The sequence below is a fragment of the Lissotriton helveticus genome, chromosome 8 (genome assembly GCF_964261635.1).
Source record: "Lissotriton helveticus chromosome 8, aLisHel1.1, whole genome shotgun sequence".
Lineage (NCBI taxonomy): Eukaryota > Metazoa > Chordata > Amphibia > Caudata > Salamandridae > Lissotriton > Lissotriton helveticus.
In genome coordinates, this window is record NC_136069.1 from 1468304116 (window position 1) to 1469457548 (window position 1153433).

Genomic DNA, 1153433 nt, shown 5'->3' on the forward strand with positions numbered 1-1153433 from the left:
CCTGTCGGCTGTCCATTTCAGCCTGCATCATTCATTCCATTTCTGAGGCCTTGCGATGGACCGGCCTCAGAGGCATCAAGGTCAATCGGGGAAGCGGTGACCTTCTCCCCGGTCTCCATCGGAGCCCTTCACTTGTTGGAGACCTCTGGAATTGTTCTGAGCTGTCACCTAGCAGCTTTGGTGGTGGGCCAATTCATGTAACAGACAGCTCAGTAAGCACAACCCTTGTGCTTCTTCATGGGTCTCCCCTCCCTGTAATGAGGTCATTAAGCTTCACTTATTGAACTCCGCCCCTGTGCTGACGCCCAAGGCCATCCAGGCGTGGAATGCTGACTTCCCTACCTCAATCACAGAGGAAAAGTGGGCATTTTGTTGCAATCAGCCAACAGTTTTATCCCCCAACTATAAACCCCGCTTAATCCATTTTGAACTCTTCATAGATTCTATAGGACTCCGTCCCAGCTTCACCGAATGGGGATTAGGGAGAATGATGCCTGTTGGAAAAGCAGATATGCTCCAGCTACTTTCTTATACATGTCATGGAGCTGCCCCAAGGTTGAACAAGTACTGGTCTCCAATTTTTCACACTATACATGAAATACTGGGTGCAAATGCCGACCCAGATCCACTGTTGGGGCTGCTGGGTTATGTACAGGGGACACCACCTGGGACCCATAAGTTGCATGCATTGCTGCTTTTGTTGGTCAAGTGCAGGGTGGCTATGCATTGGCGAAGGAGATGTGTACCCGCACACAGTTGTCTACCTTCTGGGAGCTAATGCCCTCGGCATCTAGGCCAAGAGACATATGGAGCCCCTTCCTGGAGTGAGCCTGGGCTCGTCAGATAGGGGAGATGACCCCCCCTTAGTGTCCGGAAACACAATAGACAAGTTTACCCTGTATCACGGGGTATTAAGATGTAGTCATGCACAAGTGCCACTGTGGAATGCCAACGGCACAAAGGTGGGTGTCAGCGTTCCCTAGTTGGACATTTGAGGGGTGAACTTGTGTTATTATGTGTGAAGACAATACCAACCTCCAACTGGAGGTACACTGTGTACCATAATTTATAATGGAAATCAGAACTGGGAACTACGAATATGTAATCCTACAAAAGTGTACTATTAATTTAAATAATGCTGCTATATTGTACAGTGTGCAGTAACTGACCAATCTGTTGTTGTTTGTTTGCCTTTACAAAATGCCAATAAAGAAATGTTAGAAAAAACGAAAATGCCTCCTCCACCCTTATTTTTAATCCACTTTCTTTCCAAAAGTCAAACTACAATTTAATTAGTTTTGCAAGGTATTTTTATTTATACCATCCAATTTTGTATGCTTTGAATTATTTTTCAGAATTCATAAATGCAAAGCGAGACCACTGTACATTGATCTATTTACAACACTGTACATTACCATTAGAAATATACATAGGCCACAAAAACTAAATCAAAATAAATTTATCAATATCATTCATTCATCCCAAACAAAAACTATTTTAAACACAGCAACACATTATGTACACTTAAATGCCAAAATGAATAGACAAAGTGAACCAATGAGGAGTTCAATTAATGAAACCAATATATCCACACATCATATGTTGTTAATTAATACTAAGGTTGACTATTAGCTCCTCCAAGTTTGCCGACGCGTTTCGATCCCAGGGACCCAGTTCCCAGAATCTCATCAGGGCTTTGTCATTATCTATATGGAATGTAAAAAAACAATAAAGTTGTATTTACAAAAAATCAGAATACCTCTCAATTTCAGTTGCACTAGTTCTCTAAAATACTATGTCTGCCAATTTGCAGACAAACCTACCATTATTTCAAGGGAAAGGGGGAGTCTGTAAAGAAGCTTCCTTCATTCACAAAACTGGTGTGGAGTTTCTCCGTAAACTTCAATCTCTCATTTGAATCGCGCAATCCTGCTCTGACCTGTTCTGCCACACTCTGACCTGGCCAAGAGATTTTTAAAGGCTATCTTTGTTTGCTTACTTAAGAAAAATGAAGAAAAAAGGGGGGGGGGCCCTATTACTAACACATACCTTGTATGTGTTTGGTGCAAAAAGTCAAAAAGGTTTCCTCTGTTATTCTTTTAGTAGATACATTGTCTACTTCCCACGGCGTTCACCATCGCTGGATATTATCTATGAAAAGTCAAGAACAAATGTAGCTAATTTTAGGCGCAGATCTTTATTGTTACACTGCTGCGCATGCTATTTATTTAAGCATAAAACTAGGCATACCTTGTACTTTTTGTCCGTTTGTTCATACAAATTGAAAATTCTCGATCCTGTTAAAAAAACAGGAACAGCTCGTTACCAAGAGTGTATTACAGATTATTAGTCATACCCGATTCCTCATATACGTGCAGTTTTGTCTGAAAAGGAGCCCAAAGCTTACCTCTTCCTCATACACGCCACAACCAACCGCCCAGTAAATCCAAGATGGCGGCCGCTCATAATCTACGCTATTTGTAGCGAGTTAGAGCTCTAAAGGATTGTGGGATATGTAGTTTTTCAAAAAGTATGCCATTTTTTGCCAATAGACAAAGACAGAAAACAAATCATGTTCTGTGGTGCATGCCCAGGAAAAAGCATTTATTGCTCGAGCGCAACTTATTAAAGGAAGGGGTATTACAGGACATTCTTGTGGCATATCATTTTTATAGTGTGGATTCAAGGTCGGAGAGCGAAGCCGATTTGAGACAACAAGTCAATCTGGACAAGAAACCTGTCTCAAAACATGGGTTTCTATCATTACGGAGCCACTGATCAACCAAGGCACTACCCCAGAATACAGACATTTTCTTTAAAGATCTTGCGAGTGGAAGAGCCAAAAAGACACTGCTAGTCCTAGACACTTCCATCCTGAGCTGTCATTATAATCTTGCTACCTCAGACAAGCTATTGAATCCCGTTTGTGTACTGTTAAATTTAAGAATTAAGTAGGCCTCTTTCTGTAATAGAGCTCGGTCTACATCTAAGTGATTCTTTTTCATCACAAACAAAATGGACCATTTCATATCATTTTCATCATGCCCTTTCTCAATGAAATGCTCGACCATGGGTGCAGTGGTCACTCTTTTTTAATATGCGATCTGTGTTGGCTGATTCTCAGGTTGACCTGTTGGCTAGTTTAGCCAATGTATATCATCTTACATGGGTAAACTACTACATAGACAACATTCTTAGTCTTGCAATTTGAAAACTCAAGATGTTTCCATTTCGTGCCCAAATGGCAAAATTCTTTACCTTTTACACAAACGGGACTCAATAGCTTGTCTGAGGTAGCAAGATTATAATGACAGCTCAGATTGGAAGTGTCTAGGACTAGCAGTGTCTTTTTGGTTCTTCCACTCATAAGATCTTTAAAGAAAATGTCTGTATTATGGGGTAGTGCCTTGGTTGATCAGTGGCACCGTAATGATAGAAACCCATGTTTTGAGACAGGTTTCTTGTCCAGACTGACTTGTTGTCTCAAATCGGCTTCGCTCTCCGACCTTGAATCCACACTATGAAAATGATATGCCACAAGAATGTCCTGTAATTCCCCTTCCTTTAATGAGTTGCGCTCGAGCAATAAATGTTTTTTCCTGGGCATGCACCACAGAACATGATTTGTTTTCTGCCTTTGTCTGTTGGCAAAAAATGGCATACTTTTTGAAAAACTACATATCCCACAATCCTCCAGAGCTCTAACTCGCTACAAACAGCGTAGATTATGAGCGGCCACCATCCTGGACTTACTGGGCGGTTGGTTGTGGCGTGTATGAGGAAGAGGTAAGCTTTTAGCTCCTTTTAGACAAAACTGCACGTATATGAGGAATCGGGTATGACTAATAATCTGTAATACACTCTTGGTAACGAGCTGTTCCTGTTTTTTTAACTGGATCGAGAATTTGCGATTTGTATGAACAAACAGACAAAAAGTACAAGGTATGCCTAGTTTTATGCTTAAATAAATAGCACGCGCAGCAGTGTAACAATAAGATCTGCGCCTAAAATTAGCTACATTTGTTCTTGACTTTTCATAGATAATACCCGGCGCTGGTGAACGTCGTGGGAAGTAGACAATTTATCTACTGAAAGAATAACAGAGGAAACCTTTTTGACTTTTTGCACCAAACACACACAAGGTATGTGTTAGTAATAGGGTCCCCCCTTTTTTGTTCGTTTTTCCTAAGTAAGCAAACAATGATAGCCTTTAAAAATCTCTTGGCCAGATCAGAGTGTGGCAGAACAGGTCGGAGCAGGATTGCGCGATTCAAATGAGAGATTGAAGTTTACAGAGAAACTCCACGCCAGTTTTGTGAATGAAGGAAGCTTCTTTACAGACTCCCCCTTTCCCTTGAAATAATGGTAGGTTTGTCTGCAAATTGGCAGACATAGTATTTTAGAGAACTAGTGCAACTGAAATTGAGAGGTATTCTGATTTTTTGTATATAAAACTTTATTGTTTTTTTACATTCCATATAGATAATGACAAAGCCCTGATAAGATTCTGGGAACTGGTTCCCTGGGATCGAAACGCGTCGGCAAACTTGGAGGAGCTAATAGTCAACCTTAGTATTAATTACCAACATCTGATGTGTGGATACATTGGTTTCATTAATTGAACTCCTCATTGGTTTATTTTGTCTATTCATTTTGGCATTGAAGTGTACATAATGTGTTGCTTTGTTTAAAATTGTTTTTGTTTGATATTGATACATTTATTTTGATTTAGTTTTTGTGGTCTATGTATATTTCTAATGGTAATGTACAGTGTTGTAAATAGATCAATGTACAGTGGTCTCGCTTTGCATTCATGAATTCTGAAAAATAATTCAAAACATACAAAATTGGATGGTATAAATAAAAATAACTTGCCAAACTAATTAAATTGTAGTTTGACTTTTGGAAAGAAAGTGGATTAAAAATAAGGGTGGAGGAGGCATTTTCGTTTTTTCTTGTTAAAATAAGGTCCAGCCTACCCCATGCCCTGAAGAACCTAACTCCATAGTTTTACAAAGTTTAGGGCGGAGGTTTTATCTGCGAAAGGTGAAGGGCACAGAATTTGTCCTGTGTTTCCGTATACCAAGCAATTTAGATTCAATTGGGGGGAGATCATTTGTCTCTCCAGAATATGGCAGAAAAGGACACACTGTCATTTAGTGAAAGTCACATTCAAAATTTGATAGCATCCTCTCCTTTTTCATCAGTTGCACTCAGTACTACTGCTAAACAACAAAACGAATCAGATAAACTAATAAGGCTACGCAAGAAGCACGTTTGAACGGAATTGCACGGACATTTTCTCCTGAAGCATCTCAAGGGAGTAACGATCCCTTGGGGACTTCAGGTTAAAAACGTCCCTGTAATTTTTATTGAGGACATAGAATACAAAAAGGGCTTTAGCTTCATCAACACCAAATGTAGCCGGGACCTGATGGTCCATACAATCGTAACTGCACAAAGATTGTGCCGTAAAGAAGAAGAGGAAATAGAGGAGCTTATAGAAGCTATAAAAAATAGTCAGGTAGTGACTGACGCCAAGGAACTCCTTGAGAAGATAGACAAAGAGATCCAGATCTTTAAGGACAATACAATCAACGATAAAAGAAAAAAATACAAAAAAGACATAAAGACATTTAAGATTCAACAGGTGTGCCCCTTCCTTAAGAAAGATTATTACACTCAGCCTGACTCACGTAGAGCTCTATCTAACTATCAAGGTCGCCCAAAAATTAGGTTTACAACTTTTTCTGAGACCTCGTCATCTGATTCGTCAGGATCAGATAACAGAAATAACAAAAAGAAACAGACGTCTTTTTTAGATCAGGGACAACAACAAAAAGCCGGATACAAAGCACCATGGGAGATGAGGACAAGGAACCGCTCGTACAAATCTTAGGCTGTTCTAATACTGAGGTGAATTTATCTTCAAAAATACTATCTGTAGATGAAGAATCTGTATTAAACTTGGGGCTAAAATTTGTGCCTTCTAAAATGACTGACTTCACAAGGTTGAAATTAGAAGTCATAGAATTTTGTCGGAAGGTGAGACTGAGGGCCTTTTTTGTAAATAAATCTACAGCAATGAATACAGAACCGACGGGTCTCAGAAACAAATCCACATTTGTGCCTAATCAAAATATTCCGAAACAAATATACGCTTTTGAACAAGTATTGTTGTCTGCAATTAACAAACTTGAGAAAAATAAAAAGTTTGTACAACAAAATATTGGCCAAAAACAACGAGCAGCGATAGAGTAACTTAAAGAGGACACATCCATAGTGATTAAACAAGACGATAAAGGCGGGGCGGTAGGGATTTGGCTCCGCGAGATGTATTTGGCCGAAGGAGCCAAACAAGTTAACAACAATACCTGGTATCGCCAACTACCAGAGGATCCTACGAAACAAGTACAAGGGTTAATTGCAGAAATTTTACAAGCAGGAAAAGATGGAGTTTTCCTTGGGGAAAAAGAATATGACTATTTACTTAAACAATTTCCGAGGACCCCTGTGTTATATCTCCCGCCCAAAATTCATAAGTGTTTAGATGAACCACCAGGCCGCCCGATAGTATCGGGGTGCGATTCGTGCCTCAAGCCTATCTCGCAACATGTGGATTTCTTTTTAAAGCCTTTTTTGAAGGAAGTGAAATCTTATCTTAGAGACACAACAGATTTTCTGTTGAAGGTAGAGGGTACAGAATTTGATCCTCAATGACAAATAATGGTCACCATGGAAGTAACATCCCTCTACACCCAGATCCCGCAGGAGGAGGCTTTAGAGGTGATGGAAATATATCTTGATAAAAGAGAGAGACCTCATAGAGTCCCTATGTCATTCATTTTAAATTTGGCAGAGATTGCACTAAGAAAGAACTATTTTTCTTTCAATGGAGAAGTTTTTATGCAAGTGAAGGGGACTGCCATGAGATGTCCTTACGCCCCAGAGATGGCAGTCCTTCACATGGCACAATATGAGGAAAAATTTGTGGAAAATAACAATCCCTTCAAAAATCACATCCTTCAATGGTATCGCTACATAGATGACGTCTGGCTCCTGTGGCAGGGGAGCCAGGCGGACCTATTGGCTTTTTTTGAATGGCTTAATTCCAGACATGGAGATATAAAATTCTTCATAGAACATAGTAATGCTAAAATGACATTCTTAGATGTAGAATTGACATGTGCTCAAGGCCAATTAAAAACATCTTTATACAAAAAACCCACTGATAAAAATACCATTCTGCACCACAAAAGTGCACATCCGAGGAACTTAAAAGCCAATCTTCCGTATGGACAGCTTTTACGCATAAGACGAAATTGTTCTGAAGTGAGAGACTACGAAGAACACGCTCATAACTTTTGCAATGAAATGATACAGCGAGGATATCCCAAAAAACTGCTTAAACATTCTTTTAAAAGAGCACGTTTTACACCTCCTGAATGCTTACTCCAAACTAAAAAGAAGCCAGAATTAGAGAGATTGGTATGTGTGACCACCTATGGTCCAGATACACATAAAATAAGACAGGCGGTACTAAATAATTGGCATCTTTTAGAGCAATTAGAATGCCCATTTCCAAAACCAATCTTTGCTTACAAAAAGAACTAGTCCATTGGGCAGCAGATTATTCGGGCTGATGTGGCACTACCTAAGAAGAAAGGTGACCTGGTATCACAATGGCAAATGAAACCTATAGAGGGCCACCACAAATGTGGGAACTGTGTGGCTTGTTCCAGCACCATTGAAGGTAAAGAGTTTTGCCATTTGGGCACAAAATGGAAACATCTTGATTTTTCAAATTGCAAGACTAAGAATGTAGTCTATGTAGTAGTTTGCCCATGTAAGATGATATACATTGGCAAACCTAGCCAACAGGTCAACCTGAGAATCAGCCAACACAGATCGCGTATTAAAAAAAGAGTGACCACTGCACCCATGGTCGAGCATTTCATTGAGAAAGGGCATGATGAAAATGATATGAAATGGTCCATTTTGTTTGTGATGAAAAAGAATCACTTAGATGTAGACCGAGCTCTATTACAGAAAGAGGCCTACTAAATTCTTAAATTTAACAGTACACAAATGGGACTCAATAGCTTGTCTGAGGTAGCAAGATTATAATGACAGCTCAGATTGGAAGTGTCTAGGACTAGCAGTGTCTTTTTGGTTCTTCCACTCGCAAGATCTTTAATGAAAATGTCTGTATTCTGGGGTAGTGTCTTGGTTGATCAGTGGCTCCGTAATGATAGAAACCCATGTTTTGAGACAGGTTTCTTGTCCAGACTGACTTGTTGTCTCAAATCGGCTTCGCTCTCCGACCTTGAATCCACACTATGAAAATGATATGCCACAAGAATGTCCTGTAATACCCCTTCCTTTAATGAGTTGCGCTCGAGCAATAAATGTTTTTTCCTGGGCATGCACCACAGAACATGATTTGTTTTCTGTCTTTGTCTATTGGCAAAAAATGGCATACTTTTTGAAAAACTACATATCCCACAATCCTTTAGAGCTCTAACTCGCTACAAATACCGTAGATTATGAGCGGCCACCATCTTGGATTTACTGGGCGGTTGGTTGTGGCGTGTATGAGGAAGAGGTAAGCTTTGGGCTCCTTTTCAGACAAAACTGCACGTATATGAGGAATCGGGTATGACTAATAATCTGTAATACACTCTTGGTAACGAGCTGTTCCTGTTTTTTTTAACAGGATCGAGAATTTGCGATTTGTATGAACAAACGGACAAAAAGTACAAGGTATGCCTAGTTTTATGCTTAAATAAATAGCACGCGCAGCAGTGTAACAATAGGATCTCTGCCTAAAATTAGCTACATTTGTTCTTGACTTTTCATAGATAATATCCTGCGATGGTGAACGCCGTGGGAAGTAGACAATGTATCTACTAAAAGAATATCAGAGGAAACCTTTTTGACTTTTTGCACCAAACACACACAAGGTATTTGTTAGTAATAGGGCCACCCCCCTTTTTTGTTTGTTTTTCTTAAGTAAGCAAACAATGATAGCCTTTAAAAATCTCATGGCCAGGTCAGAGTGTGGCAGAACAGGTCGGAGCAGGATTGCGCGATTCAAATGAGAGATGGAAGTTTACAGAGAAACTCCACACCAGTTTTGTGAATGAAGGAAGCTTCTTTACAGACCCCCCCTTTCCCTTGAAATAATGGTAGGCTTGTCTGCAAATTGGCAGACATAGTATTTTAGAGAACTAGTGCAACTGAAATTGAGAGGTATTCTGATTTTTTGTAAATAAAACTTTATTGTTTTTTTACGTTCCATATAGATAATGACAAAGCCCTGATGAGATTCTGGGAACTGGTTCACTGGGATCGAAACGCGTCGGCAACCTTGGAGGAGCTAATAGTCAACCTTAATATTAATTAACAACATCTGATGTGTGGATATATTGGTTTCATTAATTGAACTCCTCATTGGTTTACTTTGTCTATTCGTTTTGGCATTGAAGTGTACATAATGTGTTGCTTTGTTTAAAATTGTTTTTGTTTGGGATGAATGAATGATATTGATAAATGTATTTTGATTTAGTTTTTGTGGTCTATGTATATTTCTAATGGTAATGTACAGTGTTGTAAATAGATCAATGTACAGTGGTCTCGCTTTGGATTTATGAATTCTGAAAAATAATTCAAAACATACAAAATTGGATGGTATAAATAAAAATACCTTGCCAAACTAATTAAATTGTAGTTTGTTTTTTGGAAAGAAAGTGGATTAAAAATAAGGGTGGAAGAGGCATTTTTGTTTTTTCTTGTTAAAATAAGGTCCAGCCTACCCCATGCCCTGAAGGACCTAACTCCATAGTTTTACAAAATAAAGAAATGTACACAAAAACATACTCCCAACTCTGACAACTACTTCACAGCCCCCTGGAGTCCGTTAAAAGCCAAAAGGGCTCTGTCATAAAATATCGCAAGACACTACAATAAACACTGTAATACAGGCAAATGTGAGTTGAATCCATTGTTAATGCAAGGGACATTACAGAAACAAATTACTGTGATGTGCAGACTGTTCCTGTAGTTATCGGTCCATAAGTAGTGGAGGTTATGTTGACATTTCAGTATCCAAATGTACTAGGATGATATTTATGGACCCCTTACTTTAGAATCAGTGAATTAGATGTAATGCCATGTGGAGAGTATCACAAGTTGAATGTCAGTACTAGGTTCAACTTAAATCAAAGGTTTGTTGCTTTGATTAAACCCCTCGTGTATGGATTTAGGATATCTATTTGATACTCAAATATACCTAGACATCATTTAATATAATGTATGAATTTATGATCTCTTTTTGTTACTCAATATATACTTAGACACCATTTAAATTTCTCCTGTTGTTCAGCTGCTTATTTACATCTCATTTAGTAATGTTGTCACTTAGTAATTCAATGCATTATTAATACGTTTATTTAATGAATAGTTATTGCTTTCAGTGCTGCGTCACTCCCCATAAGTGCAACAAATTCAGCTTTATATTTCTAAGACTATTCATAAATTATCCCTTTGTAGGCTATTTGCTTTACTTCACTTGCCTCTTGAGTCATTAATAAACTCAAGGCAGAAGGGGTGTGGTGTGCTAGTTCTAATAAAGGCCACTCAGTGCAATGATATAATCTAATGTGCTTATTTGAATAAATCCAAAATACACTTTAATTTAAAAGTTCATACCTCAGCAAGCAGTGTTTGGGCATAGCTCATTTCATGCCACAGATGATGATTACAATGCCCCGCCTTGTGAAACATTCCGGACATGCCAAAAGTCTCACCAATGGCACATTGTGAGGCCTCTTTAAGGAGTGGGACCTAGGGAAATATGCCTCACCTGCCCCCTCCTGACGCTGCTTCACAATATTTGATGTGATACACCGATAGTCCTGAGGCAGACGCCTGCAATGTTCGCGCGTCAACATATGTTGACAGAAAAGAGAAGCAATGTCTGTTGCTCAGCCCTTTTCTTTTTAAACTTGTGTCTATGAGACACGAGTAAAAGCCATGGTATATTTATTTAATTGTTAAATGTTACATTGTTTTTATAGGTATGAAAATTTAACAAAAGGAGTATGTCAACTTAAGACACACACCTTCACCCAAACTAAGGAACCCATGACAAAACTAAACAACTGTACAATCCGCAAAGTATAATACCCATAGATGTTTCCCATTGCTAGATGTTTAACCCATTAATGAAATAGTCTACACTGAACACTAGGTTGGTGAGGGTTCATCATATTTTGTAAGTACATGAATGTATGATGAAGAGGTTTGGCTTTTTCTTCAAGCAGTTTTCTACTTCTTCTATGTTTGTCTGTTTACAGAAATTATACAACAGTCTTTTAACGCCTCCTACTCTCTCTTTTGTGTGTCAGCTACCTCTGTTGCACCTGACCTGAATTGTGTGATGCTTTTTCTGCAACTGTCACCTGCTAATGCCACCTGCTCTTTACTTATTCATTGTGTTAAGGAAGGTTGTTCTTCTGCTGTCCACAATGTACCTTTACTGTGTTGTGATGCTATATATAAAACTTTCTACTAGACAAAATACAAAATGATTGGCATTGCCAATGCTTGCTTTAATGCATGATGTGTGTAAATTCTCACAAAATATGTGAGCAGAGTTTACTTTTAGTTTTACGTGTGAAACAAACAGTTTTTAAGGATGGACTAGACGACTTTTTATAAAAAATGGAAACAGCTTCAAAGTGGCCCGTGTCATGTATAACACTTTCTTCCAATTCTTGCATTTTAGCCAACAGCCCTTTGCATGCTGGGGTTTTGAGACCATAATGAGCATGTTAAAAACGAAAACTACAAGACCCACAATGCAATGTACTGTCTGAAAGGCAATGGAATGGGATGAATGGGTGATTGTATCATATGTCTTAGTGCCCCTAGGCAGACACAAAATAAAATTAAGCTACTGATTTCCTGCTTTTTGTCTTGTTGGCTATCACACCTTAAACAGCGCCCCCATTCCTTAACTGTTGCCGCACACATGTTTAGATATTTAGGCATACAGATTTACAGATCGGCGCCGGACCTCGAGGGGAATCTGGGCCAGGCTATACGTTCGCTCCTCTCCCAGGTCACTTTCTGGTCCTCCCTACCACTCTCGGTGATGGGCCGAGTAGCGGTCTCGAAAAGGGTGGTCCTGCCCCGGCTTTTATTTATTTTTTACCAATCTACCGGTTATGATCCCGACCCCGATGCTCAACTCCCTGAACACTACACTCTCCGGATTGATATGGGTTACTGGCCCCGCAGGTTTGGGCTGACCAAGTTACAACTAGACACTGATTAGGGCGTGCTGGGGGAACCAGATTTCCAAGCATACTGCTATGCGAGCCAAATGCAATTGCTATCTTACTGGCTGGCAGGGCGCAACTTACAGGAAATTGATTTTTCCTCTGCTGATGTAGACCGAGGGCGGCTCCACACACTGCTGCTCCCGCAGGCTAGGATCCTGGCGGATGCCCCGTTGCTCTTGCGCACGTCACTCACTTATTGGAAAAAAGCTACTCACTACACGCGTAGCTGCCTTCCCTACTCCGACACTACACCACTTCTTGGGATCCCCACCCCCACTGGCCTGCTTACTAAACAACAATTGCTTCCCTGGGCGGAGGGTGGAGTGTCCACAGTGGGTGACCTCTTTGACGACGGCACGCTTATGGACCATGGTAATTTTGCACGGCGCCAGGGTGTCACAGATGCATTGTACCTATTGCATGCTGCACTTGTGCAGTATGTGAAGAAACATTGGGCCCCACACAGGGAGGAACCCCCCCGCAATAAAATGGTCTTAATGACTTACCTGATGGGTGATGGCCGCCACCGTACTAAATGGCTTTACAAAGGCATTACCACCCATACTAGGATCCCACTAATGGACCTACGCAATATATGGTCCGCAGACCTGGGGACAGACCTGACAGATAGGGACTAGGACAAAGCTTTGGCATACCCTAGGAGAATTCCACGGGATGCCAAGTTCAAATTTATCCAATATAAGGTTTTACACAGAGAGTATCTTACCCCACACCGCTTGCAATGGATGTTTCCGACCACACAACACTGCTGTCCTAGATGCAAACTAGAGGATGCCGACTTATTACACATGCTATGGCAGTGCCCCGTGCTTACCCCGCAGTTGTCCCTGCTTACAACTGTGGTTCAGATCCCTGTCACCTGCAGTGTGTCTTTTAGGACTGAAATGACGCCCTAAGGCGCAGAAAGTGCAGCTTCGCTTTGTAGACCTGTCTTTGTTTCTGGCTAAATGCTCCATTACGATGCAGTGGAAATCGACTACGCCCCCCCGCTTTACGGCTGGCATGGGGAAGTAGTGAGATGGGGAGGAGCAGAGAGTGCTGCCTTCCGCCAGGATGAAGCCAGGGGATTGCGCAAAAGAGTTATCTCTTTAGACTGGGACAGTATCCTGGAAGCGTTCAAGGCCTTGGCCCCGCCACCCGTGACGATAGCTCGGACGTAACAATTGTTTTATCACCTAGCCCCTGTTTTCTAGTTTCCATGTTATGGGAATTCCATTGTTTGCGAATCTTGCGCCATAGAGTGCATACATACCCTTTGAATGTTTTATGCAGTCAGGAGGAGACGTGGGAACACCTTGCCATATGCGCTATGATTGGTTGGTGCCAGACGAAGTTGGAGGAGGGAGGGAGGGATGTGATAGTTGTTTCTCTATGTTGTACACTTACTGTTGATGATAATGCATGTACACTGTACGATTTGAATTTTGAATTTAAAAGCATTTATACAGCGCACTTTTACCCAGCGGTTTCATGGCGCTATTTAGGTGACTTCAATGTACTAAGACATTGTGTATAACTGCAAAATGCCATCATTGATGGGTTGAAAACTGAAAAATCTAATAAAATGTTTTTTTAAATCACACCTTAAACAGCTCAGAGAGGGAGAAGGCAGTAATAGCACTTCAAAAGCAACTAGGCGCCCATCTCTGCTAATGGGATTACATTAAAACTCATTGGAAAATAGGTATGTTAAAGAGGATGTATTTACCAGACCACAGCTGGACGTGTCTGAAGAGACCGTCGGGGTCTGGTACGAGGGAGTCACAGGTTCCAAGAGGGTGCCTGGCGTTGAGGGCGGTGTGCCAATTACGCCTCCACCCCCCTCCCGTGACCCATGGTGCAGATCGCAATGCTTTCTACAAGTGCAGAAACCTGAATTTGGTAAGCCTCCTTAAACCAGGAGTAACAGGGACTGGGCACTTGCTCTTTCCCCTTTGCACTTTAACTTTTTTATCCTTTTTTTCACTTTCACGTCCCTAGGTAAGGGTGAGCCTTAGGGTGCTCATACCGCCAGGGTTTAGCACAATTAAAGGTCCTGATGAATGCCTGGTAAACTAACACCGTTTCAGAGGCAGAAACATGTTGACTGATTTTATTAGTAATTGGAATTAACCATACAATTAATTCTGGATAAAATTCCTAACACATAAACTAATTTTTATAACTGTGTCCTAGTGATCTATAAATAAAGCAATTTTTGATACACTTAAGACACTTTTATCTTTACTTTCACTGCACGCCTTTACACAAAAACCTGCTCCGCAGTAATTCTGGCGTCGCAGCACACTAAAGAGGCACTCGACCTCTTTAGAGGGGCCCGATGATGAAGCATGTCACCGACTAGGTCAGTGAGGGAGAGCTTTCCTAACTAACCTAAGTCAGGTCAGTTTCAACTTTTGCTCCTTTTTGTGGTTTACTCTTATTCCACTGACCTCTCTTTTTTTGTTTGAGTACCGTGTCTGAAGAGACACAAAGGAAAACAATATATTGGCGCACCTCTTCCTCCGGGGAGTTTGTAGCGATTTATGTGTAGCGTCTGCATCACCATGCTGATGCGGCCTGCCTTGAACAAGTGCAGCATGAGCTGCAGGTGCTGGCCCTCGAGGGCCTTCAGTCCACAATACCACTAAGGACTAGCAAAATAGGGGCAGTCCTCCTGTCAGCAGTACACTGTAAATCTCTTTTCTTCTGCAGACACACTGAAAAGCAGCACCATGAAGCAGGAACATATTTGCTCTGATGATTGTGGAAACAACTGAATCAAACTGCACTTTTCTCTTTTCTCCTAGCTGGTACACAGCTACTGCTCTCCTTCTCTCTTCCTTATGACTCAAAGAAGGACAACCCCACTGGCTTCCAACCCTTCTTGTTACACATTCTGCAAATAATGCCCTCTGTGTGAAACCTAGTCATGCTAAGTCTAAAAATGTACCCTTAAGTATCCATCTGTTATTAGGCCTTATTAATGCACTAAGCGAACACCTTTGCATCAGAATTTGATGTGTGTGTGTGCGAGTGTGTGTGTGTAGGATGGTGAGGAGCTGACCTCCATGTCTAAATACATTTAAAGGACATTTAGGGCCTTATTATGATGGTGGATGGATCGCACATCGACAGGCTTTCAGTCTGACCGCCACATTTCAATGTAAGAAGTCGGATCTTAGGTGGTCGGAGTGAAGACCGCCACCTCCAACAGGTTCATCTTATCCTGAATGGGCAGCAGTCGGAATCGCAATCCTGAATGGAGTCGGTGCCAAGGCAGGCACCGCCATCGGCATTACGATATCCCTTTCCGACAGCCTTTTCATGTTTGGAAGACAGCCATTATAAGACTGTCTAAAACAGATTTTGGGCCAACCAAACAGGGCCCCCGTCCATCGTAGATCATCAGCAGACTTTAACTAAAGAATTGTTTCTACTTCAAATGGGTCAAAAGTTACTAAAAACTTGTCAAAGTGTTCCTGGGCAGTAGGAGGCCCTTCGCAAAAGTTGGCCAGCCATCTTTTAGTTGCTTATTGCTGTGTTTGTTTGCTAAAAAGGTACTAATGAGTTGGCATATATGCCGCATAATTTACATTTGAATTAAGTCAATCCTGCCGCATAATTTGGTCCTCGCCTGCTGAATAATTCCAGTCTCCCTACCTATACAAGTGGTAGCTGTCTGTCGGAGACCATAGTTACTAATACAGCACACAATATATACAAATACATACATACAAAGAGTGTCCTCTTATTCAGCCTTATTCAACCACTGGCTCTTGCCATTTATGGAGTTAACAGTAAATTTAAATCCTTGTGGTTGTACACTCCCATTATTAAAAAATGTTCAAGAAATTTGGGTTTTAATTTTAACGTGCATAGGGAAAGAATCCTCAACCAGGAATGTTATGTTATGTTATGTTAAAAGCTCTTATAGAGCGCACTTACACCCAACGGTTTCATGGCGCTAGAGGCAGAATGGAGACGGACAGGAAAAAGTGCTGGCAACAGGAGAAGGAAAAGAAAAAAAAACAAAAGAAGAAAAAGGATACCTAATCGTAAGCCTTACGGAACAGGCAGGTTTTCATGAGAGATCTAAAATGGGCGTAAGAGGTAGTGAGTCTAAGCTCTAAGGGAAGCACGTTCCAGAAAGAAGGAGCCAGGAACGAAAATCTGAGGCATCCATGCTTCTTACGCTTAAAAGTGGGAATTGTAAGCAAAGCAAGATGGGAGGACCGTAGGTTGCGCAATGGGGAATAATGATGAAGAAGAGAGGAAATAAAGACAGGACCAAGGCCGGCCAGGGCTTTAAAGATGGTGCAGCCTAGTTTGAACTCACAACGCTTGGCTACTGGGAGCCAATGGAGATTTTTAAGCAAGGGACGGACATGGTGGTGCCTAGGCTGAAGAAAGATCAGTCTTGCAGCCTGGTTCTGTACCAGCTGCAAGCGGTTCAGCTGGTAGGCAGGGATGCCAACATAAAGGGAATTGGCGTAATCTAACCTGGAGATTACGAGAGCCAATAATGCCAAGGTGAGGGCCTCCGTCGTCAGGAAGCGGGATATCTTCCGGACCTTACGTAAATGAAAGAAGCTGGACGAGATCACAGCATTGATCTGGGGCTTCATTGAGAGATCTTTACAAATAATGACTCCAAGGCTTTTTGCAAAGTCGACAGGGAGGGGAGGAAGGCCCAAACAAGGGGGCCAAAAGTTAGAATTCCAAGGATTGTAAGCACCCCCAATGAGGACCAACTCGGTCTTGTCTGGGTTGAGCTTCAAATGATTTCCCCCCATCCAGTCGCTAATAAAGCACAGGATAGATTGAAAATTGTGGATAGATTGGGCCGAGGAGTCAATATCAAAGACCAGCTGGATATCGTCTGCATAATTAAATGGAGTGACATTACAGCCTCGTAGAGAGTGGATAAGAGGGGTAAGGTACAAATTAGAAAGGAGAGGGGAAAGAGAAGAGCCCTGAGGGACACCACATTTCAACCTGACTTTATCGGCGGAAAAATGGGAGAGACGGACAGCCTGGTAACGATCTCTTAAAAAAGAGCGGACCCACTCAAGGGCCGGACCCTGGACGCCAGTCTCACTGACACGGCCGACCAGGATGTCATGGTCGACCGTGTCAAATGCGGCCGATAAGTCCAGGAGCACCAGGATCTGGTTGGTCTTAAGGTCCGCCCCCCTTCGCAGCTCCTCCATCACTGAGAGTTTGACCAATTCAGTAGAATGGGCGGGTCTAAAACCCGCCTGCTGAGGGTCGAGAAATTGAGTACGTTCAATGAAGGAGCTCAAAAAGTTGGTGACATGGGCTTCCAATACTTTGCTGAGTTAGGGGAGCAAAGAAATGGGACGAAAATTACTCATAATAGACGGCTCAGCGTTGGGTTTCTTTAAAATGGGCACAACTTCTGCGATCTTAAAAGAGCTGGGAACCGCGCCTATTCTAAGTGAGTCATTAAGAAGTGTCAAAGGGGGCATAGGACAAGCAGTGAAGGCCTCTTGCAAGATATGAGGGGGACAGCAATCAGTGGGGGAACCAGAGGCCACCCTTTTTAGCAGGGCCAAAAATTCCTCCTCAGAGATCGGAGGTACTTGATTAACTGAGTGGGGATTGGAGGTGGCAGGGGTAGTCAACAAGATGGGCGAGGCTGAGGGAGTACGACTGGCAATACTATTTTTAATTTTTGCTATTTTGTCGACAAAGAAGAAGTTAAGGGAATCACAGAGGGCCTGAGAAGGGAGGGGTTTTATAGTCACCCTATTAGGATGCGACAATTCTTCCACTATAGAGAAGATGTCTTTAGCTTTGGAAGCCGAGTCTACGATTTTTTGGGAGAAATATGAGGTTTTTGCCTGTATAATACCAAGTTTATACTCTTTAAGCCGAGCCACAAATATCAGCCTCTTATCGGGGGCATAGCCTCGCCGCCAGCCACGCACGGCCTGTCTAAGCTTGAGTTTCATATTTTTAAGTTCCTCGGAGAACCATCTTTGCGCGTCATGGGGGCGCTTTAATTTGACGCGTTTAAGAGGGACTACAGTGTCACTAGCTGATTCGAGCCAATGCCTTAGGCCCAATGCCTGGACATCTAGAGAGTCACACTCAACAGGGGGGACGCCCTGAGAAGGGTGACAAATTCGCCAAGATCGGCCCTATTCCAGTTCCTGGCTAAAAGGTTCCCCTCGAGAGTTCGGCTGGCACGAGAGGTAATAGTAAAGGAAAATGAAATTATAAAATGGTCAGACCAGGGACAAGGAAGGATAAGGGGTGTGGAAATATCCAGGTTAGAGGTCCATATCTGATCTAAGATATGGCCCTTGCTGTGGGTAGGTGAATGAATGTGTTGAGAGCAGTTCATACCGACTAACAAGTCGGTAAAAGTAGATGAACAAGCGTTCTCTCTGACATCAGAGGGCCAGTAATTAAAATCCCCTATAATCAGGATTTTCAAATTATTTATTACCAGCTGGGAGATCATGTCACCAAACAGAGAGGGGAAACTGGGCATAGGCTGAGGAGGTCGATACATAAGGACACCGATAAAAGGGGCCACCGGGGAATCAAGTCTTAAGATAAGGCAATCAACCATGGGAATGAGGGCCACATCTATTGAGGATAATCTAAGGGAATGTTTGATAATGGCTGCTACCCCACCGCCCGACTTGCCTGGAGGTCTATTGGCTTGAAGAATGTAGTAGCCCGGAGGGACTGCCGCGAGAATGTCAGGAGATGACTCCTCAATGAGCCAAGTTTCGGTAAATGTAGTTGAGCTTATATAGCGCACAGCTACCCGCAGTGGGTTTCCCGGCGCTTGCTTAGGGAACCCTTCCTGGTATTCCCCTGTGAGATAGCAGGGTATCCACAAGGTGAAAGTCAGGCATCCCGCCGCGAGGGGCCGTTGTGGAGATTAAGCAAGCTATTGCCCAGAGTCGCAGAGTGTGAACCCGTGAGTCGAGGCGGCACCGGGGCGATAATTATCGAGTCCATGGAATTTTTAGCCCAAGACCCGCCGAGGCGGGGAATTGAACCCTGGTCCAGGACCGATTTCAGCTTCCGGGTCTGCTGCCTCTAACCCCTGAGCCACACTTCTCCACTAACCAGCAATATGTCTGGTTTCTCCGTATCTAAGAGCTGAAAAATCTCCAGCTGGTGTCTCACCAGTGAGCGAGTATTCAAAAAGCTCACCGTGAAGGTGGAGTTAGTAGTTCTTACAGCAGGAGAAAGTGGCGCGGGCCGAGGAGCTGGCAAAAAGGGAGGTGGTATCATAGTGAGAGGGGAGTCAAATTCCCAAAAAACTTTCCGGGGGCATAAAAGTCCCAATGAGTCCAATTTGGGAGATATGGTGGGACAAAGAGGCCAGTGATCGTGCAAACGTACCAACGCTGAGGCAGGGTAAAAGATAAAATTGGCAGGGTTTCCTGCCCCCCGCCCGACCGGCCGCGGACGGGCGCAGACGGGCTTACCTTAGGCGCACCTTCGGCACGCCAGCGGCGCGCCCGCTGCGCGCGTCAACTGCGCCTCCGATTGGCCATTGCAATTTAAATCTTAGCCCCACCCCCAGCTAGACCGCCGCGAGCGGCCCCACCGGGATCCGGGTACCTCACCCAAGATGGCGCCTGCCCTCCACTACAATCGGCACATCAGCCGCGGTGGACCGAGGCAGGGAGGCACACCCTGGGGCGGTAGCGGGTATTAAATCACCCGCGATTTATTCCCGGACTAAGTCAGGCAAGTAAAGTACAAGGGGTGTAAAAGTTTTTTTTAAAGTACAAACGGTAATGAATTCAATTAAAAAAGGGCAGCAGAGGATCCTGTGGTGGAACGGGTGACAGAAGAGCTCCACGCCTCACACAAGCTCACAGTATGTCCCCAGAATGCACAAGCGGGCCCTAACGAGTGCTGCCACCACCCTTCAAATGCCGCAAGGCACCCCGCGCCTCTTGGTCAATTTAAATCTTAGCCCCACCCCCAGCTAGACCGCCGCGAGCGGCCCCACCGGGATCCGGGTACCTCACCCAAAATGGCGCCTGCCCTCCACTACAATCGGCACGTCAGCCGCGGTGGACCGGGGCAGGGAGGCACACCCTGGGGCGGTAGTGGGTATTAAATCACCAGCGATGTATTCCCTGACTAAGTCAGGCAAGTAAAGTACAAGGGGTATAAAAGTTTTTAAAAAGTACAAACGGTAATGAATTCAATTAAAAAAGGGCAGCAGAGGATCCTGTGGTAGAACGGGTGACAGAAGAGCTCCACGCCTCACACAAGCTAGCAGTCTGTCCCCAGAATGCACAAGCGGGCCCTAACGAGTGCTGCCACCACCCTTCTTAATGCTGACTCATGGTTTTGAGTGCACTGTTTTCATTTACTATCCAATGTTCACCATGATTCATGCAACTTTTTATTGATAATATTCAAAGAGACTAAAAAGTGTTTTCTATATAGCATTACTCTTTCAGGTTATTATAGTAAAGGAAATATGACCACAAGGTTCTCCACTTAAGTACAATGTGATGCTCTAATGCGAGGATGCATTTATGGGTGGGCCTTTCATCAGGGGACAATTTAGGAAGGAATTTTAAAAACAAAAGCATTTCTTTCAATTACTTTCAAGGCAATTCTCCATGCAACCCCTGTGTGTTTTTAATTGTCCTCGTCAGGTGAACTGTACTTTAAACCATGGCATTTTGTTGGTAGGCTACATGAGGTTTTAAGTAGTACAATATAGTAACCTCTACTCTGTAATTTGATTCTGCCTCCCTCATTGTCCCTGCAGCTCTCGCCCACTTGTAGGATGTGGCCCTGCTGTCATCCGCTAGAATCTGCTACTGCTATGTGGTCCTAACTTTGCTCAGGGTTTTGTTTTTTTTTGCTTTGCCAATGCTTGTTGAATTAGTTCTCAAGCTTTGGTAAAGTCATATCTTTCCAAAATGGCCGCTGTGCATGTATAGGCATATACAGCAGCCATCTTATAATGGGGTTTCTTACGTTTAAAAAAAAGAAAAAATTACAAGTTGGCCGCCATTGATTGTGCATTCATTCACAATGGCTATCTTGTATTTTTTTTCCCAAGAGTATAATTCATTGCAAGAAGACTGTGGTGCATGCGCATGCATTTGCAGTTACCATTTTTGAGTGGATTTGGAAAAAATTATAAGAAAATCCATTTCAACTTGGCTGCCATGTATGCACATGCAAGCTATGTGAGCTGTCCCCTTCATCAAAACTAAGGTCTATGGCCCACATGCATCAACAATGCCATTTGCGATTCCTTATTAGCGAAAAATAAGAATTCGCTAATAAGTAATTGCGAAAGGCTATGCGCGAAGAAATCGCTAAAAAAATAGCGATTTCTTAAAATTCCTTAATTGCGGCTCGCAAATTGCGAATCGCAATTAAGGAATACCTCCCCATTCATTCCTATGGGCTTAGAGGCCCATAGGAATGAATGGGAAGACATTCTCAATTTGCGATTCTCAATTAGAGAATTGCAAATTGAGAATCCAATTTCAAGGGTGCCAGGGTGTCAAAAGGACACCCTGTTGCACCCCTGAAATCTGCCTATAAGTACATTTTGCACACACACATGCCCCAAGGGCATGTATGTGTGTAAAATGGAACTTTGAAAAATGCACTTTAGTGCATTTTTCAAAGTTTTCGCAAATTACATGAAGGTCAACTTCATGGTAATTTGCTCCCCCTATTAGTGAAATCGCAAATTTTTTAAGTTTGATGCATTGCATTTAAGGAATCTCAATTTGAGATTCCATAACTGCAATCGCAATTTCAGTAATCGCAATTTTGCGATTTCTTAAATTGCGAAAAGTACAAAAATTATGATGCATCCCAAATGATGAAATTGCATTCGCAAACGGGCGAATTTTGCGAATTCGCACCTTTTGCGAATGCAATTTTCAATGATGCATGTGCCCCTATATGCTCTGACAGTGCTTGTGTACTATCTTGTTTCTTCTTGTAGTACCTTTTTGTAAAGTTCTATACTTTAGAATCCAAAATACAGTATAAATCATCACCAGTTTGTAGTATTCACTCTGCATACATGATGGGCAGCTTCAAAATGATTATTAACTATTTACAAATTCCTGTACAAGCCTAAAGACTCACTTGTTTGTCTTTCCTGCTACTTGACACCAGTTCACCAATCCGAAACACCCCACAGAATGGCAGACAGAAAGCTGCTCTGAAAAGGCCGCGGCGTACTTCTGCAGGTGACCTGCAAACCTCTGCCAGGCTGGCGATGATCTTTCCCAATTTCAGTGGGTCTGTGCCTGGCACAAGCACTAATGCATGCAGTCTCCCACACCTTGCAAAACACCCATACAGCTTTTCTTTACAAGTTCAAAACTGCCTAGATTTGTAAAGGTTGACCACTTTTTTAGCTATCTGATTCGTGAATGAGGCCACTGTTAATTTGGTGCCCAAGCCTACTTTGTGTACCAGTCCATCCCTGCTTAAGTTACATATTCATACAAACTCACCAGGAGTAAGGATGTTAGTATCAACCCAGCCCTTCCCTTAATAAGTTCTCTCTCACTAACTCAGGGTCGAATGCTCACATTCCCAGAAACACCCCACAGCACACATTCCAGTTCACAGCCAGATTACTGATAGAGGTACCACTTGAACAGCAAGTACCTCACCCCCAGATACCATACTATCCCAATGATGTCATTAATTTACTTTATGCTCATGCCAAGAGCAGATAATCACCATAGCCTCTTATCTAGGAAGATAGTCTGCAGGAACCACACTGTTCTTGGAGCCTACATTAAGTGCCTGCCATTGCCCATTCCTGGATGGTATTTCAGCTACTTACTTTCCGGAAAAGAAAGGCTTTATAGATTGACTGTTGTCTCTAGCATTGTGAAGTGGCTACTAGTCACAAACAAGCATTCTCGTAGCCAATAGGACTTGCCCAGGGGACCTTATAAGTGTTTAGCCAGATCTATTGGCTTTGCCAATGTTTTTACGCTATGTTGTAGAGCATTGTGACTGCTGTGCAGCATGTTGAAAAGTTATAATAAACCAGTGCACAAGCTATTGGCTTTTACACTGTGTTTTAGCCATGATGTACACCAGAGTGGCAGCTGTTCAGCATGGTTAAAGGTTTGGAGCATGGAGTAGCATAGAGTTGCATAAGATGGCATGGAGAAGAGTGCGTAGAGTGGAGTGTCGTAGTGGAGTGTCATAGAGTGGAATGTCGCAGCGTCGTAGAATGCAGTAGCATAGATTAGAGTGGTACAGAGTAAACTACAGTGGCCTAGAGTTTAGTGGTTTAGAGTGCAGTGGTGCGGGGTACAGTAGAGTGGAATAGAGTGCAGTGTTGTAGAGTGCAGTGGCTTAGAGAGGTGCAGAGTAGAGTGGTGTTGAGTGAAGAGTAGAGTGCCGTGAAGTAGAGTGGAGTGCTGCAGAGTGCAGTGGTGCTGAGTGATGCAGCGCTGAGTGGCGTAGAATCTAGTGGCGTAGAGTGCACTGGCGTAGAGCAGAGTGTTGCAGCTTAGAGTGCAGTAGCTTAGAGTGCAATAGTGCAGAGTAGAGTGGCATGGAATTGAGTGGCAATGAGTTCAGTGTTGCAGAGTAGAGTGTTGCAGAGTGCAGTGGTGTAAAGTGCAGGGACATAGAAGTAAGGGTGTTGAGTGGCATAAAGTGCAGTGGCATAGAGTGCAAAGGTGCAAAGTAAATTGGCATAGAGTGCAGTGGCGTAGAGTGCATTGTGTTTGGGTAGAGTGATGTAGAGGGCACTTGCCTAGAGTGCAGTGGCATCGAGTAGAGTAGTGCACAGTAAAGTGGAGTGGAGTGGCACAGAGGGAAGTGGCGCAGAATAGAGTGAAGTGGTGTGGAGTGGTTCAGGGTAGGGTGAAGTGGTGCAGAGTAAAGCGCAGTGGCGCAGAGTATAGTGGCTTAGAGTGTAGTGATGTAGAGTAGATTTGAGTGGTGTATAGTGAAGTGGTGTAGAGTGCAGTGGTACAAAGTTGAGTGTACTAGCAGAGTGCAGTGGCATACAGTGCAGAGTAGCGTGGCATGGAGTGCTGTAGACTGGTGCAGAGTAGAGTGGAGTGGAGTGGAGTAGCATAGACTGGAGTGGTGTTGACTGCAGTGGCACAGAGTTCAGTTGTGCAGAGTAGCGTAGAGTGCATTGGCATAAAGTAGAGTTGTGAGCAGTAGAGTAGAGAGGCATAGAGTGAACGCATACGGAAAGACCAGGAACACAATGAATTAACAAAGTCAAAACAGACCCGTGGGCAATAACACACTTAGAGATAAAGGCAGTAAGAGAGAGACATTGTACCCTCCTGCCCACACTGGCGCCAGCAGAGATTGCTGCTACGGGGCTTCCATTTAGCGACCCTCGCCGGGGTGAAATACCAATAGTGAGCAATTTTCAGGAGTATTTCTTTCCTTGCAGTACTACACGATGATGCCCGGGCCCTATGAATAATATCAGCCCACTCCTTGGGGGAGAACTCCCGACTCAGCTCCTCCTCCCATCTACGCTGCGCTGGGGATTTGGCCTGCGTTCGTGCCCTGTTGAGAAAGCCATCAATATCTGACAAAAGGCATTTGTTGGAGGTGCGGGTAATGTATCAAATTTCAAATTTCATGAGGAGTCGACCAGCATGCGGACAGATCTGCGGCTGAGTGACCCAATGGCGCAGCGCCAGGTACTGGCAGTATGCTGCCTTGGGGATCCAATACTGAGCCACCAGTCTGGGGAAATCCAGGAGTTCCAGCTCATCAAAGAGGTCACCGACACGCTTACAGTTTGCCTCTTGTTATTTCAAGTAGGTGTTTCCCACGAGGGCCAGGGGGAAGTCCGGGTTCCCAATGAAGGGGGTCAAGGGTGAGATAGCCCTAGGACACCTACTGACACCTCTCTTGGACTCTGTCCCACACCTGCATAGTGGCACACAGGACCGGGGAGATGTACAGTGGCCGGTAAAATCTGGAAAGCCAAGGAACCTTCCAGATATGGATCCCTGCCAGGCGCGCAACACCCATTGGGCTCACGGGGCTTCAGCCCCCCCCGTCGTGTGTGTCAGCCCGGGCTGACACAGTTTCACGGGTTGGGGCTGGCGAGCATCTAATTGCAGCCGCACCCGAGTAGTTAACAGGTCTTTAAAAGACCATTTACTTGTAAATGAGGCCTTTGAGAAAGAAAACCCGACGCAGACCTGCTTACATATTGAAGCTCTCTTACAATTAGAAAATTACGTGGGTTAGTGGACTTTTGGTGAGCTAAACGCACAGTGACGATTTCCTCCTTGAATATGCAGCACATCTTGGTAAATATTTGATGACGCTTTAGTTTCACTATAGTAGAATGGCTGACATAGTTTCCTTCGGTAACTGTTTTGTCTTTGGGGCATTTTAATTGAAAGACGCGGGGGATAGGACCATAGACATAAGGTGTAAATAAATGACGGTATAATCTGTGCTTTGCCTGACAAAACATGACATGCGCGCAGGAATTTAAAACTTGCAATCTTAGTGGCTGTACTAGATGAGACAAAGCCTTTGCATTCATATTATATGTGACGTGTTTGGAGCCTTAACCATGACATGATATTGGAAGTAAGAATAGCTCTTGTTTGCAGTTAGAGTGCTTCAACGTGGGAATTATGGAATGTATTTCTTATTTATTTTTCAATTTCCTGCAGCATGAAGCAGGCCGTTAGGCATCAGAGCTCTACTACTATTTACATAAGATGACATCATTGTGCCTTGGGGGCCTGTTTCTTGCCGTTGTTGTGCCCAGGCAGTTAAGTGTTCGAAAATAAAACTGCAACATCAAAGCCGCTTTTAGATGTCTGGATACAGAACGTCACAGGCAGGAGCGGGTGAATTACCACCAGCGTCACCAGAAGTGACACAACATATCTGAGGAGTGTCTGTAGCAGTAAGACATTATTCACTCAGATGATGGGGGTCCATGTCCTGTACCGCAGTCGTGCACATCCAAGTTCACGAGGAGTGGACACGGTAGCAGTGGAATAGTAACATTTCTGAGTCTTCCACGCAGTGCTGAAACATTTCCCGCTCTGACAACACGGAGGGACTGCTCTTCTATAGCACACACTGCATAGTAAGTCACATCTCGGCCATTCTTATTTGTATAATAAAATATTTAAGAAAACATTGGCTGAGAGAAGCGACGTATTGATCTGTTAAAGGTTTTCTAGTGCGCCCTGATGGGTTCGGCCTGGCTCGCTGACTGGTATGTGTGATGTATTCACAAGGCCCCGTGGCAGCAGAAGAAGCCTTGTATGCCACCTGAACATAATATAAGGACTGTGGCATTGAAAGAGATCTCTCCCTGTAGGAGAAATTGACAAGTTAGCGGGGCTCATACATTGCCCTGCTTCTTCTCCCTATTGCTACGACTATCTACAGCACTCCAATGCCTTACTAAATAAATGCACAAAACAGAAGAGTTTTAAACAAACTAAACAAGGATTTCATGATATGATGTTCTCCTTTCGCATAAGGGGTCAGGTCATTCCATATTGTGATTGAATGTGGTATCTCTCGCTGCTTGAATACTGCCTACCTATCAGGCCACTTCTCACACATGCACTTCTACAAAGGGAACTCTTTGTGCGGGTCTTATGTGGGTCCGTAACACCAAAATATGTGTTTTTAGTGCCTTCTTAAAGCAAGTCTAGTTGCACGGATATCTCAGCAATTCTCGGAGAGAGTCCAGATCTTACTGACCGAGTTGATTGTAACTGTCACTCTCCTCAGAGCGTTGCAACACTGCTTACTGAAGTAGCTGTGACCGCTTTATGTATGGTCTCAATCAATCAATCAGGTAGATGGGCCTGGGGCAGAAAAATCTCTGAAGCCTTAATTTTAAAGTTGACTTGTGGGACTTTCAAAAACAATTTATCCAGAGTTACTAGATTTTTTATGTTACGGGAGAGTGAGATTCTACTGGATAGATAGAGGAGGACCAAGTACATATATTCATCCTACAGCAGTGTATACATGTATACATCCAGCAGTCAAGTTTGAATAGGATTCCATCGTATAACTGGTAACCAGTGAAGGGATTTAGAGCTGCCACTGTACCATGATCGCTTCTACCCAACGCTGAAACAGGTGAGACATTCTGGGCCATCTGCAACCGATTGAGCCGTGAAGCTGGAGGGCCATTGTAGATGCAGTTATATTAATACAGTCTCAAGTTAATAACAGCCCCCGCAACTTCAAGGCAGAAGAGAGTGAGTGCATGATGTGTCTCACCTTTGCTTGTTGGTAGCAGCAACTCTTAATTACAAGCCCTTGCTTACCTAGAGGCATGATCTGCGTCACATTTTGGCCTTAGATACTGTCTCTATCTTTTGCACACTGACTGTTTGGGGAAGTTGCGAAGAGGGTGGCTCTCTCCTTGGTTCCAATTAGGATTATAAATGTCTGGGGATAGATGGAGTTCACAAAGAATTCACAGCTTTAATGTTCCTTAGTACTAATATACTACATATTTAGGTGCTTTTATTACACAAATGCAGTAGTATACGAACCCATATTTCACAGGGATTGCCATTGAATATAGATTTCATCATCAAAATGATATCCCCCAAACCACTCTGCGGAGTTTGACATTGTGAAGAATATTGAGAGTATGTGGCTTGGAGGACCAGATTATGCAGCAAGGTTATCTAATTTGTGTCTAAAAAATTGCAATTTAGGTGGCACATTATATATATATTTTTTAATTTTTAGAGTTTTATATAGCACAAACTAGACCCGAGACATCGAGTATCAGAGCGCTTTACATGAGCACCAGTTTTGTTACAGATGTACACATTCATTTTTTTTTAATTTATTTAAAAACTTTTTATTGGCATTTGCCCAGAATCACAGGATGTTGAGCATCGTTGCTGAGACTTGAACCCGGTTCCCCAGGTCTAGGGTCCACCGCTCTAGCCGCAAGGCTACATCATCATTAGCTAGAAGCAACATTCTTTGTTAATTCTAAAGAATAGGTAGTAAAATGATATGGCAACTGTGGTACATCTATACTTATTTGGTAAACCCTGATGCCATTGTATCACATAAATCCGAAGTCCCTCACCATTGCCCACTGTATATCAACAATTTATTCATGCAAGTATATAAAACCTAAACATTTTAAACAGGGTTTTCAAGCTAACTACCCAACACAAAGATGTAATATAAAACTACATAACACTAATGTGTAATATGTAGCCATCTCTGGGCTCTCTCCAGGCGTGCAACGCCCATTGGTCTCAAAGGGCTTCAGCCCCTCCCCCCTGTCGTGTGTGTCAGCCCGGCTGAGACAGCGTCCCAAGCACAAACACAGCCACACCCGAGTACTTCACAGGTCTTTAAAAGACCATTTGCTTGTTAATGAGGCTTTGTTGTTTTTTCGAGAGCCCCTGCATCTCCACTCTGCATACTGCTGGAAAAATTAGCCCCACCCGAAATTTTTTCTTAGCCCCCCCCGAAATTTGTCTCTAGTTGCGCCTCTGATCCCTGCCACCCCCTATCCATGAAACACCAATGTTTTTCCGACTCTAGTTGGTACAATTTGATCATCCATCGTAGTAGCGCCGCTTCGTAGTAATGCCGAAGATGCAGGAAACCAAAGCCTCTCGTCCTGCCTCAGCTACGCGAGATGACGGGCCATGCGCGATTTCTCCCCCACCCCAAATGAAGTTGTTGATGAGTTGCTGCATTTCAGCCAGTATTGTGGGTGGCAGACATAGTGGGAGCGTCTGCATGATGTAGAGCAGACGGGGCAGAATTGTCATTTTGACGGCTGTGATCTTGGACAGCCAGGAGAGGGCATGATTCTTCCAATTGTTCAATTCGAGGTGGACCTTGGTCAGTGCTGTCGTATAGTCCACCTGAGCAGTCTTCGTAGTGGTAGAAAAAACCCGGAGCCCCAGACAGGTAATGTCGGTAGTAGCCCAAGAGAATGGGAAGTGTATTGATAGTTGGTGACGATCCGCCGCCGGGAGTGTGATGCTCAAAGCCTGGGTCTTGATCAAGTTGATTTTGAATACCAACGCCGCACTGAAAGCCTCAAACTCCGCCAGCAGAGGGGGAAGAGATAGCGACGGATGTGTTAAAAAAAGGAGCACGTCGTCCGCGTATAGGGATATCTTATGCTCCCTGTCGCCCATCCGGATCCCGGTGACAGTAGAGGGTTGGCGGACTCTTTCGGCGAACGGCTCCATATAGAGCGCGAAGAGGAGGGGGAAAGGGGACACCCCTGCTGCGTGCTCCTACCGATCTAGAAGGGACTCGAGACCCCCCCTTTGACCCGGATGTGAGCCTGTGGACTGTGATACACGCAATTTATCGATTTCTGGAATCTGTCCCGAGGCCGATTCGGCTGAGAACCTGTTGCTGGTAAGTCCAATAGACCCGTCGAATGCCTTTTCAGCATCCACCAAGAGAAGAATCGCCAGGATCTGGGTTTGTTGCGTCTTATCCAGTAAGTGGTAGAGTCTTCGAGTCCCATCCCCACAATTGCCGTCTGGGATGAAAGCTGATTGGTCGGGTGTCACCAGGCCCTGCATGTGGGGGAGTGAGCCTGGAGGCCAAAATACTGGTGAAGATCTTCGAAAAGGACAACTTAGAAAGATTCAAATGCACTGGGAGTGCCGTGGGTGCAGACAGGCCACAGTGCATGGCAACACAAGAATGGATGTGTTATTATGTACATGGTGTCAATTCTGAATGATTTCAAACTGCCCAGTTTTTCAAATCTGCCAAGTGCCATGTCCAGTCACAGTACGGCAACAGATCACACTGGTTCCAAGCAGACCTAGCTGCAGGGGATGGTCTCAGCATCTGTGTGAAGTGAGAGATCACACAATATTTCTAACCACATGGGAAAGGTCCTCATTGAGACAATGCAATCAGAAGACAACAGCCTGGAGAGAAAACCCGAGGAACAGAGGCCCCTAGAGAAAAGGGTGGAATCCAGACGTACCTTAGGGAACAGAGGCCCCTAGAAAAGAGGGCAGAACCCAGATTCACCCTAGGGTGCAGAGGCTCCCAGAAGAGGGCAGAATCCAGATGCACCTTAGGGAACAGAGCCCCCCTTCCCTCTCCACAGAGTAAAAGGGGAAAACCCAGACAACCTAAAGAATAGAGGCTCCTAAAGAAGAGGACAGATCCCTGACACAGCGTTGGGGACAGAGGCCCATTTAGAAAAGGGCAGACTACTAGAGAAAAAGACAGAACACAGACACACCCGAGGGCACAGAGACCCTCAGAGTTAAGGGCAGCAGAGACAAGGCCTGGGCAATTGAGGCCTCTACAAATGACAGCAACATAAAGACGGACGGGGTGCAAAAGACCACCAGATAGAGCAGAGTCAAACTTGTGAGAGATAAACAAGCAAAGCTAGACGACCTTTCAAGATTACTGTGATTGGGCCCATTCGCTTAAACAGAATATGTTATGTTGACAAACAGTGACCAAAAGGTGACATGTGGCGCCAAATAAAAGTCTTAAATAAAGAGGTATCATGCAGAGTGAAAAGGGACAAGCAAGCAGCACAAAATTTACAGGCATAGAGCGAAAACAGCGTGTAAACAACAGAGAGAAGAGAGAGTAAATGGTATGTAGATAAAAGGAAAAATAATCCATACAGAGACAAAAATGGAAACGCAGATAGAGAACAGATAGACAAGCAGAGAAACTGACGTGCAAAAAGAGAGTAGTGTCCTGTCATTGAATCACAGAAATTGTCACATGGAGGAATTGACAGAGCCAAATGTGCACAACAAAAAACACTATAAGGTCACATGCTCCGGTTGGCAACTGAAATATCCCATGAAACAAGTTTGTCTGTAGCAGCTGCTGTATTCATGCCCCCCTACAGGGCTCGAGTCGGGGCACCACGCGGGTGGACGGCGTCCCCCCACTTATTTTACCTGGAGCTCGGTAACTAAAAACTTCAACTGAGTGCAAGCTACTTTTCGTGATGTCACTTTCTGTCGTGACATCAGCGTCCCCCCACTTCTTTTTTTAGGACTTGTGCCCTGCCCCCCCTATGCCCCACTATTCCAAGAAGAAGACATGTGTGCACTGGGGATGCCTTACCAGTAGAATGCAGGGGGCAGGGCTGCTGAAAACCTGGCGTCCACCACATCCTGGAGAGCTCTTAAGGGGGCCAGTCCCCCCAAAATCTACAGGCAGCACACAACACACAGGGTGGCAGCACGCTCCTCCCTGTGCCAGAAGCCACGGCTGCCCTGCGGCTGCCGCCCCCGCACAGAGCCTGCGTGAGAAGAGAGGGGAGGTTGCACAAAAAAGAGAGATTTAGGGGGGGGGGGTATTTAAACCTGCATCTGACCAGGGCGCAGTCTGCAGAGCAGTTGCAGTGCTGAGGCAGGGGCAGATCGGCCAAACCCCAGGGACAGGCCGGTCCCACCTGCTGTCCCCCTAAAACAGGCTGCTATGTGGGTGAAAACGTGGGGAAGGAGCGACTGAGAGTATGGGATAAGGTGGGGTGGGTCAGTCTACGAAATGAGCACAGGACGCAACAGTAGAGGGCTGCGCATGTGTTTCATAGGGGCAAGGTGGGGTGGGGTGGGGAGAGGCCCTTGCAATGAGTAAACAGGATCCGGGGGAGCCTGCCGGAGGAATTAAGGCTACAACAGTGTGCTGAGAGGAGGAGCGCGTGAGATCTCTGGCAACTGCTGTCCTCACATCATGGAGATAGGAGATCAGCGTGGATGTTAGCTCCTCTCCTATTGTATTTCCAATTTAAAAAAAAAATCATGAACAAAAAAAACACGCGCCAGAAAAGGAAGAGGGAGGTGGAAGGTGGTGTACACGGACAATGGGAGGGGGAGGGTGCAGCACAGACATCGGGTAACGCAAGAACAGTGTTTCATCAATAAAAAGCAAGCAATTTAGAAAGGCGCACACAAAGCATCAAATGGAAAGTGGTGGGTGTGGCGAAAGCCCACAGAGGGACTACAGCATGCCTCGCAGAGCAGCGCATGCACGCGGCCTCTAGGCTCAACCTAAAAAGCACTATAAAAAAAAATAACTTATCAATGTAGCAGAAAGGATTTTGCCCAGCGGCCTTCCATGTATGCTGAAACCTGAAAGTGAATCTATTTGCAGCTGCTGACTGATAAATTAGGGATGCCTCAGCTTTCTGAATTAGTTTATGCCAAGGGCTTTGCTCAGCAACCTGTGTGCCCAAACAATCAACTTTTAAGAACATCTCTATTCACCCTTAAAACTATGACTGCTATAATGTGTCCCTTGGTTATTATAGCCTTAGTTCTCATTTCATTTACAGTTACCTTCTTCCGAGCAAATGCCCATCTGTGCAACTCGCTAGGCACTCTTGAAATGAGGAGATTGCAAAAGGCAAGAGTACTTTTTGTCTATTCAGCATTGAGACATCAACTTCATTAGAAGCAAACACCATAAGCATTGTTAGTATATGGAAAATAATACAGGAATGGAGAAGCTGACTTACTTTACCAATGTTTGGGCAGGATACCTTCTGGGCTTTCTGGCACCCTCCCGTTTAATCTTACACACACATAATTCCTTTTACTAAAATAGTTGTGCGGCCAGACTCAAACCAACCATTTTTTTCTCGCTTCTCAGCTGTGTGCTTCCAGTGAACCTAGGTAAGTCTGGCCTCTTTTCCATCGATCTCCAACTTTATATTATTGTGCGCCTATATCCACAGTTTCACATAATCAGTTTTAACTTTTTCAGGTGAGTGCCTCAAACGATGCTAGGCAGCTGTGTTCTTTCTTACTGATTTCTCTCTTTAAATTATATTTGCATTTTCACAGTACCACCGCCCACAGGTATGCAATAGTCAGTAGATGTGCATGCACGCTGGGGGTTCAGCTAGCCATGAGACATTGTGGGATACCCAAAGCTGTTTGTAAGAACCCAGTTAAGAAAAAGGGGAGTATAGTGGAGAGATAGCACCTTTTGGGCGGCCATAGTTTCATTTTCTTAACTAGTCTGGAGGGTAATTGACTGGAGGCTGGGGATTTCCCATGGTGCCCTGGGGAACATACTGTTCCTTTCCTTTCTCAAAATGTAAAACATCTGTTGAGTTAGAATGGGACAGTAGGTCCATATCTTTCCATGAAAAGTTCTAGTATCGCCCAGAAACATTGTATCAGCCCAACACTTTCTTTGATTGTAATTTGGATGCTTCCATCCAAGAAGAGGATAAGCAGTGCACAGATTATCCCTGCGCATACCTTACATTGGTGGACTACTCAGTTTGTAGAAGTAGTGTTGCCACTTCATCAAGGATGGCAAACACATCTTCAGGACTAGCACGGCTTATGATGAATCTCAAAGGAAGGACTAAGCCAGGGGTCTCCAACCTCTTCTGAAGAAAGCACTACTTATGGTCAATGAACATCTTCCTGAACTACTATTATTATTAGTGTTGCAATAGTGACCACACCAGACAAGGTTAAAATGGTGGCAATGCCATTCATTCAAGCTACCAGCAGTGATCGCCTAAATGCGTCAGCAAGGTTAACAGCATTAATGTTAAAACGGCTTTATAAAGTTGTCAGGCCACTGCCTGGGTAATACATAACATCCGTAATGCAATGCCCCTGGCACCAACATAATAAGTATCCCTAATGACGCATGCTTTATCACTCAAATATTAGCTTTAAATATAACATAACATGTAGATTTATAAAGCACATGTTCATGCTGAAAGGTATATTGGCAGTGAAATGACGCATTTATCCTTAACCATTTAATGATTGTATTGGAAATCAACTGGGAATTGAATTTAAATTCAAATATTTTTCTTCAAATATTGACTTAATGAGTCTTGAAAATATTTGTATCTCAAATACACATATCAATATTGGCATATATTTATTGAATCAACCGAGCAAAAGCTTCCAATTTAGTAAGCTTGGTTGCATACTGGAAAGCTTCTTAACGGGAGCTGGAGAGCTACCAATAGCTCACGAGCTACTCGTTGGAGAAGCCTGGACTAAGCCAATGCTTGTGTATGAGCCTTTTGATCAGCAAAGCTTCTGACTCAATGGTTTTCTTTCCAGACATATGTTTAGATGCACATGGATAACTGGTTGTCATTGACTAATTATACTTGTGCACCGGTTGGCCATGTGGAGCTGAACATAATGCTGGAAAGGAACCCTTGGTTGTCATCTAATAGTCAAATACTTGCTTTGATAAGATGTACAAATCATTCAGGAGGAGCTGGGAATCCTTGTGTGTCAGGCCCTCAGGCCAAAAGGCCTTTAAACAATGCAAGGATGAAATCTCATGCTCTGTATCTAAGTGTGCTACTGACATGGAACTTCTAATGAAGCAATAGAGACAGCGCCATCAAGTAGTGCCTTCTGTTGATCCAGAAGAAGCACGTGCCCAAGAACTGGAAGAGCACGGTGATGGCACGTGCACATAAAGACCATCTAGTGCTAGAATCTTCCAATTAAAGTATAACTGTTGGTCATTTTGGGTTCCCAATCCAGATGGCAGACAATCTTCAGAGGACATCTTAGAAACTATCATATAAGAAGGTCAGGTGTTGCCCTAGTAAGGCACCTAATACAATGTTGCATTGACTCCCAAGTTTGACCCCTAATATTCACCTTACTATGTAAGTTCACAAAAGAGCCAAGAAACGGTTTGACTGGTTATGGAGGGCATGTCTGGGAGAGATGCTGAACATGTGCAGCTCTTAGTCAAAATCAAGTTCATGGCAGAGGAAGCCAGCTGCACCTGTTATATGGACAATGTCATGAGTTCAGCATGCAACATAGAGGAAGACTACGGAAAGTTTTCCTTTAGGAAAAGAGATATTACATTGTATCATTCTCCTTCAGGTGTTCTTCTCTTCTCTCCTGAATGCATTATACATTTCTGCATGGGTGGCTTCTTTGTGGTCCAGATAAGGGACGAAAGAGAGGCAGGGCTCTTCAGTAACTCAAGCTGGTCATCACTGCTTTCACAGGTTTCTTCCCTACCATTGTCTGTTTTGCCCTGAGTCCTCTGGCTATCTCCTGTTAACCTCCCCCTTCCCTCTAAGATTGAATACTGAGAAAGAAATGGGGGCACTCACATCTCTAGCAACTATCATATTAGTTCCCTCAGTAGGAGACCTTATCCCATCTCTGTCGCCCCTAAAAGGAACTTCAACCAACTGTCATGTATTTTGTCTGTTCTGGCAGCTACGTTTCTGGACAGAGGTCTGCCCGGATTCCTTGCTTTCCATTCTATTCTATTTTCCAGAATTTATATAGTGCATGGCTACCCAATGGACCTCCAAGCGCTGATAATAACTTCCGCTCACAAATGATGGCTGCCTGCTTGTCTCTAGAAGAAGATAGTTTTTCAGAGCTTCCTGAAGCAGGTTTCGGATCTCTCCTGTCTAATGTGCATAGGGAGTGTGTCCCAGAGCTTGGGGCCTAGGAATATAAAAGAGCTTCCGACACCTCTTACTTTATTTAACCTTGGGATGAGAGAAGGTTATGACCTTCAGATCATAGAGTCTGTTTGGGGACGTAGGGTGTCATCAGACGTTAAATGAGTTGGGGTCCTTTTCTGTACACAGTCCAATGAGCCAGGCAGAGGGACTTAAACTGAAGTGCTGCCAATGCAGAAGCTGCTGAAGTACGCTTAGGGATTTTCAAAAGTGTGCATGCTGCTGCATTCTGGATCACTTGCAGTCGGTTGGCTTCATATTTGGGACTGCCTAGGTAAAGGGAGTTCCCGTAGTGCATGCACACGTTGATAAGACCCTGTACTACTACTCTATGCAGATGGGCTGGCTACCAACTTAGAAGTTTTCTTAGGGTGTGAAGAAGTGCAAAGCAGCATAGAGCCAAATTATTGGCATGGACTTCCATGGAAAGCCTATCATCTATCCAGAACCCTAAGCTCTTGACTGATGGAGCAGTTGTCAGGAGAGGTCCTAACTCAACCAGTCAGTTGACTTTTTTCCAGATGGAGGGATTGTATTCTATGACCAGAACCACTGTTTTATCTCCATTCAGTTTTAGACAACTTTCTGACATCCAGTTTGTAACATGCTTAGGGCATTTATTTAGCTGATGTGTGGTGTTCTTGGTGTCTGTAGAAAGTGAGGGCCACCTGTATAAGAGGCAAGAGTGAACCCACAGGTTTGTACTACTTCTGTCAGTTGACGTACAAAAGGATTAGTGCTTTCTGATTGAAAGGCGTGCGGTGGGAGATGGTCAGGTTCTTAAGTCTGAAGATGAGTGTCACATGTGCACCCCAGAAGGCTGACTTGTGTCTCCTAGTTTGCGCTAAGTTCGGGATGCACCTGGTGGTTTCAGTACAGTGGAGCGATGTGGTAGACTCGGGGCTTGATTACAAGTATGGCGGTTGCAAGACGGCTGCACCCGCAGAGGCGGTGGGACCACTGCCTCCTCATTAGTCCGACTGCCCGATTACGAGGTTGGTAGTCTGACCGCCACAAGCCCGACACAAGACCACCACCACCGCCAGGATCCATGGGGTTGGCAGTGGGGAAAGCGGTGATCAATGACAGCGGTGCCTTTCCGACGACCTTTTCATGGTGGGGACCCAGTCATGAAAGTATTAGCAGAAAGGCAGGGATTTAGGGCGCCAGGGTGAATTTGCACATGGGGAGTTGTGCATGGCGGCACATGTTGTGCCCCCCTCTGCTTGCACTGGCATGCGTGCACTGTGTGCCACGATATGGTGCATGGTACACAGTGCATTGATGTGCAAGCGGCGCTGCCACTGTGCAGGCATATGCTTCAGATTCTTTCTATGAGCCTAAACTTGCCGCCACCATGGTACCACTGACACAACACCGCCAGCCTGGCAATGTACTAAATATATGGCGGTTGGGATTCCGCCACAATGGCAGTCCGGCGGTCGTAATCAGTCCCTAGGAGTTTAATAGCACCTAGAAGCAGGGATAGAATCCTAAACAAGGGATTGCACCTTAGTAGCATTGGGGAGTTAGTTTCAGGAACGTGATCTCCATGTAACTGGCAAGTTCAAGTTCAAGTTCAAGTTCAAGTTCAAGTTCTGGCATTTATAGAGCGCACTACTCACCCAGAGGGTCTCAAGGCGCTAGGGGAATGGGTTCATTATTTGTCGAAAAGCCAGGTTTTAAGTTCTTTTCTGAAGGAGATGTGGTTCTGAGTAAGGCGGAGGTGGGTGGGGAGTGAGTTCCAGGTCTTGGCAGCCAGGAAGGAGAAGGATCTGCAACCCATGGTGGATTTTCGGATGCGCGGGACTGCGGCGAGGGCATGATTGGACGATCTAAGTTGGCGGGTGGGTTTGTAGAAGGACAGTCGAGTGTTGAGGCATTCGGGTCCTAGATTGTAGAGGGCTTTGTGTGCGTGGGTGAGAAGGCGGAAAGTATATTCTTTTGTTAACGGGAAGCCAGTGGAGGTCTTTTAGATGTCCGGTGATGTGATCTTGGCGCGGGATGTCTAATATGAGTCTTGCTGGCGCGTTTTGGATGCGCTGGAGTTTTTTCTGTAATTTTGCTGTGATTCCAGCGTAAAGTGTGTTACCATAATCCAGTCGACTCGTGACCAGTGCGTGGGTGACAGTCTTTCTTGTCTCGAGGGGGATCCAGCGGAAGATCTTTTTGAGAATGCGAAGTACGTTGAAGCAGGAGGACGAGACGGCGTTGACTTGTCTGGACATCGAGAAAGAGGAGTCTAGGATGAAGCCAAGGTTACGTGCATGGTCTGTGGGTGTGGGGGCTGAGCCCAGCGCTGAAGGCCACCAGGAGTCGTCCCAAGTTGAGGGGGAAGATCCTAGGATGAGTACTTCCGTTTTGTCTGAGTTGAGTTTTAGGCGGCTATGTTTCATCCATTCAGCTACTTCTCTCATGCCTTCGTGAAGATTGGTTTTGGCGGTGTTGGGGTCTTTGGTGAGGGAGAGGATCAACTGGGTGTCGTCGGCGTATGAAATGATGTTGAGGTTGTGATGGCGCGCGATGGAGGCGAGAGGGCTCATGTAGACGTTGAAGAGGGTGGGACTGAGTGAGGATCCTTGAGGTACGCCGCAGATGACTTCGGTGGCCTCTGAATAGAATGGGGGAAGTCGGACTCTTTGAGTTCTTCCAGCGAGGAATGAGATGATCCAGTCCAAGGCTTTTCCTTGTATGCCGATGTTGCTGAGGTGATGTATAAGAGTGCTGTGGCAGACTGTGTCAAAAGCGGCGGAAAGGTCGAGTAGGATGAGGGCCACTGTTTCTCCGTTGTCCAGGAGTGATCGGATGTCGTCGGTCGCTGCGATGAGGGCGGTTTCGGTGCTGTGTTTGGCTCGAAACCCGGATTGGGATGGATCAAGGGAGCTGTTGGATTCGAGGAAGGCGGCGAGTTGGCTGTTGACGGCTTTCTCGATGACTTTAGCCGGGAATGGGAGGAGGGATATGGTAAGTAAGGACATCAACAGGTTAACAATTTAATAACAAGATGTTTTTACACGATTGCACAGTGAAGCTAAACTAAGAGTCACAGAGCTGCTCCTTGCTGTAACCTTTCATAACTTAGATAAGATGTACCATGGGAGAGGCAGGAGCATGGAAGTATCATAGTTTCATAAAAATAGCTTTCGCCTGTTCACTCAATATTGAAGCTTCATAGTTCATCTATGCACAAGCTGCAAGTTCACATACCAATCATACCATTTTGGATAGATAGTGGCTTCTTAACCAGCCCCTACAACCTTCGAGAGATAGTGAGAATGTATGCATTGCTCAATGGGCGAAAACACATGCAAAGCCATGCGAAGTGTTGAAAAGCACAACAATGAGCTAGGAGGTTCTCAAAAGGACAATTACTGGTTTTATCGATATAAGAACTGCTTCAACATGCACTTAGTTGAGATTCAACATACACCTGCGCTACAGTGCTCTGTCACATTTGATTTGCTCTTCCCTGTGGTGGGTCAGAGTTAAGCCTTGGACTGACTGCTGTGTCTCTCTGCACCAACACAATGTAAATTTCAAGCTGTACTTAACTTCTGTGCAGGATCCACCAAAAACAGTGTATTCTCCATCTCTCACTGTATCCACCAATGACAACTGATATAAATATATGAGAGCCAGTGGTAGAACCATGGGAATGGTGAAGGGATGAAAGAAAAAACAGAGACATAGGACTCCACAATCTTCCTTGCTACTTCTGTTGTCAAGGAGAGCTGCAGGTTCTAGCGGGTCTCTGCAAGATAAAGAGATGTCTTGAAGAACTTGTCATTGGAATACTAAACATAACTGTAAGATATACCTTACATCTCTGAAGAACCAACTCTCTCTGATTTGATAAGCAAATGAGAATTCCTGAAAGCTAAACACAAATATTTTGAAGAATACATGCCCACTCACATCTTTTCAAATGTTTAGCATGAGTACCTCAAACTTTGTCATTATACACTCTTTTGTGGAAGATGAATATAGTTTGTACAGTCAATGACCAACAAATTGCTTGAAAAATATTGTGGTGCAACAATATAATCTCAAAACTATCAAGGGACTGCGTGCCCAGACTGCTTTTCTCAGTGGTGTGGCTCACTGGTTAGAGGCGGCAGACCCGGGAGCAGAGGACGGCCCGGGACCAGGGTTCAATTCCCGACGCGGCAGGGTCTTGGACCAGGGTCAGCGGACTTGATAATTCTCGCCTCGGTGCCTACTCTAACTAGGGATCACACTCGGCAACTCTGGGCATTAGCTTGCCTCATCTCCACAACGGCCCCACACATACGCCAGGGATGCCTGGTTTCACCTTGGAGATACCCAGTAGGGACCATCGCACAAGGAAAACCAGGACGGGTTCCCCAGCGGTCTATAGCGCAGAGATACTCCTTCAGGAGTCGATTCTAGCGTGTTAGAAACCCACAATTAATTAGAAACCCACAATTAATCTTCCGCTCCCTGCCCGCCCTTCTTTGAGGGTTGCTTCCTGCTTCTACGATATTCCACTCCATGCACCCGCTCCACGCAGTCGTTATTCCCTTGTCTGATGGTGCTCTCCCTCATTGAGCTCTTGTGTTATCTTTGACTGTTATTCATGCACAGTGTATATCTGCCTCATTGGATTGCTGCAACCAAGCTGTGTGTTTTTGCATTGCTCATCTTTTGAGGTTTCAATAAAAAAGTTACAACACAAAAATATCGAGGGACATAATGTAAAAGATAAGAATATATATATGTATATTTTGTATTCTTTTTATTAACATAGCTCAAAGTACCATACAATGACGGACAGTATTCAAAAAGCATGTCAGGGAATAGCATTGCGATATTCAAGTTAAAACATTTAAGGACACCAGTGGGATATCCAAGTATTGTAGTTACACCCCCGGCTCTCTCTCTGTCTACCTGTATTTCAACCAAGGCCCCCAGACTTGCCTCCAGTTCTTAGTACAGCCCCTACTCTTGTATATAGTTTCTTCGGCCCTTTGTCACCAATCAAGATCCTGCCTCCACTGTTCCCATTGCAGATGTGTCTGTGACCCTCACCAAGAATATTGTTTTTAATGTATACACTATATTTTTTAATATTGTGTATAATATTGTTTTTATTAAATATTGCTATTAATTCATTTAATATGTATTTGTTATATTATTTGTAGGTATTCATATATTATAATAATTGTTTTATATTTTGTTTCATATACTGTATTAAAGTAGAGGTCTCCAGCTTGCATCCACTCCTTGCGAAGTCCAGTGTCTCAGGGAAAGAAAAGAAACAGCTAAAACAGACCAGCATTAGCAAAGCCAATAAGTCTTGTCTGTGGGACCTTAATGGCTTTGCTAATGTTGGTCTGTTTTAGCCATGCTGTTTAGTTACTGATCCGAGGTTGATAGGTAACTAAAAAGAAAACAAAATTCACAATAAAGCTCTTTTTTTAAAAGTGTGTGTGTGGGGAAGTAATACGAGGGCACAGGGGTTGAAAGCAACATAGGGTATGGCGGGTGGAAGCAACGTGGGGTGTTGGGTTTTAAAGCAGGTGGGGTGAAAAAAAAACAAGAGAACAGGAGGGGACAAAAGCAATACAGGGGTTTAGGAGGATCAAAGAGCAAATAACGGCAATGTGGCACTGACAGGGAGAAAGCACACATGCGAGAAGGCAACACGAGGTAGTAGGAAGACGTGTGTGGGGGAGAAGCAAACATGGAGCACAGAAAACGATAGGGGGAGAAGGGAGGTAGCTGGAAAACACATGCACTCTCAGAGTGCCTAAACGAAAAGAAAAGTAGCACCTAAAAAAGTGAGCAGTCTGAGGACATTGTATTGCATCCATCCTCCAGGTGTGTAACAAACACAAGAAGAGGAAGGAAAGCCCCTAAAGTTAACTAATATGAATCATGCAAATGAGAGTGTCAATAAAGCAAACCTGTGGTAAGCAATGTGCGGGCTCTAAGCCAGTTGAAAGATAACAACATGTCTCGCTACAGACAATACATGCTCTGTGTCAGGCGAGACCTAAAAAGAGAAGAGGTAGGTGTGAGTTGCAGAGAGTGAGTGGGTAAAGGAGTGATGAGTCAAGGGGGAGAGTGTAAGAGAATGAACAACAGGAGAGAAGGATGAGTGGGAATCAAATGAGTATGACGGGAAATGCACAAGTGGATAAAGAGCAAGGACGGGGACAGTGAGAGGCGTATGGTCAAAAGAGGCAGGAAGGAGAGAGAAACAGTGGATCAAGAGAAGGGGTAAAGATGGGCTCAACAAAAACTAAGGGCGCATGAGGAAATCTCCAGAAGCCACAATTCTGCCACGCTCCATTGCCATCTATTTCCAGGAACAGCACCACAAACCTCCCTGGAAACCTATTGAATGGAGGGAAAACTGTGCAGTAATTCAAAAATAAGCAAATAACCCACAGATTTACTAGCAAATCCACATGCGATGTGTTTTATTCATGAAAGCACTTTGAACTCTACAAAACCCTCTCGATGAAATCAAAACTTGATATCTGTGTAGTATCCCCTTTCCAAGTGATTTTTGTAGCCACCATAGAAGTGGAGGGGCCTGGCTGCCCCAAGGGCCCCTTCGAAGGGAGCCCAGCGCACAAACAACTAGAATAACTGCTGCTGAACGCAGCCAAGTGCTGCAAGGCAGCATGCACAGCACACCTGGGGCCACACCGGAAATGTCTTGAATTATATTTATGAAGCGCAGTATGCCCAGGAGGTTTCATGAGGCTTTGCAGCAGATGCCACAGGACAGCGATACTTCTGTTGCTTGGCAGAGCCTAAAATATCTACTGAGATTATGTCACATTGCTCCCAGACATCATCAAAGCACACAGTTACATCACACCTGTACACACCCTTGGGTCAGGTGAATGCATACCTTTGAACTTCTTTGGCAGGGCATTTAGCCAGAGCCATAACCACTTGTGACACTGTACCAAAGATACTCATGTCACAGCAGCCTGTCAGTGGTAGTTTATGGGCAGGAAGGATAGTGGATCATTCGGTGCCCAGCAGCAGGAACCTCACCCCCTCTCGTTGCCCCCATGAACAATAGACAGAGTGCTAAAAAACTTTTTATAAACATGCATTTCCCATCTCATGACCATTAGTCTTTGTGATGCCACCCAGCCCTCGCCATGGGATGTCAAATTAAGCAGCATGTAGCTATCAACACATTAAGTACAGTGTGTGATCATCGCTGGAAATCTTTCTCTCCAGAAGCGCAAATATCTCCTGCCGCCTCTGCACACCGTGATTCTGGAGAAAGGATGTGCTCCCTAGTGGCTGTATAACTCGAGATAGCCCATGCACATAAAATATACATCATTAGACAGATAATAGTCAACTGCTATAGGACTGGTGCAGAATATGTCAGCCTATTACACAGCAAAGTGGATTGTCTGGGCGAGCAATGGTCAGGATGTACCAGAGGCCATAAGGGAAGGAAGACCAGGGTCTTGTTTATTTCTGTAAGATTGATTTCCTGAGTCGCTAGAAGCAGAACTCACTGAAGTTCTAGGGTGGGCGGTCCCTCACAACCCCTTGAGCATACTACTGGGGTCACAGATGGGTTGGAAGGGTCTGGAGCAGACAAACTATTCTTGGGCACTGCCCTAATGGTGGGCACGCGAGACATCGCAGTGGCATGGAAGAATCCTGTTCCTCCAAGCATAACCAAATGGCGAAAGAGAGTGGACTGGTGCCTAGCACAGGAAAAACCACTGTACGAGGCCAGTGGATACCTGGCCAAATATCGTAAAATATGGGGCAAATGGCTGGGAATGGTTGGATAGTTGAATCTCCCAGCTCTTCTAGGTCTAAACCTGTCTATAACACCGTAGGGTAGGGTGTGGCACTGTATGTCATTACAATATTGACTCCTTCTTCTCTTACTGTCTGTAACTTCGTTCCTGAAATGTGCTGTGCTGTTCTTTTTATTGTCTGCTCAAAAATGAATAAAATTAAATATAAAAAAAAGATCGATTTCCTGGCTGATAAAGCAGCGTATTTGGATATGATGGCCATCTGGCTGGTTGTGGATGGGGTGGGTGGGTGGGAGGGGGAGAGAGGGTACCAGATACAGAGCGAGTGAAGAACCATATATTATGAACATTGTCCACCGTTATATATAATTAAGATGTCACTTAAGCATGAAGAACAAAGAAAATGAATAACAGGAAACACACAGCCATGCAGCGCTTTACAAATGCAGCAAGAAAAAAATAGCACTGGTGAGTAAAGAAGACGGACAGCAGGCAGATGGAGTGCAGACCTGTTTACAAAAAATGAAAAGGGAAGCTTCACCAAACACAAGCAGTAAACTAAGAAAAAAATAATGCCCCAAAACGAACGGATAAGCTCTAAATTGGAAAGATACCAGTAGTTAGGCACTGTTCCATGGGAGGAAACAAATGACAACAAAGAGGGATAAAGAGGAGTTAACTACCGTGTATATACCATGTCTTGAAGAGACAGTGCAAGCGCAGACAAGGCTCGCCCTAAGAAAATACACAAAAGCAAAGAGAAACAGGAAGAAATAGGCAGTGAAAACTGACTATAGTTTCTTCCCCTTCACGACTTAAAGAAGGAAGAGAAAGAAACAGAGAGTGATGAAGGACAAGAGCTGGGGGGCGTGGCTTGACGCCCACGGAGCACGGCAGCGATCATGTGAGGCTCCCCGGTGCACCTCGGCGAAACCGTGCTATCAAGCTGTCCTCAACGCAGCAATTCAGCAATTGAGCCATCGGAGGTTATGCTGTGCACGATGCGAGTCCAGCCGCTCCTGCTCACACAGTGAAAGAAGCTTTTTTCCGACGGTTAGTCTCTCCCACAGCGTCGTGCCATAACGGCTGCCATCTTCTTTTTTTTTCACCGCGCTCACGGAGATCCCAGATAAAGAGGCACATCTCCATACCAGCGCTTATTTTTATTATCATTGGGTTCGTAAGTGGGTAACTTCCTCAATTTTTCACCCTGCTCCTCCGCTTAGAGCCTGAATGTCATATTTTTCAGCCTTTTATATAAAGACAGTGGAGTGACAACCATGGCAGCCATTTTGTGGATTTTTTTTCAGCACAGCGCCACAGGCTTTATTCTGTCTTTTTAACTGAAGCAAGTTCACTTGTCATGCCATCCTTATTAAGCTGTGTTTTCCTCATGTTTCTACAATGGTGACCTTCTCTGTAACTTTTTAAGGTGACACGGCTATATTTGTCGACTTGGCCATTTTCATCAAGGTTTTTTTACTGCCATAATTTAATCGTCACTCTATTTAAACACAAGCACGTGTTTACTTGATAACTGCGCCTAACAAACGCTTTATGGGCAGAACTAAAGCATATAACTCTGCACTTCCAAGGACAAAGCAAACTTTTATTAAGAATTCAAAAATCTTCACAGAATTTTCCGAACTAGAAGATTATCTCCTATCCTTGCCTCAAAACCAGGAGGCTATAATGGATCCTTCATCTGCCACACCAGGAAAATCTGTTACCAAACGCTTAAAAAAAGACTGTCTTTCTCCGCCCAAATCAGTCTCGCCGGTTTCTATGGAGCTCCTGCTGGAGGAAATTAGGGCTCTTCGACCTTTCTTGGAAGAGACTAACGCCAAATTGCAAATCCTTACGGATAATTGGTCCCAATTAGACACAAGGATTTCTGCAGTCGAGCACAGCGTCTCATCCCTCAAGGATACATGTGCTAATGTTTCTCAACTCCATTCCCAAGTCTCTGGGCTCCAATGACAAGTTGAGGACCTTGAAAACCGAAATAGGCGGAATAACCTCCGCATTTATGGCTTGGCGGAAGGACTTGAGGGTCTGGATGCTCTCACCTTTTTTAAATCCTTCCTCCCCAAGTTACTTCATATGCCAGAGGGTACTACACTCAATATTCAATGAGCACACAGATCGGGCCGCATTTCTTCCAACGCTTCCCCTTCACAGCGACCAAGAGGAGTTATCTTATACTTCTTAGAGTACAAGGAGCTGCTAAAAGTTTTGACTGCGGTCAAATCTTCTCAAAGAATCACATGGTCCGGTTCCACCTTATTTTTTGCACGGGATTACGCTAAAGTCACTGCTAACAGACGCAAAGCTGTTCTCAATATGAGACCTGATCTTCGTTCGATGGGGGCTCGATATGTACTTTTCCATCCCTGTCTTTGTAAGGTTACAGAACAACCACATATGAAGATCCGCTGAGACTACAGAGCTTCATAACTTCCTGCAATACAGTTCGCATGGATTCCTGCGGTCCTCCATCTTCATCCAATGTTTAATGTTGTGCAACTGCTTCAAAGGTCTCCCACAGTTTACTCTTTTTTTTTATAGAATTAGTCCACACAAGGCATGGTAATTGCTGGACTTAATTAGTTAATGTTTTATTCTGAATTCAAAATGCGTCAGTTGACTTATTATGTTCTTACTGCTTTTCTTGTTCATAATGTGTTTTATTAATTGACCTAAATAATTGCTGTTCTTCGCTTTCACAGATATTCCATCCTCATGGCGTGGTTCCCCCCTGGTCCTCCGTGTGGTCGCACCTGGATGTTCTGTCTGTCCATGTGGTTTCACCTTACCCCTTTCCACATTTCCCTCTTGTAGGTATGTTTCCTGTTTTGTCCTTTGTTCTTTGTGTTATAATGTCTTTGACCTTTCAATATGTTTCACAGTCTATGATTACTTGTTTATTTGGTATCTTTAGTACTCTTCTCTGCTCTTACTTGCTCGATTTTCTTTTCATATTTACTAATGCATGTGCAATTTTTACTATCTCTTCATTTTTTCTTTTCTTTTTTACTATACTTATCTCCTACTCTATTGCTACACTCTGTACACTTATTGTTCTTCGAATCCTCTCTTGGTTTTGGCTACCTAGTATTTATATTTTTCCTTACTTTGATTCTGAATTAATCATTACTTTACTTCTCTTCTACCTTCACATTTTATATTGCCTTTACAATGAATTGGGCTTCTATTTTACATTTCCAGATCACTTTGCTTCTAACAATTTATGTCATTAAAACTGATTACCTGGAACGTTAGGGGTCTGAATTCTCCCATTAAAAGGCAAAGAGTGTTGACCCGCTTAGCTAAATTGGATGCTGATATTGCATTCTTGCAAGAAACCCACCTTTCGGATGTAGAATCATTAAAATTAAAAAAAGGTTGGGTAGGAGAAGTTTTCTCATCCCCAGGTGATGGCAAACATAATGGAGTAATGATACTTTTTCGCAATCCCTCTCGTTCACACTTTTATCTCAAGAATCAGATGCTACTGGCAGATAGTTGAATGTTAAGTTGTCTCTAAAGGGTGTCCCAGTCTCTCTTCTAAATGTTTATGCCCCTACATGTGGTGAACCCTCCTTCTGGCCCTCGTTGGCTAAGCAAATAACTCATTGTATAGAAGATAATTTTATTCTAGCTGGTGACTGTAATCAGACTTTTGATCCATTCAGTGATAGAAATTCTAGAGTCTCCTTTGTTCCCAATAAACCCCATAAGTCTTTTGTTCATACTATCACTCAGCATAAACTCCTTGATGCCTGGCGTCACTGCAATCCGACCACTAGAGAATATACTTTTTATTCCCCATCCCATCAATCTCAATCAAGGATTGATTATATATTTGTCTCCCATAATATTTCGCAAAATCTTACAAATGCTGAGATTGGTCCCATTTTATTGTCAGATCATGCCCCTGTTTCAATTGGCCTTGACATACTACCTAAAGTTACAGGTCCCAGAAGGTGGCGTTTTAACAACACCTTTCTCTTAGACCTAAATTTTACTTCTTCTTTTACTACCTTCTTTGATGACTTTTTTATGATGAATCAAACTCAATCCATGCTCTTTTCCACTATATAGGACGCATTCAAAGCCTCAGCAAGAGATTTCATAATTGGCTTTGTTGCAAAGAAACAGAAAAATGCCCGTAAATTAACTAAGGACCTCCTTCAAGATATTAAGAGACTGGAGCACTCTTATAACACCTCACACTCGAAAAATTGTTTAACAGGCCTCATTAATGCCAAGACACCCAACTGTCTGCTACATTTACTGTTTCCACTACTCCACACTCATCTTCACAACTTCATACCTTGTTAAAAATTACACCCAAAGCTTCCACCATATACAGTTATTTACATGGCACGGCCACAGTCAGGCTGAAATCCAAAATAGAAGAGGCATGGGAACGAGACTTTGTATTATCTTGCCAATGTCTACATGGAACAACTTATGGTCCAAAATTCGTAAGTCATCCAGAGCAACTAATATAACACAAATGCTGTTTTTTGTTTATAATAATAGACTTTTATTAACACCGAGTACTTTAAGCAAAAGATTTACGACTGTATCAGATACTTGTTGGACATGCTCTTCCCCAAGTGCTGATTTATTTCATATGATATTTTCTTGTCCTACTGTACATAATTTCTGGAAACAAGTATGGTCCCAAATGAACTTGATTTTTGGAACCATAATTGCTTTCTCCTATACCCATGTTTTCTTAGGAAGTCTCACATCTTGCTGGGAGAATGTTATGATTAATGTTAAAATTATTGATTTGTTATTAGCAGTCGCATTCCAGCAAATTACTGCAAATTGGAAAGACTTTCCTAAAATCTCTTACAAAGCATGGTGGTATGCTGTTTGCCATAATCACAGATTGGACATTCCTTTGTATACCCTATACGCATGGCAACAAAAAGATTGGATTTATGGTCACCTGTTACAATATATCTTGACGTATGTGCCAGTCGAGCTTTCCAGTTGCAACCAACTCAACAAGAAGTCTTAAAACCCCCTTGAATACCCAAAACGTTCCTAAAATATTTGATATTTCAATATTTTACATGATTCACTTGTACCGTTTTTACTCTTTCTATTTTATTCTTAAGTCCGATTCATATAATTTTATTGCAGCGATTTCTTTTGTATGATATACATTTAATATTGTGAACTATGTATGGACACCCCTGTTTCTATCAATAAAACTTTTTTGAACTTAAAGAAGGGCAAGAGCTAAGTGGCCAGTGGTTGTGGAGAGGAGCTCAACGCAAACAGCAAAAACCCAAGGAAGCAGACATTGAGGAGAAGGAAGGAACCAAAGTCACAGAGTAATTCATGATGAGGAGACAGGTGCCAATGTAGACCTCATACGAGCGAGGCCACTTAACTACAAGAAGCAAACAGCTGCAGTGGCTCCTAGTGATTCAACAACCAGGAATGCTACCCACCCTGCCACGCTTCTGGCGGGGCATGGCTAACACAGGTGGATACCCATTTCCGAAACTGGATGTGTGGGGCAGAAGGGGGGGGGAGCCCACAGCCTCGAGTAAAACTTGGGTGTTAAAGAAGTTGAAACAGATAAGGAAACAAAAGCAACAAGAATGGAAATATGGCATTTACAGTACTGATTAGCCAAGAGGAGACCGTTTGTTAATTTAGGTGGGTTGTATTTTGGTCATGCAAAAACCCGTGTGAACACTTGAAAGGAAAGGTTAAATTAACCCTAAAGAAAAGAGAAAACAGAGGGGAAACAGGAGTTAGCGTGTGTTTTAAGCAAGAGGAGGTAAGCAGACATTAGAAAGATTTAAGGGTCTGAAAGGAAAGTAGGGAAAGAGACCTCGTTACTAACTTGTGCTTATTGTTCCTGCTGAGGCACACTCCTGTCCTGTGACAACTACCTGAGTTCAAAAACACAAGCTTTAAATACTCTTTCACCTCCAAAAACTCAACCTAAGTGGACAAGATTGTTGAACTGTGTGAAAAAAATATTTCTGTTTGTTCAGGCCTGCTTTGAAGGATTGCCCAGCTAAACCACCTAAAATAAGTACAATAAAACCAGCCTGTAAGCCAGAGAGCTAATTCAACTACAACCGCAAAACTCCAATACACAAGGAACCCAGTTGTTTAACATATAATTTGCACGTGTCAATGTGTAATTTAATCTTTTTTAAATATGTAATTTAAAATTTAGTAGCAGGTTGTTGAGTTTGGAGGAGAATAGAGTCGGAAGTTAATAAAATGATAAACTATTGATTTCTAGTTTAAATAAAGTAAAATATTTAACTGGAAATTAATGGTGCAAATATGTATTGATTGCTATTTTAATTATTAAGGTATATTTGTGATTTTTAATGCATAACTTAATTTTCTGAAATGTAATTACTAATTTATAATTTAGTAGTGTGTTTTGGGGTTTGTAGGGGAGTAGGGAGGAAACATATTGAAAATACTAATTATTGTTTTTTCATTTGTCCCTTAAAATTCATTATGTAAAATATTCAATTGATTATTTGTTATATTAATTATTTGTTGTTTCTTAATTAATTGTTAATTTGTTGATAAGTGTACTGAATATTAGTATATGCGATGGGCCTCGTCCGCTTTTAGAAATTGTTCTTTTTTTGTATTTAATGATCTGTGGTTTTGTCAGTTGGTCGGCACTGCAATGGGCAGCTGCTTTGCGCCGAGCTATGCCTGCATCTTTATGGGCTAGTGGGAGGCTATTCATGTTTGGATGGAGGAAAATGAGAAGTGGATGAGGCACATCACATTATGGACAAGGTACATTGATGACTTGTTTATCACCTGAGAGGTGGGAGCTGGAAGAGTTTTTGGCACATATTGCGCATAATGATCTGAATCTATCTTTCACCCATAAGGTACACCACACCAGGATACATTTCTTGGATGTTTCAGTTAAGATCAGGGAAGGCCAGCTACACCCTAAACTGTTTAGCAAAGAGACAGCGGGATATAGCATGTTACATGCAGGTAGCCATCATCCACTGAATCGCAAGTGGAGCATCCCATATTGGGAGCTGATAAGAGCTAGACACAATTGCAGCTCAGATGCCATGCATAAGGAGAAAAAGAGCAGGATGATCCAAGGTTCAGGGCCAGAGGATGTCAAGTCAATGTCTTGAGAGCAGCTAGTGCCAAGGCATCACAAGTCACACGGGACACATTACTCACTAAAAGAAAGAAAAAGGATGAGAGTCAAGATCCTGTCACACTCATTACGACATTCAACAGTGAGAGCCAGGTAGTAAGGAAGGTGGTTGCCCCGCATTGGCATCTTGTCAAGAGTGATTCCATAATAGACAAGAATGTTCCCCACATCACATACTGTAAACCAAAATCTGTATGTGATATCTTGGTACACAGTTACACAGGCACACATAACAAAAGAGTGGGATGGCTACAAGAAGGTTCTTTTAAGTGTGGCAGTTGCAAGGCTTGTAAGAAAAGAAGCAATACCAGAACATTCACCACAACCACAGGCAAATAGAGATGCATTAACAAATTAATGACTTTTGGGAGTGGCTTTTGCATATATTTATTTATTTATTTGTCGGATTTATAATGCGCCTAGTTGCCCCAGCGACGGGGCGTCCCAGCGCAGACCACAGACTCCAGGACAAAACCAGAGGTCAGAAAAAGCTTAGGCAGGTAAAAGCCAGGTCTTTATGGCCTTCCAAAACGCAAGATGGTTCTGGATAGCTCTGATGGGCACAGGAAGTGAGTTCCAAAGTTGCGCGGCCTTGCTGCGAAAAGAACGGCCACCCGCTCTGGCTTTCCAGACACGTGGGGTACAGACCAGGGCTGAGGCGGCAGATCTTAAAAAACGCCGTGGTACGTAGAGCTCAAGCAACCCCGCTAACCCCACTGCTGCCTGAGGTGATAAGATCTTGTGCGCCAAACAAAGCGCCTTAAATTGAATGCGCTTCTCTACTGGCAACCAGTGGAGTTTCTGAAGTACGTGGGAAACAGAGCAAGAGTTCGGAAGGGCTGCCAGCATGCGGGCGGCTGCATTCTGTGCCCTTTGAAGACGCTTGACACTGGCCTTGTTCGCGCCCAAATATAGGCAGTTGTCGTAATCCATTCTAGACAAAATTGTAGACTGAAGAATGATTTGGCGGACTTTTGGAGGGAAAAAGCCCAACAGTGGCTTCAGGCCCCGCAGAAGCCCAAAACAAGCCCCAGCCACTGCCTTGGATTGGGCGTCGAATGTCAGGCCAATATCAAACCAGATGCCGAGGTTTTTCACTGTCTTCTTCGGCAAGGGGGCAGGTTTCAAGCGGCCCGGCCAACAGTGCTCGGACCACAACCCCTGATCCTTCCCAAACAACAGAATCTCGGACTTGCTGGCGTTGAGCTGTAAGCAGTTCATTGCCATCCAGACCGCAATCGCAGAGAGGTCCTCTTTGAACTTGATCAAATTAGTGCACCTTTTTTTTGGAAAACGCGATCACTAGCTGGGTGTCGTCAGCATACGATACCAGTGACAAGCCCCTTCCCTTCGCCAACACAGCCAAGGTTGCAATGTTCACATAGGATTTATTTCCTTGTTAAGGAGTATAGAGGGAAGTGCTCCTTGGTTCTGTGCGCTGTTACCTACTGCTCAGATAGTATATTGTCAGGTGCGGATCGTTATAGCCTCTACCCTCAGTATTTGTTTGATTATTATTCCGCTCTGTAGCAAGTTCCCCAGAGGATTGAATGAGAGTTCGGAGCTTGATACACACATCGGCTGATGTGGTATTTTACTGAAGTTTTGTCATTCTGCTTCCTCTCACTTCTGTGTCTCTGCACCTAGGACTCCCTTTCCCCTGCCTCCTGCCCTTTATCAGACAACTACCCTACTTAGTTTGTTACTATATATTGTGATCCTTTGGTTGCCTAAACTCACCATGATGATAGGTCCTGAATTCCGAACCGGATAGGTAGCATCATCCCCTGCCTCCTTTTGAGCTCAAAATGGCTAAACTGATTTTGTGCTGCTCTTTATTTGGTTTATCTTTATTCGAATATAGGCATATAATCATAAAAGAGCACACATAATGTAAAATTCATTGACATTCGATAGGTACATAAAAACAACATCAATACAACCATACCATAAGATCATGCACTTGTAAATAAATCAGCTTCAGAATGTGCGGCTAAGCGCAGGGCGCGGTTAAAGGCAAATAAAATGCTCAAGTGCAACACATATAAAGAGGCCAAGGGAAGAATAAAAAGTAGTACTAAAAAATGGATATATGATTTACATAATTATCTACCAATAGCATATTCATTATCATTACCTAAGAATGAATTAACAATCATTTTTAGAGAGAATAAAAATGCAAACAAACATTAAAAAGGGCTCAAAATCGATAGACTTACACCATGGTAAAACGGTTTTAAAAAATGCTTCCACAGAATACAAGAGGGTCAGGCAACATACAAAGAAAATAAAGAGCAGCCTTATGTTGATAAAAACCATGGTTTTTAAAAATTGGTACCAAGTATTTTCATCTAAATGATTGGTAAAATTTGCAAAAGAATAAAAATGAGCCAAAGTCTGGGGAGAAGATTCATCACAAGGGGCTAGCAAGTAAAGTAAGTTTATTGTGTGTGGTTAATTAAAACCTTTACAATTTTGATACAAATAATATTCGAACTGGCATTTTTTTTCCCCTTTAAAAAAAAAAAAAATGAATAAAAGTGCGTCGACATTCTATGAAGTCCTTTTTCTTTAAAAAGCAATTTTACATTGTCCGAATTCTGAGCCATTTGTTACACTTCAGGCCTTTGGTTTTGTGCCGTTGGTCACCGTTTTTTCAGTTATCAGTATTAGGAGGCTCGCCTTCTGGAGGAATCTGGTGGCCCTGCAAGCTGTCTGCAGCTGTTGACTGTTCAATGCTAACATGACTGCTGACCGACAGGTTCTGATTTGAAATGAACGAAATATATGAAATAGATAGCAACGTCTCAAGTTAGTCAGGGATCGGCAAATGCACAATATGTGAGTCAAAGTTTCTTCTGTTCGCCACAGAGTCTGCAGAGTGATGTCGGCCATGTTTGCTTCCATGCAGGGATCTGGTCTTTTGAAATGTAAGTTCCCAGCCGTATTCATAGAAGCATTTGTTGGATGGATGCTGTTATGTGGTTGACTAAGTATGGTTGCAGGGCACATCTCTCGTACGTGGCCAGTACCATCCAGCCATGTTTTTTCTTTGCTAGTGCGGCTTTATCTGCAATCCAGGATTTTTGTTTTGCCGTGCCGTTGGCTGCTTTTTTAAAGGCCGCGAAGGTGTAATTGGTGTTCCATGCCTCTTGCATGTTGAGATTTGTCGATGCTTCTTCAAGTGCTTTTTTCCATGCATTTTTTGCTTTTGTTTGATTATTTATTTCGGTCCAACAGAGACCCATCAACGTGTCCTCTTGTGCTGCTCTTAATTTCCAGCACATTTTTAGTGTGGCAGCTTGTCTGACTGGGTGCTAATTTAATAACCCAAATTCAAGACGTACTTGCGCTTGTGGTGCAAACTTCGGAATCTGAAAGATGTATTTAAACAGCTCTGACTGTTGTAGGTTCAGGAAGTTTCCGTCTTTGCCTCTGAATAAATCAGAAGCGTACGTAAGGGATGGTAGAAACTTGGCCGCGATCACCTTCAACAGGTATAAATTGGATGGACATTTCAATTTTGTTTTTAATAAGTTTAGTGCAAACCGTAGTTTATTGAACTGAGCTTTTCCATGCAGTAGCTGGTCTTTTAATGTCCACCTTGAGTCGACCACTACTCCCAGGTACTTATAGGAGAGGCTTTGCTCTATGATGTTGCCTGCAATGTGCCATTTGAATGTTTGCCGCCCTGGCCGTGATGCAAAACAGACGACCTTCGTTTTTTTGTAATTGAATAGCAACCCATGCACACTGATGTATTCGTGCAACCTTGTGATGGAATGTTGTAGACCCAAAGGGGTCTGGCTGCAAAGTACGATATCATCTGCGTACTGCATACTCCGTACTTTGTGATGTCCTAACTTTGGGGGGTCGCTTTGGATCTCCGAAATACTCTTGTCGAGGTCCGCGGTGAAGATGTTGAAAAGAGTAGGGGCCAATACGCATCCCTGCTTGAGGCCGATGTGGGTGGGGATTTTTGCTGTTGTTCTGTCACCATTGCCTAATTTTATCTTGACCCAGGTGGATGTGTATAGATTTATGATGGCCCGTAACAACTTCGATGGTATACCCCAATTAGCCATCTTTTGCCATAGGATCTCCCTTGGTACTGTGTCGAACGCTGCTTTTAGATCTACGAAGCAGGTATACAGTTTTGTTGACTTATCCTTTGCTCTGTCGACAAGAAGGTGTAACGCGAGCAGGTTGCATGACGTGTTAGTTTCAGGCCTGAACCCCATCTGGGATATTGGAAGAATCTTATTGGAGCTGACCCAGTCTTCCAGTGCTCTCAGGAGGTTTGATGCGTATGTTTTGGCCTCTACATCAATGAGAGCGATCAGCCTATAGTTCGCTGGGTCTGTTCAAGCACCTGCTTTGAAAATTGAGTGCAAAATGCTCCCTCTCCATGATGGAGGAATGCTTCCTGTTTGAAAGGCGTTGTTATACAATGGGGTAAGATATTCAGCCCAGAACAATTGATCATGTTTGAAGAGCCCGTTTGGCAAGCCGTTTGGGCCTGGCGCACCTTTTGTCCTCAATTTTTTTAGGACCATTTGTACTTGGAGTGGCGTGATCCAGTTTTCACCAAAGTTTTGATCCGCTTCTTGCTTTTCGTTTTGCTGGTAGGTTGGATGATCTAATTTCCTTGCTTGAAAGTTGTTCCTTTGGGTTTGCTCTAAATACTGGATCCAATCTTCCTGTAATATGTTTGCATTGAGGACATGGGCTGCTCCGTTTGCTACTTTATTGGATTTCTGCCCAAAATGTTCAGTTATTATTGGATTTGCTGGATTCTAATAGTTGTTGCCAAATTTCTGTATGGTGTTTTGTCTTTTCTGACCAAACGTCTTTTTTGTATTTTTGCCTTAGGTTATGAATTTGTCGCTTGGTGTCTTCGCCCTTTATCATGTCTTTTCCTTGTAGCTTTCTGATTTCCTGGTTCAAAATACTTTTTTTGCACGCTATTGAGCCCAGGTGTACCTGGTGTACTTTGCTTGATTTTCTTTTGTGAATATGAGTTTGATGACCAAATCTGTCAGTTAGGCTTGTAATCATTTTTTCCCAATTGCCCTGGTATGCTGATGGGCTTTTCCCATCGACTTCTACCTGCGCTTTTTTCACTTGTGTCATAATTTATTCGATATTCTTTCCATTCCATGCTAGTCTCTTGAAATTGTAGGGACTCGAGATTTCAATCAAGTCTTTGCATGGTGGTGCCCTTGTGTGTTGAAAGCTGAGCTCGATTGATTGCAGACTATGATCGCTCTCCAATTTGTGGATTATTCTGTAGGTAACGATTGTTTGAAATACCTCTAGGTCCACTATGGTGTAGTCTAGAACTGCTTGAGCCTGCTCTTTATTTGGTTCTTATTTGTTTTTTAATTTTTTAGGAATTGATCTACACTAACACTGAATTACTCTTACTAAGAGCTGGTGAACACTAAGGGTTTTGAATATAGAGATGGAGCTGAGGGATGTGAGAACATTCTTGGAATTAGATATGAACAATGTTTTAGGCTTTTTTTTTGTGCAACAATTTGGGGACAACTTGGCCCTAATTTTTGTGTTGTGTGTACAATAAAAGTGATCTGTATTGCACACTTCAATGTTATGTTGTTATGTTATGTTACTAGGTATTTGTAAAGCGCACGGCTAATCATAAGAGTGTCCCAGCGCTCAAAGACCCTTTTCACACAGCACCGACTGCACCTGCCTGAAAGACTCTGTTAGTGTCGGAAAAAACACATTTTAAGACTTCTCCTGAAGCTGAGAAGATCCTGTATCTGTCTCAGAGAAGACGGGAGGCTGTTACATAGTTTGGTGGACACTACTTGAAAATCCCAAATGAGATCTATTGAACTTCGGCACAACCCACAGTTGGAGGGTTGAAGACCTCAAGGTTCTGGATGGGACATAGTGCTTAATTCTGTTGGAAATATACGGGCCTCCAATGTTGTGAAAGGCTTTGAAGGCAAGCACCAGGGCCTTAATGGCACACCCACTTCCGCACCAGAAGCCAGTGCAGTGACTTTAGGTGAGGAGTCATATGTGTCCTGAGGCTGACCATCAGGACAGCTCTGGCCGCTGCATTTTGCACTACCTGCAGGCGTCCTAATAAATAATCGGGAAGGCCAAGATATAAAACATTTGCGTAGTCCAACCTTGACATAACCAAGACTTGAACCACGGTTTTTCTGTGCTCAATTGCAAGTAGGGGGAGAAAGTTCCTCATCATTTTCAGAAGGCCAAAGCAGGTGCTCGCTACAGTTTGCACTTGGGACTTCATAGACATATCCGCTTCCAGTTTGACTCCAAGGTTTTTTACGGTGGACAGGTTTTGAGGCCACCATTCGCGCCACTCCTCTGCCGGGTTATGGCCCAAAAAGGTGATTTCAGATTTGTCTGTGTTGCAGAGCAAATGATTTTGCCAGAACCAGGCAAAGACTTTCGACAGGCAAGTATTTATTTCACTACCTCTCATCAAGTGGCCCTTTTCGCAGGTAAATAGTAACTGTGTATCGTTGGCGTAGGATATTATTTGAGCCCCGTATTCCTCAGCCAGAATAGCCAGAGGAGCCATATATATGTTGAATAGAGTTGGGGTCAAAATAGAGCCCTGTGCACAGTGTCGGACCCTTGGACATTAGACCTACAGGTGGCAACCACTGGCTTGCAATACCTGGGAGTGTTTCTGTCGGAATCTGCGACCCACACGTGGGAACGCTCTGTCCTTCCGGTATGGGAGCGGGTGCAGGCCGACGTGAAAACTTGGTCCCGAATGCCACTTAATATCTTTGGCCGATCCGCCATCTTTAAGATGGTAGCGCTTCCACGCCTTCTGTATCAACTGCAAAATTATCCCCATCCGGTCCCGACCTCGTGGTTTCGGCAGGTAAACTCGGTGTTGGGGCGGTTCCTATGGGCCGGGGGTTCTGCTAGGGTGGCGCTGCGTACATGCTTTTTATCTACTTATTGTGGGGGCCTCGCCACATCGGACCTCCAGTCCTACTACCAAGCAGCTCATCTGCTCATCCTAAATGACTGGTGGTACGGTCATAGGGGTGACCCGGCCTATGCCCTGGAACACGCACAGATGGGCGACAACACCCTTCATATGCTCCTCTACTCTGCTCGGCTGCGGCGGGAATTGCCCAGAGTCACGAAGACGGTCTTCCTTGTTTGGCGTCAGACCCTGAAGCGCATGGGCTGGTGGGGTAGGCTGACTGCGGAAACACCCCTGTGGCGTAATGGTAGACTACCTGCATTGGCTTCCTTGTCGGGTTTCAGTGGGTGGGACGCAGTCGGGATCTCGTCGCTGGGCCATGTGATGTCTGGCACTGCTCTTGAGTCGTTCCAGGACCTTAGTGCGGAGTTCTGCATGCCACGGTCCCAATTCTTCCGGTATTTGCAGCTCCGGCATGCGCTAACACCATACATTGCCGACCTTGACTCGCTCCCTGAATTCAGCCCTATTGAGGCGAAGTTGTTCATGGGTGATCTCGGTGACAAAAAAGTATCCCGCATATACCAAACGGTGGTCACTCATTGCGCTTCTGATTTACTTCCCCTGCGGACGGCCTGGGAAGCGGATATTGGTCCCATGGATGAGGATGATTGGCGGGAGGCCCCGGAATCCCCACGAGGTACTGCCATCGCAATGAGGCTCAGGTTTATTCAATTTAAAATTCTCCACAGGGCTTACTTTACCCGTGAACGTCTCTGGAAAGCGGGACTGATTGAATCGCCGGAATGCCTGCGTTGTGGGGCGGAGGTGGGCTCGCTGCTTCATACGGTGTGGCTGTGTCCTGGGATAGCTGGCTTTTGGAGAGGTGTGTGGAATTGCCTGTCTGAGGTGCTACACTGGGATCTACCTCGCACTCACCGGTTGGGAATGCTCCATATTCTCGCAGGAGTGGGGGGGAACTGCTATAAGCGCCATCTATTGCTGTTGGGACTTGTATTGGCCAAAAGAGACCTAGCACGAGCATGGAAAGACGAACGAGCACCTCCTCTGTGTGTATGGAAAGCGGGACTGGATTTCTGTATGGGTCTGGAGCGCCCGATTTTTGAAGCGCGAGGGTGCCCTCGCAAGCACTTTAAGATATGGAGGAGATGGGCCGATTATAGAGACTTGCCGTTGGACCCCCCGATCGACCCCGAAGAGGAGCCCTAAGCTCCCCCATTGCATGGGCCTATGTCTTGCGCCTTGCCAGATACACTATACTCACACACGACTGTTTTTCCCCTGATTCTTTTTTACGTGCACAGGGTTAGGGTGGGATTGCGGGGTGGCATTAGTTGAGGGTGGTGGGAGTTGGGATGGGATGGGGCGGGGGTTTTTATCAATAAATAAGATTTGTGATGATCTCATTTCGACCTTTGATCCTGCTAAATGTATTGTGTCCAAATGTTTGGTGGTTTCTCCTGATTGTGGGGTGCCACATTGATTGCCTTGCTTGAATTCATTAATAAAATCTGTTGTGAAAAAAAAAATAGAGCCCTGTGGGACTCCTACTTTCAACAGGGCGATAGGGGCAGAGAAAGGAGGGGACCAAACTGTTTCCTGGCGGCCTTCGAGGGAGGAGGAAAACCATCTGAGAACCGTGCCACCAATGCCACAGTCCTGGAGTCTGTGCAGAAGTAAATCATGAAGCACGGTACGGAACATTGGGTATTATCATTAGATGTGATCCCCTCTTTTATGGCAATTATGTGAATTTGGCTATCAGGCTCTTATATATTTTATACTGGAATTTCATAATTTTGCACATAGGTCAAATAACATGAAACTTTTTTGCATTACGTTTGCAAAACGCATTAATTGTGCAAAGCAAGAAAATAATTGTTTTGTATAACCCTCTCCTTCTTTGTGAGAACTGTTGAAAGTATGCTTTCTGTGGTACAACTTGTATGTGTATATATATATATATATTTGTTGGCAGCCAATCACATTTTTGTAGGATTCGCAAGTCCACTGCAAGGCATTGCGTCCCCAGATATCTATATTTTTTAAAGATAGATATCACAAAAACTACAGAACAGATTTACACCAAATCACAGAAAGCTTATTTCTTGACCAAAATCTAGCCATTCACACAAACACTAACTCCCCCATACAGCCACTCATGCACCCAATTTCACACCAATACAGCCACTCACACATCCAGTCTCACAGAGTCTTTGCCTCAAATTGCAAAGCGCTCTGATATCCTTCGGGATCAAGTTTGCGCTATTTAAAACTGTATAAATAAATAAATTAATTAAATACAGGTACTTATATAGCCACTCATACACCCATAAGCTATTTCCACATCTACTCACTCACCCATACAGTCACTCACACAGCCAATCACTCACCCATACATTTACTCATACACCCACTCACCCATACATTTACTCACACACCCACTCACCCATACATTTACTCACCCTCACTCACCCATACTTATACTAACACATGTACTCAATCACCTACACAGTCACTGACACAAGCACACACTCACCCATACATCCACTCTCACATATACTCACTCACTTATACAGTCAATTGCACATCCACTCAGTAACCTATACAGCCTCTGACATACCCACTCACTCACCCACACAGTCACTAACTCACCCATACAGCCACTCACAAACCCACATACACACCCGTACAGCACTCACTCACCAATACAGCCCCTCACATACCCATAGAGCCACTCAGACACCTACTCACACATCAGTAAACACAGTTACATAGCAACTCACATAATGCTACAAATAGTATCACTCAGTAGTACAAAAAGTTTACTAATTTAACATTTGTAGTATTTTACTATATATCTTTAACACTCACAATCACTGGATGTTGTCATCAGTGATGTTATAAGTGATGTCATTTGAGGTGTCATCACTGATGTCAACAGTGATGTCACTGACCATACCATGAGTGATGTAAATGTGAGGTCATAACCAGTGCATTGCAGGGACATACGTATCAGTATGTCAGGTAAATATAACTGTTGAATTTCTATGGTTTTGTACGAGTTAAATCTGAGCCTAACTATAATATCCCTGTAACCTTTGTTTTTTTAGTGATAATATACATGGATATATTTATCCTACTGGCAGTTGCCAGTAGGTAGTTATAGTTAGGACCTAGTTTCCATAGGAATGGCATTTTATGTTTTGCCAATATCTTTGGCACCATTTGACGAATCTTAAATACTCGTACACTAATTTGTTCAACTGCTGTGTTGAAAGTTTCAGGGTGATTTGTCAAGCGACGGCTGAATAAAAAGGGAAGTCCCAAAACGTGTGCTTTTGTGATTTGGTGTAAATCTGTTCAGTAATTTTAAAGAGATTAACTGAAAACCAGATTTGTATGTCTAGGGATGCGGACCAACTGCAATTCCATGCACCACTGCAAGAACCTGATTGGCTGGCCTCAACTTGACAGGAAAGTTGCAGCCACCATTTTATATATCGGGAAACGGTCCCAGGGACTGAGAAGTGGCATGTAAAATAGTTTATAGCTTTCCTGACCCCATGTAACATGTAGAATAGGCAACAAATGCCATAATTGTTTTTGCCCATGCTCAAGATCCGTGATCTGTCATGGGGCTCCGCGCGACTCTCGTGTACATCAAAACATATATATATATATAAACTCACACACCCACTCTAACACCCAGACAGATGCTCTTTCGCCCACTGTGAAACTCAAGCAGACACTCTCACACCCAGACAGACACTGCTACTCCCACTGTGACACCCAGACAGACTCTCTCACATTCCCTCTGACACCCATACAGACACTCTCACACCCACTCACACATCCAGATAGACACTGTTATACCCACTCTGATGCACATACACCAGCACCCAGAAAGAGACTTTGACATCCACCATGACACCCAGGCAGACACTTTAACATCCACTCACACATACAGACACTCACAAACCTAGTGACAAACCCATACAGAAACTCCCACACCCAGGGGGACACACAGACAGACACTCTCACACTCTCACACCCACTCTGACACCCAGACAATCCCACACTCACTCAGACACTCTCACACCCACTCACTCACACCCCCAGACAGATACTCTCACATGTACTCACGTACCCAGATAGACACTCTCAAACCGATCCATAGACCCACTCCGACACTCTCACACCCACTCACAGAGGCACTCAGACACTCATGCACTCACTCAGAGACCAAGTCAGACACTCACGCACTGACTCACACACCCACTCAGACACTCACACACCCACTCACAGACCCACTCACTCACCAACTTACAGACCCAGATAGGCACATACACACCCACTCACAGACCCACACAGGAACTCACCCACCCACTCACAGACCCATACAGACACTTAGACACCCACTTATCATCCCACACAACCACTCACACACCCAACCACAGACCTATACATCCACTGACATATCCACTCACAGACCCACACTACCACTCACACAGGCATGAGAGCCAGTGAATATGTTAATGGTTAAGTGCATTGGTAATTAGGGTAATTAGGGTGTGTTTGGCTTTTATTTTAGTAGCTTTTATAATGTAAAATATAAATGCAAAGTACAAATAGTAACTTGGGACATGCTTGTCGGATCCGTGAATCCATCACAAAGTTACACGGGGGCTACACTGGATGTCGCAGTGGATCCGCAAATCCACACCAAAAATGCAACCAAATTGGGCTTCTTCCCTAGAAACAAGCAACCAAATTGGGCTTCTTCCCCGGCAACATGGAAAGGGTTAAAAATTCTGACAATTTACAAGTGGTATAACAAAAATAAAAAATGAAAGGAAGCTTGTGATTTGTTGACATTTGATGAGCGAAGGATATACTGAAGCTGTAGCTGCGTGATTGAAAACTAATTACGCCGCTGTTACTTTTAAAATACTTAAGGGTGAGCCGTGCAGCGCTGAAAACGAATGCAAGTTTGAGCGCGAACCTCACCTCACCTCACCTTTTTAAACTTCACCGCATCGATTTGATTTTAACAAAATTGCACTGTGTGATGTAAACTGTGAGCTTACCTCGGTAAAAGTATTCTTTTAAAACCCTTGTGACCCCTGTAGCCCCGGTCCACCACAAGCGCTAGGCATGTTTGTGTGGAGGGTGCAGGGCGGTACCTTCTTCCGGCTTTCAGGCTGGGGCAGGCACTGATTGGGCAAACGGATGTGTAGAGGCGGAGCTGAAGACTAGCCCGTCCTCTACATAAGCCCTTTATCATTTCTTACTCTTTCTGTTGACATTTGATGAGCGAAGGATATACTGAAGCTGTAGCTGCGTGATTGAAAACTAATTACGCCGCTGTTACTTTTAAAATACTTAAGTGTGAGCCGTGCAGCGCTTAAAACGAATGCAAGTTTGAGCGCAAACCTCACCTCACCTTTTTAAACTTCACCGCGTCGATTTGATTTTAACAAAATTGCACTGTGTGATGTAAACTGTGAGCTTACCTCGGTAAAAGTATTCTTTTAAAACCCTTGTGACCCCTGTAGCCCCGGTCCACCGCAAGCGCTAGGCTTGTTTGTGTGGAGGGTGCAGGGCGGTACCTTCTTCCGGCTTTCAGGCTGGGGCAGGCACTGATTGGGCAAACGGATGTGTAGAGGCGGAGCTGAAGACTAGCCCGTCCTCTACATAAACCAGACACGCCCTATGACGCGCAGCGAATACGCGCAGCAACCGCGCCACATCCGCGCCAAAGACAAGCCTAAGACCTGCCCGTCTGGGCCCGTCCGGGACAGTACGGGGCATGGGGCAGGAAACTATTCTCCACCAACCCGCCCGATCTCAGGTACTAAGCTCTGAACAATTAAAAGCCTTACGGCTTGCAATACACTGTGACTGCACCAAGCTTTCGCTCTCTGGTAACACACACTGTACGAATTGCCATTTTTTCATTACTAATATCCAACCACATCCTGACCCCGATACTTGTACACAAAAACCTTCCCAACGCGCAAAGAAAACTCCTAGTAAATACTCCTTCTTTAGCGTCAATTGCAGATCCCTGCCACAACATAAACTGGACATCCTCACCCTCCTGTTAGACGAAGCCCCTAGTGCCCTGTTCCTAACAGAAACATGGCTGCATGAAAGCTCTGGCCCGGATGTAGCAATCGCCCTCCCATCTAACTACGCCATCGTTAGAAGTGATAGACAGGGCCAAACAGGCGGAGGTATTGCGATTATCTATCGCAAAGACTTTATCTGCACTCTACATCCAGTCAATATTCCCGACTGTGAAGCCGCTTCTTTCAGAATTACCCTAAACCCCAACTTTACCTTTTCCGGCCTCCTAATATACAGACCCCCTGGAAATGCCAACTTATGGGCAGCTAACCTAGCAAACTATATCACCCCTTTTCTTCTAGATTTCAAGAATCTTACACTCCTTGGGGACCTAAATTTGCATCTGGAGGACCCAACAAACATGACGTGCTGTAATCTAATTGACGACCTAGCTGCCCTTAATTTGTCACTACTCAACTCAGGACCCACGCATAAGGCAGGACACCTATTAGACCCTATTCTTTCCAATATCCCAGAACTCAAATGGATTCAAACCAGCCCCATATGTTGGTCAGACCATCATCTCCTCAGTTTCTGCCTAAACCGACCAAACGCCCCCCAAATAAACACAGCATGGCCAGCAATTCCCATGAGAAATTGGAAACTTCTGGATATAGAAAAACTGAACCTAACCTTAGCAAATAGTCCACCTACCCATGATCAGAACATGGAAAGGGTAGCTGAAGCCACCAATCTATGGCTAGAAAGCGCAGCCGATAAATGTCTTCCTCAGACTCAGGCAAAAAGAAACACCCATCGCCCCCCAGCCCCCTGGTTCACTGAACTTCTTAAAACCGAAAAATCTAATTGTAAAGCCCTAGAAAGGCAGTGGCGCAAAGAATACAATAAAGAAAAAAAGTTATTATATAATAAGGCCAGAAATGCGTATCACTCTTCTTGCATTAAGGCCCGTGCACTGTATGTGGCCAATACCATAAACAATGCTGCAAATAAATCCAAAACTTTATTCAACACAGTGAAGGACCTTGCAGGTGCTCAAACTATTGCTACGACTCGTCCCTTAAATAAAAAACAATGTCAGGACCTTGCCTCCTTTTTTAATGAAAAAATAGAAAACATCATCCTCAACATAAATTCCATCTCTAATGGATATGGCCCACAGTGCGATGTCCCCGCAATGCCGGTCAAACTGAACACCTTAGAGCAATGGCCTCCCATAACAGTGGACTCCCTAAAATCTTCGTTGAAAACTATATCTTCAGGATCCCCTCGTGACCCACTACCCGTTAGAATCCTAAAACAGCTGGACTCCACCTCCCTGACTATCATAGCAAATACGCTAAATTCATCTCTCCAACTCTCCACAGTTCCATTATGTTGGAAACATGCTATGATAAACCCACTCCTGAAAAAACCCTCGGCTGACCCCACTATCCTGTCAAACTACCGGCCAATATCTTTGCTCCCTGCGTTTTCTAAACTCTTGGAAAGGCATATACACTCTGCTCTCACCCACTTTGTAGAGGAAAACGACCTCCTCCACCCCACACAGTCAGGCTTCAGAGCAGGATACCCTACGGAGACCGCTCTGTTGGTTTGTTACATAAAACATAAGGGGCCCGATGTAGGTAAAATAGATTTACCGATTTTTAATTACCGAATCATACCGATTCGGTAATTAAAAATCGGTAAATCTAAGGGGTGGAGATGTAGGAACATCCAGATGTTCCTTTTACCGAATCGGTAAATATCTGTATTTACCGATTCGGTAAATACCGACCGGTAATGCCCCATTCATTCCTATGGGCTTTGAAGCCCATAGGAATGAATGGGGCATTACCGGTCGGTATTTACCGAATCGGTAAATACAGATTTTGACAAGGGTGCAGGGGGTGTCACTTTGACACCCTCTAGCACCCCAAAAAAAGATTCGGGGGCCATGTGGCAGGCATACCTGCCCTAAGGGCAGGTCTGCCTGTCATATGGCACAGGTGTGCATGCACACATGTGCATGCACACCTGAATCGGTATTTTACCATCAAATATATTTGATGGTAAAATACCGAATCGTTAAGGGTTGTGGGACTCAGAAGAGTCCCACCTACATATCAATAATACCGAATAGGTATGAATACCGATTCGGTATTTTACAGAATCGGTAAATTTACCGATCGGTAAATTTACCAATTCTGTAAAATACTGGGCCCTACATACCAAATCAGATTTACTGGTCGGTAACGGCCGAAAATACCGATTTTCGGCCGTTACCGACCGACCTACATCTAGCCCTAGGAGACTTCTGGATGAGGGACAAACGGTCGCACTCATTTTATTAGATTTGAGTGCGGCGTTTGATACCATCTCCCATAGTAAACTTCTGGCTACACTCGAGAGTAATGGTATCTGCAGGGATGCCCTGAAATGGATTAGGTCCTTCTTAACTGATAGGACCTTCCAGATCAAATCTAATCTTGCCTGCTCAGACTCGTTCCACTCCCTTCATGGAGTACCACAGGGCTCCATCCTAAGCCCGCTGTTTTTCAATTTGTACCTTAGGCCCTTGGCCGACCTAGCGGACTGTGTAGGACTAACCCTCATGACCTACGCAGATGACTCCCAAATTATTTTTTCATTGTCAAATTCAAATCCCTCAGCTCCCTCTGTCCTCAAACATGGGCTCCAGAAAATCTTCAACTGGATGACCACCAACCAGTTGAAACTAAACGGTGATAAAACCGAGATCCTTCTGTTAGGAAAAAATAAAGAACTCTGGAACTCCTCTCACTGGCCTACCGAGTTGGGAAATCTTCCCACTCCAGCAACCCATGTAAGAAACTTAGGAGTTATCATTGATGATGCCCTGTCAATGAAACAGCAGGCAAATAAAGTCGTAGGTCTCTGCTTCACCATAATAAAGTGGTTGAAAAAAATGATATGGATGTTACCACCCGCCACACAAAAGACCGTAGTCAACGCACTAATTACATCGCGATCCTCTACCTGGGTTCAAACCAAGTAGTCATCAAACGACTTCAGCTGATCCAAAATTCAGCCGCAAGACTCTTGTGTAAAATACCAAAAACTGCAAGAGTGTCAAAACATCTGAATGATCTGCATTGGCTCAGGGTAGAATACCGTATCAGTTTCAAAACCCTGAGCCACATGTTTAAGATCAAATCTAAAACGGCACCAACCTATCTGCAAGCATTAGCCACTCCCTACCTACCAGCAAGAAACCTGCGCTCTCAAACTGCAGCACATTTTGCTGTTCCCAGGTTTAGACTGCAAAGAATTGGCGGAAGATCCTTCTCGGTCAAAGGGCCCATCCTGTGGAACACACTTCCCCTACACATCCGGAAAGTAGTCAACTACGCCAGCTTCCGAAAGAATGTAAAAACTTGGCTCTTCCAGAAACAACTGTGCTAAAACCATGCTCATCATATACCTTCGTTCTTTCACATGCCAAAGGCGCCGGGAAACCCTTTTTGGGTAGCTGTGCGCCATATAAGTGTAAAAAATAAAATTTAAATAAATAAATTAACTACAACAGTATAAGTAAGTGCATTTGGTGAAGATTAGCCATGTTGGCTGCTTTTGTACAGAGAGTGAAGGAAAACTGCCATATCTGTGACTTGAAACTTCCAACAATTGAAATGAGATGTTAACTAAAGTTGGCCAACCGTGAACATATTTTACAGGTATGTTAATTAAGCAGTAGTATAAAAAAGTATATTTAGATAAAGGTCTTAGTGTATATAAAATGAAAGAAAATGTGTAGCTTCTAGACACTATTTATGAGAAAAAACACACCCAGGCAATTGTATCCTCTTGTCTATACAGTGATAAATGGGAGAATTAACACATCCAAAAATAGAGTTCTGTCTTTATTGACATGATTTAGAGTCTCTAAAAAAACACTTTTTTATATACATACATCATTTAAAAATTGTATCAACATACAATATATGAAAATTCAAAACACAATATTATTAAAACAATATCATAAAAGCGAAAAAAAAGAAGAATATAAAACAACAAATGTGGCACAGTAATAAATTCGACGCGCGTTTCGGCGAACCAGCGCCTTCTTCAGGAATAGCCACTAATTACCTGAGAAAAAATATATAATAAAATACCTTTATTAGAATTATACTACATTTAATATTTTACGTAATCATTTAAATATCTATACAACTATTATAAAGGAAGAACTTTGAACCTTTGAGGCGGGTAAACTCGGGAACCACAGCGCCAATCCACACACCCGATACATCGTTGTAATCATCAGGGTGTGCAGATGGACATAGGCTATATAAACATAATAAATATACGTTATTTAAAAAATTTACCCCGAAAAAAAAGTAGTCCCTTGGAAGAAGCGCCGGCCGCGACGTGCGCGCCCGACGTGAGGAGCGCGGGGAGGAGCGGTGTCCAGGAGCGATAGGAGGGCCGGCGGACATGGCGCGGGGAGGAGCGGTGAGGAGCGGCGGACAGGCGATGAGGAGCGGCGGACAGGCGGGGAGGAGAAGTGAGCGGCGGATGAGGTAGGTTATTTATTTATTTAGGGGCGGTGAGCGGCGGAAAAATTAAGCAAAAATGAAAATCGTGAGCAAGAGGAAGCAAACGGAACATTACTGGAGGAAAAAGTTACATGTGCAGGTTACAAAAGCATACATCGTGAGCAAGAGGAAGCAAACGGAGCATTACAAAAGTGAGCCAAACGGTGCATTACAGGAGGAAATAGTTACGTGTGCAGGTTACAAAAGCGTAGAATTTAAACATAACATAGAGGTATAGGAGGAAAAAGTGACGTGTGCAGGTAGCAAAAGGATGCAAATGGAGCATTAAAAAAGTGAGCCAAACGGTGCATTACAGGAGGAAAAAGTTACGTGTGCAGGTTACAAAAGCGTACAAAGTAAACATAGAGGTATAATACTGCAATATATGGAGGAAGGCTCCGGGGGACCCACGGACAACGTCAGGGCGGGCGGGGGCCCTGAAGCCTAATTGCTCCCGGACAACGTCGGGACGGGCTGCTAGTTATCTAATAAACAAAGAAAAACATAATCAAGTTAGGGTAAATATAACGACATATTGACAGTACTCATAATTAGACAACTGAAAATGTTATATTCTCCCACTAATGGACAAGCAAGACTTATGAACAGATAAAGTCTATACGTGTAGTATACTTCAGTGCTCATTGTGATCAGAAACCAAAAATTACCTGTACAGATATGGGAACAAATTTACCGTATAATGATAACTTTTTTGCGTATGTTTAATAACATGCTGAATTGTAGAAACACTGTTTCAGATACTCACTTTTAAAACACTTTGGAATATTCGATAATGAATGATTGAAATTTTGAAGATCACAATTGATGATTAATTTGTCTGTAATTAAGAAAGGGATCCAAACGATAAACCCAATTGAAAGACAATTACATTTTATCTCATTGGTTATACAAAGGCCTCTATTTATACTTACTAGACGGTTATCAATATATATCGTCTTAAATCGCGATACTCGGAGTTGAAAATGCCGTTTACTCTCGTGATGTCGATTGTAACAGACCAAGAAGGAGATTATTGTTCCATATTCCTTTTCTATTAGCAAGACATAGAGATAACTCATAGGATTACATTTCTTTCCTAATCTATAGTCAAAATGACCCATCATTACTTGTACTAAATATTGCTATGCATCTTTTATAAAAATTTCCGAGCTAAATTATTACCCGAAGCTATGCATCTTTTATAAATATTTCCAAGCTGACTTATTACTCGAAGTATGAAAATATCATGCAGCCAGGGAAATGCGCCTTGTTTTAAACAAAGGGGATAGTTACCAAGTTTCTTGTAACGTCGAGCGTAGCCTTCGAATTCTTTGAACTTTGGTAAAAAACGAAGCTACAAGAAAGATGGAAATGTGGGCTACAGTTAAAATTAATTAACTTAAATACTTCTTACGGGAATAGGTTCTCGATCTAAAACCACATATATAAATTGCGGTCTTTATATCAGGATCTTTCTAGCTATGACCAAACTTAAATAACCCATTCCAGAGAAACCCACCTTCGAGCTTTGCCGATGCAAATCGAAGGCGAGCGTGAAGTCACGGCGTCTGACGTCGTAATTATACCGATGGAAACTAGAATGTGCCTTGTTACAAACTCTCGCAACAATCCACTGATAGCGGGATCTAAAATAAATTGAAATAAATAAATAACAAATGCCATTGTGAGTACCTATTGAGGACACAATGCAAAAAAGCACCGGAGTGGTGAGAACAAAGCCTCGTTTTATTAAAGGGATAGTTACCTAGTTGCGCGTTACGTCGAGCTTAGCCTTCGAATTCTTTAAAATTGATTAAAAAAGGCGAAGCTGCAAAAAGAGAAGAAACATGGACTTCTAGACACTATAGCAGTAGACAAAATAGAAGGGAGCTTAGATGACGACATCAATTAACATTAGAGTGAGAAGGAAAGGAGAATGAGGAATTGGTATTGCTTTCTTCCACATTATGTGATGGTATATGCATTTTGTAAAGTTTTTAGCTGCTTTCACATGGAACTTGCCTCAATGGGATATTTCTTCACAGTATTTATTGATAACTTGTGTAGTTCCTACAAATCTATGTAGGATCTGTGCGTTTAGACATCATAAACTAAGGGTTTGATGTCCAGACTGATTCCAGATACCCCCAGAGGATATATTAGTCTGTTAGTCCTGCTAGCTCACAGTGCCACTACAAGCACTTCTTACCAAGGAGCGAATAGCTTCTGGCAAGTATCGAACATGACAATCCTGACACCTCAGGGATTGTGGAAACAGTACAGTACTTTTCGCTCAGCAAATTGTGCTCACTTTGCCTCAGAGAGATACACAGAATAAACAGAGGGGAAAGTTTTCAATAAGCATTTATTGAACCAGCGTCATTCTAGTGTAAAATAAGTGTGCTGCAACAACCATGAGACAGAAACAAATATATACGGTTATAAGCACCAACAGAGTAAAGAACAGGTAGAATTCCACCATAGTGCTACAACAATAAATATATGCAGGCATATAGATACATGACAATAATAATGCATACTCCCACGATGCAACCCTAAGTAGATATACCTAAGTGTACCCAACATGTATGTAGGTGTATAGCCAAGAATCCCCTTAGGATAAAGCTAAACCCATAACCTGATGTGGGAGAGTGAAGGACCCAGTCTTGGTCTAGAGAAGGACACCCCTCGAAGGATGTCAGACCACTACGTGCTGGAGTATCTGCGTGCAGGAACCTCAGCATCTCGCGTCAGCTTGTCAGCTTGGAAGTCTTTTGCTCCTCTGCTCTGCCCAGCGAAGATGTAGTGGTTATGGTTATATACCCGAAAGGTACCATAAAACCATCAGGGGTTCTACCTAAAAGTGTACTGTGGGCAATGTGGGCAGGGATGACGATTGAGGGGACCCTTCTACAGAGTTATTATGCAGAAGATGCTAATCCTGCTGTGATACTGAGAATCTTCATGCATAATACATTAGGCTAGTTTCTGGAGGAAACTAATCGACAGTCATGTAGCACCTAACTAGGTGAAAGGTCAGCGTCAGACCCATTATGTAGAACAATGGTAGGACATATGTAGGTAAAAGGTCGTGTAACTACCTAGGCCCATATTGGGGTATATTGGGGTTCATAACAAACTGCTTGCTGCAGAGATTACACTGCATACATTTGGCAGTAACCTTTTTCGCACATGACAAAATACGAAAATGTTTCCAAATATTACTCCTTTGTTGCAGGTGGCATTTCTGTAAATAGTTAAATAATTTATGTTATGTTTATTTGTTTATTGTTTGGTTACAATTGTATAGTAATGTGTTAATGTGTGCCTTTACATGGAACTTGTCCCATGAGAATGCATTTTACCCTTCTTTCTTGATAATTGCTTGATGGAGCTGTTACTGTGCAGTAACTTAAGAAATACACAAATCTACCTTTAAGTTCTCCTGTTGTCTTTAATTCAATGCCTTTAATTTAAGGATTTGTTGATCCCAAAAAGTCATGCAAATTATCCCAAGCAGGTTACAAACCAAGTTGGTGCACCTAACATTTGCAACTTACACTTCAGCTCACTATGATGACCATACCAATATGCATTGGTCCTAACTTTACTACTACTAAATGCCTTCTGTGAATCCCAAAAGTAGTAAGTTTGAGAATTTATCTCAGATTAGTTCTGTGAAATGGCCCCTAAGTGTTTTGCACACTGCTGTCATTGGGGTATTCTTGGGCTACATTTTGGTGATATTTTTGCTACATTTGGGCCCTTTTTTGTTATGAAGCTCCCTAATTTCCTCATTTACTGCAGTATCCTCAGTAGAAAATGCATTCAGTTTTCCACTTCGATTCCATCAAGATGGCAATCAGATGTGCCACGCTTTTGGCATAAATTCAGAATGTTAGCACTCCAGTTGGTCATTAGAACCAGGGCCAACTTTAGCACTGGTGGGGCCTGGTGCAACAGTCTTTTTTGGTGCCCGCTCCTTACCTCCATTTCCACGACTTCCCTCACTGCCACTTTCCAACAGTGCTCTTCCCCTCTCCTTTTCCACTCTCTGACATACATTACATTTTTCGTAAAGTGATACTCATAGTTCACTCACACTAAGTTTTGTGATCTGCATGGGACACGTTCTTTGCAGCAGGCACAATAACCCTTTTCGCTATTTTATGATGAGTAAAAACCGCCACTAGACTGAATTCTAATCTCTCACCAGCAGTACCATTAATCACCAGAGTTATCTTGACATTTTTATTTTTGCTGAAAACTGCTGGACACACAAGAAAGTGCACTTGCTTTTTAAACACAGTTCCCCCCACCAAAATCGCGCCAGATGAGGTTGCACCGGTAGCACCGACCTAAAGCCGGCCCTGATTAGAACACTGTAGTAAAGCTGCTGATCACCAGGGAGTTATCCAGCAGTGTGCTGCTAGTGTTGAAAGTGCATGTTCAGTCTGCATGTAAGAACTCACCTAAAACATGTCCTAATTTTTCTTTCTACTGCACAGACCATAATTTCTATGACTAAATGAACCCCCTCATTTTGTTCCTTTCTAAAGGAAATATTTTAAGTTTTACCAGTTTTATTCAATCAGGATGGATTCAGGTGTGCCGTACTTTTGTCATAAGTAAGACTGCTAGCGCTCTAGTTTTTATTTAAAACACTCTGCGAGGCTGCAGTAGAACACAAGGGAATCAATTGACAGACTGCTCCTGTTGGAAGTACATGTTCTACTGAGAATGTCAGACTTCATTCTCATATTGCTGAGAAAGACAGTGTGAATTTTAAGAAAATATGTTCTCATTTTAGCTTCTTGAGCACCTTCCATAATGTCGATGGGAAAATCATGAGAACACAGTTTTCTCTCAAACATGATTCATGAAATCCAAGCAGAAGGCTTTTTTACAGGGTAAAATCACCTAGAGCACACCACAATACCTAAAATTAGTATGGCATGATCAATAAATGATTTATTTTGTAATTTAAATCTTTAATCACCCTTTATATGTTCTTCTTTTTGTGACCCTCAAAACCTCCCATGCACTATTAAGCAGTTCAATGGGGTACTATCATGTATATTGGGCCCACAATGGCTGCCAAAACTTCCTGGATGAAGTGTTGGCACCAAATCAAATCCCACCACAAGATCTGTGTTTAGGATTCGCCCAGATTAACAAATTTGGTTTTCCTATAATATCTCCAAAACTACTGAACGGATTTACACCAAAGAACAAAGAAGCATGATTTAAGGAACAAAATCGACCTTTGTTCCAAATGTTATGTAATTCTGTCCAGTGGTTCGGGCTGCATGTGTGTCTATATATATAATGAATTTAATGTTGGAAATAACACAACTTGAAATGCATAATGATGGCATGCAGGAAAATATTAATGAAGAGAGATTGATTGATGAGCAAGGGTTAGAAACATACGGGGATTCCCTCATGAATTTCAGGCCTAAGTCAAAATTCATACCTATCATGGCTTGTGACTCTATTGATATCTTCAGTGACCTTGTAGTACATTTATTGAAAACTCTATGTTGTGTGAGCATGAAGAGATCTCAAAGTGAGAGGCAAGAGAAAGAATATTATGATTTAGTCAATAAATTGCAATTGAAAATAAACTGTGTTGTGATGAAATCTGACAAAGGCAGCAATACAGTGCTATGAGGTAAAGAAGCATATATGGTAGAGGCCTATAAACAACTCACTGAAGCCACCTGCTACTGCAGGGTGACAAAACAGGTTATGGAAGGCTCATGGCCTCAGGTATACTCTAAATTGAAATAGTGGAAACATCAGGGCCTCCTGAGTCAGGAGGAATACCAGTTTTGTGAGAAAAATCATCCTGTTACACCGGTGTATTACCTGATACCAAAAACACACAATAATAAAGAAAACCCTCCAGGGCGCCCAATCACATCTGCCATTGGTTGTCTGGTAAAATGTGTCCAAGTATGTGGATTATTTCTTGAATGAGTTCGCCAAGTATCTTCCGTCCTATGTTCAGGACACGGTGATTTTTTACAAAGGGTGTGTGACCTCCTATGAGAGGAAGATTACATCCTGCTTACAGTAGATGTTACCTCACTGCACACGAGTATCCGTCACGCACATAGCATGAGGGCTGTTTGTTACTTCCTAGGCACTAGACCCCTGAAACTCTGGCAGCACACTAAAATGCTGCTAGAAATGATTGAGATGTGTTTGACAGCAATTATTTACTATTTAATGGTGAAATATTTCAACAGATATGCAAGACTATGGTGGGCACCTGCTTCTCCCCAGTTATGTGAATTTGCATATGGGCTGGTGGGAGGAGCAGGTGGTCCATGCAGAATATCAGGTGGAATGGGAGGATAATGTTATTCACTGGAATCGATTCTAAAATGACCTGTTTATTGCCTGGAAGAGCACTGAGGAAAGTGTGAGATCATTCTTGGAAAGAATTGAGGTGAACAATCTAAACTTACACTTTACAAGTAATCTAAGTCAAACCGAGGTGAACTTCCTTGATTTGACTGTGTATGTAGAGGGGGACCGGTTAAAACGAAATTGTTTAGGAAACCTGAAACAAAGTATCCCATATGGAGAATGTCTCAAAATAAGGCGTAACTGTAGTGATAAGATAGAGGAGAGACGGCAATGTACGACCTGAGAGTGAGATTAAGAGATAGGGGTTATTCAGAAAGCTGTTTGCAGAAGGCCATTTCCAAAGCAAAAACGAATCCTAGAGCGGAGATCCTGTTCAAAAGGAAGAAAACCAGAGCAAAAGAAATTTGACCCCCATTTTAGGCTCGTTACTATATATAATGCACAGGAGGTGGCCATTAGAGCCATTATGAATAAATACTGGCACCTCATCAGGAATTATGCTACACTCAGGGAGGTTGCCCCACGGAGACCAGGTATTACTTTCAGGAGGGCATGGTGGATGAGACAGGACCTAGTGGTTGGCAGTCCTGAGAGTAGAAAAGAGGTGAAAAACACCTGGTTGATGGTGAGAAAAGGATTCCATAAGTGTTGAAAATGTAAAGCTTGTCAACACAGGAAAAACACAACACAATATGTTTCTCCCCGCACGTGTTGCATTAAACACATTAAGGGATAGTACAATTGCAAGACTAAACATGCTGTGTATATGTTAAAATGCCCCTGCCTTATGTATATCAGCAGTACAGTACTACCAGTCCATAAAATATTCCTTCAGCATTTGAGAGCGATTAAAAATCGGGATCAAGGATACCCTGTAGCAAGTGCACAAGGGGAACACGGAGGGGCTCACATATTGTGTGATTGATGCAGTTCCCAAGAATATGCGAGGAGGAAACAGGGTAAAAAAGCTGAGACAACAGGAGTCAAGATATATTGTAGAACTGAATACCAAGACTCCAGGGGGCCTCAATATTGACGAGGACCTCTACACACATCTTTAGAGGGTTCAAGCCGGGGTAAGCATTGAGGACTGCCTAGAATAGGATACACTCAGGAGGATGAGAAAAATGAGCAGGTTCCCACCAAATAATAAACAGGTTTGATTCTGATTGCAGTAGTAGATACAGCAATAGTAGGTGACAGATTTTAGGGTGAGGAAATCGCATGCAACCCTTTGTTTATTGAAAAATGCTAAAAGCGAGCCTTCAAAAGGGACTTAAATGAAAGCCAAGCAGTGACATTAAAGCCTGGCACACAACACTTTGTCGCACTTGGGTTACATGGGGGTACACACAAAACATTAATAAAATATTCCATTGTGAAGGAGTAATCAACTTTCCTGAGCAGAGATCGTTAAGATTTTTTTAAAGATATTTTATAATATATATTGTATATATTTATACACAGATGTGACAATATCCTTTTAAATTGACACACTTATATATAAAACATGTATCGGCTAAAATATTTATGGGTTAATGTATTATGATGTATCATATATTTATTTTCATGCTGAGAAATGTGCACATATACGTGGAGTGTATTCAGCTACTGACCTTTGCTAAAAATATGTGTTAAGAGAGAAGGTCACTGTGGCCATATAAGCTGTGTTTTGCACTTTAGTCTGTTCACTTTGTCTATGGTCACATGGTTTTATTGTTGCCTTAAATATGGAGAAAGAATGGTGTCTTGTCATCATTGAAAAAGACTAGTAATAGCCGAAACGTATTTGATGTTTGGTCGAAAATAAAAGAAAAAGAAATACATAATCCACCTTATTGTGTCGTCGTCGCCCTTGGAGACTTTCGAGGAGGAAGGGGAAGATATATATGTAGTTATATTTGGTCTGCTTTTCCATAGACGGAGCATTTTTTGGTTTGCTAATTATCACAAAACTTTTCAAAAGAAATTTCATCTACCTCAGCTCCTTCCTGGAAAGTTTCGGGATGATCCATCAAGCAGGGGCTGAGAAAAAAGGGATGTCTCAAAATGTTAAATACCCATGCATTTTCCATAGACTCCTTTCAGACAGGTTATAGTAAAAGCTGCTGAATAGAATTACACCAAATTCTGAATGAAGATCTGGTCCGCAAATTGTTATTTTTTGTGATTTTGAGGGTCATAGATTTTTAGCAGTTGGACTTGCGGGATTTTTCAAGATCGTCCTTTGATGGTACAAAATCAAAAATGGATTGGTGGAGAGGCACATTTTTCCTATGAACCTTCACACTCTCACAGGAGCAAGATGCTCCTTGACCCCCACAAGAACAAGCACTCTAATTGGCTGGCTGTTGGAATTTTAGAAGTGAAATTGCCACCACTACTGTTTCCTTTGAAATATTGGAGGTGTTGTGGAAATTAAGTTAAAAACTATAAACTATATAAGGAGGCTGCACAAATGTAAGCTGTCCTCCTAGGTTTAGCATAGAGGTGTCTAAGGGATAAGTACAGTGAAAAAAAACAAATATATATTGTTTTTTACCAATTTTTACAATTTAGTGGGACTCTTGTAGGATGGTGAATAATAAAACCTGAGTTCTCAAAACACTGTACTAGTAGAAATACATATTGTGGTCTTTGTTTTTTAGAGGAAGTATGTAGGAGTTATGTACTGTGATGAGTAAAAGGTTATTTCTTATCTAAAACGATTTTAAGATCTCATGAGACTCTAGTAGGATTGTGAAAAGTAGGAAGGAGTAGGTGATCTTTAAGTACACTTTGGTATGCACACTTGTTACTGTAGGAAGGAGTCTTACTGGAGATGATGTATATCACAGTCTACTATTTACGCCCATCGGTTTGGGAAGAGTTATGGGTAGCGTTAAGGCTCTTCCCACACACACTCTCCTCACACACCCATTATCTAAGAGAGGAAAGACAAGTCTCTCCACACTCACTACTATGCACATCTGTAATCTGAGAGAGAGTTGTAAAATGAGAGGCGGTCCATCCATATCCATACACACTACTATGCACACCTGTCATCTGAGAGAGAAGTCTGATAGGAGAGGCAGTCCATCCACACACACTACTAAACACACACCCATAATCTGAGAGACAGGTGTGAAAGGAAAGGTCAGTTCATCCTCACACCTTTTTACACACACCCATTATCTGAGAGAGATCTCAAATTAAAGGCCTGTCCATCCATACAACTATCTATGCACACCGTCATCTAAGAGAGGTCTTTAAGGGGTGGTCACTACTTCCCCACACCCTACTATGCACCCTTTCATCTGAGAGAGAGGTCTGAATGGACAGGCCAGTAAAGCCTCACACCCTACTATGCACACCCGCCATTTGAGAGAGAGGTCTGAAAGGAGAGACCAGTACCTCCACACTCACTACTACGCACATCCGCCTTTTGAGAGAGAGAGAGGTCTGAAAGGAGAGGCGAGTCCATCCACACATCATACTACTCACACCCATTATCTGAGATATCTGAAAGGAGAGGCCAGTTCATCCACACTCCCTACTGCGCACACCCGTGATTTGAGAGAGAGCGAGAAGTTGCATTTAGGTATCGTAAATAAGTATTACTTTATATAAAAAAAACTTGAAATTCACTGAAAAAACTAAGGTTAAAATAAAGTTATAGTTAGGTGTAATAATAAGATCTGTTTTTGTTTAAAGAAAACCTTTGAAATAGACTAATAAAAGCAAAGGCTAAAATAATGTTATAGTGAGGGGAATTTGTCAATGACAACACTTATGTTTTGAACAACCAAGAAACAGAAAATCACCAGTTATAGTTGGCAGCACTAACTATAACTTGCGGCCTGGCATGCACTGCTTATGACCTCACATATGACATCACTCATTGCATGTTTTATGATATCATTTATGACATCACTGATGACATCTTAAATAACAAAATACCAGCCTTGGTTCTTTTTATAAGATGCTGCAAAGACCCAGGCATGATACTTAAATAGAACGTTATTCAGTTTTACCATGGCCTTCCTGTCTTTGTTTACTTTAATTATCAGTCAAGGATCATTAAAGGAGCTCTAGCGCGCATGTTAATGAACTTTCTTCTCATATTTACTATTTAAGGTATATATGAGAGTGGCTAGAAATACATGAGTTCAGGATGGGCACTGTATGAAAACAATTTCCTTTTCATACAGCGCACATTCTGAACTCAAGTATTTCAAGGCCAGTCCTGTTCAATGCGCCCTAAATGCAGGCTGGCAGTGGCAGGCTGAAGGGGTTACTTCACTTGCTAGCAGTAATTAAATGGCAGGCTAGAGCGAGGCACACTGGATTTTCAAGCCAGGCAAGTCTGTCCTTCCTTAGTGGAGTGGCAATAGTCCCAGTCCTAGGCGCTCCTTCAGTTGTTGTTGGAGTTTGGTGTACTAGCACAACTCCATAGTTATATGGCTGGAATGCCGTAAACAGATACACAAGGTACATAGAGGTATGCATAATGTAAACAGATACACAAGGTACATAGAGGTATGCATAATGTAAACAGATACACAAGGTACATAGAGGTATGCATAATGTATCTGTGTACAGCATGCTGCATGTGTGACCCGACATTGTGAGTTTCATGACTCTGTGACATCAGATCACATACAAATGGACTGGCCCACCTGAATACAACTGTAGCCTCCTATAACCTCGCCATTTCACAAGTCGTCACTGGGTAGGTAAGATCAGTGATACTTGCTGCCCCCACTCCACCCCACTCTGTGATGAATTGATAAACAGTGGTGTTTATGAGGCAGCTTTAGCAAGATTGACAAGCAGCCCAGGGAAGTGCTGCTGAAAGGTCCTCAGAGTGGATGACTCGATACTGCTTAACATTAGGGGGTACCCATAGCCCTGCATACTGGTAGCAAAGAAACTCAAATGCAAAGGGAAGTGTCAGATGGGTTGGTCAATTGTTATAGATTTGTCTCTCTATTACTCATGTCAGTGTGCTGTATTTAATCCTTTCTTTTATAATTAATACATACTAAAACCTTCCTCTTGGAGATTGGAGTAGCAAGCCAGATTTGCAAAATTACACATTGTCCCAAGGATTAGGTGCCCAGACAATGAGAACCCAACTGTTGTTGCCAGGTTGGATTATTTTCTTTGTAGCTTTCATATCTCCATCAACTGAAAAGAAGGGGAGTGGGATGCCAAATTTATGGGAGTCATTTACTACTGCCAAAAAGAAACAGTAGTTAGTCGAGCACCATACTTGACCAACCACTGGTACTGCAACATTTTCCCATGGAAAACAATGGAGGCAGGGACCTAAAATAAAAGCCACACAGGAAATAATCCCATGTATAAAAAAAGTCTGAAAATACAACATATTTATAATTTATTTACAAAATAATTTATTCAGCTTTTTTGATGTTATAAATTAATTAAATAAGTTTTATTAACACATAATTAAAATGCTTTTGAATAATTCTATACATCACTTTTAATAATTATTATTGCATAATAAAAATATGTATTTTTTCTTTAAGTTGGGACTTTATTTTTTACTTTAAACTTCAGACAATCAATTTTAGTTTAAGTTACTATATTTAAATTATTTAAAGATTTACTTTAAAATGATGGTGTTATGCACTTTTTCATTTTGTTCTACATTTAAATTAACTATATAAAATTATTTTACATTAATAGTTGACACAAAAATATATTTACTAATTTAGTATAAAGTTGAATAAACATTTTAATTTGTTTTTACGCTTGACAAAAGGAACATCTTTACTCAGACTGTGGAGTCTCCCTATCAGTGGCATAGCTCGGTTGCAATAGTCCCTTGTGCAAGTAAAGTAACTGGCCCTCCTCGCTAGGGTGACATCTCAGTCACCTCTTTCGACAATCTGCATCTGCCTTATCAAAGCTCACTACCATTCGCATACACACACACTGCTGTATTTTCACTCCCTGGACTATATTTCTGAAGTCAAAGCAATAACCCTAAAAATCATTATAAAAAGCCAATAGGTTTGGCCCTTGTAAAGAGCAAGCACACAAATACATAGCATGCAGGATCCCATACTCACTCTGCTGCCCTCACATTGGCACATCCCTCGTGCTGCACTCACAAAGGTGTATACCTCACTCTGCGCTCACACAGCCACATCTTTCAACCTGTAGACCACTTAACCTGAACTCACAAAATATAATTTTCATCCTTCATTCAAAGAGGCATATCCCTCACAATCTACTGACTGATGGTGACATAGGAGACTTAGGGGCACATTAGGATGGCGGGAAGGGCTTTGCCGCTTTCATTATGCAAATGCAGGGGGGTACCATAGGTACCCCCACGTGTGCACCCCCCTACTGTGCTTCACTCTGGGGACCCGCAGGGGGCCCCCAGAGTGAAGTCCGCCTGCCTTTCCGTGGCGGCATTGCCGCCACAGAAAGGCATTGAAAAATGCCCATTATAATATGGCTGGCGGTGTCTGATAGACACCGCCACCATGTTATCCCTTTTCCGCCCCGGCCGCAAGGTGACCGGGGCGGAAAACAGGCGGGCGGTGTTCCCCACCGCTGCGGTCCCCTCCGCCATCGTAATATGACGGGGGGGAATGCAGGGAAGGATGTCAGGCGGATTGCCTCCGCCAGGGTGGCGGTGGCCACCGCTACCCTGGCGGAGGCAATCCGCCCGACATCCTAATGGGCCCCCAAGTTTGAGTATCTTGTGCATCGGTCCAGCAGTATAATTTTAAGCTCTTTAAGTGAGCTACACCTAAACCTGAATATGCTCTGACATTATCATTCACATTTGGACCTACACTTCATACTATGTGGGTATGATTTTTGTGGATTTCTTTGGCATCAAAGTAAAGTCTCACTTGCCTTCCAAAAGACAAAGTGGAGGGCCTTTCCTTCAAATAAAATTAAAAAGTAAAGTTCTGCACAGGTCTGCCTTCTTGGAACAGTAAAAAATTATGGAGTATGCAGAATATTGTTTTAAAATGGTGGCATGGTTTTTAAGCTTGTAACCGGGATGCCTGGCACCCTGCTTAAAAAGGTTCTGGTCCAGTAGCAATGGCAGCAGAGCTGCTGGTACTATCATTACTCAATTAGCACTAATCTGCATTTGAAGGTGAGCTGCTGGGGATGAACTAAAGGAAATATCTCCTGAGGTTTAGCTTCTCTGGATGCACAGTAACACAGAGTATCAAATCAAATCAAATCAAATCAGGGACATTTGTACAGCGCACACATCCCTGGGAAGTCTCACGGTGCTTGCAGAACAGCTCTGATGGAATGTTTGGCCAGTTGTCAAGTAGCCATGTCTTCAGCTTCTTGCGAAAGCAGTTGTGATCGGAGATGATACGTAAATTTAAAGGGATTTTGTTCCAGGATGTCGGGGCAAGAAAGGAAAATGATCTCCCTCCTTTCCTGGCAGTACGAATTCTGAGAGGAGTAAGCAGTAACTCGTTGATAGATCTTAACCTCTACCGAGGCTTGTACCAACATAATTTTTTAGACCAGTATCCTGGACCTTTGTTATACATATGTTTGTGTGTTAGACAGAGGATCTTGAATAAAGTACGTTTTCTGATGGGGAGCCAGTGTAGGGATTTTAGGCAGGGGGCAGATGGAGATCTGGGAGGAAGATTTAGGACCAGCCTGTCCAGCAGTCCATGATTTTCCAGATGACTGACAAGCTGTTGATTTACAAGAGATTCCAGCATTTTTCCGAACTAATGGAGTAGTGAAATGGGACGGTAATTTAAGTAAGCAGGCAAAATACTGTTATTCAGACTACCTGACATTCTAAAGTCCAGTGGTTGTCTACAAGGCAGAGCAAAACATTAGCAACAAAGTCAGTGGCTGATGAGGGATGATCTGCTTTACAATTGTATATATGTTGTTCTGAAGGGCAGAACTTACATATGAATGCCACTCTGTTTAATGCATAACTGAAATGGGTGTATCTAAAGCCCATTCTCTCTAAGCAAGATTATGTATTATTTTTTAGAAAAGTGACGCAGGTGAGACAGCTAAAACAGCCTTTTGGTGAGAACTGAAAAACACAGAAATTGACAGAACACAGGGGCAGGAGCGCAGGGGACCTTGGCACGCACATATAAGACATACAGCACTGGTCAAGGTCATTATAATCTTCCATGAGAGACATGGAATAAGTGTGGTACTGCAGTGCCAGTCAGCGCAAGGTTCTTTCAAAGACATGAAACAAGTGCGGTACTGCATTTCCAGCCAGTGCAAGCTTCCTTTAACCGCTTCCATGCTCATGACGGAGCCGCTCCGTCATGAGCCTCGGTTGAGCTGTGCTCATGACGGAGCGGTTCCGTCATGGCCCGCTCGGCGCGCCTGCGCGGTGCGAATTCCGCGCCTGCTCTGGACGTTCCATTGAGCGGGCGGGGCCATGATGGAACCGCTCCGTCATGAGCACAGCTCAACCGCGGCTTGTGACGGAGCGGCTCCGTCATGAGCATGCGAGCGCCGCTCGCCCCCCCCCCCCCGCCCCCCCTAGCGCTGCAGCGGAATTGACACATGACACAATTGACACATGACACAAAAGTGGTACTGCAGTGTCAGTTCAAGCTTCTTTAAGAGACATGAACAGGTGTGGCACTGCAGGGCCAATGTCAGTTTTCTTCAAAGACGTGCAACAAGTGTGGTACTCAGAGCCAGTGCAAGCTTCCTTCATGCTTCAAAGACATGGAACAAGTCTGGTACAAGTAGCACTTGGCAGCACCATTGAACGCCTCCCTTAGAGACAACGAACATGCAGCATTTTAGATTTGGTGCAATTATAAGGAACAGCACGGGGGTGTATGAGTGCTAGCTTGAGTGACACCCATAACAAAAGTTCCACACACATATCAGGTACAGCATCAGGCATGAGAACAAGATTCCCTCACACCAATAGAATACACACTAACCATAGCCAGGAACAATGCTAATTTCACTTGCATGCACACAACATGGACAGCATCTGCAGCAGTAGTCAGAGCAAGCCTGTTTGTTGACATACACACATAATATGCAGCACTTGACAGCAGTGTAAATTCCCCTCACACACAGGAGAGGTACAAGATGGTCAATAGTAGTGCAAGCTAAGGTATCCTCACATACAAAAGAAGTATCACACTGGAAGCAAGCAGCATCTAACTTATTTAAGGCACAGAATACACAGAGAGAAGTATAGAGGTGGATGAGCCACTGAAGGCTCAAGCCAGACGCAAGTCTCTGTTAAAACTCGAGGTCCTATTGATCCCTGAAGCCCAAATGAACTGAGCTTTCTTGTGGCTTCTGCCTGCTATACACACCCTAACCTCAGCAAGAATGAAAGGCAAAGCATTGACATTTGATGCCAAATAGGAGTGAGAAAGGGATACCAAACTAGTAGCTGAATTGAATTACACAATGTGAGACCCGAAAACCTGAGATCGATCATAATGTGGTCACTTGACCAAATTGTGTGATCCTAGGCAATTATTTTACTGTACCGCCTATTTTTTCATTATTTATTATGATAATACCTTAAATTACACAAGAAGGTGTGCTGTACAAAACTATCTCTTGTGTTTGACTTAATGGACTATATTGTTGCTCCATGTCAAATAAGAGTATAGCCACGAATAGGTTGCACATGACAACTGACGTGCCTCTTTCTTTAGTAATCGAATTATTGTCAGAGTGGGGATGGGGGAGTGATTGTTTCTAAGGGCTTGTTTAAAAACGATCAATCCTAATAAATACCTTTCAAGGCTGTTATATGGTCTAATGTACTAAGGTAAAACACTTGTCAAAGGAACATACTTTTTTGAATTTTGAAGACACTCATAGTTTTACATAATATTTGTTGCAAGGTTTCTATGCCAAATGCCCCATAGCATTTGGCATAGCCCAGGCACCATCTGGTGCCTGGGCTCTTAGAGCCAAGAAACACTCTTAGACCCAATACAGACCCTTAATTTGACTCTCGCTGTTAATTTGTTCACTCACCCATCTCTACTACAGCACTGTGGATATCAGTTACTCGAGTGTCCCCTCTCTCGTAATCTCACTCTGGAAAGCAACATCTGGTTTTCTGAGATTCTGTCTGGTTTCCATGGGTCTCAGAAGGATAACTACTCCTACTTCTTGTAATAATTACGAATTGTGTATTAGCGGCCCTAAGAAGTTGTTTAAAGTTACCTGTGGATTTGATTTTGCATAAAATGAAACAAACAACACTCACATCATTTGTTTTCCCAGTTTCTCAGTTCAGACTCTGTCTTAAGTAAGTCTATGTTCTTTTACTAACTGCATTGTCTACCCTTCACCTGTCAGGATGAACACATTGATTACTGTGACTGTCACCTTGCTTTTTAGATGTGACCCAGCAGCATGGGCATAACTGCTTCTTTGACCTTTGCTGGCGTTAAACTGCCAGGGTCAAATGGTGCACTCTGCATTTACAAAATGGCGCATGTGCACTGCTCGGCCATTTAGTGCACACACAATGAGGTAGGCAGCGGTGCTTGAACAATTTTCAGACTGGTGGTGCTGACATCAATGTTACATCACTGAACTCATAAGGATTCTGAAAAATCCAAGCATCATTCAGAGTGTTGCAAATGAGACGCGCTCATTCAGTAGGAGAGTGGTAAGTGTGTAGTATGTTGCTTTTTTAAATTAAGACTTTTATTGTTTTTCAAGGTAAGAAAGAATGCTCTCTCGAAACAAGCACAGTATAGACAAGGTTCATCACATAGGCATGTATTCCCCATTAGTCCCACCAATGCAATATCTACAACTGTCATGTTTATCCGTACCAGTTTTATCATTCTATACAATGATAATTCCACCAATTTCACAATACTTTTTCATATTAACAGGGACAACCACGTGCTGTGTAAATTGTTTCTTCTTATTTAGCGCACCAGCCCATGCCCCTCCTCCATTCCACTATGGGGGGGGGGGACGTTGGGTGATTTCCAGTGTTTGGCGATACCCTCCTTGGCTAGAAGTGCACCGGGCCCCACCTGTGTCCTCTCCACTTTGTAGTTTTGTATATTCTCTCTCCTTGCACTTGCCTTTTTTCTCTCCGTCACTTGCTAGGTGTCACACAAATCACTGCTCCCGACAAATGTGTCTGAGGAACCATTGGGGTTCCCCCATGTCCCCTAGCATCCGAGGGGGATTAACTTCAATGTGGGTTTCCACCACTCTGGAGAATGCGTGGATAGTCATGATCAGTAGTGTTGTATTACTGAGCACGTCCAAGTCATATATTAGACGTCCCCTTTTGGTTCCCGGCATCAAAGGCACTGGGGTGATGGAAATGCCTGGGCTTTCCAGAGAAGGACAGGCATGACATAAGCTTGGTGGAGGGATTTAAACTGGATGAGCCTGGGCTGTGCAAAAATTGCTAGTGTGCAGAGCACTGTGCAGGCATCCCGCCAGTCCGCCATTTCTCCCATTGTATTCTTAGGGGGCTCAGTCAGTCGGGAGAGTGTCTGATTAGGGTCTTATATATTTGTGAGATCCCCTTTTCCTAGGGGACCCATAAGTAATCGCGGTATAAGCAGACTGTAGTCCAGAACCTCCCAAAGAGTCTCTTGGAGTTTGGAGAGGGTGTGTCTGAACTGTAAATATCGCAAAAATTGGGATTTATGCATATGGAAACCTGAAAGGACCGGATGTGGTCCCTGTATCGGATATCTCCTAGGTGACAGATTCCAATACAGTCCCACTCTCGGAAACTCTCTAGGTACGGTGTCCGGTCCAGCCAGCTGCCTGTTCACAGAGGGATCTCCAGAGTGAACCTGCATTCCCAGCCGCTCCACCGCAGTGCGGATGTATGTCATCACAATGCATGCTTTTACTACGCATGCCTTCACAACGCAAGTCGTTACAATGACTTGCGTTGGGGGGCGCTGGATAGTGGAATAGTTTAATTTACTATTCCAACACCAGTCCCCGTGGATATTAGGGAAGGTTTTGGATAGTAAATTAAACTATTCCCTATCCTACAGCGCCCTCCAGCACAAGTTGTTGTAATGACTTGCGTTGTAAATCCTGCGTTGTAATGGTAGTGCGTCGTAAAGGTTGCGTTGTGATGGATGTTTCCGCGCAGTGCTGCTCTCCATATCCGGAACATCATCCTGGTCAACTCTGGGAGCAACTCTGGGATGGCCACACCACATAATGTCTCTGTTATGTTGTCCAGCCCAATGAGAGCTATCTCCCTTGGTATGTTGGGTCTTCCTAGCCCCAGTGCAGCCAGTTGTTCACTACTAGTAGGTGTGATACCAGATAATAGAGGTTGAGATCCACCATGGTGAGAACGCTCTCATAGGTGGAGCAGGCGCATTGACCAAAGGCAGCCCGGGACAAGCTTATTAAACTATAGGAACCGCCTTGTAGCCATTTCCAAAGCGTTGAGCAATTATGTTGATTGTAAAGGGGGAAATTTTGGAGAGCGTAGACCATCAGGGAGAGTATCATCATTTTGAATGAAGCAAACCTGCATGTCCTCGCAGCTCTGTGTAGTAATGGGCGGAGGTGTACTCCCAGTTATAAGAAGCTGGGGAGACATATGGGAATTCCTGAGTGCCAGGTCTTATCTAGTCAGTCACCCTGTAGGGGGACCAGGAGGGATTTGTCATAGTGTACCCATAATCCGGAGACCAAACCGAAGGTTTGCAAGGTCTGGCCCAGCCCGGTCCAGTTATGGTTGGCCGGGATCCAAACAGGAGGACATCATCCGCCTAGAGTGTGATCCTGTCCTCCATTGCCAGTCCCCAGTCAAAGCCCGATACTTGTGCATCGTAATGCCTCAAAGCCACCAGGGCCTCTATAGGACAGGGGACAAAAGTAAAGTCCACATTTGTAAAGCGCACAATCACCCGTAAGGGTCTCTAGGCGCTGGGGGCCGTCGGGAAGATTAAGCGAGCTATTGCCCAGAGTCACATGATGCTGGGCTAACCTGCCGCCGGAGCCGGGGATCGAACCGTGGTCCCCAGATTCCAGCGTCAGTCGCCCTGGCCGCGGCGCCACACCTCACCGACAAGGTCACCCTTGTCTAGTTTCTTGTTGGATGGGACATTTAGGGGTTAACGCTCCGTTCACTCTCACCTGGATCATGTGGGTTCATGAAGAGAACCCTAATATATACCCAATATAGTGGGCCAAAGCCCATTTTAAGTAGTACTTCCTCCAAGAAGTCCGGTTCAGGGTATCAACTGCTTTCTTGAAATCAATAAGCATAGTTGCCCCGGGCCCCCTAGTGAGCAAAAGTGAGTGTAGCATCTTCCCCATCCTGGGAGCATAAAAATGAACTCGCCACACATTGAGCTCTGCAACAGACATTTTTATTCCTCAGCATACGTTCACACACTGTAAGCATTGTGTCCTAACCTTTATAACCACACATTAACATCTCCCTCCAGACTATATAATTCCTGTTTAGAATCCGCCCAGAGCCGCGAGGGTCCAGGCACGCATAATATCAAAGACACAACAGTGAGCAAGGGCCAGTTGGACCTTTCTGGTACAGTACTTTGTGCTGTAGTGCAGAATGAAGCTGCATTGATCTGGAGCTGGTGTTGCTTTTAGGAGCATACTATCAGAAATATATCACTAAGGCCAGGTAAGCTATTATCAATGACAGACAGAACATTTTCCATTGGAATGACCACTAAATGTGCACAGACATACAATTTTACTGATAAAACTTTATGGTACACAAACGATAATGTGGGGAAATTGGGATTCAGTGAGTATTTGTCATTTGGGCATCACCAACTAGTGTCCTGATTTGTTTTGACCCTACTAAAATCTTTGTTTCCGTCATATTTTAGAATTTAAAAAAAAACTTCATTTGTGCTTTCCTGTTTATTCATTTTGAAATGTTTGTACAGTTCCTTTATAGGTATTTACATGTAGTTGCTTTGCCTTTCACACCAGCAAGATTTTCACATTGTTGACTTTAGGAAATCCTCACATTTTGCAGTAATGAAGAGAAAAGTAAACACCAGAATAAGCAGCAATTGTTAAAAGAGTAGACTGACATTTGACCTCTGTCTTTGAAGGCACAGCAAATGTACAAGGTAAAAGGTAAAATGTAATGTCATCTTTAAGGCTCTTTCACCTTCCTAACTCCAGCGTGGTTATTTAGGAGCCCTCTCTGGGTCAAGGGCCTGTTATCATCAGAAAAACAGAGTTTGCATGTAGCAATTACCTTTCGTTGCGACAAACACTCCTAATAGTCAGGAGGTCTCGTCAGTGTTGTTTCACCTTACTGTGCAATTTTAACCCTTTAAATCCTGGTTTTGGTTAAATACCTTTTGTAAAAAGAAATAGACAAGGAAAATATTTATAAAAATAAGTTTGTATTAAAAGACATCCCAATGTATTACATTACACAGCAGTCTTGAGCAGATGAGCTTCCTGATTATCCAAGTCCATTTCAGATGGTTCCCTCACGGTAGCCTTTCTCCTCCTCTCACCACAGTAAGAGCATGCTCCTTCCTCAGTCCTAGAGCATATCATAGGCTCCAAAGGATGTCAACAAGACTGCGTCTTACTCCTATTTCAATCACTCCTCTGTGCGTGTGCATGGCAGTGAGACTGCATCTTACTCCTGGAACAATCACTCCTCTGTGCGTGTGCATGGCAGTATGGACCAATCACTCCTCTGTGCGTGTGCGTGGCAGTGAGACTGCGTCTTACTCCTGGATCAATCACTCCTCTGTGCGTGTGCGTGGCAGTGAGACTGCGTCTTACTCCTGGATCAATCACTCCTCTGTGCGTGTGCATGGCAGTGAGACTGCATCTTACTCCTGGAACAATCACTCCTCTGTGCGTGTGCATGGCAGTATGGACCAATCACTCCTCTGTGCGTGTGCGTGGCAGTGAGACTGCGTCTTACTCCTGGATCAATCACTCCTCTGTGCGTGTGCGTGGCAGTGAGACTGCGTCTTACTCCTGGATCAATCACTCCTCTGTGTGTGTGCATGGCAGTGAGACTGCGTCTTACTCCTGGACCAATCACTCCTCTGTGCGTGTGCAAGGCAGTGAGACTGCATCTTACTCCTGGAACAATCACTCCTCTGTGCGTGTGCGTGGCAGTGAGACTGCGTCTTACTCCTGGACCAATCACTCCTCTGTGCGTGTGCGTGGCAGTGAGACTGCGTCGTACTCCTGGACCAATCACTCCTCAGGGCGTGTGCGTGGCAGTGAGACTGCGTCTTACTCCTGGAACAATCACTCCTCTGTGCGTGTGCATGGCAGTGAGACTGCATCTTACTCCTGGAACAATCACTCCTCTGTGCATGTGCATGGCAGTGAGACTGCGTCTTACTCCTGGACCAATCACTCCTCTGTGCGTGTGCATGGCAGTAAGACTGCGTCTCACTTCTGGATCAATCACTCCTCTGTGCGTGTGCATGGCAGTGAGACTGCATCTTACTCCTGGAACAATCACTCCTCTGTGCGTGTGCATGGCAGTGAGACTGCGTCTTACTCCTGGACCAATCACTCCTCTGTGCGTGTGCATGGCAGTGAGACTGCGTCTTACTCCTGGACCAATCACTACTCTGTGCGTGTGCATGGCAGTGAGACTGCGTCTTACTCCTGGACCAATCACTCCTCTGTGGGTGTGCATGGCAGTGAGACTGCGTCTTACTCCTGGATCAATCACTCCTCTGTGCGTGTGCGTGGCAGTGAGACTGCATCTTACTCCTGGACCAATCACTCCTCTGTGCGTGTGCGTGGCAGTGAGACTGCGTCTTACTCCTGGACCAATCACTCCTCTGTGCGTGTGCGTGGCAGTAAGACTACGTCTCACTTCTGGATCAATCACTCCTTTGTGCGTGTGCATGGCAGTGAGACTACGTCTTACTCCAGGACCAATCACTCCTCTGTGCGTGTGCATGGCAGTGAGACTGCGTCTTACTCCTGGACCAATCACTCCTCTGTGCGTGTGCGTGGCAGTGAGACTGCGTCTTACTCCTGGAACAATCACTCCTCTGTGCGTGTGCATGGCAGTGAGACTGCATCTTACTCCTGGAACAATCACTCCTCTGTGCGTGTGCGTGGCAGTGAGACTACGTCTCACTTCTGGATCAATCACTCCTTTGTGCGTGTGCATGGCAGTGAGACTACATCTTACTCCTGGAACAATCACTCCTCTGTGCGTGTGCATGGCAGTGAGACTGCGTCTTACTCCTGGACCAATCACTCCTCTGTGCGTGTGCATGGCAGTGAGACTGCGTCTTACTCCTGGACCAATCACTCCTCTGTGCGTGTGCATGGCAGTGAGACTGTGTCTTACTCCTGGAACAATCACTCCTCTGTGCGTGTGCATGGCAGTGAGACTGCATCTTACTCCTGGAACAATCACTCCTCTGTGCGTGTGCATGGCAGTGAGACTGCGTCTTACTCCTGGACCAATCACTCCTCTGTGCGTGTGCATGGCAGTAAGACTGCGTCTCACTTCTGGATCAATCACTCCTCTGTGCGTGTGCGTGGCAGTAAGACTAGGTCTCACTTCTGGATCAATCACTCCTTTGTGCGTGTGCATGGCAGTGAGACTACGTCTTACTCCTGGACCAATCACTCCTCTGTGCGTGTGCATGGCAGTGAGACTGCGTCTTACTCCTGGACCAATCACTCCTCTGTGCGTGTGCGTGGCAGTGAGACTGCGTCTTACTCCTGGAACAATCACTCCTCTGTGCGTGTGCATGGCAGTGAGACTGCGTCTTACTCCTGGATCAATCACTCCTCTGTGAGTGTGCATGGCAGTGAGACTGCGTCTTACTCCTGGAACAATCACTCCTCTGTGCGTGTGCATGGCAGTGAGACTGCATCTTACTCCTGGACCAATCACTCCTCTGTGCGTGTGCATGGCAGTGAGACTGCGTCTTACTCCTGGATCAATCACTCCTCTGTGCGTGTGCATGGCAGTGAGACTGCATCTTACTCCTGGACCAATCACTCCTCTGTGCGTGTGCGTGGCAGTGAGACTGCGTCTTACTCCTGGACCAATCACTCCTCTGTGCGTGTGCATGGCAGTAAGACTACGTCTCACTTCTGGATCAATCACTCCTTTGTGCGTGTGCGTGGCAGTAAGACTACGTCTCACTTCTGGATCAATCACTCCTCTGTGCGTGTGCATGGCAGTGAGACTGCGTCCTACTCCTGGACCAATCACTCCTCTGTGCGTGTGCATGGCAGTGAGACTGCATCTTACTCCTGGACCAATCACTCCTCTGTGGGTCTGCATGGCAGTGAGACTGCGTCTTACTCCTGGATCAATCACTCCTCTGTGCGTGTGCATGGCAGTGAGACTGCATCTTACTCCTGGACCAATCACTCCTCTGTGCGTGTGCGTGGCAGTGAGACTGCGTCTTACTCCTGGACCAATCACTCCTCTGTGCGTGTGCGTGGCAGTAAGACTACGTCTCACTTCTGGATCAATCACTCCTTTGTGCGTGTGCATGGCAGTGAGACTGCATCTTACTCCTGGAACAATCACTCCTCTGTGCGTGTGCGTGGTAGTAAGACTACGTCTCACTTCTGGATCAATCACTCCTTTGTGCGTGTGCGTGGCAGTAAGACTACGTCTCACTTCTGGATCAATCACTCCTCTGTGCGTGTGCATGGCAGTAAGACTACGTCTCACTTCTGGATCAATCACTCCTCTGTGCGTGTGCGTGGCAATGAGACTGCATCTTACTCCTGGAACAATCACTCCTCTGTGCGTGTGCATGGCAGTGAGACTGCGTCTTACTCCTGGATCAATCACTCCTCTGTGCGTGTGCATGGCAGTAAGACTACGTCTCACTTCTGGATCAATCACTCCTCTGTGCGTGTGCGTGGCAGTGAGACTGCATCTTACTCCTGGAACAATCACTCCTCTGTGCGTGTGCATGGCAGTGAGACTGCGTCTTACTCCTGGATCAATCACTCCTCTGTGCGTGTGCATGGCAGTAAGACTACGTCTCACTTCTGGATCAATCACTCCTCTGTGCGTGTGCATGGCAGTAAGACTACGTCTCACTTCTGGATCAATCACTCCTCTGTGCGTGTGCGTGGCAGTGAGACTGCATCTTACTCCTGGAACAATCACTCCTCTGTGCGTGTGCGTGGCAGTGAGACTGCATCTTACTCCTGGAACAATCACTCCTCTGTGCGTGTGCATGGCAGTGAGACTGCGTCTTACTCCTGGATCAATCACTCCTCTGTGCGTGTGCGTGGCAATGAGACTGCATCTTACTCCTGGAACAATCACTCCTCTGTGCGTGTGCATGGCAGTGAGACTGCGTCTTACTCCTGGATCAATCACTCCTCTGTGCGTGTGCATGGCAGTAAGACTACGTCTCACTTCTGGATCAATCACTCCTCTGTGCGTGTGCGTGGCAGTGAGACTGCATCTTACTCCTGGAACAATCACTCCTCTGTGCGTGTGCGTGGCAGTAAGACTACGTCTCACTTCTGGATCAATCACTCCTCTGTGCGTGTGCATGGCAGTAAGACTACGTCTCACTTCTGGATCAATCACTCCTCTGTGCGTGTGCGTGGCAGTGAGACTGCATCTTACTCCTGGAACAATCACTCCTCTGTGCGTGTGCGTGGCAGTGAGACTGCATCTTACTCCTGGAACAATCACTCCTCTGTGCGTGTGCATGGCAGTGAGACTGCGTCTTACTCCTGGATCAATCACTCCTCTGTGTGTGTGCGTGGCAATGAGACTGCATCTTACTCCTGGAACAATCACTCCTCTGTGCGTGTGCGTGGCAGTGAGACTGCGTCTTACTCCTGGATCAATCACTCCTCTGTGCGTGTGCATGGCAGTAAGACTACGTCTCACTTCTGGATCAATCACTCCTCTGTGCGTGTGCGTGGCAGTGAGACTGCATCTTACTCCTGGAACAATCACTCCTCTGTGCGTGTGCATGGCAGTAAGACTACGTCTCACTTCTGGATCAATCACTCCTCTGTGCGTGTGCATGGCAGTGAGACTGCATCTCACTTCTGGATCAATCACTCCTCTGTGCGTGTGCATGGCAGTAAGACTACGTCTCACTTCTGGATCAATCACTCCTCTGTGCGTGTGCGTGGCAGTGAGACTGCATCTTACTCCTGGAACAATCACTCCTCTGTGCGTGTGCATGGCAGTGAGACTGCATCTTACTCCTGGAACAATCACTCCTCTGTGCGTGTGCATGGCAGTGAGACTGCGTCTTACTCCTGGACCAATCACTCCTCAGTGCGTGTGCGTGGCAGTGAGACTGCATCTTACTCCTGGAACAATCACTCCTCTGTGCGTGTGCATGGCAGTGAGACTGCGTCTTACTCCTAGATCAATCACTCCTCTGTGCGTGTGCATGGCAGTAAGACTACGTCTCACTTCTGGATCAATCACTCCTCTGTGCGTGTGCGTGGCAGTGAGACTGCATCTTACTCCTGGAACAATCACTCCTCTGTGCGTGTGCATGGCAGTAAGACTACGTCTCACTTCTGGATCAATCACTCCTCTGTGCATGTGCATGGCAGTGAGACTGCGTCTTACTCCTGGACCAATCACTCCTCTGTGCGTGTGCATGGCAGTAAGACTGCGTCTCACTTCTGGATCAATCACTCCTCTGTGCGTGTGCATGGCAGTGAGACTGCATCTTACTCCTGGAACAATCACTCCTCTGTGCGTGTGCATGGCAGTGAGACTGCATCTTACTCCTGGACCAATCACTCCTCTGTGCGTGTGCATGGCAGTGAGACTGCGTCTTACTCCTGGACCAATCACTCCTCTGTGCGTGTGCATGGCAGTGAGACTGCGTCTTACTCCTGGACCAATCACTCCTCTGTGGGTGTGCATGGCAGTGAGACTGCGTCTTACTCCTGGATCAATCACTCCTCTGTGCGTGTGCGTGGCAGTGAGACTGCATCTTACTCCTGGACCAATCACTCCTCTGTGCGTGTGCGTGGCAGTGAGACTGCGTCTTACTCCTGGACCAATCACTCCTCTGTGCGTGTGCGTGGCAGTAAGACTACGTCTCACTTCTGGATCAATCACTCCTTTGTGCGTGTGCATGGCAGTGAGACTACGTCTTACTCCTGGACCAATCACTCCTCTGTGCGTGTGCATGGCAGTGAGACTGCGTCTTACTCCTGGACCAATCACTCCTCTGTGCGTGTGCGTGGCAGTGAGACTGCGTCTTACTCCTGGAACAATCACTCCTCTGTGCGTGTGCATGGCAGTGAGACTGCATCTTACTCCTGGAACAATCACTCCTCTGTGCGTGTGCGTGGCAGTGAGACTACGTCTCACTTCTGGATCAATCACTCCTTTGTGCGTGTGCATGGCAGTGAGACTACATCTTACTCCTGGAACAATCACTCCTCTGTGCGTGTGCATGGCAGTGAGACTGCGTCTTACTCCTGGACCAATCACTCCTCTGTGCGTGTGCATGGCAGTGAGACTGCGTCTTACTCCTGGAACAATCACTCCTCTGTGCGTGTGCATGGCAGTGAGACTGCGTCTTACTCCTGGATCAATCACTCCTCTGTGCGTGTGCATGGCAGTAAGACTACGTCTCACTTCTGGATCAATCACTCCTCTGTGCGTGTGCATGGCAGTAAGACTACGTCTCACTTCTGGATCAATCACTCCTCTGTGCGTGTGCGTGGCAGTGAGACTGCATCTTACTCCTGGAACAATCACTCCTCTGTGCGTGTGCGTGGCAGTGAGACTGCATCTTACTCCTGGAACAATCACTCCTCTGTGCGTGTGCATGGCAGTGAGACTGCGTCTTACTCCTGGATCAATCACTCCTCTGTGCGTGTGCGTGGCAATGAGACTGCATCTTACTCCTGGAACAATCACTCCTCTGTGCGTGTGCATGGCAGTGAGACTGCGTCTTACTCCTGGATCAATCACTCCTCTGTGCGTGTGCATGGCAGTAAGACTACGTCTCACTTCTGGATCAATCACTCCTCTGTGCGTGTGCGTGGCAGTGAGACTGCATCTTACTCCTGGAACAATCACTCCTCTGTGCGTGTGCGTGGCAGTAAGACTACGTCTCACTTCTGGATCAATCACTCCTCTGTGCGTGTGCATGGCAGTAAGACTACGTCTCACTTCTGGATCAATCACTCCTCTGTGCGTGTGCGTGGCAGTGAGACTGCATCTTACTCCTGGAACAATCACTCCTCTGTGCGTGTGCGTGGCAGTGAGACTGCATCTTACTCCTGGAACAATCACTCCTCTGTGCGTGTGCATGGCAGTGAGACTGCGTCTTACTCCTGGATCAATCACTCCTCTGTGCGTGTGCGTGGCAATGAGACTGCATCTTACTCCTGGAACAATCACTCCTCTGTGCGTGTGCGTGGCAGTGAGACTGCGTCTTACTCCTGGATCAATCACTCCTCTGTGCGTGTGCATGGCAGTAAGACTACGTCTCACTTCTGGATCAATCACTCCTCTGTGCGTGTGCGTGGCAGTGAGACTGCATCTTACTCCTGGAACAATCACTCCTCTGTGCGTGTGCATGGCAGTAAGACTACGTCTCACTTCTGGATCAATCACTCCTCTGTGCGTGTGCATGGCAGTGAGACTGCATCTCACTTCTGGATCAATCACTCCTCTGTGCGTGTGCATGGCAGTAAGACTACGTCTCACTTCTGGATCAATCACTCCTCTGTGCGTGTGCGTGGCAGTGAGACTGCATCTTTCTCCTGGAACAATCACTCCTCTGTGCGTGTGCGTGGCAGTGAGACTGCATCTTACTCCTGGAACAATCACTCCTCTGTGCGTGTGCATGGCAGTGAGACTGCGTCTTACTCCTGGACCAATCACTCCTCAGTGCGTGTGCGTGGCAGTGAGACTGCATCTTACTCCTGGAACAATCACTCCTCTGTGCGTGTGCATGGCAGTGAGACTGCGTCTTACTCCTAGATCAATCACTCCTCTGTGCGTGTGCATGGCAGTAAGACTACGTCTCACTTCTGGATCAATCACTCCTCTGTGCGTGTGCGTGGCAGTGAGACTGCATCTTACTCCTGGAACAATCACTCCTCTGTGCGTGTGCATGGCAGTAAGACTACGTCTCACTTCTGGATCAATCACTCCTCTGTGCATGTGCATGGCAGTGAGACTGCGTCTTACTCCTGGACCAATCACTCCTCTGTGCGTGTGCATGGCAGTAAGACTGCGTCTCACTTCTGGATCAATCACTCCTCTGTGCGTGTGCATGGCAGTGAGACTGCATCTTACTCCTGGAACAATCACTCCTCTGTGCGTGTGCATGGCAGTGAGACTGCGTCTTACTCCTGGACCAATCACTCCTCTGTGCGTGTGCATGGCAGTGAGACTGCGTCTTGCTCCTGGACCAATCACTCCTCTGTGCGTGTGCATGGCAGTGAGACTGCGTCTTACTCCTGGACCAATCACTCCTCTGTGGGTGTGCATGGCAGTGAGACTGCGTCTTACTCCTGGATCAATCACTCCTCTGTGCGTGTGCGTGGCAGTGAGACTGCATCTTACTCCTGGACCAATCACTCCTCTGTGCGTGTGCGTGGCAGTGAGACTGCGTCTTACTCCTGGACCAATCACTCCTCTGTGCGTGTGCGTGGCAGTAAGACTACGTCTCACTTCTGGATCAATCACTCCTTTTTGCGTGTGCATGGCAGTGAGACTACGTCTTACTCCTGGACCAATCACTCCTCTGTGCGTGTGCATGGCAGTGAGACTGCGTCTTACTCCTGGACCAATCACTCCTCTGTGCGTGTGCGTGGCAGTGAGACTGCGTCTTACTCCTGGAACAATCACTCCTCTGTGCGTGTGCATGGCAGTGAGACTGCATCTTACTCCTGGAACAATCACTCCTCTGTGCGTGTGCGTGGCAGTGAGACTACGTCTCACTTCTGGATCAATCACTCCTTTGTGCGTGTGCATGGCAGTGAGACTACATCTTACTCCTGGAACAATCACTCCTCTGTGCGTGTGCATGGCAGTGAGACTGCGTCTTACTCCTGGACCAATCACTCCTCTGTGCGTGTGCATGGCAGTGAGACTGCGTCTTACTCCTGGACCAATCACTCCTTTGTGCGTGTGCATGGCAGTGAGACTGTGTCTTACTCCTGGAACAATCACTCCTCTGTGCGTGTGCATGGCAGTGAGACTGCATCTTACTCCTGGAACAATCACTCCTCTGTGCGTGTGCATGGCAGTGAGACTGCGTCTTACTCCTGGACCAATCACTCCTCTGTGAGTGTGCATGGCAGTGAGACTGCGTCTTACTCCTGGACCAATCACTCCTCTGTGCGTGTGCATGGCAGTGAGACTGCGTCTTACTCCTGGACCAATCACTCCTCTGTGCGTGTGCATGGCAGTGAGACTGCGTCTTACTCCTGGACCAATCACTCCTCTGTGCGTGTGCATGGCAGTGAGACTGCGTCTTACTCCTGGAACAATCACTCCTCTGTGCGTGTGCATGGCAGTGAGACTGCATCTTACCCCTGGACCAATCACTCCTCTGTGCGTGTGCATGGCAGTGAGACTGCGTCTTACTCCTGGACCAATCACTCCTCTGTGGGTGTGCATGGCAGTGAGACTGTGTCTTACTCCTGGATCAATCACTCCTCTGTGCGTGTGCATGGCAGTGAGACTGTATCTTACTCCTGGACCAATCACTTCTCTGTGCGTGTGCGTGGCAGTAAGACTACGTCTTACTCCTGGACCAATCACTACTCTGTGCGTGTGCGTGGCAGTGAGACTGCGTCTCACTTCTGGACCAATCACTCCTTTGTGCGTGTGCATGGCAGTGAGACTGCATCGTACTCCTGGAACAATCACTCCTCTGTGCATGTGCATGGCAGTGAGACTGCGTCTTACTCCTGGACCAATCACTCCTCTGTGCGTGTGCATGGCAGTAAGACTGCGTCTCACTTCTGGATCAATCACTCCTCTGTGCGTGTGCATGGCAGTGCGACTGCATCTTACTCCTGGAACAATCACTCCTCTGTGCGTGTGCATGGCAGTGAGACTGCGTCTTACTCCTGGACCAATCACTCCTCTGTGCGTGTGCATGGCAGTGAGACTGCGTCTTACTCCTGGACCAATCACTCCTCTGTGCGTGTGCATGGCAGTGAGACTGCGTCTTACTCCTGGACCAATCACTCCTCTGTGGGTGTGCATGGCAGTGAGACTGCGTCTTACTCCTGGATCAATCACTCCTCTGTGCGTGTGCGTGGCAGTGAGACTGCATCTTACTCCTGGACCAATCACTCCTCTGTGCGTGTGCGTGGCAGTGAGACTGCGTCTTACTCCTGGACCAATCACTCCTCTGTGCGTGTGCGTGGCAGTAAGACTACGTCTCACTTCTGGATCAATCACTCCTTTGTGCGTGTGCATGGCAGTGAGACTACGTCTTACTCCTGGACCAATCACTCCTCTTTGCGTGTGCATGGCAGTGAGACTGCGTCTTACTCCTGGACCAATCACTCCTCTGTGCGTGTGCGTGGCAGTGAGACTGCGTCTTACTCCTGGAACAATCACTCCTCTGTGCGTGTGCATGGCAGTGAGACTGCGTCTTACTCCTGGATCAATCACTCCTCTGTGCGTGTGCATGGCAGTGAGACTGCGTCTTACTCCTGGAACAATCACTCCTCTGTGCGTGTGCATGGCAGTGAGACTGCATCTTACTCCTGGACCAATCACTCCTCTGTGCGTGTGCATGGCAGTGAGACTGCGTCTTACTCCTGGATCAATCACTCCTCTGTGCGTGTGCATGGCAGTGAGACTGCATCTTACTCCTGGACCAATCACTCCTCTGTGCGTGTGCGTGGCAGTGAGACTGCGTCTTACTCCTGGACCAATCACTCCTCTGTGCGTGTGCATGGCAGTAAGACTACGTCTCACTTCTGGATCAATCACTCCTTTGTGCGTGTGCGTGGCAGTAAGACTACGTCTCACTTCTGGATCAATCACTCCTCTGTGCGTGTGCATGGCAGTGAGACTGCGTCTTACTCCTGGACCAATCACTCCTCTGTGCGTGTGCATGGCAGTGAGACTGCATCTTACTCCTGGACCAATCACTCCTCTGTGGGTGTGCATGGCAGTGAGACTGCGTCTTACTCCTGGATCAATCACTCCTCTGTGCGTGTGCATGGCAGTGAGACTGCATCTTACTCCTGGACCAATCACTCCTCTGTGCGTGTGCGTGGCAGTGAGACTGCGTCTTACTCCTGGACCAATCACTCCTCTGTGCGTGTGCGTGGCAGTAAGACTACGTCTCATTTCTGGATCAATCACTCCTCTGTGCGTGTGCATGGCAGTTAGACTACGTCTCACTTCTGGATCAATCACTCCTCTGTGCGTGTGCGTGGCAGTGAGACTGCATCTTACTCCTGGAACAATCACTCCTCTGTGCGTGTGCGTGGCAGTGAGACTGCATCTTACTCCTGGAACAATCACTCCTCTGTGCGTGTGCATGGCAGTGAGACTGCGTCTTACTCCTGGATCAATCACTCCTCTGTGCGTGTGCGTGGCAATGAGACTGCATCTTACTCCTGGAACAATCACTCCTCTGTGCGTGTGCATGGCAGTGAGACTGCGTCTTACTCCTGGATCAATCACTCCTCTGTGCGTGTGCATGGCAGTAAGACTACGTCTCACTTCTGGATCAATCACTCCTCTGTGCGTGTGCGTGGCAGTGAGACTGCATCTTACTCCTCGAACAATCACTCCTCTGTGCGTGTGCATGGCAGTAAGACTACGTCTCACTTCTGGATCAATCACTCCTCTGTGCGTGTGCATGGCAGTGAGACTGCATCTCACTTCTGGATCAATCACTCCTCTGTGCGTGTGCATGGCAGTAAGACTACGTCTCACTTCTGGATCAATCACTCCTCTGTGCGTGTGCGTGGCAGTGAGACTGCATCTTACTCCTGGAACAATCACTCCTCTGTGCGTGTGCGTGGCAGTGAGACTGCATCTTACTCCTGGAACAATCACTCCTCTGTGCGTGTGCATGGCAGTGAGACTGCGTCTTACTCCTGGACCAATCACTCCTCTGTGCGTGTGCGTGGCAGTGAGACTGCATCTTACTCCTGGAACAATCACTCCTCTGTGCGTGTGCATGGCAGTGAGACTGCGTCTTACTCCTAGATCAATCACTCCTCTGTGCGTGTGCATGGCAGTAAGACTACGTCTCACTTCTGGATCAATCACTCCTCTGTGCGTGTGCGTGGCAGTGAGACTGCATCTTACTCCTGGAACAATCACTCCTCTGTGCGTGTGCATGGCAGTAAGACTACGTCTCACTTCTGGATCAATCACTCCTCTGTGCGTGTGCATGGCAGTGAGACTGCATCTTACTCCTGGAACAATCACTCCTCTGTGCGTGTGCATGGCAGTAAGACTACGTCTCACTTCTGGATCAATCACTCCTCTGTGCGTGTGCGTGGCAGTGAGACTGCGTCTTACTCCTGGACCAATCACTCCTCTGTGCGTGTGCGTGGCAGTGAGACTGCATCTTACTCCTGGAACAATCACTCCTCTGTGCGTGTGCATGGCAGTGAGACTGCGTCTTACTCCTAGATCAATCACTCCTCTGTGCGTGTGCATGGCAGTAAGACTACGTCTCACTTCTGGATCAATCACTCCTCTGTGCGTGTGCGTGGCAGTGAGACTGCATCTTACTCCTGGAACAATCACTCCTCTGTGCGTGTGCGTGGCAGTGAGACTGCATCTTACTCCTGGACCAATCACTCCTCTGTGCGTGTGCATGGCAGTAAGACTACGTCTCACTTCTGGATCAATCACTCCTCTGTGCGTGTGCGTGGCAGTGAGACTGCATCTTACTCCTGGAACAATCACTCCTCTGTGCGTGTGCATGGCAGTAAGACTGCGTCTCACTCCTAGATCAATCACTCCTCTGTGCGTGTGCATGGCAGTAAGACTACGTCTCACTTCTGGATCAATCACTCCTCTGTGCGTGTGCGTGGCAGTGAGACTGCATCTTACTCCTGGAACAATCACTCCTCTGTGCGTGTGCATGGCAGTAAGACTACGTCTCACTTCTGGATCAATCACTCCTCTGTGCGTGTGCGTGGCAGTGAGACTGCATCTTACTCCTGGAACAATCACTCCTCTGTGCGTGTGCATGGCAGTGAGACTGCGTCTTACTCCTGGACCAATCACTCCTCTGTGCGTGTGCATGGCAGTAAGACTACGTCTCACTTCTGGATCAATCACTCCGCTGTGCGTGTGCGTGGCAGTGAGACTGCATCTTACTCCTGGAACAATCACTCCTCTGTGCATGTGCATGGCAGTGAGACTGCGTCTTACTCCTGGACCAATCACTCCTCTGTGCGTGTGCATGGCAGTAAGACTGCGTCTCACTTCTGGATCAATCACTCCTCTGTGCGTGTGCATGGCAGTGCGACTGCATCTTACTCCTGGAACAATCACTCCTCTGTGCGTGTGCATGGCAGTGAGACTGCGTCTTACTCCTGGACCAATCACTCCTCTGTGCGTGTGCATGGCAGTGAGACTGCGTCTTACTCCTGGACCAATCACTCCTCTGTGCGTGTGCATGGCAGTGAGACTGCGTCTTACTCCTGGACCAATCACTCCTCTGTGGGTGTGCATGGCAGTGAGACTGCGTCTTACTCCTGGATCAATCACTCCTCTGTGCGTGTGCGTGGCAGTGAGACTGCATCTTACTCCTGGACCAATCACTCCTCTGTGCGTGTGCGTGGCAGTGAGACTGCGTCTTACTCCTGGACCAATCACTCCTCTGTGCGTGTGCGTGGCAGTAAGACTACGTCTCACTTCTGGATCAATCACTCCTTTGTGCGTGTGCATGGCAGTGAGACTACGTCTTACTCCTGGACCAATCACTCCTCTGTGCGTGTGCATGGCAGTGAGACTGCGTCTTACTCCTGGACCAATCACTCCTCTGTGCGTGTGCGTGGCAGTGAGACTGCGTCTCACTCCTGGAACAATCACTCCTCTGTGCGTGTGCATGGCAGTGAGACTGCGTCTTACTCCTGGATCAATCACTCCTCTGTGCGTGTGCATGGCAGTGAGACTGCGTCTTACTCCTGGAACAATCACTCCTCTGTGCGTGTGCATGGCAGTGAGACTGCATCTTACTCCTGGACCAATCACTCCTCTGTGCGTGTGCATGGCAGTGAGACTGCGTCTTACTCCTGGATCAATCACTCCTCTGTGCGTGTGCATGGCAGTGAGACTGCATCTTACTCCTGGACCAATCACTCCTCTGTGCGTGTGCGTGGCAGTGAGACTGCGTCTTACTCCTGGACCAATCACTACTCTGTGCGTGTGCATGGCAGTAAGACTACGTCTCACTTCTGGATCAATCACTCCTTTGTGCGTGTGCGTGGCAGTAAGACTACGTCTCACTTCTGGATCAATCACTCCTCTGTGCGTGTGCATGGCAGGGAGACTGCGTCTTACTCCTGGACCAATCACTCCTCTGTGCGTGTGCATGGCAGTGAGACTGCATCTTACTCCTGGACCAATCACTCCTCTGTGGGTGTGCATGGCAGTGAGACTGCGTCTTACTCCTGGATCAATCACTCCTCTGTGCGTGTGCATGGCAGTGAGACTGCATCTTACTCCTGGACCAATCACTCCTCTGTGCGTGTGCGTGGCAGTGAGACTGCGTCTTACTCCTGGACCAATCACTCCTCTGTGCGTGTGCGTGGCAGTAAGACTACGTCTCACTTCTGGATCAATCACTCCTCTGTGCGTGTGCATGGCAGTAAGACTACGTCTCACTTCTGGATCAATCACTCCTCTGTGCGTGTGCGTGGCAGTGAGACTGCATCTTACTCCTGGAACAATCACTCCTCTGTGCGTGTGCGTGGCAGTGAGACTGCATCTTACTCCTGGAACAATCACTCCTCTGTGCGTGTGCATGGCAGTGAGACTGCGTCTTACTCCTGGATCAATCACTCCTCTGTGCGTGTGCGTGGCAATGAGACTGCATCTTACTCCTGGAACAATCACTCCTCTGTGCGTGTGCATGGCAGTGAGACTGCGTCTTACTCCTGGATCAATCACTCCTCTGTGCGTGTGCATGGCAGTAAGACTACGTCTCACTTCTGGATCAATCACTCCTCTGTGCGTGTGCGTGGCAGTGAGACTGCATCTTACTCCTGGAACAATCACTCCTCTGTGCGTGTGCATGGCAGTAAGACTACGTCTCACTTCTGGATCAATCACTCCTCTGTGCGTGTGCATGGCAGTGAGACTGCATCTCACTTCTGGATCAATCACTCCTCTGTGCGTGTGCATGGCAGTAAGACTACGTCTCACTTCTGGATCAATCACTCCTCTGTGCGTGTGCGTGGCAGTGAGACTGCATCTTACTCCTGGAACAATCACTCCTCTGTGCGTGTGCGTGGCAGTGAGACTGCATCTTACTCCTGGAACAATCACTCCTCTGTGCGTGTGCATGGCTGTGAGACTGCGTCTTACTCCTGGACCAATCACTCCTCTGTGCGTGTGCGTGGCAGTGAGACTGCATCTTACTCCTGGAACAATCACTCCTCTGTGCGTGTGCATGGCAGTGAGACTGCGTCTTACTCCTAGATCAATCACTCCTCTGTGCGTGTGCATGGCAGTAAGACTACGTCTCACTTCTGGATCAATCACTCCTCTGTGCGTGTGCGTGGCAGTGAGACTGCATCTTACTCCTGGAACAATCACTCCTCTGTGCGTGTGCATGGCAGTAAGACTACGTCTCACTTCTGGATCAATCACTCCTCTGTGCGTGTGCATGGCAGTGAGACTGCATCTTACTCCTGGAACAATCACTCCTCTGTGCGTGTGCATGGCAGTAAGACTACGTCTCACTTCTGGATCAATCACTCCTCTGTGCGTGTGCGTGGCAGTGAGACTGCGTCTTACTCCTGGACCAATCACTCCTCTGTGCGTGTGCGTGGCAGTGAGACTGCATCTTACTCCTGGAACAATCACTCCTCTGTGCGTGTGCATGGCAGTGAGACTGCGTCTTACTCCTAGATCAATCACTCCTCTGTGCGTGTGCATGGCAGTAAGACTACGTCTCACTTCTGGATCAATCACTCCTCTGTGCGTGTGCGTGGCAGTGAGACTGCATCTTACTCCTGGAACAATCACTCCTCTGTGCGTGTGCGTGGCAGTGAGACTGCATCTTACTCCTGGACCAATCACTCCTCTGTGCGTGTGCATGGCAGTAAGACTACGTCTCACTTCTGGATCAATCACTCCTCTGTGCGTGTGCGTGGCAGTGAGACTGCATCTTACTCCTGGAACAATCACTCCTCTGTGCGTGTGCATGGCAGTAAGACTACATCTCACTTCTGGATCAATCACTCCTCTGTGCGTGTGCATGGCAGTGAGACTGCATCTTACTCCTGGAACAATCACTCCTCTGTGCGTGTGCGTGGCAGTGAGACTGCATCTTACTCCTGGAACAATCACTCCTCTGTGCGTGTGCATGGCAGTGAGACTGCGTCTTACTCCTGGACCAATCACTCCTCTGTGCGTGTGCGTGGCAGTGAGACTGCATCTTACTCCTGGAACAATCACTCCTCTGTGTGTGTGCATGGCAGTGAGACTGCGTCTCACTCCTAGATCAATCACTCCTTTGTGCGTGTGCATGGCAGTAAGACTACGTCTCACTTCTGGATCAATCACTCCTCTGTGCGTGTGCGTGGCAGTGAGACTGCATCTTACTCCTGGAACAATCACTCCTCTGTGCGTGTGCATGGCAGTAAGACTACGTCTCACTTCTGGATCAATCACTCCTCTGTGCGTGTGCGTGGCAGTGAGACTGCATCTTACTCCTGGAACAATCACTCCTCTGTGCGTGTGCATGGCAGTGAGACTGCGTCTTACTCCTGGACCAATCACTCCTCTGTGCGTGTGCATGGCAGTAAGACTACGTCTCACTTCTGGATCAATCACTCCGCTGTGCGTGTGCGTGGCAGTGAGACTGCATCTTACTCCTGGAACAATCACTCCTCTGTGCGTGTGCATGGCAGTAAGACTACGTCTCACTTCTGGATCAATCACTCCTCTGTGCGTGTGCATGGCAGTGAGACTGCATCTTACTCCTGGAACAATCACTCCTCTGTGCGTGTGCGTGGCAGTGAGACTGCATCTTACTCCTGGAACAATCACTCCTCTGTGCGTGTGCATGGCAGTGAGACTGCGTCTTACTCCTGGACCAATCACTCCTCTGTGCGTGTGCGTGGCAGTGAGACTGCGTCTTACTCCTGGATCAATCACTCCTCTGTGCGTGTGCGTGGCAGTGAGACTGCGTCTTACTCCTGGATCAATCACTCCTCTGTGCGTGTGCATGGCAGTGAGACTGCGTCTTACTCCTGGACCAATCACTCCTCTGTGCGTGTGCAAGGCAGTGAGACTGCATCTTACTCCTGGAACAATCACTCCTCTGTGCGTGTGCGTGGCAGTGAGACTGCGTCTTACTCCTGGACCAATCACTCCTCTGTGCGTGTGCATGGCAGTGAGACTGCGTCTTACTTCTGGACCAATCACTCCTCTGTGCGTGTGCGTGGCAGTGAGACTGCGTCTTACTCCTGGAACAATCACTCCTCTGTGCGTGTGCATGGCAGTGAGACTGCATCTTACTCCTGGACCAATCACTCCTCTGTGCATGTGCATGGCAGTGAGACTGCGTCTTACTCCTGGACCAATCACTCCTCTGTGCGTGTGCATGGCAGTAAGACTGTGTCTCACTTCTGGATCAATCACTCCTCTGTGCGTGTGCATGGCAGTGAGACTGCATCTTACTCCTGGAACAATCACTCCTCTGTGCGTGTGCATGGCAGTGAGACTGCATCTTACTCCTGGACCAATCACTCCTCTGTGCGTGTGCATGGCAGTGAGACTGCGTCTTACTCCTGGACCAATCACTCCTCTGTGCGTGTGCATGGCAGTGAGACTGCGTCTTACTCCTGGACCAATCACTCCTCTGTGGGTGTGCATGGCAGTGAGACTGCGTCTTACTCCTGGATCAATCACTCCTCTGTGCGTGTGCGTGGCAGTGAGACTGCATCTTACTCCTGGACCAATCACTCCTCTGTGCGTGTGCGTGGCAGTGAGACTGCGTCTTACTCCTGGACCAATCAGTCCTCTGTGCGTGTGCGTGGCAGTAAGACTACGTCTCACTTCTGGATCAATCACTCCTTTGTGCGTGTGCATGGCAGTGAGACTACGTCTTACTCCTGGACCAATCACTCCTCTGTGCGTGTGCATGGCAGTGAGACTGCGTCTTACTCCTGGACCAATCACTCCTCTGTGCGTGTGCGTGCCAGTGAGACTGCGTCTTACTCCTGGAACAATCACTCCTCTGTGCGTGTGCATGGCAGTGAGACTGCATCTTACTCCTGGAACAATCACTCCTCTGTGCGTGTGCGTGGCAGTGAGACTACGTCTCACTTCTGGATCAATCACTCCTTTGTGCGTGTGCATGGCAGTGAGACTACATCTTACTCCTGGAACAATCACTCCTCTGTGCGTGTGCATGGCAGTGAGACTGCGTCTTACTCCTGGACCAATCACTCCTCTGTGCGTGTGCATGGCAGTGAGACTGCGTCTTACTCCTGGACCAATCACTCCTCTGTGCGTGTGCATGGCAGTGAGACTGTGTCTTACTCCTGGAACAATCACTCCTCTGTGCGTGTGCATGGCAGTGAGACTGCGTCTTACTCCTGGAACAATCACTCCTCTGTGCGTGTGCATGGCAGTGAGACTGCGTCTTACTCCTGGACCAATCACTCCTCTGTGAGTGTGCATGGCAGTGAGACTGCGTCTTACTCCTGGACCAATCACTCCTCTGTGCGTGTGCATGGCAGTGAGACTGCGTATTACTCCTGGACCAATCACTCCTCTGTGCGTGTGCATGGCAGTGAGACTGCGTCTTACTCCTGGACCAATCACTCCTCTGTGCGTGTGCATGGCAGTGAGACTGCGTCTTACTCCTGGAACAATCACTCCTCTGTGCGTGTGCATGGCAGTGAGACTGCATCTTACCCCTGGACCAATCACTCCTCTGTGCGTGTGCATGGCAGTGAGACTGCGTCTTACTCCTGGACCAATCACTCCTCTGTGGGTGTGCATGGCAGTGAGACTGTGTCTTACTCCTGGATCAATCACTCCTCTGTGCGTGTGCATGGCAGTGAGACTGTATCTTACTCCTGGACCAATCACTCCTCTGTGCGTGTGCGTGGCAGTAAGACTACGTCTTACTCCTGGACCAATCACTCCTCTGTGCGTGTGCGTGGCAGTGAGACTGCGTCTCACTTCTGGACCAATCACTCCTTTGTGCGTGTGCATGGCAGTGAGACTGCATCTTACTCCTGGACCAATCACTCCTCTGTGCGTGTGCATGGCAGTGAGACTGCATCTTACTCCTGGAACAATCACTCCTCTGTGCATGTGCATGGCAGTGAGACTGCGTCTTACTCCTGGACCAATCACTCCTCTGTGCGTGTGCATGGCAGTAAGACTGCGTCTCACTTCTGGATCAATCACTCCTCTGTGCGTGTGCATGGCAGTGCGACTGCATCTTACTCCTGGAACAATCACTCCTCTGTGCGTGTGCATGGCAGTGAGACTGCGTCTTACTCCTGGACCAATCACTCCTCTGTGCGTGTGCATGGCAGTGAGACTGCATCTTACTCCTGGAACAATCACTCCTCTGTGCGTGTGCATGGCAGTAAGACTACGTCTCACTTCTGGATCAATCACTCCTCTGTGCGTGTGCATGGCAGTAAGACTACGTCTCACTTCTGGATCAATCACTCCTCTGTGCGTGTGCATGGCAGTGCGACTGCATCTTACTCCTGGAACAATCACTCCTCTGTGCGTGTGCATGGCAGTGAGACTGCGTCTTACTCCTGGACCAATCACTCCTCTGTGCGTGTGCATGGCAGTGAGACTGCGTCTTACTCCTGGACCAATCACTCCTCTGTGGTTGTGCATGGCAGTGAGACTGCGTCTTACTCCTGGATCAATCACTCCTCTGTGCGTGTGCGTGGCAGTGAGACTGCATCTTACTCCTGGACCAATCACTCCTCTGTGCGTGTGCGTGGCAGTGAGACTGCGTCTTACTCCTGGACCAATCACTCCTCTGTGCGTGTGCGTGGCAGTAAGACTACGTCTCACTTCTGGATCAATCACTCCTTTGTGCGTGTGCATGGCAGTGAGACTACGTCTTACTCCTGGACCAATCACTCCTCTGTGCGTGTGCGTGGCAGTGAGACTGCGTCTTACTCCTGGAACAATCACTCCTCTGTGCGTGTGCATGGCAGTGAGACTGCGTCTTACTCCTGGATCAATCACTCCTCTGTGCGTGTGCATGGCAGTGAGACTGCGTCTTACTCCTGGAACAATCACTCCTCTGTGCGTGTGCATGGCAGTGAGACTGCTTCTTACTCCTGGACCAATCACTCCTCTGTGCGTGTGCATGGCAGTGAGACTGCGTCTTACTCCTGGATCAATCACTCCTCTGTGCGTGTGCATGGCAGTGAGACTGCATCTTACTCCTGGACCAATCACTCCTCTGTGCGTGTGCGTGGCAGTGAGACTGCGTCTTACTCCTGGACCAATCACTCCTCTGTGCGTGTGCATGGCAGTAAGACTACGTCTCACTTCTGGATCAATCACTCCTTTGTGCGTGTGCGTGGCAGTAATACTACGTCTCACTTCTGGATCAATCACTCCTCTGTGCGTGTGCATGGCAGTGAGACTGCGTCTTACTCCTGGACCAATCACTCCTCTGTGCGTGTGCATGGCAGTGAGACTGCATCTTACTCCTGGACCAATCACTCCTCTGTGGGTGTGCATGGCAGTGAGACTGCGTCTTACTCCTGGATCAATCACTCCTCTGTGCGTGTGCATGGCAGTGAGACTGCATCTTACTCCTGGACCAATCACTCCTCTGTGCGTGTGCGTGGCAGTGAGACTGCGTCTTACTCCTGGACCAATCACTCCTCTGTGCGTGTGCGTGGCAGTAAGACTACGTCTCACTTCTGGATCAATCACTCCTTTGTGCGTGTGCATGGCAGTGAGACTGCATCTTACTCCTGGAACAATCACTCCTCTGTGCGTGTGCGTGGTAGTAAGACTACGTCTCACTTCTGGATCAATCACTCCTTTGTGCGTGTGCGTGGCAGTAAGACTACGTCTCACTTCTGGACCAATCACTCCTCTGTGTGTGTGCGTGGCAGTGAGACTGCGTCTTACTCCTGGAACAATCACTCCTCTGTGCGTGTGCATGGCAGTGAGACTGCGTCTTACTCCTGGATCAATCACTCCTCTGTGCGTGTGCATGGCAGTAAGACTACGTCTCACTTCTGGATCAATCACTCCTCTGTGCGTGTGCGTGGCAGTGAGACTGCATCTTACTCCTGGAACAATCACTCCTCTGTGCGTGTGCATGGCAGTGAGACTGCGTCTTACTCCTGGATCAATCACTCCTCTGTGCGTGTGCATGGCAGTAAGACTACGTCTCACTTCTGGATCAATCACTCCTCTGTGCGTGTGCGTGGCAGTGAGACTGCATCTTACTCCTGGAACAATCACTCCTCTGTGCGTGTGCATGGCAGTAAGACTACGTCTCACTTCTGGATCAATCACTCCTCTGTGCGTGTGCATGGCAGTAAGACTATGTCTCACTTCTGGATCAATCACTCCTCTGTGCGTGTGCGTGGCAGTGAGACTGCATCTTACTCCTGGAACAATCACTCCTCTGTGCGTGTGCGTGGCAGTGAGACTGCATCTTACTCCTGGAACAATCACTCCTCTGTGCGTGTGCATGGCAGTGAGACTGCGTCTTACTCCTGGATCAATCACTCCTCTGTGTGTGTGCGTGGCAATGAGACTGCATCTTACTCCTGGAACAATCACTCCTCTGTGCGTGTGCATGGCAGTGAGACTGCGTCTTACTCCTGGATCAATCACTCCTCTGTGCGTGTGCATGGCAGTAAGACTACGTCTCACTTCTGGATCAATCACTCCTCTGTGCGTGTGCGTGGCAGTGAGACTGCATCTTACTCCTGGAACAATCACTCCTCTGTGCGTGTGCATGGCAGTAAGACTACGTCTCACTTCTGGATCAATCACTCCTCTGTGCGTGTGCATGGCAGTGAGACTGCATCTCACTTCTGGATCAATCACTCCTCTGTGCGTGTGCATGGCAGTAAGACTACGTCTCACTTCTGGATCAATCACTCCTCTGTGCGTGTGCGTGGCAGTGAGACTGCATCTTACTCCTGGAACAATCACTCCTCTGTGCGTGTGTGTGGCAGTGAGACTGCATCTTACTCCTGGAACAATCACTCCTCTGTGCGTGTGCATGGCAGTGAGACTGCGTCTTACTCCTGGACCAATCACTCCTCTGTGCGTGTGCGTGGCAGTGAGACTGCATCTTACTCCTGGAACAATCACTCCTCTGTGCGTGTGCATGGCAGTGAGACTGCGTCTTACTCCTAGATCAATCACTCCTCTGTGCGTGTGCATGGCAGTAAGACTACGTCTCACTTCTGGATCAATCACTCCTCTGTGCGTGTGCGTGGCAGTGAGACTGCATCTTACTCCTGGAACAATCACTCCTCTGTGCGTGTGCATGGCAGTAAGACTACGTCTCACTTCTGGATCAATCACTCCTCTGTGCGTGTGCATGGCAGTGAGACTGCATCTTACTCCTGGAACAATCACTCCTCTGTGCGTGTGCATGGCAGTAAGACTACGTCTCACTTCTGGATCAATCACTCCTCTGTGCGTGTGCGTGGCAGTGAGACTGCGTCTTACTCCTGGACCAATCACTCCTCTGTGCGTGTGCGTGGCAGTGAGACTGCATCTTACTCCTGGAACAATCACTCCTCTGTGCGTGTGCATGGCAGTGAGACTGCGTCTTACTCCTAGATCAATCACTCCTCTGTGCGTGTGCATGGCAGTAAGACTACGTCTCACTTCTGGATCAATCACTCCTCTGTGCGTGTGCGTGGCAGTGAGACTGCATCTTACTCCTGGAACAATCACTCCTCTGTGCGTGTGCGTGGCAGTGAGACTGCATCTTACTCCTGGACCAATCACTCCTCTGTGCGTGTGCATGGCAGTAAGACTACGTCTCACTTCTGGATCAATCACTCCTCTGTGCGTGTGCGTGGCAGTGAGACTGCATCTTACTCCTGGAACAATCACTCCTCTGTGCGTGTGCATGGCAGTAAGACTACGTCTCACTTCTGGATCAATCACTCCTCTGTGCGTGTGCATGGCAGTGAGACTGCATCTTACTCCTGGAACAATCACTCCTCTGTGCGTGTGCATGGCAGTAAGACTACGTCTCACTTCTGGATCAATCACTCCTCTGTGCGTGTGCATGGCAGTAAGACTACGTCTCACTTCTGGATCAATCACTCCTCTGTGCGTGTGCGTGGCAATGAGACTGCATCTTACTCCTGGAACAATCACTCCTCTGTGCGTGTGCATGGCAGTGAGACTGCGTCTTACTCCTGGATCAATCACTCCTCTGTGCGTGTGCATGGCAGTAAGACTACGTCTCACTTCTGGATCAATCACTCCTCTGTGCGTGTGCGTGGCAGTGAGACTGCATCTTACTCCTGGAACAATCACTCCTCTGTGCGTGTGCATGGCAGTGAGACTGCGTCTTACTCCTGGATCAGTCACTCCTCTGTGCGTGTGCATGGCAGTAAGACTACGTCTCACTTCTGGATCAATCACTCCTCTGTGCGTGTGCATGGCAGTAAGACTACGTCTCACTTCTGGATCAATCACTCCTCTGTGCGTGTGCGTGGCAGTGAGACTGCATCTTACTCCTGGAACAATCACTCCGCTGTGCGTGTGCGTGGCAGTGAGACTGCATCTTACTCCTGGAACAATCACTCCTCTGTGCGTGTGCATGGCAGTGAGACTGCGTCTTACTCCTGGATCAATCACTCCTCTGTGCGTGTGCGTGGCAATGAGACTGCATCTTACTCCTGGAACAATCACTCCTCTGTGCGTGTGCATGGCAGTGAGACTGCATCTTACTCCTGGATCAATCACTCCTCTGTGCGTGTGCATGGCAGTAAGACTACGTCTCACTTCTGGATCAATCACTCCTCTGTGCGTGTGCGTGGCAGTGAGACTGCATCTTACTCCTGGAACAATCACTCCTCTGTGCGTGTGCATGGCAGTAAGACTACGTCTCACTTCTGGATCAATCACCCCTCTGTGCGTGTGCGTGGCAGTGAGACTGCATCTTACTCCTGGAACAATCACTCCTCTGTGCGTGTGCGTGGCAGTGAGACTGCATCTTACTCCTGGAACAATCACTCCTCTGTGCGTGTGCATGGCAGTGAGACTGCGTCTTACTCCTGGACCAATCACTCCTCTGTGCGTGTGCGTGGCAGTGAGACTGCATCTTACTCCTGGAACAATCACTCCTCTGTGCGTGTGCATGGCAGTGAGACTGCGTCTTACTCCTAGATCAATCACTCCTCTGTGCGTGTGCATGGCAGTAAGACTACGTCTCACTTCTGGATCAATCACTCCTCTGTGCGTGTGCGTGGCAGTGAGACTGCATCTTACTCCTGGAACAATCACTCCTCTGTGCGTGTGCATGGCAGTAAGACTACGTCTCACTTCTGGATCAATCACTCCTCGGTGCGTATGCATGGCAGTGAGACTGCATCTTACTCCTGGAACAATCACTCCTCTGTGCGTGTGCATGGCAGTAAGACTACGTCTCACTTCTGGATCAATCACTCCTCTGTGCGTGTGCGTGGCATTGAGACTGCGTCTTACTCCTGGACCAATCACTCCTCTGTGCGTGTGCGTGGCAGTGAGACTGCATCTTACTCCTGGAACAATCACTCCTCTGTGCGTGTGCATGGCAGTGAGACTGCGTCTTACTCCTAGATCAATCACTCCTCTGTGCGTGTGCATGGCAGTAAGACTACGTCTCACTTCTGGATCAATCACTCCTCTGTGCGTGTGCGTGGCAGTGAGACTGCATCTTACTCCTGGAACAATCACTCCTCTGTGCGTGTGCGTGGCAGTGAGACTGCATCTTACTCCTGGACCAATCACTCCTCTGTGCGTGTGCATGGCAGTAAGACTACGTCTCACTTCTGGATCAATCACTCCTCTGTGCGTGTGCGTGGCAGTGAGACTGCATCTTACTCCTGGAACAATCACTCCTCTGTGCGTGTGCATGGCAGTAAGACTACGTCTCACTTCTGGATCAATCACTCCTCTGTGCGTGTGCATGGCAGTGAGACTGCATCTTACTCCTGGAACAATCACTCCTCTGTGCGTGTGCGTGGCAGTGAGACTGCATCTTACTCCTGGAACAATCACTCCTCTGTGCGTGTGCATGGCAGTGAGACTGCGTCTTACTCCTGGACCAATCACTCCTCTGTGCGTGTGCGTGGCAGTGAGACTGCATCTTACTCCTGGAACAATCACTCCTCTGTGCGTGTGCATGGCAGTGAGACTGCGTCTTACTCCTAGATCAATCACTCCTCTGTGCGTGTGCATGGCAGTAAGACTACGTCTCACTTCTGGATCAATCACTCCTCTGTGCGTGTGCGTGGCAGTGAGACTGCATCTTACTCCTGGAACAATCACTCCTCTGTGCGTGTGCATGGCAGTAAGACTACGTCTCACTTCTGGATCAATCACTCCTCTGTGCGTGTGCATTGCAGTGAGACTGCATCTTACTCCTGGAACAATCACTCCTCTGTGCGTGTGCATGGCAGTAAGACTACGTCTCACTTCTGGATCAATCACTCCTCTGTGCGTGTGCGTGGCAGTGAGACTGCGTCTTACTCCTGGACCAATCACTCCTCTGTGCGTGTGCGTGGCAGTGAGACTGCATCTTACTCCTGGAACAATCACTCCTCTGTGCGTGTGCATGGCAGTGAGACTGCGTCTTACTCCTAGATCAATCACTCCTCTGTGCGTGTGCGTGGCAGTAAGACTACGTCTCACTTCTGGATCAATCACTCCTCTGTGCGTGTGCGTGGCAGTGAGACTGCATCTTACTCCTGGAACAATCACTCCTCTGTGCGTGTGCATGGCAGTGAGACTGCATCTTACTCCTGGAACAATCACTCCTCTGTGCGTGTGCATGGCAGTAAGACTACGTCTTACTCCTGGAACAATCACTCCTCTGTGCGTGTGCGTGGCAGTGAGACTGCATCTTACTCCTGGAACAATCACTCCTCTGTGCGTGTGCATGGCAGTAAGACTACGTCTCACTTCTGGAGCAAGCACTCCTTTGTGCGTGTGCATGGCAGTAAGACTACGTCTCACTTCTGGAGCAAGCACTCCTCTGTGCGTGTGCGTGGCAGTAAGACTACGTCTCACTTCTGGATCAATCACTCCTCTGTGCGTGTGCGTGGCAGTGAGACTGCATCTTACTCCTGGAACAATCACTCCTCTGTGCGTGTGCATGGCAGTGAGACTGCGTCTTACTCCTAGATCAATCACTCCTCTGTGCGTGTGCATGGCAGTAAGACTACGTCTCACTTCTGGATCAATCACTCCTCTGTGCGTGTGCGTGGCAGTGAGACTGCATCTTACTCCTGGAACAATCACTCCTCTGTGCGTGTGCATGGCAGTGAGACTGCATCTTACTCCTGGAACAATCACTCCTCTGTGCGTGTGCATGGCAGTAAGACTGCGTCTTACTCCTGGAACAATCACTCCTCTGTGCGTGTGCATGGCAGTGAGACTGCGTCTTACTCCTGGAACAATCACTCCTCTGTGCGTGTGCGTGGCAGTGAGACTGCATCTTACTCCTGGAACAATCACTCCTCTGTGCGTGTGCATGGCAGTAAGACTACGTCTCACTTCTGGATCAATCACTCCTCTGTGCGTGTGCGTGGCAGTAAGACTACGTCTCACTTCTGGAGCAAGCACTCCTTTGTGCGTGTGCATGGCAGTAAGACTACGTCTCACTTCTGGATCAATCACTCCTCTGTGCGTGTGCGTGGCAGTAAGACTACGTCTCACATCTGGATCAATCACTCCTCTGTGCGTGTGCGTGGCAGTAAGACTACGTCTCACTTCTGGAGCAAGCACTCCTTTGTGCGTGGCCACAGAGCTTACATGAAGTATAAGGTGAACCGATAATCCAGCCTCAATGGCCATCTTATATTAGAAAGTTGTTGTAGTAAGTGCCATGTCAACTTGTCCCTCTGGGCTACACTTGAGAATTTAGAGGAAGCTGACCATGTGTAAGTGCATCTTACCTTGTATGCAGTCCCTTCATATGGTGGCAAGGCAACCCATTGCCCAGAGCTCATCATTTTGACGCAAAAAGGGTCTGTTCCTTAAGGTTCCAAGAAAAAGGCTTGTGCCTTACAAACTAAAGTACTCTGCCACCAAAGCCCCAGTGTTTCATGGCCAGGCAGAAGGGACTGTAGTCTACTTGAGACACACATAGTGTGCACATTCACCTCCAACAGAGTCACTGCTGGGGAGCAAAGGGCAAAATCATTAACAGCACATATATATGGGGAACTATGACCTGGATACAAGTCTCCTGAGCATGCCAGCAGTCAGAAAGATTGAAAATAAGAGCAGGGCAGCACAGACGAAATGCACAGGGGACTTGTGGCCCTAAAGTTCTAGCCATTTTAGTGCTGCTATCAAGTGTTTGTGGTCTTTGCAAGAAACCTAAAACTTGTCGGAATCTTCTGCAGGGTTACTTAATATGGAACAAATGTAGATACTTCGCACATTGCTGAAATTGTCTTAGTAGGAGCAAGGGGCTCTCTGGCTTAGCAGCTTCCTAGGTGGTGAGATGTCTGTTGCCTGCTGCTTAGTCATTGTGCCTGTGAGGTCAAACTATCTGTTCCAGTGATGTTCAAGTCCCTTGCTAGGTTCAGGTGATTCACGGTGAACCTCATGGTGAGCCTCAGTATTGTATAATGTGTTTTCAGGGAGGAAGCGGATACCGTGCTGTAATTGTACTTTCTGTTGCCTTGCAGGTAATTATATGGTTCCTTCTTACCTGTCATCTATAGTTGTACTGACATATATTACTGGTAGGAATCCGACTCAACAGGTCTGAGATCTGCAGGTATCGATAGCCTCTGGAGCTCCCTTTGTGAGGAGAGCATTAAACTTTGAGAGACAGGTGCTAGACTGGAAGATGCACTGAGGACCTCTGACTGCTCAACAGAACCCACTGTCAAGGCATTTCATTTCAGATCAATTGACCAGATGGTTTGTGATGGCACTCAATATGTTTTAAACTATCATATTATTGTACTTGATTGTGTATTATTGTGTTGAAGTATTTACTTGCCACCATACACCATAGCGTGGACCTTGTTTGCCCAAAATGCCAACAGTAGTAGAAAGGAGGTCACTAGCATATGTGCTCCTGTAGCTATCACAGGAAATTACGTCACATTACTATTGACTCATATGACATCACAGAATAAAAGGCTGAAAATGGTCTTTCATTCAAAGGGGGACAAAATTTAATGAGGCAATATGACATGGAGTACATTAAAGTGGCGGAAATCAAGAATTCTACACATCAGTTTTTTGTTTTTCTCCATATCTAATGCCTTGCGTGCAAAGGGTTTTCCCAGACGTCGATCCTGTAGTTCACTGTGTCGGGGAGTTAAACTGCACCTTCCTGAATGATATGGTATCAGAATACTGAGCATAAATATCATCTGACAAAAATATTGTATTCTACATATAATTTGCAAAAATACTGGCTCTTTGGAAATAATAATAGAAAATCTACACCCAGTGGAGCAATACTCATGTAAACAGACATGGGCCACGATATTTAAATCAGATGATATTTTTGTTTTTTTATAACCTTACATACAACTCACCGTTTGTGTTCTAGCTCACAAAGATCATGGTCTGGCAGTTTGCTTTGGTTTCTTCTTACTGGAGAAGAACCAAAGCTGATTTTACAGTGCTTAATTTGTAAAACAAAACAAGAGGCCACTGCAGCTTGCACCACACATTGCCCCTGCTATGCTGCCAATAATAGGAACAACACAGCTACTAACCATCACACGTATAATTAACTGTTGTTGTGGTCATCTCTAAATTAGCCAGACAGCGCCACCTTGTGGCAGCCTGTCATAAGCCCTGGTGTTGACATTTAAGTGCCAGTATCAAGCCCCAGAAATCACCGGCTCAAATTTGGTACTGCTGATTTACAAATGATTTCCCTACCTGTGATGCACAGTAAACAAAAAAATGAAGGAAAGCAGCTCAGATTAATTACCAGTGGCTGAGGTTAATTCGTGCAAACTACACAGAATGGGTATGCTCAGACCGAGGTCCCTTAGATGACTGTTCCTATGACTTTAGCTGCACCTCACTGATGAGACCCAAGAAGGCTCTAAGACAGACTGTGGACCTCTGTGATCCAGGTTCAGAGGGAATGTTTCAGAAAAGGGGGTGGTGATGGACAGAGCATCTGAGTTAAACAGAACACTCAGACCCAGTCAAAAGATCAGGGCTTGATCCTTCACCGTTTTTTAGCTCACTGCACCATCCCAGTTCAGAACCTGGCTACATGCAAATTAGTCTGTCCCTGGCCCAGTGCATCATGGGAACAGGGCAGACCAAGCTACGAAGCCAATTCTTTACTGGAAAGGAAACAAGCTTCCGGGGACCGGTTTCTGGCATTGCAGCCATCTTCGGCCCGGCTTGCTTGAATCCTAATGGTGCAGTGAGCAAGGGACTCACATCTGAGCATACCCTGCCACTCCTATAGTGCCAAACAACTGGGGGTTGGCTCTAATCAGTAAGGCTGAGCCTAAAGATGAACAAACCAAACAGAGGTGCCAATACTGATAACAAATTATTTAAGGTCTCACAATGTGCATCCTAAACTCGAAACAAAATTCGGGAAAGGGTATTTGCTATTTAATAGCTTTTTATTAGAAACATTTTCTTATATTTTTCAAATTCAATACATTGTACAATAAAGCTTTTTCCAAATGAAGAATAAAATTTCTAAACATACATTCAATCATTCATTCAAAAGGACAGGCATATCACAAACGACCACAAGCAATTCATACACTCAAAGAAAAAGGGAATTGGTCATATCCAATTAAACAAACAAGAAGTGGAAAAAGGAGAGCCAAAGTCTACTGGTGATTTCCAATAATAATAAAGTGCTAATGCAATCAGTACATTCCTATATATCAAACGTTTTCCTTCTAATTCATTGTAGATCGATGTTGCCAGGTAATGTACAAAAGGGTGTGGGTTCCAGGTTAGGCTGTTTGAAATACCCGGATACTCAGGTAGACTGTATATGGCAGGGCCTACGCGTTTCGAATCCCACTTGGATTTTTATAGGGGATTCTCATCAGGGCCTCCTATAGTGGCCAAAATGATTCAGAAAAGGGGGTGGTGATGGACATAGCATCTGAGTTAAACAGAATACTCATAACCAGTCAAAAGATCAGGGCTTGATCCATCACGTTTTTTAGCTCACTGCACCATCCCAGTTCAGAACCTGGCTACATGCAAATTAGTCTGTCCCTGGCCCAGTGCATCATGGGAACAGGGCAGACCAAACTACCAAGCCAATGCTTTACTGGAAAGGAAACAAGCTTCCGGGGACCGGTTTCTGGCATTGCAGCCGTCTTCGGCCCGGCTTGCTTGAATCCTAATGGTGCAGTGAGCAAGGGACTCACATCTGAGCATACCCTGCCACTCCTATAGTGGCCAAAACGATTCAGAAAAGGGGGTGGTGATGGACAGAGCATCTGAGTTAAACAGAACACTCATACCCAGTCAAAAGATCAGGGCTTGATCCATCACCGTTTTTTAGCTCACTGCACCATCCCAGTTCAGACCCTGGCTACATGCAAATTAGTCTGTCCCTGGCCCAGTGCATCATGGGAACAGGGCAGACCAAACTACCAAGCCAATTCTTTACTGGAAAGGAAACAAGCTTCCGGGGACCGGTTTCTGGCATTGCAGCCGTCTTCGGCCCGGCTTGCTTGAATCCTAATGGTGCAGTGAGCAAGGGACTCACATCTGAGCATACCCTGCCACTCCTATAGTGGCCAAAACGATTCAGAAAAGGGGGTGGTGATGGACAGAGCATCTGAGTTAAACAGAACACTCATACCCAGTCAAAAGATCAGGGCTTGATCCATCACCGTTTTTTAGCTCACTGCACCATCCCAGTTCAGAACCTGGCTACAGGCAAATTAGTCTGTCCCTGGCCCAGTGCATCATGGGAACAGGGCAGACCAAACTACCAAGCCAATTCTTTACTGGAAAGGAAACAAGCTTCCGGGGACCGGTTTCTGGCATTGCAGCCGTCTTCGGCCCGGCTTGCTTGAATCCTAATGGTGCAGTGAGCAAGGGACTCACATCTGAGCATACCCTGCCACTCCTATAGTGGCCAAAATGATTCAGAAAAGGGGGTGGTGATGGACAGAGCATCTGAGTTAAACAGAACACTCATACCCAGTCAAAAGATCAGGGCTTGATCCACCACCGTTTTTTAGCTCACTGCACCATCCCAGTTCAGACCCTGGCTACATGCAAATTAGTCTGTCCCTGGCCCAGTGCATCATGGGAACAGGGCAGACCAAACTACCAAGCCAATTCTTTACTGGAAAGGAAACAAGCTTCCGGGGACCGGTTTCTGGCATTGCAGCCGTCTTCGGTCCGGCTTGCTTGAATCCTAATGGTGCAGTGAGCAAGGGACTCACATCTGAGCATACCCTGCCACTCGTATAGTGGCCAAAACGATTCAGAAAAGGGGGTGGTGATGGACAGAGCATCTGAGTTAAACAGAACACTCATACCCAGTCAAAAGATCAGGGCTTGATCCATCACCGTTTTTTAGCTCACTGCACCATCCCAGTTCAGAACCTGGCTACATGCAAATTAGTCTGTCCCTGGCCCAGTGCATCATGGGAACAGGGCAGACCAAACTACCAGGCCAATTCTTTACTGGAAAGGAAACAAGCTTCCGGGGACCGGTTTCTGACATTGAAATGGAGTATCTATGTCGCCAAGATATAACTTGCCCATTTGACATGTACAGGTTCTATACAACAACAGGACTCCTGCCTATAGGTTTTATAATGCAACTTATCGTGGAAATGTATTGCAGGCTCTGTCCTTTAGAAACTGTGATTATAGTTAGTCCTAAAATTAGCCCAGACTCCCTAGCATTTCCTTGTAGACACCACAATGCAACCGCCTTATGTCAATCATGTACCTTAGCCCATTATTACGGCATAGGAACCTCTGCAATGTTTTTACTGAAATTATTGCCTGAAGGTACAAGGTGCTGTGGTGATATTTTAAATCACACAAATGTTCTAATGCCTGAAGTACAGCTGTTTGAGCAGTCCTGCAATGCCCTGACGTGCTGTTACAAGATGCCGATGTGAATTTGTAAAAGAAAAAACATTAATCAATGTCAGGGCTGCATACTAGCATTTTATAATGTTGTTGTGACTTGCTCCGCCTGCCAGTTATGCAAACACGAGAAGGAGGGAAAAAAGCTCATGCACTACACCGTCAAAAACAGACACACAACAGTTTTGCCCCTCCCTCTTGAATCGGGCACCTGCACAAAGGTGTGAACTTCACCCTGAACTCTACCCCGCAGCTCGTGGCAATGGCGGACGGGAAGAGCCGTTGCCCACGGAGATCCTGCGTCAGTTACAACGTAGCCTTTGTTTACATTTAAAGTCCTGTCAGCATGCACACCAGGCCTCGAAATGACTCACTGTAGTACAGCAACCATCAGTATCAACACTCGAGATCTAGGCAGGAAGCTTCGATTTTTGGAGCAGGAATGACGTAGTTTGTTTGCCTTTCTCCCGATTAAAACATCCACCTCGCAAATGCAAGTTAATTAAAAAAAATTGAATTCGTTCGAATTTTTCATGAAATCTCCCTCCTGGCTGACCACAAATAGTGGCATGAAGAAACCAATGTAGATTAAGAGTCTGGGGTTGTTGCCAGTGGCAACCGCCCTGTGGCAAGGGGCATAGCTTCGGGAAAGGGTTGGGGGTGTTTGCAGTGTTACACCCTCTAATAAATGTATTTTGGGATAAATAGTTGGGTATCGGTGCTTTCAGTCAGTCAGGTATGGTGAGGTGTCTGTCGTATTTCAACAAGAATTTTTACAAAACACCATCTTTACATGCTCACGTTCTTAAATTTCCTTCTCTCCCTAAACACAATGACATTTGATACACATTCGTTTGCGTGCGCACATAGGATAACATTCCTCAAACTTAATTTGCTTACAATACCACTTCATAGGCACTCTATCAAAACACCTTGAACATTCTGTACAAGAGCTAAATTCATCACACAAGATGATGTTATTTGTTTTGGCCGCTCGGCGACAGAGCTTTCACAATAGCATAAACAATAGCGCCCTGACTGGGGCTTCAACATGGTAACATGGAGGAAGTTATTATATATATGACAACAAGGCATTGTTTATTCAGAGAATCATTTTGCTGGCACTGAGAGATTGGTCCATGCCGAAATTCCAGCTCAGCTGATTCCTATCATCTCATGCGAGGGATACTATCCTAGTCTACACCAAGACGGGCAGCTTGTTGACAATGACCCACAGGTAATGGGGAGTTAGATCACTAGGCAGGCATTTGGCAGATTACCCACCCTACTAGGTTAGGTAAGCACTAGGTAGGATTGGACTATAATACAGTACGTATATGCCCGCATATATTCACAGCTATAGTGGTTGAGCTACTCATTTTCTTCACCATTCTTATAATGTTAATTACATTATTCTGTTTCCTTCTGTTGATTAATGCATTGCACGTATTTTACTAAAGAATCACAATGCCTCAATAAATATTGAAACTGTAGGTTGTGCATTTCTTGTGTACTTCTTTGAGTATGCATCAGTAACCAAACAAATGGTCCTAGATCTGTTACCACGATTTCCTTGGGTAGTCAGGGCTGTCATGTTCTGTGGTTGAACAATCCTTTTGTTACCTTGTCTGGTTAGGCGTCCAGATGGTGCACTGTGGGGTAGCTGGATTTAGGCCAACATATCCTGATAGTGGGCGTAGAATCAGTCTCCCACAATCCTGACGTTTATGTTGTCCACCAAACTAACAGTTTTACTTGGGAAAATATAAGCAGTACAACACTCTTTCCCTTTCTCTGTTTGGAAGGACTTAAACTTTTTGGGTTATTTCACAAAATAATGTGCTTTCTCTCACTTAGCACCCCTACCAATCCGCATTCCTCTACCTTTCCGCTGCCTCTTAAGCCCCACTTCCCACATAAAAAACACTCTTCTAACCACACGCCACAATTAGGGGTAGTAAGCACTATATAAATATTATAAAACAATACAACTCAATACTTGCTTCACTTACTTGGAAAGATTCTTCCATTTCTTCCTCAAAACACCACTCCGAGGTTGTCTCTTCGTGTGTCATCCTTCCCCTTGATTATTATAATAGTCTCTATCTGGCCCGTTTGGAGTATCCATTCACCAACCTGCAATGTATTCAAAACTTGGCCATATATGTACTTGTTTATTTTCTGAAGGATCAGCTTGTGCTCAGAGGTCAATTCATATCACTGGTCACCTGGGAAGGAAACTGAGGACATTCAACTACATCCTAAAGAACTCTATATTTGTTTCCAGTATGGGAAAAGGTCCTCTTTAGGAGACTGTGCCTGACGCAGAAGGTTTTATAGGGTAATGATCCATTCTGTTTTCAGGAGCGCTTCTCTCATTACAAACTCTGGAGAATCCTCCTTATCAAGTGCCACCTATTAAAATTCTTGTTATTAGGAAAGATCGGACGAACATCAGGTGGAATTGTTCCTGGTGTCAAAATGCCCTGCCATGTGAACATGTGCAGTGCAAATTCTAGAATCTCATCAAATCATCTATTCTTGAAATAAACAAAATATGCCCCAGTGCACTTAAAAGTGAAGCAGTATCAGGTTCCTAAGTGAGGTTTGATGAGGTCCACAACTTGTGTTTCCCTTGCAATCAATTTGCCGGGCGATAATTAAAATTAAGGCTAGTATTTTGTTGTTTTTATAGTTTTTTATGTTTTTACAGATAACCAGATGCAGAAGACCATCTATTTCTGTGTCTTTATGTGATTTCAAGTAAAGAAGAAATTAGAAAATATGTAATCTTTTTGAATGATTCTCAACGCTGTTAGGCAGGCCAATAGTTTTGTTGACTGACAGGAAAAAACAGGAAGTCAGCCAACTAACGTTGGAGTCACTCAGGTAGCCTGGGATGAAGGTAGCAGGTTTGGGTTTCCATCTCAGAGTGTATGGCAGGCCTCAAGCAGCAATGCAGTCTCCTGGGGAACAAGGCAGGCCTCAAGAAGCAGGCCAGTCTTATGGGGAATAAGACAGTCATTCTTCTGTACTGCCCACAGATCCAGAAGTCCACGAGTTTACTCAAGAGTTATTCCAAGGACCCAATATTTATACTTGGTGCCAGCCTTTGAAGTGCGGGGTTGGGACATCTGGCTACCCCTACATCTAGTTCTTGAAAGGTCTTCCTTTCCTCTGTCAAGGGTACAAGAAATCTGGGATGACAAAAGACTAGTGTCATGTTCCTTTGTGTGTTCTGGAGGTGAACCCTTTGAAATGTAAGTGGGGCTCTGCTCCCACCATCCTGGCAGGATGGCCCATCCTGCCAAAACCTAGTCCCCCTTTGTCTCACTGTCTGGAAGGGACATACAAAGACCAACAGCTTAGGGATTCACAGACTTGTAACGCAGGACACTGGCAGCAGGAACCAAATGGTTAGGGCAAGAAAATTTAAACTTTTAAATGTGGCATTTTCAGAGTTGTGACTCAAAATTCAAATCTACCATTAAAGAGGATTTTAAATTGCAATTCATTTGAGTACAAACATATTTTTCTACCTGCTACCAAGCAAAAGTTAGCATCTATTAATACTATAAGGTAACTCAATGTTGTCTTTACAGTAGTGGAAAATGAATTTAGGAACATTTCACTATCAGGACAAGTAAAACTTCAAAGCACGGGCCCTACTTTTAATATAATCCACCCTGCGCTGTGGGCTTTTAGGGTCTACCCTAGGAGTGACCTATATGTATTAAAAAGGAAGGTTAAGGACTGGTAAAAGGTTTATTTTGCCAGGTCAACATGGCGGTTTTAAAACCGAACTGCAAGCTGCAATGGCAGGATTGAGACATGTTTAAAGTGCTGTTTAGGTGGGTGACACAATAAGTGCTGCCGGACCACCAGTACAATTTAATTTACAGGCATCGACTACATTTAGTATCATATACAATGGACTAATAAGTAGTAAAGTTAATATGCCAATCAGGTGTAATCCAATTGTTCTATGTTTTAGGGAGAGAGCACAAGCACTTTAACACTGGTTAGCAGCAGTGAAGTGCACAGAGTCCTAATGCCAACAACAAAGATTTCAGAAAAATAGGAGGAGTGAAGTCAAAAGGTTTGGGGTGACCCTGCAGAGAGGGCCAGGTTCAACAGTGCAGGTGCACAAAGCTCTGCTCATCAGCCCAGGCAGCTTCAACTAAATTTTGGTTCCTTTCTCATTCCCTCTCTCTTCAGCCTTCTTTTCCAGTGACTTCAACAATCTACACACATAAGCAAAATAACATTTTAGGACAGCCACAGAAAATAACTACAGCCACTTTGCACTGAAATTAACATTGTCTTTACTTTAAAGAACAGGGTTTCTCTTACTCACCCACTCTTAGACTCCTTCTTCAGGCCTTCTCCGTCCACAGGCCTTGTGCTTCATTCATCTATTGCCCAATCAGCTCTTCCACTCAGCCTTCTTTGGCTGTATTGCATCGGACACTTATCCCATGAAGTACTACTTTAGACTACCTAAGTAAAGAGGTTGCAGGTTGGCAGGTGGTCACCATGCCCCCACAACAAACAGTTCCTTGCTTCTTGTCTCTCTGGCTAAGGGACCAATTACGACTTTTGGTGGCGCCCCCGCACCACCAAGTATTGCTGCCACTTACCAGATTACAAAGTGCTCTGGCTGGGGATGTCGTGGAGGTTTGTGCGGGAGTGCCTCTTTCAAAGATGGCAGTGCCTTTGAAAAAGACACCGCAGTGGGAACGCGACACAGGATTCCTGCACTGTCTCTTACATGCTGTGCAGGAACTGGTGTGCATGCACACAGGGGGGCACATGTTGTGCCCCCCTGTGCATACACATGGCTGGAGGCACCAGGGGGTCCTGTAGGGCCCCCTTTGTTTCCTCTCTGCCATGGTTTTCACTCGACATTTCTATTGAAGAGTGCCTTTACCGTAGAAATTTCTACTGGAGTGCCTTTACTGTAGAAATTGAACATTTACCCACATAGTGTGTTTGAACAATGTTAAAAGAAATGTTTTTGATGTTTAATTTAGAAACCATTCTGCATCTGTAGACATGTGTTTAATATAAATGGCTTTCAGATAATCATTTGATGTAATGAAAAAAACCATCCTCTTCTCGTCATTGTGCTTCCCTGCTAATACACAATAAACTACAAATGGTTCTTTTGGATGGAGCAATTTCTTAGCATGCCATAATTGATATGTGACAAGAAACAAACCAAGAAAGATATTACGTATTTTGAATAGTTAATATACTATTCTTGTTTATATATATGGCTGTCACATGAGCATTTAAACAAATTGCAATAACAAGCGTGTGACTTTTTTGTGAGAAAGTGAAAAATAGTGACAAAGTGATATTGTGCGTGAAAATATATATACTGCAAGAGAAGATTGCGACAAATTAAAATGAGTGACTCAATCAACATCCATCTTTATACAATTTGCCTTTCATGTTTTCTCAAGGGCTTGCCTGTGGAAAGATAAAGTGGGATCAAACTTAATCCCCAAGTTCCCTACTGAATCTGCAGGCAAGCACTTACAGTGGCAGGTAAGATTTTGAGAAAGTTCCTAGACTTACTTCCCATGAGTGCTAGGAAGACAGTAGCTGTGGCACTAGTGTTATCTCGTTTGGACTACTGCAACAGCCTGTATGCAGGTGTAAACATGGCTGTTTTGAAAAAGCTACAGGTGGTCCAGAATGCAGCAGCCAGGTTGGTGCTCCGGCTTCCTAGAGTATCCCCTTCAGCGGCAGCACTCCAACACCTGCACTGGCTTCCAGTTCATAAAAGGATCCTGTTTAAAGTCTTAACAATCACATATAAAGCAATAAAAGCATCAGGGCCGACATATCTCAGGTCCAGAATGTAGGAAGGTGGATACCTGACTATGGTTACCCCAGATTTTTTGCCTTGTGTTTAGCTGGTTTTCGACTTAGTTGGCATGGGACCCTGCTAATCAGGGCCCCAGGCTATCTGCTCTCACTGTAAAATGGACTCCATGAACTTTAGGTACATACCTAATTGGATGTTGGGTCACTCTTGTGAGTCCCTGTGTAGTGTACCATAGTTACCCAGGGCATAGGTGCACCCAAGGCCTACCAGGGGCTGCAGCATATCTTTTGCCACCCCTGGCTGGCCATCCAAACTGACACAACTGGCTGATCACTCAGCTGGGGCAAGGTCGTGTAATCACCCATTGCTTAGGTATAGTATTCCTATACCTACCATTATATATAGACACATATATACCTATAATTCACTCCTATGGCAGGCCTTAACAATCCTGAAGGCAGAGTGCTTGGTTTTATGTGAGATGAGGCTCTAGCATGAGCTGAGCCTGTCTGCAGCTTTCGGAACCATGTCCTTATAGCTGTTCTATGATATAGCCATAGCATATACTCTTAAGTGCATTATAATCCTCGCGGTTAAATGCTAACTCTGGTTTGGCTTTATCAAAACATGTAGTGTAAGGTGTCATAAGCTTTGGAATACTACCCCCTCGCCAGTTCTGGCGACGGGGGTAGCATTCCACCCTTCTAGAGGGAAAAGACATGTTGTTTCGGTTAATCCCGGTTAAAGTTAACCAGAGCCTCAGCATCACAAAATGGATGCTGCTGCCACAGACACAAGTCTGACCTCTTGCTGCTGGGAGTCCTTCCAGCGAGGGAGGCTTGGACAATAGGTTTCTTGTCTTAGGAGGTGCTAGCACCACCCCAGACAGGCCATAGTGTATTGGGGCAGGGAGGGCTGAATGAAATGAGACACTGCCTGGGGTACACAAGGTGTCCCATGCATAGCCCGGTTCAAACCAGTTGCTGGAGCACTCCAGCCCCAGCTCTGGCGCGAAACTGGAAAAGGGAAAGGGGTGTAATCACCCCCTTACCTGGTCCCACCCATAGGAGGGACCTAGACTTTAGATTTATCCTGAACTGAAACTTGAAACGAAATTCTGGAGCTTCGACGATCTACTTCACAGAAGATGACTGAAGAATCTCCCTTGTGTTCAAGGAGTGACCACCCTGTACCTACAGGCACCATTAAGCGATCAGCGGTTTACTTTGTCGACGCTCCTGCCGGAGCCCGAGCACAAAGTCCGACGAGAGCCAGACTTCCAGACTTCTCGGACCTCGATCCACAGTCCCTGCAAAGCTGAGACCCGTGGATGCGACGAGAGACGTGGGACCGGCCATCTTGAAAAGCCTGCTCCTTGCTACTTGTGCAGCTTCTGAGGCACCCTCGAAGTTGTGCATTGGGTATTGAGAAGCCCCAGCCCCGAGCATCAACTGAGCTGAAGATCAGCCCTCCACACTCCACGAGTTCTGCATGGGGCCCTACTGCATTTTCCTGCTCGACGCGTCTGTCCGGTTACTGGCCCATTGGCTAGTGGCCTCTGTGACGATGAACCTTTGAATCTACGCCACCTGCCTGGTTGCTCCAGGTGGGCCCCTGCCTCCCTGCAAAGGAGAAGCCCCATAGACCATGCTGGTCTATCCCGAAGCGAATATTCGATTCCTACGTGGGTTGCACATGCCAAGGCCTGTTGACTCCAATCCGGAAGCCGATGCCGCCAACAGCGAGATCCCCTTGGGACAGTCCGTATCCAGCTCCTAGGTTGTCATCGACGCCTCCTGGTCCATGTGGCTGCAGAGTCAAGCTTCATGACATCACCTGATTGCTTCGCGACATCGCCTGGTTCCTTTCTGGTTCCATCCTGGTCACTGGCTAGTGACCCAGACTCTGTCCCCTCTGCTTTCAGGTACTCTTCATCCTCGATCCGACCTTGGATCCACCCGGACACTTCTCTCCTGGTCGCCTGCAGCATCTTTCTTCAAGGCTCCATAGGATTCAGCGGCGAAACCCGACACACTTTGACACCTATGCACCCGCTTACTGTGGGTGAGGTAACGCGAGTACTTTGGTGCTCCTGTGGGTATTGACTATCCTAGTGTCTAAGTTTTAAGTAGCTTTCTCCTAGTCCATCCGAAAGTGTCCTAAAAGAACTAGTTTCCAATTCTTTCGTTCCCATTCTAACTCTATGGTAACTCGCGTGTGTGTAAAGACACTGCACATGCATCCCGTGGGCCTCCTGCTCCCTAACTCTCGTTAGTACAGCGTAGCCCCAGCGATTCCCAGGCCCTAGGCCTATCCTTTGTTCGTGACGTGGTCCTTATACCACTATTTTAGTATATGGTTTTACGTGCCCCTAGGGCCCTACTGTATTTTGTGCAACTTATTGTATGATAAATGAGTATCTTGTTATGTGCTTATGCCTCCGACCTCATAAAGAGTTCAGAGGGTTGTGTTAGTAATAAATACATATATATTTTTATATATAACCTGTGTGGTGTCCTTTCATTTTGTATTAAAGGGGTTACATATGGTAAAACAGCTGGCTTCACATGCCCTCTTGAGTTTAGCCTAAGACTGCTTTGTCCATGCTACCCCTAGGATAGCTGGTCTATAAGGTTGACTTTACAACCATCACCATAAGGGTTGTTTGAACTGATACAGGGTGCCCACTAGAATAGTGGACATCACATATCAGGCCAACTTCTCACACAGAATAGACCCCTATTCCACACAACGCCTCTTGTGGTCATCTTCTGGTAATTTTCTAGCAGCCCCCAGCTATCGTTTGAAAACTAAAGGGGGAAAAAACTTGGCTGTACGATGTACCAAAGCCTGGAACACCTTGCCACTCCAGCTGAGATTGTCACAATCAGAACCTTTGTTCAGGAAACTGTTAAAAATATGGATTTTCACTGCCCCTGACAACATGGTGCTCTCTCTCATCTGATCCTCTTTTTTAATTTGACTCCCCGCTGCTGTATACTACTGAGCTCTCGAAGTCTTTCCGCTAGCGCCAAGATGCTCCTTGGAGTGAATGTAACGCTTTATAAATATATTCATTCATTCATTCTCTTCCATCACCGCTTTCCTCTTTCTTCCCAATTTTCTAACTGCCAGGGCTTTCTTTTTCACTTTCTTCCAATGTTCCCTCATAATTTTCAGGTTTGCTCATCTCCCCTATTTTTTCCCCTTTTTAGTGTTTGCTCTGCCCTCTCGATCCTTCTTTTTGATCCTGTATGCCCTCTTCCTTTCACTGTCACTCACACTTTTATTTATGCCCTTCCTGATTTACTTCTCATTGCCCCTCTGTCCCTCTCATACACTTTTCCTTCCAAACCAGGGCCTGCTTTAGTTGTTTCTCCTTCTCTCCTCTTCCCCCCACCAATGTAGTCATCTTTCCATCAATAAGTCCCTTCAACTTATCGTTCGTTCTTTTTCTCTCTTCCCTTCACTCCTTCTCTTTCTGCTTCGCATATTTCTCTTTTTTATTCCTTTCACTTTCTTTCCCTGTCTCTCTGCATCTTTACTTTTAATCTTCACCATTCCCTGGGCTACGCAAAGGTTTTGCTACCCTCTCAGGCCTGCATAATCTCTGTAATTAGCCTTGTGCCTTCAGCGTGTGCAGCGAAAGCAGGGGATGCAGCAGAGAGAATGTTACAAATTAAAGTAAATTACAAATGTGGGACGTCTGGTCTTGCAATTTATGACGAACAGCAGAGCAGGGTTTGTAGGAATCAACACAGCCATACCTTGCAATTATCCTAGACAGGGTCCAGGGCTTGTCCTAAGTGCGTGAGAAGGGAATTAGGGGTTGTTTTGGCACCGTAGCCAACCTACCTGAGGCAATTCATGTTTTTTTAGTGCAACATTCTTTCAGCAGAGATTTAAAATTCCCAATTTCAATTCAATAAATTAACGTCATACCTCACTTTAGTTTAGTTTTTTTAATAAATTGGGGACATTACTTTATCCCCGTTAAATAAAGATAATAACAAGTGCACATGCTGAAAACAAGTATAGTTATTTTCTTTTTTTTAATTTCAAAGTATTTTACTATTTTTATAAACAAGTACATTAGCATTTCTGTTACGAGGTTAGCCAAACGTGGTTTGTATTGCAGTGATTACATGTACTTGATATACAGCAGTATTGTCTGGGACTGCTTTTAATTTGCATCCTCCTCCATTCAAACATGGGAGCAGCACCGCAGGTCACAGCACCTTCGCCATCTCTTTAGGGTTTGACCCTGCTATTGGATGGAGGAAACACGACAGGGACCTTCAGTCTGGGAGTGGGAACACACTGGGCGTTTAAGGGTTTCTGCTGAATGTGAGCCTGCTGAGAGGATGTCATTTAGCTGGTGAAAATCTTAAATTAGTTGGGATAAATATAACAGCGTGCCTCCACCCTGCTTTTGTGCATTCATGAGCCAGCAGGTGTACTCATTAGATACGTGAAAATTACCATAAAAGGAGATTCCCATACACCAAATACTTATTAAAATAAAGGATTCTCCCATGTGTGGAAACACTATAGGTACTATATTATATAGGTAGTGCCTTTACTCAGTGCAGAGCCTATGCTCCCTGTCCTAAGTAAATGAAGAACAGACTGAGTCATTATCCCTGTTCTGTGGATAGGTTAGGCCTTTGAGTCCTTAGGCACACAACCTCTAATGAAGCACACAGTTTTGCAAAGTATTGTGGGATAGCAAAACGTTTTTCCTGCAGGGTGAGAACAGCAGCACCCAAAGTGGAACCAACCGGTCCTGACGGCAGCCCCAGCTTACCTCACACCCAGTTCTTGGGTTGGTTCTGACTGGACTAAGGAACATGGCAAATAACCTGCCTCTCCCAGACTGAAGAGAGAAACAAGTCGTTTTGGGAGCCTCTCAGAGTGCTTGGCAGTATATTTAACTCACAGACAGCTGCTGTTTGAAAGGTATGATGGAAAAAGCTTCATCTCAATTATCCTCTCAGAACCAGACCTCTCTCAGACAGAGCACCCTTGCAAGTGAGCACATTACAAGGAGGAGGTACTTATGCAGGAAGCATCTTGCTTTCATAGCAGGGAGCTACTGCAGCTCTGCCCACTAGAGGCCCATAGACAGGTCAGGGGAACAAGGACTGCTGCCCTGTTAGGAAAGTCAGCCTCACAACCAAAGGGCAGGTCAGAAGGGCAGATTCTCTAATCCGGATCAGCACAGGATCAAAAGGCGATTTGAAGATCAAAATACTTTTTGAAGAGGGTCAGTCAATGCTTTAGTGGAGCTACAGTCAAGATCCAGACAGTAAGTTTCCTCAACAAATACGATTTGTATCAGAAACCCTTGGTCTGGAACAGGCCCATATCCAGGATATGCCTCACCCAGAAGAGACACAAACAAGGAAGTGAGACATGGCCTATGATTGGCTCCTGATGTTGGGTGGCCTCAGGGCGTCACCATGAACCTCCAGGGCTCTTCACAAAAATTGAGTTTTTCCCTTAAGCGAGCTTGCTGGACATTGGGCTGACCGGCTCGCCTCCCTATAGCAATATGAGCAAATATATAGGGTATGAAACCATGCAGCTTTTACCCTTGTTATCTTTACCGTGCAGTCTTTACAGTGCAGGTAAATACCGCAATGCCATTTTCAGGCTCTATACAGCACAGGACTTTACCACGTAGGTAAGTTATATATATTTTTTAACGGATTTAATGATGACATAAGTGTAGCGCTCTAGTGCTCCGAGGGTCTCGGCTGAGCCCCGGAAGCACTAGCACACATTGTAGCACTCTCTGGCCAGGCGTGGCCAGAGAGATATAAAATAAACGGGCGGAAGTGGCTCGGCACTTTCCGTCCAGACCAGCATAGTGTCTGCGCGTCCCTTATGTGTGAGAGTGCCACGTGTGTATATTGTGACCCCAGGGCATACGGGGTCTCCGTCCCCACACTGGCGACGAGGGTGGGATCCACGTAAACCCCATCAAAGAAACAGCGGACGGAGGCGCCGAAGACGCCGAATCTCGAAGCGGCCTAGACTGACGGCCCAACACCGACACAAGGGACCCAGCGCCGAGGAAAGAAAGAAATCGCCTACCGGTAAGCAGCGTATGCCAGAAGCTGCGTGGGGACCGGCACCGGCGATGCTCTGGAGCTGAGCGAGAGAGAGCGCTGGAGGAAGGCCCGACCGGCCGACTGGAAAGTGCGCGCATGCGCAAACGAGTGAGGCCGACGCAAGCCTCAAGCCAGCATCGCGGGAGCACGCGAACGAAGGCAAAGCAGCACGCCGGCCCAGCAACGCTAGGCGCTGGAAGTGAGACGCCGACGGAGCGCGCAAGCAACAGTCCAAAGGGACAACAAGTCACACGAGAAAAAGAAAATAAAAGAAACTTTGCAACAAGCACAAGTCAAGTCAATTGCCCCCACAAGCACAGACCCAACAAGCACAAGGCAAGCCAAACCTGCAACAGGACAGCAATTAGGGCATTCCCCACTCAAGCATGTCGCTAAACCAAGGAGGAGCCACCGGAGGAGCCACCGGAGGGGCCACCGGAGGAGCCACAGGAGGAGCCACAGGAGGAGCCACCGGAAGTGCCCCACAGGTGGCAGCGCCCCCTATAGCTCAGGCCCCGGCGCCCTCCGCACACGCACAGTTACAGGCATTACCGCCTTTCAGCGAGCTAATCGACCCGGGGACAGCAGCGCCCCGATGGGCAGTGTGGTTGGGGCAACTCAACAACTACTTTACAGCTACCCGAGAAAAAGACAACGAGGTGAAGCGATCATTACTTCTCCACTTCGGAGGCACAGAACTATATAAGTTGTTTAGACACCTCCCCAACACAGGTGCTGCCAATGACTTTGATGCTGCCGTCAACGCACTAAATGCACATTTCGACCCCCAGCTAAACCCCCACTACGAGAGGTTCAAATTCAGACAAGCCAAACAACGTGAAGGGGAAACAATGGACGCGTTTCACGCTCGTCTACGAGATCTGATAAGCACGTGTACCGAGGACGACGAAAAGAAAGAAGTCACGGCACAACTCATCCAGGGCTGTCGAAACAAACATCTTCGAACATTAATTCTGAGGCAGCCGCGAATATCCCTCGACGAAATCCTGATCCTTGCACGGTCCCATGAGCTGTCTGACGCCCGCGCCACTGCGATGGAGGCGGCCCTTAACCCTCACCGTGAAACAGGAGCTGTGATCAAAACGGAACGAGTGGATGCCGTGCGCATGTCGAACCGAGGAAGCAGAGGTCGAGGGCCGGCGCGAGCACGACGCCAAACGCCATGCGGCTACTGCGGCAGGGATGAACACACCCAAGATGGCTGCCCAGCACGTGGCAAGACGTGTTCCAAATGCGGCACTCCCAACCACTTTGCCAGCGTGTGTAGAGGAGGGCCCCGAGAACGGAACCCTTCAGGGAGGCGATCAGCAGCAGGAGCAGTCAAACAACTGTCACTAGATGAGCACTCAACGTCACGCTCCACTAAGTCACACAGATCACAGCAGCCGCAGTACGACGACTCATCCGCAGATGATGAAGACGAGTGCTACTTCGTGTCCTTTGTCAAGGAGCTGAAGAGAAACCGGCGACCGCAACCCAAGTGCCAGATACAGATCCACGGGTCGCCAGCGATCGGAGTCATCGACACCGGAGCAACGGTGAATGTGATGGGAGTTCAACATTACAAAGCACTCAATCCAAAACCCGCACTCGTTCCCCCCAAAGCCAGAATCTTCACTTATGGCAGTCAGGATCCCCTCCCACTGCGAGGCAAGATGGTCGTGCAGGTCCGAGCAGAAGACCAGGAAGTCACTACCACGTTCCATGTGATCGACAAGGAGGCCGACCTGCTGGTCGGGAGCAACACGGCGGAGGACCTAGGCCTCATTGCCTTCGCAAACGCTGTGCGGGCGCTGCAAGTTGAAGACATCCTTCTAATGTTCCCCAAGCTCTTCACAGGCCTTGGCACCATCAAGCATCCACCCATCAAGCTCCACATAGACCCCACGGTGCAGCCAATCGCACTCCGACACCGGAGAGTGCCATTTCACCTGCGTGACGCAGTTGAGCAAGAGCTGAACCTGCTTGAAACACAAGGTGTGATCGAGAAAGTCTCCGGACCAACGCCATGGGTGTCCCCCATGGTCATAGCCGAGAAACCGAAACAACCCGGAAAAATCCGGATTTGCATTGACATGAGGATCCCTAACAAAGCCATTCGCCGTGAACGACACCTCACACCTACAGTCGACGACATCCTGACTGACCTAAACGGCGCCCAGTGGTTTTCCAAACTGGACCTCAATGCCGGATATCACCAGCTGCGGCTAGCTGAGGAAAGCCGATACATCACAACATTCTCGACGCACCTTGGGCTGAGACGGTACAAGAGGCTGAACTTCGGGATCTCGTCTGCGGCTGAGATCTTTCAGAACACTATCAAAGAAATCCTCTCTGGGCTGCATGGAGTGCTGAATGTCAGCGACGATATCCTAATCCATGCCAAGACGAGCGAAGAACACCACCACCGGCTGAAAGCGACGCTACACCGACTAGCACAGTATGGCATAACCCTCCACAAAGACAAGTGCCAATTTTTCAAAAAGTCAATCGAATTCTTCGGCTATGTGTTCGGATCTGAAGGAGTTGCCGTTGACCCACGCAAGTCTGTGGCCATCAAGAATGCACCTGCACCCACCACGGCGTCGGAAGTGCGCAGTTTCCTGGGAATGGCGCAATACTGTGCGAGGTTCATCCCCAACTTAGCCACGATTGCGGAGCCGCTCAGGAACCTAACGAAGAAGGAGAGCGCATGGCGATGGACAGAAATCGAAGCCAAAGCATTCGATCAGATAAAAACTGCACTGCTAGACAGCACCACGATGGCCTACTTTGACACCTCCAAACCCACCGAAATAGTGGTGGACGCCAGCCCGGTTGGCCTAGGGGCGCTGTCATATCTCAAGAAACCGAGCCCGGCACATGGTCGCCGCTAGCATTTGCGAGCAAAGCACTGACCTCGACTGAATCGAGGTACTCACAGGTCGAGCGAGAGGCCCTGGCAGTAAAGTGGGCATGTGCCCATTTCCACTTATATATCTCAGGACACCCATTCCGCATGATAACAGACCACCAACCGTTGATACCCTTATTCAAGGGCACCGCTCCTCATCCGCCACCGAGGATAGAACGCTGGGCAATCCAAGTGCAGCAGTACCAAATGGACCTCGCTTACCGCCCAGGGGCTAAGAACCCCGCAGACTTTTTATCCAGGCATCCCGGACCGGAGGAAAGCCGGCACACGGAGGTGGAAGGCCTCACTGAAGACTTTGTAGATATGCTGTCGGCTGCCTCGTGCCCTCAGGCCCTCACAGCAGACGCCATAGTCCCCGAGTATGGGCGCGACGTGGTCGTTCAGCGGGTGGCAGATGCCATACAGTCGGGATCCTGGGAGAACTTCCTGCGAAATGTCAGCACATGGAACGAGGAAGACCGCACACGCCTGTCACAATTCTGGAGAGTACGGCATGACCTGAGTCAAGCAAACAATGGCCTCATCCTCAGAGGCCACCGGGTGATCATCCCCAAGTCTCTTCAAGAAAGGGCGACCATCTTAGCGCATGAGGGTCACCAGGGCACCCGCCGGATGAAGGCCAGGATGAGGGAGAAGGTCTGGTTCCCAAACCTCGAAGAAGCCGTTGATACCGTGGTGCGCCAGTGCCGAGCATGCCAGATTACCAGCTCTGCGGACGCTCCCGCGCCCATCATCACAGAAGAACATGCCCCTTCGCCATGGTCGTGGCTCAGTTTAGACTTTGGAAGTTTCCCGGATGGGAGAGTCACAGTCGTGCTAATTGATAACTACACAAAGTACCCAATTGTAGACATTGCCACCTCAACTAGTTTTGCCAACATCCGACCACTCTTGAGCAAGTCCTTTGCTATGTTCGGAATTCCTCTTGTCATCAAGACGGACAATGGGCCCCCATTCCAGGGAAGTGAGTTCCGAGAATTCCTCCACAGCCTGGGCATCCGGCATCACCGAATCACGCCCCAATGGCCCCAAGCAAACGGGGAGGTGGAACGTTTCATGAGGACAACCAACAAGATCCTGCGAATCGCCACCGCTGAGGGCAAAGACCCAGAGGAAGCGCTTCAACTGTTTCTACGGGAGTACAGAAGCACACCCCACAGCACCACGCAACAGTCACCGTGGGCACTGATGTTTGCCGGACCAAGAAGGGACCTTCTTCCCATGGCAGACAACTGGACACCGACACCATACTCCCCTGGGCGCACTCAGGAACGGCGAAGACGAACGAACGAGAAAGCAAGCCACAAGAGACGTGCCCAGTCCCGAAATGTGATACCAGGTGAGACTGTGCTAATCCGGACCAGAAGGCCCGGAGGAAAATTCAACACAATGTTTGAACCTGAGCCGTGGGTTGTCAAGGAAACGCGGGGTACTGCGGTCACAGCTCGCCGGGACGGAGAGGAAGTAACGAGGAATGTCTCCTGGTTCAAGCAAATACCGGCTGCTCGACAGTGCAACCCTGACCAAGCAGAACCAGCAGGAGACGAGTCTGAGAGCGGGGCCGGAAGGTCCAATGATGAAACCACACCCCTGAACACTACAGACCAGGGCGAAGCAAGCATCTCAACATCCAGCCCGAGAGCTGATCAGGTACCAGCCCGAGGACGATGGAGGTATGATCTGAGACCCAATCCAAAGCCAAGCCAGAAGCTAGCTGACTTCAGGTGCTGAACCATATATACTTTTGTTTTCTATCCAAGTTTTCAAAAATCCAAGTTGGGAAGGGATGTAGCGCTCTAGTGCTCCGAGGGTCTCGGCTGAGCCCCGGAAGCACTAGCACACATTGTAGCACTCTCTGGCCAGGCGTGGCCAGAGAGATATAAAATAAACGGGCGGAAGTGGCTCGGCACTTTCCGTCCAGACCAGCATAGTGTCTGCGCGTCCCTTATGTGTGAGAGTGCCACGTGTGTATATTGTGACCCCAGGGCATACGGGGTCTCCGTCCCCACAATAAGCACTCGGTTTAGGGATGGGTAGCAGTAAAGGGTAGTATGGGGTTTTAAGGGTTTAGGGATGGTAGAGGTTAAGGGGTAAGAAGGCGTTTTTATGGCTCAGGGATGGGTAGAGGTAGGGTGATGTGCATCTCTAGACCAACTTTGGGTGAAATCACGTTGTTTTTAAGGTTCTTAGATAAATTGCATTTCCTTGTAAAACAACATTAGTTCAAAATTGAGACTTCTACATTTTTCTGAACTGCGCTTTATGACCAAGGATGCTTTAGTGGGGGCCACTCCATTATCTTAAGGTAAGACACCAACCTTATGGATAATAATGCCTTTTTGGTTAATTTTTTAGACATACAAAAAAGTAGCTCATATGAGGTGGTTGTGTGGGATCTTAGGATATAATTCCTTAAATTACCCACTTTCAAAGATATATCACAATGTCTCAGTTAGAAAGAAAGGGGATCTCCAAGTAATATTGCACACTAGTACACAGTACCCCAGACCCTGCCGTAGCATTCAGAGAATGCTGGGAGCAGGATGTGGGCAATCTTGAGGAGGAGGGCTGGATGGAGGCACAGATGCCCCCAGACTACTGGTGGTCTTCATGAGGCTGTGACTAATTCAACTCCAGTACCTATATAGGGGGTATTACAGCACCACGAGACTGAGCAAAATGAAGTGGGGTCTAAACCTCAATGCCTATGGTGCAAACAACAAATGGGCACATTTTTTCACTCTATTTGGGAATGTCCAGTGATACAAAGGTACTGGTACACTGTTTGTGATACCTTATCCTTGGCGGTGGGGCGGCTGGTGGTACCTGAACCCAAAATGGTGATGTTGGGACTGATGGACAAATTGGGCGGCAGCAGATGCGCTAGATTGGTGGTGGTGGGCCTTCTCCTTGCAAAAAGGGACATTGCTAAACATGGGAGAGCAGAGAGGGCACCCCCCGATGGTGAAATGGACTCACGGAATGGACTATAGTGCTACTGCCGAATGATATGTGTACAAATCCAGGGGGTCACCTAAAAAACACCAAAACGTTGGGGGGGGCGCTGGATTGCACACTCCAAGAGCTACACAATTTTAACTGTTTTGAGAAATATACTCACTTTGTAGTCAACGGGGGTAAGAGGGGAGATACTGTACACAATACGACTTAAATGTGACATGTGTGTCTATATGTAGGAAATTCAAATAAAATTGTTGTAAAAAACAAACACTTGACTCTCAGTTCTAGAACGCCCCCGCACACCAGAATGTCCCTGTCTGGCTAAAAGAGTGGGTATTTTCGCACCAGCAGCTATCACATTTTGAACCATGATCTGAAATACACTCTGGCTAGAGGATGCTCGAAGCGGTGCTTGCCACAACCCCAAGATTAACCAAGGCATGCTCTAGAGCAGTGGAAAACACTGTGATTCAAAAAACAGATTTCCCATTTTGCAATGCTTAAGTGAATATACACACTCGGGGCCGATTGAAATCGCCATCGCCTATCACTTTTCCGCCTGCCATATAATGATGGCGGGCGGTGTGCTGGGGGACGCAAAGTCCGCCCTCCACGGTTCCGCCACAGGCAATCGTTTCGATTAGCCAGGGGAACCCAGCCAACATATGTAAAATAATGGCGGTGCCTAGCAGGCACCATCTGCCAAATTACGATGGTGCTGAAAGCCAGCCTTTCCATGGCGGTGACGGGGATTGGATTCAGGGGCCCGTTGCGGGACCCCTTGTGTTGGGGGGAGGTGGTTGTGCATTGGGGGGGTACCCATGGTACCCCCCTACATGGTACCCCCCTATATTTCCCTGGACCAGGTGGCAGGGAAACGCACCTCATGCATTTTAGCAACTGCGACTGGGGCTGCAGCCAGCAGCACCTGCTGCAATGTTAAACATGCACAATGCGACCGTCACAGTGGTGGTCGCATTGTAGTATGTAGTGCCATATGGCAGCGGTCCGGTTTCCCGTAACGATGGCGGACGGACTCGAATCCGTCCGCCATCGTCATCAACCCCCTCGTGTGTCAAAGTAAGGTGGAATGATTTAACAGGAAACATCTGCATTTAGGCTCAATATGGTTACGTTTCGAAAACTAAAAACCAGGGCAGAAGTCAAGAGTGCACACGGGTGCATGGCATCCACCCACTATTTTCACAGTGTGAACGCCGTCCAACCTGTCAAGAAGGGCCCTACTGAAACCTGCTGAACTCGTCCTGGTATAATTTTCATACAATGGGACACATTCAGCAGCACCTGCATGTTATTTGCTTTCGTTGGCGGTGAGGGCTGTGCACGGCATGGGGTTGGCTGGCTGCTGGGGGTTTGGCCACAGTGTCTGGTGGTAGGCCAAGTGCTATTGCCAACTCCTCACTGCGCATGGCCAAAGGCTGTACGTAATGTGGGATTGGCTGCCTGCTGGTAGTCGGGCTCTTGGCCTGGCTGCAAGCCAAATCCTGTGACCTACCTCGCGCCACGCAAGACCAAAGGCTGTGTGCGGCATGCGGTGGCTGTCTGCTACGGGTTGGCTGCCTCTCGGTGTCTGGGTGGCATGATGTTATCAGTGATGTCATCAATGTTGTCATAGAACATGTCATGAGTGATGTAATATGTGAGATCTTAAGCAGTGTGTTTTTTGTTCAAAACTTTAATGTTGTCAACGAGATAGTCACCTAACAATAACATCACTTTCACCATTGTTTTTCCAGTGTATGTCTACTTTTTTTTAAAGCAAAAACGGATATATAAATATATATATATATATATATACATATATGTATGTACAGGCAGCATATCAAATAGCAGTTTTATTCATTTTTAAAATGTAGAATGTTTTATGTATTTTTCAAATTGTGTTGTAACATTTTTGCTTGTCTTTTTTACTACGCTTTCCGCATACTTCATGGTGCCTTTCTTGTTTGACGGTCCACTTACTGCATATTTTCTTTCCATGTTGATGCAGGTCGTCTGCCTCTTGTGAGAGATGTGTTTGCCAGGCACCGGCCGGCAGCTGTGCACGCTTTTCTGACAGGGCGCTCTATTCATACCCGTCCACCTACACAGATTAATGTACCTTTTAATACTGTTTCTTTTCCAGCACCGAAGCGTTTTTACTATGAATGAACTGTTTCCAAGTGGCATGCTTTATGTTCTGTTTAATTCTGTACATCCCGTGTGCGTTCATGGACAAGGTATTTCAGTATGGCCTTCCTTCTCTCACCAGAGCATGCGCCGGTTTTAATTTATGAATCTCATTTGATTGATGCGACTGTTGACCGTTTCAACCCTTTTATCTGTTCATGTTCAAATTAATGTGATTGGTGCCTAGTGGAAAATATAATCTTTGTAAATTAATCATATATATTGTAGTATTTTTATCAATTTTGGTAGGGATCCCTGGTTTATTATCGCATTTTTATGATTTTATATATTTTGTATATTTTCCTATTGATTTCTTATTTTTGCCAGAGGATCTATGGTGTTTCCCTCATTTGCATTAGGGCAAGAAGAGCTTGTTATTCTTGAACACCCTAGTAGGAAGCCATGTTTATAGTTGTATGTGCTACAATTGAGCTTTTTTACAAACCTTCCCAGCTCAATGCAAACATTGTCAGCAATCGGAGGCAGCCTAAAACGTGGCTGTTCGAATCTCCCCTTTAAATAGTAAGGTCTAGCCTGCCTGGTCGGTGCTGATGAGGAGGCTAGCACTGGGAAACCTTTCATTTAACACTACGAGTAGGGCACGCACCACTGGGTTAAAGATCGAGGTGAAAAAGATACAGAGTTGTCGTGTGCAAACCTTTCATTTAGCCATGCGCTTTATAAGTCAATATAATATAACAAAACAAGCATTGGCCAATGGGCGTTGCTTTGCCAATGCTCGTTCACTCATAGTATTGGCTTTGCCAATGCATGTACGTTTTAGTTGCAAGCATTGGCAGAGCCGTAGCGGCATCATTCCATCGTGGATTGTTTTCCATGCTTAAAAGATGGTCATTGATTGAGTTCACAGCATCAATGTAGGGGACATGCTTGAATCCATGGGGTCAAGCCCGCTCCGATAGGTTTACTCAATCTCTTGCATCATGATAGTCTGGCATGGTTGAGAAGTGGTCCTAGAGGTCAATTTTCAAAGCCTTTCAAGCATCCAGGGGTGCTCGACAGGGATGAGTCCTGGCTCCTTTCTTTTTTTATGTTTTTTAGCAACAATCTGTAGGCGGCTTTGAGGAGAGGACTTCAGTCCTCCTCAGTGGCTGGCACCAAATCTACTCCAATGGTTTGATACAAGGATGATGCTGTTCTTAGCTTTTAAACAGAAAATGAGCTTCAGTATTTCATGAAATGTTTGGTCTCATACGTGCACAGCTTGTACCTCATTAACTTGAACCTCAAACTATATATGAGGCCTCAAAAGCGCTAAGTGTGAAATAATGTTCAGTAAAGAGAATTTATTTAAGAATATGAAGATCTTTTCATAGTTATGCTTCACTTCCGATCCTTCTAGGATTGGGGCACTTACTAACATCAAAAAGACAGTGTTTCAACGTTGAGCTAAGTAAGGCCACAGTCAAGGTTTGTTTGTCTCTGGAAACTCATGCCAGTCTAGAACCTTATCTGGCGTGGGTAAATATTCAGTTCTAGTGCTGTCTATTTCCCATATTAAGATGCAGAGCTATATGTTACCTCTCATCATTTCCAAAGGATTGGGCTTTCCATGGCCCTTTCCACTCAGCCCTAGTGACGATACATGATAGTGGACCAATATGCTTTTCATCCTGTCTTGTAAAACTGATAGACAAGTGCTTCAAGAGCTGATGCTAGTGGACATAGGAGTTGGGCACTCTTGTTGACATTGACCAATTGAGACTGGGCTGCAAAACCTCCATAGGATATGTGTCCTTCGGTGGCAGCGGGCCACCAGAATGTCAGAGAGCCCTAATGGTGCCAATAACAACTGCTCTAGCCTGGAATTTTTAATTTCCCTGTTTAGGGAGAGAACCTGGTCCTAGCTGAGTTTCAACTAATGGAGGCTGAGAAGAAAACAGCTATGATGATGGGGTCTTCCAAATTCATTGATATTCTCAGCAGAGTGTGAGATTGCACTTCTGAACTGCAGAAAATCATTGAAGACCTGGTTTTTTGACTAAACCACTGAACCCCTCCAGCGCCAGGATACCCTCACGGGTGACGAGCAGCACTCTAGAAATCAACTGATTGATTGACTGATGCATGCAAGTGATCAGAAGGCAATTGGTGGTCCAGCATGTGAGACAGATGTCACACTAAAGCTGATCCAGCCAGCAATGTATAATGTTCCACTTAGGTATAAAGTCTGACCCTAATCAGGTGTTGATTGATGAAGGCAGATTACTACACATCCATGAGACACAGCTTTTGGTGTTCCCTGATGGACGTGGGATTAAACTGCCAAGGTACAGAAGACATTATGCATTCTGGGAGGCAGACAGCCAGAAAGGCAGAGAGTCCTGGAGTTGTCACTCTACATCGAACCTGCCTGCAATTAGAAATTTGCAACGAGGTGTGAGGCCTGTTCATGATATTTTGCTAATTAAGGCCTTCTGGCAGAGGGCAAGGGCCCATCTATGTTTCCTATTTTCAAGTGGCACTAAATCATCACATAGGAAAGTAATTGTCAATGGGGTGAGAAAAACGTGGGAAGAATGTACAAACAGGATATTATGAAATTTAGAAAAATGATAAAAAAAATACTGTGGCTCTATAGAGCCCAGATCAAATCAAATCAAATCAAAACAGAGCTTGTAAAGCACATAGCTACTACATTGAGTGTCCCAGCTCTGCAGGTATGTGTTATGGTTAAGTCTTTCTAAGAATCGTTACCATGTCATTTCTGTGATGTATGATTTGTTCTAGATTGTGTTGTGTAATATTCTCACTAGAATATCAAGCGGACAGTTAGAAGTTGGATCCAGGTCCGTAAGGGTTGCGCTGTTCATCTTCGGAATAAACTTCTACTATTAATCTTGGCTGGGCGTTGAGAGTCATTTTAACATTGGCGACGAGGACATGTGAAGGAGGAGCAACCCTACACGACATTTCTAATAATAGTAATTTAAGAAGAAAACGAAAACGAACCTATGTATGTTACACGCATATTTGTAACATCTTACCCGCCATCCAGGAACTTGATGTGGGACTTTGCTGTACATCCTGATCATCGGTTTGGCAAGTATTGCGTGAATCTATGTTTGAGCGTCATTTGAGGAGAGAGACTGATCTGGCCTGAGATCCGTTGCGGAGATGTGTTTGCCTTCAAGTCTACTGAGGAGTGATGACGTATTGATGAATTAACGACCTGCGTACAGAATTTTCTGTGCAGCATTCCTGTCGTTGAAGTCAGTGCAGTCGCACTCCTACGTGGTGACGTATTACGTCGGCAGCCATCTTTGCACATTAATGATCAATCGTTCTAGTTGTTTGAGGAGACCATGCGCATTCACGTCTGCGTTGTGACGTACCACGTAAGAAACCATTTTGGATTTCGGCATTTTTATTGTTTGCCATTGTGGTTGGCGTTTTGTCTTGACAACGAAATTGACTAAGGAAAGGTAACACGATTTAGAATTGTTACCATTTTGTAATCGTCTCTTGGGGCATTTGGTGTTTACTGCACATGAGACTTTGGACACTATTTCTTCATGATTAAGAAATACTGTTAAAATCGTAAAGAAATAGTGTTGTACTGTGAAGCGAAGTTTTCATTGGTCAATAAAGGTACTTCTATTTTTCTGATCACTCTGTGCAGCAGTGGAGTGTGTCACAATCCACAATGACTTACAAGTTATATATGAAGTACCGTATAGACAACGTGTTCAAAGACTTTTACATTTTAAGGAGTGCACTCAGTGATGCACACACTATTGATAAGCGTGGCTCTGATAAGCGTGGCTCAAATCCACCTGAGTGACTTACCTCACTCATCTATCATTCTCATATAATAAGCCAGCCAGGCAGTGGAGAAGAATTAGAAATATATTTATTAGGACATAATATTCATCTGCAGATGGGCCCCTTCAGGTCTACACCCCAGGGAGTGTACCGAGAGGACTGACTCATCCTATCATGACAATACATTATAACATAACATGGCAGGGTAAAGACACGCCCAGACTGGAAAATTACAGAACTAGCAAAATGGTGAACAATTAACTCATACATACGGCATCTGCACCTGCGAAGGCAACACTGTTATCTCCCCTCAAGGTCACAGAGCCGAAGCTCTGCTTCTCCAGGGCATGGAAACATTTCTGCAAAACTAACTCAAGGCAAGAAATGCTGAAACAGGGATTTTCTGCTCATAAGGGAGGGGGGAAAACTGTACCATGAGACATTGGAGCTGCAGACCAAATGTCAGCATCAGAAGTCTGTCTGCCATAGACAAGTCCCTCTCTCTTATGAGGGAAGTTGAAGATTGCATATTACAAAAATAGCTCAGTGGGTTGCAGCACATGAATTTTAAGCTGTAACTGCATACTGGTCAGACACACTAGGCTAACATATTCATAACATCATTAGAACATTCTGCAACAGGAAAATTACTATCTATCACTATAATTATATGTTTCTCTTTTCCTTCACACAGAATTGCCAGATTGTTATTTCTCTGAATATATTCTGTGCTACATTAGGTGACCCATTCACTTATGGTCATGAGTGTTTAATCTTGCAAAGAACGATCTTTGTATGTTACTGTTTTCAAATTTAATTTTCATTACAGGATAGACATTCTCCTATAATATGATAACTTCATCTGAACCACCTCACTTCTTGTCTAAAAAAGGGGAACCTGTCTTGCCTTGGAAGAGATGGAAGGTAATCTTTGATTCTTAACTTATAGCCATCGGAGGTGAGAAATTTTCTGCGGTCCGTAAACAAGCGATTCTTTTACACAATTTAGGTATTGAAGGAAGATGTATTTACGAAAGCCTAGATGAAATTGAGATTGGTAATGACACTGGTGAACCAAGTAATGTTTATGACATGTCTGTACTTATGCTTTAAAATCATTTTGGAACACATATTAATGTAGTTTTGGAGAGACACAAATTATTTTCCAGAATTCAAGGGACATGTGAGAGAATTTCTAGTTATGTTGCTTCTCTCAAAACATTAGCACACACATGTGAGTTTGAACATTTAACTGATTCTCTCATAAGAGATCAAGTCGTTAGATATACAAACAGTATCACAATGCAAGAAAAATTACTGAGTAAAAATCCTAATTTAAAAGATGCGGTTGCTATCATTGAAGGAATGGAGAATACTACTATGTGGGTGGGTGAGATGCGGGATGATAAAAGTAAAGACACCGCTGGTAAAGATAATGTGACCTCTGAAGAATCTATAAATAAGATTGAAAAACATAGTGAGGAAGGGAGTGGAAAAACCTGGTCTCCTATGAACAGAGAGATGGAGAAAAAGCAGGAAAAAAATATATAATACTAATGACAACAAATCGGCAACTCCAAAATCTTTCAGATGTGGAAGTGAAGGTCACTGGACAAACAGTCCAGGGTGTTTTGCCAGATTTGCATTTTGTAAAAATTGTAGAAAAAAGGGGCATTATGCGAGAGTGTGTCGTGCATTTAAGCAACAAAATGTAAACCAGTTACTGGAGGAAGCAAGGATAGTCTTCAGCATAAGTGAAGATGGAAGTGTGGATGTGGATCCTATTGATATGCCAGAGTGTGAGATATTAGTTGGTGGGAAGAAAATTTCAGTTCTTGCAGATTCTGTTTCACCATACACTATGGTTGGTGATAAGAATTGGGAATTCACTTTTGGTAGTGAGGGTATTGAGTTATTGCCATCAGACATCAATCCAGTAGGTTATGGGGGTGTAAATATTGATGTTCTGGGTTATTGTGTGAAGAAAATTCAATTCTCTGATCGTGAAACTGTGGGTTAAATATATGTAGCAAGGAGGGGTGATAATCTCCTTGGTTGGAGGCACCAGAGAGATATGGGTATAACGCTTAATCCAAATAGTACACAGAAAGTTTTGTTGTTGTGTAAGAACGAGTTTCCAGATGACATTATCACAAAATTTCCTACAGTCTTTAGTGACAAACTTTGTTGAAAAATTTTGAACATAGAATTATTTTGAAACATGGTGCGGTACCACATGTGGCTAAAGTAAGAAAAGTGCCTAACATGATGATGGAACCACAGAGACGGAAAATTGAGAAACTTAAAGAAAAGGGGGTAATTGAGGAAATAGAAAGCTCAGAGTGGCTGGCTCCGATGGTTTTGGCACCCAAGGATGGTGGGAAGGAGATAAGATTGTGTGCAAATTTGAGAGGACTTAAAAAGTTCATTTGGGTGGATAGACAACCCATACTAAATATAAATGAAGCACACTTATTAAAGATGCTAACATTTTCAGTGTTATGGATTTGTCATCTGCCTACCACCAGGTCAAGTTACATGCACAGTCTAGACATTTAACCTCATTTGTCACCCCTATTGGAGCTTTTCAGTTCTTAAGGATGCCATTTGGGCTTGCATCTGCAGCGGCGTGTTTCCATCGAATAATGAAGCAGGTTCTGAATTGTCTAGATAAGGTCTTGTTTTTTCAAGATGATATCTTGGTACATGGAAAGGATTATGTAGAACATGATAGTAATTTATGGCAGGTTTTGGAAAGGTTACAGTCTGCAGGGTTGGTCATAAAAAAGGAGAAGTGTAAGTTTAGGGTTACTTCGGTATATCATATCTGGGACCTACAATTTCGGGTGAGGGTGTGAGTCCAAAATTGGAATTAGCAAGAAGCATAATGGAAGCACCCAAACCTATCAATAAAGACCAAGTACATTCTTTTCTCGGACTTGCTGAATTCTGTTCAAAGTTTATACAAAATTTTGCTTCAATCTCGCAACCATTGAGGTCTCTTTTAAAAAAAATATCACAGTTTGAATGGAAAAGTGAATGTGATGATGCTTTCACTAAGGTTACAAAGAGCATTGCTAAATTACCAACGTTAGGACATTTTGAGTCTTTTTAACAGTATGTAGACCAATAATCTTGTATGTAGGGGGGACACAATCTAAAAAGCCTCAATAAAAGGCCAGGTTTTCGGCTAGATTTAAAAAATCCCACATCCCTAATAGCACAAAGATGCCGGGGAAGAACGTTCCAGCTATCAGGGGATCGTACAGAAAACGAGGCGCCTCCCTATTTCTTCCTCCTTGTCTTAGGTACCACAACTAGCAGTGCATCAGCCGAATGTAAGTTTCTGGAGGGATGATCCAAGGACTCAACAGTACAGTGTGGTCCTTCTTCTGTCTTCCACAATTTTGTAATCTAAAGATGGTCCACAGTGGTTCCATGTTTATGCCTGCCATTAGCCTGTTGTTGAGGATGACGCCTGGCCCTTTCCTAACCAATGTGGTAAAAATTTCCAAGGGGCAGTGTTTAATGTGGAGAAGAATAAGTACTGGTGCTGAAACCCTGAACAGAAGCCTGCAGCCATCACAAGCACTCCAACTACCATCACTGCAGAGTCTGGAATACATCTCATACCTCTTTAATCAACTACCAAACACTACCTGCTCTTTTATATTACACTTGCATGTTACTGCTTTCGCCCTTTGCAACAGTTTTTAATTTTTCTCTTTCATCTTCTTTCCCCTTTCCATCTTTTGTTCTCAGGAAATGACTGATGAGGAAATAAAGTCCTGGTCCCTGAAAATGAGGGCTGGTGGCCCCCACCAGCAACCACCAGCTCAAGATATGTAATGCCCAGGGGTACCCTTACCCAATTGTGCAGCAGTTCCTGTGTGTCTTACTGAAAAAAAATCCTAGAGTGCCCCTCTGAATCAAACATGGCAGGACCTTTCTTCCCCTATGCAGAGCTGCTATGCCCACCCTGGAGGTTTAGCCAAGGAATGAGCAACCCCCTCCTCTGTTGTTACTCAAAGCTGGTTCTGGGGTAGCTCCTCTCCCACTGTGGTGGAGCTTGATTGTCTAGGAAGGCAAAAGAGATACAGCCCCAGGTGTGAGCTACATCTGCCAGTGACATGATAGTCAGAAAGGGATGTATGACGTTACAACACATACGTTTACAACACATACCTTTACAACACATTTTTTACAACGCAACATCCATTACAACGCATTCCATTACAACGCATGCCATTACAACAAACTTTTAAAAGCTACATTTACAACGCATTCCATTACAACGCATACTACCTTTACAACATATACCATTACAACGCATAACATTACATTGCATGTACGGTAAGTATTGGATAGTGTAGGGGTAAAAATTACTATTCTAACTCCAGGGGGGTGCAACAGTAGGGTAAGTGTTGGGTAGTGTAGGGGTAAAAATTACTATTCTAACTCCAGGGTGTGCAACAGTAGGGTAAGTGTTGGATAGTGTAGGGGTACAAATTACTATTCTAACTCCAGGAGGTGCAACAGTAGGGTAAGTGATGGATAGTGTAAGGGTACTATGTGTTGTAATGTTATGCGTTGTAATGACATGCGTTGTAGTGGTATGCGTTGTAGTGTCCTGCGTTGTAATGGTTGCGTTGTAATGGCATGCGATGTAAGGGATGTTGCGTTGTAAATGTTTTGTTGTAATGGTAGTGCGTTGTAAAAGTTGCGTTGTAAAGGTTGTTTCCCGTCAGAAAGCAGAGGGAGAAAATTAAAGTCTCCTGAACCATTGAATCATATATCCATCCACTGATCCGGCATCCTAAGTGATTGTCACTCTGCCAAAATGAAAGTCAAACAAAATATTGAAAGGTGTTGATATGAGGTTACCCAATACAGCCCTCAAGTCTCAACCAGAACCCACTCTGAATGTCATAAAATGTCTGCATGGCCCTGTGTGTTATCCAAGAATGGTACCAGCAACTTGAACCTGATATACGGCCACATTCCGAAACATCTATTTCCTAAGTAGCTCTTTTTTCCTCATCAGTCTGTGAATTTTGTAAGAGATAGGAAAGTCAGATGCCAGAAAGAATTTAATCAAATTCAACATTCTGGTTTTTGGCTACACAAAGGGAGTATTACTCAGACCACTTTTTTTTTTTCACAACAGATTTTTATTGATTGAATTAGGCAGATCAATAAATGTGGCACCCCACAGTCAGGAGAAACCACCAGGCATCTTGATACAATTTACATCACAGGGCCAGAGTCCAATCAAGAGTTATGGTAAAACACGAACAATGGGAACTTCCCCCCCACCCCTATCCCCCCGAACTCCCACCACCCAATTTCCCTGTTACCTCCCCGTTATCCCTCCCTAACCCAGTGCACGTGTGTAGAAGGAGCATCAGTGCTTGGTCGTGGTGTGGCAGATATGACGCATTTCACAGGCCCATTTAAAAGGTGTGTGCCTAGGGATCCTCCTCAGGTTCCGCTGGGGGATCTAGTGTCAATTCCCTATAGTCAGCCCACCTCTTCCATATCTTGAAATGCTTACGGGGGCATCCTCGAACTTCGAATATTGGTCGTTCTAGACCCATACAAAAGTCTAACCCGGCTCTCCATGCACACAGGGGAGGGGCCCTCTCGTCCTTCCAAGCACGGGCCAGATCCCTACTCAGACCACTTTTTAACAGGAAAAAAAACACGGTCCTTCAGACAAGCGGTGATAGCAAGCTACTCTGGAGAGGATGTCCAGCTGAGTTGCCGTCTGGTAAAATTCCTGACTTTAGTGGATACAAAGATAAAAGACAAATAAATTAACATATGATATTACAATGGAAGGATCAAATAAATTCAAGGAAGATCACACGAGGAGGGTGCCTTTATCAAAAGTACAGAGGATGAGCCAACCCAGCTACAAACCATATATTTAATTGCTGTTAAATATTGCCTTTCAATTACACAGGATGGCTCTTCAACCCCAATTACTGCTATTTTTGCACATAAAATGTGCTGCCATTTCTCATTTTATTGACTGGGACTTGGGGCTATAACACCTTAGGGCCGCCACAATTCTTAACTTATTTTTAATCCATTCTTACTTCTTTCCTTGTGAAACCTTGCTATTGCAACCTCGCAGGCAGCTGGGTCTTTTTTTTCTCTTTTTTTTAACAAAATTTCCGTATTAAGAGTACATTTAATAATAATCCTACTAAAGATAATACCACGGGCAACAAAGTACTTGCTAATCTGAATGTCAGGGCTAATGGGGGTAAAAAAACTTACGCTAAAACTGATCCCCTGATCTACAAAGTGCCTATTGACAATATAACGGAGGCAGAGGGGGAGGCTGATAAAACTATAAAAGATACCCCAGTAGATATTTGTAAATTAGAGCCTTGTACATTGCGGAGATCGTCTCAAACCCAAGAGAGGAACGAGTTGGAGGATGATGAGGGGGGTCGGGAGGGACCGGATCCGGGAACTGACCTGGACCTGGACAGCTGCGGTGTTGTGGAGGCGGAGGTCATCACTGGTGATAAATCTGACTTACCAAGCATACAAGCTGCACAAGTTACACATCCCCGGATAGTTACAATCTTGGATCCTGAAAATACAAGTATTATAACTCAAGGTGGTGATGAGTTGGATAAGACAAATTTATCAGGTGCGGAATCCAATGAGGATGAGTACGAGGAGGTGGCGGATTCGCTTGCTGGAGGAGGAGAGCTGGAAACAGAGGAAATGGAGGAGGACTCTACGGCAATGGGTGCCGGCAAAATTTCTGGTCTTAAAAAACGGAAGGGGAAAGCTAAGATCAAGGCTAAGAAAGGCAGAAATACGAACCTTAACATGTTATCAACAACACTGACCTCCATTAGTGCCCTGGAGAAGTTTATTAAAGATCAAAGTCCATTAAGGAAATGGATGCAGGCAAAAGGGGGTGTTAAAAGTATGGTCTTGCGCTTATCCGGTAATAACCCTGTAGAGGGAGAAGGTATAAAGACCACTAAAGACACTTCCTTCAACAGCACTATCCCTATCTCTCCGGAACCTCTTCAGACTTCTTCAAAAGGAGCTATAGGTGATGATCTGGTTCTACTATTATGGGATATGAGAATATTGATTCTCCTCCCTCATCCACCACCACTACCATTAGAGGAGAGACGGCACCAGCCATAATTCATCAATGCGCTCCTGCCCCCTCGGAACCCCCGACACGAACCTCATTGGATCTGATTCTGACGACACTGCTGGAACATCGGCAAGAGGTCCAGCAACACTTTATTCAGTTAAGAGAAGATAACAACAAAATGTAGACCTGCTTGCTAGAAGTTACAAGCAAATTGAATAATGTTACAGTAGAGATTGAAGAAATCCAGCAGAGGGTTGTCACTGTTGAGGAATCTTTAACTACTACTGTGACTTCTACTAACCAACATGATAGAGATATTGTGATCCTAAAGAATAAAGTCGAAGATTTAGAAAATCGGCAAAGGCGCCAGAACCTGAGACTCTTTGGAGTACCCGAGGGATCGGAGGGTGCGGATGTCCGAGCATTTCTGGTCAAGCTTCTTCCAAAAGCCTTCCCCGATTTATCTGATTGGGATTGGGACACACAAATACAGCGAGCCCATAGATTACCTATGTTTACCAGAAACAAAGAGAGCAAATTTCCTCGACCAATATTGATGTATTTAGCTAACTTTCTCTTACGACAAGCGGTCTCTATCAAGGCGAGGCCAAATAAACCAGTGACGGTGGACGATGTAACTTTCTTCGTAAAATCTGACCTTAGTAAGGTTACGATGGAAAAACGCTGGGGGTTACATAAATTGATTGATCCTTTTAAATCTGTGGGAGCAGTGGTATATCTTCAAGAGCCTGCACGACTCAAAGTTGTGAAAGCTGGGCATACTCATTTATTTACTGAAGTTAAAGAGGCTGAGCAACTGCTCTCTAAGATGGCATGGGATAATTAGATGCTAGATGTTTAATGGTCATGATCTTACTATAAAAGATCTATTTTTTTTCTTCTCTTCTGCTCTCTTTTACATATATTTTCTCATTTTCTTTGCTCCATCTGCGAGTGATATTTAGAGGGAGGGGGGTCCTTGAGGAGACCTTGCTGGTAGGCTGCCCATTCATCGGCAGCCGATGATAGAGGGAGGCTTCCTGGTAGGTACTTTGGGGGGGAGCTCTAGGGGTTGGAGGATAGGGTTAGGGGATGAAGTTTGGAGGGGAGGGGAGTTTTCAGGGGGGGAAAAAGATGACACAAGCAGAAAAGACTTAAGGAACGGATTGAGTAAGAAACTGTTTTTTGTTTTTTTTTACTAAAACAGTTATTCAGAACATATTTGAATTAAGATATGTATCCAGCTAGCTGCTTAGCCTGGAATGTTTCAGGTCTCAACAATAAAAGTAAAAGACAACTTGTATTTGAAGAACTTAAAATGTATAATCCCCATTTTGTATTTTTAAGTGAAACCCATATTCGTTTTCAAGATAGAAAAATGTTAGAACAAGGGGGGTTTGAGCTAATAATATGTACTCCATTAAATGCATCAATCCGGGGGTTGGCTATACTTAAGAAAAAATCACTTAACGTAGAAGTTCTTAGAGCTGCTGCTGATACAACCGGTAGGTGGACAATTGCACAATTAATGTTATCAAACCGTAAATATATCTTATGTGCAGTGTACGGATCAAATTATGACAATGCGGCAGTCTTTGACCGACTTAATATTGAATTACTAGATTGGGAGGGGGAGCTAATATTAATGGGAGATTTCAACTGTGTAATTAACTATGCAAAAGATACTACGAAGTGCACCCCCTCACAACATATGCGTAAAACAAGGGCTGCCATTTTAGAACTTGCACGCATACATAACTTAAAAGATGTTTGGAGAAATCTCCATCCGACATTGGCTGGATATACTTACTATTCAATACCGCATAAAATGTGCTCCTTCAATGATATGGCTTGGACTACGGATAACATACTTAAAGGTAGTAGAATGGAGATCTGTCCTAGAGTAACTTCAGACCACAATCCCATTCTCTTTGGTTTTAATATCTTATCTAAAAAACAGGAACCCAGGCTATTTTCATTTCCAAGATACTTGTTATCCAATTCCCTATTTATCAATCTGCTGAAGGAACATATAAAAGAATTTCTGGAGTTTAATATTGACTCAGCCCTACCTATTACTGTATGGGATGCTTGCAAAGCAAGTATTAGAGGTTTTGCTCAGCAATTTATTATTTAACAGAATGCTAATAAAAAAAAGGAGATCCGGGCATTACATCTAAGATCAGGGCCTTGGAAGAACACTTGGCTGAAATTACTAAGCAGGAGTATGCAGGGTTAATTACTAATTTGAATGAAGCAAGGCTGGAACTTAAATTAATTACTTTACGCTGCGAGACCAAAACATTTCTTAGGGATAGAGTTAGTACTAAGCTGCACAAGTATAAATTATCACAGTATGAGAGCGGTGACAGAATCGGCAAAATGCTCGCCTATAAGGTTGCAGATGATAGAGCTACCTCTTTAATTAAGAGCATAAGAGGAACCAATGGAATTAATTATACTCTACCCGAGCAGATTCTGAAACAATTTGTTAAATATTATACTAAACTCTATACCCCTGAGAATTTAACTCCGATCGAATCTATTCAAAGGTACATTAGAAATAATTGGTTAATAGAAACAGATGCAGAAGCGATGGAAAAATTGGAAGAAGATTTTAGCCTTGCTGAATTGAAATTAGCCTTCTTTTCCCTCCCCTCCGGGAAAGCTGCTGGGGATGACACACTTCCGATTGAAATATATAAAAGTTGTAGTGAGGAGCTTCTTCCTTTCTTTGCTCAATTATAAATCAAATAGGGATAACTAGTAAGGCTCTGAGTTCTTGGAATACCGCTAAAATCATTTTCTTTCTAAAAAAGAATAAAACACCTTCAGAGTGTGGGTCTTATAGGCCCATTTCCCTGATTAATTCAGATGCCAAAGCATATGCTAAATTAATTGCTACAAGATTATCTCCTCTTATGCCCAAATTAGTTAGCCAACATCAACACGGTTTTGTGGTAGGCAGAGACACAACATTGCACGTTAACATGGCTATCACTGCTTTTGATGTTGCTGCAACGAATTCCTACCCACTCGGCATGGTATTACTCGATGCTGAGAAAGCATTTGACCGAGTGGGGTGGGAATATCTTTGGGCTACTCTTAAAGAAATTGGTTTTAAAAAACACTTCCTAATGAAAATACAAGCACTTTATGATTGTCCAAATGCTATAAAAGGGTACGATAATCTGCTGTCCTCTAGATTTCCAATTTTAAGAGGGACACGTCAGGGGTGCCCGCTATCACCTCTTTTATTTGCTCTTGCTATGGAGCCCTTTATTAATGCTATACAATCCCAGGAACGTATAAAATCATTTAACTTTGGCATTAATTCACTTAAAATTACAGCATACGCTGACGACTTGGCGATTTATACAACAGATGTCGCAGAAGCCATGGACGGAATTATTAAAGAAGCTGACGCCTTTGGTGCAGTATCGGGCTACAAATTAAATCTAAATAAAACACAAATCATAGTTAATTATAAACCACGGATCCCAGTCGCTGGCATATGCCACACAGCTACCTACTTAGGTATTAAAATTACATCCAACATCAAGTGTATTATTGCACTGAACTATGATGTTTTATTAAAAGATACTAGCATTCTTCTTAAAAAACGGCATACGGTTCCCCTAAACCTTATTGGTCGAATAAATCTCATCAAAATGAACATTCTGCCAAAGTTTTTGTATTTATTTAGGTGTATTCCTTTAAAAACAACCAAATTATTCTTTAGAAAACTTGATGGCATTCTAGGCAGCTTTATATGGGGGTTTAAAAAAAAAACGCAGATCATTATCTACTTTAAAGTTACCATTCAGTAAGCGTGGCCTTAACTTTCCAGACTTTAGAAATTATTTTTTTGCATCCTTTTTGGGACATCTACAGAGCCTTTTTAATTCCAATAATCCTTATTACTTTCACCAATTTATGCTTGGTACCGACTCTATTCAATTCCTTGCTAGAACCAATGACCCAAACTATTTTAAAAGAGTCAGGTTTAAGACCGCCAAAGACATAATAAATATATGGAATATAATACTGGTACTCAACAAAACGTCAATCTTTCACCCTGATTTAACTCTCTGGAACAATCCGGGTTTACCAGGTATTTTTAGTGACTTGGGGTGCAGGATTTGGTCCAACTTAGGCATAATCAAACTGGGCGATTTATACGGCTCCTCAGGTTTGTTAGAGTTTGAAACACTTAGGATACTATATAAACTACCGGGGCACGCATACTTTAAATACATACAAATCCGAGATTTCCTTATTGGAAAACTAAAGCTTAAAAAGATCTCAGATTCAGATTTTTGGAATTGTATGTATGGAGGAGGCGGGAAGAACAAAGCTACGAACAGCGTAGGGTATAAATGTTTCAGTCAATATAAGATAGATGACTGCCCTAAATTGGCTCAGAAATGGACCTTAAAATTTACGACCGGTATTTCATCAAACATTATTTTCACATTTTTAAATAATATTGATACTTTAGTTCATTCATCTAGTTTAAAACTCCAAGCCTATAAGACTATATGCCAGCTTTATTACACCCCGCAACAATTTTGTAAATGGTCTTCTAATAATGTTCACAATGATTGTATGAAATGCCCAAAATGTCAACTACAGGCTGCTGATTTAGAACATATGATTGTTTCATGTCCGGTTTTGTTTTCATTTTGGGATAGTTTAGAAAACATTCTGAAACAGAAACTATTAATTGACACATCATTACGACCTGAAATGATTCTTCTTGGTATTCAACCTACTATTTCCCCATTTCGAGATGTTGTTTTTATTTTGTTATCATGCGCAAGATTGGTTATTGCAAGGGCATGGATTTCGGACCAACCACCTCATGTGAACGAATGGTGGTTTCTGGTGAAGGAGATATATGATATGGAATTATCTTTAGCTAAGAAGTTCAAGACACAGTATGTACTGATCAAATGCATTCTTGTTTATACTTCACCTTTTGTTTTTCTTTTTTATTAACTATCAGCTGCTTGTGTTATCAATAAAAAAAGGTTTAAAGAAAAAAAGAAATTGTTAAATATTATTCACTTCTATTTTTTTATGTAAATTATTGTAGCGTTTTAATTAATTATACAAATAAAAATAATTTCGTACTTACTTACACCAATTAGGCACACGGCACGGGGCTGGCAGTGGCGGGCTTTGTGGTCAATCCAGGGTAGGATGAGTGCGACAAGCCTTAGCTCAAATTCTTTCCTTATATGTTCGCCACCAAAGGGATATTTCCTGACATGGACATGTTTGCAACACTTACGAATCCACCTGCTTCTACTGACATCTTTAACCTAAGGGCTTTTCTTGTGATGATGAATTGCTGCTTTCACTACATAAAACATTTTGACACCTCTTAGATAAGTAACCAGGCCAGGACAGCCATTTATCTGATCTCCCAAGCTTGCACTACCTTCCAGCAAATAAATGACAAAGTTGTGTTGATTGAACACATGGCATACTTTGAAAACTTTGACCCAATCCATGAACAGAACTCACTGCGAATGTCAGCCCAGTGGGGTTTGGTACTGTCCTAGCATGACACAAGCCTGGGTTGAACTTAGCATTAAAAATAGACTTGTATGTAGCAGAAGCATGACTCACTCAAAAAAGGCTTATTCTCAGCCCGAGATGGAAAGCTGGACTGTAGTGTGGGCCAGTAAGCATCACCATGTGTTTCTTTATGGATCACTCATTATCATGATTGACAACCAGTGACTATGGCCACCAGGCACAATTCACACTTTGTAGCAACCCTTGTGCAAAAACAGTGCCTTGTATTGAAAGGTAGGGATATATATGCTTCAGGTAGTGTGACTTCAAAACTGTGCCCAAACCAGGGCAGGAAAACAACCCTCTGAAATAAATCTTGTGGTACTCCCTTCCTATCATGATGACTTAGCCCTCTGCAATCGGAGACTACATCAACTGTCTCAAGTATTAGACGGCACCTGAAGAGTTTCACTGGATGAGATCGCTCACAAATTATTAGAAGACCAATGCTGGGTGAGGTATGAACTCTAATGTCCCTGCAGAGACAGAGGCACATCAGTTTTGCCAGAAAACATCTATCAGGTGCGAACAAAGCAGCAATCATCTAGTGGGTGTGAACATGGAAAAACTGTTAGGATGTAAACACATGCTAATAAATGTATGCTGTTGAAAACAGAGCAAGAAATGAAATCTTGTTGCAAGTACCCAGGATTTTTATCCCTAGGTTGCTCTGACAATGAGTAGCAAACGTGGTGCATGAAAGCCACAGAGGCATGGAGGCAACAAAGAAATTATTGAGAGAGAAGGTCTGGTTTCTGGAGTTAGACGCAATGGTGGACACCATCATCACAATATTTCACCTGTAACACAGCAAAAGAGTCCCATCATTCATGAAAGGGAAACCCCTTTTACCCCACAGTCAAAATAACGATTAGCCTTTACAACACAGTTACTACCTGGACGGCGACATTACTACGCGTTCCTTTAACCCACAAGTCATTACAATGACTCGCTTTAGGGGTGCGTTGTTGGATTGGTGTTGTATTTATGAGACCAACACCTTCCCTACTGTTGCATATACTGGAGTTTGAATAGTATTTATCCTATTCCAAAGTCCAACGCAACTCATTGTAACAACTTGCGCTGTAAAGTAACGCGTGGTAACAACGCAATTGGGGTAGTGACTGCGTTGTAAAGGTATACAGGGTAAATGCAGGTAGGTTTCCGTCATATGAAAAGCTACTTATGTCTGATCTCCCAAGCACTGTATAGAAGACCCTAGCTGCAAGTTCTAGGGTCTTCTGACCTCTGTACAATACCTATTTGTAGTGATTGATGAGTACTAACACTATCGAGAAATTCGCCAAGTGTAATCAACCTCACTGATGAAATATTTGCTACATGGGGCATTCCCACTACACTGTAGAGAATGAGAACCTGGGTACACACAACCTGAAAGTCGCAGTGGTATGGCCCAAGACAACATGGCTGAATGGTTCACGTCCACGTTTAAGAAATCAGTCCAAAGGTCAAAATTTCCTTTGGCCAGGCCCTGTGCCCCGTTTTCAGAGACCATTGCATGGCTCTACATAGCTTCGCTGGTAGATGCTCATCAGACAAACACGTCATCCAATGGCGGAGGCAGGTTTGGTGTAGTGTGGAGGGGTTGGGGTGAGGGAGTCGGGGCAAAGGGGTTACAGGTTCTAGTTTGAGAAATTATGCAAATGCATGTACACTCACACAGGTAATATTTTTGACTGCTTTTAATGTATGAAAAGCAAAGTTTTCAAAACCCATCTTTCCAATGCACATTTTATTTTTTACGCCATTCCTTGAGGATATAATTTCGCCCAGTAAGAAGCCTCACTCAGATTTCCTTCCGTCCATAGTCTCTATGCATGACAGTGCATTTCCACCACCACTCTAATAAGCTACACCCTTGCTTATTGTTTAATTATCACTCTCTTCACTTAAAATAACCAAAGCCTGGAAATTATAATTACAACCAAGGCCTATTGTCAGTTGAACCTTGCAACTAGCAGCGTCTAAACCTTCTGACTTCAGACAGACTGACAGGGCCTGATTCACAAAGAGTTTACTGTGATGTACCCTTGGAAGAAAGCCAGAAACTCTACAAGAGTAAATCACACTCACTTTTATACCAGCATTTTTCATCTGAGCCAATGTGTTTTTTAACAAAACAAAACATGTTTTGCTTAAGCCCTACCTTTTTAAGCGCAAAATATTATTCTGTAGTCCAATATTTCATCTACTGTTTTCAATAAACATTTCCAAGTTTGAAGTTTCAATAAACATTTCCAAGTTTGAAGAAGCAGCATGTATAATATAGGGAGGCCAATATTGCTATCTCTGGGTTGTGGTGACCCAGCTTTAGCCTTCAGCCTGATGGATCATGATGATGCCAAAACTTCTCAATAGAAAGGCAGGACAGTGAGGTCTGTCTTTCGAAAAAAGCGTATGTGCTGACAGGTCTGCCAAGCATACAGTGGTGGACTTTCTATCACATTTTCTCTTCTTTCTCAAGCGACTTCTGCCCTGAAAGCAGCAGCCACTTCTGGAGACAAAGGCCTCTCAGGTTGACGGGCAATTCCAAAACTTCAGAGGGGCAGTGCCTTTGCCACACAAGCTGTGTAATGGCTGGCCATTATTGTGCAAGAAACAATCATAATCCACAGAAAGGTGGTTCTCAATATTTGTGTGTGTGTTAAGACTCACATACACAATATTGCTAAATAACCAAATAAAATGTGTTGTTATAAAAAGCACACATTATACATATGTATGTGTCTGCATGTGTGTAAATATTTAGGGCCTGATTCACAAAGGACCTCCGCACACGTGGTGGAGGCCCCGCGGTTATGTGGGAGTCTAGGCACTCGAGCCAGAATCTCCACAATGAGAGTTCTCATAGCAGAAATTCCGCCTGAGTGCGGAGACTCCTCCCATCCACCGTTTGCGGGTCATCCACCACGAGGGTGAAGGCTCTTTGTGAATCAGGCCTATAAACGTTATACATAGGTTTATGTGTATACGCTGAGAGGGTATTGTATTCTGTCTTATACCACAAGTAATTTCATGTGGTACACAACTCACGGATGAGCGGTGTATCAGTTGTTTTTATCCAATTGCGTATAGATATATTTATCAATAAAAGGCCGTGCACATTAAAATCTAGGCTTGTTGTTGTCTCTTGTTTTTCCAGTGTATACTGTGACGGAACCCTGAAGAAGGCTCTGCCGAAACATGCGTAGTGTCAACATACCACCAGTTGTTTGATTATATATTGTCATCTTGTGTAGTGTAGTTCCTATATTCCCAATAGGCTCTGCGCATTGGAATAACATAAACGGTAGTTTAGAAGTAGGACTGAGGTCGACTAGGTCTCTACTGAATATCTTAGACTTAATTATGAATGCCAGCTAGCTCAGAGGTCACTAGAAACTTTCTCGAATGAACAGGAAGGAGTTAACTTTTCTGGATAGACAAGAAGGGATTAGTTTCTGACAACCACATAAACATGACAACTTTGCTCCCTCCAGAATAAGGAGTATATCTCCAGAGTCGTGTGAAAACAATAGATAGCTATTTCACTCAGTCAATCGTGCATGCTTAGTTTCACCAGAGTGCAGAGAAATAGAGAGACGGGCGTTTTCAATAAAAGTGGTTATTTATTAAGCAGTCTTCTTTCTCATGCAAGAGAAATGAATTGCCACAATTGCAATACTTATCATAAAGTAAAGTGCGTACAGTAAAAGGAGTATTATGAAATAATACTGTAAAAGCATTTATATGGTTTCTGAGCCATATGATACTTAAAATGGATAAAATATATACAATACATACAATGATAAAAGATGATTAAACGTACTCAACTGGTGCTTCTAAAATACGCCTACCACGGTGTACCTAACCTAAGCCTAGTACGTGGGAAGGAGTAAGTGAGCTGCAGTTTCAGTTAAGTTAGTTTTGCCAAGGATCTGAAACAAGAATTCTCTAAGGATCTAATCAGCTCCGTACCTTGGTTTTAGAATGAAGGAGGTCTTGTATCTCTTTCTCAGGACTCGAACTCCCAGCAACCCGCGAGGGTGACTGGAAACACTGGAGCTGGATTTCTCGGCAGGAGAAAAGACAGCGTCTCTCTCAGTGCGTCAAATGGGAGGGTCGGCTTCCTTCGCTTGGCTTTGGGTAAGTAGCTAGCCGATCTGCTCCAAACCACCGTGTGTTTGCTTAAGGCAAATGCTGCTATATTTATACCTGGAAGGTGCCGTGTTTGACGTAAGGTTGGACATAAGATGTCACTAAGAACTGTCACTAAGAACTGGCAGTTCTTTCAGGACTCTCAGGAGTTCTAGGACAAATCAAAACAAAAGCAGGGGGAATTCCCGGGCTGCTGGAGGCTTGGTTTGTTTAAAGAACGCGTTGTACTTTCTAGGAGCCTAGGGAAGTAGCCTTGCCGTATTTGGACTGCATTGGCTATGACTAAATATGGATATGATTCTTATGCCTTTATAAGGATATGATTTGTTATAACCGCATAAGGGCATGAATCGTGAATATTTAAATAGGGTCCTAGATACATTCACAACACCCACTCCACGTATAATGTCCATCATTACTAAATACTAAGCAATATATAAACATATCAGTATGCATGTGTTTTCCAGCCCACCCCAAAATACATAAAATGAATCTAAAATGGTATAGATACACGAAAAAATGAGTATTATACTGTACGTTTTCAAGCAGTGGTATCATTCAGATAATATTTTTGTAGTGCATTATAATCTTCACTGAATGAATCACGAAATTTACATTTACGAAATGGCTCGTAATACAGAAGAAAAGGTCGAGATCATTTCATCACATATTTATACAAGATTGTACATGTGCTAGAGGCTGATTCAAAATATTGTCTCTAGAGTCTCTAAAAATAGAAGTTCTGTTCTCTAAGAATAGTTCTACTTTAAGCAGAGTACCATGTGCCAAAAAAAGTAAATATTTTGGAAATTTGGAAAACAAATAATTTCGCTCTCGGGAAGGGAAAAAATTAGTTCCAATTTTTTTTTTTTAGAGTTCTGTTTATCAAAACTGGAGGCCGAATTCAAAGTTCAGGGGACGCTGTGTGCTCGCTATTTCAAAAGTTATTCTCGTTGTTAGGAGAGAACATTAGCTCAGATAGGCCGGCAAAAAATTTGTCTACAACAGTAGGTGAAAGTTGGGCCAGCTCCGAAAAAGTGGAAATAGTGCATATGTGCGATGCATTGCCATCATCGATGTCAAGATCAGCAATGTGCACAGAAGGTTGTACCTGTGTGGTGCCGCTTTCATCTCGTACTTCACCGCCACCTAATCGTAATGGTGAAGTCTCAACGAATGCCGTCATCAGAATAGGTAGCCGCTGGGGACAACACGTTGCATGAGCCGTCACCGAACCAAGCAAAGTATCGATATCCATTGGTACTGCTGATGGTAGTGTGAGACAGACGTCCAACACACATTCTTCTCCGCATAGCAGACATCGAAGCACAGGTAAGATGCAATCTTGCCAGATTGGTCTGAATGAAAGAAACCAGGTAGTATTCAGATCTCTTAGCCGGGCCAATCCGAGGACTTTAGTGATCCGTTCTCGGTATCGTATTGCTAGGATTGTTTCTTCCATTGTAGCCTGAGTTTTGTCTGTCACTTGGCTTGCCATATCGGAGCAGAAGGAACAAAAATAAAATTCCTGCTACGAGTCCCAAAATAAGAGGCAGGCCACCGAATAGAGAATGCACAAAATTCGGGAAGATGCCCAGAACTGTTTCAAAGGGAGCTAACAGTCCCGAAAAAATTGTCTTAAATACATGTGCGATGCCACTGGTATCCGACATGTTTAAGATTTGGCTTAACATTTCTACGAAATGCACGGGCAATTTGTCGATAATAGGGTATGTATCTCTGCCGCTGTCCTTGCAGCTTGCAGATCAAACGTCTCTTTGGCCGAGGTTAAAGGCACAGTTGTCTGTAAAAGAATAGACTTCATTCTGCTTAAAGTATCAATTCGAATAGAAGAGATATTCACAGAAGGCCATACTGCTGCCTCCATGTCTGGATTGCTGTTTGGATACAATTCTTGCATACAACAAATGACCCTGGAATTAACACTCACGAGATAGGCTTTTCCTGGCATCATGCCACAACAGCTGTGGTCACTTATTATAACGTAGCTACCGTTGGAAAGTTGTCTGAAAAAGGGCTCTATCTGTGTAGCAGGGGTGCCGTGCAGATGACATGAAAGGTTGTTTGATGAACCTTCGCAGGATCCATGCAAGTTAATCCCTTGACACAGAAGTGTACCGCTTAGTGATTTTTTACAATTGTTACCACTAAGAAATACCTCTTTTTTCCCTTCACTATAACATCCATGTGTATAAGGTAAATTCCAGGTTGACTTGATGTATCCTTTACCCAACCTTTCGTACAGGCCTGCTGGTATATACTTTTGGCAGTATTTAAACTGAAAAGTTGTTATCGGGATTGTAATGGTGCCATGTATTATCCATTCAATGACAGGTCTTTCTGACATTGTCAATGGTAATCTTTCTAGTTTTTCAATGCTCAGCACCGTATAGTCTGCTCCTTTTTGTGCCAACGAGATTTGTCTATCAGTAAGGTTAAAGATAGAAAATAATGACGCTGTGTTGATTAGACGCCATGGCACGTTGCCTGAACGCAGATTTTGTAACGTCCAGCCTAGCTGTACAATAGAACGTAATTGGGACTGGCCATGTTGTAACATTAGCATATCCTGTTCTATTATATCAATAGCAGATGATACAATGCTGTCCAGTGAATAAATTCTGGAGGACAGAGTCGTTAACCCATTGTCCACTACAAAAAGTGATTTTTCCAAATTAATACGATCAATTTCTCGTATTTTTTCTGCAGTTTCAATTTGTGTTATTTTCCAAGCTTCATTGTAAGCTGCGTATATACCGGCGTATATGAAACGTTTTTGACGCTGTTTGCGAGGTCCCATTTTGAAATCTCGCAAGTCAGCACCTTCTTTAAGTAAAGTCAAGTGTTGCTTAATTTCGGGTAGTGTGGATTTCTGTAGCCATTCTAGAGATAGTTTTCCTACACTGTATGTTGTTATAATCCCTGGATGATGTCTCTGGGAATATCTTGGGTCTGGCCTATTCTGTTTGAACCCCTGTATTTTGTCCAGGAATCTATCTTGACAGTTATTAGTGTCTGTGGGCCAGATCAACCATTTGTTCCAATCAGGAATAGTTCTGTTTTGTTTTAAAATATAGGACACGTCTAACCCCTCATCTGTAGTGGTGTTTCTATTAGGCATAGGCTTCGGTATAGACGGGTTGTTTAAATCTTTTATCTTGGCTAGGCCAAGACAGGTTGTTTGTTGAATGGTGTCATTCAGGAACAATATTTGTTCTGGGATCATACAGGCTATGAATAATGATTCTAAACCTCGTACCTGCCACTCTTTTGTACCCCAGATGGTTTTTGTCTCAATGTTGTTTTTCCAAAATTCAAAAACAAATGTAGACATTTTTTCATAAAACTTTTCAGAATAAATCAATTTAGTATTTGCCAACATGTTTTTCACTCCTGTCTTATTCACAATTTTAAAATAAAACGTTTCTGGATTAGTGTAATTAAACCCTGAGAAGTATGGGAATTTCTCATAAAATGTTTTTGAACTGCCTTTTGGCGGAGTTGGACAATGTTCCCACTGATTATAACTGAAAACATTTCTAGGATTAGCAGATTTATGCAAATAATGATGCCCAAAGTGATTGACGCAATACTTTTCTTCATAATTCGATGAACCCTGTAAATAATCATGTTCTGTAAATTTTGCTGACATTTCTAAGTCTGACAACATATTATTAATATTTTCAAAGTCCCAATCATCAGAGAAAGTACTAGGTGATACAAAGTCACTTAAAGAAATCTTGAATTGATGTGGATATTTCAAGAGCTCAACCAGGCCATAGATTTCATAGTCGATTTTGTCCCATGCTATACCACCAGGTATAGGGATGGCTGTGATGTTCACTGATGATAGTTCTCTTTTTTTGATGTGAGAAGATCTGTGTGGTTTCAGGACCAAGTTGATGTTCTGACTTGCTGTGTCCATTGTACTATATTTTCCATCAATAAATCTACCCAAAACTAAGATGAGCCACAGAAGGAGGAAAAGTACACCTTGCACAATCCATAATTCAATCCAAGGTGAAATCAGATATGTTTCTCCAAGTTGATGAAAGAGTTCTGTAATTTTTTTTTCTTTGAAAGTTTTTGTTGCTGACTTGTCTCCATGTTCACTTGGATCATCGGAAAAGTCATCGAAGTTGATAAAGTAGCCAGATGCAGTTCTGTCAATTGTTTGGATGGCATCAGGATTGTTATTAATCTTTGGATTTTCTTTTGTTACAATTGTATAGTCAGAGGCTACATCGTTGTAGACAGGTGTTTCTTGACGAACCGTTGCACTTTGGGTTTCAAGAGGCACAAGTTCCATGGCTTTGTTACATAGTCCTTTTTTATTTACTGCAGGTTTATCAAAAATGATTAGTCTCTCAGTTTGAACCTCTTGGATTGTAGCAAGGTTATTCTTCTGCTACTTCTTGGGAGTCCACTGGGCCTACTACTTATTATTGGCTACATGGTTGTGGTTTCACCAGATCGATTGTTACAACTCGGTTCTCCTTTTTACCAGCAAGGGGCGGTAGTACTACTGATCTTGTTCCGCTGACAGCTAAGACAGGTACTGCTTTTCTGTAAGAAGGCCCAAATTCCTTCTTCACCACAATCTTTTCTCTGACCAGATCCCCAATCTTTGGAATCCAGATAGGTCTTGCTGGGACAGGTGTTTTTTCTTCAGTGGTCGTTGGCTTTAGTTTTTCGTTACTTAGACTTTTTCTTGTTTCATTCAAATCCTGTAAAACAGCCAAACGATCTTTGATATCAAAGGTTTTTTGTTTCACCACTGAAGTCTGACAATCCAGGTCCTGGATGATCATTCTAGTACCAAACAAAAGTTCGTACAGACTGATACCTCCTAGAGAATTTCTTGGCATGTTATTAAGACTACATTAGACACTTATTAGATGTTTGACCCACCCGTCACCCGAACCTAATACCCTCGCTGTTATAGATTGCTTTATGTCACGGTTTTTTCTCTCCACTACCGCATTTCCCTCGGGATGGAATGGACTAGAGTACCGCAATGCAATGCCTGAGAGCTAAACGCAGGACCCTGGTCAGAATGTAGCATGCCAATTGCGTATGTGCCGATAAAGACTCGCAAATCTTTTATAACAGTTCTGGCGTCAGCCGAGCGCTGGGGGCCTCATCTAAAATGAATCTCGTCTTAATATTTATGGGACCGCATTCTTCCGTGTGGATTTTTGCATGTAGATAGCCTAATGCTGTCTAATAGAGGTGTCTGGGCATGTGTCTGGTCCGGTTCACAACTGCAATCGGTGTTGCAGTCCTGACAATTCATTGCAAAGTTATAAATTTGCACGCTCATTCCCGGCCACCAGTATTGTGATTGTAATTCTATTAGAGATTTCAGGATCTCTTGGTGCCTCAGACCCAATCCCATGTGTGCTTCTTCAATCAAGAAGACTCTCCGGTTCGTGTTTGGAATTACTCTATCCCCCACTCCAGGGATTTGAGCAAACAGAACGGAGTTCGCATCAATTATGTATGTATTTCCGAGTGGATAGTTTAGAGGTAATGCCGCATAATTGCCTTCCATTGAGGCTTTCACTGCTAGTAGCGTTTCTCCATCTATTTGTTTTTTAGAACGCTTTTTTGTGGCTAGGGAAGCCGCTTGACCAGCTGCCGCCGTGGCTCTGTCAGCCGATGAATTCCCTGCAACGTGAACGCCATCACGTTGAAGACTCTGCATATGTATCACTTGAGTCTTTCGTAGTTCTTTCTGCAAAAGAACTACTTGTTCCCATAGTTTTTTATATGTTATTGTGGCACCTGTCTCATCTTTGTAACCGTTTTAATCCAGGTCTGCAAGGAATTATTGTAAGATTCGACGCAGTAATGCGAATCGCACACTATTAGAGTGGGGAATTCGCGATCGGCATTTTCAAGCGCCATCTTTAAAGTTAGTAGTTCAGCTCACTGAGCTGTACATTTTCTGATTGATTCAGTTTTAGTGACCATCGGTCTGAATTTACCTTAGCGCCAGCGACCTTTAACAATCGCGCACGCTGTATTGTAAATTTGTTTTTCCACAACGTAGTGTTGTGCAACTCTGTCCGTGTAGATTACACAGGTGTACTGTTCGAGAGGCAGAATTTCAATTGACAGAGGACATTCATGTTCGTATTCCAGATCTTCTAGTTTTTCATTTTGGGATCAAAAGTGTGTTTCACGTCTTCTGTAGCCAGAGAATTTTCCCATTGTATCCATTTCGGATCTAGAGCTTTAGCAATTAGAATGCCTGGTCTTGTTACTGCCTCAAGGGCTGATACTGCTGTTAAAACAGATATTCTCTTCCCTTGAGCTAGGGCTCTTTCTTTCGCTACAGCAGTTTGAACCGCAGTTAGAATTTTTTCAGTAGAACTGAATTTCATTTCAGCTTGTGTGTACAAGTGTGATTTGAAAGCTATTGGTACCGTTCCTCCCTCATTAGAGGTCAGGTATGTGAATCCGCATCTTCCTGGGATGACTCGGATTACAAGGTTGCGTTAGTTTGCGCATATTTGCAGTTTTTTTTTGTTAACATGTCTGTCTGTAATGATCTTAAGATTTCTGTGTGTTTTTTAGTCTAATTAATTGGTTTGTAATCAGGTTTTATTAATTCGTAGAGAGGTTTAACCCTCTGCATAATTTAGAATGTATGTTCTTCCGAAATTCAGGAAACCTAGTATTGATTGTAAGTTCTTCAGCGTTTTTGGAGCTTGGAGTACTGCACACTTCTCTAAGAAGTTGTCTGCTAGGCTTTTGCCTTCACTTGATAATTCATATCCTAAAAATAGGACAGTTAGATGGGCAATTCGTGATTTTTTAAAGTTACATTTGTACCCTTCAGATGCGAACCCAAGTATGATGGTGTTCACTCTTTTCAAGTGAGTCTCCAGGTCATCGTCTGTAAGATAGATGTCATTGACATAAGATAATGCCTCATCATCATATATTTGTAGTAACTCTGTTACCCTGGCTGAAAATAATCCTGGGCTGTTCTTGAATCCCTGTGGGAGACGACAAAATTGCTTCTGGGCTCCCATGCAGGAGAAAGCGGTCAAATACCTGCTTTCAGGTGCTATGTTTTGACAGAAGAAACCATTTGAAATATCTAATGTCGTTTTATATTTCTTGCGCACGATGTTATTCATTAGTGCTGCACTGTGTGAATTTTGTACTGCAAAGGTTTTACAGCAGGAGTTTAGGTGTCTGTAGTCCAAAACTAGACGATATGAATCGTCTGGCTTGGAGACAGGAAACAAAGGAGTGTTCATTTGTGAGGTGCATGTTTCAATTACCCCCTGATATTCAAGTTGATCTAAGATTTCTCTGACTTGTTTTTTAGCTTCTTGCTTAACAGGATACTGCCTCTGTGCAGTAGGTTGATTTTTTAACTGGATTTTATGGTGAGGAGAATCCTCATCCCACCCTACATGATTTTTATATAATGCAGGGGCTTGGGCCACTGCCCATTTTCTTGCAAATGTGTATTTTTTATGAATTGGAATGTGATTTGAGAAGGCAGGCATAATCATTTCTTCGCCATGTGGGCACTCCCTGACAAACTCTGGTGGCCAGTCTTTCTCTGCTAGAAGGATATTATAGCCTTTAGATAGATTCTCCCAAAAGAGACCTCTTATTTTCCTAGTTTTGTCCCCCTCTATACGTAATATTATTTCATATAATTTATGGGGTATGCTAACTCTGGTTTCCACTTGAATATATTCATTCGTGTCCACTGTCTCCAGAAGATTCATCAGGATCTTGCGAGCTATGGTCACTTCTGCTGCGCTGTCTAGCATTGTCTGGGCCCACTCTCCGTTTTTCATTTGTGCCCTCAGAATTCTCTGCATGTTTTATTTTAATACTGGCTACCTTATTTCTGGGAAATTGTAATTTTTTACTTTAATGAGCAGGTTCCTTGTCTTTGGACTTGACGTGCTCTTCTTTATGTTCTGACCGTCCTCTTCTTTCCGATTTCTGTGAGGAAGTCTGAAAAGATCGAGAGGGACGTGTATCAATATCTTGATATCTGTCAGGTTTTCCCAAATTGTCCCTATTTCTAAGGTTGTATCTTTTTTCAGAGGGCTCCCGTTGTGTAGACTTGCCCCCCCCGTTCTGGAGATCTATCTCTTCATTGGGGAGACCTTCTTCTGGTCTGAAACTGTTTTTCTCTGGGAGTGGTTTGCTTATTACCCTCCCACTTCTTTTTTTGAGAGTTGAGATTATTTTTAATGAAAGTTTTTTCAGGATTTTCAATTAGTTGTGGTTTTACTGGTTTACCACCCAAACTATCTCTACCTAATTCTTCATAGGATTTTTCAATTATTCTGGCAAGTTCAAAAGGTTGTTCTCTTATGTCTGTTTCTTTTAGTTTTTGGCGGATCGCCACAGATGCTGCTTCTCCTTTTATGTTGGCTAGTAATATAGCCGAGACCTGCTTAAATTCTTTCAGTAATTTCATACCTAGAGTTAAAGCAGGTTCTGGACCGTATTCATTTTGAATCTGTCTTAGTACATCTGGTATAACCGCCATAGACGGAACACCATGTGTTTTTGTGTAGATAGAAGCAAAGACTGTGCCCCAAGTGTCACAGTCAGTGCTTAATTTGTGCCGGTGCTTTCCGGTGCTTAGCACCGGCACTTATTTTACCGGGCCGGGTCTTTACAATTTTTCTCGGAGTCCTGGCCCGGTAATTATCAAAAGTAAATGCCTGCTCTCCTTACGTGTCTGCCTGCCTATGTCCTCGGAAGTCCCACCCTGGTCCAGGCATATCGACGAAGGAGCGTCTGCATCACGTTAGTGATGTCACGTCGCGCCTATTTTCACAGATATTTCCGGCTGTTGGAGAGTGGCTGAGGGCGAGCTGTTGGCTGAGCTGGGGGCGGCAAGGCAGGCTGGAAGTGTGCAGGACTGCCAGTAAACGTTTTACTTGATTCCACCTGAAGTTAATATGTACGAGCGAGCGCCGACTGTCAATACAAAGGTATTTTAGATTTTACTTGCTCCAACAAATGACAAGCGCTACTCCAAAAAGAAATAACGGGCACGGGCACTAAGGCACGTTTACTCTCCTGCCTCCCATGCTGAGTGAGGGCCTGCGATTCAGATTTACGGCCTTGTAAAATCCAGACGATGGTTGCCAGAGGCTGCTTTCTGCTTTGTTAGAGTTTTCTTATAGTTTGCAGGATTCCATGAAAGACTAATGGCTATTAATGATTAGACACTTCGTGGTACTACTTGTTGTACCTTTCTGTTATATTTCTTGTTTCCAAACCTAAGAGGAGCATGGAAATATGATAATTGGGATTGAAAGATGAATCGTCACATAAATAAACTAAGTGATTTTGAATTAAAATTTCATAAAAAAATCACAGCAGTATCGAACCCTTGGCATACTTTTTTGCCCCTCATCTAGATTGTCATTGTGCTACCTCTGTTTCTGTGTATTATCTCATTTGATGGAAATCTTAGTGTCCTTGGATTGCATTTTGAAATTGATTCTACTTTCGGAAACCATTACAGCACATAAGGGCACTCCTTGAGACAGATGAAAAGCAAACCTTAACTTTCAATAATAAATGTCCCCTTGGAGCGACATGAATGAATAAGGTTCTGTAAACCCTGCATTCGTGCTGTTTGTTAAGAAAGTGCCCTCTGATTACCGGTACACCCTCTCCAGGCACCCCTCTCCAGGCACCCCTCTGGCCTCATGCTAGAGGCTTCTTTCTTTAAGTTTTGTTATAGTTTGGATTTGCTAGCATTTCATAAAAAAGAAATCCTTCGTAGTTTTATTTTGCTGCTCTGCCTTTCTGTAAATTAAAAAAGATCACTTAGCATGCAATTCTATCAGATTTAGCACTGATCTAGAGCTCACTGTAATGGTGCATTCAAAGTGCTCAGGGCTCACCACTAACTATGGTGTGCACTTGCTGCTCTGCATTCATTAGTCCAAGTCAGTTTTTGTTGGTTGGTGCCTTAAATGTTTTTTTGGGTGGCTTACAAACATTGAAAGCTTATTTCTTCTATGCCTTTAGGCTATGTTTATCCAAACAACGATGATTGAATGCACACCATTCTAATTTCTTTATTCTATGTTGCTTGAAACTAATTTGACTCTTGCGTGCAGCCTGGACTTGCGTGCTCTGCGCCTGTAATACTCATGTATGATATCAACAAAACTGGAATGTTTGTATAGTGTAATTATAGCTGCCCCGTCAATCGTTTGCACCCAGGAAAGTTTAAGCAGAATAAACAACATAAAGTTGCATGTAAAGTGATTTGGTAACACTTCCACAAATGGTAATTCACGTTTAGAGTTATGGACTAACAGACTTTCATTGCAGATCATCATTACCTGTATAAAAATGCTTTTTCATCAACACATGATCAGTGCTATCTAGAACATCTAAATTGAATTTTTTTATGTTGTATAACAAAAACTTTGGAAATCGTAGCTATTAGAAAGTTGTTGGAAGGGTGGGCCATAGGATTTGATGGGGCTGGCATTTTTGAATACACAGGTTCTTGAATGTGTAGTAAGAAGCCAGGGGTTAATTTGTAGGTGTAGGTAACAGAGGGATAGGATGTAGTGATATATGGGACTTGTATTTTTCTTGAGAGCACGTGGAATGGGCAGGAAGAAGCATTTGGCTAATCAGCAGGGTAATAGTACAGTGTGGTCATGCTGTGTGAGCTACAAAGGGGAGGATCACATGATAGATGCAAATTGAGCACTTTCACGCAGAAGATGTGGAAAGCGGTTGGAGTTGATGCACTGTGAAATGGAGAATGCAGGTACACAAGAAAGCTCAGTTCATTTTGGTTGTGGCTATGTCTGTTATTACTATAGAGTCAGTTTTTAATAAGTTGATTGTGAACACAATGGATGTGATCGCACTGCCCAAGTACTGAGTCAGGGTGCATGCGAACATGGATGTAGAAGATAGAAGGAGGGCACTCTTTGGGAGAGTTTCTAAATGTTTTTACGGGCACATTTTGGATGAGTATAAGCACGTTCTTGAGAGGGACAATGAAAGGGTGTCTTGGACAGCACAGCTGTGCATTGATGAGCCAGGCCAAGAATGATACAGCCTTGTCACCCCTCAACTATAGATATTTAATTATTATATATTTAATAAAGCAGTGATGTACTCTTTTTTCTTGCTCTTCCCCGGTATCTTCCTCCCATTTACACCTTACCTTCTCTTCATTCTTCATTCACTTTCTGCCCTATGTACACGTTTCCTCTTAATCGCCACCTCCTCTCTTTAACTGCTTTTCATTTTTCACCTTCTCATCTTTCTCTTCCACTTTCTTTTCACAAAGTCCCTGCTGTCTGCTCTTCATCCCTTTTTCCTCTTTCCTTTTTTCATTCTCATCCTGTTCCACTCCAGTCTTGCACTCCCTATCTGCTTTCCTCACTTCTCTACACATTCATTGTCTACCGTATCTATCTTTGCCTTCAGACCTCTCCTCCTTCCTCATTCTCCCTTTTATGTTTTTCCTTCTTGCTCATTGCTTTATATCCACTCCAGGAATCTGTGTTTGTTCTCCGGGTCAAGAATTTAAATCTTGGTGCGGCAACTCAGTCTTTCATATATCTGAGGTCGATAAAATGTGTGCCAGTGAGCTTGATAACAACATTTTAAATTCAGTGTTAAGGCCCCTTTTGGTGAATATGTGCTTTACGAACATACATGGTATGTTAAGGACATAAATGTATTTCAATCTTTTGTTTTTTAATTTCTATGCAATATTACACTGTCATTATCCTCTCTCCTTGACCGTGTACCTTTCATACTCCTATTCATTTCCCTGACCTCCTTTCTTTCCTTCGTCTCATCTTTTTCTTCCTCAGCACCTCCAGCCATGCCTCCTATACCCTCTTGCTTCTTGCTTCCTTACACCCTCATTCCATTCTTGCTTCCTTACACCCTATTCCATTCTTGCTTCCTTACACCCTCATTCATTCCCCATACTTCCTTCCTGGGTGCATTTAATCCTTCTTCCTCCATTCTTTCCTTACTCTTTTTCCTGCTCCTCCGTCACCTCTTCTTTAACTTCTTTACTTTCTCAACCATTCCTTATGCTTATCTTGCGCCTTTCCTTTCTTTCTTTTCATCCATCATGCATAAGTCACTTCCTTTCTCTCTCTATTCCTTCATTTCCTCCTTTCACATTCTTTTCTTATTCCCTCCTTCTTTCATCCATTGCGCATATATATCATCACTCCAGTACTCCACTTCCTGCCTGCATTTGTTGCTGCCTTCTTTAATGTGTTCCTTCCTGCACCGTTCCTTTCTTTTAAACAGCACATTAGAAGCACATTCTCTTTAATTTGCAAAGGTACCTCTAAGTCCTCTAATGACCGTTCCTGAAGCTGCATTTTGAGATTTACACATATTCTCCAAATTGAGTTCACTTTTAAGTTGTTGTCATGGACTTTCCAGATGTTACAATATGTTAAGTTATATTTGATTTGTCGAAAAACTAATCACCCAAGAGGGTATCCTGGCACTTGGGCAGGTGTGAGGTCCCCGAGGCGCTTATGTGAAGAGCCAGGTCTTCAGCTTCTTGCGCATCTCAAGATGTGAGGAGGGGGCTATGGTGTGTTGAGGCTTGTGGTTGTGGGTGGAACCGATAAAGGTTGTAAGTGCAGCCTCTGGCAGAAGTCTCTGGCGGAAGTGGGTGGAGCAGGTAAAGTGGGTGTGGCCTCCTAAAAAATATTTGAGCACCTGCACTTCATATTTTACAAATTAAGCACTGGTCACAGTCCTCCACATGTGGTGCGATCCCCATTGGGAGACAGATAGTCAGAATTCTGTGTTTTTCGTGAGGGGTAGTATCAGGAAATACTGCCTCTATTTGAGTGATTTTTTGAGCTAACCAGAATGGAATTTGTTCCCGTTTTGCGGGTATTTTACCAATACATGATTGTATATTCTGTGTTGTAATCTTATTTGTGTTCCCCTGTTGAGGGGTGTTTTGTGGAATTTTAATTGCAGGTTGGACTGTTGAAGTCCGCATGACATATTGGACCAATTGTCTATGTATTTTAATTAGTTGTTTTAGCTGAACTAAAAGTTCCCCGCTTGACATTTTTTCAATGTCGGGGTGTGGTGTATAGTTGGCTAGAACCGGCCATGTGGCTCCTGGTCTACCTAGTGGACCGAGCCTGGTAATGTGATTTTGATGTTTTAGGGTGCCATTAAACCAGAGCAGGTGCTCTTGGTATGTTAGTGGAATTTCAACTTCCTCGAAAGGAGAGTATTCCTCTGGAGATTCCTCTATTTTGTAGTAGTGGAACTCGCGTGTTACAGCATGTGCTGCTGGAAAATGTATCCAGGAATAGAATACCTCTGTCTGCCAATATTCATGGGCCTCTACCACAAATACGACTGTACCACCTCTTGATGATACTCCATTTTCTATAAGTTTTATAGTTATAGTTTTTCTTATATTGACCGGGATGATTATAGCATTCGGGTCGTCATTTTGGATAATTGTGTCATCCGCTAAGAGATGAGCTACCAAAGCATTTCTTTCTTTGTCACTTTCCGGCATTTTACTCACTGAAAGTTTGCAGATCAAGTTTCAAGGAAACAAAGATTAGGTGCACAATATTTTGGAACGCTGTATCCTTCAACGTTGACTAAACCAAAACTAATACATAGGAATCTCTTCCTACTAAGTTTTGGCTGATATTAACCTTTTACCCACTCCAGACGTCTACTGGAGTTTTTACGGGATAAAGGGGTCGGTGTGAAAAGCACAACTGAGTTACTCTAGTACCTTGCGTTAGATTATCGCCTTACCAAACGTTGGGCGCCATGTAGTGTAATTCCTATATTCCCAATAGGCTCTGTGCATTGGAATAACATAAACAGTAGTTTAGGCGTAGGACTGAGGTCGACTAGGTCTCTACTGAATATGTTGGACTTAATTATGAATGCCAGCTAGCTCAGAGGTCACTAGAAACTTTCTCGAATGAACAGGAAGGAGTTAACTTTCCTGGATAGACAAGAAGGGATTAGTTTCTGACAACCGCATAAACATGACAACTTTGCTCCCTCCAGAATAAGGAGTATATCTCCAGAGTCGTGTGAAAAGAATAGCTAGCTATTTCACTAAGTCAATCGTGCATGCTTAGTTTCACCAGAGTGCAGAGAAATAGAGAGACAGGCGTTTTCAATAAAAGTGGTTATTTATTGAGCAATCTTCTTTCTCATGCAAGAGAAATTAATTGCCACAATTGCAATACTTATCATAAAGTAAAGTGCGTACAGTAAAAGGAGTATTATGAAATAATACTGTAAAAGCATTTATATGGTTTCTGAGCCATATGATACTTAAAATGGATAAAATATATACAATACATACAATGATAAAAGACGACTGAACGTACTCAACTGGTGCTTCTAAAATACGCCGACCCCGGTGTACCTAACCTAAGCCTAGTACGTGGGAAGGAGTAAGTGAGCTGCAGTTTAAATTAAGTTAGTTTTGCCAAGGATCTGAATCAAGAATTCTCTAAGGATCTAATCAGCTCCGTACCTTGGTTTTAGAATGAAGGCCGTCTTGTATCTCTTTCTCAGGACTCGATCTCCCAGCAACCCGCGAGGGTGACTGGAAACACTGGAGCTGGATTTCTCGGCAGGAGAAAAGACAGCGTCTCTCTCAGTGCGTCAAATGGGAGGGTCGGCTTCCTTCGGCACTCGCATCAGCTGGGCTTTGGGTAAGTAGATAGCCGATCTGCTCCAAACCACCATGTGTTTGCTTAAGGCAAATGCTAGTATATTTATACCTGGAAGGTGCCGTGATTGAGGTAAGGTTAGCTGGAGCTTGGTTTGTTTAAAGAACGCGTTGTACTTTCTAGGAGTCTAGGGAAGTAGCCTTGCCGTATTTGGACTGCATTGGCTATGACTAAATATGGATATGATGGAGGAGCTACGCTAGCGAACAAGATGGCCGCGTAAGCTCCCGGCTCCGCCAACCTCCGACTCCCGCCAGAAGACCCTGTTATTTATCCTGTTTTTGCACCCTGCCTCCGTGTGTATGAACTAAACTGGAACTTAACGGTGCAATCCTGAGATTTCTACCAGTTTGGTAGACAAAGATACGCCATGTGGCAGTTTGCGGCCTAGATCAGCCTGGGAGCCGGGGTCTCGAGTACTGGCCCAGCCGGGTTTCAGTTGAATAACATCGGCCACAGTTGTGTGACAGGGTCTGGTCTACCGAGGTGGGAAAAAAAATTCTTTGACCGAAGTTGACGATGGTTGGTTGAATTGGTGAACACTGAAGGAGGGGTGACGACGCACAATTGGAGTGGTGGACGGGGGTCCCTGGCCCGGTGGCCCTGTCAGGGCTCCGCCGGTGTTCGCTGGGTTGGGATCTCTGCCTGCGGTGGCTGAGTCCAGATTGTTATTGTCCCCAACGATGAGTCCCCCTCTGCAGTCGTCCGTTCCACATCCACCTGTTCCCCCCGGGGAGACCGGGCTCTCTGGGGGCGCGAATATGACCGAAACCGAGCGAGGAGTTGCGGAGCGGACTGAGAGTGCCCGTCACTACGAACTGTGTTGGCAGCCATTGGGTCACTCCATGTTTGTATTGAAGCCCACATTCATAAAATGATTGCGTGTTTATCTGGAATTGGGCAGACGGGACCGGACCCTGGTCCACCACAAGAAACGGAACGACTCGAGATTCCCAAGATGGCCACTTCGATGGAGGAAGCAGACCCCGTACTACGGGAGGCGTTGGAGCCTCTGATCAGTGTGAGAAGTTGGCCTGGTATATGATGTCCACAGTTCTGTGGGCACCTTGTATCAGTCCAAACAATCCCTTATGGTGGTGGTTGTAAGTCAACCTTATAGACAAGCTATCCTTGGGGTAGCATGGACTAAGCAGCCTTAAAGGCTTAACTCCAAAGGACATGTGAAGCCAGCTGTTTTACCATATGCAATCCTGTAATATCAAATGAAAGGACACCACACAAGTTATATATTATCAAAATATATGTATTTATTCTCGGAATATTCCCCATTACTCTTTATGAGCAATGAAGCACAAGCGTTTAAATAAAAGCACAGTATAACATAGACAAGTTGCACGTTTTGGATGAGGCCGGTGGCCACTCAAACCATATATCAAAAAAGTGGTATAACAATCACTAATCCTTCGAGGGTAAGGCCTAGGGCCTTGCAAATCGCTTGGACTACACTGGACTAACAGCAGTTAGGACGGAAGTAGCCCGCGAGATTCGGGTGCAGTGCCTAAAGCACAAGCTTGCACCAATGTAAAGTCAATGGTGCGTAAAAGTTATCGAGTTATAGTTTTAAAAGTCTTCCGACTGGAATAGAAGGACAAAACTTTAGACTTAGACACTAGAGGTGTAAACCACTACAGGGGCACCGGCTTTCAAGTGTTACCTCACCCACAGGAAGCGGGTGCACAGGTGCAAAGATGTGTCGGGTTTCGTCACGCAGATCTAGGGTGCCTGGAGATGAAGATGCTGCAGGCGTCCAGAAGAGAAGTGTCCGGTGCGATCCAAGGGTGGATCGAAGTCGTAGAGTACCTGAAAGCAGAGGGGACAGAGTCTGGGTCACTAGCCAGTGACCAGGAAGGAACCAGGAAGGAACCAGGCAATGTCGGGCACATCCAGGTCGATGTCGTGTAGCTTCTCTCCGCTGCCACGTGATCTCTGGGGCACCAAGGATGTCCTGGATTGAATCACGAGCTGTTCCACAAAGGCTCTCGCTGTCGGCGGTGTCGGCTTCAAGATCGGGGTCAACAAGCCTTGGCAAAGGCAACCCACGCAGGATTCGAAGATGGCTTAACACTCGGACCAGCAAGGTCTGAGTGGGTGCTCCTTTTCAGGGGAGCTAGGGCCATTCTGAAGCAACCAGACCAGCTATGTAAATTTGTAGGTTCGTCAGTTCTGGGGCCACTAGCCACGGGGCAAGCGACCGGACCAACGCATCAAGCAGGAAACTGCAAAAGGGCCCCACGCAGCACTCGTCAAGTGTGGAGGGGTGAGCTTTGATGCAAAAGCTGCTCTGGGCTGGAGCTTCTCAAACTCCAATGCACAGCTTCAAGGGAGCCTCGGTTGTTGCACGATCAGCGCTTCGTGGTTTATCCAAGATGGCCGCTCCCACGCTTCAGGTCGCCTCCACGGGTCTCAGCTCTGCATAGACTGTGGATCGGGCTGTTGTAAGGCAGGAAAGCTGACTCTTGTTGATCTCTGTCGCTCGAGTTCTGGCGGGCACTGCAACAAAGCAAACGTTGAGGTGCTGGATGGTGCCTGTTTGCACAGGGTGGTCACTCCTTGACTACAAGGGAGATTCTTCAGTCTTCCACAAGGAGTGCGATGTCGAAGGGTCCAGAGTTTTGTTTCATAAGTTTCAGTCAGGATAATCTGATGTGCATTGGCACTGCTCCCACCTATATTCCAAATCTGGGGGCTGGATTACATGCTAGGTCCCTCCTATGGGTGGGACCCAGGAAGGGGGTGGTTACACCCCTTTCCTTTGTCCAGTTTGCCACCAGGACTGGGGCTGGAGTGCCCCAGAACCGGTTTGACTGGAAGCTGCCCAGGGACATCTTGTGCGCCCCAGGCAGTGTTTAGTTTCTTTCAACCCTCCCTGCTACAATCCACAATCTCCTGTCTGGGGTGGTGTGACACCTCCCTGTGACAGGAGATCCTTTGATCAAGCCTCCTCTGTCGAGTTTCGGTCAGCAGCAGGAGGCCAGACATGTGTCTGTGGCAGCAGCATCCATTTTGTGATGCTGGGGCTCTGTTTAGGATTAACCGCGTTTTCAGTAAAGTAACATGTCTTCTCCCTCTAGAAGGGTGGAATGCTACCCCCGTCGCCGGAACTGGCGAGGGGGTAGTATTCCAAAGTGTATGACACCAAACACGACATGTTTTGATAAAGCCAAACCAAAGTTAGCAATAACCGCGAGGATTATAATGCACTTAAGAGTATATGGTATGGCAGTATCACTGGAACAGCAGTAAGGAAATGGTTCCGAACACTGCAGACAGGCTCAGCTCATGCTAGAGCACCATCTCACATAAAACCAAGCACTCTGCCTCCAGGATTGTAAAGGCCTGCCATAGGAGTGACTGATAGGTATATATGTGTCCAGATATAGGTTTAGATATAGGTATACTATATCTAAGCAAGGGGTGAATACACCACCTTGCCCCAGCTGTGTGAACAGCCAGTTGTGTCGATTTAAGTACCAGCCAGGGGTGGCAAAAGATATGCTGCAGCCCCTGGTAGGCCTTGGATGCACCTATGCCCTGAGCACCTATAGTGCATGGTACAGGGGCTGACAAGGTGTCCAGTACCAAATTGGTGATGTACCTATAGTACATGTTTGTGGATTTAGAGAGAGAACAGCAGGCTGTGGGTCTGATTAGCAGGCCCACAGCCACATTAAGTCGAAAACCAGTGAAGCAAACAGCAAAAATTAGGGTGACCATAGGATAGCAGACCCTACTCTCCTACACACCAATGCCCACTCTGGAGAAAACTCCAAGTAGGGCCCTTGCCACAACAGGAGCTGTTGTGGTCCTCAGGGGAATTGCCTCTGGGTACCTGGTGGCATGATCCACTACCACCAGGATAAATCTGTGCCCAGATGCTCTTTGGGGATCCATTGGTCCAACAATGTAAATCCCAACTCTCTCAAAGGGCACCCCCACCACAGGTAGAGGTATAATGGGGGCCTTTGTGGTGCCACCTGATTTGCCACTGGCTTGGCAGGTGACACAGGAGCGACAAAACTCCTTGGCATCTTCTGACATATGAGGCCAGTCAAAGTGAGGGACAAGCCTGTCCCAAGTCTTGTTCTGGCCTAAGTGTCCTGAACGGGGAATATCATGGGCCAAGGTTAGAAGGAAGCCCCTAAATTGCAGAGGTATAACCAACCTCCTGGTTGCACCAGGCTTGGGGTCTCTAGCCTCTGAATAAAGGAGCCCATCATCCCAATACACTCTATGGGTACCTTGAGCATTCCCTGCAGCCTCAGCAGCAGCTTGCTGTCTGAGGGGTTCAAGTGAAGGGCAAGTCAACTGAGCCTGCCCCAGGTCTGCCCTTGAGGGTCCCTCTGTCCCCAGAAACTCAACCTGATCAGGTTCAAGCTCTTCAGAGACAGTCTCCTCTTGGATCACAGAATCACCCTCCTGTGAGGTCTGATCCTCAGCCTGGGGCAAGTGGGAAGGCTCTGCCTTGACCCTCTTGCTCCTTCTCTTGGGTTTTGGTTGGTCTATTGTTTCAAGATCCACCACAGGTTCAGGTAGGCACTTCTTGGCCTGGGACCTGGTTACAGCAAGGACATGGGCTGAAATCCCTAGCATTTCTGCATGAGTCCTGTGCTCCACTTCTGACCATAATGATTCCTCCAGATCATTGCTCAACAAACAGTCAACTGGGAGGTCTGCACTAACACCAACTCTTTTGAGGCCAGTTACCCCTCCCCGGGAGAAATTAACAACAGCCACACTATGTGTAGTAGTGGCATTGCTAGCATTGGTCACTAGGTAGTTCTCACCTAGTATCATCTGTTCAGGGTCCACAAAGTTAGGTGTCACCATAGTGACACTGGCACAAGTGTCCCTGTAGGCCTGAGCCAGTTTCTCATTAATTAAAGGTGTCTGCCTGTACTTGCCCAAGTTATTAGGACTCACAGTAGAGGACATCGCTATGTCCCCCTCACAGATCAGAACTGCCTGAGTAGGGATTCTGACTAAGCCAGACTCCATCTCAGTACCCAGGGTTAACCCTACTATCCCCTTGTGTTGTGCACTACCACTGCTAACTGTACTAGGGGGTGCAGGTGTCTTAGGGACTGCAGTGGTAGGAGCTGGGTTTCTCTTAGTGCATTCACTTCCCCAATGAGAAGTGGACTTGCAAAAGTTGCACCAAGGTTTCTTTGGGCCATCACTCTTCTTTTTCTTGTTACCATTTTGGGAACCACTCTCCTTATTACTATTTTTGGGGGCCTGTAGAAGACTTCTGGTCTTTTTCTTTCTTTTCTCCACCCTTCTGGTCTGCTTTCTTCTGATCACCTCCTTGGTTCTGGGGTTTCTACTTAACCCTTGTTCTGACCCATTTGTCTGCCTTCTGTCCCAATTCTTGGGGAGAGGTTAGATCAGAGTCTAAAAGGTGTTGATGCAACAGCTGGTTTGTACAGTTATTAAGGATCTGCTCTCTCATTATAAGATTGTACAATCCTGTATAGTCTGAAACTTTACTTCCCTGCAACCAACCCTCCAGAGCCTTAGTGGCACAATCAACAAAATCAGTCCAGTCTTGAGTCTGTGCTTTTTGGGTGTCTCTGAACAACAACCTGTATTGCTCAGTGGTTAGGCCAAACCCTTCAATAAGAGCACTCTTCAAGACAGAGTAGTTTTTAGCATCCTCAGGTCTAACTTTGAGGAGCTTATCTCTCCCTTTCTCAGAAAAGGAGAGCCACAAGATTGCTGCCCACTGATCTTGAGGGACCTGCTGTACCATGCAGGCCCTCTCCAGAGCAGTTATCTATTTGTGGATATCATCCCCATCTCTGTAGGGGGGCACAATCTTACTCAGGTTTCTATGATCATAGGACCTGTCTTTATCTCTTGGGATAATGCTGCCACCAGTGGGAGTCTCCCCACTTAACCTCTGCTCTCTTGCAAAAGCTAGTCTAGCTTGGGCCAGGGCTAATTCCTCTCTTTCTATTTGGAGATTCACTGCTCTCATCCTGGCCTTATGCTCTCTTCTTTGAGGGGAAGTCATTCCTCTCTGTGATTCTCTTGAGGCACTAGAAATGTGAGAATCCCTGGAAGGGCATCTCTCTCTCCTATTGCCTGGGAGAATCCGGTTGTGTACTTTGGGGAGGTGCTGGCCCTCTCCATTTCCATGTAGGTCCAAGTTGGCTTGGCTGAGCCTTACCACTGGTACCTGGCTAACCCCTTGATCCTGATCTGACTCTTTACTATTTGATTCAGGGTCTACCTCCTCATTTTCTATCTCTGGGGAGGTGTTCTCAGTATTTGGGGGCTCACTCCATCTCCTGATCCTGAGGGAACTATTCTAGCTTTCTCAAGGTCATCCTTTTCTAGGATGGCCACCATGATAGGAATGGTAGGGTTGTGACCAGTGTACCCTGTAACGCGCGCGCAAGCGCGCGCGCGCACCATGCTTACCCCCATGCGCGCAGAGTCCCGAGGGAAGCGCGCACACATCCTGCGAGTGCTTTCGCGCCGCCGCTTTTAAAACGCGAGCGGCGCAAAAACGATAATTCCGGCTGTGGCTGCGGGCTGTTTGTGGCCCGTTGTGAAAACATTTGTTAATTGCAGCCCTGTCATGCGCTGCAATTAACAAACATTTTCACAATGGCTCACAATCGGCCCCCAACCACGCTCCCTTAAGAGAAGACATTTAGCAAGTCTGTGCTTTCGGACTTGCTAAATGTCTTCTCTTAAGGGAGCGCGGTTGGGGCCGATTGTGAGCCATTGTGAAAATGTTTGTTAATTGCAGCGCATGACAGGGCTGCAATTAACAAATGTTTTCACAAAGGGCCACATGGTTTGTGATGCGAGAGTTGAGGTCAGGCGACAGACATGGGCAGATAGCAAGAGGGAAAAAAATACAAGACATTCAGCAAGGACTGTGAAAACTAAAAAAGAATAACAAAAAGCAGTGTGAGATGACATCTATTTCCAGTAGGTGGTGATTACGTACTGTTTTAAGTTTTTCGCGGTTATTTTTCCAGTCTAAAAAAGTGTTGGACTACTTCACTGTCAGGAAGCTAAAGAAAAAAATACAAATTAGGAAGTAGATAAGGTAGTCTGCTGATTGCATTGCCAGCTCGTACACTGAATAAAAGCCCTGGACTTGTCACAATACATGGCAGCGGAGAAGCCCCTTTCTGGAGGTAAAGTTAAAATATTTGCTGTTCTTGCCTTGCTTTTAGATAACTTGTATGGGGGCTTTCCAAATGTTATTGTTTTTGTTATTTAGATTGTGCTTCCAACAAAAAATTTGCTGCTGCTAAGAATTCCTAGGTGTAACAGGATGCAATAGATTGCCTCAAGATATGCCTAAAGGTTATTCCTTTATTAGTGAGTAACAGGGGTAAGACTTAAAATTGAAACGGCCGTGTGTACTTGGTGGACTTGTGACAACGCTCCAAGTATCCATTGTAAATCATTTGGGCATAACTCCCCACCCCTTACTATACTCTTATACTGGTATAGTGCACTCTCAAACTACATGAAGTTAATCTAACCATGTGGTTGTGTATCGCGATTGAAATATTGACCAATACAAATATCACATTAACGAAATCGGTTATGACTTTATTATCAATGTAAGTATGGATTCACAGTTTTCCCTCCACACCGGCCCTAAACTAAATAGGATGGATAATAAGCCGTGAACAAATTCGTCTCTCATAATGAAACGTACAGAGCCACCAAATCACAACTCTTATGTATATGGAGCAACGCACTCTGCAATAACTTGTCTATTAGAAAAACACAAGGGCACTCGAGCTGAGTTTAGTTCGTTAGTACATTATCGATTGTTAAATAGTAGAGCTGCTAAGAAGACAATTAAGTGGCAGGAAAGTTTTCTTTTCCTGAAACCAAATATGGTAATCAGTTCCAAAATGTTGCCTACAGATTAGCTTACATTTTCGGTTAGTAATATAAAACAAAAGAAAGGAGGGGGTAAACCAATGTCTAGTTTTATTCAGAGCGCACTGGCAGACTGTTTGAAATATCTTAATTGGGGACATAGTCTGGCGAACATTTTTTGGTAACATATTGTCAGAGTGCAATGTATGCCCGTGTGACGGGGGTCTAGCGACTTCTGTCCCTGCAGAGTGGTCAGACGTCATCCCTAGTGCCTTGGACTGTTCCACCGAACCACCTATCGTTCTTTGGAGTATGGCCGGCAGTAGCCTAATCTTGTTTCATCGCACACCTTATGGGTGCTGGTAACTGCTGAAATATTGCACAGCACTTCCTTTACTCGCTGATTCTGGGCTCATCCTACTCACTCCATCGAGGACTGGCTCTGTACCACTCCTCCTCCACATTTTGAATTCTGAATTCGTACTTTTCCAGAATAAGCACCCTTAAACTATATTGTCTACTAGTATCGATAACTCCTACACTACACCCTGTAGTCTTGTCTGATGTAACACTTCCAATACACTGATTTATACACCTATGATTGTCTCTGTGCAATGTGTGTATTATGTAAAGTGCTCTGACACCTTACACTGGTATGAGTGGTTCTATAATACTAAATGAATCAGAAAGCCAGTGGTTCTGGAGACTTGAGGGCCGCTGTTAAAGGGTGCTAGTGGGGGAATCTGTGGTAGAGGTGGTCATTGGGGGGTGCCAACAAACATTGTCGAACAGGGCGCCACCAGTGTTAAAGGCGGGCCGGCTGTGCCTAGTTGAAGTTGGCTGACCAAAGTCCAATTGAACAACCTGTAAAGCACGCGTCGTTCTTTTGGACTTGCCGCATTTCTTTTAGGTATCACGTAAGTTAGAAATCTCTCTGCTTAGCCTAGTGTGCCGCCTGGCTGGTATTTTGTTGCTTCTTTCTGTCTGTGCATCCAGATATACAATAAAACCAGTAACATTACACCTACAGCAGTAAAATCTTATATTGGAACTATCATTGGAGTCTTGTGCTTTTCTAAACCCAAAGTGTACTTGCCTGTGTAACCAATTCATGTCATGGCGTGTGTCTAAATTGCAAACCTGCTAGAGGACCCTTAACGTGGCGATTTATGTGTGAAAATGCAGTCTTTTCACTTGTTTAAGCATGAGTTTGGAGTGATATTTGATGCTGCACCCACACGCACGGTCTGGTTCCTGGCGCACATAACCATGGCTGCAGCGCACAGAGACCCCACAGTGCCGCACACAGAGGAAAAAAATTGAAGGGGAACATTCGTTGTGACCCTTTCTCAGCTTCCATGCAGTGCACAAGGCACTCAAGTCTCTGTGGCTGAATTTGTCATAGTTGGAGTTTGCCTGTTGAGGGTCAACTGTCACAGGTAGAGAGCCTGTAGCTTCACCTGTGCCAGACATGACTCTAGTGTGGTATAAGTGATGCACCTACCTACACTAAGTGTTTTCCTACTGTACCTTGCTAGTGAGTAGTAGTCAGGGTGTGCTAAGCCCTTCTACCTACAACTTCTAAGTTCAGTAGAACTTAAATATGCTAAGCTTTTATTTATATGTACCTATGGTACTTAATGTGATCTTTCAATTTGATAAAAGATTGCAACGGTAAAACAACAGCAAGCTCAAATCCGTACCGCTGCTCACCAATGTGAGAAGGAGGCCTGGTATATGATGTCCACAGTTCTGTGGGCACCTTGTATCAGTCCAAACAATCCCTTATGGTGGTGGTTGTAAGTCAACCTTATAGACAAGCTATCCTAGGGGTAGCATGGACTAAGCAGCCTTAAAGGCTTAACTCCAAAGGACATGTGAAGCCAGCTGTTTTACCATATGCAATCATGTAATATCAAATGAAAGGACAGCACACAAGTTATATATTATCAAAATATATGTATTTATTCTTGGGATAATCCCCACTACTCTTTATGAGTAATGAAGCACAAGCGTTGAATTAAAAGCACAGTATAACATAGACAAGTTGCACGTTTTGGATGAGGCCGGTGGCCACTCAAACCATATATTAAAAAAGTGGTATAACAATCACTAATCACTGATCGAGGGTAAGGCCTAGGGCCTTGTGAATCGCTTGGACTACACTGGACTAACAGCAGTTAGGACGGGAGTAGCCCGCGGGATTCGGGTGCAGTGCCTAAAGCACAAGCTTGCACCAATGTAAAGTCAATGGTGCGTAAAAGTTATCGAGTTATAGTTTTAAGAGTCTTCCGACTGGACTAGAAGGACAAAACTTTAGACTTAGACACTAGAGGTGTAAACCACTACAGGGGCACCGGCGTTCAAGTGTTACCTCACCCTCAGGAAGCGGGTGCACAGGTGCAAAGATGTGTCGGGTTTCGTCACGCAGATCTAGGGTGCCTGGAGATGAAGATGCTGTAGGCGTCCAGAAGAGAAGTGTCTGGTGCGATCCAAGGGTGGATCGAAGTCGTAGAGTACCTGAAAGCAGAGGGGACAGAATCTGGGTCACTAGCCAGTGACCAGGAAGGAACCAGGAAGGAACCAGGCAATGTCGGGCGCAATCAGGTCGATGTTGTGTAGCTTCTCTCCGCTGCCACGTGGTCTCTGGGGCACCGAGGATATCCTGGAGTAAATCACGAGCTGTCCTACAAAGGCTCTCGCTGTCAGCGGTGTCGGCTTCAAGATCGGAGTCAAGAAGCCTTGGCAAAGGCAACCCACGCAGGATTCGAAGATGGCTTAACACTCGGACCAGCAAGGTCTGAGCGGGTGCTCCTTTTCAGGAAAGCTAGGGTCAGTCTGGAGCAACCAGACCAGCTGTGTAAATTTGTAGTTTCATCGGTTCTGGGGCCACTAGCCACGGGGCAAGCGACCGGACCAACGCGTCAAGCAGGAAAATGCAAAAGGGCCCCACACAGCACTCGTCAAGTGTGGAGGGGTGAGCTTTGGTGCAAAAGCTGCTCGGGCGGGAGCTTCTCAAACCCCAATGCACAGCTACGAGGGATCCTTGGTTGCTGCACGGTCAGTGCTTCGTGGTTTATCCAAGATGGCCGCTCCCACGCTTCAGGTCGCCTCCACGGGTCTCAGTTCTGCATAGACTGTGGATCGGGCTGTTGAAAGACAGGAAAGCTGGCTCTTGTTGATCTCTGTTGCTCGAGTTCCGGCGGGAACTGCAACAAACCAAACGTCGAGGTGCTGGATGGTGCCTGTTTGGACAGGGTGGTCCCTCCTTGACCACAAGGGAGATTCTTCAGTCTTCCGCGAGGAGTGGGATGTCGAAGGGTCCAGAGTTTTGTTTCATAAGTTTCAGTCAGGATAATCTGATGTGCATTGGCAAGGCTCCCACCTATATTCCAAACCTGGGGGCTGGATTACCTGCTAGGTCCCTCCTATTGGTGGGACCCAGGAAGGGGGTGGTTACACCCCTTTCCTTTGTCCAGTTTTCCGCCAGAACTGGGGCTGGAGTGCCCCAGAACCGGTTTGACTTGAAGCTGCCCAGGGACACATTGTGCGTCCCAGGCACTGTCTAGTTTCTTTCAACCCTCCCTGCTACAATCCACTATCTCCTGTGTGGGGTGGTGTGACACCTCCCTGTGACAGGAGATCCTTTGATCAAGCCTCCTCTGTCGAGTTTTGGTCAGCCGCAGGAGGCTAGACATGTGTCTGTGGCAGCAGCATCCATTTTGTGATGCTGGGGCTCTGGTTAGGATTAACCGCGTTTTCAGTAAAGTAACATGTCTTCTCCCTCTAGAAGGGTGGAATGCTACCCCCGTTGCCAGAACTGGCGAGGGGGTAGTATTCCAAAGTGTATGCCACCAAACACGACATGTTTTGATAAATCCAAACCAAAGTTAGCAATAACCGCAAGGATTATAATGCACTTAAGAGTATATGGTATGGCAGTATCACTGGAACAGCAGTAAGGAAATGGTTCCGAACACTGCAGACAGGCTCAGCTCATACTAGAGCACCATCTCACATAAAACCAAGCACTCTGCCTCCAGGATTGTAAAGGCCTGCCATAGGAGTGACTGATAGGTATATATGTGTCCAGATATAGGTTTAGATATAGGTATACTATATCTAAGCAAGGGGTGAATACACCACCTTGAACCAGCTGTGTGAACAGCCAGTTGTGTCGATTTAAGTACCAGCCAGGGATGGCAAACGATATGCTGCAGCACCTGGTAGGCCTTGGATGCACCTATGCCCTGAGCACCTATAGTGCATGGTACAGGGGCTGACAAGGTGTCCAGTACCAAATTGGTGATGTACCTATAGTACATGTCTGTGAATTTAGAGAGAGAACAGCAGGCTGTGGGTCTGATTAGCAGGCCCACAGCCACATTAAGTCGAAAACCAGTGAAGCAAAAAGCAAAAATTGGGGTGACCATTGGATAGCAGACCCTACTCTCCTACAATCAGTGTTTTGGGTGATGAGAGCAAGCTTGATGTTGCAAATGGACTGTCGGGCCTACGATCGTATCTGACTATGGAAGGATCACTTGATGCTCCCTTTCCGGAGACTTTTGAGGGGAACTGTAATTGGTTTGAAACTGCGTCACTCCCCTATACATCGGCACCGCTAAGATGGCGGACGAAACAACCTTGCGAATCCAAGATGGTGTGGGGAATCTTTGGACCTAGCGGAGTTCCCAGTATTTTCATCTCTCTGCCATGTCTAGGTTTGAACTTTGCTACAGCTTTTTCATGCATTGACTATCCTGTGGAAGTGGCAGTTCATCCGGAAGGGACTCATATGTCTGATCGGAAGGGTCAAGGATGAGACTGTGTGATTGAGTTTGACTTCGAGCATTGCCGGACACGGGGTTTGCAATCGTGATGCTTTCTGGAGGTTGGGCGGTGTTTGAAGTTTTCCCTGTTGCGCTAACGTAATTGCAGCTTAATAGATTTCACAACCTTAGTCTGGGGAGTCTTGGCTCTGGCGGGGGGGAGGGGACACCGGGGGCGTGTATGATGATGCCCTCCTCCATTTTCTATTTTTCTACTTTTAGTAATTAGTTAGTTGGGGTGACAGGCACACTTCTAGTTGGGGTTAGGCCATTGCCATATGCAGGGGTGCAGGGTGGGGGATGGGTTTCTTGTTTTGTCCTTATTTTTTGTTTTTATGATTTATTTTTCTTCTCACTCTCTTTCACTTTCCTTTTATAAGTATAATTGATGAAACAGTGCTCATGCTTCTTTTATTATCCTGATTTTACGGGCGGGCGCTCAATGTGAATTGTATATCGTATTTTGGTACATCCTGTAACTCATACACTAGCGCAGGCGTCTCTACCATTCTGCATTGATAGTATTTATCCTGTATTTATGTCTGTTCGCCTTATTATCATGTCTGAATGTATGACACCTGATATGCCTATTTATTTTTCTGTTTTGAAACAAATAAAAAGATTTATTAAAAAAAATGGATATGATTCTTATGCCTTTATAAGGATATGATTTGTTATAACCGCATAAGGGCATGAATCGGGAATATTTAAATAGGGTCCTAGATACATTCACAACACTTGAATGTGCATTATACACAGAACATTGTTGTCCAATCTTATGAAGTGACTTCATTGATAAACATAGACAATCAAATAACATTTACTTTGGATCGATGTATGAATAATGTATTCACTGTACATTTGTGACAACGGGGCACATATTTTTTTATATATTCCTCCACATATGTAATGTTTTTTATAAAATTGTTTATATTTACAAAAAAATGTTTTCTAATCAAAAAATATGTTTGATAACTAAACTGATAATATCAGTATTATTGTATATGTTTCTCCATTTAGAAGTTATTACATTATTTTCGTAATAGTTTTTCTTGCCCCCACATGCATTTTTATCGCCTTGCCGAGGCCCTCTTTCTCAATTACGCTAAGAGGCATACCTGTATATCTGTGTATACCCACATATGCACACTCTTCAGTGAGTGTATGTCTATACATACATGTACTTCTGTGTTTGTGAGTGTGTGTGCGCACATATATAAACATTTGTATTCATGCCATGCCAGTCAAAAGAGGCATGGCCCAATAAAATGTTTGGAACAAGTGTACAAATAAATACAGATTCACATATTTGCATGTGTACTACTACAATGGACAGGTCAAATGACATGTTATAATTACAGTAAAGCTTAAGAAAATACTGCGTAATGACTCATAGTGTCAATTCTAGCATTACTTTAAAAATGAAAATAATAGGGTTCATATTCACTAGGCCTGTTGACTGTAATTCTGTCCCACTGCATGGATTTCACCCCTCATATCCTGGTTTTGGTTAAACACCCTTTTCTATGTATCACCCTAGTTGAGGAAGGGAGGGTAATCATGACCCACAGCAGGCCATACCTCTGGAGAAACATGGGACCTCCTCACATTCAACAATGGTCATATATAGCAAATTATTGCATGTGCGGGGCTGGGGAGCTCGGCTCCCATCCTGGTTGTCTCAAAGGGATTTTTTTAGGTAAACCATTAGCATATGCTGCATTTAAAAGTACATACAACCAGTAAAAAGGGCACAATTTAGCATGATTTAAAGATAGATACAGAGTGAGTTCTTCCCTTATGCAATTTGAGGAGATTTGCACATTTTGCATTTTGTAATCGTAATTGCTATTGAAATTGCATTTATATACTGCTTACTACCCCTGATGAGGAGGTGACGCGCTCTACAATGAGTAACACGGGACCCCGGAACCCAAGGTTAGTGTTTAATCCAGTGGTATTGTTCGCTACTGGGATTAGTCATGTGTTCTTATGAAAAAGAAATCCATGCATTTCATCAGGTTTCATTGTGCCAGATTAATACCAGTAAGGTCTGATCATTAGTGGGGGCTCTGTGGTTTCAGGCAAATGCTTAGTGAGAGAGATAGACAGGATGGCTGAGGTAGGTATTGTTAGGTTGCAGGGATAGGGTTTTAAAGAAGGAGGTTGGGATCTATGAAATGAGATGTGAGCCATTTGCAGATTTACAAAAGGAGGGATTAAGGCCGGCTGGTATCAGAACGAAAGGAGCCTATCCCCAGAAATAGCAGGCATGCAGAGGACTGAAGGTAGGCTGATGGTCATTCTGCTGAAAGAAGGAGGGAAATTAAGGGCCTTATTATGATGACGGTGAACCCGACACCGACAGGCTGTCGGTGGCGGGTTCACCGCCAACTTGAGGCCATTTTCCGCCTGCTATATTATAATGGCGGGCGATACCGTGGCGGACGGAAACTCTGACTGCCACGCATTCGACGGGTTCCATGAGCCCGCCGGTGCTGCAGAGGACCTTGTATTCCCATAAATTAAATGGCAGTGTTGCCCACCAGGCAAAGTCGTTGGGATTTTGATGATCCATGGAGGTTCATCCGTTGTGGAAAGGCTAGCTGGAATAGAATTTGGGGGCCCGTAGTAGGCACCCGTTTCATCCTGGCACTTTTGAAAGTCTGAGTATACACATTAATTAAACATTAGATTCCTGGACCAGCTGTGCGCATAGCACATTGGGCATTGACATTAGTTAAAAACTAATAGAGTTTAAGAACCACTTTACTGATGGATTTAGGGTCCTTCTATCGTAATGGTAATTGTATTTATGTGCTTACTACCCCCGACAAGGCCTCAAAGTGCTTTTCGGCGAGTAAAGGATTAGTGGTGGATTAGTATAGTGAAATTTGAGTTCATTTTAGCAATGCACATGTGAGTCTGATAGTTGGACTGAAAAGGATAATGGGGGATAGAAGAGGGAAGTATCTAGAAAATGTTTATTGAGAGATTATAGTAGTAAATTGAGGTTTGGGATGAGTACAAGGAGAGATGGAGGAGCAAAGAATCTCTAGAAATGGATTGGGGAGAGTATGATAGTAAAATGAGTTTTGGGATGAGTCAAATGAGGGATAGATGAGGGAAGAATTTAGAAGGGGTTGTTTGGGAGATCATAGTATTAAAATGAGGGTGGGGTGATCTATAACTCAGAGTCGGGGTTTTGATCCAACCGGTATAGCTCCTGTTATATAATATAGATATATAGCCTGCTGCTCTTTTGATGCACATCTCAATCTGTGCTCCTAACTTTGCATCTGAAATCATTAACTGATTTTTCAACTAACAGCCTATTTAACATTTGGAGCAAAAAAAACTCCTCAAAGCAGGTATCATAATGCTATTCATTCAAGCAATACAGTAACTAGAATGCTGTGTAACAACTAGTCTTTGCAACTCCTAACCTCTGTTTTAGAGCTAACTGTGCACCTGTTTCTTGAACTCTTTTGCAGCATTTATTCCAGAGGTTATATGATCTCTAAATGCTCGTTTACTGATACAGTGGCGGCTCTAGACTCTAGGCCATATATTTGCTGCTACTGCCAATGCTCAGGGGTGTAGTGTAGCTACCATCGGTGCAGCTGGTGCAATGCACCGGGGACTGGAGATGGGAGGGGGGAAATCTGGCCTGCACCAACTGATGTTATTTCAGAGGCTGCTTGTGCCCATGGTGCAAGGGGAGGGATGAGGGGGTCGGGGCGATAAGGCTTCCGCCCAGTTTAGGGGCTATCACAACACTGGTAAATAGATGTTAGAAGCTGATGCATCTCACATCTGCCCTCCAGCTCTCCTGGCCGCAGTAAAGCATACCTCAGCGGATCCCCCCACCTCTGCTGGTGCTGCTCTCTCCTGATCCGCAGTGCTCACTGGCTGTCCCTTCACTCACAGCTTTGCTGAGCCACCTCAGACCTGACCTGCGGGCCTTTATAGATTTGGGCACAAGACGGAATACACACCTTTCCTCTATTGGACACTAGTCCGTTCACATAGGCCCTCCCATATAAAGCCATACACACGGCTTTGCTGATGAACCTTTATCTTGACTAGAATTGACCCATGACCTATTCAGCTAGCAACCCCCAAACAATTCCCCAATGCACATTTGTCCTGCCTTCTTCATATCACTCCACAAATTTCCACTGATATGGTTCTGTCCCGCAGGGCCTTGTTACTATTCCCATCCAGACACTTATGACGAGTAGCACTCACTAGTGAACCGGCCCTTCAGCACTAAGTACACAGACCTAGCACTTCACATGCAGGCTGTAGTGTTGTAAGCTGAGCCACTGTTTGATCCTACTGCAGATCTCATGGGTAGGGTGGCCAGATTTTGAGAAGAAAAACCGGACAGGCCAGACATAAAAGTAGGACTAAAGCCTTTAGGCCTTTAGTCTTACTTCTTATATCTAGGCTGTCCCTTTTCTTTTGCATAGCCTAATGTGCACAGCACATATTTGCATATACACACACACCCAATAGGCTTGTAAATGTTTGTGTGTGTATATATAAACATATATATATATGTATTATTCACTGAAAAAAACAAAGGTGTCAGGGACGTTATAGTTAGAAATTAGCAGTTAAAACACCTTAGAAAATCACTGAAAAACCTCAAGTTTCAGGTACGTTTTAGTTAGTTGGACATTTCACTTGTACAAAACCAGAGAAATTTGGCTGTTATAGCCAGTTGAGATAACTACAACTCTCGCCCCCGCAATGCACTGCTGATGACGTCACATATTAAATCACTCATGACATGGTCAGTGACATCACTGATGACATCACTGATGACATCTCAAATGACATCACTGATGACATCATCAAGTGACTGATTTTTTTTAAAGTTTAATTTATATATACGCCAAGTTGTATTGAAGAATGAGTGGGTGTATGAGTGTCTGAATGGATGATTTAGTAGGTGCGTAACTGATTGTATAAGTGAGTGATTAAACGTGTCTTAGTGTCTTAGTGAATGCATGGGTTAGTGACTAATCTGTGTGAATGTCTGTATTAGTCTTTCAGTTGGTGTGTAAGTGGCTGTAAGGCCCTGGTACATAATAGGGCAGGGGGGGTTCAAACTACCTCTAAGTCCCTAGTATATAATAAAGCATGGCGTTTTTTGAGGCCAGAAGCCCCTTTCTGCACTTGTATGTGTGCACTGCTGAGCCTGAGGTCAGTTTAAAAGTAGCTCTGTGTGTGCCGAAAGAGGCAAGAGAGGTGCAGAAAGAGGCAAGAGAAGTGTAGGAAGAAGCAACAAAGGCACAGAAAGAGGCAATAGAAGTTCAGAAAGAGGCAGCAGAGGTGCAGAAACAGGCAGAAGAGGTGCAGAAAGAGGGACCAGGGGTGCAGTAAGAGAGAAGAGGGGTGCCAAAAGAGGCAAGAGGGGTGCAGAAATGTGTAAGAGAGGTGCAGAAAGAAGCAAGAGCACTGCAGTAAGAAACAACAGAGGGGCAGAAGAAGGCAAGGGGTACAGAAAGAGTCAAAAGAAGAGCAGAAACAAGCAAAAGAGATCCATAAAGATGCTAGGGAGGTATAGAAAGAAGCAAGGGAGGTGCAGAAAGAGGCAAGAGAGGTGCACAAAGAGGGAAGAATGGTGCAGAAAGAGGCAAGTGGGGTGCAGAAAGAAGCAAGAGAAGTACAGAAAGAAGCAAGAGAAGTGCAGAAAGAAACAACAGAGGTGCAGAAAGAAGCAAGGGCAGTGCATAAAGAACCAACAGAGCTGCAGAAAGAGGCAAGAGGTGTGTAGAAAAAGGCAAGAGAAGTGCAGAAAAAAGCAAAAGAGGTGCAGAAAGAGGCAAGAGGGGTGCAGAAAGAGGCAAGAGGGGTGCAGAAAGGCAAGAGAGGAGCAGAAAGAGGCAAGAGAGGTACACGCGGAGGCACGAGGGGTGCAGAAATCTGTAAGAGAGGGTCAGAAAGAAGCAAGAAAAGTGCAGAAAGAAGCAACAGAGGTGCAAAAGGAGGCACGAGGGGTACAGAAATAGGCAGGAGAAGTGCCGATAGAAGAAGTAAGAGCAGGGCAGTAAGTAACAACAGAGGTACAGAAGGATGCAAGAAGGGTGCAGGAAGAGGAAATGCAGTGCAGAAAGAACCAATAGACGCGCAGGAAAAGGGAAGAAGGGTGCAGAAAGAAGGAAGAGAGGTGCAGAAAGAAGCAACAGAGGTGCTGAAAGAGACATGCAGGGTGCATAAAGAGGCAAGAGAAGTGCAGAAAGAAGCAAGCGTGGTGCCAGAAAGAGAGACGAGAGGTATAAAAAAAAAAGAGAGTTGCACTTAGAGGGAAGAGGGGTGCAGAAAGAGGCAAGATGGGTGCAGAAAAAGCAGGTGAGATACAGAAAGAGGAAAGAGAGGTACAGAAAGAGGCAAGAGAGGTACAGAAACAGGCAAGAGAGGTACAGAAACAGGCAAGAGAAGTGCAGAAAGAGGCAAGAGAATTGCTGAAAGAAGTGGAAGAGGTGTAGAAAGAAGCAACAGGTGTGCAGAAAGAGGCAAGTGAGATGCAGGAAGAGGCAAGAAAGCTGCAGAAGGAGGGATGACGAGTGCAAAAAGAGACAATAGGGCTTCAGAAAGAAGCAAGACAGGTGCAGAAAGAAGCATGGGAAGTGCAGAATGAAACAACAGGGGTGCATCAAGAGTCAAGAGAAGTACAGAAAAAAGCAACAAGTGCAGAAATAGGTCTAGAAAGAGAGAACAGGGATGCAGACAGAGGCAAGGGAAGTGCAGAAACAGGTAAGTGTGGTGCAGAAAGAGGCAAGAGGGGTGCAGAAAGAGGGAAGTGAGGTATAGAAAGAGGCAAGAAAGTTGCACAAAGAGGGAAGAGGGGTGCAGAAACAGGCAAAAGGGGTTCAGAAAGAAGCAGGGGAAGTACAGAATGAAGCAATAGGGGTGCAGAAAGAGGCAAGAGATGTGCAGAAAGAAGCAACAGAGGTGCAGAAGGAGGCAAGAGAACAGTAGAAAGAGGCAAGAGAGTTGCAGAAAGTGGCAAGTGAGGTGCAGAAGGAGGCATGAGAACTGCAGAAAGGAGCAAGAGAGGTACAGAAAGAGGGAAGAGGGGTAGAGAAAGAGGCTAGAGAAGTACAGAAAGAAGCAACAGATATACAGAAAGGGGGAAGAGGGGTCGAGAAAGAGGCAAGAGGGCTGCAGAAAGAAGTAAGAGAGGTACAGAAAGAAATAAAAGAAGTGCAGAAAGAAGGAACAGAGGTACAGTAAGAGGCAAAAGGGGTACAGAAAGAGGTAAGAGGGGTGCAGAAAGAGGCAAGAGAGGTACAGAAAAAGGATAGAAGGGTGCAGAAAGAGGCACGAGGAGTACACGAAGAAGCAAGTGAGGTGCAGAAAGAGGCAAGAAAGGTACAGAAAGTAGAAAAGATGTACAGAAAGAGTCAAGAGAAGTACAGAAAAAGAAAGAAATGTGCAGAAAGAAGCAACAGAAATGCAGAAAGAGACATAAAAAGAAGCAAGAGTGGCTTACACATCATTAGTATCAATTTAACACCCACATTTAGCAATAAGTAACAGGTGACCATTCCAATTTTGCAAAAGGCCTTCCACCACGCTATAACACTTGTCGCTGCATGTTTGGTAACGTTTGAGCTAGAAACAAAGCTTTTTTTGTTCAAATCTGCAGATTAGGGAGCAGATGATGGATTATGAGGCTAATCCGGAAAATGTGTAATTGTGCGAAAGTCAGTGCAGCCAAACAGTCGCAAACTTCCAGTGGCCCTGCTCATTCCTCAGTCTAGGTCCACAAGTGTTCCTCATATGATTCCTTCTTTTTTTGTCTCACTGAGTTCATACTTGAGCTTCTATGGAAACGAGGAAGACTAAACCTGATGTTACCACTCCACAACACAGACTACCATACCACATAATTACTCTCCATAACACATAATCCCACTCTACATAATTCATATACACTAAATACCAAATACTTTCTATCTACATATTTTCACTGCACCAAATACCAGATAATTCCACAACACACAATGTACATCCACTCCACTCCAAAAAACATTAGTAAAATGTTGAAAGTTAGGCTGAAACCGTCAACATTATCGGCGCCCTCTTGCTCTTCTCGAACCCTTTTCGTGCACGTAAACAGCCGCCATTTTGAACACCATGGCTTCCCTGCCCTTTTCTGATAACCAGCGCGTCTCTCTCCTTCTCCTAGCCTCACGGGCATCCCCCGCATGCTGGCAACCCCCTCGCCCTCACATGTCTCGGGTCATAAACCCCTCTTCAGCGCAGCTCTGCCTCGGAATCCCATCCTGTTCCCAGCACGACACCTCCCTTCATTCCTTTCATGGTCCCAGGTCCTTTTGATGCAAACCCCTTTTTCCTGTGTGCCCGTTTGTCTTCCCCGTTCCCAGGCCACCATCTGGCTCTGCGGATACTGTTTATTACCCCCAGTACAGTAGGAAGCTTCCTCCCATTAACGGACCCTCGGGTCGATCAAAACCCCCACCCTACGAGATCCGATCGAACCCCACACCTTCCATGAATCGGCGGAATATCCAACTGCGCGATGATCACCACCTGTTGTGACCGGGGTGGGGACTTCAACTGTAACTATGTGTGGGAACGGACCTAAAGGGGAGATTCCGAGGATGTCTTTTCGTACATCAAAGTATTAACGAGAATGTGTTGCATGCAATAAAGTGATTAACTTGTGTATAAGAGGCCAGGCCTCAGAGATGCGGGTAGAGCACCTCAGAACGATACCTGCTGTCCAACTGATGTGTTTCTCCTCCGGAGCAAATAAAACCTTGTTTCCTGCCTTCCAGTCTCCAGCGCCTGCCTCTTCGTTAGTTAAATACCTTGTGGGTTCAAGAGGCGACACCGCCGGGCAATACTTAAGGATCTTACATTCTGGTTGGTAGTGTCACCCTTTTACAATTGGCGTCCCAAGCGTGGGGCCCATCAGCGACTCATGGATCCAGTGGGAGAGGTCCTGACGACAGAGTGAACGACTGCAACGATCGGGAACGCGTCTGTCCGATAGACCCTCGTCTGACAGCCGATCATCCGAACTTCACTGGTTCCGAACAGACCTCTCTCGAGTGATCTACGGTCCTGACTGGGAACCATCAGGAGTGCCGCGAGGATAACGGAGAAGAGAGGACGATCGGGCGCTGGATTCGGAAGACAAGAAACTGTCCATGCGGTCCGGGTAAGGTCTGTAAACACGACAAGTTGCGAAATGATTGCTTGATTGTTTAAAAAAAATACTAGTATTGCTCTTTTTATTTATTTGGAGATTCGCTGTCTGCAAACGGAGAAACAACAGGCTCTCTCTTTGCAAACAGTGGAGGATAGGTAGGGCAGCAGTCGTGCCTATTTTTTTCTCCCCCACTGAATAATTACTTGAAACTGAACTGTTGTTCGCAAAACTATTGTTTTCTGGAGATTCTCTGTCTGCAAACAGGGAAGAGACCACCCTTTTTGCAGATAGTGAAAAGGGTAGGTAACGCAGATCTTTGCGGACCTACTCATTCTCCCCATTGAATATTTATTGGTCTTTTGTTATTTTGATCCATGAGGTATTCACTGCCTGCAAACAACGTAGAATAGAAATATTCTGTCCAGTCTTTGCACCCAGTGATAAGATAGGCAGTGCTGACTTTTAGTCCCTCGTTACGAGCCGTCATGTGTGTCTTCTCCCCACTGATTAGTAGCCTGTTTAGCCCGGACCGCTTATTAGAGATGGACCATCCAGCCCCACTGGAAGGCACCCCTAATAAGGACATGTTCATGAAGCATGGATTGACCGCTATAGCCTATAGCAAACTATGGCATAAATATACGAAAAAGGGTCAAGAAAGTCAGTGGCCACTGATAGGATCCTTCGATGATGATAAAATAAAAACGCTAGAAACAGCCCTTGGTAAAAACAAGACAACACCCACTATGCTTGACAGTTTCGGCATGTGGCGCAAAGAAACTGAACAACGTAAAAAGAAAACTGAGAGTATGTTGGAAAAAGAGCTGCGAAAAGCAGCCCACCTAGCTGCCCAGAAACTAGAAAAAGAGATAAAGGAAAGAGAGAAAGCTAAACAGAAACTAGAAATGGAAACACAGAGCCAGTGTCCGGTTAGAACTCCCTCCATGCTCTACCCTGATTTACCCTCGAAACAACGAGCCAACGATGATCTGCTGTTAGGTCCTCCTACCATCTACATGCCCCCTCCATATGCCCCTTCCCAACCCTTAGCACAGCACGCGCCACCCCCAGGTACAAACGAAAGTACCGCCACAGCTTCGGCCCCAATGGCCTCTGTGCCAGCCGAACCCCTTGTATTAAATACTGCATCAACAACAACGTTAGACGACCATGAGACTCGAGGGGCTGGCCCTGCAAGAACAAGCAGACTAAGCAAAGATGAGCGAGCAGGGATCGACAAAATAGCAAGGACACTGGTAGAAAGGAAGGAAGATGAAGAGTACATCACGGATATGTTCAACTCGTATACAGGGAGTCACAGACGACATTTTACCGTACGACTGTGTTATCATGTCTTGAATGCATACGAGGACCGATATCGAGACAACGGTCCCGGGAGCCTAACGACCCTGTACCGGAAGGTCGATATTGGGGATGAGGGCGAGTGTGATGTGTCGGACCTCCTTACGCGTACGCTTGAGGTTTTCCGCCACCTCACTGAACGAGAGTCGGGAACTAAATCCACGACCTCCGTAGTGACCGAACCACCAACCGAGCAATCTAACACCATGATGCCGATACGGGAGGCTGCCCCTTACTGGGTTCCTCCCCGAGGTACAGGGACTCACGATGATGCAAACAACCAAGATGCGAAGGGAAGGGTAGTGTACAACTGGGTCTACCAGCCATGGGACCGGCAAGAGATTCTGACATTCCGGAAATCTCTACCCGACCTACGTAAAAACCCCACTGCCTTTTATACTGAATTGGGTACAGCCCTGGGTTCAACGATTATGACCCTGGCTGACATCGACTTGTTCTTCGGGTTATGTCTACCAGCTGATGTGTGGAAGCAAATCCGGAAAGTCGACCACCTTGAGCTGTTTGGACATACCTGGTCACAACTCGATGATCTGGATAAACAACGGGGACCAGGACAAAAGCCTTTGAAATCCATTCTAGACCTTCCAGATAAAATCGTAGAGAAATTAAAAACCCTGATCCCAGAAAAGAAAGTGGACTGGTCGATAGTAACAGCCTGTCGCCAGAAACCCCAGGAGGATGTATCGGAATACTTCTCCCGGTTTGAAACGGTGTTCTCCGATTACAGCGGCCAGGACATGACCACTGCAACCGGACACCATCTGTTTGTCCAGAATTATGTTAAGGGCCTGTCATCGGAGATCTCCCAGAAACTACAGGCCAGCGAGAGTAGTTGGGCAGCCTCCAAACCTACAGCTATTCTCCAAATGGCCCAATATTATGAACATCAGAAAAATGAAAACGATAGGGCAACAGAGAAAAAGAAGAAGGACTTGAAAGAGAGGGTGATGATTGCCAAACTGCAAGGGGTGACTATAGGACGAGACCAATATCGGGGAAACTACCAGACGAACGTCCCTAAGACTACATTTCCCCAGGACCGCACTCTGACTTCCTACAGTGGACGCACAGACCTTAGAGAGAACCAGTGTGCTTTCTGCAAAGGGACTGGCCATTGGAAATCCCAGTGCCCAGTTCTTCTGGAAATAATCAAAAACAAAGACCCCAAGGACATAGCAAATGGACTGAGAAATAAGGGACAACAGCGAGGGCCCCCAAATGACACGACTAACGACAGATCAGGCAGACCAAATACGTTTGATCGACCCAGGCAGAACCAATATCAACAATCCGACTATGAAGACGCCCACAACTTCGCATAGGACAGCCAAGGGCAAGGGAGGGATCCAGTCGAGCTCTATGTTGACCAGCAGGGCCCTTACGTCACTGCTAAGGTCCTGGGTACCAAGTCACCATTTCTGGTAGACACTGGCGCAACACGTAGTGCGTTATCTAAACGACTGATTCCAAGGGCACCCTTGTCTGGCTCACTCATAACATCGACAGGTTTCGATGGAACGCCCTCCACCAACCCTTTGTCTGCCCCGATTCTCTTTGACGTAGAAAACAACACCACTGACACCACGTTTTTGCTCTCCTCCAATAGCCCTGACGCCATTATGGGACTTGACTTACTGAAACACTTCCGGGCGACGATCAGGTGTTCTCAAGATGGAGTTCGAGTGTTTCTTTACGACAACCCCGTTCTGCTTAGACATTGCTCTCCCCAACACATGTTTTCCATCACCGACGCTGACGCATCCCTGCTTGACACTCTGCCTCCGTATCTGTGGGCCAAAGCGGATTCGGACGTAGGGCGTATGTTAATTGACCCAGTGCACATTACTGTCCGACCAGACGCAACACTCCCAAAACTCCCACAATATCGGATATCGCCCGAGGGCGAGAAGGCATTGGTAATGATTATCCAGTCACTGATAGACGCAGGAGTGGTAGAGGAAGTGGTTAGCAACATTTGCAACAGCCCTATCTTGCCCATCATCAAGAAACAGGGAGAGGGAGATGAGAAAGCATACCGTTTTATCATCGACCTTCGAGAGATCAACAAAGTGGTGGTACCCCAGTACCCTGTGGTCTCAGACATCACCACCATCCTGACCTTGATTCCTTCTACTGCCACCACCTTTACCGTCATCGACCTCAAAAACGCATTCTTTTCCATCCCCATCCACCCAGACAGCCGATATCTCTTCGGCTTTACCCTAAAAGCCCGCTCATATAGGTTTTGCCGAGCGCCCCAGGGCTACACGGAAAGCCCTAGCATCTACAGCCAGGCCCTCAAAAGACAACTAGATCAAGTCCAGTTACCCGACGGAGTGGTGTTAGTACAATATGTCGATGACATCCTTTTGGCAGCCGACACTACCCCATTAGCGGTTACCGCCACCATTCAACTCCTGCACTTCCTTGCGGAAAATGGCCACAAGGTCTCCAAGAAGAAGTTGCAATTCTGCCAACCCCAGGTCACTTACCTAGGTCACCTTTTGTCCAAAGATGGAAGAAAACTCACTCCTGAGCGAATCCAAACCATTCTAGATACCCCTGTCCCTAAGACCCAGAAGCAGGTTCGCTCCCTATTAGGCCTCACCTCCTTCTGCCGACAATGGTTACCAAACTTTAGCCTCGTTGTAAAACCACTGCTTTCTCTGCTAAACAAAGACGTCCCTTTCCCACTCCCTTGGACCCCTGAGTGTCAAACTTCCTTCACGGAACTGCGAGATGCCCTTTGCTCAGCCCCCGTCCTAGGTACCCCTGATTACAAAAAGCCCTTCTCCCTTTACACTCACGAAAGGGAGGGGTGCGCTTTATCTGTCCTGACCCAGGCCATCGGCCCTAGGCAACGACCGTGCGCTTACTTCTCTGCCACTCTTGACCCTGTCGCCAGAGCCTTGCCTGCCTGCCTTCGAGCTGTAGCTGCTGCTGCAATCTCTATCCGACAGAGTGAGGGGATTGTACTCTCGAACTCCCTCACGGTACTGGTACCCCATGTAGTCGACACCCTCCTGAACCAAACCAAGACGCAACATCTGACGAGTGCACGACTGACTGGATACAAACTGACTTTGCTTGCACCCCATATTACCCTGAAAAGATGCACCACACTGAACCCGGCAACTCTGTTACCCTTGCCAGAGAACGATCCCAATGTGCACCCTGTACATGACTGCGTGACTCTTACGGACGAACAAACCAGAAGTAGGGTTGATCTCAAAGACACGGCTTTCCCTGACCCCGACGGGGAACTGTGGGTGGACGGTTCTTGCATCAAACTCTCCGACGGTACCACTTCCGCTGCCTATGCAGTCACCACGGCTCGAACCGTAGTAGAAACAGCCCGCATCACCCAGCGATCTGCCCAGGCAGCGGAACTGATTGCTTTGACACAAGCCTGCATCCTGGCAACAGGAACCACAGCGAACATTTACACCGACAGCCAGTATGCCTTCGGGGTGGTTCACCATTTTGGGCTCCTTTGGAGGGAAAGGGGATTCTTGACCTCACACGGCACACCCATTTCGCACGGGGATCTAGTCTCCGCCTTAATCGAAGCTGTCCTTCTCCCCAACAAGCTTGCCGTCATCAAATGCCAGGCACACAAGAAGGTGACAGACATTATTGGACAGGGAAATGCACTAGCCGACATCACTGCCCGAACGACAGCTGAAAATAGGACGACAACACATATGTACGTGACCAGGTCACAAGCGGAAAAATGGACTGACGTTAGAGACACTATCAGGGACATTCAAACGGCTAGCACACAACACGAGTTGACTGAATGGACACGGGTGGGATTAAAAGACGATGAAGGCTGCTGGCGGACAAAAGACACGAACAAATGGTTGCTACCTGATTCATACCTGATTCCCATACTGACCATGGCACACTCCCCTGCCCACATAGGATCAGCCCCCATGATCGAACTTGTCTCCAGAGTTTGGCACAATGATAAAATCCCAGATTCCGCCAAACGCCTGGTCCAACAATGCTTAATATGCCTGCAACACAACCCCGGGAAAGGAACTGTAGTACCCCGGGGGGGATTTGGGGTCCCAAACCACCCATTTGAAGTCCTGCAGATGGACTACATCCAGCTAGACAGATGCCAAGGCCTAAAATATGTACTTGTTGTGGTGTGCGCATTTAGCAAGTGGGTGGAAGCATATCCAACCCGTGACAACACCGCTATGGCCACTGCAAAGGTTCTGTTAAAGGAATTTTTTCCCCGTTATGGCCTCTGTCGTATTTTATGGAGTGATAATGGCCCCCACTTCATAGCCAAAGTTATCCAGCTCATCCTAAATGGGTTGGGTATTAAACAGAAATTCCACGCAGTCTTCCACCCCCAATCTGCTGGGCTTGTCGAACGACACAATGCCACACTAAAGCTTAAACTGGCCAAAATAGTGGCTACCACGGGTCTGAAATGGCCAGACGCCCTCCCACTGGCATTGCTATCGATGCGCTCTACCCCCACCCGACATCACTTAACTCCTTATGAAGTTGTCTTCGGTCGACCCATGAGCGTCTGGTCTGCCCCGAAACCGACTTCCATTCATGACGTCCCGGACGTCCTAATGTCTGATTATCTGTATAAATTGACTGAAACTCTGTCTGTCATTCATCAGCAGGTGCAGCAGGCCATCCCCGATGCTTCCAGGGGTCCGGGTCACGCCATCCAACCGGGGGACTTCGTGCTGATCCGGAATTTTCAGCGGTCAAAGAGTTTGGAACCCCGGTGGACGGGCCCCTGGCAAGTGCTGATCACCACTCGGACCGCACTTCGAGTGGAGGGGAAGAAGCACTGGCTGCACGCCCATCACTGCAAAAAGGTCTCCTCAGCCCTGGCCACGACAGACAACGTCAGTACCCAAGAAGAGCTCCTGAACAAAGACCGACCATCATTGAACTGCTATCCCGACACAGAGACACTTGAACTTTCAAAACATTCTGATCCCACTGTGCCATCTCGAGAAGGGTATTTCCTGCATCGAAAGGAGGGAGCTTCGGCTAAGTAGGCCACTGACTAGGTTAAAAGGTCTCAGAACGGTGACCCAAAACTACCAAGGGTTACCTGGAGAGAAGCTAAACTAAGTCTGTGGTCCTGCCCACTACCGAGCACCTTGAAAACGAAGATGATGGAAGCGCCAGATAAGAAGATGATGGAAGCGCCAAATAAGAAGCCGATGGAGACAACAGGAAATACCCACTACAGAAATCCGAGAACAGACAGACTCCATAGCTCAAAGACAATTGCACTCTTCATCGTAATCCTCTTCTGCTTTCTCCTCATGACCACGCTCTGGATTATGGAAGAACATGCACCTGCTCGCGAAACATTCCTAACCACTGCTCAGCCTACCACCATGAAGGAACATTATCTAATTTCGCTCTCTCCTCAACTAAGAGAGAGGCGAAAGGAATTTTGGAATAACTCTTTCGTGCAGCTGCTTCACCAACACAATCTTGCCACCAATGCCACCAACTGCTGGATCTGTGGGTTGCTACCCCATGCCACTGGACATTCAATACCATTCATCCCTTCACCCTTCTCTGTTCACGGCTCCTGCCTTGCTTGGCTAATCCTCCTGCAAGAAAGCTATAAGGACAATGCCACCTCCGGCAGAACCTTAACGCATTTCTCCCACGGGGTCCGGCGAAACAAAACGAAGATACACTTCTGCCCGCAGACCTCCAACGATTCAATCCAAATGGACATCCCGGCTAAAGAACGGATCGAAATGCAGGTGTTCAACAATCCAACCAGACCCACCTTCTCCTATCTGCGGAAACGAACGGCTGCCACTCTGACTGTGGCCTTGTCGGTCATCAACGTCACAGGCCACATGTGTGTAGAAGGACTTGGGACACAGCTGGTGGGTCGCAGCGCTTGCCGCTTTACCAGAACTTTGGATTCCACGGATCCACCTTCTTTTGTGTCATCCCCAAACATGTATTTCGTCTGCGGCACCAAGGCCTACACCTGGCTCCCCAAAGGCTGGGGGGGCACTTGTTTCATCTCCTTCATCCTTCCTCCGACTTATGTGGCCCCAGCGAATCACCATAGACAAAAACGAGCCAAAGACATTGAGCAAGCCGACTCAACAGGAGCACAGTTCCTCGATGCTATGAAAGGACTCGTCCCCCTCTGGGGCCCGATGGCAAACAGCCGTGCCATCCGACACCTGACTCAGGCAGTTGAGACAACCATGAACATCACAGCTGGTATCTTTGCTAACAACACTGCCGAGCTCCAAGCGGTCCGTCTGGTGGCTCTCCAGAACCGCCTTGTTCTAGATGTGGTTCTGGCGGACCGTGGAGGAGCATGCCGCATTATTGGGTCCAGCTGTTGTACATACATACCGGACAACTCACCCTCAGTGTACAAAGCCATTGAACATCTTCACAGACTCTCTTCGGAAGTCCACCAAGAACAAGAAGAATGGTCGCTTGGTGGTTGGTTCTGGGACTCCGTTAAGAACTGGGGCTGGAGACTGCTCACCATTATCCTGATTCCTGTAGTTGTAATCTGTGGTCTATGCTTAGGAATTCAATGTCTGCCACCTCTGTGTTCTTTATGTGCAAGTTGTATTTTCCCCAAAACTGTGGACTTTGGAAGCGAACACATGAGAGCATTATACGATAGCGAGGTTAGGAATTTGATGAAAATTGACATTGAGTAAGCAAGTTGGCTAGATATGTTGAAAAGGGAGGACTGTTGAAAGTTAGGTGAAACCGTCAACATTATCGGCGCCCTCTTGCTCTTCTCGAACCCTTTTCGTGCACGTAAACAGCCGCCATTTTGAGCACCATGGCTTCCCTGCCCTTTTCTGATAACCAGCGCGTCTCTCTCCTTCTCCTAGCCTCACGGGCATCCCCCGCATGCTGGCAACCCCCTCGCCCTCACATGTCTCGGGTCATAAACCCCTCTTCAGCGCAGCTCTGCCTCGGAATCCCATCCTGTTCCCAGCACGACACCTCCCTTCATTCCTTTCATGGTCCCAGGTCCTTTTGATGCAAACCCCTTTTTCCTGTGTGCCCGTTTGTCTTCCCCGTTCCCAGGCCACCATCTGGCTCTGCGGATACTGTTTATTACCCCCAGTACAGTAGGAAGCTTCCTCCCATTAACGGACCCTCGGGTCGATCAAAACCCCCACCCTACGAGATCCGATCGAACCCCACACCTTCCATGAATCGGCGGAATATCCAACTGCGCGATGATCACCACCTGTTGTGACCGGGGTGGGGACTTCAACTGTAACTATGTGTGGGAACGGACCTGAAGGGGAGATTCCGAGGATGTCTTTTCGTACATCAAAGTATTAACGAGAATGTGTTGCATGCAATAAAGTGATTAACTTGTGTATAAGAGGCCAGGCCTCAGAGATGCGGGTAGAGCACCTCAGAACGATACCTGCTGTCCAACTGATGTGTTTCTCCTCCGGAGCAAATAAAACCTTGTTTCCTGCCTTCCAGTCTCCAGCGCCTGCCTCTTCGTTAGTTAAATACCTTGTGGGTTCAAGAGGCGACACCGCCGGGCAATACTTAAGGATCTTATATTCTGGTTGGTAGTGTCACCCTTTTACAAAAAAACGTTTATATTTACAATGCCAATAACTCTCGCAGATGCGAAACCTATTACATTCCAATTGTTTCTTTAACTAGTAGTTGTGTTTGCAAAGTGGTGGAGAAAGGGTGCTGGGGCCCTGACCAACAATCAGGAATTCCGCCGCTTAGGACTTACAGGAGGTAAAGGAGGGCTTCTTGGCCCTCAAAGTCCCTCAGGAGTAAAGTGGACGTCATACCCCATCCCGTAGTCTGCCAGGAGGTGAGTTTGCAGAGTGGTGGAGAAAGAGGGGCGTGGCCTCCAAAGACATTTGAGCAATTCCACTGTGTGGGGCTTACTGGAGGTACCTGGTGGGCTAGTTGGCTCCTAAGGACCCATAAGATTATAGGGGACGTCATCCCCAACCCAAAACACGCCAGGAGGTGCGTTTGCAGAGTGGTGTGTGGAGGGGGCGGGACCTCCAGTGAGATGGCGGATTCTGTTTTCTTTTTCTTTTGCTAGAAGGGGGATGTGTGGCCCTCCATCTCTTAACATTTTGTCGGCCCTGGGGACCACATTCCCCAGGGCCTGAGCCATTTTTCAAAAAAATAATTTGGAAAAAACGAGAAGGGAGCCGTGTGGCTCCCCTCCCGATGGACGATTTCATACCCCGGGGCATTGCCTCTTTTTAGGTCAAGCCTAGAGCAGCGCATGCGCTGCTTGCTAGGCTCAACTTTTAGTAAGGGGGTTTTCAAAGTGCTACCAGAGGCTGCCTCAAGCTTGTGTTTATGATCGCGTGGACGCGCGCAGCTGCCATCTGTCTTTTCTCTGTCATAGGTAATTAAGTGCATCACGATCGCGAAACACTTTCCTTGTAAAGGTGCAGAACCATGTAAATCATTTAGTAAAACAGCTTCATTTAATTAGACTTCGTTGTTTGTGACAAACACGAATGGGTGATTTACAAAACACAAACTGGTCGTTCCTTTCAACTCAGATTTATACCTCATGTCTAACAATGCCTTTCCTTTCATCAAACCCATATATTAGGGCTGTAGGTGTGTTCGTTGTTGCATTCTGTCTCACATCCAGTGCTCTGCATTCCAGCTCCACGTGGCTGGCAGCTCATAAAACCTGGGTATGTTGAAATTGCTGATATAAATAGGAAGCGAACCACTCGCACAAGATGTACAGGTACCAATTTAAAGCACCGTTTCAATCTCTATGGGGCCACGTTTCTTAGGATAAAAAAGTGAAAAAATAACTTTCATTTATTTGTTTGTCCACCATACTTCTAACAGCTGCAGCTCCTTCCAATGTCCTCACGCCCAGTCCCCAGAAAGCAGCCATTGCGTGCGTGCGCACAATTTAAATAAACAAACAAACTTTTGATCATGGCCCGAAAAGGAAGCAGCCCTCGCGCATAAAACATGAAACTTTTTTTTTGTTTTACTTTTCATTGTTTATATTCCCGCTGGTTAAAAAGACATGCTTATTCACTCATAAGTGCACCATTCAAGTACAACTGCAAGTTATTTTCTGTCCCATCTCCCACAGGTATACAGTTAGCATTTTGCCTGGTCTCGCGTATCTCTGGTCCTTTCCCGGCCCCTTTCCTCATTAGAAAATCACGGTCTTGTGACGTTCCAACATACCCTAGCTTTAAAGAATGCACCACCACATCCACCACCACCACCACCATGTCCACCACGTCCACCACCACCACGTCCACCCCACCACCACCACCATGTCCAACACCAACATGTCAACCACCACCACCATGTCCACCACCACCACGTTTACCACCACAACGTCCACCACCACCACCACCACCACCACGTCCACCAACACCACCACCACCATGTCCACCACCACATCCACCACCACGTCCACCACCACCATGTCCATGTCCACCACCACCATGTCCGCCACCACCACCACGTCCACCATAACCATGTACACCACCACCACTTCCACCACCACCACGTCCACCACCACGTCCAAAACGTTCACCACCACCATGTCCACCACGTCCACCACCACCACCACCACGTCCTCCACCACCACCATGTCCAACACCAACATGTCAACCACCACCATGTCCACCACCACCACATTTACCACCACAACGTCCACCACCACCACCACCACCACCACCACCACCACCACCACGTCCACTAACACCACCACCATGTCCACCACCACATCCACCACCACGTCCACCACCACCATGTCCATGTCCACCACCACCACATCCACCACGTCCACCACCACCATGTCCGCCACCACCACAACGTTCACCACCACCAAGTCCACATCCACCACCACCATGTCCACCACCCCCACCACCATGTCCTCCACCACCACCACCACATCCACCACCACCACATTCACCACCACCATGTCCACCACCACCATGTCCACTACCACCACGTCTACCACCACCATGTCCACCAATACCACATCAACCATCACCACCACATCCACCAACACCACCACGCCCACCACCCCTTCCACCACCACGTCCACCACCACTTCTACCACCATGTCCATCACGACCACCATCACCACCACGTCCACCACCACCACGTCCACCAGCATGACCACCACCACGTCACCCTCCAAGTCCACCACCACATCCACCACCATGTCCATCACCACGTCCACCACCACCATGTCCACCACGTCCACCACCACCATGTCCACCACATAAGCAGCCCTCTCGCATAAAACATGAAACTTTTTTTTGTTTTACAAAGTTTTACTTTTCATTGTTTATATTCCCGCTGGTTAAAAAGACACACTTATTCTCTCATAAGTGCTCCATTCAAGTACAGCTGCAAGTTATTTTCAGCCCCATCTCCCACAGGTATACCGTTAGCATTTTGCCTGGTCTCTCGTCTCTCTGGTCCTTTCCCGGCCCCTTTCCTCATTAGAAAATCACGGTCTGGTGACGTTCCAACATACCCTAGCTTTAAAGAATGCACCACCACGTCCTCCACCACCATGTCCACCACCATCACGTCCACCACCACCACCATGTCCAACATCAACACGTCAACCACCACCACCACGTTCACCACCACGACGTCCACCAACACCAACACCACCACCACGTTCACCACCACCACTATGTCCACCACCACATCCACCACCACGTCCACCATGTCCACGTCCACCACCACCACATCCACCCCACCACCATGTCCACCACCACCACATCCACCTTCACCACCACATCCACCAACACCACCACGCCCACCACCACTTCCACCACCACTTCTACCACCATGTCCATCACCACCACCACCACCACGTCCACCAGCATGACCACCACCATGTCACCCTCCAAGTCCACCACCACATCCACCACCACGTCCATCACCACGTCCACCACCACCATGTCCACCACCACGTCCACCACCATATCCACCACCGCGTCCACCAACACGTCCCCCATCACATCCACCACCATCACCACGTCCACCATCACCATGTCCACCACATCCACCACGTCCACCACCACCACAGCCACCACCACCTCCACCACCACGGCCACCACCACCGCATCCACCACGTCCACCGCCACCATGTCCACCTCCACCACATCCACCACCAGCACGTCCTCCACCATGTCCACCACCAACATGTCCACCACCACCAACACATTCACCACCACCACCATGTCCACCACCAACACGTCCACCACCACATCCACCACCACCACCATGTCCACCACCATCACCATGTCCACCACCAACTCATCCACCACCACCTCCACCACATCTACCACCACCACCAGCACCATGTCCACCACCATGTCCACCACCATGTCCACCACCACCACGTCCACCTCCACGTCCACCACCTGCACGTCCACCACCACCACGTCCACCACCACCATGTCCACAACCACCTCCACCATGTCCACCACCACCACATCCACCACCACCACATCCACCTCCACCACCACGTCCACCACCACCAAGTCCACCAACACCACATGCACCACGTCCAGCAGCACCGCATCCACATCCACCATGTCCACAACCACCACCACCACGTCCACCAGCACCATGTCCACCACACCCACCACGTTCACCACCATGTCCACCACGTTCACCACCAGGTCCAGCACCACACCATGTCCAGCACCACCACGTCCACCACCACATCCACCACCAACATGTTCACCACCACCACATCCACCACCATCACCACATCAACCACCACGTCCACCACCACCAACGCGTCAACCACGTCCACCACCACTATGTCTACCACGTCCACCACTACCACGTCCACCACCTCCACGTCCACCACCACATCCACAAACACCACCACGTCAACCACCACCATGGCCACAAACAACTAAGGACCTAGGCATACATAAATAGTAGATCTATACAGTATAGACAAATATGCAATTACTACAGTATAAAATACATTAGATGGAAGGAACGGTCTTCAGAGATGTTTGTATATTGTTCAGTCTTTTAATTCCTTTAGAGATTCAATGACCAGCCGACACGTGTTTCGTCGCATAAAGGAGAATTGCTCCGCGACTTCTTCAGGGCTGTATAAAGACAAAGTAAGTCTGGGTAGTCGCTCAGCCGGTGATAATTCCAACCCGGCCGGGCTCATTCCTGTCAGGGCAAGTAAGGTTGTTCTTATGCATCAGGCGTGCGGTAAAAATAGCATCCCGCACAAGTTGATCGGGCTCAATCAATCGATCAACGTGAGAAGTTAGACCGGTAGGGCAGAACGCCGTGAGGGAGTTCGGAAATCAGAGAATATGACCAGTATTCCCAACGATGCAGTTTAGAGGCTTTCTAATCTCGAGTTTGAGAAGTCTAGGAGCCCCCACGGAAGATCACTCAGTTCCAAGTTGTGGACGTCAAACTGTATAGATCTACTATTTATGTGTGCCTAGGTCCTTGGTTGTTTCTGTTCTGCATAGGTTTTGCCCACACGCAATTGAGTGGTTATAGAGCTTATCCCCTCTCCTAGCTGCACCATACAGATTATTTTTTATATTTACACTGTGTGTGTGTATATGAAGCAGAGGGCCCAGATTAATCCCTCACAACAAAAACCCCTTGTTTTAAGCTTTTCACCACCACCATGTCCACGACCACATCCACCACCACCACCACGTCCACCACCACCACTTACACCACCACCACCACGTTCACCACCACCACCACCACCTGTGACAGGTAAAGTGTCACTGGAGGGCAGGGATAATAGGAGTGTCAACCCCGGCTGTACATGGGACATTTAAGGATGCATTGGGTGCAAGGAGATGGGAATAGGAGCTATAAGTATTACACCAGACCCAAGATACATTTTGAAGAGGCACAATGTCACAGGGGCTCATGTAAAAGCACTCGCAGCATCTCTACCTCACAGTGGCATACCTACACAAGCCACTCACTCAAAACAAGCATTGGCATAGCCAATAGGTCTCGCCTAAATGTTTAGCCATGCAACACTTGATGTTGTTGCACCAAGGATATTGTGCTGGATAACTAAACACTTATAAGGTCCCAAAGGCGAGACCTATTGGCTATGTCAATGCTTGTTTATTTTAAACGATATTACAGAAGGAGGGCCGCATGGCCCCCCCTTCCCTGGGCCTCTTTTGGCCCCGGGTACCCCTTCCCCCAGGGCCTGGCCAGCCTTTATTTTTTATTTTAGAGGGTGACCGCGTGGCACCCCTCCTGAGGCCAATTATGGCCCCGGGGACCCCATTGTTTTTTTAATTACGGGAGGGGGGCCATGTGGCCCCCTTCCCAGGCCTCTTCTGTCCCAGGGGACCCCATCCCCCAAGACTGGCCAGCCTTTATTTTTTATTTTAGAGGGTGGCCGCGTGCTACCCCTCTTGAGGCCAATTATGGCCCCGGGGACCCCATCCCATGGGGCCGGCCATCCGTATAAAAAACATACTAATATTAATTAAAGGGGAGGGGACAGGTGGCCCCCCTCCCGAGCCACTTCTGGCAATGGGGACCCCATCCCCCTTGGCCGGCCCTAACAGTGGGGACCACGGGCAGCCCCAATGCCCCTGCGGCCCCAGCCAGCTCCCCTCCTTCTGCGGGAGCCGGCATTGCTTTTGGTCAAGGGGAGCTGCTGACATGCAGCTCTCCTTGTCCACAAGCAATCTGCTTTGCTTCGTGGAAGCGAGAGCAGATTTCCAGCCCTCGCTTCCAAGAAGCAAAGCAGTGTTTCAAATTACAGGGCGGGAGCTGCACAGCTCCTGCCCTGTAGTTGCAAACTGCAATATCCCGGGGGTGGGCACCCAGGGACAGTGCTGGAACCGTTCCTGGAGGATGGCGGTCCCCAGGTCCATCTAGGGCTCCAGGAGGGGGGCCACGCTGCCCCCCTCCTTTTGAGTACAAAGCCACAGGGAGGTGGTGGTCCCCAGGGCTTGGGGGGGCCTGTGAGGCCCCCCTCATTAATGAAGGAGCCCTTGGGAGATGGTGGTCCCCTGCCTATAATTAATGAAGCCCCCGGGAGGTGGGGGTCCCTGGGGTTTGGGGAGCTTGCTAGGCCCCACACCTCAAATATATTAAAGCCCCGGGAGGTGGCTGTCCCTGGGGCAGCATGGGGGGGATGGAGGCCCTCCCCACATTTTCTTTTCAATCCACAGGGAGGTTGTGGTTCCCGGGGCTGCGTTGAGTCATGTGACCCCCGCACATAATAAACTAAGCCCCGGGGAGGTGGCGGTCCCCGGGGTATCCCCATTGCCCCCGGGACCTGCCCACTGGGGGTTATTAGAAACGAAGTACGGGACACCGCGCTTCGGGGTTTTTTTTGGCAGGATTTGCGCACCCTGCGCGAAATCTGCAAATTTTTTTTAATGCTTTTTTGGTGCCTGGGGTCCCAGTGGGTTCCCTTGAGCAGGCCTAGGGTGTTAGGGTGTTTCTTCCCTATCCCCTTTTCTTGTTTTTAATCTTTTTTTTTTTACTGTTTTACCGAGTCACAAGATGGCTGCCAACACTTCCTGGTTTGGAGTATTGACAGGCAATCAAAATGAAGCTCGTTCTTGGGAGGGTTCGCGAATCCTCCTCGGCTCTCAGATATCAATATTTTTATTTTTTTAATTTCTCAGGAACTACTGAACGGATTTACACCATTTTTAAAAAAGCACGCTTTATGGAGCAAGACCTATCCTTTTGCCAAATTGGGTGTAAGTCCGTTCTGGCTGTAGCTTTGTCTAAAGTTCCTATGGAAATTAACATGGAGAAAACAAGTTTTGGGACCCCCCTTTTTTCTCAGCTCCCGCTTGACGAATCACCCCAAAACTTTCAAGACAGGAGCTGGCTGGAGCGCCCCATTAGTTTAAAATATTTTGCGAGGATTTGTCAAAAAGCGCTAATGATTTTGGCAAATCAAAAAAAAGCTTTTCCTATGGAAACTAGGTCCTAGCGATAATGACCTACTGGCAACCGCCAGTAGGTAATATACATATATATATATTATCTCCACTACCCTGAGCTTCCATTGCCCTCCTACCCACCCTGTCTCCCCTCTGCTGGGAGTATGCAGCCGTCCCCCTCCTGTGCTGCCTAACCGATAAATTACTTTCACTCTTCAGTAATTGGAGATTATTACTTTCAATTCTGCTTTGCAGAATGACCTGACCTTTGTCCCAAAACCAGGACATTTACCTAAAATTAAAAAAAAGTGTTGGGACACCGTAACAGTCCTCTAAAAACCAGGACTGTCTGGGGAAATCCGGGATGTCTGGTCACCCTACTCATGGGTATATCAGGTTTCTACCCTACATGCACTTATCTCCGTTCCACTGACACCTCTCCGACCCAACATGCAAACTTAACTGGTATTTCTGTCCTGAGCCCTTGCCTCACACCACCACCAATGTACCTTTTTACTGACCTACAAAGCTCCCTAGTTTTGGTCTCTTGATGTACAGCCCCTTCTGGGCTTGTAGCTCCTCCTGTCCATGGCCGGCTCCCACAAACGTGTGCCGGAGGGGCACACTGCGGACACCTGCAGACAGGGCTCAGCATGGGAGACTCCACCTCTGTACCAGGCCTCTGGAATCCACCGAGGAGGAAACCCGCATTGGAAGAAGAACTGGCATTACAGAGAACATGGGAGACTTCCAGAGAAGCCAGGTCTGTAAAAAGCCAGGAGGACCAGGGAAGAGTCTCCCACTGCTCAATCTATGCTTCTAAAGTCACTCTGGGTAGGAGGGCTATCATACCCCTGGCACAGCACAACTTTGATTTAATTTGCAAGGCTTTTCTGAGGCAATAATAAAAATGACTCTGCTCAGACTTGACTGAATGTCTTTACTTAGGGTACACTGCCGCTCTACAGTGAGGGCCTTCGGAAGCTTTGAGATGGGGGAGATCCATACCTTCTATGACCCTCTGCATGCAAGGATAGCAAAAGCCTGTTTTGAGCACCCCAAACATTTTATGGCTCCCTGAGGGGAGAGGGAGTATTAGTGCAGTAGGTGCAGTAGTACTGGGGGCTCTAGGGTGCACTCCAGTGAGGGATACCACTTACTTCCTAGTCCCAGGGTAGGGGGGCAGTTTCCCAGATTGCATTAGGCCTCTGGGTACCCTTGCAACTTTACTGGTTTACTCTACCTGAATGCTTAGCATAGGTGACCCTGTTCCCCCAGCCATTTTCAGATATTCCTGGAGACAAATGCTTTCAATAAATGTCATTTTAGGAATAGCCCCAGCTAGGTGTATGGGCAAAAAGGGGATGTAAATCAGAAGTCAGCAAATCAGATAGTAGAAAATATGATATATGGGTGGTGCAGCTAAAATTCTCTTGATGATTGAATAGTTAGAGAGGTTGAAGCTCCTCTGGATTGATACCCTCCCACAAAGAGGGAGGCACAGAGTGTGACAGCAATGTGGACATAAACCGATCCCACATTTGAAAATAGAATTGTAATGTCTTAAACGAAATCTTCTAAGACAATGTTGTGTGCCAGGCCACTCTTGATAAACAGTGGTAGGATTATCAGGGATAAATTGAGATTAGTTCTCTCAGGTAACCTTGTGACGTGCAATTGAGGTTATAAACATGGCCTAACCGCTAGAGCCGTTGACCTCGAAATTGGGGAACCGGGTTCCTGTGTCGGCAGGGACACTCAAAATCCTGTGTTTCTGGGCAAATCACTTAATCTTCCGGTGCCTAACAAAATGACTGTGTTCTTGTGTAACGCAACTGGTGCTTATATAAAGCGTGCTGATACATTCGGGTCGAGTTAGCACCTGATATATATAGCTCCCAAAAAAACAGAGTCCAAGCCCCTGGTTCTTTTTGCTTTCTGTAGATTTAGGTTAGATTTCAGCTTGCTAGAACTCTTCCCCAAAACAATAGTTCTCCTATCTGACACAATTCCCAGCTCCCTTGGGCCTCAGCCTGTGAGTGGTCCCTTGGTTGGTATCCATTTGGCTCTTCTCTCCAAGTGATGGAAGGGAGGTTTCAATGGCAGTCAAGGATCATGTTGGTTTACCAATAGCTTTCTTACCTGAGTGTCTGTGATAGAGACTCCTTTATTTTGTCACTACTTAACTAACTGGTAACCTCTTTATGCCTTTTAGGCGTGACTGAAAAGATTTTCGCTAGCAGTGTCTCTGGTATGAAGATTCTGAGAGTATGTGCCCAGTGTGACTTAAAAAGGCTCCAAAGTAAAGAAAAAAGGGATCAAAAATGTCTTTGCTAAAAGTATCAGCTAATTGTTAGGGACCGACATGCTCAATATACGATCCTCATAAAGACATTTTGTTCTAAATAACTTACATACTAAATGTAATCTACTGTTTTAATTTCCTTCTTGTTGTAAATTCCTAGAGCCCCCACAGCGGTGCCTACTCTTTTCAGTGCTTAATTTATATTAAAAAATGTGCCAGGGTCCAATATCTTTTTCAAGAGTCCTCTGTAGCTGGCACTACCCACAGCCCGTCAGTGCTGTCAAAATGCCAGTGTCAACACTAACTACAAACATCACTCCTGTACAAGTGTGACATTTTGGACTACACTGAATGGTCAAACCCTCTACTGATGTTCTCTACTCAAAACTTGATAGCCAGCACCACCATATGGCGGACTCCGATAAATAAGTACCAGTGGTTAAAAAAATAAGTGCCTGTAACCAGCACTGGGAAACACCAGCACAAATTAAACTGCTCCATTTACTTACATTTCACTCCTTACCGCTGGTTGACTATGGACGAGGTCTCTGTGATGCTGAGACAATAGAAATGCCAAAGTGAGATGATAAAAAAAATTAATAGAATGGTTTTACAGAGCCATCATGCTGGTGAAGGATGGAAATGGGAAGGGTGCAGTGTAATGCTAAGTTCCTGCCTTTGGCTTACCTTGGTTCTCTTGGACCCTCGAGGCCAAAATGAACCAACCTTTTACGTAGCTTCTGTCTGCCAGACAGGCTCTAATCTCCTTCACAAGAATTAAAGACAAAGCTTTAACTTTTGATATAAAACAACAGAAGTAAAGAGATTTCTATCTAGTGGCTGAATTGCAACTTAAAACCACAAAATCTAGGAACATTCCCGGCTTCCCCATTTGACCAAATTGTGTGATCTTAGGCAATTATTTTATTTCACTTTGCCTCTTTTTTCTTAAGTATTACAAATAAGGGAACCTTGAAAAACATGAGTTCGGGATGTGTCATGTACACAACCTTCTCTTGTGTTTGATTTAATAATCTACAATGCTGTCCATGTATGATAACAAACCAGGCCACCCAGAGGGTGCATATGACAAATGGCCTGACTCTTACTTCACTATTGCAATTGTTGTCAGAGTGGAGGGAGGCATGGACGTTCCTAAATTCATGTTGAAAACTATCACTTTAAAAAAAATACTTCTCAATGCACTGATATAATCTGTCGTACTAAGGTGAAACACTTCTGCATGTTAATGAAATACATTATTTTAAATTTTGAAGAGACGTTATCAGATTGTTATATATTTCTTGCTAGAGCGCTTTACAAATGAAGGTGTCTTTAAAAATGAAGGTGTTCCTAAAGTTAAGTTGTGCAAGAAACCCTTCTCCGCTTCTTTTCTTTTACTTCAGTTAGCTGGTAAATAAATGCCTGCCCGTTTATTCAACATCTCCTGAATGTTAGTAGAGGTGTTCCTAGAGTTAAGTGGTGCAGGGGACCTTCTTTGCTTCTTTTACCTTTCATCCTTTAACTTGTAAATGTATGCTTGCTCATGTATTTAATATCTTTCAGAATGTTAGTGTTCAAGTAAACAGCAGCCCAGTGCTGCTGTTTACCGGTGAGAGCTGGGTAGCCCCCCAGGCCGTACTTTGAATGTCACAGGTTTAGAGCAAACCTGGGCCACTGTGTGCATTGCTGTGCCTGGATGCTTGGATGTGAAGCAGCAGAGAGCTTCCTTTTGTTGCAAGGATAAGCTCAAAGGCATTCCAAATTTCGCAACATAATGCAAAAGGTCAGGTCAAGGTCAGGGAAATCATATGTAACCCAGCTGCTCTTCCCTCCTCATCCCTTCTCTGTGATGGCTCTGCAGCTCCCTTCCTGGGCCCTGGACATCACAAACTGAATGGACTAGTGGAGAAGACAGAATTAATTGCAATGCACTTACATTTGAAATGCAGCATTTTGTTTGCAAAAATGAAGGTACCTGTATTGGGACTATCCTTTTAAAAATTTAGGGCCTGATTTAAGGTTTGACGGATTGTATTCCATCTGTCAGGGTGGAGGAAGGCATTACCTCTTCCACCCTGATGAACTGCCATCAACCAAATTTGGAGATGACCTCCGGACCAGCAGTCATCTCTGCACATTGAAAGGAACCACAGTCACACCATCAAAACTCTAAAAAACAAGCATTTACAATGCAACGGTCTCGCCTTTGCAAAAGTTAGCGCTTTTGGCATTGTAAATGACAAATGTTTTATTTATGTGTTGGTTTTGGAAACAGATAAATAAATGGCATTGTCATGAGCAGTAGAGAGTGAGTAGTAGAGAGTGAGTAGTAGAGAGAGTAGTAGAGAGTAATAGTGAGTAGTAGAGAGAGTAGTAGTGAGTAGTAGAGAGTGAGTAGAGAGTAGTAAGTGAGTAGTAGAGTGTGTAGTAGAGAGTAGTGAGTGTGTAGTAGAGAGTAGTGAGTGTGTAGTAGAGACTAGTGAGTGTGTAGTAGAGAGTGTGTAGTAGAGAGTGTGTAGTAGAGAGTGTGTAGTAGAGAGTGTGTAGTAGAGAGTGTGTAGTAGAGAGTGTGTAGTAGAGAGTGAGCAGTAGAGACTAGTGAGTGTGTAGTAGAGTGGTGAGTGTGTAGTAGAGTGGTGAGTGTGTAGTAGAGTGTGTAGTAGAGTGTGTAGGAGAATGTGTAGTAGGGAGTGTAGTAGAGTGTGTAGTAGAGAGTGTGTAGTAGAGAGTAGTGAGTGTGTAGTAGAGAGTGTGTAATACAGAATGTGAAGTAGAGAGATTGAAGTAGAGAGATTGAAGTAGAGAGATTGAAGTAGAGAGATTGAAGTAGAGAGATTGAGGTAGAGAGATTGAATTAGAGAGATTGAGGTAGAGAGATTGAAGTAGAGAGTGTGGAGTAGAGAGTGTGGAGTAGAGAGTGGAGAGTCTGTAGTAGAGTGTAGTAGAAAGTAGTGAGTGTGTAGTAGAGTAGTAGAGAATGTGTAGTAGAGTAGTAGAGAGTAGTAGAGGGTGTGTAGTAGAGTGTGTAGTAGAGCGTGTGTGTAGCAGAGTGTGTAGTAGAGTGTAGTAGAGTGTGTAGTGTAGAGTGTGTAGTAGAGAGTGTGTAGTAGAGAGTGTGTAATGTAGAGTATGTAATGTAGAGTGTGTAATGTAGAGTGTGTAATGTAGAGTGTGTAGTAGAGTGTGTAGTAGAGTGTGTAGTAGAGTGTGTAGTAGAGTGTGTAGTAGAGTGTGTAGTAGAGTGTGTAGTAGAGTGTGTAGTAGAGAGTGTAGTAAGTAGTGACTGTAGTAGATAGTGTGTAGTAGAGAGTGTCTAGTATAGAGTGTGTCGAAGAGAGTAGTGGCTGTAGTAGTGAGTGTGTAGTGAGTGTGTAGTAGAGTGTGTAGTAGAGAGTAGTGACTGTAGTAGAGAGTGTGTAGTAGTGTGTAGTAGAGAGTAGTGACTGTAGTAGAGTGTGTAGTACAGTGTGTAGTAGAGAGTTGTGACTGTAGTAGATAGTGTGTAGTAGAGAGTGTCTAGTATAGAGTGTGTCGAAGAGAGTAGTGGCTGTAGTAGTGAGTGTGTAGTGAGTGTGTAGTAGAGAGTAGTGACTGTAGTAGAGAGTGGGTAGTAGTGTGTAGTAGAGAGTAGTGACTGTAGTAGAGTGTGTAGTACAGTGTGTAGTAGAGAGTAGCGACTGTAGTAGAGAGTGTGTAGTAGAGTGTGTAGTAGAGAGTGTGTAGTAGAGTGTGTAGTAGAGAGTAGAGTGCGTAGCAGAGAGTAGTGACTGTAGTAGAGAGTGTGTAGTAGAGTGTGTAGTAGAGAGTGTGTAGTAGAGTGTAGTAGAGAGTAGAGTGCGTAGCAGAGAGTAGTGACTGTAGTAGAGAGTGTGTAGCAGAATGTGTAGTAGAGAGTAGTGACTGTAGTAGGGAGTGTGTAGTAGAGAGTAGTGACTGTAGTAGAGAGTGTGTAGTAGAGAGTGTGTAGTAGAGAGTGTGCAGTGATTTGAGTTTTACATCAAATTAAAAACGGGAACGGAACAAACTCATCCTATACATTATTGTGGTAGGTGCCCACGCATATAGGGTTAAATGATGCGTTAGATGCCACAGGTCCCACCAACACGCTTCCTTTATGATAGGAGAATGCCCAACATCGCGGAGATTTGCTCTCTGCTCTTCCCGGATATTTGTATTTTCAAATGTATAATGTTATCCTGCTAAACGAAGACGATGCTCAAACTATAAAAGAAGAGGGTTTCACAGATATGTTAGTCCTTCCGGGCAAACGAAATGACCCAAAGAAAGATCAAGTGACAGTTTAGAGCTCCAAGTGAGTCTTAATAAAATCAGTGTCTGGAACGCATAGCATCAAAAAACGAGCGGGGCATCAAACTGCAGTGTCATTCAATCAAAGCTTCAAGGCTTCTGAGCGCTAGCCGAGAATTATTTTTTGTGAAGCACTAATCACTGTGGAAGGTGCCCCTGCTATCCCAGATGTGAGAAGTCAGTCTGATATGAAAATAAGCAGTATTTGGAATGAATGTATTTGGCAGGGGGAAGGTGGGGCGGCGCAAGACCGTACTGACGAGTGAACAGGAGCCATTTTGTACCGAGTGATTCTGCCTGTGTGCATGTAGACAAACCAGGCAGCAGCATGAGCATGTGATTCGGTAAAATAACAAGCATTTACAATGCAATGGTTTTGCCTTTGTTAAAGTTAGAGCTATTGGCATTGCTCTTGACACTCTGAAGCTCCACTCTGCACTCTGAAGCTCCACTCTGCACTCTGAAGCTCCACTCTGAAGCTCCACTCTGAAGCTCCACTCTGAAGCTCCACTCTGAAGCTCCACTCTGAAGCTCCACTCTGAAGCTCCACTCTCCACTCTGAATCTCCACTCTGAATCTCCACTCTCCACTCTGAAGCTCCACTCTGAAGCTCCACTCCGAATCTGCACTCTGAATCTGCACTCTGCACTCCGAAGCTCCACTCCGAAGCTCCACTCCGAAGCTCCACTCTGAAGCTCCACTCTGAAGCTCCACTCTGAAGCTCCACTCTGAAGCTCCACTCTGAAGCTCCCCTCTGCACTCTGAAGCTCCACTCTGAAGCTCCACTCTGCACTCTGAAGCTCCACTCTGCACTCTGAAGCTCCACTCTGAAGCTCCACTCTGCACTCTGAAGCTCCACTCCGAAGCTCCACTCCGAAGCTCCACTCTGAAGCTCCACTCTGAAGCTCCACTCTGAAGCTCCACTCTGAAGCTCCACTCTGAAGCTCCACTCTGAAGCTGCACTCTGAAGCTCCACTCTGAAGCTCCACTCTGCACTCTGAAGCTCCACTCTGCACTCTGAAGCTCCACTCTGAAGCTCCACTCCACTCTGAAGCTCCACTCCGAAGCTCCACTCCGAAGCTCCACTCCGAAGCTCCACTCTGAAGCTCCACTCTGAAGCTCCACTCTGAAGCTCCACTCTGAAGCTCCACTCCGAAGCTCCACTCTGAAGCTCCACTCTGAAGCTCCACTCTGAAGCTCCACTCTGAAGCTCCACTCTGAAGCTGCACTCTGAAGCTCCACTCTGCACTCTGAAGCTCCACTCTGCACTCTGAAGCTCCACTCTGAAGCTCCACTCTGAAGCTCCACTCTGAAGCTCCACTCTGCACTCTGAAGCTCCACTCTGAAGCTCCACTCTGAAGCTCCACTCTGCACTCTGAAGCTCCACTCTGCACTCTGAAGCTCCACTCTGCACTCTGAAGCTCCACTCTGCACTCTGAAGCTCCACTCTGAAGCTCCACTCTGAAGCTCCACTCTGAAGCTCCACTCTGAAGCTCCACTCTGAAGCTCCACTCTGAAGCTTCACTCTGCACTCTGAAGCTCCACTCTGAAGCTCCACTCTGAAGCTCCACTCTGAAGCTCCACTCTGAAGCTCCACTCTGCACTCTGAAGCTCCACTCTGAAGCTCCACTCTGAAGCTCCACTCTGAAGCTCCACTCTGAAGCTCCACTCTGAAGCTCCACTCTGAAGCTCCACTCTGCACTCTGAAGCTCCACTCTGAAGCTCCACTCTGAAGCTCCACTCTGCACTCTGAAGCTCCACTCTGAAGCTCCACTCTGAAGCTCCACTCTGCACTCTGAAGCTCCACTCTGAAGCTCCACTCTGAAGCTCCACTCTGAAGCTCCACTCTGCACTCTGAAGCTCCACTCTGCACTCTGAAGCTCCACTCTGAAGCTCCACTCTGAAGCTCCACTCTGAAGCTCCACTCTGCACTCTGAAGCTCCACTCTGAAGCTCCACTCTGAAGCTCCACTCTGAAGCTCCACTCTGCACTCTGAAGCTCCACTCTGCACTCTGAAGCTCCACTCTGCACTCTGAAGCTCCACTCTGCACTCTGAAGCTCCACTCTGAAGCTCCACTCTGAAGCTCCACTCTGAAGCTCCACTCTGAAGCTCCACTCTGAAGCTCCACTCTGAAGCTTCACTCTGCACTCTGAAGCTCCACTCTGAAGCTCCACTCTGAAGCTCCACTCTGAAGCTCCACTCTGAAGCTCCACTCTGCACTCTGAAGCTCCACTCTGAAGCTCCACTCTGAAGCTCCACTCTGCACTCTGAAGCTCCACTCTGAAGCTCCACTCTGAAGCTCCACTCTGAAGCTCCACTCTGAAGCTCCACTCTGAAGCTCCACTCTGCACTCTGAAGCTCCACTCTGAAGCTCCACTCTGAAGCTCCACTCTGCACTCTGAAGCTCCACTCTGAAGCTCCACTCTGAAGCTCCACTCTGCACTCTGAAGCTCCACTCTGAAGCTCCACTCTGAAGCTCCACTCTGAAGCTCCACTCTGAAGCTCCACTCTGCACTCTGAAGCTCCACTCTGAAGCTCCACTCTGAAGCTCCACTCTGCACTCTGAAGCTCCACTCGGAAGCTCCACTCTGAAGCTCCACTCGGAAGCTCCACTCGGAAGCTCCACTCGGAAGCTCAACTCGGAAGCTCCACTCGGAAGGGGCAAAGATCGGAGCATCACGGAACTAAAACAAATATAAACAAGGCAGTGAGTGCAGCACCGCCTTAGCAGTGGGATAGCAGCCTTGATAACATCGGAGCAGCCCCTGCGCCCGGCCTCAAAACAATAAAGGCAACTCTAGAATGCAGATTTACCTGTATCCCGCAAGTGATGTACGCAGATGGGAAAGAAACAAATAGCAACCTTGGAGAGCTGGCGGGGCAGGCAAACACAGCATCGGGAGACGCAATATAAATAAAATAACAGCTAGTATCAAATTATACAAAAGCCCAACGTAACGAATTGCTCAAAAAAGTCAAACATCATGTGTACATGAAGACGCAATATAAATTAAAAAAAAAAAACAGCCACCAACAGATTAAAGAAAAGCCCCTCCATAGCGGATCGGTAAATAAACTCCAAACGCATCTGTTTATGCAGCATCACACAACCATCGGGAGACGCAATATAAATAAAATAACAGCTAGTATCAAATTATACAAAAGCCCAACGTAACGAATTGCTCAAAAAAGTCAAACATCATGTGTACATGAAGACGCAATATAAATTAAAAAAAAAAAACAGCCACCAACAGATTAAAGAAAAGCCCCTCCATAGCGGATCGGTAAATAAACTCCAAACGCATCTGTTTATGCAGCATCACACAACCCACATGCCCGTAATATTAAACAAACAAGTGATAGCCGCAAACCTTATCATTTAAATTAGTTAAAAAGCCGTTGTCCGAGCACCCGTGAATTGCCTGAGAGCTGGGGTACAAGCCTTCGCCAATGCAGAACGGGCACAGAGAGGCAGCCTGCTGTGGCGGAGCGCAAAATGATGCCCCCCCTGCAGAATGCGAAGAGGCCCCGAGGCTCTTGAGTATAAAGCATGCCTCGCAGATATGTAATGAGCTTGGGCTGAATAGGATCCCCCCGAAAGGCTGCAGGGTTTCTGCATGTTAGCCCCTAAAGAGCGGTAACATTATTAAAGCCGGTTTATGAGGTAATGGACAAAGTAAATGACTTCAACTAAAAAGGGTGTAAAAAAGGGCCGTGTCTTGATTTCGAGTGCTCGATCGGTTTATGAATTATGTGATGACTCGGTTCAGATATGGGGTCCAGGATCAGTACATATCCAAACGCCTTACGCTATCGGCTTGGATAGAAAGTATTGTAACCAAACTCGAGGGGACTTCAGAAGTACAGTGCCATAAAATTCAGCCATCAATGTTTAAAACTAAATAAAAAGGTAGCGTCCCAAAAAAATAAATAAATAAATAGCGCCTTCGGGTAAAGTCCGCGCTATATAAAAATGCATAAATAACTAACTAAATACATACCGCAAATCACTGCCGTCACTCTGCCGGCCTGCGACCAGGAAGTCAGGCAGGCCGGCGCGTCAACAGGAAACAGGAAGTAGGAGGGCGGGAGCCTACCCCGCCTCCCACGGAAGAGCCGCGATTGGACGGAGCCGCCGTGTTTGGAGCACCGGAGCAGGCAGGAGCCTACCCTGCGCCCCGGTGCAGAAGGAGGTAAGAAGAGTCCTGCTGCCGGGCCCTGCAGCTGAGGAGAGCCGCCGCACGAAGGAAGCCGGTGAGTGCGTTGCTGAGCGGGGAAGGGGGAGGCGGGGGGCGCGGGGAAGGGGGAGGCGGGGGGCGCGGGGAAGGGGGGGGCGCGGGGAAAGCATGTGCGGGCGGGCGGGCTTTGTATGTATGTGTGCGTGCGTGTGACTGTGGGGGAGGGGGGTGTGTGTGTGTGAGCGAGTGTCTGTGTGCCTGTATGTGTGTGCCTGCGTGTGCATGCGCTCGCCTGTGTGTGCGTGCGTGCGTGCATGCAGAGGGGTGGGGGCTGCCTGCCTGCGTCTGTAAAAGCAAGGGCTGTGAGTTACTCTGCGCATGCGCGGGGGCAAGCCTGTTCATTCCAAGCCAGCCTCAGCCAGCCTCGGGAAAAACGAAAGTAATAAAAAAGCGAAACTGACACTGCCACTGCAGACAATGCTGCGCGCTCCCGAGGTGAAATCCGGCACTGAAAACGCTCGTAACACTTTGGTGTCCACTCTCCTAAAAACGGATCACATTAGTTGTCGAGCTGACAGCATTCATGCTTCGCATGAATGCTAACGTCAGCTCGACCTAAAAAGGACCTAATGCTTGCATTTCAATCGTAAACGCATGCAATTTGTTTTCATCTTTTGCCTACTGGGACAAATGACAATGGCACACCAGGAATAATAAAGCAACCGGGGGAGGGGGGAGTGAGGTGGGGGAGCACTTCACTCCTTGCTTGCCTATTAACTCTGCCACTATGTCTTACCCACAATAGGGTTTTGCCCTTCTGACCCTACTATACCAGGGCATAAACCAGTGTAAATAGAAGTGTGGTATAATGGGGAAACAATTTTCAATGAGTATTTTCCACTGTGAAAACTCAAATTAATCGGTGGTGTTTTTTCTAATTTCACATACCATGTTTTATTTTTACTTATTGGCAAGGATAATAATCTTCATGCTTGGTACTTGTGCCTGAAGTGTACATAAGGGTTAACATCTACCAATACAAATACGTGACAAAAAAGGTAACTGAAATAATGGAGGGAGGGAAAGCAATCACCTTATTAGTGCATACAAAACAATGTGTAGGGCAAAACAAAAAATACATGTAACAAGAATATTTCTCCAGTCTACAAGTTGTTTATAAATAGTGTGGCTATATTCCATGTTAATTGCACAGTCCACAGACGAGGTAGTCCTTAGGAAGGTCTCACAGGGAAGATAATCTTGTCCTCTGTTTTTTAGTGTGTGTCCAAAGCTTTGCTTAGAGTATTATAGGTTGAAAGACTCCTCCAAAAGATAGTGTCAACACGTTTCGTCTCTTTTAAATGTGGGCTTCTTCAAGATTTGAAAAAATATTATTGTCTATGGGTGCTTGTGGAAGACAATTTCTATGGAATGGTATCTAGAGAATACTAAAGTGATTCTGGTATTTTACTGACCTCTGCTGGTCGTTTTCTATCGTGAAAGTTAAATAGAGGCAGTTGCCAGAAAAATCAAAAAAGAAAGTCCTTAAGCAGAAAGCAATTCTGGTATTTTACTGACCTCTACTGGTCCTTTTTTTATTAAGACAGCTAAATAGAGGCATTTGAACAGACAAAAAGTCCTTAAGCGGAAGCAGACAAGTCATGGGGCTGATCTGCAGAGCCCACGAAGTACATACACATATAAGTATATACTAATATATAAGTATATACTAAAGTATATACAAGAGGTCTCGAATGTTTGAGTTAACTATGTACAGCTATCTGTATATCAACAACATGTAGAGCCCGAAGTGACATGTACAACAGTTAAAATTGTGAATGAAGCATCCTCAGTTGAAAATGTACCATAGTGCCAAACCCCTCTGAGTCATTCTTGACAAAAGACTCACTCTACTGGCACATATCAACACCACTGCCAGAAATGTACACTTTCAATTGCATCTATTCTGGGGGATTTATTGATTTATTCCGGGAAAGGTTCTCAAGACTCTCTTTCAATCACTGTTGCTATTAAGGATCAACTATAATAACTCTCCCCTGACCTTACTTTCCCAAAGTACATCTTGCTCCACTGAAAACAGTACTACATGCAGCATCATAATTTGTCTCTGCCATCAAAAGAGGTGGTCATTTCTCACTGATACTTCTAAAGTCCAATGGCTTCTCATTGAGGCCAGAGTTAGCTATGGTCAAAAAAATCCTGCATCACACCAAATACCCTACACACTTCCACCTCATGCTTACTGCCACAATCTGTTGACAGCAGACTGTCACATAAAGTCATGTAAAAATTATTTACATAGCGAACAGTTACCTAAAAGCTGTCCTGCCACTGAAGAAAACATTACTTAGCACTAGACGATAGATTGTCAGTTATTGTGCAAAGGGCCTGGTTTTTAAGGCTTTTGTAAACAGTAATAACTGATTGAAAGTACGCAGAGGCAAGGGCTAGCAAAAGGTGAGCTTGTAAAGATCTCTACTTGTGGGAAGTAAAATATAAATGAAACTTGTGCTGGAGATAGAGTTTCCACCTTTCCAAGAGAAAAATACTGGACATTTGTTGTTGTTTTACGAGTCTGCAATGGCCAGTCATGAAACTAAATAAGACTTTGATTAAAATCACGTGCATTCATCTGTAACATGACTTTTCTGCCTTTGTTTACTTTAATGTTTAGTCAGGGATCATTGGCACATCTTTAGAACACATTTAAAAGTGCTTTGTATTTATATTTCCTGATTGAATCATCTTACAGATGAGGGTTAAAAATACTGACTTTAGGTGATTTTGTTTATTTTGGTTCTGGCTGGGACATCAAAATACCAGTGGTGCTGGTAGAAAACCGACCTGGTGGTAACCCTAGCTGGAGACAGCGAGGGCCAAAGAGAATGCTGAACTTTCCTTGGATAATTGCCAACTTTGAAGGAGGGACATACTATGGCTCACTACTTTTCAGGAAGTGTCACTACATACATGCCAACAGACCCAATCCAGGTGGGAGACTCCAGTTTTTCCAAGCCAAAAACGGCTTCAATTTACAGTCTCTAGTCCAAAATTGCCTTCGCTTCAATGAAAGTCAAAGAGGAAAATATAGTTCTCCGATTTGTTTTCAAAATCTCACTCTCTCCAATTTTAAAATATTGGCATTTATGATATCAGAATCTGGACTTATATGCACAATGCTTGTATTTCTGCATACTCCTAACTTTGTATGATATTTTATTTAACTTTATACTTGTTTTCATCTTGACAGTCTATTTGATTGCAGGTGTAATTTACTATTCGCAAATTATGTGCACATCTATTGATTAGCCTCCTAACACTTTCGGTAATGTTGGTGTTATATAAAACAGCATTAATAATGGATAAATAAATAAGGTGATATCATTGTTTTATCCAAAACGACTTCATATACTAGGACTTGTACTCTTATTATATTATATTACTCTTATTATATCTAGCGGCAAAAACAAACTATAAATACCGGAATACAATATACTATGAACCACAGAGTTAGCACTAGAACAATATGTTGCATAATATAGGGCTCCCGGTTTCATGGTATTTATTTTTTTAACATTTTTGTCTGTATTTATTCATATTTATTTTTGGGGCGTCCTATCAGTATTTATCCACATTTATTTTGTGAATAAATGAAGTTGCAATTTGTATATTTCCGCACTTATTTATTCAATAAATGTGCACTTATACTGTCCTGCATGCCGGGTTAAGCTTCTTACTAAGCCCCCCAAAAAAATAGCACCCACATGAAAATATTAGCATTATAGCATAGGTTTATATTGAAGCATGCAAACATTTAAGGAAATCACATACCTTTTTTTTAACTCCCCCATGCTGTCAATCCGAATAGCTAATGACATAGAATTAGTGAACGACAGCATGGGAGTCAATCCAAAGATACACAATTTTCTGTATTTTTCCAAATAAAAAAATTAATACAGTTCGGAAACACAATGATTCTGTCAGTATTTTACGGTAAAAATCAGTAAAAACGGATAACTGGGAGCCTTTTGCATAACAATGCGAACCGTGATAGCATTGCAAAAGTGAAAGTGGAAATGCGTGTCGAGCTAGATGCCATCGAGCTTATTAGCGTGTTATTCAAGCTGTCACTAGAGTCTGCTGTTAAAATCCTCATTCAATATGGCGCCCTTTTTTGAACCTGTTGAAGGGAGTGCTGCCACGAATGTCTTCCGACTAAAGAACGGTAATGTTTCCATCTCTAAGTAAGGGAACTCAGCCCGTTCCAAGATGGCCCCCTTTTGCAAGACTGGTGGCTGTGCCCTGGCGTTAAATCGGTCACTGAGCGAGTGCACGGGCTTCTGAATGGTGCTTTCCGAATGATTTGCTGAGAGCGTCCCACTTGTGAAGCTACGTTCGAGCCATGGACGTATTCTCTGTGTATGATGGACTTGTCTTGTAGTGTTACAACTTGATGGAAACCGGAACCTTTGTTTCCGGGGGGATTGTTGTGTGAGTCGCACTGCTTCCTGTCCAAGCAGCCACATGTGTTAGGACTGGAGAAGGCAACAGTTTTGAATGCTCATTAAGGAATAAAAGTCTACTTTTGTCAGAAAGCGGTGACTATTTGGAACGCCTTGCTGGTGCCATGGCAAAAAAAAGGAAGAGCACAGAGGGAGCTGCGGTGATAGGTTCGGCTAAGAAGGCCAAACCACCCCAGGAAGAATTTACCGGCACTACCTTTAAAACACAGCTCAAGAACACGCAGGATGCGATGAAGGGTGAGTGAGACCTTCTTTCAGAGCTACATTTTAATTTTACCATATACAATACAATATCAGTGCATATGGGCCTGGAGACTTGACTTAGTTCATTTGAAGCTGTGGGAACTTTAAGCCTTTTCAATGCAATGGGGCTCGTATTTGGGAGAGTTAGAACTATTGGTGTTGTAAATGTCAATATCTTTTAAGTATGTGTTTTGGTTTATAGTGCAGCGGCCTTTGGGATCTGTTTAGCGATGCAATATATTTTCCTGGGTGCTGTTCTGCCAGGAATCGAATAGCTATACAGTTACTATACAGTGGGTCATGCAGTTTGAATCAGGAATATATGCTTGCCCCCTGGAAATATTTATGGACACATTGCAAGGCTTTTTAACGCTCAACCAGAAAGGCAAGTTCCTTGATACAAGTGAATTCCTGGTGCAAAGGGAACAGTTGTATTCTTGAAGATGAAATGGGTCTTGGTAAAACAATACAGACAGTTTAATTTCTGAAGTACTTGTTCAATGAACACCAGCTTTATGGGCCTTTCCTTTGGTTGTGCCACTTTCTACTCTTACTTCCTGGCAACGTGAGATTCTGATTTGGGCACCACAGATGAATGCTGTGGTGTATTTAGGAGGCATCAGCAGCAGGAATGTGGTAAGTACCCTCAATCCTTAAGCCTGGCCCTCCATCATCTCCCCAACATAAAACATAGATCGTTTAGGCAACCCATGCATTTATATTTATTTCATTTCCATTTGTGTAAAGTGTAACTGTACCAAAATGCTGTGTGAACAGAGAACTAAGAGAGTCACATAATTCCCTACAGAAAAACATAGGATCTTTAAAACCATAGTGAAAAGTTCTGGTAGGAATACTAACATAAAACATAAGTGTTAAAGAAGCATACATATGGCAAAGAAGAAGAAAGATGTAAAGTAATAGTCAGGAGGGTTTGGAGTGAGGTACAATCTGCAAAAGACTGCTGAATAATGGCTGACGGGAGATGAGGATGTGCTGTGGTAGTGGATTGAAAGAGCAAAATAGGCCTTGACGATAATGAGGCAAGAGAGAGGTGTTTCTTCATACATCTATCATCAATGTTCCCCCGGCCCCTTACATCATAGAAGTTTGGTTTGTGCACTTGAATTATGCATTGCTGATGTTTGAGCTGTGTAAACTGAGTGATTCTCAAACCCATCTTAAGATCAGATGCTTATAACCATATGATATGAATATCACACTACTGAATATGTATTGCATTGTTGTTGAATTTCGATAGGTTTTAATACCCCATATGAGGCACAGATGCAATTTTGTGGATAGGTAGCGCGCTACTCCTGGAAGTGCTTGGGTAGAAGAGTGTCTGAAGGCTAGAGGTTCAAGTGTCATATGGATGCACCAGAGTTGTGCTCTTACTGTTATTGTCACTGCACCTTTGCGTGTAGTGAGGAAATAAGTGTGAAACATAGTTTGTGTAAGCTTATTAATCACTAGTGTATGTATGGAGACAAATGTGTGAAAGGAGCATGCTCTATGCTGTAAGTGTTGTGTTCATGGACTGCCACTGTTTACTGTGTTGTATTGCAGTCTTAAAATACATTTAACTGCATTACCCGGTCTCCATTTTAAATAAGGACCTGTGACGTGTAACTGAAATGTGACACCTATGGCTCCCTCCCGGCTGTATTGGCTACAATAATAATCAAGCATTGGTATTGCCAGTAGGTCTTGCCCTTGGAACCCTATATGTGTTTATCTATGCAGCACATTATCCCCCACTGGGCAAATTTCTGTAATGAATTAGTGTAGGAAGCTGGCTCTGTATATACTATTCCAAAATGAGGTATAGTGTGCACAGAGTCCAATGGAACCCCAAAGGTAGGCAGAGGTAAAAGTAGACAGCACCTTACTCTCTATTTGTGGTAGTGTGGGCGAGCAGTAAGACTTTATCAGAGGATAGTGTTAAGCATTTGTTGTACACACTCACTCAGCAAATGATGTCACGCACTCAAAGACTGAACTCAGACCAATTTTGTTTGTATAAATATATTATTACGTTATTTTATTTCTAGAGCCTAGCCTGTCACAGGTAAGTGAAATAAATGCTTTACAAAATATTATGCAGTGTTTACCAGTGAATGCAAGTTCGAATGCAGTCTGATATACAGGTAAGTCAAGGTATTGAAACTACTGTACAGATTACTTTTTAGATTACTTTTTTAAGTTACTTTTTCTTCTCCGTGTGATATGCCTAGATATTACACTGGGACATTTCCTAGAGAAAAGGTAAGTAAATTAGTTTTGCACAATTGTAAGTTTTCAGGTTTCCATACAAATCAACTCCACACTTCAGAGAAAAACAGTCAATAGGTTCCTATCTAGAGAAATGAAGTTAACAGTTACCAGGTAAGTAATCTGTCTTTGGAGTTGAGTTCCTGGAGTTGGAACAAGGGTTCCCCCAGGGTCAAGTATGCACTCTTGTTATAGCCTCAGCGGCACTGCGGCGGTCGGGCGTAGGGTGCTGAGGACCAATGTTATCCAATGGGGGATAGAGGGCCTCCAGTTGGTGGCTGCTTATGAGCAGGCCACTGGGCTGTGGGAGCAAAGGGGATCCTGTTTAGCACAAAAAGTGCACCCGCAGCGACGGTCTGGGTGCAGAGTGCTGTTTTGGCTTTGGGTGCCCTGTTTGTTGCAATGGGGATTCTCCAGTTTCAGCAGAGACTGCAGGCTCGGTGACGAAGATCTTCTGGAGGTGACCACCAATTGGAGAGGTAAGTTGGGATGCCTGGGGATGCTGGGACACCGTTGGTTGGGCCACCCAAGGCCTTGGGGCTTTGGGTGCAGGGGTTTCTCTTACCAGCTCTGGTCACGGATGGGGGGGGAATCCTCCAGAAAGAGGCTGCAGGCTTCACTGGGAGATTCGAGGCAGGTCAGAGATCACCAGATCTCGGGTCAGAATTGCTGGGGAGGCCTCCTCATGGTGTTGGGCCCCTCGAACTCTGGCCTGGGCGACAGTTGCAGAGTGGTGCAGACTCGCGGTTTAGCCAGAGCCTGTGGATGAACAAATCCGGTGTTCACCGGAGACAATTTTTTTTTCTTTTTTTGGGAAGGCAGGCAGGTCCTCTGGGTTCTTGAGGTTGCTGGCTTCAAAACACCGGAGTTTCACTTCTGCAGGTTCGAGGTGGGGATAGCTGGTAGGGCTGGGGCCAAGTCAGTGGGCGTCCTCCTCTTCTTAGCTTTGGTACAGCTGTTTGATCCTTCTTCTGTTCTTCTTGGTCGTTGCTTGCCTGAGGAGGCATGGTTCAGGGGTGCCGCTAAATACTAGATTTAGGGGCATTACAGGTAAGTAAAAGGTTGGGACCACTAGGTCCCTTCCTTGGGGTGGGTACACCCCCTATTATGCCACCTCCCAGTGGGAGGGGGGGCATATGCCTCTAGTTGGCTGCGTCCCCCCATCTGCAAGATGGCGGGGACTGAGAGTTCTGCTTTACCTCGCCTCCCCCACCTGAGGGGTGGGGTTGGCAAAGGTGGGCACACCTCCCTTCCTCCCTTGGTTTTCCCGCCGGTTCTCCCGCCCAAAGTGGGGGGTCAGAATTTGTGGGAACCAGTTGCTGGAAGCAGCAAAAGGCCTGGGGAAGCTCACACAGGCGGCAAGCCTTTGAAGCTTCCCCTTCGTGGACCCTGCCCAACCTGGGGGAGGAGGCTTGGCACCTCGTCCCAGGATGTGCATTGCTTCAGGCCCCCGAGAGCAGCAGGCTCTAGACCCTGGGGTCCAGAAACATATCTGGTGGTGACAGCTGGGGAGCAGCCACTCAGCCTGGACACTAGTGTTAGGTCATTTTTCAGAGGGCATCTCTAAGATGCCCAATGTGTGCATTTTCCGTTAAATCCCACCCTGGCATCAGTATGGGTTTAATGTGCTGAGACATTTAATACTAAACTTCAGAGTTTTCAGTGAAGCCATTGTTGTACTGTGGTGTTCGTAATGACGAACTCCCAGCACCCTACACTCTTAATGGCATTACTGCACTTACAATGTCTAAGAATTGGCTTAGACACTGTAGAGGTACAGAGCCCATGCACCCGCACCCTCACCACTGGTTTAGGCCACCCAACCAGAGGGGTGGCTGATCTAGGCCAAGGCAGTGGGTTGTAGGCATGACACACAGGGATGTGTGCCATGTTGACTTTTAACTTTGTTCTGCACCAAAACACGTAGCCTGCAAAGGCAGTGTGTGAGTGTAAAGATACAGGGCCTCTAAGGGTGGCACAAGAAGTGCTGTAGCCCTTGGAGACCTTCCCTGGTCACAGTGCCCTGGGTACCTGTGGCACCATTTACCACAGGCTGACCTGTGGCTAGAGAGTGTCAATTGGGTTTGGTCTGCAATGCAGTTTTAGGGAAAGAACATAGGCTCTGGGTACCTGATTGGCAGGAGCCCAGGGCACACTCGGTCAAAGTACATCAGCAGTTCAGCAAAAAGTTGGGGCAACCATTCAGAAAGAGAGCACTTTCTCACAACTAGTGCTCATGTAAAGCCCTTTGATACCTTTTATTTGCGCTATATAAAAATGCAAAAAATTTAAAGGAATGAAAGTAGAAGTGCTTGAAGGTTTTTGAGGTGGGGGAGTGAAAAGATGCACTCTGTAATGTGATTAAATAAAGCATGTTTGTATGTGAGGTCGATCTGGCTGGAGTTGATTGGGGGAGAGGTGACGGAGGACAGAGGGAGTGTAAATGAAAACATGAGCCCTGTGTGGAATGCTTAAAGCAACAAGATTCACAGTCACTTTCCAGCATAAGTAAATACATACCAAAGATAAGCACAATGGCTTTGAAGAACAAAAAAGTTTGAAGTGCGTGGCTCTGCGCACCCTGTTGCTACATACTGACTAATGGGGAGCTGCCATAAAAGAGCAACAACTGCTTTTTAAAGATGCTTCAAATGTTTCAAATTTAGATCACAATCCATGTATATTTTTTTAATTGGTAATAAAGCATCCTGTTATAAAGTTTTGTACTTGTGTTGCAATAAGCAGCTTTTCAAAAAGTATATTGTTATTAAAAGCTTCAAACACATCCCAACTCTACCTCAAGAATAAAAATGCTAAACGGCACAAATCAACTGAACGGAATTTAACAAAATGTATTTTACTTGAAATCTGGATTGTTGGGGGGAGGAGCCAAGATGGCGATCGGAACGGTCGCATAAACGCCTCGCTCCGTGATCCCTTCCTCCCCGCCACCTATCCTGTCTTTAATCCTGTACGGGGCGTTCCGAAATTGGTTACCAAGGAAGAGCCTTCACTTACCGTCTGTTTCCGGGGCTCCGGCGTGCAGTGGTTTCTGCGTTCTGCCCTTGTCGTCCTGCCGGCCTTCCCGGCCCTGACGCCGGGGCCTCGATTGCAGTGTCTGCCCGGAGGTGTTCGGAGTGCCGGCGGTCCGGAACCGGTGGAGAGACCCGATGGTGGGAGCCTGAGAGCCGCGGGCCGGAGACACTGGAGCGGACCCACCCCCGATAGTGGGCCACCCCACATGCCCAATTTCCTGCCGGACCGGAGAGAGAAGCCGCGTTGTCCGGCACCCCTCGGGTGAGACGCCCACTCCTGTTGATTGTCCCGCCTGGGATCCGGTGCGGGGCTCCCCGAGAGTTGTGGGGAGCTCGCCCGTTCTTCTGGTGACTCTCCTTTCTCCGCCGAGCGCCGTCCGCCGCGGATCGGCGGTGTGTCCTGTGGCCTCTGGCACTCATGGTGGACTTGGAGGCGGACGAGACAAGGGCGGCGGGCGATGTGCTCAAGATGGCGGATGGCCCCTCTGAGTGTCTTCCTCCTGGAGACAGGGCCGTTGCTGCATTTGCTCTCCCCGGCCCTCGTTTACTTTGGGCGGCCCCTACACGGAGTGCTGTCTTGCTTGCCCTGGCTGCTCTACGGATCGACCTGTCCTTGCAATGCCGGGACTTGGAGTTGCGGATCGCCGCCATGGTTGCTCCGCCATTTTGTGACGCTGTGTCGTCTCCCCGAGTTGATTTTCTTGAGTCTCCTCCAGCTGCGGTGCTGGGCTCTCCAGATGGGTGTTCGATTCTATGGGACCAAGTGGACTTGATGCCGATGCTGCAGTGTTTCCTACATCCTGATTTCTTTGCTTCGTGCTGGACGGCCCGGATTCTGTGCTTGACCACGTGGATATTTGGTGTACTTTTGCACTCTGACTGCTGCCGAGTTCTCCTGGTTGCTTCTTGGTGGCCGGGACGATGTTCCGCGAAGATTCCACTTGCTTTCCCTGACTGGTATGAGCCCACTATATCGTACTGTTTCTTGGCCATGCCGGGGTCTGGTGGTTCTGCTCTTCATAGAAGTGGACAGGGGTGATCGTGCCCGGGTGCCTGCGGGACTTTCGTTTTGTTGCTGGCATCTCCGGCCCTCATTATTTGGACAGTTTTTGTCTCCATCCTCTGTGTAGGCTTTTCTCAGTATACGCCTTGACCTCGATTATTGTTCTTTTGTTGCTGGTGGGGAGGTGTTCTGTATTTCGGTCGCCGGCTCCTCTCCTCTTTCTTTCCTTTTTTCTCTTCTTCTCTCTTTTTCTCCTTTTCTTTCTCCGTTATTTCTCCTTTTCTCTTTTCTTCTATCTTTCGGGTGATTCTGGGGCGACAGGCACGCTGTTTAGTGGGGTAGGCCATAGCCATTACAGTGATGTAGGGTGGGGGGGGGGTGTTTGTTATTTTAGCTTGTTTTGTTCTATGGTCCCTTTTTGTTTCCTTTCTAGGGGGTGGGCTATGTCCCTTTTTCTTTCTCCTTCGTTTCGCATGTGTCTGCACTTTCTCCTTTTTCGGGGCGGGTGGGCTGTCTATGTGGCGTCCTATTCAGTTGTTTGCTGTGATTTATCCTTGATTTTTGACCCCTTTGATGGGCATAGGATGTCTTTGGGCTTCGCCCTACTATGGTTACCTGATTGCGTGGGGGGCTATATCCCTCCCGTCCCCCCCCTCCTTTTTCTGTCTATGTTGCATGACGCACTGGTAGATATGGCTGCTGCCTCCTCTATAAATCATAAAATGGAACCTTTCTTATCCTGGCGCCTACTGTGTAGCGACTTTATTCACGTCTATACTGTATTCAGTTTGCCATGCACGTTGCTGTCGGTCCTTTTTGGCTCTCCTGCTTTTGCGGCCGGCCCCTGTGGTTGTAGGCCTGCGCTTGTACTGATAGGCATATTTCAATAAAGGTTTTAAAAAAAAAAAAAAAAAAATCTGGATTGTTCAGCTATTTTATCTTACTGCAAACTAGGCTACCGAAACCACTCTTTTTGGAGGGAAGCAGAGGACATGATTTTGTAGCGTGTTTCTGTTGGAAAGGGAACACGTGACAAGGAAAACAAAACCATACCACTTTCCACGGTGAAGGCTTGATTAACTGCAGATGCTCTCAAAGGAGGGCAGTGTCATACATGCAACGATACTTGCATCCTAGTTCAGCCTACCCCACAGAGGCTGACAAGGTGGAAAGTGTTGTTTAAAGCCCCCCCCCCACCCCCCACACACCCACAATAATGTTTTTCGGTACATTTTTTTGGGCACCCAGTGTTATTTGGAGCACTTTACATAAACACCAGTTACATAACACTAAACGCGAGAGTTTCACAATGTCCCTTTAGTATTTTGTACCTCACTGAAAATCCCAACTGAAACAAGTCTAGGACAAGTTAAGCCCTACACATCGCAACAGAACGCACAATCGAAAGAAACCATCAGATGGTAAGTTACCGGGAAAGTAACTTCTAGCTTCTGTCTTGAAAGTTGGAAGCTGGATTCTGCGGTCCGCGTCACAGGAAGCAAAATCAACTCTTAAATGAAACCAAAGCCCCCATAATACTCACGGTTTCGATACGACTGCTCGCCTAGCTCAAAGTTCAAGGATGTTTGTAAAGCACAAAAAACTGAAACAATCAACCAGCAAACGTGAACTACTACAAGGCAACATTTGATTAAAACACATTTCCAGCTTCCTCCTCACATCATTAATGGGGGAAGGGCATAGGGAGGAGGAGTCAGCTGCAGCTCATGAGAGGGAGCGAAGAGCAGCTGTTCAGCCGACAAATAAGCTGCGAGGTGCTGGAGGTGTTCTGGGAACAGCACAGGAGATTAAGTGAAAGACAAAGTAGTGCACTGAAGGAAAACATATGGCCCATAGTGAAAGGATTTATGTGGCAGGGCAGACCAAAAGGAGGGACAGCTTAGTGTATTCACCAATAAAAAGCCAGCATTTCTAAAAGACAGTAACAGGAACCTATGAAAAAGATGGGCGTTTTTGAAGCCCATATCCTAGCTGCAACATGGCTCTACGATACAGCACATACAGGGCAGGGCGTCTAGGCGAGACCTATAAAATGACTTCTAAAGGCCCAGGCTGAAATTATATGTATTTTTGATATGGCCATTACTCGCTATGGTTATCTACCATACATTTCCTGTTAGTTGGCATTTAAGTGTTAGACAAGCATCAGGGAGAATATAAGGGGCAGAGTTGTCACAGACCAACATTTATGAGGATTTGGATTCCGACCAACACTTGTGACGAGGAGTTCCTAAAACAGCAACCAAGGGGAATATTTCAGCATACTATCCCTCATGGGATGGTGTCTTCAGCTCTGAGAAGCACTGAAGAGAACGGGTCTGATACCAACACTCTTGGGGCGCGTTAGTGGGTGTTTAGGGGTGCCTTTGACCAACATTTAAGAGCAGGGGCGTAGCTTAGGCAGTAAGATTCGCAGGGAGTAATTCTCAAATTTCCAGACTAAAAAAACAATGTGCGGCAGGTGAGGTAAAAAAGGAGTATAGCACCCACGAGAGGTCGCAAACCTATGGGTCCTGCTTTCTGACTGCTTTTGAATCGGGCACATGGCGTTTTATCCAAATATACTTTTAGAACATTTGCTACCAAATTACTTGTTAAGTACCAAATTTGTTTCAGAATTTGTTAGTGGGATAACATAAGCCTTCCTGGAGAGAATCAGACTGTATTGCAGCGCATGCTCTGTGCAATAGGGATTGGGATTAAAAAAAATGTCATATTTGCTTTTAGCTCCCAGTCCAGCTCTGCAATAGTAAGCATAAAAATACAAGGAGAGGAGTTGTGTTCTTTTGACTTGCTGTCCCATTTCACACTCCACCTCCAAGAAAAATCATGAAAGAGAGCCATTGATATTTACATTGCAATCCTACATCCCACAATATATTGACATTGTGGGCCTAGTTCACATTGCCAGATCTAAGACCGAAAATATATCTCTGTCAAGTATTCCCGAAGAAAACCTGGCGTTTACTACTGTTTGATTACCCATCACAATGTCATGCAAATATACATTAAGAAACCCGGTGTAAGGAGTGTGAAGTAGGAAAATCAACCACAATTTGCCTTTGGGTATTATAGAAAATGCAAAGAGATCAGGTCTTTGCCAAGGAACATATACATAATCACCTCCTTGCACTTCTCGCAAAAGAAACTCAGTCACAACTATTTCTTTTTTCAGACTCATTTGTTTTTTTTCTTTCTCTACTTCCATCCTCTAATTTTGTATTTTGCAATCCCTATTTGTTTCTGTACATCTGTAGATCCATCAATTCCTTAGTACATTTCTCTAACTCTCTTATCTGTGATCATAGAGACCATAAACTCATTTAATTAATCTCATCTTCAGTCATATCCATTCTATACTTTTTGTGCAAAGGTCAATAATATACTTTTACGCCATCTCAAGAAATTTCTCATATGCATCATATGCAGGCTTATCTATTTCCTTACTCCTGCAATTTGAATTCACCCACTTTATAGACAATTCATCTTTCTATAGCAATAGTAACTTGTAAAATGTCTTCATATTCTGTGTTTAGCTGGTAAATATTAATCGTCACATGCTGGATCTTCTGGTTGCACTGCAGTAGCAGCAGAAATAGTAATACTTTTGTCAACATTGGTTACAGTAGCTTTTACAAGCACAGTGATACAACTAGCAGGCTCCGCCTCACTGGGCCCTGGTCCTTCATTCCCAGGTGTTGTCGGAACGTCTGTCAGTGTATGATACCTGTGCTAGATGCAACACAATCTCCCGCTCAACGAGTCTTGTTCTCCGATGGTCTTCATTGTATGGAGAAGGTCTTATATCAATAAGGCATCTTGAAATTTGTCCTCCTCATCTTAGTTGTTCTCTATATTTTTCTTTTCTATTTTAATTTTGACAGTCCCATTATCTTTTTTTTTTCTGTTTGTTGATATCACTCACTATTGCAGGAAACACCTCCACACCCAACATCGTATCCTCTTTGCATGCCCTTTTCTGCATGCTTCATCTCAATTCTAGCCAATGGCTCACTGCCTTTTTAACCTCTCTTCTCCTTCATTTACATTCCCTTTCGAATGCAAACAGTCACCTTCTTTCAGTGCCTCAAGCTGTCCATGTCTTAGTTGTGGCTTTCTCTCAAGCATACACCATCTCAAATTATCAAGCCTTCTCACACTGAAGGTACACTCTAAAAGAAATTGTATGTTCTTGCCATCCTAAGTAAACTCATTGCATTCTCTTAACCACCTGCACATATGAAGACCCTAATTTGACATCATTTCATTGGCAGAATAATCGTCTGGAAGATTTTTTTCTCTCCTTCCATAACAGAAACGTAATGATTTTTCAATGTAGAACCTGTTTTGCCCAAACTGACTCCAAACAGACCATGCAAAATTACACAATTACACTAAACCAACGGCAGCGTGGCTAGTGTAAAGGTCAACCAATCACAGTACAAATTACAACGGCAACTTACCAGTGACCAGGTGACTCATTGTAACATCTTCACCGATCACAGTAGAGCTTTGTGGTGACAGGCCAACCAACTGCAATGCTGCTGTCCATGACTATGGCAATTAGCCAATCACAGCACAACTCGGTGTGACACAATGCTGTGCTCCCGAAAACCACAAAAAACAAACAAGTTCAAAACAGATAATCTTGTCTGATTCACCTACCTAAAGTAAGAAAGGACGGGTAAATCAGTTTTACTTAGGGAAGGAATAATACCTTTCGGCATGATCAGTTACACTAAGGCAAACTTCTGACCAGCAGCAACACTTCCCCACCAGTGCATCTATTTTGGTGTGCAAAGAAATGAACAATCGAACTTAGAACACACTCACAACTAGTCCTTTATTAACACCGAGAAATATCATACAATGGTGTGAATGTGTGTCTGTCTGGTGCCTCACAATTACACATCACCACTTTGTATCCATTTTCAATAAATATGAGTATCTCTAGATCTTGGACTTGGACGAATCATTTTAGCAAAGCTCCATCAATAACCCAAAATGTCAACCATGATATCCAAATGACCAGCTAAACCCAGCTCACAAATGTGATAAAAACATTAAAATCACAGTAACCAGTCACCTAAATACCCACAAATGAAAATCGCAAAGTCAAAAAGCTCACATGCAGTGTAATTCATACCGAGCGCACTCAAACTACAAATCCTACAATGTGCTAAAAAAAAAACAAAATCCACCACAATACATTTAGCTCTGTTGATACTCTCCTTCGCTCACGAACAGTTCAGGAACACAGCAAAAATTCAAATTTAGCAACTAGCCAGATTTTTTGATGTTAAAATATTTTGGAGTGCCTATCTTTGGGGTGCCTGCATTCTTCACTAAAACTGTTGGAGCCTGTGGAGGATCGGGGACGGTGTTGAACCTCAAGCATGTATGAGGCAATGTGCCCCTAAATGGCACCCAAACACGAGCATTAACTTTGGACTTCATAGAAATATATCCTCTAGAGTAAATAGTAAAAATGTTAACATTGAAGGTTTATTAAATAATCTGAGGTGCAATACATCAGGCAAAAATAATTGCTAGTTAAAATTCATAATTGGGTATTTAGCAAAAGACTCAATTACAAGCAGCAGGAGAATGACAAGAGGTCTAGGCAAAAATATTCTAAGCCCAAAGGATGAGAGAAACCTACAACCTGTCTAGATTTGGGACAAACCAGACAGGCTCATCTCTAAAATATCCCACATTTTATAGGAAAATTCTCAGTAGAAGTAATTGGAAATAGCACAGTCAACATAAAGTGAGCAAAGTTAAATGAATCACAATACAAAATGATACGTCGCCATACCCCAATTGAATATTAATGGGCCCTATTCTGACCTAATGTCATTGGATGCGCCAGTTCAAATCTAGTTGCATAAAATAATGTTAATCTTATAAATGAGTGGCCTACAGTATTACTGGCAGGAAGACCCTTGAATGTTGCAAAAGGCTTCCTCCTTGAATGCTGCAAAAAAATTCCTTCATAGGTCTTCGAGAATAGCATGTCAGTTTAGAGCATTATGTGGTGCCTATTTTAGTTACGCATGATGTCTGAATAAGAAATCAAAACCCACGTCATGGCTTCGTTGTTATGGATTTTAGACGTATTTGGGTCCTAGTTGAGTCGGGCACAGGAAAATGCACTTGTCAAGTGCAGTGGTTTTGTTTTAGTGCAGAAATCTTAAGCACACATTTTTGCTAAATCAGAATCTGCGCTCACACCTCTGATATAGCTGGTAGCATCACTGTTTCACTCACTTGCTCCTCTGGGGTACAGGAACTTGTTGCGTGAGTTTCTCCGATCACCCCTGGCTCTCCACTCAATCGTAACTCCCCCTTAGATTCTGTCATTTATTACAGCTATATTTCCATCCCTGACCTTTTTTAACCCACTGCTTCAAAAACTGCTTTGGATCCCAATGATTATTCCAGTTACAGACCTATCTCTGTTTTCTTTCAATGCAAAAGTCACTGAGAGCTTAGTCCATGGTCCGCTTTCAGTATTGATCAAATCTCACCATATACTTAATTTATAAATCTGACTTTTTGCCCCACCTTTGGTACCAAATGAATTCCTACTACTGTAATGGATGAAATCCACATGAAGATTGACAAAGGTGATTAAGCGGCCTTGACCTTGCTGGGTCTTTCTTCTAAAAAAACTTGCGTAAGTTAGTGTGAAAGACCGGACACTCAAATGACTTGCATCTTTTGTTAGCAGTCAATCACAGGCAGTTAATGCTCACCTGTGGTGTATGTCATGAGTCCTACACACCTGAACATCTATGTGGTATGCTGGTGACCCCTCATCTTATTCTTAAACTAGATAGTGACGAGAATAGATTGCAACAGTATTTTAAAAACTGTATGCAACAGTATTTTAATGATGGATACTAATGCCTTTTGCCTCAAAATGTCCAAGACAGGTTCTGGTTTTTTGCATGCATCAGCTTGATGCCAGAGGAATTGGGATCTATTTCTGGTCCAGCTACGGCCGTGTGTAATTATGCTTTATTTTTTACTCTGATCATTCTTTTGATTCTCACGTTCCTAAACTGTCTTCCAGCCGCTTTATGCAGTTGAATGTTTCCTTTTTTTACTCTCACCATTTCAAAGTGTTATCCAGTCTCTTATCGTAAACAGACTTGTTTATTACAGTTCTGTTTTCTGTGCTCTTCTTCCTACTTTACTGGATCGCTTGCAAGTTATCCAAAACTCTGCTATCCATATTCTACAATCTCTCACCACATTAGGGATTTGCATAGGTTACACTTATAATGTATGTTTCAATATCTTTGCTTCTGTTACAATGCCATCCCTCATATTGTCCCTTCTTATCTCAAAAATATGTACTCCCTTTTATCATCCTTTTAGAACTCTAATCTCAGTCTTTGCTTTGCTTTGATGGGCAGTGGGGCTTTTCTGTACACTACTGCTAAAGCTTGGAATGCTTTGTCACTTACACTTGGATTAGCTCCTTCTTTGATGTCATTTTGTAAACTCCAAACACTTCTCTGTTTTCCCTTAAGTAATTCTGTGTTGGCTCTGGATCTCAGTTCAAGGCTGCATAGTTCCCTAGTATCAGTTGGGCTTAATACATTTATAAGTCAATAAGTCACTCATTCTCCAGATTTACTTTCAAAATGCCTCACTAAGTGTCTGTTAGATTGTAAATCTATCCTTTTTGTAATACACTGTTTCATTTTGCATGAACAAAGTGCAGCAAATATATAAAAAAGAAACCACATACTGACAACTCCCCCTCCCCAGTCCAACATATTTCTGCACATTACAGCCCCTCCCTTGCATATGTTCCGATAGATATGGTACCTCTTCACCATTGTTAATTCACCCTTCTGGGTGCTTACTCTCAACATTACAAATATTCGGGTGGTCTGTTGTTTGCAGGGTCAGTCAACCTAGCCCACATTTCTGCCCATTCAGCAAGGTCCTCCGCAGTAAATCTAACCTTAAATGCAGGCTAGATATGTATGTACAGTTAATTAGCCTCTCAAGCATTCTTTTTGACCTGCTGGCTTCTTGTCGTTGGGAAAAGATAACCTTCCTGCTGTTCAATTTAAGTGTGGGCCTAATGGTTCACTCGCATTCCTGTTATTGTAACGTCCACTTTTCAACGTCTGTGTCAGCCACCGGTGTTGGCATCACTGAAACTGGTAATGTTTTCCGAAGACCGGAGCCTCTCTCAAGGTAAGCCTTAGAATCCTTTGGCAGCACTTTTTAAGAAGAACTATTCTGGGCTTAAATATTTGACGGTTCCTCTGGATTCGGGGATGAATATCATCTCATGGACTTCATCTCTCCTAGCTTGACTCCCCTTGGAACCTATTGCACCACTTTCTCCTGAGAAGCAGTCGAGCATTGAGCTTAATCTGATTCTAGAGTATTTCCATTAGAAAACTATGCACAGCATCCATACCACTTAGAACATGTGGGACCTCATTATGAGGGGGGCTTGGTAATCCTGATAGGGCTGGCAACAGAAACTACTGGTCCCATCAAGATTGCAAGATGTGGTGTTTGACACAGGCTTCAGCTGCTGCAAGTAGCCAAAAATCTCCCGATGAAATACTGGGCGAAACAATCTGGAATCAATGTACAACTGTATTCCTCCATGTCATACCCCAAAAACATTTGAAGGGGGCTAGTATTTCCATCTGGGGCATCAGAGTTGTTGATGCTCTCTTTATTAATAACTCTGGAGCGGTGAATGGAGTGTGGGGTGAAGTGAGAATATCAAGTAGTAACTCGCCAGACTATGAATGAGGCCTAACCCAGAAGAAATATTTTTCACCTGAAGTGTAACACACATTAAGGTAAAAATGTGACCTTTACACCGTGTAAAGAGCAACCATCTCAGTTGTTCCATACAGTTCCCAGAAACAAATGGCCCAGCTATACATCCAACAAGATGCTTCCATAGATGATCCAGTCTACTTGTGAAAACCTTCATTTCTTACTTAGTGGTGTAACTAGCTGTGCCTATGAAGTCTAGACTCTATTATTCATGTTCTTTAGCCGCTTCTTTACTCACCTCTTCATCCAACTGTAGTGGATCACCCAAAATGGTGGACACTCCTCACCCTTCTGGAGGTTTTCTGAGAGCCAGTTGTGCAGACACCCCTAGGGATCTTGCTCTTCCCTTTCCTTGGGGACGCCAAACACATGTAGCTTGGAGGCCTTTTAGTTATAGTTCAAGTTTTCAGTTGATCAGCCGCTTTTGTTACACATGATTTCCAGACAGTTTTGGTGTGTTTCTATTCTATATGCCTTTGTATGATATTTATTTTCCTTGGTGCTTTGATTGCTTACCATTTGTCAGAATCAGTTTTTAATACTGCCTTTTACAGTTTATTAGTCCGCCATGAGTTCTGTATATTTCCACCAATACCAATATGCTAGGAGAAGCAGAGTAAGGGAAATGCTCTTGTTTCTAGGAAGAGTTCCTGTCAACTACTGGCTGTTTGATTATCTCAGTTTCTTATCCCTTAAATATTTGTTTGGGCCCCACCAACTACTTTCTGAGCTGCCGTTTCCTCTGGACAGCCTCTAATGTCTCCGGGTTACTAGGCAGGACCTCTGAGCCCCATTAATAGGTTCAGAACTGGTATTTCAGCGGCCATTCTCCTCATGACCCCTAATACCTTCTTTGGTATTTGGTGTCTGCGTTGGCTGTGCTTAACGCTTATTTGCGGACTTCAAAATGGCTACTGTCAGCCTCCAATTGCTTGTGCTCAAATCTTCCTCATCCTTTCCCTATGGTGCTTTATCTTGAAAGGATTACTGTAGCCTCTGGTCTCTCCGATAGGGGCCCAGGCTGTGAAGTGTCCCCGTTCCTTTACTCCAGCATACTCTGGACAGAGTTAAGAAGGAATAAAACATTTTTACCTATGTAATTTGGCAAAAAAGATATTCCCTGAAACAGATCACTCACCCTGGTGACCATCGTACCTGGGTCCCACACCCACTCACCTCACCAGAAACCTCTGTATAATCCTTGATGACAAGCTCTTGATGAACAAACAGGTCAATGCCGTGGTCACATCCTCCGAATGCTTTGCAAAATCTTCAAATGGCTCTTGACGCACTGAAGGCGCACGGTCTCTCAGGCCCTCATCACCAGCAGACTCGACTACAAGAATGCACTCTACATTGGCATCTCCAAACAACTCGCACAAAGACTCCAAACCACCCAGAAACATTGCCGCCATACTCGTCCTAGACGTCCCCAGAAGCGTTCACATCACTCCCTACCTCACTGGCATGCACTGGGTACCGCTCAGAAATGCTGCAGTTTCAAGCTTCTGATCCACGACTACAAAGCCCTCCACAGCGCAGGACCATCCTACCTCAATGACCAACTCCAACTTTACCAACCCTACAGACAGCTTCACTCCACCTCTCTATTCCTCTCAAGAATCCCCGGCAACTGCAGAAGCAAGACAAGAGGATGCACTTTCGCCTTCATTGCTGCAAAAGCTGGAAGTAACTTCCTCTGCACCTCTGGACTGTCACTTCACTCTTTACATCCTCAAGAAGCTGAAGACCTGGCTGTTCAACTAACCGCACCGCCAGAACTATGCTCCTGCTCTAGCGCCTGAATACCCTCACGGATGATAAGCTGGTCCATACAAATCCTCATAACATAACAAGTCGGGTGACCTAGCCATACGTAGTAGAACTTCAAGTTTTAATGCACACATGCTCCTTCGAGTTCGGCCAGCACTGCAACTGTCCCTTGTATTTGGATTTGAGTTATGGAATCTGTAGTTAATCACTTTAAAGTTGAGAGAGAAATTTGCTGATTACGAGCCTGCTTTTGTACTATTGGTAAAAGGAATTTTGAACCTATGCAACTATTTTGATTTCTCTCAGCCATAGTGACATGAAATGTTTCTATGTGCAGCTTTACTGAAGATAAAATCAATGGAGGGACTGAATAAATAACCATTTATTTATAAAAGCCTAAACGACTCAAATGCAATGTATTGTAGTACTTAAACATTTTACTAGAAAAGGTGTTATGATTCGTCATCCTGATTATGATAAAGCACTAGGTTAATCTTTTTTACAGTTTATTATAAACAATAAAATATTTAGCTCTTACTTAGAGCAGGATGTCTCTTTCTTGACTGGGTGTTCAGAAGGGCTGTCTGCAAGTCTTTTTTCTGCTTGTAATATCTTACTTGTGTACTTTTTGAGATCTGCGTTTGTTGTTTCTTTTTCTTTATTCAGTGTTATTAATTTAGGTACTGTTGTACTGCAGGGATAGTGAAGGGCTGGCCTGAACCAACCTGGTCCGTGTTGTGGGGCTCCAACGCCCCTTTTTGTATACAGCTCTGCTACCTTACAAAGCCAAGGATTAAACTACCCTGCACAGCATTGTTGGACATTTTGATTGTCCAGCCGTTATTATTTTTTTAAAGTTTATTTATTGGTATTTGTTATGCAAATTGTTCATACTGCATGTTCCCTTAGCATTTTAACTGTGCACATCATAACTATAACAACGCAAACAACAGGTACGGTTGATATAATTTCCCTATGTCTGCCACTTTCAGCCCCGCCAACAGTCCCATAACAGTTTGGTAAGGAACCACTAGCTCATTGGTATCGACATTTATTACATATTTTGTACATTTTGCACTTAATTCACACTTCCGGGAAACATCGCTCTGGGTCCCTTTAGGCACATGCGCACCATCAGGGGGCCTGTGCCTGAATTACCCTTCTTGCCTGTGCCACCATCTCTGGGGGTGTAGTGTCTTGTTGTGTGTTGGGCTTGCACATTTCTTTGTTGTGGGATTCTAGTCTGCTCAGCCACCCCATGAAGGGTCCCCAAATGTATTTAGGCCTGGAAGCCATGGGCATGAGTTCCCAGTATGTCGACAGTTGCTCCTGGCAATATGTGACACTCTTAATCCAAGAATTTATAGAAGGATTGTGTCACTCCGCCCCCCCCCCCTCCCAGTGTTTAGCAATCTTGCACTTGGCTAGTAAGAGCAGTATCACTGTTAGTCTCTTCTCATCCAGAGGGATCTCCTTAACGTACGCCAGTAGGCCCAGCAGCGGTGTACAGTTTGTGTCCATATCTGTGATCTCACTTGTTATAGTAAATACTCTGCTCCAAAGTCAACCACCTGGGGGCAGTGCCGTGCAATATGCATGAATGTTGCATCAGGTGCCCGGCATCTCCAGCATCGCCCATCAGGCCAAAGGCTCATCTTCTGGAGCTGCACAGGGATCCTGTACAGTTGGTGCAAGAATTTAAAGTGTCGTAAACGCAGTCTACAGTTAGGGGAGAGTGATTCTTGCTGGCAGCAACAGTATTGCCACCGTGCCTCGGTGAGTGAATTTTCCAGCGCGGCGTTCCTAAGCTCTATCGCTCTGGTTTCTCCACTGGATAGTCATGCTGCATGGAGGGGTATAATCAGGTTATTAGCTTATGCGATAAGTCATTGGTTAGTATGTGTTCTAGCGGGGCTAATGTAGGAGGTGAGCCTGGAAACATGTCATGCAGTTCTCTGCATTTGTCTTTTAAATGGTAATAGAGCAGTGCATCTAGTAAACTAGAGGGGCCACCGTTAGCCTCCTTTGGGGGGATGGGGAGGGGGGGGGGGCAGAAACACATCGCCAGGATAAAGGTCTGCGATTGTAGTGAGCACCATCTTCCCTGCCCTATGTATATCGCCCAAGTCTTGCAGCATAGGGAAACTCTGGTGCCCAAGCCTTGCAGCATAGGGAAACTCTGGTTCCTGGTCAGTGGGATCGCAGGGGCAAAGAGTACTGTGTGTGCTGCCCGTTTCCTCATTCGACCCCAAGCCTGACTCAGGGCCTCAGCTGTGTCAATTTCGTTGCGCGGAGCTTTGTATTCCTTATATAGTGCCGTGAGTAGCAGCAAAGGGCGAACGTTGTTCGTTTCAATAGTGACGTGTGGTTGGAATGGCACCGGATAGAGCCAATGATCTAAGAATTGAGCCTGTGCACAGTAGGCATACAGTTTAAAATCATGGGCCCCAAGTCCGCCCTGGCTCAGTGGCAACGTCAAGATTTCCCAGGTTATTATAGGCTGCCTGCCCGCCCGGATCAAGGAGATCATGTTGGATCTAAGCCTCCCGAAGAAGGCTTCAGTTAGTGGTATGGGCAAGTTGACAAACAAGTTGAGGAACTTGGGCAATACTATCATCTTCGCGATTGCAATTCGCCCAGCTAATGAAATAGGCAGTTTAGTCCATATAGGAATTTTTTCCTCTAGCCAGGACATGGTGCATCCGTAGTTCGAATGCCATACCTCCTTCATGTCCCTGCTGATCCAAACGCCCAAGTATTTAACCGGGCCATCTGCCCATTCCACCGGAAAGGCCGGTGTGAATGTTGGTATGCCCTCTGTGAGTGGCAATATTACCGATTTTGTCCAGTTTACCCAGACCCTCGAGTGACCACCAAATGACACCAATTCATGCATCAAGGGGTTCAGATTCTCAGCGGGGTTACACAAATGCAGCGTGATGTCGTCCGCTTGAATGGAGACCACTAGGCCCCTTTGTTCGGAAGCAGATTCCCCTATGAGCATGATGTTGCCTGATTTTCGTGGCTAGTTGGTTTGTTGCAGTGGCAAATAGCATGGGCGATAGAGGACACCCCTGCCTCGTGCCCCTGGATATTTTGATCTGTCTTGCCCCCACGCCATTCACTCTAAGATGCGCTGTGGGGTGAGTGTAAAGCAACTGTATCTGGTGCATGAATTGCATGCTAAAACCAATGCTGGCAAGCAGCCTGAATAGAAAGTGCCATTCCAGAGTGTCGAACGCCTTAGTGGCATCCAGTTGTGTTTTTGGGTGCAGGTAGTGTAGGAGTGTGCATATGGTATGAAGATTATGTGATATGGATCTACCGGGGACAAACCTAGACTGATCCTGGCGTATTATCTCTGGTAGGAGTGGTTGCAGATGTGTAGCAAGCATTTTGGCATCAATTTTGTCGTCTACATTTATTAATGATAGCGGGCGTTAGGAGTCGCAGTTATTCACTGGTTTGCCTGGCTTGGAATTGTGATAATCAGAGCCTAAAGCATAGTGGGGTGAGAGTGCCTGTTTCTAAGGCTTCTTCATATACCTTGAGTAAGTGTGGTGCTAGTAAGGAAGCATACGTTTTGTAGAATGCAGTTGAGACCATCTGACCCGGGGGCTTTGTCGCTTGGCATGCTCTGAATGGTATGCACAATATCTTCTGCTGTTAGCGGGACATCTATGTATTCCTCTGCGCTTCGTCTAACCAGATTAGTTCTATATTGTCCAGCCATTATTAGAGGGTGGCAAGGAGCTGCATAGATGCACTGCACCTACACCTGCACCTATTTGGGCTTTCACCTTTCCCCACTGAATATTGTGACAAGATGGGAAGTTATTGTGCCTTAAGTAGATTGCATAAAGTGTTTTATATTTACACTCCGAGCTGCAAAGCTGTTACAGCTCAGTAATGTTTTTTTATTGCTTATTCACATATGCATTACCTTACACTTAAACAGATGTTGGGAAATACAATCTAAAAGCAACCTGAAAAGGGGTCAGGTCACTGTGTGGTGCTGTGAGCTTCACGTCAACGTAGTTATGAATCACTCACGGTTTTCGTCACTGATCAAAATGGGTAATTCTGCAGTTCGTGCAAATCTGCATTAGATGAACTCTGCAAACTACTGTTGCCGGTATCTAAAGTGTTCCTTCCTAGAAGAGCGAAATCTAGAATGGTCCTGGAGTTTGAGGAGTGATCACTGCTTGCTTAGTTTCTTGGGGGGATGTTTGCTGGCACTCTGGCATTTTCCTTCTTGTACTGGATTTGATGCGCACAATTGTATCCATTTGCTCAATCCCATCTTGCATTCTAACATAGGAATTTGCTCCTGTTGCTTCTTATTGTCTGATCCTTGATTCTTCAGTTGTGAGGTACTGCACTGAGTAGGGCACCCCTTTTAAAAACTGTACTAAAGTGACAAAAAGACAACCAAAATTAAACAGATAAGTGTGTAGAGGGTGGTTAATAATTTTCCCAAGTGTTTTTCTGACTCTTTAGCTCGTTTCAGAGTTTTTAGCAAGGGATTTTAGTGTGTGATGGTATTCCAAGTTGGTTTGGTTGGGCTGTGATGAGCAGGAGGTAAAAAATGTATTGGGGCAGTCTGCAATCAAGGAGATTCTGAGCATCCGCTCCCAGCCTCCCTTTTCACGCCAGTTGCAGATTAAGCGATTGGACTGGTTCTCAGGGTCTCCTGAATAGGCTTCCCTCCTCCCCTTAAGTTTTAGGTTAGCTGATCTTTTTAGCTAGGTATTCTTTTGCTGGCAGGGATTAGTGCTTGTTCCCAGGCTCTTATTGGTTCCCACAGCTAGGATGTCTGTTTGGTGCAGGACTTTGGCACCTCGTGATTACCACTGTATGTTTTTTTACCTTTAGGGCTTAGGGTTTGGGCTCCAGTAGGATTTCTATGGGTTTTAGAACTTGGGATGTAACGATTTTAGGTCACCTTCTCACTAGAGTTATTTTCACTAGAGGTTTAGAGCTTTCAGCTAAAGGATGTTATGCTCCCTATTAGTCTAGTGTCAGAAACTCTGCCCAAAACCCACACACAAAAAGCAGGTATATCTCCTCCACATACAAGGTAAGATTATCGCTTACTAATGCAGTAAATCCCATTCCTTTTTCCACTCATAACATCACATCTCGCTCTGATTTCTCATCATCATATTTTTTAACCGATTTATCAATACTTGCATAATACCTATCCCACATCTTTCTCCATCTTTCCACATTCTCATGTATGTACATCATCGCATACATACCCTCTCTCCTCTCACACTCCAACCCCCACTTGCTGCTGCAATCCCTGTGGCCTGCCTCACTCACTTCGCACTCACCTACACCTGCTTCCAACACTAATACATAACTACCTTCCATCACCTCCACTTCCCATCCTACTATTTCGATTTGCCCAACTCTATTCTCATTCCCTGCTATCCCTTCCTATCCTCTTTTACTCCAGTCTCGCTCCCAACACAGCATGCTGATTTCACCCCTAGACACCCAGAATCCCTAACATCTATTTAACCTATCCTAAAAGACCACAGCTCCCTGTCCTATCTCATCGAACCTCTCCCTCCACTTACCACTGACACATACAATACTGCCTCTACTCTTAATATGCTTTCATCCCCAAACACAATTTTCCACCACAAACACATTCCACACATATATTACCTCACAAAAATAAACCTCTTCTAATACTAAACCAACCTTGCTGCCAAAAAAGATCAGACCTTCCCACCCTCACCTCTCAAAAACCCCATCCTCACAATCTCCTTCTTCATCCTGAATCACTCTGTGCAACTTAACACTATGCCAAACCAGCTGCCCACAATTGTCATAAATTGCAGACTTTTAGAACAGTAAAACTAGGCCTCTACGCTTCCCCCACCATCCCTTACTTATTCAGCTTCTACTTTCAACAAACAAACGAGAAAGCCAAAACACCAATCATTCAAACGTTGCATCAGCGATACTAAAGCACAACAGAACTTAACTCTGTTTTACTGTCTCACCAAAACCTAATCCTACACCAATTTCACAATCTGACTCCTGCTCTCTCTCCCCTATAACAACTGCAACATGTCTCCAATACACCTACTTGTAAAGGATAGTGAAGGTGAAGAATGCCTCAATCCCAGCTCCATTGCGATAGCAGCACTTCATACCTCCTCAATTTCCCAGAAACACAAAGAACACATTTTAACAAATAGGAACCACAAATCCACAAAGAGCACCATAGATTGACCAAAAAAAACACACATTCCCTTTGGTCGACAAAAGAAAACTACTACATCTAAATTGTTTGCATATGTATGACTTCAATGAGCAAAAATAAATACATCATCTTTGATCTACTGATGGACACAGAACCAGACCTAATATTTATTGCTCAAACCTGGTTAGGAAAAGATATGTGTAGGAGAGTAGGGTCTGCTTTCCTATGGTCACCCCAATTTTTGCTTCTTGCTTCACTGATTTTCGACTTAATATGGCTGTGGACCTGCTAATCAGACCCACAGCCCTGCTGTTCTCTCTCTAAATTCACACCATGTACTTTAGGTACATCACCAATTGGGAATTGGGTCACTCTTATGAGTCCCTGTACAGTGTACCATAGTTACCCAGGGCATAGGTGCACCCAAGGCCTACCAGGGGCTGCAGCATATCTTTTGCCACCCCTGGCTGGCCATCCAAACTGACACAACTGGCTGATCACTCAGCTGGGGCAAGGTTGTGTAATCACCCCTTGCTTAGGAATAGTATTTCTATATCTAACCTTATATCTAGACACATATACACCTATAAGTCACTCCTATGGCAGGCCTTAACAATCCTGAAGGCAGAGTGCTTGCTTTTATGTGAGATGAGGCTCTAGCATGAGCTGAGCCTGTCTGCAGCTTTCGGAACCATGTCCTTATAGCTGTTCTAGGATATTGCCATACCATATACTCTTAAGTGCCTTATAATCCTCGCGGTTGAATGCTAACTTTAGTTTGGCTTTATCAAAACACGTCGTGTAAGGTGTCCTATGCTTTGGAATACTACCCCCTCGCCAGTTCTGGCGACAGGGGTAGCATTCCACCCTTCTAGAGGGAGAAGACATGTTCCTACTAATCCCGGTTAAAGTTAACCAGAGCCTCAGCATCACAAAATGGATGCTGCTGCCACCGACACAAGTCTGACCTCCTGCTGCTGGGAGTCCTTCCAGCGAGGGAGGCTTGGACAATAGGATTCCTGTCTTGGGAGGTGCTAGCACCACCCCAGACAGGCCATAGTGTATTGGAGCAGGGAGGGCTGAATGAAATGAGACACTGCCTGGGGCACACAAGGTGTCCCATACATAGTCCAGTTCAAACCGGTGCTGGGGCACTCCAGCCCCAGCTCTGGTGCGAAACTGGACAAAGGGAAAGGGGTGTAACCAACCCCTTCCTGGGTCCCACCCATAGGAGGGACTTAGCAGGGAATCCAGCCCCTAAATTTGGTATATAGGTAGGAGCTGAGTCCCAAGACTTTAGATTTATCCTGACTGAAACTTGAAACGAAACTCTGGACCTTCGACATTCTACTGGACATAGAAGACTGAAGAATCTCCCTTGTGGTCAAGGAGTGACCACCCTGTGCAAGCAGGCACCATCAAGCGGTCAACGGTTTGCTTTGTCGACGCTCCCGCCGGAGCCCGAGCACAGAGCCTGACAAGACCCGGACTTCCAGACTTCCAACAGCCCGATCCACAGTCACAGCAGAGCTGAGACTCGTGGAAGCGACGAGAGACGTGGGACCGGCCATCTTGGGAAGCCAGCGAATTGCTTTCCGTGCAACTTATGAGGCCCCCTCGAAGTTGTGCATTGGGGATTGAGAAGCCCCAGCCCCGAGCACCAACTGCACCGAAGATCAGCCCTCCACACTCCACGAGTTCTGCGTGGGGTCCTTCTGCATTTTCCTGCTCGACACGTCTGTCCGGTCACTTGCCCGTTGGCTAGTGGCCTCTGTGACGACGAACCCTTTGATTTACACCGCTGGTCTGGTTGCTCCAGACTGGCCCCCGCTTCCCTGAAAAGGAGAAGCCCATCAGACCTTGCTGGTCTGATCCAGAAGCCATCTTCGATTCCTGCGTGGGTTGCCTTTGCCAAGGCTTGTTGACTCCAATCCAGAAGCCAACACCGCCGACAGCGAGAGCCTTCGTGGGACAGTCCGTATCCAGCTCCTGGTCGTCGTCGACACCTCCTGTTCCACGTGGCTGCAGAGTCAAGCTTCACGACCTCACCTGATCGCATCCCGACATCGCCTGGTTCCTTCCTGGTTCCTTCCTGGTCACTGGCTAGTGACCCAGACTCTGTCCCCTCTGCTTTCAGGTACTCTTCATCCTCGATCCGCCCTTGGATCCACCCGGACTCTTCTCTCCTGGTCGCCTGCAGCATCTTTCTTCAAGGCTCCATAGGATTCAGCGGCGAAACCCGACACACTTTGACACCAATGCACCCGCTTCCTGTGGGCGAGGTAACGCGAGTACTTCGGTGCTCCTGTGGGTATTTACTATCCTAGTGTCTAACTTTCAAGTAGCTTTCTCCTTTTCAATCAGGAAGTGACCTAAAAGAACTAGTTTCCAATACTTTTGTTCCCATTTTAACTCTATGGTAACTCGCGTGTGTGTAAAGACACTGCGCGCGCATGCCGTGGGCCTCCTGCTCCCTATCCTTTGGTAGTACAGCGTAGCCCCAGCGATTCTCCAGGCCCTAGGCCTATCCTTTGTTCGTGACGTGGTTCTTATACCACTATTTTAGTATATGGTTCGAAGTGCCCCTAGGGCATTACTGTATTTTGTGCAACTTATTGTATTATAATTGAGTATCTTGTTATGTGCTTGTGCCTCTGACCTCATAAAGAGTTCAGAGGATTGTGTTAGAAATAAATACATATATATTTTGATATACAACCTGTGTGGTGTCCTTTCACTTGGTATTCAAGGGATTGCATATGGTAAAACAGCTGGCTTCACATGCCCTCTTGAGTTTGGCCTAAGACCGCTTTGTCCATGCTACCACTTGGATAGCTGGTCTATAAGGTTGACTTTACAACCATCACCATAAGCGTTGTTTGGACTGATACAGGGTGCCCACTAGAATAGTGGACATCCCATATCAGGCCAACTTCTCACAATATGATCCTGGTCCTTCATGAATCCGTCACCCCTGGATATCGAGCCATTGCACATGACCGAAAAGGTAAAAAAAAAGGTGTACCAGCCATTTATTTAAGGACACCATAGCAATCATCAAAGTGGAGCAGGTGACTACACATTGTTGTGAAGCTCTTCTTGCTAGATGCCAACCCAGTCCACTTTCATCTCGCTTCCTATTGCTTTACAGACCTCCACCGAACAGAGCTTTTACTTATGCTTTCTTTGGCACAGTTTTGAATCTATCAAAAATACGGTCCAATATATCTCTACTTAGTGTCCTAAAATTCTGGTTGGATGAACCAAATATGCCTCAACCTAATGTAATCATATCCGTACTGAATACTCATTACTTACAACAGATCATCTCTGGGCTTATCCACATAGCAGGTCATACATTGTACGTAATGTTCTGCATACCCGAGCTGACCACTAGTTCAAAATCTTCATATGGACAAATGGAAAATAACATGGTCCAATCATCAAATTTTCACCTTGATTTTCAAGACCCCCAATAAAATATCAAGTAAATCCCTTGACCCCTCTATAACCTACAGACAGTGGAACAAACGAAACATGCAGGAGTTCGAATCATACCTAACAATAAATGCTCAATTGGAAACAAACTCAGTAGAAAAGTTTTATGAATGAATCTCCTCAGAGTTTGATATATTAATTCCAAAAACAACTTTGAAACAAGGCAAAACAAAGCAGGCCCCTTGGATGGCTGAAGGGCTCAAGAAGATTAAAGTACAATTCACAACACTTCAACCCAGATTGCTAATGACCAAGAACCCCCAAGACAAAATGCACCTACACAGACACAACAAATGTACAAAGAAGTCCAAAATGTCTACTACTCAAGCAGGATTGACCATTCCAAATGCCCAGCCAGGGGACAGTATAACATTTTATCAGTATTTTCCATTAAAGAGAGCTGTCAAATCTCTACTCTACTTTCACAACATTTCTGCAATAAACTAGCAGCACATTACCCAAACAAAGCAGACACACAGCATTCCTATCTAACAACCAAGAGAAACAAGTCTTCCCCTAATATACAGCCAAACCAATCACAGCAGATATGCAATCTGCCTCTAAATCAGCCTTCCTATAAATTACAAACTCCAAATTTGAAGACCTAGAAAAGCTCGCAGCCCAGATAACTGCCCATCTGATCATTCACATTTGTCCTAGTATAAAATATTATCCATAACCCTTTAAAAATAGGAACTTTACTAAAGATATTAGGCTTGAACGCTGAGGACCCAAACAGCTACAAAGCAATTGCAAATGTTTTTTTCTTGGCAAAGATATGGAATGAGCAGCCTTTCATGTGGTCTCAAAATTCATACAAGAAAATAAATTGCATACATACTACTGTCAGACTGGCAAACAGGATTCTGCTCAGGAAGGTGGTCCGAATTTGCCCTAATCGCAATTTGCGATGATCTAAAAAAGACAAAAATTATGTAGCTGGACATTTCAGCAGCTTTTGACAGTACACCGGGACACATTACTTATTAGACTGAGAAGTCTGCATAAATAGCATCACTTGTTACTGGATTTCGTCTTACCTAGACAGAAGATTCTATCACGTTCACACACCCCCTTTCTCTTCAAATTCTTATTCCATAAAAACAGGAGTGCCACAAGGATCTACCACCTCCCCTCTCTTATTCGGCATGTACATAAAACCGCTACTAATTTTTAAAAGCAGTTTCAGACTCCTATGCTACAACTATGCAGCCATATTGAGTACCCGGACTGGGGTAATCATAAGAAACCAGACATAGATCCAGTGAGACTCTTTTGAAACCATACATGCATACTAAATCACAGGCAGTGCGTGCAAGTCCAGGAAGTCACTTAATGTCAGCAGTTGTGACAATTGTACAAGGACCATTTCAAATACCAGTTGTAGTTTCCTGCGCTAACTCTAACTAACCCCCTGCAATGCACTGCTCATGACCTCACATATTACTTCACTTATGACAGGGTCAGTGACATCTCGGGCCCGCTTGATGTATCGCCCTGAAACTTTCCATGTACAACAAGACCTAATTTGACACTTTGTTTGAAAAATGTTTTGGAGATTCGTCAACCGGCATCAGAGGTATAGGCAAGTCAAAAAATGCTTTCTCCGCTTCCTCCTCCCCACTCCCTCCTCTTCCTCCTCACTACTACTACTACTACTACTACTACTATAATATTCTGCATCTAGACAAAGACCATCCTTTCAGCTAGCGGGTGAAATGTCGATGTTTAGACCTGAAAGACAATTTGTTAGGTCTCATCTGGAAGTAGTCATCTGTCTTAAGCAGCTAAAATGAATGGGAGAGAGGCCCTTAATGTGGTGTCATTGAAAATTACTGTCACCCATGGAGGAATGCATGCATGTAAATGGCCCCAAAAATGGAAGTCATTGTGGACGTGTTTGTCATTCCAACCAATGACAAGGTAGCCATATTTCAAGGAATATAGAAACTAATCAGCCGCAGCAACTTACACACCTTTACAAATGAAGTGGTAGTGGGTCCGATCAGTAATGTAGACGGAAACACCTCAAGGGTAACCCAGTAGTCAGTTGAGACCCTTAAGATTAAACTCATGTCACAACCTTATTATGTGGGCACTGTACCACTTATGTCTCAATGTAAAGAGAACAAATGAGGTTCATCAAAGTCTCACTCTTATGACCAAAGGGTACCAACATGCCCCAGAGCCTGCATAAACCAATGCATTTATAAAAGCCCAGCATGCAAGAACAGGGACGGCTAGTGCATGAAAGAAATAAATGTTTGTCAAGGGCCATGCAAGCTGCATTAATGCATGCATGCAATGTCATACCTTCTTACGTAGGTACCCCCTGCAGTATAGATTTACATGAGCATGTCATGAAAGCCAAAAACAGTATGTGGGCTGCCATCATGAGGTCTAATTGCACTGTAAGTGCCTTGTGATGGTACTAGCTGTGTGCCAAATGCCAAAGGTCACCAGCTGAGGGTAGAGCAACTAGTTAGCATGGCGGAGTCTCGTTTGTTATTGGAATTAACCAGACAAATCGCTTTGCACCTCCTGTTTATATAATCATGTATGTAATGATATGACTCAAAGAGGCTAGACGTGTTTATTTGAATTGGTTCTTGTATCATTTTCAGATTGCTGACCATAAGTGATGTTCTGGACTTATGCACATTAGCTGTGATTTAATAGTAGTCGTATGGATTCAAAAGAATCCCATGGGACCCATGTCTTGTTTCTTTCAACTACGCAGATGACACACAGATAATTCTCAAACCTGAAAACATTCTAGGTCATAGGAGCATTAAAACATAATGCCTGCCTCCTATCTGTTGATTAATTGATGGTGTGGAATCACATCAAACTAAATGCTTCAAAAACTTAAAAACTGAATTAAAAAAAGTATGCTACTAAATCTTTCTGGCGAGATGAACTGAGACCCCCTGTCAAAAATAGTTATTAACTCGAGAAATCTGGAAATAGTCTTTGACTCTTCATTGTCAATGAATACCCAAGTGGACACTGCCTCAATCAACTTTCTGCACAGTGGAAACTCTTAGATGCATCTTTTCCCATCTTGGATTTACTCAACCCAACTTCTAGATGTAAATAAAAAAAACACATCCCTCGAGTCCTGAAGGCTCTGCACTGGCTCCCAACAGCAAAAAGATTATTTTTCAAACAAGTGTTCGTCAGGGGTATAAATGGCAAAGAACCATAATTCATGTAAGTAAAACTCACAAAATAGTGCAACCCAGGAATTGACACAAGTCTTAGTAATTCCTGCATACAAGAAGAAAAACACTGATAGCATTACTTTCTCTGTTAAAGTTTCCACACTGTGGAATTACCTATCTGCAAACATCAGATCCAGGGAGAGTTCAGAAGGATAGTTAAACCCTGGTTATTGCCAATGTGATCCAACAAAGAATGCACATTATCGTACTTTTTGCCTACAGACAGATGTCCTACAGGATCTCTAAGATCCAGAAAGGGTGAAGTCAGCATAGTTTTGTTACAAACAACGGCTATTAAGCTTCTAGGGAGATGTGGTACTCCCTCTTACTACCCATGCATCTGTTTCAGACACGTACATGAAGGAATGATCAGTGAAAGCCCTAGAGATTGTCCATTCCACCAAAATATTGCCTGACTAACCTAAACAACCTGCTATCCTGACAAACCACTTAACTCTGTACCCCATCTTGGAAAACAAGTACAAAAGTTAAATAGTTTCAATAATGTTCAACTTCTATGTAAAAAGATGGCAGACGGTATCAACACCCCCAATAGCCAAACGGAGCAATAAATGACATTGAAACATTGATCGCCTGCCCACAGGCAGTCAATTTTCAACCTTTTATTTCTTCTACTCCAGATTGCATCCCAGCTCAAAACAACTGCATGAAAATTAGCCTGATTTAGAGCTAGGGATTTTTTTTTTCTATTTTTCTATTTCTAGGATACTCTCCTTCTCCACCCTCTGTCTGCCTTCGTGCCTCTGGGTGTACCCTACTCTATCATTTGCTTGTCTCAGTTTCTACCATAATTCAGTACATAATCATACCTCTCCCTACAAATTATAAACTCTTTCTTAGGAACATTCCTGTAATATCTAACCTTTTCTAGCTACTCTACTAGCTATTCTACTCATCCCACCCTTATAAATCACGAATTTTCCTTCTTCTGTGTAACTGTCCTTTCAGTCTCACAATAGCTAACCTCCTCCACCCTACTTATGTATCCCATTTTTTCCACTTGCATGAACTCATTCTATAACCACACCTAACTCCTCTTAACGTAATCTACCACTAGACGCTGAAGGAAGAGCTTTAACCATTTAAATGCGGGAAAATTTCACGCGTGTGCAAATTGGACAGCTCCCAGCCGTCTGACGTACACGCCACCTGTGACGTTGGACGGCCGGGGGGCGGCCGACGCATCCAAAGGGTTAAACAGTTTCCTCAGAGCCCAAGACTAACCCAATAAACAACAAATTTACAACAATAACTAATAAACACGGAGTTGAGCACTATGGATTGCAGAGTAGTGTGCTACTTTGCCATAAAGCACTAAAGTGCCTTGTGGGGGATGGAGGGGGTGTAAATGTTATATAAATGCAATTACAATAAAGTACAATACAGAAAATGGGCCAATGTGATGAAATGTGATTTAGCAATCTGGAGAAGGGAGTAAAAGTTAAGGGTCAAAGGGAAAAAGGTGATGTTTTCCTGATGCCTAATGGGGATGGATCACTGTGATTCTTGTGTGAAGTCAGCACTAACTTATGAATATAACCTCCTTAATCTAGACAAAGGAATTTGCTCAGGCTCACAGTTGATAATTGTAAACAGGCAAGCAATTCATAATTTGAGTGTGTACTTCTTCTGGAATTTCTCCAGTGATTTAGACCCTCTTCAAATCCCTGGTTGTACTTGTAACTTTGTGGTTGGCCCCACTGAGTAGATCCAATATTTAAGAAGATCTCTCAACTGAAAAATTGGGATCTATCTTCCTGACCCATTTGGCTTATGCGTATTGCATAACAAAAGTGATACTCGCTCAAGTGAAACGAGATACAGTGATTAGTGGGAAAAGGAGTCAGTCACTCTGGGCCAGCTAGTATGCATTGCCCAGGCAGGTTTCAGCTCCCCAGAACCTACTCCCAACTTGTTGGTGTAGTTAATTGGCTAGCGATGCATTTAAATGCAAGATCAGTAGCTGCTCATTGCTGTGTTCTTCACAAACTACTAGGTACAGATATGGATCTGAAACTTGTATGTTGATGCCTCTATAAATGAGACTAATTCCACCCTCCCCTAGTAGCTATTCGATCAGGGTATAAAATGGTTGAATTCCAAGGAGCAGAGAGTTGTTCTACTTTTCCATAAATTATGTTAATTCCTCCAAACTTTCTGTCATGAATCCTTCCTCTTTCGGCAGAGTGTACGACAAGGTATATCTCTCTCATAACCCAACCTTGACAGTAACCTGTGCTTACAGACATCTGGGGAAGTGTCTTGCTTTTAAGGAGTATTTCCCTGAGTTTTTTAACTCTGTGATTGGGCTTTAATCGCAGCTTTATAGCACAGGGATACTTTCATATATAGGTTAAACAGAGTGATAAATTGATAATATCCTACTACCAGATGTGGTAGTACCTTTACCTAGATGTGGTAAATTGAATGCAACAAGTGTAGTGTTCAATCCATGAGAATGGTAATATCCTTGAGTGCATTTTGAAAACAGAATATCTAGTTCCACCAATTATCATCATCCTGAATACCTGCTTGCAATTATGAGTGTAGACAGAAATTGGTAACAGGAAAATCATCTGTAAGTGGGATAAAAGTTTGTTAGCTGAGTTATAATGGAGCAATTACTAGTAGACTACTGAAATTCCATGTACACAGAAATGAGTTGGCCTTTGTAAAACTTACCTGTAGTAAGCAGTAATAATCTGGCCAAGCACATTTAAGTGTATTTTAAAGGGTTTAATAACTATGTTTAAAAACAGCTTCCTGATAAGAATACTTTTACAAGAACTGACCCTAGAAATGGATGTACCTGCATTGTGTTACTACAGTATGATAATGTAAGTCCCTTACTCTCCCCTAGTGTAAATTGGAGCAGCCACTTGATCACTCACCTCGTTCTTTATTAGCTCGATAAATGTTACATGCAACTCATGGACCTATGAGAATCTTGACAGCTTTGCTTAGTCCATGAGGCAGTAAACTTGACCCGAGATGCTGAGGCTAAATAACAGCCATGCTACACTGATTTTACTGGATGCAGACCTTCTGCAGCTGAGTGCACATCAATGCTTGTGCATCTCTCACAAAGCTGTCCACACCTATAACCATACATACAAAGCTAAGAGACTGGCTCCTTTCAGCAATCATGGCCGTGCCAGAGCTACCACCTGAATCCTACTTGCAATCCCCAAGGAAAAATGAACCATTCTCACGGGAAATCTTTTACCAATAGCAGCCGCTGTCCCCTGAAACTATTGAACTACACATCCGAAATACGCCACACTTGCTACTGTTAAAGTAATCACTATTTATCTGATCTCCTCCCCATAACTGCTTACTTAGCCCTGCACGCTACCTTTACCAAAGGTTTGTGTTCTGTCTTAAGTGTTTATATGAAGCTATAATTATGTTTTCTATGTATTTATGCAAGCCACTGTATCAGACTTTTCATCTGGATTACAGAAATACATAGGAACCAAATAAATTAACTCTCTTCTCCACTGAACTCTTTATTTCCCTTTTCTGTTCTGATTACTGTTCTTACATCCTAATTTGTTATCCTGCCTGTACCATAACTTCAGTTGGGCCTATTGTTAACGCCTCAGATAAACTCATTTTCTCCCCCACATTTTGACTTGGCTCTTCTCTTTAGCCTTGCCACCTAATACTCCAAGCAGGGGAATAAGAGGACTTTGTTTTATATTTTCATTCACCTCTTTCTGGACTTTTACAGGTTTGGAAACCTTTATATCGGTGGCTAGAAAATTACCATGCGAAGGACTCTATGATGTTGTCGAGGGCTATGTAAAGATTTCCATGGAGTGTGCTGAAATTTTTAAACTTTTGGATGGAGAGAAACGACCAGAGACTGAGGTAGGTTTTAACAGTAACCATACTCTAATGCAATTTTAGAATTGCCTTTCTAAAAATATGTATACATTGTTTACAAATGGTACAGCAGATCAGCATGGTTTTCTGAGTCTTTTTTAGGACTTACGGCGTGATTCAGTGGATGGGTCACTCCATCACAAACATAACCTATATCCTATCCGCCGTATTACAAGTGCCATCTGGTATAATGCACTTGTAATGTGGTGCACTGTATATTTGTCAAGTTTGTGATGGAGCAGCCTATCCGCTGAACTCTAAATCAGGCCTGTAGTTGGATCTTGTTGTGACAAGTAATAATTCTAGATTTTTATATTTTGTACAGTTCATTAGAATCCTATAATTAGAATGCTTATTTTAATCTATATGTGGCAGTTGATTCTATGCTCAGCTCCTGCAGGTTGTTGCATATCAGCTCTGAATAAAGTCTACCTCAGATGTCTGCCTCCTTTTCTTCATACTGGTGGCGAGTGACCTGCAGAGTTTTAAGAACCCATGTGAAGATGCAACCAGTAATCCTCATCAGTACCTGTTGTCATTTTGTTATAAACATATGGAATTCTCTTTCTGTCCTAGAAAACTTCCTGACAGATGTGCATCATTGTCATCAGATGCTGGAAGGAGAATCTAGTCATACCGTGTTGGTCAGGGGTTTTTCTGGTCCAACTTTCCAACGAACATAGCTGGAACGTAGATGCATTCCAGCTTTGATGGCTTACGGTGCATATGTCAACATGCCGATGTTGGAGACTACCTCCATCTTGGTAGTGTGGTTTTGTAGGTGCATATATATATGTACTTTGGGAACACATGGAAACCTAATTTCCTTAGTTTTGTTCCTGTGTGTATATGTGAGTCAGAAGTAGCCAGCATGGTAAGCTTTGTGTATGGTCCACTATTTTACCTTGTTGAGAAACCCTGTTATTTCTAGCAACCAGCAAAACATACCTCTTCTTCTCTTCCTGTCCGATCTGTGTCTACTAGGTATTGACTTGGAGCAATAGTCCCACCAAGGGAGATGCCTTTACACACAATCCCCATTATCCTAGTATTGTAGTGGTTGATGGTACAGTATGGTCTAGGGACTGCTGTGTTACAACATAGAAATAGGAAGGATGAGGTGGTGGCTTTTACTTCCAGGAACTAATAGGGATGGAGGCTTCATACTCTGTGGTGGAGCGTGAAACTGTAGCCTGTTGGTCGAGCGTCAGTCATTTTAGGTACTATCTATGGGGTACCTAATTTAAAATTTCTGTCCACCACAAACCTTTGTTGGGTTTGTTTTCACCCAAGGGCGCTAAAACAAATACAGGCCCGGTATCACTAAAAGGCAGTGTAACAATTTTATTTTATAACTTTATTTAGCATTTTAAGCAAAAACAAAGCAATGCAGTGAGCACAGTGAAGGGGTATCCAGTGTACACAACTATGAAACTTCATAGTAATTTTCTTAGTTGCACAATAGGTCACATGTAAACATCTCAAGTCATAAGCTGCCCAAATCTAGTCCAAGTGAAACATAGCCACCAATTATGTTGCCTGAATTTCACCCACACCCTCCAACCCACCACCCACTCTCATCATACCAGACAGTTGCTGCCCGTGGACTACGAGTCTAAACACAGGTTCCGCTTACATTATAAAGCAGTACTCTAGCCCACACCAGTTGGCACCAGACCCCGCTCTTGTTGTGTAGAGTGTTCCTGCTGTTGAGCCATAAGATAATTCTTGAAGGGACCCCATATATCTCTAGGTCTGGAGGTTGAGGGGGTTGTCACACCTCATAGAGCAGGACACTAAGCTTTGGAGCCAGGACTGCACAGTAGGAGCCCTCCTACCCCCCGTGTAACGCTACTTCTCTCTTTGCCAACAGCAGGGCGACGGCCGTGAACCACCTGACCTTAATGGGGAATTGTACCACGTATCCCAAGAAAGCAATCTCCGGTAGGGGATTCACCTGCATCAGTATAATCTTGCTGAGTGTGCTAAGCACTCCCATCCAGAATGTGTGAATTCGTGGGCAGGTCCAGGCCAAGTGTGCAAAGTCTACCTGGGGGTCTGGCACCGCTGACATGGATGTGACCTGTTGGGGTCAATGCTGTGTGCTCTGAGAGGGGTAACCTACATTTGACGCAAAAACTTAAAGTGAATCAACCTGTGCCTGCTGTTAATGGACACTAGTTTGGTCTCCAAACAGCACGCAGCCCATTGCTCATCCGATATTGAATTGCCCAAGTCCGCCTCGCAGGCACTCCGCACCCTAGCATCGTCCAGTTTAACCAGATCTGCACCCGCCTTATAGAGTTGTGAGATCAAATTCTCCTCTCTGCTGCTGTCAATAACTAATGTCAGAGGAGCGAATGATGGGGGTTCCAGAGGGAAGTTGGGGAGCCGGGCTCGAAGCACAGCCCTGAGTCTGGCCAGCACAAATCTGTCCATAAACGACGCTTCAGGAAAGAGGGACTCCTCCTCCATATCAAATGTATGGCCGCAGGGAAAAAACGTCTCCCATTTTAGCGATGCCAAACTTCATGCAGGTATTTTGTACAAGCTTTTCTCCGGTTATGGGAGGCAATTTGGGATTTGGAAGTGGTATGGCTGATGAGTATATCATTTGTGTGCCTGTGAGACGCCCCAGTGTGGCCCAAGCCCAACTGGTAGTGGAGCCAGGTTGTATATCTGTGCGATCTCCTGGGATACCCATAGACTGGACCGTGGCCAAAGTGTCCGGTAGGAAAAAGTCCGACTCAGGTCTCAGAAAAGTTATTCTGGCGTCCGGGTGATACCATGCCTGCGCAAAGCTGCACTTTGCCGCCAGATAATAGAGCTGCATATCTGGGACGCCATATCCCCCTTTGTCGTATGGGAGTGTCATGACCTGCCATCTTACCCTCGGCATTCTATTGCCCCAAACCAATCTAATTAATTGTGTGCGAAGCCTGCTAAAAAACTTCTTAGACAGGGGGATCGGGATATTATGGAATAAATATAGAAATTTGGGAAGGACTATCATTTTGATGAACGCTATGCGTCCTGCCATAGACGGAGGCAGTTTCAGCTAGTGATCTATTTGTGATCCGAGCCTGGAGATCGCTACCCCGTAATTGAGACGAATAATTTGATCCGGATCGCTATGGACATGCACCCCCAAGTATCTCACCGAGTTGGAGAACCATTCCAATGGAAATTCCAGTGCCCACGAGGTGGTACTCTTGGTAAGGGGGAAGATTACAGATTTATGCCAATTGATTCCCAGGCCGGAGTAAGAGCCAAAGCGTATGATTTCTCGAAGAAGTGGATCTAAGTTAGTCTTGGGATCATAGACATAAAGGATCGCATCGTCCGCATATAGCGAGACCAATAACGGACCCGTACGGAACACCAGGCCCCTGTGAAGACGTTTTTCTTGGAAGTGCCTCACTAGTGGATCCATAGCCAAAATAAACAACAGGGGGTCAGAGGACATCCCTGCCTTGTACCCCGAGATAGCGAGATGGGCGAAGACAGCGTTCCATTAAGTTGGAGCCTGGCTGTGGGCGACGTATATAATAGGGCTACGGTGGCTATAGAGCCCTGCGGCATGCCCATTCGCTGCAGTATGGAGAGGAAAAAGGGCTATTCCAGGGAATCAAACGCCTTTTCGGTGTCTAACAGGACAGCAGCTGCAGGGGTGTCACAGTCTATTCTATGCAGGGTGTTGAATAAAGTACGTAGATTAAATGCTGTAGATCTATAGGGTATAAAACCCGACTGAGCCGGGGAAATGATGGATTCCATGAACAATGACAGGCTGCATGACAATGCCTTAGCAAGTATTTTGTAGTCCAGGTTAAGGAGGGATAGAGGACGATAGGAGCCACAGAGTAAGGGTTCCTTCCCGGGTTTGGGGGAGTAATATAATAACTGCTTCGCGGAGAGTGGGCGGGAGGACCTGCTTTTCCAAAGCTTCAGCATACATATCGAGCAGACGAGGAATCAATAGCTGAAACAAAGATCCAACGGCGGACTCCAAGTGCCGCACAAGTCTCAGTGTAGTCGCCCAAAGTATAGTCTAAGTATCAATTAAATGAATGGTGTGCACAATCTGCTCCTGCATCCGCCGTTGAGGGATGCAACCCGCCTGCTCTGGAAACAAACTGGAAAAGCAATGAAGCGGTGCACTCCCCGGAGAAGTGCTGACACGCTGAGACCGCTACTGCAGGCTTTCTACTGTTGGCCCTTATCATGCAGGCCCAAGTAGCACTTCAATGACAGTTTGACGGTTATTGGACCTTATGTTACAAGTGACGCATTTCACCATATATTTATTGCCCTGACGAAGTTCACCTTGTGAAGGAAACTCGTTGGCTGATATTTGTTTTCGTTGCATTTGGATATATTTAAATAAAGATGGTACCTACGAAGGAACTGATCATGCTTCATTATTAAACGCTACTATACCCGGGGAGTGCACAGCTCCATTGCTTTTTGAGAAATCAATAGCTCCTTGTAAGCTTTGTAAAATTCCCCAGTATACCCATCCAGGCCAGGGGCAGATGAGGACTTCAGAGACGTAATTGCTTCATCTATGCTGTCCGCTGTGATTGGAATCGCCAGGAAATCCTGCATACATTTTTCCAGGAACACCAGTGCAATTTCCGATTAAATAGGCTTCCTGTGCCGCACGTTTGAACCCAGCCTTGTGGAGTACAAGGTCTTGAAATAAGAGAGCAATTCCTGCTGTATTTCCAAAGGATCAGTGAGGTGTTGTCCTGCCTGTGAGCATAACTCAGTGATGTAAGCCTTAGAGTAGGGGGGTCTAACCATCTGTGCCAAAACCCTACCAGGGTGGTCTCCGTACACCCTTGCGTTTTGGTACTTTCCCATGTATAGAATTTCCCGCTCAGCCGTCTCTGTATTCTAGGAGCAAGGAGGCTCTCTTTACTACGCGCTCTTGGTCAAAAGCTGTCATTTGTGCAGAATCCAAGGCCCCAATCTCCCTCTCCACCCGAGAAAGAGTACTGCGAACATCAAGGCAGTGTAACAATTAAGAGTTTTCTTACCATATGCATTATATTCCTGGTGCTAGTAACACAATAGAAGATAATTGTTCTAGGCTGTCTTTGCTTGTCTAGGCTGCCTTTGCAGTCTGACAATGTGGATAAGGGGGAACAGGATTTTGATGAAGTGGTAAGAAGTACTTCGTTCAGTGTCACTAAGGCTGCCATCACGGAAGATGAATGGGTAAAAGCACTGGAAGAGGATAACATTATTATAAAATTTGTACAACACATCAAGGAAGGATAACTATCTATGTGCTTGGATGCTGATGTGTGGTTGCATACTGTTGCATATCTTTTGACCTTTCGCTTGTCAATGGTTCTTTGAGGAGATGTGATGCACTGATCATGCAACCAAAAAGTTGTACAAAGTTCCCCTGGAAATAATCTTGTAATAGAGTCTCTCTCTCTGAATTAACTAGTGAAGTCAAAAAACAGGGAACTAGGCAGGTCCCTTGTCGGAACTAAGAAACCTCACACAACTAATAGGCTGGATGACATGTTTCATTCAGCCCTATGGTTGTCTTGTCTCATCATCGGCTTCCTGCTCCAACGTCAAGCGGGCGCTGCAATGCCTGACGGGTAACAACGAGTGTTACACTTTTGTGGAGATCTTTTGTTCCTTGCCGTGGTTTGAGAGCGTGTGAGGGACCTAGAGAAGTGAAGTAGTGAGCAAGGTGTGATTTAAAAAAGGTTGGTTAGTCCACTAGGTATCCTTTATTCGTGTGGTTAGCCACCTTATTAAACAGTGAGATGAGGGGTATCGAGAACCAAGGTTACATTAGTATGGCCTCATTTCAACCCTCATGTGTGGTCAACATGTTTCATGCCCTAAAGGCAATTCTTCAGGACCGGATAGTGCTCATAAACTAAAAAGGGGCCCAGGACTGGGCTATGGTGTATACAGTATACAACCTGGTAGGTCTGTGACCAGAGCAGGCTGGTGGTCCTGCGACACCGTCAGACCCTTGTAAACCCTGTGTAAGTCCACGCGGCTTGTTCTTGTGGGACCTGCGCTTAGCGGTGGTTACCTGAATTGCACGAGGCCAGCGCCATTCTGAACCTACCCCCACACTCCGGCGTGTAACAACACGCAGAACAGTCGGCTGTTCTGCGTGTTGTAATTTGGCTGCTCTAGACGAGATGTCATTCCATTGCTCCTCTGGGACTGCATTCTGTATTTCTGACTCCTACATATATTGGTGTTTCTTAATCTGATAATGTTTCTAGAGTCATATATATGCTCAGTGCTACATGTTTATTACATTTATGATCAAATAGGGCTCCAGACCTATTCTATAACGATATAACTGAGTCTGTTGGTGTTGGTATATCAGCTTCTGACATATTAAGATTTTACTTGAATTGCCCATGCATCAACGGGACCTCCTCATTCTGTTACTTTTCGATACACATATTACATAGTTGCCTACATAATATTGTATAACATGTATTGCTTCTGTGCTATATGAACTGTACTTCCAGCATGTATCTCTGGGGAGTGTGTAGTTAGTTACATCAGAAAGTTACATAGGCAAAGGCATCTCTGCATGTCACCAATTACATATTCTCTTTACTGGCAGATTGTGTGTTACATACATAAAATTTCAATTGATGAGGCCTATATATATATGATTCAATAAATAGCATAAGTCCGCAAAGGAAACAGCATAAAAAGAGCTAAGCAATAAAGCGATAGTCTCCTCCCGGAGATCAACCCACCCCTCTTCATTTCTGTTTTGTCTACATTAATTGGCGTCTACAGTATATGTTCTCATCCCATTGCGTGCGGGTGTTTGAAGGGTTGAACAAATGCACACTTAATAGACAGTCAGTGCAGCCATTAATGTTTTACACACGACAATCCGCTAAGTAAGTACATGAGGTAATTCTATTATAGAGGAAGGGGCCAGCCAGGGTTGACCTGCGCGGGCAGAGGACCTGCCATCTTAGTGCATCCACACTGTGTACAAGTGAAGAGTGGGCCTCAACTGTCGTCCCTGGTGAGATAAACAGGCTCACTATGCGGTTACTTATCAGATGAAGTGATAGGGTACAGGCAAATAAGATATCTAGGGGTCATGGCTCATTTGAAGTGTTGACTGGTCTCCACCTACAGTGTCAACTGTCGTAGTAGGTACGCCTGTGGACTCGAGTGTCATGAAGGGAGAGGGACAGACGGAAGTAAAGGCCTCCGCTACCTCCCACCCTGATCTCTAGACACCCTTAGAGTATGCTGAGCGTTGACAACCACTAAGTTCACTGAATAGGCAGGGGATATACCTGTTCAGTACCCAGGTGTGCCCTCTGAAAGTCATGCAGGATGGTATCCCAGTTTGCTGCGATAGGGTTCTTGCAAAGGCCCAGGGTGTCTTCGGTGCTCAATGCCACAATCTCCGTTCTGGCCAACACTAGGGGTGACTGTCTCCAGGCCGGCAGACCCCAGGGGGTTAGGTGACTTCCCTCTCTATGTGATCAATTGTTTGGCTGCCAGCACAGCCAGGTCAAGAAAACAGGAAATAACATTCAGCCGTTTGCCTCTAGGGTAGAGGTGTGGTATGCACTCCTCCCAGGTGCATGCCAGGGCACGGCCAGTTCAGGCAGCTAAAGCATCACTGACTAAGCACCAGTAAATGTGCAGGGATGGGGCAGAACCATAGCATGTGGAGAAGATCAGCATCCAGTACCTTGCACCTAGGGCATGCTGCATCTGATTGGTTGAAAAATTTGTTTATTTTGGCTGGGGTGAGGTATGCTCTCTGGAGGACGTATTGTTGGATAAGGTGGAAGTGAGCATTGCATGGGATTTAAGTGGGACTACTCAGCGCCTCGGCCCACTCCTTGTCGCTGAAAGGGTCACCTTTGCCCGCTTCCCAGCATTGCCTAAGTGGTGTTAGCGACGCCTCTGTATTCTGATGCAGCGAATCAGCAAACCACTTATTGAGATGTCTACCCCTCCCCTGGCGTGCAAGTGCTTGATGATCAAGTGTGTGGCGAGTTCCATGGTCATGTCACCCCACCTATCCCCCAGGGCTGCATGGAGGGAATGGTACAGTAGGAATTGGCCAGTCGGCAAGTTGTTCAACTCTGTTAGTGTGCCAAGGGGGAGTAGAGCTCCAGTCTTGATTTAGGTCTCCCAGTGATTGGACTCCAGCTTCTAGTCAGGTCGATAGCTCCACGGTTGTTGTGATGCCGCTACCTAGCAGTGTGCCCTGTAGCGGCAGTGCTGGTGCATAGGGCAGTGTCGAGCGTGAAATGTATACACTTCTACGATAGCATTGGTATGCAACCACTAGGAGCAGTGACTCAGGTGTTTTGTGCTTGGCACAGGTGTGGACTATCCGAACTATAGATTCCATCGACCATGGCGGGAATCAGCGGCAGTACCATTCAGCAGAAGTCCCACCAGCCATCTCATGACCCGTTGCAATTTGTGAGGCAAGATAGTGTTGCTCCATGTTGGGGACTGCTAATCCTCCCCTATTTGGTGGGAGATAAAGCTTAGTGAGGGCTACGCGGTAGCGGGGGTTATTCCAGATAAATTCTCTCATGGTCTCTAAAAGCACACACTGCCTCAGTAGTTGGTGACACTGAACAAAAGTACTTTGTGTGCTGATATGCTCCTTGTGAAAGAGCGGAATGCTGTCACTCACAGTGAAGCCGACCGATATAGAGAGAGAGAGACAGAAATCTAATAAAAGCAAAAGGTCATGGTCAACGCCAGACCCAGATAGGGGCCCAATGATAAAAGAAATTCTCAAAAGTGCACCCATGGTATATATCCTTGCATTAAGTGCAGCTATATGGCTTTCATGTATTCCCAAGAACTTACAGAATTAGGACCAGAAATTGTACTCCTAGAAAATATTTGTGAATTGCATGTTAGCACGAGCAAATATGCATGTATAGATTTGCTCATGCTTAAATCTGAGTGTTCGCAAGTTCACTTTCCCTCTAATGAAAAAGTAGAAATGGAAGGAGCGTCTATATTCAAAATTAATAAATCAAATATTTTAGTCCATATGGGTTTCTTCGGCACTGCTTAGTTTGAGCATTCTTTTAGTACTACCAATGTATACCTTTTTTTCACTCACATAAAATCGCATAGATTACCCCAGTGCTATTACAGTTGATAAACTCTTTTAATTACATACTTTCTATTAGTGTTATGAGAAAAATCCTTAATCCTGTTGATTCCTGAGTCACAAACACTGCAGGCTCCACAGACCTAAATCCATTAGGGGGCTTGGGTAGCCAGCTAGAGTCTCCTGTTTTTATCGGCTCTATATAGTTCCTGGTAACCATATTCTTAATAGCTGGACTTCTCTTGAAAATCACTCCTGGTTTGTCACTAATCAAATCTGTCAGACCTGGTACGCCTCTCAATATGTTCCAGTTCTTGCCCAAGGCCTTAAAAACACTACCCTTCTCTGTACAATAAGTGGTGACAAATGGCACACGTTCCTTCGAATCCTTCTTCTGCTTTTGCTCCACGGTAGATTCTCTCTTTACACGCATGACTCACCCTCTAGTTTTTAGTAAATCTGCAGCCTTGTAACCCCTTTGTAGTATTCTGCATTGTAACTTGTCCAATGCCTTCCTAAAATCCTCTTCCTTGTTGCAGTTCCTACGTGTTCAGATCATTTCCCCAAAGGGGATTCCTCTAATTGTTGCTGCTGGATGGCCACTTTCTGCTCTTAATATAGAATTAGTAGCAGCTGCTCTTTTTAAACAATCTGCTATTAATAGTATCGCCATCCACGAACAGTTCTACATCCCAAAAATCTATTTTCTGACAATTCCAATTTACAGTAAGCTTGACATTAAATTCGTTAATATTCAGATAATCCTAGTATTCCATCAATTCTAATTGTGTACCATTCCCTATCAGAAAAGTATCGTCAATAAAGCTCACCGAAAACAGTATATGACCTGCCCACCTAGATGCTCCCCGGCTCCAGGCATGCTGCCTCTCAAACCTACCCCTAAAAAGGTTGGCGTAAGAGGGAGCAAACCTGGAGCCTATTGCAGTTCCCCTGATCTGATGGAACCATCCATCCTCGTAAAGAAAAAAAATATTTTCCAGAATCAACAGACTCCTTTCCTCTAACATTTTTGAATGATCCCTTAAACTTGCACTGCGGCTTCCTAAAAAGTGATTCACAGCCTGTATACCTTTTGTAGAGTCAATGCATGTATAAAGTCCTACCACATCTAGTGTAACCAAAATCAATCCTTCCTCCCATTTTACATCTTGCAATTTGTTCAAGAGATCCATAGTATCCCTTAAGTAAGAAGGTAAATTGACTACTAACGGTTTAAAAAAAGAATCAACAAATTCCGACAAGTGCTCTGTTACACTGCCAATCCCGGTAACAAAGCACATGTCGGAATTTGTTGATTCTTTTTTTAAACCATTAGTAGTCAATTTACCTTCTTATTTAAGGAATACTATGGATCTCTTGAACAAATTGCAAGATGTGAAATGGGAGGAAGGATTGATTTTGGTTACATTTATTAGTATAGGAAAAGTTTAGTAAAGAGTTGTTGAAAACCCTTAAAACATGAAAATTAGTAGGTTTGCACAAACTCCAAAGTGGATTCTAACCCTAAAACTATTGCTTTCCACTACCTTCAACCCAGTATGTAGCTCTGCGGAAATGTGGCAATATAAGGGGGTTGCAAGTGTTCTAACACTACTATGGTATGAGCCCTGGCATAATCAGAGAGACTATATCAGAGCTCTTATATAATGAGATTGCTGCCATATTTTGTCACTGCTCTACTTGGCACCAAAGGGACAAGTGGAATTTGTTACAGGACAAGTAGATTTATAAAGCTACCTGCCCCATGGACATGAAGATATTTGAATACATTTCACACCCTTATGTATGCCTTTGCCCAAGGGAGTTCCCCAATCCGTACCCCATGCGTGGATCGGTGCCACAAGTAGCACTACTGCTAGAGCGAAAAGCAGCGCAGACAGTGGTCATCCCTCCTGGGTCCCATGGCATATGGGTATGGGCGCGTAGATGCAGCAGCCAATCTATACTCATGCCTTTGGCTGTGTATAGAGTAGCCGGACGAGACTGAGACATCTAACCGTGACTCCATATTTGGCTAGGACCCCAAACAAGTAGTCCCACTCCAAAGAGTTGAAGGCTTTCTCAAGGTCTAAGACCAGGCATCCAGAGTGTGGCCATTGTCAAAGGGAGTAAGTGGATACTCTGAAGAAGCGTCTCAGGTTTAGCGATGTGTTGCGAGACGGAACAAAGCCGTTCAAGTCCGTATATACCAGAGTTTGCACCAACCGAGCCAGCCGGTCAGCCAGAATCTTAGCTAGGATTTTATAATCCGTGTTCAACAGGACAAGCAGGCGGTATGACCTAGTTCAGAGGGGTCCCTGTCCGGTTTAGGTAGGGAAACGAGTAGGGGGGCCTCCCACCTGGCATTAGGCAGCACGGGCAGTAGCCAGTAGGCAGCAGGGTGACCTCCACGTACCTCAGGCCCGGAGTCTGAGCCCAGCAGGGCCATCATCCAGCCTCCGGATGCTGCGTCTCGTAGGCCCGGGACCTGAGCCCAGCTGGGATGTCTATTGTACTCCGGGTGCCACAACACCATTCATCCAGAGGGCCCTGGTTAAGTCGGGCGGTCTACCCACTCCCTTCCTGGCCCCCTCCCAGTGAAGAGTAAGGTGCAGATCCTCCCCACCCACGTCGTGCAGCCTGGGCCCGATACGAACCCCGGGCCTGCGCAAGATGGGTGACACTGAATTGGAGGTGGGGGGGAGGGCTCACCTCGGTGCGGCGATCTGCTCCATCCACCTCCTCGATCTTCGCCCTCCAGGGGGCTCGAGACTTCAGTTTCCGCCCAATTTGTGGCCAGATCAGCCAGAGCAGACCCCCCCCATTCGGCAGTAGATGGCACGGACAGCGACTTGCAGGGAGCAAGACGACCTCTGCATACCGCAGGCCCGGGGTCGAAGACCAGCTGGGTTATCAATTGTCCACGGGATGCTGTCTCTTTTGAAGGGGCATCTGCGGGCGGGTGATATGGGCTCCCTGGTGTTCGCGTCCACTGCACTTTCCTCGAGCCAGTTCGGCAGCCAGGACTCACCCGCAGATCTTGCAGTTCTGTGCCTCTTTTACCCGGCCGCCATGGCTGTAACGGCTGCAGCTTCTGCACAGGGCTGCAACAGTTCAACAATCTTATCACGTGCCGCCCAGCTATCGCCATCTGCTACTTCCATAGCCCACTCTGCTCACGAGGCCAGCGCGTCGTGCGGCCCAGGTTAAAGCAGGCCCCGGCCAGCAGTTCTCCGCCTCCCACTAAGGGACGAATGTGTGATTCCTCCCTCGTATCAGCATGGCTAAGGACGGGACGGTATCCACTTCTTCTGGCAGATAGGATGGGGAAGATCACAGCTGAGAAGAATACATGCCAGATTGAGGGTTAGGGACGCGGAGCTTCAGAAGAATGCGTCCGCCATCTTAGCCTGCTGGCCGCGCCCCCAACGGGACCTCCTCATTATGGAATTGCTATGTCAGTACTGGGAGTTAGAGGCAATAGCTGAAACCTTTACTTAGTTTGTAATTGAAGATGAGGAACAAACTCATAAAACTGCATAGTGTTCCCTCGACCATGCCACATCATTTTTCTCAGAGAGAAGACGGTGGATAAAAATATTACTACCAAGCAAAACTTCAACAATTGATATATTTAAAAATAAAATACAATTCGTATTACCTATGTGATGCAAAGATTTAGTAACACCAGCTGCCTTTCTTTTTTACGAAAATTGAACATTAACCTCACTTCTCATCACATGCACACAGCCTCTCATCCTCCCACTCCATCTACCTCTCACATCCCTTGGCTATCGAGCTGGTTGCAAAACAATATCTGTAGACCTCCGAGCGACCTTGCTGTGTCCAAGACAAAGCAGTACAGCTGACCCCGCAGTTTCTCTCTTCTTGTTTAGTTGAGAAAGAAATTAGAAGGGCCTCAAAATACTTTGTCCCAGTGTCTTTTAGCTACTGAAATAATAGCTTTCCTTCCACGCTCATTATACTCTTCAGGCTGACTTGCACCTCTTCCCTAATGGCCAGCCTGCTGAGGAAGTTATCTGGCTCAACATCAGGAGTGGCCATGGATGAAGACGGCTGGAATGCCAGAAACCGGTCCTCGGAAGCTTCTTTCCGGTCCTGGGAAGACATGGCTTGGCAGTTCGGGCTGGACTGTTCCCATGAGGCACAGGGTCAGACTGATTTGCATATAGCCATGTCAGAACTGGGGTGGCAGAGTGGGCTAAAGAACGGTGATGGATTAAACCCAGATCTTTTGACTGGGTATGAGTGTTTGATTGATTCAGATGCTCCGTCCATCACCACCCCCTTTTGTACCGCTTTTGGCCGCCATAAGTGTGGCAGGGTATGCTCCGATGTGAGTCCCTTGCTCACTTTGCCACTGGATTCAAGCAAGCCGGGCTGAAGACGGCTGGAATGCCAGAAACCGGTCCTCGGAAGCTTCTTTCCGGTCCAGGGAAGACATGGCTTGGCAGTTCGGGCTGGACTGTTCCCATGAGGCACAGGGTCAGACTGATTTGCATATAGCCATGTCAGAACTGGGGTCGCAGAGTGGGCTAAAGAACGGTGATGGATTAAACCCAGATCTTTTGACTGGGTGTGAGTGTTTGATTCAGATGCTCCGTCCATCACCACCCCCTGTTGTACGGCTTTTGGACGCCATAAGTGTGGCAGGGTATGCTCAGACGGGAGTCCCTTGCTCACTTTGCCACTGGATTCAAGCAAGCCGGGCTGAAGACGGCTGGAATGCCAGAAACCGGTCCTCAGAAACTTCTTTCCGGTCCAGGGAAGACATGGCTTGGCAGTTCGGGCTGGACTGTTCCCATGAGGCACAGGATCAGACTGATTTGCATATAGCCATGTCAGAACTGGGGTGGCAGAGTGGGCTAAAGAACGGTGATGGATTAAACCCAGATCTTTTGACTGGGTGTGAGTGTTTGATTGATTCAGATGCTCCGTCCATCACCACCCCCTTTTGTACCGCTTTTGGCCGCCATAAGTGTGGCAGGGTATGCTCAGACGTGAGTCCCTTGCTCATTTTGCCACTGGATTCAAGCAAGCCGGGCTGAAGACGGCTGGAATGCCAGAAACTGGTCCTCGGAAGCTTCTTTCCAGTCCTGGGAAGACATGGCTTGGCAGTTCGGGCTGGACTGTTCCCATGAGGCACAGGGTCAGACTGATTTGCATATAGCCATGTCAGAACTGGGGTGGCAGAGTGGGCTAAAGAACGGTGATGGATTAAACCCAGATCTTTTGACTGGGTGTGAGTGTTTGATTGATTCAGATGCTCCGTCCATCACCACCCCCTTTTGTACCGCTTATGGATGTGCCTGTGGCATGGCTGTGAAGTTCACCCCCCCTACCAGTAGCCCCATGGGCAAACTCTGAGTTTTGTGTGCGACTGCCAGACATTTTCCTGCTGAGGTCAACGTTTTGTCCTTTCAAGAAGAGACGGTTGACAGACACTAAATGGAGTCCAAAATTTGACAATAGAAATGGAAGAAAGCCAGACGTAGATACAGACTCCTCTCTCTAGCTGTGCTCTCCCTCAGCAGTCATGGGAACAGAAGCAGCAGTGCCCTAACTGTAACTGGATGCATGATTTTGACAATACCAGGAACTCTTCTTCTCGACCAACTCTGTGCAAGAACCTGACTTTGAAGAATGTCCAGATTGCCCCATTACAGCTCCCACCTGAAGCAGTTGACCTCCAGCCCATATCAGTCCTGAGATATGCAGTGAAACAAGTACATGACTCCTTGAATGGATAAACAAGTCTCAGAAAAATCGTTCAACTGGGACACTCGATTATTGGCAAACTCTTACATTCCTCTGCTTAGCATTACTCTTCAATGCAAGATCTGTCATTACATCCCCATCCTCAGTGGTGCTCCTCTGTGCAATTGGTAAGTCCTGTTGAGCTCAAGTTTGCGGTTAGTGATTGATCTAGATTTTGAGAAACACTCGATAGAGTAAATGTGTCTTATTTACTTCTCTTGGTTGATTTTGTGCCATGTTTATTCAGACGTTGATTAGCTTAGCGCGCCACTTAAATTGATGAATTAATCCATTCTTCCTATGTTGAGAGAGTTACACAATAAAGATATGTGTTGTTGATATTTGCCAAATATATTACAAAATTTGAAAATCTCCATAATTATGCCTTTGAAAAAAGAAAACTAGTATCATTAATAGATGCCTTTTACCTTTCAGATGCTATTAATATTCCAAGCCTTGGAAGTCATTTTGTTGCGGACAGCCAGCGATCTTTCACACTTCAGTGTGGTTGGAATGAACATAGTCAAAAAGATAATTAATGCTTACATGAAATTGCTTTATTCTTCTTTGTACTCTGAAAGTCACAGGTAAGTGTCATCCTTGTGAGTTTTGCAGCTTATCCACCACATACTGCTATCCCTGCTTGCTTCATGGGGGACTTTTCACCAAAGGTGCTCCACCGGCTTGTAGGGAGTACTTTCAGTGAAAATGTTGTGCCTGCATTTTTTCTGATTTTCAGAGAAAGAAAAGTCATCATCCTGTTATGCTGGGAGATTTATCCCAGCCAGTGGGGATCATTGTGTTTTTCTCCTATGGCGGCTATGGTTTACATGGTAAGGGAAGGCCTGCCTCAAAGAGGATAGATCTTTGAAGCCTTAAAGGTGTCTGAGGCGCAGCCCAGGAGTGTTAATTTATGAAGGCTGCTGCTGGTCTATCATTGACAACTCAGCAGCTCTGCCATAGCTAAATGAGGAGGGAATTCAGCATTGGGGCAGAGCTGGGCACCTGCTGGTTTATAGTGGATGTCCTGCATCAGCCTCCCTCCCAATGATCCTCAAAGTATTCCATTGGCATGGGCTCACAACAGAGCACAATGCAATATGAACATGTTTGTGCTCATTCTATGTGTTTTCTTATTTCGTTCTATTTACATAATACTGTTTCCCTTTTTGATCTCTCACATTTACTTTGAGTCGGGTGTTTTTGCACATGGTGTTGTGCTGTATTATTGTGTATTTGATGAGACCACAAATCAACTTCAGGCCAGATACACTTGCGGTGATATGTTTGCGATGGCAATAGGATCTAAAGTGTTTACTTTTTCTAGCTGCACCTGCTAAGAAACCAGTTTCCTCCTTGTGTACTTCACATTGTACTTTGGGATCAGTGTTACTAGAAATGTATCTATGATCTTCCTACCTTCTAGGTATGATTAGTCTCTGCCGTGCACTTATCCTGGTTTTTATGATAAGACGTTTACTTTGTTGTGCATTTGTAACATACTGTTAAGTGCATTGCCAAGTAAACTCAATCAAACTTTTCTCACAGTGTTAATTTAATTGCACGTAGATTACAATTCAGAAACTTGTTTGTTCACATGTTAGGTTTTTTTATGTGAACATCCCTCTATATGTCTACATATGGACCATTCTTGAAAACTAGGAAAGCCTTAAAAATCTGGCTGTCCCCCTGATCACTGTTGGAGTTTGTTTAGGGTTGGTTTTCACACCGTTAATTCGGTTTCAGCCCCAAGGCAAGTGATAGTACATGTTATAATGCACTACCATAATCAAAATCCGCATTTCCATAGCCCTCCGGCATCATTGAGTTTATTTATATCACCAAAGAAGTTGCTCAAGAGATCATCATTTGGTTAACAATGCCACGACAAAAGCACAATGTTATCCAAAGTCTTACTGCAAACTGCTTAGACCAGACTTGGAGAGGCTAGTCATTTGTTGAGCAGGAATCAACTCGTGCATTTCAGTAAAAAGTACCCATACTGTTTTGAGCCACTGCCTCTCTCTCTCTCACCCAAGGTGTGCCATTATGATCAGAGCTTTCAACAGTGTTATAGGGGAACCACTGTGTTTCACTCCCATTTTGATTTGCTGTCACGTGGTTGCACAGGCCCCTCCTTTTCTCAAGATAATGGTTAAGTACACATATCATGGGTCACAAACCTTCCCATAGGGACGTGGAGCGCTCTGCTTTGTTTCCCAGCCGCCACACAGGGCCCATGCTCCAGAAGAAGCAACACTCTGCTCTCAGTGCTTCTTAGTTTAATTTTACAAACTTTTGGGAACATGATTGGAGTGCAAATTAAAATGAAGACCTATCTGATGGGCTTACTTCAATTTCTTTGCATTACTCATTGGCTTTGCTATAGGGGCATGATTCTTAAATGCATGAACCCACCACCTGTGGTGCTCTCTCCCTTGTGCCGCCGACCTGCTCCACTTTATTTTTCCCCTCTTGCTCCTCCGTTGTCCTCCCATTGCTACTATTTTCTCTTAAAATATAAATGTCAAATGTATAAAGATTGTCAATCCCCTGTTTGAATTCAGACATGTGACCTGCAGGTTATTCACAGATCTTTGTAGCGAGCACTACCTGAGCTACTTTACTAAATATGTCCCGTACGTACATCACCCTTCTTTCTACCCGTTCACGCTGCTCTTTTCCTGGCTGCAGTGCCCACTTGTTTCAGTTTTGTTCCATTTATGAGCGAATTGATAGGTGCTGTGGATTTTCTTTCTGTGTGTTGTGTTGCTTTAACAGAGCAAATTGACTTGGCTTTAATGAGTGAAGGTTTTTCAACATGCAAGTTAGCAATTGACACCCATGGGGTCTTAGCGATCAGTGGTTGCCTGCACCTGTGTCTTTTATTTTAAGTATAGAGCTTTTATCGGTGCACCAAGTCACATATGCCGCTTCAGAGCACTGTAGCTGATAAAGACAAAGAAAAATGAAAATCATGGGAGTTCTAGCTGCAAGGAAGTTACAGTCCAGCCCTATATGTTGGGGTACTTGGATCTGGCAATCCATAGCCGCTCCTGGTTTTGTTTACTCTGAAATCACTGGGTGGTTTCTTCCGAACCTGACCCAGCGTGCCAGGGAGGTATTTGCCGACTTGACAATGAACTGGTTGACCACACTCTTCCCAGGGAGGTAAGCAGATACTGGTGCCACGGTCGGATTCAACCAGAAGTGACACGAAGGATGGTGCATCTTAATTTCTTTTCTACCTTCTTCCTAAGGCCTATGAAAAGCTGTTGCTATCAGAAACATTGAAATAATCGCAAGATATTGCCTTACGAGACAACATCTGGTATTGAGGTCTTTGTTTTTGGACTCTAGTGACTATACCAATCGTGCTGTCACTTTTGACAACCACAGCTGATGCAAAATGTCCTGTAATTCAAAATGTCATTTTAAGGACCTGAAAGACACTTGTTAAGCCTCTCTCTCTCTTAAACCATAGTATCGACCCGCACTGCACTTTCATACTTGATCTCCTGAATCCCAATCCATTCGTCTTTCTTATAAATGCCAGCTCCTTACCCGAACGTTCAGGGCTACTGTGTCCTCTTAGTGTGGTTTACATTGAAGAACAAACTCTCCGCACACAAATCGTTCGGTTTGTGGACAAATAACAACGTTGCACTCACAGACAACTTTCAAAAACAGAAGACCAACCGTTGCAACTTTTTTCCTTACTTCAAAGCACTTTCTGACTGCTTCCTACACAGAATACCATTGCCTTCTTGGTGTTGTTTTAAATAATGCATCCCCATAAAGTTTGTTTTCAAGAATATAATACGTCACCTCTGATGCGATTGTTTAATGTCAGGGGCCTCCTACTTTATGTGACACAGAACCCCTTGGTTATATGTGATATCCCTAAATCTATAAATTGGGATGCATTATTCAGTACATAAACAGATTTGTGAATTCAGTTTAGTCTTCGGATATAATTATTGTCCGAGGCAGCCCACAATTGCATCTATTAAGGCTTCACTATAGACTTCTCCATTGGAGTTAAGTAGGCACTAGTTGTGATTTAGCGACAGACCTCTGACCTCTTAAAACTAAACCACTAGATTAATTTTAGCCTTGGTGATGATTCTAACCAGCACACTTGTACTTGCTTAATTATTACAGGTTCAATACCCTTGGCTTTCTTATAGATGCAAACTAGGTGATTCAGTTTAATGTCCCATATGCATTTTTTATTGATGCTGAGTTGTTTTGAACTCTTCAGGTTCTTTATGTTGTGCATGTGTAGTCAACGTCCCCCCTCCCCCAAATATTTCATATCCTTTGGCAAAATGTGCATGGACATGTGGCTGCATATACACGTATAAAAACTAATTCTGGGAACATGCTTTGCTAGCATGTTTTTAGGCTTGCTATTTCCAGTGAACCAAACTTGTACACACAACTTGTTCTTCTTGTTGTTTGAATAGGATGGCTCGTGCCTGCCTTAACCTGATGTCTGCAATGGTGACTCAAGGTCCAGATTCTGCAAGAGATTTCTTTAGCCAGTTTGATTTCCATAACAAATACTTGAGTGGATTATTGAAAAAAAGAGATAAACAGGTGGGTACTGAACGACATCATAAAGTGATTTATGGTTTCTTGGAGATGGAATGTTAACTTCGGCAAATAATGTTTATGGATGTGTGAAAGTGTATGGCTTCGCCTCTGCAAATGACATGCATGTCTTAAGACCCCACCAGGCAGGTGCAGAATGTGCAACTAGATGCCCAGAAGCGTTGGGGGAGATTAGCTTATGTTCAATGTTTCTTCACAAGTTTGCACAAAAAGATACTCATGAAGTTTGCAAGTTGTGGCTACCAAACGATTATAGCACAGAGGGCTGTATTGCTTGTGTTGAATCTGAGCCAAAAATGTTCAGTTTAGGAGAAGCAAAGATGGGCACATTACGACATGATGTGGTTGCTGTAGAAGCAGACTTCACTCAGGGACATCGGTCTGTCCAGCGTTGAGGATAAGAACTCAGAGGAAACCAAGTTTCCGAAAGGAGAGGGCTCTGAGACCGAAGAAAGGATCATTGATCTTAAGAGACTGAAAGTAACAGGGAAGGCATTGAAGTTTGGTGAGCTCAAGAAATGCAAACTGTTAACATTATAACATGCACTGGGATGGAGCTAATAAAAAAGAACTTGAAGTTCGAGAACAATCCTCCAGCGTCAAAGCACTTGATGACCAAAAGGGGATAAAGCATGATGAGCCCCATGGGTCCAAGACCAAGAGAGTTTGTCTCATGCAATGTCATGAGATGGCTTTGACTCCAAAAGGTGATTATGACCGGTTGTGGGTAAGTGAGTTGATGGATAAGGAAGCTCAGATGCTGACTAGGAACTCAACACACTGAGGATGAACGGGTGCTCGACGTTGAGTGAAAGACGCAATAATTTGAGGCAAAAATGGCAGCTTTGTTGTAGAAAGTGTTTGAGATTAATCGTTAAAGGTGTTTGCAGTGTAAGAGGAGCATAGCCCTCCAAATATGCATTAACCACATGCGTGAACAGGCAGAGTTCCTCTGTGAAGATGAAGACATCACCTTTGAGGAACATGACACAAATGAGGATTGAACATGCGGGTACATCCCAGGGAGGCACACCTGGATGGCTCAAGAACAATGATTCCACTGTACTTTAGAAGTATTTATTTGTTCAAATTATTCGTTTTAGGTAGATGATATTATTGTTCATATCAATAACCTTGGATATTTGATCAACATATCGTTTCAAGCATGTAGCTCCGATGCATTTCGGGCTAAAAACGCCCTTTTTCAAGGAGCGCTGAAAGAAGAAGAAATTAACGATGGTTAGGATCGTGAAGGCGGGTCACATGGTGAGAAACAGTGGAAAAAATTACCGGTGGGTGGGTATATGGAGTTTAAGTGACTAGGAAGTGAATGCGGTAAAAATGACTTGCATATCGCGATGAAAGAGTGAACGTGAAAGGTAGAGGTTTCATGCGCTACAAATCGCAATGATAAAGTGAACGTGAAAGATAAAAGTATCATGCACGTTGTGTTGAATAGTTCGAAACTAGGTGTAAAAAATCGGGGAGCGGATCAACTCATGCTGCCAAGGCGGCGTGCTCCGGTGAATAGAGTGCCAGCGATTAGTTCGATGGTTTAAACAAGCGGGTTAAACACTTACTTCATGCGGGAGAAAGCGTGCGTCTCGCTGTCAGCGTGCTCGGTGTGTTTGGACTAACGGAGAGTGGAGAATAAGAGGGTGGGGAGTTTGGTCGACATAGACAAGGGGTTGGGACACGAGTGGTGGCGGCCATCTTAGAACGGGAAACATAGAAGTGTGGTGATAGATAAAGAATGAGTGCAAACGAACAATGCTTCAGATAACAACATTATGTTACAAATAGATTACAAAAAGCAACTATATTCTGCCCGATCATTGAGTCCATTGGGTTTAAGGGTCTGTAATCTGTAAATCCATTCTAGTTCTCTTTGTAAGAGGAATTTGCGAATGTCAATGCCCTCTTTTTTAGAAGCTGTCTCTAACACGATAAACTGCAGTTGAGCGATGGTGTGGCGAAATTCATTGAAATGTACAGCTAGATTCGACCTTTCATTTTTAGTGCGAATATTTGACTTATGTTCATTCATGCGTGTTTTCACTTTTCTTTCAGTTTTGCCAACATATAGTTGTCCACATGGGCATTTTATCGCATAAATCAGGTTCATTGAATCACAAGTTGCGTTGACATGTAGTTTGATGGGGTTACCTTTCATCGGATGTTGTATGATGTTACCTTTAATGATAGAGTTGCAATTGCTGCAATTTTTGCATGGTATGGTTCCTTTGTATTCAACGTGGCTTTCGGACGCATTTGAAAGAATTTCTTTTAAATTCTTACTGCGGGAGTATGCGAACAGAGGTAAATCCTGAAAACATTCCCTGAAATCAGGTTCCATTTGGAGAATAGGCAAAAATTTGAGGATGATTTTTTTGAAAATATGGCTGGTGGTGGAATATTTGGATACAAGGACCATCCGTTTGGTCGTGTCAGTTGGTTGTTTTTTTTGCAAGCTGTCCTGTCTGCTAATAGTTGCTACGCGTGTTAGGGCATCATTGAGAATCAAAGGTGGGTAACCCCTTTCGGTGAAACGATTTTGCATTTCTGTCAATCTGGTTATGCATGTTGCTTCTTCTGAGACTATGCGTTTGATGCGTAGCATTTGAGAAAAGGGGAGGTGTTTTTTTAATGATTCTTGGTGAAAACTGGAGTAGTGCAAAGTGTTGTTGCGGTCGGTGCTTTTCCGGTACAGGTCTGTGATGATTTTCTTGTTGATGATCTTTATGTTGACATCCAGAAATGAAATTTCGTTGTCGCTCATGAGCCATGTGAGTTTAATTCGTTCATCCTTGGTGTTGAGGGTGTTCAAAGCTGCATTGAGAGATTCCTTGGTGTCTGTCCATAAGAAAAACAGGTCATCGATGTACCTGACGTACATTTTGATTTTGTCACTGAAATCGGGGTTGTCATAGATGTGTTGCTGTTCGTAGTTGTGCATGTATATGTTAGCGTACGTGGGAGCCGCACAATTTCCCATCGCCATTCCTGAGCGTTGTAAATACCATTTGATGATGTGTCCGTTTGGGTGTTAGGTGGTCGATTGCGACGTTTTTGAGCGTATATGTCGGCCCAGGTATAGACCTCGTCTAGCTTGTAATCAAGAGTATCGCGGCGATATTTTCTTATTTTGCGATCGTTGATTTCTTTAGTGTGCTTGTCAAGTGTACTCTTGATGTCTTGCAACATGGTATCCAATTCTTCAGTGGTTAAGAGATCTTTCAATTCAGAATCTACTTCACTGATTTCTTTTTCAAGGTCTTTTAAAATGCTAGACAATTCTTCACCAATGAGCAAGATTAGGTCGAGGCTGCACTTATTGAGTATGCCTTCCCATTTGTCTTTAAATGTCTTAGAGTTTTTACACAAAGAGGGCTTAAGGGAGATTCTAAGTCCTCGTGGGATTCTGTGGGCTCTGTGGTACCGTAATAATGTGCTCGCGTGGAGCTTCTGGTTGATGTGTCGCTTTGAAAGGTATATAAGTTGTTTCAGGCATTGTTCTTTGGAACTACCCCAAAAGTCCTGTCATCCACATGGCACCGAAAATACACAAAAATCTGCAAAACCCCCCCTTTCGACCAATCGTGTCCACTAAAGGATCCATCCATGAACATGTCGGTAAATATATCGACAAATACCTACAACCTACAGTTACCAATATGCGGAGTTACATTAAGGATACCACCGAATTTCTTTTGAAATTACAACAAGTGGACATCAGCACCCTTGAATCCATCACATTATGCACGGCTGACGTTGGTGCATTGTACACTTCGATACCCCATCAGGGAGGTATAGAAGCGATCGAACAAACCTTACTACAAAGTGACATTGAACCATCCATGCAATCGTTTCTAATGGAACTTATGGTATACACCTTATACCATAGTTACTTTCAGCATGACAAAAAATGGTATTTACAACGCTCAGGAATGGCGATGGGAAATTGTGCGACTCCCACGTACGCTAACATATACATGCACAACTACGAACAGCAACACATCTATGACAACCCCGATTTCTGTGACAAAATCAAAATGTACGTCAGGTACATAGATGACCTGTTTTTCTTATGGACAGACACCAAGGAATCTCTCAATGCAGCTTTGAACACCCTCAACACCAAGGATGAACGAATTAAACTCACATGGCTCATGAGCGACAACGAAATTTCATTTCTGGATGTCAACATAAAGATCATCAACAAGAAAATCATCACAGACCTGTACCGGAAAAGCACCGACCGCAGCAACACTTTGCACTACTCCAGTTTTCACCAAGAATCATTAAAAAAAACACCTCCCCTTTTCTCAAATGCTACGCATCAAACGCATAGTCTCAGAAGAAGCAAAATGCATAACCAGATTGACAGAAATGCAAAATCGTTTCACCGAAAGGGGTTACCCACCTTCGATTCTCAATGATGCCCTAACGCGCGTAGCAACTATTAGCAGACAGGACAGCTTGCAAAAAAAACAACCAACTGACACGACCAAACGGATGGTCCTTGTATCCAAATATTCCACCACCAGCCATATTTTCAAAAAAATCATCCTCAAATTTTGGCCTATTCTCCAAATGGAACCTGATTTCAGGGAATGTTTTCAGGATTTACCTCTGTTCGCATACTCCCGCAGTAAGAATTTAAAAGAAATTCTTTCAAATGCGTCCGAAAGCCACGTTGAATACAAAGGAACCATACCATGCAAAAATTGCAGCAATTGCAACTGTATCATTAAAGGTAACATCATACAACATCCGATGAAAGGTAACCCCATCAAACTACATGTCAACGCAACTTGTGATTCAATGAACCTGATTTATGCGATAAAATGCCCATGTGGACAACTATATGTTGGCAAAACTGAAAGAAAAGTGAAAACACGCATGAATGAACATAAGTCAAATATTCGCACTAAAAATGAAAGGTCGAATCTAGCTGTACATTTCAATGAATTTCGCCACACCATCGCTCAACTGCAGTTTATCGTGTTAGAGACAGCTTCCAAAAAAGAGGGCATTGACATTCGCAAATTCCTCTTACAAAGAGAACTAGAATGGATTTACAGATTACAGACCCTTAAACCCAATGGACTCAATGATCGGGCAGAATATAGTTGCTTTTTGTAATCTATTTGTAACATAATGTTGTTATCTGAAGCATTGTTCGTTTGCACTCATTCTTTATCTATCACCACACTTCTATGTTTCCCGTTCTAAGATGGCCGCCACAACTCGTGTCCCAACCCCTTGTCTATGTCGACCAAACTCCCCACCCTCTTATTCTCCACTCTCCGTTAGTCCAAACACACCAAGCACGCTGACAGCGAGACGCACGCTTTCTCCCGCATGAAGTAAGTGTTTAACCCGCTTGTTTAAACCATCGAACTAATCGCTGGCACTCTATTCACCGGAGCACGCCGCCTTGGCAGCATGAGTTGATCCGCTCCCCGATTTTTTACACCTAGTTTCGAACTATTCAACACAACGTGCATGATACTTTTACCTTTCACGTTCACTTTATCATTGCGATTTGTAGCGCATGAAACCTCTACCTTTCACGTTCACTCTATCATCGCGATATGTAAGTCATTTTTACCGCATTCACTTCCTAGTCACTTAAACTCCATATACCCACCCACCGGTAATTTTTTCCACTGTTTCTCACCATGTGACCCGCCTTCACGATCCTAACCATCGTTCATTTCTTCTTCTTTCAGCGCTCCTTGAAAAAGGGCGTTTTTAGCCCGAAATGCATCGGAGCTACATGCTTGAAACGATATGTTGATCAAATATCCAAGGTTATTGATATGAACATTAATATCATCTACTAAAGTACAGTGGAATCATTGTTCTTGAGCCATCCAGGTGTGCCTCCCTGGGATGTACCCGCATGTTCCATGCGCACACAACTCTTCATTAATCAATTGGGCGTTTTTTTGACGGAAACGCAACCAAGGAGCGCACCCCTCCGAGATAACTATCTCCTCACTGAATCGCTTCTACCCATTGCTGTGCATCCTCTGCACTTATCATAGACAAATGAGGATTGGCAAGACCTCAATGCTGACTCTCCGGAGGAGAGAGTGGACTCTTATCCCATGGGGTCATCACAGCCAGATGAGCTAGTGGTGTACATTTTCATAACATAACTGGCAGCAGATACCTACTGAGTGCAACTTGAGGAGGAACAAGCAAAGTCCTGCTTCCTCCCAGAAGCTCTCATGCCATCCCAGAAAAGTAATTTGTATCTCCAAGTGATCCCTAGCATCCTTGACCAAAGGAAGGATACCTATTGAGAATCTGCGTAATTGAAGGCAGTGACCCCATGAGTCGAAAACAAATCTAAACGCTCCTCACAGACCCGATTTGTTCATCAGGGGCAATAGAGTGGCTGACTTGATAATTGCAACTGCAGCCGTGAAGAGAGGCATCAACTCTACATCCGTGTGACCAATCCCAGATAAAGAGAGCAAAAGGGTGGAAATAGAGAGAGCACCAGCCAGCTAGTGGAGGATTGCAAACTCCAGCAATCTCAACTGCTATGGCCACAAGCAATGTGAGTAGATTGAAAAAAATGCAGCACAGTCAAGACAGTCAATCAGGAATGAAAGATGGTATCTAACACATGCCTCACATCGTTCCAAGATGTAGCAGACACTGCAGGGAGACAGATGTGTAGATGGACAGTATTGTAAGGAACACCCGGGTCTCTGGGTTCAAGCCAGAAGTGCAAGCCTCTTTTATAAACGAACTGAACAAAAGAAAAACATCCGGGCCACCAAGAGAAAACAAGCACAGCAGGGAGGGATTATCTCACTGGCAGCACAAGTACAAGAACAATTGTGAAAGCAAGCTAGAGAAAAGGTCCCCAAAAGCGCGATCAACACAGGGGGTACAATAAGGATACTTTATAGTACCAAAAGCAGATCATTCCTTATGGCTGATACTGGACCTCAAACTGCTAAACAGATACATTAAAAACGGAGCGGTTTCATGTGACCATGCTGCAGGAGGTCATACCACTTCTGAAAAAGAGAGACTATATGTTCCATTAAAGACCACTAGAACGCCTGTGTGCGCATATCGATAAACCATAGGCAAAATCAGTTTCCTCAGATATGTCGTGGACAAGGTACATTATCTGTGCGAAATATTACCCTTCAGGATAAAATGCGCACCTAGAGTTTATATGAAATGTCTGCCTGTAGTAGCTGCTTAATTAAGGAGAAGGGCAATACATGTATAACCCTATCTGGATGACTGTCTCATAAGGTGAGATTGCAACAACAATGCAAGTATAACATTCAAACATTCATGCAAACACTACACAGACTAAGGTGCTTTATAAACCTGGAGAAATCTTCCCTTGTCCCACAGCAAGAAAAGGTGTTCCTGGTGCGAAACTTAACTCGAAATAAGCGAAAACAATTCCCAAATACACATGAGAGCCCTAGCAAAGAGTGCAAACTCCCCGTCACCAGAGTGGACAGTCTCTGACAGTGAGAACTATAATAAGTTGGTGGATATGATGGTGGCTTGAATATGGGTCATTTCTCATGCCAAGTTAAACATGCGCCCCATCCAGGTCTGATTCCTGAGCAATTGTTCACAGGCCACCGGGAATCGAGAGCATCCAGTGGTTGTTTCTCAGGGGATGCAAAAGTAGGTAAAGTGGTAGAACCTGGAAAACCTCACTATAGGAAGACCATTCAAATCTGCAACCCCCTCAGTGACTCTCACATGGATGCAACCCACACAGGTAAATCTGAACATCAGGGGGCTGTGGTGTCCTGTGTACCCAGTAAAGCACAACACCGTGTTAGAACTCGAGAATGTCTTCCTTGCATTAAAGGCTTTTAGTGCCCAGTTAAAGGGGAAAAGGTTAAAATCCATACAGTCAACACAACCCCCATATTCTGCCTCATCAAGCAGGAGGATACATCCTATGTGATTTCCAAACTCGACCAAGACATTTGGAGATGGACCATCTAAAAATACTCAACCCTAGTGGCAGGGCACCTACCAGTAATATAAAACTTAGAGGCAGGCAGCCTAAGCGGGCACAAGTTCCATGCTTGAATGGAAGCTGAAAAAGCAAGTACTACAAGGGATGTTTCAAAGAATGGGCACATCAGACCTGATTGCAGCACCAGAAACCCGAAATGCCAAGATTTTGCATCTAGGTACCCACATAATCTGTTGACCGGTCAGGAAAAATTGCATTTGTTTTTTCTATCCAAATAACTTTCTACTAATGGTTATCAACAAGTGCAAATAGTCGCCCATGACTCTAATCTGCAAGACAGACACGGTACTCCGCCTAATTGGGGGTCTCACACGGGCCAGAAATAAAACTACCACACTCAAGACTTGCTAACCATGCAGGAGAAACAAGTCTTTCACCTGGAGCCAGACAGCCTCATCCTTGAGGTGTAGCTACTGAGGACATATAATTTGCGAACCTGGGTACCCCATAGAAAAGCATTGAGGTCCTCTGGAAGGCCAGAACATTGAGTGCAAGAAATTGCTACACTGCGAAGTGAAACCTATCTTCATTGCTGCAACAGGGATGTGCAACAGGCAGGTATGAACACATGGGACACTACAGCCATTAAATACTGTATCAACCTTCCAGATGAGTCCACTTGGCATCCATTGTGGCATACACTAGTGGGGGCATATATGGTGAAGTTTCTTCACTACGCTGGTCATCAAGCAAATCTTAGAGGGAGCGAAGAGGAAGCACTACCACAGGTAACACCTATGCCCACGTGAAATCTAAACGTAATGCTCACACAGCTAACAAAGGTACCCTTTTAGCCAATGCATAAGGCAGAACTCAAAACACAGCCATCACATTACCATACAAGGTCAGCGAAATGCAAGTTCTAAAAACAGTGGAACCTTACTTACAGATTCACAAGGGCAGGTATTGTTATAAGAATAAACACAGTTTCCTCCCCTATGTCATCGATTACTTCCACGTTAAAAGGTCTGTTCAACTGCCCGGGGTGACCAAGCAGCCGAGGACACATGTAGAATGGGCATTGAACACATTAGATGTGTAGAAGGCAGTCGGACTTACTTCAGAAAAAAAAAACGATCAGAAAAGAAAGGCGGCTTTCATTTGCACCAGCTAACAGAGCTTCACCTGTGTCCTAGAGGACAATCGCAAGGTGGATAAGATAGACAATTCGTACATCCTACCATAAAGCATGAGTGGCACTATAGGAACAACTAAGGGTGAACTGTACAAGGAAGAAGGAGGGGGGGGGCTACATTTGCCTTTGTCGCAAACGTTTCCATTAATGAAATATAGATATGGCTGCAACATGGTCATCCATACATAACTTCACCAAATACTGTTGTGTGGAGTTTCAAGTCAGCAGAGGCGTGCAGGTTAGACAGATGGTAGTGAAACACCTATGTGCTTGCAGTCCTTCATTTTAACCCAGCCTTCCAAAGGAGAAGAATGCAGCTACAAAATCAATGCACAGCAAAGTGAATCAGAAAAGATTTATGCTGCAAAACGAAATTGTTACTTACCTCTGGGAGAAGATTTGCAGCTTAAAAACATTTCTGTAGTCACATATGACCATCTCACCTCCCTAGAAAGGAGGTGCCTTAAACTTAACAAATTGGAGGGACTCAAATAGTAGACTGGAAGCCTGAGGAAGGAGTTGCAAAAAAACCAAGCATTTGCAATGCAATAGGTCTCGCAGCATTAAAGTTTGAGTTATTGGCATTGTATATGACAATGGGTTGCATTAAATTTTTAGCTAAGTCTGTATTGGTGTTACTAAAGGTTCAAGTCCACAAGGCTTAGTACCTCTCATCGACAAGCAGCATCTTTACCTCCCGCTGAGCATATTCTACAGAACTCTCTAGTGTCCCAGATCCAGTCCAGGTTTTTGGTTGCTTGCTGAGATTTATAACATTGTTTAACTTGCTGTAATATCAGGACTACAAATCCCAGAATGCAAGATTATCGATTGGCTGAGTAACTAAAGCACCGAGCTGTATGTAAACAAAGAACACCATTGTACGCTGAGAACGATTTATTCAGAACCGTTTGTTGGCGTTAATTATGACGTGAGTGCCATAAATTGGTACCTAAGTCAAGAGGTGCTTGCGGAAGTGTCAAAGTGAAAAAACTTGACCTCGAGAAGAAGTTGCAACGTTCCCATATACTTCGCAAAGTTTGGTAAAAACTTGGCACCGCCCTGGAAATGTGCACGAATTAAGATGGAAGGCTGCCAGCTGCTTCCGGGATGTGGTTGGGCTGGTCACGTGTTCACTTTAACCAGACCATTGATTCCGCATTCCTGTGCACCTGGTGGGTGACGCGGTGTCAGGGCGGGGGCTAGCCCACCTTAGCACTCCTTTGCCTGAAGGTAGGGCCACAGGGAACAGTCAAAGAGGAATGCATGCGTTCACCATACGTCCTGTCAGCTTCCATGCCCAGCAGGCAGTGCCAGCCTTTGGGATGGGTGAACCAGCACACAGCCAAGGTGCCAAGCTTTGGATGGGCACACTGCGGTGTACGCATGAGGCCAAATAGGAATGCATGCGTTCACCATACGTCCTGTCAGCTTCCATGCCCAGCAGGCAGTGCCAGCCTTTGGGATGGGTGAACCAGCACACAGCCAAGGTGCCAAGCTTTGGATGGGCACACTGCGGTGTACGCATGAGGCCAAATAGGAATGCATGCGTTCACCATACGTCCTGTCAGCTTCCATGCCCAGCAGGCAGTGCCAGCCTGTGGGATGGGTGAACCAGCTCACAGCCAAGGTGCCAAGCTTCGGATGGGCATACTGCGGTGTCGCATGAGGTCCTGCAGCCACCAGGGGGCGCAAGCCTGCATGGATTCTTTTGATCACGCTCCCCGCCCCGTGATGAGGGGGCGCCGGTGCCCATTATCCCGCCGCCCTGGCCGGGTGGCCGCAGGGCAGGGCCGCACCGCTGGGAAACCACACCGGAAGTCTCGCCCAGACGTGGAGGAAATGACAGGCCTGCGCCGCGGGCCAGACCTCGCCTTGGCAGACGATGAAAGATGGTGCTGCCGCGGGAGCGCCCAAAAGAAGGGCTCATTTCAGGTCCTGGTCACCCGGCGCCACCCAGAGGAGCTGCCGGCCTGGCACAGGGACTTCACCTTAAAAGAAAAAGTTTCAGAATAAAAAAAAAATAAAAAAACTTCTGGTTCTGTTAAAATACAGATCTTTGATCCGCAGAGTACGCATTCTTCACAGCAGGCACATTAACCCTAGACAGTGCTACATTATGGCAGGTCAAAACTGACACTAGACAAAACTTCAATCTCTTTCTCTCTAGCAGGAATGTTAACCACAACAGTTCTCGAAGTGTTGAGCTCCGTGTGTGCCCTGCAAGGGGTTAACAGTCAGCAAACAGATCTCATGAGGGGCGGACCTTCGAGTCCGTGACGGCGCCCTCGAGCACACACTAAACAGTACCTGGGTCCGGGATGCCGCGGACAATGCGGGGAACAGCTGTGGACCGGCAGGGCTCAGCAGAGGCCCGGAGGTAGGTCCGGCTCGTGGCAGCGTTGAAGAGATGCGGCGCTGGAGCGGGGCCTCCGAGGGGCTCTGCGGGCCGTCGGGGGTGCTGTCTGTTGTCCGGGCGTAGGCGGGGCTCCTGGGGCAATCTGGCGGCTCTCCTCCCGGTGGGGCTCTGTCCGGCCCGTGAAGGCGTCTCTAGCTGAGGCGTTACGGGCGGGGCGCCCACGTGTGTGTCTGTGTGCGAGGGGGGGTGGGGGGGCAGCACTCGTGTGTCTGTGTGCGTGCGCGTGTGTATGTGTGTGGGGGAGGCTGTATAAGTCGCAACATGGGCATCGAGGGTAAGCGGCCAGATATGTAGGCGGGAGTGCACAGTTCAAAGGGTGATAAAAACAGAAGGAGAAGGAGTTAGCGAGTGAGATGGAGGGAATGCAGCTTGTATGCGCGTGTGTGTATGTGTGTGGGGGGGGAATCTCTCTGTATGTATGTGGCCGCTTGTGTGTGTGTATGCGCATGCGTGTGTGCTTCCCAGGAGACAGCGCCTGGCCGCAGCGCTCGTTCGCGTGTCACTTTCAAATCGCCTCCAAGGCGATGCGCGCGGCCAGGACTGTCTCCTGGGAAGCACACATGCCGACAAAAGGGGCTCGGCGGAGACGCGCTTCGCGCGTCTAGCCGAGACCTAAAAAGGAAAAGGACTCTAAAGATAGAGACAGCGCACGGGGGCTTTCAGGGCGTAAATGTAATGTAAATGTAAATTGATACTTGTATAGCGCACTACTCACCCGCAAGGGTCTCAAGGCGCTTGTACGAATACCGCTGTGGAACCCATCCTGGCTTTCCCTTTGAGGTGTCCACTCCTGGGCACCCCCAAGGTGGAGGCCAGGCATCCTTAGCGTTGTGGGGGCCGTTGTGGAGATTAAGCAAGATATTGCCCAGAGTTGCAGAGTGGGACTCTATGATTGGAATAGGCAACGAGGCGAGAATGATCGGGTCTGTGGAATTTTGAGCCCAAGACGCGCCGAGGCGGGGAATTGAACCCTGGTCCCGGGCTAGACCTCTGCATCAGGGTCTGCCGCTCTAACCATTGAGCCACACTTCTCCACGTACAGCTGATGTTACCAGGGGAAGGACATACCACCAAATGACACCCAAAGGAAAATAAAAAGACTACAAGGGGAGAAGGAGTAGTTTCTGTCCTGTAACTCCAGTTCTGTAGTAGGGGTATCTCTGTTATAGTCATAATCTAGTGAATAGTCCCGCCCATGTGCGTGGACCCCGGAGCAATCAAAAATAATCTCTTAGAGTGTCGAAAAATGCAGAACTGCACAGACACTTGAGAGAATTTAAAGACAGATAATGCAGCCTATAAAAGGCTACACTGTCCAGTACTTCAACTAGAAATTCCACCCAAAAAAATCCACAAAACAGCAAAGCCTGTACAGATTTCCCTTGCTTAAACAGCAAAAACCCTCTGGAATGATAGAGAGAAGGACCTGGACAGACAAGCCCCATAGGCTGCCATTATGTGGCTCAGAACAGGATACTGTGCTTTTAAGAGAACTTTCCAGAATCTTCACAGTATCCCAGAATGCACTGCAGGTCCCATTTACTTTCAGTTCTTTTTGAAGGCTTAACACGCCAGACCTGTAGCATTCCGTACATGAATATCTCTCTCCACCGGGGAGGAGGGCGGGCGCTTATGACTATAACAGAGATACCCCTACTACAGAACTGGAGTTACAGGACAGAAACTACTCCTTCTGTAGTAGGGGATCACTGGGTATAGTCATAATCTAGTGAATAGAATGGCAAGCCCATCCCCACACCAAAGCGGCGGTGGAGAAACGAGACATAACACCACTATTGTGCGAACAGATTTCGCAGCGAAGCCGGCCCAACCTGAGCGTCTGCCCTGGCATCAGTGTCCAGGCAGTAATGCTTAGCAAAGGTATGGACCGACTTCCAAGTGGCCGCCTTGCAGATTTCTGCAATTGGCACGTTACGAAGCAAAGCCGTCGTGGCAGCTTTGCCCCTGGTGGAATGAGCCTTAGGTTTGCCCCCTAAGGTATTATTAGCTTTTTGGTAACACAATTGTATGCAGGACACAATCCACCTCGAGATGAACTGTTTAGAGGTAGCAAGACCCGTCTTGACTGAACCATAATTGATAAACAATTGGTCTGACCTACGAATATCTTTGGTTTTATCCAGATAAAATTTCAACACCCTCCTAACATCCAGGGAATGTAAAGACCTTTCTGCTGGAGACGAAGGATTCTGAAAAAACGTAGGCAAAGTTATAGTCTGGTTGACATGAAAATCAGAAATAACCTTGGGAAGAAATTTAGGGTGAGTACGCATAACAACCTTAGCAGCATGAAATACAGTATACGGTTCTTGGCAACACAACGCCTGAATTTCACTCACCCTGCGGGCCGATGTAATGGCCACGAGGAACGCCGCCTTCCAGGACAGGTGCTGCAACGAAGCCTTATGAATAGGTTCAAAATGCTCCTTCATCAGTCTGGACAGCACCACATTCAATTCCCATGAAGGCGAAGGAAGCCTGACAGGAGGGAACACTTTCTTCAAGCCTTCCAAAAAATCTTTGATCACAAGGATCTGGAAGAAGGAAGTCTGTGAAGGGCATTTCCTGTAGGCAGTCAAAGCAGCCAGATGAACCTTAATGGAATGGACATTAAGGCCAGACTGCGCCAGATGTAGAAGGTACGGAAGGATGACATCTTCCTTACACGTCGTCGGGTCATAGTTCTTAGACTTGCACCAGATGCAAAACCTCTTCCACTTGTAAGCATAAGAAGTCCTTAGCCTCCTTCAGTATGTCCATGCAATCTTCTGGGAGATTAAGATGGCCATATTGCACTATCTCAGGAGCCATGCCGCCAAACTCAAAGACGAGAGGTTGGGGTGCAACATCCGCCCCCCGAACTTCGTGAGAAGTTCCGGCCTGCACGGCAACTTCATGTGAGGAAGGAGAGACCGGTGAAGCAGGTCCGTGAACTACCACTGCCTGGGCCATTCCGGGGCAATCAGTATCATCCGCGCCCTGGACTGGGACAGCTTGATGAGAACCGTCGGAATCAGGGGAATGGGTGGAAAAGCGTACAGAAAGCTGTTCGACCAGTTGATCCATAACGCATTCCCCAGCGTCCCCTGCTGGTAGTACCTGGAGGCGAAGTCTCGGCATTTGCTGTTTTCTGCGGTGGCGAACAGATCTACGTCTGGAGTTCCCCACCTTGCGAAGACTTCTCCCAGTACTTCGTCGTTTATGACCCATTCGTGGTTTTCCTGAATCAGTCTGCTCAGTGCGTCTGCCTGAACATTCTGCACACCTGGCAGATGGGTGGCCGTTATCGTCAGTCCTCGGGCCAGAAGCCAGTGCCAGATCGCCTGCGCCTCCTGCGACAGGGTGCGTGATCTCGAACCCTCCTGCTTGTTGAGGTAATACATCGTGGTCGTATTGTCCGTCTGTACAAGCAGAGAGTTGGTCTGGAAGGACGGGTGAAAGGCCTTCAGTGCCAAGTGAACAGCTCTGCGTTCCAGGAAATTGATGTGGTACGTGGACTCCGTCGGGGACCACGTCCCTTGAATCTGTAAGTCTCCGGAGTGCGCTCCCCATCCCTGGAGAGAAGCATCCGTCACGATAGTCTGAGTGGGAATGTCCTTGTGGAAGGTAACCCCTCTGAGGAGATTCTCCGCTGAACACCACCACTTCAGAGACTGAAGAGCATGCAGAGACAGTCTTATCTTGTCGTCCCAAGATCCTCTCCTCTGGTCCCACTGATCCTCCAAGCACTCCTGCAGGGGTCTCATGTGCAGCCGCGCATGTGGCGTCAGGAAGATGCAAGAGGCCATCGAACCCAGCAGCGAAGACACCGTCCTCACTGTCGTAGATGGAGTGTTCATGAGAGCCTGAGCCTTCCGAAGGAGTGATAATCGTCGCTCCTCCGAAGGAGACACGCTTGCTGACAGCGTATTGATGGAGGCTCCCAAGTACTGAATACACTGGACCGGAGTCGGGACAGACTTGGACATGTTGATGTGCAACCCCAGCTTGTTCAAGAGAACGCACGTCTTCTGGAAGTGTGCTTGAGCTTCCCAGAAGGAGGAGGCCTTGATCAACCAATCGTCCAGGTACGGGTAGACAAACTCCTTGTTCTTCCTTAGGTGTGCAGCTACCACTGCCATGCACTTCGAGAAGACAGACTGGGCGCAGACTTCAGCCCGAAGGGAAGTACCGTGTACTGATAGTGATTGGTGCCGACTTGAAATCGCAGGAACTTCCTGTGTTTGTGTGCAATGGGCACATGGAAGTACGCATCCTGTAGGTCTATTGCACATAGCCAGTCTCCCTGTTGCAACTGAGGATAAATCTGATGCAACGACAGCATGCAAAACTTTTCTCTGCGAATCCACTTGTTTGCCTGTCGCAAGTCCAGAATGGGCCTGAACTCGTTCTTGTCCTTCTTGCGGACCAGAAAGAACCGGGAGTACAGACCTCTTCCTCTTTGAGACAGAGGTACGTCTTCTATCGCCCTTTTCCTTAACAGGATATCGGCCTCTGCCTGGAGCTCGCGCAGTTGATGCTGCGAGCTGACCGGAGGAATCGATGGAGGAGTGCTGGTGAACCGAAGACTGTATCCATTGCAAACAATATTCAGCACCCACTTGTCCTGAGTAATTTTTCTCCACTCTGCCAGAAAAAATTGAACGCTTCCCCCCCACCGGAGCGGGTAACGGACGAAGGGGAAGTAACCGCTCAGCGTCGAGACCCGGCCGGGCCTTTGTTCACAGTAGAGGACTGCTGTCCACCTCTACCCCTCTGGCGTTTTTGGAATGGTCTTCGGAACTGCTGCTGTTGTTGTTGCTGCTGTTGTCCCGAAGACTGTCCTCGTCCTTTTCCCTGCAAACCGAACCGTCTCTGGAACGGGCGGTAGGGCTTCTTCTCTTTGGGCTTTTCCAAGCCCACTGCCGTCAGGGTCTCCGCCTCAGCCTTCATGCGGGCCATCTCATCATCAACGTGCTTTCCGAACAGTGTCTCTCCGGAAAAAGGCAGATTGGCCACCCGCTGCTGGGCCTCCGGCTTGAGTGACGTGAGCCTGAGCCAAGCATGGCGGCGCTGGTTGATCCCGTGACAATAACCATGGGCAGCCAACAGCGAGATATCCGCAGCCGCGCTGATGACCTGGTTTGAAACCAGCATCCCTTCCTTAACTATTTCCTGGAAGTCCTCCCTCTTGTCCCTTGGTAGAAGGTCCATGAACTGTTCCAGGGCATCCCACAGTGCACGGCCGTACCGCCCCAGCAATGCCGAATCGCTGGAGGCCTTCATGGTTGTGGAAGAAGTCCCACAGGCCTTCCTTCCAGCCGAATCAATCCAACGGCTTTCTTTATCAGGCGGCACGGTGGAGGACGGGGAGGTAGAATGTAACTTCCTGGCCTCCGTCACTATAACCAAATCGGGTTCTGGGTCCATCCGCAGGAAGGCCGGGTCCGAATCTGGCGCCCTGTACTTTTTCAGAAGTCTGGATGGAGCGGCCTTCACCACCGCAGGCGTAAGGAACAGCTCCTCCGCATGTTCAACCAACCCTGGCACCAAGGGTAGCAGAGGGCGAGACAGGTGTTTCTTGTGAAGAGTCTCAAAAATCACGGACGTCGTAGGTGTAAGAGCCGTCACCGTGATGCCCAGTTTTGTAGCCCCTCTCAGGAGAACCTCCTGGAATGTGCTTATGTCGTCCACCGGAGACACCCTCGTCTCCAGGGAATCCGATAGGGTCGGCGAATATGAGCGAGTCCTGGAAGAGCCCGTCTGGGACCTGGATCCTCGCTGCCTATGGCGATGCCTCGATCTGGTGGAGGACCTGTGTCGACTCCTCGATCTTCCTCTCCGTCCGGAGCGTGACCGCGATTTCCTAGGTCTGGGCCGCTCCGCCGGTTTCCCCGGGGCGGGAGTCCTGGGCTTGGAAGGGGCCTGAGGCTTGGGAGTCCCCTTGGGGGGGGTTGGAAGCCTGGGCAACGAGACCGACCTCGGAGGAACTGGGGGAGGTCTATCAGGCCCCAGAGGACGAGGAGGTGGAGGCAGAGGAGGCAATGGAGGAGGGGTCGGAGCCCTCGGAGGAAGACCCCTTGGCAACCGAGGCGGAGGTGTAACATGCTTCTGTGATGGAGTATACACCTCGGAGTACACAGAGCCCGGTGAACCGCCCTCCTTTCCAGACCTGGACGCAGGCGAGCCTCCCACGGCATCAGGCCTCTCACCATGCTTCCTCGACGTCGAAGAACTGGGACCAGAAGGAGAACGTAGGTCCCTCGACGTCGAACGGCCTTCTCTCGACGTCGAACGCCCTTTCCTCGACGTCCAACGCCCTTTCCTCGGCGTCGACCGTCTACCATGCCTAGACGTCGACCTCGACCGCCTCGACGGCGATCTCTTCCTTCTCGACGACGTCTTGTGTCTCGACGACTATCTCTCGCATCTCGACGACGACCACTTGTGCCTCGACGGCGACCGCTTGTGCCTCGACGGCGACCGCTTGTGCCTCGACGGCGACCGCTTGTGCCTCGACGGCGACCGCTTGTGCCTCGACGGCGACCGCTTGTGCCTCGACGGCGACCGCTTGTGCCTCGACGGCGACCGCTTGTGCCTCGACGGCGACCGCTTGTGCCTCGACGGCGACCGCTTGTGCCTCGACGGCGACCGCTTGTGCCTCGACGGCGACCGCTTGTGCCTCGACGGCGATCGCTTGTGCCTCGACGGCGATCGCTTGTGCCTCGACGGCGATCGCTTGTGCCTCGACGGCGACCTCTTTCGCCTCGACGGCGACCTCTTTCGCCTCGACGGCGACCTCTTCCGCCTTGACGGCGAACTCAACAACGAGGATCCCCTCGATCTTTGGCACGGGATGTCAGGCAAGATGGCGGCCGTCCTGCACGGCTGAGCAGCAGCGCGACTGAGGAGATGCCGGCAGATGATATGACCCGTATTGGAGATTAGACCTGCATCCAGCACCCAGCAATTGGACAAACGTACATCCCTGCGGTTCTGTGAAGATTTGGCCCCAGGAAAAGAGAAACGGGGATTTGGAGCTCGCCGTATGCCCCTTACCTGCGATCGACCGCTCAGGCGGCTCCTGCTGGTGCTGTCACAGACCGTGAGGAGGTGTGCGTCAGGAGACGTAACAGGGGGAGGTCTGATTGCGGAGCTCACGGAGTTCGCCGACTGGAAGCGGAGCCTACGAGGCGGGCGGCGCTTGCTCCACAGGTCTCGACAGCAGCTCCTGAGAGCAGAGAAGAAAACGAGCTTTCAGGGGGAAATAGTGCTTAAAGGGTTACGGAGCAAGCTGGAAGCCGCAAAAGAAGAGGAGGAAAGTGAACTGGACATTAAAGCTACTGGTAAGGAGTACTTTGGGGATAAAGAGAGGAGAGAACAGATTATGGCTCCAAAAATGAGTGCCAGCGCTAAAGCGGCTGCTAAAAGGAAAGCTGCTGCAGAGCAGGCTGAGTTGTTATTGGAAAAAGGGGGAGATGGAACAAAAAGGAAGATTCAAAATCCAACATCCCCAGTGAAAAAAGCAGCACAGCAAATAGGGAAAGCTGGTCATGGCACTACCCCAATATCGAATATCTTTCAAAAGATAAGGAAAGAAAATGAAATTAATGGTGACGTGTTGGAGGATTCAGAAGCGGGGGGCACAGAGAAGGAAAGCCTGAAGGGTCAAATGATGGTCGAACAGGATCCAGCTTTACAGAGTAAGCTGATGGACTCCGTAATAAAAGAGGGGGATGGTAATGTGCTGGTACACGGAATGGAAAGATCTGAAAATCCCACTCAATCTTTATGTCAGTCTGAACCTAATAAATGTACTAAGTCAGTACTAGACCAAGCCATTGAAATCCCAATTCAGGAGCTGGAGGGGGGAGTGGAGCGGGAGCTCACTGAGAATGCAGAAAATGCAGAAAATGCAGATAATGCAGAAAACTTTGAAGATAAAAAAGGAGGCCCCTAGTGAGGCCTTCTTCTCACTTTCGGAAGGAGGGGAGTGGTCGGACGAGGATGAAGGTAGCCTGGACCGAGAGGACAGTGGCTCTGCCTCGGAAAGTGATCTTGATAAGGAAGAGGTTTTACCCTCAACATCAGTTGGAAAATCCAATATAGGGTCAGGAGTATGTGGTCAGAGACATGATCAGCCTCAGCGTAACCCCCTATCGGAGAGTCCTGGAGGAGAGCTAGCACAGATGTCACTGCTGGAGGTAATACATCAAGAAATACTGGCACACAGAGAAGAGGCTCGACAAGAGAGTCGTAAATCACAAGCTACAGCCAGGAAAATACAAGGAGCGGTAAGAAAATTGGCGAGAGCATGCACGAACCTGGGAGAACGGGTGACCAATCTTGAAGAAAGAATTGTCACGACAGAGTCAGACACGACCGCCACTTCGCGCAAAGTGGATCAGCAAGGCGAGCAGATGATCGATGTGCAGTGGAAACTTGAGGCGTTGGAAAACAGAGCAAGGCAAAATAATCTCCGCATTCTCGGAATACCGGAGGGTTCAGAAAATACGGACGCAAGAGCCTTCGTAATAAAACTTTTTGAGCATGCTTTCACTGAATTGAAGGGGTGGGATTGGGCAAAGGAGATCCAGAGGGCACATCGTACCCCCGCTAGAATTCATAAGAATGCTAAAGAGGGAGACAAACCTAGAGCGATTTTAATCTTTCTTGGCAACTATAACCTGAAACAGGCAATTTCAGAAAAAGCAAGACCGGATTCAAAAAAGAATATCGATGGCTTTTCTTTCTTTGTCCGGCCAGATTTCTGTCATGTTACAGTGGAGAGACGTTGGAGACTTAGACAGATGATAAAACCGTTTCAGGACAAGGGCATGCAAGCATATCTAATTAATCCGGCACAATTGAAAATAATCAATGGTGGTAGAACCCTGTATTTTTCCTCAGAGATCAAAGCAAAAGAGTATCTCGACTCTCAAAGCTCCTAGATTGCAATATGGATGTATTATGGATGTATTATGGTTGTGACTAGATAGAGCTTGCAGGGTGTTGGTGTAGGTGATGCATAGGTTTAAGGAGTTAAGGAGTCAAACGGGTCGAAGGGTCCATGATGGTTAATATCGAATCTCTTCAGTCGGCACTGCAAACCATCACATGCACAGACCAATGGGTCTGAGCGCCTCTGAAAAGGGGAGGAAGGGGGGGAGAGGTGGGGGGGGCAGAAGGGTTGAAGGGGTTGAAGGGGAGGAGGTGTGGAGTTGGGGGGGATGGGCAGGGGGGGTGGTGGTGGTGGTGGTGGTGGGGTGTAAAAAGGGGTGTAAAAAGGGGGAAAAAAGTATTGAGAAGAAAAAGGGCGAAATATCGGTATGTGACAGACTTATGGATACAGTCAGGTTGGAGCTAAAAAAAGACAATAATGTCAGACATTAGGATATGTACTATTAATGTAGGGGGCCTAAATGACTGGCGGAAGAGACAGAGAGTGAGTCAATTTGTGAAGTTTAACAATATTGATGTAGCTTGTATCCAAGAAACACATTTACCTTGGGCTAAAAGGAACTTATTGAATATCCCCGGTTATAATTTGTTAGGCTGTTCATCACAAACATCTACAACAAGAGGGGTTGCCATTATGGTGAAATGCAATCTGGGGGGAGTGAGACGCACCAAAACAGATGGCTCAGGTAGATGGGCCCTGGTTGAGTTGGAGCTTGGCATCACTTTAGGGGTAATATATGGTGCAAATGATGATGACCCAGAGGTTTTCGATTGGATGGAGGAGGAACTGGCTAATTGGGGTTCCCCCTTAGTGTTATGTGGCGATTTAAACATTTCGGTAAACTGGAGGCAAACAGGTAATTACAAGGGACGTAAACAGAAGGTATATAGAGCACTAAGCTCTCTTATGAAGTCTCATGGTTTGTCTGACGTATGGTCGGAAAAAGTTACTGGAGACCCAGGATATACATATTTTTCATTTCCAGCGCAGAAATTCTCTAAGTTAGACTATTTTCTCATCTCTACTAGTGAGGTATGTAAGGTTAAAATTACCAAATTACCAAGATTAGTCTCAGACCATAACCCCTTGATAATGACATATAGATTATGTAATTTAGCTAAAAAGACAACTAAATGGACTTTTGAAAGGAAACTCCTCAACGATGACAGATTTGTTAAACATATAAAACAGTGGACAAAGGAGTTTTTTTGAAATAAATAGATATAGCTTGTCTAGGAATGGGGTTTGGGAAACCTTTAAGGCAGCTTTAAGGGGAGAAACAATTAGCTGCTCCGCAAGATTAAGAAAGGAGGATAGAAAGAAGCTTGAAACGCTCCTCTCAGAGCTAACAGAATCAGAAAATCGGCACATAGAAGAAATAGGATTAGGTAATGATGGGAGGGAAACGGCTAAAAATATTGCGTCAATTAAAGGGGATGTTTTAAAAATATTTACGCAAAAAGAGACTAGAGACTACCAGACTTCGCGAGCTAAAAGATATGAGACAGGAGAGCAAGCTGGTAGAGTGCTTGCATTGCGCATAAGGCAAGATTTCAATAAGAATAATATAAAGAAGCTTGAAGAGAATGGTATAGTATATACTGAACCAAGTGAGATAATGGGGGTTTTCCAGAGATTTTATCAAAAATGATACGATCAAGAGGCCAGTCAGATACCATCTAGACAAAATGATGGAATTTTCTATCCAGTATTAGAGGAAAAGGATAGAGAGCAGCTGGAGAAAGATATATCCCCAGAGGAGATCAGAATTGCGCTACAAGAACTTGCAGCAGGTAAAGCTGCAGGCCCAGATGGGATACCTATTGAGGTATATAAAACTCTAGGGGAGGAATTACTGCCTATAATTCTAGATCTTTTTAATGGAGTAGTATGCTCAGGGAAGATTCCAGAGTCATGGAAACAGACTAACATTGTGGTCTTCCATAAAAAAGGTAAACCTGAAGATAATCCGGGCTCTTATAGGCCAATATCTCTGATAAATGCAGACACCAAACTGTATGTAAAGGTGTGGGCAAAGAGGATGGGGGGAGTCATTGGCCAGCTCGTCTCTCCTTGGCAGCATGGGTTTGTCCCGGGAAGGGGTACGACGGATCACATTTCGCGGGCAATTTCACTGTTCGATGCGTCGGCTGCCACGGGGAGGGAGATGGCCATGATTCTCCTGGACGCTGAAAAAGCCTTCGACCGAGTGGACTGGGAATTCTTATGGGAGGTTTTGGTTAGTAGAGGGTTTGGAAGAAAATGTATGAAAGCTATAAAAGCCATGTATGAAGATCCAGTAGCCCGAATTACAACTATGGGAGTACAGTCAGAGGAAGTGGTTATTAGGAGAGGGACGCGCCAGGGGTGTCCCTGTTCCCCTATACTTTTCGCTTTGTACATAGACCCATTAATTAGAAGAATTTTGGATTCAGATCAAATCTCTCCGGTTATATTTAATGGTCACGCTACTAAAATATTAGCCTATGCAGATGATTTGGCAATAACAACTACCAATCCACAGATGGCCATAACAGAATTGATCCAATTAGCTAAAACTTTTGGGTCTCGATCAGGGTACAAGTTAAATGAAGGAAAAACTATAATAATTAGTACTAAGAGTATATATAAGGCTGATCGAAGCTACGTGGATTCAGCAGTTTATCTGGGGGTGAGGATTAATGCGAATGTGGAGAAAATTGTACAAGATAATTATTTACCCTTGATTACTTCAATAGACAAAGAGCTGAGAAGAATTGATGTCCTACACTTATCAATAATCGGCAGAGTGAATGTTTTGAAGATGTCTATGTTCCCAAAAATTTTGTATCTTTTCCGGGCCATACCTTTACTTGTAGAAGAGAGTGTGCTTAGGAAATTGGAAGCGGTCTTCTCACAATTTTTATGGCAGTATGGGAAAATTCGAAGATCTCTAGCTCGACTATCAGCTCCATTGGAGGGTGGGGGTTTGACGGCACCAAACTTGAGATTATATCACTGGGCCTGTTTAATTCTGCAAATGAATGTTCTGTTTAAATATGATAATAGTGATGTCTCAAATATAGTAGATAGAACTCCAACAATCTATGAATTATTAATTGGTAGAAAAGCAGTGGGTCTGTTTACTCGAGAAACAAACTGTAGATACTTCAAAAGGAGTGGGAGCAGACTGATGTTGAGTGCCTGGGGTTTATGGAAAGCAATAATGAGATATTTGAAGATCCCGAAAATCAATTATATCATAGATATATGGCATGCAAATCCTTTTGAGCATCTTGGACAGAATAGAAATAGTAAGCAATGGAAGGAAGCGGGGATTAAGTGTCTGGGTGATGTTATGGTAGAGGATGAAATATTGGGTTTCGATGTGCTTCAACAAAAATTTGGGTTACCAACTAACCAATGGTTTTTATATAGACAGCTAGGAGAAACATTGAAGGCTATTAGACCCAGGATTCGGATTCATGAGCACAGCCCAATTCTGAATTATGTGAGGAAAGGTGGTAAGAAGATAAAAATTGGCTACAACTATCTTCTTCAGGGTTTGGGGGATGATATTGGTCGAGTTGAATCAGACTGGGCGGAAAGAATTAACGATCCAGATGTGGATATTGATTATGTCCTTGCAATGAATAAAAAGGTTTTAAGAGCTTCGAATTTAAAAGCACAGCATTATAAAACCATTTTTAATCTATATTATACACCTGCCAAATTGTATAAATGGGGTAAGAGGGATAATGATAGATGCCCCAGGTGTGACCAAGGACCAGCAGACTTACCACATATGTTTTATAACTGTCAGAATTTGATTCCTGTCCTCAGAGAAATTGAAAGATTTGTAACAGGGTTGTTAGAGGAACAGATCACCCTATCCTCTACTATTGTTTTGATTGGTAGGGATGCTGGGCTAAGGCTAGAGTATGAGGCTGAAGCTTTTATTTTCATTTCCATGGCTGTTCTGAGGATTCTAATTTCGGCTGGGTGGAAAGATCCTGTAGCCCCCACCTTTCAGCTGTGGATAACTAAATTGTTGGGAATACATAATGTTGAGGAATGCTTGTACGAGTTCAAAGGAAGAAGGATGAGGGAATTGGGTTTGAAGATATGGGCCCCATTAAAAAAGTGGAGAGAAAATAGATGAGTAAGAATATAAGAATCAAAGTGAAGAGATTGAATTTATTACATACATGTTATCGCATGTTTTATTGTCCGATTAGGATGAATTTCTTTGACTGTGTTTATAGTATGTTATTTTTGCACTTTTTGAATACCTGAATTGTATCTTGTTAAGCTATGCATGTATGTATGTATTCCTTTATGATGCCCTGAACCTTCTCAATAAAAAAAAAAAAAAAAAAAAAAAAAAGAGGATCCCCTCGACGACGAGCGTCTTCTCTTCGCCAACGGCGAACGGCGGTGTCGCCTCGACGGCGAGCGCCGACACCGGGCCCTTCGACGTCGATCACTCGACGCCGACGAGGACGACGACGAAATCGTCACCGGAGACTTCGAAGGCGGTCTGTGCAAGTCCCTCGACGTCGCTTCGCCCCAGAGCCCTGGGGGGACGGGGAACAGACCGTGGTCATCCCTCTCGACGTCGTGGTCAGTGCAACTGACCCAGACGGAGAATGGGAGCGTTTGCTGGACTTCCTGCCCCTGGGGAGCCACCCAGAGGCCTCAGCATGGGCAGAAGAAGCTCCTCTAGTACCCACCTTGCGCCTTCAGTCTTCTCTCTCCGAGGCCCTGAAGCCTGATCTTCTGTCTTTCCTTCAGGGTCCTGCCAGAGAAGCCTTGACAAATCTCACACTCCTCTGGGATGTGGGAAGAGGGAAGGCAGAGGATACACACCTCATGGGAGTCTGATTTTGCCTTCTTCCTGGAGCACTCCGGACACTTGTCAAATAAGGCAGGCATATTTGACTTCCAAAGGAGCAAAATACCAAGAAGAACAGCACCAAAGTACTAAAAAGCACTTAACTTGAACAATAAAGTGAAAAGTCACCAATAAACCCTTAAAAAGGGAGAGCTAAATGGTGCATTCTGGGATACTGTGAAGATTCTGGAAAGTTCTCTTAAAGGCACAGTATCCTGTTCTGAGCCACATAATGGCAGCCTATGGGGCTTGTCTGTCCAGGTCCTCCTCTCTATCATTCCAGAGGGTTGTTGCTGTTTAAGCAAGGGAAATCTGTACAGGCTTTGCTGTTTTGTGGATTTTTTTGGTGGAATTTCTAGTTGAAGTACTGGACAGTGTAGCCTTTTATAGGCTGCATTATCTGTCTTTAAATTCTCTCTTAAGTGTCTGTGCATTTCTGCATTTTTCGACACTCTAAGAGATTATTTTTGATTGCTCCGGGGTCCTCGCACATGGGCGGGACTATTCACTAGATTATGACTATACACAGAGATCCCCTACTACAGAACTACAGATCCAAACACTTGATGGCAGAATAATGCACAGAATGTGAATCAAAAAAACTTATTTTTCAAGCTGGAAACCTACTGCTAACCTAAGTTACTATTTCATTATCATGTACTTCGCCGCATCTTGGGTCTTGCGTTGTTGTCCAGCTCAAGATGAGGTACCCCACCCCACCTAAAATGCTTTTTTAAATATGCCTAGGTCATGGCAGGGCATGAAAGGAGGTTGGCAAAGGAAGCAAACATCCGGAATGAGACTTCTGAGGAGCACAGGCACTTTAAAAAAGTAATGGAGAAAACTAGGCCTAATTAACTAGAAGAGGACGAGAGAGTTGTTGTAAATGGTAATCTCTGGAAATACTGAATAAAAAAAACATTAATAATACATCATGACTGTAGGAAAAGTGGGTGATGGCAATTGTAAGATAAAAACACCACAACAAAACAAGACAGAACAAAGATTCAGTGGGAAAAAGTCTTTGTTTATTTTGATACTAAAAAAAAAAGTCATAGGAAAATATGCAAGTCATGACTTTTTTATTTTTACTACTGCATTTTAGAGGTCTACTATTTTGTTGGGGACTTTTTACATGCGATCTCGAATTCTCTGATTATTTGACCTACTTTTCTACATGGGAGACTTCCTACCCTTCCCTATCATGCTGCATAGAGCACCACACTCCACTGTTCTACCCTTATATTTCTGCTTCTGGTCATTGTGTAAGCTATTTGTTCTGTTGCTGCTCACTTATATGATTCATGTGCCTCCTTTGTATCTCCTTTTCTGCCACCTGAAGATTATCAATTTTCTTCTCTTACCCTGGTCTGTTTCTGTTGGACACCTGTATTAATGTGTCAAAGACTGTCGGGAGCCCTACTAGATTATCTAAGGAAAGGACTCCTCCCTCCCACATCACCAAACTGCACAGAATAATGTATGTGAAAAGATGACTGCTGGCTGGGCCCTTTAGAAGATTGCATCTAGGATGAAGAAACCCCACTACGAGGGAAAAATCATATTTTTGGCAATTGTGTTATTCCTGATTGATGATTTAAATAATATTTGCGCCCATCTGCTCCTGACATTGAAAAGAGAAAAGAGCCAATCAGAGCGACAGATCCGAAGAAGAGGATCCATAAGGGAATCCCAACTGCTTGTGGAAACAAGAGCATTGAAACAGCAATCTGAAAGCAACAGAACAAAGAAGAAGAATTCACAAAGGAAAAATCCAACCGGGCAAGTTAAAAAGGTGGACAAAATATGAATAACGAGAGGGTGTCGAGTGCAGTGTGAAATCGAGGAATTAAATGTATTGTGAAGCATCTGACATTTTTAAACGCTGCCTTTTATGTGCTTGAAACAGGAACTGGATTCACAGGAAGAAACTCTGCTACCTTTTGGGTTGAGATACTCTAGTAACTCTGAATGAGCTGACAACTATCTTTGCAAAGTGCATTTTACAAGGCCAAACGCTGCCCTCATTTGGAAACTGATGGTATCTGCTCTACGTTGAGGAAGCCCAAGTTGGGTATACTGTACACTAGGTGGAGTTCTGGAACTTTGCTTTTGCAAGTTGTCTACCTTCCTAATTGCAACCCTTGTGGACCTCTCAAGTTTACTGTCGGGATGGCAGTGCTTGAGCAGCTCTGGCAGGGAGGAAGCGATGCATTAGACCAGGCATGCAGCAAGGGGCTGAAAATTTGTGAGTGCAAGACTTCTTACTGTTTGGAGTCTGCAAGATCTGATCCTTTGTAAGATGTTCGTACAGTCCCGGGCATGAACATTACGGAAAGTGGTCCATGTCTCTGCCATTTATTGCAAGTCCAAATTATACTTCCACTTCTTTAAACAGAGATAGGATTGGCTGTTTCTAGCTAGCCTTTTATGCAATTGTGGTTGTGTGCCATTCAGAACACAGCACTGGTGTTGAGCATCAGATTCTCCATTACGATTACTTCAGTTTTCTGTACTCCTCTCTTGAAGCACCGCCTGTACTACTCTTCAGTGTTTACAAGGATGTTTTCATCATTCTCCTAACTTTTTTTTTTTTTTTACTTTGTCACGCGGTTTTCTTCATTGTACATTTTAAGAAAAAAAAACCTATACAGAGACGGGACCAAGTCACCAATAGCATTCACATCCCAATCTCTAACACATGTGTAGGAAGGTAGATCCCTGACTATGGTTGCCCCCAACTTTTTGCCTGGTGTTTTGCTGGTTTTCTGACTTAGTTGACCTGGGACCCTGCTATTCAGGGCCCCAGGCCTACTGCTCTCTCTGTAAAATGGATTCCATGTACCTTAGGTACATATCTAAATTGGATACTGAGTCACCTTATCAGTCCCTGTACAGTGTACCTTAGGTACCCAGGGCATAGGTGTACCCAGGGCCTACCAGGGGCTGCAGCATGTATTATGCCACCCCTGGCTGGCCATCCAAATCTGACACAACTGGCTGCTTGACAGCTGGGGCAAGGTGGTGTAATCACCCTTTGCTTTAGATATAGTATACCTATATCTAACCCTAAAATGGACACACAGATCTCCTATCAGTCACTCCTATGGCAGGCCTTAACAATCCTGAAGGCAGAGTGCTTGGAATCGTGTGAGATGGTGCTCTGGCATGAGCTGAGCCTGTCTGCGGCTTTCGGGATCCATCCCTTAGCCGTTTCCATGATATCGCATACCATATACTCTTAAGTGCATTATAATCCTCGCGGTTAAATGCCAACTCTGGTATCGCTTTATCAAAACATGTCGAGTAAGGTGTCATACGAATTGGAATACTAACCCCTCGCCAATTCTGGCGACGGGGTTAGCATTCCACCCTTCTAGAGGGACACGACATGCATGTAACCTATAACCCGGTTAAAAGTCAGACAGAGCCTTAGCATCCACAAAATGGATGCTGCCACCGAGACACAAGTCTGCCCTCCTGCTGCTGGGAGTCCTCCCAGAGCAGGAGATAAGGACAAAGGGTTTCCTGCCAGGGGCGGTGCCAGCACCGTCCCAGACAGGGTTTTGTGTATTGTAGGTAGGCAGGGCTTTAGAGGAAGGTGACTGCACGTGGCACCCCGGTGCTCACTGTGCATAGGCTGGCTGGAACCAGTTCCAGGGACACTCCAGACCCTGTGCTGGGGAAAAGCCCGCCAAGGAAGTGGGTGTAACCACCCCCCTCCTGGTCCCACCCATAGGGCAGGACTTAGTCGCGTGCCAGCCCCCTTTTCCCAGATAAAGGTAGAGACTGGCCCCCTTCCAGATCAGATCATCTTTGAATCCTGAAACTACTTTCTACGAAAGGAACTCAAGACTTCTTCCTAAGATTTCTCCCTTGTGGCTAAGGAGTAGTCACCCTGCATCCGCAGGCACCATCTAAGAACACTGCGGTCTGCTGCACGTCCTTCCTCCGGAATCCGACTGCCCAGCTCGACGAGACCCGGCTTCCCTGGCACCTCTGACCTCTACCCACCTCTACAGCACAGCTGAGAACCGTGGGTGCGACGAGACCTCGAGGGACCGGCCATCGCCAAGACTGCACGACTTCTGCACAGCAAGCCCACCGAGTAATTTCCTGGTGAGTGCTTTGGGGTCCGAGAAGCCCCCACCCTGAGCAGCTCCAGCACCGAAGAGCAGCCCCCCAGCATCTCCACGATCGGCGTGGGGCCCTTCTGCTTTTGCTTTGCTCACCGCGTTGTTTGGCTACTAGCCCGCTGGCTTGTGGCCTTCTGAACGACGCCCGACGACATTTCTGCTGCTGGTCTGGTTGCTCCAGACTGGCCCTTGCTTCCCTCCATCGGAGAAGTACCCTGGACCCTCCTGGTCCGGCTAAGACGCCATTTTAGGTCCACCGCGTGGGCCTTGCATTTGCCAAGACTTGTTGCCCAATCCTGGGTCCAGCGACGTCGACAGCAAGAACCTTCGTGGGACAGCTCGCACCTCCATCCTGGTCGCCGACAACGCCTCCTGGTCCGAGAGACTGCAGAGCCCAGCAGCGCCCACTCACCTGACTGCGGTGACTTCGCCCGGTACCATCCTGGTGCCCACTTAATCACTGGCTAGTGATTCAAGAACTTGGTCCCCTCTGCTTTCAGGTTTCCTTCTTCCTTGATCCAGGCTTGGATCCATCGAACTTTCCTTCACTGGTCGCCTGCCAGCAACTTCTTCCTTCCAGGCTCCTGGTCCGGCAACGAGATTCCCGACGTCATTTCAGACCTATGCAGCTGCAGCACCTGGGCTAGGTAACTTCGGCACTTCGGTGTCCCAGCATAGCCTCACTATCCTAGGGTCAGGATCCACTGTCGTTTTCTCCCTACCAGGTCGGGTTCGCCCGTGAACACTAACTTTGCCTTTACTAGCTTCCATAGACTTTGTCCCGCATCCCGCGTGAGAGTGCACACTCTGCACCCGAGTCTCCTAGGTCTCCTAGAAGTAATCTAACGATTCCCTAGTCAAGTCCTAGCGATTCCAAAGCCTATTAGTACTGTACTTACCTGCTAGTAATTTCGCATTCCACTTTTAGAATATATGGTTTTTCGTGCCCCTCGGGCATTTGTGTATAACGTGCTAACTTAAGTATTTTCAAAAGAGTTTTGTTGTGTGCTTAGCACCCTGTCCTCATAAAGAGTACAGGGTTGTTGTGATTCTAATAAATACATTGGTTATTTTCATAACACTTGTGTGGTGTCCTTTCACTGGGTGTTCAAGGGGTAATGTGATGGTAAAACAGCTGGCTTAACACGCCCTCTAGAGTCTTAGCCTTAGACTGCTCGTATCCATGCTACTAGGATAGCTGGTCTATAAGGTTGACTTACAACCAATCATCAATAAGGGTTGTTTGGGCTGATATATAGTGATCACTAGAATAGTGAGCACTGCACATCAGGCCAACTTCTCACATTGGTGAGCAGCGGTTGGGATTTGAGCTTGCTGTTGTTTTACCACACATGCCCTAAGAATATCTTGTGAAAGATCACATAAGTACTAAAGGTACATATAACTTAGCTTAGAATACTCTGAGTTCTACTGAACCAGCTGTTGTAGCTCCTAGGGCCTAGCACACCCTAAACTACAACTCTAGCAAGGGATCAGTAGGCAAACATATAGTGTAGGTAAGTGCACCACTTACACCTCACTAGAAAAGCATGTCGACTCAGGGAGACTCTACTGAGACTCCCCTGGTCAGTGATGACCCTCCACAGGTCACTTCAAGATATGCAGCTCTCAGTTTCCATGAGATGAGACAGATCTGTGTCTCCAGAAAACTGAAGCAGGGGTCTAACCCCACCATTCCCTTTCTGATAGGTCTCTTAGAGACATATGATGCCAGAAAGCTTTCTCAGTTACATGAGAACATGCCAGCCTTAGAGGGAACCTCTGAGGATCCAGACCTTCCCAACATTGCTACTGCAGTTGAGGAGGGGGATCAGGAGGAACTCTCTGGGGATGAGGTAGACAAAGGTCTTGAGGTAGTCAGAAGGCTAACTAGGACCAACTTAAACTTACTTGGGCTAGGATCTGGGGGCCCCCCAGTACTAACCCGAAGTGGGCCTAACCTTGGAGTTAGGAGAGATAGATCTCTTTCTAGGGACTCCAATAGGTCTCTGCACTCTAATGCCTCTTCCCAGAGGAGAAGGAGCTCTCCCCAGTGGAGATGGACTTCCCCTCAGAGAAGAGAGCATGAAGCAAGGATGAGACAAGCCAAACTGAGGATTGAAAGGGAAGAACTTGCCCTGGCCAAAGAGAAGCTTGCCTTTGCTAGAGAGCAGCAGATGAGTGGGATAGTTCCCACTGGTGGCAGCAATCTCCCAAGAGATAGAGAGAAGGGTTTAGATACTAAACACCTGACAAAAATAGTGCCCCCCTTTAAGCAAGGGGATGACATCCAGAAATGGATGGCTGCTTTGGAGAGGGCCTGCACTGTGCAGTGCATTCCCCAGAGTCAGTGGGCAGCTATACTGTGGCTCTCCTTTGATGGCAAAGGTAGAGATAAGCTCCTCACTACTAGAGTTGAGGATGCTAACAATTACCAGGTCCTGAAAAATGCACTGGTTGATGGGTTTGGCTTAACCACTGAGCAGTACAGGTTGCTGTTCAGAGACACCCAGAAAACTCAGTCTCAGGACTGGTCAGACTTTGTTGATTGTGCCACTAAGGCTTTGGAAGGCTGGCTACTGGGTAGTAAGGTTACTGACTTCACAGGATTGTATAATCTTATTATGAGAGAGCAAGTCTTAAATAATTGTCAGAACCAGTTATTACACCAGCACCTGGTAGACTCTGATCTGACCTCCCACAAGAATTGGGTAAGAGGGCAGACAAATGGGTCAGAACCAGGATTAGGCCCAAGAACCAAGGTGGTGACCAGAAAAAGGAATCAACCAAGCCTCAAGAGAAGGGTGGGAATAAATCTACAGATCAAACCACATCAGGGCCCAAAAAATCCTCTGAGGGGGGTGGGTCCCAGAATCCTTCCAACAATCAGAAGAAACCTTATTGTTATCCCTGTAAACAGGTGGGTCATTTGAAAACTGACAGCAGTTGCCCAAAGAATAACAATAAGGAAAACATACCCCCAAGTAACATTCCCAAACCTCCTGTTACTACTAGTAGTAATCCCCCAGGTGGTGGGAGTGCCCCCAAGAATTTGGGTGCATTTACTTTGGGAGTTCCTGGGGACTCTGGCCTAACCAGGTCCCCAAACTTAGATACTCTTGTCTGTGAGACTGGCATGGGGTTTGCCAACTTCACAACTTGTCCCAACACTTTGGGCAAGTACAGACAGGAGCCCCTCATCAATGGTATAAAAGTTGAGGCCTATAGAGATACAGGGGCTAGCATCACTATGGTGACTGAGAGTCTAGTCCCCTCCAGGCAACTTTTACCTGGTGCCACATACCAGGTGACCAATATTGATGGAGTACAGAGAGATCATCCCATGGCAGTGGTCAATCTCAGCTGGGGAGGTGTCACTGGCCACAAGAGAGTGGCAGTGTCACCAAACTTGCCTGTAGATTGCCTACTGGGGAATGATTTAGAGCTCTCAGCCTGGGCTGAAGTAGAGCAAGAAACCCATTCTAGAATGGTGAACATCCATGGTAAGGGTAGTGGGGCAGTGGTAGCCACAGCCCCAGTCCAAGATATCCTCCCTGAACAGGTCAGGAGGGTTGTGCCAGTCACAACCCAATCTCAGACAACTTCCTTCCCAGAACAGGTTGTCAAGGCTGTGATGGTCACAGCCCACACCCAAACTGAGCCCCCTCCTGAAAAGGTTGGGAGAGTTGTGATGGCCACAGCTCACACTCAGACAGATGACAGTGTTGTGAAGCCTGAAACTATGGATCACTCCACTCAGACAGAGAGTATTGAGGAGGAAGAGAAATCTCCCTCCCACCAGACTTTAGGAAAGGATCAGCCTCCTCAGGGAACTGATCTGACCCCTTGTGAAGAAACTGCCACAGAGGTAGTCAGGCCTAGCCTGGCAGAACCCCTGATGTCAGTGGACCCTTCCAAGGTGGGACCCAGTCTGGAGCAGGTAACCTGCCCCTCTCTACCCTGCCTCAGTCAGCCCAGGGCTGTAGAGGTCAGGGAGGCCAGTGTTGGACCCCAAAGGGCCCCCTGTCCAAAAGAATTCCCCAATCAGCAGATTAAGGGCACTGAAGCTAGTAGACCTAGCCAAGTGAAAATAAGACACACTCCTGAGGGATCCCCCTTAAATTTAGTTAGGGACCTCCCACAGATGGACACTGTTGGGCACAGCCAAACTTGGGACCTGAGGGCCCCAGACCTGACCTGTCCCTCCAGTAAGCCAAACAGAGGGACCCAACCTCCAGCTGTAGGTAGCCAGAGGTTGACCCTGAGAGCCCAAAACAACTCAGTCTTGGAAAGAAAGGCCTCTATGGTGGATGATGATTGGAGGAAGCTGAGCCCAAAGTTAGTGGAGCTTCACTTCAGTACTCCATTTCAGCACCAGCCTTTTTCTTTGACAAAACACACCACAGGTAGAGATTCCCTATGGTGGAGACCCTCAGACACCCTTAGGGTGAGGGATTGCTTAGTGGACCATGACATAGGGGGTAACCATGCCAGTGCTGGTACTTCCTTAAATGGCCACTTAGGCAATATAGGCTTACCTGGACAAGGATAGCCTTATCTCCTTTCGTTTGGGGGGGGGGGTTATGTAGGAAGGTAGATCCCTGACTATGGTTGCCCCCAACTTTTTGCCTGGTGTTTTGCTGGTTTTCTGACTTAGTTGACCTGGGACCCTGCTATTCAGGGCCCCAGGCCTACTGCTCTCTCTGTAAAATGGATTCCATGTACCTTAGGTACATATCTAAATTGGATACTGAGTCTCCTTATCAGTCCCTGTACAGTGTACCTTAGGTACCCAGGGCATAGGTGTACCCAGGGCCTACCAGGGGCTGCAGCATGTATTATGCCACCCCTGGCTGGCCATCCAAATCTGACACAACTGGCTGCTTGACAGCTGGGGCAAGGTGGTGTAATCACCCTTTGCTTTAGATATAGTATACCTATATCTAACCCTAAAATGGACACACAGATCTCCTATCAGTCACTCCTATGGCAGGCCTTAACAATCCTGAAGGCAGAGTGCTTGGAATCGTGTGAGATGGTGCTCTGGCATGAGCTGAGCCTGTCTGCGGCTTTCGGGATCCATCCCTTAGCCGTTTCCATGATATCGCATACCATATACTCTTAAGTGCATTATAATCCTCGCGGTTAAATGCCAACTCTGGTATCGCTTTATCAAAACATGTCGAGTAAGGTGTCATACGAATTGGAATACTAACCCCTCGCCAATTCTGGCGACGGGGTTAGCATTCCACCCTTCTAGAGGGACACGACATGCATGTAACCTATAACCCGGTTAAAAGTCAGACAGAGCCTTAGCATCCACAAAATGGATTTTTTTTTTTTTCTTTTTCGTAAAACAATTTTTATTGCAGAGATAATGTCAATCATACATTTAGCACACCACATGATCTCCGGTACAAATGCAGTCATTGTCCAATTATCGTTTGTGTACACAGCCTCATGATCCACATCCCGGAGGCTGGGTGGCGGTCGATCACGTAGCATGGTGCAGTCGGTACAGGTAGAAATATCTCACTTATACAGTTATCTCCGCTTTTATTTGGTCTACGCCTATTGAGCCCGCTCACTCTACAGTTGTGTATAAACTTACTTCATCAAAGTAAACAGTGTAACTTTTCTCCCTCCCCCCTCCCCATCCTCCCTATCCCCCTGGTGTCTGAGCCTACGTGTCCCGTGTATAATCTCGTGTAAATCAGTGCGTTTAGGATTGTGGAAGCAATACTTATATGCGTGTGTCAGGTGTCAGTGTAGGGTCCAGCACCTCCTCCCTCGGGGCCTCCTGTAGCGCTACACCCTCCTCCTCATCACTCAACGCCGCACCATCCCTGAGCGCCTGGACTAGGGTTTCCCATGCTAGCGCCGCTTCCTGTGCCTTCTCATTTGCTGTCCGCCGGGCTAGTTGGTATCTGAGTGTGCTTTCTGCCGCCGCCCATTTCAGAAATTCGTTCAACCATTTTTGGTGCGTTGGAGCTGTCTTTGATTTCCAACCCCTGGTGAGCTCCCTCTTTGCAATTATAAGGCCCATGTCAATAAATTTACTCGACAGCTTCGTTTTGCGCGTGTGTGGGAACCAGTGCAGGAGGACAACCGCGCTATCATAGTGCAGCACTCTATCCGTGGCCTCATTTAGGGCGTCCCCAACTCCCTCCCAGTACTCCTGGATGCGCGGGCAGTCCCTAAGCATGTGTTGCAAGTCAGCGCCAACTAGCGCGCATCTGGGGCATGCTGCATCAACTGCGCCAAAATACCTTGCTATCTTTTTCGGAGTGAGGTAGGCCCTGTGTAGGATGTAGAAGTGTATTAATTGGAAACGGGCATTCCTGGTGCTTTTCTTTGCTCGCTGAAGCAGTTGGGACCATGTTGTGTCTGGGATTTCCCTCTGCAAGTCCTCCTCCCATTGTGTTTTGAGACGTGTTAGGGGTGGTATGTTTTCTGTATGCATTCTGGAGTAAAGACATGTAACCGCTTTCCTCGTACCCGCTGACATCATCGTATATTGGCATGCCAATGACGTCGTAGGTTCCATCATTCCCTCTCCCCAATGTGCCTGAAGCGCCCGCACCACCGCTGCATGCACCAAGTAGTCACCCCGTGGGAGATCATAGCGGTCTTGCAGTGTACGGAAGTCCATCAGCACCCCGTCCGAGTATAAGTCCCCTACCATCTGAAGTCCCGCCTCTTCCCACAGTTGGAGGTTCGACCAGTCCCCCCATGCGGCAATGCCGTCAACATCCCCAACGGTATCTCTGGGGCATATGGGTGACCAGGGCCTGCCCTCTTTTGCATGCGATTCCAACACAGCCTCAGTGTTTTTTCCTCCTGGGTCAGCCCACTCAGTAATAATTTCTGCTGGAGGGCTACGTAAGCCAGCACATGGCGGGGGGTGCCCGCGTCCCTCTCATGGTCCGGTCCCCGGTACACTCTTGCTACTTCTTGCGTAAAGAATTGTAGCTGCGCCGCCAGATAATAGAGCTCAAAGTCCGGGACCGCTAACCCTCCCTGGTCCTTGGGGCGCATGAGAGTCGACAGTGCTATGCGCCGCCTGCCGCCTCCCCATAGAAACGCTATTATGCTGGACTTCAGGCGCCTGAACACCTCTCCCGGTATCCATACCGGCAAGGTCCTGAAAAAGTATAACAGTCGCGGTAGGGCGACCATTTTGAGGAGGGACACCCGCCCCGTCATAGACAGGGGGAGGGTAGCCCAGAAAGCCATGTTGCCCTTCAATCCTCGGACACATCGCCCGATGTTCCCGTCCAACAAGGTGGCGGGATCGTGGTATATGTAGGTCCCAAGATAGTGCAGGCAATCAGGTTCCCAGCGTATGCTGATGCTGGTCGACGGGCATTGCTCCCCTTTCCGGAGCGGGAATAAGCATGTCTTCCCCCAATTCACTCTTAAGCCGGAGAGCGCCCCGAATCTCTGTAGAAGATTCTCCGCCCCCCTAATCGCCTCATCCGCGTTATCTAAGAACAGCAAAAGGTTGTCCGCATACAACGATATATGGTGGTAGGTCCCTTGCACTTCCAGTCCGAGGTACGCATTCCCCCTTCTAGCCAGCATTGCAAACGGTTCCATGGCCAGTGCAAACAACAGTGGAGAGAGCGCGCAACCCTGCCTCGTCCCCCGGTTCACATCGTAGCGGTCCGATATCAAAGCTCCCACTCTCACCCTCGCTCCCGCCCGTGCATATAGCACTGTGGTCCATTTTATGTAACCTTCCCCAAGACCGAATCTCCGCATCACCGCATATAGATAGTCCCACTCCAGGCTATCGAAAGCTTTTTCAATGTCAACTGACAGTACCATGGGGGCCGATGCCGTTTGTGGGGGGTCCGCCAATAGCCTAAGCAACCGCCGAATGTTGTGGGCCGTGTTCCTGGTTGGGATAAAGCCCGACTGGTCCCTATGAATCAAACCCGTCATATGAGCAATCAGTCTCCCGGCCAGTATCGTGCTCAAAATTTTGTAGTCCGTCGTCAGCATCGACAATGGTCGGTATGACGCAGGGTCCGCGCTATCCCGGCGCGGTTTAAGCAATGGGATCATGATCGCTTCGCGCATCGACTGGGGCAACTCACCCTTCTCCCTGGCTTCATTATACACCGTTCTGAGTCTCGGGGCCAGTAGTTCCATATATTTCACATAAAACTCAATGGGGAGACCATCCATCCCCGGTGTTTTGTTTCGCGCCATCCTCTTGATGGCCCCTCTAATTTCTTCTAGGCCAATCGGGTCCCCGAGAGCCTTAGCGTCCTCCGGATCTAATTGGGGCAATTGGGTCTCTGCCAATAGGGCTTCCGTCGCCTCGGGTCGGGCCTCTAACCCCTTCCTGTATAAAGTGCCATAATAATCTTGGAAGCACCGCACTATGTCCGGTTGCGTGTAATAGGTTACCCCGTCCGCCCCCGCCAGGGATAGTATCGGGGTGGATCCTCTGTGAGGATTGGCCAGCCAGGCTAGGAGTGTCCCCGTCTTATCTCCCTCAGCGAGCGTCTTGGTCACATAAGCCTTATAATCGAAGCAGCGTAGGCGCTCCACTTCAGCCGCCACTGCCTCCCTTGCCGTGCAGACCCTATCCTGCAACTCGGGGTGGCCGGGTCGCAATCGCTCAGCTTCTCGCAGCGTCCGGTCCACCTTGTCCAAGTCCTCTACTAGCGTCCGCCTGGTCCCCGCAAATTTCCCTATACTGTGCCCCCTGACTACCACCTTGAATGCGTTCCATTCAGCGGCCCTGGAGGAAGTGGTCCCCTCGTTCTCCGCAAAATATTGGGAGATTCTGAGTTCCAAGTCCGTCCTAAACGGCGGGTCATCCAACGTGTCCCGCCTGAGCCGCCATGTCGGAATCGGCGTAGACCCGTTCATCCAGGCCAGGGTGAGCAGCAGGGGATTGTGATCCGAGATCGTACGCGTGAGGTATTCTGTGCGGGCCACTGCCGGGAGAACCTGGTGAGAGCATAAGAATGCGTCAATGCGGACATGTAGGTCGTGCATGCTGGAATAGAAGGAATAGTCCCGCTCAGCCGGGTGTTGTGCGCGCCATATGTCAGTGAGACCCCACTGCTCCTGCCAATGCATCCTATGTTTCGCTAGTCTGCGCACCGGGGAAGCCTGGAGCGGTGGGTGTGACCTATCCAATGTAGTGTCCGCTATAGAGTTCAAGTCTCCCCCCAGCAATATTGGACCTGCGAAGTAGGTTGCTAAGCGCATGGAGAGTTTAGTGAAGTAAGGCGCTTGTTCAGTGTTGGGCGCATAAACGCTGCATAGCGCTATAGGTCGGCCCCTGAGTAAACCCTCAACTGCTACGAAACGACCCTCTGGGTCCACAGTATGCCTAGTGACTTGGAAGGGGATCCCAGCCCGAATCCACAGCAGCACTCCCCTGGCAAACGCTGAGTATGTGGTGTAAAATAGGTGACCCCGCCACCTCTTTTGGAGCGCTAACCCCTCTTGTCTGGTCAGATGTGTTTCTTGTAGGAAGGCGATGTGAACCCCCCTGCGGACTAGGTAAGAGTGAACTTTGTGTCTTTTAGTCATTGAGTTCAGACCCCGCACGTTCCACGACACACATTTTAACGATCCCACACTATCCATAATCTCGACATTGAAGGCTAAGAGCCCTGTTCCACAGTGGCCAGACACCAGTAAAGGCCCCCCCGTCCCCCTTCCCCAACCCATTGGTTCCCCAACCCCTTCGCTCTGCAACCCTCCCCAACTCCGCTAACTTCCCGCTACCCCCCTCCCCGTCCGTACTGACCCCAACATCTCCAGACATCCACCCCCCCTAGAACAGGACCTAACTGCAGAAGAGTTACCCCCGTCCAAACAAAGGAGCAAAGTGCTCTCAAAACTTTCTAGTCTGTACTGCGGCGGCCTTAGGGGCCTCTGGGCGCGTGTACTAGCTGCCTCAGCGACAATAGCGTCCCTCATCCCGCTCACCCCTCAATGTACACCCAAACTCACGGTTGACCAGTCTCACGGCAGCCTGCTCCAGTGGCCAGGTTCGCCGTTCTCTCCAGGTCGACGCTGCTAGCCCCCCATCCCCCAGTCCAACACTCAGCTGCCGAATATCTCCTCCGCTGTTTGTGGCGTTACCGTCGGGCCCTTCGCGCTATCCACCTCCGACAGTTCAGTTTCCGACCCCGTTTGCTTGCCCTCCGAGATCGATTTCGTGTCCCCCTCCTGCTGTGACACCTCCGCTCCCGATACCTCTTTCACCGCTTGAAGTGCCGCTTTCCTTTCCACTGTCGTCTGCGACTCCGTCAGTCTCTTCTGATGTTGGCCCCTCTTCCGGAGCCGTCTCGAGCGCCTGACCGAGCCCCGCTGGAATTCCTCCGCGGCCGCCCTTTGGTGAGCCCCGTCCGTTCCAGCCTTGTAGGAGTCCCACCAGTCCCAGGCTTCCGCTGACGAGTTGAAGAACAGAGCCTTCCCATCCACTGAAACTCGGAGTCTCGCCGGGAACAGCAGTGAATATTGCAGCCCCTCCGTTCGCAGTTCCTTTTTAATGGAGAGGAATGAGGCTCGTTGCTTTTGGGTTTCAAAGGTGTAGTCCGGAAACAAAGTGACTGCGCTATTGTCAACCTGGAACGGGCCCGCTTCCCTTGCTCGTTGCAGAAGCCAATCCCTGTCCCTGTAGTGGAGGACTTTGATCACCACCGGTCTCGGGGGGAGCCCCGGCTTGGGGGGGCGGGCAGGTACCCGATGAGCCCTCTCCAGCGTGAAGAAGGGGGAGAGGCCTTCCGGTGCCACCACTGTCCGTAGCCAGTTGTCTACATAGCCCAGCATGTCCGTCCCCTCACTTTTCTCCGGAAGGCCCACCAGGCGTACGTTGTTCCGCCGGCTTCGGTTTTCCGCATCTTCCGCCCTCCTTTCCAGCGTCTGGATCCGCTCCAGGGCGTCCGTAAGTTTCCCTTCCAAGGCTTTCTGTCCCGGCACCACTTCCTTCAGGATTATTTCTGTGTCTTTGACCCTGTCGGCCAGTTTCCCGTGGTCTGCCCGCAGGAGCCCCAGGCCCGTCGACACTTGAGCGATGTCTTGTTGCAAGGCGGTCCTTGTGGCCGCTATAGCTTCCAGAATTCTGTCCTGCATCGTCAGCAAGTCCGACTGGGTATGCGGCATGGTGTCCGGAGCCTCCGTGGCTGTTCCTGCGTCACCTTTAGGTCCTTTCGGCTTCCCCATGCCTCCTCTGGGCTAACCGCCGGGCAAACGCGGAGGTGGTCAAGACCGACAGGTCACTCAGCCGGCTGGCCGATCGCTTCGTCGACGTGGAGCCGCCACCGACCAGACAGGTGCAGTCCGCGGTCCGTGGGGCCAGGGGCACTCACCCGGAGTAGGTCCGCCGTTAACCGCTCCCCACCACGGTCCAGTTCAAACCCCAGTGCCGCACACAGGCGCTTTCTTCTCGCACCCCCCCACTATCGCGGGTCGCCGAGGGCTCCGCTGTCGTGTAGGGTGTCCGCGTTCAAGGGATCCTCACCGCCGCCGGTGCAGGTCTCTCAGTGGCGGTCTCGGTCGTCGTCCCAGAAGGGGGGTCGCCAGTCACCAGACAGTCGCCTCACCGCAGTCGTCTGTGAGTGTCACAGCACCCCGCCGGGCCCCACCACTCCAATAGCCTTACTCACTAGCTCACCCCGCTGTGATTTGGTAGTCCCGCTGGTCAGCGCCACGCTGAATGCCCCCTCAGGCCATCGCAGGGTGTTGTTTACTTCGGCCGGCTCAAAGCGGGGCAGCTGTGCGAGGGGGGGAGGGAGGGGTCGCGACCCTCGGAACAGGGCGCCCTGCCCGGTGCCTCAGTGCCTTGCTGGAGCCCGCCGGGCCCCCACCCCGGTACTGCAAAATGGGGCTGCTGGGTCTTCAGTCCAGGCCTGGTCTCCGCCCCACCGGTGCTGAGCCTCTTCTCACGCAGCCACCCGCTTCCCTGGTCCGAGTCCGCCAGGCGCCTCTGAATGCCCGTGGAGGGGCTCCGCTTGTGCTCTGGGCTCGGCGGTATCCTCGCTGCGTGTCTCTGGGTTCCTCACGTTAGGGCAGGATCGGGCGCCGCAGTACCTTCGCCAGAGCCTTCCAGGCCCAGAAGCCAGGACCTCAATTTTGGAGTCCCCCAGGGGCACGGGGCTCACCCTCCTCCACAGCACCTCGGCTGGGTCTGCCAAGACCGCCGCTGGATCCGCCCAGACCTCCGCGCTCACACAGCCATTCCAGGACCGTTCTCTCCCTGCACCGTCGGCAGCATCCGACCACCGGGCTCCAGGTCACCCAGGGCGCAGTCCGGCGGTTCGGCGGGTCCCGGAGTCTCACGCCGCCATTGTAGGTCTCCGTCCCGTCCGGGACCGACGGGGGCCGCAGCACCGGATTCGGCGACGCACAAGCTCGGCGCGTTCTCCGGGCAGGCTCCGATGTCAGGAGCGGACTCGACCCAGCTTTCACGGGGAGTCCGCTCTGTTTAAGGGATAATTTCAGGATTTATTGGGGCTTGAGACGAGAGCCTCGTTAGGCTGCGTCTGCTGGCATCGGCCGCTAGCCACGCCCCCCTCATCCACAAAATGGATGCTGCCACCGAGACACAAGTCTGCCCTCCTGCTGCTGGGAGTCCTCCCAGAGCAGGAGATAAGGACAAAGGGTTTCCTGCCAGGGGCGGTGCCAGCACCGTCCCAGACAGGGTTTTGTGTATTGTAGGTAGGCAGGGCTTTAGAGGAAGGTGACTGCACGTGGCACCCCGGTGCTCACTGTGCATAGGCTGGCTGGAACCAGTTCCAGGGACACTCCAGACCCTGTGCTGGGGAAAAGCCCGCCAAGGAAGTGGGTGTAACCACCCCCCTCCTGGTCCCACCCATAGGGCAGGACTTAGTCGCGTGCCAGCCCCCTTTTCCCAGATAAAGGTAGAGACTGGCCCCCTTCCAGATCAGATCATCTTTGAATCCTGAAACTACTTTCTACGAAAGGAACTCAAGACTTCTTCCTAAGATTTCTCCCTTGTGGCTAAGGAGTAGTCACCCTGCATCCGCAGGCACCATCTAAGAACACTGCGGTCTGCTGCACGTCCTTCCTCCGGAATCCGACTGCCCAGCTCGACGAGACCCGGCTTCCCTGGCACCTCTGACCTCTACCCACCTCTACAGCACAGCTGAGAACCGTGGGTGCGACGAGACCTCGAGGGACCGGCCATCGCCAAGACTGCACGACTTCTGCACAGCAAGCCCACCGAGTAATTTCCTGGTGAGTGCTTTGGGGTCCGAGAAGCCCCCACCCTGAGCAGCTCCAGCACCGAAGAGCAGCCCCCCAGCATCTCCACGATCGGCGTGGGGCCCTTCTGCTTTTGCTTTGCTCACCGTGTTGTTTGGCTACTAGCCCGCTGGCTTGTGGCCTTCTGAACGACGCCCGACGACATTTCTGCTGCTGGTCTGGTTGCTCCAGACTGGCCCTTGCTTCCCTCCATCGGAGAAGTACCCTGGACCCTCCTGGTCCGGCTAAGACGCCATTTTAGGTCCACCGCGTGGGCCTTGCATTTGCCAAGACTTGTTGCCCAATCCTGGGTCCAGCGACGTCGACAGCAAGAACCTTCGTGGGACAGCTCGCACCTCCATCCTGGTCGCCGACAACGCCTCCTGGTCCGAGAGACTGCAGAGCCCAGCAGCGCCCACTCACCTGACTGCGGTGACTTCGCCCGGTACCATCCTGGTGCCCACTTAATCACTGGCTAGTGATTCAAGAACTTGGTCCCCTCTGCTTTCAGGTTTCCTTCTTCCTTGATCCAGGCTTGGATCCATCGAACTTTCCTTCACTGGTCGCCTGCCAGCAACTTCTTCCTTCCAGGCTCCTGGTCCGGCAACGAGATTCCCGACGTCTTTTCAGACCTATGCAGCTGCAGCCCCTGGGCTAGGTAACTTCGGCACTTCGGTGTCCCAGCATAGCCTCACTATCCTAGGGTCAGGATCCACTGTCGTTTTCTCCCTACCAGGTCGGGTTCGCCCGTGAACACTAACTTTGCCTTTACTAGCTTCCATAGACTTTGTCCCGCATCCCGCGTGAGAGTGCACACTCTGCACCCGAGTCCCCTAGGTCTCCTAGAAGTAATCTAACGATTCCCTAGTCAAGTCCTAGCGATTCCAAAGCCTATTAGTACTGTACTTACCTGCTAGTAATTTCGCATTCCACTTTTAGAATATATGGTTTTTCGTGCCCCTCGGGCATTTGTGTATAACGTGCTAACTTAAGTATTTTCAAAAGAGTTTTGTTGTGTGCTTAGCACCCTGTCCTCATAAAGAGTACAGGGTTGTTGTGATTCTAATAAATACATTGGTTATTTTCATAACACTTGTGTGGTGTCCTTTCACTGGGTGTTCAAGGGGTAATGTGATGGTAAAACAGCTGGCTTAACACGCCCTCTAGAGTCTTAGCCTTAGACTGCTCGTATCCATGCTACTAGGATAGCTGGTCTATAAGGTTGACTTACAACCAATCATCAATAAGGGTTGTTTGGGCTGATATATAGTGATCACTAGAATAGTGAGCACTGCACATCAGGCCAACTTCTCACAACATGCTCAAGAAAATTATGCATAATTAAATAAAGAGCAAGCATCTGTCTCCATGGCTTACCTTTGACATGATTTTCGACTATAAGTCCCTATTGACTTTTTTCAATTTTAAAAGTAGGATCTCTGCAACTATAGTTGCTAGATAATGATTTATTTTAAATGGAGGGGCTTGGGATTTAATAGCTAATACTGTCCTCGTTGCCAAAATAGTACCGGAGATTTTAAGACCTGAGTAGCATTGAAGGACTCCTTTGACTTTGAAGTCCCAGATAGGACATCTGGCATCTGTAGATCATTAAATCTTCCAAATACACATGGATGTCTGTTGTCACATCAATATACCAAGAAGTTTTCTTTTTAGAATCTTTTTCCTTAGGGATCTTATTTGTTTGATGGAAGGTGAAATTAATTTCTTAAGAAGGTTGTATGATCAAAAGTGGGGGCGTTGGAATAAATATAGGGGGGATATCTGTATCTCTCCCACGGCGGAACTTTGACAGGAGAGAAATTCACTACTAGAGGGGGTGAACACGGATGTGACAACAAAATTTCCCGTGCCGACAAAATGTGCAGAAGTGGTGATTCCCAGACCGGTGGACAAAAGTGTACCCTCTATACTGACCGTCATACTGCTCGACGCTACTGTTGATGCTCCAGTATGACAATGCACGCTTTACTTGTACCTGAATGTATGGAAATACAGCTGAACTGCCTATGTACTGTCTTTGCTACTCCTGTTTAGTTGTTTAATAAAAATAGTTTTTTGAAAAAAAAGGTTTGTATGATGTCAAGGTCGAGAGCTAAGAAGTTGGTGGCTTGTTACAAATGGAATGAAGATTCTGCATGGCATCTGGATTGTACATATGAAACGATGTGCTTGACTCTAGAGTTGCAGAAAACCATTGAGCCTGCTCTTCCTTTACTTAACCACATTGTGAAGCTTCAGTCAAAGGTTTTAAAAGAACACACTACATTTTCTCTGGTGTAATTAATTCATGCGTTGTTTTCAAACTAAAACTGGGAATCCTAGCTCTAGCCCTCGGTAAAAAGGTATGTTCATTAAAATAATATTTGACCTTACTTTTAGCTATGTCAATTGAGCGAGATTTTCCTATCAAAGATACACATTTATTTTAGCCTTTTAATTTAATTTGTAAACATGTTGCCAACCTTGGTTGTCTTTCATTTTGTGAACCCAGTCGGTTTGTAAAGCATGACATTTTAGGGAAAAGAGGACATGCTTGTTTTGTGGATCCATTAAATCAACCAAGGTACAAATTAAAATATTGCATTTTCTTTCACTTGCCGCATACGGTTTTCCATAGCTTTCTATTCTACCCACCGTCCGTAGTGTTTCCACCACCCTCCATAGTCTTGCATACCTTGTGATCAATGCCCCAGTATATACATGCATACTTTTAATGTTAATTGTGTAAAGTTTGATTTTCTATAGCGGTCTTGCTGCCTCGCCTTCAGGCCTGTAGGAGAGCATCAGCACACAAAAGTGTGATCAACAGGGATGCCACATGAGTTATGATGTGCTCAGTATTTGACATGATCCAAGGGAATGGCGAGTCAGTGGGATATTCTGCCAGCATGGTTTGGTTGGGTTTTGGTTAGTTAGTGCTGCATATGAGGGCCTGGTTGGGAAGTGTGGCAGTGATCAGAAGGGGGGGATGAGGTCAACAGGCTTGACTTGCACTTGGTCAGAACGAAGTTGGATTCCGTGTTGGTGGATCATTATGATGTTTCTGACCTTGTACAAGACAGTAATGGAGGATTTGGGAGTCAGTGGGTCTTGGATGGCATTAAGAGCCTCACTTTTCCCCCAATTTTTTTTTTAGAGTTTTATATAGCACCAGTTTTGTTACAGAATGACACATTCATTTTTGTTAGGCACTGTGAGATTAAGTGATTTGCCCTGACTAACAGGATATTGAGCGTCGTTGCCGAGACTCATACTGGGTTCCCCAGCTTTGAGGTCGACCGGTCTAGCCGCAAGGCTACATCCTCTCCTCTACAAATAAATGTCCGCGAGCACCCAGGGGAAGATATGAGAACAATGTGTAATTCTGATTGTGAGAGAGTAGTAATTGACATGTGTTTGAAATACGAGGGTGTGGGATATTCAGTTGCGACTTGCCTTTAGAGGCAGTATTTTGATTCATTGTAATTTTGTTGGTACTGTGCTGATTACCATTTAATTCAACTTTACCACTTGTAATGAGGCACATAATCACAAAATAATGCATGGCTTGGCAAGAACAATAGAATCCGAGACTTCATGGGGAACTGGAAACCAGATTACCTTTGAACTGGCAGATTCACATCTGTATCCTTCTGAATGAGAGCTAGCTTTCTTACTGTTTACAAGCATGGAGAGTATTATGGGTATGAGTGGTAGTGCATTAATTTACTTGCTGTACTTTCCTCGTAGGGGCGGCCGGATGTTCGAATGGCATATATTCAGTTTGCAGTTTCTTTTCTCATCGCTGGTGATCGCACAACCATAGAGCAGCTGCTGGATCTGAAAGGTACGCGGTGCAAATTTTACGCTTAAAAATGATAACAACGTTACCACCTGTCAGTACTCTAAAGCATTATTGTGAGCAAATAAAATGCAAGCATGAGTCTTTCTAATTGTGTCGTAAGAATGAAAACCAACACAACCTCTTGGTGAAGGGTGCATTGACATTTTAAGTCCACAAGAATTAATTTGAAGTACGCTTCAGAGCATTTCTTCATCCTCTATGCTTCTTATTTATCGCATCTTGTCTCACTCTGCATCCATCTGTCCCACTCCTGTTTTTCCTTATGTCCTTCACACCCTCATCCTTCTTATTCTCCATCTCTCACTCACCCCCTTCATCTATGAATCCCCGCGCAGACCCATATCCCTCACACTTAGGCCTTCAATACTGTGGCCTCCTAATTCCAAGTGGGTGGGTAGCTGCAGTTACTGACCCGATTACAATTACTTGTTTTTTTAACTTTCACCTGGAATGCTTTACAACTGTAAGCAGCACAAAACTTGGGATGAAAGTCTGAGCAAACATAAGCATGTCCAATTCCTCCTGGACATTCCACTCCTATCTCGGTCTGCTTTCTTCATCCTCTCCAATTTTCACTCGTCGTCTCTTCTTCCCTCGCCTCATTGTCTGTCCTCATTTGTTCTCACTTCTACTCCTAATCAAAGTGATGAGTGAGATATTGGAAGGCAATAACAAATCACACCAAAATGTCAACCATCTTCAAGTAACATGCTTTAGCAAAGTCATCTCTTCCACTGGTTCCAGGACTAATAGAGGCTGCTACTAAGATGTTCTTGACTGTAGCATTTACTAAATATCCTCCTTTTTTCACAGTGAAACAAAATTAAGGCATTAGGCCAAGCAGCACCATTATATGAACAGATCCAGAGATGGATTCAGAAATTATTTCATGTTCGGAAGAATGTATTCATCTGGTCTGATCTCCACCATTTCTAATAAAAGAGAGAGGGACCCAAAACCAAAGGGATGGGGTACCAGAACTGACTTTATGTCAAATATGAATTCCCTTTGGGCACTTATAAGTTTAGAGACACCAATTCTTTCAACTAAACCAATGTAACTCACTCATAGAGACATTTCAGCTGGAGCAATGCAATACGTGACAAAACAATTCCATAAACAAAATAGATCCAGTTTGCACAATTTATTAAATGTATTTAAAAGCAATTAAAAAACATATAATTAGAATAATTAAAATAATTGGGAACACAGACAATATACAGAAGGACCAAGAATTACACAAAAATTCATCATAAACATTTCCTATAGCTCCAAAGGAGGTACAAAATAAGGGTTAATATTCCACAGCAGTCAGAGTATTCCTTAATCAATGTATATTGTACTTCTCCCTTTGTTTCAACGCGTTTCAACGGACAGTTAAAATATAGCCGCCTTCATCAGGAATATATTAGCTGTCTTCCCAAACACTTCTGAAATTCAAGCAGAATTTATTTTAGATTCTAGCAGTAATACATTTCAAACCAATTTAAAACCATGTACATAGAATCTAAACCTAGGATGAAAACAGAATTGCCGTTATCTAAGCATTGCTCCCACATTAACATATCACAGAATAATACAATAATACATCACAAACAACTAATAACTAAAATCAAGACAGTTAATAAACATTCCTCAAGCATGGACATATAGAAAAACATTCATTAAAAGACTATTTACAATGGTAGACTCAAATAGACTTTATCTTGATTCTAAAGTTTGAGATCTTTCCCACAGATTATTACAATTGACAAGACTCAGAGACAAATGTGCCTGCCGATTTTGGCAATTTTAACTGGTTCATGCTGGCTATTGGTACAACATGGCAAGAGCAGTCCGGCTATCCCATTCTGTGAGCCATAACTAATATAAGCCACATACCTGTGACGAAAAACTGCCTTACAGGATGGGGAAAGGGCCTCCTTCCTTAATCCAATAGTCCGCGTATAACGAGACAATTGGTATCTGAATGAACAACACGACAATATAATATTAGAATTCCATCAATCTTCAATCCAAATATTGTCAACCACAACCTTCATTCTGATCTCCACCATTCCATCTGCCGTGAAGTGAAGGAGTTTACATTCATTGTATCAGAATATCACATCAGCGATTCCAACCCCTTATGGTGCCGTTGTGACGTGGCACTTTGGAAGTCCAGCTGAGATTAACTGAAAATTTCCCAAAACACATTTGTATTGAATGAGCTCTTTTATGAAGGACTCGCTAATTTCCATCCATGTCATAAGTGTTGCTATGGGCTTATCAGGCTGGGTACCAGATGGATATACTCCTGAAGTTTCTCTACCTATGCCATTATGGCTAATCTGAACTAGCCTGAAAAATCCGTTGTACAGTGTTCTTCTGATATGGAAATTAGTGGATACACAGAGTAAGGAAGAGGCAGAAGCCTTAAAAGCCATGTCATTTGAAAGGAAAATAGAACTCCAAAATCACTGGGGAATTACCACTGTTAGCAAAGGTCCCAAACCCTGACTGAAAGTACACACAACAGCAGCAACCGTGCCATTACAGACGGCACCCACAATTTAGAGTAAGGCACCTTTTTGTTGCTAACTGCAAAGCAGTGCCTTACTCCTGAATTCCATTCTGTTATCCAGTGTAGTCTTTTTAACTTATCTCGCCGACTGGATAAACTACTTTCAACTTCAAGAACTGCACCAATAAATCAACTAGTTCTCACAGAAACAAACGGTGCTTCCTTTCCAATTGTCATGGGAATGAAAATGGATTTACTCCTTTATATACTTCTGATGCATTCCAGTACAAAAGAAAGATCTAAAGCAGGAATTCAGACCTACTGTATCTTCAGCCCCTAAACATTACAAAAATGATGTTAAGGAGATTCACTTCTCTCCAAATAATCAATTTCAACTGGGAGGGTATGGATTGCAGCATCATTCTTTAGAATGCTTGTTTGCACAAGGAAAAATTGCAAGATTTTTTCCCAATGGACAATACCCTTACTAATTATAGGTTGTAACACTGGATGTCCAAGTCTGCACCAGGCACATTGTGAAAATTCACAACAGAAAATGCAATGGCAGATTTTGGGCAATTAAATATCTTAATTTATTCTTACCTGTGGACAATTGGCTAATAAAATCATCATCATGCCATAAAGCAGAAACTTATTTTCCAACCCAAGCATCTTTTACCGATTTTGTGTGTCCCAGGTGCTCCCTCCTAACCTACAAAAACCCACACCAGTACAGGTCACATTGACCACATGCTGGACACAATATTTGGGAATATGTGTTTTTCAAAGGAGAAACTATACTCTGTTTAAAAGAAAATCCCCTCCCCTCATTGTCTCTCAAATAGGGCGCATCCATGTTCACTGTCCTTTGGTGCCTCTGGTCTCACCCATGGCTGGTGCGTTTCTAGAGACTGTTGGAACTGAACTCCGGATGCCAGCCCCACGCTTGTATTTTGTCCAGTTTCCCTACAAAAGTTAAGGAGCCCAGTCACAGACCGGCCATTTTGGTCGCCAGCCCTCTAAGGCTCCATTATTTCAATTACACTGAAATATCCTCCTTCGCATCTTTATTAGGAGAAATAATTTATAAAGTATCTATCTTGTCGAGTTTTAAATATACTTTCATTATCACTGTTTCATTAGACATGAGTGCGGCGTATTATAAAATGTCAGGAAGAGAACACCTCCACTTACACAAACACCCCCACTCACTCACCCCACCCTTGCTCACACAAACCAACACACACATACATTTACACACCGATATACTGCAGCAGGCACACTGTCACAAACATCCTACGTCAATAGGAGTCCAACAAGTGTTAGTGAAGTAAACACATGAAATGTATTAAATGTAACAATCCCTCCAGTGATGTTTTTTTCAGTTCCCAAGCTACCTTCTGCCATATCCACCACACATCCCGCTCCGCACACCCCTACTTGCATTGTACATGATCTCACACGTCTTTTCTTTCTCCCCCTTTCTCAGGCTCCCTTTCTGCATTCTCTATATCTGACCCACACCCACTTATCTTCCTTGATATTTGGTGCAAGATGACCGCATATAGGATGTTCTATGACGGACATAGGTTTCTGCTCATGTGAGACTTTTTATCCACAGCGATGTTAACTGTTGCATATTGAGTAGCGGCAATGTTCATTCATAAATAACCTCTTCTTCTGTATCTACCTCTTCCCAAGGTCACCAGTGTACATTTTCACTTTCATTTTAGATTTTATTCCTGCCATATTTAGCACTGGAATAAAAGAAGACCGGATTTCTACAATCAATCTTCTCCTGTCTTCCCTGCAGACAAAGGTTTGTCCCCAGCAGCGCTCATCATATGCATGTGTTAAGCGTTGGGGAGAGGGTGGCAATATATATTTTTTTAATTCTTGAAAATGCATTTGAAAATGTTTTGTTTGCTAACCTACTGAATATTGTTTCCTCTGCACAGCAAAGCATTGTTTTTTAGTATGGGGATGTGTGCAATTGAAGATTCTTACATAGTTGCAATTCACATTTTTTCTTACCCAATTTCTGTTTTGGTCACTGACCTTTATAGTATGTGACTTTAATTTTCTTTTTTTTTTTTAAATGTCTTTATTGATTTTTAATACAGAACAAAAAGGTATAAAAGAGAAAGAAAGAATAATAAGCTGCCACATGGCATGTCCTGTATCGCACATTATACAATACGGTAACATCATAAAACACGCTACAGTTACGTACAACCAGCAATCCCATGACAATTTTAAGAATTACTTTTCAGACATCCCCAGGTTGTGACAAAAGCTGCCCCAGGGTCCACAAGGTAGTATGTGACTTCTCTTAAATATACTGGTGTTGAACTCTACACTCCATATGCAGGTATTCCACATTTAACTTTGTGATACCATTCCTCCAAAATGAATATTGTTATTGCCCATACTGTATCAGTCTCTAACTTTTTTCCCAGTCCCTCTTGCGATTGCCAAAAGACTCTAAGGCGAGGACTGAAAGATTGTCCTGGCCAGTGATAAGGGCCTCATGAACACTGGGCCAATTCAGCTAAATTAATGGACAGAAGTGAGGAAATTGGGTGTATTATATGGTGTAGTAACGCAACCTCACCATGTAATATACTTACCAACCCCTTTAGGACCCTTAGGTTCCCTTTGTTAAAACTTCAGGTCAACCTTGGTTAGGTGTGGCGCTGAGCAGCAAGGCTTACACAAAGGAACAAGTGTAAAGTATTTAAAGAATACCAAATGAATTGAAGAAGAAATCAACACAACACTCGCAGAAATCTGCCACCAATTTATAAACGTACAGTTTTTTTAAAATTAGAATGTAGACACCAAAACGACAAAGCTCCACCTGAGGCTTCCAGAGATATGGAATTTACGAGAAATAATAAATCTGAGCATTTTACTAAACCATGAACAAGCACTGGCAAATTCATCAAATTTGACACTTAGAAACTTTTTGCAAGGAAAACTTGAACAAGTGTCAATGCGGTTGGTAAAGTTTCTTGGGTTGACCAACTCAGGAAGGGAGCTACACGGGGGAATCAGCAAGGTACTCTGAAACAGTTACCTCCACAGGAGAAGCAGTCTTCTACTAGTTCCAGCCACTTTATTTGTGTTGTAAATGGATTCCTATGGAGTGGTCTGAAGCAAGGGATGAAGGTTGCTTTAGATGTGACACAATCCACAGGTTTGCTTGCAGGTACTCCTGGTCCTCAAAAGTGGTGTCAGGATCCTGTTTGCATGGTTGACATCCCACAAAGTCTTTTCTGGTCTGGCGGAAGTCCAGTCACCATTGGACTAGCAGTCAACTGGTATTGCAATAATTTGGTCAATCCTTCCTGAGCCGATAGCTTGTCCTATGCGGTCCTAGCAGCACACAGACATCTGCCCAAATATCACCCTCGCCAAATTCCGCAGCTAGATAAAGGAGGAAGGAGGATCGTAGTAGTGTAAGACTACTAAATATAATCATCCTCTGGGGAAAAGGTTCTAAAATTTATTTCCGACCAGCCTTCAATTATGACAGATGCTGTTCCAATTGAAGGCCAAAGCAAAGTTGATGTATCCATTTAGATCAACCTTCACTTATAAGGGGAAAAGTCCACTATTCTTCGGTAAGATCCTGTTCAGTCAGTAATGGTGAGGTTCAACTGCCATGGCTCCGAGAGGATTTCAGGAAATCACTGTCATTTTAGAGTATGATTCATCTCCATCAGGCCTGGATAAGTTTGCATAGGGATGCAAAAGGGTGGTCGGGAGTCTATAGTGTTACAGGGATAGCAGGAGGACTGTTTAGGAAGAATGCTCGAGCATAGCAGGTGGACACAAAGAGGGCAATGTTGCACACTCAGGGTGAGACAGTAAGAGGGTCTCAAGGGAGATGGAAAACAGCAATAGCAACATAGACACCAGTGATGTGGTCAGTTTAGGGACATTACAGGCGCCCTGGTGAAGCATGGAACACAAAGGATGTCATAGGGAAGTGCAAGAATGGTTCAAGAAGTACAGTGTGAGCGATGAAAACATTGATGGCAAGCAAATGGCAAGAGAGTTTGTCACTAGTTGGTGTGGGGGTCCAGGGATGGCCTAGAGTAATGAAGGACAAGGAAAGGGCAACAACGACTCCTAGGTAGTGACATGGTCACCCAGGGATGGCAAGGGATCCCAGAGATGAAAATGAGTTGAGGAGAATACAGGAACAAGAGAGGCACAAGGCAGATGATTTAAGAAAACACAGTGTGAGCAGTGAACGAACGAGGAATGGCAGTGTGGGCACAGACAGAGATGGAAAGGAGGCTTAAGGTTTGCAAAGGAGGCACTTAGATGGAAAGGAGGTGCCGATTACCAAAGTAAAGATTAGCCTGTGGGGTGCTTGGATACATTATTTTTTTGTTAAAGATCTTCCAGTAAGGAGTTGACCTCTTTCTTATAGCGGTGAGTTGTAGAGCTGTCTATATTAATATTGTTATAGTTATCTTTCTTATACATTTTGATCTCCTGCAGTATAAAGATTTGAACAAAAAAGGAAACAAAGGAGTTCTCCAAGATTTTTTTAAATATGTAAACCTGGTTTGGAAGTACTTGTATTTATGATTTTTAATCCATTGCTGTTCCTGCTCCACCAGCTTAATTCTTTGTCTTCTTACAAATTTCCCAGTCGCTAACACTCTAAAATACATATTGACGTGTGCAGTTTCTTCTCCTATCCCTCCACTCAGATTGCTCAACCTGTAGTGCGTTTCAGAAAGAATGACTAACACATGGCACTTGATATTTTTCAAATGATTATTGATTTTAATTGATGTAACACCTCTCTGCTCTTGCTTGCAGGTGGTTCGAAATCAAAACATCACCAAAACACAAAAGGTCCGCTTCTTCAATGCAAATGTTTTAAGTCAGATTGCTTCACTTTACCGTTGGGATGGGATTGTGGATGTCAGCACAGATGATGTGAAGGTAATCTTTCACTGCAGAGCAAAATGGTCACATGGATATTTAACTGCTGCAAAAAAAAGACATAGCTCGTGGAGCAAACAAAGAGCTGGAAAATGTTTTTTAGATGATAAATGAAGTCCATAGTCACTATTAGATATGCATTTTTGATTACATTAAAAGTCAAGGTTCAGTATGAACTGCAGTGGTTTTAGCACATGGAAGCTGATTGTGTTTGGATTCCTGTTAGATTCTGGTGCTTAGTGGATATCGAGAAATTATTACAGTACCATGGGTAGTCTCTGCAGCATAGATATCCCAACAATAGTTTTCAGGAGGAGTGGGTGAGATTAATCACTTTTGGGGCTCATGGGACGTACACAAGGGAATAATACTTCTGTGAGATTAAACACAGGGGACAAGACAAACTAGAGTTTGACGTAAGGATTTAAGAATTCTGTTAGCACTGTGCAGCAGAGGATTTGATAAGGGACCATAGATTGCAGCTGTCTAATTATTATTTCCTTATGAACTTGGAAGGTCCTTCATAATATTGGACACTTTCAGTAACTAGAATCGGGGCAAACACTCTCATGAAAAAACAATCTATAGATAAGTTATAATGCTACTGATATAAGTTGAACTAACAAACTCACACTTGGGCCACTTGAAATAGTTGTCCTTGAGAGCAATCAAAAAAATTTTTAAGTGTGAAAAGTAGACATAGGTCCCACAAAATCAACAACTAATTTTTCCCAAGCTTTGTCAAGAATTATTAGGGGCTTAGCAATGTGTATCATGAATACACCCATGTTTGTCAGATGATTGAATACACTCCGTACAGGCACCAGTGATCCAATTCATACCAATGACCATGCTTGGCGCCCAATCAACATGTTAGTTGTTTTTTAACAGCTGTTATGCCAAAATGGCTTTTGTGTGCCAGTTCAATGAGTCTGTGCCGTATACCTAAAGGTTGCTCAAGTTTATCTAACGTCAGTAAAATTCCAACTGGGATACTTAACTGTTCACCACTTTTGGCAAATACCTTATGATCCATCTCAAAGTCTCTCATACACCATCATTAAATTACACACTATTTCATTGTTTGCATAACCACATTTAAAGTCCCCATATCCTTCCATTTATCAACAGAAACGATTTCCTTCATTTAACTATAATGTCCACCATCCTATAATAAACGTTACAGTTTTTCCTTCTCCTTCGGATGGGGCATATGAGATAAAAGAAAAATTTTCATGTGCATTATTTCACCGAATAAAGGAGCACACACTCAAGTTGTGCTCCTCCTGTAATCTGGTTCATAAATGTACTACAAGCTAGCCATTTTCCTACCTTTTTACCGACCTAGTCATAATCAATAGTTATGATCCCTGGCAAGAATGAATTTTGCTTCTCAAAGGAAAGTTTTAGAATGTTCTAGTGCCCACACAAATGCAAGGGCTTCTCTTTCTATTGTAATATAATGGTTTAAAGCGCTGCAAGATCCTAGATCCAAACGCTATAGTGTTTTCCTTCCAATTGATAATTTAGCGCACCCAAGCCCCTATTCTGCTACCATCAACTGTAAGAATGTATTGGGAATCAACAATAATCTGTGTACGTACAGTAGTGTGAGTTATTAGCCTATTTACTGAACAAAAAATCTTTCTTACCTAATCATTTTGGTTGACACTGCAAGTCACAAATAATATTTGCAAAGACCTAAAAATTACATAAGTTGATCTATCTGGGCATCCAGCTCGCAACTTGATAGTAGCCTCCAGTTCCTTCTTGTTCCAGCCTGATCCAGTTGCTGCATTTTGACCAAGTGACACTGCCACTGCCATGTTTTTTTTCCCCCCCCAGGTTTTCCCCTCACCATTCTTCCCGCCAGCAGAACCCCCACCCACCCCAGTAACTTCTTAATGCAAACTGCAGCGCAATTGCTCGGCGGATGTATCGAAGGCTCACCAAGGCAAGCCTGTCTCCGCCTGCACCGCCCCTAGTGCTAGGAACCCTGGCCACTCGACCATCCAACACCACACTGCAGCCACCACCGAAGCCAACAAACGTCGCCACTACTCCTCTGCCAACCTTCACAACCTCAGCAACACACACCGGCAAACATGCTGCTGCTGCACATCATTCAGCACCCCAGTAGGACCTTTCTCCTGTGCTCATTGGGATTTCCACTGCTATACCTCGGATGCCGTCACCCCAAATCCAAACAAGCGATGTACGCCACCACCACAACCCCCCACATCACCTGTCCGCCATGCTCCATAACATCCAATCCCACTGGAAACTCCACCAAAATCTGGGACCTCCTCAGTAGGAAAAGACCCAACTATGTTGTCATGACCTTAACGTGGCTCAACCCAGCCTCCAACCCGGGCATTGCTGCAGCCATCCCACCACCTACAAAATCATACACCAGGACCGAACCTACAAACCAGACGGAGGACTTTCGATAATCCACAAAACACGATTGACTGCTCCACCTCAATGGACTCAAACACCAACCTCATGGAACATCTCCACTTCAAAATATGAATGCACTACAACGCCACCCTTAAGGGAACCCTCGCCTACTATAAGGGAACCCTCTCTTACCGTCCCCCAAGCGAAATTCTGCAACCACATCGCAGACTTCATCACTCAACTCCATCAGGTCAAACAACTACAGCCTCAATTCGCACTTGGAAGACACCACAGATCATAAATCCACGGCTCTCTTCAACAGCTTCATCAACCTCTGACATGCCCAGCTCATCCAAGGGCCAACCCGCACAGCAGTTCACACCCTCAACCCTATATACTCCTCTAACAACAGGATTGCAACCACCCACACAACCCCGCTCACTTGATCTGACTACTACTTATATTTCAAGATACCCTCTCACCGAGCCACCCACCAGAAAAACTCTACGCTATCAGGACAATGGGGCAAAATATTCAAAGAAAACTGGACCATGACCCTACAGGAATGCCTACTCAACCACACTGGGAACCTCTGTGTCGACACCAAGCTCTTCAATAAGTGGCTCACCGACTGCGCCAACCGCACCACTCCCACCAGAAATAAAACTTACAAAAACAACAAATGACCCAGCCGGTACACTAATGACCTGAGGGTGTCCAAGTGCTACTGCAAACCACTTGAGAGAAAGTGGAGATGCAACCAAAACCCCACCGCAAGACCCACATACAAAGCTATCCCCAACCTCTACCGCCAAAGTAAAGAAAAAGGCCCTGACTCTCAGTTTGAAGCCAGCTCCAACAATGGCAAAGAACTCTTCACCATCATCGATGAGTTCTACAATCCTGCAGCTATTAACGACGACATCATCCCATCCCAAGCACTCTGCAAGACCTCTTAAACTTCTTCGACCAGCCGGACACCTCCTTCATTGCCCAACCTCCGCTAAGCAACTGGAAGCCCCACTCGAACATAGAAACCACTATCCACTCGGGAGCCCCCTCAGACCCATGGCCCCACTTCATATTCAAACTTTGAAGAACATCACCTCCCCCCGCTTACTGCTAACATGAACACCTCCATAACTACCACCACCTTCCTCTCTTGCTGGAAAAATGCAGAAGTCAACACCCTGTTGATGAAGCAAACAGTGGACCCCAACGCCCTCAGCTGCTACAGACCCATCTCGCTCCTGACTTTTAACAGCTAAACTCATGGAAAAACCCATTAATATCCAACTCGCAGACCACCTAAAACTCCATCAACTCCTAGACCGCTCTCAATCAGGCTTTCGCACCAACCAAATCACAGAGACCGTCCTCGTTGCGGCCAACAATGGAATCCGAAGCATCCTCGACGGAGGAGAAATGGCGGCACTCATACTCCTCGACCTTTCCGCAGCTTTCGATACAGTAACCCACAAGTCACTCATCTAAAAGCTCCAGCATTTAGGTATCTGTGGCCTGGCCCTCAAGTGGATATTCTCCTTTATGAACAGATCTCTGAGTTAGACTCCCCTCCCCCCCCCCCCCAACACACACACACAGACAGACACACACACACACACACACACACACACACACCTCAGAACCCGAGAAACATCTCTACGGAGTCCCTCAAGAATGTTCGCTCGCCCAACACTATTCAACGCCTACATGACTCCGATCGTGGACACCATCCACGCCCACGGGATCACCCTACGTTGACGACACACAGCTCATTAATCATGATTTGTAAAGCGTGGCTAATCACCCGCTAGGTTTTGCAGACGTTGAGAGCACTGCTGCAGGTGAGGGTTCAGTTGAACAGACCAGTCTTGAGTTACTTCCTGAATTCTCGCCTTGAGGATGAGGTCCGGAGGTGAAGTGGGAGGTTGTTCCAGGACTTTGCTGCGAGGTAGGAGAGGGAGTGTCCTCCACTGTATGCAGCGGATGCTGGGTGTGTGAGCAAGGAAGAGGAAGGCAGAATGCAGGTTTCTGGAGGGTTGGCGGAAGTTCAGGCGGTGGTTGATTTATGCTGGTCCTTGGATGTATAGGGTCTTGAAGGTGTGGATCAACATCTTGAACAAACATCTCTTCGAAATGGTGAGCCAGTGGAGGTTCTTGAGATGGGGGTGATGTGGGTCCACCTTGGGAGGTCAAGTATGAGTCTGGTTGCTGAATTCTATATAGTCTGGAGTCTCTTTGGGAGGTGCTAGGTGATTTCTATGTATCGTGCATTGCTGTAGTCCAGTCAGCTGGTGACAAGGGCTTGGGTGACTGTCCGCCTGGTGTTGGTGAGTCACCTGAAGCTCCTACAGAGCATTCAAAGGGTGAGGAAGCAGGTGGATGAGACTGCGTTGACCTGTCTTTTCATGGTGAGCTTACTGTTCAGGATAATGCAGAGGTTGCGGGTGTGCTCGGTCTATGTCCTAGTTTGGGAAGCCACCAGTAGTCTTTCCACAGGGAGGTGATGCTCCCTATGATCAGTACCTCTGTCTTGTCTGTGTTGAGCTTTAGGAAGTTGTCTTTCATACAGTCTGCAACGCTAGTCATACACCTGCGGAAGTTGGTCAACGTGGCTGAGGTGTCTTCTGATAGCGATCATCGGTGTTGGATATGATGTTTAGTCCATGTTCTCTGATGACGGCATCCAAGTGAGTTATGTAGGTGTTAAACAGAGTAAGGCTGAGGGATGAACCTTCAGGGATGCCTTAGATGATGTTCTTGGGTTCTGAGGAGAAGGTAGGCGGATTCTCTGGGTTGTTCTGAAAGTTCTTCTCCCTTACCAACTCAACCAGCACTCCCAAAGCAAACTTCACCAACTGCATGAGCAACGTCAGTCCTTGATGAAAAACAACTACCTCCAGCTCAACGCAGAAGGCCTAGTCTTTGGCAATAACAACTTCTACTAAGACGCCTTCTGGTGTCCTCCTGAACTTGGGCCCCCACTCACCTCTGCGGACCATGCCAAGAACCTAGGGATCATCCTGGACACCAAGTTCTCCATCAGAAGACAGATCAACACCATCTGCTCATCATTCTTTCATATCCCCTGAATGCTATGCAAGGTTTTTAATTAGACCTCACTAAACACCAGACGAAAGGTCGCCCATGCTCTTATCACAAAAGTAGACTTGATTACAAAAACGCCCTGTACATCGGAATCCCAGCCTGTGTCTTATGCCGACTCCAAACCACTCAGAACGCTGCTGCCGGACCCATCCTGAACATCCCATGAATAAGCCACATCTCTCCACACCTCAACAATCTTCACTGACTCCCAGTCCAGGAAAGATGTAAGTTCAGGCTACTCACCCACATCTACAAAGCTCACCACAACACCGATCCAGCTTACCTCAACCACCTCCTCAACTTCTACTAACACACCAGACACCTTCGGTCAGCATCCCAGGCAAGAGCACACCTTCCTTGCATCACGAAGACGAGAATTGGAGGATGCTTCTTCTCATATCTCGCAGTCAAGACCTGGAAAGACCTCCGCAAACACCTCAGAACCTCCCCCTCCCTGGTGGAATTCCGCAGAAACCTCAAGAGATGGCTCTTTCAAATGAAACCAGCATGATCCCTTCCTTCTCCCTCAGGCCTGCCCTACTCAGAGCCCATGGATACCCTCATGGGTGATTAAAAAAACTCTACAAATTCACATAACGTAACATATGTGTGCGCATGATTTGGTGCTGCCATAATTACTGTTAATACATTTTCTTAGGTTTTTACCACTTCCGAAGACATTAAATCACTTTTGTATTATACTAAAGAATAAATTTGCTCTTATTACATCTAACAGTTCTACCTCTACCTTCAAATTCTTTTATTTATTTTTTGCTACTTTAATTTATTAGCACTTCTTAGAAAGAATACTATAGGCACTGACCCATGTTGTCAAGTGAGGAACAGCAGATTATTAAATTGAGAGCAGACGGAGTCTTTAGTACAAAGGTGCCAGTTCTTGCATGGCCACAAGGGCAGCTGAGTCGTGGAGATTCCGGTCTGCCAATTCCAGTCCTGCACAGTGCCATGGAGAGGAGTTGCGGTAGTGGGTCTGGCTATATGTAGTGTTCAAGAATACCGGAGGGAAAGAGGGAGATGGAGGGTGAGGAGGAGCAGAAGACCTGTCCGTTGGAGGAACACACATAGCTACACACAGGCAATGAAATGTAGAAATGATCAAATATGCTGCTTGAACATAGAAATCGATGTTGTCCATAGTCCGCCAGACTGGGTGGGCGCAGCCAACACTGTGGGGCCATTCTCCTCCTTATATCCCTTACAGACGTATTCAATAGACCATTATATTTAAAAAAATGTTTAAAGAGAAAACAAAAAACAATGGCCCAGTGCACTATAACTGCAATTACCAGAGACAGTGGCCTTTGGTATCCTACCTTGCCTCGTCAGCTGTGGTGTGTGTCTGTGATAGGCTGCTAGACGTCTATAACCAAGGAGGAAGTGACTTATGGTGATTAGTGCATAGGGATGGCGTCTGATTGGGCTGATATAAGCCAGGGTCCAGTGGTCATGAGGTGAGGGAGCTTAGCTGGAATAGCGATGTGTATGTTCATCTCTATGTACATAGACTGTTATCTTGGGAGCTCATCTGAGGCGCAGCACTGAGGTGGAGGGGGGAGAAATGTGGCCCCTAGCCTTGAAGAGGAGAGGAAAGCAACATTCGGGCCTGTCCAGTCAGTTCAATTCCGATCTCACTTTGAGACAGCTGTTAGAAAAACACCCCAAACCCTCTTGTAAATCTCCTATTTGACTGCAAGACCACTCTATGAAGTTTTACAGTCCGTTCTGTGGGTGTGGTGGTGTTTGTAAGTGGGTTGACGCCAGTGACTGAGAATGTAGATCTTCGCCAGAGTGATATGGCCACTGATTTTATTGTGTGTGTGTGTGTGTGTGGGGGGTGTATCCATCTCAGCGCATCAGAAATGTCTTGGAGTAATGCCAAACAAAAGGGTCATGGACTTTACGGCTTGTGATTGGAGTTGTTGCATGTACGCCCATATGGACTTCCAGAACTTTTGAAGGTCCCTACAATGCTACAGAGTGTGGTATGGTTCACGGTCGTCTTGAGGCACCTCCATCAGCATCTGTGGAGCAGTAGTCTTGCCCAGTGGAACCTCCTTGGGGTCCAGTAACACCCATCTAGGATTTTGGACTAAAATGATGTTTGGCAAGACTCTCTGAGGACTCTGTCATGGCTCTGGAGCAGGGTCATCCAGTCTGCTGGGGTGTATTGCCTGCCAAGTGTTGTCTGCCACATGGTATGGGAGTGGTTGAGAGTAGGGCGGAGTGCACATTTTTTATAAGGACTCTAAAGAGTCCAGAGACTAGACCCTTTTATCTGCTTCACAACCGGAGGTATTTCAAAGTGGGTGAAGCCAGAAGTTCCACTGGGAGGGAGCCCAGTACCAAGCGGAGGCAGTGGGTCAATTGGCGGTGTATTCAGTAATGTGACAGGGAGAGGGCAAATTTCTCCCACCGCACTGGAAATGGGTTAGGCTTGCCCTCTCTGAGGAGATGATTGATGTGGAGCATGCCCTTCGCTCTCCATATTACCCAGTGGAATGGTTTGATAGTGATGCGAAGGGCCACATTATGCCACACTGGTGCCATGCTGTGGAGGCACAGGTTGAGCTGTAGGAGTTTGAGCCGGAAGGGGCGGGGTCAATAGTAGTAGATGGTATGGGAACGGTGGGAGATATTGTTCTGTTTGCCACCCTTGCCAGTGTCTCCTCTGAGTAATGTAGGTAGAGCAACATGTGCGAGAGCTGATCTGCCACGTTGTAAGAGGATATGTTGGGCAGGCTAAGGCCCCCTGCTTCCGTATCGGTCTTGAGCCCAGCAACTCTTATACGTGGGTAACACCTGCTCCATGTATACGACCTGAGAGCCACCTCTATCCCCAGTAGGAGCATACGTGGGACTCTTAAATGTAGCATGCTGAAGACGGTTTTGTACCTGGATGTCACCGTCATCTTCACTGTTTGCACATTGCCCCAGAGGGAGAGGTACAGGTACTACCATTTAAGAAAATCCAGTTTGGACTGTCCCGAAAGGAGGAGGAGATTATCCACCATCATCCATTGGAGCCAGCTGTTCACTAGAATGCCAATATACCAGAGTCCCTTTGAGACGCATCTCATGTCCCGGCCACAAAGGCATTGCTTAGTGGTCCCTGTGGACGTCAGGAGGGCCTCGCTCTTCGCCCAATTAATTTAGGTTCCTCTGTTATGCCTTAGAAGCTTTTTATGATGGACATGGCCATCATTAACCAGGAATTAGGGAGGGAAAGGAGGAGAAGAATATAGTCTGCGTATAATAGCGACTTCTCCAGGGTGTCTCCAATGATTATGCTGGACACTTCTGCTGATTAGCGAATGGCCAGTGACCAGGTTTTCAGGCCCAGGAGGAACAGGAGGGGGATGGGAGGATCATGTTTCTTAGCCAAACCCAGTAAATATATTTTGAAGTCATGATTTTGAAAAGCTTTGGGACAGTATGATGCAGGAAGATTAGAATTCTTGTTGAGAATTGGGTCAGGAAGTAAAATCCGCAGTTGTTTGAGATATGGTCTCTTTGTCTAGGAAATGATTAACAAGGCTCATGAGAGAGTTCAGGAATTTGTAAAAGCGGTTTTATAGATATTTACCTTAAAACTTTGGGCTTTGTTGTTCAGCATAGTCAGTAGCCTCCCCATTTTTCTCTGTTGTTTTATGAGTATTTATGTGCAGATATCATGCAGTTATAGATTGTCCAGATATGATTTATCTTGGGTCACCTTAGTGTTTTCTTTAAAAAAAATATATATATACTTATGTAATCCATCATGACAGCATGTTTCCCTTTTGTCAAGAAGCATTTATGATCTTGAATTTTCCGAGTATATCATCAGTTGTATATAGTCTAATCCCGAAGTACCACAAGCTTCTTAGCCTTATTTTGTTAGTAGTACAGTGCTTTAGTAGTTAAATATTTTCACTGTCCTCTGCAGAATAGGTTTGATCTAAAGACGGATTTGTGCTTGTGTCTTGGACCACTTCAGGTCATTCATGGGCTGATTACTTGCTGGATATAACCACCTTAAAATAACAACCTACTCCGATTATAAAGAATTCTTATAGAACTAGAGTGTCATTGAGCCTCCAGATTTTCCCCTGTTGGCAGTACATGTGAATGCCACATTTAAAAGTGACTAGAGTGTGGTCATTACGCAGTATTTAAGAAATATCTGATCTTGTGCATGTTTTCCATCACGTCGATGTCTTTCTGTGATTTACGATTGTAATAATAACGTTTACTACTTACACAGTTATAAAGCTGAGAAGTTTGTTGTCACATATGTCACTGGATTACATTTATTACTTGTTGAATTTGAATTTCAGTGCAATGAGTGCAATAGTAGTTACACAGAAAACTTGGTCCAATAGAATAAACCAGCAGCTGACATGTTTTGATCCTCTGAATGGAACTTTCTCAAGGATGCAAAATAATGCCGAAATTGAATTTGTATAAAGTGCATCTGATAGTATATAGCATGCATAGCTGTGACCAACACCTATCTGTGATCAGAAATTGGAAAAGTGCCCCTATCTTCCAGTTGTTATTGGTTACAAATTGTCCAAGTATGGGTGCAGTTATTGTGTGCTAAAATATATGTGCAAGAAACCATTTGGCATCCCAAAAATTAATTTTTGGAGTTAATCCAAAGTGTAGTGATGTTTGATCATTCATAGTAAATAAATGGAAATGTAAAGAATTTATACTAAAAATAAATCTAATTCAAAGCATTAATAATTGGTTGAGTTGGGCACTACAGAAGTGCTTATGAGTCATCATAGAGCTCGTTATCGATATGAAAGTGTTGCAGATGTGTTCTGCCCATTTAGTCTGCCAGGATTGTTTGCTTCTGCTCACCCGGTTTTTGGATGGACCTTTATTGTAGGAGAATCTCACTGCTTGAGGCACACTCACTGTAATTTAACGTTATTTAGATTGAGCTCCAGTGTCCACTTTTTAGGACAGTCAGTGCAGCGCGCTTAGGGTAAGGTTCACTGGGCTGTTTACATGTGAACATATGCATGTGCGTATGTGTGTGGGTTGCACATGTGAGATTACCATAATGCACTGCTCACCAATTTCACACAGGTGGCCTGGTGCAGAAGGGGCTCAGCAAGAATAGACGCTGACCTGGGTAAGCCGGATACCATTAGAGGGCATTCATAGATAGGCCAGTAGGGTTTACCCGGAAATCTGTAGTGCTTTCACTGTATTACGCATATAGCTATAATCTGCCTTGGAGTGCAGTTTTGCTCCATTTAGGCTTACACAGCCTAACAATGTGTCAGATTGGGGCTCCGCTCATAATACGATTCAAAGTATTTTACCCCCTGCTGGACCAAGCTAATTATTCTGTTCTATCTGCTAGGGAACAAAAGCCTCCTGACAACAAATCAATTATCAATAATGTTCTCAGTTCCTGAGAAGGAAGGGGTGGGGAGGAAAAGCTGTCATAAGCCACCTGGGTTGGGTCACCCAGGCCTACTGAACAAAGGAGAAAGCCCAGACATCTGGAGCTAACACAGGATGAGCTCTCCTTGAACGTTTTGGTGCAAAGGTATCAGGCAGTGATGCCCGCTAGGGTTGTAGCTGAGGCCCTCAGAGGAGCTTTCTACTGAGAAAACTTAATGGCGCCATTTTTGATTGTCCCTGAATGTTGTGAAGGATGGGTGGGGCAGGGGTGGAGGTATGAAATGGTATCTTGGGAGTGGCCAGGGGTGCCTGGTATCTAGCATGTTCCACCAACACTTAAACCTCTGACAAAGATCTAAAAAAATTGGCACATCCGGACCCAAGATATCGTGCTTTAAAGATTTGACCTTTGACTTGAACAGCTGAGTGCATGACACTGAGTGCTTTAATCAAAGTATTTTATTGACAATGATGATCGAAAAACATTGCAATTCTTTTATTAATGATAATTATTACATTTAAACATGGTTATGCATTACATTTGTTTGTAATGATGTCCCAACATGTGGTTATTGTTTTGAATAACATGGGGACCCCTCGACAAACCAATAGACTTGATCTTTTTATTTTGATGTGGTGACCAAGTCAATTGGCTTGTTTTATTTAAAACGTGCCTTCTTATATTGTGATGTTGCATCTGGTGAAGGGGGGGGGGGGGTGTCATTGTTATTTGGGGTGGTCACGACCCACTGAAGGTCAAATGTTGTTCAAGAATATCATCAAAAATATTCTCATCTACCGAATGTATATATTTGTAAATAGACGTGTAATATTTATTATTGTGTGTGTAATAAATGTACTTTCCTGGTTCAAAGAAAAGACACTGACGAGGCAATCCTTTAATTCAGTAGTGCTATTGTGTGCCAGCGGATGGAGATTACTTGTCCGCACCACCTCCCATGACTCTGCCTTGGACGGCTCTACTTTGCTACCCTGATAGTCATGTGCTACAATGAGTTACTTCGTTCACAGTAAGGAAACAATTGTAGCCCTATTAACGTGTGCAGGGCTGACATCCTTAACACATAATAACCCAATTTCTTGCACAAAGTAAGAACCGCTTTGACACCATAATGCAGTAGAGGACTTAACAAAGGCATATTTTGGAGTTCAAGTTTAAGCTTGTCTTGCTGGTGTGGAGCTAACATACAAGATTCCAAAGGTATTCGAGCCGCCGGATATTGCGATTCCTTTTAATGAAGGTATGAATTGAGCTAGGTAGGCAAAGCATAATAACTATGTAAAACAAGCACCAGACAACTCATGTTATAGGAGCTTGGCTGGCAGGTATCATGGATATAAGGAATAAAGTTGAGGGGACATTGTAAGACAACATTAATCAATAAGACTTGTGAGTAACTTATTGAATCTTAAAGAGCAACAGAGCGAAGTGGGGAACTAACCTGATCATGCCCATGCTAAGACATCAAGTGAAAAGAAGCTGACCTTTTGGTGCTTTCAGTTTAAAACACTGTTGTTATTTAAAAAGTAACGCAGCATAATTTTGTCACAACTTTGCGTTAGAGGACATATTGTAAGAGTGAACCTTTACCGGAGGGTTGACATGGAATTAAAGAGCAGTTTGGGTGCCATGCTTGTGTTTCAAGACAAATATATGCATTATGTGTGAAAAAACCCACCTTATTGTAATAATTTGAAGTTGAGCATTACACCTGATTTGTAAATGATAGAAATATCCTGTGTAGGAAAACAATATAGATGTGTTTTATTTTTAGATGTATGCTGTTCTTGTGGTGAGGGGTCTGACACCTGCTGTTTGTAACTTTGTTTTGCGTACATTTAATTGATCAAACTATTGTATGTGAAAACCTATTGTCTCTTGCACTTTATTTGACGAATGCTATCCAGTTATGGTGTTTTGCCAGATGATGTGCTTTTATAGCATAAATAGTATATATAACTATATTAACGTTGACTAGTTTTTGAAACAAATATGTGGCTATTGTCTAGATGGAAACATTGTGCAATTTATGTATCCATACGAAGAGAACTAAGGGCCAGATGTACGAAAGGGTTTTACCCATTATGTGTCTATGGGAAAATGTGTTCATACATGTGGCCCTAAGTCATTGCAATGTATTAGATCTGCCCGTTTGTTAAATAATGTAATTCAAGCGCTCTATATTTTCTCTGGTCTCTGGGAAAAAAATCAAAAGTTGAAAGAAATCTTTATTTGTGATTTTCAACCATAACAAAGTTAGTCACTTACAACTTATTAGTCATATCCATAATAGGTAAAAACATATCATCTGTGCTATACCTAAGCCTCATATTCTCCTATCATAATAAACCAACTACACGCATGTTTCGCTTACATCACTACATACGTTAGTGGATTAACGTGAGTACAACGCACCATTGCGCCACCTACATTTTTAAATGACATTGCTTTAGGTAGCTACTTGAAATGATCTATCCATCATCGTTTGACAGGTGTTATTTAAAAGAAAGTTAACATGAATTCATAATTGGCTTTGGTTGTAACCCCCAAGTAAAGGTGTCAAAAAACCCACAAAAAACCTCAAACGCTTAAAGAAAGAGTTAAAGTGCAGTTATGGTCAACAATTATAGCTGAAACGTCTCCAGCGCAATGTTCGGCCCGGGTGGTGTCAGAGGGCTTTAAATACTTGGGTATCTGTCAGGCCGGATCAGAAGGAGTTCCTTGACAGGAATCTCGGGCCCCAAATAAGCTGCCTTGGCGCAGATCTTCAGTCATTGACGCACTCTTCTACTTTTACTCATGGGTAGGTCTGCTTTATTTAGTATGAGGCCACTACCTCGCCTCCTATATGTACTCCAAAACACCCCATATCCCATCCCTCCGACAGTTTTTAAACGGGTAGCCCAGGAAGTTGGAACGTTGCTGTGGTAGGGTTACGCACCAAAAATAGCGCTGCACAAGCTAATGGCGCTTATGATGGTGGATTGGTAGTTCCTGACATTCGGCTATACTGTTGGGCCTCGCAGCTCCAGGTCATCAATGATTGGATATACTTCTACGCAGACATGGACAAGCCAGCTTCTAGATCAGATAGAGCCGTCATGCCGGGACGAAACTGTGAGCCTCTTGTATACTCCCGAAAGACACAAGCAGAGTGGCCGGAGCACACCAAAGTGGTGCTACAGTGTTGGAGTGAAGCCAATAAAGTACTAGGTTGGGCGGGGAAGCTAACTGGAAAAACCCCGTTAAGGGTCGGTGATCCCCTGAGGAAGGTAGTAGCCCTATTGGGGTTTCAAGGGTGGAAGCTGATAGGGGTTGAATACCTGGGTGATGTGGGGGAAGGGAGATTCCCCCCTTACTTGTGAGAAACTCCAGCAGGAATATAACTTGCACCAAACTCAAAGATATCAACAACTGAGGCTAGTAAACGCACTACGTACCCACATTCACAGTGGCACCTCTATTCCAGAATACTCCCCACCTAGAGGATAGGTTGCTACTGGACCCAATCAAGGATAAGCCAACCTCTTCGGTCTATTGCAAGCTGATCAATAATGTGCCTGAACCCTTGAGGGGCCTCCGAGACCCATGGGTAAAAGACCTGGGACCCATAGATGACGAGGAGTGGCAGGAAGCAATTCAGAGCCCAAGAGAAATAGCAGTCCACTCCAGATTTAGACGAATGCAACTTAAGGTCCTACATCGCACTTACTACCCGAGGACCCACCTATACACATGGGGCAGGAAGCGTACAGCGCGATGTGTGCGGGGATGCCAGGGCACCTTCATGCACATTTTGTGTGAAGGCCCAGAGATTGCTAGATACTGGCAAAAAGTCACATCAACTATGTCCAGGGTTGGCGGGGGGGGACAGGACCGCGATTGGTGCAGGGTGCTGAAGAAACGGCCTACAAAAGTAGGGGGTGTGTTAAGAAGTGGGAAAAGATATGGGCACCCTGGCAAAAGGACTGAGGAATGAGCTTGGGCGACTGAGCGGTATTGGGTGCCTCCACTGCCTGAAAGCACCCTGTAAACATACTGTTGATGGAGTACTGTGCCTGCCTTCCCGTGCACTGTTGGAAATGCGTATTGTAATGTAAGGTCTATTGAGCTTTGTTAATTAAAAGAGTTAAAAAAAAAAATCATTATAACTGAAAAGTCCACTGATATTTGCAAGGTTTAGTTAGGACCGCAATTCATAACTTGCACAACAGCCATTCAAGCCATAGTTCGCACAGCAGATGCAGTGCTCATTGCCTCACACTTGATGTGACAGATACAATGAAAAATGTTTTAAGAATAATTTTACAAGTAAGATTATATATTGCATTACCTTTTACCCGATGAGATAGATGGCTGTGAATGTACTATTAGTTATTGGTTTCAGTATGCTTTATTTAATTATATTCTAGCTGATGTGTTAAAAACACCTGAAATTAGGACCAATATCCATAACTTGCACAACAGCCATGCTAGCCATCATTCACACACCAAATGCAGTGCTTATGGCCTCACTATAATTTTACCTGTAAGTAACGACACTTAAAAGCACACCACAATAAACAATACTCACTCAAATCCATAGATATTACTACATTGATAGTCCTCTTTCATATGGTTGAGAAAAATATATTTAATCATATCTGTAAGATTATTCATGGGCAAATGTTTCTACCATTCTGTCTGAAGCTTGCCCCATGCACCTTTAAGAAAGTGCTGGCGGTTGTGATTACTTTAGTGGTCCAGACTCTATGGATTTCATTATTTACACAATAGTCTAGTGAAAGCAAAGAACTCAGCAATGGTTAGGGGGCCATCTTTGGTGAACAATGATGCTTATCCACAACTTGGGCTTTACCATCAACACCCAGAAGTCTCCTCTTTCTCCCTCACAGAGGTCAGCATTTATAGGGCAGTACAGGACATGATCCACTTTAGTTTTTCTTTACAAAATCGTGGATATTTGGGAGATGATTCTAAAATTTCTAACTTCGACTTAGCTCCTGGCCCTGCAGAACTTGTGTCTGCTTGGCCTCAATGTCTTGTGTGTCCTGTTGATGCCACACACCAAATGAGAGCCTGTCAGAGGTGCCTGAGGTCACACTTGCTCAAACATCAGGGGAGTTTCACAGATCAGGTGCGGATCTCCACTTCTGTTAATTCACATCTGCACTTGTGGATTGACTCCTCCAATCTTATGGTGGGTTATCCCTTCACTCCACACTGGTCTGGGGGATCCCATGTGTGCACATGACCTTTGGTCCTCAACAGAGCAGCGCCTGCCTATAAATGTACTCGAACTCTGGGTAGACTTCCTTTTATTGGATGCATTTCTCCCTTCTGTGTCTGGGAACAACATTCAGGTTCTGTCTGACACTATTACCACCGCCACCACTGTCTAAATAATAGACAGGGCAGTGTTCTGAATCCCATTCCATTACATCCTCATGTTCGCCATGAAGGTTCCATTGTCTTCTCTGATACATATGATACTACACCATGTCTACCCTCATTTGTTTGCCTGATTAACGTTCCCTGTTTAGATGGTCACTTGTGGCACTTTTTCTGAAAGATTTGCTCGCTTTGTTCCCTCACATACAATTTATTGTTTTGTTCATCAGTAGTATTTCTACCTTATTTTGACTTTCATGATGGCTCTCCATTTGAGCCAATACAGAATTACCCGGTAGACCTCTTACCATGAAGACAGTTCTGTTGGTGGCAATAACTTACCCAGATAGGGTCAGAAGTTCTGGCCCAGAAGTCCATCTACCCTTTACAGTTTTCTATCCAGATAAGTTGGTCTTTGCACCTTCCCGCCCTTCTTATTCAAGGTGGTTTCTGCCTTTTATAGTGCTCAATATATTACTCTTCTGTCTTTCTTCCCTCCTCCACATCCAACCAAGGAGGATTGACCCCATTGGACCCCAGACAAATGGTGTCTTGCTAATTAGACCGTATTTGTCAGGGCTCTCCTTGGGCTTTGCTAGTGCGAAGAAGGTCAAGTAGACAGTGACTAAATGGATCATTTTGTCTGGGGCACCCTTTGTATCTAGATCTGCTACACCTTGGCCTAGAAAGACCATCAGGAAGACATTTGTCTCCACTCCACTGAGCCATGGGCATACTCTGCAGCCCTCTCCAGAAGTGTCCTGGTTTCTGACTTCTGCCGGGGCTACATGGTCATCTTTACATACTTTAGCCAAGCATTTCTGTCTCATGTTTTAGGCATGCAGGTATGAGTAATTTGTGTAACCTGTGTTGCATGACTTCTTTGGCTGAAGCATCACTATTCACTGTACACCCTGGGAGGTATTGCTTGGGACTCATTCAAAAGGCGAGGGATGTGTGGGAAGTTTATCCATCAAAAGAATTTACTTGCCTTCGCTAACGGTATTTCTGGTAAACACATAATGTTCCTCATCAATATTCTTTAATTCTTTACCACCCCTCGAAGTGTTAGTGCAGTGACCAAGGCAAGCAAATATGCGCGTAATGTGTTTTTCGCTGTTCTCGGATTGCCCTCTGCATGACTCTCTCGAACATGGAACAATTACAGATGCTTGCATGCTGGTTGATGTCCTCTATACTCTGAAAATGTGTTGTCCGAAGTTGTGTGTGAGCCACATGGTGTCACCTCGTGGTGTTGGGAGCTCTTAGTGATAAAAAGGTTTTCAGTACCAGTCTGAGGCCTGGTAAGATGATTCATAAGACAAGGAATCTGCGGGAGGATTATGTATCCACCAAAAATACCGTTACCAAAGGTAAGTAATTTCTCTTAACTTCATATTTTTTAACACCTATGTTGGAATTAATCACCTTTAATGATGGTCCTAATACAGGTTTAGAGACTTTACATGAATTTGTTGTGAACTGTGGTATATTAGTGCATTCAAGACCACCTGAACCTGACAAAGAACCTCATAGCTCTTCAACGTATCCAATGCAAAGCAAACAACAAAAAAACAAAAAAGAAGCAAACAACCCTGTAAAGCAGGAGTATGAACATTAATTGAAAAACTGATTAAAAATGTGTAACAATAATATGAAACCACATTGAACAAAGTATCTCCCAGTAAGGGTGGGGTTGGAGAGCTCAGATGTGAAATCTCTTGCCATTTCCAGAGTGCCCATTCTAGGCGAACCTAATTTACGTCCTAAAATAAAATGCACTTCATAAGGTATCTATAAGGGACATTAAGGTGTGCATGCACACATCCCTGCCATGTGAGTGTTGGTCAGGGAAATACTTTTTTATCAAATGGTAGTTAAACTTATGGAGGTCTAGGCTGCTTTGACTGCTCTTTTTGTTTGAGAGATTAAGAAGTAGGTTCTGTTTCGTTAACATAAGCTTATTAATTCAACGTTCGCTCAAGTTGCTCTGATGCTCCTTTTGAAATGAAATAACTTTCTGATGCTCAGTAATTGCTTCCTCTTCTCTTCTGGATATCTTTGCTGCCTTTGTTCTTTTTCATAACCGGTTACTAATGTATTCATGCTTGAACATCAGAGGAATCCCTTATTTTTCTTTAGAAAGGAGTATATTTTCTGGGTACTCGACTCCGGTCATCACCAAGAAATGCAAAACATGCATTTGCTGGGCATTTGGCAAGTGTACTGACCTAGGAAATTCTTAAGCGATTGGTACATCATCTGGTTGTAGCCCATAGACAACTAAGGCTTACTCCCAGTAGTCAATCAATGAGATATAGCTGCTAACCGACAATAGGCCAAACACAACTGCAGTAATACATCTTCACAAGCCAAAAGCACTATAAACTATGCCAGTGGCAGAATGAGTATTAAACAATTTCCTGTGACCTAACCTAATTGATTTATTTATAGAAAAATTGGATATGGCTTTGTCTTCTAATAGATTACTCTCAATACCTTATTCCCAATGTTCAATTTCTGAATAGGTGCCAGCTAATCTGCGAGTATGGCACTTCAGTGCATATGTCAATTCAGATGGCACATTTTTACATTTATCAAATGTCGTCAAAAAGCCTTTGTTTAAATATGCAACATATATGTTCACAATACATGAACTTTGGCATTACTATTGTCACAAAAAGATTTTCATGATTTTGCTTAGCGAAAAATATGAATCTCATGCCTCTTTTCTTTCAATAGGATGCCTTACAGCCTGGAGAAGCAGGAACGCATATAATAAGAGAACTGGTCCATAACTTTTTGATTGAGCTTTGCTGCTCTTTGAAACATGGTATCAACTTTTATGATCCAAGCCTTGGTACAGCTGGCAGGTAAACACAGTCCCTTTCTTTCTTCTTTTATTGACTTTACTGGGCATGCCTTGGTTGAGAGCATGCCTTTGCTGTGTAGGAGTACTTGCTGTAGACCAGGGGTATTTATTTTCCCTGCCTTTTCCCTTTGCATTCCTTTTTGCAATGTTATTTCAAGTAGAATGGGTATTACATCTATTATAAATAGAGGTATGCTGTCTTGGCAAGTCTATATTGCTTTATAATTCTCCTAGATTACTAGTCTCAAATAGATAAAACTACTTAAAAATGACCTCCCTGAGGAAGTAGTCCATTATGGTTATGCTTATGATTTTTAAAAACTGTGTCCGATTTGAGTCTACTCTGCAGTCTGTTAAACAGCCAGACCTGTAGTCGGTGTGCATGGATATGACGACCATTTCAGCTGTGTATGTTGCAACTAGAGAAAAGTTGCCAATGAGCGTTGTCATCAATTCCTTGCCTCTTGTCAAATCAGTGTTGCGCATGAATCTTTTTCTGGATTCAATTTGTTGTGCATTATTTTGCCATCTAGTGGTTGGGACTGGAATGGTCTTTTTTTTTTCATCTTCTTTTTGGGTGTCGTCGACCACCATTTGGTGGTATGTCCGTCCCCTGTGTGACGTCAAATGGTGCCCCGGATATTCCTGTGCGTAGTCGCCATCTCCAGATTCTTTTTCTGCCGTTAGGTCTGGAAGCAACGGAGAAGCTCCGAAGGTTTTGAAGAAAAACTTGAAAATGTAAAATAAAATTAATTGCATCGCTGAAGACTGCGAAGAGTCAACGACAAGAGAGAAGGTGCCCCTTCCCTCTCCCCTACGACGCCGGACCCCGTGCACCAATCACGTGTTCAGAGAATGAGGCAAGGTAGGGGACGTGGAAAATACTCCCTTTAAATTCTACCCAAACTGCCCCCACAAATTTGCCCACGAGGTTTGCAACTTCTGTCTTCCAAAGGACCACCGTGATGAAGACTGTGAGGCCTGCGCTGCTTTTGTACTGAAGACCTTGAAGGGACGCCAAAGGCAGAGGCTGGAACATTACACCAACATGGGGAATTTTCATAACACGCATTTGCTTAAAGACCTGGAATTGTCAAGGGATGACGACAGTGTTGAGGAAGCTGAGATATTACACTGAGGATCGGATGTCGAAATCCTCAAGACTGCTGCTGAAAAAAGTCAGACAGAAAAGGAAAGGTCCGAGGGATTTTGAAAAGAAGGCCCAGTAGGTAACAAAATCTCTGTAAAGTCCCATAGCTTAAGTCCTCCGACAAGTAATCTCACAAGGCAGTCGAAAAAAAACGTCAACTGACGGTCAGCCGAAAGCAAATGAGTCCCACGGATCCCAGCCAAGGAATACAGATGCTGACAGAATGCCGAAGGGCTTGACTATCCCATCAGATCGAGAGGGAGTGGAGAACAAACATCAAACTTTCAGAGACTACTTATCCGTCGATCACAAAGAAAACACCTTCACCGACGCTCGACACAGAAAAGGCGCAGGAGTTCCAATTGAAGAAGTGAAGACTCAAGGCAGAAACGGCAGTGCTTGTTCAGCGAAAAAAATGAGTTTGACTTCTTAAGGGAATTTTGAATCCCAGTAAAACCTTTGATGACCCTTGGCACCGAAGAAGAGGAATCTGCCTTGGAGGCTCGACCAACACCAGAGCCCCAGGAAGAGGAACCAGAGGAAGAGGTTTATGAACCGAGGAGGTTGAAGGAAAAGGAGGGTTCGACGAGGAGTCATGGAATGGCCTCGACACAGACCCTTCCAAAGAGGAGACAGACTACTGCCTCTCGAGACCACCATTGCCAGACGACTTCTCAATGTATAACAGCCTGATCAAGAGGGGCTGCGGAAGCTTATGGACTGCAGTTGGAAAAAGATCAGGGAGATTTCTGTTTCCTCCTCAAAACATTGATGCCTGCAGAAAAGGGTAATCTATATCTGTCAATGTTTTCCAGCATTTTAGATCAAGGCTTTTGGGAACAAGCAATGGCTAAAGCAGCTACTCCCTAGGTCGAAAAGAAGTACATGTCTTCAACACAGGATCCAAAATGCATACAAGGGAACGCCACTGCTGAGTCCATCATTGTCGCAACTGCAAGTGAGCCGAACAACGCACACACTTCTATAGGGCCACCTCCAAAGAAGGAGAGCAAGAGGCTCAACATGGTGCGTAGGAATATTGAGAGGGAGGCCGCACCGCAGTGGTGAGTTGCCAACTCAAATGCACTGCTGAACAGGTATGGCCACCAGCAATGGGGCGAAATGGAATCCCTCATGCAGTATCTACCCGAGGAATACAAAAAGGGGGCCAAGCAGTCATTCAAGAAAGATGATACTTCGCAAATACATGCCTGGAGTCGGCTTTGGATGCAGCTGATACTGCCAGTAGAAAGACGTGCAAGGGCACAACTTTGAGAAGACATGCCTGGTTGCATGTATCTGGGTTTAAACCTGAAGTTCAAGTCTCCATTATCAACATGCCCTTTACAGGAGACACACTGTTCCGCCAGGCGGTCGAGGATTCCTTACAGCAAATCAAAAAGGACAACGAAACCTCGAAGGCTATCTGGGCACTGCAATACAAAGGCTCATTCAGAAGGGGTGGAAATGCAACCCGAAGTCCCACAGGCCTTTCACATTGCGGCAACAGCAAATACAAGTCCGTTCACACCAGGCCACACAGCAGGCCACTTTGCAACAGTGGCAGCACCCAGCAAGGCAGCTCTTTCGTGCAAGAGCGAGGGTGAAGAGGACAGGCTTACAGAGGGCAACAAGTCAGTGACTTGCCCAACGAAGCAGCCCCCCACAAAACACCAGTGAGAGGCAGGATAGGAAATTTCCCATTGAAAAAATAATCACAGACAATTAGATTTTGAACGTTATATGTCAAAGATACTGCAAATAAATACTCAGAAAACAAACACCAAAACAAAGAAATATCAAAGAAACAAGACCGTACACCTCAGGAAGGAGGTCAAAGAACTCTTACAAAAGAAAGCAATCGGGTACCAATAAGGGATCAAAACAAGGGGAACTACTCACCTTACTTCCTGGTTCCAAAACCAGACCTCACCCTAAGACCAATCTTGGACCTCGGGTTCATAAATTCATCTGCATGTAGCATTTCAGGATGACCACACTTCAAGGAGCAATTCCACGCCCTCAAAAGGGGCACTATATGGCCACATTGGACCTGAAGGATTCCTACCTACATATACCCATGAATCAAGAGTACAAGAAATATCTATGGTTTGTACTTGAAAAAGTACACTACCAATTCAGAGTCCTACAATTCTAAATGAAGTCATCACCAAAGGTCTTCACAAAGTGTCTCGCAGCAGTCGCAGCATATCTAAGAAGGAAAGGAATACATGTATATCCATACCTAGACAACTGGTTAGTAAAGGTGAAATTAAAGTTAAATTGCCAAAATGACATTCAACCAGTAATCAATACTTTAGAACAACTGGATTTCTCCATAAACCACAAGAAACCTTCACCACAACCTGAACAGGAGAAAGTGTTCTGGGGGCGACCCTAAACTCAAAAACAGCATGAGCATACCCTGTCCAGAGAAGGTTAAAGGCGGTGGCAGAGCAAGTTCACCTGTACCAGATGGGGCGGTCTTAGGGAAAAGTTGCCAAAGAGCGTTGTTATCAATGCCTTGCCTCTTGTTAAATCAGTTTTTGGAGTCACTGAGTTTAAGGGAGGGGGAGGGAAGAGAGGTATGCAATTGGGTAGTGGTATTTAAGATCTGCTCATATTTTAATTTTGAAGCTGCAAAGGGTTGTTTTTTCACATAACCCGCATCTACGGACTGTTTATGATCTAAACAAATGAAAACAGTTGTTGGATAAACATGTTAGACGGGAATCATCTAATGTCAATTCAAACCAGCAGATGGTTAGTCCATTGGCAGATTACAAAATGTATTCAAAATAATTGTTACGACTAACCTTTTTCGAAAGTTGACAATCTTTTTATTCCTCAGAACCTTAATGTTAAACATTGTTTATCAACAGTAGTGATATGAATCATGACTTAGCTCCACAAGGCAAGTCATCGTCTCCCTATGATTTTACCATGTACTTGGAAAACAAACACTACCACTCCATTAGAGAATTTCATAGCAATGAACTGAGCCCGATATTCTTGAGGCTGATTGTCCCATAGAAGCATTTTCTAGCTGGGCAAATGTTTGAATCTTTGGTGGTCACCTAAGGCATTACAACTAAATATAGTGTATTGTCTCATGTTCTATGTAAAAGAATAGACTCCCCTCTAGTAGTAGGAAAGGCGTTTGACAACCTGTTAAGCTGTTAAAGGATGATGTCTCTTGTCGTGTCCCACCCCTCTTACATAGCCATCTACATTGTTGGCAGGTCTTAGGAGATAATTGTGTTCTGTTGCATCAAGACTGATTTTTGTGTATATAAAGATTGCATTTGTGAACTTGTGAGAAAGTGTACAATGCTAGCACCCTGCTCCAAAGATAGGCAAACACCTCCACCAACTTTGTGACTTATACATTCTTGTTTAGGATAATTTTAGAATGTTTAATTACATTTTCTAGCGAGGCTTCATAATTCATGTCTTTCCAGACTGTACAAAAGACATGGCATGCATTGCTCCCAACATCTTGATGCAATTAAAATGTAATGTTTAAGTTGGTGAAAGTGATTGACATGCCAAGATTCTTCCTCATTGGGTTATGTAAGAAAAGATTAACGCACAGGGCAGCCTATATGTTGCCATCATGTCTTTATAAGAAAAAATGGTTAGGGGTTCTGCCCACTTAATCCTCCCGTACCTGAGCAGGAGACATCCAGGGATGAAGAAGTAGCAAAAGAAGGTACTGATGGGATCAATCCTTTTTTAATTTTCAAACAAGAAACAACTAATTGTCTTGTGAATCACAAATAGAACATTAGAAACATATGTAGGTTGATTTATATACACACATATGAGCGGACATCTAGGGAGGCACAGCAATCTATATACAAAATATCACATATACATCATATACAAATATACAAAACATTTGCAAAAGAAACATTAATCTGTACCCTGAATTCAAAAGATATATAAGAATATATATACACCAATTTAAGTAAATGCCTCCTCTTAATTTGCAATGGAGTGCACAACAAAGTGGTAGTCTCAAATGTAAAGCACCAGGGGGTTAGAACATCAACCCAATCTCTAATTGTATAGGTGCATAACAGACAAAAATCAAATCTTTTTATAAGTCGTAACAGGGGACTCAATTAAAAACAAAAGGTTTCGACGCAGTCGCGGTCGCGTTTCAGCCAGATGATGTAGGCTTCATCAGGACATGGGTACTCTAATAATCACAAATATATACAAATTACCTACTAATATGCCCACAAGGGTACATATAATAGAAAATGTAACAGTGCAAAAAGAGACTTAAAATCCCCCTTGCGTGGAAATGCAGTAAAAATAAGTGAATCTATCGAAAAGAAAAGCAGTAAGAGAGCAGAAGAAAACTGCCCAGCTCACACCAACAGCAGAGTCAAATCAAAGTAGGTGGTGTCAATCATGTGCAGTACTTTCAAAAGAAACCTCGCCTCCACCTGTAAGTGTGAGCACTCTCAAAGTGTAACGGAAACAAGAAAAGAAAAAATATATTAACACCTTATATCCCGGAGAAAAATCCAGGTGTCTTCAAACCAAATATATCACCCCTAAAGAAAAAATAAATACCTAATCTTGAGGGCCCTGGCCGAGCCTAGGGCCGGTATAACCGGCTAGTCCACAGGATCACCCACAAGGGTGGGGTGGGCGCCACTTTCTTTTCCCAGGTACTGAAAATAATACCTGGAGTAAACATATATAGAATGAAAGGCCAATCAGACGCAAACCCAAATTAGCCTGGGGAACAAAACATCCAACGTCAGTAACTACTAGGGTCTAAACAAGGCAGAAAAAATGCAGAACAAATGCATCGAGCATACCTTATATATATATATAATGTGTCCGCTCGAATAAGGGTAGACTCCAAAAACACGTGGCTTGAATCACACGGTCTTACTGCCATCACAATCCAAACGAAGGGAGGTGGGACAGGAAAAAGGAATAATTAAATCGGCATCACCAGACCTCTCAAAATTCTAATTCTACATAAGAGTGCATAATATATCAGATACATAGTCACACAAATCGACATGTTCAAAAATATAAGAAACGACATATGTACATGTCTATTTCTCCACCATCCCAGGCGACAAATCTACAAGCGAATGGGGTCTGCCAGCTCCTCCACTCGCAAATAACATCTGGCTCCAAGGGGGGGGGGGGAGAGAGATCATAACGTCTCCCATATGTCGTATCCCCACCCGGCTTATCTACTTAGTGTTCAGTGGAAGGCGCAATTTAAAGATAAACCGCTCTCTGACGAGTTATCGATGTAACCAGTGGTGCACGACTCCATTACAAGACCTCCCGTGCATTATAAGGAAATGGAATCATATAGTACGGGCTATTCTGCAGCCGTGGCCAAAGTGCAAATAAAAGCAGCGCGAGTAAAAAAAGAAGAAAGCAAGACAAATTCAAATACCTAAATTCCGCGGGTGACACGAACAAACAGTGTTCACTTCGGCGTAAATCATTCCACCGGAAGACTGGGAGTGGCAAGTCAAGCGCATATTAATGACACATAACAGGCGTCAGTACGGGCGCCAGGCCGGCGAAGAACACTAAAAAAGGACTCCAACTTGAAAGGCAAGTCTTAGCCCCCGGATCTCCAAACATACAGACATATATCAGCATCGGACGATCAAGTATCCCGCATACATTCGAGTACATGTATCCACAAACGATACAAAAACAAAGATTAAAAAAGTGACAAGAAAGATAATAAATAACTAACAAAAGTGAATTAATCCATAGAAACAAAAACAAACGTGTATGAAAAAATATACTACTACTGCATTTCCACAAATGGGTTCCCAATTTTTAAGAAAAACCAAGCACAAGGACCCTCTATAGAAAAACAACAACATATCAGCAATCAAATAAATACAGGTTCTTCAAATATGCACTGTAGCATTTTGTATGGCTATATGTACATAATACAATCTCAACAAGAATCAGTATAAATATCAATCTGTTGTCACTATGTATACTACAGTAGTATGTGTCATATCATCTCATCCTCCATCTCCACTCATTAGCGAAAGCGGAAACGGAAGAATAGAAAAATCACAAAATGATAGAAAGATAACAGGGTTTAAGAAATAACGGGCACAAATTCAAATTAATGCCCACATTTCATCACGTTCATTCAATCCTTTATCTGAAGTGTGGTATCTCTCTATTAATCTCGCTTCAGTGCGATTCAACTTGGACTCTAATTCTGTTTTATTTTTAGCCGCGATGGTAACTAGAACTGTCCAAGTCAACTCTTCTTCATTGTGGTTAGCTTCCATAAAATGCTGTACTAGAGGAGCCCCAATGTACTTACATCTTATGCGTGATTTATGCTGTCCAATACGCATTTTGACTGCTTGTGTCGTCTGTCCAATATAGGACAAACCACAGGGACAGGTCACTACATAGATACAGTTCTTGGTGTTACAATTAGAAAAGGTACGCATCGTATGTATGTGACCATTGATATCAATCTCTTTGAGATCCCTAGTGTTGGGACACACAGAACAGTTCATACAGCGATAGTGTCCGATCACTGGTGGTAGTCCCAACAGGCTCCTGGTGTCCTTTTTGGTTGGCAGCAATCTATTTGTCTTCACTAAATGCTGTTTTATATTCTTTCCTTTACGGAACGCAAAGAGTGGTTTTGGGATATTCAAATGATCTATCAGTCTCCAATTTTTTGAAATAATCTGTTTGACCTTATTTGCTTTGGGGTTGAATGTTAGCCCACAGGTCAATGAAATGCCATCTTATTTGTCTCTAGGTGCCTTCATGTCTTTAGGCACTGGACATAGACTGAACTGAAGTGACGCAATGCATCTTTGTGTTTGTACACTGGATACCTTCACTCTAGTCACTATATATTGATCATATATACTACAATTCATGTGGCCAATCTCCTTCCTGCTGCATACAAATGTGTTTAACCTCGCTATCAGTGCCCCTCCTTTTGCATGTTCATCCTACCTTCCATCTCATATTATACTGCATTTTGTAACCCGCAGTCTCACTGCCTCGGTTACCCAACTGTCTTACCTCACAATGGAGGTCTGGTTTCCACCTGTTTGCCCCATGTGTTTCTTTCGGTTTTAACAACCACCCTACGTTCCGTCCTCCCCTTATTTATTAAACTTGGTACTTCCTTCCATTTGCACATGTCTAAATTTCAAGCCTCCTTACCCACATGTACGATACCTTTGCTGCACCTTTCTTCCATATCTTTAATGTCCCTTCTTACTCCTCTGATCCCGTATCTCATATATGTCCTACCACCCTCACTCTTTTATGTCTGAACATCCGATACTATGCCTCATACATTTGCTCTACCCTTGCACATGTCTAATACTTGTGCCACTTCCATTCCCACAAGTACAGTGTTCCTGGTGCCGTCCTCCCCCTCCATATTTACATTTCTATGCCCATTTCATTGCTTACTTATGCTGCTTGCTCATACATTTTCTCCAGTTTAGTTTTCCCAGAACAAAGGGGGGTTTGCAACTTAACTGACCGGTTTCCTATGCAGTCCCTCTATTAACCCATACCCTTTCTACAGTGAACACACCTGAATGTGCATATGCTAAGTAGCTTTCTGCCACACATTTGACTGCCTTCCATACTGTTTGACACAAACCTCATTTATGGTATTCCAGACTAGTTTCTTGCAGTACACATTTAGAAAATTCACCCATAAGTACATAGTCATCCTTTCAAAAAGCCAGCTTGTCCCCTTTATTGCATCTTGATGGTGATCAAATGCTCAGTTTTTCCAAGACTTCCATCATCATCAGTTTGGCCCAGGTGACTCTTTGACAAAGGCAAGAGGATGCTCCATTTGTACCCGCTGAGCACTTTGCCAACTCAACCCAAGAATAACTGAAATTGGGATGAACTGCCAGTGTGGTTGTTTGTCCTACCAGTAATATCGATGTTCGTTAATGACCTGGGCTCCTGTAATCGTTTCAGCAGTACATTGTGGTTTCTGACCCCTCTTTCCTCAAGATACTTCATAACAAGAGTTCACTTTTCTTTATGTTAGTGTACGTTGTTATTCTGAGTTACGTGCTAAGAAGCAATGTGATTTAAACTTTGTTTTTCAATCATTTATGCAATATTTAAATGCTTAAAATCCTGGTCCAGGTCATGTCCTTTGTCCAAGAAAGATAGACTTGTATATGCTGGTTTGCAAAGATCATCAGCAGTTGAGAAGATTTTGTTACAGGGTCAGCATTAACAAAATGTAGTTCTCTAATTTGTTTTTTGTTTTTTTAAAACATTTTTTATTGGTTTTACAAGTAAGAACAGAAAGAACAGAACATGCGGGACATCATCCATTAACAACACGTGCATTATGGGGTCGCAGTGGGCTATAGGCACTTTAGCAACAAAGAAGTGAAAGGGTTATCGTGGATTTGGACACAATTGTCAGTTATAAAGGCATTTTACAAATCTGTTTTCGAATATATAATGTGGTAACATTGAGGTTCTCTTCACAATTTTACAGTATACATTATGTGAGAGAAAAGAGTTAGGGATTCACATCTAACACCCCACAGGATCGTGAGTGAGAGAATCCATCAATAATGATACTGCATGGGCTGCTCTGTGATTCTGTATTCTCTAGGTCCGTGATCTCTCTAGCCTGTGTATACTGTATCATAGAGCCTGACTGTGGAAGCATGGGCCAATGTGGTCACCGTACTGCCTATAAGGAAAATATGTATGAAATGTAATGTGTTGTATAGATCCCTGCCTTTCGGATGGCTTGTATATCATCCAAGTTTCTGAGGTATGTATCTCAGGACGTTCCTGTCTGACCCATACCACCAAGAGCCCTAGTCGAGTTCATGACATCCTGTTTCGACTTTGCCTTTTTCAGGAAAGCTCATAGCAAGCTTTTCATGTCTGGTTCAGTGCAAAATTTCCACAATATCGCGAATTGTCCTTTAATAGAAAGACTAGATGAATTAACCCGTGTAGGTATTTATCGCCTTTGAATTGAGGTTTGATGCTTTAAAGACAATACTCCGATGTAGGTGTTACTGTGTCCTCTACGAGAGCTGGAATGATCCCCATAACTTCCTCCCATGCCCGGTGTATGGTAAAATCCTGCTTCGATCATCCTGCACCTGGGCCTTTCTGATGAGGCTTCAGGGGACATGCGCTTAATATGCCTGATGGAGATAATTGAATTGCGTGTAACGGAACATGGTATTCCACAAGATCTCCTTCACCTTTTGTTTGGCACATGTCCATTGTTTAGCTGCATGGTCCAGTCCTAGGTCTGCTGCCCAGCGTTCCCTGACTCTGTGGTCACCCTTTAGTGTTGTGTAAGGAGAACAACATATGACCCTGTTATGATTTTCCGTGTACTTCCATGAGAAAGTATTGCCTGTAGATAGGCTGCGGTGGGTAGCTCAGATGGATTGTGTTCCTGTGGGTAGCGACAGCATGATGCATCACGTTTTAGGTTTAAACTGGCCTGCTGGTATCCCCTAGATATCTCTGTATTCTTGAAAGGTGAACAGAGTGACTTCAGCATACAGATCCCCCACTATGTCTGTCCCTGCTTCCTTCCATGATGTCGGTTCATGTTGTTGTGTAACCGTTTGTATATTCGGTAGGGTCCATATGGGGAGCAGTGGGAAGATTTCATGAATGTATTTGTGCTACTTATGAGCTACTCAAATCTGGAGGGTCTTATTCAACTCTGTTGTCAAAGCCTTGTTGTACAAAGTATAAATGAGTTCTCCCTTAAGCGTGCACTGTACATTAAGCCCCTATACGCAGGGTGTAGTCCCTAACCAGCACAGCCAATTCGTTGTTGGAGGTCACAGTTCCCTCTTTTTGCTAATGGGTGTTGTGTTTTGTGTAGTGCTGTTTGTTTTCTGCCTTTCCCCTATATCAAGTCTGAGAAGAGCCCATGGAGCTCTCTGAAGAACTGAGCATGGAGATTTACTGGTAGGGCCTCAGAAAAATACAGCTGTCGCAGCAATATCAGCTTTTTGGTTGTCGCCACAGGGTCAAGAGGGGATCGTGGTAAGGACATCCAAAAGGCAAGACTTCCACGGATCAAGCCGAGCGCCATATATAGGTTGCACTCTTTATCAGTTCATGATCAGCGTGATACAGTTGCACGCCCAGATATGTAATCTTGTCAAAGTGCCCTACGGGTCTAGGTTGTACCGCAGTCTCTTTGCGGTGTTCTGCAATCTGCGCAAGAGTGAATATACCAGATTTAGTCCAGTTAACCCAGAGGCCCAATATGTCCCCAAATCCATCTAAAGTCTCCCATCAGTGTTGGGAAGGGATCGGCTGCATTGTGTAAGTAAATGAGAACATATTCTGCATTGAGGTATACTATATGCCACCCACTGAATGCTGAGATTCCCCATTGTTGGACCATTGTGCATAACCGGCCCGCCAGAAGTTCAATGGCGTGGGTGAATATCAGTGATGAAAGCAGACATCCTTGTCTAGTGCCTCAGTATTTTGAAACCGTTTGATATCACTTGCCCTGTTTTGACTCTGGCTATTGGTTGGCTATAAAGAGTTCTCATCCACCTAATGAAACTCTGTCCCATCCCTGTACTTGACAATACTGCCAGTAGTAGGTATTGTCATCCTAGGGTGTTGAAAGCCTTTTCAGTGTGTCTGTCTAGGTGGTCTCTGTTATCCCCTAAACCTGACCTCATTAATCTCCGCAAACGCCAGATATTTAAAAGGGTGTTTTGCTCTGGCATGAAACCGTTTTGGTCCGTGTGAACCAGCAATTTTTCGAAGTATCTTACAGTCAAGGCTTAGAAGCGACAATGCTCTGTACAAGTTCACTTCTGTTTGTCACACACTGATTTGGGGAGCACCACTATCCACGCCTCCCTGAGGGATTCCAGGAGCCTATCTGCCTCTCTTGCCTCATTATATACTTATACCCGTTTTGGCATGAGAAGTGCTTAGTAAGTTGCTTGGTACTTAATTGAGAAAACCATTGGTGCCCAGGGTTTTATTTCAGGCTATTTGAATTAGGGCTAAGCGTAGTTCCTGAATCTGGATGGTACCATCCAGCTCCCTGCATAGAAGTAGGTTTTGTTGAGGGAGGGGGATTGCATTCAAGACGTTTTGTATTTGGTTGTTAGTGGAATGACCGTCAGCTGCATCGAAGGAGCGATAATACTGTGCAAAACAATGTTAACAGCTGTTTGGGTGTTGCATGTGGTACCATCAGGAGACTTGAGTGCACCTTTTGTGGTGTGTGCAGATTTACCTCTCAGCAACCACATTAACAGTCGCCTGCGCATTTGCTCTTGCCATGTTGCTGGGCCTGGTGTTCTCTATGGTCTAGATTTCCTAAGCATGCGTCTAGGTCATTACGGGTGCATCAAAGATCCTGCATTTATTTTGTCTTATCAGATTGTGTTAATTTCTCAATTTTGAGGCTGTGCATCTCATATTCCTTGGCCAACAATTGTGTGCGCAGGGTCTGTCGAACTCCCGTGCTGTAGCAATGTAGTGTCCTCACATCGCCACTTTGAGAGTCTCCCATTCCATTGCCTGGAGCCCGCATTGGGATCAAACAATTGGGTGATGTGTGTCGCCATGGCTTTGCAGAACGGTGCGTCTTAAAGCACATCCGTTCTCAGCCTCCAGGTCAGTTTAATAGCACTGGCCCTTCCCCTTTCCATCACCAGCTATAATCGACAGTGATCTGTAAAGGTGTGTGCAAGGTACTCTGCTCCTTCTAACAGCGAGCCCAGAATTTCACTGCAGAGGAATAAGTCCAGTCTGGTGTGTAAATGCGGTCTGGGTGCAATAATCGCCAGACATATATTCTTCTGCTGTCCATCCACTGTTGGAAGTGTTGAGTCGTGTCGCTGTGCGGCAAGGTACACCCATTAGTAAGGGGATTGGCCTGTCTCTGTTCACTGGAACACAGTTAAAGTCACCCTCGACAGGCAGGGTGACTGCGAATTACGCATAATGGTCGGAATTAGCCTGCCCAGAAAAGCAGTGTTGTATATTTGGTGTGTATATAGCTATGAGAATCAGTGCGGCTCCATCTAGACTGCCTGCGACTTCCATACATCTCTCTTCTGAGTCTATTGTAAATGTGTCCTGTGCAAATGGTACCCCTGGAGAAATCTGAACCAGGATCTCCTTTGTGCACGCTGAGAAGGTAGTACCTTAGATCTCTCCCCACCATCTCTTGCAGACTCTGTAGCTGTTTGTACAAGGTGAGTCTCCTGTAAGTAAGCTATCTGTATATGATGTCAACGGAGGTGTGCAGACACCTTGTGTCGGATTTTATAGGTGACAGTGGCCCGTATGTTCCTTATAAGTACATTGTAAATAAGTGGTGAGAGGTCATTACTGGTCCCCGTCGGCTATGCCTGTGCAATTCACTAGTCCCTGTCCCAGGATCTGCAGTCCCTGAAGTTTTGATAGTTGGGTTCCCTCATGTGTCTCTTGTGTGGCTTTTGGTGCATTTCAATGGAAACAAAAGTTCCCATAATAGTTGATGGCTCTCCCAACAGTACAGAAACATTTGTGTCAACATACCCAGTTTCCCACCCTTGGCTGAGTGTTCAATGCATTCCAACTATTTATATATGCATTCTTCCTGAGCCATTATCTTATTACTCATTTCAAGTTCAGAAATCTAGGGTCCATGGCGGGTTCCACTACATACTGGCCTGTTGGCCCCTGAGCCTAGGAGTTGTCTTCCGCTCCTCACCCAACTACCACTAGCTAAACATAGAGGCTCTGACCGGCAGCTGCAGAGCAACGGTACTCTCAACAAACCAGTTCATCTGCTTGTCGAGGTATCAATGAACTGCTGCATTTCTCTGTCTCGCCAGATGTGCCGGACCCGCTGGTGTCCTCCCTCTGAGTGTGTGCCTTGATCTGATGATAAAGCAGCAAATAGATTTTTACCATGCGTGATAACCTCAGCCACCAACTGCACTCTCTCCCTACCCACCTGCTCACATTTGAGGCGGAGGCGTGATCTCCACTCTCACCGTTGTTTTGTTTCTCGAAGTCTCATGTCCCTTTTGCTGCCTGTAGTTGTATGCTGGTGCCGCCACACCTTTTGTTTGTTGCTAGGCCCATGCATCCCCAGGCATGTAGAAGAAGTGCAGCTTCTCACCCTCATCTACTCTCAGTTTGGTGGGAAAGTGGAGGGCATATTTCAGGCCCACCACACACAGTTGTTGTGTGATCACTATGTACGAATTGCATCATCGTTGTATCTATGCAGTGTGTGGATAAGTTGTAATGATGCTGTCCTCGTACTGCCAGGGCCTTTTCCCCTGAAAAATTTCAGGATTAAATCTCTGTCCCTGTGGTTGAGCAGTCGAGCAAACATGTGTCAAGGTGGGGCTCCTGGTGGTAGAAGCCCCCCGGGGATCCGGTGAGCTCTTTCAGTCAAAAATAATTTTGGACTCTGTTTTCCAAGAGAGTACTCAATTGCCATTGCTTGATGAAGAGTTCTGTGTTTGGACCTTCCTCGCGTCCAGGGAAGTTCATGAAGCAAACATGATTGATCCTAGAGCGCCCTTCTGAATCCTCTGATCTCCTTACAGGGATATGATATCTGCCCTCACGGTCTGCAGTTGGCACTGGACCTCCTTCAATGTGGGGCTTATTGCAGTGATACAAGACTGTGTCGCCGACTTGTTCTGCCAATTTTCTATGATCTCCCTGGAGGAGGTTCACTTCTAAGGCTGCTGTGTCTGTCTTAGCTTCAAGTGAGGTTTTGTCCCAAGTATTTTTCTAGCATGGCTTCGAGGTGACTCCACGCCCCTCCCCCTTGAGATGATGTTGATAAGTTGTCCATAATGCCTTTGTTAGAGGGTGTTGGCCAAGCTTATCCCACAATCAGAAGGCAGCGGGATCCACAAGTCTTCCCCATGTGGGTAGCACCCTGAAGCCACCGAAGACACACTGAAGACAATTAAGACAATCTAATCCGGAGCCCCCAAGGACCCCTGCCCCCACCACATTTTCCACAGAGCCGACGACACCATCGCACCCATGCTCTGCCACACAATCAACCGCTCCCTGGTAACCGCCATGTTCCCCGACGATTGGAAACACGACGAGGTCAACCCACTCTTGCAGAAACCCTCGGCGGACTGCACCGACCTCAAAAACTACAGACCTATCTCACTGCTCCCGTTCCCAGCGAAAGTCTTCGAGAAAGCCATCAACAGCCAACTCGCCACATTTATTGAAGAGCACAACTTCCTCGACCCCTCCCAATCCGGCTTCAGAAAAAGCCACAGTACGGAAACCGCCCTCCTCGCTGCAACAGACGACATCTGCACCCTACTGGACAAAGGAGAAACAGCAGCCCTCATCCTCCTCGATCTCTCAGCAGCGTTCAACAGTCTCTCACCGCACCCTAACACGCAGACTCCGACGCAGAGATCCGATACAAGCCCCTCAACTGGATCAGCTCCTTCCTCTCCGGCAGAATGCAGTAGGTCAGACTCCCCCCTTTCCTCTCCGACCCTACACCTACCACCTGCGGTCCTACACTCTTCAACATCTACATGGCTCCGCTCGCCCCCATTGTCAGAACCTACGGACTCAACATTGTGTCATACGCTGAAGACACCCAACTCATCCTCTCCCTTTCCAACTAACCCAATACCGCCTGACACAATTTTCGAGAAGGGTGAGATAAGGGTGGAAGGCATGGAAGCAGTCACCAAATGGATGAAAAACAGCTGCCTACAACTAAACACCAACAAAACAGAAGTACTCCTCATGGGCTCAAACCCCAACACATGGAATGACACCTGGTGGCCCTCGGAAGCCCGCCCACCGCCACTGACCACGCACGCAACCTGGGAATCATCCTGGACTCACAGCTCAAAATGGACCGCCAGATTAACTGTTTCTCGTCCTCCTCCTTCCACACCCTCCGCCTTCTGCATAAGCCCTTCAAATCGATCCCCCTCGGACACAGAAAGACCCTCACTCACGCCCTGGTCACCAGCAGACTCGTACGGCAACACACTCTACGACGGAATAAACAAAAACCTCACCTACAAGCTACAGAGCATCCAGAACACAGCCGCAAGACTGGTCTTTGACCGGCCAAAAAACTGCCACATCTCCCAGCACCTGCGCACACTTCACTGGCTCCCCATCGAAGCTAGAGTCCCCTTCAAGATGCTCACCCACAAGGCCCTCCATGACACTGGACCGGCATACCTGAACAGCCAACTCAAATTACACGCACCCCAGAGGATCCTACGATCAGCCTAGCTCTCCTATGCTGTAGTACCCCGCACCAGAAAGACCAGTTCGGGAGGCTGCTCCTTCTCCTTCCTCGCGGCTCGAGCCTGGAACGCCCTTCCGCTCCACCTCAGACAGACAACATTGCTCCCCATCTTCGCAGGAAACCTCAAAACCTGGCTCTTCGAGCCTGCTAGCCCCCCCCCAAACACCTTGAGACGCCTACGGATTACACGCTTAACAAACGCCTGATTGATTGATTTATTGATTGATTGATAGTACATAAAATGCATCAGTTGCGGGCTCGCTTTGTCAGGAGCCAGTCCGGTGGGTGTCCCCAGTGAGCCACAGTTCTCATGCTGTTGGCACGCTGACAGCTAAATTCAACCCACATGAGGGAGATGACTGTGATGTTGGTAGGGGATCTCAACTGGGGGGGAGAGGGCACAACTCGGACATCCTCCATCGGCCCCCGACTCCCTGTCTCTGATATCTGGTACCTGAAGTGCAGTTAGGAGTTGTGGCCAGGCCGATGAAAACGGGGGGGTCACAGCTGGTGCCAGTGAGCAATGGTCACCCCAAGCCCAGTATTAGTTACATTGGCATTCTGCTTAACCAGCAGCAGCTAGCAGCCCCCTCACGGGTAAGCCACCAATCACATGGCAGAGCAGCCGGTGCCTCAAAGCCACCGCTGCCTCAACCATTACACAAGCCCTTCAGCTGCGCCGCATGGCAGCCTAGGTCAGCCTTAGCTCCAAGTCAAGGAGGAAGCAGGTGTGAAGACGAGCTCAAGGCATGTGGGTAGTTCCACCAAGCGAAGAAACGCCTGGGTCACCCCCTCGGGGATTCTGCATCATCCGTCAGATGAGCTATACTGCTCTGCCAGGTGTCTTATCTAACTGCAATTTGTATACATTGAGAGTACTTATGTAACTTCTGTTACCTATGGGGTCTAGTTTGCGCTGTATAAATGTTGCTAATTAATACATCTTTGCAAGAAACTTTACATATTTAGTGTTTACCTTAGTGTGTTATGCCGCTGTAAAGAAACTGGCCTTTAGTTGTGTTGGCTGCATAAGTAATGGTTCTACATTCATCTCTTCACAGGGAACCAAACAACTCATTGTAGTTTTGGACTCTCTCAGGGTGGCAAAGTAAATGGTCATGACTCCACAAATGGCAGTACCCTCCCTCATAAACAATGCTTATAACTATATAGGAGGCGGTCTCTTTAAATGGTGCCATTGTTACCCCCTTTAAAGGCCAGAATCATGTGATAACACATCATTACATCACTGACTTCAATAACCATAATCCATCTGTAATCATAAGTAATAAAGAAGTGCAACCATGCACACATATTATGAGTAATAAACAGTGCAGCCTTTCAGGAATAATACCTTCAAATAGAGTATTAGAAATGATACTTTTGAATAAAGCATTGTACAAACATGAACCATTTGTCTGTGTCTTTCTTAAACAATCTAAGGACACATAGAATGCAGGCATGAAGCCAAGCTCTATAGAGTGATCCACTTTTAGCTGTAGAGCAAAAGCCTCAGCCTTTGGAGTGCCTGAAAATTAATGTAAAGCCCTGGGTTGTCCTAATTCCCTGACACTACAGATGTCGGGTAAATGCCTTTTGAAAGGTTACGTGGGGGTGGGAGCTGCTGCACTCATGCAACCCTCCCCACACTCTCCTTTAATCATTGGTGGTGGCCCGCCATCCTGAGGCCACCATAAACAGCAGAAGACTTTGGCTATGTAAGCCCAGCAGGGCATTATGGGGTACTTCATCCTGGGAGCGTAATCATTAATGAGCTGCTTCTGCTACATTCCATTGTTGGTACACAGTATTGTGCCGCATGGCTTTTCTGTTTCTTTTGTTTAATTCTTTTGGGGTGCCCGGTCACACCTGGGCACCATGCATGCTTCCTTTTGTTTTTGGTAGTGCAGGGAAGACCACCCGCCTGACCAGATTTCTCTTGTGCTTCTGCGGAAGCCGCCAGCTCTCCTCCCTTGCCCGTTAATTACAGGGCGCACTTCATGTGCTGACCACCCTGTTCCTCTCAGGCATGGGGAGCGGGGAGGCCCACCATAGCGTGGGTAGTATGACGATGCTCCCTTTGGAGCCTTTGGCATTGAGGGCCTGGAGATTGGGCCCAGGACACCTTCTCTTTGCAGTGGAGCACCATGGCACTCCCATCTCCTCTGCGACACGTCTTGTGCCCAGAGATGGGGGACCCAATCTCCTTTCTTGCTTATTAGGGTTGCAACGCTCCCCCTTCCATTTTGTTCATGGGCACCCAGAGATAGGGTTCTGGGCCCCCTTACATAAACCAGCCTGGGTTTTGCGGTTCCGGGGTTTGAGGGGTGTAGGAGAGGGCCCAACGCACGACCCCTCCAGAGCTAAAAAAAACATTGAGGTTGCTCGCATCTGCCCCTGGGCCCTGGCCTACCCAGGGGGTATCATGACCAATGTTCCCTCTAATTATTCTTCCTCGTGTGCGGTAACAGAATGTTTGCGTGCACACATTTCTAGCTTGTGTGCGCAACTGAGTGATGAGATGTGCAACTAGGAAAGTCGACTAGCTACCACTGGAAGGTTGTTAAGCACTACCATTGTCAATAGGTCTGGCCTTTATATAAAAGTGCCTCCTTAGTCATTGATGAGTTTAGGTACAAAATAAGTTCTCAGACATGCGTTCTGTTAATCATGCATCTATTCATCACGGAGTAACTTACATTCACTCATTTACACAACCACAATAAAGTGCATGGACAAATTCAGCAACAGGAAGTTACAAGAATAAAAACAGAAAAAAGAAAAGTAATATTGTCTAAAAATGACAGACATATGCTCGCAGTAACAAAATTAAACAAAGCGGCAGGCGGTCGCCTTGCAATGATACTGTACATAGTGTATTGTTTTATAGTTTAGAACCATAATTTTGACCATTTTGCAATGTTAAAAGCAATGAGATCCGTATAGACAATATTCTTTCATGGTGGTCAGGTGGTTTAGATGCATTGGCTGTACATGCTGCAGTACACAGCACTGATGTCTTAGCAAGCAGTTAGAACGGTCTCTGGAGGTGTAGCAGACTTTAACCATGAAAATAAAGAGAAGAGGGAAATAAAGGAAAGGGCCTTATAACTAACTAGAACACAGAAAACTAAAGGACTGGCCCACCAGCCTTGGCACTTAAATGAATTAATTTTCAGGTGACTGTGCACATGTGGCCAGACACTCACTGGGCAAGAGAGTCAATGACTGAAGTGGTTTAAATACCATTGGTATATATAGCGGTGGTATATATGTTTGTTATTACAAGATCCTGGCAGACAATTAAGCCTGTCAAACCTTCTGAAGAAATTCTAGAAAGAATTATTGCAGTGCAAATCGTTTCCCTCTAAGGTTTTATCCAAAAGGTAATAAACATAAACTCTTTCCTAAAAATGAATCTGTGAGATTTCATGCAACAGATTACTTCTGCAGGCTTTAACAGGGTGCAATAACAATTCACCCTTAGCCCCTTCGCTGCGGGGGTTAATCCCCTGCTGTGCTGGGGGAGAGGGGGTCAGACACAGCGCCCCCAAGCTCATGACGAGCTGAGCTTGTCATGAGGCACGGCGCTCCTGTGCTCATGACGAGCTCAGCTAGTCACAGGTGCATTACCTGCCGTGGAACACTCAGCACAGCAGGGGAATTATCCCCGCATGCGAGCGTTCCACGGCTCATGACGAGCTGAGCTAGTCATGAGCACCGGAGCGTCGTGGCTCATGACGAGCTCAGCTCGTCATGAGCCTCGAAGAGGTTAAAGACCTATTATAAATAAATAAGGCCAATAACCTATGTCAGAACTTTTCATAAGTGATAGATCAGACCTATGGAATATGAAATAACTTTTCCCATAGCATTTGTTATTGGCTCATCACTGTAATAGAGGAAGGCTATCTGTACTGTGCATAAACTTTACTACAAGCCAACCATCAGTAAATATATACAAAATGAAAGTTGTCTATAAATGTTTTTAAATCACCCTCTAAGAAGGCCTAACGAGGATTATTTTTGTGCCAATCTTCTATGCCCGCAGCTTATTCGAATAAGTCATGAATACCAAAACACTACAGTATTCTGTGAAATTCCATGTAGGTAATATAACAATCCCCAGTATAGGTCTATTGGCTTTAAAACATGCTTTTCACAATAATCAAGCTAGGCCTACTGCCTTTGTCATATCTTTTTATGATAAACAGATCAGATGTATGGCATCGAACATAACTTTTTCCTGTAAATATAATATATGAGAACTGCCACAATTTTCAATGTATGCTTCAGACTGGACTCTTGGGCTGCAGTGAAGGCTCTGTGACTGCTCTCCTGCTGCTTCTGGACTGTCCGTCATTGCATGTGTTGAAACTTCTCCATTAACTTTTTTAAAGACAAAAACACTTTTTCAAAAATGCATTTAGCAGTGCTTCTTAATCACTGCGAGTTGATGGAGCGAGATAGAAAACAAAATTTTGTTTAAACTCGCAAAGTCACATTTCCATAACATGAATAAAATTATTAATGATTTGTGATATGTCGTGCTAATACAACCTAGATTAAACTTTACACGTGGGGGGGACTAACATGTGTGCTCATAAACGTGCATATTTGTTGCATCTTTCTGTTTGTGCAAAATAATAAAATAATTTATTGTTTTCGTTTTTGTCATTACTTACTGCTGCAAACTTAAATAAGCATGTGCTTGTTTTGCTTTTCCTTGTCTGTGTAATGTCATTTCTACTATTCTAGGTGCATATGGGTCTCATTGAAAAACGGAGACTGGTAAATATAAACGCTGCTTTATTTGTTTGCAATGGCTAGGTAACATTTTGATAAATAGGGTGGGTTAATTAATTAGTAAACCATGGGGTGGATACAGAAAATACTTTATTTCTTACATTAATACTTTTCTTGTGTTTGTTTTATACTAGAAATCATAAATTGCCTGCTTTTGAGGCCTAGCTATTTGAACCGCAAAATAAAAGCTGATCTATAATTCTGCAGAAAGTCACGAGACGCCCATTCTGAATTAAACTGCATTCACAAAGCAAAAACTGATGAGCTGACATCATTCTGTCGGACATGGCCAAGGTCGAAAGTGAACTTTTTGTCAGTCCTTAACTTGGCATCCGCGGAAGTTGCACTGAAAGACTATGGAAGCTGCGAGGATGACTTAATACAAAGTTGCAATCGCAGGAAGCCTCTGGCTTCACGTGGAAGAGACAATGGTCTTTGTAAGACATGATTTTGTGGAACTTTTTAAGAATCGGGTGACATGTCACTTGTCACTCTCAACCAATGGGATGTCGAGTATTTCTGAAAACTTTCCTTTGCTAGTTTAGTTAGCGTAGAAAGGTATAAAAAGTCATGCCCTTAGGGTTGGGCTGGCTGCTGCTTTCTGACTTTCCGATGAGGGTGATGTGCTGCTGGACTTTGCGTGGAGCACGTAAGAATCCTCAAAGAACTTTACTTTATTTTCTGTCTATTTAGCTCAGTTAGGGAAATAGGTTTTAGAAATGTTAAACTTTATATAATTTCTTTAAATTTGATTCAATTGCTTAAATTGTGTTTTTCCATATTTCTTACTATCATGTTTTCTTTATTGCAAATAAATTTCATTTATAAAACTTATAACATATATATCATAATTTAGAAAATAAAATCTTACTTTTGACAAACAAGCTGGTCTTGATTATTTAGAAGTATAGGTTACCATTAGCTAGATCACGTCACCTATGGTGGTCGTTTAAATGGTTGAGTTTTATTCTAATGACAATATTCTTTCTGCAGATGTATAAATATGTATATAGTGTGTAGATAATGTGTATATAGATTTATTCTGACCACCTGATTCAGTAGGCCCAAAATATATCAGGTTCATGAATGGGTCCATGTTTAGTATAGAATTTTGTTTATAGATTATGAAGTTGGGTAGCGTAGTTTATGATATATTTTCTATAGCCCGCTGGATCAATTATCTGGTAGCAGAAATTGATGGTTGCTAAGAGGTAACCAAGGTAATATGTTGGTTGCTAAGGGTTGCGTCATGGTATGGAAATAGGATCGATGTTTTAACACTTGTTAAGTTCGTTTTTCGTGCCTATCTGTAAGCTATACCGGTATAGATTGTGTGGCGAGAAATTAGTCACGCAAGCCATCTGTTCAGTTTGTAGTGATATCGCCGAGTATCACAAAAGGTATCGCCGTGTACCATAGTGTTGTCGCCGAACAGCACAGTTTTAGGGCTAGGTCCGAATCTTGTATAGTGAGGATTTTCTAAGAAATCAAAGCAGCATGAGAATAGGGACAAAGCGCCTTCCATAAAACTCACTGTGATGAGAGTATTAGTTATATCCGAGCTTGAGTGAAGGGTAAAATTAACGTCGGTGCATGATTATCTATAAACAGGTTAGAGTCCTGTACGGGTACATGTTTCATATCTATAAACAGGTGAGAGCCCTGTACGGGTAACGTCGTTATTTTGCTAACGGTGCATGAATTCTATAAACAGGTGAGAGTCCTGTACGGATTTCATGTGTGTTTGAAATTAGGGAATTTTCCGTGTAAAAGTGCGAGTTTGAATTGTATTTTATGTTCAAGTGAAACTCTTAGAACTTTCACTTCGCGGTGGGTTCAGAGCAAAGCGAGTTCATAATTATACGTGTTAGAAGGGTGGGGTAAGGTTACTCTACTGACAATTGAATATTATCCTTAGTGTGAATAGCGCCGACTATTCCGAAGTATGGATACTTGAATGTATGTAAACTATCCTAATTAGTGAAACGAACAGATGTTGTCTTTATAGTCATTGTTAAGAATTAATTTACACTGAAAAGTGTTCTTAAAATGGCGCTGTGAAAAGATTTTGTGAAGGAGGGGTAAGCGCCAGGAGTGAGAAGCGAGAAACCGCAGCTGCTGTGTACGTCACAGAGCCGCGCTGGGATTGGGTGACATACGTCACAAGCTGTATTCTGATTGGCTCCTGAGTCACTGACGGCCTGTGAGCTGATTGGTCCTTCGGAAATTCCCCAAATTTATTGGTTGAGCAGAAAGGTGACGTAGCTCAACTGCCATTGGCTTGTTGGTGTGTTTCGCGCACGGATTGGTTGTTTTGCGGAACATCCCGGAAATATTTTACGAACGATTTTGCAAATTAAATTTAACTTTTAAAAATGAGTTATCATTTTAAATATGCTGAGAAAAAGATAACATTATTTCAGAAATTTAAGAATTTATTTTCACCTGATAAGAAAATCGAAACGCGAGGTGGTAAATTACTTCATAAGTATAAAACACCTGCAGCGTACATGGAAGGTGAATATGGATATCATACTGTCTTATGGTTCGACAGTTGGAAACGTTATACTAAAAACGATGGTGTTTTGGCTTGGCCTGATGATGGTTCATTTAATGTAAGAGTTTTAAGAAACTTACGAGAGAAAATGAATGCTCTTGTTCCAAAACCGAGACCAACTCAATTTGAAGCTTTAGTTGAGTGGGAAGATGAGATGTATCAGTTACAAAGAGAAGCTAGTGGAATTAAAAGACCTTCTAAAAATCCATCATGGAAAAGAGAAACTCATGAAGATAGATTGCGAATGTGGAGACAGGGAAACATGAGTGAAGGATTGTATTTAATTCATGAAATGGTAATGGGTTCTCCTACAGGGAAATCTATGGAAAGTGAATCTGAGGATGCAGTTATGGAAGAAATATATACAACTGCTAGAAAGAAACAGCCTAATCAGCCTTTGAGACCTCCTAGATCATGGTCTACTCCGGTGGTTTCTACTGAAACTTCACCGAGTGCACCTCCAATTAGCGAAGCTCCTAAACTTTACCCAAATAATAGTGAAATCACTGAAACTCCTAGAAGATCAGAATTTGAGAATGCTCGAAATGAAGGTAGACATTTTTCAATGACTCCAAGAGCAAGGGAACCTCCAAAAGATTATGCAAGAGAGACAAGAAATGTTGAGGATGATGATTATAATGAATATTTAAGGTCTAAAGAAGAATTAATTAAAAGAATGACAAAAGGCATGGAAGCTGTCACAGTTCCAGTAACAATAGGTCCTGTTCAGCCTGTATTTGATCAAAGAGATACAAACAAAACTGGATTGACTATTCCTTTAAATACAGAAACTCAAAAGGCTACTGAAAAATTTTATTCAGACTTGACTGAATTAAACACTTCTAGATCGAGAATGCCTGATTTAACCTTTAATGAGGATTTATCTCCAAAAACACCAATGGGTGCTATGTCAGATGTAGGAAGTCCTGAAGTCAGGGTAACCACACCAAAACTTGATGTGGCCAAATTAAAAGCTAATATTGAAGAATTAATAATTGGAACAATTGGCCCAGATAGTTTAAATTACTATCGGGATGATGAACTACTATTCATTTGCAAAAGTATTCAGTGGAAAACGAAAAATAAATATGATCAATTAGAGGATCTAGCTGCAGAACTTGAAATCGATGTAAGTAAACAAAAGAATTTTGCAAAACATTACAGATTAGATTTTTCAGAAAGTGACATTGAGAGTTTGAACTCAATGGGAAGAATAGTTCACATTAAAGATTTGATCGTCTATATCAAAAAGCTAGGAGAACTGAACAAATGGAGAGTGAAATGGACCAAAAGAAAGGAAGATGAAAGATTGGAAAAATTGTCAAAACAATTTCCAATGAGAGAAGTTGCAGGTGGAGGATATGTTCATGTCCCATGGTCAAGACAGGACATTCTGTTATTCACAAATGACTTTCCAAAATTAAGAGAGAAACCTGTTGAGTGGTACAGGCAAGTCGATAGATTTATCAAAGTGTCAAAAGTTCTGTGGATTGATTTAGATGGATTTTTTGACATTGTAGTTCCATCTGATCTTTGGACAGAATGTAAAATATCTATTAGTTGGCCAAAAGCAGAACCTGAAAGAATTAAAGAAACAGGTGCCCCAAATCCACTTGTAATGGATTTTTACGAGAAAGTAATTGTTTGGATGAAAAACAAAATTCCACCCAAAGAAGTTGATTGGGTTAAAATAGAAAGAACAGAACAAGAAACAAAAGAATCAGTTCATTCTTTTTATGAAAGACTATTGTTAATATTTAAACAATACAGTGGTTATGAAAAATTAGATGAAAAAGACATGAGTCATTTTATCTATAGATTTGTTTATGGACTAAAACCTGAAATTGGAGAAATGATCAGAACTAGTATTGTCGGATGGCAAGCACTATCTGTAGATGATATTCTAAGAAAAGCAAAATATTGTAGCGATGAATTAGAAGTAAAACAGAAGAAGCTGAAGGAGAAAGCCATGTGGGCTCAGGTAAAGGTGGCTGAGCAACAGATTGCCAGCATGGGAAACAAGAACACTAATTTTGTTCAAACTGGAAATACAAACCAGATACAAGGAAAGTTTAAAGGTAATAATAATTTCCCAAAGAAATTTAGCCCAAAGATAGAAGAGCTGAAACAAAGATTACCTTGTTTTAATTGTGGCGAAATTGGACATTGGAGGGACGAGTGTCCTCATCCTCCTAGAAACTCAAAGAATCCCTTATTGAATCCACAGATGCAGAATGGTGTTAACCTGCAGCAACAGCTACAGATGCAACAGGGGTTAAATGAATTTAATATTCAGCGACAGTTACAACAACAGCAACAACAACAGGTGAATAATCGTCAAGACCAGTTGCCACAACCACCTTTTCCGAATTGTGGGGGAGTTCAAAAATATAATCCAAACGTGGGATTTCAGGGATGTGAACAGGTAATAAAACCACAAAAACAGCAAAAACAGCAAAAGGTTCAAATGCAAAATGCTTCACAACAATTTTTATTAACAGAAAGTCAAGACAGCGATTCTGATGATTATTGCTGACGGTGCCCGAGAGAGGAGGAAGAGTGTGTTGTTGGAGCCACTCTTGAGGTTGACCAGTCTGGTCCTTATGTAAACGGGAAAGTTAATGATGTAGACATCACTTTTCTAGTGGACACTGGTGCTACCCGTTCTACTGTTAGATCAGTGGAAATTGAAAACCTACCTCTCTCTGGGGATACCATCCAAGTCGTGGGAGTAAGTAATCAGCAAATTAAAACAGACTTAACTGATCCAGTACCAGTCGAAATTGGAAATTACAGAGACAAACACAGATTTGTGGTTTGTAACAGTAGTCCAGTAAATCTATTAGGCAGAGACATCCTATGTAAAATGAATTGCAGAATATATTGTTCTCCTGAAGGAGTAGAATTACAAACAATGGAGGAAGATGGTTTGTACAGAATGACAATGATGATGATAGAAGCAGAAGAAACAAAATTGTTTCCTGCATTTGAAGAAAAGGATTTACCTGAAGAGCTAAAAGAAACAGTGAAATCTGAAATATGGGATTTTACTGGGAATGAAATGGGTCTGATGAAAAACGTAGATCCTGTTAAAATTGCATTGAAACAGGGAATAGAATTTCCAAACACTCCACAGTATAAAATGAAAACAGAGACAATTGAAGGTATTACACCTATAATTGAAAAGTTAATCAAGCAAGGTGTATTAAAAGAAATGAAGAGTAGCTCTTGTAATTCACCAATTATGGGAGTTAAAAAGGCTAACGGAACATTTAGGATCGTACAAGATTTGAGAAAGGTTAATCAAATTGTCATTCCATGTTGTCCTGTGGTTCCAAATCCAGCAGTAATTCTATTTCAGATTCCACATGATGCTGAATGGTACACAGTCATTGACCTTTGCAATGCATTCTTTACTGTTCCCTTACACCCAGACAGTTATGAAATCTTTGCTTTCAGATTCCAAGGTAAGACCCTTGGATGGACAAGAATCCCTCAGGGCTATACAGAAAGTCCTTCAATCTTTAACGAACTGTTAAAAAGATCACTAGAAGATTTAGACTTACCAGGTAGGTCTACGATGGTGCAGTATATTGATGATTTGTTAATAGCTGCAAAGACAAGAGAAAATTGTGTAACAGACACAATAATTCTGTTAAATCGCCTTGCAGAAGAAGGACATAAAGTGTCCCCAGCAAAACTACAGTTTTGCAAACAAGAAGTAAAATATCTTGGTCATAGAATAGCAAAGGGAAAAAGGCAAGTAACAATAGAGAGAATAAAAATGATTCAAGCAATGTTACCGCCAAGAACACAAAGACAGGTTAGAATGTTCTTGGGAATGGTAGGTTACTGTCGACAATGGATAAGTGGATTTTCAGTAATTGCAAAACCACTACAAAGACTGACCAAATCAGATGTAAAAGATCCAATCATTCTCAATGATGCTGAGATGGAATCTTTTGAGAACCTGAAAAAGAGCTTATGCCAAGCTCCTGCTTTGGGTATGCCAAATTATGAGAAAGATTTTGAACTGTATTGCAGTGAGAGAGAAGGATGTGCATTATCTGTATTAATACAGAGACATGGAAATTTAAAGAAACCTATTGCATACTTCTCTGCAGTTCTTGATCCAATTGCAAAAGCATTACCAGGTTGTTTGAAAGCAGTTGCAGCTACAAGTATCAGCCTTGAACAAAGTGAAGGAATCATTATGGGATTTCCTGTGAAAGTTTTTGTGCCTCATTCAGTCGAAATATTACTGACAAGAGGTAAGACTCAACATTTAACAAGTAGCAGATTGACAAAGTATGAGAAAATCATACTGGGAGCAGATAATGTTTCGATTTCAAGATGTTTGAATCTGAATCCTTCTACATTACTGCCTGATTCTGAAATTGTTGATGACATTGAGACAGAACATGAATGTTTAGATGTCATGGAATTCTGCACAAAACCAAGAAAAGACATCAAAGACAGACCTTTGCCTGAATCGGATTTTGTCTACTTTGTAGATGGCTCATGCTTAAGATCCGAAGGTGGTGTCTTGAAAGCTTCATACTCAGTTTGTACAGTCGAAGATGTTGAAGAAGCATCATGTCTTGAAGGAGTTCGTTCAGCACAAGTGGCTGAATTGATTGCTTTAATTCGTGCATGTGAAATATCAAAAGATATAAGAGTTACCATCATTACTGATAGTCAGTATGGGTACGGAGTTGTGCATGATTATGGACAACTCTGGTCACAGAGAGGATACATGACATCAACAGGATCACCAATTAAAAATGCAGTTTTCATTAGAAGATTAATTGAAGCAATACAATTGCCAAAAGAAATTGCCATAGTCAAGTGTGCAGCGCACACTAGAGGAACTGATTATATTTCCAAAGGAAATGCCTTCGCAGACGAGACAGCAAAGTACTGCGCAAGGAAAAATTATTCTTACAATCGGAATAGAAGTACAGAAACTGATTCAAATTCATTAATGCTAACAACTGTTGTAGAAACATGGAATGAGATTAGAGATTTACAAAACGAAGCAGATGATGAAGAAAAAGACCTATGGTTAAGATCAGATTGTAGACCACGTGATGAAGATGGAGTGTGGGTTTACAAAGATGGCAGAGTAGTTTTACCAAATTGTTTGATTTCTGACATGGCCAGATTATATCATGGTCCTGCACATTTAGGAAGAGATTCCATGGTCAGACTTTTTAGAGAAACATGGTTCAATACCAAATTTAGAACCATTGCAGAATCTTTTTGTCAAAGGTGTTTGTCATGCCAACAAATGAATCCAAACAGAAAATCAGTGGTGGGGACAGGAATAATTGGTCGAGAGGGTGGTCCCTTTACCAGGTTACAAATAGATTTCATTGAAATGCCCTTACACAACTGTTTGAAATATGTACTTGTAATTGTATGCTTATTCTCAAGGTGGGTAGAGGCTTTCCCTACACGACATTGTGATTCAATTACAGTAGCAAAACTAATGCTCAGAGAAATCATCCCAAGGTACGGTTTTCCAGTCACTATTGAGAGTGATGGAGGAAGCCATTTTGATAACAAACTGTTGAAGTTAATTTGTGAAGCTATGAGCATTGAGCAGAAAATACACTGTGCATACAGACCAGAGGCATCAGGTGTAGTTGAACAAATAAATGGAACTATCAAAAACAGAATTGGAAAAATGTGTCTAGAGACAGGAGTTAAGTGGACCGATGCTCTTCCACTTGTTTTGATGTCATTAAGAAGTACACCAGATAAAAAGACAGGTCTAAGTCCTCATGAAATTTTAATGGGAAGAGTTATGAGGCAAGCTTTTGTACCTGTAGGTAAACTGTTGAGTATAGATGACAGTGCAATTTTGGATTACTGTAAAAGGTTATCTGATATGGTAACTTCTGTGTCTAATCAGGTGGGAACTGAAGCTCAATCAAATGACAAAGTTTTGACACATGATCTGAGACCTGGAGACTGGGTCAGAACGAAAGTACATCGGAGGAGGAATTGTCTATCTCCTAGATGGCAGAAACCTAGGCAGGTAATCTTGATCACTACTAATGCTGTAAAGTGCAGAGGATTGAAGCGCTGGATTCATCCAAGTCATACTATTCCAATACCAACTCCTGAGAATTCTGATGTTGAAAGTGATACCACAGATGATTCTGATTCTGAAGCAGAAGACAGAACAGAAGGTGAAGTAATTCCAGATTCTGAAGATCGACAAAAAAGTCGACATCTGGAAACTGTGTCAGTAAATGGAAATCTGACAAGAAAAGACTTAGAAATAATTGAAATAGATTCTGAAGGTGAAGAGAATCTGTTAAAAGGAAAGATAACTGAAGATTCAGTTGTCTATATTGAAGACAAAGAAGCTGAACCAAAAGAAGTTTCAGACCAGGAGAGTATCGAAAGGCAGAGAACAAGCTCTGAAGTAAGGAACAAAAATCCGAAATCTGGGAAGCTAGAGGTAATTGAAGAAGAGGAAGAGAACGAATTACCGAGTACCAGTGATGGAAGACAAAGTGAAGTTCCTGAAGGAGTGAAATTGCCGAATAGAGAAGTTCCTGAGTCAATTGAAATTTCAGACTACGAAACTGAAGAAAGTGACGTGGAAGGTGGAAGTGAAAACGGAAAGAAAAGGACTTGGAAGTCAGAATCAAATAATTCTGAACCAAAGAAAAAGTACGTGAGAAAAGCAGACTTCTGGCCTGGTGGAAGATTGAGAGTGAGATTAATAAAAAAGCCAATAGAACAAGTTGAAGAAATAAGTAGTCAAAAGAGTCCTGGAAAAGAAGTTGGAGTTGGAAGAAAAATAGAAGTGATATCGAGAAAAGGGAAGAGAATAATTAGACCAAACCAGAAATACAAGTCTCCTGAGTGGACTTACTTGGTAATTCCACCTGTTATAGACATATATGATAGTAGTGAAGAAGAAAACGAAATCCAAGAAATTAGTGACAATGATTGAAGTACAAAATTATTAAATTGGCAAAAGGCTGAAGAAATCCTGTTAGTTGACACAAGGTCGAAGAAAAACTGTTTAGTTGAAGAAAACTTATGTATGACATAAGGTCGAAGAAATCTTGTTTAGGGTTATAAAAGAAAAATATATTTTAAAAGGGGGGTATATATAAATTTTAAAATTTATTTTTAATTTTTGAGGCTAAAACTAACCTAAAAATGCCTTACGTTAAGGAAAGCACTTCAAAATGTTCTGTTTTTAAAAGATGCTGTAAGATGACTCTGGTGTGTCTGCTCATTTTAGTTCTGCTCTGGTTGGTACTAGCTGTGATTATACCTTTAGAAATGAATAGAGAATTACACAAAGTTAACATAACAAGCAAAGCTCTGGTTAGCCAAACTAAACATAGTACATCTGCAAAAGTTATTGATCATCAGCCTAACATTCATCAGGATAAATCAATAGGTGATTTTTCAAGCAATACATTCACAAAACTTTTGAGTGAATATGTAAAGGTAATGGATGCAAAGGACTGTTACGTCTGTGTTAAGTTACCTGCTTCTGTTTCTGAGGGAGTAACATATAATATGCTTCCTCTCACTTATGCTGTTACATGTAGTGTATTAACTAGTTTATTTTATCAAACTGGTCGTTTAGAATATTACTATTCAAATTATGATGAGATTTTTGCTAATGTTAAAATTGATAATGCTTTAAATAAACATAAGAAAGCTAAACAAATGAGAGAATATTTCCTTGTTACTAACGAACTCACTTATGAGTATGCTTACAAGAATAATCTAACATGTAAATTAAGTGCTGAAGGAAAGAAATTTTTGAATATGGTTGAGGAGAGAAGAGCAATTTATAAGAGAAATGAATTAGTCAAGCAGACTAAGTCATCGTTCTGGCAAAAAGAGGATGAGAAACTAAATGGCAAAATGCTTGAAAATATTGCAATTCACATAGACAAACCTGTTAGTGGAAAGCTTTGCATTAGAAGAGATAATACACTTTTTGATAATTATTTTGTAGGTGCAAGTAACTGTGAAGATACTTATCAGATTATGGGAGGTTGGGGATTTAAAGGTGGAAAAGATCCTATCTTTCCTGGAATTTATTTTGTTTGTGGTGACAAAGCCTACTACAACCTTCCAGACCATTGGTATGGAACTTGTTATGTGGGAATTGTTTTTCCTAAAGTGTTTCATGTTGACAGAGATTCAGAAGGATTGTTTAAAATTCATAATTATGTAAATAGAGCTAAAAGAGAAACTTTTACTGAAGTTCTGGGAGATATTTTCCAAGCTGTAATACCTTTTGTTGGTATAACTCTAAATGCAGGGAGAATCAGAAAATTGTCCACTATAGTTGATAGATTATCAACTGACACTGCTGATGGGTTTCAATTAGTGAATGTTGAAGTTATTGCTATTAGATCCATGGTAATTCAAGATCGTCTTGCTCTAGACATACTCCTAGCAAAAGAGGGAGGAGTCTGTGGCATTTTACATGTCCAACATTGCTGTACATATATACCGGATGAAAGTAAGAATATTGAAATGTATATTAAGAATATTACACAAATGCATTCAGAAATAATTCCTTTAGAAGAAGAAGATTTTACTGGGAAACTTTCAAAAAGGTTTCAAGCAATTAAAAATTGGTTTCATAATATCGGAAGTTCAATTCTTGGCAAGATTCTGGCACCTTTGATTATAATAGTATTCATTTTTATTTTGACTAAAGTAGGTTGTTTATTGCATAAAAGAAAGAAACATTTAAGAGAAAAGAAAAGAATCTATAAACTCAGAAAAGAAGAGGAAAGGGAGATCGAGTTACAGGAGTTACATAGAGAGCGTCATGTTAATTGCAAAGATTATGCTGAAACAGACTTTTAGGTTTACTAATACAAATGAATTTGAATCGATTTCTTAAAAAATTAATTTACCAAAATTTTGAGTGCTGGTGTGGTGATTTGTTAATCACCAGATGAGGGAGTTGATGGAGCGAGATAGAAAACAAAATTTTGTTTAAACTCGCAAAGTCACATTTCCATAACATGAATAAAATTATTAATGATTTGTGATATGTCGTGCTAATACAACCTAGATTAAACTTTACACGTGGGGGGGACTAACATGTGTGCTCATAAACGTGCATATTTGTTGCATCTTTCTGTTTGTGCAAAATAATAAAATAATTTATTGTTTTCGTTTTTGTCATTACTTACTGCTGCAAACTTAAATAAGCATGTGCTTGTTTTGCTTTTCCTTGTCTGTGTAATGTCATTTCTACTATTCTAGGTGCATATGGGTCTCATTGAAAAACGGAGACTGGTAAATATAAACGCTGCTTTATTTGTTTGCAATGGCTAGGTAACATTTTGATAAATAGGGTGGGTTAATTAATTAGTAAACCATGGGGTGGATACAGAAAATACTTTATTTCTTACATTAATACTTTTCTTGTGTTTGTTTTATACTAGAAATCATAAATTGCCTGCTTTTGAGGCCTAGCTATTTGAACCGCAAAATAAAAGCTGATCTATAATTCTGCAGAAAGTCACGAGACGCCCATTCTGAATTAAACTGCATTCACAAAGCAAAAACTGATGAGCTGACATCATTCTGTCGGACATGGCCAAGGTCGAAAGTGAACTTTTTGTCAGTCCTTAACTTGGCATCCGCGGAAGTTGCACTGAAAGACTATGGAAGCTGCGAGGATGACTTAATACAAAGTTGCAATCGCAGGAAGCCTCTGGCTTCACGTGGAAGAGACAATGGTCTTTGTAAGACATGATTTTGTGGAACTTTTTAAGAATCGGGTGACATGTCACTTGTCACTCTCAACCAATGGGATGTCGAGTATTTCTGAAAACTTTCCTTTGCTAGTTTAGTTAGCGTAGAAAGGTATAAAAAGTCATGCCCTTAGGGTTGGGCTGGCTGCTGCTTTCTGACTTTCCGATGAGGGTGATGTGCTGCTGGACTTTGCGTGGAGCACGTAAGAATCCTCAAAGAACTTTACTTTATTTTCTGTCTATTTAGCTCAGTTAGGGAAATAGGTTTTAGAAATGTTAAACTTTATATAATTTCTTTAAATTTGATTCAATTGCTTAAATTGTGTTTTTCCATATTTCTTACTATCATGTTTTCTTTATTGCAAATAAATTTCATTTATAAAACTTATAACATATATATCATAATTTAGAAAATAAAATCTTACTTTTGACAAACAAGCTGGTCTTGATTATTTAGAAGTATAGGTTACCATTAGCTAGATCACGTCACCTATGGTGGTCGTTTAAATGGTTGAGTTTTATTCTAATGACAATATTCTTTCTGCAGATGTATAAATATGTATATAGTGTGTAGATAATGTGTATATAGATTTATTCTGACCACCTGATTCAGTAGGCCCAAAATATATCAGGTTCATGAATGGGTCCATGTTTAGTATAGAATTTTGTTTATAGATTATGAAGTTGGGTAGCGTAGTTTATGATATATTTTCTATAGCCCGCTGGATCACTGCGTCCACATTTGAAAGGCGGTGTTTGAAAGTCTCTGCGTGGGGTGAAATGTAAGTGTGCGCTCAAGCGCGCAGCTTAGAGGGAAGTATGATCTTGACCTCGGGTGGCGGGGCTCCATGTTCTTGCTGGGGGGGGGGGGCAAAGGTCACATCTTTCTCCCTTTTGATACCTTAGGCCTTTTTGTGCCTGTTTGTGCGATGCTGGGCTCATTTTGCTCCTGGTGGTGAGCACTAACTACCTAGAGCCTTTTCCTCGGGTCTCCTGGCCGCTAAGGTGGCCGCTTGGCAGAGAGCTGGCTGCACTTGTTACCTGCGCCAGCCTTTCACCTTTTTCTATCCTCTGGTGATTCCCTCCTCCTCGGTTCAGAAGCCCAGTTCTTCCCCCAATTGGCCTTAAAGGTTTTTAATGGGACCAACTTTTCTTGTCCTAAGAAGAGACCTACTCTTCCTGGGATCAACTGTAGTGATTTAGTCCAAGAGGGCATTGGTGGGGAGGGGGTTCTCTTTCCAGTTGTCCATGACTGCTGCCATCTAGTTCTAGTGGCCAGCTCCAACATAAGCCCTCTCTCCCCTTGTGCAAGAGTTTTTAAGTGGAGGTGGAAAGTTCTAGAAGCCAAGCACCCTTTGCCAATCCTATGCTACCACATGACCTCTGCACCCTTGTCCTATCCCTCCTGCACTGCATGATGTTACAATTCAACGTGGTGCCATCCAGGAGTCCCTGGTCACATCTACTCTGGGGGCCTCAGCTCTGCCCCTCATTGATGTCACTGCCAGGACCTTTCCCATCAAAACCTCAAAGAGGAGCCCCCTTCTGTGTTGGCTCCAGAGGACTCCCTCTTTTGTTAAGTGGGCTTGGTCTGTCCACATCCCTGGTACAGCCCTGTGACAGCTAATTCATGGATGCAGATGTTCTTCCTCCACTGTTAATTGCTTCTTTTGTGTGGGCAGGCCTTTGTTCTTTCTGCTGGAGAGCAGTGTAATAAACGAGACCCAGCAGGGTCACGAAAGGCCTGGCCCTGAGCTGAGCCAGAGAAATATGGCAATTCTGGATGACCCATACGATGTACATATAATTTCTTGAGACACCCAATTTTGATATGTTAATGGACTTTGTAGGCCAAAGGGAAGCAAAACTACACTCTAAGGCAGATTTCTCCATACATATATAATAAAGTGTCACTGCAGACAAGACAGTTCACCACGCTGACTATCCCCACGAGTGTCCACTATTATAATGCCTTCCCCAAGTCGTTATCTAACCGTTAATAGTCCTCTCTGTGCCAGGCTAGCAGTTATTAGGCTTCACACAACATTAGTCTCATATTCATGGACCATACATTTGTTCGCATATATCGATTGTAATGGTTCAGCACCCTTATTTAGTAAGTTGCTTGTTATTCATAATGGTACAACACAAAACTCATGATTTTCTACACACAGTTTGTCATTCACAATCTTCAATGAATATATTTTTTAGAAAATGCTTTATTCATATTCTTCTTCTTTCAATTGTCTCCATAAAATTAGTAGCCACAGCAGTCAACGCTTTTCGGCCTGATGGCCTTCTTACGGGCTCTTTTCCAAATTGTTCTTATTGGCGACAATACACTCATAAATGTTTTGTAGGTATTACGTCGATTTCCTTAAAATAACCTTTTCTTCAAATCCTCTAGTGTTGGAACTAATCACGTCAGTTCCCATAAAGGGCCAAGATTTAAAGTGAAGCCACTTTGCATTTGGCAGGAAAAGTTTTGTTACAGCTCGCTGATAAGTTTTCTTTTACATACTGTTGGCTCACACCGCAGCTTGAATTTACTGTCTGGAGCATTTGAACTATGTAACAGAAAACTTATCTGCGAGCTGTAACAAAACGTTGAACAATTTTCCTGCCAAATTCAAAGTGGCTTCACTCTAAATCATGGCCCTTTATGGGAACTGACGTGATCATGAATAAAGAATTTTCTTCAAAATATATTCATTAGAGATTGTGAATTACATAAACTGGGTTTGAAATATCATGAGTTTTGTGTTGAAGCATTATGAATATTAAGTCGCATGTTTTACTGAATAAGGGTGCTGAACAATTACAATTGATTAGTGTTTGGAATTTTTTTCCATTGGAAGTTGAAAAGGGTTGAACTTTCTGTTCTGTGCACCATTGTAAGTGTTTTATTACCTTTCCCTCTCTAGGCGTAGGTTTGGTAGTATATTGTCTCAACCTCTTTTGCAGATGTGTTCCATGGATTCACATGGAACCTGCCAAGTGGCCTCTATCCTGGCTGCGTCGCAGGTGCCTTATCTTAAAAGGTGGACATTGGTGGTAAACATTCGCAGTCCGTTTACTGTGGGCGAGTTTCCAGTTCTGAGGCTCACCCATAGTAAAAAGTCAAAAACTAGCTGATCCAAAAGCAATACATCTGGGTGTATTAAATGGGCAGAACCTCTTTCATTGCAGCCGCCAATACCATTTTTGTTTGAAATGTGATATTCATGGTTACTCATACCTATATCTTACTGATTTTCTAGAAATGCTTGCATAGTGTACACTATTTTCATACTTTACTTCACCATAAGAGTGAAACTAGCATGATTGTCCATCACCATAACTAAAATGCGTTGCCAAAATGGAATGTGTGTTTCAGGAGAAAAATAATTTCTTCAAGAAATTGTGATTTTAATAGTACAAAAGAGGACATTTTTAACAAATGTAAGCTGGTGGCAGTGCCATTGTATGCGAATTGTAGGCAGGCTCAACTAAGCTTGAGTTTTCACATGACTAAAAAAAATAGCAGTTGTCAAGAATACAGTATTTTTATCTTTGTACGTTCTCTGGCAATGCAGTATTTACTTGCAGTGCCAACAAACTCCTGTCTTCTCAAGTGGTTCTCCAGTTATGAGGAGACTGAATCTGAAGTGTGGTGTGCTCCTTTCAGCACTTGGTATCTCAAAGAAGAATACAGGAACGCCGCTTTTGTTGCTAAACAAAGTTTTGCCTTAGAATTCTGTTTGGAGTGACGTTTCCTCAGGTCTCCTGAAGCCCCTGCTTTACCTGTTCTACCTCTTTGTTGTCCTAGTATCTCCCTGTCCTGTGACTCCCTCTTTCGTTTATTTTTCAGTCCCAGTCTTCTGTGAACAGCATAGAAGAATGATGCTGAGCTTCATTAATTTTAATGCAGAGATATGAAAGCCACATTTTGGTGCACAGATCTTTTGCTTGCTGGGATATTTTTGCGAGCCATTTCAGCTTGCTTCCTCCCTCTGCAATTATGTTTAAAAAGGAGGCAGATGTATTGAGAAGTTAGCAGCTTCTGAACCGGGTACATATTTATTTTATTTTTTTTTCTTTTTTTTTAGACCAACGGTCCCAGATTTTATTTAATTTCACAAGTAATAAGCCAGTAGATCATACAATGTCATATAAACGACAATCATTACCCAGTCAGTAACATTTTCGACATGTTGGTCACATATAGGTGAAAATAAACAGTAGCCAGGGAAGATGCATTAGTCCGCAATTGTCAGTTCCAGGAGAAATCTTGGGTTGCAGTGCCTGCAGCGTTCAGCACTGCAGAAGGACCAAGGTGGTTATGTTAGCCAAAAGCGATTATTCTAGGCTGTGTTCCCTGGTTGGCACGGATGATGTTAAAGACAGGAATCACATCCCACATTGCCATATGAGCCACAGGGCTACAGTCTTGTGATCGTGGCAGCGTTCAAGAAACATTGTAGAAAGGGTAAACGGGGCGGGGAAGGTTAACATCATCGTGAGTACAGCAGAAACAAGCTAACTGCCAATCAAGAGAAACAATGGGGAAATAACGAAGATAGGAGGGAAAACACTTCAACAACAATCGGACTAGTGTTAGCGTGTATAGTAGTGTGTCAGTGACCCTAACGGCGTGTGTGACGCCAAATATGGACTGTGCGGGGGTGGCCGTGGATTGAGGATTGCTGTGGCCATATGGCGGTAAGAGGGAATGATAGCAAGTAGACTTTGTTGGGCGTTACCCCAACGGCTGGTGGGGGGGGAGGGGGGAGGGGGGAGCGGCACGCCGGGGCGTGGGGCGACTGGTCTATCACCGCTCCGCAACGAAGCGGTCATGCAATACCAGCCTGGGTACAAGCCTGATGGTATGCGGTCAGGGTAGTGTCCCACCCTCGGGCAATTGGGTACATACGGAGGCCCGCCATCTCTTCCCTGTGTAAAGTCACACTCTCTGCGCTAGCCCAGTTGGCAAATGAGCGACGCCAGTCTGCAGGTCGCGGGGGGGCTGTATTCTTCCAGCGTTTCGTGATGAGCCGCTTAGCCGTAATAAGCCCCAGGTCCCAGAAACGTGCCTGTAGTTTGGTATGCTTGGTTCTCTTGTAGAGTTCCAGTAGGCACACTTCCCACGTCTTGGGAAGGGTATCGCCCGTGGCCGCCGCCAACGTGTCAATGACCGCCGACCAGTACATGGTGAGGTGAGTGCAACTCCAGAGTGCGTGTAGCAGACCCGAGTTCAGGAGTCCGCACCTGGGACACGCTGAAGAGGCGACTGAACCGGTTTCATGTCATTAAAAGTAGGTACAGGTTGTGGGTCAGAATGATTGAGTTTGAAGTTGTAGGCTTGCGCAAACTTAGTTGCGTTGAATGTTATATGTATAGTTTGGTATCATTGTTTTTAGACAGGCTATGGGTAGAAGTTGGATTTGGGTGAACTGGTTTGTAACATCTAGCTGTTAGCTTATTTTTATCTTTGAATATAGAGGTGCAAATGATGTTTCATTTGCTTCAATCTCAACTGTGACTATCGTATCTCTAAAGAGGTCTGTTTATTTCTGTTGTGCTTTTTGCCTTTGTCTTGCTGGATTGACCGGAGTTAAGCACCAAACCTTTATCAAATTACCGGGACTAAGAGGGTCTCAGTGATAGAACAAAAAGCAGAGAATCACATTGTATAATATGTTGTGAAGCAGCCACATAGAGTTTATATGTTTGCGTGTTGTGCCATGGCAGCAGACTATTCTTTTTTTAGTTAAATATAAAGTATAAAGATTTTGCTTGTTTTCATTTTGAGATTGGCCCAACACAACGACAAACCCTTTTTGAAGACTTACTATTTTAAGCAAAACATAAGTTGACATCATTGTTAGGTTATGTGTATCTTGTGATGGATGGTTTGAGCACTTTCTTGTGAAATACGTACATAAGCTTACAATTCTAGACTCATGAAATTTGTTCTCATAACCTTTCTCCACAGAGCTGGAAATCTAGTACTATTAATGTTTCTTGGGGGCTTGAAATCTGCTACGGAAGATGACATGGTTGCTGATCTTGTGGTGAATATTCTCAAAGTTTGCCCTGATTTGTTGAGCAGATACTTTAAAGAGACACAATACTCCTTCGTTCCACGGCTCAAGTCTGCTTGGTTGGAAAATATTAAATTACTCAGAAAGGTAAGAGCTATTTCCAGTAGCCTTAGTATTTTCCTTCCGCCTGAGTTCACTGAGTGCAGATTATGTGGTCTGGTGGCTAGAGCTGCAGACTTTGGAAGATGGGGAACTAGGCATTAATCCTAACCTTCGCTCAACATCCTGTGATTCTGGGCATATCACTATATCTCCCTGTGCCTGAAGGAAAAAAAGATGTGTAATGTTATCTGTATCTTTTGTAAAGAGCTTTAATTCCCTATAGGAAACAACAATAAATCTTTATTTGTCAGCTATTACAGCTGCGAATTTCCCTATCTACAAGAGTTCTGGAAGGACAGGGAAACCTGCTATTGGGATAAAGGTACACTTGGTTTTCAGTTCATTATATGCAATGTAGAGGAGGGTGAGTTTTCATATTTAACAGAGGTTCCATTCTCTCATCACAAGTTTATCCTTCTGTGATTTTGCCTAAATCTGATCCCGTTGATGTTGGGGTATCCAGGTAGAAGATTTAGGCTCTCTAATTTACTTTTGTGCCCTTGCGGCTAAGTCACCACAAAATGATTTGCATTTGGTATTTTTCTGTAGCATGTATGCTCAAGAAAGTCATTTATTGTACCAATTTTAAAGAGACATCAATTTCGTCAATGCCGGGTTGCATTATAATTTTTTAAATCACTCCCGAACCCGTTTGTCTGCTTTGCAGTTGCATTTTTTTTATGGGCATGTATGCGTAAAAGAAAATACGTGGTCCATTAATGAATTATGAGGATCTTTTACTTGTTCACTGTTTTAATTACTCTTTTAAAATGAAAGAACAAACAAAAAAAAAAAAAAAATATATATATATATATATATATATATATATATATATATATATATATATATATATATATATACACATACACATACACATACATGCTCCCTTTCACACCAAGGAAAAACGAGTCACTCTTGTTAGCGGGTGCTTTCGACCGCGTTGGTGTCCGCGGTAAAATAGAAAAGCTCCAAATATCCCAACAGATACCCAGCCGGGTTGTTTAGGACAGAAAAGCACTCCCAAGCACGACAGTTGCTTACCCCTGCTTAAGCAACTGTCGTGCTTGGGAGTTCTTTTCTGTCCTAAACAACCCGTCTGGGTATCTGTTGGGATATTTGGAATATATATATATATATATATATATATATATATATATATATATATATATATTCACGCTCCAAGGTTGTCCACCATGTGAGTAGCACGCGAGCAGCAGCTTTATTTATGTGTAGGTGAGGACGGGGATCCGCTTGTAGACGCCGCTCCATAATGGATCTGCCCGACGCGTTTCGAAGCTCCATCTGCTTCTCTTCAGGGGCTTTAACGGAAGCGGTGTGCGCACCCGCTACACTTCTCCAATTATATAACTCGCCCGTCGATGGGAGGCTCCAGTGAGACTTCTGGGAAGTGTAGTACGGAAAGCACACAATCAAGTCCTGTATGGACTCCACAAGTGGGCCCGTCCTCGATTCCATGTACGGCTGCTGCTTCACCGTTAACGTGGGGGTCACGGCAGTGAAGTAGCAGCCGTACATGGGATCGAGGACGGGCCCACTCGTGGAGTCCATACAGAACTTGATTGTGTGCTTTCCGCACTACACTTCCCAGAAGTCTCATTGGAGCCTCCCATTGGCGGGTGAGTTATATGAAATTGGAGAAGTGTAACGGGTGCGCACACCGCTTCCGTTAAAGCCCCTGAAGAGAAGCAGATGGAGCTTTGAAACGCGTCGGGCAGATCCATTACGGAGTGGCGTCTACGAGCGGATCCCCGTCCTCACCTACACATAAATAAAGCTGCTGCTCGCGTGCTACTCATAAGGTGGACAACCTTGGAGCGTGAATATATATATATATATATATATATTTGTTGACTTCATGTATTTCCTTAAATGTGTTTTATATGGAAATCCATTGTAAACCTGATCAAGGGGGGCTTGTTTAAGGAACAAATTGTGATTGGTTGTATTTTTATAGTTTCGTTTTATCTATTTTTATGTACTTTTATGATCTGAACAAAAAGAGATCGAATTCAGTTTCTAATGAATGTAGAGCTGGTTTTTACACTCTTTTTTGGGTATTCAACCTCTCTTTGGTGTATGCAAGAAGACTGGATGCAAGAGCAAGGACATGTTCCATGCTATATTTCTTATTGTTAATCCAGCATGCCCCCAAGACAACTCTGTCCTTGATCTGATGGGCGATCTAATGGAATTCAGGCTATGTATGTATGTTGGGCAGAACAGCCGGAGGTTAAAACAATTTGAATACATGGAATATTGAAGTAAATGTGCGGCTCATGTTGACATAACTTACTGTACTTTTCTAAAAAATAAACTCTTACAAATGTGTTCTAGTAGTATGTTACCTCTACTTCAAGTTTTTTAGTTCAGTAGTTATTTCATGGCATTAGTTATATGAGGAGTTTTTTCTTTGCAGGTAAGTTTCATCTTTTACTTTGCAGGTAAGTATTTTTTAAGTGAGTTAAACTTAACAGTATATGTGTATACATATATGGGTATAGACGCACAGGTTTATGTAAAAAAATGATATTCAAATATATTAAGAGTTTTAAAAAAAAGTAATTGTATTACTATTTGAAAATAAAGATACATTAATTAGGGAAAAAATATTTTCATGTTAAATATTTAACTGTATTGTGGTTAATATGTACAAAAATACAAATGTTACTTTTTTTAAAAACTGATTTTATTTTTCTATATTTTAATCAAGGGAATATGTTTTCTATTTTTGAAAGTATAAGGGGTAGTGTGGGGTATTTATGGTTCAATGAGGGGTACTGGTTTGGGATTTTAAGGGGGTTTATGGTTCAGGAAAGGGCAGGGTTTAGAGGTAGAAATTTGTAGGGTTCAGAAATGGGCATTTGATAGGGGTAGATAGGAGTTTGTGTGGTTCAGCGATAGGTAGAGTATGGGTAGTAAAGCGTTTTTAGGGTTCAAGGATGAGTAGTGTTTGGGGTACTATGGAGTTTTTAGGTCTAAGAGGTTGGGAGAGTAAGGGGTAGTACGGCATTTTCAGGGTTCAGTGATGGGTGCTGTTTAGGAGCAGTAAGGGAATTTAAGATGCAAGAAGGAGAGTATAGGGTGCAGTGATGCAGTGTAAAGGGATAGCAAGGAGTTTTTATGTTTGAAGGGTGAGTAGTGTTTAGTGCTAGCCAACGGTCTTTAGGTTTAAGGGATGAGTAATGTTTAAGGTGTAGTTAAGAATCTTGGTTTAATGGATGGGTTGTGTTTAGGGGTAGTTGTTTTTTAATGGGTTCATTGATTTAGTTTTAGATTATGTTCATAATACAGAATGTAATTTTAATTAAAAGCAATAATAGTTTTATTTTCAAATAAAGATTAGTTACATTTGTTTTTAATTACAAAAAATGAAAATAGGTATTTTATTACGTTATAGCTAGTGTTATATAATTATAGTATTATGTTAAAATATTACATTTAAGAATTAAAAATAAACGTGTATTTAAAATATATATTTAAATGTTTGTTTTTAATTCTTACATTCAATGCTAAACTAAAATATAGTAGATATAAAAATAATAATATGAAATATTTACTCAAATATTTGTAATTTAAAAAAAAGACAAGAATTAAAGTAAATTTATTAAGGTGTAATTGTGTAGTCGCGATAGATCAGCAGATGAATGTTGGTGCTTTTTAGGTCTCGCTCGAGACCTATTGCTGCGGAGTCGGGTCTGAAGGGAGACAGACCTTTGGACGAGCGCGGATTGCATCTCGTGGACACGCATGCCCAGCCTCCCGGAGCCGTGCACATCTCCAGAAGCCGATTGCCAGGGTCAGCCATGCCTCTCCAGTCGCACGCGCGCACACACACACACTGCATACACGCACGCGCACACACACTGCATACACACATGCTCACACACAGGTGCCAAGCCCCACTTACTTCAGCCACCTCTCCTGACTTCTGCTGCCATCCACTCTGTGAGAGTGGGCGCGGGCTTCTCCAAAAGACGGAAGTCCCGCCCCATGACTGCCGTGAGCGTGCACATCCCGAGACCGGAAGTTCGGGAGAGTGCACGCTCACGACTTGTTAAATAAATTGTATTGATAGCAAGATGTGCGACATGCATTAAAACATCATTATTTGCTGCAGATGAAAATGCTTCTTTCTATGTGACACAGAACGTAAAAGTGTGCGTAAATCCGCAAGGTGGCGATGTTGGCAAGTGAAACTGCAAAATTGACTTTGATTCTGATGCTCCACCTTCCTGCTCATTCTACATTCCGGAATTACGGGGAATGGAAACCTATTCCTGCTGCTGGCTACGGATCGGAATTAATATCATGCAGCACATTAGCTGATCAGTAGAATTAAATTTAAATATTTGTTCCAACGGACACTCGTGGATACATGTTTTTTAAAATGACATTTTTAAGCAAACGGAGCTCCGTGAAATGGCGCCTGCTTTGCCTGTTCTTCACTTGCTTTGATCTCGCTCGTGGGCAGATCAGATATTCCGTCCTCGAGGAGCTGGACCCGGGCACCTTTGTGGGAAACCTCGCCAAGGATCTGGGCATTGACGTCATCGGTCTGAACTCCCGCGGGCTGAAGCTGATGTCGAGAGCCAAGAAGCAGCACTTCCAGGTGAATATGAACAAGGGCGTCTTACTGACGAGCGAATGGATCGACCGAGAAGAGCTGTGCGCAGAGAGCCCTTCCTGCAAGCTGAATCTAGAGCTGGTTATTGATAACCCATTGGAAATGCATCGCCTTGAAATAGAGATAATTGACGTGAATGACAACGCGCCCTCCTTTAGTGAAAATGAAACCACCCTTAACATCTTAGAGTCGGCGTTGCTGGGCAGTGCGATTCCAATCGGAAACGCCATGGATCCTGATATTGGTGCAAATGCCCTCAAGGGGTATAAACTCAGCCATACGGAATATTTTGAAGTTTCAGCTGAAGTCAATACCGACAAAGATAGAGTAACGGAACTCATTTTGAAACAGGCTTTAGATAGAGAAAGTCAGCCCATGCATACACTTCTTCTGACTGCTTTTGATGGAGGGGATCCTAAGAGATCTGGATCTATGAAGATCATCATTAGAGTTCTGGATACGAATGATAATGTCCCCACATTTGACAGGGCGGTGTATCATGTGAAACTGTACGAGAATGTGCCAGTAGGTACCCACGTGTTGGGACTGAATGCCACAGACCTGGACGAGGGTCCGAATGCAGAAGTGGGGTATTTCTTCCATAAACTAGTGCCCATGAACATACAGAACATGTTTAATCTCGACGAGTCAACAGGTGTGCTAAGTATTCGGGGGAAGATTGATTTCGAAGATACCAAGGTGTACAAGTTGTCAGTGGTGGCTTTGGATAAAGGTTCAGTCCCTCTGGCCGGCCGTTGTCAGGTGTTTGTAGAAATACTTGATGAGAATGACAATGCCCCGGATATAACTCTCACCTCCGTGTCCAGCTCAGTTCCAGAGGATGCTGGGCCAGGAACTGTGATAGCTCTGATGATTGTGTCAGATAAGGATTCGAGCAAAAATGGACAAGTCGAGTGTAGTGTCCCCGCTGCCCTTCCATTTACCCTCCAGAACCCATACAACAATCATTACTCCTTGATTCTCAAAGATCCACTGGATCGTGAATCTACAGAGGAGTACACAGTCACGGTCACAGCTGTGGACAAAGGATCCCCTCGGCTCACCACCTCAACAACCCTCAAAGTGCGAGTTTCAGATGTCAATGACAACAAACCGAAGTTCACACAGCCAGCCTATGAACTGTATGTGATGGAGAACAATGTCCCAGGGACCCACGTGTTTACGATATCCGCCGCAGACCTCGATGCCAAAGAAAACGGATACCTCACTTATTCAATCTCCGCAAATACAACGCTTGACAGCTTTGTCTCTATAAACTCAGAGAACGGTAAACTCTATGCCTTGAAGTCGTTTGATTACGAAGAAATTCAACATGTGCAGTTTGAAGTGCATGCAAAAGATGCAGGTGTTCCATCACTTAGCAGCAGTGTGACCGTCCACCTGTTTATTCAAGACCTCAAGGACAATGCACCGACCATTTTACAACTACATCCCCCAAGCACTTCCTTTGGAATTGAGGTTCTCTCTCTGCCTCTGGACTCCGGTTATCTGGTCTCAAAAATAGAAGCAGTCGATGCGGATAGCGGTTACAATGCATGGTTGGCTTATGATGCCATTACACCAAAGGAGTCCTCTCTGTTCAAAGTTGGACTTTCGACTGGGGAGGTTCGAACATCTCGTGCCATCAGGGACCACGATGGAAACTACCACAGGCTGCTCATACGTGTGAGGGATCACGGGGAACCAGTGTTGTCCAGTACTGTCACCCTGAGTATCACATTTAGGACAAAGACAAAGAAATGCAAAGCGACTTCATGGGACACCCAGAGAGCGAAGACCTGATGTCTAATGTGAATCTGTATTTGGTGATTTCAATAGCTTTCATTTCATTTATTTTTTTGGTGACGGTTATCATCTTTGTTGCCTTAAGGATTCATAGATCTGGCACCAACATGTCAGGATATGACCAGTCTTCGGCTACAAATGATCGGGGAAGCTGGTATTACACACAGAATTCCAGCTATAAGGTGTGTCTGGGGAATGGGACACATGATATTTTACTATTTAGTAATCAGTGCTCACAACACTCAGAAGACAGTATCAATAAAAGAAGAACATTTACATCCGAGGAGCAAACACAGCCAAGCGTCGATGAACTTTTAACAATGGAAGACATCAAGGTAAGAGTACTTTTGATATGTAGCGTCGCTATGTAGTTTTCATTCAGGTTGTTATTAGAAGAAAACACGACTGTTGAAAGAATACTGAGCTGCAGATAATAAGAACGACTTAAACAAACAAGTGTTGTAATTAACTAACATAGGTGATCAATAATAATTCAGAGGAAGTTATATCTCAAAACATTTATGTCTCTGACTTTAGTGGGAATGGGTTACATCTTTTCTCTGTTGCTATGATATTCTTTTCTCCTTTGTAGCAAATTCTACACAGTCCCCTATCCACCATATCCTCAATTCATCTGCCTCATTCAGAGATGACAAACTTGACTTTTTTCCATCAATGGCATCCCTGTTGGTTACTTGATGGAAAACATTATCCAATGGCCCTTTTTAGTAGGGGTGGGCTATAAATTCTGCCCCACCGACAGAGTTCAAGGAGTTTTGCCCACTCCACGTTACGCTTATAACGCAGAGCTCTGGCAAAACTCCAACAACCACTGCTTGGTGGAATTTTTTCTCATACAAGGCTCGTCAATTGTAAGCTAGAGCAATAATTTGCATTCACTAGCGTGATTTTCAGTCGCTAGGACAGCACCCGGCAAGATTTTCTCAACGAGGGCAGTTGCGACCGTTCTCAATGAGAAAGCTGCCACTCAAGTAGAAAATCTACTCGAGTGGCAGCAAAGAAGCAGCGCTCTTTGGCACGCTGCTTGTTGCCATTTGTGTTGAATTTGCAGCGAAGAACAAGCTCCTGGTGTTAAAAATCATCGCAGTCAGTGAGACATGCTGGATTCCGCCCACTTGCTGAAGTCTGTGGAATCTTGCAGAGTTTTTTTTGTAACTCTGCGGAATTCTGCAGAGTGAAACTCTGCGAGTTATACTCACCCTTATTTAGTTGGGTTTGCAGGAGTAATGATATTACACTGCTTTTCTTATTTATGGTGGGTAGAGTAATGCATTTTATTCCTGTATGTCACCACAGGGAACAACCTGGTGGTGAGGGACAGAAAATAATATGTACCCCACACCCTGAAAGAAAACTTCCTGGGTGTGAGGTTCTTTAGGTTTTTGTTTTTTAGGAGTTCGTTTTTGAAAAGCTAATACTTTTGAACTTTTTGGTGAATAATTTTCAAAACCTATGGTGGCTTCCCATCAAATAGTTTGTACATTGAAAAGAAACTATGTACCAAGAGGACCCCTGGGCCACTGATCATCTTTAAATTTGATGGATGGTAGTCCATCAGGATGGCAGAGGTTTTGTCCTATGCCAATCTGATGTCCATAGTACTGAAATTCTAAATCATGCCATATGTCTTCATTCCTCTAGGATACTGGCTATAGGTTGTTTTTTATTGGTTCTATTTTAGCATTGAAATGTAATCCCAAAAACATTTTTTATTTATGTTTATTGGTAAAATGTTCACCCCTGACAGTGTAGTGTTACTTGCATATCACAAGTTTGTATTTCGACATGTAGTAGGCTTAAGTGTATAATAGTTATGTGATAGAATGGTATGAGTGCAATTACTGTTTTTAGAAATAGTCAGTAAGTTGAAGGCTGCTTGTCTTGCAACATTCAAGTTGCCGATTATGCAGGGAGAGCAGAGAAATGAAATACATATTTTTCTTTTCTGCTCTGGATAAACTGAGACCTCAAAAATAAGTTGCATAGTAGGATGTAATGGATTTAGACCCAATAATTGAAAGGCCCTTTTTAGGTCGAGCTGGCGTTGGAGCGCGAAGCGCTCCCGCCATCGAGTTCTATAGTCACCGTGTTAACTGGCAAGGGAGATAGAGCTGTGCATGAGCCGCTACTGGCCTGTGCACGAGCCGATTCAGCTCTGTGAACGCGCACGTCTCCGGAAGACGTGCTGCGCCCGAGCCGCCTCCCGCTTGTTCTGTCAGCAAATATTCTCGGAGCCCTAGGGCAAACTTACCGAACAGCACAACAGGTAGGCTTTTTACATTTATGAAGACAGTATGATAGGCCTCGTACACACACCTCCCCTTCCAGTGCCATACTAAATCAATCTAGCAGTGTACCCTAGGTATTGTTGGGTACAGAGTATTTGAGATCTTGCTGTTGGCTATGGGCTATTAACGATGAAAGTATTCTCAAGCTTTGTCTGCACAATTGCATATTTTGTGATGATCATCGGGATTTCCTGTTTGGGTTTTTCGGATCCAAGAGAGGTGTTAACAATCGATAAAGTTGATGTTTATAAAACTGTAATAAAGCGTCCTGTCTCTTTTTTGTGTTAACTGCTCATTTGTGAAGTTTGAGGTAGGCGAACTTGACTGCTTGTTTTTCACAGACGGCGTGCTGGAAATGTTATGCAACAGAATGAACTTGCTTGAGTGCAAAGTCGTCTAACTGTAGAACCTAATGTGTGTTTTCACCTCCCCTCAGTCCTTGATCAGGACACGGGGCTGCGACCATGCGATGTGTTTAACTTATTCACAAATGGCTGCTTGAGGCCAAAGTACGCACACCCTCCTCCATTAATGGGTTCTGTTACACAGCCTGTAAAACGCGGCAAACAATGCCAGTGGGAAGGAATGCAGTTGAGTCTGGAAACTATGTTCCACATAAGATTTTGGTATTCTGAAAATACAACCTTAGTAGGAGAGCTATTTGCGGTGAGCTTCATGGTGGATAAAGTGTATGCATGTTTTCATTGAAAAGACAAACTCCTATATATTTTGAAATACAAATATGCTGCCTGGATCGTTGGCCTCGTAGGAAATACTTTACATAGAAATGCAATGCAATTACATATTTGGATGCGAAAAGGACATATTTATAGCAAATAAGCAACCTTTCTTAATTGGAGTGGACCTAAAGTATCAGGGTCATTTTGTCCGTTTTATTTTTCTTTTAGGCAACATCTCTCTTCCCTCCCCTCCCCGAGGACCCTTCGAGTCCCAACTCCACCCTCCAACTCCACCCTCCAACCCCAACTCCACCCTCCAACCCCAACTCCACCCTCCAACCCCAACTCCACCCTCCAATTCCAACTCCACCCTCCAACTCCACCCTCCAATTCCAACTCCACCCTCCAACTCCAACTCCACCCTCCAACCCCAACTCCACCCTCCAACCCCAACTCCACCCTCCAACCCCAACTCCACCCTCCAACCCCAACTCCACCCTCCAACCCCAACTCCACCCTCCAACCCCAACTCCACCCTCCAACCCCAACTCCACCCTCCAACCCCAACTCCACCCTCCAATTCCAACTCCACCCTCCAACTCCACCCTCCAACTCCAACTCCACCCTCCAACCCCAACTCCACCCTCCAACCCCAACTCCAACCCCAATTCCACCCTCCAATTCCAACTCCACCCTCCAACCCCAACTCCACCCTCCAACCCCAACTCCACCCTCCAACTCCACCCTCCAACTCCACCCTCCAACTCCACCCTCCAACTCCACCCTCCAACTCTAACCTCCAACTCTAACCTCCAACTCTAACCTCCAACTCTAACCTCCAACTCTAACCTCCAACTCCACCCTCCAACTCCACCCTCCAACTCCACCCTCCAACTCCACCCTCCAACTCCACCCTCCAACTCCACCCTCCAACTCCACCCTCCAACTCCACCCTCCAACTCCACCCTCCAACTCCACCCTCCAACTCCACCCTCCAACTCCACCCTCCAACTCCGCCCTCCAACTCCGCCCTCCACCCTCCGCCCTCCACCCTCCAACTCCGCCCTCCGCCCTCCAACTCCACCCTCCAACTCCACCCTCCAACTCCACCCTCCAACTCCACCCTCCAACTCCACCCTCCAACTCCACCCTCCAACTCCACCCTCCAACTCCACCCTCCAACTCCACCCTCCAACTCCGCCCTCCAACTCCGCCCTCCAACTCCGCCCTCCAACTCCGCCCTCCAACTCCACCCTCCACACTCCGCCCTCCGCCCTCCAACTCCGCCCTCCAACTCCGCCCTCCAACTCCGCCCTCCAACTCCGCCCTCCAACTCCGCCCTCCAACTCCGCCCTCCAACTCCGCCCTCCAACTCCGCCCTCCAACTCCGCCCTCCAACTCCGCCCTCCAACTCCGCCCTCCAACTCCGCCCTCCAACTCCGCCCTCCAACTCCACCCTCCACCCTCCACCCTCCACCCTCCAACTCCGCCCTCCAACTCCGCCCTCCAACTCCGCCCTCCAACTCCGCCCTCCACCCTCCACCCTCCAACTCCACCCTTCAACTCCACCCTTCAACTCCACCCTTCAACTCCACCCTCCAACTCCGCCCTCCAACTCCGCCCTCCAACTCCGCCCTCCAACTCCGCCCTCCAACTCCGCCCTCCACCCTCCAACTCCACCCTCCAACTCCGCCCTCCAACTCCGCCCTCCACACTCCACCCTCCGCCCTCCAACTCCGCCCTCCACACTCCACCCTCCGCCCTCCAACTCCGCCCTCCACACTCCACCCTCCGCCCTCCAACTCCGCCCTCCAACTCCGCCCTCCAACTCCGCCCTCCAACTCCGCCCTCCAACTCCGCCCTCCAACTCCACCCTCCAACTCCACCCTCCAACTCCACCCTCCAACTCCACCCTCCAACTCCACCCTCCACCCTCCAACCCCAACTCCACCCTCCAACCCCAACTCCACCCTCAAACCCCAACTCCGCCCTCAAACTCTAACCTCCAACTCCGCCCTCCAACTCTAACCTCCAACTCCGCCCTCCAACTCTAACCTCCAACTCCGCCCTCCAACTCTAACCTCCAACTCCGCCCTCCAACTCTAACCTCCAACTCCGCCCTCCAACTCTAACCTCCAACTCCGCCCTCCAACTCCGCCCTCCAACTCTAACCTCCAACTCCGCCCTCCAACTCCGCCCTCCAACTCCACCCTCCAACCCCAACTCCACCCTCCAACCCCAACTCCACCCTCCAACTCTAACCTCCACCCTCCAACTCTAACCTCCAACTCCGCCCTCCAACTCTAACCTCCACCCTCCAACTCTAACCTCCAACTCTAACCTCCAACTCCGCCCTCCAACTCTAACCTCCAACTCCGCCCTCCAACTCTAACCTCCAACTCCGCCCTCCAACTCTAACCTCCAACTCCGCCCTCCAACTCTAACCTCCAACTCCGCCCTCCAACTCTAACCTCCAACTCCGCCCTCCAACTCTAACCTCCAACTCCGCCCTCCAACTCCGCCCTCCAACTCCACCCTCCAACCCCAACTCCACCCTCCAACTCTAACCTCCACCCTCCAACTCTAACCTCCAACTCTAACCTCCAACTCCGCCCTCCAACTCCGCCCTCCAACTCCGCCCTCCAACTCCACCCTCCAACCCCAACTCCACCCTCAAACCCCAACTCCACCCTCAAACCCCAACTCCACCCTCCAACTCCACCCTCCAACTCCACCCTCCACCCTCCAACTCCACCCTCCAACCCCAACTCCACCCTCAAACCCCAACTCCACCCTCAAACCCCAACTCCGCCCTCAAACCCCAACTCCGCCCTCAAACCCCAACTCCGCCCTCAAACCCCAACTCCGCCCTCAAACCCCAACTCCGCCCTCAAACCCCAACTCCACCCTCAAACCCCAACTCCACCCTCAAACTCCACCCTCCAACTCTAACCTCCAACTCCGCCCTCCAACTCCGCCCTCCAACTCCACCCTCCAACCCCAACTCCACCCTCAAACCCCAACTCCACCCTCAAACCCCAACTCCACCCTCCAACTCCACCCTCCAACTCCACCCTCCACCCTCCAACTCCACCCTCCAACCCCAACTCCACCCTCAAACCCCAACTCCGCCCTCAAACCCCAACTCCGCCCTCAAACCCCAACTCCGCCCTCAAACCCCAACTCCGCCCTCCAACTCTAACCTCCAACTCCGCCCTCCAACTCCGCCCTCCGCCCTCCAACTTCACCCTCCAACTCCACCCTCCAACTCCACCCTCCAACTCCACCCTCCAACTCCACCCTCCAACTCCACCCTCCAACTCCACCCTCCAACTCCACCCTCCAACTCCACCCTCCAACTCCACCCTCCAACTCCACCCTCCAACTCCACCCTCCAACTCCACCCTCCAACTCCACCCTCCACCCTCCAACTCCACCCTCCAACCCCAACTCCACCCTCAAACCCCAACTCCACCCTCAAACCCCAACTCCACCCTCAAACCCCAACTCCACCCTCAAACTCCACCCTCCAACTCTAACCTCCAACTCTAACCTCCAACTCCGCCCTCCAACTCCACCCTCCAACCCCAACTCCACCCTCAAACCCCAACTCCACCCTCAAACCCCAACTCCGCCCTCCAACTCCGCCCTCCGCCCTCCAACTCCACCCTCCAACTTCCAACTCCACCCTCCAACTCCACCCTCCAACTTCCAACTCCACCCTCCAACTCCACCCTCCAACTCCACCCTCCAACTCCACCCTCCAACTCCACCCTCCAACTCCACCCTCCAACTCCACCCTCCAACTCCACCCTCCAACCCCAACTCCACCCTCCAACCCCAACTCCACCCTCAAACCCCAACTCCACCCTCAAACCCCAACTCCACCCTCAAACCCCAACTCCACCCTCCAACTCTAACCTCCAACTCCAACCTCCAACTCCAACCTCCAACTCCGCCCTCCAACTCCGCCCTCCAACTCCACCCTCCAACCCCAACTCCACCCTCAAACCCCAACTCCACCCTCAAACCCCAACTCCGCCCTCCAACTCCGCCCTCCGCCCTCCAACTCCACCCTCCAACTCCACCCTCCAACTCCACCCTCCAACTTCCAACTCCACCCTCCAACTCCACCCTCCAACTCCACCCTCCAACTCCACCCTCCAACTCCACCCTCCAACTCCACCCTCCAACTCCACCCTCCAACTCCACCCTCCAACCCCAACTCCACCCTCCAACCCCAACTCCACCCTCAAACCCCAACTCCACCCTCAAACCCCAACTCCACCCTCAAACCCCAACTCCACCCTCCAACTCTAACCTCCAACTCCAACCTCCAACTCCAACCTCCAACTCCAACCTCCAACTCCACCCTCCAACCCCAACTCCACCCTCCAACCCCAACTCCACCCTCAAACCCCAACTCCACCCTCAAACCCCAACTCCACCCTCCAACTCTAACCTCCAACTCCACCCTCCAACTCTAACCTCCAACTCCACCCTCCAACTCTAACCTCCAACTCCACCCTCCAACTCCGCCCTCCGCCCTCCAACTCCACCCTCCAACCCCAACTCCACCCTCAAACCCCAACTCCACCCTCAAACCCCAACTCCGCCCTCCAACTCCGCCCTCCAACTCCGCCCTCCAACTCCGCCCTCCGCCCTCCAACTCCACCCTCCAACTTCCAACTACACCCTCCAACTCCACCCTCCAACTTCCAACTCCACCCTCCAACTCCACCCTCCAACTTCCAACTCCACCCTCCAACTTCCAACTCCACCCTCCAACTTCCAACTCCAACTCCACCCTCCAACTCCACCCTCCAACTTCCAACTCCACCCTCCAACTTCCAACTCCACCCTCCAACTCCACCCTCCAACTTCCAACTCCACCCTCCAACTTCCAACTCCACCCTCCAACTCCACCCACCAACTTCCAACTCCACCCTCCAACTTCCAACTCCACCCTCCAACTTCCAACTCCACCCTCCAACTTCCAACTCCACCCTCCAACTCCACCCTCCAACTCCACCCTCCAACCCCACCCTCCAACCCCAACTCCACCCTCCAACTCCACCCTCCAACTCCACCCTCCAACTCCACCCTCCAACTCCACCACCCTCCAACTCCACCACCCTCCAACTCCACCACCCTCCAACTCCACCACCCTCCAACTCCACCACCCTCCAACTCCACCCTCCAACTCCACCCTCCAACCCCAACTCCACCCTCCAACTCCACCCTCCAACCCCAACTCCACCCTCCAACCCCAACTCCACCCTCCAACCCCAACTCCACCCTCCAACTCCACCCTCCAACTCCACCCTCCAACTCCACCCTCCAACTCCACCCTCCAACCCCAACTCCACCCTCCAACCCCAACTCCACCCTCCAACCCCAACTCCACCCTCCAACCCCAACTCCACCCTCCAACCCCAACTCCACCCTCCAACCCCAACTCCACCCTCCAACTCCACCCTCCAACTCCACCCTCCAACTCCACCCTCCAACTCCACCCTCCAACTCCACCCTCCAACTCCACCCTCCAACTCCAACCCCACTCTCCAACTCCACCCTCCATCACTCAGGGCCTCCACAGCATCACTCAGGGCCTCCACAGCATCACTCAGGGCCTCCACAGCATCACTCAGGGCCTCCACAGCATCACTCAGGGCCTCCACAGCATCACTCAGGGCCTCCACAGCATCACTCAGGGCCTCCACAGCATCACTCAGGGCCTCCACAGCATCACTCAGGGCCTCCACAGCATCACTCAGGGGCACCACAACATCACTCAGGGGCACCACAACATCACTATGCGCTACCAGAGCATCACTGAACGCCACAGCATCACTGAACGCCACAGCATCACTCCGCGCCATCACAGCATCAATCTGTGCAACCATTCAACTACAACTGGTTCAAATATGTTCGCTCAATGTTTCAAGCTTTATTACAAATGTCACAAAAAGATGTTAATGTTTCACTTCTGATCTTGGATTTTCATCACAATAAAATACACTGAACATATTCTTCACAAAAGTTATTTACAAATGTTTAAGCTATTGCCATTATAAATTACAATCACTTTTATTTAAGTATTATTTATTAAAAAAAATTAAAAGCCATTGTTATTTGTAATATCAATACATCTAAGTCACGTAAATACAAAACATGTTGCATTACAAATGCTATAGGTGTCACATTTGCGAAAGATATAACTATTGGCATTGTAAATGACAAAGCTATTAATTTAGCTATTTTCAAAACAAACACATAAATAAAAAAATTGTCATTTACAAGACCAATAGCTCAAACTTTCCTAATGCGAGACCTATTGCATTGCAAATGCTTGTTAGAAATAGTAGCCCGAAGAAATACGAATCAGAGATTGGGTTCATACTGAATGACTGTAGGAGCAAGTAGAACTTCCACTGCTCCAAATAATTTTCAAAAGATCCCTAAAATCCCTTCTTTTTGAGAAAACCCTTAAACCTCCATCATAAATCTGGATTTTTCCCAAAATAAATCTTTTCATTGAAATGTTTTGCTCTAACTCTAGAAGTAATGTTACTCTTTAATATCTTATCTGTTAATACTCTCTCTTGAATTACATCTTCTGTTCTCATCGTCCTCCCCCATAGCTTTTCGTTCTTAACAGTTCCTTACGCCTCTCCTTGTTTCTGTAAAGTTCTTCCCATTTAGTACTTCCTTGATAGACCACATATTCAACTGGAATTCACTGGAATCCTCTGCTGCTGTGCTTTGTGAATGGAAAGTTGCCTTTCTCCCTAGTCTGATTAGGTATTTTTCGTGTAAGGGACTGGATTTGTCGGTTTATTCAGACTCTGAGCATTGAAAGGCTGCTAAATAGCCCCAGTGCATGTGCTCAGATACCTAATCATATTAACAAATGGGTAATTTCATTTGGCATGTGTGAAATTTGGGGAAAAGACACATAAGCATGGGGCAGAAAGAACACCATTGTCAGGTGTCATATGTGAGCTGAGTTCAGCATTGCAGTCCCTACTTTGGTGAGTATAACATCCTGGTTTTGATTCTGCCATTTTGGGCCTGAATGGTTGTAGACTTACCTTTACCCAGCACATGTCAAAATAAACCAGTTTTGAGGGATAGAAATACTACTTTTTTACATGATCTAAGCAACCCATAACTAATACCTGCGTGCCCACAATGCTTAGGTGCGTAAAGCATATAAGGAAGACGTGCCCTACGTTGGGACTGACATGTCCCCGGAGTGACACAATTACAATGCTAGATTACTGCATAAGCTTCAGTGGCTTTCCACATGGTAGTACCTTTCTTAGGAGTAAAAGTCACATTTTCATATCTTATCTCTGGGAAGATTTAGGAAATTACCCTCAGCACCCTAGCAATTTCTAGTTAGAAGTGATACTGAATGTTTGACGAGAAGGGCCCAGAGATGATTTTAATAAAAGCTGCCCCTCTCTGTGTAAAACCTGGATAGTTATCAAACCAGTTCTGTGTGACTCTCCTTCCTTCGGTGGCAGTCATTAACTCTCCTGATTGGATGTGAAATGCCTTTCTGAAAAAGCAGCAACCATTTGTCAGCCTGGAGATTGCTGACAGGTTGTCATTTGGGGTAATTACAGAGGATCCCCCCATAAGTTATCTTCGGAATATATGTAGAGAGTTTGAAAGGGACCACCAATGGACACCTCAATGAGGCAGCCAGAACACTAAGAGTAGTTTTAATTTTTACTTGGAAATAGGGTTCTGCTGGGAGCTTGGTCTTTGGTGGTGGCCTGTTACCAGCCAAGTGGCATCCTGTCCCTACGTGGAATGCCGTCTTAAAAGATCCCATAGCAGGCTTTTCTTTGATGGAGTTTCAGTAAAGCAACGGTACCTGTCAAAAAAGTAGTCTGGGTTGAGTATGGCTACTTTCTGTGAATAGAATTAGGACCTTTTCGCCAATCATTGCCTAGTGACCACTGTATGAAACACTTCCATACACCTTCAGCAGCTCAGTGTGCAACATGACTTAGTGAAAAGCAGCACAGAGTATCCTTCTTTCTGTATATGCCTGTATAAAAGGTCTTTTCCCTTGTACTCAAGAATTGTAAACGCTTCTCAAGAGGCAGAGCACCTAGCCTTCCTATAGTGTCATGTCCATATTAGACAAGATATGGCACCTATAAAGACTGACTTCGCTATCTCATTCAGACTGGACGGTCCTGAGGCAGAAGGCAACTTTGAAAAACTCTACAGGCCTGTGGACTCGAATATGACTAGCATAAAAAAGAGTGGACGAGAGGTCAGTAGCCTTCATAGATCCGTTGCTGGAGTTCCTGGAAGTTGATGAGCATTGGGATTTCTGTCCAGAACCAATTTACCTATTGGAGAAATTGGGGTCAAACTTTTGGCTGGGGCCAGAAGCAGAGGGGCAGCAAAACCTGAACCTGCATCCTAGCTCAGTAGCTCAGGCGCTCCTCAGAAAAACTTTAACAATCAAAGCATTTCAGTGTAACAGCCACAAGGTGATTGTCTCTGCCCCTTCTCCTCCATCCTCATTTGCTGGAAGCTTTAAAATATTTGTTTTTGCAATGATGGCCTCTGGTGGCCATTTCTAGTCATTAATAATGCACATAGGCTTGTTAACTATTCACCCCTATTCACTCTCATTATTATATTTTTTATATTTTCTTTATACGTTCATATCTCCAGAATCCAGTATCTAATGTTTGTTGCTTTGGTCTCACTTTAATCATTACATACTTAATTGTTTTACTAAGATTGAGTATTTACTGTTGTAAATGTTATTTTGGCTGTGCCTAAATGCTTCACTCGCATTTCTCTGAGGAAATGCCTTCTACTTTGTGCCATTGATACCAGTGGTAAGTGAGCGTTTTCTCCTTAAAACTGCAGTGAACTAACAAGGCACTAGATTTCTGCTTCGAGCGAAAATTTGCCCCAAGTTGTAATCCATCTCTTACACTTTGCATATGAATCCTCAGCTGTTATTCCTTTTTACATTTTTTTTATTTTTTACTCCTGAACTTTGCATTGTCACATTAAAGTTTATCTTGCTCTACAAATCTTTTACCCAAGTGCTATCCTTTCCCAGTGGCAGTCACGGAAATATGACATTGATGGGGCATAAACACCCATCCGGAACAGCTAGGAGCCGGTAGGTGAAGCAGAAATAATTCCTGTTTACCAAGATGGCATGGAGTCCCCGTCACAGTGGAGATGGGGAGCTTCAAGTTCTGTCCATAAGATCCACTCCTGTAACTTCAATCTTTTGGTTATTCTACCCAGAATGGTTTGGGGCAGTTTCCAACAGTGTTGTGCACATTACAAACACAATACATAAATAACAACCCCTTTCCTAATGTACAAAATGGATAGTGACGTGCATTCCCACAGAGTGTGAGAAGAAGGGGGCATAGCTTCTAGATTTCCTGTGTCCATTCGTTAGTTGATAGGCTAGTCCCAGTTTTTTTTCTTAGAAGTCTGGGACTTGTTATCTCGCTTTTTTACTAGGTGAAATAAGTCTACAAGTCACTGGCCGAATTAGGCATGCATGGATCTGGTAAACTTAACAGCTATGGGAGAGCTCGGACTGACCTTCAAAATACAGAATTAGACTGGTTGCCAAAATGTACAAGGGAGTAGTATCCTCTTCACCCCCCACTAGCTCACTTCCACACAAGGCTCTGAAAGATGATTAAACGTACATGGTACATTATATGAGTAGGTGAATCGAACGTTGCAGTAGATGCCAGACCGGAGCCAACATTTGTTTTTATACTGGAAAGTCTACATATCAAGGCTAATACTGTAACTACATCAATAGGATTTGGTATATGTGAGTAATAAAAAAAAGTTTGGAAATAGGCCTCTTATTATACTTTTAAATAGAAAATGTCACAGTAAACAAACCTGATAAGCGACCAGCTTTTAAATTAACCCTGCCTTTTCTATACAGAGAGGAGACTGCCACATCTCGGTGAATGGTAAATCAGTAACTCCATATCTTTAAATAAAAGTCCAGTTTAACAATTGGCTTAATATGCCGGTCTCAAGCTCTGTGTGAGAAAACTGGATCGGGCTGCAGAAATGTAGCTAGAACGCCAATACCACCACAAGATATTATTTTCAAATAAACTCACCTTGATGAATTTTCGCCAAGCAGTTGACACGTATGCAATGATAAATAACATCTGCACTTTTTTTTTCTCTTTTAAATACTGTTGGCTTGTACAGCACTCTCGGAAGGAGTGAGTGGCAAAGCAGGTAATGGTGTGCCAGGGGCTCACAGTCCAAGCCGTCGTGTGGGCAGGATGACCGCTAATTGAAATCAGTAGGGGTGGGCAGGATTTCTGTAATCGCGTTACGCAAATCTCCGCGAAATTTTAAAAAATCTCTGCGAACACGCAGAAATTCCACGAACACGCGGAATTGCTTGTTCGCGATGCTTTTTTCCTGTTCACAATCACTGTTTGCGTGCTCGGGGGGGAAATGTCTTGCGAACACGCATTTTCAGAAAGCGAACAAGCAAAGAATTTCGCGAAGTCGCCAAACGCAGAATTTGGGGCAATTTCACGTTCTCCGCGGAACGTGAAATTACCCAAATTCCGCATATTCTGGGAGTGGAACGGAATTTACCGCCCAGGCCTAGAAATCAGTACCCTGCCGGATCCATTTAGATCAGTCATCCATGTGATGGTGCAGCCTGTTGTGAACACCACCCCTTTCCCATCGCGTCTTAGGGAGAGGTGGGATCAATAAGACGTTCTGTTCCCACCGTTTGACGAGCTGGGAAAGGAAGGTATGCAAACTCGCTGATTGACACACTGCCCGGGGAAGCACAGAGCTGCAACTTAAATGGCTCGACGTGATCAGTGCTCAAGCTTGCATTACGTCACAGATGGTGTGACGTGATGCGCGTGGAGGGCCAGCATGGACAAAAGGTGAGCCCGGTAAAAACTGCGACAGCAGGCACATGCGCACTGGCGTATGTGCCTGTCGGAAATGCCTGACTCACTAGGAGACAATGCTGTCAGTAATTGTTAGGGGAATATTACTATCCATGAAAAAAGAGGCTGCAGGAATTGTGAGGGAGGGTGGGGTCCCAACGCTCATGATAACGAACCGCCCCTGTCCTTTCCTGACTGTCCCTATTGAAGAGATAGCTACCAAAATAATGGTTCCTCTATTAAATGTATTATGTGTAGTTTATTTTTTAAACTAATTTGGTAATTCGCTGTGAAAACTATACAGTTAATATTTCTTGTATAGCATTCACACTTCTTGTATGTGCATTCGACTTACTTCAGAGCACTCTGCCGGCCCCGTGTTTGTTTTACACTGAATGAAACTATGCATAATAAAAAAATGCTTTCCGTGTTGACTCTTAAATTATACATAAAGATCACCTATTCTTTGTGCTGTTTATGCATTGATGTGTACAGGCGACCATTGTTTACTTTTTGTGTGTATATTTTTATTTCTTCAGATCTATGAAGCACAGCCAGAGGTGTCTAATGCATTTAGAACATCTGAGTTTATTCCTCTTTCTCGGTTACTATCAATGGTGATGATCACAACTGTCCCTCCTGTCTGCAACAAAGTCATGTTTACCCAAGGATTAACTGTAAGAATAATCTCTTATCGCTAACGTTGTTTGCTGTACATGTATACCCTTTTCTTGATGGAAAGAGTTCTGCATAGAAATTTCTGTATGCCGGAATGTTGTATTCACCCTAATTAGGTGGAAGCTTGTGTTTGTTAAATTTAAGTTTGATACCCTTATCTATAAGAGGTTATGCTTATGTGTTGGGATTCATGACTGAGTGAGTACTGCCACTGTGTCATTGTTGTAACATTTAAGTATAGTTGGGGTACAGTTTATGTTGCAATTTCTCCCTGCCTGTTGCACGGTGCTGATGAACAGTCATTCTGGGAAAATGCCATGTAATTGATAAAGGGTCCTTAGCAGCTGTTTTAATAGGACTAAGTAAGCTAAGGACTCTATTTTGTACGCTATTTACATCCACTGCAACTCTCACCTTCTAAACTTTATTTCCACCAATGAACTTTTTTAGTGATTGACATTTTAAATGTGTCAGTACTGCATTCTTATTTCTGCTTGTTCTTTGTGATTGTGTAGTAGGGTTTTGGGGACCAATGGCTCACTCACGCGGATAACTTCATCTTTTGCTTGGTAAGCTCAGAGCTTAGATAGCAGGTTATTGTGCTCCAAGCAGTCTTTAATAAATGTTTTTAATTGGATCTTTTTCCATATAGGATGTGGATTTTCCCTTCAACTTTAAGAGATTACCTGTTGGAATAGGGTTAACAGTGTTTGCCATGGTACCTTAAAAGAAAAAGTAGCATTGCTAATGAAAAGCAAATTATCTGCTCTGTTCCCTAACCCAAGTCATACGTTCCCATATGTTCAGTGTTGCTGAAATTGGTGCGATGAGATCTCGAAAAAATAACCGCTTTGTGTGTTTTATGGTATTCTTTCCTTTATAATATGCTTAATTCTCATTTCAGCTCTCAAACCATATAGTAAAGCAGACCACCTTAACCCTCTTATCATCTGTATTGAGGAGAGCACACAGTACAATAGATCATTGTTTAAACGAAGAATTGTGGCAAAAGTCAGAAATCTACTCATCAGCTGTCATGGAAGAATTTGCACAAAAGTTCAGAGAAGCTCTCAGCAAGGTACACATTTTCTGTTTTTTTGATTTAAATAGTTTTAGATTGTTTAAAATGTTATTTCTTGATATCATTGCTGCACATGAAAAAACCTCGAATATTTTCCAAGGACCATGAAACAAAATGCAAAGTACCCAAGTAGCATCAAAATGCAAAGTGCTCAAGTGACGTCTCCTAGCCCTGATTGTTTTAACCTTTAATATTCATGCATCTGCTGTAGAACCATTGCCAATAATCTCTAAATTGGTAACATTTAGAACAGGTTCCTATTTATAATGCGTTTATTCCCCTTTACATAGATGCCAACATTTGCAGAACACCTTCTTTGATTTTCATTCTTTCTGAGGTTACTTATATAGCGTTGCAACTTTTAGTTTGTGACACTCGCATCAAACGGAAATATGATGTTATATTGAACTGTTTGTACATTTGAATATTATTTTCCCCTCTGTCTTTTTTTTCTACCATTCGGAGCAGGCCTTTTCTACAGTATTATTGTTGCCTGGAAGCAGCTTTCTGTTTTCATTATGTCTTTCCACACAATAAAGATTTTACCTGCCATTTATTCTCTGGAGCGAAAGGCGCAATTAACGCCTCTTAAAGTCTGAGTTTTTAGCCGCTATAATCTCTATAACTTGTTTAACATAAAAAAGTAGAATTATTAGCCTAATCAAGGAAGGTCACGCACTTCCCCTTTCTTGGTTTGCTCGTCTATTTCCTTTTCTCTGCTCCACTGGACTCTCTCGGAGTTTATTTTTGTGGAGTACTAGTTTACACAAATCGCAATCACGGTCCATTTAACCATCTGGCCAGGAGCCTGCAATTCGTGAATAGGCAGGTTTTTAATTGTTTCCAGAAGGCAGAATAATAAACCTTCAGGGAAAGGCAACGGGGCAGTAAGTTTAAGCACTTGTACTCTGCCTTCTGTCTGTAATTTTGAGATGGGGCATGGCTGCAGGGAGGGCATTTCCAGAGCAATGAATGCTCAGAGTCGAGCAGTAATGTTGAAATCTTTATAACAAAGTCTGTCCAAGGGTTATGCGTTATGCGTTATGCGTTATGCGTTATGCATAGGGACCTAACCAGGTTATGTTGTTCCATTGGCAGCCAGTGGTGTTTAGTGGGCATGCTACAGACATGTATGCATTAGTATAGCTGCTGCATTCTGAAGTCGTTGGAACATTTTAGGCATCGCCAGGTATAGAACATTATGGGAGTATAGCCATACAAAGATCCTAGATTCTACAAAGCAACATCCAGGAGAATATTTTTAGTTGAAAACAGCAGAAACGTGTTACTGCTCCAGCTTGGGAAAAGGAGGACACATTTCCGCCTAAAATCTAAGCCAAGTTACTGGCAACTGGTGCAGGTTTAGGTTTGAATGTTCTAATTGCAGCTTTCAAACACACACAATACCAGTCAACAGTATTTCTTTCCCACACTCACCTGCCTCCATAGCCCCAATTTTGCAGCCCAAATCCCTCTATGTAAAAGCCTGCAATGCCACCTCCTTTCCCACATTTTGAGATCTAGTCTCTGGTATCCCGGGTTTTTTCTTGTGTAATAGGGTCACAGTCTACATGAGCTAAAGCCCTCGCCTATTGTCCGACATTGTGTGCAAAGATACCAAAGGCCATGGCTAACTGCCCAGCTCCCCTCATCAGTTGAGTCAAACAAATAGCTCCATTCCAGAGCAATTATGTGGTAACCGTAGCAGATGGTTTCTCGGACTTCTGTCACAATATAGCAAAGTATAAGGTCTCATTTAACTTCAGTCCTGTTGGGCAAACCAGGAAGCGCCACATTTTATGATGCCAGTTGCTCACTATAAGGCTGTGTCAACATTGCTTATATTATTTGCTGTTCCATCATGGAGTACTGGTGCTCATTTATGCAGCGGACTGGGTATGTTTGTCCAGAAATCCAGAGGGCATAGAGAATGATATACACAGATCAGTACTTTAGTCTTGCTGCCATTCAGCTTTAAAAAGTTGTCCTTCGCATCGTTTGCATGATCTTCAAGGATTGGGCAGCATTGGGGTTGGAAGAGTCAAGTTGAGTCTTATATTCTAAAGGTTCAGTGCAATTTCATGGTTATTGAGGAGACTGAGGTCAAAGATATGGTGTATGGATGTTGTGTTAACATAAATGGGCTTTTGCACCTTGATGGTGTAATACCTATTGTCTCCATTGGTCGAGTTATCATGTGATTAGATGGGCAGGCTCCCATTGGAGCAGAAACGAGATCCTGAGCACACCGAAGAGGTTCCTGGAGGCTCACTTTACTGCTTTCATCCTAGAAACAGAACCACTCACTGCACAGAGGAAAATAGGAAATAGCGTTGCCCCCACAAAAGGTCTGGGTCCCAAGTGAGGGTCAGGTCTTGGTCCAGGGGGCACCAGATGAGTGGCAATATGAAACTAGGGTGAAGGTGATCACCTTGTCTGAACTGAGACTTCAGGGATCTTTTCAGCTGCAGATACTTGGTGAATGCTTGTTCTGTAGGAGGGGGCTTTCACTCAGTCAAGAATCCACCCTTCTATTGGGGATCCTGCCCTGTTTGCTACTCCCCCTGACCTGACCAGCCCACCTGAATGATTTAACAATACAATGACTGAATTGTGAATGAAAGCTCAAGATGCAGTATGTAAGCCATGAATTTTACATTTTGAGCTTGTTCTGTGCAATTGACCCTCATGTTGTATAAATGACAAGGAAAGGGTGATTTTTTTGGGACGGTGGGGAGCAGGAGCCAAATTGAACTAGATAGATACATCGATGGACCTTCCTGAAAGCGTTGAGCTTTCTTTGGGATTAAGAACCCGCTTAGATCCATCAATACTCTGATGCAGATTTGAATTGGAAGACTGTTAAAATTGAAACTCAGGTGAAGGCTATTGACACAAAATTGGAGGGCTGAATATTGGGGTTTTCTAGGTGCTGAGAAGAACCTGGAGAAAACTGATCTGAGTGTTCAGTCCTGAAGATTCTGATTTTGGATGGATGTCCTCTTTTTAACATTACTCAGATTGAACCATGTTGAAGTTGGGTACCTGAAGTTAGCTCCTGGACCACTTCAGGAGGTAGAGGGAAACTCAGTGAACTGGCTGCGAATTGAGAAAGGGTTATCGGAGGTGTTAGCGGGAGAAACGGTGTAGGAGCTCAAACTGGCAGAGAAACCCTATTGACCCCCTTCATTTATTTCCTTCATGTTCTTCTAAGGTGAAGACGTTCTCTAGCGCATTGCTACTGTTTACACTACATTTTTTGAGCAAGGGGTATCGGGTACGGAAAGAGCTAATTCAAATAATATAGGCGCGGTTGGAAAAACACATGCTTTTGTACTTTCCAAACTTAAATACCTAGATGCTGTAGCCAGGCAAAAGTTTTTGTTGAACATCAAAAAGGAGTCGTTGAGTCTTGTTGACTCTGAGTTTCGTAGCAAAAAGTCGAGCACTGGGAACAAGTACATCTTTGCTCAAGTTGATTTTACTAAAACTTTCTTGTGGGTCTCCATTTGGAAAACTAGTTGACTCTTATGTTCATAAAGAGTTATGCATTCTATTGCATGTGTTTGCAGGGGAAGGAGGCGGGGATTAGTAAACATATATTAAGAAAGTGGAATGCGAACTGTGACTGAAGTTGGGACTTGGACAAGGAGACTCAGTAGAGCTGTGGACCCAAGGTAAGTATCCAAGAACCCCTCGGAGGCTGTGTGCAGAGTGGAAACACAGCCGCAAACTCAGCCGCAAACTCAATAAAAGTCTGGTTGCAGTTTTGAAGAAGGACCCTTCCTAGTGGAACCTGAAGAAACCCTGTGGCAGACAGAAGGTTGGAGTCTCACCCTATCTGTTGAACCAGGATACGTACACGAGGGAAGCCGGGTGCATAGGTTCGAAGTGAAGTCAGAAACCACCATAGACCACAATGGAGGACTTCAATAAAGATGCCGCTAGCGAAGACTGTGCAAGAGTCCGGTGGAATCCAAGGGTGGATTTTTGAAGAGAAAAACCTGCAAGCAGAGGGGACCGAGTCTCTGTCCCTCGGAGGTGACCAAGTGGCCCAGATAGCAATGCCCACCAATGGCAGGAGTGATGACGGTGACCTTGTCACTGCAGCTGTGAGGACCCAGCGACACTGAGGAAGACCAGGAGCCGTGCACGAGCTGTCCCACGTCCGAAGTCGAGACCAGGGGGGTCGGTGTTTGGTGGAGCACTAACAAACCTTGGCAGCAGCAACAGACGTGGAAAACTGAAGGAGCAACGTTAAGACCGGAAAGGTCCAAGGGACTCACCAAGTGCAGGAGAGTCAGAGCTCACCCCGAGCAAACAGGGGAGCCCGCTGAAGCAGGAGAAGACCCTCGAGTGAACACACAGGCCAAAAGCACAGGAGTCGCAAGAGGCCCTCGAGCAGCTCACCAAAGATAAAGGCCCACAGTGCAGAGGATGCGGAGAGGATGCTGATCTTGGCGGGAAGAGATGCTGGATGCTGGAGCTTCTTGTAGCCCAAAGCTCTCTGGAGTGCAGTCTACAAACCTTGACAACAGCAAGTCAACACGGTGCACAGGGGTTTGGCCCCAGTGGTCCCTACAGGGGTACTGGCCTCAAAATTGCAGAGAGTACAGGTCAAGCCTCGAGGTAGTTGCAGAACCACCACCTGTGTCACATGAGCCTTTTGAAGTCTGTGAGACATCTGGAGCAGCAGACCGGTCAGCTTAGTTGCGGTGCCTGCAGATGCAGGGGAGTGACTCCTTCACTCCAAGAGAGATTACTTCGAGTGTCCTTGATGCCTACAGGTCTGTTGAAGATCCTGGAAGAAGCACAGATAATGAAGAAGACTTTCAGAACAGTGAGACCAGGAGCAGCAGGAGTCTTCCTTGGTGCAGTCTCGGTTTTAGGCTAAGTCCAAGTGTCCAGACGGTTGAAGAGTGACTTGGTTTCAGGCTTGAGTCTTGTCCCACAATGAATCTGAGGACCCACCCACATGTAAGCCCTTTTATACCATAAGAAAGGGGTTAGGACGTCTCAGGGGTCCCTCCCAGAGGAGGGGCTGGACAGAGGTGATGATTCTCCAATGTCCTTTGCCCAGTTTTGCGCCAGGGTGGGACCCATCAGCAGCCAGAACTGGTTCGAACTGGAGTATGCAAGGGGCCACCAAATGTTCTCTTCAAAGCAGTCTGGTCGCGCTGGCACGCACCCCCACGCCAGGCCAGGCCAATACACACGTCCTGTCTGGGTGGTCTCACCTCCCTGTGACAGGAAACCTATTGTTCTACCTTCCCCTGCTCGAGCTCAGCTCAGCAGCAGGAGGGCAGAATTGTGTCTGGGGTCGGCAGCAGCACTAGCTTGCTGGCAGACCTGTTACCAGGAGTACTGGGGGCTTGCCGGAGGAGTCCCCAGTGTATGCAATCATACCTTCAAAACCGGTAAAGGTGTTTGGGAATGATTCCATCATGTTTGATACAAACATGCCCAGGTTCGGCACAGCCACTATATGTATAAAAAATGGCTGACTGCACTTACGAAGCCTGGAGAAGTGACTCCGGGGTTTGTAGGGGTGTCCTGCTCGGGTAGGGGCACCCTCACACTCATAACCCAGCACCCTGCCTTCAAGATTTAAAGGCCTGCCTTATGGGGTGACTTCTAAGTTTTCTTATATCTGAGGTTACTACACTTGAAACATATATCTGTTGTAAGTGATGCTAGCACCGGCTTACACAGGGTGCAATGGCAGGCCTGTAGTCATAGTTTGAGTGTTCTCCTAGGTGGCACAAAACATGCTGCAGCCCATGGGAGGCCCCTGGTGTATTTATGCCCTGGTTACCTCAGTACCATATACTAGGGACTTATAGGAGTACACCAGTAGCCGATTGTGGAGGTACAGAAGTACTTACCATAGTCCTATTTAGGGAGGAAGCATAGTGACTGGTGTCCTGATTCGCAGGATCCTACTCAGACTAGTCAAAAAAAATACTGTGAGCAGGCAAAAAGTGGGGGTAACCATGATAGAAGGATTCTATCTTCCTACACCATTATTGCGTCCTTGCAGCACTGTTACAGTTCAAGTAACTTCTTGTCGTGGTCTTTAGTATTCTGCCACAGACCTGGAGTCTGTTTTCTGATAGTTTGAGTTAGGTCATCTGTAGTGTAGGTTTAATTAATGTGCTGCTTTTATGTGTATGTTTGTTTGTATCTATTTTGTAATGGTAAGTGTCCTTTGCTCCGTGACCGGAGGCCTTTAAGAATAAGGTTATATGCCCTTTAAGAGGATTGGTATGTGTATTTCCTGCTTTAACTATGTGGCTGAGGTGTAAGAAAATGTTCTTTTTGTATGGTCACTCTTAAGTTTTTTGGATGATGCTGTTGGTTTTTCGACTCATAGTGCACCAAGGACTGCAAAACAGACATTGTGCCAGTGCCTTGACCCCAAAACATGCATGTTACATTGGCAGTACCACATTGGCATAGGCTAACTCACTTGTAAGTCCCTAGTATATGATGGCCAGAGTACCCAGGGCCTGTAAGTCAGAGAATCACAACTGGGATTGCAGCACTGGTTGTGCCACCCTGGGTATGACAAAGGTAAAATAAGTACCCCAGTCTGCCATTGCAGACTGGAAGAGCAGTTTCGAACTAGTAGCCCGACTTTGCATTTAAAGCTATGACAACGTCAAATGTCCCCCTGAATCATGTGTAAGTCACCCCTGTGGCAAGCTACGAAGCCCTAAGGCAGGCTGCAGTACATTTCACGGACAGAACATGTTTATTACATAAAAATACAAACCTGTAGTTTTTACTGTGGAGAGTCATGGTTGCCCCATTGGCTAGTACTGGGTTACAGATAGACCCCTCACCTCTGCTATTTCCTGAACAATACGACCAAAGTTGATACTCTAAGGTATCAAACAATTCATTACATTAAGTCTGACCTGATTTTCAACTCGAAATTAATTTAACAAATGACAGTGTGCATCTTTTAAAAAGTTGCCACTTTGTTGCCTTCTATCTCCTATGCCCCGAATGGTTGCTCAAGGAGCTTGAACCCGAGACAGCTTTCTTTTATTCCCAGATTGATGTGCTTGTGACAGTTGTTGGCCCAAAAGGCGAGCTTCAAACGCGAAGCTGCCTTTGGAGAGCAAATGGGGAACACTTTGGAGAGGGACAGCTCCATTGTTTAGGCAGACAAACTAGTGCCCTGGAAGTAGAGTGGAAACTGATGTCAAATCGGTTTATCTAATAAAGACTTCTAGCCGCAGATTACTTACTTTTGATTTTTCCCCATGCGTCAGATTGGATCTGGAAATCTTTCTTGAGCAGTGCCCCTGCGTGCGGGTAGGTAGTGTTGCTCAACTCCATGTGGTGTCGTCTGCACTGGAAGTGACATATGCGGGGCCTGTATAGGCGCTACCCCAGCGTACTGACATCAGTTCTTTTCTTTCCGCACCAGTCAGCGCAGATCTGGAGAGAGCTACCGCTTCAGTCCCTTTTTGACAGAAATTTATTTTAAATGTTTTACCTTTGTCGAATCTTTTCTCCTAGTATGGCAGGAATGTACTCTAGGAAGGCTGGCTTCAATCCCTGCGGCGCGTGTCTCCGACCATCGTCAGTGACTGACCTGCACCTTGTTTACCTTTGGTGTCTCAAGTGCAGCCACCACTCAAAGGCCTGGGTTGCCTGCCGTGCCATGAACCCCAAGGGTTTGAGCGAGCGTCCCTCAAACATCCAACGAGTGTCGCCGCTCGAGGCGTGGTTCTGCGATTGAGCTAGCGCCTGGGTCTACTCCGAGCCTCCCCGCGTTTCTAGAAGCCAGAGCAACCCCCGCTCAATTCCAGGAGTTTTTAATGAGGTCAAGCTCCTCATATTTTGGAGGCCTGTTCCTGCTGGAGCGCCTTCAGGCCCCATGAATTCAGGAGGGGCCCATACTGGTTCTGCTCCAGCCCCAGTGACAGTCAGGCCCCTTGGATCCACAGGTGGATCCGGACCAGTGCTAGTCGTACCATATTGCCCTTCGACGGCGCCAGCCCCAATGCTGACTCTTCCAGCTCCACTGGCACCCCCCAATGGCGTCTTCCCCATTCTAATCCACGACTCCGACGTGGAACCGGAGGGGCGTATGATACTGAACCTTATTCTTATGGGTTACTACTCTGGGAGGAACTGAAGCCTCCAAACCCCTTTAGTTTGCCCTTTATCTATCATGGGCACCCAGTGGGAAGTAGGAAATACTGTCACCCGCCCCTTGGTGTTCTGTAACATCGGACTGGTGGGTTCTTCAAATTGTCTGAAGGGGCTTCTCCTTCCCCTTCATAACTTCCCCTCCTTCCATGCCACCTACGTGCGAAAGACTGACTGAAGACTGCCCCTCCTTTCTCGGTCAGGAAGGGACAGCTCTTTTGGCCAAAGAAGCCCTAGAGAGGCTGCAGATGCCAGAAATAGGTCATGGTTGCTATTACAACTAAGTTATGGTGCCAAAGAAGGAAGGACGCCTTTGTCCCATCATAGGCCAGCACCCTCAACAACTTCCTCAAGAAGGAGAATTTCAAAATGCTCATTCCCGCTCAAGTCCTGTCTACACTAGACACAGGAGACTGGATGGTAGCGTTGGACTTGCAGGACACTTACCTTCACATTCCTGTCCTGCCTGCGCACAGGCGTAATGTGTGGTTCACGATATGTCAATAGCACTTCCAGTTCACCATGCTCCACTTTGGCCTTACCAGTGCCCCTCGGGTGTTCACCAAGGTGAAGGCAGTGGTTGCAGTTCATCTGCGGAGATCAGGGCTGCCAGTCTTCCCCTATCTCGACAACTGGCTGTTGAAGGCGGGCTATCCCAGACTTTTGTCTCCCACCTCCAGACTATAGTAGGCCCTCTGCAATCACTGCAGAATCAGCCCTGACTCTCTCAGACGCTCCCTTGCATCGGAGCTTTTCTGGACATGGTGCAGTTTCTGACTTATCCTCCTGAACGGCGAGTCCAGGATATTCAGGCTATGATACCGATGTGTCAGCCTCTAATCTGGATTTCAGCGAGATTGACTCTAAGGCTGCTGGGCCTCATGGTCTCCTGCATCATGCTTGTGACACACGCCCGCTGGCATATGTGGGCTTTGAAGTGGGACCTGGAGCTCCAATGGGCGCAACAACACGGTTCAGATCTTGGAGGGCACTGAAAAAACCTGCAATGGTGGTTGATGAAACGCGAATTGAGGAGGTGGGGGGGGTCTTCAGTGGCGATCCCTTTACCCTTCACTAACCAGATCTCACAGTAGTGACCAATGTGTCATTACTGGGATGGGGTAGCCATCTTGGAAAGGTGGAGATCAGAGGCCTCTGGCGGAATCTGGACTCTACATCAACCTTCTGGAGCTCCAGGCGATCTGGCTGGCATTGAAAGTCTTTCTGCCCTCCATTAAAGGAAGGCTAGTACAGGTGTTAATGCTTAACACCACCTCCATGTGGTACTGCAGCAAACTGGTGTGGAGGGATCGTGGACCCAAGAGGCCCTGCGTCTCTGCAAATGGCTGGAACGCCAGGGCATATCCCTTGTGGTTCAACACCTGGCGGGCACTCTGAACGCCAGGGGGATGAATTCAGCCAAAGATGTATAGCGGATCACGAATAGCTGCTCCATTCGGAGGTAGTACAAGGTGACTTTCTGCAATGATGAGAGCCTTCGTTAAATCTGTTACCACCACCAACAGTGGTGGCAAGTTCTGCATGCTGGAGTTTCCAAGGCGGCTCTCTCTCAGACACTTTTCTTCTTGCGTGGAGCTTAGGCCTCCTGTACGCCTTTTCGCCCATACCACTTGTGCCCAGAGTTCACAGGAAGATCAGGTACAAGTGGGCCCAAGTCATCCTTGTGGCTCCGGAATGGGCTCGGACAGTTTAGTATCCTGAGCATGGCCATCGGTCCTCCGATCAAGCTGTCACCGCAGCAGGGGATGGTTCTCCACCCGAACCTGTCAATGCTCTGCCTTAATGCATGGAAGTCTGTAACATTATCTTGGCAGCCAGACATCCCTCTAACAGGGCTGTATACGCCTGCAGTTGTAATACATTTGTGGCATTGTGTGCAGAGAAACAGATTGACCATGTCTTTCTGTTCCCCTCTCTCAGGTCCTTCTCTTTATTCTCTCTCTCTCGCCTGGCAGGGCTCTCATCTGGGCACTCTTAAGTGCTATCTTACTGCTATTTCAGCCTTCTTGCGGCTTCCTGATCAACCATCCCTCTTCAAATCCCCTGTTGTTTACAGATTCTTGAAAGGTTTTCAACACACGTTCCCTCCTTCGCCCTTCTTTATGCCTCAGTGGGACCTTAGCCATGTACTCCCATTCCTCATGTGCGCTCCCTTTGAGCCTCTACATAATTGTCTGCTCGGGCTTCTTACCATCAAGACTGCCTTCCTTGTGGCAATAACATCAGCCCTAAGGGTCATGGAACAACAAGCCTTATAATCAAAGCCTTCATATTTGAGCATTTATCCAGACAAGCTGGTTTTGCGTATCAGGGCCTCTTTTCTACCGAAAGTAGTTACTCCATTTCATGTAGGTCAATCCATAACCTTGCCTACTTTTTACGCTCCGCCACATCCCTCCAAGACAGAGGAGTGTCTTGACCGTCTCGACCCAAAAAGAGCATGGTCATTCGACCTTGACTACATAAAAGAGTTTCGGGTGGCCTACCAACTCTTAATGGAATACGCCGGTGTGAAAAAATAAAGGCTGTCCAGAAACTGACCATATCCCTCAAGATCATGGTTCGCATTAAGATCTGCTATACATTTGCTAAAAAGCTACCCCCTGAGGGTTTACCTGCTCATTCCACCGGAGCATAAGCTGGAGCCACTGTGTTAGCAGCATGCAGAGTTCCAGCGCTGGATATCTGCCAGGCAGCAACGTGGGCCTCGTTGCACATGTTCATCAAACACTACTGCCTGGACAGTTCGTTCCATCAGGACGGGGACTTTGCCCATTCGGTGCTGTAGGACTTTTAAAATCTGAAATCTGTCTCACAGACCCACCCCTGGGGAGATATTGTTTGGGAATCTGTTGAAAGGCTAAATGTGTCTTAACAGATGAATAAGTTACTTACCTTCGATAACGCCTTATCTGAAAGAGACCATATCAACCCGCAGATTCTTTACTGACCAACCCTTCCTGCCCCCCACTCTGTGAGCAGATTCTAGGGTCAGGCTCATTCCCCTTTCAGGCCCCTAGTTTTCCACACCAGTGGTCAGTGTTCTTCTTGGCTCCACGCTCCTGGCGTGGAAAGTCACGAAGAGAAAATGGCATCAGCAGCTGTATAGTCAAAGTGCCCATCATTTCCAGCGCGGACAACGCCACGTGGAGCCAATCGGCACCACCTACCGATGCACAGGGATACTGCTCAAGACAAATTGCAGGATCTAGTCTGACGCCTGAGGAAAATCCAAAGGCAAGGAATGTGTAGCTAGGTATAGGCTCTACCAGATAAGGCATTACTGGAGCTAAGTAGCTTGTTCTTTAGGGGTGTATAGCCCCCCCTTAGTAGCCACACCTCCAGGTTGGGCTCAGGAACTCTGGACGGAGAGAGAAGGTTTCTTCCATGTCAGGAGTGAGCAGAATGGTGCATCTTCCCAGGAAGTGGTCATCAAGAGGGAGGGAAGCTGGTAGCCCATTGGCTGCTAACCACATCCTACCCTGAGGGCATTTTCTGTGCATAAATAGGCCCCCCCTAGCACCCAGACCTCTGATCTCGTTTGAACTGGAAGTAGGACAGGGAAAGACTGTCCTGCTGCACTGTTGAGCGTCAAATTAGAGGCTGTGCCCGCTTGGACTGCACCTGCTGAACCTGGTAGCTAGCTAAGGAGAGGGACTGTGCCTGCTGTGTCCGGCTCATGAAAAAGTTGTTTTCAGACCCCAGGCAAAGCAAAAGGTCAGTTGGCTGACCTCCTGTTCACAGCACAAGTCACAACAGCTGAGAAGCCTGGTGGGGCAAGTTGGTAGCCCAGAATCTGCAAAATGCTGCCCAGCAGCTGCAATGCAGCACCAAAGGACCTGTCAAAGTTGCATCGAAGCTCGCTGAGCGCAGGAGAGTCAGCATGGTCGCCCAGAAGCCCAGGGAAGGATTTGGCCATGGCCATGCCAGGCACCTGGTAGCCCAGTGGTGACTGGACTTCTACCAGCCCTGAGAGGACTTTGAGCGGCATCGACTCTGTGACCAGGACCGCCATACCCACTTCATTGACCGAGTAGTTGCAGGAAGACCCTATCGGCCCCATCACATCCACAGCATCCTTGAGCATCTTCAGCATCCTTCATCATTTGCATCAGGACCATTTCCTTAGGAATCCATTACAAAGGAAAATAAAAGTGCCTGACACTGCTTCACCTGTAGAGGTAACTGATTTGGAGGATGTTGCTGGTCCCCCGGACTGGCTTCCTACCGGAGTTGGTCACTTAAAGTGACTCCAAGTGGCTGCAATACAACTAGCCCAATGTTTTGCTGAAAAAGTTTGTAAGTGTCAAATTTGTTGAATTTGCCATTGCTTGTTCACTGTTGAGTGAAATGCTTTGATTTACTATACCTCGTAAACACTATATGTCTGGAATCCTCTCGTGGATCATTTTTGTTTTTGTGTCTAAAAATACATTAAAATACAGTCTATTGTTATAAATTGGTATGGGATTTCTTGAGTGTGTTGTAATTTCTTCAACTGTTTTGCTGCTATTTACATGCTTTACACTTGTTCCTTTTTAGGTCTCGCCTTGGCAGCACTTGCGCTGAAAGCGCTGTCTCAGCGAGACCTAAAGTAATCTGTATGTTGGCTTAAACTTCATGTAATCTGTTTTTCTGCTTTCTATTGGCTGACTTGTGGTAGTGTTGTTGTTATCTCCCTTTCTGTTGGCTGTTGGTCATTTACTAATTTCCTTGTAGTCCCAAAACAGCGGTGCCTAACTACAGTGTTAGTTCGCTCTGCTTGCACTTCTTTTAATTGAAGTGCAGTGTGCCATCTGTTTTTCACGCTGTAGCCTGCCTTTGTAATTGGAGACTTTTGAGCAGCTGGCTAGTTTTTGCTGTGTGATTCCTACTCTCCTCCACCCCACCGTCTCTGCTTTCACTCCCCCTCGGTCACAGAGGGGGGTTGTGCTGCTGTATGAGGCATTTTCATCTGCGCGGCTCCCTTTCATGAGCGCCGCGCTGGTTCAGCCTTCATTCTTGTTTTTATCATTCCCCTTTGGCAAAGGCAGCGGCATGTTTATAATTGCATTGCGCTTTCACTTAAAGTGAAAGCGCGATGCAATTATAAACGCGCAGCTGCCTTTGCCAAAGCCGAAAGCTTGTTTGTTTTCTGTGATTGTCAGGAATACTAGAGCATACGGTGTGACTGCAGTCTGCCCGTGGTGAGATTCCTGTGTTCATATTAAGCAGGGCCTTACATTGTACCCATGTCATTGCAGCACCTTTGGGATGTGTCTTCCAGCTGCAGTGATTCACAAGCTCTCGGTATCCCGCCGCAGCCTGTTTTTCGTGTCTTTTGGTGTTAATGATAACACAGGCGCTTGTCATTTCACTGCAGTCTGTGTTGGGTGTTTTCCAGCGCTCAACATAACCAGGCACTTTGGATTTCCGCCACACTCCGGCAGAGCAACTTCGACATCAGTGGAGCAGCCATCCCCCAGCAGGAAACAGACTTACTCTGCGCCAATTTTCGCATTCATGAATTATGCTTTAACCATGACAATGCACCAGTATATCTGGCAGCCTGTCATTGGAAGAATCATGGAAGGAGGACTGCAGCATGTACGTCACAAGATAAACTGAAGTGTTAAATAAAAACAGCAAAAAACATACTCTGCAAGCATATTACTTGAGCAGATTTGCATTCAAAGCCAACTAGCGCTTAACGGCCCTCGCTGCATTGCTGTTAGAAGGTGATTTATGCCAGTGTACTGGTGAAGCGCCACTACCAATCACGGTACTCAGCGCAGGGGTGAAGGGATAGTGCGCTGTCCAGACCCCCACCGATCCATGTGGCACCACCCACGCACTGCTGATGTCTCCTTCCTCCATTCTCCTCCTTTCTTATCTCCTTCAAGACGATGTGGCCCAAGGGCTACAGCGCTCAACCTCGAAGCTGGAGAATACGGCTGAGTCTCAGCAGGGACGCTCAACATCCTGTGATTCTGGACAAATCACTTCATCTCCGGTGCGTAAAATGAATGTGTCCCACTCTGCAGCAGGGAAACGGGTACATTCAACTTTTTTTGCCAGCTTCCCTAAAGTATTGCTGCTAGTCATAGCCGTAGTTAGCATATTAGGATCAAATCAAGGACATATAGATGGTACCTGGGTTTTTAGTGCTCTAGGTAAATTCTATTTTGCCTGTGAGGCGCTCTCATTCACCGAGGAGGCATTTGTTGCTGTTGTTTTGCGACCGGCCTTCAATTATGAGTATTGGGGAAATGCCGATTCGGCCGGACTTACCCACTGAATAAGGATTAGAAGTTGTGTGGGAACACCACAGACCAATTTTTCCTAAACATTTCGCCGGGGAAAAATGGCAAAATAAGTACAGACGAAAAGCGGTGGCATGCGGGATAACATGGGGGAATCGGTGCGCAATCATCGGTTCTCGCTGTTATTCTCCATTCTTCAATGGAAAACTTACTATAGTTCAGCAGTTCCTCAAACTCATAATTAATTACAATATTCTCAGAAACATTTTTTTCGGGTGCGGCGTTTCTGACATGGATTGTTCGTCTATAACTAAATGGGGTGGCGTCACGGCTTTAAGTGGGCTGAAAAAACTGGGGTGTTCACTCAAATGGGCGTGGCCGATTAAGGGTGTGGCTTAAAAGCCCCTAAGTTGAAAATCTGTGCTAAATTTAGTGTGCCGCCCCACTAGTATTTTGGTACTTCTGTCATTACATCCAGCTATATAATACAGTAAGTAACATTGCACTCACAACAAGCCATTACTATTGGCATTGTCAATAGGTGGTACTGGCATAGCATGAATAAGCAACAACTATGGCTTTGTTGTATATAACATTGATTGAACATGCTTCAGTTCTGAAATTGTGGGATTGTGAAAGAACTATAACGAGTATCTTTGTACTTACCTCGAAGGCAGTGAAGGGTGGTACTGCTGCAGAATCAACTTCTTGTCTTTCCGCAGGTTAAGTTATACAAAAATAGTGGTTCTGTCAGGAGTAGAACAATTCCTTTCCTGTGTTGTCAATACTATTTTAAGACAAATTGTGTAATCAGCATAACATGTATGCAATATAAGGACACACAACTACACTTATAGTTTGAAAGAAATGTTTTTTTCTTATTATGAAATTCTTACATGTATCAATCCACACAGAGTGGATAGGCTGTCAAACGACAAAAATTACATAACATCACGTACAGTGTGAAATGTTTTAAGTGACTGGTGGTGACAAGTGATAGATGTTCTATATATACATAAATGGGGAGAGAATTACATATTCACATATAATAGTACGAAACATAAATAAATAACAGTCCGTTCTTGAGTTAAATAGTCACAGCAAACATGGCTTTATAATTTTCTTGTGGTGTGACTTTTGATGGACGGATTGACAAAATACAACGTCGACGTTTCGACCCTAGATGTATAGTGCAGACTTAAATGCATCTGTAGCGGGTCTTCATCAGGACAATGGAAAGAATGGACAGCCTGCAATAATAAGGAGGTGTTCTAGATGTCAGTGTGTGTCTAGGACCAGTAACAGTAGGAGAGGCAACTCCACTTGGCCTGCTCACCTGAAAACTGGAAAGGCTAACTGAATCTTCTGTAGCCGTGGAGGACATGTGTCAGCCGACACTCTACCCAGGGGAATCAATCTTGCAGTAGTCTGTTGGAATACGTATGTGTGTATCAGTATCTAAAAGCATGTTAATAGGATAGCTGAGGGTGGTGACAAGTAATGTACATACCTTCAGCAAAGGATGCAGTATTTCTTCACCAGCCGTAGGTTAAGGCTTGACTTTATTTATACTTCCTTGTGCATGGTTATACATTTTTATACGGCAGGAACTCTAGCTTTACATGAGCGTTAGTTACATTACACTTTCACATTAATTTTCTATATGCAGGGGGTTAGGGGATTTAACACCACCTAGTCGGCAGTGCTGTCCGTAATGCAACATCTTGTGTGGACAGAGGGATGCAGACAGAAGTCACAGGAAAGCTCGGCTGCTTATGCGCTCGAACTGAATCACAGCCAGGTTTCAGGTTCGAGCCTGGCTCGAGCTAACTGCCTCACCACCTCGACTCTGAAAGAAGACCCCCAGTCAGCGGGAGGAGAAGCTAGAGCCCCTCTGTAACACATGGACAGAGGAAGGAAGCCAGAGCTCCTTTCGGGCAGGGAAAGCAAGCATTTGTAATGTAATAGGGCTAGCATTTTCAAAGCTTTGACCTATTGGTATTGTAAATGAAAATGCCTTTTATTATTGCAGGTTTTTTAAACACACAAATAAGACATTGTCATTTACAATGCCAGTAGCTCAAAATCTCGCAAATGCGAGACCTATTGCATTGTAAATGCTTGTTATAAGCCTTGCCACTCAGTCACAGCTACCCTGGGTTGATTGGAAGGTTTGACAAATGAAACTTACTTGTCCTAAAGGGGTTGGTATGTGTATTATATGGTGATCTCACAAAACCACACAATATAATACACCCCATTTCCTCACGGGAGGTAATTGAGAGTATAGTGTCATGGTAATGTCCATAGTATAACTTTGAACAATTCAGCAGATGCAGTTTCTCAACGCTAACGCTGGTCAAACATTGAGCCATCTCCTTACTCTCTGAGGCATCCTTTACTCCCAAATATTATTAATAGTTTTCACTGTGTTTCTCAACTAATGGGCTCATGGAGAACCTCTACTAACTAGGATGTAAAAAAAACCAATGTAAACAGCGTTTGCACTTGCTTTCACTATTTTTTTGCTACCACTTTAGACTTTTTGCTAAAAAATAATCCTGAAGGACTCAAACCACTTTGGCACCATTTTCACGCTGTTTCTCTTATTTTACTGTCAACCAATATATGCCGTTAAGAAAATGCACATTCAGAATAAGGTAGCATTGTTTGTTTAATAATTATTTTATTTATAATTTGCACAAAACCATATTAACTGCATACAGTTAGAGAAAGACATAAAAACAAATCAGAAACCACACACTACGATTTAGCAGTTTTAAAATGCACTATCATGAAAAACGTTTTTAACTAAAGCCCTGAGATTTGTTACATTGTTTACATTTATTGGAGAGGTGATCATTCCATTATCACAAAATAAGAAGCTTCTCAAGCAATTGTAATTTGTCTAATCTTTTAAGGTACAGTACAGTTGAATGATATATGGAATATAGGTAGTGACGCCTGGTTGCTTAATACCTCACACTCATTGGTCTCACTCTGTACCTCAGTCATTTCCTCATATCTCAGAGACGTTCCTATATGGCTAAGTTTAAGCCAGGTAAACACCTGTTTTCTGGATCAGTCTAGCCCAGCTAGGTAATTGTGACACCCTATATTAATCCCGATTCTTTACGTTACTGGATAAATGGCAAAGGTTTTCCAAGCAATTGACAATTGTAATTCTTAGATTAAACCCTTATCTTTTTTCTGACCCTGTTTTTAGGTCTCGCATAGACAGCGCATGTGCTGTGTCTTCTAGACATTTTGTTTACTGTTAGTGGGCTTGGAGCCTTCCCATTACTTACCATTAGGGGCTTCAAAGCCACTCTCAATCGCTTGCTTCCTGCTGTTCAGTTCTGCGGTCAGCACTTCCCTCTTCTTGCATGTGACCCTCCCCTGGAGCATGGACCAAGTACTTGTGTCCTTACACTGCTTGTACTTTTGGGACCTGTTTTTATCTTTTTGTTGAGCCACTCTACAGAGTGCATCTTTCTTAGATGGCTCTGTTTGCTTGTTGTTTAAGGCTGTCCAGCTTGATTTCATCTCTCAGAAGTAGGCTCTGGATGTTATTCCCGCTACTTTCTGGTCCAGAAAAAGAACATAGGCCTTCGTCCTATCCTAGATCTACGAGCCCTCAACTACTTCCTCAATAATGAAAAGTTTGAGATGCTCACATTAGATCATGCCTTATCTACCCTGGACCTGGGAGAATTGATGGTAATGTTGCGCCTGGCCCTCTTGGCAGGGTCCTCCCTGAACTTTTTGCCTTCCTCCCATATTCTCTCTGACCTGTTTTTGTTGGTTTAATGACTCTGGGCACTTTACCACTGCTGACCAGTGCTAAAGTGCATATGCTCTCCCTACTATAAAATGTATATGTGATTGATTTCCATGATTGGTTCATTGGATTTACTGTCAGTCCCCAGTAAAGTGCACCAGGAGTGCCAGGGCTTGTAAATACCAATACTGCTAGTAGGCCTGCAGCGCTGGTTGCGCCACCCACAGAAGCAGCCTTTTAAAATATGTCTAGGGTCTGCCATTGCAGAACCTGCGTGCAGTCTGGTACTGTCATGCTGGCTGGACAAGTGCACACACTTGCCAGCCTCTAAACCTTCCCTTTACTTCATGTTAGTCACCCCTATGGTAGGCCCAAGGGCAGGGTGCATTGTAAGTGTAAGGTTGGACAAGCCCTTATGTGTGTGGCATGTCCTAATAGTGAATTACAGCAATTTTCGTTTTCACTATTGTAAGGCTACCTGTTCTCATAGGCCAAGATGGGCTGCTTGAATTATTACACCCTATAATCCCAGCAGGCTCAGGGAACATGGTAGAAGGTCGAATTTAGTATGCCTGAACTCAGAATAATAAAATACTTCTTTTAGTAAAGTTTATTTTAATGTCCTGTGTATGCAAAGGTTACTTTTAGAAAGTTAGCATTTGCTTGCCTAACCATTTCAGCCTGCCTCTGCCAGGATGTGTATCTGCTGTCTGGGTTGTGTGAGTGACAGGGCTAGGGATGGCAGGTGGTGAATGGAGGGATGGCACCAAGGTGGGGGGTGGGAGTGCCCCTTGGCTCTGACTAGGGCTGTGCTCTGCCACCACAATGCTGGCTCCACCTCCTGGGGAGCGACTGATGACTCTGCCCGACACCTGGCCCAGGAAGAGGGAAGACTGTCAACAAAGTGCTCCTGGCTGTTCTTATCATCTCAATGCCGGCTCCACCTCCTGCGGAGCGTCTGCTGCCCCGCCCCACACACTGAAAGCAGAAGGCACACCCTGGACAACAAAGTGCTCAGAGACTGAAAAAAACTATGCAAAGGCCCCCCCTGGCCTGGCAAGACAAAAGAAATACTGTATAAAAGAAGGAGCCCTGCTCCCAAAAGGGCAGATCCTGTCGGCCCAAAGAAGAATCTCTGCCGGAGGAAAAAGGACCTTGCTGCTAAGAAGACAAGAAGAAACCTGCAAGGACCCCTTGACCCCCCTGGCCTTCTTCCTGCAAACCACGGGGCCTCTGACGATCTCCAAGGGCCTGTAGCCGAGCTGGTCCCCTGACCGGAGTCCTAGGACCATTGGACTCTGCCTGATCCTCCCGGACCCACTGCTGGCCCCCCCCTCTGGAGTGCCTCGCTCTCCCCTCTGCAGCTCGTGCCCGGCCGCCACCGCCTAGACCCGCACCGCTCCTCCTGACGCCGTACCTGCTCCGTCGGGGCCGCCTGCATCCTGCCCCTCGGCAGCTCGTGCCTGGTCGCCCCTGCCTCGAGCCCCCACCGCTCCCCTCGGGAGCCGTGCCCGCTCGGCCAGACCGCCCCGCACCCTGCACATGTCTCCCCCTGAGCCGCACTCCGCTGGAAAAGACAGGCTAAGACATCTGCGAGGCATCAGACGTCGCCTCTCCCCGCTAAGAGCCCCCACCGCTGGAAAAGACAGGCTGGGACATCTGCGAGGCATTAGACGTCGCCTCTTCCCGCTAAGAGCCCCCACCGCTGGAAAAGACAGGCTGGGACATCTGCGAGGCATCAGACGTCGCCTTTCCCCGCTTGCGCCTTTGACCAGTCCGGAAGGTGTGTATTTCAAGGCGCACCTCGCTAGGGATACCGCCCAGTGCCCTCTACAAACTCCCACAGCTACGCCGTGAAGCCCAGTACGATGCGCACTAGAAACCGCACCGCACCACGTGGAGGCCACCTCGCACCCAGGACGCCGCCGGTACATTCCGTACCCGCCGCAGAGTGCCGCGCCGCCTCCCACGCTTCACCCCTCATCCCAAGGACAGAAGCGAAGCACCCAAGTCGCAAGGGGTGCAGTGAACTGTGCGCCTCTTCCCCCCCAGGACTCTGGGTCCGCAACGTTTTCTTTCCCTGCCTGTGGCTAACCAAGAACTGTGCGCCTCGTCCCCCGGACTCAGGGTCCGCAACGTTTTCTTTCCCTGCACACAGTAAATCTACGAGGGTCGTGTCCCTCAGTGTTAAGCACCCGGGACACAGCAACAAACCCTGGTAAAACCAACAAAAGAACTCTTAGGAATAAGTAAGCACTGTGGCCATATCGTTGTAGCGTTATCTGTCTTGTGATAATTACTGCAACATATTTTATATCTTTTACATAAAGTACCCGTATTTTTGATACAACTTAGTCTGGTGTCCATTTGTGGGGGGATCATTAGATTTGCTGTGTGTAGTCATAAATGCTTAACTGTAGCGCCCCGAAGTTTAGCCTTGTCTGCTCGCGCCACGCACCTAGAGGGTGAGCAAGGGTTATTCCCAGGGGTAATCTCCCACCCTGACTGGAGGTGAGGGTCCCTGCTTGTCGCTGGTACTTACCTGCGCCAACCAGAGCCCCCCATTTCCAACAATGTTGGCTTGCAGGACGCCTATTTCCATATTCCTATCCTGCTCATTGGCGCTACCAGCGGTTTATGGTAGGCTACATACATTTTCAGTTTACTGTGCTCTCCTTCGGCCTTACCAGCCCCCTTCGGGTGTTCACCAAGATGATGGCAGTAGTTGCAGCTCATCTGTGCAGATTAGGAGTGTTAGTCTTCCACTATCTCGACAACTGCCTGTTGAAGGCGGGCTCGCCCCAGGCGGCTGCCATCTCCCTCCTACAGATTACTGCGGACCTACTGCATTCGCTGGGGTTCACTATCAACATACCGAAGTGACACCTGACTCCCTATCAGACCTTTCCGTTCATCTGAGCTGTTCTGGACACAGTGTCATTTCTGGCTTATCCTCCTAAGCGGCGAGTCAAGGATATTCAGGCTATGATACCAATGTTTCAGCCTCTATCCTGGATTTCGGTGAGAATAACTCTGAGACTTCTGGGCCTCGTGGCCTCCTGCATCCTGTTAGTGACACATGCCAGGTGGCATATACGGGCTCTGCAGTCAGACCTGAAGTTCCAGACGGCGCAGCATCAGGGGAATCTCTCTGACATGCTCAGCCGTCGATGCCAAGCGGATCACTAATGGCATCTCTATCCGGAGGTAGGGCAAGGTCACTTTCAGCCGTGGGGAGAGTCTTGTTTAGATCTGTTCGCCTCTGCCGTGAAAGCTCAATGTCAACAGTTTTGCACGTTGGGAGTTTCCAAGGCGGCTCTCGCTTGGAGACACTTTTTTTCTCAAGTGAAACTCAGGTCTCTTGGATGCTTGTCCGCCCATATACACTCCTGCCAAGAGTTCTAAAGAAGATCTGAAATGACTGGGCCCAAGTCATTCTTGTGGCTCTGGACTGGGCACGGAGTGTCTGATATCCTGAGCTTCTCCATCTGAGCATCGATCCTCCAATTAGGATGCCCCTTCGGGCGGATCTTGTGTCACTGCAGCAGGGGAGGCTTCTCCACCCAAACCTGTCAACTATACACCTTCTTGCTTGGAGGATGAGCTGTGGCAGTTGATTGCATTTGACCTTCCTTCTGAAGTCTGTAATTTGGCAGCCAGGTGTCCCTCCACCAAGACGGTCTATGCCTGCCAATGGAACAAATTTGTAATATATTGTACTGAAAAGTCTATCAACCCTCTTTCTTTGTCCCTTGCTGATATTTTAACCCTTGACCAGCAGGGCTTTGCTCTGTGCACTCTGAAAGGGAATCATCCTGGAATCATCCTGGACTCCGAGCTCAAAATGGACCGCCAGATCAACTCTGTCTCATCTTCCTGCTTCCACACCCTCCGCCTCCTTCGTAAGACCTTCAAATGGATCCCCCTCGAACACCGAAAGACAGTCACTCACGCCCTGGTCACCAGCAGACTCGACTACGGCAACGCACTCTACGCCGGAATAAACAAAAACCTCATCCGCAAGCTACAGAACATCCAGAACGCCGCCGCAAGACTGGTCCTCAACCTGCCAAAACACTGCCACATCTCCCAGCACCTGCGCACACTCCACTGGCTCCCCGTCGAGGCGAGAATCACCTTTAAGATGCTCACCCACGCACACAAGTCCCTCCACGGCACCGGACCAGCATACCTGAACAGCCGACTCAAATTCCACGCACCCCAAAGGACCCTACGATCAGCCCAGCTTTCCTACGCTGTGGTCCCCCGCACCAGAAAGACCAGATCGGGAGGCCGCTCCTTCTCCTTCCTCGCGGCCAAAGCATGGAACGCCCTTCCGCTCCACCTCAGACAGACAACATCGCTCCCCATCTTCGCAAGAAACCTCAAAACCTGGCTCTTCGACAGACCCCCTCCTTGATGGAATGGAACCTGCACCCCCCCAACCCCCCCCCCCCCACCCCTAGCGCCTTGAGACCCTTACGGGTGAGTAGTCGCGCTTTAACAAACTCCTGATTGATTGATTGATTGAAAGGGTACCTTTCCGCCCTGTCTACCTTACTGTGGCAACTAGACAAACCCTCCTTATTTTAATCTCCCATTGTAAATCCTCAAGGGACTTGTACATATGTTCCCTCCTTCCCCTTTCATTATGCCTCAGTGGGACCTCAGTTTGGTTCTCACCTTCCTAATGGGCACTCCATTTGAATCCCTGCGCAATTGTCCCCTCCGGCTGCTTAACCATCAACACAGCCTTTTTAGTGGCAATTACATCCGCCAGGAGGATGAGCAAATTGCAGGCTTTGTCATCCAAGCCTCCTTACCTGACAATATTCCCTGACAAGTGGGTGCTTTGCACTAAGGCCGCTTTCCATCCGAAAGTGTTAGCACCATTCCATGTTGGGCAGTCTGTCACCTTTCCCCCTTTCTATGCTCCGCAGCATGCCTCTAAAGAAGAGGAGTGACTCCACCTGCTGGACCCAAAAAGAGTGTTGTCTTTCTACCTTGACCGCACTAAAGAATTTGTGGGTTACGTTGGGGCAAAGAAGGGTTGTGTGGTGCACAAGAGGACCATCTCACAATGGGTCGTTCTCTGCATCAAGATTAGCTATGCTCTGACAAAGAAACACCCTACTGAAGGCTTAAAAAGCTCATTCCACCAGAGCTACGGCTGCAACCTCGGGGTTGTAATGTGGAGTTCCAGTTCTTGATATTTGTCAAGCAGCAACATGGGCATCCCTGCACACGTTGACCAAGCATTACTGCCTCGATGGTCAAGTCCGCTAGGAAGGCCTCTTTTGCTGTTCTGTCTTGCAGGACTTTCAGGTCTAAATTTGTCTGCAGTCCCTCCTCCCGGGATGGTATTGCTTGGGTATCTATTCAAAGGTAAGGAATCTTCGTCTAGATGTCTCTATCAGATGGACAAGTTACTTACCTTCAGTAATGCTTTATTTGGTATAGACGTGATCTAGCTGCAGATTCCTTACCAACCCACACATCCACCCCTGCGCTGCGGCAAGTTTCTAAGGTCATGGCTGATCCTTTTCAGAGCACTAGGTGTTAATACCCACCAAAGTCCGTGCACTTCATGGCTCCACGCTTCTGGCATGGAATGTCGTGAAAAGTAATTTACACCAGCATGTCGAGTTGGTTCCTATATAGGTGACGCAGAAGTCACTACAGCGCAGACTTAGCCAAGGACGCCATTTGCAGCCGACCAACGCAACCTACCGGGACGCAAGGGTATTGCTTGGAAAAAAATCTTCCTGATCCAGGCTGACGCTTGGGAAATTCAAAGGTAAGGAATCTGCGGCTAGAGCATGCCTGTTCCTGATAAGGCGATACCGAAGGTAAGCAACTTGTCCTTTAATACGATCAAAACAAATCAGTACTCTTTGTGATATTTCCACACATTATCATTTGTACACAGTATAACTGTATGTCTATGCAAATGTAATGTCCATTTTCAATTGGAAATTTGTTGTGTGTAATGGCAGTGTGCTGTCATACCATGCATACTCCACAGTACGCCACTCCACTTTACACTACTACTCTCAACATTAACCCTATACACCACTTCACTCTACAACACTTTCTGTGCCGCACTTCCACTCCACTCCATGCCACTCCACTCCAAGACATTCTACGACATGGCTTGCCACTCCACTCCCCTCTACACACCTCCACTCCATTCTACCCCACTCCATTCCAGTCTCCCCTACTGAATCTACCCCACTCCAATCTACCCAACTTCACTTAACTACAATCTACCCCACTCCACTCCAATCTACCATTCCAATCTACCATACTCTAATCCACCCTATCTACTCCACTCTGTGCCCCACTCCACCCTGATCTACCTCCACTCTACTCTAATCTACCCCACTCCAATTTACCCTAATCCACTCTAGCCCAATCCCCTCACTCCAGTCCACCCAGTCTGCCCCAATCTACCCCACTCCCTCTACCCTAATCCAATCTACACAATCTACCCCACTCCACGCCAATCTACTATGGTCCAATCTATCCCACTCCAGTCTACCACACTCCACTCAAATCCACCCCACTTGAATCCACCCCACTCCAGTCTAGCCCAGTCTACCCCACTACAATACACCCCACTCTACCCCACTACAATATACCCCACTCTACACCACTACAATCTACTGCACTCTACACCACTACAATCGACTCCACTCCAGTCTACCCCAATATACCCCACTACAATCTGCCGCACTCTACCCCACTACAATCTGCCGCACTCTATCCCACTTCACACTACCTCAATCTACCCCACTCTACTGTAAACCAATCTACCTCACTCCATGCTACCCCAACCTTCCCCACTCTGCGCTAATCTAAACCAATCTACCCACTGTATGCTACCAAAGTCTACCCTCTCCATGCTACTCCAATCTACCTCATTCCCCTTTACCCCAATTTACTCCATTTCAATTTACCACATTCCAATCTACCCCAACGCACACCAAGCCACTAATGTTTAGCCATGCTGAACAGCAGCTAATCTGATGTACAAAATGGCTAAAACAAATTGCCAAAGCCAATAGCTCTCGGATAGGCGAGACCCATTGGCGTTGCCAATGCTTGTTCAAATTCTGGACTTCCGTTTCTGCATCAAGATAGACTTAAAGAGTTCCCAGTATTTCAAGCCAAGCCAATCGGAATGATTAAGGCTCAACTCAATGACATATTAAGGCTGCATCTATAGGAGAATTCTGACCAAATTCAAGTCAGAAAATATCCATTGGTGTTATTGCAGATTTCCAGAACCTTCGTGCAGGTGTAAGCATCATGGTGATAAACCTGAGAACAGGAACGGAAGTAAGTCATGCTGGGACCATAAGTTATTGTTACTTCGGTATTAACATTATATGCTGTAGTCCTAGGTAATTGCAAAAAACACAGTTGATGGACAGAATGTAGAACAATGTCATACATTCACCCCAGTACAAGGATCTGGGCCTAAATCCATCGTTTTTTTGCACTCCACACCACCCTGAGTTAGACACTGGCTATATGCAAATCAGCCCTGACCCTGTGCCTCATGGGAACAGTCCAGTCCGAACTACCAAGCCATGTCTTTCCCAGACCGGAATCAAGCATCCAAGGACCGGTTTCTGGCTATCAGCCTTCATCAGCCTGAATAGCTGGACTCCAGTGGTGCGGAGAGCCTGGGACTCACGTCTGAGCATACCCAGCCCACTCGGGGTGAAAATTGCAAAAAACACAGTTGATGGACAGAATGTAGAACAATGTCATACATTCACCCCAGTACAAGGATCTGGGCCTAAATCTATCGTTTTTTTGCACTCCACACCACCCTGGGTTAGACACTGGCTATATGCAAATCAGCCCTGACCCTGTGCCTCATGTGAACAGTCCAGTCCGAACTACCAAGCCGAGTGTGCTAGGGATGCTCAGACGTGAGTCCCAGTCCGGTCTGGGAAAGACATGGCTTGGTAGTTCGGACTGGACTGTTCCCATGAGGCACAGGGTCAGAGCTGATTTGCATATAGCCAGTGTCTAACCCAGGGTGGTGTGGAGTGCAAAAAAACGATGGATTTAGGCCCAGATCCTTGTACTGGGGTGAATGTATGACATTGTTCTACATTCTGTCAGAAAAAGAAAATCCCTGTTAAGGGTAGCAGACAAGGATTGCTGTGGCAGAAACTCAGGGGGGGTTTATTCAAAGTGTGACCTCTATCAGCTATGTCACCAAACATCAATATCAAACTCTATCGGGTATGCAGTACACTATGACTAAACCAATAACTAATGATGAAGCAGGAATTTATAAAAATACGAAAATTTATTCATATAGGCCTCCCACTTGGGTTACAATCTAAAACATAATTCATACATTTTAAAAATAACATTCAGGATAGCAACACATATAAAAATATACAATCAAAACAAGTTATATTAAAAAAGGTCTTAACAAAAGGTCGACGCGGCGTTTCGGTGTCACTTTATCTTGGCACCTTCATCTGGACATTTAAGACTTTTGACTTTGTATCTATGAATAAATAACAATCTTTTAGTGTACTGTTATAATACATTTAAATCCAATCATTTAGACGTATAACCACTGTGCACAATTTACACACACTCTAATGACCACTCCCCTGGTTCCCAGAAACTGTTTTTCCTCAAAACAACATATTGGTACTCCTAACTATGGTGTACATAGACTGAGTATCTACCAATCGGTATCTTTTTGTTAATGCAACTCCTATCTATATACCTGATTATTACGGTTGAGGAAGCTTTTCAATTGCTGTCCGTTTAGCGTAATTTCTCTAGAAATGCTCTCGAATTTCTATAGGTCCGCCTCCCTGTAACACAGAGTATTGGGGAACCTCCATTTATGTTGATGGTGGATTGTTCTACATTCTGTCCATCAACTGTGTTTTTTGCAATTTTCACCCCGAGTGTGCTGGGAATGCTCAGACGTGAGTCCCAGGCTCTCCACACCACTGGAGTCAAGCTATCCAGGCTGATGAAGGCTGATAGCCAGAAACCGGTCCTTGGATGCTTGATTCCGGTCTGGGAAAGACATGGCTTGGTAGTTCGGACTGGACTGTTCCCATGAGGCACAGGGTCAGAGCTGATTTGCATATAGCCAGTGTCTACCCCAGGGTGGTGTGGAGTGCAAAAAAAACGATGGATTTAGGCCCAGATCCTTGTACTGGGTGAATGTATGACATTGTTCTACATTCTGTCCATCAACTGTGTTTTTTGCAATTTTCATCCCGAGTGTGCTGGGGATGCTCAGACGTGAGTCCCAGGCTCTCCACACCACTGGAGTCAAGCTATCCAGGCTGATGAAGGCTGATAGCCAGAAACCGGTCCTCGGATGCTTGATTCCGGTCTGGGAAAGACATGGCTTGGTAGTTCGGACTGGACTGTTCCCATGACGCACAGGGTCAGAACTGATTTGCATATAGCCAGTGTCTAACCCAGGGTGGTGTGGAGTGCAAAAAAACGATGGATTTAGACCCAGATCCTTGTACTGGGGTGAATGTATGACATTGTTCTACATTCTGTCCATCAACTGTGTTTTTTGCAATGTAGTCCTATGTAATGGCATCAGTGAACCATAAAACTTGCCAAAATAACTCCCACAATCATAATTAATTTTGCATTAGAGAATATTTCAGGTGCTGGCTATAATTTATTTTCAATGGTATTGATATAAATTTAGAGCCCAAATACTTTTGTAATCAGAGCTCGTTCATTGAGTATTTATGTATTTGTTGGTTATTGCTTTAAATAGAGGACGTTGCTTCTTACTCCTATTCCCTTGTATATGGGATTCATCAGACAAGGCAGCTATTTGTTTTCACCAGTTGGAGAGTGTGGCAGCATAGGGGCATTGTGGGACGTAGAGTAGATTCACTCTGCCCATACCCAGGGACATCTAACAATAGGGTCATTCCAGCAGCCAGAGTGGGCACTGCTGTCTTCTTGTCACTGGGCGAGGAAGCCCCCTGAATGAATAAGCTGGGGCTGGTCTCAGTATTATTGCTTACCACCATGCATAACCCATGTAACCGAACCCGGGATAATAGCAATCTTGTCTGCAAGCTTATTTCACTGTGAATACACGTTCCGACATACTGCTGTCAACCTTTATTTGTGTATTTTTGCCTCATGTATTAATCGTCAAAGCTGCAAAGTTACTACCTAAACGAATACTCTTTAACCCTATGTTGCAATTATTTCTATTGTCATTTAAACTTGTTTCAGATGTCTTATGGAATTGTAATTTTTTTTGTTTTTCGGTACTTCTGTAGATGTATGAGGGTAGCTGTGACAATAATTAACAACAAAAATCTGATTTTGAAAGTATCTGTGTGTGCTCTGACTAGACCGTGAAAGAATGCACCGCCAGCGTCTGCCATGGGTTCCGATCCTGCTAATGGACGGGGCTGGCACTTGCTTCCCCTTTGCCCCTTGTCTTGGCACAGCGCGCGGTGCACTCTCCACGCACTGATGACGTGCTGGCGCTCACGCTGGCTGCCACGAGCGCCTTGCGTGCCAGCGCCGTGATGCCGGTGACTGCCTGTCTGTTCGCTCTGTCAGCAGCACCTCCAGATAAGGCCCGGCTTAACCCGAGCCCCGGCCTGCGGACGGCATTCCTGCTGCTGGAGTCAGCCTGATAAAAGGCCCTGCTTGCCCATTTCTGAAAAACAAAGTAGTTATGCTGCTGATGTTGCAACTCTTATCGAAACCGCTCCAAAGCCCCCTGCAAGCCTTGTTTCGTGTGGTCTTGGGTCGAGACCCTAACATCTCGTATGTCTGGTCTGCCTGTTTTTTAAAACTATAACACCACCATGGCCGAGTAGGTGGAGCATTTCTGTTTTTGTAACAAGGCAGGTTTGTGCATCAACAATGTATTGAGGGCGTAGAGCTAGGGTTGGGCGAGCCAACAGCTTACAGGGTTCGCCGAGCCAGGGGTCTGGCTTGGATCCAAGAGCCCCTGGCGGACGCGAGCCATGAAAACCTTCGGCATGTAATACATGCATCAAACATGAGAAACTATGATAACGTCTTTTCACACTCAAAAAGTGAATTTCTTTAACACGCTGAAGCGTTTCAAGTGAGCGCACTAGATTATATCACTGCATTAACTTATTAAAATTGATCGTTTTTAAACATGATCTTAGAAACATTAATGTGAATACCTACACCCCAAGTAATCCCCACCCCCCGGGCAATAATTGCGTTAGTGAACTAAGGGCCAAGTAAGTTGTCATGAACACCCAATACACGTTCTAGATTCTTATTATACATGGAGCAAGGTTGCTCTCTATAAAATAAAACACAGTAGATTTGCCCAGGAGCACACCATTTAGTTAAGCGGGGAAGGCAGACTGGTTCCATGTATTCTCATTTCAAATTGTGCAACTCAATCACTAGATGGGTATTTCTTTCTCTCTCTCCTGTTTTGTATCAAAGGTTAGTGGTTTGATTTTAATTCTTGGTGCATGAGCTTAGAACGTGGGTGGCAGGCAGAAGCCACATGAAAGTTCGCCTCGCTTTAGGGCTTGATGGTCCAAGCGGATCTCGATACCAGAACACTAAGACTGGCTAGAGGAGTTGTTTGCTCATGCAATCGAGAAACTTGACCACTTTGGTGAAAACTGGATAGTTGTTCTGTAAATACATTGTTTGAGGTATGAACAGAGATGAGGGTTGCTCTCTTTGGAGGGAAACAGCCTTTACAACTCAGGCTGAGCCAGCAGTGCTGTTTTCCCGCAAGCAGAACCACGCTTGCCTTAACCGCGCATATGCCTGGTTAAGGCAGTGCGCGGTCTAGATGCACGGATTTGCGGGTGCAGGAAGTGGAAGGATTGGGAGACGTGGACGTAGTCTGTACGTTTTTAGGTCTCGCCTGTCGATGCGCATGCGCATCGAGCTTGCGAGCCTATTGCGGCTCAAACAACGTTTAACTACGAAGCAAGGAATCGTGGCGATTCCTTGCAGTGCCCGTGACTTTTAAGCTCAATGCGCATGTGCATTGAGCTTAAAAGCGCGTGCACAGCCGCCCGCATTCCTCCGACACCTTTGAAGTGAAGCTTAGCTTCACTTCAAAGGCCCGGCTTCTTCACACCCACATGCCGCTCTCGCTCTCCCCGCTCCGCTCCGCCCCCTCCCCTGCCCGGCCGGCTTCTTCACACCCACATGCCGCTCTCGCTCTCCCCGCTCCGCCCCCTCCCCTGCCCGGCCCGGCTTCTTTACACCCACATGCCGCTCTCGCTCTCCCCGCTCCGCCCCCTCCCCTGCCCGCCGTGTGACCTCGGCTTACACTCACCCCTCCTTTCTCCCCTTTAGGCTGCTTTCGGATGCTTTGTTCGCAGCTTGTCATTTACTTTTGCATTGTGGGAGTATTATGATTCCTCATCAACATTCACTTGGATGAGTCAGAACATATTGGCCCTCAATATGGTAAACTTGAGCAATTATTGATTTAGCTGATCCAGTCCTTTTTCTGTTTGATTGTTTAACAGCACCACACCCATAATCTTTACTGTCCTAAATAGTCAGAAATCGTCAAGTAGAAGTGGGAGAAGGTCTGGTCTCAGTGGCGCAAATACAGAGGGAGTTGAGGTGCCTAAAAGTGTGTATTAAATGTATGGATGTATAATCGATCTTGCCTGTTTCATATACATCTAAAGTTGCCGCTCTGGCCATAAACTCTTGTAGCCGACCCTAGGGTCGCTCTTGGGGGTCGATGAATGTACTTGACATCCAACAAATGTTACACAAATTGACAACTGTATTGCATGCATGATTAACAATGAAAAGTATGTATTCAACTTGAGCTTGTTTTAATAAAAAAGATTTTGGGATTAAAGATCTTGCCCTAGCTTCTTGTATGCATGGTGGGGAAAGCTGTGATGAGTCCGGGGAACTAATGTGCATACTGGACCATGCAGTTTTGTTTTCCACCTTTAAAATGATTCTAATGTTTTAGGAGAGGACGCTTTGCAGTCTGGGACTAGTAGTTTCAGGTTTTACCATTACAAATAAGGCCATATACATCTCGCTAGGCAATCTCCTGTTCTTAAAGCATGGTGATGGTGCCATTGCACAGTTAAAAGTACAAAATAACAATAGCACGTTGCAGGGCTCCACTTAGTAGTTATTGAGCCGACTTCACTATTGGGGGTAACTGAATAACGAGAGAAAGCTGGGCGGATTTAAGCATCGTAGTTCATCCAGTCACAGACAGATGACCCGCGTCGTATATAACCGCCTCAGCCCGCCTTAACTATATTTTGTTTCAAACTGTAATTTATATTCTAGACCGGCCTGACTTGTAGGTCCTGATTAATGTAAAACCTGAAACTACATGTCCCACAATGCTTGTGCGTTGCTGAGACTAGAAGGCAGTGTCACATGGATGCATTTGGGCAAATCCTAGTAATTCCGTCGTTAATCTGCTTCAGCGCCACGATCCGGAAATAATGCGCTGCATTAATACAAATGCAGTGAGCAGTGTTAGCTTTTCTCGGCTCCTTTCCCCTCCCCCAGGTGCATATCCCACATTCCTGCAAAACAAAAGTTGCTATAGTTTCTAAAATCAACAGGCACCCTAAGTGTGTGTTCCCGTGCGTCCATGTAAATGTGTGATGGTATTGTAAATATGCAAAATATAGCTTTAGCAAATTATTACCTGCTTTATGTTCCTATTTAGAACAAAAATTCCTTTTTTATGTGAAAATAAATTCAGTTTTAGCAAACTAAAAGTGTTTGGAAGGTTAGTCTTGGTGTTTATGTATTCAAGGCTTTACAGCGACTCACTGGCACACGGCGCTGCTTGCAGTTAAGTTACTCTCCCGTATATCTTCCCCAAACACCTACCGCCCCTCACGGCTTGTTATTTAAGAGTAAGATTGTTCGTAATTGTGCCACTACACCCATTTTGTGAAAAAAAAACTCACTCCCTTACATAAAGAACAAAATGCTGCGCTGCAGGAAATAACTGATTACACTGATTACACGCCCAAAAGGACATTAAGCTGTCAACAGATATACAATCCAGAGCGAAACATAATACGAAAATAAACCGCAAAGCAAAATACGGGCTTTCCTACTCCGCTTACCCAGGCTCTTCCTAGGTGGCTTCCCCCTTTCATTTCACTGCGTTTCCATAGGCCTTTTTCAAATTTTTTCCTCTGGCTGTTTTCTCTCCCATCCCCCCCACTTTCTGTCGCTCCACACCCGTTTCCAAATATAATGTCCTGCTCCAACTGCTAATCCAGGAGGTGCCTGCCCCCCCGCAGCTCTCCAGTTTGCGCTTCAAGTCTGGGATCCAGTGTAGATCGATTAATAGAGCAGGACAGCCAGGGAAGTAATGCTGCCAGCAGCTACTTTTACCTACCTCACTTGGCCCTGCTGCCTCCTACCTATCTGCTCTACGTTCTATCTCAGGGGTCAACAGTGGACACTGCCAACACTCTAACAGCTGCCATTAATACATAAACAGTGAACAGTACCATCACAGCACTAACTAGGAGTGGCGTGCTACTGTAACCGCACAGCTGTGTCTACCGCAGTGATAACACACTAATAATGGGCACTAACAACACTACACGTTCACTGACAGCTGCCATTCCATATTGGGCGCAAGTATCCGCTTGCTTACTGTAATATGTTCTCTTAGCCTGGCATATTTCTTTGTGACCCGAGCTGGGTTGCTGCAGGTTGGCGTCTGCACTTTCCCCCAAATAGTTCCCATATGTACAATTAATAACACTCACCCTCACTCACCCTCACTCACCCTCACTCACCCTCAAACCCTCACCCACACTGACCCTCACCCTCACTCACCCTCACTCACCCTCACTCACCCTCACTCACCCTCAACCCCTCACCCTCAACCCCTCACCCTCACTCACCCTCAACCCCTCACCCTCACTCACCCTCACTCACCCTCACTCACCCTCACCCACCCTCACCCTCACTCACCCTCACCCTCACTCACCCTCAACCCCTCACCCTCACTCACCCTCAACCCCTCACCCTCACTCACCCTCAACCCCTCACCCTCACTCACCCTCAACCCCTCACCCTCACTCACAACACATATTGTGTTACAATAGGTGTCACATTTGCGAAAGATAAAACTATCTAGAGATGTAGCATAATGACCAGAGCTGCCATATAAGTCACATAAATACAAAACATGTTGCATTCCAAATGCTATAGGTGTCACATTCGCAAAAGTTATAACTATTGGCATTGTAAATGACAAAGCCATCAATTTAGCAATTTTTAACGACCAGAGCTGCCATATAAGTCACATAAATACAAAACATGTTGCATTCCAAATGCTATAGGTGTCACATTCGCAAAAGTTATAACTATTGGCATTGTAAATGACAAAGCCATCAATTTAGCAATTTTAACAACGAAAAAATAAATAAATTGTCATTTACAAGACCAATAACTACAACTTTTCTAATGCGAAACCTATTGCATTCCAACCCCACTCACCCACGCAACGTCACTCACACACGCAACGCCACTCACACACGCAACGCCACTCTCACACGCAACGCCACTCTCACACGCAACGCCACTCTCACACGCCACTCATCCACGCAACGCCACTCATCCACGCAACGCCACTCATCCACGCAACGCCACTCATCCATTTGCAAAACGAAAAAAGTTAAACTCTTCTATTGCGAGACCTATTGCATTTTCAATGCTTGTTATGTTTGCTTTTTGTTTTGGGGTGGGGTAATTTTTAAGGGTCGGGTTGTTTTAGGGTTCATGGGGTTATCCTTTTTGGGGCTCGGGGAGGGGGGGGTCTGATTTGTTTTTAGAGCTGGGGACGGGTCGTAGTTGTTTTTAGGGCTCGAGTAGATCGGGGTTGTTTTTAGGCCTGGGGAAGTCGGGATTGCTTTAGGGCTCCGGGCAGGGGGGGGGGGGGACAGGGGTGTGATCTTTTCTACACATATCCCTTTACCGGTCATGCCTCCCTTTACTACGAAATTACATAGTAAAGGCATGCGTGGTAAAGGAATACATTGTTAAGACTCATTCATTGTTTGGGCAGCGTTGTGGAGGCATGCATGGTTTAGCAACGCATGCCTCTGTCGTACAACCTTCTTTGGATATCCAACACAGTTTCCACACTGTAATTTACAGAGGGGTGGCACAAGAGTACCTATTATGACAGTATTTTGTTAACTGGGTTTGTCAAAGCTGTGTATTATATTGTTGCATGTGTGGTGTTTTGTTTACTGTTAACAAGGCTACAAAGCAAAATCTGGGAGTGAAAGTGAGTAGCTATACTTGTAGGTTTAATAGGAAGGAAGAGGAGAGTGCTGGTTTTGGAGAGTTCAGCCCATGAGTATGGTGTTTGCTGTTTGGCTTGTGGTTCGAAGGTGCCCTAAACAAGTGATGAAACTGAGACAGAGGTGCGTTTTCATATACTTACCGTACCTACCTACCCACACTTACCATGGTAAGTAAATGCGGATTTGTATCAGGTCTAAGTAAGGGTTTGAAGAGGAACGTGAGAGAGTACAGTCCTGTAAGGGATGCTGCAAGGAGCAATCTAATGAGTCACAACATTGACAGCCACAGAACTCCACTCACCCACCTGGTTATATATATGTAAAAAAAATCCAAATACACACTAAATCGAAGTCTGTAAGTGTTTATTAACAAAAGAAAAATGAGTCTGTGAATCGAAGCCAGGTGACAGAAGGATTCAGAGAACATAAAAGCTGTTGATGCAGGAACAAGACACACGTTTAGACGTTTTCAGACATAGGACCCTAAAGGAGCTCATGTGATGGTACCGAAGCAAAGCTGTTCCAAAGCTGCAGGATCTGAAGTCATGAGAGTGTACAAACGGCCTTCGATCTGATCTCCGCGCTGAGCAACCCATTCAAACATTGCTTGCCTACAAAGCCAAGCATAAGAGTGATGCCATACACGTCCGAGAGAAGTACAAACTTGGTAGCAGTGGTTAGGCTGGAGCAGAAAGATGGTGTCCTGTATTACAGTTAAATTAGAGCAATATTTTTATTTTCACACACAGTCCATCTCTCGGGTCCTGAAAAAACAGCCACACAATGAGTGGGTAATAGTAATTTGGATCTATCCAGGTGCCCCCAAGAGAGAACTAATTGATACACAGACCACCCAAGTAAGATGTTTCTTTGGGGTTAACCAGCATTGTCTGCCATGCGACCTTTTGTAAGCTCCCGCTTCCCAAAAGATGGCTCTGAGTCTATAAGCCGTCTTAACCCCTTCGCTGCTTCTGTCGGCCAACGGCCGTCGCGAGCACTACCTCCGTAGTGCTGCGCATGTCTGTTGGCCGACACGGACCGCCCGCCTAATGGAACGCACGCACCGCGGTGAAATTGCCGCCGCGGTTAAGGTGTTAACGTGTTAACCCTTGTTTAGAGACCCTGCTTCCTACCACTGAGTATAGAGTCTACAGCACCCTTTCACGCATGTCGAAGATCTAATGAGGACTAAGGGGTCCACCTTGGTGCCTCAATGGTGCAGCACTTGGAATTCTGAAAGACACCACAGTAAATAGTCTGTGGTGTCCACCCCGTGGAGAAGATGATACGACTCCCCGGAATAGGTGTTACTTGAAGAAAAAGAGAAGGAAGTGGTATAGGTAGAGGAAACTAGAATAATACATAGGTGGGTGTCCTTTACCTGGATGTCCTGGGAGGAGAGGCTAAGAACGGTCAGCAGGGCAAAGGGATCAACAACCTTTCCAAGATGTGCAGCAGAAAGGACCAAAGATAGGTCGAGGGGAGGATCAGAGGGAAGACCCTGGTCTGGTGGTGGTGTGTGGCACAGTGGTGTGTAGCCTTTACTACCCGGAATGGCATTCAAGCCTTGCTTGGATGCACTACACAGAGCAATGTACAAATCACAGTAGTCAAACTTTTTTGTTGTTTTTGTTTCTGTTTCAAATGCATAAAATCCTTGAGGCAGCAGTCCACTGGTATGTGAGGTGCCAGGAATAGGGTCCTAGTGCTAATCGCAGGTGAGAAAAGAAATCTTGTTTTTTTGCGATTGTCTCAAAATACCACAGGCAGGAGAGCGGTCAAGGGAAGAGGGGAGGGAATATTTGGAAGACCTTGGTCAGGTGGTGGTGTCTGGCACCGGTATGATGGGCTTTTACCAGCAATAACTGTGTTTAAGCATGCAGATGGAAAGCTTGCAGCGTAATGCAACAGGCTGGCCCTTGCATCACAGTACTCAAAACCTGTGTTTTTTTTTTTTAAACAAACCGTTTTGGCGGCATGCTGCTTTCAATTGCAGTGGCAGGAAAGGGACCTGTTTGGAGGTAGCGGGGTAGAATGGAGTATTTTGTCCTCCTTTTCAAACTGCCTCGAAGATTACAAAGGAAGCATGGTCTCCCTTGAAAGCCCACCTGTTTTAAAATTTGCCATGGCACTGCTTAAGTTTTGTCTGTTTTTCATGCCGCATTTTTCAAAAGACGTGCAAATATCCTGCCTCATACTTAGTTTGTAGATTCTGCAGTTCAATGGGTTTTGGTTACATCTAAGCCATAGAACCTTGTTATTACTATTTTAACACCTTGGGTGCAAATGACGAGCTCAGCTCGCCATGAGGCACAGTGGCGCTGTGCTCATGACGAGCTGAGCTCGCATTTACCGCCGCGGCGCTCCCACGCGGGGATAATTCCCTTGCTGTGCTGAGCGATCTAAGAAAACGGGCATGGTCATGACGAGCTCAGCTCATCATGAGCACAGCACCACCGTGCAGCGTGACGAGCTGAGACTTGAGACTTGAGCCCACTCGCCTTTTGCATGCATGCATTTTAAGTGCCCTTGTTACAACGCTTGCCTTTTGCACGCAAGTTGTTACGACTTGCCTTAGGGGCCGTTGGGCTTTGGATTAGTTTAATTTACTATTCCAACTCCATGTCTGCGCAACAATAGGGAATGTCTTGAACGTTAAATCTAACACAACTCTGCCAATGCGCCCCCCTAAAGCAAGTCTTTGTAACGACTTGTGTGCTAAATGAGTGCGTGGTAAGGACTTGCTCATTCTATTGCAGGCGTTGTAAAGGCACAGAATGATTCCGCCTTACTACTAAATGATGTTTCCCCTTTTCCGCCACTTCCTGAACAAATTACCAGCTCACCTCCCAAAAACCTCTACCTAACGTTCTGACCAGTTTTCATAGAGTGCATTGTTTTGAATACCGGTCCATTTTAATATATAAAACATTATATGTAAAGCTCCCCTACACTTGCTCGGGTGCAGACCCTCTATATAACATTGTTATAAATAAGGAGCATAGTTTACTCCCAGCGCGGTTTAGTTTGTGCACCTTTTGTCCGCCCCTAAAGAGATGGTCTAAAACACCAAGTTGCTCATTTGGAGTCTCACTCAAATATGTTTGTAAAACCCCTCAGTTTGCCCCTACAACTCAAGGACTTTTTGCTCCCGATTTTAGAGTACTCTTCTCGTCTGATCAAATTCTTACATTTTTGACCAAATACCTTGAATAATAAAAACAAAGATTGCTTCCTGAGGTATTTTTATTATTATTTTCATAAAGAGCAGTACTGTATCATTTTAAGAAACTTTTACTTCGTGGAATGCCCCCAGCAGGGCTGACTCAAGTACTGGGGACGCCCGGCACGCCAATCATTTTCTTCCACGGATTCGCTCGCCAGCCTTCTCCAGCAGTGCCCCTCATATCTCCATAACCACATTCTCACATGTATTTCATTTGTTTTATATCATTACTCATACAAGTGTAGGGTGTCCATACACTTTACATCACGTATACACTATGCGGAGACAATGAATCATTCGTGTGTAAATCAGTCTATAGGAAATGGTACATAAGGCAATGAGAATTACAAGCTGCAAGAATCACATGTCATCCATTTGTCAGTATAATTTAAGAGTGTTTGGTCAGCAGAGGCAAAAACTCAGGATTTTAAACGTACCTGAGGGGTTGGCTTTACTAATAAGATTGTATTTCTACCTAACTGAACCCTTTTTAGCAACATTAAGATAATGAAAGACTGGGAAAAAACATTACGTTCTAACCTATTCCATGCAATTTGCATGCAACTCTTTGGCAGGTAGTAGATCTCTGTGTTATACTGGGACTGGAATGTATGAACTGCAATTAACAAAAAGGATTTCTATGACAAAAGCAGTAACCCACTGAGCTATTCATATAAGATACGTTTCTGTGATCTGCCTGGTACATGTTCTTTGTAGCAGGTATGTTAACCCTCTGTGCTACTTTATGATGAGTCAGATCTGTAGCTGGATGAAAATCCCATCTCTCTCCAGCAAGAACATTAATCACCAGTGTTACCTTGACATTTTTATTGTTGCCTGAGAATTCCTGGATATACAAGGAACTCTGCAGCAGGTGCATTTCAGCTCATGTCATTTCTAAACAGAGCACCCCCATGTCAGCGCCAGTTACGGCTGCACCAGTCGCACCGCCCTAAAGCTTGCCCTGGTACCCAGTAATTTCCTCTCCAAAGTAGGGGAGATGATCACTGCGCTGAAGGATCAGAAAATATAAGCAAGAACAGAGCAGCACCACGAGCCTACAGCTCGAGTGCGTTGTGAGCTATCACTTGGCGAGTGTTGGTCTCTCCTTGGCACAAATCAATTGTTTCACTTTCTTTTAAAACAGAACTGTCATGGTCCTTTTTAGGTCGAGCTGGCGTTGGAGCGCGAAGCGCTCCCGCCAGCGAGACTATAGTCACCTTCCTCCCTGTCAAGGGAGTAACAGCTGTGAACGAGCCCGATACAGACCTGGGCACGAGCCGACCCAGGTCTGTGAACGAGCTTCAAGGTTGAGCAGCTTGTGCACGTTTGTTGGACGTCAGGCGCTGCAAGCCCGCCAGACCAATTATCCCAGCATGAAACTCTACTTCCTGAGGCGCCACAAGACCAATTATCCCAGCAGGAGTGACCAATTATCCCAGCATGAAACTCTACTTCCTGAGGCGCCACAAGACCAATTATCCCAGCAGGAGTCTCCACTTCCTCAGGCGCTGCAACAATTATCACAGCATGAGACCCACTTATCACAGCATGTCAACAGGCGCCCCAGGCTGCTGGAGCACTCAACTATAATTAATGTGCAGTTGAGTGCTCCAGCAGCGTGGGGCGGCTCTCTGCATGCTGTGATAATTATCACTTTGGGGCCTCATGCTGTGATAATTACGGCAGCATGCTCTATTTGCAGCACTGAACATTTTCAAAGAAGGCGAAGCAGTGACATTCATTGGAGACACTCACCCTCACGCCCTCACCCCTCACACACCTCCTCACCCTCACACCCTCACCTTCACACCCCCTCACACACACCCTCACATACCCTTACCAGCACAGCAAAACACAGCACAGCACAGCAAAACACAACACAACACAGCACAGCAAAACACAACACAACACAGCACAGCACAGCAAAACACAGCACAGCACAACAAAACACAACACAGCACAACAGAGCAAAACACAACACAACACAGCACAGCAAAACACAACACAGCACAGCAAAACACAACACAGCACAGCACAGCAAAATACAGCACAGCACAGCAAAGCACAGCACAGCAAAACACAGCACAGCACAACACAACACAGCACAGCAAAACACAGCACAGGACAGCACAGCAAAGCACAGCACAGCAAAACACAGCAAAACACAGCACAGCACAGCACAGCACAGCACAACACAACACAGCAAAGCACAGCACAGCACAGCACAGCAAAACACAACACAGCACAGCAAAGCACAGCACAGCAAAACACAGCACAGCACAGCAAAACACAGCACAGCACAACACAGCACAGCAAAACACAACACAACACAACCCTCACGCCCTCACCCCCTCACCCCTCACACACCTCATCACCCTCACACACCTCATCACCCTCACACACCTCCTCACCCTCACACCCCTCCTCACCCTCACACCCTCACCTTCACACCCCCTCACACACACCCTCACATACCCTTACCAGCACAGCAAAACACAACACAACACAGCAAAACACAACACAGCACAGCACAGCAAAACACAACACAGCACAGCACAGCAAAACACAACACAACACAGCACAGCACAGCAAAACACAGCACAGCACAGGACAGCACAGCAAAGCACAGCACAGCAAAACACAGCACAGCACAACACAGCACAGCAAAACACAACACAGCACATCAAAACACAGCACAGGACAGCACAGCACAGCAAAACACAGCACAGCAAAACACAGCACAGCAAAACACAGCACAGCACAGCACAACACAGCACAGCACAGCAAAACACAGCACAGCAAAACACAGCAAAACACAGCACAACACAATACAGCAAAGCACAGCACAGCAAAACACAGCACAGCAAAGCACAGCAAAACACAGCACAGCAAAGCACAGCACAACACAGCAAAACACAACACAACCCTCACGCCCTCACCCCTCACACACCTCATCACCCTCACACACCTCCTCACCCTCACACCCTCACCTTCACACCCCCTCACACACACCCTCACATACCCTTACCAGCACAGCAAAACACAACACAGCAAAACACAACACAGCACAGTACAGCAAAACACAACACAGCACAGCACAGCAAAACACAACACAGCACAGCACAGCAAAACACAACACAGCACAGCACAGCAAAACACAACACAGCAGAGCAAAGCACAGCAGAGCAAAGCACAGCACAGCAAAACACAGCACAGCAAAACACAACACAGCACAACACAGCACAGCACAGCAAAACACAGCACAGCAAAACACAGCACAGCACAACACAACACAGCACAGCAAAACACAACACAACACAGCACAGCAAAACACAACACAGCACAGCAAAGCACAGCACAGGACAGCACAGCAAAGCACAGCACAGCAAAACACAGCACAACACAGCACAGCACAGCAAAACACAGCACAGCACAGCACAACACAGCACAGCACAGCACAGCACAACACAACACAGCACAGCAAAACACAGCACAGCACAACACAACACAGCACAGCAAAACACAACACAGCACAGCAAAACACAACTCAGCACAGCACAGCACAACACAGCAAAACACAGCAAAACACAGCAAAGCACAGCACAGCACAGCACAGCACAGCAAAGCACAGCACAGCACAGCAAAACACAGCACAGCAAAACACAGCACAGCAAAACACAGCACAGCAAAACACAGCACAGCAAAACACAGCACAGCAAAACACAGCACAGCACAGCAAAACACAGCACAGCAAAACACAGCACAGCAAAACACAGCACAGCAAAACACAGCACAGCACAGCAAAACACCACACAGCACAGCAAAACACAGCACAGCACAGCAAAGCACAGCACAGCAAAACACAGCACAGCAAAGCAAAGCACAGCACAGCAAAACACAGCACAGCACAGCAAAACACAGCACAGCACAACACAGCACAGCAAAACACAGCACAGCAAAACACAGCACAACACAGCACAGCACAACACAGCACAGCACAGCACAGCACAACACAGCACAGCACAACACAGCACAAAACACAACACAGCACAGCAAAACACAACACAGCACAGCAAAACACAACACAACACAGCACAGCACAGCACAACACAGCAAAACACAGCAAAGCACAGCACAGCAAAGCACAGCACAGCACAGCAAAGCACAGCATAGCAAAACACAGCACAGCAAAACACAGCACAGCAAAACACAGCACAGCACAGCAAAACACAGCACAGCACAGCACAGCACAGCACAGCAAAACACAGCACAACACAGCAAAACACAGCAAAGCACAGCACAGCACAGCAAAGCACAGCACAGCAAAGCACAGCACAGCAAAGCACAGCACAGCACAGCAAAACACAGCACAGCATAGCAAAACACAGCACAGCAAAACACAGCACAGCACAGCAAAACACAGCACAGCAAAACACAGCACAGCACAGCAAAACACCACACAGCACAGCAAAACACAGCACAGCAAAACACAGCACAGCACAGCAAAGCACAGCAAAACACAGCAAAACACAGCAACACACAGCACAGCAAAGCACAGCACAGCAAAGCACAGCACAGCAAAACACAGCACAGCACAGCAAAACAAAACACAGCACAGCAAAACACAGCACAGCACAGCAAAACACAGCACAGCAAAACACAGCAAAACACAGCACAGCAAAACACAGCACAGCAAAACACAGCACAGCAAAACACAGCACAGCAAAACACAGCACAGCAAAACACAGCACAGCAAAACACAGCACAGCAAAACACAGCACAGCAAAACACAGCACAGCACAACACATCACAGCACAGCACAACACATCACAGCACAGCACAACCAAGCACAGCACAACCAAGCACAGCACAACCAAGCACAGCACAACCAAGCACAGCACAACCAAGCACAGCATAACCAAGCACAGCATAACCAAGCACAGCATAACCAAGCACAGCATAACCAAGCACAGCATAACCAAGCACAGCGTAATAAAGCACAGCGTAATAAAGCACAACAAAAAATAGCATAACAAAAAATAGCATAACAAAAATAGCATAACAAAAAATAGCATAGCACAACACAACAAAACATAGCATAGCAAAACAAAGCATAGCACAACACAACACAACACAACATAGCATAGCATAACAAAGCATAGCATAACAAACACAACAAAACATAGCATAGCATATCAAAACATAGCATAACAAAACACAACATAGCATAGCATAACAAAACACAACATAGCATAGCATAACAAAACACAGCATAGCATAGCATAACAAAACACAACATAGCATAGGATAACAAAACAAAGCATAGGATAGCAAAACAAAACATAGCCTAACAAAACATGGCATAACAAAACATGGCATAACAAAACATAGCATAGCAAAACATATAATAGCATAGCAAAACATAGCATATCAAACACAACAAAACATAGCATAGCAAAACAAAGCATAGCATAGCAAAACAGAGCATAGCATAACAAAGCATAACAACATAGCATAACAACATAGCATAACAAAACATAGCATAACAAAACATAGCATAGCATAGCAAAACAAAGCATAGCATAGCAAAACACAACACAACACAACATAGCATAGCATAACAAACACAACAAAGCATTGCATAGCATAACAAAACAAAGCATAGGATAGCAAAAAAACATAGCATAGCATAACAAAGCATAGAATAGCAAAACAAAACATTGCATAGCATAACAAAACATAACATAACAAAACATAGCATAGCATAACAAAACAAAACATAGCATAGCCTAGCAAAACATAGCATACCAAACACAACAAAACATAGCATAACAAAACATAGAAAAACAAAGCATAACACACACAAGCACACACACACAACCACACACACACAACCACGCACACATAACCACAACCACACACACAACCACAATCACACACAACCACACACACAACTATCTATCTATCTATCGCCCTCACTCTATCGGCCTCAGTCTATCTATCTAATCGCCCTCACTCTATCTGTCTATCTATCTGCCTCACTCTATCTAATCGCCCTCACTCTATCTATCTATCTATCGCCTTCACTCTATCTATCGCCCTCACTCTATCTATCGCCCTCACTCTATCTATCGCCCTCACTCTATCTATCGCCCTCACTCTATCTATCGCCCTCACTCTATCTATCCCCCTCACTCTATCTATCGCCCTCACTCTATCTATCTATCGCCCTCACTCTATCTATCTATCGCCCTCACGCTATCTATCTATCGCCCTCACGCTATCTATCTATCGCCCTCACTCTATCTATCTTTCTATCGATCTATCGCCCTCATTCTATCTACTTATTTAGATACTGATCGCCATCACTCTATCTATCTGTCTAGCTATCTATCGCCCTCACTCCTATCTATCTATCTATCTACCTATCTATCTCGCTCACTCAATCTCTCTATCGCCCTCCCTCTATCTATCTATCCCACTCACTCTATCTATCGCATCACCACAGCATCACTAAGGGGCACAACAACATCACTATGCGCTACCACAACAACATCACTATGCGCTACCACAGGATCATTGAATGCCACAGCATCACTAGTCGCCACCACAACATCTCTCAGCCCCACCACAGCATCAATCTGTGCAACCATTTACCAACAACTGGGTCAAATATGATCTCTCAATGTTTCAAGCTTTATTACAAATGTCACAAAAAGAGGTTAGTATTTCACTTCTGTTCTTGGATTTTCGTCACAATAAAATACACTGAACATATTCTTCAGAAAAGTTATTTACAAAAGTTTAAGCTATTGCCATTATAAATTACAATAACTTTTATTTAAGTATTATTAAAAAAATTCAAAGCCATTGTTATTTGTAATATCAATACATCTAAGTCACGTGAATACAACACATATTGCATTACAAATGCTATAGGTGTCACAAGTTATAACTATTGGCATTGTAAATGACAGCTATTATTTTTGCTATTTTCAAAACCAACACATATATAACAAATGTGTCATTTACAATACCAATAGCTCAAACTTTCCTAATGCGAGACCTTATGCATTGCAAATGCTTGTTGTATTACTGCTCTCTGAAGATAGACCCTTAGATTACGTTAGTACTTTGACGTGGAGGATTAATAAATAATGTGTTTTGGAAAGATGTATAAAGGTAGTGTAAATAATTGATGGGGCCTGTGATGTCACAGTGTCTCCAGACTCGAGCATACGTCGTCAAATATAGCATCATTCTAGTATACCTTCCGTTGGTAATTGTTCGAGATACAGGGCTTAGCTGGATTGCCCCCTTAAGTAGCAACGGTATGATTTAAAGGAGAGGTGATGTTTACAATTGTGTAGGTTTTGTTTAGGTACTCTGCAAAGTCGCATGTTGGGTTTGTCATGGGTGTCACTGTCTCTACAGCTGAAAGGGACACTGTTGTGGACAACTTCCTGTACCTCATTTAACTGGTTCAGTCTTAATTATTTATGTTCCACACTCTTCTGGCTATTATTTATTAATTCACACCATTAAGGTAATTAACTGTGAAATCGCCAACCACATTAACTGATAAGGCAAGTAAGGCAAACTGAATACTATTAAATTAATATACTTATAAGTCTGTTTCTCTGACTGTGAATACAACACTTTACCTCAGTGAGAGGTTTTAACAAACCTAGAATTGTATGATTTTTTTAATTAAACTCGTAATAGAAAGAAAATGACACAAACATACAATTAAATATAAAGCAAGATCTTGTGGAGGGCATGGCTTACACAGCAAAGGTGGTAGGCGCGTTTTAACAAGGCTCCGCCCGATCCCCTCAATATCCTTCGTTCATCCTGCTCCCCCAGCGCCATGTATCAGAATCATGCTGCTGCTGTGAAGGTCTGCAACACTGTGACCTTGATGAGCCGTTCCTTTGCTACAGCGGAGCGACATGGAGCCAAATTGAGGCACTGAAGCCCCTGGGCGTGGCTTCTCGTTGTGTTATGGGCCAGGGGGAGAGAGCGGACAGACGCCGCACAGCCTGCCTTTTCCCTGATTGCGATAAGAACCATCCGGGGCATTGCCCCACAAGGTGAGCGGCCTCTCATCACCATCCTCCACCGCTGCTCCCCCCACCTCCGGTACCAATAGGTGGCCGGACGCCGCACCACGACGGGACCCCCCCTCAGGGGATCCCAGTGCTCAGTGCTGCTGACCAGCCTACTCACATGGTCAACCGACACCTCCTTTAGGCCTTCAAGGGGCCGCATGCCCTCACCTACACACCTGCTGGCTTGGTGCGCACCCGTCCTTCTGCCGTGCAGGTCCCCCGGCAGTGAAGCCACCTTGGCATTCTCCCCTCTCTCTCCTCCTCAGAGGTGCAGCAGCATAGCTCCGGCTGTTGCAGCCCACCTGCAGGCCTAACACAAGGCCACTGCCCCCTCTGCCGCGGTGCACCCTGCAGCCCTAATTTTTCAGGGATCACGGGCCCTTTTTGGCGGTTCTGCATTCCCGGGCTGGTGGCCTTCAGGGACACCCTGCAGCACACCACCTTGCAGTACATATGGCCCAGACCCGAAGGTGGCTGCAGGAAATCCACAACACATTGACCACCATATGTCTGCACCGCTCATAATCATCTGGTTCTTGCACCCACTGGCCTGACAGCCTTGTCACCCTATTGTAATTGTACCACGCCCTGTAACACTGGAGACCTGCAAATTCTTTGTGTACCTGGACTCTGATCACATAAAGCCCCCTGCAACAGGTGATATCAGCCGTATAGTTGATGTGTACCTGCTTTTGCAGCTGGCATCTGGCCCCTCCTGTTCTTTATCCCTTTTTACAAGCTCTCTGGTCCATTGCATGAAACCTGGCATACTACACATCGTTAGCTTGCTGGGCTCCTTCAGTTATCCTACAATGCCCTCGGACCAGACCTGTGGGGCTGCTCGTGCTGCACACCTCCTGTGAACCATAAGTGCAAGTGGGCCCAGGAGGCTGTTGGTGCCTCTCCCATTCTACACGGGGGACACACCCATTGGAATTTACCCTGCATTGTGCACATTTCCCTTCAAGTTCGGCCGTCGCTCACTCTAGCTACAGACTGTGCTTCTTTTGCTGCGCAAGGGTATGCAGGGACTTATCCAGAAATGACACATATAGTGATAGCAAACTTTTGAGGAGAATACCCAAGTAGTAAGGGTAATCATTTTACAATTCAATGATGAGGAGATGGTTCAGCCTGTCAATTACCCAGAATGCAACATTTACATTGATGGTTAGCCCATTAAAGTATTTGCTGACTCATGCTCCCCATTTACTGTAATAAATATTACTGATTTCAATAAAATGACAGACTAGCATTGTAAATCTGCTTAATCCTGACATTGCTGCAGTGGATACAATAAACATCCTATTCCTCTCAAGGGTATGTTTACAGCTCTCATATCTTTCAAGGATCGTTCCACTGTGGGCAAGATTTATGTTGTTGAGGAAGGATCCAATGTGTTGGGTTGGCAGCACCAGAAAGAGCTGGCAATTAAACTGGACCCCAATAACACTGAGCAAATCATGGTTGTGAACTAGTCCATTACGGGTGACCAGATTTGTAACACATTTTTTAAAACAAATTGGGTTTACTAAAATATTTTCAACATAAAATGTAATTAATGTCTGATTTCAAACCGGCAGGACTAACACCAGACCAAATCCACAACTTATGAAAGAGACCTTAGAAAAAGAGTTCAGCAGATTAAAAGCTCTTGGAAAAATATAGCCCTTTTAGAGTTGGATTGGCTAGTCCCCTTCGTGATTGCAAAGACAAATCAGGGTAATGATATTAGATTATGGGTGGATTCATGAGACCTGAATAGGAGCATATGGATTGAAATACACCATCTTCCTCGTATTCACTAGATGTTAAGCACCATGGGAAAAGCTGTGTGCATCTCCGTTCTCGATCCTTCCAATGCCTACCATCAATAGGAGTTACATCCATAGTCCAGAGGGCTGTGTGCATTCACTACTCCTATGGGTTCTTTCATGTTTTGCAGAACGCCATTCAGTTTGACGTCCACTGCTGCTGTGTACCAGAAAATTATGCAGCACATTTTAGAATGGGTTCCCAAAACACTATGCTTTCAGGATGATGAGCTAATATGTGGGACCACAGTGGATAAGCATGATAAAAATGTAAGACTTGTTCTAGACAAACTCAGGGAGGCAGGGCTCATGTTAAGTAAATAAAAGTAGCAAGTAGGAGTGAGTGCTATTTAGTACTTGGGGCATACCATTTTAAAAGACTGAACCAAGCCTTAAGATTTGCTTACTGGAGGCTGTCAAGAAAGCTAATGCTCCAAGGAATAAGGCCTCACTTAAGTCTTTTTTTAGGACTAGCTCAATTCATGGTAAAATACGTTAAACACTTTTCGGATCTTACATACAGCCTTAGAGACTACTTATTAAAGAACCATATTCCATACAAATGGGCTGAAGAACATCAGCTACCCTTACAAAATGTAAAAAAAAGCTATTTTGTCAACTCCTTATTTATGCAATTTTGAACACAATAGAAAAACAATTCTAGCGACGGATGCTATCAGTAGAGGCTTAGGCACTATGCTATCTCAAATCATTGATTGCAAGGAAAGAAGTGTACCCCTCAGGCCCTAGCTCAGTCAGAGACCAGGTATTTAGTGGTGGAAAGAGAGGCCCTTGCATGCTTCTGGGCTGTTAAGCATTTGAAGTTTTATCTGTGGGCCATACAGTTTAACCTCGGCATGGACCATAAACCCCTGATCGACTTGTTCTCGACCAAAGGGTCATACAACAGCACTCCCCGGATTGCCAGATGGGTTCTTGGTTTAGAGAGCTTTTGTTACAAACTTGAATATGTCCCTGGCAATCAAAATACTTCTAATGACTTCTTATTAAGAGGCCCTTTAGACATAAATTAAGAGTTTGAAACTTCTGAATATCCAGTCCTGGTAATCAACTCTTCAGCTATTACTTATGATGAATAAAATGAAGTTATTTCAGAGGATGGTTCATTGATCAAACTTAAGTCTTATACTCTGCAGTGTTGTCCAAATAATAAAAGTGAGGTAGATGATGACATCAAAAGTTATTGGGAAGTTAGATACGAAATCTATGAGAACAACAATTTTATCCTCTGGAATGATAAAATCACACCTCCCACGAATTTGAGAAGTAAGATTATTGACCTTGCTCATGAAGGTTATCTTGGGAGGAGCCTTACCAAGTCACTCGTTGAAGAACGTTTTTGGTTCCCTAATATAGATTCCATGGTTGAAATCAAAGTCAAGGATTGTTCCATTTGTATTAACCATGATAAATCTAAAATTGTCCACAAAGCTCATATATAACCTTTAGCCATCTCTGACAAACCATGGGAAAACTGTCCCTAGATATAATTAGACCACGTAATTGTTCTGGAGTAGTGAATAGTTTTGCATTTGTTATGGTTGATTACAACTCTTATTGGACAGTTAGTAGGGTGGTCAATCAAATTACAACAGAGTCTCATTAACTTTACAACACATTTTCCACAGAGGGTATGCTGCTGCTATAGTTACTGATAATAGGGTACAATTGACATCATCGTCTATGACAGATTTCCTTTCTCATCTTAACATTATTCACCAAAAAGCAGCATTGTACTGTCCATGTGCTAATGGTCTAGTAGAAAGAGATAATCGAATGGCCAAAGAATGTATCCAGCTGGCTAGCATAAACCACAAGGTGGAAAATGCTATTCAGGACATGCTATGGCCGTATCAAACTACTCCCAATTCTATCAGTACTGTATCTCCGTTCTCGGCTTTGAAAGACAGAAAACCCAGCACCAAACTATTTCCCACTTGGTTGGGATGTAGGAAAAGAGTAGGCTACAACCCGACATTGTTAAAAACAAAATTGATATATACCAGATATATTTTAAATATGGATAGCAAGACCCCTGGAGGACTTAACACCGAAGATTTATATATATTTTTTTTACTTCACTTCACATTTATGCACTCTAAGACCACATGGATTCTATATGGGATCACCTTTTTTTGATTTCACTTTCACTTTTTGGTAACACTTTTCATTTTTTACATGGATGATGTTATTAATTTTCTAAGGCAGAACAGGGGAACCAGATTAATATATCAGCAAACAACCGAGGATTTATCCAGATATTTTAAGTATTGCATTTATGCTTTTATTAACAACTGCCATTACTAGTCAAGACACACAATTATGTACATGTATAAAAACAACATATTTATTTGAGTTTTTAAATATTTAAAGCTCTTAAATAATTTAATTATCAACCACCTGATTTTAACTTTATATATTTATTACTATTTATATTTTAGTAATGAATGTACATCTTGACCTTGTCAAAATGGGATATTTATTTGGTACAGCAGTTTGTGACAAATATAGATAAATTGTCTGTTTAAAATGATTGCATAATTATTCAAGTTTGCTAAACAGGATATACATACATATGTGTTCCGTCTACCATTGATAAAGTTTTAGTATCTTTTCCATGTTTACTACCACGTGCATAAGTGCTATGATATAATTGGTCTACTCACCTTACTGGCGTTGTCATGTGATCAAGGTCCTTCGGTGACCGAAACAAGTAATGACGGAAAATAAACCAGCATTCTAAGCACTGATTCCTGTGTCCGTGTCTGCTTACTGCTCGAAAAAGGAAGGTGGTGAAAAGCGGCGATCTTTCTCATATGTATATATATATATCTATATCTATATCTATACTACTATAACAAAGTAAGAACTTTCAGGCTTTGCGGCGGGTAAACTCGGGAACCACGGCACCAACCTACACACCCGATACACCGTTGAAATCGTCAGGGTGTGTAGATGGTTATAGGCTATATAAATATAAAAAATAAACGTAATTTACAAAATTTATATAAAAAAAAAAAAGTAGTCCCTCCAAAGTAGCGCCGGCCGTGACGTGCGTGCTCACGTCAGGAGCACGGGGAGGAGCGGCGTCCGAGGAGCGGCGGACATGGCGCGGGGGTGGAGCGGTGACATGAGGAGCAGCGGACAGGCCAGCGGCGGTGCGAGCAGAGGAGAGGCGGACATGGCGCGGTGGAGGAGCGGCGGCGGACAGGAGGTGAGAGCAGAGCGGCGAGGAGCGGTGAACTGAGGAGCGGCGGCTGAGGTAAGGCTCCGGGGCAGGCGGGTGTCGGGCCAGGCGGGGGACGGGGAGTTACAACAGAACAGATCGGCAGAAGAAAGGCAATGTCGGGACAGGCGGAGGACGGGGACTAACAAGGTGACGGGTGGAACATTTTGCACGTACTACTGTCCGACCTCCATTGACTCAGGACAGGCGGAGGTCGGGCCAGGCGGGAAAACAGATCGGCTGAGGAAAGGCAATGTCGGGGCAGGCGGGGGTCGGGGCAGGCGGGGGACGGGGCGGGCGGGGGCACGGGCTGCTGGGCAATGTCGGGGGATAGCACAAATCACCACTTTAAAATGGCCGCCGTGAACACTGCCACTTCACTTCACCCCTGCTACCTAGTCCCTTCACGCTGTTCACTACCCTTGAGTTCACTGTCATCGAGTTTTAAAACCCGGGAAACATGCCGATACAGCACCAGATCGCCAGACCCGTGGCAGCACTGAGTCATCCTCCAAGTAAGTGTCACTCCCGCTAGAATCCGAGACTGCGGTTTTCATTTATTTTATTCCCTTGGTAACCTGGCATTCCTTATTACAGATAGCCATCGTGCTTTTTGCATATCAATGTATAGGTGTGCGCTGTGTTCAGCCGTTCCGGATTAATTGCGTAACCGGACAAGTAAACAGCCGAAACCCGACTTTGCAGGTAACACGCCTGTTCACCCCAGTCGAGTTAATGTGCATGCCACGCGCTCTTTATAATCTAATGGGCAGTTTATTTCTTTACAGATTTCCTGCCAAAGCGGTTTTTACTTTCCTAGAACCTCTGATTATTCGCCTTTTATACTACGTAGGTGTTATAAACTTGCTCAATACCCCATTGACTACAAGCATGCTCAACGTCGTATGTGCACGTTTTTCTACACAATGCAAATGACTCGTTTTAAACTGAATGCCATTATCGTTCTGCACTCACGATGCTCAGAGATAACTATTAAGCTAGGTTTTTACACGGGCTCACAGCCACTGCGCCGTTTTTTCGCATGATGCAACAAATTGGACCTTATTAGCCTTCCCCACTTCTTAGTCATTTTTAGCACATGTCACGTACAAGTGTCCCAATCACTACCAGTATTGTCATGCACGTGTATGTCTCTAGGAGATCGCTATCGTGCATGGTACCGTCTTCACCCACTTTCACATTCACGTCGCCGCCATTTTTCTAATACATGATGTCAAACACCCACCAGGGTTGATTGAAAGACTGCGGCACTCAAATTCACTCTATGTACGACCAAAGAGGATCTGTGTTATATGCCTGTTATTCATGTTATTTTTCTTTGTTTTTTCCCCTCCTTTTCTCCCCAATGTAAATATGTTTGTAGAGCAAATGTGATGAAAAGGCTTTAAAAATTTTATTCATGATGTCTAAGACAACAATAATGTCATCCAATGTCCTGATGATGATGCCTATATTTTAGGAAAGGCATCGAAACGTCGACCCTTAACCCCATATGCAAACTCTGTATATAACACTGAATAATGCAATGGTGTGGTTTATTTTAATATCCAAAGTCTGTTCCACTGAAATACAAGTGCACAGACAGATTTCTTGCTTTTTCCACTTTTTCTTGTTGTTGTCCTTTATATGTTGAAGGTCACGGCTGTGCCCGCTTGACATTTTCCAGAAATCTTAAAAATTTGACCTAAATAGAAAATAAAAACCCTGTCCGGACGGACAGAAGACATACGACCTATCAAGTGTATGATCATTTGTGTTCTTTGTATACTACGTCTATATAGGGACCATTGTTCTTTATAAATACGTAATGCCCAAGGTCCCTATGCTATACCTTAAGGGTTCCCTTGTTCTGTTGAAACAACGGGCAATGTCGGGGGAGGCAGGGGTAGGGGAAGCCTGAATGCTCCCAGACAAGGTCGGGACGGGGTGCTAGTATATATATATATATATATATATATCACTATATATATATATATATATATATATATCACACACTTTTATTGATATTCCCAACATAAAAATTGGGGGTTTCTAAATAATCATAGATTCATTTTCAGGCATGGCAAGACTTCACTTTATAAACACATATGTGGTCTATTGGTTACATTGTTGATGGATTTTGGGACTAGTACAATGTGATCCAGCCCTAACTTTAGGGCTTTTCGTTTGCACTTTTATCATAATGTTATTCTATGGCTTTTTATTTTTTATAGGGTTCATATGATCATGTTGAGGTTTATTTAGTGATTGTTATTCATGCAACGATTAATGGCATCCATGAGGGGACTTTTACTTGGGCGTCAGTATGCACAAAATGGAGACTTGACAGATTTGGAGAGTTTATATAGTGGGCGTTACAGTTTTGTGTGCTATTCCTTGGGGAAACCTCACACTCATACTTACCTAATTTATGGCATACATGTAATGGTCAATGGGGTCCTCTGAGGGACTTGGCACATGACCGAGACTTTAAACACTTCGAAGCTGCCATACAGGGGATGTGCGATATCGTTATATTATTCCTCTTTTTTCTTTTTTTTTTGGAGGAGGAGTTTTCACATTTAATTTTCACCGATATTCAGGGAGATTGACAGATCGGTCTTTAATTTTGTGTATGGCACGGATCTGATTCCAGTATAAAGTGGAAACAAAAATATTCGTTATTATGGCATTAGTCAGTTTAATTATGGGATATACACCTCCATGCTATCAAGGCTAAGATGGCAGCCGCGGATTGAAGTACAGTATGGTCCTTTGACAGTGTTGTTTTCACGGATCCAGTCCATCATTGCTTTAATTTTATTGAAATACCATCTTAAGATGGCACTAGGGCTGAACGTCGGCATCAGAGCGTACTCGCTCAGAGAACTCCTCAAGAAGCAGCTTTTGTTTTGAATGGTACGTCGTAATTCTGTGAGGATGGACCCGACGTCTATATGGATTGGGGACAAAATTGGGGGCATAAGATATACATCTATACCTTTAGTCTACAGGTAGGATGTTCCCATTAGTTTAAAGTGAAGGAATCATTTGGACCACACTAGCAAGGTGGACAGGAGACGTGACTTTATACTACAGTAGTAGAAGTGGATTATTGATTGAGTGTTGCATGGATTTATGACGATACTGAGTGTGAAACTATATTAAGCGGCACTTACAATGGGACCTGATATGTGTTCGCTTTTATTTATTTAAATTTGGATGGATTGATGCTAACATTGAATGCGTATACTTTGGGTCCGAAATTGCACCTGGGAGATAAGTTAGGCAACTGGCAATGATGCACTTAGATTTCTGCACTCTGAGATGGATAAGCAAATTGATTATATTCTTCTGTTTAGGAGAGGAATACTATATATGTGTGGACATTGACGGGTATCAACATTTTTTGGGTGCTATTATTAGGACCAACACTTTAGGTGTTGGATGCTTGTGTTCTGTGGGAGTGCACTGTAAGGTTTTTAAGTTGCCATGCTGTGCAATGAGTTGATGGTTTGGTATTTAGGCTTTATTTACACTGGTCACTAGTTTTGCTGGGTAGCTGAATTGCGCATGACACAGTGACTCTATCCATGAACGTCATTTGCATTGTACTGTAGTCTAATTTGTATTCTGTATAGCATGGCTTGATATGGGATGTCAGAAAAGTAACCAATTTATATATTTGGCATTTTGTCATTTGTAATTTTGTATTTCTAGTCATTTAGAGACCAATATGCATGGCTTTCCACTTGTATACCACAACATAAGTGTCAATGTGATCAAATACACGTCGTAGAAAAACAAAGAGGGAGAGCAAGGGATGGTGTTCACCTAGAGGTGAACGGAGAATACTCCTATTCCCCTGATCAAGGATTCAATTAAACAAAGAAAGGAGTACCACCAGAAGTAACCAGGAAGGTTTCCTAATGGGGTTGTTTAGATGACAAAAAGGAAAAGATTCATCCTTTTGTAAAAAAAACCCTCACTCACCAACCTAGTGGTGACATGCTTCATCATCGGGGTCCACCCTGGTGGCCTAGCGTCACCAGGGTGTGCTTCAACACCTGAACTACAGTGGAGCAGGTTGTGAGTGTAGGTGCAAAAAAATTGTGTGTTAAAAATTGTCCTGGTTTAACTTGAAAAAGTGATTTTTATTTTGAAGCAACTGGACAATATTAAAAGGAAGGGGGAGATACTGAGAGGTGAGTTACGGCCAAAGTATCTCTATATGTGTATTGGTGTATTGGTCGACATGTTTCTACCATATGGGTAAATACCCGGTATTCCTCAGGACCAAAAAACAAGGAGATGGGTGGTGTGGGCCCCCTAAAAGGCACACCCTGCCCTAAGTCCTCGTATACCTATTGGCAAAGCAAACCTTGATACCTGGTCTTCTACATTTAAAATTCCCCGAAAAATTTGAAATTGGCAAGGCACATAGAATTCCTTCTCATCGTAATCCAAGCAATGTCAAACCGGATCATGTGATTTTTAAAGTCTTGCGTCACCATCATCTGGTTTTAATCCAGAAAACAGCTAAATAGATCCCACTCTCAAGGTTAATGGGAATAACATTTTAATACATCAAGACTTTGCCAAGGAAACTGTTAAAACTCACAAAGAATTCACTGAGCTTGGCTTATGGCTCCCTCCCTGACGAAACTCCTTACGTGGAATATACGGGGGATGGCGGCGCTGGAGAAGCATAGAAGGGTACCCTCATACTTACGGAGGTATAAAATAGCCATAGCAGGTTTACAGGAGATGCATGTTTAGGGTTATACGTTACTGTACATCAGGTGGCGAGGACAGCTGTTTGCCACTTCATTCTCGGGATTTGCACAGGGGCGCTAATCTGGGTGGCCCGAGACCCCATTTCAACATCTACACCATGTATTGGACCCTGAGGGACATTATGTCATACTGCATTGTAGGCTGGACGGTCAGGAGGTGTGCCTGATATATGTGTATGCCCCTAACTCGGACGCCTGTGCCTTCTTTTATGAAGTACTGACGGCAGCGACTCCCTACCTGCGTGGAGACATTGTCCTTTTTGGGGATGTCAACTGTGTTTTGGACGGGACGCTGAACCGTCGTGATCACCCCCGCGCGAGCAGCAAGCCCGGTATGACTGGGGCGTTGGTGGAAGTAATGAGGGAGCTGGGCCTACTAGCTGCATGGCGGGTTCGACACCCGGACTCTCGGGTGTTCTCCTTTCATACCCCAGCGACCAATACATTCAGCAGGTTGGATCAGTTCCTCTTGTCGCAGACTTTGATGCCCAGGGTGGAGGAGACAGTGTACCTCCCGAGGCATATATCGGATCACTCCCGTTGCTTTTAACCCCGAGTATGAGCAGGCCTAGGACGGCAGTCCCCACATGGCGACTCCAAACTGAGGCACTCACAGACTCGCCCTTCTCCGGGAAGCTAGAGGAGGAAATCTCTAGCTATTTTCGGACTAATTGGGGTTCAGCATCGCTGAGGGGTGTGGAGTGGGAGGCAATGAAAGTGGTGGTACGTGGGCTTTGCCTCAGCATGACCTATGGGGTTCGGAAGCAGCTCGAACTGGATATTTAGATTAATGAGAGGAGGTTAGCTGAGCTGGAGGTGGTGTTGCCTACAGCGCCTGGCCTCTTGAATGAGTGGTGGGAGACTCGGGAGGAACTGTTAGCGGTGTTGTGCCACCTCAAGAAGTTCCACTATACTGCATACCAACAGCGTCTTCATGCGGAGGGAGATCACTCGGAGGCATTACTAGCGAGAATGATCCGTAATGAGATGCCGAAATCTCCTATAGTACAGATGAAGACTATGAACGGACACACTTTGTACAGCCAGTAGGGCATTTTGGACACTTTGGTGGACCATTTGTCCGGAGTATACATGAGGCGCCCCACCCCGGCCCTAGAGGAAATGAAGAGGCTCCTAACTACTCTGAACCTCCCTTGTTTGGAGGATGAGACCAGCCAAATGTTGGAATAACCGACATCGAAGGAGGAAATACTTGGAGGGAACAAATCAAAGGAAATCGGCCAAGAGCCTGGGAAATGATGGCTTACCGGATGGATTCTATAAGAAATTTGCGCACATTCTAGCAGTCTTCTTGAGGTGTGTAATGAGGCATTCCAGCATCAGGCTCTCCCGCCCTCTATGAATAAAGCGGTGGTGGTCATGCTCCCTAAGGCGGATAGGAACGCTGAGTTTCCGGGGTCGTATAGACCCATATCTCTGCCGAACATTGATATAAAGGTCCTTAGCGGGATCATGGCGGCACAACTGCAGCAATACATGCAGCGCCTTGTACATTGTGACAAGGCGGGCTTTATTCCTACGTTTGTCCCACGTTTGGCACTCACCCATGCTTCACCAGGAGGAGTGCGCCCTTTCACTTTTAGATATCGAACAAACGTTCGATTTAGTTGGGAGGGTGCATCTTTGGGAAGTCCTGCGGGTGATGGGGGTCCAGTTCTTGAAATGGGTGCAACTGTTGTACTCGGATCCCAGTGCCAGGATTAGAGTGGGCCGGCTGGTATCGCGGGCTTTTCAACTGCAACGGGATACCAGGCTGGGGTGCCCATTATTGCCATTGCTCTTTGCCGTGGCAAAGGAGCCCTTGGAGGCGAGTCTCCGGCCAGGGATTACGTTTCTGGGATTATGCTGGATGAGACTAACTATGTTGTGTCCATGTTTCCGGACAACACACTGGTGTACATCCAGGATCCGGCCGCTGCCATAACGATTCTACTGGGCATCTTGGAGAGGTTTGGTCGTGTGTCGGGCCTGTGGATTAATCCGGGGAAATCTAAGCTGGCCCCACTGGAGAGACTGGCTCTGCGACCAGATGAGGAATTGCCGGAGGTGGGGCTCCCATGGGTGAGGACCTCACTTCGATATTTGGGGGTCAGGTTGGCAGGGACAGTTGACTAATATCTGGCGCTTAAATTTGGCAGAGTGGTGGAGGGAGTGCGAGGCTCGGTGCTCTTTTGGCCAGAGCTGCCTCTGTCACTTATGGTGAGAATAGCTCTGACAAAAATAGTGGTCCTGCCTAGATGCCTGTACACGACGCAGCACTCTTTCATTAGGATTCCCTGATACTTCTTTATCGCACTGGATAGGCTGCTAACTGACCTACTGTGGGGGCCCAAGCGCAAACGGGTCAGTCTGACTACTCTGCAAAGAATGTGGCAAAACGGAGGGTTGGAGGTCCCGTGCTTGGAATATTATTACGTGGCCTCGCAATTCAAACATGCAGTACACTGGCTGGATGGGGACGATCATTGGGAGAAGGACCTGCTGGCGAGGATCTTTGGCGACAGAGAGTTGCTTGAGCTGCTAATGATGGGGGCGCGGGTAACCTCGTCATGCCAGTACCTTATTTGTCACGTGGCGGAGATGTGGGAATTGGTGATCCGGAGGATACTGAAAAGAGCCCCGTACGCCCCGGACATGCCCTTATGGGTTGTCCGACTTTTTCAACAGGTTTCCGCATCCATGTCAGTGCGGAGGTGGCAGGTAGGGGGATGTCTGACCATGGGCGACCTCTATGATAACGCACAGTACATCACACAAGAGCAGTCAATGGAAACCTTTGAGCTGGGTCCAGGACAGTTCTTACAATATGGGAAGATAGCGCAAGTGGCAAGGGACCTCTTGCCCATGTTTCCGGACGATTCCCCTGTTTCAAAGGTCTTACAGACCTTGTTATCAATGGCCAAAGGCCGCAGGTTGTTCTCCCTTCTGTACCGGGCGATACGGGATGACCGGGTGATCGGGGTACTGCCGATACTAGCGAAATAGGAGGAACAGATTGGAGAACATCCCACAGAAATGGACTGGGCCAAGATCCAAGAGGGGGTTAAGCAAGTGAGCGTGAACAAGAGGTTTAAATAAATCCAATTTAATTATGTACATCAGACGTACCTGACCCCCAAGATGCTGCATAAGATTTACCCCGAATGATCGGGCCAGTGTCCTAGGTGTGGAGAGAAGGAGGCTACGTTTGTTCACATGGTCTGGGCCTGCCTTCTGCTTCAGGGATATTGGGCCGAGGTCCTGACTGCCTTGCGGGGAGTAACAGGATGGGAGATAGCAGGAGAAATCCAGGTGGTGGTGTTGGGTTTGCTACCCCGACCTAAGAATAAGAATCTTAGCAGGAAGTGTGTCCTCCTGGGACTGGTGTTTGCGAAAAGACGGATCGCCATTTCATGGCTGGGTCGCCGCCAGCCCAAGATGACACAATGGGTACGAGACGTGCAGGAATGGGCGGCAGCCGAGGTAATTCGAATTCAGCAGACCAGGCGAGACGGAAAGTTGGACAATGACTTACAGGCCTGGAGATCAATGGTAGCAGACCTGACGAGTAGGGAGGTGGGGGAGAATGCAAAGATTGAGAAGAGGCTGAGGGAAGCTCACAGCCTAGGAGTGGACCAGACAGTAATCGGGAGGTGGGAGGGGCCGGTCAAAGTGGAAATACTGTTCAGTGAATGGACACGGAGGTCAAAAGACAAGGGTGCATAACTTGGGACGTACACCAGACATGGAAGGGGGTCAGGGGGGAGTTTAGTTGGGGAGGCGGGGTTGAGCAGGGAGGGGGGATTGGTAGACACAGGGTAGCTCACAAGTTTGGAGGCATGGACTATAGTAGGCACCTGTGGGGTTGGAGACCGACGAGGCAACATGCATAAAGGTGAAATTATTGTTGCATGTTGAAACGCTGACTATACCTGCACTGTAATTAAGCCATGAACCTAATGTGTATGTTTATTCGCTACTCATCAATGCATGAATATGAAACGATACATGCCAATGTTTGTAATGTTTGTTATAAATGCCAATAAAGATGTATTAAAAAAATAATAATTCTCTGAGCTTAGACCTCGACTAAGAAGTTGTGGTTTTAAATATAACCATTTTGATCCATCTATTATGAGAATCCGGAAGGATGGTTTCATAAAATCTTTTCAACGTCCTGATGATCTTTGTGTTTTTTAGATCAGCGTTCTCTGCTCTCCATGGAAACGAAAGACTCTTCTACTTAAATTTATGCATTTGAATATGATTATTCTAAGCCTATTTGTTGAATTTTCTATGATGGCACTGTTAGGGCAGGTCATTCTTGCATATGCATGTGTGATGTTTTGAATCATTATTTATGTTTCTATGTTGTCTTTTTAGGTCTCAGCTAGTGTAGGCTACGCTTGCGCAGTCTCGCTCGAGACTTTGTTTCTAGTAGTGGGGTGTTAGAACCTGGGATGTCAGGTCACCTAGGGTAGCCTGGCCTACGGGTAAGACATGCAATTCTAGAGGCACAAGTGTGAAGGTTGCAAACCACCCAGCAGTAAATCCACACAATAGCACTTAAAAAGGACACTACACCAATTTGTTAGGAAAATAAGTACTGGTTTATAAAAATAATATACTCTGCTCTTCGGTTTCAAAATATACAGTTTAAGCACTTTAGTTTGTCATGGAAACATTAACTCCACTTTTACGTTCTAAAACATATTAACAACCAGCATTTCAGGACAATACCTTTAGTCAGGCCTCTTAATCAAAACTGTTAAATAACACTCGAATTCTAATTGCTCAGGAATACATTTACCACACTCTACTTTACTCTTCAGCAACTTCCCATCACAGTATTACTTTAAAAGAAGCAAAATTAGCTCTTATGTTTAAACAGATAGGCAATATTAATCACATTGATAACCCTATAAATCCCCTTCTTGGTTTGATAAAGAGGGATTGGTTAAAAACACTTAAATCAGCTTTCAAATAAGCCCAGTTAGGGATTCCTCAAGGACGCTGCACTCTTGAAGACAGAGTCTATGTTCACTCACTTATAAGGTCTCAATCTATGCCACCAGTTACTCTTGTGGAAGTCACTTCCCCACGTAACTACCTCCTTACTTGCATTTAAGGGAGTGGTGTGGTTCAGTGTTTGGAGGCGGCAGACCCGGAAGCAGGAGTCGGCCCGGGACCAGGGTTCAATTCCCGACGCGGCAGGGTCGTGGACTTGGGTCAGCGGACTCGATAATTCTCGCTTCGGTGCCTACTCTAACCAGGGGTCCCACTCGGCAACTCTGGGCATTAGCTTGCCTAATCTACACAACGGCCCCATCAACGCCGGGGATGCCTGGCTTCACCTTGGGGACTCCCAGCAGGGACAATCACACAGGGAAAGCCAGGACGGGTTCCCCAGCGGTATACCGCGCCAGGATACTCCGGTAGTAATTGAGCGCGTTACAAAACAGCTTATAACATAACATAACATAACATTTACGTTGATGCTGTAATCGTCCTGCGCCATAAGGAGAGGGAATAACAGAAGCGAGGGGCCCGAGAAACCGAGGCTGAAGAGGCTCTCTCGCCTCAGAAGACTCCTCAGTGCTCCCCAGCTCAGGCCGACTCCTCAATGAGGCACTTGCGCAGGAAACCACAAGGGCAGATATCACGATGCCCCCAGACCCCTACCGGGCCTCGTATCTCTCCCTCCCTGCCCGGGCCAGCTCCTCAGTGTGGCACTCGGGCAGGAGGAACGAGCCGATCACTCGGCAAGCTGAAGAAGCCTCCGGCGCCTCTCCTCAGCGCTGGTCGGCGAAGACACTCCTCCGGCGGGCATGCGCGGTAGCGCTCGTGCCGATGTCTCCTCCCACTGCTCCCGCTCCAAGGAAGGACGCTACACTCCTGGGCCTGCTCGATCCTAGGCCCCTCCTGCGCCAGGGATACTTCAATGCTTGGGCATGCGCGCAGAAGCAGCGTCTCCACACCGGAGATCGCGCACTCGCGTCAGCGCCTCCCCTCTTCCTCCTCACCCCCTGGGACCGGGGAAACTACCTCAGGGCTGCTATTTCATCTAGCGACGGCCTTGCTTCCTCACACCACCAGCGACCACAGCGCTAATCCAGCGCTTCTCCACAGGTGCTGAATTGGGGGTTACACTGCACAGCCTACCTCCGCTTTCGCCCCAGCCAGTAAGTGATGAGCCCTGGAGGAGGGGGGGGGATGGTTCTGCCACTAGGAAAGTCACGGTAGCCAGAAGCAGGTTATAGTTGTCCACTGCACGAGGGGGGGGGCACAATAATTAACCCTGCCTCTTCTGAACACTGCTCAAGAAGAGCCTCTCTCTGCTGGGCAGAGGACTGCACACCGCAGCACTGCAGTCTCCTTCTCCTTCGACACCCCGCTATTCCTAAGCTAGGGGTAAGTCAGGCGCCCAGGGTCTCCCTTAATCTTCCACAGCGGGGACAAGACAAGAAACCCACAGGAGAGGTAGAGAAGTGGAATAATTAGGCTGCTTCCCAGTCCAGGAGTTTAACCCTTACACTAGTCTCCCCCCACCTGCCAGGATAGCCTGTCCTCCAGCTGACTCTCTTAGGTAGACAAAATGGCTGCCCCGCATTCCGCCTTATATAGGCTGCCCCTCAGTGGTCCAGAAAGGACCAGAAGGTTCTGGAACGCCCTATACTGGTCTATGGGCAAGTTCTGGGTTTGGCAGTTAAGGCAGTTGGTAACCACCATTTTGTGTGGTTCCAACTTTTCCTGTCAGAACAGGCCTCTGGGCCTGAGGTGAAAGACTATGAGGGACAAAAGAACACCTATCCCCTTGGCCAACACCTATAAAAACTAGAGGACACAAAAATTATTAAGGGTATGAGGGGCAAAAAGGGGACAAAATAAATAATAAATTGGAGGGACTAGGCAAAAAAACCAGACAGGTCTAACACGCGTCCCCCCCAGCTGAAAGTGGGGAGAACTACCCAACCCCTTGGGAGTCCTCATCACTAAGGCGGAAATACCTGGAGAGACCGTCTGCATTGGCGTGGTCCACTCCAGGCCGATGTTCCACCCGGAAGTCCATTCCCTGTAGGGAGATAGACCACCTCAACAGCTTGGGATTTTCCCCCTTCATTTGCATCAGCCAACGAAGGGGTCGGTGGTCAGTCTGAACCAGGAAGTGCGAGCCAAAGAGGTATGGCCGCAGCTTCTTCAGAGCCCACACCACCGCAAAAGCTTCCCTCTCAATTGCACTCCACTTCTGTTCCCGGGGAAGCAGTCTCCTGGATAAGAAGACTACAGGCTGATCCAGGCCCTCTTCATTTAGTTGCGATAACACTGCCCCAATGCCATGTTCTGATGCATCTGTTTGGACAATGAACTCCTTGGAGAAGTCTGGGGCCCTCAGGACCGGTGCTACACACATTGCCTGCTTCAACTTTTCAAAGGCTTGCTGACACGCCTTCGTCCAAACTACCCGTCGAGGTTGTTTCTTGGAGGTGAGCTCTGTGAGGGGCGCTACTATAGTGCCATACCCCTTCACAAAGCGACGGTAGTAGCCTGTGAGGCCCAGGAAAGCTCGGACCTCAGTCTGTGTCTTGGGGGGTTCCCAGGCCATGATTGCCTCAATCTTTGCCTGCAGGGGCTGCACTGACCCCCTACCCACCAAGTGTCCAAGGTACACAACCGACCCCTGCCCAATCTGGCATTTGCTGGCCTTGATTGTCAATCCAGCCTTTTTCAGGGCCTGGAGAACTGCTTGCAAATGTTGCAAATGGTCCTCCCAACTGCTACTGAAGACAGCAATGTCATCCAGGTAGGCAGCAGAGAAACTCTCCATTCCAGAGAGGACCTGATTCACCAGCCTCTGAAATGTGGCAGGGGCATTTTTGAGCCCAAAGGGCATCACACAAAATTGGAAGTGTCCCTCAGGCGTGGAGAAGGCTGACCTTTCCTTGACTCCATCTGTCAAGGAGATCTGCCAGTACCCTGAAGTGAGGTCAAAGGTACTTAGGTATTGGGCAGCTCCTAGCCGGTCAATTAATTCATCCGCCCTAGGGATCGGATGAGCATCAGTCTTTGTCACTGAATTCAGTCCTCGGTAATCCACACAGAACCTCAGTTCGGGTGTGGTGCCTGGTGGTGCGGCTTTTGGCACTAGCACCACCGGACTGGACCAAGGGCTGTTGGAAGGTTCTATCACTCCTAGCTCTAGCATCTTGGCAACCTCGCCATGGATGCTAGCCTTCACCTTGTCTGACCTTGACCCAACCCTCCAAAGCTTTCTTGGCGTAGTCTAAGAAGTCTACCCAATTCTGGGTACTCAGTTTGTGACTTCCCCTGAATTTCTGTCTGTATCTTTCAGGGGTAAGTCCAAACTTCTTCACCAGTGCCACCTTCATTGTAGGGTAGTGGGTTTGCTCATCCGGCTCCAGAGCCAACAAGGTGTCTCTGCCAGCAGGTGGCATGTATTTATACAGCCCACCCCCCCAGTGAGTTTCTAAGATCCCGTGAGCCCTTAGAGAAACTTCGTAGGCGGCCAGCCATTTGGCAGTGTCATCGCCTGGGGTGTAACTAGCGATGACATCTTTGGGTAAATAGGGTCTGGGTTCCCTGGTGTTCACTTTATTTTCGCTGCCACCATTATCTGGATTGGGAGACCTTTGTATTAAGGCTTGTAGGTCCATCTCTGTGATGGTTCGCTCATGGGCTAACCTCCTGTCCTCCCTTTCCATATCCAACCTAGCTAATTTCAACTTCATTCTCCTCTCCTCCCTCCTATCTTCTAGCTCGGCGTCAGTTAAACCCCTCTCTGAGACGCTGCTGCTCGCCCTCGAAGGTGTCCTGGGACCTGTCAGCAGATTCCCCCTTCCAGGTTGGTTTAACATTGCAATCTCAAGGACAGTGTCCCCGTCACTCTCTTCAGTATCTGGTTCTTCCCTTAAATGAGCTTCCACCCATGCCCTTATGCTTGTCAGCAACTCGCCTTTCTTGGCACCTTTGTTAAAGAATACCCCTTGTTGCTGACACCGTTCTTTGAGTTGGTTCACAGTATGGGATTCTAGCTCTTTAAAATTCAATTCCATCTTTCACTATGGAATAAAATTAACACACAGGAGAAAACCAAGAAGTGACCTGAGGTTAACCTCCACCCACCACCAGAAATAAATTTGGAAAAAAACAAAATTCAAATTAGGAGGGCCGCAAGGAGAAAACTCCTGGTGTAGGTCAGTGTATTGCGTTGAATTACTAATGAGTAGCTGCAACCAAGTCAGAATCCCACCGCTAGGCACCAATGTTAGAACCTGGGATGTCAAACCTAGGGTAGCCTGGCCTAGGGGTAAGACATGCAATTCTAGAGGCACAAGTGTGAAGGTTGCAAACCACCCAGCAGTAAATCCACGCAATAGCACTTAAAAAGAACACTACACCAATTTGTTAGGAAAATAAGTACTGGTTTATAAAAATAATATACTCTGCTCTTCGGTTTCAAAATATACAGTTTAAGCACTTTAGTTTGTCATGGAAACATAAACTCCACTTTTACGTTCTAAAACATATTAACAACCAGCATTTCAGGACAATACCTTTAGTCAGGCCTCTTAATCAAAACTGTTAAATAACACTCGAATTCTAATTGCTCAGGAATACATTTACCACACTCTACTTTACTCTTCAGCAACTTCCCATCACAGTATTACTTTAAAAGAAGCAAAATTAGCTCTTATGTTTAAACAGATAGGCAATATTAATCACATTGATAACCCTATAAATCCCCTTCTTGGTTTGATAAAGAGGGATTGGTTAAAAACACTTAAATCAGCTTTCAAATAAGCCCAGTTAGGGATTCCTCAAGGACGCTGCACTCTTGAAGACAGAGTCTATGTTCACTCACTTATAAGGTCTCAATCTATGCCACCAGTTACTCTTGTGGAAGTCACTTCCCCACGTAACTACCTCCTTACTTGCATTTACGTTGATGCTGTAATCGTCCTGCACCAGAAGGAGAGGGAATAACAGAAGCGAGGGGCCCGAGAAACCGAGGCTGAAGAGGCTCTCTCGCCTCAGAAGACTCCTCAGTGCTCCCCAGCTCAGGCCGACTCCTCAATGAGGCACTTGCGCAGGAAACCACAAGGGCAGATATCACGATGCCCCCAGACCCCTACCGGGCCTCGTATCTCTCCCTCCATGCCCGGGCCAGCTCCTCAGTGTGGCGCTCGGGCAGGAGGAACGAGCCGATCACTCGGCAAGCTGAAGAAGCCTCCGGCGCCTCTCCTCAGCGCTGGTCGGCGAAGACACTCCTCCGGCGGGCATGCGCGGTAGCGCTCGTGCCGATGTCTCCTCCCACTGCTCCCGCTCCAAGGAAGGACGCTACACTCCTGGGCCTGCTCGATCCTAGGCCCCTCCTGCGCCAGGGATACTTCAATGCTTGGGCATGCGCGCAGAAGCAGCGTCTCCACACCGGAGATCGCGCACTCGCGTCAGCGCCTCCCCTCTTCCTCCTCACCCCCTGGGACCGGGGAAACTACCTCAGGGCTGCTATTTCATCTAGCGACGGCCTTGCTTCCTCACACCACCAGCGACCACAGCGCTAATCCAGCGCTTCTCCACAGGTGCTGAATTGGGGGTTACACTGCACAGCCTTCCTCCGCTTTCGCCCCAGCCAGTAAGTGATGAGCCCTGGAGGAGGGGGGGGGGATGGTTCTGCCACTAGGAAAGTCACGGCAGCCAGAAGCAGGTTATAGTTGTCCACTGCACGAGGGGGGAGGGGGCCACAAGGATTAACCCTGCCTCTTCTGAACACTGCTCAAGAAGAGCCTCTCTCTGCTGGGCAGAGGACTGCACACCGCAGCACTGCAGTCTCCTTCTCCTTTGACACCCCGCTATTCCTAAGCTAGGGGTAAGTCAGGCGCCCAGGGTCTCCCTTAATCTTCCACAGCGGGGACAAGACAAGAAACCCACAGGAGAGGTAGAGAAGTGGAATAATTAGGCTGCTTCCCAGTCCAGGAGTTCAACCCTTACACTAGTCTCCCCCCACCTGCCAGGATAGCCTGTCCTCCAGCTGACTCTCTTAGGTAGACAAAATGGCTGCCCCGCATTCCGCCTTATATAGGCTGCCCCTCAGTGGTCCAGAAAGGACCAGAAGGTTCTGGAACGCCCTATACTGGTCTATGGGCAAGTTCTGGGTTTGGCAGTTAAGGCAGTTGGTAACCACCATTTTGTGTGGTTCCAACTTTTCCTGTCAGAACAGGCCTCTGGGCCTGAGGTGAAAGACTATGAGGGACAAAAGAACACCTATCCCCTTGGCCAACACCTATAAAAACTAGAGGACACAAAAATTATTAAGGGTATGAGGGGCAAAAAGGGGACAAAATAAATAATAAATTGGAGGGACTACGCAAAAAAACCAGACAGGTCGAACATGGGGCATTAACTCGCCCCTCTTCTCCATTGGCTGGCTTCCTAAACGGCGGCCAGCAATTGGAGAAGAGGGTTGTCTTTCCATTTAAGCCCTGTCTTTTTCAGATTGAGGGGTGTGTTTTTCGGTCCTTTCTCTCCGTGACGTCATCGGACCAAAACACGGCCTCCAAACCGAAAAGGACGGGACTTAGTGACTGACAAATAGCGAGCACTTGTTTTGCTGTCTTCCCCAGACCGCCATACACGTTCAGTGCCAAATATCTTAGAGAACAAAACAGTCAGGGAGCAGATTTTCAGTGCATGCAACAGAGGAAAACATACTTTAACACTAGATGAGAAGAGACAGTCGGAGAAAACAAGTGGAAAAAATTTGCCCACACCTTGGAGAGCAAACCACAGAGACCGCAGCAATAACAAAGTGATATTTGGATCAGCAGCAGTCACAACTGGAAAATGTCTCTCGCTGTCTTTAGCGCTACGTCCTGGGCACGTATCTGGATGCTTTCCATGGGTTTTTAGTATCTTACGTATTAAATATGTGAGTTTAACATTTCACTCGACAACTCTTAAGGCTAAACCCACCACCCTTCCGCCTAAAAACCCCTCTCCAGTGGCTATTCCGCAGAAACCAACACGTAAGTGTCCCCCAGTTAACCTCCCCCCTGAGTGCCACCCGTTTGTTGTTGTCCTCATTAAAGTCCCCCCTATCAAGGATACCCAGCAGGAAAATCATCAGGCGCTAAAGAATAAGGTCATCCACTGGCTGAAAATCAACAGGCCCCTTCCTCCGGGAATGGACGGCCTAATTCTTGGCGTACGCAGGGTGGGTTGGATTGGACACGGGAAAAAATCTTTTGAAGGGGACTGTGTGGTGGTTAATTTCCAAGACGCAAGAGTTGCCCGCTCGATATGCTCTCAAGGGCGATCCGTGGCTGGAACGGGTGTTGACGCAGTCGACTTAACATTCTTCTACCCACGGACTGTCCCGACCACTCTTTCCACCCATTCTGGACAACTCCCCCATAATAGCACTATTCAGGGCCAATTCTTCTTTGGTAATACTGTAACGCAGGCGTGCACACGCCCCCTCCCACCGTTTTGGGGCGCGGGGGGTTGTTGACTTCGTGACGCTGCCCACGAGTTTTTTGCGAATAGGAGGGCCGGAGTCGCTCCCCCTGTTTCTGCTAAAATTCATAGCCCCTTGTCAGTATTAGGAGACCAGGTTGATGACGAAACTTTAGGGGAATCTGGGGAGGTGAGGGTGCCATCCGACCTCTTAGTCGGGTTATCACTCGAGGGTGCCATAGGATCACCAGCTCCTGTCGAGACCTGCGGCATTGCGGCTGTGACGGACCCACTTATTAGGGTCCTCAGTTGGAACGTAGCAGGCCTTGAGAGAAAGTTGGCACTGCCCAATTGGGACTCGCTTGTGGAGCAACACTCCATATGCCTGTTCCAGGAAACATGGAGCAAGGAGCCTCTACACAAGGCAGGATATTCTACCCACTACTCACCAGCTGTCCTCTCGGCATCTGGTAGGGGGCGCCCCTCTGGCGGGCTCCTCATCTGGGTGGCCTCTGAACTTAATTGCAGGGTGGTGGTGCGGGACACCAAATGCCCGGACTTGCTTAATATTTCCCTGAAAAACCCTCAGGGTCGAGTCATTTTAAATATTTTCAATATCTATGCCCGAGGTACAAAGGGGGGCAGAGAATCCCCAGTTATAGCTTGCCTGGAAGCCCTGCTGCCTTCGTCCCCTTATAAGCATTGCACTCTGGTGGCAGGCGATTTTAACTGTACGTTTGAGCCCCTAGGCCTCGAAATTTCGGAAGACCAAGAGGCATATGACAATAGGTGGGGGATACCGCCCTTAGAACTCAGCCCCATTAAAAAGTGGACAGAGGTGGCCCTCCAGTTAAACTCCATAACCATGGAGTTTGGACTAAGGGCCGCTAATGGCAGGACAGGATCAGATAAAGCAGGAGCCCATACATACAACAGGCCTGGACACTCGTCTAGAATTGATTACTTTCTTCTTGACGTTAACCTGTGGAGCATGGTTAAAGACATGGTGATTTCACCCTCCGTAGAGAGTGATCACAATCTCCTCTCACTCACTTTGTCTGATAGATGGCTACCTGGCACTGAGAGTAGAACTCTCTGTAATTCCATCCCGGACTCGACAGCAGTTTCCAATTGCGGTCGACGACTCAAATGGGCAAAACTGTCCCTCTCAGAGGAGAAGACTAATGCCATAAGGCAACTTCTCACCACAGCTTTAGACAACCCTGTGCCTTGCGAGGCCGGATGTTTGTCGAATGTGACTACTAGGTTCTGTGCCCTAACGCAGGCTATCAGTGACCTCTTTATAGTCCCGGTTAATACCAATAGGAGGAATCCCCGTTTAAGGGCTAGACAGGGCTGGTTTAACGATAAGTGTAGGGAGGCGAAGTCGCTTCTTATCGAAGCAGTTAAATCCAAAAAGCCCATCAGGACCAGGGTGGCCAGAAGACACTATTCCCTTTGCCAAAAAAATGCAAAGAAGGAGTGGGAGGACAATTACTGGCAGGACCTTTTGGCAGCCAGTAAAAGGAGAGACGCCAAAGGCTTCTGGGACTTGGTGGGAAATAGGAGTCGTCCTGATGATACACTCAGGACCTGTAGCATTAATCCCCAGACCTGGCTCACCCATTTTCAAGCACTCTATTCAGCCATCGAAGGCCAGCTCAATGATCCCTTCATTCTCCCGCCATACACCCTAGACAGAGACCTGGCCTTGTTCTCTGTACGGGATGTTACTAACCAGATTAAAACCCTGGTGCCACTAAAAGCTGCTGGCCCGGACGGCCTCCCAGGAGATATCCTTCGAGCCTATGCAGATGAATGGGGGGTACTGATTTCGGACCTTCTCAATGCAATTATTATGGGAGGTGCTGTCCCAGACTCCTGGAAAGAGGCCGTGGTAGTACCAATTTTTAAAAAGGGGTGCAGGGACCTTCCTGGGAACTATAGGCCCATAAGCCTAATAGACTCGAGTCAGAAACTGGCGGGGAAAGCTATCTTGGGGAGAATTTTAGAATGGGTGGATGACAACCACATCTTGTCCGATATGCAAGCCGGTTTTCGGTCAGGTACCGGAACTATAGAACAAGTGTTTAGGCTTATGGTATTGTATTGGAAGGTGGTGGAGCTAGGCAAAGGCAGTCTTTACCTGGCCTTTATAGACCTAAAGACTGCCTTTGACCTGGTTCCGAGGGAGGAACTCTGGAGGGTGTTGCACGGCTTAGGGATGCCCCCGTACATACTTAACCTGCTTATCAAATTGCATAATGCCACCTTTGCCCAGGTTAGATGGGGCCTACACGGGGAAATGACCAATAAGATCAGGGTCGAGAGGGGAGTGCGGCAGGGCTGTGTGTTGGCTCCCACCCTATTTTCCCTTTATATTAATGGGGTGGTAGAGCACCTGCTAGGCGAACCAGCAGACGCTCCCACTCTGGGAGGCGTAAAAATTCCAACACTACTGTTCGCGGACGACACCCTCCTCATCTCAAAGACGCCCCAAGGCCTTCAGAAACTCTTGGATCGCTTCCAGCACTTTTGCACCACCAGAGGCCTTGTCATTAACGTGGACAAGACTAAGTATTTAGTCATGCACCCCCCCCGCAAACTGGGCCGTCCCCCTGTCCTGAACTCAACCCCCCTTGAAAGAGTGGCTGAATTTGACTACCTGGGAATCCGTCTAAGTGATTCAATGAACTGGACCGCACACATCAACAAAATGATAATTGGCCACAAAAGGGTTGGAGGGGCCCTACTCAAGGAGTACAGCAGTTCTACCAAACACTGCGTTGCACCACTGATCGACATCTATAAAGCACGAGCTGTCTCCGCGTCACTCTACGGAGCTGAACTGTGGGGTCAAGGCAAACTGGACTCCCTGAGCAAGGCCGAGAACAAATTTATCAAAGACCTCCTTGCTATCCCGTCGAGCACTCCAACAGTTCCGGTGCTAATGGATGTAGGCTGCAAAGCAATTGGGGATCAGGCACGACTTCGTCCTCTCCTGCTTTGGGCCCGCCTGTGGAGGGTTCCGGATCTAAAACCCTACGCTGACGGGTTAGCAGAGGTGATGCGCTCCACTGGTTGGCGGAAGATCAAATGGCTCAGGGCTACCAACCAACTTTTAAGGGACCTAGGCTTGGAATCCTGCTGGCTTACCCGCTCAGCCCCCCCAAAGGACTCTCTAAAAAAACTGTATTGGGAATGGGTCTCCGCGAAGCGCACCAGTAACCAGCAGCACTGCAAAGCCACTGCAGCCTTTCTGCTCATAAAAGATGTTGCTGCGCTTGAGCCTTACATGGACCTAATCACCATCGCCATGGACCAGTCCTTGTACATTAAATTCCGATTAGGAACTCTACCCCTCGCCGACCTTTGCTCCAGGTGGAACAAGTCAGAGCCTGCATCACGTTACTGTGCCCTATGCCCTGACAAACCAGAGACTGTGCCACATCTTCTATTTGAATGTCCGGATTATGGGCGCCCTAGATCACGATGGCTCAAACCAATTTGCAGAGAATTGGGCACCCGCCAGTACACAGTCGCCCTTCGGATACTTTTAACTAATACAGCCCCCAACATTGTTTGTGCTGTCTCTAAATTTTTTAAATGGGCTTGGTTGATTCGACTTAAAAGACTGGCCGTATCAATTTAATGCTGTTTTAGATAATTTATTCTACTTAACTGTGATCTTATTCTTTTTAAATCTAAATGTACAATCTCCCTTTCTCGACATGCTGTTTTATCTTTTGTAATGCTTTTATGATATATGCATATCGAAATAAAGCAATCAACCAGCAACATTTCACTCTCTCGCATGACACTGCGTGTTGTCTTATGCAAAGTATGCAGTAATGCAAGTTGCAAAAGGCGCATGCCTCCATGGCAAGCGCCTTATAACTATATGAATTAAATGCGTTGATGGAGCTATTAACAGGGATGTCGAGATGGACCCGGCTGCATCGTCTAAAGTGCTACAACGTAGAACGCCTTATTCTGCAGAAATACGTTTATTTATCGCAACTATGTTTCAAAATTAAATGTATGAAATGTTACAAGAGTGTTTTGTGTGTTTATTTGCGCAGAAACACGTGGTTGCTTTTTCAAATGTTTATTGTGTTTTTAACATGTATGTACAAGCAATATTAGAGGGTATTTTAGCTAAGTGAAGGAATCCCATATGTGAGCGACGGCAAGAGATTAAAATTTAACAAAAATATTGAAATGAAGAAATAGCTATGAGGAACACGATTAGTCACATCGTAGGCTGAGCTCCCGCTGGGTCGATATATGTGGCTCCTGCACGAAAATCATGACATAAGGAAACGGATGAAAGAGCGAGTCAGATTAGTCCATCTCAGCCTTTCATCCCTTTCAGAAGTATCACTCTGTTAGGTATTTTTTTATGGGGTGTGCGCTATACCGGTGACAACTTGATCAAAGCGCTTGGAATGTGTTATAAGGGAGAGCACAACTGCACCCCGTTTCCTTAATCGTCCTAATGATTTCCCCGGGAACTTCTGAAGCGGGCCATTCTTGATAACAAGGTCCAGTATTTGCCATGGGATCCAAGTCAGTTTATTTCAAGTTAAGTCCCCAAAACCCAAATGCGTTTATGCAAAGGCTTCTGGGCGCACATTTCACTTTGCCGCTTCCGCGTACACCCATTAAAGGCAGGAAAGTGAACGCATATTCCCCAGGAACGGCTGAGACTGCTAGAAAGCAGCGGTCACCATCTATTGTCTTGTACTGCATTGTGCGAGCCATGCTTTGATTTGCCAGGTTACGTTGTCTTAAATTATGCCTGGGTGCACGTGTGTGAGCTGGTAGGTAGTATTATGCTTATTTCACGTTCAAGTATGGTATGCTTTGCAATGTTATCTTAGTGCTTTGGCTGTGTGTTTGCTGTTTTTAATTATCCTACAATTTATTCTGCTGCCTGTTACTATGTTATGCTAAATTGTGGTTTGTCTTTGTGTTCTCTTTTGCTGTGTTATGCTGTTTTTCTGTGTTATACTGCCCTATATTCTTTTGTTGTGCTTTGGTATGTTAGATGTTTCTGTGTTGTGGTGTTTATGCCATGCGACAGTAAGCCGTTTTGCAGTACTCTGTTCTATGTTATGCATTGCTGCTGTGTTGTGTAATGCTTATGTTGTACCTTGATGTTTTCCCGTAGTACACCATGCCACGTAATGCTATGTTATGCTAAGTGCTTATTTAAGTCCGCACTTGTTCGGGCAAACAACCTCACTACATGTCGTCACAGCACTATGTCCCCAAGCCTGGGCTTAATTTGTACTGAGGGTGCATTCTGGGAGTCGTAATTGTGGTCTGCTTCCAGTGAACCAATCAGACAAGCTCGCAAGACGGCAAGCATGAGCAAAGGCAGAGCCTGGGGTGCGAGGTTGTGATACTGTGAGTGACGGGTGGCATACCATACCCCCACACAGGTTTTATAATATAGTGTTAGGTTACCGGTAGCTTACGGGAGACGTATTTTATGTTCTGATGTATAGGCACGGTCTCTTTTTCGTGATTATTTAACCTGTTTACATATTGAAATCAGGAATATGTTACAGTTATTAACTGTGCAGGCAACACCACGTGTGTTCCGATTTGCACATTAAAAGCAGATGCGAGGCTGCCGACTTTCAGAGTGCAACTGCCGGGCGTTAACAGCAAGAATCTGAGAGGATGTGGTCCGTCGGCATAAACGCCCGACGCTGGTGCTGGAAACCAGGGTTCGAGCCTCAAGGTTGCGTCCACATCCTGTGATTCTGGGCAAATCACTTAATCTCCCCGTGTCCGAATGTGTAATGTAAATACGGTGTTCATGTAAAGCGCTCCAACAAGTTGGTGGTGTTATCCTTTTTTTAATAAATCTTTTATTGATGACATTGTGATCACAAACATATTACACAGCAACGGCGGGAGGGTTACACAATACATCTTTTGGGGTTTGTATGATTTTCCACATTTGTGAAACTTAGGGGGTGATTAATATAGTGGCCGGATCGTCACCGCCCATATGACGGTGGCAGTCCGCCCTCCATGATTTCTGCCCGCCATATTAAGATGGCGGGGGGACCCCGGCGTTTCGCCGGTAGGCAATCCGCCCGATTACCTACCGGGCGGAAAAGCACAGCAATATGGTGGCACATCCATATTACTATGATGGCGGAGAAGTGCCTTTTCATGGCGGTGACTCCACCATGGAAAGGCATGCGGTATTTTCTTTGGGGGCCCGTTGAGGGCCCACAGGGTGTTTTGGGGGGAGGGGTGCACATGGAATTTGCATGTACAAGGGGGCAGGCACCGCACGGTGCCTGCCACCTTGTGCATGCAAATGCGAGACATGCATTTATTGCATTGTGGCGGGTGCTGCTTCCAGCACCGCATGCCACGATGCAATGTATGCGGGATGCCCCTTAATGTGCAGTTTATTCCCCATCAGCATGAGGGGTGTCTATATCTTTGGGGGGGGGAAGAGGCGGGGCACTAATATTTCTACTGTATATATTCCATTTGCCCATATTTGTATTCATTTCTTCCAGCATCTTCTGGATACGTACTCTGTCTTTTCCCTGAACATGCACCAATCCATGTCTTTCTTCCCTGCACTTATTGTCAGTCTCCTGCAGCCCCCACATCATAGCAATATTTCTTTTGGCAATCATCTGGCTGGCCGCTAAGTCGGAAAGCACGACACATGAGGTAAACAATCACTGCCGTGGCCAGGACGAAATCATAGAGTAATTATTGCTCCAGACATAGGACAGGACAGGACATAACAATTTTCCATATTAAACATTAAAATAACGAACACCAAACAAGGCGAATGCAGCAATCAAGTCAGCCCGGACGTCAGAGGGGAGGGCCACTAATCAGGAAAACAAAGGTAAATCAATGAGACTCGGCAAGGCCGGGGGAGGGGGGGAGCAGGGAGGACAGGAAAATCCTAAAACAGAATGAAAAATTTCGGGAACGTCAGCCTAGGGAGACAGGGTAATATCGGAGGTGTCAACCAAGGGAGGGGTACAAATTTCTCCACGGTATGCATTCCATTGACCCCAAATTTTCGTCCACGCCCTGGGTCTGCCCCTAGCTACATAGACGGTCTTCTCTCGGAACATGGACCAGTCCATGTTATCCTCCCACACCGAAACGTCTGGAGGTCGGGATGCGCCCCAAAGTTGCGCAATGTCACGCTTCGCGACCATGTAACCCAAGGTCGCCCATCTAGTCTGGGCCACAGAGTAATCGGAGGGTTCCCACACATTCAGCAGGCATCGTCGGGCCTCAGGCCGCAGGGCAACACCAGTCACAACAGTCATTATCGCAAGTACATCCACCCAGTAGGCTGCCACCACAGGGCACTCCCAAAGTATATGCATAAAGGTAGCGCTCATCCCACACCCACGCTTACATAAGCCATCCGGGGAAAAACCCATTACAACCAGACGCGGACCAGTCACATACACCCGGTGGAGGATCTTAAGTTGCACCAAACGAAGACGGGCGGGAATGGCGACTTCCTTCGGAGAGGAGAGTGCCGACTGCCAATCCTCGTCATCTAATTCCAATCCGTCCCCGACCCACATCTCTCTGAGTCGGACCAACAAATCAGCGCGAGTATGAATCAATTTTTTGTAAATAAGGGAGATAGTGCTGTCGGGCAGGTGTCCATCTAGTATACGATCTTCAAGGGGGGAGGATTCGGGCAGGGCCACATCAGGAGTCAGAACCGAGGACAGGGCATGCCGGACCTGCAGATACCGGAAAAACTCTCTATCACTCAAGTCGTATTCTGCCTTAAGGGCCTGGAACGACTTCACGCTACCATTCACACAAACATCACCCACCTTACAAATCCCAATCATATCCCAGCGTTCAAAGCCCTTAGTAGACCAGAGACACCCAAACGTTCAGAAGCATAAAGCGGAGTCGCCAGCGTCAGTCGATTCTCCCATCCCAAACTCACATTCGCGGCGCGCCACACGTTGACTGCGGTCCTGGACGGGCCCGTAAGATGGCGCCCGGCCGATCTAGAATAAAGCGCTCTATTAAAGTCCCCTCCCGGCAGCTGGAACCTATCCATCTCAAAGGCCGGATCGCGACCCGGCAAATACATCGCGTGGTTAATGGCAGATAGCTGGGCAGCCCAGTAATATCTCTTGATGTCGGGGAGCGCCATGCCCCCGTCGTACCAAGGGATAGTAAGTTTCGCAAGGGCTATACGTGGACGCCCGTCCCAAATCAGTTGTCTTTGCAGACTCTCGATCTCTCGGAAATAGGTAGCGGGAATGTCGTCGTAAGAATTTTGAAGTGCGTAGAGGAACCGCGGCAAGGACATCATTTTAAAAAGAGCTGCCCTACCCAGAGGAGATAGGGGCAGCTTACGCCAACGGGCCACATCCAGTCGCAGTCTAAGAAGCGGGGGGAGGAGATTACGCGCAAACCGGAGTGAGGGGTCCAGGGTAATAAAAATCCCCAAATACTTGAAGCCAGACTGGACTACCTGGATAGGAAATCTGTCCGGCAAAGGAGGCAAAACACCCGAAAGAACATACACACAGGACTTAGCCCAATTAATAACAAGGCCCGAGTTAGCACCGAACGAAGTAAGAACATCAAATAAGACATTTAAAGATTTACGCGGGGAGGTAAGATATAGAAGAATGTCGTCCGCGTAAAGAGAGACACGGTCCTCAAAGTCCGGTGACCAACGGATCCCTTTGAGTGAAGGCTCCCATCGAAGCCACGCAGCTAACGGTTCCAAGGCAAGCGCGAAAAGCAATGGAGACAAGGGGCAACCCTGACGGGTCCCCCTACCAAGGCAGAAGGGGGCAGAAACTCTACCGTTCACCACTACTTGCGCTAAGGGTTCAACGTACAATAACTTCACCCAACCAATAAACTCAGGTCCAAAACCAAATTTTTCGAGAGCTGCCCAAAGATAGGGCCACTCTACAGTGTCAAAGGCCATCAAGGCGTCTAACGAGGCCAAAATGGCCGGCTCCGTCAGAAGCCCCGCCCTCGCAACAGCACCATGGAGACGACGTAGGTTAAGAGCCGTGTTACGATGTGGGATAAATCCGGATTGATCCGGATTAACCAAGCCACTGATGACCGTCAGTAGGCGGGTCGCCAGGAGCTTAGCCAGGACCTTAGGCTCAACATTTAACAGGGAAATGGGCCGATAAGACGAACAAAGGTCCCGCGGTTTCCCGTCTTTGGGAATTACGACTATCGTAGCCAGACGCTGGTCATACGGGAGAATACCCCGGTCCCGGGACTCCAAAAACATAGCACGAAGATAGGGCGCTACCCTGTCAGGGCGTAGCTTGTACAGCTCAATCGGTAACCCATTCGGGCCTAAGGCCTTGCCCGAACGGAGCGAGCGAATGGCAGTCGCTATCTCATCCGTAGTAAAAGGGGACTCCAACGAGACACGGTCAAAATCGGAAACACTGGGCAAAGCTATATCGCGCAACAAAAGGCGAGAGTCAGCCACATCCCGTCCAGACACAGGGGTATAAACCACACGAAAATACTCCGCAAAACATTCAACGATTCCAACCGGGTCCGTCACTGCAACACCATTCGACGACTGAATCACAGGCACCACACGATTCGCCCTCTCTTTCTTATCCAACCACGCCAACAATTTACCCGCTTTATCCCCCACATCATACAGACGACCCTGCTGTTCCCGGAACATCAGTTTAGCCGCATCCGTGACCAAGGACTTATAAGCAAATTGTTTCAGACCCAGGGCGTGGAGCTTATCCGAGGTGACATCCGACTCTAAGTCGGCCTCCCTCTCCGCAATCTCTCTCTCAAGGTCCACCACCTCCCGATTCCTAGCCTTCTTGGATTCAGCAATAAGGGAAAGGGCCTGCCCACGAATCACTGTCTTAAAGGCCTCCCACAGGGATACCGCAGAGGAAACGGACCCCTCGTTGTCTAAAAAATAGGCATCCAAAGACTTAGTCAAAAGGTTGCGGGTCTCAGGGGAGGTAAGGTACCAGGGGTTAATAGGAGCCACTCGGCCCGCCGCTTCCAACCCAATCTCAAAACAAAGCCAGAGCGGAGAATGATCAGAGATGCCCCGGGGGAGGTGTCTGATTTCACGCACCGCTGGCGTTTGCGCCGCGGGTATCAGGAAATAATCCAGTCTAGACAGACTCCCATGGGCCCCCGAATGGAAAGTGTATTGAAGCTGGGTAGGATGTAGTAGCCTCCAGCAATCCACCAAGCCAAACGTGTCCAAAAACCCACCCAGCCACTGATGGGCCGAAGGAGTATCCCTAGGGGGGTAACGATCGTGTAGACCGGAGATCACAGAATTAAAGTCACCTGCAATAAAGAGAGTACTATCAGGGAGGTTCAACAACACACGGCCCAAATCGGAAAAGGTAGAAGTCTGTAGGCCGGGGGGCACATAAACAGTAAACAAGGAGAGGGTACGACCCTCATAACGACCCACAAGGACAGCATAGCGCCCCCGATCATCAAGGATCACGTCATCAATAGCCAGGGGGAGGGAAGCCCGAACAAGGATACCCACCCCCTGGAACCCGTGGTAAACCCCGAATGTGCGGCAAGGCGATATCCCCACCTATTCATCGCACGACAAGTATTGCCCACCAAATGAGTCTCCTGTAGAAAAACAATATCTGGAGACAGACGGCGTAGGCATTTTAACACCACACTCCGCTTAATGCGATCTCCCAGACCATTAAAATTCCACGAAACAAACGTCAACCCGCTACCCCCCATCCCACACAGCAACGCCGAAACCCCTCTGCAATGAGCATGACATAAAAAACATCAGAAGCAAGATAGAATCGCCTTGAGAACATAACACACAAACTTCGAACGTCCCAACCACCCACCCCCCAACAATCAAGAAAACACCCCCCACCCTGCACCCCTGCAAAATGCTAAAAAGCCACCCCAACATGTAGTGTGCCTGTCGCCCAAGAACCCCCATTCTACAAAAAGACCCCGGAGGAGGAAAGGCTCCGGCCCACCCGCCACCCCGAGCAAGACAGATAATAAGGAGAACACATAAACAGTAGAGGTACTGAGGCATAGAATCCCTGAAAAGTTTACTCTATACGAGGGCCCAGGCGTAGACAAATTGTTCAGCTCTCCACACCACCCTCAGCACCACCCGGGTGGGCGTCGGACTCAGTCGCAGGAGGTCGGTCAGGCAGAGAGTCCAGCCAGTCATTCACAGAATCAGGCAGATCAAAGAAGAAGGTTCAGTCATTGTACTCGACGCGCAGCCTGGTCGGAAAAAAGCATAGCGTAGCGTAACCCCATGTCTCGGAGACGTTTCTTGACACCACGGAAGCCCATACGCTGTTTCTGGACCTGTTGAGAAAAGTCCGGATAAAAGTTCACCGTAGCGTTCTCAAAGGCCACCGGGCCCTTCACACGTGATGCTTGCAGGATAGCGTCCCGATCCCTATAATGGAAGAGTTTCGCAACAATAGGCCTCGGCGGGGCACCTGGCTTACCCTGGCCCCCCGGAACACGATGGGCACGCTCCACCGCGAAGAATTTACTCAGACCAGACGGAGAGAGGTAGTTCTGGATCAAGTCCTCAACAAGGAGATCAACAGAGTGAGGTTCTGGATTCTCCGGAACTCCGACCACGCGCACATTACAGCGACGTGCCCTGTTCTCAAAGTCCTCCAAGCGCCGGGTCATGAAATCGTTCACCCTACGGAGGTTGCCAATCTCCGTCTGTATCTCCGAGACGTCTGCCGTGAGGCTGGATGACTTGAGATCCAGTGACTTCACCTTCTCATTGGTTTTCAACAGGTCGGCTCGAATCAAGTTCACATCAATGGCCACGGTGTCGATTTTGTGGGCCAAAGCTTCATATTGTTGGCCTATCGTCTCCTTCATGGCAGAAATGGCGCCCATGATGTCCTGCAAGGACGGCTCAGTTGACGCGTCCACAATGTGGTCAGCAGTACTTGATCCAGGCAGGGCGGCTCCGGGGGACCCCTTCGAATGGGTGTAGCGGTCCATAACGTTAGACTGGACCGGGCCCCCACGTAGGGGCGTCTTGGTCTTCCGAGTCTCTCGGTCCCCTCTGCCTGCCATGTTCGAACTGCGTCACCAGGAGATTTACCAGGCTCGATGGAATGGCCACAGGAAAGTAGGGCTTCGGGATCAAAGAGCCGCTACTAGGGTACCACTAGTATAGGGCCAGCAGATAGGAGAATATACCAGCCAAAGGCCCGACCGCCGTCTCGTGCCCCGGATCCAGCCCAGGCCAGGCTCCCCTGCCAGATGTCTCAGTCTGAGGCAGAAACGAAACCGAAACCTAAGAGGGGGACCCACAAGTCGAATCCCCCTGCCGCTGTTGTTCAACTTCAAGACGGCCACAGAGCCTCACCCAGTCCCGGGCGCACCTCGAGGGCGGAGCCCGAAAGTTCGAATCACCGTAACTCCGGCACCCCGGGTCCAAATCAAATTCCAAACGTTCCAGGGTAATCAGCTCAGCGTCCTCTACACAAATCCTTGTAAAGAGTCAGGATATGTTCAGGATATCATGCCGGGAGTGGCGGGGGTCCGGGGAGCGCTGTGCTCACGCGGCCATCTCGGATGCCCGCCAAGCTCCTCCTCTTTTCTTTGCTATTTAAGTCCGTTGGTTCCCAGATATTTAGTAGGCATCATTTGGCCTCAAGTGCCAGTTTCTGTCCCAACATTTCTGTTGCTATTCTTTATACAAAAAAGTTACATGTTCAAATATTATCCAAATCTACCGATACAGAAGGTAGTTATATCATAGGAAAAATAGAAATTGATTCGGCCATTTTTCATGTAATTAAAGTTTATGGTTCAACAAAGGATGATGCAAAATTTTGGTCTAGCTTTATTTCTGAAGTGAATAAAATAGGGAATGTTCCCCCTATTATTGGTGGTGATTTTAACTTAATATGTTAACCCCTATTGGATAAACATTCTCAATCCAAAAGAGAAACAGTTTATATTTTTCTCTTACCCTCATAATTCTTTATTTTAAATTAACTATTTGTAAATTTTTCGTTCACTAATTCAATAATTTTCTGATCCTATTATTCATAATATTGATAATTCAGATCATGCACTAATTTCTGGTGTTTTACACATTCGTTCCATTCAACAATCCCACTCTCACTGTCGTATGAATACGAATCTTATTCTTAATGAAAATTATAAATCCAAACTTATCAGCAATTCATGATTATTTTTCTTTCAACCCAAAGGATCTACTTCATTTGTAAGTTGTTGGGATGCATATAAAGCATATGTCAGAGGGGCAACAATATCAATTATGGCACAGGATAATAAAGCTTTTAACACTAAACATAAAGAATTACATAAAAACATAGCAAATTACAAACAGCTCTTTATTACATCGGATGACAGTAAATACAAAATGCAGTTGCAGAAATTTAGATACGAGTTAAACTCATTGTTAAGTTAAAGAGCTGGTATACGAATTTCAAATAATAAGGCAAAATTTCATTTCAACGTTAATTGATCTGGACAGCTTTTAGCACCTTTTATTTACGTACTAAAACAGATAAACTCCAAATTATTGCAATCCATGGCTCCAAAGGTAAATTGGCATTATTATCCCATTACAAAATTGTTAATGAATTTTTGATTTACTATTCAAATTTTTATAGTAATCCCTCAGCTTCAGATATACCCAGTATTGATAATTTTCTGCAATCTTGTGGCTTACCTAAAATTACTCAGTCCGTGAAAGAAAAATTGTGTGTACCAATTTCATTAGAAGAAATTAATTTAGCTATTAAATCTCTTAAACTGGGTAAATCACATTGACTAGATGGTATTACTGCTGAATTTTATAAATAATTTTCTCATTACCTACTTCCTCATTTACTTAAATTATTTCTCACTTTAGTAATTCAGGATCTACTTCAGGATCCTTTACTGATGCTTTGATTGCAGTACTTCTAAAACCTAATAAATACCTCACTATTGTTTCAAATTACAGCCCTATTTTTTTAATTAATCAAGATTGTAAGCTTTATGCAAACACTCTTGCAATCCGATTGGCTTCTGTACTATTATTCACATTGATCAAACCGGTTTCATGAAATATAGACATTCTGTAAATTACACTAGATTATTATTTCATGTTATGAAGCTGTGTCATCTTTGCATCTTCCCGCTGGTGTCCTTGCATTAGATGCTGAAAAAGCGTTTGACAAAGTACATTAGCAGTATATTTTTCGTACTTTTATCTGCATTTAATTTTTGCCATACCTTTATTCATATGATTTCTGAACTCTGTTCTGGTACATCTGCTAGACTTTTCATTTATGGTCAACTGTCTAAAAAATGTTTTCCTTTTTAGAGGCACTCTTCTGTCATCTTTACTCTTGCTCATTGCTTTTGAACCATAACTCATTGCCATCAGACAGTGCATAGAAATAAAAGGTATTATTATCAATGATGTTACTGTAAAAACCTCAATTTACGCTGATGATGTATTATTATATATTAGTAATCTTGATTCTGCTACTCCTCCCCTGTTAAGTCCAACTCAAACATATTCCCAAATTTGCGGTTATACTCTAAATACTTACAAGACTGAATTTTTTCCCTTAAATGTGTTTTGTGCCCAGATATGCTCCCAAATAACAATATAATATGGCAAAAGGACAAACTTAAATATCTTGGTATTTTATTCTCTCATACTATTAAACAATCTATTACATTGAATTTTGAATATATTCTTAACCATATTAATGACAAAATTCATAAGCGGTCTGCTTTACACTTATCCTGGTGGGGGAAAATTGACTCTTTTAAAATGGTTATTGCTCCAAAAATATTTTGTCTGTTATATATGAAACCTACTCAACTTCTACTTAAGTTTTATAAATCTTTAGACACACTAATATCAAAATTCATTTGGAATAATACAACACCCAATATAAGTTCTAGAAAATTGCAAATTGCAAAATGTAATGGTGGTTTTGCTTTACCGTTTTTTTTTACTATCTTCAAGCATTTATTTTGAAACAAAGCATCTTTTGGTTCACAAATGCAGAGTTTAACAAAACACCTTTGTGGCTTCTCATTGAAAAAAGTTTGATCTCAGTTTCCGTTGCCTACGTTAATTACCATGTCCTCTTCTAATATGAAGATCTGCAATACTAAAATCGAGAAAATGAATATTGCGAGATTTAGATTCTCTTTTTCAAATTCCTATTTCTCATATCTTAAATCCATATGGTATAGTCCGGTTATTAAACGTAATCGAAATATGCATTTGATATTTCTGAATACACATTTTTATGCAATTCTATTTTTGAATCATTTCTCAGCAATTTTCCAATAGAAAACATATTGGATTTAGAAGTATATGCCAACAATAGCTTCTTCCTCTAATGTTGTGTCCTTTTATTATAAAAAGTTGAATAATTTTGACAAAAATAACATTGATTTTATTTCTTCTTTTTGGAATAATGAACTTAATTTATCTTTTTCTCAAGATGTATGGAGGAAAATATGGTTAAATAGGGTCTCTGGATGGTTACCTGTATCTTTATATCAAACTAATTCTTTAATACTATTTAATTGTTTATGGACTCAGTTAGAAATGTATAATGCAAAGTTATTAATTTCACCTAATTGTTGGCACTGTAAATTGGTTCCAGGTTTGTTAAAACATATGCTTTTCGAATGGTATACTCTTTAAATTTTGGAATGAGGTTTGGGATGTTAATTTAAAAAATGTTCATTTATCGGATAAACTCTCATATAATATGCATATTTGTAAATCAATATTACTTTCAACTAAACTGTCAGATTCTAACAACAAGCTCTTTGATTTCTTGCTATCTGCTGCTCTAAAGTTACTGCCAATTGGAAAAACGCTTCATTATTGTCTCTTCATATGTGGTGTTCATGGATGATTTTTACCAGAAAAGGAGCTGATTTGAATATGTTGGGTGTTGTTCACAACACATCTTCTTATCTGTTGTTTTGGAAGCCAATTGACAATTATATAGCGATTTATCATTAATATTTTATATTCTATGATGTGTAAAGTTTGTTAGATTTTATTATGTAGATCTGTCATAATATACTTGCTAAAACTAGCTGTGGCCCCCGTCTCTTTTATTTTAAATTTTTGTTTCTATTGCATTGTAGATATGGATGTATAGGTACAATACATTATATTTATGAAATACTGTAAACTTGCTATGTACCCTATCAGTGCTCTTTTTTTGTTTGGTCTATTGTTTTATCACAAATTCAATAAAAAATATTTTGAACACGAGAGTGTTGAAGTATTTGGATCTGTGAGGAGTCAGACAGGTGAAGAGGTGGAGATGTGTAATAAAGGCGAATCCTCTGGAACCCGCGTCGTGTACTAATTATAAGACCCTGCTAGTGTGTTTGAAGGCTAATTGATCATGTAATGCGGTGGGCATTGGGAAGAAATGCTACTTTATTTGGGAGGTGTCATAAGTGCTCCTCCTTTTAAGTAATGAAAGAATGTTTATTAGTGTCTAGATTAAGGCATTTAACAAAAAAAAAAGCTTTTAATGTGAAAACGTCTAGAACATATTTGTATATTTGGAATAAATACTACTTATTCAAACCTATGATGTTTAAATAATTAAAATACATGGAATTAGAACACAAACCAAGAAGTGGGTGCATTTAAAAATGTTATTACAAACAGATACTGTATGTCCCTCTTTTTCTACCCTACCTATTTGCTTTGCTCTTGAGTGAGAATAAGGGTGTGACTTTGATTGTGCTCTTACCCTCTTTTTGCTTTCAGCTTTTACCAGACTTAAACAGCATTGTGTCGACTTGGAATTCACTTTTGAAACAAGAACAAATGGATCAATGCGATGAAAGAAAAGACAAGAAAGCTGTTGCCCCTGTGGAGGAACCAGGTGAGGTGCCAGAAAAGCTGGGGGTGGTTTTAAAAAAAGGTCTTTATTGGCATTTCTGTACACAAACATGAACATGTTTACGAGAGCAATAAGTAGTGTAGCATACAGTCCTCTGGCTTCTCCTCAATAGAAAGAAAAAACGGTGTCGTCCATAGGGTCTGATTTTAAGGAATTTCATTAGGATCCTTACTTTTTCTAAAGGGGGCGATTCCACGATTCACAAATGTATTCACTTTGAGCGACGTGAGAGGGATTAGGTGCTCCGGATTTAGTTTTTCTCTCCTACAACTTGCACCTCTGTTAGTAAGTGGTGTGCCTCAAGGGGATATCACAGCGTGCACATCTCGTTGTGTCCAATTCGGGCTATCACCAGTAGTGCCAAGCAGGGGTGCTTGATTATTATATTTTTCTTGCTCTGTCAAAAGCAGTACTCACTTTAATGGATTTTACCTTATTTAAAATAACTGTGGTTTAGATACATTTTGTATCTTTCCACAAACACTTTTATTGTAATATTTGCTTTCCAAGTGTTAAATACAGATGGGCCGCATGGTTTCACTTGCCCAATTTTCAAACCATGCTCACCCCTCTGCTTCATAATGAGGCAGCTGTTCTTTACTGCTATCTATTTTTGGTTGTGAAATATTGGCTAAAATAGTGACCTGTCCATGGTAGTTGGTACCTTTGGTTCATTTTTATTTACTTTACCATTATATTTTCTTTTTAGGTTTCTCCAGTGGTGATGCAGAGACGACCCTCCTGAAAGCCAGTATTCTTCACACTATATGCCTGTATCAGAAAGTTGTTCCTCACCTAGTAGCACAGAGCAACTTCGATTTTAGCAAACTTCTGAAAGGTATTTCATTATATGATTACTTTCTTAATCTTGTACTCGCAATTCTTTTTTCACACAGCCTCTTATATATTTATTTTATTTGTATTTATTTTGAAAGTTTTATATAGCGTGAACATGACCACAGAGGGTATCAGAGTGCTTTACAGATTGTGCAGTAGGACAAGTATATCCTGTAAGATCCTGGTTTTTGAGTTGAAGGAACACGCAGGACTCAGACATAAATAGTTGAATCCAAGGTTTAATCCAAGACATAAAGAAGCACATCCAGACCTCAGCCTGAATAGGATAAACAGCCAGAGGTTTCACTAGATACATTCCAACCCACAAGCTGTGATGTCACACATTGATGTCACAGAAAGAGACATAACCAGCAGTAGAACAAATGCAGAATACCACACACCTTCCCCCCCCATAAAAGCAAAAAACAAGGTTAAAATATAAAACCAAAAAATTGAAATTACAAAATGTAATCCTTCAAATGTGAAGGTTTCTTAACAATTCTAGTAGAAGAACGTAGAGAAGAACCTCCCTCCAGACCAAGAGAAGAGCTCCCCTTTCCAACAGGATCCTTGGTCACAGACTTCTGAAAATCACACAGACCAGAAAAAACACAAACCCTATTCAAGTTCCAGATTCTGTGATCCAAGGTCTTGACCGCATTCTCAAAAACCTTAATGACCTTGATGGGTGAAGAATATTTTACCTTAGCACCAGGAAGCCTCACCACCACCAAATCCCCAACCTTCACAGGAGTGTTCTTAACAGAATGTCTGGAATCAAACTGTACCTTCCTCTCCAAACATTTTTTCTCCTCCTGCTCTCGCCAACTCAAGTCTAGCTTATGAGGGGAATCAGCATCAACGTCAGAACCAACAAAGCTTTTGCCTAAGTCTCTAACCCAAGTTGGCTCTAAAAACGTACAAGGCAGCCTACCTTTAAAAAGAACAAAAGGGGACTTCCCAGTAGAGGAATGGGGAGTAAATCTATAACACTCAACTTTTTTCAGAACTTGTTCCTTCCAATTTAAACCTGCACTCTTAGCCCACGAAATGGTCTCTTTTAACACCTTATTAAATCTTTCCACCATTCCATTGGTTTCCGGGTGATACAGCGAACATTTTTTATGTAAGATACCTCTTTCCTTTAGGAATGTCTCCATCTCTCTAGAGACCAATTGCACACCATTGTCGGTAAGTATAAATTGCGGAAGACCCTCCCTTGCAAACACAACTTCAAGAAATTTTATGACGGAGCGAGACTCTATACAGGAAGTGAAATGTATTTCAGGCCACCTCGAAAACAAGTCTAGTAAAACCAGAATGAAAATCTGCTGCCCATCAGAATAAACCGGACCTAAAATGTCAAAAGAAATATCGGTCCAAGGACCAGAAGGAAGATCCCTAATGCACATAGGTTGAACTCTTACCATCTTAGATTTATCACTCAGACTGCAAATGCCACAATCCCTGATTATTCTCTCTACATACAAGTCCAACCCAGGCCACCAGTATGAGGAACGAATACGTTCCTTGGTTTTTGACATACCGGAGTGGGATTCATGAGCAAGATCAATGATATTCCCACGCAGTTCAGAAGGAGGTATGAGTTTAGTCCCCCGGACCAGCAAGTCATTACAAATGGCTAATTCATACTTGACACCCCAGAACTTAGCACATTCCACAGAGGCCTGTTTCTTAGAATGCCAACCATCACGCACAAGAGCAGAAAGTTCACTCAAAACAGGATCAGAGTCTAGTTTAAGTCTCCATACCGACTCCTCAACACCTACTACAGAGACTGGACAAACCATAAAATTATCCATTTCACCATCCTCAACATCATCAACCTCATGTGAAACATCCACTAATCTTGAAAGAGTGTCAGCAACACAGTTGTCAACACCAGGAATGTACAATATTTCAAACTCGTATTCTTGTAAAGCAATGACCCATTTAGTTATTCTGCTGGAAATAAAATCAAGTCCTTTCTTTGTGAACACCTCACACAACGGTTTGTGATCAGTTTTAATCACAAACCTGGTGCCCCAAAGACATTTTTTAAATTTCCTAATCGCCCAGAAAACCGCCAAGGCCTCACGTTCAATCACCGAATAACGTGTCTCAGGATCTTTAAGACCACGTGAAGCAAACAATATTGTTTCCAGTACCCCATCAACATCCTGCTGAAGAACAGCACCAAGACCTTTCACGCTGGCATCGGTGGTGACTACAGACAAACGACCAGGATTAAAACTTTTCAAGTTGGGCGCAGACTCAAGCTTTCTCTTAAGAGAATCAAATTCCATCATGCAATCATCATTCCACAAAAACTCAGAACCCTTCTTCAGAAGACCTCTCAAATGTGTACAGTGATCAGCGAACCCCTTCACAAACTTATTATAGTACTCAATCATTCCAAAGAATTTCATGAGTTCCTCTCTGGAAGAGGGAGGTGGCATGCGTGTAATGGTATCAACCAAATCAGCTTTGGGAGCAATGCCATTCTTAGAAATAGTGTGACCTAGATAGTGGATTGAAGACCGGCCAAAATGACATTTCTCAAGCTTAACAGTGAGGTTTGCCTCTTGTAAGGAGTCCAAAACCTTGTCAAGAAAACACATATGTTCCTCATCATTCTTTGCAAAGACTAAAATGTCGTCTTGATACACACAAACCCCCCGGCACCCCTTCAGCACCCTTTCCATAACACGTTGAAAGGTTGCAGCCGCAGAAACAAGCCCAAAAGGCATCCTGACAAATCTATACGTCCCAAAAGGTGTAACAAAGGACGTATAGTTCCTGGACGCCTCCTCAAGCTCGATCTGATGGTATGCAGATGCGAGATTGAGGGTACTGAAAACCTTAGCACCATCAAGCAATATCAATAAATCAGCTATATTAGGCAAGGGATAATGGTCCACAATAACACACTTATTAAGTTGCCTTAAATCAATGCATAAGCGTAGGGATCCATTGGGTTTGCGTGCTGCGACCACAGGAGCAAGCCAATCAGTACCAGTGACTTCCTCAATTATACCACCCTTCTTTAACTTTTCAAGTTCACTGATCATCTCTTCCCTCAATGCCAGAGGAACGCCCCTAGCTTTACAAGTGTAAGGTAGAGAATTTTCACGTACAGGAATTTTCAACTTAGTCTTTGAGACAACCCAACTCTTCTCTAAAGACCTTTGGAAACTTTCTTTTAATGTGCTGTACAAGAATAGAGTCAGAAGCAACAGAAACCTCATTAACCATCTCCTTAAGAATAATGGGGTTAGGGGAAGTAGGATCCAACATGATGTTGAGATCCCCCTGATGGAACCAACTAATGATGCTGTCTCCTTTATGTGAGACATAGATTTTGCCTTTGGCAAAACGGTCCTTATACTCAATTAGGCCTGTGAATAACCCAAGCAAAGGAATCACCTCTCCACTATACCCCAAAGGACGAATATCAGGCTTGGATAGTTGAACCTTAGAGGAAAGACTACCTAGGTAGAACTTTTTGCACACAATGGTAATCTTAGCCCCTGAGTCAAACAAGACCTCCGTAGGTTCACCTTCAATGAAAATCGTATCTATAGGAGATGAGGAATTATCAGGAGTAGAGGTCACTTGTACTACAACCTGCCCACATACAAAATCTTCCTCTATTGATTCCTCATCAACAGACTTTACCAAATGACTCTGAGATTTACTTTTACACAGGGTAGAGAAATGACCCTTCTTCTTGCATTTTGAGCAAGTTGAATTCAAAGCTGGACACTTCTTGTCATTAGCATAGTGACCCATCTTATCGCACCTAAAACACTTAGGGATAAAAGTTTTTTTTTTTAACAGTAAGAGGAACAGAGTCTTTTGCAAAACTCTTTGCATCTTGCCTGACCGCTTGAACTGAGCTTTGTTTATCCTTTTTTAAAGTGTCAACACATTTAAGAGAATGTTCAATTCTTTTTGCGACCTGTAGTACGTCGTCTAGAGAAGGCTCATCCTTCATCCAGAGCTCTTCCCTGACCTTTTCAATATTGCAACCAACCATAAACTGGTCCCTGATTCTCTCTTCAAGGGCATTGTCAAACTTACAAGAACTTGCCAACTTCCTTAATTGAGTTACATAACCTTCAATAGATTCTTCCTCGCTTTGCAGTCTCTTGGCAAAATGATACCTCTCTAAAATAATGCTAACCTTTGGCAAGTAATGTAAGTCTAATTTCTTCAAAGCAACCTCAAACTCATTAAGATTTGCTTTTTCAGCCGCAGAAAGCTCCGGGAGGTGATCAAAAACATCTTGCCCTTCAGAACCTAAACAATGGAGTAGAAGGGCTGTTTTGCGTTCAGCACTTAGACTTAATTAAAGCTCCAAAGTGTGATCAAGTTGAAACAGCAAACTTAAATTTAGAATAAACAGCCGCAGGTGCAATCAAGGCACTTAAAATTAACTGCCGCAGGTGCCATCATAACACAGATAAAGTGTAGAAAAGAAGATTGAAAAGTCTCACCAATCCTCAGATAGCAGCACTTGAAACCAACTGCCGCTCTAGTTGAAAAGTAGTAGAAAATATCCAGTTGAGATTGTTATGCCTCTTCAATCTTGCCTGCCGACTACGCCAATGTAAGATCCTGGTTTTTGAGTTGAAGGAACACGCAGGACTCAGACATAAATAGTTGAATCCAAGGTTTAATCCAAGACATAAAGAAGCACATCCAGACCTCAGCCTGAATAGGATAAACAGCCAGAGGTTTCACTAGATACATTCCAACCCACAAGCTGTGATGTCACACATTGATGTCACAGAAAGAGACATAACCAGCAGTAGAACAAATGCAGAATACCACATATCCAAACACAAATAATCAACATATCGACAAGTACATAGATTGAGAATGTCCAACATTCTCAAGAGCCTGGCATCTAGGACACAAAACAGTGTTGAATGGCCAGGGAGTCAAGTGGGGAAGGAAGACTGAGTCAGATATTTTTTTCATCAAGAGCTCTGATTTGAAGAGGATAGAGGAATGGATCACCCTGAGTTAGGGGGGAAGCGAGTTCCAGATTCTTGGCGCCATACCTGAAAATGTTCGATTACAGGTCTTTTTTTTCTTGAATTTTTGTGGTTTGAGTAAGAGGGTGCTGGCACTTCTGGAGGCTCTTGCACCACGCCAGGGATCCAGACAATTTTAGACCCATTTCCAGACTGCCCCTTCCAATATGGGTTTAGAGAAGGGCACAGTACGGAAACAGCAATCATCAAATCCATGGAAGAGATTAGGGCTATTCTCGATCAGGGAGGAAGTGCCACCCTGATCATGCTTGATCTCTCGGCGGCGTTCGACACGGTCCACCACACTCTGTTGGTGGACCGCCTGGAAGAAATAGGGGTCAAACATACGGCACAAGCGCTCCTCAAATCCTTTCTTTCTAACAGAACTCAAATGATTAAATTAGATCAATTTGAGGCGGAAGCTTTTACCCTACCTTGCAGAGTTCCCCAGGGATCCTCCCTGAGTCCCACTCTTTTTAATATTTACGTTTCCTCGCTTGCCCCACTCATTGAAACTTTTGGGTTTAATCTCACGTCATACGCGGACGATACCCAAATTGTGGTCAATATTCGACCCAACAAACACCGTGACACCGCTTCGAGGCTGCAGAACTGTATGCATACTGTGAGTGAGTGGATGACACAGAACTGTTTAAAGCTCAACTCCAGTAAAAGCCGAAGTGGTACTGTTCGGCAACAACCCCGACTTCAGGTCCCCAAACTGCTGGCCATCTGCTCTAGGCCCTTTGAATTTGAATTTAAAATTAAAAAAAACATTTGAATTTAAAATATTTATATAGCGCAACGTACACCAAACGGTTTCTTGGCGCTTTAGGAGACATGAGAGGCAAAAAGTAAAAGCAAGAATTACTGCGGGAAAGCTTGAGCAAACAAAAAAGTTTTCAGGCCCTTACGAAAGAGGGAGTAGTGTTTAATCGCTCGTAGGTGATCGGGGAGGGAATTCCAAAAGATGGGGGCCACAACTGAGAAATTGGACCCTCCCCATTTTTTTCTCTTATAGCGAGGTACCTGTAGAGGGGATTGGGAGGATGATCGAAGCTGTCTGGTAGGGACATATTCCTTTAGCAGTGAAGAAATAAAAGCAGGGGCCATACCCTGGCGTGCCTGGAAAACCATGCAACCGGTTTTAAAAAGTAAACGTTGCCGAACAGGCAACCAGTGTAGCGCCTTCAGTAGTGGTGTAGAATGATGGAAGCGGGGGAGGCCGTACACCAGCCGAGCTGCCTGATTTTTCACAAGCTGGAGTTTACGTAGGCTATAGGCCGGAATGCCATTGTACAGGGCATTGGCATAGTCTAGCCGGGAGATCACAAGGGCAGACATAATAAGTTTAAGTGCCAGAGGGGAGAAAAAGCGGGAGACAGTGCGAATAGTGCGGAGAATAAGAAAGCAAGAAGAAACAACAGAACTGACTTGTGAATGAAGGGTAAGATGGTTATTCATTTTAATACCTGGGGTCTTGACTGTGGAAGAGGGGACAGGAGAGGAACCAAGAGAAGAAGGCCAAAAGGAAGAGTTCCAGGGACTGGAAGAGCCACCAGTGAGCACCAGCTCAGTTTTGTCCGGATTCAGCTTCAAATGGTTGTGGCTCATCCAGTCCCTGATGAAGATCATAGTAGTTTGAAAATTAAAGATAGCGTGAGGGGAAGAGGAAAGATTGAAAACAAGCTGGAGGTCATCTGCATAGTTATATACAGTGACCTCCAGCTCCCCCCACCAAAAAGGTGAAGAATTTGGGAATCTGGATCAATGACACTTTAAGCCTTAAAGACCAGATCAACGCAGTGGCCTCAACCACCTCACTCATTCTCAGAACCTGTAGGAAAATAATCCCCCTACTTCCAAAAGCTCCATAACAAATAGTAGTTTCAGCCCTGGTTCTATCCAGGCTGGACTATTGCAATGGACTATACCTTAAGTTACAAGAAGGCTGCATGCACAAATTGCAAATGGTGCAGAATGCTGCGGCAAGACTCCTTACAGGGATTCCCAAGTACGCTTCCATTTCTCCAGCTATAAAGAAACTCCACTGGCTTCCCGTCAAAAAACGCACGCAATTTAAGGCACTTTGCCTGGTGTTCAAGGCCCTGCACGGATCTGGCTGTGACTTTTTAAAGAAACAATTCCACTGGTACATTCCTAAAAGAACTCTCCGTTCTTCTGAGGCCAAGCTGGTAACAACGACACGCATAAAAAAAAAAGCAAAATGGGGGGGCAGAAGCTTCATCACCAATGCAGCAAAGGCCTGGAACATGCTTCCCCTAGATCTTAGAAGCATGACCAACCTGTTGGCTTTTAGGAAGTCCCTAAAAACGTGGCTCTTTAACAACTGACATCTCTTCCACGCTTACTTTCCACGGGTAGGACTTCACCACAGTGCCAGGGCACCTCAGGGTAACAGCTGTGCTCTACAAATCCAGTTAACATTAACATTTACATGAGAGCTCCAGTTTCTGAGTGAGGTACATCGGTGTCTTGAGGTGGATGGCTTTGTGTGTCATGCATGCCATTTTCTGCTGTATCCGAGCTTCATAAGGGAGCCATTTCAGAACTAGCAAGTCCTGAGAGATGTGGTTGAATTTATTTGTGTCCGTTACGAGCCTGGCCGCAGAATTGAAGGTCACCCTAAGGGGAGCCGGTTTCACTCTGGGCAGGCCACACAGCGTAGCACTAGCCATAGTCCAGCTTTGCGATCACCAATGCTTGCACTGCGACCTTTAGGTCATGAGCAGGGAGATAGGGTTTGAACTTCCTAAGGCTGCTGAGTTGGAAGTTCGCTCCTTTGGTGAGAGAACTGATGTGTTTTTGCATGTTCTTGTCTAGTATGATACCAAGCGAGGATGCTGAGTCCACAAGTTGAGGTCTGCCATTAAGAGCCATAAGCTGATTCAACCATTGTTCAATGTAAGGTGATTGCTTATGGGGTGGAATAAGGAGTAATTCTGATTTTAGAGCATTTCGTTTCAGGTGGTTACTTGTTAGCCAGCTTTGTGTTTCCAGTAGGACTGAGTTGAGGGACTGAATGTCCTCAGGGGAGGCGATCTTCAGGTATAATTGAGTATTGCCCGCATACATGTGATAGTGAATGCTGGATGATTTCAGCATTTCTGTTAGAGGCTCCATGAACAAGTTAAAGAGCGTGGGAGAGAGTGCTGAACCTTGGGGAACCCCCAGCAAAACTAGAGCAGTATGGGACAGGGATTGGTTCACCTTGAAGCATTGGGATCTATTCAGGAGGAACGTAGAGAACCAATTAGGCAGAGGCCCAGACAACCCCATCCTGTGTTCCAGGAGGTCAATTAGAGTATCATGTTTGACAGTGTCAAGTGCTGATGAAAGGTCAAGAAGGATCAGTAGGCACGACTCATTGTGGTCCATCATTCTTAACGCGTCATCAACCATGTGTGTTAGGGCCGACTCTGTGCTATGGCCCGAGCAGAAATCACGTTGGCATTGGTCCAGGAGTTGGAAATGGTTGATATGGTTGCAAAGTTGGGCAAGCACACATTTTTCCAGGAGCTTTGATAAGGTGGGGATGTTGGAGATTGGGCGGAAGTTATGAAGGTCCGAGGGATCCGCAGTAGGTTTCTTTAAAATCAGAGTGACTTGACCCATTTTTAAGCAATTTGGAATAGCACCTTTCCGCAGTGATGCATTGACTATCGTATGTCCACAATGTTAGTAGGGAGGATCTAACTGTCAGGAAAAGGTTCAATGGCAATGGGCCGTTGTAGTGGTTTAAAGGTTTCAGAGTCAACAGCGTTTTGCGTATAGCACATTCATCCAAGGTTTGGAAAGAGACTCCAGGAGGCATTGTTTTTGGGGAGGTGTTTACGCCGGTAGCATGTAATGTTGGCATAGGGAGGTTGGTGGACTGATCGACAGGTGGTTACAGGCCGAAAGTAGTTCAGTTTCAATCTTAATGGTCTTAACTGTGAAGAAATTTGCAAATTCTTTGCAGTTGGGCAATGTCTCTTGACCAGTGATGCGGAGTTCGGATGACTGTTGGCTTGGGACTTGATGAGTTCGAACAGTTTTTTGGGACAGTTTTTTGCTTGGTCTAACTGAGTTCTGAAAAAGGTGGCCTTCAAGCATCTGATGCGGTTTATTATAGGAGCTTCTCAGGGATCTTAAGTGGTATATTTTGATTTAGTTGGTCACTGTTTTTGTTTCTACTTGAAAACGAAAATACAAGCAGGCTGACCTGATTATTTTGGCGCCGGCAACTAGAGAGCCAATATGTGGCCTCTCCCCCAGTGTCAGACATCTTTCAGAGTTTCATTGTTACAAAACAAAGTGAAAAAATGGCATATATGTAGTATGAAGTCTAGCTCTGAAGGTACAATTGACTCTAAGAAGTGTATTGTCTTTGAGGATAGCACTTATCAAACCAACACTATTATGGGAACACTTTAGGTGCAATGGCTGATAATTGTTTGCTTCTAGGTTGCTACAGATTCATAACTATAACATTTGCAAGCACCCAGAAGTACTAATGGCCGTAGTTGAATGTCATTGAGTACTCAATAGAAGTTATCTAGAAGTGGGACATAATAGTGAAAAAATTATCATCTGAAACTAGGTACCCGCTCGCATCCGTGTATTGCGAGATCAAGATTAAGAGAAATTATATTGTGAAGGATAATTTGCAGTCAAAGTAGCTCAGTTTGTCCATGTGCTTGCTGCTGGCATCTGTGCCGTCTGCAAGTCCTAGGATTAAACCACTATGGAGGGCTTGTCGAAGATGACACCCATGTAAGAGTCGATTCTTGGAGCTTCTCTGCACCCGTTATGCCATGAGCAGCTAGGGGACCTCCAAACTCACTCTAGGGGGCCTGAGGAAGGTGGGGAGCGGGTGCTGAGCACAGTCTGCTCCCAGTATTGAGTCGCAATACGAAGAAAACCCCCATTCAAGCACCGCGAGCCGCCGCCCGATGGCACCTACCCACAAGATGACGGACGCTGTGTGTGAGCTCATGGAGGCCCACTGATCACTACCTGAGGCTGGTGGGTGGTGCGGCGAAAGGAGAGTTCCCTCTCGGCAAATGGAGTACTAGCTGAGCTCCGGCTCACCCATCTGGGGCCAGTGAGGGACTGACTGCAAAATACGTTGGTGGGTAGCGGCCGGAAAGACACACTCCCCAGTGGGCGGCCCCTGTGGACCACAAGGTTATCCTCTTGGGAACACCTGGGCCTGATAACTCAAGAGGTGCCCGGCACCAGTCGGGGGCGGCTGCCTTCGGGGCAGGCCCCAGGACCTGACCACTAACTGCAACGACCCCCGACGCCATGCCTAGCTGAATGGTGCCCGAGGGCGAATTATATTAGATCAGCTCCTCCTCACCTTCGATGTGTATCTTTTCAAGACTTCTCGTCAAAAGCACTCAAATGGCGAAGGTCTGCAGGCAACCATGGCGACCCACCAGAGCAAGAGAAACAACACCATCAAGGACATACTTTCCAAGAACTGTGACAGGGTGGCTATTCCAAGGAGGAGGAACTAGAGGCATGCCAGTGCAATCTGCTTGAGCTTCAAGACCAGAACACGGATCTCTGTTATCATCTGGAGGATTTGGAGAACCGATCCCACAGATCCAATATTCAAATAAAAGGGGTTACACTACAGTCACTCTGGTATTCTGCAAGAATACGTCCTTTGCCTTTTCTGCCATATAGTATCGGCGCTCGCCGACAAATAAATCGTCTTGGACCACACACACACAGCTGGCCACCCCTCCGGTGCTCCAGGGACCTCACTGGATATCTTAACTTGTCCTCACAATTATCGGCAGAATGAGTTGATTATGGCTTGGATCTGGGAATAGTCACCTTAGAGGGAAAGTTTAGCTCTACCAAGACCGCTCCCATATTTCACTGCATCGGCGCATGGCCTTGAAACCAGCTTCCGCCTTACTCTGCGAGAAAGGAATCTGCTACAAATGTAGGCACCTGTTCTGCCTTATCTACACCTGGAATACGCACATTGTCCACAGTCTAGATGAGGCTCGCCATGTCTTGGGGCTGGAGCAGGGAGAGAGCCCCCCATCATCGCATTAACAGCGATCCCTCTTGCTGCCTCCCCGTGAGATGGCACCGCCTAGACTCGCGACACAAAAGAAAACTGTCAAGCCCTCTGCCGCTGAGAGCCGTAGAGTTCGGTGGGCTCTGCTTCAGCAACCACACCAGAGGGACCTGTACCCCGGACCTCACCACGGATTGATTCTGGTGGATGACTTGACTCCTAGATGGGCTGAGGGAGGAGCTGCTTGCTCCACTGAACAGGGGAACCCTATTCCTCCACCAAGAGGCTCCACCCCACCGACCATCAGCTGAACTTCCCTGCGAGCCACTAGTTCATATCATCTTTGCCCCAGGGAACAACTGAGCTCCAGTCAGTAATTTTCTCCCCACGCTTGTTTCAGGCTTGTGACATGGACCCCACTTACACAACACATCGGACTCTATGCTTGAAGCAGGTGGTTTTCACTGTTTGTTCCCCTGCCCCCACGTTGCTCACAACCTTTCCCGCCTCGCTATTTACTGCACGCTGCTCAGACAGACCCACTAGAGCAAGGGAGACTTACCTGCGATGCTACAAGAATGGGGAAGCTGGCAGCCTTCCTCCCACTCCAAAGCCAAGCCTTCGCGTCCAGGGCCTCAATGCCCCAGCAAAACATCTAGCATTACTAGCAATGCTGAATGGCTCTCAATGTGATGTGTGTCTTTTGCAAGAGACCCACCTTCTTCAGTCTGACTGGGGTTGCATGAAATCCATATGGTTTGATAGACCGTATTTCTCCTCTGGGCCTGGAAAGAAGGAAGGAAGGTGTGGTGATCCTCTTTGCGACCCATTTTTGGGGGCAGCTGCTTCAAGTGCATTCAGAATTAGCTGGCCAACTTCTCACCTCAAGTCTTTCCCTCCACACTTGTAACCTCACTTTGGCCTGCCACTACGTGCACAATGAACTTCAGGAAACCTTCATCCACTAAGCAGTTGGGAGAGTATTTATGTCCCCTGATGGCGATGTTTTAATTGGGGGCGGGGGGGGGGGGCGGTAATTCAACTTTGTCCCTGAGGCCCTCTTGGACTGGCCAATTCAACGGGCACGCCCAACTGGGGGAATACACTCAGCAAGGACTCCAGTGGTTAATGGAGGCGGCCTGACCGAAGACTGAAGATCCCGGAACCCCACCATGAAAGACTATACTTTTTTTTCCACAGCACACCAGATGCACGACATGATTGATTATTTTCTAGTCACCAACTCCCTCATACCAACTGTCACACACATACATCTGAGTGGTGGCCCTATCAGACCATGCCCCGATTTCAATCACTCTCCACCTGCCCATTACCTGTCCACGATTGGGTTTATGGCGTCTCAATCCCACGATTCTAGTTTACAAGCCCACAGTCAATGAAATTAATGGCGCAATACAGACATACCTCGCTACCAACGACAACCCCCACACCTCAGTGGCACTATTATGGGATACATTTAAGGCAGTGATCAGGGGGGCTTTTATAGCCATGGCCACAAAGCTTTATAAGGACAGGCTGGACAAGCACAAGCAATTGAGGGCCCCAGAAATCACCCACAGGCAATCCGGTTCACATAAAGCACGAAGACAACTCATGTTGGCCAGGAAGCAACTTAAAGTGTTAGATATTGATACTGCAGAACACTCCCTACTCTGTACTAGGCAGAAATACTATGCAGGGGACAGCTGTGCCAGGTGACTTCCCGCCTACCGAATGTGTGCACAGGTACAACCACCATATCATGGAGATTCGGGGCCCCTCTATCCCTAGGTATGCCATGATGAGGGTATTGTGGCAGAGTTAGAGTGCTTCTTTGCCAGATTGTACATGGCAGAACCGCTCAGTTCCGCGGAGGTCTCGGACCTCATTGTACGGGCTCCCTTGGCCAACCTGCCTAGGGAAGCTCCAATTAGATAAAGTGCCTGGCCAGGATGGGTTTACAGCCACATTTTATAAGCAGTTTGGTGCGCAGCTGGCTCCAGTGTTGACTAGGCTGTAATACTCTTTTAGCGCGCAAGAATCCTTACAGACACGATGAAAACAGCCATCATCACAGTCATACCTAAGTTTGGGAAGGACCCCACGTTATGTGCTTCATTTTGTCCCATTGCCTTCTTAATGTTGACACCGTCATTTTTACTAGCATACTTGCAACTTGATTGGGGCCGTGCATCCCCTCATTCAAGGTATTACCATGGGAGGTCAGGCTCATAAAATAGCCTTCTATGTGGGCGACGTCCTAATGACTGTCACTCAGCCCCACCGCTCTCTGCCCCTGCTGTTGACGGATATCGAGATGTTTGGCATAGTATCTGGGTTTAAGATTAATGCACGGAAATCTCAGGGCCTCAACCTCACTATCCCGCAGAGTGAGAGGTCCAAACTAGAGACCCTCTTCTCCTTTCCCTGGGCGACCCAAAGGGCTCAATACCTAGGCATTCAACAGTTTTTCTCCTTGGACAAGATTGTGGAGAACAACTACGCAGCTCTGTTGGCCACTGCCCGATTCACAGTCCACTCTTAGTGAGGGGGCCCCACATCATGGCTTGGGAGGATTGCGGCCATCAAAATGTCCCTTCTCACCAAGATTTTTTACTTCATGCAGACACTTCCCCATCAACCACCTCCTCACGTCTTACAGAAGCTCCAACAATTTATGGACACATTTATTTGGAATGGTAAGTGCCCACACATGGCTAGGAAGTGATCCCACTTGCAGGGGGCGGTGGAGTTGGGGGGAGGGTTGGGTGTCCCTCTCTTAGTGCACTACTATCAGATGACGCAGCTGCAGTACCGGGTGGAATAACAGGCTCCTTAAGAAATATCTTCCACCAGGGGTATACATTTCTCCGGTGATGAGGGCAACCATGGGGACATGGGAAAAATTCAGCTTAGACAAACAACTTTCCACACCTAGTGCACCACTCACACCTATCATAAGGAACCCAGACTTTCCCCCGACACTACATCACATGTCCTTCTCCCCCTGGCAGTAGGCTAATTGTAAAGTTATAGGGGATTTGTTTGATATCAATGGCTTGCTGGACTTCCCGAGGTCAAGCCGGTTATGGTCTACCTGACGTGGAATATTGGCACTTCACTGCTCTCAAGCACTGGGTAGCACAACTAGTACGCCCACATTCAGACACTCACCCACTCCCTTTCAGAAGCGGCTTCTCTCTCGCCATGATGACAAAGACACCCTCTCTGATATTTAATCCTTCATTAACATGCTTCCCTATGCCACCATCTCCCCTGCCCGCTCACGCTGGGAATCGAAGTGTTAACGTCTGTTCTATGAGAATAAGTGATTGGATATTCTACCAGTGGACCGCACCACCACCTGTAGTGCCTCTGGGAAAGAAACCCTCCTTAAAATCACACACTAGTGATACTATACACCAGAATGTATTACTAAGTGGAAACGCGGTATCGTTGTCCGATGTTGGCGCCATTGTAACCACATAGGCACATTGACCCACCTCTCCTGGCACTGTTCCAAACTACACTGTTATTGGGCGGATGTCCTAGCGGACATAGATCCAATGTTTGACACTGAGCTGCCACGCTTCCATAGCTACATCCTACTGGGTCTCTCTAATGAGTTGACCTATCACTTGCCGCCTGCTAGGGGGAGGGCCATCACCCTGGCATTATGCACAGCGAAGCAGAATCTCTTGTCGAAGTGGGGCATGGACGCAGCTCCAACGCATAAGCACTAGGTATACAAGTTATGGGACCTCCTGGGCATGGAGAAATAGGCGACCTTCGTCGAGCATAAGTTCTCCCAATTCGAGAAATCCTGGAACCCTTGCCTTCGGCTCCTGGCACAGAGCTTTTGAGAGCTAACCTGCCCTGTCCTGCTTACCTGCAAGTCCTCCGCCTCACAGCAGAGATCCCCAGCCAGACCTAGCCATCCCGCTTTGGTGACTACTTGATTTGACTGTACGCCTGCAAGCATCATCCTCCCCTTCCCTCCTTGTTCCTGCCCGCTCCACCCCCATCCCCCCCGGATACCTGTGGATGTTTGAATATCTTCCCATTCCCTCTCCCACCCTCTTCTGGTTCTTTTTCTTCGCTGGCCAGTGGTTGTAGGCGAGTCAATATGGTTTTGCTTACTCTTCGTGAAAATCAGTACAATCAATTTAATCCTAAAACATTATGAAGCTGTTTACTAAGTATTGTCATTCGAAGGCTTCAAAACATTATCCCATTATTAAGCACCAACATAAAGGACAGACCGTAATTGCAAAGAGAATGAGTTGTACAGACTAGTATAACAGACACCCAACAAGCTTTCATCAATTTGCACAGGGACGTTTTGAAAGTATCAACATGAATAGTTTAAAATAATTTCCAACTCTAAATTATATTGTGAGGCTGACTGGTGTATTGAGGCTACGTTGTTGTCACTAAATGCCCTATAATTTAGACATTTTTAATTGGTTATCTGAGCTCCTGTCTGGGAAAAGTATAACTTGCTTTCTGCTGTACTTCAAATCCTGTTTCTTCAGGGTTGCTCTCTTAGGTAATCCATCTCTTTTTTCAGGGCCCATAAGAACTGCCATTGTCTTCTTACACTTTTGGATTTGAGCCATTCCGCGATTTGAAAGAAAGGTTGTACTCCTTTATAATCACCATTGGCTCAGGTTGGGTAGAACAGTGAGCTGGCCACTTAGGAGTGCTAACTCTCTCCGATATCCTTGTTATCCTCCAATTGCAGTGAGTGTTCATTTATACTAGTAGATCTAAGCTCAGATGACCACAGCATGGGGTTGTTCCTGATGACTCATTTTCTTAGACCACAAAGAGCTTCTGTCTCCTCCAACGTGAAGTAGAGTGTTTTTTAGTCCTGATCACAAATCAAGAATTGCACATTATTGAGCTGGCAGGATAAGTGCACATGGAGTTGTCTGCTTTTGTTTTTAGCAGTGATCTTTAAAAATGTAAACCCCATTCAAGATTAAAAAGCAATATGTCCTTCTTAATGTAAATTTCAACATTTCACCTCAAATCACCTTCTGCATTTACTCAAACTAAGCAATGTGCAAGGCCTTTTGGTAAAGCCACGAAAAAGCTATTTAAGCCCTATAAAACATTACATGAATTTTATTTTACATTTTTATGGAGAGCCTTTACATTCTGGTAGGATTTTTTGACTGGCTGCAGAGTGATACTCAAAAACCTGCTTACACCAAAAGCAGGATACTAGAGAAGCTGAATAAATAGCCATATTTTTTAAATTGTGTTTTAATTGAACAAGATAACAACATGAAAGGAGGAGGGCTGCTTTTGAATCCAAAGGCGATTCAAAGGTGTACCATCCTCAACAATAGGAAGATGAACCAGGAGCATAGGAAAAAGATGACCATTAAGAAATCAGTTTAGCAAATGTGCTGCACAGATAGGTCCTGCTTAACAGAGTTTCAGCCATGGCTTCACAATGTAGGCAATAATCCTTAGTAAAAATCTGAACAGACCTCAAAGTTACAATTCTGCAAGCTGTTCAGACAGAGAAGAAACCATGTTTTCTAGATTGTTTCGGAACTGAAAAAGATCAGAAAACAGTCCCAATTCCAGTTGAAGGGATTTAGTCTTGTGGTGCCTAAAATGGAGAAGACCATCTTCTTTTGACATTATACATTTTGACAATCCTTTCAGTTAACCCATATTTATTCTACTGCTTGCATCCAAAGCATATACCATAGTTACCCCATGGGTACTCACAAACATTTTCCCCAGGGGCCACAAAGTATGGTATGTGGTGTGACTGAGGGCTGCAGTGATGCCAACAGGGTGGCAGTCGGGAGATTTGGGTTTGTAAGGTAGGTGTAGGGTAAGCAAAGCATGTACATGTAGTAGCTGAATTGCACAATGCAAAACCAGAAAACTTGGGATCAGCCCCGGCTTCCGCACTTGACCAAATTGTGTGATCCTAGGAAATTGTTTTTTTTCACATTGCTTCCTTTTCCTTCTCTTAAGTTTGATTAAATAAACTATGATGTTGTCCATTCAACACATGACAACTGACTTGCCTCCTACTTCACTATTGGCATTGTTGTCAGGGTCAGTGGAAGCATGAATGTTTCTAAATTCATGTTTGAAAACTATCATTTAACAAAAAAAAAACCTCAATGCAGTGATATCATCGGATGTACTACGGTGAAAAAGTTCTACATTTTAACCCCTTCGGGGCTGATGACGAGCTCAGCTCGTCATGGGCGTAACCTGCGCTATGCGGATGACGAGCTGAGCTCGTCACGTAACGCGGGTTTTTTTAAATTGCAGCGCGCAGCGGGAAAACCACTAGCGCATGCGGTTAATGAAATACAAGTTTTTGAATTTTGAAGAGACTTTGTCATATTTTTACACATTTGTTGTAAGATGTTTATAAAAATTGTCTTTAAAAAAAAAAAAAAGTGATGCACAACGTCTTAGTTATTCCCATTCTGAACGTTCGTGCTGAGACTAGTAAACAGCAGTTTAGTGTTGCAATATTCAACAAGGGGCCGCATGAAAAGGTCAGGAGGGCCACAAGAAGCCCTCAGGCAGTACTTTGAGTATCACTGAGTTTCACTATGAATTTTTAAATGAAAACTTTCAAGTATGAACAAAGGAGCTTGTTTTTGCCACTAGCGATGTTGTTTCCTTTGGAAAATAATTTGTCAGTAGTGCAACTACATCAAAATGGCTCAAAAGCTTAAGCATATAGATATCTAACCTTCTGGGGTGAATGGGCCAAAGCCTTCGAACAGAGCGGGACCTACTGTTTTGCCATTGAGTGCTCCAAAGATAACTAATACTTTTTTTGGTTAATGGTAAAAAGCAAGCAAGATCTCCCTGTGCCATGTAAATTTCCCAACTTCATATAGATTACTGCCTTATCAATAAGACCAATACTGCCACCCGTGAAGGCCTTGTGCAGCATGAATATTCTCATCAGCAGGGTATCCACAACATCCTTGACAAATAGATTATCATTGGGGTAACCCATTGTCAGCGATGCCAATGTTGATGATCAAGACTGCCTACTCCTCATTTACATCAGTAAAAACACGCGACAAGAAATCCAGTTCTTCAACTCTATCAGCATGGTCAGTCTAATATCAATTGCCTCCTCATTTGTAACACCTCGGTCTTCGGCCTCTGGTTTACTCCTTATGCAGTCGGTGATTCCTCCAGTGACAGGATAACTCCAGTTAAAGTGCTGATTGATGAGGCATTGTCAGATCCTGACCTTTTGACATCCTCTTCTTCACAGATGACAAGAAGGCAGAGTATTATGAGGAGAGTGCGCACTTCCAACCCTCCTTTTGTTTGATCACCCAACATTAGTGTCATTTTCCCTGCATTCCTGTGCTCCAGGTGCCATCAAATTATTTGGCATCACTACATACCTTTTTCTAAGGGTCACCAGGGTTTCTTGATCATATCTTTCCAACCATGTGCCTCCTCAGTCATACGTTTCTATGAAGGACCGTGTTCGTGCTGAGTAGCTGATGCTTCCGGAAACCATCTAACAAAACAACCTTAATGTGGCAATGCTAAAAACAATGTACTTCTCATCAATACCAGCGGTATGTTTCGGAGAGAGGGACTCTGACTTTTAGCTTTTACAGTACTTTGTGTTTCACGTACTAATCTGTGAAAAGGAGCAGTTCCTTCAGTGGTGATTTTAATTCAAGTATTGACTTTTATCATCGTTAGCGTCATTATTCTAACTTGCCTTTTGCTCTTGTGAAACGCATTAGCAGCAAACAGATGCCAGGTGCCAAACTTGCCTGCAGCATAACCCCTAAAGAGTTCCTCTCTACCTGTGCATTTATTGTTTCTGTGAGGGACATCTCACTAGGGTGTGTAGATGTTGGCCTTGTGAACCACCTTAAAAACATAACCTCTATGTGTGATGGATACCACCACCTGGCACATGACGAAAATAACCATCAAATGCATTGTATGAAAACACCCATTAAGCGCTAATTAATTGGAATAGGATTTAGTCCAGAAGTTATTTATTTTATTTATATTGTGCACTGAATTGTATATTGGACCAGCACAGGAAAAAAAAGAAGAATCAAAGCATCACCTCCCGACTTCTAACTGCTCTTAGAAAGTCAAACATGGATTATTCTTTCCTAATTTTTAGTGGCATCTGGTTTCACAGGCTGTTGTCCGAGACTAAAAGTCCTGTCTCCATGAAAACTCATTCTTTATTTCTTTAAACAGTATTTTTACATTTACCTATAAAGTAGACTATTTTTGTATTCTGTACCCATGCATTTTTAGTGGACAGCTTGCATTCGACTCAGTGTAAAGGAAGCCATTGGGTTTTGTCTTTAACACTAAAGCAATATGAACAATACAATTGTTAGTTGTTGAGCTGTCAGGCTGCCCATGCTTTTATGGCCCAATCAAAACGTTGTTAAAATGCTAATATGCCCAAACTCGTTTTTTTCCCCTCATGTTTTTACATAGACAATTGCACCATCCATCAGAAGAAACATATTGCGAGCATCAACTGCAAAGCATACACTTTCCAGTTCCCATTATAATCCAGCCTTTCACCCATCTTTTAAATGTATTTATTCGTTTTGTGCAACATCAAAGGAACAGTAATGACAGCACTGTCACTTGGTCATCCCCAGCACAAATCCCATGTTTTGTTGTGTAACACATTGCATGTCTGTCCAAACCAAGAATACACATTGCTACACTCTGATAGGTGGTGTGGCACATCCCTCCTCCACACAACTTTAGTATGCCATTCGGGTTGGGGGATATCACCCCCAGTGCTGTCAGTAGCGATGAGTGCAGGCCTAGTTTCAAGTTTTAAGGAGCATTCCACTCTCAGCCAGGGTATCATTGCATGAGAATGTCACCTTTGTCCTGTAGTTCACTTTGAATTCAAAGCAGCCTTTATAGTTCCATGTTCTGATCCCTATCAGTGCAAGTGAAGCGTGCTAACTGATCATGCTTAGCACTTTGGGACACAATAGCATATTCAATATTTAAGTGGCCCTAGTGAGAGTAGTGTGCTTTTCTTTTTCTTTTTGGGTGATAATTTCTGAAAGGGACATGCCCACAGCTATTTGCTCTTTAGTGTTCAGATGATTTGGTTTAATTGACTTTTTATCTATTTTTTAAACAGAACATTTTGGCTGTAAATATACCTGTTGTCATTTTTATTACCCCTTTAAAGAATTTGAGATTTCTGAATGTAAATGTGTTTCATATGAGTAAGACTTCAAAGAAGATACCTGTGATCGAGAGCAAGGATGCTCTTTTATGCCACCAGAGTAATACTCTTTCAGTGAGTAGCCTCTGGTTTAATGCCTACAGAGTTAATCATGCTGTATCAGGCCTGTTAAATTGAAGCGTATGTAGTTGTGATTGATTCCACACAGACCATAGGTAACGATTTGTATGTTATTAGCACTGGGGATTTTAATGCCCAACTTTATCTCTTGCCGTCTGTGGGATGGTTGAAACATTTAGGGAGGATCAGCCCCGATGGCTATATGAACTGTACAGCGAGCCTCAAAATAACATTCTTGTTGAATACATTTTGTATTTGCTTGTCCTTTCTGCCAATTGTACCCTCGTTTGCTGGCAGTGGTATGACTAGTACTATTGATTTTATATTATTGAATTACTATCTCCGCCCGTTTGCCTTTGATTTTCCTGTAACACCGAACTGTGTGAGTGATAATAATCCACTTTCAGTGGAGATTTGTCTTGGACAGTGGCCCAAAAAATCTAAGATAAAAGATAATGTTGAGGTTGCCAGACATAACGAAGTAATGTTTTGATCTAGTAAAGGGAATTCTGAGCGGCTGTTCGATTTAATATGTCGGAATATGAAAGCTGTTATGGTATGTCTGGATGAAAGGTTAAATTATATGGCAATTAAGTGCTCTTTTGATGTGGTCAGTAGAGCAACTAAGTTACTATTTACAAGTCCAAAGTGCTCCATCATGGCTAAGCAGTTTGGCGGGTTTGAACAGGCCTGTTCATGTGAACATAAAAATCTTTAGGTACTCTAGGCAAATCATAAAGAAATAGCACTGGAGTGCAAATATGCAGATTAAGATATAAAAGATTCTTGGAAGCCGGTAGAGCCTCTATTGGGGAAGAGGCATTGATGCCCCTATTGGTGGCTAGTGAGACCAAAGATAACCTCTCCTTCAAGAAAGTCATCAACTTTCCCTACTTTAGGGAAGTCAACTCCATCCACGGAAGCACTGATTCTAGCATAAAAGTGTGCTAGTTACTTTAGTAGCATTTATGCACAGCCAGAACCTGATATCACAATAATTTTTGATGAGGTTTCTTTTCTGAATCTAAGAGTTGCCCTGAGTTAGTCTGAGCAATTAACAAAAGCTGGTTGGAAGGGCTGGATTGTGCCCCAATGGATGTTTATAAGAACAGTGAACTCTGGGCTGCCATTTTAGCTTACATTTTGAGGGATGTTGCAGGGAGTGATTTTCCATGTATGTGGTCCCAGTCTATTAATAATGCGAAATTGCAAAAAAGGGGATAGAGAAGACACTTAATGCATTCACCCAATTTCACTGCTAAGTTCCTTAGTAAACCTGGTGGGGAGAATATTACCGGCAAGATTAGGACGCTGGGTGATGGAAAACTCCATCTTATCGGATCTGCAGTTTGGGTTTTGGGAAGGCCTGGAAACAGTGCAACAGTGCCTAAATCTGCACTTACTAATTAGTAAGTATACTGTGGCCAGGAATGTGTCCCTGCATTTGGCATTCATGAAACTTAGCTAAAATTGGTGGTGGAGGAATCAATAGTAATGTCTTTGAGAAAATTGTATACAGACGCTCCAGCAAAGGTCTGTTTTGGCCTGACCGGTGAGCATTTCGATTCTTTTTGTTAACCTGATGAAGGTTCGTACTTAGACTTTACAAATGCCAGTGTGCAGAATACCTCACCGGACACAAAACTGGACTCACCACGTGGTCTTCCAATGGAAGAAAGTTAATCTTCAATGTAGCACTGCGAAGAGCAGCAAAGGTGCTAGACTTGCAATTGTGTACTCTCAAAACCAGAGCAAATTTATTTATTGAAGTGCTTCCACCAGGTCCACCTTCATCTAAGCATCTGTTAGAGCTTAATTAGCCCATGACAGACACTTCATATAAACCATGTTCATTCCTCTATTCCGCCAACCTGTGGCTAGATGACACAGGCCAGTCACTTGTTACCCTGACCTTTTGACAAGTCACTCAATGCCTGAAAGCCTTATGGTGTAGTCCAGTAAAATCAATCCAGATCCTTTTCCTTCGAATGCCCCCACCCACTCAAGAGAGGGAGTAAAAATGCATTGATGCCTTTGGCAAGAAAATGTTTTCAACAGCTAGCCAAGATTTTGACACTGTTTTAAGGTCGGGTACATTCATGACTTATGGGGCATGGCCAGTGTGATATTACTGGTCCAGTAATTCACTGACCCAAACATATCCAAGAGAGACAGGACACAGCAAAGTATGTGTTGCATGCAGGCCTCAACACCACCAACTGCATAGGCCACTATTTTGACAGCAGTGTAGAGGTTAGAAGGCACTCCTAGATGCAATCAACCAGGTTTTCAGTGGATGTTGAAGCGTCCCTTATGTACATGTCTTTTGATAGATCTAGACCGGTGTTTCCCAAACTTTGTGTTGCAACTCACTGATGGGTCGTGAGACAAATTTTGGTAGGTCGCTAAAGGCACCATCGAGCAGGCTCTGATCTGTCCCTTATCCCTTTATAGGACAGAACACCTCAGGCCTGTACTGTATCATCAGCCATTAAATACATTTCTGAGGAAGGACAAATTCAAATCATTTTTTGCTGTGGCTGAATGTATTTTAAGCTGTGAGCCTGTTATCATCCTCCTCTGTCTACATCCACACCCGCAACCTCCCCAAGCAAACCCCACAAGCATCCTTCAACTGCTTAACCCATGCTACCACTGAGAGCCAAATGCTGAAGTGATTATTGACCCAATTACTTAGGACCCATATTAGTTTGGATCCAGGTACATCAGGAGTAATAGGCCTCAACCTCCTCAGTTGGGCCCAGTAGCTCCTGCGGTCCCCTGAATAGGGTTCTTACATGAAGCCCTACACAAACTTCTACTAGTATAGAAAGCCTGGGACATTCAGGGTATGATCCCGATATTTTCGGCTCAGTCCTGTGACTCATTGAGGAAAGTTCTGAGCCTTCCTGTGCTCCTGACATCCTGCATACATCTCATTCCAAACACTATGTGGCACATGCAGACTCTGCAATGGCAAATAAAGTTTCAGTGTGACCCGCACCAGGGTTACCTCTTTGATACTGTCCAGAAATTCCAGGAGTCTGCCTGGGAACCCATGTGGTGGCAAACAACATGACCTGCAATGGGCCTCATTCTTCCCTACCCAGACTTCGCAGTTGTGACAGAAGCAACACTGCAAGGTAGGGGGTAAGGGGGTAATCTAGGAGAAGTGGTGGTCGAAGGCCTCAAGTCTCTGACAGAGAGCTGACTCCCAAGTCCTCCTTTTGAAGCGTTGAGTGATCTATTTGGCACTGATAGACCCTGAAAGCTTTCCTATCAGTGTCCAGGGTAAGACTAGTACAGGTCATAATGGGCAACACAACTGCCATTTCGTAGTACAACCATCAGGGCAGGGTGGGGTCCTGAATCAAGTGCCTTGATGCGCTACATCTCTCGAGGTCAGGGGACCATAAAAGAACTTTCTGGTAAACCAACACCTTGAAGAGTTCCTGAACACTAGAGCGGACAAGCTGAGCAGGCGTTGACTGGCCGACAATGCTTGACGTCTCCAGCCTGAGGTGGCCCATGGAATCTTCGATCACTGGGACATACACTGGCTGCATCTGTTCACCATGACCAATAATGTACACTGTCCAAGCTTTTGTGCACTCATGTTTTCTCTGACTAGGTCTTTAGGAGATGCACTTTGTCTAATTTGATATGGGTCACATATACATGTTCCCACTGCTGCTTCTCTTGCTGAATCCTGAGGGTAGTATGACATTTTAATCCTGAAATGTATATTTTTCAGAAGATGAGTCCAGCTTCTCTCTGTTCATTGGTTGCAAGCTGGGGAGTGATTGCAATGTGAAAAGATGAAGGGTAGTGGCCAGATGAGCTGATTTCTTTAGGTCACAGGCATTAGATTGAGTTGGAAGATACTCTGGTTAAATACGTCCTTTGTTGAGGATAGTTGAAAAGATTGTGTAGTTGAAGGTTTCAAGGTTGCAGAAGTATTCGGACAGTGTACACTACCAGGCGATATTTTGGTTGCTTAAGAATGCTGTTGTGTGGGAGAGTATTTTATTCCGTTGGTGTAGGTGGCCACCCGATGTTTAACTTAGATGTATAATAAATCATGTGACAATATCTTATTCTGAATGTAGAAAATGAGATGGCAAGTTTGAGGCGTTCAAAGGTGAGACAAGTTATTGGTATTGCTTCGCATTTTAATCTGTTTTTGAAGATGATTGCACTACTAGTTTCTTTGGCCATCTATCTTTTCAAAGGCCTAGGTGTTAATACAAATGTGTAATTTCTCTCATGCCTGAAGTTGTGCCTGCCATCTTAAGGGTCATTTGTTCAAGTTTCTCGAGTGTGTGCTGCTCAGTTTTTTTCATTCAAACCTCCTAGTGTTCCAAGTAGTCTTGTATATTAGTTTTCAAAAATGGTATTGCACTTGGATAACTCACTATAGAGTCCCTGTTTTCTACTCATTCTCACTTTTTCATTTATAGGCAATGATGGTCTCTGTTGGAGCAGTCTACAGAGCTGTGTGCGTTATTGCTATTGAATTGTAATTGAACTGCCATAATGTCCCTTTTGTTCTTCATGTATATTGTCCTAAATTTCCTGCTACAATAGCCTTCCACCTATTTCCCTCCACTGTGTAATTTTTACTCTTTTGACACATTGACCTGTACCTTATTGTGTCTCTTTGAACTATGTTCCTTTTTCTTTGTCATCCTTATGTAAAGTGCTCTGATACCCACTTGGGTGCTATACAAAACTTACAACTAAATAAATAATAAACCTAACTGCACCAATTTAAGAGTAATGTACATTTATGTGCAGAGAAGAGTAATAAGGTCGATAAATGATGCCTTGATCATGTTATTAGTAATATGTGAAACGAGACAAAATATGTTTCATTATTGTTGTAAATAACCATTAGCCCCCCTAATTCAGTCATGTACTTCAATGGTGTACTAATTCGGATGATTCAGGAATGTCAACGTGCTGTAGATGGGAATATTGAGTATAGTGGCATATGTATCACTCCTGAATCCTAGAAGGTAGTGAAATAATAGACTGCAGGATTGCCATACATACTTGTGGATGAACATTGCTAAATGTTAGCTAAGTGGCAGTGTTGTGAACGTATCTAGGACCCTATTTAAATATTCCCGATTTATGCCCTTATGTGGTTATAACAAATTATATCCTTATAAAGGCATAAGAATCATATCCATATTTAGTCATAGCCAATGCAGCCCAAATACGGCAAGGCTACTCCCATAGACTCCTAGAAAGTACAACGCGTTCTTTAAACAAACCAAGCCTCCAGCAGCCCAGGAAATCCCCCTTCTTTTGTTTTGATTTGAACAAGAACTCCTGGAGTCCAGAAAGAACTGTAAGTTCTTAGTGACGTCTTATATCCAACCTTTCGTCAAACTCGGCACCTTCCAGGTATAAATATACTAACGTTGCCTTAAGCAAACACATGGTAGTTTGGAGCAGAGCAGCTATCTACTTGCCCAAAGCCCAGCTGATGCGAGAGCCGAAGGAAGCCGACCCTCCCATTTGACCCACTGAGAGAGACGCTGTCTTTTCTCTTGCCGAGAAATCCAGCTCCAGTGTTTCCAGTCACCCTTGCGGGTTGCTGGGAGATAGAGTCCTGAGAACGAGATACAAGACCTCCTTCATTCTATAACCAAGGTACGGAGCTGATTAAACCCTTGGAGAATTCTTGATTCAGATTCTTGGCAAAAACTAACTTAACTTAAACTGCAGCTCACTTACTCCTTCCCACGTACTAGGCTTAGGTTAGGTACACCGGGGTAGGCGTATCTTAGAAGCACCAGTTGAGTACGTTTAGTCAATGATTTTATGTATGTATATATTTTATCCATTTTAAGTATCATATGGCTCAGAATCCATATCAATGCTTTTACAGTATTATTTCATAATACTCCTTTTACTGTACGCACTTTACTTTATGACAAGTATTGCAATTGTGGCAATTCACTTCTCTTGCACGAGAAAGAGGACTGCTCAATAAATAACACCTTTTATTGAAAACGCCGGTCTCTCTATTTCTCTGCACTCCTGGTGAAACTAAGTATGCACTATTGACTGAGTAAAATAGGTGTCTATTGTGTTCACACGACCCTGGAGATATACTCCTTGTTCTGGAGGGAGCAAAGTTGTCATGTTTATACGGTTGTCAGAAGCTAATCCCTTCTTGTCTATTCAGGGCAGTTAACACCTCCTTGTTTACTCGAGAAAGTTTCTAGTGACCTCTGAGCTAGCTGGCATTCATAATTAAGTCTAACATATTCAGTAGAGACCTAGTCGACCTCAGTCCTACGTCTAAACTATCGTTTATGTTATTCCAATGCGCACAGCCTATTGGGAATATAGGAACTACACTACAGCAGGAGTAAAGAGTTATTGAAAGTTTACATAATCCCAAAACATAAACCTCTTTCCACTTGTAAACTACAGGTGTAGTGAATGAAAAAGGAAGGGAACAGAAAATGCCCCCGGTTTTACAGTACAACATTCTGCAAGTAGCTCTGGAGTTGCCTGCAAATAAATTCTCCTGGTTTAATGCACAGGTATGTATAGCAGAAGCTGCTTTGGCATTAATTTGTGCATTTTGTGAATTTTATTATTTCTAAAACGTTTACGTATATTCTGTTGTTTAACACTGACTTTAATACAACAGTTCTTGGTCCATTTAAACTGTCTCAAATAAACCTTGCTGCTCGATCCATCATCTCCAAAATGTCATATACAAGAGTCTACTTGCATTAAAATTGATTTAATGTAATTGTTCAAGTTAATCTTGATTTGTAATTTAAGAACATACAATACGAGACAAAATGAGATCTTAAGGTCATGAAGGACGGTCTAAGGAATACGCAAATAGATAGGAGTTGGAAAACAATTGGAGAGAATGATAGGTATACATTTGTTTGATGTATTTGTAATACTGCAGATTGTTAGTTTATGCTTCAATTATTTTCCCTTAATCTTTATGTTCGAGGCATGTGGGCTGCTGAATTTATATCTATGCATAGATCGCCGCCTAGTGTTGGGTCCGGATGATTGCACATTGTTGTCCTGGAAGAGTCTTCGAAGTATCACGAGATAGGTGGCTCCTCCCCTGGACTACAGTGCGCATGGGCATCCACTCCATGCTCAGATTGTTTTTTTCCGCCATTGGGTTCAGATGTACTTTCTTAACCCGCGTTCGGAATATATATATAAAAACTTTCTCAAGGCCAAAAGGCCTTCGGGGCGTCGGTATTGTCTTTCGTTCGGTGCCTTGTATTTGTTCCAGTTCTTCGAGACGGACGTCGACGGCCGTTTGCCTTTCGACACCAAAGGCCCCATCGACGATCGACGATGGAACGGAGCCTGTTCAAACTATGCCCCGTTTGCAATTCAAAATAACCTCACATCGATGTGCACCTGGTGTGCAATAAATGTCTCTCACCGGACCACGACGAGGCCAGCTGTATGGCCTGTTCTCGGTTTAGATAAAAAAACTCTTCGCCTTCGACGCGCTGCACGACAGTCGGCGCGGGAGTCGGTGCCCGATCCGGAAAACATCTTCGGAGCGGACGACGAAGAGCGTGTAGAAGAAGAGGATCCTGATCGACAGTCGGATCCCGCGTCAGGACGAGAATCCAACTACGATGAGGACGAAGAAGAATTATACGTCCTTGATGAAGACATCGTCGAGGTAGGAGATGACGCACAACCCATCGGAGCCGTCGATGAGGACTCAGGCGATGAGCAGGGCCCAACCGCAGTAGCGGGGCCCGGTAAACACACTTCCACGGCTCAGGTCGAGGCATCGCCGGAAGGCCTTAGCCAAGATCTTCATCCACGTTCTATAGCCCCGCTTCAAGGCCAGGCTAAGAACATTTTCAAAGAGCCATCGGTCGATCGGCCACAATCAGTGGAAAAATCGTAACCAAAACCTAAAGACACTACATCGAAACCGAAACTGGTGAAAACAGTCATCGGCTCGACGACTTCGGAACATACCAAGTCTAAACGTGTGCTCGACCCCTCGGGGTCGCAAGGGGGTGTCGACCCGAAGATCGGGGCGCCGAAGCCCGTGTCTGCTGTTAAGCACGTCATGCTCACGTCGACGTCGGGGTCCAAAGATGGCGACTCTTCCAAGGGCCGCGAGACCCAAAAAAGCCTCGATCCGAAGCCTCGGAAGCCACTTCTGGTGAAGGCCCTCGAGTCGAAGACAAAACTCGGCCTACTAGAACAGAGCAAATCAAAGCAAAAGGGCGTACCTGCTGTGCAACAACAGCTCGAGTCGACGCAAGGTCACAAGCAACAGGTTGAACAGTCGAAGTCGGTCGGGTCAAAAACGACGCCTACCTCCAAGCAGGTCAGTCCGTCGCTGACGCTTACGGCGTAAATAAAATACGGACTACCCCCAACGGCACGACCTAAGATGGTCCAGCTCCCAAAGGGCACCGACGCATCCAAGTCGTCATCGGTAGCCGCAAATACTCAGCCCATGCAGGAGGACGTTCTGTTCCAGGCACGTCCTATAATAACCAGTCGAAACTATTCATCGACTCCGATTCAGGGCGACTCACTATTTATAAAAGGAAAATCATTCCTGAAACTCCTATGGAATCCTACAAGATACCACTCAAGAGAAAGAGAGACTCACCTCACCTACTCTTTTTGAACCCATACAATCCTATGGACAAGACTATGCCTATTCTCCCACACCTGCCACTGAGGATGTGGAGGAAGGGTACAATGAGGTCCAGTTTAATTATCCCATTGACACAAGCCAGGAGGAGTCCCAACCATGGACTGACCCTGTTGACCCTGATGAACCACACACTGCCCCTGACACTCAGTCCTATGCGGTCAAGACATCGCCTACTGAGGATACTGCTGCGTTTAACGCTTTGATTGAGAGGGCAGCCCTTAACCATGATGTGGACATGCACACTGACCCCGTGGAGAAGACTTTCTGTTTGATACCTTCTCTAACTCCGAAAGATCGGTAAAAACGTTGCCTATGCTCAAAGGTGTGCTCAAACATGCTGGTGACATTTTTAAAGAGCCAACAATGGCAAGGGTAATAAACCCCAGGATTGAGAGGAAGTACCGACCTGCACCTGTGGACCCTATGTATATCAAGGGACAGCTCCCTTTGGACTCCTTGGTGGTGGCTAATGCTCGAAAGAGAGCAAACTCTCAAACAAGTGGTGATGCTCCTCCTCCGGACAAAGAATCCAAGAACTTGGAAGCTTCTGGCAAACGTGTGGCAGCTTCTGGCAAACGTGTGGCAGCTCAAGCGGCTAATATTTGAAGAATCTCAAATACGCAGGCCCTATTAGCAAGATATGATAGGGCTCACTACGACACGCTAGTGCAGCTACTGCAACACCTGCCTTATGCTTATAAGGAGGGGGCGGAAATGCTCATACAAGAGGGGAAGTTAATCTCAAAACGCATCTATTAAATGTGCGTTGGATGCAGCTGACACAGGGGCTAGGGCCATCAACACTAGTGTCATGCTCAGGAGGCATGCCTGGCTCCGCATCTCTGGGTTCAAGTCAGAGATCCAAACAACTCTGCTTAATCAGCCAGTTAACCCTGACTTTCTCTTTGGTCCTGAGCTAGACACCACCCTAGAAAAAATTTAAAAAGACACAGAAACTGCCAAATCCATGGGAGCTCTACAGTCACAGCAGTTCAGGGGCGGTTCCTTTCGTCGCTCCGGTAACAGGGAAGGGTCTAGAGGACAAACGTCGCAACAAACCCAATACAGTAAAGGAGGCACACAAAACACCTATAACAAAAACAATAGAGGTGGATACCGTGGGAACAGTACCAAAGGCAGAGGACGAGGAAATAACAATGCCAGATCCTCCGCCACTAATAAACAGTGACATCTTGTCACTGCCCCCAGACCATATAACACCGGTCGGGGGAAGACTTCAGCAGTTCCTGCCAGTCTGGGAAGGCATTACCACGGACAGGTGGGTGAGACAACTTATACAACACAGTTATTGTCTAGAACTAACCTCCACTCCACCCAACATACCCCCAAGGCACCGTCCTATGTCCGCAGAGCACATGCACTTATTGCAGCAAGAAGTCATATCTATGCTGCAAAAAGGGGCCATAGAACTCGTGCCTTTAGAACAGGGTACAGGGGTGTACTCACTGTACTTCTTAATCCCAAAAAAGGACGGGTCTCTCAGGCCCATTGTAGACCTCAGACCCCTGAACGAATACATCCTGTCAGAACACTTTCACATGCTCACTTTGCAGCAAGTTCTACCATTGCTCAGTCAGGGAGATTTCCTAGCAACACTAGATCTGAAGGATGCATATTTCCAATTCCCGTTCACCCCAATCACAGGAAATATCTCAGATTCACCATCAACAACCAGCATTACCAGTTCAAAGTCCTGCCTTTCGGGGTCACTACTGCCCCCAGAGTGTTTACCAAGTGCTTAGCGACAGTAGCTAAACACCATCGGAGACAACACATCCATGTCTATCCATATCTGGACGACTGGCTTGTCCAAGCAAAGTCGGCCCAGCAATGTGCCAGCCACATGTCCCGCACAATTCACCTCCTACACACTCTAGGATTTTCCCTAAATTACCAAAAATCCCATCTACAACCTGCACCTGTCCAACAGTACTTAGGCGCAGAAATAAACACTCTGACAGCAACAGCACGGCCGAACTCAGCAAGAGTCAACAGCATGCAGGTGCTCATTCAAAAATTCAAGCCACGGAGGAGGAGCTTAGCGCGCACCCAAGATGGTCGTGTGAGCTTAGGGCTCCCGGACCTTTGCCACCTCCACCGACTATCCTGAACCCTATCCTGAATTGGTCGACGGGTTATTAATGGCACGGCCCTGCTGATCGTTTATCCGTTTTCGGATTTTGATTTGGACATCTGGAGCTGAAGATATGGACTTTTGAACTTTTTCGGCCTGCTCCATGGTGCTGCCCCCGGGCTTGGTTTCTCTGCCAGCCGGACAGTAATCGAACAACAACGGATCATGCGAGCCTCCTTTGCCCGGTTGTCTACTTTCAGTTTAGTTTCTCCCGCTTAGACCTACTTGACTTTGTTGCGATCGCCCTGGCTTGCTGCTTTCAACCTCACCGCTATTCACCGGCTGGTGACTCGGCCTCCTGCCATTTATCACTTGGTGATTGGTTTGCATCTTAATTTCTATATTGTTGCGGGCGCATCGACTTTAGCGCACGAACTAAGATGGCCACCAAGCCTGAGGGAGAGAAACGCAAGACCAGACCGGCGATGCGAGGGGGCTCCGTGCAATCAAATGACATGGACAGATACACCCTTGTCAAGGGCTCTCCGGGTGGATCGACTAAATCCCAGGCCACTATGGGAGACGACTCCCCGATGGATGAAGAACTGTCGTTGAGGGACGTCATGGGCGCCATTGCCGGGATGAAGGCCACGCTGGGTCAACAATATGAGGCCCTGGCCCACAAGTTGGATACGGTCGCTATCGATGTTACCTTGATCAGGGCTGACCTAGCGAAAACCAATGAAAAGGTCAAATCCCTCGATTTAAAGACATCTAGTCTTGTTACTGACGTCTCCGATTTACAGGCAGAGGTCGGTAACTTGCGAGCCGCCCGTGACTATCTCACTCGACGCCTGGACGACTTTGAGGGCCGGGCACGACGTAACAACGTCCGTCTGGTTGGTGTCCCGGAAACTTCGGAAGCATCCTCGGTGGACCTGCTGGTGGAGGATCTGGTCCTGAATCATCTAGCACCCAAGGGCCTCAGCAAGTTTTTTGCTGTTGAACGTGCACACAGGATCCCGGGTGGTCCGCCTAAACAGGGAGCCACTCCACGTCCCATCATTGCTCGGATCTTTAACTTTCGGGACAGGGACGCGATCCTGCAAGCGTCACGCCTATCTGGTCCAACGGCTTATGAGAACACTGCAGTCACCTTCTACCCGGACTTTACCCAGCATGTTCAGAAACAGCGACTTGGATTCCAGGGGGTGAAGAAGAGACTGAGGACTAGAGACATGAAATACGCCATGCTTTTCCCGGCCCGGTTACGTGTGGTGTACAACGAACGAACATTTTTCTTTGATCATCCAGGGGCGGCAAGTGACTGGCTGGACACGCTGCCCCCGGGACCGGATCGTTCTGAACACTCTGGACACTCCAGTGGTGCGGAGGGAGGCCCAGTGGAGCAGGAATAGGGGCGGAACCAGCTCCCAGTCCATCGTGTTGACTTTTCGGCTGTGGTTTGGTGCTATGCCTCTATTGCTTGCTATCATGCTGTCTTATTGGGGTGTGGGCGGGGGGGTGGGCGAGTCTTCCTCCTCTGGGGTTCTTTTCGTAGACTAGTTGTATGTTAGGGTGACAGGCACACTGCAAGTTGGGGTGGCTTTTGAGTCTTACGCAGGGGTGCGGGGTATGATGTACGGGGTTGTTTGGGGGGGTGGGGGGTTGCAGTTTCCGTTTCATTGTTTTCTTCAAGGCATATTATTGATGATCTCCTCTTGTACAGTGTCGCACCCGGTGTGGGGTGGGGATGGGGTTGATCTCTAGGATGGGGGTTAGGGGACTTAAGGTACTGTGTTGGAACGTGAACGGGTTGGGGGATAGGATCAAACGGGGCGTGGTGTTGCAGCTCTTGCGACGGTTGTCCCCTGATGTGGTCTTGCTTCAGGAGACGCATTTGCTTGGCAATACGTGCCATGCAATGAATAGGCGTGGCTATCGTCTCGTCGCGCACTCATGTTTCACTTCTGGCTCCAGGGGGGTGGGCATTCTGGTTCGGAGCTCCCTCCCTCTAGCTGTTGACGACATCATCCTTGATGACAGGGGACGGTACGCCGCCATTGTGGGGCGCTGGGAGGGAAGGGTTGTCGCCCTGCTCTCCGTCTACATGCCGCCGGGTCTCCAGACTACCACTTATGCGGATCTGGGAAGAGTGGTTTTGGGATTCCCCGAGGGTCTGCTTGTAGTGGATGGGAATTTCAACTCTGTAGTGTCGGGGATGTGTGATCGCTACCCTCCCCGAGACATTGCGAAGTCACAATCCTGGTTTGGGGATTTCCTGGAGGCTTTAGGGCTCACTGACTGCTGGCGCCTGCTTCATCCTGGGCAATTGCAGTATACGTTCCATTCTGGTGCCCATGGCAGTCTTTCGAGACTGGTTTATGTGCTGATGCCCTCCTCCCAGGCCTCCTCCATAAGGGAGGTGAAACATCTAGCTAGGGGTATCTCGGATCATTCCCCGCTGTGGTTGGTAGTGGATGCTCACTTGGGGTCGGAGGGTAGGGTGGCCCCGATACACTCCTGGTATCTCCGTGACCCCAAGGTTAGGGCGGAACTAATTAAAACGATTGACCAATACTTTGCTGAAAATGTGGGTTCTGTGTCCTCCTCTGTCACGTTGTGGGAAGCTTACAAAACTGTTATTCGGGGCCAGGCCCTCTCCTTGATTGGCAATGTCAAGAGACGTAGGCGGGAGGAGGTTGTCCGTGTTGAAAATGACATCACTGTTCTTGAGGGGGAGTTGGAATCCGAGGTCACCCCGGAGAGGCTGCACCTTTTGGGTCTAAAACAACTTGAGTATAGAGCGCTGGTGACTGATGCGGTGAAGGAGATGAGCAGGGAGCAACAGGGACGACTATATGATGTGGGGGATAAGGCGGGGAAATTGCTTGCTTGGCTGGATAAGAGGGAACGTGCGAGTCGGATTGTCCCTGTGATTGTTGATGTGAATGACGTGAGTATCACCGACCCTGCTGGTATTGTTGAGTGTTTCGCTGACTATTTCCGGGAAGTGTATTCCCCCGTCTCTGATAGACCGGAACAGGACTCCCACTTGCTCCTGCGAGATATCTCGCTGCCCCGTTTGTCCGACCCTGAAAGGGATCTCCTAGAGGCTCCGCCTACAGTTGATGAGGTTGTTTCGGCCATCCGCTCGGGGAAGGCCTCGGGCCCTAATTGGCTCCCAGTGGAGCTTTACAAGCTCCGTCCGGATGTGATAGCACCGTATCTGCGGTCGATGTTCTTGGAATCACTGGTGGCAGGCTCCCTCCCTCCCGACCAAAGATTGGCTTCCATAGTGGTGATCCACAAGGATGGCAAGCCACGTGACCGCTGCGCCTCCTTTAGGCCCATATCATTGATTAACGCCGAACCGAAGATTCTGGCCAAAGTGCTTGCCAACCGCTTGGTCACTGTCATAGGCGATCTGGTTCACCCGGACCAATCCGGATTCATACCCCATCGTAACACGGCACTTAATCTCCGGCGCCTGCATGGAGTCCTCGCGCGAGCGGCGACTCTGCGTGAACCGGCCATCCCGGCGTCTTTGGACGCCACCATGGCGTTCGATACGCTGGAGTGGCCATATTTATGGGCGGTTCTCTCTAAATTTGGCTTTGGCCCCACCTTCATCGCCTGGGTGAAATTGCTTTACACCGACCCCTCAGCCCAAGTGGTGGTAAACGGTCGTGTCTCGGCCTCCTTTGCTCTTGGTAGGGGAACGCCCCAGGGCTGTCCTTTATCCCCTCTCTTGTTTGCCCTTGCTTTGGAGCCTTTGTCGGCATGGCTGCGATGGGAACCGTCCTTGAAGGGCATTAGATGGACCCCGGAGTTTGAAGACCGAATATCCTCATATGCAGACGATATACTCCTATACCTTACGTCGCCTCGGAAATCGTTGATCGTCCTTTTTGACGTTCTGACTTCTTTCCGTAAAAACTCCGGTCTGGTCATCAACTGGTCAAAGTCTTGCATCTATGTTCTATGCGGCGAGGCCCCTCTCCCGCCTCGTGGATGTCCTATTTCGGTGGTGCGGGAGGGATTCAAGTACTTGGGGATTTTTATCACCTTGGACCCTGTGCTTCGTTATGAACGCAATTTGTTGCCCCCTCTCCAGCGCCTCCGTGCCGATGTGGCTGCGTGGGGCAGGCTCCCTCTCTCTCCTCTGGGACGGGCGGCGTTATTTAAGATGATGTCGCTCCCTCGGTTCCTTTATGCGTTGCAAAATACACTTGATATCGTGCCCGCCCGCTACTTCCGGGAGATTGAAAGTCTACAGAGACAATTGGTATGGGGGGGCCGTCCTCGTATTGCTGTTGCAAAACTGACGCTCCCGTGGTACGACGGGGGTATCGCGCTCCCCGACATCCGCCGCTACTATTGGGCCTCTCAGCTGGGGGCCATCAATCACTGTACTTATGGTCCTTTGCCGAGCCCGGCGTTTGAGATGGATAGATGGCTGCTGCCTGGTGGAGACTACAACAGGGCTCTGTATGCGACATCTGCAGGCGGATCTCTCACGGGCCCCACTAGGACAGCGGTGCAGGTGTGGCATCGCGCTACAGCGGCCCTGGGCTGGGCGGATAGGCCGACCCGTGCTACCCCGCTCTATGCATCGGAAAAACTTGGCTCCCTCTGGAAGTCGAAGGGTTTCGATAAGTGGGATGTCATCGGTATCAGCAGGGTGAATGATGTGTGGATCAAGGGTAGAGTCAAGAAGTTTGAGGAGCTGAAAGTTGAGTATGACTTGACTGATAGAGAATCCTTGCGCTATGTGCAGATCCGACACGCGTTTTCGTCTGTATTTCCCCTGGGCTCGGATATTCCGGAGGCGTCCCCGCTCGAAGATCGGGTGCTAGACGGACATGTCCCTGACGGCATGATCTCACTCATATACAAAAAGTTGATCAATGCCAGAACCGACCTACTGAGTAACCTTCGAGTGATGTGGACTAGTGACGGTCTGGAACTCGACGACGAGGATTGGCAGGCTGCGATCTCTTCCCCGAAGGAAGTGGCTATCCCGGCGCGCCTCCGGTTTGTCCAGCTCAAAATTCTCCATAGGGTCTACGTGACTGGTCCCCGTTTGGTGCGAAATGGGTTCTTTGTGGATGGACTGTGCAGGCGTGGTTGTGGTATGGTGGTTTCTCCATATTATTTGGGAATGCCCTGCGGTGATGCGCTATTGGACTCGCGTGCATGAAGTTATGAGTGAGGTCACGGGTGTGCAATCAATGCCTGAGGCGAGGCGGTGTCTGTTGAATGTCTGGGAGCCGAATGATTATGACCTGGCGCAGCTTCGATGGGTGACCTTGGGTAATATGATTGCTAAAAGAGACATTGCTCAGTTGTGGGGTGCCCAGAGGTCACCGACAGTTCTGGTGTGGCAACAAAACATTGACTGGTGCATGTTTCGGGAAAAGACAGTGTATGTTTCCCGTGGCACGCCCCGCAAATGGGGGGGAAATTTGGAATCAATGGAATGCGTACCGTGGTGGCATCTGTACCCTCCCCCCCCCCTTCGGAATTGGATGCTGACCTGTCATCCTCCCAACCTGATGTTTCCTCCACGGGCATTTAGATATCTTGCTTCTTCCTGGTCTCCTCCCCCCTCCCCACTTTCATCACATACTTCTGACATCTGATTTGATTATGTATTCCCCCCCCCCCAGCGCCGACATGACACAACTGTAATGTATTGCCTTGTTTTCTGTTTTTTTCTTTCCTTGTTTTTGTTATTTTGCATATAATAAAAAGATATTTAAAAAAAAAAAATTCAAGCCCCAACACTCACTCCCGGCGCAAGTGTTCATGCAACTAATAGGCATGATGGCCTCCTGTATCTTTATAGTCCCACACGCGAGGCTGCACATGCGTCCACTTCAGGAGTGCTTGGCGGTACAGTGGAACCAGGCTCATGGACAGTTGAAAGACCTAGTGTTGGTGACCGGTCGTGCATACAACTCTCTGCATTGGTGGAACACACAAAACCTTTGCAGGGGACGACAGATAGTGCTGACTGCTGACGCATCTCTCCAGGGCTGGGGAGCGCATGTCCTCAAGTACACTGTGCAGGGCCTATGGACAACACAGTAGCGAAAGATGCACATCAACCTACTAGAACTGATGGCAATCTTCATAGCAATGAAGGCATTCAAGTTGCATTTGTGCAACAAAGTCGTGCTGATCCGGACGGAGAACATGACTGCAATGTATTACATCCAGAAACAGGGAGGGACACACTCTCCACAATTGTCACACCTAGCACAGTGCTTGTGGAAGTGGGCCATTCAAAGGAACATGTTCCTCATGGCGGAACACCTCCCGGGCAAGGACAACCAGATGACGGACCTGCTCAGCCGACACAGCCATCAAATGCACGAGTGGGAGATCCACCCCTCAGTGCTACAACCGTATTTCCAGCAGTGGGGTCATCCAGAAATAGACCTATTCGCCACACAAGAAAACGCAAAATGCCACACCTTCGCTGCCAGGTTCCCACACCCGCAGTCTCAGGGAAATGCGATATGGATGAACTGGTCGAACAGATTTGCGTACGCTTTTCCTCCCGCACCGCTCATACCGCTGGTAGCGCACAAACTGAGGCAGCACTCCATGACCCTCATCCTGGTTGCTCCAACGTGGGCAAGGCAAGCATGGTACACCACGTTCCTAGAACTTTCAGTGGTGCCCCACCAGCGACTACGGCTCACAACCAGTCTCCTCACTCAGAACCATGGAGACATTCAGCACACAGATCCGCAACAGTTGAGCCTTGCAATATGGCTCCTGAGGTCATAGAGTTTGGCTACCTGGACCTGTCCCCTGACTGTATGGCCATCATCAAGGAGGCTAGGCGGCCTACAACCAGGGCGTGCTATGCGGCAAAATGGAAGCGTTTTGTCATCTATTGTTCCAATAATAACATAAATCCGCTAGATGCATCAACGCAAAACATCATATGTTACTTATTGCACCTATACAGATGCAATCTGGCATATAGTTCCATCAGGATACATTTAGCAGCTATGGCAGCTTATCTTCAAAACAGACAGCGCCTTTCCCTTTTCAAAGTGCCTGCCATTAAAGCTTTTATGGAGGGACTCAAAAGGGTAATTCCTCCAAGACACCCGCCTTCGCCTGTCTGGAATCTAAACATAGTTCTCACAAGACTCATGGGTCCACCATATGAACCTCTTCACTCTTGTGAGATACAATTTCTGACATGGAAAGTGGCTTTTCTGGTAACGATCACATCACTAAGACGGGTTAGTGAGCTGCAAGCCCTCACTATTCAGGAGCCTTTCATTCAGATTCATGCTAATAGGGTGGTGCTGCGTACCAACCCTAAATTTATGCCTAAGGTAGTGTCACAGTTCCACATTAACCAAACTATTGAGCTGCCAGTATTCTTCCCAAATCCTGATTCAGTGGCAGACAGAGCACTACAAACACTAGATGTTAAGAGGGCTCTCCTGTATTACATAGACAGAACTAAAGATTTCAGGAAAACTAAGCAACTGTTTGTTGCCTTCTCTCCACAGCACAGGCAACCCAATTTCAAAATCAGGTATAGCCAGATGGATTGTTAAGTGCATCCAAATCTGTTATCAAAAGGCTAAACGCACATTAACAGTTCCCCCACGAGCACATTCCAAACGCAAGTTAGGGGCATCCATGGCTTTCCTAGGTAACATTCCTCTAGAGGATATATGCAGAGCAGCCACATAGACCACAATACACACATTCACCAAACACTACTGCGTGGATGTACACTCCAAACAGCAAGCTGCTGTAGGTCAGGCTGTTCTCAGAACTCTTTTTCAGACTGCTGCAGCTGGCACGGGCAACCACCGCTAAGGAGGGTACTACTATTTATTCTATGCATAGATATAAATTCAGCAGCCCACATGCCTCGAACGGAATATGCAACTTACCAGTATGCATCTGTTCTTGGCATGTAGGGCTGCTGACATTTATATCGCCCGCCCTTCTCCCCAGTGCCTGTCGCAGCTGTAGCACTCAGAATTATTCTCAAGAATGGTCATCACTTACGGTATCATACTCCATCTCTGCCACAATGGCGAAAAACAATCTGAGCATGGAGTGGATGCCCATGCGCACTGTAGTCCAGGGGAGGAGCCACCTATCTCGTGATACTTCGAAGACTCTTCCAGGACAACAATGTGCAATCATCCGGACCCAACACTAGGCGGCGATCTATGCATAGATATAAATGTCAGCAGCCCTACATGCCAAGAACAGATGCATACTGGTAAGTAGCATATTCCTACACTGAGTTCTACTCTACCTTATCGCTGGTCCTACAGTATCAGTCTAAGCCCCTGTCTTTTTGTCCATTAAAACTAAAACATTTTTGACTAATTTTTTTGCCCGAGTACATTTCCTCCTAATCCTCTCTAGGTTTTCCTGTTAGAGCTAAACTGTATCAGTTTGGTTAAAAGCAGACTGGACAGAAGGTTTGGAAGAGGCGGACAAGTGTCCCTGAAATGTTCCAACGTTTCACCAAAGCTTGTATGTTGATCTGTACAAAGCCAGAATGTTTACTTGCTGGTCTTTTTTGAACTGGGAGCTTTTAAAAATGATTAGTAAAAACATAAACTATAAAATATATATTACCACAATCACAGATATATCACCCTACAGAAACTTGACCTTAACCTATCCCCACAGTCAAGCCCTTCGCCCCAAATATATTAAGGCTGGAGTATGAATAATAAATAAACCCAGTCTTGGGTAGGTGGTAAGAGAATGGTTTAGGAATTAGATACAGTTTAAAACTTTAGTAGTGTAGGTTTTGGAAGCCTGTATTTTTCACTCTCTTTTGCTAAAGTTGTGTGAAAGCTCTATTGTCACATCTAATCCAAAAATGATGGTAGATGGACTTGCCAGAATTTGGTGACTACTTTGTCAACACTTCTAGTGGTGGCATTTATGTTTCCTGTGTGATGTTGCAACTGGCAGAGCTGGGGGAAGCTTTACAATTGGAAAGGCCTCCTTCACCCACCTTCTTAATAGCGGGCGAGTGACAGGACACTAATTGTTTTTTTGGCGGAAGTCCCTTTACTGTCCTCTACTAATTCTTTCTTTAACCCTGAACATAGCAGAGTCCCACTTTCAAACTAATTACCGCTTATCCAGTTAACTTCATTTTTGGGTTTCTCTCGTTCAACATTTCACATTCTTCTAAAGTGGCGACTTAGCACATGGAAACCTTATGCCATCAGTCATGTGAGGCTTCCTTAACTTTGGTGGTATTCAGTTAATTACATTTTACTTTATAAGTACGTCAGCTAATTTGTGTTATCTTTGAAGGATTTATAAATTAAATAATTTCATTTTGCACTCAATCTACTATAGTGTGAGCCTCAGTGACTCTAAAGAAGCAGTTATACTCCTTTGTGTGAGTTTGGTTAAAGCCTGACCTTTGGCTGAAGACCTTAACTGGACACAAGGATTGATTGCAAAATGCCTTCTCATTTCTCCTCTTTACAAAACCTGGACAATCATTATTATACTAGTGAAATAAAACCCACCTTTTTATGCTGACTTGATCTAATTTCATGAAATAGTCATCCTTTTGCTATCTGTCTGCTGTTATTTGTATTGTTTTTTCTACAGTTACATTGAATGTAATGTGTGATTATTTGCATTTACGTAGTCACAAGGGTGTTAAACTCTAAATAACATCATGTTCGACTACTGTCAAAGATACCTGCACTATGGATTTGGTTCTTCATATTTTCTCATTCCAGTAACATTTGTTCACTTTGTTGGTATCTTTATCCATTAATTGTGCATTTTAACAAGTGATTTATATGTGATTCTTTTTCCTCACAAACTTGCCAAGTTAGGCAATGTGCACCTTAGTAGGGTCCTATGAGTGTATTAAGATGTTTATTTTATTTCTATTGCAGGATGCAAAGAAAGTTTGTGGAGAGAAATCTGTATTCAGTTTGCTTTTGAAAATGTTTGTTGCCAGTAATCACCCACAACTTAAAACATCAACAAAATTGCTGATTGTTAAGGTGAGCTTTTTCAGTTCTTGTATTTATTATTATTTTTTGTTATGTGCAGTGCCTTGGAGATTCTCCATGAAAACTGGTCACAGCAGATAAACACCATTACGAACACATACCTAGCAACAAGAGTAGAGTTTCATTAGGATTTGGAACGAAGACTAGTTAGATAATGTGTAATTCTGATGGAAGAACTATGACTCTGTTTGAAGAGAGCAAAGTAAGTCCATATATAAAACTTCAGGACAAAAGGGCCCAGCCTTAAAACAATAGTGAACTGAAAACCATCTATTTTAAAACGTGGCCAACAGTTTTCTTATGGAAACGGGAGGGTTTAGCAAAACCAAATATTTTGTTGTACATGACCAGTTGCTAATTTGGCGGATGACTTGCATTCACCATAGACATTAGTGACTGTTTTCATTAATTGTATCTGTCCCTGTGAAGCTTTTTGTAATATCTCCTGTGAACGTCATTGTCAATTTTTTTGCAAGGAGAGAAATGCAGAAGCCTATTTAGCTGCAGAGGGCGAAACTCAATGGTTACTTCACCAGTTAGGGGTGCACAATAATAAGATGGGATGCAAAGCCTTTAGCTGCTGCTTTTCTGCTGAGCAAGCACCCACTGAGCATGGGAATACAAAACAAAGGCCCCACCATAAGGATATTTGTGTTACCTCAGGTTTTTTTAGTGCACAAATTGAAACCTCTGTGAGGCGTGTAGACATTTGAAAACATCAGTATATTTAAAGAGTTTGAGGAATTGTGATTTAAATCATATATTGCTGTGTAGTCGGCAAGCCATATTCTTGGTGCGTGTTTTTTTTTTTAATGTATGATAAACATTCTTATAAAGTTTACAACATTTGTAAGGTTTTTTCAATGCGTTACAGGACATCAGAGTGGTTTGGTATCTCTGGACAGAGGAGATAAAAGATTGATCAGAAACAGAGAGCATTTAGGTGATCTTAGACAGGGAGGACAGGGCAAATGGCACAGAAGCAGAAAAACACGAGACAAAAGCTGTGTCAGGTGATTGGTGATGCAGAAAGTACGACACAGGTATTTATGTTTTAAGACTATGTAGAAAATAGTAGGGATATGTGAGATTAAAACGATTGAAAATACAAGCAGACCAATGAAGTGGAAAACATGGATGCTTTTAGGAGTAGAGATACAGATGCATTATAGAAAAGTAGGCTAACAAAAAAGGGGAGTTTTGAGTGAGGCACATAATGGGAAGGTTTAGATAGGGATTTAGAAAGCGTAAATCATGAATTGATGCAAAAACAATATGGAGACTTAAAGGGCATGTCGATCTGAGACCCAGAGTGACGATGTCCCGTGATTGACGGATGGCTCTGTCACACCAGGGGACTGAATCCTTTGAGGCAAAGGGGTGTGTTGTAATTGGAGACAGAGGAAAAGGGGAGATTGTGCAAATTAGGGTTCAGTATGTGCTGGTGAATGGCATGGTGATTATTAAAGGTGGTGGATGCCAACAGGTTAGACTTCACTCTTTCTACCATTATGGGCTGTGCTAGGATTTGGGGATTCACAATAAACGTAGAGTGGATTCTTGTATCTATATATAGTAATTGTTTGAAATGCTTAGGGAACTCTAATGAATGACAAGGAAACACCTTTTAAGCCATTTACCTGTTCTCTGTGACTTACCCTTTAGAAATTAAAATGAAAGATTATTTTTGTGACCAGTTTCATTTCCTTCACAGATTTTGCGTGATAGTGGAGTGTTTGATTACACATGGAAGGAACTGGATTTGTGGTTGGAACATTTGGATACAATTGAAGACACTCATAAGGAAACTGTAATTCATTTTTTGGAAAAGGTGAATGTTTGCTTTTAACCACTTAAACAGAATAATTTCAGAATAGGTTTACATTTTATACAATCATTAAAAAAAAAAATTGCAGTATTGTTTAACCTACAAACATGAAACCTTGACCAAAGCAATGATACTGTAATATTTGTTTGTATTTTATATTTAAAAAGCAGATAATCTAAAATGTGACAGTGTGCTCAGTGCATAAGTGTGTGTACGTGTATACACACACACACACACACACACACCCTCCCCATGGTGTCATGGCAATAAACACAAAAGTGGTCCATTACACAGTATTTCAATCTCAGTGATGTGTACATATTCTAACCTAACACGCCAGAAGTAATGTCGCCGTTTTGAGCCCAAGGAATAAAGCCACGGGTCTCTTCAGGACAGTGGCGTTGAACTAGAAAACATACATGAAGGACCAGTTCCTAAACTCCCTGATGGGAACGAATCTCAATCAAGTGTTTATTATATGGATCTATGCATGTTTACAACAAGCCTATTTAGAAGATCGCGATGCCGTTCACTGTTTGCTATAGTGTATCTCTACTCGCTGGGGCACAATGCGATTCTTCCTTCACCTTCTGCATTGGGGAGCAGAGATACACTGTTAGTTGGGTACATATACCATGCAAGTAGTTTCATTTATTTCTGTAGCAATCAAACCAGGAAATTAAATTCACAGGACAGAGTCTTTTCAAGGTCAGGTAAAAGTGAATTACCAAAGAAGAGATGGCTTCAGCAGTATAAGACTAACATAGCGTTGTTTGTTTAAAGAAGCTTGGAGTGTCCTGTTAAAGGAAAGAGCTGCTTCTGGAAGAACTTTCACCATCACAGATGGTTAAGATTAGACACTAAATAGAACAACTGATTTAAATGTATAACCTCGTCAAGGCTCATTATCTCAACGGATCTTATCTTAATTGACACCTCTAATGCAAAATTAAGTCTTCTGCTGGTAAACTGAATGGCCATCTTGACGTCCACTCCTTGCTGCAAGGTGCTGTGGTCTGTATACATAGGGTCTCAAATGTCCATAAAGCTCAGGAGCACTCTCACAGCTACACATACAAACTAAATAAGGCTGGTGACAGAATGCATAATTGATCACCTGAAGGGTTTAGCAGTGAACTGTAGAACGCCCAATCACAATTCCCTTTTTTTTTTGGTGAGCAGGAAATTTACAACAAATTCAGCATTATACCTTTGAGTTCATCCAGGTTTTAAGGATAATCTAATGATTCCTATGACAAAAGCCACCAACAGTTCCTACAGAGCTAAAAGATAGGAATTGTTCTAGTGCAGTATGTATTACATTTTTTTGCCTGTGCCCTAGCCACTGCCTGTTTGAAAAATTTAATTAACATGCACTCATCCAGGTGTTACACATAATGATTGAAAATATTTTAATATATCTGATCGAGAATTGGCAAGCATGTACATTTTCATTGGGGAAAAGGACTGTATTGAGGACACATATTTAAATGGTGAAATTAGATAAACCTCTGGGCTTTGGGCAGGATAACATACTTTTTTTCTCCGTTTATGTTTATTTCTTCTTCTGTGGACAGATTTTACTTAAATTGATGTCGAACCCCCACCCATATACTGATAAAGCAGCAGATGTTGTTCAGGAAGCCAGCATGCTTCAGGTCAATGTGAACCAGCGTGACTCAGATAGTGTCAGTCTGCCAATCTCTCACATCGATGGTATGTATGCACTTTCATGCACTACTGCTCATTTCCTGTTCTCTAAATGAAGATATAACATATGCCATTTTCCATATTGTCTGTTTAATGGCAATCATAGTGTATTGGTGGTATTTGTATTTTGATGCTGCCTAGTCTTATTTCTAGTGTGCTTATGAACAAGCATGAGGGCTCAGAAATAATTGAGCGTGTAATTGGCACAACATGGACTTTATTGTTCATTTAGCAAAGTTATTTTTTCTCTCTTCCTCTACTTAAAATGTCCTTAAGGCTTTTTAGCTTGTCAAATAAGGATTCAAAGGTTACAATCATATTCACAGTTGAAACAATTTCTGACACTGTAGTTGTCACAAATTTAGAGAATGGAGGTCAAAACCACATATCTGTTACTAACATGCCTTCACCATGAATGCCAGGGCAAAATGAAACTGCTTCTAGAGTTGTTTAATGGAGCTTTATGTGTTAAGGACTAGTCGCACGTCTGTTCAGTGTATGCATGAGTGGCTATTCCCTCATCTCGGGGTCACACGTCAGAAAATTCTTTAATCAGCTAAGAGCCACAAAAGGCATACATAGAAATATAAAAACAAACAGTACATACACAATTAAAATATACTCCATAATCTTATCTACATATGATCGCATCATGCCTTACTGCAGCCTGAATAAATGTATACACCGAAAAACAAATTCAGAGGAACGCAATTACAAATGAAACACTGCCGCTCTAAATTGTCTCATGTTAAGTTCATTCAAAACGGGTACCAAGAACAACTTTTTCAGTCTCATGTAGCTTACAGAAAAGGATGCCTTGAGAGCACCTTTAAGATAACCTACCAAGTACTATGTTGTATTAAAATGAAACGGTGAGAAAAACCTAACCTGATGAGTGGGAATAAAACTCAAGTAGGGTTCCATGTAATATGTAGTTGATAACGGTGATGATCCCTCACCATCTTCTTCGTAAATTTGGACTGTTCTCTTTCACTATTGTTTTGAGTTAAAAGGGGATCCATTTTGTGTAACTCTATCAAAGTTTTCAGTACAGGGCTTGGCAGAAAAGTAAAAACTACATTTAACCCCAAACCAATCTCGATGTACATTGTAAATTAACAGCAAGAGCAGTTCAGTGCTAGGGTTCAGTCGAGAATTAACAGACCCCCGAGTGGGCAGAACCGTAACAGTGAAGGCTCAGAAGACCAAACCTGCGGCCGCTCCCGCCATTCCTCACTTCCCTACAACTAGTGAAGTGAAAAAAGACCAGAAACAACCTAAATTCAGCACCCAGTGGTGAAGCTGGGCACAGTGAGGCATTCATTTTCAGAGAAAGATATTCTTAACACTCTTTCATAGATGTATTAATGAGCTTCAGTTTACCTAATGTGGTGCGTTGCTCTTTGACATATAGCAACAAGGGAAACAACAGTACATCATTGTTCTTCAAAAAATCAGAAATTACAAAGCTATTAAAACTGGTCTTCTGTTTTGACCAGAAAGCCAAAGCATCCATGAATGTAGCTTTACGTAGTTCTGTAAAATAAGATACCCCAAGTTTAGAAAGGTAAATAGATTTTGAGTAACTAGTTGGAGCCACCAGTAACCTTTTTAAGAAAGCATTTCCAGATTTCTGTATAGAGATGACATTATTAATTCCTCAGATGCCTGCTCCATAAGTTGCCACTGAAATACACCTTGCTTTATTGATGCTAAGCACGTTCTCTAATGACTTGGTCACTAACTTGAAGGAAAACCAAAAAAGGCTTCATTGGACTGCTCAGACCACAACCTTCTTACCGTCTAAAGATGTTTCCAATTACAATCTGCATCAAAGGGAAACCTGTCCTATTGATGATGAAGTGAAACCTATGTTTCAAGGTTCCTTTGGAATGTTAGGAACTGAATTCCCGGTCAGTTGATTTGAAGGCTGGCTGGAGAATGTCATTTAATGGCTGGCCAATTAATGATAACTCTCAATATACTCTGAGATTGGTTTCTTTATTTACAACAGTTGTGGCGATGATTTAACGGCCTACAGGGTATCAGCCTGCCTGGTGACAACGATCATGAGGGTGACTCAAACTGGCTTTACCCAGCGCTCAAGGAAAAGACTCCATGGCGTTAACGGGTTGGTTACAACCCTTCAGAGGTACTAATTCGAATTGTAAAAAAAAAAAGAAACAAAAGTGTGTGCGCTACCGGTGTAAGAAGTTCGAGCCATCGGTGGAGCACAGCGACTCGTATGGTGGCTGCGTGTGTTGGCTTTATCAAGCCTCGGTGGGGAAAGAAAGTTGCTGCGAGCATCGGGAGCAAGGGGCAGCTGGTGGGAGTGATAAGTCAGTGATTTTGTGAGCATGTACCATTTGGCAGTTGTCCAGCACGTTAGCCATTTGTTAGCGGCTATCAGCACAAGCTCAGTGCGAGCTCCCCAGCATGAAACTCAGCTCAGCGATAGCTCCAGCGCATGTCTCCCGGCATGTTGTACAGCCCTATTGGGTGCATTCTTCTGCATGTCAGCACAGTGATGTGCACACCTTGCCCTCTTAAAGGAGCAATGTGCATTTTCTGCATTGTTTTACGGCTCAGGCAGGCAGGGGGCAGTGACTTGCACACCAGATAAATCATAAAAGTAAATTTCAGGAAAATATGGTGACATGCACACCCCAGACATTGTGATTCTCACAGTGGATTTGATTTCTACGTGAAATTTCTATGTGAAAGTGGAATGCACACACCCCAGGCCTCGTGCTTTTCACAGTTGATACAATTTCTACAATATTCAGGAGAAAAATATTATAAAAAGCATACTAATACATATGAAATATATATATTTTGCGAGGTTGCGGATACACCTGGCATACATCTCGTGATCTGCACACCATTAGTGACACTGGTTAATTGTTGTGTAATACTTGGCCAACATGGAGCAAGCGGCTAATGCCGCACCACTGCCTTTTTTACAGTATCAAGGGGCACCAGTCATCCAGTGGAAAGACTGGATCAACATGTTTGACAATTTTTGGGGGGGTTTGGAAAATGAAGACTTTATTACTGCAAGTAAGAAGGCATTTCTTTTGAATTCTTTGTGTTCTGAAGTACAAACTATGTTTACATATTTACCAGCAGCACTGAGTAATGGTGCAATAATTGCTGATGTGTATAGGGGGCTAGGATTAGACTGAGTACTAGGTTTGCAAAGGAAACTAATGTGGTGATGGCAAGGTACATGTTTTATACACATCCCCAACGTGTGGGAGTAATGATTGATCGTTTGTGTCAAGAGTTGTCAGTTTGGTGGTATGGGATATGAAATAAGTGATCAACTCTTCGTTCAGTGCAAAAGTAGAAAGATATAAGAGCAGCTGCTAGCAGCCAAAAATCCTACTTTTAAGGATACTATTGATATGGCAAAGGTCGTTGAGAAGTCAGAATTGTATATGCGAGAAATGAGCAAACTCTCATGTACCACTTCAGGCGAAAAAGATGAAGTGAAAGAAATTATGAGAGGTTGACAAGATGAGCAGTAATGTGGGGGCAGTAGGAAAAAAAGCCAAAAAACACAAAGAACCTCTGGTAATACGTTTAACTCTAATAGATGTGGGGGCTGTTTTTCACGGAAGTGAAGTCAAGTTATTATAATATTTTAAAGATGAGTCTTAAGTCTTTAAAGGAGATTTCCAAGGTAAGTTTATTCCTCATAAAGAATCTCATCCAAACAGGACATCAGCTAGCAGTAACTGAACATATCACATTCTATATATTGTATTCTAGAATATACATCTCCTCCAACCATAGAGATGTGTTGGGCTAAACACAACTCAACCATAGATGCATTAATGACAAGAAAGGCAGAATATCACACATCTCCCTTCCTTATCTAACATGGCAGAACTAAAACTTAACATTACTATACCATTTACACATAATCTTTAAGATAAAAAGGACTCTTAACAATTCTTGAAGATTTCCGAAGAGCACTGTTATGTTCACACAAACGTGAATCTTGTTTCATTGCGCGTGAACCTTGTACCTCTACACGTGAATCTCGTTCCTCATCCAGCTTGCTTTTTTTCTTGACAACAAAAACTCTATTGAGATTCCACACATGATGATCCTGAGTTTTAATTGCATTCGAGAAAACCTTAATGACAACCATGGGATCCATATACTTGGGTTCTCCACCTTTAACCATACCAGGACGTTTAATGGCTACCAAATCACCAATATCAATCTTTGTTGATTTAACAGCATTCCTTCTGTCAAAATCAATTTTCCTTCGTACAGCTTACTTTCTCATCTTATCCATGACATCATTATGATCAAACAACCCTTCTTTACCTTTAGATTGAGCATACTCATTTACCCAAAAAGGTTCTAGTAAAGTGTTAGGAACTCTTCCTATAAATAAAACAAAAGGCATCTTCCTAGTTGTTGAATGTGGGGTAATTCTGTATTGCTCTACCTTTCTAATGATTTCATTTTTCCAATCCATACCACGTGATTTTGACAAACTTCTAACTTCTTTGATCACTCTGTTAAATCTCTCCACCATTCCGTTTCCCTCGGGATGATAAAGAGAGCATTTTTTATGTACGATATCACACGCACCCAAAAATGCTTCCATCTCTTTCGAAATTAATTGCACCCCATTGTCCATTAATAAAGTTTTTGGCATACCCTCTCTAGCAAATAATGATTTAATACAAGTGATTATACACTTAGAGTCAATGTTATTTAAAAAAAAAATACCTCTGGCCATCTAGAAAACATGTCGATGACCACTAAAATATAAACTTGCGATTCCTTCCAATGCAAAGGACCAACTAAATCCAAAGCAACATCAACCCACGGACCTTTTGGCAAACTTCTTACAATCATAGGTTGAATTCTTCTACTTTTGGATTTATCGCTCATATAACACGCATCACAGTCACGTATGATCCTCTCTATCATTTTATCCATGCCTGGCCAACAATAAGAAGAACGCACTCTCTCCTTGGTTTTAGTGATCCCAGGATGACTTAGATGAGCTAAACGCACTATTTCTTCTCTTAAACTAGAAGGAGGTACCAACTTTGTTCCCCTACACCAAATATTTTCTTCCACACTCAACTCATCCCTCACACACCAAAATGGCTTAGTGTCAACTGAACCCTTATCTACATCACTCCATCTTCTTTTCATTAACTCCATCACTTCTTTGATGACCACATCCAGTTCAACCTGTTCAATCAATTTATCCTTAGAGACACATTCAATATCAATCGTACAAACACTTTCAAACTCTTCCTCAATCACATCCTCCATTTTACCATCCAAAGGTACCAATCTAGACAGTGTCAGCAATCCTGTTATTTATTCCAGGAATATACCTTACATTAAAAGAGAAATCTTGTAATCCAATAATCCTCCTAGAAATGCGTCCAGATATCTGATCCAACCCCCTTTTTTTAAAAAATATTTCAACCAAAGGTTTATGATCAGATCTTACTTCAAATTCAAAACCCCATAAGAATTTATTTAATTTCTTTATGGCCCAATAAATGGCCAATGACTCACGCTCTACTACCGAATATCTACATTCAGCATGACTTAAACTCCTAGAGAGAAACATAATCGTACTCTCTCCAACTGGACCAACTTGTTGTAAGACAGCACCTAATCCTTTTTCACTAGCATCTGTTGTTAATACAGATCTTCTTTTGGGATCAAAACTTTCAAGAAAAGGAACACTACTTAATTTGTCTTTAATCTCATCAAATTCTGACTGACACTTTGCAGTCCATACAAATTGCTTACCTTTCCTTAATAACGATGTCAAATTAAAGATCATATCTGAAAATCCCTTGACAAACTTGGCATAATATTCTATCATGCCCAAAAAACTCATCAACTCTTCCTTTGAAGAGAGAGAAGATAAATCCCTGATAACCTCAATCATATTTGTCTTAGGTCTGACTCCCTGAGCAGAAACATTGTGACCTAAATAGTCTAACGAATCCAAACCAAACTTGCATTTTTATATTTTGATGGTCAAATTACAATCACGTAATTTACTTAACACAGATCTAAGACTCTCATTATGTTGAGACACATCATCTCAAAATACGAGTATATCATCCTGATAGATACACACGCCTCTAACACATATATTGGATTTGAAATCCATTTGGGTTTCCCCGCTCAGGTTTGTATCCTGCCGACTACGCCAGCATAATATTTTAAAGATCAGTCTTCAGTCTTTAAAGGAGATTTCCAAGGTAAGTTTATTCCTCATAAAGAATCTCATCCAAACAGGACATCAGCTAGCAGTAACTGAACATATCACATTCTATATCTTGTATTCTAGAATATACATCTCCTCCAACCATAGAGATGTGTTGGGCTAAACACAACTCAACCATAGATGCATTCATGACAAGAAAGGCAGGATATCACAGTTATGTTATGCCATCCGCAAAGAGCGCTGAAATTGTGTGCGCAAGGGACATTTTGCATGCATGTGCAAAGATTGGCCTAAATCAAAGGTGGCAGTAATAAGCAATGAGAGACGTAAGTTTGTTTGTGACCTCTTTTTGAGTTTAGGGGATGATGGGTGCTCTTTGAGGAGAAACACTAGACGTAAAGCGTGATTTGGCATAGAAAAATCTAAAATGTATCTTACGGTTAACAGGTTCAAGATACACCATTTTTCACCAGGGAATTTTCTATAAAGCATGGTCACATATTATTTTGCTGTCCAAAGATATTTGTTCAGGGGGTATCAGGAAGAAGAAATTTACATATTGGGGTATTTTACTTTGTCTATAGAGTTCCAGACACTGGAAACACAAGGTAAAATATATGTAGCTGATAATTGACCACCTATTCTAGGGTGGATGCATCAATACGATCTTAATAATATTGTGAATGTGAGGGCTTCAAAACAAGTCCCGATAGTGGAGGAAAAGAATGTTGAAGACATTTTGAATGAGGTGAAAAAAGTCTTTTGTTAAGATTTGGGGTACGTGCACAAGATCTGAGTGCAGTGTCAATAATCACAGAGTTAGGAAGGTCCCTATAGGAAGTCAAGTCTAATGCTTTGTGAAATGGTAATTGAACCTGTGTTTGCTTCCAACTGGATTTCACCAGTAGTTAGTGTTATACATGTCCACGACCACTTTGCATCCTGTGCTCGTGGAGGTCACGCTCTATTCACAACAATCCCATCCTCGTCGCCAATGTGGGAAAAAGTCAATCACATCCATTCAATGATGAGAGAGGCGTTAAATGTAGAAAACTGTTTAATCCGTCTTCACAAGTCTGTAAGCAGAAAGATTATGCCATAACAAACAACATCCCTAACCGCCCCCCCCCGAACACTCTACATTAGAAAAACAACACCAAGAGTGGGGCCTCGCTCCTGTGCTCGTGGAGGTCACGCTCTATTCACAACAATGTCATTCTTGGGTTCGTGCGGGCCTCGCTCCACTCTGGGTGTTGTTTTTCTAATGTTGAGCAACCCAACCAAGCCTTGAGGAATTTGCTTAGGAAAGTGTTGGATGTTGGTCTTACCCTGCGCAATGAGAAGTTTGAGTATCGAGGACTAAAACCAAAAAGATATCTTTGAGAAGCTATACAGATGGCTTTACCACGTAAAGACAAAGATGAGTTAAGGTAGTTTATGGGATTGATAGAGTACTATGGCAAATTTGTTGATAACTTTGCAACTAAAATTGAAGAGCTAAAATCTTGTTGAGAAAGGGGTGTACCTTTAGGTGGGGTGAGGACTAACAAACTTGATTGATAAAATAAAACAGGTGTGTGTTGCAGGAATTTTGGTACCTTTTTATACATTGTTTACTACCATTCTTACTGTTGATGTTAGTGCATCAGGAGTGGCTGCTGTTCTATACCAACTCCATAAAGGAGTAGAAAAAACGGTGGCCTTTGCGTTGCACCCAATGACTGACACTGAGAAAAAATAATCGGTCATTGTGCGTGAGGCATTGGTGGTGGCTTGGTCTGCGGGATATTTGTGGACATACCTATGGGGTGTAAGTTTTAAAAAGATGACAGACCATAAGCCGCTGATATAGGTTGGCAATATTAGCGACTCGCTTGAAAAATTTCATGCATTCTATTGCGCACATTCCATGGTGGCACAATCCTCAAGATGATGCTCTTTCACGATTGTCTGTTAATTGGAAGCTTGTGGGTGGGGAGGCTGCCATCGATAGAGAATAAGAGTGTCCCTTGACATGGTTGGAAGGTGTAGCACATTGTGGAGTAGATGTTTTTACGACAGAAGAGTGGGTGCAAGTAATGGCTAAGGATAATATTTTGCAGGACATGTGGAACATAGTGGTCAGTGGTGGAAGGAGAGTGAGCACAGTTGTTCTTTCTGTGAGACCATTTATCAAAAACCTGGATGAATTATCTGTCCGTGAAAAGAGTGTTTTGATGAGGGGGGACAGGTTTGTACCACCTGGAAATCTAAGCAGTTGGCACATGAGTCTCTTGGGTCAAACCATGACCCAAAGGAAAGCGAAGGAAACTGTCTCAGGTGGCCTGTGATTGGCGTACAAAGTGCTCAATGGGTAGAAAGGATTGTAAGGGAAGTGAACAAAGGCTCAAGGTTGGTGCACAGTCTGAGATGATATACGTTCAACAGCCTAATGAGGTGTGGCATCCTGTGTGTATGGACTTTATTGGACCGTTGGCTGGAGTTGGTCAAGATTTGAGGTTTGCCTTAGTTTTGGTGGACGTTTATTCTAAGTGGTTGGTGGTCATTTTCATTAAGGATGTGTCTACTAGGAGTCCCATTAAAAACTTGTGGGAAATTTTTAGGAGGGAGGTTTTCCTTAAACTCTGATAACGGAGAATATTTCTCAATTAACTTCTTGTGAAATGAAGGAATTTTTAGTGATGCATGGTATTAAACATCATCGCACTGCTTTTTATAACCCTTAAGGAAATGGCATTACGGAACGGATGAATCGCATGGTCAAGGGTACTATTCATTTAGCTGTGCAAAGTGGATCTGATGTCAGTGAGGCAGTTCGGGAAGCTGTATGGGCGAATCACAACACTATAAATAAAGCACTTGACCGATCTCCTTTTGAATTCATGCGAGGTTGCAAAGCCAGGACTGCTTTGGTTGAAAGATAGTGATGAACCTTATATTGCTTAGCAAGGCTGTAAAGATTAAAATATTGAGGTTGGTGATTGGGTCAAAGTGAAAGATGGTTGTGTAGGAAGGGGACCTTTTAAGTTTAGAGGTCCGTTCAAAGTCAAGCAAGTGTATGAGTGTATATGGTTTTGGAGAATAGAAATAAGTGAAACAGACGCAGAGTCGCTTTGTATCAGCAGGGGAGGCAAGTGTGAAAAACAGTAGTGGAGAGTAGTGAGGAATGTAGTGGATGTATGCTTGCTGGAGATGATGTGTCTAGTTCCATGGACAAATGAAGTCAGGGGGTAGGGGTTCTGGGATGCCAGAGTGTGTGAAAAGTTGGTGGTGAAAGAGCAATGGAAGGTGAGAGAAGAGAAGGTCGTGTAGGGAGAGAGCAAAGACCTTCTACTTATCCGCAGGACTATGTGAGAGAATCAGCCTGAAGATTGCTATTATTAGCATTATTATTATTATTGTAGTCTTTATCGGATGTCTGTTGACATTTAATTTTTTTGAGCAGCATGTGTTTCATGAAGTAAATGATTGGTTTGTTAAATCCATTTGTATTTTGTTATGTACTGTATTATTTATTTATATGAGGGTGTCAATTAGATTGTTATGGTATTTTTGTTTTTATTGTGTTATAATGAGGATGTAGTGGAACCTGTGTTCCAAGGTTCCTTTGTGGAGTGTTAGGAATTGAATTCCTGTTCAACTGATGTGAAGGCTGACCAGGGAATGTCATGTCGTGGCAGGCTGATTAAAGGTATCTCTAAATACACTGTGAGAAGGATGTCTTAAATTACAACAAAACCCCATGTATGTATTGTATTGTAATTGCATTTATATAGCGCTTACTACCCCTGACGAGGTGCCAAAACGCTTTTTCCAGGAGTAGCACTCTACTCTGGAACACATTAAAGGATTAGTGTTGAATTAGTATAGTAAAATATGAAAGTAATTTGATTGGTGGATGTTCGTTATTTGGATTGAGAAGAGTAGCAGAAGGATATAAGATATATATATATATTATTTTTTTCTTTACCCCTAATGGGGTGATGAAGTGCTTTTTCAGCTAATAGCACGCTACGCCAGAACCCATAAAGGATTAGTGGTGAATTAGTATAGTGAAATATGAAAGTTATTTCAGTGGTGGATATTAGTCAGTCTTTGGACTGAGGAGGATCGCGGAGGGATAGAAGATGGAAAAGATTTGCATTTATATAGCGCTTGCTACCCCTAATTTGGTGTTGAAGTGTTTTTTTTCGGTGAGTAGCATGCTAATCTAGAACCCATAAAGGATTAGTATAATGAAATATGGAATTTGAGAAGTGGACATGTTAGTCTGTTATTGCGATTGAAAAGGATAGTGGAGGGATAGAAGAGTGAAGAATTTAGACTTTTTTTGGGATGTTATAGCAGTAGTGGGAGGCTTGGGATGAGTAAAAAGGGCTGTGGAGGGGAAGAGTTGATAAAGACTTGGTTTGGGGGATCAGTATAGTAAAAGAGGTGTCAGGTGGTGCAAGGAGGGGTAGAGATGGGGAGAGTGTATAACGGGCTATTTTGGTGATCATAGTAGTGGTATGGGGTTTGGGATGAATGAGAGAGTGGAGGTAATGGATATATTGATAGAGGTATAGGGTGAAAACTAGGGTAGTGCATTGGATATGCTGAATTAGAAGAAAGTAATAAATATATAGATCCATAAGTACATGGAAAGTTTATAGATGCATAAAGGAAGGAAGTATATGTAGATAAAAGATATTGATAGAGATATAGGGTGAGAAATAGCGCAGTGCATATAATATGCTTTAAAAAAAAAATACTTAAATATATTTTGGAAAAGAAAGTAATAAATATATAGATCCAAGTACATGGAATGTATATAGATGCATAAAGGAAGAAAGTATAAGTAGATTAAAGATGCATTTGATAAACTCTGGTTTTCAGGTGTTTTACTTAAAAATTGTAGGTGTGACTATACAAACAAGCCTAACCCCTTTGATCATGTGCGTTTTCAACTATATCTTCTTAGTCCCACAAGTCATGATAAATGATTTATAAAGCTTTATGGTTAGATCCAGCCTGTCTATGAACGAGATGAATCTAATAGCTTCTGCAAACCATTAGCAGTTCTCACCATTAGCACACAATCCTATAAATAAAGCAGACCCGGAATTGATCTACTCCCTAATTTCTGTGTGTCTGCCTCAATTTCCACGAGTGAACTCTCCAGATCATTGATATTCAAAGTAAAGAGGAAAGGATCCAGGACACAACTTTGCCTGACCCCTCTCCCAATGTTAATTGGTTTCAAGCACTTGCCAATCAGACTGTATCTTATTTTTGCAGTGACTTTGTAGTGCGCAGTCTCAAAAAATGCACAGATGGCTTTTCCACCTCCTTGGAGATCATCATCTCCTGTAAGCTTGGCCAATTAACGTGGTCAAAGGCCGTAGGTAGGGCCATAAAGGCCAGATGGGTGCAACCCTTATTCACCCTGGTGTCGTCATTAATGATAAGGTAAAGGTTTAAACATTGTTCTGTGGTGCCAAGTGCTTAACGGAACCCAAACTGGACTTTGGAAAGGATGACATTTTTCTTGGCCAATAGTTCCAACCCATCTAAAAAAATCTTTTCCCAGGATTTTTGCTGCGGAGTCTTATCAGAGATATGAAGCGATAACACCCAGGGTTTGTCCTATCCCCTTTTCAAAGACAGAGACGATTACCTATTGGGACCATAATTTTGCTTGACCTAGTTGAGCTGCGCTCCTCAGGACATCAACTAGCAAAACAGCCTATACGTCTGTGTTTTCATGAAAAATATCCTTTTGGACCCCATCCGGTCCAGGGAGACTTGTTTTGTAGACTGGTTTTAATGGCTGTGATCACCTCTGCCACATCAAATGTTAGAGTGGTTGTTTCCCCTTCTTCACCCCATTTCAACATCACATAGGAGTACCCACCCAAAATGGTGTGTCATGAACCTTGGTAAAATGTGCTACCAGCTTCTCAGCAGAAATAAGGGTATCCATAATAGCATTATGAGTATCTCTAAAATAGGGTGAATCCACTTTTTCCCCAAAAAGAACACACATCATTCCTTTAGGAGGCTAGCCTTCGTGTCTCCTATGCTTCCAGTCTTATGCAGTACATCCTCTCCAAAATTGCCTGCTTGAATAAAGATCTACACAACTTGATTTCTCCAGAGTCACTAGGAATCTTCTTAAGGGCAGTCCTAGTACATCGATGCACCCGAGAGCAGGTTCCCTCAAAGCATTTTTCCTGCCAGAGGTGCTTATATTTATACTCACTCTTTTTGGCAAAGGGTGCTCAATCAATCAATTAATCATGGCATTTGTAAAGTGCACTACATACCTGCGAGGGTCTCAAGGCGCTAGGGGGGGGGGCTGCTACTGTTCGAAGGGCCAGGTCTTGAGGAGTCTTTTGAAGGTCAGAAGGTCTTCGGTCTGCCGCAGGCGAATGGGGAGGGTGTTCCAAGTCTTGGCGGCGAGGTGGGAGAATGATCTGCCACACTTTGGATGCGGGGGACGGTGGCGAGGGCGCGGTCTGCAGAGCGGAGCTGGTGGGTGGAGGTGTAGAGGCTAAGCCGGCTGTTGAGGTACATTGGTCTGGTTTTGTGGAATGCCTTGTGTGCGTGGGTGAGGAGTTTGAAAGTTATCCTCTTGTTGGCAGGGAGCTAGAGCAGGTTTCTCAGGTGGGGTGGCAGACCGTGTCGAAAGCGTTGGAGCTGGGGTTGGAGAGTTCCTTCACGATGTTGAAGAGCTCTTTGCTGTTGTGTGCGTTGTTGTCTAGGCGGTCTTTGAAGGAGGTCTTTTTGGCGGATCTGATGAGGCTGTGGTGTCTGCGGGTGGCGTTCTTGTGGGCTGTGGAGCTTTCCAGTGTTCGTTCACGGATCCAGTTTTTTAAAGGTTTTCGGCAGGTTCGCTTGGAGGCCTGGAGGTCTTCGGTGAACCAGCTGGCTTTCTTGCTAGTGTGGGTGTGGGAGGGCTTCTTCAGCGGGGCGATGGGTGTTGGCGCAGTCGTTAATCCACTGTTTGAGGTTGCGAGCGGCAGTGTCTGGGTCGGTCGGATCTGCGGGTGGGCTTCAGGCGAGGGTGGTGGACAGCTGGTCTTTAGTGATCTTGCTCCACCAGCGGCGCGGCATCTGTTGGGTGTAGTGGTGCGTGGTGGGTTTCCGGAAAGTGAAGTGGATGCAGCAGTGATCGGTCCAGTGGAGCACGGTGGTGTGGTTGAAGGAGACGTGGGTGCTTGCGGAGAAGATGGGGTCAAGCGTGTGGCCGGCGGAGTGGGTGGGTGTAGTGACGAGTTGTCTGAGTCCGAGGTTGTTGATCAAGGGTGCTAAATGAATTGAGTAATACAGCAGGATCAGACATGTCTGGAATTCCTCAAATGTTCAACTGCAAGAGCAAAGGCAAAAGCTGAGCAGGATCAACCTCACCCCATTGAACTAATATACTTTTGATTTTGGGTGTGTCCAAATGTGCAAGCATGTGAATACTTTGGGCTAGTCCACTGCTAGAGTACAAAGTAAATACCAGTGGGTTGTGTTCTCTAATACAGTTATGAACAATGGAAAAATTTAAACACTTTGACTATATCATTATGTTAAACAATGTAGGTTCAATCATGCTTCCCGAACCACACTCTGCAAAAGTCCTTTGTGAAGGCGAGAATCAAAGTAACCATGTCAAACTTTAAGTTATATTTCAACATTACACTATTCAGTACGCTTTCACTTGGGTGGTGTTCAAAGCGCAAATGGTACACTGCATCATTGCTCAAGTTATCACACACTGCATTATTAGAAACTGTCCTGAGACTAACATCAAAATAACCCACCCAGATAAATAAACAAATCCTCTTTAGCAGCGGATATTTTTCTTAGTACCATTGCAATATATTTCGCAATATACAAATTATGATGATTAAAGTTAAAATACAAACTCAGAAGAGACAATTAGTTATGGATTCCTCACCTTGGAATTACCCACAGGCGTTAGACTGGATCCGGAGACTTTTTTTCGTCAGCAGTACCCCTGCGCATTGAAAGGTGGCGTCTGTCGGCTCCAAGTTCGTCGTTGGCCTCGTGTTTGCCAGGATGACATCGCAGTAGCTACTTAGACGCCGCCCTCCTGCGCTAACGTCACATTCTTTCTTTTTCCGCGCCAGCCAGCGCAGATCCGGAGAGAGCGTTACTTCCAGTCACTTTTTGACTTACTTTTTTGCGTCTTTTGTCAACACTGATTTTTGAGTCTTCGACTCCTGGTGCATGCAGAGATGTCCAGTGATCCTCGGCCCAGCTTCAAGGCTTGCGACACCTGTCGCAACTGATGTTCGTTACAAAACTGGACCGCATGTGCCTGTGGTGCCTGGAGCGCGACCATGATCCCAAGTCGTGCTCTGACTGCCGGGCATTGAATCCCAAGTCTTTGCGGGAGCGGTCCCGATAGTTTCCCGAGTTCCGGCAGTCAGTACTGCGCCGCTCAAGGTCCCGGTCGCTTGGGAGGTCGAGGGACCGGTTGCGGAGTCACCACCACTCGTCATCGAACTACTCTGGAAAGTCGAGGCAAAAGAAGAAGTTGAAGAAGCATCGTTGTTCTTTGACTTCTCCCCGTCCGTCGGCTGACAGGACGAGGGATGCAGACGGTGCCCGTCCCGTGGCTCAACGTGCGGAGCCTGAAGGGTCAACTCCCTGGTTTCCCTCCCTTTCCGGGACCCGAAGTGACCCCCTGCCCAGCTTGGGAGTTTTTATGAAGCGATGCATGCCATCTTTGGGCAGCCCGATTCCGCCGGCACGCCTTGGGGCCCCGCGGAATCGGCTGGGGGCCCTGGGCCATCAATCCGCCACCGCAGGGTCTCCTTGTATGAAGGTCTGGATCCGGATCAGCGCTGGTCGACCTTATAACACCTCCCGTGACACCGATTCCCCCGGCACCACTTCTGCTTCTGACGCTGGTTGGATCCCCAGCCGGCATCGACCCCAGCCTCCACCCTGACTTAGACACGGAGTCGGACTGACGCCGACCGGCGCTGGATCCGACGCCGAGCTGTACTTTTGTACCTCTGTTCGACCCTGGTGTTTCCTACAGGCCAGAATGGCAACCAGAGGAGGATGAGGAAAACTGGGAGGGGTCTATAGACCCTTTGGCAGACCAGTTTGTTGAACTGGACTGGAGAGAGGAGTTGGGGGACACCAGCGGTCTGGATACCCCCCAGACCATGAGATGCTGTCTCCTCCTACCGTGGCTACGGAGGAGGGTGCTTCATATTGCGTAGAGTGGCCGAGGCCCTCAACCTCGAGCTACCTACGGTGGCGGTCAGGACAAATTTCCTGACTGAGGTGCTTCAACGGGCAGCAGCCTCTTTGGAGCCCCTGCTGCCTTTCACTGAACCCCTTTTGGGCACCCAGTCCATGCCTAACACAGGGGCTCCTGTGGATAGGATGACTGCCCGACGCCACCGCCCGGCTCCGGGCAACCCGTCTTTCCTCTCCCAATACTCCACCCCTAAGAGCTTGGTGGTCCAAGCCTCTACATCCAAGTGTGCATTCCCTGATGCACCACCTGATAGGGAATCCAAAAAGCTGGACCATCTTGGCAAGAAGATGTTTTCTTCCTCCAGCTTGGGACTGCGGTCGGTGAGCATGTCTGTTGGGCCGTTACACCCACTCTGTGTGGGATACACTGCCCGGAGGAGGCCTGGGCTGTGCTCTCCTGTGCAGTCGCCGAAGGGAGAGACACAGCCAACTTCACCATAAGATGTGGACTGGACACCGCCGACTTGCTAGGCAGGACCATTTCAACATCGGTAACCCTTCGACGCTATGCCTTGCTTAGGTCGTGTGGTTTTTCCGGGGATGTCCAAGCTACCTTGCTGGACATGCCTTTTGATGGGCATCGCCTGTTCGGCGACATAGCAAGCAACACGCCAGAGCGCTTCCAGGACTCTCGGGCTACGGTCAAGTCCTTGGGCCGCTCCACCCACCCTGCGCAGTCTGCTTTTCGCCCCTTTTGTGGCTACGGAAGGGGTGTCCCGCCATGTACCACCCGGGCCACAGGCTGGCGCAAGCTGTCCAGCTTCTACGCGGCCGGGGACGTCGGACCCACCGTCATGGGTCTGGGGGCCAGCGAGCGGGTCAGTCCACCAGCACCCCTTCTGCAGCATCCTCCAAAACCTCCTAGTCCGACCTTTCAGGACAACGAATTGCCAGTTGGCAGCAGGATTCGCCATCACCTCTCCCACTGGCGCACCATCACGTCGGACAGGTGGGTTTTGCATGTAGTCTGCAGGGGCTACTCCCTCCCTTTCAAGGCTACCCCTCCAACCATGCCACCTCAATTCCATTGCAAGTTGGAGAATCATTTGGCCCGTCTCCAACAGGAAGTTACGGTTCTCATGGCCAAGGGAGCTATCGAGCGAGTTCCTGCTCCAGAAGTAAGTCGTAGTGGCTATTCCCACTACTTTCTGGTGCCCAAGAAGGTCAAAGGCCAGCGTCCTATCTTGGACCTCAGGAACGTCAACCCCTTCCTCTGGAAGGAGAAGTTAAAAATGTTGACACTAGCTCAGGTAATCTCTGCCCTGGAGACTGGATGGAAGCTTTGGACTTGCAGGACGCTTACTTTGACATCCCCGTCCTGCTGGCCCACCGGCGTTACCTGCGGTTCATGGTAGGCCACAAGCACTTTCAGTTTACCGTGCTCCCCTTTGGCTTTACCAGTACACCTTGGGTGTTCACATAAGTGATGGTGGTGGCCGCAGCTCATCCTCGCTGATCAGGGGTTATCCTCCCGAGCAGCGAGTCCGGGATATTCTGGCTATGATTCCGCTCTTTCAGCCTCTATCCCGGGTTTCGGTCAGATTGACCCTGAGGCTACTGGGTCTCATGGCCTCCTGCATCCTGCTTGTAGATCATGCTAGGTGGCATATGCAGGCTCTGCAGTGGGACCTGAAGTTCCAGTGGACACAACATCAGGGGAATCAGTCCGATTGCGTTCAGATCTTGGAGGTCAGTGCACGACAATATCAGTGGTGGCTAATGAACCAGGATTGGGTCAACGGCAGATCCCTCTCCCTTCCCCAACCGGAGTTCACAGTGGTGACGAATGCATCACTTCTGGAGTTGGGCGGCCACATGGGAGAGGCGGAGATCAGAGGCCTCTAGTCTCCGGTGGAGTCCAGGCTCCACATCAACCTTCTGGAGCTCCGGGCGGATTCGTCTTGCGCTGAAAGCATTCCTTCCCTCTGTCTGGCAAAGAGTAGTGTAGGTGTTCACGGACAACACCACTGCCATGTGGTACTGCAACTAACAGGGCGGGGTGGGATCGTGGACCCTATGTCAAGAGGCTCGCCATCTCTGGACATGGCTGGAACATCAGGGCATATCCCTGGTAGTTCAACACCTGGCAGGTTCACTGAACGCCAGGGCGGACGAACTCAGCTGCAGGTACATGATGGATCACGAATGGCATCTTCAATCGGAGGTGGTGCAAGATCTCTTTCAGCAGTGGGAGAGCCTTGGTTCGATCTATTCGCCACCGAAGATAATGCGCAATGTCAGCAATTCTGCACGTTGGAATTTCCAAGGCGGCACCCGCTAGGCAACCCTTTTCGTCGCGAGTGGAGTTGCGGTCATCTATATGCCTTTCCTCCTATACTACTTCTGCCAGAGCGCTGAAGAAGATCCAGCGCGAACGGGCCCAAGTCATTCTTGTGGTTCCAGATTGGACTTTAAGAGTATGGTATCCCGCACTGTTACACATGGCCATCGATCCTCCGATGAAACTGCCTCTTCTGGAGGATCTTCTGTCGCAGCAGCAGGGGACGATCCTCCACCGGAACCAGTCAAGCCTCCACCTCCTTGCGTGGAGATTGAGCGGCGACAGTTGACAGCCTTCGACCTTCCTCCTGAATTCTGTGATGTTATCTTGGCAGCCAGGCGTCCCTCCACTAAGTCCCTCCACTAAGTCCATCTCCACCACGCCCGCAGATAGAACACATTTGTGGCATGGTGGGCAGAAAAGACTGTGCATCCATTTCCTGCCCCTCTTTCTGAGGTTCTCTTGTTCCTCCTTTGTTTGGCCCAGCAGGGTCCTGCTCTGGGCACACTTAAGGGCTATCTCTCAGCCATTTTAGCCTTTCTTAGGCTTCCTGATCAGCCTTCCCTTTTCAAGTCCCCTGTTGTAAATCGCTTTCTTAAAGGCATTACTCATCTTTTTTCTTCTGTTCCCTTTGTAATGCCTTAGTGGGACTTGAACTTGGTTCTTACTTTTCCTATGTGCACTCCCTTTGAGCCGCTACATAACTGTCCTCCTCTTAGACTTCTTACTTTAAAGACTGCCTCTCTGGTTGCCTTCAGTTGTGCTCGAAGGCCCAGGTTCTTTCTTCAAAGCCTCCGTTTCTGGTAGTTCATTCGGACTAGGTTGTCCTTCGAACTTGACTTTCTTTTCTTCCTAAAGTGGTTACTTCTTTCCACATTGGTCAAACCATCACTTTGCCCACCTTCTTTCCACCTCCACATCCTGCTAATGAGGAAGAGAGGCTCCACCGTCTGGATCCCAACCAAACGCTTTCCTTCTATTTGGATCATACCAAGCAGTTCCTGGTGTATGACCAGCTCTTTGTTGGCTACATGGGCGCCAAAAAAGGTTGGGCTGTGCTCAAACAGACCATCTCTAGGTGGGTCGTTTTGTAAATTAAAGCTTGCTACTTTTTGGCAAAAAAGGAACCTCCAGTGGGATTGCGCGCCCATTCCACCAGGACGACGGCAGCTACCACTGCTTTGGGACGGGGAGTCCCCCTCAATGACATCTGCCAGGTAGCTACGTGGGCTTCACTGCACACGTTTACCAAACACTACTACCTGGACAGCCAAGTCCGGAGAGACAGCTTCTCCGGCTGTTCAGTTCTCGAGGACTTTCTGGTGTGACCCTGCTGGGGTATCTATTCAAAGTGAGGAATCCATAACTAATTGTCTCTTTCAGATGAACAAGTTACTTACCTTTGGTAACGATATATCTGTAAGAGACATAGATTAGTTATGGATTCCTCGACGCCCCACCCATCCTCCCTGTACTGCGAACTGACTTCTAGGATCAGGGAATATCTTTCAGGGAATAACAAAGTACGGAGAGGCAAACCAAAAAGAAAATTTAGTAAACAACAATTGCGATTCGACAGAATAAGATCAGGACTCTTCAGTATCTCTGTTGCTTCTTTTTATTTTCAAATTATTGAGGTAAAACAACAACACATGCAGCTAACGCGTTTCACCCTAAATAGGGCTTCATCAGGGCTGCAAAGATTGACATAAAACATCTTACAATAAGACAAAACACAAACAAAACACAGTCTCAGACATAAAACTTTACACAAATTATGTAACTCAGAAATCTGTTATACAAAAGTGGAATAATTAGTATTTTCTATTTTTCTCCGACCACTATCTTTGTCCAACTGGATTCCGTTCAAGTCAAATATCTATATACAGCGCCTACCAAGCCATACTTTCTGACCTGGAAACCCACAAAGGTTTCAGTTCACTTGATCTTGCCCTGACGAAGCTCCCAAGGTTGGGGAGCAAAATGCGTTGGCTTTCTTGTGCACCTTTGAAAAAAAGAAAAAACTAATAAAGAAAAACATATTTTTACACTACTCTCTGCTTTTGGAAATTACTTTGAATTTGGTGCTTCCTCCACGTGTCTTTGCTCAATTACAATGAGGCCATATTATTTTTTAATACAAGTGTAGAGAGACTCCACGTCCATGGTGACTAACCACATTGTATTGTCCCACTGTAAATCAGCAAACCTTTTTAGTATGTCCTTTGCGTCCTGAATATAGGACGGAAGATTGACTACAAGAGGTTTAAGGAAAGTGTCCACAAATTCGGACAGATGCTCTGTCAAAGACCCATTAACCGAGATAATTGGACGGCCAGGTGGAAATGTAGCCAACTTATGTATTTTAGGTAAAATGTATAGGCACGGAAATCTAGGATGGGTGACCTTCAGAAATTGGCTGACTCGATGACTGGCTTTTTGGGGGATGTCCAGCTTCCCTTATTGGCATGCCCTTCGATGGCACCTGTCTCTTCAGAGACTAGGTAGATTCAGCTCTCGAGTGTGTCTAGGACTCTCTGGCTACGGCCAGGTTCTTGGGCCTTGCTGCAATCCCCTTTGTCCCACCTCAATCTGCCTTTCGCGGCTATGAAAAGGGCTTCCAACCATGCCAATTCCCACTCAGCCTCTGTCCTGCGCATGCTTTCCTGCCTCTGCATGGATGAGTGTGGTACACAAAGACATCATGGGTCAGGTGACCAGCTGCCTGATCAGTCTCCCATCCCTCCCTCCCTTCAACTGCAGCAACTTCCAAACACACCTAGTGTGCCCCTTTAGCACCATGGGCACCCAGTTAGTGGCCGGATATGCCATCACTTGCCCCACTGGCATCGCACACTTGGGCTTTGCAGATTGGCCAAAGGGGCTGCTTCCTCCCCTTCTCCCCCTCTCCCTTCCAAAGCTGGAAGTGGTGACCAATTCCTCGCTCCTGGGATGGGTGACTACCTGGAGGAGATTTTATTTTTATTTTATTTATTTTATGTGCTTGTATAGCGCCTGAATAGACCCCCGAAGGGGTATCTCCGCGCTTTTGCTAGCTGAAAGGAACATAAAATTATCCAGGTCATTCCAGAGGTAACTCAGGCAGATGGAAAAATTAGCCGCTGGTGAATAGGTAGGTCTTAAGCGTTTTGCGGAAAGCTAGATGGTTTGAAATACATTTTAATGTAGGGGGAAGTGAATTCCAGAGAGCGGGTCCAGAGTGTGCCAGGGCACGCCCTCCCTGGCGGGACCTTTTTATTTTGGGGACCTGTAGTAGATGGAGATTACTGGACCGTAGAGATCGAACTGGGACATGGGGTTGAAAGGCAGTTGTAAGGTATTTGGGGCCCTTACCTATCAGGCATTTATGAATGGTGCACAAGATTTTAAACTTAGTGCGCTGCCGCACTGGCAACCAGTGGAGTTCCGCCAGTAGAGGTCGGGAGGGGGTCCTAGATGGAGCATTAAGGACTAACCTCGCCGCCGTATTTTGGACTACTTGCAGTTTGTTCATTTGGCCTTCATTTGTAGACAAAAGAAGGCCATTGCAGTAGTCCAATCTACTGATCACTAGTGCCTGGACTAGTGTCTTCCTGTGGTTGTCGGGTAGATAGGGGAACACCCTTTTCAGCAGACCAATAGCCCTAAAGCATGTGCCGGCAACTTGATTGACATGATGTTTAAATGTCAGCGCATGGTCGAATAATACTCCCAAGTTTTTCACCGTCTGCTTTGGAATGGGAACTGGACCCAGTTCTACAGATAGAGATCAGAGGACTCTAGTCTGTCAGAAACCTGGCTCACATCAAACTGTGGAAGCTCTGAGCGATCCAATTGGCATTGAAAGCCTTCCTACCATCCGTCAAAGGGGGGCAGGTGTAGGTGTTCATGGACAACACCACCACCATGTGATACTGCAACAAGCAGGGTGGGGTGGGGTGGGTTGGGGTCTGTGGCCTCTGTGCCAAAAGATCCTGCACCTCTGGACATATTATTATTATTATTATTATCATTATTATTATTATTATTATTATTATTATTATTACATTTTGTAAAGTGCAACAGCTACCTCCAACGGAGGTGTCACGGCGCAGACAGCGAGTTATGTGGGAAAGAGACTGACATGACTGGTCGTACAACATGACGGGATCTGTAAAAACAAGGTCAAACTAACTCCACCATCGACGCATTGCAGGCCACCAGTGGCATCTATGGTACAGGGTTTCTTCCATGAATGGAGAGAGCCTTGACTCATTCTATTCGCTACTGCCAAGAACGTGCAATGTCAGCACTTTTCAACATTGGAATTTCCAAAATGGCTCTCTCAGAAACTCATTCCACATTTATGGAATTTGGGACTCCTGTATGCTTTTCCGTATATACCACCCCTGCATCCTCAAAAAGATATGGACCAACCGGGCCCAAGTCATCCTAGTGACTCCACATTGAGCGTGGAGAGTACGTTATCCAGAACATCTGTCCTCTGATCAGGCTGCCCCTAGGGGAGGATCTCCTGTGGCAGCAGCAGGGTCTAGTCCTGCATCGCTTACGCATGCTTCATTTTCATGCTTGGAGACTGAGTGGCGACCCCCTAGTATCCTCCCAAGGTTATGGATGTTATCCCTCCACGAAATCTGTATACACCTGCCATTGAGACTAGTTTGTGGCTTGGTGTTCAGACAAGCACGTTGACCCACTTCATACCAAACTGTTTGATGTGTTACTGTTAGTGTCATTTTTGTCCCAGCAAAGCCTTGTTCTGTGCATTGTTAAGGGGTATTTACCAACTATATCAGCGTTTCAGTGGTTGCTGGATCGACAATTCCTATTTAATTCACCTGTTGTGACCTGTTTCTTAAAAGCTTTGCTGCACGTTTCTGCCTTCTCCCTTGATTATGCCCCAGTGGGAGTTAAATTTGGTTTTGACCTAACTGATGAGTTCTCTCTTTGAATCCATGCATAAGTGCACTCTCAGGGTTTTTACTCTTAAAACTGCCTTTTTGATGGCTATCTCATCGGTCTGGAGGGGGAGCAAACTTCAAGCTATACTTTCTAGGTGGTGACTCAGTTTCACATCAGTCAAACGATTACCCTTACCAATTTCTTTATTCCCACCTCACCCCTCTAAAGAGGAGAGGCTCCATCGTATGGCTCCAAAGAGGGCCCTTAGTTTTTATAGCGAGTGTACAAAGGAACACTGACTCGAAGATCTGTATTTTGTTGGATTCACTGCAGCAAAGTTTGGTAAGGCTGTGCAAAAAAGGACCATGTGTCAATGGATTGTCCTGTGCTTTAAAATCGGCTATATATTGGCGAAGACGTAGCGTCCAGAATGCTTGACGGCTCCCACCAACAGAGCCAAGGCTGCGACTACTGCGTGGGCATATGGCATGCGTGCACTTGACCTCTGTCAGACAGCTAAATGGGCTTCACACCAGAAGTTCACGAAGCACTACTGTATAGACAGTCAGGTTAGTTCATAGTGGCATTTTGACCGACCGGTCCTGCAGGCCTTTCTGGTTTGTCAGTTCGCAGGCCCACCTCCGGCGAGGTTATTGCTGTGGTATCTATTCTAACGTAAGGAATCTGCAGTTAGGGGTCTCTTCCAGAAGAACAATTTCTATAACTTTTGGTAACGCCTTTCTGGTAGAGACTCTGTCCAGCTGCAGATTCCTTACCGACCCTCCCTTCCTCTACGCGAACTGCAATGCTTCATATGGATGGTCCTTCATGTCAGCACCCCGGCCACAACTATTCTGCTGTGGCTTTGTGCCTGTGAGCACGTAATGTATCAAGAAAGAAACTGATGTCAGCACACTGGGGTGGTGCCTATATAGGCACCCCTCATGTCACAGCTTCCATGGATGATATTAATGCAGAGTCGTTAGCGCACATAGGTACAGGTCAAGATTTTCCAGATTCAGTCAGGCACCTGTTAAATATTTTATGATAAGGAGTCTGCGGTTACATAGTCTTGACCATAAAAGGCGTTACCAAAGGTAAGTTCATATGGTGCAATGTCCTGTGGGTTTCTTTGTTTTGGGAAACCAAACAGACAGTAATCATCCATCAGATCATGATACAAGGGTAATGGGAATCTAAACTAGAAAGAAGCAAGCAGGATACAAGTGCAATGGGGATCCAAACTAGAAAGAATCACATTTTCATCTTTTTTTCCAGGCTAGTAAATCTATTTACATCACCCTAAAAATTCAAGGGGATGCCATTCTGGGAAAAGGAGCCTGGAGTGCATATAGTTCTGATGCTTTTTTCTAACTGCAGATTCCTCACCTTAAGAATATTCCCCAGACTGTATTTGGAAACTTTTCATTGCAGGAGTCCAGCCCCCAAATAAGGTATGTAGTGTGACTCCACTTGGGCTTTGTTTGGGCACCCACTGTCCAAGCCCCACCGGAAGCCTTGTAGCAGAGCCGCATGTATGTGCCAGCCCAGCGCACCAACACCAGTTTCTTGCTTGACTCTTTTCACACTTGTGGACGCTGAGCATAAATCAAATGTTAATACCAGGGTTCAGATCTCTAAAAAGAAGCCACTCTGCAGTTCTGGTAGGTGGTAGGGTAGTGAGGAGTCTACCGTTAGATAAAATATCCACCAGGAGTGCTACAGAAGGTAAGTAACTTGTTCTACTGATGGATACTTCTAACCACAGATTTGTAACCTTTAAAATGGACACTGTGGATTAGACTCCGACCAAATAAAGCTTGCAAGACTGAGCGTGCAAACTGTACTTTGTACCGAACCTTGCTGTCAACACCGTAATTCTTGGACATTTGCACCAACGCCTATGTGCCCAAAGCATTGTTAGTGACCTTTCCATAGGCTTCTTTTTGGCAAGAGCATAGCAGATCTGAATGCAGTGAATTATCCACCGTGAGATAGTCCTCTTTTGCACAGCCTTCCCTTTCTTTGTCCTGGAGAACCCCACAAAAAGCTGATAATGCACCCAATGGTCTTTGGTACGATTGATGTAAAAGATTAAAGCACTTTTCATGGTCCAACCAATAGAGCCTTTCCTCCTCCTTCGAGGGGTGAGGCAGGGCAAAAAATGTTAATTGAGTATGGTAAATTGCCTACATCTGCCCCACAGATTTTTCTCAAGACATGCAATCGTTCTGGATGGAGATGCTGTTTGGTGCTTCCAGGATATTTGAAGAACTGGTGGATTTGGCATTGGAGTGCTTCATAGATAGCCATGCTGTGACCCGCTCCTTAGGTTTATTGTCTGTGACTCCCCAGTTTCACCACAGTACCAAACGTTGAAAGGCTTCCCTTGGGACCTGGCTTCGTTCCCTACTGTGACTGCTGCCAAGCTGCTCTGATTCCTACACTGTTATTCATCTGCGGTAAGTCACAGGTAGGATTTGTTATTGTGTGCCTGACTGGCTTACAATTACCTCAGACCGATGGGTCTCAGAGGTTGTTTGAAATGGTTACACTTTTCCTTTTCTAATTACCCTCCCCTCCTTATCCTCCTGCTTTTACCCGGACTTTGGTGGATCGTGCCACCATCCTTTCCATGGAAGTGCAGACCATGTTGCCCACAGGGACAATAAAGAGAGTCCTAGAGGCAGAGAAAAGCCAGAGGTACTTCTTGGTGCCCAATCAAGACGGTAGGCTGAGACCAATGTTAGACCTTTGGTTCCAGAGCACGGTTCTTATGTTTTTGATGTGCACATGTATCTGAAAGAAACGCGTTACTGTTAGATTCCTTAACTTAGAATATCCCCAGGCGTCAGACTAGATCCGGAAAGATTTCACTAGCAGTACATCTGCGCGTCTGTGGGTGGTGCTGTGCGGCTCTGCGTCCGTCGCTGGCGTCGTATGTGCTGAGATGACATTACGGAGACTACTTAGGTGCCACCCATGCGCGCTGACGTCAGTTCTTTTCCAGTAAGCGCAGATCCGGTTAGAGCACGTACCTTAGTCACTTTTTGACTATCTTTTTGAGACTTTTGTCTCCTGTAAGTTGGGTTTACTTTAGTGCACGTAGGGATGCCTGGTTTTAAGTCTTGTGGGGCCTGCTGTTGCATTATGCCGGTGGCGGACCCCCACGACGTCTATCTCTACTGCCGTGGAGAGCAACCACGACTCCCGGTCCTGTATGGCCTTTCTGGCCATGGCCTGAAGGCCTTGAGGGAGCAACCCTGGAAGGTGCTTGAGGTCCGGCACTCCAGAGAATGCTCGTGTGGGCCCCATCTTCGCTCCTCGGGCTCTTAAGTCTTCACCCTCGGATTCGGGTAAGAGACGACACAAAAAGAAGTCGAAGATGCATGGTCGCTCTCCGACGTCCCACAGTCGGTCCCCAGATGTGGACGTGGGGGACAGGGGTTCTGCCCCTGCGGCTCCTTCGGAGCCCGGGAGTCCCGTGGCCTACCCACCTTATCTGGGTCCGTCGGCGACTCCCACTCAGGTGCAAGAATTTCTTGCTACCATGGACCGCCTGTTTAGGCCTCAGGCTCCTGCTGGTGCGCCCTTGGGCCCCGTGTCAGGATCCTGTCGAGCCGTCAGCGCCGCTGCCAGCTCTGGCCCATGCGCCGCAGGATCCTGCACCGTTGGCTCTGGCCACGGCGCCACAAGGTCCCACGCTGCCGGCTCCGGCCCCAGCGCCACCCTCGGCTCCGCCTCCGGCGCCTATTTGGATGCCATTTGTTCCAACCTGCCCAGGTTCCAGGACAATTTTGTCCCTACCTGGGATCCGCATTGGGACATGGCGCTGATTCGACTCGACCGGCGCCTTTCCCGGCGCCGTTTGTTCCTTCCCTGCTCCCTGCCCTGCCGCTGCGGTCTGTACCACATACGGTGGAGGACGACTGGGAGGGGTCCGAGGATGCTCTTGCTCGTCAGTGCAACTCTGAGCAGGACTGGGTGGACGAGTTAGAGGAGGCCAGCGGCCTTGATGTCTTCTCTGACCTGGGGTTTGCCTCTCCCCCGCCTACCATGGAGGAGGGCGCTTCTTACACGGTGGTCCTCCGTCGGGCAGCTGAGGTCCTCAACCCTGATCTCCCTACGGTGACCCTAAAAACTAATTTCCTCAATTAGGTGCTCCAGGCGGCTTCCACTTCGTCGGAGCCCCTGCTGCCATTTAATGACGCCCTCACTGACGTCTTACTGGGCACTTGGTCGCAGCCAGCCACAGGGGCCCTTGTGGATAAGAACGTCGCCAGGCGTCATCGCCCGGCACCGTGTGACCCTTCCTTTCTGACCACTCATCCTACGCCCGAGAGCCTGGTCATCCAAGCTTCGACGTCCCAGAGTGCCTTTCCCATGGACAAGGACTCTAAGAAGCTCGAGCAGTTAGGCAAGCTGTTGTTCTCTTCTGCCAGCTTAGGGCTGCGGTCGGTGAACACCGCATGACTATTGGGCCGCTATTCCCATGCGGTGTGGGATACAGTTGCACAGTTGTTGCCTCATTGTCCTGAAGAGACCCAAGCTGTGCTGTCCCAAACTGTTGCCGAAGGTAAAGATGTGGCTAAGTTCGCCATTCGGTGTGGTTTGGACACCGCAGACTCACTAGGTAGAGCAATTTCTACGACTGTGGCGCTTCGTCGCCACGCCTGGTTGAGATCTACCGGTTTCTCGCCAGATGTCCAAAGCTCACTCATGGACATGCCCTTTGATGCCACTCGCCTGTTTGGCGATAAAGTCGACAGCGCACTGGAGTGTTTTAAGGACTCACGGGCCACGGCCAAGTCCTTAGGTCTTTCCACGAAAAGCCCAGCCACTCCTGGTTTTCGTTCCTTTCGTGGCCACAGAAGGGTCGCCCAGGCACATTCCTTCAGCAAGCCTGTGCAGAACCAGCCTCAGCGCGACCGCGGATGTGGTTTCTGCAGGGGCGGGTCTGGGAATCAGTGTGGGGGTCTGTCCACCTTTGCCCCCGCTGCTTCTACCTCCAAACCTTTCTAATCTGAGCTATGGGGGGCACCCCACGCCAGTGGGTGACAGGATCTGCCATCACCTCCCCCACTGGCACGCTATCACATCGGAAAAGTGGGTGTTGCAGATCATCTGCAAGGGTTACTCCCATCCCTTTCAGTCCACCCCTCCAGCCATGCCAACTCAGTACCACCGCATGTCGGGGGAACACTTGGCACTTCTCTAGCAGGGAGTCACTGCCCTCTTGGCAAGGGGGCCATCGAGTGCGTTCCTGGACCAGAAGTAGAGAGTGGTTGTTATTCCCACTACTTTCTGGTCGCCAAGAAGGACAAAAGAGGGTCTGTGTCCCATCTTGGACCTCCGTAACGTCAACCGCTTACTCCGGAAGGAGAAGTTCAAGATGTTGACTTTGGCTCAGTTCTTGACTGCTCTCGATCCAGGAGACTGGGTGGTAGTGTAAGACATGCAGGATGCATATTTTCATTACGGCCGACCTCTTGCATTTGCTGGGATTTTCCATCAATGTGCCGAAATCGCGGACACGTCCCTCTCAGAAGCTTCCCTTCAACGGAGCTGTTCTGGATTCGGCGCAGTTTCGGGTCTATCCTCCCGAACAGAGGATCCAGGATATTCAGGCTATGATTCCAATATTTCAGCCTCTATCCCGGGTTTCAGTCAGGATGATCCTCCGGCTCCTGGGCCTGATGGCCTCTTGCTGATGCATCATGCAGGTGGCATATGCGGGCTCTGCAGTGAGACCTAAAGTTCCAGTGGGCACAGCATCGGGGCAACCTGTCCGACCACGTCAAGATCTCGGAGGGCACTGCAAAGACCATTACAGTGGTGGCTCACAAACCACGATTGGGTCAATGGCAGATCGCTCTCCCTTCCCCAACCGGAGCTCACAGTGGTGACGAATGTGTCCCTCCTGAGATGGGGTGGCCACATGGGAGAGGTGGATATCAGGGGCCTCTGGTCTCCGGCGGAGTCCTGGCTCCATATCATCCTTCTGAAGCTGCGGGCGAATCGACTTCCTCTGAAAGCCTTCATTCCCTCTGTCCGGGGGCAGGTAGTGCAGGTGTTCACAGACAACACCACCGCCATGTGGTATTGCAACAAACAGGGTGGGGTGGGGTCGTGGACCCTATGTCAGGAGGGTCTGCGCCTCTGGACTTAGCTGGAACATCGGGCCATGTCTCTGGTGGTTCAACACCTGGCAGGCTCCCTGAATACCAGGGCAGACCAACTCAGCCGCAGATGCATGTTTGATCACGAATGGCGTCTGACCTCTGACGTGGTGCAAGGTCTCTTTCTGCAGTGGGGAGAGCCTTGGTTAGATCTATTCGCCACCGAAGAGAATGCGCAATGTCATCAGTTCTGCGCGTTGGAATTTCTAAGGCGCCACTTGCTCAGAGACGCTTTTCGTCGCAAGTGGAGTGGAGTGGAGTTGCATGGTGATTGAGTGGCGACAGTTGACAGCTTTTGACCTTCCTGCCGAAGTCTTTGATGTTATCTTGGCAGCTAGGGGTCCCTCCACTCAGACGGTATACGCCTGCAGGTGGAATAAAAATGTGGCATGGTGCACAGCGAAGCCTGTGGATCACCTTTCTGCCCCTCTATCAGAAGTTCTTCTGTTCCTCCTTTCTCTGGCCCAGCAGGTCTCTGCTCTGGGCACTATCAAGGGCTATCTCTTGGCCATTTCTGCTTTTTTAAGGCTTCCAGATCAGCCTTATCTTTTCAAGTCCCCTGTTGTTAGTCATTTCTTTTAAGGCATTACACAGCCGTTCCCTCTATAATGCCTCAGTGGGACTTGAATCTTGTGTTGACTTATTTGATGTGCGCTCCCTTTGAGCAGCTTCACAACTGTCCTTTACGTCTTCTCACCATAAAGACTGTTTTCCTGGTTGCTGTCACCTCTGCCAGAAGAGTGAGTGAGCTCCAGGCTCTTTCTTCTAAACCTCCTTTCATTTCTGTTCATCGGACAAGGTGGTGTTAAGGACCCGTCCTTATTTTCTTTTCTGCCCAAGGTTGTCACACCCTTCCACATCGGGCAGACCATCACTTTTCCCACCTTCTTTCTGCCTCCGCATCCTTCGAAAGAGGAAGAGAGGCTCCACCGTCTGGACCCAAAATGTGTGCTCTCGTTCTATCTGAAGCGCACACAACAGTTCCGGGTGGATGATCAACTCTTTGTTGGCTACGTTGGTGCCAAGAAAGGTTGGGCTGTGCACAAACAAACCATCTCTCAGTGTGGGTCGTTCTATTTATTAGAGCAGGTTACTCCTTGGCTAAAAAGGAGCCTCCTGTGGGGCTGCGTGCCCATTCTACTCGGGCGACTGCAGCCACTACTGCTCAGGGTCGGGGATTCCCTTGGCAGGATATCTTGTCAGGCAGCTATGTGGTCCTTCCTGCATACCTTTACCAAGCATTATTGCCTTGACAGCCAACTCTGGAGAGATGGCTTCTTTGGCCGTTCGGTTCTCCGGGACTTTCTGGTGTGATCTTAGTTTCCAGAGCCACCACCGGGGTTGGTATTGCTGGGGTATCTATTCTAAGGTAAGGAATCTAACACTAACGTGTTACGTGCAGATGAACAAGTTACTTACCTTCGGACACAATATATCTGTAAGAAACATTAGTTAGTGTTAGACTCCTTACCACCCCACCCATCCTCCCTGTTCTGCGAACTGATTTCTAGGGTTATGGTCATCCCTTTTAGGGCCCTAGTTTTATGCACCAGTGGTCAGTGTCTTGCATGGCTCTGTGTTCCTGGTGCGGAAAGTCGTGTACAGAACTGACTTCAGCACGCATGGGTGGCGCCTAAGTAGTCTCCCTGATGTCATCTTGGCGCATACGATGCCAGCGACGGACGAGGATCCGCACAGCGCCACCCACTGACGCGCAGAGGTACTGCTAGCGAAAACTTTCCAGATCGAGTCTGACGCCTGGGGATATTCTAAGGTAAGGAATCTAAGACTAAATAATGTTTCTTACACATATATTGTTACCGAGGGTAAGTAACTTGTTCTTTGATGCCATGCAAGGCTGTTCTTTGATGCTGTTCACCCGTACATCTGTGTTCCTCATAGCGATCATGGCAGCACACCCTGCCAGTGAGCTGCGTGTGCTGTTGGTGCCGGTGCGCTATACTACATTTTTACTGGGTAAACAGGTGCTCGGGACTCGGGCATCCTTTCGTCGGAAGGTGGTGTCACCTTTCCATCTGGGGCAGTCCATCACACACCCCACTTTTTTTCTCTCTGCCACATCTCTCTAAGGAGGAGGAGAGGCTTCATCGGTTAGATCCAAAGAGCACCAAGTGATGACCAACTCTTTATCGGATTAACTAGTGTTAAGAAGAATGGGCATGCCCTGTATCAAATTGTGCTATTCTGTGGCTAAGAAGAAGCCTCTGAGAGCCTATGGACTTAGTCCACCAAAGGCAAGGCCACCACAATTGCTTTGACTAGGGGTGGTCTGTTGCTGAACATCTGCCAGTCTGCTACGTGGGCATCTATCTACATCTTTAGCAGGCACTATTGTTCTGATTCTCAGATTTGCTATTTTGCCCGTTATGACTTTGTGGTGTAAAGTACACTCCTTAGACCCACCGTGTTTTTTAAGGGTCTTGCTTGGACATATATTCATCAGAAGAACAAGCTATTTACCTTTGTTAAAGCTCATTCTGGTTGATGATCTAATCTGATTCCTGACTGACCCACCCTCCTCCCTCATTTTACGGAGTAGAGTTTTGATAGCTCATAATGCATCATTTTAGATTCAGCACTATGCCTGTCTTCTGATTTGTGTATTGCTCCTCGTCTGAGGGTGCAGAAGTTCTATGTTTTGAAACTGAAATGAGTGCACAAGGGTGATGCCAATATACAAATCCATGGCATCACTCCTGGAGGTGGGACAAGACTGTTCTGAAGTCCAAGGGCACCACCTGAAGGCAGTTCGGTAGCTATTGTAGAAAATATTTCTGGGCCCTGTCTGGTGCCTGGGGGAACCTGTGGTTAGATGTTGTATCCACAAGAAAGAGTTTTATTTAAGTTAAGTATCTTTTTCTGTTTGATAATTTTTCCCCCAGCGCATGGTTGCTGGATCCAGTTGCCAGAGAGTAGGAAAAGGTCTGCAAGAGCTGAGGGCCACATGAGGACCAATCCTCCTCTTGCTCAAGATGCTATGTTGCACCATCCAAATGTGGAGATCTCAAGATGCAATCATACTGTTCGGTTGAACTGAACTAATCTGCCTGGTGGGAGCGTGCTGCCAACTTGTTAGTCCAGGATGGCAAGTATGCCACCCTATTTAAGCATGAGTTCCTTGGAATGGAGTCTGAACACTCTCTTGCAACTTTTTTTTTTTTGTAACTTTTTATTATTTGAAACACAAAGAAACAAAACAGCGAACAAACAAGCAAGGCAGTACAGTAATAATACAACCATTAGGTCTGTGCTGAAGGAGGACGGGAAATACATGATAGCAGGAGAAAAAAGTCTTTGAATACCGAGGAGGGGAGGGAGGCAGAGGCAGAATTGCATATGAGCAGCACAATATACCACAGCTGGAAGGGATGTAGGTCAGGGCGACTGGGAAGGACTCGGGATAGCGGTGAGCGGGGGCGTACAGATATCTCCACGATATGAGTTCCAAGGGTTCCAAATCTTCCCCCATTTTTTGGGCCTGCCTCTTGCAATATATACTGTTTTCTCCCGAAACATACACCAGTCCAGACTCTCTTTCCAAGCAGTCACTGTAGGCGGCCTTGGGGATCCCCACAACTGAGCAATATCCCTCTTCGCGACCATATTGGCCAGAGTCACCCACCGAAGCTGCGACAGGTCATAGTCATTCGGACCTCATACATTCAATAAACATTGTCGGGCTTCCGGCATCATCACAACACCCGTGACATCCTCCATAATCTCATGTATACGTTTCCAGAATCGCACCACCTCATGGCATTCCCATATGATATGGAGATAGGTGCCAAGGAGACCACACCCACGCCGACACATGCCGTCCGTAGAGAAACCCATATGAATCAGACGGGGACCAGTGACCTAGATTCTGAGGAGGATCTTGAGTTGGACTAGACGGAGGCGGGCCAGAATCGCCACCTCCTTGGGAGAGGAGATCGCGGACTGCCAGTCCTCGTCATCCAGTTCATTACCATCAGCAATCCAGGCCTCACGGAGGCGATCAAGCAGACTCGATCGGTCATTAATCATTTTCTTATAGAACAGTGAGATAGTACTATCCGGCACATAGCCATCTAGTATACGATCTTCGAGGGGGGAGGAATCCGGAACAGCACTACCCACTGGCAACACAGAGGTCAGAGCATGACGTACCGGGATGTAACGAAATCTTTCCCTGTCACTCAGCTTATACTCTTATTTGCAGGTCCGAGAAGGCCTTAACCTTTCCTTTAACCCAGAGATCACGCAATTTACCAATACCGATCATGTCCCACTTATCAAATCCCTTCGTCCTCCATAGGCCACCCAACTTCGCAGAGGCATAGAGCGGTGTCGCACCCGTTAATTTATTACTCCAGCCCATAGCCGCCGTTGCGCTATGCCATACCCGCACAGCTATAGCGGTAGGTCCCGTGAGTTGTGAACGGGAGGGTCCCGAGTAAAGAGCCTTATAGTAATCACCACCCGGGAGCAGCCACTTGTCCATTTCAAATGCTGGATTCAACGCCGGGCCATACATCCCGTGGTTGATAGCAGCAAGGTGGGAAGCCCAATAATACCTACGAATATCCGGGAGCGCTATACCGCCATCATACCAGGGGAGTGTCAATTTCGGGAGAGCTATGCGCGAACGTCCGTCCCATATTAGTTGCCTCTGCAACGATTCTACTTCCCGAAAATATGTCGACGGGATGACATCAAAACTATTCTGGAGGGCATATAGGAACCGCGGTAAGGACATCATCTTAAAAAGGGCCGCACGCCCTAGGGGAGACAACGGTAATTTATGCCAACGCGCCACATCGGAGCGTAACCGTTGGAGTGGGGGGGAGCAAATTACGTTTGTAACGAACCACCGGAACCAAGGAGATAAACACACCCAAGTACTTAAAGCCAGACTGCGACAACTGGATGGAACAGCCCGGTGGCAAACGAGGGACATCACCCGCAAGTACATAAATGTAGGATTTCGACCAATTAATAATGAGGCCCGAGTTCTTCCCGAAGGAGGTAAGTACGTCAAACAACACATTGAGCGATTTTTGGGGAGATGTAAGGTACAATAAAATATCCGCGTATAAGGAAACGCGATCCTCAAATTCCGGCGTCCAGCGTATACCCTTCATCGAATGTTCCCACCGCAGCCAAGCGGCAAGAGGCTCCAAAGCAAAAAGGAGCGGGGACACCGGACAACCCTGTCGTGTGCCCCTCCCAAGAGTAAAAGGCACGGAGACGCGGCCATTAACCACCACCTGGGTTAGTGGTGTCTCATACAGGAGTTTGACCCAACCAATAAAACCCGCGCCGATCCAAACTTGGCGAGTACCGCCCAGAGATAAGACCACTCGATTGTATCAAAGGCCATCGTGGCGTCTAAGGACGCCAAGATGGCCGGGTCACGCAGCGTCGGGGCCCTCGCGAGAACACCATGCAGACGTCGCAGATTCAATGCCGTGTTACGGTGCGGGATAAAACCCGATTGATCCAGATGAATCAGGTCGCTAATAACCGTAATCAGACAATTGGCAAGCAATTTGGCGAGGATCTTGGGCTCCGCATTTAAAAGCGAAATGGGTCTATAAGACGAGTAGCGATCCCGTGGTTTACCCTTCTTATGGATCACCACAATGGTCGCAAGACGCTGATCTCTGGGGAGGGAGCCATTATCTTGCGCAGCCAAAAACATATCACGGAGATAGGGAGCTAAAGTATCAGGGCGTAACTTATACAATTCCACAGGAAGGCCGTTAGGACCCAGAGCCTTGCCGGAGAGAAGGGAGCGCAGCGCGAGAGCCACCTCATCCACCGAGGGCGTGGCATCCAAGCAATCACGCTCCGATTCCGACAAACATGGGAGCGCTATGTCCCGAAGCAACAATTGCGAATCCTCTTCAGGCCTGTCGGACACCGAGGTATAGACCGTTCGAAAATAATCAGCAAAGCATTCAACAATGCCAACAGGATCAGTCACACTCACATCACCACATGTCACAATCACTGGAACCACTCGATTCGCTCTCTCCCTTCTGTCCAGCCAAGCAATCAATTTTCCTGCTTTATCACCCACATCATAGAGCCGTCCCTGCTGTTCCCTACTCATCGTCTTTGCCGCGTCTGTAACCAAAGCTTTATATTCTAATTGTTTAAGGCGGAGGACATGTAATGCTTCTCGATACACCCCCCGCTCCAATGCCGTCTCCAGGTCTGTGATTTCAGTTTCGAGCTGGACAATTGCCTCGTTCTTACATTTCTTGGCACACCCCACCTAAGACAATGCCTGTCCCCTGATCACAGTCTTAAAAGCTTCCCACAACGAGACAGGTGGGGATACAGAACCAGCATTCTCAGTAAAATACAGATCAAATGATTTAATCAATTCAGCGCGTGTCCTAGGGTTGAGGAAATACCATGGGTTAATCGGAGCCACCCTGCCTTCGGCCCCGATGCTGAGATTAAAATGAAACCAAATAGGGGAATGGTCCGATATACCCCGGGCCAGGTGTCTAATCTCTCCAATCGAGGGGGACAGTGCCGCCGGTATCAGGATATAATCTAATCTAGAAAGACTGCCATGAGCTCCCGAGTGGAAAGTAAACTGTGCTTGCTCTGGATGCATTAGTCTCCAGCAGTCTATGAGGCCCAATGTTTCCAGGAAGTCGCCCAACCAGAATTGCGCAGCAGGAAGATCTCGGGGGGGGGGGGGGGGGGGGGGTTGGGGGAATAGCGGTCTATCCTGCCAGAAATAACGGAGTTAAAATCACCACCCAGTATCAAAATACCCTCCGGGAGACCCAGAACCATCCGCCCCAGGTCCGTAAATGTTGTGGATTGCAAGCCCGGGGGGACATAAACTGACACCAACGAGATTGGCTTTCCCTCCCACCGCCCGACAAGTGCGACATATCGACCCCTGGCATCGAGGATCACATCATCAACCTCGAGGGGGAGGGAAACCTTGAGCAGAATACCCACTCCCCTAGAACTAGATGTAAATCCAGAATGGGCAGCAAGACGATAACCCCGTCTATTAAGGGCGTGACAGGTGTTTCCTATCAAGTGTGTCTCTTGTAGCAGAACGACATCAGGCGAAAGACGCCGCAACAGCCGCATAACCACCCCTCTCTTTATGCGATCACCCAACCCATTCACATTCCAGCATAATACCCTCAACCCTCTACCCCCATCCAGATCCACAATGAACTCCCATTGCAAAACGAGCATCATACCAATGTCAAAGCTAATGAAAGTACCTTGCCTTGAAGAAGAAAAAACAAAAAATCCCAGAACATGTCCCTCCCTCCCCCCAAGGTTCCCAACACAACTCCCCCCCCACCCTGCACCCCTGCACCGACTCAAAAGCCACCCCAATTTGCAGTGTGCCTGTCGCCCTAGCAATTACAAACATGAACTAATCTACACAAAGAAAACCCCAGAGGAGGAAAGGGTCCCGCCATCCCCGCTGCCTCCGAAGATACGAACGGAATGATGAAAAGAAGTCAGTGAACTCCGGCTGATCACGTTGAAAAGTGTTCCGGACACAGGCATCCTAATCATGCTTGGTCCATCAGTCCCCCTTCCGCACCACCAGCATGCTCCTGGCCAGCACTGCGAATCGGCAAAGTGTCCAACCAGTCACTCACTTCCTCAGGCCTGACAAAGAAAAATGTTTGATTGTCATATTCAACACACAGTCGGGCCGGGAATAACATGGCATATTTTAGTTCCATGTCTCTTAGTCGCCGTTTCACACCTTGAAATTCCATACGTTGTTTCTGGACCGATTTGAGAAAAGTCCGGAAAAAAATTCACAGCGACGTTTTCGAACTGCGTAGGGCCGCTTGTCCGTGCCGCCTGCAAAACGGCGTCGCGATCTCTAAAGTTGAAGATCCGTGCAATAATCGGACGGGGTGGAAAACCGGCCTTCTCCTGCCCCCCGGCACTCTATGCGCACGTTCGATGGCAAAGAATTTGCTCAGGCCCTTTGGTGCCAGATGATTAAGGATGAGGTCCTCCACTCGAAGATCAGTGGCGAGTGGACTAGATTCTTCCGGGACCCCAATAATACGCACATTATTGCGCCGTGCACGGCCTTCAAAATCCTCCAAGCGACGAGCAAAAAAGTCATTAGCAGATCTAAGATTGCGCACTTCTGTTTGCAAGTCGGACACGTCCGTGGTGAGGCTGGATGTCTTTAGGTCTAATGACTTCACTTTCTCATTCGTCTTGGCCAAGTCAGTTCGAATGAGGTTGACATCGATAGCCACCGTGTCCAGCTTCAGAGCCAAGGCTTCATATTGTTGACGAATAGAAGACTGAATACCGGCAATGGCACCCATCACGTCTTGTAGTGTTAAGTCCGCCAAGACAGCAGGATTGTCAACAACCTCCTCCCGGGTCTTAGGTGCGCCACCAGGGGATCCTTTAGGAAGTGTATAGCGATCCATGACATTCGTCTGGTTGAACCTCCACGGATAGTGGTCTTGGCCTTCCGTTTCTCACCCTCAGGCTTGCTCGTAATGGCGATTCGGGTGCCCCGGAGGGAGGCTTGGGATCTGGTCCAAATGGCTCCTTGGCTCCTTGAAAGTCACACACGGGAATACAGGAGGCAAGGGTGAGCCAAGTGGAGTCCACAGCCAAACAGTCGCCCGCTCGAAACTCAATGAGCTGGCACCAGGGCTCGTCCGATCAACAGACACACCGCATATATGAGGCAGTGTGCCGGAGAAACAAAACCGAAAGTGAAGCGAGGCTGTGGTCCGATCCCCTCAAGCCGTTGTTGTTAAATTACGACTTGGGCACTGTCACAACTCAAAGTCCAGGCTGCTCCATGGAGAAGGCCGCAAATTTCAAGACGGCAAAGCTCGGGGACCCTGCGTCCGATTTCGACCCAAAAACCTGCTAGTACATCAGCCGGGTTGCGTCTTCAATGATCTTCCATCAAATCAGGATATTGTACAGGATAAATGCGGGAGGCAGCGAGGGTCCTCGGGAGCCCTGTGCTCACGCGGCCATCTCGGATGCGCGCGAAGCTCCTCCCCTCTCTCTTGCAACCTTAAGGTGTTGCACAAGGGAAAATAATCTCCTGTCGGTGCTCTCTGCTGTACCGACTGATATGTACACTTTTCCCTGGCAATTGAGACTGGTCCCTGCTCAATACAGGAGAATGCTGAGAAGGAGAAGTTAAGCAAATTAGGCCACCTCCTGCCATCAATGCTCAAATACATCCCTACTCCCACAATTTAGAAGAGTCCGAGTATTCAGCACAAGCACCAAAAAGAACCTGTTCCAGCTGAGTACTTCCCTTTGCTCAAATATCAAGCAAAGTCTTGTTAGGTGATTTCCCTGATGCCGGTGCAGAACTGGGCCCAAAGTTATTTGGTTATTCGCGCTCCAGGTCTTGAAAAGACCGGCGTTAACACCAACTATCTGGTATTGGTCCAGGCTTCAGATGCTTTTGGGGTCATAGCTGGTAATTGTATTACATTCCTTCTTACGTCCTCCCTTTCTGCCCTCTTCTCTGGAAAAATGAATGATATCATGCATAGCACAGGATTCGCCAATCTGATGCTTCAGGAACTGCTGGATGTTGAAGTGGCCTGGCCTTTTTTGCTTCACTCACAACCAAGCTCATATGCTCGTTGAAGTGTTGATGTCCATTCGCAGTTCAGGCTCTCTCCATAATGCCTTGACATCACAATGGGGAACCAGCGTTACCTACACAAAATGGTGTCATGTAGCCTAAGCAGGCCTCCTGTTTACTACAATCCTGGCCCCAGAGGCTGTCGTTCTGCAGCTGCATAAGCTCCATTGCTACCCATTATTGGCCGATGGTCATCTCTCTTTAAGCTCTGAATTAGGTGTAGTCCAGCCTGGCCAATGCGCTCAAGACCCTAAATAGCTTCTCTGCAACCTACCCAAAATTCTATTCTCCATGATGCTGTCAAATATGATCCTGTTTTTAGACTTCAGGCTTGCAAATGCTTTCCTCCCCGCAGAGAGTATTGGCCATTGCCTTCGTCCTGGATGCCTTGTTGATTCCAGACACAATTTTGAGTACAAGCATTCTGCATCATATTTGTCCCCATGGCTTTTTGGGTATTAAAATTCTTCTTCCAGTTGTCAGGACAGGATGATGTTATTCCATACAGACAACACTGTGACCCTCTTCTACATTCGAAGGTGAGTACTACCAACTGGGAATAGAAATGTAGAATAGGCCCATAACCCAGGACATTTTCCTGTTGGTCTTCTAGTTGTGGAGGGTAGCAGCCAAAAAGTGGAGAGCCTGAGCAGGCATGTTCACTGTCCCTACCAATGATATCATGTAATAACTTGGATAATTAACCCTTTTTAAGGTGAACCCTCAAATTCACAAAGTAAATTAACCTGAGCTCAACCCCCTGGCAGCTATAGTGCAGATAAGACCAGTTTAACTTAATATAATGTGTTAAGTATAAATACAATATTAATTACAGTAATAAAGTTGAAATTCAAATTATTAAAAATCCCAAACCGAATTAGAAATATTTTGTAGAATTTAATGAACGAAATGACACCAAATGACAAAATACTATGAGGGCAACCGGAGATATGATTTTTAAAGTTTTAAGTAGGAATAGCACCACGAATCATGAAGTACCAATGACTCAACAAAATCGGTATAAATGTGTGATTTGATGCGATACTACGCAGACTGAAACAATTCAAATTAGGTTATCTGAAGTATTGTTTTTTGTGCTGTCCCTAGCTCAGCAAGGACTTGCTCTGTACACAGTTAATGGGTACCTGTCTGCTCTTTCGGCTTTTTTTGGCAGTTGCCAGATCATTCTTCTTTCAATCACTGCAAGGTGATGTGTTTTTTGAGGGGTTTGCAGCGTTTGTTTCCACCCTCCCATGTATCATGCCTCAGTGGGACTTTAAATTGGTCCCTACCTTCTTGCTGTGTACTCCTTTTGAAATGCAGCACATCTGCCCACTACGTTCCTCCATGCCATAACATTGGCAAGGCGGGCGAGTTAGCTGCAAACCCTCTTCGTCAACTCACCATGCCCTACTTTTTTCCCAGACCAGCTGGTCCTGAGAACCCGTGCTTTCTTTCTTCACTCCTTTTCGTTTCAGGCTAAGCATCAACCATACCTGCATGCTTCGCTCAACCTCGCGCGTCTAAGGATGAGGAGACTCTCTCATTCGCTGAATCCTAAAACGTTTGTATTGAGTGTACAACGGAACATAGTGTGGATGATCAGCTGTTTGTTGGATTCATTGGAGTGAAGAAGGACAAGGCAGTGCAGAAGAGGACTATCTCTCGGTGGATCGTAGTCTGCATTAAAATCTGCTGGTTGTATGATAGAGGCACGCGTGGCTAAACCACGCATCCCGAACCACAAGTGCGTCTTAACCACCCCTTCCTTTACCAAGCAATTTTGTGCTAAAGGGGTATGTGTGACTAAGGTTGCCACTACACCGACCTCCCCCTCCCCACTCTAAGCTACAAACCCCCTACCTGCCACCCCCGCCCTGAGGCCCAAGGCCTTCCCTCTCTGATACACTCCCACCCTCAGCACTGTCCCTAAAACTACCCCAACCCCTTCCACTGCCCATAGGCCTTAAACCTCTGACCCCTAATTTAAAAAACGACCCCAACACCCCATCCACAAGCCCTAAAGACTACCCATAGCCCAATAACCTGCTCCTTTGCATGCACTACCTGACCCCCTCCACCCCTGCGCTGTCCCTTAAACTACCCCAAACTCTTCCACTGCCCTTAGGCCTAACCCCTAATTAAAAAACACTACCAACACCCCCCCACCAGCCCTAAAAACTACCCTGACCCCCCACCAGCCCTAATAACTACTCTGATCCCCCACCAGCAGTGAACACTACCCTGACCCCCCCCCCAAGAACTATAAACTAAACTCTCCCCCCACACCCTGAAATCGACCATGACCCCCCCCCCCCCCCCGCCCACAAAACTACCCCTACCCCTACCCCTCACCCTGAAACCCCCTCCCAACCTAAACAAACCATGCACCGGACCCACTTGCTTCACAGCATCCTCTGGCTCTCTTCCAGTCGTCTTCCTGCTTCCGCCGAGCAAAAGCTAGACCGCTCACTGACTTAACCACATATAGTCGGAACACACATGGCTGAAGCCGCGGTGTTCCGACTGTTTCCCAAATCTGCTGTACATTGACCAAGAAGCAGCTCCCGGAAGACTAGCAAGATCATTACACTAGAGCCAGCGCTGCTGCCACTGCATTGGCATGCGGAGTACCTGGTCTGGATTTTTGACAGGTTGCGACACGGACATCACTCCGTACATTTATGGGGCATTACCGTTTGGACAGCCAGGACTGCTGATATGGGCATCTTGGCCGCTCGGTCCTGAAAGACTTTCTGGGATGAGTCAGTTCACATCTGGGAGGTACTGCTTTGGTATCTATTCTAAAGGTGAGGAATCTGTGGGTAGAAGTATCTTTCGGAAGACAAGTTACTTACCTTCGATATTGCTCTTTTTAGTTGATACTCTAAGTGCAGATTCCTCACTGACCCTCCGGTTTTCCCCATGCTGTGAACGGGGCTCTTTTTATAACCCAAAATGGTTCCAAGTATAGGGATCAGCACGCATGTCAAAGACAAATTGCTGCTCGACTCTGCGTCTCAGGGTGCAGAAAGCCTAGAAAGCAACTGATGTCTCCATACACCAGTGTCTCCATACCCCTTTCTCCTATATGAGGTTCTGCGCATCACTATCCGAGTGGAACAACACGGTTGCTGACCTGCATGATGCCACCTCCCAGAACACAGGGAGTAGTGCTTAAATAGTTTCTGGAACCATTCTTATGCTTGAGGAATAATCAAAATGTGAGAAATCTGGGGTTATATAGAGTATCTATAAGAAAGAGCATTCAATAAGACAGTAACATGTTCAATATGTGCATCACACCCAGGGCATGTACACGTTTCGAGCTATGAAATCAGCAGAAAGATGAAATATTCATAATTCCAAGTTCTTAAAACTGTTGCAAGCCCATTCAGGGATTTGATGTTAGACCTCCCATCTCAGTCTTTGAGACAACCCTCAGGGAAGAAGCACAAATTACAACAGTTGGCCCTTAGTCCAGATGTCACTCCAAAATCTTCCACAAGCTCCATCACTGAGTCAAGATCCAATAACGATTCAAAATGATGCCATCTCCATGGAGCAAAATAATTAGCTGCTGTCCTGCCAATTTCAGATTTCTGGAGAAACCCCCTTTGCAAAATTGGTAGGCAAGGGGTTTGATAACCAGAGCAAACAAGTGTCGTAATAGTGGATTGCCTTGCGCAGTCTCATGCTCTCTTATGTGCGAGGATATCACTCAACAAGTACCTCTGTTTATGTGCGAGATCACTCAAAAGTACAGATCCTGACCAGTGGTTAACATAGGACCGACATCCAACCGATCAGGAGCAGACCTAATTTCATGGGTTAGGCAGGGCCATCAACCAGCCAATCAAGTAGAATAGGCACTTATTACTTGGGAACCTATTATGGCCCACACCAATAATGTTTTGGTCAGGGTGTACCTGGGTGGTCTGTACAGGCAATAATTCTGTTGGTTAGGAGCTTTCCTAATGTTATAGTCCAGATTCAACATGGACAGAGACTGATTGGAGATTTTATCAATTGGATCCTTGTCGTTTTAGTAGGGCCATCATGATGGCAGTCCTTAGATTAGGGGTAATTGTTCCTTGATCCTGTCAGAATGATAGAGTTCCAGGAGAAGGGACTAGGATGGATATATAAATATATATTTCCATATTGGCAACATTCAGGTACTCAAGGGTCTTGTCTGTATGTTGGAGTGGAAATTATGTTGTTCCCACATTAAATGTGTCCCCTCACATTCTCCTTATCCCTCAGAGTTGACAATTCAAGCATAGAGGTACTGGTCCTTAGGAGCCTTGGCAGTGTCTTACTGGTTCTGCCACATTCAATGAACTCCCTGAACAAGAGTTAAGTCAGGTTTGCAGTAAAATAGATGTCAAATACAGTCTACTGAAGAAATAGAATTTAAAAAAAAGTTGTGGCTACAAAAACCTTGACAATTTATGTGCATTTTATGGCAAAGGCAAGTGTACTAGAGGCAAAGGCAAGTGCTAAAGCAGTGAGGAGCATTTACAGTGTGGTGGGAAGGAGGAATAGTAAGGACTTCTTTGGGTATTGGGATGAGTAGCATTAAGGGGTAGTAAACGGGCTGTTAAGAAATAGGGACTGTTAAGGTTCAGTGAAGGGTAACGTTAAGGAGTACAAAGGTGTTTTGTTTTAAGTTCAGAAAGGGATTAAGACATAGGGAGGTTTTTGGGTTCAATGAAGGGTAGTTCTTAAAGAGCACAAAGGGTTTTAGGGTTTAGGGAATGGAAGCATAAATATTTAGTAGAGGGCTCTTATGGTTCAGGGATTGGTAATGTTTATGGCTAGCTAGAGTTCTTTAAGGTTCAGTGATGGGAACCATAAAAGGTGTAGAAAATGTTTTTTAGGTCCAGGAAAGGGTAGCATAGTAGGTGTTTTTTAGTTTAGGGAAATATGCAGAAAAGGGTAGTAAGTGGTTTTTAAGGTTCAGGAAAGGTAAGCATTAAGGGGTTGATAGTTTACAGGGATTGGTAGCGTTCAGGGATAGTTGGGACTTTTTAGGGTTTATCAAAGCATTGCTTTAAGGATTAGTTTAAGGTTTCAAAGGTTCAGAGATGGGAAGCATTAAGGAATACTAAAGGGTTATTAGGGCAGAGTTAAATGAAACTATTAATTCTCAATCATTTTGGGACTTTTCATGGGTAATAATGGACGACACGGTTGTATTGTAGTCAACATTTTAAAAGTAGACATTTTACATACAACCAAAAAATTCTCCGTCTCCCCTTGAGCAAAGTTCGGTTAGACTTTGCAAATTCATCACCAACATCTAGTTTACCAGACTGCGTTTTCCCAGGAACTGTAGTTCAATCTCTGGACAGTTCTGGTGTTGCAAAATAGCACCCCTGTTACACAGCACCTCATTGATGCATGTTTCTTAGCCACCACCTTGAATTCCTGCCACTATAGAGCAACCTTACCTGTAGAATCCTCATCATGCTTGAGGTAATTCACAATGTCTCCCCTGATGTTCGTCCTAAAAGTTGTATCATATAGTCATCTCCATGCATCGTAATAGCATGCTTGTAAATGGTTTGTGTAAGCCACTGGGCTATGGTCAGTTAAGAGTTTGCTCAGATCTTTTGTGCTTTCCTCCAGCATTGACCAAAACATATACTCTCTTGTATGGAGGTCATGCACAGCTAAATAGAAAGAGTTTTTGCTGTCCAGAAGACGCTTCTTCTGCCATGCATAATGCACACCGCAATGAGTCAAATCAAGTCACTAAATTCACCTGAATGTGGGGAAGATCTGTCTGTCCATGGGCATAAGCGAAACAGTTAAAATCCATTTCACACAAGAATATCACAACTTAGCCATTTGACGTTTGGCTTCCATAGTTCAGATGAAGGTTGACAGGAGGACATTAAGGGAATTTTTTTTTTTTATTAAGTTGGTGCGTTTTGCATTGTACAGCTTAAACAGTACACACAGCGCTGCACATTAATCAGGATCTTGCATATGATGCAGTTTATTATTACGAACAACAATAAAAACACAACTTATGAAGTGCTACGACTATTCCATTCCATATCAAGTAGTGTCTAGTGCGTCCTGGCTTATCTAGATGTCTAATTCAACCACATTTACCAGTTACATAGTGCAAGCAGTTATATCACATCCGGAATCTCCAGCAGGTACATTGTCAGTGGTGCCCATAAGTCCTTAGGTCTGGAAGCCTCAAGCAATCCCTCTGCGTATATATCCTTCTCTTCTTTGCAGTACACGAGATCCCTAACCCATTTTGACAGTCAGGACCATTCTACCATATGCATTGCAAGTGCAAATTTCACCAGCAGGGTGGAGACAGCCACTATGCGGCTGTTGCATGGCTTGAGCTTTTTTACCAGTCCAAGCATACGGATCTCAGGCGTACATTCAACTTTTCCCAGTGTCATGGAAGTTAATGCCTGAGTTACACGCTGCCAGAAGTTGTATATAGCTTTATAAGCCCAGGCCAGGTGCAGGAAATCCGCCTGTGCTCCCCACATTTCACACATCGAGCATCTTCCCGCAGTCCATATTTCTGCAGTTCCACAGGAGAATAATACAGCTGTTTCAAATATTTAAAATGTATTATTCGAAGGTTACAATAGGCAGTTAGGCGCCCAGTCAATGCACAACATCCTTCCCAGTCCTCCCAGACCATAGGCTCAGCCAGCTTGCTATTCCATTACATTCAGGGAATTTACACAAAACACCAATGTGTGAAGTTCACCATCAAGAGTCCCATTCTACTTAGACGTACCATAACTCTGTGTCTGTGGGGCCATCATCCTTGCAAATTCTTCACTAATACAAGCTCCCAACAGGCAAGGAATAAAAAGGAGATCAAATAAAGTGCCCCTCTACATTGCCTCCAAAGTCTGGTATCCTCCTTCCAATCCAGGTGATTCACCTCTAGGGACTCAAAATTGGACCTCACCTCAGCAAATGTGCTAACACTTATTTTCCCTGAGCCCTTTATATCTCTCATGCTACAGGCTAGTAAGGTGTCCTTTCTTGTAGGAACCATTGCAATAAGAACATCTTTCCGATCAGGACACAAACTCCCATCATCTCCAGCACATCTACCAGCATTGGTCAACTTATCTTGTGCTTAAGACAGATGCAAAATTATTATAACAATACCTCTGACATGAAATAGCAAGACCCTGCCCACTAACATGAGAGGAGCAGGTCTTCCAAAGAGGCAAATACATTAATAATTCTCTGGTAAGAGGAGCCCCAAAAATATTGGTTAAGCTGGAAAGCTGGTGACCGCTTGCTGGCAAAAAGAACACTACTGAACAAAATATCCGACCCAGGGTAGGCACTAGCACTGTCCCAGAAAGCAAGCTATGTTTCCAAGCATTGCTATAGCTCCACCTCCTAAAGGCGACAACTTGGTTTTAAAATTATTTCTACTGCTAGTTTTGCACATATTACAAATAATACCACCCTTGATAAGTGAATTGTTGAGAGAAATATAGGTCAGTAAAGGAATTAAAGAAGGAACTCAATCCTCTGAATAGTTTGCTAATGTTGTGTTGTCACCAAAGCAGGTACAGACCTGTGCATATTCTTTATTTTGAGAAATCTCAGTTATAGTGTATAAGCAGGCCAATATCTTCTGTCAAAAATTGCAGAGGACACTGTAGTATATATTTAGTATGCAAATGTTATCCCGTTTTCTGGACATATGAGCCTGCCATCATTCAATACCAGGGCAATTATCAGGAGTGATACAAGTTCCTGTATGATAACGTTTGGTACATCAGGGGAATAGCTTGAAATGTGGGTAACTGAGTGGTATATTATGTTCAGTGGTATATGCAGAAGAGAAACACCGTGTTAACCAGATATTTTGCGTCAAGGAGGTTACAAGAGATGCTCAATAATGGCGATCCTTGAAGCCTGACGTGGCAAACTGATTAAAGTGTGCATACCAGTATAAATTTAGCACCGTTCCAGTATTTTGCTGGCTTGGCCTACATTTGTTGCCCATGTCAGTACAAACCAAGGAAACAGTGAAATCCTATATATTTCCCCTTTGAAAAATAACACTGTAACCACAAACACTTGAAAGGTACTGGGGATATGCCAGATCTATTTCTTATTTCTATATGATTTTTAAAAGAAAGGGATAATTGCCATATTTCAAAAGAATACAGAAAATCTTACTCAAACCTTTCAACTTCTTTCAAAATAGCAAAATGTAAACAAATGGTCATTGTTTATTTGTATAGCAAAGTGGCAATTCTACATACTGGTACCATGGGCAAATTGATGCTACAAATAAAGAAAATTCAGAAATGTTCTGGGTGGAAGTGGGAGTCATCAGTGCACATAATCATATTCTAGGCTTCACTGTCAGCTGAAGCGCCTTAAAGATTTTACCATTTTTCCTTTGTGTTGCTCTTTAATGGGAGAGATGTATTTCAGTACAACGTTACTTGGTTGTCGAGGTTGAATGTGAGCTTCGAAGGTTGAAACATGGTAAAAATTTGTAGTTTGGTTACAAACACAGCAGAAGTTGTAGCAGATTTGTTAGTGTTCTTTCTACAGCACATATCCCTCTGAACAAAATGGACCAAGTATTGTTGTAAATGCAGCCTTTTATTAGTGGTATATCAAGTTGCTTAAGAAAGCTGTTACGCAAAATCCTTTATCTAGCTCTGCTTAGATCAAACACTATTCTGGTTGTTTGCCTGTAAATCTTTCTGATTTGCTTTTCTAGATGTGCTAGATATGATTGATGTCATTGTGGAAGGCAGTGAAGGCTTGGATGAAGAAATTGGCTTTACGCTGAACGAAGACATGATTCTCAACACATTTCCCTTCAGCGCAGTAGTCCCTGCATCTTTGGAAGCCAGGAATACTTTGCTTCTCCGGGATGATCAGTCAGCAGGTACGCAGTCTAGCCATGAGATTTGGGGAAAGAAATGTGAAGGCGTTCCAGCATTAGATTGATGATGGATCCATTTGCTCCTGAGCTTCATTCTCTAAATACTGAAAATGTAGATTGAAGCTAAAACCGAGGGAATTACAAGTGGTTAAGAAAATGTTCTCCAACATTTTCAATCACATATTTTATTTAATCTCCTTGCTAGGGAATATTCAGCAAACCAAGCTAATCTGTGAAAAAATACCAGCACTGGAGACCCACAAAAAGAGCTTAAATTTTAGTATGACTGTAAAATGTTTTTTGAAAAGATAATGCATATCATTATTTTATTAATGCATCCTTAGAGGTGGTGCTGCCAAAATACTACAATATGTAAAATGTAAAGGACCTACCTTTTTTCATTCTTTATAACAAAGTATTCTCCTAAACGTTAATAAAACATGGAATGCTGGGGTTAGATGTGCATTGGTATAAACCTTTTTTTTAACAAATTACATTTCATTTCTTTGTTCTGTGCTTAGAGTTCATGCTGTCTTATCTACAGGCGGTTCTGACTGACATCTTGCACTGTCAGCGAGATCCTTTGGCCTTCTGCTTGCTGCTACAATCCTATGACAAAGAGCTCAACTCTCTGAAACTACCTCCGCCCTCTCAGATTTGTCAGTTAAACATATATTATACCCGTTGGATACCCAAGCAAGCCAAGGAAACTCTGGTAAGAATTGCTTACAACAGATGTGTTGTTAATTGTAGCCCAGAAAAGACTCAATATATGAAAAGAAGTGACAGCATTTGATTGTCATTTCATTTTTCAGTGGTAGGATAATGACCTACCAGGAAGACGTGACTATTAATGGTGCCAGTGGTACTTGGCTGGCAATTACAAACCTGGGGTTCATGCCGCTCTAGCCTATTAGCACTCGCCTGGGTTATCGTCGTTCAGTTTTATGGAATGTCTGATGAAAAGGCTGACAACAGAGCAGTGGAGTACAGCGTTGAGTGAAGAATGTAACATGTGGCCTTTGTGGTATCCTTAACCCCTTCGCAGCGGGGGTAATTCCCCCGCTGTGCTGGGGGGCGGGGTGCGTGCACAGCTAGTCACGCAGCACGGTGGCGCTGTGCTCATGACGAGCTGAGCTCGTCATGACCGCGCCCGTTTTTCGGAACGTTCAGCACAGCGGGGGAATTAGCCCTGCGTGCGCGGCTCATGACGAGCTCAGCTCGTCATGAGCACACGAGCACCGAGCCTGAGCTCGTCATGAGCACGGAAGAGTTAACCAGCGCCTTGAGTTTCAGGAAGGAGGCAAGAACTGCCCTTATAGTCTGCTCTTTGCCAGATGTTGGTGTATCCAGGAAAACAAACCTATCTTAGATGATCCATCTAAGATGTTTCCTCTTCCTGTTTAAATCGTATAGAAGAAAGGCTTTTTGGTCACATTTGTCAACCATTTGGCTCAATTTTTGTCCCCTATTTTGTATCCTTTGTAGCTGGAGACTGTTGGGTTTCCTCTAGATTATTCATGCTTGACAATTCCTCCGCATCGCTGTCAGGGGGAGCTTGCTGCCTTGCTATTCCTCTCTTTAATTAATCTTCATTTACATTCAAGAACTAGAAGATTGCAGAGTAAATTGTGTTTTACCATTTGTTTTTTCCTTCGGTTTGGTGGTGCCTTTAACAATATTCTTGATATCGTTCACTTTTACTATTGAGTGCAAGTTGGCATCCTAGCTACGAGTAGAAATTACCCTTTCCTAGGGCAGTTAAGAAGGTGATTCATTAAACCTTCTCACCGTTAAGTCCTTGACGTTAAGCCACAGATAGTAAGGCAATCTTACCCGTCTACGGTGACATCACAATTCTGGCTTCTTCCAAGAGCTTTGGAGGCATATCCACTGTACAGGCCTCTTTGATAACCGCAATAATGTTATCATCTATACTGGCCCTTATGCTTCAGAAAGCCCTACTGTAATTCCATCAGTGATGTAATAAACTGGCTTAGGGCCCCAAGACTAAAGTGAACAAAAGTGGCGACAGCTGGCAGCTTTGGTATCGGAATCCCATGCCTGCCGTAAATCAATGCTAGCCTAGTGTCTTACCAGTTGCTAGTTTGCTGATAGCTATCACTATCTCAGATGCATCAAGCAGGTTGACAAGCTTGGCCTACCAAGGGCAGTAACATGTCCTCTGTTGTCTTTTGTCTTAGAGAGGTACCTTCAAATATGTCCTTGTAACACGTAGCGCCATGTCTATTTGTGTGACACTCTAATTGAAATAGTAACACCTATCAATTTATAAAGTCAAACCGACATTAGTTCTTAATCAGATGTCTGCAGCAACTGGAAAACCAAGACTTATCAAAGCAGCCACTCTTCAGTTTCTGAAAGGCCCTGATTGAGGTGACAGTATTTCTTACTGCTTCTCTTTTCCAGGACCTTGCCCTGTCTTTTCATCACCCCTCATGCTGTCCCCTAACAGCCTTAGTTTTCAAGCTACCTATAATATCTCGGCTTCTCTACCCACTTGGATGGCTTGGAAACACACTGAGCTGGCCACCACAGCATCTGAGCTCAGGAATTAGCAGTATTAGAGACCTGGACTCCTAGATCAGCCGCCCATCCTGTACACATATTCATGCTGGTGAATGTCTATCTGCAGCAGTGTCTGTTGGAGCATCCCCTCCATGATTACTTTCCCATGTTTGAAAATGTGCCTACTCACCAGTTCGTCCAGCATGGCCTGTGGCCCTTGATGTCCTCCATCAAGCCCCATACTCGCGCTGGGTTAGTAAAGAAGAAAGTGCTTGATTTCAATGTCACTGAGCAACCTTTACACACCTTTGAAGCTTCTCCTTTGTTTTTGTACCCACAGAGTGAAAGGAAGAAAATCTCTTTAGGTACTTGTATCATTTTGTGTCTGTCGCAGTAATTCAGTGCTTCACATGCTGTGGACATGCACAGCTTGAAATTGCCCACACGTAGTTTAAGTCTTGTGCTCAGCATAGTGGTGGTAATTTGTTGCAAAATACAGGCATCCTTATAAGGACACGGTGATACATAGAGATTGATGCAAGTCTTAGCCTTGCAGAGCAGAATCTACATGTGTTGAAGCAGTACATGCAAACAAAATTATGAAAATGGCAAATTGATGTTAGACGGCAAACATGTACTTACAAAACATGGACCTGGTACATTGGTTTATAAGGACAACAAAACTGTCTTTTTCTTTAAAGTTGTCACCTCTTTGTTCTGGGGAATGCGACCAGCTTGAATTTGATAACAGAATATTGTATTTTCATAATTTGATCAGCTAATAGTTGAAGACAAATAATTGTATTTTCAAGTATACATATTTAAAGCTGATATTTGATTGATGTATACTACAGCTGTCTAGCACCATAGCCTATGTGATTAGTACAAGCTGTCTGAACCTGAAATCTCTGTCATATTAGTGGTTGCCTAATGCTTTAGCCTGTAAAATGTGTGGCTGGCTCGGCAGACTAAAACGTGAGCAGAAAATTACATGCAATGGTGATTTTAAATGATACATGTGACAATCTCTCCCCTGCGCTAGTGGCCATTAAACAAAATTAAGTACTTGGGCCTTTAATCTCACCATTAATATTGAAAAGAATTCCTACTGTCTGACTATCCACTGTTTCTGAATATAGGATTTTATATATTTAAGGGCTCAAATCCTAGCAGGAAAGCATAGTTCCTGAAACATAATTTAGTTCCAGTGCAAGCACATACATATGGAGTCTTTCCCCTGTAGTGCTTGATAGACACGGTGGATCCATATACAATGTTCACACCTGCCTGGGTACTGCTGAGCAGTACAGAAAAGTCCATATAAAATCCTTCTAGGAGTTTTTATGTAAAATGTACAAATTAGCTGCTCACACTAATGTAGAGGTCAAATTCTGCGCAGATTACTTCAGAGACCTGGATAGGTTATCATTTCAGGATTTCCATGTATTTTAAAGTATTCCTGGCTTCCCTGGTAGTGGTGGGGAATGACACTGAGATGTATAGTCCCTTTGTGAGGCTGGAATTTGGAACACTGGCAAGGAGAGGGAAATTTGGAAATCCTTTTATGAATTCTTTTATGGGAAGCCTTTACTTTTGCTGCTATCCTAGATACAGAACTGCTTTGGGGTAAGATTATAAGCTAGTGCTTTAAGTGCCCACTTAAAAGTGAGAAATAGTGTACGAGGCATGTGTGACTGTAGATACACATGCTGTGCATACTCCTGCCATTTTGTGTTGGGCCCGGCTGTGCGCAAAATTGTGGAACATGTTGCTTACCCTTTAAACATCTGTTCATGGCATGTAGTGCGTAGATTCACATGCTGTGAAGTGCATACTCCTGTGTTTGGCCCGGATATGTGCAAGTTGCTTTCTTTGAAGAAGGCTTTCGAGTCATTAGGTTTTGCAGCGTGAATCTTTCTGGATTCACTATGCTGTGCATTATTCCGCGGTCTTGTGGTTGGGTCCGGATTCGTAGTCTTTTCTTTGTTTTTTTTTTTTTTTTTCTTAGCCCAGGTGGGCGTCGGCGTCACACCCCCTTGGGTGTATTTCCGGTGACGTCGGCATGCTTCCTGCGGAAGCTCCCACTCTTGGGCGCCATCTTCAGATTCTTTTTTTCCGCGGTCGGGTCTGGATCGTTCCCGTTTGGGCTCCAGACATTTTTGGAGAAAGAAGAAGGAAAATACAGAAAAGACGAGGAGAAGTCACCTGAAGACTCCAGGGGACTTCACCGACGAAAAACAAGCAAGGATAAGGCGTTTTCCATCGAGATCTTCGACGACCGTCGACGAACACGCGACCAGAGAGGCCCTGGACGCTAGAGGATGGACAACACGCCGTTCAAGTTCTGCCGTAACTGCCACCACAAGTACGCGCAGAAGGACCAGCACCCGGTATGCAACCTTTGCCTACCGGTGGACCACGAGAGCGGAGACTTCTGCAACGCCTGTTCCGCCTTCACCCCGAAGACCCTTCGTGTGAGAGAGAGGCAGAGGGTAGCACACGCCGCCCTGCAGGGGAAGGCCCCGACTCCGTCACTCTACGAGCTGGGGATGTCCTCCGAGGAAGAAGACAACGCTGCCGCCGAAGACGACAGCTACACGGTCGTAGAGACCGATTACACGAAGACTTCTGACAAGGTAGGAGACTCTTCGGCCCCCAAGAACCCGAGAGACTCTGAGTCTAGAAAAATCGAGGGCAAGACCCCGAAAGCGCCGACGCCAAAAAAGGCGGCGTCCGCGACTACTCCCAGGCCCAGCGGATCCTCCGAGAAGGAGTCCCCGGCGCCGAGAGCTGCTGATCAGCAGAAAACGTCGAAAATCGTCCCCGAAAAGGATCGATCGACGAGGGAGAAAGACCCGAAACTGACGACGACGACCAGAGACCCGAAATCCGGTTCGACGTCGAAAACTTCGACTCCGAGAGGCACGGCGACGAGCCATCCGTCGAAGAGAGCGGCCGACCCATCCGACGCGGAACACGCGGCCGAGATGGAAAAGAAGGCGCCTCGAGGCAGAAATGGAGAACATCATGCAGCGGAAGAAAGATTTCGACGCAAAGATGAAAGCCTTCACGATCCCTCACAAGACCAAGCCACCAGTGATGGAGGTGGTCGAGGAGGAAGAAGAGATCGCCGAAGTCACCGAGCAAGACCAGGACGTCGAGGTGCTCGACGACCAGGAGGAGTACGAGAATCCCTACGAAAGTTACAGCTATGGGGAGGAGGATGAGGGCAGGACAGACACTGAGTCGGCACCCTCTGACCTTCAGGAGGTAGATTACATCGATGTCGACACCGACAGCCCGGAGGAGGTGGTCGACACCTACCCCTCGAGGCCCTCGCCGCCGGACGACATCGGGGCCTACAACTCGGTGATACAATCTGCCGCAGCAGCTTTCAAGCTCAAGCTCGACGAAGAGAAGCAGAAAGCAGACTTCCTTCTGGAAACATTACTCCCAACACAAACGAGGAGCCAGTTCCTTCCAATGCTCGAGAGCGTCTTGGCTCAGGGGAAGGAAGCTTTCAGGGAGCCCGCAACATGCAAGGCAGTAACTCCCAGAACTGAGAAGAAGTACAAGCATGCCACAAAGGACCCGGCCTACATTCAGGGCACGGTCTCCGCAGACTCCATTATCACGGCCACAGCAAGGAGGAGGGCTAACGTACCCACTACCTCGGGCCCACCACCGGATAAGGAGAGCAAAAGGATGGATCTGGTGGGCAGAAGGATCGAACGGAATGCCGCGACCCACTGGCGCATGGCTAATTCCAACGCCCTGATAAACAGGCACATGTACCAAATCATGGAGGGACTGGGGCAGTTGGTGAAGGACTTGCCCCAGGATGCCAGGCAAAAAGCCGAAAAGCTGATTGAAGAGGGGAAGAATGCGGCAAATTCTTGCCTTAAGACGGCCCTGGATGGGGCAGACACCGCCAGCAGGCTCATGATGATGGGCGTCACGGAAAGGATGCACGCCTGACTCAGGATATCCGGTTTCAAACCGGAGGTGCAACACAGCATCCTGAACACACCGTTCAACGGCAGCACGCTTTTCGGACCAACAGTTGATGAACAACTCAGCCAACTGAAGAAAGATAACGAAACAGCAAGATCCATGGGGGCATTGCAGTTCAGAGGGAACAAGAGGGGCACCCCGTCACGGAGGCCCGGCGGGAGAGGCGGAAACCAGCCAGGTACATCACACCAGGCTTTCCAGCAAACGCACCAGGCAGACTCGCAGACTCAGCAGGGTCATCAGAAGCAGCCCTGGCAGTACCAACAAAGAGGCCAGTCCTTTCGAGGGAGAAATGGACGGGGGCAAAATAGAAGAGGGGGCCAGCAGCCCACCTCCAAGTGACTTCAAAAAACTCCGTGTGCCCGCCCGCAAAAAAGAACCCAGGGGCAGCACGTACAGATGGGTCAAGACAAACTAGACACCTACGACCACAGGACACCAGTGGGAGGAAGATTAAGATACCACCTCCAGGAGTGGAGAGAAATCACATCAGACAAATGGATCCTCAACATTATCCAATTCGGATACTGCATAGAGTTGGAGGGGAGGCCAACAAGCAAAAAACCAAAAAGGAAACCACTAGCAGGCAAACAGCTACAGTGCCTTCAGGAAGAAGCAAAAGAACTCCTGCAGAAGCAGGCCATAGAACGGGTACCCTTCAAGGAAAGAAACACAGGAGTATACTCAACGTACTTCCTGGTACCAAAAGTAGACGAGACAATGAGACCCATTCTCGATTTAAGATTCATGAACAAATTCATAAGAACGCAGAAATTCAAAATGACCTCCCTGCAAGAGGTGCTCCCACAATTGCAGATCGGGGACTTCATGGTCACTATAGACCTCAAAGACGCATACCTGCACATCCCAATGAACAGAAAGCACAAACACATGCTCAGGTTCACCGTCGGAGAAAGCCACTACCAGTTCACGACACTGGCCTTCGGTCTAAAATCGGCACCAAGAGTGTTCACAAAGTGCCTCGCAGCAGTCGCAGCGCACCTAAGAAGGCAAGGGATACACGTATACCCTTACCTGGACGACTGGCTGGTGAAAGCAAACTCATACCAGAAATGCAAGCTGCACGCACATACAGTGACCAGCACGCTCATAAACCTGGGGTTCTCCATCCATTGGAAGAAATCATCAATGGAGCCAGAACAAGTGAAGATCTTCCTGGGAGCACAGATCAACACCTTACAGGGCAAGGTGTTCCCCAGCGAGAAGAGGGCGAGGGCGCTGGTGAAGGAAACTCGCCTCTACCGGAAGGGACAAGCTCGGACAGTGAGGACTGCGAGCAAGATCATGGGGATGATGGCATCATGCATCCACCTGGTACCGAATGTACGACTCCACATGAGACCCATTCAAGAATGGCTACAGGAGCAATGGTCACAAGCTACAGGCAGTTGGGAGGATCTAGTGGTTGTAACGCACGAAGTGCAGAAGGAGATGACATGGTGGACCATGGAGAACATAGCAAGGGGAAAGCCTCTAACGCCCCCAACGCCAACAGTGACCATCACCACAGACGCATCCCTGAAGGGATGGGGCGCTCACATGGAGGAGCTCAAGGTGAGAGGACTGTGGACACCGACGGATGCCACAAAACACATCAATTACTTAGAGTTGAAGACAATCTTCCTTGCACTGAAAGCCTTCCAGACAAGACTGTACAATCACAAGGTGTTGATACAAACAGACAATACCACTGCGATGTTCTACATCAACAAGCAGGGGGGCACCCAGTCAGCCCCGCTTTCAACGCTAGCACAGGAGATATGGAGGTGGGCAATCCCTCTCAAGATAGACCTGCTGGCCATACACCTGCCAGGGAAGGACAACATACAAGCAGATTGGCTCAGCAGGCAGACTTCAGCATCCCACGAGTGGGAGCTCAATGCTCAGGAGACAGGGCACCTATTCGACAGATGGGGAACTCCATCGGTGGACCTGTTTGCCACACGCCAGAATGCAAAATGCCGAAACTTCGCATCCAGGCAGCCCGAGGAGGGGTCACTGGGGAATGCCCTATGGATAGATTGGTCAGGGACATTTGCCTACGCCTTTCCCCCGATACCACTGATGCACAGAGTACTGAGCAAGTGCAGAGCGAGCAACATGACACTGATACTGGTCGCACCACAGTGGGCGAGGCAGACATGGTACTCGCAGATCATGGAGATGACACAGTGTGCACCCCACAGATTCAGCAGGAGGAAAGACTTACTCTCCATGCAGAACGGAGAGGTGCTGCACCCAGAGCCAGAGAGCATGAGCCTAGTAGCGTGGCTCCTGAGGACATAGAGTTCGCACATTTAAGGTTGCCAGAAAGTACACTGAAGGTCCTGCGGGAGGCAAGAAGGCCTAGCACTCGGAAGTGCTATGTGGCGAAATGGAAGAGGTTCACAATATGGTGTAGACAAGAAAGGCTTCACAATAAAATGAAGAGGGACTCCACAGTGCTAAAGTACCTGACGCACTTGCTAGAGAAGAACCTTAGCTCATCCTCCTTGAGGGTTCACTTAGCAGCAATAGTCGCCTACACAAGGGATGAAACGTGCAGGAGTTTCTTCACATCACAGGTGGTGAAGAGATTCCTAGAAGGGGCGAAAAGGATCGCACCGCCCAAGCGGGTGCCGCCACCGGCATGGAACTTGAACATAGTCCTAACGGAACTCATGAAAGAGCCCTTTGAACCGCTCCACAAGGCGTCCTTAAAGATGCTAACTATGAAAACAGCTTTCCTGGTTGCAATAACGTCCCTACGCAGAGTAAGCGAGCTTCAGGCTCTGACGCTACAAGAACCCTACATACAAATACATAATGACAGGGTTGTGATGAGGACTGACCCAAACTTCATGCCGAAGGTGGTATCTAAATTTCACATGAACCAGTCTATACAGATACCGAGTTTTTTCCAAAAACCAACAACTGCGGCAGAGCGAGCTCTGCACACCCTGGACGCCAGAAGGGCAGTCATGCACTACATCGAAAGGACGAAGGGACACAGGAAGACAAAACAGTTCTTTGTGTCATTCGCCAACAGTTACATGGGAAAAGCAGTAACCAAAAAGACCATTGCACGATGGATCGCACAGACAATCCAACTCTGCCGCAAGCGGGCAGGACAAGAGCTAGCAGAGGGGACACGTGCCCACTCCACTAGGAAAAAGGGCGCTACAATAGCCTTCCTGGCTAACACACCCATACAAGACATATGCCTGGCGGCAACATGGGCTTCGGTGCACACGTTCACGAAGCACTACTGTGTGGACATACAGATGAACAAGGAAGCTCAAGTTGGACAGAAGGTGCTACAGCACATATTCAATACCCAACGCTCATCTTCCACCCAACCGCCACAGAAATAATGAGAAACCGCTACAAAATCTATGCACAGCATAGTGAATCCAGAAAGATTCACGCTGCAAAACGAATAGTTTTCTTACCTGTCGGTGTAGTTTTGCAGCTTGAAGATCTTTCTGGATTCACTAGCGAACCCACCCACCTCCGCCAGAAAGATGAGGCTGGAGAGAGAAGAGGTGGTTAACATAAGAAAGGATATTTAAGAAGTACAGAGAGGTAAAATACCAACTAATTAGAACATTGCCATTACTTCGGAAACTAAAGAAACACGGAAAAAAAGAACCCGAAGATGGCGCCCAAGAGTGGGAGCTTCCGCAGGAAGCATGCCGACGTCACCGGAAATACACCCAAGGGGGTGTGACGCCGACGCCCACCTGGGCTAAGAAAAAAAAAAAAAAACACAAAGAAAAGACTACGAATCCGGACCCAACCACAAGACCGCGGAATAATGCACAGCATAGTGAATCCAGAAAGATCTTCAAGCTGCAAAACTACATCGACAGGTAAGAAAACTATTCGTTCTGTGACTCCTCCCCCTCGTGATAATGCGCATGGTCATCGACTCCATTGTTCGATTGTTTTCTTACCATTGTTGGGTTGGAACGTGGGCTCCTGAGCTCTAGGTGCTGGTTTCCAAGATAGATCTGTGTGCAACAGCAGAAAACACCAAATGCCCAACCTTCACCTCTAGATTCCCACACTCCCAGTCCAGCTACAATGTACTATGGATAAACTCCACTCCCTCTTCTTCCATTGGTGGTTCTGCGGCTTCGGCAGGCATCCTTCATGCTCATCCTGGTGGCACCCACATGGGCCGACCCTCCTTGGCTCACAACTCTGCTCTAACGCTCACTGGTTTAGCACGGGAGGTTCCCCAAAAAGCCATTACTTCTCATGCAGAACAATAGAGAAATCAGGCACCCAGATCCCTCAATCATGCAATCTGGCTCCTGAGTCATAGAATTTGGATATCTTAATCTTCCTCCTGATTGCATGAGCATTCTCAAGGAATTGCCCAGACCTACCACCTGTGCAGGCTATGCAACCAAGTGGAAGAGATTTGTCTACCACTGCCATTCAAAACCTATCGACCCTTTAAAAGCCACAGTACACTTCATTATCTGTTATTCACTTCACTTACAGGTTTCTGGGCTAGCCTTTACCTCCATTAGATTACACCTAGCTGCTGTGGCTGCCTACCTTTAGAATAGACATCACATCTCTCTCTTCAAGCTTTCATGGAGGGTCTCAAAAGGGCCATTCCTTCCCAGGTCTCACCAGCACCTAGTGGAATCTCAATATTGTACCCACACCACTCAGGAGTCCTCCATTTGAGCCCCTCCATACCTGCCTACAGTTCCTCTCATGGAGGATGGCGTTTCTAGTTGCTGTCACCTTAATCAGGCATGTCAGTGAGCGTGAGGTGTTAACCCTGGAAGAACCTTTCTTCCAAGGGAGAGGATTGTCCTCTACACCAACCCCAAATTTCTCCCTAAGGTGGGGGTTTGCTTCCCCCTTAGTCTATTGACCCTTCTGTTTTTTCCCACAACCTGATTCCGTTGCGGAACGGGATCTCCAAATTTTGGATGTAAAAAGAGCCCTCATGAACTAAGTTGATAGAACCAGACCATTTAGAAAGACACAACAACATTGTGTTGATTTCTCCGCACCCCACAAATGAAAGGCCCTATCCAATTCAGGAATTGCCAGTTGGCTAGTTAAATGCATCCAGCCATGCTATGCTAAAGCCAATAGGACTCTACCCAGTTCTCCTATACTACGCTCTACTCAGAAGAAAGAAGCTTCTGTGGCCTTCTTGGGGAACATCTCTATAGCTGATATGCAAAGCAGCTACCGGGTCTACACCACACACTTTCACAAAACGTTACTGTGTAGATGTCCTATCCCACCCACAATCTAATGTTGGTCAGGCAGTTCTCTGCACATTCTTTCAGTGTTCTGCAACACCCTGAGGCTATCCACCACTTTTTAGGAGGACTGCTTTACAGTCTATGCACAGCACGTAGGTCTACTGCTACACATGCCTCAAATGCAAAATGTTACTTACCCTGTGAGTATCTGTTCATGGCATGTCGGTCTGTAGATTTACATGCGCCCTTCCTCCTCCCTGGGCGGCTCTGACTGTTGCAGCATCCTTTTTACTATCTTATTTTTCCTCTTATGCATGGACATCTCTCTCTATATCGCTTCGCTTCACATTGCATTCTCACCCTCCGTGCAGGAACACAATCTAACAATGGAGTTGATGACCATGTGTATTATCACCAAGAGGATGAGTCACAGAACCTCGTGATTCGAAACACTTCTTCGAAGAAAAGCAACTTGCACACATACGTGCCAAACACTGCATTATAGGAATATGCACTGCACAACATGTGAATTTATAGCACTACATGCCATGAACAGATGTTTACAGAGTAAGTAACATTTTCCTTCCAGAGGATTTATGCTTGTGGCATGAGGACTAAAGTCGAATTTTCTTACACAGATTTCTTTAAGCATCTTTAGTTTAAACTCTGTTCTGACAGCTTACAAAGGAAATGACGCTGGGAAACCATGCAAGTCACTAAAGGAATCTCACTTAAAATGGGCAGGAATTATTCTAATGAAGTTTAAATTATTTATATAATATTTTCTACCTCAGACATGCCACTCTTAGTTCTTATGTAACAGTTGGAGCAAAGTTTGACCTCTAAGTTAAGATTCTTAGAGGAGGCTGTTATGGCTTCTAGGGAGTTGGCAAAAAGGGGTTAACTAAATATAGTTACAGACCATATATATAAACTCACAAAACATTTGTAATAGCCACCTTGAGTTAAACGGGGCAAGAATGGGTAGACACAATCTCTTCAACCTTCTTCGTGAGGATTTACTGAGCCAGTGTTGTGGACGTTTTCATATGTCCTTGCATATAAGGTGAAACAAAGCCAAACTGTGAATTACTGCATACATTGAAGCGTCAGTAAACTATTAGTCTTTATGTATGATTCCGTTAGATGCATGCACTGGAAAGAGAGAAAGCGAGAGAGGAAATTGTGGTCCTCTACTGCTTGCACCAGTCACTGAAACTGCAAATATAACTGTGATTTGATTATGAAGTTTGATACTCCCAAGAGGTCATTCAGTCATCCAAAACATTTTTGGTGGAATGGCTTAGTTTTGGAGGCCACTACTTTATAGAACCAACTAATCCATTTTACTACACACGATTATATGGAAAATAATGTGAGAGATGAAGGAGCCAATGTGAAGCTTTAAAAGTTGTTTTCATATACCTATGTTATTGCATTTGCAAGCATATTTAATTCTCTTCTTCTTTATTTAACAGTTTGAACAAGCAAAAGATCCATGCATTCCAATCAACCTTGAAAATCAGTGTTCGTTTTCGTCTATGTTGAAAAATGCCTACAGTAGTCATGATGTCCTGCTCTTGGAAGAAACTACCAAGGATCAGCTGAAAGAAGCAATTTCCAAGCTAAAGCTCTCTGAAATTTTGTTAGCAGTTAAACAAGTGATGCTGTATCTAAAAACTACAGTGGATGATTTCAGTAAGGTAGGAAAATGCTTATTTTCTTATTGTTAAGAAAGGAAATTCTTTAGTTTTTTTCAATGTTACTAGAAAAAGTGTGATTATGTTTTCTGCAGGTAGAATCAACTTAAAGTGGACAGGAGAAGGCTTTTGGTGCAGGGCCGAAGGCATCTGATACTAGGAGTTATTTTATACCTTCTCTGTCTGCCCAAGAGCATTAAAAGCCTGGCGTTTGTTCGGGAGCCCTGCGACTGAAAAGTGAAATGCCATGCCCACAGCTGCAGCAGAGGGAGGCTCCGAAGCATTGAATTCGGCGACACAGAGGACCCAGGTGCCAGACAAGATAACGGACGCCATAACCTGAGTGAGGATATACCACAAGCCCGAGCATACAGCTCTTAAATTGCAAATACTCCATGAGGAGGAGCTTTCAGCTCTGCCACATATGTGTTGATTAGAGGACTGGGGCGATGGTGGGAGAGAAGAACACCATCATTGGGTGCAGTTGGATCATAGAGAACTGGAACCTGAGCAGCCACCTTTTTCTGGAAGAGCCAGCTATGGAAGGATAATTGCCTGACCGGTCAGCCCCAAGACAGCTCCTTGAGGTAGTGGTGAGATCTGGCCGGTGCTACAGATAGGAGAGAGCAGTGAGTATAGACTGACAATATGGTGGGCACCAGGGCCAGAAGACTTACAAGCACAGTTCAAAAAGTGTGAATATCCAATGAGGAGGGGTTCTTAATCACTCCTCAACCCAAGCAAGAAGAAAGGATCCAAGGGCAGCAGTGGAGACGCACACCAACAACCATCAACAGGTGCAACAACAGGCCTGATGTCACTCTATAGGACTTGTTTGGGGACCAGGATGGATGCAGAACCCCCAGCGAAGGCAGGGATCCAGGGCCTCCCCCACTGCATCATCCTTGGGGTTCTGGGACTGGTAGAGAAAGGACCCAGATCATGAGAGAGAATGTTAAGCAACACTCAATACAAGTACGATAGCCAGGGCGGTGCTATTGATTTCAGCGGGCAAAATTAGAACGGTCTTACAACACAATATCCAGCCCTCCACACCCCTCGCTGACCGGCAGCCCATCCAGGAAAGTTCAGTAGGAGAGCAGGAGAGGGTGGCTAGGGTTGAGCTTGTATGACACTGGTACTATAGGAGCCCAGAGTATCTTCATAGCCCTGCGTCAAAGAGAGGGCTAGGGGAAGAGGAGAGAACAGCTCCTAAACCATACTCTGAGGCATCCACAGAGATAATGGTTTGATTCCCTTCAACAAATGCTTGTAAAGCAGGAGCTTGCACTATGTGATTCTTGATAGATTGAAATCCCTTTTGGCACTCTTCAGACCATAGATATGTTGATCCTTTCTTTAGTAGTGCCCTGAAACATTCTGTGGTCTTGGGGAAGTCCCTCATAAATTTCGAATAAAATTCAGAGTCCAAGGAAGGACATGAGTTGTTCTTTGTTTAGAGGAGGGGGTGCATCGACTATGCTCTTAATAAGACCTGGTCTGGGTGTGATACCATGTTCGGAGATGACATGGTCTAAATATTCGTTTCCCTTGACCTTGAAGGTACACTTGATTTTTTGTAAAGTGACCCTCTATTTGCTAGAACATTGAATACTTGATCAAGAACAGAATCGTGCTCAGCTTCCGTTTGGTTGAAAATAAGAATGTCATCCTGAAAAACAACAACATGGGGATTTAGGTTAAACATTTCAGTCATCAATCTTTGAAATATGGCAGCAGCCGAAGCAGGACCAAAGGGGAGACGACAAAATTGAAACACACCATCTGGGGTGACAAAAGCTGTGAGATGTCGGGACTGAGGATGTAGTTCGACCTGATGGTAGGCATCCTTAAGATCAAGTTTGGTATACCATGAGGAGGAACCTACTTTGGCAATGAGATCTTCAATGCGCGGCAAGGGAAAACCATCAACCCATATGGCTTTGTTAAGGCTCCTTAAGTCAACACACATCCTCAAGTCCCCAGGTCTTCTTGGCCAAAACAATAGGTGAAAGCCAAAGGGCATATTCAACTTCCTCAATTATGCCTTGGTTACATAATGATTCTAAATTTTTATATAGATCGCCTCAGATGCTTAAGGGAACATTTCTCAGTTTATGCTTGATGGGTACAGCATTTTCTTTGATTTTGATGAAATGTTGGATGAATTTTGATGAAATTTTTGAAGACCTAGACGGTCTTCAAAAATTCTACGGTGCTTTTGCTCCCATTGAGTAACCGATTGAGAACCAGAAAAAGAATTAATAATTTTAGTGGGAGAAGAGTGATTAATGGTAGTTTGATGATCAATAAAAACAGGGTTAGGTAAACCAGGTTTGATAATGAGACCAAACTCAGCTTGATGGATAAGACCGAGAACATTGATCTCACGTCTAGCTACGTACACTTTTCCATTGATAGTAATCCCCAAAACACTTATTTTAGCCCAGAAGTAGCCTAGTAAGTCAATCTTACTACCCTCAAAAGCCACAGTGAGAATGTCAGGAGGTAGTAGACTTTTGGTAGACCTAAACTTCAGATATCTATCATGAGACACAATAGAGATCCGCGCTCCTGTATCAACAAGGAGTTGAATATGACTAGTTTCAATGGTGACTTTAACTTCAGGATCAGCAATATAATACGTAACACCTTCCTCTGGACAATTTTTGACTACAGCAATATACTCTTGATTAGTGACATCATCAGCAAATTAGTCTTCAAATTGGTCATCAGAATCATTAAGTACACATCTTACACCTCTTCTATTTCCACTCAAACTTTTGCAAAATGGCCCATTTTTCCACATTGACCACATTGTTGATTTATGGCTGTCCAATTTTTAAAAGAAGAAACATACATAGAGGATCCACACCTATAACAACTTATTCTATAGTTAAACTGTCAATTAGGTGTAAACCTTTTGCCACCTCTATTCAGTCTAAAGTTTCTTCCACTTCTAGGTATAGTAGACCCTCTGGAAATATTGGAGAAAGCAGGAGTAGAAAAAGGAGATTTAGCAGTAACTGCACCGGCAATTGTAGAATTAGATAAAGCAGACTCAAGTTGTTTTGCATCATCCATGGAGCTTTCAATACTTTTGGCAATGTCGACAGCTTCATCCAGAGTGGGATCTTTGCAGGTAAGTAATCTTTCTTGGACCTTTTTGCAATAACATTGTGCACAAAGTTGATCCCTTACAAGTTGGGATGTAAAATTTTCAAATTCACATTTTGCGGCTAGTACTTTTAAAGCGGTGATGAAGGTGTTTGTGCTTTCATTCGGTTTCTGCGTTTTCGTGAAAAATTTGGATCTGTGTAGTACAATGTTTTTTGTTTTTGTAAAGTACTTAGCCAATTGCATCACCGCAGTATCAAACTCATCAGGATCTTCACCTTCGGGTGGTACATAAGGAGGCAAGTGGTCAAAAACATTTTGACCTTCATCTCCTAAATGATAATACATTACATTTTTCTTTCTTTCAGGTCTGAATCTTTGACCCTCAATCTCACCTAAATATGCTTTAAACGATCTAATCCATAACTTCCATTCAAGTTGTGGCTCTCCAGGTTCCTGTAAAAAAGGTGCAGGCGATGTAACACTTTGCATGCCTGTAAATAAGAAGTAAAAAGAATAAATGTGAAGAGAAGAGAATCCAGTAGAAATTAAGAAGAGAAAGAAAAGAAGAAATTTGAATTATCTTTCAATTCCAAGAGTAGTTAATAAAACTGCAACTCCTTATTTGCCCACAGTATGGCTGTCTCACACAGTGGTGAACTCGTAACTAAAAAATTGGTCTCACAGTTGGTCTGCAGAATCATAGATAGGTAATGCTTCTAAGATGAGTGAGCCATATCCCATCTTCTGTCGCCAATGAAATGAAGTGGAATGAACACAGCTGTAGATTTCCAATATGAAGTTTTATTGATTGGGTACAGAAAGTCGTCCCAGCTGACACAGCCAAGGCACAAGCAGCAACTGCTGCTCATAGAACATTCAGGGCAGGGTGTCTGCCGACACTCCAGATGACATCATCTAACACTCAAAGGCCTGTGCCAGCATCACATCACCACAGTTCGAACTTAATCCATACCCAGTCAGGGTAGCTCTTCCAGATGATACCACGGCCTATCATAAGATCATGCAGATGGCTGGGCTTTTCATAAGGTCAACAGACTTGTTGTTCAGGAGGAAGAGGACTTTCATATACAGACACTTCTCATGTTAGAGCAGATGGTGCAATTCTTGACCATGTTTAAAGACCTGCTTAAATCTGCCTCCAAGAATTTCAAAGAGCCAGTCAAGACAAGGCTAACGACAACTAGGGGTGAGAAGAAGAACAGACCGTCACCCAGTGGCCATATTTACATCAAGGACCAAGTCCCCGAATACTTGGTGATCCACACCATCTGAAGTAGAACGTCTGCCCAAGCTACAGGTGATATCCCAATGCTTGATGAGCAGAGCAAGCTAATTGGTGCAGCAGGCAAAAGGCTGACTGATGGGCGTTCACGCACTGGCATATAGCTGGAATAACAAGTCCCAATGCATGATAAGGAGTGCTAGATAATTCACAAACAAACTGGCACATAGGTGGTACAACGTGTCCAGTGGGATCAAATGCAGGAACTTTTAAATCACCTTGCTGAGGAGTTCAGGAAGAAGGTGCCCAGAATGGTGTCCGAGGCCAAGACCATTTAAAACACCAGCATCCGCTACGCACTCAGTGCCATGGACAAGGCTTCAAAAAGAGGCATCAACAATAGTCGTCGTCAGGTGGCAGACCTGGCTCTGCATCTTTGGGTTCAAACTTGAGGTCCAGCAGCCTCTCCTCAACCACCTGTTTGAAAGAGAATATCTCGTAGCCGCCAGGTTGACAAGATGCTTGAAAAAATTAAAATGAACATGATTATTGCAATATCAATGGGCTCCCTGCAAAGTTCGGCTGCCAGAAGGTCTTTCAAAAGCAACAGCCTATGTGAGAATCTAAGCCCACTTTCCCCAACCAATAGCATTCTTATCTAAAATACCAGCCAACGTTCATGAGCAGGCTGGCCGGTGTTACGCAATAGTAGAGGTGGCTCTGGTAAAGGGACCCCTAGTGCCAAGCATTGACTTGCTCAATCTACAACACCCCCCCCCCCCCCCCCATTCCCATCGCACGTTGTTTGAATGGCCCTTTTTGTGGTATCACCCACAATCTTTGTGCCATCCTCCGCCTACTTTCGCTGATATTATTTTTACAGGCCCTAGCACTTTGATCACTTAACCACTGTTAACTAGTGCTAAAGTGCATATGCGCTCTCCTCCAAAACATGGTAATATTGGCTTATACCCTTTTGGCATATTTAATTTACTTATAAGTCCCTAGTAAAGTGGTCCTACATGTGCCCTGGTCCTGTAAACCAAATGCTACTAGTTGGCCTGCAGCACTAGTTGTGCCACCCACTTAAGTAGCCATTTCAACATGACTCAGACCTGCAATTTCAGGGCCTCTATGAGAAGTATAAATTGCCAGTTCGACCTGGCAAAATAAACCGTTTTGCCAGGCCCAAAATTTCTATTTTAATACATATGTCAATGTATTTAGAGAATAGGACGTGTACTTTTAAGTTTTCCGTGTCTTGGTAGTGAAAAACTCTTACATTTGGTTTTCACGACTGCTAGGCCTTTATCTCCCAAAGGATAACATTGGGATTACCTTATTACATTTCAAGTGTGATTACCAAATGGGAAGATATAATTGACTCAAGTTTGGCATCTCTAGAATCCATCCATTTGGTGCCTGCAGCCTCTCTCTGGCTATATGACTTGGTGTAGTTGGGCTTTGTGTATTCCTCCTAGACATCCACACACAATGGGAGCGTAGGTGTGACTGAGTGGACCATCACTGGCAGGATAGGAGGGAGGAGCGGGGACCAGCCTCACTTACACCTGAATAGTCTTAATCCTGTCTCTGCACAAAGGGCTGCATACCCCCTATAGTTCATCTAGAGCCAGGGCAGATAGGGCATCTGTGCATTTCAAAAGCATGCCTCTAGCAGCTTCTCCTCACTTAAAAAGGCACAACTGTTTTATAATAGAAGGACCTCAGACACCACCACTTCAGTACACTTCTGGACTGGGGACACTCTTCCAGGAAGAAGGACTGCTGGGCTACTGAAAGGACTGCCATTCTGCTTACTCCTGCTCTGCAGTGTTGACCTCTTGCCTGTTGCCCTCTTGCCTGGATGAGAAGGGCTCAACCAGCAGCACTTGAACCCAGAGTGACTCCAATGGCTAGTTGGCTGGTGTCTTGGTCCGAAGCCTCAGGGACATAACAGGCTTCCAACCATCGTGCATCTGAACTCTGCCATCTGTGAGTTTACCCTGCCAAGCGGTGTCACCCCAGGACTGGACCCTTGGAAATGAGCCAAGGTGCTCGCCAGTGGAACCAATTCCTCTTCTCTGTTGAGTGACACATCCCTGAGCTGAACCGACACATCATCGCTGCTTCATGGATTGTACCCATTGCAAAGGCTCGCATCACCCACTGTATTCCTTGAAACCAGCGCATCGGCCTTGTGGTGCTTCGCAACCACAGTTCAGGTCCTCTCATCGATGGCAGCCTCAGCCTAGACGATGACGCTGGACTCCACATCGCAGCAGCGCAGCTCTTTGGAACCAATGCATCACCTGCTGCGCGCCGCATGCAAGACGCCAGACTTTGCAACCACAGCCATATCCCAGAATCTACCACTGCAGCCTCATCTCATCACGGACCCTACGCATTGCTTCGGCTGTGAGGTGCAGCTTCGATGCGGATCCACACAACGCTCCACAAGCAAAGATTTAAGGTACTCTGTTCAGCAGGCTTAACTGGGTCCCTGTTGCTGGCCCACGCTCCATTGCAGTCGGTCTGAACTTGGGACTTTGTCGTGGTCTGGAGCAGCCAGATATCCCCAGTAGCACTATCTGGTTTTTTGAGCTATTTTCACTACGAACCTTAAAATTCAATATATTCAGTTTTACTAATTGGATTTTTTTTGTTTTTGGTCTGGTTTTAATGATTAAAAACGACTCTATTTTTCCAAATCAGTTGTTGGCTCAAGTTAAGCCTGAATGCTCCTGGCCAAGCTACCAAGGGGAGTTTGCTTGTGCCTTACCCTGACAAGGATTTTGGTTGCTGTAGGAAGCTGGATCTGTATATACTATACCAAAGTAAGGTGTAGAGTCCAATGCATCCCCAAAGGTAGGCAACGGCTAAAGTAGATAATACCTTACTCTTTATTTGTGGTAGTGTGGACGTGCAATAACGCTTTAGCAGAGGGTAGGGTTAAGCATTTATTGTAAAAACTCTGGCAAGAAATGATGTCACACACTTAAAAACTGAACTCGGACCAATTTGTTTGTATAAAAATATTATTTCGTTATTTTATTTCTAGAACCAAGCCAGGCCTGGTGCAGGTAAGTGAAGTACTACTTTACAGTACTTATGCAATCATTTACCGTGGAATTCAGGTACAAATGCAGTTGGTTGATTTACAGGTAAGTTAATAATCAGAATTACTTTTCAGTTAGTTTGTAGATTACAGTACATGTTACGTCTTGAATTACTTTTTAAGTTACTTTTGATAATCAGTGTGAAATGCCATGATATCACACTGAGACATTTCCTAGGCAAAGGGTGAGTAATTCACTTTTGGTACATTTGCAGTTTTTCAAGGTTTCATACAAACCAACTCCACAGTTAAAAAATGTTTTCAAAGACAAGCAGTCCATGCAGTCCTATGGGAGGAAATGAAGTTATCGGTTTACAGGTAAGTAGTTGATTGTGGGTGTTGGGTTTCTGGGGGTTAGAACCAGGGTTCCCTCAGGGTGGAGGACGCACTCACAATGCACACTCAGCGGCACTAGGCGGCCGGGGGCAGAGTGCTGACACCCAATGTTATCCAATTGGGGATAGAGGGCCTCCGGTTGGTGGCTGCTCACGAGCCGGCCACAAGGTTGTGGGATCCAAGCTCCTGGTGTTAGGCTCAGGGCAAAGGGGGATCCAATTTAACACAAAAGGTGCACCTACAGCAGCACAGTGGCGGTTGGGTGCAGGGTGCTGTTTTGGCGTCGGGTGCCCAGTTGATTTCAATGGGCATTCTTTGATTGCATCAAACACTGCAGGCTCAGGGACGAAGATATTCTGGAGGTGACCACTGGTTGGAGAGGTAAGTTAGGATGCCTGGGGATGCTGGGACACCGTCAGTTGGGCCACTCATGGCAGCGGGACGTCGGTGCAGGGGTGTCTTTAGGTGCCAGGTTTTTCTTACCAGCTCAGGTCGCAGTCATGGGGATCCTGCAGAAGGGGGCTGCAGGCGTTGATTGGAGATTCAAGGCAGGTCAGCGATCCCCAGATCTCCGGTCCAGATCGCCAGGGAGACCTTCTCATGGTGTTAGGCCACTCGAACTCAGGCCGTGGGCATCAGGTGCAGGTTGGTACAGACTTGCAGATTTGGCCGGAGCCAGAGTGTGTGGGTGAGCAAATCCAGTGCTCACAGGAGACAAAGTCCTGGTTTGGGAATGTAGGGCAGGTCCTCCGGGTTCTTGGGAGCTGCTGGCTGTAGAACACGCCGGTATTTCGCTGGAGCAGGTTCGAGGTGTGGACAGGCCGGTAGGGCAGGGGCCAAGTCAGTGGGCATATTCCTCTTCTTAGTTCAGCATGACTTATTTGGTTCTTCTTCTCGTCTGAGGAGGCAAGGTTCAGGGTTGCCCCTAAATACTACATTTAGGGACGTTACACGTAGGTACAGGTTGGGACCAATGGGTCCATTCCTTGGGATGTGTACACCCCCTGGTATGCCACCCTGCAGTGGGAGGGGGCATATGACTCACTCTGGTTGGCTGGGTCCCCCCATTTGCATTATGGTGGGGACTGAGAGTTGTGCTTCACCTCGCCTCCCCCACCTGATAGGTGGGGTTGGCAAAGGTGGGCACACCTCGCCTCCTAACTTGGTCCCCCCACCCCCCCCGATTCTACCACCCAAAGTGGGCATCAAAACCTGTGGGGCAGTTGCTGGGAGCAGCAATTGGTTGGGTAGCTCCCAAAGGCGACAAGCCTTCGAAGCTTCCTCTTCGTGGACCCTGCCCATCCTGGGGGAGGAGGCTTGCCACCTCGTGCATTGTTTCAGGACCCCGAAAGCGGCAGGCTCTCGACCCAGGGGTCCAGAAACATGTTTGGTGGTGGCAGCTGTTAATCAGCCACTCAGCCAGGACATTATACATGGGTCGTTTCTCAGGGGACAGCTCTAAGATGCCCTCTGAGTGCAATTTTCATTAAATCCCATACTGGCATCAGTGTGGGTTTAAATTTGCTGAGAGGGTTGATACCAAACGTCCCAGTTTTCAGTAAAGCCATTATGGTGCTTTGAAGTTCGTAATGACAAACTCCCAGCACCATATACTCTTAATTACTGCACTTACAATGTCTTAGAATTGGCTTAGATACTGTAGGGGGGCTCATGCGCCTGTCCCCTCACCACTGGTATAGTGCAGCCAGCTAGAGGGGTGGCTGACCTATGCCAGGGCAGTGGGTTGTAGGCATGGCACACAGACATGTGTGCCATGTCGACTCTTCACTTTGCCATTGCAGGCTGCGTGTCTTCGTGCATAACTGTGTGTGTGTGTGTTTAAAGATACAGGGCCTCTGAGGGTGGCACAACAAGTGCTGCAGCCATTAGAGGCCTTCCCTGGTCACTTTGCCATGGTACCTATGGTACCTTTTACATGGGATTTATATGTGGCCAGAGAGTTGCCAATTTGGTTTTGCAACAGTACAATTTAGGGAAAGAACATAGGCCCTGGGTACCTGGTTGGCAGAAACCCAGGGCACACTCAGTCAAAGTACATCAACAGTTTGGCAAAAAGTGGGGGCAACCCCGCAAAAAGGGGCACTTTCCTACAGTTGCTGCTTGACCAGGGCCTACACCCCAATCAACTAACAACCCAATTTCTTACACACGTCATCTGTTGAGGGGAGTTTACAACATTTCCTCTCTAACTGGGAGGTAACCACTTGAGACTAGTGGGTTTTAACGATGGTTCGCCACAGCTGCTATCTCAAACTACTCAGACCCACGTCCTCGGCAAATACCATCTCCACCTCTGAGAGGAAAAAATACCAACATTCCGTTAGAAAGGGGCAATAGAAAGCATGCGTCCACACCACTAAGGAAAAAGTGTCTAATCGCTTTTCTTCCTTATTCTCAAACGGGGGGCTACCTAAGGTGTTTCCTCAACTTCAAGCCTCTAAGTCTAAGCAGATGCATCCTGCCAGAGTGTTACCATATGACAACCCTGCAAGATGCTGTCCTTTTTCTCCAAAAAGGCAATTAAATATGGCTGTTGACCTCAAGGATGCCTCCTTTCACATACCCATCAGTGGTGTTCACTGACTGTACATTTGCCTTCTGGTAAGTAGACGTCACTACCAATTCCAAGTCTTTCTTTCGAATCAACACCGCTTCAAAGGTGTTCACAAAGCTCCTAGCTGTGGTGGCTTCACATCTCTGATGGGGACACTCGTATATGTCCCTAACTTGATGATTGGCTGATTAAGAAGACGTGCAGAAAGCAATGCCTAGCTCACACCCAAGCTGTAATTTCTCTTCTTCACACCCATAAATAGCATCAAGTCCCATCTCTAATCTCATCAGATTCAGCCTTCCCTGGCATCAGCATTAAACTCTGTCCCCTCACCCCCAAATGTATCTACATGCCTCCCAGGAGGAAATCCCCTTTGGTCTCTTCCTATTAACTTTGCAGCAACTCCTGCAATCCTCCTGGCTAATATGTACGCGAAGACCCTGGACTCGCTGTTTAGCAAGGAGATTAGTCTGTAAGACTCACACTTGACTGGGTTTTTATAGTGTTGTAACAGAACTACTATATTTACACCCTGCCCTCCCAAGAGTCAAGTGGATTTTGGCAGTTATGCAATATACTGTTAAATAAGTCCCTCTAGACTGGAATTTGAGTATCTAGTGCCCTGTTAGACGTCCCCTGGAACCCTGCCACAGCCTGCGGGTGTCCTCTTCTTTATCTGAGCAGCAGCTAACCTTATTTCCTCCTCAGAAATATCTCTTATCAAACTATTCTGATCATACGATTGAGACTAAGGAGCTGAAGGATCCTTAACCTGTCTCCCACTGCTTGATCATTGTGTGTTTTGCTGTTCACCCTAAGAGGGAAGGGTATGCCCAGACGTGGGTCCCGTGCTCATTAAATGTAAATGTAAATGTAGTATACTTGTAAAGCGCACAGCTGCCCCAGCAACGGGGCGTCCCGGCGCAGTATAACTCTGGGGAACCCGTCCTGGCATTCCCTGTGGGATCGTCCCTTGCTGGGAGTCCCCAAGGTGGAGCCAGGCATCCCCGGAATTGGTGGGGCCGTTGTGGAGATTAGGCAAGCTAATGCCCAGAGTTGCCGAGTGGAACCCCTGATTAGAGTAAGCACCGAAGCGAGAATTATCGAGTCCGCTGACCAAGGTCCACGACCCTGCCGCGTCGGGAATTGAACCCTGGTCCCAGGCTGACTTCTGCTCTCAGGCCTGCCGCCTCTAACCAGTGAGCCACACTACTCCACTGGGGTCAAGCTATCCTGGCTCGGCTGGACTGTTCCCATGAGGCACAGGGTCAAGAAGAAGAAGAAGAAGAAGAAAATTACATTTATATAGCGCATATACTACCCTGAGGCCTCGCAGCGCTAATATCTGAATCAGAAGACTACAGGGATTCGTGCTCGCAGGATGTACCAAATAGGTGGGTTTTTAAGCGTTTTCTGAATGCCAGCAAGTTATTGGTCCTTCTAAGCGAGAGGGGGAGGGAGTTCCACAGCTTTACAGCATTGAATGTAAATGAGCGGCCTCCCCAACGGGCTTTGTTTATCTTGTTCGAGGTGGCCAAGTAGAGTGAACTGGAGCGCAAGGCTCTGTGGGGGAGATAGGGGGTGATCAAAGGGTGCATTATGGCAGGACCGGTCCTCCAGATTGCTTTCTGATTAAGACACATAGCTTTAAACTGAATCCTTGATGTTATAGGCAACCAGTGTAACTTCTTATGGGCAGGCTTAGCAGATTGCTCTACCAAATCCCACGGAGGCAATCGGGCGGCACAATTCTGTGTGACCTGAAGTTTATTAATTGTGGCCTTTGGGGCTCCCAGATAGAGAGCATTGCCGTAATCCAGGCGAGAGAGTATCAGGGCCTGAACCATGACTCTCCTCGCCTGGCACGGAAGAAGATGGAGGATCTTACGGAGCATCCTCATCAGACCGTAACAGGTAGATGAGGTCTTAGTAGCCTGCACCATAACATCCAGGGAGCTATCTAGCCAGACTCCCAGGCTTTTTATCTGTGTTTTTGGAGGGGGAGGGGTCCCATACATTCCGGCCACAAAGGGACCAGAATGTTGGGTGCGGGGTTGCCCAGTAACATAATTTCCGTTTTTTCCCCGTTGAGTCCAAGGCAGGAGAGCTCCATCCACTTGGCGACCGCCTCAAGACAGGGGCCCAGGGTGCTAGACAACCCCCCAGCCTGGTTTAATGAAACCACAAGCTGGGTGTCATCTGCATAGGTGACAATTTTGACGCCAAAAGGATGGACCACCTCCGCCAGAGGTCTCATGTAAATATTAAAAAGGGTGGGGCTCAGGGCAGAGCCCTGAGGCACCCCACACATAAGTGGCTGCTTAGTGGAAAAATGTCTCCCTCAAAGACCTGGAAGAAACGCTCCTCCAGGGAGGAGGTTAGCCATGTCAGTGCCACGCCCGACACCCCCATGCCACTAAGACGATGTAGTAAAATGGCATGGTTAACCGCGTCGAACGCGGCACTGAGATCTAATAGGATGATGGCCGCCTTACCTCTCCGGTCTAGCAGACTCCTTGTCTCCTCCATCACGGCCAGCAGAGCTGTCTCAGTCCCGTGTTGGGGACGAAACCCCGTCTGAGACGTAGAGAGCAGTCAGTTTGATTCCAAATGCTCGACCAGTAAGTTGTTAATGTGTTTCTCCACCAATTTGCTCATCCAGGGCAAAAGGGAGATAGGGCGATAGTTGGACAAATTGCTTTGGTCCAAATTGGGCTTTTTTAATAAAGCCCTGACCATAGCCCTGAACAAGACTGATTTGCATATGGCCTTGTCTGAACTGGGGTAGCTTGGTGAGCAAAATAACGATGGATTAAACCCAGATCTGTGACTGGGGGTGAATGTTTTGCCATTGTGCAACATTCCGTCCATCATCTTGTGTGTTTTGCTACTCATTTTATCGACCTCAGATGGATGAAAGGCTGAGTGGACCCGTAGGGATTAGAACCTGTGACCATGAGGTCGAACACAGTTCCTTACAGTGGATGCATTTTTCCACTGCGCCACCAGACCTGGCTGGGCTTAAGGATGTAGATTCATGTTATGTTATGTTATAACAATTTATTATGCGCACAGCGACCCCAGCGAAGGAGCATCCCGGCGCAGAGACAACGGAGCAACATAACATAACAGGGAAACAGTACTACGGAGAAGAGGCTAAAACAAGAAAGTCTTGATGGCTCTACGGAAGGACAACAGGTCCTCGAGCAGCCGGATTTCGACTGGAAGGGTATTCCAGACTGACGCTGCTTTCACCCTGAAAGAGCGACCCCCCATCCTGCTGAGCCTAAACCTAGGAACAACAGCAAGGGCCTGGCCTTGAGACCGGAGGTTGCGGGTGGGGACATAGAAGGAAATAGAGTTGGCCAGAATCTCAGGACCTATGCCTCTTAGAATTTTAAAGGTCAAACACAGGACCTTGAACAGAATACGCTTCCTGACCGGAAGCCAGTGCAGGGAGCGGAGGACATTGGTCACCGGGCAGAACCTAGGTAGGCCGACAATGGCTCTCGCCGCAGCGTTTTGCACCCGCTGCAGGCGGGTTAGCTCAGCCTGGTTAGCCCCAACCAGCAGGGAGCTAACGTAGTCCAGACGAGAGATGATCCCTGACCGGAAGCCAGTGCAGGGAGCGGAGGACATTGGTCACCGGGCAGAACCTAGGTAGGCCGACAATGGCTCTCGCCGCAGCGTTTTGCACCCGCTGCAGGCGGGTTAGCTCAGCCTGGTTAGCCCCAACCAGCAGGGAGCTAACGTAGTCCAGACGAGAGATGATAGTTGCCTGGACTACAAGCTGTCTGGTAGGGGCATCGAAGAACCTAAGCACTGGCCTTAAGCCTCTTAGGAGTCCAAAGCAGCAGGCTGCGATTTTTTTGGTGTGCCCTATGAATGTGAGACCGGCGTCTAACCAGACCCCTAGATTCTTCACCTCCGACACCGGGGTCGGAGTGGGGCCCAGCTCCGAAGGCCACCACTGATCGCCCCAAAGCTCCACTCCCTTCCCGACAACCATAACCTCTGTTTTTGTGGCATTAAGCTGAAGGCAGTTGCCTGTCAGCCAACTGGCCACCGCCTTCAGTCCAGACTGGAACCTGGGGGCATCCTGTTCCGCATCCCCGCTGAGGGTAACCGCCAGCTGTGTGTCGTCGGCATATGAGACCAAAGTTAGGCCCCACTGCCTTGCGACATCAGCCAGCGGTCTCACGTAAAGGTTGAACAACGTGGGACTCAGCGAGGAACCCTGCGGGACCCCCGAGGCCAGCGGCTGGAACCTGGACTTGAAGGGAGGGGTGGCAACACAGAAGGAGCGGTTGTCTAGGAAGGAGCGGAACCATTGCAGCGCCTGGCCACCGATACCAATCTCCTCGAGCCGCTGGAGGAGGATGCTGTGTGATACAGTATCGAAGGCGGCGCTGAGATCTAACAAAATCAGCGCCGCCGTCTGACCAGCATCCAACCTCGCACGGAGATGTTCCACCATCACCAGTAAGGCAGTCTCCGTGCTGTGACCAGCACGGAAGCCATTGTCATAGAAAATAACAACCTGCTTGCCCCTTCTCTGAATTTTTTCCGCCCTGCTATAGTACGGAGACTGCCCACCGAGCTGTAACCGAACATCTGAGGGAGGCATTAGATGCGTGTACGGCAGCGCTGATATTAGATCTAAGCGCTGCGTTCAACACTGTATCCCACCAGATTCTGTTGCAACATTTGGAAGAGGCTGATATTGAGGGCCCGGCCCTAGGCTGGTTTGCCTCTTCTTTTTTTGTTTTTTATCTGAAAAACCTTATCAAGTGTCGGTCCGTCCATTCAGCTCTCATGCCTATGCTATTAAACAAGGGGTTCCACAGGGCTCTGCCCTGAGCCCAACTCTTTTCAACCTATATGTTCAACCATTAGCGGCATGAGCCAGGAGCAGAGGACTAACTGTGGTATCCTATGCTGATGATACCCAGCTAGTGGTGGCACTATCTAATCACTCCACGCAGGACGCTCTTAAGTTCAGGAGTGATTTAACAGCCATAGCAGATTGGATGACTGCCTACTGTATTCAGTTAAATGATAGCAAGTCTGAGGTCCTGCTGGTGGGTAGAGACACTGAGGTGTGGAGCGAGCGCTGATGGCCTTTGACTCTGGGCTGTTCACCTTCCCCTAAGAAGGCGGTCAAAACCTGGGAGTATGGGTTGACGTGGTCCTCCGTTTTCATGTTCAAACCAAAATGGTAGCCGGGACCTGTTTCAGACTCCTGCGAGCACTCATATTTCTACTGGGCTTCTTTGACCCCACAATCCTTCACGTTATTATCCAGGCCACCATTCTATTGAGGTTAGATTACGCCAGTTCACTTTATTTAGGCGCTAATAAAGTTGAGATCCTCCGTTTGCAACGGGCACAACACGCGGCTGCTAGGACTCTACTTGGCCTACCTAGAGCCTGTCCCACAACGAACTCCATCCGCAGACTACATTGGCTGCCGGTGGCGAAACTCATTGAGTTTAAGTCCCTCTGCATCGCTTATAAAATCCTGTACCTCCATTCCCCGGATATTTTGGCGAATCTCCTCTCACTCTACATATCCACCCGTCAATTACGTTCCATGGGTCAGCATCTTGCTGTTGTCCCCTGGGTGAGGAAGGTGCAAGTGGAAGGCCACGCCTTCGGTGTCCTTGCTGCGAAACTTTAGAATTCTCTTCCTGCCTGTATTAGAAGCATCAATAATCACACTGCCTTCTGTAAAGCCATTAAAACTCATCTTTTTCCAACCTTATAGGCCGGCCTTCTGTCCCTCTGTCGCCTCGTCAACAGCTGCATTTGCTACCGCTAGGACGCCCCTTAGCTGGGGCAACTCTGCGCTTTACAAAACTCATAGCACATGAAAAGCATGGTAAGAGGGAGGCTTGTCAATCAATCACTCAATCAACAAGATTTGTAAAGCGCGCTACTCACCCGCAAGGGTCTCAAGGCGCTGAGGGGGGGAGGCGGGGGGGGGGGTCGTTAGTGCTCGAACAGCCAGGTCTTGAGTTGTTTCCTGAAGGAGAGGTGGTCCTGGGTCAGCCGAAGGTGAGTGGGGAGGGAGTTCCATGTCTTGGCCGCCAGGTAGGAAAAGGATCTTCCTCCGACGGTGGATTTGCGAGTACGTGGGACGAGGGCGAGGCTGGCGGATCGGAGCTGGCGGGTGGGTGTGTAGAATGTGAGGCGGCTGTTGAGGTACTTCGGGCCTGTGTCGTGGAGAGCCTTGTGTGCGTGGGTGAGGAGTCTGAACGTGATCCTCTTGCTGACGGGGAGCCGGTGCAGGTCTTTCAGGTGGGCAGAGATGTGGCTGTGGCGAGGGATGTCCAGGATAAGTCGTGCTGAGGCGTTCTGTATGCGCTGGAGTCTTTTCTGGATTTTGGCAGTGGTGCCAGCATAGAGAGTGTTCCCGTAGTCCAGACGGCTGGTGACGGGGGCCTGGGTGACCGTCTTCCTGGTTTCGGTGGGGATCCATCAGAAGATCTTTCGGAGCATGCGCAGGGTGTTGAAGCAGGAGGACGAGACGGCGTTGACTTGCTTGGTCATCGTGAGGGAGGAGTCCAGGATGAAGCCCAGGTTGCGTGCGTGGTCCGTTGGCTTGGGTGCGGTGCCCAGGGCAGGGGGCCACCAGGAGTCGTCCCAGGCAGAAGGGGATGGTCCGAGGATGAGGACTTCCGTCTTGTCTGAGTTCAGTTTCAGACGGCTGATCTTCATCCATTCCGCGACGTCTTTCATTCCTTCCTGGAGGCTGGCTTTGGCGGTGGCGGGGTCGTTGGTGAGGGAGAGGATCAGCTGGGTGTCGTCGGCGTAGGAGATGATGTTGAGGTTGTGTTGGCTAGCGATGGCTGCGAGAGGGCTCATGTAGACGTTGAAGAGGGTGGGGCTGAGTGAGGATCCTTGCGGAACACCGCAGATGACTTCAGTGGCCGTGTCCCCTCCTGCGCCTGATTGTTGCGGATCCGTCCCGCCTTCCCCTTCTAGTACCAGTAAATCCTGCATCACCCTGAAAAAGGACTCTACTGAGGGCGTAGGAAAGTGGGGTTTTGTTTGGGAGATCTTTGTACCACCACCCTGGTAAATTCAGCTACCTATGGTCCTCCTTATATTCACCTTTGGTGTTTTGTTACGCAAGGTGTTCCTAGTTGACCTCTTATTTCTCTACATCGGTCCTTCAGGAATGTCAGCCACGGTCTTCAGGCCCCAGACAACCTTAAATTGTATTGGTTGTCTAGCTTTCTCAGTCAAAAGGTGGTGGAAGAACCTTTTGTGACTTCAGCTCCAGTTTCTGACAACGTTGCAGGCCTGACAGGCATATTCAACCTGAACATCTGACTTTCTTGAGAATCCTACGAAGCCAACAAGTCCATCTCGTGCCAGGGCAATAACACCTCCTGTGTTGCCAGTGTTGGACTGTCCCCCGCCAGCACTCTGGGGAAGGTCTGGCAGTCGATGCGGTACCGAGGCAACCCACCACCATCCAGATCATCCAGGCATGGCCTTGTTCCTTGCATCATTCCTTGCAAACATATCGCGCACCCAACCGGTGTTTTGTTGCCTCTTCCTCCATGGAAGAGCTGCCTCCGTGCTACCTTGCGCTCCAGAGCTAACACTGAAGCGGCCGGAACACACATATGACACTGCCCCCATGGTGTCTGAAGCCTCCTAGCACAACATAAGAAACAGGCCAGGACAGCAGGAGGAAGGTAGGTAACCAATAGCAAGAAAAAAAGAAAAATATGCCACTTGTATCCTAGCTCCAACACATAATGATTAGGAGAGGGGGTTTATGCTGAGAAATGTCTATTGCCATCAACGGTTTGTTTCCTTTATACGCTGCTCTCGTGTGCAGGTGGCACACCTGTAAAGTTATATTTGTCTTATATGGACAGATTGTCACCTGCCTGCAACTTCTTGCCTCGTGCTTTAACCCTTTGACCGCAGCGCAAATTCCGCCGCAGTGCGGGCATTTTAAACAGTGGGTGGGGTTCGGACGGCCCCTGGCCGCCCTCCACACACGCCCACCGTCCTCAGCACCGAACTGGTTAATACCAACCATTTGGCATTCACATAGTTCTAGCCTGCTTCTGTTTCATCATCGTTTTGAATTTAACATATGTCACACTGTTAACCGCCCTTACCCCTAGTGTGTCCTGCCATATTAAGTTGTACTTTTTGGTTTAAGATATCTTTATTGTTTTTCATAAAAAGAACAAATAAGCCAGTGTGCTCCAAATTGTACCTTTTAAGTTGGCTAGTAGTCACTTGTAGAAGGTTTGCCATCTTTCAAGAAGCAGGAAAACGTTGTGTTATATACTGTGTATGAATTTAATATTGAAAGAATTTCTTAAACATGCCATTGGAGCTTTTAACAGTAAATAATGACAAATATTTTCTATTTTGTTTTTAACAGCTCAGCCGGGGTCCCGGTTCAGCCCTAGTAACCCTTCACATGGACCTACTTTATTCACTAATTTTTAGGCTGGATCAGGTGAACATTTCTAACCAACAAATGCCTGTTGAACCTCAGGCAGAAACAGACCTATTTCTGGACACAGAGGCTTTCACCACAGAGGAACCTACAAAGAATGAGGTAAAAGTCTCCTTTTTTTCTTTCCACAAATGTTCGGAGTTTTTTTGTATTAGAAAGCTTCTTCTTTATACTACTAGTAAGAGTACCTGAATCTTCTTACAGCCTAGTATATCCTGAGTTCTTATCTATTCTATAACTGGGCAAGAAATTAAGTACTTTCAAACATTTCACTTCTGATTGAGGTTCACTCTAAAGAGGTCTGTGATGAATCCAAGTGTCTTAGAGAATTGAGGTGTAGCAAGAGGCTTGGCTCTGGTAAAGTTCATTTGTAAAAATGTATTTGGATTGCTGGAGTTTAGATCGAAAGCAAACTAATGCTGGACGACCAGTTTTGTAATCTGTATTACTCCTGAAGTTGTGTCCTTGAAAAGGTTCTTTGAACAGTATTCTGTGATTATGGGGCCCTACAAAAATCTGTTCATTGCTGAAACATGGCAAGCAATCACTATACCAGTGGTTCTTAACTTGTGGTCTGGGGGCCCGCAAAAGCCTACTCAGGGAGTCTGCGACTTCTTAGGAAATTAAATAATATTAACAGATTAATAATGTGAATATCAATAAAGAAGAAAACTGTGAAATTGAACATTTTAAAATATTCTGTAAATGCGAAGGGATTTGAAAATTGGAGGCTACAAATTAAAAAAGTATCCTCGGAGTGATTCATGGTAGCAGTGCAAGTGCATCTAACAGAATAAAGTATTAATGATAAGTGGCTTCCATTGGAAAAACTCAATCTTTCACATACACATTTTAAAATGTTTTTTTTGGTTTTGTTGTTGTTTGGCCATTAAATAAAATAGTTCATTAATTGTGTATTTATTCGATAAATGTTTATTTCTGTATTTTTTTGTATATTGCTATTCAAATCATCAAAAATGCTTGGGGTGGCGTCCCTGGCTTCTAGTAATGATTAAGTGGGATCCATAAAAGTAAAAAGGTTAAGAACCACTGCACTATACCCCTATTGATGCTGAACAGCTAGCTAACTTTTTAAACATCAGTGAACTCTACTTCTTTTTCTACGTAAGGAAGTATGTTTTGATAATTTTTAGGTTCTCAAGCACGGAAGCGCCCCCTTGCCGAGATAGCCTTCCCATTTCTGACGGGGTTAAATAAACACTTGTCACTGGATTGGTTCTCTTCAGCCAAATATATTGTTGGTGCAAAATATTCCACATGTTAACTTGAAGTAGACTGCCTTAGTCCTAACTCTAAAACTTGGCACCTTTAGTGAAACTCGCTGCGTGTTGGTTTATAAAGCGTAGGAATCTGGTTAGTAGCTTCACATTGGAGTACGTTTCCTGGAGTTCTTAAGGAATTCGTGTAGCAACACAAGATACTGATCTTTGTGTAGTTTTTCTGATCTATGTATAAAGACTACAGCCAGTCCATAATGTAAAAAAAATAATAAAGCGGTGGTCTAACTTCGCAGAAGGCTGCTCTAAAGAACAGTCAACACACTGGCTAGATTTATCCAAACTAGGGAGGCTTCCACAAAGTGCCTCTCTTTTTGTCTGTCATTTCTGGCTTATGCCCTCTACAAAAATAAATATGGATGATGTTTTTGTATTAAAGCTCTCGCCCCATTTGAAAGGAGATATTGATATTTAAAAGATAGATAAACATAAAGAGGCCAGCAAAAGTAAATCAAGCCTTTTCGGTGCTAAGGAAGGTGTCTTTGATAAAGCAGCAATAGACTTAAAAAGTAGTTGGCAAAGCAAGGCCAAGCTACTGTAAAGTAAGACCAGCAATCAAATGAACATTGCTTGTTTTATAGCTGTTTTAGTGATTGATGAGAGAAGCGCAGGGAAGACCAAAGCGTGTCCAGGCTGACTGACAAAAATATGGATAATTGAAAAACTGTTTTGGGAAACTAAGAACCATTGAACATGCTTATATACCTGTGGGGTAAAAAAGAGGTTTATCCAAGAGATGTGGCTACAAGTCTTTTCATTTAACAAAGTAATCCTACTGGAATTAGCAACTTGGAAGACGGGTGTGACAATGTGAACAGATGTAGTATACTCCTAGAGTACCGAATGTAGGGAAGTCTCTATGTGTAATGACTTGCAGGTGATTGGAAAAAAGCGAAAGGCCCTGGTTAAATGGCATAAGATACACTAGCTCATCTCGATGAGGGAGATATGGCTAGTGGAGTGTCCCAAGGATCAGCTCCAAGAATGTTTAAAGATTTTACTTCAAAGGATTTGTATTGAAGGTGGCGGACGCCTGAGGTGCACGCCTGTGTCACTGCTGCACTACTTTCCATGCATAGTGGTGTAGTATGAAGAAGGGCTGAAGATCTCACTGTTGTGGTTGATCCCCTCCTACTTATCTTTAACGGTCTCCGGCTTATTTACAAAAGACTGATGTTGGTGTGTCGGCAGCCGCAAAGTTCCTATCTCTAAGGTCTTTGACTAGCCATTTAGGTCCCTCAGATCCCAATGAACTTTGGGAGAGTATTATTGTCACTTTCTAGATACTCGGATAGCAGACTTCTGCAAATGATCTACCGTCACAGTGGACAAAAAAGTTTAAAAAAATGCAATTTAAAAAAAACAATGAACTAAAATGGGATTTGACTGCAGGAAAATGATATGAGAAAATATTAGATGTTATGTTTTCGTTCCTAAGAATGTATTTCTTGCTGTATTTTTACCTCATAATTCATTATGTCAAGCAGTAGGCTTTAAACCCGGTTTGCAGTGCACTGTGACACAAAGTTTATTGTGTATGCAGTGGTAAAAGAACTTGCGGTTTGGCATGATACATCAATAACAGCAGCCACCAAGTGCGATACAACTCTTTCATCCCAGCCTGAATGCTCTATTTCTAGAGTGCAATTAGCATGTTTTGTGACTGCTATTGAAATACACAGCCATTCCTGAGTCCTACTTGAGTATTAACACTCAACCATTTTCTCTCTTACAAAATGTAAACCAAACATTTTTACTATGACGTGATTGTTTCATTATGAGAACTATAGTAACATTCCATTTGTTTTAAAAAGGTTTTACTTTACCTCGAGTTCTGTCCAGGCTGCCTTATCACTACACACGTGCAACAGATACATGCATTTTATAATAGAGCGAGTAAGATACGAAAACATTTAGACCCACTAGCAAAGGAGAAGAGTAGTAGCTCATGCTGTCCTAGGACAGTAAAGCTCTCCGTGTTAGCTTGTGTTTTTATAAGATACTGAATGTTTAAAATGAAAAAAATCATATTTGTGGACTGAAAAACAACAGATCTTTCCTTTTAAAGAACAAAGTGCGCGTGTCCACAGCATAACCTACAACAGAAAGTTGCCTCTTTGTGTTCATAACACAGAACAATGAAACCATGCTTGGAAAAATGCAAGAAAAACAGAAATGGCGACTTTATCTAGAAATATGTAGAGCTTAAAACAGCAAACAAATTTTTAGGGCTTTCCTTAAAGCCAGGTGGTACTAAGTTTACCCAAACTTTGTTTGCAAGCGTTTCCATCTTAGAAAAAACTTAATAACCTTCCTATGAATTGAGTACACTTAGCATGGGGGAGACGAAGAAGTAGCAGCACCCTAAAACTAAGAGGTCTGGGCTTTCTGTGGAGGAAAATAATATTGGCTAAACAAAGAATATTGTTGTGAACTAGACACAGACACTTGAACAAGATTTTTAAGTGACTAGGGTAACAGTGCAGAGCTTTACAGGCACCCAATAAGTATTCAAGAGTCTTTTTCATCAAAACAATGTAAACCACAAAGTTCTGCACTCGCTGTACTTTGGTCAGGGCATATGCAAGGATACCAGGATAAGATACTATTGCCTAGTTGCATCAGAATATATGATGCCACCACCTTAGTGTTGTGTTACATAGCATTAAATATTGAGGCTTTCCTCATTAACACATCACATAAAAACAGAATGTCGACACATCATTGGTCTGTGCATTAAAGGATATGTCTTAGTCCAAAACCTCTCTTGTCTTGAGAATTCACCTTCAGATTTAGGGGTGGAAGGCCAGATCCATCTCACTGATGTTTCTTTTCCAGTAAGCAATAACTGTTTTATTAGAGTTCATCTTCAGGAAGTTGTGACTCATCCACTTCTGTATTACTAAGCGACACTTGTATGTGCAAGGCTAAACAAGGAGCTTGTTGATCCAGTTAAGTGTCCTCAGTGTAACAGAGAGCAAAATAGTGAAGGGATCATTTAAGCATGGTAAGAAAGCACTGATCAAGGTATGAAGGACCAAGTGGATCATGGGAAACCACACACTGAATGGTCAGACTTGTCGATGGAAATGTACTCCTGTATTCCCTTTAGAGGCCGACATGTTTCTTGCCCAAACTGTCTTAAAAGATCAAGCGCAACTCTTCAGGGCCAAATATTATCTAATCTACATTTAAAGTTGCCACGTCTATTAGTGACACCAAAAGTTTAATTGCTATCACTCTTGTGAACTTCGGTATATATCGGTACCTATTAAATACATTTGTTCCCATCCATTCCGGCACTCACCCCACAAGAGTAGGGCCCCTTAGGACACATAGAGGTGCAGCCTTTCATGGTTGTTTGTTGCTTTCATGGACGCCAAATCCATGAACCTATCCGGTCACCATTGTCCCAGAGGTGTTGTCTTGTAAGGGGAATACAGGAGTAGAACATTCCCTTTATATTCTCCCCTGTTTTGCTTTTAACCGCATGCGTGCGGGCGGAATTCCGCCCGTACGCTGAGTTTTTTTAAAATCGCATGTTACGTGACGAGCTGGGCTTGTCATGAGCGTGCGAGGAGGCTACCTCATGACGAGCCCAGCTCGTCATGAGCGTGGAAGGGGTTAACCCTTAACAGGGACCCTTCTAAATAAAATGGCTGTAGGGATTCCTTGCTAATTTTAATCACAGTTTGTACTAACCCATTTATTCCTGGCACAACAGAAAAAAGATCTCTGGCAAAGAGCCCCTTTTTAGGGGCCCGTTAGGCATTGTAGCACCTGCCCAATGAGGAGCTAGCCCAATGATGAAGCATTCCACCGTATGGGGTGGGTGAGGTCTCCTGCTCCAAAAATGATTTGTGCTAGCTCTTCATCAAATTATTCAGCATCTCAAACAGATATAGAATGTGTGCAGTGGATCTGCAGGATGGCTACTTTCATACTCGTATAGCGGAGACATAAAGTTTCTTCAATTTGTAGTAGTTAATTCCCATTTCCAACATGCAGTGCCTTTCTTTTGGTCTGAAGTCCACCCCCTGTATTTGCTCCAAGTGCATGAAAGTAGTAGCAGCCCATCTCCATTAACAGAGAATATTAAACTAGTCATATTGTACGATTGCCTTTTAAAAGCCCACAATAAATTGAAAGGGCACAGGACTTTCAAGCATTAATATTGCTATTGTGCCACTTTTGCCTGCAGGTAAACCTTCAGAAGTGAGTGAGAACCTTAGTAAAGGGTCTTTTCTCTCTTTGAGCAACAATAGACACAGCATGAGGAAAAGAGTTTCCTTCGGAGGAAAGAGTATTATCAGTCCGGGAGAAGTTTGACTCCTTCAAAGCTCTCAGGCCAACAGCTCATCAGATATCCTCCTTCGTGTATTCCATGGCCTCTTGCATTTTGATTGTCCCATTTTCCAGACTGGATATTAGTCCTCTTTCACAATGTCTGGAAGATCAGTGGTGTCAATGGAAGGACAACTGTGACAACACACTACAACAGGAACCTCCTGTGCAGTTGATAGTCACAGATGTTTCTTTGCAGAGGAGCCCACCTAGGCAACCTTTCTGTTCAAGATCTATGGCTGAAAAGGGAAAGCACAGTCACATCAACTACTTGAAGCATACAGCAGTCAATTTAGCTCAAAAGGCCTTTGATGATGAAAACATTACAATTCAGCAGAAAACACAATAACTATGCACTTTTTAAACAAGGAGGAGTGAGTTTGAGATGTTTGTCCCTGCTAGCTCAGCAATGTGTAGTCACAGGCTCTATCAGGATTTATGCTAGTCCACATGCCAGGAGAGCCCAATTACCAAGCAGATTTCCACAGCAGATTCTACAAAGACACCAACCAGAGATTGGTTTTAAACCGTGGCATCTAAGCAGAGATGGGTTTTAAATAATGACATCCAAATATCTTTGCAGAATGGAGTCGTCCAACGGTAGACCGCTTGTCCCTAAACAAAAAATGCAACGCCTTCACCTCCATGAGCTGTGAACCAGACTCTGTGGGAAATGCCATATTGATAAACTTGTAAACTGTGCCATTTTGATAAACTTGATTTCGCTGATCCATTTAGTTATCTTAAAACATAAGAATTCCCAGGTACTACTGATCCTCATATTTCTTGTGTGACTGAGGCAGAGGTGGTTCTCAGATCTTTTACAGATGCCAGTAAAACCACACACAAAGCTGATCTACTTATCGAACCTGCTGACCAGACTGCAAGATCACTTGTTCCATCCGAACCTAACGCCCTTGAATTTGCGGCAGCATGGCTTCTAAAATCAGAGACTATGGACCTCTGAATTTGCATCAGTCAAGTAGGGACATTTTAAAAAGAAACAATTCACAAGGGCTTCCTTGAAGTGGAAAATAATAATTTGTTGTGCCAACGGAAAGGTCACAATCCCATCTCGTCAAGAAGAGCCACCTAAATGTAACCAAATATAAATCAACAAAAGTCTATTTTTTTCAGGTCTTGCCCCTTCTAAACAATCGATCTCTTTGAATTGTGTGTTGTTTCCATTTTTTTTTCAATTAGCTAATAATCTGCTGCCAGGGAAACTCGCGGTACAGGGTTGACGACTAGCAGCCACTACACTTTGGCTAAATAACATCTTATTAGGATACATCTGCAAAGATACCACTTGAAAGTTAGTCCACACTTTCACAAGTTACAATTGTCTTGATTGTGAAACAAGAACTGCACTCAAGTGTAGTTCAAACAACTCTGAAAAATCTTTTTAGATAATACTCGTGTTTCTACTGTAAGACTAAGAGCAGCTACATAAATAATTTTAAGCTTGCTACATCTATTTAACCTTGCTATACCAATTTAACATTTATCACCATCAATGATGAACCTAGAACATAGAAGAAATGGTTATTTGTAGCCTTGGGTCTGCATCAGGATGTATATTTATGCCTCATAAAGGCATAAATACCCACTGTCACCCCTAGCTTTGCCTTGTCCGTACAGCATAAAAATGTTAGTGTATTTTGGATTCATTTCCACCAACACTTTAAAGCAACTGTCTGTATAAGGCACACTGGGTCTTGTAAATCTGTGGAATCATAAAGGAGCAGGGCCCCTATGAGGCTGCACTTTTTATCATTATTGAGACGTTATGCATTTGGTTAAGCTATAGGTGCAGCAATGTTGTTTTGTGATGAGATTCGTTTGATTATCAAAAACCTTGGAAAAATATGCCTGAACCAGGCTATTCAAGGGCGAGTCTCTACAATGGTTATGCTGGATGCTTTCCCTTGTCATGCTCAGTTATAATGGATGAAAGTGTTCCAGGATCCCTACACATGACAGGGAATTATTCTAACTTTTGTGGATTCATTGAAAATATCTGTGATGCAAAATCAGGACATATTAATTATCTGTTAGATGGTCAGTGTCAATGCCCATTTGTAATCATCCAATACAACTGTGATATTTAGATGCAGAAAGGTCTCCCTCCTGGCTATTATACAGAAGATTGATCACGAAAGGAACCAGACAGTGATATCTCCAATTAAGTTATAGATGTTTTCAATAACCAGTAATTCAGGATGGACAAAGACCAGGTCAAGCGTGTATCCATCTTTATGCCTCGGAACCAGGAACTCGTACAGGAACCAGCCATATACAAATCAGCCTATGTCCTGCTCCACTACGAACAATCCTTACTGAGGTGCCAGGCAGGGTCACCTTTGTGGAGGTTGCACAAGCAACCCCAAATTGTGTTCGGCCTATTTGGGCATTGCCAGAAAGGATATTGCTTGAATCTTATTGCTTGTGTTCCTATTCAGAGGCGATCTTGCCTAGTACTTCTGTCAAGACGGCTTGTATTCGAGCGGGATCAATACTGATTTGCATACAGCTGGTTCCTGTCTGTAGTGGCACGGCAAACAACATTTATTGGAGGCTGAGATTAATTCAAGCATTCGCCCATTGTTTTTAGTTTTCCCTGAGTGTGATATCCTAAGTAAGTACGGTACTTGTAAAGTGCATGAATGCCGAGGCGTCTTGGCGCTGAAAGTGATGTCGTATATTGTCTAGGCGCAGTAATGGAGATTAATTGGGGGAAAATAGCCAAGTCTTGACCATTTTTTTAAACAGAAGCCTATTCGGCTGTAGTCTAATAGTAATCGGCAGCCTATTCCAGAGTTTGGCTACCCGGCAGGATAGGCTTTTCCCTCCCTATCTGGGATTTTTAGATTTTAGCTACCTGAACTAGCCCTGTGTTGGCTGATCTAAGATTCTGCTGTGGAGAGTACCAGAAAAAAGAATAGAATAGAGAAAAAAAGCAAGAGGAAATCAGGAGATTGATCTGTCCTGCAAAGTTTAACAGGTTGTCGAACATCACTCCTAGATTTCTCGCCTTAGCAGATGGAAGGGGGCAGTTGCCTGCCTCACTGGCCACCATGCTTGATTCTATTAAGATGGACCCTTCCCAAACTCCCTGACCTTTTTTTTATCTGTATTAAGCTTGAGGAAATTCACATTCATCCAGCCCATGATACACTTCAGACAGTTATGGAAACTGACGGCTGTGATTTCAGCCCTCAGCGAGATGGATATAACTATCTGAGTGTTGCCAGCGTATGAGATCAACTTGAAACCATGTGCTCTGATTATCTTGGCCAGAGGGGTAACCTAGATGTTGAATAAAGTCAGTGATAATGCTGAGCCTGTGGTACCCCACATGGGAGGCAGAATTTCTCTGATTTCACTCTGTCCCAACACACCCTCTGCTCCCTAGATGTCAGGAAGGAGGAGAGTAGGGTTAGAGCCAACTCTTTAATACCTATTGCCTGCAGCCGCCGCGTTAGCACCCTATGATTGACGGTGTCAAATGCTGATGATGATGATAGGTCAAGTAGGACAGCTCTCCCACTCCACCCTCACTCAGCGATCTACGAATCTCCTCTGTGGCCATGATCAGGGCAGATTCTGTAGAGTGTCGTGGTCTAAAGCCATGTTGGGTGGAGTCTAGGGCATTGCTATGTAGATAGTTGGTTCGTTCAATATTAACAGATTTTTCTAAGATTTTGCCCGCTATCGATAGACATGATATTGGACAGTAGTTTTTCACCTCAGTGGGATCCAAGGAGGGTTTTTCTTAAAGATGGACCTATACGTGCCTTTTTCCAGGACAAGGGCTAAATCCCAGAACTAATATCCTCATTTAGAAGAGGGGTTAGATACAGGCTGATCTTTTCTGAGACCAGATGTAGTGTGGCAGGAGGACAATAGCAGATTGTTAACTTTCTCAACTGTTAGTGCCGAAAAACTGGACAAGTTACTTAGGGTTGGATTCTCATAGGTTGTTTTATCACAAGTATACCCTGACATTGGTGCCATGCTCACTGTGCCATACGATTGAAGCTGCACCCTACTGACAAAGCCCAAAAAGTGTGTTCTGGGTTGCCTTTGTATCACAGTACCAACACAAGAGGCATTTAGTCCTTGAGTTGTGCTAACAGCTGTTGACAGACTAACCTTGTTTGTGTTTGATATCTTACTTATCACAAATCCTATTGACGTGCCAAAGAAAATCTCACCGGTATGGTTTGACATGTATTTATCAGAACGAGAATAAAACAGTTGTCTGGCCACTGTCCCTTTCTTCACACTCTGGGGGTTCTTCCTTTTCTGCTAAATTTTCTTTCTCTCGCTACACTTCCTCCCTCTCTACCACACTTTCTAGCGTTCCTCTTTTTGCTCTCTCTAACCTCTCTTTTGGCTCTCTCTAACCTCTATCACTTGATTCACCAGTATCCCATTGCTTCCACAGTTTTTTAGGTTGAGCCTACTAGACAGCGAATGCATTGTCTGTTGCTACCCTTATTGTGGGTTTACTGAAAACATACATGGGTTTGGCCTCCCCCCATTGCTTACCATTGGTTGGCTTTCCTGACACTTTAATTTGCCTACTTGGTATTAGTGTCCCAGCTTGTCAATCTTGTGTTCGGTCCTCCCATGGAGCAGTGCCTCCTTACGATCTCTCTTGATTGGCTGGCTTCTGTGGGTCCACTTCTTGCTTTGCAAGCACTTTTCTTTTATTTTCGGTTAAGAAGTCCATGAGGGTTCATGTTTTTTTCCAGCTGTCTAACTTGTGTACTTCTCTCTCCCTGCACTCCATGTGCTCTGTCGGCCATGCGCTTCTCCCTGTATCCCCCATGTTGTGCTCACGCTTGTGTACACCTCTGTTGCTTTCTCATCCCTGCGCGTTTACCCTACTTACTCCATGTGCTTTTTCATCAGTTACTTTTCCCCCCTGCTCATGAATGTGGTGGCCTTGTCAAAGCCTTTCTATTTTTTATTGTTTATTAGTGATGCACCTCAAGAAGTCTCAAATGCAAGATTTGTTAGTTTTGCATATGCTTCATGTTTTCATCTTTTTAGGTCTCGTGACCTACAATGCGCGCAAGCGCATTGAGGGATCGAGAATTCAAGTGCTCGAAATCCTCGTCAAACTAAGGGCTTTCTGCACTGCGGTTTTCTTACAGTTCACGTGAATGACGTGAACAAACAAGCACGCGCATTCACGGCCGCACAGCACATCAAAGGGCTTCGCCCAGCGTGCGCTCTGCGGCTTCTCCTCCCCTAAGGCTTCTCCTCCCCTAATCAATCATGGCTGGCTGGCTGGCCGGCCGGCAGGCCGGCCCCCACACACCATCCCCCTCCGCTCTCTCCCCCACGGATTGCTATTTCTTTTTGCCCTTGTTTGCTTTGGCCTGTTTGAAATAGTTTCAGGTACGTGTCAGGCTCTTATTTCCAGGAACTTTCTTAATTCTTTAAAATCAATCACTTGTAGGCAGCCTGTCACGTTATCTCTTTCATTTCATCTGTCTGTCTTTCCAAGCAAGGGAATTGATCTCGGTCTGCTTGAGACTCCTTGTGCCCCCCGCTCCCCCACCGACGTGCCCTGCCGACCGACAGACAGACAGACAGACAGACACACACACACACACACACACACACACACACACCCTAATTTTTTAATCAATCACTTGTAGGCAGCCTGTCATGTTATCTCTTTAATTTCATCTGTCTGTCTTTCCAAGCGAGGGAGTTGATCTCATTCTGCTCGAGACCCCTTGTGCCCCCGCCCCCTACCCCCCACCTCCTTCCCACAGCGCAGTCTCCAGTCTGACCCACCTGGGCTGCGAGGCACCCAAGGGGGCGAATGATTCAGGCTGGTGTAAGATTAACGAAGAATCAGTGAAGGATTTCGATCTCCCAGCCCAGGCTTTAGAACGGTGCCATGGGGTTCACTGACTTCTAGAGCTAGATGACTAAGTCTTAGCACCGACGTGCCCTGCCTGCAGCCACACACACACCCACACACCCACGCAAACACACACACACACACACCCACGCCACCCTCCTCCGCCCAGTGATTGTTCAAAATAGTGTGCCAAAGCAGCCTCAGTTTCTCCAGGGAAAGTCCCTGTGCAGTGATAGATGTGGATTTACACTGCCTACAGTGAGAGACCCCCAATAATAACTTGCCTGCACCCCGCCATGATACAGTTCACCATGACCTGTATGCCAGTGCTTAGTTTGTAAAAGAATACGTGTCGGGGCTCTCGTCCAGAGGCAACTGCACCTTTCACCACATATTTCCCCGGTCAGTTGCCAATGACAGTGCAAATACAGCTACTAACCATCACATTTTTACAAGTGTGACCATTCATACTATTCCAGGCCCCCAGAGCTAGAAGAATGGCTTGGGAGGCAGGCGTTAGTCATTGTACAAGTACATTCAACAATTAAACACTTGTTGTTGTGCTCATACCTAAATTAGCCAGACAGTGCCACCTTGTGGCAGACTGTCATAAGCCATGGTGTAAGAAGGTGCTTGTGCCGACCACGGGAAACCATGGGCTCAATTGACACACTGTACACCTCTAGGGATAGGTATGACAATATGACAATACCCTTTCATTACCTACACCTCTTATTCTTATAGCACCAATGGGCAAAGTCTCCCTCCTTGTCTCCTATCACCAGTGGACCACATTCTCCCTGGTTCCCTTCTGGCATCAGTGACCGAAGTCTCTCCCCTTCACTTCTACCACCAATGGACAGTAATCTCCCTGCATCCCTTCTAGCACCAAGGGACCGCAGTGCCCTTGCATCAATTCTGTCACCAATGGTCCACAGTCTCCTCGCACTGCTTCTAGCACCACAGGACCACAGTTTCACTGCATCCTTTTCGCATCAACAGACTGCAGTCCTGCTGCTTCCCTTCTAGAATGAATGTCCCCAGTCTCCCTGCATCCCTGCTATCACCTTTGGACTGCAGTCACCCTGAATCACTTCTAGCAGCACTGGACTATAGTCTACCACATCCCTTTCGGCACCAATGGACCACAGCCTCTTTGCATTCTTTCTAGCACCGCTGGACCACACTCGCAACTTGCATGCAACCCTTCTAGCAGCACTTAAGTATAGTCTGCGTTCTTTCTAGCCCCATGGAATGGAGTCTCCTCTGCCTCTTGTATCACCAGTAGACCGTAGTCCAGCTGTATCCCATCTCCAATAATGGATTGCAGTCTTCCTACATTACTTCTAACACCAATGGACTGCAGTCCCCCCTCATCCCTTTTAGCACCACTGGACTGCAGTCTCCATCCATCACCTCTAACACACTTTCCCTGACACCCTTCTAAAACCAAATTTCCATAGTCTCACTGCATCACTTCTAACACCACTGAACCACAACCTCCCTGAATCTCTTCTAGCATCATTGGGCCGCAGTCTCCCTGCATCCCTTCTAGAACCAATGGACCGCTTTCTCCATTGATGCCTTCTACAACCAACGGACTCCAGTTTCCCTTCATCACTTTTAGCACCACTGGACTGAACTCTCCCTGCATCCCTGCTAGCAGCGCTGGACCAGAGACTGAGTCTCCCAACCTAACGTTCAATAGTCTCTTTTCCATTTCCCAATGCATCCGACCCCTTCCCCCCCCCCCCCCCCCCCCGCCCCCCCGCCGCAAAGAGCTGCATAAACCTTCGCTCCCCCCCCTGGTTGCAGTGACTACTAACAGCAATGAATGGTAAGCTACGCATTGCCTTTGAACTTCTAACCATTGCCTAAAATGTACAGACATTAGAAATATTGATTACCTAATTGTGATTATCTCCGAATCGCAATTAGGGAATCAGTATTCCTAATGTATTCTTTTTTTTCCCCAAAAAAGATTTCTAGAAGTTTGCAAATCGACCTATCTTATGAATATTATGAGGAAGGTCGCTATTTGCAAACCATTAGGAGTCGCAGCCATCACCAGGATGGTGGCATGCTTTGTACATCGCTCTTTGTGATTACCTAATAGACAATCGCAAACACAAAGCTACGTACATCTGGCCCACTGACTTTGACAACGACAATAACTCTTGCATTGCCAAGTCCTGTTGACTTTGCCAATGCTTGTTTAATAGTAGGCAGTGGACCACTACCTGCAATTAAAAAATATTTGTTCGACATAATCAAAGAGGGAGGGGGCCAAGTGGACTCTTTCCATTTGCAAATGGGTTACCATCACTTTTAAAATGGTGGTAAAATACTACTGTTTTGCAACTACAGTTTTGATGCAAAATAGTAATTCATACCATACCAATTCGGTATTTGGAGGGACGCCTAAAACATGCCCCTTCCAAATACTGAATTGCGAATGCAAGTTGCGATTTTGTCACACGTTTCCGAATTGCATTTTGCATTTTGTACATCTGAAAAAGCATTTTTTCAGTCTCAAAAGGCCCGCTTCTGCGAATTGAGCTGTTTGCGACTGGAAAAATGCTTTGTACATCTGGACCCAAGTCCACTGTACCCTGTCTTTAGTGCTTCTCGACCAAAGCTATCTGGCTATTTTCAAGCAGACCATTATGCATTCAGTGGTGCTGATTTACAACTCCTTGCATTCCATTCCAGCATCACTGGACCACAGTTCCCTGCAGACTTTTGGTGCTGATGGTTACCAGCATAACGTAGGTGCCCTATCTGCAGAGTGCACATTCCCGCCTGGAGGCAGCTTGGCACTACTGGGAAATTACTGATAATTATTATTACCCAACCCTGGTATTCATTTTTTCAACACCAGAAGGATGAAATGCTGACTTGACCCGTCGAGATTAAAACCTTATAGGGTCAAAGTCAGATCCCCGCAGTGGATACATTAAGGGACTGAGCTGCCAGGTCCAACGGCAGGAGGAATTCTGTCTCCTTGACTGTAATACAACTCACTGCCTGGCTTCTTTACTGGTTGAACTCCCATCTCCCATCCAGTGATACTGAGAATCAGACCATACACGATAGACCGGAGGCCACCAAGTTCTGAGCCAGTTGGAATACCTGAGAACACCTTTACATAGACCTTGGTGCAAAAAAAAACAAAAAAAAAAAACAAACCCATCTTGCACTTTTTTGTTGCTTATCTAACATTTACTAGAGTTTGAGCTATTGGCATTGTAAATAACAATGCTTTTTATTTATGTTTTAAAATCAACAAGTAAATAAAAGGCATTGTTGTTTACAATGCCAATAGCTCAAACTCTAGTAAATGCGAGACCTATTGCATTGCAAATGCTTGTTTTTTCTTTCGCTCTTACTCTTCATTTTGCCTACTCTCATTGTGGTCAACATGTGTGTCAGCATCTTTAGGTCTCGCGACCTATCGATGCGCGCATGCGGAGCGAGAATTCAAGTGGCGAAAACATCATGAAACCACCAGCTTTTTGCTGGCGTTTTCATGCAGTTCATGTGAACCACATGTTCAAACATGAACGCGCATCAGCCTCCCTCCATTTGCCGCACAGCACATCAAAGGGCTTCGCCCAGCGTGCGCTCTGCGGCTTCTCCTCCCCTAATTGAATCATGGCCGGCCGCAGGCCGGCCGTACTTTCAGTTTCCCGCTCTGCATTTAGCTTCTCCTCCCCTAATTGAATCATGGCCGGCCGCAGGCCGGCCGTACTTTCAGTTTCCCGCTCTGCATTTTTGTTGTTGTTGCTCTCTCGTGTCAGCTTTTAATTGCGTTTTTGTGGGGACTGCCAAAGTGTACATATATTTATTTTCTTACTTGCGTGTTCTTTCTCCTGTTTCCATATTCCCAGATTCTTCTTTTTCATCGCTTCCACCTTTTTCTTCTACTCCTCCCCTTTTAGTTTCATTCTTCTTATTTCAATTTCCATTTCCTTGCTTCTTGGTCTCCTTTTCTTAGTCTCCATGCTTCCCCATGTATTCAATATTCCACCCATCTCTTCTGATTTCTCTAGTTATTCATGTTTGTACTTTATCGTCTATAACACTCTTATTTTCCTTAACACCAGTACTCCCTTTGGTGTATTTTCTCCTTTTCCGTCTGTCTAGATATGTTGTCGTTCCCATGCCTCTTGTTCTCTAACTCTTCACTCTGGCTCTCGTTTGTATGTTAATCTGCGTTCTACCCTCTCACTTACTTGCTCATCCCACACTTTTATCTGGCACCCCCTCTTTACCTCACATCTGTTGCTTTTATTGTCCCCGGTTCTACTTCTCTCTGTGCCATCTTCGTTTCTCCCGCGCGCCTCCTCTTCAGTGTCCTGTCCTGCAGCTGTGTCCTGGTGACGTAACGCTTCGCCGCGCGGAGGAAGTGTCAGCACGAGACCTGTGAGCACATTGTGAAACAGCGCGGTATCCGTAAAAAAGATTTATGCCACCAAGTCCAGGCTGCCTGGGGCGGCTGCCATGGTGAAAAGTCCATAGCCGTAGATGCCTCTCAAAGACTGTTTTGTAGAGCTTTTTATGTATTTAATTGTTATGTAGCGCGGTCTTAGCCTAAACCTGATCCACGGCGTGAGAGCACTTAATGTATTGGATAAATAACAAGCATTGGCATTGCCAATAGGTCTCGCTTGTGGGACCTTATAAGTATTTAGTTTTGCAGCACAATATCCTTGTTGCATAATCGGATATTGTGCTGCAAAACTAAATACTTATAAGGTCCCACAAGCGAGACCTATTGGCAATGCCAATGCTTGTTGCTCCTTTTGTCTCTCTATTTACGTTGGTCTCTCTCTATTTTTGATATGCTTCTTCATCCTGTCTATGTCTGTCTTACACTCCTTTTGCTAATGCTCTGTAATACTCTCTGTTCGTGTCTGTATTTCTATCTGCCTCATTCTCCATACCCAAGGCTATTGGCCTAATTTAGATTATAGTGAACAGCTTACTATGCACAAGCCTGACAGACGTTCCATCCACCTTATTACAAGCGCCATAGGATATAATGCACTTGTACTAATGGGGACAAGAAAGCTGCCCCGTTTGTGAAGAAATTACTTGTCTGTCAGACTCTAAAACAAGCCCTTTGTCTCTATCTGTTTTCTCATTCTCCCTCTTTCTTTCTCATACAGACTTTTCTTTGTCTCAGTCTCTCGTCCAGCCTCCTGATGTCGCTGAACAGTTTGACAGTCTATTCTTGGGCTCACTTTCATTGGGGTCTTTACTGCTTAAACCATTATTGTGGAGTCCTTTCTCCTTCACCGGGGACTTCTGTATTTCCCTATAAATTACAAATGCTGCTATTTTAGATTATGTGGTCCCTGGACCAGAATAGTACCTGCTCTTTGAACAACTGAAATATTAAGTAAATTCAGTGCTGTGAAGGCTGGTTTGTTTTGCACGGGGAAAAGCACAAATAGCATAATAGATTCAAATGGCTCCCAATCAAAGATTCTATCCACCTAAAGCTACCAGTGTGTGTGCATTAGGCACTATTTTTGATGTGTTTCAAATATGACAAAAAGAGAACTTTAATTTTTAAGAAGTGGTAGAGATAACTCGATGGCTGGAGCACCAGTTGCAGTGAGTTATGCTTAACCTGAAAGATTCACAACCTCAGCGTGTTCACTCTTCTTTTAATTTTCCAGTGGATGATAACATACACTGTTTGAGGAGGATTCTAATAACCTCTATGAAAGCGTTATTTATACATAATACGTTTTCATAATACTTACTTGTAAGTGAAAGTTTGTGTCTGTTCTTTGAGCTGTAGATCTGTTACCAAATAACCTTATCCATATACCTTCAAGATTGTATGGTGCTGGTTGACATTTTCAACTTCACAATTATACATTTTAATCTCACATACCCCCTTGCTAAAAATTAGTATTTCAATATGATTCTAAAACCCCAAAACCAAGAGGGTTTCTCAATAAAGTTATACCAGGCCTACTTTAGAACTGGTTCTGAAATGGGTTCCCATGTCCCCTAGTAGACCTTTAAAATCTAATCTTGGGTGCTAAGACCAGAAAATTGGTTTCAGTTAGCCACTTGGCATTATAGGAGACGAATGGTTCAACCTTCATGGGTGGGAAAGAAACCCCTTAAAAAAATATTAAAGTTATTTTTGTATCACAGGTTTAGGATCACTGTCAGTTTGTTCTCTGGGGGTTCCGAGTGGAGTTAGGACAAGTTTTCATCTCATCATTGTGAATTATAAATTGTAGTTATCTAGTTAGCAATATCCAGCATTATAGCAATAATAGCAGAAACAAGTAATACCAGGAATATTTGTGACACCCGTTTTAGACACACAAGCAGCACTAATAGTTATAGCAATACTAAATACTATGAGTATTATTGTTAAAACTACAGGGCCAATAGTGATTGCAATACTACAAGTATTTGTGATAGCAATATGAAAAATCAACAGCAGTAGTAATATTTAAAGTAATTGTACTACCAATAGGAAATGTGATACCGATATTATTTTTGATAGCTCACAGTTGCCTTCAACATAGTGAACCATCCTGCTCTCATACTCGCCCTGGAGTCTTGAATAGAATTCACTGATAAGGTCCTTTATTGGGTTTCCTTCTACCAACACCAATTAGTTCCCATAAGTACTTCCAGATCCCAAAAGATCCTTGTCTGTGTAGCCCCCCCAGGGGACTATATTGTCCTCTATCATCTTCAGCCTCTACGTGGAGCTGCCTGGTGCTCTACTCACAGATAACCGCACCTGTATTCACCTATAGTACAAACTATAGTTGAAAGTCTCCTCTGCTCTTTTACTGAATGCAAAGCCACGTGGGTTCACCTTGAACACAAACCTCACTTTCAAGGAACACATTGCTCAAATGAAAAGATGACCTGTTCCTAGCTTTCTCTTCTAAAGAAACATGTTTCTTCCAGAAAGCATCTTCAGAATTGCTGTTTATGCCCTCATACTTGCATCTGGATAGTTGTAACCCCCTAAATGGGGGTGATGGTCACATCCCACCAAACATGATGGAATTCCATTGACTCTCTTTGCTGGCTCGCACCATCTTCAAAACCAGCTGCATATTTTACAAAGCTTGCAGACATGCTCACCATCTCTAGTGCTTCTCAGCACACCCACATCCAGGACATCATCAGACTACAGACTAAGAAATGTAAAAAAACAAGGCAGCAGGCCTCTTCCATCTATACACCCTTGAATAACATCCCCACATCCATCAGAACAACCCCAATGCTGCTCTGATTTAGGAGACAGTCAAAGATGCACCTCTTTAAAGAACACTGCATCACAAAGCATTAAGGGTCCTCAAACCAACTCACACTCCGATCACTAATTGACTTCATGCTTGTCTTTGACCATATTCAGCTCTTTGCTGCCTTTTGACTAATTAGGTGCTATGGAAATACCACATACATATATGCATACATGCAAACCTAATAGTATTAATTATAGTAACATCATTATGAAAGGCTAAGTCACAATACTTCTATAATTTGTGAAATCAATACCATACCCAATACCAGTAGTTATAGTAGCAGTAGTACCAATAGTTATAGTATTTGTTGTAGTAACAAGGACCCAATAGTAATCCACAATACACGTGATGGTGGTTGTGTTGGGAATAATATGGTGCAATGGGCAGACTTGTCACAGAATGCAACATCATTCATTATATGTGAAGGTTTTGAATATTCTAGCTTAGCATTATTCTAGTGTGGAGGCAATGACAAAGCTTTCTTTACTCTGCATAAATGAAGTTGTTGATGAATGTGTTTACTAAAGTCTCCTTGTGTTATGTTATGTGAAATGGCACTTTTTAAGCGCACTAACACCCGAAGGTTTCTTGGCGCTTGCTGGAGGAACGTGTGAAAGAGAAACGAGGAGAAGATTTACCCAGAAAGAGTAAACAGAAAAGTTTTAAGGAGTTTCCTAAACTGCAAAAGGGAGGCACTGGATTTAATGGCCTGAGGGAGGGGATTCCAAAATTTAGGGGCGAGGGAAACAAAACGGCGACCCCCAAATTTATTGATTTTAAATTTGGGGGTGACAAGCAGGTGATGATAAGCTGAACGGAGGGAGCGTGCGGGTCGATACAGAGTGACCAAGGATTTCAAGAAAGCAGGAGAAGGGCAGTGAAGGGATTTAAATACCATGCAACCCATCTTGAAGGCTGCCCTCTCCTTCACTGGCAGCCAGTGGAGCTTGCGGAGCAAGTGCTTCGCAGATTGCCACCTAGGGATCTTAAAGATGAGGCGGGCTGCCTGATTCTGCACGACCTGAAGACGGTGCAGAAGAAATCGTGGGAGTGCATGGTAAAGGGAATTGGAAAAATCAAGGCGCGATAGGACAAGGGACATGACGACCTGACACAGAGCCGCATGTGGGAGTAGGTCCCTGATCTTCCGGATCTTTCGAAGTTGGAACATGCACGAAGAGATCGGGGCACCCACTTGAGCTTTAAGTGACAGCTCCGTGTCGATCGTCACCCCCAAGCTCCTAACTGCCTTGAGTGGTGTAGGAGGGGGACCGAAGTCAAGGGGCCAGAACTGCGGGCCCCAATATGCAGCACTTGAGCCAGGGAGAAGCAGCTCAGTCTTTCCAGGGTTGAGTTTTAACTGGTTTAGATTCATCCATTGTTGAATGTAAGTCATAACGGCGTGAAAGTTGTTAACCGCCTGTGGAGAATCAAGTGGAAAGACGAGCTGCAAGTCATCTGCACAATTGAAGACTGTCACGTCCCAATTATGGAGAGAACGAATTAAAGGGCGGAGGTAAAGATTAAATAATAAAGGGGAAAGTGAAGAGCCTTGGGGAACTCCGCAAGTGGTGGAAGATTTTGACGCAGTGAAGGGACCTAGACGTACAGCTTGTGACCTGCCTGTGAGGAATGACTCGACCCACCTAAGAGCAGAACCCTGAATGCCGGCCTGTCCGACACGGTGGAGAAGGATGTCATGATCCACCGTGTCGAACGCGGCAGACAGGTCCAGAAGAACAAGGACCTGTGGTCTCTTAGCATCTGCATTCCCTCTCAAAGTATCCATGACTGCCAAAATGACAGCTTCCGTTGAATGGGCCGGCCTAAAGCCGTCCTGATTAGGCTCAAGGAAGCAAGAACTCTCGATGAAGTTGGAAAAACACCGGGTGACATGGGCTTCGAGGAGTTTTGACAAATAAGGCAACAGGGATATTGGTCGATAATTAGAGGGTTCAGCAGCATCCGCCCCTGGTTTTTTCAAGAGCGGCACGAGAATTGCTTCCTTAAAGGAAGTGGGAACTGTGCCAGAGATGAGAGATGCATTCAGGAAAGGTAGTATGCATTCTGGCAGCTTAAGGCAGATGTCCCGCAGGACCGAGGGAGGACAGTGGTCATTCGGTGAACACGATCTTACACGGGTGGCTAATTTCGCTAAGGTAGGGAAGTCTAGGATAGGGAGCAGAGTGAGGGATAGAGGGTTATCCAGGGAAGCGTCGAGGAGTAATGACGGCTGTGAGGCAGGCATAATGGAGTGTTTTATTTTAATAATCTTCTCGATAAAGAAAAGATTAAGGGCCTCACAGGTCTCCTTAGTCGGGGTTTGGGCTGGGAGAGTCCTGTCATCAGTAGTCCACTCATTCATAATCCTGAACACCTCTCGAGATTTATTAGTAGCTGAGAGAATTCTATCGGAGATATGCTCCGATTTAGCTGAGAGAATAGCTAATTTATATTCTCTGCGAGCTGTTACATATCTCTGTCTAGATGAGTTGGAGTAATCCCGCCTCCATGTACGTTCCAGTTGGCGAACCTCAAGTTTTAATTGCTTGAGGTTATCAGAGAACCACCAGTTGGCGTTAGGATGTCTGGTGCAGGGGAACTTGATTACTGGGGCAAATTGGTCACTGGCCCCTTTTAACCAGCCACCGATGTCAGTGTCCATCCTATTAACATCATCATGGGGGGAAATAATCGGGCAGGTAGAGGCCAGGGTTGCTAAAAATCCCTTAGAGTCGTATTTATTCCATTTGCGTGAGAAACCGCCTGCCATCATGGGGGCCTTAGTCCGCCCACTAAGAGTGATGGTCGTGTCGACTATGTAGTGGTCCGACCACACACATGGAAGTATAGAAGGTTGAGAGAGGGTTAAATTAGTGGTCCAAACCTGATCTAATATGTGACCTTTTACGTGAGTGGGTGAAGAGACATGCTGACTCATGTTCAAGCTTGACTCATGTTCAAGCTTGTCAGGGTCTCGGATAATGCCGTGGCTTGTGCCCCTGCATTGGCGTCATTAAACCAATAATTAAAATCCCCAAAGAGGGCGAAACTGGAATATGATGGCAGAAGAGCAGTCAATTGTGGAACACGGATCATTTTTATTACACTTCTGTCTTTCTTTCTTACACTTTAGGCTTATTCTGGATGACGGGCATAGTAATGTATTTATTCCGCAGACATCCCCAGTTGATGCCTGGGAAGGACAGGGGAACCCACTTGATAGTTGCAGATGATCTTGACTCTGTTGCTTTATCCACAATGTTCCATCCATCTCTACCACTGCTGACACAATACATAGATGTGTAGACAATCCCACAAGATCATAAAATAAGTCGTATTTCATCATTTGATAATGCAGCATTTTAGCCAATACTATAACATACACTTTGAGTGATCTTTGTATCTGTCCTATGCCCAAGATTGACTAGCTTTCTTGTTCATTTGTTACCTTCTCCCCTGGTTTACAAAGTGAAACAGACTGTCTTTGGTAATGCTGGTTTAAAATGGCTGATGTTCTTCTTGAATACTAACTAGTTTTCAGTGTTTGGAACTATGATTAAAATACACATAGCTACTTACTGGTTTAATTGTTTTTCCTTATGCTTTACAGATATTGCAAGATATACTTACAGCAACTTTGAAACATCCAGTGTTGGAAAACTGGTTCCTGGCTGTAGAACATCAGACTATTCCTCAGCATAATTTGAACCCTGTCACTGTAAAGCTCCTCTCAGGCCAAGTCAACAGTGGCATCATTAATCTGCTGAAGTTAAGTGCTCCGATGCTGGAAAACATCAATTGTCTTAACATGTTATCCAAATATTTTCAAGTTGTCACCCAGTGCATCTTAAAAGAACTCAAGAGTAGACTATCTGACTGCAGTAAAATGCCTGACAAAATGTCTCAGTCGCTAGTGGCTTTACAAGAGTTGAATCAGTATCTTGACACACCCATGCTAAAAGAGGTGACTCTGGCTATGCTACAACTTCCAGAAGATTGCCTTACTATCGAGAGGTCCAAGAATGAGACCACTAAAGAAAAGCATTTAAGTTTTTATGGCGAGGCTCTGGTGCAGTTACTCACAGAAAGCAACCGAAGGCAGCCAACAAAAGGAGAAATGGTAATATCTACAGAACATATTAAAGGGTTGGGAATTTTGCTGTCCACATCTTCCAGTGAGGAACTGGCAAAGGTTCTTTTGTATGCCCTGAAAACAGAACCAGTATTTACACATGCAGTTTCAGTGGATGTTCTCATGTACTGCTTGGGCCGGATGACTGAAACCTGCCTTTCCATTGGGGCATTGCTGGTCCACCATAGTAGACCTCACCTCTTCCAGTTTGAGCTTTGGTGTTTGAAAACTGGACAAGTTAAACACCTGCGGAAATACATGGATGCCTACCTCCCTCTAATTGACGTTTATTTGCAATGCAGAGATCAGTACAGTTTTTCCCGACCATTACAAGGTAACTGGATTGCTATTTATTTTGTAACTAAAGCCTGCATAATCTTTTCATTGATGACATATATATTTGGGTCTGATTCTGCATTCCAGCCAACATTCCTACATATGTAGACAGCCCATCATTATGAATAAACATGAAACCAGAATCTGATCAGTTATTTATGAAAAAAATCACACATAATCTAGAAGTATGAATTCTGTCATTCCCAAAAGAATATTTGGAAGAAAGATTTTGTCCCAAAGATTTTGCAACATCTAATGGATTTTTTTAGGAAATTGCAATGTGGAGATCTTATATCAAGAAGATCGACAGCCATTACAATTCTGCCCATGTTTATCCTTGAAAGGAATGTGCCTGTGCTGTGCCAAAACTTTATAGTTTTTACTTTATCAAGCAGCTGCACTGATATAATATTTCTGAAGGATACGTTTAGCCTCATATTTCTTTACCTTAAGAATATCCTCAGGCACCAAATTGAATCTGGAGAATTTTTTAGCAATGCTCCCACATTGCGCTAGGTGGCACCATGTGGGCCTGCAGTTAGCCCGTATAGCCCCATGAGTGGCAGAGCAGAGCTGTATGTTTTTTCCCTCCAAAATGTATTTATTACATATAATAACAGAGTACAAGAATATGCAAGTAAAATGCAAATATGAAAGCAGTATTCAAAACATTTGGTTGGTAGCAGAATTAGTGATCCACAGAGAAGCATGTGGCATTTGGGCCACACTATGTGTGTTTCTTTACCTAGACATTTGGTTGTATCTTCATTGTTGTGAATACTTTTATTTAGCATTTGAGTTTGAAAGCAAAGCGTATATAAACAGAGGAGCTGTATATATGCCCCACCATTGCACACTGATGTCTGTTTCTTTCTTTTCACGCTCTTCAACATGGATACTGAGCTCCGCTCTTATCGTCTTAGAACTTCTGATGACTCCAAAAACATTTTATTGTGTAAGAGGGACTGTGTCTTCACCTAAAATGACCGGATTCAAGCCTGCAGCGACTGCAGGAAGCAGATGTTAGCCAGGCACCTGCATGAGCCATGCTGGTGATACTTGGACTTTGGTCACAACTCTTAAGTCATCTGGCAAGTGTGCCTTTATACCCCCAGAGGCGATTCAGGACCTGGAAGTGAAATTCTGCATCACCAAACATAAGCGGACACAAGCAAAGCACAGGTCTTGATCCCACTCAATTCACAGTGCAGCTCACAAGGGGGCTTCCACAAAAAATCCCTTCCTGTTTAAGTCTTTCAGTAGGTCCAAGTTGAATTCTAAACAGAAGCTCAAGAAAATCCATGCTGGATTTACCCCATTGCGCCACTTGAAGTTTAGTGAAAAGACCGAAGTATGTCACCCATCTTCCTGGCTGATGAGGGGTGATGCCCTGAAACCGGTCCTAGGACGCTTCTTTTCGGTCCAGAGCGAACCTTGGCAGTTCGGGCTGGACTGTTCCCATAAGGCACAGGGTCAAGACTCGTTTGCATAGACTGGTTCTAAAGTGGGGTGTCATGGTGATCAAAAGAACCATGGATTTAACACATCTCTGGACTGGGGGGTGAATGTTTGATTTGCTCTGCATAACGTCCATCATCTGTGTGTCTTTTGCTTTCTCACCCTAAGTGTGCCAGGTATGCCAAGATGTGTGTCCCGGGCTCACTGTGCCACTGGTTTCAAGCTAGCCTGGCTGATGTGGCGTGATGCCCCGACCCAGTCCTAGGATGCTTGTTTCCAGTCCCGGAGGACCTGGCTTGGCAGTTCGGGCTGGACAGGCACAAGGTCAAGACTGATTTGCATATGGATAGGTCTAAACTGGGGTGGCATGGTGAGCAAAAGAATGATGGATTTAACCCAGATCTCTTGACTTGGGGTGAATGTTTGATTTGCTCTGCATTCCGTCCATCATCTGTGTGCTTTTGCTTACTCATCTTCCATGTCCCCTGAATCTGCACCAATCCCACTATTTGTCTGGGTGTGGCGCAAATTTCTTAGGCAGTCGTCAACCTCGCAGCAAATAGCAGCTTTCTAAGAATCCATGCTGCAGATCTTTGGTGTTATTCCAGCTCCCTCTGGGCCAATGGATTCCTATTGGTTTCGAGTCTGGTTTCCTCCTGCAGGTCCACTCTTGATACCTACTGTTCTGCAAAGTCTGTTTCCAGACATGTGCCAATCCTGTCACAGACTTCCACTCCAGCACCAAGGTCCACTCTGATTCCTTCTGACACCGACTCCACTAGCACCAATCGGTGACCCCGAACCGATGTCTGAATGGTCCAGGCCTATACTTAATTAGGAAATTACGAAAGCGCACTGGATTTAAATCCAATTCCTCTGCCCTGACATCAATACCAGCAGAGGATTCACATTATTTTTTAACTCTGATTTGGACCCTGAGCAATGAACAGCCTACTTGCTTCAGGCCACCGATGATGATGAGGAAGTTGTAGAGTCCTCCTCCTTCATTACACAGATGATTTATTGTATGTTGACCTACACACTGGGCTAGAAGGTAGACTGGCCATGTGGGCCACCCACTGAAGAAAGAACTTCCTTCCCAGTGATGGTTAGAAAAACAGCTCAGGCACTAGAGTGGCAGTTGGCCAATATAGAGACAAAAGCAAATGTTTTGACTACGAGTCGGCTAACTTTCTCAGAGCCGTTATTACCGTTTATTAAAGCCCTTACTGATGCCCTTCTGGCTAAATTGGGTAAGCCGTGCTTATGGCTGCCAGTATGTCGATCTTTGGCTAGATGACATAGACCTCCTCCAGGTGACCTGGAGTGCCCCATCAAACACCCTACACCTGAGAGCCTGATTGTTCAAGCCTCAACAAGCAAGATTAATCCAAATGCCCTTCTGACTTATCCTCTGGATAGGGAATCAAAAATAATTCATACCTTTTGGAAAGATACTGGGGTGGCGAAGTGAGCTAAAGAATGATAATGGATTCAACCCAGATCTGTGACTGGGGGTGAGTGTCTGAAAAGTTTTAGCGCTCCGTCCATCATCTCATTATGTTTGCTTTGTTCACCCTGCGTTGGCAGGGTATGCCCAGACGTGGCTCCTTGCTCACTTAGCCACTGGATTCAAGCTAGCCTGGCTGATGAGCGGTGTTCTCCCAAAACCGGTCCCAGGATGCTTGTTTCCGGTCCAGGGAAGCCCTTGCTTCGCAGTTTGGGCATGACTGTTTCCATGAAGCACAGGGTCAAGACATTTACATATAGCTGGCTCTGAACTGGGTTGGCGAAGTGACCTAAAGAATGATGATGCATTCATCCCAGATCTGTGACTGGGGGTAAGTGTCTGAAAAGTTTTAGCGCTCCGTCCATCAACTCCTTGTGTTTGCTTTGTTCGCCCTAAGTTGGCAGGGAATGCCCAGACGTGGGTCCCTTGCTCACATTCATGTTACTTCCTCATCCTGAAGGATGACACTATTAGACCTTTTTTTTGGACTTCTGCCCATTAAACACCTTTCTGAAGAGGGACAGGTTCAGAATGGTCTCTGTGGGACAGATACTGTCTGCTCGGGACCCACTAGATTGAATGGTCTACTTGAAAATGCAAGACACTATTTCCTTATTCCTGTCCTGCAGTCCCATAGGTGTTAACTATGCTTCAAGGTGGTCTATAACATTTTCTATTTACCATGCTCCCTTAAGGCCTTACCTCAGCCATTTGGATGTTCAGGAAAGTGATTGTGGTTGTCGCTGCCTTTTCTTTGGAGGTCAGGAGTACACAGATTTCGGTCCCACGATGATTGACTGCAGCAAGACATCCTTTAGCAGCCAGTCATAGACCAACTCTGAATGAAAGACCAACTCCTAACATCGTTAGTCTTGGGACCCACGCCTGGATGGTGATGCGCAAGTGTTCCTGTTGCATGCTCACTTATATGGTGGACGATGGCCTATCAGGTCGGAGTACTCTATGTTCCCGGTGACCCCCTCTGATATATGCATCTCACAGCATACTGGCTTCTGCCCGATAAGCAAGATGAAATCTTTAAAGGCGGCCTTTCCTGGGTACAGAGGTCATCGGCTTTGTCCTTGACATGGGCAACGACCTGATCAGTGCAGAAGTACTTTCCTCATGCCTCACACCTGAAGTCCACTTGGCAGCTCTCTCCACTGTGCCTCGCTTCTTCCAAAGCTTTCCTTTTCCTTACCGGTCACATTGGTCTTCCAGATCAGACAGGCGCTAGTGCTCTAAGCTCCAGGGCAGGTGGTCTTAGATTCCCTTATTGCTGTCCTCTCACCCAGCAAGGACACTAGCAGGCTTTGGCCCCAAGTCCTGGTCACAGGCAGATGTCTTTCAGGGCTTCCCCTCATCACACAACCCATCTGGCTGCTTTACAGATTACAACTTTTGGGATCTCAAACCCCCCTTCTAATAATCAATTTCCAGACACTAAATGTGATTTAGGATCTGAGTCTTTGAAGTTTTATGTTTGGGCTTTGCTTATTTCAAAGCGTCCTCTGCTCCTAATTCCTTTTCAAAAGCAGTGTGTTACAGCAGGAGCGTCTCCAAAGTTGATAGTCCCACAACCAAGGCCATGGGAGTGGCGAGAGTTCACACCTAGATGTCAGTCACAGTGATCTGTGCATTAAAAGATTAGCCTAGGGCCCCAAGCCCCACTCTGTATAATTTGCCAATCATCCCAGAGTCCTTCCTTAGATGTGCCCAGACCCTTTCCTTGTGACCTTTTACTGAATCAAAGAGCACCCTTTGAAGTGTACAAGGGAAGCCTGGTCTTCCCCTCCCTGCCTACAGAAATGGAGCAATGCATAAATCAGTCTGAGGGGATCTCACTCCCTCCTCTCCCTGTTTCACCATGCAGGCCTGGGTCTCCTAAAATGGACTCCCAGGGCCGTCCATGTATTGTACCATTCACAAGTACACCTACACCGAGTAAATGTATATAGCATACATGCACTGCACAGTACTGTATCCTTCATATACTGTACACACTCATACGCACACATACATCCAGCATACTCATTTAACATGCACACCATGCCCAGCACAGTATCTTTTATGTGCTGCACCACTCATAGGAAACACAGCAAGATGATGGATGGAGTGCTGAAAGTTTTCAACCACTCGATCCCAGTCACAGATCTTTGTTTAACTCATTGTTCTTTTGCTCACTATGCCACCCCAGTTTGGACCCAGTCATATGCCAATCAGTCTTGACCCTGTGCCTAATGGGAACAGTCCAGCCCGAACTGTCAGGCTACGTCCTCCCTGGACAGGCAACATGCTTCCTGGGACTGGTTTCGAGGTATTACCCCTCATCAGCCAGGCTAGGTTGAATCTACTGGCACAGCGAGCAAGGGTCCCACGTCTGGGCATACATACGCCTGGCCACTTAGGATTAACATAGGAAACAGAACAAGATGATGAACGGAGTGCTGGAAACTTTTCACCCAGTCACAGATCTGGTTTTAATCAATCATTCTTTTGCTCACTATGCCACCCCAGTTCGGACCCAGCCATATGCAAATCAGTATAGGGATCCAGTATATGCATTTAATATGCTTGCACTTCACCCTTTACGTATTGTCCCATTTACAGGTACATAGACCCTCCTGGCATACTGGGTCACCGTCCGCTACCGCACAAGGCTATGGCATTTACCGCACAGCAGTCTTGTCTACAGCAGTCAGTCCTGGCATGTATAAAGTGGGCTAGCTTAGAGGCAAGGACAGCCCTCTCGACCTGTACCTCAGGCCATGGCACTAGCAGAAACCACTCCAACTAGCATGGACAGGAAGGATGCAATATTTATTCTCTGGCTGGGAATTTATCACACCAGTTTAACCAACAAGTATCCCACCAAGGATCTTGGGGGTGGTCCTTTCCAATACTGTATTGGAAAGGACCACCCCCATGATCCTTCGTGTGATACTTGTTGGTTAAACTGATTTATCTGGGCGGACGTATCCCTCCGTATCTCCTTCACTCACAAAGGTTCCTCTCACCCTCTGGTTTCAGCAAGGTCTCCTTTGTTTGGATCTTAAGTTTATCACGATTTAATACACCTGATGGGTTTTACAGATTGCTATAATTCTACACCCTACCTTTCAACTATTCCTCAGCACACACTCTGCGCACACTGGGCCATCTTTTAGGTACTGTACAACTCATAGGCACATATAAATCCTAGCACATGCATTTACTATGCATGCAATGTGCAGTACTGCATTATCCCTGTATTGTACCTTTGCCAGGCACACGTACACACAGCACTTCTCACCTAACCAATATTGGCCAAATGTGAGTTAAGGACACAGCAGCAGAACTTAAAAAAGGAGTGAGCCTGTAAGACTTACTCCAGTGACACAGGTTAAAAGGACCTATTCACTCCTACTTATCACTACACCGTATGCTGTCACTACTGCGCTTGTGCTGCTTAAATCCTTCCACCACTATGAGGGAAGACCTTTGGGTTCTCCTCCTGGTCCACCAAAACTAGAAACCATGAGACAGGCCTGTCATGGAACACACACATGATCCGGCATAAGGGATCCAGACATCATTACAGTTGGTCACTCAGGGCAGGGGTGCACATTGATTACCATGTAGAGGACTTTTCCATCCAAGTAGTTGGGTTTCACCATCAATGAGCCTAAGTCTCACCTGAACCCCTCTCATGGCCTTCTATTCATTGCATCAATTGTGGAAAATGAGGCATTCAAGGACTTTACACCACTTCTGCGAGTCTAGGATATTCAGGATATGATCCCCGTGTTTCTGGATCACTCTTGGTGGTGTGAGAATAGCTCTGAATCTTCTTGGTCTTCTGGCCTCATGCATCCTTCTCAATCTCATCCTGACAGGGGGTTTATGCGAGCCCTGCAGTGGGACCTGCCTCTAGGATGCCTCTCTGACTCCACTCAGATGTCGAGAGATGGCGCAGGATCTGTAGTTGGAGATGCCAAACTGACCTAGGGTAGGGCACTCCCAGAGTGCAAGGTGGTGATAGATGCATCACTGCTGGGTTGGAGGGCTACCTGGGAGAGGTGGACCATAAACGACTAATGGACATTTATAATAATGAGGCTGGAGCAGGTCCTAGGGACAACATAAACACCATGTGTTACTGCAACAGTTAAAGTTGAAGTGGGGTCCAGCATCCTGTGTCCGGAGGTGCTACATCTCTGGAAGTGGCTGGACCAGCAACATCTTGGTCATCTACCACCTGAGGAGTTTCTGAGTGCCAAAGTAGTCAAACTGAGCAGACATCCTCTTGGGAATGACAAGTGACGTCTTCATCCTGAGTTAGCGTAGGGCATTTGTAAGCAATGAATACTCACTAACTTAATATTTCTGCCACAGTTGTGACAGCACTGTCAGCCATTCTTCCAAAGTGTTGGTTAGGAGACGCATTCCTGGTTTAAGTACTCATTTCCACCTCCACCTTTTGTGCTTCAAACATTTGTTGAAGATTAAGACAGACCTGTTGCAAGTCATTCTCATTGCCATGGACTGGGCCAGGAGAGTGTGGGACTCAAAGAATCTGATCGTTTGTCCTTTGATAAGTCTTCCACTTAGGGAGAACGTCTTGTCTCCGGGACAGGCCAGGGTACTTCATCCATGTCTCCACAGCCTACAGCTCCATGCAAGCAGATTGAGCAATGGCAGTTAAGTGCGTTTGACTTGCCGACTGAGGTGGTTGATATCCTTGCAGCCAGAGAGTCAGAGGTCCTGCCACATAATGGATCTATGCTTGGTCCTTGAACAAATTTGTCTGGTGTGGTGCCTCGAGCACTGACCTCTTACAAGCCAAATTCTGATGTACTTTTGTTTATTCATGCTTTATCCCAGAAAGGTCGTGCATTGGGCACAGTAAAAGGTTATTTCTGATGGATACATCTACCTGTGGATTCTTCACCTTTTGAATATCCCAATGCGCCAGCATTCCACAAATACGTTTCTTTACAGCGCCCCCAAGTGGACAGTGATGTCACAATGCTGCAACTTTGCACGCAACTCCGCATTATGTGATCTTAGCCATAAGAAGCTCTCATTAGCGTGCTGACATCTATTCCCTTTTTCCCACGCCTTCGACACGCATAGTTTTTTTCTAGGCTCTCAATAATACTTGGAAGTCTGGTAACATTTTGTCCAGAAAATAGCAACGTTGTTGTAGGGCGAGGATGTCGCCTCCAAGGAAGTCTGAATTAAAGTCCTGCAGGGAATGTGAAGATGAGATGTCGATCACTGACACGCACGACTGCCTTTGATGTCTAAGTTCAGATCACAACATCGAGGTCTATTGTTCATGCCAGAAGATGAATCCGAAGGTGTTGTAGGAGAGGGATTTGATGATGTTTATGGCCAAGGCTAAAAGGAGAAAAAAAAGTGCATCGGAAATCTTGTCTGCAATCTGAGCCATTCTTTGAAGTTGTCCAAAAGGAGGCACAATAAGAAGCGGTGGCATGGTTCGCTATGTCGCTCTTTGAGGGATGTTTCCCCGAAGTCGGTGTCCCTGGATAAGAGAGTCCATGGAGAAAAAGGTGAGATTTCTCCAACTCAGTCTCTGGGAGTGGCTCCAGCATCACCTTTGAGTCCGAGAGCGGTGACTCCAGCTGGTAGTCCTGAGCCGGAGCCAGTATCAGATTCAGTTCTTCCTCCGCCTTCACCTTGGGTTGTGCCTCCACAGGAGAAGGAATGCCCAGCGTTCCCAAGTTCAAAGTCCTATCCGCCGAGTTTCCTGAGTGCTGTCTATAGCATTTTTGCAAGGGCTGGGACTCCTTCTGATCTACCTGCGAGCCGCATGGGCCCACTTGCTTATTCTTTGGGAGGTTTCCTGGCACACTACCATCAGACACCATTCCTGCCATTTATGCTGATAACTCAGTTGAACTGGCCTCTATCAACGCTTGAAGGCTTGGAGGAGGCAAGTGGCCTTGATACTTCTCAAGAGTGGGAGTTATTTTCACCAAAGAGTATTGCTTCACAAGAGGTCCCGTCCTATCATTCTGCGATTAAACAAGCATCAGAAATGTTGGACTTACCTTTGCCTTCTACGGAATTAAAATCTTAATTTGTTGATGGCGGTGCTTCTTTCATTCATGTCATGAACTGAGCCTTTACCTTTTAGTGAGGCCCTTACTGACCCAATTCTTGATATTTGGCAGAAACCTATGTTGTCGCTGGCAGTGTTTAGAGCTGTTGCAAAACGATACAAGCCTGCTCCAAGTGACCCGTTCTTGTCTACGCATACTACGCCCGAGAGCTTGGTGGTACAAGCGTCCTGCTCTTCAAAGTTGATACCTGGGTCTTTTCCTACAACTCCAGCTGACAGTGAGTCTAAAAGGCTGGAACAATCTGCAAAGAAGGTTTTCTTTTCTGGTAGCATGGCTCTGAAGTCTACCAATGCCTCATATCTGGATGTTACCTCCATGCATTGATGGAATCAGCCAAGGAGGTGGTTTCAAAATTGCCTGATGATCCTCGGGCCATTTTTCGGAGTTGCTGAATGACAGTCATGTTGCAGCCTGCCAGGTAGTTCAGTCTGCCTAGGCACGGCGGACTCAGTTGCGGAGGAGATTGGGTCTACTGTTGCCTCAAGGAGACATGCTTGGCTGACGGGTCTTGCTTCTCACTGCGTGTTCCAGCAACATTGTTCAACTTGCACTTTGATGGTTCACAGCTGTTTTGTGCAGAAGCTGAGTCTGCCGTAGAGTGGTTTAAGGACAGTAAAGCCAAGGCAAGATCTTTGGTTTAAATATTACAGGCAGTTTTGCAGGTTCCGGGGGTTTGGCCGTAACTTATCATTTCGTGGAAGGAGCCAATTCCACCAGCAACAGCCCTTTAATACCCTGTACAGGAGTTGTAGAGGGCGGGGTAGGGGCAGACAAAGTGGAGCTGCCTATCAGCCTTCTTCTTCTCCCTCTTCCTCCCAGACCCTTGTCAAAGAAAAGCTGCCATAGTTCTGCCATCATGGAGCATGCTTGTCCAATGGGAGGATGGTTGACCTATTTTTTACCTCAATGGAGATCTGTAAAAATAGAACTTTAGGTTTTGGATATTGTGGAAAATAGGTACTCGTTACCTTTCTAAGAGTTTTGCCTACTTTTTCCTCCCCAACAGGGCTTTTGTTCAGAAGAAGATATTCTGCTCCCTCAGCAGGAGGTTCAGATTCTGCTTCAGAAGGTTGCCGTAGAGTTCGTTCCAGAGCAGGAGTGGGGTCAAGATGCTGTTTCCAGGATTTCCTGATTCCCAAAAAGAACAGTCGCTTGCAGCCGAGTTGCATGTGAAGTCGACCTCAGGATTTTGAACTGGTTTCTCAAACAGGAAAGGTTCAAGATGCTGACCCTTTCAAAAGGGCTTCTTGCACTGGAGAAGGAAGACTGGATGGTTTCGATTAATTTACAGGCTGCGTATTTTCACATACCTATTCTGAAGGTGCACAGGAAGTATCTCTGTTTTACGGTGGGGTCTCGGCAATACCAGTTTGTGGAAACTGACGTCAGCATGCCAATGAGGGCTTCTTATAAATAGTATGATCAAACTAAAGCATCATTCTCTAACCACAAATACTCTGACATATTCAAGTGACATCTTAAGAAAATACCTTTCTTTCCAATATGTGGACCTTTTTTCTCTTAAGTTTTACTTATTCTAAATTATTTTATCAGGTTTGTAAATCTTTTTGTATCTCATCATTTTACATCTTAAATAAGTGAATCAAAATAAGTGTCTGGTCTGACCTTCATGCGGCATGTATGTGGAGCTTGGTCAAATACTTTAGGGTTTGGCCCAGGTTGTGTTTTTCAAAGGTACTGGAGGGGGCCCTTGTGGCATGTATGTGGTGGTTTGCTCAGGACAACAATTATTCGAGACTGGGTACGATTGAAAACCCTTGATTTTATATATGCATAAAAAATGCACCTTAAGACCATTAGGGATGGGAGACTAATGATTAAATAGCCCTTTTCTGATTGGAGAAAGTATCTACATCTAGATTATCCTCTGGAGTTTGAAAATTCATTCTCAAAGCTGTTCCCCTCTGAGGGCAAAATCTCCTTCATGTCACCTGAAGAGAGAGCAGCGCTTCAGCTGATCTAATCAAAAGTATCTTTCCGACCACACTTAAATCAGTGCTGTCATAGACTTTGTAAGGCCATTTTGAAAACATTTGATATGTCTGCAAAACCTAGAATCTCTGGGACACCCCTGTCACTTCATCGTAATATGCTTCTCCATCCTTCCCTTGGATCACATCAGTAGTTTCTACTCTGAATCTGGGTTCTTCTGCTGCTAAACTGGGTTCTTCTGCTGCAGGTTCAACTTTGCCCTATTCCGCCTTTAGTTCAAGGAATAGTGCAGTATAAGATGCATACTTTGGCTTCAACCACGCTGGTGATGCCTATCTTGTTATCAAGAACCAGTGATGACAAAGACCAATTTGTTCACCTTAATATCTGCTTGTGCAAGAGATTGTATCTAACCAGAGTGCAATAGACAGCATTCAAGTTTTGGTCGTTGGTGTCTCAGCAAAGATCTCATGCTGGGTCTCAATGTCCCTTTTTAATTTGGTGAATCAGTGAGATAAAAATATGAAGCTTTTTCTGCCTTAGTCTCTGGCTCTTCTTTTCAGGTCTGTGGGTGTTCTTGGTTGTATGTAAGTCTGTTTTCTGCGGACAGTCCAGGATGGATACCCTCCAACCAATAAGTGCTTAAATTAAGACCTATTTTATAAAACTGTTAAATGTATAGGCATGTACTACTGTTTGTTTTTCTGTCACCTCTGAGACCAATTCACTTCTTATCCATAAGGGAACAAAAAGGGTAAATGTGATAAGGCAGTAACTATGTAGTCAGGATGAATTAGCCACTAAATAGTTCCATAGGGAAACAAGCCATTATCGAGGACTTTCCGGAGAAACAAATGTAAAAAGAAATTGAGATGCTAGGCTGAAAGACAAATGGAGGAGTCCTTGTGTTGAAATTTATTTGGAAACTAATGCCCTGTGACACCTTTTTTGATTGAGGTTCTATGAATTTGTGTATTGAACCATTGGTGTCTGACTATCTCCTAGTGCACCGCCCAGAGTTAATTGGAGGGCACTCAGCCTTTGCTGCAATTATGTTGTTAAATGTTGTATATAGGTGTGTATATAGGTATGTATATAGTGATATATGGTGTATAAAGAGTTCGTAGAAAACATTTTTGTTTGTTAAAAGAAAAAAAGAAAATAACAAATTGAGATAAAAAGATTTAATGTTGATTACAAAAAATAAAATGTGTAATCATGTTCCCTTGTGCGAGTAGTGATGTCTAGAATGTTGGATTAATTCCATACTGAATTTATGGCATATAAGTAGGCGAATTGATTGTCTCCTATTTTGAAAAAACTGTGTAGATTGGTTCCTCCTTTCTCCATTTTTCCTTGTTTCTTGCATTAGGCTGAAAGACAAAAACACATGAAGGTACTAAACACATGATTCTGGTACAACATGAAACCTGTTATGAGAGTGCTGCCTCACCTGTGCTGCAGCTACTGATAAGGGCAATAGAGTTGAGAAGAGATTGCACAATAACTTGGCAGTAGGTGTTGTTACCAAATGGGAATCAGAATGACACGTTTCTTTATGAATCCTAAAGGTTTTATAATGTTGTTGAAATTAAGGATGTAAAGTCGGCTGTCACATTGAGTTTTCAAGTGTTTTGAGACAGTACAGAGATTTTGCCCAATGGAATTTGGAGAGGTGAGAATTTGCATGAGGGGCATATTTAAGGGGTTGGGATGAGAGGGGAAAGCATAATTTAGATTGAGGGCAGTAAAGCGGACCATTATAGTATTGTATTGTAATGTGGATTTATATAGCATATCACTAGACTGATGTGGCATGAAGCACTGTTTATGTTTAAGGTGGGGCATTTTCAGGTTTATTTGTAGTGCTATAAATTATGATTTTCTGATTTATAGAAATGTAGTCTAACTGATGTGTAAATGAGTATCCACAAACTTATTGGACGCAGCTTGCCATGGAGAGTCTAGTTCAGGTGTACTGCTCTAGTGGAGAGGGGAAAGATTTGATGTTTAAGCTTCTATCCTGACACGACACAGATACATAATAGCATATTTTGGGTAGCACTCCTGGTATCTCAGGGAAGGAGTGGGACGGAAATATAAAGAAGCCATATGTATAACACATTAAATTATCAGTTTTATATCTTGATACTTTGAATTTGAGGTTTATTACTGAAATTATTGTGAAAAGGCTCTTCAACTTTAGATGCAAATGAGGGCTGATAGAGATGGTTCCATCAAATATTCTGATACTTGTCAATTGGCAATCAAACGCACTTTAAGGCTATGATGGCATTTTGAAAATATTTGAGCCAGTGCCCTCAATCCTAATCAGTTTGGTAAGGAAGTTTTCTAAACAAATGTCAAGGATCTGAGCAAAAACGTTAGTCTTCGTTAAAAATGAATTTGTGCCATAGTTTTTGATGTGTTCTTCTTTGGGTATTGGTATGATAAAGCTTCAGCAAATGTTCCCGTACATACGTTTGTGTCATTGCCAGTGATTTACCACTGGAGTAAGTTTTGAGTGAGCACTAAATTAACACATTACATTAAAATAGAATGCCATTCAGACTTGTGCTTTCCTCTTTTTAAAGCATTGCTCAATATTATATTTTAAGGCAGGGATACTGGATGGTTAGGTCTAGTATTGAATCACATCTGGGTAAAGAATTTTGAGTTACCCTTCTAGAGCCACCTTCCAACCTTGAAGGAGTTTACATTGCTGTCTAGACCTTTATGCGCGATGCTAGCATCACCATTTGCTATCAGGAAAATGCATGGTCTACCCATTTTGTTTTTAATTTGTCTCATTCGTGGTTTGATAGATTAATTTCTGGAATAGAGACAAGATCTCCTTTTGTCTTCCTAAAGGAATCACTGTTCCCTTTCGCATGTCAGCATAAATATTTTTTCCTCAAAATCAATGATAAAACATAAAATTGTTGTTGATGAGTTGGGACATTAATATGACACTGTTTACTAAATAATGGAAACATCAACACACCTCCATAACAAATACCTCGGATATTATGTTTTAGTACTCCAGCATATGAGAATTGTTTTATTTTTTTATTTTACAGCTTTATATAGCGCAAATTTGACCCTAGGGTATCGGGTATCTATGCGCATAACACGAGCACCAGTTGCGTTACATGAGGACACATTAATTTTTGTTAGGCACCGGGAGATTAAGTTATTTGCCCAGAATCACAGGATGTTGAGGGTCCTTGCCAAGACTCCAACCAGGGTCTCCTTCGAGTTCGACCGCCCTAGCCATTAGGCCAACTCCTCATCGCAACACACATTGGACGAGACCTTATGATTGTCGCTGTGTGGGAATTTTGCTCCACACTGAGGGAATTTTTTGAACGGCGTCCTTTCCATGAGCCGTAGGCCCAGCGGGGTCGATAGGCCTGCGGCCCGAGTCGACGACCAGAATCGAATAGATGCAGGTTGCGTCGAAGTTTGAATAGGATGATAGATGTTTTGTGCGTCGAAAAAGTTATAAAACTAAGTTTTCGAATCGGTGCGCAAAAGTTGCATCCAAACCCAATGGTAGAAAAAAACAAACTAAGGATGGAGTCGATGCCCATGCGCACTATCGTCCAAGGGAGGAATCACCTTTCTCGTGACTACAAAGACTTCTTCCAAGACAACGATAAGGTGCAACCATCCGAGCCCAACACCAGATGGCGATCTAATGTATAGTGTACTACTCTGCAGCTCTGCATGCCAAGAACAGATGCATACTGGTCAGTAGCATTTTCCTTTCACACCTCAAAAATTCTTAAGACATACATCAAGAGATAGCTTAAATCTGTTCCAATGCATCTGGCGAGATGAGTGGCTTCAGAATGTAGGATTGGTTTTCCAATTGCTAAAACATATTTTATAGGATGATGATGTACTAGTAAAGACTGCATGCTGTTACAGATGACGAGTTGGTAATTCTGCTTTTTTCTAGTGTCCTCGGCCGCCCTAGAGGTTTTAAGAGATGCCTTTTGGAACAAACTGATGACTGTAGTTCTGACAAATCCACACAGTGAAACACTTTCCCTGCAGTTCGAGGTGTTCTCCAAGTTAATTCCAGCTGCAGAAGAAGAACAACTGTTAGTTATCATTGATCAACTCCCTGGTATCTTGGCACTTCCTGAAAATCACCAAAGGTACATTTGCTTTTTCCTTTACTGTCTCATGCAGTCTTCTTAGTTTGTTAGGTCATGACATAATCACGTTCAAGTTAAGATTTACCTTCTAATACCATCAAAACAATAAAAGAAAAAATACTTTGGGGGCTATTATGTTTTGTTAACCTGTTCACATTTAACAAATCAATTAATCCTTTCTTTTACTGAAATATATATTTCGGTTCAGACCTGACATTTGAATTCAGAAGGTGGAAAATAAAGTGGTGCAGGGAGGACCTGCCAGGGAGTTTAAAGTATTTCCTTAACAAATGGTCAGGGCTCCTGAGAGCAGAAAGAATGCATATAAAGAAAGACTTTTGATGGTTTACTTTATGTAATGGGATCTATAGGTGTTAAATGCACTCACTTTTGTTCCGTTGGCATGACTCAAGAAAGGAGGGTTCATTTAAATTAGGGTTTGAGTTGGAAGTGCACTTGGTACTGTCTGGAAGTAGTGCAATTCTAGGCGATTGGTACAGACAACGCAGGCCTTTTGAAAATGTATTTAAGTTGTCTATTAAATATTTCCATAACAATATATTAATGTGTGAGACGTTTAGTGTAAGGGCACTTGAAGCACTCTGTATAATGTTGAAAAGCAAGAAAGGGCAAACCGCTAGGACAGTGGCTCTGTCCCTGGGTCCACGGATTATTGCAGTTCACAAGGTCTATTCAGGGGTTCCACAAATCTTTAGACAATTCAATATTATTGTATTACAGATTAATAAAACATACATAAAAAGTGACATTTACAATTGAAAATGTTAAAATGATCTGTAAATGTGATGGAATCTGAAATTGGACGCTAAAAATTAAGTTGGTATCCTTAGCTTAATTCCTGGGAGCAGTGCAAGTTCGTTGAACACAGTCATTGTTGGCCTCGACTGAAGCAAATGTTTGCACCTATATAGAGATCAGGCATTAGGATAAAAAAGAAGTGATATGCTAGAGTTTAGCGTATCACTTCATCTTTTGAAACGCACCAAGCTTCCCAATAAAAATATTGACTTTTTGTATATTTTGTGTTTGTGATTTAAGTAACATATTCATTAGCTTATTTGATTGATATATACTTGTTTTGTATTTTAGTGTATTGTTATAAGGTTCGAATGATCGAAATTGCTTAGGCCCGGGTTTCCACCTTCTAATAAGGTACACAGAGGTCAAAAGATCAAGAACTGCTGGCCTAGACATTTGAGAAAGAATAGACTGCGATATACAAAAATAAGATATTTTGACGTCTCTTCCTAATGCTCCTAATTTCACTGTAGATAAGAAAGGCATGTGTGTGCCCACATTCACAGTGCTGTAAACAATTGCTTTAATAGAGCTTTCATTAGGAAAAAAGGCATGTGCTCTTTCAGAGGCAGTATTTTGATGCCACTTTCCTTGTGCCAACATGTAGTGGTCACAGTTTTGCCAACGGTAACAAAACAGTTTTCATCATCTAGGATAGTTTGGGATCACTAAGGGGGATTAATATATCTTAAAATTGAATATCTGGCTTTAATATAAAATAGTTGATATAGAAAAAAAAGAGATGTTTGACATGTGGTTTTTCAGGGTAAGAGGGGGGTCTGTTTGCCATTGGAAGTACCAACCACACACCTTACATGGTGTAGCGTTCTTCATACGTAGGCAAAAACTCCTTGTCTCACACAGGGGTAATAAGCTCTATATTAATGCTCTAATGTAATACAATACCATGGGTACATTTATTTCCTGCCAGGTCTGTGGTCTGTTTGTTCTTTGGGAGAACATAAGATTTCTTTATAACCCCATCAATTTGGGACTTGTAGTTTCTTGTCTTTTAACGAAGGTAGAAGAAGGCACGTTCATTGACAGCTAGTCACAGTTAGTAGGGTGCTGGGCCATTCTCTAGTCCTACCCTTGTACCTTGAATTCTATACCAGGTGAGCACAGGGCAGAGTTTGCCGGAGTGGAGTTTGTTTGCATCTGGTAGCATGCAGTAGATGTGAGGACTCAGGCTATTCTTTAATTGGCTAGTTGCTCTATTTGTATTCCAACAATTGTGGGGAAATGCACACCTTATGGTAGCAGTGGGAAAGTATCAAAATTGTATATTATGACACTCCAATTTGGGACGGCGGTGTTAGGCAGGAGACTCCACGAGGGTTGTAAACTATGAAGAAATCAGACTAGACAGGCGTAGATGATCGTGACTACATATCAACACCAGCTTCCAGAATGTTATACATTCATTTATTGTCTGTCCTTGCATTTACAGTTTCTTAGAAAACTGTGAAACAATTGAAAGTTTTCACTAAGTCAAACAATTGAGTTTGTTGAAGACCCATCCTTTGTCCATCTCTGCTAGTGAGTGGCACAGGGGCTCAATGAAGCCCTTAGACAGGGGTCTCCAACCTTTTCTGTACTGAAAGGTACTTCTGTTTAATGAAACTCATTGAGAGCTACTAATATTTTTTAGTGTTGTATCATTTTAATTTTGTTATATGTATATTAATTCAACCAAGCAAAAGCTTTCTAATCTAATGAGCTGGGCTGCACACAGGTGAGCTACTCAGAGGTAGCTCGAGAGCTACAGTATCTCATGAGCTACTGGTTGGAGACCCCTGTTACAGTGTTTTGAAATGGCTTCGAAGCAGTAAGCGCCCACAAACTAGAACCTGTTTGAAGAACCATCAGTTAGGGAGGCTGAAGAAGTATCCCTACCCCACGCCCAGGAATCTTGACCTCTGCTAAGCGTAACTTCAGGCTGGGAGCAGAAGGCATATGAGGAGATCGCTTTGGCATAGTTGTTCTTAACCTTTTGATCTGACCCCTACTTAATAATTGTTGGAATCCAGGGACCCCAATGAATCTTAACCGCAATGCGGCGACCCCCACGGAGTCATTATTGGAATTCAGGGACCCTGACCTAAACAATTTCAATGATTTGAACCGCAAAACTATACACAAAACTCACGGAAACAAGCATTCATCAAACAAATATAAAAATGATGAAATATTTTATTTAAATAAAAAAGAAATATAAAATAATATATACATTATAAATTTAATGGGAAGGTTCGAGCTTTTCTAAATTCAGTTGAGGCCACCCATAGTCGTATTCTGTTTGATGCACTTACACTGCTCCCACAAATCAATCTGAATATATCAACTTAATTTTTAGCCTCCCATTTTAATTGTATTCACATTTGGAGAAAGTTTTTTAAAGTTGCATTTTTACATTTTGCCTATTTATTTAAATATACTTAAAAAATGTAGCAGACACCCTGAATAGGTGTCGTGGACCCCCAAATGTACCTGAACAACGGGTGAAGGACCACTGCTCTCTGAGACAAATACTGTGACCACCAAGTGGTAATGTGGAGTAGAGAAACTGTTGTGAAGTGAAGCAGTGGTGCATAAGAAGGTCCCATATTTGAGGGCTTTCTAACTAAACAGTGCATGCATTTGACATTTCCAGGCGTATTACTAATTTGATTCACGGGGTTAAGTGACTGAGTATTCTTGTATTTGCGACAATCCACTGTGGTGAAAACGTTTCTCACCAGTCAAATCGTTTTTTCCTTAAAACAACCACATTTGCAGAAGATCTAAGTGGGAGAAAGTATGATCCGAATGATTATTTTGATCTAGCAATGTCTGGTAGCCATAGTTTTGTGACTCTGTTGTATCCTATTTTTAGAGAGAGGCATAATGAAACTGTATAATTTATCCAGGTTGTTGTTCTGGAACCTTTAGCTAAGTGCATTTAGAAAAATGATCAGTCCAAAGGAATTTACTTTTGGGGAAGAACACACAAAATATATGTTCAGCTGCTTATCTCCTTTCAATTGTAAACTTGCAAATCATCATCTGCAAGTTGATAAACTGGATAGCTGTGTGATCATTTATTGCTCAGTGCATAAATGGGTGAGCTCCAAGAGCTTTAACTGGGGTTGTTGAGGTATTGCGGGGGAATAACTGGACAGTAATGTGCCCATAAAAGGTATTTACTTAACATCCACACAGTGGAAGTGAGACTTTAGCTAGCTTACAGAGATACCATACGAGTCAGTCTGATTCTTTGATCCTCAGGTGTTTGCGCATAACACATGAAGCACAGCCTGCCAATCACCAGTCACTGTTAGGTGTTAAGGTTCACCGTGCCATTTACTTCACTTCACACTTATGAGGGAGCAACTTAGCCGGTCGTAGCCTGTTCCACACCATTCCCAGATATAGCAAATCTCACAGCAGCAAGCTTACGTACACTGTACACAAGCTTAGTTAGAATATACAGATGTTTGACACAATATGTGATGCAAACAATAACTGTAAATCCCGCAAGGGGTGCTCAAGCTGTAAGACCACAATTGACTATGCCTTGAATTAGTCCAGTGACCATCAATGCAGTCATGGGTGTGGTGAGGTTGCTGCTGTGGGCACTTCATGCTTAAGCAGTAACTCAGTTCAGGTATATTATCTCTAAAGTTATCTTTGGACTATTCTAGCTGGAGACCTTGTCTTTTGCAGTTTGATTGCTTTTGGCAGGTCCAGCAAAGTTGTTTTTGTGCCACAACCATGTGCCACAAACAGTAAGAAAGAGCAAGGCAGCAGACACCTGGCTAGGACCTGCTTGCTCAGATACGAGCATGGGCACATCCCCTACACTCTCATTCACAGGTCTGTGTGGAACTTCGGTCACATGACAATGGCTGAAATAGTTGAAAATATATTTACCTGGCCAAGATCTGGTGACTTTTCCACGAATAGTGATTTTTGCTTCAGAAGTTAGATATATTCGACATAAATATTGTATGTTTCAGATTACCAAACGAGCAGTTGGTTACCTACATTAGTGTGTTCAAGCAAAAGATGGATCCTGAAAATTCCTATGTACTAAACGAAATATGCATGAAACCGTCGCAGTGCACACGCACAGCTATTGTTTGTGGCTGTTAAAGCGACAGTAGCATCACTATGGGGCTTATTAGTGTTGAATAGGGCTAGTAGCTGTCTGTACACCCAGCATGGTTGCAGAGTGGCCATTTTCCTTGAACATTCTTTTTTTCTTGCATTGAAAAAGCAGCCCTGTAATGGTCTGTCATTTGAGGGGCAGTGAAGTGTTTTCAAAAGGCTTGCAGTTCCCCTTCAAATGATACAGCCATGCACATCCTATAAAAACAAATGTGTCCCTATCAGTGAACAATTTCTGTCTAAAGTATGTTTCCTAAAAGTACGCAATAACTAGCAAACTCAGAAACAAAACTTCCTTTTCTTAGTTAAACGAGGCCACTCCCCATTATTGGCATTTAACCATTTTGGTAGGCGGTCTGCGGAAGCCTTCATTACTAATGAAGAGTTTTAGGACACTAATTAGGGATCCTCGCTTGCTTGACAGGATTCTCTGGGGTACAGGGTGTCCAATAGTGCAGAATACCACCTGTAAACATGGAAGTCCTTGGGCTGCCAGGTCAGCGGTTTGCAAACCTTACAATTCAGTTGTTCCCTTACCAGTAAATGAGTGGGAATTTGCAAGTTTGACTGAGTTTGAATTTATGGCAAAACTTTCTCTCCAACTAACTCTAAATCACCTCCATGTCTTTATATCAACCTACTCCAGTTGGTAGTGCAGTTACCATTCTATGGATTATTTTGATTTTTTTTTAAATTATTGTTATATTTTATTTTTTAAGGATGTATGCATCCTGCATGGAAACTCTCGAACCATCATCCTGTTTGTGTGGCATCTTGTGGAGTTTATCTAAACACAATCATATGTGACAGCTATTATTTTACAAATGGAACAGGCAGAATGAACTACCCTCTTGATAAGAAACCTAAGAAGTACAAATGTGTATGTTTCAATGAATTAGTGACGCTTTTGATTAATATTTTGCAGCTGGATTGTGACCGATGCAGTTTCAAGCGTTTTAAAGAATTCTGTAGATCAAACTCGAGTTTGGAAACAGAGCCTGCTGTCAGCGTGCACGAAGTACTTAACGTCATCCTACACCAATGATAAAGAGCACGAGAAAATGCATGACACAGAAGCATCAATTTTAACAAGATTAGAGGAACTTTTGGTAAGCTGCTTGTTTTTCTAGATCCTTGACCTTAAGAGTTATGTTAACTTCAAACTAGCCTTTGAAGGACATGCAAAGATGTGTAAAAATAAGATCTATATATGCTATGTTTTTAGGTTTATTTAGTGCGTTATGTACCACAGCTTTTAAAAATATCTGAACGTTTTCACAGGATGTGTGTCCCAAAGATCATTACCGTAAAGGCATTAATCAAGAAAAGAAATTCTTCTAAACATGCTTCATGATGTTATTTCTCCACAAGTACAATCTTTGACTTCTTTTGATAATATCTGGTGGTGGAACGATGCAAGGTCCAGCCAATATGTATTGCCTGATTAGTTTGTGCCTTTGTTCTGGTGAGCTTTCAAATGTATATATTCAAAAATATTGTGTCTATGGTATAAAAATTGCACATTAGCTACCCTGAGAAGTTGTTTAAAATAACCAGTGCATTTTTTAGCAGAAAATTGAAAAAACGACATTCAAATCATTAATTTTCCCAGTTCCACTTCTCTGTCCTAAGAAAGTCCATGTTCTTGAACTAACTGCCATCACCTCTCCTCCATTCGTCATTATGGATCTAGTGATTACTGTGATCATTTGGTCTTGAAAAGCCACTCAGCTGCATGGGCATAACTTATTCCTTGACCTCTGCTGGCGCCAGGCAGCTATAGCAGATTGGTGCGCTCTACATTTAGGGAAGTGAGCAAGCGCACTGCTCGTCCATTCAAAGCATGCGTACAATGAGGCCTTCCCAGTGCTCGTGCAGGTACTTCAGTAGATTCTGCAGCTAGGAACCTGACTCCTGCAGCTGATGGAATCAGACAGTGCTAACAGTAAGCTGCTAAAACTGTGAGAGCTCCAGTGGCCCCAGTAGGCAGTGGTGCTTGAACAATTTTTAGACTGGTGGTGTTACAATCTATGTTAAATCGCTGAAGTCAGAGATATTCTGAAAAATTCAGGCATCCCACAAAGAACAAGCATTGCAAAAGAGCCACACATTTTGCAGGAGAGGGATAAGGGTGTAGTATGTGGTTGCCGTTGCATTTAGGAGCACATTGTTACAAATATATTACTTAAGCATGGTGTGGTAGCCACTGGCATTTACAGACAGCATATTTTCCATTTAAATGACCACTAAATATAAATCATATAAATATATCACACCCCCTTTTTTTTACGTTTACTTCTAACCTCCCTTTAACACTATCCATCCCTAAACTCCAAAATTCCCCATACCTTCCTTTACCAAAACCCTCCCTTAAACGCTAAAATTAGCCTTACCGTTATTTGAAGAAAAAAAGATCCATCTACCTATCTATCTAGAATCAATACATGCCATATGTGGCAAAGGCATACATTGTTTCCCAAGAGACTATGTAGCTCACAAAAGAGAATATGTGGAAAGTGTGATTCAGAGTGCATTTCACGTCACCAAGTACGGTCTTGATTTAGATTTTCACATAGTAGTAAGCAAACCAAAAGTAAACACCAGTCTCCATGTTAAAAGAATAAGCAGCAATTTGTCAGAAGGCTGGCCTGACATTTGACTTCTGTCTTTGCACACACTGCAAAAATGACAAAATAAAAACAAAATTTAAAGTTGTCTTTAATGCTCCTTTTGCCTTTGGAACTTATGCTCTCTCTTGACTCAATGGACTGTTGCAGTTGGGCCCATTCCACCTTCTGGGCCCCGTTACATTGCACCAGCTGCACTTCTGGTTGCAAAGCCCATGTGTGAATAATGTAATAAATATTTGTATCTGTTCCAGGTTTCTACCTAAATGCCTACGCAGGGTATGCCATGAACTGTGACACCGTTTGTAAATTGTTTACATTTTCAGCGTGATAAGAACTCCGGATAAATTGTATGCACAGATTTCATGATGTTATTTTAAATGTTACAGCAGAGGCTGTTCACCCTTACAAATTTTGAAAGAAACATTTGTATTTGTTTAAACTCTTTTTTGATGGTTCTTTTCAACAGATTTTTCTTAAAGAAGTTGTTGCGGAGGAATGGAACAGTTTTGTAAAAAAGGGCCTCAAGTAAGTTGTTTATATTTATTGTGATCTTTCGATAAGATCTTTAAGCTACTCTTTTTTGCTATTGAGTGTCGGTTTGTAGCCAATCCTATATTGCAGAATCCTGCTTTAGTTGTGTTTTTTACTCTGTTCTCAGATCTCCTAACATTTTCAACTTACAAAATAGCTGCAACAAGTGCATACATTTCAATAAAACTAGTTGAATATAAAATCTGTCTAAAATTTGTGCAAATATATATAGTACAACTAGCAGTTTTAAATTCTAAAAGATGCTGTAGACATTAGTGAAACTATCTCTCAGCGTCAGGTCAGGATTCTGAAACACAATTATGTTATGACTTTTACAAACTGTGGATTCATTAAATTCCTGTGTCTGCCCTTTGAGCAGAGATTTGTGAACTTTTCGTCCTGCTTGAAACTCGACCAGTCATGGTTAGAACCTTGAAATATGTTGTCTGTATTGAAAATATTATTGCTAAAGCTGAAAGATATCTGTGTGTGGTACAAAATAGGTGTTTTTTTCCTATTTGTTATTTTACAGCTTTTTGTTTAAAAAAGGACAAGCAGTGAATGTTCATGCATGCACATATGTTCCTTGGTATTGTATGTATACCCATGTTATGCCCAACACCATTGAATCTAATGATTAGGACATTATGGCCCACACAAAAACCTAATTTTGAAGCTTGGCCTATCTCAAGCCTTTAGCCAACCTCAGCCCACTATTTTTGTGCCAGTGTCTATTCCTTTAACCCATGAGATGGTGGGGTTAGATCCAGAATCGGGGTTTCCATACCATGAACGGTGGGATCATTGAATTTGAAAAACAAAGCCTGGCATTCCTGTTTCTGGCATGATTACCTAGCACACCAAGAAGTCCCAATTTTATTAATGAAGAGCTTTTTATCTGTCAGTGTAGTTGTATATCATTTGAATTGTTCATAAATTCACAAGCAGGTAATCTCACCTCCCAGTACAGGCAATTAGATTTAAAAAATTGATTTAGAATCAGACCCACATGGAATCTACAAGAATAATTCAGTTACCTAATGGGACAGGGAAGTATGAATGGGAGTGTGTTTTACTGAGTATTCACCGCCTGACATAGGGGAACATAAAAATATGCATGTGTCTTCATAAAGAATACTATTGTTTTATAACTACATTTATTGTTAAGTAACTTGGGGTCTCTTGTCCAAAATAATTTTACTATTGCACAGCCTGCAAACAAATGGTCTTTCCGGTTCATCAAAGGGTTTCTTTCACTTATTACAAAGTGCATGAGGGGAGCCCCCTCCTATTAGGGAATCACATTGAAATGTATCAATGCTTTGCTCCTGCATTTGGAGTCAAAAGTCATTAACCAGACCTCCTAGGGAGATGGGGTGGGATTGGGAAATTGTGTTAGGTTTTCTCAGGCAAGAAATGCTGGTGAGAAAATAGACTGAGATATCTAAGTTCATTTGCTCTTGGGGGCTGGGGGCTTGACATGGCGAGTGTCACAAATGATTGGTTTGTTAGGAGTTTAAAAATATGCTTTTATCCATGACCTAATGGGCCTATCTCATGAGTGTTGGGGAAGGGAAACATAGGACTAGAAGTACTGGACTCGCTAAGGTACACTTGCATCTTCCCACAAATGTTAGAGGCAACATAGGTGTTCAATGTGCTTTAAAGAGCCTCTAAGTGCATTTCCCTTAGATATTTACTACATGGCAAATAGTGTGGTGATGTCTTTGTTTAGAAGTACTGATCTTACCCAAGTCATAATTTTTTCATATTATCTGTAGTTTTCTTTTGTATTTTTTGTATTTGTTATTCTTCTAACTCTGTTTGTTTTGATGTTTTTAAGATATCGCTACAGGGATTACGCTTTTCTTAGAACTCTTACGACCGCCATTGACATACTATATGAGACGGAAAGCCCTGAAAAGAAAGAAATTATCCCATTGCCAATGCTTCACATGATGGTTACTCAACATTCTTTATTTCTACCATCTTTTCTTCGGTCTAGAGATGAAGAAAGTGTGGACAGCAGTAGAACAAGAGGTACTTTGTGTTTACATGTAGTCTAATTATCACAGTGGTCCATATTCCTTGAGGAAATGAAATACAGAGCCAATAATTGAAAATTATTTCTAAAGACACAATAGGTAGTACCATTTTAAACTTGCAGGATTACTTTTTATTTTTCTGGTATTGTGTATTCTCACAACGAAAACCTCATGTTTGTGACTTGTTAGGGTTGTATCCACCAGATGCTCCATAGTTTGTACATATTAGGGTTAATCTGCCCTTCTTGGTTCTTTTTTTTCCTCATTTTTTTTCCCTGCATTCTGACTTCTATAATATAGTTCAGTTCAGTTCAACAAAGCTTTATTTCGATATAAAATATCTTAAAAAGCACATCACAATTAAAAACACATTTCATTCAAAATATAATCAGGAAAAAATTTACAATGACAATTTTTACAATAAAATAGTAAAAATATATTAAACCAGAGACAGCTTTGGTGAGAGCTTAAAAACTGGTAACTATACAGATTCATCATAGGGCTTTCGATCTTAGCAGCCAAGCCCAGCTTAAATATTTAGCCACCCCACAAGCTGACATGGTATTTACATCTGCTCGAAGAATTCTGAGGGCAGTCGAGTGATTCCTGGTCTCGAGCTATCGACAGACAGGTCTCAACCACTTCAATCTAGGTTTAGTGTAGGCCGGGCATACAAAGAAGAAGTGTGGAATACCCCTACACAATATGGGCAATCAGCAGACGTTTGGTTGGGAGGTTTCCACTTGCTTGTGCGTTCATGAACAGGAAGAGTTCCCATTCTGAACGGAATGAAGAGGGCCCTGTCTCTAGGTTTCTGGATAAAATCCAGGTAAGGCTCAAGACGAGGCACTGTCTTGTGCTGGCGGAACTCGTCAGTCAGTCTACCCAGATTAGGATCTCTATGATCCTGTTTATCAATCCATGTCCAGTATACTCTCTTAATTTCCATTTTAGACAACGGGACCCCTGACTCCCATGCAATATTGAGGCCGGTGGCCAAAAGAAGCCTTTTTATATTTGCTAACCAAGCGATCTTGTCAGATCCCTGGAGATTCATTACTTCTTTTAGGCCATCTGCATATCTGGATAACTCAGGGGTATGCCAAAGGCGAGCCCAGTAAAGAAGGGGACGCAAGCTGATTAGGTCCTTAATTGAGCGGTGGCCCTGGTCACTCAGAAGGGGTTTGCTAGGCGTTCCCCTGGGAAGTGAAACAAGCTCTCTAAAGAACTTGTTTTCTGCTGTCACAAGGGCGTCTACATTATTGAAGCCCCAGAGCTCGGCTCCATATAATGCGCAGCCTACAGCCTTTCATAGATCTCCAGGGCAGGGGCGATAGGTCTGGAGATTGAGGCTCGGTGCTCTCTCCCAATAACTCCCACAACCCGCTTGTGGCTTAGGGTCATTTTTTCAATGTGCGGCTGCCATTTCAATTTGTCCGAGATTCTAATCCCCAGGTAGTCAAAAACTTTAACACGCTCTAGGGGCACCCCATCAAGTGTGAGCGTGGATTTAACCGACCTGCTCGGATTACAATAAAGGAGCTTCGTTTTGATGGTGTTGATTACTAGGCCCCTCAAGTTACAAAAAAGACAGAACCGATCTAATAACTTCTGTAAGCCCGCCGGAGTTTTCGATACCAGCAGCGTATCGTCCGCAAAAAGTAATGCGGGGACTTTATCACCAGCCAAAACAGGGGCATCGGCATTGATTTCTGATAGAAAAGAAACCACCCCATTCACAAATAGCGTGAATAGGGTTGGAGCCAAGACGCATCCATGGCGGCCGCCTCTATTCACAGGGATTTTGTCTGTTTTTTGTTCCTGGGTGCCCCACCTGATACGAGCATAATTTCCGTCTTGCATACGGGCCAAGAGGTTCAGGATGGGCAGGGGAAACCCCAACTCCTGCAAGACCATCCAAAGACGCTCTCGTGGAACCAGGTCATAGGCGGTCTTCAAATCAATAAATGCGAGATAAAGACCGCCCTTGCCAATGGTTACAACCTTCCAATGGAGTAATACCAGCCTAAAAGCCTGGTCGATTGTGCTCGTGCTTGCCCTGAACCCCGCCTGGAATTGCGAGATATTATTCTCCTCCGCCCACAAAAGAATCCTCTCCAAGAGAACCCTACCAACCACCTTCTGACCAGCATCAATAAGACTTATTGGGCGAAAGTTGGCAGGGTCCCCCCTGGGCCCCTTCTTATAAATGGGGATCACCTCAGCCCCTTTCCAAGAACTTGGGACTGGTGATCCCTCGAGGAAGGCATTAATCAGAAATGCAAAGTATATGGCCCATTGCTCAGCATTGGCTCGAAACAGATCTCCTGGTATTCAGTCCTGTCCCGGCGCCTTAGCTGATACAATTTTGTTTAGAGCCGCCACCACCTCATTTTTCCCTACAGGGTCAAAGGAGCCTGGAGGGGTCAACATAGATGCCATAGAGTGACCTGAGTGCCCACTTCTCTCTATAACCTCGTTCCCTGTATACAATCTCCTTAAATGATCAAACCACTCCCTGTCAGTGATGTAATAAGGGATTTGGTCCGGGTCGCAACCATTGGATTTTCTTACCAATGCCCAAAAGAGCTCGCCATTCTTAAACTGGCTCGCTGTCTTCAGGCTAGCCCAGTATGATTCCTCCCATGCCCTTTTCGCCTCTAAGATGGCTTGCCTATATTGGAGTCTTGCTGAGCGTACCTCAGCAGGATTGCGGGTTTTGATAGCAAGTATTAGTATGGACTTTTTCCTCCTGCAAACCTTATTGAACCACTGCTCTATTGGTTTCCTGTTCGTGGGGTACTTTTTAGGGGCCCGGGTCTCCAGAAAGAGAGAGCCCATCAGGTCAATTGTTTTAGCATAAATTGTCTCCACCCCAGGGGGCCCCACCTCATTCGTACAGGCTACAGAAAGTTTGAGGTTCTGGTAACTTACAATTTCCCCAAGGGCACTAATTTTCTGTTCATTCAAAATGAATTTTTGCCATTTGATATAACTTTCACAGTTAGATGGGATAATTGCCTTTGTTAGCATCCGAACTCTAGTACTAATCAGATGCTCCATATTTTGCAACAATTCCCGCATGCAAAGGGACAAAGGATTATGATCGCTGTGAATAGATGGGATGACAGAATATCAATCACATATTTCCATAACCTTTTATCAGCCAAAATATAGTCAATTATGCTTGGACAGGAAACCCTATTGTATGTATTGGCTCCCAAATAGTCAGAGGGCGTACGCCCATTAACTGCTATTAGACCGTGTTCCAGCGTTAGTGCATTTAATTGTATGACAATCGGCGACCATTTCTTCACTGGCAGGATCAACAATAGTGGTATGCCCCATCTAGCATCCTCATCATGTATTCCTACAACATCATTGACCGCCAGAGGCTCAAATGTATAATTTAGGTCTCCGGCGATCAAAAATAAGGAGTCAGAAGGGCAGGATGAAAGTATTTCAGACAAAATGGAGATGGTTGGGGATTTTGCCCCCCTTACAAGCCTCTGACATAAATGTTAAAAAGTTCCAAAGTGACGCTGTCCTTTGAGTCCTTAATTGTTAGTCTCAACAGGTCCGGTGATACACATGGATGGTGAGTAATTTTACAGTTGAGCGCAGCCTTAACCCAAACTATCAGCCCTCCAGATGGACGGCCGCGCCCGGAGGATATAGCTGGTACATGGAAACAAGAAAAACCTGGCTTGTACAATGGCTCAAGACTCCATGTTTCCTAGAATATACACAGATCATAGTCATCAATAAAAGGATTCCAGTCCGGTAGGGATAACTTTTTACACAAGCCTGCTATATTCCACGAGACAATTTTGAGATTCCTAGTGGAGCCGCTACAGGGGATCAACCCACCTTGAGAGGAATCGGGGCCTTGACCATTTTCTATGTTGCCCCCCCGAGTTGCTACAACCGAGATTGGCAGTTCGAGACCTGGGAACTGAAGAAGCCTAGAGGGACTGGTAATTCTGCTTCGTGGTGGGGCAGTTGTATTTGAGGAAACCCCTACATGTACATGAAGTCAATCGACAGCCTCCAGTCCACTAAACCGGTTTTGACTAAGGGTTTGACTCGGGGCTAACAAGGTCTCGAGCCGACCCACATTGGTCAATCTCCTCCCATTCCGCTGTATTAATGTCCAGCCGTCGCCTGTAGTTGGAATATAACCTGGGTGATAAAAATAGGACAAAGGGAGGGATAGAATAGAAGCGCCTGGGCTATGCTGTTTCCAGCTACAGATATGTCCCACTGTCCTAGGGTCTTTAAAAGGAACTAAAACACAACCCCCCCTAATGTCCTTAACCGAGTGTCCCACCCAGGAAACCCTTTGCACCATAAGTATTTTACTTGAAATATGCGTTGGTAATTGTCTATATTTATTTAGCCAGTCAATCACCTTGTTCCTTAAGGACAAAAAAGATTCTTGATAGTCCTTTCTCAGAACCGGGACCCCTGCTAAAACGGCCAAGTATGGGCTTACTTCTGGTGGTAAATCGATATTAATTCCCCCCCATCAGCAGGCTCCTTAGGAGCCCCGTCAACCTCTGTCAACCGTGCTAAATTACTTTGGCTTGATGTTACAGCTGTAGCTTTTACTGGTACCTTAATTAAAGGAGCAGCTGCAGCCTGTTTAACTGTATTCGAAACTAGCGGGATTATTGGATCAGTAACAATTCCCCCTGTCCGAAACTCATTTGAGGGAGCTGCGGCCCTAACTGTGTTTGCCTTTTTCAGGGAGTCAACGATTCCCAATGATATAGACTCGATCTTACTTAGCTTCTGTTCAATCTTAGATAACCTATCTTCTACTGGACGAAGGAGTTTAAGTAAATCGCCTATCTTGGCCAGTAAGGGGTCCTCCATTTCCACTCCACTCTCTAGACTCTTATCCCCATCCTCAACCTGGGACAGCACTCTCATTGGTGTGAGATCTTCTCTAGATGTGTGTACAATTGCCTGAGTAGTCATGGAAGCCTGCCTCTTTTCAGCCATTATTGTTCCCTTACGTTTGGGCAGCTTCTCCTTCTTTCGATCGATAACAGTGACCAGCCCCTGTTTGTGCTTTGGGATAGCCCCTTGACGTCTTTCACATAGTTGCCTGGTATTGTGCTCCCTGACAGGGCTGGCCTCAACTAGTAACTTGGGAGATGTTAGCAATAACAAATCGGAGGCCATAGACTGATTCCCTGTAAAGGAATGGTCGAGGTCACGAACTGCTAAGCCGGTGTTTGGGGATCACAGATGCACCAATATTACTGGTTTGACCAAGCTGGTCGGGTGTTCATGCATTAGCAATATGCCCCATGGATGACCTTCTGGCAAGTACCAAGTCCTGTGAAACCCGCCTCTCCATCAGCGTGAACCCCTGATCTATAGCAGTATTAACCTTGGTAATAAACTTATCTATGGATCCAATTAGGTTTGCGTTGGCCACCTTAATCCTACCATCCTTCAGAGTCATTGTGGTAGAAATAAAGCGATGATATGAATATAAAACTTACAGTCAGGACCTCCGATGTGGAGATGTAAGGGGGGTGGCCCGTCCCTGAGCGTTTTTGAACGGGCTTAAACGGGCCCGCCCTTGGCCCGGGCTTCGCCCGCGCGCGTCCCGCGGATCGCGTAAGTAGTCACAGATATATACAGGAAGGTGGAGGGCGGGAAGAGGCCCCAGCTGCGGCGTTGGAGAGCATGCTCAGACTGCTGGTCCTCGCAGTCCCGCTCTCGATGGTGGAAAGCTGCCCCCAAATCGGCACAGAGTCACAGTAAGCCGGTAACGTTAGTCCCAGGGAAGTGGCTAAAGTAAAAATCACAAATGCGCCCTTCAAACACGGCTGCAAGCGGCTCCCGCGAAGCGGGGGCCGCGAGCCGTTATATGGTGCTAGGAGGTGGAGGGCGAGAAGAGGCCCCAGCTGCGGCGGTGGAGAGCATGCTCAGACTGCTGGTCCTCGCAGTCCCGCTCTCGATGGTGGAAAGCTGCCCCCAAATCGGCACAGAGTCACAGTAAGCCGGTAACGTTAGTCCCAGGGAAGTGGCTAAAGTAGAAATCACAACTGTGCCCTTCAAACACGGCTGCGAGCTTGGAAATGATCATTTTTGAAAAAGTTTCATCTATCAAGTTCAGTATTGGTTTTATTCTTTTCATTCAATGTAAAAAAAAAATCATATTTAAAACATAAGTCAATTCTAGCAATTGTGTTTTTCTGGTAGGCATTCATTTCACATATTGACCATTAAATATATATATTTTTAAATACAGTGTTTCTTATTACAAATCATCTTGAATTTACATTCTAAAATCAAACTTGTTGATTGATTAACATATTAATAAATCGTTTACATACATTGCTCATAGTCATATCAAGCCTTTAGGAAGCAACAGGAAATATTACATTTCTTATGTTATTGGTAAGTTTGAGCCGTTTTGGGAAGCTTGCAAAGATAAAACTTGTGATCATGTTCTCCTCTCCTTTTTGAAAGACTGACAACATGACTCATCTGGCCCATACCTTTATTAAGTGCATTGATCTTCAATCCCGTAACATAAACATAATAATAAACACATTTCCAACATAACATAGATGCACTGTGTAGATCTGTATCACTGCTCTTACAACAGTCTTTTACACATCACCACATACTATCCTACAACAGGGCACGTCAAAACAGGATTATGAATATACATCAAAAACAATGCAACTGGGCAGTATGGTGCACAGCATCACTTGTTCTACCAGCTGCCTACCACACACCTGCATCTGACAGGCAGTGAGCATGCTTACCAACCGTAAAGATTTGCAAGTGATTTATTACAGCTGTTTAGTTTCACCTTTCAAACTCAGACCATATTTAAGGTAAGATAATCAAATCACCTAACGGAGATATATTCACATTCACTCTACTGACAGCACATCTCCACATACCAAATCAGACTCCTGTGCAGTAAAAGCTTCTGAACCATTTGAAAAACCATTCCTGGATCTGGAAGTATCTATGATACAAATCTGTGATTGATTGCTTGCTATAAAAATGTCAATTAAAAATAATAAATTCTGGCCTGGAAATTAAGTATAGAGTGTACATAATACCACAAAAATGTTTCTTTTTTAAAGTGCACTATAACCAAACTTTATTTTATACATTTTCTTTACAAACCAAATGCAGTTTATTCCAGTCCAGAATTGTTTTGGTTTTTACAAATCTAATACAACATCTTTATTGTTTATCATGTCAAGACTAGTAAACTTTTGGAGGTGGATTATGTGATCCCAGACAGCTTGCTGCTGTTTTAATCAGTCAAAGTGTAACAGTTGCCTGTCTACCTTCTCCTTTTTCATTTGTAAATACAAATAATTTCATTTTTTCCTACATAGTTTCACTCCAACAAGGAATAGAATGATTTTTTCTTTGGCTGAATTGAAATATGTATTCAGTTGTTTTAAAAATAATTAGATTGTCACAGGAAACCATTTTGCATAACTGTCAAGTAGTTCAGGAGATGGATCACACTAGATGTTTCCCAACCATTGTTGGAACAGATCTTAATCTGCTGTTTGGTATACCAATCCTGGATGGAGATGAGTTCTTAATGTGCTTAAAGGGGAAGAGTCCCTTCTTCAAAGGGGTGGAGATTCCCGCTAACATCTCATTGTATGTGGCAAAGACCTCTCTTGATTTATCCATCGGGTCTGGACTCATAAGCCCAGAAAGAAGATTGTTCTGCTGCAGTGCCTCTTCCAGTGGGTTTTGGATCAGGTGATCAGATTTTCTTTGCTAAGACTAAATGGTGGCCATTAGTATTGTGAAAAGTCAGTTTCTGGAGATGTTTTGCACCTAGATCTCAGGGCACATAAAAAATAATATAGTGTTTTGCATTTCATTTTTTTGTGCCACTGTCAGCCAGTGTAGTTTTTATGATGGGAGTGATGTTGGTCAATTTCTGTACCTTTAAATAGAGCCTTGCTGCTTAAATGTACATCGCATTTCTGGATGCCATTACTAGCCCGGACAGCATAAAGACCCTTGTGACTTCTACTCTATATCTTAGGTTTTCTTTCTTACCTTGTGTGTGCTTGATTGTGACCGAAGCAGAGAGACACTCACTAAATAATTCAAGAAATACTTTTTAATTTCTAAATCATTTCGCACAACAGTTGAGCAACACAGTTTTCAACACAACCCAGTTTCCTGGAATACAGCATGCTTTTTCTTCACCTTTAAATGTATCGCTGTTTTGTCACCTTCTCTCCACCTCTGTCTCCAGCCTCCCTACCATTGTCTCCATCGCTTTTCTGGAATACTGCAGAATTTGAGAACTACATACAAGCATATAATTAAAATATATGTTTCATGCAATTATGAGTTCTTTCATTTGAGCATTAGTACTACAAGGGCTTTATAGATGCTTATTTGTGGGTAGCAGATTTATACAGAGGTTACTTCCTCAACTCTTAAGAGGTTATTATTTTTTTTTGTTTCGATTTTTCTATTGTAGATTTCAAAGTAAAATATATGAGTGGCCGGCATATTCTTCAATAAAGCTTCACAAAAACCATTATAAAACAAACAGACAAAGTTAGAAGACCTGCAGTCATCCCCGACATATTGACTTTGCCAATGCTTGTTTAAATCTTCTCATCAGCTCAATCTCATTGTCGCAGTTTTGAACAAAAGGAAAGGCTGTGCCTTCCCTCCTAGCGTTTTCAGTCGATCGAAGGTCACTCTGATAAACGTCCATTTCAACAATCACAATTTCTTGATTGTAGCTGGAAGGGAGTCTTGGTGTAAAAATGTAAACAACATAGCTGCTGAATTATGATGCAGGCAGTCCTTTTTGTTTCCCTCTCTTGTCTCCTGTTGTATGTAGAGATGCCCGGATTTAAGTCTTGTGGGTCGTGCCGCCGTAACATGTCAGTCAGTGGCAGACCCCCACGATGTGTGCCTCTACTGCCTGGCGACCGACCATGTCTCCAGGAACTGTTGAGACTGTCGAGCCATGGCCCGAAGGCTTTGCGGGAGCAGCACCGGAAGATGCTGGAGGTCCGGCATTCCTCTCACCGCCGCTCCGGGTCTAGGGGCTGTTCACAGGAGCAGTCGCTCCTCGGGCTTGAAGTCGTCGCCTTCAGATTCCGGTAAGCGACGCCATAAAAAGAAGTCAAAGAAGCGTGTTCGCTCTCCGACGTCCCCCCGTCACTCCCCGGAGGTGGACGAGGGAGACAGGAGCTTTTACCCCTGCGGTTCCTCTGGAGCCGGGGAGTCCTGCGGCCTACCTGCTATACCTGGGTCCGTCGGCAACTCCCGAACAGATGCAAGAGTTTCTTGCTGCCATGGACCGCCTTTTTAGGCCCCGGGCTCCCGGCACGCCTTTGGGCCCCACGGTCCCGTGTCCAGATCCTGTTGGCCCGGCGGCTCCGCCACCGGCGCCAGCCCCGGCGCCACAGGATCCTGCACTGCTGGCTCTGGCCCCAGCGCAACAAGGTGCAGAGCCGCCGGCTCCTACCGCGGCACCGCACTGGGTGCCGTTTATCCCACCCCTGCCCCGGTTCCCGGACCATTTTGTTCCGGCCTGGGATCCGAATTGGGATACGGCTCCGGCTCGGCCCCGGCCGGCACCGTTTTCGGCACCATTCCCGGCGTCGCTTGACCCTGCTCCGGGCCTGGCGCCGCGACCGGCTCCCTCTACACCGGTGCCTGACGAGGACTGGGACGGATCCGAGGACCCCCTTGTCCGGCAGTGTGACTCCGAGCAAGATTGGGTGGACGAACTTGAAGTTGCAAGCGAACTTGATGTGTCTTCTGACCCGGGGTTTGCCTCTCCTCCATCTACTATGGAGGAGGGTGCTTCCTACACCGTGGTGCTGTGTCGGGCTGCGCAGGCTCTTAATCTCGACCTCCCTACGGTGGCCCTTAAAACCAACCTCCTTACGGAGGTGCTCCAGACGGTGTCTGCGTCATCGGAGCCGCTGCTCCCTTTCAATGAGGCCCTCACCGAAGTCCTCTTGGGCACTTGGTTGCGTCCGGCCACGGGGGCGTGGTGGATAAAAATTTTGCTAGGCGTCAACGCCCGGCGCCTGGTGATCCCGCCTTCTTGACCACTCACCCCACGCCTGAGAGCCTGGTCATTCAGGCCTCGACGTTGCAGAGTGCCTTTCCCACGGCTCCGCCGGATAAGGACTCTAAAAGGCTGGACCAATTTGGCAAGAGGTTGTTCTCAGCCAGCTTGGGGTTGCGGTCGGTTAACACCGCCTGCTTGTTGGGCCGTGTGGGATTCTGTAACTCGGGTCTTGCCTCAGTGTTCTGAGGAGGTCCAGGCTGTCCCAAGCAATTGAGGAGGGTAAGGATGCGGCGAAGTTTGCCATCACGTGTGGTTTGGACACCGCTGATAAGTTTGGCAAGGCAATTTCTACGACTGTGGCGTTGCGGCGCCATGCCTGGTTGTGTTCCACTGGGTTCTCACCCGATGTCCAGAGCTCGCTCATGGACCTGCCCTATTATGGCTCTCGCCTCTTTGGCGATCAGGCTGACAATGCCCTGGAGCGCTTTAAAGACTCTCGGGCCACGGCCAAGTCTTTGGGTCTTTCCACAAAGAACCCTGCCACTCCTGGGATTCGTTCTTTTCGTGGCCAGTCAGGGGCACCCAGTCACGCTCTTCCAGCAAGCCTGTGCAGAACCAGCTTCGCCGCTGTCGTGAATTCCGCAGGGGCAGGTCTGGTAACCAGCGCGCGGGTCAATCAACTTCCACCCCCGCTGCTTGCGCCTCTAAGCCTTCCTAATCCCAGCTTCAGGGAGCACCCCATGCCGGCGGGTGGCAGGATCCGCCACCACTACCACCACTGCCGCGAAATTACATCAGACAAGTGGGTGCTGCAGATCATCGGCCAAGGTTACGCACTCCCCTTTCTGTCCTCCTCTCCGGCCATGCCACCTCGGTACCACCGCATGCCGGGGGATCATTTGGTATTGCAACAAACAGGGTGGGGTGGGGTCGTGGACCCTATATCAGGAGGCTTTGCGCCTCTGGACATGGCTGGAACATCAAGGCCTTGGTGGTTCAACACCTGGCAGGTTCTCTGATCGCCAGGGCGAACGAGAACTCAGCCGCCGGTGCATGGTGGATCACGAATGGCGTCTGAACTCGGACGTGGCGCAAAGTCTCTTTCTGCAGTAGGGAGAGCCTTGGTTAGATCGATTCACCAACGAAGAGATCGCGCAATGTCATCAGTTCTGCGTGTTGGAATTTCCAAGACGGCACTCTCTCGGAGACGCTTTTCGACGCGAGTAGAGCTGCGGTCTGTTGTACGCCTTTCCGCCTATACCACTTCTGCCCAGAGTGCTGAAGATGATCAGGCGTGACCGGGCCCAAGTCATTCTTGTGGCTCCGGACAGGGCTCGATGGGTATGGTATCCTGAGCTACTCAGTATGAGCATCGATCCCCCGATCCGTCTGCCTCTTCCGGAGGATCTTCTGTCACAGCAGCAGGGGACGGTCCCCACCCGAACCTGTCCAGCCTCCACTACATACGTGGAGATTGAACTGCAACAGTTGACACCTTTCGATCTTCCTCCCGAAGTCTGTGATGTCATTCTGACAGCCAGGCGTCCCTCCACCAAAACGGTGTACGCCTGCAGGTGGAACAGATTTGTGGCATGGTGCGCAGCAAAGGCTGTGGATCCCCTTTCTGCCCCTCTTTCTGAGGTTCTTCTGTTCGTTCTCTCTTTGGCCCAGCAGGGCTCTGCTCTGGACACTATCAAAGGTTATCTTTTGGCCATCTCCGCCTTTCTACGGCTTCCAGATCAGCCTTCTCTTTTTAAGTCCCCAGTTGTTACCCATTTTCTTAAGGTCATTACGCATACGTTTCCACCCGTACCCTTCATAATGCCTCCGTGGGACTTAAATCTTGTCTTGACTTTTCTGATGTGCGCTCCCTTTCAGCCCCTTCATAACTGTCCCTTACGTCTTCTCACTCTAAAGACGGTCTTCCTGGTTGCTATCACCTCTGACAGAAGAGTGAGTGAGCTCCAGGCCCTTTCTTCCAAACCTCCTTTCCTTTCTATTCATCCGGAAAAGGTGGTTTTAAGGACCCGCCCTTCTTTTCTGCCAAAGGTTGTCACGCCCTTCCACATTGGGCAGACCATCACTGCCCACCTTCTTTCCGCCATCATCCTTCGAGGGAAGAGGAGAGGCTCCACTGTCTGGATCCAAAACGTACGCTCGCATTCTATCTGCAGCATACACAGCAGTTTCGGGTGGATGATCAGCTTGTTGTTGGTTACGTGGGCGCCAAAAAAGGTCGGTCTGTGCACAAACGGACCATCTCGCGGTGGTTCGTTCTGTGCATCAAAGCATGTTACTTCTTGGCTAAAGAAGGAGCCTCCTGTGGGGCTGCGTGCCCATTGACCAGGGCAACTGCAGCTACTACTGCCTTGGGATGTGGCGTTCCCTTGCAGGACATTTGTCAGGCAGCTACGTGGGCCTCGCTGCACACGTTTACCAAATACTACTGCCTTGACAGTCGGGTTCGGAGAGACGGCTTCTTTGGCCGTTCTGGGGTCCATGACTTTTTGGTGTAATCTTGTTCGCAGACCCACCACCGGGGTTGGTATTGCAGGGGTATCTATTCTAAGGTAAGGAATCTATCACAAACGTGTCTCTTTCAGGTGCACAAGTTACTACTTGTGTAGCGATATATCTGGTATCTGTAAGAGACATTAGTTAGTGATAGATCCCTTACCGCCCCACCCATCCTCCCCGTTCTGCGAACTGATTACTAGGGTTAAGGTCATCCCCTTTTAGGGCCCTAGTTTTATGCACCAGTGGTCCGTATCTTGCATGGCTTTGCGTTACGGCGCGGAAAATAGTGTACAGAACTGACATCAGCGCGCATGGGTGGCGCCTAAGTAGTCTCTGTGACGTCATCTCGGCGCTTACGACGCCATTGACGGACGCAGAGCCGCACGACGCCACAAACCGACACGCAGGGGTACTACTTAGCAAAACGTTCCGGATCCAGTCTGACGCCTGGGGAATATTCTAAAGTAAGGAATCTATCACTAACTAATGTCTCTTACAGATATATCGTTACACAAGTAGTAACTTGTGCTTTAAACCCTTTCCATGAAGGTCAGAACATCTGTTCTTAATGTTCTGGTCTCATGAAAGCTCAGATCCCTGAATAATAAATTTTTCAGCAATGGTCAGAGTTTTAAGACCCTAGGATTTTCTATGTACAGGTAGGAGGCCGCTACCCTCTGTCGTTGTATTAGTTGTATAGAGCTAAACTTGGGGAAAACCACATAGGAGAAAAACAACGAATAACTGTGGGTCTAAAAACATAAGACTATGTGTGTGTAGCTGGCTATGTGTCTGTTTCAGAGTGTGAAGTGAAGACAGACTTAAGGACAATTACCCATTATGAAAATATGTCCATCAGGTACTGAGTGCATGTACTATGAGAAATGGGCCAGGTTCGGTGATTGCACTTCCAATGAAACATTTCCCAGGAGAAGAATCTCTTGAAAAGAGATAAAATTAGGTATTTGTATCATCCAATGAAACACCCCTTGCTTCCACCAGCATCTTTAACCCTAGCCAAAGCTAGAGAAAAAGACAGTAATGCATGTATAATTGTTACCTTTGAAATATTGAAGCTTAGTCAGCATCCTGTAGAAGCGGGAGGATGACTGTTCATTATGTGTGCTGAGGAAAAACCCAGCATTAACTAGCTAGAATTTCAATATATGGCTTCCTTTAACAATAAATATTTGGTCAACTGGAAATAGCTCAGTCACCATACAATTAGTACCTGAATTGTTTTGCTTCTCAACAGAACACACTGTACACCGACGAACACTGGGTGGTTATCCCAAGGCATGTTAGGGTAACTGCAAACTAGGTATATGAGGAAACCCACTAGAATACTATTGGTTCCGGTGAATACTTCAGATTCCTCACCTTTTGGCGATCCCCGGTTGCCACACTGGATTCAGAAATTTTACAATAGCTTTCCTGTGGTGGTATGTGGTGCCAGCTCCTTTTGAGAGTATGTTGCAGCATGGATGTGACATCACTGAAGCCATTAAATGCAACCCAACGCCCTTATGTTAGTTCCCTTTTTTTCTCCATTCTTAGGTGCAGCTCTGGATCTGCTCTCTGTGATGTTTGCAATGAAAATGTTTCTCTTTTGACTTTTTTCAGTATTAGGGAATGTCTTTGGGTAGAAAGTCAGACTCTGCTGCTCCAGTCATGGACAGATGTTCATTCTTGACCCCCCCATGGAGTCTACCTGTGGTGTTGGAGCTGTATCTCAACTCCAAATCATGCTACAAATGTGGCCTCATGCATACATAAGGCAATAAAGGAGCTGGAGACAAAGCTTTTAATGGCTCATGTGCGACAAATGATTAGCTTGATGGTAAGAATGGGCTCTCAGCAACCGTATTGAGGTAAACTCTTTTATTACCGTTAACTACGCTCAAGCGGTCAAGAGCGGTGTCAGCTCGCTCCCAATACAACCGCAGTTCCTGGCCTACTGTCATTACAAGAAACCCCCTCTCCCCTCCCCCCACGTTTGCATTCAATGCCCACATTCTGCTCCACAGTACCATTTATTTATAAAGTTTTATATAGCGCAAACTAGATCCCATAGGATATCAGAGCGCACCATTCTATTCTTAACATGCAATACACGCCTCACCCCCTGCCTCCCCATCCCCCCGCACATCAATAACAAAAAACAACAAAAATACTATGGGAAATGCTATGGAAGAACTATTACATGCTCATAACTATTATATAAAATACATAAAAAGTATGCTTGAACAAATGTTAATAGAACAAGCGTGAATATGAATATTTAAAGAATCCAAAGTAAATTTGAGCAGAGAATGCTGAACACTTCATCCCATCATGAAATCCTTAAGATGACCCAGTAATTCATTTTATCCGCGCGCTCCGATTCCCATGTACTTCCAGAACTCCTTGAACTCCACAATCCTCTATCATCTCACTCTCTGTGGCCCTAGGTTCAATCCTTGCACGCACATCATTCCCCATCAAGTAACCACTCATTATCATGCGCACCACACTTATATTTACTCCTAGGAAGCCACACCACTTTACAAACTCACATGACTCAAATTCCACACCCTTCCATCCTCAAGTATGACAGCACCTCCAAAAACCCTTACAATCCTCAATGGATCATACCAAATGACCCTTCTCTACAAAGCCAGGTTTTCTCACAACTACATACTAACCAACAGATCCATCAGGCATCTTCCTACTGTTAAACCTGTCTCTAGTCTGCGACTGATAAGCTTTCACTTATTTCTTATCTGGAGATCGATCTCCGTCCTCCCCCTTACTTCTTATTCCTCAACCACCATGGTGCAAGTTTTAAGGAATGCTTTCTTCCCCGTAACATTTGAAATGACTCTCTGCCAGTCACTGAATGGGGGTAATCCTGTATAACAATAACATACTCTAAAGAGACTTTTTCCTGGGTAACTCAGACATTAATGCCAATTGAATAGCCTCCTTGATGACTCTATTAAAGTGCTCAACCTGGCCATAAGCTTCTGGATGATATAAAGACACCCTCACATGGTTGAAGCCACACATTTTTAAAAAGGACTGCATCTTGTTTGACATAAACTGCACCCAGTTATCTGAAACCAGTATTTGTGATACACCTTCTATAGAAAAAAAAAAATCTTCCAGGAAGTCAATAGCTTCCTCTGTAGTAACATTACCAACCATACTTACCTCCGGCTATTTGGAATAGTAGGTAATAAGCACATTGGCATATGTCTCCTTGCTTGTTAATGCGACAAAAGGCCCCATGAACTCAATAGCTAATTTTCGCCATGGTCCATCTGGCAATTCTACAGTTGGCGAAGGCACCACTAAAGGTTTAACCACTTTATCACTTGACCTACATGCAGTATACCCTCTCACCCATCGATTCACCATACCTTTCAGACTTGGCCACCAAACATTTTCTTAGATTTTTCTTCTCGTGCTCAACAACTTGACAATACTGTCTTGTACCCCAGTTGGAGATATACTCTTATCCCTTCTCAAAATATCATAATTACAAACAGATAATTCCTCCTTCACTTTCCAGAACGTACTACATTCACATTGCATTGGACGCTCAAATGCCCATTCTTTAGAAATTTCCTGTGGCCTACAATACCACATCTTTTTTCATCTCCTGCATCCATCTCACCTCGTTCAACTCCAGACAAATTTTCATCCTCTATACCCCTGCCACACATTACATCTTCATAAGTGAATGCTACATCGCATTTACTCTCATCCATTTCATTACCATTGCATGCTTCCACTGGTAAGTGTGACAACCCATTCGCAAAAGTTATCCTTGTCTGCAACATATACAATATCATGATGGTGCATTTGTAATTTTTAAGTCAAGCATGCTAACCATTGTGTGAGATTCCCCTCTCCCACCCTTTCCTGGCTTCAATATATTTACCAAGGGTTTATGGTCCGTCCAAATTTTCAATTTTCTCTCCCAAACATACATCTTAAACCGTTCTACAGCCCATGTGGTAGCTAGTAACTTGTTTTTCTATTACTGAGTATTTCCTTCTGCTTGTTTCAAAGTACAAGACGCATATGCATCTACCCACTCAGTACCATCCTTCCATTTTGACAGCACTGCACCAATACCATATCCACTGGCATCCACAGATATTATGCAATCCACCCCCATCACAAACAATTTCAAACATGGTGCTCGTAATACCTCGTTCTTGATTGCATTAAACATCTCATTTTGTTTCGGACCCCAAGAAAATGCAACATTTTGTTTTCAATATTGACTGTAGATTCTCTACCTTGATGGCACATTTCTCCACAAATTAAGAATAAAGTTCTGTCAGGTCTAGATAGGACATCAACTGGTTCTTACTTTAGGCTTCTGGAGCATTGACAATGGCTTCTACATGGATGATTTTAGGACGGATACCTTCTTCTGATATAACACGTCCCAGGTATACCACCTGCTATTTCCCAAAATCACATTTCTCTTCTTTCAGAGTTAGACTGTTTTGCAGAAGAGCATATAACACTTTTCTCAAGTTCCCATCATGCTTTTCTTCGTCCTTGTCAAATATCAAGACGTAATCCTGAAATACCTTTGCTCCTGCTATCCTCCTTAAGAACCAAGCTATTTCCCTCTGGAAGCCAGCAGAAGCACTTGCCAGACCAAATGGCATTATCTTAAACTGAAACATTGCTTCGGGTGTTATGAATGCTGTGAAATACCTTGAGTCGCAATCCAATTGAATTTGGTGGTACACAAGTGGCAGCAAGTGGCAGCAATCAGGCAAGATAACCGCGACACCAACGCAAAACTTTTAGAGGCGGAAACGAGGATTAGCAAACTCGAGGATATGGAAGTTAAGACCTGCAACGCAGTTAAACGCTTGTGCATAGCAGCGGATCAAACAACACGGAAACTCGCTGAATTGGAGGACCGGAATCGAAGGGGGAACCTACGCATTTTTGGCATTCCGGAAGGTTCAGAGGATCAAATGGGGAGCTGCGTGGCCTTTCTTGAGTCCTGGTTTACCCAAGCTACAAACATGACGTTTCTACACCCTTTAGAATTTGATAGAGCCCATAGAGTCCCGGCCAGGATCTCAAAGGATCAAAAGGGTCCCAGAGCTATTGTTTGTAAACCACTCCGGTACCAGCATGTAGAACAGATACTTACCTTCATGCGTAAAAACAATCACATCTTGTGGAAGTCTGCTAAGGTCTATATATCTCAAGACTATAGCAAAGAGACGGTGGACGTCAGGAAGGCATTCTTGGCGCTTCGACCGCAGCTAAAGAAAAGGGGCTTCCAATATGGATTCATTGGTCCGGCAAGGTATCGAGTGATTATTCAGGGCTCTCCACACATTTTTTCAGATCCACTAAAATTGAAACGTATGCTGGATGGCCCTGAAGACTTGGACATGGAGACGAATAATCCTGAAAGCTCCGCTGACCAGGCTTCAGCCTCAGGTTATAAATGAAGGGCATCCTGGTAGACTCATTTTCCAATGGTTTTCTATTCCTGGTTGTTAAGCAGAACAAAGGAATATGTTCAGCTATTGTGTCACACGAATATAGTACTTTTGAAAGCAAGGATTAAGGCCAAAGCTTAAGGCTTTTGATTCGGAGTTCATGTCTCCATATATGTCTCCATACTGTTAACATTTTTCTATTTACTTTGAGGGCACAGGTTAGGGCCCAGGTTTAAAGCTTTGACTGATGTTTCCATATCTACATATTTATATTCTTCTACCTTGAGCTATTTCGTTTGATACGTCTAATGCGCTTTCGCATGGCTCACTACGTAGCTCTATACCTTTATCAGCTGATACTGCTGTGGGTTCTGTTATTCATTCAAATGAAGGTAATGCCTTGTTTCGTTTATCTCTTATCTTGCAGTCTTTGAATTCCTTCATACGTGCATGGTTACTAGATACATGGTTTATTATAGTTGTGATAGTTAAAACAACTCACGAGTTTTACAGTAAATGGTAATAGTCTTGTATGCTCCAATAATATGGATATGTTTTGGCACGGGGAGGCTACACCGTACTCTCTCTCCAATCGCCATGCCTACTGAATACAGGTGGGGTGGGGAGGGTTGAGGGGATTGGGGGTTCGGGTATGTGTTACATGTCTTTTATGTTTGATTCTTCTTCTTCTTTTTCTTCTTGCTTGCATTTTCACTATTGCGCTGGCACTTGATGGTGGTGTGGGTTATAGCCTTTATGTTCACTCATATGTCATTTTGAAGTCTCGGGGAGATGGAAGATTAACAGTTGGTAGTTGGTCAAGTGAGATGCATGTCTTTCTCCAGATGAAGCATTCTTTAACTGTTCAAGCATAACGCTGTGAATACTCCGATGGGAGTATGTAATATGGACAAAATGAAGATATTGTCACTCAATGTTAAAGGTTTGAACCAGCCGATCAAAAGACAAAAAATCTTAGATTATGTGCGTAGGTTGAAAGGTGATATTGTATTGCTACAGAAACTAAGCTGGAAGCTAAGCTGTTTTACCACCTGAGGAATAAGTTTTACAGTGAGGTTGTTGGTGCAGAATCGGTACAAAAAAAGAATGGGGTGTTGATTCTTGTCGCAAAGAAATCAAAGGTGGAGGTTTTATCTCATGAGGCTAGCTTAGACGGGAGGTGGGTTACGGCCAAACTAAGCAAGGGTAATACGGAGTTTTATGTCACGAGCGTATATGCTCCTAACACCAGTGACCTCAAGTTTTGGGAAGATTTAAATAAACACATGGAAAATATCCCAGATAACGCTGTTCACATAGTGGGTGGTGACTTTAATCTTCCAAAAGACGCAACGCTAGATAGGGACTCCCACTGCCCTTTCAAACCAAACAGATCTCATAGAGCCTTTAATAATCTGTGTGAACGCTTTCATTTAGTGGATGCTTGGAGGCTCCAGAACCCTACAGGGAGGGAGTATACTTTTTATTCTACACCGCATGACTCATACTCCAGGATTGACTACATTCTCATAACACAGAACGGGGTACCCAGAATAGAGTCTACCACCATAGAACCTCGTGTGATGTCGGATCATTCTTGTATTTCCCTGTCCATTGCAAATGCCAAATCATCTCCTCGCCAGACGTCTTGGCGCCTGAATGACGAGATATTAAGCGATGCTCAACACAGATCTACTGTACAAGCTGCCATTGTCTCTTACCTGCAAATTAATAAAGAAGGAGACACATCTGATCTTATTAGGTGGGATGCTATGAAAAGTACAATACGGGGAGTATGTATCAAGATTAGGTCTGCCATGAATAAAAATTATAACGCGAAATTAGAATCCCTTGAAAGTGAAATTGGAGATCTTGAAAGTAAACATCTAAGGTTAAGAGACAATATGACTCTTTATGCTCTGGCAAATAAAAAATATGAATACAATAAGTTAATAAGTGAAAGGGCCGGAATTTGGCTAGACAAAGGTAGGAGGTTTAAGATTTGTGAATCCAATAAAGCGGGGAAGAGTCTCGCTTCATATTTGAAATTTAAAGTACAAAAGAACTGTATTAACATCCTTAAGGACGCCTCAGGGAACTCACATTCTGAGCCAGACAAGATAGCTGAGGTGTTTAGGGTGTTCTATGAGGATCTGTATGCAAAAAAAACAAAGGTGGAGGAAGATAAAATTATGAATTATTTGGATGAGTGTGATCTTCCAAGGTTGACTGCTGAAGATCAGATTGGTCTAAATGGCCCAATCAATGCTGAAGAAGTGGAAAGTGCGATTAAAAAATTGAAATCAGGGAAGGCACCAGGCCCGGATGGCTTTACAGCAAAATTCTATAAAACATTCTCAACTATGTTAACGGGGCCCTTGCTAAACCTATTCCAAGAAATAAATGGCTCTGGTGAAGTAAAGGGCACTCTGGCGGAGGCAACAATAGCAGTACTCCCTAAGGATGGGAAAGACCCATCGCTCCCAAAAAACTACAGGCCAATTTCGCTAATTAATATTGACTGTAAGATCTTAGCAATGATACTTTCTGCACGTCTACAAAAGGTGCTCCCACAACTAGTCCATCCATCTCAAGCGGGCTTTCTAAAGCATAGGTTGTCCAGTGATAACACACGGATTTTGGCGCATGTGCTGAGAAAGCTAAACTTTTAGAAACCCCTACAGTGGCAATAACGTTAGATGCCGAAAAAGCCTTCGATAAGGTTGATTGGGCCTTTCTCGAAGCAGTCCTCAATAAGTTTAACTTGGGGGAAACATTTACACGGCTAGTGATGTCCCTTTATTGCTGCCCCTCGGCACGAGTCAGGGCGGGTGGTTCGTTTTCGTCCTCCTTTTGCTTAAAACAAGGTACGAGACAGGGGTGCCCTCTATCACCATCGTTATTTTTATTGGCAATCGAACCGTTCTTACACCATATAAGGAAAGATCCTAAAATTGCAGGTATACCGTTTGGAGACTGCACGGTCAAGTTGACAGCATATGCAGATGATGTGCTCGTCCTATCTGAAAGGGCGGATGAGGCAGTGTCTGCACTCATGTCGGACATTGGAGATTTTTCGAAGGTATCGGGCTACAAGCTCAATAAAGACAAGACGGAGGTCAAACTGCTGAACAATATAGGGGATAAAGGGATCCTGGGGGATTCTGGTCTTACATGGCAGCCCAAATGCTTTAAGTACCTGGGGTTGGACTTTGATAAGGATTTAGTCTCCACTCTAAAAATAAATGAAGAATCGACTTTGAAAAAAATATCTACTCTTCTAGAAAGTTGGTCCCCAAAATTTCTCTCGTGGTGGGGCAGGGCAGAAACTCTCAAAATGATGTCGACACCCTTAGTTAACTACCTGGCCAGTATGCTCCCCATGACGTTCTCTAATAATTTTGTCTTGAAAATAGACCAGCTGTTTGGTAACTTCCTGTGGCGAGGCAAGAAAGCCAGGATATCTCTAAAGAAACTACAACTGGCGAAAGATAAAGGTGGCCTGGGTCTGCCATCGTTCAGGAATTACCAGACAGCCTTTCTTTGTAAGCAAGGTGCTCAATGGTTAATAAAATCACCAACTTACACTCCTGTGTGGATTGACATTGAGAGGTCAATAGTGGGCAATGCCCCTCTTGAGTCTTTACTCACCATGGATCTGTCCCACCTGCCTCACTCCAGATATATAATGTTAAATACCAGAAGGGCCCTACTCAGACTTGACCAAACGCATAAAACCACATTGACATTTTCTAAATCATCATGTATGTCATTATGGAGAAACCCCTACCTTAAACACGCGGGCGTGGAACTCTTCTGGGAGTCATGGTCCGGGAAAGGTATTAATCTCGTAGGAGATTTGTATGACAATAGGGACCCAATCCCGTTCTCAAGCTTACAGACGAAGTTTGACCTGTCCCCGATAGACTTCTATAACTTTCTAAAAGTCAAGGCGACACTAACCAGCCGTAACTTCAAACCCTACACTCCGTGGCTGACAACTCATCTCCCACGCATTATGCACACAGGTCACTTCGTTTCCAAGGTGTATAAACTGTTGCTACCGATGCCTAGCAAATCTCACAGAATTGTGGAAGCGAAATGGGAAGCGGAGCCTAACTCCACAGGAATAGAGTTGGATTGGGAATTGATTCATAAGTCAGCACTTGCCCACAAAGTATCACCCATCCTTTTCCAGACAAAGTATATGCTCATAAATAGGTCCTTCTGGACTCCGGAAAAGCTATTTAAATGTAAATTACGTGACTCTCCGGAGTGCTGGAATTGCCAATCAGGGACTGGTGATCTCCCTCACATGCTATTCAACTGCCCCCTACTGAGAGAATACTGGGAGAAAATATTTGTATGCATTCAGCATGTATTTAAGATAAAGCCAATGAAGGAATTTGTATATGTCATTCTAGGGGGGCTGGAACCGCGATTAGCAGATGAGCATGATCGCCAGCTTTTGGATTTAATGCTGACATTGGCATGTAAGGTTGTTTTATGCAAGTGGAAATGTGCTAAGGAAGTAAATTTCAAGATTTGGCAGGAATGGCTGTCTTTCCTAAGAGGTGCCACGAATCAGGCGTTACAGTCCTCCACGTGGTGTCCATCCAATAAGAAGCTATGGAAGTCACTAGACAATTCATCCCTCCATTTTGAGCCGCCTTGAAGCAATACGACCTTGTAATAGTACCTTAGATATATGGGTGTGTACCTAGTCTGTATGTTAGAGCTATTCCCATTACATCCACATGTCAAGAGTTTAACAACTTAATCAATAACCATGTGACAAGCAAGAGTGTTTCTTCTCTTTATTTTTATTATTTGTAGTTTCTGTATTGGTCTGACAACATCTGTATCAATTCACTTTTGATGGAAGATTTAATGTAATGTCTTTTGCTTTTGTTTTCTTACTTCAATAAAAACGATTTGAAATAAAAAAAAAAAAAGAATTTGGTGGTACACATCAGCGAAATCAATTGTCCTAAATACTAAATCCTCTCCAGTGGTTGATACTAATTCCTGCAGATTGGGTAATGGGAACGCATCCGCTCAAATGGCCTTATTAAAAACTCTTATGTCCATACATTGTCTCCGGGCATGATTTCACTGAAACCCAATCAGTCTGATCTCTCTATAGGTTCAACAATATCTTATTTGCATAAATCATGCAGAATGGTTTTTAATTTCATTCTATAATTTAAAGGCACATTTCTCAATGTTTGCCCTGCAAGCACAACATTCTCACACAAGATTATCTTATGCTCAAAACATCCTGTTCATAGGGGACAGTTCTGCATACATCTTTACTGGCTTTTCTACCTCTTCAGAGGATCCAGGACATTCAGGATATGATCCCAGTGTTTTGGGAGGAGCTCAAGCTCAATTCCTGATGGTTCTTCACGTACTAGGTCTACCTGTCTTCCTGCATCCTCCTTGCCACCCACACATGCTGGTGAGGCCTTTGCAGTTGTTCCTCCATCTTCAGTGATTGCAACACAAGTGCATTCTTTCAGACATCATAATGGATGTCCATTTGCTCGAACAGAGTGCAAGTCGCCTGACACTGAAGGCTTTACTGCCCAACCTTTGCAGTTGATTATATATAAAAAAGTAATGAGGCTGTCCTCTCTGCTAGCAAGTGCAGAGGCGCTCAGCAAGAGTGCATGGAATGTGGCTGATTGCCATCCATCTGACAGGATCTCCAAACTCAAGAGTAGACATCGTAAGGTGGCATCTATATCAAGCGGTGCTACTGTAAATCTTAGCCCTGTGAATCATTACACCCCGAACGAGAATGCACTCTGCCCTCAGTTCTGTGCCCTCCAGTGTCTGTTACTGGAAGTCTTTGGTGATGTTTCTGTTGATGAAAATGTATACCCTTCACTATGCATTTACCCCCATATCCTTGATTCCTGATAGCCCCAGGCTGGCCAAGGAGGGTGTGGTACGCAGACCTCATGAGAGTCTATTTCTGTTGCCAACTACAGCTACCTATCAGAGTGGACCTACTCTGCCAGTCAGAGAGGCAGGTTCACCACCCCAACCTTCAGAGGCTCCACCTTTGTTTGTTTTTTTGCTTGGTGTTCTAATGAGTTGAGATCCTTTGAGGGCACACCTTTTATGTGGTTTACTCTTTTGTTAAGCCAGCAGTGTTGTACAATGGACTCGGTTGAAGGCTATGTTGAAGCCTGATCTTCAGTCATTTTCTCTCCAGATTATCCTGCTGTGATCAAGGCCCCTGTAGTTTTGAGAATTCTTAAGGGATTGTCCACGTTTCCGCCTTTCCCTCCTTTTTTGCCTCAATGTAACCTGAACCTGGTTCTGACACTCCAGATGAGGGATCCATTTGAACCTCTACATAGCTGCCATAAAACTCTGTTTTTGTTAGCGATCAGTTCAGCCCGTTGTCTTTGAGCTGATAGTGCTGTGTCCAGCCATCCTTTAACTGTTTTTACCCTAACAACCTGGTTCTGGTGTGTTGGAATGGAAAAGTACCTTGCATGGTTACAGTTGTGCACTACTCCCTTAGTGCCCCAGCTGCAATGATATATGGATCACTGGTGCAGATTTTTGGTCATGGGCGAACTCAGATGATGTATATTCGCAATGCCCTACACCTGTCTCACAGATTGGAGTCTTGTTAAACTGGGAACAGTATCCAAAGCGTTACCCTCGCAGTGGTAAAAGGCTAATACCTTTACCAGTAGTTCAGTATCATGTGGCTTTATGGTGGCAGCATACAGTGTTTTAAGTAATGATCAGTAGTGTGAACAGGCCTTTTTACCTGTGTCACCATAGTGGGGCCTTCTGGCTCACTCATGTACAATTCCGCTGCTGTGTGCTTAACTCTCCTTTGACTTGCACCTCGTTGATTCTAAAAAAGTCAGAGGTATGGGCGCATCTCAGGAAGGAGATGGGGCTGATAAGGGAATCATAAAGGCTAGGGCTCTGGAGCTTTCTAAGCTTTTGGAATGCATGTATTAGTTAGTTTGACATTAAGGTGTGATCCACGCTTAACTCCCATGGCCTGTGTTGTGACACTATCTTGGTTGGAGACGCTTCTGCTGTGTCATATTGCTTCCTAGGCAAAGGACAGGACAGAGGAGTAGGCACTTCAAAGGAGATACACCCCACAACGCCAACTTGAAAGTGAAAAACTAAACTACATCTGTGCCGGGAAATGAATTGTAAAGTGGGAAGCTTGGATCATCCAAATTGTCCACTGTCGAGCAGTCAGCTGTGGTACATCGACATAAAGAAACTCGTCAAAACGTCTGCCTTTCGTGACCAGGACTGGCGATCAAAGCCTCATCACCACGGTTGGGCCAAGTAGCTCCTGTTTGCCATTTAGGCCTCTGAAAGGGGTTAAAAAAATTGGCTGCAGGCAGTGTGGCACCCAGCCAGTAGGAGTTCAAGGTGCAAGTGCTGCCTTCGCCATTTCCAATTTACTTCAGTAAAACAGTAAGTCCAGTATTTGTTCCCACAGTCTGCATGCGTAAACAGTGGGGAACAAAGGCTTGAGAATAGACCTTACACCATGTCATAGATCATATCAAGGATCTATGTAGGGACAGAGGGTGGGGAGTTTCCAGAGAGGTCCTTGTTGATTTCATTAGGGACCAGTATGAGAGACTGGGTGAAAAGGAAGAGGTTGCAGGAGACTCCGGGAAAGTCACCATGTTAGGAACACAGGAGGAAAGCACTGTGGAATCAGGCTCTCGTTCCTGGTGTGTCCTCTGATGTACTTTCCAAAGTTTCCCTGGTACACTCCCCCTCCAGCATTAGTTTCTAGGGTTTCACAGGTGTGCACACCACCTTTCACTTGGGTACCACTCATCAATTTCAGGTGAAAATCCCTTGGTGGGGTTGAGTCTAGGCTAGCTCCGCAGGAACAAGAGAGAGGTGGGAGAGATAGGAGGATTTGTCCAGGGAAGAGAAATTGAGAAAAAATGAAGATAAGTGTGCTGTAGTAAAAGGAAAAAGAAAGGGAAAGAGAACTGGAGGGAGAAGATACCTTTGATAGGGAGAATCTTATGATTGCAGTAGTGACCGCTCTATTTAGGAGAATTGACTCCACTTCAGGCCAGATTGAGGCCAAGAGTCTAAGAGACCTGTACACACGTATGTGGAAGGACAGGATATCTTGGAATTATTTGTGAGCTTTGACGTCCCTTCTAAGGTGCCGGCCTTGAGTTAAGTGTCTAAGACAGCTTCCTCAATGGGGACTATGCTATTGGAAGGCACAGCCGCCATTGAAAGGATGCGTGTGGCAGATCAGTTTGTCTATGAGCAAATGAAGGAAGCTCTGATTAGAAGGTTTGGCTTCCACAAATACAAGGAATTCAGGATCATTGATGGTGTTCCATTTGAGACCTGGATTCAGTGTGTATTTCATAATTGTAATGAGTGGGTGAGAGAGATGGCGGACAATGATTCTCAGTGCCTTAAACCGTGGATGGTGACTCAGTAACTCAAGAAGGAGTGCTGAACCCCACAGAGGAACAGAGAAGAATACAGAGAATTGTGCAATGTTAGATAACAGGGCTTAATTGGGCCAGAAACAGCACAGTTTTAGGTCAAAAGGAGAGAAGAATGTTGAACAGACTTCTTCCAAACTAGAGGGTAAGCACCATCGTAATTTCCACGGGACACGAGGAAGACCCAGGTGAAATGGGAAGGGTGAGCCTCGTGAGAAGGGAGGATAGGTAGGATTTCTCAAGTCCAAGGTGGTGACTTGCTGTAAGTGACACCAGGTGGGACACTAAAGGAGGGACTGCCAGATGAAGGCCTCGACATTTGGGCTCAGTAGATTCTGCTTGTTCCATGGCCCCGTGAACGGGGTTCTGACATGGCACCAAGTGGATTTGTAGTGCTTCAGTTATGTCACTCTGTATGAGTGAACTGTTATCACTTATTGTCGCAGGAGAGCTACTGCTAAATTCCCTATTCCAGTCTAGCACCAGGGATGTAAAAAAAGTTAAGGAATCTGCAGCTATATATAGTATTCACTAAATAGAGCTTTAACAAGGGTAAGTAACTTTTTCACTCATATTACATAGAAAATACCACATTTTCTGGTGATCAGGAGTTCACGTTTGTATTATTTTAAGGACATCAGTTGTTCACCGCTAGTGCACCAAAGTCTTTAGTTCACTGTTAGTGCAATAAAAGGAACCCATGGTTCTCCAACAAACTGTTTAATATAGAAGACAACTCAGGAAACTGGAAAGGTTGTTGAAAACAATAAAGACCTCTTAAAAAAAACTCTCAATCTTGAAATCGTTTAGGAAGCTTTACAAACAGAAGTTGATGTCCACTAGGGCCAGTTTCATCCAGTCTTATGATCCACAGCACCATAAACCACCCAATGAACTTTCCAGTCTGGTGAAGCTCTATTTGGCCACCCCTATGGGATCCACCTATCAACAACAATAAAATCAAATGCAATGAATTTTTTTACTTTTCACAATTATGATGCAAAGAAACAAATCACCCGATGGCTGACTCCTTACCTCCGACGTGCTCATTAGTTGCAAGAGATGCATAACCCTGAACTAGCTCCACTCCTATAACTGGAAACTGTGTTGAAAGGATTATAAGCAACTTTCTACCAAACACTATTCCTTTTGTCATCATCATAAGTCATTTTAAGCTATTTATTTACGCATTGTGCAACTTAATCAATATGTCCGTAAAGAAAGGTGTATTGTTCTATGCTGATAAAATTGGACTGCTAACTCCTTCCCTGAAAAAGCCTCAGGATGATCACAATTGTATGGCCAACTATTGTCCTGTTACCAATTTGCCCAGGCTGGGTAAAGTTTTACAGAACAAGGTACCCACTCAGCTTCTCAATCACTTTAAGGTTAATAACCTCCTAACAAGTCATTAATCGGGGATCCACAGTGGATGCAGTAGTCAGCCACATTAAAGATTTTGGATGGCATTCTAGATGATGGCGTTAGATTTCTCCAAACCCTTTAGCACAGTGACTATGATAGGCTGATTGAGATCCACATAGGTATAGACATTGAACTGTTGAGCTGATTCTCATCGTTCCTTACCAGTCACCACCATCTGGTGTTATTGGGCAGTGTTACCTCAAAGGTGACACAAGTAGCCTGTGGTTTCCCTCAAGGTTCGGTATTGACTCCTATACTGTTCAACCTATAAATGGAATTGTTTCATGTTTTGATGGAAAGAGAAGGTGTAGAAATCCACCAGTGTACAGATGACACAAATGTATTTGAAGATCTCATCCGCCAAACACAGTCACACACTGAAAAACTGCTTAACAATGCTCCAGAGCAGTACATTTTCTAAAGCTTAATTCTCATAAAACAGAGTTTATTTCACTCCATTACCCTCAAAATTCGACTACCAAATGGAATGGCTATTGGAACTTCACACTATGGGCTTCACACCCTTTTTTGTACCAAGCCTCTAGGGCTTTGGGAAGATTCTCACCCGTCTGTCTATTCAGATGTAAAGGTTGCAATCAAACTTGTGTTGCACTCACTTAAGAAAATACAGTCTTCTCTTCTTCCAATTGATTTCTGCCTCATGGCCCAGGTTTTAGAAGTCTTCGGAATTTACTATGGAAATGCTCTTCTCATGGGTACCTCAGTCCCATTAAAGCTGTTCTTTATTAGGAAGCCTGGTTGAGATCCGGTACAAAAAATTGACCACATTTATTCAGGGCTTGGCGAGTACATTACCTACCATTGGAAGCCAGGATTAAAACTAAAATTCCAACAACCCAGCTACCTTTATGCTGCCCACAAGTTGTGAGGGGAAAGACGAAACCTGAGAAGTCTCCAAAACCTAACCTTAGAAACTAAGAAATGCAGATTCCAAAAAGCGACAAAGCTATAATTTTCAAGCACAGCACCACCATTATAGAACTCTCTCCTGGTTGATTTGAGATGTTCAGAAACACTAAGCCAAATTGAAAAAAAAATGAAAATGTTCTTGTTCAAATTACATTTGAAGTAGTGGTTGGGCGCTTTATCTTTTGTTGTTCTCTTTTTTATTTTGCTGTTCGCTGTACTATCTTTTTAGCTAATCATTCTCTCACTTCTCCTTCTCTACTTCTCAATCCAGTTTCTTTCCCACTTTTTGTTCTCATGTCCTGTTTCATCTCACTCCAAGTGTGTCATAATGTGGTTTTGGTGCTTAGATGTACATAATTGTTCCAGTTACATTGTTGCTTACTTTGGTTATGTGTAACAATGCTATGCATTGTGTTCTACTCTACAGTGTGCTGATACCTTTTGAATGTAGTTCACTCTGTAAGAATGCACTGATAAACTGTTTATCACTGTTCATCATATAATGCGAAAAGTGCAGCAGTACGTTAGTGCACTAGTTGCTAAACGTTCCCAAGTAGTTACTTAGATATTCAAGTTTGTCATTAATATTTCATCACTTGAAAACTGAAGCCTAATGAAATGTCACAGAGGCCCACAACACTATCTTAAGTCTCTAGTTTTGCCCGTTGGTAGCAAGGGGACATGTTGGATATTTCTCCTTCATGGTAGCAATAGTCTCAGCTGGAGCTGCAGCCTCTAGAAGCAACTGTGAAACGAGTGCAGATCCAGCACACACAGTCTGTTTTTTAACATCTGCTTGATTGGACTGACACAGGTGGTAGAGTTTAGATCTACATGTTTGAGGCAAGTACAGGCCCTTAGGGTCTGAAGAAGTATGATTACATCACCCCGTTTCTAATGGAGCTCCATTGACTACCCTTGTCAGCCCGCATCTTCTTCAGAACAAGCTTCCTCATTTACAAAGCCATTGGGACCATACCCCTGCTTATCTTGCATACTAGCTCATGATTTCTGTTGGTTTTGTGACATAGCCAGGACACCATCAGCCTGCCAAATAGGAAGTATAAAAAAGAAAAAAAGAAGGCAGCATACCTTTTTCATCTATGCACCAATGATCTGGAGCAACATACCTGTATCCATTGGTACCACCCCAATGCTGCTCCAGTTTAGGATCAAGTTGAATACACCTCTTCAAGGACACTACACCACAATGTGTTAATAGTTCTAAAACCGGTTACCTCTCCTATTATTCTGTAATGTGTATTCTGGTCTCCGACCATCTATAGCGATCGACTCCCTTTTGGCTAGGTTTGCTCAATAGAAATACCACATATCTAGTAACCTACTTTCCTCCTTTTGCTGAGTCTACACGAGTGCCATGGTTCCCAGAACCAACAACCATAATATATGGTTGGTTGGCTCCACTATCTCCTAGATGGCCTCCCACATTAGTGTCAACTGAGCTAGAACTATCAGAGCAAAGCCAAACAGATTAGGTTGGCATAATGTATATATCCAAATGTCATCACCCTTGCAGATCTGTGCCTTCCTGAGGGTTCCTCAGAAACATTGACAAAGCATTATCAGAAATGCATGGAATTCAACTGCTTCTGTTCTATTTGCATAAGTTTTGATAGTGTCATCCCTGATGTTAGTGCATGGGGTATTTTTGTCTGCGTGCTTTGACGTTCTTTGTTGTATGGTAAAAGATGTGGATTGGGGAATTATTTGGTCATAATTCCTGCACATTGTATGAAGCATACTAAGGGAGGCAAAGTTAATTCACCCAGAATATGCCTATGAGCACACTAGAATTTCCGTGAGCCATCCGTGATGATCTAATGGCGATGCCATTATGCTTTCAAAGATTTTTCCGAATGTACAGTTGCTGTACTCATTCCAGCATGTATGACCCTGGCAAGCCATTAGGCTATCCAGACAGGTTTTAAAAATGTTGAGAGCACGTTCTTCGTTGGAGCATGTTTGGCTCTAACAGTTAAAATATGTCCTCTTAAGATTTTTCAGTGATAGGTGTGTAAAGCAATAAGGACCAGTTTCCACCACAGTAAATATTGCCTGATTTGCCACTACCAAGCAGTATTTCCGTTGCCTCAAAGTATTGTGGGAGTCGTCTCCTGCAAATTGTGGATTTTCTTAGATGATTTAGTCTGTGAAGCATATACAGTATATTATCAGAGCCATCATTACTGAAAACAAATCTCTTAATCTTCTCAGTCCATGGTCAACATAACCTAAAAAAACACTTGAAAACATACCTGCTTGTATTTATTTTCTAGAAATTCGTTTTTATGTGAATTATCGTCTTTAACCTCCTCTAAAATGTGCTTTTTTATTTCAGAGGCATTAGTGGATGTGTTATCATCAATAGTTGGAAAGTGCCCCTCGGTATGTCACATCAATCACTTTGCTGTGCTTTTGGGGGCATATGGTGCAACAATGAGTGTCACAGGTAATAATAAAATTCCTTGAGATATTTTGTTTCCATCTTTACATTCTCACTCTAAATGTATTCTTCATCTATTGTTTTAGATCAAAAAATATTACTACTTCTTCGTGTGTATGAAAATAATAAGATAAGCCTCACAGATTTTAGGTAAGTTATCAGTCTGTTTTTCTGCCCTTACTTGTGTCCTAAGAGAAAACCTTAACTTCTATAGTCACACTTTTTATTTTCTACACATGTTTTCCTGCATTGGCTTTTAGCTTGCAGTGCATCTTGTAAGCCGTATGGAACAGGGAACTTGATTTGTCAGCTTACAAATGTATAACCTATCGAAGAACCCATGAATATGAAACCTGAAATCTTTAGCACAGCCTTATTTATATATGGTCCACCATAGATTATTTTTCATCACCAACCAATGAGGCTGTCTAACCCATGAATCGTCTTCAAAGGCTTTAAATTTGCCCGCAACTCTTTCTTTTTTCACATGATCTTCAATTTGTGTATTAGCATTACTCCAAAAAAAGAGGCAGGCACAAAGAAATATGCTGTTACAACACCTAGATTTTATGATTGTGTGAAAAGTATATGTTTTTTCGGTATGTGCAGCGTGACTTAATATTCATGGGACATTATTTCCACAAGCAAATTGAGAGTTTATTGGTTTGACAAGTGCAAATTACCATTCCTGTGCACTTTTCGAAAAATATTCATAATAGGCTTGATGGGAGGGGTTTTCAAATTTTTTAGGCTAATTTCTACTAATTAAATATTCATAGATGTTTTACATTGACATACACAGACGCACACATTTTCAGATTTTTATTGTTTTAAGCTTATTACATGAACCCTCACTGACATTTTTTAAAACAGTCTCCATTAATGTTATTATAAAACATGTATATTAATTTTTATTTTAATTTCCTTCGTACCTTATTCACCAACTTTATAGAACTAGCCACTTAATGCATGGCTAATGAGCTAAAATATACTTGGCATGGATGCAGATCTGACATTCATATATCCTTTGCTCACTCAGTCAATCTCCTTTTATTGTGTATTTAATTAAAATGATTACAATATATGTGCAAGAGTCTTTGATTAACAAGAAAGATTAATAAATAAAGTGTTATCACAATCATGCTCAAGAAGAGTAAAATTACCTAATAAATGCCATTGAAGAAGATGTTATAAGTGTTGCTTTTAGAGCTCCATATGGAACCTGGGACTGGCAACAGGCCAGTTAAATGCTCCACAGTAGTTGAAATAGCCAGGAAGGGCAAATGTTCCAATATGAACCTGAAAACCTAGCAGCAGGCATGTGTCTTACAAAGAAATAAAGAGCCTCGGAGTGACTAAAATCCATTAAAAAAATTATTTGACCGGTGATGTTATAACAGATTCAGTTATAATAGACATTAAAATTCAATGGCTAGAAAAGGAGCTGAGAACAAGCCAGTTTAATACTCCACAATAGCCGAAAAGTCCATATGTTCCAAAGAGGGCCTGAAAACCTAACAGCGGACGTTCCTATATCCATTGGCTATGCAAACCTGTGTATGGAGTTAATACATTTATACTTTGAGAAGTGTGGGACTGTAGAATTGTAGAACATTTCTTAACACTCAGCGCCTGGATAGTCTTACGAGTGACAAGCAGTTCTCTACAAATTCACCTTACATTACATTACACTTTGTCTTTATCTGATATTACATGTAATTTTCGAGGTGAATGTTCAGACATTTGTTTCTTAGAATTGTTTATCAATCATGTATTATGTGGATTCCTTTTTTTAAGCTGTATGCAGGCCCTATTCCAAAATTCACAATTTTGCCTTCTTTTCAGAGTGACTTTGTTTTTAGATGTGTTAGAATAATTGTGAGTGGTATACTGCTTTCCATATTCCGCTCATGTCTTGGATGCAAAGGAAACTGTTTTTGTAGAGCATCAATGGAGAATTTGTTCATATTGACATAAGTATTAAAAGTTTTGGCCCAATAACAATGCAGATTTTACGGCATTTAAGACATGTATGGTCTGATTGATATGATTGCCGATGGGTTACTCTGTTACAACGATGGTGGAGATCCTGTCTGTTGAAATATAAAACCCATAGGATATAATGGAATTTCTATTTCAGAGGACGATTTCTATCACTGTTGTGACAGAGTAACCTGTCCGCCGAAATATAAATCTGTGACTAAAACTGACTATTTGTGGAACCTTCCTCTAAGGGACATGAATTGCAGGAGTAGTATCCCTCAGAATGCCTCAGATTGAATAGTTCTTTAAAAGATGAGTTCTCCCGTATATTATGACATATTTCAATACATCTATCTGAAGTCTACATATGGTTTAAAATAAGATTTTAATTGAAAGAGGATCTGTAATATTTGTCTTATGTGTTGTCCTTTTAAAAGTTTTAGACAAATGTTGATGTTTTGATAGTTGCTAAGCCTTCACTCCAAAGACATGAGACTAATGAGTGAAACAATTGAATGGTAAACGGTTTCTTTTCTTAAGACATCACAGGTATATGGAGCAAATTAAAACCTTTGTTAATACGAATTTAATAAAATACACTTTCCACGTGCTATAAAAAAAATTAGGACACCTGTTTTGGAGAGCTGTGAAGATGTACAGTTTGAAATGCATGGCGTAAGTGAGTAGCATTTATTGGCAATTTAAAATATGCATTGTTTTTATAACTTGGCATTTTATGAAATTGACTCAACAAAAAATGTAAAACTTGGGTGCATTATAGTCACCACTGCCTATTGATAACCGGGTACATGTTTTTTTGTTGTTTTTAAACAAACCATGGGAGATGTTTTATACAAATGTCAGAACATCTTTTATACTGCTTTGTGAGTGGATGGTGTGGGAATGAACAATGCTGTTCTGGAAACCTTTACATATGCTAATTTAAGTAGGCACATATTTACTAGAATCTGATTTGAGCATGTCTTATCTTCAGTGATTACTGTGCAACATGTGTAAATATATGCTGAAGGATATATTTAAAGATTCATTTAATTGACACAGCTTGATGCACAGAGACCGTGGTGGCTTTAAAAACAAGGCAAGAGGAGGGTTGTCTGGGCTTTGTGACAACTAACAGTCAGCTGAGAGAGGCAGGATGGGTGCCTTTTTTACAGACTTGTCATTTTACTTTTCTTTTGAGCTCACCCAAATGGATCATGATTGGGAGGCAGGTAAATGAATATATATTAGTTGCTGCAGTTTGGAATAGGAATTCTTGGGTCTGTAACTCTCCACAGATTTTTTTATTTTACAGGAAATCTTTTATATGGCATTCGCCCTATTTCTTGGAGCAAAGCCTGTAGAAGGATGTATTTGATACTATTTAATCATCTAAGACAAAAGGCAGATAAAGAGCACATGCAGAGACCATCTAGCAAGCATTTAGTTTGGCTCATAAATCGTCTCCCATTTATATTCTTTCTTATCTCTATCAAGTGCTTCCATTTTCTATGTGACCAGATTACAAGAAAGCCTGTAGGAATAATGGCTTAATCTAGACTTAGCTTACATAGCATGGGGAAGCCAGTAACCAACTCTCCTGGCTGCAACTGCTTTATCCCAGCAAATGCAGTTGTGCACCAACCAAGGACCAGTACATAGTGGATGAAGGTGGCTACCTCTTTAGACTACTGAATGGGGAGACCAAGGGACACTGTTCCTTCTCTAGGCACATCAAAGGAGTATCCCTCAGGAGCACCACTTTGCAAATTATGCACAACTTTGAGGTCTGGGGCCACAGACGCTGTGGCCAAAAAGAAAGAAAGAACAACCTCCTAGTATGTATTTGTGTTTTTAAGTGTATACCCAGACAAGGAAAACCTCCTTGCTGCCCTAAGTAACTGCTAAACTGTGAGCACCAACTCAGACAAATTATAAGCCTGAAGATTTTTGCACGCTATGCACTGCCTAAACTTATGGGCAGTTCACCACAAAGGAAATTATTTATGATGGGAGCAGGATCTGTGGGCTGAGAAATTGCATATTTGAGGCTAGAAGCTATGGATGCGTAACACATTTTTCACAGCCTGCCCTTAGTTTCTCTTGATATAAGTTCAAGGGGGCATGCTTTGCCTTTAAGGCTATAGTTACTGAACCCCTGAAAACTTGATTTTATAATTGATTATCTTTTGTGGACAAAAATGAATAGCCTCCATTACTCCAAGGAGTGTCCTGGCGTTCTGCACTTCCAGTGGGATTGAACTAAGAGAAGTACCAATTTTGCTTAAAAAGCCATGTTTTAGGTTTCCTCCAGAACTGGGGGGGGGGGGGGGGGGGGGGTAGATGAAATGCACCTTAACTCCAAAGGGAGTTTATTCCAAAGTGAAGGGCCCAAAAACGAAAAGGACGTGTGCCCCCACCCCTGTTCTGCACCATCGTATCCTGGGATTTTGGTCAGAAAGAGGTTGGCTGAGTGCAAACGCTTGGAAGGAGCTTAACAGCAAATTCTACTCTGAGGTACTCTGAGCCAGACTTGTGGAAATCGCAGAGATTACCATTCGCATAAGCTGAAGCCATTTTGTTTTGAGGCATCCATTTTAGTTAGCCATGTGTTTCTTCCGTCTTCACTGTTGCCTGCTTTTCTATTCTGCTTGAGTCATCAACAATAGTTAACTCTTTCAGTACTGAGCCAGAGCACTGCGCATGCTCAGAAAGGCCTGTTGCTGCTAGAATGCACCTGTCTTAGAGTGTAACTGTCAGGCTGTTTTAACTGATGTAAGCAGAAATATCTCCCCTCCCACTTTGTGGACCAAGCAATATTTGTATGCCCATGTTAGTCAATAACTATTATGTATATGCCTGTACCTCCTCTTTGAGTCTCCATGCTTACTCAGCTGTAAACTGAGTATATAAGGCCCATGGCCTCTGTATTCTATGGACTACCTCCTACAGTGGCCTGAGGGTACTGTATTGATGTAGTCCCACTCATGAGAGGTTAATAAAATCTATTCTTTGATATTACAGCTTCCGTGCCAATCTCTTCTTTGTTGGTTTAAGAACCAGTGGACTGATCAGGGTGAACCCCTGACCCAGTGAGCCCCTAAAAAGGCTCATTTCCACAGACTGATCAAGAGCCCTGTGAACCAGTAGCAGGGTCTTGAAAACGGACCCTCTTCCTAATAGGAAGCCAATGCAGCTAAGATAGGGAGATACAGGAGTTCTCAGCGGCAAGCCAAGAAGCATGCAAGCTGCTGCATTTTGGACCACCTGCAACTATGGTTCTGCAGTTGTGGTGGCCATAAAGTTGCTGGGACCCATAATAATCTGTGCATTGCAAACAAAGATGAACATAGAGACTGGGAGAAGTGACAAGTCGGAAGAAAAGCACTTTCAATGGGACAGAATCAGAATATAATTAGTCACACTTCACCACAATCTTTGAGCAACTGACCAATGCAAGTGACCCATTATTAAATGTCTTCACTGGCAGGGGGATAAAAAAAACTATATTGCAGTCCTTGTTAGGCTGTATGGCATTCCACAGTGATACTCTTAAGTTAACCAGAAAAATTTATCTCATCATCCCAGTCATTTACAGGTTACTTTGTGAATGATTAAAGCGAGAGAATTTCAAGTTGGATGCCTAATTTACGAGTCCCTAGTCCTCCATATTTAATTGATATTCTCAACATATCAGTCTGAAAAAGACGGCTAAGGAGTGGGAAATCCTTGTACACAGATTTTGAATACCTCTACTCCAATTCAAAGCTCAACATCAACCATTTATAGGACAGAAGATGCAGCTTGCTTTTGAAGCCCTTTTCCATACTATTGAATGACCAAACCTTCTGTCTTGTCAATTGGGCATTTCAAATCCAACATGTACTGATTGAACCTAAACTAGGACCAAGACTGTCTTTGGATACTCTTTCATTCCTAGATCTCTCATACCCTAATTATTGCTATGCAGATGTGTATGTCTGTGGTTGAAAAGTAAAATAAAGAAATTATTAAAAGGTTTGCTTCATATTTGAAATCCAGTTCTAACGAAGAAAAACATGCTGGTCGGTGAGATGAAATTAAATATCACAAGGTTTGGGAATAGAAAAAAACTTGAAGAGAAAGTGGGTCCGAAGATTTTAAAAAACGGGCAGAGCTGAAAGGTGCAGCGGAGGAACATTTTATCTCCTTTACAGACTACTACTCCTCCACAGTACTCCATTCCTAATGAAGTGGAAAATCCCTGGAAAGACAGTGGGATGGCCGCTCATTGCCACATTGAATAATCCTTAGCAAAACAAAGCCGTACTGGTGTATTAAATTACTTCTCTACTGTTCTCCACTGAATAGAATGTACCATGACATCATAGAATGCCTGGGTGTCTCTCTGGCTCAGTGTCAGTTGGTCAATTAAGGCTGAGCTGTTTCATGCAAATGTTATATGTGAGGTATCTTGCCTATCTTTCTCTCTATTCTGCTGTCATTCCCTAAGGAAGGAGGATGTGTAGTAAATTACTTCTCTACTGTTCTCCACTGAATAGAAAATACCATGACATCATAGAATGCCTGGGTGACTCTCTGGCTCACAGTGTCAGTTGGTCAACTCAGGCTGAGCAGCTTGGAGCTTGCTCCTGGTGGGGATACATCTGCACGTCCTATCTTCTCCTACTCATCTATCCTAGAAGAGAGCTACAATAAAGGATTATCTAACTATACAGCTGGACTGTGTATCCTCCTTTACTATAACTGGCAGGATTTGCGCAATGAATGAATGGGAATGTTTAGCAGATCGCACAGCTACTCCTAGGAATGTCCTGGCGCTAAGGGCTGCAGAGCAAAAACAAAACAAACCACAACAGTTACTGAGATGAGAACAGCCAGGTTTTCAGTTTCCTACAATATAGTAGTTCAGGGCCAAAGTTCACACGGAAGCTGATTCCAAGCCTTAGCTGCTAGAGTGGAGAAGGAATGAATAACCATCCATCCTTCCATTCTTTCTGAGAGATAATGGAGGCCCAAAAGAGAGAGCACCCGATGAACCATGATTCGAGATTTGAAAAAATCCTCTCTTCAATTGGCAACCAATGAAGGCATCTTAACTGAGTGGAAATCGGAGCATGCCAGGTATGTCTCAGAAATAACCAAGTGGTGCATTCTGCACTACCCAAAGCAGTATGATCAGGCCTTCCCAACCAAGAAAAAGGTCATTGGCATGGTATAATCTGGAAGTTATCAGCGTGTGAACTTCCGGCTTCATAGAATGGAGAGGGCAGCAACAAACTCATTTCTTAAGGGTGCTGAGCAGCCCAAAACAATAAAATCTTACCTGCAGAAGTATGTAGACCAGTGATACTCCAATTACGGCCGGGGGCCCATTGGGCCCCCCTTGACCTTTACATGCGGCCCTCCTGCTGAACAGCAGCACAAGCTACTGTTTGATTGCTGAACCCTTATATTCAGAAAATAAATATTAAACAGGCAAGCATTTATTAACCTGCAAATAAAGCCTTGCCCGTTTATTTATAATTTTTTTAGACCTCCTTACACAATCCCTGACCCACCAGGCCCCCTACTGCCACCATGGTGGCATAAGTGCGGCCCTCGGACACACCACAGACTGTACTTTGTGGCCCCTGGGTAAATGTTTGCGAATACCCCTGAAGTAGACTAACGGGTTGGTAATCTTCAAGATATCAAATCCTCGTTGGATATTTCAGTAGGGAACGAATTGCAAAGTATGTCTATAATATAGCAGAAACCAATAATAAAACATCTGATAAAAGAGCGCTCGCGGAAGGGCAATATAGATGATGTGGGTAATAGAGATAATTAGCATCATTTAATGGAGTCCGGCTATGGTGGGCATACCCAGTCCTATCTACTAGATATAAACAGTGCCCATAACAAGAAGTGGGCCCTGAAGGTCAGACTGGGGCATGTCCCGGACTTTATAAAGTGGAAGTCTGTTAGACAGGCTGGGGCAGCCAGTGGCATTTGCCCCTTCTGTCAAAACGTGCCATTGTTCTTTCCGCATATAATTGTATTTTGCTAATGTTTTGATTGGTCTGTTGCTCCCTTTTTTTAGAAATGTACAGATTCGACGCATTTATGATTCAATTTCAGTAATTTTAAAGTGTGATAATATAACACTGTGCTATGCCGTTGGGAAATGTTTGGCCTTAGCTGCTGAATGGCTAGCAGATTTGAGTAGCCCATAGTATTAGATTTCTTTTTATGGAATGCTAGGTTTGACCTACCAATCTGTGTATCTAAGTACTGTGGTTTTTGGGAAACTGATTCTAATTGACTAGTGTTATAGCTAGAATCAGGAATAGGATGGTTCTGCACTGTATGTACTCTCATTATATTTGGCTCACGTTGCCTGACAAAGAGGTATGAAATTCTTTTTCTCTTCTGCAAAAACTATTGTATTTTGCACAAATATTAGTTATAACTGTCTTTCGCGCACACTTTTTTAATTTTGGACCAATATTAATGATAGGTCATTCTGTAGGGTAATCTTTGTGTATGGTTCCTCAAAATAACTTGCCCTTATGATCCGGGTATTGCTTTTATTGCATTTATCCTCCATAATCTCATTTTCCCATTTTTTTTTGTAAAAGAATGAGAGTCCACTTTTGTCCATTCAGCCTATGCATGGGTTGAGCTCTTCTTTCTCTCGCATGCATTCAGCCCTACGTTTGCAAGTGTTTGCTGGGTGTCACAAAAGGGTTTCAGACTTACACACGTTAATGGGGCTGGAAAGTTTTCAACCTCCTGCAAATGGACATTTTGTGCTGTATCTGATTATTATATCAGTTGCAGCACAAAATTAATGCCCGTTGAAACTATTTCATATGCACCCTGACCGTGGTAACATCAAACCTTTTAGACGGTCATCAGCAAAAATAGTTAGCTAATTAGTTAATTTTCTGATGTTACTGTAAGTGTTCAAGCATTTTCCATAAGTAGTGGTGTGTTGTGGTAATTTATGATGCCCCTCTCGATTGCAAAAATAAAAATGTTGAAGCATAAAAACAGAAATTCCTTCGTTTTCTCTGAATTCACCCCTAGAATCAATTGCATAGTTTATGATCCATCACCATCCAGTTGAAAGCTTTGTGGTGTCTGCATTGTTTTTGTTCAAAGGGTTTTTCTTTTATGTTTTGTATATTTTTGTAGACAGAGAATCTAAGGTTAGAACTGCACATATAATGTAACCAAGTAGACGTTTTTGGAATAAATATTATATTTAACAGAAACTCTGGGTGAAGCCGCAAACTGACATCCTCAGTGGATGACTAAATAGTTCGCTGGATTCCCTCAAAATGCATCTATGACCTGATGGTTAGCGTTGCTCTTGTGAGAATCAATAACATCAGTAGTAGTATTGGAATATATTTAAATGTGAAGGTAAATGCATCTCTTTATCTTTAAAGATGCCCAGTGAAGTGTTTTCTTAACACAGGAAATTAGGTTTAGCATTTACTGTTTACTTTCATAGTTTACACACATCATTTATTTTTATATAGGCTAGTTTAAAGTTAAAGAATTACTTTAAAAGTCATTCCTTCCGGTTGCTGGACTAAATGTCCAATAGGATTTAGGAATCGCTTCAGAACAATGGACTGTTTGTCTAATAAAAAATCAAATATAACAAAGACAAGTACACTGATAACTCTGCTCTGAAGTTTAAACACGTGGTTTGAAAATATGTAGCCATCTAGGAGAGCTTGAATGTATACATTATTTCTTCATATTTACGGGTATCTGCTAATGTCTTTTTTTCATTTAAATATTAGATTATTGTTGTGGGGTCCAGCTGCTATTGAGCATCACAAGACACGGAAAAGTTTGGGGAAATCTCTGTGGCAGCAGCCAAGTACAGACGAGGTCCTCTCTTTACTGGATCGAGAACGAATGAGTAAAACAATAGCCCACTACCCTCGGCATCGTCATCTACATCCCAAGGTGGCGTTTCAGTTATTGATGTGTAGCCCATGTCTTTGAGCATTTTGCCTTTGAACTGAATTTTTGAAGATTTTAAAAACATTTTTTCTGATACTTAATGTATGCTCAATTGTGTCCTATCATTTGAATGTTCCTGGCCTCTAATACATTTGCTGAACCCCAGTAGATTCTACTGTGATGGGAATCCTGGTGGAGCCAAGTCTGTCAGATATAACTTATAACGAACTAGTATGATGGTAGCATGAATTCAGTTGCATTAAGCCTAGGGTTATTAAGAAAACATGGCTGGAGCCTTAAAATGCTTCACAAACCTTATTATATTGAATAACAGTTCGTACTCTTCTTAGTATAAGTATAAGTCGTAAGTGTGGTACAACAATATGACAGAATACATTACTAATGATGCTTACCTCAATCTTATCATTCGGTTTTCTGGTTCCCTAACTTTTCTTCCTAGTTGCCTTCGCTTTAGATAATGGTTAGCTCTGTCACTTGGTTTTGCAGGCTTTTCTACACTGGTTATAGATTCACTATACACCTTTCTCAGTCATGTTCTGGAGGTGCTTATAGTAACATGTAAATATACAAATATTGGACCATGGTTAGGTGTCTTGTACACCACCACCCCAATGAGCTATATTCATGTGCAAGCTGCGACCAAAGCATATCGACTGTCTGAGTTAGACGAGAGATAAGACTAGCTGACATATTTTGGCTGATAATTTGAAACTTTTTTCTCTCAAAGGCACCATAATATAGCTATTTGATGTATGGCTTTGTGAATATTGGATTTTTTATCCTGCTATCCTGACTGGATTGTACAAATATTGATCTATTGGAGAGGGCACCATTTTCTGAGCTACTGTAATGGAACCACGGACACCACCACACTCCTCTCACTTACAAAAAGAAGTAGATTATAGTTAGTTAATAAACATGAACATAAAAGAATACGTACGCAAATGAACTATTGGCATCAATCTGTAACAATGTTTTCCTCAGTACGTGATCCAGTACAGCGGGGAGAGGGGGTCAGCTTCAGCAGAAGTTATGGACCTGCGTTGCTCTCCACACCTTTTAGTTAGGTGTACATAACGCACTGCAAGATGTCACTGAACTCACCGTCCTTCATTCCTAGGATGCCTGCTGCCTTGGCATAGTTAAACGTAGAAAATGCCACATTGTCCACACCCGGTTTACGAGCCTAGCGTTATTATTAGCCAAAAGAACACTTACACTGCATTGGAAAGCACCCACTGGCCCGTCCTTGGAAGCATGGTACAGTGGCATACGAAAGTGGGGTTCCACGGAGGGCACTGCTTTCCCCTACAAAGAAGCATGACTCATTCAAAGACATCCCATCTGTCCTGAATAGGACATAATTCTCTCCCAATTCTTACACCCCACCTCCCCAGAAGCCCCTTCCCTGGAGGCTGCCACGCCATCTCCTCTTACCGTAGCCACATAACTGCACACTTTCTTGCCCATCTTTTACTCATCACCCGGCACCCCACCGAGATAATGCTTCTCACCCCTTACTAATTCACTGAACCCCCCCTGCCCTACCTAATCTACAATAATGACCATTGAACCATCATCGTCAACACCTTGTGGTGCCACCCTGCCCCCTACCACACATAATTCACACTGCTCACTATAACTACCTCCGATCCCAGCTAATACCCAGTTATTCGCCTAGTTAGTTCCTTTTTTTTTGTTTTTTGTTATCACATTTTCAGATTTGATTTAATGTTAAGATGGGACTCCATTTATCATTTGTATTGTAGGTACCGCATGCTAAACTTGAAAACAATTCCTCTCACCCCTATTGTTATTTGTACTTATACATTTCGATTTTATACTGCATTAATCCCAATAATAGCAATTTAAAAAAACAAAAGCATGCTGCTTGATACAAAGAAAATATCATTTTTAGGCATTAATCCTAAAGCCTGAGGCCACTGAATATGTTTAAGCTTTTTCATGATAACCACTATTTAATTCTTGGGGATTTGTTTTTTGATAGACACGTTTTTATTGATTTGACAGAAAGCACAATCAATCAATCAATCACAGCATTTATATAGCGCACTACTCACCCGGAGGGTCTCAAGGCGCTAGGGGAGGAGGGGTCCGCTACTGCTCAAACAGCCAGGTCTTGAGCTGTTTCCTGAAGGGGAGGTGGTCCTGGGTCCGGCGGAGGTGGTTCGGGAGGGAGTTCCAAGTCTTGGCGGCCAGGTAGGAGAAGGACCTTCCTCCTGTGGTGGCTCTTCGGATGCGGGGGACGGCAGCGAGGGCGTGGCCGGTCGATCGAAGTTGGCGTGTGGGAGCGTAGAAGTTGAGGTGGCTGTTGAGGTATCCTGGGCCTTGGTTGTGTAGGGCCTTGTGTGCGTGGGTGAGGAGACGGAAGGTGATTCTCTTGTTGACCGGTAGCCAGTGCAGATCTCCCAGGTGTCCGGAGATGTGGCTGCGGCGGGGGATGTCCAGGATGAGTCGTGCTGAGGCGTTCTGGATCCGCTGGAGTCTCTTCTGGAGTTTGGCGGTGGTTCCGGCGTAGAGGGAGTTGCCGTAGTCCAGGCGGCTGGTGACGAGGGCCTGGGTGACCGTCTTCCTGGTCTCGGTGGGGATCCACCGGAAGATCTTACGTAGCATGCGCAGGATGTTGAAGCATGACGAGGAGACGGCGCCAGCCATTCATCACAATACCATGATAACACAGGAATCTGAAAGAAACACGTTAGTTAGATTCCTTACCTTAGATACAGGGGTCTCCAAACCGGTCCTGGAGGGCCGGATCCATGCCAGATTTTGTGCATATCCCCATTTAGATAAATGTAGTTATTTTAAAAATATGGCATGGACCCGGCCCTCCAGGACCGGTTTGGAGAACCCTGCAGAATAACCCCCAGGTGTCAGACTGGATCTGGAAAATTTAGCGTAGCAGTACCCTTGCGCGTCGGTAGGCGTCGTCTGCGGCTCCGTGTCCGGCGTCGTTGGTGCCGGTATGACGTCGTCGGAGTACTTAGACGTCGCCCTCGCGCGCTGATGTCAGTTCTTCTTTTTTCCACGCCAGCTAACGCAGGTCCGGAGAAAGCAGTACCTTAGTCACTTTTTGACTAAACATTTTGATCATTTTTGATCTCTTATCGAGTCTTCACTACTCTTGGTGCCGGTACGGAATGCCCGGGTTCAAGCCCTGTACCGACTGCAACCGACTGATGTCGGTTACCGATCCCCACGGCCCGTGCCTGTATTGCCTTGGGGTACAAAAAGGGGGTGGTGATGGACGAGCATCCGAACCAATCAAACACTCACACCCAGTCAAAAGATCTGGGTTTAATCCATCACCGTTCTTTAGCCCACTCTGCCACCCCAGTTCAGACATGGCTATATACAAATCAGTCTGACCCTGTGCCTCATGGGAACAGTCCGGCCCGAACTGCCAAGCCATGCCTTCCCTTGACCGGAAACAAGCTTCCGAGGACCGGTTTCTGGCATTCCAGCCGTCTTCAGTCCCTTTCTCACTTTGCCACTGGATTCAAGATAGCCTGGCTGATGAGGATTATGAATCCGAAACCGGTCCCAGGATGCTTGTTTCCGGTCCAGGGAAGATATGGCTTGGCAGTTCGGGCTGGGCTGTTCCCATGAGGCACAGGGTCAGACTGATTTGCATATAGCCATGTCTGAACTGGGGTGGCGGAGTGAGCTAAAGAGTGGTGATGGATTAAACCCAGATCATTTGACTGGGGGTGAGTGTTTGATTTGCTCAAACACTCCGTCCATCCTCCCCTTTTGTATCGCTTTGTTCGCCCTAAGTGTGGCAGGGTATGCTCAGACGTGAGTCCCTTGCTCACTTTGCTACTGGATTCAAGATAGCCTGGCTGATGGGGATTATGAATCCGAAACCGGTCCCAGGATGCATGTTTCCGGTCCAGGGAAGATATGGCTTGGCAGTTCGGGCTGGACTGTTCCCATGAGGCACAGGGTCGGACTGATTTGCATATAGCCATGTCTGAACTGGGGTGGCGGAGTGAGCTAAAGAATGGTGATGGATTAAACCCAGATCATTTGGCTGGGGGAGAGTGTTTGATTTGCTCAAACGCTCCGTCCATCATCCCCTTTTGTATCGCTTTGTATTGCCTTGTGGCCAACCACGACGACCGGCCGTGCCCCGACTGCCGGGCCTTGACGTTGAAGGCTAGGCGGGAGCGGTCCCGTAAGCGCCTCGAGCTCCGGCAGTCGGCCCCGCGCCGCTCACTGTCCCGGTACAGGAGGGGGTCGAGTGCCCAGTCGCGGGGCCACAGTCACCGAAGCTCGACGGATCGACACCATTCGTCAGGCTCCAAGTCCTCAGGTAAGAGGCACAAGAAGTCGAAGAGACGCCATAGCTCTTCTGACTCCCCCCCCCCCCCCCCCCCCCGAATGCCCCCTCCCCCTGACGCTCGCGTGACGCGGCCGGGGGTCCGGGCGACCCCGCCAGAGCCGCGGCCAGCTCCATATCCGCCGGTCCCTGGGCTGAACGCGACAATGGAGGAGATCGAGGCCTTCCTCATGGCCATGAGGTCCCTCTCTCCTCCGTCGTGTCCCGCGGCGACTTCGGTCCCGACGCCGCAGGTTCCCGCTGGATCCGGCTCTGGATCCGGGTCGCCGCTGGTTGACCTCACGACCCCGCCGGCATCGACCCCCAGGGTGTCGCCCCGGCGCCGTCCCTGATCCCTCTCTCGCTCCGGATCCGGCGTCGGACCGGCGTCGACCGACGCCGCATTCGACGCCGGCTGAAGAGCCTTTATTCTTTGATCCGGCTCCATCCTTTGACCCTGAGTTTCAGGAGATGGAATACGAAGGGGATTGGGAGGGGTCTGAGGACCCTCTGACACGTGAGTGTCAGTCCTTCCAAGACTGGACAGAGGAACTAGGGGAGGCCAGTGGTCTTGATACCTCCCCTGACACTGGCTTTGTCTCCCCTCCTACCGTGGCTACGGAGGAGGGGGCTGCTTATAGTGTGGTGCTGACGTGGGCAGCCAAGGCCTTGGCGCTTATGCTCCCCGTCGCTACTGTGAGGTCTAACATCCTCACTGAGGTCCTTAAACCGCAGTCTGACGCTCCGGAGCCTTTGCTGCCATTTAATGAGGCACTCATGGACGTCCTGTTGGGCACCTGGTCCAGGCCCACTACAGGCCCCCCTGTAAATAGGAACGTCGCCAGGCGCCACCGCCCAGCTCCGGGCAACCCTAGCTTCCTGCCCCCCCACCCCACCCCCTAGAGCCTGGTTATCCAGGCCTCTACTTCCCAATCCGCATTCCCGACTGCACCCCCAGATCGGTAATCCAAAAGGTATGAACAGTTTGGTAAGAAACTGTTCTCATCCCTCAGTTGTGGGTTGCGGTCAGTCAACACCGCTTGCCTTTTGGGCCGTTATAACCACTCTCTGTGGGAGACGGTTGCGGCCATGCTGCCAGAGTGTCCGGAGGGGCCCCGGGCACAGCTCGCTCAAGCCCTCGTGGAGGGACGAGACGCAGCTCGGTATTCTATACGATGTGGGCTGGATACCACGGACTCGCTGGGCAGGGCGATGTCAACGACGGTGGCGGTTCGCCGCCACGCCTGGCTGAGGTCCACCAACTTCTCAGCCGATGTCCAGAACACCCTCATGGACATGCTGTTTGATGGCAGCCACCTCTTTGGGGGCAAGGCAGATCATGCGCTTGAACGCTTCAAGGACTCGAGGGCTACGGCCAAGTCCTTGGGCCTCTCGGGCCAGCGTCAGCAGCACTCTGCCTTTCGCTCCTTTCATGGCCAAGGAAGGGGCACCCCTTCACGTCCTGCCAGCCACGGGCTGCAGTCTAACATCCAGCGCGGCGGCGGACGTGGTAACCGCCGTGACGGTGCCAGGGGACAACGGCGCGGCCAGCTCACTTCCACCCCCGCAGCATCCGCCTCAAAGCCCTCCTAATCCGAGCTTTCAGGCCCAATTAACGCCAGTGGGGGGCAGGGTCCGCCATCCCCTCCTTCACTGGCGTACCATCACTTCGGACAGGTGGGTGCTGCAAATCGTCTGAATCTCCCTCCCCTTCGAGGCGACCCCTCCAGCCATGCCACCGCAGTACCACCGCGTGTCGGGGGATCACTTGCAACTTCTGCAAGAGGAAGTGTGGGCCCTCTTGGCCAAGGGGGCCATCGAGCGCGTTCCTGGGCCAGAAATAGAGTGTGGTTGCTATTCCCACTACTTTCTGGTTCCCAAGAAGGGCAAAGGGGGCCTACCCCTATCTTGGACCTATGGAACGTCAACGGCTTCCTCCGGAAGGAGAAGCTCAAGATGCTGACTCTGGCTCAGGTCTTAGCTGCCCTGGACCCTGGAGACTGGATGGTAGCGTTGGACTTGCAGGACGCGTATTTCCACATCCCCGTCCTGCCAGCCCACCGGCGTTACCTGCGGTTCATGGTAGGCCACAAGCACTTCCAGTTCACCGTGCTCCCCTTTGGCCTTACCAGCGCCCAACGGGTGTTCACGAAAGGGATGGCGGTGGTCGTAGCTCATCTGCGCAGATTAGGGGTGTCAGTCTTCCCTTAACTCGATGACTGGTCGTTGAAGGAGGGCTCGCCCCAGACAGTCGTCAGCCACCTTCAGACTACGGCCGACCTCCTGCACTTGCTGGGGTTTTCCATCAATGTGCCGAAGTCGCACCTGTGTCCCTCTCAAAGGCTCCTCTTCATCGGAGTGGTTCGGCGCAGTTTCGGGTTTATCTTCCCGAACAGTGGGTTCGGGATATTCAGGCTCTGATTCCGATCTTTCAGCCTTTATCCCGGGTCTCGGTCAGGTTGACGCTGCAGCTTCTGGGGCTGATGGCCTCCTTCATCCTTCTGGTGCATCACGCCAGGTGGCGGATGCGGGCTCTGCAGTGGGACCTGAAGTTCCAGGGGGCCCAGCATCAGGGCAACCTGTCCGACCATGTCCGGATCTCGGAGGGCACTGCGAGACAGTTGCAGTGGTGGCTCACGGACCGCGATTGGGTCAGCGGCAGATCCCTCTCCCTTCCCCAACCGGAGCATGTAGTTGTGACGGATGCGTCGCTCCTGGACTGGGGGGCCATATGGGAGAGGCGGAGATCAGAGGCCTCTGGTGGTGTCCCGGCTCCACATCAACCTTCTGGAGCTGCGGGCGATCCGGTTTGCCCTGAAGGCATTCCTTCCCTCTGTTCGGGGAAGTGTAGTGCAGGTGTTCACGGACAACACCACCGCCATGTGGTACGCCAACAAACATGGCGGGGTGGGGTCGTGGACCTTATGCCAGGAGGCTCTGTGCCTTTGGCAGTGGCTGGAACATCAGGGCGTGACCTTGGTGGTTCAACACCTGGCAGGTTCCCTGAACGCCAGGGCGGACGAACTCAGCTGTCGGTGCATGATGGATCATGAATGGCGTCTGAACTCGTACATGGCACAAGGTCTCTTTCAGCAGAGTTGGGAGAGCCTTGGTTAGATCTATTCGCCACAGAAGAGAACGCGCAATGTCATCAGTTCTGCGCGTTGGAATTTCCAAGGCGGCAATCGCTCGGAGACGCTTTTCGTTGCAAGTGGAGTTGTGGTCTGTTGTACGCCTTTCCGCCTATACCACTTCTGACCAGAGTGCTGAAGAAGATCAGGCGCGACTTGGCCCAAGTCATCCTTGTGGTTCCTGACTGGGCACGAAGATACTGGTATCCCGAGCTACTCAGCATGTCAGTCGATCCCCCGATTCGTCTGCCTCTTCAGGAGGACCTTCTATCGCAGCAGCAGGGGACGGTCCTCCACCAGAACCTGTCCAGTCTCCACCTCCATGCGTGGAGATTGAGCGGTGACAGTTCAGGCCATTTGACTTGCCTCCTGAAGTCTCCAATGTAATTCTGACAACCAGGTGTCCTCCACAAAATCGGTATACGCCTGCAGGTGGAACAAATTTGTGGCATGGTACACAGCAAAGTCTGTGGATCCACTCTCTGCCCCCCTTTCTGAGGTTCTCCTCTTCCTTCTTTCTCTTGCCCAGCAGGGCTCTGCTCTGGGCACTCTTAAGGGCTACCTCTCTGCCATTTCTGCCTTCTTAAGGCTACCTGATCAGCCCTCTTTATTCAAGTCCCCCGTTGTAAATAGGTTCTTGAAGGGCATCACTCATATGTTTCCTCCTGTTCCTTTCTTGATGCCGCAGTTGGACTTGAACTTTGTTCTAACTTATCTGATGTGCGCTCCTTTTGAGCCACTTCATAACTATCCTCTTCGTCTTCTCACTCGTAAGACTGCATTCCTGGTTGCCATCACCTCTGCCAGGAGAGTGAGTGAGCTCCAGGCCCTTTCTTCACAACCTCCTTTCCTTTCTGTCCATCCGGACAAAGTTGTGTTGCGGACGCGACCCTCTTTCCTGCCCAAGGTAGTCACAGCCTTCCACATCGGGCAGTCCATCACCTTGCCCACCTTCTTTCTGCCTCCGCATCCCTCGAAAGAGGAAGAGAAGCTCCACCGTCTGGACCCAAAACCTGCGCTCTCATATTATCTGTATCGCACACGCCAGTTCCGGGTGGATGACCAACTCTTTGTTGGTTACGTGGGCGCTAAGAAGGGACGGGCGGTGCACAAACGAACCATCTCTCGGTGGGTCATCTTGTGCATCAAGATTTGCTACTCTTTGGCAAGGAAGGAGCCTCCTGTTGGGCTGAGGGCCCATTCCACTCTGGCCACGACGGCTACTACTGCCCTGGGTCGGGGAGTCCCCTTGCAGGACATCTGTCAGGCAGCTACGTGGGCCATGCTGCACACATTCGCAAAACACTACTGCCTGGACAGCCAAGTCCGGAGAGATGGCTTCTTTGGCCGTTCCGTTCCCTGGGACTTTCTGGTGTGATCTTGGTTCGCAGACCCACCACCGGGGTTGGTATTGCTGGGGTATCTATTCTAAGGTAAGGAATCTATCACTAACGTGTCTCTTTCAGATGACCAAGTTACTTACCTTCGGTAACGATATATCTGTAAGAAACATTAGTTAGTTAGATTCCTTACCGCCCCACCCATCCTCCCCGTTCTGCGAACCGATATCTAGGGTTAAGGTCATCCCTTTCAGGGCCCTAGTTTCATGGCACCCGTGTCGGTTTTTATCATGGCTCTGCGTTTCTGGAGCGGAAATTCTGTGTATAAGAACTGACGTCAGCGCACGAGGGCGGCGTCTAAGTACTCAGACGTCATCCCGGCGCCGACGACAGACGCGGAGCCGCAGAAGACGCCTATCGATGCTCAAGGGTACTGCTACGCAAAGGTTTCCGGATCCAGCCTGACGTCTGGGGTTTATTCTAAGGGAAGGAATCTAACTAACTAATGTTTCTTACAGATATTTCGTTACAGAAGGTAAGTAACTTGTTCATATAGTCAACGTTCTGGTTAACCCATTTAACAGAAGAGGATGGATTCAAAGTGATATACATTTGAACATTCCCGGTGAGATTAAACCATTCCACCCAACCACTTCCCCCAGACCCTTTGGTATTTCTTCGGACAACCACGTGCCTCATACATGGTTTTTTCTTGTGTGGCGCACCAGTCAACCCCGGTTCGCCATCGCCCAACACTAGGGGGGTCAGGGCTCTTCCATGAGGCCGATATATCCCCTTTAGCCACCACCATTGCGTATTAAAAAACTATTTCTTATTTCTAGACCCATCCAGCCCATCTGTGATGCCTAGAACTGTGTGTTTTGGATCATGTGGGATTTCCCACCCCAATATTTCAGTGAGTTCTTCCTTAATGTCCCCCCAGAACCGCGTCAAGCGTGGACAGACCCATACCATATGGAAGAAGTTAGCAGGCTCGTGGCCGCACCTAGTGCAGGCGAGGGTCGGGCGAAGTCCCGCTTGATGAAGGAGCGCAACTGTCAGGTAGGCTGCATGTAGCTAGTATAGCTGTATCATATGCAATTTGGCGAAGGCGGTGACTGTCCTGGGGGCCATAAGGGTGTCATGCCAATCTTCCTCCTCCAGAGTGCCCACCCAGTCCTCCCATTAAACACGTAGCAAATCTAGAGATGTTGGGGTGTTATTGATCAATGTTCGGTAAATGTGGGAGATACCCCCCTTCCCCAGGTCCCCCAGCATATTCTGTGCCTCAGGCAGGCTATGGTCAGGAACCCGTGTACCTGTCGTTAGGTGTGCTTGAAAAGCATTGCGCAGCTGTCTGTACCTGTAAAACTATGACTGATGCAAGGAGTGTCTGGTTTGAAAGTCCTTGAAGGAGCGCATGTGATCGCCTACCCACGCGTCTCCCAATTGTGAAATTCCAGGATCGGAAACCCTGCTGCCCATTGACCTCCCAGGGCCAGGTACCCTGCCACAGAACGTGCACTGGGTCAATGTGTGTGTCCACTTAGTGTGTTGCAATGCAGCTCTCCAGGCCAGCAGCGCGGAACGAGTCACCTCTGGCAATCTGGACGGAACAGGTTCCCCATATAGCAGCGACTCAATTCTGGTCAATCCCAACTCACTTAACTCAAGCCTGTACGCCAGATCAGACCAGCCCCCATTGAACCAGTCCTGTATAGATAGCCGTCGCATGGCTAAATAGTATAGATATAAGTGGGTCATCCCCAGACCCCCATTGAAGGAAGGGATCCTACAGACGCTCAGAGCCAGTCGGGCCCTCCCTTTCCCCCAGAGGAACTTAGAGGCCATGCAATCTAGATCTCGGAACCAGGCCCTTCGGAAGCTGAGGGGGGTGTTTTGAAGAATGTAAAGGAACCTGGGAAGAATCATCATTTTAAAGAGTGCTACTCTCCCCATGGGGTTCAGGGGCAGCACTTGCCACTTCTGGAGGTCCGCCTTAGCCTTCTTCAGTAGGGGAGTAACATTGAGGCCCCAGCTGAGTTAGCGGAAGTAGGGTCACGCATATCCCCAGGTATTTGAACGATTGGCGGCGGAGCGGATTGTTGGACTGCCAATCAAAACATTCTCTAGACATGTGGAGAGGGACCAGGACTGACTTGTCGGGGTTCAACCCGAGGCCAGAGGCCTGCTCAAAGGAATGCAGGATACGGCAACAGTGAGGGCCTGACCACGCGGGGTCTGCTAAATAAATGAGGACATCGTCCGCATAAAGGGCGATATTGCCTGTCTCGGTGTTGCGCCACTCCCAACCCTGCACGTGTCCGCTTGAGAGTATCAGGACCTCCAAAGGCTCCATTAACAGAGCAATGAGCAGGTGGAAAGAGGACATCCCTGCCTCGTTCCCCTGCTGACCAAGAAGGGTTCCGATAGGGCTCCATTCACCAGGACACATGCCCTCTGGCAGGCATACAGAACATGGACTAGACCCCGAGAGCAGGGTCTAAAGCCCATTTCGGCAAGAACGTCCTCCAGAAAACCCCAGTCCACTGAGTCGAAGGCTTTCTCGAAGTCTACAAGGAGGATTGCTAGATAGGGGGGTAATCAAGTGCCTGTGGGCCAGGGCCAAGTGCAGACTCCGGAGACAGTGTCGGGTACCACGCGAGGGCATAAACCTACATTAGTCTGAGTGAACCAACGCGGATAAGTTGGGTTTGAGCCGCTGTGCGAGGACTGTGGGAAACAACTTCAGTTCCGTGTTGATAAGGGAGATGGGACGGTAGTCTGTACACCGTGGCGAGGGTGGCTGGGATTCGGGAAGGACCACTATGGTGGCCATATCCGTCTCAGGAGGGAAGGAACCCTGTTCAGCCGCCTCCCAGAATAGCCGTGCAAGGTAAGGAACAAGGATTTCATGATATAGAGCATAGTATTCCTGGGGGAGGCCATCTGGGGCATGCATCTTGCCGGAGGAGGTAAGGGTGATTGCCTCCCAAATTTCTTAATGGTGATGGGGCTGTCCAGATCCTCCTGAACAATGGAGTCCAGACGAGATAGGTAGCCGTTCCCAACCTCCAACAAGCCAGAGAGAGAAAGGGTTGGAGTTTGGGCTGCATATAGTTGGTGATAGTATGAGGCGAAGGCACGGGTCATCTCTGCTGGGGAGTGGCACAGCGAACCCTCCTGAGTTATGGTTTCGGGGATTATGCGGTTCGCCCTAGGGTAGGTGGCTAGTCTGTGGAGAAGTGAGCTGTTTTTGTCACCCCAGCCATACACCTTGGCAGCGGATGAGCGCCAGAGGAGCTTAGCCGCATCTAGTGAAAGCTGTCGAAGCTCCGCATGGATATGAGCAAAAGCCTCACTTCGGAGGCATCTGGATTCTGAGCGGAGGATTGTTCAAGGCGTAGAGCCTGTGACTCCTGTGAGATAATTTGCTCCAATTGCGCCTGCAGCTGGAGCTTGAGCTGGCCCTTGGTGACTCCCCTAATCGTGTGGCCTTACTAGCCTCCCACAGGGTGCTTGGTGAAGATACAGATCCGTCATTGGTCTGAAAATAATGTTTGAGTTCCTGTCCCACCACCTTACGGAACTCCTTGTCCTGAAGGAACCACGCGTTTAACCTCCACGTCTGACGCATTGAGGTGGGAGGGGAGCCCGTATTAAGTATCACTGGGGAGTGGTCAGATATACCTCGAGGTAGGATGGAAATGTCTTGGGTCATGAGACAATCGGTTGAGGGAACGAAAATTGCATTGATACACGCCTGCGTGTGATGAGCTGCTGAGGTATGTGCGAATTGCTTGGAGCGTGGATGCCAAGTGCGCCATGCGTTGCAAAGACCCAGTGATTCAGACCAATTTGTCAACTGTCTCGCATGCGCAAGTCTACTTTGGGACGGGGGGGGACATGTTGTGTCCAAGTTAGGGGAGGGGACTGCATTGAAGTCGCCCCTGAGAAAAGTAGAGCCCAAGGGCAAAGAAGCCAGGAGCGTGGCGGAGTTGGCTAGGGTCCTTGTCAACATCGATGGGGGAGAGTAGAGTGATACCAGGTTTAGGGGGTTACCATTCAGAGTGCCAGACAGGGCCACCAAGGTGCCCTGGATGTCGTGGATGACTCGCGGAAGGGAACTTTTCACCAGGATTGCCACCCCATGGGAACCCCTGGTGAAGCCCGAATGCCAAACCCTGTCGTACCCGTATCACGCTAAAAAGGGGCATTGATTACCCATCAAGTGCGTCTCCTGTAACAGTAGGAACTCCGTCCCAAGGCGTTGTGCATATCACGGTACAGCCATGTGCTTGAAGCATCCCAGGGGGCCATTGACATTCCAGGATATAACGTGCAGGGAAGCGCCTAGGAGCGGTGCGTCAGACATAGTAGCAGATGGTCGCAGTGGCGGGGTAAAGTCCTACAGGGAAGCTCGGCCAGGAGCTGGGTCACCAGGAAGCGTGGTTGGGTGTCCAGATAAGAGTCATTGTGTCCCAAAGGGAGTGGAGCAAGGCGTCATGTGACTGCTGGTGAGACAAAACAAAAAGCAACAAAAAACAAAAAATAGAACTCGGGACAACAGTCTGTCAATCCTAACCCGACCCCCACCCTATACTTCAGGAACAGAAGCATCTGTTGTCCTAACAAAGGAAGAATTAACAAAAGACCCAACTAGAACGCTTGGGAATGGGGAAGTGTGGAGGACCCCTCCTCATGGCAGGATGTACATAATCAAGTCTGTCGGGAGTGAAAGCAATGATGAGCCGATACGCCGCCTCTGGCTGCGGAGCCAGGCCCGGCAGGGTGAGACGAGTTCAAGCTGGGTCCCTAAGAAGCATCGGGCTACATGAAATATCTGTGTCCGGGGGGTCCAGCAATGAGGGGCGAGGTGAGGCACTCCCAAGGTTCAGGCGGCGTGATGAGCCAGATCGCCTCACAACCAGAGGTTCTCCAGGGGGCAGCGTAGGCTACCAAGAGGGGCCCAACGGGGAGTCCAAGCGGGCTCGCCTCTGGCCACGGCGCCTACGTGAGCGGTTGCACTGTGGCCGGGGTGCAGGAGTCTCTAGGCGGCGGGTCCTCCATCTGGCCCACCCTGCGATGGATGCCGGTTGTTGGTCCGAAGGGAATGCTCCTCCGTAGCCAGAGTCCAAGCCTCCTCAGGAGAGTCAAAGAATAGGGTCTTGTTGGAGAACACCACTCGCAGACGTGCCGGGAATAGGAGCCTATATTGTATGTTAAGGGCACGTAGCTTTTGCTTGACTTCGCCAAACGAGCGGCTCTGACGCTGGACCTCACGAGTGTAGTCCAGAAAAATCATGATCATGTGATTGTCATATTTGAGACGCTGCTGTTTGTGGGCTTCAGCCAGGATAGAGTTTCGGTCCTTAAAATTGAGAATCCGCATTATGACCGGTCTGGGTGCTGCTCCCGTTGGTGGTTTCGGAGCAAGGGAGGGGTGGGCCCGCTCGATCGCGAACCACGAGGAGAGGGAGCCTTCAGGGAGCCAAGATTTCAACTACTTCTCTATGAAGTCCGTGGTGCGGCCCTGTTCCGCCCCCTCCGGAAAGCCCATCAGGCGGAGGTTGTTGCGGCGGGATCTGTTTTCTGCGTCTTCGGCCCGCAGTGCAGTTCCTGGGTGTGCGATTGGAGACGTGCGACCTGCCCCTTAAGTTGTTGGACGCCGTCCTCCACGGTGGAAATTCAGGATTCAGTCTCTTTGATCCGGGCGTTGGCGTTTTCGGAGTTCCTGCCGGATGAGGGTCATGTCCACCCGGACTTCCACGATCTTGCCCTCCACCGAGGATTGTGAAGTGTGGATAGCTTGAAGGATGGTAGACAGGACCGTCGCTGGCGGGACATCCCTGTCCGCGGTTTCCCCTGTCGCACCAGTTTCAGTAGTGGTGAAACGGTCCATTTTGGTCTGGGTGGCCTGGGTCTTGGCTGGTTTGTCTGGGCCCATGGTGCCCCCCAACAGGGCAGGGGCCTGAGAGGTGTCTCAAAAGGTTAATGTAACAGGGGGGGCCAGTGGACGACCCCGGAAGGCACAAGAGCCGAGAGGCAGCTGGGGTGGAGGAGGAGGTCCTCCGCCTCTCGATATGTGCGGCCGGTTCCACCCACCGGGCAAGACTGCGCCCCGATGGCAATGGCATGAATATCTGGTCCCCAGGTTGCAGCAGGGCCCCTGCGTTCGGGCCCGAAGACCACACCGAGCGACGCGTGAGTTGGGCAGAAGCCAGGTGGCCGGTGGAGGAGGGCGTCCCTTTATGCCTCACGCCGCTCGGTGTTTGTAGCCGGTTCCACCTCCCCGGAGCTCTCTCTCCAACCAGAGGCGGCGCGGTGGGAGGCCGATCAGAGGTCTGTGGCAGGCTTTAGTATGAACTGAACAGCGATCCCTAGCAGTTACCTCAAATTCAGGCCAGGGGGGTGGTGAGGGAGACCATCACGCAGTTCGTTGGATGGAACCGGCCAAACACACCCCTCCCCAGTATCGCCACCTCCGGAGATGGAGCGGTCGAGGCTGGATCTTCAAGACCAGTCCGGAGGATCGCCACATCAGTAGGCCCCGGGACCGCTCTGAGCAAGGCAAAGGCAGGCTGGGGGGCCGGGGTGGCGAAAGGGTCTTCACTGGGATGCACTCGATGGACGTGGCCAACACCACCACTCCTGGCCTTCCCCAACCTAGAGTCCAGAGTCCGCCTCAGCGCGCCAACAGTAAGCAGAGCCAGGGCTCAGGGGGCTGGAACAAGGGCCGCGGGGCACAGAGGATATCCCACCCGAGCATACCATAGCCCAAGAAGTAGAAACCAAAAAAGAACTTACAGTCAATCTAGAACAATCCAGGCAGGCCATCCTGTCCTGCAAGTCAGGCTCTCCCTCCGACCCATGCCCGCCTAAAGTTCTACATGCATTAGTGGACATAGTAAATCCTGTTATCAACCAGATCATTAATACCACGTTTCAACTTGCAAAAATTCCTTATCTCTGGAAAACTGCTGCTGTCAAACAACTCCAAAAAAAGAAACTCCCGGACCCCGCCACCCTTTCAAACCTGAGATCCATATCCCTCTTACCTTGCCTCAGTAAAATTGCGGAGAAATTAGTCAATGCCTAACTGAATGAGTTTCTGAAAGAAACAAACATCTTACATCCCAAGCAATCAGGTTTCAGACCTGGCCACTCAACAGAGTCAGTGCTGCTTCACACTACAGATACCCTCAAGTTTGCACTGGATCAGGGTAAGGAAGCAGCACTGATTCTGTTGGACCTATCCGCGGCGTTCGATACTGTCTCTCACATCATTCTGAGAGACAGATTGAATCACAGTGGAATAAACAACAAGGCTCTCGCCTGGATCACATCATTCCTAGATAAAAGAAACCAGATCGTAACACTTGGTAGCTACAGATCTGAAGGGAAGTGGCTATCATCAGGGGTCCCTCAGGGCTCCTCCCTGAGCCCTACCCTCTTTAATCTTTATATGTCTCCCCTCCTTTCGCTGATTGCCACCTTCAACATTGAATCAGTTGCCTACGCAGATGACACGCAACTGATCCTCACCCTAGATAAAAACTCCACAAGAAAAATTCCATCACTGCCTTACCCGCAGTAATGAACTGGATGAAAATAAATCGCCTCAGATGCAATAGCTCTAAAACAGAAATCAGGCTGTTCGGAAAGTCCAATGTTTTTAGACCCACCCAATGGTGGCCCTCCGACTCAGACGCCCCGCCCACCACAGTTGACACCGCAAAAAAATTTGGAACAAAATTCGACCCAACACTATCCTTCCATAAGGAAGCACTTACCATCGCAGGCATGTGTTTCCAAACTATAAAAACACTCCGAAAATGTTTTGACCTACTCCATTACATGCCAGGAAGACTGTTGCGACGGCCCTGGTTCTGTCACGTTTGGACTACTGCAACAGTCTCTATGCAGGAACAAAAAAGACGGTTGTGAAAAGACTACAAGTAGTCCAAAACTCCGCCGCAAGGCTGGTACTCGGGCTCCCCAGGCGCTCTCCCTCAGCTGAGGCGCTCAATACTCTTCACTGGCTACCTGTCCACAAAAGGATCCTATTGAAAATCCTGACTATTACCTACAAAGCCATAAATGAATCAGGCCCAGAATATCTGAGATCTAAAATCAAGCGCTATTACACTAAACAAACTCTGCGGTCCACATCAAAGAATCTACTAACCATCCCCAATTTCAAACTGAAAACCCGGGGTGGAAAAACCATGGCAGTACTAGGGCCAAAAGCCTGGAACACCCTACCTACTCAATTGAGGCATACTCACAATGAACTCACCTTCAGGAAGCTCCTCAAAACATGGAACTTCGCCACCCCAGACCACCTAGCATTGTCACTAATATAAACTCATCCCCTCTTAGTCTCTTCTCTCCCTCTGTTTAACATCTCTACATATCATTGCACGCCTGTTTTTCTTGCTGTCCGTAAAAAGCGCCAAGATGCTCCTTGGAGTGAACGTTGCGCTATACAAAACAGTCTTCATTCATTCATTCAGGATGAGGAGACACGGCATGCAGATGTCAAACACCACCACCCGGGGCCCAGCCCCACACTACAGATGGCCGCCCGCTTGTGCGGGGGGCCCCCCTCAGCTGACCAAGTACCCCCTCCGCCGCCGGGTTGTCACCAGTCGCTGGGTCCGTCGATCGCCGGGCCCTCGGTCACACAGGTCACTCCACAGCAATCTGGAGCCGACCGCGGTCAGTCCCCAGCCCGCGCCGCCCAAAGTGGCGGTCGATGTTGCGGCAGCGCCGCCGGGGAGCGGCAATGGATGTCTCCAGCAAGCGCAGGCAGAGGGGCAGCTCTGCGTCGGGTGCGTCGTCTCTAGCACCGGCGGGCAGGATAAGGTCTCCGGGCGGCCTGCGCCGGATCATAGCTGGCGATGCGGGGAGGAGGACACATGCAGCGCCCCAGACTCGGCGGTCCACCTCCAGATGTTCTGACCCCCGGGAGGGTCCCTCCGTTCTTCCAGGTGCCCGGACATTAGACCAGGCGGCAGAGTCCGGAGGCAGCGGGCGATGCAGCTTAGAGCGGAGAGGTCACCATTTTAGGCGCTAGCTGCGGCTGGGCGTCTGAATGCGGCGTGGCGGTGACCTATGGGATTCTTCGCAGCCGGGGACACTGCTAGGGGTGCAGCGATGGAGCGGTGATGATTCGCAGGGCTGGATAGCCATCTGGACGGGCGGATTACAAGCGAATGGCGGAGGAGTCCGGGCGCACTCTCAAGGTGCGTCCACCATCTTGGCTCGCCAAGCCATGCCCTCAATTCTTGGGTGTTTGTACTGTACATATAATGTTATCGACATAAAGGGAAAGCGTGTTTTCCTCAATACCAGTTTTTGTATGTTTGTTTATGTAGTTATTTGTAAAGCTTGAACCTAGCTAGAGAGGATATAAGAATATAAGCTAATGGATACAATTCAAGATCGTTTACATTGAGGTGAAAAATTCACAAAGTTTATATGTGGGGAAAAAGGCAGCCCTGCATAGTTCCCTGTAGTGGGTTTAGTTAACTGAGGAGTTGTCCATTGATCCTTAATGTATCCCTGAATCTGGGAAAGTTCCCCATAATGCATTTTATAAATATATTGCCAAACTCCTATCTTTGCAGCACCATTTAAATGCAACACTTTTACTAGCAGAAGCAAAGGTTAAAAACCATGTGTGCTGGTGTATTTGATGTGGCATCGCTTGAACTGTGTACATGAAGTGCCCATCTTAGGTCTGAAGGCTCTCAAAGAGGCAACAAACTTGATGATTAGGCTATGGATCCTGATGACCTGGATGTAAATCTAATGCCTACTGACTCTGAAAATGGCCAACAACATCCTTTAGGCTACAGTGGCTGACCTGCCTTTCCACAACCTCCCTTATCACAGGTTCCTTCAGATTTCCTGGACTCACTTAAGCACATTATAGAAATTCTGCACCGTCTACTACACACAGCCTGCAGCTCCAAACTGTTCACCACTTCAGCCAGTTCCAGCTTGTATCCGTCTTCTCCCTATGTGCTCTGGAACATATGTGTCCCCTCCAGGAGCAATTGGAATTTGAGTGGAAATGAGTGGAGAACCACTGAGGAAACATTGATTTCCAAAACCAGACACACCCTGATGTGGTGGGCTGATCGACACAAGATCTTTGAAGAACGTGTCTTAACCTTGTGGAGTGTGGTGTGGCTCACTGGTTAGAGGCGGCAGACCCGGAAGCAGAGAATGGCCCGGGACCAGAGTTCAATCCCCGACGCGGCAGGGTCGTGGACCAGGGTCAGCGGACTCGATAATTCTCGCCTCGGTGCCTACTCTAACCAGGGATCACACTCTGCAACTCTGGGCATTAGCTTGCCTCATCTCTACAACGGCCCCCCACATTCGCCGGGGATGCCTGGTTTCACCTTGGAGATACCCAGTAGGGACCATCTCACAGGGATAGCCAGGACGGGTTCCCCAGCGGTCTACAGCGCCACGACGCCTCAGGGCAGCAGTGCGCTTTACAAGACACATACATTTATTTACCTTGGAAGAGTCTTAGTTCCATCTGAACATGGATGAATCCCTCTGTGGCTGAGCTAATCTTCAAGGACTTTCCACCAGCGGCCCTTATTCTGTAGAACAGACATGTTTTCACATAAACAAGTTGGAGTTAAGAAAGGTGATACAGGCTCTGAATACCTTTGTACCCCAGACGGCCAAGAACAGCCTTTATTATATGAACAAGCAGGGCTGGCTCCTCCGTTATGGCGGAGGATTGTCAATACCAGTTTTTGTATGTTTGTTTATGTAGTTATTTGTAACGCTTGAACCTAGCTAGAGAGGATATAAGAATATAAGCTAATGGATACAATTCAAGATCGTTTACATTGAGGTGAAAAATTCACAAAGTTTATATGTGGTGGAAAAAGGCAGCCCTGCATAGTTCCCTGTAGTGGGTTTAGTTAACTGAGGAGTTGTCCATTGATCCTTAATGTATCCCTGACTCTGGGAAAGTTCCCCATAATGCATTTTATAAATATATTGCCAAACTCCTATCTTTGCAGCACCATTTAAATGCAACACTTTTACTAGCAGAAGCAAAGGTTCAAAACCATGTGTGCTGGTGTATTTGATGTGGCATCGCTTGAACTGTGTACATGAAGTGCCCATCTTAGGTCTGAAGGCTCTCAAAGCGGCAACAAACTTGATGATTAGGCTATGGATCCTGATGACCTGGATGTAAATCTAATGCCTACTGACTCTGAAAATGACCAACAACATCCTTTAGACTACAGTGGCTAACCTGCCTTTTCACAACCTCCCTTATCATAGGTTCCTTCAGATTTCCTGGACTCACTTAAGCACATTATAGAAATTCTGCACCGTCTACTACACACAGCCTGCAGCTCCAAACTGTTCACCACTTCAGCCAGTTCCAGCTTGTATCCGTCTTCTCCCTATGTGCTGTGCACATATGTGTCCCCTCCAGGAGCAATTGGAATTTGAGTGGAAATGAGTGGAGAACCACTGAGGAAACATTGATTTCCAAAACCAGACACACCCTGATGTGGTGGGCTGATCGACACAAGATCTTTGAAGAACGTGTCTTAACCTTGTGGAGTATGGTGTGGCTCACTGGTTAGAGGCGGCAGACCCGGAAGCAGAGAATGGCCCGGGACCAGGGTTCAATCCCCGGCAGGGTCGTGGACCAGGGTCAGCGGACTCGATAATTCTCGCCTCGGTGCCTACTCTAACCAGGGATCACACTCGGCAACTCTGGGCATTAGCTTGCCTCATCTCTACAACGGCCCCCCACATTCGCCGGGGATGCCTGGTTTCACCTTGGAGATACCCAGTAGGGACCATCTCACAGGGATAGCCAGGACGGGTTCCCCAGCGGTCTACAGCGCCACGACGCCTCAGGGCAGCAGTGCGCTTTACAAGACACATACATTTATTTACCTTGGAAGAGTCTTAGTTCCATCTGAACATGGATGAATCCCTCTGTGGCTGAGCTAATCTTCAAGGACTTTCCACCAGCGGCCCTTATTCTGTAGAACAGACATGTTTTCACATAAACAAGTTGGAGTTAAGAAAGGTGATACAGGCTCTGAATACCTTTGTACCCCAGACGGCCAAGAACAGCCTTTATTATATGAACAAGCAGGGCTGGCTCCTCCGTTATGGCGGAGGATTGTCGTTACCCCCCACCACCACCACCAGTTGAAAGCCAGCAGAGGCAAACCACAAAAATAAAAGGATAATAAAACATGTTAATTATCATTTTATTTTTAGCCCTGCAGGTCCCTGGGGAGGGGCGTGGCCTCCCATACTGACGCTGCAGCACCAGGGTGGAGGGGGGAGTGGTGGGCAGTGCTAAGTGATCATGATGGTTTGGCCGGCCAAACCATCATGTGCACTTAGCTTTTTTCCACCTAGCTGTGTTGTACACCTGGGTGGAGAAACCAACACAGGCTCCCAGTATATGTCTGAGCGCCAAACCGAGGCACTCGGACCAATCCCAGCACTGCTCACATGCTGGGAATACTATTGGGAATTGGGAGCTCGGAGCCAGCGCACTGTGCAGCAGTTTTTGGAAGTCTGGGCAGAGGGGATCGGGAGGAAGGTGATGGCTGTCGGAAGAGGCAAGTATAATTTTTTATATGTTTATTCTTTTTTTGTGTATTCCCCCTCCACCCGCCCCTTCTTAATACAAGCGACCACTACTGTGAACAAGCAAGACAGAACAAGATCACCAGTGTTGCCTCACTAAGTTCAAGCTCTTTGTGGGTTTAGGTTCTTCTCCATAATATCAAGCAGACATTGAGCATGTTGAAAGCCTGATAGATAAGTGACAGCAGCAGCTGGCCTTTAACAATTGGAGTGCCCACTCTCCTTCCTACCTGTTGACTTCTCCAGACAATGCCAAGTGCCCTCTTTATGAGCAAAGGTTGTGGCATCCAGGGACTGTGAAGGCAGATCGGGAAGTAACAGGGTGAAGCCAGAGAACAAAAGATTACTTACCAATAACTACAGTTCTCCACGTTAGGTATCTTTCATAGATTTGCATGGCACCCACTCACCTGCCCAGTAGTTTCCTACCATGCTCTGTTGGCGACTATGAAAATCTGCTCAGCCTCAGAGGGGAGTTTGAGCTCTGAGTCCTCTCACCATATTATTCAGAGGCCCGGCCACATAATGAGGTGAGTGTAATGCATATACTTTGTCTCTTCTAAATGTTATTTAAGTGTATGGGGCACTGCTGTGTTTCTCTTCACTATAGAGGATTTCCATCCTTGTGATGGGAATTATTCAGACATGTGAATCTATGAAAGATGCATGTTGCTGGGATTCTGCTCAGGAACAGAACTATGCTTGGGACCATAGAACATTAGTAGATAGGGACTGAGTCACCATACCACCTCAGTACCATGAGCCCGAGTCCGGCTAGCTATAGTGTCTCTCTTGCCCTCTTACTCATATACAGAGAGACAAGTGAATCAACACCCCAGAACACAGCACTCCCAACTCTCTCAGAGATCGCAGTAACAGGGCCCCCCCTTTCGCTCACAAACTCCTACTTGTCCACAATAAGAGATGACCGAGACACAAAGGAAGTTTGAAATATTTATATAAACTATTGTGCTCTAGAATGCAGTATGTGCGCCATATTCAGAAAAAAAATCCTAGCAAAAATACAATCAGCATTGTCAATTGGCCCTATATCATAAAAAGCCCTGTCATATTATGACAGAATAGCCTAATCCCACTCCCATTCTACGGAAGCAAACTGATTATACAGCAATGATCTCTGGGTTTAATAGCGGACCCCGTACCTGAGCATGCACAGATTAACTTTTAATAGATAAAGTTGTGATCTTCGCTCAGAAAATATATTTCTCTGTTACATTACTATACATGACTATATAGCAGGGGTCTCCAACCAGTAGGTCATGAGCTACTGTAGCTCTCCAGCTACCTCTGAGTAGCTCACCTGTGTGCAGACCAGCTTATTAGATTAGAAATCTTTTGCTTGGTTGAATTAATATACACATAACAAAATAAAAATTATACAACACTTGCTATATAGCAAGGTTTACATGTTCATAAACAGCTGCATTTCTGTGTTATGTCTAGGTGTAAGTGCCTGACCTGAACAAAATAGCCAGGGACATTGTTATTTGACCTTGTCTGCTCTTCGGCCCAAATCCCAGGAAAGAACAGACCAAGAAAACAACTGCAGGTTCTGTGTGAAAATATAATGTGGCACAAAAGCAAATGTGTGCAAAACCAATGCAGCCTGTGTCATGTACTCTCTCTTAGACACAACACAGAAATGCAGCTGTCGTTTATGAACATGAAAGCCTTGTCATATAGATATGAAAGATACAAAAGTGGGAGACCAGTAGTTACAAGTAAGTAACTTTTTCTACACCTTACCCAGCTCACATAGCCTTTTTATCCAAAGCACTTTGTCACCACTGCATTGCACAAATTAATTTGTTCAAAAATTATTTCCCCACATCCCTGTCATTAAGGGCAGGTTCTCATCGATTAAATCAGACCCGCGCGCAGTGGACACACTCCCATCTCTGTCGTTGAACAACTTTGAAAACTTGTAACCTTATGCCTAAAACAAGGCAACCCCTTCACCTTGATCCCTTACCTTCTATATCCCTTTCAGCAATGTAGTCTTTAAATCCACTCCACTACTAGCTCCATATTACAGACCCCTACTTATACAAGTTTTCCCATCTACTATTTGAATTCGTCTACCGTGTTGTTCACCGATAGTCCTTCACCTTACATCACAACTGCCATAAATTCAGCGCAAATACACCCTTAAATTACAAACTTATCATTGTGCCAATAATCCAATAATCCAAGAGCTCCTGTGTTGATTTTGTTCCTCCTATTTGCTCGCTTCCCACCATTGGAATGCCCTGCCTATAGAAATTTGATGAGTTGCAGACTGTGAAATAAAAAGATTCTGAAATTCCACCTCATGTGATCCTTGGGGCATCTTATCCCATCATCTTTCTATGTAAGACTGCCATTGCTCTGGTTCCTTATTGGCATGGAATTGTGGAACTTCTGTTCTGGTATTGCGAATGTGCTCAAAACACAGTATCACTATGTTTATCTCTTCACTTAGCCAAATGGTATGCACATAAGAAAATGTCTTTTTTATAACTTCAGTGCAGCCTTTCCTTTGATCAGTTTATTCTTACTTGCTGTTTTCTGTATATACCTTTTAGGAAGAGGACAGGATGTTATTTACAGATGAAACTGTGAAGGACTGCCACAACCTATATGACCCATGTTTCCTGCTTCCACTCTTCAGTGAATTGGTCAGGCCAGGTAAGTGCTAAGTTACTGTAGTTTTATGTGTGACTCCTCACTGCCTTCCACTTGTGGAATAATTGAACCACTTTTAGGCTTTGGTAAGAACTGTTCTGAATTAATGTGGAGTACTGGTGGACCATAAGGTTAAACACTCGTAGCACAGCTGATGCTCTTATAGTACTATCACGACACAACAGTGATGCCAGAATGCTAATGGGGTGCTGTGCAATCACAGCTGAGACGAGGCTAGGTGTGGCAGTCCCAGACCTCAGTAGCAATTACAGGTCTCCTCAATAAGTGCTGGAAGCAGATTAGTAATTTCTATTTTATTGATGCAGACATATATCTTGATTTTTATCCTGCATGCTCCCTCCAGAAACTACATTTTCACAACTAATGCTGTAAAATGTCCACTGCCGTTGACTTGCAACTTTAAATGTCAGACTAAATCTAAGAGCAGGCCTCTATGAGGAAGGTTTTTAAAGATGGTTGCACAATAAGGGGAGAAGCACATCCTTTGCCTATTTATCCTTTGACCCTATGTGGATGACCTGCGAGCCCCACTAGGGTCACAGGCTTTACCGTGGCAACGGAATGGAAAGACAGTACCTCTTCACTCTAAGTTGGACAGTTGCTGACCATTCGCCTCTATTCATTTTGCCAGCGGTGCTAGCACCCCAAGTCCCAACTGACCATGACCACACTGAAGCCACTGGCACCATTCAACCACACCCTCACATCTTAAATCGTATAATTGGTCCCCGATAACAAGAGGTCACATAGAACTCCATCATCCACCATGTTTTTCGAAATTCTCCTCCCTGTTTCACATCAAAGATTCAAAGAGTTGCTTCATCTGTGGTCACCACTACTTGAGGGTAAAGTCGCTGACTTTTATTATCTTTAATATATTGCTGTATATGGCAAGAACATAGAGTTCAGAGACGAGAGAGATAGCCTTCATTACATGACCAAGCACTGTTTCCTTTTCTTATTGGAGTGTACAGGTTATCAAAATGGTGCATTTTTCGTTGTAGGCAACTCTAAACCTTTACTTAAATTCCCAAAAACCCAGTTTGATGATTAAACTAAGAGGACTGGTGGACAATCACATCCACTAATATAAGTTTAAAAAAAAGAACTTTGTGTTATGTCGCAACTACATGTCACACCTACTGAGTTGCCAAGGTGTGCAGGAAGAAAAACAAAGGTATGCAGTGTGTTTAAATTGGTGGGTAGTAAGTCATACTCTGAACAGTCTGATGCCAACCAAGAAGAGGAAAAGGTGGGGATCCTGTGCATCGAGTGCCCCGTTCTGAACCTATCATTAACAACCACAGGGGCTGTCCGAAAACCCCGAACCCGGGACAATCAGCTAATACATCTAACAATAGGTTCAGGGAAAGAAAGCAACCAAGACTATATGCGGTCTAACATATCCAAGATAAGAAGTGGAAAAATACCATAAAAAAGTGAGTAAAGAAGCCCTGTAGACAGTATTATGAATATCAAAAAAGAGTATTATTTATTACATGTAGTACAAAAACCTATCTAAAAACAATTATGCTGAAGACAAAAAGTGCTGGTATACATGGAAACAACATATGACAAAAAACCAGACATGTGGCAACAAAAACATTACATATTGGGATGAAGGAACAACATAGACATAAATATAGTGTCCTTAATACAATTTGAGCCACAAAGAACTTAGGCAATTTTGCAAGGAACAAACCATTGTGCAACGTAGAAATTGGAGGTGTGTCGATTAGCTTTACAGCAGACTCTGGCTCACCATTTACCATTGTGAACAGAGCTGTATGGGAAAGTAAATTTGTGAATGTAGAGGAGATGTAACCAATTGATTCAGACATCCACCCAATCACCTTCAAGGGTGAGAAAATACCAATGTGTGGATATTGTGTGTTCCCTTTTATATTCAAAAGTAGAGTGACAGTGGGAAAACTATATGTGTCTGAGGTTGGTCCTTCGGTGTTGGGGTGGTTAGATCAAAAAGACTTGAACATTACATTAAACCCCCAACAGCGTGGACCAAGTACTAGGAGTAGAGGACACTGAGTTGTGTTTTGTAGGCAAGCTTAAGAGACCACATCCAGAGGTGTTTTCAGGCAGAATTGGGAATCTTAAGAACTTTGTTCATAAAATTGGGTTAAAGAAGGATGCCGTACCCGTTTCCCATAAGGTGAGGAATATTCCTTACAGTGTGAGAGAAGAAGTAACAAGCTACTTGAGGAATTAGAATGTAATGGGATTATAGAGGCAGTGGAGTGTGTAGAGTGGATGGCACCACTTGTGGTGGCTAGGAAGGGGAGCGGTAAATTGAGGTTATGTATAGATTTGAGGGACCTCAGTTAAAAATATCGTAGTGGACAAGTTCCCGCTGCCCAACATAAATGAATTGCTGGCCTTGACCAAAGGTATCAAGTGGTTCTCTACAATAGATTTAGCAATAGCGTACCACCAAGTGACCTTACTTTTGGACAGCATAGATTCAACTTCGTTTATAATGCCAGTAGGGTGTTTCAGATGTATTCTCATGCCATGCGGACGCCACAGTAGCTGCAGTCTTCCAAAGACTCATGCATAGACTTTATAAAGACCTCCCGGGGGTAGCCTACTTCCAGGATGACCTATTGATTATGGGCAGGAACACAAGCGTAGGCTTTATGGGGTCTTAGAAAAATGTAAAGCCTATGGGTTGACTGCCGAGGTAGACTAGTGTAAATTTGGGAAACAATCAGTGACATACTTAGGGCAGGAGATGTGTGGTAGTGGTATCACTCACCCCCCAAAAAATTGGAGTCTATTAGGGATTCCCCGGCCCGTTCAAGTAAAGATGAAGTGAGATCATTTTTGGACTCAGCCGAATTTTACGCCAAATTTGTTGAAGGATTTCCAGAGAAAACGTATCACCTGATGCAACTCCTACATACTAGTCAAGTGCTTAAACGGAGGGAAGTGTGTCAAAGGCAATTTGAACTAGTTAAACTTTGCATTTGTGAGGCAATGCCCTGACAAGGATTTGATCCTAGAGCTAAAACGGTGATTACCACTGACTCCAGCAGTAAAGGACTTGGTACAGTCCTGTCCCAGATTTCAAGTGATGGGTTAGAAAGCTTAATTCCTTTTGCTTCGAGATCCTTGACCTCCCCGATAGAAAAATATTCTGTAATTAAACAGGAAATGTTAGCTTGTATGTTGGCCACAACAAGGTTCATACAGTCTGTGTGGGGTAAAGAGCTCATGATACGGACGGACCACAAGCTACTGGTGAAGTTTTTACCACAGAGGGTCAAGCATTGCCTCTTCCCATATAGCTAGAATGTCCCTTTGCTTACTTTATCACACGTATAATGTTGAGTACATCCCAGGGAAAAAGAACAGAGTAGCAGACTACCTCAGCAGATCGCCATTACAAGGAGATGGTAATGAAGTGTGTGAGTGGCATGGGTACAGTGTTGCAAGCGTGGAATGTGATCCTAGGAATATAGCTGAGGCTGATTGGGAAATTGGTGACAAGAAGGACTCTACTTTGAGCAATGTCAAAGATTATACATTGCAGGATTGGCCAGACAAAAAAATTATTGAAGAAGAATGTAAGAGTTTTTGGAAACTCAGAGGTGAAATATCTATCTTGGGTTCAGGATTCCTTTTAAGGAACAATAGAGTAATTCCACCACAGGGCCTGCGGAAGAAAATACTGGATATGACACAGGAGGCTCATCAAGGCATTGTTAAGTCTAGGAGTAGACTTGCAAATTCGTATTGGTGGCGCAGTATGGACACTGCTATGGAGAAATGTGTCAAAGTGTGAATATTGTATCAATGGTGATAAGTCTGTAGTTGTGCTGAGACCGCCCTTGAGCACTAGAGAAATACCTTCAGGTCCGTCCGAAGACTTAGGTATTGATATTATGGGTCCCGTGTTGAATGGTAGGGGCATGCCCAAATATGTTTTGGTATTGTTTGACATGTATTCTAAATGGCCTGAGTTGAGTGTCTGTGGGACTACTTATGCTGCCAGTATTGTTTAGTTTTTAGAAACTGTATTTTTGAGAAAGGGCATCCCCAAGTCACTTTTGAGTGATAATGGACCACCATTTGTTGCTGAGAAGTTTACTTGTTTTTTTAAAAGGAATGGAATCAAGGAAAAGAAAACTCCTGTGTTACATCCCAGCTGTAATGGTGCTGTTGAGGGGCTCAACAGTCATCATGGGCAGTGTTCAGGCAGCTATCAATGCTTGTAAGAATTGAAGCTGGAACATAATAAGTTGGTCTGGGCATATAGCATCACACCCACGGTAAATAGGTACAGCCCTTTTAACATTTTGATGGGTAGAGATCCTTTCACTAGAGGCAATTCGGCTTTATGCCTCAGGAATTGTAGTGCAAATGGTGGCCAGAGGTTGTCAGAACTAATCTTGGGAAACACTGCAGCACGTACAAGGAGTATTTTGACAAGAGGGGTGCCAAAATGGTACCCTTGTGTGAAAGGGAGTGGGTGCGGGTCAGATCTTGCAGGATGGTTAGGAAAGTCAGAAGCCATTTTTCAGAACCATTGAGAGTGAGGAAGGTCGTTGTTTGTTCTGCTGAATTGGAAGATGGTATGGTTTGACATTTCAGCAAGCTGGCCAAATGCAACAAAATCTTGTCATGGAAGAGGGGGCTGTGCCCTTCCTTTGAGTGCATGGATTTAGAATTCGGATAGTTTTGGATAATACGAGTACAGGGACCAATCCCAATGGGGAGTAAGAGATGGGAGTCCTTTGGTGCCAAGAGATGGAACACAAACTGATGGTACACATGGGAAGTGCTGTGTTTCCAGTGATGTATGTGAGCCACCGTTGCTGCTGGAAATCCAGAGTATCGGATGTGGAAGGCGGAGTGAAAGGTATGCATCTCGGTAGATTGGTGAAATTGCCTGTCAAGTATAATGATTACATTGTTGGTTAATATTCTGGTGGCACGCCTGTAGGAAAGTGGGTTTCTGTTACAGTAACGCTCCCCCCCCACACTTTTTGCCTGATAACTGATGCACTTTTCCTTGGTGTGCCCTGGATCCCTGCCATTCGGGTTCCCAGGGCCTGTGTTATTTCCCTAAAAACTAACCCAATTGGCATCTCTGGCCAAAGATCAGCCCCTGGTAAATTGTACCATAGGTACCCAGGGCACTGTGACCAGAGAAGACCCCTAAGGGCTGCAGCACTTATTGTGCCACCCTTAGAGGCCCTGTACCCTGACACACACACAGTGCCATGCAGTCTGTTTGTCTAGGTGCAGAACAAAACAAAGAATCAGACTGGCACACTTCCCTGTGTACCATGCCCACAACACACTGCCCAGGCATACCTGAGTCACCCCTCTAGCTGGGTGCCGGGTGCCAGTGGTGTGGGTACAGGTGCATGAGCCCTGTACTCCTACAGTACCCAGGTCCATTCGGCACTGTAAGTGCAGTGCTGCCATTCAGAGTATATGGTGCTGGGAGGTCGTCATCACAAACTCCAGAACACCATGTTGGCTACACTGAACACTGAGAAGTTTGGTATCAAACTTCTCAGGCCATTAAATCCACACTGTTGCCAGTGTGGGATTTAATGTAAAATGCACGACAGACGGCAACTTAGAGTTGCTCCCTGAAATTAACCCACAACCTGTGTCCTGACTGAGAGACTGCCTAGGCTGCCACCCAGCAGACATGTTGCTGGACCCCTGGGTAGAGAGCCATGCGCTCTCGTGGGCCTGCAACAATGCACATCCTGGGGCGAGGTGCTAGGCCCCCTGCCCCCAGGATGGGCAAGGGGAGCTTCAAAGGCATGCTGCCTTTGTGAGCTTCTCCAGGCCACTTGCTGTACTCAGCAACTGGCCCCCACCGGTTCTGACCCCCACTGGCGGGAAGACAGGTGGGAAAACCTAAGTGAGGAAAGGGGGTGTGCTAGCCTCTGCCAACCCCACCCCTCAGGTGGGGAAGGCGAGGTGAAGCACAACTCCGGGCTCTCGCCATCTTGAGGATGGAGAGCCCTACCCAATCAGGGACAGGCTCCTGTCCACCTCCCACTTGAATGTGGCAGGGTAGGGGGTTTACTCACCCCAGGGAAGGGACCCGTTGGTCCCTGACCTTCCCCTACCTGTAACGCCCCTAAATTTAGTATTTATGGGCACCCTGAACCTTCCTTCCTCAGATCCCAATCCCGAAACTACAAAGATGATCAAGAAGAAGAAGACCTGCAGTGCAGCTGCTAACAAGAGGACGACACCAACTGAATTGGCCCCGGCCCGTCGACCCCGAACCTGCTCCTGCTAAACCCCGGCGTCTTCTGTGGTCCACAACCTCGAAAACCCCGGAGGACCTGACTCTCTTGCTCATCCAAAGACTGGGACTCCCACGAGTGATTCTGCTCAAAGATCTACAACCCCTGGTGCCAGTCAGGAACCGCGAATCCAGCACACTCTGCACCCGCCGAGCCCGGCCTGTGCCTGAGTGAACAAAGACCACGAGGACGTCCCCCCGGCAACTGTGACCCAGAATCCAGCACCCAAGGACCCTCCTCTACGCTCCTGACTATGCCTGAAGCCTCACAACCAGGGACCCCTCCAACCATGACCAGCTGAGGGTAAGATTTCCCGTCACCAAAAGGCACCCGACGCCCCATGGCCCCCTGTGCCCAACTCCTGGGTGTCTACCTAACCTGCAGCTTCCCAACTTACCTCTTGAAGTGGTGGTCGCACCTGAAGAATCTCCGTCCCCGAGCTTGCAGCCTTTGTTCATCTTGCAGCTTTCCCATTGAAATACATTGGGCGCCGACGACCCAAAAGCACCCTGCACCCAGCCGCCCGAGTGCCATTGGAAGTGCAACATCTGTTCTATTCTACTTCCCCACTTGCCCTGTGTAAGTGAGCAGGAGCTCAGCTCCCACAGCCGCGTGGCCTGCCTGCTAGCAGCCACACACCAATGGCCCCATAACAGCCATAGGCTAACATTGGGCCTACTCTCTCTGCACCCGGCTGCCCCTGTGCCGCTGAGGGTGTAACTACTGTACCTACCTGACCCTGGAAGACCCCTGAGTCTTACCCCAGAACCTTAACTCTGCCAGTCGAGTACTTACCCGAAAACCGATAACTTGTCGCCGACTAACCCGGCACTACCCTGGCCCCGCCCGATTACGTAATTGTAACGCGGCGAACCGCATCCTGACTCTGGGCTGCTGGTGTGAATACAGGCCAACTCTCCCTGTTGGTCTAGTACCATTGCATTGTCCTGGTAACTAGAGGCTAAATAACGTTAAGGCAATTACTGTATGTCCTGATGATGGTCCCCATGATTTAATAGGGGGGCCGAAACGCCGTCGACCTGTCTGGCACCTTATACAAAACTTGAATTCTATGTAATGTAATGGTGCCTTGTTTGACACTTCTGTATATTTGGATTTGAAACAGAAAACGTTTGTTTGCCTTGAAAAGCCCTTTTATGTTCTTAAATCTACCTTCTGTATCTGATCCGTTAGTGTTGGGCACAGGCTTGTGTACCACACTGGTGTATTGTGGAAGGTACTCTCTATGTATGGATTCATTGTGTATCGAGTAAACTTGAAAGACCTCTGTCCGGCTGGACATGTCGCTCCTAATATAGATTTGATTCTGTCTATATTTATTGGTTTGTGTATTCCCAAATGCATGGGACCACTGTTGCTCTAAAAAGGATCTTTGTGCCCAGCACTGACCCTAAAAAGTAATTACAACTGTGATTTTTCGATAACCTGATTTTCTCCCTTAGGATAACATTGCCTGGTTTGGAACATACAAATATTCCTTAAAAATTGCCTGTGTAACAAAAACGACTTCTTTCAACTGTTTACAGGAGATGCCCCAGGGCTGAATCCAGGATCCAGCCCTGAGTAAGAAAAACCCATGCAAAGTAATTGATATTGCATTTACTTAAAATTACCATTGAGCTCAATGTTCTTATTGTGTTAAGTTTGTTGCATATTGCAACAACTGCATCTATTGCATTCTAAAGTCTATTGCTATTTGAAAGTATTCAATTGCAACATCTCATTGTGAGGAAGTATTTTTATACCTACTTGTGTTTCTAAAATAAAACAACAATATATTTTTATACACAAAACAATTGGCCTAGAATTCAGTTCTTGAGTGTGTGAGACCATTTGCTGACTGGGTGTGTACAACAAATGCTTTACACTGTCCTCTGATACTGCCTTACTGCTCGACTAAGCTACCACTTTAGAGAGTAAGGTTATATCTAACTTTAACCTCTGCCAAACCACTGGGGACTGTGGAGTCTGTGCACACTGTACCTTACTTTGGTGCAGTATATACGGAGTCACTTTCTTACAACGCCTTTCTATGCATTATTACAGAGTTCTCTTACTTGTAGTGTGATGATGTGGTAGCTTGTACCGTTGTTATAATCCTTTTCTCGATTGTATGTTTAAATTGTATTCCTCGGTATTTTTGTATGGCCTTAAGCATCTGCGTTTTACCTTCTGTTCCTTATCAATGTATAAAAAGGGAAGATGTGTCATGTTGGCGTTCTCCCAGTCGCATGATGTTGCTACTGAGCACATGGGGGAGAATGCCTGGGTAATGGAACGGGCAGTTAAGAACAGTTGGCGACATGACAATTTTATTGCGGCTGACTTAGTCAAGCCTTTGTCACTCTCTCTTATCTGGAATAAACTTGGTTTTCAACTACTTCAAACAGTTGGATTTGTACGTATACTACATAAATCTCCTCAGCACCCAATCGCTAGGGTTCTTTCTTTGATTCTGTGCTGTGTACCTGTTGTATGTAGCATGGGTGGGGTCTGTGTCGCCTGGATGTGATGTTGCTACCGGCCACTCCTAACAAGTGTAGCCCTGTGGTCATTGGGTGTGAGGTCCCTTTGGCTACCTCTGTTTGGCTATAATGAATGCCCAGATGTAGGGACCTATTACCTTTGCAGTACTTACAGCTAAGTTGTGACTGCCAGGGAGAAGATATTAGTGCAGGCATTCCAAGCCTGGATTGACTGTGATCTATATCAGTTGTCCCTCTGAGAATGTTGAAAATCCATGGAGACCTTCCTTTCCTAATCGTTCTGCTACATAGGCCCTGATTGCGAGTTGCATGGTAGTAGAGTGGTGCTAACGCTCCACCCATAAACACCTCCCCAGCACTTTAGGAGTGCGACTTAATGCCAGCAGAATGGGGATTAACCTTGCTGATCGGGTTTTCCTAGGCAAATTACCCATGGAATTCCTGATTCATGTGGATGACCGTCCTCATTTACCACCGGCTCTCAGCAAGTTGTAAATGGGAGCAGAGGGCTGAGGATCAGGTGTGGGTGTCAGTGGGCAGGAGAGGATGGAGCTAAGCAGGGGGAGCCATCCTGGGTCATCTGTGCTATAGAAGGGGTTCAACTGTGGTCTTATCTGCACTTGTGCCCGCTTCTCCAGTGTCTGATCTAACTGATTTTACTAGATGGATTTTCCGTCCAGTAAAATCTGGACCTGTGTTCAGCACCAAGAAAATCCAGGTACAGGGTCACCAGCCCGTTGTGTTAAGGTGGTGCGGTATTCTGCTGAGAAACACAGATCCACTTCACTGGTAATCACTGGTGTTAGAAGCATTCCCTCTGATCTGATTGTCGCATACATATAAATTGACATTCAGCTGTGGGGATGGCATTCCTTTGCCAAATTAAATTTTTGTGTGATTTGGTCTTACTTATTTACCCACAGTATACTCTGTGGAGTAAATTATATTGTTTTTCAGGTCCTTCACCCTTTTTGCTTCCATTTTGGTGTGTTTCTTTGCCTTCTTGATTACCCTATCATTTAGATCTTTGGATTTGTGTTTCTTCTTAAGAATATTCCATCCCATTCCAACAAACTTTATTTCGGTTGATATAGACCATAAAAAGTAGATGACTAAAAAGAGTTCACACAGATAAAAATAATGCATAGCATAGACCAGTTTACCAAAAATAGGTACACTGATTAGAAATTTAGCAGCATTAGACTACATCACAGTAATCACAGGGTGGTAGATTTGTGGAGTTCATGCCTTTAGCGCGTCCTCAACCGGCTACCATGTCTATTTCCCTGTGTGGAGGCACTAGGGCCATAAACGGGAGCACATACAATTTTTTCCAGGTAAAATCTCAATTCATCCGTAAACTTAATTATTAAAACATTGGAGGCAAATAAAAGATAAGTTAAAAGATTAAAAAGAAATGGGTGGGTAAACTATGGGCATTTTTTTTTGCAATGTGGAGAGTTTATCAACAACTTATGACTTCGCCACATAGCGTTTAAAAATCGGGATACAGCAAATACGATGGGTACATAGGTGTCATACTTCAGGACTCTAAATGCCGCCTCACAATGCATAACCCCTAAGTTCCTGCAGAGTGGGATGAGCCAGCGCTGTCTGACTGGTTTATAGCCTGGACAGAAAAAACCATGAAGCTCAGACTCTTCCACACAATTGTGGGCAGGGCACCCAAGGGATGTGACTTTTAGCCATTTGTTAGTGAAGGCACAAAGCGGCAAGGTCCCTTTTCTGAACTGGATATATAGTTTCCTAGCCAAGGTTGGTTGAATATCATCCAGAAAGGGCTCAATCAGATACTCGTCTTTTAATCTTAAAAAATCAGCTGTCAGATGTCCTAGGGCTGCATCCCCCTGAATAACTGCTAATTTGTGTGACCTATAGGCTCTTACCAATTCTGGACTTGAGATTACTGGGCACATTTCCTCAGGGTTACATAAAGTAGGTCTGCCAAGCCTAGAGCATATGTCCTTTAAGTAGAGAAACCATGGTATTTTGCCCAGACCCGGGAGACTTAATAACTCCAACTCTGACTGGTAGACAGCTAATTCCGGGGTCACCCACAATCTGCGCCAAAAGCTTAATGGCCTAAGTCCAATCTCGTCCGCGATTGGTCTGATTCCTAGGTCCAGGCGTAAGGGGGCATGGGGCGTGCTAGGTGTAAGGCCTAGCATCTGCCTCATAAAATTGTATCTATTGTTCAATATTTGTGCGGCCAAATTAACACGAGGGAGAGCAAAATCATTTAGATTTAATAGAGATAGTTTGCATTTAGAGGGAAATGTAAAATATCCTTTATTGTTCCACTTGGGCAGCATAGCATCCTTCTGCTGGGTATTGTCGTTGAATGTTAGTTTTATGTCTGTAGACCTTGCTTTTTTGATTTCCTCTTCCTCTGGATTGCCGTACCCATTTCTTTTGGCGGGAGTCGTCATTCTGCTGGTCCGGGCTCCTGTCATTCTTCTAGCTCCTGGTAATTCTGCTGGACCAGCCTCCTTGTCTTTCTGCTAGTCCAGCCTCCTGGTCATTCTCCTGGTCCAGGCACCTGGTCAATCCCTTCCAGGTTCCTGGTAATTTCCCTGGACCAGCCTCCTGGTCATTTCCCTGGTCCAGGCTCCTGGTACAGTCTCTTGGTCATTCTGCTAGTCCAGCCTCCTTGTCATTCTGCTAGTCCAGCCTCCTTGTCATTCTGCTAGTCCAGCCTCCTTGTCATTCTGCTAGTCCAGCCTCCTGGTCATTCTCCTGGTCCAGGCACCTGGTCAATCCCTGGCCAGGTTCCTGGTAATTTCCCTCGACCAGCCTCCTGGTCATTTCCCTGGTCCAGGCTACTGGTCATTCTCCTGGTGCAGCCTCCTGGTCATTCTCCTGGTACAGCCTCATGGTCATTCCCCTGGGCCAGGTTCCTTGTAATTTCCCTGGTCCAGGCTCCTGGTCATTCCTCTGGTCCAGTCTCCTGGTCATTCTGCTGGTCCAGGCTCCTGGTCATTCTGCTGGTCCAGTCTCCTGGTCATTCTGCTGGTCCAGGCTCCTGGTCATTCTGCTGGTCCAGGCTCCTGGTCATTCTGCTGGTCCAGGCTCCTGGTCATTCTGCTAGTCCAGGCTCCTGGACATTCTCCTGGTCATTCTCCTGCCCATTGTCCTGGTGCAGCCTCCTGGTCATCCTGCTGGTGTAGTGCCCTGGTCATTCTGCTAGTCTAGTGTCCTGGTCATTCTGCTGGTCCAGTGTCCTGGTCATTCTGCTGGTCCAGTGTCCTGGTCATTCTGCTGGTCTAGTCTCCTGGTCCAGTGTCCTGGTCCAGTGTCCTGGTCTAGTGTCCTGGTCGTTCTGCTGGTCCAGTGTCCTGGTCGTTCTGCTGGAGAAGTGTGGCTCACTGGTTAGAGGAGGCAGACCTGGAAGCAGAGGTCAGCCCGGGACCAGGGTTCAATTCCCGGCTCGGCGGGGTCTTGATACCTAAAATGTCCATGGACTCGACAATTCTCGCTCCGGTGCCTACTCAATTCACATGTTCACACTCTGCGACTCTGGGCAATAGCTTGCTTAATCTCCACAACGGCCCCTCGCGGCGGGATGCCTGGCTTTCACCTTGCGGATACCCTGCCGGGGTTATCTCACAGGGGAATACCAGGACGGGTTCCCTAAGCAAGCGCTTGGAAACCGCTTGGTGATTTGCGCTATATAAATTCCTGTACATTTACATTGCTGGTCCAGTGTCCTGGTCGTTCTGCTGGTCCAGTGTCCTGGTCGTTCTGCTGGTCCAGTGTCCTGGTCGTTCTGCTGGTCCAGTGTCCTGGTCGTTCTGCTGGTCCAGTGTCCTGGTCGTTCTGCTGGTCTAGGGTCCTGGTCATTCTTCAGGTCCAGCCTCCTGGTCCAGTGTCCTGGTCGTTCTGCTGGTCCAGTGTCCTGGTCGTTCTACTGGTCCAGTGTCCTGGTCGTTCTGCTGGTCTAGTGTCCTGGTCGTTTTGCTGGTCCAGTGTCCTGGTCGTTCTGCTGGTCTAGTGTCCTGGTTGTTCTGCTGGTCCAGTGTCCTGGTCGTTCTGCTGGTCCAGTGTCCTGGTCGTTCTGCTGGTCCAGTGTCCTGGTCGTTCTGCTGGTCCAGTGTCCTGGTCGTTCTGCTGGTCCAGTGTCCTGGTTGTTCTGCTGGTCCAGTGTCCTGGTCGTTCTGCTGGTCCAGTGTCCTGGTCGTTCTGCTGGTCTAGTGTCCTGGTCGTTCTGCTGGTCCAGTGTCCTGGTCGTTCTGCTGGTCCAGTGTCCTGGTCGTTCTGCTGGTCCAGTGTCCTGGTCGTCTAGCTGGTCCAGTGTCCTGGTCGTTCTGCTGGTCTAGTATCCTGGTCGTTCTGCTGGTCCAGTGTCCTGGTCGTTCTGCTGGTCCAGTGTCCTGGTCGTTCTGCTGGTCCAGTGTCCTGGTCGTTCTGCTGGTCCAGTGTCCTGGTCGTTCTGCTGGTCCAGTGTCCTGGTCGTTCTGCTGGTCTAGTGTCCTGGTCGTTCTGCTGGTCCAGTGTCCTGGTTGTTCTGCTGGTCCAGTGTCCTGGTCATTCTTCAGGTCCAGCCTGCTGGTCCAGTGTCCTGGTCGTTCTGCTGGTCCAGTGTCCTGGTCGTTCTGCTGGTCCAGTGTCCTGGTCGTTCTGCTGGTCCAGTGTCCTGGTCGTTCTGCTGGTCCAGTGTCCTGGTCGTTCTGCTGGTCCAGTGTCCTGGTCGTTCTGCTGGTCCAGTGTCCTGGTCGTTCTGCTGGTCCAGTGTCCTGGTCGTTCTGCTGGTCTAGTGTCCTGGTCGTTCTGCTGGTCCAGTGTCCAGGTCGTTCTGCTGGTCCAGTGTCCTGGTCGTTCTGCTGGTCCAGTGTCCTGGTCGTTCTGCAGGTCTAGTGTCCTGGTTGTTCTGCTGGTCCAGTGTCCTGGTCGTTCTGCTGGTCTAGTGTCCTGGTCATTCTTCTGGTCCAGCCTCCTGGTCCAGTGTCCTGGTCGTTGTGCTGGTCTAGTGTCCTGGTTGTTCTGCTGATCCAGTGTCCTGGTCGTTCTGCTGGTCTAGTGTCCTGGTCATTCTTCTGGTCCAGCCTCCTGGTCCAGTGTCCTGGTCGTTCTGCTGGTCCAGTGTCCTGGTCGTTCTGCTGGTCCAGTGTCCTGGTCGTTCTGCTGGTCCAGTGTCCTGGTCGTTCTGCTGGTCCAGTGTCCTGGTCGTTCTGCTGGTCCAGTGTCCTGGTCGTTCTGCTGGTCCAGTGTCCTGGGCGTTCTGCTGGTCTAGGGTCCTGGTCATTCTTCAGGTCCAGCCTCCTGGTCCAGTGTCCTGGTCGAGTGTCCTGGTCGTTCTGCTGGTCCAGTGTCCTGGTCGTTCTGCTGGTCCAGTGTCCTGGTCGTTCTGCTGGTCCAGTGTCCTGGTCGTTCTGCTGGTCCAGTGTCCTGTTCGTTCTGCTGGTCCAGTGTCCTGTTCGTTCTGCTGGTCCAGTGTCCTGGTCGTTCTGCTGGTCCAGTGTCCTGGTCGTTCTGCTGGTCCAGTGTCCTGGTCGTTCTGCTGGTCCAGTGTCCTGGTCGTTCTGCTGGTCCAGTGTCCTGGTCGTTCTGCTGGTCCAGTGTCCTGGTCGTTCTGCTGGTCTAGTGTCCTGGTTGTTCTGCTGGTCCAGTGTCCTGGTTGTTCTGCTGGTCCAGTGTCCTGGTCATTCTTCAGGTCCAGCCTGCTGGTCCAGTGTCCTGGTCGTTCTGCTGGTCCAGTGTCCTGGTCGTTCTGCTGGTCCAGTGTCCTGGTCGTTCTGCTGGTCCAGTGTCCTGGTCGTTCTGCTGGTCCAGTGTCCTGGTCGTTCTGCTGGTCTAGTGTCCTGGTCGTTCTGCTGGTCTAGTGTCCTGGTCGTTCTGCTGGTCCAGTGTCCAGGTCGTTCTGCTGGTCCAGTGTCCTGGTCGTTCTGCTGGTCCAGTGTCCTGGTCGTTTTGCAGGTCTAGTGTCCTGGTTGTTCTGCTGGTCCAGTGTCCTGGTCGTTCTGCTGGTCTAGTGTCCTGGTCATTCTTCTGGTCCAGCCTCCTGGTCCAGTGTCCTGGTCGTTGTGCTGGTCCAGTGTCCTGGTCGTTGTGCTGGTCCAGTGTCCTGGTCGTTGTGCTGATCCAGTGTCCTGGTCGTTGTGCTGGTCCAGTGTCCTGGTCGTTGTGCTGGTCCAGTGTCCTGGTCGTTCTGCTGGTCCAGTGTCCTGGTCGTTCTGCTGGTCCAGTGTCCTGGTCGTTCTGCTGGTCCAGTGTCCTGGTCGTTCTGCTGGTCCAGTGTCCTGGTCGTTCTGCTGGTCCAGTGTCCTGGTCGTTCTGCTGGTCCGGTGTCCTGGTCGTTCTGCTGGTCCAGCCTCCTGGTCCAGTGTCCTGGTCGTTCTGCTGGTCCAGTGTCCTGGTCGTTCTGCTGGTCCAGTGTCCTGGTCGTTCTGCTGGTCCAGTGTCCTGGTCGTTCTGCTGGTCCAGTGTCCTGGTCGTTCTGCTGGTCCAGTGTCCTGGTCGTTCTGCTGGTCCAGTGTCCTGGGCGTTCTGCTGGTCTAGGGTCCTGGTCATTCTTCAGGTCCAGCCTCCTGGTCCAGTGTCCTGGTCGAGTGTCCTGGTCGTTCTGCTGGTCCAGTGTCCTGGTCGTTCTGCTGGTCCAGTGTCCTGGTCGTTCTGCTGGTTCAGTGTCCTGGTCGTTCTGCTGGTCCAGTGTCCTGGTCGTTCTGCTGGTCCAGTGTCCTGGTCGTTCTGCTGGTCCAGTGTCCTGTTCGTTCTGCTGGTCCAGTGTCCTGTTCGTTCTGCTGGTCCAGTGTCCTGGTCGTTCTGCTGGTCCAGTGTCCTGGTCGTTCTGCTGGTCCAGTGTCCTGGTCGTTCTGCTGGTCCAGTGTCCTGGTCGTTCTGCTGGTCCTGTGTCCTGGTCGTTCTGCTGGTCTAGTGTCCTGGTTGTTCTGCTGGTCCAGTGTCCTGGTTGTTCTGCTGGTCCAGTGTCCTGGTCATTCTTCAGGTCCAGCCTGCTGGTCCAGTGTCCTGGTCGTTCTGCTGGTCCAGTGTCCTGGTCGTTCTGCTGGTCCAGTGTCCTGGTCGTTCTGCTGGTCCAGTGTCCTGGTCGTTCTGCTGGTCCAGTGTCCTGGTCGTTCTGCTGGTCCAGTGTCCTGGTCGTTCTGCTGGTCCAGTGTCCTGGTCGTTCTGCTGGTCTAGTGTCCTGGTCGTTCTGCTGGTCTAGTGTCCTGGTCGTTCTGCTGGTCCAGTGTCCTGGTCGTTCTGCTGGTCCAGTGTCCTGGTCGTTCTGCTGGTCCAGTGTCCTGGTCGTTTTGCAGGTCTAGTGTCCTGGTTGTTCTGCTGGTCCAGTGTCCTGGTCGTTCTGCTGGTCTAGTGTCCTGGTCATTCTTCTGGTCCAGCCTCCTGGTCCAGTGTCCTGGTCGTTGTGCTGGTCCAGTGTCCTGGTCGTTGTGCTGGTCCAGTGTCCTGGTCGTTGTGCTGGTCCAGTGTCCTGGTCGTTGTGCTGGTCCAGTGTCCTGGTCGTTGTGCTGGTCCAGTGTCCTGGTCGTTCTGCTGGTCCAGTGTCCTGGTCGTTCTGCTGGTCCAGTGTCCTGGTCGTTCTGCTGGTCCAGTGTCCTGGTCGTTCTGCTGGTCCAGTGTCCTGGTCGTTCTGCTGGTCCAGTGTCCTGGTCGTTCTGCTGGTCTAGTGTCCTGGTTGTTCTGCTGGTCCAGTGTCCTGGTTGTTCTGCTGGTCCAGTGTCCTGGTCATTCTTCAGGTCCAGCCTGCTGGTCCAGTGTCCTGGTCGTTCTGCTGGTCCAGTGTCCTGGTCGTTCTGCTGGTCCAGTGTCCTGGTCGTTCTGCTGGTCCAGTGTCCTGGTCGTTCTGCTGGTCCAGTGTCCTGGTCGTTCTGCTGGTCTAGTGTCCTGGTCGTTCTGCTGGTCCAGTGTCCAGGTCGTTCTGCTGGTCCAGTGTCCAGGTCGTTCTGCTGGTCCAGTGTCCTGGTCGTTCTGCTGGTCCAGTGTCCTGGTCGTTTTGCAGGTCTAGTGTCCTGGTTGTTCTGCTGGTCCAGTGTCCTGGTCGTTCTGCTGGTCTAGTGTCCTGGTCATTCTTCTGGTCCAGCCTCCTGGTCCAGTGTCCTGGTCGTTGTGCTGGTCCAGTGTCCTGGTCGTTGTGCTGGTCCAGTGTCCTGGTCGTTGTGCTCATCCAGTGTCCTGGTCGTTGTGCTGGTCCAGTGTCCTGGTCGTTGTGCTGGTCCAGTGTCCTGGTCGTTCTGCTGGTCCAGTGTCCTGGTCGTTCTGCTGGTCCAGTGTCCTGGTCGTTCTGCTGGTCCAGTGTCCTGGTCGTTCTGCTGGTCCAGTGTCCTGGTCGTTCTGCTGGTCCAGTGTCCTGGTCGTTCTGCTGGTCCAGTGTCCTGGTCGTTCTGCTGGTCCGGTGTCCTGGTCGTTCTGCTGGTCCAGCCTCCTGGTCCAGTGTCCTGGTCGTTCTGCTGGTCCAGTGTCCTGGTCGTTCTGCTGGTCCAGTGTCCTGGTCGTTCTGCTGGTCCAGTGTCCTGGTCGTTCTGCTGGTCCAGTGTCCTGGTCGTTCTGCTGGTCCAGTGTCCTGGTCGTTCTGCTGGTCCAGTGTCCTGGTCGTTCTGCTGGTCCAGTGTCCTGGGCGTTCTGCTGGTCTAGGGTCCTGGTCATTCTTCAGGTCCAGCCTCCTGGTCCAGTGTCCTGGTCGAGTGTCCTGGTCGTTCTGCTGGTCCAGTGTCCTGGTCGTTCTGCTGGTCCAGTGTCCTGGTCGTTCTGCTGGTCCAGTGTCCTGGTCGTTCTGCTGGTCCAGCCTCCTGGTCCAGTGTCCTGGTCGTTCTGCTGGTCCAGTGTCCTGGTCGTTCTGCTGGTCCAGTGTCCTGGTCGTTCTGCTGGTCCAGTGTCCTGGTCGTTCTGCTGGTCCAGTGTCCTGGTCGTTCTGCTGGTCCAGTGTCCTGGTCGTTCTGCTGGTCCAGTGTCCTGGTCGTTCTGCTGGTCCAGTGTCCTGGGCGTTCTGCTGGTCTAGGGTCCTGGTCATTCTTCAGGTCCAGCCTCCTGGTCCAGTGTCCTGGTCGAGTGTCCTGGTCGTTCTGCTGGTCCAGTGTCCTGGTCGTTCTGCTGGTCCAGTGTCCTGGTCGTTCTGCTGGTCCAGTGTCCTGGTCGTTCTGCTGGTTCAGTGTCCTGGTCGTTCTGCTGGTCCAGTGTCCTGGTCGTTCTGCTGGTCCAGTGTCCTGTTCGTTCTGCTGGTCCAGTGTCCTGTTCGTTCTGCTGGTCCAGTGTCCTGGTCGTTCTGCTGGTCCAGTGTCCTGGTCGTTCTGCTGGTCCAGTGTCCTGGTCGTTCTGCTGGTCCAGTGTCCTGGTCGTTCTGCTGGTCCTGTGTCCTGGTCGTTCTGCTGGTCTAGTGTCCTGGTTGTTCTGCTGGTCCAGTGTCCTGGTTGTTCTGCTGGTCCAGTGTCCTGGTCATTCTTCAGGTCCAGCCTGCTGGTCCAGTGTCCTGGTCGTTCTGCTGGTCCAGTGTCCTGGTCGTTCTGCTGGTCCAGTGTCCTGGTCGTTCTGCTGGTCCAGTGTCCTGGTCGTTCTGCTGGTCCAGTGTCCTGGTCGTTCTGCTGGTCCAGTGTCCTGGTCGTTCTGCCGGTCCAGTGTCCTGGTCGTTCTGCTGGTCTAGTGTCCTGGTCGTTCTGCTGGTCTAGTGTCCTGGTCGTTCTGCTGGTCCAGTGTCCAGGTCGTTCTGCTGGTCCAGTGTCCTGGTCGTTCTGCTGGTCCAGTGTCCTGGTCGTTTTGCAGGTCTAGTGTCCTGGTTGTTCTGCTGGTCCAGTGTCCTGGTCGTTCTGCTGGTCTAGTGTCCTGGTCATTCTTCTGGTCCAGCCTCCTGGTCCAGTGTCCTGGTCGTTGTGCTGGTCCAGTGTCCTGGTCGTTGTGCTGGTCCAGTGTCCTGGTCGTTGTGCTGGTCCAGTGTCCTGGTCGTTGTGCTGGTCCAGTGTCCTGGTCGTTCTGCTGGTCCAGTGTCCTGGTCGTTCTGCTGGTCCAGTGTCCTGGTCGTTCTGCTGGTCCAGTGTCCTGGTCGTTCTGCTGGTCCAGTGTCCTGGTCGTTCTGCTGGTCCAGTGTCCTGGTCGTTCTGCTGGTCCGGTGTCCTGGTCGTTCTGCTGGTCCGGTGTCCTGGTCGTTCTGCTGGTCCAGCCTCCTGGTCCAGTGTCCTGGTCGTTCTGCTGGTCCAGTGTCCTGGTCGTTCTGCTGGTCCAGTGTCCTGGTCGTTCTGCTGGTCCAGTGTCCTGGTCGTTCTGCTGGTCCAGTGTCCTGGTCGTTCTGCTGGTCCAGTGTCCTGGTCGTTCTGCTGGTCTAGTGTCCTGGTCGTTCTACTGGTCTAGTGTCCTGGTCGTTCTGCTGGTCTAGTGTCCTTGTCATTCTTCTGGTCCAGCCTCCTGGCCCAGTGTCCTGGTCGTTCTGCTGGTCCAGTGTCCTGGTCGTTCTGCTGGTCCAGTGTCCTGGTCGTTCTGCTGGTCCAGTGTCCTGGTCGTTCTGCTGGTCTAGTGTCCTGGTCATTCTTCTGGTCCAGCCTCCTGGTCCAGTGTCCTGGTCGTTCTGCTGCTCCAGTGTCCTGGTCGTTCTGCTGGTCCAGTGTCCTGGTCGTTCTGCTGGTCCAGTGTCCTGGTCATTCTTCAGGTCCAGCCTCCTGGTCCAGTGTCCTGGTCGTTCTGCTGGTCCAGTGTCCTGGTCGTTCTGCTGGTCCAGTGTCCTGGTCGTTCTGCTGGTCCAGTGTCCTGGTCGTTCTACTGGTCCAGTGTCCTGGTCGTTCTGCTGGTCCAGTGTCCTGGTTGTTCTGCTGGTCCAGTGTCCTGGTCGTTCTGCTGGTCCAGTGTCCTGGTCGTTCTGCTGGTCCAGTGTCCTGGTCGTTCTGCTGGTCCAGTGTCCTGGTCGTTCTGCTGGTCCAGTGTCCTGGTCATTCTTCAGGTCCAGCCTCCTGGTCCAGTGTCCTGGTCGTTCTGCTGGTCCAGTGTCCTGGTCGTTCTGCTGGTCCAGTGTCCTGGTCGTTCTACTGGTCCAGTGTCCTGGTCGTTCTGCTGGTCCAGTGTCCTGGTCGTTCTGCTGGTCCAGTGTCCTGGTCGTTCTACTGGTCCAGTGTCCTGGTCGTTCTGCTGGTCCAGTGTCCTGGTCGTTCTGCTGGTCCAGTGTCCTGGTCGTTCTGCTGGTCCAGTGTCCTGGGCGTTCTGCTGGTCTAGGGTCCTGGTCGTTCTGCTGGTCCAGTGTCCTGGTCGTTCTGCTGGTCCAGTGTCCTGGTCGTTCTGCTGGTCCAGTGTCCTGGTCGTTCTGCTGGTCCAGTGTCCTGGTCGTTCTGCTGGTCCAGTGTCCTGGTCCTTCTTCTGGTCCAGTGTCCTGGTCGTTCTGCTGGTCCAGTGTCCTGGTCGTTTTGCTGGTCCAGTGTCCTGGTCGTTTTGCTGGTCCAGTGTCCTGGTCGTTCTGCTGGTCCAGTGTCCTGGTCGTTCTACTGGTCTAGTGTCCTGGTCGTTCTGCTGGTCCAGTGTCCTGGTCGTTCTGCTGGTCCAGTGTCCTGGTCGTTATGCTGGTCCAGTGTCCTGGTCGTTCTGCTGGTCCAGTGTCCTGGTCGTTCTGCTGGTCCAGTGTCCTGGTCATTCTTCAGGTCCAGCCTCCTGGTCCAGTGTCCTGGTCGTTCTGCTGGTCCAGTGTCCTGGTCGTTCTACTGGTCCAGTGTCCTGGTCGTTCTGCTGGTCCAGTGTCCTGGTCGTTCTGCTGGTCCAGTGTCCTGGTCGTTCTGCTGGTCCAGTGTCCTGGTCGTTCTGCTGGTCCAGTGTCCTGGTCGTTCTGCTGGTCCAGTGTCCTGGGCGTTCTGCTGGTCCAGGGTCCTGGTCGTTCTGCTGGTCCAGTGTCCTGGTCGTTCTGCTGGTCTAGGGTCCTGGTCGTTCTGCTGGTCTAGGGTCCTGGTCATTCTTCAGGTCCAGCCTCCTGGTCCAGTGTCCTGGTCGTTCTGCTGGTCCAGTGTCCTGGTCGTTCTGCTGGTCCAGTGTCCTGGTCGTTCTGCTGGTCCAGTGTCCTGGTCGTTCTGCTGGTCCAGTGTCCTGGTCGTTCTAGTGGTCCAGTGTCCTGGTCGTTCTAGTGGTCCAGTGTCCTGGTCGTTCTGCTGGTCCAGTGTCCTGGTCGTTCTGCTGGTCCAGTGTCCTGGTCGTTCTGCTGGTCCAGTGTCCTGGTCGTTCTGCTGGTCCAGTGTCCTGGTCGTTCTGCTGGTCCAGTGTCCTGGTCGTTCTGCTGGTCCAGTGTCCTGGTCGTTCTGCTGGTCCAGTGTCCTGGTCGTTCTGCTGGTCTAGTGTCCTGGTAGTTCTGCTGGTCCAGTGTCCTGGTCGTTCTAGTGGTCCAGTGTCCTGGTCGTTCTGCTGGTCCAGTGTCCTGGTCGTTCTAGTGGTCCAGTGTCCTGGTCGTTCTAGTGGTCCAGTGTCCTGGTCGTTCTGCTGGTCCAGTGTCCTGGTCGTTCTGCTGGTCCAGTGTCCTGGTCGTTCTGCTGGTCTAGTGTCCTGGTCGTTCTGCTGGTCCAGTGTCCTGGTCGTTCTGCTGGTCCAGTGTCCTGGTCGTTCTAGTGGTCCAGTGTCCTGGTCGTTCTGCTGGTCCAGTGTCCTGGTCGTTCTAGTGGTCCAGTGTCCTGGTCGTTCTGCTGGTCCAGGCTCCTGACCAGACTCCCGGTCCGGCCCTGGCTGACCTTGTGTTGTCTTGTGCCTCTGGTGGTACGTACAGCGAGTGCACGACCTTGCCACGGTTTCCCAGACTGAAGTTAACATTTTGGGCTTGTACTTGTCCGAATGTTTTATTTAGTCCATGTTGTTATTTCCACGGCCACCTTTGGATTCGGTTCAAGGTTTTACTCTCAAGAGCTGTTCCACGCCCCCTCTTATCAGACGTGGGATCTGACGAGAGACAGCAGTTGTCCGGCTCTGCTCAAGGTTCTCCAAACATCATTGCCTGGCAGTGTCCCTGCGCCCGCAGCCGTGCGTACCTTCTCCGTCGCACATCACTTGTAAGAGTGATCATGTCAAGGACCGGGTACGTTCTAATGTGTGCCGGGTGGATGAACACGTTTTATTTCATTTGACTTTGCATGTAAAGTTCCTCTGGCACTGTTCCTTGAATAGAGACTCGTCGGAGCCTTGGAGGTGTGCAGGGCCCCGGAGCAGCAGAGGGGCCAGTGATGGGCGCTGTAAGCTCTCCGCCCCAGCTCTACCTACTGTGCTGTTTCTGCTTTCCCTATGTAATTTAGAAGACGTGTTCTTGATGGGCGCATCATGTGTTGTACCAGCTTCATGGCGCTTTGCCTTCAGCTGCACTGGTCTTTAAATGCTGATTCATTCATTATGGGTTCCTACCTGCGCCTGGGACCTAACACTTGAACAGGGGACGACTAAAGCAGGCGGTACCGGTGCTTAATTTGTGAAAAAGAAAAAAAGTACCGGGGCTTTGGTCAGGAGGCCAGTGCAGCGTGCACCACACATTGCCCCTGCAAACACAACAATGATGGACAGAATGTGGATCAATGTCACACATTCACCCCAGTCCAAAGATCTGGGCCCAAATCCATCGTTTTTCCACTCCACACCACCCTGGGTTAGACAATGGCGATATGCAAATCAGCGCTGACCCTGTGCCCCATGGGAACAGTCCAGTCCGAACTACAAAAGCCATGTCCTTCCCAGAACGGAAACAAGCATCCGAAGACCGGCCCGGTTTCGAGGTAACACCTCTCTTCAGCCCGGCTAGCTTGATTCCAGTGGTGTGGAGTGCCTGGGACTCACGTCTGAGCATCCCCAGTACACTTAGAGCGGTACCTGCAAACACAACAATGATGGACAGAATGTGGATCAATGTCACACATTCACCCCAGTCCAAAGATCTGGGCCCAAATCCATCGTTTTTCCACTCCACACCACCCTGGGTTAGACAATGGCGATATGCAAATCAGCGCTGACCCTGTGCCCCATGGGAACAGTCCAGTCCGAACTACAAAAGCCATGTCCTTCCCAGAACGGAAACAAGCATCCGAGGACCGGCCCGGTTTCGAGGTAACACCTCTCATCAGCCCGGCTAGCTTGATTCCAGTGGTGTGGAGTGCCTGGGACTCACGTCTGAGCATCCCCAGTACACTTAGAGCGGTACCTGCAAACACAACAATGATGGACCGAATGTGGATCAATGTCACACATTCACCCCAGTCCAAAGATCTGGGCCCAAATCCATCGTTTTTCCACTCCACACCACCCTGGGTTAGACAATGGCGATATGCAAATCAGCGCTGACCCTGTGCCCCATGGGAACAGTCCAGTCCGAACTACAAAAGCCATGTCCTTCCCAGAACGGAAACAAGCATCCGAGGACCGGCCCGGTTTCGAGGTAACACCTCTCATCAGCCCGGCTAGCTTGATTCCAGTGGTGTGGAGTGCCTGGGACTCACGTCTGAGCATCCCCAGTACACTTAGAGCGGTAATTGCAAACACAACAATGATGGACAGAATGTGGATCAATGTCACACATTCACCCCAGTCCAAAGATCTGGGCCCAAATCCATCGTTTTTCCACTCCACACCACCCTGGGTTAGACAATGGCGATATGCAAATCAGCGCTGACCCTGTGCCCCATGGGAAGAGTCCAGTCCGAACTACAAAAGCCATGTCCTTCCCAGAACGGAAACAAGCATCCGAGGACCGGCCCGGTTTCGAGGTAACACCTCTCATCAGCCCGGCTAGCTTGATTCCAGTGGTGTGGAATGCCTGGGACTCACGTCTGAGCATCCCCAGTACACTTAGAGCGGTAATTGCAAACACAACAATGATGGACAGAATGTGGATCAATGTCACATTCACCCCAGTCCAAAGATCTGGGCCCAAATCCATCGTTTTTCCACTCCACACCACCCTGGGTTAGACAATGGCGATATGCAAATCAGCGCTGACCCTGTGCCCCATGGGAACAGTCCAGTCCGAACTACAAAAGCCATGTCCTTCCCAGAACGGAAACAAGCCTCCGAGGACCGGCCCGGTTTCGAGGTAACACCTCTCATCAGCCCGGCTAGCTTGATTCCAGTGGTGTGGAGTGCCTGGGACTCACGTCTGAGCATCCCCAGTACACTTAGAGCGGTACCTGCAAACACAACAATGATGGACAGAATGTGGATCAATGTCACACATTCACCCCAGTCCAAAGATCTGGGCCCAAATCCATCGTTTTTCCACTCCACACCACCCTGGGTTAGACAATGGCGATATGCAAATCAGCGCTGACCCTGTGCCCCATGGGAACAGTCCAGTCCGAACTACAAAAGCCATGTCCTTCCCAGAATGGAAACAAGCATCCGAGGACCGGCCCGGTTTCGAGGTAACACCTCTCATCAGCCCGGCTAGCTTGATTCCAGTGGTGTGGAGTGCCTGGGACTCACGTCTGAGCATCCCCAGTACACTTAGAGCGGTACCTGCAAACACAACAATGATGGACAGAATGTGGATCAATGTCACACATTCACCCCAGTCCAAAGATCTGGGCCCAAATCCATAGTTTTTCCACTCCACACCACCCTGGGTTAGACAATGGCGATATGCAAATCAGCGCTGACCCTGACCCCGAACTACAAAAGCCTGGACTGGACTGTTCCCATGGGGCACAGGGTCAGCGCTGATTTGCATATCGCCATTGTCTAACCCAGGGTGGTGTGGAGTGGAAAAACGATGGATTTGGGCCCAGATCTTTGGACTGGGGTGAATGTGTGACATTGATCCACATTCTGTCCATCATTGTTGTGTTTGCAGTTACCGCTCTAAGTGTACTGGGGATGCTCAGACGTGAGTCCCAGGCACTCCACACCACTGGAATCAAGCTAGCCGGGCTGATGAGAGGTGTTACCTCGAAACCGGGCCGGTCCTCGGATGCTTGTTTCCGTTCTGGGAAGGACATGGCTTTTGTAGTTCGGACTGGACTGTTCCCATGGGGCACAGGGTCAGCGCTGATTTGCATATCGCCATTGTCTAACCCAGGGTGGTGTGGAGTGGAAAAACGATGGATTTGGGCCCAGATCTTTGGACTGGGGTGAATGTGACATTGATCCACATTCTGTCCATCATTGTTGTGTTTGCAATTACCACACATTGCCCCTGGCATGGATACTAACAACACAACAACTAACGATCACACTCCTATAACTGTGACAATTCGGACTATTCCAGGCCCAAAAGCTATAATGAAGGCGGGGACGGCAGGTAATAGCCAGTTTGAAGGTATACTGAATTAATAATTTACTAATGTTGTTGTCATCTTAGACAGCGCCACCTTGTGGCAGACTGCCCACAGCGCTGGTGTTGACAATTAAGTCTCGCCCACGGAAACAATCGACTCAAATTAAGCACGAGGATACTACTGGACTGTTGACACAAATCTGGATCCCGCATTGTGTGCTGATACCATAGCTCAATAAACAAAAATAAGAGCACACATTATCAGCTTTGTATTTAGCTCAAAATTCTGAAATCGCAAGTCCAGTTAAAGATCCGACTGAGCTAGAATTGTGAGGTTTGAGTATTTACCACTATCGGTTTCTGCTTGAAGGCCACAGAGCACCTCCACATGTCCCATGCAGGGCAGCACACATACAAAGTGTGAAAATGTGGCAACCTTTTAAAGTCACTCCACTGCTCTGCCTGGCTCAACGAGGTGTACGTTTTTGGTGCAAATACCTACCAAGGTTAGAAGATAGACATTTGTGACAAAATCCATGGGTGGTTGCATGAGAATGCCAATGTACCACCCATACTAGCTGCCTTGATGCAAAATAGTGCAAAGCGCTATTTTGTATTACATTTTAGGCAACTTTACAAGAAAAATCCTGAATTGCGTTGGAAAGTAAATTACACTTTGCGCTGGATTTGCGTCAATATAATTTTGTGATGCAAATCTGATAAGTGTTAGTAAATCTGAGTCTTAGTTTCTTTGTACATTGTGCGGCAGCTTATCTTATACTGTGAGTAATACAATTTTTAATAATGACTTGCATAGTCACAGTTCTTTCAATCGCAGGATGGGATCTCACAGCCATACAAATACACATTTACCCAGTGCACCAACCAGAATTCAGTTCTGTGACTGGTTCCACCCACAGACATCTGCAATGATCACGTTAACCAACTGAGCTTTTATTGCAAAAACAAATGCCTTTCCCACTGATTACTTTGAAACAGCTCCCATACTTTTTAATCTGTGGATGAACTGCAGTGTAGTTAGAACAAGGCTGACACTGAGGCCTCATCTCCAGCACACAGCAGCAGAAGAATTGTATGTTCCTGAAAGTTGCATCAGCCTGGGCTTAGAGGGAGGATGGTTATGTTTGGTATCCATTGGAGGATGGGTTTGCTTATTGTTCACCAAGTGCTCCAGCAGGACAGACGGGATGTTGTTAGTTTTCATGTGCTTCGGTTAAGTCTGGTGATTGCTGTGGACAGTTGCTATCTTGCTTGCTCAGTAAAACAGATTTAAACCTGATCTCTTTTCTTCAATGCTCTATTACCCCAGTCTGGTGTCACATTATATGAGATAGGTAAATGTTCTTTTTAGTGCATTAACTGTGTGTGTTGTAGGATAGGTTGCCTTTGACTGTGTTCACACCCACAAACTTGCACAGACTTACTTGCGTTTTTTTTGCACCATTTTCACTTTGGAAGTGGTTTGAGATCTAGTCCTCTGCTCGTTGTCCTGCAGGATCCAAATTGCACCTCCCTGACAAGATGTAACAAGGCTAAAGCTAGCTTGTGGTTGCTTGTTACTATTTGAAGGGGGGCGGGGGGGGGGGGGGGGGGGGGCGAGGCCTCGCATTTCCTATTGGACCAAGACTCATGTGCATGCGGTTGCTCCCTGTTGGGAGCGGCACAAGATGGCCTGGAATGCAGCCTAAATAATTTTCAGTTGATTAAATTTAGAAGGCTTTTTGCCCACCCACCAACCTTTGTTGTTTTAATGCATAGTGGAGGTCACAAATATTCTTAGGCTATGTCTTAAACAAGTGTCACTGTTTTCTCTTAAAGAGGTTCCAAAGAATGTATAAGTATGAAAGAAAGTAGGGCTCATTATCCTTTGTGGTAGAGATATCAGCTTTTGCCTGTCAAATGCGTCTCGGCCGCAAAGCTTCATGTATTCTGAAAGAGGGCTCAAGGGTTACTTTCAGTCTTCTCTTCACCCTCAAATGACACTGACCTAGAGCAGGACTGCACTCAAGTGGAGGTTTGCTATGTCTTGAGAAGATTCTAGTTCTTACCCGACTCTTGTTCCGGAAGACATTTGATTGTGATATCTGTATTTGCCAATATAAGGGGAAAATACTTTTGGAATCCATAAGAATGAAGTCTTTTTCACAATCAGACCCTCCTGCAAGCAAATCAAACCAGCATGCTTTGGTTACTGCATTTGTCATTGTGGAATGTGCAAGATTTTGAAGTCAAAAAGCCAGGTAGGGGTGGTGAATGTTCAAGTGGTAAATAAGTGTTCTGTTTTTGAATTTATTTTGTGTGTGTGTAACAGTCTCAATATATTTTGTTCTGTTCCTCTGCTCTGTAACATTGTTGAAATTACTTATTCTTTTCTCTTCAATGTCTCAGAGTATCTGATGGATTGCCGGAAGTTTGTGGAAGTCAATGCATTGGGCTTAACTGTGGCTGCCCTGAGCAGTTATGACTTCAATATACGAGCAGCCGCCTATTACGTGCTGGGATCTTTTCACTCTCATTTGGACGGTCCTCGCTTTCGCGACAGGAGGCAGGTATGCAGATGGTGCCTGATGTGGCCCTAAACTATAAAATGTATTTACAGAGTGAATTTATTGAAAGCAATCTGTCACATCTTCTCAACATAAACATAGTTACACAGTGCATGTTTCTTAATCTCTTTTTCTATGAATAATCTTACTTTTATCTGCTTATTTTACATTTTTCAATGGCTTTGCTCTACCAAGTGTTGGTGTCAATGCACTTAACATTAAAAAAAAAATAAGTCATATTACAATTACCAAACATTTAGCACATACATATATCAAACAATGTCTTAAAACTATCAGTGGCAAATAAGAGAACTGTCGATTAACCATGTGGACGGGAAAGAATTGTGAGTTAAGCGAAGTGTAAAGTGGTTAAGATGTTGTGTAGGTACAAAGGTAAGCAGGGAAGAAAAGTAATAGCAGAAAGTGGCTCTAGAGGAGATACTGAACAAGATGAGGGAGGTATAAGGCATGAGAGAGGATTGTACGGGGGTCAAGGAGCAGGTGGGACTTCACATCAGTGGCTTATGAAAGGAAAAGTTGTAGCAGGGATTTGCAGAGAAGCTCTAGCTGGCAACTCGCTAGAACCCATACAGGAGATGCATAATTTTTTTTTGTCTTGGGGCTGTTACCTGCTGTAGTTATGTTCTCCAGTGATTATGAAAAGAATGTGCTAGTAATAATTGACTTCAGGGGCCGCACATTTCTCTTTATATAATTTTTTTGTGATTTATTTCAATAGTAAGACAGAACCTTTTCTGAAAATGAGAAATAAAATAATTGTTATTATTATTGAGCTGCCAAAATGATGAATCCTACCACATAACAGTGATAGATGTTCATAATATTAATTTTTTAATTTTAAATATTTTTTTATTCGCGTCATGAGGGATAAGCATATCATAGAACATAAAATTCACAGATACATACAGGGATAGCTTATTCATTAATGTAACATAAGCAAGGCAGTACGTAAATCATAAAGCATTAAAGACGCTAAATAACACAAAAAGAGAAAAAATACTAATCTCATTACATTATTGGTCCCCAAATTCTTTCCACTTTCAATTTGGTTTGCAATCCCCTGGTTGATGCTAAAGCAAATTCCATATTATATATTTCCTTTACAAAGGCTCCACCATTCCATAACCATGGGCGGGTTGTGTTGAATCCAAACCCTAGCTATTATCAATCTGGCACACGAAATTAAAATGTTCATTAGATCACACTGGAAACCGCTCCCCCCAAACGTGCCCACAAGTACATCTAAGGATGTAAATGTAATTGGACGTGCCAGTTTCAAAGATAAAACTTTAGTTACTCCATTCCAAAATTCAGTTAATTGTGAGCACGTAAAAAACATATGAGTAATATCGGCTGCTCTTTGATCGCATTTTAGGCATTTCGTGCGATCACTACTGCTGTTATCAGTTGCCCATTTAAGAATCCTATCTGGCTTGTAATAAAGTTGACATATAGTTTTAAATAGCTGCAGCTTAAGATTAGAGGAGTGAACAGAACGATTTAAGCTATTTAAAGAAGAGGTTATCAAACTTGGCGCCACGTCAGTTTCTAGTTTCCTACTCCATTTCTCTGCTAGCTTTACACAGTCGTCAGTTCTAAAACCAGTTAAAACTCTATAGCCAATACTAATCAGTGCTTTATCAGTTTCCCTATAAATACAGTTCCATAAATCAGAATCAAAAATAGTAATAAGTCCTAGTTTCCGAACAAAATTATCCCTGATCTGATAATATTTAAACCGGGCCCCCTCTATAAGATTATGACACCCCTTCAAACTTTCAAATGTGGTAAAACCCCTGTGGTCATACAAATCTCCCAGCGTTGTTATGCCAGAATCAGATAGTACTAGACCGGCTGGGTCATGAAAAATTCCCGGAAAACCCAGATTAAACCACAAGGGGTTCTGTAATGAAATAGAGATTCCTTACACTTGACAAGAATGGAGCGCCAGATACTAATAGTGTCCCGTGCCGTCTTGAACTTCACCCGTTTGAAATAGTTAGGGTCATTTAACCTGTAAAGGAACATATTTACATCCTCACCTAGCATAAATGTATTCAAGAACAAGCACTTATTGGGGATCTTCAAACTTCGGAAGCGAGTCAAAAAAGCAGACCAAAAATAAGATCTAATGTCTGGTAGATCCAACCCACCCTGGTTGAATGGGAGTTTAAGTAAAGTAATAGCCCAACAAGCTTTCTTATACTCCCAAATAAAGCTGCTAATAATACCATCGAATCTATTAAAATAAGAGTTATTTACCCGTAAGGGGATAGAGCGTAAGAGATATAAGTATTTAGGCAAAATCTTCATTTTGACCAGATTTATTCGGCCAATAATACTTAAAGGTAGCTTATGCCATTTCTTAAATGATGTAATAGTTTCTCTTGATAACGACTCATAGTTTAAGGCACATATTGAATTAATGTTCGATGAAATGTTTACCCCTAAGTAGGTAGCTGCCTCACAAACCCCTGTCAATGGAGTAAGTGACTTATAGTTCATAACAATTTGGGTTTTACCAGTATTAAGCCTGTATCCTGAAACCAAACCAAATGTTCCTGCCTCTATTACAATGCCCTTCATTGCTTCTAACACATTGGTGGAATAAATCGCAATGTCGTCAGCATAGACAGTTATTTTAAGAGAATTCGAGCCAAATAAAAAAGGAGAAATCTGGTCTTGGCTCTGCAGTGCAATTAAGAATGGTTCCATTATAAGGGCGAATAACAGAGGTGACAGAGGACACCCCTGTCTCGTTCCACGTTTGATCGAGAAAGTAGGGGAGCATTTTCCCATGTAGCAGATTTTACCAATAGGCTTATCGTATAGAGATTGGATCCACTTCAGAAATTGACCTTTTATGCCAAAAGCCTGTAGTGTGGCCCATAGGAAGCCCCACCCCACTCGGTCAAATGCTTTCTCTGCATCAAGTAAAATCATACCGAGTGGGGTTGGCTCCACCCGCGCCACATCGAACGCCGTGATGGCCATGTTGATATGTGCCGTAGTATCCCTCTTTGGTATGAACCCATGTTGCTGAGGTGACACCAATTGTGACATTAATGGTGCCAGTCTAGTCGCTAGAACCTTTGCAAATATTTTAGCATCACTATTTATAAGTGATATGGGTCTATATGACCCTCTTTCATAAGCTGGTTTGTTCTTTTTCAAAAAGAAAATAATTTGAGTAGAGTTCCAGGACTTGGGCGCTTGCTCCCCGTTCCCAATAGCTTGAATAACCTTAGATAGTAATGGTATCAGTTCCTCCATGCAGATTTTATATAATTCTAAAGGGATCGAATCTTCTCCAGCGGCTTTGCCAGATGCCAGGGAGTTAATAGCAGTTCTGATTTCAACCTTTGTGATTTCCCTCATTAATTGGTCCGATTGTTCTTCATCCATATTTTTGACTTTATTTAAAGCTATATATCTTATTATCTTATCATCATTAACCTCACTTTCCGGCGTATAGAGATCTTGATAGTACTGGGCATATTGCTGCAAGATCGATTTAGGGTCCTGAAATGTTTGGTTGTTAGCCCCCTTAATTTCCTTAATAACCATTTGAGCCTGATCTTCAGCAACTTTATACGCCAATATTTTACCTATCCTTTCACCGCTTTCATACTGATTTAACTGATATTTTTTTAATTTGGCAATACTTTTTTCCCTAAATAAATTTTTTAATGCTGATTTTAACTCTTATAATTTATAGCTTAATACTTCCGTGCTAGCCACCCCTGTCAATAAAGCTTCAGCTAGTTGATTTTCAATATGAAGTATATCTGCTGTCATTCTCTCATTTTGGCATTTGCGCTCCGAATTTTGTCGCCAGATATATTGTTGTGCAAACCCACGGTTGCTTGCCTTGCATGCATCCCAAACTATCATTGGTGAGGCTGAGTGCATATTTATATCTATAAATTCTCTTATGTGATCTTTCAATTGGCTTAAAAAGACAGAGTCCAAAAATAAGTATCTGGGGAATGAAAAAAACCGAGGAACTTGTCTTTCTGTTACTATATCAAACGACAAAAGAATAGGGTTATGGTCCGAGGTGACTCTTGGACAAATTACCATAGTACTAGTCTCCAAGATGACCCAGGCCATGTCTATACGTGAACATGATTTATGTGCGGCAGAATAGTAAGTATAGCCAGCTGTATTCGGATGCAGGTATCTCCATGCAGCTTTAATAGAATGGATAGCAGCAAGATCGAGAATTGCAGCCCGGGTCTTCCGCATTCTCTGGAATGAACCCCTTCTAGTCGTATCTATATTATAATTCATAATGCAGTTAAAATCTCCCAATACTATGCACTTCCCTTCCCAGCTAAGCAGCTCCATATTAATTTGATCAATGATTTTGGGTTCATCTAAATTAGAAGCATAAATACCACAGATTGTATATTTACAGCCTTCGAGTGTTACCTATGCTATTACCCACCTGCCAGCTTTATCGGTTAGGGTTTTGTTAATTTCTGCCTTAAGTTGTTTTTGTTTTAAAATTGCCACCCCACGGATTGAAGTATTCAAGTCAGTGCATACTAAGATATCATAACCCAGTTGTTTAAGCAATTTTCTATCTTTGTATGCAATATGAGTTTCCGTTATTACAGCTATCTGTGGATTATACATTCTAAGTTCCTCAAACACTAGACTTCTTTTAATCCTGCTGTTTAAACCCGCCACATTCCATGCCAAACATTTTAATTGATACATTTTATATAGTACACATTCTTATCCTTGAAACCTTTATACAGATCAGCCTTGCTAAGCATTAACATTAAGCTACTTATCCCCATGATGCCTTTTCTACCCTGAGAAATCACCCTCCCCCCCCCCCAACCCCTACCTCGCACCCCCCTCCCATCTCTGTCCCTCCATGCAGGTCCCCCCATTAACCCAGCTGCCGCTGTAGTGGCAGCAAAAGCGGAGTCACAGCCGCGAGTATCCGGCCATTCTAATGCTGCAGACTCAAAACTACGTATCACATCTTGCAATATCTAGTATCAGAAAATAATAAGATCATATATTCTGCAAATTCAACTAATAAATAAACGGCCAAACTTCGATCATAATTGACATATATATAGAATTATTCATCATTCATCGTAAGATAGAGTTAGGTTGCGCAGTTCATTGTCCATTTTTTTTCCAATTTCCATTTAACCATTGCTTGCTCAATCTCACTTTCTTCCATAAAGTAATATGTGCGGCCATTCTTAAAAACTTTTAGTTTGGCAGGCTCTTGCAGAAAAACTTGAACCCCCCAAATCCTTTATTCGGTCAATGTATTGTCGAAGCTTCCAGCGCCGCTCCATAGTTGGTTTGCTTAAGTCTGATCTAACAAAAAAAGTAACAGAGTCGATAGAAACTGGAGTATTTGGCCTCGCTTTTAACGCAATTGCCTGACGAAGCAAACAGTTACCTACGTAGATCAGAATTGGGCGAGGATACTGACTCCCCTTATTTCGTTGAATCAGAGGTAGCCGATGGGCTCGTTGTATCTGTGAGTCCCAATCCCAATCCGATAGTTCAGGAAATGCTTTCTGAAATAAATGCACAATATATGCTCTGGGATCAGCTCCTTCAGCCCCTTCCACAATCCCAAAAATTCGAAGATTTTGTCAACGTTGCCGGTTTTCCAAATCTTCAAGTTTAGCTTGCATTAGACCAATCTGAGCCTCATGTTTGTTCACTACTATTTCGGAATGAATTGATTTTTCTTCTGTTAGAAAAACTCTCTTGCAATTCTTCAACTTCCTGAGAAATAGCCCCTAATTTGCAAGCCAGCTCATGCAGCGAAGATGGAGTTTTACTGCTGTCCTCCCTCATCTGTTTATAGTGAGCTTGTGCTTCGTGCTTTTGCTCATTAAGCAACTGTAAGATCATCTGAAATGATGAGGATACCTCCCCTTGCAAATTCCACTCACGAGTTGTGTTGATCTGAGAGGCATTTAGAAGAGATATATCCCTGGTGCTAATTGCTCCTGTTAAAGTAGAGCCAGGATCTTTTATTATAGCTGCCATTGCAGCCGCCTCGACCAATACTGATGCTGAGGTTGGTACAAATGCTGTCCCAGTTGTTACTGCCTGTAAAACAGGGGAGGGAATTTCTTTTGGGGTGGTGGTCGTAGCCGAAACATCCGTTGGAGCCACTATAGGAGTTGAGTCACCGTTTGGGGATAGATTAAGTACTTCCACCGCACCCCTAGTTGAATCTTTGGAAACAGTTATATTTGCCATCTCACTGGGACAGTTCATTTCCCCCGGTGTAGCAACTACCTCAGTAGGGCTGTTTCCTGAGAGTCTTAGTGCCATAGATTTTACGCCACCTTTAGCCTGTACCCATTTCCTAATGGGGCTGTTCTCTGCTGTCACCTTTGTGGTAGTAAACTTTGATTTATTAATAATCTTCTTCACCTTGTTCTTAACCTTGGCCCTCCCCTTTTTTATACTAGTGGCTTTATCTTTAATTGAGCTAGAAGGAGTACCATTGCCTGGGTCGTGAAAATCACTATATTCCTCATCAGTTTCTGCCGTTTCTGTCCCCTCCACGTGCTCTACTCCCTCAGTCTCCACTGTCTCCTCTACTTCCCTTGTTATCTCCTCTCCTGCCCCCGTTGTTTTCTCAACTTTCCTTATTATCTCTTCTCCTCCCAGCAACAATTTATCACGAGAGTTTAACGGTGTCACTGATACTGATACTGATGGCGTATAAGTAATATTAACCTCTGATTGCACCTGGGTATCCGTACTAGAAGCGCAGTCTTTTGTCGGTGTTTTATTCAATCCAGCAACAGTCTTAGAAGTGGTAGCAGCTTTTTTAGAGACAGCAGGTGCATCTGTAACAGTAGTTTTCACAGTTACATTACCCTCACCGCTAGCTGAATTAGTATCAGTGTTGCCCGCTAAACCAGAGATATCTGACAACACATAAGCATCAGTGATACCGGGTCCTGAAGCAGTTAAATTTAATATGTTATCAAGTGGCGGACTAGGCTTGGTAAACAGTGGCAAACGAAGAAGCGGCTTACTAACAGTTGATCCTGGTCCCGGTTTCTCCTGTCTGCCCATGTTTTTCTTTTCAGCGTCCAATATCGGCAATTCTGAAGTCTCCGAAGCGATTCCTGCTGCTGCTGCCGCAGATACCGTAGCAGTATCCGTTCCGACATTCAGTCCCTTCGTCGTTCGAGTATTCCTTGTTTGATTCTTTGGCGCCATTGCATACGATTCTGCTGACGGTGATGGACTCGACCCTCTGTGAGCAGGCAGTCCAAGCCAGCCGAGCACCGTCCAGCCACTCGAAACTGCAGGGATAAAACGTGGATGCCGGACGGACCGGAGCAGCCCCCTCAGCATGTTCTCAATCAACCGCAGCATCCACCTCCGATCAACCCTGCTCCGAAAAAACAGAAGACAGGGAAACCGCACCGTCCAGCCCCTCGAATTGCAGGGTAAAACGCGGAAGCCGGGCGGACCGAAGCAGTCCGCTCCGCCGCTTCTCAGCCGGTTCTCAGTCAACCGCCACACACTAGCTCTCCTTCGTCCAATATCAGAGGTATCCTCAATTGGAAGTATTGAAGTTTACTTTAGTTTAGCCGCCGGCCAGTTAGAAGGCATGGGCCGCAGCAATCATGACCGGACCCTCCAGCAGCCGTTCTCCGAACTAGCGGTGTCAATCCGCCATCTTGGACCTAGCTAACCCCCAGATGTTCATAATATTCAATATAAGCTTATCAATTATTTGTCTGTATGTTTCAGAATGACTGTGGATCGTAGTTCCTTCCCTCTCCACTTGGACCTAAGGTGTCATTGAACATCCCCCTCCAGAGTGTCTCTCACTTTGGCAATCTCTCACTCCCAATCTTTCTTGTAAGATTTCCTGGCTAGCACTCTGTTTGTTCCACGAGTCCCCCTTTTATTGTATTCCCATCTCCCAGTTTACATGTGCCAGTTTATCATATCCCATTAATCCACAAACCACAGTATATAAAACTTTGGCCATGCACTGAGCATCAGTTCCTAAAGCACTTCACGCCAGAATGTCTTAACAGAGGATACTCTCTCACAGCCTATTATATTTCCTTCACAGCCCACATCTGGGTCCTTCATCAGACCTATTGTAAATACTGTAAAGCATTTGTGATTGCTTCTATAAGTGATTTAAGGGTACCCGTCCTAGTTTAGTGATGATGAGCACATATCTTGTGAACATCAGGGCTTTCCTGCTAAGCCATCTGCAGTTTTATACAGTGTTTTCACTTACATTTATTAGAGGCAACTAGATCGTCTAACAAGAGGATTTCAAAATCTCATGAATTTTAGATGTTGACTTTGTTGTCAGTTTCTATCATATTTCTGCTTCTCTAGTTGGTAGTTCTATAGAACTCTTTCGTTATTTTCCTGAATTACCCTCCTTAACTGATTAACTACAGATGCTAGTAAGCTGTACAACTGAGAACATCAAATTGTTTCTGGATCCCTGCAAAATATTTCACTCCCATCTTAATCTCCATGTCTCTTTTTCTCCATCACTTTTAGTAACTCTCCAACTTTTAGTACCCCCTATAGTGAGGACCGCAGGGATAGCGGGAGATTCTTTACCATGGAATGATCCCCAGGCATCGGACTGCATCCAGAAACATTTTGAGCAGTACCTGTGTGCTCTGGTTGGTGGTTTCGTTGGCCTCCACATCGTCGTTGGCTAAGTCGTACCCGCCAAAATTGACGTGTGCAGTGCCTGTATAGGCGCCACCATAGTGTGCTGACTTCAGTTCTCATCTCTCTGCGCCAGTCAGCGCAGATCTGTATAGAGCTACTTACAGTCACTTTTTTATTAACTTTTTCTAGACATTTTGTCAAACCCTTTTCGAGATATCTCCTAGTGTGCTAGGTATGTTTCCTCAAAAACCAGTAGATTTCAAACCATGTGGTGTCTGTCAAAGGCAGATGTCTGTAACAGACCACACTTGGTGTGTCTGTGGTGTTTGGAGTGGGACCATGATGTCAAGGCCTGCAAGAACTGCAGCGCAATGCACCTGAAGGCGTTGCAGCCATGCTCCCTGAAGGTCCTCGATGCCTGATGTCAGACAACCCAATGACAATCAAGATGATTGAAGTATGGAAGGTTCCGGAACCACTGACTCGTCATGGTTAGGGTAAGTCCCACAAAAAGAAGCAGAGCAAGAAGATTCCTTACCAATCTTCCCCACTCTGCGAACGTTTTTCTCAATGTAGGTCATTCTTATGAGGTCCTTAGTGCTGCACACCAACACATAAGCAACCTTCGTGGCTCTGCGGTTCTAGCATACAAAGGTCGCAAAAAGTAACGGAGGTAAGCATTCTAGGGTGGCGCGTATATAGGCACTGTGCACGCCACTTCTGTTATGGCTGACGCAGAGCCAAACAACGCTACCTACTGGTGCACAGAGGTACTGCTCAAAATGTTTTCGGGTCCATTCTGACGTCTGGGGATATTCTAAGGTAAGGAATATGCAGTTAGATAGAGTTTCTAGCAGAGAAGGCATTACAGAAGGTAAATAACTTGTTCTTCCAGCCATTCATTAAACTTGCCTGCTCTTTGCCAACATCCCTCTAATCCAACCCACCTAGTTGGTCATAGTGTTGATTTCAGGAGTTTTCCTTCGAATAGCAGATCTCCACATTGCCTACCACTGCTGCCTGTTTCTCTGTTCATAACAATGGGTCCTGCTTCCCCAAATGTATCCATTGATTGACTACTGCCAGTAGTGATGCCAATACCGTTTTTCTCAGTCTATCACGCCTTGACCTCCCTGTCACAGAGATAAAGAGATAAACATTTTGATTTGGAATCTTAGTCCTGTCATTTTCTCATCTGAACAGACTTGTACTTTTTGAAGGGTGATTCTCTGTGTTGAGTAAAATTCCCTAGTATTCTTGCTTCACTCCCGTGTGAAGAACATATCTAGTGACTTAGTATGAACCATCACTCTCTTATATCATGATAACTGGAGTTACTATAAATAACACCACTTTGGGGATTTTACTTTTCAGTTCAATGTTTCTCACCTCTCACTATTGGTTCATCAGAGGATGAACTAAATTTTAACTGTGAGTTGTGCCAGGGCGCACCTGCTAGATTACCAAACCAGTTCTGCGGGTACATACCTGGCTCCTGAGGTTTCAGGGCATACATTTGCTAGTAAAAGTATGCATAGCTATGCATTTCACAACTGTGCTCCCTAGTTTTGTTGCGCAGGTAGATCACTTTGATAACGGTGTGGTGGTGTGAATAAGGTGCATATAGTGGGTAATTTTTAACTAGGGTGGATCCTTGGCTGTATCTTTTTCTTACTAATTGCAGTATTTAGATGAAAACAATTTAAGGCTGTCTGACAATTCAGATGGGTGGGTTTTGTTTCACCAAATATGTGTCCGGTTTTCAAGGAACCATCAACTACATTTGTATGATTTTTCTTCATTTTCATGGGGGGTCCACATTTTTGTTCACTGTTTTGGTTAGTGACCTGTTCATTTCCTGTTTGCTGATTGGGACAGGTTAAGTTTCGAATGACTAGCTAGCTGCAACTACTGGTGGTATATCTTCTATTACACACACAGCTAAAACTTCGATTCGGCGCATGTGAGCTGTAGATCACATGCATGTGCATATATCGCCATCTAGTGTTGGGCCCGGTATGTTTGCACTTTGTTTTTCTTTGAAGAAGTCTTTGTAGTCATGAGGTAGGTGACTCCTCCTTTCGGTGATAGTGCGCATGGTCATCGATTCCATCTTAGGATTTTTTTTTCCGCCATCGGGTTTGCATGTTACTCGCTGCGCTCCGCTTCAACACCAATCCGACACCGATCCTGAGGTTTCCCTCAAGGAGTGACGACTCAACTTCAACGATATTGTTTCTGATCGCTTACTCTATTCAAGTATCGTGTGTTTAGAAAAAACCCTTTTCGATCGGAAAGCTCGTGGTGGGCCGTTGGGCCTAACTGCCTCCATCCGACTTGCAGTTGATGGAACGAACCCCCTTTAACTGCCCTCGGTGCCACACGAAATACCCGGGCACCGACTCACACGAAGTGTGCAACCTGTGTTTGTCACCAGAACGCAAAGAACAGGACTGCGACGCGTGTAAGGCTTTCTGTTCCAAGAAGACACTTCACGACCGTCTGGCTCAACGAAGCGACATGCAGAGCCAACGCACAGACTCCATTCTGGACCTCTTCGGACCTGAATGTGAAGAAGAAGCTGGCGACGCAGTTAGGGCCGAGGAAGAGCAGGATCCCATTTCCGTTTCGGAGGAGTGCTCCGACAAGGATGATGACATCCTGCATGGACAACATACTGTAAGTACAGTCCCCTCTTCACCCTGACTCCCAAGCCAACCTGCTAAAAAGAAGGCTCTGGACCAACTCACGCCCTCGGGCCCCTGTCAGCATGAGACCACGCTTCCGACGCCTCTCCTTTAAGCTCTGTCCAAAGCCTACCCAAAAGCCCTCCGGCTCCGAAAATCCCCATTCCAAGTCGGGCACCGAGCCAAAGGCTTCGGGATCGAAGACCAAGTCCAGCTCTGATCATCACCACTCGGCACCGAAAAGGAAATCGGAACGGAAAACACCAGCCCAAAAATCATCGGCACCGAAAATTTCTTCACAGAAACAGACTGATACAGCAAAATCACCTAAGAAGCATTGTCTCGGTGATCCGCTCGAAAAACCGGACCCGAAACAGAAGATTTTGGTCATACATCCAAAAAGTGGCCACGTTACTACCAAAGTGACTTTAAAAAGATGGGCTACTACTGAAGAGGAATGCCATATTCCATTAAAGAAGAGAACTGTTGGGACAAATCCTTCCCCTCCTCCTTCTCCACCTTTACCTTAGCCTCTGTCTGTGCCCACTTCACCTGAGCACTCACCACCATGTATACCTGACAATCAGGGTGATGGGGACAGGGATGATAATGGTGATGACAATCAACCTGCACCTATAGATGACTGGGATGATTTTATCACTGACTCACCCACAATGACCCTGACCTATACTCTACCAGGCCCTCTCCACCAGATGACAGTGTAGGATATATTTAATTGCTAGGCAGGACGGCTAATTATCATGGAGTCCAGCATGCATAAAGAATCCCTTGAAGAGGATTTCCTCTTTGAAACAATAAACAATACACAAAAATCCACATATATGTTGCCCATTCTTAAAGGAATGACCAGACCCGTAGACGATATATTTGAGGATCCCGTCAAGGCATGTATCCTTACCCCCAGGGTGGAAAAGAAATACAAACCTGCACCATCTGATCCAGTCTACATAAGAGGACAATTGCCCCTAGTCTCATTAGTTGTTTCTAATGTGCGCAAGAGGGCAAACTCCCAGACTACTGGAGACGCACCACCCACAGATAAAGAGTCAAAGCTCCTGGACGCTTCAGGGATGAGAATAGCCTCCCAGGCAGCTAACTTCAGGCGCATATCTAACACACAAGCGTTGTTAGCCAGATATGACTGTGCGCATTGGGACGAAATGGAACAACTTATCCAATTTTTACCCTAAGAACATAAATCGCAAGACCTGGAATGTGAGGGGCAACTAATTTCCAACAATCAAATTAGGTGCTCCCTAGATGCAGCTGATACATCGGCCAGAGCGGTGAACACTAGTGTCCTTTTAAGAAGGCATGCCTGGTTACGTATATCAGGATTCAAACCAAAGGTTCAAACCTATATATTAAACACACCATTCGATAAAGAACACCTATTTGAGCTGGTGGTAGATTCTTCACTTGAGAAGATGAAGAAAGATACAGAAGTGGCTAAATCAATGGGAGCCCTTCAGTCTCAACAAGGCAGTGGTTCCTTTCGACGCTCATTTTATCGAACAGGGTCCAAAACCATGTCCTCGGACACCGCATCCACATATAAGGGCAATAACCAACCCTCGGGTTCCAAGACTTACTTCAGGGGTGGTTATAGAGGAAACAACGGCAAGGACAGAGGTAGAGGTTCCAGCACACACACCTCCCCCTCTAATACAAAACAGTGACTTGCCCACAGTTCCCCCGACCACTTAACACCTGTGGGGGGAAGACTGTCACAATTTCTACCAAAGTGGCAGTCAATAACAACAGACAAGTGGCTTCTCCAAATTATCCATTCTGTTTACTACCTGGAGCCATCAACACTCCTCCAAACATTCCTCCAAAGTCACACAAACTTTCACCGGATCACCTACACCTTCTCAAACAAGAGGTACAATCCCTTATAGGAAGAGGAGCCATAGAGCCCGTACCACCAAAACATCAAAGGTCGGGCGTGTATTCCTTTTACTTCCTAATTCCAAAAAAAAGGACGGCTCTCTCAGACCAATATTAGATCTCAAAGCACTAATTTTTTGCATACAATCAGACCATTTTCACATTGTAACACTTCAAGGGGGACTACTTCTTTTGCAAAAAGACAACTTTCTGTCCACTCTGGACTTAAAGGACCCATACTTTCATCTTCCAATCCACCCAGCTCACCGCAAATTACTCAGGTTTGTGGTAGCAGGTCAACATTACCAATTCAAGGTACTTCCATTCGGAGTCACCACTGCCCCCAGAGTCTTCACAAAGTGTCTGGCGGTAGTAGCTGCTCATCTAAGAAGACACAGCATTCATGACTTCCCATTCCTGGACGATTGGCTCACCAAAGCCGGCACATATCAACAATGCCGCACGCACACTTCTGTAACCATTCAGTTACTTCACTAACTGGGGTTAGTGTGTTAAAATCACATCTTCAGCCAGCCAAAACTCAGAACTACCTAGGAGCCACCTTAGATACTCAAAGGGCTCTGGCGTTTTCCAATGCAAACAGAATTTGAAACATGCAGGCGTTGATTCTCCAGTTTCAAGCCAATCAGTCACTTCCAGCTCAAGTTTTTATGCAGCTGTTGGGAATGATGGCGTCTTGCATCATGAACGTTCCGCATGCCAGGTTGCACGTGCATTAACTTCAAGAATGCTTAGCCAGTCAGTGGAACCAGTCACAAGGTCTATTCACCGATCTAGTGTTGGTAAGCGGCCGTACTCATCGCTCTCTGCAGTGGTTGAACACACAAGATTTGTCGAAAGAATGGCCGTTCATAGACCCGGTTCCACAGATAATATTAGCAGCGGACGCGTCACTAACTGGCTTGGGAGCTCATCTCCAACAACACACAGTGCAAGGTCTGTGGACCCAACAGCAAAGGTTGCTCCACAACAATAATTTGGAGCTAATGGCAATCTTTCTAGCTCTCAAAGCCTTTCAAGGTCACCTGTCTGGCAAAACTGTCTTGTTTTGAACCGACAACATAACAGCTATGTATTACATACAGAAACTGGGGACACACACTCTCTCAAACTGTCCCGTTTAACCCAACACATCTGGAAGTGGGCTATTCACCACAATATCTATCTCCTAGCGGAACTCCTCCCAGGTGTCAACAACCAGATTGCGGACCTCCTCAGCAGGCAGAGGTATCAAATACATGAATGGGAACTTCACCTTCAAGTTCTCCACCCTTACTTTCAAGGTTGGGGAGTCCCTCACATACACCTGTTTGCAACACCCCAAAACTCAAAATGCCAAAACTTCGCCTCCAGGTATCCACACCCATTATCCAAAGGCAAAGCTCTATGGATGAACTGGTCAGGGATATTTGCTTACGCTTTTCCACCTCTCCCACGCATTCCATTAGTGGTTCAGAAACTTAGGCAAACCTCTATCACACTAATGCTAGTTGCTCCAACATGGGCACATCAACCCTGGTTCACAACCCTGTTGGAACTCTCTGTGGAACCACATCAAAAATTACATTTAACTCCTAGTCTATTAACACAGAGCCATGGAAAAATCAAACACCCAGATCCCAAACAATGAACCTCGTGATCTGGCTCCTGAAGTCATAGAGTTTGGTTATCTGAACCTTCCACCAGACTTTATGAACATTATTAAGGAGGCCAGAAGGCCTACCACAAGAGCCTGTTACGCAGCCAAATGGAAACGATTTGTGATCTATTGCAATAACAATAAGATCAACCCTCTTGATGCTTCCATACAACACATTATCTGCTACCTCTTACATTTGCAGCAGTCATCATTGGCATATTCATCCATCAGACTGCATCTCGATGCAATTGCAGCCTATCTTCAAAATAGACAACATTTATCCCTCTTTAGGGTGCCTTTAATTAAAGCATTTATGGAAGGACTAAAAAGAGTTATACCACCAAGAATTCCACCTGCCCCAGTCTGGGATCTTGATGTAGTCCTCAGAAGGTTAATGGGCCCACCATTTGAACCCATGCACAAATGTGAACTACAATTCCTTACTTGAAAAACAGCTTTCCTCATTGCAATCACTTCATTACGGAGAGTGGGCGAACTTCAGGCACTAAGCATAGAAGAACCTTTTTTCCAGCTACACAATGATAAAGTGGTTCTTGGTACCAATCCCAAATTGCTACCTAACATCTGCATTTCACATAAATCAGTTGGTTGAGTTACCTGTTCCCCCCGACCCCCCCCCCCCCCCCCCCCCCCCCCTGCAACCAGACTCTGTTGCAGAACGAGCTCTACACACATTGGATGTTAGTAGAGCACTGTTGTATTACACTGAAAGAACTAAATCTTTTTGTAAGACCAAACAACTCTTTGTCGCTTTTGCAGCACCTCACCAGGGCAGGGCAATCCTATATCCAAATCAGGTATTGCTAGGTGGATGGTTAATTGCATTCAAATTTGCAATGAAAGAGCCAAAAGGACTCTAACAATACCCCCCATTCCCCCCTCCCTTCCCCCCCGAGGCTATTTCCACTCGTAAGCTAGGGGCTACTATGGCTTTCTTAAGGAACATCCCTATTACTGACTACTGACATCTGCAAAGCTGCAACGTGGTCCTCACCACACACTTTCACCAAGCATAATTGTGTAGATGTGTTAGCCAGACAACAAGCTAATGTGGGCCAGGCAGTATTTAGGACGCTGTTTCAGACAACTCCATGAGCTACAGGATAGCAACCGCTTAGGAGCGACTGCTGTACAGTCTATGCACAAGCATGTGATCTACAGCTCACATGCCTCAAATGGAAAATGCTACTTACCCAGTATGCATCTGTTCTTGGCCATTAAACTTCCCAAGTAGGACACCCGCCAAGTGTCTTTGCACAGAAGCATGAGTACGCTACTTGCAAATTGGCATATCTGTACCAGTGGGTTCAATGTGTACACCTCGGTTGTTTTATGTATAGAGTCGTGCTGTTGCAAGCTGTGAGCAATGCAGGATGGCAGCCTTGGGATCCGAAAGTGAAGTTTATATTAATGGTGAGTGGAGAGGTGTCTCATAACTACTTGCTTGTCTGATTAACAGGGTAATCATGGGGACACGGCAGAATGACTGTCCTCTCCAGAAGATCCTGCAGCAACAAAGAAGTCTGGGACAACAGCTGTAGTTTTCACTCCATATCACACGCTTTTATTGTGGAGTGGCCTGCTGAAAGTGTCCTCTTATGTCTTTCTTAGGGAGAACATCCTCTTATTGCATCCTTCAACAGACTCCAAAAGAAGCTGGATGAGTCATAGATCACCATGCTTGCAGTGAAGGACAGGATGGTGGCCTTGAAATCTAGTGTTGCAGTTGTTGAGGTGGCCATAGAGACACTAGAATCCAGAGTTGGGAATCTCGACTCTACATTTTCAATTCAGAAGGAGACTAATAGTTCAGCAACTGACTGTGATATGTCTTTTATTGTGGCAGTTGAGGGAAGACTGGAGAACCTCAGAGTATAAGCACAGCTAATATTGAATTGTGGGGCTCGTGGGCAGAGGGATGATTAAAAATTATAAGACTCTTTCCTGAGGATTGCTTAGGGACCCATTGACACCCGCTGCCTATGAGCTTTAAATTGGCGACCAGGTTATCTTGGGGAGAAATTGAGCTGCTGTTGATTTTTCAGGGTGTTTCTCACACAACAGAGTCCTGCATTGGACTATAAAACAAGAGAGTGACTCTTATGTTTTTTCCACGTGTGCTCTGCTAAACTGCTCGACTGAGGAACAAGCAATACATCAGGGGGAGTTGGTTGACTGTGAGGACCAGGCAATTGTACTCTATCTTGTTTCTTGGGTAAAAAAAAGTCAATGTTAAAAAGGTTGAGGAAGCCACCTTTACATGAACTTGGTTACAAAGAGTTTTTACCTACTGTTTGATGTTGTTACTATATTTAGCTGTGCATTGATTGTTTTATTGCTTTGATGGCATGTCCATCAGTTCCCACCTTCTAACACAATCAAGCGCTATTCCCTGGTGTCTTTTTGATACCTCTGTGTTTCTGTTTAAGCAAGGTAACTGTGCTTTTGAGATGTTATTCTGTCCCTAAGAATACCACTGGAAAGTCTGTTTCCATTTCACAGAGTCCAAACCATGGTAAGATGTTGTTCTTGTGAATCTTGGCCTCTGCATATGTATGTGTAGGTGTTTGTTCATGGCACAAGAGTCTTCAATATGGTCTTGTAGTATTAAATATTCTTACAAACAATGCCAATAAAACAAAGGTTTTAAAATGTTTTTACTTCAAACTAATTTTGTTTTGAATACCCTTTAAGCTCACCCAAAGATGTATTTACCACGATTAAACATGCTTGTTATCTTGGCAAAACATTTTCTCCTGCCTTGTATCCTAAAGCAGTTTTTTTACATTGGAAGAAAACCAGAGATCCCTGTGTGTAATTCTTAATGATGATAATGGCTCAGGCTTTTATTTTTCTGCTTTATTTCATAGCTGCTTTATCTCATGGATGTGTTCAAAAATGGCATCAGACGGCAGAATCTTAGACTGGCTTTCCCGTTAACACTCTATGTTGCAAAGGTGGCCCAGCAGTGCTTGAACCCAGGTTAAGTATCAGGGTTTACTTTGTTTATATTCTGTTTTGTAGCTTAACTGGATTTAATGGCTACTAATTTCTGATGAATACTTCTAACCACAAATTCCTCACCTTCAGAATATCACCATTCTCCAGACTGGATTCGAAAGGTTCAAATAGAATAGCTCCTGCACTGTGGTACATGGTCATTGCGATGGCTCATTGACACATATAAGCACTACCCCAGAATGTCGATATTAATTTTTGTAATACCTGTGGACACAGATCCAAAGCTTGCTTGTTCCCACTTTTTCCTCATCAGTTGATGGCTTTTTTCCTCGAAAGATGTTCTTTTTTCCTAAAACTACAGGGTTCAAACTTAATGGAAACTGTTGCAAACAGCTGTGACAGACCACTATGAGGTATGGCTCTTGTGTTTGGGTTTAGGGCACAACTCCAATTCCAGCGAGGAATGTGCTCTTATGCATCTGCAGGTAATCAGGGAAAGCAAAGCTGTATGTCGTCCAACACCAAAAGAAGCCATAGAAGTTCCGCTCAAAGTCAAGGGCATGGACCAATTTCCGCTTTCTGAGACATTCCAGCATCAGGTCTATGTTACAGTACAAGTCTTCCAGTAAGTGCCTCTTGGCCTCGCATCCAGTCCCCCGCTGAGGAACAAATTCTGCAGCTGATCCTGATGCTGTTAGTTCAATTGGCGACATGGAAACAGATTGAGGACTTCAAAGAGGCCATGTTGTCAATCCTTGGTACTATTTCGGCTCCCTTCTGTACACCTTCGGGCCCCAAGGAGGCCTCCAGTCAGAGTACTGCAGGCAGTTCCACCCTTGGCAACCTTCTTAGCCTCCTAGTCCCGACTCCGGTTCTGCTCTACCGCGGGAGCAGACTTCCAGTCTAGCACCAAAATCCACACTGATCCCTTTGATGGCAGTGTGGAGGAAGATCTTGTCCCAATGGTTCTTTCCTTCTCCAAGTCAAACTCGCCTCGACCCGACTGAGGTCTCATCCCAAAGCTGCAGCGATGCACCTGGTCCCAGTTCAGTCAGACTCAGACAGAAACATGCCCTTACCTATGAGCCTCACCCCAGCGCTCTTACAACCTTGTGGTTCCAACTCTGATCAGAGTCCAACTGCTGTAAAATATGACAATGCTGTTGATAGGGTTATTTCGCTCCAAACTATAATGAAGACAATCTCTGATGCAGCACCCTATTCCAGAACGCCTGGTAGTTCAAGCAAGATGTACCCCAGTTAATTCCCAACACCCACCCTCTCAGAAAGTGGGTCAAAGAGAATGGAAGTATTTGGGAAACTGATGTTTTTATCAGACAGCCTAATCCTCCGGCCAGTAAACGCCAGCTGGTTGCCCAGGAGATATTGCCTTGTGGTTCCAAATCTGTTCAGAGTCAAACTGCTGTAAGATATGACAATGGAGATGATAGGTATTATTTCACTCCAAACTATGATGAAGACAATCTCTATAAGGATTTGCAGGAGACCAATGGGTTGGACACTCCTTGGAAACATGGGTTTTGTTCTCCATCTGGAACATTCGCGTAATAGTGTGCTTCTTTTGCTCTGGTGGTAAGACATGCAGCAGTGGTCATAGTGTTACAGCTTCCACACACAGAAGTCAAGACCAGTGTGTTAACATAAGTTTTGCAACCTGGACAGACTTCCTCCGACCCTTTACTGCCATTCAGTGAAGTTCTGAGTGATATATTAATGGGCACATTGTCTATGTGTTGTCCCTGTCCATTAGTGACCAGTGAACCCCTGTTAATTCCCAACACCCAACTCCCTCGGACAGAAGGTCAAAGAGAATGAAAGCTTTCGGGAAACTGATTTAACAGCCAGCCTAGTCCTCCAGCCAGTCAATGCCAGCTTGTTGCTCAGGAGATATTCCCACACTTGTAGGACATAGTTAGCGAGCTCTTACCAGAATTCCCTGAGGTATTTCTGACCAGCCATCCAGAATGTTGAGGGCATTATCCATTCTGGACTAGACACTATTGACGGCTAAGACAGAGCAGTTGACACTGGTGTGTTGTTTCTGTGTCAGGTAGGGATGAGATCCACAGGCTTCTGTGGGGACGTGCTATCCTCACTGATGGATATGCCATTTGATGGATCACTTCTATTTGAAGAGAAGGAAGATCCCACATTGGAACGTTTCAAATAAAACTGGACTACAGTGCATTCCTTAGGCTTTTTTACCCTGCAAGGCAGTACCCTTTGTGATGCTACAGTGGGATCTCAGTTGAGTCCTCGCTGTCCTCTTGTGCACAGCTGACCTCTAAAAAAGTATTCCTAGATGTAAGACTTCATATTGTCCCATGAGTGAACTGCGGGCTCTCTTGGTGAAGCCTCCTTACACCACCTTTTCCCCAGGTTAAGTAGTGTTGAGGACTCGGGCTGCCTTTTTTGTCAAAGGTCGTGATTCCTTTTTATGTTGGGCAATCCATCACTCTCCCAATGTTCTTTGCTCCGCCCACCCTTTGAAAGAGGGGAAGACTCCATCGGCTGGACTCCATGAGAGCCTTGAGCTTCATATCGATTGGGTGGATGATCAGCTTTTTGTGGTGTCTGTGCGGCTAAAAAGGGCAAAAAAAAGGTCTTTGTAAAGGTGGATATTCCTTTGCACTAAGATCTGGTATGCACTGACCATGAGGGTCTATTCCACCAGGGCTAAGGCAGTTTCCACTGCGTGGACATCAGTGTAAATGTTCATGAAACACTACTGCATTGACAGCCAGGACTAACGGAAAGGGCATTTTACCTGTTTGGTCCAGCAGGAGTTTTAAATTTGTGCATTTCCACACCCCCCACCACCTTGGCAGGCACTGCTTTGGTATCTATTTTTAAGCTGAGGAATATGTGTTTAGAAATGTTCATCAGAAGAACAAGTTACTTACCTTTGGTAAGACTCTTTCTATTGGATACTCACTTTACCGCAAATTCCTCTCTGCCCTCCCGCCTCCCCGTTCTGTGCATTAGTCACTTTTTCACTTCTAAAAAGGTACCAAACTGGAGATCAGCACACGGGTACCTCTGCATCCGAGGGTGGGGACCGAGGCAAGAAAAAAGCTGATGTTGATGACTGGTGCTTATATGCCACTCCACCGTCCCTTCCTGGGCGGAACGCAATCAGCTTGGAACCACACAGTAGTGTGCAGGAGAATGCTGTTAAAATTTTCCAGATTTAATCTGGTGCCTGGGAATTTTCTAGAGGTGAGGAATCTGCAGGTGGACAGAACGTCCACCTGAAAGTATTACTGAAGGTAAGCAACGTGTTCATTGTGTTCAGTATGTAGAACGACCTGAACTAAATGTTCTGTTTTTCCACCAATCAGATCTGAGATCTATCTTTGCTAAAATAAAATTGATAATTATTTGATTGAAGATGCTCATAAAACCTTTCAAACAAGTATATTTTCTCAAAGACCTGGCATAACAGGTTTCACTTTCCACTCATCCTCTGAACTAGCAGACTTTGAGCCATACAATCAAGGTGCAGTGATCATCCAATGCTTGTTGCTGGCCTTACGTCATGGGTTCTTACTCTTTCTAGTTGACATCTTCAGAGTTAGACTATTTGTAAAGCTCTCCTGATTTAAAAAAGACAATTAAACACAATTCTTCAGAAATATTTCTTTTAACAAAAGGTGTTCCTTTATTGGCTGCTTTGGTATTTGTGGGCTCTGCAGTACTCCTACGTTTGTTAAGGCTGAGTTCTTTCTTGTGGACACATTCCTAGTTTTCAGTACTTTATCCTTTTTTCCCCCTCTTCCTTCATCTATCCACCTCCCACATGTTCATTTGCTTAATACTGCTGTGATAATCCAGTCCGTTTGTCCACTGCAATGTGTATTTTCCAGATAATGCTTTTTCGTTGTCTTCCTCTTTCTTTTGTCCATTGCATAGGAGAGAGATATTACAGTACAAAGATACACAATCAATACTATGTTCAAAGCATTGCATCTTAATCCCCACCCCTGTTTTCATATTAATGTCAGTGTTAAAGGAATGTTGGTTAATTAATGTTATCTATCAACTAATAGTGCTTTTGTAACTCTTCCTCATCTCTTCACAGAGGATCACATGTACATAAAGATAAACAAATTCCTTCTCATGCACCAGAATTTGGACCTGCAGAAAGTACCTGATTTCCACAAGCTCTTTTTTAGCTGTGACATGGAGGTAAATATTCAGTATTTCAAATTTCTCTTCTTTTCTAAGTTGGGAACAATGAGTGTTATCCTTAGGTTCGAACTGTTCCCTCCCAGTCTGGGCAACATTTTGTTGCACTGTCTACAAGTAAAATGTTGAAAATGGACCATGCATATAACTTTGGAGCCAATTCAAGCAACCTCATCCAATGTCCGTATGATGTAAAGCTACCGCTAAAATACCTTTATTAACATACAGAACAAACACTCTTGTTTGAGCTTGACAGCAGTCAAATGGGACACACAGTGATAGTGACAGAGCACATGGGTTCCTAGCAAATTCTGAGTGCAATTTAGTTTCTATTTATCAAAATAGATTAATAGCTTTTTTTTAAACGGAATTACTGTACAACATGTAACATGCTATGCTGGCTTTCTGTATACTACTGTGCATTGGGTATGTATTGATTCAAATATTTACATTTGTTTTGGATTTTACAATTTTAGTGCCATGTAAGTGGTTTAGATAGGTTAGTAGGTGGGGAAATGAATAGCCTGTGTACCTGACACCAATCTAGATTGCAATTTAGAAAGCTGATAGTTTCAGGTCATATAACAGGTGCAAGAGGAGGCTGACCAGTGATAGGCAGTCGATCTACCAACAGTGGTAGGGAAAATGATGAAATCATATATAGAGGTACAAGTATTATATTATTTTGACATTAGTGTCATCTAATAGAACTTGGTTTTACTAGATAAACTAACACCTGACCCATCTAATTATATACTTAGCAGGCCTTTTGTCTGTGTGCTCAGGGTAACCGATCAGGGAATAGTGGTAGTCATGAATGTTAGCCAGAAGACATTTGATAGAATGGCATTATATTCAGCAAAACTAAGAGCATCCTTGATAACTCCAAAGTTCGAGCTATCGTGCAATGTAAAACATATTTTTTTTCTTGCTGCTATGTGCAAATATATTTGGGAAATAATGTGTATCTAACCCATAAAAAAATATAATTTAAACCCAGTTGCACTCTTTGTGTAGTGTTCTGTCCGGCACATGGTTCACTGTGTTAGCTATGTAGTTTTATAATCTTTTGTACCGTCTGTTTATTTTCACAGAAGGTTGTTAGTTAAATGTTATATGAGAATATCTACACAAATGATAATAATACATCAAATATATTTAATTGGGTCAAAGCAGCACCCTTCAACACGTCCTAAAGAATATAACTGTTCAGCAGTATTTTGAGCCTGATTAATTCTGTGCGTAGTGGAAAATCATCACTCACAGCCATATGATTGCTATGGAAAATCTCCAAATGCCTGAACATAAGAGTATTATATGAAGACTACCTGATTATTACATTGTGTGACCTAAAATAGAAAGATCTCACATCTAATATTGCTGAGGGGCAATATAATTATGGTAAAAAGAAAGACTGTCAAGTTGTCTTGCCACAAGCAATTTTGGATATAAGTGAGACTTTGCACTGGGAAGTTGCGATGGAACTAAGGGACAGGTATGCTTATAGCTTTGGTGCTTCCTCACATGTACCTTTTCATCCTCATACTTGAGAAAAACCTTGATACTTTTGTGACAATCCCTGAAACAAAGCATGCTTTTCTTTGTTACACAAATACACGCTTTTAAGGCTTGTGCTGATCACATTGTTACTGAAATATTTGTTCGGTAAACTGTGTCCACATAAATATTTACCTTCCATGGAACAAACTGGTCACTTAATAGAAGTAACTTTGTCTTTGATACTTCATGTTGCACTTAAATCCTGAATAATTATTTCTCCCGAAGCCGCATAATGCAATGCTCTTCAAAACTCCTGCCAAACACTCTGTACCAGTTGTCTCAATACACTATCAAAATAAAATAAAACTCCTGAGGAAAACATGCTTTTCCTTTAGAATTCACATTTATATTTGTCTTTCTTCTCTCATTTGTCACCTGCGCTGTGTACTGTTGCTTTAAGCCACACAAACATTATGTAAGCAAGCTGGCTTAGTCATTTTTAGTCATCTCTTTTAACTCCACCAAAATATTTTTATGGTATTTCTTTAACGATTTGTTAGGAGGAATACCAGTATTTGTAGACGAAAATATCTTTGTTACATCTATCAGTCCCAAAGTGATAACATTTTTGTGAGGTTAATAGATGTGTGCTGATGTTTTTACCGCATTGTGTCTAGGCTATGGTTTTCCAGTAGAATTATCTCTGCACACTCATTCATAATCCTGTGTCCTTACAAGAGTATCTGAGAAAGAAAGAAGATAGTCCAGACGGCTAATCTTTTGATATAAAAGAAATCCTGCACTTACTGGAGTGGATTTTCTTGTTTTGAACTTGAATTTGTTCCTTAATTAAAAATATGTGTATTTCCAGTTTGCGGATACAACTAAAGTATAAAAACTGTGCAGGTACAGTTAAAGTGCAGAAGCCCTGTGGCGCCCATGAAGGATGTGTACAACATTTAGAACTTTCATAATCAATTGAGGATAAAACTCTGTGAGAAGAAAAGAAAATCAACAAACATGACTAGAAAGAATTTTCTATGGAATGTATATGGTTGCTGTGGCCATAATCAGCACTGGACGGGTTGGTGAAGGGTCATCACCCCTGAGATCAAAACTTAGATCATGTCATCACCTATGTTTTTCCTTCCTGCATTCGTCTTTTCCTTTAACTAAAGATATTTTGGTGGGAAATGCACATTTTTAAGTTGGCATAGGTCTTTCATTTTTTGATAAATGCAAAAGCATCTTAAGTGCTGTATTGAAATGTGCTGTATCAACAGTAAAATGTGTCTGGATTTGCAACTTCAGTTGCTTTATTGCTGTTTTCTCCCCTGACGTATTTTATGTCGAAAACCTTAAAGGGAAAATAGAAATTATACTTGTAGCGTGTTTAAAGAAAAACCTTTAATGGAATGATTAAACTGCTAGCCAGCCAGTGGCAACAAGTTCTTTCAAGTTTTGGTGAATCCGGTCTGGGGGTATCTGGCAGTAGCTATTGCAAGTGTTGGTAAATATGGAGTGTGTTGTCAGTTACAGGATTGTTGTCAAACTTTTTTTCACAGTTATGGTAGCAGAGCACAGCTCAATGTTTTTAAGACTGAGCTCTGCAGCTACCAAAATTGCAGGTCCGGAACATATAAACATTATGGAAATTAATTTCCATTCGAAGTTATTAAAGCAAGGTCATGTCATTAAGAAGCCAGTTTAGTCATAAAGTTACTTTCAGTAAATGTTTTTGAGCTATCTTGCTTCGTACAAAGTTCTCTACAAATTTTATACGATAACATCATAACAGACTGGGCTAACGACCTGAGGGCACAAGTTATTGCATGGATGTTTGTGGACTTCAAGCTGAAGAGTACAGAAAACTAGCACTCCTGTTGACATTTTCATGTGACAGTTTGATCTATAAAGATTATCCATTGTGTCTCTTTTCTCATAAAAAAATGTTTTTGCTGCTATGTGCTGGTTCACTAGATCGGTGTAACACTGGCTGAAACAACGTTGTTGATGTGCATTTAAGGAATCATAACCTGTGTTAGATAGCTAATACTTTATCTAGATTATGCTTCATAAACGAGAACGTCTGTGTTACTAATGTAATTGCGAATAAGAGAATGCTTCAAACGTGGCAGAAACCAGTTCATTGCATTTTGATCTGTTAGATTCAGAGGTCTTCAAACTTTTGTAGGTTGAGCCCCCCCAGCTCACTTTTTTCAGCTGTTAGGCCCCCCCCCCAAAACCTGACAGAAATTTCTGGAATCTAGTACACTACATAATTGACCGCCGCGCGCATATCCTGGGCCATATCCAGCATATAGTGTCCAACATAATAAGAGTGTTTAGTTAAGTGCAGGTTTGTGAGTGGGTGTGCTGAAATGACAGATTATTACATAGCTCAAACCACCATTTTCCTAGATAAAATGTGCGCAAATAGTTTTTACTAGGATGCTTTGTTTTACACATGACATTGATTGATAACACCACCAACATAAATGTGACGGGTGTGCCTGTTTTTCGTCATAGACTGTCAATCTGTGGATGGATTTTTGAGAATGAGAAGCGAGGTGTCTGAATGCAAGGTGCAATCCCAGACACTTGAAGTAACTCAGAATGTTATTGAGGGCAGAGTAGGGTTTCAAATGTGTTAAACCATGGGTACTCACAAACTTTCTCTCGGGGGCCAAATTTATAGTGTGGTTTGTGTCCGAGGGCCGCACCGGTGGGGGCAGGGTAAGTGGGGGAGGGGGCAGGGCTAGAGAAAACAAAAAAAACTGAGGTTGAACAGAGGTCCCTGCAGCGGATGCCTTCGTCCGCTGAGCCACCGGACCAGGCATACACACATCTCTCTCCCTCCCTCTCTCTCTCTCTCTCCATCTCTCTCCCTCTCTCCCTCCCTCTCTCCCTCTGTCTCACTCAGACTGTCTCACTCCCTCTCACTCCCTCTCTCTCCCTCCCTGACTCCCTGTCTCACTCACTCCCTCTCTGTCTCTCCCTCACTCTCTCTCTGTCTCTCCCTCACTCTGTGTCTCCTTCTCTCTTGGTCTCCCTCTCTCTCTGTCTCTCTCTCTCTCCTTCCCTATCCGTTTCCCTCTCTCTCTCTCCTACCCTCATCACTCTGTCGCCCTCCTCCCTCCCTCTGTCTGTCTCCCTCTCTCTCCCTATCTCTGTCTCCCTCTCCCTTTCTCTGTCTCCCTCCCTCTCCTTGTCTCCCTCTGTCTGTCTCCCTTTCTCTGTCTCCCTCTCTGTGTCTCCCTCTGTCTTTTTCCCTCCCTCTCTCTCTGTTTCCCTCCCTCTCCCTCTCTTTTTCTCCCTCTGTCTCCCTCCCTCTCCTTCTCTTTGTCTCCCTCTTTCTGTCTCCCTTTCTCTGTCTCCCTCTCTGTCTCCCTTTCCCTCCCTCCCTCGCTCTCCCTCTGTCTGCCTCCTCTCCCTCCCTCCTTTCCCGCCCTCCCTCGCTCTCCCTCTGTCTGCCTCCCACTCCCTCCCTCCCTCGCTCTCCCTCTGTTGCCTCCCTTTCCCGCTCTCCCTCTCTCTCCCTCTGTCTGCCTCCTTTTCCCTCCCTCCCTCGCTCTCTCTCGCTCTCCCTCCCTTTCTCCCTCGCTCTCCCTCTGTCTGCCTCCTTTTCCCTTCTTCCCTCTGTCTCCCTCCCTCTACCTCCCTCTACCTCCCTCTATCACCCTCTTCATCCTCTTCATCTCATCCTGCCTGTCTGTGCCCGGGCTGAGGCAGCTTCAGGGCACACACACACCCGCACCCAAGCACTTCACAGGTCTTTAAAAGACCATTTGCATGTTAATGAGGCTTCTGTATTTCACCTCGGGGGACAGACAATCAGGAATGTGGGTTAAGGGACCATTGGCAAGCACCACAAATCAATTGCTTTAAATGTGTCAAAATGAGGCTGCAACAATATGTCCTGTTTCATGGTCTGAATGTTGTGACTTTGCCCAATTTCTGGATGATTTTGTCCTTTACGATTTTATGCTCTTGGTATGGATTCACTTCATTTCAAAGGGGGGCCGGGCTCTGTGTCAACTTTAAATGCTTCCTGTTTGCAATTGGCGCTGTTGCCATTTTTTCACGAACCATAATTTGTTTTTTTGCTCAGTCACCTAAAGCAGCGCCTCCCACGTCACCAGGGCTTCTGTGAATATCATCAGAAACCATCACAGTCCTCATTTCCTAAATTAAATGTCCTCGAAAGGCAGTTTTCGGTTTAGCAGAGGAGACTACCTGCCTCCTTGCTGAAGCTGAATGAATTAACCCCCTCCTGGGAGGGTAAACATAATAAAAGCATGGGCACTTCGTGCCTCGTCGATTTCCCCTCCCTCCTCCCTCGACTTGCCACAGGGAACAAAGGTGAAATTAGAGAGGAGTGCGCGCCCCACAGTTTGAATAGAAGGATATGCATGGAGTTTGGTTTTGGGAAATGATTTTACTGGCCTTTTGAAAAATGCATTTTTGTATGGATACCTTTTATTGATGACAAAAGTTGTCTGGCTGTCGACTATTGTAATATTTAATGAGGTTATAATGGGGACAGAGTTGGAATGTGTACTGGAGTACCAGTATTTGCCAGTATTTGCTTTACTATTTTACTAAATGTATTTTCTGACCCTAGATGGGCCCAGATCCGGTTAACAGAGTGAATCAGTGCCCTTCTCTCAGTCAATCAACTCAGCATATATTGGCAAACTTTGGGTCTGAGGCACAAACTCCAGTTGATGCAGTTATTCCCCAGTCTTAAGAATAGAAACTTGGAATACCCTGTAATGGCGTATCATTGGTATTATTGTATCTGGAGTTCTTCGGAATTCTTAAACAGTCCCTTAGTCTTTCAGAACAATAATTGGCATGGACATTAGAGTGTGTGTTGCACTAATCCTTATTTAATAGCAGACAACACTCAACATAAAGCAAATTTGGAAATAATGGGGGACTAGTATATACAAGTACTGTTGAAAATAGGATGTTCTGCAGATCGCTCATTATTAATTATATCTCAAGTTAAGAAATCTTGGGCCACATGTATGTAACTTTTTTTATGTTGCAAACGGCCTTATTCACAAAATCGGGCCTTTTGCAACCGGGAAGATAATTTTTCTATGTGCAAGGACCATTTGCGATTCAGTAACCTATCGCCAAATAGGTTAGCGATTTGGTATTAGGAAGGGGCGTATTAAGGGTGTTACTTCCTAATAGCAACTCACAGTGATATGAAGAATGTTTTGTGACAGAAATTCAGTCACAAAACATTACATTTTGGTAACCCATTCATAAACGGAAAGGGGTTCCCAGGTTACCCCTTTCCCTTTATGAATGTAAGCAAAACAGTTTTTTAAGAGCAGTTAATGCTTCCACGGACCACTGCCTACTCTTAAAAAATTAAAGAAAACTTTTCATTTTTGTTTTTGAAACGCATCCCCAGCAGGCAACCATCCCTATGTTTTTAGCGATTTTCAATGAGTCGCAAATTGAATATAAAGGAGGCAGGTAAATTACAACCCTGTTAGGAATCGCTGAATGTCAAAAAAACTTTAGGTCGTAGCTGTTTGCGTTTACCTAATAGTGATTCATAAACAATTCTCTATTAGGTCATCACAAAATGAACCCTACGTACATGTGGCCCCTTGTCTTTAGTTTAAGCCTTCTGTTCACTGGTTTATGACTTATGGCTTACTTGGTTGTGTAGCGGGTATCATTTTTTCTCATTTGAATAATCTTCATTTTGCTTTTTCACCTTAAAAATATATTTTAAGGCTTAATTGGTAATTTGTAGACATTGCAACAAATCACCCAAAACATTTGCACTGTCCAAATTCAATCAAGTACACTCATATTTAGTCATAAACAGAGCAGTCAGACATCAATCAAAGGTACATGTTTCTCACCAGAAGATCACTCACTACACTTTCCAGGGGCAGGCCTACTGAAGGGCAACTCATTCCCCTACGTTTCTGTTGTAGTGTGTCAATGTGTCACTATCTGTGTTCTGCTTATACTCATCTGCCAGCATGTATTGCAGTAAGAGGTCCCAAATGTTCTGGGTCGTGATTGGTGTAGGAATATTAAGTTATATATCTATGACTGTGTGTTACACCATACTAGATCCTTCACCCAGTCTTCGCTTCTGGATGGTCTACCCCTGCCCCAGTACATTGCCACGCACCGTTTCACCATCAGCCATGCTAGTGTAGGGACCTTCCTGTATGTTTTAGGTATGTCTCGTACAACAGTGCTAGTAACGGTATCAGGGCTAATCTCTCCCCTGTCAGGACACTAAGTTTAGCAAAGATCTTGCTCCAGTAGTGATTCACTGCCCAACCATGGTAGAAGCCCACCTGTAGGATAGTACATCTCTGGCACCTTGTATCAGTGTGAGTCCTCACTGCTGCATGGTCGCCTGGGTATTGTATACTACCCTATATTGGAATTTGTAATGCACCAGTCGGTGCCTGGCATTTGCTGATACCTTTTGAGTTTCCAGGCAGCAGTAGGCCCATGTGTCATTTTCGAGGTCCTGGCCTATGTCCCTAACCCAGCTAACTCTGACGCTAACCTGAATTTCCATGCTTGCATATCCTGCATTACCGTAACATACATCAGTTAAATTATTCAGGATGGGAGCACTTTAGCAATCAAGAGTGGCTCAGTAATTTCTAGTCACTATGTTCCACTGGTTATACCGGATATGCTCCCGAACAGAGCGGGCTAGTCGATGGTATAAATCTATATCTGATAGAGACTACTAGCTGCAGTTTCCTTAACGTAGAATTATCTTCAGGCGTGAGACTGAATCCGGAAAACGTTTCTGCCACAGCATCCCTGCGCGCCGGGGCGACGGCACCTTGTCGTCCGCGCTGGTGACGTCAGCTAGGATAGATAAGTCCCACCCCGGCGCACCTACGCCAGTTTTTTCTCTTTCCTCGTGGAATGCGGATCCGAATTACTGTCCTGGCCTGTTTTCAGGCCTTCCATTCTTTTTACACTTGGCGTTTGTTGGAGCAGTGTGCGACTGCCTTTGGTCTTCAAGACGTGTACCTCCTGTGCACTATGTCAGCGACAGACCCTTATCCGATTTGCATGTGGTGCCTGTGTGAGCACCACGACTTGGAGAGAGTTGCGACGCCTGCCAACACCTTAAGCCTAATCATGGTGGGAACGCCGGATGAAGTTTCTGTCGGCGCGCTTATCCAGGTTGGTGTCGTCCCAGCATCCGTCCCCTACCTCTGAGACGAGGAGACAACAGTTTTGTCTGCGGAATCTCCTTTAGTCGCGGCACTTTGGCCGTGGTTCACCGGCTGGTAGGTCTTTCAGTATGTCTCCGAGGCCCTGTCCTCCTTCCGCGGTGGGCGCCCACTCCCCCCAGGACAGGTGCCCCGGCTTGTCGCCTCCCTACCCGCCATTTCCCCGCGTGGAGGCGACTAGGGCCCAAATGTCAGCCTAGGCTGCGGCGCTACAGGCTTATTTGGCCCTTCCTCCACCTCCTGTGATGCCTGCGGATCCCTTGCATTGCGCGGGGATTTCCGCGGCGGCGGCTCCGGCGCCAAAGGTTTCGGCTTCAGGTCGTAGGAGAGTGCCGTCGTCGAGGTGTGGTCCTTTCGGGTCTACCCTCGTCGGCGCTTAGCGTCCCTGCCTCACCGCAAATCCCTACGGGGCTCCCTGTGGTGTCGCAGGCGATTGTTTGTCCCCGAGTCCCCCTTGATCCTCTGACCAGGCAGTTGCCTCACCAGAGGTCGAGCCGGCTCCGGTTCAGCACCGGGAGCCTTCCTCCTCGGCTCCGGTGGAGTCACGGGTGGAGGCCAGGGCCTAGGTCGTCTTCCCGAGTCCCTCTTGGCCCTCGGCGCGGGCGGCTGCCCCGTCTGAGGTGGAGCCGGCACCGTATCGTATCTGCCTCACCCCATTCCCCTGCAGAGCACGTGGTGTCAGGAGTTGGCCCGGCACCACGTGGGCTCACTCTGGCACTGGTCGGCGCTGATCAGGCGCCGATGGTGGACTCCACAGAGCTGCGCCGGGTTTTGAATTCGTCTCCTGAGGTCCCTTCTTCTCCTGAGGTCCGTCACTTGCTGGTGTGTTCCTCTCCGGAGACAGGGCACCATGTGGTTGCCTTTTCACCAGCATCTTCCAGGAACGGCTCTTCACCGTCCCCACGGCCTATATCCTCGAGCCCTTCTTTCCGTGGCTCACGGCTGGCTTTTCCACCGGCGTCTCCGCACTCCCCTGGGGCGCCTCAGGTTCCCCATTCCTCTGTGGAACCTCCTACATGTTGGGGCTGGCCGCATCTCCCTGGACTTGGGGATAGGCGGCTCAGTCTGCAACTATCACCCACAGAGGAATTACTTTCACCTCCACGGCGCCCTACTGAGGCCAGTGTTGCCTTCGTTCGGGCTATTTCCATGGCTGCTGGTATTCTGAGGATCGGTGAACCGGTCACTCCTTTTCTTACAGACAACCTTTTGGAGATTCTCCACCAGGGCTCTGGTGGACGGGAGTTGTTTCTTCCTTTTGAGGCGTCACTCCATAATTCTCTTATGGGGCACCGTACCACAGGCAATCCCGTGCCTCAGACACTACTGCACCATCATCGACCTGCTCTGCACGACCCGGTCTGTCTTTCTTTCCACCCTTCTTCTCAAGGCGCTGTACTGCGCAATGCCTTTCCGTGTTTGCTTGTGGTGTTGTTCCCTCCGTCTCGGGAGGCCCGTGGTTGGATTCATGGGGGCATAATGTCTTTGCCTCTTCCAGTGCTGCCTTGAGGGCGCTTAACACTTTGTGTGTGCTGACCACGGCTACTTCTGGCCTGTGGGATTCTGTGGAGTTCCCTCTCTCTCATGTCTCTCATGAGGGGGCCCGTGCTGATCTGCGGGCCCATGTGTTGGATGGGAGGGAGTTAGCCGAGTTTATTCTTAGCGCGGCTTTGGATGTTGCCAATGCTGTTGGCTGTGCTACGGCCACTTCTGTGGCCCTCCATCGCCATGCTTGGCTACGCGATGGTATCTTCCCTGAAAATATTAGAGAGTGTCTGGTCTACCTCCCTTTTGACGGGGGTTTTGTTGTTAATACTCATGCAGACTCCGCCATTCACGGTCTTCGTGTGGGGCTCCGTCCTCCTCCTCCTCCTCCTCCTCCGTATGTTGGTTTGCTGATCCTCCGGGGCTTGGTGGGAGAAGTTATCCCACTTGCTCCTGATATTTGGTTTTTGGACGGCTGTTACACTTTCTGTGAGTGATACTGTGCCCTCTGGGTCCTTGGTTGGCCCCGCTCTTCAGTTGGCTGCTGGTTCAGCCCCTTTTTTGGTACGAATGTGTTTTCTGGCTGACTTCTAAGCCTTCCGTGGTTTCTGCCGCAGGTCTATGATTTGGTCCTCTGATGCGGGATTGTTTTTTCCCCAAGAGTGGTTCCCATGCTTTCTTGGGACGTGTCCTACCCTATGTGGGCTATCGATAGCTATTGTATAGCTTTGTCTTATGCGGGGAGGGTGTGGACTCCCCCTTTCGGGTTCATCGCCCTTCCTGGTGTGGCTGTATTACGATGGTGCGGTCTTTGGTCCTTACTGGGGCGTGGCTTGGTCATCTACGGCATTGTGCCGCGATGGTTTGCCCTTGCCTGCCGTTTGGTCTGGCCCCTGTCTGGTGTTTCTGAGGGCATTGTTTCCTGTGTTTGACGGCCTGGTCCGTCCTACTTGTTACTCTTCTTACTGCTTTCACTACTTAGTGGATCGGTTCTGTCCGGGGCGGTCCCCCTTTAGGGGTCGTTTGGGGCGGTTTACTAGCTTTGCTAGTAAACGTTGTCAGCAGCTGGCTGCCCCCGCCTGCTCTTCTGTTTTGTGGCCGGCGACCTTGGTGTGGGGTCTGGATCTTCTGCTTTTTTTACCTTCAAGGCAATTGTGAGCTTCGTTATTATTTTTCTGCCTGCTTTACTGCTGAGGCGTCGTTCAGTCTTGTCTTTTGGTTTCAAGCTGTGATGGGCTTGGCAGCCCTCTTCACTGGGTATGTTTCCTGGCGGAGGGCTTGCCATCTTTTGGCCTTTTCTCCTTGGAGTCTGTAGGTGGCTCTTCTTCCTCTGCGCTGCCTGTGCCTTGGGTCTTCTGATGGAGGTCCCTGGTACGTTGACTAGGCTGGGGTGTTCTGCCCCCCACCCTTCGTATTGCCTTTGCTTTCTCCTGTTGGTGAAGGCTGGGTTGCCTCTTTGTCGCTCTAACACATCCCCTGTGGGGCAGGTGTTCCTCCACGATATTGAGGTTCTCTTCAGCTTAGGGCCTGTGACTCCTCCCTGTTGCGGTGGACGGGGCTGTTTTTCCCTGTCCCCGTCGCGGGTCCCCTGTTGGGGGGGTCTTGGGCTCGTCTGAGCCGGAGACGTCTTATCGCAGACCCTCCTCCCCCTTTGGGGTATGACAAGGGTATATATTCTACGTTAAGGAATCTGCGGCTAGTAGTCTCTATCAGATGTACGAGTTACTTACCTTCGGTAATGATGTATCTGGTAGAGGCGATTCTAGCCGTAGATTTTTTCACGACCCGCCCTTCCTCCCCTTTCTGCAAGGACCCTTCTCGGTCTTCTGCACTCGCCTGCTCCTGGGCAGTGTTCCTCTGCGAGTGCCTCCTTTTTCTTACTCCCTCCATAGGGGGATGCTCGCCTGGTTGTTGTTGTTGCTCTATTCCTTCCTTCTGGTAATTGGTTGGCGAATGCCTGGGTGCTTCGGGGCCCATGCATTTAGTCTTCTATGTGGGGTTCATTGTGCCCTGCTTCCTTGTTGCTTGCACTCCTGACAGTCCTTGGGGTTGAGGTCCCCTGGCTGGGTCTCGACCTTGGTTGTTTTTGGGAGCTCCTCCCCTGCTGGTGTGTTGGGGGTTGAATTGCCATTGTACTTCCATTCTTGCCTTTTTACCCTTTCTTGGCTCCTGGCGGTGGGTGCAGACTTCGTTGTCTGCTGTGCCCTTTTTCACATGCTTTCTGTTTCCAGGGAGGCTGTTCTGTTGGTTGCAGGCTTGCTTATAGTAGCTGCATTCTATTCTTTCATTCCATGACTTGGTGCCTGACACTATTCTGGATATGCTGTTCCTCACCTTTTGTTTCTTTCCCTTCTGTATAGTTGGGTTTTTGCACACTGTTCCAGTATTCTCACAGTTTTGGTTGTGATGGCTCCACGTTGTGGCGCAGAAAGTTCTCTGTAGAAAATTGACGTAGGCGGGCCGGGGTGGGACTTATCTATCTTCGCTGACCTCACCAGCGTGGAGGATGCCAGGGCGGAGTCACGTGGTGCCGTCCCCCCGGCGCGCAGGGATGCTGTGGCAGAAAAGTTTTCCGGATCCAGTCTCACGCCTTGGGATAATTCTACATTAAGGAATCTGCGGCTAGAATCGTCTCTACCAGATACATCATTACTGAAGGTAAGTAACTCGTACATCTAGTGTGTTGTGGGATCCCATGTCCTTATATTTCTGCATTGTTAGGAAGACACCAGTGTTTTTCTTATCCCCCATGGTACGGAGCTGTCAATTTGCCAGTTGCTTTTTAGCTGCTGGTTTGCACGTCACCGCTAGATCAGGATTATTCAATAAGGGCATCATTGGGGAGTATATAATTTCAACTCCCACCTTGTTCGCCAATCTTGACCATGCTCAAACCATACAATACACTGTGTTTATTTCTCTAGTGTATCCAGTGGGTGTCCTCACGAGTATCGTGTTCGGTGGCATAGGGGCTTCTAATCCTTTCTTCATCTCATAGTGGGGTGCCTGTCTTTTTAAACCTGTGGTGTGCATACTGCGCTTGGGCTATTAAGTAGTCAATTTCAAAATTTGGTGCTGCAAACCCTCCCAGGGCGCATGACAATTGCATTGTTTCCAGTTTATTCTGGCCGCCTTCCTTGCCCAAGCAAGTTTTACAATCATGGAGTACAATGCTATGAAAAATTGTCGATTTAGCACAGGGGCGGCTGGGTGCAAGGTGCAGTTATGGTGTCGGGTGTCTTGTTGTTTTCAATGGGGATTCTCTGGTTACAGCAAAGACTGCAGGCTCGGGGACAAAGATCTTGTCTTTAGGCGTCTGGTTTTCTTACCAGCTCCTGTCACAGTCATGGGGGTCCTCCAGAAAGAGACTGCAGGTGTCGTTTGGAGAGACAAGGCAGGTCAGAGATCACCAGATCTTAGGTCAGGATCGCCAGGGACCCCTCCTTGTGGTGTTGGGTCACTCGAACTCCGGCCATAGGCGTCAGGTGCAGAGTGGTCCTGACTCACGGTTTTGGCTGAGGGCAGAGTCTGTTAGTGAGTGAATCCAGTGTTCACTGGAGACAAAGTCTTGGATTTCGAAGGCCCGGCAGGTCCTTCGGGTTCTTGAAGCTTCTGGCTGCAGGACACACCGGGATTTCGCTGGAGCAGGTTCGAGGTGGGGACAGGTCGGTATGGCTGGGGGTGGGGTTGGCAAAGGTGGGCACACCTCCCTTCCTCACTTGGTTTTCCTCCTGCCGATTCTCCGGCTCAACGTGGGGGTCATAACCGGTTGGGGACAATTGCTGGAAGCAGCCAATGCCTGGGGTAGCACACAAAGGCGGTAAGCATTTGAAGCTTCCCCTTCGTGAACCCTGACCATCCTGGGGAGGAGGCTTGGCACCTCGTCCCAGTGTGTGCATTGTTTCAGACCCTCGAGAGCAGCGGGCTCTCGACCCAGGGGTCCTGAAACATGTCTGGTGGTGGCAACTGGCAAGCAGCCAGGCAGCCAGGACACTAGTGTTAGGTTGTTTTTTAGATGTTATCTCCAAGATGCCCTCTGTATTTTTCATAAAACCCCACACTGGCCTCAGTGTGGGTTTAATGTGCTGAGAAGTTTGATACCAAACTTCCCGGTTTTCAGTAAAACCATTATGGTGCTGTGGAGTTCGTAATGACAAACTCCCAGTACCATATACTCTTAATGGCATTAATGAACTTACAATGTCTAAGAATTGGCTTAGACACTGGAGGGGTACTGGGCTCATGCACCTGAACCCTCACCACTGGTATAGTGTACCAAGCTAGAGGGGTGGATGACCTATGCCAGGACAGTGAGATGTAGGCATGGCCATGTCGACTCTTCACTTTGTTCTGCTCAAAAACACGCAGCTTGCAGTGTGTGTGTGTGTGTGTGTGTGTGTGTGTGTGTGTGTGTGTGTGTGTGTGTGTGTGTGTGTGTGTGTGTGTGTGTGTTTCTGTGTGTGTGTGTGTGTGTGTGTGTTTCTGTGTGTGTGTGTGTGTGTGTGTTTCTGTGTGTGTGTGTTTCTGTGTGTGTGTGTGTGTTTCTGTGTGTGTGTGTGTGTTTCTGTGTGTGTGTGTGTGTTTCTGTGTGTGTGTGTGTGTTTCTGTGTGTGTGTGTGTGTTTCTGTGTGTGTGTGTTTCTGTGTGTGTGTGTTTCTGTGTGTGTGTGTGTGTTTCTGTGTGTCTGTGTGTGTTTCTGTGTGTCTGTGTGTGTTTCTGTGTGTCTGTGTGTGTTTCTGTGTGTCTGTGTGTGTTTCTGTGTGTGTGTGTGTGTTTCTGTGTGTCTGTGTGTGTTTCTGTGTGTCTGTGTGTGTTTCTGTGTGTGTGTTTCTGTGTGTGTGTGTGTGTGTGTGTTTCTGTGTGTGTGTGTGTGTGTTTGTGTGTGTGTGTGTGTTTCTGTGTGTGTGTGTGTGTGTGTGTGTGTGTGTGTGTGTTTCTGTGTGTGTGTTTCTGTGTGTGTGTGTTTCTGTGTGTGTGTGTTTCTGTGTGTGTGTGTGTGTGTGTGTGTTTCTGTGTGTGTGTGTGTGTTTCTGTGTGTGTGTGTGTGTTTCTGTGTGTGTGTGTTTCTGTGTGTGTGTGTTTCTGTGTGTGTGTGTTTCTGTGTGTGTGTGTGTGTTTCTGTGTGTCTGTGTGTGTTTCTGTGTGTGTGTTTCTGTGTGTGTGTGTGTGTGTTTCTGTGTGTGTGTTTCTGTGTGTGTGTGTTTCTGTGTGTGTGTGTGTGTTTCTGTGTGTGTGTGTGTTTCTGTGTGTGTGTGTGTGTGTGTGTTTCTGTGTGTGTGTGTGTGTGTGTGTGTGTGTTTCTGTGTGTGTGTGTGTGTGTGTGTGTTTCTGTGTGTGTGTTTCTGTGTGTTTCTGTGTGTGTGTTTCTGTGTGTGTGTTTCTGTGTGTGTTTCTGTGTGTGTACAGGGCCTCTAAGGGTGGCACAGTAAGTGCTGCATCCCTTAGAGACCTTCCCTGGCCACAGTGTCCTTGGTACCTATGGTACCATTTACAATGGACTGACCTGTGGCCAAAGAGTGCCAATTGGGTTTTGTCTTCATGCAGTTTTAGGAAAAGAACATAGGCCCTGGGTACCTGTTTGGCAGGAACCCAGGGCACACTCAGTCAAAGTACTTCAGCAGTTTGGTATAAAGTGTTGGCAACCATGCAAAAAGAGGGCACTTTCTTACAGTCCGGCAGTACCAATCTACGCAGTAGTGGTATTAGTCACGCCACCACTATTTTGGCTAATATTTTATTGCCAATGTGAACCACACCTCTTCTGTAGCTTGTCTGTCTTTAAAAGTATTCACAACTGCTTCATGCATCGTTGGTGGTAATCAACCTTATACCATCACCTCTTTGAAACCGCCAGTAGTGCTGGGGCAAGCTCTTTCATATATTCCTTATCAAATTCACCTGTCACCGTGTCGCTACCAAGTGCCTTGTAATTTTCAATGTTCTGACGGCGCTATCGACCTCCACAAGAAAGAGCAGGGCACACAAGGTTTCGACAGCTCTCCATCCATGCTAAAGTAGCTTTCTCTAAGTATTGGTTGATACCCACAGTGCCATGGATTTCTCCAGATTCATACGGGTATAGTATCTAGTGAAATCCTGCATTATTTAGTTGGGCTGATATTTAAGGGTGCCATCATTCGCATCTATCGTGACCACAGCTTATGGCGCCCCTCGTAGTCTGGTGAGTTAGACTAACGTATGCCCCAATCTCATAGAGACATCTAGCTGCAGATTTCTTTCTTTTGAACTTCCAGGCGTCAGGCTGGATCCAGAAGATTTTTCTTAGCAGTACCCCTGCGCGACCGTAGGTGGCGTCAGTCGACTCCGTGTGACATCAGAGGCATTGTGTTTGTCGTCTTCCTGACATCTGCGTTGTCAATATAACCGCCACTCCGGTGCGCTAATGATAGTTCCTTTCTTTCCGTGCCAGCCAGCGCAGATCCGTCGCCAAGAGGTTATCCCTGTCATTTTTTGGCAGATTTGTTTTCAACTTTTTGTCGATTCCTTTTAGTGTGCTAGGGATGTCTAGCAAGAAGACCTCGGAGTTCAAGCCGTGCGGCGCCTGTCACTGCGCCATGTCGGTGCCTGGGTCTGCTCCGCATTTCCCTCCCTTTCTGGGGCCGCGAGTGACCCCGCCCAACTTAATGAGTTTTATGATGCCATATACGCCATATTTGGGTGGCCTGACCCTGCCAGCCCGCCCTCGGGCCCTACAGAGTCAGATGACAGTGGAATCCCCGTGGGTTCCGCGCCTTCGGCTCCTTCTGGACCTGTTCCCTGGTCCGGATCGGCGCCATTTGCACCTTCACAGCGACCTTCCCCGGCACCGCATCCGCTGCCAAGGTCCTCTGCATCGCTGGCACCTCTCCAAATCTCATTCTGGACAACACGGAGCCGGTCAGGCATCCACCGACGCCCAGACCGGCGCTGACGGAGCCGTACGGCTCCATGCTGTTCAAACTTCCCTATTCTGAAGTATTAGAAATGGATGAGGAGGATTGGGAGGGGTGGCAGGATCCCTTTAGAAATCCTGCAACCTCAAAACATGGATTGGTATGAGGAACTGGGTGATGCCAGTGGCCTGGACACCTCACCAGATTCTGGCGTGCTGTCTCCCCTTAACCTGGCTAGGGAGAAGGGGGCATCATTCGCTGTGGTGGTGCGTAGGGCTGCGGGTGTCTTGGACCTGCAGCTCCCTACTGTGGCAGTCAAGACTAGTGTCTTGCAGCCTTATGTCTCCAACTCTGAACCCTTGCTGCTTTTCAATGAGGCCTTGACGGACGTTCTTCTGGGTACCTGGTCCAAGCCCAGCACAGGGGCTTCTGTGAATAGAACGATTGCCCGCCGCCATTGCCCTGCACCGGGTGACTCAGTTTTTCTCACCGTCCACCCCTCCCAACAAAGCTTGGTGGTTCAAGCTTCCACTTCCTTTGGCGCATTCCCTTCTGCACCCCCTGCAGGGAATCAAGAGACTGGAAAGCTTTGGGAAGAAATATGTTCGAGGCATATGAGCTGTATATTGTATACTGTAGCATAGATCGCCATCTGGTGTTGGGCTTGGATGTTTGCACTTTGTTTTTGTCGAAGAAGTCTTTGTAGTCAAGGGATAGGTGACTCCTCCTTATTGTGTTGGACGCATTGGCATCGACTCCATCTTCAGATTGTTTTTTTCCGCAATCAGGTTCGGATGTAACTGGCTGCGCTCCCGGTCGGCATCGTATTCGATTCCCCATCGACGCGCAATCCTTAACCGCTCGACTGTATTGTTATTGATCGCGCTCCTCGATGCGGATCCATAAATCTCAACACCTTTGATTCCGAGTTGTCGATGCGGGCCATTGGGCCTATCCTCGCCATCAGGCCCTAAAGCTAATGGAAAGAACTCCATTAAAAAAATGCCCCCTGTGTGGTGCCAAATTCCCACACACTGATCTCCACGAGGTCTGTAACCTTTGCCTCTCTCCAGAACACGAGGACAAAAATTGCCCGGCCCGCGCTTCATTTTGATCGAAGAAAACCATACATGATCGTCGGGCTCAACGTCACGTAATGTGTTGATCCACTACCTCGTTGCCGGACTACATCTTTGATGCAGCCCCTGATGCTCCAGAGGAACAGGAACCGGACAATGAAGACATCTTCGTCTCCGATGCAGATGAATCAGAGGCTGAAGATCCGACGATTACTCCAGGTCAGCGAACTGTGAGTACCGATACCTCGTCTCAAAAACATAAGGCTCTGGTAACACTTTCGCCTTCCGGCTCAAGATGACACGTGACAAAACATCTGATGCCCCATCTTCGGGCTCGGCTCTGAAGTCCAAAGACAATCCTTCAGGCGGCTCGGGAACAAGCCAGCCACACATCAGTACCGCACTACCATCCCCGCTACCGAAACCCAAACATTCGGCACCGAAACACTAGCAGGATAAACCCTGGGAGCCGAAACCGGACCACAAATCTTCGGAGCGGAAAAAGAGCAAATCTTCAGAACCGAAAAAATCCTCGAGCTGAAAAAAAGACCATAAATCCTCAGAGCCGAAAAAGTCCTCGGACTCCACAGCTCCTCCAAAGCAAATGGACACTAAAACCCTTCCTAAAGCTTTGGAACCAAAACCAAAACAACCAAAATCATCGGTAACAAACTAAGATTCTGGATTAAAAGACCTTTTTTAACCAGATCCCGTGGATCCTAAACAAAAAAACTCTTCACATTGACCCTAAAACTGGTCATATCAAGACAATTCTATCTAAAAAGAGACATTTGGACTCCCCAGAAGACCCCAAGGTACCCTTAAAGAAGAGAGACATGGACACTTCTCCATCCAGACCCTTCTCTCCTCCAAATATCCCCACAACACCACTTTCTCCAGCACACTCTCCAATGCCTCCATATTCACCTACACAAGAAGATGATGCTGATGATCACCTTGGGGGTGGGGATGTGAACCCGCAGGAGGATAATGATGATGACACTACCCTCCCAACACCTAATCCTTGGGATGATTACGATAATCCCCCAGATGTTCCAGATCTCCCAGATCCAGACTTCTACCCATCTAGGCCATCCCCCCCAACGACAACATAGGTTTTGCAGAGCTCATGAATAGAGCTGCACAATATCATGGGGTGGAATTACTCAGACCCACAGGAGGAAGATTTTTTGTTAGAAACTTTCATACAGTCACAAAAATCAAAAAGCATTCTACCCATGTTCAAAGGTATCATCAAACATGCCCCTGATGTTTGTAAAGATCCCGTCCGAGCTAGAGTTCTCAACCCCAGGATTGAGAAAAAATATAAACCAGCTCCCAACGATCCAGCTTACATTAAAGACAGCTCCCTCTAGGTTCCTTTGTTTTGGCAAATGCATGTAAACAAGCAAATCCCCAAAGATCAGGGGATGCTCCACCTCCAGATAAGGAGTCTAAATTACTAGATGTATCTGGCAAACGCATTGCCTCACAAGCAGCAAATCCCTGGCGCATTGCCAACACCCAAGCTTTGCAGACCAGGTATGATACGGCTCATTACAACATCTCCCCGATCAGTATAAGACCAACGCCAATGACCTCATACAAGAGGGTAAATTAATTACAAATGCTTGTATAAAATGTGCTCTTGATGCAGCCGAGACAGCATCTCATGCTGTTAACACAAGCGTTTTACTACGCAGACACGCATGGCTATGCATATCTGGGTTTAAACAGGATTTGCAGTCCAAAATTCTTAATCAGCTTTTTGATCAAGAACACTTATTTGGACCCACTGTAGACACATCCTTGGAGAAAATGAAGAAGGACTAAGAAACTGCTAAGTCCATGGGAGCCCTGCAGGCAACAACCTCTAGAGGTTATTTTTGTCGCTTATTTTATAGGGGCGCCTCTAAAACTATTGGGAAGGACAACACCTCATCCTCCTACAAAAACAATACTCAAACCTCCCCTTATAGAGGCAACAACAACAAAGATAGAGGCTGCAGTAATACCCGCACCTCTCCTACTACAAAACAGTGACTTCCCTCCACTTCCCCCCGACCATTCCACTCCAGTCGGGGGAAGACTATCACAGTTGCTACCTGTCTGAAATTCCATCACCACAGACAAGTGGGTAAGACAAATTATCCAGTATTGTTACTGCCTGGAACTCACTTCAACTCCCCCATTCATACCCCCCAAACAACGTCCAATGTCCACAGACCATCTGTCGCTGTTCAAACAAGAAGTTCTCTCCTTATTATAAAAACATGGAATAGAACCGGTCCTCTTACCTCATCAAGGACAGGGGTTTACTCACTTTACTTTCTAATCCCAAATAAGGATGGCACTCTCAGGCCAATACTGGACCTCCGACCGTTAAATCTCTACATACGGTCATTCCACTTCCACATGATCACTCTCCAACAGGTTCTCCCACTGCTCCAACAGGGCGATTTCCTTGCCACTCTAGACCTCAAGGACGCCTACTTTCATATTCCCATTCACCCCGCTCACAGCAAATATCTACGGTTTGTAGCGGACGGACAGCACTATCAATTCAAAGTCCTCCCATTTGGAGTGACTACAGCACCCGAGTCTTCACAAAATGTCTTGCAGTAGTCGCAGCTCATTTGCGCAGACAACACATTCACGTGTTTCCTTATCTCGACGACTGGCTCATGAAAGCCAAGTCGCACACACACTGTGTACACAATACACACAGAACAATCCAGTTGCTCCACGACTTGGGATTCACAATAAACCTACCTAAGTCACACCTTCAGCCGTCTCACCTCATTCAGTATTTAGGTACCACAATATATACCTCAAAAGCCCTAGCATACCCCAATCCAGTCAGGATAGCCAGCATGCAAGCTCTCATATCAAGGTTCCAACCTCAACACTCCCTTCTAGTTTGAATGTTAATACAGCTAATAGGTATGATGGCCTCATGCATCCTCATCGTTCCTTATGCAAGACTTCAGATGCGTCCCTTACAGGAATGTTTAGCTCATCAGTGGAACCAAGCTCAAGGACAGTTAACAGATCTGATGTTGGTGGACAGCCGCACACATCGCTCTCTGCAGTGGTGTAATACACAAAACATATCCAAAGGGCGGCCATTCCTCAACCCGGTTCCACAGATAGTGCTAACCACAGATGCATCACTCACCGGCTGGGGAGCTCATCTCCAAAACCAAACCATTCAGGGTATATGGACCCATCAACAAAAACAACTCCACATAAACCATCTGGAGTTACTACCAATCTTTCTAGCGCTAAAGTCTTTTCAACTCTTGCTAAAAGGCAACGCTGTCTTAATCCATACAGACAACATGACAGCAATGTACTACATACAAAAGCAGAAAGGGACACACTCTCTTCAGCTTTCACAACTAGCGCAAAGCATATAGAGATGGGCCATTCCTCCAAACATTTACCTCCTCGCAGAACATCTACCAGGAGTACACAATCCGATTGCGGATCTGCTCAGTCGTCAAACACAGCAGATTCATGAATGGGAACTTCATCCTCAAGTTCTTCTTCCATTCTTACAAATGTGGGGTCATCCAGACATAGATCTGTTCTCCACACACCAAAACGCAAAATGCCCAAGCTTCGCTTCCAGATATCCTCACCCATTGTCCAAAGGATGAACCAGTCAGGCAGATTTGCATACGCTTTTCCGCCTCTCCCGCTCATTCTGTTACTGGTTCGGACGCTCATACAACGCTCCCTCACAATGATCCTAGTTGCTCTAACATGGGCACGCCAACCATGGTTCCCAACCCTGTTGGAACTTTCAGTAGTGCCTCATCAAAAGCTGCACCTCTCCCCAAAATTCCTCACTCAGAACCATGGAGAGAAAAGACACCCAGATCCCAATCAACTCAATCTCGCGATCTGGCTCCTGAAGTCCTAGAGTTTGGCTTTCTCAATCTCCTATCCAGACTGCATGAACATCATTAAAGAGGCTAGACGTCCTACTACTAGAGCATGCTATGCAGCAAAGTGGAAGTGATTTGTCATTTATTGTACAAATAACAAAATCGATCCACTAGATGTTTGAATCCAAAACATTATCTGTTATCTTTTGCATCTACAACAAGGTAACCTAGCATATACATCTATATGGCTACATCTTGCTGCATTTGCTGCTTACCTCCAAAAAGACAACATTCATCATTGTTTCGAGGGCCTGCTATTAAAGCTTTCATGGAAGGATTTAAAAGAATAATTCCACCTAGAATTCCACCTTCTCCTGTATGGAACCTCAATATAGTCCTCACCAGACTCATGGGTCCCCCATTTAAACCTCTGCACAATTGCGAGTTGTAGTTCCTTACTTGGAAAGTAGCCTTCCTTATAGCTATCACATCACTTAGGAGAGTGAGTGAACTCCAGGCATTAACCATACAAGAACCATTAATACACCATAGCACAGTGGTTCTTAAGCCTAATCCAAAATTTCTACCTAAAGTGGTATCTGCCTTTCACCTTAATCAGTCGATTGAACATCCAGTATTTTTTTTCTCAACCAAACTCAGTAGCTGAACTCGCTCTCCAAACGCTAGTCGTTAAGAGCGATACTCTACTACAATGAAAGAACTAAAGGTTTTAGAAAAACAAAACAACTTTTTCTAGCTTTCTCCCCACCTCACAAAGGCAATCCCATTTCAAAAACAGGTATTGCATGGTGGATTGTTAAATGCATACAAATATGATATCTTAAAGCTAAACGCACATTATCTGATAGAGACTACTAGCCTTAGATTCCTTAACATAGAATTATCCCCAGGCGTAAGACTGGATCCGGAAAATTTTCTTTGCCACAGCATCTCTGCGCACCGGGGGGCAGAACCACATGACTCCGCCCTGACGTTGTCCGTGGGCTTAACATCAGGTAGGTCACATAAGCCCCACCCTGGTGCGCCGACGTCAGTTTGCCACTTTTCCACGGGCACCGTGGATCCGGATCGTGCCCTGGCCTTCTTTTCATGCTTTGCATTGAGGAACAGTGTGCGAATTCCTTCGGGCTTTAAGACATGTACTTCTTGTGCACGTCAGATGTCGGCAACGGACCCTCACCCTATCTGAATGTGGTGTTTGGGCGAGCACCATGACACTACGGACTGTGACACTTGTCAGCACCTCAAACCGAAGTCCCGGCGGGAGCGCCTGATGAAATTGCTGTCGCCCGCTTGTCCAGGTCGGTGTCGTCCCAGCGTCCGTCCCCTACTTCAGAATCCAGGAGCCGCCGATTCCGACTGCGGCATCACCCTTCGCCATGGCCCCAAGGGCGTCACTCGTCAGCTGGTAGGTCCTGCAGCTTGTCGCTGAGGCCCTGTCCTCATTCGGCGGAGTGCGCGGGTTCCCCTCGGATTGTGCACCCTCGCCTGTCGCCACCCTACCCACCGTTCCCTGGTGAAGGGACGACTAGGGCCCAAATGAAAGCCTATGCTACAGCTCTGCAGGCTTCTTTGGCCCTTCCTCCACCTCCTGAGACGTCCGCGGATCCCTTGCCTCGCGTGGGGCCTTCCGCGGAGTCGCCGGCGGCTTTGACCCCGGCGCCGACGGGTTCGGCTTCTGGTTGTAGGAGAGTGGTGTCGAGGTGTGGTCCTGCGGGGCTCCCCTCTTTGGCCCACGGCATCCCTGCCTCGCCGCAAATCCCTACGGGGCTCCCTGTGGCATCGCAGGAGATCGCCGGGATTCGGGGCTCGCCCCCGAGTCCCCCTCGGTCCTTGAGCAGGCGGCTGCCTCCTGTGAGGTCGAGCCGGCGCCTTTTCTGCGCCGTTCCTTAGCCGAACCGGCTCCGACCCCGCCCAATTCTTCTAGGGAGCACGTGGGGGTGGAGGTCGACTCGGCGCCGCCAGTGTCCACTCCGTCAATGATCGACGTTGAGCTGGCTCCTGTGGTGGACTCCACGGCGCCGTGACGACGTTGGGTCCTTGACTCTTCTGCAGAGGTTCCTTCCTCTCCGGAGGTTGGTCATCTCCTGGTCTCTTCTTCTCCAGAGACGGGACGCCGTGTCGTTGCTTTTTCACTGGCGTCTTCTAGGGAGGGCTCCTCGCCGTCCCCGCGGCCTCAACCCTCGGACCCTCTCTTCCGCTGCTTGTGGTTGGTTGCTATGCCGACTTCTCCGCCTTCCCCGGGGGCCCCTCAGGTTCCCCACTTGTCTGTGGATCTCCCACTATTCAGGGCTGGCCGTTTATTCCTCCAGCTGGACTTGGGGACAGGCGGCTTAGTTTACAGCCGTCGCCCACGGAGTAATTGCTTTCTGCCCCACGGCGCACTTTGGCGGCCAGTGTTGCCTTTGTTCGTGCTATTTCCACGGCCGCTGGCATTTTGCGACTGGGTGACCCAGTCACCCCATTCCCTACGCATCACCTGTTGGAAGTTCTCCACCAGGGCTCTGGTGGACGGGAGCTGCTTCTTCCATTCGAAGCTTCGCTCCTCAACTCTCTTCTGGGGGCTTGGACTCATCCTGCCACGGGTGATCCGATGCCTCAGCCGTTCCTGCACCGCCACCGCCCTGCTCCACACAACCCAGTCTGCATTTCCTTCCACCCTTCTACTCAGGGCCCTCTTCTGCTGACTGCTTTTCCTTCCTTGCCTTTGGTGGTGTTTCCTCCGTCACAAGAGGTCTGGTGGTTGGATTCATGGGGGCGTAACATCTTCGCTTCCTCCGGTGCTGCTTTGTGGGCGCTCAACACCTTTTGTGTGTTGGCCAGGGCTACCTCTAGCCTGTGGGATTCTGTGGAGCCCCTTCTGTCTCGCGTCTCACACGAGGGTGCTCGCGCTCATCTACGGCACCATGTGTTGGACGGTCGGGAGTTGGCTGCGTTTATTCTTCGTGCGGCGTTGGATGTTGCTGATGCTCTCGGCCGTGCTATGGCCACTTCTGTGGCCCTCCATCGCCATGCTTGATTGCGGGATTGTGTTTTTCCTGAGAATATTAGGGAGCGTCTGGTTGACCTGCCCTTTGATGGGGTTCTTTTGTTTAACACCCATGCGGATTCCGCCATTCAACGTCTCCTTGCGGGGCTCCGTCCTCCTCCCCCTCTGTAAGTTTGGCTTGTTTATCCTGTGGGGCTTGATGGGAGGCGTTATCTCATCTTTTTCCTGGAATCTGGTGTTTTGATTGGCCCGTTTGTGTGTTATGTAAGGTTTGACGTGTCTTCGGGGGTCTCTACGTTGGTCCCCCTCTCTCCTGTTGGGTGCTGGTACAGCCCTTTTGGCAATTGTGTATTTTTTGGCTGATTGTTTATGTTTATGTTTGGATGCTTGTAAGGTGCTCGAATGCTGAAGCGTCTTGGTGCTAGGATGTAGGGGTAGAGGAGAGGAGGCTGGGACGATCGTGAAAGCATAGCCTATGTGGTTGTAAAGAGCCAAGTTTTAAAGTTCTTTCTGAAACATTGAAGATTCAGCTGATGTCTCAGGGACAAAGGTAGTTTATTCCCGAGCTTGGCCGCGCAGTGTGTAATCGCTCGGCCACCCCATCTGGCTCGTTTATACTTCACGACCTCTATAAGACCTTGACTGGACGATCTGAGGGCCCGAGTGGGGACATATGATATGAACAATTTTTGAAGATCCTCTGCGCTCCCTCCATTTATGGCCTTATAGACTAAGGTTAAAGATTTAAATTCGACGCGCTGCCTGATGGGCAGCCAATGCAGTGATCTAATTCCTGCTGACGTTGGCTGTCCTTTATGTAATCCCAAAGGGAATCTGGCTGCCGTATTTTGCAGAGACTGTAATTTTTGCAGCTGGTCCAATTTTGATAAGAGTAGACGCTTCGCCCGCGAGCAAGGGCGCAACGCTGGGTGAGCACTGAGGCCCAGGAGAACGCAGGGCCAACACCGCTGAGGAGGCTCCGCCCCCTTTTGACCGGGGACTTTTAAAACTGCTCACGCCTCCCGCTTCGCGGGAGACGCTGCGCCCGCGAGGAAGGGCGCAACGCTGGGTGAGCACTGAGGCCCAGGAGAACGCAGGGCCAACACCGCTGAGGAGGCTCCGCCCCCTTTTGACCTGGGACTTTCAAAACTGCTCGCGCCTCCCGCTTCGCGGGAGACGCTTCGCCCGCGAGGAAGGGCGCAACGCTGGGTGAGCACTGAGGCCCAGGAGAACGCAGGGCCAACACCGCTGAGGAGGCTCCGCCCCCTTTTGACCGGGGACTTCTAAAACTGCTCGCGCGGAAGGGCGCAACGCTGGGTGAGCACTGAGGCCCAGGAGAACGCAGGGCCAACACCGCTGAGGAGGCTCCGCCCCCTTTTGACCGGGGACTTTTAAAACTGCTCGCGCCTCCCGCTTCGCCCGCGAGGAAGGGCGCAACGCTGGGTGAGCACTGAGGCCCAGGAGAACGCAGGGCCAACACCGCTGAGGAGGCTCCGCCCCCTTTTGACCGGGGACTTTCAAAACTGCTCGCGCCTCCCGCTTCGCGGGAGACGCTTCGCGGGAGACGCTTCGCCCGCGAGGAAGGGCGCAACGCTGGCTGAGCACTGAGGCCCAGGAGAACGCAGGGCCAACACCGCTGAGGAGGCTCCGCCCCCTTTTGACCGGGGACTTCTAAAACTGCTCGCTTCGCCCGCGAGGAAGGGCGCAACGCTGGGTGAGCACTGAGGCCCAGGAGAACGCAGGGCCAACACCGCTGAGGAGGCTCCGCCCCCTTTTGACCGGGGACTTTTAAAACTGCTCGCGCCGCTTCACCCGCGAGTAAGGGCGCAACGTTGGGTGAGCACTGAGGCCCAGGAGAACGCAGGGCCAACACCGCTGAGGAGGCTCCGCCCCCTTTTGACCGGGGACTTTCAAAACTGCTCGCGCCTCCCGCTTCGCGGGAGACGCTTCGCGGGAGACGCTTCGCCCGCGAGGAAGGGCGCAACGCTGGCTGAGCACTGAGGCCCAGGAGAACGCAGGGCCAACACCGCTGAGGAGGCTCCGCCCCCTTTTGACCGGGGACTTCTAAAACTGCTCGCTTCGCCCGCGAGGAAGGGCGCAACGCTGGGTGAGCACTGAGGCCCAGGAGAACGCAGGGCCAACACCGCTGAGGAGGCTCCGCCCCCTTTTGACCGGGGACTTCTAAAACAGCTCGCGCCTCCCGCTTCGCGGGAGACGCTTCGCCCGCGAGGAAGGGCGCAACGCTGGGTGAGCACTGAGGCCCAGGAGAACGCAGGGCCAACACCGCTGAGGCTCCGCCCCCTTTTGACCGGGGACATTTAAAACTGCTCGCGCCTCCCGCTTCGCGGGAGACGCTTCGCCCGCGAGGAAGGGCGCAACGCTGGGTGAGCACTGAGGCCCAGGAGAACGCAGGGCCAACACCGCTGAGGAGGCTCCGCCCCCCTTTTTCGTCACTTCCTATTAAGGAACAACCCACTAACGCCCCGCGGGACGCGCGCGGGCGGCGCCGGGCTAAGCCCGGGCAAAGGGCGGGCCCTCAGAGGCCCGATAAGGACGGGACGGGCCACCCCCCCTTGGCTCCTACTGAACAAGGTATAGTGAGACTCTGACCTACAACTCTGCTTACACTGCAGAGACACCAGGACCTCCATTGACTTTTTTGCGGGGCTTTGTTTGCTGCACTTTCGCCATGTCTATTAAGGGGGCTTTCAATCCCAGTACTCTCCCAAGTGATTCTAGTAGGGGGAGATTAGATTGCTATGTAGACAGGATAGACAGGGCTTTATTACCCGTCATTCATGATTTGGAAGACTTAGAAACTTGTTTGCCTGCTAATAGCGTAGCCTGTAAACATCCTGAGGTGCAGCTAGTCGACACAGCATCTAGTTTGTCCTGGTTGGAGGATTTGAACGCCCTATGTCACGTTCGATATGCACCAGTTGAGACCATATCAGACCCTCCTCAAGTCCTATCCAGTCCAATACTTCCCGTACATCTGCTGTCTAATTCGTTATTGAATGTAAATGATAACATTCTGGTTGCCCCACTCTTATCCCCGTTAGTAAAAGTAAACACTAAACAACTAGGGCACCCTAAAACTCCTATGGTAATAAGAAAGCGCCCTGGGGATAACAGCACGGGGAGGGAAGCTAAACTGCTTAAGCCTTGCACAAGTTCCTTAACGTCCGTCAGCACCCCACTTTCAGTTTCCCAGGCCCGCGATAATATCGAATTCTTTGCACCCCCCCACCAGGCAGCCCTTCTGGCCCTGATTGAACGCTCGGTCACCTCTCTACTATCCCCTTTGATTGCTAGAATCAACTCCCTAGGGGATAGGTTAAGGGACATAAAGACCCCATCTAGGGCACCGACTCAACCTAACAAGAACCTGGCAGGATTGAGCCAACCACAGTCTTTATCCGCTACCGTGGTTTCCAAGTTAGCTCCCAAAGAAGTAGCATCCCTTCTAACAGACCAACGGTCCCACAGAACCGCCCATGTATCTCCTTGTTATCCGACACCGAGCCAATTACCACCAAGAATATCTTAGCTGATGTAGGGGTGCCAAATGTTCCCCCACCTTATGAGAAGAAATCTACTACTACTAACCTAGAATACACTAAACATATACATCTGCCCCCAATGGCCGCCCCCTTTGTTTGTGTTCTCACTGGTGTTTTACCAATTACAAAGGGAACAAGCATTTACAATGCAATGGTTTCGCCTTTGGAAAAGTTTGAGCTATTGGCATTGTAAATGTTAAAATTTGTATTTATGATTTGGTTTTGAATACAGATAAATAAATGTCATTGTCATTTACATTGTCATTAGCTTAATCTTTCGCAACTGTGAGATCTATTGTACCCTACGGACGAGCTCAGCAGACAGCAATTACTACTACACACACACACACACACACCCAGAGCCACACACACACACACACACACAGGGACGTCCTGGATCTTTTGTATCCCCATGATAGTGAGACATCTGGCAGCCTGGGCATGACCCCGCAAGTCTGATATTCCTCTCAGTTCAGGTGTCACGGTAACTAAATTCCTGACCCGGGAAACGTGGTGGGGGTGGTATTTCTAATCCCAGCGTTGCCACTGCACTACAAAATGTGTATTCTGGGCAAATTCATTTAGTACAATATGGCTGAAATTGAAAATATGTAGGTTTATGTAGCTCGGTCCCCAATACTCCATTGCATCATAAGCCACATCAAATAAACCTCTGTATCCATCAGAAAGCATTAGACAGAACACTGATTCCACATCCAACATAGTGTATACATACTATGATGGTTGGTATTACTCTGCTCCTCTCAGCAACAAGCACACCGGACAACACATTAGACACTACTCTGCCTATGCAACCAACACAGCTCACATATTCCATATAGTTTGGGATCAATGCACTAGTAACATCGTGCAGTATAATAAATAGCAGAAGTAGCCATGCATGCAACCTACAGGGGGATGCACTTGGATGTACAGAGTCGGGTGGATTCAAATAGTACTTAGAAGCTACATTAGATAACTGGGAAAATGCAACATAACACACTGGAAGGAACACTACGTATTTGTATCACACACTCTGACATTCCATAGTTGGACAATGCAACACATTAGTCAGAACAGAAAGGCACCTGCTGCTTTTTTTACTGATAACCAGAAAACGAATGGGCAGCTAGGAAATGCAGAGAAAAACACAGTGATAGCAACACCACACGCATGAAACGGCGCTTATCTTGCAGCGCCGGTCAACAAAGCACAAAACACGCAAGCCTAGAAACCACCGCTTGTTTCACAGTGTGCGCCTTGCAAACTACTACACGGTGTAACCTACAAAATAAACACGCGTGCGCTCGTGGGGTGACAGAACTGCTGTTTCATTGAGCATAAACCCTCTGACACATTCACAACCTCTTCAGGGGACAGGTCTTACGGCTCCTAGAGAAGACATTCCAAGCAGCAACACTAAGACACCACCAGCTCGCTGCCTGAAAACTATTTCAGACCCGTTTATTGTACCAACACCGGAACCCAGAGTCGGCCTTTGCCAGAATAGTGCCCTGGGCGGAAAGACATTTGGCGCTCTAGCTGCTGCTCGTGAATACAACGAGCATCAGAGAGCACTGTTTGTGTTCAGGGGTCAGCCAAATACGTCTACACTACACCAGAATTGTTACTTGCCTCAGAACACAAACACGTCCTCCAGCGCCTATCTAACTCTTCACGCTGGTGGAGCACGTTGTTTGTTGGAGGGGGTGGGGTTTGAGTGTGTGGCAGCAGAGAGCGAGAGGGTGATGGGAGGATAAGAAAGTGTTATAAGGGGCGCTTGGAGCTCCTGAAGCCAGGCGTCAGGCACTCTGCTGTCGGCATGACCTTAACGCAGACCGCTCCATACGCCCTCTTTGAAGTTTGTCGCCATTGGCCTGGACCCAGCGCGCCCAGGATAAAAGCCGACCCTTCTGAAGCAGGCAACACGCCTTCAACAACTAACTCGAGAGTTACCTGTTACCAAGCAACACCCAACCTACTGGCCTTTAGAACGCTCGAGCACACAATGCAGACCGTGCAGGAGATCCTTCCCAAAAATATACAACCTAGGAGCCATCAGGAAACAACACAGGAAATGTTACCCAGCCTACAGCCTTCAGAACAGGAAAAACAAGCAGCTCGCACCTGCGTGGAGGGTCAGCAGCATCAGCAGGCAGGGCCCCAGCAGCGCATCCATGGCCAGAGGGTCCCGGGGTCTCTGGCTCTCTCCGCGGCTCACGCTCTTTCTACTCTGAAAGCTGGTACAGGCGAGAATCCGGCTAAACTGCGCTCTACTACGGCTCCGCCCAGCGGTGTGTGTACACAACAGAGGGGACCCGCCCACACCCTGCCAACGCGGGACTCGGGGCGGGAGAGGACACGGACGGCGGGAGGGGGCGGGAGAGGACACGGACGGCGGGTGGGGGCGGGAGAGGACACGGACGGCGGGAGGGGGCGGGAGAGGACACGGACGGCGGGAGGGGGCGGGAGAGGACACGGACGGCGGGAAACGTGCACAGGACAGCGAGGGGGGGGCGGAAAGGCACACGGAGGGGGCGGGAATAGACAGACTTTCAGTGAGGGGAGGGAACGTGAAAAAACGTAACTCCGCCCTGGGAAAAAATCTCGGGAACGCCCCTGAATCTGGTCCGGCCTTGACGGACAGATCCGGCACTCAATGGCTAGCCTCCATTTATGGAGCTAGCCAATGAGAGCCGGGGGACGTTCCCGAAGTGCTTATGGTTAACATAGGATTTCACCTGCGCCGAAAAGCTGCGCAGAGCGCAGACTTCGGCAGGCGAAACCCAAAAACCGAGAGACCAGAGGATCTAAAACACAAGGTCATCTATTGGCTGTCTAGGAATCGACCCTTGCCAGCGAATATTGATGGTGCCATTCGAAGTGATAGAAGGGTGGGATGGCTCGGCCCCCTTCCAAAGGACCTCCCAGGTGACCTCGTGTTAGTTAGATTCTGGAGCGATCGGGTGGTGCCTTATTTACAAACTTGGTTTCCACAATTAGGTGATGGCGCGATCTCTGTCTGGGGACTCCATGATTTCTACCCTAGGTCCCGCCACCCTCGGCCCTTAAAGACAAGAGTAGGGAGAAAACACCACTTTCCAGAAAGAACTAATTTAGAGATTAATTATCGGCCGGATCTGAGTGTATATGTACAGAATGGCTTTAACATCCCCATCCCAAATTATTTCTCATGAGGTGTTTTTTAGTAGTAGTATTCTGTGATTAGTAATTTGTTTGAATTGATTTAATTATGTCTTAAACTCATCATCAACTATTGTAATGAAATGGTTTTTAATAATGTGTATATAATTAATGTTGTTTTTATGATTCTTATGTATATTACTGAATAGCTATTAGAAATCGATACTGAAATAAGCTGTGGGTGGAAATTTCCATAAAACGTTTTTCCTGTCGGCCTGTTGATGAAATTAACTTAGCACTTTATGTCACGTCCATATATATGATCACGGTTATTTTTAATGTATTGTAAATCCTAAATATGTAAATATGTATCGTGGATTTTTATGACAATTTATGTATTTTATATTGGTGTATACTTTTATGACTCCTTTGTGGAATCGAAATAAAGTTATTTGATGATGATGATGATAAGAGTAGCGCAATCATCACTGTTATTTGGAGCTCTTTAGGTAAAAAAGGAAATATTTTTCTCAGAATCTTCCAAAGAAGAAAACATGAAGAAATGAGATTGTTCACCTGTGCGCCGAAATTTAGCTTGTTATCAAACATGATCCCTAGATTTCTAACCTTTTCAACTGGACGGGGACATTCTCCTGCTTCAGGTGGCCACCAGGTTTGATTCCATAGAGGTGGACCTGGTCCAAATTCCATCACCTCTGTTTTCTCTGTATTCATCTTTAAATAGCTCTGACTCATCCAGGTCATAATGTCAGTAAGACCGGCGTGGAACCTAGTTGCAGTGGTCTCTTGTTGGTTGGTGATGGAAATGATAAGCTGAGAATCGTCAGCATACGAGACCAGTCCAAAGCCATGTCTTCTTACTACTTCTGCCAGAGGGGTAACATAAAGATTAAAAAGAGTCGGAGATAGCGCTGATCCCTGCGGCACTCCACAGGGAAGATGGAAACTTTTAGACTGCATACCATCCCAAAAAAGCTGTTGCTCCCTTGCCTCCAAAAAGATGGCTAATAGGGACAGGGCGGTCCCTTCGACTCCTTTATCCCTCAGCCTCTTTACCAGAGCCACATGGTTCACGGTATCAAAAGCGGCTGATAGGTCAAGGAGTACGAGGACCGCCCTGCCTCCTGCGTCTACAGTTCTGTGGATTTCTTCGACAGCAACAATTAATGCCGAGTCCGTCGAGTGATGCGGACGAAAGCCATGCTGTGATGAATCCAGCAAGTTGTTTTCGTCGAGATATTCTGTAAGCACTCTGTTCAGTTGTTATTCAAGAACTTTTGCGGCAATAGGGAGGCCAGCTATGGGGCGGTAGTTCTTAGGTTCACTGGGATCTAGATTTTTTTTTTTTAGGAGGGGTGTAATCGCTGCCATCTTCCAGGTTTCAGGATAGCAGCCTGTAGCTAAGACTTGATTCATAATAGATGTCAAATTTTTGCATATCTTGGGAGCTGATTGGTGCATAATGCAGGGGGGCAAGGATCATTGGATGCACCTGACTTTATAGAGAGTAAAAGCTTTTCGCCCATTTCATTATTAATTGGCTGAAAACAGGTCAGTTTACATTGGGGACTAGAATCAAACGTTATCGGGTCCAGTAATCTAGCAGGGCGCGTAAAGTTGTTATATATTTCTCTCACCTTCTCTTGAAAATAATTCGCCACTTTATTGCATAAGAACTGATCAGGCTTAAACGCTTTATCTTGCTGTGGCTTAGCCAGCATATTAACTGTTTTAAACAGTTCCCTAGTCAAATTGCCCGCCTCTTTTATTTTAGCGGTAAAAAACTGTTTTTTTGCGGCGGTAATTGCAACTTTGTATAATAGAGTGGTATGGTTGTTAAGCCGTCTGGTTCTAACCGCAGGCCCTTATGTTCTTGTTCTCTGATGCGGGATTTTTTCCCTAAGAGTGGTTCCCATGTTTTCTTTGGGACGTGTCATACCCTAAGTGGGGTACTTATAGCTGTTGTATAGCTCTGTCCTACGCTGGGAGGGTGTAGACTCCCCTTTGTGGGTTCCTAGCCTTTCCTGGCATCGCTGTCTACCGCTGATGCGGTTTCTTTGAACTTTGTCTGGGCATAGCTTGTGCTGCTCCAGGTTCTGTCATTTTCAAGTATCCGCTGCTTCGCTGGATCAGCTTTGGCATGCCGTCTGCAGACCCTCCTCCCCTCTGGGTATGGCTAGGGTATCTATTCTACGTTAAGGAATCTGCAGCTAGTAGTCTCTTTCAGATGTACAAGTTACTTACCTTCGGTAATGATGAATCTGGTAGAGACGATTCTAGCCGCAGATTCCTTCACGACCTGCCCTTCCTCCTCATTTTACGAGGACTTTCAGCTTGGTCTTCTGCACTCGCCTGCCTCCGGGTGGTTTTGCCTTCTGCGAGAGCCCTCTTTCACTTCCTCTCTAGTCGGATTCTCGCTATGTTTGTTTGATCCACTCCTTCCTTTCTGGTGATTGGTTGGTGGGATCATGGGTGCTTCTGCGTCCCTGTACCCTGGTCTTCCAGTGTGGGGCCTACTCATGCTACTCTACCTTTTGTATTGCTTGAAATTGTTGACTCCTCTGCAGTCCTCTGAGTTTGGTTCTCATGGCTGTGCCTCGACCCTTAGCTCCTTACAGAGAATGTGCCTGTCCTTGCTGGTGTTGCTTTGGGTTAAATTGTCATTGCTTTTCTGTTCTGGCCTTGTTGTCCCTCACGGTTTATGGCCTGGGGTTGCAGGCCTCTTTCGTCTGTTGTGACTTTTTCACATGCTTTTCTATTCAGGAAGGCTGTTGTATTTGCTTGCAGGTTTGCTTCACGGTAGCTCTGCTCTTCCCTTCTATGACTTTCGGTGCCACAGTGCCTGGAACTCTCCAGGATGGTGCTGTTCCTCACCATTCGTTTCTTCCCTTTCTGTTTATCTGATTTTTTTGCACACTGTTCCCATATTCTCAGTTTTTGTTTGTGACGGCTCCGCGTTGTGGCGCGGAAAAGTTCTCTGAAGAAAACTGACGTCGGCGGGCCGTGGTGGGGCTTATGTGACCTTGCTGACGTCAAGCCCGCAGGCGACGTCAGGGCGGAGTCACGTGGTACCACCCACCGGTGTGCAGCGATGGGGATAAATCTACATTAAGGAATCTGCGGCTAGAATCGTCTCTACCAGATACATCGTTACCGAAGGTAAGATACTTGTACAACTATCCCCCCTAGAGCTCCTTCCACACGCAAACTAGGGGCTTCTATGGCATTCTTTAGGGGAAATTCCCCTAGATGACATCTGCAAAGCAGCAACTTGGTCTACACCGCATACTTCCACGTGGAAGGAAAGCAACAAGCTACTGTGGGCCAGGCTGTATTAAGAACACTTTTTCAAACTACTGCAACAGATGCAGGTTGCCACCGCTAAAGGGGAAACGACTGCTTTACAGTCTATGCTAAAGTATACAATCTACAGCTCATATACCTCGAACGGAAAATGCTACTTACCAGTATGCATCTGTTCTTGGCATGTAGAGTTGTATACGCCCACCCACCTCCCCGGGTACCTTTATCTCTTGCAGTATTATCTTATTTGGATACATCACATGGACATCCTCTTCTGTTCTCTTACTAACTTCATCATCATCCTTTATGGCGAAAAACAATCTGAAGATGGAGTCTATGCCCATGCTCAATATCACCATAAGGAGTCATCTATCCTGTGACTACAAAGACTTCTTCGACAAAAACAAAGTGCAAACATTCTAGCCCAACACCAGATGGCGATCTATGCTAAAGTATACAACTCTACAGCTCTACATGCCAAAACAGATGCATACTGGTAAGTAGCATTTTCCTTCTCTTCCGCCAGTCTAGCATTGCGTCGGTGAACACTGCATGCCTTTTGGGCTGCTGGGCAGAGCGATTTCCACACCAGTGGCCGTACGTGGCCACGCCTAACTGAGGACATCTAGCTTGGACATCCCCTGAAAAACCAAACTTCTGAAAATGCCCTTTGATAGCTCCCGTCTCTTCTGAGATAAAGCAGATGCCGCGCTTGAGCGCTCTCCATGACTTGCGGGCTACGGCCAAGTCCTTGGGCCTCACCACAACATCCTGGCCTGTGTCTGCCTTTCGCTCCTTTCGTGGTCCGGAAGGGGCTACCAACCGCGCCAACCCTATTCAGGCCAGAACGTCTACAGGTTCAGCAACCTCTGCAGGGCCGTGGATGTGGTTCATCCTGACTCCGAGGATTGGGAGGCCAGCAGTCGAGCCAAGCCATGATCCCCTCCTCCACCGCATAACCCTTCTAGTCCGATCCCCAGGATAATTCACTACCAGTTGGTGGCAGAATACGCCATAATCTCCACCGATGGCGAGACATCACCTCGGAAAATTGGGTGTTGCAAATAGTGTGAAGGGGCTTCTCCCTCTCCTTCAAGACTACCCCTCCATCCATGCCTCCAGTGTGTGATGGGCTGACGGAGGATCACCTTACCTAACTCCGCGAGGAAGTCAAAACTATCTTGACCAAGGGAGCTATAGAGAGGGTTCCTGTGCCAGTAGTAGGCCATGGTTGTTGTTCCCGCTATTTTCTGATCCCAAAGGACGGAGGCCCTTGTCCTATCCTCGATCTCAGAGCCCTCAAAAAGGAAGAGATCAAGATGCTCACCCTAGCTCAGGTCCTGTCTACCCGGGAGACTGTATGGTAGCGCTAGACTTTCAGAATGCCTATTTTCATAACCCCGTCCTGCCTGCCCATCGTCGCTACCTGCAGTTTGCGGTCAGCCACAAGCACTTTCAGTTTGCAGTGCTCCCCTCCGGCCTCACCAGTGCCCCTCGGGTGTTCACAAAGGTGTTGGCGGTGGTTGCAGTCCTTCTGTGGAGATCAGGGATTTGATCAATCAGTCAGTGTATTTGTAGAGCGAACTACTCACCCGTGAGGGTCTCAAGGTGCTAAAGTGGGGCGGGGGGGGAGTGCTGATTCTAGTCTTCCCCTATCTTAACTGATTGTTGAGGGCTGGCTGGTCCCAAACAGTCGTCTCCCACCTCCAGACTACGTCGAACCTCCTGCATTCACTGGGGTTCACTATCAACATGCCAAAGTCACACCGGACTCCCTCTCAGATGCTTCTTTTTATTGGGGCAGTTCTGGTCATGGTGCAGTTTCAGGCCTATCCACCCGAACGGCGTGTCCAGGATATTCAGGCTATGATACCGATGTTTCAGCCTCTATCCTGGATTTCAGTGAGATTGACTCTGAGGCTGTTGGGCCTCATGTCCTCCTGTATCCTGCATGGTGGCGCAGGCTCTGCAGTGGGACCTGAATTTCCAATGGGCACAGAATTGAGAAAATCTCACCGACCTGTTTCAGATATCAGAGGGCCCAGTGAAAGACCTGCGGTGGTGGCTGACAAACCACGACTGGGTCGGAGGCAGACCCCTCTCCCTCCCCCTCCCAGATCTCACAGTAATGACTGATGCTTCTCTTCTGGGATGGAGCAGCTATCCGAGGAGGTGGAGATCAGGGGACTATGGTCTCTGGTGGAAGCCAATCTCCATATCAACCTATTGGAGCTTCGTGTGATCCGACTGGCACTGAAAGCCTTTTTTCCATCCATCAAGGAAAGGCTAGTTCAGGTATTCATGGACAACACTACCGCCATGTGGTACTGCAACAAACAGGGCGGAGTGGGGTCGGAGGCTCTCTGTCAAGAGGCTCTTCGCCTACGGACTTGGCTGGAACAGGGCATTACCCTGGTGGTTCAACATCTGGCCGGTTCTCTGAACACCAGCGCAGATGAACGCTGCTGAAAGTACCTTGCGGTTCACGAGTGGCGTCTCCATCCAGAGGTGGCATAAATTCTCTTTCAGCGGTGGAGAGAGCCTTGGTTAGATCTGTTCGCCTACCGAAGAGAACGCGCAATGTCAACAGTTTTGCGCGTTGGAGTTTCCAAGGCAACTCTCACTCTGTGATGCTTTTCATTGCAAGTGGAGCTCAGGCGACCTGTACGCCTTTCTGTCCATACCACTCCTGCCCAGAGTACTCAAGAAGATTAGGAGCGACTGGCACAAGTCATTCTTGTGGCTCTGGATTGGGCATGGAGAGTTTGGTATCCCGAGCTTCTTGATATGAGCATCGATCCTCTGATCAGGCTTCCCCTTTGGGAGGAACTTCTGTCGCAGCAGTAATGGAGGGCCATCCACCCGAAGCTGTCCACTCTCCGCCTCCATGCGTTGAGATTGAGCGGCGACAGTTGACGGTTTTGACCTTCTTCTCGAAGTCTGCAAAGCTGGCAGCCAGACTCCTTCCACGAAATCAGTATATGAGAATGGCCCCTTATCTGCTTCTCTGGCAGATATTTTCCTGTTTATTCTTTCCTTGGCCCAGCAGGGCTCTGCTTCGGGCACTTTGAAGGGCTCCCTTTCAACCCTTACAGCTTTTCTCCGGCTGCTAAATCAGCCTTCACTTTTTAATTTCCCCCTTTTTCCTTTTCTTATGCCACAATGTGACCTTAATTTGGTCCTTACTTTCTTGATGTGCGCACCATTTGAGCTGCTGCACAACTGTCCTCTGTGGTTGCTCACTTTCAAAACAGCCTTTTTGGGGGCAATTACCTCTGCCAGGAGGGTGACATACTGCAGGCACGGTCATCACTGCCCCCTTACCTGACAGTCTTCACGGACAAAGTGGTGCTAAGAACTAGGGCATCTATTTTGTTCAAGGTTGTAACTCCCTTCTATCTGGGACAGCCCATTACTTTGCCCACGTTCTATGCACCTCCGCATCCTTCCAAAGAAGAGGAGTGTCTCCACCTTCTGGACCCCAAAAGAGCGTTCTCGTTCTACCTTGATCGTACCAACGAGTTCAGGGTGGATGACTAACTCTTTATAGGGTACGTGGGAGCAAAGAAGGGGCGTGCTGTCCAAAAGAGGATCATATCATGCTGGGTTATCCTCTGTATAAAAATATGTTACGCCTTAGCAAAGAAACAGCCTCCTGAAAGCCTTAGGGCCCATTCCATCAGGGCGAAGGCAGCCACCTCGGCCCTCCAGGGTGGTGCTCCAACTGCTGATATCTGCCAAGCGGCCACGTGGGCATCTCTGCCCAAGTTCGCCAGACACAATTGCCTGGATTCTCAGGTTCACAGGGAGGACTTGTTTGGCCTCTGTCTTGTAGGATTTCCTGGTTTTAAAGCTTTTCCGCAGTCCCACCTCCGGAGAAGGTATTGCTTGGGTATCTGTTCAAAGGTAAGGATTCTGCAGCTAGATGTCTTAGAACGATGGACAAGTTACTTACCTTTGGTAACGCCTTATGTGGTAGAGACATGATCTCGCTGCAATTCCTCACTTACCCACCCATCCTCCCTGCACTGGGGAATTGATTTTAGTATCAGGGCTGTTTAACACACCATGGTCAGTCACTTCATGGCGCCACACTTCTGGTGTGGAAAGTCGTGAAAAGTACTGACGACAAGGTGCCAGAGTGGCAGTTATATTGACGAACACGACGTCACACTGAGTCGACCAACGCCACCTACCGGCACGCAGGGGTACTGCTAAGAAAAATCTTCCGGATCCAGCCTGATGCCTGGAAGTTCAATAGTAAGGTATCTGGGGCTAGATCATGTCTCTACCAGATAAGGTCTTACCAAAGGTAAGTAACTTGTCTGTCTGTCCCCCTCGCCACATACATGTGCTACTTTGTATTTACTAAGGAATTCTAATTCCCTGTGTGCCTCATCTCTACATTTCCGAATTGTGATGTAAAGATTGTGTAGTGTATCTGGGGGGCCCAGTTCAGTGCTTTGCTTCTAACCTTTAGCTCCGTCTCCAGCATAGCTAATACCAGATAGATTTGAGTATACCATATCCGTTTGCTATCCCCTCCCCATGGTATCACCGCTTTAAAGCCCTCCCATAGTGTTCCCCACAAGTCTACCGACCCTATCTTCATCTTAAAATAATAGGCTATGGCCTGCCTGATCTCTTCCTTCAATGTGGTGTCTAACAACATAGTACAGTGCAGGTGCCATAACCCATGTTTGTGTATTTGGTCTGGTAGTGTCAGTGTTAGCATGATGAGGTAGTTGTCAAAGTACGTGCGCTCTAAGTGCTTCAGGTCTGCTGTCCAGCTAGTGATGTCTTCGGTGCGTATCCAGTAATCCAGCCTAGAGGTCGAGCCAGGCGCTGAGTTGTAACCTGTATATCCTCACTCTCCAGGGCATCGTGTTCTCCAAATGTCTGTACGATCATAGTGTTGCATGAAATCATGCAATGTCTCTTGCGACCGCCTCCACCCAGTGTGCGGTGTAAGTTTACATTATGGTTCCTGCCCCAGAACAACACAGAGGGTCCAGCAGTTGAGCTATGTTAACAAGTGACAAAAATAAATCAGGATCATCATAATTTGGGCCACAGGAATTGATGAGAATATTGTGTACATATGTAATGCTCCTTTATGATCCATTATCAGCCCTTTGGACTAAACATTTCCTGCACATGCGTGTACAGCAACACTCTGCGAATAAATATTGCGACCTCCCTGGCATAAGCTTAGTACGGGGCAAAAAACCTATGAGAGGTTGTATTTAGCAATAATAAGCTCACATTCACTTACAAGGTGTGTCTCCTGTAAATCTAAATGTCGATTGCATTGCGCGTGCAGTGTGCTAGTATCCTGCAAGTCTTTCTAGGGCCATTCAGGCTGCAAACGTTCCAAGTTAGTAGTTTAACTCCTCTCCCCTTCCAATAGTCTGCATCTAGTACACGACATCTCAATAGAGAGTGAGTGAGTGCACTCTGCCTATCTAAGCATGCAGTCAGTGACCCTCCGAACATATTAATATGTGCATTGACTAAATTCTTCCCTTTCCGCCCCTCTCCCAAGTGAACCCCAATTTTCCAGAGGATTGCCCCATTCAACAATTCTCAAATTGAAACGGTAAACCATACATAAATGTTGCATGTGAACTTCCAAACAAAAAGCCGAAGCAAGTGGAAGGTGGCTAGAGATATTAGCTCTCCTAAAATGCCTTTTCCCAGTTTAGTTGGCATCAAGAGGCGTTACCTCCAGCCCGCAGTACCTGCAATTAGGCTTATGACCAGTCCTGCGCAGATTTGGGACTAGTACCACTCTTTTGTGAATTTGCACTTCCCACATTTCAAGAATATCAGCAGTCCTTATAGCCGGTGCCAGTTCCGGCTTAACCCATAGTCACTTATCCTTAGGGGGCCATTTTCATCTCTCGTCGGCCCTTCTCCACCCAGTTCATAATCTTAACAATTTCTCCCTTAGAGAAGCACAGTTAGTCACATAATTGAAGACCTGAAGCACGGCTCTCTTCCACAGTGATCATGGGATGATAGAACTCAGTAGTTGTTATCCACTTCACTCAGAGTGTGTTGTGTACTTGATTTCGGGAGTCTCTCTATGCTGGCCCCATCTTTAGATAGGTTTGTTTAAGAATTCTGCTGCCGCCTGCGGTTCTGTGAAAATGTGCACTAACCCGGGCCAAGTAAATCTCAATTTTGCGGACTAGAGCATGGAGTACTGGATGTCTAGATCTCTAAGCTTTTTCCTAATGTTTAGAAACATGCGGCGTGCCTCATGTACCACCATTGTGAAGTCTGGATAGAATGAGATCTTGTTATCATTGTGATCTTGGGAGGGCACCAATTTAGCTATGCCCGAATGTCAGGAGCTCCAGGTATCGATCCCAGTGCCAGGGACATGTCCAGTCTTTCAACTATATACATCCTGGACAGCTTCTCTCGGCCAAACAAAGAAGCCTATATATCTTGAACTTAAACTTCATTTTGCCAAGTCTCTGTCGCCTCTGGAATTCTGAGAACTTGTACGTTGTTCCTGTGGAATCAAGCTTCTAGGTCTTCATTGAGCAGTGTAAGTCACTCTACATCGCTTGCCATTTCCTTCTGGGCCTTGGAGATCTTAGCAGTATTATCCTCAACATTCTAGATCCTCTGCTCCATCATATCAAGTCCTGCTGAATGTTTATCCAACTGATTTTCCATTCCATCAAAACGATACATTAGAGCTTCCACTTTGCCATCAATGGATTCCAGGCTATTACGCACTTCCAGCATGGATTGTCCAGCTTAATCAAATCGGTCTCCTCAGTCTCCTGGCCAAGTGGGGCTCCCCCCCTTCTGGTCCCTTGTCCTCAGGCAGTCTTCCTGTGGGGGTCACCAGGTGTGTCTTCCACAATGGGTGCTTGATTTGGTCAGCCCGCAGGGCCCTAGTGTCTTCTGCAACCGGTCGGCAATTCACTGTCTCTTCAAGCCGACATTATTCTGGCATTGTCTGATTTAATAAATGGCTGCAGGAGCTCAGCTAAGCTGCAGACATCTTGTTGCAGGCTCTCTAGCAGCACCCCCTCCCTTTTTGACCGCTTTATTCATATTCTTTCAGTTCATCAGACTGTAAACATGCTTCATAAAACACATTAATAATTGAGTAATGTCTTTAGATGTCATTAATCTTCCATGAATAGAACTGTACAAATAATTTCTGTAAACTGGTGCTGTTCTACTCCCTTATCTTTATCTGCACAAAGGAAATACTAGAAATGGTTTTGATTATGCATTTTAATACTTGTAGTTGGTTCTTATATGATTTGTTTTGCCATTTGTTCAGTTAATTCACAGGTGGGTCTTTTTTTCTAGCACAAAGTCGAACAGGAGTGGACTCTCCGACTTTTGGCAGATGGTTTGCAAGACGTTTATTGCTATGAGCTGTACAACAATCAGAGGATTTTTCAAATCATCATGTGTTTCTACAACAGCCCACTGATTGGTGGGTCCGCCCAGGTAATATTATTCCATGCCCTACAAGTTTATACTTTAAAACGTTATACTAAACAATATATAGGGCATATCACACTGTATGAAAAACAAGCAAAAGTGTAAAACCCCAACTATACATTTGTAGCATATTTTCTTAGTCTGCAGTGATCCAAATATTTGACTCGCATAAAATTCCTAGCTGGTAAATGAAGGGAAGTGGGGTAGTCTAAGAGGGAAGAGAACTAGGACCAAACACCAATGTACATTAAAACTCAAAATCAGAAATTGTCTATTATCTCTATAATATGGGGAACAAGGTCCAGTGCACCATAACAAGAAAACATAAAGGGAGGAAGGACCATGGCAGCAGCGTAAACATGTGTGCGCCACTTCCTGCTTTACCGGCAGTCTAACTGCATCAAGGTAGGTAATGTATTAATCCAGCTCCAGAAAACTGCAATTCTAAAGGGACCCCAAGACCCCCATCTAGTTTGCACTGCTTCAACCCACATAATTGCAATGCGGGGACTGCAGAATTAAGTCAGGTCTCCTGCTCTACTCCAAGATTGTGAACTTGGGCAGAGCCATTTGAAGTTAAGGCCTGCAGCAGTGCCACCCTCCATGGTAAATCCTACTACCAAAGGTGGACACAAAGAAATCAGTCAGTGAACAAGTGAGGAGGGATGGTGGTCCTCTGGCACTTATGACTAGGGTTTGCCCATGTGGTCCTGAGAAGAGGCAGATCCAATTAAAGCTTAAAACAATGCCTGGAAAGAAACATGAAGGGAGCACTTGTAGAAATGTGAAAAGCAACATACCAGTGATCCAACGTAGGCAAAAAAAGGCATCCCTGGGACTATTTTAATAAAACATAATCTTCCTATACCCTTCACCGTTTAAAGTGAAACACACCAAACAGATACTGTTGAGCCTTAAAACATAGCAGCCTCATTAGAGAATTAGCATGGTAAATCAGGGCAAGTAAATCCTCAAATATGTCCTGGCAAGACTGTAAGTGTACAAAGATCACTGGGGAAATTAAAGCACATGTCCTCCAAACAAAAGCAATCAAAGGGATCTGCTATGTTCCCTGGTTACAGAGGATGAATGACTCAGAGTAGAGGCAAATCAAGAATTTTGGAAGAAAGCCTTAATCCCTCTCAAAATGCAGTGATGACCATACGCAAAAATGATTTGATGTTGCTGTGAGAGAATTTCAAGTGACAATGAGAAAACAATTCAAGATCTTTAATCTAACCTGGGGTCTTAGACAGGGAAAATCAGAGTAGTAAAGGTTGTAAATAGGGTAGATGCTCGGGAAAGATATACAAAGTACACTTAGCAACAATAAAAGAAAATGGAGAGTAGACTAGAAGCAGCTTGGTCAAAAGCAGAGGAATTGGAAAATAGGTCTAGCAGAAGAAAAACCTGATACCTAGAGAATTGAGAAATGGCACAGATGGGTCAGACTTAAAAGTATCCATAGCCAAACTGTTCTTGTCCCATCTGTGAGACGGTCAAGAAGAAGTCCATTTAGATAGAGTTCACAGAGTTGGCCCACAACATACCCAGAGATTTTGCGAGGTACTGAGTTGCACTCCTCAGAAAAAATAAAACATGGTGTCTGTCCAGAATTGGTTCTCTATGATGTTCCCGGACATTTTGTAAACCACATTACAGAGGAGAAATGCCTTCAAGACCCATCACAGAAAAACTTTGCAAAGACAAAATCTGATACAGTTGTACATTTCCATTTTTGTATTACATTTGAACTATACGTCAAAACTCATTATTTTATGGAAAGGTGTGACACAGTAAAAAATCTTGGATATCAGTGTTTTGGGCAGCGCAGACAAAGCAGATATGAAAGTCCAAAGTAACACAGAGCATACCTGATTGGCTACTTCACCTACGCTGGGTCCAAACATAACCGGCATTTCTAATTTAATGTGGAAAGATCTCCCACTTGCGGTATCACATAGCAAGAAGGATAGAAATAGCATGATATTTGGGGCTGGTCGGTTTGTTATATGGTCAGCTTCTGATGATTGACATAACATATTCACCTAATGCAACGGAAGACACATTCTAAGAAGCTTTATGGAGACATCATTGCCATTTGCAAAGGGATATATAATCACAAAGAACTTTAATTCTATACAGGATGCCAAGAGAGATAAGCTTTCCAAGGGACCAGTATATATGGGTGCCTTCTCCAAGAAACTTAAAAGTACTGTGATAGAACTGGAAATCCGCGATGTGTGGAGAGAGCTAAACATGCAGGACGCAGAAGTGGTCCATTATCTGAATTACCTTGAATTGATGGTGGGATATAAAATCAATTTAGACAAGTCAGAAATTTTGAATCTGTCATTCCCACTGACAGTGGCTGAGAATCTGGAAGATACCTTCTCTTTCAGATGGACCAAAGGATGTATTAGGTACTTCGGGTAAAAATCACCATGAAGGTAATAGAGCTTTTCGAAACAAATGTTCCTCCTCTGCTATTGACTGTCGGGTAGAATTTTGCCACTTGCTTGTGTCTTTATATTTCATGATCTTCTAGTCTGCTTGACTGTCACCCTACCTCATCCTTGTTTTTTCTGTTTATAAACTTTATTCCGTGATTAATAATAAAAACATTGCAACAATATTCAATAGCAAAGATTCGTAACTGGATAATTAACAGTGATAATTATTTAAAAAATGACAAATCCTAGCAGTACTACATGATGCTACAAGTCGCTACTGAATAGAACTTCCATTGGAATGTCAAAACGTCATGACAGCCTAATCTAAAGAAGACACTAGAGACCAATTTAACAGTTTTATATTAAAAATTGAAAAGTTAGAAACAAAAGTCACTGTGACATTAAAAGCCCTACGGCTTGAAGCAGTCCTTAAAGCACTATTTTTTGTGGGAAATCAATGTAACAGAAATCCTTTTTACATTGTTGGTTCCATTTTGTTGCTTCATGTATTGCTTTTCTAAATCACTCTTTCATTACTTCTTCTTTATAAGCTCCTAATCATTTTAATGCAACTTTTTTTTGTACTGCATACAGTAATAAAGCCTTCATTGTCCACTTTAGTCCTTTCTATTGGTGATATTTGAATACTTCAAATTGAGCAGGTTTGTAATTTGTTGTCTATCCTCCCCTGTACATCGTTGCTAGTTGGCACACTACTGAACTATGCGCTTGGGAATAAATGTTTTATTCAAGATATTTTTTGTGTGGGCTCTGTTGTTAGTAAGCATTTGCCCCTTTTGTTGATGAGTCGTTGTGCACTGTTAGTATGTTGTTTATTTTTTATACTTTTTGTGTTTGGAAGCTTTGTAAAGGTTTCTTTTCAAGGTACAGATTTCATTGACTTTGTGTTTTAGGATGTTTGCCACGTGCCTTAATTCTTTCAATAGGTTATCTGTTTAACTTACATGTTTGGTTTGAGTTGTTGTCATAAGTGGATGGGTATCTTTTACTGCCCATAGATTCTAGTAGTTAAAAAATTTGGGGGAAAGGCTTGGCATCCTCCCTTTCAACCATGACCTCCTAGCCATTTTCAGGCAACATCACCCTGAATATCAAGCCCAGATAACAAGAGTGCATCAATCACAGCCAGCAGAGCTAATACGCCTATTGTTTCATCCCACATGAGAGGGACAATTGGGTGAACAGAGAACATCTGTGTATTCTAAGAATACTCTAATTTAATCACTTTTAACTCACTGTCATTATTAATTGACAGATTACTTTCTTGTTTGTGATTTCATTTTTGTTGTGATAGATTGCCCTGATTTCCCACCAGAAGGAAGAATCCACTTAACTTTTCTGAAGCAGGGAAGAAGTATTTCACTGTTTTCAAAATCACTTTTATAATCAAAAAGTTGTATTTCCTGTTACCCAACATCTTACAATGTGTAATATGTCCTTTTTCACCAGCCTCGCTTGTCGTTTTTTTTAGGACCTCATCTTCGAAATCCTGCAGAATGCTGCTGTGATTACAAATGCTGCATTTGAGCTCATTCGAGATCACAGCATTTTAACCTGGATTTTGCATCTCTTGGATAAGAAGTAAGTAACTAAAGATGTCCCAGAGGACCCCCAGATGAGATAGAGGTTGATAGAAATATTCCTTGGAATAGCAAGAAGAAGAGATACACCGCCAAATGTACAAGTGTTAACAATATACTTGCATTGTTCTCAGTTTCGGCACATTTTTAAAACAATATAGTATACGTCAAGTTGTTTTCTAGGGAGTACATTTCATTCTTTGATAATTTGTGGCGCCTTCACCACAGGAAATGTGCAGCAACCTTTGAAAAATAAAGTTGATCTATTTATTTTGTTTATTTCACTTGATGTAAATCAACACTATTGCACTATGATGGTACCTGAATACTTAAAACAATTCTGTATTTAAACAAAGGCCTTATGGAATGACCTTAATGCAGACCTTTGTTTTGTATGTTTTGTATTCCTGTTCTCAAAACCCAAAATAATTTGGATTGACTTATTTGAAAGCAGTGGCTTTCACATAATGCACAGACACGTGCACAGCCAGACAACACTAGAGGAAGAAGTGTACATACCTATGCAGTGATGTATGCCCATAGAGGCAACCTAAAGGAGTATGCAGTCACAGAAAATATTACAGGAACATATCCGTTCATAAGGTCTCATAGTCAGTATGAAAACATTCAACCACACTTGGCACACAGGTTAGCATCTACACACAGCCCGCACACGTAGATGCACACACCATGAGTACACATATGGGTACACATACACAGAGAGACAAGTCACATTCACCTACACATCTGCAGAGACAACGCACATGCAGGAACTCAAAAACAACATAAAAATGGACATACATTCAGGCCACACACTTCTGTCCAGTTGATCCCATTATGAGACAGGCTTTAAGGTTAGTACTTAACCTGCCACTAATTCTTCCCCCCAGTGCTAAGGCCTTTTTCATGGGATATTTGGGGTAGCTTGTGCTTAAACCTTCATAATTTATTTCCATAAAAGGTATCCACTTCATTATTTTTTTTTACATCCTGGTGAGTCTAAAGATGCAGAGAGTTTGTCGATTCACCTAGAAGGAACAAAATATAACTAAAGTTTAGTTTGTTTTCTGTGGAGGTAGGGAGAATATGGAAAAGTATGTTATTTCTCCCTAAAAATATCATCAGTTAAGAGTTTGCTGTGCTAGGATCACCACTTTCCCAGGTTTCAGGAACAAGCAGAGTTGTATTGAAAAACAAAAAAACACAGTTTTTACATTTTTGTAAATAATACTCCACTTTTCCTAATTTCAGTGGTTTTAACCTATTTGCCATTTGTGGTGGGAAAATGTGTAGAGAACCGTTGGGTGATTCTGGAAATCAATACTTTTTGAAAAACAGACAAAATTTAATAAGGAGTCATTTGTGTAAATCACTCACAGTTTTTGACAGACCGCATGGAGATTGGTGACGAGACACGCAATTGGCACGATTAAGGCACATAGATTTCCAGCATTTCACGCTTGATCTTCATGTTCAAATCTAAAAAGCACTGAATGCCCACAATAAGGTAAAAAAATCCATTGTTATCGCTTGTCCATGACCTGACTATTTTCTTCCTTTAAGCCTTGAAAAAGCCTCAGACTTGCGATAAAGGAGTGGTGAAACATGTGTTGGCTGTTCAAAATCTGTAAAGATGTGCCTCTTCGAATAAAAGATGATAATTACTATTTTGGACTGTTAAAGCTCTCCAAAAATGCACCTTTATGAAGGAGTCGCATTTGGGACACCTTTTCATCTGTAATTTTTCTTGTCGTATTGGACGATTTACAAAAGCAGTGTGTTGCTATGTCCGATACACCCTTTTTTGTCACAGGAATTATATATGGTTTGTAGGTTCTCGAAAAACGTGATATTCAGAGCCAACAATTGAGCTGCACTGTACAATGATTTTTCATTGTGTACAAACTACACAGTAAATCATATCGTAAAATGTAACCAATGGGAAAAGATTATGAAGGAAACGTTGGTTCATAGCACGTGTCTGTAGATGCGCATGCTCTGTATACTTCAGCCTTTTAGTGTTGGGCGTAGGCTTGGTCTGTTGCAACTTGTTTTTCTTCGAAGAAGTGTTTTAAGTCAGGATATCTTATGGCTCCTTCTCTAATAGGGAACACACATGGGCACCCACTCCATTGTTAGATTGTTTTTCCCCGCTATCGGGTTTGGACGTGTATTGAAATTGCTCCCGGTATAGACCCGTATGACACTGATAGTCAGTGTCTCAGGGCCCATCATTCTCCTTCACCTCACTGAGAAGAGTTCTCTACTCCAGTGCTTGTTCCATATTTTCTACTCTTTGTCCACCACTGTGGACATAGTCATTGAAAAACGAGCCAGTCAGTCCTCAGGGTGCCCCTGCCAATCAAGGCCCCACATCTTACTTATCGACGCCAGAGAATAAAAGACATGCAGAGAGTGATGAAACCTGTAACCTTTGCTTCTCTCCAGAACACAACACCACCTGCTGTGATTCATGTTTGCCCTTGAAAAGCAAAGAGGCCGTTCGGCATTTGAGAGAAAGGTGGTGGGCGCACAACAAGATGTTTCAATCATCATCGGAGACTGTGGTCATTTTCAGCTAAGCAAATGACTCGGCACTGAAAAGGAGGAGGTCAGTGAGTCCCCGAAGTGCCGGCCTTTCAACAGAATGGAAAGATCATCAAATTTTAGCCTGAAGAGGAGGATGCCCATGAGCCTAATTGGTGGATGCCTTTCTCGAGGCTGAAAGAGCTTTCAGCACTGAAACCAACATCGGCTCCTAGACCATTGACCACTTTCTCCAAGAACATTGACAGCTGACTTCAAGACCATCACCAGCCAAATCCAAATGCTGGCCCATCCTTGAGGAGCTTTAACAGGAACTTGATGAAAGACAGTGTCGGATCATTATTCACCCCAGTACAGGCAAGATCTCTGCCCCTCTGAAGAATTGGACACTGGTCTCCAGGCGGTAGCTCCCAAATGCCTAAAGACACTACTCTTAGCCATCCTCCTTCTCTTCCACCATCACCTCCACTTCTTCCTCCCCCTCACCTACATTGACTTCCCCCTAGCGGTCGCTGGAGTTCTATTCAGACACAGGTGCCCCTAGCACCTATTCTCCAGTAGAAGACTTTTGGTGCTCCAGTCTACCCGCACCTTAAGGACGATCTCGGTAAGGACTGAAACGTGGATCCCTTGGGGGACCATGACTATGTCCCTGTTGTGTTAAGTTACTAGAGCCTATAAGAATGTCGGCATATAGCTACTGTTACTGTGTCGCTTCTTCTGCCCTAAAAGTATGTGCCTGTAGTATAGAGGGTTGTGATAGGCCCATGCCATCTGATTGTGCCTCAAGTAGCTTGGCGATGAAGCACCCCACGTTAATGGCAGCAGAGATTACTCATTTGGCAAATTTTTTGTCCGATCATGGGCCTGTGTGCTGTTCGGTTCGGTGGGTGGTGGTGAAGCAGAGCCCTCGTAGCTGGCGGCTGCCTGCCGATATCCTGGAGGATCAGGTTGGGAGAGAGGCCATCTCAGAAGCGCTGACAGAGTATATGTCTCTCAATTGGGGCACTGCAAGCAGTAGAGCTAATGAGTGGGACGCGATGAGGGCGGTGGTCAAGTGGGGTGGCAATGGGACTGACATATGGCTTTCGGAAGCAATTGCAGTCTGGGGCTGTGGGAGAGGGACGATTCGTTGGCTAAGCTTCAGTCAAGGTTGCAGGGACAGGATGACACTCTGGAGCAAGAGCGTGAACTGCGTGAGCAGGTTGCCGATACATGGGATAGGCTGGACAAGTATATACTTACGAAGTATCGCCAACGGCTGCATGCGGAGGGCGACAAATCTGGCCGATTATTCGCATGGATATTCCGTAGGGAGCGTAAGCCCCCCTCCGCTGATTACTAGCCTCTGCGGCCGGGCTGGTGAACTGGTTTACTCTAGGGCAGGCATGCTGGAGTTGTTTTGGCAACACCTGCAGGGAGTGTATAGTGCGGACCCGTTGGTCAGAGCTGACCTTTACATCCCTTTTGTGGAGGGACTCCAGCTGCGGCAGCTGTCTGACAAGGCTAAGGTGGAGCTGGATGCACGGATTACTGAGAAAGAGTTGATGAAGGCAATAGCGGACATCCCTCGGGCTAAAGCCCCGGGGAGTGACAGACTGCCCATTGAGTATTATCAAACCTATTCGGCAAAGTTAATCCCGCCATTGTTGCATACTTTTAATGAGACTTTTGATAATGGAGTCTTTCCTCCTACCATGCGCAAGGGCGAGATTTGCATGATACCGAAGTTGGGTGGGGATGCTCTGGATCCGGCGTCACATCGCCTGTTGACAATTATCAACACTGATCTTAAAATTCTGTGCAAAGTTCTGCCTGACTGGCTGGGACCGCACATGGGCTACTTAGTTCAGGAGGACCAGTGTTTTTTATCCCAGGCCTTAGTACGTCCATGAACACACGACGGCTGGCGCATGTGCTTCATGAGACGCAGATGGCCCCTGATGAGAAGGCGCTGGTTTCTATTGATCTCGAGAAAGTGTTTGATACAGTGGACTGGGGATATCCCTTGGAGATTCTCGGAAGATTGAGGATTGGACCTCGCTTTTGTCGGTGAGTCAGAATGTTATATACGAACCCTGTGGTGCGTGTGCCATTAGGCCAATTTAGGTCGGCACAGTGGCTGCTGGACCGAGGCTCGCGGCAGGGATGCCGTTGTTTGTTTAGCTATCGAGTCGATGGCGGTATGGGCGAGGCAGGATTTGGGTCGCTGGGGCGTGCATATTGGGAATGTTAACCACCTTATCTCATTGTATGCGGACGATGCGCTGATTATGTCACATGGCTATACCAAACTTATTGCGGATGATGGAACAATTTGCGGTTTATTCTGGATTACGCATCAACAGGCGTAAGTCTTTGCCGTTCTTTCCCTCTTGCAGGACAGAAAGAGTGTGGGGCGGAGGAGCTGCCTAGATTGGGTGTGAAATGGGAGATGGACCACTTGAGATACCTGAGGGATGCAGGCGGCACACGGGACGCCAAGTTACTTCTGCTGAATATAATCAGGGCAGTTGAGTCAGTGAGGCGCTCCGTGGACTTTTGGAATACGCTCCCACTGTCCCTAATGGGTAAAATAGCTGTGGCAAAAATGGTGATGCTGCCAAGATGTCTGTATGTCCTGCAGAGCGCTTTGGGTCCAATTCCTGCAAAAGTGTTTTGACAGCTGAACTCCCTACTGGTGACCCTATTTTGGGTGGAGAGACGCTGCAGAGTAACACTGCAGGTGCTTCTGAAGAGGTATGAGGATGGGGTGGCTGGGGGTGCCTAGGTTTGTTTTTTACTATTCCGCTACGCACCTCCAGCATGCAGTGCAGTGGTTGGATAAGGGAGATAATTGAGAAAAGCTTTTACTTGATGGCTGAGTGCAACCAGGGGATCTCCCTGTGATTTTGGTGGAGGGTGCTGGGGCGAGTGTGGAACTAGCATATGTGGTTAGGCAAACAGCATTCCTGTGGCAGGAAACTGTGGTGTGAGTGTGTGGGCGGGCTCCTTTTCATCCGAAGCTGCCCATTTGGCAGTTAGCTCCATTGCTGAAGATGGTGGAGAACATGTCCTTCCAGGCTTGGTGGGAAGGTGGCTGCACGGTTTTGGCAGATTTATATGTGAATGACACCCTCCATACCTTCGTGCAGGCCTGTGAAGGGTTTGACTTGTGTCAGGGGCAGTATCTTCAATACACAGGCCTGATGGAACTGGCCAAGTTTACATGTCCCACCTACCCAGGCATGCCCCGGACCTCTGAGACGCTAGTCATAATGTTAACGTGTGGCGGCGGGCGTAGACTGGTGTCCTTGTTGTATAAGGACATGAGGGTGGATTCGGGGTCTATGGCCCGTAGGGCATGGGATGCTTGAAGTGAGGATCTACAGGTACCGTTGCTAGAGAAGGATTGGGTGAGGTTATGTACACTAACGCGTAAGGTGTCTTGCAATGCCCGATTGAAGCTACTGCACTATAATTATCTGCTGCATAGATCCCACCAGGTCACATGAATGCCCTAAATGTCACAAAGTCCACTCGGGGTTCATGCATCTGGCGTTGGAATGCCCAGACAGTATTGGCTTGCTGTGGTGGCAAGGCTTTGTAATGGGGTGGGGATCTCCATAGAGGCTACGCCTGAACAGTGCCTCCTGGGGCTGGTACGACAGTGTAAAAAAAGGAAATGGCTAACAAGCTACTACAGCTTGCATTGGTGTTGGCTAAACGGAGGGTGGCCATTTGCTGGATGGGTGAGCGGATTCCATTGTTTGAAACTTGGATGAGGGTGTGGGTGAGTGGCGGAGGAACTGCATATGCAAGCCTACCGCAAGGATGACAAGCTAGAGGAGGATATTGCGCTATTGAGAGAGCTATACAGGGACTTGTTGCATCCAACAGGGACTGGCAGTGCGCAAGATGGTAAGTCTGATTGTAGCAGCAGCATGTAAGCGTTGGTGCGGGAGACCACCTTATCTGTGTCTGGTGTTTGTTTTTTACCGCTGTGTCAGTAAAGTATATCTAACTGTGCAGTGTGTTCAGGACTCAAATGTATGCAATGGAAATAAGTCAGTGGATGGTGTCTCGAAGGATTCTGTGTATGACCGCTCAGTTTTATTGTGAAAATTCGATGAATAAAGTTTAAAAAAAAAAAAAAAATATATATATATATATATATATATATATATATATATATATATATTTTCCTTGGCATAGGGCAGAAAGACTGTTGTGCCCCCTTTGGGGAAGCAGTACAGCCCTATGGCAGGGTGGGCTGCCCCCATCTCATTGTTGCTTTATTAGGAAGTTTCCTGGTGTCTAGTGAGATGTCTGAGCCATGCACATTGGGGGTAAATTCCCCCCCCCCCCCCCAGGCTGCCTATCAGTGGGGTCAGAAACACTAACATTCCTTGGGGGATGGAGAGGGCTTCAAGTGGGGTGAAAAACTGGGGGGGGTCTCTCAAAGGGATGTGACCGGTGTAATTATGGACGTGGCTTAATAGCACTTAAGCTGAAAATCTATTCTTAGCATAGTGTGCCGCCCCACTGGTATTTTCCTACTTATATGTTTACATTCAGATATATAATACAGCAAGTAACATTACACTTACAGTAAGCCAGTACTATTGGCTTTGCCAATGGTTGTTAGTTGCATAAAATAAATAACAAGCATATCTTCATAGTATAGCATTATGAAAATGCTTTGGTTCTGAAATAATGAGACTGTGAAAGAACAATAACGAGTCACTTTGAAGTTACTTCAAAGCCAGTAAAGGGTGGCACTGCTGCAAAGTTGAGATGTAGTTTTTTTTCACCCTGTGGGCGAGGGTAAAAATGGACAACCCGATAGGGACCCGGCTCAGCACCTGCTTTTTAGAACTGCCGTTTTTGAGCACCAGCAAGACCCGGCCCACTTAAAGCCCAGGGGATGGGGTGGAGCACCAGCCCTTATCCAACGTGACCAGCTCCTCTATAAAAGTAAATCCATATCTTCTAGTGTAAGTTCGTGTGATCGCGTCCCTCTTGAATCTCTTGCCACTTTGGAGGGCAAGCAAGGTATAGCTGGAAAACGTATTCCTCAGCTTTCCAGCCATGGCTCTCTTTTGCACCCGCCTCCACGCTCGCAGGGAAACCAAGAAGCCGCTTTCTTGGTTCCATTCCTATAAACGATGTAATAATGTCACTGACTCGAACGTATCATTTGCTGCGGCGTAACACATGTGGTGTTTTGGGCCCTAGGCCCACATGCTGGACAAATAACCACTCTGACTGTAGTACGATACTGGCACGTGCGCCAGGCCCCTTTTATTAGCAGGATCACCTGACCGGTGCCGCCTGGGTGCACAATATGGGTGGAACACTAGTACGTGTCCAGCAGGACACTACAACACCCAGTGGGCCAGGGCGGGAGAGTCTGCCACTCCGACACAGTCGGTTGTATCCGGGATGGGCTGATTTACCAGAGAAGCACACACAGCTGCTGCTCTGGTGCCATGCACTTGTACATGACCTCTGCGTTCATAGCGCCCAGTTCTGGGCACTCTGATGTGGAAAGTCACGTCAGTAGCGCCGAAAGAATTAAGAGCCAAAAATCTGTTTTCATTTTATCATGTGTAAAGAACTGGCTTGTAATTCATCAATGGGAACACAACGGGATTTTAATTCCATTATCCCCAGAGCAAAAGTGTCCATAAAGGACATAATAGCTGTCCTTACGTTGTTCTGTAACGTGGAAAGGTAGATCAGTCTTCCAACAGAAATGTTGATTTACTTTCAGCATTGTAACACGCCTAAAGTGAAGAAGGCCACTTCAAAGAACTGGGATCTATTCTAACAAAATTATACCTGGAACTTGGCCTACCAGATGGGGGTTCCTTTCTTGCACATATACCAGGCAGCATCCTGGCCCTCCATTTAAATGTATTTAACCAGGCATTACAGTTTGAAAATAGCTTCTGGTGAGGAGACTTGTTTGGGTCAAGCAGTTGTACAGATGTTTCTAGCTTAAAGTTGCACTGACTTTGCTGAGTGGTCTTCTGTCTACCCCCCATTTTCGCGTCATTTTAATGATATTGCGGATTTTCTCCTGTGAAACGGGAGGAATTTCTTTGAGGAATACTAACCACAGCAACCTTTTCAGGTCTGCCATTATCCATAACCTTTTGATTATTCTAAAATTGTATCTAATATACTTAAGATTAGAGGCTTTCAGCCCACCTTCTTTCTCTTTATTCAGTGATATGTTGTTTTGTCATTTACATTTTTGTTCTCCCAACTACTGCAAAGGCCAGAGGGTCAGCCCACTTCAGCCATTGACTACCTTCACCATGAGTGATTGTGTTTGTCCTTTCACAACTAGCACATCCACACAGTGTTCCCTTGAGCCACGGGTACTACTATGACAATGTGTGCTTTTTAAATCCCCAAAATATAGTTTTGTTTTTAGCCTCTTTTTTAGTTTAAATTTAGGAGGGTCCTGGCAGCTCTACCAACAAAAATGTTTGACCAAAACCATGACAAAGCAAACTAGCATTTACAATGCAACGGTCTCGCCTTTGCAAAAGTTAGAGCTATTGGCATTGTAAATGACACAATTGTTATTTATGTGTTGGTTTTTAAAACAGATAAATAAATGGCATTGTCATTTACAATGCCAATAGCTTAATCTCTCACAAATGCGAGACCTATTGCATTTGCACCCACAAACACATAAAGCCACACACACACAGAGCCACACACACACACAGAGCCACACACACACAGAGCCATACACACACAGAGCCACACACACACACAGAGCCACACACACACACAGAGCCACACACACTGTGGTATATAAATAAATAATACCGGATCTAGGTTTGACTGGACATAGCAATAACAGATAGCTCAATAAATAAGAGTCAAGATTCGAGGTAGTAGGAGTTTGTAGGTTTAATACAGCATAAAGGACAGGAACAGGACAACCTGCACGGGAACAGGATGGCAGGGCCCTGCAGGGGGGACAGGATTGGACTGGCGTAAGGGAATGGGTAACATTTAATAACAGTACACAAGCATATATACTAAAACAGTTGCATTGCAATACATATGATAGGCGGAGCAGTGGGTGTGGTCAATAGCAGTCGCGAAAGATAAGGGTGAAAGTGGGTGTAACAGGAGGCGTATACATAGACATGTGATGTAAACGTAACAGAATATGTCATAAATGGGGCGGAAACATGGAGGGGGCTACCTAAGGAGCCGGGACCTCTAACCTAATGGTGCGCGCAAACTGACAATGACGTGTTACTAGGAGAAGCTGGGGGCTATGAACTCTGCGCTAGGAGTAGAGACTGAAGTCTGGAGAGTCAGGGCGACATGTACCTAAACCCTATCTAGTATCTAATGTTTAGAGGACATGTTGATATAAACTAAGAGTCAGGAGGGGAGAGGCTAACAGACTCTAAGACTGGAGCATGCATTATTCTACATGTAGTGCGTGTTGAAGAATATTAAATGACCATTAATACAGTATTTCTCTTACATGGAGACGTAAAGGCTAGACAATGACGGAAACTATTGATGCGATTCAGTAGCTTAGGAATGCAGAGAAGGAGGGCTGGACTGATAACTAGAATCATAACATACTCTTGGCAGACTAGCAGGCAGAGCCAGGCCGAGCCGGGCACTGTGAGGCAGGAAGTAAGTGAAGGGTCGAGGATACAGGTGGGGGCTGTATCGCTCCTCAGCGAGGGTTCAGGAGACAGGAGCTGAATCTGGTGTCCGGGCCCTTTTGAGGCCTAGAAACGGGGACTTTTCAATGAAATAACGTGCACACTGAGAAACGTGGCAACGTAACTTTACATAGGCCTGATATTCGTAGTATTCACGAGAACTGGAAACTGGCATACTAGGGATGGACACAACTGTAATTGCGTCTTTAATCAAACATGGGGAAATACATATGCATATTAATCATGCACACATAACATAAGATGGGGGACACGTAGGGACACAGAACATGGCAAAATTTACTTTTCCACAACACACAGAGCCACACACACACACACAGAGCCCCACACACACACACAGAGCCACACACACACACAGAGCCACACACACACACACAGAGCCACACAGAGCCACACACACACAGAGCCACCCACCCACACACACAGAGCCACCCACCCACACACACAGCCACCCACACACAGAGCCACCCACACACAGAGCCACCCACACACAGAGCCACCCACACACACAGCCACCCACACACACACAGCCACCCACACACACACAGCCACCCACACACACACACAGCCACCCACACACACACATAGCCACCCACACACACAGCCACCCACACACACAGCCACCCACACACACAGCCACCCACACACACACACACAGCCACCCACACACACACAGAGCCACACACACGCAGAGCGCCACACACACAGAGCGCCACACACACACAGAGCGCCACACACACACAGAGCCACACACACACACAGAGCGCCACACACACACACACACACACACACACAGAGCGCCACACACATACACAGAGCGCCACACACATACACAGTGCGCCACACACATACACAGAGCGCCACACACATACACAGAGCGCCACACACATACACAGAGCGCCACACACATACACAGAGCGCCACACACATACACAGAGCGCCACACACACACAGAGCGCCACACACATACACAGAGCGCCACACACATACACAGAGCGCCACACACACACACAGAGCGCCACACACACACACAGAGCGCCACACACACAGAGCGCCACACACACACAGCGCCACACACACACACACAGCGCCCCACGCACACACACAGAGCGCCACACACACAGCGCCACACACACACACAGAACATCACACACACACAGGACGCCACACACGCAAAGCGCCACACACACCTCCGTGAGGGTGAGAGGTTGTGTGAGGGTGTGTGAGGGCGAGTGAGGGTGAGGGTGAAAGAGTGTGTGAGGGTGGGTGACGGTGAGTGAGGGTGTGTGAGGGTGTGTGAGGGTGAGTGAGGGTGTGAGGGTGTGTGAGGGTGAAAGGGTTAGGGGGTGTGAGGGTGAGGGTGTGATATATGTATATATATATATATATATGTGTGTGTGTGTGTTTATATCTACTATTTATCATTGTTTTTATGGCAGCGCTGCGTTGAAAATATTTTCGCTATTTAGATATTTTGATGATGAAATTTTATTTCATACTATCAATAAATGGAATAAGAGCACCCATTCAGACCATGGCCTCTTAGCTGAGACAGGGTGTAAAAGGGTATATGCAGCAGTTATTAATGGCAGATGATTTTTTTCCAATGAAGCCTGAGAAGATGAAATGGTTAGAAGCCCTGAATAGTCAAGGTCCATTTTATGTCCCTAAATCAATTGAATACTCAAATATGAAATTGAGAGTAAAAATGCTCAACAGAAACATAGAGTGCCAAGTAGACAATAGCCTGCTCCACAGAGGTGATCCGCCTACACAAGGGACTCGTGGCAATATGATGATCGTCTAGTGTTGATGCTTGATCTGAAATAAAATATTATCAATTCAATTTGTTTCTACCTACAAAGCATTACATCAAAATTACACCATTTTAGAATTTTAAAATGCATGTTACTTATCTAAAAAAAAAACACTCCTGCTGAAATAGGTATTTCTTAATCTTAAAAATGTTATTCCCAACTTCGAAAAGCAGGGGGACAAAAAAAAACTTTCAGAATGTACCATTGTGTGCAGATATCAGTTTCTCAAGGCGTATAGCTTTTGAATCCAAAAACAGCTGCCACGCAAGCACTTATTTTATACGGAACTCATCTCCAATCACAAGACCATATTTATGTTTTTTCTGGTCTCAAGCTCACACTTGTAGAACAAGACTGTCCCTTCTTAATGGATGTAACCCCGTGGGCTCATGTTTTTTCGCATTAGAGACCACCCAGCAGCACACTAGGTCGCACCAATGACAGTGCTCCGAAGCAGCCGAAAGGCGACGCGTAGCGCTATACAGAGATCCTTGATAAACACAAATGTAACGTGCAATAACTATGAATGACCTTTCCATCTGGACTTGGACATCGCGCCTCATTGCTTCCAACGTGACAGAATGCTTCCAAACTGCGCTGGTGCCTCATGAATGTATTTATTTTGACGGCCTCCCAAGCAGGCAGGCCCAGGGGTGGAGAGCGGTGGCTGGCCGTGCTGTATGCGACCAATGAGCGTACGAGCCCGGGCCCCGGGACCCTCCTGAACTCCTGACTGTCTGGAGAGAGGGCTTGTCTCTCACTCCAGACAGCTCCCCTCCTGTCTGCGTGAGTTACCGACACGTACTTCTTAACCCCAAGGCCGCACCCGACCTCCTCTTTTCGCCTCATTTATAGACGCCCTATTCTCTCGCAGTGCTGCAGCAGGGCGAGCTCGGCTCCTTCCTGGAGTCTGCCCGGGCAGTGAGGGCATAACGAGTGTGTAAAATGTAGTTGAGCAATCCTCGCCCCAGAAAGCGGCCAAGAGAGCACAGCAGTTACCATGTGGGTGCTGTGTGGTGGCGCCGATAGGCCACGTAATGGTGCTATTAATAAAGGCCCGGATGCTTTGCTGGTGTTCACATGCTAAACTCATGCCATGCAAGGTAAGGCCTTTTATTTTAGGTTCTTCGTGACTACGCACCACTAAACCATTCAGTGCATTGGGAGAGGGGGGTGATAAGTACATAAAACGATGGGGTTATGACTCAGCCCACACCTCTCCACAAATGATCACTCTCCGTGTGCATTACCAGCGCTACATCCCTCCTTAGAATGAAAACAAAAGTAACAAAACAAGATATATTTCCAGAAATGTAAGCACCACCTGAACGATATTCAAAAGATCAGTCAAACATCTGCATAGAACAAACAAGCGCTCGCCATCTCTAAGCCCCGTCCTTTTTAGACTGGGGGGCGTGTTTTTGACATTCCAGCCAATGGTGAAGAGGGCGAAAGAAAGTAAAAAAAACACCCCCCCAATCGCAAAATGACAGGGCTTAGATCGAAAAAAGAACGTCACTGGGACCTCTTCTCCAATGGCTGGCTGCCATTTAGGAGGCCAGCCAATGGAGAAGAGGGGCGGGGCTTAACATCGCTGCTCAGTCATTAAATCTCGCCAGCGAGACTGCACATGTGCGCAGCCTATGCTAGCCGAGACCTGAAAATGCATTGACAAAGCCAAGAGGCCAGCATTTAACTGCAGGTCTATTGGCTTTAGCAATGCTTTTTTTAAAGAATGCTTTCTTTGTCCTCCCCTGGGCAAAAAGTTTTCTCAAATGTGTGGTTTTATTACATAGACCACTAATTTCCGCCCTCTTATATGTTTGAGAATAGTACTGTGTGTCAAGAGGTGCTCTTGTCATGGTACGAAGAAGTCATGCAGTAGTTACTTTGACCCCTCTAAATAGCTGGTCAAAGCATTCCAGGTTCTGTCGCATTAGGAGCCATTTAATAAAATAAGCAGTTAGCAGAAGGAGTAGCTTATCCATCAGAAAAAAGTTAATGTTTTTTCCTTGAAAAGTAAAATAAAACCAAAATTGGATACACTTATCATACGTTCCCACAAACCAAATCATTCTTGCTGGAAATGTCAGTTTACTGTAAATATGGGGCCAGAGGAACATACAAACTGGTCGCAAAAAAAATCTTAAATTGCGTTCAGACTTTTTGAGGCCCGAATTTTATTTTGCAAACTTACCTACGTACTAATATGTTGGTTCAAGTAATAACAGGCAGATGCAAACAACCTGCATGATTAATATTCATTAGGCAGGTCACCATTACGTACTGTAATCAGAAAGAGTTTTTTAAGGAGCCCAGATTCCTTAAAGCAGCAAAGGAGGATGTTTTCCACCCCTTCCCTTCTACAAATGAGTTATCACCCGAACTTGGGATCAGTCATTGTGGCCAGAATTACAATTGCAAACCATAGCTACATAGGTTACCACATAGCAATTTGGAAGGTTGGTCCTTCAAGTTTATGATTTGGTAATGATTTCTAAACTCATTTACCAATTTGAAAAAGCATTTCCCAATCGCAAAAAGGGGTTAGTACGTTTGTCAAAAGCATTTTGCCATTGCAAGCCGTTATCAAATCAGAGACTTTGCGACTACCTTTGTACATATAGTCCGTTGGTTTCTTAAATTATTCCTCACAAATTGAACGTATGTCCTAACAGGTAGCATATTGTCATTGTACTGGCAGTTTAGGATAAGGAACTTAAAGTTATCTTTATCCATGTGGTCATCATTGTCATGGCTGTGTTTTTTTAATCAAAATGTTATTGTGCATATTGTCGTGCTTTGTAGTTTTAATTACAGTTCTGGTTGACTGTGTTAGTGTTCAGAACTTCAAGGAAAACACATATGCCAAGAACGATAATGCACATCTTTCTTCCTCATTAGGTTGAAAGCTGATCTCGATGTTATTATAATTATCTCACCTCATCACAGGATTGCTCAAACACTAGTGCCATTGTGTTAACGCTCACATGACTCTTTCAAAGGCTAACCTCACACTAGAAGACATTTGCTAAGTATTTGTCAGCAACTTCTACCCACAACCTTGTGGAGAATTGGCCTCCGCCCTGGGAATTCAGTGGCTTCAAGAAGGGTGGATGCTCCATTTGTGACAATAGAATATTTGATCCAGGCAAAGCACAAATAACACAGAAGTGCAGGGATCACACACTTTTTCACAGTCACGACTGCTTTATCCCAAAAGTACACTGGCTGCAACTGGGTTTTTCTTATCCTGAATGTATGTGAACTGTAGAAAATAAATACAGAGGTGCACACATGTCTGTTACTGGATTACAGATAATAATGAAATCATAGATAGCAATTTCTTCTTGCCTACAATTGTGGAAAAATATTGTGTGGGAGAAATGGACGGCCCCATTGTTTTTATAATTGGGGATATGTAAATGCATTGGGCTCAATGAGAAAAAGTAACCTCTATGCATTGCAAGTTCTATGTCTTCAGTAGCAGAATTATCCATTCTAAGAGTTTGGAATTACAAATTATCTCTTACTGTGCATTTGTGGGCATTCGTTTGATGTTTGTATGTTATTTCCTTAGGTTTTTGTTATTGTGTGCCCTAGTCAAAGTAAATTGTACTGCTGAATAAACAAGCCCTCAACCCAAGAGTGTTGTTCCTGTTTCCAAACCTTAGAGCAAGCAGTCAATATACATAATATAACGTGTATTTGTAAAGCGCACATTCACCCAGACGGTTATCTTGATGCTGAATAAAAGATGTTTATTAACATAAATAACAATATTAGACAGCAACAGGCAGACAAATAAACTGAGTTTGTGTCTATGTATTAAACAAGAAAATGCATCTATGGCAGGCGTGTATTAAAGTACGGAGCATATCAGGGATACTACAGGTGCAGAGATCTAGATAAGCACAGATAAACCTCTGTTCTGGAAAAATAGGCGACATCACTACATGTTATTGGGCTGATGACAGGTTAAAGGAATCAGCACATTGACCTTCTGGAATGTGTGCAATTCCTTTGGACCACAAACACATTTTCAACTCCAAAGGGGACAGATTTTAAAGACTTTCTTCTGATATCCAGCTTGTTTAAGGTATTCACACGTTACTGAGCTCAGCAGCCAGAGGGGTGTTCTCTCTGGGATTGAGTCAGCCCTCCTCATGGGTGCTCCACTGATGTTTAGCCTTTAAAAATAATACTTGCTAACACGATGTCAGGGGCTTTGGTGCACCTGCTGGATTTTCTAATGGAGCAGAAAAATGTGTTCATTACACTGCATCAGTCCTTCATCGACGGTGAGGCGCAAGCAGAATATGTCATTTGATTATCAACCGTCTTTTTACTTTAGGAATCAGGGACGGGGCGCTTCAGCTCCTGAAATCCTTCCTCTCAGATAGAGAGCAGTTTGTCGCCCTGGACAAGTTCAACTCCTCCTCTTTCTCTACCATGTGGGGTTCAGCAGGGCTCATCCTTAAGTCCTACTCTCTTTAATCTTTATGTGACAACCCATGGCCAAATTGATCAAACCCAGATTTTGGTGTCAGTGGCCAGAAATCCTGACGACAATGCTTCTAGATTCCACGACTGCATGCTCCAGATAGGGACCTGGATGTCCCACAATTTTCTCAAACTAAACTCTGGTAAGACCAAAGTGCACTCTTTAGCCGAAATACATAATTTTGATCTCCCAGATGGTGGTCACAGGATCCTGGAGCGCTCCCCTCCCCTGTATCCAAAGCTAAGACCTTAGTGGCTCTCTTCTATAGCAATCTTTCCTTTGACGGTCATATCAATTATATCACTACTTCTTCCTTTTTCATGCTAAAACTCTCTAGAAAATCCTTGCCTTCATCCCATCCGATTTACGGAAAAACGTAGCTTCCACCCTTATCATTTCTAAAGTTGATTATTGTAATGCCTTATGTTCGAGGCATGTGGGCTGCTGAATTCATATCTATAGCATAGATCGCCGCCTAGTGTTGGGTCCGGATGATTGCACATTGTTGTCCTGGAAGAGTCTTCGAAGTATCACGAGATAGGTGGCTCCTCCCCTGGACTACAGTGCGCATGGGCATCGACTCCATCCCCAGATTGTTTTTTTCCGCCATTGGGTTCGGATGTACTTTCGTTCTCTCAGTTCGGAATCGACATAATTCTCGAGGCCAAAAGGCCTTTTTCTCTCTTTATCGTCGGTATTGTTTGCGTTCGGTGCCCGGTTCTGTTCGGACTCGCCTTCCGAGTTCAACATCCAGGGAGTCGCGTAACTCTTTGGAGCTCGAGGCCCAGTCAACGCAGCAAGACCCTCGACGACGCGACATAGAACGGAGCCCGTTCAAGAAGTGTCCCGTGTGCGGATCGAAGTACCCACACATTGACGTCCACCCGGTGTGCAACAAGTGCCTGTCGCCGGACCACGATGAAGCCAACTGTATGGCTTGTTCCAGGTTTCGTTCGAAGAAAACGATTCGGCTTCGGCGCGTGGCGCGCATGGAGGCCCGGCAGTCGGCCCCAGCACCAGTGGACATCTTCGACAGCGAAGAAGCAGACGAACACGACGTTCAGCTGCAGATTTCACCTCCAGCGGAAGAAGTCGACTACGACCCTCAAGTGGATGTCGAAGGCCTACCCGTAGAAGAAGTCGTCGACGAGGTAGGAGACGATGATGAGGCCTATGTGGCCATGGAAGATAGCTCAGAGGACGAGCTATGCCCCGTTCGAACACTAACTAAGGCTCAGGTCGAGGGATCGCCTATCGGCCTTACCCAAGACCTTCTACCAAAATCCACGGCCCCGCCTCCCGGCCCGGCTACGGACACTTCAACGGAGCCGCCATTAAAGAAATCGAAACCGAAAGTGAAACCTTCGGTGTCCGCACACCCTAAAGGGGTTCAGGCACAATCGAAACCGAAACGTTCTGAACCAATGTCGACACCCTCGTCCTCCGAGGTGTCGGGACAGCCCAAGCCAAAGAAGCCTGTCGACCCGGCAAAGTCGGTGAAACCCGTCCAGCCGAAGCAGACTGAAGGCGTCGGGCTAAAGCCCAAAAAAGCCGTCCAGACTCCGTCAAGCAAGGGCGTCGAGCCGAAGTCCGGATCGGGCGTCGAGCCGGAGCCGCGCAAGGGCGCGGCACCAAAGGCCGCGAAGGGCGTCGAGCCGAAGACCAGCAAGGGCGTCGAGCCAAAGGTTGGTGCCCCTAAAGCGGTTGCCCTGGACACCAACACAGGCAAGCCTCGGACCGACCAGCCAAAGTCATCGACGATCGAGTCTTCCCACGTTGCGGGACCGAGGTTGTCTGTCGTATCGGCGAAACCGTCCGCTTCCTTCACGAAGCAGGTCTCGGACTCCCTCAAGCGTATCAGGGACAAGGCCTCGGCGGAAGACCCCAAAACGCCTTCCGCGCCGAAGCAGTCGGTCCCCACCTCCAAGTCATCGACGCACTCCTCTTCACGTTACCGCCGAAGGTGGCACCGAAAGCCTTCGCACCATGGGCGACGCCCGAAGCAAAAACGCACAGTGCTGTGGGGTCGACGCCTACTCTCCCGGCTGGAGGCTTGGCGCATCGACCACCATTACTGGAGGAACAGTCGGAACGTTTCATCGATGCCGACACTGGGAAGCTTACGCTTTACAAGCGAAAAAGTACGGCAACGACGCCTTTGGAGTCGTATACCATTCCTTTGAAGCGCAAAAGGCCTGCTTCTGATGCACCGGTCTTGGTCGAACCATTGACTCCTCAGACTCAAAGAATTGCCACGCCCTCGCCAACTTATTCCGATGCCGAGGATGCTGGGGATCAAGATGAGGAATACAGCTTCCCGACCCACACTGATCCTGATGCACAACAGGACGCATGGGTGGACACGGGTGACCAGGGGGATCAGCAACCCACCCTCGACCCTCAAATATACAATATCAAAACATCTCCCACTGAGGATTCTGCGGCATTCAATGCCTTAATTGAAAGGGCGGCTAAGAACCACGACGTTGAACTCCATGCTGACCCTGTGGAAGTGGACTTCCTCTTTGACACTTTTTCAGCAGCTGAAAAGACTGTGAAAACCCTCCCAATGCTGAAAGGGGTCCTCAAACATGCTGCGGACATTTTCAAAGAGCCCACACGGGCAAGGGTGGTCAACCCTAGAATTGAAAAGAAATACCGACCGGCACCTGGCGATCCCACTTACATCAAGGGCCAGTTGCCATTGGACTCTCTGGTCGTTTCTAATGCCCGCAAGAGGCAAATTCGCAAACAACTGGTGAAGCTCCTCCCCCGGACAAAGAGTCCAAAGTGCTAGAAGCATCGGGGAAGGGAGTAGCAGCTCAGGCGGCCAATATATGGCGTATCTCTAACACGCAGGCACTCTTGGCACGCTACGACAGGGCACACTACGACACACTAGAGACCCTGTTGCAACATCTCCCAGACCAATATAAGGAGGCTGCGGAGATGCTTATCCAGGAAGAGAAGCTCATCTCCAACGCTTCAATAAAGTGTGCACTGGACGTTGCCGATACTGCAGCCAGGGCAATTAACACCAGTGTGATGTTAAGACGACAGGCATGGCTCAGAATCTCTGGATTTACGCCTGAGATCCAAACAACCATCCTCAACCAGCCAGTTAACCCTGACAGATTGTTTGGTCCAGAGGTGGATACCACCTTGGAAAAAATAAAAAAGGATACCGAGACTGCCAAGTCCATGGGAGCTCTCCAATCCCCACAGTTTCGGGGGAGCACTTTTCGTCGCTCAGGCAATAGGGGTGTTTCCAGAGGCCAGATGTCCCAGCAAACACAATTCAATAAAGGTGGGGCGCAATCCTCTTACCCCAAACAGAATAGAGGAGGTTATTGTGGCAACAACGCCAAGGGCAGAGGCAAGGGCAACAACAACTCCCGTTCCTCTGCCTCCAACAAACAGTGACGCCCTGTCACTGCCCCGACCATTCCACGCCTGTCAGGGGGAGACTCCAGCGGTTCCTTCCAGTCTGGAGAAACATCACCACAGACAGGTGGGTCAGGAAACTTATCCAGTACGGCTATTGTTTGGAGCTCACATCCACTCCACCCAACATACTACCAATACACCAACCTATGTCCACAGAACATTTGCACTTATTGCAGCAGGAGGTTCTCGTCATGCTGCAAAAGGGCGCTATAGAGCTCGTGCCAGTGGAGGAGGAAGGCACAGGGGTGTACTCCCTGTACTTCTTAATCCCGAAGAAGGACGGGTCCCTCAGGCCTATTCTAGACCTCAGGCCCCTAAACCAGTACATTCTCTCAGAACACTTCCACATGCTGACGCTGCAACAGGTTCTTCCACTCCTTAATCAGGGAGACTTCCTCGCAACCTTAGACCTCAAGGATGCTTACTTCCACATTCCACTCCATCCATCACACAAAAAATACCTCAGATTCACCATTCAAAATCGGCATTATCAATTCAAGGTCCTTCCTTTCGGAGTGACCACGGCCCCCAGAGTGTTCACCAAATGTCTAGCGACAGTAGCGGCGCACCTCAGGAGACAACACATCCATGTCTACCCTTATCTGGACGACTGGCTGGTTCAGGCAAAGTCGGCCCAGCAGTGCGCCGCCGACATGTCCCACACCATTCACCTTCTTCACATTCTGGGGTTCTCCCTGAACTATCCAAAGTCGCACCTTCAGCCAGCCCATGTGCGGCAATATCTAGGTGCAACGATCGATACTCTGGCAGCCACGGCTCAGCCAACTTCAGCGCGGATCAACAACATCCAGTCGCTAATCCAACAGTTCCAACCGCAACACTCGCTTCCTGCGAGAGTGTTCATGCAGTTGATAGGCATGATGGCCTCCTGCATTTTCATAGTCCCGCACGCGAGGTTACATATGCGTCCGCTCCAGGAATGCTTAGCGCTTCAGTGGAATCAGGCTCAAGGACAGTTGAAAGACCTAGTGTTGGTCACCGGTCGGACATACAGCTCTCTGCATTGGTGGCATCCACGCAACCTTTGCAAGGGCCGACCGGTCCAAGAGCCTGTCCCACAGATCATCCTGACGGCGGACGCATCTCTCCAGGGATGGGGAGCTCATGTACTCCACTACACAGTGCAGGGACTATGGACAATGCAACAAAAGAAGATGCACATCAACTACCTAGAACTGATGGCAATCTTCATGGCACTAAAATCATTCAAAGTACATCTGTGCAACAAGGTCGTGTTGATCCGGACGGACAACATGACAGCCATGTACTACATCCAGAAGCAGGGAGGTACACACTCTCCACAGTTGTCTCATCTGGCTCAGAGCATGTGGAAGTGGGCCATTCAAAGGAACATCTTCCTCATGGCGGAACACCTCCCGGGCACGGACAATCAGATGGCGGACCTGCTCAGAAGGTACAGCCACCAGATGCACGAGTGGGAGATACATCCATCAGTACTCCGCCCGTACTTCCAGAAGTGGGGTCATCCACAGATAGACCTGTTCGCCACAAGGGAAAACGCAAAATGCCAAAGCTTTGCCGCCAGGTTCCCTCACCCACAGTCGCAAGGCAATGCGATATGGATGAACTGGTCAGGCAGATTTGCGTATGCTTTTCCCCCAGCACCTCTCATACCGCTGGTGGCAAGAAAGCTAAAGCAACACTCGATGACTCTCATCCTGGTTGCTCCAACGTGGGCACGCCAGCCATGGTACACCACGTTTTTGGAACTCTCTGTGGTACCGCATCAAAGGCTACACCTCATGCCCAAGCTTTTGACGCAGAGCCATGGCGACATTCAGCATCCAGATACGCAACAGCTCAACCTGGCGATCTGGCTCCTGAAGTCTTAGAGTTTGGCTACCTTGACTTGCCTCCTGAATGCATGGATATCATACGGGAGGCAAGAAAGCCCACCACCAGAGCCTGCTATGCAGCAAAATGGAAGCGGTTTGTCATTTACTGTGCTACACACAACCTCAACCCGCTAGACTCATCCACTCCCAACATCATCTGCTATTTGTTACATCTTTACAAATGCAATCTAGCATACGCTTCCATCAGGATACACTTATCCGCCATAGCGGCTTATCTCCAGAACAGGCAGCATCTCTCCGTCTTCAGAGTGCCTGCCATTAAAGCCTTCCTAGAAGGGCTGAAGCGGGTCATCCCTCCCAGGACCCCGCCAGCTCCTGTATGGAACCTCAATGTGGTCCTCACCAGGTTGATGGGCCCACCTTTTGAGCCTCTACATTCATGTGAGATTCACTTCTGGACATGGAAAGTGGCTTTTCTCATTGCCATTACGTCTCTACGACGTGTTAGTGAGCTAGAGGCGCTCACTGTACAAGAGCCATTCATTCAAATTCACTCCAACCGGGTGGTGCTGCACACTAAACCTAAATTTCTTCCTAAAGTGGTTTCGCATTTCCATGTCAATCAGACCATTAAACTGCCCGCATTCTTTCAAAACCCAGAAACAGTTGCCGAAAGAATGCTGCACACTCTTGATGTCAAACGAGCCTTTATGTACTACATCGATAGGACCAAAGACTTTAGGAAAACACAACAACTCTTTGTTGCCTTCTCAGCCCAGCACAAAGGCAACCCCATTTCCAAGGCAGGTATAGCCAGGTGGATCGTTAAGTGCATTCAGATTTGCTATCACAAGGCTAAGCGCACTTTAACGGTCCCGCCAAGAGCCCACTCCACCCGAAAATTGGGGGCCTCTATGGCTTTCCTTGGTAATATCCCTTTGAAAGATATTTGTAGAGCAGCCACATGGTCTACACCACACACATTTACTAAACACTACTGTGTAAATGTGCACTCCAAGCAGCTGTAGGGCAGGCTGTTCTTAAAACGCTTTTTCTGACTTCTGCAGCTGGCACAGGTGGCCGACGGTAATGGAGGGACTGCTATGTATTCTATGCTATAGATATGAATTCAGCAGCCCACATGTCTCGAACTGAATATGCTACTTACCAGTATGCATCTGTTCTTGGCATGTAGGGCTGCTGACATTCATTGGTTGGAAAGCGCTCTAAAAGTATAAATTTCATTAAGGTTTTTGGCTCTGAAGCAGAGTGCTGGAAATGTGTTCCTAGAGGCAAAAAGCTGTCCTCTGTTAGAAACTCTGAGAAACATTCCAAGCTTGTCTCACACTTGATATCCCATTGTCCTCTTAAAATGTAAATAGTCTATTCACCCTCTGTCCCTTAAATTACAATAGACCTAACAGTTCTTTACAATGGACTTAACCATGACAAGTGTATTGTGTGGTTAGGAGTTGATCCACAAGACCATGTGGTGATAGACAAATATGCCTCTGCATTTACCTGAGTTAAAGAATATCTGATGATGTAAGTAGGAGTGGTGCTGATAAAGATGCAAGGCAGGTGGTGGAAACAGAGAGAGGTGAGTGGCAAGAGTGGGTGAGATTGAGAGAGGTCTAGGAGGGCCAGACTAGATAGGGTCTCCATCTAACTCTTAAGGCACGGTTAGAAGCTGAAAGTGATGGTGGTTGGGGCATGGCCAAGCCGGCGGCGAAGATGGCTGCCAGCGAGTGAAGCTCAAGTATCAGGCCGGCCTAAATGTGATCTCCCTCACACATCGCCTGTATGAAGATCCTAGAATTGGGCACAAATGCGGCGGAAGCGATGCGGCACGGGATCTGCTGATCACCGGGAGCCTACATCACTCAGCAAGGGAGAGTCGTCATCTGGAAGAAGGTAGGGGTGGAGCGGCTTCGCCGTGTCTGTCCTCCCAGCTTACAGCGTGGAGCGCCCGGCTGCCTTCCTTGGGGGCGCTCCACTGTCCCGCTGACCATCGGACCTGGTGAGTCTGGCCCTTGGTGGTCACGCTGCCCCCCTCCACTGCTGCGCTGGTTTGCTGCGCCCGCTCGGCCGGCAGTCCTGCCCCCACCTTCCCCCGCTACTGTGGAGCTCCAGACCGCGGGGGAGAGGGCCCTGATACGTTTCCGCACGGGGGGGTCGGGCGCTGGCCTGGAGCTGCGGCGGGTGAGGATCGTCACCGCCCGGCTGGAAGCGATGCTTGGTACATCTAGATGGCTCCCTCAACTACTGGATCACGCAGCTGGCTCGTGCGAGGCCTTTGCATGCAGCACACTGGTTGACATCTTCAGTGCCATACATCAGACCTGGGGCATGCTGCTGAACACTGAAGCACCGTGAAGCCACCTATAACACACTCTGCGCGCAGATCAGCTGCCCCCTACCTGCTGTTGACCACCCACATCTGGCTACATTGGGCAAGCAGCCCCATGGGGAGACACCGCCATTTTGCCCAGCTCTTACCAGTTAATTTTGCCCCCCACAAGTTGCCTGCACTGTGTCCATTCTGCTTCTTGGCGCCCTGAGACACCTGGAGCCCGGTTCCCGGCTGCTGGCCTGAAATTCCGGAATGGGACGCAAGGATCCCAAGCAGAGTACCTTACCTTTTGCTAAAGGTGCCGAACACGCAGCCACTCACAGCACGACCATGACGGAAAAAGGCCCTGACGCTACGTCTTCTGAAATTACTGATACTCCCGTCGCCTCTTTGCTGCTGGAAATGAAGGCGGGATTCAAGGCGTTGGACTCACGCTTTGATTCCCTTGACCAAATGATCGCATCCCTGGGCACCAGGGTACAGGGTCATGACAGGCGCCTGGACGTCGCTGAAGCCCGGGTATCTGACCTGGAGGACGGGACGGCCCAATCTCTGAAACGGCTAATGAGGGCAGAGCGGCTACTTAAAGAAGTGGCCATAAAGAATGAGGATTTGGAAGCGCGCGGACGCCACAACAATGTTCGCATAATGGGGGTCCCGGAGACGACATCCACTGGCCGTATGGACCTTTTTGTTGAGAGGTTGCTGACTGAGTTATTTGGGAAGGAGGCCTTTACTCAAGGCTTTGTTGTAGAGCGGGCCCATAGGTCTCTCGGACCTCGGCCAAACTCTGGCCTCCCCCCTAGACCCATCATAGCGCGCCTTCTGAACTTTAGGGACCGTGAGACAACGCTCCGCCTTGCAAGAGAACGCGGCAATGTGGACTGGGAGGGGATTTAAGCTGTCATTCTATCTGGACTTCACCCCGATGGTTCAAGACGCACGGCGCAAGTTACTGGGTGTTAAGGCGACATTGCGCAATCTTGGGCTCAAATACGGAATGCTCTATCCTGTGAGGCTCAAGGTGGATGTGGGTGGTTGTAACAGCGGGACCAGGAAAGGGCAGGAGGCGAGTTTTTGTGATACCAGTTTTTAATTGATCATACAGTGAATCAGTACAGGTTCTGCGAACTGCTGCTCGTCGGGGCGATCTGCTTCTCTCCTTGCGGGTTTTCCGGAGTACTCCCTCCTCTCTTCTCCGGACTGGGCTTCGCCTTCTAGGGGGCTCTGGAGGCTCCGTGCTGTCCGCCCTCGCCGACACCAATAGGGGGAATGAAAAAAAGAGGCAGGTAACAGTGCTGCGGAACAGGTACTTTGCTGGAAGCACAGGGAAGGGGAGGTGAGGGATAACCCACAGTGAAGTGACCCAGTCGGATACGTGAGATTAAGTAAATGAGGAGGGAATGTGCTCGTGAAGTCAACCCGGGACCCGACCCTCTGGCTTCTCCTCCCCTTTCAGTTAGCCGTTTGGCTCTTTTCGTGAACCACCCCAGGAAGCGGTTACGCACCTCTGTGAGCAGTACCCCTCCTGGCGTACGGCTGGGCGGCTCGTGGTGTTGGCCTCCAGGCGGTCCCTGTTCGTCCTCGGCTCTCGCGGCGGTTCCTCCCGTCGGCAATGCGGGGTCCGGGCTGCTCCCAGCGTTCGGCTCCCAACTCCAATCCCGAGTCGTCCTCTCGTCTCCTTCTGCGACACTGGTCTCGCTGATCCACCTGTTACAGCCGCGCCGCTCAGTCTCCCAGTCGTCGCGTCCTCCTCTTCGCCGCTTCTCTTCTCTGCTCTCCCGTCCTTCTCTTCTCCGCTCCTCCTCGCTGCTTCCTGCCACTCCGCTCTTCTCCTCACTGACCGCTCCTCCGGTGTATAGACACACCTGGTGTTGGGCGTCTTCCTCATTTATCCAACTGCTGTGCCCCTCCTCTGTTACACCTCCGGACTTGTTAAAGGGCCAGACGTCTTCCTCATCACAACTGTAGGAGTCGTGGCCGGTCCACTCCGAGTACTGCGTGGGCTGTGGAGAGAAGAGGGGGGGGTCACATGTGATCAGGTCGCGCCCTACAGCGGGGCGCGCAAGGGGGACCCCGTTACAGTGGTAGATCACGGGTATTTGACTCCCCTGCAGAGGTCCAGGAATTCTGCCGCTCGTACAAAACTCGGTCCTCACAGGACTCGGCTGGCGCCGCACTTGCTTCCCCACACCACAGCGGCTCTGATGCAAGTGCAGAATTGTTTTCGAACAATAGTGCTGAATAATGGTTGCGTAATCGCTCTTCTCTGTCTCACATTGTTAACGAGGGAGATTGCTCTGCTTACTTTGATATGCTTTAGGAATATGTGACATCCGGCCGGCTTGTTACTGTTACTACCCTCTGGTATATCCGCAACATTGGTTAATTGCTCTTATTGGTTCCCCGGTTGGACCTAAGTGAATTGCCCGGCGATCAATATGATTCCCGAGCGTGTATCTTTGCTAGGGGTGGGCCACTTAAGGGGTGATAGGTGGCTGTGCGGGGGGGCGGGGTTATGGGATTGTTCACACATTACAACTGTTCTAGTTTTCTTTCCGGTCTCACATTGCATGCTAAGTTTAGCTCAATTCATAGTCCTGACCGAAATGTATTTCACTGCACCTTAGATGTCGCGCTTAGGTAATGTCCAGGGGCCCTCCCCTCTCACTCTAATAACCTGGAATTAAGTGGTCAGGGGCCTTAATAATACACGTAAACGTCACCAGGTGATACACTATCTGATTCGACACAAGGTGGATATAATTTATTTACAAGAGACAGGCCCCCCCCCCCCCTACTGATTCGGCTCAGTTCGGAGCTAGCTGGGGCACACATAGATATTTTGCTAATTACAGCAACTACGCTAGAGGCCTGCCATTCTACTTAACAAAAGAATCCCCTTTTCTCTTACTGATGTGACCCGCGATCCGGGGGGCAGATTCGTTATAGTCACGGGTACCCTATACAGACACAAACTCACCTTGGCTAACATATATGCTCCGAACGTCGACTCCTCGATTTCTTCCACGACCTCAATGCCCGAATTGACCCTTGTGCACTCCTTCTTGGGGGGACCTGAACCTATTAATAGACACTACACTAGACAGCACGTCCAGGGCGCCAGATGCTAAACCGCGGGCAAGACGGGCCCTGGAGGACCTCTGCGCCCAGTATACGCTAATTAATATTTGGCGACAACGCAATCCCACCCTCACCAACTACACCCACTACTCTGGCCCGCACAACACATGGTCGAGAATAGATTACTGGCTGCTTTCACCCTGCATGTTGGGTTGGTTCGTCTCTCTTACTACGCTCCCCAGCACATACTCCAACCACTCCCCAGGGCTCCTGCATTTACTTTTCCCGCGACCTGAGGGGTGTGAACGGCAGCGGCGTTTCCCCAGTAGGGTCCTCCTGGATGAAGTTTTCAAGAATGAGGTGCGTGAGGCCATAGAGGACTATTTTGAAATAAATACTGGCTCTGTGGACACGGCTGCGGTACTCTGGGAGGGATTTAAGGCTGTCCTGAGAGGGGTTTGCATTGCCAAACAGTCTGGAGTGCTAAGGGACCTTTGCAACACTCTGGCCCGCATTGAGCAAGACATTGCCAGATTAGACTCACGACTCGCCTCCTCCCCGACTCCGCAGGAGCAGGCGGTGAGACTCGCTCTCCTGACGGAATACAGAGACACGACAGAGAGGGAAATACTGTACATGGGAAAATACCAGTCAGCATGCAGATACGGTGAGGGCGAACGTCCTGGCAGAGTGCTAGCACAGATGCTGATGAGACCACCTTATAATATATCCTACATTACGGAACTGCGCTCTTCCTCCGGCGCCTCCCTCACCTCCACGTTAGCCATCAGGGAGGAATTTTTGCAATATTACACCACACTGTATTCCTCCAAAGCCTACTCTGATGGTTCTGCCCAAACTGAGTACTTAGACAAGATTGCGCTAGTCTTCCTGGAAAAATACATGCTCGACTTTATGGCTGAGCCCATATTGGTTACCGGCATTATTCTGGCCATCGACACCCTGCAATGCTCGTCTGCCCCCGGGCTTGACGGCTACACAGGAGATTTTTATAAAGAATTCAAAGACATTCTGGTCCCTCAATTAATAGAGGTGTATGCGGAGGCTCTGGAGTGGCAGGTCCTCCCCCACACCCTCACTACGGGAAGCCGTAAGCGCTCTCCTTCCGAAACCCGACAAAGACCCCACACAATGCGCTTCGTACAGACCGCTGTCCCTATTGAATTTAGACTACAAAATTCTAGCAAAAGTATTGGCCAATAAACTGTCACAATTAATGGAATATATCAGCTCCCCCATGCAATCTGGTTTCGTGCCTCGGCGCTCTACCTCCCTGAATTTATGCACGTTATTCGCTGTGCTGCACAGGATACAACCCACCATCTTGCATTCGCTCAACCCCCTTCTTTCTGTTAGTGACCCCACCCTCCACCACCACTGCTGTAAAAAAACACGTTATCTACAGAGAGGGGCAAGGATGCCAGAGCCTCCACTGTGCTAGCAGCCCAAATGTGAAATACAGTTCAACTCTCAGTGATCTCCTTAGAACCCTTCACTGGCTGCCCATAAAAAAGCGGATCACTTTCAAGGCCCTGACCCTCGCTTTCAAAGCCCTTCATGGCACAGGTGCCCGCTATCTTCAGAAATGGATTAGTTTCTATTTTCCGTCTAGATCCTTGCGTTATCCAGTATTAGGGGTGTCTTTCATAGATTCACATGCCTGAATCATTCCCCGTCGTCGAGACGGGAGCCTCCGGTACATAAAAAAGTAATGTCCTATAGACATACATAGAGAAAATAGGCCTAAGGGTCTCACCTTAGTAGCCTTTCTTTGTCCTTATGCAAAAAGGACCAAACTCTCACAGTCAGCCAATCAGCTCCGACCTCCCTCTAGAACCTTCCTGGGAGGAGCCTCAGTCCCTCAGATGTTCTACCGCACGTTGTGCTAGGGAGTCTCCAGCCTGAGCTCTTCTCAGGATTCCTTATAACTCATCTACTTCCTTTGAAAAGTGAATCTTCATTCTACAATCTTCAAGGACTACTTCAGTAACACTTTGAGGCAGTAAGTGTTTGCTTTCCACTGCTTTCTTCGATGTCTGAATCCCAGAAGAAAGCCCTTTTCAGGGCCTGCTCTTCATGTGGGAAGAAAAGGCTCCATGTGGATGATAAGCATACCTTATGCTTATATTGCCTTTATCCGGACCACGTCCCTGCAGACTGCAAAATATGTAGGTCTTTCCCTAGGAAGACCGTGAGAGACAGGGAAGGCCGCCTTCTCATCTGGCTCGACAGACTCAAGGACAGAGACACTCTGGAATCTTCCGAAGGTAGTGTCTCTAAAACCTCAGCAGTCTCTCAAAAGAGGCCAAGGGTAACTTCCCCTGGCCCCTCAGACACCCCTCCTAGGAAGACAGCCAAGAAGTCTTCAGAGGCAAGATCTACGACATCTTCTGTGTCTGTTAAGGATACTCAGACTTTTAAAAAGCCTGCTCAGGCCTCTAGCAGACCTCAGAGGACTACCTCAGTGACTACCACGGTCTCGACGACGTCAGCGTTGTCTCTTTCACCGTCGACGATAACATCTCCATCATCGTCATCGACAGGTAGGCCTATTTCCTCCATTTTACTGCTGAAATCGTCGACGACAAAGACCCTGTCGACGTCGAAAACTACTCCGTCGACGAAAACTACGCCGTCGACGAAGATAACGACGACGGCGTCGACGACGAACCCACCACCGACAGCCCCGACGACGACAGCGTCGACGAGGGCATCGACGACGAAGACGTCGACGAGACCGACATCGACGACGGGCTCGCCGTCGACGAGTGCACCGACGACGCCCCGGTCGTCGACGACCAAATTGCCGTCTACGGAGATTCCGTCGACGAGGACCCTACCGTCGACGAAGGACTCCTCGTCGTCGACGATGTTAAAGACGTCGACGGAGGACTCGTCGTCGTCGTTGACGGAGGACTCGTCGTCGACGAAGACACTTCCGGACACATGGAAGAAAACCAAGCTCGTGGAGGTGGCATCCCTCACGCTACCACCGTCGACGACGCCTTCGACAGCTTCCACCTCCAGTCCTGCGTTGGGCAAGTCTACTAAGCCGCATATTACGCCGGAGACCACGTCTCCAAGCAAAGTGGAGCTGCACCCACCTAACGAAATCTTCCAGAGTGAAGAATCAGAGGAGGATGACCACCTGGGCCCCGCTACTTCCATCTCGGACCTACATGTCAAGTGCCAAAGCACTGACGAGGAGGTAGAGAAATACTCCTACCAGGAGCACTCCGTCCACACTAAAGTCACCACGGAGGTTACCCCCATGATCTGCCTCCCTGCTGCTCTAGTGAACGACCTGAAATTCCTTGTACAGGATTACAAACAACGTTTCCCGGACGCTGACAGTAGAGATCAGCCACCTATCGTTCCTAACCCAGCGGCAGCCCCAAAACCGTCTCGACCTCCCCCTCAGGCCCACCATGAAAAGATTCAACCTCAGGAGGTAGTGTCGTCTGACGAGGATGAGGAGGAGGAAGAATTGGAGGAAGGAGAGGTCCAGGAGGCCCACTCTTCCCATGATGAGGAGGATGAATATGTGGCGTCCTCACCAGCATCGCCCCAACCGCGCCATGCGGACTCGCCGCCGGTAGACATAGGCGGCTTCCATAAAATTGTGGAAAGAGCGGCGAAGAGATTCCATATGACTATCGAATCAACAGAGACTGAATGCTTCCTACACGATTTTAAGGAGCAGACTCAAAAGACGACGAAATCTATTCCAATAATAGAATTTCTATGGGAACAAGGCAAGAAGATAATGCTGACGCCCGCTTCTGTGTCTGCGGTTGTTCCGCGCTTAGACAAAAAATACAAAGCCCCACTGTCTGCAGCGGTTTGCCTAAATGGACACCCTAAACCGGATTCAGTGGTCACACAAGCGGCCCAGAAACACTCACGCAACCCTTCCTCCCCACTGTCCGCTCCTCCGGACAAAGAAGGAAGAAAACTGGACACGATCGGCAAAAGGTTCACCACGACTTCGGCCATGACCGTCAAGGTAGCCAACTCCATTGCCTTATTGGGGCGTTATAATCGCCAACTCTGGGAAGACATAGCCCCATATTTGTCAGACCTGCCGGACTCGATCCATGGGGAAGTCCAGGCTCTACTAGTGGAGGGTCAATCTTCGGCTGCCGAAATAATTGACTGTGCTATCGATGCAGCCATGACTGGCTTTCGTCAACTTGCTGGAGCTGCGGTCCTACGCCGTCAAGGATGGCTTAAAGCGACGTCCTTCCGCCAGGAGGTGCAGTCCAAGGTCTTGGACATGCCCTTCGATGGCCAGCACCTTTTTGGGTCCAAAATCGATGAGGCATTGCAAACCATGAAGAAGGACACGGATACGGCAAGGGCTCTGGGTACCTTACAGTCCCGAAACCAGTCCTTTCGAGGCAACAGATCTAGAGGACAGTCCTCGTATCGAGGTTCCTATCAGAATAGGTCCTCGTACTCCTATTCTAACAAAGGTCAATACCAACACAAGCAACCTCAAGGCCGTCAATCATCCTATGGACGATCTACCTTCAGAGGCAAGACTACGAAGAGGGGCACTGGAGGCCGCCAGTGACGAGCTACTCCAGCCAGTCCAGCCACCCTATCCATCCTTACAAATTGGAGGAAAATTGACCCATTTCCTCAACAATTGGCAACTCATAACCACGGACAAGTGGGTTCTCCAAATTATACGTTTTGGCCATTCCCTCGAATTCTCCACCATCCCTCCCAGGACTCCTCCTCGCAGGCGGGCGCACAGAAACTTACGCCTGCTTCTCCAGGAAATTTCTGTAATGCTGAAGAAAGGAGCTATCGAGCGCGTTCCGGCACCCCTGAAGGGGAAGGGCTTTTACTCCCACTTCTTTCTTGTACACCAGAAAGAGGACAAGTGGCGGCCCATTCTGGACCTCCGAGCGCTCAACGTCTTCCTACGAAGCCAATCGTTCAGGATGGTGACGATTCAAGAAATACTAGGCATTCTAGAAAGAGGGGATTTCATGACCTCCTTGGATCTCCAGGATGCCTACTACCACATTCCCATCCTCAAGTGTCACAGAAAATTCCTGAGGTTCGAGGTGGCAGGGCAACATTATCAATTCAAGGTACTACCATTCGGCCTCAAATCCGCGCCGCGGATTTTCACGAAGTGCCTTGCACCAGTGGCAGCTTTCCTGCGTCAAATGGGTCACCAGGTCTTCCCCTACCTAGACGACTGGCTGGTGAAAGCACCCTCGGAGGAAGACGCAGCCACATCCTCCAACGCCTGCACAAATCTTTTTCAGAGGCTGGGATTAACCCTCAATCTCAAGAAATCCTGTGTCGTCCCTACGACAAAAATTACATTCCTCGGAGCAACCTTGGACACAGAGTGTGCGAGAGCCTTTCCCTCGAAGGAAAGGACAGACAAGATATTGTCCCTGGCCACGGCTGTGGCGAACAGGACAAACCTGAAGGTCAGGACCTATACATCCCTCCTGGGCATGATGTCCTCCTGTATACTCCTCGTCCCTCACTGCAGACTCAGAATGCGCCCGTTGCAGGAGGCGCTCGCGAGCCAATGGACTCAAAGTACTGGCTCTTTCGAGGACACTGTCTGGATAACACCCAAAATGACCAAGAGTCTAACCTGGTGGAGGAGTCGCAACAATCTGACCGTAGGACTGTCATTTCTCCTTCCGACAACACCTCTGGTGATCACCACGGACGCTTCCCTGGAGGGATGGGGAGCTGTCCTTCAGGACCTTCGGATCAGCGGCAAATGGGAAACTCAGGAAAAACAGCTTCATATAAATCTTTTGGAGCTGAGAGCCGTGTATCTAGCGCTACAGGCCTTTCTACCACGCATCCGGCACTCCCCAGTGCTCGTCAAAACGGACAACACCACGACGATGCACTATCTCAACAAACAGGGAGGAACGCGTTCGCTCTCTCTATCACGCGAATCGCAGAAGATCTGGAACTGGCTAGTGCTGCAGGGAATCGCACTCAAGGCCGCCTATGTGCCGGGCAAGGAAAATACCATCGCCGACGCCCTAAGCAGGCAACGATCACTCTCCCACGAGTGGGAACTGAGCGACAGCGCGCTGACTCACATCTTCTCTCAATGGGGAGTCCCAAGAATCGACCTGTTTGCCACCAAGGGGAACGCCAAATGCCCAAGCTACGCAAGCTGGCATCCCCAACATGGATCGCTGGGGAATGCCTTTTCCATCGGTTGGTTCAGCGTGTTTGCTTACGCTTTTCCTCCGTTTCCCATGATCCCGAGGCTCCTCAGGAAGATGAAGGCGGAGCCCTGTACCCTGATCCTGATTGCCCCGTACTGGCCGAGACAACACTGGTTCTCGGATCTACTTCGGCTCTCTATCAAGACACCGATTCGTCTGCGACAGCACCCGAACCTCCTGACGATGTCCAAGGGGCAGGTGCAACACCCGAACCTGCCATCGCTCAGCTTATCGGCCTGGCTCCTGAGCACAGAGAGTTCGGTGGCCTAAATATCCCGCAGGACTGCAGAGATATACTGGCAAAAGCGAGAGCAGACAGTACCAACAAAACCTACTCTCTCAAATGGAAAAGATTCTGCATTTGGTGTTCGGCCCAAGGCCTGCAACCGCTGTTAGTCACTCCTGAACAGCTATTACCATACCTGCTGCACTTGGCACGATCAGGACTGGCACATGCGTCCATAAAAGTCCACCTAGCAGCGATATCGAGGTTCACCAGAACTTTCACGGGACCTTCCCTGTGGTCCAATCGACTTGTCAAACAATTCCTGAAGGGACTTTATAGATCCTTTCCGAGGCCTCGGAAAGTCCCCCCAATGTGGCATCTGAACCTAGTTCTCAACCAACTTATGAGGCATCCCTTTGAACCCATTCATCGGGCATCCATCAAACACGTCTCATGGAAAACTGCGCTCTTGCTCGCTCTAACATCGGCCAGGAGAGTGAGCGAACTTCAAGCCCTGTCCATTCAGGATCCATACCTGCAATTCAGACAGGACAGAGTGCTGTTAAGACCAAACCCAAAGTTCATACCGAAAGTGCCTTCGGACTTTCATCTCAATGAGCCAATAGTCCTTAGGTCTTTCTTTGCAAACCCTTCCACCGCAGCCGAAAGAGCACTCCATTCTTTAGACCTCAAGAGATGTCTAAAGTTCTATCTGGATAAAACCAAAGACTTCAGAAAATCTTCACAACTATTCGTGGCATACAGCAATCCAAGAATGGGCCTGCCTCTCACGAAGCAAAGCATCTCGAGATGGATTTCCTCGGCGATTGCGTTCTGTCATACCAAGGCCGGACGGCCTTTGACTGATCGTGTCACTGCACATTCCACCAGGGCGATGTCCACATCAGCGGCACTTTTCGCTGGAGTGCCGATCCTGGACATATGCAGAGCGGCGACCTGGAAGTCACCGCACACCTTCTCCAGACACTACTGCCTGGATCTCGAACTTCAGAAGGATGCAGCAGTGGGCCAGGCGGTGCTACGCCATCTCTTTCAGTGAGGTGAGCCTTCCCTCATCCCGCCATCCAGGTATGCACATTCTCTGCTATTGTGATGCTCTGCTTATGCTGTCTTTTTACATGCTATAGTACAATGTGTACATTGTCTAACATGCCTGCAGGGCACCTTTCCATCACAAATGTGCATGTCTAATTGCTAGCTACTCTGATTCAGGCATGTGAATCTATGAAAGACACCCCTAATACTGGATAAGAACTGCGTTACTTACCTGTAACAGCAGTTATCCAGTATTGGTGTCTTTCATAGATTCACATGCAACCCTCCCGCCTCCCCTGGGAAGTCTCACATCCCTTTCTCACAATGTTACGCCTAACTAACTGAGTGCGTACGAAAATCTGAGGGACTGAGGCTCCTCCCAGGAAGGTTCTAGAGGGAGGTCGGAGCTGATTGGCTGACTGTGAGAGTTTGGTCCTTTTTGCATAAGGACAAAGAAAGGCTACTAAGGTGAGACCCTTAGGCCTATTTTCTCTATGTATGTCTATAGGACATTACTTTTTTATGTACCGGAGGCTCCCGTCTCGACGACGGGGAATGATTCAGGCATGTGAATCTATGAAAGACACCAATACTGGATAACTGCTGTTACAGGTAAGTAACGCAGTTCCTCTTCAACCCAGGTCAAGGCAGTCACTCCTAGGATCCGTTGTGCTCGCTGTGGGGGGCGCTCTTTCAAACATCTCGCCCCCCGGCTGTGGAACGACTTTCCTCTTTCTCTCAGATCTAGCCCCAATCTGTTGGCCTTCAGGAAAGACCTGAAGACCCTGCTTTTCCTGCAGTAATACCGCCCCTTCGAGCTACGCTCTTTTCACTCGTCCTTGCTTTCCACTCTGGACCTGTGAGGCTCCCAATGCGCCGGGACACACCTCGGAGTAGCCGTGCGCTATAGAAGCACCCCCCTATAACATAACATAACTCTCAGATTAGATTAATTGACGGTCTCCTTTGTGTTCGCGAGCCAATCAAATTATAGCCCCTTCAATAGTTTTCAGATTTGCGGCAAAAACCTATTGCTTAGAGGAAGCTGAAAGCTTGATGCCCCTTTCAGTCATTTATATATTTTACAATACAGCTTTCCATCCCACAGTTACACAGGAGGTACTGGTTCACCAGCTGCAAGCACTAACTCATCCCCAGAGGCAATATCCCCTATTGTGTAATAGTGAGTATACAGACTGCAGTTCCAAGTGCAGCCCTGGATTTCCATCTATCCCCAGCCTTGACAACCTTCAAGGCTGGCATTAATTCTGCTCCACATTGTATTATAACACAGGAAACTTGACTCCCCCTTCAGGACATGAGTTTGGTTACACATTTCTTTTAACAGGGGTCAAATATTACAGAACACATGATCAGTCTGTTGTTTTTAAGGTTGATATATAGAAAAGATCTCCATATATTCTTACCAAGAAAACCTAGAGTGTATGCCCTTGAAAAATCATATTGTCTAGTCTCTTCAGTCATTGATGTTGACACGTTGAATCACATGAAACATTGCCTTGTTATATCCTTGTACAGCTCCCCAATACACTAACATTTTGATTATATCAAAAATGCTTCCAGATCAATTTTTCAGGATGAATGTTTCACATTTCTGTGGCTTGAATAGCAAAATGTTGGTTAAGTGCATGAGGTTAAGAGATGTGACGTATGTTGACTACCAATCTTAAGGGGCGTCAAAGCAAGGCCAAATCAACCTGGAAGACTTCTCCTTTATTCATGGGGATACTGGTTTTCTAAGCAACCATTCCATTAATGGAATATGTATGCTTCTGTGCCATTGGTATTTATTTACAGTGACTGAATCCTCTGCTGTTTTGTAAGCCATGTTGTTTGTTTTTTAGGTTTCAGGACAACAGAATGTTAGCAAGTATTCTAACTTTATTGAGTAACTTGTGGAAAACCATCTTAGGAGATCGAGAGAGTGAGAAGAAAGCGTCAGAGAAGGAACCCAAGCGGATTGCTCTGCAAATAATCAACGAGTTCCTCCATGTTTTCATTAAACTCATTGAGTGTATTCGGTAAGCCATTTTTTGGTACTTTTGTCAGTTCAGGAAGTTTTATTTTTCTTAAATAATCAGAGGGATCTAAAGGGATGATACAGAGAGAGAGAGTAAGACTGTTCAACTTTACAGGTTTAAATTGTGGAAAGCACGTCGCACATAAACGGATGTGAAAACCTACTTCTACGATTAGGTTTCTAATAAAGTTCTTTCAATTTCAAACCGAAATGCAGCTCACATCAAGAATAATGAGCATAGATGGGTTTCCTCAAATAGAGCCTAGTCAAGTAGAAATATGAAAAAAAGAGGAAAGCTAATGAAGCCTGTGCCAGCTCCTGCACACTGGCGCTCATTCTGCCAAAGTTCACCATCCAGTCATTAATGACTGTCAAAGCCCTAACTCACAATAGACCCTTCTGTCTTCAACCTCCCTTACTCCTTGGGAAAAATAGCCCAGGATACCATAGAATATACAAAGGAATGTTTTCAACAACATGAAAATATATACATCAAAAGATTTCTAAAGCTCCTATCCAAGTATTCCTTGTTCACCTCTCATTCTTTTCTTGGACTTTAATTGTAGCTGGTGATAAGTGGCCAATACTATAAAACAAATCCTGGCAATAGAGAATACTATTCCCTCTTTCTTTATTCATGAAGAACTAAACTCTCGTCTTAGCCCTGAAATGAAGAAGGAAGCTCAGGTTTGAACTATTCACGAATCCGTGCTCACTGTAGCAGGCTTAGCCTTCACTATTTATGTGAACCTGTATGCCAGTCAGCCCTAGGTTTGTGAACAACCCTCCCATTGCTGAGCCCGAGAAATTAGATATCCCCCCTGATTTCTGAGAGGTTACTCACCCATTACTGTAACTTGGGCCACTCTTCATATTTAACCTCTCCTTAGACAGTGCTTTATTCCATGAATGACCTTACTTTGTGCAAATCATATTTGTATGTACTGAACCCCTAGCTCTTCACCAAATTTCCCTGTGCACTTTATGTACTCCACACAACATTGTCAGTGTGTCTTAACCATGTGATTGCAACCATAAGCAATAAACCTGACTTAACTAATAACTAGAAATCCAGCATTCCATGGGGAGTAGACACAGTAACAAGATTGAGGTTTAAGAAGTATATAGTGATGCTATTCTTTAATGATCTTGCTGTGCAAGACCGTGACGTTCTGTCAAGAAGCAATAAACAACAAAATGATGGACTGAATGTTTAAATTAATCTCAGTCCCTGGCAGTCGCTCAGACCACATTACAGTCCATTGTCCAAATAATGACCGTAATGCGGCTCAGCCATCACCGGTGACGGGAATTTATTCAAGCATTCCTTCTATCACTTCAGTATTTGTTGCAGTAGATGGTATGTTCAAATGTGAGTCCCTAGCTCACTGTGCGATAGCGCTCAATCTATACCTAGATGACAAGGCCTAAGTAAGCCACAACGGGCCTGGGGTTGCTTCTGTTCCTATATAAGGGGATGGGAGTGGGACCAAGACCAATTTGCATATGGTTAGTCTCTGCTTTGAGTGGCATAGTAAATAAAAAAAACAATGCATTGGAAAGTGGAATTGAGTGATTGCCAGTGCCTGAAAGTAATACGAGCATTCCTTTCATCACTTTGTTTTTTGTTTTATTCTGTGAAATGGACTAGCTTTGTGGATAAAGAAGGCCTTGGAAACGGGCAAAAGATTGATTTTGCGACACTGCAATTCTGAAATAGAAAAAGTAATGTTCTGGGTACAAACAAGACATGAGAACTTTCAGGAGATCTCCTAGAGAAATGTTGAGCTTTATGATTAGTGACAGTGGCATTATTGCATTTGGGAAAGCCTTAGTTGTGGTTTAAGTAGACGCAACATGTTAATACAAGATAAAATTTTTGTACTGATTTGTGCTTCACTGTTGTGATATATTATATATAATGAATTTGTGTATTTCTGATTGTGAAAACAGCCTAAAAATGTGATACATGGTATTTTTTGAAAACGCAGGCCAAGGACAGGACATCCACCATTATTGTGAATTATCTTTAAAAAATTACATAAATGGGGTACCCTTCAGTAAATGAAGTACGACAGTGTGATTATTTATTTTGATGACAAACATGAGCCAGACTTAATAAACGTACATCAAGACTTTTTTTAACAAAAGGGGAAAATGTAAAGTAGTTGTTCAGTATTTTATAAAATCGAGCAGATAGTATGTTCTTATAGAGGCCATCTAGTAAAATCCACGCAAGGCTGAATAGCCATCAATAAGGATTCCAGATTGCACCTCCATTTGATAATGTTTGATTGTGTTTCTAGACCTATTGTAACCTTATTCACTGGATTGCTCCCATGATTATAAATTCTAGGGTTACCCATAGCCAAAATATTTGAAAGTTATCATTGACTGAGGTGGCGTAAGGTAGGTAGGAGCAATTAAAATGAAAATGTCATGAAATGGTGCACAAGGGAGTAAAGAAAAGAGTGACAAAGGATGGCCGAGGCATGTGCTCTTGACATCAAAGAGTTTCAGGGCCCTCTCCATGGTGAGAAAGGAACTCCTTCAATATTTAGACCATATAGTCTACAGATTGTAAAGTTATTCCTAATTAGTATAGAAGGTTGCCAACATCCAGCTTTAATGTGTATTGACTTGTTACAGGACCAATTTAGAGTTAGTCCATCTAACTCAGTTCTTCAGTTCGTTGAGTTCAATACTGCGGTATCGTGCTACTGTCTTGACTGCTTTCAAGCAAATGGACAGATTTACCCTGAACGAGTCAGTCTTTTCAACAAATGCCATCCTGATGCTCTTGCACAAGTGGAGCGTGATTGAAAAGGACAAGGAACTCCAAGGTGATCTGCAGGCTCTGGCTCAGAAATACAAGGTCAAAGAACTGCTTAGTAAGTATTTTGATCTCTCCTCTTGGTGTTTGGGTTTACGTCGCTGCTTCAAGTGACATCTCTGTAGCCATGTCACATGTTTGCATTCTTAAAATAGCTATTTTAACTGGTTACCTTCAATTTACATTATTTTCTTTTAAATACCATTGTTGGGGATTACTGCACATCTAGCATGTGGGTGTGCCATTGTTTCTTGTTAATGACCATAGTTTTCTGCAGTGGCAGTAGGAGCTGCATATTGTATGAAACACAACTCTCCTTCCGGAAGCATGATCAGCAAGTAACCATTGTGGCAACATTGCTGGAGAAACACAGGAAGAAAGTTAAGCTGGCAATAACGCCAAAGGATATTCTCACTTTTTTGTAATTCAATTTTTTACAACAAATAAGTTCCTTACTATAAATCTTTTTACTTCTGTTTGGATTCCCTAATCAAACAGTTGTATTCATTTTACTAGCTAACATATTTTTTTTACATATTCAATCTTGTTTTTGGTATATTCCTTGCACTTTATTGTAGGTCATGTGGTGTAGAACTATTGCAGCTGCAAAGGTGTTAAGTAAAACAAAATGCAGCATTTTACTTTCCATTTGGTGGCTGCAATTGAAAGCCCCCACTTCCTGTACCTCTCAGTATTTCATTACCAATTGAAAAGAAATTGAGAAACACGTTTATCAAAAAATTGCCTGCAAATGTTTTAAAAGAAAATAAAAGGAAATAGTTTTGATTTATTTGGAAAATGCACACTGTGTAGAACATCACTGTTAAGGAACAGTATTTTATTTTGAAAAAAGTTTCTGTTCCTTGTCCAATCTTTGGAAGGTCATCTGACCAGCAGAAATAAGTTGCGGATGAAGGCATAACCCTAGAGTTTGATGCAGGTCAACTTGATGTAAGTAACTGTAGACCAAAGACTTGGATAGAAACTTGACACTGTCATAACTAATGAAACAGTTTGTAGTTTAAGAGGGGGTTTAATCGGTATGATGCATCAAAATAATAGACCAAAGAAAATAAAGACAGCAGTGAGGGTTTTAAAAACGTTCTACTGTCCCTTGCGTAAGCTGTTTCTACCTAAATATATCCTCTTTTTTCATTCTATGTTACCAGACTGTGTATGTCTTTGAAGCTGTTTGGGTACAGTTGCTTAGTTTATAATACAATGAACTCAAGGGTTTCCAATATTTTGTATCCTGTAGATTGCTTGGCTTAATCCCACTAAACAGTTTTGGGTCTTAGACACAAAAGTTGTTACATGTGTGTTGATTTAATTAATTGAAACTTTCCTGGCCCTGATTTTTCAAATCACTCATGAAAGTCTATCTTACCTAAGTCTATCTTACCTTAGCCTTGTGGCGTACCTTTGCATCTGAGGAATTAGTAAATGGTTTGAACACAGTTTACAAGCTCTGCATTCTAATAGACTTCTAAGTATAGATTGCTCAACTTGTGAATTTTCTCTCCATCTGATACAGACCTAGAGCTCCTTCAAATCCTGTGAGTCTGACCGTTTTTCTTTCCCTCAAACTTTTGGCAGTGTGTGTATGGGACATGTCTCCTCCAAAAACTACAGGAGTCAAGCTTGGAAAAGACTGCAGCCAACAGATGTCAGTAACAGACACCCACCCAGAATATGTGGTCTTCTTTCTGATCCCTCTGGAGTGCTTTTAAACCCAAGGTCACCAACGCCGAACGCAGAGCTGATAGTTTTATCAGACTCCAAAACGTATTTACTACCACCCGAAGTCACAAACTAGGCATATGTATGCCTATGCTGACCCAGAAACCTCCCAACCTCATGCTGATGAATGTGATGATGCCCCTTAAGATGACAACAACTATTTCTGGACCCATAGGATGCCAGTGGGCTAGACACTTCTCCAGACACTGGTTTTCCTCTCCTAATCTGACTGTGGCAACAAAGGAGTCCCGCCTCCTTCACAACAGTTAATAAGAGAGCGGCAGAATTTTTTTATCTCACCCTGCCAACTACAGAAGTGAAGGCAAATATTTTAACTGAAATGCTCAACCAAGGCCAAAAAAACCAAGATCCTCCACTTCGCTTTAACGAGTTCATTACAAATGTGCTGGAGGGCACCAGGATGAAGCCAGGATCTTGCCCCCCACTTAATAGGCAAGTGGCAAGGTGGCACATACATGTTCCTGGTGAACCAAGGTTTCTCCTACAGCACCCAAACCCCTTCAGCTTGGTAGTACAGGCATTCACTAGCCACCTTGGTCCAAATACGTTTCCTACAACTTCTGATAAAGTGAAAACACATGGAGACGTTTGCCAAATGTATGTTATTCTCCATCAGCCTTGCCCTCGGATCTGACAAACTATGGGCCCTCTGGGGACATACTTGCATGCAATGTGGGATAGAGTGTCAGAAATCTTTCGACCAGATGTCCCGGATGATATACGGCCAACCCTGCAATGCCTCATCACAGATGGGCAGGACACACCAAAATACTCTGTTCACTCAGGCTTGAACATGACCGACTGTCTGGGTTGCACTGTTGAGACCAGCTTGGTGCTTCGTCAAAACACCTGGATTCACTCCACTGGCTTCGCATCAGACATCCAACAATCCTTGATGGATATGCCCTTTGACACTTTTAGGCTGTTTGGAGCAAATGTGGACTCTGCCTTGGAAAGATGTAGGTAGAGCAAAGCCACCACTAGCTCTCTAGACCTTGATCTGCCTGTTTGGCAGTTTCCCCCAGCAAAGTCACCCCTTTCACGGCAGCAGCAGGGAGTACCAGTAGAAGCAACAGCAGTGCATGCCTCAGCAACAACAGGTCACCCAGTCCTGTCAAGATGAAAGCTAGGGAACAAGCAGACCGAATCTAGGCCCCTAAGGAGCAACGTATTATCCAAACACCAGTCCCCAACCATGCAGATGCCGCAAAACCACTTTTAAGCCACCCTGGGCAGCACAAGATCACCCGGTGGGAGGCTAGGTGCAGAAGCATCACATCTGACCAGTTGGTGCTCCAGATTGGACTGGTTGTTCTTCCAGAAGGACATGGACAAGTTCAAAATGCTCACCATAGCCCAAGTTCTCTCTTCCGTGGATCCACGAGAGTGGATAGCTTTGGATTTTCATGACGCCTAATACCAGATACACATCTTGCAGTCCACAGATGCTTCCTATGGTTTCAAGAGACCAAAAGCTCTTTTAGTTCATTTCTCTGTACTTCCCTTTGGGCTCATCAGTGCACTTCAGGTGTTCACGAAGGTGATAGTGGTGGTCGCGGCCCATTTGCGGGGTTTGGGAATACCAGCCTTTCAATACCTGACTGGCTATTGAAGGCAGGCTCACCTCAAGCAGTCGTGAAACACCTCCTGAGGACCGCCAACCTGTTGACCTCATTGGGGTTTCCCATCATTGTGCGGAAGTCACATTTGTCTCCTTCACACAGCTTTCCTCCGCCTCAACTAGTCCGGGTCATTCGGACCATGATCCTAATGTTTCATCCATTGACCTGGATCTGAGAGAGAGCAGATCTGAGGCTTTTAAGCTTCTTTGCCTCCTGCATCCTGCTTGGGGACCACACCAGGTGGCACATATGGGCTCTGCAGTGGGATCGCAAGTCTCTGTAGGCTCAGCACCAAGGGGATCTGTCGGAGGTTATCCAGGTGTTGAAGGAGATTGTGGAAGACCTGCAGTGATTGCTGCTTGACTGCACTTGGACCGGCTCCAGAGCTCTCTCCATACCCCATCCAGAACCGACTGTGATGACGGATGCAGCTGCAGGATTGGGTAGATTGTCTGGAAGAGGTGGAGATCAGTGGATTCTGATCTCTTGCAGAGTCTCACCTCCACATCAACCTGCTTGAGTTGCAAGCAATTCACTTCATACTAAAGACATTTCTCCCGATCCATCAAGGGGGAATGGGCCTAGGTCTCACGGACAATACAAATACCACGTCATATAACAGGGAGGAGTGGGGTCATGGGTCCTGCGCCAGAAAGCTCTGTGTTTGGAAGTGGCTGAACGGTCAGCTTTCCCCTGATTAGCCAACACCTGACAGGATCTTTAAACACTAGGACAGAAAAACTCAGCCACCATTCCCAAGCAGATCACAAATGGCAGTTACACTTGGAAGGCCTCTTTCAACAATATGCGGAACCCTGGCTTGATGTATTCGCCACAGCAGAGATCGCACGGTGTTGAAGCTTTTGTGCGTTGGAGTTCCCAAGGCAGTTCTCTTTTGGAGAAGCATTTTGTCTTAGCTGGGTCTCATGACTCCTGTATGCCTTTCTGCCCATATATTAGGGCCCAAGGCGTCCTAGTGACTCCTCACTGGGCGAGGAGTGTGTGGTACACAGAACTTCTGTTTATGAGCATTTGTCCTCCGATATGTCTGCCCCTTCAGGAAGACCTCCTGTGGCCGCAGCAGGGGGTGGGGTCCTACATCCGAGCCTGCAAAACCTGCAACTCTATGTGTGGAGATTGAATGGCAACACTGGATGGCTTTTGATCTACCTCTGAAAGTGGTTGGTATCATCTTGGTTTTGAGACGTCCCTCCACGAAAATGATATCTGCAGGACACTGGGAACGGTTAGTTGTCTGCTGTCACCCCTGTAACATTCAACTCATGGATGCTTATTTGTTATCTTGTTGTTTTGCCTGTCTTTAGCCCAGCTATATCTTGCTGTGGCAACAGTTATAGGTTATATTCTTCCCAGAAAAATGTGTCTGCTGGACAAAAGCGGCATTCCTGCGGAAAGTACGCCCTCCCACATTGGATAATCATTCACTTTTCTGCCTTTCTATTTCAGGGAGGAAGGTTTCCACTGTCTTGACCTAAGAGGGCCCTTGGTTTTTACATGGACCAGAGAGTATCGTTAAGACAATCAACTGTTTACGGGCTTCTCCAAAGCGAAAAGGGGAAAGTGCAGACATAGATGTCCTGTCTAGGGCAGGACTGATCTAATGCTGAGCCGCACAATGCCACCTACCAATCCGCGAGGGAATTGCATTCCAAATTCTCCATGTCCAGTCTGGAGCCTAAGGGAAATTTACATAGTGAGGGATCTACTCTACCAGGAAAGGTATTGCCGAAGGTAGGTAACTTGTTCATATTTGTCATTTTGTCTCACTTCTACAATATACTTGAGTTAATATACAGCATCTTGTGGAGTCTGCAAGGGGTGATTCCAACATTAGACACATGGAGCCCCATGGAAGCAGTTGTTTTATGTTCATTGTCTATTTTACATGACATAGAAAAGGTATGCGAAGAAGCTGAAGTCTTCTGCGAGTGTAAATTTAATGGGCAATTATTTGCTTAAATACAGCCCATAATCTGTCTGCACACAAATTGCTCTGGACATATACCATGTGAATTACTATGGGCACACCTTAACATGGGATCCATCCAGTACAAACTATTGTCAATGGACAAGCCAGGTGACCTTATTGCTAGGGACGAGGTAGATTAGAGTATGTAACGGTACACAAAGAAAATAGCAATTGCCTTACTGGAAATCGCATCAACTCCACCTCTGCGCATTGAGAGGCAAAAAAAAGAGCACATAAATCCAGTGACAATATTTTTAAGGAAAGAACATTTCTATAGATTAATGCCATTGCATGCATTCCTTTTTAGGTCGAACCTAGCGCAGCGTGCATGCGTTGCTCTATGCAACGGCCTCTTGGAATCACTCCAGACTGTCGCTAAACTCATGCGTGTGGCTTTTTATTTTCCACACATTCTATTGGCCTTTGCATGTGGCTTTCCAAAATGAAAGCACGCAATTGGCCAAAGGCGGGTGCATGTCCCACCTTTTCTGTAAATGTTCACTCCCACGGCCTCTAGCTGTCGGGAGCGAGCAGCGGCGCGCAGGGTGCCAGCTGCATTCCTCGTTGTGGATCATTAAACACAGCGCAGTCGCTTTCACTTTCGCGGACGCGTTTATTTGTTGTGTAGTTATTCCAGATATTCTTAGCTATGTAGATCGGTAGCCGTGAGTGATTTGAAAGCAGGATTTTGAAATATTTGTTTTCAGAAGGAAACTCTTCTCTTTTGTGTACTACTATCTCCTAGGTATCGTCTGTGCCAGCGGGGTAATTTGCGTAGGCCATTTATACTTTTCTGGAGGGATCACAACATGGAAAGGTTGCGTGGTTCAGATTCAGTGAGGTGAAAACGCGCTCCTGCACTCTGTCACTGCCTCACATGGGGACACGCAAGCGTTCAGCGGGACAGGCCCCAGCCACTGCAGAGTCATAGTAAATCTGGGAGCTCACCTCGCCTGTCCTCTGACGGCGCACAGCCATTGCTCGCACAGTTTGGGAAATTGGCGTGAGTGTTCTGCTCTGCTGTTAGTTTTAATCTCTGGTGTCATCACTCAGTACCCTTTGGCTGGAGTTGTGGGACTCAGAGGGGTTCCGATGTGGAAAGCAGAGCATGTGGTATGTCACAGAAATTGCCGGAACTAGAATTTGTTTTGTTTTTCCTGTTTTCACGGGGTTGGGCGGTGTGCAGCATTTTGTCATTATGAGATGTAGTCTGTCAGTGCTACATTTGTGCAAATTAAATTTGACGACTTGCAGTTTTTTAAAAACTGCGTCGGAGGGAATCTGGTGTTGGATGCACAAAAATATTGGTTCGGTACGGGTCACAAGACCAATGTTGAATATAAATGAGGACGCATTGCCGTTGGCAGGCAGTGCAGAGACGTAGCCGCTTGCAGAATGCATGCAGTTTTCAAGTATAAGATTGAACCACACCACTAATTTCATTGCCAACTCTGTGCTTCTGCATTTCTGCCCTTTCCCCGCTCATACACCGCTCTTTCTGCTGTCTTGTCTGGCACTTCTGGCCTGTGCTTCCTGCAGCCCCTGAACACTCGCTACCTTCCATAAATCCATAATTATGCAAAAAAAAGGGTTAGAATTGGAGAACACTAGTAACCCTTCAGCTCACTTACTTCTCTACTCAGCTCTGTTCCCTCTCTGAAATCTCATTGCTTGGTCTGTTCCGGACCCCTTCAGTTCGCATTCTCCCCACTTTTCTCTGTGTCCCCTCTGAGCAGTCACTGCACTTTATGCTGGGCATGGCGCACGGTGCCCAGCCTGACCCAGAGGCGCAACCTATTGGCTATGCCAATGCTTGTTTAATATTCTTCTAACTGGATTCAAGCAAGCCGGGCTGAAGACGGCTGGAATGCCAGAAACCGGTCCTCGGAAGCTTGTTTCCGGTCCAGGGAAGACATGGCTTGGCAGTTCGGGCTGGACTGTTCCCATGAGGCACAGGGTCAGACTGATTTGCATATAGCCATGTCAGAACTGGGGTGGCAGAGTGGGCTAAAGAACGGTGATGGATTAAACCCAGATCTTTTGACTGGGTGTGAGTGTTTGATTGATTCAGATGCTCCGTCCATCACCACCCCCTTTTGTACCGCTTTTGGCCGCCATAAGTGTGGCAGGGTATGCTCAGACGTGAGTCCCTTGCTCACTTTGCCACTGGATTCAAGCAAGCCGGGCTGAAGACGGCTGGAATGCCAGAAACCGGTCCTCGGAAGCTTGTTTCCGGTCCAGGGAAGACATGGCTTGGGAGTTCGGGCTGGACTGTTCCCATGAGGCACAGGGTCAGACTGATTTGCATATAGCCATGTCAGAACTGGGGTGGCAGAGTGGGCTAAAGAACGGTGATGGATTAAACCCAGATCTTTTGACTGGGTGTGAGTGTTTGATTGATTCAGATGCTCCGTCCATCACCACCCCCTTTTGTACCGCTTTTGGCCGCCATAAATGTGGCAGGGTATGCTCAGACATGAGTCCCTTGCTCACTTTGCCACTGGATTCAAGCAAGCCGGGCTGAAGACGGCTGGAATGCCAGAAACCGGTCCTCGGAAGCTTGTTTCCGGTCCAGGGAAGACATGGCTTGGCAGTTCGGGCTGGACTGTTCCCATGAGGCACAGGGTCAGACTGATTTGTATATAGCCATGTCAGAACTGGGGTGGCAGAGTGGGCTAAAGAACGGTGATGGATTAAACCCAGATCTTTTGACTGGGTGTGAGTGTTTGATTGATTCAGATGCTCCGTCCATTACCACCCCCTTTTGTACCGCTAATATTCTTCTAAGGCACAACAAAAATATATCTTGGATTGCTACAGTTACAGACATGTTTGGTCATTTTGTGATGAGCCTATTCAGATACATGTGTGAAGGCCGATCACTATACAAAGGCAGTACAGAGACAAATCCAGAAATACATACATGTTGCATTGCTTGGATGGAAAACTTCAACCTTGAAGAAAGAGTCTGTCTTTCCTTGAGATGTATCCTACAACAGAAATAGTAAAAGTGGTTGTTCCATAGAATAGTTGAGACTGCCATGCCCATGCTTTCATCTGTCACCTTTTTTGTTTTAGTTGAAGTATTTTTTGTATGTTTTAAATAAATTTTTTATTTCATTTTGGATTAGTCTCTCTTGAATTAGGATCTTGGTGAATCCTCTTTTTTTACTTTCCACTGGGATTCAGTACCTCAGCGTTGTCTTGTAATGTGGTGTCATAATTGTGTGAATATTTTGTTGTGCTGTATTCCTGCTTTACTCATCCTCCCCATATGTTAAGAATCCAAATTTTAAATTGTTCTGCCTGTTGAAGCCACAAGAATATGGGCAGATCATTCTATTGGTGGGGCTTTACTTTATGCTTATAAATGACTCCAGTATGTCATGCAACATTAACATGCTTCTCCTGCATCTGCCTGGATCCACTGTCAATTTCTATGTTGCATTAACTTGGATTTGCTAAGCAAATACCATCCCACTTCCGAAGTCCCTTTGGTGAATATGGTAATCAGGAGGATCAGTGTTTAAATAGCTGGCAAGCTGTCTACAAGGGCAGGAGGAGGTGAGGTAATGGTCCATTTCCAAATATTTTGTAATAATCCAGAGTAACCTAGGATGCAAATAACTAATCCTCCTTGATTAACCAAAAGCAGTTTTTCAAGTGAAAGATGATTGCTTGTCTTTGCTCACTATAGAACATTCAAGGGCTTGTTTAAACTTTTGGCGCTATATCCCAGCAACAGTGTCTAGTACCACAAGACATCTGACATAGTGCTTTGCATAAGACTTTCCCAAATACCTAAACGTATTATAAACTAAATTACTCTACTCTGTGTTTGTTTAATGGTGTTTGAGTGTCAATTTAACCATCTATCTGGGGATTCTACACAAACATCTGCAAGAAATGTATTTGGAGGTCAAATTCTTGAGTGGAATAATCTCTAACAACAAAAAAGAGGTGCTCTTAAAGCCTCCCTTTGGGTAGGTCCCTGGAATCCCAGGTGCCCCAGGCAGTCCTCTCCCCAAGGACATTCATTTTGGAGTATTTTGCCATAAAGAAGCAGAATAAGCTTATATGCACCTAGTAATTAGTGATTTATTTAGTCGATGCAAACCATGTCTTATTGCCTTGATAAATGTTGAGAACAGGTGCTTATTTAATGTTTCTATAAATATGAAGTTTCAAAACTGATATAGTCAAATCACGTCTTCTATAATCAACAAAGCGAAGAGTTAGTGGGCAAGGGCTCGCTCTAAAAACTATGGAATATGTAGCTGTATAAACTATGCATCTTGGTGCAATTTGAGGTCTGGATATTTGGGTGCTCTTCTATTTTGGTGTTTTGAAACGCCTTTAGGGCATTCGATGTCGAAGCCCAACCGGCAACTTGTCCCTGCACAAACCAAGTTTCTGGAGCTGTTGACAACACCGAGGCAGATTAATTAGTTCTGCAAGGCCATTCTCCAACTATTCAAAACCCTTCTGACTCCCTCTGGCATGCCTGCAGGCCCCTCGGAGGATCTGGAGCACCACTGGTGGATTTGCCCTTGACACTAGTTGGACCCTCCAAATCCACCACAGGGCCCCCACCGGTTCCTGTACCGACTCTGCTTTCAGCTGCATGTTTCACTGTCGCCACTGTAGTCCAAGGTGACCATTGTGCTTTCTGACTGTCAGCACCGTTGCGAATTCGACATAGGCCGTGCCTGGTTTCCATTCAACCGCAATCTCCCCCACTTAATGTTCCATCTCCACAAGGAAGGTCCCATACTTTGCATTCCTTGTTAGGTACAGATTCGGACTGCGATTACAATACAGGTATTGAAAAATCGTAAAAGCCTTTCACAGGGAAAATTGGTATGATGACTGTTAAGGGGTCAGAGGTCCTGATGCCTCGCCTGAGTCTGGACTCCTGTCACCCCAGGCCCTGCCACTGAGGAGAATGCTTCTTTTGCGTTGGGTAGCTGAAGTTCTCAACCTCTAGCTTCCCACCATAAAGGTCAAAACCAATGTCCTGACTGAAGTGCTCCATCCGGGGCAAACCTCTACTGAGCCCCTTCAACCTTTTAACAAGGCACTCACTGATACTCTCCTAGGGCCTGTGCCAAACCTTTGCAATGCACCCCTCCCCCACACACTTCCAGAGGTAACCGCCAAATTACTCCACTGGACCAAAGCGGGATGGAGGAGTTTGTCCTATTTTAGACCTACGTCAGTGTAGAGGTGCACGGCATCACCTACCGGTGCACAGAAGTACTGCTGAAATGTTTCTGGATCTAGTCTGATGCCTGGGGAATATTCAAAAGGTGAGGAATCAGTGGTCGCTGATGACATCATAAAGACTCTGTTGTTCACATGGAATCTTAAACCTTATAAAATGGTTATTGTATAGTGTACATTTTCTAGTTATTTGGAAGCCAGTTAAGGGTTGAATTCAAGGTAGAATTCAGGTAAAAGTAGAATTGATGGCCTTGGTGATGCAGATGTGCCGCAATAACCACCCTCCGCTTTCGTGAAACTCTTGGAGCCAAAACAAGTCAAAAAGGAAAAACTGTTCGTAAGGACCTGATTAAGGCTCTAGATCATTATTTCCTGGAGAATGAGGGGTCGGGGTCCTCTTCTTTTTCTCTGTGGGAAGCCTTTAAGACGGTTATCAGGGGCCAGGCCCTGTCATTGATAGCTGGAACGAAAAAGGACCGGAATTATTATTATTATTATTATTATTATTATTATTATTATTATTATTATTATTATTAAGCGTTCTTATATAGCGCTCGATTACCCGTAGGCATCTCGGCGCTTGCCTTGGGAACCCGTCCTGGTTTTTCCCTGTGAGATACCCGTACTGGGCATCCCCAAGTTGAAAGCCAGGCATCCCGCCGCGGGGGGGCCGTAGTGGAGATTAAGCAAGCTAATGCCCAGAGCTGCAAAGTGTGAACCTGTGACTCGAGTAGGCACCGAAACGAGAATTATCGAGTCCGTGGATATTTGGGCTCAAGAACCTGCCGCGTCGGGAATTGAACCCTGGTCCCGGGTCTGACCTCTGCTTCAGGGTCTGCCGCCTCTAACCAGTGAGCCACACTTCTCCACAATAAAGAAATTGTTGAAACAGAAGCTGAGATAGGTCGCTTGGAGGTAGGACTGGAGCAGGAGGTAACCCGTGCTAAAATGCACGTCCTGAATCTTAAGCAACTCGAGTATAGATCTCTGGTCACTGATAGTGCCAGAGTCCTGGGTAGAGAGCAGCTGGGTCGGCTATATGACCTCGGTGTACAAGCAGGGAAACTTATTGCTTGGTTGGACAAGAAGGATAGGGCAGATCGTGTTGTTCCAGAACTTGTGACAGCGGAGGGAGCACGACTTACTGATCCTCAGATTATAGTGGATAGTTTTGCGGATTATTTTCAAACTGTGTATACCTCGGTATCGGATCGACCAGAGGAGGACTCTCATTCGCTGCTTCTAGATTTACGGCTCCCATGCTTGACCAGTGAGGACCGTGATGTCATGGATAGTGCCCTTACCACCGAGGAAATAGCCCTGACGGTGCGCTCCTTGAACTCGGGAAAGGTGCTGGGACCTAACGGGCTCCCGATTGAGCTATATAAGCTTCGGCCTGATAAGATTGCTCCCTACCTTAGAGGTTATGTTTGTTGAGGTCCGAGAGAAAGGGATACTACCTTATGATCAGAGAGTAGCGTCGGTGGTGGTTATTCATAAGGAGGGTAAGCCAAAATCTAATTTTGCCGCTTATAGGCCCATCTCGTTATTGAATGCAGAGCCCAAAATACTTGCCAAGCTGCTTTCTGATAGGCTGATTAAAGTGATCAGCGGAATTCTACATCCTGATCAATCGGGCTTTATTCCTCATAGGAACACAGCCCTAAATTTGCGCAGGTTACATGGAGTGATAGCCAGGCCTCATACCCTGAAGGAACCGGCCATAATAGCCTCACTTGATACAACAATGGCCTTTGACACCGTAGAATGGCCGTATTTGTTGGCAGTCCTAGCTAAATTCGGCTTTGGGCCCGACTTCATTTGCTGGGTGCGTTTGTTATATACTGAACCGCTCGCCCAGGTAGTGGTGAATAACTGGGTCTCGGCGCCTTTGTCTTGGGCGGGGTACCCGACAGGGCTGTCCCCTCTCTCCCCTTCTTTTTTCGTTGGCCATTGAACCTTTGGCAGCCTAAATTCGCTGGGAGCCTTCTATCCGGGGTATTCGATGGTCCCCAAATTGGGAGGACCGAATCTTTGTACGCGGACGACACTCTACTTTACTTGACTTCGCCTAGAAAGTCCCTAATTGTTGTTTGTGATGTGTTGGCCTCCTTTGGTAGAAATTCTGCGTTGTCTATAAACTGGGGGAAATCTCTCTTGTTCGTTCTTAGGGGAGGGACTCCGGTCCCTCCGCGAAACTGTCCGATTCAGATCACTACAGGTGGTTTTAAGTATTTGGGGATTTTCATTTCATTAGATCCGGCAGTCCAGTATGCAAGGAATCGCTTCCTCCTTTGCTGAGATTAAGGAGCAATACAGCTAATTGGAAGAGGCTTCCTCTCTCCCTGTTGGGACGCGCAACCCTTTTTAAAATGATATCTCTGCCTCGTTTTCTTTACGACCTACTTTAGATATAGTGCCGGCTAGTTATTTTCAAGAGGTGGAAGGATTGCAGCGTAGTCTGTTATGGGAGGGTAGACCACGTATTGCATTACCTAAATTGACGCTTCCATGGTATGATGGCGGTGTTGCCCTCCCCGACATCAAGCGATACTATTGGGCCTCTCAGCTGGCGGCTATTAACCAGGGTACTTATGGGCCCGTCTCAGATCCCGGATACGCGATGGATAAGTGGCTTCTCCCTGGAGGAAATTACAATAGGGCATTGTATGCTAAGTCAGCGAGGGGGCACTTGTCAGGGTGACTAAACATGCGGTGCGGATTTGGCACGACGCCGCGACTTCTTTGGGATGGAGGGACCGATTGACACTGGCCACCCCACTGTTTGATTCGGAAAAGTTGGGCAAGCTTTGGAAAACAAGAGGGATTTGATAGGGATTTCAACCATCGGTGACATCTGGGATAAGGGGAGGATTAAAACATTTGAAGAACTGCATGCCGAATTTGAGTTGAGGAGAACTGAGTATTTTCGCTATGCGCAGGTCCGACATGCGTTGAAGACGGCTCTGTCTGCGGAGGCAGACCTACCCGAGGCCTCACCCCTTGAGGATAGAATTTTAGATGGTCATTTGCCTGAGACGACTATCTCCCTGATCTATAAGAAATTGATTAATCATAGAGAGGATCTCCTTGCAGATCTGAGTGATAAATGGACGCGAGACGGCATTGAATTAGACGATGAGGACTGGCAATCGGCTGTGTCCTCACCGAAGGAAGTTGCGATCCCAGCACGATTGAGGCTTGTTCAGTTGAAAATATTACACAGGGTTTACGTCACAGGGTCTCGCCTAGTTCGGATGGGGCTATCTGAAACAGGTTTGTGCAGATGGAGGTGTGGTCTTGTGGGTACGTTCATCCATATCCTTTGGGAATGCCGGTATATTGTCGAGTATTGGTGTAGGATACACAATACTATGCAAGAGGTTTTGGGGGTGAGAGTGTTGCCTGAGGTGATGAGATGCCTCCTTAATATTTGGGAGCCTTCTGATCTTAATTTAGCACAGACTAAATGGACAACACTTGGGGATATGATAGCTAAAGGGAATATTGCTCAGCGGTGGGGATCCGCGCAGCCTCCTACCCTTGAGGGATGGAAAGAGGACATGGATTGATGTATGTTTCGTGAAAAGACTGTTTACATGGCGAGAGGCCGGCCTCGAAGGTGTGCATCAGTATGGGGGCCTTGGAACCGGTATAGGGGGAGATCTGTGTGCCACCCGGAGACTCTATTTTTGATATTCCCTCATCCCCGTGAGTTCTTGACAAGTATGTACCCTATTCCCTGTCCCTCCCTGCCCCCCAACCCCCTCCTCCTGGAAGATGTAATGTTATGTGGGAGAGTGTCTCCTCTGTACTATGCTTTTATCATTGATGCCTTGACTTAATAAAAAGAAATATAAAAAAAAGAAAAGGAAAAACTGCAAATTGAAAGAGTTCACCCCTTCCACAAATATGAGTAAGCTTTGGTGACAATTAGGCACTGGAATTTGAAAGTACACATCTGAGAAGTCCTGCAAGACCAAACAGAATACTGGGGAATAGCACCCCAGTCAATGAAAGGATCAAAACCTCTCTATTGCTCCCTTCTAGAGCAGGAACTCAATCTCTTTCAGCCAGATGTGGGTATGGGGTGTTAGATGGTAGGACAGATCAGGCCCAGTTCAGTTAACAGCCCTTGACAGGACCAGGAGGGCGTAGTACCCACAACTCCAGAGTATTTACCCTTCGGGAGGACATCCTGTCTAAGCAAATCACCCAAATCTCTACAACCTACTCCTCCATTCATGAAGATAGAGCAGCGACAGTTAAAATCTTTTGACTTCCCACCTGTAGAGGTAGATGTGATTCTTGCAGCCAGACGCCTGTCCACAAAATGCATCTGTGCCATACGCTGAAAATAATTTATGGCCTGAGTAGTGTCAGTCATCTCTTCCTCTGTAGGCCAACCTTTCAGATGTATTGTTTGTTGTGTCATTGAGCCAGCATGGCCTTGCAGTGGGTACAGCTAAGGATTACTTGTCAGCCCTTTCAGCCCATTTATATTTCCTTGATCAGGCCTCTTTCTTTAATTCACTAGTTGTAATGTGTTTTCTAAAGTGCCAGACATGCATGTTCCTATCAGAGCCTTTCATTAGCCCTCATTTGGATCAAAGTCTAGTCCTGACATTTCTTATGTGTATGCTGTTCGAGCCTATGTGCAGTTGCTCGCTATGGCTTCTGTCCATCGAAAGGTTTTCTTATTGCTATCACTTTTACGTGCCGTGTGAGTTAATTACAGGCACTGTCTGTGAAACTTCTCTACACCGATTTCTTCATGAGCAAATTAGTGCTGAGAACTCTGGCTGCCTTCTTTCCGTTAGTGGTATCACCTTTCTATGTCGGTCAAACTATTAACCTGATGACATTTTTCACTCTGTCTCAAAAGAAACTCCATCAGCGTGACTCTCGGAGAGCTTTGGAGTTTTTTTCAACAATCTGAGTGTTGCCCCTAAAGTGCTCACGTCGGCCAACGGCCGTCGCGAGCACTACCTCCGTAGTGCTGCGCACATCCGTTGGCTGACGCGGCCCCGCCCACTGACTAAATTCGCCGCACGCAGCAGAATTCGGACTGCGGTTAACATTTGAGAGACCACCATGTGGATGATCTGCTCTTTATAGGGTTCACTGAGACAAAGAAAGGCAAGGCAGTGCAAAAGAGGCGCTCACTTTGCCACTGGATTCAAGCAAGCCTGGCTGAAGACGGCTGAAATGCCAGAAACCGGTCCTCGGAAGCTTGTTTCCGGTCCAGGGAAGGCATGGCTTGGCAGTTCGGGCTGGACTGTTCCCATGAAGCACAGGGTCAGACTGATTTGCATATGGCCATGTCTGAACTGGGGTGGCAGAGTGAGCTAAAGAACGGTGATGGATTAAACCCAGATCTGTTGACTGGGTGTGAGTGTTTGATTGGTTCAGATGCTCCGTCCATCACCACCCCCTTTTGTACCACTTTGTTCGCCATAAGTTGGCAGGGTATGCTCAGACGTGAGTCCCTTACTCACTTTGCCACTGGATTCAAGCAAGCCGGGCTGAAGACGGCGGAAATGCCAGAAACCGGTCCTTGGAAGCTTGTTTCCGGTCCAGGGAAGGCATGGCTTGGCAGTTCGGGCTGGACTGTTCCCATGAGGCACAGGGTCAGACTGATTTGCATATGGCCATGTCTGAACTGGGGTGGCAGAGTGGGCTAAAGAACGGTGATGGATTAAACCCAGATCTGTTGACTGGGTGCGAGTGTTTGATTGGTTCAGATGCTCGGTCCATCACCACCCCCTTTTGTACCACTTTGTTCGCCATAAGTTGTCAGGGAGTGCTCAGACGTGAGTCCCTTGCTCACTTTGCCACTGGATTCAAGCAAGCCGGGCTGAAGACGGCTGAAATGCCAGAAACCGGTCCTCGGAAGCTTGTTTCCGGTTCAGGGAAGGCATGGCTTGGCAGTTCAGGCTGGACTGTTCCCATGAGGCACAGGGTCAGACTGATTTGCATATGGCCATGTCTGAACTGGGGTGGCAGAGTGGGCTAAAGAACGGTGATGGATTAAACCCAGGTCTGTTGACTGGGTGTGAGTGTTTGATTGGTTCAGATGCTCCGTCCATCACCACCCCCTTTTGTACCACTTTGTTCGCCATAGGTTGGCAGGGTATGCTCAGGCGTGAGTCCCTTGCTCACCTTGCCACTGGATTCAAGCAAGCCGGGCTGAAGACGGCTGAAATGCCAGAAACCGGTCCTCGGAAGCTTGTTTCCAGGGAAGGCATGGCTTGGCAGTTCGGGCTGGACTGTTCCCATGAAGCATAGGGTCAGACTGATTTGCATATGGCCATGTCTGAACTGGGGTGGCAGAGTGAGCTAAAGAACGGTGATGGATTAAACCCAGATCTGTTGACTGGGTGTGAGTGTTTGATTGGTTCAGATGCTCCGTCCATCACCACCCCCTTTTGTACCACTTTGTTCGCCATAAGTTGGCAGGGTATGCTCAGACGTGAGTCCCTTGCTCACTTTGCCACTGGATTCAAGCAAGCCGGGCTGAAGACGGCTGAAATGCCAGAAACCGGTCCTCGAAGATCTGTTGACTGGGTGTGAGTGTTTGATTGGTTCAGATGCTCCGTCCATCACCACCCCCCCTTTTGTACCGATGGATAGTCATCTACATTAAAATCTGCTATGTGCTAGCTTACTGGGAACACCCCCAGGCAAGCTTGCAAGCTGATTTTGCCAGTTCCAGAGCTGCTAACATAACATTGGCAAGGAGAGAGCAAGTTCTAGATATCTCCCAGGCTGAAATGTGGCCCTGGTGCACACATTAACAAAACGGTACTGCCTTGACAGTCCGATCTGATGGGAGTGCTGTTGTGCCCACTTTTGTGCAAGACTTTTAGTCCCTGTAAAGAAGAGGTGAGGCTTCTTCGACGTGATGCGAAGAGAGCTTTTAACATTTATGTTGAACACATGAAGGAGTACTGTGTTGAAAATCAACTCTGAGGGGTTTACAAGTGCCAAAAAGGGAAAGGCGGTGCAGGAAAAGAAACTTTCCAGGTTGATCGTCCTTTGTATTAAAACATGCCACGTTTTGGCCAAAAAAGAGCACCCAATGCTTTGTGGGCCCATTGTACCATCGCTAAAGCCACTAAATTGCATTACCAAGGGGTCTTCCTGTCCTTGATAGGTGCAAGCCCCAACATAGGCACCCATACACACATTCACAAAGCACTACAGCCAGGTCCGCTTGGGAGGGACATTTCTATATCTGAGTCATCTGAGTAGATCACTTTATAGTATTCACGCCAGTGATTGATGCCAAACACCTGCACCGCGCTGTGTGCGTGTTGTACAGCACAGAATTTTGGGTGGAGTGTAATGCATCTACGTAAGAGTTGTGTTAACGGTGCACATTTAAATAAACAACTTCCCCCCCCCCCCCTCTCCCTCCATGCCTACGTCAAATTGAGTATGTGACACGACACTGCACCGCGTCAGCAGCCGCAACACTCCGATGCTAGCCAACTGGCTCAGCGCATGTGACGTAGAATCGTGTCAGACGCTGCCATGCAACTGTTGGGCCAGCATTCCGCTGCTGCACGCTCGAGCATTCACTAAGAGGCCTTGCTGACACATCGCAGTGGCACGACTGGACTTTAGCCTGCTGTCGCCCCCTACAAGCAATCTACTGATATCGCTGCAGACTACAATTGATTAGATAAGCACAATCTGAAACACATGGATGTTTCAATTGTGAGTAGCGCATACGGGACGTAAATTAATCCCTTCCCGTTTTTCGCCCTTTCCATAGAAGTGAGTCCCGAATCCACTTCTTTTCCAGCCTGACATTGCGGGCCCCTTTTCCTCAGGATAGTAGAATTAATTCCTTGCTTCGCACATCCTTGTTATTCGTTTGAGTGAGTGTTTTACTCCATCAACCATCACCATTGGTTAATATAATTTCCATGAGCACACCGCTTAATCAGTAGTTTATAAGCACACATCTATTTCATTTCTTCAGACCAAATGTGATGGGGCCATGAGTACGCAGACCTGAGTCCCTCAGTTCCACCACTCAGGATTCACTCTGATTTCACTAGGTGAGTCTCTTGGTTTGTATTTGGAACACACTCACTGGAATATGCCTAACTCACGTTCTGTCTAAATCTACAGGCTGTCCTCCCTCCCTTCCCCTCTTGTCCTGATTAAGACCCGCAATGACCACTCAATAGTGCTTATATTGGGTTGAAACGTCGACGCTACTGCTTGGTCCAGTTCAAGGCTCGTCGCGAGAAATTACATTTGGATTAGCAGCAGAGCCATTGTTCTCAGTCTAGCCTTCTCTTCCCTTGTACATATATTAGTCACATTGTACATATTACGCACTCCACAGTATCAATGAGCACGATATGTCACTTGATCACTGTTCACCTTGAAACTTCACTTTTTTTTTTTTTTTTTCCTCATTTGCCATTACCTCCATTTGGGAAGATACCAACCACCTAGCGAGTCCTTCCCTTAGGGTCCTCTCAGAAGTCCCCTCGAACCATTGCCTGGACTCGAGCGTGTAATGGGTGGGAGATAAAACCCAAAAAATACGAGGCAATCAACTGACTCCATCTAGGTGCGTTACCACCAGTAGGACCAATGTCGGAACAAGGCTATATCCAGTCCAGGGAGTATTATCGGCATAATCATAGGACCCGGGGAAAAAAACGAAAAGAAAAAAAAACGGATTCTATCTCCAATCGATAAGCAATTCCCAGAATGTCAAATTACGCCTACTGCCTGATCTATTAAGGTCTGATTTAGATGTTTCATATAATGATGTAAGCCATGCAGAGTGCAGAGGGGCTGCTTTCTCCAGCCATTGTATACATATTTGCCTTCTAGCCAGCAAGATAGCATAGAAAAGGAATGACCTTGCTTTCCCTGTGATGTTGATGTCCAAACCAAAAATGATAAGTGGTAGTGTGATTGAGAGTAATGTATTCATAATGGAATTTAGAGTTGCCTCCACTTCTGACCAAAACCGCCTTATGTCAGGGCATTCGAAAAACATATGTACATCTGATGCTCCTGTGACATTGCATTTATTGCATTTTTTGTCCGGAAGAAATTTGGAAAGTTTAAGTGGCGTAATGTATGCACGATGTACAGTAAAAAGGTGGTTTCTTCTTAACCACGAGGGTTTAACAATCTTATACAAAAGTGCAAAAGAGGTTTGCCACGTCTCCTCATTATGAGAGCCCATTACTGCCCCCCACAATTGGTCTGGGAGAGAGAATTCTCCGTCAATTTCTTCAAGCAGTTGCCAGTACCAGAATGCTACCTCTCTTTTCCCGATTGGTTTCTCCACTAGTTGTTGTTCTAAGGGGCTTACATTCCCCAGATTTTTGTCTTTTTTTCGCTGGGCCCTTGTCCAGCTATCCAGCTGCATATATTAAAATCTAGACAGCCTGGGGACAACTTGATCTTTTAACTCATCCCATGTGATTAGAAATCCTTCGTTTACTAGCTGTCCCCATCTTATAATCCCTGCTTGTTCAAGTGCAACTGACAGACTACCTCTCATGTATAATGGGAGCCCGGGTGAATCCCATATTGGGGCAAAGTTAGAGTAGTATGATAGCCCGAGTTTCTTCCTTATACTGAGCCATGTCTTACACAAGGATTGTAGTATTTTAAGTTTGATTTTTTTGAAGAATTTTTGACTGGCAAATTTGGACATAAATCCGTCTGATGGTAAATCTGCTCCGATTAACATGGCTTTGTACATTGATCCATCCAAGAGGTTTGTTGGGGTTTTTAAAAGCATCCTCGAATGTGTCATTTGAAATGCCCACGCATAGTACATTAGGTCAGGCAGAGCCAGACCACCTTTCTCCCTTTTCCTCCTGAGCTTCTTCCAAGCAATTCTTGTTGACTTATAATTCCAAAGAAAGGAGTTGATTTCTTGCTGACTTTTTTCTATTGCCTTGGGATCAAAAGCCAAAGGGATGGTACTAAATATAAAAGTGTATTTGGGGAGGATGCACATTTTAACTAAATGTACTCGACCTAATATCGAGAGTGGTAAGTGTGTCCAAGTGTCGCAGGGTTTCTGTTCTCACACAGAACTGTGCACAGAGGAGTGGAACCTCGGCGAATTAGGGTGACCCAAAACACGCCTTAGTACCCACTTCACCCCTTACCGAGCTAGCTACAGAGTCTCATTGGACATATCAAACTCCCAATGTTTAGACAAACCAGAACATGAACTTAATGTACCTCAGGGTACGTGGAACTCATGAACACTCTTTCGTTATATTATCATTACAAACCAGAACATGGAGTAAAGAAGACACATTTGCATTTGAAATGTTTATTTACTAATGCCGTCTTCTCAGGCGCAGTATCTTAGATAATACAAGTATACTTATTATCAGTAGCAAAATTACCAGCATAGTTACTAAGACATAAAAAGCGAATGGTGACAGCATGTCAACATACTGTAATGAATAAGAGTTAACAACACTTATATCTCACCCTCCCTAACACATATATTATATTATTAGCTAAGAAGGTCTCTTTGGGTTGTTTTAGGGCGGGCCCATACCTTAGTGTCCTAGCATGAAGGAATCACATCAGCATACACCAGCTCTCTCTGCATGTGCACCGCATCAAGTGTGTTCTATGTGCCTCGTGCAAAGCAATATCAATCCCGCCTGAAGCCAGAGTTGGCAAAGGCTGCACTTGTGTTATGACTATGAAGGCGTGGAGATCAGACCTCATAATAATTCCATATCGTGTTGTTCCTGAAACTTCAGCACTCTTCGTGCAGACATAGTTTATTAAGCAAAGCTGATATCAGAGCAATAACATATTATTCTCACATACACCACGGCAAACTACTAGGTTGAAAGCTATGTCAACAATTAAGTGTCGTGTGCAGAGGTTGCACGAAAGAAAAATGGCGTTTAAACCTCAAATGTACCTATGCTAACTTAACACGATATAAGGATATACAGGAGCTATATGACACCCCCCCATGATCCGGGAACGGACTAAATATGATAACAGAAGTGCCATCACATGAGAGCAGAACTCAACAGTAAACGAGCATGAATCAAAACTAAACTTAAAAAAGTAATGCTAAAAAATAGCCCAAAAATATAACGTGGCTCAAGCCAATAGGCAAGTAAAATTAAAAATTTCTTGACAAATAAGTCAATAAAATCAATGAAATGCTATCAATCAGCACGTCAATCCGAGGCAGTGTCTATGATAAAACTGTATATGAAAAGTAAGCAGCAACTGCCTCTAATAGGAAATCACTGTCCTCATCCGAAAATAGTTCAGCCATCCAATTTAAAAGATGAAAAGAACATACGTGTTCTCCCAGCACCGGATCCTCTATAACCATCAGAGGACAGCTCGGTGGGTTTTCAAGAAAACTTAGTTCCAAGAAAGTCTGTGCTGCCGACAATATATCCCAGGGACCCATTAGTCCATGCGCCACTGCTAAGGCCATAATCCTCTCGTCAGAACAAACCAACTCGTGAGCAATGATAGGACTCATCAGCTGATTAAAATCGACGTCAGGAGAAACCGGTCCGCAGAGACACAAATCAATGGCCCAATGGAAATCACAGGTCAGGCAGTGAAATACAGGCTGGACACAGGTGAAGTAGGAGAATCGAAAAGATAATCCATATGCCGTGCTCAATGTCGCCAACGGCAGTGTGCCATAATATTCAAGCATGCGGTTGCGAAACCGCGTCAGTAGCTGTTGCGCGGGGTCTTGCTCAGGAAGGACATCCATATTTAAAGAGACAAAAAACCACTAGCGCGCCAGCTGCTAATGCAAGTAAAAATGGGAACCCTCCAAACAAGGATGAAAAAATAGAATGGAAGAAAGCAGGGATGACTCCAAAAATCTTTTCAAAGGAAGTCACGAGACCACTGCTAACAACTTTAAAAAAATGTGCAAGGCCTTTTGTGGAGGATGTGTTAAAGATAGTTCGAACCATTGCTCCGAAATGCAAAGGCAAATCAGTATTCAAAAGAGCCTGAACCTCTGTACGGGTGTTTGCAATGTGAAGCACGAAAGTTTCACGGGCCGAGCTCAAGGCCACCTCTTTCTGGGACAAAAGAGCCCTTATTCTTGCCATGCCGCTGAATTCTGCTCCCAAGGTTGGTATCTGTGGCCAGATGGAAAACTCCCTATGTTCACGTGTGGGAGGATAAAGCACATTTCTGCAGCAAATAACCCGCTCACTTACTGTTACTATGAAAGCTATACCTCTAATTAACCCACAACAGTTTTCATTATTGAGCATTAAATAACTACCATTATCTAATAATTTAAACGTGGGGATGATAGCAGGAACTGGCGTGCCATGTAAAACGCAAGCCATATTCGGTCTGTCCTTGTTGCATGAACCGTGTAACTGTATGTGTCTACACATTAAAGAATGATCTGGCGTCTCAGTGCACTCCTCCCCTGTCAGATAAACTTCCTGGTCATCCTTAAAACATCTGTATGTGTATGGGAGTGACCAGACTTCATGAAGGAAACCGCTACCTAAAGGTTCATAACGACCTATGGGTACATATTTCATGCAATTTGAAAACTTATATAAAGCAAAAGGAAGCGTTATTAAACTGTGGATAAGCCACGTTGCAGCAGTGGCTTCAGCCACGGAAAAAGGTAAAGATTCTAACCTTTCAATATGTAACATAGAAAAGGAAGCATCACGCATTGAAAGTAAGCGTTGTTTGTCAGTCAAATTAAACGGTGCAAATAAAGAAGAAACGTTCATGTACCCCCAGGGAACTTTACCCATTTTTAGAGTTTGAAGGGTCCATGCAAACTGCATGATTGATCGTAATTGATTTTGACCATGGTATAATACAGACACTTCATCATGTACAATATCGACGACTGACGACACAATATTATCCAATGTGTAAATTCTAGAGGAAAGCACATTAATGCTATTGTCAACAACTGCAAGCACTTTCTCAAGATTTGCTTGATCAATAGCCCTAAGGCGTGTAGCAGCCTCAATCTGTGATAGCTTCCAAATTTCATTGTAAACCCCATATAACCACCTTTTCGACCTGCCACTAGCCGGGCCTTTAATGAAATCATTCAAGTCCACATCTGCATTTAGTTTAGAAAGGTGATCCTTAACCGCAGGTAAAGTTGAATGTGTCAGCCAATTTTGACACAATTTGCCTACAGAATACGAGGTGACAGTATGACCTACGCTAAATCTGGGATCAGATCTAACAGTTTTAAAACCGTCAGTTAAATTCAAAAATCTATTCTGGCAAGCATCAGCGCTACGGTGCCAAAGCAGCCAACCCTTAGGATTCATACTGGAAATGTTAAAGGAGGAATTAAGAAGTAGAGTCTGTAATTCTCTAATGGACAACTGAGTAAAATTACTCCAACCATCATATTCTTCCAACTCCGGGAAAGAAGGAGTGTTTAACTTTTTAGAAGTAGCCAATCCAAAGCATGTGGTCTGGGAAATCGTTTCATTTAAAAACAACATATGATTCGGGATGAGACATGCACGGTGCAAAGCCTCAGTGCCTTGTACCTGCCAGGCCCTTGAACCCCAAACCGATTTAAGGTCTATTGTATCCTTCCATAACTCATAGCCCCCAGCAACTAATCGATCAAGGAAGGCCTTCGAATACAACAATTTAGTATCGGTAAGTCTAACCTTGGACATTGGCATTTTTTGAAATTTAAAATAAAAGGACTCTGGATTGGACTGGTTAAAGTAAGTATACTTCTTTAGAAACGTGTCAGAACTCCCCTGTTGAGGCGCTGGGCAATGTTCCCACTGAGTAAAGTTAACAGCATCCCTTCTGGACGAAGTTTTGTGTAAGAAGTGATTGCCATAATGTTGGTAACAGAATAATTCACCATAATTAGCAGATTCTAAATATAAATCCTCAGCATCAAATGCAGCATAGTATTGTAAATCAGAAAACAAAGATTCCACAGCATTAACATCCCAGTCATCAGAACGAATGTTCTGTTTCACCACATCCCCCATATTCACTCTAAGTACATTAGGAACATTAACGACTTCCGTTGGGCCATGAATCTGAAACCGAACTGCATCCCACACGATTCCATCAAGGACAGGCCATGCTGTGATGTTAACCAAAGTCAAGTCTCTTTTTAATCTGTGTGTAGAATGTGAAGAGGAAAGTGGGGCCAAAGTTCCATTTAAATGAGTAATGCATGTTCTTTCCTCGACATAATGTCCATTGATGATTCGAAAAAAATAGAACACAAAACCAATTGACATAAACAGGTACATTGAAAAAAGGGACAGCCAAATGTATGTCCAAGGGGGTATCAAAAAATGTTTTTTAAACATGCTTGCATAAACTGCAAAACGAGAGGGTTTCTTCGAGGCAAGAGAAACAGAGTCAAAAGAAAATCTGGATTCCGTGGCTAAACGTGCTTGCAGGTCAGGTATGGACAAATCAGTGGGGTAGGCATAGTCTATCTCATCAACGTTAGTTCCAGGTAAATTATTTAATAAAGGACTGGAAAGATCAGGTAATTCGATGGCCACTTCAGGTTCAATACTAGAAGCAGGGGGCATAACTGAATTTCTCACAATGGAAGGACAGGAAACAGCCGGTGTCATGCTAAGAAGAATCGGCCACTCTGTGTATCTTGACATTGTCAATTGAAATAAACCTGTTTTCCTTACGACCAGGAAGTGGTGGTAAAACGACTGTTCTTGTGCCCTTCACTCCAAGGACAGGAACCGGAGCTCGATAGGAAGGACCAAATTCTTTCTTGTTATCGATCTTCTCTCGAACCAGTTCGCCAACTTGGGGTAGCCAGCCAACTACCGGGATCTGCAACGCATCATCCGACGTGGAGGGCAAATGTTCCTTTGCAAGACTGTCTCTGGTCTTTTGTAGATTCTGTAAAACATTGCAATGTTCATCTGCGTCAAAGGAAGTGGCGCGAACCACACAGTCTAGACCGTCAAGGTCAGGGACGTACATCTTGATGCCAAACAGCATTTCGTATGGGGTCCGCCCACCCAGAGACCTTCTAGGGAGATTATTAAGAGCACGCTGCACGCCATAGAGGTGAGCCAGCCAGTTTCTGCCAGTGCCTATAACTCGGGCTGTCAAAGATTGCTTTAAATCACGGTTCATTCGCTCAACTACACTGTTACCCTCAGGTCTGTAGGGAGACGAAAACTTGACTTGGACCCCCAACGAAGTCATGGCATCCTTATACGCCTTAGAGGCGAAAGCCGGACCCTGATCCGAATGGAAGGTACCACAGGCAAAAATCCCTATAAAGACACGCAAATCTCTAATGACAGTCCGTGAATCAGCGCTGCGATGTGGCCATACCCACACAAAGCGTGTGCATGAGTCAACTGCTACTAAGATGTACTTATACGCAGTATCAGATGAAAAAGGACCGCAGTGATCTAAATAAACACAACCTAGCGGTTTATTAGAAATGTACAACTGAGTCTGTGGCGGACGCGTAGCAGTCGAAGGTTTAATCTGCTGGCATATGTCACAAAGAAGGACATAATCACGCGTCTGTTTGTACAGTCCCCGCCACCAGAAACGTTGTTGTAATTGAGTTACAGTGGCCGAGACGCCCGCATGCGCAGACGCCACACCTTCATGTGCTGCTGTAATCAAGTCTGCCCTGCGATCCGAGTTGGGAATCAGCCGTTCCCCAACGTCAGGAATTGTCACAAAAGGAACCTTTTCGGGACTTAAGTGGTATTTGTACTTCGAAGGGAATCCCGCAGGATGCTTACTTCCCTTCTCAGAGGCAGCAACTGCTGCCAAGATGTCGCTATCAATCTTGGTTTTTGACCTAGTAACCGCTGCAACTAAGTATGTAGATACTGCTGATTTCGCTGCTTCATCAGCAAGCGAGTTGCCAACAGCGTGAACTCCTACGCGCTGATGACCGAGAGTATGAATCACATAAACGAGTGGCAACATAGCCTTAAGCTCTGCCACTCGAACCCAGATCATTTTATGTTTTATTGTGCTACCCTTGGAATCATGAAAATCATTTTGAATCCAAAAGAATAAGTTCTCATTGTAAGACTGGACACAGTAGTAAGAATCACTTACAATCAGAGTAGTAACACTTGGATCTGCGTACTCCCAACGCGAGTAAAAGAGCACGAAGCTCAGCCAATTGTGCAGTGCAATCGCCCAGGGGCAACGTGTGTACTTCCCTGGATATGAACTCATCATCCAACATAGCACCGACCACAATGGCGCATGCGGAAACGTAGGCATGTTTAGAGCCATGCGCAACCTGCGCCGACCCATCAGTGTAAATGATGCAATGGAAGTCCTCCAAAGGTCGCATAGCCAGAGGAGCAGGATGAACAAATTCATACTGCAAGTACTCCTGCGACCGTAAGGAAGCGTCAAAAATAAACGTGACATCCGTGGATGTCAATAACGCAGCCCACTGAATCCACCGTGGGTGCAAAGCTTTTGAATTTGGTACACTGGCTTTTGTGACTGCCTCCAAATGAGGACAGGGTGTTACCACTAACATGCGCTTCCCCTGTGACAGAGCTCGTTCTTTTAGAATCGCCATCTGTACAGCAGTTAAAACTTTCTCCACAGTGGGAAACCGCAATTCAGCCGAAGTGTACAAGTGTGACTTGTAAGCAATAGGCACTGTGTCTCCTTCATTAAAAGTCAGGTACGTGAAACCCACCGCCCCAGGAATTATTCTTATCACCAGGTTGGTGTGGTTATCACGAGTCAGTAAATATTTAGAAGCGAGCAGATCAGCCTGCAAGGATTGCAAAATGGCTGAATGCTCAGGCAGCCAGCATGATTTTGAGAAAGTAGGTTGTATTAATGCATACAACGGCTTGATACGCTGGGCATATTCCGGAATGTATGTCCTTCCGAAATTTAAAAAGCCCAGCAAAGACTGTAATTTTTTCAGTGTTGTAGGAGCGCTCAACTGTGCGCATTTCTCCAGGAAGTGAGGAGCCAAACCTCTACCTTCATTGTTGAGCTCATAGCCCAAAAACAACACTGTGTTCAGCAATGTGCGATTTTGCAAAGTTAAATTTGTAACCCATGTCAGCGAAGTTACAAATAACAGAATTTACACGACACAGATGCTCCCAAATATCGTCGTCTGTGAGATATATGTCATCCACATACGAAAAAGCATCAGGGTCGAGTGCCTCCAGAATAGAGACAATGCGAGCGGTAAATATACCAGGACTATTCTTATAGCCCATTGGAAGACGCCGGAATTGTTTTTGGACTCCAGCGCTCGTAAAACTGGTCCATTGGGAGCTAAAGCTGTCCAATCTGTGGGCATAAAAACCGTTGGATATGTCAAGCGTTGTCTTGAAACGCTTACGCACGAGACTATCCACAAGGGCAGAGCCGTGAGTATTCTGTACTGCACAGTTACGGCAATGCGAGTTTAAATGCCGGTAATCCAAAACCAAACGATATGATCCGTCAGGTTTGTTCACAGTAAAAAGGGGATTATTCATCGGTGACACACACGTTTCAATAACTCCCTGATATTCCAATTGTTCAAGGATTTCCGCGACGGAAGATTTTGCTTCACGCCTAATGGGATATTGAGGTTGAGGCTGCGGCTGAGACCGCAACGGAATTTCGTGGCAAGGCGACAATTTATCCCAACCACATTGGTTACGGTACAGAGCCGGCGCGAGAGCTCGAGCCCACTCTTCTGCAAAATGCTGCGCATGCTCTTTCGAGACAGTGTTCGCGATACTGGGGAGGATCACCTCCTCCCCTCGCGGCGCCGCGAGCACAAAAGGTGGGGGCCAGTCAGCCTCCGAAAGTAAAATATCATATGTAGAAGACAGATTGTCCCAAAATACACCTTTAACGGTACGCTGTATGTCACCTTCAATTAACAGGACAATTTCATAAAGTCTTTCAGGGGGAGCAAGTCTCGTATCCGCTGTTTCTATCACAACGTAGACATCAGTCGCTGTCACCCTCAGTAGTGGACGCAGCGCCTCTCTGACTATGGTTATCTCCGCCGCGCTGTCCAGCAAGGTCAGAGCCCACGTCAGATTCCGAAGCCGCGTTCTCACTATCTGTGGCATATCGATGCGCTGTTAAGGCTGCGACTTTCTTTTTCGCAAACTGCGGTCTCTTTGGCGTAGAATCCTCCTGCTTCCATGCGCCTTCTGTCTGGCGGGGCTGGCCACGTCCCTGTTGGCCACCACGTCCCCGTCCGCCTCCTCCTCCACCGGTCTTCTGGGCCGATGAGTCCTGAAAGGAACGAGGAGAGCGTTGATCAGAAACCTGAAATCGATCATGTGATTTAATCATCGCGCGATCGCGCAAATCATAAACTTTCTCAGCTGGCGCAGGGACTTGTGTTGCAGGATAAGATTCCTGCGTTTGCTGCTGTTGCTTCCCCTGTTTCTGTTTCTGAGGCCAATTTTGTTTTTTGGACTTTGGTTGTACATCTGCCGTAGCAGATTGCACTTGTGGTTGTTTCTTCTCCTTAACCGCGAAGTACTTCAAACCCTTACTTGTGCGACCGATAGTTTTATAAGCGGCCACCACAATCTTCGCCAACTGGCGGGGCTTTTCGGCATCGGGTAACGCTGCCAGTGCATTAAAAACCTGGAAGTTCACAGCATCTCCCTTGATGTTGGAGAGTATGAGATCACTTACAATCTCAAAAGAACCACACAGGCGCATACCCAATTCAACCGCTGCCTCAGGACCGTGATCATCCTGAACACGTTTTATGATCGTAGGCAGTACAGCCATAGACGGGGTGCCGAAACACCGCGCATAAACAGCCGCAAAAGTCTTACCCCAACTTTCACAGTCAACGAGCTCGGGAGTGATATCCTTAGGTAAAGTAATCGTCAACATTCTATGTTTGTCAGCAGGAGAAGAATTGGGAAACACGGCTTCCAGTTGGTCAAACTTCTCGGCCAGCCAAAAAGGAAAATCATCTTTATTATCAGGGCGTTGACCAAAAACCGAATTTACCATAACTGGATTGAGCCGTAAACCACCACGTTCTGTTTGAGCGGCCGGACCCCCCGGGGGACCACCCGGGAGATGACGACCTATGTATTGCACTAGTGCTCGAATCACAACATGTAACCTGCGAATTTCCTGCAGGGTACAAGCGCCGTGATTCGGGTGCGGGGTAAAACCACCCAACGCAGGCCAGTTAGTACCTGGAATCGAGAGTGGACCTAACCTCGCAGCGGACAAAGAGTGGGGGAGGGCGCCATCAAACCAAACTCGATGCTGCCAATGATCAATAGGTATTTCCAGTGCCCTGTACGGTGTATATTCAGCCGGGACAGCCGAGGCGGTGTAGGAGTGGAACAAACCAGAAGTTGCGTCCACAGCCGGAAACGTAACCCAAGAGTAAAACAACTCGTAAGGGAACGCCGGATCTGCACACACCACGAAAATCACAGCCATCCCATCCACCGGGACTTGGTACGTCTGAAGATGGTTGCGCACCGCCACGCGACTATGTTGCGCAATGGCCACCGCCGCCATGACAACACTGGAAACAAGAAAATACAAAGAATACTTTATAGCACAACTGGGTAGTAATTCAAAGAAACCGTTTAAGAAAGAATCAAGCTTGAATAAGACCTATTTCAAAAAATAGGTAGGTTTCACCGACACCCCGCTTTCCGGAAACGAAGGTGAAGGGGTTAAGGTATGAACGATATACTACTCGAGTGTCATGATATAAGACCACCGAAACCGTTGGGCGCCATGTCGCAGGGTTTCTGTTCTCACACAGAACTGTGCACAGAGGAGTGGAACCTCGGCGAATTAGGGTGACCCAAAACACGCCTTAGTACCCACTTCACCCCTTACCGAGCTAGCTACAGTGTCTCATTGGACATATCAAACTCCCAATGTTTAGACAAACCAGAACATGAACTTACTGTACCTCAGGGTACGTGGAACTCATGAACACTCTTTCGTTATATTATCATTACAAACCAGAACATGGAGTAAAGAAGACACATGTGCATTTGAAATGTTTATTTACTAATGCCGTCTTCTCAGGCGCAGTATCTTAGATAATACAAGTATACTTATTATCAGTAGCAAAATTACCAGCATAGTTACTAAGACATAAAAAGCGAATGGTGACAGCATGTCAACATACTGTAATGAATAAGAGTTAACAACACTTATATCTCACCCTCCCTAACACATATATTATATTATTAGCTAAGAAGGTCTCTTTGGGTTGTTTTAGGGCGGGCCCATACCTTAGTGTCCTAGCATGAAGGAATCACATCAGCATACACCAGCTCTCTCTGCATGTGCACCGCATCAAGTGTGTTCTATGTGCCTCGTGCAAAGCAATATCAATCCCGCCTGAAGCCAGAGTTGGCAAAGGCTGCACTTGTGTTATGACTATGAAGGCGTGGAGATCAGACCTCATAACAATTCCATATCGTGTTGTTCCTGAAACTTCAGCACTCTTCGTGCAGACATAGTTTATTAAGCAAAGCTGATATCAGAGCAATAACATATTATTCTCACATACACCACGGCAAACTACTAGGTTGAAAGCTATGTCAACAATTAAGTGTCGTGTGCAGAGGTTGCACGAAAGAAAAATGGCGTTTAAACCTCAAATGTACCTATGCTAACTTAACACGATATAAGGATATACAGGAGCTATATGACACAAGTTTTCAGCAGCTTTTTTGTCTCTTTATAGATTCTGTCGAGATTGGTTTGACAAATGTTGCCCACATCCTGGGTAACTCGGATTCCTAGGTACCTCATAGATGGTGAAACATTAATACCCAGGTGTTGTTCTGGAATGTTCCAGGTCATGATTTCCGTCTTGCTCGAGTTGATATCATACCCGGAGATAAGTCCAAATTCTTTCGCTCGCTGAATAACTATGGGTAATGCGTTTTTGGGTCAGATGTTAAGATCAGGATGTCGTCAGCGTATAGTGCAACCCGTCTCTCCCACTCCCCAAAACGAAATGATGGAATATTCGCTTCAGCTCGCAAAACCTGAGCAAATGGCTCGATATATAGATTAAAAAGGAGTGGGGAGAGCGGGCAGCCCTGTCTAGTGCCTCTGGTGATTTGAAATGCCTCAGTCAAGATGCCGTTAACCAGGAGCTTGGCTGAAGGAGCACTATATAGCTGAAATATTGCTTTACAAAATCTATTTCCAAAGTTAAATTTTGTAAGGACGTCTTCTAAATAAGGCCAGTTAACACGATCAAACGCCTTGGTTGCGTCTAGTGTGAGCGTGGCCAGGGGTAGGGAGAAGGCGGATGCGATGTCTATGGCTCCTATCAGATCGTGTGTTAGTTCTGAAAGTTGCCTCCCTTTAATGAAGCCCTTTTGATCTTGGTGTATTAGGCTAGGTATTACGCTGCTCAGTCTAGTTGTTAGTATAGTGGTAAAAATGTTATAGTCGTTGTTGAGGAGGGATATGGGTCGATAAGATCCACAGTCCCTAGGCGATTTGCCTGGTTTGGGGATAAGGACAATTGTCGCCTCCCCCCATGATTTCGGTATTGGGTGTCCCTCTATTAGGATGTCATTAAATAAACCACACAGGACCGGGGTTATAGCTTCTTCCAGAGCTCTATATACCTCACCTGGGAGACCGTCTGAGCCTTCCGCCTTCCCTTTTTTGGAGCGCCGTATTGCTGTCCTCACCTCTTCCTCTGTAATGTCAGTCTCTAGAGCTTTACTCTGTGACATTGAAAGGGCAGGTAACAGAATTTCTTTGAACCAATTTTCCCTCGCCCCCGGATTGTTAGGGAGATCTTCTTTGTAGATTAGTTTAAAGAAATCATGAAAGGCATTGCCAATATCTGAATTAGATGTTCTTACTGTTATTTCTCCCTCTACCTGAATCTCTTTGATATATTTAAGGTCTTTGTCTGATTTTATTTTCCAAGCCAGGACTTTACCGGCTGTCTCACTGAATTCGAAATGTGATATCTTACTTGCTTCCCATCTTTTATTAAGCCTTTCTTGTAAGATCCCCTCTAATTGTGACTTCTTTTCAGCTAAGCTCGTCTGTTCTTGTGGACTTGCCAAGCGCTTATCAGTGTTTAGTTCTATTAGTCTCATTTCCTGCTCCAAATTAGCAATTTTCGCTCTATATATTTTTCGCCTGTACGAGGCCCTGTTAGTAATCTGACTTCTCAAGTAGGCTTTAAACGTTTCCCAGACCATCGCGAGATTTGAGGAGCCCAGGTTTAAGTCAAAGAAGGTTAAAGACTCTTGTACTAAGAGCTTGACCTCCTCCTCCTCAAGCAAGAGTGTGCCATCAAAAGACCACGTTGTGAATGCGGTTTTATTATCTGACTTCATAGAAAAATATAGTGCGGAATGGTCTGAGAGGTGTGAAGGAAGGTAGTCTATTGTTAGCAGGGTGTCTTTTAATGAGTAACTAAAAAAAGCATAGTCGATTCTTGACTTATGTTTAAACCGACCATTTCGAAAGGAGACCCCCATTTTATTACCCATTTTTTCTCTCCACAGGTCTGCCAAGCCAAGATGTTTCATTATTGTGATCAGAGTTTGCCTTGATTTAGGTGAGCTAGGAATTTTAGATCTTGTGGATTTATCTAGTTTGGTATTAAGTACGATGTTAAAGTCACCCATCCAGATCACTGGGTCCTGCATTACTGTCAAATGATTCCTTACTGCGTCTAGGTGCGACGGATCGTCTACATTAGGACCGTAGTAGCCCACCAGAGTGCGAATTTGGCCTTCTAGCGAGACTCTGACTATCAGCCATCTCCCTGAGTAGTCTTCTTTGTATTCTAATATTTGGGCTTTGGCTGATTTCTTAAAAATGATAATTATCCCCCTGGTATTTGCGTTGTGGTCTGTAGAGCAGAAATTGTCAATCCATTTATGTTTCTTTAGTATCTGTTCGGCTTCTGACTTAATTAGGTGTGACTCCTGAAGGACAATTATCTGAGCCTGGGAATCCCTTAAGTATTGAAAGATGCGCTCCCTTCTGCCCTTCACCCGTAACCCGTTAACGCTCCAAGATAAATAATGATACGATGTCATCTTGTTATTTCCCTGTCGCCCTCACCTTCCTTCATAATAGGTTTTTTTTTTGTTTTTTTTTTCTTTCCTTTAGTTCCAGTAAATGCTACACTTAAGGTTATGAAGGTCAAATTTAAGTCGAAAGGAGACGCTAGAGTACAATTTTGTTTTGGCTTGAAAGGACTTTTTATGTTATCACCCCCTCTGTCCCCCCTCCCCTCTACCCCCCTAGGAAAACCCCCCCTACTTACTGTGGCCTGATGACTAGCCACCTTTACGTCCATTGCAGCTTGCTCTTATTTCCTCAGCTGCCTTATTAAATCTGGGGCTGTTATCAACCCGTGTAAGGATTAGCTACTCCATTGTTTATCCCTTTTTTTTTTTTTTTTTTTCTCCTATAAGGAAACCTTTCTAAAATATTTTTAAATCTTAGTCTTCATTTAAAAATTTTTTTTTTTTTTTTTTTATTGTTCTTGTTTTTTGATTTCAATATTTTTCCCTGTTTTATATATTTACCTTTCCCCTGCTTTAAATTTTTTTTCTTTTGTCGTGTTGTATATATATATATTTTTTTTTTTCCTAATTCTATAGTATTTTGTTCATAGTGATGATTATATGTTTGTATGTATGTATTTATATGCTTTACTATATTTGGTCAATAAGGGTTGTTTGTTTTTTTCTTCCTTTTTAATTCAATTTTCCTCCCTACTTTTTTTTTTTTTTTTTTTTTTTTTTTTTTTTTAAGTGGTCTACTGTCTGAACTGTTTTAGATTTTTAGCCTTCTTATACTAGGTTATTTTGCTTTCTGAGCCTGCACGTGATCTTGTATATTTTGCAGCAGATCATCTGCATCCTGTATAGAGTGAATGTTATGCATTTTGTTGTTGTACATGATTTTTAAGAATGCGGGGAATCTCATCTGAACGTTAGCGCCCAATGATCTAAACTTTTCCATGCGCTGTCCTAACTCCCACTGTCTGTCAAGTGTGGTTTTGGAAAGATCTGAGCGGATCTCGAAAGGGAAGTCAGGACCCTGTGTGGTTTTGGCCTTTAGCGCAAGATTTAGAACCCTTTCTTTTAGCGCATAAGTCAGAAAGTTAACTAATACTTTCCGGGGTTTACTTCTGGCGGGGTTCAGGCGAAATGGGTCTCGATGTATCCGCTGTATGTCTTTTTCGAGGGACTCTGCGGACTCTTCCAGATTAAGAGATTCCCTCAATAATTTAACTATGAAACTCTTAAGGTCACTCCCCTCTTTCCCCTCCGGAATCTTCAAAATTCGGATATTGTTTCGTCTGGAATAATTTTCCAACACCTCAATTCGATCCAGCATACTCTCTCCGTCCTTCTGGAGAGTGTTGATTTTGGCTCTTGCTGATTCAAGGTTGGAGGCCATTGCTCCCACTGAGCATTCTAGTGTCTCTGTTCTTTCATACAGACCGTCCACTTTTTTCTCTAAGATATCGCAGGATGCTCTTATATCTGCTTGATTGGCTTTAGAGACTGTGAAATCGTGTCTAATTTCTTGTCTCATCGCTGTAATCGATCCCACCAACGCCTCGAGGGTGCTGCTCACTTCAGGTTCTCCCTGCCAATTACCCAATTCTAGCTCTTCACGCAGGGTGGGCGATTCTCTAACAAAGCTTGTTCTCGGGAGGGACTCCGCTCCGTCCTCTACGGTTAGAGTTGATTCAGGGGCTTGTTTAATAGTTTCTAACAAATCCGGAGATAGTGTCTCAGGAACACTCTGAGTAAGATCTCCTCCTGCCTCTGTGGTAACTTTTGATTTATCTTGTGAATTAATTTGCTCTCCGGACGTAGCCATGTCTTGTGAGATTTGCAAGATCTGGGGTATGGGCTTGAAAAATGACCGTAACAAAGGAGTTATGGCTTTAGGGTCTGTTACGGGTTTGTTTTTACGTTGCCTTGTCTGCTTAGTATTTTTTGCACATTTGCTTGATGCAGGTCTTCTTGGTTCCACCACTCCTGCTTTCTGTCCCAAATCCTGCTCCTTTTCTATGCCCTCCCCCACATTGCACTCTGGGACTTGTAGTTTGTGTGCTTTCCCTGCTTTCCCTACTTTGGCCCCTCTGTAACCAGCCCTGGCTTTGCTTCTTGTGATGCGAGGTTGTGACTGTCCCCCTCTAGCTGTCTCCCATACCCCCTCAGAGCTAACTGTATTACTTTCCAGGTTAGAGATTGATATCTCCTGGTGAGAGCTTCTTACCGCTTCTTTGCAGCTCACCTCGACGTTTAACTCTGAAGACAGGTGTCCCGCTGACAGCGAGCGTTGGAGCCCTCTCCCACCGCCACCGCCTATAGAGAATCCTCTCAGGCCCCCTCTAACTGCGGCCGCCCGGCCGCGTCGAAGCTCCACGGCTGCCCGCCTCCAGGTCGGGTGAGGGGCGGGTGCCGGGGAGACAGCAATACTCGGCAGACACATTCGCCGATAGCTGGACCTTCAGTGTTCAAAATGCCGCTTTTCCGATCACTTTACCAGCCTCGTGCAGGTCAGGTCAGGTAAAGAAAAACAGCTTCATACGGGAAAAAGAAAAACGTTTGGCTTCTCTCTGCAGCGAGGTTGTAAGAGCGCTGCCTGGTGCGTGCGGTCCGCTCTAGCCGGCGGCCGCCATGTTTTCCTCTATGCTCCTCTGAAACTTCACTTTTGTTGATAGCTCTTTAAGTATGGGTAATGGATAAATGATGCAATTTATATAAAACAACTGTTTACCCATTCAACTGTTCTTTTTCGTGTGTTCCTTATGATTGAATTGGTTTTGGTGTTACATGTGAGGATTACATATAAGAAATATGATATTTGTTTACATGTACAAGAAATGAGCTACTCCTAGCCGACAGAACCATTGTTTTTTCTTTAATATATGCCCAGGTTCTGAGGGACACAGGGTCACCCCATTGTTTTCTTGATTTGTGGTGGTGAGGAGGGCGTCTGAGGTCCTGTACCTTCAGCTGCACTCTGTGGCATTCAAGATAAATGTCTTGATGGAGGTGCTTCAGCCGGGAGTCACCCTATCTGAACCACTTCTCCCATTAACCAAAGCCCTTATGGACATTCTGCTTGGGCCCTCATCCAAACCCTGCACAGGCGCTCCTGTGAATAGGTCAGTTGCCCGCCGTCATCGCCCTGCCCCAGGAGTCCTCCACTTCCTCACCCAACACCCCACCTCAGAGAATTTGGTGGTTCAAGCCTCTACTTCCAAACTAAATCTTGGCACATTCCTACCACTCCACAGGACAAGAAATCCAAGAGGCTGGATACCTTAGGAAAGAAGATGTTTTCTTCCGCCAGCCTGGCACTGCAGTTTGTGAACACTGCATGCCTTTTGGGCCGATACGCCCTCTTGCTTTGGGACTTGGTTGCATGGGTGCTGCCTATGGTTCCAGAGGAGGCCCAGGCACACTCCAGCAAGCTACTGCTGACAGGAGGGATGCAGCTAAGTTCGCCATACACTGTGAGCTGGATACGACTGACTCACTAGACAAAGCGGTTTCACTGCCGGTGGCCTTTAGGCGCCATGCCTGGTTGCAGAACCACTGGCTTTTTAGGGGATGTTCAGGCCTCCCTCATGGACATGCCATGCCCTTTGATGGTGCCTGTCTCTTTGGAGAAAAGGCAGACTCAGCGCTAGAACGCCTCAAAGATATTGTGTTACAGCCAGGTCCTAGGGCTTTTCCATGGTCTCTTGCCAATCCGTCTGCCTTTTGCTACTTTTGTGGCCACAGAAGGGGCTTCCAGCTGCATCTTTACCCACCCAACCACCACGGCACACAAGCTTCACAGCCACTGCGTGGCTGAATATGTGGTCCCCACAGACCCAGTGGCTCAGGAAGCCAGAGGTCTGGCCAGTTCACCACTCCTGCGCCAGCTTCAGCCTAAAAGCCTCTATAGTTTTCCATCCGGCCATCATAGGCATCCAGTGGGAGGTAGGATACGCCACCACCTGCACCATCAGAGGTTGATAACATCCAGCTGCTCGGTTCTCCATATTGTCCAAAGGGGCTACTCCCTACCCTTTGTGACTATCCCTCCACCTACTTGCGACAGGCTGACAGAGGACCATATCTCCTTGCTCTCCCAGGAAGTCGCGGCTCTCTTGGCCAAGGGAGCCATAGAGAGGGTGCCAGCAGCAGAAGTAGGTCGTGGTTTCTATTCTCGCTACTATCTGTTGCCCAAGAAGGATAGAGGCCTTCGTTGTATCCTAGACCTGTGCTCTCTCAATTTCATCCTGAAAAAGAAAACATTCAAAATGCTCAAGTCCTGTCTGCCTTGGACCTGGGAGACTGGATGGTAGAGTTGGACTCGCAGGACGCATACTTCCACATCATCGTCCTGCCTGCCCACAGTCGTTACCTGTGGTTCACGGAGGTCACAAGCACTTTCAGTTCACTGTGCCCCCTTTTGGGCCTACCATCGCCCTTCGGGTGTTCACCAAGGTGATGGCAGTGGCTGCAGCTCGTCTGCAGAGATCAGGGTTGCTAGTCTTTCCTCATTTCGACGACTGACTATTAAAGGCAAGCTCGCCCCAAACAGTCGTCTCCCACCTCCGAGATATGGCGGGCCTTGTACATTCGCTGGGGTTCACAATCAACGTGCCAAAGTCACACCACTCAGTCTAAGACGTTCCCTTTTATTTGAGCTGTTCTGGACACAGTGCAGTTTCGATCCTATCCTCCCAAATGGTGAGTCCCCAAGATAATCCGGTTATGAGCCCGATCTTTCCGCCTCTATCCTGGACATCGGTGAGTCGGACTCTGAGGCTGCTGGGCCTTATGGCCTCCTGCCTCCTGCTTGTGACACATGCCCACTGGAATATGCAGGCTCTGCAGTGGGACCTGAAGTACCAGTGGGCGCCCATTAGGGGAATCCCTCCAACATGTTCTAGATCTTGGAGGGCACTGCAAAAGATCTGCACTGGTGGCTAACAAACCGCATTTGGGTCAGCAGCAGATCTTCTACAGATGCCTCACTCTTAGGCTGCGGTAGCCGTCTGGGAGAGGTGGAGATCCAGAGGACTCTGGTCTCCGGCGGAAACCAGACTACACATCAACCTGTTGGTGCCCAGAGCGCTCCGGCTGGCATTAAATCCCTTCCTACCCTCCATCAAGGGAAGGCTAGTAATGGTGTTCATGGACAACACTCGCACCATTTGGTACTGCAACAAACAGGGCGAGGTAGACCATTTGTCAAGAGGCCTTACGTCTTTTCTAATGGCTGGATTGTCAGGGCATTTCCCTGGTGGTTCAACACCTAGTAGGACTCTGAAAGCCAGAGCGAATTAAATCCGCTGAAGATGTCTACTGGATCACAAATGGCGTCTCCTTCCGGAGGTGGTGCAAGGTCTCTTTCAGCAGTGGGGAGAGCATTGGTTAGATCTGTTCGCCGCCACCTAGAACAGGCGATGTAAGCAGTTTTGTGCGCTGGAGTTTCCTAGGCAGCTCTTGCGTGGAGACACTTTTCATCTCTAGTGGAGCTCAGGCCCCCTGTGCACCTTTCTGCTCATAGCACTCCTGCCGAGAGTTCTCTAGAAGATTGTGAACGCCCAGGCCAAAGTCATCCTTGGGGCTCCAGACTGGGCTCTGAGAGTCTGGTATGCCAAGCTATTGAGCATGGCCAGAAGTCCTCTGATCAGGCTGCCACTTTGGGAGGGTTCTCCACCCGAACGTGTCAACACTCCGCCTCCATGCATGAAGATTGAGCGTTGACAGTCGACAGCTTTCGACCTTCCAGCCGAAGTCTGAATATCATCTTGGCAGCCAGGCGTCCCTTCACCACAACGGTATACGCCTGCCGTTGGGGCAAATTTGTGGCATGGCGTGTAGAATAACAGGTTGATCCCTTTTTTTCCTCCCCTTTCTCTGGTCCTTCTGTTTATTCTTCTTCCTGTTCAGCAGGTCTCCGCTTTGGGCTCCCTAGGCTAACTTTCTGCCATCAGGGCATTTCGCGTCTGCCGGATTATCCATCCTTTTTCAAGCCCCCTATTGTACATAGGTTTCTGAAAGGTTTCCTACACTTGTTCCCACTTTCTCCCCAACATCATGTATGGTCAGTGGGGCCTAAATTTAGTTTTAACCTTTATAATGTGTGCTCCATTCAAGCCACTACACAACTGTCCTATCAGGCTCGTTACTATTAAGTCGACCTTTCTAGTGGCAATAACATCTGCACGGAGGGTCATTGAGTTCCAGGCCTGGTCATCTAAGCCTCCGTACCTCAACATCTTTCCAGACAAGCTAGTCCTACACACTAGAGCTCCGTTCCTACCGAAGGTGGTCACTCCCTTTCATGTAGGCCAATCAATCACCCTGCCTACCTTTTACGCTCTTCCTCATCCCTCCAAGGAAGAGGAGCAACTCCACCGGCTGGACCCAAAAAGAGTGTTGTCTTTCTACCTTGACCTCACAAAAGAGTTCTGGGTGGATGACCAACTCTTCGTGGGATATATCGTAGCCCAGAAAGGGAAGGCAGTACAGAAACAGGCCATCTTCTGATGGATCATGCTCTGTATCAAAATCTTCTGTGCATTGGCCAAGAAGGAATTGCATGTTCATTCCACCAAAGCCAAGGCTGCGACCACTTCGTTAGGGATGGGTATTTTGCCTGTTTGGTCCTGCAGGACTTTTTAGTTCGAAATTGTTTTGCAGACCCACCTCTGGGGAGGTATTGCTTGGGTAGCTATTCTAAGGTAAAGAATGTGCTGCTAGAAGTTACTATGAGATGAACAAGTTACTTACCTTTGGTAGTGCCTTATCTGGTAGAGAATCTACCAAGCCACAGGTCTCTTACCAACCCACCCATCCTCGCCGCTCTGCAAACTGATTGATAGACTCAGGGCTGTTTCACCTTTCAGGACCCTAACATCAATCACCAGTGGTAAGTCCTCTTCGTGGCTCCGCGATTCTGGCGATGACAGTCACAAAAAGAAACTGATGGCATCTCTCTGGGGTGGAGCATATATAGTCCTTCCACAGCAGCCAACGCCACGCGGAGCCGAATGACCCCACCTACCGGTGCACAGGAATACTGCTCACAAACAAAATTCCAGATCCAGCTTAAGGCAAGGAGTCTGATGCTAGATAGAGTCTCTACGAGATAAGGCTTTACCAAAAGTAAGTAACTTGTTCATCCAGATGCAAATAACCCATATGAACATTTGAGTAAAACAAAAATGTCCTTGTGCCCAGGTGGCAACAGTTATCCCGTAATGCCAGTTGTAAAATACCACTGATTATGGAAGAGAAATAGAAGAAGTGTACATAAATGTTCTCTGTTGATGTTTCCCTGATTGGGTCGGTCCGATCAGTGAGATAGGTGCCATCTAAAGAGTCCACGCTGTCCCTATATATTTATGGTAGTAGAAGATCTAGAATATACATTTAGAGTTGAGCTACATGGCTGCTCCTGCAGATGTCAATAGGAAGAACAAGAGAAATTAAGCTGGAAATTATTGCCTGCAGTCTTGTTTTATTCTCTGTCAGCAAATTGGATTATTGCAATTAGCCGTCTATTAGTCCCTTACAGTTGCAGCTGTATGCATTTAGGGTGATCATTTTAAGGCTAGCCATTTTCCCCATTCACAAGGAGTATTCCTAGGTTATCAAGTAACTACTTATGGAATCTTAGGTCCATCTCCATTATTGGTATTTGAGCTCCAATAAACCACACTAGACTTTTTCATGTTAGTGATGTGAAACTCTTGAGAACGGTGATGCAGATTATGAACCAAAAACTCAGTAATGGTGAAGAAATGTTTTTTTCTAGAATTCCTTATGCTCCCATACTCCTTTTTGAAGCAAATGTACCTCATTGTCTGTCCTGTGGCAGCACACACCAAAGTCATACCCTACGGATGATGCGTCCTCAGTGGCGGTGGCGGTAGTACATCCGCCACCTGTTGAATAGATTTAGAACATTCCACAGAGGGAATTGCAAAGTCACCAAGGAAGAGTCCCTTATAAATATAAATACCATAATGAAAATATAATTTGCCCTGCTCCTCTCCCTCCTTGGGATGCCAGGGGAGGTCCAGCATCTAAACCCACTGCGTGTTGAACTCACATAGGTACCACTCAGTGGTGGGGGCGCGTGGGGTCTATTGTTTTGTATGGTCTTATGCTGTATTGATTATGCTGCATTAAATGATGTAGGTCCCTGTGCTTAATTCATAGGATCCGTGTGGTCTTCCCCTGGAACTATGGCTTACATGTCTGGGTACATCATTGGTTCCTTGCCATACCATATCCCTCTTCCTTCCCGATGCACCCCGTAGCTAGCTCTGTATTCGTCACAAAAAAATTGCATAATGGGTCTTGGATGTTGTATTTTACACTGCTTTGTCTATTGCTGATTAGCTATCCAGACAACTGTTACATTTGCTATGTAATACCTTGCACTTCTTTGGCCTCTCTCCATTGTTCAAATCCCCTGTTGTATCCCAGTACTAAAGTATTCTGATAAATGTTTCAAAAAAGAAAATATAATTTGCGAATGCGTGAAAGACTGGAGATCACTACATAACACAGAGACACTGAACAGACAGATTCGTGATGACACAAGCCAGTTGTAAGCAATGTTTTCCATTAATCTCCATCTTGGATACTTATCAAGCTGTTGGTTCTTGTATCTGAAAGAGACACGTTAGTATTAGATTCCTTACCTTAGAATATCCCCAGGCGTCGGAGTGGATCCGGAAATTTTTGCGTAGCAGTACCCTTGCGCGTCGGTAGGCGTCGTCTGCGGCTCCACGTCCGTCCTCGGCGTCATGGGCGCCGTGATGACATCGTCGGAGTACTTAAACGCTGCCTCCGCGTGCTGACGTCAGTTCTTCTTTTTTCCGCGCCAGCAGCGCAGATCCGGAAAAAGTGGTACCTTAGCCTTTGACTAACTCTCTTTTTTATCTTTTGATCTCCTTTTTCGAGTCTTCGACTCCTAATCGGTGCCGGTAGGGATGTCTGGTTTCAAGCCCTGTGAGGATTGCGACCGTCTGATGTCGGTGACGGACCCTCACTGTCGGTGTCTCCACTGTCTCGGCGTCGACCACGGCGACAAGGCCTGTTCCGACTGCCGGGCCCTGACTTCGAAGGCTAGACGGGAGCGGTCCCGTAAGAGGCTCGAACTCCGGCAGTCGGCCCCGCGCCAAGAGAGGTCCCGGTGCGGACGGAGGTCGAGGGACCGGTCGCGGGAGCGGAGCCATCATAGCTCCGGGAGTCGACATCACTCCTCTGGGTCGAAGTCGTCAGGTAAGCACAAGAAGTCGAAGAGACGTCATCGCTCTTCCGACTCCCCCCGACGCCCGCGCGACATGGCCGGGGGTTCAGGTGGCACCGCCCACGCGGCTCCGTCGGAGTCGCAGGCGCCGTGTCCGGCTTCATACCCTTCGGTCCCTGGGACTAACGCGACGCCGGAGGAGATCGAGCGGTTCCTCATGGCCATGAGGTCCCTCTCTCCTCTGACGGGCTCCGCGGCGCCTTCGGGCCCAGCGGTCCCGTCTGGAGGTCCTAGCGGGTCAGCGGCTCCGGCCCCGATGTCGTCGGGTGCTTCGGCTCCGACGCAGCCGGCGCCTTCGGGCCCGGCGCCGCAGGGCCCCACTGGATCCGGATCCGGGTCATCGCCGGTGGATTTAACGACCTCCCCGGTGCCGTCCCCTCGGGTGTCACCACCGGCGCCGTCCTCGGGGAGCGCCGTCCCCGATACCTCACTCGACCCGGTTCCGGCGCTGAAGCGGCGCCGCCCGGCGCCGATTATGACGCCGTTCGGAGAGTTCACTTTCCATTAACCGGACCCATCCTTTGTTGAACCTGACTACCAGGAGATGGGTGATGAGGAGGATTGGGAGGGGTCTGAGGACCCTCTGGCACGTGAATGCCAGTCTCATGAGGACGGGGCAGGTGAACTTGGGGAGGCCAGTGGTATAGACACTTCGCCTGACACTGGCTTTGTCTCGCCTCCTACCGTGGCTACGGAGGAGGGGGCAACCTATAGTGTGGTGTTGATGAGGGCAGCCAAAGCCTTAGGCCTTGAGCTCCCCGTCGCGGCCGTGCGGACTAACCTCCTCACTGAGGTCCTTAAGCCGCAGTCATGCTCAGCCGAGCCTCTGCTGCCGTTTAACGAGGCCTTAACCGACGTTCTTTTGGGCACTTGGTCCAAGCCCGCTACGGGTTCGCCCGTAAATAGGAACGTGGCCAGACGCCACCGCCCGGCCCCGGGCGACCCATGTTTCCTGTCCACCCATCCCACCCCCGAGAGTCTGGTCATCCAGGCCTCCAATTCCCAGACCGCATTCCCGTCGGCACCGCCGGACAGGGAATCCAAGAGGTACGAGCAGTACGGTAAAAAGATCTTCTCGTCCCTTAGTTTGGGATTGCGGTCTTCCAATACCGCATGCCTCTTGGGCCGCTACACCCACTCTCTGTGGGATACGGTTGCGGACGTGCTGCCAGAGTGTCCGTCGCCATCACCACCTCCACTGACGCACTGTCACATCGGACAGGTGGGTGCTGCAAATCGTCCGAAGGGGCTACTCCCTCCCCTTCGAAGCGACTCCTCCAGCCATGCCACCGCAGAACCACCTAGTTTCGGGGGATCATTTGCGACTTCTGTAGGAGGAAGTTACGGCCCTCTTGGCCAAGGGGGCCATCGAGCGCGTTCCTGGGCCAGAAGTAGGGTGTGGTTGCTACTCCCACTACTTTCTGGTACCCAAGAAGGGCAAAAGGGGCCTACGCCCTATCTTGGACCTACGGAACGTCAACGGCTTCCTCCGGAAGGAGAAGTTCAAAATGCTGACACTGGCTCAGGTCTTAGCTGCCCTGGACCCAGGAGACTGGATGGTAGCGTTGGACTTGCAGGACGCTTATTTCCACATCCCCGTCCTGCCGGCCCACCGGCGCTACCTGCGGTTCACGGTTGGCCACGAGCATTTTCAGTATACCGTGCTCCCCTTCGGCCTTACCAGCGCCCCACGGGTGTTCACAAAGGTGATGGCGGTGGTCGCAGCTCATCTGCGCAGGTTAGGGGTTTCAGTCTTCCCCTACCTCGACGACTGGTTGTTGAAGGCGGGCTCGCCCCAGACAGTCAGCCACCTCCAGACTACGGCAGATCTCCTGCACCAGCTGGGGTTCTCCATCAATGTGCCAAAGTCACACCGGTGCCCCTCTCAGAAGCTCCTCTTCATCGAGCGGTTCTCGACTCGGCGCGGTTTCGGGTTTATCCACCCGAACAGCGGGTCCGGGATATTCAGGCTCTGATTCCCATCTTTCAGCCGTTATGCCGGGTCTCGGTCAGGTTGACGCTGCGGCTTCTGGGGCTGATGGCCTCCTGCATCCTACTGGTGCATCACGCCAGGTGGCGGATGCGGGCTCTGCAGTGGGACCTGAAGTTTCAGTGGGCCCAGCATCAGGGCAACCTGTCCGACCACGTCCTGATCTCGGAGGGCACTGCGAGACAGCTGCAGTGGTGGCTCATGGACCGCGAATGGGTCAGCGGCAGATCCCTCTCCCTTCCCCAACCGGAGCACGTAGTTGTGACGGACGCGTCCCTCCAGGGCTGGGGAGGCCACATGGGAGAGGCGGAGATCAGAGACCTCTGGTCTCCGGCGAAGGCCCGGCTCCACATCAACCTGTTGGAGTTACGGGCGATTCGTCTAGCACTGAAGGCATTCCTCCCCTCTCCCCTCTGTCCTGTTCACGGACAACACCACCGTCATGTGGTACTGCAACAAACAGGGCGGGGTGGGGTCGTGGACCCTTTGCCAGGAGGTTCTGCGCCTCTGGCAATGGCTGGAACGCCAGGGCGTGACCTTGGTGGCTCAACACCTGGCGGGATCTCTGAACGCCAGGGCGGACGAGCTCAGCCGTCGGTGCATGATGGATCACGAATGGCGTCTGAACTCGGACGTGGCGGAAGGCCTCTTTCGGCAATGGGGAGAGCCTTGGTTAGATCTATTCGCCACCGAAGAGAACGCGCAATGTCATCAGTTCTGCGCGTTGGAATTTCCAAGGCGGCACTCGCTCGGAGACGCTTTTCGTCGCAAGTGGAGTTGCGGTCTGTTGTACGCCTTTCCACCTATACCTCTTCTGCCCAGAGTGCTGAAGAAGATCAAGCGCGACCGGGCCCAAGTCATCCTTGTGGCTCCGGACTGGGCACGAAGGTACTGGTATGCAGAGCTACTCAGTATGTCAGTCGATCCCCCGGTTCGTCTGCCTCTTCAGGAGGACCTTCTGTCGCAGCAACAGGGGACGGTCCTCCACCCGAACATGTCCAGTCTCCACCTCCATGCTTGGAGATTGAGCGGCGACAGTTGAGGCCATTTGACTTGCCTCCTGAAGTCTGTAACGTCATTCTGGCAGCCAGGCGTCCCTCCACAAAGTCTGTATACGCCTGAAGGTGGAACAGATTTGTGGCATGGTGCACAGCAAAGGCTGTGGATCCTCTTGCTGCCCCTCTCTCTGAGGTTCTTCTCTTCCTTCTTTCTCTTGCCCAGCAGGGCTCTGCTCATGGCACTATCAAGGGCTACCTTTCTGCCCTTTCAGCCTTTCTGAGGCTGCCTGATCAACCTTCTTTGTTCAACTCCCCTATTGTAAATAGATTTCTAAAGGGCATCACACACACATTCCCTTCTGTTCCGTTTGTGATGGCTCAGTGGGACTTGAATCTGGTTCTTACGTTTCTGATGTGCGCTCCCTTTGAGCCACTTCACAACTGTCCTCTCCGCCTTCTTACTCTGAAGACTGCTTTCCTGGTTGCCATCACCTCTGCCAGGAGAGTGAGTGAGCTCCAGGCCCTTTCTTGTACTCCACCTTTCCTTTCCGTCCATCTGGACAAAGTGGTGTTGCGTACTAAGCCATCTTTCCTGCCCAAGGTTGTCACAGCCTTCCACATCGGGCAGTCCATCACCTTGCCAACCTTCTTCCCGCCACCGCATCCCTCTAAAGAGGAAGAGCGGCTCCACCGTCTGGACCCAAAACGTGCGCTCTCATTCTACTTGGATCGCACACGCCAGTTCCGGGTGGATGACCAACTCTTTGTTGGTTACGTGGGCGCTAAGAAGGGGGAAAGCGGTGCACAAGAGGACCATCTCCCGGTGGATCATCTTGTGTATCCAGGCATGTTACTCCTTGGCTAAAAAGGAGCCCCCTGTTGGATTGCGGGCTCATTCCACCCAAGCCACGGCGACTACAACTGCCCTGGGCCGGGAGTGCCCTTACAAGACATCTGTCAGGCAGCTACGTGGGCATCGCTGCACACGTTTCCAAGACACTACTGCCTGGACAGCCAAGTCCGGAGGGATGGCTTCTTTGGCCGTTCTCTCCTCCAGGACTTTCTGGTGCGATTATTGGTTCTCAGACCCACCACCGGGTTGGTATTGCTGGGGTATCTATTCTAAGGTAAGGAATCTAATACTAACGTGTCTCTTTCAGATGCACAAGTTACTACTTGTGTAACGATATATCTGTAAGAGACATTAGTTAGTATTAGATTCCTTACTGACCCACCCATCCTCCCCGTTCTGCGAACTGATATCTAGGGTTAGGGTTACCCCCTTTCAGGGCCCTAGTTTCAATGGCACCAGTATTGGTTTTTAACATGGCTCAGCGCTTCTGGCGCGGAAAAGCTGTGTCTAAGAACTGACGTCAGCATGCAGAGGCGGCGTCTAAGTACTCCGACGTCATCACGGCGCCGACGACGGACGCGGAGCCGCAGACGACGCCTACCGACGCGCAAGGGTACTGCTATGCAAAAATTTCCGGATCCAGTCTGACGCCTGGGGATATTCTAAGGTAAGGAATCTAATACTAACTAATGTCTCTTACAGATATATCGTTACACAAGTAGTAACTTGTGCATTAAGCTTATTTTAATGTTCTAGACGTTCTGAGATAATTTAACTCTTGATAGCGAATTCAAGATTGTAATTTTGTACTACCTTTCTTGAAAAAGAACAAAAGCCCAATTCAGCTATGGCTGTCAAACTTTAATAAATCCTCCAAATAGGTATTTCGAATTTAATTTGTGCTTTAGACAGGTCATAGACGTTTCTGTGGCGAATAACTTATCAAGTTTGAGGTAAAAGCAGCAGTCATAAAATCTATGCATGGCAATGTATTTTAATCAATAGCAGAAAAGACATTCACAAATAAGTAATAAGTTCTAGTACTCGAGTCATACCTGAGGTTGTGTTGCTGGAGTAATTCTTCATGGAGGCAAGTGTACAAATGTTTGGGTGGAATCTAAAGACTCCAGAAATAATTAGAGTCTCAACAACTATGAGAGCAAATCTGTCTTAACCTTCCTAATTATGACATATCGGCCAAGAAATGTCCAATACCTCTGTTTAGAGAAAGGATAGAGGAAACCACAATGTCAACAGAAATGGGCTTGTGATCCTGACCATCACAGATTCATACAGCTATCATCAATTAATGGTAAAACATTTGTGTAGTCTGGTAATGGTTATAGCAATTTAATTCTTGGGTTTGGACTGGTGCCTGTTTGCTTGTTGGTAGTGCTGAAGTTCAGTGAAATGAGGCTGCAACCCGTCCAGTCAATGGAAGTTAGAATCCGGTTTGAGATGTGTATGTACTAAGTAAGATGTGGCCTTTCTCGCTGTTTTAAATTGTACCATTTGATGCAAGCAAACCTTGCATCACGAAGGATGATGGTGGTGTTGCTTCTTGTGTCAATCTATTGGTCGACATCCTAATGTGTCAGTATGTGTTTTTTAGAATGTGCAGTGTTTCTAGTAGAAAATGTTGACAGTATTAATTAATATAGTTTTACCATTTTGCAGAAACCATAAAAGAGAAAAACAAGCCTCATGTTCTAGGATGGTCATTGTCTCGCCAAAGTCGGAAAAAAATTAACGTGGACTTAGAGGACAAAGTAGATGAACAGAAGGATGATTCTCATCTGGAAACATGCAAAGAACATCTGGAAACGATATTTCTTTACTGGGAGCCTACTTTCCCGTCCATATCTGCAACTCCTCCTGTTGAGCAGGATGGAATAGAAGAGTCACAGGGGGATACAATGGGCCTTGTGTGTACAACTGCATATGTTGTTGTCAAGTGGGTGTTAAAATGTATGGCCACACATACTGTCAGTTGGCAAAATGTTTTTGAGATGCTACATTGGCTTAAAACAAAGATCTTGCCTCATGGTGCTGTGACTGACGAGATTCTGAAAGACTGTGTACTAAAAAGCATTCTCTTTAAACTTTATAACCAAGTCAGCAATGCAACTTCTATGAAGACCCTCAACTTTGATGCCCTCCATTTATTTAACATTGTGATGATCCAGCTATTGGAAGCTCAAGGAATACAACACCACTGTTTTCACGAACCTTTGAAGGAATTATGCCATCGTGCTGGAAACGAAGAGGACGACAAAAAAAAAGGTGACTTAATTTTAATTCTCTTTAAAGTAACCGCTTAAGCGCGGTGCGAATTTTCGCGGTGTGCTGAGCGTTCTAATGAGCATCGAAGGGGTTAACATCCTTTCAAATATCATAGTTTAGTTAAAAATTTGGGAAACTTAAAAATTTGAGCATGCTTTATAAAATGATTTCTGGTGGATATTTATTTTCTAGGCAGTTTGATAATCCGAGTGTGTTTTTTCCCAGGCAGCTAGTCTATCCAAAATACGAACTCCACTTTGATAGGCCCCAAAATGTATTTGCCCTACACATAGTCATTTATGGAAAACTCTTTTTTTGCCTTTTTATTCTCTTATAGCAGTGTAGCTTCCGTGGGGCTTTTCTGAAAATACTTAAAAAAACTTTTGTTGCTATAGGAAATACATTTATGTTGACAATTTTTTTGATTGATCCTTTGTAGAAATGTTGCTCCGATTTAGGCAGGATCTGGATCATTCAGGTTCCCACTGAGTTTGAAAATATCAGGGGCGGAGAAATAGACTAGAGCTTCTCATCTTAATAACTGACACTGTATTTATTATCTTACTGTTTTATATCCCATTAAATTAATGCCATGTTGTGCTTCAGCTCAGTGGCGCAGATGATCAATCTCCTAAACACAAGTAAGCAGAGTTTAGATTTGCAAACAAAGTAACATATAAACTCTGCCTGCAAGCTTCTGCCTCATTCGCATTTTTTATTTACATGATACAGTAATGTTTAATCTGCAGTCTGCTTTTTATTTCCCTAAGTATGTTTATTTATGGAAGTTTTTCCCTTAACTTTTCTTCACATGGCACGCTTAAAGATTTACATGGTTTGCTGTGGTCAATTCATTTATATTAAATACTTTCTGCCTCCGCTACTCATAATACATGCATCTACAAAATATCGCAATAACCATTAAACATGGATAGGAAGTCTGGTACCCTATGAACCTACATGGTTGTTAATAAGGTGCAATTACTAACCAAGTTTAGAGAGTTCCTGGTAAGAGTGTAAAAGTGCTCTATGCAGGTTGCTTGGTCTGCAACGTTTAACTCTACAGGCGTACTGTGTATATGGAAATTGAAAGTGATTACAGCAAACTATCCCTTAAGCAAGGCTGCATGAATTCATTATGAATTACCTGAGCATACTTTGTAAAAGGTGAGGATGCTAAGCCAAGGATATGGCCTATTACATGCTGCTTTTTTTCCAGTGAGAGGAGGCTCACCCTGCAGTCTTACTCCAGATTACTGTTAATTTGTAATTTAGAAAGTACTGCTGCTGAGATTCTTAAGGGTGGTTCATGGTTTGTGTTTTATATGAAAATTACAACAGGATACTTTTTATGGACTTTAGTTCTCTTTTTAAGCCAGACTTAACAGTGCCTATATTGTCAACAGAACAGTTGTGGTTCCGCAGGAGTCCCACAGGACAAAAAATAGAATGTGCAATGAGTGTCTCAGGACGGTTGGACACTCACAGGGGTTTGTCTCACTGCAAGGGATTGTCTGTTCATGGGAGGTTGCTGCAGAACCTGGCCTGCAGCCAATGCCCCGTCAGCCATGCAATGTGCCATGTGATTGGCTGCAGACGTAGAATTATAAGAGATTACTTTACGTTAAAAAACATAGAAATTCACTGAAAAGAAAACAAAGGTTGAAGTGGTGTTATATGTGAGGAAGGTAGTAAAATTTTAACTGATGTTAAAAAAAATCTTAGAAATTCACTGATAAAGCACCACCGTTCTAAAACTAAAAAAGCACTGAAACTTACCTTTTATACTTACATAAGTATAACTCGAACTGACATAAATTTCAGACATTGTCAGTGATGTAATATGTGCACTCATAAGCAGTGCATCGTAGCAGTTCAAGTTACACTTACGTCAGTTGCATATAACTTTTGAACTTAAGTGCTATTTGTTTTTTTTATTCAGTAGTGCGTTTTCAGTGAATTTTAAAGTTTTTTTTAACCATTAGTTACTATCTTATTAACTTTCTCACTTATAACTACTTTAACTTATGTTTTTTGTTTTTGTGAAAATCTATATTTATTTCAGTGAAAATCCTTATTTTTTTCCGTGAAAAAAACAAAGGTTAAAATGATAGTAATAGTGAAGTGAAAATGTCAGTTAAAACGTAACATTTAAGCAAAAAAAAACTTTAACTGGTGAATATCGTTGTTTTCTTTTATTTAAAATGTCACACTTTAACTAAATTTTCATCTAACTATAACGTCACTTTAGTCTTTGTTTTTTTCACTGAATTTCTGAGTTATTTTATGTATTATCTGGTTGATTGAATAAACATAGAAGAAAAATTCAGTATTGAACATCATATTTGATACTATCTAGCAAGACCTTAGCTAAACCTGATCCATAACAACTGAATAGCACATTTATTTTTTATATGTGGAACCATCGAGTGATGAATGTGGGAGAAAATTAATGTGTACGAAAGTAATGGGTTGTATGTGCCTTAATGTTTTTAACTATTTTGGCATTTTCCAAACATCTATGTTTAGCCATGCACACAATAGAAAGGATTATTTAAGTGTAAACAATACATTGATGTACTATTAAAAGTGATGAAATAAACACGTTTAAGTCAACCAAAATTGTTCTGAGCCTCTAGCACATTCATGTTAAATTGAAGATTCATGACAATCAATGAGCAAGGTTAGACGGGGGTCCATCCTTGTATGTTATAGCTTGTGTTCCCTGCCCTGTTGACCAATTCAAGGCAGGGGGTCCTTAGTTTTTGCAATACTTAGGAAGTGCATTACACACCAATAATTCAAGATTAGTTTCAGTTTTTAGACAGACCTGTTTGGCATTGCTAATGCTTGTGTTGTCTCACCAATTTATTTTTGTACCAGCTTGCTATTGCAACCTGGCTTACACATCTTTCAGCAAGAAGTTGCAGGCATCGGATTGATGGTTGGGACTCTCCATCAGCTGATAGTTGACAAATCAGAATGTGAGACTTCATTCTGTGAATTCAGGAGGAACAAAGGCACTTACCTTACATGATGACTCCATGGCACTAATGACTGAGTTTTTGGCTTTGGAAATTGAGTTTTCGGAGAATTTTAGAGAAGAACTTGTCTTAGACTTCCTTTCCCCGAGCTTATTTCTTCGAGTGCTATTACTTGGTTGACTGTCACCTGAAAGTCATGAAAGAGATATTCTCAGGGCCTTTAGTTCATTTACACCAGTTACTCCTTTTTAATAGCTTCATTATTGTCCTGAAAATCGCACTTCTCAATTCAGCATCCTTCAGGAAGGTACTGCTTGTTAGCAGTCTTGTTGCGGGCTCTTTGTCAGCTGACAGATGAGTCATGAGACCACAACATTCATCAGCATATGCTGCACAACAGACATGGGTAAGCCCGCCTTTGACCATTTGGGCCAGGACACTGTCAGGGAACCTGGGTATAATGCCAATTGATAATGCATCAAAGCCTGTTACTCTTTGGCTAATCATCTTTGTTTCATTTTTCCAATCTGGAAACTTTGTTGATTTACTAAAGGTGTTTTTTATCTTCACAGCTGCTCTTGTATTTTTGGTTTCAATCTATATTGGAGACATGTGGCTACTGGAACAGGACACAGAGAAGTGTATGATCCATGTGAGAGCAGTCTGCGAGGCAACAAACGAAAAATCAACAGGCAGAAAAGGGAAGACACCAAAAGGAAAGAGGCAAAAACAATCAGAAGAGGCAATAGTCACTGTCTGCAAAGAAATCTCTGCTGCCACATTGATGCAATAAAATATTGAAGAGTGAAAACTTGAATAGTAAATGCATCATCAATGGTTAAATGCCTAGTAAATGTGTCTGTCAAACAGACGATATAAAGTTCCTAAATAATTATTTTTTAGGTTGGAATTGTTGAAGTTTTGTACTTATTATTGTGGTTTGGTTATCTGTAATCTTCTTGATTTGCTCAGAATAATGTTATTATTTTAATTGACAAACATCTGGATCCATCTTTAGCAAAGCCTTTGCGTAAAGAGTGTAGATGCTCTCAAACAGCACTTAATGGCTTGTAGTCAATATTGCCTATATTATCAAATATGGGCAGTCAATAAGTCTTCAAAATGTTGTTAATTAAATGGCCTTTAATCGACCCTTTAGATACCTGAAAACAGAACAGGGATCTGTCAATTATAGTGCTATTATGGAAATTGTATTTTTGATTTTAGTTTTGATGTCAACCTTTGTTGTGGACCTTCAGCTAACTGGCTACTGGAGACCTCCACCCATTGTGGGATATTCCACAATGTCTCCTATTTGGATCGACTTGAGGAGCGTATGAATTATTTTCTTGTGTTTTGTGCTCAAAACCTACATTTCCTTAAAGATCATCATATGAATTGTTTAACAAGGCAGTACTAATAAGGTTTGAATTCTGTCAGTGCTGCTATTTTGTTCTGCAACAGAATTTACCACTACATTACAGTACGTACTGTAATGTTTGCCAAATTGTAAAATATGTTTATAATGCAAGCACATTTGTTAAATGTTTTATATTAAGAACAATGTTACTGAATATATTTTGTATAATTATGTTTATGGAAACTGCATTTTTCTATTCTGTGTTAGTTTTTTGATCTACTTGCCTGTAAATTCAAAATATATGGAAAGTGCATTTGCCAATCAATAAAATAAAGCTATTAACTTGCAGATTACAAACATTTCTAAAATATATGCCGTCATGAAATATATCGAAGTCTACTATCCCCCTATACAAATGTAGATGCTATGAGAGTGTTTACAACAGTGTTTATTCTTCTCTGTCCTTTACAGAAATATCATCTGCATTTACCATTGTATTTCAAATCCATTCACCTTTATGTTGATTTGAACTTGTAAAATGTATTGAATGAATATTCGGACACAATCGATTGCCGAATACTTTGATGTCAAGACAGAAAATCTGGCATTAAGTATATTAGGACTATCTGGCATGCTATCAAGGCTAAACATTCTTTTCCGAGCAATGTTAACTCAGCACTATCAGACCAGACCGGTCAGTAACATTCTTCACTAATGGACCTCAGACCCAGGCAAGGGAGTAAGAGCCAATGGCCAGCATTATCCAATGTCTCTATTGCTGTTATAGTATTATAATAGCTGTTATCTCATGGATCAGTGTGAAGTGCATTACTAGTTGACCTATACATCCTACGATATTCAGAGATGCCATGCATACCCTGATTTACACTGTGATTTTGCTACATGTCAGAGGCATGTAACCAAACCCCCTCTTTTTGCTTGTTTGGAAAATCAATAAAAAATGATGTATAAAAAAAAAAGCTGTTATCTCATGGATAGCCCAACACTGTCAGTCATTTAGTTCCTCTCTTCAAATTTAACTGAAACGTTCCTTGCTAGATATTTGAGTTAACAGTGTTTTCGGAGAAAGAGAACACACAACAGTCGGGGATCTCATTGGAGTCCAGTTGACATCACTTTAGTTTTCCTGCTAATACATTTAAAGTTACTTGAACATTGGCATACGTGCCCCAGACCTGACCTTGTTTTGCATGTTTTTCACGCATATTCAATGTTAGTGAGGCTGAAGCTCACAAGAATTTCGTGGTGAATTATTTTTTAGCCCTAATGTGCAGCCTCGCCAGTGATTTGATCAACCGGCTGCAGAGGTCTGCCAAAACTACCACTCGGCAAATTATAATCTTGCTCAACCCTTTGTAAAGGGAACACACTGCTGAGGGTGCAGCAGCATCATACTATTTATGGCTCAAATACTGAAGAAAGGACCCCAAAACGAACTCACAGGTACAGGAAGCAGCCAGTTATGAGATAGCAGATCTAATCGACTGACTCAACACTTTAAATTCGACAGCCTGGCAATGAGCAAAAAGTAGAGCGTTTACTTGCGTGCATCTGTCGATCCTGTCCCCCTTCTTTTGGACCATGCCCATGCATACCAGCTTCAGGCTTACCTTAATTGTTACTTCTAAGCCTTTTTGTTCTCAAATACTTGATACAAAAGACCAGACATATGCAAGCATATCAGAGAAACCAGCTGAGAGCATTATGCGTCATAGATTCACCAACACTACTCCGAAACAGAGTCTCTCAACTCCATAGACCACTTTGCTGCTGTTGCTTGATATATTTGCACAGCTCCTTCACTACCGTTTTGTACCAGAAGGAAGCTCTTTTGTCTCTTTAGCTGCTGCTCCAATAAGACCTAATAGCTCTTGATGTCTAATTGAGAGAATCCTGCCAGTAGATTGTATCTTGTAGTCTCTTGAGCTGCAAGATAGAATCAAGGGACAGTGTCCCCCACGTTCAGCTGCATGGTTTTTCAATCTTGTTCAGTCGATCCCCACCAATAAGTCATCTAGCTGTGTAAACCCTTCCTCCTTAATTGGCCTACAGATCAGATAATGCAGCACATCTTAAAACTTCGTAGACCGCAACATGGGAAGGAGATAGTGATAAGAATTGTGCAGCCTTATGTCCATCTTAGCATCTCGTCGGGAAATGGTTGCACACACCTTGTTATCAACACTTCTGTCTCATTTGGTTAAGCCTTGTTTCAAGTACTTCTAATTGCTTTTTCAATTTTCTCGGCACATTGTTGATCCTTTTAATTTACTTAATTCAAAGCAATGCAGTTTTGCTCTCTGCTTCAGTACTGTTCCATTAAAAGTGTCTAGTTTTACATTTGCTTCTGCTTTGGTCTTCTTGGTTCTTTGTAGCATTCACTTAATTGCCATTTTAGAAGAAGACTTGGAACCGGAGTACATGCTTCCAAATGCATCTTTAATCTCGAGATGTTCCACGCTTGAAGGTATGTGAGCCTCTTCTCTTTCTGGTACTTACTTATGACATTCCGGTAAACGCCCCTTCTCTTGAAAGATGGATTGCTCCTGTTTCCCTTGTTACTTGTAGTGTGAGGTTATGTAAATTACAACTGTTGACTATTTTTTTAATTTTGTAATTATTCACAGTTGCTTTCTGCTTTCTTTCACTTTACTTAATATTCACATGGCCTCTTATCAGTGCCAAACATTGATTTGTTTATGTATTTGATCATTTATATACCACACCTGGCCCAGTCGGTATTAGGTCACTTTGGATTACAACTTTGTTAAAAACAATTTGGGATTTCATCGAGTTTGGGAGAGGAAAACGTATGAGCAATATATATTTAGTCCGAGTTCTTGGGTTCTGTTTCTGGTAGTTAGGGTAGCAATTCTGGAAGATTGAGGGAGGGCTAAAAGTTCTGAGCTTGAGAGTCCATGAGTTCCAGGCTGCCATGGCCTCCCCGGAGAAAAATAGTTAGTGTGCTGTAGTTCTGAATTCCAGCAGTTCTAGAAGAAAGGTAACTAGAGAATGAACGCCTGTTTCAGATGTTTGGGGATGAGGTTTCATTATTTTTTTTTCTCTGTATGCAGGTGGAAGTTGGCAGATTTGGCCACATTGATGTGAGGGACTAATGAGAGATTTGAGCTAAGCGAATAGGTATTTAGCTGATATGTTAGAGTGGGTGAAAGACTCAACTTTCAGTGAGTCCAAGAGTCGAACTTTCTCTTTAGGAAGTGGAGTAGATGAATTACGTTTTCTAAGAGGTACAGTAGGAGTAAGTTACCTCTCATTCATGTGTGTAGTTGGGAAAGGTATTGGATTAGGGTTCAGGTGTCTTCAACCACTGAGATTTGTATCTATAGTTGGGTGTCCTCTCCTGTTGATACACTGTTACACCAGAGCTTTTTGGGAATAGGCGCAGAGGCTCCATGTATAGAGTGAATCAAAACAAAGTTATACTAGAGCTCTGCGGAACTCCGCACCGTGTTTTGGGAGTGGTGGGGTTCGCTCAGGAAGACTTCCATGATCAACTGTGCCAAAGGCTGCTGACACATCAAGCAGCACTAGCAGGCATGAATCACCTTTGTCCAAAGTGTGAAATATGTCGTCCAGTACTTTTAACGTTGCAGTTCCAGTGCTGTAGCCTGGTGTAAAGCTAGCTTTATAGTTGGTGAGAAGGTGTTTTGTGGATAATACATTAAGTACTTGGATGGCCACCATTTTTTGTTTGTTTTAAAGTCTTTCCCTAGTTTGGTATCTGACGATCATTTTAAGCTTGGGTAGGGTCAGGTTTAGGCTTTTTGAGTTTAGGAGTGATAGGGCCGGTCTTCAGTGAAGTTGGCAAGACACAATAGAGGAAGGCATGAATAAGATTGCACCGTGTGTCTAGGAAGATGTGGAAGTTGGCCATGTTTATTTTGGCTACAATGTCATCTCAAAAATGGTTTGCCAATTTCACATGGATGCTTCTAATGGCAGATTCCTCACCTTTAGAATCTTTCCAGGCACCAGAATGGTTGTGGAAGATTTAAACAGCATTGCTCCTGTGCACAGGAGGCGGCACCGTGCAGCTTGGCATTGACTTCGTTCCACCCCAGAACTGACAATGCATATATAGGCCCCACACCAGCATCCGTTTCTTTCTTTCTGCACATTTGTGCTCGGATCCTGAACTCACCTCCACTTTTTTCTTGTTAGTTAACAAGTTTGTTCTCAAAAGTCTGCTTTTTCTGTCTGCAACAGAACTAGGTCTCCTCCTAAAACTACCAGGTTTAATAGGGGAATTTGCAAACAAATGCCTGACAGACCTCCTTCATGGTGTACCTCTGGTGTTCGGTTCAAGGCACGAAGTCCTGCGAGGAGTCTGCCGTTAGGAATCTGAAGCCAATCTGGGAGTGTGCATCAAAGCTGCACGTCACTGAGAGAAGTCACAGAAGTCCTTCTCAGAAGTCAAGGAAATTGACCCGCTTCCTTCTTGTGGGGCCGTTCCTGCGATCAGTCTCCCTCATGGTGCAAGTCTTCTAGTAAGTCAAACTGCAAGCACAAGAAGGCCAAGTCTTCATGGAAGTCGAACTGCAAGCATGTGACAGCCAAGCAGGATTCGCCCCAGTTCTGCCACTCAGCTAGAGAAGTCACAAGGATGCCAGGATGCCTCCCGGTATTGCTCCAGGTCGAGGAGCCGATTTCCACAACGGAACCTGATGCACCCCTAGTTTCCTGAGCCATTGGTGTCATCACGACATACTGAAGCTTTTAAAAAGGCCATGTTGCAAATCTTCTGCACTATTCTAGCTCCTGACATGCCACAAGGATCTGTGGTGGCCTGCAGTTGGGTTACCATTGGCAGGTCAGCCTTTGTCGCTGTCTATGCCTCCTGAGCCTGTCTCTGGTTCTACTGTGGTGTTGGTGCCAACTTGTAGTCCGGCATTTACATCCAAAGTAGTCCATTTGATGTAAACACTGACCACAACACTGCAGATGCACGAACCTTTCCAAATAGTCCTATCTGACTCTGAGCAGAATTTGTCCTGGACCCGACTGAGGTCGCATCTTGAAGCCGTTCTGACACAATGGGTCCCTCTTCATTCCACCTCAGATAGAAGCCTTCCTTTACCTCAGAGCTGCACCCCAGTGCTCAACAACTTTTTTTATTCCAACACTGAAATTAGTCAACCAGCTTTTGGAGATGACCATGTAGTTGATTGGGATTATTTTTCCCCACCCAATGATGAAGATGAAAATTTGTGCATGGACTTGCTGGATGCCAATGGGTTCTACCCTTCTCCGGACACTGGGTTGCTTTGTCACTCTGAGCCATAAACTAAAGAAAGTGCCTCTTTAACTGTGGCAATGAGACGGGCAGCAGTGGTATTAGACTTCTAGCTGCCGACTATAGATGTTATAACTAAGGGGCCCGATTCACAGTACTAACTTAAGACAAAATCTTAAACTTACTACCGTTTTGATATTCACAGAAGGCACTTAGAGTTCGGAATCCTAACTTTAGGACTCCTAAATGCCTTCTGTGAATACCAAAAGTATTAAAGTTAGGATTTTTCTCAGTTTAGGAGTAGTAAAGTTGGACTCCTAACTTTAGGACTCCTAAACTGAGATAAATCCTCACTTTAAGACTTTCAGTATTCACAGCAGGCATTTAGGAGTCCTAACGTTAGGAATCCTAACTTCTATGAATACGGAAATGAGTAAGTGCCTTCTGTGAATACCAAAATAAGTAAGTGCCTTCTGTGAATGCCAAAATGGTAGTAAGTTTAGGATTTTGTCTTAAGTTAGTTCTGTGAATCGGGCCCAATGTATTGGCAGACGTTTTGCAACTTGGACAGACTTCCTCTGAGCCTTTCCGACCACTCAATGTAGCCTTACTGACACCTTAGTGTGCGCCTGGCCTAAGTCTTGTTTCTGTCCACCAGTGAACTAGGCAGCTTGCCAGGAGCCAGTGGCAGGTGACCCTGACTTCTTGACACAGCACCCTATAACAGAAAGTCTGATTGTTCAGGGTTCGACCAGCAGGGTTGACCTCAATTAATTTCTGATGACTCCCACGGAGTGTTAAAGAAAATAGAAGCATTTGGGAAATGAATGTTTTCCGTGGACAGCCTCGTCCACCATTCACTCAGTGCCACCTTTTTGCCGGGGAGACATTCCAATGCTTTATTGGATATAGTTGGTGAGATCTTGCCGGCAGTCCCTGAAGATTTAGGGCCAGCCTGGCTAAAACCATCGGGGATGGTCAGGATTCAGCTAAATAGGTTATCTGTTCTAGACTTAACACTGCGGACTGCTTGGGCAGAGCAGTCTGCACTAGCATGATGCTTCAGTGTCATATACGGTTGAGAGCCACAGTATTCTCTGGAGACACGGATATGTCGTTTGCTGGGTCTCGCTTGTTTTGATTTGAAGGCTGATTTTGCCCTGGAACTCTTCAAACGAAGCTGGGCCAAAGCACATTCCTTGGGCCATTCTACTTCTGCTAGGCAATTCACTCAGCAGTTCTGTACCTTTTATGGCCTAACGCCTCCACCACAGGAATCCCGGTCCTTTCAGGGTATTGGTAGGGGGTCATGTAGACAAAATCCAGGCCTCCAGAAGCAACAAACTTTCAAGTCCCCTGCCTATACAGCAACAGCCATCAAACCGCTTAGTGGCACAGGATCACCCTGTGGGAGGCAGGATCACACATTTCTCCCAACTGTAGCATAATATAACAGGTAGATCCCTCGGGCTATGAATTGCCATTCCTTTCCGTCCCACTGCATCATCTGCCCACATCTGAGCAATTTTCAGAGGAGTACCTGCCCATCTTACATCAAGAAGTTTAGGCTCTCTTGGCCAAAGGAGCCATAGAGTAGGTTCTGGCCCCGGAAATATTGACTGGCTATTACTCCTGCTATTTCCTTGTTTTGAAGAAGGTTTGAGGACTTGGTCCTATTTTAGCTCGCTGTTCCCCTAATCTCCTTGCAGAAGGGCAAATTCAACATGCTCATGTTGCCACATGTTGTCTACTCTGGACCTAGGCAACTAGATGGTGGCTTTGGACCTGCAGGACACCTACTTTAGTGAATCCATCCTGCAGTTCCACAGACGTTTCTTATGATTCAAAGTGAGCCGGAAACATTTTCAATTTGCCATGTTCTCATTCAGCCTCAACAGAGCCCCTCTGCTGTTCAAGAAAGTGATAGCGGTGGTCACAGCACACCTTTGGAGGTTGGGGATTACAGTTTTTCCCCTAACTTGACAACTGGTTGTTGAACTCGGATTTGCCGCGGTCAGTCATAGACCATCTCCAGATGACATTGAACCTTCTGACATTGTTAGGGTTCACTGTCAACATGCCAAAGTCACATCTTACTCCTTCACAGTGGCTCCCTTTCATTGGGGTTTGAGCGGTGGCAGTTGACTGTTCGATCTTCCTCCCCAAATTCTAGATGTCATCCTTGCTACCAAATCTCCCTGTACAAAGTTGGTCTACTCTGGGTGCTGGAACAAGTTGGTGGCCTGGTGTGGCACCTGCAATATGAACCTGTTACAGGCCAAACTGTTGGATGGCTTTTTTTTTTACTCTGGTTCAGCAGCGATTTGCAGTGGGCACCATAAATTGTTTTTTTTTGTCTGCTCTTCGTCCATTTTTCATTTACCAGAACAACAATCCTTGTTCAACTCACCTGCTGTGATGAGGTTTACAAAAGGTCTGACACGTTTCTGCACCCAAACCCTTTGTAATGCTGTAGTAGAATTTCAAGTTGGTCCTCACGTTCCTCATGCACTTCCTTTGAACCAGTGCACAGCTGTTCACTACGTCTTCTGACTCTTAAGACAGTATTCCTGGTCATGGTAACTTCTGTGCGACACGAGTAAACTCTAAGCGCAGCTACCATACACCACCTTTTGTCCAGATAAGGACAAGGCGGCCTTTTGGCTAGAGGTAATTACTCCTTTTCACATTGGACAATCTATTACTCTCCCAACGTAAATTTTTTTTTTAGCTCTACCTGGTGGATATTTGGCAGCTCCCCATGCATGTGTTTGATATCGGATAGAGACTAATAGCCGCAGATTCCTTCATGTAGAATTATCCCCTGGCGTGAGACTAGATCCTGAAAACATTTTGCCACAGCATCCCTGCGCGCCGGGGGGGAAGGGGTACAGCACCACGCAGCTCCGCCCAGGCGTCGTCCGCGCACGTCACAGCGAGGTCACATAAGTCTCACCCCAGCGTGCCTACGTCAGTTTTTTTTCCTTTTCCACGTGCAACACGGATCCGATTCATGCTCCGGGCCTGTTTAGGCCTTTCCCTTCGCTATTGCATGTGTTTGTGGGAACAGTGTGCGGATGCCTTCGGGCTTTAAGACGTGTTCTTAGTGTGGACGCCTGATGTTGGCGACGGACCCTCACCTCATTTGCATGTGGTGTTTGGGGTAAGATCATGGCTCCACTGATTGCGACGCGTGTCAACGGCTGAAGCCGTAGTCGCTGCGGGAGCGCCGCATGAAACTTCTCTCGGCTCGCATGTCCAGATCGGCTTTGTCGCCTTGCTCAGCCTCTGCGGAAGGTCTTCGACGCAGCCATCATCGTCACCGTCATCATTCATCCCCTGTGCCGCTAGAGCGTCGCTCACCTGTCTGTAAGTGTCGCAGTTTGTCCCCGAGGAGGGCTGGTTTCTGGCCTGTTGGGGGCGTGGGCTCTCCGTGGGTGATGCGGTCCGGCGTATCGTTCCCCTATCCACCGTTTCCCGGTGAGGGGGCGTCGAGAGCCCAGATGGAGACATATGCGGCAGCTTTGCAGGCCTTGCTGGCTTCTCCCCCTCCTCCTTCCCCTCTTGGGACGTCAGCGGATCCCTTGCATGGTGCGGGCCCCTCTGCGGCGTCTCCGGCAGTTCCGGCGCCGACTGGCTCGGCTCCAGGCTTGGAGGATGTGGTACCGTTGGGGTGCGGCCCTTCGGGGGTCCCTCCTTTGGACCACGGCGCCTCTGCTTCGCCGCAAAATCCTGCAGGAGTCCCTGTGGTGTCGCAGGAGGTCGCCAGGGCTCGGGTTGCATCCCCGAGCTCCTCTCGCATCCCCGAGCTCCTCTCGGCCCTGTGGACAAGCAGCAGTCTTGTCTGAGGCCAAGGTGACGCAGCGGCAGCTGGCCCTGGCGGCGCCACAGGGGTCGGCGAACCCACCTCGTCCCATCAAGGGTCGAGGCTGGCGGGGGGACTCCGCGTCCTTCCCCGGGCTCCCCTCGTCCCACCTCGCGGTGTCGGCCTTGGCACCGCCATGGGGTCAGCGGGCCCTTCTCGTCCCCTCATGGGTCGAGGCTGGCGGGGGTCTCCTTGTCACTCCCCGGGTGCTTCTCGTCTCGCGTTCCTCCACGCAGGCGGCTGCCTGATCAGAGGTCGAGCCGGCGCCCTAGACCACCTCGGCTGCGGCCCAGCCGCGGTCTCCTGTGCCATGTGCTGTGGCGAAGGCCTGTCCGGAGTCGCCTTTGGCGTTGGACGACGATGACGTCCTGATCCAGGTTGCGGACTCTATGGCACCGGACAGGCGTCAGGTCGTGGACTAGTCTTCGGATGTCCCCTCTTCCCGGAGGTTGGGCGCCTGCTGGTGTCGTCCTCGCCGGAGACGGGTCACCGTGTTGTGGCTTTTTCCCCGACGTCTTCTAAGGGTGGTTCCACGCAGTCACCGCAGCCGCGGATTTCGCCGGAGGAACCGCAGGTCCCCCACTCCTCGGCGCCTCTTTCTCCTTTCCGGGCCTGGCCCCTTCCTGCTCCGATTGGCTTCGGGGATGGCCGCCTTAGCCTACAGCCGTCGCCCACAGAGGAGCTGCTTTCCACATTGCAGGGCCCCACGAAGGTGGGGGCAGCCTTCGTTCGCGCTGTTTCCACGGCCGTGTGAATATTGCGCATGGGTGACCCCGCTGCCCATTTTCTCCCAGATCATCTTCTGGAGGTTCTCCATCAGGGCTCTGGTGGTAGGTAACTACTGCTTCCCTTTGAAGGTTCGCTCCAATTTTCTCTTATGGGGACTTGGAGCTGTCCTGCCACGGGGGCCGGTGCCCCAACACCTTCTGCACCTTCCAACACCGCGTGACCAGGTGTGTCTTCCCCCCACCCCTCTGCCAGTGGGCCCCTCTTGTGGACTGCCTTTCTCTCCCTGCCGTCGCTGTTGTCTCCACCATCACGGGAGGCTCGCTGGCTGGACTCTTGCGGGCGCAAAATGTTCGCTTCCACCAGTACGGCTCTGCTGGCCCTTAACACTTTATTTGTGCTTGCTAGGGCCACCTCTTGTTTGTGGGACTCGGCGGAGTCCCTTGGATCTGCAGCTTCTCAGGAGGGTGCTGGTATTGATTTGTGACACCATGCGTTAGATGGCCGGGAGCTGGCGGCGTTTATACTTTGCTCTGCTCTGTACATTTCTGAGGTGCTTGGTCGTGCCATGGCTTCCTCGTTGCACTTCGCCCCCATGCTTGGCTTCGGGACAGTGTGTTCCGGAAAATGTTCGAGAACGACTGGTGGATCTTCCCTTAAATGGCACTCTTTTGTTCCACGCCCCGGCGGACTCGGCCATCCGGAGGTTCTTGGCGGGGCTTCGGCCGCCTCCTCCTCCTCCTCCTCCTCCTCCTCCTCCTCCTCCTTCTTCTCCCCCTCAGTGATCTGTGAGTTGATCTGGTTTTTGGGAGCTGTCCTTTTGTTGGGGCAGTTCGCCCCAGTTGTGTGATCTATGTGCTTCATGTGCCTGCGAGTCCTCTTTTGTTGGGACTGTGGTTCTGTTGGTTGCTAGCCGGACCTTCTTTACTGTGTGTTTTTGGTGTCTCTTCTCCAGAAGTTTCTTCCTCAGAGAGTTCCCATGTCTTGGGACTTAACATACCCCATGTGGGGTAGTGGTAGCTGTTATATAGCTTGTTCTGTGCTGGGGAGTTGTGGTTGCCCTCGGGCCTCTTATCTCCATGGCGTTATGTACATTGCTGGTGCAATTCCCTTATTACTGGGTTGGAATGCCTTGGTGGCGACCCGGAGTGTCCCTCTCCAGGACCGCTGCGCTGTTCGCCAGGTCTGACCTGCTGTCTGTGGCCTGGCGTCCTGGCTCTGCTTCTTTTTGGGTCATGTGTGTGGACCCCTCTCTGAGGTGTCCGGGTATTTTCTTCACCCTTATGTTTTCAGTCCTGGAGGCTGAGATGATTTTTGTACTTCTCCCTCTTTCAAGGTGCAGCCTTCCCTATCTTTCTGGGTGCCTCGGACTACTCTTCCTGCTTTCGACTGCTTCTTGCTGTTGGCGCCATTCTTTTGATCTTCTTCCTCTTCCTCTTCCTTGCCTTGGCCTTGGATGGAGGTTCTGTTGCCTTGTAGTGGTGTGCAGTACTTCGGCCTCCCCGTGCCTTGCCCTTGTTTCCTTTGAGTGTGAACTGGCATCTTCTTCGTTCATTTCTTCTTCCTACAGCCCTCTTTGGGACGGTGGTGTTCTGCTTGTAGGGGTTCCCTTTCCCTGGAGGTTCCTCGCCCTGTCTGTTGGACTAGTCCCCTGTGGGACCCTCTGTTATGTCCAGGCTGGTCGGGTCCTTTTGCAGACCCTCCTTCCCCGCGGGTATGGCTATGTTATCTATTCTATGTAAAGGAATCTGCGGCTAGTAGTCTCTATCAGATGTACGAGTTACTTACCTTCGGTAACGATGTATCTGGTAGAGACGATTCTAGCCACAGATTCCTTCACGGCCCACCCTTCCCCGTTCTGCGAGGACTTTTGGTTTGGTCTTCTGCACTCGCCTCCCGGTGGGGGGGCTGTCTTCTGTGAGTGCATTCTTTCGCTCTTTGGCAGGCTGATCCGTCTTGTTGCTTGTCCCTTCCTTTTCTTGGGGCATTGGTGGATGGGTTTAAAGGGTGCCCCTCTGCTCTGGTTGCTCCAGGATTGGGGGCTTGCCTCTAATTCTCTTCCCTCCTCTCCCTTCCCCTTTTCTTCCTCCTAAGGGTTCTGCCCCCTCTGCTATCCTGTGGGCTGGGGTCCTCTGGGGGGGTGGTCACCCTCTGTGCTGAGGTTGCTTGGAGGTTTGTTGTTCCTGTTTGTCTTGAAACTGGCTCTCCTTCATTGTCTCATGGTTGGGGTTGTAGTCCTGCTACTTGTAGTCATGATGTTTTGCATATGTCTTTGTCTCAAGGGAGGGACATGTCTACATACTGGCAGGGTGGCTGCTCAAGGCTGTGCTCGTTTTTGTTATTTCTTCTTTCCCTGCCTTCGATACTGTAGTGTTGACACTACTCATCACCAATTCTACGTGAAGGAATCTGCGGCTAGAATCGTCTCTACCAGATACATCGTTACTGAAGGTAAGTATCTCGTACATCTGCTCCAAGGTAAATCATAGCCATAGGTCTACAAAGTATGAAGTGAAGCTCTGGTTAAGAGTTATTCCATTTGAGCCCAGCATACTCTGTTTGCTCACCTTGGGCATCCCGACCACCAAACCTCTCCAGGAATCTAGATATTGTAAGTGGCCTTCGTCAGAAAGTATTAATACACTTTTTTAATGTATCTCCATTCAGGGATACATAATTCAGAATTGGCTTCACCAATTTTTTTCCCACTCCTTCCTACACAAATTCAATGATAAGCATAGATCAATTACCATAATTGAGTGCATTAACAAGTAGGACATCGTTAATTGTAGATCCCTTAAATATGTTTAATTAGAATTTATAAAGGTGTACAGACAAAGGTGGCCCCTGTTGTTCTTTATGGATAACAGATTTTGACTTCTTATAGCATTAGTGTCTCTGGAAGTAAGGAGAAGCAAAGATAATGTATCAAATAAGTTAGGTCATGTAAGTAAATTCTCCCTTATTGTAATAACACATGAAACACCCATCCCTACAAACTTACTTTTAGTGTGCACAACAGATAATGTTTTATCCACTTTAAATTTCAACACACGCAGGAGGCCATGGTCACCCTACTCCATTCTTTTTGTGCCTTTGAACTCCAGTTGCACATCACAAATGAGACACAAAAATGCCCAAATCAGTCTGGGGTTGTTTGAGTTTCCCTCTGTAGGGGACCAAGCCTTGCAGTTCGGGCTGGACTGTTCCCCCCTAGAACTGGAAAAATTCTGATTTGCATGTGGCTCGTCTGTGAATAGAGTGGCACAGTGACCAAAAAGAAGATTGACTGAAATGTGGCCCAAGTAATTATAAGTGGCTGAGATTAATTCAAGCATTACGCCAATCTTTTTTTTGTTTTTCTAGGATGGAGAAAAGGGAGTTGGGTTTGTGCACAGTGGCTCCTCAATGCTCCCCAAGCTGGTGATTATAATATGTATCTAATAGCATGAACATTCTTTAATCATGCAAAGAAAGGGGAATGTTTTACTAGAATGCACCTAAAAAGTTCATCATAACCGTATGAAACATGTTAGCATATTAGCCTTTCCCATCCTAGTGTACAACATTCCATGTTGGCTCCACGTAAACTGTCCGCAAGACCGATATAAGTTCTGCCAATGCAAACTCACGCTATAAGACTTTTGTTATAATCTTTATTTAACACACAGTCTTTACTCTCAGCTCAAACTGTGGCAAGTAGCAGAGTTGCCATGCGTTGTACCAGATGTTAAAATATTCTTCTCGTCAAGGTCAGGGTTCAGGTACACCAGCATCACAGAAGGAAATTCACAGCTTCCTGGAAGGCAAAATACATGTTTGTTTTTAAGAAGAACTACAACAGTGCGACCGTTACAATATTTTCATATAGTTATATAGTCCCTTTGGACACTCACGCACATTAGTACCAGGACACTTGTACATGATGAATCGTGTTTACACTGCCTGTCTCGAAAATAAATAATATATGCATACATAGCCCCACAGTAACATTGTTAATTCATATTCCATGTATCTTCCCATACATAATAGGCACCTCTGCTTCTTACCTTCTCAGCTGCACTATTTTTTTTATGTCTTTCTATTCTCAAATATATCCCATATCATACATTCTTCAATAAGTTTGTTATCTGCGTCTTGTACATAATTAAGGGCAAACTGGGGTTCACGTCTCACTGCTGGCTCGTTCCTTTATTCTGAAAACTGACCGACCTTCAACTGCTTTTCTTTAACTGTCTTATTTCCAAATATGCCTGTTTCTATGGTGATAGTGTCCTGGCCTCTAGACCAGAAAACAACCCTTAGCACTTTTTTTACACCATGGAGTTTTTGTTTCACTTTTCTGATGAATACATCTTCCCAGAGATTCCTCTCCACATGAATATCTTCCAATCGCTAAACTGCTCTGGGAAAAATGGTCCTTTTTGCATAGTCACCCCCATTTATTTAGTGAATTTTAATGCTGGGTTTTGACTGTACATTTGGGCACTGCTGTCCAGTACCCCAATGTATGTGCCCTGAACCTTAAAACGTAGCAACTGGCTAATTTCTGATTGGCTTATTTACCTTTTGCATAAGGCCATAGTATATGGCCCAGAGATACACCTATGGCATGAAAAGTTAAATGTCACCTCTGGACTGCAGCACTTATTGTGCTATCGACTAGTATGGCAAAGGAAAACATGGCTTCAGGCCTACCTTTGTAGCATCACTTCTGCAGTTTAAAAACTTGTAGTCTAAAAATAAATCCTTTTGACAAAAGGAAAAGTTCCTTCTAAATAGTAATGGGAATCCTATGTAAGTCTAGCAGCCCACAAGGATGGTGCATGGTATTTAAAAGTAGGGCATGCAGATATTCAAAGTTAACATGTCCTTACAGCGACTAGTATCCAAAAGCAATTTTCACTATAAGAAGGGTCTGGCTGGTGCACAGAGAACAATGAGGGAAGCAAGATTCATTATGAATTTTGCCATCTCTAGATTGGGACCAGCTAGAAATATGATTAAGAACTCCTTTTAATATTTATTAATATCCCAACTCCGTGAAGAAGTCAGGTTTTTAATAAATATTAAGAAAAAGTACCTTTTAGAAAGTTACCTTTTCTCAGCCTGGTGTTCCTAGGGCTAATTTGTATTAGCTATCCTGCAGAAGCCCAGTGAGTGATTAGCCCTGATGAGGTGTGAAAAGTACCCAGAGAACAGAGACAATGGCTTAGAGTAGAGAGGTATTTTCTCTTGCTGGGCCAGTTAAGGTGTACCCCAAGAACTTGATATATTTCAAAGGAGACTGCCCTGTCACAAGCAAATGTTAGGTGACACTTGGAAAGGCTCTAGCCTTTGTCCTACTATTCAGGCAGGTACCAAACCCAGCAGTAGACAGCTGCCTATAAAATTTATTTGAAGTGTTCACAGAGAAGGATGACTGCACAATATCCTGGTCACATCTCTGGGTAGACCCCCAGGCTCTGAACAAGGGGAAAAGGAGTTCGCCATCTTGGATTTTGAGAGTGAGGGGCACTGTTTGCAGGAATGCAAACAAGAACTGCTGAAAAAGTGGGTGGAGTTACCCCTGAGAACCTTTTTCCCCATTAGTTACGGAGGGGACAGGAGTCATCCCAACCTACTAGCTAGAACCAGGTGTAAATGTGTCATACTGAGGCCCCTTCTTCAGAATACCTTCTGGACCTACAGAAGACTGGCCCTGTTGGCTCTGAGATGAGAGGAGCCCTGAAGGACTGGACTCACCTAGGTGAAAGAAATGGACTCCAGGGGTCAGCAGGCTGACCTCCTGTGTGGCAAAAGCTGCAAGATGCCTTTTTGCTGAAGGGCCTGACCTTGACCCTACTGATGGCCTCTGCTGGAGTGAGCCTTAACCCCCTCCCTCCCCCGGTGCTTTCCTGATGTCCTAGGACCCTTGTTTGTGGCAAACTGGACTTTTCATACCACCGCTAAAAAAACAGGGGCTTGGAGTAATTTTGGACTTCCAGACCACCAGGACAAGAACATGCATTCCTCATGCTCTTGAGTTTCTCCACGATACAAAAGGGGATGATGGACGGAGCGTTTGAGCAAATCAAACACTCACCCCCAGTCAACTGATCTGGGTTTAATCCATCACCATTCTTTAGCCCACTCAGCCACCCCATTTCAGACATGGCCATATGCAAATCAGTCTGACCCTGTGCCTCATGGGAACAGTCCAGCCCGAACTGCCAAGCCATGTCTTCCATGGACCGGAAACAAGCATCCTGGGACCGGTTTCGGATTCATAATCCTCATCAGCCAGGCTATCTTGAATCCAGTGGCCAAGTGAGCAAGGGACTCACGTCTGAGCATACCCTGCCACACTTAGTGTGAACAAAGCAATACAAAAGGGGATGATGGACGGAGCGTTTGAGCAAATCAAACACTCACCCCCAGTCGGAGTGGGCTAAAGAACGGTGATGGATTAAACCCAGATCTTTTGACTGGGTGTGAGTGTTTGATTGATTCAGATGCTCCGTCCATCACCACCCCCTTTTGTACCGCTTTCGGCCACCATAAGTGTGGCAGGGTATGCTCAGACGTGAGTCCCTTGCTCACTTTGCCACTGGATTCAAGCAAGCCGGGCTGAAGACGTTTGGAATGCCAGAAACCGGTCCTCGGAAGCTTGTTTCCGGTCCAGGGAAGACATGGCTTGGCAGTTCGGGCTGGACTGTTCCCATGAGGCACAGGGTCAGACTGATTTGCATATAGCCATGTCTGAACTGGGGTGGCAGAGTGGGCTAAAGAACGGTGATGGCTTAAACCCAGATCTTTTGACTGGGTGTGAGTGTTTGATTGATTCAGATGCTCCGTCCATCACCACCCCCTTTTGTACCGCTTTCGGCCACCATAAGTGTGGCAGGGTATGCTCAGACGTGAGTCCCTTGCTCACTTTGCCACTGGATTCAAGCAAGCTGGGCTTAAGACGGCTGGAATGCCAGAAATCGGTCCTCGGAAGCTTGTTTCCGGTCCAGGGAAGACATGGCTTGGCAGTTCGGGCTGGACTGTTCCCATGAGGCACTGGGTCAGACTGATTTGCATATAGCCATGTCTGAACTGGGGTGGCAGAGTGGGCTAAAGAACGGTGATGGATTAAACCCAGATCTTTTGACTGGGTGTGAGTGTTTGATTGATTCAGATGCTCCGTCCATCACCACCCCCTTTTGTACCGCTTGAGTTTCTCCACATCAGCAAATCAGATTCATAGGGCCCTTGAACGTGACCGGCCTGAAGAAACTCAACATCAGATACAGCTACAGCCTCGCCCAACTGAAGGAGTCTGAGTTCCAAAAAAGAAACTAAATCCAAAGGTAAAAATCTTGACTGGGTAATGGCCCAAAAGTTTCCAACCAGCAAGAGGACGTCCATGGGCATGAAATTTGAATTGCTACTGATCTGAGCTTTTCCAGCCCAAAACCAACCACTTCAGCGTGACCACATCCAACACCTATGCGACTTTGTGTTAACTTCCTCAGATACAGCGTGCTCCCTTGCCCGCTGAAGGATTTTGACTTGCAGATAAAAGGCTAAGTCCAAAGGTAAAACCTTCGACTGGTTCACACCTAGATAGCATATACTACCTCCGCTCCATTGCTGCTGGCCTGAAATAATGCCTAGGTCCCAGTCTTCTGTGACCACTGACAACCATTGGTGCTTTTATGCTTTTTGGTGCTATTTTCCCTGAAACCTTTGAAAATTCATATCTCTGGTTCCCCTTATTGGAATGTTGCCATTTTTGTCCTTTTACTAAATTGGAGTGGGAATTGTATTGTGTTGCGTTCATGACTTTTTAACTGTTTTGGTACTTCTACATGCTTTACACATTTTCTCTAGTAAAGCCTGTCTGCTCCGTGCCCTAGCCAACGTGTTGAGCGCAGGTTGAAATTACTGGAAGCTTTGACGGGACATAACAAGTTAGTGACTTTATTACTTGTGGTGGACTACCATTCATTCCGACGAATAATTCATTTTCTCCCAGTTCAGAAGAATTTTCCTCTAACAGTTCTTCTGTGTTACCAGATAGCGCCATGCTGCTTCAGCCCTGACTCTGCTGCCAGCTGTGACAAACTCAGTGTTTATTAGGCACCAATCACACACTGGCATCACCCACATTTTTTAGCACCTCTGCGAAGTGGTTCAGGCCTCTCAGTGTTTTACAGAATATGTCTGCTTTTGAGAGTCACTAGGTCAGATGCTTCCTAACATTGAATTGTTTAAATCCTGTTGAGGGTGCCAAAGGAATATATCTGTGTCAGACTTGCATAACATCTGGATGTGATGTTCAATCATGACCCCTTGGCCTGCCAATCCTCTTACATAATGCATCTGGAGACCATTGGGGAGCAGGTGACAAGCTATTTTTGACCAAAGCCTGCAGGCATACACTAAAGGATTCCCACTCTTCTTCATGTAAGTCTCCTGACATGGAAAGAGCTCCCAAAAGATTTGCCCCTTTAAAAACAAAAGTGAGATCATGAAGAGAAATTACCACACACTTATAAGGCTTCTCTGGCCAAGGAAACATTTTGGCATACATCTAGGGCATCAAAAGCCCTTTCACACTGGATGGGTGTGTGCACATCAGCCTGATGACCCACCACATAACTGGAGATGGAATTAACCAGCAGGTACGCCACTGAGCAAGGCAATCTGCTCCAAGGTGTGAGTTCTTGGTTTGGCTGGGCCCAACACAGCAATACCAGGCCACCTCCCGAAGCTCTGTATGGGTCCCTTGTTGGTATCAGATTGGGGCCCATGGTCCCACAGGGCAAGAGCTAGGATTAGCAGATGTGTCCGTGTGACCAGCATGTGAAAGTTGTGCAACTCACAGTATTACTGGGGCACACTTGTGGGAAAGAAATGCCCTGGGGAATGTGGATATCTGGCCCTCCCCACTATGAGACCCGACTCAGTCGTTGACTTGAGGCTTGGTGAGGGACTGTCCCTTATAGGGCAGGTAGGTTTGCCTTTGAGAGGCCCCTGGGTCCACTTGGAGTGCTTGCCTCCACGTGCCATAGTATGGAATAAGGACTGATTCTTCATGTGCCCCCTACCATCACAACTGTGTGTAGACGTGGGGAGTGGAAGGGTCCCTTTTAGACTGACTTCCGTGTTTTAGTGCCTGATCCGGAATTCACAGTATCTGCAAAATACATCTGCGGTCCCATCCGTGTAAAGCATTGCCCTCTGGGTTGCGTGTTGTGGTTGAGAGATTCTTGAGATCATGCTGCAAATCTGAAACATCACCCTGCACAAAACATTTCTGGGCCTGTCTGATGACCCTGGCAGCTGAGGTGTGGTGAGGGCCCCAAACTATCTGCAGAGGTTGTTGGACGATTATCTAGTAATATTGGTCATTAGATCACTTCTGAGGGCATTGCCTGGGGCCAAGCGCTCTACTGTGTACTATCATCAGGGGTCCACCGATCAAACAAGATGACAGGCAGCCCAAGCAAATGTTTGATGTAAAGTGTTAATGTTATGAGATGTTTACAAATCATCCAAAATGCCGCGGCCCATCTTCTTATGTGGATACTGAGGCATCATTCCATTTCTAACCATATTAGAGACTTGCAGTGGCTACAGTCCCATTTGTTGTCAGGAAGAGATTTCAGGTTCATATCCAAAACATCATCACAGACAGTTTTAACACTCAACTATATCACCATAGTTGACACATTGTCTCAAAATTGACTGCCCTGATTTCCTTCAAAGGGTATGTGCTAGAGAAATAAATACTATTTGCACCCAGGAACAAAAGAAAGCAACTCACCAGGCTCAGCAGTTTGCTCAGAAACAGAAATGTATTTTAATGGTACCCATGCATGCTTGCTGACCAGCAAGAAGGAAGTCAAGTCTCCAACTGGTGCGTTCAGCCTGTTTCTTCACTGAGTGACTGGTTTCTGGGTCCTGTATGCATTTAGTAATGCCATCCTAGCAGAACTAACGGAGACATTGTGCCAAATATGGTCAACAGAGAAATACAAGATTGGCACCATGCCAATTATGCTACAGACATACAAGATGCTAAATATGGGCAGTAGAGCAGTGGAAGATCAACACTGCGCCAAGTATACACTGTGCCAATGATACTACAGACATACTGTGTAAGTAAAATGAACCACCAAATAAGCAAACTAACATGGAGTCAAGACAAGCTGTTGTAGGGATTCTGCACATACACATAACTATGTGCAGGTATACGGGACCTCAGTGCATAGGGGCTAAGCCTTTCTACTGCCTCAGTACCCACAATCCCAGGACCAACTAGCTATAGTCTCTCACTCGCTCTCCTAAACAATCATGAGGATGCAAATGATTAGAGACCCCAGAACACAACACTCCCGACTCTCTCCGGAATCACAGTAAAAAGACGTTACCTTTCGCTCACTCACTCGTACTTTTCCACAATAAGAATTGACAGACACTGTTAAAGTTTATAAGGTTTATTTTAACTATCATGCTCTATAACACAGTGTACAAGCCACTACCAGCAGCAAAACGCATAAACAAAACACAGCATTGTAGTAAGTCCATATATTATAAATGGAGATGTCATCTTATAAAGACAGTGGATAAAGGACTATAAGGCCTAACCACCCTCCCCTTGGCGAGAAGACGCATTATTACTATATAATGGAAGATCTCTGGGCTTTGTCAGCAGACCCCATACCTTACTGCCTAGATGGTATATCTAGATTATAGGAACCGCATGGCTCTTCTCCCTGGAAAGGTCCCTCTCCCAGTGTGTGTTAAGCCACCATGCATCCCCATAATATCAAAGCACGAGTTTTCCAGCACCGCAGCTGTATGAGCATGTTATGTCTAGTTGCGAGGGACTGACATGAACAGAATAACAAGGGGCATTGTTTATCGACCTTGCGCACCGTGCTCAGACTAAACTCCAGGAACAGATAGAGAAAGCACAAAGCAGATGGTTCTCAAGTAAAAGGCTTAAACAGTCTTGCAAAATAAAGTAATGTAGTAACATGTGCAAAAGCAGCGTCATGGCAGCAGAGCTCATGCTAACTTAGCTATGTCGACAATTACCCTATCGGCCATATGACAAAGCGAAGTGATCTCTAAGGTAGTTCTGAACAGCTGCTGAAGCTTGTCCAGGCAAGGTCAGATTTGGAAGCCTTTACAGCTCTGGGCAGCGTGTTACAGTGTGATCTATCTAAGAATGATATATTTGTAGTGCATATATATGAACATATATATTTCCCCCCCACACTATGGCAGAGTTAATTCTCTTGGTGGGCGGTGGTTTCAATGATTCTCGATCTGGAAATGCACAAGCATGTGGATTGCCATATTGTGTCCCTGTACTATAGAAGTGTGCAGGGCTGCCCAGGGCATGCTCTTTCAAGCCGCATTGCCCCTTAACACTCTGACAGCATTACTGCGGGCCTCTTCCCCTAGGTTCCTACTAGTGTCTCGACTATGCGCCGCCATGCAGTCCGAGCGAGGTGCCAGTATGTACCCTTAGTTATGACCAAACAAAAATGAAGTGCCACACATGGTATGGAATACGCATCAGTCACAGATAACCACTAGAAACGCAGTTGTGCGCTCAAATAGGCGAGCTGTCCACTCCCTGCAGATTCAGATTCATTAATTTACAGTTTCTACACAGAATATACTACACCCCACACAGTGTTTGCAAACTTGGTCTGCGATGAGCTCAAGTTGCTTGAGGATCCAGGCCCAGGCGCAGAATGCACGGTTCCTCCTTTTAGCATGGCCTGCCCAACAGGGCAGAATGCTGGCGGTCACCTTCCATTGGCTGCCTGCAATGTCTCCCTGCGCTGCCGCGTCTCTCTCACACTTTAAAGGTCTGTTTCTTGGTTTTCTATGAACTGGCAAGGCCTCTGTCAGTGTTATTGACAGTTCAGGACCTGTAAGTGAGTCGCAGATCCTGCCACTGGTCAAGAGCACGGATTGACTCCTCTCCATATAGAGCTTTTAAACATAGTTTGTAGGTCTTAAACACAATCCCCAGCACACGCAAAATTACAATCCACACATAATTAAATTTCAGTGTTGACAATCATATTTTCTTCTTTTATTGTTCTTTTTCTCTTTTTTTTCTTTCATTGTTCTAATTCATTACCCAACACGTGTATTGTCGCTAGTTGGGCACACTGTCCTGCGACTTCTTCAAGGCTAATCTTCAGTCTATAGAACTTCTCTTTTGGTGATAATTCTGTCTTGACTTGAGAGCGTATTCACAGCGAGAAATAGACTGACTGCTCTTGTGTCCCGGGACAGGATTACCAATAGATAAATCCCCTCATTTGGGGCAGGGCTGGGCTCCAGTATATTGTTTGAGAGGCCCTCGGCATAGTCACAGCATACTTGCTAGACAGTCGTTCTGGGACTTATGTTATGAACAATCCTCGTACACGGGGTTCACAAATCTTCACTGATGACTGGTTAACACAGCCGTGATGGTTCATTCCTCCATTAATACACGGACAGGTTTAGAAATTTACATATCCTTCGGGATGGAATTATCACCGAAAGAGAAGTTCTATATACTGAAGATTGAGCCTTGAAGAAATCGCGGGACAGTGTGCCCAACTAGCACATGAAAGATTGAGAAGAATGTTTGGGAGTTCATATTAGTCAGAAGGTTTGAGATGAGTCGGAGGGAGTAGGGAAAGGAAAAGACAGAATGGGTTTTAAGTTTATACCTCAATCTTAGGGTTAGTCCATTCCCCAGAAAGCCTTCCTCTACACTGGTGTGTATAGTTCGCTGAGTAAAAGGGAAACCCTGCGTACTCTGCTGGATCACTTTATGTCCAATCCTGGAGCAGCTGGCCCTATGCAGTAGTTAATCAAATTCAAAATTAGCCCCTAACATCTTCCTGGTAACTACTATTAGATTAAGTTGTCATTCTAAGTTTGTGTACCGCTTTCCAGAAAACTTCTCTACAACACCAGAAAGTGCATATGCTGTGGTGGATCAGTTAACCCCTATCTAAGGTAAAAGATGTTCACCCCAGCCTTGCCTTTTGGCTGTTTCCTTTGCGTAGCTGTTGACCTATGCCAGACTGTCTTGCTGGAACTGGTGTATTTAGTTTATTTATTTATTCAAAGTTTTATATAGCGCGAACAAGATCTTTACAGATATCAGAGCGCTTCACAGAGACAGGGGTAGGGGCAACGGGACTGAACAGACATAATGGGAGCAGTATAATAGTCACTAACATAATAGGATAACAGTAATGTACAGAAAACATACCGATATACTATCAGGTAACAAATAATATAAGACGGCGCAAGTCATTGATCCCGCTACAATAGAGTTGAGGTAAACTTTGGATGTAGGGATGGCTTATACCAATTTCTTAGGATAGAGAGAACACGGGGTGGGGGCATCAGGAGGGTGATTCAACAAACTAAAGTGTATCATATATTGGTCGATAGTAGGAGAGTAGCATAATAGTGTCACAATCAAGTAAGAATATAGTGCCAAGAAACAATCAGGTGATCAATAATACAAAGCGATGCAGAGTCTCTGATCCAACACCTATAAAGTTCAGGAGATCTTGGCCAGAAGGATGGTTTTCACCTCTTTCTTGAAGAGTGCAGTGGAGGAGATAAGCCTGGTTTCAGGAGGGAGCGCATTCCAGATCCTGGGTGCCATTCCTGAGAAGGAGCGCTTGTATGTTTTTTCTTTCCGGAATCTACGAGGTTTCAGGAGTAGATTTTTTGTACTTCTATTGGATCTCGAACCTCCTGATATAGACAACTTTTGAGCGAGGTAGTTGGGTGCCTTGTGGTGCACGGCCGAGTGTGTCATAACGGCAATTTTTAGCTGTATTCTGGCTTCAAAAGGCAGCCCTTTTAGAGATTTTAAGTCTGGGGATATATGCGAATGTTTTCTTGAGCCAGTAATGAGTCTCGCGGCAGCGTTCAGGGAGGCTCTTAGGGGTGCTGTTGTGGATAGCGGGAGTCCGCTGAGGGCCACAATTCCATAGTCTATGCGAGGGATGATTAAAGCTTGTACAGCAGTTTGGAAGTCTTTGGCTGGGAGGAAAGGTTTAAGTTTCCTCAGTGTGTTGATTTGGAAGTTAGCTCCTTTTGTGGCTTTGCTAACGTGCTGTTGCATGTTGAGCTTGGCGTCGAGTGTGACGCCTAAGGATTTCGCAGAATCCACGATGGTAGGTTGGACATGGAGTGCTGTTAGGTTATTGAGCCAGGTTTGGGTGTTGGTAATTTTCGCCGGAGGTGAGATGAGTAGGAACTTGGTTTTCAGAGCATTTAGTTTGAGGTGATTATCGGCCAACCAAGATTGAGTGTTACTAAGTGTGGAATTCAGAAGTTTGATATCTTCCAGGGATCGTAGCTTTAGGTAAAGTTGTGTGTCATCGGCGTACATGTGGAATTGAACATTGGATGCTTGGAGCAAGGCGGCGAGCGGTTCCATGACGAGGTTGAACAGTGTGGGGGAGAGGGAAGATCCTTGTGGAACACCTAGATCTGCTGGCACAGGTGTAGATAGCACATTGTCGATCTTGAACTTCTGAGACCGGTTATGAAGGAAGGAAGTAAACCATTTGAGAACAGTTCCCGATAGACCCATTCTAGTGCTTAGCAGCTCCAGTAAGTTCTCGTGTTTGACCGTGTCAAATGCTGAAGAGAGGTCAAGAAGGATGAGGAGGCAGGACTCATTGCGATCAAGGATTTGGAGGGCGTCATCAATTATGTGTGTCATAGCTGTTTCCGTGCTATGTTTCGCTCGGAAGCCTGATTGATGAGGGTTGAGGAGGTCAAATTGATCAATGTGTTTTGTTAGTTGGAGTTGGACACATTTTTCCTGCAGTTTGGCCAGGGTGGGGATATTGGTGATAGGGCGGTAATTGTTCAGGTCAGACGGGTCAGCTGTAGGTTTCTTGAGAATAGGCGTGACTTGCCCCACCTTGAGGGAGTCTGGGATGAGACCTTGTTGAAGGGAGCTGTTGATGATTTTGGTCCAAAGTGGGAGGAGCAGGGGGATGAAGTCTTTTACAGCATTAGCAGGTGGGGGGTCTATGAGGTGATTAGAGGGCTTCAAGGTGCAGAGCAGTTTGTGTATTGCTTCTTCCGAGTAGGTGTCCAAGGACAACCATGATGCATGATTTTTAGGTTGAGTGTTAGACATTCTGGTGTGGCTGGGGAATCGGCTTACATCCATGATGAGGTCATTTCTTATGTTGTCGGTCTTTAGCTTAAAGAAAGCAGAGAAGGCTTCACAGTGTGGGGTGTCGCTTGTTGTGCTGTTTGATTGTAAGGGTTGTGTCTTTGTTTGAGTTTTGATTAGTTCGAACAGCTTTTTTGGCCTGTTTTTAGCTTGGTCCAGCTGGCGGCTAAAGAAGTCAGACTTTGCGCGCTTTATTTTCCTTAAGTAGGCATTTCTCTTGTTCTTAAGCGTTTTGAGATGCAGTGATGAGGGGTCAGATCTCCAGGTGCGCTCTGCCATTCGCATAGCACGCCTGTCATCATTGAGTCTGCCGTCATACCAAGGGTTAGAGATCTTGGTGGAGACTCTCTTCAGTTGCAATGGGGCGACTTCGTTAACTATTGAATTCATAGAGTCAAGGTAGTGATTGGTCAGTGATAGAACATCCGAGGCACCTGAAGGGGGAAGGAGGAGACTGCCGATGTGGGGAGGCAGGGTATTGGGGTTAAGATTCTTCATGTCCCTTTTCCAGGTCTTGGATTTGGTAGGTTGAGCCGGGTTAAGTTTAACTTTTTCGTTGATAAAGAAGGTGATAATGTGGTGGTCTGACCAGTCACAGGGTTGGATCGCCTCCAGTTGGGTAGTCCTCTTCGGCGATGATGAGATCGAGTATCGAGCCTTTGTCGTGTGTTGGTCTATCTCATATTTGGGTGAGGTCAAGCGCATTAAGGAAAGTTTTGAGACTATTCACCACTGCGTCTTTCTGATCGTTCCAGTGGAGATTAAAGTCACCCAGGTAGACTTGGGTGGTCTGCCGACCGGCATTGGATGTGATCGTGTCCATGAATTGTTGAGTGAATGTGAGGTTGTCACCAGGCGGGTGATAGATGAGATGTAAAGCACAAACTTGTTTGCCCTCGCTGGTGATATCGAGGCAGAGGAGTTCACAGGAAGTAAGGGAGGGGGAGGTGGCTTTAGTAACGGAGAGGTTGCTCCTAAAAATGCATGCAATTCCCCCGCCCGTCTTGCCAGGAGGCTTGTCCAGTCTAATGATGTGATAATTGGGGGGACTAGTATGTCCATTATCGGTGTAGAGGCTTCAGTAAGCCACGTTTCAGTCAGAATGGCTAGGTCCAGACCCATTGTTGAGACGAGATCAGCGATGTCGGAGGAGTGTCTCTGGGCCGATCTGCAATTGAGTAGGATGCATTTGAGTTTGGGAGTGAGAAGAGTGGTCGAGCCTTCTAGAGAGAGGGGGACTTTTCTGAGGTTGTTAGGGATGGAACCTCTGTTGCTAAGGGTTGGGAGCCTCAGGGGATTTGTGAGAATTGTGGGTATGGGGATGTGTGTGATGGCTATGTGTTTTACCGAACCTGGGCCATAAGAGCGAAGGAGGGAGCATAAGTCGCGGTCCGACAGGGAGTTGAGGACACGACGGGGGCGGTGGGAGCTATTGCGAGCGGGGATAGTCGGCCAGCGCGGGGGTCGTTGAAGGCGAAGGTATGTGGGGAGGGTGCGTCGTTTGTAGGGTGGTGGAATGGTGGGAGGTTGACTGGGCTGTGAGAAGAGAAGTTCTTTGATTGCGTGGAGATCTTTTTTGACTTGTAGGAGATCCTCTTTGACTTGTTGGAGGGTGGATAAAGTCAAGTCCAGAGGTGTATTGGGGATGGGGTTGGTGATGAGAGCCGTTGGCGAGTGGTTGAGTAGTGAGCTGGAAAGCGAGCAGGGTACCGAGGGGGGGGATATGCTAGCGTTATTGGAGGGTTCTACGGTGATATTGGGTGGGATGGCATTCGATGTGTGGGAGAATTTGTGGGAGAGGGGTGTGGGTGAGGTAGGGGGAAGGTGGGAGGCATAGGTAGAGACGTCGGTGGGAGACGGTACCGATGAATTGAAGAGTGAGTGAAGGCTGAAGACAACGGGGGTGGCAGGAAGGTAGTGGGGGCTGAGAATGGGAGGGGAGAGAGGGGGGGATGCTACGGTAAGGGAGGTGGTATGTTCTGTGGGTCTAGTTGGGAGGGTGGAGCAGGGGAGGGAGAAGGATCTGTCGCAGGGGGTGAAGGGGGGGGAGATAAGCTCCGGACGGTGGTGTGTTCAGAGGCGTTCATGGGGGGTGTAAGGTGGGGGGAAGGGAGCGTGGGGGTATCGAGGATGTGGGGGTATCGAGGATGTATGGGGGGAGTGTTCTCACGTGGGGACTGAGAGTGGGGGGGAACAAAGGGTGGGATTTGTCGTTATGTGTGTCGTTCCGGTGCGGATCTAGGTAAGAGGGGTTGTGGGTGGGAGTTGTTATGTCAGGGGAGAGAGGAATGGGAGTGATATGAGTGGGGATCAAGGGGATAGTGTTAGAGGGGCGGCTAGTGTATGAGGGGGAGATATTTGTGACCGCGCTTGGGGAGCGTAGGGTGGTAACAGCAGGTGGGCTATTGACTAGGGTGCTGGGGGTAGAGGTGAGGTGCGTGTGGATCCGCTGCTGAGCTATGTTAGAAGGGTTGTGGGTGGGGGCTGCGACGTCAGGAGTGATAGTGCTGGAGGAGTTATGGGTGGAGGTCCGCAGCTTGGAAAGGTGCTCTTTGAACTTGGGGAACAGGTTGTCTAGTAGTTCCAGGTTCTTGTCTGTGGATTGAATTAGGACAATCCCGTTATTGTAGATAGTAATGGTGGTTCTGCCAGGGAAGAGTTGGGAAGGTGTGATAGAGAGAGTTAGGCCATGAGCGGTTTTCCTGGTGGTGGAGACGGTGAGTAGTGTTAGGAACGCTTTTCTCCATTGAGCTCTGCGTGAGGTGTGGAAGATGATATCAATGTTCAGGGCTCCATTGCCCGGTGAGAAGTAGGTGTCGGCAAAGGGGGTTTCAGGGTGCGACCTCATGAAGTTGTGTTTAAAGCGTTTAGCGGCTTTTTTGGTGAGAGTGGAAGGGTAGTTGATTCTATATGTGTGCTTGCCGATGAGATCCATGTTAGGATGGCTGTAACGGTGGGTGTGGGAGGAAGAACGATAATAATACACATATGCAAAGAACAACTATCAACCGTTGGTTACAAAGCACAGGAGTGACACTAGTGAGTGGCCAAAAGTAGGCAGAAAATATAAGAGGTAGCAGTCGGTGCAATCCAGGAACAAACAGTGCGCAGGTGCAGCTTACAAAATGTACAATGTATGAGAGTTAGCAATCAGTTAAATGGAGCCAAATTGACACATCAGAATGTAAGAGGTAGCATCGGTGTAATCCAGGAATAGAAAGTGAATGGGTGCAGCTTACAAGACTAAACGAAATAAATGAGGTAGTAATCAGTGCATCATAGTGATAAAGTGAGATGGGAGCAGCTTACAAGACTGAACCAAATAAATGAGGTAGCGATCAGTGAATAATAGGGATAAAAGTGAGATGGGTGCAGCTTACAACATATACAGTATACAAATAGGGATAAAATACTAATGAATTACTAGAACCAATATAGGTGCAAACAAATGACTGCAATAAACAAATATGACACTAGTGAGCAACCGGTAGAATATGAGGTAGCAATCAGTGCATTGTCGGTGAGGAAAAGGGAAAATGGGTGTAGGTTATATAAAGTGTAAAAATACCAATAGTAATATAATACTGCAGTAAAAGGCAGACACTTAACACACAAAGATTTAAATACAGAGCTATGTAAAGTCTGTGGTACCGATAGTAAACAGTAGTCAGAAAGACTAGTCCATGATGGCTGCCAAAGAGAGAAAGAGTAGTCTAAAAATGGCCGCCAAGTAGGGGGGGGATCGAATCATTAGTCCTCTTTTAGTTGTTGCTGTTTTTAGAGCAGGGAAGAGCAGTTTCAGATTCTATTCCGGCTGGCTCAGGATCTTGCATGCCATGGGGAGTCTTATCTCAGTTTTGTTATCTTAAGTGGAGCTGCTGAGGGGCCTCGTGGGTTCAGGCGGTACAGGAGGGGATTAAGTGCTCAGTTTATGGCCCCGGCCATTTTGAACAAAAGAGTTTTTTTTTTCAAGACAAAAACGAGTGGGGCAAATTAAGTACCTTATCCAGCAAAAACGAGTGGGGCAAAGTAAATACCTTTTCCAGTCTTCACTTCAGCATGTGCTCAGCAGTCCCAGCCTCAGGGGCAAAGACGATCTTTGCCAGCGTTTGCAGATCACGGTGGCAGTGGCGCCCATATCGGCCGAAGGGGGCCGCCTCTGCTCATGTGTATTATAATTGTGCAGCACATCAAAAATGTGAGCGCACGCGAGAACGGCGAGCCCCCCCCCGACAGCAAGGCGCCAGCTTCCTCCAGTGTCCAGACGGTGGCTGCAGGCGGAGGACGAGCAGCCAGGCACACAGCTCACCAGGCAGGGCAGGATGCGCTGGACTCAGCCCGCAGCGATCAGCCAAGGCGGGGAAGCCCTCGCTCGCCCGCGCTCCGCCAGTCCGCCACGTCCCACGCCTCTTCTGCCTCCACGACCGCCGGGCGCCCACCTCCTCCGATGTCGTCGTGAGGCGCAGGAGTCAGACCGGAGCGAGCAGCTAGGCGCAGAGCCCAGCGGAAGAGACAGGGCGCACAGCTCCCAGCGCGAGCAGGACACCGGAGGTCCTGGCAGCAACCACAGGCGGGCATGGGTTTAGCCCAGCCTCAGCTGTATAACGAAGACAACTTCCAAAGGTGACTAGAAGAACAAGGTTTATTCTGTAGGAAGCTGGCTTTTTGTGATAGTGCCAGTGTAAGGGCACTCCAGGCAAAAAGTACAGATGACCCTGACTGGTTTACAGGGCTTAAATTAATTTTAAAAAGTGCTCCATTTGCCGTACTGTCGTCGAGGAGCTGAGGCTTATCAGAGGGTAGTGTTAAGCATTTGTTATACACACAGAGTCAATAAATGAGAGACACGCTCAAAAAGAAACTTGAGACTAATTAAAAATAATAATACAGATTTATATATAATTTTAGACCCCAAGATTATCAGAATCTGGTAAGTACTTTAGACATCATAGATTTTTACTGGTAAAGACAGTAGAAAATCACAGCTGTCAGATTTGGGGCATGAGCCTCGAACGCGGTAATCTTATCCTGTGGGAGAAAGTCATGCACTGCATAGGTATACTTGCAAAAGACTGTAGAAGGTATCCTTTAGGGTTTAAGGTGCTTAGGGCACAGGGTCCAAGAAACCACCAACCGTTCGGGTTGCACTGCCCTAGGGTGCTTGGGTGCAGAAATGCTTGTTGTGTTGTAGCCACGAGCACTACGCTGTAAAGTTTTGAAGGGACCAGTCACAAAACAGAGTCTGAAAGCAAGGACTTGGGGACAAGTCTGGAAGAACCCAAAGGGGGGGTAAGGAGGGCTCGGCTCTTGAGGGTCTCTTGAGCGTCTCTTGAGCACCTCTTGAGCACAGTGATAGGGTTGGTTTCTGTGAACCCGGGATGGCGAGCACGGTTGCAGAGGTGTTTTGGCCAGTGGGTCGCTGTCGTTAGAGCTCTCACTTGGCTTTGATAACCTCGAGACGGTGAAAAAACAGGACAGCAGGTGCACTCTCAATGTTGGCAGTAGTGATCCAGAAGTTCCTCGCAGCAGGTTGACTTTGGCATGTGTGGTGTTTGGACTGGAAACATAACAGTCCTTGGTTGTGGCAAATGCTCCGGTACCCAGGGTATTGGTGCTGGGTGACTCCTGGAGGGCCTGGTGTCTCCAAACTTGCCAGAGACATGGAGGCTGGAATAGTTCAGCCAGCCAGCACACTAGAACCCTGGTAGGTTTAAGGGGTACCACTAAGGTGCCCTCTGGGTGCATGGTATAATAAATCCGAAACTGGCATCAGTGTGTATTTATTAAGAAGAGGTGTTTGATACCAACCACCATTATTTTCATGACACCATGTAGCTGGGTAATTCATAATGACTAGTGCTCAGTACATATGCTTAAGAAGGATTCCTGATCACTTGCAACGTCATGGCAAAGGAACTAGACATCCCTGGGGCATTTCTGCTCATGCAGATATGTTCTCACATATAATATAATGCACCCTGCCATAGGGCTCTAAGGACCGGTGTAGGGGTAACTTTCATATAGTATATGAAGCATGCATGGGCATGGAACACAGGGAGTGTGCCATGTCGTGTTTTCAAGGTTTGCACCATTCATGCATCCTGCAATGGCAGGCTGCATGCAGTTTTTCAGTGGGTCCCTTTGGGTAGCACAACATGTGCTGCAGCCCATAGGGACCTCTTTAGTACAAGTGTCCTGGGTACCAGAGGTAGCATTTACTAGGGACTTACAGGGGTGCTAAAGTCCTTGCTAATTGGTTTACAATTAGACATTTGACCTGTTTTAAGGGAAAGAGCACTGACACTGGGGGCCTGGGTTAGCAGGGACCCAGTGTCAGTAGTGACTGGCATTTCTCACGGGTGAGAAAGGGGGCGCGAGGGGTCTGGGGAGGGGATTTGTGGGGGTGTTGCGGGGAAATAAAAAACTAAATTAAATTAAACTCACCTTTCCGCTGCGCCGGGTCCTGTATCTTCTCAGCTCCTGCTCTTGCTCTCCTGACTCCGACAGGAACAGAAAGCAGGCAGCCAGGCTACCTCCCCTAAGCCAATCACAACGCTGCATGCAGCATTGTGATTGGTCAAAACGATGCACAGCCAGGGGCTTATGACGTGGCCATGTTCTCCATGCAGGCTTAATTTGCCCGATATTCTCGCAATCACCCCCCCTTGCACCCAACAATCAATGAAGTATTTGTATTACAAATAAATACTCACGCCCTGACTGTGATCTTATCGACCACCCCCCTGTATGGTCTTTAAACAAGTTGAACCCTACTAAATGACGCTATCTAAGCCCTCATGATCAGCCACAATCTTAATCTTTGCCCATTCCTCCACAACAAACTTTAGATGCTTGGGAAAACCTCTTCTCTTTTATTAACATACTCCTTCATGATGTGTTGATACCTCTCCACGGGTTCCCAGGCCTTGGCAACATCCACTGCTTCCTCCTTACCATTCCTCTCAGCCTCCATGGAACCAGGCTTCCTTCTCTCTAGCATTTCAAAAAGGGATAAACCAGTAACTGCATTAGGCGTAGTTCTATACAATAGAAGGGTAGCCTGCGGAGCAACCACACACTGTTTTCTCACTCCCTACAACTTCAAAAAAGAGCTTGCACCATTTCAATCTTATATTCGGAAAAAGCATGCTGCTGAGGCACTCCACACACAACCTTTGCAGTGGTGTAACGAAAGTTTAAGGGGCCCCTTCTCGGTATTATATCCGGAGCACTTAGACCTGAGTACTGTGCTGAGGGGGCCCCTGAAGCTGGGGGCTCCCCGCACTGCGGGGGATGCGGGGACCTGTGTTACGCCCCTGAACCTTTGCACTGTTTTTCAATAATTTTCTAGAGGATTCAGCTCTGGTGGCACAGCTCTTTACAAACTTTGTGTAAAACTCAGTCAACCAAAGAAAAGATAAAACATGATCCTTAGACTAAGGAGCTTCTACTTCCAGAATCACTTGAAGGTGGTTCTGTTTGGGCCACATAACATCTTTGTATATTTCATACCCCAGAAAACCTGCATTGTCACATTTAAACTTACAGTTAGGTTATCTCTGTGTCATTCCTTTTTTCCTCTGAAACACTCAAAACAGCATACAAATTCTTATCATGATGCTTTCCAAACACCAGTATGTCATCTTAGAAAAGCCACCAAACCATACACCACTTTGAGCAGCTCCTTCATTTTACACTGAAGAACTGACACTGCACTCACCAAGCCATACTGCATTGTAAGAGATTAAACATATACACATGTGTAACAAATACAGTAAGCCATTTTGATTCTTCATTTAACTCCCCTTGATAGTATGCACTTGTGAGTGAAAAATACTGTTGCTCATGCATGTGTCAACACAATCTCATGGCTGTTAGGAAATGGGTGCCTATCTATCGGATCTCCTCATTCAAACTGTGTAAATCAATGTATAAACACAACACCCAAGAGCACTTAGCGTTTTATTGAGATCTCTACCAGGGAAACCCAGGGTGACGATTATAAGCTCAATGATTCTCATTGCTACCAAGGCATGTAACATTTAACTCAGTTGTTCCCTATATGCTAGGGAAGCACTCCAGACCTTATGCTTAAAAGGAATTGCATTGTCCTTCCTTCAAAATAATATATATCTAAGCTCAACAACCTTTCCTGAACCTTCCTGAAAACCTTGGAAATTTCTATAACACTGAAACAAACCCTTCACCATAAACAACCAACTATGGCGAATACAGGTGGAGAGGCGTTTGGGTCCCAAAAATACCCATATCTGTTTGTCTGGCCAATCCAGGATAGTGTCACCTTTAACCACCACATGCATTTTTCCACAAATCTTCCTGCTCACAGACTCCAGATCAGCCCACACATATCCATGCAAATCTATTTTGAGCAAGGTATACCCACAGGGCTGAATGTCAGGAGGTGTCAACTTCATTTGCCCATAGTTAGTTGCATCAAGGACTTTCAAATAATGCTGATTTTGAAATCCCCCAAATGATATAAACTGCCCCATTTGAAACAAGTCATTTTGGCTTCTTCTCTATTCCCTTTGGCTCACTGTTCTTATAACAATTGTAGAGGGTGTTCTTCATTGTAGTGATGTCCTTGCGAGCCTCCATTTTCCTAGTACATTGACCTCTTATTTCCTGCAAAACATTTCTCGTAATCATCAGTTCCCTTAGTAATATTTATAGTGTCACTCGGACATCTCAGTACCGACCCATACCTCTGTTGAACTTTCTTGCTCTTTGTCTTCATCATCACCTGATCTCCCAAAACCTGCTCATAGCTGAGAGTTCTGTATTCACATGACATCGCTAGAGTTCTCAATGCTGAACTGTGGTCTTCAATGGATTCATCCTCCCTGTATACCCATGACTACAACTTAAAACTCTCCAAAACAAGGTTTGTTTTTTTCTTCCTTTCAAAATCTCAAATGACATTGGCATATTAAAAACACATGAAGATTTCCCACATTTTTTAGAGGTGGTGACGATTTGTGGTCCTTTGGACCAACCCCAGCTTAGCGGGAGCTGTTGGCTCTGAGAAGAACATTTATCCCCTTCCAGAACCTCCACATCCCTATAATTCTCATTCCATTGGTAAGTCCTGAGGCACATGGAGAATGAATGGAGGATTCACTATACTGGCCATTCTGATTGTGCTAAAAATCCTAAGGCTTTCAATGAGAAAAATGAGATCAATACAGAAATGTAACTCAAAGCAAAACAAGAAAGAAGAAAAGAGCACACACTTACTGAAAAAACAATGTTTAAAACAACGTTCTAGTTAGGTGAAAAAGTCAGTTAAAATATACCATTTTAAACAAACAAAACCACTGAAACGCACCAGTTATAGTTATCTCGAATAATTATAAATCATATCCGAAAGTAACTGACTAGCGAACGGGCTCCCTGCCTTGACCAACACATCCCCTCTTCCATATTGCCGTAACAAGCAAACCGGGACCAAACACACTGCCCCAGACCCTGAACCAGGTGATGGGAACCACTAGGGTCGCACTGGAAGACACATCTCCCTACAGATAGCAGATCCACTGTATACTAGAGGACTGCGCCTGCGCTCCTCAATTCATCGCCAAACGTGTGAAAGAAATCTGCTTCCAACGTTGAGTAGAAGAACCACGTTTATTCACACTACAGGAGCAGACTCTACAGTAGCCACTCACGAGTGGCAGCCACTCCTAACTGTTCCAACATTAGCACCACCATTCTAGAAACCAAACACCCCAACATTCTATACAGAGAAACGGAAAGAAAACCTGAAGATACAGAACATATCAATGAAGAGTAAAAGATCTTGAATTCGCCTTACACCAAGATGATTATTCAATCAGATATGTAGCACCTCCTTTTTAAAGTTTTTTACAGGTAGCTCAGAAAGATGAGAACAATGCCGTTGATGACATGCTGGGTGGCAGGAGACAGCAGCCATTGACTACAACTGAATGTCCACAAGCTAATATTTGTGCCCATATGTTGATGCTATTCGCACTTTTAAATATGTCTCATTAATGTAAAGCCTTTATTATTATTAATGTGTGTCGGGTTTTTACATGTTTTTGTAAAACTTTATTGTTGTGGGAGCTGCTGGAATCTCACCATTATAACAAACATTGGCAAAAACCAAAATATGTTTTTGGTCTCAAAAAGCACACATTGCCACAATAGTTCCTTGCACTGAGAAAAACTTGTTTGTGTGCTGATATGCTCCTTAAGAAAAAGCAGAATGTGGTCATTCACTGTGAAGCCAGCCGATAGAGAGAGAATTTTATTAAAAAACAAAAGGTCTTGGTCAAAACTAGACCTAATTAGGGGCCCAATTCTTAAAGAAAGTCACAAAAGTGCACCAATGGAATATGTCCTCACATTTTCACATTTATGCATATTTATGGCTTTCATGAATTCACAAGAATTTACATAAGTAGACAAGGAAATCTTACTCCTAGAAAATATTTGTGAACTGCAAATTAACACGAGCAAATATGCATGTGTAGATTTGCTCATGCAAAAATATGTTGAGCGTTTACAAGTTCACTTCCCCTCCAACCACTTTTTTTTCGCAACCCTGGAAGAAATTTTACTCCTGCCCTTATCAGGAGTAAATTTCCAACCTTTGTCAGTATGGGACAAAATTTGAAAAGAGCTGGTGAAAACCCTTAAAACATGTACGATGGGTTTGCACAGTTTCAAAAGAGCACTCCAACCCTGGAACTATTGCTTTCCTCTACCTCTACCTCCAGCGTCCATTTGTAGATCTGTGGTAAGGTGGCAAAATAAGGATATTGCTAGTATTAAAACCCTACTATAGTAGGAGCCTAGCATAATCAGAGAGGCTATTATCAGAGCGCTTATATAATGAGACTGTTGCCATCATTTCTTGCAGCACTAATATGGCACCAAAGGGACAAGTGGATTTTCTTAAAGGAGAAATAGATTTATGTTGCATCCTTTCCCATGGACAAGTAGATATTTTAATAAATTCCACACCACTGTGTACCCTCCACCCTGTGGTGTTTCATACACCTGGGGGACCCCAGCTTGAGTAACCCATCTTACATGTACTGAAGCACTCTCAATCACAATCAGATGGAATAGGTTTTTAGGGCTCGGGCCTACGTCACACGAAGTGGGGCGGGGCTTCCGAGCTCTAATGTTATAAAAAAAAAAGTTCAGAAAGGGCTGTGGGCTGCCGCATTCCAGAAAGCGCGCGGTTTTTGCGTGTGGTATTCTGCCATGTGAATGGTAATTGGTCCAGGCAAGGTTGTGTTTAAGAAAGGCAGCACGCCATAGGGCTTTGGAATTTTTTCAATGTCCACTTCCTGCATAAAGTGTTCGGACACGCGCAGAAGAATACATAAATCCTCAATTACCAGCTGCCCGAGGTGCCGGTAATTGAAGGCAGATGGTGCTGGGAGCGTGTGCACTGATGTGTTTTTTTTCCCTTGAGCTCTGTGTGCGCGCCGGCAAACCCGCGCCTGATCTTTGACTGAGGTAGGCTAAACAAGCATTGGCAAAGCAAATAGGACTCTCCTATACAAAATCTGTTGGTTTTGTCAGGGATATGTTTAGCCATGTTGTACAGCAGCCTGGCTGCTATGCAGCACAGCTGAAAGTAAAAAAACAAACAAAGTGCTTTGATAAGCACTCGTGCCCACTCACCCGAACTCAAACTTTTAATGTCAAAATAGAAGATCACTTTAATTTACTGCCCTCATAACAGACCCCTTGCAGTAGCTCTCGTTGTCCTCTTACCAGATCCCTTGCATCTTCCCAGCTATTGCCAGATTCATCACTCGCTCCCTGTCTCGTCACCATGACTCACTCTCTCCACCCTTTCATAAAAAAAACACTCCACCTCGCTTTCCTCTCACTGGGAGCCTCACATTTACTCTCACAGTCCGGTTACCAGATTCCTACTGCCGTTGTACCAGATCACTCATTGTACTATCATTCAGTGTCCTATCATTAGAGACTTGCTTCACCCTAATGTTCATACCAGTTTTTCAAACTCATTCCCAGATCACTCACTCACTGCCCAAGCAGACACTGGTACATCCTCCTGTGACCAATGTCAACAGTTCCCTTTCACACAAAGCCTTCGCAGATCCCACGCATTCACTTCCCCCTCACACCTTTTCCCACAGCTCCTGCTTCTCATACAAGCCTAGCCACTGATTTCTTGCACTAACAGCCTTCTCCTTTTCACGCACACTTCACTCCTGCTTCATTTCCCTTTTATTTTTCTGCCCCAATGCATTTCGTTCACTCATTTAACAGAATGATATTGTTTTTCCCTACAAAGGGAAGGCCTCCTTTACTTTGTAAAGAAGATATGGTTTATCTTGTAAGCAGGTATCTAAAAAAAAATGGGTGCTGCTCTCAGAAATACATTACTTTCAAAATCGCATGTACAAATTGCATGACCTTTATATACAGAGCTCAGTGTGAACGATGTGGCTTGTACACACCCAACCATACACACCCAACCATACACACCCAACCGCACACACCCACACACCCGCACACAACCGCACACACCCACACAACCGCACACACACAACCGCACACACACACACACACACAACCGCACACACACACAACCGCACACACACACAACCGCACACACACACAACCGCACACACGCACGCACACACACAACCGCATGCCCACGCACACAACCCCACGCACACCACCACCACACACCCGCAGAGTAGTGAGTGCAGAGTAGTGAGGGCAGAGTGCAGAGTAGTGAGGGCAGAGTAGTGAGGGCAGAGTAGTGAGGGCAGAGTGCAGAGTAGTGAGGGCAGAGTAGTGAGGGCAGAGTAGTGAGGGCAGAGTAGGGAGGGCAGAGTAGGGAGTGCAGAGTAGGGAGTGCAGAGTAGGGAGGGCAGAGTAGGGAGGGCAGAGTAGGGAGTGCAGAGTGCAGAGTAGTGAGGGCAGAGTAGTGAGTGCAGAGTAGTGAGGGCAGAGTGCAGAGTAGGGAGGGCAGAGTGCAGAGTAGTGAGGGCAGAGTAGTGAGGGCAGAGTAGTGAGGGCAGAGTAGTGAGGGCAGAGTAGTGAGGGCAGAGTAGGGAGTGCAGAGTAGGGAGTGCAGAGTAGGGAGTGCAGAGTAGGGAGTGCAGAGTAGGGAGTGCAGAGTAGGGAGTGCAGAGTAGTGAGTGCAGAGTAGGGAGGGCAGAGTAGTGAGGGCAGAGTAGTGAGGGCAGAGTAGTGAGGGCAGAGGGCAGAGTAGTGAGGGCAGAGGGCAGAGTAGTGAGGGCAGAGTAGGGAGGGCCGAGTAGGGAGGGCCGAGTAGGGAGGGCCGAGTAGGGAGGGCAGAGTAGGGAGTGCAGAGTAGGGAGTGCAGAAGTGAGTAGTGAGTAGAGTAGTGAGTAGTGAGTAGAGTAGTGAGTAGAGTAGTGAGTAGAGTAGTGAGTAGAGTAGTGAGTAGTGAGTAGTGAGTAGAGTAGTGAGTAGTGAGTAGAGTAGTGAGTAGAGTAGTGAGTAGTGAGTTGAGTAGTGAGTAGAGTAGTGAGTAGTGAGTTGAGTAGTGAGTAGAGTAGTGAGTAGTGAGTAGAGAGTAGTGAGTAGAGTAGTGAGTAGTGAGTAGTGAGTAGAGTAGTGAGTAGAGTAGTGAGTAGAGTAGTGAGTAGTGAGTGCAGAGTAGTGAGTAGTGAGCAGTGAGTAGAGTAGTGAGTGGAGAGTAGTGAGTAGTGAGTTGAGTAGTGAGTAGAGTAGTGAGTTGAGTAGTGAGTAGAGTAGTGAGTAGTGAGTAGAGAGTAGTGAGTAGAGTAGTGAGTAGTGAGTAGAGTAGTGAGTAGAGTAGTGAGTAGAGTAGTGAGTAGTGAGTGCAGAGTAGTGAGTAGTGAGTAGAGTAGTGAGTAGTGAGTAGTGAGCAGTGAGTAGAGTAGTGAGTGGAGAGTAGTGAGTAGTGAGCAGAGTAGTGAGTAGTGAGCAGAGTAGTGAGTAGTGAGTGCAGAGTAGTGAGTAGTGAGTGCAGAGTAGTGAGTAGTGAGTAGAGCAGTGAGTAGTGAGTAGAGCAGTGAGTAGAGTAGTGAGTAGTGAGTGCAGAGTAGTGAGTAGTGAGTGCAGAGTAGTGAGTAGAGTAGTGAGTAGAGTAGTGAGTAGAGTAGTGAGTAGTGAGTGCAGAGTAGTGAGTAGTGAGTGCAGAGTAGTGAGTAGAGTAGTGAGTAGAGTAGTGAGTAGTGAGTAGAGTAGTGAGTAGTGAGTGCAGAGTAGTGAGTAGAGTAGTGAGTAGAGTAGTGAGTAGTTAGTGCAGAGTAGTGAGTAGAGTAGTGAGTAGTGAGTAGAGTAGTGAGTGCAGAGTAGTGAGTAGAGTAGTGAGTAGTGAGTGCAGAGTAGTGAGTAGTGAGTAGAGTAGTGAGTAGAGCAGTGAGTAGAGTAGTGAGTAGAGTAGTGAGTAGAGCAGTGAGTAGTGAGTAGTGAGTGCAGAGTAGTGAGTAGAGTAGTGAGTAGTGAGTAGAGTAGCGAGTAGAGTAGTGAGTAGAGTAGTGAGTAGTGAGTGCAGAGTAGTGAGTAGTGAGTGCAGAGTAGTGAGTAGTGAGTAGAGTAGTGAGTAGAATAGTGAGTAGAGTAGTGAGTAGAGTAGTGAGTAGTGAGTGCAGAGTAGTGAGTAGTGAGTGCAGAGTAGTGAGTAGAGTAGTGAGTAGAGTAGTGAGTAGTGAGTAGTGAGTAGAGTAGTGAGTAGTGAGTAGTGAGGGCAGAGTAGTGAGTAGTGAGTGCAGAGTAGTGAGTAGAGTAGTGAGTAGAGTAGTGAGTAGTTAGTGCAGAGTAGTGAGTAGAGTAGTGAGTAGTGAGTAGAGTAGTGAGTAGAGTAGTGAGTGCAGAGTAGTGAGTAGTGAGTAGAGTAGTGAGTAGAGTAGTGAGTAGTGAGTGCAGAGTAGTGAGTAGAGTAGTGAGTAGAGTAGTGAGGTGAGTAGTGAGTAGAGTAGTGAGTAGTGAGTAGAGTAGTGAGTAGAGTAGTGAGTAGAGTAGTGAGTAGAGTAGTGAGTAGAGTAGTGAGTAGAGTAGTGAGTAGTGAGTGCAGAGTAGTGAGTAGAGTAGTGAGTAGAGTAGAGTAGTGAGTAGTGAGTAGAGTAGTGAGGTGAGTAGTGAGTAGAGTAGTGAGTAGAGTAGTGAGTAGAGTAGTGAGTAGAGTAGTGAGTAGTGAGTGCAGAGTAGTGAGTAGTGAGTGCAGAGTAGTGAGTAGTGAGTAGAGTAGTGAGTAGAGTAGTGAGTAGAGTAGAGTAGTGAGTAGAGAGTGCAGAGTAGTGAGCAGTGAGTGCAGAGTAGTGAGCAGTGAGTGCAGAGTAGTGAGTAGTGAGTAGAGTAGTGAGTAGTGAGTAGAGCAGTGAGTAGAGTAGTGAGTGGAGAGTAGTGAGTAGTGAGCAGAGTAGTGAGTAGTGAGCAGAGTAGTGAGTAGTGAGTGCAGAGTAGTGAGTAGTGAGTGCAGAGTAGTGAGTAGTGAGTAGAGCAGTGAGTAGTGAGTAGAGCAGTGAGTAGAGTAGTGAGTAGTGAGTGCAGAGTAGTGAGTAGTGAGTGCAGAGTAGTGAGTAGAGTAGTGAGTAGAGTAGTGAGTAGAGTAGTGAGTAGAGTAGTGAGTAGTGAGTGCAGAGTAGTGAGTAGTGAGTGCAGAGTAGTGAGTAGAGTAGTGAGTAGAGTAGTGAGTGCAGAGTAGTGAGTAGTGAGTGCAGAGTAGTGAGTAGTGAGTAGAGTAGTGAGTAGAATAGTGAGTAGAGTAGTGAGTAGAGTAGTGAGTAGAGTAGTGAGTTGTGAGTGCAGAGTAGTGAGTAGAGTAGTGAGTAGTGAGTAGAGTAGTGAGTAGAGTAGTGAGTAGTGAGTGCAGAGTAGTGAGTAGTGAGTGCAGAGTAGTGAGCAGTGAGTGCAGAGTAGTGAGTAGTGAGTAGAGTAGTGAGTAGTGAGTAGAGTAGTGAGTAGAGTAGTGAGTGCAGAGTAGTGAGTAGTGAGTGCAGAGTAGTGAGTAGAGTAGTGAGTAGAGTAGTGAGTAGAGTAGTGAGTAGTGAGTGCAGAGTAGTGAGTAGAGTAGTGAGTAGTGAGTGCAGAGTAGTGAGTGCAGAGTAGTGAGTAGAATAGTGAGTAGAGTAGTGAGTAGAGTAGTGAGTGCAGAGTAGTGAGTAGAGTAGTGAGTTGTGAGTGCAGAGTAGTGAGTAGAGTAGTGAGTAGTGAGTAGAGTAGTGAGTAGAGTAGTGAGTAGAGTAGTGAGTAGTGAGTGCAGAGTAGTGAGTAGAGTAGTGAGTAGAGTAGTGAGTAGAGTAGTGAGCAGAGTAGTGTGCAGAGTAGTGAGTAGTGAGTGCAGAGTAGTGAGTAGTGAGTGCAGAGTAGTGAGTAGTGAGTAGAGTAGTGAGTAGAGTAGTGAGTAGAGAGTGCAGAGTAGTGAGCAGTGAGTGCAGAGTAGTGAGCAGTGAGTGCAGAGTTGTGAGCAGTGAGTGCAGAGTAGTGAGTAGTGAGTAGAGTAGTGAGTAGAGTAGTGAGTAGAGTAGTGAGTGCAGAGTAGTGAGTAGTGAGTGCAGAGTAGTGAGTAGAGTAGTGAGTAGTGAATAGAGTAGTGAGTAGAGTAGTGAGTAGTGAGTGCAGAGTAGTGAGTAGAGTAGTGAGTAGTGAGTGCAGAGTAGTGAGTGCAGAGTAGTGAGTAGAATAGTGAGTAGAGTAGTGAGTAGAGTAGTGAGTGCAGAGTAGTGAGTAGAGTAGTGAGTTGTGAGTGCAGAGTAGTGAGTAGAGTAGTGAGTAGAGTAGTGAGTAGAGTAGTGAGTATGGAGTGCAGAGTAGTGAGTAGTGAGTAGAGTAGTGAGTAGAGTAGTGAGTAGAGTAGTGAGTAGTGAGTAGAGTAGTGAGTAGAGTAGTGAGTAGTGAGTAGAGTAGTGAGTAGTGAGTAGAGTAGTGAGTAGAGTAGTGAGTAGAGTAGTGAGTATGGAGTGCAGAGTAGTGAGTAGTGAGTAGAGTAGTGAGTAGTGAGTAGAGTAGTGAGTAGAGTAGTGAGTAGTGAGTATAGTGAGTAGAGTAGTGAGTAGAGTAGTGAGTAGTGAGTATAGTGAGTTGAGTAGTGAGTAGAGTAGTGAGTAGAGTAGTGTGCAGAGTAGTGAGTAGTGAGTGCAGAGTAGTGAGTAGTGAGTAGAGTAGTGAGTAGAGTAGTGAGTAGTGAGTGCAGAGTAGTGAGTAGAGTAGTGAGTAGAGTAGTGAGTAGTGAGTAGAGTAGTGAGTAGAGTAGTGAGTAGAGTAGTGAGTATGGAGTGCACATTAGTGAGTAGTGAGTAGAGTAGTGAGTAGAGTAGTGAGTAGTGAGTAGAGTAGTGAGTTGAGTAGTGAGTATAGTGAGTAGAGTAGTGAGTAGAGTAGTGAGTATAGTGAGTTGAGTAGTGAGTAGAGTAGTGAGTAGAGTAGTGTGCAGAGTAGTGAGTAGTGAGTGCAGAGTAGTGAGTAGAGTAGTGAGTGCAGAGTAGTGAGTAGTGAGTGCAGAGTAGTGAGTAGTGAGTGCAGAGTAGTGAGTAGTGAGTGCAGAGTAGTGAGTAGAGTAGTGAGAGAAGTAGTGAGTAGAGTAGTGAGGTGAGTAGTGAGTAGTGAGTGCAGAGTAGTGAGTAGAGTAGTCATTAGTGAGTAGAGTAGTGAGTAGAGTAGTGAGGTGAGTAGAGTAGTGAGTAAAGTAGTGAGTGCAGAGTAGTGAGTAGAGAAGTGAGTAGTGAGTAGAGTAGTGAGTAGTGAGTAGAGTAGTGAGTAGTGAGTAGAAAGTAGTGAGTAGAGTAGTGAGTAGTGAGTAGAGTAGTGAGTGGAGAGTAGTGAGTAGTGAGCAGAGTAGTGAGTAGTGAGCAGAGTAGTGAGTAGTGAGCAGAGTAGTGAGTGCAGAGTAGTGAGTAGAGTAGTGAGTAGAGTAGTGAGTAGAGTAGTGAGTAGAGTAGTGAGTAGAGTAGTGAATAGAGTAGTGAGTAGAGTAGTGAGTAGAGTAGTGAGGTGAGTAGTGAGCAGAGTAGTGAGTAGTGAGCAGAGTAGTGAGTAGTGAGCAGAGTAGTGAGTAGTGAGTGCAGAGTAGTGAGTAGTGAGTAGAGTAGTGAGTAGAGTAGTGAGTAGTGAGTAGAGTAGTGGGTAGAGTAGTGGGTAGAGTAGTGGGTAGAGTAGTGAGTAGAGTAGTGAGTAGAGTAGTGAGTGCAGAGTAGTGAGTTGAGTAGTGAGTAGAGTAGTGAGTAGAGTAGTGAGTAGAGTAGTGAGTAGTGAGTGCAGAGTAGAGAGTAGAGTAGTGAGTAGTGAGTAGAGTAGTGAGTAGAGTAGTGAGTAAAGTAGTGAGTGCAGAGAAGTGAGTAGAGAAGTGAGTAGTGAGTAGAGAAGTGAGTAGTGAGTAGAGTAGTGAGTAGTGAGTAGAGTAGTGAGGTGAGTAGTGAGTGCAGAGTAGTGAGTATAGTAGTCAGTAGTGAGTAGAGTAGTGAGTAGAGTAGTGAGGTGAGTAGAGTAGTGAGTAAAGTAGTGAGTGCAGAGTAGTGAGTAGAGAAGTGAGTAGTGAGTAGAGTAGTGAGTAGTGAGTAGAGTAGTGAGTAGAGTAGTGAGTAGTGAGTAGAGTAGTGAGTAGTGAGTAGAGAGTAAAGTAGTGAGTGCAGAGTAGTGAGTAGAGAAGTGAGTAGTGAGTAGAGTAGTGAGTAGTGAGTGCAGAGTAGTGAGTGGAGTGTAGTGAGTAGAGTAGTGAGCAGAGTAGTGAGTAGTGAGTGCAGAGTAGTGAGTAGAGTAGTGAGTAGAGTAGTGAGTAGTGAGTAGAGTAGTGAGTAGTGAGTGCAGAGTAGTGAGTAGTGAGTAGAGTAGAGTAGAGTAGTGAGTAGGACATCACAGGCAGCAGCTGTGCAAGCTGCTTACACTCACAAGGAGACCACAGGCAGCTGAGTTGCAAGCTTCTCCCACTCACAAGAAGGACATCACAAACAGCAGCGGTGCAAGCTTCTCACACTCACAAGAAGGACATCACAAACAGCAGCGGTGCAAGCTTCTCACACTCACAAGGAGACCACAGGCAGCTGAGGTGCAAGCTTCTCCCACTCACAAGAAGGACATCACAAGCAGCAGCGGTGCAAGCTTCTCACACTCACAAGAACGACATCACAGGCAGCAGCAGTGCAAGCTACTTACACTCACAAGGAGACGACAGGCAGCAGAGGTGCAAGCTTCTCACACTCGCAAGAATGACATCACAAGCAGCAGTGGTGCAAGCTTCCCTTACACACTCACAGCAGGTACTGTGCCAAGGCAGCAGCAGCAACAGAGCAAGAGTCCCTTACAAAGAACAGGCACAGCACAGAGATGCACAATGCAATCTTCTCATACTCACAGGCAGCAGCGGTGCAAGCTTCTCACACTCATACGAAGGACATCACAGGCAGCAGCTGTGCAAGCTTCTCACACTCACAAGGAGACCACAGGCAGCTGAGGTGCAAGCTTCTCCCACTCACAAGAAGGACATCACAAGCAGCAGCGGTGCAAGCTTCTCACACTCACAAGAACGACATAACAGGCAGCAGCAGTGCAAGCTTCTTACACTCACAAGGAGACCACAGGCAGCTGAGGTGCAAGCTTCTCCCACTCACAAGAAGGACATCACAAGCAGCAGCGGTGCAAGCTTCCCTCACACACTCACAGCAGGTACTGTGCCAAGGCAGCAGCAGCAACAGAGCAAGAGTCCCTTATAAAGAACAGGCACAGCACAGAGATGCACAATGCAATCTTCTCATACTCACAGGCAGCAGCTGTGCAAGCTTCTCACACTCACAAGAACGACATCACAGGCAGCAGCAGTGCAAGCTTCTTACACTCACAAGAAGGACATCACAGGCAGCAGAGGTGCAAGCTTCTTACACTCACAAGGAGACCACAGGCAGCAGAGGTGCAAGCTTCTTACACTCACAAGGAGACCACAGGCAGCAGAGGTGCAAGCTTCTCACACTCACAAGAAGGACAACACAGGCAGTAACGGTGCAATATTCTCACACTCACAAGGAGATCACTGGCAGTACACACCACATGAACACACTCCATAACACATAGCAACAATACATTGGCATTTACAATGCCATTAGCTCAAACTCAAATAAATCCGAGCCCGATTGCATTTCTAATGCTTGTTCAGTTATGGCACAAATGTACGAAGGAAAGTCAATAGGCAGTCTCCTCATGGTGGTCATGAAAAAAGGTCTGCACCCCACTAGGGTTCATGAAGAAGACCTGCACACCATTAATATAATCAGAAGGCACAGACCATTATTGGTGTCATGGCCTTATTACAGGGCCATTGACTGCCACATTAAAAGGAGTACCGCAGTGCAAGAAACTTTCAAACTTACAGTGTCCATCAGTATTCAAGTCTTAGTTGGGGAACTGGTTTATAAGGTGTACAGAAAACCATACAAGGTGCTCAGTGTCATCAGCTAGCATTATTTTTCAGTGTTCTTACAAACCTATAGCAAACTTTGGTGACAGTGAGTTTTGTGGCAGAAGGATGTATTTCTTTTTAGTGGCTTACTGTACTCAATTTACCTTTAAAGTGGCGCATCAAATCCATGATTCAGACTTATGTTCGTGGGCTGGAGCCAGACCTTGACATGTAGAGTAAAATGATGAACAGGAACAACACAAAAGCAAGAAGGCCAACCCAGAAGGAAATCACGATTGAATCTGTTGAAGGAACGTAATAATGTATTACATGAGTACAATCAAATACTACAAACCAAATTTATAAAATGTGCACAATACATTTTTTTAAACCAATGTTTAGGAAGAGCCAATTAATTTTAAGAATAAATCATCATGTTCGCTAAATGAATTTAAAATTAGTTCATTTTCCCTAACATCAAAGGACAATATTTGAATGGTTTTGCCTTTTTTTAAATAAAACTTTTATGGAGTATTTTAACAAACATGCATTGTTGAGTACATATATATATATATATACACACATATATATATATTCACTAAAAAAAAACACAGGTTTCAGGGACGTTATGGTTAGTAGGACACTTCACTCATACAAAACCAGAGAAATACGGCCGTTATAGTTAGTTAAGCTAACTATAACTTGCGCCCCCGCAATGCACTTCTGCTGACGTCACATAACAAATCACTTATGACATGGTCAGTGACCTCACTGATGACATCTCAAATTGCATCACTGATGACATCATCCAGTGACTGTGTTTCTGAAAAGTTTGAGTATGTTTGAGATATATATATATAGTTGCTCCTGTTGCACCATCCAAAACGGACCACTTCAAAGGCGGGTGAGCGCTAAACACGGTGATGCTCCGTGTAAATATCACGCTCCCAAATTCCCATCTCCCAGCCGGGAAGAATAAGGTAGCAACTCGCGGGAGTCAGATATTTCAGCTCAATTTATTGTGAAGCGCTAATAAATTGAGCTGAAATATCTGACTCCCGCTAGTGCTGATACCTTATTCTTCCCGGCTGGGAGATGGGAATTTGGCAGCGTGATATATATATATATATCAATATAATCAAGCTGCTGCTCGTGTGCTACTCAAAGGTGGACAACCTTGGAGCGACAATATATATATATATAAATATATATAGATACACCAAGTTGTATTGAAGAATGAGTGGGTGTCTGAGTGTCTGCATGGATGATTTAGTAGGTGCGTAACTGACTGTATAAGTGAGTGATTAAACGTGTCTTAGTGAATGCATGGGTTAGTGACTAATCTGTGAGAATGTCTGTATCAGTCTTACGGTTGGTGTGTAAGTGGTTGCATGGGTTGGTGAGTACCTACAGGACTGTCTATATGGGTTAATGATTGGTTGTCTGAGTACCTGTATGGGTGCCTAAGTCACTGTGTGGGTGGGTTTGGGGTGTGTGACTCCCTGCATGGATGTGAGTGGGTGATTCACTGGGTGTATGGGTTCATGAGTGCATCTGTGAGGGGTTGTAGGGGTGGGTGAGTGTGTGTATGCCTGTATTGGTGAGTGAATGGATGTCTCAGTGGTACATGTGTAAATAACTACATTTGTGAAAGGCAGTATATGTGAGGGTTGGAGTATATAAGTGACTATATGTGAGAGATTGTGAGTGGCTGTATGAGTGTGTACTTGTGTCAGTGATTATTACTGTATAATGTATTACTGTATAATGAGTAAATCGCAGTGTGATTGATTCTTTGGGTGCCTGACTAGGTGTGAGAGTAACTCTATGGGTGAGTGGCAGTGTGTGAGTATTTGTATAGGTGTATGAGTGCATATATCAGTGGCTGTAATGATGAGTGAATGCGTTTATGAGTGACTGTATGGATGAGTGGATGTGTGTGCAGACCTATGAATCAGTTAGTGGGTATGTACTAACTGGTATTGGAGTGTCTATGGTTTTGAGAATGGTAGTCTGTATTTTAGAGTAGGTGTATGAAAGGTTATATTAGGGTGTGATGAGGTGCATCAGATATAAAGTGGATGATGTCATCAGTGATGTCATTTGAGATGTCATCATGTCATCAGTGATGTCACTGACCATGTCATGAGTGATGTAATATGCAGTGCATTGCAGAGGCGCGAGTTATATTTAGCTCAACTAACTATAATAGCCAAATTTCTCTGGTTTTGTATGAGTGAAATGTGCAACTAACTATTACGTCCCTGAACCAGTGGTTCTTTCAGTGAATTTCCAAGGTTTTTTAAATGCTAATTTCTTACTATAACGTCCCTGTAACCTATGGTTTTTTCAGTGAATTTCTAAGGTTTTTTTAAATGCTAATTACTTACTATAACGTCCCTGAAACCTATGGTTTTTCAATGAATGTCAAAGGTATTGTAAACGCTCATTTCTAAATATACGATAGTAGTCACGTTTGCAGAGTGGTGCAGAATGGGGCCTGGGCCTCAGACCAGGGCTCAGGAATTCCGCTGTGTAGGACTTATAAGAGGTACCAGGAGGGCTACTTGGCCACTAAAGTCCCTCAGGTGTAAAGTGGACTTTATCCGCCAACCAGTACTGTGTCAGGAGGCGCGTTTGCAGAGTACTGGAGAAAGGTGAGCGTGGCCTCTGCAGACCTCTTTGCAATTCCACTGTGTGGGACTTACTGAAGGTAACAGGAGGGGTAGTTGGCCCCCAAGGTCGACCTTGGGGGCCAACTACCCCTCCTATTACCTCCAGTAAGTCCCACACAGCAGGAATGCTAAATTGTCATAGCAGGCCACCCCCACTTTCCCTACCACTCTGCAAATGCACTTCCAGGCACGCTCTTGGCTTGAGATTAAAGTCTCCTTCGCTGCTGGGGGTCCTTAGGGGCCAACTAGCCTACCTGATACTCCAATATGCCCAGATAGTGGGATAGCTGACAGGTGGACACAGGCCACACACCCTTTCTCCACCACTCTGCAAACGCGCCTCCTGGTGCATTCTGGGTTGGGGGATTAAGTCCCCTTTAATCCAGAGTCCCTGGGGGCCAACTAGACCAGTAAACCTCATACAGCTGGATTGCTGAGAGTGGTACAAGGCCACGCCCCTTTTTATACCTCTTACACATCTCCTGGTGCACTGCTGCCCGGGGGATGAAGTCCACTTTAGTCCTGAGGTCCTCCGGACACAAGAGGACTTCTTCGCCCCACCAGCAATGCACCAAGAGGCGTGTTTGCAAAGTGGTGTAAAAAGGGGCGTGGCCTCGGACCATCTCTCAGCAATCCCACGGTGTGGGGCTTACTGGGGGTACCTGATGGGCTAGTTGGCCCCCAGGGGCTCTCAGGATTCAAAGGGACTTAATCCCCCAACCTAGAACACGCCAGGAGGTGCTTTTGCAGAGTGGTGCAGTGAGGGGACAGGGCCTCCAGCGAGATGCCGGCTTTTCTTTTTTTTGGTTAGAAGGGGGGCTGTGTGGCCCCACCTTCTCCTAATATTTTGTGGGCCCTGGGGGATCCCATCCCCCAGGCCTGACTAATTAAAAAAAAACAGGAAGGGGGCCGTGCCCGGGCTTGGCCTCATTTTTTTTATTTTTTTATTATTATTAATACGGAAGGGGGCCACATGGTCCCCTTCCCTGGGCCACTACGGGGCCCAGGGACCCCATCCCCCGGTGGCCTGGCCTTGTTTTTTTTGTTTAATTAAGGGGTGGGGGGCTGCATGGTCCCTCTTTCGTGGGCCACTTCTGGTCCCGGGAGCAGGCTTCCTGCTCTCGGCAATGGACCCCCGCATTAGCATAATTAGTGCCCCGGGGCAGTGTGGGGGGGCAGGAGCCCCCCACACTTATTTAAATTGAAGCCCCGGGCAAGTGGAGATCCTTGGGGGGGTCCGCGAGGCCCCCCACCTCATATAAATTGAAGCCCTGGGGATGTTGCAGTCCCCAGGGCTGCGGGGGGCCTCGTGCCTCCCGCACATAATGAATAAAGCCCCTGGAAGGTGGTGGTTCCCGGGGCTATGGGGGCCCGCATGTCCCCCGCATATATAATGCACATTGCCCCCGGGACCTGGCCCACCCGGGGGCTTATTAAAACAAAGCGCGGGAGCCCGCGCTTTGTTTTTTTTTAAAGATTTTCCAGCCGGATTCATGCACCCAGCGCGAATCCCACCAATTCTTTTTTTAATGCTTTTTTGGGACCCCCTGAGCACACCTAGAGGGTCAGGGTGTTTCTACCCAGGCCCCTTTTCTTTTTTTTTTTTATCCTTTTTTCTTGTGACTCGGTTACCAAGTCACAGAATGGTTGCCAACACTTCTTGGTTTGAAGTGTTAGCAGCCAATCAGACTCAAGCTCCTGCTCAGTAGGGTTCACGAATCCTCCTCAGTCTCCAGATATATCATTTTTTTAAACATAAATATTTCAGGAACTACTGAACGGATTTACACCATTTTAATAAAAGCACACTTTCTGAACCAAGAGCTACCTTTTTGCCAAATTTGGTGTAATTCCGTTCAGCAGTTCGGGCAGTAGCTTTGTCTAAATTTCCTATGGAAATTAACATGGCGAAAATGTGCTTTGGGACCCCCCTTTTTTCTCGGCCCCCACTGGACAAATTACCTCAAGACTTTCAAGACAGGAGCCTACCGGAGCGGGCCATGGGTTTTGGAAATTACGCAAAGATTCGTCAAACGGCGCCAAAGATATTGGCTAATCAAAAAACTTTTTTCCTATGGAAACTAGGTCCAAACTACAACTACCTACTGGCGACCACCAGTAGGGGATACATATATATATATATATATATATATATATATATATATATATATATATATATATATATGACGCTCGAAACTCTTTGCATATAGTTCAAAAGAGGCAGCACTCACAACCCAAGAGGTGTACAGTTATTTTATTCGTAGGGAACAAAAAAGCACAGACGCGTTTCGGCGTTAGCCTTCGTCAGTGTGTCACTCGTTAGTTTCAAACATCCCATAGAAATACGAAAATCTGTAAATATTAACATAGACATAGGACTGTAACCCTTTGTGCCTCTATGGGCGCCATGTTGGAAGGGTGTTCATCCAGATAGTGGGTCTGTTATAATTCATTCATTAATACTAAGGTTAAAAATAAAGCCGTGGATCGGCTGATATATATATATATATATATAAAAATAACTAAACCAGCTATCTTTGAAACATTTTGTGGTCACGATCAGGAGTATGGAACAAGCAAAATGGAGTTTAGTACTTCATCTTTTTTCCAAATGTTTTATTAAGGTTTTCAAAAATAAAGTGCAAGTTTAGAAAGCAGCAGGAGCCAATATAGATTTCAGGTGACATTGTACATTATGTTGAAAAGGAAGCATTGAGTAGTACACGGCTCTATCAAGCTAGACAAAAGTTTGAGTTCTGTTTCCAAGAGAGCTGTTATGAAAGCGAGTCGCCCCAGCGAGTTTCCCAATAACAAGTATGAGCTCTGCTGTGAGAAAGAAAGGAGAGAGTGAGAGGGTTGGAGATCGAAAGAGGGGGGAGAGGACAGAACCAGTAGAGAGGACAGAGATGAACTGGAGGGGAGGGGGAAGGAAGGAAGGTAGCCTGGTTAGCCCATTGGATTAGGAATGAAAAAGAAAAGTCCCTGGGCTTCAGAGGTGGTGCATCTTGGGGTGAAATGGTGTGTGCATGGGGTATGTCATTGTGTATCTGCTGCATAGTTGAGATTCATGGTGGTTTTAGTTTCTGTAGGTACGTGCCTAAGGAGCACCACAGTTGTCTGGAGGCCTGATGATTGCGTTCTTTGTTGAGGATTATGTTGTCTGAGCTTCTATGGCAACATACCAAGCCCACCAGGTGTATTATATTGTATTGTATTGTATTGTAATTGCATTTATATAACCCTTACTACCCCTGACGAGGCGTCAAAGCGCTTTTTCAGCGAGTAGCACGCTACTCCGGGACCCATAGAGGATTAGTGTTGAATTAGTATAGTAAACATGCGAGTACATTTTAAGTGGTGGATAGGTTAGTCAGTTATTTGGAATGATAGCAGAAGGATAGAGGAGGACAAAGGTTTGTATTTATACTGCGCTTGTTGAAGCACGTTATTCAGGAACCCTACAAAGGATTAGTGGTGAATTAAAATGGTGAAAGTAATTTCAGTAGTGGATATTAGTCAGTTACTTGGAGTGAGAAGGATAGCGGAGGGATAAATGGGGAAGAAAGATTTACATTCATAATGCACTTGTTACCCCTGATGGGTGTTGAAGTGATTTTCTGGCGAGTAGCACACCACTCCGGAACCCTTCACCCCTTCCGTGCGGGGCATATTCCCCCGCTGTGCTGGGGGAGGGGAGGCACGCGCAGCGCCCTAGTGCTCATGACGAGCTGAGCTCGTCATGAGCCATGGTGGTCGTGTGCTCATGACGAGCTGAACTCGTCATGACCACACCCGTTTCATTAGAACGCTCGTACAGCAGGGGAATTTGCCCAGCGTGCGAGCGTTCTAACAGTCATGACGAGCTCAGCTCATCATGAGCACATGAGCACCGTGGCTCATGACGAGCTCAGCTCGTCATGAGCATGCAAGGTGATAAAGGATTACTGTTGAAAATTAGTTTAGTAAAAATGTTTTTTTTAAATGAAGTAATTTGAGTAGTGGATATGTTATTCAGTTATTTGGGTAGTATATTGGTAAGATACGGCATTTTAATTCTTCAGGTCGCAAAGTATTTAATTGGCACCTAGTGTGAGTAGAAAGTCTAGTAAAAGGAACCTTGTACAGCTTATTGGAAGAGGAGGAGTAATAAACAAAGGGGCCCATGCTATGAGGGTTGGGTTTAGAATAATGTTGCAATGTAAAATAGTAATAATGGTCTCTTGGATTCTTCCCCAAAAGGGACACAGAAGCTTGCAGGTGAAAAGCATGTGATCTAGATCTCCAGTAGCGTCTAAACAATTCCAACATTTATCTGATTCCATCAGGCCTGATTTAATGTGCTTTTTCAGGGGAACAAGCAAAAGGGAGTGTAGTACTTCATCTTCTTACCAATTTGGTCAGTATATACTTCTTCTTAATGCTTTCCTCCGTAGAGTATGTATCCTATAAACACTGAGGGCTTGTTTAACAAAAATAAATTATGCACCAACGTTTAATAGTGATGAGCTGTAAGGGCCATCAGAATGTAAAAATGGCAGACCCTGATACAAAGGGGCTCGCAGACATGAAATATGGCGTGCAGGTGGATTTTCCATAGCTGTAAGTTTAGGTTTGTTGAAGTGGGAGGATGGGGTGGCAACTGTGAAACTGGTAAGCACCTGCAGACATCTGCAAAGGTTTTGAATGCCCACTCAACACACCTACACATTGGCCATCATGAAAAACTTTGCTGGAGGGAGGCAGGAGCACCACTATGAAAAAAGTACCACCACCAACCACCTGGCTACCAATGTTAGGGCAGTGGTGAAGGTGAGGATAACACCAACCAGACATTTTTTCCTTATCTCTACCTCCCGTTGTAAGCTCATCAAACCCCCACCCTATCCGGATCTAGTGTCAGTTTGTGCCTCATCTAAGTTCACAAGGCACACGAGATTCTTGTGCATTCCCTCACCAGCTGCCACATATGTGGTTGGGCTGGGAGATATCCAAATGGATTACCTCAGCCCCAGTGAAGAGAGATGGCACCTGCGACACCTGCACATACAATGGAGAATCCCAGAGAGAGGGAGCCCTTTGCCAATACTGTATGTTTGCCTCTAAAGAGGTTCTGTGCCCAACCCCTACAACCTACTGGACACAGCCCTAGGCAGCAGAGGTTGAGTGTTTAGTTTGGTCTTTGGCCAGGCAATGTGTCCATCTGGACGTAGCCCGCAGGCTGCAGGAGGCCTTCAGCTTTGCACAGGGGCAGTGGGTAACTGGGTCGGGCCTACGGGCCAGGATCGGCACCGAGCCACTATGTGAAAATAACCCTGTACACCAAGCCTTCGGTCATTTGCAGCTCTCCCATATGTTCCCATTAACCTCCAAAATTGCAAGTCCACAAAACTATTGTCTTTGGCTGCACACAGTACAGAGTTTTTATTCACAGAGTACTATAGACCATAATAAATGGCTATGCATTTAAATACATTTAAGAAAAATTAATTGTGAATTCATGCCCAAAGGAAAAGAACAGGGGGGGGAAGGAAAGGGGAACAAGGAAACTTAGGTCGAATTATACACACGATCTTGTAATCTTCAATTAAAGAAAAGGAAAGTGGTAATTTATACACTTATTTATATATTTCCCAACAATAGTAGAGTGATCTCCTGGTTCCAGGGTCACAAATGTAGTGTGACTCAATGTAGTAGGCTTTAAAAACACCATGCTCCTAGAACAGCCGTAGACATCTTCCTAGCGGTGGAGACTGGTGGGGTGAAGAGGTAGTCTACCCCGCCTGTTCTTTTCCTTTGGGCATGAATTCACAATTAATTCTTCTTAAATGTATTTAAATGCATAGCCATTGATTATGGTCCATAGTACTCTGTGAATAAAAACTCTGTACTCCATTCCTTGTCTTTATGTATGTATGTTCGATTGTCTTAACAATTCCTTCTATTTCTTTCATTTCCCTGTCCGGGACCATTCTGTTTATATCATACATTTACCCAGGTCCCAGCGACTCATTTGGGTTCAACCCTGTTTTTTATACCTTAGGAAACTGATTAACACATCAACTTTACTATAAATATCAGATATATTATATTGATCAACTGAAAGAACACAAATGACTAACATGCAAATTCAATCAATGCATCTGACACAAATTTGAGAAGGAAATAAGTGATGGGTACCCATTTTAGTAAAAAGCCATGTGTTTTGGCCACATCATTTCCATTATAAGGCAAGTGAAATAACATTTCAAAAACATTACATATGGAGCAGTGTTCTCTGACAGATGAATCAAATGTAAATAACGTAAATAACTAGCTGGCATAAATCTTAGCAATATAGATAATGAGATGCACTTATTTAATCATTCGCTATTCAGTTTCCGTGTGCAATTGTCGAGGTTTCAACCCTGGTAAAACAAATCAGTGGATTGCATCAGGACATAAAGTGCCACCTGACTCTGTCCTAAATGGAAAAAAAGCGGTAGTAGAGTCCCCAATAATATAATTATCTACCCCTTAACAGGTGTTTGGTAAGGATACCCAAATACCCACGTATTGTTTTCCAGGGTGGACAGAGGTCAATGAAAAAGGCAGTAACACTCGAGACCTTGCATCAAAGCAACAATTACTTTTACACTAATTGCATGCAAATCTCAAGTGACATCACAACCCTGAATTGACCATAGTACATTATAACAAGTAAAAGTACACAGTTAAGGGGGAGTACAAGGATACCACGTCCTCCTGCCCAAATACTCATGTATATAGTTTGAACAATGCCTCAGAAAAGGGTCAATCATTAGTGGCCGGAGAAAAATGGCAAAACATTTGTTGAGTCAAACCGGCTCAAATATATATCTATTAAGAAAACATGCATGCATGCATGTGGGCTTTCCCAAACTTGAAAATGAATTTATAATCGTTCTCAATCAATTAAGATTCCTGCAAGCTGTGAACTTGGAATGGAATGGTGGGCCAACATAGTGGACACATGTTAATAGTGTTTCGGCACACCCCTAATATCCATCAGCATTTCGTTGCTGCTCAGCCATGGGAGTGCATGATACTCTGTGGATGTGAAAAGGGAGTGAGGTAAAGGTGGGACCTCAAGGATTCCCCTCCCCGTCTGCTCGTAATATAGTGGCTGTGCAATACGACAGAGCTCTTTAAAATCAAGGATGTTGGGTTCTGTTTCTTCCTGCCTGGCAACTCTGCAGCTCGACAGACTAGTGGGGTGGGGAGATGGGGGAGTGGGGGTGTAAGGGTTGCCGCATATTCACTGCCCTTCTGCCTTCACCATTCAGAGGGATGAAGAAGCCACAGTCGGGCACTCTATTAACACCTTCGCTGCTAGGCCTTTACCACCGGTGCTAAGCCTTTTTTTGGGCTATTTGGGGTACTTTGTGCTGAGGCCCCCGTAACTTTTTGCCCACATAAGTTATTCACTTCAAATTTGCGTCCTTATCTTCCAACATCCTGAGAATTCTAAAGGTACCCAGGATTTGTGGATTCCCCTGGAGGGGACCGAGAAATTAGTCAAAATACAGCTACAATTTGGTTTTTGGGGACAAAAGTGCTGCAGAAGAAAATGTCTGTGTTTTTTACCGAAAATGGTAGTAAGAAAGTGTTTGTGGAGCTAAAATCACCATCTTCTCGTCTTTCAGGAACAGGCAGACTTTTGCCAGAAAACCAAAATATTCCACACAGTTTGGGCGTTTCACTGGAATATAGCTTATTTTTCCTGCTTTCAATCGCCTTCCAGTTAGTGGTAGAAATGGGTGTGAACGCAATAATGGAACCCAGAAAACTATACATTTCTGAAAAGTAAACAACACTTTGAAGTCAGCAAGGGTTCATTGTGTAGATCCTTCAAGGATTTCCTATAGAAACTAACAGTCATTTGTGCCAACATTTTCACCTGAAACAAGTATGGCAATATGATGTTGTGTCCGCTGGACTCTTCTGGTTGCAGGGATATATAGGACTTGTAGGTTCACCAAGAACCCAAGGTACCCAGAGCCAGTATCTGAGCTGAGTCTGCAATGGTTTTTCATTGTGACCCGGGTATATAGCAATTCATTTGGTAAAATATAAAGTGTGAAAAATAGGTATCAAGGAAGCCTATATATTTCCGAAATGGGAACAAAGTATAGAGTTTAGAAGCAGTGGTTACTTGTAGATCTCTAAAATTGCGGGTACCCTCGCTAGCATATGAATTAGAGGACATTTTTCAAAATGAATTCTTTTTTTACACATTGTATATACATTTGGATGGCAGAAATGCAAAGAAAGTCAATTGGTAATAACACTTGTTCTACTATTATGTGTTCCCCTAAGTCTCCAGATAAAAATGGTACTTCACTTATGTGGGTAGGCCTTGTGCGTGCCACCGGAAGCGGCCTAAAATGCAATGTGGACACATCACATTGAGAAAACTGACCCTTTTCTCGCAATGCACCTAGCTGTGGATTTTGGATCCTTAAAAAACTAAACACCCAGGGAATCCAGGATGGGGTGTCTTGTGTGGCTCTCACTAGGTTCTGTTACCCAGAATCCCTTTGCGAACCTCAAACTTCGTTTAAAAAAAACAAATTTTCCTCACATTTCGTGATGGAAAGTTCTGAAATCACATCACGTTTTCCAGTGAAAACTGACCCTTTTTTCGCAATGTGCCTAGCTGTGGATTTTAGACCCTTGCACAGAGATGTGTTAAGGCATGGGCAAAGTGGGTTCTGGCCTAGGCCCACTAGAGTCAGGTCAGTTGTGCACAGTGTTGCCCTGATGACCATGAATAATTCTTAAAGAGATTGTTTTAAATACCGTTTTCTTTAATTTATGTTTTAATATAGGTGATGTGTGAGATTATATTATATACATTTTGCGAAGAAATGTTGTGCTTATGTTTAATGCAACATCCATAAAAAGGTTTCTTTTAGATTAAAACAGGACCTCACATTTGAGAAATTGGAGGGGTGCACAGATATTATTTTCAGTAATATTAGTAAGCTGCTGCTGTGTTACAATATTGAAAATGCACATCACTATCCCTGAACATTAAACGTAAACACATTTAGAAAATGAACCAGTGTGCTTGTGCACCGTCAGTGACCTAGCCAAAAAGGACATAAAAGAGCTGAAATTGGATCATAAATTCAGAGCTGTTACAAACAGGGGCCCCCAAAATACATTTGGCCCAGGGCCCCAAGATCCTTAAGATGTGTCTGCTCTAGCTCTGCCGGCTTGGAAGGAAACCTAGCAAACCTATAAAAAAAATTAAACTAGCTATCCAGAGGGATCCAGGATGGAGTGCCTTGTGTGGCTTTCACCAGGTTCTGTTACCCAGTTGTTTAAAAAATACAGATTTTCCTCACATTTCTGGGATGGAAAGTTCTGGAATCTGCGTGGAGTCACAAACTTCCACTCACCCAGCATTCCCCCAAGTCTCCCAATAAAAACGGTACCTCACTTGTGTGGGTAGGCCTAGTGCGTGCTACAGGAAACGGCCCAAAACGCAACATGGACACATCACATTTTTCAGTGACAATGGACCCTTGTTTCGCAATATGTCTAGCTGTGGATTTTGGACTCTAGTTCTGCCAGCACCAAAGGAAACCTAGCAAACCTGTACATTTTTAAAAACTAGGCACCCAGGGGAATCCAGAATGGGGTGACTTGAGTAACTCTCACCAGGTTCTGTTTTCCATAATCCCTTGTAAACCTCAAACTTTGTTTAAAAAACACATTTTCCTCACATTTCTGTAAAGTCTATTGCCCTCATCTACCTCCGGGGGGGGCAGTAAGACTGTGGCTAATTTATTTAAAGGGGTGAGGGCATTTGCATGCCTATTCTGGGCAGCCCCCACCCCTACGTATAAAAAAACACAATCCTTGGTGCCTAGTGCTTTCTGCCCCCCCCCCTTCCTCTCTCCCTGGGAGGCAGTTCAGATGGCAATAAGACTGTGGCAATATTCTTCGGGGGTGGGAGCATAAAGAAAATCCCTGAGGTGTGGGCACCAGAGGGATTTCCTGAGCCATGTGCTCGGACACGTGGGAGCTGTCCGATGCACATGAGCACTGTTGTGTCGGAAGGCTCCCTGGCATCCAACGCACAGAATGGATTAAAAAGATCAAGATCCTTGCGTGGCGTGGCATGTGAGCATAGCCTGGCAGAGCTGAGACATCAAGCCCCACCATTACTCCTTGACTGACCTTTCCGCTTCCAGCAGGACTTGTGTGGGTGACACTTCCTTTAATAGGAGACCCAGGGAATGCCGCTGGATTTGCTGCCTTTGCTGTCGGCCCACAACAAACTCGACAGAGCTATCGACCACAATCGGGAGCCCCTCAGTGATGATGTGAGGTCTGGGGGTAGTGTGGGCATCTGGGGAGGCTGTAGACTGCCAGGGCTGCCCCTGAAGGAGTTGTGCCCATTCATCATCCTTTCTCCCAATGGGCCTAAACCAAAGGTCCACTGACCTGGCAGAGGCCATGTGATCCAGTGCAGCTCTTTCCAAATGCATCGTGGTGCTCTGCCCGGCTGCTCATGTCTGCAGCCCGGCCACTGTCTGGGTGGGAGAGGACAGTCACCCCAGAGGACCTAACAGAACTGGACCCTGGGGAACAATACTCCTGACACCAAACTCCTCCAGAGTGATCCCTGGTGCCTGATTCCTATCTGTATAGACTCTCAAAAGCATCTGGACCAGCTGGTGCAGCCTGATTCTTTCACTCCCAACACAGTGTCAAGCTCTGTTTGTTGCATTTCCGGGTAAAGAGTGCTCACTTGTTACAGCAAATCTATCCACTTTTGCCAACAAAGTGAGTAAGGTGCCCACATTGATTCAATCCTGTCTTCTCATCAAAACTTTTATTCCCTGTTAAACTAACTTTGACAGTTCAAAGCTCCACCGCCAGTCTCAGGTTCTACATCAGTGTGAGCGCTCTCTTGACCTTCATGATACTACATTTGCCGCATCTATAAACTACTCCTGCTCCAACCCTTTTAAGAAGCCAAATGACTGAGGGAACATGCACCCACAAGTTTTGGGGGGATTTGAAGGGGCGGGGCAGGCTACTGACTAAGTTACTGGGATAAATGGACTAACGTCTAGTAGCATCACAACATGGGAAAAGACTGTGCCGCCCCTTCAAGTGTACAAACCAAAATAGATAATGCTGTGGTTTGTCATTCTTTTATTGTGGTGATATATGTCAACACAGAACACTGTGGTCATGGGAGAACACAGTGGAACAAGAATGGTTCTGAGTTTGTCGGTTCCTAGACGACCTCAACCTGACCTGTATCTTGGTGTTATTCCTATCATTAAATAAAGACCTGTGTAATTTTACGATATGGGTTGAAGTCTTCATGACAGGACTTAACAGACAAATACACTACTCCTGCTGTGGGGGCACCGCGGCCCACCACTAGAGCATTTTCTGGACTATCAACTTCAGATACATCCTTCACCTACACAATTGTGCAGGCATCCAGGAGTTATGCACAGTTCTGTGTGGGGTGGATGGGGTGGATATCACACTACTCCAACAGGCTCTGTGCAACACACAGGACATGGTCTCCAAAGTGGAGAGACGCATCGGCAAACTAGAAGAAACACCCTCCGAACTCAAGAGTGTAGCACCTCACCCTGGCCTCCAAGATGCTGAAAAAATGCACAGAAGAAGCTGAGGCCAGAGAAAGGGAGCACAACCTCCGCTCCGAGTCGCAAGTTTCCCTTAGGACACCATGGGGCCACCCATATAACATTTCTCGAAACCTGGATTACTTCGTGGATGCCACCTGTCAAGCTCACTACTAGTGTTATCCTGGAAAAGGCACATAGGGCCATGGTTCAATGGCCTCCAACCAATGCCATTTTTACCCCCTTATCATCAGAGACCTAAACTTCAGAGAAGCAATCCTTGGAGGGTCCGAGGCCATCGAAAGCCTGTTATTTCAGTTCTCCCAGAATCAAGGGCTATATTATCAAGAAAGGGCGATACGGGGGAGGAGCTTCACGCGCATCCAAGATGGCTGCGTGAGCTTAGGACTCCCGAGACCCTCGTAGCCCCCCGAATATATCCTTCATTTATCCTGACTACTGTGGAACGCTTCTTGCAGAGTAACCGAAGGAGACTTGAAAGCTGAAAACCGCGTCTCGAACGTTCCCCGGAAACTGGAGTTAAAGGATTGCAAAGTTTGAGGCCTGTACCCCTCGGAAGACCGGTGATTTCGTTAGCACTGTGCCCGAGTGGTAATGCAACAACATCGGCTTTTGGCACCGGAAGTGACCGGCTTGGATGCGCTTCTCCTCTTGGTTTCATTTTCGATTTCACCTGAGGCGACCTTGGGTCCACTCTAGATCATCTTAAACCCTTATAGGCAACAAATGTGCCTTGCCTTGACACCGCTGCAACAGACGACTGCCCTATGAACTGGCATTTGAAGAGTTTTGGCTGATTACTGCGCCACACCGATTACTGACTATTACGTGGCCACGAGAAGCCAGCGTACTTCCATAGAATTTAACAAGAAGGGCGTGTTGCTGGTCTGAATATTGGGAGTTTCGATCGATATTCCCCCTGAGCTGGACAGGGAACGTTGAACTGTCTCACAATGGCGACTAAGCCGGAGGGGGAGAGGCGACAATCGAAAACCGTCAGAGGGGGAAGGTATACCCAATCTAATAATATGGACCGATATGCTTAGTCGAGGGGGTCGCCGAGTGGATTGGGCAAATCTCAAGAAGGACTTAAAGACACCTCTGTCCTGGAACCAGAGCTGACGTTGCAGGATGTTATGGCCGCCATTGATGGTGTCAAGTCCACTCTCGGACTGAAGATGGAGACTCTTGCGCATAAGTTGGACACGTTATCTATTGAAGTGAATCTGATTCGGGTAGACCTCACGAAAACTAGTGAGAGGGTGAAATCTCTGGACATAATGACTGCCAGTCTTACGACTGATGTCACGGAATTGCAAACAGAAGTCGTGGAATTTGACGGCCTCGAATGATCTGGCTCTTCGTAGACTGGAGGATTTTGAAGGGCGAGCCTGGAGGAACAACGTGCGTATTATTGGTGTTCCGGAAAAATCAGAGGGACAATCTGCGGACATCTTTGTTGAAGAGTTGGTACTAAAGCATCTTCTGCCCAAGGGTCTTGGAACGTATTTTACTGTTGAAAGAGCGCACAGGATCCCCGGTGGTAGGCCTCGTGTTGGTGGGCCGCCTCGACCTTTGATAGCGAGAATCTTTAATTTCAGAGACAGAGATGCGATTCTCCAGGCCTCTAGATCTACAGGCCCTTTGCAATACGAAAACTCATCCATCAGTTTTTTTCCGGACTTCACGCAAGCAGTCCAAAAGCAGAGAATGAGCTTCATGGGGGTTAAACGGAAGCTTTGCGACAAGGGGCTCAAATACGCAATGATGTAGCCTGCCAAGTTGAGAATTGAACATGATGAGAAGGTCTATTTTTTTGATAAGCCCGAAATCGCTGCGGATTGGTTGGACACGCTAGTTGCTCAAGAGGATCCTCGCAGACAGACTAGAGCTGAAGGAGGGGGTGCACAGGAACAAGAATAAGTACTGTTGCCGTGAGAACTCTGAAACTTGGGGAACAAACTACGGTTCTACTCTTTATAATATCATATTCTGTCACAGTAAATTGGGAGGGTTAACGAGCTGTCCGTGGGTCACTCTCATCCTCATATTTAGCTTTTTTGTAGTGTAGTTTAGATGTTGGGGCGACAGGCACACTGCGAGTTGGGGTGGCTGGATAGTCGTGAGCAGGGGTGCAGAGTGGGGGGTGGCGTAACTGTAAGTTCACTGGGGGGTGGGAGGGAATGTTGTTTTTTTGTTTTGTTTTTGTGTTTTTCCAAGGCATTGTATACCAGAATTGCTTCATGATGGTGCGAAGATTGGAGGAGGGTTGGGCCTCTTTTATGTTTTTTGATGGGGGGTAGAGGGCTGAGAGTATTGAGTTGGAATGTAAATGGGCTGGGGGATAAAATTAAGCGCAGTGTGGTTCTACAATTCCTCAAGAGACACTCTCCGGATGTAGTTCTACTTCAGGAGACTCATTTGGTGGGAAATGCTTGTAATGCGATGCATAGAAAAAGCTACCGTCTGGTGGCACATGCAGGATTTACTTCAGGGTCGAGGGGAGTGTGGATCCTCCTCAGAAAATCTCTTCCGTTTGTAGTTGACTCCGTCACAGCAGATGATTGGTGTCGATATGTAGCAGTATCTGGACGTTGGGAGGGATACACCCTCTTCCTTGTTTCGATTTATGTCCCCCCGGGTTTACAAACCACTACCTATGTTGAACTGGGGAAACTTGTCTTAGATCTCCCGAGAGGGTTGCTGATTATGGGTGGGGATTTCAATGCTGTAGTCTCTGGCACCATGGACAGATACCCGCCCGTGACACGGGACGGGCACGTAGATGGCTTCCTGATTTTCTAGAGGCTTTAGGCTTGATAGATAGCTGGAGATTGTTCCATCCCAATCAGCGACAGTATACTTTCCACTCCGGTGCTCATGGTAGTCTCTCACGCATTGACTATACTTTAGTACCGGCTGCCCAGGCATCGTATATTGTTGAGGTGAAACATCTTGCTAGGGGCATTTCGGATCGCTCGCCGCTCTGGGTCAGATTTGAAATGACCCTGGGTGCTGGTGGTAGAATCGCCCTATAAATCCCTGGTATTTGCGTAATCCTAAGATTCGCAAGGAACTTGTGAAAGCGGTGGAACACTATTTCCAGGACAATGAGGGTTCGGTTTCTTCGTCTGTCTCGTTGTGGGAGGCCTTCAAAACGGTGATCCAAGGTCAAGCCTTGTCCCTGATTTCGGGAGTCAAAAAACAGACAGAGGAAGAGGTGGTTAGGGTTGAATCGGACATAACTAATATTGAATTGGAACTGGAGCAAGGGACTACCCATGCTAAACTACATGTTTTGCAACTTAAACAGCTTGAGTACAGGGCGTTGGTCACTGATAGTGCGAAGGCCCTGAGTCGAGAACAACAGGGGCGTTTATATGATGTCGGTGATAAAGCTGGTAAGCTGATTGCTTGGCTAGACAGGAGCGATGGTGCAAATCGGGTGGTTCCTGTGATTGAGAATGCGGGAGGTGATCGTATAACTGATCCACAAGGGATAGTAGATGGTTTTGCGGATTACTTCCGTAATGTGTATGCCTCTGTCTCGGATAGACCGGAGTCAGGCTCGTGCCAGTTGCTTAGGGATATCCAGCATCCCTGTTTGGCTGAGGAGGACCGCGATTTCATGGATAGTAAGCTTACGGTGGATGAGATTGCTTTGGCGGTGCGCTCCCAGAATTCTGGGAAGGCAAAGGGTCCCAATGGTCTTCCGATCGAGTTATATAAGCTTCGGCCGGACAGGATTGCCCCGTATCTGAGAGATATGTTTTTGGAAGCTCGAGAGCATGGGGCCCTACCCCTAGATCAAAGAGTGGCCTCGATAGTAGTTATACCCAAGGAAGGCAAGCCAAAATATTGTTGTGCCTCGTACAGGCCGATTTCGTTGCTGAATACGGAACCTAAGATATTGGCTAAAGTGTTGTCTAATAGGTTGATCAAGGTTATTAGTGAACTGGTACATCCCGATCAGTCCGGCTTTATTCCTCATAGGAACACAGCTTTAAATCTGCGCAGATTGCATGGAGTTCTTGCTAGGGCGCACACCTTGCGAAAACCTTCTGTACTGGCGTCACTTGACGCTACGATGGCTTTTGATACGGTGGAGTGGCCATATTTATGGGCTGTTTTGGCTAAATTCGGTTTTGGTCCTGAGTTCGTTAGTTGGGTGCGACTCCTGTATACCAAACCTCTGGCCCAAGCTGTTGTTAAAAATCGGGTCTCAGCGCCATTTTGTCTTGGGCGTGGCACTAGACAGGGATGTCCACTATCCCCCCTTCTGTTCTCGCTGGCTCTGGAGCCCCTGGTGGCTTGGATCCGTTGGGAGCCCTCGATAAAGGGTATCCGTTGGTCCCCGCAGTTCGAAGATCGGATTTCTTTATATGCCGACAATATACTACTTTATTTGACTTCGCCCAAAAAGTCCCTTAACGTTGTTTGCGATGTTTTAACCTCCTATGGTAGGAACTTGGGATTGAAAATAAATTGGATGAAGTCCTATCTTTACGTTTTATGCGGCGAGGTCCCCGCCCTGCCTCGTAATTGTCCTATACAGAGAGCTAGGGACGGATTTAAATATCTTGGGATTTATATTTCCCTCGATCCCGCAATTCGATATGTTAAGAACCTTCTTCCTCCTCTGGCCGGCTTAAAAAGTGGCGTGGCAAGCTGAAAGAAACTCCCGCTGTCGCTGTTAGGACGTGCGGCCCTGTTTAAAATGACGTCTTTGAATCGGTTCCTCTATGCCCTACAAAACACTCTAGATGTGGTACCAGCTAGTTACTTTCGGGAGGTGGAGGGATTGCAGCGCAGTTTGCTATGGGACGGTCGATCACGTATAGCGCTGGCTAAGCTGACGCTCCCATGGTACGACGGGGGTATTGCCCTCCCCGATATTAAAAGATACTACTGGGCGTCTCAATTGGGAGCTATAAATCATGGAACCTATGGGTCCAATGCGGATCCGGACTATGCGATGGATAGATGGCTGCTACCTGGTGGTAATTACAACAGAGCGCTGTATACTAGATCTGTGGAGAAAAGTTTAACGGGCCCGACTAGAGTGGCAGTACGTATATGGCACGATGTCACCTGTTCATTGGGATGGAAAAATCGTTTAACACTGGCTACCCCTTTATTTGGTTCGGATAGGCTGGGCCGGTTGCGGAATACGAAGGGTTTTGATAGATGGGACTTGATAGGGATTTCTACGGTGGGTGATGTTTGGGCGAAGGGAAAAATGAAGTCATTTGTGGAACTACAGACTGAATATGATTTGAATGGGCCGGAATACTTTCGCTATGCGCAGGTGCGGCATGCACTGCAGTCGATATCCCCCGAGGGGGAAACTATACCAGAATCATCCCCGTTAGAAGACCGAATACTAGATGGGCATTTACCAGAAAGGACCATCTCACTCATTTATAAAAAATTGATAAATCACGGAGTTGATTTATTGGCGGAATTAAGGAACAAATGGACGCAGGAGGGTGTTGAAATAGACGATGAAGACTGGCAGTCCGCGGTTTCTTCCCCTAAGGAAGTCGCGATCCCGGTGAGATTGAGACTCGTCCAATTAAAAATTTTGCATAGGGTTTATGTCACCTGGCCTCGTCTGACTATAATGGGGTTCTTGGAAGATGGCTTATGTAAGCGTGGATGTGGTCAGGTGGGAACGCTTTTCCATATACTGTAGGAATGTCAATATATGGTGGAGTACTGGAACAGGGTACATACTGTTAAGCATAAAGTGACGGGTGTGCAGCTCTTACCAGAAGCTAGGAGATGTTTATTAAATATTTGGGAGCCCACAGACCTAAACACTGAACAAATTCGATGGGTCACTCTTGGGGTCATGATTGCAAAGCGGAATATTGCACAGCTGTGGGGGTCTGCTAGGCCACCTACGATGGACGGATGGAAAGAAAGTATGGATTGGTGTATGTTCCGTGAAAAAACTGTCTACCTAGCTAGGGGTCGCCCTCGAAAATGGAACAGTATTTGGGGGCCTTGGAACCAATATAGGGGAAATATTTGTACACCACCTGCAAATGTTGAATCTGATACTCCTCTTTCCCCATGATCCTTGCCTATGAATCTACCTGTCATTTATACCCCGTGCTCCCTTCCTCCCCCATCGCTAATATTTTTGCACTATATATTACATTTGTGAGCGACCCTCTTCTATCGTATGCACTGCTGTATTTTTTTGATACCTTGTTTCAATAAAAAGAAATATAAAAAAAAGAAAGGGCGATACATTATCGCCGCTTTTATCGGCAGGAAACTGCCGCTAAAGCGGCGATAATGGGCTTGATAATATGCCCTTGTGACTTGCCATAGAAGTCTAGGTTCTGGTGTTAACCTGGGCTTCTATGGGAATTCCCAAGGCCATATTATCAAGCCCATTATCGCCACTTTAGCGGCAGTTTCCTGCCGATAAAAGCGGCGATAATGTATCGCCCTTTCTTGATAATATGGCACCTAGTTTTCTCCAACAACACCCGTGCAGTTCAAAATCAAAGGAAATCCTTCAACGCTGTCAAGCACAAAATGCAAGAAATTAATATCAGATATATGCTCATCTTCCCAGCTAGACTCAAGTCATTCACAACGCATGCTCTATCTTCTTTGACTCATCAAGGACAGCCTGGGACTGGGTCTGAAGCAGCGAGCTGGCTTTCCTGACTGAGTGAGATTGTCATCCCCTCCTTTTTATAACTCATACAATAAAACTACTTACACATTACCTTCTTTACTCTCAAGAAATTGCGGCATGTCATCAGGATCCCTTCATTCTCCCTGTGTTTGCTTTGACGTTACTGACAGTGTTTTTTTCATGTAGCCTGGGATTGCCCTTTTATTGCTGGTTTGCATCCCGTCCCGACGTTGTCCGGGCTTGAAAGCAGAATGTCTTTCATGGTTCGGGTAGGTAATAATACTGTATTTCAAAACCTTAACACGCTTTAGCAGCGAACGTGTTTTTATTTTAAAACCTTAACACGCTCCAGCCGCGAACGTGTTTGTCCGCTGTAGCCGACGCCACTGCAATATGTACCTTAACACGCTTCACCCGCGACCGTGTTTGTCCGCTGTAGCTGACGCCACTGCAATATGCGAACTGTGTCTGCTTCAGCTGCGAACGTTTTTTTCCGCTCCAGCCGACGCGTGTGTATTCGCTCCATCCCCGAACGTGTTTGTCCGCTCAAGCCTACGCCACTTAGATGCACAACATCGCATCAACGTCCAACGCCCACAACAATGCTGAAGGACATGCCCACTCGTATTGGAACGCAAGTCCCACACAGAACGCTTCTTGCAAGCGGTATAATCCCGCAGTCTTTTCCCGACAGCACAACGCACGCGCCCACAACGGACTACTTTGCACAAAACGTTCTTTTCCCCTTCTAATGCATATTTTGGGCTGCTGTATAGCCTATGTCCATCTGCTGATACTGTCGTTTGCAATGCTGTATTGGGTGTTCCGATTGGCGCTGTGGTTCCGGAGTTTACCCACCTCAAAGGTTTGGGCTCTCTCTTTATTATATTAGTATAGATTATTCGTCTGCAATACTTACCACTCTTTCTAGAATAATAGGCAGATCAGTGCCCTGCATTGCCTTCCTAGACATTTTAGAAGATTTGGGTGGCAGCTGGGGGAAATGTGCCTTTATGGGTATTGGTACTCTGAGTGCAAATTGGCAAACGGGTGATTTTAATTATTTATGCATTATTGGATGGTGGATACAGATAGATGTGCAACGGATGGGGGTGACATATTTAGGACAGTTTAAGGGCAATATTATTTTGTCGTGGGCCAAGGGTGACAAGTGTTGGTGAATTACGAGTTCATTTTAAAATGCATGGAGTGAATTTTGTGCATAATGGAATGAGAGAAGTATAAAATGTGTTGCATGTCTAATGTAGTAAAATATCAAATGGTGATTTTTACCTTTGTAGTTACCGCCTAACGAAGGGCTGTTGAACCCGAAATGCATTGGGTCTATGCGAACAAAACTGTCAAGGATGAGCGAAGAATTCCTATGTGCTATAGAAAAAGGCCTGGATAAGCATATCTTTAGCATTTAAAGTTATGGGAAAGTATGAAGCCTTGCATGTGGATGGCGAAAGTTAAGAATAAATATGTGACAACATATGGAGTAGCATTGATTCAAATGGATTATCAAATCAAGAATGGAGTATTGAGTACTGAAAGATGTTGCTGTGCGACTGATAATGGCTCGTAACTGCGCTCCATACTTCTTGGATTCATATATTCGTTGTAGTGGGGCAGGGCACGAATAAAGTCTGCACACTGGAAGACATTGCTCATGCCTAGAGCAATTTAGATGGTGTGCATTATATCACTTACCTAGACATTTAATGTAAAAGACCTTAATGTACTTCAATCTGCAGAGGAGGAAAAATCAGCCCCTGTCTATAATTCTGTCAACCAGAGTGCAAGGGGATAGCCCATCAACAAGGATGCTAGTACTGGTAAGATGGCCAACATGCAGTATGACTTGAATGCCAACTCAAAAAGTATAGATGCAGCCTTGGAAGTCATTCTAAACTATCTGTGGTAAGGGTGTCAAAAAAATTAAAAGAAAATAACGGCGGATGCTAATCCATCTGTAAGCGTGTGAGACTGGAAACACACGGGTTGTGTTAGTTACTACAGTCAAAAAACTTATATCCGCATTTTGCACATATAACTACAAGATTTATTTAATGACAGTGTGTGTAATGTGCTCTCTAAGTAATCTCCTTCATTGGATACCTAGGGTGCATCAAACTAATAGAAGCAACCAGCTCCATTAAAAACTGTCTATCTGGAATATGCATTTTTAAACATGTAAACCCTTCACCAGGAAAGTCACAAAATGAATATTCATAGATATGCCTCATTGTTAGATCTCCTATCAATGCATCATTTCATACCTACACTGTGAATGATGAAAATGGGGTGGTCAGCTGTTGCGGGCTGGGTGTTCTTCGATAAATAAGCATCATCATAGACCATTTGCTCAGGAGTGTATAGCTACACGTTTTAGTCCACAGATGTCATTAATTCCAACCACTGTAGTTTGTAGCATGTTCATATGTCTGAATTATCAGTCAGTAAACAGTTGTTTCAAGTTGCCTTCTCTGGAATCTGGTTTGAACATTTCAGTAGCCTGCCATTGCAGGACATTTTCTGGCTGTTCATGAGTTCTATAATCTTCCTTCTGGGAAGCTGTGTGTGTCTGATTCTTCTCTTGTGCTGGCGGATCCTTAGTTTAATGATCTGTGCTGTGACCCACATACAGCTTGGAACAAGGGCACTTATTAGCATACATTTTGTTAATCGTGTTCCAATTTCAAAAAAGGAAGTGAGAGAGTGTCAGTGTTCCCAAAACTTAGACACTTTACTATAGCCTTATAGCCCGACGTAGAGGGCTATACTGGCTATTAAAGGCCCTCTCCAGCGTTAAAGGCCTGAGCCAAAGGCAAGGGCCTTTAACAAGGGAAAGGGACTTTAATAGCCGGTATAGCCCAGATACGAAGGGCTATAAGGCTATTAGAACATTCTGCCACTAGAGGGCAGAATGTTCTAACAAAAAAACAAAGCCTTATGGGCGTGTGAGGGGATTGGAATCCCCTCAGGCTCCCTGAAGCCTTTGTTCAAAGCCAGAGCTGTGAACAAAGAAACATTGGAATGTTGGAGCTCCAGGCTAATACCAGCCATTATAAGCCCGGAGCTACTCCATTGTTTTCAATGGATCTTCCAACATTCCAATGTTCTAATATACGTTGTGACCTTTCAGGCTTGGCATTTACCACCCCAACAGTGACAGGGTGTAGGCCTCACTGTCTACAGATGGAATCATTTGGGTTAAGTTCTGAGTAAACCCTAATCTTTCATGTTTTATTGTGTTTGAAGCAAATCAAAGGGAGCTGAGTGCTTGCATTCGAAAGAATATGCACGTTATATTTTATTATTTTCTGTATCTTATTGCTTACAGGATTGATTCTAGAGACACATATCAGTGATCATTAGAACTTGTCTAATCTCTTGGTTCCTGTAAAGTGTCGCAAGGGCAATGCCATGTCTGTTTCACTGGCTTTCTCACTAAACATTTGGGTAGCCTCTATCTGTATATTTTCTAGCAAGATCATTAGCCTCATTGAAGAAAAGCCTGTTCTATTCTTACAATTATGCCTGATCCTAAAAACAGAGATTATCCTATAGAGCCTCATGATGCTGTCCTTCAAATAGTCCTAAGGAATTTCCCAATGCAGGTTTGAGGAACAGGATGGTATAAATTATATGATCTGTGTCATATCATCAAGTACAAATGATTAACCTTCATGTGGCTAAAATGGTAAGTGAAGGTAAATGTGGAATTAGTTCATTTAGCCAGACCATGAAACTTCTTAGAGTTTCAGTTATGACATGCCGGACGACAAAAATGTCATTTATGCATGGACATCACATCGGGTTGATCTGATGGTAAGTAGTACTGTGTTACAGAAGAAATCTATTCTCAAAATCAGCTAAAAATAGATGTGCAATCTCCCTGGCAAAATAAGATCCCATTCGCCATTCTTTTCTACTGCGAAAAGAAGTCTGTTCTGAACATTAAATTATTGTCTTGGAGTCGAAATGTTGTTAATTCAATAATTAAGCCTACCAATTCACCTCCAAAAGAAGTACATAATCTAGTGCATGTCTAATGAATGGCTTGTGAGTCTGGTTGTTGGGAGATATTTCTAAAGGGACACTCCATTTCCAATGTCACCAAGATGTCTCCGCGAGGCCTTTGTTTTGTTTGTTAGGACATTCTGCCCTCTAGTGGTGGAATGTGGAATATAACAATAGTTCCCATGGGTTCATCAACTCAAGTCTCATGCATATAAATAACATAGATATACTTAGAGCTTTAAGTGGGCTGGGTCCTGTCAGTGCTCAGTACCGGCAGTTTTGAAAACAAGGCTGAGACGGGTCCCTATCGGGCTCTCCATTTTTGCCTTCACCCTCAGAGGGGAAAAAAAATCTTAACTCGGCAGCTGCACCACCATTCGTTGGCCTTTGGTGTAACGTAAAGGAGACTCTTTATAGTTATTTCACAGTCTTATCACTTCATAATTCTACCTCACCAAGAGTAATTGATAAGGGATAAAACAGAAACCCAAATTGATATTCGATGCACTGGTTAAATCCGTATGTTAGCAATCGGTTTTTATCCAGGGCTGTAAGTGGAATTAAAAAAAACTCGGGGTCTCTCAAAGGGCGTGGTTTAAAGATGTAAGCTAAAAATATGTGTTTAGCATAGTTTGCTCCCGGCTGGTATTTTGCTGCGTCTTTTTGTCATTGTTTCCAGGTACAATATAACAACTGTCATTACACCTAAAACAAGCCAGGACTATTGGCTTTTTCAATGGTTTTTGCAAACGATAAAGTAACAACAATAACTTTGTTCTACAATATTGAAAATGCTTCAATTAGCATTCAATGTTTAACACTACTGCCAATAAGACCCAACGAAGCCAAAAGGTATGAATCTTTGAAAGATGTGAAACTACGTATTCACTGATTGACCACTCGTATGTGCATATGGGTCAATGTGTTGAGTCAGTTGTTGGATGGATGGATGAGTGAATGAATGGCTGAGTTAGTAGATGGATGAGTGCAAACATAAATTGACGGATGTGTGAATGAGTACATGATTGGATGCATGGCTGAGTGTATAGAAGGATGAAGTGAACGAGTGGATGGCTGGGATAAGATGAATGAATAAATGAGTGAAAGTATGGATAGATGAATAGATATAACCTTCCCAAATAGATCATGCATGGGCACTGCCAAGTCTGACTGAACACCAGCAATGGGCCAAGAACCACAGTCCAGGGGGTGAGTATATAAATATTGGCTTTGGGTGTGCCTCTCCCACCTGCACAAGACAGGGAAAAACTGACAAAATATCCATATGCCAGTGGACTGGTGAAACTTCACCTATCATGAATGGAGGTAGCAATAAACCAATGGCTAATGAGCGTGAACTATCAATTTGTGAATGACCCTGATCTCTGGGGCAATCGTGTGGGTTGAAGTCAGAGTTTTACTTCTGATCCTAGAAGCGACAGGCAGTCGATGCAGATTCCAACATGCCGTAGAAACATGGGCTGTCTTGCTCCTAGAGCAGAGGTTGAAGGCCCTGTAGCTTGTTCATGTTATCTTGTATAGCCTGCCTTGTCAACCGAACAGCACTTGAGTTCCAACACCATAGTTCTGACTGCCTTCTGTGCCAGGATATTTTCCGCCAGGAAGCGACCCAGAGATAATCGATTTTGCAGTGTTTGCTACAAATGTCTATTTATCCACATTTTAAACTGTCATTCAAAATCTCTTTTTCGAGTAAGAAAAGTAATAAAAACTCCTATTGAAAATAAAGGACTAGGCTCTCCTGGCATTTGTTTTAAGCAGAAGTGAGTTTTTTTAAAAGATTTGTTATGCTAAAAAAATTCCTTTTTCTGCGATTTTCATTGAGGAGTTGTGGGTATAAATATAAATAAAGTCTTTGTGTTATCCATCAATCAGCTATTTGCTACCTCTTAGTGGCTTGTAACACAGGAGGACATCATGAGGCAGATTTATCAATGAATTGTGCCGCCCTTGCGCCACGCAAGGGGACACAAGGGCGAAACAACTACTAAGTCAGATTTATCAAGCCGCACAAGGCCACTTTGCGAGGCCCTGCGTGGCCTGATAAATCTAGAGTAACGCAATTCAACAGCGCGAATCTCTGCGTTGCGTTACTGTGCCCCAGGGAGGCATTTCTGTGGGTGGAGCGTAGGTGTTCCCACACATTTACCCACTGATTTTGGTGCATTGCCACAGGGGCGGCCTTAGGCATGTGCAAGCTGTGCACCTGCACAGGGCCACCAAACCCCAGGGGCCACCACGCCAATATATATCCTTAATATAATAATCCTCTGAGGATGGGTACATATTTGCGTGGCGGCCCCTGGCAGGGATTTGGCGGCTTCCGGCTCTGTTCCACTTCCAAACACCCTGACCGCCCCTCTTCACTGGCCTCTGCACTCCGCCCCGCCCGGACCCCCTCTTCCGGGGCCCCCTACCTACGCTCCCTGCCCAGGGCCGCCATGAGCCTAGAGCCGCCCCTGATTGCCAGATGTACCATTACTGGTAGACCTGGGCATGCATCAAAATGCTTCCTCTGCCCAGGTGAGGTTTAATAAGGAGAAATAACTTTCTTTCTCCTCCTTTTTTCCTCTTTCTATGTGTGCTGCATTTTGAAGCACACGTTAAAAGAGGAAAATGCCTCAGAAGATTGTTTTTGTGCAGGAAGGTGCCCCTTTCTGCACATAAACTATTCTGTATGTAACGCAGCTACCCTTACACCACGACGCAAGGGTGCCTGCTTTGGTGCTAAGCAGCACAATGTGCGACAGCCCAAGGAAAGGACAGGAGTGCGCCATATGATGTCAAATACAGCGCATTCCTGCCCTTTCACACAGTGCAACGCAGCAAGGTGTTTTGCTGCCCTGAGTGAAATATTGATAAATCAGCCCCTATGTTTCTTGTTGTTTCATACTAGGAAACTGTAGAAAACAATATTGTTTTATGTTACATTGGTGTACTATATATATATATATATAAATATATATATATATATCATGTAATTAAGTAATAACAGAGTCACTTCATTGCCATGCCTTTTAATTGCCAGTGTAACTTAATTCTACAGTACAAGGCAAATATCACAGTACTACTTGTGGATATCTGTGGACCTTAGACTTTTAAACAAATAATCTGAACTAAAAATAGTTTATTAAAGGAACACTAATGTTAAATATGAGTATTCAAAAGTGCGACCCGTGGTATACATTTTAGTCCTGGATATGACTCTGTATACAGATCCTGCTATAATTTATTGGACATAATAATAACTCACGAAAGACTAAACATCCTGAGTACAGAAAAGAACTAGAACAGGAAATATGTATGTGTGATGTTATCACCCAGAAGAGAACAACAAGCCGCTTTGAAAATACATACGTTTATTTGCCGCCAGCTTCTTTCCATCCACCGAAGCCGGCTCCACGTAATCCCAGTAGTATTCAAAAGTCCAGTAGTAATCAGACGAGTTTGTCCTGTTCGCCATTGTGCATCTTCAGAAGCGCCGGACACCAGCCTCTGAAGAGCCTCCCATCGCCAATGGGCCCGCGCGCCGCAGCTGTGCTCACAAAATGGCAGCCCCGGGAAACTCCCTGCGCGCCGCGGCTGAGGGCGCGTGCCACCCACTGCCGGTCTGTCCTGGTTTGTACAGACACGAACCCCACACTACAGTGGATGCCCACAAGATTGACGGGTAGACTACTGTTGTAACTGAGGGCTGTATTAACCGCTAGAAAGCAACAACATACTGACAGTCCAGTCCACGTTATTATTAATAAATGTAGTACCAAAAGGTCAAGGTTGAATTTATGCTGTTGATAACATTGTTTATACAGCTCAGCGTGAAGGAACATTCCTCGGTACATGAGCAGTGACGAAAAAAAGAGTTATTTTGCTGAGGCAGATTTATGTGCTCTGGCAAGAAAGATACTGTGGATTCAAGGTTTACTTGGAGGGGGAGGGTGGGAGGAGTGACGTCTTCCCTTATCGACTCTGACATCTATCTCCCAGTGTAGGACGGATGGCGGAGTTGACACTGGCCCGGTTTCAGCTGGTTCATGTGCAATGTCATGGTTGCTGGGCTCGAAATATTAGGACTGATAGCAAGATCTTTACCATCCCTCCAGCACAATAAACATACCTTTCCTTAAAGAGTGTTCTTGAAAAACTCATCACTGAAAGGAACTCGTAATATCTGTAACATTCTTGTAGTGGCTGTAGCATACACAGGGGCTTGCAGCCGCCCATTGCTTACCACTGGTTGGCTTTGTTGTCCCTCTCATTTATCTGCTCTTATTTGTGCCCCAGCTTGTCAATCTTGTATTTGTCCCAACGATGGACCATAGCTGCTTTACCATCTCTTTCATTGGCTGGCGTCTATGCTTAGGCTGCTTGCTTTTAGAGAAGTCTTTTTGTTTAAGCACTCTATGATGAACGTGTTTTCCTGTTATCTCCTCTGTGTGCTTTTCTCACTCCTCTATGTTACTGTCAATCGCCATATACTCAGGGGTGGATTGGCACTGCGGGCACTGGGGCATGGGCCGAATGGCCGGTGTCTCAGTGTACTCTGTGGGCCGGTTTTTCCCCCTTTATCAGTCCACAGAGAGCACTGACAGGGAGAGGAAAGCAGCTTCGCCTGGTGTTCCGTCGTTTTAATCTCCCCATCGGGATGATCTCCTCCTTCCCATAAATCCCGTAGAGGGAGACCAAACCGACAGGGAGAGCATCAAGTTAGCCTAAAGCTGTATTTGTAAGCTCCCCGATTGGGTACGGGGAGACCAAACCAACAGGGGAGATCATCTAGTTAGAAGTGGGCCAGTTCAGTGATGATCAGCTGTGGCCTCTCCTTGACCCCCTGCCAAGCAATCAGCTGATAGTGGTTTTTCACCATGGCCCCCTGGGGCCCACACAGTCCAGAAACAGTGTTTGTTTTAACACCTCGCCCACAGCCCTTCATTCAGGGCATAATGGGCGAGGAATAATGGGTCTCACTATGGGGGCCAGGTGATGTGGGGAACTGCACCATCTTCACCTTAGCCCCCCCTCCCCAGCCGCAAGGATGGCCCAGAAGCTATGTTTTTGCTTTAGCCCCTCTGAATCCTACCAAGCCATTGCCCAGAGGCAGTGAAGGGCTGGGGAGGGTTGAGTAATTTACAAATAGCTAGGGCCTCGCTGTTTTCAGGTGCTCCTGCTGTGCTGGAGGGCTGGGGAATATTTTTTTAAGAGAAAGGGGCCTCGCTGTTTTTCAGGTGCTCCTGCGCTGGAGGGCTGAGCAATAATTTTGTAATAGAAAGGGGCCTCGCTGTTTTCAGGTGCTCCTGGCTGGTGGGCTGGGGAATAATTTTTTAAGAGAAAGGGGCCTCGCTGTTTTCAGGTGCTCCTGCGCTGGAGGGCTGGGAATACTTTTTTAGCAGAAAGGGGCCTTGCTATTTTCAGATGCTCCTGCTGGAGGGCTGGGGAATAATTTTTTAAGAGAAAGGGGCCTCGCTGTTTTCAGGTGCTCCTGCGCTGGAGGGCTGAGCAATAATGTTGTAATAGAAAGGGGCATCGCTTCGGTTATTTTCTTCAGGAGCGTGTCCAGCGTGATTGTGCCATCCCCATGGTTGTTGCGCTCCTTGCCCGTTTATTAGTGATATTGGTCTGTAGTTCTGGGGATATTGTGGGTCTTTCCCCTCCTTGGGAATTATGGTGATGTTTGCTTCGCACATGGACTCCGTCATCCTCCCGTTCTGGATGCATGTGGAATACGTTTGTGCCATTAGCGTTTTAATGTGGTCGCTGAATGTTTTGTAGAATGTTGCTGAGTAACCATCCGGTCCTGGCGCTTTGTTCCGTTTCAGTTGGCATATGGCTGCTTCAATCTCTTCTTCCGAGATGTCGGCGTCGAGCGACTTCCTTTCTGCTTCCATGAGTTTCGGCAGATTGATTTTGCTGAGTAGGTCTCGTCCTGCGTCTTTGCTCAGGGTCTGATCTTCAGTGTACAGTTCTTGGTAGAATCGTCGGAAGACCTCCAGTATGCCCTTGTTAGTCGTTTGAGATGTGTTCGTGCGATCGGTTATTGCTGCTATCGTGTGTTGCCTCTGTTTCGCCTTCAAGTAGGACGCCAGCTGCTTCCCTGCCTTGTTAGCTGCGCACAGGTTGACTGACTTGAACTTCGTCAGCCATGATCCCGCTCTTTCACTTAGGATCCTGTTCAGCTCGTATTTCTTTTTTGTGAGCAGGGTGAGCGTGTTCTTGTCCGTTAGATTTGCACAGTGACCTCTCTCCAGTGCTGTTATTTCCTCGCTGGGTCACCTTCCTGAGGGGTGCCGACAACATCACAGGCAACTTCTCAAAAGAACATAAAGCCAAGCTACACATGTGGGACCCGCTGGACGAGCACCTGAGGAAGACCCAGTAAAAGACAACAACGAGCGTGCACCCCCCCCCCCCCTCTTTCTTTCTCTCTTCTTTCTTTCCTCTCCCAGTGGAGGGAGAACGAACTCACGAATGGACTGTTCATAGACAGGACCGCCATCATTGTACGCACATCTGTATATATATATTTTTGTACGGCCTTCTTTCAATAAAAAAATTTTCTAAATAAAAAAAAAGAAAGGGGCATCGCTGTTTTCAGATGCTCCTGGCTGGTGGGCTGGGGAATAATTTTTTAAGAGAAAGGGGCATCGCTGTTTTCAGGTGCTCCTGTGCTGGAGGGCTGAGGAATAATGTTGTAATAGAAAGGGGCATCGCTGTTTTTCAGGTGCTCCTGTGCTGGAGGGCTGAGGAATAATGTTGTAATAGAAAGGGGCATCGCTGTTTTTCAGGTGCTCCTGTGCTGGAGGGCTGAGGAATAATGTTGTAATAGAAAGGGGCATCGCTGTTTTCAGATGCTCCTCGACTGGAGGGCTGGGGAATCATTTTTTAAGAGAAAGGGGCCTCGCTGTTTTTCAGGTGCTCCTGCGCTGGAGGGCTGAGCAATAATTTTGTAATAGAAAGGGGCCTTGCTGTTTTTAGATGCTCCTGGCTGGTGGGCTGGGGAATAATTTTTTAAGAGAAAGGGGCCTCGCTGTTTTCAGGTGCTCCTGCGCTGGAGGGCTGGGAATACTTTTTTAACAGAAAGGGGCCTTGCTGTTTTCAGATGCTCCTGCTGGAGGGCTGGGGAATAATTTTTTAAGAGAAAGGGGCCTCGCTGTTTTCAGGTGCTCCTGCGCTGGAGGGCTGGGAATACTTTTTTAACAGAAAGGGGCCTTGCTGTTTTCAGATGCTCCTGCTGGAGGGCTGGGGAATAATTTTTTAAGAGAAAGGGGCCTCGCTGTTTTTCAGGTGCTCAGCTTGTAGGACATTGTCACCTTGGCCCTGTATCCTTCCCAAGAACAATATCCTCCCACTTATATTCCTTGTGTGTTTCATGAAAGGGCATGGCCGCGAATGTAGGCTACGCCCGTGAATGTGGGCCGTGCCCCGCGAATGTGGGCCATGCCCCACAAATGTGGGCCGCTTTTTTCGCCAGTGCTCGGGCCAAATTGTGATCCCAATCCGAAAATGCATATACTTCTCTCCCCACCCACAATCTGCCTCTGTGAGCTTCACCCCCACCCGTTCCATGTTACGCTTTGTCGCTTATGTTGCTTCTTTCACTGCTCGCCATGTTGCTTTTCCACCACCCTATCCAGGGCCGGACTTGCCATCAGGGCGGGGGCTGGTTTTGGACCCCTGGGGGGCTGTTTTTGTAACCGGTGTCCGTCTGCAATATCAGCCCCCTGTAACAACAAGCATTTACAATGCAATAGGTCTCACAATTACATTATTTTGAGCTATTGACATTGTAAATTACAATGATTTTTGTTTTTGTTTTTATATAAATAAAATATACGTTCTGCAATGCCTGAATGTAAACTTGATTTTGCACTGTTGTGTGTTTCTATTCTCCGTTTGGGCAGCAGACATGTTACCTATTTTCTGCACAGCGCTCAGGCGTTCTGGCGGCCTACCATACACTGTAAATAATCACAACTATTATCAGTTCGGTGCCCATGTCCAGTGCCTGAACCATTACTGTGCTAGGGCAAAGCCCTCTTACTTAACACATTACCTGGAGCAGCCTAAGGGTGCAATTCCATTGCTGTGCGCGAGCACCGGAAGTTGTGATATCAGAGGTGGGCTTAACACTACAGAGCCGAACGAGCCTCTCTACATTGCTCAGAATTCTACTTAAACAAGTACTAGCTTTTACTACTTTGGTATTAACAACCTCCTGACCCATCACCCTCCAAACATGGAGGGTGATGGGAGAGGTGTGGCGCCGCGGCCAGGGCGACTGACGCTGAAATCTGGGGATCAGGGTACGATCCCGGGCTCCGGCGGCAGGTTAGCCCAGCACCATGTGACTCTGGGCAATAGCTTGCTTAATCTTCCCGACGGCCCCCAGCGCCTAGAGCCCCTTACGGGTGATTGTGCGCTTTACAAATGTGGATTATTATTATTATTATTAACATGCCGATGCCTACATAACAGTGAGAGCCCCAAACAGGACAAAACAAGTCTGTGATTGTTCTTTGCTGAAGAACGTCACATTTGTATTGTTATTGTGTTAAGTTGCTGGGAATGGAATTTGCCTCACAGAATAGTTTACTGGGATGGTTTTTGCAGTGTAGAATTGAGCAGAAGTGTACAGGGTGTACTGCATGTTGCAGTTTGACGACATGAATGGCATTTCTGGTGTAAATGAAGCATGGGTGCTCTTTGAAACGATATCTGCGATGTCGTTGCATAACTTGGAGATGTACATGTCCGAAAGGGTGTGTGTGTGTGTGTGGGGAGGAGGAGGCGGGGGGAGGTAGAGAACTGGTGAATGATTTGTGATTGCTGCCCATGGCCGGTGCGAAGTTAGTGTCATTGTAGGCAGCTGCCTTATAGGGCTATTGTAGTGTAGAGTCCACACAGAGAGGTATGAATAAAGAAGATTTATTGTAGGAAAAGCACAGGAGCAAGGTAGGGAACAACCTACACAGGACTTCTTCCCCAGCAACTGTCAGCACAGAGACTGGAGAAGAATCCTTTGACAACAGAGAATGTTACAGAGGTACAATTCTAAATAAAACATTAAAGGGCCAACACGACACATCTTCTTCCTTATAAAACAAAAAAAACAATTCAATCACAAACAAAATCTTGTAACCAAATAGGTTTAGAACAAACATGTTTTTTCCCAATGATGGTATTCTCAGAGCAGATGGAATTTCTAATAATGGTGTTGTTGGAGTTTTGACTTGAAGAACACCCTTCACCTGCAAGATGAGAATCACTAACATTTACAGTGGGAATTGAACTGTCCTTGTTGACAACATCAGAAGCAGTTGCATTATCCATACAACTAGGAACGTCACCATCAGGAACATATACATTTCCAAGTCCGGGAATAAGCTCAGTGTTAATGCCATCAGCATTGGAGGTACTAACAGGAGCAGAAACATTTTCAGAAACATTTTCAGAAAAAAAGAAACCACCATGATCCTCATCATGAACAGTTTGAGAATCAGGAGTAACATTAGAAAATGCCCCTGAATTAGAGGAACTAGAACATAGATCTTTGTTTCCTTTATAAATTGCAATTCTCTTTAAATTCCATACTTTCCCATCACTAAGGAGAACAGCATTCCGTAAAACTTTTTTAACCATCAAGGGAGTTGAAAATTGAGATTCACCTTTACGAACTTTCCAAGGTAACTTCACTTTCACCAACATGCCAGTTTCAACATTCATAGAACCAGATGCATATTTATTATCAAAACTCTTCTTGTATTGGAGATGTTTCTCCATTATATTATCTTTGATTTCACTCATGCGAATGTCAACACAACCCTTCTTATGTAACCAATCAGGATTGTATTTGGTCCTAGCAATACGACCCCTCATGATTTCAAAGGGTGACTTCTTCAAAGCGTCATGGATGTTGGTTCTGTAGGACCAAACAGCTTTATGTACACTAACCTCCCAATCTTCTTTTTTTAATTTGGCCATTTGAATAGCATTTTTAAGAACTTTGTTAAATCTTTCACATAAACCATTACCACTCGGATTGTAAAGAGAAGTGGTTCTGTGAGTGATGCCTGTTCTATCAAAATAAGACTTAGCCAATTTAGACAAAAATTGAACACTGTTATCACTAATGATTTGTGTAGAGTAAGCCTTCTTCCATAAAAACCTTATCAATAAATTCTAAGACAGAAGTTGAGTCAACTTTGTCTACCACTGTAATACAAGGCCATCTAGAGAAAATGTCAATAGTAGAGATGATAAATCTGTGACTATCCCCCACAGGTCCCATAATATCCATAGCAACAGTGTGCCAAGGGCCATCAGGAACTATTGGTAGACATATCTCAGGTTTTAACGTATTAAGGACTTTATCAGAATTGGAACAAACCACACAATCACGTACCATTCTCTCCGTCATGACATCAATACCAGGCCACCAGTACCACAACTTAATATTCTGCTTGGTTTTAACAATTCCACAGTGATCTTTGTGGCATAAACTTAAAATAGAGTCCCTTAAGGATACAGGAGGAATAGCTTTGTCGCCTCGAAAAATAGTATTGTCCAAGACAGTAAGTTCATTCCTAACCTCCCAAAAAGGTTTAAGGTCGGAAGACAATTTGTTTTTTTCTAGCCAACCTTCACGAATAGAAGAAACAACTAAGGTTAGCAGCTTATCTTTCACATACTCCTCTATCCAAACTTTTCTTTCGATGCAAAAAGGATTTTCATCATGGATAAGGGCCACTTGAAAAGAATCCCATTCATTTACTGTACACTCTTGTAAATCAGAGGGCATGCGTGATAAGAAATCCGCAATAACATTATTCTTCCCTGGAAAATATTCAATTTTAACGATAAAGTCTTGTAAACGCATAGTCATCCTAGCAATTCTAGCAGTAGCATTGTAAAGGCCTTCAGTGGAAAGCAATTTGGTAAGAGGTTTGTGATCAGTTCTAACTACACATCTCTTACCCCATATGAAACTACGAAAATGCTCTAATGACCAAACAACAGCAAGAGTTTCTTTCTCAATAACTGAGAATTTACTTTCAGGAACAGAAAGAGCTCTAGATGCAAAAGCAATAATGTGTTCTTTACCAGACTTGTCAATTTGCGAAAGAACACCTCCCAGACCTTTATTGCTTGCATCAACAGTAATAACAGAGTTGAGATCCACATCAAAAGGAGATAGAACTGGAGCATTAATGATGTCAGACTTAATTCTATTAAATTCATTCTCACAAAGAGCAGACCACTCAAATTTGACTTTACTTTTCAAGAGTTGTCTAATGTTAAATACTTTACTAGAAAACCCTTTAACGAATTTAGAATAAAATTCAACCATACCAAGGAATGAACGAACATCATCCTTACTAGTCGGAGAAGGTGCATCTTTGATAGCATCCACTAGTTTGGGTTTGGTTGAAACACCATCAGAACATAAAACATGACCCAGATAAGTCACAGATTTCACCCCGAAGTGACATTTCGCAAATTCAATAGTTAACCCTTTCTCCTCCAGAATGGTAAGGACCTCTTCAAGAATAGAATTGTGTTCATCCTCATCCTTTCCATAAATGAATATGTCGTCCTGAAAAAATCTAATTTTGGGGTGTTTGCCAAAAAGTTCGTGCATAATGCGTTGGAAAATAGCCGCAGCAGAGGCTAAGCCGAAAGGCATCCTCTTGAATTGAAAACAACCCATGGGTGTAATAAATGCTGTGAGGTGTTTACTGTCATTATCTAAGGAAATCTGATGGTAAGCAGCAGAGAGGTCTAAGGTTGAGAAAAGAGAGGCATCTTTAACTGAAGACAGCATTTCAGAAATCTTAGGTAATGGAAATTTATCGACAATTATGTTCTCATTCAAATGGCGAAGATCTACACACAGGCGAATCTTGCCATTAGAACGTCTGGCGATCACTACAGGAGAAATCCATTCAGAAGATTCTATTGCCTCAATTATGTCTTCTCCAACTAATTTCTCCAGTTCCTTTTCCACATCATTTCGTACTAAAATGGGAATATTTCTAGCTTTAAAAACTTTAGGTTTCGCATCACTCTTCAAAACAATGCGATGAGAAAATCCTTGAAAATTCCCAATCTTGCCACTGAAAACAGTGGGAATTTTTTTTAACATGGAGGCACCAATCTTTTCACCATCATCAATTACTAAAACTGGCTCAGGACTATTAGGATTGAGAATGATGTCTAAGTCCCATTGGTCCTTCCATCCCAGAACAGAAGGGCCCCGTTTAGACACATATAACTTCCCTAAGGAATCTCTATCCTTAAATCTAAATCTTAAGGGTTTGAAACCAACAATCTCAATTTTTTCCCCCAAAAATCCTTCAGGAGAGATGTCAGAAGGATAAAACTCATTTCCTAAATGTTGTGCAAATTCCGAATTCCATACCTTCTCATTAACTATGGTATAAGGAGAACCGGAATCAGCATAGATATTAATTGGAACACCACCAATTAACATGTTACATATAGGTTTCTTGAGAATATTCCTCTTACAAGAGTCATTAATGTTGAAAATATAAACTTTCTCAAGTGGTTTCTGAATACAATCATCTTCCATGGAGCAATGAGTGACCTTTTTAATGCATTCATCCTCAACAGAACAATGTAGAACCTTCCTAACAATATCCTCATCTTCACTAGAAGAGGAATTGCAAATCACTTTAACTTTTTTATTCTTAGACCTATGACAGGCTCTAGAATAATGCTCAATTAGACCACAATTGGAACATTTTTCCTTCATGGCTGGACACAATTTAAAATTAGCCAAATGTGAACTACTACCACATCTGAAGCATTTGAGTTTCTCAGAACATTTGATCTCAGTAGGTTTAGATTTAACTTGGAATTTCTGCTTATAATTGGATTTGCCCTGAACTTTAGAAACAGTATGCTCTGAAACAACATTAGAATCGACAGATTTGTCATTAACTTTGATAGCTTTAGCACTACGGCCAGAAAGTTCAGCCTTTCTAACGATAGCTAAAACATCCTTAAGATCAGAATCGCCATTGATCCACAGTCTATCTTGGATTGAAGGATCAGAAGCATGCATCACCACTTGATCCCTTATAAATTGCTCTTGAAGGTGATCAAACTTACAGTCATCAGCTATCTTCTTCAGCTCAGAAACATAAACGTCTATAGTTTCACCAGGTTGCTGTTTCCTGCGGAAAAACTTATATCTGGTAATACCAATACACACCTTAGGGGAAAAGTGATTATCAAAATCTTTCAACACATTATCAAAAACATTAGATTCCCCACCACCAGTGCATTTTGACATTTCTTCATAGACTTTCAAACCACCAGCGCCAAGGGAATGTAATAATAACTTCTTTTTCCTTTCAGGTTTCATTTTCCCTTCTTCATCGATAGTATCAATAAAATTAAAAAAATAAGCTTTCCATTGAAGCCATTTCATGCAAGGTTCTGCGCCAGAAGGCCAAAATGCCTGAGGTGACTGGATGGTAAAATTTTGAGTAGCCATATATGTTGTATGGACCCAAAATAGTCAATGAAAATAAACTTTAAATGCAATGAGTAGTCAAAGTAATAAAAAAAAAAAACTGACTGTATAGGGCAGCTGGAACAGCAATAAACGATGAAGGATGGTAATAATCCGTGGAAAACTGAAGAACCATAAAGAGGAGGGCGGATTATTGTTTAAATAAGAAGCGCCGTTAAAATTAGCCCAAACATCACAGCTGATCGAAATTTCTAAAGCTGAATGCGGTGGAGTTAACAGCGTTGCGCTGCGTTGCTATGGAGAATTTCAAAATGGCTTCCGGCGTCCTGCGTCATCACGCGACGTGCGTGACACATCACAAGGTAGGCGTCATGAAGTAGAAATCCGGCGTCATGAAGAAGAGTCAGGGCGTTCGTGAGGGAGTTGGGGCAGGAACGTTCATCACAGCAAGAATGGAGGCCCTCGAGGAGGATTCGAAACACGAGCGCTCGCTCGCTCAGGTAACCGCCCTCTAAGCTTTCGCCGGTAACCGCCTCCCAGGTTTCCGCAGTCAAAAGATGCACCAGTGAGTTAAGTTGGAAGTCTTGGGAACCAGACCCAGGGTGTTTAAAAAAATAATCCCCAAAGAAATGGTAGCGCAAGGGTCAGTGAAATCCCACAAAAACTTTACTCACGCGTAGCAGAGGCAGGAAGCGCGTCCTTGGTGCTCACAAAACGGCAAGGAGGTATTAAACACGGCGTCTAGGTGCTCACAAAACGGCAAAGGAGGTATTAAACACGGCGTCTTGGTGCTCGCAAAACGGCAAAGGAGTATTACAGGAGCGTCAGGAAAGTCACTTCCACACAAGGGTTTTCCTTGAGGATAGCTCGAAAATTGAAAATTCTTAGAAGTTGAACTAATCAGGGTTCGGGGGTTTCCTGGTGCTTCCTGGACCTCGTCGCCAAAATTGTAGTGTAGAGTCCACACAGAGAGGTATGAATAAAGAAGATTTATTGTAGGAAAAGCACAGGAGCAAGGTAGGGAACAACCTACACAGGACTTCTTCCCCAGCAACTGTCAGCACAGAGACTGGAGAAGAATCCTTTGACAACAGAGAATGTTACAGAGGTACAATTCTAAATAAAACATTAAAGGGCCAACACGACAGCTATGTAATGCGACACTTCCCCAACCATGGTGCGCAGTTTCAGCTGTGGCGTGGCAAACATCTGTAGGCTATTCAGGGAAAAGTGGGCAACATGTCAACATCGAGGGCTCCATCTGCGCCTTTTAATCAAATACAATACTGTCAGGGGATGTGCGTGTGCGTGTTTTTTACACAAGTTCTAATCTGCTGCTTGCGCACTGCACTACATTGAAGCCCTCGCCTCTGCCTTCCTTTAACATGGTGAGAATGAAGGTTAATGTTTATCAGTGTTCGGCATTAGCCAGAACATTACTTATCGGGCAATAATCACGTCCAAAACCAAAATGGGGTAAAAGGCCGCTTTATTGGACAGGTAGGCAATACACAATAACAGATCATAATATAACAGATCATAATATAAACATTTCCCAAACTAACACCCCCATCCCCTAAGCCATATCCCCATGTCAACTATTTCCCCACCTTGTTTGGACTAAACCTCCTCCCCAAACGCCTATCTCCATCTCCTGCCTACCTCTTGACTCCAACTTCTCTCCCCTGCTTCCCTCTGGCCGAACCTATTCCTAATGCCCCCAACCCTTCCTGCTTGTCTTGATTTCCTCCAAATCTGCAACCACAAATACTAGTAAAAAATTAAAGAATTAGAAAAGGGGTGGGAGGGCGAGATAAATTTTGCAGCCCTACTTCGCCTGGCCGTCGAAAAGTGCGCAACTTAGAACGTTGGAGCCCAACGCTCGTGCCTCGCGCTGACCAGCCAATCCCTGCGGCCCCCTGCCAACAAAGCGGGAAAGGGGCGTACCATTGCCCGAAATCGCCCGGGGGACGAACACTCTGCGAGTGTCACCCCGAGGAGCCCCATCGGGCAATAACCACGTCCCAAACCAAAATGGGGTAAAAGGCTGCTTTATTGGACAGGTAGGCAATACACAATATAAATGCATAATAGATCATAATATAAACATTTCCCAAACTAACACCCCCATCCCCTAAGCCATATCCCCATGTCAACTATTTCCCCACCTTGTTCGGCCTAAACCTCCTCCCCAAACGCCTATCTCCATCTCCTGCCTACCTCTTGACTCCAACTTCTCTCTCCTGCTTCCTTCTGTCCGAACCTATTCCTAATGCCCCCAGCCCTTCCTGCCTGTCTTGATTTCCTCCAAATCTGCCACCAGGAAAAACCCTATCACAGGTGTTTTTCCTGTCCCCCCACCTCCTTGTTAGCCGTTATGATAGAAAAATGTTGTGTCAAACCTCTGTCGCCAAACAGTATAAATCTTTATTCAAATATGAACAATTTTTGAAAACACAGAAACAACTATGCTGTCGCCATAACAGTGAATAACTGCATCCCAATAAAGATATAAACAGAGAAAACTACCACCCCAAAAACGAATTAATTTTAACAAGAAAGGTGGACTAATAGAAACAGTTTGCAATAAATTTGATGGGGGGGGGAGAGGGAAGAAGGAAAGAAAAAAGGGTGGTTGGGGAGGGAAGTGGAATGACAGAGAGGGTGAACTGTTTGACAAAAAAGTAACCGTTGCTGAAAACCATGCATGCATATGTATGCTGTCGCTTAAACAGCATATTCTCAACACCATGTGTTAAAATTTTAAATCCCAACAATCATTTCCCTTATGTTCAAAATATAAATTTCGTTTCCAATAAAAAACAAGTGAACTCCGTCATGTCTAAAAAACTGAAAATCCTCCTTATTAACCTCATCATGAACCAACCAATGTATACCAATGCTAAAGCAAAAACTTTTAACTTTCCTTCTTGCTCGTTCTACAGTGGTGAAACTGTCTGCCCCTCTCCATATTCTGCGGGGCATGAGAGCTGTCAGGATGAGTTGAGTTCTGGGCCATGTCTTTGAGAAGAGTTCAAGATCAGTTTTAATGTCTATCAACAGCCCCAAACCTGACAATTGAACCAGGTAATTTTCCCCAAGATGTATCAAAACCAATTCCGCCATTATTTTAGATGATGACTCACTTATTAGCGTCAAAAACTGGCTCCATTTCATATCGCTCTTTCCCCACCAAGATAGAACGACTTCATCAGAAGACAAACCCAGATTCTTGCCAAAGTGCTGTTTTTCTGCCTGGGTGGCTGCCCATTTGATGAAAGAATGGCCAATTAGACATACTTGCTGGTGCGAGTATTCCACAGCTAGAAAGAAAAGACAATTAATATCCCTACCCTTAAATGTCATGTTCCAGGTTTCTGATGTAGCGCAAAAAACAATCGGAAGACCATCGCCCTAATTTTTTAACGTCACAAACAGAAAAACCCCATCTGGCCGCTTCTGAGGCCGCCCCAATGCGAAAAGAGTGTGTACCAAATTTTGAGGGGTTCTCACCAATACTCTTCAGAGACTTTCTTAGTATGGCTAACAATTGTGATGCTTTGAGTTGTGAGCCATGTTGATGACGAAATATAAATGTTGAAACTGCACCTCCTATGGTTAGAAAGTCAGACCATGCTTGTATGGGGCAGAGCAAGCCTCCTATAGCCTGCAAGATTACTGTTGAACCTCTACCGGTCTGGTCAGTTTTTAAGTGTTCTAGGAAAATGTCAATGTGTGAATGAAGCCGAGATAACTGTGTGGTCTTTAAATCATCGTTAATGGCAGTACCCAGTAGTTCTGACACCTGGAAAGCTCAAAAAAAGAGCCAAACCATGCACAATTTATTCAAATGGAACTAAAATTCAGAAAAACAAATCCTGGGCAAAATTGTGATTATCTTGTATATCAGGTTTAGCGATATAGGATCTCTCTGGTATGACCCCCTCCTTTTTGACTTGGACCAACCTTGTAGCATTCTCTTACCCATTTCGCCTGCTGAGGGCTCATATCCCCACAATGATTTCCCATGGAACGAGACACCTGCTAACTTGCCGGCTATAGTGGGGGAGGAAACGTTCTTTTTGATATTAAGCATAAAAAAGTGTACTACATCCTCCCTGCGCTGTTGTAAACCCACTCTATTGCAAATTCTAAACATAGCACCTGAATCTAAAAATTCCAGCCAAGCTCTTCTTTAAGCCAATTTGGTGCTGTTTTCTAGGGAGTTCTCGATGAGCTGATAAGCATTCATATCCCCAAATTCCATATCTCGCTGGGAATGGGAGTCCTCCGTAAATCCTCTCCGGGTGCCAAACCACGGAATCTCTCCCGCTGAAAACGAGACAGGGCATCCGCGATATTATTTGCTATGCCTGCAATGTGTTTAACCTTGAAGACAATTTTAAACTTGAAACATCCTAGCATAAATATCTGTAGTAACTTTAACATCTGTTTGTCTTTCGCCTTCTGCCCATTTACTAAATCCACCACTGTCTTGTTGTCAACATTAAATAGTACTGTTCTGTTGGCCAGTTTGTGACCCCATACTGCAAGAGCCACTATAAGAGGAAAAAATTCCAAGAAGGCAATACTCTTCTTTTCAGCAACCTAATTTTTTGGCCATTTCTCCACACACCACTTACCATCCCAAAACAGGCTGAAACCGTGGGCACCAGAAGCGTCAGAAAAAAGTTGCAGTTGCCAGGCAAAATCTTCGTCCAAAGACCAAAGTGTTATGCCATTGAAGTCTGATAAAAATTCAGACCAAACCTCGAAGTCCGCGCGCATGTGTGCTGTGACCCTTATTCTGTGTTGTGGGAGCTTCATTCCTGACAAAGAGAAACCAAAACGCCTGCAAAAAGACCTGCCAGCACGTATGACCTTACAGGCAAAGTTTAGATGTCCTAGTAAACATTGTGCTTCCACCAACGTCAATTTTTGTACGGTGCGTGCATGGTCTAAGAGCCTTGTTATTTCTAATATCTTATTTTGGGGAAGTCTGGCTTGCATTTTGATGGTGTCTATCTCAATACCAAGATATGTAAGGCAACCACAAGGGCCTTCAGTTTTATCCTCTGCTAATGGTACTCCCAGTTTATCTGCAAAAAGTTTAAAATCATGTACAGCTGCTTCACATTGATGTGAATTGGCTGCACCCATAAATAGAAAATCATCTAGATAGTGTGTAATACCCTTGTGTCCTGTGCGGAAAGAAAAGCACCACTGAAGAAAAGAACTCAATGCCTCAAATAGTTTGCATGAGATGGCACAGCCCATAGGGAGTCTTGTCAACAAAATATTGCCCTTCAAAAAATATGCCTAGTAATGAAAAATCAGATGAGTGTACCGGCTGTAACCTGAAAGCGGATTTTATGTCACACTTGGCTAACTTTGACCTCTCCCCCGTGTTGCTGATCATAACTAAAGCCGAATCCACCGATTCAAAATGTACCATGGAGTCCTCTTTGGCAATGAAATCATTGACAGAACAACCTTGTGGCCATGATAGATGTTGAATCATCCTGAAATCGCACTCAGCTTTCTTTTGAACTACGCCCAGCGGAGACACTATTACATTTTCCAGGGTGTAATGATTAAATGGACCTGCCATCCGGCCTTCTTGAACCTCCATCATTAATTTCTTCCTGACTATGTGTGGAAACGTATTGGCAGATTTCAAATTTTGCGCATAGGGCTTCGTGGGCCTTGGTATCCTAGTTTGAAACCATCTTGAAAACCCCGTTGTAATAGAGCAGCATCCTGTGTGTCTGGGTAGAACTGTAACCAGTTACATAAAATGTCCACCTTGATTGGTGTAAAAGCCCTTGTTACCAAACTGCGTTGTAAACCCTCTTCCTCTACCCGGAAAACCGTTCCCCCAAGTTGTCTGTTCCCCGAAACATTGTGTGACTGCATGTTTGCCCCTGCACCTGGAACATTCATGTTTGTATTTGCAGGGATTTTTAACGCAGTATTCTTTATTAAAATTCCAGCATGCGCCGGAGACCATTGTTTGAGGTCTGTTCCATGCACCCACCCCCCGCAGTGTGGGTCTAAACTGAAAGGGCCGGTAAGGGAACGCCAAATCACTGGCTGTGTGCATAGATGGGGTGGCCTTTGTGGGTACATCCATTTTATCCAAAGCTCATTGTCAACCTCCCCCCATGGTTTGTCCTGCATTAATGCCAACCGGGCTCTAAACTCTTAATCATAATGAAGCCATGCGTACGCCACAAATTCAGTCGACGCCTTCCTAATGATATCAAGATACTTAAAAGAGATACTGATCTCTGAAAATTTCTCACAATATACACTAGCGAATATGAGAAAGGCGGAAGTCCACAAGTCTATATTTGTTGGTACCCTCGGCCGTTTTGAAAGTTCCCAAGCTTCTTCTTTGGAGCCCTCTTTCGCTTCTATCTCCCTGTGAAGAAGCTTGAAAACGTCAATGAATTCCCCTTTCCATATCTTATCCTTCGTGACCTTGCTTAAGTGAGCACCCAAAGGCATGGAAAAACCCATATAAGGTAAACATTTAAACATGCCAGATGTTGTACTTTCAGACTCTGCTTTTTTTGCATTATCAACCACTGCTAATGTTTTAACTGTGTCAGTCACTGTACCCCCTTCTTTGCTGTCATAAGCATGATTATGTAGAGATGCTAATACATTCTGTGCCTCATCAGTACCCACACCCTTATCCACTCTTACATGTTTCGAAGTCTGTATTTGAGCCTCACCTGACTTATTATGAGTGTAGTCGTCAGCCGATAAACCGTGCTTCGCCCCCTTGGTCTGTTTCTTCGTACTGCCTCCGTAGGTAACAGCTTCAATTCCTTTACTCTGTGAAAAATACAATCTGGAAATATCTTTAGTATACCCCCCTCCCTGATCTCCCCGAAAGTTTAGGCAAACCGCCTGCTATGTCTTCATAATCTGATAACTCCCCCTCTTCCAATGAATCATTATCATCATCCAGTGGAATACTACTTATCACCCCTTTCTTACCAACGCTACCACCCCTGCCACTGCCACTGGGCTGTTCCCCGTCCCCAATACCACCATCAAGCTCCCTCCAATTAATGACTTTTTTGAAACAGGCAGCTCTCTTGTCATCCAGTGGTGTGGGAAATTTCGCTGAAAATTCACCCTCCTTCTCATTTCTGACGGTGCAGGATGCTTGATGTCTGACTGGTACATTCCTACTGCCCCTTATTGTGCCTGGCAGTATTTCACCCTCGTTGGACTGTAAAACGCCAGATTTCACAGTCGGAACCATACTTTTCTCTTGTAAATTTAGTAATCTGCGTTCATCAGTAATTTCTTGTGGTATCTACACCCATTGACCATGTCCCTCAGGGCCCTTGGAACTGGCAAACTTATCAGTGCCCATCTAATTTGAAATATCCGACAAAGGAGGAACCACTTTTAACTTTCTTGCACCTGCATCAACCTTATCAGTCACATAACAACTGTTTATGGGTAAAGACTGTACAACATCAATGTCTGGGAATAAAGCATTTTTATACAAAGTAGAATCTCCCTTTTCATTAGTTACAATAGGAGATAAACCCCTGTCAGTCTTCAATTTTTGTGAAATGTCAATATTTCCACCCTTATTCATGCCGAAGATACAAATATCCTTGCTAGATGTAATTAATTTAGCAGGCAGGCTGGGCCTATTCGCCTTCTGGCCACTGGATGGTGCACTTGCATCAATAGAGGCTTTTTGAGACGAAACCTGCTTCTGTATCGCTCGTTTCTTAAAGTTTGTTTTCCTGTTCATTGAAAAGGAGGGCACTGCGGGTGTGCGCGTCTTGCCCCTCCTCCCTCTTGACGAAATGGATAATCTGCGAGCAGGCGGGGACCCTGGAGCCGGCACACAAATCTTTCAACTGCGAGGGGTCGCCTCTTGTGGACTGTGTTGGCGAGCCCTCGCAGGAAATACAAGCGACTACGGCCGCAGAAACACCGTCCGCTGCTTGGCACCACCCCCTTTCCATTCCGACCCACGCTTGAGAGAGCGTGCCCGGCACCAATAAGTCCTCCCTCCCTGCCTCCGCCAGCATTCGCAGCGCTTTCCTGACCCAAGCGGCGTGCTCCGTAACTCAGAAAAGCGCACTATGTTTTAAAACAAATATGAGCCACACAGAGCGCCAAATTTCGCAGCCCTACCTCGCCTGGCCATCGAAAAGTGCGCAACTTAGAACGTTGGAGCCCAACTGCCCAGCCAACAAAGCAGGAAAGGGGCGTACCATTGCCCGAAATCGCCCGGGGGCGAACACTCTGCGAGTGTCACCACCAGGAGCCCCATTCTACACTTGCACGCCGTTTAATATTACAGGGCAATTCTTCCGAATGCGATCCAGCGGAGTCATGCTCTGAATGGGACAGTGTCGGTTCATCCAATCAGAGCTTTAAATAGGACAGTACCATTTCTTGTCAGAAGGGCTACCGTGCTTGGAATAGGACAGTACCTGTTCTTCGCAGCAGGGCTCTGAATAGGACATTAACGGTTCTTCACAGCAGGGGCTTCTGTGCTCTGAACGGGACAGTACGGGTTCTTCTCAACAGGACTCCTATGCTATGAATTAACCTGCATCAGTACTGCTGTGCTTTGCTCGGGACACACCTGTCCCATTACTTCTCTGTGCTACTGTGCTTTGAACTGGGCAGTGCCGGTACTCCGGGCTCCTCTACACTGAATGGGACAGTATCAGCAATGCTTCCCAGTTGGTGTGCTATTTTTGAGATCCCAGCCGGGGAGCAGTGCTTTGTATGGACTCAGATAGCGCCTTGAGTGGGGCAGTTTTACTTGGGAGAGTAGCAGCACTTCTCGGATGCTACGTCACTGCCACTGCTGTAGCCCCCAGTCTGCCAGGACTGTGAGGTTTTCATCGCGGTCCGCTAGCTGGACTCAGCTCGTGGTGAAGTATTTGGGGTACTGTTGGGGTACTGTGCTCGGATCCACACCGGTTGGCTGGCTGTTGGCTGGCTGTTTTTTAATTCATTGAGCTTTACATGCATGATTTGGTGTCGGGGCTGTGGGGTGGAGGGAGTGAAGGGAGTGGGCGTTAATGAGGCTCGCATGTGTGTGCGGCATGTTCTGTGTGGACTGGTTGGTTGTGGGTGCTGAAAAATGTTACCTGGTGAGCTGTGATGTGGCTTTTTTGTGAGGTGCTGGCGGGGTGTGACATTCACTCTCGGGTTCTCCAGCTTGGAGTCAGTCAGACGGTTAGTGAGGGGTTACTGCTCCATTGTGTTTCTGGTTGGCATGAGCTGGTAGCTGCTGGGTTACTGCTCTGTCATGTTTCTGGGTGGCACGGCCTGGTAGCCGCTGGTGTTGTGAATGCTTACAACAAGGGGTGGTGATGGACAGAGTCTCTGAATTAAGCAGAATACTCTCACCCAGTCAAGAGATCAGGGCTAGATCCAACACCGTTTTTTAGCTCATTGCACCATCCCAGTTTCAGAACCTGGCTGTATGCAACTTAGTCTGTCCCTGGCCCAGTGCATCATGGGAACAGGGCAGACCAGACTACAAAAGCCAATTCTTACACTGGGAAGGAAACAAGCTTCCGGGGACCGGTTTCTGGCATTTCAGCCGTCTTCGGCCCGGCTTGCTTGAATGCTGATGGTGCAATGAGCAAGGGACTCACATCTGAGTATACCCTTCCACGCTTAGGGTGGACAAAAATATTTACAACAAAAGTAAAGTAAAGTAAAGTCCACATTTGTAAAGCGCACAATCACCCGTAAGGGTCTCTAGGCGCTGGGGGGCCGTCGGGAAGATTAAGCGAGCTATTGCCCAGAGTCACATGGTGCTGGGCTAACCTGCCGCCGGAGCCGGGGATCGAACCGTGGTCCCCAGATTCCAGCGTCAGTCGCCCTGGCCGCGGCGCCACACCTCTTCCAGGGGTGGTGATGGACAGAGTCTCTGAATTAAGCAGAATACTCTCACCCAGTCAAGAGATCAGGGCTAGATCCAACACCGTTTTTCAGCTCATTGCACCATCCCAGTTTCAGAACCTGGCTGAATGCAAATTAGTCTGTCCCTGGCCCAGTGCATCATGGGAACAGGGCAGACCAGACTACAAAAGCCAATTCTTACACTGGGAAGGAAACAAGCTTCCGGGGACCGGTTTCTGGCATTTCAGCCGTCTTGCCAAATTTGCAGTGCTGGGTTTAGCCTAGGAGTTATGTTCAGTGCAGTAGTTGTGTGCAGTGTTTAATATTAAAGGCCAATTCTTACGAACGCGATCCGGCGGAGTCATGCTCTGAATGGGACAGTGTCGGTTCATCCGATCAGAGCTTTAAATAGGACAGTACCGGTTCTTCTCAGAAGGGCTCCTGTGCTTGGAATAGGACAGTACCGGTTCATCGCATCAGGGCTCTGAATAGGACAGTAACGGTTCTTCTAAGCAGGGGCTTCTGTGCTCTGAACAGGACAGTATGGGTGCTTCTCTACAGGACTCCTATGCTATGAATTAACCTGCATCAGTACTGCTGTGCTTTGCCCGGGATACGCCGAAAAACGGACAGGGTGGCACCCAAAAACACTCCCTTCCATTGGGAAGTCAGCGTTTACCATAAACGCTGACGCTACCCAATGGAACGGAGGGGCGGGGCTTAGAATCCCTTTTAGAAATCTTGTATTTACAAGATCTCTCACAGAGGCGGAGCAGGGCTCTGCCCTGCCACGCCCACGAGACCTAAAAACAGCATCGGTGAGACAGGAGTGTTTTTTTCCATCGTTGTTGTTTGCCCCGTCCCTCCCACCACCCTCCGCGTTGCTGCTTGACCCATCGTTGTTGCTTGCCCCACCCCTCCTACCTCTTAACGTGTCTCTCCGGCTTCCTGCATTATTGCTTGCTATCTCCCTCCCACCCGGAGCAGGCCTTTGCCAGGATAGCACCCTGGGCATGAGCGGAGAGAAATATGGTGCTCTTGCAGATGGTAGTGAATTAAATGAGGTAGTAGGGGGTCCATTTTAAGTTTTCTTATCAGTACCTGGTTGTGCAGGGACTTACCCCGGCACACAAACAACCACAGACCTCCCCCAGCTCACCTAAATCACCAATAGCTTACCTGCCTCACGCTGACTATGGTATTGTTGGTGTGTGTCAGCAGGGGTCAGAGGGTGCTAATAGAGTGTTAAAAACATCACCCACAGTGTGATAATGAAAGATTAAAACGGCTTTAAACTTGCAAATCTGTACGCTGAAAACTCAATAACATTTGTTGTTAAAAACAAACTTGCAAATCAGACAGAAATGAGCATGCAGCAACACGGAAACAGCTGGAACAAGATGAGAAGGGTGCTGCTGTTGAAATAAACTTAATGCACACAACTCCATGCACCCCTCAGAATATTGGCTCCCTGGGCCTGGGCCCAGCTCGCCCATGCTAAAGGCTGGACCTGCTCGCACCTCACCCTCCCACATTGTTGCTCTCCCACCCCTACTGTGTCGTTGCTTGCCCTTCCCTCACTTCATCTTCCTGCGTTGTTGCTTGCCACATGGTGTCATTTGCCCGAACCCAACCAAGCCCTCCCGCGCTGTTGCATGCCCAGTCTTTTTTACGTACCCTGTCCCCACAAAATGATACATGGTGGCGTCGTCACATTTTTTTCTTCCTCAGGTCATTTATGTCTGCCACTAGCTAGTAGGAGGGAATGACTCCTGGACACACCCTAAATAATGGGGTAAAAGTTCCCAGGAGAAACCATACCTACCATTTCAATAGTTCCTGTTTGTCTAACATCAAACACACCCAAAATCCCATGTGCCAGGTCATTTTCAAGATGATGAAAATCTTTGGCCATACTAAACTTGGGCACTGAGGATTGTGGGTGTGCAGCGGAGTGCACTATGGGAATCCCTAGTGTCCTCTCACATTGAGCACTAAAACTCAGTTTGAAGCAGACCCTGTACCCACATTAAACTAGCAGACAAGAGAACAGGTCCAGATTTCTATGCTCTTCTCAGGCATCAGTAGATTCAGTTGTGTTCGAATCTTCCACGGATCAAGGAATGATCAGCAGTGAATGCCATGCCTGAAGAAGCCACATTTGTGCCTGGCATGAGTTAGTGGACAGGAATGACCCCTGGGGATGTCCGAACTAATGTAGTAATGGTTCCAGGGGCTTATCCCTACTCAGTTTGGACATTTCATTTTCAAGATAAACTTGGTCTCTTATGGCTCGGGGGATGTGGGGAGGTGACTTTGGTAATTGTAGAGTCCACTCACATCTAACTCCAATATTCAGTTTAAGGCAGTCCCTGTATCTACGACTACCTCAGAGACAGAAGTTTGATAGAAAAAAAGCTGAGTTTTCAGCAACCAAGCAACCAGATATGGAATACACAAGAATTGTTTTGGCATCCTGCCTTTGCCCTTTGAAGTGTACCTCAAATGTTATATGTAAATCCAGCAGACCTGTAAAACAGGCTGTGACACTGTAATGCCAAAAAAAGGCTCTCCGTTATTGGGGTCTGGCTGGCTGGGACAAAATATGGCCCCTGTCGAAGAATCAACTATCATTTGCCCATGATAGTGGAGACCTCTTTGAAATGCGCTGCAAGAGTCATATGCAAAACCCCAGGAGACCATTTAATCAGAGTTGACATGTTAATTTCAAAAAGGATCCTTCTAGCACCCCTGCATATTTTGTCAGGGACAGGTGAGTCATCTCTGTCTATTCAGGTCAACTTATTGTTTGCTCCTGGGAGCAAGTTCACACCTTATTCAAGCCTATTCAAATGCTAATTACTGGCTGACCGAAGTGGGAGAGCAAAAAACGGATTCAGCTTCCAGGGACTTCAGGCAGGGTAAAGATAGCATTCTAAAAGTTACCTTTGCATAATATTTAGAAACAAAACAGACTTCACCATTGAATTGTATTTTTAATACCTATTAAAAAGTTATTTCACTGCTTGCGTGCTCCCTTCGCCTGGAGCACAGACACCACTACTGGTCACAGCCTCCAGCCCCATCTCAGGCCCTGGACCTGGCCTTGTGGGCGCAGCACCCTCTCAAACTGGTAGACTCTTGACCATCCAACAGGTCTATATAAGGCAGAGTTCTTCAATCTTTGGGGCGTGCCCCCTGGGGGGTGCAACACCATCCCAGGGGGGGAGGGGGCGCACTCCACCCATAAATCTCACCTTTGTCTTCTACTGTCCCACATCGTTGCAATTCTACTTCACCAGCAGGCAGAGGCGTACCTAGAGTCAAATTTCCGGGGGGCTGATTCTTTAAGCAAACTGCAGAGTGGTGCTGCAGGGGCCCTAAGAAGGGGTGAAAACCATCAAAGCCTTATTAATAAACAAAAGGTCTTTTAAAGACCTGTGAAGTACTTTGGTGCGGCTGTGTATGTGGCTGGGAAGCTGTCTCAGTCTGGGCTGACACACAGGAAGGGGGGGGGGGCTGTTGCAATTTCACCCTAGCTAACCAGGTAAATTCCTACAGCTGAAATGCTTAAACTGCAGTGGTAGGCAAGAAGCCCCCTTTGCTAAAACTGAAAGTAACGATTTCTTAGCAAAGGAGATTCCTTGCCTCACACTGCAGATTAAATGAATGTCTCTTACTTGCTTTCAGTTATAGCAGAGAAGGCATCCTGCCTCCCACTGCAGCTGAAGCATTTCAGCTCTCAGAATTTAACCACGTCCAGGGAGGGTTAGCTCTTCCCAGAAAGGCGACAATGTTGCTTTTTAAATTACACGGCAGGAGCACAATGATCACAGGGCTAAAAGGGTTTTAAGTTGCCAAAAGACAAATCCCAGTCAGGTGTTTAAACAGCCTGCAAATTGCTTCTCTTGACACTAAATATGGGTTATAAATAAAGAAGTATGTATTCATTTATGATGTGACTTTTCTGTCTTTGTTCCCTTTTATTATCAGTCCTATAATTCAGGCAGCCCTAAAACACAATTTAAAGTGCTTTCTATTTATATTTGCTGTTCAGAGTATGCACAGATAAGTGCTGAAAATAGAGCTTTGGGTGACTGCTTATTTTTGTACCACCTGGGACATCAAAATAATGAGCTGGCAACCCTAATCATAAAACTGGAAGTTTGTTGCAAGATCAGCCCAGTATTTATTTCCTCCACCCTTGATCCCTGGTTAATGCCATAATAACAATAGTTTAACATATCTGAAACCCTGCGCTGCCGTCAATAGCATGCTGAGTTACTGCAAGTGTCTGGGAATGCACCCTGCATTCAGACAACTTGCTCCTCATTCTCGCCCTTCACTTTAATGCTCACCCTGCACTTACAGCGATCACAATTCCCTCACACTGACCCCCATGCACTCTCACCATTCACCCTGCACTCAGTGATCACTCTGCTCTCACAATGCACTTGCGCGGTTTTCCCTGTACCTTAACCTGCAGCCACACAAGCACACTCCCCACCCTGCACTCATGTGACACTTCACTCACCTGTCCCCCTCACTCCTCAATCTGCAATCTCACTTAAACAAGCCCATCACTAACCATGCATTCATTAGTCCCACTCTGCACTAACATGCACCCCCACAAATTCATATTGTCACCTCACTCACTCTGCCGTCACTCAACTTACCCTACTCTCACACTGTCGCATACCTCACTGCACTCACATGAGCACTCCTGCCACCCTCACAGCACAGAGAGGGTTAATGTGCCTGCTACAAAGAAGGTGTACCATGCAGATCAAAGAACTGAGGGGCATATGTTCAAGGAAGTTGCGGAGTGAGGCGTTAGCAGTCATGGGTTAAGACTCTCTCCGCCACTTCAAAAACGGAAGGCTGCACCAATTTTACAACAATATGGTGCAGCCTTGCGTTTCCCCAGCGCTGGCGCTACACTTAGTAGTGTAGCGCCAACACAGACACCATTGCACCATAGTGTAAGGGTGTCTGCTTGCAGGGGAAAGATTGTTTATGTACAGGAGGGGGACCTTCCTGTACATAAACAATCTTTAAATGCCATTAGTCACACTTCCATGTGGGCTGCTTAATGCAGCACACACGGAAATCACACATTTTTTTTTTTTTAAAGATTACAAAAACAAGCCATTTTGCTTTTTCCATGTGTGCTGCACAAGACAGCACACATGGATGAAGCAAAAATTAGGAGAAATAATGCATTTCTCCAAGTTTCGCCAGCTTAAGACCAGGTTTTCCCTGTTCTTAATTTTAACACTGCCTCCCTTTTATGCTGCCCTTGTAAATAGGGCGCAGCATCAAAATCAGTGCCTGTTGCAGTGGAACACCCACCGCAACACCCACTGCCCACCCCTTCACGCTAAGCATAGCATGAAAGGGGGCCTTATTTACAAGGCAGTGTTAAGCCAAGTTAAGTGGCTTAACTTTGCCTTGTAAATACGGCAATGCCCCTATCGCCACCACAAACGTCATAAAAAGTGATGGTGTGGTTTCTATAGGGGCTTGTACATATGTCCCTGAGTATGATGAAACTATGAGTAGCACTACAAAAACAATTATATGTTTGTCAGAAAGGTGCTATAGAGAGATGAGGTGCATTGTTGGTGAGTGGTAGTGAGGGAATTCATGGAGAAGGAAGAAAAACTCATTGTTTTGAACACTATTTGCCAGATATGGCCCGGGATATGCGGGTGGTGGTCAATTATGTAGTGTACCAGATTCCAGAAATTTCTGTCAGGTGGTGGGGGGGCCCGACATTTAAAAAAATTCAGCTGGGGGGCTCAACCTTCAAAAGTTTGAAGACCTCTGGTATAAGGGATGTAGATCACTGTGGTAAGCGGAGCCTCTTTTTGAAGGTATGCCATGGAGGCCCAACAACCCAAGGCAGCAGAGGGCAGACACCAGTGACCAAAGCAATCTGACAAATCTACCTGGCTGACCCAGGGGACCAGGGCGGGACCCCACTGTACACGTGGTTGAATTACCCTCAAGACGAGTCCTTTGGATGATGAGGACGTCTTCCTCATATCCTTTGTGGAGCACCTCATGAGAGACAGACGGCCCCAACCCACATGTGAAGTCATTATAGCAGCCATGACCACTAGAGCACTCATAGGAGTTTTAAAACTGTGTAATAACTATCCACACTTATATGCCTATTGACTTTAACATATTATTTTAAAAAAATAAGTAAGGCCTACCAATTTTCACCTATGACTTAACTTCTTCTAATGAAGTGATCAAGCCAATAGCTTGTATCATTGGCGTGTCACCACTGTATTAGACACAAAGCAGCTACCCGTACACATTAATACAATTATAAGTATGAAGGTAATTACAGGTGGCAAAACAACATACAAGCCTTCGGAAAATGGTATAAGCAGTATTCTCAAAGGGCAAATCTTCTATTCCTGTGTGATGTCACAGGGGTAACCATGAGCAAGACCCTTACCTCCCATTGTAATTTGTGAGAGTCCTTGTTACAAAAAACCTGTCTACGACCTCTAACCCTGTGTAATGATAATCCACCACTAAAGGTCTATTTGCTGCTCCATATGCTTTTCACAAATAATATGTCTGGCCTACTGACTTTCTCATAACTTTTCACAACAAACAGAACAGGCCTTTAGGGCTCGATCAGTGGCTCGCCACCTTAACCAACTCTATCTTGCTGTGTTGAGTGTAAACTTTCCCACGTGGCAAAAAGTCAGCTTCAAGCTCTTTTTAGGTTTTGCCTGCACAGCCCTTGCGCTGTGTTTGCAAACTCTCTTGTAAACAAAAAAAAGCATGAAATAAGCTTAGAGTCAGCCCATTGCTCACCATTACATAGCATTGGTTTATTTTCATGTCACTCTAGTTTCCTTGCTTCTTAATGGTCAGTGCCTCCTCCTCACCTCCAGCTTCCTCCTGGGCTTCCTGTGTGGCCCTGCTGTGGAGCATGGACCAAGTACAGCTTACTGTCTGCCGCCAGTTTCCTTCCACTGGCTAAAGACTCCTACCGGTACTCTTTTTTCACTTTTTAACATGCACTCTTCTAGAGTGCATGTCACTGCAAGCCATCTCCTTCACCCCACCCTCCTCCCACTATTAATACCTGCCTTCCTCTCGCTGTTTTTATTTCTTCCCCTCACCCGTAGTGCAGTCCACTATTTGTAAACCAACTCCCCACCCTCTGAGGTTCCGTGATTTTCGACTTCGCTTCGTAGTCAGCCGCCATTTTGTGACAGCCGCCATTTTGTGTTGCCCTCACTCAGGCGACACGGTGAACATAATGTTTTTGCCTTTTCAGCTGCTCGCCTCTCCTATTAAAAAGTAACCCTTTGTCCTTGTTTAAGAAACCGATGTCAGGAACTGGCCGAGTTAGTTAATCCATGTCTAGACTGATTGATCCATGTCTAGTTGACTGTTTGGGTCTCACCATTCTTCCTTTATTTTATCTTGTTTAACTGGCCTTCACTATTCTCTCCGTGTATTGTCTTGTTACACAACTTTCCTTTGAGGCTCGCAAATACGTCCTGCCACCTGCAAATTGAATTACATGCACTAGCATTGATTAACTTGAGGGGAGGGGAGAACACGGGGTCTGAAAGAAGGGCGTATACAAGATACTCGATAGCTTGTTTTCGAACTTTTCTCATTTGTCAGTTCTGTATGTTTTGGGAGTGGGTATTGTAAATATGTATGGTATAAAAGATTGTTCGCCACGGAATGAAGTGGTAGTCTCCTGAGAATTTACCATTGGTGTACTTCTAGGACCACTGTGCTTAGCTGCAGCTAATAAACCTGATTTTCTACGCCTATCAGAGTCTCTCGTGTCTCTATCTGATAAGGCAGGTGAACCCGGAGATATCAGGCGTGCCCTGCGCCGCTAGGCCCATAAGGCCCAGTTCTCCACCTCCTCCTGCTGTCTGTTGTTTGTAAACCCACTCCCCGTCTTCCTACCGCTGTCTGTTGTGTGTAAACCCACGCCCACCCTCATCTCACTCTTCGTTGTTTGGAAATCCACCCGTCTTCCGCTGTCCGCAATTTGTAACCCACACCCACCATCCTTCCTCGTGTTGCTTGCCCTCCTCAAACCCATGCACTTTCTTTACACATAGCCCACAGCAGCATGGGCTATTGTGCAACATGGCATAAAGGGGAAAAAATCGCTATTACATAGACAACGATGGCCGCATCACAGTGGTTTTTTTTTTTTACTTCAAGTCATGTTTCACAGCAGCATTCACTGCTGCGCAACATGCCTGAAAAAAATTAACAAAGTCAATAGATCTCACATAGGTGAAACCTCTTGGCTTTGCCAATGCTTCTTTTCAATGGGAGCACGCAACTTCTGTCCAATCAGTGTCTCTGCCTAGGTAGACAACATTTGAGTGAAGCCAAATCGCTAATCCCTGTACTTATGAAATTACAAACATGTACCAAATTACAGTTAGCAAAACAATAAAGAACCCTTCAGAAAATGGCATAACAAGAATTCTCCAAGTACCAATCTTCTACCTCTAGGGATTGTTACATGGGATAATCTACACCAAACCCCTCTCCTACTACAGTAATCTAGAAGGTTCGTTTTAACAAAGCACCCGTTTACAAGTTCTAAGACAGTGTAATGACAATTTAACCTTAATCACCCGGTGGCTTTCACATATGAATTTTACAATAAATAAGCCAAGTGTACTGCCTTTGCCATAACGTTTCATAATAAACAGATCAGTCCTATTGCCTCGATCAGTGGCTTGTCACTATACCCAAGTCAGGCCCGTTGTCTTGAGCATAAGCTGTCTCACAAGGGAATAGTGCAATACAACAGAAGCACATAACTTCTGCCCAACAGAAATCTGTACTTAGAACAACTAACATATGGTGGACCCCAAATGCCTCCCTTTAGTACTCTGGAAATATCGTTTTTTGGGTCTCGCTGGCAATGCATCCGCAAGCGGATGCATGTGTCCAGCTGGAGACGTATAGCGATCAGTCTGGGGGGAAGGAGGACAAGAGGGTGTACGAGTTTTCTTTGCTGGATTCGTGTGCGCGAACGCGCACGTTGCGTCCCGCGCCGTACACATGTGCGCGCAGACAGACACTCGCTCACACACATCCCCCCTCCCCCACAGTCACACACACGCACTCCAAGACACATACACACACACACGCACGCACACACACATACACAGCCCGCCCCCCCCACACGCGCGCGCGCGCACACACACATGCTCCCCCCCCAGCAACCCACTCACCGGCTTCCTTCGTGCGGCGGCTCTCCTCAGCTGCAGGGCCCGGCAGCAGGACTCTTCTTCCCTCCTTCGGCACCGGGGCGCAGGGTAGGCTCCTGCCTGCTCCGGTGCTCCAAAAACAATCGCGGCTCTTCTGTGGGAGGCGGGGTAGGCTCCCGCCCTCCTACTTCCTGTTTCCGGTTGTCGCGCCGGCCTGCCTGACTTCCTGGTCGCAGGCCGGCAGAGTGACGAGGATGTTTGATTTGCAGTATTTATTTATTTATTTATTTATGCATTTTATATAGCGCGGACTTTACCCGAAGGCGGAATTTATTTATTTATGCATTTTTATATAGCGCGGACTTTACCCGAAGGCGGTATTTATTTATTTATGTATTTATGCATTTTTATATAGCGCGGACTTTACCCGAAGGCGTCAGAGCGCTTCACATTAGGAACAGAAATGAAACATAATGAGAACATTACAAAAAAACAGGTTGCAAAAACATACGTTACTTACATAAGGTAATAGTGACAATTGTGAGCAAACAAAATACATGAGGTAGTAAAAACTATGAGCAACCAAAAATACATGAGGTAGTAAAGGTAATAGTGACAATCGTGAGCAAACAAAATACTTGAGTAAAAATTGTGAGCAACCAGAATACATGGGTAGTAAAGGTAATAGTGACAATCGTGAGCAAACAAAATACTTGAGTAAAAATTGTGAGCAACCAAAATACATGAGGTAGTCAAAAGTGCACAAGAGGAAATGAAAGTGACAAGTGTGCAGTTATAAGAGAAAACAGAGTATAATTAGAGGTATAGTCCTGCAATAAGTGCTAGACACTCAGGCTCAGGAACAAGCGTTACATGGGCAAGGTGGCACTTGTGCAAGTATCAAAGGCAAAGACATGTGAGAGGTAGCAGCCGTGTGTTGCAAGGGCAGAGTGGTGTGTGCATGTTACAAAAGGGCACCGAACACCAGTACAAGGAAAATACTGCAAAAAGGCAGACCCTCCAATCACAGGCATACACTGGGAAGGCACTTCCATGGTCATGGAAAGTAGAAATTATCAGTAGTGGGAAGTCTTCCTCACAAATAGCAAGAGGACGTGAATTACTTTTGGAGGTGTCTCTGGAGGAGGAGAACTTTGAGGTCCCTTTTGAAGGCCTGGGAGGAGGCGGTGGTCCGGAGCTTTTTTTTTTGTCCTCTCGCGGTTTGTAAATACAAAACATATTGCATTACAAATGCTATAGGTATCACATTTGCGAAAGTTATAACTATTGGCATTGTAAATGACGAAGCTATTAATTTAGCTATTTAAAAAAAAAACATAAATAAAAACTTTGCCATTTACAATACCAATAGCTCAAACTTTCCTAATGCGAGACCTATTGCATTGCAAATGCTTGTCTGTATATTCTGTAATATGCTCCAAGGGGTGTCAAAAGATCGCCCGATGCCAGAGATTTACCATTTGGACAAAAAAGTGGGGTGGGGACATCTGACCCTGGAACTGGGTCATGCCCTCATCCCAAAAGGGTCAGATAAGGTGTTTGGCCTCAATATTACCCCTGAGGGAGAGGGGCAGAGAAAAACTCACCCCCAACAAAAAGCTGTAGAGTGGTCTATCCGGGATTCGGCTTGTGCCCCCACCTCAGAATGGTATAGCCCCAATCTGCACCTCCCCTGTAAGCAATATGCCCACTAGATACGAGGGACAGAAATCCCTGACATAAGATAGGATGGGGGCTGTCCCACAGACATGGGCCATGGCCCCGCCTCTGAAAAAGAGCCTGACACTTTCTGACCCTACCCTTGTGATGGATTGGGGAGTTAACCTCAGACAATTGCCTCCCCACTCCCTCTGGCAGGTGAACGAAAGCCCACTAGACACCATGGGGTAAAAAGACCTCTCCCACAAAACAAGGTGTGGTATTGGTCCTACAAGGTATTGTGTTGTGCCCCACCCCAGAAAAGGTACAACAGTCTGTCTGCACCCACCCTCCTCTTGGAGCAGATAGGGGGGGCTTACTTTCAATCTACCACCCAGGGGTGGAAAACAAACTAGATACCAGGGACCAAAATGTCAACAAAAACAAAAAAACAAAGAGAGTAGGGGCCGCCTGGCCAGGCCAGGTGTACCCTCATCTCAGAATGGATGTTACAGATTTTGTGACCAACCTCCCCTCCACAACCCCCTCAGGTGGATTGGAGGTGGCTAAACAGGCCCCACAACACAACATGGAGGCATCAACATTTCCAGTCAAAAAATTAACTGCTTTGGCAATGGGAATAGCTCTGGTATTTGGGATCAGGCTCATCTGCCAACCATTGGAAACCTACCAAACCCAGACATGTTGTGAATCCACAGCTGCCCACATTGCAAAAAAGGGTCTATCACAGAAGTGTGAGGAAAATTGGTGTTTTAGCCAAAGTTTGAGGTTTGCAAGGGCTTCTGGATACAAACAGATTGTGGGATACACATGATCTAGTTTTCAGAAATGTCTGGGTTTGGTAGGTTCCTCTTGGTGGCAGCTGAGCAAGAGCCCAAATTTGGCAGCAACCCAGATTGTTAAAAAAAGTGTTCATTTTGCTCGGTGAAATGTGATATTTCCAGGTTGTGTTTTGGGGCATTTTGTGTCACAGGTGCTAGTGTACTGTGTTTATTATGAGACGTGTGGGAACACAGAATAGCAGAATTGTTATTATCAATTGTATTTCTCTGCATTTATGTCTTCCAAATGGAAGCCAGTGTGCATGAAATAAGATATTTTTGAAAATGTCTTCTGAATCACGATATTATGGGTAACACCAAATTCAGAGGTGTACAAATAACCACTATGCTCAATTCAGTATGTTATGCGCATTTCAGTAATACTTAGGTTTCCTTCATGCTCATTTTTAGGTCTCGCCTGAGCCAATGCGCTTGCGCATTGCTCCGGTGAGATTATAGTAAGGGGAAAAGAACAGTCTACCAAAACGGCGGATTAGACACAGTTCATGTGATCTATGCGCGTGCACAACGCCAGCCACGTCACACACCACCATTTGTCTGTGCCTCGCATCAGACTTCAAAGGCTGCCGCTCCCCCCCCAATCAGACTTCAAAGGCTGCCGCTCCCCGCATCAGGCTTCAAAGGAATGCGCTCCTGCTCCCCCGCCCCGCCACAGCAATGCCAAGAACTTGTCTCAGAGTGCCTTCTCGACCCCGTACTTGATTGCTGTCCAAGCCCCAGCCCTCGCTGCCTCTATCATTATACACTCTCCCTGTGTTTTCCTGTTTCCCCTTGCTTTTTCCCGGCTCCATCATTCTGTGCTTTGATAAACTGAACGCACTTTGTAGTACTCAACCCTGTATGTTCTTAGCTTCAGTCTCTGTGCTGCTGCACCACATCACTCAGGGACACCACCACATCACTCAGGGACACCACCACATCCCTCAGGGACACCACCACATCACTCAGGGGCACCACTCACGGGCACCACCACATGACTGAGGGACACCACCACATGACTCAGGGACACCACCACATGACTCAGGGACACCACCACATTACTCAGGGACACCACCACATGACTCAGGGACACCACCACATCACTCAGGGGCACCACCACATCACTCAGGGGCACCACTCATGGGCACCACCACATCACTCAGGGACACCACCACATCACTCAGGAACACCACCACGTCACTCAGGGACACCACCACATCACTCGGGGACACCACCACATCACTCAGGGACATCACCACATCACTCAGGGACACCACCACATCACTCAGGGGAACACCACCACATCACTTGGGGACACAACCACCTCACTCGGGGACACCACCACATCACTCAGGGACACCACCACATTACTCAGGAACACCACCACATCACTCAGGGGCACCACCACATCACTCAGGGACACCACCACATCACTCGGGAACACCACCACATCACTCGGTGACACCACCACATCACTCGGGGACACCACCACATCACTCGGGGACACCACCACATCACTCAGGGACACCACCACACCACTCAGGGACACCACCATATCACTTGGGGACACCACCACATCACTCAGGGACACCACCACACCACTCAGGGACACCACCACATCACTCGGGGACACCACCACATCACTCAGGAACACCACCACGTCACTCAGGGACACCACCACATCACTCGGGGACACCACCACATCACTCGGGGACACCACCACATCACTCTGGGATACCACCACATCACTGTAATACACCACCACATCACTCTAATACACCACCACATCACTCAGCCCAACCACATCATCACTCAGCACCACAACAGCACTGTCCTTGCTTGCTACCAATAAGCATTGCCATAGCCAATAGGACTCGCATTAGGAAAGTGTAAGCTATTGGCTTTGTGAATAACAATGCTATTAATTTATATATTTTCAAAGCCAACACATATTAAAAACATGTGTCATTTACAATACCAATAGCTCACACTTTCCTAATGCGAGACCTATTGCATTGCAAATGCTTGTTAGTTTTTGTCTGTGTGCGCATGTGTTCTCATGTGCAAGAGATACTGTGTTAAATTAGGGGCTTAGAGCCTGCCTATTGCAAAGCATTCGTGGACTTCATTGTCACTCTCATTTGCTGTCTTCCACTTCGGCAGCGAGAGCCGACTTCACTTATTTTTCTTTTGGCTGGAGCATGGACTAAGTAGTGTTAGCTTCAGGTAGAATAATGTCCTTCTGCTGCTGGCACTGTGATTGAGGTACTTCTTTTCCAGTCTCACTCAATCATAGTGCCAACAGTAGAAGACCTGTCAGTACTGCCATCTTTGTTGCTTCTTCTACTCCCGGACACCCGTCTGTGATCCGTAATACCATCACACTCCCAGGGTGTGTTGCTTCCCTACCCTACCCCCTCCATCAGGTGTCTTATACCCTGCCACCAAGCCCCTGCCATGTTGCTTATTCCCTCACACCCACTTGTTGTCCCCCTTGCTTACCCCCTCAACCACCATAATAAACAAAGAGCACACAAGCCACTTCATAGTGCTTTTTTTACAGTCCTATTCCCTCCTCATTAGCTCGTTTGTTCTCCCCACCAAGTTTTGGGACAAAATCCCTGACACCTACAAACACCTCATAGTATGTAGTGGTCAGCCATATTGGTGGTAAAGACCGGGCACATGTTGCGGCAACGTTGGAGCTTCCACCTCACCTAGGACTCAATGCTTTCAGCTAGGTTCCATGTACAGAAGTGCTACTTCCTGAATATTAGCAGGGTAATGTGGCTAAAACAATGGGCATAATTCCAAGTTGCTGCACCAAGTCCATTTTTATATGTTTTCAATAGTGGAGGACATTTCTTTATGACTATTTGTTTTATTGTGTTTCTTAGTTTCCAAATGTTAATGTTTTGTATTCTCTTCAGAGTACATATATGGATATGTAAAAATATATGAAGGGGGTCATATGGTTGTTTATTTATAGTTAATGCTCAGATATAACCTTTTCCAATTGAAATTGTTTATGAGGGCCCTTATGCTCTCATGCATGGATGAATCATCCCTGTATTGCCTTGTTTACGCTACGACTACCAGGAATCGACACTTTCGGTTTTTCGAACAGCGTGCATTCCAGGGATAAATGTATGCTCATTCACGTTGCACTTTTTTCAACACAGGCTGCATTGAATTTCTTGGCCTGCGATGTATGATTTTCTGATTTATGTATTTTTGCTATTTTTTATAGCACGGAAATGGCCCAAAGGCATCAAAGTGCTTTACAACAGTAGCAGGATACAAGGGTACAGCATGTTACAGTTACAATAATTACATTTTGACATTTGCATCGGTACCTGGGAATAGGACAAATGCAGCAGTTGGCAAGGGTCATACATGGTTCATCATCGATTAAAATGGTGGGGTCACATAATGATGGTAGTTCATATCCTGGTGGAGAGAGTACTTAAGTATGGTTGACGGTGATTAACCAAGGTGTCAAATAGGAGGAGCTTGAGGTCCTTTTTGAAGGTGGCTGTGCAGGTTGTTAGTCGAAGGGAGGGAGGTAAGGAGTTCCGTATTCTTGTGGCGCTACCAGAGAATGTCTCAGTTACTGCTTACCTATCTCCTTGTTAAACTATATGTCTTCCTCTTGATGTTGCGTTGAATGAACTTTAAAGTACATCTACCCACGTGTTTACCTGTAGTTCTCTCCTTGCCTTCTACAGCAAACTATCTGTGAGTCCTAGCCTGACTTCTTACAGGTAATTAAGTACATTGTTTTGCTCAGCAGCCTAGTCAACTTCATTAGACTCCTGTTTCGTAAACACTCTCCCGCCTGTTGCCCACTCCGTAAGACTTTGCCAATGCACTGAGATGGGCCTCTTACTGCTTTGCATCTGACGGCTTCCCCTTCAACACAAACAACCCCCTCTGCCTTCCAATTTCTTTTTCTTCCTTTTTTCTACTAGAGAGTCCCTTGCAACCTTGGCTATTCTTGGCTGCATGCATAACCTTCAGTGTTTCCATCTGTCATTGCGTTATGAGTTGCAGTAACATCTCCTTGGTCAGTCCTGACCTTGTCACGTTTTCCACCCTCCACTCAGGACGTACTCATGCACCGCAGCTCTTTGTTTATATCCGGTAGCACCACAAACTACTCTGGTGCTTGAAGCACACTCTTTCTATATCTCCTTTTTTGTCGATTTTGTTCAATTTTCCTGCTGCTACTTTTTATTCGAAATCCTTGTAAGGCATGAAACATGAAGTCCATTATAACAGCAAATGCTTAGCAAGTTGGGAGAAAACAGGCATGCAACCAGAAGCTTAGGATTCGGGCATTTAGAGGGCACAGCAACTTTCAACACTTTTATCTCTTTGGTTGGTTGTGATTTTGACAATCACCAGAGTGCTCTGTTCTCACAAGCAATCCATATGGAAATAGTGTTTTCTGTGTTACAGCTTGCTTAGCTTTTCCTAAAGAATTCCTAAAATAGACGCTGGCTTTGCCAATGCTTGTTCATTTGTTCGATTTTACCATATCAACTCCTGTATGATCAAAATACAATGAAAAATCAATACAAGCTGAAGCTCAGTTTATGTTTTAAGAGAACCTACAACCCTATTTATCCCGATACAACCAGCTTGTGAGTGCTGAGCAGATGGGACTAACTGGGTTTGGTCTAGAATGCCTGTAGACACCCTCCATAAGAGATGCAGCTAAGCGGTGAGTGAAGCCGGCCCCTGGTGCTGCGATGCTGTGACCCCAAGCGGACAAAGGATCTGCATACATGACTTTAATGGGTTCCCTGATATTAAGCTCTTTTCATAGCAGGTACTCTGGATTTCTTGATTTAATTCCTACTACAGGCTTAATGTCCCATCCCCCACTACCCTTTGTGTTAACCATTTCCTGCATTTGTGTTACAGCTGTTACTACTGAAATCTTCAGACAGCGGAGCCCCAGCCACATGGCCAGTGCCCGGTGGAGCTGCCTAGGTAGCTGTAGAGGAGATTGTCTGTGGATCTCCCCCTTGGCCATCACCTACCCTCCGGACAAACTTGCCTCACCTTGCTTTACGGATTTCGTCCACGGTTGATTGGCATCCTGTGATGCCTTCCCCACCCGGTTTGTTGACTCGTTCACCCTGACTTTTTTGTGTCCCCTGAAGTAATTTTCCCCCTTGGCGGTCTGGCTGACCTGATCTGCATGCCAACCCCTTTACAAACCCCACACTACCTTCTATGCCCCGTATGACTTTTTTTTAATGTTATGCTATGTTGTAATAACTCATGTAATTATGTTTCACTGTTTTCTTTTCCATGTTATGCTACGCGCCAGCAACTGATGTAATTATGTAACACTGTTCTACCTCATGTAAAGCGCTCTGATACCTCCGGGTCTAGCCAGCGCTATTTAAAACTCTTCAAATAAATAAATAAATACAAATTGTTCCTGAAAGCTGTGAAGACACTGATACTAGCACGGCAAACCTTTTGTTGGTGCCATTTTTATATTTATATAAAAAAAAAGAAGCCTACTTACTCCGCATTTTTTCCTATTCCACCCCAACCACACACAAAAATGAGCTATATTCCGGCTATTTTGTAGACTCCCTCTATGAATGCACGATCCTGGGTACCTTGGGAAAAAGGACAGTAATCTGGCATGGGTAAAAAAAAGTGTTGAAGGTTTAAGTACGAACTACTCCAAACAAAAAAAAACCATGGGGGCAGATTTACAAGTCCCTTGCGCCTCATTTACGCCGCTGTAACGACACTTTTGTGACGCAGCGGCGGCGCAAAGCCAGCGCCATGCTGCGGGGTATTTACAACGTGACGCATCTGGGAGATTCGTCACGTTGTAAAGCCCTCCGCCACATGTAGGCGTTCTGGCGCGGGGGGGGGGGGGCGTTCCGGCGCAGGGAAGTCTCCTAAAAGTGGCTGGGTGAAATCTACAAGATTTCACTCAGTCACTTTTAGGGCCATGCTGCGTCAAAACCCTGCGCCTGCTTGTAGCAGGCCTAAGGATTGACGCAGCTTGATGGAGATAGGGCACCCCCGAGCCTTGCTGGAGCTGCGTCGCGCTTGCGATGCAACGCCAGCAATGTGCCGCATTTCCGCCAGGGATGCATCACGCATCTGCCCATCTGAGCGCCACGGTGCGCCTGAATTGTAAATGCGGAGCATCAGTAGTGGCGCGCGGGTGGGCAGATGCGTCACAACTCTTCTGGCGCATCTCTGCTGATTAGCAGAGATGCGCCAGTAGTCGTAAATCTGCCCCAAGCTGAGCACCACAGAGAGAGGGGGAAGAGGTTAGCGAAGTTAGAATATGCCGAGTCCTGTGCTTCCCGGTTCACAACACTGATAATAAGAGGCTAATTTCAGCCTCCTGGACAATAGTAAACATTGAAAAGAGACATTGTGGGATAATGTGTAGCAAAACACCGCAAATCTAACATTATTTACAACAAATACGCATGTCGAGATACTGAAAGAAGCCTTTGTTAACTTGGAAGTAGTTGTTATATTTCTCATATCCGTCATAAATTACCCCATAACAAGGTGAAGGGTAAACGTTGTTATAGGAATGCACTAAATGAGGGGGCAATACCTAATAAGAGAAACAGGCTGCAAGGAGATGTACAGAAATAAAAAATATACTCCAAATAACTTTACTAGCAGTTTCAAATAGCCGTGCGCACCACCGTCCACCTCGTTTTAAAGGAAGGGTACTACACTCCAAGATGGCCGCCACGCTTTCACTGAGCCCGGTATCAACATGAGTACATGTTGAGAGTCTTCCATGATCCATCCCATACTCTTCGCGGCCGGAAGAATTATGGCGGGTTTGAACAAGAAAGCGGGAGACTCCTCACGCTTAGTTCTTAACTGCAATGGGGACAACGCCAGCCTGGCCCTGGAATCCACTGACACGAGTAAGGTGACCGACAAGAGTAGCCTGGCCTCTCCCGAACAGCTGCCTCTGGTGTTCCTCTGCAGCGCCTGCAAACGCGTCCTGGGGGACTCCGCCGGCTGGATGGAGAGTGACGTGGAGGACCAATCCGTTATGCTAAAAGGTAGGTCCTAGATGATTAGTCTATTATCGGAGGTTTCAAGACAGGTGTGTACAATCACCTGATGCCTGACCTGTTGGGTGCAAATACTACTGTCGATAACAGTCTTTTTATAGGCCAGTTTTAGGCTTTACTATTTGATATTTAAAACAACACCAACATTAAAACAAGCATTTGCAATAGGTCTCGCATTTACGTAAGTTTGAGCTTTTGGCATTGTAAATGACAATGTCTTTTATGTTTTGGTTAGTAAAACAAATAAAAGGCATTGTCATTTGCAATGCTAACAGCTTAAACTCTCGCAAATGCGAGACCTATTGCATTGCAAATGTTTGTTTGTATTTGAGGAAAAAGAAAACAAATTAACGACAAAGAAAAATATGCTAAAGAACAAGGGTTGTCGCCACCAATGTTAAAGAAACACAGCCCCAGAATAGTTACTCCTCAGGTAAGAAGTGTGTGTAAATTATATTTGTGCACCCACACATTGAAGGAGCTGCTTATCTTTGAATACCGTACTAAAAAGACCGCTCTCCCGCCAAGGCCAAGTTTTAACTCCCTGGCAAAGCAAGAAAATGCTTAAGGTTTTAGAGAACAGATTAGATTAACCTAAGGGCTTAACGGCCAGAGCTGCCAGTGCCAACCTTGTAATTCGAGAACCAGGTTCAGGTCCTGGTCTTGGTGCAACATCCTGTGATTCTGGGCAAATCACTTACTCTCTTGTGCCTATAAAAATATGTAATGTAATCTGGTTCGCCTGCGATGCGCTCTAACATCCTTGTGCCACATTCGGGCTACATAACGCTGGGCTTTTCCTGACCCTGGCAAGGCCCTCTGTCAGTCACAGTCTGACTGTGAGCCACTGGAGGCCCCAACCAGGCCAGTGTCCAGGGTATGTGGGTCGGGTGGGGGACAGGGGTGGTGACAAGGCACAAGTCGGGGGTACACACAGGTACATGGCGTCCACCCACTATTTACACAGGGTGGACGCCATCCCCGTGCCAAGAAGTTGGGCCCCACAGAAATATGCTTGTATCTGCAGCGAGCCCACACTGAACAATGGCGGCCGCTTTTCATAAAGAGCGCTATGCCGATCTAACTTTAAAAGTGGCTGCCCCATACCACCACAGCACTGACGGTACAATGGCTACGTTCTTTCACCTTTTATTTATTTTATTTTTTATAAAGTTGCATTCTGAGCGCGGCGCCCGCTTTAAGGACACCACGCTCAGTTTCATTATTCTTTTTTTTTTTTTTAAACTATAATGTGGAGCGCGGCCCCCGCTTCAAGGATACCGTGTTTTTTTTGTGTGTTATCTTTTTACTTTATTGGTGAGCGCGGCGCCCAATTCAGACACAGCGCTCTACAATGCAATAGGTCTTACTTTTGCCAACGTTTAACCCATTGGTATTGTAAATGACAATGCCGTTTAATATCATAAAATGCATTGCCATTTATTTATTTATTTTATTTTTAGAATTTTTATAGCGCAGCTGATACCTTGCAGGCTTCCTGGCGCTGGAGAATACTTCAACTAAGGATAGCTGGTAGCGGGCAACAAGCGGGAGGATAATTAGGGGAACAACCAGGTCTTAATCCGTTTCCGAAAGGGAAGGAGTTGAGGGATTTGGCGTATGTCGATAGGCAGACTATTCCATAATTTGGCCGCTGCGACCCGAAATGATCTTCCCCCCCGTTCTAGCTTTGTAATATCTGGGCACTTTTGTCAGATATGCTGAGGAAGAACGCAGGGCTCTGGTGGGAGTGTACCATGAGAACATATCTTGCACAGGTCTGGGTCCAAGTTCATGCAGCGCTTTAAAGACAATGCAGAGGGACTTGAACGCCACCCGCTGCCTCAAAGGTAGCCAATGTAGCTCGGCCAGGGCCGCCGAAGCCGAGGATCTCCTCGTCCAGCCAAGAGCTAGCTTAGCGGCGGCGGACTGAATTCTTTGAAGCCGGTCTAACAGCGTGATTGGGGACTCAAGAAGTAGAGCGTTGCAATAGTCAAGGCGACTAAGTATAGTGCACCTGACTATCATCGCCCGAGCTTGTGAGGGGAGGAGTGGCATAATTTTACGCAAGGAACGTAAAAGAGCTGAGCATGTCCCCACTGTTTTGGCGACCTGGGTGTCCATGTTCAGTTTATTATTGAGCGTGGCTCCCAGGTTGCGGACCGAGGTAACTGGCAGTGGTTTGACCCCGAATTCCGGAGGCCAGAAATCACTCGGGAACTGACGAGAAATATAATTTCCCGCACAGTACAGAACCTCTGTTTTGGAGGAGTTAAATTGTAAGGAGTTCCTGTGCAACCACCCAGCCGTCTCTCTTAGGCAGTCATGGAAGGAGGTTAAGGGGATAAAGCCTTCTCAGTCCCATGAGAGAATGAGCTGGGTGTCGTCAGCATAATTGATCGTTGTTATCCCGAAAGACTTGATTAACGTTATTAGTGGTTTAAGATACACGTTAAAAAGAATGGGGCTGATAGAGGAGCCCTGGGGAACTCCCTGAGGTACTGAGGCAAAAGCGGATTGGAATGGAGGGAGGGAAACAGCCTGTCTTCTGTCCTGCAGGTAAGAATGAAACCACAACAGGGCCGTGCCCTCCACACCTGCCTCGCGGAGTCTGTCCAACAGCGTCCCGTGGTTGACCGTATCGAATGCGGCTGACAGGTCCAGCAGTATCAATGCTACTGGCTGGCCCCTGTCTGCACGCATGCGAAGGTCCTCCATGGCTGTCAAGACTGCTGTTTCGGTACCGTGAGCAGGACGGAAACCGAATTGGAGTTCATCCAAGAGGTTGTTCTGTTCTAGGTGCGTGGAAAGACAAGAGCTTACCCAACGTTCGACCACTTTTGCAGGAAATGGCAGGAGGGAGATGGGTCGGTAGTTAGATAAACAGTCAGGGCTCAAGGAGGGCTTTTTCAAGAGCGGGGTAACGAGCGCCTGTTTCCAGGGGGTTGGTACATATCTGCAGTGTAGAGAATAATTGCATATTCGTCGCAAAGTGCCAAAGAGTTCTGATCCAAAGTTTTTCCAAATTTTTGGAGGGAGGGGATCGAGAGGGGATCCCGAGGTAATTCCGAGTGCCAGTCTTTCAAATTCGGATTCAGGAATAGGGAGGAATTCCCGAAGCCTGGCCATAGGGATGGGGCCTGAGGAAGTCAAGTCCTGCGAGCTGGTGATGGCTCCCAGGCTGTTGGAACATTTACAATGCCAATAGCTGAATCACGCAATTGAGAGACCTATCGCATTGTAAATGCTTGTTTTCACCTCAAGCTGGGCCGAAGTTAAGGCGTCATTAGGCCTCCTTTTGTTTGAATATCCTGACTGGATGCGGCCTGGAACCTCACACATAAATGTAAATGCCACGGAGGGGAAACAAAGGCACACATCTTGTTATCTCTTCACCAGTACTTAAGAAAGGCATGCTTTTGTTTCTGTTCAGTCGCTTTTAGGAGGATCCTTTGGTAGACTTTTGAAGCATAGTAGCCCTGAGGAAGTCGCAAGGGGTGATTACCGGTGCGGTGAAACGCATTGCCTAAAAGAAAATAAAGAACACATCATAAAGAGGAACAAGAATTTCAGCATCTTTCTTTTCCATAAAATAATTGCTTGATATAACTTTGTATTGTTGTGTGCCTTGAATTTGGTAAAAATATTGTTTCAATCGTTCTGATTGATAAACTTTGGGGGAGCTGGGTGTGTTCTCCCTCTTTCAAGATCACCCCATCGTTTTATCCTGATAGTACGTAGCAGTGTATTCCATGTACAGCGCCTGAGACTCATACACCGACAACAGCAGAATGCTTTTGACTTTGTTCAGTCTCTGTATAGAAGTGCATGCACTAGAAGACTGTCAGATGTGTAGGTCTGTCCCAGTATTTACACAAACAACATTTTCAGTAGCACTGTTTTATTTGTTTTATAGCGCTACGCAACCCAATGCAGGGTGTCGGAACTCTTTACATAACATACACATTGACAATAAATCATGTTCATGTGTAAATCAATGTACAAGATTAGTTACATGAGACAGGGTTACAAGGTTTAGGAGTCACATGCCCTTCATAGCTCACTGTGCTATATTACAAGATTTGCAATTTATGAACTGCAGGAACCAAAAGGATCCCTGTGTTAAAACCAGTAATCCACTTTACTATCTACATAAAATAAAAATCTGTCATCTGCATGTTACGTGGTGTGCTTTGCAGTTGACACATTAACCTTATACTACTTTGATTAAAATCTGGGACTTCACAAACACAGATCTCTCCAACAAATGTGTTAAACTCCAGATTTATCTCACCATTATTACTGTTCCCTGAGATATACTGGGCAGCGTTACAGCAGATGCCTTAACTCAATCAAATATTTTAAAATGAAGACTTTGCAACCAATTAAGCATAACAGATCTACTGCCATGCTTCTCCTTGTTGCCAATTTCTTTGTGGCAGGGCTTAAAATATATAAATGTATTAATTGAGGCCCAGATTTTGCGTCCGGATTGTGCCACTATTTTGGCACAACGCTGATTCCAAATCTCATTTTTTAAATCTCATAATGTGCTTAAATGTACTCATGATATACCTGATAATATGTGTGAGGTCTTAATATCAGATGTCACTACCTAAGAGATCACTTTGTGACATCATGCGTTGTGATGGCATGCTACATGATTTCACTTGCATACTGCCTACCCTGGTTAGTCCTCCCACTTCTTTTTTTAGGACTTGTGCCCTGGGCGGTGGTTACTGTTTACTGGGATTTTCACTCTATTGTAGTCACTGGGTACTCCAATGTCAGACCCCATACACGAAGAGGCCTATATATCTCTTCCTCGACTCTTTATTTATGCTATTATCGTCCTCTCACTTACACCATCACCCCCTCATTAAATCTTTTTCTCTGTCCCTCATCACTTTGTTCTGTCTATCCTCCCTCGTCCCTCTGACTGTGCTTCCCGATCTATTTTCTTCTCTTCCGCCCCCCACTCCTTTATCCCTCTTCCCTCCCAGTGCTTAATTTGTAAAATATTAAGTGCCAGGGCTCTGACAAGGAGGCCACTGCAGCTTGCACCACTTGTCCTCCCTGTCATCGCTGCCAAAACAACTACTAGCCATCTCTCTTGCATGTAAATGTGACAGTTCAGATTATTCCAGGTCGCTAAAGGAATGGCTGGGGAGGAAGGTATTAGTAATTTTTTATGTATATTGTTTTCCTAAACAACTGTTACACTGCTCAACTCTAAATTACATGAGCAGCGCCACCTTGTGGCAGACTGCCCTAAGTGTGGTGTTGACAATTAGGTGCGGCTGCCGAGCACCGGAAACCAATTAAGTGCCGGTGCTCAACACCGGAAAGCTCTGGCTCAAATTAAGCACTGACCCCTCCCCAACCCATATTCAGCATCTTCTTTTCCGCCTCCTCTCATACCTTTTTCCACCTCATTTCTGTCTCTCGGGTTTCAGAAAAACGAACAAAATAATTGGCCAGTCTAGGCTTTGAAAGGCAGCCGCTCTGAAGTGCGCAGTTCGTGCAGAGCGATCCGATGAGTCCTGCTTACACCTGCGCAACTGCACGAGACGGCAGCCCGCCAAACCACTCCTGTCACTCCAGAAGCGGAGCAGCTCTGCAGATCTGATTCCGCTGCTAGTTGTATCCCTTGGCTGAAGTGCCTGGGGTTTAAACAGTGTTGGAGGTGCCACGAAAGTGCTGAGGGTGGTCTACGTGTTGGTGCTGCCGGACGTAAAGCGTTATGACGCCTCCTCAGGGGTAGTAAGTGCTACATAAATGCAATTACAATTCAAAACAATAGAGTGCTGCAGGACAGAGGTGTCCTCACGGTCATAGCTGCTATGTTCTCACTTTGCTTGTGTGTGACATTTCTGTGTTTTCAGGGTTTTTGTTTATCAGTGACATTTAAACACCTTTGCGTAACGCTGTCATGTATGTCCTTGTAAGGACATACATTTCAGATGTTGCCACCTTGTGCTTATGGCCGAGAAATTACCTCAAAAAACTGACTGCTTTAGGACTACCCAAGCAATGTCAGTTAACTCAGTCCCTTCTGTAACATGCGCATTACATTTCTATTCTGGGACTTTTTAGCCTATTTAAGTTTAAGTAATGTACAGAACACTTATCACGTTAGGTTTTTGTTCCTGGCACGATCTCTCCACAAATCACGGACATGTCACGGCCCGTGAAGCCGTACTAACCCATGACAGGACAAGTGAGAAGTTGTCCTGCATAGTACTAGCCACAAGTAACCGCATGGAGTGTTACCTGTCCACTCACGCGTGGCTTTTTAAAGACAATAGCATGTTGCACTTTGGGAGCTGTGGGTTCAGTGTTTGCACGGGCTTTTGACTACATACCCTGGCTAGAGTTATCGCACCTGACGGTTTCAACTAGAATACTTTTAACTTTAAGGAACAGCAGCGGGGGTTCTGCACATTTTAAAGTGGGACGGTTCTTAAAAAAACAGTAAACATAGAAGCCTATAGCTAACTTTTGTGACAAAATAATAGAAGCACACAGAATGCACCCCTGTTGAGCCCACAGGTCGAAGGCCATATTAAGAAGAGCACATGTCCTCAGCCTCGAGTAGCTCAGGGAAACTCCAAGACTTAACACGGGCCAGGACCCATTTCTAGTACTTTATTATGTTAAAGGAACACTGCACCGGCGTGAAAGTGAGCTCATTGTCATATACTAAAGTTAGAATAGTAATGCATTGAGAGAAAAGCTGCCCTTGTACAGCAAAAGCTGAACCCACATTGCGCCCAGAGACCCCTCTCTCTCCACCCTTTGCCAGTGGGCTCAGGGAGAGGGCGGCGTGGGATGTCCCTCTCTCTCCACCCTTTGCCAGTGGGCTCAGGGAGAGGGCGGCGTGGGATGTCACAGCCGAGGCTCGTCTGTGCTGGAATTCCAGAGGTGGGTGGGAGAGGAGGAGGAAGTGCTCAGAACAGCTCGTCTGCTTCACGGCTGTACTGAAGAATTTTCTTATCTGCTTGTTAACTAAACAAGCAGATAGGAAAAGTCTTCACGGCAGCCACAAAGCAGGCTATCGTGTCCGGAGGGGCAGTACGAAAAGCGGACAGAGTAGCCCCCAAAAACCCTCTTTTCCAATAGGAAGCCAGCGTTTACCATAAACGCTGACGCTACCCAATGGAAAACTTTTTATTTGTATGTATTTACAAGATCTCTCGGAGAGGCGGAGCCGGGCTCTGCCCTGCCCAGCCAAGACCTAAAAATTGCTAAACGGAAAAATATTTTTTTTTTTATCTAAAAGTACACATTGGCACAGTAATCCCCTATCTCTGAAGGGACTACTTGTAGATCTGTTCCTATTGAAGGAACAGAATACAGTCACTTAAGGTGAATCTCTCATGGGACCGAGTCGAAGCCCTTAAGAGAGATTTCCAAATGTAGGAAATACGCAAATACAACTGATATACATGCTACTGTATGAGTGAATGCATTGAATGGTCACTGTGACGTTCACGTGGGATATTTAAATACAGTGTTGGGGACCTGGTAGGTCTTGAGGCAAGCTGACTGACCTGTTTAGGTATTAAATATGAGATAAAGCATGTGGACCCTTGGATGAAATAAACACTAAGGGCCCTATTATGATGTCCGGCGGACACAATTTCGGTGTGGGATAACCAACCATAGGTCAGTGGTTCTGCACACCGTATTATGCAAACTCCAATTTTCTCCCAGTTTCCACCCGCAGGACAATCTCCCGTACAGAAATTGGACTTTGTGTAAATCCCTGCACCATGTGGCAGGCACCTCACGGTGCAGCGATTTACAGGGGACACCATGGGTGTCCCCAGCCTCCCCATTACCGACCCACAACCGGAAGCCACAGATGAAAGTGTGCCCTGCTAAGGCCCCCCAAAGTCTATTTCCAACAGGCTTTCCATGTCGGAAAGCCCGACATGGAAAGCCTATCGGAAATCAATATCATAATACCTACAGCGGAAAAGCCTTACGTGAGGGATTATGTGCCGGTTTCCAACTGGCTAGGCTTCTTCAGTCCGTCGGAAGCAAGCCAGAATGACCATCCCGTTTAAACTCCTACTGCCTTCTTAGTAACAAAAAACAAAAAAGACGGTCAGACTTTAAACCGTGGATGTCGGTCGTAAAGCTTGCGACCTGTAGTCGGAGGCTTTATGACCGACATCCTAATCAGCACCCAACTCTCCTGTAATGTCCACCCGTATGTTTTTAATATGTGCCATGGGTGCTCATTTGTAATATTGCCTGAGATCGGGGACACCCAGAGGCATTTTTACTTTTCCCAATTGCCTGGGCCCCTTCAACAGATTCTCTAGAAATACCAAAATGGCACCAACCCCCCCCCCCCCCCCCCCCCCCGTGTCGTGCCCCCCACTCCCAACCACCGCCAAAAAGTGGGATTGAGCCTGTCCGGTACACAAGTGCATTTACCGGGCGAGAACTCTGTGATGAAGCTTCATTTGGTCTAGTGCATAACATAAAGTGATCAATGTATGAGACAAAAAAAGTTTGACATTGGATCACTTTTCACGTGTGTGTCTTTTTGAAGCTGTGTGACACATTAGCTTTTGAACTTACTGGCTCTCGACCGGTTTGTTGGAATTATGGGAGGTGAAGAAAAGGAGGCAACTGCCTATTTATATAGTGCCATCCTAGAAATATGGGCTGCAGAGCACATGAATTTGATCTCCGATATAGGAAAAGCAGCAGAAATAAATTGACAGCATATGCCAAGGCAGACAAAGAAGTAGGTGATCATGTGACGAGAGGGCATAAAGTGATCATTATAGTCGTATTGATAGGTCTTAAATTAGAAAGTCTTTACATTTTCTTCTGTATGATAGTAGGGATTGGTTTGTACTGACAGCTTCAGGGAGATTGTTCTAGATTCTGGGGCCTGGACAGGTATAATCGTAGTTCAAGGTTTTTGTCTTTGTTTACTTTTGGGATCTATAACAGGAAATGTATTGGACAGCAGACACAATTTATTTAATTACTTTAATATTTTGTTGGTATGTGAGTGAATTTGAAGATAAGTGATTGCATCTTGAAGCACTGTCAAAAATCTTGGCATCATGATGGACAACACCCTCTCAATGAGATCACCAGTCCAGTCTGTTGCAGGCTCATGTTTTTGACTTTTAAGGCTGCTTAGACAATTTCTCCCCCTCTTGCCTCTTGAACATAGGAAGACCGTAGTCCAGGCATTTATCATTTCCAGACTGGACTACGTCAACGTCCTGTACCTAGGCCTCCCCAAATATTTGCTTAACTGCCTACAGGTGGTCCAGAATGCAGCCGCAAGAGCGGTCCTTTTGCTCAAACCCAGGACTCCTATCCCGCCTCAGCTCAAGGCCTTATGCTGGCTTCCTGTAAAAAAAAAAAAAAAGGATCAGTTTTAAGGCCTTGGTAGTTTTCTTTGAGGCCCTTCAGGGAAACAGGGCAGAGTATCTCAGAAGGAGAGTTGTGCACTATGTGCCGCTAAGAACCCTGAGGTCCTCTACGCTGAATCTGGCATTCTTCCCCAAGATACAACGCACTCTCTCTGGCGGCTGCTCCTTTCGGTTGCAAGGAGCCTGCGCCTGGAACCTTCTACATTTGACACTTAGGAAGGTGTCTGGCGTAACTGTTTTCAAGAAAATGCTTAAAACCTGGCTTTTCCGTTATTAACTCCCGGTCTTCCGCCCTGTGGGGCGGCAGTGGGTCTGCAGTCTTTTTGGCGCCAGGACACTCTTTCTGAGTTGCTGTGCGCTCTATAAATGCTCTTTCATTCATACCAAAGTGGCAGTGTATTCTGTTCAGAGTACTTGCATCAGGGGTGTGAGCAATAGGACTTCATTACTTTGCAGGACAAAAAAGGCAGACTTTCACACAAAAAAAGTGTAGTCAAATGATGGCTTTCCTCATGAATATCATAAAACCCCTTCTGTGGAATTTAACACACCGTCATTTCCACCATTGTTTCCATGATTCTTACACAATAATCCATTTCCCCACATACCTGACTTTGCTATTTGTAAGCCTGCTGGCCATTTTACACCATACCCCAAAACCAAATCTCATTTAGTTTCAAGCCTAAAGAATACATGTATTTTTTTTGTATGTTCGTTTTAATTATCAGGAAAGACCCTTTGTTATTATTGTTAGCGTATTTAAAAACTGGACACGAACTATATAATTTAACAAGGACAAACTGTCTCCATCGTAAGCAAGTATTTTTTAAGAGAATAATTTTTTTAATAATGCTTGAATTATGGCATGCTAATTATACATGCATTATTTGTCATTTTAGTTGTGTCCCCATTTGTTGTTAAAGACAAAGAACCAAAAGTGTCTACAGCTTCTCAAGACAATTGTTGGTGAGTAAACTGTAATGTAAAATTGTAATACTTTTCTCCAGACTTTAACATGGCTGGAGACATTTGTTTAGTTTGTCTGCTGCCTATGTGTTTCTTTAATATATGGACATTGTTTTGGTTTAACTCTGTTGCGCATGGATCATATTAGCTGTTAAATTGGTAGTCTTGAGTAAGGGCCAGTGAAAAGTAGTTCCTTCAGTGGATGCTTTCCTCTAGCAACGTGTGTTCACCAAATGGGTATAAATTACTTTATTAAGTTGTTATTTTTTAAAGTGGTGGTGGCAACCCATTTCCCTGATGCATTGGTATACCTCTTATGGAAGAACACATGACTGAACTGATAGTTAGTTAAGTTGAAGTCTTGTTATACACTGATGTTAAGAGCCTCTTGGTATTCTATTACCACAGATTAATTAAGAAAAGTGAGAAAAACATTTAACTCTAATCACACTGCTTTGCTGTAACTGTTTAATGTAACCCGTAATTGAAACCCACAACTCCTAATCTTAAACCTTAGGCTAGTCTTTATCCTATGGTCTTTCCTTTACAATGTCTCAAAAACCTGTGTTTGCACTTAACCACATCCTTTTTGTTATCCTAACCCAATCCTTTTTGTATTATTCAAACCATTTTAAATTATTGAACTTTTTCTCTTTCTCACCATTTTCTCAATGTGTTCCCCTTTATGAGCATGCATTATGCTTCCAAATGTTGTAATTTCATTCATTTTATTTATGTACAGCACTGCTTGGCACAATCATTGAATTTCTGTACATGGCACACTGTTAAGCACTTTTTTTTATATCACCTTAGATCAGTGCTTCACAAACTTTTTAGAACAACAGACTTTCGCATCCCACCTACCTTGGGGCGGGGCTATTTTCGACTGTAACAAAAGCATAGTGTGGGAGCTCATTCTCATTTACATCCAGCACTTTCCTATTTTGGGCTCCCAAAGGATGTTTGGGGTTCTAGATAAAGATCACCTTGTAGTCTAAAATTCTTCCAAGACTTATCTATTATTAGCATGTCTGTGTTTGATCAGCTGTTCTGCACATTTTGTGACCTTGGAAAGGTAGATCTGTGGGCATGAGTACATGAAGTACCAATAACATTTCTTGAAAGCAATATAGCTGATAGAATTGTCATATTAGGCAGTGTTTTTTTATTACTTTACCGCAGAAAGAAGCCATGGAACATTTTGGTTAACTCTGACCCTACACTATCTATTGTCTGCTTACCCGTTCGTAATGTTTTCTCACAAATGAGAGTGTGTCTTCTCCTACATCTTATGTTACTGTCCTTCAAAAAATTTATGTTAAGGCCCTGCATGTGAATGCAGTCTTACCCATTATGTTTAATCTAATACAGCTGGGGAGATCAGTCGCCTCCGTACAGTTGAAATCTGATGTCCGAAGTATTGCTCGCAGGCAGCGATATTTCTACAGAAAAACCACAAGATTACAGTTTTGAAAATTATTGAACTTTTAGCAGTTTCCATACATGATAAACGGACCCCCCCCCTTGGGTTTCTGTTCTCGGGATTTAGGCAAAGCAAGAATATATTTATGTGACTGCACAGCGCGTGGTTATATCGTGCTAAATGCTAATTTGGCTAAGCAATCTGACCTTTTACTTGTGGTTTCATTTGCCAAGCTATCTGACCTTCACTTGTAGTTTCTACAGAAGCATGCACATGTCCGTCAGCATATGTTCTAAGGCAGGATGAGACACCTGGTATCTCATCCTGTGTACATGTTCTCATCATGTGTACATGTTCAAGCAAGGGTGTGAGGAACCGCAGCACTCGGAGGGGCAGCAGACCCTTATGTGATTAGTGTGTCTCGGCTCGTTCTCCTAGCACACTGATACTCAAAGTATGGCCCGGGGACCGCTTACAGCCCTCATGACTTTTACAAATGGCCCCCTTGGTGAACAGCAGCACAAGCTGCTGTTCAGTGGCTGAGCAATAATATTCAGATATTTTTTTTAATGGGCTAGTATTTATAACCTGCAAATAGATGCTTGCCCGCTTATTTAACATGTTTTTACACCTCCTTACACAATCTCAGACCCCCCTACCGCCACACTGCTGTCATCAGTGTGGCCCTCTGTCACACCTCTGGTCAAATGTTTGTGAGTTCCTATATCCTAGCAAATTAAGATTGTAGTGACATATTTCGTGTAATAGCTCATCTGACCTAACCACAAGATGTGACATGTCTGTTCTAGTTTTACCCACTGTCTTTCAGCATGTATCTGTTTCCATGTATGGGTCTGTTGCTGCTTGCATGGGTGTGATGCTATCCCCTACTTGAAAGATATGTATTGGGGTCTGGGGTCTTAGGCCTTTGCAAATCCCCCCATAGGGTGCATTCCATCCTGCCCTCCATCATTTCCCCCTCTAGTGGACTTTTCAACTACCTCTCCTACCCTCCCATCCTCTGGAGGCATTACCACATACTCCTTACCCTGTTCCCTGGCTTTCTTAGTGTGTTTGCGAACCATAAACATCCCGTCCACCTTGGGTGACATTCTCTTTCAGCATGCCATCCCTAGCTGGAAAGCGCAGCACATCAATAACCAGAGTACCACCAAAGGCAACACGGCCTTGAACAACCTAGGCATCCAGGATGGCAAACAGGCCCTGGAACCAGTTGTCTGGGACGCCTCCCTCGCTGACCATTTTCTTTTGTAGGTCATGCAATGTCTGAATGGCCTCAGTCAATGTCCCATTGTCTGCATCGTTGGCCGGCATGTATGAGCCATTTTTACAGGGATTCGGTACCAAGCAGTACTGATTTTCCGGCACGCCAGAGGTAATCCCGGGAAGCACTTGCTGCTCCTGGTAATTGATGCCACCGCTGATATCGCCTACGGATTGGTGGGGTTCTATTTGATACAGAGCAAGTTTGCTACACAAGAAATACTTTTTGGCTCCTTAGTGAATTTGGACTTGGACGGAATAGTCTCATCCATTCACCAAGGTTGACTTTTAACAAAAGTGCGTGATTCAATTTGTTCCAGTATTCACTGTGAACTTGTCAGTAACAGGCTGTTCACTATCATGATCATGTCTATAGTCCCGAGGAAGACCTCATGGTGATGTTTTTCAACCACATTCGGTATTTGGGGGTCGAAACGTCAACGTAAATTGAAAAGGCGTTCCATGCCTGATCAGACATAGCTATGCCGCAATAAATAAGATATGTCTTACTATCGATATATGTATGGACACCCAATTAAGCTTTTATATATATATATGTTATTTCATTGTCTGCTAAGTTAGTTTTCATGTAAATGTATCAGGCACATATGTATTCAATTGTTCTATGTTGTGAAGCAGTCCTGTGTTTCTGAATATTGATATGTGTATCATTGTATACAATATAGGATTTCATAATTTATTCATATTTTTGCACTTAACTGTGTCAGTGGGTTTCGGTTTTGTCATTTGTGGCCAGTATTTAATTTCTGTGAATCATTGATTGATAGCCCTAAATCACTGTGGACAAATTTAGTTTAAAAGCAATTTAGAACCTCTGTCTGAATACTGGCATGTATGTGCAGCAGCCCGATTCAAACCTTATGCACACACCCCCTTCATGGCCGTCATCAAGTCCAGCACATATTTATGCTGCATTGCAATCAGTCTAAAGGGTTGTAGTTCTTTACCAATGTTGAATCCATCTTCTGTTGATATTTATGGCCTCGTGAGTTTCCATCTCGTGATCTGCTGCCATCAAGCGTTTGCTTTGTTTTGAAAGGCTGGAAACCAACTTCCAAAGAATACTTGTGCCTCACTGAAGAAGTGGTGTTCTTGTGGGAACTTATTATAAGTGTCAGTTCCAGAATACCGCGCTGCTCTTTTTCTCCGGTGGTTATGCAACAAAGTCGTTGGACGGCTCATGGGATGGTCATGTATCTTTGAGATGTCCACTCCTGATATCACCAGGGAGGGGGTGTGTAAGGCCGGTAGGGAACAGTGGCTGTACCAGTTCGGGGGTAGTTGCATGTGGAGCCAGGCCCGCACTGCCAGTAGTGATCCATCAGGCTGAAATTGCCCCCCTTCATATCGTTGTATATGGTGGTGTTGCAATTGAGGTTACAGCAAACGTTTAATGTCCCACTTCCTCTGAAACAAAGACACAATTGTCTTAACTTCATTGCTATTCTATGGTGTGTGGTAGTTCCTGTCCACTCCAGTCACTGTGTGTTTGCATCCCATATTTGTTTACATTGTCTTATCATCGTGTCCAATCTGACCGGACTGTCTTACTGGGTACCGTTCCATTATGATATTGCTCTACATGTGAACTTGGCCCCATTATGCCATTTGTTGTGGGCAAATACTAATCCAGTGATACAGAGAGCTGGTCTGCCTGTGCAATCATGGTAGGGGCACAGCCTTGTAGTTACTACTTTCGGGTGGCGGGTAAGTCCACCCTATAATGCCCTGGTCTGATATCCATTTTTCCCATTTTGGACAATCTCTTATGATCGGCTTTCTTCATTCTTGATATCTGATTTCTTATTTCTAGTCTTTTTTTCAGAATCTGTAGTAATTCAGGGGTGGTATCAAATTTGATTGTGTTAACTTTTGCAGTAATGGGGCTAACATGTTGTTTTCAGCTGCACTTTTATTTTACATAAGAGGTGCAAGAGACAGTGTGTAATGTTTGGGGATACCTCTTTAGGGAAATGCAACTTTAGGGAAAAGCAACTAGCTGCTGAGGGATGAGGGAGCATACGTAACAGCTGGTGTTGGATATGTATGTGCCTGTGCATGTGCTGGTTGCACATATTTTCAAAGCGGTGTGGAGAGGGTGGTGGTCAGTGCCATTATCAGTGTTTCTGCATGTAATGGTTATTGTATGGAAAAAGAAATACACAAGGACAAAAGCATTGGTATTAGTACACCAAGGAGGAAAAACAAAAATGAAAGGCATAATTCGAAATGCAGATATTCCCTTATTGGAGCGGCAGAGTGGAACTTTACACCAGTTGCTTCTCCTGTTCTGTTCTACCCCCTCTTTTTCCTGCTCTGTGTCTGAAGGGTTGGACCTTACAGGCGGATGTCTGAGAGATTTATCCATGATTTATGGCCTTGAATCTTTACTGCTGTAGCTTCCCTGTCCATCACAGGGAGAGGTCTGTGGAATCGGGCGTTCTCCTACTTGCGAACAAAGTTCCTGATGTATACTGGAGTTTGCAGTGGTATGGCGTCTGTTGGTCACCCGCTGGAATTGTATTGGTGCTTGTCAGCTGCATGTGTAACCTGTTCAGAGAAGAAGTTTGCAGCTTTTGATAGCTCAGACATGTAGACAGTCATTTCAGTTTGCACAATTTTAGGTGTACTCTCAGTCTGCAGCTTATGTCTAGTTAGTGGCACGTATGTGTTCATTACTCTCCCTGTCACTGTCTGAGGTGGGGTCCAACGGTGATCTGATCCCGGGGTGTTTCTCAAGGTGAACAGTGCTAGTGGGAGACATTCCAACCATTTCTTTTTCAATGTTGCACACAGTACTCCTTTTGTCTTTTAGGAGGCCATCGAGGCGCTTCACAATGCTGTTCCTTTGGGAATGGTAAGCTGACAAGAGTTTGGGCGTTATTCCTAACAGGGTGGTGAGGTGAGAGAAGATGTTATTGATGAAGTGTGTGCCATTCTCAGATCAGATCCCCTAGGGAATGCCCCAAGGGGTTATTACCTCGTGGATCAGAAAATTATCAGCAGGCTTTGCATCACAGTGGGCACATGGTCTGGCTTTGATCCGTCTTGAAAATGGACAGATTACAACTATAAGGTAGCGATAATTACTGCAGCTGTTTATCATGTCAATGTAATACATGTGCAGTTTGTTAAGAATCCTGTGGTTGAGGGATGTTGGATGATATTGCTTTAAGTGTAGGGTTTGGGGAATACTGCTGACACACGGTGCAAGTGTGTATATACATTGTGATCATCTCTTGGAAGTTTGGAACAAACCAATCCTGGTATATTTAGAGGGACATGTCTCTAGCGGTGTGAAAAGAGAGATGCACCTTGTTTAGGGCTATCTGTAGCAATGCTTGGGGAATGACAGGGTTGCCTGTGGATATCTGTCTGTATATTAAGTCTGTTTCTGACTGTGTGCACCCTCTGGCTTCCCACAACTGTTTCTCATACTCTGGTACATTCTTGTAGCACTATTAGGTGCAGGTGCGCTGTGTTTGTCTAAAATCTGGAAACCTCCATGGGCCCGAAGGTGCTGATGTTGCACTAGCTAACAAAACTGTGGTGTGTGGTTGGTAAAGGGGGATCGTTGGCTGCTCAATCAGCTAGGGCGTTTCCTCTGGATACAGGGTCCTGGGCATTAGTTTGGACTGCGCACTTCACCACTGCAACTGTGCGTGGCGGTGTCAAGGCTTGTATTAGTCCTCCAAGAGAAACGATGCATGACAGGGCTTTCATTTAACTTGAGGAACTCGCATCTGCTCCACCGCATAGTGCTAGAGTGCACTGTCATGGTGATGTAGGCTAAATCGGAGAATACAGTTATCGCTTCTCTCTCCTGCTTGAGGGCCGCCGCTAATGCTTCGAGTTCAGCAGCCTAGGCTGAGTAATGAGGTTACAAAGTTATCACTTTTGTTATCTGCAGTATATTTGAAGAGTAATGCTTCATAGCTCTGACTGCACCAATATGTCTTACTCCTTAGTCTTGATCTATTGTGGGCGACCCATCCACAAAATATACATCACTACCTGGGGTGGGATCTTTTGCTGCTTGGCTGTGTTCATCTGGAGTATATATGGTGCAGTCCTGGTCGTCATCATCATCATCATCTGTATCTGTAATGAAGTGTGCAAGGAAGGCGGCAGGGTTGACTGCATGACAATGAACTATCTTGACAGATGGCAATGATAATATTACATAGCCTGGAACTCTTTGTGTGGTTAGTGTAGTCTTGGCTTTCTGAATGATCGCAAACACCTCATGTTCAGCGTACTGTGTCAGTGGTGCAGCCATAGCAATGGGAACACTTTTCTCTACCGCAAAGGCTGCTCTGGCTAATACTTTTTAGGTCGAGACCTGCGTAGGCTGCGCTTGCGCAGTCACAGGGAGAGATCTTATGTCTCCTAGAGTGGGGGCTTGAACCCGCCCCTCTTCTCCATTGGCTAGCTTCCTAAACGGAGGCCAGCCATTGGAGGAGAGGGGCGTCACTCCGTTTAAGCCCCGTATTTTTGGGATTTGGGGGTGTGTTTTTAACTTTCTTTCTCTTTTCTTTCTCTCTTCTTCCCATTGGCTGGAATTTTACCTTCCAGCCAATGGGAAGAGGAGAGAAAGAAAAACACACCCCCGAATCCCAAAATGAGGCTGCGTTTCTCCGAGGCATTTCTGCATCACCTTAGAGAAACATGGTGGTGTTCGTCTGCCCCGTTGACGGCTTGCAGCATCCTCCCGCCTCCCTCGCAGCCTCTCGTACTTCCTGGGCGCTGCGGAGCTCCCCCGGGAGCCTCAGTAATACACAGGCCTTGGTGGTAGTGTGTGCAGCGTCTGCACATAACCCCAGTGCCCTGACTGATCGTGAAAGAACGAGACACTTGGATGACTAGTAAGATGTGAACCATGGTGAGTTGTCAAGCGTGCATCAGCAAGTTTAAAACTGCATTGTAGGGTAGGACGTGAGGCCAGTTTTGTATTACTAGGCTGTGTTGCAAACAATTTAAGTTTAGTCTGACACATTCCGCATCATATGACTCTTTGTTTTGGGGGGGGGGGTGTCACTGCACGTGGCAGTTAAAGTAAGCGAGTGGGTATTGCCCCCACCTCCCTCGTCCTTGGTGTCCTCTCCTGGAGTCGAGAGGTCTGCGACGCGGACAGGTGGTGTATCCTCGGATGGACTCGGTGTACAATAATGGTCTGGTGTGCACACATGTAGTACTGTGGTGCATCAAGGGTAGCGGTGGTTGGCCTCGAACGTGTCTTTTGCATGGTCATGTAAAGTTGCAGTGCTTCATTGGCTGGGGACGAGTGGTGATGGGTGTGCCAGCTACCTGTGAATGCTGCTGACTCGCCCAGACGCCGCGGGGGCGGCTGCAGCACAGTCCCAGCTTACTAATACTGAAGTGCACAAGTGTCGGTGTCTGTTTGCTTCAGCCTTCTGAAGATACTGGTGCTCGCACATTGTCTTCACACTCCTCCCTGTGGGGCAGAGACACTCACGTGCTTGTGGGGTCCGCCCTCTCCCAAGTGTTGAAACTCACGGATACTTTTCAACTGAGAATGGTGCCTGGAGCTGGTGAGGTGGAGGGACCACGATTGGAGGCCCGGGGTTGTCCATCGCCCCGCCCCCTCAAATGTTGTACTGGGATCTGCACCCTAACACTGGCGTGGGTGTGCAGTGCTTGTGAACATTGACGAGCTACTTTATTTTATTCAGTTGGTGACCAGTGCATGAGGTCGTTTTGGGAGTAATTTGAGAAGCCCGATAGTATTTCTTTATTTGGCACTTAAAGGGCATGCTAATGTAGTGCCCTCGACGTGTGTAGCTCTGCGTCAGTCCTCGGGGGCGGGCAAGGCTTCTGGTGGCTGAGAGCAAGTTTCGGCCCAGACTTTGGGGGGTGAATGTTCACTCTAGCCTCTGTCGGACCTTCTTAATCTTTCACTAGGGCCAGTTCCGGGACTCTGCCCTTAACGCGTTGGTGACCCTTGGTCAGCTAGTGAGCACGTGGTAGGGTGTGCAGTGCAAACCCAAACCAGCTTTGCCTCCCTATTATGAAGGGAACATCGCGCACACACGGTGTGTGTGTGTGTGCGCTTAACAGACCAGGTGTCAATGCTTGTGTTGGTTGGTTCGTATGTATTTTCAGCTCCTCTGCCTGAAGAGGTGGGTGAAAAATGATGGACTTGAATGCTGCAAAGGGATTGCCAATGACGGAGACCTCTACAATAATTTCACCCTGCCTTTGTGTCCTCCACCCGGGTCCAGATGTAGAGTGCGATAGTGGGGTGAAATGTGAGCCCCACCCCCAGCTAAATTTCACATGTACTTTGGGAAAGAATGCCACAAGTACATTAAACCGTGGTCCCTGTTTATTACATCATGCAACGTTCCAATCCTCTTTCCGTTTTCAGTATATTGTCAGAATAGCCTCACAAAAGGGAGACAACGATACTTGTTGCTTTAGTTTAAGAATGCTTGTATGCAGCAACACACGTGGTTGCAAGACAAACTCCGAGGTAAAAAAATTCGATATATTGCTATCTTATCCAACCAAGGTGGGTGATAAAAGCCCAGCATTGTTACTTTAACAAATGGGCACCTCCGGAACAGTGAATTATCCTAATCTTCTGGTGGTGTAGGGGACTATCATAGTTGCAGGAGTAATAATCTACATGTACACTATGCAAATGTCCAGAGCACCACACATGGGAAAAGTAAATAGTCCGTCAGAAAAACCGATCCAAATTGGTAAAATAGACTCCAAGCGTAGAAGACTGATGATTCCATTCACTTCAATAACTTGTTCTGTTTCTTGTATAGTGCAAATTACACGACAGCCGACACGTGTCTCCTCGTACAAGACTTTTTCAAGGCTCTGGAAGTTAATCAATGCATGTGTAATATATCGAAAGCTGGTGGAAAGTTCGCAATCTTGTTCCTCGGAGCCCCGAGGTCCTACAACAAAATGAGTAAAGTTAGCAGAAGTAACACTTATGTGAACTAATATCTGTCAAAGTTCACACATGACTATAATAAAGTTTCATATTGAAAGTCTGAGCCAGCATGACCATGTCAATTCGAAAGAAAGTAAAGCCATTGCATCAAAAGCCCTGATAAGCCAAAATCAGCTGCAGTGTCAGAGCTTCTCTCCTGTACAATATGTTGTCTGACCAGTTGTGTGGTCGCGCTGTGAGTGATATAACCCAATGCCAGTGTTAGTCTTGTCTAGGAAGGACTTTGTGTCACGTGCTCTGTGGAGAGAAGTGAGCGCTGGTCTGCAGCCCGGTTTGTGGCCCCGTCTGCAGGGCGTGTGAGATGCAGCAGAGGGCGCTAACGGGACCAGCTCTGCGTCCTCGCCAGTGCCGCAGATGGGCGCATACTCCGAGGGTGCTGTGCAGGTATCAGACCGGACGGAGGGCAGAAGTTGTAGGATGTAGTTGTATATAGCTCTTAATATCTACTCCGAGGTGCTGTAAATGATGGCCATTCGGATTCACCAATGCAATTGTACTCAATTTATCGCCCTCATAGATGAGACCTTGAGCTGTCGGAGGTGAGATGAGGATTCTCTCCCCCCCCCTCTTAGATTCGCATGCCCCCGCCCCATCAGTGAGGGGGGGGGAGAGAGAATCTAGACTGTTTGGTGTGACTGGTGGAAAACAAACCCAATTAAGCATCATTCTAATCACTCCCAATATCACGTGGGGGAGGGTGTGGTGCATCTCACCAGTGGTGGGTGGAATGAGCTGATGTCTGTTGCAGGAGGTAGTAGGGAGAGGCATGCGGTGGTTGAATTGCGGCTGGGTGTGGGGCTCTCTGTGTGTGTGTGTGGCTCTCTGTGTGTGTGTGTGTGTGTGTGTGTGTGTGTGGCTCTCTGTGTGTGTATGTGTGGCTCTCTGTGTGTGTGGGGCTCTCTGTGTGTGGGGCTCTCTGTGTGTGGGGCTCTCTGTGTGTGGGGCTCTCTGTGTGTGGGGCTCTCTGTGTGTGGGGCTCTCTGTGTGTGGGGCTCTCTGTGTGTGGGGCTCTGTGTGTGTGTGGCTCTCTGTGTGTATGTGTGTGTGGCTCTCTCTGTGTGTGTGTGTGTGTGGCTCTGTGTGTGTGTGTGGCTCGGTGTGTGTGTGTGTGTGTGGCTCTGTGGCTCTCTGTGTGTGTGGCTCTGTGTGTGTGTGTGGCTCTGTGTGTGTGTGGCTCTGTGTGTGTGTGTGTGTGGCTCTGTGTGTGTGTGTGTGTGGCTCTGTGTGTGTGTGTGGCTCTGTGTGTGTGTGGCTCTGTGTGTGGCTCTCTGTGTGTGTGTGTGGCTGTGTGTGTGTGTGGCTCTCTGTGTGTGTGTGGCTCTCTCTGTGTGTGTGTGTGGCTCGGTGTGTGGCTCTGTGTGTGGCTCTGTGTGTGTGTGGCTCTCTGTGTGTGTGTGTGTGTGTGTGGCTCTGTGTGTGTGTGTGTGGGGGGGGCTCTCTGTGTGTGTGTGGGGGGCTCTGTGTGTGTGGGGGGCTCTGTGTGTGTGAGTGTGTGGGGGGGCTCTGTGTGTGTGTGTGTGAGCCTCGGTGTGTGGGTGCAAATGCAATAGGTCTCGCATTTGCGGGAGATTAAGCTATTGACATTGTAAATGACAATGCCATTTATTTATCTGTTTTCAAAACCAACACATAAATAAAAATTTTGTCATTTACAATGCCAGTAGCTCTAACTTTGGCAAAGGCGAGACCGCTGCATTGTAAATGCTTGTTCTAAGTGGTGATGGCCTTTCATGAGGGAATCAAGTAGGCAGCTCAAAGTAAGCAATCAGTTAGTGGCTTAGAGGATATTTTTGGATGAGTACAGGCATCATCACATGACAATTACAGTGGTAAAAGAGGCAAAAATCTTTGTTGTAGTCTGGTTTTCCTAACACTGGTGCATTTGTTATCGGTTTTTAATTTACGAAAGGTTTGCTACATCTCAGCAGTCCATGCTATCCTGTCCTGCTGTGTTTTAGCCTGTTTGATAGACACAAGCAGTGGGGCTATTAAAATACTCTAGTCAAAAACCCATAGTCTGATATAATTACATAAGCCCAGGAACTTCTGCATTCCTTTCACAGTCTCGGGCTCTGTCATCTGTCTGATGGATACTGCTCTTTCAGGTGTAAGTCTGCGATCTGAGCGTGACAGCAGTTGTCCCAAGAATTGGACTTCTTCCTGACAATACTGTCATTTGTCTCTGTCCACCTAGTATCCTCGTTGAGCAAGGGTACACAACAGAGACCGTGTCCTTTTTATACTGTTCCTCTGTAGGTCTGCAGATTAGTAGGTCATCGATATACTGCAACACTGTACTGACATTGAAAATTGGCGAGGTCATTCTTGACCGTCCTGTTGAAGACGCTAGATGACTAGCAGTACCCTTGAGTTAAAGAAGAATAGAGATACTGAGACCCGCTGTACGAAAATGCGTTCAAATAGTGTCTGGGTGCAGTGGGATGCTGAAAAGTGCATTCTTTCAGTCTATGAATGAAAAGTATTTGCCATCTTGAGATATGTTGGTGAAGATGACGGAAGGGCCTGGCATTACAGGGAACTCTGGTATCACTACATCATTCAGGGGGCGCAGGTCTTGAATAGTACGCCACAAATTGGTCTTGAAGGGGTGAATTGGGGTTGCAGGGGGATAATCCTGGGTATATTTCTACCTGCTCTACCAGTGTCCGTGTTACGGGTGCAATGCCCTCTTCTGCTTCTTTAGAGGAGTTGAGTTGAGGGGAGAGGAGTTGGCCTAACGGCTAGTTCGCTCGACCTCGGACCTGGGGATCTGGGTTCGAGTCTCGGTAATGACGCCAAAACCTCCTGGGATTCTGGGCAAATTACTTAATCTCCCTGTGCCTAAAAATTTTTTTTTTAAATGAATGTGTGTCCTCATGTAACGTAACTGGTGCTATGTAAAGCGCTCTGATACCCGATTCGGTTCGGGTCTAGTTCGCGCTATATAAAACTCTGCAAAAAAAATAGAGAGAGTGTATTGTCTCAGTCTTGGTAGTATTGCCCTTTCCTTCAAAGTTATGCTAAATGGTACTATCTTGCAGACATGGCCAAATCATGGGGACCCTATGTCTACAAGCTGGGAGGCTCCTGTTCAAGGTAATTTTCCTTAATGGAGGCAGAGAAACTGTCCTTTTGGGGTAATCGGCAAACAACTGGTTGTCTAATATGCCTCTTGCTTGTGTGTTGGGATCATGAAAGATGATGCATGTCTAAAGTGCTTGGGTGTGGTCACTTGTCATCTGTGTCCCATAGGCAGGAGATATCTCCAGAGCCTCTACTTCCAGGATGAGGTTTTTGTCTGGCACCTTTGAACAGAAGCCCTTGTGCCGAAAGAAAATTCTTAGCTAATTCGACAAATTTGCCTGTCAGTTTGGGTGTTTCTACTATGAAGGTATACACTGCTCTAGTAAAGGCTAAAATGCCCTAATCTGGTATCTGTCTGAGGGGTTTGCTATCATTGTCATGATGCATGTGGGGGACATTCCTGGTGTTAAACATATCATGGTTCCATCTTCATAGTCGATAGAAATGTTCAATTTGTCAATCAATCAATCATATCATTTGTAAAGTGCACTACTCACCCATGAGGGTCTCACGGCGCTGGGGTGGGGAATGCTGCTACTGCTGGAAAAGCCAGGTCTTGAGGAGTTTTCTGAAGGTCAGCAGGTCTTGGGTCTGCTGTAGGTGGATGGGGAGGGTGTTCCAGGTCTTGGCGGCGAAGTGGGAGAACAATCTGCCGCCACAGGTCGCTCTTCGGAAGCGGGGGACTGTGGCGAGGGCGAGGTCGGCGGAGCGGAGCTGGCGGGTGGGGGTGTAGAAGCTGAGTCGTCTGAGGTACATTGGTCCAGTGTTGTGGAGTGTCTTGTGTGCGTGAGTGAGGAGCTTGAAGGTTATCCTCTTGTTGACCGGGACCAAGTGCAGGTCTCTCAGGTGGGGTATGATGTGGCTGCAGCGAGGGATGTCGAGGATCAGGCGTGCAGAGACGTTCTGGATGCATTGGAGCCATCTCAGGAGTTTGGCCGAGGCTCCTGCGTAGAGAGCGTTTCCGTAGTCCAACCTGCTGCTGACGAGGGCCTGGGGGCCGTTCTTGTTTCAGGGGAGATCCACTTGTAGGAGCATGCGGAGGGTGTTGAAGCAGGAGGAGGAGACGGCGTTGATCTGTTTAGTCATGAAGAAGGTGGAGTCGAGGTTGACCCCTAGGTTGCGTGCGTGGTTGGTGGGTGTTGGGGTGCTTCCCAGTGCAGTCGGCCACCAGGAGTTGTCCCAGGCTGAAGGGGTGGATCCGAGGATGAGGACCTCCGTCTTGTCCAGGTTCATCTTCAGTCGGCTGTTCCTCATCCATTCAGCGACGGCCTCCATTCCTTTGTGAAGGTTGGTTATGGCGGTGTGGGGTTCCTTGGTGAGGGACAGGATCAGCTGGGTGTCATCAGCGTAGGAGATGATGTTGAGGTTATGCCGACGGGCGACGTGGGCGAGCGGTACCATGTAGATGTTAAACAGAGTTGGGCTGAGGGATGAGCCCTGGGGTTCGCCGCAGATTATCTCGGTGGCTTCGGAGCAGAAGGGGGGAAGGCGGACGCTCTATGTTCTGCTGTAGAGGAAGGAGGTGGTCCAGTCCAGGGCCTTCTCTTGGATTCCTGCGTTGTGGAGGCGTGTTCGTAGTGTGTGGTGGCAGACCGTGTCGAAGGTGGCTGACAGGTCCAGGAGGATGAGGGCCGCCGTTTCTCCGGTGTCCAGCAGGGACTTGATGTCATCGGTGGCGGCGATGAGGGCAGTCTTGGTGCTGTGGTTGCTGCGGGACCCGGACTGGGAAGGGTCCAGGATTTTGTTCTCCTCGAGGTTGCGGGTCAGTTGTTCGTTGACGGTCTTCTCGATGACCTTTGCCGGGACCGGGAGCAGGGAGATGGGCCGGAAGCTCTTGAGGTCCTTGGGGTCCGCCTTGGGTTTCTTGAGTAAGGCGTTGATCTCGACGTGCTTCCAGCTCTCCGGGAAGATTGCTGTCTCGAAGGAGGTGTTGATGACTTTCCGGAGATGAGGTGCGATGTCTGTGCTGGCTTTGTTGAAGATGTGGTGTGGGCATGGGTTTGACTGAGATCCGGAGTGGATGGTGTTCATGATCTTGATGGTGTCGTCGTCGTTTATGTTGGTCCAGGAGAGCAGGCGGATGGTGGTGGTGGGGGTGGAGGTCTCAGTGGTTGTCAAGGCGGTCTTGGCATTGAAGCTGTTGTGGATGTCTGCGATCTTGAGGTGGAAGAAGGTGGCCAGCGAGTCGCACAGGTCTTGCGAGTGTGGGACGTCTATGGTGTTGGAGCTGGGGATGGAGAGTTCCATCACGATGTTGCTCTTTGCTGTTGTGCGCGTTGTTGTCTAGGCGGTCTTTGAAGGAGGCCCTTTTGGCGGATCTGATGGGGTGATGTCTGCGGGTAGCGTTCTTGTGGGCTGGGTGGCTGTCCGATGGCAGGTTTGCTTGGAGGCCCGGAGGTCTTCAGTGAACCAGCTGGCTTTCTTGTTGGCGTGACTGTTGGAGGGTTTCTTGACCGGGGCAAGGGTGTTGGTGCAGTCGTTGATCCACTGTCTGAGGTTGCGGGCAGCAGTGTCGGGGTCGGTGGGTGGGCTCTGGGCGAGGGTGGTGGTTAGCTGGTCTTCGGTGACTTTGCTCCTGCAGCGGCAAGGCATCTGTTGGGTGCGGTGGTGCGTGGTGGGTTTCTTGAAGGTGAAGTGGATGCAGCGATGGTCGGTCCAGTGGAGTTCGTTGGTGTGGTTGAAGGAAACGTGGGGACTTGCGGAGAAGATGGGGTCAAGCATGTGACCGGCAGAGTGGGTGGGTGTTGTGACGAGTTGTCTGAATCCGAGGTTTGCTAGGTTGTCGATCAGGGTGGTGGAGTTGGTGTCGTTGTTGTTCTCGAGATGGAAGTTCAGGTCCCTGAGGGGGATGTAGTTCGTGAAGGTGAGGGCGTGTGTGCTGACGAAGTCTGCGATGGAGTCGCTGAACTGTGGTCGGGGTCCGGGGGGTCTGTAGATAAGAGATCTGGAAGTGCAGGTGTTCGGCGGTGCTGAGGATGTCATTGGTGTTGGTCGAGACTCTGAGAGTGTTCCTGTGGACGATGGAGATTCCTCTTCCTGCTCCGTTGGTGCGGTCCCTGCGGGTGATCTTGTAGCCTTCCGGGACGGCTATGGCTATGTCGGGTGCCGAGGTGGGGTTTAGCCAGGTCTCCGTCAGGACGCAGTGGTGGGAAAAACGGGCGGTGCCGCGGGAGAACTGGGCACAGGAAGGAAAAACAAGTTTAGGCAAGAAAACAAGTACAAGCACAGAGGAATAAAAACAAGTCTGGGCAAGAAAACAAGTACAGGCACAGAGGCATAAAAACAAGTCTGGGCAAGAAAGCTAGTTAGGCACAGGAAAAAAATACAAGATTAGGCAAAAACAATGCAGGCAGAGCCGTGCAGCAGAGTGGGGAGCGAACTGCCTGCGAGCAGGGTCAGATGTCGCTCAATGAGATTGCGTCCTAGCGGGCTGGCGGGGGTGGCCAGAGAGAGTAAGAGACTGACCTCTACATACCTCCACCCCTATTTCCATCTTCACTGGTTTAGAGAATGGAACCCTCATCACAGCTCGGAAAACCCCTGTGTCCATTTAGGAGTCTGACAGTGGGTGTCCTCTCTCATGGATACAGGACAATGTGGCCCCAGTGTCGCTGTAAAAGCTGTACACCTTGTCATTTATGCCTACCGTCACAATGGGTTCCTTGCCTGGCCTGCGGGTTACCGATAAGACGGGACACATGAGACTAATCTGTGGGCACCTCCATTGGGCATATCCTCCTAGCCTCCTCTTCAGTTTATTTCTTCCCTGGGCATATGGTTGGGTGATGTCTGCAGGGAGTGCACCAAGAGATTCTGCGGCTAATTGAGTAACTGCAGTAGCAGCTTCTTCCTCCATTTTCTTGGTCAACTTCTGCTGTACTTATTTGGCTGCAGCTTTTTCTATTTTGTCTTTCTCGTTCTTTTCCTTTTCCTGCCTCCTCTTACAGAAGTATATTTATGTGTGCTTGTATCTCTGTCCATGGTTTGGCTTTTAGGGTCACTATGTTGTCTAGTGTGTCCTGTACTTCAGCTGGTTGTTCCCTTTTCACTATATTATAAGACAGTACTGCATTTCTTGTTATGTTAAAATAATTTTGTATAGCGCACAGCTACCCAACAAGGGTTTCCCAGCACTGAACCTGACAGAAGAACAAGAGAGAAAGGACAGAGACTGCAAAGAAAATCCGAACTATTGGTTAAATAACCAGGTTTTTAGAAGTTTACGAAAATTCATATGTGAAGTTTTATTGCGAAGTGCATTAGGAAGAGAATTCCACATGGATGGACCAAGACAGGCAAACGAACGACCTCCCATTCTAGAAAGTTTTAATCCTAGGCACCAAAAACCCTGAGTGGTCGATCGTAGTAGGCGGGAAGGTTGGTAGGGTTAGACTAAGGTTTGCAAATATTTAGGAGCTGAGCCAACCTTAATTTTATACATATAGCTCAGGGCCTTAAACTTAACACGGTTTTCAACCCTGAGCTAATAGAGGTTGCACAAAACACTGGAGGTGGGAGATGTTTTAGAAAGCTGTCAAAGCAGCCTGGCAGCAGAGTTCTGTACCACCTGCAGCCTTCGCGTAACATCCTTATTTGAACCCAAATAAAGGATGTTTCCGTAGTCCATTCTAGATGTCACAAGGGCCTGGACGACGGTTTTTTGAGTGGGGATCGGGAGCATCCAGATAATTTTTTACAACCGTCTTAAAATGGCGAAACCAGTAGCTGCCACCTTTACTGCCTGCTGCTTCATGGATAATTTGTCATCAATGATGACTCCCAAATTACGGACATAATCAGTGGGCTGAGGTAGAGCACCCATTTCACTAGGCCAGTGCTGGGGACCCCAAAGATTTTTTCCCAAAATTAGGACCTCCGTTTTCTCGCTTTTAAGCTTGCGTAGATTTTCTTGCATCCAAGATGCAATATTCCTCAAGGCAGCCTGAAGAGCTGAAGGTCCAGACATCCTTTCCGTGGAGAGGGAGAAGATGATTTGGGTATCATCTGCTTAGGAAAAAAGGGACACAACTCAGCCTCTTCTGCAATTGTTGCCAGAGGTTTAACATACAAATTGAACAGAAGAGGACTTAGGATTGAACCTTGGGGTACCCCATAAGGGGTAGTATGGGGTTTAGAACTGGCACTCGATGTAAAAACTTGAAATGTCCTTTTAGTTAAAAAAGACGAATGCCAGTTGAGCGCTAAACCTGTGATGCCAAGGGATTGCAAGGATTTTATTAGCACGGTATGGGACACCGTGTCAAATGCAGCGCTCAAGTCGAGTGGTATAAGACCCACGGTGTCCCCCAAATCCAATCGCTGTCGTAACATTTCTTTTACTCCAAGAAGAGTACTTTCAGTAGAATAGCCGTCCCTAAAGCCAGATTGAGAGGAGTGTAGAAAGTCAATAGATTCAACAAATTGAGCTAATTGCAAGTTGACATGCTTTTCCTAAAATTTCGAGTAAGTTGGTAGCAAAGAAATAGGCCTAAAGTTGGATGCTGAGTTGGGTCAGTATTGGCTTTCTTTAAAAGGGGAAGGACCTTGGCACGTTTCCATTCAGGCGGGACAAAAGCTTCTTGAATAGAGGCATTAAATAGCTGCATAATTACCATAAGAAAAGGTAATTCCATCTGCTGCAACACAGACACAGGGATAAGATCACAGGGAGAGCCGGATTTAACACTGTTCAAAGTCTTTTTAAAAGAATTAATGTCACAGAGTGCCCAGGTATCTAGGCTGGTGGGCTCCGCCACCTTATGGGCAGACCAGTCACGTCGCAACTTCCCATGTCCATTTTTTAGGTCTTGCCTGCTTTGCAGCGCATGCGCTGATTCGCGAGATCTATAGTTGTTGGTTTTGTGTCCCGCTTCTACGGAAGCGGGATTTGTGTCCGCCCTGTCTCCCTTAGGCCCCGCCCACCCAGACTGGTTGATCGTAACTTCCAGCGGCTCTAGCTTTCTGAGTGACTGATAGACCTTTGCACCAATCATGGCTCTTAATATTTACCACTCGGTGTCAGTTTGTTAGAATGGCCAATCGGCGGGTGGAATACGGAGCGCGTCTGGCACTAAGATCCAATAGGCTTAGTCCGTGGGCGGCTCGGCAGGGAAGTGTGACGGGTGGCTTTCGATTTGTTTTCGGGCAGTGTCGGGGGTCCAGCTACAGGTTCAGCAATGGTGAGTGAGAGGGAATTGGCAGTGTGTAGAGAATGAGCGAGCACCACCAAGTGTGGGTGGAGCGGAGACAACGCCGAAAAGTAGCTTAAAGCGCTAAAGTGAAGGGAATGAGTGAGCACCACGAACTGTGGGTTAAGATGCATGACTCGTGCGAAGCTCCACAGGAGTATCGTGTTTTGGGAATCAACGATTTCAATGTCCATGGTCTGCAGCTTCACATACGAGGGTTGAGGGGTAGGAAGGCTGGGAAGAACACTTCACTATGGCCAGTGAGACGCAACTGGTCAGCAGATAGGGCATGGAAAGCAAGCGCCAGGTATGTGGCTTGGGACACCATTCAGGGCAGAATGTTGTGGATATTCCCACAAAGCGCACTAGCCAATGGATATCCTGAGAATTGGGCATGGCTAGACCGTCCATTGGCAAGTGTTAGACAATCGGGTGACCGAATGCAGCCTGAGTAAAGTGGAATATGGAAATTTGTTGGATTGGAAAAACTGTATCCTTTTTAGGTCTCGCCTGGAATTAGCATTCGAAGGATGCGTCCAGGCTGGAGACTTATAGTTGCCTGTCTCGGGGGAAGGAAGGACAAGAGGGTGTTACGAGCTTGAAAGCCGGATTTGTGTGCGCGAACGCGCACGTTCCGTCCCGCGCTGCGCCGTGCACTTCCCTCCCATACTCCCAGCAAGTCAGCCTAACGCGCATGCATGCACACAGACACACACACACGCGCACACGCACTTACTCTTACTTACACACACACAGACAAACACACGCAGGCACCCAGACAGGCAACCCCCTCTCCCCTCCTTTCTCTTACCTAACCGGGCTTCGGGCTTCTCGGAAGCCTCGCAGAGCACTCGAGCTGCTCTGCCATGCCTGCAAGATGCGGGGCTCTCTCCTTAGGCTTGGGGGTCCCGCAGTCTCCCCGCTGGTCAACTGGCGTGAGCCATAGAGAGAGCACGCTAGCGGTATGACGTCATCGCTGGCCAGGCCGCTTAGGGTCGTTGTTAGGGACGGCCAAAGGTGCGTATCCTCTTACGGAGAGAGAGGCGCAGCCATGTCCTCCGGCCTGACGTCAGAAGTAAACCACGCCCCCCGCGTGGCTAGGCGAGTGGGCGCGCCAGCGCGTCACAGCCCTGCTTATTCTCCGCCCACGTCTGCCCGCAGCCCCTCCCGCCCGCCCCAGCCCCGCACCATTGGTCCCTGTCAGGGAGGGCCGCACTGGAGGCGCCGCGGCCGCACTTCCTTGTTTGTTGTCATCAGGAGCGAAGGAGGAGGAGGAGGGAGACGCCCGGCCAGGCAGGAGCGGGGACTCACAGGAGAGGGAGGAGGAGGAGGACAGCAGCCGCCTAGCCGAGGTAGCGACAGGGGTGAGGCGCAGGGGGCAGAGGAGGTTGTGCCAATGCTGTCAACAAAGGGGCTGCGTCCTTCTCACAGTCCGGGCGTGGGGAGGGCAGGAAGGGGCCATGGGCATACAGCGAATCCGTCAAGTCCAGTTCGTACCTTGGTCGGGTCAGCTGCTGGCCGCTTTGGCTCTGCCCGTGGCTGCATGGGCCGGCCTCGAACACTACCCGTGCGACCGCCTCCCTGCCAACTCTGAGCCGGCCCCTGGCACTTCTAGTTACGGTCCGCGAGACACATAAGACCACCGTACTTGGCACAAGAGAACCACTATGGCACTGGACCTACAACCCTGCTCCAGACGTTGCTGGGTTTTACAGCCTGTTAGAAATGCCAGCCTTTGTCGATTGTCACCAGCAAGGAGCTAGCCAGTTGCACTGCCCTGTGAGATACGAGCGCCCAGAAATTCTACGTGTGGCTGATATTGTCTTTCTACCAAGCTGCAGAGGCCTTGACATATTCAAGCACTGACGGGCGGCATTCCTTACTGCCGAGCACCAGATCGCAGAGAGCCGCTGGCGCTAGCAGGGCCTTTCTTTGCCCATTGCTAAGGCCACTGAAACTCCCCCCTGCAGAGCAGCTACATATTTACTGTTAGACGGGGACCTGGAGGGTCGGCCGAGCACAAGGGGAGAGGCCTCCGGTGAGGGCCGTCTCCAGCGATCGTACAGACAAGTAACTTCCCCCCCCCACAGATGGACACCACACGAAGATCAGATTAACACCTTTTATAGGCAGTTCTGGAAGTAAGGTAGTACGATACAATGAGATCAGGACACGATGATCCTCTCAATTCTAGTCTCTATTAGGGAAAGGGGGTAGTGGGACAGTCTTGGTACCCGCAGGTACGGAGGTGAAACGGTGGTAGCTCACAATCCTCGAGCTCGGTGTTCGGACGGGTCAGACCGCGGCAGCGCCAGCAGGTCCCGAAGAGGTCGTAGGTGGTAACGGGCCGCGGCAGCGCCAGCAGGTCCCAATGAGGATGACGGTTACAACGGGCCGCGGCAGCGCCAGCAGGTCCCACGAGGATGAAGGTTACAACGGGCCGCGGCAGCGCCAGCAGGTCCCACGAGGAGGAAGGTTACAACGGGCCGCGGCAGCGCCAGCAGGTCCCACGAGGATGAAGGTTGCAGAAGGCCGCGGCAGCGCCAGCAGGCAGGACAATAGTTCACAAGGCAGGGCTGCGGCAGCGCCAGCAGTCCGACAAGGATGAGTTCGTCGCGGTGTCTCTCGACTCCAGGATACAACTGCCTTCCTGTTCTGGGGCTGCCTCAGTTATAGGTCTGGCGCTCTTTGATGTCCGGACCCTCGCTCTTGGAGGTCGGGAGGTCCGGGATGAGGGAGTCCAGACACCCAGCAGGGGGGTGGAGCCAGCGCCCGGGGAGGCTGGGGGTGATCGGCACCTGGCGGGAGAGAGCCATCGACACTTCTTACTCCCATTGACCTGCCAAGTGGTCCGTTCACCTCCGGGGTGGATGGTGGTGCCGGGATGTCGGGACCTGGCCAGGCCCGGGGTTGGGGTCGAGCTGAGGCCACGCGGCCTCGTGGCGCAGTGTCTAAGATGGCGGCTGGTCCGGGCAAGGGTGCTGACGGTGGCCCAGGCCAGGGACACAGGGATTCCCGGGAGCAGACGTCCCATGGGGGACGGGTTGGGGGTTGCTTCTGCGGGTAGTACCTGGAAGGCCGGTACCAGGGCCCTGTCATGCGGGGAGGGAGCGAGCCCTTCATGGGGCCTGTCCAACATGCGTCCCCCCCCAGCTGAAGGCGGGGAGAGTCACCCATCCTCTTGGGGACTTTCCTCGTCGAGGCGGAAAAAGCGGGACAGGCCGTCCGCGTTGGCGTGGTCTTGACCAGGGCGATGCTCTACCGTGAAGTCCATCCCCTGCAGGGAGATGGACCACCGCAATAGTTTGGGATTCTCCCCCCGCATTTGCATGAGCCATTGCAGGGGCCGATGATCTGTTTGTACCCGGAAGTGGGTTCCGAAGAGGTAAGGCCGGAGCTTCTTGAGGGCCCATACCACTGCGAATGCCTCTCGCTCAATGGAGCTCCAGCGCTGTTCTCGGGGCAGTAGGCGTCTGCTGATGAAGGCCACTGGTTGGTCGACTCCCTCGGGGTTCAGTTGGGAGAGGACGGCCCCAATACCATGGTCGGAGGCATCGGTCTGAACGATGAACTCGCGGCTGTAGTCGGGGGCCTGGAGCACAGGCGCGGTGCACATGGCGGCCTTCAGCTTCTCGAAGGCTGCTTGACAGTCGGGAGTCCAGTTGACTCTTTTTGGGTGGTTCTTAGATGTGAGTTCTGTGAGGGGCCCCACAATGCTGCCATAGTCCTTCACGAACCGCCGGTAGTATCCGGTGAGCCCCAGGAAGGCTCGGACCTCGGTTTGTGTTTCGGGGGGTTGCCAGGACTGAATGGCAGCTACCTTGAGTTGGAGGGGGGCCACCAGACCGCTCCCCACTTGGTGTCCGAGGTAGGTCACGGACCCCTGGCCGATTTGGCACTTGCTGGCCTTTATTGTGAGGCCGGCCTGTTGGAGGGCCTGCAGGACCTCTCGGAGGTGGTGGAGGTGGTCTGTCCAGTGGCGGCTGTATACCGCGATGTCGTCCAGGTAGGCGGCGCTGAATTCTTCGAGGCCCGCCAATACCTGGTTCACCAGTCTTTGAAAAGTGGCTGGAGCGTTTTTCATGCCGAATGGCATTACTCTGAAATGGTAGTGCCCATCCGGGGTGGAGAAAGCGGAGCGTTCTTGGGCCCTGGGGGTGAGGCCGATCTGCCAGTAGCCCGCTGTCAGGTCGAAGATGCTTAGGTAGCGGGCTGCCCCCATGCGGTCGACTAGTTCATCTGCTCGGGGGATAGGTTGAGCGTCAGTTCGGGTGACCGCGTTCAGACCCCGATAGTCGATGCAGAATCGGAGCTCAGGTGTGGTGCCCGGGGCCGCGGCCTTGGGGACCAGGACGACCGGGCTGGCCCAGGGACTGTCCGAAGGTTCGATGACCACGAGGGCGAGCATCTTGGAGACTTCTTCTTGGATGCATGTACGTACCCGATCTGGTACTCGGTACGCCCGGTGTCGGACAGGAGGACTGTCCCCAGTGTCCACGTCGTGCAGGCACCAGGAGGTGACTCCGGGTGCGAGGGAGAACAGGTTTGCGAACGGCAGCAGGAGGGCCCGACAATCTTGACGCTGCTCTGGGGTCAGGGCCTCGGAGAGTCGGACCCCGTCCACCGAACCATCTCTTTCACGGGTCCTCAGTAGGTCAGGGAGGGGCTCGGAGTCTCCTTCTGCGCCACTGTCGGTAGCCATCAGCAGGCTGAGCTCTGAGCGCGCGAAGTGTGGTTTGAGTCTGTTGGCGTGGAGAACCCGGAGGGGGTTCCGGGGGGACTCCAGGTCGATGAGATAGGTGACGGGACCCTTGCGCTCGATCACCTTGAAGGGCCCGGTCCATTTGTCCTGCAAGGCACACGGTTCGATGGGGGACATCACCCATACCTGCTGACCCGGTTCAAACTCGATGGAGGAGGCATGTTGATCGTACCACTTCTTCATGTCCTCTTGACTGGCCTCAAGATTGGCTTTGGCGATCTCCCTGAATTGCCGGGTCTGATTGCGGAGGGTCAGGAGGTACTTGTAGACGTCTGGAGGGGTTTTTAGGGGGGCCATTTCCCATTCCTCCTTCACTAGGCTGAGAGGCCCGCGAACGGGGTGTCCGTACAGGAGTTCGAAGGGGCTGAAGCCGAGGGACTTCTGGGGGACTTCTCGGTAGGCGAAGAGGAGGCACGGTAGTAGCACGTCCCACTGGCGGCGTAGGGGTTCTTCTAGCCCCATGATCATCCCCTTGAGAGTGCGGTTGAACCGCTCAACCAGTCCGTTTCCCTGGGGGTGATAGGGGGTTGTGAATCGGTAAGTGACCCCGCACTGCTGCCAGAGGGATTTCATATACTTTGAAATAAAGTTCGTACCCCTGTCGCTGACGACTTCCCGGGGGAAGCCCACTCGAGAAAAGATTCCCATTAAGGCTCGACCCACTACTGGGGCTGTTATAGTACGAAGGGGAACCGCCTCAGGATAGCGGGTGGCGTGGTCCACCAGGACCAGGATGAAGCGATGCCCTTGTGCTGTTTGGGGGTCCAGGGGCCCTACAATGTCTATTCCCACCCTTTCGAACGGGGTGGTCACCACGGGGAATGGTTGTAGGGGTGCCTTGAGTTTGCGGCCGCTCTTCCCGCTGGCCTGGCAGGTCGGGCAGGACCGGCAGTGGTTGGAGACGTCATTTCTCATTTTGGGCCAGAAAAAGTGAGTCACCAGGCGGTGGTAGGTTTTGTCTTGCCCCAGGTGCCCAGCCAGGGGGACATCATGGGCCAAGTTCAACAGGAAGTCTCTGAAGTGGAGGGGCACCACCAGCACTCGACCGGCCCCCAGCTCTGCGATTCTTTGCTCGCTGTACAAGAGATCATTGTCCCAATAAATCCAGTGGGCCCCGGTGGTGTCTCCTTGGCCCTGGGCGAGCGCTTGCTGTCGCAGTCCCTCGAGGGAGGGACAGGTCTTTTGCTCCTGCCGGAATTGTGTGGGCCCCCCTTCTTGACGCCACTGAGCCAGGTCGGGAAGTTCGGGGGGCTGTGCGGACCCCTCTGGGGTTGGTTCCGGTGGTCGGTATGGATGGAGTCTTCTTCTGGAGCGATCGGGGGAGGAGGTGCTGACCATTCGGGTTCTTCCGGTCTAGGGATGGTGCGGGTGGCCATGGACCGGGTGGTCACGCACACCCAGTCCGGGAGACCCAACATCCCCAGATGCTCTCTTCTTTCAACAGCTGCCCACGGGGAGCTCTCGAGATCGTTCCCCAGGAGGCAGTCCACGGGGGCATCGTCGCGGACAGTTACTTTTAGCATGCCGGACACTCCTCCCCATTCGAAGGGGACGCAGGCCATCCGACACAGGCTCTCCGAATTGTCTGCCGATCGGACGGGGCAAAGAACGTTTGGCAGGATTTGTTCTGGGGTCACCAGGTGACAGCGGACGGCCGTCACACTGGCCCCGGTGTCACGCAGGGCTTCGGCCTTGCGCCCATTTATGCTCACCCATTGGCTGTACTTCCGAGTGTTGGCTGGCAGGGGAGTCCGCGGGACCATGTCTCTTCCCCCTAGGCAGGCCAGGGTCATGGCGGCAGGTTCCCACTCGAACTGCTCCGACTCGTATGCTTCAGTGTCTTCGGAGACTTGTTCTTCTCCTAGGGCGACGGCCGCCACCTGGCGGGGCCCGGGAGCCGGGTTCTTCGGGCAGGCCGGGTCACTGGCATAGTGGCCGACTCGCTGGCATCGGTGACACGTAACGTTGGCTCGGAACCCCGGGCGCATCGGGGGGTTTCCCCGGCCGGCTGGGGGCGGGGTGGTGTTAGCGGGAGTGACCGGGACAGCGTCTCTGCCCCGGCCCGGTCCTCCTCCTCCTCGGGGACGATGATGACCTTGGTTGGTTCTGTTCTGCTCATTCGGCCCACCCCGGGCCACTCGGGTGCTCTCCCATCGGTCCGCCTCGGTGGCGAGCTGCCGTGGTTCCGTCAATTTACTGTCGAGGAGGTGCTGCCTGAGCTCGACGAAACAGTTGTTGGAGAGGTGCTCCCACACAATGAGATTGAAGAGTTGTTCGTAGGTGGTTACGTTGTTACCCTTGATCCACCCCTCGAAGGCTCGGCTGAAATAGTTTACGTATTCCAACCAAGTTGTACCTGGGATCCGGGTGCAGTTGCGGAACCTCTGGCGGTACATTTCGGGCGTAAGCCCATATCGACTGAGGAGGGCGGCCTTCATGTGGTCATAGGACGTCATTTGATGATCCGGAAGCTGCAGCAGGGCATCACGGCCCTCATTGACGCATCTTCCCCATAGCCCGGCTCCCCAGTCACTTCGAGCGATCCGGTGGGCCGTCATGGCGATCTCGTAGGCCTTGAACCACTGCTGTATGTCGTCGTTCCGGTGGTATTCTCGAACCACATCCTTGGGGATGTGGACCTTCTGTTCGGTAGTACCCGGGGAGCGCGGTGGCTCGGGCACCCCTAGGTTTTTGTTCAGTTTGCGTATTTCTATTTCTGCTAGTTTGCACTCGTGTTCGTATGCCAGTCTTTTTTCTTCGAGATCCCTCTGTCTCTGTTTTTCCTCTCGCTCTTCTCTGAGCCGTAAGTGTTCTAAGTTTATTTTTTGTTCCTCCAGCTTCAATTCTCCGTCTAATTTGAGCCGTGCCAAGTCTAACTCGTGTAGTCTGTTTTTTTCCCGCTCCTGGATCTCTTCTCGGGAGGGACCTGTTCTCCGTTCTTCCGTCAGGGTGGTGGGGATTTCCGGGGCTTCGAGGTCCCGGGGTGTGGCGGTATTCGTCTCTGTCCAGGCCTCTAGGGCGTTTTTGAAGTCTTCTTTTGTGCTTAGCCCGGTGGTAGCAATGCCTAAGTCCATGCAAAATTGTTTTAGCTCTCGGTGGCTGTATTCTTCCAGCTTTTCCATCTGGAACTTCTCTGCAGATCCGCTCTCTTTGGTCGTCATTGTGGTTTAGTCGTAGGGTGAGTTACTATCTGTACGGTACGCGTTGGTTCGGATCGCGCCGCTGGCCACCAATGTTAGACGGGGACCTGGAGGGTCGGCCGAGCACAAGGGGAGAGGCCTCCGGTGAGGGCCGTCTCCAGCGATCGTACAGACAAGTAACTTCCCCCCCCCACAGATGGACACCACACGAAGATCAGATTAACACCTTTTATAGGCAGTTCTGGAAGTAAGGTAGTACGATACAATGAGATCAGGACACGATGATCCTCTCAATTCTAGTCTCTATTAGGGAAAGGGGGTAGTGGGACAGTCTTGGTACCCGCAGGTACGGAGGTGAAACGGTGGTAGCTCACAATCCTCGAGCTCGGTGTTCGGACGGGTCAGACCGCGGCAGCGCCAGCAGGTCCCGAAGAGGTCGTAGGTGGTAACGGGCCGCGGCAGCGCCAGCAGGTCCCAACGAGGATGACGGTTACAACGGGCCGCGGCAGCGCCAGCAGGTCCCACGAGGATGAAGGTTACAACGGGCCGCGGCAGCGCCAGCAGGTCCCACGAGGAGGAAGGTTACAACGGGCCGCGGCAGCGCCAGCAGGTCCCACGAGGATGAAGGTTGCAGAAGGCCGCGGCAGCGCCAGCAGGCAGGACAATAGTTCACAAGGCAGGGCTGCGGCAGCGCCAGCAGTCCGACAAGGATGAGTTCGTCGCGGTGTCTCTCGACTCCAGGATACAACTGCCTTCCTGTTCTGGGGCTGCCTCAGTTATAGGTCTGGCGCTCTTTGATGTCCGGACCCTCGCTCTTGGAGGTCGGGAGGTCTGGGATGAGGGAGTCCAGACACCCAGCAGGGGGGTGGAGCCAGCGCCCGGGGAGGCTGGGGGTGATCGGCACCTGGCGGGAGAGAGCCATCGACACTTCTTACTCCCATTGACCTGCCAAGTGGTCCGTTCACCTCCGGGGTGGATGGTGGTGCCGGGATGTCGGGACCTGGCCAGGCCCGGGGTTGGGGTCGAGCTGAGGCCACGCGGCCTCGTGGCGCAGTGTCTAAGATGGCGGCTGGTCCGGGCAAGGGTGCTGACGGTGGCCCAGGCCAGGGACACAGGGATTCCCGGGAGCAGACGTCCCATGGGGGACGGGTTGGGGGTTGCTTCTGCGGGTAGTACCTGGAAGGCCGGTACCAGGGCCCTGTCATGCGGGGAGGGAGCGAGCCCTTCATGGGGCCTGTCCAACATTTACTCTGCCAGTAACTAGCGGGGTAGCAGAGACCCCCCGCCCCGTTCTATTTGGTAGTAAAGTAGTGAACCACCAACTATTTATTGTGTTTGTGCAATTGCAGTTTGTCAACCAGGCATGACCATGTACAGTAATGACAAGGTGATATATAAGGACTACATGATTGGTGGGTACCTTAAGTAATTGGGCAGTAGGGAAGACGATTTCCAGTGTTCCTATTCTGCCTGGTGCCCTTGGCACTTTGTCATCAGTGGCTGACAAGCCCTTGCCCTATCAGGTGACAGAAACACTGCCAGTACTGTGTTACAAAAAACAGGAAACTCCCGGAACCGTATTTGTTGGCAGGTATACGAGGCATTTAGCACTTCTCACCATATCATATAATTAATTGCATCATCTGGCACTTCTCACCACCAGTTTTTGAGCGAGGTCCAAGCACACCCAGTCACCATAGGCAAGGAAACCCTTCCTTTAAGGCATCCGGCGTTGGATGAGCTTCAGAAGCTGCTCACATTAACTACTGAAAAGCTGTAATTTCGGTTCCGGGGATGGTGTGCAGTCGGAGCTGTTCTAGTACACAGAGGCAGCTGCATTTGACAGTCCAATCAGAACCTCAGCCACGTGTCTAACAGGTCACTGTGCACTGTCCAGGGGGGAGGCAGCATTCACAGTCCTTTATGAATTCAGTGTGTGCCGCTTTGCTGAGGTTGTAGCTGAATCAGTGAATGGCTAGAAATGCTTCTGTGTTTTTGTTGTAGAAACATTTTATGTTTTTTTTCAGTTAAGATCCATAGATACATTCACACATAGGTTGGACCTTATTTTATTGCGTCTCCTCGTATAACTATGCTGTTAGAGAGTTGCAGTAGACAACCTGTTCTTGAACCTTGGGCTGCTCACTGTGCGTATGGCGTTTTTAAAATGTCTTTTTGCTCTTGAAGAGATGTTGAGCTGTGAACTAAAGTAACAGTTTACACTCCGATTCCAAGTGGCAACTTACACTGCACTGAGGAGGGCAAGGGAGAGCCACCTTGCGGCCTCAGCACTGTGGGATAATTTGATACAGTTGATCCTGCTACCTCAGTGCAATGCAGGCTTGATGGGGTATCATTGGGAGTAACAAACAGCTGTGCCTGTTTTTAGGCCACGCTTCTTCACAGCAACCTCCACTTACCCATATGTGCAATCAGGAACCACACATCTTCTTAGGTGGCTGCCTTCATGCAGTGCTGCTGAAACGCCGTTGTACATCTGTACATTATGGTGCAGTGTAGTTCAGAAGTGTCCTATAGCTATGCAGTGTGATACAGTGTAACGAAGCAGTATGGCATAGCTGCAGATGGATGCAGTGCCTCAAGCAGTGGTGTATAGCTGTGTAACGTGATGTATGCACTGCACCAGCGGATCATATCCATGCAGCATGGTGTACTGTCCTAAAATGACTTGCAGGGCCCCCGTTTTTCATGTTCTACCCTGGCGTCCAAAAACCTTACACTAAAACACATATGTCGCAGTTTTCGAGAGAAGGTCAGGTGTAAGAGTGCATATTAGTTAACATTTTGTGCATGCTGAAATGTCCACTGACCAGCTCCTCTAGATCACCCATTGCACAGGACAGAACGTTAAAGAATCCTCTCAGTTGCTGCCTAGTCTCATTCATGCATCATAGCAGGGTTTAAGGAAACGCCAAGAGCAAGTCCCTCCTCGTGTAAAACCAATGACGTGTCAGAGGGACAATGACACCAAAGGATGAAAGGCTGAGGCTGCCCAGCAGAGATGTGAACCTATAATCTGCTGAGAAAAACACACACACACACACACACACAAATACATAAATAAATACACACCCACACACAAACACACACGCACACATACATATACACGCATGCACACAAAGTCACTGAAAAAAAGGACCACTTAACACTAGGTATCCATTACATTAAACAATGTTCCATGTGTAGCTCTTAACATAAAAGCCCTTTATAACTGACACCTATTACATTTTTTGGGAACAGAAAAGAATGTTCTTTATCCTCTAAAAGGCAACGAATGAATAGCCCCTGACAACTATCCAACACTGCCTGAACATTCTAGCCATCCTAGCTGCAGAATCGGCTCTTCCCTGTATACCCGACCATATTGTATAATGCTATTAAAACAGAGACTTTTAAGGTCGTTCCTGAGCAGCGCATGTGCTGCTCTTCAAAGCACGATGTATTCAGGTATGGACTTGTTAAGATAAGCTTGCAGTCTGAAGGTTGGTAGGTTGGGGAAGTAGTGTCTGGGGCGTCCTTTAAACAAGCATTTGCAATGCAATAGGTCTCATTTTTGCGAGAGTTTAACATTTTCCATGCTCATGACGAGCTGAGCTCGTCATGAGGCACGGTGCTCCGGTGCTCATGACGAGCTCAGCTCGTCATGGGCCATGAAACGCTCAGGTGCGGGGAGAATTCCCCTGCTGTGCTGAGCGTTCCACAGGAACCAATGCACCTGTGACGAGCTGAACTCGTCATGAGCACAGGAGCACTGTAGCTCATGACAAGCTCAGCTCGTCATGAGCATGGGAGCACTATGCGCGCCCCCCTCTCCACAAGCACAGCGGGGGAATTGCCCCCGCAGCGAAGGGGCTAAGCTATTAGCATTGTAAATGTTTAAAAACAAAAACATAAAAAAAAGGCATTGCCATTTACAATGCCAATAGCTCTAACTTTAATAATGCAAGACCTATTGCATTGCAAATGCTTGTTAGTGGAAGTAACTTGATCGATGCATCCCTGCAAAATTTTCCGGCTGAAGAAGTATGACATTTTTTTGCCTGTGTCTTATATTTGCCCATTTGAGTTACGCTGTATTGCAAGCAGAAATGTAGTCCAATTCTGAGCTTGTAAGTCTCTTTTGTGTGCGTTCAGGGACATGCAGTTTAGTATTTTGTATTGAAAACAAGAATTATATCTACCATGATGTTGCAATTGAAAACAAAAGGACTGGATGAACTATGTGTCATGTCTCGAGGACACTAGAACCAATCAAGAGAATGTCCTCCCATGTAAATAGGTTGGGGTACTGGGCACCACTTTCTGCCACAGGGACTGGATAGGGTGTGTGGTTAGACCGTGGCAATTCATATGGAATCCATTTCTTTTCTTTTACTCTCGATGGCTGCTTTATACATTTTGAACAGAATGAAAGTGATACTGGTCGTTGAGCCTCAGATCTTGTGCACTGAAATATTGTCAAGAAGATCTTGTTTATTAGACTTCCCACAAAATGTTTCCACCATTCCTGAACTGGGAGATTTTGCCTGAGCTGCCTTTGCAGTGTGCTGGGGAAGTGGTGTGCTCAAACAGAAAATAGTAATTGAACTAGGGCTCAGCAGAAGAAACAGAAAAGAAAGTTGATGACCGTGAGCAACAGAGAATCTTAGAAGAAAGGAAGAAGACAGACATGTGAAATAAAGAGCGAAAAATATGTGTATTTGTGGAGATGTTGGAGGGATAAATATATATTGGTTTGAGAGAAGGAGAGAAAAAGAGAACTTGTGTCAGAATCAGGCAAATGGACAAGAAAGACTCTGCTTAGAGAGACCAAAATTGAGGGTTGTGACCGGACTGACAAGGTGATAAAGAGACATCTGAGAGAAGGGAGAGAGACAGCTGAGAAAGACTGTTCAGACCTACAGAGCGGAAGAGTAAGAGACTGGAGTACAAGAAGCAATGTTGTGAGAGAACTCTGAGAGGGGCAGAAAAATAGGGATTCATGTGAAAGAGAGAGGACCAATGAGACAAACATGATAGAAAGATTTGCTGAGAGATTAGGGGTAGCAATGGGTCGCAGTTGTGATTCCTGGATTGTTCTCTGAAAACCCTGGCAGTGCTTTTGCTCTCTCATGATATCTGGTGCGATGAAATCAGTGGCACGTACACAGGGGCAGCTGCATTTGTGGGTGATAGGTCTCCTCCCTTCCTGTTATGTGCCCATTTCTTATTATGCCAATAATGAATAATAGTCTATTACGTAATATTAGTGTAAAAAAATGGAGTCCCAGGAGCTGTAACTGGACATGTTCTAGCTTCTGAGGTAAGTTAAATAAAATGCTTTTAAATATATGTTTTGTCCATGTGTGCCAGTGCGTGTGTGTGTGTGTGTGTGATATAGCGTGTGTAAGTGCAAGAGTGAATCTGTTTTTATGTGCAAGCATGTTTGTGTGTGAGTGAGAATGAGTGTAAAGCGTGAGAGAATTAGTGTGAAAAAGAATGAAATATTAAAAAAATTATTGAGTGAGTGCAGTGATGAACGTAACTGAGTGAGAATGAATGCGTCAAAGAGAGTGAAAATGAGTGAATGAGAGTAAGAATGATTATAAGTGAGTGAGCAGGAACGTAGGGCTGAGTGACACTAAGAGAATATGAGTGCACAAGAATGAGTGAGTCAGAGTGAAGCAGTTCAAGTGAGACTGAGTGAGAATGTGTGAGTGAGAAAGAATGAGTGAAAGCATGTGAGAATTTGAGTGAGTCCAAATGAGTGAGTTAAAATAAGAAAAGTGAGTGCAAGTGAGAGAATGAATGAGTTTGAGTAGGATTCAGTGAGTGAAAGAAAGTAAGTGAACTTGAGAGAGAGTGGTGCTCTGCTTGCAAGTCTGCAGTTGAATGTGGTATACTGAATGTAATTCTTCGCTTATAGTGGTACTCATGGCAAATTAGTGCTGGCACAGGTGCTTGTCTTAGCATGACAGGTTGACCACAATAGGGGCTGCCCAAACAACCCAGAACCAGATGCTATAAAATCTATATAATCAACAAGGGTTCCAGGATATGAATGCAAGAACAATCAATAAAGAGCATTTATGAAAAAACAAAAAAGATGCTGACACAATAGTTCAAAAAAGCATAATCAATTATTTTTGCAAGAAACGTAAAAACAAGACAGATATCTGTGCTTGAATCTTTAACCAACAAAAACATTGGGTAATACATAGTGTTTTAAAAACAAAGACTGACACTGGAATAAAATACTTCGCAGATAATGCATAAATCCAGATCCAATTTGCAGATTTTAATACCTTCCATATATTGAAAGCGTAGACAGTCAGGGGTCTAGTAACTTGAATACACTACTCAACCTAACTGTATTGTACGTGGCCCGTGAAGTGGTCTCATCTCGATTGTCACACAGTTAAATTTACAAAAAATCCTCTACCTTCAGTAACAGAAAGAAAACTCAATGTAGGAAGACAAACTGACTTTTGACCTCTGTCTTTGAAAGCGGAGAAAGACAAGATAAGATTTAAAGGCATCTTTATTGCTCATCCACTTTGTGAGCAAGCAGAATAACTGTTGTCAGCTCCCCAGAACGGCGAGTAAGGCCTAAAGATAGCTCATCCTGATTAAATCTGGCTCGCTTTAGCGAGTGGATTTTTCGAGCCCTGACATAGTTCGGACCCCCAGAGTCAAAGGGTCATCATCAGGACAGAGACAATTTAATCAGCATTATGTAATATCTGAAAAATCAAACAGACCTAAAAGAAGATAGTACCATAATTAATAAGAAAAGGGAAAAGAAAAATAAGTATAGAGGACATAAAGGGTCTAGTAATACTCAGACTCAACCAGTACTCAAAATAAACTTATTGGACAGCGTCCGCAATCAATTGGGTAACCAAGAAATCAAAAAAGGTGACTAGCTCACATATGGAAAACGGAAAAATCCTTCAACGCCATAAATCGGCAGTTACAAAAATGTGAAATTGAACACCCGGTGAATCCTGAACAGATCACCAAAGAAAACAAGAATCCACCACTGATTTATGCATTATCTATAAAGTTTATTATTCCTGTGTCAGTCTGTGTTTGTTTTTAACACACTATGTATTACCCAATGTTTTTTGCTGTGGTGATTTGAGCACTGATATATTCTTTATCTATGTCTTGTTTTTGCATATTTTTTTTATTTATTTTTTTATCAATCTTTTATTAACATAAAGGTGGTGCAATCAGTGAGAATGATGCATACATTTGTCACATTTACGTTTGCATAACATCAACCTGGAACCATTGGCGGTAGCAATCTCGTTACAACACAATCTTAATCTGTCTGCCCAATCCTCGCCGATGGAGTTCCGTACATCAATATATATTACCAATAGTGCTTAACTTGTCACGTAGCAGTGTCACGATGCCCAACCTATGAAATTGTCTAGTAACTTTCAAGAAACATATCCCCCCCCATATCCCAACTTAGTTTCATCACTTCTAATTAGGTCGCATACTTCTCCTCAGCCAATCACGCTTCTTTGCCCTTGTGTCTGAACTCAGTGCCATCCTCCCATCACGCCGGTACAATTAGTACTGAAAAGCATAATTCTCTAGTCTCATCTATCACTCCCCCTCCTCCTCAGAATTTAGGTCATCATCCTCCGGCAAGGGCTCACAGATTTCCCCCCTGTAAACATTCCAGTCTGTCCACACCTTGTTCCATTTCCTGGGGGCTGCTCGAAGGACATACACAGCTCTTTCCGTGACCATTAGGACGTCCATGTGTTCAGCCCAACCTTCCACTGTGGGCACGTCCGGAGCCCCCCACTTCTGTGCAATATCACGTTTCGCTACTGTCATGGCAAGTGTGGCCCAGATGATGCCATATCTGTTCAGGTCATTGGGGTCCCAAATGTTTAGAAGGCACTTACGCGGGTCTGGCACAGTGGAAACCCGAAGTGTCTGGGATATGGTGCGCATTACCCGTGTCCAGTATCCCCGTATTTTCGGGCAGTCCCAGAGTGTGTGGAACAGTGTTCCCTCCTCCCCGCAACCCCTCAAGCAAAAGGGAGTGGGCGCTCTGTGTATTTTGTGGAGTAGTGTCCTGGTGTAGTAGATGCGATGCAAGATTTTTAGTTGCACCAGTCTAAATTTGGCCGAAATGCCTATTTCCCTTGGAGAAGCCAAGGCCTCATTCCACTCCGATTCATCCATCATACCTATCTCACCCTCCCAGCGTTCCTTAAGTTTTGTCGTGGGGTCTTTTAAGTTGTTGATTAGCTTTTTGTAGGTGAGGGACGTGGCGCTCTGCTGCATATATTCTGTTAATAGCCTGTCCTCAAGTGGCGAGGAGTCCGGCAGTGCAGTGCCCTGCGGGACCGCTTGTAGCAGTGCGTGTCTAATTTGGACATAGCGAAACGTTTCAGTGGGTCTGAGATCATATTGCTGTTGAAGTTGCGAGAATGGTATCACTGTGTCATTGTCCCAAAGGTCCCCCACCGTGGAGATACCTATGAGGTCCCACTGTGTGAATCCCTTGCATGTTCTAAGGTTCCCCAATGACTTCGTGTCCCACAGTGGCGTCATTTTGGTAATTCTGCCTGTCCAGCCCAGTCGTGCCTGTGCTGTATGCCAGAGGGCTGCTGTGTGTCGTGTCGGGCCGTGCAGATGTTTAAGCCTTGGTTTATTATACAGTACCGACAACATGGAGTCTGCTCCTAATTGTGCCCAATCAGCCCTGTACGCTGGGTCGTTTCTCGGGGCGTGAACCCACTGGTTAATTATTTTAAGCTGAGCCGCCCAGTAATACACCTGAATGTTGGGAAGTGCGATTCCCCCCTCATACCAACTTTTTACCAATTTGTCGTAGGCTATTCGCGCCGTACCATTGCTCCAGAGGAGAGCGGAGACCAATGCCGCGATCTGTGTGAAGTATCGCGGAGGGACAAGATGCGGGGTGTTTTCCAGTACATACAGAAATCTGGGGAGTGCCATCATCTTGAATAAGGCTGCGCGTCCCAAGAGAGTGAGGGGCAGGGTTGCCCAGTGCTTAACATCAGCTCGCAGGCGGTCCAGAGGCGGTTTTAGGTTGCTAGCGAAGAAATCTGTTTCAGAATGTACAATGACAATGCCCAGGTACCTGAAGGAGGTCACCGGTTCTGCTAAAGGGCAATCGACCGGCAGTCTCGGCGCCGGTCCCTTCAAGAGGTAGATCACTGATTTCGACCAATTAAGGGTATAGCCCGAAGTCGCCCCATGTGTGTTGCAAATGTCCAGAAGGGCTGGGATGCCGTTATCAGGGTCGACCATGTAAATGAGCATATCGTCGGCATATAGGGAGACCTTGTCTTCCCACCCCTCCTCCCATTGAATGCCTCGAAACAAGGGTGTGTGTCTGAGCAGGAGAGCTAAAGGTTCGAGTACCAATGCGAAAAGCAGGGGTGACAAAGGGCACCCCTGCCTGGTACCTCTGCTCAACGGGAACGCCGGCGAGACGTGACCATTAGACACCACTTGCGCCACTGGGTTAGTATAAAGTAGACGTATCCAGGCGATAAATTTTGACCCAAAGCCCATACGTGCGAGCACCTCGAAGAGGTACTCCCATTCCACTAGGTCGAAAGCCATTTTCGCATCTAGGGAAAGGATCACTGCCCTCTCAGTGAGAAGGTGTGATCTCGCCATTACCCCATGAACTCTCCTGAGGTTCAGTGCCGTGCTCCTATGGGGTAGAAAGCCTGATTGGTCGGGATGGATCAGGGCACTCAGGTGTGGCATCAGGCGGGTGGCCAGAAGTTTAGCCAGTATTTTGGCTTCCACATTTAATAATGAGATCGGGCGATATGAGGCACAGTCTTCCGGGGGTTTACCTGGTTTAGGTATAGCTACGATCGTGGCCGTGCGTTGATCCAGTGGCAGTTCGGCCCGTTCCCTACTGTCCAGATACATGGCCAGCAGGGGACCACTAAGTTCTGAGGCCATCGATTTATACCATTCCACCGGAAGCCCGTTAGGACCCAGTGCCTTGCCTGATTGTAGTGAATGTATCGCCAATTGGATTTCCTCTTCTGAAGGGTCTGCCTCTAACTCCTGTGCAGCCTCTGGCGGTATGCCGGGGAGGGGAATGTCCACCAGCGCCGCCGCCACCATTTGAGCAGTGACAACATGCTCTGGTGTGTATATGGTGTGAAAGTGACGTGCCAAAGCCTGCACTATGTCCTCTGGGTGTGTTAGTACCTGGCCGTCAGTATTAATGAGTCTCTGAATTCCTCTCGCGCCTCCCTCCCTCCTATCTAACCATGCCAGCATCTTCCCTGCCTTGTCGCCTACTTCATAAATTCTATGTTTAGTGTTCGCTAAGTAGCCCTGTTCGGTCGTTCTCAGGTGGGTCTGGTACTGCTGTTGCCGCAACTTTAACGCGTGTGTCGCCTCCGGGGAAGGGTTCGCCATGTGCGCCGTGTTGGCAACGTGGAGTGCCAATTCCAGCTCTGTGAGCTCCTTCCGGGAATCACGCTTGTGTCCCGTAATGGCTGCTATCGCTGCCCCTCGCAGGACGGCCTTGTAGGCCTCCCATAGAATCGACGGGGAGGTCACCGAGCCACTATTCTCCGCAAAGTATTGTGTCGTCGCTAATTTCAATTTCCGTCTCAATTTAGGGACCTTCAGATAATTCGGATAAATGGGGTAGAGCCTTGCGCATTTCTGTTCTCCAGTAGTAAGGGTGAGCGTGACTGGTGAGTGGTCAGATACGCCCCTGGGTAAAATTTCGATCGTGTCAACCGTGCCCAACCCCCCCCCCCCAGGAACAGGAAGTAGTCAATGCGAGATAGGCTATTGTGGACTGCGGAGTAAAAGGTGTACTGAGTCGCTGTGGGGTGTAAATGTCGCCATACATCCACAATGCCCAATGCATCTAAAAACTCAGGAAGAGGTGAAAGTCCCCTTGAGCGGGTCCTAGTGGGAAAGGCGTCTAACGCAGGGTCTACGACGGCATTCAGATCCCCCCCAATGATCGTGTCACCCTCAGGGAGGTCCAGCAGGAATTTACCCAGTGCAGGCAATGTCACGGAGTGTAGTGCCGGGGGAATGTATACTGATACCACATTAAGCGGTCTACCCTCCCATTGGCCATGTATCGCTGCGAAGCATCCCCGGTCGTCTGTCGCATGGTGTGTGAGTATAAAGGGTGATGACTTTTTCAGTAGTATCCCCGTTCCCCTGGATCCTGAAGTAAAATCTGCATGTGTCGCCATCTTGTATCCGCGCCGATCAAGCGCTTTGCATGTCGCCCCCGTAAGGTGCGTTTCATGGAGCAGAACCACATCTGTGCTCCGCCGCTTAATAGCCTGCAGTACCAGGCCCCTCTTTATTTTGTCACCCAACCCCCTGACGTTCCATGTGAGCATGCGCAGAGGGGGCACTCCCACCGTTACCGTGGCATTCCCAGCGGGTGGAGTCTGAAGTAAGTTAGCCATGAGATCGTTGTGAGATTGTTGTTAGCAATGTGTCGGTGACCAGCGTGATGAGAACGAGGAGCATGCCATGGCCTAGGGTGGTATCAGAATGTGCGAGGTGAGTGATGAACAATATCAAAAATGTAAACAGTAAAACATTAACCCCATCCCCCCTCCCTGCTCCCCTGCTCCACGGACCGAAACCCGCCCGTATCCCCAACTTCGCAGAGTGCTTTAGTCCTTCCCCAACTATCTTACTTGCTCGTGGGGTTGGTGAGGCCCCCTCAGGCACTAAGTGTGTCCACCTTACTCAGCGGCAGTAAGTCCAAGGTCCTACGCGGCATCCCCAGGCCATCTCCTGCACAGACAATCTCCCGATCAGTGTTGGTCGCCCTGGGTCAGCGGATCTTGTGTCGAGTCGGACTCCGTTGCTGCCGTGTCCTCGCGGTGAGGCGGGGGGTCGGTCTTGTCTTCCAATGGCGTGACGTTCCGATGATTAGTCCGATCTTTGCGTGGACGATGACGCTGTCCCACCTGTCGCCAGCCCTCCAGCCAGTCGTGAGCAGTCTCCGGCTTATCGAAGAACCACGTCTTTCCATCAGCCACTACCCGTAGCTTGGCGGGGAACAGCATGGAATACGGCAATTCTCTGTCCCGCAGTGCTTTCTTCACCTCCGTGAACGATTTGCGGCGTCTGGCCACCTCCGCCGTGTAGTCCGGAAAGAAGGATAATGTCGCATTCTGAATCTTAACAGGCGGGGAGACCCTCGCTGCTTGCAGGACCGCATTCCTGTCTCTAAAATTGAAGAGTCTCGCCAACACAGGCCTCGGCGTCGCCCCCTGCTTAGGGGGCCCGCCCGGAACCCTGTGTGCTCTTTCCACCGAAAAAAATGGGATAGTCCTTTAGGTTTCAGCTTGTTCTTGATGAGGTCTTCGACGTAGAGGTCCATGGCCCCCTTCCCTTCTGATTCCGGAAGACCAAGGATACGCACGTTATTTCTTCGTGAACGCCCTTCTTGGTCGTCCAACTTGTCTTGCAGGAGTTTGGTGACTTTGTCCATGCGTTCCATGGCAATCTGAAGTTCGGACGTGTCTTCTATCAGTGATTTCGTGACTACCTCCACCTGGGACACTCTTTCAGCCATTTTGTGAAAGTCTGCACGTAGGAGCGTGACTTCAGAGGAAATGGAGCCCACAGTTGCCTTGACCTCCGTAAGGGTGTTCATAATGTCCTCCAACGTTATTTTCGCGGACCCTTCCGTCGCCGGGGTGGCCCCCGTGGAGTTGCGCCCACCGTGCTGAGCCTGCCCGTGTTGGCTGTAAGCAAATTTTTCCAGTCTGACCTGCGTAGTAGACCCACTCCTGGTGCCCTTGCCCGCCATGGCGTTGAGACTCGAGGATTTCGGGTCCTCCTCCTCGCCCGCTGCGGATCACTGAAGGGTAGCGTCTCTCCTCCCGATATGTACGTCAGGGGGCCGGCGGCGGGGGTGCAGTCCGACAATATATTCCAGTCCCCTCAGCGCAAGCACTTTAGTGCAGGATATCACCGGCGGGCATCCGTGCGTCCGAGTGTTCTTGCCGTCTGAAAGGCTTTGCTGTCCTCATCCACTATGTCCGGTGGGCAGAATACCGCGTTACTGGCAGGCAGAGGTCGTGCCGTGTACAGGAGGGTGGTAATCGCAAACACCGCAGTGGGTGGCACGTTGGTAGAGCCGGCAAGGGCCCAGGCCGCACGCAGCCAGGCCGAGCACCACACTAGATACACTCAGGCTCCTCAACGCGCGAATAGAGCGTCGCGGTTAGAAAGGAGGGCAAGGGCCCAGCAGGGTGCCCCCCACTGTGAGGCCGCAGTATCAGGAGCGGGTCAGGACCGCCAGTCCATCTGCCAGTGTGCCAGGGTCGTTGGGCGCTGTTTGTATGCACCGCTGTCATACGCGGTACAATGGGTTTATGAGCCGTCCCCCGGGGGCACCAGACTCCTTTGCTGTCGGCTCACCGCCCGCCCGCACAAGCAGATGCACGGGAGGCTAAGTCAGGTGAGGCTCTCCTGCCGGGTCCCGCAGACGTCCCGCACAATGTGGCCGGAGGGGGGGGGGGGGCTCACCGCCTCTCCGCGTCTCGTGGCCCTCTCGGCTCTCCTTCACCCCGTGGATTTCTTTTCCCCGCTGCCGCCCCACGCCAACACCAGCAGGCGGAGTGGGGTTTACTGTACCCCGGTACTGGGCAGATGGCACCTCCGCTGCTCCGGTGGCAGTTTTCGCTGAGTGCGAGTCCCCAGCGGGTCTCCGGGCAGCGTCCCCGTCCTCAAGCCGGTCCGGTCCCACTTCCGCCGGGGCTCGTGGGGCACGCAAGGCCGGTGCTTCTCCTCCGGCAACAGGTCTCTCACGTCAGGATTTGGTCCGGCGGGTTCCGGACCTCGGCGGCCTCCAGAATTTCACCTGGTGGATCCGCTCCGACCCCGGACCCGACCGCCGCCGCTTCAGGTGGTTGCTGACCCGGATTTATGTGCCGGATTAATGATTATTTCGCAGTGCCCGAAGGAGCTCTCAAACTAAGCTGTCGCCATGTTGGCTGCTAGCCACGCCCCCTGTTTTTGCATATTTAGCAATGATAATTGATTATGCTATTTGAACTAGTATTTAGGCACCTTATTTTGCTTTTTCATAAATGCTCTATATTGATTGATCTTGTATTCATAACCTCTCACCTGGAACCCTTGTTGTTTATTTAAATTGTCTTAGCATGACAGGCACCAGTAAAAAAACAAGCATTTGCAGTGCAATAGGTCTTGCATTTGTAAGAGTTTTAGCTACTGGCATTGTCAATGGCAGTGCCTTTTATTTATGTGTTTTGAAAACTTGCAAGTGTTGCGTAAATACGCACTTTGTACTCCTAGTCCTTGCGTACGAGAAGCAAGGCTGGCAGTAAAACAGGCACAGTTACTGCTATGCTAGCCTTGCTTCTCGCAAGCGGCGACTATAAGCACAAAGTGGGTGTTCGTGTACCACTTGCAAGTTTTCAATACACATAAATAAAATGCTTTGTCATTTACTATGTCAATAGCTCAAACTCTCGCAATTGCGAGACCTATTGCATTGCAAATGAGTGTTCTTCTTTCTGCTAAAGAATTGGTCCGGATCCTCATTTGGCTGCATTGTCTGTGCCATAAGTGACCTAATCGCTGGCCTGTCTAGATAAATTCTCTCAGATGTTTCCAAACAAGGCCTCTATATTTATTGAAGGAAGGTCTGTCACATTTAGTGTTAGTCAATGCCATGTCCTGTACACCTGCTTTCTTAAAGTGTTTCTGTCTTGTCTCCTATGAGGGAACTTAATAGACTCTTGATATCACCTATTGCAAGAATGCTCAATTGCAGTTTGTTTTTCAAGAGCTGCTATCCACTTCCAGCCCATTCGACGAAGGGTGGCAGTTGTTTTTTAAGGTTCTCGTTGTCCATATGGGTCCATGGTATATAAAGTCGCACTCCCAATCCTATGTGGATTGTAGGCATTTGAGACAATGGCGTGTCAACTAAGCCTTCAGGATGCAGTGAATCATATTTTTGGGCATATTTTTGCCATACAAGTAGACTGCCTTTCATATAGGGATAGTCCCAGTATGGTTCCTCCTATGCCCTGGAAGATGCACATCTCCACATTTGACATGTCTCGGGTGGAGGGAGAGGGGGTGGGGGTGCCAGGCCTCTTGTCCAACCTGCTAAATCGTCGGTGTACTGGACAACGTTGTGCCAACTATTTTCTTCCTCTGCCACAATTTAATTGGGGTTATTCACTCAGTGTATCCTTACTGTAATGTCATATTTCTTTTAATTTTGAATGTCCCTGTCTGTGAGTGGAGTTGACCATGAGCTCTGTCACAATATAAATTGTCTAACTCAGTTCTTCTGTTCCATTTCTCTCCGATAGGACATTAAATTATCACATCATCTTCGTGTCCATTTCTCCCAAATTTGAAAGGTCCCCTTGCTGTTCTGTTCCATTTTAATCCCTTCAAGGCGCTGCATTGCACTATGTAGGCGGTTATCTATTTGTTTCCTACTGATGTTTAGTTCAGCTTCTCTTCTGTGAAAATCTATCTCAGGAGTCTGATATATCATTAGTGGCCAATCCCAATAGTATTCTAATGCCTCTTTCTTTTTTTCTCCCCATTGCTTCTTTTGGCCAAGACATCCATTATTCGGAACCCTTATCCATTCTTCTGTCTGTTTCTGAACATGTTGCTGTCCTAACGTTCCCGGAATGCCTGTCCCTACTTGTCCAGGAATCGTCGGTCCTTTTTGGAAACCTAAATTTGACGACATAACTGAACCTTTTTCACCTTCGCTCCCTAATTTCTCACTGCCATTGTTGGCATTTTCCTTCCGTCCGGTTGATTCATTGTCCATGTGTAAGGTAAAGCGTGCTTTCACCAGTCCCATATATATATATATTTTTTTTAAAAACAGATTTTGACAGATCACAAACAAATCGCAGAGCTCTGTACCCCAGAGGTATCTGCCAGTCAAGTGTAGACATGAGTGACATCGCAATCCATCTTGACATTTTACATAAGTAACAAAAGAACATAATTTATGCAGAGAACAGCCCTCCCTCCCGCCCCTCCCCGCCTCAAATGCCCCTCCCGGATTCCCCCCACCACGCACGTTATTACTAACTTTCCGGCAATCAGCACACACACATCCATCGACACAGCACTCTCAAATGTCCAGTATTGGGTCCAGTTCTGGCGGAGGTTCGAGCCATAGACCCCTGAAGTCGGCCCAGCGTTTCCAAATTTTATAGTGCTTACGTGGGCATCCCGGGCCAGAAATATGGGCTTCTCCATCCCCATGCAAAAATCTAGTCCTCTCTTCCACACCACTAGTGACAGGACCCTCGGGTCCTTCCACGCCCTGGCTATATCTCTTTTGACTACAGTGAGCCCCAACAGCAGTAAGTGTCTCTTGTAGAGGTTACCCCCCACCCCATCCATCACATGCAAAAGGCCTAATTGTGGTGTACGAGGGAGCACCCACCCCAGTGCCTCGTCTAATCCATTCCATACCACGTTCCAGAACCTGTCTAAGTGGCTACAACTCCACACCATGTGCAGGAACGTTCCCTCCTCCTGGCCCACATCTAGTACAATCCGGGGATGCAATGAGGCCCGCCCGCCACAGCCTCCGCCTAGTAAAATACACCCTATGCAGGTATTTAAATTGGATAAGCCTCAGGCGGACAGATATGGCAGCCCCTCTAGGGCTTGTGAGGGCCTCATTCCAGTCCTCTTCCTCCAGTGTTCCAATGTCTTCCTCCCAGGTCTCCCTCAGCTTCTGCAATGTGGAGGAGCAATGTATGATCAGGGACTGGTATATGCGTGAGATTTTCTTAGTTTCTATATCGCCCATGAAAACCCTAGCTTCCAGGGGGCTAAACTCAGGAAGGGAGGTCAACCCCTCCAGGTAAGGGGTCAGAGCATGGCGGAGCTGTAGGTACCTAAAAAATTGGGTGCGGGGCATATCATATTCTGTACTCAGTTCCTGGAACGACTTAAGTGACGTCCCTGACATGACATCCCCCAATTTAGATATCCCTATGGCGTCCCACCCCGTAAAGCCCTGCAGCATTGCCAGGCCAGGTAGGCGGCCGTTACGCCAAAGGGGGGTTTCTTCGGTCAGGGTCCGCCACCACCCCATTCTACGCAGAGCTTGTCTCCAAATGTCAAACACTACCTGTGTAACTGGTGGCAGCACCTTACGCCTCTGTGCCGCATATAGTATAGTGTGTACTGTGTGAGGTTCCAACAGAAACCGCTCCAGTGCATAGGCTGGGTCTCCCCTGTCCCCATACCACCATTCATTCAATACCAGGAGATGCGAAGCTTGGTAATATGAGAGGACATCAGAGGTCGCCGAGCCACCACTATACGTTGACCTAAAGCACGTGCGCAGCTCCACCCAGACCGAGCCGCCCGCCCAAAGAAATTGTCCTAGAACGGAGTCCACCTGTTTAAACCAATGAGGTGGGATGTGATAGGGGTGGTTTTGCAGTTGGTAGAGCAGCCGAGGCAGGGCCACCATTTTAAAAATGGCCGATCTGCCATATATAGTCAGGGACATGCGGGACCACGTTTTAATATCCGCCCGGGTCCGCTCCCAGACCGGTGCCACGTTCCGCTCCCAAGATACCTCTGGGATCTCCGACAGGAACACCCCCAGATATTTGATGCCCCAGACTGCTACCTGTAACGCTGAGGCCCAGTCCCTTACCACCGGGCCACTCCCCAATGTGTAGATTTACGTGGGTTCATGTACATCCCCGAAGTCTCTCCAAAGATCTGGAGGATGCGCAAGAGACGGGGCCCGACCTATTTGGTCCGTTAAAAAGAACAGGACGTCGTCCGCATATAACGCTATTCTATCCGACAGGCAGTGCTCCCACTCCAACCCCTTCATCTGCGCATCCATACGTACCCATGCAGCCAATGGCTCCATGGCCAAGGCGAACAAGTAGGGCGAGATGGGGCAGCCCTGCCAGGTACCCCTCCCGATAGCAAAATTTGAGGACGAGACCCCCGCCACCCTGACCGAAGCCGTCAAATCAGTGTATAATAATCTCAAATAGGACATAAAGTGGGGTCCAAAGTTTAGCCGGGGCAGGAGCGAGAACAAGTACGTCCAGCTTAGCGAATCAAACGCCCTGTCCATGTCGGCCAGAAAAAGCGCCGCCTGCACCCCCGCCGACCGAACATGAGCTCGCCTGATATTATGCCGTGTCGCCCGTTGAGGCATAAAGCCAGCCTGGTCAGGGTGTATGAGATCTGCTATGTACAGCAATAACCTACCTTGGCCTCTACATTTAAGAGAGAAATCGGGCGGTACGAGGCATGCTGCTGCGGGGGCCGACCGGGCTTGTGAAACACCACTACCTCAGCGTGTCTCCAGTCCGGAGATAGGCAGCCTCGTTCACTGGCCTCCTCCACCACCGCCTTATAATGGGCCCCGAATTGTAGATGACATTTTTTGAAGAATTCACTGGGCAACCCATTGGGGCCGGGAGCCTTGCCAGTGTTCAGCTCACCCAGGGCGGCACCCAGCTCATCCTCCGTTAACGGGAGTTCAAGGCGGTCTCGTGCTTCATCCGAAACTGCGCACGGTGGCAGATCTGCTATGAACTTGTTGACTAAATCTGCGGAGAGGCATTCATTCGGGGCATAGAAGTCTGCGTAATAGGCAGCAAAGCCCTCAGCGAGCTCCTTGGGATCTGTGATGGGGGACCCGGTGTCATCTTGAATCCTCGGGAGGGTCTGAGTCTGAAATATGCCCTGACACAGTCTGTGTAGCATTGTCCCTGATTTGTCGCCCCATTGGTATACTATACTACGGGTCGCCAGCCACAACTGTCGCGCCTCATCCAGCAATAGAGAGGCATGGGACTGCTGCGCCAGCAAGAGCTGCCCAACCGTCTGGTCCTCCCCCTCAACCCCGTCGCGATGCTCCAATTCCCTGATCTCCGCCTCAGCTTAGACTAAGGTCGCCCGGCACCTCCTTCGAGCCGCCGCACACCACGCAATATCTATTCCCCGCAATGTGGGTTTCATTGCCTCCCATAGCGTCGTCTCATCCGCCACCGACCCTACATTCTCGGACAGGTAGTGAGCTATGGCCTCACTCATATGCTTTTGATAGTCTACTAATTGCAGATGCCAAACGGAGAGACGCCAGCGAAACGGCCGTCTCCGCCTATCCAAACAGATGTCTACAGCAGTGGGGGAGTGGTCCGCGGCAGTATCTCTGCGGCCTCCACTCTACCTATTGCCGGCCTGGGAACAAATATGTAATCCAGCCTAGAGAAGGATCTATGAACTGCGGAGGGAAAATTATATTCTCATTGGGCGCCATGCATGTGCCTCCAGGTATCCACCCAATTCAGGTTCCTTATCATGTCACTCAATTTGGTGGGACTAGTAGCCATACTCCCTCCCCCAGGCCGGCGCCTATCTTGAGCACTATCCATTACATCATTCCAATCCCCACCCACCACTGCAAGTACATTTGGGATGTTTGCCCACACAGCAAAAATCTTCTCAACGAGGGACCACTGTAGAGGGGGTGGGGGCATACACACAACCCAGCACTATGGGCTCCTCCCATAGTGTACCTTGAATAAATATATAACGGCCCTGCGTATCTATCTAATGGGTGGAATGGACATATGGAACCCTGCGGTGCACTAAAATGGCCACCCCCCTAGACCCTTTTGTAAAGCCTGCGTGAAAGACCTGATGATACCCAAATCGTTGGAGGCATAATGTTTTATTACCTAGGAGATGTGTTTCCTGCAACATCACTATATCGGCCCGCCTTCTTTGCCTGCCGCAATACCGCCCCCCGTTTTATCTTATCCAGCACTCCCCTCACATTCCAGCTCAGGACGCGAATAGAGCCCCCGGGCACACTGACCCTACTATCCGAGCACGACATCAAGGACCACCTGGTTCAAAGAGCCACAATATGCGCCATGAAGGTGCACACTCGACCACCAATGCTACATTGCCAGAACCGTGCGTCCCCCCAATCCAACCTCAAACAGCCCACCCTGCCCCCAACTCCCCTCCCCACCTCATACCTCAAAAAACAATGAAGTACCTGTCGCGGTGTAGCGGGGCCTCTACCCCCAACATGAGGTCGAGGACCTTCCACGCCAATGGATCCCCATAGAACTACCCTACCCCCGGACAACCCTCAACTACCAACCAACAACTGGGGGAACCCCCCCCCGCCTGTGATTAACCCTCCCTCCACCCCGGCCACCCTTGATTCGCCTACCAAAATATCTATACACTCCAACAATATTTCGCACCCATACGGTCGGGGGCCTATTGTACCCAAGGGTATGACACACTATCACAGAGGGCAATTGCAATACATCAACAGTATGTCTCTGGAAATATTCAGGTGCCCTTCTTTGAATTTCCGGCAGCTTCTTTCTCTTTCTCGGAGGCATTGCCCGATGTGGACTGCTGCCTGGACCTGCAGTTGTCTTTACGCTGTGCCCCCCGGGAGGGCCGTGCCTGTGTTCCATTGCGAGAGGTGTCAGCGTCCAGTCCCGGAGGTGTATGCACTCTCACTGGCACCGTCTCGTCGGTCCAGGCGAACACCTCTTCTGGGGATTCAAAGAAGTGGGTGCGGGACTGAAACACGACCCGAAGGCGGGCCGGGTAGAGCAGGGCGTACGGTATTTTCAGGTCACGCAGCCGAGCCTTGGCTGCCATAAACGACTGCCGTTGTTCATACATCAAAAACATTATAGAATCAATTTGATCATGTTAGCTGCTCCTTTCCACGTTCTTGAGCATGTTGTGATTCATCAACCTTCAAAGCTTCTGTAGAAAGTATGGAGAGAGCGTGGTATTCACAAAGTGATATAAAAGCTCTAAACATCAGAATGAAAGCCTAAGATGATGTCTTGGAGCTGATTTCCCTTGAAATACACATGCATGTCCTCAGAGGTCCCAAAACGGTTTCTGTGGGTACACTATTTCACAGAGGGCCATGTACCTTCTTCTGCTCCTGTATATCCTTAATGAGACTCGCTAGCCGTGCTATCGGCTGCACGATGTACAGGATCATGACTGGGTTAAAAAAACAGAAAGGAGAGCATACGTTGGGTGTCCTCCGCGCCGGACACCACCTTTTAGATCAAAAGGCTGGATAATGCTTGCCAAAGGGGCTATATGGACATTAAACAAAGTAGGGCTCAATGCAGAAAATTGTGCGACACCATGATTCCAAACTTTGAAGAAGACGTAAAAAGGAGGAAGATGGATGGATCGCACATCGGTCAAATAAGGACTTAAGCCAAAGCAAGGCAGAACCACAAATACCATTCCTCCCCATCCACTCTAACAGAATGTAATGAGACACAGGATCAAAAACAGAAGTTATCCAATAGTAGAAGAGCCGCTATTTGACCCTCGTCTGTGCTCAGTGTGATGAACCTGGATACTTCCAGTAAAGCCCACTCCGTGCTATAACATGGCTGGAAACCGGACTGAGTACTATGGAAAAGTTATTTGACCTCAAGATGCTGGTTGATCAGAGCAGGCACTATTTTCTCTAACATTCCAGATCATGCTAGTAGAATAGAGATTGGTATAAACTTTGCTAGATCCTTCGGGCCTGTGGAAGACTTTTTTTTATCAATGGAGCACCCTGTGCATGTTTCCATGCTCTGAGAACTACGGCCTGTTGAAATGAGAGATTAAATAGGTAATTGAGGTCCGTATGCAGAATATGTACAACCTTAGCTAGAACCTCAGGAGGATACAGATGTAACTGTGAACAGGACCAACAGTTGAGCATCGCATGTGGAGAGACCTTCAATTAAATCCAGAGTCAGTTAGAATTGGTGCCGAAGGCCTGTTCCTCAAAAACGAATAGTCCAGCGACTGGTACAGATGCTGGAAAATGCATAAGCGCTTGAGTACAAGGGTGCTGTATAAAGTTAACTTTTAATATAAAGGTGTTTCGTGGTATATATATAAAAAAAAAAGCAAACAGCACTTCGTTATACCAAATACCTGTGTCTGGCTGCATTTTCCTATTCATTTTTAGGTCTCGGCCTGATCCAGCTCATGCGCTGGTCTGGTTACTATTCTGTTTCAAATGCTTGTTTGCAAGTTGATAACCACATTGTTCCAAAAGATTCACAGCCATGCATCATGAAACAGCACTTTCAGTCCTGTGTTCTTCTTTATGAGTCTGGTGTTCTTGTGCTTGAGTCCCAGCCCGCAGCTGACGGCTGGTGTGGTCATCGGCATTAAGTGCAGTGTGAGAGGAGTGTCCTTGTGAATTCAGAGTGAGCTTCATGCTTTTGTGAGTTCTGGGTGCAGCACCTTCAAGCCAGACCTATTTCCATTGCCACGGATTGTCTGCACTCTGATTGACCCTGTACTTCTAGTTCATGTTTAACACTGCCATGACTCTTAAACCAAACAAAAATAGGTTACATAAAGTTATGTTTAGATATAAAGAGCTTTAGGTTACAGTTGGATTGGGCCGCCTGCTTTAAAAGTGCTTTTATAGGAAAAGTGATTTTTCAAAGTCTGTGGTAATTTCAATTGGCTGGGGAGAGCCATGTGTACCCTGCATGTCATAAACCTACAATAATCCTGTGTTCTAACATTGTAGTTGTGTACATTTCATTGTAGCATGATTGAAAGCTTGTTTTGCTCCGGTTGCTCCTCATGCATTGGGAAGATGTACAAGTCCACACCAAGGCATCTTGATTTCAAACGAGACCTCTACTGCCTCGATGTTGATGCAATTGACAGGTAAGGAGTGGGGGTGACTATGGGTAGCTGAAAGAGGCTGTAATAATGTGTTTACAATACATGGGATTCTGTAATCCCTTAATGAATGCCGTCTCTAATTTCTTTATAATTGAGGGAGCGGCGAGTTCAGGTAAATTATCAGTTTATCAGAAAAGATACAGCTTCATCAGGGAGAAATCCCAGCTGACTGGTTGACGGACCTTTGATGTTGAGTTAGATTAGTCAGAAGCTGTACATCACGTGAAATTATCGCAATCATTAAACTATTTCCAGTCAATAATGAGTTTGTGTTAAAAGGGTTTTAGGAATTCAATATTTTAGTAATTTATCTTTATTAGAATTCGCATATACAATCAACAATATTAATCATTAGTTTTTGTCAATCAGAAACAGTCATCTAGATCACGTCTAATGCATTAAACGAGTTCCATAAAGGAAAGAACCTCCTATTCTAGGAATGGGAATTAAAATAAGGTGTCCGTTAGAACCCGTAAAGAGTTCCAATTCGAGAGAGAAATAGTAAAACTTCAGCTTCAAAATCAGCTCAATAATCTGAAATCAATCAACGGAACGTCTCGTGAAGAGAGGTTTGAGAGAATCAGTAGAGTCTCAGAGTGGAGCAAGGGTGCAATGGTGAGCATGGATGAGTGAGTTTGGTCCTACTCTAGGAACACGTACTATTACAGACAATAAATTATTTAGTTGTAGTTTAGAAAAAACAACTCTTTAGCGGTTTTTTGCTGGGTTAACACCGTACTTTTGACTTCCAATGTCATAGTACCTATACATATTTTGCAGTAGTACATTTATCAATAACAATTTATCAACTCCCCACCTCCCACCACCTTTGCTGCTATTGTTTTTCTGCACACAAACCCAGTTGGTGCACAGTCATCTTATACAGAAGTAAATGGTCCAGACTCTAGCTCCCTCCTCTCGTTCTTCAAATGGCCCCCAGCCCGCCTTCTAGCTTGCTGTGTTCTTAGCCTGTTATCCACATGTATCCTCCCCCCTTCTTTGCTGGGTCTTCTGAGTCCAACCAGTGGACAACATATTGTAGATGGGCTGCCATATAGTAGAGTTCTATGCTGGGACTCTCAATTCCTCCCCACTCCCAAGTTTGTTTAAGCATAGTTAGTCCTGTTCGTGTCTCCTTATTGGCCCATAGTAAATCTATAATCAAGCGATCTATCCCTACAAAGTAGCGCTGGGGAGTCTCATAGAGCGTGCCTTGCCGCGCGTGTACAGCCAGCTGCCGAGCACCCCCTTTTCCACAACTGCAGCCCTGCCCATCAGAAACAAATGGAGGCCCCTCCAGAATCGTATTGAAGCTCGGAGACCTTCCAGTACTGTTCTGATATTAAAGTTCAGAAATGTCTGTTCTGTGTGGGAAATATTAACTCCCAGATATCGTATCCCTTTGAAACCCCATGGGAGCCCCACTTGCGGGAGTGTCCCAGTTGGGACAACAGCTAGTGCACCCTTCGGGAATAACTGGGACTTTTAGGTGTTAAAATAGAGACCGGATACCTCCCAGGAATCCCTTGGGTTGTTCAGGAGTATATGAACTGAGTACTCTGGGCTCCAAAAATCTACCAGGGCAACATCTGCGTACAAGAATACCATGTGAGTGGCATCTCTCAACTGGATTTCCCAGGGTCTTGGTGCATGACGTAGCAGTCTGCCATTGTCTCTATAGCCAACCTGAACAAGAGGGGTGACGGACACCCCTGACAATTACCCCTATGCAATTGGAATCTGCTAGAAACCATGCAACCGTACATACCCTGGCTCCTGGGTCTGTGTATAATAATTTAACCCAGGCAATGTATTTACGGCCAAGTCCCCCTTTCTCCAATACATGCCAGAGGTATTCCCAGTTTCCGGAATCAAACGCCTGCTTGATGTCTAGAAATGCCAGGGCATATGGTCCATCTTCCAGGTGTGGTGCATGGTTAAAATGCGACAGTTGCCTGAGGTTATGCATAGTGAGTGCTTCTCTGTGCTATAAACCCACACTGGTCAGTGTGTATTCATTTCAGTAGATGGGGTAGCAACCTAGCCACCAGTATACCGCTAACGATTTTTGCATCTACATTTAAAAGTGAGAGTGGTCTATAAGTAGAGACTTCTACCGGGTCCTTCCCTGGTTTTGGCACTAGGACTCTGAGGGCCTCACACATGGTATCGGGTAATCGCCCCCCTCTGAAGGGCCTCCTGATGTCCCTCCATAGAGAAATGACTGATCGTATCTGCATACTTTTGATAGACTTTTTAGTCTTCCCATTGCAGCCAGGAGTTGTTTTGGTTCAGAGGCATACATCGGTCTCATAGGTTCCTTTGGTGCTAGACACCAGAACCTCTGTACCCCTGAACAGCATGCATTCCCACAAAACCTTAAAACTACCAGAATGTAACACCATCCCAACATCCCCACCCCAGGTCAGTGTGGAGCAGGTGCCACGAGGCCGTAGCACTCAAGCAGCCTCCCGCCCCTCCTCTTTACCCCTTTTTGCACCTCTTTCTACCTCCGGCCCAATATGTAATACAGACATATCATCAGGTACTCTTCCCCTTTTAGGAGTTATGTAACAGTGCAGTTGACAACATTCCAAATACCTATGGTACAACCCCCACCACCCGTGTCACTCTTTCGCCTCTGAACTGAGTCCCGGGAGGCTGGTGCTACATCAGTAAAGTTGCAATTTGTTGTTTCTTTTTGCTGTCATGAAAACAGGATCACTCCTCGGCTTCTCACAGAAACACAATAACTCATAGCAGCTTTTAATGTTGCAACTATGTTTTATAATCTAGCTGTTTCATCTGGTCTACTTGTGATTCATTCTTTTGTTCAAAACTTTTTCCGTGAGGGAAATTTTACCTCTATCGTTCTAAATAACACTTATTCATTTAATAGCAGTAAACATTATGTAAGTAGAAACATTTACAGAATTAGATTAAAACGTTTATGCAGCTATTATTCATTATGAAAAACATGTCCTGGGAATGTCAGGAAGTAAACATTTTATGAGATTTAAGCATTCTTCAGTCATGTCAGCTTGTCAAGCAATGTTGCTTCAGCTATTCAGGCCTAGTACGAGTAAATATGTTTGCGTACTACAATTTTTTTTCTTTAAACAAATGTGTATTTTTAATTTAAGCCCCATGTAAATTCTGCAGATTATTATAAAGTTTTTTCTTCAACATTATAAAACTTTTCAGCACTCAGTCGCCAATTATAAAGAAAAGACGTCAGAGCTTGACTGTTATAAGTTATTACAGTCGAATTCTGACAATACAATGTGTGCCGCCAGCAGCGTAGCTGAAAGGTAGGTCAGGTCACATCGCAATTGAAGCAGCTGATAAAAGAAACAAAAACAGAATGTTGCTTTTCTTTCTTCTGCTTGCAATGACCAGCAGGGAGAATATTTCTTTGTTGAGCTCCTTACATAGAGAAAAGCTAGAATCGAGGTACTGCAGCTTTTTTTTTTAGTAAAACTGACTTGTATTTAACAGTTTCTAATATTTGTTTGTAACACATATCTAACAGGTTTAATGTGTTTCATTTTGCACTAAAGGTTTCATTTTTGTTCATATTTGCAAACTTGCTTGTTGTTTCATCTAAAAGAGCTACGCACCAAGGTTTTATGTGATTTGTAGGAAAGGTGATGGTGTCATCATGTAGTCATGTATTATGAGATGAAGTATCCTCTGGCGTACTTGATAAGGATATAGCAACTCACCTTGGAGTTCCATAACCTTATAAAAGTACTCTGCCTTCAGCCTTGTTCTACTTTATGGTTCTGGAACTCCTCTGTGACTTGCAATATTCTTATAATGTACGGTAGGGTGTACTTTATCACTTATATTATTCAATAACTATTTTATAGGTGTATTCCAACCAGCTGTAAATTAAAGCCTACCACAGCAAAAAGAAAAAAAAAATATTCTGAAATGTTTTTTCCACCTTCTGTACATGTTTGCATCTCCAGTGATCAAGAATTGTTCTACTATTTCTGTGCGTTGTTAACGTGTATGTTGCAGTTTTTTAAATGAAATTTTTCTTCTCTACTACTGCATATAATCTAAATTGACGCCAAATAATTCAGCATGAAGAGTTTTTATTAAGGCAGAGTTGTTGTGTTCCAGTAAAAGGGATGTTAATTCCAAAGAATGATGAAAAAAGAAAACTTAAGATAAAATATACAAAGTTTATTAGATGAAAATAAAAAAAATTCCATTCTGCTCTCGCTCTATCGGAGAATGAGCTTCCTCATTCCAAAAGCTGGTTCTAAGGCTAGAGGAAAATGTGGAGAGAGGAAAATACCAATACAATGTCTGCCAAGCATAGAACAAACGGCACGTTGTATAAGGAAAACATGAAAGCATACTCTCAAATTGTAAGAAATCACAACATGGGGGCTAGAACATTTCCTGATAGTAATAAGTGGGTAAGAGGCACAAAGAAGAGTCAAAAATATGGGCAAGGCAACAGATTGCAGGGGAAGAAAACAATTTGCTCGAAGAGAGGGAGAATATTGCAACAAAACTCCTATTGTTATTGTACTGGTTGCTATGTACTGCTTTTTAATAGGGCACTGCCGAAGCTAGGAAGCAGACTGAGCTAATGGAGAAGGCAGCAGAATGTAAGAGTAGGGAATCTACGAAAGGGTTCAGATGGAAACATGCACGGTGCTCAAGCAGAAAGCGGTCCTAGTACTCACATCGAGAGGTTAGGCCGAACAAAGAATAGTATAATTTGAAGACAATTGGAGAGTAAAGAGAACAGTGTCTATCAAGAAGGATGATGAGTATAAGAGGCACAGGCATCAGAAGCAATATCCAGAATTATATCCAAGGCATATTCTTCCCCTAGCCATCCTCCGCCTTATCACCCACCCACCTTTCATCTGTAAAATCATTGAGAAAGCATTCTCCGTTCAGTTGCAAGATCATAACCTTCTGCAGGATTATCAGCTCAAGTAGAGCTCGCTCTGCATACCTGACGGAAAGATCAGGAGCTGGGCACATTGAGGTTGAGGTGATGGGAACCGACAGAGAGCACTAGTCAGAAGGGAATGTGACTAAGCAGAAGGGAGACTCCTCAAGAAAGTATGGGAACTACCAGGCACCAGACTTTAAATTGCATTGGAAACTGAAAATGTAAAGTCAAGAGTATGTGAGATCCCAGATAGCAGGGTAGGTCTGCCAGTGCGTACAGATTGGTGTTGGAGCTTACTGAAAATGCAGAGGACTCTCTGAGATAACATATCGCATGACCAACACACCAGGAGCAACTCGGCCGCATATATCCACAACTCCTAGCACTTGGGTCAGCAGTATCTCAGTTCTCTGGTCAGATCCCTACCCTAATCTCTGGAAAAAAGCGGGGGGGGCATATCAAAACCCTTCCCTTTACCAATTAATCAGTTGCAACTGGTGATCCCAGCGAAAACATGAGGTAACTGAGATGAGGAACCAGGAATCTGGGCACATGAACCTTCTGAAAACTCTTACACCCCCACCACTCCTCCTGAGGTCCTCAGAAAGGGTCCAGTCAGTGTGCTGCACCATGGCCTACAGGATTACTTTTAACCTGATTCGGGTGCATTGTGGATAATGTTTATTCTAGCACTCCTTACCTTGAGACACGAGCAAGAAAGTGCAATGGAGCTGAATGAAGAAGGTCAAAAAGGGAGTAGGAGAGATCTATCACAAGTGGAAGGGGACAACTAATAAAAATACATTCTTTGCTTTAATGGTGTAACGTGAAGGTTCTGCTGCTGGGTTATGAAGATACAGATTCCAGAAGCCCTTCGTCCGATCTAGTATCAGTTGCTCTAACCTTGGTAATATTGACTTGAATTTAACTTCTGAAGTCCAAATTGAATTGTGAAGAGGTGTGGCGCAGCGGCCAGAGCGTCTGAAACAGGCACGCGGGGACCGCAGTTCGATCCCTGGCGGCAGCAGCTCAGCATCATGGGAGTCTGGGCAATAGCTTACTTAATCTCCCTGCCGGCCCCCGGCACTTTGAAACCCTTGTGGGGTGATATGTTTGCACTTTACAAATACGAATTATTAAAGCAGTAGTGAATTACTTTTACTTTCATGTAGATACTCCCTTGGAGTAGTTTAGAAGGATAACAATGTTTTCAGCCGTGGTGCTATCCAGATTAGAATACAGCACTGCATTATCTTAATGTTTTTCGAAGTTGCCCAAAATCATCTCATACTTGGCTTAAGAAAATATGTCCATGTCTCAGACCAGCCCTACCAAATTGGCTTGGCTATGAGTAGGCTGGCAAGTAAAAAGGAATTTTCTGGGTCACTTTTAGAATCGGCTCCAATCAGCTTATTTTTGTAATCTGATCTGTTGGCTTACTTGTCAATACCCAGATGTTCTGGTCATAACCCGAATGTGAGCATCTTGAAGAAAGTAAGTCCATGAGTGGTGGGGGTAAACATGTGAAATCAACTTAGCCCCCAACCTGTGTTTCTTTAAATTCAAACTCAAATCCTTTTACTGTTGAGTAATTCACTCTAGGAGTCCTGCTTTCATTATCTTAGTAGATTGTAGGAACCTATTCGATCTTATTATTCAATGCTCTTTCCAGGCAGTTTTCTACTAGTTGTTTATTGATATACTTTTATAACTTAATATTTCATAGCATTTGTTTTGCTCTTGTGATTGTGAGGGATAATGTCTGGGACGGGTTTCAACTATATAATTTTTGAGCATATGTATTTATAGTGCCTTGTATATTGTGATTGGATTGCTCAAATAAAAAAAGAACAGTGTAAGTGCAAGCTTCCCCTTTGTACACCAGATATGTACAACAGAGCCAGAAGCAGCACATAGCTCCCATACCAATCATTGTGTGTACACACGTTATTGATAAGGCCAGTTCTGGTGATTCCATCTAGACTATTAAGGGCCTAGACATATGCAAGAGACAGACACACACATCCATCGCCTCCCTCTTTACCCAGTGAAGTTGGCATACTCGTGAGATTGGTGCAAGCCAAATGGCTCTTGGCGTTGGATCAAGCCACAGATGAAGCCCAGATTGGGAAAATATTAATGCTTTCAACAAACAACCAAGTTCATGAGGATTATAAAGCCCCTCCTGCTTCCTTAGCCCTTGCTGGCGACTTCCCAAAAAGTACAGGCAGTCATCCCAGTTTAGAGTTGTCATTTCTGGTCTCGTATCACTGCAGCCTGCCCTCTGATGGGAGGCAGAAATGTGCAGTACTAAAGACTGATCTAGGGGCTCATGCACTGTCATTGAGCTCACTACTAGAACCAACTGAGAAGAACTCTCAAAGCCACTCAGAGTTCACACAAGATGTTTGTTAAAGTGCAATAATTAACTGTCCAGTGAAATTCTGTACAGGTGTCCCAGTGTTTTTAATTACATTTGCTTAAACAGACCTGGAACTATTGTGGCTTCGACTTCTTCACCAGTGACCAACAAGCTGCTTCAATTAAAGGCTAGATTTGGAAATAAATTATCACTCCGCTATGCTTGCAGCAAATGGATACATTGAGCACTTTTAGTAATGGAAGGATATTTGATGGGTGCAGCAATTTTCGGCAGTGTAGTCCATTTCTTGAAATATACCAGTCCAGTAGTTTTTTTTTCTAATATGCAAATCCATAAAAAATACCACTTCTTGTCAGGTTGGTCGGTTCACAGTGCAAAAGGGCTTACAAATCACTCCACTGCCTTATGTGAGTGAATGTTGGCAAATAATCCTGGTAACTGTCTTATGAAAAAAAACTCCCACACGTCTATAATTTAGTCCTAGTATGAATTGTAAGTCTCGAAGTCTAATAAAGAGTGTTTCTAAATCAGTAGCTCACCTGGCACATTGAAATAGCTGTTAGTTTATGCCAACTCATAGACTCATAATTAGGTTTCTAGAGAAATGTCAATGGGGTTGTTCGACCTTGTACATCATGGGAAATGTGATGTCTTCTACCTTTTTATCAGCATTTATACTGAGCAGGCGACCAGGAATCCAAGGGGGTAAAAAACACATTTTTGTCATTTTCAACCTTTCGTGGCCTTTCATCCAATCTCAGGTTTTACTTTAACATTAATTTTTTAGCCCGTTGGCTTTTAGATGCTGCATGTATCTTTGGTATTCTGCTGTACACTCCACAATCAGGACATGGGACCTGGTATGGGCTGGTGTTTTTGTGACGGAATGCTTGATTTCAGTAACATCTTGATCCATACTGCCTTGTTAATTCTTTCTGGTCCTTAACAGCCATGCCGTCACTTTTATACACATAATCAATTATCCTAAGGTTCAAGGCCATAACTATTGACAGTACAACTGATCAACTGGCTGTGAGGCCCAGAGGAGGTGAAAGGGGCCTACGGCATCGTTCACTTCAGTGCCATTGCAGCTTCAGTTAAACTTTCGATCTCCTAATATGCCTTGATTCTCACAGTTGCAAACTCTGTTCCTCTTAACATTTCCTATTGGGACCTTGGACTGTGGGTGCAGGCCTCTTCTGTTTAGTAAAGAAAAAAATTCTAACTTTTATTTATTGAAATTTTCACAACTGTGCAAAGGCACTAGGTCATCAGGAAATGAAGACAAATACTAGAAAATAGAAGAAGAAAGTAAAGACGGAGAGAAGAAAGAACTAATACAGGGCATTTTTCAAAAGACATATCAGTGATCCCGTTTTACATAGCATTCATCCAGAAAATACCGTTTCAGATTGTCCATACATCCCTTCTACACCTACGTGTTCAGAGGTAAACAGAAAATCTAGATTAAGGAGGGAAGGCCCAAACCCAGCTGCGACAACTACATGTGAAACATCTCTAAAAGCTGATGACATCGATTCAGTTTGCTGGGAGGGATGCGTATCCCCTCGTCCGTTATACTGATATTCATTCTCAACAGACGGGGTGTCAATTGATCCCCCGACATTTGTATAAGGGGCTATACAGGAAGTATCACGGGGCAGATTTCTACATACACTTCACTCAATCCCCTCGGTATGTGTCAGTAAATAATCCCTCAATAGTTGCCATATGTTTTTAGGACGTGAGGTAGATTAAGCCGCGGACCCAAGCCGTAAGCGTTGGGACTTGAAGTCCCCCCCTACCCCCCTCCACCCAAATGTAGCGAGACCTGCCTTTTAGCAATAAGCAGAGCGATAGCAACAAATTGCCTCACTCCAGCCTGTATAGGCTTAATATACCCGAACAAGGCTGTCGGTATAGTGGGTTGTAGTGAATAACCAATGATCTGGGACAAATGGTGGAAGACCTCTCCCCAGCATGTCAATATGGGCCTGCAGTTCCTTGCCAAATGTGAGAAGTCCGCTTGCTCTGCTGCACATCTGGAACAAGTGTGTGATTTGGCGGGATCTACTTTAGCTAGTGGGTACAGTGTGACATGCTTTATGTAGGTTTATGCCGCTGATTGAGACAATCGTGTCTGCTCACAGCAATATAGACACGTCTGATCTGGAAAGGGGCACCCAGGTCTTTCCCAGACCGCCCGGGCTCCTGCCCCAACTACTGGCCGGAGTGGAGTGTTAAGGATAAGTGGGAAAGTCAGGAAATGGGATGGGCCCCTTCAGCCGCCGTGATGGTTAATGTGAGTGGGGGAAAGTCTGCCAGCTCCCTTGGGGGGAGATGGAGCTTCGTACGATTGGTGTTTCGTACTCTGTGCAAAATAAATTTGTCAATGTCAGATGCGTTGTGGCCTGCTTTTAAGTCATCAACAGTGTGCAACTGAGCGTCGTGAAAAAGCTCACCAATAGTCTGTAGACCATACAGAGCCAGAGTTTGTTTGGTAAGTGTTTCTGTATTTGGGGGTAGCCAGGGGTTATCTAGCAGGAGGTGCGCAACGCCCATTGGGCTCAAAGGGCTGCAGCACCCCCCTTCCCCGCTGTGTGTGTCAGCCCGGGCTGAGAGAGCTTCCCGGGTTACACACAGTCCATTTTTGAGCTGCTGTAGGTACTTCTCAGATCTTTAAAAGACCATTTACTTGTTAGGTCTCGTCTGGCGTTAGCAGCGCGCATGTTATCTTGTCACATTTGCTAACTTTCAGAGACAGCGGTCAAGTACATTGCAGTTAGGTCAAGTAGATTTTTAAAGTTACTAAAGTAGGTTGGAGGGAGTTCTCCTTTCCTTGATCCATGTCAATCAAGCAGGTTTATTCCAGGACACAGTACTACCCACAATACAAAGAACGAGCTCCAGGTTATAAATCTACAGAGAAAGACAGTAAGGTCATCCTCTCCGTATATGACAAAAAGGCATTTGATCGCATATACTAATCATATGGAGTCGCAGACTTAAAATAGATAGTACACCAGGCCTGAAGGATAGTGGCTAAGTGGGAGAAGCTTCTCGTAAATTATGTCCACATGGAACAAAACCTTTTGGATTGAAAGAAAAACTACTTTTTTTTTGTCCTCATACATGCTACCAGATGATAAATTCTCTACATGGGAACTCCTGAAGCCTTTCACACTGTCGATCTTAGTTACTGCCCTGGAGTCAGCGTGCAGCAGACAGGAATTTCCCAGAGGTAGGCTGTTTCCTTTTCCTACTCCCATTCTTTCCGATGGAGCGCCTCTTAGAACTGGGAGGACAGGACCCACACACCTCTGGCATAATCATTGGACCACCATTATGTATTAGACCAGGTCACCAGTGCGGACCATATCCTTTCTGCACTTGCCTCTTGACATGCCATGTCTAACTTACGGACTTACATTATGTTTCTTAAACAGTCAGCGAACCTAGGCGGGGCAACAGACTTCCATTCTCTACAGATCTCTCTTCGAGCTATAGCCATCACGTAAAATATAAATTGTGAGGAAAAACTATTAACATTATATCCTGCTGGCAATCCAAAAAAGACTAATCTTGGAGAGCAGGTAATAGGAGCAGATAGAACTTTTTCCAAGAAACCAATGACAGCTTTCCAATAGTCAGTAATATCTGGACACTCTAAAAAAATATGTAGATCGTCTGCTGCAGGGAGTTTACATCTGGGGCAACCATAGTTCTTTAATGTAACCTTAGATAATTTTGCCGGGGTCCAGTATACCCAATCGGCAGTAAACAGTTGGTTTCTTCTAAGGTTAGCCGGTTTTATTAAACTCTGAGACATGGAAAATGCATCTACCCAGATCTTTTGAGTTTCTTCGGGACTATCTGCTATCACGTTACCCCAAAGACTCACCAGCTCTGATTATAACGTTTCTTTTGCCACCGTTAACCACCTATACCAGCAAGAGAGCTCTCGTTTCCAAAGTCCTTCCCTACAGACAGAATCAAGAATCCCAGTATCGTCTTCGAACTCTAGCGTCTCCCTAGACCACCAGGCAGAAACTTTGTAAAATTTGAATCTTGTTAAAGACCCGTTGGTCAGGTACACAAGAGAATCCCAGTTAATAAGGGCTGAGTTAACACAGAGATCTCCCCATCTAGTTAAGCCAGGTGTTTTTAATGGCCGAGACAGTTGATCCTGCAAGCATTCTGGAGTCCCCGGAGAGTCCCAAATTGGAGCTTGTGTGTTATAATATGGAATCCCCAGAACTCTCCGGACATGTACCCAGTTCTTAAGTGCTGTCCGTAAGATCTTAAGTCGGACTTTTTTATAGAATTTCTCATCTCCAAATTTAAAAAGGAAGAACTCTTGGCCCTGTGGTTGATCATGCAACAACGCCTGAAAAAGGAGGCCCTGTGACGAGGAGTCCAGTTTATTTGCCAGTAGTCTAAAGTTTTTAAAATGAAAGGTGTGACAACATGAAAGTAGATCTGGTAAAGCTAGAACACCTATCCTCAACCCCTTCCTTAATTTCTTCCAGGCTATCCTAGGAGATTTTGAAGCCCATATAAAGGAACCGATCTTCCCTTGAAGGCTCTTGATGTCTTTCAGAGCAACGGGTAAAGGGATGCTGTTAAAAAGAAAAGTTAATTTGGGGAGTATTGTCGTTTTAATGAGGTTCACCCGTCCGTATAAATTCAGTGGCAAATTACCCCATCTTGTTAGTGTTTTGGTGATCTCTCTTACAGCTATCTGCCAGCTAAGTTTAGGAATATCATCCAATTTTTGGGTCAAGTGGATTCCTAAGTACCTCATTTTATGTTTAGCCCCCTGAATAACCGTGCTGTTGTTCCACCCCATTATTTCTGTTTTCTCCTTGTTAATTTGATACCCTGAAAACCTTCCATCAGCAAGATGAAATAGCCTAGGAATTGCTTCCTCATGGTTGGAAGTATATAAGAGGAGATCATCAGCATACAAAGCTACTTTGAGCTCCATGTCTGCTATCTTAAAGGGTCGAATAACCTGATCAGCTCTGATCGCACAGACAAAAGGCTCTATATAGATGTCAAATAAAAGAGGGGACAACCCTGCCTAGTTCCCCGGGAAGTTTTAAACCAATCCGAAAGGCCTCCGTTAACCAGGACTTTGGCTCGTGGGTTCTGGTAAAGCGATTTAATTCCCTCAATAAAGACAGAAGGGAACCCAAAGCCGGCCATAGTGGCCCAAAGGTATAACCAGTTTACCTGATCAAAGGCTTTGGCCGCACCAATCGCTATAATGGCTAGTGGCGACCTTCTCACCTAGGCAAAATCGACCGCTCCTATTGCTTGGAATGTTAGCTCATTCAGCTTTCTCCCCGGAATAAACCCTCTTTGGTCTGGAAGAATGATTGATTTTATAATTTTGGCTAGACGAGTAGACAGTATCCCGGAATAGAGCTTCAGATCAGAATTCAGGAAGGAGATAGGCCCGTAGGATTCTATCTTTGTGGGGTCTTTATTAGGCTTAGCTATAAGTGTGATCGTGGCCTCAGACCAGGACGGGGGAATCCCTTGACCAGAAATCAGAAGGCTGTTAAAGAGTGTGGTAAGTACAGGAATCAATGCCTCATCACAGACTGTATAAATCTCACTTAGTAGCCCGTCTGGCCCAGGCGCTTTACCGCCACTCAATTTCTTGAGTTGGTCTCTCACTTCCCCCTCCGTGATCTCACTTGCCAGATAATTTGTATTTGTTTCTGAAATTTGGGGTAAATTCCTCTGGATCAGCCAGGTCTGGGCCTCATCTGACTCAAAGCCCATGTCTTCTTGATATAAGCCTTTCATAAATCCCCTAGCTTATTCCCTGATAGCCCTGTCTTCCATAGTTAATATACCCGACTCTCTCTAAATTAACGCTTTGATGTTATTCCTGGATCTCTCGGTTTTTGACTTCCAAGCCAAAAGGGCCCCACATTTCTCTCCATACTCAAAAATTTTCAATTTACTAACTTCCCACCTCTCCTTAATGGTCTTTTCATCAGCTACTTTAAGAGAGGTTTGTAGATCCAGGAGCTCTTTCTCGAGCTCCAGGATCCTCCCCCTATCTGAAATAGTAGCCATCTGTAACTCTGCATCCTTTTCTATTAATGCTCTCAGATCATCTGACTTCTTCTTATTGCTAATTTTCCTTTTATGCGCCATTAATGAACTCAATAGTCCGCGGAGGAAAGCCTTAAAAGACTCCCAGACCATCTGGTCAGTGGAGGAGCCAATATTAAAGGATAAAAATTCAGAGACCTTTTCCTTCACCTCTGCTTTTACTCTGTCATCTAGAAGCAGCGTCCTGTCTAGTGTCCATCTAATATCAGTGGGTCTAGATCTTAATTCAAAAACTAATTCAACTGCCGAATGGTCAGAAATCCCAACTGGAATATGGAAGGCCGAGGTAATATCTGTTAACAGATGCTGATCTGTTAAAAAATAATCTATCCTGGAATACTGTCTATACTTCTTACTATAAAATGAATAGCCTCTAGTAGCGCCATGTTTAGATCTCCAGACATCCAGCAAGTTAAGATCTTTCATTATATTTCTCAGAGCCGAAATATATTTTGTGGGAGCATGATATTTCGCCTTAGAGGACCAATCTAGAATATGATCGAAAACCAAATTAAAATCCCCTCCCCCCCCCCCCCCAGAATCACAGGGGCCGATGTCTCAAGAAGCTCCGCCCCCAATTTCAAAAGGGGACCAGGATTATCCTCATTAGGGCCATAATAAACGGCACAGGTATAGTTAATTCCACAGATGAAAAAGGCCGCCACCAGCCATCTACCTGTCTGATCAGTATCCCACTTTAGCAGCCTTATCCCTCTATTTATCCTTGTGATTATCGCGACCCCCCCTAGTTACCCCCTTCTGTCTCGAACACAATGTTTCCTGCACCCAACCCAGTCTACCAAAAACCGTTTTACAAGTATTCGCCTCTAGGTGGGTGTCTTGTAGTAAAACAATGTGAGCATCTGAGTTTCTTAAAAATTCACAGACTCTGGCTTGTTTTCTCCCCTCTCCTAATCCGTTCGCATTCCAGGAGAGGATTTTTATGCTTGTTGACCTACTCATGTCCAGGCACCAACTTCCCACCCATCTAAAGTTTTAAGTGAATAAGCTATTTTCTTTACATATGAGGAAATGTTATCTCTTTTCCCTGCCACCCATTGATCCCAACCACCCCTCCCAAACCCCCCCCCCCCCTTCATACCTGACGATGAAACCGCCTGGTGAGCTGCCCTGGCTATAACGTCTTGGCTACTGTAACTTTAACTACCCCTACGGCGGCATGAGGATACAGCTCATATTATTCGAGAGGATGGTGCTACAAAGCATATGTTTTTTTTTTGTTTTTTTTTTGTTTTTTTTTACATTCTCTGTGTTTTTTTGTTGTTTTTTTTCAGATAGACTTTTTTTTTTTTCTTTAATCCTCTCACTATTGTAGGTCACCTGATTATGGCTCTCCCCCTTGCCCTAACGCCCGTGTTTTACTTCGTACTTCAACCTTCATCTCCCCAGTACACTCTTTTCCCCTTTTCAGATTACTCATTGTGCTATTGTTTCTGCCTCATCAGTACAAGGAGATCGTCCACATCCTCAGGCTGGCTGTGATTATACATTTTATTCCGCCACATAATTTTTAATAGGGGAGGAAATTTCATTTGGACATGGGCTCCATGTGATCTCAATTCGGGCATTCTGGAACCCAGTTCCCACTGCCTCTGGGCTGTTCTCCCACCAATGTCAGATCTAATTAAATATGGATTTGCCCGATAATGCAGAACAGCCTGAGATAAACACCTACCCAAGATTAACTCCTTAACACTGTAAGTCTGAAAGTTCACCAAAATCTTCCTGGGAGCTTTCCTGTCTGCATGTAATTTAAAGGGGTCTCTATGCACTCTTTGGATTTCCATTTCCAAATTGATGTCAGGGCGATCCTTTAAGACCCCTTCCCTTAAGAGCTTACAAACAAACCCCTTAATGTCCTCCAATTCTTCCCATTCGGGTATCTTCAGGATTCTAAGATTATTCCTTCGTGCTTGTGTTTATAGTCTCTCCAGATCCATAGCAAGAGCTCTGTTCTGTAGTTTTAAAGTAACAATGTCTTTGGAGTTTCCTTGGACCGATTCAGATAAAGTAGTTACTTCAGCTTCCAAATTCCCAGTCCGGGTAATAACATCATCCAGTTTGGACTCCAATAAGTCGAATCTATCATGGATGGCTTTCCGATTATTCTCAGAGATCTCAAATTTGGTCATTAAATCCCCTCTTAAAGACTGGAGGAGAGAGCCCAACCTATCTTCATCCAAAGTTCCATGCTGCCCCTGATCCCCCTGGACACGTGCTAGGTCCTTTGACTTAGATAAAGCCTTACTGTGGCTTTGGGCATTGCCCTCCGCCCCAGGTAATTGAAGGGTAGGAAGTGCTACAGTTACAGGAGCCTGAAGACCCTGTAGGGTTTCCGAAGCTTCCAGAGTACTTATGGCGTGTGTGGAGGAAGAAAGGGAGCAAACTAAAACTGACTGCCCAACCTGAGGTTCAGTGATCAGACCTTCTATCTGCTCAGCTCCTCCGTTCCCCGCATCCGGTAAGCCCTCAAGTGGTGCAAAGCTGTTATCCACCGGGAGCGGGGGACGCCTGGTGTCCTGGGTCGCCATAACTGAGTCAGGCTGAATTCTGGATGCTGCTACCTGCTCTGCTACTTTAAAAAAGGTCTTCAAAGAAGGGGTATTTCTAAGAGGGGGTTGAGCTACTTTCGACCCTTTTACTTTTTTAATACACTCAGGCTTCTTTTTCCCCTTACAGGGGGTTAGTGGCGTAGGCCGCTCTCTTTCTACCAGGTCCAGCACCCCCTTTGATCTCAGCTCCTGCTGTGATCTGAGTTGGTATCTATTCCTGCGTCTTCTATGTGGGGAAAGTGGGACCGCAGGGGACACTCCCTTGCCCTGTATAGAGTTCCCAACGCGGGGGGGGGAACTCCCAAGGTGAAAATAGGGACAGGGCAAGCTGGAATTAGGGCAGATACTGTATCAGCCAACTTCAGCCATGATACCAGATCTCGAGCCTGCTCTATCTCCCCCCCGCACGTATGGTTAACCGGAGCAGCTGCTATTGGCTCAGGATCCATGCACTCGTATTCACAACCTGGTCTCACTTTACAGCGCCTTGCAACAAATTTTCGCGTGGGTAAAGTGGAAAAATAGAGAGCATAGCAGATGTCCTTGTGAAGCGACCCCCGGACCTGGATATGTGCCAAAACCAAACGGGTTCGGACCCATAAACTCGTCCGGCGTTCTCGTGGTCGCCCCTCCTCCGTCTCTACCTCGAAGAACATGCACTCCTACCTTGTCCCCGACGACCAGCAGCCCAGGCCCTAGCGCCGTAGCCCCCAAGAGAAGCAGGAACTATGATCGAACACCTCCGGGGAAACGAGATCAAAAAAGGGTGCAGTTAGATTTAAACCGTCTAGTTAAAGCTTTTAGGCAGCGCCATCTCCCTCTTACCGTCTACAACCGGTAAATCATGCCTCTCGGTTTACGTCTTGAACTACCGCGTTCTCAGCCAGCAGCGAGCCGTCTCCTGGAGCCTCCGCAACCGGCACTCAGCCCGCCGCCATGTTCCTCCTCACTTGATGGGGAAAGAAAAACTACTGAAACAATACAGCCTATAATACCGAATCAATTTACTTCCATAGATCCCGCTCAATTCGCCCCTCCCCACGCACTCTCAGACTCAGTGTGTCACCAGTTGCCAGGTCTAGCTAACAACAACTTCTAACATGTTTTAGCCCCGATGCAAATCTATGTACATACATATTTTGTCTATTAACTTGAAAAACAAAATGCTTGGGCTGCAATGTTGTGGGTGGGTTTTGGCCAACTACCTTACAACAGTCGCAAAAGTAAATGGTTGGCAATCAGAAAGGTCTGGATTCAGAACTTGATATGGCTGCCCCTATTATTTGTACTCGCAATAGAACCTCGCCTACAACGAATCCGCTACAACTCCATGATCGATGGCCTGACTTTTTGGCAAAACACCTTTAAACTTCCGGCCTTTGCAGACAACCTCTTAGTGTCACTGGAAGACCATAACTATAATCTGGGGAGCCACTACCTGACCTGACGGACTTCCAGAATTAGTAGACTTTCGCATTAACTTTCACAAACCAAAAGGGCTAGTGTTAGTGGGAGTCCCTATGTTAATTAAACAGCTGAAATCAAGTACTTAATTCTGTTAGATAATGGGCGGGGGAATCAAAAAGCTGGGGGTTAAATTGACCCCTCCCGCCCCCATGCTAGCAGATCTGCAGCAGGGAGTACCTATCTGCTCTGGTACTGGAAGTCAAAACAGGAACCAGTACATGGCACACATACATTCTCTTGGGTGGAGAAGATTGGAGGGTGGAAGATGAGGATTTTGCACAAGATTCTGTACTTTTTTTAGGCATCCCCTTCTCTATCAGCTGAGGAGATATCACCCGCCTCCAGCATATATGCATCGCCTTCATATGAATCCATGGGAAAACCACTCTGCATATCGCATGCGTGGCTTTTGCACCGCTGCAAGAGAGAAGCGAGCTCGGGAGTCCGATGGGCCTAAGAGCTGCTCGGCAGCGGGTCCTGGGTTTTTTGGGAGGTACAGTGGGGCTAGGGCCGGCAGGCAGCAGAGCCGTGGATCCCAGCTCTGGAAGGGAGCAGGGTTGTGGGTTCTACGGCTCGGAGTGGGAGGCAGCTTATACCTGGCGGCAGAGATGGGAGGATGGTCGGCTACGGCCTCTGGAAAGGAAGGAAACTCGGTGGTGGCTGGGTCCCGAAGACCCACTGGGGCGGACACAACCAGCTAGCGTGACGCGTGTTTCTGAAATACTGTAAGATCTTAGCAAAACAAGCGCGACCCAGGCGGCCCACGCTCACAATGCGCAATGTTTATAACAGCGGGGACTGGATGCTTTATTGGCGGCGGAAAAAGAAGGCCCCAGATGTCACGCCGCCAGTAAAGCATCCAATCCCCGCGTGCACATCTACTGTCTCTTCGGTCTCTCCGCGTGCACGTTTTGGAATCGTATCGATTCCAAAAGGCCCTCATCATGGCAAGTTGTGTAAAAGAAATTGTCCTGCCGGTAAGTCATAGTCCGTTGTCAGTGTCTCAAAAGAGAGCAATGAGCCATCTGCGTAGAGGTCACCCAGCGTTTCTAGGCCTGCCTCGTGCCAGTGCTACGTCTGAGGTGCCTGTCCTCCTTATGGGCGACCCCGTGAGCGATAGCAGTGGGGCATAGGGGGGTCGCACCCCGGGTAAGGTGTAGGCTTCTCTTGTAGCATTTGTGTGCTAGCTCCAGATGTATATGGGATGGGCGTGGGAGTCTGGGTGAAACAAGTGGTAGATCTGAGATTGAGACCATTGCTGCTGCGTCGTTGCCGTGCCTTCTAACCCCATGCCGCTTAACCATATCGTCACCCACTATAGCTAGGCTGCCAAATAATACAGTTCCATATTTGGAACCGGCGCCAGCCCTCCTTGGCCGGTGGGGGCGTATAGTTTCCACAGTGCGACCCGGGGCCTGCCCTTCTTCCAAATTAGGTCACGGAACAGGCATGCTAATTCTCGAAATATTTTGGCAGGGACATAAATCAGGAGGTTCAAAAAGTAGTATAGCAGTTTTGGTAGGATTACCATTTTTGTCAGTGTTATTCAGCTCATGACCCTTAATGGAAGGGTCTTCCAAAAGTGCACTTGGGCTCTGACAGCAGAGATGGCTCTGATTAGGTTTCCTTCTAATATATCAGCAGGGGACCGATACATGAAGATGCCAAGATAGTGGAACGTGGTCGGATTTCGTATTTTTACTCAAGGTACAGAAATCGTTTGTGGCCTACTCAGTCACAGTGTCATTTTCCTGCACCTTTCTAATTTCTTTCTCTCGACTGCATGTTAATTATTTTCAATTAATTTCATACTTTAGTTAATAACTCACAGTATGTAAGGTTTAACCCGAGCAGGTTTTATTTACGCAAAACAAAAAAGATGCAGGGTGACGGACCCGTTGGATAGCACCTCACTATGATACTGCAAATAAATTTTTGATAATCGTGCACAATGCTCTTGCACCCGTCACCCTTTGGTGCCACTGAGTACAGATTATAATACAAATTTAACAAAAGGAGGTGCGCCGAAGAAAGTGAATCTAGTCCATTAGGATTTCTTCAAATTATTTCTTTATTCCCTAAATTCAAACATTACAGAAGGAAAGTGTTGACACGTAATAAGGTGTTAAGCTTTGGCTTTTGGAGCTTACCTCTACAATAAGGAGAAACTGCATTTCAAAATATATCTTCATGGCGCTATAGATTACAACTTTAAGAAGCCCAGATGAAGTTCCACAAGTTTGATTGCGGAAACGAAACGCGTTGGCTGTTTTTATGAATGAATATGAATTTTAGAATAAAGAAACAATTTGAAGAAATCATAATGGACTAGGTTCACTTTTGTTTAATTCATTTACGCAAAACCCTGCTCCATCAGCCAGAAGAATAACATGCAACCAAGACAGATCCATTAGATTGACGTTGGTCTTTTACTCACAAATTCTTTCATTTGACGGGTTTTAAACATGTGTAACCTATGTGTAACCTATTGAAATGCATTAGCACACTTGAACCTTAAGTCCTTAGAATAACAGACGCACACTGTGGGCTTTTACCAATTTCCAATTAGAATATTTTCTTTATAAAAATGAAGTGTATTTTTTTTCTTTAATATCTGCAGGCTCTCCACAAATACATTCAAATATGTGCCACCTCAAGCAATACCCTGTAAAATCAACCACAGACAGCAATACACTGATACATTCAGTGGTCTTCACCTCTTGTCCACAGAAATGTTTGGACACAGTTTAACCTGCTTCCATTCAGCATCCCATTTTGGAGGTGGGATGCCTGAGATTAAGGCAGGGTAATATCATAGGCTGAGAAGACGACACATTTTTTGGCCATGCCAGTACTTTCCTCTGTATTGGATAATTCTTGCAAATATACACAGATTTTAATAGCAACATGTACGCTAATAACTTAACTATCAGCGACGTTGTTGTCGGTGCCAGCGAAAGTTTATTCATTCTGAGCGTTGTCATTTCATAATGAGTATTTTACATGAATATATGGATTTTGGCGGCTTAACTTTAGTGTGTTTGCTTTGTAGTTACATTATAGGCTCTACAACCTTGCAAGAAGTACCTGAAAAAGACGAACCTCTAACCTTGGAGAAGCGGTCTGACTTGGAAGAGGAGTTGGAGAAGGTAAAGTTAGCTTTTGAATTCTGCAATATTATTTCTAACATAAAATAACGAAAATGTAATGCTACTATTTATTAGTCTGATCTTTTCTTCGCCTTCAGGAATTAGCTCTCGGCAGCTACCTTGGGTACACAAAGATGAAATAGCAACCTTTATTCAGCTTATGCTCTGCTGTAGAGCACTGTATTCAGGGTGAATGTTTGAAATAAGTGTGATTTTGGCTAAACTTAGAGATGCGAACTGTATTGCAAGGTTTCGGGCATTAACGACCCCCAGAAGATGCTGATCCATCTGATTCCATTTAACAGTGTAGGGTATTCAATGAACCTACTTTGACTCATTAGCAAACACTACATTTACACGTGAGTTCCCTTAGTTCTTCCCGGTCCCCCATAGGATATGGTTCTGTAAACAGGCCACACCCATCCATACAAGCAACCCATTCATCAACAGTTCAACTTGGCATCTCTATCCCTATTAAAATTATACGATGTGTATCCCTCGATACGCCGGGACCCCAGGCGAGGCCCGATGGGCAGCAACCACCCCACAAGATATTGTTACCTACCTGAATAATAGGAACTAGAGGTGGTGAGACCGTAATGAGCACCCGGGGTCTTTTTATTGGCTAAGGAGAAAGATGGTGTGTCATATGAGCTGTGGTGTCCCCTGTGTCATCTAGCAGAAAGCACCTGGATTTTAGCAGCCCATAACCTGTCCATCTGTCCGTGACACATTAAGCGCATGTTCTTTTATTGCGGTTTACAAATCTGGTGTAAGTTCGCACTCTGCCAACGGGATGAGGCTAACCACATTGGATCTCTTTATTCAAAGGGTAACTAAGTGGTGCACTGCTCCCCACTGGAGCCAAGAGGGCTCACTCACCATCACAAATATGAAAGACGTCTGTGATGTGGCCACAGCAAGCAATCGACCTTCACACTGCAGGGCTGATTGTCTCTTTTGATCTCATATAACAAATACCATTTACTATTTCGCCACCATGTTTGCCTGTTCATCCACCTGTTGACAGTACCTCGCAGGAGTCTGTAACTCATGTTCTGATCGTTTCCTTCATCAACAAAGTTGCTAAATGTTTGACGTGCAGAAATAAGTGAGGCGTTGCCGTCTCGATTGCTTTACTGGTAAGGACTATAAGTATAATGCATAGGAATATTTCCACAGGTTGAGAGGTTTATCCAGGTTGCTGCACCTTTGAAGTCCAAAACCAGTATGTTGGGCTGCTTTAACAATGTCCCAATAAACTAAAGGGGGCTACAAAAAAGCCCACAGAAAAGGGGCTGTGTGATCTTATTCATGATTTGTTAATGACAATTTTGAAAATAAACTTCAAACATCAAAGGTAGCAAAAGTTTATGGAATAAATGTTTTGACCAAGTGGGCTCCTTATTACACCTGGAGAGAGCGGTGACAGAGGAGAAACTTTGTGTACTGGGCACATGGATATGTAATTCTTCTGCTGTTTCGGACGATAGCATTATTTTCTATTTCATAATAGTGTCCATGTGGTGCCCTTTTAGGTACATTTATAAGGAGCGTTGTTGCAATTGTATCTAAACTAAGGGTGCCGCCCTTTATGGGAAAGGGGCACCGTTGAGATTTAATTTAGATAGGGTTGTGGCATAGGACCATTCAATTGCCATGAATATTCAGAATATATAATATTTAGAATGAGTTAACATACTCTTGCTACAATTCTAAAGTTCTCCTTTAAATTCGATACATTGATGAGAAGGTGTGTAGCGGTGGAGTCCAATTTGCTGAACACTTCACTTATCTCCCTTTCTTGACTTAAGATGGCCTTTCAGGTTTTACAGCCAAATGCAGCAATGCACCGCTTTGTGGCCAAGGAACTTTGAATGTACGTTTTCTTAGAAGTCTGTCTTAGATGGGCTTTACTATGTGGAGTAAATAAAAGTTTGGGTGGGTCTTAGTCAGCAATCCACAGGTAAAAGCCAATGCTTGTCGAAAGGATGGTTCGAGTTTGCTTCGAAATTCAGCATGTGTAAACAAAGAAACCTCACGAATTGAAACCGAATTACATTTTGTTGCGAGGAGATAAAAAAAAAAGTACTTTTATTGCCAGGGTGCCTTACCCCAATTCTTCGGGTAAATCTATTTGTGTGCATGCGCATTCTGCAGGACTTAGCTTTATGGTCATAGTGACAGCTCTTGAGGTTCAGGGCACATTCACAAATGTGTCACTTACATGTCTGTAGCCGTGTGGAATTAGTTACTGAGTGCACACATTTCAGACTCTATTAACATCCTCACATACTAACTGTACTGTGTATAATTGTTGCTTAGCACCTCTGAAGTAATTCACTCCCATACAGAAATAGGATCTGCTCGGGGATGAGGGTGACTAGAGAGAACAGCACAGGGTACGCACCACTCCCTTTTAGTTGCAATCTTCTCCGTGAGATGCATGATAATGCCCTTGCCTACTTTCCGGTGGGCATTTTGGCTTGTTCTTAGAGGCCCGGAAAGAAATGAAGTTACAATGTCAGTCATGGAGGCGCTGAGAGATGGTAGCAGTGACTGAGATGCTGTTCTACGTGATCTCCAAGACCAGAAGCTGGTCTGGTGCTTTGTCCGAGGGAGCATTTCCAGAACACAGCTTAAACAATGGAGAGCCATCCTGCAGTAATAGGAAAGACTTAGCCTCAGCCCAGCAGTACTGACAGCAGCATTATCTTTTGCTCCCCCCCCAACCCCCATTTCTAACGCATATTCAATATTTTTCTTTTCAAGTCTTGAGACAGTGCCTTATTTATGAAGCATTGCTCTGCACGGTCCTGTACCTCCTTCACAGGATGGAGCGTTCAGGAGGCTGCGCAAGGACAAGCGACGTCAAGTCAAGACTGCTCATTGGTCGCTTTGAAGAGTGGCTTTTATTCTGCAATCTGATATCTCTAGGGATTGCTTATGGAAGGCGGTAGATTTAGAATGGCTGGCGGCTTTTTTAGCACTCTAGGGTGGAATGAGGAATATGAAACAGCCATGTTTGCTGCTACGCCTCATAAATCAATAGTCCAGTTTTGAACAATGTAAACTAAATGATCATTTGTCTTGCTGCAAGAAGAATTCATGTATTTGCTTACATTTTCCCATAGGCTAATGCAGTGCTGAAAGTGTTGCAGAACCAGATTTCCGCACTTCAAGCTAGAATTTCATAAGATTGAACTGAAACGCACAGTGGGTCTGAAGACGCCACCTGCCTACCTGAGAGGAGAATTGTCTTCGTAATGACCACGGAGTTTAAAGGTTAAGAAAAGGGCACAAAGTAAAATTTTACATCATCCAGTTGGAAATGACAAGTCCTTTTCTTTTTGGGACGTTGAACGTTGTTTTGCATTTTGCCTGATTAAATAAGGGCATGAAGTTTCACTGAGTGTTTACTTATGGCCACTACTTTCCATGTTGGAATCTTCCTTCCAGTTTGCTGTTACTACAGACCGGATATTACCTTTTACCCCGGAGTTCGTCAATATAGGCATCTTGTTCAAACCGATGAGACTGTCCATCACCGAAGCGTAATCTTTTATTATATATATATATATATATATATATATATATATATATATATATATATATATATAATAATATAGTTTTTTCCTAAATATTTTATACACCTTTAATTCTTCTGTCTCCAGTCGCTATTCGCATATCAAACCTTTGAAACGTTTTGTCTATTTTCTGTAATATTTTGCTCACTTCTTAATTCACGTATATCACTGATCAAGGATGATGTCCACATTGGTGACAATGGTTCCATCATGCTGCTGAGCTGAGCTGACCTGGTGATTGACATTGGCTTACTTATTTGCGTAGTGTCTAGGCCAGGACCCATGCAGTTTGTTACAGTTTTATAAATTAATTCATGACTACTGTTGGTTTGCCCACATTTTAATAATCTGTGATTTTTGTTGTCTTTCTTACAACTGTGCAGTAATTTTATTTCTTGCAATCACTCAATCTCTTTGTGACGAGGTTTAAATGAGGGAGAAATCTGAATGTGATAGAAGTAAAGTTTGTCTGCATTGGTCATGTTAGCATAAGGACTACATGTGCATTTGTTTGCAAGATCACAATGTACTGTTTAGAGAAATACGTGTGGACCTGCATTGTCTGAGCGGACATGCTTGTTCAATCCAGACTTGGTAGTTCTGAAATCTTGCAAATCTGCTACATTTCTTTCAGATTTTTCAGTTTATGAATACAAGGGTGTAAATAAGATGCACTTGTCTGGGTCACTTTTTTGGAGAGCTTCACCTGTGAACTAATAACCTAGTTTAAATTGTAAATGGCATACAATGGCATGACGCTTGCAAGAAAATTCTAATAGAATGTTTAATACATTGTTTTGAATTAATCAATAAAAGCTTTGGTCTGTTTATTTATATCACATTTTTCTTACATTCGTGTTTTGAAGGCCAGTATAATGTTTGGAAAAACAATAGAACCCGTACATTGCTTTGCATTGTTTCATTTCGAGAAAAAAGTGGAACTGTTACTTGGCTTAAATGCTATCTTAACTTTCTTTTAAGTTGGGTAGTGCATCAACTGATCTACAACGTGTCCTTGTAACTTTTATTGCCTGTCTGTCTTTGTTGCAAGGATTCTGCTCCTACACAGAACTGTGCACAGAGTCCCAGGACCTTCGTGAATTGTGGTGTACCAAAAAACTCACCTCAGTACCTAGAAAACCCCAACCAGCTAGCATCAGTGTCACATTAGCTCTTCGTCCTATAGCAAAGTAACCAATGATTAGACAACCCAGAATATGCGACTTAGGTTATACTCCGGAATGGTGGGAAGTGAGAACACTCTTACGTTATACTCTCATACCAGTCCACAACAGGAGTAAAAAAGTGACAATGCCTACCACCAAGTGCCATCAGGGCGCCTGTTCCCTAATGGTTCCTAACTGCCATGACACCCTGAAGTCAGCAGAGGTTGTTATGGATGGATTTTTTTTTTTTTTAATTTGTTTTTATTGTTGCATTATAACACCCGAGTACATAGTGAATCAACTGTTGGCGTGGCGTCAACATTCAGCCACGGCAACCGTGCGCGCAACATTTCTGTATTTAAACTTGCGGGATGTGGCATTACTTCCATTAAACAGTACAGATTAATCAGATATGTTCTCAGGCTGGGATCATATAATCGTGCTCCGTAAGGGAGAAAGGAGGATACAAGTGGGTATGTGAATTCCCGCCGTAGTAGTACGGACTCGGGGTCTGTATAGTACTTATAACTGTAGTACTAGTAACTGGGGGGACGTAACTGTGGAAGGGAGCAAATAGGCGGTGGCAAGAGCACGGCAGAGGAAAAACCAAGTGTCAGATGTTGGGAGGCAGGGGGGTTCCCTCAGTGCGCAATCATATTAAGGTAGAGCAGTCAAGGATTGGGGGCGTTCCGTGTGTGTGTGTAGTGGGATGTTCGATGCGGGGACAGGGTCTTGACCAGGGACTATGTGCTCACTCGGGTGGGGGGGGGCGTAAGTGGGTCCCCCGTGTGCAAGGACTGCCGGAAGCTGTGTAGGATTCAGAAAAGGGGGTGGTGATGAACAGAGTGTCTGAATTAAGCAGACCACTCTTACCCAGTCCAAAGATCAGGGCTTGATCCATCACCGTTATTTATCTCACTGCCCCATCCCAGCTCAGAACCTGGCTATATGCAAATTAGTCTGTCCCTGGCCCAGTGCATCATGGGAACAGGGCAGACCAAACTACCAAGCCAATTCTTCACCAGAAAGGAGACAAGCTACCGGGGACCGGTTTCTGGCATTTCAGCCTCTTCGGCCCGGCTGTGTAGGAGCATGGCCCAAGCCATGGAAATGGGATGCTTACGCGCGCCCCTGGCCTCCTCCTCCCTCAGGGCATCCTCCTCCGCCGCCGCCCACTTACAAACTGCCCCCGTCCAAGCTGCTATGGGGGGACCTTCCGGGGATCGCCAATGCATAGCTATGCATCTGTTCGCTAGCAGCAGTGCCAAGGACACGAAGCGCCTATGTACTGGTTCTTGTTTAGGGACATGAAAGATGCCTAGTGCACTGGACTCCCAGGAGGCTAGTGTCGTGAGGCCCGTGAGATCCGCCAGAGTGTCGTGCACCATTTTCCATAGGGGGTGAAGGTCTGGGCAGCTCCAAAACATATGACGAAAGTCTGCATCGGGGGATCGACATCTGGGGCATAGGAATTGTGTGGATGGGTAAAACCGTTGCAGGCGCGCCGGGGTGAGGTATGCCCTGTGCAGTATGTTGTATTGGATGTTTTTGAATCGAGCATTCCTGGAAACTCACTTAGGGGCCTCGAGTGCCTTGTTCCACTCTGAGTCGTGTAATGCGCGACCGATGTCCTCCTCCCATGCGGCTCGTAGGGCCGTCAGGGGGACGTGCGAGAGTTCCTGGATGGATTTGTACAACCAGGTGACCAAGTGGCGTCCCACTCCCATGTGTAGGATTGTGTGTAGTACTGGGTGTGTGTCTGGTTCACCCGCCCTGAGATTATGGTAGGGTCGAAATCCCTCGAGTAGCTGTCGATGCCTGAGGAATTGACCTGGGGGAAGGTCATACTCTGCGACCAGCTGATTGATGGGTTTCAGCTGTCCTTCCTCGAAGAGCGATTCCATATCCGTGATGGCGCAACGTGTCCATTCAGCCAGCATTGGCGCCGAAAAGTAGGAGTCCCGTCTGGGGCAGCCCACCAGCGGTAGTAATGGGGAGTATGGGGTTCTACCGGGGGCCATCCGGTGGACCCGCATCATACATCGACGCGCTATCATGACTTGAAGGGGGTACGTACTTCGGGGTTTGGTGCCCGGGGGGAGAAGACGGGTGAGCTCCGGGGTCGGAACTCTACCAGTCGGGGTGAAAGTCTCCCGAGTGTAACGGTCCGCCGTCCAATACGACAGCCATTGGAGCTGCGCCGCCAGGAAATAGGACTCGAAGGAAGGAGCTCCTAGCCCACCCTGTGTTGTAGGCAGTTGGAGGGTCTTCAAAGCCACTCTGTGTCGGTTCGTGCCCCAAATAAGGGTACCCAATAAAGAGTTGATGTCCCGGAAGAAGGATCTGGGTGGCACCACCGGCAGGTTCGTGAAGTGGTAGAGGAGCCGGGGGAGCATCACCATTTTGGCCAGGGCTATCCGTCCCACCGGGGCCAATGGGAGCTTGCTCCAGAAGGCAACAGTCGGGCGCAAGTTAGCGAGCACCTTCCGGTGATTGCCGTCGAAGATGGTTGTTATGGATGGATAGTGCGGCACAAACGTGGATTGATCTGGTTGAATCAGCTGGTCTATCACCTGGTATAAGCCGTTGCCCAGTATTTTTGCTTCAATATCAAACATGGATGTTGGCCCCTATTAAGAACAAGCATCTGGTGGTTTGCCTTGTTTATGGATTAGTACAAAATTGGTGGTTTGTAAGTCTCTGTACTGCATTCCTTTCATTATCTCCTCAAGGAACATGCGTATAAGCCGGTTTACTATATGCCCCGCCAGGCATTCTAAAATTCTGCAGTGAGACTGTTGGAGCTTGACATCATCCCACTTTACATTTGCCTAATAGCTTTTGTTAATCCCCCTACCTCATGCTTCCTGGACATGTGCATGATATCATCTTGGGATAGACTTGGAGTGGGGATATCTCTAATTCCTCCAGGTCTACTCTGGGGCTTACTGACCCAGACCTAAAAGTTGCTCCAGATATGTCTCAAAGCTCTGTATGATTCCCTCGGCTGTGTTCACCCTAGCAACCTCATCATTCATGAACCCCTTAAACCACCTCTAGCTCTCCTCTCAATGTCCCAGGCATTTAAGCAATTTGCCTGCATTAATACCCACATCCCGTGTTTGGAGGGAGAGACGCAGGCCTTGTCTATGCCAAGGTCTGCCTGTACTCTTCTCTGACCCATTCGTACATCTTGTCTACTCATGGGTTGGGTATGTACTCCTTGTCTCTAGGAGTCTGTTTCCCCTCTAAATTCTATTATAATTTTTTTATCTTTTCCTTGAATTGGCAATAATTTGATCTCTCATGACTGATTTGTAGGCTTCCTACATTGTTTTCTCTTTGTCCATCAACCCACTTTCTCTTTAAAGTACAAGTCAGTGGTGTGCCATCTCCTTTTTGTACCAGCTACTCAGACACCACGGATCAAGCCTTCACTTTGGGCTCCGACTCCTATGGTTTCTGTACAGGGCTGATTGGGGAGTAGTCTGAGATAACGCAAGGTGAGCATTGTGTATCACCAAATGTCGTCTCCTGTCACCTTGGTATCAAAAGATAGTCGAGTCTGGAGAAGGAATGCAACACTCCAGTAATGAAAGAATATTGTTATGTCATGGGGTGTGTTTCCATAGATCAACTAGGCCTAGTGCTTTATGAAACAGTGTACTCTATTTTAGTCCCTCCCTGGTTGCCCAGACAATGTTTGATTAAGCTCTTCCCCTTTAATCATTATGGTATCAGGAGCCTGGGCTGTCCCGTTCTCCATCTTCTCCAGTCCTATGAATAGGACTGGGTGGAAATACACTAACATTAGGATAATCTTTTCCCCGTCCCATCCCCCACTGATTGCAGCATAGTAACGCTCTGGATCGACTGATACCAGAGTCACTATTAGTAGGACAGCGCTCTGTACCAGGATGCCGTTGCCCTGTGAGCCATTTGTGAACCCAGAGTGGACCAGAACCTTGTATTCCCCCCTTCCCCCCTAGAAAACCACACATAGTACCCACCAAGTGGATCTCCTGGAGAAGGATGAGGTTGGGCTGTGTCTCAAGAAGAATTTGCACACAATTGCTCTCTTCAACTTGCTTCCTAGGCTATTAACATACCATGTAAGTCTTTTTAGTCCATGCCTATGTAACCCCGTCATTTCTGTTGCTTTGATTTCCAATGCTGCCACATTGTTGCCCTCCTCTCAAAGTATTTGTTTTGTTGTGACCCACCCGCCCCGTGCCACAACTCCTCCCACACCACTGTGCGTCCTAAAAGTGGCTGCCAATGAAATGCTTGAGACGGCTGTCATCCCCCTATAAACCTCATCAAATATTAAACCTTGATCATATCAGCAACGCTTTGTTGCCTATAGTACGAGCCTGGTGTCCCTCCTCCATGCACTCTCCGGTTTCAATCAGTCCTAAAAATAATGCACCAGCTCGGCATCATAAGTCCTCTTTCGGCACCAGCGGCATTGCTCCTGCCCCCTCTTCTGATGCGTATATTAGTCCGACCTTGGAGCCTGATCGCAGGCTTGGATCTTTTGTCGATAACCTTGGTGTTTTTGTAGGCCTCGCATACGCAGCACACATGCGCTGCACAGGAAAAAGACCTTTAGTAATCAACACAGCTTTGCGGGCAAAAACGTGCACGGGCTGCATTGCTTTGAATGGCAACGCTTGCATATTTTGGCGATTCCCCTGCAGGAGCGAGCTTTAAAACCATCTGTTAGTAATTAACATATGGTTCCTGTTCACTCCCGCAAGGAAAACAGCTGAAGGCCCCCTCCTCTCCCCCCCTGCTGCCAGCACGAGGCACGCTCGCTTGTTTTATGTGCCACCGTTTGCCAACTCTCCAGCCATTTCTACACAATTTCTGATGTGTAAAACCACGATTGTCCCTCTTGAATAATCAACAGTTTCGCCATTAAGAGCATAAAGTATTGTATGTCGTTTTGTCAGTTCCATCTTAACTTTATCAAAGGAGCGCCGCTTCGCTTGCACCTTCTAAATATAGTCCGGGAACACCATTACCGTCTGGTTTTTGTAATGGCACAAACCCTTTTCCTTTGTCTGCTGTGGGAATTGCATCTGAGAGAGATAATTAGTTATAGATTCCTTACTTTAGAATTACCCGCCACTTCGCTTGCACCTTCCAAAAAATAGATTCCTTACTTTAGAATTACCCCCATGCGTCAGACTGGATCCGGAGAATTTTTTTATCAGCATTACCCCTGTATGTCGAAAGGTTGCGTCGGTTAGCTCCGCGTTCGTTGTGATGATGTCGCAGCAGCTACTTAGACACCACCCTCACGCGCTGACGTCAGTTATTTCTTTTTCCGCGCCAGCCAGCGCAGACTCTGAGAGAGTGGTACCTCCAGTAACTTTTTGACTGACTTTTTGCCGACTTTTGTCAATGTCGTTTTTGAGTCTTGGACTCCTGGTGCACATCAGGGATGCCCAGTTTCAAGGCTTGCGGTTCCTGCTGACGGTCGATGTGGTGACGGATCCGCACCGCGTGTGCCTAATCTGTTTGGAACCCGACTATGACTCCAAGTCGTGTTCCGACTGCCCGAACATGAAACTGAAGTCTTTACAGGAGCGATCCCGAAAACTTCTCGAGGCCCGGCAGTCTGCTCTGCGCCGTTCAATGTCCCGGTCGCTTGGGAGGTCAAGGGACCGGTCACAGAGCCACCACCAATCTTCTTGCATGTCTTCTCACTCCTCCGGTAAGTCTAATCACAAGAAGAAGTCGAAGAAGCATAGTCGCTCTTCGACTTCTCCCCTTCCGATGGCCGACGCGATGAGGGATTCGGGTGGTGCCCTTCCTGCGCTCCATGTGCGGAGCCTGCTGTGTCGACTTGGGGTTTCCCTCCTTTCCCGGACGACCCCTGCCCAGCTTCTGAGTTTCTACGAAGTGATGCATGCCATCTTTTGGTAGCCCGACTCTGCTTGCACGCCTTCGGGCCCTCTGGACTCGTCTGGGGGCCCTGGGCCTCCGATGCCGGAGGCTTTGGCCCCGGCACCTCAGGGTCCCCCTGGATTAAGGCCTGGATCTAGATCGGCGCCGGTCAACCTGATTACACCTCCCATGGCACCGGCACCACGTCTGCAGCCAATGCCGGTTGTGTCCCCAGCCGGCGTTGGCCCCCTGCCTCCACCGCGATGTAGACGCAGAGCTGGACCGACGTTGGCCAATGGCGGATCCGACGCCGATGTGTACTTTTGTGTCCCTGTCCTACCCTGGTCCTTTTTGGCCAGATTAGCAACCAGAGGAGGATGAGGAGAACTGGGAGGGGACTAGAGACCTTTGACTGACCAGTTGGGTTACGAACCTGACTGGAGAGAGGAACTGGGGGAAGCCAATGGTCTGGCTACCTAACCAGACCTTGGCAGGTTGTCTCCTCCTATCGTGGCTACGGAGGAGGGAGCGTCTTATGCAGTGGTCTTGTGTAGGGCGGCCGAGGCTCTCAACCTTGAGCTACCAACGGTGGCAGTCAGGACTAACCTCCTGACAGAGGTGCTTCAGCTGGCAGCATGCTCTTCGGAGCCCCTGCTGCTGTTTAATGAAGCCCTAACAGACACCCTTTTGGGCACCTGTTCCATGCCCAAAACAGGGGCTCCTGTGGATAGGATGATTGCCCGATGCCATTGCCCTGCCGACCCCACTTTCCTCGCCCAACACCCCACCCCTGAGAGCTTGATGGTCCAAGCCTCCATGTCAAAAGGCGCATTCCCTAACGCACTACCTGATAGGGAATCCAAAAAGTTGGGCAACCTTGGGAAGAAGATGTATTCTTCCTCCAGTCTGGGACTGCGGGCAGTAAACACTGTATGTCTGTTGGGCCGTTACACCCACTCTGTGTGGGATACGGTGGCGCAGGTGCTGCCCCAGTGCCCGGTGGTGGCCCGGGGCGTACTCTACCGTGCAATTGCCGAGGGGAGAGACGCAGTCAAGTTTACCAATCGCTGTGGACTAGATACAGCTGACTCGCTCAGGCAGGACGATTTCCACGTCGGTAGCCTTCTGACGCTACGCCTGGCTGAGTTGACTGGTTTTTCAGGGGATGTCCAAGCTACCCTTATGGCAGAGGTCTTCAAACTTTTTGATGCCGAGACCCCCTTGTAAAACCTTTTTAGGCGTAAGGACCCCTTCCGACAAAAGTTTCTAGAAACTGGTACTCCTCATCATCAACTTTTGACAACCATAAATGCGCCTGTTAGACCTCATCACATCCCTCAAACATTCATCCACCCACACTTTCACACATCCATCCATCCACCCTTTCATCCTTCTATTCATACATCCATACTTCATCCATCCACCCTTTTATCCTTCCATCCATACATCCATCCACCCACCCACCCTTTCATCCATCCACCCATCATTCATCCCCCCACCTTTTCACACATCCATGCATCATTCATCCATGCAACCTTTTATCCATCCATACATCCACCCTTTCATCCATACATCCTTCATCCGTTCACCCTTTCATCCTCCCATCCATACATCTATCCTTCACCAATCTATCCTTCATCTATCCACCCTTTCATTCATCCATCCACTCATCGTTCATCCACCCACCTTTTCTTACATCCATCCATCCACCCATCATTCATCCACCCACCTTTTCTGTGCCTCTCTCATGGGGGGGGATCAGTATCTCTTTAAAAGACCTTTACTTGTTAATGAGGCGTTGATGTTTTTCACACCTCGGTGTGAATTAGGCCTCCGCCGTGAGCACCCTCGATCAGCCCAATGCCAGGAACTGCACTCTGCAGAATCTGCGACCCCCTTCCCAGGACTCCACGACCCCCCTGGGGGTCGCGCCCCACAGATTGAAGACCGCTGCCTTATGGACATGTCCTTTGATAGCTGTCGCCTGTTTGGCGTCAAGGCAGACAACACGCTAGAGCGCTTTAAGGACTTTCAAGCTACGGCCAAGTCCTTGGGCTTCTCCACCACCCGCCCTGCACAGTCTGCCTTTCGCGGCTACGGAAGGGGTGCACCGCCACGTCCCACCCAGGGCCACAGGCTGGCTCAAGCTTTTCAGCCTCGGCATAGCAGAGGATGTGGGAACCATCGTCGTGGGTCTGGGTGTCAGCGTGTGGGCCAGTACACCATAGCCCCCTCTGCAGCAGCCTCCAAACCCTCCTAGTCTGACCTTTCAGGGCCACCGATCGCCAGTGGGCGGCAGGATTCTCCATCACCTTCCTCACTGGTGCACCATCACGTGAGACAGGTTGGTTTTGCAAATAGTCAGAAGGGGCTACTCCCTCCCCTTCGAGACTACCCCCTGCCCCCAGCCAAGCCACCTCAGTACCATCGCATGTCAGAGGATCATCTGGCCCTTCTCCAACAGGAAGTTACGGCTCTCTTGGCCAAGGGAGCCATCAAGCGTGTTCCTGCCCCAGAAGTAGGTTGTGGTTGCTACTCCCACTACTTTCTGGTGTCCAAGAAGGACAAATCTTCCTATCTTGGATCTCCGGAACGTCAACCGCTTCCTCCGGAAGGAGAAGTTCAAAACCTCCTTTTCTGGCTGTTCATCCGGACAAGGTTGTCCTTCGAACTCGTCCATCCTTTCTTCCCAAAGTGGTTACTTTCCACAGTGGCCAAACCATCAATTTGCCCACCTTCTTTCCGCCTCCTAAGGAGGAAGAGAGGCTCCACCATCTGGATCCAAAGCGTGCCCTTTCTTTTTACTTGGATCACACACAACAATTCCAGGTGGATGACCAGCTCTTTGTTGGTTACTTGGGTGCTAAGAAAGGTCGGGCCGTACCCAAGCGGACCATCTCCCGACGGGTCGTTTTGTGCATCAAATCTTGCTATTCTTGGGCAAAGAAGGAGCCTCGTGTGGGGCAACGCGCCCATTCCACCAGGGCGACATCAGCTACCACTGTTTTGGGACATGGAGTTCCCCTCCATGACATCTCTCAGGCAGCTACATGGGCAGCTCTGCACAAGTTCACAAAACACTACTGCCTGGACAGCCAAGTCTGGAGAGACGGCTTCTTTGGCCGTACTGTTCTCCAGTACTTTCTGGTGTACTCTTGGTTCGCAGACCCACCTCCGGGGTTGGTATTGCTAGGGTATCTACTCTAAGGTAAGGTATCTATAACTAATTGTCTCTTTCAGATAAGTTACTTACCTTTGGTAACAATGTATCTGTAAGAGACCTAGATTAGTTACAGATTCTTTACCACTCCACCCATCCCCCCCCGTTCTGCCAACTGACTTCTAGGATTAGGGATTTCCTTTCAGGGCCCTAGTTTTGTGCACCAGTGGTCAGTGTCTTGCATGGCTCTGCACTTCTAGCGTGGAAAGTCGTGTACAGAACTGACGTCCACGTGCAAGGGCGACGTCTAAGCTGCCGCGACGTCATCCCGGCGACCACGATGCCAGCGATGAACGCAGAGCTGACAAACGCCACCTTTCGACGCGCAAGGGGTACTGCTGATCAAAAAATTCTCCGGATCAAGGAATCCATAATTAATCTATGTCTCTTACACATATATCGTTACCGAAGGTAAGTAACTTGTTCATCACAGTCGCACTAGTTTCAAAGTTTTGGTATGAGGGGCATGGATCTGGTTCCTGGTTTGGGTGGTGACACAGGGACCTTGTGTGCCGTCTCAACTACAAAAGGGGTAGAGAGATCATCAGGACAATGTAGTATTTTTAACAAAGTCCTCTAGAAAGTGTCCCGGTCTTTCCCTCCCAATTTTTTTTGCAGAGTTTTATATAGCGCGAACTAGACCTGAACCGAATCGGGTATCAGAGCGCTTTACATAGCACCAGTTACATTACGTGAGGACGGACACACATTCATTTTAGGCACGGGGTGATTAAGTGATTTGCCCAGAATCACTGGAGGTTTTGGCGTTGTTACCGAGACTCAAACCCAGATCCCCAGGTCCGAGGTCGAGCGCCCTGGCCGTTAGGCCAAGAAGGCCCACCAGTCGAATATTGTTTGTGTGTCCTTCCCTCCATATCCTCAGCTCTGGCATGCAGTCAGTGAGTGGCCTCTTTTAAAGTGATAGACGTCTTCATGTGTAGGGTTATTATTGAGTATGAGTTTTCTTCAAGGGTTTGCTCTGTGGCAGTCACCCTAGTGGATATTTTTAAACTCCACATATCAAGATAACGTCCAGGGCCACTGTATCAATGTTCCCTTCTTGAATGGCTCTTGTATCTCCAACTACCTTCATTAGGTCCTAGAGGGAGGGTTCATGGTCTCCTTTATCAAGGGGGCCAAAAGGTGGCAGTCCAGTGGGCTATGTGCTCTATGGATACTACTATAGGATCATATTGGACATATCTACAAGTTTGTGCTGCCTCATATTGTGTCTCGCCTCCCCCGTCCCCCTCCAACCCCATGTTGCTACTTCTGCATGGCATTTTAATTTGTTTCCTAGTAAAACTGTCAGGGTTTTGAGGGGTGATTCATCTGATAGGCCATGTATGACATGCAACATCATGGTGTACATTATTGGTTTTACCATTCTTTGCTTCACCAGTATTTGTAACAATGTGACTCCATCCCCCGTATGGTGGTTTTTATTTGTGCCTAACCCCACTGATCGACTTGTAAAGAAGCTATTTTGATTTACACTTCAGGCAAGGAGCAGTTGTTTGTATCTGTTTGCTAGTACTGATTCTCCTTATAGGATATTGAGGAACATGAAATCCTCATCATCTTCAGGATAAAAGACAACCACTGGAACTGCTCCTAATCCATGGACCTGCTGTTGTAATTTGTGAATAGGGCTTTCTCTGCAGCCTTTGATGCATGGTACTGGGCATCATACCATGGTCTTATGATATTTTCTGTAGTTCTGACCATGAAAGTATTCTTCTCTGATTCCCACAATCTCCCTGGGATCATCTCATCACTTTTCTTTTAGGCCTATGTCAGTCTCCCCAGCCTTTGTGCCTTCCTCGTCCTCTCCCCTACTGTTATAACGTTGCCAGGCGATGAGGCACAATGTTTTGCAGTTTTCCCCTAAAGGGTCTTTTATGCTGTATATGTAGTGGCCTATGAGATTGTTGGGTTCTTCAAAATACATCTCTGAATTTTTTTTAATTTAGCTGATGTTTTCACTATGGAGATTTGATCTGTCTGCAATAATTTTAAGTTTGTTCTGCATTTTGTATTTATTCTGTATCCTCCCTCACACACTCTGGATTGGGCAGACCTTCCCCAGTAACATTAAAGACACAGTGGTAATATTGGCTAGGTGTAGGAAGGTGGCTCTTTACACAATATATCAGATTTTTGATATACCACAGAGTCCTGTGGTTCCCTAATGAGTGGACAGGGGCTTGCTATGCAATCCCAAAGTGCTCTATTTGGGACTAGTGTGGTCGATCAGCCTTAGGTTTAACACAGAAGTGTGCAAGACATTTGCAAATGCACATAATTATCAATAAATGACACACAAGACTCAAGAAGGAGATCCACACCACCACATATAAAATAGCAAGTATCTTTATAGATGTTTAGGCATCAGAGAAAAATTGTTCAAATGAGTGTGTTTAAAAAAATATATATATATTTTCACTTTACAAAGTGGACACTGCAATTTCGGAGATCTGCAATGTTATCTCATGGAAGGAAGTACAAGTCCTGAAACCGGTAGAGTACAGCGACTTACAAGACCAATCTCCAGGAGTTAAGGTGAGTGGTGGGCAAGGTCCAATGCAGCATCAGCACCATCCATACACCACCAGAGGCATGAGGACGGCAGAGTGCAAAACAGCGTCAGGAGCCCAATAGGTGTCACTGGAGATCAGTCACTGCTAAAAGAGGCGGTAGGCTCTGGCTGGAATGCCAGTCGAGGTGAACCAACAGGGGGGTTTAATGCTTGCGATGCTCAGGGATGTGGGGACACCAGGGGCTCTTCTCCATGCCCAGGGGTGACAGATGCAGAGGTGTCTGGTTTTCTAACCGGAAGCAGTCGCGGTCGATGGGCTTGCATCTAGAGACTGCAGGCTATGTCCGGTTTAGACACACACTATTTCCAGACCTGGTCTACTCTATTGTGTATTGTAGTCTGTGAATAGGGGTATGAGCAGACAGGTCTTTAAATATTCCCCTCGACCCTCCCCCACCCTTGTATTTTCTATGTCAGGGAGCCCACCAGGGGTGAAACCATAATGGACTCCCGCTCTAGAAGGCTGGGGACGTTGTAGGACAGATAGCCCACTTCAAATTGGGCTGAAGGCTATGGGTGCAGTGGTGGCTTCAGGTACTGGGTTGTGGCAGTTCCTAGGGCCTCAGAGTCTTTTCACTTGGAGCTTCTGCAGGATGCAGGGAACAGTTCTGCTGTTCTTTGGAAGGTCTTGGTCTTTCTCAAAGTCAGGCAGTCCTCAGGTTTCTGGAGTCAGTAGCTGCAGGATGAGCCTATTTTAGCACAGTTTTTGATGAGGGATGAAAAGAGACTGGCAGGGTTGGTACCAGGCCACCTGCTTCTTCTCTTCTGTAGATTTTCGGTGTCCTCTCTCTTAGGTCATCAGGATCTATTTCTCTGGTGCCAAAGGCTCCCCTGAATACATACATTTGGGGCGTTAGGGGACTGTCGGGTAGTAGCCAATGGGCTACTGACCCTTAGGGTCACAATGCCCCCTATATGACCACTTCCTGTTGGAAGTGGGCATAACCCTGTCCCGGATATTCCTAAGTATCCCATCACAAAGATGTCTACTTCTGAAAAATCATTTCCACCTCACGGTAGCCCACCTTAGGGGTGGTAATAACCTGGAAGTGGCAAACATACCTTACTAGCTAATTTTCCCACCTGTCCAGGTGCAAAGGGGGTCCTGGACCAAGGGCCACATGCATCATTGTAGGAATTTGCGATTCCTAAATTGCGAAAATTAAAGAATCTCAATTTAGGAATTGCAAAATCCTATGCATCAAGAAATTTCAAACGTTTTAGCGATTCCTTAATTTTCTGTATTTGCGATTCATTAATTGCGAATCACAATTAAGGAATCGCATTACATTGATTCCTATGGGCCCATAGGAATCAATGGCAAGGCATTCTCATTTTGCGAATTCGCAAGTAAGGAATCACAAAATGAGAACGCAATTTCAAGGGTGCGGGGGTCCAAAGGACCCCCCCCTGCACCCCTGAAATGTCACGTAAGTACATTTTACTCACACACATGTCCCATGGGCATGTGTGTGTGTAAAATAGAAGTTTAAAAAATGCACTTTTGTGCATTTTTAAAACTTTTCGCAAATTACCATGAAGGTTGACTTCATGGTAATTTTCCCCTTCCTAATTGCGAATTTGCAATTTAAAAAAAGATGCATAGCATTTAAGAAATCGTAAAATTTGCGATTTCTTAAATTGCGAAAAATGGAAAAAAAATGATGCATCCCTAAAATGGTTTTTGCATTTGCAAACGGCCGATTTTTGCGATTCGCACCGTTTGCGAATGCAAAAACCAATGATGCATGTGCCCCAAAGAGTTTGGCTTCCTCTTCTGTGAGGGGAGCCAGATTTGCATTTCAAAGGCAGCAACTGAAGAAAGGCTAATCAGCAAGTTATCCTGTGGGAGGGAGCCATTACACCAGAGGTCTTCAAACTTTTGGATGCCGAGACACCCCTGTCAACATTTACAGACATAAGGACCCCCTCCTGACAAAAATTTCTAAACCTCTAGGCAGGGCTACTGGAATTATGAGGCAGGTGAGGACCGAAGTATGCGACAGGCTTGACTAAATTGCGTGAGTAGAACATTTAAATAATGTTCTGTGATGCTGCGTATTTTGGAATAGCATTGCTTTATTATTTTGAATTTTTTTAAACACAGTAACACTGAGGAAAGATTTCACCCTATCAGTACCAGTTTATAACCAAAATACAGCAATTAACATCAGAAAGATGTCTGATCAGTGTGAGTGCATTGTGATCGCTGCGAGTGCAGGGTGAGCGTGAAAGTGAAGGCGAGAATGAGAAGTGAGTTGTCTGAAAGCAGGGTGCATTCCCAGAAACTTGAAGTGGAGGATTTCAGATAGAAGTTAAATGATTGCTATAATGGCATTAATCAGGGATTGAGGGTGGAGGAAATAAATAATGTGCCGATCCTGCAACAAACTTCCAGTCTTATGATTAGGGTTACCAGCTCATTAATTTGATGGCCCAGAAATAAGCAGTCACCTAAAGCTGTATTTTTAGCACTTATCTGTGAATACTTAGAACAGCAAATCTAAATAGAAAGCACTTTTAATTGTGTTCTATGGCTGCCTCAATGATCCATGACTGACAATTAAAAACAGAACAAAGACAGAAAAGTCACATAACTAATTAATACATACTTTTTTATTTATAACTCTATTTAGTGTCAAGAGCAGGCATTTTTCTTTTGGCAACCCAACTTTATATTCCTTTCCATTAAATGCATACTCACACTACAGCAGTAAGTGTAAAAATACAAATGTAAGGAATAGGCAGAGTGGGGGCCCAGGGGGTACTGGAACCATAAAATACATTAAGCCTCTGTAACCAGTTTACAAAGGCATGTAAATATGCTAATGGTCTTTAAAGACCTGTGAAAAACTCGGGCGTGCCGGAGATAAGACTCCAGACACTGCCCAGCCGAACCCCCAGCAGCTCGAGTTTCACTGCAGCAGCCCGGGCTGAGACCCAGGACGGGGTAAGAGAGGGGCTGAAGCCCTGGAGGCCAGGGAAGAAGTGTGACTGTGAATGCACAACCCCCTTCACACCACTCCACGGCCCCCCTGGGGGTCGCGCCCCACAGTTTGAAGACCCCTGCATTACACCCTCTTCCTGGACAGACTTTTCCTGGGTCTACAGAGAAAAAGGCTCTCACCCTAGGAGGTCAGAGGAGCCTCTTGGGTGACAGGCTGGCAGAAACCAGTCCGCAAGGACACCAGAGGCGGGTAGGTTTTCAGGGGCCTCTGGGTGCATGTATTGGTAAATCCAACCTTGAATCAGTGTGGGTTTATCATTCGAAGATGTTTGATACCAAACATCCCTATTTTCAGTGAAGCCATCATGTAGCTCAGGAACTGTTTTCACCAGTGGCCAGCATGTCTTAAGATGGCTTCCCTGGTCAGTTGTGCTGGCAGTAATATGACTGACCAGCACAGGGGCATATCTGCTCATGCAGGTATGCCCTCTCATGAAATATTCAGCACTCTGCCTTAGGGCTGTTAGGCCTGCTGTAGGGGTGACATACAAATATTACAAGCAGTGGTAGGGGACGTGGCACACAGGATGTGTGACATGTCATGTTTTCACTTTTGTCTGCACCAAGACACTCAGCCTGCAATGGCAGTCTTGCGTGTGCTTTGTCCTTAGGGTGGCATAATTCGTGCTGCAGCCTTTTTGGTCTCTTTTTAGCGCCTCAGACCCTGAGTACCATTTACTAAGGACTTACAGAGGGTGCTAAAGGATTTGCCAATTGGGGGAACAATTGTACAGTTTTGGGAAAGAGCTCTGGCACGAAATCAAATCATTTACCAGGCAGAAGGTGACTATGCGAAAGAGGGGTACTTTCCTACACTAGACAACTCCTGTTTTTCTTGAAATGTTTTATATGTTATGCCTGCTCTGGTGAGGATCTGCTATTTTATTTCTCCTAGAAGCCTGATACTGACACTGTGGTTTTCTGGTTGTTCGCTGTGCCTGGAGGTCTAATATCAGTAACTTGGATTGGGGTTAATCCTAGCATGTACTGTTTGTGTGGGTTTATGGCTTTCATTAACAATGCTACTTCCTCCTTTCTGTTTAAGTTCTGTTTATCTAATATGTTGTGTAGCATGATGGTGAGTTATGTTTCATTCTTTTGCTTTGGCAGAAATTGGTATACCTCCTCATCCATTATGCCTTTGCATTCGCTGTAATGTGTTGTGTTTATGTATTGTGAGTGTGCCTAGCAGTCGGGATATGAAAGGTCTACGGCCTGGTCCTATTAGACTTCGATCTGCTAACATAGTTGTGGTCTGAAATGAAATGACACTGATTTAAAGGGTTTCTAAATGTATTTTAGGCATTCTTGATGGATTATTCGTGGTGTTGTTTGCCACTGCTAATGTTTTTTTCTGTGTATGCTTTAATCCAAAAATATTAAGAGATGCAAATAATGAGTGGAATGGTGCACCTGCAGACATGGTAGTCCACAAATTCTCAGTTGTATTTCAAAATAATTGTATTCTTCCTTTAGTTCATATTCATTAAAGCATTTTTAATATATAAGGACATCTAGCCAAAGCATTTTGTTCAAAAAGGTTTTGAACTTCGTCAGGGCTCAAATGTACTCACATTTTTTATAGTCCTTGTGGGAATATTTCTTAGAATCAGTCCAAGAAATTCATAGATTAAATCGGATGAATGATACAATCAGATAAACTCAGTCATGGTTAGGGTCCAACAAAAAAAAAAAAAATGTGTCCAGTCCAGTAACATACTGGGAAAAAGTGTCTCCCTGATGATACCTTATATCAAATTTTGAATACCATGGTCATCACCAAAGAGCTTTCTGTGGATGTACTGCCAAACCACATTAGTGTGAAATGCAGACTCCATAGATGCTATCTGGGTTTGCAAGCAATCCGATCAGACAAGCAGGTTCTACAGATTGTCTTCAAACGTTATGCCCTACCTTTCCTGTCTTCACCGCCGCACCTACTACAGTCCACCCAGCGAATGACCGGGAACCATCTTTTTATTTTGTGGCAGAAATTGCAGGCCCTTTTGGCCAAAGGGGCTGTCTAGAGGGTATCCACACCAGAAGTAGGGCTTGTTCTTCCTGTTTACTTTCTGGTGCCCAAGAAAGATGGAGGTCTTCGTCCTATTCTAGATGTGCACCCTCTCCACACTTGCCTCAGAAGGAGAAATTCAAAATGCTCACACTGGTCCAAGTCTCTTGTCTGCCTTAGAGACTGGATGGTGGCATTGGACCTGCAAAAAACCTAGTTCCATATTCCTGTCCTGCCGGCCCATTAGCGCTATCTACAGTTCATGGCGTTTTCACTTTGTTGAGCTACCCTTTGGTCTCATCAGCGCCGCTGGGGTGTTCACGAAAGTTATGGCTGTGGTGGCAGTGCACCTTCAGAAGTCTGGGGTGCTAGCCCTGCCTTTTCCTTGATGACTGTTGAAGACGTCTTTGCACTAGGTACCAGTGAACCACCTCCAGACCATGCTGAACCTCTTATCTTTGGGGTTCGCTAACATGTCAAAGACACACCTGACTCTTTGGAGATGCGCCCGTTCATCAGAGCCAATCTGGACATGGTTCGGTTTTGTGCTATTTTCCTAGGAAAGAGAGTCCAAGACATTAACTCAGGCTATGATTTTGATCTTCCAGCCGCGGTCCGATTGGACTCATGGAGTCTTGCATCCTGCTGGTTGAGCATGCCAGGTGACATGTGCAGGCTTTGCAGTTGGGTCTGAAGTCTCAGTGGGCCCAACATCAAGGAAACCTCTTTGATCAGATTCAGATTCAGATTTTGGAAAAGACTGCAAAAGATCTGCAGTGGTGATTACTGGACCACGATTGGGTCAGCGGCAGACCCATCGCTCTCTTCCCCACCCAGTGGAGACTGTTGCATCACTTCTGGGTTGGGCCGACCATCTAGGAGAGGTGGAGATCAAAGGCCTTTGGTCTCCATCGGAATCCCAGTTCCATATCAGCCTTCTGGAGCAGAGGGCCATCCACTTGGCATTGAAAGCCTTCCTACCATTCATTAATGGGAGACTGGTACAGGTGCTCACAGACACCACCTCTTGTGGTAAAGCAACAAAAAAGGGCGTGTGGTGCTAGGAGGCCTTGTGCCAAGGAATTTTTCCAGTGAACTACCTGGCGGGATCTTTGAATGGCAGGACAGACAAGCTCAGCCGTTGGCACTTAGTGGATCACAAATAGAAACTACATTCAGATATGGTGCAAGGTTTCTAAAGTGCATGGGGAGAGCCTTGGCCGGATCTGTTTACCACTACAGAGAACACGCAATGTCACACTTCTGTGCATTTGCATTTCCAAGGTGGTTCTTACTCTGAGATGCATTCTGCCTCAAGTGAAATACCACAAAACCACTCCTGCTTGAAGTTCTCAAGCCGATCAGACCAAGGTATCCTAATGGCTCAGGATTGGGCATGGTGAATTTGGTATCTAGAACTCCTGGCCTTGATCATAGGTTCTTCATCATGCTGCCCCTCCGGGAGGACCTGCTGTTGCAGCAAAGGGACAGGGTTCAGCACGTGGGCCTTTCTCAAGAAGATTAGGAGCCAAGGCATCCTAATGACTTGGGATTGGCCGTGGTGAATTTGGTATCTAGAACTCCTGGCCTTGAGCATAGGTTCTTGCTCATGATGCCCCTCTGGGAGGACCTGCTGTTGCAGCAAAAGGACAGGGTTCTGCACGGGGCCTTTGCAAGCTCCACATTCATGCGTAGCATGTGAGCAACAGCTGAACACCTTAGACCTTCCTCCTGAGGTCGTTGATGTCCTCTTGGCAGCTGGGCGTCCCTCAATGAAAACTATATATGCCTGTATTGGGGGCAAACTTGTGGTTTGGTGCAACACACCAGATTGGCACCCTTCAGGCAGAGTGATCAGACATTCTACTGTTTGTTTTGGGCACCGTTACAGGTTATCGTTTGGCCCTGTCGACCTTCCTGCAATTGCCTGATCAGCCTTTGTTTAAATTAGTGGTTATGATGAGGTTTCTGAAAGAGCTGCAGCATCTCCTTCCTACCCCTTTAGTGATGCTTCAATAGGACCTAAATGTAGTCCTTTCTTAACCTTTTCCATGCTAATGACAAGGTGAACTCGTCATGAGGCACACTGGAGCTGTGCTCATGACAAGGGCAACTCGTCATGAAACAATGGGAATCATCATCCTCCAGCACAGGAGGGGAAAAGCCTTAGCAGCCAAGGTGTTAATTATACCCCATTTGGGCTGCTCCCTACGACTACTTAGCATCAACTTGTGTTGCTAATTGCTATCACCTCTACAAGTCGTGTGAGTTAGAGTCAGGCTCAGTGTGTTCATCCACCATATACTACCTTCTTGTCCAATAAGCTATTTCTGCATGCTAGGGAATTCTTTTTATAGAAAGTTGTGACATTGTTCCACATCGGCCAAACCATCATTTTGCTGGGGCTTAGGAGGAAATGCTCCATCACTTGGACAGCAAAAGAGCACTGCGCTTTTACATCAATCATACCAAAGACCATCAGGTGGATGAGCAGCTCTTTGTGGGTGTTTGCCAAGCCCAAAAAAAAAAAAAAAAAGGCAGGGACGTGCACAAGTGTACCATTGCATGCTACATCGGGCTCTGCATTAAATTCTGCTACACATTAGAAAAGGGGTGATTGTGTTTCCGGCCGGACGTGACTGATCCATGTTCTCCAGATTCATTGTTACCCGAGAATCTGCACTGGATCTTGTATGTATTGGGCATTGCACCAAACCTCCTGTGAGCTGACTACATGGTCGTCACCCCCCCATATTGAACAACTTAACACAGGACAGCCATTCTGGTGCCCAGGTCCCTAAACCTAGGGCCCTCACCCTGGGGAGGCCATACTTATGATTTATATATGAACCAAATTAGAGGCCATACTCTATTTTCTTGTCCTGATGAAGACCAGTGGTGGTGTTAGATCTGAGCACACAACATAATTGGGTAGAAACATCAGCAATTATTACAGGTGTTCTATATCATGATTGAGCGTATCCCACATCCTAACAATTAGGACATATGCTTAAATCTGTCTGAACCACCACTGGACACCACTTCTGAATCATTTTTGTATTTTCTGTGTAATTATGTAATGTCTTGTGTATTTAAATGTTTGTATTTGTGATTCACTGCACCAATTGTGTATCTTGAACTTATTATTCTTAGCATTCTTTGTACACGTTAAACTATTGTAAGCTCGCATGGTATATGAATATAACTAATTTTCCTTTAACAATCTTTAGTGTCAATGACAACTTTTTTAGTTAATAATCAGGGTGATGTTCGCCATATAGGTGGCTATTCCTAACTAAACAGGAACTTAAATGATTTATAAAGAAATTCCCAACAGAACCAACTGTTCTCCATACCAAAACACATTGGCAAATAAACATCATTCAGTAGGACCCATTCTACCAGGGCCAAAGCTGCTACCAGTGCATTAGCATGTGTAGTCCCTGTACTAAACATCTGCCAGGCAGCTATGTGGGCACACCGCCATACGTTCACTAAGCACTATTGGATACATGCCAACATCTCCAACTGGGAGATGTTCTTAAATAAAAATCCAGAGAATCTATTTCTCCCCATTGACTTATATTGTTGTAGAGGCCATTTTTGGCTTAACAAGTCAGGAGTCTCCCACCTGAACTGGGTCAGTTAACATGTATGCTATTGTCTAGACAGCCAAGCCTGCAGAGAAGGGCACTTTATGGAAATTGGACCAAGACAACACATCCCTTGCCTACATAGTGTAGTGTGCTACACACATAGGGGTAGTAAGTGCTATGTAAATGTTGCAATACAATGCACGCATCTGTACATCATATATTTTACCTCCTAGCCAAACATTTCACAAGCACATTTGACTGCAAAGAAACCTCTCTGTGATCTTGCATAATTACAGTGAGAACCTTCCTACCTTCAAAGGAAGCATGTGAATAATGGGAGAGTTGCAGTTTCTATAGGGGGGGGCACCATAAGAGTTGATTCACTTTCTGATACTGCACATGTTCCAGTCAACAGGTGGAGAGCCCTGGGAGCACACTCATAATACAATAAACTGAGCACTGATTAGTACAAAGTGCTCCAGATCATAAAAAAAGAATGAGTTTTTCCTTGCGGGGGATGCACAACATATTTTGTTACTTTGCATTGTGATACTTGTATCACATGTGAAAAGCATAAACGTGAGCAAGAAGGGAAAAAGCCAAGCTACTCAGGCCCGATATGAAAGATTTTGAATGACCTTATATCAGGGTGGTTCTTTTTCAAGTTTTAGAGATTTCTGGTGCCTCCCAAAAAGTGAAATATATTTTCTTCTCTTTAGTACACTGGTTTTCAATCATTAGTATCGTGTCCCATTGTGTCTGCAATACAAAGAGCGTATGGCTGAGTGTAATCTATCTTTAAAATCGCATATCTCAATCCACCCATAAACAGCAAAGCTAGGGCCATGTCCTTCAAAGTGAAGAGTAGGAAGTGACCGGACAGGCAGTAACAGAAAGAAGTAGAAGGCAACAAATAAGGGTCCTTCATCACACGTCTAAGGGGGATGTTCTCAAGAACGTGTGATATTACCGCAAAATTAGCTTAACGCAACTCTTCACATTGCAGTCTTTCACGGGAAAATAACGCTGTGTTAACGTTGTATTCCCAACACTATGGTAACATGCGATAGTCCCGTGCCAACGCGTCAAATGACAGCGTAAAAATTAACGCGATGCCGAAAAAACACTAAATACGAACACTAAAATAGTAGTGATCGATAAGGCCAATCGCGATACAAAAATCAGCATAAACCAGCAACAGGCCTGCAATTCCCACGAGGCATGAGGGAAAATCCACTATAAAAGTGGAAAAAAAACATACAAACAAAAGCCAAAACAATCCGAAGCACAATGGAGGTAGCCGGAGCAAGTACAGAGGACAACCAGAACCCCACAAGCCCCCCGGAGGACCAGCCTGGGACCTCGGGGTCAGGGAAGGACAAGAAGAGTAGGAAGAAGCGGTTCAGTCCGCAGGAAAACAGGATCCTGATAGCAGAGGTGGTAGAACATCGTCAACTACTGTTCGTTACCTCCACTGTGTCATTGGTGAAAAAAAATTGAA

General features: G+C 45.9%; 2 protein-coding genes and 2 long non-coding RNA genes across 4 annotated transcripts; 3 read left to right on the top strand and 1 right to left on the bottom strand.

Annotated features, from left to right (window-relative positions):
• The first annotated feature begins 230040 nt into the window (after window positions 1-230040).
• URB1 (URB1 ribosome biogenesis factor) lies at window positions 230041-933803 on the top strand. The gene is made up of 39 exons (XM_078658408.1): window positions 230041-230515; window positions 264150-264289; window positions 279642-279793; window positions 283676-283808; window positions 330385-330481; window positions 334736-334821; window positions 337845-337970; window positions 357061-357191; window positions 396767-396962; window positions 417918-418055; window positions 418961-419134; window positions 504190-504307; window positions 505035-505163; window positions 532035-532147; window positions 546319-546429; window positions 548153-548269; window positions 549844-549982; window positions 597248-597418; window positions 597937-598130; window positions 610677-610901; window positions 629707-629886; window positions 652225-653080; window positions 668096-668297; window positions 674191-674374; window positions 676362-676420; window positions 678270-678466; window positions 709723-709833; window positions 709914-709977; window positions 719613-719781; window positions 743864-743966; window positions 771362-771522; window positions 789360-789471; window positions 793553-793659; window positions 836142-836285; window positions 840225-840334; window positions 877031-877207; window positions 879856-880097; window positions 928497-929102; window positions 932659-933803. The coding sequence occupies exons 1-39, from the start codon at window positions 230383-230385 to the stop codon at window positions 932877-932879; spliced, it is 6828 nt and encodes a 2275-aa protein (XP_078514534.1). The 5' UTR covers window positions 230041-230382; the 3' UTR covers window positions 932880-933803.
• A 13148-nt stretch (window positions 933804-946951) lies between these two features.
• On the bottom strand, window positions 946952-1007589 carry LOC144773418 (uncharacterized). The gene is made up of 3 exons (XR_013599973.1): window positions 1007280-1007589; window positions 979047-979184; window positions 946952-947111 (listed from the first exon to the last, which is right to left on the bottom strand). It is a non-coding gene; the product is annotated as an uncharacterized LOC144773418 (long non-coding RNA).
• Window positions 1007590-1042571: 34982 nt separating this feature from the next.
• Window positions 1042572-1044188, top strand: LOC144772010 (uncharacterized). The gene is made up of 3 exons (XR_013599593.1): window positions 1042572-1042625; window positions 1042789-1042824; window positions 1043990-1044188. It is a non-coding gene; the product is annotated as an uncharacterized LOC144772010 (long non-coding RNA).
• A 1671-nt stretch (window positions 1044189-1045859) lies between these two features.
• On the top strand, window positions 1045860-1130412 carry MIS18A (MIS18 kinetochore protein A). The gene is made up of 5 exons (XM_078658409.1): window positions 1045860-1046139; window positions 1056461-1056527; window positions 1106083-1106205; window positions 1126755-1126851; window positions 1129986-1130412. The coding sequence occupies exons 1-5, from the start codon at window positions 1045866-1045868 to the stop codon at window positions 1130046-1130048; spliced, it is 624 nt and encodes a 207-aa protein (XP_078514535.1). The 5' UTR covers window positions 1045860-1045865; the 3' UTR covers window positions 1130049-1130412.
• The last annotated feature ends 23021 nt before the right edge of the window (window positions 1130413-1153433 follow it).

Bases quoted from the DNA above. Each gene is read 5' to 3' on its own strand.
- URB1 (XM_078658408.1), top strand. From the start codon at position 230,383: ATGGCAAAAAAAAGGAAGAGCACAGAGGGAGCTGCGGTGATAGGTTCG. The intron at 597,419-597,936 runs GTACGCAGTCTA...TTCTGTGCTTAG, and splicing joins CCGGGATGATCAGTCAGCAG to AGTTCATGCTGTCTTATCTA. The intron at 674,375-676,361 runs GTAAGCTGCTTG...TCTTTTCAACAG, and splicing joins CAAGATTAGAGGAACTTTTG to ATTTTTCTTAAAGAAGTTGT.
- MIS18A (XM_078658409.1), top strand. From the start codon at position 1,045,866: ATGATCCATCCCATACTCTTCGCGGCCGGAAGAATTATGGCGGGTTTG. The intron at 1,056,528-1,106,082 runs GTGAGTAAACTG...ATTTCATTGTAG, and splicing joins GCTTCTCAAGACAATTGTTG to CATGATTGAAAGCTTGTTTT. The intron at 1,126,852-1,129,985 runs GTAAAGTTAGCT...ATTTTCCCATAG, and splicing joins TGGAAGAGGAGTTGGAGAAG to GCTAATGCAGTGCTGAAAGT.